This window comes from Ammospiza nelsoni, chromosome 4, assembly GCF_027579445.1.
Source record: "Ammospiza nelsoni isolate bAmmNel1 chromosome 4, bAmmNel1.pri, whole genome shotgun sequence".
In the NCBI taxonomy this organism is placed as follows: domain Eukaryota; kingdom Metazoa; phylum Chordata; class Aves; order Passeriformes; family Passerellidae; genus Ammospiza; species Ammospiza nelsoni.
In genome coordinates this window covers 33,966,195-35,119,627 of record NC_080636.1, presented here as the reverse complement: position 1 = coordinate 35,119,627, position 1,153,433 = coordinate 33,966,195, and the positions used below count along the sequence as shown (strand labels likewise).

The 1,153,433-nt window shown below is 35.3% G+C and overlaps 1 long non-coding RNA gene across 1 annotated transcript; it reads left to right on the top strand.

The window, feature by feature from the left end:
* Positions 1-636,465: 636,465 nt before the first annotated feature.
* On the top strand, positions 636,466-639,750 carry LOC132072785 (uncharacterized). Its single transcript, XR_009418391.1, has 3 exons — positions 636,466-636,522; positions 637,919-638,141; positions 639,086-639,750. It is a non-coding gene; the product is annotated as an uncharacterized LOC132072785 (long non-coding RNA).
* The last annotated feature ends 513,683 nt before the right edge of the window (positions 639,751-1,153,433 follow it).

Here is a 1,153,433-nt window from a genome sequence, read left to right as displayed (position 1 = left end):
GGACTGTTCTTTTCACAGTACATAAAAACTGACTGGAAATTTGGTTTTCTTATTTAGACATTTCAACAACTCTGGGATTTTTCTGGAAGGACTGCAGGAATTCTTTCCCTCATCTGCCTAAATTGCCTTAGTTTGATGAGAAATAAATAATTTTCCAGCATGTTCTTTCTCTCTGAAGGACAAAATTCCCAATGGCAATCCAAAGGAGTGAAGTAGATTGTTACCTGCCATAGCAAGAAAAGTAGAGGAATGAGAACAACATCAAAACCAAAGCATTTATATTCACAAACACATTCTTCTTATAATTGGCAAATTCATGATAGTGATGGTTCTTTCTGTACTTTACTACTGAGTATATTAAGAGTAGTGAGAAGTGTACTTGTCTATTACAGAAATGAAGTTCAAAAGAAGAGTTTTCAATGTTTTGGGGCCATTGCATTCTATCTGGATTTAAATGGCTTTCTTTTTTATCCTCATGAAGATTTCTTTTCCTTCAAGCAGAAGCTATCATCTTGAGAAATTCATGTATCAATTAACTAGTTTTTTCCTCTAACATTTCAACTTAATTCTTTGCTTGCTGCTTGATGCCAATGTATCCTTTTGTTCGAGGATGGTATGGAGATAGTGATCAGAGCTTTTAAAGACTCATTTACAGATAGGGTAAGACACAGCACAATGAGCTCTTTTCACTGATACACTTTTAGATAGCTCATTAACTATATACTGTGAAGCCAATTGAATCTTTAAAGAAAACGACAGTATATTCTCCAGGTAAAAGTCTATTTAGTTGCCCAGTTGAATCTGAAAAATTATGTAAAATGTTGCAATATGATAGTAATTGTCTGTAGAAGCAATGCAGAAGCAACCACATAATGATCTATGAATAAGAATCTTAGCTGGGATGTGAATAAAAATTATTCTGTTTTAGATAGTCTTTCTTTTCACATTGTGTTTCTCAGACAGCTTCTTCATCTTATCTCTGACTTTAGACAACATCCATGGAATGAGAAAAGCCAGCTTCCAACCTTGCTCCAGTATAGAGTGTAACAAGGAGCCCAAGAGCCACGTTTCAGTCCACATTGAAGTATTCTGGCCTCCACGGAGAAAGCTGATTCTTCAAAATATATGATTTCACAATATTAACATTGTTTAACTAATAAAATAAATTACTGCTACTGATTATAAAATTAGCTTGCCTTAAAAATAAAAAGTCATCAGGATTATTTCCAGCAGGTGCTTTCCGTGCAGTGCATTCTGCCAGATAACTGCATACAGTATAACAAGAAGTGAAACCTCCATTTATCTTGAGATGAATAATTTAATTATTTGTTCATGAGTGTAATAGTGTAGATTCATCTATTTTGAGCGGATTTCTTTTGTCAGGTGTTGTATTTAAACACCACTTTCCCATCTATTGCTGTAAAATCTGATGTAGTATGAGTGGGACTTGGCAATGATTGGAGACACACTTGCTTCAACAAGTCTCCAATATTTGAGTCAGTTGCCTCAGATGGCTCATTCATTTGTCTTCAGAGGAGAAAGAAGGGCTCTTCTGGAGGAGATTCAGAGATTCATAATGCCATGTCCCTCTATAAAGCACTGCAGCACAGTAAGGGTGTTAAAAGAGTGAGTGGGGTAGTCCTGGTGTTCACAATGGAAGTTTAACACAGGGTTTTGTTTAGGCAAGGTTTTGCTTTACACCTGCTCTAGCCTTTGGTCCTGCATTAATAACTGAAACACACAAAGTTTATTTTCTTTGGTACACCCCATCACTTGACTTCCTTTAACAGGAATGCAGTGCTCAGAGGCAGCTCCATGAAGGCTATGCGCTTGATGATGTGCTCATAAACCAAACTGAGAAGTTAATGGGGACCCACTGTAAGGGTACAATAAACCATTAAAGAGATTGTCCACTAAGTGTAGCTAATGTATATGCCTTATTATCTCCATCTTAATTTATCAAAAAATAAAAATTGCTACATACATTTAGAATACTCAAAAAAGGTATATTCTGTTATATATGCTTTCTTTTTTGTTTGTTGTTTGTTTGTTTTTCAGATTCAGTAGCTAGATTCACAGGATCTCATTTACATCCTGACACTGACTCATTTAATGATGGCAAGTAGGAAATTTAAAAAAGCAGACAGTGGATATGAGAATTTTGTTTTGCCTTCTGGGAAGCATTCCAAGAAGGCAAATCCTTTTCCCCTGTAACCTGCTTTGTAGGCTTTGATGTTGCAAGATACAATCAAGCCCATGACATTATATTGGAAAGCAAATAGGATTTTGAAAAACTGTGAAAGAGATCCATGTGCATACCTAAAGAAAAGAAAAGCAAGAAAAAATCCTTCTGAAAGGAAACAGATATTCTTCATAATTTTTTTCCCAGAGAAAATGTTTGTAGATTAACTGCCAGTGTGCATTTGTCAGAAGATTACTATACATGTGTAAAAAAGAACATGAATAGAGAGAATGAAACTACAGAAATAGAATGAACACTTACAAACTGTGGTGACAGATTTACTAAACTGAGACCAAAGAAGGAAAAATGAGTACGTTTAAAAACATCTGTGTAATCGGTGATTCTTTTCAGATGCTGTTTAGTGCAGAATGGACAATATACAAAACCAGAAAATGTAAATGCAGGAGGAAGTATAACTTGGGACTTTGCTTCTCAGAGAGGCCTTTATGCAGACAGTGGCACTTGCTTTGTGTTCATTCACCACTAGCCTGCCTCAAACTACCAGAGAATCTTCATGTATTCTTCCAGGCTGAACCAAAATTATCCAGAAGTGTCTCCTTCACACCAGGATAGCCTGGGCAGGGGTGAGGTGAGGTCTTGGACTTCTCAGACAGTGGAAGAGGCTGAATTCATTAGTCCCTGACTTCACACACTAGCCACTGAACTAGCACATGTCAGGGAAGGACTGCACTGTCACCACCTTCTTGGAAGGAAGAATCACTTTCCCTAGGTTTGGTGCTAGCTTCCACAAGATGAAAGGCTGTCTTGCAAGGGCTTGCAATAAAGGAAGGAAGCCCCTGAGATGAGCTGGATTTAAGAAGTGCTCTTTCATCTAAGTTCCCTTCATTTTAGTATGGATGTCTCTACACACCTGTGCCAGTGGTTGTAGATGTAATTTTGAGGGACCTAGCTCTCTCAATGCAATATTTGGGAAACAGAGTTCTCTAAACCAGTGAAGTGAGCTCTGCTACTGGTGGTCAGCTATCTTATCTGCTGTATAGGCTCACTCTATTACATTAAAGGTAGAAAATAAGGAATAAATAGAAGTGTATTTCAATAAGTTAATACATTTTTCTGTCAATTCAGCTCTTTGATTATATTCAAATTTGTTGCTTGTTGTTCAAAATGCAGCTTTTTATAGGATACTTAGTTTTGCATGGGGTTTGAATCTAATATATTAAGAGGCAAGATCAGAATTTTTAAAAGTTATCTGGTGTGATTTTAGGAGTAAAATTTCTATTAACTTCTCTTGGTGAAGAATTAGCAGAACACTGAGACCCTTTTTAAAATCTCACCCTGAGAGTGAAGCAAGGCTCTGCAGTCTTTAATACTGTACAGTGGATTGTGTTGGATTGTCCAGTATCAGAAATTTGAACCAACTCAGAATTGAACTTAGACTTGTTTTGACAGATTATTCAAAGGACATGAAAGCCAGTGTTTGCCATTTTTATGTTTTTATATCAATTTTGTTGTTGCTGTGGTAAGGCAGAAGTCCTATGATCCAGCAAAAACCCTGCCAGAATGCACCCAAGTGTTTTGAACTACAAGATGACAAAGTGAGTTTATACTCACGGAGCTGACAGAGTGAGGGAGAAGTGTTTTCTGTCATGTGACTGCAGCATTTTTTATCTGGTATTAGCCACCTGAGATATGAATTGGCTACATCATTCAATTGCCATCTGAGTCTCTCAGGCTCTGCCAACATGATGTTTGCGAGGCTTTGACTATGTGAGCTCTGTGTGGATCAAATGGGTGCCAGCTGTAACCTTGCAATTGAACAGATCCTGCTGGCCTGGTGTTGGTTGTGAGCTCTCAGATCCTGTTAGGAATTTATGTTGGTTTAGGCTCAGACCCATGTGAACAGGCTGCATATTGTCTGGCCAGATTGCAATATTGCAGAATGAGCTTATATTTGCTTGGAGGGGGAAACAAAAAAAGGGTAAGCTTGCATGTCACTGTAAAATACTGCCCAGTAACACATTTAGACAAAATCCAAAATGTACTCAAAAATATCTTTTTGTGAGTCATCTGTCTGAGAGAAGGGCAAAACCCCAGAGCCCCAGAGCTCTGCCTTGTGTACATTTTGAGCACTGACATCTGCTTGCACTAGTGACAAAAAAAATATATATATGTGCCAAAGCCTACTTGGGTGATCAAAAACTACTTTATACATCTATTTGCATGTGACATTTTGCACTTGCACACAAAGGAAAACAGGACTGAGCTCTCTTTGAAAGAGTAACTCTTTGTGGTTGCAAACCAGGGCTAAAATGAGTGCTAAAGTGAGCGCAAACCAATAGCCCTAGTATGTTAAATTATGAATGCCACACAGGTGGCTTTCCTTGGTTTACAATCAGAACCCCAGGGGTCTCTGTTGTAGGCTACTGCATTCACTGCCTATTCTGATCTGTTCACAGCTCCACTCCATGTACCCCTGACAGAGATGGACCTCTTAGTGACAGTGGTTCCCTTCTGCACAGTCCAGAAGTGAGTGCTTTAGAGATGGGAAGCTAAGAGTGGAATATTGGAAAGAAAGGTAGAATCAGAATTTCTCCTTCAAATGATGCTTACTGGTTTGTTTAATCTTGAGTTTTTAAAAGTGTTTTTTGCAAAACAAGTTTGTTGCTGTCAGGGGAAGCAGCACCTTAGAGGTGAAATAATTCCCTGCCATCCAGTAGATCTCTCTCCATATTCTTTTATCTCACTTCAAGCTATTGTTTGATCAATAACAGCTTAGAAAGCAAGTGTATCTCAGCTCAGGGGTTTTTGGTGTTACTCTTAGGAAGTTTTCTACATCCATCTATATGTTGTGCACAGGTGCGAGGAACTTTTAATGAGGACATGCAGGTGAAAGACCAACAGCATTACAGAATACATTTAAATTTCACAACAGCACAGGGGGAAGCATTCAAAAGCCCAGACATTTTAGGATGCAGTCACAGATACCATAGGATCAAACTTGATGAAATAGTACCGAGAGATCATCTGAAGTCTCCCATGGTGAGGGACAATAACTATAGGAACTGTTAAGCTTGGGATGCTTGTCCTTCAAGATTTGAGGTCCATTTGTTTCTAAATGAAATTTTCTAATAGTTTTGACAGGATTTAGAAAAATGATCAAGAACATTTGAATTAGTATTTTTAAAATAAAATATTCCAGGGGCAACTCCATAAAATATTAATAAATAAAAAGGAGGTGAAATATCAAGGAGACACAAAGCTATTTTGTTCAACATTTATTTTTCTTCTTTGGCAAATAAAAATATCTTCATTTTTTTCTGAAAAATTTTAATTTTTCTTTACAGAAGTAATGTGCTTATATGACCAGAAAAATGAAAATTAGTTATTCTTAGAATTATAATCTTAGTACTTCCATGTAATTGGAGGCAATTGCCATTACCAAGGCCATTTTCACAGCATGAGTAATTTACTTACTATGCCTTTATCATTAATAAGCACAGATGGACAATAAACTGGTCCATAATATGTCCCCATCCATCACAGCTTTGAACCAAAATGGCTTCAGACAAGGCAGGCTAATCTGGTTTACCTGAGCAGCCCATTGCATAGGCAAGAACTGGAAGAACTCCATTTGATTTTACGTTTTGTGCTTTCTGTAATAGTAAGTGATTAGCTGTGAATCCATATTGTATGTCAGTCGTAAAACCAATTTTGGAAGTTTTACAGTTTTGCAGTCCTGAGAAATGTTGAATCTTTCATGCTGTGCAGTTGCCAGGAAGAATTTAAGCATCAGCATATCTCCAATAAGAGAATAGTGCCTTGGAAATACAATTGGAAAGTTCACCATTTTTTTTTCTGCCTTTTTATACCTTTTCTGCCTTTTAAACTTCTTGTCAGTTACTATTTCAGGTGATTATGTCTGTAGACAGATAGTGCTGGCATACCTCTCTAACTATATAAATAATTCCAATAATTATAAAAGATTGAGAAACTAAATAGCTTGTAAACATTCTACTGGATTAACATGGATATACTATTCTAAATCTTCTGCTAACTTTTATATAAATTTCTTTTTTACCTGATAACTCTTACACTTAATATTTGTGATAACTTTTACACATTTCCATCCCCCATACTCTTCTTTTTTAGTATACTTCTAACAATTTAAATTGTATAAATTACCCACTTTTTTGATGATTTTTGTTTCTTGAAAACTTTTGCTCCCTTCTTATTTCACAATTTCTTCACTACTACTATTGATTTATATCAAGACAAAGTAACTTGCCTTCTCTTATCTCTTTTATGTTTATAAAATACAAGTAAAATGTTCTGAAGGTAAATCTTAGCTGTATATATGGTTTAAAAATAAATAAGCTCAGTTCAAAACTCAGGGAAGGTGCAGGAAAAATGCCAAGATGACTTCAGACTCCAACCCTTCCTACATTTACAGGATAACAACAGTAGTGGAGAATTCCTCCCTCTAAGTCCTTGAAAATAGTGCTTTTTCCTACTCTCAGGGTAACTTTCCCCACATTTAATAAAATCTTTTTCATCTCAGGTAGGGTTTGTAACAGAGTTGCTGCTGGTGGTGTTATTTACTGTGGAAACTTACGAATCAGCAACGCGACTGAGACCACCACCTTCTTGGCATGGTACCCCTACACTTTTATTAATCTGTTGCATTATGTTTTCATCAAGAGTTAATAATTTAATGTGCAGATCTTGTATTTGCTTTAACTCTGTGAACACTGTGCTGCAAATAACAGGCTGGAATTATTATGGGAAAATATCACAGGCTGGGTAGAACACTAGGGTAGGAAATACTATCATGGAACAGCATTTCGCTGCTGAAACAAAAGCTCTCTGTGTTTGGCATGCTCAGTAAAGGAGTTGATATCCACACTTACCTTAAATTTTCAGGAATATACCCACATCTCTTATAACCTCAACAGAATAATAATGTAATAAATCAGTTTTATGCATCCTGTCTCTATTAAATCATGGGAATAGTAATTAAATTGTGCAATGAAGACACTGAATTCAATTTCAGCAAAAAAATCATCCTCCTGTCCTCTTTCAGGAAAAATATTAAGTTTAGAGGTGGGAAGTAAATGGAGTGAGATAAAAAGGAAAGGTGTTCCTCACACAGTTTTCAACTGTGTTTTTCCCTATTTGGCATAGAAGTATATTTATAGTGCTGAAAGGAGAATATACATGGGTAAATGAAAAGCAGTGTTCATAATCTGGAATCTGTAGAAATAGAAATCTAAGCTTTGGTAATTAGCTGTAGGGTAGTAAAAACCATGACAGGTGCTTATCATAGACATCCTTGTGGGTCACCACTAGCTGAGCTGCTGACATTTAAAAGAAGCCACTTGAATTCCATTAAGCTTCTTTCTCTATCCTTGTTAAACCCTTTTCTTCCACAGCAGCCCCAAGCCTCCTAGAGAAGTGTGCAAGTCACATGCAAGCACTGCCAAAAAGGCAATAATTGGTGCCCCAACTGGCACCCTCAGAAGAGAACAGGCCAAGGAAGGAGACTAAAATACTTTCCAGGTCAGCTCAAAAGCATTTTGGGGCAAATGTGGAAAACTCAAAAAACTCTTGCCTGAATTTACATCTCTTCCAGCACTGCCCAAACAATGCTTTTAATAAGTGCTAATTATTCCCTTCTAAATAACAATTTTACAAAGAACACCAAGCTTATTTACTATGTGAGCTGTGGTTCTCACTGGAACTAGATTCTTTTGTGTGTATTTACATGTATAAATCTATCTGCTGCTCTATCTTATGCACAGGTCAAGTAGACCTTTATAGCAAAAGAAAATAAATTTAACTCTAAAAGTGTTTGTCAGCAAATCTGGCCTATATAGGCACCAATCCTGCTACTTGTGAAAGCTTGAAAATATGAAATCCTTATTCTTCAGAGCTGACTTTTCAGTTCCAAGAACAATCATTTTTCTAGGAATAGATGTGCTGAATAAATATTGTGCTTTTGTTTAATTTGATGGGTATATGGTCTTTATTATTGTATAGCCACTCCTTCAGCTATATCTATATGATTATTTCATTTCAGCACAGGGATACTAAGTAGAAGTCTGACCACTTATTCTCCTGGAATTAGGGATTTTCTTTAGTCTGGAGGCAACAAACAATAGTTCTCTTCACCTCATATCACAGGTCTATATGTCAGTTTTATTTGCTTCTGAAATGAGCTTTACTCATTTTTCAGAGTGACTTCTGACATTCATTATGGTCTGTATAAACAATAGAGAATAACTGTTTACACAGAAAATTTTTAATACCTCATCCTTCTGATGCAATTTCATTAAAATGACTTTTAAAAAGCCAATAGTCTAAAGTGTTATTTTATCGTAGCTCTATCACAACCCTTACTTATTCTGGGTTGTTTTTCCATTCATATGTTTGTGTGTATGTGTGTGTGGCTCTTTAACCCCTCACTATGGTTTTGGGGTTTTTTCAGTATTAGAATTTTTACCACCCAATGATCCTTCTGAATCAGTGATTCTGGCTGAAACTGAATTTATTTTCCTCATAGCAACCCTCACAGTGCTTTGCTTTCCTAGGAAAGTATTGACAGCATGCCATTGTTTTGGGTACCATGAGCAATGCTGGCACCGCATCAGTGCTGTCTCACCCAAACTCCTTCCCCCTCAGCAGCTGAGGCCTGGCAAGGTCTTGAAAAGGGACATAGCCTGAACAGCTGACCTAACCCAACCAAAGAATATTTCCTATCATATGGGATCTAGACAGCAATAAAAGCTACGAAAGAAGAAGGAGGGTGTCCTGGTTCTGACGCACATCAGCGGGAGGGGCATGGCCAAGACATTATGATTCCACATTCCATCATTGCCAGGAAGGAGAGACATCTCCTTTTGGTGCAACAAAGTGTGGCAGGGTGAGGAACCTATCCACTGTTCATTGTCTCGGAGTCTCCTGTGAGCATTTTTGTATATTAATAATTCTCAGTTTTTGAATCATTTTAATGCTTGAGATCCCAAATTTCTTAGCTATTTTCACCAGCATACTGAAGTTGAACTGGACAGATGTATAGTGGCTTGTCCAAACATTTGTTGCAACAGACTCAAGCTCTAAATCTCTCATTCATTGCAGGCAGGCGCTTGGTGGGAATTCGCACACAGGCCTCAAACCACTCTTTTTGAAGTGTGTGATTGTGAAGCTGCCTAGATCGAGTTACAAGTGCTCCAGCTGAGCACTTGTAGCTGAGTGTTCGTATGCTGAAACACCAGAGTAAAGCACTTTTTTGGATTAATTTCTGCAGACCCCACAACACTGACGTTTATGAAGGGGAGATGCAGAACTACATTTGGGACCATCAGAATACTCTTTCTTCTAATATGGAGGTTCCAAATCAAAGGATTGTTACCTCAGCTAGCTCATCTTAGAAGATAAAATTAATGCAAGCACAGCTGCAGAGATGAAACTCCCAACTGGCATGAGTCATGAGCTCAGGATTCCCCAAAATAAAGGGAAAATTGCATTAGTAAGGACACAAAAAACTCATTCTGTAATAGAAAAGAAAGCCTGATTTTACTTTGATTGCTACAAAAATGTTTGGACACCATTGTAGAACAGGGGCTGAAAGTGACTACTTTATTTCTGTCGTTTTTTTTTTTTTTTTACAAGACCAGTGTGAGCTGATAACATTATAGCCTTTTAACATCATACTGCAAATGTGGGATCAAAGAGTTAAAGCCATCCACTTAGGTATTTTGAGAGAGGTATCAGTAGATGTTTGTGCCAAGAGTGTTGAACTTACTATGATTTTAGCACAAAATAGAATAGTACAAGGTATGATTGTGGTGATTTTGTTATAATTTAGACAGAATTAATTCAGACTAGAACTGGATAATTCCACTCTCTTCCTATTTAAATCCACTGAAGAAAACCCACTTTATTAGGTATTTTCTTGCAACAGGTAATTTATTATTTGCTACTTGAAAACTATGTATGGGTGTTCTTAAGGAATCTGTGTTTATCAGAAATGTTGCTATGCATCATGAGTTCCAAAAGTATTTTGATCACCTTTGAGATAACAGCCAAAAAAGAATGAGACAAAAAGTCAACAAGTCCTCTAAAGTGAAGAGTAGTGATGGTTATTGGTATCTTCCAAGAACTCTGTAGTAGTATGGTGTTTGAAGGCCTTATGTCAGGGTCTATTAGGAAACTACAGCTGTTGTGAAGTAGACTGTGTTATCTCATAAAAATTCTATAAAATAATCTATTATATAGAATTACAGAATGGTCGAAAATTTTATCTCTTCAGTGTAGCTTCCTCTTCTTTTGATAGAACTGCAAGCCTTTTAGGTACTACTTAAATCTGAAATGACTTTCCTGATAAAGTGAAAAAAAGAAATAGGAATTTTTAATGTTTGAAATCATTGATTTTTTTTTGTTGGAAATCTTTTCAAGCAATTTGAGGTTTAAGCTTTTAGTTTTGAGTTCTACTTAAGGACTTTTTTTTCTCAACAGAAGAGAAAAAAATGCTATAATGAAAGCAGTAGAGCTATTCAAATTTTCTCTTTTCAGTACGATTGTCATCAGTGCAGTGTTAAGGATCCATTTTCATTCCAATAGGGGCAAGGAATGAGAATGAATCTTCTTTTCTCCCAGTACAGGGTAAACCTCAGTCTCCTCTAGTTCCAGATTTCCAGCTTTTCACTTAAAATGTATGACCAAGGGAGAAAGAGAAGAGAATGGTTTGTTAACCATGGTAATTATGGGACTCATTCATTCCTGATTACTTCAGTTCTGTCTCTCATTTATCCCAAGTGTTGGGCACAGTTTTCCTCATCACTAGTCTTTCAGGAGTTGATGTAAAGTACATCTCAATTTCTGCTTTCTTGTATGGGCTACCCTGCTGCTCCTTTCTGGTTTAGCACTTACTTTGAACACGCCAATTTCTACCTCCTGTTCAGGATGAGTGACAAAAGAGAAGTGCTTTATTTACTCAACACCTTTGTTATTCTCCTGCTTCAAACCTTCTAATTCCTCATTCATTGAAAAGAAACAATGCATTTGACAAGTCACACAATACAAATAAGAAATAGTGAATGATGAACGGCAAATAGAGGTAGCACTTTTGTGTCATTTACCTTAAGGCCTCTATTCACCACTCTGGCATTACAAAAGGATCTCAAAGTCATAGAAAACACTTATTTTGAGGTTCCTTTCAGGTGAAAGATGGGTGGAAGGGAATTAATTATAAATAAGTGTAAACAAACAAATAACCTCAGAAGAAAAATAATTCAATCCATTTACAAATATGTATGAATAACATCTGAGCAATTTGAGCTCACTTTTGGAAAACAGATTAAACAATTGTATTACATGTTGCATTTGTCACTAGTAATTTCTCCTGCACAAAATGATCTAATTTATGACAAAGTTTGAAGCTAAAAATGATGAGACTTATTGTGAATAAATAAGCTGCATGTCATTTGGAGACGGCACTTTTATAATTACTGTAGACACTGATATCTGTGATTTGATGGGAGCTGTATACATAGAAAAAGAGACAATCTAGTACATTCTTTGTACTGTTCTGAGGTCAAAGCCTGTGATGTGCCAAATTTCTGCTTAGTCAGAGACAGTGCAGGTGCAGGTTTAAGGAAATTATGGGGAATGTCATATAGACTTAGGGTTCAGTAACTGAGTTGTCTGTTTCTTTAATGTGGGATCAGTGAAAATGAACCCCAAGAACTACCTCTCAGCTGAAGACAGCCACAGCATGGCAGACTGTACTCTCAATTTACACCTCCTATATTTGAACAGGCAAAATCACCTTCAACACTGTTGCTTTGAAAGTGGTGGGAGAGCAATGCCTGCTTCCAATCTTTAAAACCGAATCACTCTCATTCCCTAGAATTTTCTTTTAAAACACATCTGATAATTTGGTTGTTTCATGTGCTCTGGGTAAAACACCCCACAATCTTTCTCTCTGTGACCCTCCCCAATTGCTTTGTGATTCCAGCCTGTTTGATGGAAAACCCAGCATGTAAAAAAGAGCCTGTTCTCCTGAGTCAAGGCCCACTTACACATCAACTTGTTCAAAACACACATTTCCTTCATTCATTGTCTTTGCATAAGCCAGTAGCCACTAAGTATCATAAAGGATTTCATCAGCCTTAGTATATTTCCATTAGGCAGTAATAAAATCAAAGGAAAAGGAATGAGAACCCTTTGTTTGTTCTGTCCGGACAGGGCTACCCATCTGTTAGCTCTGCTCAGCTGAGGAGGAAGAGGAGGAAAGAATGGAGGTGGGTGCAGGAACAGCACAACTCATCATCCAACACAACTGCCTGGGTACCCGACTGACACAGGCAAAAATGGCCATGGAAAATGAAATCTCTTTGTGGTTTCCATCAGGATGCAACAAAGAGCATCTGAGGGAAATATTTCTTGAATTAGAATCAGAAAAAGGAATTAAGAGATTCTCTTTTTGAATGGCTTTAATATAACAGAAATGACAGCTCTAATGTTCTCTAACAGGGAAAACAAGTTTGAATTTCTTTACTGTTTGAATTATAAATATTCAAAACATTTTATCTCATCCATCATATTCCATCCCACTGACCATGTTTACAGCTAGCTCAGAGATTGTAATAAGTGATATATATTACCACATGAAACACAGTTATGACTGTACAGTTTGAATTCCCCTTTCAAAGTGAACTCTATCAATTAATAACCCAGATCGGGTTTTCCTCTTCATGCTAAATCAGTGAATTCTATTAAATGATTATTTTTATGTATGTGTGCATGTGTGTGTGAGTGTGTGTGTGTGTTTATGGTTCAAGCTTTATGTTCAAAAAGGATATTTGAAATTTCTATTATTATGTACCTGCCATTAACAGTCCTGGAAAAAACAGGGAGCACCTAGCAAGCCATAACTGTTTGTGTGAATGGAACCATTGTCTTCACTGGGCAAGGTTCAGTCCAGCCCTTCAGCACCAGAGCACAGTCTCACTGTCACTGGTGTCACTAGAAGAATCTACTGTAAGACTCTGCCAGCAGCACAGTGCATTCAAAGAGAAAATTATTACAATGATCTGGTGGTTTTTAATGGCTCCTGTAGAGAGTTGATCCTCAAATAGCAGTTTTTCCTCACACAAACCTCACATATAAATGGAATAATATCTAGCATAAGAATGTAACAGCATTATGATATGTTTCTGATGTTTTAGCTTTGAGCTCGCTCTTTGTGTTTTCTGGATCAAGTTGTGAAGGAAAAATTATAATAAGAGTTCTGGTTGAGCGGTTTAATTACTTTTTAGATGAGTCCCCTGTAGTGAAAACACTCCAGTTTCTTCTGTCATGAGACTTTCTTCTTGACATGAGACTCATCTGGGCATTGAAGGAGGCTGGAGGAGGAGGGGGGAGAGAGGAAAGCGAATCCTCCTAAGTAATCCTAAACCGAGTAAGAACTACAGTGTGTCTGCTTTCTCTCCCACTTTGTGTCGCAGAACACTCGCCTCTGTTTCCATTGTGAAACATGCCAATTCAGATTGGTACTTATCATCTCTCTTGGCAAGTTGAACATCATCAGTGATAATGTTTTTAATTGAAACTGATTCATACCATCCCAGCAGAGTTCCTGCGGAAGTCAGTCTTGCACAAGGTAGTGAGAAGGATGAACTCAATGAAACAAGGAACAAACCGACTACAGAGGTCAAACTGAACAACAAACTGTAAACTAAATTCTTCTAAGTTAAAATATTTAATGCTCGGACTCTGTCAGTACAACATATTCTGCTTCTTGTATTATAGATTCACCTCCTGCTAGACAGTGCCAGGGACACCACCGTGGTCTTCTATTCTGACCTGGTAATGCAGCTCTAGTTTTTTTAAAAACTGACCACTGGCAGTGCTTCATTGTTCTAATATCCTAAGTCAGATAAGACTAAATTAGTTCTTCACTACTTTAAAAAAGTTTCCTTTGTTTTGTTTTGTAGCACTGTGAAGCAAAAGCATCAAACTATTGCTTAAAAAAAAAAATCAAACGAGACCTGCAGCTGAGGCAAGGACAAATTATTTCAATAGGCAAGGGATTGTTTGAGTCTGTATTTCTGTTTTGAAATCTCAGTCCTTTTGCTTTAGATCTTGACAAGCAGCCACACTATTTTCCAAAGGATTTGAACAGTCATACAATTACACACACAGCCTGCATGTGTGCACACATCAGCCCCCCAGTGGTGATTTTCAGTTGGATGTTTTATTCTTTGTACTTGTATTTTTTGAGTATGAATTAAAACAAATTCTTATTTTGTGCTTTGTTTTCAAAAGCTTGCCTACAGTTTTTCTTGGCTTTTGTCTTCTCCTTTTATCATTTGAGCAATGGGACATAAAATGAAGAAAAGAGAGATCAAGAAAATGATAGAAGGTTTGGAAAGAAAGATCCGTGAGGGGAGAAAAAGGTTAATAAGATAAGTTGGCTGTTCAGTCTAAAGAAAAGAAGACTTAAGAAAAGTGTGATAGCTCTCTACAGATATGTGAAGGGACAAGGGAAATTATTCTCATTAGTCACCCAAGACAGAGTAATAAATTTGAGCTGTTGCAAGGAAAATGTAGGTTAAATAGTATAAAAATCTTTGAAACTATCAAAAACAGGTAGGAAATGAAACAAACTGCCAAAGGGTTTTAGAGAGCCACTGCACCCAAGACAGAGTAATAAATTTGAGCTGTTGCAAGGAAAATGTAGGTTAAATAGTATAAAAATCTTTGAAACTATCAAAAACAGGTAGGAAATGAAACAAACTGCCAAAGGGTTTTAGAGAGCCACTGCCTCCAGAGGTATCCAAAGTGAAATAGCTACTCATCTATTGGAGATGATTTTGGACCAAGCAAATTAAAAGGAGTAACATGACACAGGAAGGATGAAATGGATAGATGACAGCAAAAGTTCTTTTAGACTTGACTTATTCTGGGGATGAAAAACAATGTTTGAAAGAATGTTAAACACAGTAAGGCATGAAGAAGAGTGCATATAAAGTGGCAAAAAGAAAAATTGAGAGAAGACTTTTAAAAGGTTATAGTGTCTAATAGCACAAGAATTTAAAAGGTTAGGTTTTAGATACTAAAAAAGGCAAAAGAAATAGCTCATCACAGCCATTAGGCCTAACTCTTACCAATAGCTTCAAATATTTGAAAATTATATACCTGGTTGATCTTTCTACAGTCATCTATGGAGGAACGTGAAAACACTCTGAATGTAATCCAGACCTTGTATAACCTTTCATTTCCATCTTTTGGTATGTGCATCCAGGTTGTTGATGGAGAGGACAGAGGGCTCCTAGATTATAATAGGAGGTATTACGATTATTGTCCAAAACCCAAATGAAATATCTTTTATTCTTCATTTTGAGTCATAACTTGTTCTCCATATAGCAATAATAATTTCAGTGCAGCCACTTGAAAATGAAGATACCATACATTATGAGGAAGAATGGTGCAATCTGGACTCCTATCATGTGTAATAACTATAACTATTTATTAAGGATGAGGATCATTTATGACTTCATATTTCGCATTCCACTGGGAGAAAAGATTAACATACATTTCCTATACACTTTGGCTTGATAATGAAATTCCAGTCTGAATTCATTATGAATAGTGACATTCATCCAATGAAAAATATCAAATAAGGAGACATTGCTTGCACATGGTATCTTCTTTTCTTTCATTTATGTAAAAAAACATCGATATGGTTGTATCTGGGGACACATGCAACATGCAATGTCACTGCACTCTGCTTCCATGCTGATCAGGATGAAGAGTGAGAGAGGTGCCAGATTGCTATTATGTGGGATTGTGTATCAGCTCTGAGGCCTTTGCTCTGCCTTACTCATTGAGAAAAGAGAATGAGCATTTTATTGTTGTAGGACCACGGATCAGAAGATGATTTTCTTCAAGATATGTATTTGCACATTTAAAAGAAGCCCAGACTCCAAGGCTCTTCACATAGCAACTGCATGGCAAAGCTATGCCCAAGCAGTTCATCTGGTGATTTTATGCACATTTTAGACCTGAGAAATTGTTGGGTTTACTTTCTTCTACAGTAATTTTAAAAATATTTTTCCACTGTTTCTTTGGGTTTATGGCAATTTGCTCTACATCTTTCAGTCTGTCACAACACCTTTCTATTGTATGGTTTTTCTAGTGGACTGTTCATAGTCCAGTAGTTATGATTCTATGCCATAAAATTCATCTGCCTCCAGCCTAATAGTGTGGTGAACCAATTTAAGACTTTGTCCAATGTAATTCTTAGCTAAATATCTTTGTATTTATGGACAGGACCGAGGAACAAGCAAACCAAACTATAGACTCTAGTTAGCTCCTTAACGTCAGTACTTGCATAGTATCTCAGACTATTGTATATTATTTCAGCTATTTTATATATTGTATCAATCATACTTCCTGACTTAGTCTTTTTTTCTTTGACTCACTTCATAGTCTGTTGTGGCTCTTGATTCTTTCAGTTAAGAATCATGTTAAAGTACTCATACCATAAATGCTGATATCCGTGATATAATTAACATTTGCATATTAGATATATGGATATTATTGAAATATTAATGAAGAAACATCCAACCAAACTGTTATCTATCATTTCTGTTTAGCCAAGTACATCCACCTAAACATAAGTTCAGAAATTAAATAGTTTCTCTGGGTAATTCTGTATGATTAGTCTCTGGTTAATCATATGTTTTCCATACATGTGAGGCCAGAAAAAGATGTCAGTAAGCCACAGTTGTTCAAAGTATCATGACAATATTACACTGTCTTCTGTCCAAAATGTTCTATACTGGCATTAATGTGGAATTAAATAACACAAAATTATTTTTGGTTGCTGTGATTATGTATAAAATATTTCTTTCTTTTTTATTGCTTGATTAATCCAAGACTTAAAATTTGAGGAGATGAAATAAAACTAAGGCTTTTTAAGGAGTCTGAAGATTGTAATGTAGAAAGGTAACATGCATTTTAAAGAATGGTTTTTTATGTCAATTAGGCATCAGATATTTTTTCTTTTTTTGTTCTTTCACTTAGGTCTGTCTTTTGTTCAGTCATATTTCACACAATCAAGTTTCAGTGCTTTATAATGGAGATTTTCCTGCAACGAGTTTACTGCAGTATTATTGGTTGATACTCAAAGGAGATAATGCATTAATTTGTGACTGTTAGATTTTTCATATTATTAATAAAGATAATTTATAAATATTTTTTCTAGAAAAGCATAATTGAAATATTTAATGCACTTTATGTCTTTGCAATTCAATCTTGTAAAATAATTGCAAACAATTCCCACTTCCCACTAAAATAATTAAAATTAGACTGGAGGAGGGCCCTGTTAGAAGGCCACTGTGGCATTCTTTTCAACCAAGTGTATTTATGAAAAATGAGTGTATTTATGAAAACCAAATATGTTTTATTGGTTCTTTAGGTTCTTTATATATATATATATATATATATATATATATATATGTTAATCTAACTCTTAATACTTTTGGTCTGAGGCTTCTGAGTACATCCATTACCACAAAAGATTGTGAAAATTCAATTATTTGTGCCAAGTTAACTGAGTCCATAGTAATTTCTTTGTTTTATTTTTCTGTTTTTGTAAACTGTTGCTCTAGACTATAAAAAACAGGCAAGTTTGGATTTTAGATTTAATTTCAAAGCTAATTTAATAACTGTTTTTTAAATCTAGTTATCTTTTATCTAATCTTATGTATCTGAAAATATACATAGCAGTCTTCTGAGAGAGTGAAGGTGACACAAAACCCCAAAGACAGGTGTAATGAACCAAGGACCTTCTAGACCTCAATTTACATAGCCAAATCCTTTCCTCTCAACCTTAAATCCTTAAAACACAATTTATTTAATCCCTGCTGTAGTCAAACACACTGAGCGTGTGTAACAATACATCAAAATCATTAGCACAAAACCTTAAAATAGTGTATTGAATTTGTATAAAACAGCCAAATCCTTTGAGAACTTTGGTGTCACATCTAGATTTTGTAAGGAAACACTGTTTTAAAAGTTGATGCCAAAATAGTATTGCTGGTTCTGTTGCTCAAGCACTATAACATAAAGTGCTTTCAGCAATAATTTTTCAATAATAAGAAGGCGACATTAGAAAACTCTCAGGGGCAATACTGGAGAATATTTCTTTTCATCTCTAAGATGCTGGCCATGCTGTATTTCTAGATGTGAGTTACACTTCTATATTCAAGGCAATTAATACTTCATAGTGTATTCAAACTACCCCAATTGTGGGTTACATTGTGGCTGCAGATCCAGTGCTGCACAGGTCTGGTTTACTGCACCTCTCCAGACCTATTAAAATACTGGTTTAACTTTTGTGAGACAACAGGCACACTTCTGGTTTGGATTGTGGAAGTCAGCTTGTGTATGAATGCTTAAAATGCAACGTAAAAAGAGCAAAGGTAGTTCAATCAAATTTAGCTGAAAGGTCTACTGATGGTTTAATTGCCTGAATGAAGGGAGTGGAAATGAAATGAGATTAAATTCTTCAAGTCCAAATCTTGAGAAAGACTGTCCATCTACAACCCCATATTCACATGAATCGCTTGGTTGTGGAGTGGGATAATACTGCATGCCTTGTATGCTGATCCCTGAAGCTAATTTGTTCATGTTACAAACAGGAGGCTCTTGCTCTCCTACTGAGTTTCTGTCTCTAGGACAGTAATTTTTTTACTATGATAAAACTTTCTAAAACACTCTATTATCTCTATCAGAGAACACTCTAGCACAGAAGACCCTAAACCCCAAAACTTTAGGCTCTTGAATAATTTTTGTGTCATCTTTGAAAATGGATTTGGAAGTCTAATTTTTACCGAGATAATTTGGTAAGTGCTTGTCCCGAGCCCTGTTTGGTTTGTTCACTTGGAATAATGAGTTTTTAAAGTTAACTCTGAATTTAACATTTTGGCCAAAAAAGGAATCTGAGAGTAGTTTAATTACAATATTAACTGTTATTCAGCCTCAGTGAAAGGGGTACCATGTAGTAAATTCAGTAATAATGAATCTGCATTTAAACTGAACTGGTGATCCAGGCAATCTAAAAAAAAAAAAAAATTTGGAGGATTTTGCATGCTGGGAAGGTTTACATCTTGTTCCTTTACCTATTACTTCCTTGCTATCTTTACCTACTTTTTTTCTGAAAGTTGAAGCTGTTTCATCATTGTGTTATTCTAATTTAATGCTGGCATATGGTCATTTTCTATAATAGAATTTCTCTGATATAAAGCAGGAGTGATACAGTAGTGAAGCAAAGGCTGCATTTGTAAACTGGTACAGTCAAAACCACCGAGCCTGATATATTTTTTCAGTGATAAATTGTAGCTACTAATTCCAGTCAAAAGGAGGTAGGTGCTGGTGCAGTAAGCATTATGTTGGCCATACTATTAGGGAAAGATATTTTTCTCCCCTGGTTGAATCTGAGCTGTTATGTGACAGTAATGCAAGATTCAGTGCAGCAGAATGGGCAATGCCTACTGCAACTGTGGCTGCAGCTACTCCTTGTGATTATGAATTGTGTGAGAAGGAATCCATTTTGTTTTCAATCAAATGACAGTTGCATTTAAATTGAATAAAGACCCTTGGCAAAAAAAAAGAAAAGCTGATACCTCATAAGTTCTCTTTCCTTTTTTAAGATATATTTCCTTTTGGCACAATGGATTGTTCCACCTCCCGCTGCACCAATCTTTCTCTTTCAAGAGTAATTTAACCTACAGCTTGGACAGTGAAGAGACTGAAATTACTGTTTCCCAGGAGCATATTGCAACCAGCAGGTTAGCGCTTAGTGAGTACCTATCCAGTAAGTTGGCAACTGTATGATTCACAAGAGATTTGTGCCAAACCAAGGCACTTCACATCAGCAATTGTAAACTCTAAGAAGTCTTTCATAAGAACTAGGAACACATCCCACGAATTTAAGTTGTTGTTGAAGTTGTTGGATCACAGCTTTTCATTTGACAACTTCAAGACAGCCCAGAGCTCTTATTTCAGAATCTGCTTCTCTCTTTACCCCTCCTATATCATAGCTGGAGTTGGCTAACAGCTTAACTCTGTGAGAAAGTATTCCTTGCTTATAGATGTGTCTTTTGCCTGTCTGAAGATTTCTGGAGAAAAAAGAAAAGGATGAGTTGAACAGAGAGGAAATATGGTCTGATCTGCTTTTAGCAAGTGCAGTGACTGAGACACTTCTCATTTTTCTATCTCTAAAAATAATTAAATGAACAAACACAGAGGTACCACTTCATAGGACCCAGAGCTCAGGTAATTGATGCTGAGATAGGAAAATAAATCCTGTTTTTGAAAAGTTTAAAAACATTTTCATCTTGCATCATATGGAATAATTAGAAAACTATATATTCAGGCACTATTAAGATAGACTGGCATTCCCTCATTTATGGCAAGGCAAGTGAATTCTGCTTTTAAGAAAACACAGTATTTTCCTAGTTTCATGTGGCAGCCACTCAACTCACTTCATTTCTTTGCAAAATACAAACTTCAGCATTTCATTTTTTATCTTTTATCATTAAACTCCTACAGCTTGAAAATGATTTTCCCCCTAGAAAATGCAAATCTATTCCTTTGTAGTGAAAACTATATTATACATGCAGCATGTAACTTTCAAAACTTTAGTTAGAAGCAGCAAAGCAAGCTGTCAGACATTTCAGTAATTGAATTTCCTTGAGAACTGCCTTGGTTTGTCAGTTCTGACTTTGCTGTCAAAAGAAAAGAAAATAGCCAGGGAATTAATCTAAGATAACACGGAGGGTATTTTGATATTACCAAGACACAAACATTAAGTGTTTTCTCTGGCAGTGTATTGAGGTAAGGTTCCCCACCCTAATCCAGGCAGGTTCATTCTAGCCTTGAGCCATTATTATCTTGTGCAGAGTTCTGAGAATTAACTAATGACCTATCAAACTGCAGTACCAGGGATCCTTTCTTCCTGTATTAAGATGCACAATATCACTGCTTAAAAGGCCCAATATACCCTTTGTCAATTACTTCATAAGTGCAATTCATCTTTTACTGCTTCCGCACTTGGATTGCTTGTAAAATGTTTAGTGGTTAATTAGCCTGGAAGGAAGTCCAACTTATGAAAAACCAAGCAGTGGGAAAAAATAGCCATAAAATTAATGGCTTACTCTCTGGTCCTTATTTTATGGGAGAATGTTAATCAGACTCTGTTCGAACTGTACCTTGGACTAGCACTCAGCCTCCTTTATAATCAGCTTCAGAAGTATTCCTTTCTGGGTTTTCCCCTTTGGCCTGTGCTTTCCTCTGAAGGACTTGAATGTATTAGGAAGAGATTGACAGCTCTCCTAACAATTGCAACCATTGCTCTAGCTGAAGGGAAACATGAGGCTAGTGCTTTTACTCTATGGGAACCCACCTGGAGTTATATTTAAGGTATAAATCTGTTATTTAAAAAATGAAACTAATAAAATACATACTGCTGTAGATAAAAGAAAATAGCCAATATTTGAGCTGTGAGACCTTCATTAGACAATGGATAGACTGGAAAAGGAGAGAATTGTACAGGGAGCAAATGACTGTATTTACAGCTAGCTCTTTATACCTGTAGAGAAGATTGTAAAATAATCAAGTCCCAGGAGCAATTTAACAACTGAATATTTTGGGTCAGTCATAAGGCTGCTTAATGGGGGAAAAAAAGTTGTGCCCTTTAAGTGGTGAAATTGATAGAATGTTTATGTAAATTTTCCGCATAATATAGGAATTGGTCTGCAATTCTTGCATTGAAAAAATAGGGCATTGTTTTGTATTTATGAAAAACAAAAGTATTTATGGAAACCAAATATGTTTTATTAGTTTGGGGTTTTTATTCATTTTGCAAGCAATTTGCCCCTCTTTTTAGAGCAGGTCACAAACAGAGCATCACTTTTTAATATGTTGTAAACACTGTATATCGTGACAGTGTTGGTTAACCCTGCATGTTGGGTCTTATACAGGACTGCAAGCAAGTAGAACTTCAAAATTCCAGCTATTACATTAAGCCTATCTATTCTTTGTCTTTTTTTGTCCAGAGATCTGTAGTGGCAATAGTTTTCCTTCCAAAAAATAAGCGTGGCTGTATAACTTTTCACATATAGTTGATTCATAATCATAATTCTGGGCACTTTTCCTTGAGTATGTAACTGAAATATACTTCATTCTGAGCACTGATGCATCTGTCTTTGACAAAATATACAGTTGCTCACGAGCCTCATGCAACAATATCCTATAACAGCTTACCAGCTTCTCAGATTTTCTTAGAAAAGTTACTGCGTGCGGCTGAGGATGCCATACATTTTATATTCAGTAAACATCTAGTGCTCTGGGTGCTTGTAAACATCCTTGAAAGAGAAGTTCCTCTTTAAGCATTTGCTCCTCAATTATGTTGACCATGTAAGGACATCCAAGTTCCCCAGTGGTGCCTCCGAGCATTACATGTGGGCTCCAGCTGTTCTTCCACTGTGAGACCAGTCTCATATCAGTCCTCTGGCATATCACACACACAGCAAATCAGGGTGTCCAGGTGACACCAGACTAAATGTGAGGTCCACACAACTGATCTTATGTTCCAGAGGAAATCAGCCCAGTGCCATGATCTTTAATAACACATTTTCCCTGCCAATACATGATATAATACTTAAGCAAACATTGATGTACCACACAACATATTGTGTTTGTAAGCAGTCCAACAGCTCAGCTGGGGGTCAGTTAGCTCTTGGAAGATTTTTCCCCAGACCTGCAGAGCTCTCCTGATGTGCTAGCAGTATCACCATTATATCACTGTAAGAATGCATTTGCTCTGCTTGTGCCTGCCCCTGGGCTTCTCTGTCTCTATGTTCGGACCTTGTTAAACTGGATCATCTTTCTCACTCATTTCTCTGTGATGTCTGTATCCGGTGACAAATTCACATAAGAGCTTGTGACATGACTGCTGTTTACTGCCATCATTTTTTATCAAATTACTTCAACACTAATTTTTTATAGATGTGGCGGATCCCCCAAAAAATTATGGCTTTGCTTGTCATATCTACAAGCTGATGCATTAGGAAGATCAAGCGATTCTGACATCGATGTCTTATATTGCCAGAACCTTTTTTCCATTTTTCTATTTAATAAAATGCTTGCAGGTACAAAATCATGTCCAGCTGATGCTCTTTGTGTATATAACAATAATAGAGGGGTATCAGAAAAAGGCTGTCCAGCTCTTTTTTTCAGGGACAGTGCTATTCTTACACTATTTCTTTCCAAGCTGTTGAACAGAGATGATGGGAACTAGCTGCTCCATGTCTAAACTATACTTAACTGTAAATAACTTAAGCTCATTCCCTTGAGAAGGACTTACTGTCATATATTACTCTGTAAATTATAATGTCTAGTAAAAATAGGATATATGCATCATCAATTTAGTTCTTATCTGTTCCTGTAAAAACTGTCTGCAGAAAGTGAGACAAAAGGGCTGGAACAGGATGCAACTTTGAAGAAAAAAGGTATAAACTAAACTACACTCAAATAGTGCTTTTTACTGTGATATCAGCAGGAGATTTTTCTTGATGCGGCCTATATTTTCGCATATGTGACAACTCTTAAAATCTTTCCTTATGCAACTGTTCATTCAGGGTAATATAACACATAAGTGGATCTTACCTTAGGGGTTTTTTTACAGTCTCTAAAATGCCTTCATATATATATATTTTTTAACTCCTCACGCCAGAATACATAAAGAGTCATCATCCTGTTTTTTTATATCTGAGTTCATACTTAATTTTTCTCATGTAATCATTAGCAGTTGTAGAGAGTACAGTGTCAGAGACACCTATGCTTAATTACTATCTGCAGGGTCTTAATTTCAGGAATAGTTGTGTCAGCCAAAGTTTATTTTTTCTTTTTCCAGCACCAAACAAAATTTTTATGTTTATTAGGGGGTTTTGGGTGGGCGTTTTTTCTTCTGTTTTGGTTTGAGGGGGGTATGTTGTTTACATCATATATTTCAGGACGGAGTTGATTTTTCCAATGTTTTTTCTTTAACATATTAGGTATCAGTGTTTTGAAATCTAGTGTCAATTTGGAAATCATATTTTTTTAGCTAAAAGAATCCCACTTTACTGTTTACAGGGTATTTGTCTGGCCACTTTTGAAAGTGACAATAAATGGCTCACATTCAGGCTGACTTACTAAGACATGAATTTTTTTTTTTTTTCTTTTTTTATGCTTAAAACGTTTGCATTAAATTTACACCATTACAATCCTACAGTCAAATTTGAGGAGAAACCAGAGCTGGGCATTGCCAAAAGTTGATCTCTTAGCGCACTTTTTTTTCAGCCATGCAGTGAAGTGCTGCTGGAACTTGCATGAGTTGTCTTGCACAATGTGGTGGAGCTTTCAACTCCTCGTTTTCTCTGAGGCATGCTCTTAGAGGGTGTTTAAATGACAGCCAAAGGTTCGACAACAGCTCAGGTGGACGTCCACTGCAGCGGTTGTGTATGTGGCCACTAAGGCGAAGTCCGGCTAGCTGAGGTGGCCGACACCCCAACTGCATGAAGTGCCAACCCCCTTTGGCGTCCTGGCCTCAGGCTGGGCTGGATTGCGGACTGGACTCACTGCTTAAGGACGAGAAGAAGGAGCCGCACACCTTGCTGGGGGCGAAGGTCGGTTTATTCGATGACACAGGGGCACCAACCGAGGAACAGCCAACCAGCAAAATGGCCCCGAGGAGCGGGAGAAGTAGGGTTTTAAAGATAGGGGGGTGGATAAGGGAGGGATTCACAGCAGACCAATAGGGAAAGGTATAGGGAGGAACTTAACATAATGGGCATACAGAAATATCCAACAAATACAAAGTAAAGGAGGGGCCCCGGGACCACAGCCAACCACAACCCCCAGAGAGAAGAAGGTTCTCGAAGACTAGGAGGAGTGGGGGGTGATTGACTGGGCCCAGGGAGGAGAAAAAGTTTACTTATAAGGAGAAATAAGGGAGGAGAAATCACATAACTTAACTGACTGACAAACCCAGGGGCAGGGGTAACCATAGCAACAAAACTGTCAGGAGGGCTATGGCGGGAAAACTGGGGAGGACAGAACCATCTTACATTGGAAAGGAGGGAAACAATACATAAAATGGGGGAGCAATACAAAAAACTTAACCACACATTACAACAGTCCCTAATCAGCTGGTGCTGCTAACAGGGCAGCTGCCACAGCACGGAGCTCGGCGTGGCCGGCTGCCAGCCTATGTGCTCAGCTTCCCGGAACAACGCGAGCTCTGCCCGGGTTTCTCAGAGCACTGTGTCACCCTGAGCGAAAATGTCAGCTGACAGACCTTGCTATAATTAATGGAAATTCAGGTTCCGTCGCAGAAATAACGTTGTTCGACCAGAAGAAAGAAAAATCTACCTTGCAGTTAGGGATGTGCACAAATGAATAGAGAACATTTAATGACCACGTCCATGCACGAAACTTTCTAAGATGTCCTACTGAGTTCCTCTGTAGTTGACTGCAATATTTGCTTTGAAAGATGAAAACTTGCAGATACCCCTGTATATTCTAATATTCCAGTATGTCAGTAGAATTAACTAGTAGAATTAACTACATTTCAATATTTTTGTGTCTCTTTTACCACATATTTTTATCTCTGAGACTAATCCGTTTTCTGGGTTGCCTCAGAAAATTACAATGTGCAAGGTAATTTTTAGCATGTGTATATATGTAATATTGTCAAATATTTTAAAAATAAAATAATTTTCATTTTATCTCCTTAGGAAAGATGTATCTACAAGGAAATAACTCCAATAGTCATGTGACAAAGTGGCGTGGTCAATTCTAGTTTTACAAGTCTGTACAACGGAACATCTAGACAGACCAGTCTTGGAAGCAGTTGCATAAATAAGTTTAAAAAACCCAAACAAATATACAAACTTTAAAACATTTACTTCCTTACCTTTCTAACTGTCATAGTTCCTTAGCACATATTTTTCTTGCATCACAACATAGCAGGCTACCAGAAACTTGTCTTGCTGTTTTTTTCACACTAAGTCATTTAAGCACTCTGAAGTTTCTAGTATCACCTCAAGAAAATGTTGCTGGGGAAAATCTTCCACATTATTTCTCAAAAGGTTCTTTAATACTAAGGCTTTGCTGGTTAGTCCCTTTTAGACAACAATGTTTAGGTGTGATAGACCTCTATAATTACATTTGGTTTTGTTTTACATAAAATATAGCCTTCCTGTGAATTTGTATTGTTAAACCACTCCAGAATAATCATGATGTGATATACTTTTCCATTATGTTACATTTTTCTTTCATATTTTCCTGATTGAAATAAGCAGGAAAGAATTAAATCTTAATTTACTTTAATGGAAGAGAAACGTTGTCTTTTATGTTTTTTCTTTCAGTTCTATTGATAATTTCTAAAATTTACTAATCTGCAAAGTGACTCCCAATGAATAGTACAAATTAAAAAGCTTTTCCTGTTCAGGCCTGCAAAGAAGTACAGGTTTTATTCTGGAATTCCTAGACTCATCCTGAGAATCTTTTTTGGCCAAACTCAGGGTATTAAGGTGGTTCTTATTTTAGCTCTTTCTCAGGATGAGTTTAAGCCCTGTGTATATTACTGGGTTGGCTTCTCCATCCTCTGGTTTTCACTGAACTCTTAGATGAACACAATCTGGTTCTTTTGATTGATTTCAGTTGTGTTTCTGAAGTTGTTCCATCAACTCTTTTTGATCCCTTTATCTCTGTAGTGGTTTTACTCTCATTACCTGTAAAGACTAATCTGAGAGTAGTAATGTCCCCTTTGGTACAGACCCATGCCAATAAATCATTTACTTTTCCTACAGACTTTTGATGCTCTTTGATTGCACTCTGGTGGTCTAAAAGATTCAGAGTCTGGCTTATGGGATTTGTTTGATATATTTGAAGAGTTTTTGATATGTTTGGTCTGTTTGTTCTTAAATCTTACCAAGTTTTTTTAAAACTCACGTGTCAAGCACTGTGTTTCAGAGATAGTATAAAGCAAGGCATAAAATATACAGGTAACATACTACCACAAGGCAGAACATCTCCCCTCTTTTACATGTCAGTATTTACCTAAAGTTCTCTGTGTTTCTATTTTCTTTTATCTTAGTGGCCCTAGGAACAAAGGTACATGCAGAACTATTTCAGACAGGAGAAATTGCTGTTTCCTCAGTATAAGTGAAATTGTTAAGGACAAAGGAAAGTCTTACCAGAGGAAAACACTAAAATACTGACTTAGGTAAAAGATGGAATTTTGGGATGGGACAATGACTCTTGTAGCGAAATTGCACTAGGAGTGCCTGCAGATGAATGTGGACTAGTTCTTTCCTGGGAAAGACACAATATTCTATTCCAAATGCAATCTTTTCAGTTAAAGTAAACACAGAAAATTAAAAAAAAATCCTTTGGAAGCAAAAGTTCTCAAAGTCCCATCTATAAATCTGTCAGGATAGAGATGGAGTAAAGGGGAGATGTTACTCTTTAATCACAGCCTGCAGTGAGGGGCTGCAGAGGCAGCATCTTTGCCCTACTCCTTGCTTCCAAGATATAGGGGAAGGAAATATCCTGGGTGAGAACAGAGTAAGATATTCACTCCATGCTACAGAAATTGAACCTGATGAGAAAAAGTGGTTCTGAATCACATCCCCTTCAGCAGTAAACACTCAAAGAAGGTTTGAAGTATAAAATATTTGTCTAAAATATGTGCTACAATATTTATTGGCTGCTATGTAATATCGAGTACGGGAAGTAGCTTTTAATCACCATGTAAGTAATTTTGTTCTCTTGTAAAAAATAACAAAATAATCTTTTAAAAGCAGAGAACTGAATATCTCTATGTTAGTATAAACACTGGAGAGTAAACACTGCACCTCTGCATCATGTAGAAAATGCTCTTGTATTATGGCTTTAAACCAGGGATTTTGGTTTAGAATTGATATAAAGATGTCATTCACATATATAGGAAGAACAAAAATGATTTTGAATGTAGAATAGATATAAACATAAGTGATAAATGAGTTCTGCAAAAAGTGAAATATTTATTTATTAGTGACACCCTCAAATGAATTCTAAGCAAGTGAAGAATTTTGATTGAAATTGCAAAAAAATACCTTGAGGGCACATGCTAAGAAGTGAGAAGGAAAAGAATAGCTAAAGGAGTTTAAAAAAAACCCTGCAAATCAACCAATAAAACAAACACAAACCATGAAACCTGTAACATTGTCATGACATAGTAAAAGAGGAAAGAATGGTTTTATTCCACTGACCTAGGGAACCTCAGCTGAGTAAATTACCATAGCTCATTTTCAGCTAAGCTACATCCATTTCCAGGAGATGGAGCTTGGTCTCACTTGCTTACAAAAATTATTTCTGGGAAAACATGAGTTGAAAATATACATTTCAGTAATAAACTTTATATAATAATATCTTTGTTCCTGTTGTTTCTCGCAGTTGCTGTTTTGTTGAATACTTCATGATAAATATGGTAAAATGAGCGCACTCTGTAAAAAAATTAATTTAAGTATTAGCGTGATTTAAATCTCCCACAAATACTTTGCTTTCTAAAATTTAGCAAATGTTCTGTTCCTTTTAACTCTTTCCAGGGTTCATAAATAGACAACTTCTCTCTCTCTCTGCCAAAAACTAATACCCGCCCCCCCTCACTCCTTTTCATTTTGGTAATATTTTTGGTCTCTGACTCCAAAAGCACTTTATCTCGAGTGGGCTTAAAGTAAATATTTGACTTTTGTTTTAGCAAAAAACTCACCTGTTTCTTAAACAGGTATTTTCTTTTGAATAGTACCATTTTCAATCCAGCAGATCTGATGAATTTTATTACACTAATAAACACTGCACTACTCAAAATAGTATCAGTGAAGTTCTCATATTTATACCTCTGACCGATTTCTTTCCCAATTTTGTTAAAACTTTATCTAAAAATATATGCATATTTTCAAAATCTCTGATCAGAATGAGTAACCACTAGTTCCACTTAAAACTCCAGGTTTTTAACATTTTTCATTCCTTTGTGCCAAATACACTTGTTTTAAATTCAGTTTGCGTATATCTTGTATGTGTTTACAGCAATGGGGAGGAATGGCATTTGTTACTCAATTGTTGTGTGCTTCATCTGACCCCAGCCCCTACACAGCTGAATATTAAGAAGAAGTTGTTGGGTTTTGTAGCTTTAGAAATATGCTTGACAGCAAGAGAAGCCCTGTCCTGGGGAAAAAGATTGATGTTATATGGTGTACTTTAAGCTCAGGTGCTGGCAAATGGAAATTTCTGGTCACACTTCAGGTTTGGTCTGTTTCACTTGAAATATGCTTTGAGGAAATTGAGGTATTATTGCTATTATTATTATTATTATTATTAGTATTATTAGTATTATTAGTATTAGTATTGTTGTTGTTGTTGTTATATTGTGTCCAGATTTCTTGTTGGCAGCATTTCATGTGCGGGGAGCAGTTGAACCTCTACCCTTCCAAGCGGGAGTTATTTGTCAGGCTATGCATTGTATTTTCAAAAAATTGCTCAGTTGATGTATGTAGCCAAAATTAAATTAATTAGTGCAGTTTTGATGCATATAAAAGACAATCGCATGATTATGATATTCTATACTCTTCTGCAAAAAAAATAGATCATAGATCACTTTTTTTACAGTTGTAGATTAGCCACCATACACTTGTGATAATGGGAAATAATCCATATATTCCAGTGAAGCAGATAACATTACAGTAATTTGTGTGAGAAGCATTTTGTAAAGTGTACTGCTGCAGTGTCTCACAGAGAATATATAATGTTGGAATTACCAAGTGGTAATAACTAGCCTTCCCTGTGAAATTTCACAGGAACAAGATGTGAAACAAATGCTCAAGACCCTGTATCTGAACCTGCTAGGGTACATTTTGTTGCCTAGTTTCTTAAGGAGTACCTGTGTTTAAGAAAACAATGGGAAAAAATAGGAAATAAATGATCAGTAAACAGTAACATGATAAGAGTTTAACTAAATCTAAATACTTTCACAAACTCTATGACTTTTCCCTAAAGTCAATCCAGAATACTGCTACAATTATTTTTTGTTTGTCCAGTTAGTCTTTTTTTTTACCACTGAAACACAGTCAGATATTTTTAAAGCCCAAAACAATGATTTCTCAGATGTATATTCATCCTGTGCAAATTTCGGTCACAAATTTCTGTAGAGATGCTGAAGTCATTTGGGATCCTAATGAAGAGCAAGTATTCTCTGCTTAACCTTGCCAGATGCAAAAATTTTCTGTTTTTCACATTACTGGCAAGAAATCCTCAGCAAAATAAACCCCAAAGACTCAACTACCACGCTCAAAATAAATCATAATTACCAGTGTACGTTGTTTTTCATGGTCTGTACCTCAAGGATAAGGTGAACATTTCTTTCTGTTTTAATGTAGCTGTACTGCATTTTTAGGTTTTTGTCTCAATGTAGGCTGGCTAGGCAGACAAATATCAATCATTTTGAGTAGTTTCATTTGCTGATGCCTCTTTGAAAAACTTTTTATACTCATGCTTTTGCTTCTCAAAAGATGGGGGATTTTTTTGTCAAAGCAAGCAGGGGATAAAGAGATAGAGAAACAAATGAGGGTTCTTTATGTTATGAAATATTTGTACATCTTTAATTTGCTGTCTAAGTAGAAAACAAGCTACCTAAACTGAGGTGTTTAATATTCAAAGTTAAAGTGTCTCAGTTACTGGCCCCCATTTCTATTGCAGGGTACAAAATTTTCATTTTTTTATGAAGCCCACTGAGACTGGCAGAAAAATCTCATGTCTTCTATGAATCTTGGATCAGGTCCTAAGTAGGTAGTTCTGCTGGCCCTGGAAAGATGGTTGTTTTTGCCTGACTTGGTGCAACATTCTCTGAAAGAATGTGCACAAATATATTGGAAAATCTCTTCCATTCTTCACTGACTCCTGAATAATATTGGAAATACAGTCTATTGCGAAAGCTTCTTCACTGCCTGAGCATAAAAATTGAGTGAACAATCTAAAAAAAAATTACTGATTCAATGGTATTTGGTATTTGAAATTTGTGACTTTAAAAAATATAGTTACAAAAATTGTTTTATGGAAAAAAATCAACATTTAGGAAGAACATAACTAATGAGAAAACAATTAGGTGCATGCAATAATATACATACTGGAAGCATCTTGTGCGCCATGTTTAGATGAAGAGGCAGCATAAAAAAAAGGAAAACTATCAACGCAAGAGAGAAAATATGGATTTTGGGATTTTGGATTTTGGTTAACAGGTTGTCTTGGTGATTTAATTAGCTATATCTACCTTTAAAATCTAAGATTTATGGAGACCTTTTTTCTATCAAAACATATGATATCCAAAATGAGAGGTTCAGTGGAACACCCAGGGAAAAATATGAAAGAGCTTTCTAATTTCAAATAAATATATATAACTCTGATCACCTGCAAGGATTGCATCTTTTTATTCCAGTTTCCATTGACATAGGACTTGAACTTGCTTCTTATTTATACTGGGGATTTAAATGTTTGTGTATTCCTGGAGTTAATAGGAAAGGCATGTTTTCTTTCCTCTCAATTGCAGCCAAATTTTGCATTATGAGGTTCATGAAATTTTTTGTTTATGAATGGCACGCCAGTGACACATTAAAGAGCAGCTGCTGAAGCAAGTGTGGATGTAATATACCCAACTGACTGCGGCAGAGCTGAGGAAACAGCCCAACCAGTAAATCCTGCAGAACCCAAGCACAGAAGAGTGACTTTATCCAATTTCCCCTTTTATTATTTTATCTTTTGAATTATATGTGAGGGCAGAGTCCGTCACAGACTACCGGTGTGTTCCAGATAACTCAGGACTTCAGAACTCATCAGAAAACAAAATAAATACAGGAGCAATTATTAGAGCCAAGGACAAAAATGACCCCAAGAAATTGTTTTACTTTTTTTTAGTTGGTTGTACTTCAAAGTATTGCACATGGTAAAATCTATGTCTACTAGAGATGTGGTAAAATCAGTAATCATCAGAAAGATGATTTTCTTTCACTTAATTTAATGAATGCCTACTCAACCATTTTATGAAGGAGGAAAAATTTTCAGGGGTGTTGCAAAAGAGTGAAAATAAAATCTATACTTTAAAGGAGATATTTAAACAAAAGGGCTCAAAAAGGACACCAGGCAAACATATTTTTGTTTTATGTTTTTCTCAAAGATAATAACTGTACATACATTACATACATATTAACTTCACCAAAGCTGACATTACCAATATTTTTAGATAATATAACTGGAGGATAACAATACTACTACTAAGGATCCGTGATTTACATTCTGTATTTGAGTTTTGCTTTTTCTGAGGACAGTAACTCTTAAAAATTGGAGTGTAGGTGTAGGAGGCTGGGAGGATAGATGTGTTACTATTCTTCTTGGAGTCAATTTCATAAAATCAGGTTCCTTATGGCTTGCTCTCCAATAATAAAAGTGACATATGAATAATAAATACATTCAGAAGCTTGATTCTTGTAATCATTTTCATAACCTAGATCCAGAAGTACTCCCATCACACATCCAGGGATAAAGAACCAAGAAGTTCAAACATACAGTGATCTTAACGCAAAACATTTGATGATGTTTTACCTCCTGGATGAAGGCAAAACTTTAAATAACAGGGGCACTAGAAAATATTTCCTACATGGACAGAAAAGTGTCCATGATTCAGCTTCAGTAAAAAAAAAAAAAAAGTTACTATGTATCAACAGGGTAAACATGAAAAAGGGAAGTAGGCTTTATTGAAGGTAGATGAGAGCATATGAATTACTTGTGGCATTTACCATCTAATATAGCAACACCTCAGGATGAAGGGAGTGAAAATTGCACACATTTAGGCAATACTAATAAACCCAGGAAATTCATATGGTCATTTTCATATGCTCATGCTCTTACACTTCTAACATAACTGTAAAAAAAAAGTGTATACAAGCTGACAAGATTTCCAATAAGTAACACTTATTTCCATAATTGGTAATTATTTTTCCTTTCATCATTTTGCACCATTACTTGCATTAGGGTTTTTTAGAAGTCTTTAATCTTCTTCAGCTGTATTCATGTGTTGCTGACTTCAACAATAAGACACTTGATAATAATATCCTATGGTGACACAAGCTTATTTCTCCTGTTATCCCAGTCAATAAGAAGTTGCTGGGAACACAGAGTGATTAATAGTACTCTATCTTTAGAGATTTCAACTGTTCATAACACTAATGTAATTGAGTACTCACAATGCCAGGTTTTGTGGTGTGATAGTAACCATCACAACAGGCATTTCATGACCTTTTTGAACTGGAAGATAGCATGACTAACATAAACTCCCTTGAAAAGTATAATATTCACCTACAAACACATTCTTCTTATAAGTAATTGAAATAAGTTGGAGCTGTTCTAAAAGAAAATACATGCTCAGAATGTAAGAGAAAAATTTTTCCCGAGCTAAATCCTGCTTATGACCAGGATTGTATGGACAGAAATGCTTCAACTACCAGAAAATATATGTAATAGTTTTGCATACCGACAGTTTGAGACTATTAATTTTTTAAGCAAATATGTGAGTGGTCACTTAAAATGAGACTGAAATCTAATGCCAAGCCAAATATAGATCTTTTAAACTTCAAAAGTACATCTGAATTTTCCATAAGGAAAAATTGGAAAGAAAAATGTAATTGTTTTCATAGCATATTTTCTAATAAAGATTCTTTTCACTCCTGCAATATAAATTTACTAGAAACTTTGGGATATGGTCACCATGGTTTGAGCAAACCTTCAACAGTAATTCAAAATTGTTCAAATTAAAAAGCTGTTGAACCTTTCTTAAAGTTTTTAACAAGCTGTCAACATTCAACATCTGCAGAGTTCTATTTATGTGCCTTTTCACTCTGAATCACATCAGTAATATTCCTTCACAGTGAAAGATAATTTGTAAAACAATCCACAGAGGGCAAAAGAATCGTAAAGACCTTGTATGAGAAAGGGAATAATTTCTGAGATGGGGAAAGGTACACAAAAATTTTGGTAATATATTTTGCTACCTGAAGATCTTATGTGGGTGGTCCAGATAGTGATGTACAAGGATAAATACTGCTCTGCTATAACGCCACCACATTATCTAAAATGTGTACCTTATAGATGGAGTATGAAAAGCTGAAGTACTTTTTAAATTGTAGAGTCCTTTTGATGGTGAGGAATGTAAATCAAGTACCAAGATTTTTTACTCAATCTATGGCATGTCCATCCAACAGAGCCAAATAATTTCAGGGTTGGGCTTTTTTCCTACTTAATTCCACTGAATTAGATGATTTAATTAAGAATTCATTCCACAATTTAAGATGTATTCTTAAGATTTTCTGATGTTACTATATATTACTGAAGAACATATGAAAACTCTGTCCTTTCACGGGCAGTTTTAACACAGTTAAAATAGTCTGTTAGCAGTAATGATATGTGTCTGACTCTTCTTTTTTGGGATTTTCCTTTGTTTTTGACACATAAGAATTATTATGGCTGTAATGATATTGGCATATAGGAAGTATTAGCAGAAAACCTCTTTTAAAATTATAATTAAAGGTTTTATGCACAGTACTTAAATTTACTGCTGATCTCAGAATGCTTAAAAACTATTTCCTCTTCTCTGACACCTTTTATTATGTGTATATGGAAAATAATGTACCTTTATCTTCTCTTCCACTTTTAGAAAGGCAGTGTAATATGAGTACAATAGTCAGATGATGCACAGTAACTGGTTTCCTAGGGCTCCTGCAGCCAAATAGGAAATGTAATATAAATTTAAGATCATTTCACACCCTTGAAAATCCCTAAAGAAACATACCTGACAAACAAGCCTACCTTATACGTGTGACAGTCTTACGTTTGCCCCTTCAAATGCCCCCACAGCCAAGACTGAATTTAATTTAATGTGGATTGCATTTTAATTTTTTTACACAATCCACATTAAAATCATGAAGTCAGTTTTATTATTCTTCTTTTCTAACCTGCTCTGGGTGCTATACTAGGGAATTATTTCTTCAAAATTCTCAAGGGATAATTTCTTCCTTCTTCATAAAAAGACACCACCTTCACGCTGTTGCTATCAAGACTTGTGGGATTTTTGACACTAGCAAACTATATGTAATATGGGATTAGGATGTAATAGTAACAGACAAGCTGTGTTTCAGACTGATATGTCCCTATTTATTGTTTCCTGCCTTTCAGTTCATGCCAATATTTGTCACTGCCTTACAGTACATACCCACATGGCCTCTCATTTCCTCTATTGTGCATATGGTGTGAAACAGCTATCCTTTTTATTTAGAGTACTGTAAATTATTCTTAACTGCATTACAGATTCCAGAAGTGATTCATTTATATTAAAACGGGTAATGGGCTGTGGATAAACAGGGATTTTGTTCAGAAGTTACCAAAATATTCTCAGTGAATTTTACATATGTATATATATATCTGTCTATATCTATATATGTAGAGTATATAGATATGTATATGAGTATATTTCAAAGCTTCTCTTTCTAGCTGTCAATGCAATTAATGCTTAATTTACAAGTGACTTTAAAATGCTGAAACATTTGGTTTTGGTTGTGTATGTGAAGCAGATTCGTGTAGCAGCCTGCTTATGTTAGAAAGCAGATCAAGAGATCATATTGAGTGCAACTAGCACTAATTGGCAAACTTGGCAGGTTGATCAGAAAGGCTAAAAACTAAGTGGGCAACAGAACTGACCTTCTTTTATAAGTTAACACCAAAACACTGCTGAGAAATCTGCTAGTGCAGAGAAATCTGTTGACCCTATCACTTTTCTGTGTAGGGTTCTCTTCTCTGGGGCTGTCAAACCAATCTTTTTCAGTAGCACTAAAACTACTAATAAATAAGTGTAGAAGTGCATAGCAAAAGAGTAGAAATGTCCACATTCCCAGAATTACTTAGAAGGTGAGATTCTAAATATATATATCTAAAATGTGTATGATAGAATAGTGTGGTATGGTAATCCAATTGTCATCTATCTTCAGTGAACCTTTGTTGAGTAAAGTGTGTCCTGTGAGTTATATTTGGAAGGGGGAGATGGAGATAAGAGATCTTTTTCTTCAAAGTTTTGTGTCATTTCTGAGGGGGAACTTCAGAGTATACTGAGTTGTAAAATAATAATCAGTATCTTGATATTGCTAAACCTCCACCTAAGCTCCTTAGGTGGGAAATACACTACAATCATACTGTATTACTCCTTCTTACTAGGAAAAAGAGAGCTTCTGCCTCACCAAAGTCCTTTGTCCACAGCAGCTGTTTCCTAGTTATGGCACAGATATATTTCAGTGGAAAACTTTTGTGGCTGTGTACATTATGTCTCAGTAACAATGTTTGTATCTTGTATTTTAGCACACAGAACTGAAGCTGGTATTTTTATTTGGTATCTGGTTTGCGGATTCAGTTGTCCTTGAGTATTTCCACATCAGTCTTTCTAGCCTGTTATCTTATATTTATTCAGCGGTTTTGTAGTACCTCTGGTAAGAAGATGTAAATACATCTGTATTCCTAAATATCATAATACTTTATCTGTTCTTCTTTACTCTCCATAGGCATTATTAGCCCTAGAATTACTGTGCCTTGTTGTTTGGGAAATCACCCTGGGAATGCAATCTCTTCAAATGAGTGACAAGCCTTTATCACCTTTTCCACCCCCTACAATTTTCCAGGTTGCTTAAGGGACAACAGAATTTCAGCTTCAATGGATGGCAAATGCCTTTTCAGCACTTGCACAATGTCCTTGTTTAGAGAAGGAATACAGGTGAAATTTGAAGATATGGATCTGATGATTTTACTTTCTGAATACATTAATGATGTGTTTTCCTGCACCTGTGAATGAAAAGAGGAAAAAATGAAAGTAAAAATCTTTACTTTGTGGAAGTCAGACCCCAAATCTGAGAAAACATCATGTGCAAATTGTGGATGTTCAGGCCATGTCCTTCTCAAACACAATCAGCAAAAATTCTTTTCCATCATAGAAGAAAAAGATGGATGCAAAAACCATCAGCAAATGTGCTGTTTGTAGTCCTTTGGACAGCCATTTGTCTGTATAGTTTATTGGTTATACATTCAGTTTTATCTAGGAAAAGTTCTGGTTTTTATTTCAGTTTTGGCTTTATTTTTTTTTTTTCCTAGTGAATGTAAGTGAGCAATTTTAGTTTTTGATTTACTAATTTATTTTTTCAGATTTATACACATACTCTAAGTATTTTGAAGGCCTGTACTTGGGCCTGCAGTTTATGCTATTCTCTATCCTTTTAAATTTAGATAATATTTACTGCTAATGATAATATAATTCAGATAATATTTAGATAAGATTATTTAATTATATAAAATTTACTGCTGAATAACAAACCACCTTACTTCAGTGTAAATTCCAATTCTATTTGACTACAATAAGTAGGAATCTGGCCCAAGAATTTAATGTCAAACAGTATAACGTGGCTGCTTCCTTGGGCTTAAAGTGCTATATATTTTTAGAAGAGTAGGATTTTTCTGCACTCATCCTCCTCATTTCTGTGTTGCATTTCCTGTAAAATTCTTTGAGTTTCACTGAATATTACAGTCCAAGTAAACTTTGGTTCATTGACTTCAAAGCTACAAGGAAAGATTATTTAGCAGAATTTGCTATTTTAACCATTACAGATCAATATTTGTCCAGATATCCTACATTATTATATCATCATATCTGAAATATGTACAAAAAGTCATCTGTACACAAACTGCATTTTCTGGATTGCAAAATTAGAAACTTTGCACAAAACCACAGCGCAAGCCAGGTCATATTCCAAGATATTTATAGAACATTTCTCTGTCTCAAAATCCTCTGACACATGGTATTATAGGAAGAATTTTGTCACACTTTAAAGGATCTGTGTCTGTCCATGGGAAATATATAATATTGGAAATATTGTCTCATCTGTGAAGATGACATTTGGGATTTTTATTTGCCTCAAGGCATCTGTTGGCCTTTTACAACATTTTCTTTTTATTGGTGTCCCTAATCAAATATAAGTGCATATTGAAAAGAAAGTTTTATTACATCAACATTGCCTCCTTTATTTAGAGTAGTTAATTTATATATTTAATCTATCACCCTCTCATCTTTTTTGCTGCTCTGCAGAGTCTCTTATTTCAAATTTCTGTATCTCTTGCTGACCATAGGAACCTTCTTTGAACATCCTGTTGATCATCATGTTAAACTTTCTTATAGTTAATTAGTAATCAAAACTGTTATTAGTATTGAAGTGTTCTTAGATGAGGGAAGGAAGTGGCGGAAGGAAGGAAGTGGCAGAAGGAAGTGGCGGAAGGAAGTGGCGGAAGGAAGGAAGTGGCGGAAGGAAGTGGCGGAAGGAAGTGGCGGAAGGAAGTGGCGGAAGGAAGTGGCGGAAGGAAGGAAGTGGCGGAAGGAAGTGGCGGAAGGAAGTGGCGGAAGGAAGTGGCGGGCGGAAGGAAGTGGCGGGCGGAAGGAAGGAAGTGGCGGAAGGAAGGAAGTGGCGGAAGGAAGGAAGGAAGGAAGTGGCGGAAGGAAGGAAGGAAGTGGCGGAAGGAAGGAAGGAAGTGGCGGGCGGAAGGAAGGAAGTGGCGGAAGGGGCGGAAGGAAGGAAGGAAGTGGCGGGCGGAAGGAAGGAAGTGGCGGAAGGAAGGAAGTGGCGGAAGGAAGGAAGGAAGTGGCGGAAGGAAGGAAGTGGCGGAAGGAAGGAAGGAAGGAAGGAAGGAAGTGGCGGAAGGAAGGAAGGAAGTGGCGGAAGGAAGGAAGGAAGGAAGTGGCGGAAGGAAGTGGCGGAAGGAAGGAAGGAAGGAAGTGGCGGAAGGAAGGAAGGAAGGAAGGAAGGAAGTGTCGGAAGGAAGGAAGGAAGTGTCGGAAGGAAGGAAGGAAGGAAGGAAGGAAGGAAGGAAGGAAGGAAGGAAGGAAGGAAGGAAGTGGCGGAAGGAAGGAAGGAAGGAAGGAAGGAAGGAAGGAAGGAAGGAAGGAAGGAAGGAAGGAAGGAAGGAAGGAAGGAAGGAAGGAAGGAAGGAAGGAAGGAAGGAAGGAAGGAAGTGGCGGAAGGAAGGAAGGAAGGAAGGAAGTGGCGGAAGGAAGGAAGGAAGGAAGGAAGGAAGGAAGGAAGGAAGGAAGGAAGGAAGGAAGGAAGGAAGGAAGGAAGGAAGGAAGGAAGGAAGGAAGGAAGGAAGGAAGGAAGTGGCGGAAGGAAGTGGCGGAAGGAAGTGGCGGAAGAAGGAAGGAAGGAAGGAAGGAAGGAAGGAAGGAAGGAAGGAAGGAAGGAAGGAAGGAAGGAAGGAAGGAAGGAAGGAAGGAAGGAAGGAAGGAAGGAAGGAAGGAAGGAAGGAAGGAAGGAAGGAAGGAAGGAAGGAAGGAAGGAAGGAAGTGTCGGAAGGAAGTGTCGGAAGGAAGGAAGGAAGTGTCGGAAGGAAGTGTCGGAAGGAAGTGTCGGAAGGAAGTGTCGGAAGGAAGGAAGGAAGGAAGGAAGGAAGGAAGGAAGGAAGGAAGGAAGGAAGTGGCGGAAGGAAGTGGCGGAAGGAAGTGGCGGAAGGAAGTGGCGGAAGGAAGTGGCGGAAGGAAGTGGCGGAAGGAAGTGGCGGAAGGAAGGAAGTGGCGGAAGGAAGGAAGTGGCGGAAGGAAGGAAGTGGCGGAAGGAAGGAAGTGGCGGAAGGAAGGAAGTGGCGGAAGGAAGGAAGGAAGGAAGGAAGGAAGGAAGGAAGGAAGGAAGGAAGGAAGGAAGGAAGGAAGGAAGGAAGGAAGGAAGGAAGGAAGGAAGGAAGTGGCGGAAGGAAGGAAGGAAGGAAGGAAGTGGCGGAAGGAAGGAAGGAAGGAAGGAAGTGGCGGAAGGAAGTGGCGGAAGGAAGTGGCGGAAGGAAGTGGCGGAAGGAAGTGGCGGAAGGAAGTGGCGGAAGGAAGTGGCGGAAGGAAGTGGCGGAAAGAAGTGGCGGAAGGAAGGAAGGAAGGAAGGAAGGAAGGAAGGAAGGAAGGAAGGAAGGAAGGAAGGAAGGAAGGAAGGAAGGAAGGAAGGAAGGAAGTGTCGGAAGGAAGTGTCGGAAGGAAGTGTCGGAAGGAAGGAAGGAAGGAAGGAAGGAAGGAAGGAAGGAAGGAAGGAAGGAAGGAAGGAAGGAAGTGGCGGAAGGAAGTGGCGGAAGGAAGTGGCGGAAGGAAGTGGCGGAAGTGGCGGAAGTGGCGGAAGTGGCGGAAGTGGCGGAAGTGGCGGAAGTGGCGGAAGGAAGGAAGGAAGGAAGGAAGGAAGTGTCGGAAGGAAGTGTCGGAAGGAAGGAAGGAAGTGTCGGAAGGAAGTGTCGGAAGGAAGTGTCGGAAGGAAGTGTCGGAAGGAAGGAAGGAAGTGTCGGAAGGAAGGAAGGAAGTGTCGGAAGGAAGTGTCGGAAGGAAGTGTCGGAAGGAAGTGTCGGAAGGAAGTGTCGGAAGGAAGTGTCGGAAGGAAGGAAGGAAGGAAGGAAGGAAGGAAGGAAGGAAGGAAGGAAGGAAGGAAGGAAGGAAGGAAGGAAGGAAGGAAGGAAGGAAGGAAGGAAGGAAGGAAGGAAGTGGCGGAAGGAAGGAAGGAAGGAAGGAAGGAAGGAAGGAAGGAAGGAAGGAAGGAAGGAAGGAAGGAAGGAAGGAAGGAAGTGTCGGAAGGAAGGAAGGAAGTGTCGGAAGGAAGGAAGGAAGGAAGGAAGGAAGGAAGGAAGGAAGGAAGGAAGGAAGGAAGGAAGGAAGGAAGGAAGGAAGGAAGGAAGGAAGGAAGGAAGGAAGGAAGGAAGGAAGGAAGGAAGGAAGGAAGGAAGGAAGGAAGGAAGGAAGGAAGGAAGGAAGGAAGGAAGGAAGGAAGGAAGGAAGGAAGGAAGGAAGGAAGAAAGAAAAAGAAAGAAAGGAAAAAAGGAAAAAAGGAAAAAAGGAAAAAAGGAAGAAAGGAAGAAAGGAAAAAAGGAAAAAAGGAAAAAAGGAAAAAAGAAGAAAGATATCAGATTTTAGGATTGAGGGGAAAATAAAAAATCTTTAAATTAAAAATAATATATAATATAATTATGTAATCAATAGATATAATTACATATAACGTAATAATATAATTAAATATTATTTTACATTTTAATTATATTGAATTATATTTTAATATATTATTAATATATATTTGCATATATGTACTGTGGATCTCCATCCTGCTCAGGCTGTTGGTGCTGCCTGTGCCCATTTGAGTGCTCTGTCTGTCTGGGACCTGTGTGTCTGGGTGAATACCTATGTGGTGCACACAGGCAGGTGCTGTGTGTTTGTGCCTGCTGGGAGCACACCCCCACTGCTTATTGGACTGGGGACACAGAGGTGCTGCATCTTCTCACCTCTGGAGCTGTTCAGTGCAATGTGGTGCATTTTCTTCTCACTGTGTTGCAAATTATGACAAATGACAATGATGATGATAATAATAACAAAAAGGAGAGAAATAATAAATGCTGTAGAAGACATGTTTCTGCCTTTGTGCTTAGTTCAGGAGCTGGGATCCCAGCAGTCACTCTGATGTGTGTTTCAAACAAACTGGTCCAAAATCCTTTGAGTTTAGGAAGAAGCACGATGAAGTCCATGCTCTTCTTTCACTGCTATGAACACCTTGATTAAAGGTACCCCAGGCATATCTGTGAGGCAACTAGACAACTGCTTTTGAAGCAATACCCTAACTGCAGTAGCCTAGGGTATGTAAGTGATGCAAATTTTTCCAGAAGTAATAGATTTATTGGATGTAGCTGGAATATGTAAGCAAACCTTTGGACATATTTTGCTCCCTTGTCAAGCCGCAGCTTAGCAAATTTATTCAGGCTAATGCTTCCTGGTCAGGCAGATTGAGCAATGAGCAAGGGTACCTTTGGACAGCATCTATGCTGTCAGAGAGCTGAAATCTCTTGGATATCTCCCACCTTTCTGCTCCCTGCCTAGCTCTGCAGTAGCACTTGCTAAGTAATTAAAGCTGTGTGAAGGACCTGAGACACTTGTCTTTTAGGTCCTCTGAGGGCTCAGAATTCAGAGCTCTTTTTAGCATTTGCCTCTGTTCTGTGTTTGCATACCCGGCTCTTTACTCTTGGACTACTGTTGTTTTAGCATAAGGCCAAAAAATGGACCACACTTCCAAAAAGTAGTGCAATAATAATTTCATGTTGTATGTGTGAATTTGGATGTTATAGACATAGACAATATAGCTCACTGGAGACTTTTGTATATATAATAAAAACCTTATTTTTCCCAATCCTAGCTAAACTTTAAGAAGTAATTGCCTTTAAATTTCTCAATATTTAAGGAACAGTTTCATCTACTTTCTCCAAAAAACCTGTATATTGTAATAATTGTTAGTTTTGATACAAAAAATTCTAGAAAGTTAAACACTCATTATTTTCAAAACACCTTTAAATTTAATTCTCATAATTTATACTCTGGACTGATCAAATCAGTTTTTAGACAACTGTTATGTTCAAAACTTTTGGTTATAAAATACTATGATGAAGGCTGATTTGTGTATAAATCCAGTGCCAAATTACATCTAAAGTTGTAAAGATTTCTAATATATTGAAAATGGTTTTGATCTACCAAGGGCAGTAGTATTTACGGAGGGGTTAGTCTGATATATAAAGAATCCCTTCTTTTTCTTTTCAAAGATCAGGAATTATACTTGCTTGACTGTTTGCCTGCTTGCCTATCAAAAATGTATATTATAAAATTATAACTGTTTCTGTTTGTCCTCCTGCCTATTTTCCATGGTAAGCCCAAGGTTTTGCTGAGAAGAAATTCAATTAGTGGTATTTAAATAATAATTTAAATTATTTTGCTGAGTTTTATTTTTTCCCTCAAAAATGAAAAGAATACCAATTGCTGCATTTTTGGGTATATGGGATTAAAGAATATAGAATTAAAATGCTTTTTAATTTTCTCATGCTTAGATTATATTGCATACTAAACAAAAACCATGGCTTTAGAGGCAGAGCATACTGTGAGCTTTGAGTTCACTGTCTGAGTGCACCGGTGAGTTAATTAATTGAGAGAGTAGCAGTATGATAAATGGGATGTGAGTTGCAACTCCAACAGGATTTGATCTGCAAAGAGCTCTATCCTGTATAATCAGAAAAGGAAGCCATCACTCAGTTTTGAATATGCTGGGAGACATGCAGTATCACACAATGATAAAAGAGCCTTCACTCTCACGAAATCATGATAGAGTCATCTAAATTTTCCATTATATAGTTATATAGTTATTGTCCCATTACACAGTGAGCTGAACGTGCATTAGCAAGTCACTCCTGTCCCATAGTAGGATTTAAAATTGTAAATTAAGTATGGTAAACCTGAAGCCTTGTAATCCATCTGTAGATTGATGGGGAGAATGTTGTTCTTCGATCTTGTCTTTGTGTGTATTTCCAGAACTCAGCCAGGTTATCCAATCTTTATGTAAGGAAGAAGGGAATTCAGTAAAATGAATAAGACAAATGGATATTACCACTTCTCCAGAGATTTACGTCTTTATAAGGCCCCCTGAGAGTACAAAGGTATCTTGAGTTTTGCTACATGAAACATAAATCAAACAACTGATTTAAATTCTGTTATCAAAATTCTACTGGTAAAAATACATAAATATATATATATATATGAATTGTGTTAAAATAATATTTTCTTCTATGTTCTTGTAGAATCTCTTAAGGATAAATGAAACTGGCAGCAATCAAATACTCCCTGAATACCTAAGCAGATTGTAAGTATTTGCAAGGTGTTGCATTGCAGTATATCCTAGGAACACAGTAATGTTCTCATGGAATTTTGATGAAGGTTATGCTATTGTTCTTCCAAATTCTTTATGTACCTCCCTTGAAGAAATGCTAAGAGACTCAAGCTTAGCATCTTACCTTTTCTGCTTTGATTGAAATTTCCTACTGAATTTGATCTTTTGCATTTCTAATAGAATCATGATGGTCATTAATAACTTCACATTTTTTCAAAACTGTCACCACACAGAGAGGTTAATTATCCTTGGTGAAAATGAAAAGGTATAAAAAGAACAAGATTGCCAACATGGCTGAATCTAAAAAAAGACTGACAGGACACCTTTGTTAAAACTTCACTACTCCACGATATATGTTCTATAAAATTTTAATGCTAATACATATACTTTAGACAGATACTTACACGCAGTCCAGTGAAGACTCTTTAGGACATGCATATCAGATGCTCAGCAAAATATCTGAGGCTAAAAATTAATGACACTGACTGGATTGAAAGAGAGGTGAGAAGGACAGGTGAAGGTAAGTTTTATTTTCATCTTGCCTGACTTTGTCTTTAAACAATATCGGTTGCTTTCTCTTTATTATTTTTTAATACTGTTAACGATCCTGTTCTTAATTCTCCATCCACATGTCATTTGTTTTTTTTTCTGCCTTTTTTTCTCTTTTTACAGGATCTCTTAATTTGGTCATCAGAGTTCCTCTATTTTCTGGGTCAGCATCTCCAATAAAAATAACAAAGATCATCCCAGTTTATGCTTTAAAAAAATCTATTGATCTTGCTAAAGCTATACAATTTTCCTAACAGAATAACCGTTACCAGGTTCTCCTTACTGGATGCTGTAATTTATGAGTGGCACCTGTTAATTCAGTGCTCTCTTCCCCTCACAGGCTCGCTCACTGCCCTTCCTGCTCTGGTGGGAGATACAAAAGGCAGAGATTGCACATTGAGATAAAAACAATTTTCTGGAAACAGCTATGAGATAAGTAAAGATGAATAGTAACAGCAACAATATTAATAACCAAAGTGTATAAAAGAGGGGGATTTACATGGTAAATGCTCACTGAATCCACCCCAAAGCAATGAGACTGCAGCAAGCACCACCCCTCTGCCCCCTCCACTGTGTTTTTTCCCATATGGAAAGGATGCCACTTTTCTTGGAAATGTATAGTCCCTTCTTGCTGGCCCCTGGCCATGAGGTAGGATGGTTTTGAATAAACTCTTAGACATGCCCACAGCCACAGCCCCTCAGTACTGCAAACATCAACTCTGTTCTGGCCAACACAGGACATGGGACTTAATACACATCTTGTTAAATTCCTTTGTTCTTGTATTGCAGCTAACAGAAGCATGTACATGCTATAACTAAGTTTATAAGATCTAGGCAGCCATGTACATGATTCAATCAGTCCATTTAATTTTACAAATTTACTAAAAAATATAGCACTAAAGAAATATAATTCAATTGTTTTTTAAACATATTTGAGCTTAGATGTAGCTTTAAAACAACACATGACAAATTCCTTCACTAATGTTAGAACTTCAGGATATATATTATTTTTAATAATAGGAGTTAGAGATTTAGGTTGAAGTTTTGACTTAACTGTAATTAACATCAGCATTCCCAGAAATGTCAGTAGGAACTGATTTTTTTTTACCCTTATGCTTATTTATTTCAGAAACAAAATGTATTTTTCTTGTTATATTAAGAAGAAAGAACTGTTATTTAAAATACTGTATCCTTGAAAGCTCATGAGGGAGGAATAGGTTAAAGCATATGTAATACAACTGTGGCTCTGCACTTTTTTTCAATTTTAAGTTTATTGATTTGAAGTACGCAAGGCCAGAAGGCGTCGTTGCCTCAGCTAGTCTGTTGTATTATATATCACAGGCCATTACATTTCACACAACCTCCACTGAACTTGATAATCTGCATTTGGATATGGATCATTGGCTAATACTTGTCTTCCAAGAAATATAATCTTCACTAAAAGACACCATAAGACAGAGAATCTATCACTTTGTTGCTTGTTACCAAGGTTAATAATGCTATTAAAATATATTGTGCTTTACCTCTAATTTCAATTTTTCTCACTTCAACATTGATTCTTGTTATACCTTTCTGTTCCAAGCAAAGCAGCCCAATAATAGCTCCATTTTTCCCCATAAAAATTGGTAACTCCCTTCTTTTCTGTAGGTAATCAGTGTCTTCATCTGAACTGGTGATGAACTCATATCTGCCAAAATCAGCCCAAAATAATGTTGTACAAATCTGCTTTTCTTTGTCCTTTCAGCAGACTACTGGTTCGCAGTGAACTTTTAAAAAGCCTGCAACTATTTTTTCTATCTTTTAAGTTTTATTAGCTTGTAATAGGCACATGGTGGGAGAGACATACTCCAATCTCTTACCCTGTTCCCCCAAAGTTTGACATATTAATTCCTCATTCTCCAATCCCAGCGTGGTGTTTTGAGCTATTCTTCCATAATCTTATAAATTTCCCTTACAGAGAGAGCAGAAGAATGATTTCTAGGTAAGAACATAACTTGATTTTGAAAGTGAATGTGGTATATTATTAAAGCCTCTTGAGCCAGTAATGTTAGTGCCTTGAAATAACCCATATAAATAATGAATCAAAGAAGGGATGTACAAGCTCTTTCAGCAGGTACTTACACAGGAATAAACTACTGGGGGTTTTACCTGAAAGTCTGATTATATTGATTTTAGAGGTGGGAAACTCTGATCCACAGCAGAACATCTTCAACTTTTTACTGTAGAGGACAGCTGCACCAGTCTGAAGCAAAAAAAGGCATCTATAGTTATTAACTATTCATGCATATAACATTTGTTACAATTTTCTCAATATGTTCTATTTTACATGATTTTTATTTTTTTCATCTCTGCTGATGCCTAGATTTTTATCTTTCTCATATATTTGTAGCCTTGTAGATTTTTAATACACAATTATATAGTTTCTAGTGCTTTTTATGCCCTTTCTCACATTTTAGAGCAATAAGCTAACCCTTTGTAACACTTTCTGTTTAGTCTTATTCCCAAGAAGAGAATTTCTAACAAAGACGTCTTGTTTTTCACCAGAATTTGAAAGACATAACAAGATATAGGACAAAGAATCCCTTGGACTAACTCCAACGGGCAGACCCAAGGGTGTGTTGCTGGGGCAACTGATCTCTTATTGGATGTACCTGCTAGATATACAAATTAATTTACCTTACAAAAACTGCAGAAATCCTATATCATGTGTGTGCATAACACTATTTTTTCATCCGAAAGCTTTCATTAAATAATTTCTTTTTATCTTACCATCCCATGTTTTTTGGAAAGTTTTTGTCTTTTGAATCTAGGCAGCAGTGCGAAGATCAGAATAGTCAAAATGAACAAAACTTGTAAGCAACTTTTAAGACTTTTCTCACATGGTGACAATAAAAAAAAAATTCAGAAAAAGATTCTACTAATCTGGTATTTTTCTATTTAGTATCCCTATGGCCATTTTAATTTGGGTTGATTGAGGGGTCAGACTTGAGGTCCATATCCCGTGTATGTTTTTCTCTACTCTGGCTTCTCAGCCAGGGCATTCCTGTGCTTGAGAGAAACAGTGATTTGCCTTGGCAGCGAAATTCATGTTTAGCTGATCAGCTACAGACACCTTGGCTAAACTAAAGTGCCCAGCTTTGACAGCTTGAGGTGTAAATCAAGGATCTGTGCTCATAAGAGCAGTCAAGATGTAACTAAGGAATGAACCAGGAAGCAGGGCAGCAAAATTTTGGGAGTCGTAGGAAGTATTGCATTCATGGAAGCTGTCAGTGCCTAGGAGTATGGAAAGCCAGATGTGCTTTACTGTGAAGCTTTAAGAGTTTATCTAAAACAGCAGGCTAAATAATTCTGAAAATTAATTGTTAGCTAAAGCTTTGCAAAACAGAGCTTCAGATATTGTGGCTACTCTAAGTTTTAAAAGTCCAGAAACACTAGCAGTAATATTTATCAGTTATTAATTGCTCTTTTATAATCACTTCACTTGAAAATTGAATTTATCTAGTTATTAGAAATTTAATCAAAAATGTCTTGGAGGAAGAAAAAATTATAAATACAGAGACAAACTTCCTTTTCAATAGCTGCTGTATAATTATATTGATTCAAAATAGGTTAAATAGGGTAGACAAAGTAATCAAACATTGTGAAACTGTTTAACAATTACTATATATAGTTCTATATAGTCAACCTATAAGAGTCAAAATTTGACATTGTGCCACACTTCTGACAAGGTTGTGTGTAGTTTTCCTCTATCTGTCAATGTTTTTTCCAGTTAGTTTTCCCACACTCGATTCAAGTACCATTACTTCAATTCCAACTGCAGTGGAAATAATTTTTAAATTACAGGATATGAAGACAAAAACTTCTTGCATCTGTTAACTTTCTGAACATGTGTTCCAACATTTTTTCACCCACTGCAGCATAAAACTTGCTTTATCAGGAATTTCCAATATTTTTCAGGCTAAAGCATATGAGATTTAAAAAAAAAATTCAATTTATTTTCTCTTCTTGGTTGTATTATGTGAATGTGATAACTGTATCAGTTCTCACATTGGAAAACTCTTGCTGAAGGAAATGTTTACTGCCTTAAGTGGCAGTGCAGGAAACAGGTGGAGAGTCAGCTTCTGGTGACAATGCAGGTCTGCATCAGCCTTAAACAAACATTTTTTGAATTTCATTAGGAAAAAGGAGACATAAAGCAATTGCGAAGGGATCTCCCTTACAAGCCCAGCATCACATTCTAATGTTTAGAGGTACTGTAGAAGGGTACAGTACAGGGTCCCCTTCACTCTAACTTGTAGCCTGGTGCTGTAGAAGGGTACTCCTGATTTTAGATCTCTTTTCAATTCAGTTGTTGCATTGCCTTCTGTCACTGTCACTGTTCTGTCTACTGCCCTACTAACTGCACAGCTGCAGCTCCAATTGGAAGGGAGAATTTTATTTGAATTCTTCACATGAGATCTCCTTTAACATCTTAAGTTTTAACATCTAAAATAAAAACAAACATTACAAATTAATTTGCTGAGGAAATATAACCTGCAGGAGAGACAAATAAATTAAAATATTCAGAAATAGTTTTTCTTATTTTGATATAAAGTGACAGAAATGCTTAATCTGCCCATCATGAACACGATATGGCTCATTGACCTCAAAATACTTTACAAAAGCAAGAACAATTGTCAGTAGGACACACCATGTCTGAAATCTGATGAATGATATGTACTACACGGGAAAGTGAACTAAGAATGATTGTGGCAATTGTTTTGAGAGCCAGGGCTAATTTAGGAGACCTTTAAACTTGACTTTGACATTTAAACTATATTTGAACGGAGAGTATGGAGATACAGAAGAACTTGATAATTTCCTTGCACTAATTAGTTGTTACAAATTAATATTTTCCAACAAACCTCATTAATCAATGAGAAGTGTCTCACAATAAGCACAGTGGTCAGTAAGTTCAAAGCTGCAATACAGCTACATTTGCACATTACAAAACTGCCCATTTCTCTTTTCATCCAGTAGCCAGGCAAAGTCAGGCACCGAATGTGCTCAGAAGGACATTTTTCTTTGATATTGGACTTCAGCATGCACACTGCTCTTCTGCAGATCTCTTTATTCAAAAATGTTTGTAGTTCAGAGTTGTTTGCTCTTATAACCTCACCCTTTAAGACCCCTTTAATTTTTTTTTTTCAATTTTCATTTTCAGAGAGCTATTTCATCTTTTCTATTACTCCTTTCAGTGGAGTATTCTAGCAATTGAAAGTTACTTTAGACCTTAAAAAAAAAATTGAAAAACTTAGTATTCTGTCTCAGCAATCACTGAATACAAGATGATAAAACAAATTCTAAAGTACACTAAATGTTATTCCCCAGTATAGAGTACAGAAATCACAAAAAGTGGTAACACAGAAATGATACAGCTGATGTCACAAGCTGTACCCTGTTTTTTTATATATTAGTTGAAAATGGATCAACCTTATATTACTAGCAATTATGGTGCAAATCAAAGTATTCTGTTAGATATTTTATAAATCAGAAATAAAAAGCTATTTAAAGTAGCTACACTATTTTCTTACCATCTGGAATTTTAAAAAATTTATGATAAATCACTGCAATGAGAGTTTCCTAGAGAGATTACAATTCACATCTACGTGCTCACACACGCCACCTACACTTCAAAGAATTCTCCAAACACTGAGTTTTGTGACTAAATGTTTGCAAGGATCTTGCAGCTCAGAGGCAGTCACAGTAGGGTGATTTATTTATCTCTATTTTTAACCTATAATGCTAAATTTACTATCTGTGATGAGTTTCACTTTAAACCACTTCCTTAAAAAGTCTTTTTTTTTTTATTTTCCAGATATGCTGCATGATTTATGTCTTTGATTGAAAATCCTTTGTGAATTAGAAGAATATAAAACAAGTATGTTTGGTTTTTATTTATTGTTGCATAATATGACTGTTGTCTGTTTCTCTGGGATTTCTGTAAAACTTGACAATATTTTGTGCAGTGCATGATACAGTTAAGTAGTGCAGTGTTTTAAATTTTGGTTAATTTTCACCTTTCTGATAAGCTGAAAGAGGTTTTAATTGCATTTTCTCTTCTGAGATTCAGAAATAAAACATTAAAATATGACCGCCTTCTGTGTGGCTATCAGAGGAAAATGGAGCTACAAGGTGAGAACACACGGCAAAGTTTTTCCCTTAGAATTTTTTTTGTGTCTCTTATTTATTTTCTATTAAAGGTTTCTGAAAGGAAGCTCATACCTGAACAGCAAGGATTTTCAAGGATCTGTACATCTGTAAAGAAAGATAAGTAGAATTTGTGTGTGCTTTCGCCAAAGCTTTGAACCTTTTATGTTTGAGACCAAATTCTTAACAATGTAGGTTCAGAAAAGCTGTTGTGAACATGACATATTTCTAATATCCTACAAAAATATTCCGGACTGGCACATAAGCTACCAGAAACAGCCATGCCTCCAGTCAGTAGCTGAAGATGTTGTCTGATTTTCTAGAACAGAATTCCTGTTTGTGCTCTAATGAAACAATCTGACATTCCATGAACAGAATATAACTTAAACTAGAGAAATAGATATTTCAATTAAGGTAGCATTGAAGATGTAGAGGATTACATAAAAGCCAGTAATGCTTTTAAGTTTCTTATTGTACTCTTCAGGAGTAGTACTAAACACTGTCTATTATTATTACTAAACACATAAATTATAGAACTAATAAAATAAATATACTAAAGAATGTAAAAATATGAAAAAATTACAAAATAAAGTATAATATAAAAATGTAATATAGAATATAGAATAATGCATTGAAAAACTACTTGACTTGAGCTTTTCATGAGAAATTTAATTTAGCAAATGCCTGTAACTCAGATTTCATCTAAGACTGCATGATCTGTCATACACTAACATTGTGATTGGAGCAACACTTCGCAATGAAAAAATATTCTGACAAACACCTTTAAAATATTCTGAAAAAAATCTGAAATAGTCTGAAAAATATTCTGACAAACAGCTCTAAACATGATTTCATCACACTTTTCTCCTTCAATTTGTTATGCCCACCTATAGCTTTGTGATTTAAATTGGATTGTAAACTTTTTATTGAAGAGACTGTGCCTACTGATGTTGTGCAAAGCAACCCTGAGGTTCCCTCCTGAATGGAGTCCCTGGCCAGGCTCTGTCGTGCTTATGTTTAACACATTAACTTTGCACAACTCACCTAAAATTCATGGCGTTTATAACTGGAATCTGTAAGATTGCGATTGAAATTATCTTGACAAAGGCTGAAATTAAAGAACATTACTCACACACTGGGAAAAAAACCTCCCATATTTGTTCTAAGTGCAATGTCTCATTCAGACTGGAATTTTCTTTCTGTCTGAGAATTTGCATGATAAAAGAAAATGATGAATGGACATGGGACTGAAATGTTTGGGAGAGGAGCCTGTGACAGTTCCTTTGAAGCTTTAAGAGTTTATAATATAAATAAGTGTTTAGGGGATTATTAACATTCACATATTTTACCCCAAAGGCTTTCCTTAAGGTCAACTTTTAAGCAGTTGAAGTATGGAAAAAGAATTGCAAAATGTATGTGGAACATGTTCAAAGATGTTAGAGAGTCTGCGCTGCAGAATGTTTTCATTTGACTTTTAATATGCTATTATATATGCCAAATTAGTGTATATAATTAGTCATCATCATATATACACTAACATAGGCCTTGGGAGTTTTGGAAATCAAGGAATGCTAGCATTTTTCTATATGAAGATATTTTGGTTCCAGAATATCACCAAAAGAGCAGACAAGGAAAACAGTTTTCAAATGAGATTTAACAAACAGGGGACTAATTTATTATGGCTGCAAAGAAGGAATCTTATTTCTCAGAAATATAGCTTCACACAGCTGTTTTCTGAAACATGTCTGGAAAGCAGTGTGCTTCTTTACATGTCCAAATGCATTTGATATCCTGAAGGATAAATTTTAAATTCACAAGCTGAGGAAAATGACCAGTGCAACTCTAATTTCCAGCTAAATTATTAACTATTATTACTATTATTACTATGATATAAGGGTTTCACATAGTGAAATATGTATCTTAGTAATAATAATTCTGAGAGAATACCGACTGTTTTTATTTGTTGAACATACTGTTGAAGGCCTGAAAAAAGCCTTGTTTTCCTCATTCAAATAAAAATAAATCATGTGAAAATCTAAGCATGAAATCAATTATACTCACCTTTTTTTTATTGCATATACCAATGTTACCCTGAATTTGCAGAAAATAAGTTGATCTATTAAAAATATTTTTGGACATGTACTGAATTCCAGGTCTCTCTGCTACACTGTATCACTGAAATTCCATTAAGGATGATGTAACCATAGCTTATATGGAATGCTATAATTTCAACCTGAATTTTGACTACTTGACAAGCATAAATGTCGACCTTAGTTAATGAATTTGGTAATATAATATCCATTCATATATTACTGGTATAATCATACAGTATGCTTAAGCTACAAAAACTGTCAAAAGCTGCTTGCCATCCCTAATCAACATTTGCTATTTCCCCTAGAAATCTAATTCAATTACAACTGTCAAGAATAAATCAAGAATAACTTCTGCAAACTGAATATTCCTTTGTTTCACTCACTGTGCCTTGAGGAATTTTTATCTCCCTTTTGTCTATATTTCAACAATTTGTTTCATAAGGAAGAATTGACAAAGGGCATATCAGGAAAGGGAAAGAAAAAATTTAGTGGATAGCACTTCTTCCTGAGATAAGTTAGTTGAAAAAGCTGAATTATTCATACACCAATAAAGTCACACCTAGGGAAGTGCAAAGTTGCTTATCACAAGGAGAAAGAAGGAAATAATCCAATCTGTTTACTAACATGTATAATGCAGCCATTCACTTAATTCTGCAAACATTTTCTTATCAAATTGCTTCTTAGAAAATGAGAAATAAATTGCTTCACTGTATTCATACATTGCTTATATAGCAATTTTCCTTTAGTATTTGTCAAATACTCCAAATAGCTATAAATTCACTCTGTCTGTCTTGGTTATGCAGTGAAACAACACTACTGCAGTCATATGGTTCCTCAGAGTTTTTAAATAATAAGGTTAGAAATAAAAGTTGGCATTTTTGTTCTAATCTGCTGGATAGTCTCATCCAATTAAAATGCAAACATGGAGATATGAAGAAAATTCTGAATTTGAAATGCCAAAATTATAATATTAAAAAAACCCTACTGACATATAATAAGAAAAGATGGTTTTCATTATCTAAAAACGTAACCTCTCCAGGAAGCTGAAATTAGAAATTAATCTTGAACTGCTGCTTCAAAGACTGCTACATCTCTCAAAAACATTTATTTGAAAATTTAAATATATAAATAACTTTTGTATATATACATCAATTAAGTAAAAAGCCCACAGTCAAGATGAACAATTTTCTTCCATCAAAACCTTTTTTTGGGTACTGGGAAAATGTGCAGGAGAGGAAACACCTTGAGTTCAAAGGAGAGAATATCAGTCATATATGTCACTAAAAATTATTCATTCAAGGAGTTGATAATTGCATAGAAATTGTTATGATTGCTCCATACAAATACTTATGAGTAAACCTATATAAATATTAATTTCAGATAAGAAAAATGAGTGTTTTCTCTGTTTCAAAAGTGACTGAAGTGCTTTTAAATGAAGGAAGAATGCAGCAGAAAAAGAGAACCTCTCTCCAGAAAAGGAGAACCTGTATGGTTGAGAGCTTCATTCTACTTTTTGTTGCCCTACACTTCAAGACACAGATTTCTAAAACCTATGGAAGAGATTGCTTAGAGAATCTTGGATGTCACTGGTTGAAACAAGAGTCCATTGCTCACGGTAGCCAAAACCTCAGTCCCCTGTGTGTTCAGTATGTGTTTTCTAGGGGCTTGAGATCATGGCTCTCCTGTGAACACCATGTCAAACCTGTGTGCATGGCCTGGGTAATCTGAAGGCTCTTAGTATTGACATCAGTCTGTTGGGCTGTTTTGGGTAGTGCTCAGCTATGTATTTAGCATAGAGACAGAAAGCTACCTGTATGGACTTAATATACTGTCTTAATCAGTAAACGGAATCCATACCCTATGTATGTTGTACTTAAATATATATTTATATATAGGCTATATGTAATAACCTCTATGTAAATAGACATTTTTCTTGGCATTAAAGATAGAAACATGACTTTGTAAACTTTTCAAGTAATCTTGATAGTTCATCCTTGAATAAATTTCATAAAACTGAAGGAGAGATTAGGCAAAAAGATTAGGCAAAAAGAGGAGATCACTTTTGAAAAGTTCCCTGCTACAGCTCAGAAGCAAAAATCAAGTACTGAATTTGGTCTGTGAATTTGAAAATATATGTAACTGACATAGACTATCAAATTGCTCTGTTGAAGAGGGTGACTGACTGTAACTGCTAATTTACAGACCTGGCAAGAAAACCTCTGCTCGTGAAAGAGGAATTCAGTTCAGCTTTCAAATACTGGATATAGTTCAAAGATCAAACTAAAATATTAATTGAGACAAGAAAAATCATAAATGGCAAGTTCCTTACTAAAAAAATGGTTAGCTTTGACATAAGTAAAACGCATTAGGTTTTATCTTCATATGACCATAGAACCACAGAATGGTTAAGGTAGGGAGAGAACTGCCGGAGGGGGTCTGGTCCAGCCTTTTGATCAAGCAGAGGCACTTAAAGCTTAAAGACACATATATAAACAGCTATTTTGTGTATTTTCAGATATGGAGACTCCAAAACAGTCAGCTAAATTATGAATTAAGATGTCTCTATGTAACAAATGGAAGAATACAAATCAGAAGCTAGGAATTTGAAAGAAAATTAAGACTACACAAGGAGAAACGTAGCTAATACAAGGCTAAAAATGAGGAGGCTTTGTATGTGTCAGAAACAATTATAATCACATTAATAATCACATTTGTGTTTTACTGTTCTTACGAAAATATCAGATGTTGTGTAAAGATTACTTGGAAAAAGGTATACTGTTTCTTCCTTGATTATTGGATAAATGTTGCACTGCCTGTGCTCAGACTTAATGGGTTTTAATCAGAGAGTTTACTTAACTTGCTGCCAAATATCTGACCAATGAATATTCTGCGCTATTAACATTGATTTTCTGTAAGTTTTCGAACACTGGGGCAATTCTCCAGAGACTGAAAGAAAGATGATATTGTGATAACATTCAAGAAAGGTGAGTTGGATGACCTGGGTGATGCTAGGCCTGTCAGTCTGACATTGATCTTAGACAAAGTAATGGAAAGAGGCTGAGAGAACACTTGATTAATAAAGAGATAAAGGAGGTAAATATAATTAATGCCAGTCAGAATGGGTTTATGGAAAATAAATCTCATCAACCTGACTTGATAATTTTTTCAACACTACAATCTTCGTTAACAATTAAAATGGGATTGACAGAATACACCCATTGCACCACATGTTTTTCTCTTGATATTATACCAAACACTGTCGAATAAAAAAATGAAGGCACAAGATCAGTCACACACAATAAATAGATGTAAAACTGTCTAGATAGAAATATTCAACTGAGAGTAGAAAAATTTTAGTAGTTAAGTTTCTAGCAGGACCCTATCAGATTTTTTTTTTTTTTGCGTGTTTTGCTGTTTTTTGTTACCTATGCTATGTCTGGTAGGGGAGCATTACTCCTCGATGAGCATGCTAAGAGAAGTATGGTTGAAATAGTTGAATGAAACCAGTTTCTGATATTATGAAGTCTGACTTTCAATGAGCATTGTTCTGGCCAATGAAAAAAGTTAACTACACCTAAACATACAGTAAAAATAGATGAAAGAAAAAGAAGGCTTTACTTGCAGCAGAGTGGGCACTATCACAAAAAGCATAGGTCTGAGAAATACTCTGAGTAATTTGAATAATTAGTTGAGAATACATATTGACTGTAATGATGTAACTCTTCGGAATAATGTAATCTATGAATTAATAAACAAAATTTTTGTGGTCTAGTGTTTCTGGAAAATCTCCAAATTTTCTTATCTTAGACTGCTTTAATTTTATCTTAGTAACACCTAGTTTTGGAGTTCTCATCAAAGATGACTTAAATGGAACAGATTAAAAGAAGAACAGCAGAAATAGAGAACAAAGTGGATAATTAATTTTGTTAGCAGCTAGGTTTTATAATGAAAGGGGACAGTTGATTGGCAAGAGAATTTTCTTCTATCAGAAAAATTATGTAATAATGTCAGATGGCTTGTAGTTGAAACTAGATACATTCAAATTATAAATAAAATAGTTTTAAGAGTAGCATGAGACATATTTTAATCAAGTGATAAGCATTTGTTATTTTTAAATTTTTAAATACAGGTTGATTCCCCTATGCTGATCAACTCAAGCAGGAATTAATTTGGAGTCTTATGTTACACAAAAAAAATATGTTGGATGATTAAATGGGCTTTTATGGCTGCAGTCCATGAATCTATAGCAACAGGGAGAGCTGACTTCTTTGCTCTACTTGCCAATAAAATGAATTAAGTCTGATCTATATGGAAAATGTTCACTAGCAGAATAATAATTGGATAGTATGTGATTTTTTGATTAAATAATTACACTGGTAAAATCTCCAGTGTAAATTCACCTATACACAGGACAGCTTAGGCTGTTTCTTAAACCAAACATGCTGATTTACATTGGAATTACTTGACATTCATGAGAGATTTTAAGCTCAAAATGAAATAGTTTTACAGTTATGCTGTACTTAGGGGGTACTTATGCTGGAGCTGTTTGATCCTGAAAATCCACACCTCATTGAAGAGACACAGCTGGAAGTACTTTGGGAATGAGTGCAGCCTGTGAGAAGGAGAGGTTTGTGGAAGACTGACTTCCATGGGAGGAACCCCACAATGTAGCAGGGAAAGAGTGTGAGGAGTCCTTCCACTGAGGAGCAAGGAGTGTCAGAACATGTGATAGCAGGGGTCCAGATAGGAGAAAACAAAGCTAGCATGTAGATGGACGGCTTTTGTTTGGATCTTGCTTACAAGTGGCAAGCTGAATGTGAAAATTTGAGACTGAGTTTACCATAAACTGTAATTTAACAATTCCTCATAGCTACCTTAAACTCAAATTCACTTTTCATTGAGGGATTTAACCACACAGGTAAATCAGAGATGGGGACAAGAGCTTTTAACTTACTCTTTTTAAATTTAATAAATTACACCCCACAACCACAACAGGGATAGCTGGATGAGAAAGAGTTTTGACTTTTGCATGTGAAACTAATAATAAAAATGCTTGTCCATTAAACAGATGATGTAATCTGTGTGATGAACAAGTAATAAGATCATATATTTAGTGTACCCCAGAACAGTATCCACATCATGAAATGCAGTCTGCATATACATGCACACACTTGAACACCTTCACAAACACCCATAGGTGTATGAATGGAAAAGAGGTGATTGGAAATTTCTCATTTATATTTGTCCATCCAGAAATGAAAAACATAAAAGAAATAATTATTTAGCTTTGAGATGAGAATGAGAGCAAATCTGGAATGCATCAACACTTTGGATCATACACAAAAATAGACATAGTCCTTTCCTTTCCTTCAGATATCTTGGCAAAAAGCATTAGGAAAGAAGTGTTTTTAGCACAAGCAAAGAAAGAAACTTAAAAAGGGAGACACAACTCAAACTGCTGCTTAACAGTGAAATTTCAATAGACAGAAGATATGTTATATATTCTTCTCTGTTAGACATTCCATATTTATTTGAGACATCTTATTCCAAGCGTGCAGGGTAATGTGAAAGCTGTTCTGAGATATTTGACTTTGGTCATTCAGTAAATGCACATTTTAAACACCCACTCTAACATGCTTACTCTCATTAGCAGAATTGATTATAATGCAAGTTAACCACCTACATTGGTCCAATACTATTTTTTCTTTGTTAATGGGCAACATGTTTCTGTTTGGGTTTATTTCTTTATCTGGGTTTTATAATAGTGGACTATTTTGTGTGTTTGGGTTGGGGGGGTTGACAATTTAGGTAAAATATACCATTTTGATTTAAAACTGTATCTAAAAGTAGAATTACAAGATATAGCAGGAGAATATTTTCTGACTGGAATCCCAAAGGATAAGACCTACTCTTACAATAATCACTTTAGGAATCAGATTCAATACTGGTACTACTTGCACAGAAGCTTGATAGACCCACCAAAAATAATAAAATAATTGTCCTGGCTTGGGACAAATTTGGGAGGAAACTTCCAAAGGCATCTCTCTAGAAAGCGTATTCAAGCAGTCCCTCCCCCAGCTGGTTCAGGAAAATATTTCCTTGGAGAAAAGTGGAAAAACCCATTTATTTAACAAGCAAAGTATTCACAAGCATAAAAAATCAATAACATTAAACAATAGACCTCTCGCTGTTCTGAAGAGACAGCAAATTCAGAAAGTCCTTGTTGTGGGTTCTAGCTCAGCTCACTCAGTCTCTTATCAGTCCCTTTGGCACTGGAAAATGCTGTGGGCCACAGGTGTGAGCAGCTGGTGCTCTTCTGGGTTTTCAGTCCAGAACCAGGGTGACCATTTCCAAGAAAAAGAAAAAAAACACTGTCTGGGGAACTTCTCTTCCTCAGCTAGCTAAAAACTAAAAGCAAAGGAGAGAGCTCTCCCGCTGTCCCTGCTGCAGACAACACAGTCTGTGAAAGAGAGAGCTGAACCTTTTATCTCTATATTTTTGAATACAGCCACCTCAAATATTCCACTGCTTCTCCTTCTCCCCCCCTCTTCGGTCTCAGATCTAGTTTTGAAGGTGCACAACTTATTTCTGGGCTAAACAGATGAATGGGGACACAATCAGCATCACAAAGTCACCTCAGGACAATACGTCAACACTTCACACACATATTAAATAAAAAATTGAAGTGTAGCTAAAGGTCTGGAAACTGAAGTGATTCACTGGTAGGTACATCTTTCTTAATGTTTTATTCTGTGGAGAACACTCAGAGGAACTAATTACCAAAATAATTGTTCATTTTCTCAGACTGTATAATAGACAAGTAGACAAAAGCAGAAGACACAAAAAGAAAAAAATAACACCTTGGAAAACAGCTTTTACTGAACAGCTATATCTACAGAGAAATGGAGAAGAGGATTGTGACAATACTCAGTAAACAAGCTTATAAGGGACTGAAATTGTAACCAGATGATTCTGAGGTTGTTGTGCACAAATTTGCCCTATATGTCTGTCTGAAAGAAATTTGGCAGACTCTGCTAACTATTATATTGTGCTAATTGTAGTAGATCTACTTTTGTCAGTCAGGGAGATATTTGTGTTGGATCTGCACTCTCACATCAGCCTTACTGGCTTTCTAAATTTTTTTAAGTATGGTAGCTGTTATCAGCCTTTTATTTATTGACATAATTTCTCTGCACCTAGCCTAGTTCAGTAATCTGATCAATTATTTAGATCTGGAATCCAAATTCTGAATTCTGTAAACTATTATGTAGGTGTTGGAAATACATGAAAGCATAGGTTGAACACCAGCAACAGTGTTACCATGGACAAAAGAATTTCTACTTTATATAACCTGGCAATAGTCTATATATTCTTTAGGCTTTAAGAGTTTCCATCCTTTATGGGCAAATTTCTCTCATGATAGTAATAATGAAGACAGCTGTTTAAACAAAATGTTAGCAGCCATCAATGCTAAACATACTAAAACTCATGTTAGTTAAAAAATTAAATTATAAAAGCTGTTTCGATCAGTTCTGGCTCTAAAATGATGACTTGAAGTGGAGATAAAAAACCCAAGGCTTGTGAGAAGCTAGTTGTATTATTACAACCTCAGGGGAGAGAATGGGCAGTCAGGCTTCTTCCAGGTAAACCCAAACTTCTCAGCATGTAACTCTAGCCTCTTGTTATGATCAATGAAGATTTTTTTCCTACAGCTGTGCCTGCCTTTCTCCTTCCATGTTATTGATGGGGTACTGATCCCTGTCAGAGAAATGAACATGCGGGGATCATAAGAAAAAAATAGTAAACATATAAAATCCCATTGTGACACAAAAATAAAATGATTGAAACTGCTTCAGTTAGACCCCTATATAAGTAATAAAAACAGTAAGCATACTATAAGGACTAAGAAAAATAGAATTTTGGTACTACTTAACCTCTCATCATAGTTTTAAAAAGCCCTATTAAACAGAAAGGAGCTAAAAGTATGATGCTTTCTATCAACACATCAAAAATCCTTGGAACTCATCCCTCCAGATGGAACTGAGAAGCTATATGTTAGACATGTGTTTTAAATTGTTAAATAGTTTGGAAAATGTGAATATGATTTTTGTGCACCCTCTAAAGACAAATATATGGTTCTTATTGAAAAACATGTGCGCTTTTTTAGGCAACTTCAGGAAATTTTGAGAAGAAGTAGCTTTTTAATCAATCCACTTCTCACATTAACACCCAGAAGGTAGGAATGCTATTCTTCCTAAAACATTGAAGGATTCAATAAGAGTGGGAGTTGGTAAGAGAGAACATTAGCATTCTCAGACATAACTTACTAGGTGCAATAAAATTATATTCCTTTATCTATGCACCGATATCTCTTAAGCCTTGAGCAATTTTCTCTCTGTTAAAGTAAAAATCAAGTTCAACTATAATTTTATGTAGTACATATAAAAAGTTGCACAAAATTGTCAGCTTAGTTGCAGTACTGTTGTCTTATCTGTAGAAAAATTAATGTAAGAGACATTTGGAAAAGGAGGCATCAAAGTGCCACCGAGTTTTTGACATTTTAACAATGATAGGAAATATTGTTTTCATGAAGTATATATGTTCTGTCCTAACACAAAACAGAAATAAGTGGCTACTCTTGGTGAATTCTGTCATCTCAGCTGAGCTTATACTTCCATGGAGAAGCCAGTGTTATTTGTGTTATTGTTGTTGCCTTCTTGGTTAATTAGCATCTGTTACATCCTTCCATTTTGTGACTGCAGGGTATTGGAAACAAATATAAGCATGAAAAATCATTCTTACTTTCATATTTTATTTCCCAAACCCCCAGATCTTGGCTTTTTAATTTCATCACCCACATTGACATATATCTACATTATTTGGCAGACTAATTTTGAAGAAAATGGAATTAAAATTTAACAGACAGCTAAATGGACAATGTTAACTTATCTATGTCAAAAATAGCCTTTTGAGAAAGTATATGCATGCTTTTTATAAAATCTTAACTGCATTTTTTGTGAATAGTTTACAAGAAAAAATCCCTCAGTATTTAATTTGAACTGGTGGCATTGCTCTCCTCCTCCCATGAAAAATTATGTTTACATGTTTTTAGTGCCAGATCAAATCTTGAAGTAATTTGTGCTAAATCTATTCATTTGGGCTTATTCTTGTCTAGAGCATGATGCACTTGTTCTTTGAAATGCTTGCTTTCCTAAATATTAAACCTAAGGCATTTATTCACCACAGGCACCTTCAGGGATTTTTAAAAAAAATCTCTGTAAGAGTACCTTGTAATTGGTATTTAAATCTTTGGCAAGTGTCTCTGGAGGCTACAGATGTGTGACATTTATTGTATATATTGATTTCTTAACTTAGTATGCTTATTAGACAACATCTGCAAAAGACAGCAAAGCCCCTGATGGTTTAATTTAAAACTAAATTATAGAAAAAAAATACAAAACTTAAAAAACCAGTGGGCTCCAAAGACTAGAAGAGCCCAAAATCTTGTCCCAGTAATTCTCAAGAAAATAAGAAGTGGCTTAATCCTAACAATTGAAGACATACCATTTGACATACTCTTATTATAGCATCCAAGTCTTTACCTAAACCTGTAAAATTATCCACTGCAAATAGTACATAATATTGCAATTAGTATTGTTTGAGTATATTAGCAAGTTATTACTAAAACTGATTAGTTTTGAAATGAGAGTCGAGTAAAAAAAATTAAAAATCCACATATTTTGTCATGAAAGGATGAGAATTCAGGCACTTAAGTATAAAAACTTGATGGTTTCAGATTAAAAAGAGCATGTGTGAAAAAAACCTTTCTAATATGCAGTAATGATAGAGGTAGAAATCATAAGTTGCCTGATTTGTAAGAAAATAAATGATTTCAGGTTTTCTGCTAAGTGTTTCAAACCTGATTTCGGTAAATGCGCTTGAGTTTAGGTTTCTATTCTCAAGCCAAATTTTGTGTCAGTAGGACCCAATGTTCATGTGACTGCTCCTCCCAATCACAGCCATCCCAGCCCTCAGCAGGAAATACCCAGGATTGCCAAACATCCCCGAATCCTTTGCTGCTCACACTAATTAGTGAGTGTGTTTGACCTTATTCATTGAGGCTGGTATCTATGAGGAGAAGGCATTTTTCTCTGAGTATCCACACAGAAATGGTGTCTGCTGTGGTTGTTGGGACAGGCAGTGACTAAGAAAGGTGCTTTAGTCTGTTTTTTCCTAACTGGAGGCAGAACTCCCACCATGATACTGGCCCCAATGCCTGACACGTGCAGCACTAGGAGCACATACTTTTGATGCAGTCTAACAAGCCTTTCTAGGATTAAGAAGATACCAGGGTGCAAATATGTACTATATATTGTACCTCACACATTTTCTTCTCTTGCCTCATGCATCCCAACCTGAGCAATGGACCTCAAAAGTTAGTTGTCAGATTATTTCAGGATAATAAGGAGCTTAGACGATTAAATCTCATACACAGTTTTGTACTGGAAATGTTTATTAGAGTATTTTGGTGTGTTTACTGAGGACACCAGAAAGGTGTTCCACTGGGACAAGGAATTTTAGATGTTGGTTGCCACAGGAATATTTCAGCACCTTAAACTTCAGGTGAATGGGCTGCTTCTAATTTGCAATCACACATGCCAGCTTGTCAAACTGCATCACACACCAAATTGCTATATCTAGGGAGCATGGCCAGGAAGATGTTCTCTCCAGTAAATTTGTAGTTTGCTCTGACTTCCTGTACATACAGAATAGATCATGTCCCCCTTTTTACTTCTTTCAAGCAGTGGTCTCTCTGACTCCCTTTCATGACCTATTTCACCCAGCTTCAGCCTGTGGGCAAAGATCAAGTCATGTTATCCAATGTAGTAAATCCTAAAATCCAGGTTATTATACAGTGGTCTTTGGCTGACTCTCAAAATAATGTTTCACACTTCTAATAGCCCTCACATGTGCTCTCCCTCTGTCTTGGCACAGAAGATACCCTTTGAATCTTGAAATGCCACAGATACCAGCTCTAAAATCTCCCTGTTCCAGACTTTACCTCACAGCAATTTTCAGCAAACTATCAGACAAGGAAAATGAAAACTCAAATACTTTCAAAGAAGTTTGAATAGTATGAATTCTTCAAAAGGCCAAACACATCTGTTTTTTAATCAGCATTTGCACATATGTCTAACAATAAGCATAAAGGAAATGTATGCTGACAAGGGCATTCCATGACAGAATGAAAACTGAAAAGTCAGCAAATATAAAGCTACTTTACTCCCTCAGGAGTTCCTGAAAAAGATTTTCTGGGGTCATTTTTATGCCAACACGTGGCCTTTTGTAGTCAAACAATTCCATATTTTTAATCTAATTGTAAGGAGTCATTCAGGCTCTGAAAATACTAGGTTTCTACAGTTATAGGGTTTCTACAATTAAAAAAGGTTTCTTTAAAAAGTCTTTAAAATAGACTATTTAAAATAAAATACATAAATATCCCTTTTGCCCTGCTCACTGTATTGTTGTGACCAGATTGTCTGACAAAGTCTAAACAAATTGGGGAAGTAATTTAATCTTTCATGTTCAATTCATTCATAAAAAAATATTTATGGGGGAAACAGTGACATCATTCACCCTATTTACACATTGGTCTTCAAACTCTTACCCTCAGCTGATGTTTTCTTTTTGTGTTTTTAGCCTTTTTGCCAAAAGGTAAGTCAGTAGCAGAAGATAATTTCTATGTGCTTATCCTACCTTAAGGACTGGTTTTGCCTCCCCTTGCTTCTTTGAAAAAGCAGGAAAGAAATCAAGAGGAAATACGCTTGCCTGAGACATCAGTAACAGGAATGAGTTTGATAAGTTACAGTTGTTGCTTAGCCATTGATTTGGGCCCAGGGCTGAGAATCCCTCTGAGGATCTATATGTCTGGCTTGATGTTCTCCCTCAAATGTGTCAGCAGAAAAAAAAAAAAGTAAGGAAGATATATTAGCCTTCCCAGTTTTATGAAGTTATAAAATATGATTCACTTTTAGCCAGCTACAGTCTGCTGACATCCTAACCCATGGCTGTGTTTGTAACTTGCTATCTGTATATTCTGGCAGATTCATCCCTTTGCAGACCTTTCTCAGGAAGACTGGTGAACAGCTCTGGGGAACGCAGCAGAGCACTCTAGCAGGTGTTAGGAATGTTCTCACATGAAGACAAAGGCATTGGAGATTATCATTTTGGCTCTTCACAGATGCAGGACTGCAGTTCAGGGCCTTGTCCCCCATAATGGGTCATGAGACAGCACGATAACCCAGTGAAACAATGTGTAGTGAAAACACCTTTTTTTGATGTGAATAAAAATATCTTCCCACTCAGTTTTCACACAGAAATAATACTTAACGTTTATCTTATTTTTTCTAATTAGAAACACTTTTACATTATGGATTTGCATCCATAAGTGCAGTGACTGCATTTCAAGGGTCTGTTTAGGGCCTGGAATCTTTCTGAGCAAACGTTGTTGGAAGAATTACTGTGTATGACCAGAACATGTTGTAGAACATGAAAACATTAGCTTCAACAAAATCTTTTAAGAAGGTAGTTAGTTTGCTTTCACTGAGTTTTTTCAATTTTATAAAGTTTATTTTCTGTGGACTGTTATGAATTTCCTGCACAACAGCTAAATAAGAAAGAATCAAGAGTAGATGAATGTGAAATAAACACTTTCAAGGTATCTCTGCTATGACTTTAGGAAAAGTCTATTTTGTAATTACACAGTGATTAACAATTGTATTTGTATTTTCTTATCTCGGTGTCATAAACATCCCCCTTTTTGAAGTTGGCATTAATATGAGCTTTGAAAAAGAATACCGATAGCTCTTTTGAATGTTAACAATATTTTCTTTGAGGATTATGGAAATTAGTTTTAAAATCTCATTAAATGATAATTTTTAAACCTACTGTAAAACCAAACTCTAAAAATTCTTAGCTAAGATTCAGATCAGTGGAGCATGAAGTTGGTAGGTAGCACATTGTTAGATATAGTGTTCATACGTCTATATTCTGTAAACATTTTATTTGCATCCAATATTTTCAATGTAATAATTGTCTGATATGTCCTTCAATTATTTTCATGATATATTTATGAACCAATTTATATATTCATGATCTTAAATAAAAGTCTCACTTTTTTAGGGAAATTAGACTATGCATCAAGAGAACATTTAGTCTGATAGCCAGATACTGACAGAAATATAAGTAATTGGTTTTTAAGATAGTGTAATGGTATTTAAAAGATACTTAACTATAAATTGGATTCTTTAATCATCCTATCACTGCTTACAATCCTAGTACTGTAAGAACACTGTGTTTTCCATACAGATTAAATTTCAACTGTTCATAAGCTTCTTTTTGTTATCATGTGATATGTTAAACATGTGTCAATTGACTGTGTCAAAATGTGTGTCAAATTAGACAGCCACTAAACAGATTTATTGTAAAACCATTTAAAATGTCTTTTAAAGGAGCCAGGAGGGAACTGTGGAAATACTTGATAAATCATAGTAATATTAAAGAATGTCAGAAGTAAGCTTGTGGGGATTTGAGTTTGAGTGTCTACTCACTTATTATCAAAACACATGAAATTTCCTGCTACATCTGAGAGGGAGAGAAATTGCACTAGTCAATGCATGTATTAAAGAAAATAAGAAAGCAGCAGCCCCCAAAAGGCAAATAAAACCAAGAAAGAAGTTGAAAGATGAAGATAACACACTATTCCCAGATGAATCTTGCAATATTTGTTTTCCATTCCTTTTTATTTATAGACAGTTGGGTTCCTTCATAAATATAGAAACAAAATTACTCATAAATGAAGAAAAAAAAGATAAATAACCTTGGACACTTTGTAGATTGTTTACAACAATCTTTTTCAACTGACTACTAAATCAAAAGCTGCTTTATTTAATGTCAACAGATTTCAGAACTTGTGCTTCAGTCTAGAATTTATTAACTATGTAAATATTGTTAATTGTAAATACATTATTAAATAGAAACACTAAACAAATCTTCCTATGTTCACATTTCATTCTTCTTTGAAGATCTCCGTATTGTTTGCCAGGAAATACTTTTATACTTTGGTATATTTCAGTGATGAGTGAACCTTTCAAAAAAAGCACCAGTGATTTGATTTATTTCCAAGGCATTCTCATTAAACTGTGTACTGCTATATTGAAATACATGATTACTCTAAAAATGCTGACACAAATATTTTTTCGTATTACTCTTTAAGTTTGTTGATTTTCTGTGAATGTTAAATCAAGGACATGAACATACACTTCATCTGCATAGAGATGAAGATGCTTCATATATTCATTATTTCTTCCTCTGCTGTCATTTTTATGTATATAGATTTTTCAAAATAAATGTACGAAGCAAGTTCTTAATAAAGCTACCAGTTTTATAAATCTACAGCACTGTAATTTTTTTAACTTCAATTAGAGCAATAAACACCTTTATTAGCAATAACTGTACTAATAGATTTCCCAGTGAATATTTCAGCACAATTGAATAAACTAACACTAACATTTATTTTTAGCCTTGATGTGCGTAACTTTTAGTTGACAGTTTTTTTCTAATTTAGCACCTGCTTAAGACATTTGTAATTTTCTGTGAAATAGTTGGAACAAAGTCTTTTAAGCTTGTTCTCAATATAAATTATTCCTTTTCTTTTTTTTTTTTTTCTAAATGGTATTTTTCAGATGAATATGAACTATACAAAAAAGGACTTTCTGTGACTATAAACAATTTTAGAGTGTGTTAGAAGCATACAGACTGATTTAAAATACATTTTAACAGAGATTTGTTAAGACGTTGGTCAATTAATGTTTCTAAAGCCACGTACTGTATGTACTCATGGTTTACATGGCTGATTACACACTGATCTGCTACTTGTGACTGAATAACTTTTGTTTAACTGGAATACCATATCCTGAGGGTGTAAATGAGGTTAGACTTCATGATGAATATTCTGGTCTTTGTGTCTGATTTTGAACATTTACATACATGAAATTGTCCAGAAAGTTAGAAAGTAATCACTAATATTCTAAAGAGTAATATTGTTATTTAGCATATTTTTACTTTCAATCTGTAACCAAAAAAATGGTATCAGTTATCATATGTGGTGAAAAAATTTAAATGCCAACATAGCAATTACCTTTAGTATTATGATTTGCATTGTGAGTCAGAGAGGAGCAGAGGGTGGAGCTTCCTGAGCTGCTGCTGAGTGGCTGATTATAAGAGGTGTCTGGGGAGCGCGGCGACCCGGAGCGGGCACACAGGGGTGTGGTGAGTCTCTGTAGCCAAACACTAAGATTAGGTAGAACTTACATTATAGCATCAGTAATAGGTTTCCATACTGAATATACTTTTCGTATGATTAAACTTTCTGGTTATTATGTCTGGTATTCAAACACGGAAAACCATGATAACACATGCAATAGATATTTTACCTAATTGCCTAAGAATAACTATTTACAGCACATATAAACAAATATATTAGATGGACTAGAGCAAAATTAGCCAATGTAATATGCACTCAAACCTGTATATTTTTTAAAAATACCGAAATGCCAAAATGCCAAAAGTGCATTTAGAAATGTAGAAGGCACAGAATATACTGCTCCTTTATGCAAGCTCTCATAATTTAAAATTGAATTTACATGTGAATGTTTCTTAGCAGTAAAAATCCATAATTTAGAATTATATATGTAAATACAGAAAAAAAATGCTGTAGCATCCTTTTCTTTGGCCTTCTCCATTGGTTTTAGAGCCACTTTCTGCATTCATTTTTAAAGATCAGGAAGGAATCCTCAGGACTGGCTACATAAAAAGTTACAGAGGATTAGAATGTTACAAAAAGTGTTTGCACGAACTCCAAAAAATTTCAATTATTGTTGCAAACTTTTAAGATAAGATTTTGTTTGATGTTGTGCAATAATCTCCCTGAGATAATTTAAAAAATGCTATGGACATTAACCAAATACAACGTACATGTTACGGCTTTGAAAAGACAAAAGAAATCATATTTTTCTTCTTGTTTATAAACAAGTACATTGTTCTTCATTCCTATTAATACTTATCACATAAAATTGCCTACAAAAATCAGTCAGGTTGCATCAGTATAAAGGCAAACTGGGCTTATAATGAGGCATGAAAAGCTCTTTCATCACTTTCTAAAACATTAAAAAAAGAAACACTCCCCTTAAGATCTTCTGTATTCTTTTGAATCCTTTAATACTCAGAAGTTGTGCTTCTAGAATAAAGAACAAAAAACCCTTTTGTGTAAGTGATTGCTTACAAAAATAGTATAGATATTAATTTTAATATAAAACATTAATATTTAAATAAATCAAACAAATTTTTATAAATCAAAATGTGCATTGGTTTTAAAGTTTTAGGATATATATCATTTACTAAAAACTATCTTCAAACTATTTTCCTTTTGTTTTTAAATTATTTATACCTCATACTTTTATGGGGGGAGAAATTACGAAAAATATCCTAGAGTATATAAGAGAATCTTTCCTGGATTCCTCTAGTAAAATAATGTAAAGTCACAGACTTGGACTGATAAAACCAAGGATTTCCTTCAACTGAATACAGTAGTATGCTGAAGAACTTGGTGTTTCACAGAATCACGGAATGGGGAAATCTGGATGGGACCACATTGAATCATCTGGTCCAGCCTCCCTGCTCAAGCAGTGTCATCCCGGAGCACAAGGCACAGGATTGTGTCCAGATTGTTCTTGAATATGGGGGAGAATCCACAGCCTCTCTGGGAAACCTATTGCACAGTCCTATGGAATGCAGGGAGCCCCCCACCAGGGAGTGACTGGCATCTGACTCCATGATTCCGAACCCTGAATAATTGCTGAATTAAAACTATACTACATTACATTAATACTATATTATATTAAAGAAATACTATACCACAAAGAGATACTAAAGAAAACCCGTGACAGTCAGGACACCGCTTTGACCCAATTGGCCAAGGAAACAAAATAATCCTCAGCAGAATCCAATTGACAAATCTCTTCAGGTAAACAATCCTCCCTGACACATTCCACATGTGCAAAAACAACTGGAGCAGCAAGTAGAGATAAGAATTGTTTTCTCTTCTTCTCTCTGTGCTTCTCCAGGAAAAATCCAGGAGAGAGAATTATGTTTCTCTCTGTTCAGAGAATGTGAATGCCACACAATCCAATGCTTTTCCTAATGCACCCCAGGTCACCGTTGGCCTTCTTGGCCACAAGGTCACACTGCTGGCTCATGGACTGCTTGGTCTCCACCAGGACCCCAAGGTCCTTTTCCACAGAGCTGCTTCCCAGCAGGTTGGCCCACCCTGAACTGGAGCCTGGAGTTTTTCCCTCCGCAGCTGCAGGACCCTGCGTTTGCCTTTGCTGAATTTCAGCTGGTTCCTCCAGCCCATCCCTCCAACCTGCCAAGGTCCCTCAGGAGGGCTGCACAGTACCCTGGGGTATTGGCCTCTCCTCCCAGCTTTGTGTAATCAGTGAACTTGCTGAGGAGGCATCTGCCCCTTCATGAAATCATTGATGAAAAAGTTAAAAGATAGTGAGTCCAGTGCTGACAAACTATTGTATGTCAGTAATCTTTTTACCTAAATTTCTGCAAGATTCTTCCCCTCAGCACTGACTTTCTTTTCTGACATCTCTCAAAACCTTTATCTTTAGAAGATGCCTTCTAAATGCTGAAGAACTATTGGAAAGAATGCAAAGTTTCTTAATTTTTTTAAATTTTAAATTTATTTTCTAAAACCAACATAAATAATAAATACCATTTATTAATATAAAATATATATAGCCAGAACACAGAATTTATGACTATATCTCAACCAGTTTCAGGAAAACTCATTTTGCTACTTTTGTGGATTTGGGTAGTGTAAGATATTTCTAATGTCTTTGGGGCATTGTTTTATATCAGGACATATGCATTACCAAGGGCATCCAGTTTTAAAGAATTTCTCTTACTTGCCTTTCAAGGCCCATGTAGAAGTCTGTTCAATGAACACATTAGTTTGTCCAACAGAAAAACTTGCTTTGGTACATAAATTTATCTTTTTTGCAGCCATCTTTGCCTTAGGAAGCCCCAAGGCCATGCAATTCAAATAATATCTGAGAGCATCGCTTTGGTTCCTTAAGTTTCAGCTGACAAGGTGCCCTTGGTGCAAAAAAGCTCAGAGCATCAGACTAACACAGTTGTAGAAAACTGTCTTTGAGAAAACAGAAAGCAGGGATATCTTTGGGAAAACTGGGAGGCCATTAGACTTGAACTCCCATACTAAGACAGATAATTATATTAAACCCCTCAGTTACAGCCAATGAAATGTGCACTTTAGGGTGTTAATGCAGCCAAATAAAAATACAACTAAATGAACAAACAAATAAACAAGCAAACTTCCCCAAAGTTGCCTTAGGGCATCAGCTTTGTTCAGGTAGCTCTTTGCTAGGATATCCCAATGGCATAAATGAATAATAAAAAGCAGTAGACAGACCATATCCCAGGTGGACCACACACACATGAAGTGAAAGATAAAGGAGCTCTGTTTTCACACCACTTTTTTGGGGTTTTTTGTAAGGGAGGATGGGAATTGAAAAAGAAAAAATAAATGGATGCTAATAAATACAACTTGAAACAGAAACGAAGAAGGTAGAAGGCACAACAGAGGATGAGGACAGGAAAATAGAGGAAGAAATGGTTAAAATAGAGAAGGAAGGAAGGCAGATGATTCAACAGGGAATGACATGAGGTCCTCTGTATGTTATGGTATTATACACCACAGCAGAACTGTATTATTGTCAAATCCTATATTATATGCATAATAACACATTTACAGAAAAAATTTTGATGTAAGCTGACTAAATTTTTCAAAACAGAAAGTAAAAGTTACATCTTCAAAAGATTATGCTTTTCCTGAGATATAAGAAAAGTATGCAATTATAGATCAGCCAGAACACAAGAATTATGAATAGAATAAAATATATTGCAAAAGTAGCTTGCATTCAGGCAGGTCGTATGTAAAAGCTGAATACACAAAATAGCACCAGAAAGGATTCCCATATTTTATGTTTGTTGATTCTTGTAGGAATCATGGCAAATGTCTTTGCTGAGAATTATAAGAGACAGATGAAGGTAGAGAAGGAAAAAAGAAGAGGAAAATCTTACTATGACAAAAAAAGTCATTAAATCCCTCTTTCTAGTCCCATCTTAAGAATAATGATCATAAACATTTTTTCTTCCTTCTTTTATTAAACCAAATGTTGATTATGTAACAATTCAGTTCAGTTTAAGCATTTAACTTCTCCAATAATTGGTTGCTAACGTCTCAATAAAAATATAAATATTTTGCTGTTGTTGTAATCCACTTCTGTATTACTACTCCACGTGATTTATTTTTCTGAAGATATGAATGCAGAAGACACTGAGTTTTCCTGTCTAATATTTCGTCTCTGTCCTTATACAGAATGTAAAGTACAGTGTTTCCTCTCAGGAACATCCAAAAGTAGTTAGCAATAACTGTCGAATTTGCTTTGTGAATCACACTGTATATTATTTAAGCCAGATAGCAGAGAGTTATTGTACACAGGCAGTAAGTATGTTTATCCCACAGATATTTACCACCTCAAGCAATGCCACGAGAGCTTGAGTGGGAAGGGCAAAGGACAGTTCTTCCCACCTTGCAGGATCAAGCAAAATGATAATACTAAAGGCTGAGATAAGCACTTGTGACATGTAAAATATGGGATATACTAGCAGTCTTACTGATTTTAATCATCTTCATTGAGTAAGAAAATGCTTCAGAGAAAGAATGTTGTTCCAAATTAATATATTTAAAATTTAAGGAGCAAAGTTGGTATTATCCCAAGTACCCCAGTCTCGTGGCTTGCAGAATTTTTATTTAGCTACAAGCTAGTTGCTTTAAATTAGAATTTAGCCGCTGTTAAGAAGAGATCAGAACAGACATGAAGAAAGATGACACATGCATTTTTAATTGACTTTTTTGAACAAGAGGAAATAAGATCTTTTGAAGTGAGAACCTCAGAAAAATAGACTTCTCTTATACAGACTCCATACAAGATATTGATTCCTTATTTGGTAGTAACTGAGGCAAATTTAAATGTTATCTGAAGGACTGGATTTCTGCTAGGTGCTGAAAACCTCAGACATACAGCTTTCTGAAAGAATCTTGAAGTGTTTAGAGAAGAAATATTATGGTGTAATTCTTCTCAAAAGCATCCATGTGATACATGCTACATAATACTATTGCAGGAAGCAAAGCAAAGTACTAAGTAAATAAAGAAAGTAAATTTAAAAAAGCATTCTGAATGAATTATGTGTTTCACAGTAAATCTGCCATCCTTGTCATATTCCTAAACATTTGCATTTACAATAATCTACTAAGAGAATGAAGATCAAATCTATATAAAGACTATTAGAGTATGTGTAGATTATAAAGAATATTTATGTTTGTATTGTATCTATTTGTATGCACATTTGTATATACAACACATGTAGAATATACATAAAGTGTAAATCATAATGAATTATAGCATGCTTTAAAGGTATTCAGAGAATTAATAATATAATTTTGAAAATTTACATCAGTTGCAATGCTTTGGGTGTACATTAAGTCCTGAGTATCAGCATAAATGGAGAAGTTAGAAAGGAAGATTATTAGAATAATTATTTCTTGTATGTGTTTTTCACACTTATATTGTAATAAATGAAGGAGCATTCAGTTGAACTTTTATGTTTATTTCAATCATTAACTTTTAATCATACAAATACTTGCAGGGGCCTCTATTGTTTGCTAGAGGAAAAATAGAGCCTGCTTCAATGTATCTACAGGGTAAACCAGAAAATTCTAGGTGAATTATTTAACTGTCCTTAGACACTTCTAAATCTGAAATGACTTCAAAGATCACAAAGAATGCAAAAAATGCTAATACCATTATGATAAAATTGTATATACAGAGAAAATCTACAGAAAAAGTCTATACTCTTTGTGGTTATTCATTATTTTATTTTTAAAAAACTGCTGGTGTTTAAACTCTTTAACACAATATTCCTGCCAGACAGATAATCAATCCATCTCCTTTTATGATCCTGTTACTTATTTCTCTAACTCTTTGTTAGCATGTCATCTAGAAACATGAAGTACTATTTATGTTTTAGTGTTACCAAAACCATTCAAATTATGCTGAAAGAAAAATGAGGAAAAAAATTATGATATTCAGCTCATTAGGTGAAGCCTCTATATTCAGAACAGTGAAAGGAATTTAAATCCTGGAACCATCTGCATAAAAGTGGCATCTGAGTGAGACTGAGAAAGGAAGTATTGAAAGGCTGTTAGATAAATGAAGGATTAAGACAAAGATTAAACCCTGGAAGACAGATAGCAGGAAAATTCTAGTACATAGCGCAGGTCATAGCATCATAGAATATCTCAAGTTGGAAGAGAGCCTTAAGAGACCAACTTCCTGCTCCTCACAGGAGTACCTCAAACTAAACTACATGACTAAGAACATCATGCAGATGCTCCTTGAGCTCTGTCAGGCTTGTGGTGCCAACACTTCCCTGGCTAGCCCGTGCCAGTGACCCACCACCCTCTCAGTGAAGAACGCTTTCCTAATGTCCAGCCTGAACTTTCCCTGGTGCAGCTTGATTCCATTTTCTTATATCCTATTGTTGGTCACCAGAGAGTAGATACCAGCATGACCCTCTCCACTGTCACCTTTCACAGCTGTAGACTGTGATGAGGCTACTCCTCAGCTTTCTTAGGGCACCCTACAAAGCTGTCACTTAATGGAAAGAATTGGTGACAATAGCTGGCTCAGAATCACAACATGGAGTAATTGGACAGACAAAGACTGATAACAGGACAGTAAAGGTCACAACACTAAGGATGTAATATTATGTCTTGTTTCAAATGTTTTGTACAAAAAAAAAAAAGTGAAAGGCTGTGTTCGGTTCAGTCAGCCAGATAAGCACTAACTGCAGCAACAGAAGTGGCAACTATGCTGAATTCTGGGGCAAAACACTACACAGGGGGTTTTCAGTCACAGAAACCTGAGACAGAAGAGATGTGGCAAGCCCCAGTAGCTCCCCGAATGAGGCCGATGTCATGAGGATGTCGACAGAGCAATCGTGGGAGATGGAAATGGTTCTAAGGAGATGAGTGACCAGAAGCACAACAAATGGGGCAGGCAAACAGGACATGGTGTGTTGGAAGTACATGATGTGGCAGCTGTGTGACAGTCTGTATAGGATGGCACAGCCACTCTCCCAACTCCTGGGGCAAGCTCACCTGGTGGTTTTTGCCTGTTCAGCTGGAACAGACCCAGGGATGGTTTCCACACAGTGGAAAGCCATCGCTAGAAGGAGCATGGAGACCCAGATGGAGCTCCATTAGAAACATGCAGCTGCCCTGGTCTCAGGCAGTAGGGAGTATTTGAGCCTGACTTTAGTACCATTAGTACCAGGCAGCAGAGGTCACACCTGCGTGCAGTGTGAACAGATGGGTGATCAGCTCAGCCCAGTGGCAGAGCTTGAAGTGGAGAGCCTGAGGAGTACCAGGGTGTGAGAGTCTGGGGGAATTGCACTCTTCCATCCCTGGGAAATGCAACAGGTGGAAGCTTTGGACGCTCCTGTCATTAGTCAGAAGGAGACAACCTAAAAGAAAGGGGGAAATGAAAACAGGTTCCTGCTTGGAGCGGCAGGAGAAGTTCCTTGTGGCCTCCAGTACCTTTGCTGATGCCCTTACAGAATAAAGGGTATGAGGCTCTGGAACTTGATGGTGAACATGAAGCTCCACCCTAGGGGTATCCTAGAGGAAGTCAGTCAACCTCAGAAAATAATATTTCATGTATTTAATAACATATTAAGGAATAACACACAGTTTTGTAATAATTTTTTCTTCTGTTTATCTTGGTTTGAACTCAGATGTTCTACTTTCTCAATCGCTACTTCTGTCCACTAATTATGCATTGCAAAGCAGGACTGCTTTAGGAATACCTTGGGCTTTGAATATAGGTGGTGTCTATTAGGTGGTTTTATGATTCCTGAAACCATAAAGTAATAGCAGGGATGTAACCTTAGCAGTCAGTAAATGTAGATGTCCCCAAACAGACATTGTAGACACCACTGCTTTATTTGATGGACATAGCTCTTTATTTGTGGCTGAAGCATCTGGCCAAGCACTCAATACTATTTGAGAGTTTACTGTGAATGTATTCAAATGCTATGAACCATATTTCTCCATAGATGAAGATGATTTTGTTAGAAGAACACAGAAGTTTTTTGCTTTGTGAGACATAAAATGGTACTTACACATAAAAAGCAAAACAAAAAAAAATCATTGGAAATCTATTAGAGATGTTGTATTTTGTAATATAATGTGTTTTCCATCTTGGTCAATATTTTTGAGAGGGTGGGTTAAAACACTTATAACAATAAAATGCTAGGAACAGCATAAACACAAAGGCAAGTTTGTATATTTTTGCCAAATTTCAGTGATATTGAATTTGAGTACTAAAGATGCATACAATATGATTATTTCTAGGCAAAAACATGTAAATTTAATCCTGCCAACGTTTATGCATGTGCTTACTCAGGTCAGTGAGGCAGTTTATGAACTGCAGCCAATAGGTCTATTTTTATAAGCAGTTACTACCTGCCATTATGCTCACTACTCAAAGGGTAATGGATTATTCATGGCAGCAAACCCATAATCTACTAACAAATGATGGCAGGATGGGTCTTAAGACCATTTGCAGGATTCATGTTGTCTGTTACTAAATTGTCTCTCCAAGTGAAATGAAGTTTCAATAAGAAATGAGTTGCATAGGTGCAGAGTAATCAATGGGTTTTGAAGCTTATCATTTTACATAGCATTAACCTCTATGGAAGCCTGGACTTCATTTGCAAGGTATTTTTCAAACTAAAAATATGGTTTTTTCAAACACTATCAGAAAAATAAGGTAGAGCAAAAGTTGAAAATGTTGACATCATTGTAAATAAATTCGCTTTGTGTCCTTCCTAATTTTTACATATACTATGGTGAACAGAGCAACTCATCATCAGAGTATCAAAACTGATGTGAATTAATGGGAAATGGGTGTAATTTGCAGGAATATATATATATATATATATATATATATATATATATACATACACATATATATATATATACGCATATGTATACATATGTCAAATATATATATTTTTACTGATTAGCATCATGCCATAAACATCTGGCTAACAAGAAAATCAAGCAGTGCTCATATTTAAGTTGTTTAGATATTAGTAATGTTGCAGTTATAGCTATGATGGTCAGAATGTTCTTAAATGAGACAAGGTTTGTACAGAAAGATTAGACCAGCTTTTGTTAGACCAGCTGAGAAAGACTGAGAAAAATGAAAGAATTGGTGGGGTTTTTTGAAAGATTGTTCTCAGACCCCTAAGCCAAAACCTATGCTTATTTTCTGTTTTGCTGGAGTAGCTATTAGCTGTTAATTTGTCTTTCAATACACACTTCATTCCTTTGTTTCTCTCTATCTGTGAAAAGTGGTAAATCTGATTGAAATTCATTTATTTGTGCCTGGAAATGTAAATCCAGCTGCATGTTCCATCACCATACAGCAAGGTGTCAACTGGATCCAAGAAGAACTTTGAAATGCTGACAAACCACTTTTAATCAGTTTTTAATCAAAAACATATAGAAAATAAAACCTATTTATGATTTAAAATTAAAAGAAAATAATTATTCAGTAAGTTTGGAGTTTATTTCCAAGAAGAGGTGAAGAAAAAATAAAAATATTCTAATAGGTTATATTTAAAAATTACTTTTACTATCCATGAAAAACCACTTGCTATCAATTAGATTGTTAGTAGAAAGAAAATATGTGCCTCTCAGTAAAGTGTGTGCAGTGATGCAAGTTCCCTTCTACCACCAAAATTAATATCCACCTGAGACCCATCATTCAAAACTAGAAGCCTGTAGAATGTATGCAACTGCAGGTTTATCCCCTGCAATTCATTAAAGTGTCTTCTAGGAGTAGAGAGTTTCTGTTTTTATTCAGAATACAAAGAGTAGATACAAAGCCCTAAAGAGCAGAGTCAAGAGACTTGTGGCTCTAGGTCCAAAATTCAGAAGCAGTTTAATCCTTTTTCATAAAGTGAAGCACATTCCTACATTTTACCTTGTCCTACTCCGTGTTTATCAGAACTCTCTGAAATACTGATATTGAAGAAGGTAAACACCGTTATAAAGTTATGCCATAAATCAATCAGAAAAACTGAGGGCACTAAAGCACAGAAAACCATCAAAGGAGTGAAGCTGTTAAACGTGCATTGAGCTGTGGGTGAGGAAACAAACTGAACTCCCAAACACAAGAATCCTGTCTTACCAAGAAGTTTCCAGGTGTACTGCCACAATAAGAGACGCAGCCTGAAGGCGCAGGGGCTGCTGGTGATGCCTAATCAAAGAGAGGAGCAGGTGCTGTGCTAGAATCCCCCTCAGGCTCTGGAGAACTGCGCTAGAAATCTTTGCAGCCATAGTGTACCACAGGGAGGAATTCATTGCTAACGTGTGTTTTGGGTAAGCAAGTGAGGCTAATTGTGTTTGTTATGTCAAGACACGGTGTTGGCAAAATGAGAGCCGTATGAGGATATATTTTAGGATGTGAGTTTATTCATACCTTCATACCCGAATTATGCGTTTTTAATGCAGCTCCAGACTTAGTTCCACATATTCAGTCTTAAATGTTGCTCATCAAGATCTTGTGAAAAGTCAATAGAAGCATATAATAGAATTTCTAACGATGAAGCATAATTTCCTAACATTTTCTATGATGCTTCCACAAGATAAATTGCATACATGTAAATACACATCTGGGGTTCATAAAAGCTTTAGGAATGCATTCCACAAAGTGTTGCTTTCAAAGGTATCGTTATGTTTCCTCTCACTTTAAATTCAAATAATTTCTGATGAAAGGTGTTTGTAATTAACAGAAATGGATTGGGAACTAAATGAAAGTGAACTTTATGTGAGCCAAGGGAGCAAGAGTAGAAGCAAAAAACTAGCAGAAGTAGCAGATATATATCACAGCACCCACAAAACCTGCTTTAATTTTCTAAAAATACACAGCAGTGCACTGATGTTTATAAAATATGTTTGAAAGTACAATACCATTACAGAAATGTAGAAAGGTACATGCTGAAATCTGTGGTTAAGACCATATCAGGGCATACTCAGCAGCAACATCATCAACATTGCATTTCAGATCTTGTGCAAATCAGCATGAACATTACACAAATTCATATTAAGGTATGTTCAGAGTAATATCTTGGACTCTTACTGTTGCAGCTGGCCCTTTTCTTTTATGACTCCTTCCTTTCTTCATAATATTTTGCAATATTATGTGTGAAATTTATAGTTCTCATAAAACAGAAATTGGCCCTCCTAACTTATGTGTAAAGCCAGATTTTCCTATGGTGAAATCCAGATCACAACAGATGTTCACATAAGCAAACATACAAAATGTGCATGAAATCCATATGAAAAAACTGCCTTTACACAAGCTCTAGCTACCTTGAAAATGTGCATATTTAATCTGTTTCTTAATAAGAACTTCACTGAACAGTTTGCTATTGACTTTTTTGGTACTGAGGCTTCAAAATAAATGCTGTCCTTCTTCCTACTTCAGCTTCCTGGAAAATCATATATGCTTGAAAAAATTGACTAAACAGAGATTTCTTTTTCTTTCAGGGTTTGTGATGTTAACATCTTAGTGTACTAGCATTTCTGTGACCACAAGAGGATTTTCAGTAACTTTATCCATATGTGATTTAAAACTTGAGTTTCTCTATGCTATTAGTCACTTTCAGTTTCTGCAGAGCTGTTGAAAAAACTGTGGATCTTGCATTGCAAGATTCTTATCTCTAGAAAGGACTAAGTTTGTTGCTACATACAATTTGTCATAGGGATAATACAAAAAGCTAGCACGTTGTTGTTGCTGAAAGAAGACACATGAACCCAAACCCTTTCTGAATATCAGAATTTTTACATTAGAAATTTGGCTAGGAAGAAGCCTCATATAAACAGTATTTCACCTAAAGAAATTATGTTCTGCAATTAGGCTGGCTGCTGCATAATAAGAGCACACTTTAAGAGAAGACTATATGTCCAGTTCTGTGCCTTTATGTCGCACACAGTTATGGCTCTTAATAGAGCTGCACCACCTGTATCAAAACTGTTGTTGTATGCAGACCCCAGGAACCACCAACCAGGGCAGTCAGGCTGTGGTGTCAGCTCCTGGTAGAGACTTCTTCTCAGAAACACTACAGAAATATGAAATACATGTGAGGAACTGGGTTAAAGTTCACTTGAGACTGCATTGCTTCAAAGAGTATTTTTGGAGACATAAACCTGGATTCTGCAATCCTTGTATTGCTTGCATAGTCCAAAGGAGGAAAATTATTTTAGGATACCTGATGCTTTGGGCTGTATACAAACAAGAAAATTTCCAGACCAATATTTCTTTCACCTGAAGTAAGGCCAGTCAGTAGCACTGCAGAGACTTACATAAAATATCTCAGGGTGCAGCAGTTTTAAAAGATTTAAAGTGTTTATTTCATGGTTATGACTGGCTGCTACTGCTGGATTTTAGAGACATTAGTCTTTAGAAGACCACAGCCTCTTCCTGACTTTTTTGAGGACAACTTTGCAAAAGGCTGGATATGGCACTTGGTGCCATAGTGTAGGTGAAGTGTTAGGACATGGGTTGGACTCGATGATGTTGAAGGTTTCTTCCAGCCTCATCATTCAGTGAATTTTGTGAACTTCCTGACAGGCTGAAGTGCTATCAGACATTGATTAAAGTTTAGGAACCACACTAAAAGCATGATCCTAATTCTTATGTATCCTCTCTCAAGATGAACAAAATGTTTTTCTTTTGCTTTTCTTTCTTTTCTGTTTTTTTTAGGCAATTTGAACATCAGATGACAGGATAATATTTCCATACCTAAAATGACTTTAGTGAAATTTGTCCTGGGAAGCCCTCATTAAGGTTCTGGGCTCTTGTCAGAAAAAGACATTTGGGTATAATTCAATAGCAAAGAACTCTCAGAAAGCCTTCAGCATTTACATATGCAAAAAATGGAGATATTAATCAGAATAGAATAGAATAGAATAGAATAGAATAGAATAGAATAGAATAGAATACAATACAATACAATACAATACAATGGGAAAACTGCTGGACTTGTCAAATTCTTGCCTAGTAATCTACAGGTATGAGAGACAGAAGAAAACAAAAAAGAAAAGCAGCATTAAATGGTACAGGAGAGGAGAAGTCAACATACGTAACAGGGTTGAACAGGACCTGCAAAAAAACCAAAAGTGTTGTTTCCAACTGTTAGTGCCATACAAATATTTTATTCTGTTCAGAAGAAAACCTGCATTTTTTATTACTTACATGGGTGGTCACTCAACTTGACAGACATATACCAAAATTTTTTTTCACTGGCAGAAAAGGAAATAGAAATTAAAAAAAAATAGTCTACCAAGAGGATAATTGATTCCAAAAGAAAAAACCCACCCTGTCTTTAGTGCTGTCTGTTGATGTTTGCACATAATAAAGACCACTTGAATCCAAAATAAATTCAAAATGCTGTGCTGGTGTCTGATTTTGTTTCAATTTTATGGTCATCTGCTTATAACAACTCCAATCATAATATTTCTGAAAAGAAGATGAACATTCATAAAGAGTGCTTTTAAATATGCAAACCATAGGAATTTTCACTTTAACAGAATGCTTAGTTTTACTCCCTTATAGACCTCCAGATATAAGCCAGATATATGGTCAGTGGCTCATACATCTAACCTTTTCAGCATACAAATCACCTTTAATCTTTAATAGATTTTTTTTTTCTACTTTGTTTTCTGGAATAATTGACTATTGTTTTCAGGCAGCAAGATTACCTTTTTATTCTGCAGATATTCCTTCTGTTAAAAGACTTCTCCTGTCAGTTCACAAATGGCATACCTTGTTTTTTGCAGTAAAACATGCACACTTATGAGGGCCAAACATATCAAATAGATAGTAAATTGCTGTCAGGATTGGCTTGCCAATGATAAGAACTTGAACTAAGGTTGTGACGAATTTCCCTGGATGCCTTAATTGTGTACTTGAATAGAAAGCCAAGAACTTTTTTTAATAGGTGAAATCTGCAAAATTCTTAGCTGTCATTTACTCTTTCATTGAGTTCGCTTTGGCCTCCGAAGATACACATACTTTTTAATTCTTTGTTCACTTGATTAAAAGGCAGAACCCATCAACACAATTAAACTACAATCACTCTTCAAACAAAACCATATGTTCATTTTTTTCCTCATTACTTTAAAGAAGGTGCAGGCCATTAAATACCAAACTTTTGCACTTAGACATATTTTTACACTTTTATGAGACTGACATTTTTATATGTATCTGAAACTGTGTATGAGAATCCTGTGAAAGAAAAAGCATTTCATACTTGTCTGCTTTTATAATGTTTGACCAGCAAATTCAAACTGCTTGGAGCAATGGTCTTCAGGGACTGATTTTTCATTATTTTAATTTATGAATTTTGTTCTACATAGGAAGACTTTCCCATTAAAAAATCTCAGATTTTATTTCATACATAAGAATGAGACAATACCATGCTTTAATTTAGAGTCCCAAAGAAAAAAAAATTAAATTCTGCAATGACAAAATTAAATTAAATTCTATAATGACAAAATTAGCATTTTTCAACTATTACAGTACAATTCTTACTAGATTTTTCAAGTTTAGTCTTAAATCAAGAAGTCCTGTGCTCTCAATATTTGATTTGAGTATAGTGTCTATATAATAATTATTTATTTATTCTCAGGTAGGGGTGAAAAATTTTATCCATAAGAAACTCTAAATGAGATTTTTGTCATGGGGCAAATTTTGGGCATGTTCTCTGCTTCGATAAATTGTTCTAGTGCCATCAGAAATTCTGTGCTATAAAGTTATGATAGTACCAGAGAGAATACATTCTGTATCTTGGCAGGCAGATTTCTGTAAGAATTTTCTAAGAGTGAGCTACATGAAGCAGGACTTGATAGAAAGAGCCATTGTGAGCTTCCAAGACATTAAAGAATATGCGTTGGCAAAGAGAACTGTGTTATCCTGGAATTACCCACCAAGCACTGGTGCATTCATAGCTTCATCTGAGTCTGTGTGGAATTTGCAAGGTAAGTCTGACAATTTAAAGAATTACTGGCTTTCCCACAGGAACATCTCTTCCTCTGAAACACCATTTTTCCTCCTGCTGTCCTCTTTGAAGAGTTGTATTCACCACCAGTACTTGAACTGTGGCCATTCTTCATACAGTCATGTGTCAATTAGTCCATTTTTTACCACTGTTTTCTCTTTTTTTTGTCAGATACAAGAAATTCTGTCCTTAAGTCTATGGTAGAGGCTGGTGTATGTTTGCAGCTATTGCTTGTAAGTATCTGTTCCAAAGATGCTGGCTGTTTGTTCACTAGCTCATGTGTTTTGGAATCTGGAATTCCTCTGAGTAAGACAATGTCACAAAAGATTTCCTTCCTTAAAGGTATTTCTGCATAACCGATTTAATTTCCTTGCCTTCTTAAAGGTATTTTTAAAATTTTGTCGACTCACATCTGTCGACACTCTGTGCTGTATTCAGCAGGTAAGGGGAAAGACCTCATCATGGCTCCAGAGCTTATGACTACCAGGGCTGTACTAATGCTTTCCCCTTTATATTGCTGAAAATATAACTTATTGCTAATGGCAACATGAGCACTAAAGCCAGGCTTCATATCTTAGATGAGCATTGATATTCCTCATGCAGAGGCAGATCCCAAACTATTTCTCTTTCCAGCACAATTTGGAGGCGCTAACACACTTACAAATGAAGATGGTCAGACATGAAAGAAACATGTCAATTTAAAGAGTTTGGTACTTTTTACTGCCCCCACATCACTCAGTGGTATCTGAGCCATCTTAGAAAAGCTATGGCAGTACGTGTGAGTGTGCCACTATATCAGCTCAGGTATTTCATGGGGAAGCATTAATATGAATTTGGAGAGCTGTCATAATTTTAATTTCTTAAACATGACATGATTTGGAAGTGCTTCTGATAAGGAAATTAGGTAAATATATGAAGTCTGAAGAGCCCTAAAGGCACTTAAGACAGTTCCTGGTCCTGGCACTATTCCTTTACCTAAGGCAATTCTTCCTACAATGATTGTAGGATGCTTTACAGTCTTTAGCTCCACAATAAAATTTTCTGATGCCAGCAACTGTGGCATGAGTAGAGTTTGAGGATTGAAGACATCAAGTGCAAAGTTATTTGGGGCCAAATAAACTTATGGACTAAGATACCCCACATAATATTGGAATGTAATTAATGCAAAAAACCTCAAAGCTCATTCAGCTGCCATCCCACTGTAAGGATTTAATGTCCAAAGATGTTTGGATGTTTTATATCCTACAGTTCTACTTTAGGAGAAGTCTTGGAAAGACTGAAGCTTCACCTAATTGAACAGTTGAATGTTGAGCATGTCCAAATCTCACTAGCATTCACAATTTGAATGTCTCTGTACAAGAGAAAGAGCCTGTTCCACCTGGTATCATCAGAGCACGTCTGCCCTGAGAGAACTTTCAGATAAACAGATCCATTCTTCTTCCTCTTTAAACATAACTGCTGAAGGAAAGTACAGTGGAGGTTGTGATGTCCCACTCTTTCAGTAAAGGCAAGGGTAAAACAGCCTGACAGGATGTGAAGAGCCAGGATCAGCTCTCCTCAACACCTGCCCTCCCCACTTGAGAGAAATGGTACCATACCACCCACCTTACAAATGAAGGCTATTCTAGGGCATGTGAGGCAGGGAACATCTCAATATCTTCATACTGAGGTGTTTCTGCTTTACATGAAATATTTGAAAACTTCTATGGAATTAGAAATTGTCATAAGAACCACAGAGTCTTATCACCCAAGAAGAGCATCCTTGTTCTTGTTCCAGCTCCAAAGATTGTGTATTTCAGTTGCAGGGGATATATGAGACTCTTAATGACAAAATGGAACTCTGCTTTCACATCGCTGTTGTTTTTGCTAAATAACATTAGAGAAGTGTACTGAAGCCTGATTCCCTTATCATATAGTACAATGAAAAAAGGTGGAGATGAGATTGCTCTGTCAGCTTTCCTGGCAAAAACACCTGTGTTTTGAAGAAACAAAAAAGGCACTGGAGAGAAGTTAGACCTATTTTCAATATTCTCCTACCAGCTTTTCTAGGCTAGTGCTTAAACACAGTGCTGTTGCTGCTGTGGTTCCTGTCTAACACCCCCGAGTCCCATCATCTCAGAGGGAGTTTCATTATCCACAGTGGCAACCAAAGCTGCAGGAAGAAAACATTCAACAGAGAGCAAGTTCGCTATGAATATCTTTTTTAAAATCCTTCATGCCAGTACTATTGAAAAATATGTTTACACGGTCTCATTACAATAATTTAAGAGAGGTTTCCACCCAGTTTTCATGTGTTTTGCATGAAAGTGGTCTGATGAGACAGATCTGAAAATTATGAATTACTAGTGTCCATGTAATATCCACAGGTTTTATCATCCTATATAACGTCTTGTTGCATGCTATTCTGTCATATATCTTACAAGAACTGAAAAGCAGACTTGTTTTTCTAGCATTTTAAATTACATTTTCCATGATATTAAACATTGTGTTATATCACAGAAAAAATATTTTTTACAAAGCAATCTATCATAAATTTCTTATTTGGGCTAAATAACATTAGTTCACAAGAAAAGGCACCAGAGCAAAAGAAACTCTAAAACTCTTTACTGTGTTATTTTTATTTAAAAAAGAAGTCTAATGCATAGAAAAAAAAGAAAAAAGAAAAAAGAAAAAAGAAAAAAAGAAAAAAGAAAAAAGAAAAAAGAAAAAAGAAAAAGAAAAAAGAAAAAAGAAAAGAGAAAAAAGAAAAGAGAAAAAAGAAAAAAGAAAAAGAAAGAAGAAAATAAACTACATAACATAATCATTTAAGAAAATGTTAGGGAATTAACATTGCGCCCAAAACATTTCAGCACCTGGAATCCAAGGTCTATTGAATTATTGCTGGAAAATAAATCAGTGATAAATTAAAGTCGCTGTAATAACCCAGTGCAATAGAAAACTTTTTTCAAAAATATTAGATGCTTGGGCTCATTCAGTGTCCTGAAGATGTATTAGTAAACAACTATATGACAAAAATTACTACCTTCCTGTCTTAAACCTTGATGAGCAGACATGAAACCAAGGTCTAACACCAGTTCACCTTGGCAGAGAAATCTGCTCAGTGTTCCTTAGAGATGTTTTTACAGTGCAGTAGGAAACCGGCTATACAGAATACAGTAATTTTGTCAATTCTTAAGTGAACATGAACTCCAACACTGCTTAAAGACTACTGACACTAAAATAGCTGAATGAAAAATGTTATTGAATGTCTCTGATCTCTAAACTTTGACCTAATAGTAATTATATTTTCATTTTCTGAGACATAAACATCTCTGTTATATGCCTTTTTATATGATCCCCATACCAATGCTTTCATATCTGACTATTCAGCATTGTATTTGTACTTTTACCTGCTGATAACACAGCAGCTGCTGGATTGCAATGAAACTGCAAGATGCTCCAGTTCAGAGCCTTGCTAATACTGACAATTGATTTAGCATTGTAAGCTACCTCAACAGCGCTGGGCTGGTTTTTGTTCAGAGATTTCAGTAGGGAGTTATTTTAAGGGATATATTTCCTTTGTTGGGGCAAAAAAGCACAGTTTGTCTTAATTATCCCTGACGTTTCAAACATCATACCAGGCACTTCCTCCAGGGACAGAAACAAACCAGTCTCCTCCAGAAACCAAGTGTGAAATGAATAAATAGGGCTCTGGTTTCTTAATGGCATGGTGCGGTTACTATTTTTACTGTGGGGGAAGAGGCTGTCTAGATTGTTTCTTTTTATCTCTGAGGAAATTCAGGGCATTGATAGGTGAAATATTGTGGACAATTAAGAAAGGAAAAAAGCTGGTCTAAAAAAGCAATATTTGGTAGGTACTTGGTTGGCTGGTATATTCAATCTGAGAGCTAAGCTTTTCTCAAAGGAAAGAGCCGGAGCAGAGCAGCTATGTATCACAAACAGAGACTGCTGTTTTCATCTGCAGTCTGCTGAAGATGGCAGTAATTAGAAACTTCTCTGCATCTACTTTTTTGGTATAGATTTTAAGGCAATTTTTGTTTTTATTTCATGTATAGTCTTAATGAAATATCTGGTTGGGGACTTACTATTGTTACATCTATCTGGAAATTCACAAAATCTTGCAAAGAATCTTGATGAGGCTAAGCAAAATGATTCCAGTGAAGGAGATGATTATGGAAAAATATTTGTTTCTTTGTTTAATGCTGGTAGATCAATAGATAAATTGAAGAGCTACTTTTCTGAGCTGAAGGTAACTATTAGGTATTGTTTAGATAGGTCTTAGGGCACTTTCATCTGGTTAGGAAATCCTGTGTTTCATGAAAAGTACTAAACTTCATTAAAAAGCTATTCTAGGAGGAAAGAAAAAAAAGATGTTTCTGTATTTCTTGGTTTTTTCATGTGTTTGTGAAGGTGATGCTCTGTCAGAAGGAAGTCTGTATTGCTGCTGCTCACTGTGATGATTTAAATGAAGGCAGCTCTAAATTGAAACCTCGGTGCAAGGGCATTTGTAACCAGATTTTCAAGGCTATTCATAACCAGATTCAAGGGCATTTCTCAAGGCCATTTCTAGTCAGATTCTGTGGGAGACTAGTTCCAGGGCATAGAGTACAGTCTGGTGTCTTTATTTTACTTAGAGTATCATGCTCATTCTTGCAGCATCCATATGAATGCAATGCTTGCCTGTGAATAATCAGAGAAATTCTGTGTTTTAATTTTTCATTAAATCTATTTTATAGCACTTCATCACAACAAAACAAACTTCAGACAGTGGTCAGCTGAAGATCCAAGATTATTGGCTCTCACAAAATTGTCAGGGGCAAACCCGGAAAATGTGGACTGCATGAGTGAACAGTGAGGTGAGCTGAAATTTGGTTGAATCCCAGAGGGTCATAAGCAGTGGCACAGGTTCTAGTTGAAGGCCTAGTACTGATGATGATGTCCTCCAAGGTTCAATACTGGGTCCAGTGTTTAGCTTATCCTTGAACTTAGATGAAGGGGCAGATGCCTCCTCAGCAAGTTGACTGGTGACACAAAGCTGCGAGGAGTGGCCAATACCTCAGAGGGCTGTGCAGCCCTCCAGAGGGACCTTGGCAGGTTGGAGAGATGGGCAGGGAACAACCAAGTTAAGTTCAATGAGGACAAATGCAGAGTTCTTCATTGGGGAAGAACTCCAGGCACCAGCACAGGTTAGACCTGAGCTGGTGGAAAGCAGCTCTGCATGGAGCAGTGTGGGGGTCCTGGTGGACACCAAACTGTCCATGAGCCAGCAGTCCATGGGCCAAGAAGGCCAATGGCATCCTGGGGGGCGCTAGGAAGAGCATTCCAGCAGGGTGGGACAGGTGATCCTGCCCCTCTACTCTGTTCTAGTGAGGCCACATCTGGAGTGCTGTGTCCAGGTCTGGGCTGCTCAGTACAAGAGAGACATGAAGAACCTAGAGAGGGTCCAGCAGACAGCAATGAAGGTGATTAGGGGACTGGAGTATCCTTCTTACTAAGAAAGGCTGAGTTGAGTCTTTCAGCCTTGAGAAGAGACAACTGCTAGAGGACCTCATCAGTGTCTGTCAGTATCTGAAGGGAGGGTGACCGGAGGATGGAGCCAGACTCTGATCAGTGGTGCTGGGCAATATGACAAGAGGCAATGGGCAGAAAATGATACACAGGAAGTCCCTCCTGAGCATAAGGAAGAACTTCTCTGCTGTATAAGTGCCAAGCACTGGAACAGAATGTCTAGAGAGGTTTCAGAGTCTCCCTCTCTGGAGATATTCCAGAACCATCTGGGCACAACCCTGTGCAATGTAGTCTAGGGTGGCCCTGCTTGAGCAGGGAGGTTGGACCCTGTGGTCCCTTCCAACACTACCCTGTCTGTGACTCTTTGCCTCTGAGTCTGCAGGGTTTGTGGATTGCTTTTATAAAAAGACAGTCTTTGAGTACAGAGAGCTGAAATAGGCAGCTGTGCCAAGACTTAATTCCATTTTATGACAAAACATGTGGCACAATCTGCCAAGTGATATTGGTGAGGGCATAGTGCTGCTGTCTTTGTGGATCTGTATTTGTTGAAGAATCTGGACCATTCTCTACTGAGACAAAACCTTAAGCTAATGCTGACAAGGGAAAAACCAACTATGAAAGAGAGAGATTTCAAGGATTTCAATGTATCCACAACCATGATAATTAAATTCCGTTACTTCCTTCTATATCCACAGTTTGCTACTGTTAGCACTTAATGAGTGTATAAAATTTGCTGGTAAACGTTTGCAGAGAAAGTAGGAAAGCATCATGCAGAAAATCCATACCTGGCTCTGAGCAGTTCTAACACACTGAAATTCATGCACACATCCTGAGAGGATTGTATGCAAACCTTGTACCCAAACTCATACGTGCACGTCTGAATTCTAGTTATAGCAGTATTCAAGCACTTCTAACCCCATATAATGGAAAAGAATACCAGATGCATTTGGTGTGAAATGAATAAAATGCAAAACAGCTTTGAAAGGTCCTTGCCTGAAGACAGAAATCTAAGAATGAGTATTTGTTTGCTATGGGGATACACATGAACTGAAGTTCTCTAAATACCAGATATTTTCAAGGTCAGTAAAAACAATGTCATCTTTTTTTGTTAATATTACCAGTAGTATAAGATTGGCAAAAACACACATGAGGTTTTAAGGACTGTAGCACCACTTTATTTGTGTTTAAGATGCATTATTTTATAAGCCTTAATCTATAAATATACAGTTAGATATAGTTCTGTCATTATATCTTGCCACCATGATTATCTTTTCCGTCCTGTTGGTATAGAAATTTTGTGCTCACAATTTTTTACATAATTATTGAAAATTTGGTTTCAATAAGAGTCAGTCGAATGTACCAATTTTCATTTTGTTAATTTAATAATGATTTTTATTCCCCTATGGTGCTAGGCATACAGTAGAAGCTACAATTAATTTAGGGGCAACGAGGTAAAATTTAGTTCTATAATCAATATTTTAAAAATATGACCACAACCTCTATGAAAATGCTGTCTACTAAAGCTGGACAACCATGCTTCTAAGATAGGGTGGGTGTGCTCAATTTCACAAAAGTTGCATTACTCATCAGCCTATATTAATATCATAGTCCATAAAAATACTACAAAATTATAATGTTGTTGTGTGCCAAGACATTATTAAAGGATATTAAAAAATTCTATAAAATATAAAAAAATAGTGATTATCTTCTCAATGGCTAAAATAGTGAGACAATTACCCTGCTTTCATTCATAGGAAGGTCAATAAAAATTTTTCTTTGTTTTTTTGACCTTACCCATGACAGAAAAAGGAGTAGATTAAATGGAAATAGAAAATGAATTTCAAATGATAAAAAAACACCGTGATCAATTCTGGAATCTTAACTGCTACAGAACAGAAAGTAATTATTAGCCTTAAGCTATATTAGCTAAAATTATTTTAGATAAAATATATTCACCTGTTTATTTAATAATGAGGCCTAAGATACTCAGAGAGAAAATCACTGATGAGTTTTGTTTTCTTTCATCTCCTTTTTTTGTAAATGAGCTCTGGTGCCCAAAAAACAAAAAAATCCAGCAATATTTCTTGTCATACATTATGACATTTTTAGTTTGCATATGAATTTTTAAATTTTTATTTTAAAAAATTATATAAAATCTTTATAGAATTAAAAATCTTTCACAATCAGAGCTCTTCAAATTGTTTTAAGGACATGGTCTAATTTTTTTTCCAAAACCACTGAATCACAGAATAAGCTGAATTGGAAGGGACATACAAGGATCCTGGCCCTGCACAAGGTCATCCCCAAGAATCACACCATGTGCCTGAGTGCATTTTCCAAAAACTCACAGAACTCTGTCAGACTCGGTGCTGTGACCACTTCCTTGGGGAGCTGTTCTAGTGCCCAACCACCCTCTGGGTGAAGAAACCTTCCCTATATCCAACCTAAACCTCCCCTGACACAGCTTGAGGCCATTCCCTCAGCTCCTGTCCCTGGGCACCACAGAGAAGGGATCAGCGCCTGCCCTGCCTCTGTCCCTCATGAGGAAGTTGTAACTGCAATGAGATCTCCCCTCAGCCTCCTCCTTGTGCTGAACAGATCAATAAAACACTGCCTAAGAATTGCACTATACACCGCCTGAATTATTCTGAATCTTCTAGATATGTTGAAGGTTTTCAGACTAAATTTTTTCCAGCAAAATATTTTGCTCATAAGAGGCAGGAAATACATATATTTAGAGTGGTCACTAAGCCGACAGCCTGTCTGGGGCTATCTCTGTTAACTCTGTTCTTGTACCTGTTTGATTTTAGGAAACACACCATAGTGTTCTTGTTGATTTCTTGCTTATCATTATTTACTAAGCTACAATACACAAAAAGTTACAACTGAAAGGCAGATTAATAATTCATACCTCTATTATAAAAATCTGTAAATTGTATTCCAAGCAATGAGCTGCATCTGTTACCTAAAAATAAGAAGACAGGCACAGCATGGTAACAATTTAGAATATAGAGCATTGCACGGCAGGAAAGTTCCCATTGAGATGACTTTGGCTTAGATGAAAGTCCTAGCTGTCTACCTTCTTTGATTGAACAGTCTCATTTTTTAAAGTAAACACTACTGTATATTCTGTGAATATTGCCTGTCTCAAAGAATGTCAATAATTCTTTCTGACAAAGCCAAACTGAAGAGGTTAGGTTAAGGGTACAGCACATATTGTCTTACAAAAATTAAAGGAAATTCTTCAGGAACCTGTCTGTTTCTGATAGATAAGAAATATTTGCCTAGAAATTAGTTATTTGTAATGTATTCTGTGTTGTAAAAAGTAATAATTTGTATCAACTTCAGTTACCAAAATGTATTAGTTGACTTTAACATTTAGGCTTCTGGAGCTATTGCAAAACAATCTTAATTCTGTCTGTAGTGTGAATGAAGAAGGACAGTATATCACATTAAAAACTGATGAAATATAAAGGAATTTTTCCAAATTTCATTTAGATCTTTGTCACAGGAAAACAGTGGCAGCCAGTCTACCCTGCTCCATGCCTGCTGTCATGGCATTTTGTACACAAACCTATAGATGTCATCCTGTGGAAAAATCAATGACATTTTGTCTGTGTTGACATTGAGGTCGAGGTTCTCAATAATTTTACTGGGAAGTAAGATGAAACATGCTTTGATTTTTGCCGCAAACTGCATTTTCAGAAACTAAATTTAACTTTAACTGAGTGCGTTTTCCTTCTTATGTGAATACAATGAATAGATAATATAATTTTTCTCAGCATTTCTGTTCTTCATTACAGAAGTGTCAAACAAAACACTTAGATACAGGAGTTCTTAACCATCCTGAAGAATCTGGCTGCTTACATGATAAATCAAGTACCCAAATTAGTGAAATGGCATTTTATTTGTTTGGAATGTTGGGGTTTTTTTGGTTGTTTGGTTGGTTGGTTGGTTTTTTGTTTGTTTTGTCTTTGTTTGTTCATTTTTAAATTAGCATAACTTAATGGCAACATTTTTGATGAATTTTTTTAAGAAGTAAAACAATTTATACATGCTACTGTGATGATGTAACACAACATAGTATTTGATAACTTTTTAAAATAATGGCAGAAATTTTCCCAAACACAGGTATCAGAAAACAAATAATTCAGTTAAAAGTTATGGTCCTGCTTGCACATGGTGCCTGTAACCCAAAATGTCTCTTCTGCACAGTGAAATTAGGTTCACAAGAAACACTGAGAAAATAATGTTCCAGTTTTTCATTTTCCTTCTACCCTGAGGTGCAGAGAGGCAAGTATTTTGGGGAAATCTCAGATGCAGAAGATTTATTTTGAACTCTGCCTGGATAAAGGCAGACAAATTGGAAACTCTATGTTCTTCTGCTCAGGCATCTTATTTATTAAATAAACAGAAATATATAATAGAAAGCCGCTTCTCTTTTCTTTCTGGGGCTAAATAAATAAATAATTTAATAAGCCTGGTGCGAGGCTCCTGGCCTGAATTCCTAAAACTGCTACAGTTTTAATGCAGACATCATCTGCAAAATTTTCCTTCAACCACTGGGAAAAAAATTCCTGACTCTGCTAAAGCAAGCTGTAAGATATTTGACTTCTACTTTCTGGAGAAAAATTTACACTGCTTGGAAGCTTTTACTGAAGCTTCCATTGACACATCTAATAAACAGGTATCAATTTCAATAGTACAATTCTTTTGTGGTAGATTGTTCCTAGTCTTCTTGAAGTTTTCCTTGCAAAGCCATTTGCTCCTGGTCTACTGTCCAGTAAGCCAAGACAGCCCAAGTGGCCAGGATGGGGAATGGTTATGTACTTTTTGTCAGCCTCACATGGAATGTCTCAGTCACGAGAAAGAGCACGCCTCAGAGCTGAAATATTTCTCAGGCTATTTGTTCAGTAAGGCAAGCTGGCTAAGGCAATTTTATTGATAAATTAAAAGTGATAATGGGTGGTCAAGCAGCTCTTTCTGCTTTGGTTACAATGAACACATTGTATAACTCTGAGAGCCTCTTTACAGCACATTTTTCATACATGTAACATTTAAGTCATGGAGATATAGCATGATAATAATTTAGAGTAATTTTGGTGGGTTTTATGAAAATGTATGAAATTTTACTGCTCAGAGCTTTGCTGAAGGTTAAACACTGATTAAAAAAATAGGTATGCCTAAATGTTTTCTTTTTCTGGGAATTAAATTGATTGTGGAATTACAGCACACACTTTTAGACTGTAAGGTAAGGAGAAAGGGCAAAGCTTGCTTTGCTTGTAGAGTGCAAGTCCTGCCCATCTTCCACCGGAGACATGTTGAAAACTGTCAATGGTGAGGTGACGAGAAGGCCACCCCTACAGGTTGCATCTCCTTCTATTCAGTGGAGTTCCCTGCCTCCACAGTCTGGACATGTAGATGGGAAGGAAAAAGGGATAAAGGCTAACATGCCCTCAGCTTCATTTTCACATTCCCTTGTACAGTAGGATGCACAGAACAATAACAGCACCATTAGCAGACAAAACCCAAATGCTCCCTCTGGAACCCTTAGAGTGGTCTCTCCTACAATTAACTCATATAGCCAGTTCTGGATGGCTTCAGTCAACTTATTTTCTAATATGTTCTCTTCAAAAGAGATTAAGCAATTACTCCTTGATGTGTGTTAATCATGTGTGATAAAATTAAATTAAAAATTAATCTTGATGGAAAATAATAGCAGAAGGTTTTGAACCTAGATAGAGAAATCACCATTTACTCTGTTTCGTCATAAAAACCCTCAAACTTTCAAAGCCATGATGTGTCCTAAAAAGACATAAAGTTTTTGTTCTGTATTTCAGCTTAAAAAAAATTTTAAAGTGGGTAGCAGTGTTCTGAAAACCTGAGGGTTTTTTCCTAATATGAATATTTTTGCAATACACCAAAAATCTATGTTTCTGTAAAGGATACAAAAGTTCTGTCCTTATCGCTCATATGAGCACTACATGTTTAAACAAACCTTTGAGCAACTCAGTTTACTTGCATAAGAATATGTCACATATGTCCACTTCAGGGGTGTAACTAGGGCAAAATAGATAATATTGTTTGCTCCCACAATGAATTTTTCTGCTTTATAGCTGACTTAATTTTCAGGCGTTTAAAAAAAAAAAAACCACCAAACCCACCAATTATAACTTCATTACCTTTAGCTCCTTTTGTGCATTATTTATGGTAACACTAAAAGATGGCTTACCTGACTTCCTGATATATCCTGATGCTTTCATTGAAAACAAATGCTATTAGTCTCCATTCTAAAGAAGTTTTATCATTGAAGTGGTAAGTTTGAATAAAAAATTTTTGAATTAGGCAAAACAGTAGTAAAGTTTGCACTATGAAAAACCTCAGTTCTTTCAAAGTTTTATCCTCTGCACATGGAAAACAGCAAGCAATGTATGTTTTTAGTCAGAAGTACTTTATTCAGCGTGTTCCCTTCAGGTCATTACACAGAAGGTTGTTTCATACATTTGACTTTCAACAGACATCTGTGTTTTATTCAAATTCTTTCTAACCAGATTCACTGTCTCTGCTCACAAAATCATCTAATTCCAACAGTAAATAAACAGACCGAGAAGAATTCTGTAACCTTGTGTGTAGGGTTAGATAGTTTCTCTGCAGCCATTTATGTTCTTGGATGAGAGAAGCTGCAAAAAAAGAATGTAAAGAATTTCCAGTAAATTCTGCAGCACAGAAGGGACAAAGCCAAAATATATTAAATTCTGACACATTCACAGAATTCCCTGTGTGGGAAAAGAAGCAGCATTCTTTTTTGAAAATGTGATAAATGTGATTTTCCAATATTTTGGAAAAATATCCTAAATTCACTCACAGAATTAGGCCTGAATTAGGCATAGCTCTCCCTTGCTAGTATCTGTAGTTTTTTTCCCTGTTTTCTGTATTAGCAGGTATGTAGATTTGACGGAATGTAAGTGTCTCTTAATGCTCCATGGTTTTTCAATTGAGGAATGCAAAAAAAAAAAAGTTCTGTAAGCGTATCTGTTCAGCTATAACCTTGAATAAATTGCAGAATTGCTCTACAGGTTGTGGGCTATGACCAATATTTAGATGATATTGAAATGTAAAATTACTTTTACTATCTTTTCCTTTTTCTCTTCAGCCTTCCCCCTTCCCTCTTTGCATTTTCCTATTCCATTCCCTTCCTTTCCCTTCTCTTCTTTTCCCAGGATTTCAAACACTGCTTACTCTTACTAGTGCTACTTCTTCTTCTTCTTCTTCTTCTTCTTCTTCTTCTTCCTATTATTATTATTATTATTATTATTATTATTATTATTATTATTATTACTGGTTTAAAGTGCTTACTCCTTCCTTAAAATTAGCATTATGTAAAGAAAATTGTTTATGTGGATCTGGCAAAATTTAGCACCTCCAGATAGAGCACAAATACATTGTCACAGTCCAGGACGCAGGTGGTGAAGTTTAAAAAGCAGCTGAGGTTCTTAATGTCTGGAAACTAGATTTCTCTTCCTTATATATTCTCCGGCACCTTAATTTTACCATCATTGAGGTACCTTAGATTATACAGTGCCATTCATAATTGGGGTTTAACAATTTCTTTAAACATTAAAACTGTTTACTGCAATTGGACTGAATATTGTTTTTCATTTGCCTTGAAACATATCTAAAGGTATCCAACAAACTAAGCCAGACTTTTCTGCATAAGTAATAAAAAATTTTATGCAAGCCAGTTTTTAATTAAAATAAACACATATTTCAATAGTTATCACTGCAAAAGGATATGAAAATAAAAAATTTTGGAACTATTCCTCCATTGAAATGACTGGAAAATTATTAGAATTTTATAGTACAGAAGGAAATAACAATGAATTATTTGCAGCAAACAATTTGTTTGTGGAATCCAGAGCAATTCTATTTTATTGTACACAAACTGAACATAATCTTCATTCATTTGTCCATTTAAAAAAATGACATGCTGATATTTCAACATACGGATTGTTTGTTAAAAGGCCAACTGTCTGTGTTTCCATGGAAATTTTTATGCAGCTTATCGCAGGGCATTCTCAAAATCTGAGCTGGGCTATTTGTCATTTTCTTATATATGGCTTATAGCAAACATTATGTTGGTTTCAGCTTTAATTTCAACATTGTTTTGCTGAGCCCGCTGTACCAACACTGAATATTGGACATTAAACATTATAAATTTTAACCGCTTTTGCAAACAGGAATTAAAATGGCAAACTCAGAGTATACTGGGGATAAACTATTTCTGCTACTGTTATCTGCTGGTTTACATTTTTCCTTGTGTTCTACATCCTAACAGAAAACCAACCTATATGTTCTTATTATTCTGTTCCTCTGCCCACAATGTACACTTCAGTGGGAGGTGCAGGTATCCAGTGACACTGAAAATCAGGCAATTAGTGTCTCTGTTTTGGTACTGAGGCGTGATTAGCCTCTGCCTTGCGAATAACCCCTTTGACTTGTGAGAATTATTTTCATGCAGTTTATTGCTGTAGTTAAATTCTACTTTCAGCTGGGGAACAGTTTGAAGCTGCTGTTTTCTTTTTCCAGTAGATGAGTTGATATTTTAAATAAGCCCTCCATGTATTATTAATAGTAGATCATATTATAAAAGGAACACAGGCCCTGAGAAGCGCACAGGGTTTTTCCCCTCTCTCTTATAGTAAAAAAGGCGACTCTTCAAGTCAAGTGAGAAAGGAGCAGTAGCTGTGAACAGAAGGTGAGTTTGACTCCGGAAGAAGGAAGAGGAAAGGAAGGAAAGGAAGAAGGAGAAGAACAGCACTAATTTCTTTAGGAAAAAGGACAAGAAATGCAACTGACCACAGTGAGCATGGGCCACAGACTAACTTCTCAAATAGCTCCTTGTCCAGGAAGTTCTTGCAGATGAGCATGAGTTTTTTTGTGTTTAGTACTGCCTGAGTGGGTCCACAGATTTCTAGAAGAGCCACTTAAAAGGATAAGAGCTCTCTGTGTAGACTTACTAAATTATTTTCTGTTTTTCATAGGGTACAGAACAACAAATAGATATATTACACTAAAGCAGTGCATCTCTTGTAAGCCTCTGTTTCTACACAACCATTTCTCCATGTTTATTATTGGATGCTGGTACAGATTTTGATGCCTACATGCAGTTTTACTTGCTTTCCTCTTTTCTGACAAGACTTACAACCATACTGGCAGCAGTAATAGCACTTGCTTTTGCTGGTATTTTAATTTTTACTTACGGCTACAAGAGAAAAAAATGACATCACTGTTCTACGACATGGAACAGCTGTCAGGTGAATAAAACCTTGGACTGTGTTCATGGCTTTCATGCAGAAAGGATTCAGCCCTGCTTATACGCCCACCCTGACTTCACCTGTGCTAAATCACCTGCTGAGAGCATTATTTTTATAAGCCCTAAGCACAAGCCTAATTTGTACAGTAATTCTGCAGAATGGATTTTCTTTGTCATATTGCTGTGTCTCATCTGCTAAGTAGGATGCACCTTAGTTAGTGCTGTAGTCCTCTTCTTTGTCTTAGTGTGCTTCTGCTGAAGTCTGCAGAAAAAATGTTATTTCCTTTAGTGGGAGGAGAGTTTTGTCAGCACTTTGTGAAAACCATATGTTGAGTGCACAAATAGCCATTAGCTTTAATCTGGAAGTATAAATTTTGTTTTAAAAAATTTCTAGCACTGTAGCAACATCCATTAAAATACTGCATTCAGTGCACACAGTCTCCACAAGCAGCACATACCTTTTTTTTTTTCTGGAACTACAATAAAAGGAACAATGGGTGACACTTCAGGGAGCAATCTGAACCTTAGTTTTAAAATAGATATGACTTATTGCAATTCACTGCAGTTTCGGAATGCAAGCAAGAAAACTAACATTCCAGAGATACAACGTTTGACAGAAATTAAGAAAGCTCATGTTGTCATGGTCTTAAACCCCAAAGACCAAAGCTCTTGTCTTTGGATCACCACATCTCAGATAGCAAAGTGGTGTTTTCTTGACATTTGTGATGCTTTTAACAATAAATAAAGAATCACTCTTAAATTTGAATTATTTTTTCTTTTAATGTTCACTGTCACCATCTAATACCAGTCTTTGTAGCAACTACACCTCAAATCAAATTAGAGTGTTACAGTATTTTACATGTTTTTGAGCATTAATTTTTTCTCTTAAATTCAAGACTACATGGACCTTACTGCTATGGTGCACTGAAACCTGCATGGAAACTCATTTAATAAACTACAACCTATAATTCCCCAGTTCTACAATTGTTAAACCCATCCGCAGAAAAAAAAACTTTTGGAGGATCCCCAAATGCCTTGAAGAAGCTGAAGGATGAAAATCCATGATCCTACATATACACATTCCAAAATACAATCTATCACATCCAGTTAATTAAAAGCTTTTCTAGAAATAAAATGGACAAACTTTATCAAACATGATGGACCAAAATCAAAATGCAACACCAATAAACAATGGAGACACCCAGTCCCAGCTGGAAGAACATCTTTCACAAGAAATAGTTTGTACTTGACCTGTCAGTCCAGGATGTTTAAAGGGATATCTATGTAATAAATTCAAAAGACAAGCCTGGAAACTGAATTTCCTCTCTCATTGGACATTAAAAGCCATAGACTTCCATGGAAATACATGTTTCCCCAGTTTTTCCCTGGGGAGTGGAAATCTCTCCAGATTGCACAAGACCTAAGCATTTTGTTGCTTATTCCTACTAGTGTACTGGTGGTTTTATTTATTTTCACATTAGTCCTGATTAGCAAGTTAACATTTAATTCAGATCTTTTTTTTTGAAGTCTGTTTATGAGATTTTATTCTACATAGAAGTTTGATATTTCTATTCCAAATTTGAACCACTAGCATGCAATGAAATGTTCCAGTTTTTCATCCAGTGTATTGATCCTGCAATGAATATATTCTCTTTTTCTATAAGATTTGCTAGGAAGTTCAGCAGACTCACCAATTTCAAACTCAAGCTGAGCAACAATAATCACTGATCACATATTTGGCTGAACTCCAGTTTGGATAACAAGAGGGCATACTGCCGCTTTTAGGATTTCTGGAAGCTTACAACAAGTACCTGATTCCTCCTGACAGGCCTAAATACTGTTCTGTTCAAAAAGGTTGGATTTTTTTCTTTTTTTCTTTTCTTTTTTTACTAAAAATCTTTCTGTTGTCATTTTTGTCTCTATCCTTTATGGGGTGGAGAAGACATAAAAGACATTCCTCAAAAGGCTTGACTAAATTTTGAGAGCTGGTGTCTCCAGAAAGATCAAATGATAGTGTTACTCAACAGAAAGGACGCAAGAGAGGGATTTTTTTGCCTGTTCATTTTTGCCCTAAGTTCTCCCTTCTGTTTCTGTGAGTTTGACACAAAGACCAGTCAGTTGACTTCATGTGAGTGATAAGGACACTCCATGGCTTAGAGCCCTGCTTGCAACACTGTGCCCAGCAGGTTTTGGAAATCATTCGCTTCTATCTTTTCCAGCATGTTTCCTAGGCATGGGCACTGTTACTTCTTCATTGGATATGTAACCCTAGCATCCAGAATTATTGATGCATGCTAACTGATACTGGGACATATTTTTGACAGATTTCCAGACACACGTCTAAAACTAGGTTTTAAAGGATATTTGAAAGGAACTGTGCATAACAAAAGTAGGAATATAAATTGTAAAGTTTAAATCTTCATTTTTTACTTTGTATTATAAGAAATTTTGCAACTGCAACACTGTGTTATTGCACCTTTCTCTTAATTCTTGATCCAGGGTCAGGTCCAGTTATGCAAGAATCTCCTCCTGCATTTTCTATAGTACATATTCTGAATAACTGTTGATTTCCCCTTTTTGGTCTTGGAGAGTGCTCATCTCCATCACTAGGAAAGCCTTTCTGCATTTTTCTTGTTTTCTTCCCAAACTACTCTCTATGTCTTTTCATCCCTTCCCTAATGTGCTTTTCCTAATAACTACTTAAGTAATTTTACATTATTCTAACTTCCTTTACAGCTGGCATGGAGAAAACCTCAGCCTTCAGCTATTATGTTCTCCTATTATATTCTCTCAACTACAGAAAAAGAGATTTTTGTGTCAGTCTATTATACATAATAAATTTTTATTAGGTGGACATTTACATTAAAAAAAAAGTGTTTCATAAAAGTAACTCCAAAATATGAAACCGAAATATCTGAGCATACAACAACAGATTCCACAAACATTATTATCATCTTGAAATACAGACAAGATGAGAATTCAGTAGGGCAGAATAGGAAAAGGAGGGGAAAAACACCAGCTGTAATTATATCCCCTTAACCTTCTTTTCTTTGCAGCTCATTGAGTACATTTATATCAGAAATGGTTTTGGAATATTAATGCACAGGTCCAATACTCATCAAGCAAAGGCAAAGCCACCCCTTCATATGACTTTATCATCTTTAAGTAAATAATAAGCAGATCTTATGGTTTTCTTGTGGTTACAGCACAAATAACAATGGGTTAAGGTAATAAATAAACATGTCCCCCAGATCAATGTCACTGAGGTCCAATCTTGTACTTAAACACTAGTGGCTGCTAGTGCTCTTGGCAATTGCAGTTCTGGTATTTACCTTCTGAAACAGGTGTGGGAGTAATAATTCCATCAAACACCAACTATCCTTTCATCTGCTCTTCTAAAAAGTCCCAAATCCCAAATATCCCAAACATCGTATTGTGCCTGGTTTCCCCATAGGTGCTTGAGTAAGGAGAAGATATGAAAATTTATAATCTGCATTTTTTACAGGTAACATCTCATCTCTGCTACTTTCAATATCCAGAAATAGATACCCTGCTGAATGTAGCATCATTCAAACCTTAACTGGAGAATTAGATGTGGCATATGCCAGATGAACACATAAAAGATGCTCAAATCATAATTGCTCCTTGCAATATTTTATCTCTTTTTTGATAATGCAAATAATTGAGTCAGCTAAAACAAACTACATGCCGTTCTCCAAGGCAGATAACATCGAGATATCTGAGTCCACTCTACATGGTTGGCACTTGGTGGCATTTAGTATGTGTGATTTAAGAAATTAACATGATTTTTCTGAAGAAAAAGAAAGTTTTCAAGCACCGATTTTTCAAATGTAGAGGTCTAACTATGGAAAGAATTTCACCCTGTGTGTTCAACAGATATTTTGCTTAGGAGGGTAAGGTGGAACTGCAAATATTCAGATGATTTATTATAATTTCCTTGAAACAGGGAAAAAAATGGAATATGAGGAATGTTATCTCCATCTCATGCACTAAGGAGCAGGCCCATACAATGATACACAGAAACTTTATTAAAAATTCATTAGACTGTAAAGTCTCTCATTTTGTAATCAGAATTAAGTAGTTTTCCAATGTCATTAGCTGGAAGTCAATTTAAACCACTATCAGCAGTTGCACCACACTCCAAAATGCTAAATTGAACACAACAAATGTTATCCATTTATTTTTATTAGAAATATTAGAATTTCATATTATGACTCAAACCCATGTGGCAGTGACACCTCTAAGAAATAAATTTCCCCTGAATTTATTTACCAGTCACATTTACGTTGGTCAAAGAAAGTGAAGGAGTTTCAGAAACAGAAATCCAGTGTCATGTTTAATTTCTGAGCCAATAGAATATTGATGCATGGAGAAGTTCAAAGGTGTGCTGTTTTCTCCTACAGGATAGCCAGGTCCCTTGACAGTAACAGCCAAGTGCAGTAAGCTACACCAAAGAGATCCTAGAATAAAGAAACAGTAACTTTCAAAAAAAAAAAAAAAGCTCAAAAACTTTTCAATATGAGAGTATTGTATTAGTTAGGAAGATAGTTGATACTGGTAGAAGCCACAGCTTCTCATGTAAGTAGTTGTCTTTGATATGCTTCTGTAGTAAGGCAGTAGCTGTGATCTTAGAGTTTTTATGTAGGCAAATATAGCTTTTACTTTTTCTAAAAACATGCTTATACACAAGTATTACTATATTTACAAAGCACATAAGGAAAATAGTTTTGTAATATAAGTATCTTAGTTTGAGAAAAACTGTTTTCTAAATTAGTTTTTTTGAAAACAATCTAATTTTCTGGGAAGAAGAAAATGGATACTTCCCTTTAAAGAAATTAATCTTTCTTAGGGAACTCATGCAAGTTATCAAACAAATTACTAGCAATTTTTAAAAGTCCTTTAGCTGATTGTGCATGCATTTCAGCGGCATTAAACGAGCTCATATATAGGCATGAGGTCACGTATAACCTCCTGGCTTCTCATATAGCTTATGCAGTTATTCATGTTTTCAAAAGAAATACCCCCTCTATATTTTAACATAATCAAAATATATAAGAGAATATATATTTTATAGCCATGAATTCAGTATTAAAAACACTGAGTTCTTGAATGGGCCAATGATATTAAAAAATTTTATGTAGATTCTCTTCTAAAATGTGTATTGGTTAATTGCATACTTTGGCTTTGACATATTAAATAATTTCCTGCAGCCTAAGTCTCAACTCTGTATTGTTGACTGGTCCTTACAAAGTGATGAATTATTCAATTTAAAAAGTATTCACTCTTTTGTATCTGAAAAGGAGCAAAGCTACTGATGGATTTTGCATACTGCATTTCCTTGCATTTCAGAGACAATTAAAAAACAGAAATCTCAAAACACCCTGCTTAAGCCAGGTATGGATTAGTCTGTTTTGCAGAAAAATGTTGGTTTTTATTATTTTAACAAGTATTATGTACGCTTTCATTTGGTTTCAACTAAAGTAGTATTTCTCTTGAACACTAGCAATGAACTGTGACAGAGAACCTGGTATCAGATGTAATAATTGGTAATATTTTATAACAGATATTTAAGATGTGTGTAATCAAGGGGACCTTTGCATGAAAGGGCTCATATCTAACCTAGTCATCTGTTGTACTAGATTTGCAAAAGAATTTATCAGACAAACTGAATTTGGAGGATCACTAAACAAACTCTGCTGGCATGTGCAATAAAATGTTTGAGAACAGCGTATATGAGGAAGAGGAAAGGGCAGACAAGCAGAAGCAGATTTACTGCTGCAGAACCCTGTGCTGCCACCAACCTGTTTTCTGTTGCATCCAGGACATGGGCAAATCCTCAGGTGATGCCTTCTTGTCCTGGGTCAGCAAGGATATTCACTGCCAGTTCTTCAGCATCTGGCAGAGGCGCTGAAGTTGTGGCTGGTACCCAGCTACACATGTGGATAATTATCATGTGGGCTATGGCATGCTGAGGAAGCAATTCCTTTTCCCTCTCCCTAGATAAATTTATCTACCTAGACAGATAAAAAGCAATATCTTTTCCCTCTCCCTAGATAAAGCCCAGGTTTGGGAGACTATGAACTTTAATGCCAAATCTTTTGCCATGTTCCCATATGATTCTTCACACCCACATACACTACTAGGATTATAAGCCAGATACAGAGTTTAAAACTGGTTATGAAAAAAACTCATTTTAGTCTTGAATCAAAAGGTGCATTGGACAGATCATCTTGAAGAGTTTCATCCCATCTGTAACTCAGATTAAGTCTGGTATGGTGACAGATATCAGTAAGGAGCTGAGTGGGGCTGGTCAATACCTCTTCAAGCAAGTTTCACTCCCATGTGTCTTTTCTGTTTATGTAAAAATCTTGTTTCTACCCTCTGTCACTGTCATTTGACTTTTTAAGTTTCATTCTCTAATTTTTTTAATTGAAAAATACCGGATAAGATGCTCTTCTCACCTTGGACTTCACTGGTGGCACTATATCAAACACTCATTTCACAGATGGGATCTAGAGCAGTAATCAAAATGCAGAGGTACAATTGTTCTAAAGATAGAGTATAAGGCTAACTTTATCTAAACATCTGAAAGATTGAAATTCTGGGATGCTTCACCTGGAGACAAAAGACAGTCTTAGTGACAGATAATATATTATTTTGGAAAATCTGTTCAGTATAGTTACATGGCCCTAAACACTGCACCTGTGCTTTGATTTGGACAAATTTAAATAATTTTAACCTATTTGCACTACCACATTACTTTTTTTTATGGGATTATCTCTCCTACTTCTAGCCTTATGATTAGAGCATTAATATGATTCAATGAAACCAACACGTACAAATTTCTCTTTGCATTTCTTATACTTAAGTTATATTCCTATACAGTCCTTTGAGTAAAATATTGTAAATTTACTGAGCAAAAAATAATAAGTAAGTTTTTGGTCTTTATAAGTCTTATTTGAAGTAACTAAATCATGACAATATAAATACTTTTTAATATGACTGGTGTAGTTTGATGTCTATTGTAAGACAGATGCATCTCAAAGCCTATTAAAGAAGAGAACGGCCTATTCTTGTTCCCTCTTGATGGGATTATCCAGCCATAAAAGATGAATTTTTGTGGTTTAACATTTCGTTCCACTGATTATTACCAACACAGTGAAGTGGTAAATACAAATGCTAATTTCAACATACTTTCAAAGCAAATCTTTAAAGTTTGATAGGCTCTCATGATATTTTAAATTAAAATGCAAGGTACTGTAAAATCCATTTTGTTTACAAACAAAAAATGGCAATACAAATGCAAAAGATGCCGAAATGTAAAGCTTATCAAACAACACTAAGAATAAAAAACTGATAGAAAGAGAGTTAATACAGAGATAGCACCAACCAAAGCAGCCATTGGGAAGTGTGAAAAGAATATGGGAATCAAAAATCTCACTAGTGTTGTGGGGAAAAAAAAATCTTTTGCAACAAGCAGCAATAATCATATTCACTTTAGAAGGCTATATTTTAAGAAAGAATATACCAGAATATTAGGAATTAGGATTTTTTGTCTTCCATTTTTAGGTGCTAACTTCTTTTGTCACTGCATATTCAATGCTTCTTTGGATTAGAATTTAATCTAGAGATTTTTTTTTTTCTGAGAGTTAGAATAAGATCATATATTTGTAGAAAAAATTACAAATGTAGAAAGTTCTAAAAAGCCTGCTACCTCTATTAATTGAGGTTTTGAGCTTCTTTTTCTTTATATACAATTTCCTGCTTTTCCAGTCAGGTTTTTTCTCTCCTTTGGCATTTGTTTATCATGGGTTTGTATGTATTTGTATGAAAGGAAATAGTTTTATACACCCATGTATATATAACTTCATACCATATATGCAATTTATAATGCTATTAAAAATACATCCTCAGCTCATTTTAGTTGAATGCATTTATTCAGGGAAAAATATTTTACATTTTGGAAAATGCAGATGTTGAAGATATTGAGATCAGGAGTCTTCTGATTTCTTCCCAGTATCAAACAAATTTACAAAAGGATGAATGTTCAGTTTCTGTAAAACATAGTCTTTTGCCATTTTGGAAAATATGGTGATCAACAACCCCAGAGATCACAAACCACTATTTTCCAATGCCTTGTGGAAAGTTTTTTCCTCCTGCAAATTTTGCTGTAGACCTGAACATAAAATCATGCGGAAAAATGGACAATACTGAAGAGCTATCCTTCGAGAAATGCCAACCATCTTTTGCTCACTTTCACTTTTGTGAAGGTATTTTTGTATGTCTGTTTCTGGACAGCTGCCTAACTCAGGTTAAAGATTTTTTTCTTGTTTTTTGCTTTTGTCTTTTTTTGAAGTATATACTTATGGGTCAAAGCAAAGGTTTCCTTTACAGCGAAACATTTTAGTACCACTGAACGCATGAAAGATATGAAGGAATCTATCTTTTCACAGGAAATCTTCCATCTCATTTTTTCCCCTGTACATCTCATGCCTGCTTTTCCTTACACAATTCTATTAATGTGACAGGTATCCTCAGCTGCCAGTGAAGTAAGCAGAATATGAAGAAAGGTTTGGGGAAAAGGGACTCTAAAGGTGTCTTTTGCAGCACTGTGATGCTGGCAGTGTTTATGCTGCATTGGGATCTGCCTGCCTACCCATGGCTTAGAGGAGAGAAGCTACTATCCAGGAATCAGAGGCACATAACAAATCTGTGAGAGTGAAGGGGGTAGCACATTCTCTATTCCAGAGGAATAGCCAGCAAAGCTCAGAGGATTTTCAGCTGTGGCCTGTCTAGAATAACAGAGAGTTAACAGAGAGTTAGAGCTTAACAAAGCTCATTTGATTTTGCTCATTGATTTTCGTGTGTGTTTTAGCACTAAAAAGTTCAAAAACTCTAGTGTTTACAAAATGTGAAAATGAAAAGATGGTGAAAGTAGTGGCATTGTTCTTAAATCTGAATGAATTCTTACCAGCTTCCTTGGCAGGGCACAAACACATGTGAACAGCAGCCTATGCACTACTTAAGCTGCATTTAGTTTGAGGCCTCAGTGAATTTTACTAACACAGAAACCTAAGGTCAGTCATTCCATTTTCCCTGGGAAGCAGCAAAGTTGACTTAAGCAGCTTTTTCTCCCCTTGCCAATGATTTCCACCCCCTGTGACTTCCCGTCAGCTGCACTGACAGCACTGCAAAAATGAAGGAGGAGCTTTAAATAATATGATTTTGCCATGCAGTTCTTAAGGGAGAAGGAGAGGCAGGATTCAGAGGCCACTTATGTCAGCCTTGCTGTCAGGGGAAATAATATGGAGCAATAGTCTTGTGCTTATGGTGTCTGAAAAGTAAATCTCAACACCTGCTAAGATTTTGAGAGAAGCTTTGAAAAATGCAGAACAAATCACAGATCTCCTTTAGATTTGGCCTTTCAGCTGTCTAGAAGATGCTCAGTCCTAAGTGCAACAGGCAGTTCAAGTGGAAAAATAAACCCCATAGGTAGCTAACTTTAGGAGTTTGAAGGATTACAGTTTGAATTATTAATTTAAGAAAAATTGACATGCTGTGAACATAGTGGACTAAGAGATCTTTAACACTCCAATCATTAAAGATACTGCAGTGGTATGGTACACTGGAGAAGATACACAGACTGAATCAGCCAAGTCTCATTATAAATCAGCCTTTCAATCAGACACAGTCGACATTAGCAGGAGCAGGCATTCTTTATATACTGAATAAACTTGCTGTTTTTAATTTCCAGTGGCATAAATCTGGCAGTTGTCATTAGGTGTAAAATGAAAGCAAAAATAATTTAAGTAAGTGCCTTTGAAAAGTACAAGATTTTTCTTCTCTCTCTGTATGTATTTTCTGTGACATGAGCCTCACCTTATTCCCTTCAACCTTGTCCGTTTTCATCACTGTTAAATCTCAGCAGAAACTATGGTATAACCAAACAACACAAAAAAATTCTTCAGTTGGGAAAAATCTGCTTTTTCCAGGAGGTCTTTGATTTTAAAGAGTTTGCAAATATTTAAAAATAAATTGTGTAATATCCATCTTGAATAACACTTCAATATAGTGCTACAAATTAATGTGGAGCTCCAGAAGCACTCACATTAATGCAAAATGAGTTCATCACAATTACCATTATTACCATAAATACCAAAGGAATTAATAATGATTAGGGTGATATTTTAAAGCATTCCTAATTATCATGTGCATTGTTTATAAAATTCCAGGATGATAATGACTGTAAAGTTTCTGTTTGGGCAAGGTTATCTTCCCAATGGAAGGATAGCCTGAAGCTAAATGCTTCTGAAGTCCCTCTGAAATCCTCAAAGTTGGAGTTAGAATGCTTTGCACATACGTTAGCTTGGAGATTGCTTTCCCTACAGTGTAAATTTCAACAGTAGGCATGATGTAAGTAAGAAACCCCAAGAAATAAGCATTCAAGACAAACTTCATTTTTTCCTTAATCTCTGGATGGTAACTAGAATAGTTCCTCTGTGCATGTTGTTGCTAGATTTGTGATTGGTGAAGAAAGCTCAAGGAGGCCTTAGTGAATTCTATGTAATTCTGTGTTTACTTGTTCAGTAATTGGAAAAAACCCTCAAACTATATAGCAGAGAACCCTTTCAGTTGAAAACCCATTGGAATTTTTAATTTTTCATGAGAATGAGATGTATAATACTATCATGCTTAACCTTCTTCAGGGGAACATTTTGAAAGACATAAAAAAATTAAAATTATGGCTTTTCAGTATGTTAATGTTGGCAGCATGGGCTACCTTTTGACTGCTTATGCTGCCCTACACATCACCTGTGATTTTACACATGCATTGCTTAGGAAAGATAAGGCAAAAGTGGCTTAAAGACTTTACTCCTGATTTTTTTCTCCCAGAGTGACTTTCAGGCGTACAAGGTGACAAAATCATAGACATGGAAGAAAAAGTGTTATAAGCATGATTTACATCAAGATAAACCTACTTCTTTGGAGACTCCAAATCTTTCCATTTTTAGAACAGGCAGTGTGCAGAGAAGCAGCCTAGAAGAAGAAGCCAGTTGTGAAATTTTATTCTGAGTTTCAGTAGATTTATACTTTTTTCCCTCACTTATCTTATTTCCAGCGCATAAAATGGGGCAGCCAGTGCAGATCACACTTCTCATCCTGGCATGGTTCTATTCTCATGTCCTTAATGAGCTGACACTGCTTAAAACTAATCAAACAAAAAGAAGGCAGTAAGTGATCAGGTCCCAGTACATCGGCTCCCCACTTGAATAAATGATGCATCCCTTGGACCTCAAAGGCTGGCATAAGGGAATGGAAGGGAATGTGTGACTGGGGAGAAGTAGGAACTAAGAGCTCACTGGATTTCCTCTAACCGTTTTTTTGGGATATAAAAAAATCACAAGCAAAGCAAAAGTTATCAAAATTATAGAAATTATCAGTTCACTTCTATGGAAAATTCAGGTTCTTAAAATGGCACTTTTTATATAACAGTCTTTTCAGAAGGTTTAAAAGCTTCAACTCTCAGTTAAGCGGTTGCTTTTTTGTCCTTTAACTTCCACTTTTACATTTTGTCTCTAGTGAGAAATATTTGAAAAACCTAGACTTAAAATTTCCAAAGCCTTTAAATAATAAATGTTTAAGGCATTGCTGAAAACAAAATTTGCCTTCTAACCTACATACATGGTTATAGAAATTCTGCGTGTTAGATGGTGTGCTAACATTTAACTTGGAGATGAAATTTACTTAGTGGAGAGTTCATGCATAGTGTTATAAGCTTAGAGGTAGTTGATAATTTTGTGTGAAAATCAATATCTGGTAGGAAATATCTTTTTTTTTTTCCTAAGGAAGTGCTTTTTATGGTGGAAAAACTGAAAATTATGGGTCCCTGGTTGCTCAGCTAGAAGACTGCTATCAGTTTCAATTTTTGCATGAGTGGTCCAGGTTCCTGGATCATTTGCTGCTTTCAGCAGGGACAGGCAGACTGAACATCCATGGCTCTTTTGCAGTAAGGCTGAAAGGATGAAAGACTCCTATCAATTTTTCTTAGTGAAAAAGCAAACCTCACAAGAGTCTTCAATCTGTTACTCAAAAAAAAAGAAAAATTCCTTTTCTTTTTCTCTGGAACATTTAATTTTCCTGGACAATCTATCATGTTTTTTTAAAATTTTGCCTTCTTTTGACAGAATATACTTAAACATAGGACTCAGGCCTTTTAGCTGCTGGTGATATGCACCTGAGGGCAGATACACAGGCAAGGTACACTTCCAACATCATGCTGCGGTGACAGGCTTGATGCCACTCTTGCTGGGCATCATCACAGTTAGCACAGATGGGGAATAGGATTTCACTGACAATTATAGCTGAGAATGGACCTTCCTCACTTTCCCCAAAGTTAGAGCTGCCTCTGTCCACAGGGAAGGGTATTCCTGTAAATCTAAAGCAGCTTTCTTTACAGTGCTGGAGGCCCTGAGCTATGACAGCACAATTCAACATGTGGTGGTTTGTTTTAAGCATGCATTTCTTAAATGTGAACATGAATTCCCTAGGTCCAGAGCTGCTGGGAGGAAATAGTGAAATAGGGATCCTTTCCACATTGTGATCTATTGCTGTCATTTGAAATCTTTCAACTTTATTGAGCATCTCCCAGAAAGGGGAAAGGGGGCCATAGGTGAGGAAAGTACATTAGTGACTGAATGACATTTGAACTCCTTGGTACAGGAGTAATAAAACCAAGAAGTTTGGAAGAAAGACAAACTATTAGAAAAGTACCATTCATGGATGTTTAAAACTTCCTTCAGAAAAAGTAAGGGGAAGAGGTTTAAAGATCTTTATGTTACTGTGATTGGCGCAAGGTAAATTCATGGCATACTGAGAGTTCACCTTTGATTGTATTTTGGCAACTGACATTAAATTAATACTTCTTGGTAAGTCACAAAATATTAGGTAAATTGCAAAAAGCTGCTGTTTCTCCAGCTGACATAAATATTGTATTAATTAAATCTAGTAAGAACACTGAAATTAGATTTCATTAACTAATATCCCCCTATTAGGATAATTATGACTAATTATAGTTATTAGACTAATGGTTTTAATCCTCAAGCTCAATGTGTTACAGAAGGTTAAGAGGCCTAAGATAAATTGAAAATCAAAAGTATGATCAAACTCTTTCTTAATATTTTACACAGTTACCATCCTATAATGATAACTATGACAGAAAGAGTTTCATTTCTTGCAACTTGCCTCATGCTGGGAAAGAAGATAATTTTTTATAATTTGCTAGTGATTTTACATTTCCAACAGGAAGTATCCTGATTTTTAGATTGTAGGTGCTAATCAGTATGAAAAATTAACCTCTTACACATTCTCATAAAACTGGGTAATTTTATTAAACTTTTCAGCAGAGTGTCATCTTTGGAAGGCAAAATTCCATTCATAGTAAAATGTGGTTTTTATGTAACTGAACAGAACTATTCTTTTGTATGTATTTGCTGATGTGTGGTATGTACTATTTGAACACTTATGCAAGTAACTCAATATTCACTAGCATGAGTGAAAAAATGTGCAATACATGACCTTTGAATCCTTCTGTGGAGGAAAGACAAAATCTTACCAGACATTAAAATCCCCTATATTACATAACAGAGACTTTTTCCTCCTTTAGGGCTGGACAAATGTGTTAAGTTTCTTGGGGTTTGAACTGTGAAATTCAACAAGATTTTACATGAAGTAGTTCTGTCACATAACTGCAGTGTGATTAAGATTGCCAGCTGCCTTTTAAGAAAACCCTCACACAAAAATGGGTGAGCTGTACTCAGCTCTTGAATGGATAGCATAAGGGACTATCTATATTCAGAAAATTTACCAGTTTTGGATCTTGGGTGGATAGAAATGACCTAGTAACATGGAAAATAAAGAGAGACTCCAAACTGTATCCAATCTAGGAAATTCAGAATTTACATATAGTTAGAAATTTGTATCTAAAATTTAGTAATTTATCTTTTAGATGAGAGGTATCAGAGAGGAATCCAAAACAGGTTTGGATATCTAAAATGTGTAGGAAAAGACACTCTTTGAGCTAAGTACTGTAAAGGATGATTCATCTTTTTCATGGATGATTTCATGCCTTTTTGTGTCCACAGAGAGCAGCAGAATGGGAGCAGACAGGAATATCTGCCTACAGCGCACACAGAACTGTGATAGTGTATCTTGCAGATGATTATAAGGCTGTTAAATGCTAAAACATTTCCATGTCAGAGAAACCACTGTCATTTCAACTACTGTTTCTGAAGATTTCAACATAACATTCTGAAGATTTGGAATATAGTGACAATACTAGTTTGAACAATATATTAAGTATAGAGTCAAGTGTATTTTTAAATTATCAGTGACATTTGAGAGATTAAAATGGTTTTGTTTTTATAAATTTTTTTCATGTTGCAAGATAAAGTCTTTATTATCTATTCATGCTAAAAGTACCGTGAAAAATATTTCAGTTATTTGAGTGACAGAGCTAGTTTCATATAATAATTGACCTTGCTTCTCCAGAGGTTGGCCCTGGCAAATCTTTATTGATCTCTCTGTACAGTTGATTCAATAAACTTAGATCTCCATTTGTTTGTTTGCTTGTCTTTTATATTGTAACATCTGGATTTCTTCTTTTACCTTGTTATCTCCTAAGTACACTTTTATAATTTTACAGATTATTTCTTTCAGTTGTTTCTGTGATAATGCTCCAGTTCGACCCGAATTTTCATGTCCCATTCCTGTGCAACTTCCTAATATGCAGTATGTGCTTCTCTCATCATAACAACCATATACACTTGCCAAATCCTCTGCTTGGAGGCCTGGAAGGGAAATTGCACGTTACTAATCAAGAGTTGGCATGCTCTTTCATGGCTGGTTTCCTTTAAGGCACAGCTATTAGAGTTAAGAGTTTTCTTATTGCTGGGTAATAAAGCAGAGTTTCTGCCTTGGATAAATGACACAGAGGCACGGAACACAGAAGCTGAGATGCTGAATTAGACAAATGGTGGGAAATGGTGTAGTTGTGATGCTGAAGAATTCAGGATTAGATATGAGATCCCTGTAATGAAAGGAACTTCTCTTCCTAATCCTGGGCAATTACCTGTTAGGTCTTGTGTTGTAAAGCATAAGAATGACATCACAAGCATGTTTTTTAATCCTTGGCAAGGCAATTGTGATTCCCATTGTTTGGAATTCCTATTTCTTTTTCTTTCCTGAACCCTAATGTTTTATGTCTCAAATGTATTTCAAGACAGCCACTTTAGCAGTAATGATGTGCTTATAAAAATTGCACAAAGGGAAAACTAAGAATGTTCAAAACTAGAAATTAAGAAATATCACTAAGAAGTTGTTCATGCTATGCACACTTTCTGCTCTTTCCTATCATGCATTTTAACAAGTTTATGCTCAGTGATGTAGTAACTAAACCCAGCAGGTAGCTAAACATCCAGCTTGTTCCATGCTCTCACTCAGTGGGGCTGGGAAGAAATTTTTAGATTTGAGATGAAGATGCTTTAATAAGACAGAAACAGGAGTAAATAATAATAATAAAAATTATAATAATGGCCATATTAGAAAACACTGTTGCACATTGCAATTTCTCACCATTTGCCCACCAATGCCCAGACAGTTCTCAAACAGGGGTCCAGGATCAGCTTTTCCTGTAGTTTATAAATTGAGCTTGACACCTTGGTATGGAATAAACCTTTGGCCAGGTGGGGTTATCTGTCCTGCCTTTTTCTCTTCCCTACCTATGCCTTTGAGGCTGCTTGCTGGTTGGATAGTGTTAAAAGCTGAAAAGTCTTTGAGTGCAAACACTGCTTAACAACAACTAGAATGTTAGTGTGTTTTTGACATTATTCATCTTCTAAGTCCAAAACAGAGCACTATACCAGACAAGAGGAAGAAAATAATTAATTCCCTCGCAGCCAAAAACAGGGCAATACCTACTCCTTATTCTAAACCATGTATATCATGCCCAGGTCTGACATTTTTCAAGACACCCTTTCCTGTCTTCTATATACACACACAGATGTAATTCCCTAAATTTATGGGCCATTTCTTGAAAATATCCATTGTTTATAATTTATAAAATCATATTGAATTCCACATGTAGCAGTAGTTTCTTGAGGTAGGAGAGGTGGATTGGTGTGTTTAATTGTTGTTTAATGAATACCGTTCCAGTTGGATAGGGCCACTAACCAGGCAGCTTTTGCTATATATGTATCCTAATGTTTGAACATCCGATCACAAGCACGCATTGCTGTCAGTAGGGTCTTTAACAGACCATTGCAACACTTGCCATTCCCAGAGGCTGCTGTGTGATAAGCTCTATGATATATCCACTCAGTGCCATGCTCTTTGGCCCAGGTGTCTGTGAGGTTGTTTCAGAAATGAATCTTGTTGTATGACTCATGTTTCCATAAGAGCTCCTTTTCAAAGGCCAGGATTGTATTCCAGGCAGTGGCATGGGGTGTGGGATATGTTTCCAGCCATCTGGTGTTTGCTTCTGCCGTTGTAAGCATAAGGCGCTCGCCTAGGCAGGTTTGTGGGAGTGTGATATAATTGATCTGCCAGGCCCCCCATTTATATTCCAGCCGTCCTCCTCCATACCACAGAGGGTTTAACTGCTTGGCCTGCTCGATTGCAATGCGTGTTTCACATTTTGGATAACCTGTGCCATAGTGTCCATGGTCAAATCCATACCTTGATTGTGAGCCCATCTCATATTGTATCTCTTCCTTGATGGCCTAAGGTGTCATGGGGCCTTCCAATAAATCCTTATGCTGCCAGCCCAGACCCATCTGTGCTCCTTCAATACTAGCAGCCTGATTCAACTGCTGATCATGCTCTTCAGTGCCCCCACTCTTGGGATATGCTTTTAAAACCAGTTTCTCTATCTGAGCAGCAATACACAGTTCGTGGTATGGTGGGGCCTCTTCAAAAAGCATTATCTCCTCCTCTGGTGATACTCCTAAATATTTGCCTGTTGGCCAGTCCACGATCATTTCCAAAATTCCTGGGTGATTAGATTTTCCTGTTGGAGCCTATTGTGTGATCAGTGTGACACACTTACTCCATGTAGCATAAGTTGCAAAATGTGCAGAAGAAACCATCCGTTTGAACAGCAACTACTCTAATGTCAGGAGAAACTGTGTTTCAGGACCATTAAATTCTGAAGCACCTCAAACCCCTGATCAAACTCCTTCATACATTGCCAATTTTTCTTTTCCAGTTGGAATATCGTAGGCCTTGGATCTTTTGTATTCCCAGCTCCAATACTCTAAAGACCAACCAGAAGTTTTCCCTGGTGCTTCCCGCCAGACATCCAGGCAAGTCCATTCTCCATGAATGCCATGTAGAGCACATTTTTATTGTTTTATTCTGCTTGGACTAGCTGAATAGTTACTGCATGAAATATTTCCTGGCTATTTTTTTAAAAACATGTCATTATTTAAAACCTCATTTTAAATTGTTCTTCTTCCAGGTCACTTGACAGTAGGCTTGCAGTTGTAGCTTGAAAAGTCCATTTTCCATAACTCCATAATACCTAAGAAAGCTTGTGTTTTATTTTGCCCATTGGTACAGAGACAGAAGTTATTCTGCTGATTGCATCCATTGAGATCTGATGACATCCATATTACCATTTTATTCCTAAAAATGGGACGTCCTGTGCAAGTCCCTTCACCTTTGTTTTATAGCAAAATGGGTGTTGAGGATTCTGGCTAGTTTTTTTCCTTTTCTCTTTCTTCTAAAAACTTATTCAGTGCTGTTGTCCCATATGATGATATCACTGATGTGTTGCAGGTGTTCTGCTTTGCTGTGCTCCAGTGCAGTCTGAATCAGTCCATGACAAATGGACAGCTGTGTTTGTAATCCAAAGAAGAACTGCACTCTACAAACTGTAAGCTTCAGAGCCTGAGAAAAAGATGAAAAGGTTTTTGGTTTTTTTTTTAAAGCATAAAATCAATGTGATGTGTTCAAATTATACCCCAAAAATTGTATCTTCTGTATTTTAAGGTTTCAAAGCCCTTAAGTCACTGAAGCATATTACCCTGCAAACAACCCACGAGAAATCAGCACTATTTAACATCTTGATCTACTAAGAACTTTACATCATTTTCAAACTAATTTACCTTACAATGGAGTGAGCATCAATGGTTAGCGGGTTAGCAGCATCCTCTCTTGTAATGATAGATGTCTAATGAAGACTGAGAGGTTTGGTTTTGTATTTTTTTTTTGTTTGTTTGGTTGGGGGTTTTTGTTTTTTTTTTTTTTCTTTTGGTTGGTTGGTTGGTTTGTTTTGGCTTTTGGGGTTTTTTTTTGTTTGGTTCTTTTTGCTAGTTCTTTGGTATTTTCATTCATTCTACTATTCAGTTCTGACCAGTTATTCTAATTTAAATTCCACCTTTGTTTTGGCATCAACTTCTTAATCTTTCTTTCATCTCAATTTTTGACAGTGCCTCATCTTCATCAGTAGCCAAGAGTAGCTTTAGGGCAAGTGTATATCTGCCAAGTCTGGTAAAGAGGAATGAAAAGAACTCATCTCACTTTTCTGTAGTGCTCAAGAAGAAAAACTGGTCTTCTTACTCCCTGGCAATCTAGTTTAAAATTGATTCCTTAGTTAAAAGTTGATTAAGAAAAAATGCAGAGAGAACTCCACAACCTCAGATATCTCCTTCCATGTTTTCCACATGCCAAAAATCCATTTTCATTGCTACCCACAAAAGAAATCTGAATCTGACCAGATGCTTCTTTTCAATTTAATCATCAGTGGGTGAGTCTCTGCACAAGCATTTTATTTGAGATCAAGGGTGCATTTTTTACACAAACCTCTCAATAACCTCCATTTCTGGGATTTTTTTGGCTTGCTTATCAAAGAGGTAGCAAAGTATAAAAAATATGTTTCTTTCAGATGAAACTAAACTAGCAAATACGGTCTGGGTATCCAGTATCTAATACCCTCTAAGTCATAATAGGCATTCTGTTCCCAAGCCAGAGCAGAGCGAAGCAGAGCTCAGTATGGTCTGAAAGCCCTCCTGAAACATTTGTAATGTAGTTGCCAGTTCTCAGCATCATGTAGTCTGCCAGTTGTCCTGTGCTCCTTGTAAATCTAAGCAGAACTAATTCCAGATTATCTGCTTGCCAAAGTCAAAGTCTTTGGCCCATCTGCAGCTCACCGAGATGGCAGTCTGACATCCCTCAGAGGATGGCTTAGTGTGCTGTGAAGGAACCTGGAATATTTTCAGCCCTTCTCTGAGATATTAAGAACTAAGGTTCTGAGCTCCTTAACAACATCTGCCACATGAGAAGCTTTGTGTTTCTCTTAGCAATCTAACTTTGAATTGATATGGCAGAGTGGGTGTGACTAAGAGCCACTCATCATCTAAGGCTGTAGAAAGTAGCAACATGAAATGGGAGGAAGCCAGAAACCTGGGATCCATTTTAAATTTCTACACATAAGTTTGCTTCCATGACATTAATTTAAATCAGATGAAAAAAATGATGCATATAAAGTTGTTTCTGTGTTTATTTCTGACTAGGTCTTTCCCTTTAAATCAGTGAGAATATTTTCCTGCTTTCTCTGTAATCTTTCAACATTTGCACTTCAGATCGTTTCTGAAGCCATTTAATTTATGTTTTATCTAACAGAATTTTATTTCCTCTCTACTTCACCAAGACTGGGTTTCAGTCTTCCTGGCTTGAATGACTACTTTGATTTGTTGATTAATCATGATACTTTTATTGTCCTTTCTGTTTCATTTTGAGCACACAATTGTTTAAACTACTAAGTCTGATAAAAATTTATCATCCACAATATACATATATTCTACTGCTTTTACTGGCTGAAACAGACAGACCCAACTCTCTTGCCTGACTCTACAGTCTTGAGAGTCTCTATTGAGAGTTTCTACTGTAGTCTCTACTATTGAGACTAGTAGGAAACTGGGCTAAGGACACTGAAGAAGCTGAAAAAATTTTCCTACATCCTGAAAAATTTTTCCTACATTATTATTGCTTAATATCATATGGGTCTTCCAGACCCATATGATATCAAGCAATAATAATGAGGAATCTATTGCACTTTTAGACCTTATTCCAAGCAGATGTGCTGTTGGTAAAAGAAACATTTGGGCATTTATTAGAACAAAACTTTACTCAGTGAAATTGATTATCATTTTAGCTGAGATTTTTATTTATCCCTTAGAATCTCATGAAAGGAGATAATACAGTATCCAAGTTTATTGAATACCATTTTCAAACCTCCACATTTTTTAAATCAAAAACATTTGCCCAATCTCAGCAAGAATCAAAGTCCAAGCTAAGTAAGTGATCTATCTCTTCTGTTAACTACCTTGGAGAGCTTGCTGTTGTTTTTCGATACATTTTAAATACTATTTGATTATGCATTTCCCCTTCATCACAGAATAAAATTTTTTTTCTACATTTATTAGCAGACAAATACTTGAAATAATATTTAAATATCATGGTTCTTCATTCCAAATAATTTTGGTAAACTTTCAGGACTCTGCTGGGATTCTGGACCTTTATATGGTATTGATTTACAAGGACAAAGTGTTTTTCTGAATCCAGCAATAACATATCTAAGGCTTCAAGTAAATAATTTCTTGCTCTAGTGGCATTCAGAATGTCTGAAGAATGATACTTCATATTTCCATTTATCTAAATCTGTAGATGTTAATTTATTTGGTGGCTCACATTTCTAACAGAGCTCTTGAAGACTGTGGGTGTTATTTTTATCTTCAGTTGGTTCATCCATAATATTGTCCATGAAGAATTCTAGCTGCCTGAGAGCATGCACAAATCAAGTAATTTGGCTGCTGAAATTTCAGTCCTTCAGATACATACATAATTATTGTTTTGCACATTAAACTATACAACTTATTTTAATAGGACCATTTAAGGTGTTTCAATGAAGGGGCCTAAGAAAACACTAAAGGGATCTAGAAATACTAGCTAGAAGAAAATTTTTCTCCAAAGAATGAATGACATAATTCAGAGATTTTGGAGCCCATTATTTATGATCTAATGTCTATGAATATTACCTCCTTCATTTATAGTTATTATACATTGCATATATTATAGTAAATAATAGGTATTATCTTATTTTGCTGTCTTTTCAGCCATGAATCCCTATGGTTCCATCAGGTTCTTGAATGATCTTTTCCTCTGTGAGGAAAAACTTCCAGAACCATACAAAGACTTTTGGCTGTGGTCTGACTTTTAGCGACAGCTCAGGATTTCGGAGCCTATTATATCTGTTACATCTGTGGGGTAGGCTCTAGATAATCCCTCTTCATGGAGGCCACAAAATAGGAATTAATTTTGGTTTTCATTATATTTGCTCTGCTTTTTCTACCTGCTGGTGCTATGAAGAAAGCACCAACAGGAGCAATACCTGGACCATTCTGTTACTCCATCCAAAATTTCTTCTTGATTTCTTGGGTATATGAATTACCAAGGGTTCTCTGCACCATGAACCCTGACAACTCTTCTTTCCACCAGGGAATTTGTATCTGTCTACCTCCCATGATTCTAAAGGGTAAAAAAAAGCCCAGCTTTACAAAGACATTTCCCCTTCTAGAGTTGCTGAAACCTTTTTTCCTTTTCCAGAAGAAGCAGAGGAACAATTGATGATTCACTGAGAAGAGAAATAACCCATAAATCTTCCTACTATCTTTCTGCCCAGAATGCCTTTCTATTTCAGGAGTGGGTTAATAAAATAAGTATTACTGCTCTTTTTTAGAAAACCATCTGTTGCTTTTTTAGACCAGCTGTTGTCTCCTGAATTTGACAGATCAGTCTTTGTCTCACCTTAATTCTCCTTAGTGATGGCATGGTTCCCCAAACAGTCTAAATCAGAATATGCTGGCATCACTGCTGGAACTTAACACCAACCCTCCACTCATGTCTGCCCATCCTCCTCTGGCATTGCGCTTCATCTGTGCTTGCACAATTCTGATCTGAATCAGAGAATCAACCCAGAAAAAGAGACTGAAATTACAGCAAATTGTACCAAAATGGAAGAGGCAGTGCTGTAGGGTAGTGCAGCCAGGGAGAGGAGAGCGTGAAATGGCTACCTGAAGTGACTGTGAAAATGTGGCATTGGTGCGCAGATATCCATGTGATGCAACTTAATTAGCTGAACTATATCTTATATCAATCCTTATATAAACTAACATGCAAATATCCAGACAGGACATATATATCTTTCTATCTGTATCTATCTATATCATCACCTATATCACCATCCATATCTATCTATCTATTTATCTATCTATCTATCTATCTATCTATCTATCTATCTATCTACATATTATTGAGATTAGACACATTTGTTGTCAGCTGAGGATGCAGTAAGTTTTGGGGTGACTTTTTATAGGAATAAAACCAATTCTTCTTTGCTGAAGTCTAATTTGAAGCTGCTTCTCATTTTGTATGCTTGTGTGAGGCTTTTAAGTTTAAGAGAAACAAATCTCATCTCTTCCACTTAATCAAAAACCTCTAGTAGTGGTGTGTTTATGATACAGCACGATGTTGTGAAATAATCTCCCACTGCATTTTCCAAACAAGATTTCTGCTGAAGCATTCAGTTCTCATAGAGCACTTACCTTTTTAAATGTGCATTTAATTCTTAGCTAATTGCCATCAATATTTATGCTGCTGAACTTTTATCCTGCTACATATTGTATAATTGCTACCATTAGCTCATCTCCCAAAGGTTTTCTTTTCAGATTCCTATAATGAATCCATGTTATTCTTTTCCAAAGCACAGATTTTTATAATATTGTTAAATTGTCTAATACTCAGTTTATATTTTGGATCGCAAGTGAAGTTGATTGCATTTGAAAATTTAGTAACTTCACATTCACTTTTCATTTTAGGAGAAATAATGCATAAGTAGTTGTTTGGCATTTTCTATCGATTTCTAAAATCAGGGTTACAGTAGGAATCTTAGCATCCTGAAAGCAAAATATATCCCCTCAATCTTAGGAATTTTCTACGTGTTTTGCAAGTACAGCCACAAAAACCCCAAACTGAGCTACCCTACAAAAGTAAATTATTTTTATTTAAAGATAAAAGTAACATAAAAAGAAATGCCATTCACCTTCTCACCTAGAGGACAAATAGGACATACTGTAAAACCCTTGTACTGACTAGTGGCTGTCCAAGGGAGCCATGGCCTTCCTGCTCTGTTTATGCTGGTAAACAGCTCAGGGCAAGGTTCACACTAAAGATTATATTATGGTGGGATGACCATGGCTAGATGCCAAGTGCCCACCAAAGACTCTTTGACATTCCCCTCCTGACTAGAATAGAGGAGAAAATTTGTAACAAAAGCCTCATACTTGGAGATAAGGGCATGAAGAGAGCACTCTGCCATTACCATAAGGGGCAAAACAGACTCAATTCAGGAAAATTATTGAATTTTTTGCGAATCAAATCATAGTAGAATAAAGAGAAGCAAGCCCAAATCTTAAAAATGTGTTTTCCCAGTCCCTCTCTCCTTCATAGGCTGAACTTTATTTCTGATTCCCCAACTCCTCTCCTCAGTGTTTCAGGGGGACAGGAACTGGGGTTGTGGTCAGTTCATCTTGTTGTTTCTGCCTCTGCTTCCATCCTAGGGAAGGGACTTCTCATACTGTTGCCTTGCTCCAGTGCAGGTGCTTCCCAAGGCTGTAGTTATACCCAAACTGCTCTGCTGTGGGTCTTTTCCATGGGATGCAGTCCTCCAGGAACAGATCACTCCAGCATTGGTCCACCACAGGGTTACGGGTCCTGCCAGTGTGGGAACCTCTCTTCACAGAGGCACAGGTCCTGCCAGGATCCTGCTCCAGGACGGGCTTCCCATGGGATCACAGCCTCCTTGAGGCATCCACCAGATCTGCAGGGTGGATATCTGCTCCACCACAGACCTCCATGTGCTGCAGGGGCACAGCTCCCTCACCTTGGTCTTCACCACAGGCTGCAGAGGAACCTCAGCCCCAATGCCTGGAGCACGAAATCCTGCTCCTTCTTCAGTGACCTTGTTGTCACTGTTACGCTCACCTATTCTCACTCCTCTCTTCCCTGGCTATTGTTTTCATGCAATAACTTCATTTTCCTTCTTAAATATGTTGCCACAGATGCGTTTTGCTGTCATTGAAGGGCTCAGAACTGGAAGAGGCATGTCCAGATTGGGACCAATGTAGGACCAGCCTGGGGCCAAGTGAAACTGCCTTTCTTGGATGCAGGGGAAGCTTTTAGCAGCTTTTCAGAAAAAAACCCCATACCCGTGGCTGCCCCACTACCAAGACCTTGCCACAGAAACCCAATACACACATGGTAACCCACGGTTTAATAGCAGGTCCAACTCCTTACATGCTATTTTGCCTAAATAGATAAGCACTTTCCCATTCAGTGTCCAAATAAGGTTTGATCAAGTAGCATGTTATAGTGCCTATTCCCAAAAAAGATGAAGCTGCCTAATTCTGTGGGATTTGGAATGCAAATTGTGCCATGTAACTGACCTTAAAGACAGTAAATAACAGCTGTTGGGTTTTTTTTTGTTCACAATACAGCCTTTGACCACATCTAACTTCTGGGTCCCGAGAGCGAGGGAGAAAATTTAGTTGCAGACCATACAATCAAATCTGAAAATTCTCTGTGTAAAAAGTGTTAAGAAATATTGTGATGAGAAAACTAATGATAATTGTTATTCATGTGTGTTGTATGAGGTTTCTGAAAAAGCTTTGTGCAAAAGTGGTCTGTTTCATGACACTTTTCAGATGTCATTTGTTTCTGTTCTTAGCCTGGTACAAACAGGCTGGTTTTGGCAGGAGTAGAGTTAATTATCTTCACAGTGACTGGTACCAGGCTGTGTTTTGAACACAGGGTTGATCATATGGAGATGTCTTTGTTATTGTTGAGCAGGGCTTAGTCATTTCTGTTTTTCATAACTGCCATGCTGAGGAAGAAACAGGGTCCATGAGAAATTGTGAGGAGACATAGCTGGGACATCTGATCTCAAGTGAAAAAGCAGTATTTCATACCTTATGGTGTCAGGCTCAATACATAAAGTGGGGAGAAGAAGGAAGTGTCGGAAGGAAGTGTCGGAAGGAAGTGTCAGAAGGAAGTGTCGGAAGGAAGTGTCGGAAGGAAGGAAGGAAGTGTCGGAAGGAAGGAAGGAAGTGTCGGAAGGAAGTGTCGGAAGGAAGTGTCGGAAGGAAGGAAGGAAGGAAGTGTCGGAAGGAAGTGTCGGAAGGAAGTGTCGGAAGGAAGTGTCGGAAGGAAGTGTCGGAAGGAAGTGTCGGAAGGAAGTGTCGGAAGGAAGGAAGGAAGGAAGGAAGGAAGGAAGGAAGGAAGGAAGGAAGGAAGGAAGGAAGGAAGGAAGGAAGGAAGGAAGGAAGTGTCGGAAGGAAGTGTCGGAAGGAAGTGTCGGAAGGAAGTGTCGGAAGGAAGGAAGGAAGTGTCGGAAGGAAGGAAGTGTCGGAAGGAAGGAAGTGTCGGAAGGAAGGAAGTGTCGGAAGGAAGTGTCGGAAGGAAGGAAGGAAGGAAGGAAGTGTCGGAAGGAAGTGTCGGAAGGAAGGAAGTGTCGGAAGGAAGGAAGTGTCGGAAGGAAGGAAGTGTCGGAAGGAAGGAAGTGTCGGAAGGAAGGAAGTGTCGGAAGGAAGGAAGGAAGGAAGGAAGGAAGGAAGGAAGGAAGGAAGTGTCGGAAGGAAGTGTCGGAAGGAAGGAAGGAAGTGTCGGAAGGAAGGAAGTGTCGGAAGGAAGGAAGGAAGGAAGGAAGGAAGGAAGGAAGGAAGGAAGGAAGGAAGGAAGGAAGGAAGGAAGGAAGGAAGGAAGGAAGGAAGGAAGGAAGGAAGGAAGGAAGGAAGGAAGGAAGGAAGGAAGGAAGGAAGGAAGGAAGGAAGGAAGGAAGGAAGGAAGGAAGGAAGGAAGGAAGGAAGGAGGAGAGGACATTTGGAGTGATGGGCTTTCCAAACTGTTGCACATCGTGGACTTTTTCTGCTATTCTGCTCAACGTGAGAAAGATTCATGTTGATTAACTAATCCAGAAGAGAAATTTATGTATTTACCATCTTTCAGGTAAGGACTGCAGGAGTGGAACTGAGTGTCAGAGAAGATTTTGGTGAGTTCATGGGATAATCAGTTAGACATACAATTTCAACTGAACACCAGGTTTAGAACAGGCAGAACTTTGGAATCATTCACTAAAAATGTCAAAGAAAATAACAAATTCAGCTCTTTGTCTTATATGTCTGCAGCCACTATGGAATATGGATGCTGATTTTGGTATCCACATATCAAAGCACATCAGTTCTTCTGTGTGCCACATGGCCAGTTGCAACCATGCTTAAAAATGGGTAGGGTGGGGACAGTAGTTAAGTATGGGTGGTGGATATAGGCAAAAAAGCCAAAAAAAGGGAAAAAAAATAGAATTAGCCATGGAGTTGATTTAATCATATTGTAGAAGAATTGGCAGCGTCTAGAAAAAAGTTTATTCACAGAATTCTTCAAAACACAATGGAAATATTAAATTAAAAATCTGGCAGTCATAATTTTACAGCTGGCTTTACCAGTTGGCTGATATTGTTCTCATAATGTTATCTCTGTGCTGCAACATTCATTGATGTTGTAGTGGATGAAAACATTTCGTATAGCCATACGCACTGTCTGATGTGTGTGCAAAGAATGGGACATTTGGGTCATTGATTCAGTTGCAGGTTTTGCCTTGATTAAAAGATATTTCATCAAGACCAAGTAAGTTTTAATTAAGGCAATTAAAAGATGGTTTAAAATAAGGAAATTCTAATTATGTCCAGCTTGGGGGGATGAGAGGAGGAGGAAAGAAGGAGATTTGAAAGTTCATGTATTCTTTTAAAGAATCTAGTTCTTTTGTGTTAGGCAGACATATTGCAGTGGTCTTGCCAGTACCAAGAAGAAATATAAAATAATGGAAATATGATTCTATGTTTTAAAGAAAATTACAAAATTCTATGCCATGCACATAGCCATAGTCTGTTTCACTGTAAAACCTTGTCTTGAATTTCAGCATTCACAAATCCTTGAAAAGAGACAGAGAAGCAGAACAGTGTTCCATAAAGGCTTTTTCTGCTCAGTGGGGAAATGGAGATGTCAGTGACATTGAGTTTATTATTCACTCATCAACTCACATTTCCATTATTTGCAAGCAAGTGGTTCTCTTGCACTGCTTTACAGAAGGGCAGATTAATGCTGTTAACAGCGGTGGGAATCAACATGACATCAGTTGTGGTTTTCCTTGATTGTAAGAAGCTCACTGTAAACCAGGGTCATATCTCTTTTGACTGATTATTCCTTCATCTCACATTAAGCTTATGTTGAACTATCTCTCCTGAGCAAATTTAAATTCTTTTGCCACTTGCTCCTTTTAGGCAGCCTATGCATCAAGTAGGTTTTATCCATGCAGTTGAAGGATGGGTGAGTATCCGTTAATTTTACTGCACTGCTAATTATTTAATAGTCACTTCCCAACCCAGAGTTTGTGCTTGTCTGTATTTGTTTTTCTCTCTGCTCAGTGACCCACAATAAAACTCATTAATAGCCAGATGCCTTTAGGGAACATCCTCTTTGAACACATTACAATATGCAACAGTAATTAAGAATACATTTGGAAGCGGTTACACATTTATTCCTGACATTTATGTCAGTTCTAAATTCAGCTAGACATTAAACTCGTGTTGCAACAGGTTTTCTCATGGCTGGCTCTGAGCACCTGATGAGCAGGTTGTGCATCAACACATTAGTTCCACAGATAGCAATTGAAAGCCTGAAGTACTGTGGTAGGAATTTCCATTCCTGTACATCACTGAGTGTTATGCTCGGTGAGATGTGATAGTCACAAAAATTTCTAAACCCAGAGCCCAGTTTTAGACCTGGGTCACAAAACTGCTGTAAAATACTTTTCCAGGTACTTTTCTGCAGCTTTAACTATGGCAAGATTCTGCTAGATATGAAATCATTGGGATGGATATATTATCACTTTAAACAAGCTAAAAAGAGCTATTTTAAAAATTCCAGTGTCTGTAATTCGGCCACTGCTCAAACCCAGAGATTTAATAGTCCAAACAACTTTCTCCAGATTTTATATTGGCACCAAGGACACAAATACACTTTTCACAGCGTAAAAAAATATGTAGTGGCTAGTAAGTAGTTTATGTATGTCTCTTTGTTCTGAAGAAGGCTTTGCATTTTGAATTGCATGGGTCCGTGGGCTTATGTATAAGAATCATGTGGGTATTAAATTAAAAAAACCTTCTGAATAAAAGAGCTTTTCAGGTAACATGCACACATGTGAAGGCCAGTTTCAAAAGCCAAAGAAAACATCTCACATGGCATTGAATCGCTGCTGAAAATCCTCACATGTAAGAGGATTACGAGCTGCCATTGCATTATTCAAAGGACAGAAGCATGAATTAGAAGTCCCACTTGATGTCCAGGAGAGCCAAGCACATATTCTAAGTAACATATAAAAAAATATGCTTAAGTAAGTATCTGGTAGTTTTTTCTAGTAGGAAAAAAATATGCCAAATGCAAACTATAGCAGAAAGAAAGATTAATAAATGAATATATATGTTTTTAAAGACAGTTCTTTAACAATGAAAAACAGTGAACAATGACAAAAGAAAGTCCTTTCCAGCAAACAAACACCATCCTCTATTTTAAGGCAAAGCGTTCTCTTTTCTGCCTCTCATTTTTAACACAAATACAATATTTTAGCTATAATCCCTACTCACACAATTAACATTATTGAAGTTGAAAAGAAATCTGTTGGTAATTATTGAAAGGATGATGTACATCAGCAGCAGGAAGGCAGTGTTCTCACTTTCACTCAGTAAATCATGCTGGAATGTTTGTTAGATTTCTTTAAACAGTTTTTGATAACCATCTGTTAGTGATGAAACAGAAACAGCTACTATGTTAATCCATCCACTGGGGAAAAAAAAATAAAAAAAAAAGAAAGGGAAAACAAATAGAGAATTGTGCCAGAACAAAATTCTATTAAAAACATATCTGAGAAAAATCATGACAACAAGGCTACTAATTCATGATTCTGGGCAGAATGCATTCCTCAGTGTTCGGCAGTTTAGGGGTAATATGAATTTGATATGTGCCTGCCCATTTTAGAGGCATAAGAAACTTTGACACCAACATGGTGTGGTGAGAGAAGTTTATCAGTTAAAGGGAGCAAGGCATGGAGCCAGAGCATACTAAGGACCAAAGCTCCTGTTTTCACTGTGCTCCTTGGAGCAGCACTGGGAGTGTGTGCAACCAGATCTTTGAAAGGCCTGGTCCTCCTTCTGCCCAAGGAGGCTTATGAAAATGTGATTTGGTGGGTTTTTCTGTGGATTGCGCCTGATAACAATGGCTCAGCCTTTCCCCTTGAACAGATGCTTAGGGCAGTGTCATTCAGGAAAAGTTTTTAAAGGGGAGAAAGGAGGCTCAGAGAAACCTAGTCAGATTAAGATAAGAACATGGTCATATTTATGCACAAATGTTAAAATTATGATTTATAAACTTCCTAAGGAAGAATTGATGATGTAAATTCTTTCCTCCCCCTTCTGCTTCTTCTTGCTGATTTGATCAAGGTAGAGATGAAAATACTTGGAAGGTTGGACTCAGTGGGTAGTCCAACTCATTTACATTTTACTGGAAAGACAATATAATATTTAATACTTCTAGGCTAATGAGCCTTTGATAAAAGTATACTTATTTCTTGTGACTTGCATTTATGGATCATAATGAGTTTTGTTCCTTGATGGTGAACAGAGGCAAAAAAACCAAAACCCCAACAGAGGCACTGTATTTACATATATTCTTTATATAAAACTACAAATGAATAGCCACAACAGAAGGAAAGGAGTCCTTTGCTTCTGTCCCTTGAAGAACAAAGAATATTCAGACACAGAGGAGTCGTCTGCCTAATGTTCTTTTAACAAAATTTTGGGGGTCATAATTTTCTGGAAACTTAGAATTGTTCACCAAACCATTTTGCTAAACAACATGAAAATATTTCCTCTTGGAAAGGACTTTTGAAGCCTGAGTCCTATTCTCATCCATATAGATACGAAATTATTTAGAACAGCATACTGTTTGGTAGAAAATGACATAAAGCTGCTTAACTTTGGGGTTTTTGGTAGTCATTGGTGATGGTAGCCTTTTTTCCCAATGGACTGCTATGGAGAAAGAAAACTGCTGACCCACTGAAGGAAGCAAATGAGCCTCAGGGTCCTTGAGGCTCTTCTTATCTAACTAGTAAACATCTGAAATCACCAATTCTCATTATGTGATATGTCCTGAGCAGAGGAATGGGAAACACATCTTGAGGGACAAAAGGCAGAACTGCCTGAAGACAGTTCAGCATTCATTGGAAACAGAAAAAATACAGTTTGGCAGGTGGGGGAAAGAACTTTCATGGAACAAAGATATTCATCCATTCAATATCTGCGTACATGACTAGGTTACCATGCTAATTACTGCTGCCAAAATTATGTTTAAATTGTGTTTAGCACCCATATATAGTTAAATAAAAGGTGTATTTTTGTTAGTTGCAGATGTATTTATGCCCTTATAACTTTTCTGATTTCTAATGTAACTGTAGGGCATAAGGAAAGAGCAGGAAAATTTTTTTGGTTACAATGTAAAATAATTGATTGTCTAAGAAAAATCTGTATCAGGTTTCAGAAGAACATTTCTTAGTTTAACAGGGAGACTGGATATTTGTTGTTGGTATTTTTGGGAGTAGTATTTGCAGGACACATCTCTGGAAAATAACTTAAATAACAACCTGTCTTGTAAGAAATCTTGTGAGTCCGTGCTGCTATGGCTGAAAAACAGTTGCATCATAAATGTGTAAGTGCATATTAAGTTTATTGCTCTTTGCTTTTCCTTGCCTCAAAATCAGATTTCTTGCAGCATGACCACAGTCAGCAAACAAGAAATTTTCAATGTATGGCATGAAAAAAGACTAAAATTGCACTAATGATATTCCTTGGCTTCACCATCTGCCAGTGCTCTATTGCATTCAGTGGTTCCAATAAAATCCTAGTGAACCAGGGATGAGATGTGTATGTCTAGCAGAGCTGAGTGAACAGAAAAAACCACCTGAAGTTCACGTTTCATACAAGAACCTTCTCCTATGCAACACACTGCTTTCACTTTTCCCCTTCATCTACTTCTTTGTTGCCTTGGTAAATGTTAATCATGTGGAGAATCCTCCAAGCAAAACAACCAAGTCTAGGTCTGTATCTTACCCTTTTCTCCTATGGCTGTTTTAGACAAAAATCTGGGAGAAAAAATGCTCCACTGCAACAGTTCTGACCACCCTTTATGACAGGTCAGCAGATGGTGTCTTTAAGTGATGAATCTGACAACTTTTGGGGGTTAGTTGACTGAAAATGAAATATTATAAAGGAAAAATGTGCACTACTTTCTAACTACAGTTTCCTACTGCCATCCACCAATAGCATAAATGAGGATTCAGTGCCGGTAAAAGAAAACCACTTCCTAATATATGATTTGTGGGCCATTAATCTTGGCTTCCCATCCTCCAGTTTCAGTCTGAAAAACATTTTAGCTCAGCAGGTGATGCTGTCAGTGACAAATGAACAAGATTAAAATCAAGTGATGTGGACAAAGCAAACTGTCTCAGAATGAATCTTCCTGTTCTTGAAAACTACTCTGGTTCTTATGTTGCTGGAAACAGGGCTAGTGGTTTTGTGAATTTAATCTAAGAGAATTAGGAAATGGCATTTCTGTCATAGTGATATAAAAAAAAATAGAACCTTCATGAGAAGTAACTGGCATATTTCTTGAAGGATTCAACTGAATCTTTCATAAGGCTTTGCCTTATCTCAAGGATTCTTTTCTATAGGGATGTTAAAATACGTTACCTAAAGATAAGAATGCTATCACTGGCTGTGAAATTTCCATACTGAATAGGGTCAAAAATGAAAAAGATGGCAAAAAGCTGTGTGTCCAGTCGTCCAGAAACAGTCCAACTGTGAGAGCATGAAACACTGTGGAGGAGAGGAGTGTCTGTGAATTTGCAAATTTGCACTGAGTGAAGATATGAAGATTGTGGGAATGGCTTCTGAGACACTGGGAGCAGCAGAATAACTGAAGCAGCAGGGGCTCACTTTTTAAAGCTGGCTCTGGGAACCCACCTGGAAAGACAGGGTCACCTAAGCAGATAAGAAAGAATTCTTCACAAGAAGTAGTCTAGTAGATCCACAGAATGAGAGAGCAAAGAGACCAAACCCTCTTTTTTTGGATAGATTTTCCTTAGCAGGTGTCTTAAGGATCAGAAAGGTAACATTTAAAAAAGTTTATTTTATAAAGAAGGAATGGACAGGATTGAAAATCAGACCAAAATAACTCCTTTCACCTATACACTACTGTAATGCCTCTGGGAAAGAATGGAAAAATGGCACAGAAAAAGGGAGTACAAATGGAGAATATTTTCTGAGGTGTCTCTCTGATGTCTCATACACTTCCTAATATTCTGCATTTGGCAGGCAGAGAGTGGACATCATCATGTGGGGGCACATTCATCTCTACTCTTCAGATCAGATGCATGAGCCACCTTGCTTCTTGGGTGGTAGGTGACAATGTGTTAGGAATTCCAAAATATCTTCCTTCAGGAGCAGTTTGGTGGCTGGGCGTGTTTGCTCTCGTGAGAAGGGCTAACCCCTTCCCAACCTCGTCCTTTGGAAAGAGATGGGCTGGTGAATCCTGTGCCTGATGCTAATGACAGTCGTCATTTAGATTTAGGATTCTTGGATATTCTGGGGAAGGGGACATGAGGGACTGAGGCACAGTGGCAGCCATTTCTTGGATGGGAATAAGATAATAGGGAGCATCTAAGAGCTGCAGAAAAAAAGAGTGATATAGAGAAGAATAGAAAAGAAAATAGACACCTGCAAAACTGCTGAAGATAAATTTGAGATAAGGAAATGGAAGAAAATTTTGGTGTGTACATAATATTTTCTTTGAATTTTAACAGAGACATGAACATTTAGGATTATTTTTATCATCTTTCATAGATGACTGCTAGGCAGGTTTGTGCCCTGGTAGAAGGGAGGAGAAAGTGCCACTGTTTCTAAATCTGGTCTCTATATTATAAAAAATTGGCAGAATTATGTGAATTTGTGTCTATATTGAGCTCCCAAAAGTACACAGTCCAGAAAAATGTTGCAATGGTTTATGAAGAGAAACTCAGATTTAAAGCATAAGAAAAAGAAAAGATTGTAATTTACTCCTTTTACTTGACCCTCTAGATGTGCATTGAACAGGGATTACGTAGACCAGCACTTCTTTAGGCTTCAAATATGGTTCAGAAAGCTATAAGAGTTCATGAAGTCCATCTTTCCCTTCAGGCTTTCTTGTCTGCTTTTCCTTTCATTTAACTGTATTTTCCAACTGTTGCTGTATCATGTTACATTTATTTTTAAAATTGGGGTTTTTTCCATGTTTCACTTAGAAAGGGACACTTTTCTCTAGCCACCACAGAAGATCTTTTTGGAAGGCTTTTTCTTAGGGCATATCTCTGTCCAGCTTAACTTTGTTCTTTACAACACCCAAATACTGTGCTTTGTTTACCTGCTGTGTCTGGCCCAGGAATTTCTCTATTGTAGCTCAGAATTCAGCATTTAGCTTCTAATCGGATAGGAAGCAACTTCCTGCAGATATGTGAACTGCATAACCTCTGATCTAGCCAGTTATTCATAAGTAATAGAGGTGGTAGAAAGTTCTTTGCTGATGGGGGCAGGACAGAGATGCTGCCAGAAATGAACCCTGGGTTGGGAGGGGTGGGACTGAAAGGCAGCTACAGTTTTATAGGGAAGCTAAAGAAAAGAACAGCGCTCTCTGAAAAATTCTGTACAAATGCAGATGTCTGTCAGTATTGGCAGATGTCTTCCTGTGTTGGTTTGAGGCCTCATCCAGAAAGCAGCTGTTCCATGATAAAATTTTCTAGGCATGGAAAAATGATACTGCTTTTTGTGATAAAATACTTCTTTTAGTGATAGGTAGCTAAGTTATTACATGTTTTCAGTCAAAACCCATGAGGTTCTATGTCTGGGAATACTTGTAGGTAAATCTTAAAGTGATTTGAAATATTACTGAAGTGTTCTGTCATCCTACTGAAATCTATTTTCTTTGGAGTTTTTATAGAGAAGGAAGTGCAGCAACTGAACCAAAAACTGCCTTAAGAATTGTTGGACTGTGACAGATGAAGGATTTTGGCTTGCTGCTTGGAGAATCATGGAAAAAAAATGCAAAAAATTCCAATATCATCTAAATGCATTCTGGCCAGCAGATTTAGGAGAGGTTAGTCCCACGCCTTAGCTGTTTTCATGAGGCCTTAGACATCCAAGATTCTCCTATATCTCCATTTATCAAAAACATTAGTACAGGATATCCAGTTTCTAATCAAGCTGGCAGAGGGATTTCTTTAGATACTTCCTGTATGTGGCGCCTGTATGAAGCCCAATGGAGACTTCTGCAGTACCGTGTAGCCAGATTCTTTGCTGACTCTCGGATTTTTAAATCATCAGAGATTTGCACTGCTGTGAATGAGCACAAAAACAGGGTTCAGGAAATTCCCTAATATTTTCGCAGAAAATATTCACCTTGCAAAAAACTAATGTTTTTATTACTTTCAGAACCCATCTGAACAGACTATTTTTTCACTTGCATTACATGTAAGCAGACACACCAATATTAGTAACTTTGAACATGTCAAGAAAATATTGCTTGTTGCTGAGGAAACAGGATGCTAATCTCAAAACCAACATAGATATTTCCTTGTAAACTACCAATTAGGCAGTAAGGTTCAAGAGGGCATGGAGTTATCATAGAGTAATCATTGTCGTGGAGATTTACATGGCAGAGTAGAATTTAATGGCATAAGTGTATGGGGGACATGAAATCAACTCAATAAAAATTATGAATAATTTACTCTGTGCCTGAAATATTTTTTCTCTTAAGTCACAATAAAATTACATGGACAGGACACAGCACCAAATTTTAAAATTTAGGGTTTTCTTCTCTCTATGTGTGTGTTTAAATCTTCTAAATGTTTTAGTCAGACTCATGCAGTACTAGATCATGGTACCTTTTCTTATAGGTCTGGTATTAGCCGCAACTTTTGGAAAGAAGTCTCAATCCCCTCCATGTCAGAGGATTGGAGCCAACACTGCCATTAAAAGAGCTTCTCTGTCTGGAATGAAATCCTGTACAGAGTGTGAGATCTGCATCAATAAAATGTTATTCTCTCTTGGCAGATACTCAAAGGCAAGGCAGGTGGCAGTAACACTGCCTCCACTCTGATGATGTGGATCTCTCTGCAGAGGTCCATGGGTTCAGTTCTGACATATGAAAATATAACATAGAGCATCTTTTATTGGATTTGGTGAATTTAGTTCTTTTGGTTTTCTTTTCACTTGAAACAAGTGCTCTGATGTTCTTTCACAGAGTCTTAATAAAATCCACGATTGTTCAAGTGTATTGAGATATTTTAGTGTCAAAGCACCAAGTATGTGAAATTTAAGGGTTTGGTAAAATGTGATAAGGGAAAGAACTTTCTCTTCCCAGCTGCCAAAAAAACCAGCATACAGGGAAGGCATATTCCATTTCAATAAATGATTTTTTTTCCTCTATATCCTGTGAAAATAGTTTATGTAAAAACAATTAAAATGCCTGAAAGAACTAAGCAGCCAGGTTCCAAGAATGGAAGGACTTAGGGGAAAAATTAAAATAAACTAAAATCAATCTACAATTTTGATCTGGATTGAAGTATAAATAGCTCAGGTACATCATGAAGAAATATTTTGATTAGCTAGCAGGCTACTCTCAGCTGTCTGGATCTGAGAGCCCATCCATCGTGCCCACAGGCAATGGAGTCATCAGTTGTCTTTCCCTCATTAAAGACAGATAGGGACTGAATCTCCTTCCCTTACTGAACACTTCAGCTTCCTTGAGAAGAAAGGAGGCATCAGCAAAAGCAGGGCAGATTAAATACCACTGCAAATTCCAGAGTGACTTCTTGCCAGATTAATTTCTTCCACCAGACTGGCAAGCAGAATAAAACTCCTGGTGTTTCAGCATGTGTGGTCACAGCCTGGGATTAAGCTTATGTTGAGCATGGAGAATTTGTTACTTTGCACACTCATGGAAATGCGTATAAATGGCAATTAAATGTATTATGAACTACTTTAAAGTATTCAGATTTAATCTATCTTAAACAGTGTCTTAAAGTCATCTAATGAGATGGTGTTTGTCAAATCTACTCTTAATGCCAAAATTTTTCACTTGTCAAGGTTTGGTAAGCTACTGGAAATCCTGGATCAAGCCTGCCTGATATCTTATAGGTTGTACAGAAGAAGCAGGAGGGCTGGAAGTTTCCAGAGGAGGAGACAGGGAGCTGCATGAGTACTGAGGCAGCCGTGGGATGACCGAACACCATGGATTTAATGATGATGGCTTTAGAAAGTAAAGTAGCAAAGTAACTGAATTGTTTCAGAGTTCACAATCCAGAGTCAACTTAGAGATAGTTTCACTTCCTTGGCACTGGATGAGAAATCATAGTACTGCAGAAGCACAGAATGGATTGAATTAGAAGGGACTGTAAAGATTATCTAGTTCTGACTCTCCTACTGTGGGCAGGGATGACACCCACAAGAGCTGGATGTTCAAAGCCTCATTCAGCTCCTCTGTTAGAACAGCTTAACAGGGGATCTCTCATCTAGTAATTCTTTGAAAGGTGGAATTTCACTCTTCCAAAGTTCAGATTCTTGTTCCTCAGTATCACAAAATTGCTACAGCCCACACTCCCTCCATTCCTAACCTCTTTAATTAGCTTGTTTCCATTGGTGAGCACCAGGTCTAGTAATGCTTCTCCTCTGGTTGCTTTGTCCAACACCTGGATGAGAAGTTATCCTCAACATAGTCCTGGACTCTCCTGGATTGTATACAGCCTGCTGTATTTCCTACCTAGTAGACATCCAGGTGTTTGAAATCCCCCATGAGGATGACAGCCTGTGAGGGTGATGCTGCCTACAGCAGAATCAATAGGCTGCATCAACAGGCTTCTCCTGCTCAGGCAGACTCAGACCCACACCACAACGTGTCCTTGGTCAGTCCTCTCCTTGATTTTTACCCAGAGGTTCTCAGCACATTTGTGGCTGTTTTACAGAGGTAGCTCTTCAGAGCTTACTCATTCTTTAAGGTAGAGTGAAGCACCCTTTCTCCTCCTACCCAGCTTATCTCTTCTGGGCCTGTAGATCTCAATTGTTGTGTTCCAGCTGAGAGGTTCATCCCACCATGTTTCTACGATAGCAATTAAGTCAATTTCTAGCTCCACTATGATTTGCAACTCCTCTTGCTTATTACCAATGCTGCGTGCATTGGAGTATAGGTACTTCAGCTGAATAAATCTTCAGGAAAAAAAGAAGAAAAAGTATACAAAAGAAAAAAAAAGATTTCTCAGTTTTAGATCTAGTTTTAGACACTTTGCAGTAAATATCTATAAACTGTCTTTTGGAATTATTCTGTTTTGATTAACAGGCCTAACACTCATTAAAACCAACACAAAGCTCTCATTAGTCTCCCAGCTGAGAGATTTATGCAGAAAGAAGTACATCATGGTTTCTTTTCCAACTCTGCTGAGTGCTTGTTTATGTAAACACTTTTGCAACCTATCCTGGAATTTTAGGTGGTAATGAACTGCTGGTGAAACTCTCAGGCATCATGCAACACACATCCGGTCTGTTTAACTACAGTAAACGAAAATATGATGAATTCCTCAGATCATGTTTTAATCCAAGTCCAGCTGCATATGATTTTCATGGCATAGCTGCAAAATCCATGACTTCTATTTCTGACAATGCTCAGACACCTCCACTGGCTCACCTGACCTTCCTGGCAGGAATAAGAGATGACTAATGTGAGGAGAAGGAAATGGACTGCAAAGGAGGGGAGGAGGTGGCATCATTGTTTTCTAAATATTGGAAAGACAAAACAAAACCACTAATAAGAAAGCCTCACCACACCCTTAATTCTTAACATTTTTTTTCTGAATTTTCAGTTTGCTTCACTAGAAAATGGGTCATCTTTCTTGCCAAGAAGGACAGTATTTGTGGTTACCACCTAAATATTTTAAATTTCATGGATGTTACATTGAGAAATGTCTATAGAGATGTCTTCAACATACTTTTCCAAAGCAATCACTTATTGCTTCTCGTGATATTTCTTAGCTATTTTAAATATTTAAAAACAAAGAGGTCTGATAAAGCCTACCAAGTGTTTATCAAATAATTAATTTATTAATATAAGCTTCTAATGCTATCTTAAAATTCCTATCTCAGTTCACATTTGAAGGTGTAAATTCCTTAATACACAAATTTTCAGCAAAAGCTCAGATATTTTTAAACCAAGTATCCATATTGTAGTTTCTTAGTTCAAGAATAATCATGGGGTAAACACACTGCGCACTATTAATTTTTGTTTCTAATATGCATTTTCTTGGTGTATGAGAAACACATCTTTGATTAATCCTCTGCAGTTATTTGCCAACTTTTAAAATACAGTTTTTCTACTTCCTTGTAAATCTCCTTTATGGCAAAAAAATCTGAATTAAGCAATATGAATATATTCATAACAGAGATTTTTCCTTGAAATATGCACTCCATGTAAAAGTTAAACTGAAGTATCAATATGAGGTGTCGATGTTTTGGGTTTTTTGTTGTTTGGAGTTTTTTTTGTGTTTGTTTGTGGAGTTTTTAGATTGGGGGTTTTTTGCAGGGGGGAATGCTTATAAGTTATACTTATGAACTATGAAACACATGGTACAAGTCATAAACCGATACTGAAAAATTACCTTTTGCTCCACATATGGAGGTATATTTTATGGCAAAGTGGTAAACAAAACACATTTTTAAGGTGGTTCAGTGTTGCAGTATTATATTGTGCAAAACATTCATTTTTAATTTACTATATTTATTTATTTTAATAAAGTACTCAATTTACCTGACTAATAAAAAAAATCAAATAAGAAATATTTGCTAGAGGAAAATACCTTTAATAACGAATTCTTTGTAAACTGGACATAGATCCGTGATTAAGGGGGATATAGTTTATGAGACTAGAAGAATCTAAGGAGCTATTTAGCTGACCAGCTGCTAATTTGAGACTTGTTTGCCTAAAACTTTACAAGGATCTTGTATTTATGTAAACAAATCCCATCTCCTGTGCCAGCATCAGACTACATCAGACTAAGATGAGCCCCTTGAGTGTACTGACTACCAGATCAAATCAGTCATCTAAACACAGATTCTAGTCCATCCAAGATAGTCCAAGATAGTCAAGATAGCTACACAAACCTGTGGGTATGACATAGGTCCTACCAGAAACTTGTACCTTTCTAGAATGGCTGATTTAGGCCATTGAGATTGCCCTAAAAAAGTCTCAAAAAAATGCTTGTGTTCAGACAGTTAAATCCAGCTGTATATATATAAACACACAATAAAATCTACTTGAAGGACCTGGACCATCCTGGTCCTTCAATGAGAGTTATGTCTCACTGTTTTTCCCACCAAACACATTGCATTTATTTGTGTACTAATTTTGGACTTAATTAAAAAGAAAAAATATGGATGGCTTTTGAAAAGCAGGGGGATTATGATAATTCCAAAAATGTTTCTGTAAGTACTCATAAGCCAAGGGCCCAGCTGGTGCTAATGATATTGACTATGTAAAGACAGTGTTCTGTTTCATATTCTTCATTTTTTTTGTACAGAATGATTTTGATGAGATGACCATAGCTTGCATATCCACATGAGCAACACAATGCAGAAGCTGCAGCTGAACTCAGTTTTATCATAGATTTAGTATGAAGCATTGCTCACATTTATAAAGTATAGATTCAATTATTAATGTTCAAAGGGGTAGAAATCTCATTGCAAACATGGATTTAAATTTGGATTACCTACATGGAGTAAGACAAGAAAGAATAAGGCATGTTTTGGCAAGAAAAACTACTGTTATTAATGTGGGTATGACTGTGCAAAGTTAGGAAACACAAGGAAAAAGGAGGAACTAATTTGAGCAGTGATAACATTCTTTGTATAGAAATAGCAGTTATCAATATGAACATTTTTTAGACTAATATACTGCAAGCTGTTCCTTGCAACTGCTAAATATGCATTTAATTTCATATTTACTACTGTGACATTTTAGTCAGATAGTAGTATTGTTCATGTAAATGGTGTTACTTCTTATCTTTATGCTCTTTTTCTTATTGTAACATGTAGACCAATATTAGCCTTTAAGATAAAACCTTTCTACCAAGAGGAAACATCAGCAGAAAGGGAGGAAATAAATGAAGCATACCTTTTGGCAATTAAATATGCTGGCACAAGATTTCATGCACACATATTCTTCAGAATCCAAGATATTTGTATTTCTTTCATAGGAAGAACTACCACAGATGTCTCTCTGCATATTCCTACTTACCCTTCTTGTAGCACGTAGACATAGTGCAGGACAGTGCACAAAGGACACTTCTTGTCAGGCAAAAGGCACTTAAGAACAGAATGGATATGTAAAAATTTAAATTAAATTTTTAAATTAAATTAAATTTATTAAATGGGACAGAGGTAACCTAATCTTGAAGGTAGGCTTCAGACCACATGTGGGTTTCTCCCATTTCAGCCTGATAGATGTGATATTGCTACAGCGTTGTGTTCCTGAGCCCTGCCAATGGTGAGGCTGAGCACGTGTCCCCAGTAGGCAGCCAGGTGTGCGTGCACCTGTACACACATGCATGAGGGCACACAGAGCCCTACACACACAGTGACACAGGTCAGCACCTTCACTGACACTCACATCAACACTTACTGTGCTACATTTTCCCATGCTCGCTCCTCCTGCATCTGCCCTGATCGTTTTCTTGTCTTTGGTCCTGACCACTAGCATCTTATAGTGTTTTACTTAGTAACCAAATGCTCTTGCCCTGCATCCTCTAAAAAGTTCTCTGCTTCTACAGGCAACCACCTACCTTGTATGGCTTTCATGATAGAGTTTCTTCCACTTACACTGAAGGGAGTGTTTAAAGAAGAAACCAGCCTTTTCTAGGCCAAACAATATAGCTAGGCACAATAGGCAGGAACTGATGCACAGGAAGTTCTAACTAAATATGAGAAGGGACTTGTTTACTGTGCAGGTGGTAGAGCACTGGAATAAATTACTCAGAGTGGTTGTGGAATGTCCCTCAATGCAGATATTGAATAACTGTCTAAATGCAATCCTGTGCTGTGTGCTCTATGATGATCCTGACTGGGCAGGGAGGTTGGATCAGGCGATCCCAGTATGGTCCTTTCTGACTTCATTCATTTGGTGATTCTGTGACTCTTGCTGAGTATCCCATCAGGGACAATGACCAAATTTCCTTCTTTGCTAGCTTTAGGATAGTTAGTTCAGTCAGTGGCATTTTCACTGATGATATTGGTAGGGTTCTTCTACCAATCTTTGCATTTATCATAATTGCTCTTTAATCACACTAAACATTTTTACATGTGCATAAAACCTATCAATGTAATTACTCCTTTCCCTTATGTTTTACTTTTTTCCCATCTAAATCAGAGTTTGCATGCAAGGAACCATGGGGAATATGTTTATGTCTGTCAATTTCAAGGTGCAAATTTGCTAAGCTGCTGCTTTTATGTATTGCTTCTTTTCATAGGCTCTGTCATTACACTGATCACTTAAATGAGGTTAAGGTACCAGCTTTGCTGAGCTCCTGAGAATATAAGAGTTCTGAGGACAAAACTCAACTCCAGGGTCCTCAGCTCTGTTCCTGTGACAGTGGTGAATAGAGGTGAATAGTGGTGAATAGAGGTGTCTATTCATGGAGGTGAATAGACAAGAGAAGTAAGAGCAAATTAAAGCTCTTGTCATTGAGAAATAAACTGTTTCCCTGGAAAGCTGTTTATTCAAGAGGCTACTACATTAAGAAGTTACATTTCAGATACAATGATGCTGACATGCCAGGTGCCAGTAGAGGAGATGTGCAGAAAAAACGGATTTATGAAAATTAAATTTTCTGTGGAAGCTTTTCCCTCTTTTTAAAAAGTGACTCAAAAGACTTATTTTTCTCCTGGAGTGTTTGGCCATGGGTCTTATGTCATAGCAGCCCTACAAAATATATTCAGAACACAATGAATTGGACAAAGATTGGACTTGATGTTCTTAGAAATCTTTTCCAACTTTAAAGATTCTATCATTCTCATGGTTCTATTTGGTTTCTTCTTGAATAAGAAAGATTGTTAGTTTCAAAGCTGTCTTCTGCAAACAATGTTAGGGAAATATCACTCACTTTTATTTAATTCTAAGAATTTTAATAAGGCATACAGAGCATTAATATTTAAACTCACTTACAAAATTATTTTTTGCATGGTAGCATTTGTTCAGTTTTATGACTTTCTAAAATGTAATACATTCACATTTCAGGGCTCTAAGAGGAATTAAGAACTCTTGTCTGACACTGTAAAGAGAGTTCAATCAAACTCATATGCAGTAGAAAGAGAGCCCCATAGGATGCAAAAAAAAACAGATACCAGAGTGCAGCTAAGAGGAAAGTAGGAAGAAAGAACTCACACCAAAATTGTTATTTGGTGGCTCTGGCTTTGGACATTCAAATTGCTGTTCCATAGACATGAGCTATTACCATTCAAAACCAGACCAAATAATTTCTATATTCATATATAGGCTTTTCTGTTGCTTTGGATAATTAGTACTGAATTGCTTAAAGGCATATTAATTTTCTTGCAGGTATGTGATGATTTTATATTCCTAGAATCATACTGTGATATCTATTATCAATATTACTTCAGTGAAATCACTGAAAATTGATCCTATATATATAGAAGGGGATTCCAGAAACAAAAGAGAGAAAATAATTTATTTTCTGATATTTTTATCTCATAGATTTGTAGTTCAGAAGATGGATAAATTGCATAACATTTGTGACTGTTCTTTTTTCCATTCTCAGGCATTGAGGAAAGTATCTTTGATACTACTGCCAAAGATAACTAAGTCCACAAAACAGTTTGCTACACAGTACATCTTCAGAGATTTTGAAATGATTAAATAAAATTCTTCAAGATGTACTCAGTCAGATAGTCTGTAATAGGAATTAGGAATAAATATTGGGAAAAAAAAAGCACTAAGTAGGCAAGAAAGAGTCAGTTTCTTTGTAACTATCTCTATCATTGCTGCAGGGCATATGGCAAAAACATTCAAAGTTGCGTCAGTGTTCATAAAAAATTACCAATCTCTATCACTATGAACACACTGTATTGTGATGCTGTTGTGCTAACATATTACACATGACTGAGGAAAATGTTTTTAACAGCTAAATTGCAGGAGCTACCAAGGAGTTCCTATAGTTCCCAGCTTCTTTACCACAGAATACCTTGACACTACCGCAGCAAAACTGAATGTCAAACTGACTGTAGGTGTATATCTAATGCTTACTGTGAAATTCCTGTCATTGCAATCACAAGTATTTATTTATTAAATGTTACAAGAAAAAAAAAATATTTTCAAGTTTTTTTCAGTAGACTGGGAAAGCAATCTGTGGAGTTTTCACAGACATTTGCTTTCATTTTCAAGAGCTCTGCTATGGATGACTCAGTCTTTGTGGTAACAGCCAGATAACATGGGCTAATCCAATACCCTTTGAAGTCAGAGTGCCGACATTCCCATTGAAGTAAGCAAGAATTTGTTAATGAGTAGATTGACTTCTTATCTTTAGGAGTATACCATTATCCCTAAAGTTACTCTGCTCATACATTCACCTTTATATCTGTGGGCCCAACTGTAATGCACTTGGGATATTCAAGCCCCAGTCCTGACTAATTTGAAATCTTTTGTATCTCATAAATTCTATTATTTGAAACTTGCTTAGTATCTTTTCTCATACTAGTTCCTTTGAGTTATGAGTTATGTAAGTACTTGGCTTCATGAATGATGTCAAAGGAAATTCGTTAGGTTTCTCCCTAATTTGTGATTTCACAAAGGTGTATGTTTCTTCATTTTCCCCTCATTTCTCCCCATTTGTTTCTTCCCATATTTCATATTATATTTCTTTCTTCCTATATTCTTCTTCTCATTTTTTTTAATCTTTGAATCCAGTCTACAGGGTGAAACTTACTCTACCCATTTTTCTATAAGCTAAAAATCCCACCCCTAATACATGAATAACCACAATAAAAATGGGAATGTTAAACAGTCTTCATTCATCTGGAAACCAAAATGCATAAGGTGCAGAAAGAACAGTAAGATCAAATAGTCCTATGCATGCCTCTTAGTGATTTCTTTCATTCAAGTACATGTCAGCACAGGGCTGGATGAGCCTAAAAATAAAGCCTAACTGAAGACAATTGCTCCCTGGATTAAAATTTCTGAGGCACATAAGAAAACTGAATTAAAATCACTAGAGAATTTCAGAGTAATGAGTGACTGAATGCCAAAAAGAAATGAATCTATTTATAACAAAATTAAAAGTTTGAGTCGATACAGGAGGAATCAGTGGATTATGTCAGTTATTTATGAGGTGGATGGAATTAATCAGTGAGAGAGAGAGCATCTGTGAATGCAATGATCTAACTGGAAAATTAGCAAATCATCCCACAAACATTGAAAGTTACTCATCACCATAAAGTCAGTAAAATCATATGTGATATTAACAACAGATATGAACAGAAAGGTTAAAAAGCTTGTGTGATATAACAATGAAAGCTTTCCTGATTTTCCTCTTTGTTTCTTCTCTGCCAGAGAACTGCAAATGCCCAGAATATAACTCATCCAGAATATATAATATTTAAAATTATGACTGGATCTCTTTTGTGCCAGGTGCATAGTAAATTTAACTGCATCCATACTGCAGACTTAAATGTTGTTCTCAGCTGTTTGTCCAGAATTTCCAAATACCTTCATCTATATCCAATGTCATTCAGGCTGCAGGAGGTCTAAGCTCATAAATGAACAGCCCAGGTAGCCAAGTAATTTCCAGGCAGAAAAAGAAGACAAATCTTGAAAAAGCTAGATACATTACCTCCTTTATACTGAAAGTTTTGAGTGAACTAATAGTAGGGCCCATTTTGGCATTTCTCTCTTGGTACATGCTTTTTGCTTTCTAGCCTCTACTCCTTAAAACCTACACAAAAAAAAAAAAAAGACAAAATACTTCCCACTACAACAACAAAATCAACAAACCAAACAAAAAATAAATATATTTTAGACTGAACTGCACTTTTGGAATGAATGTGTTTCCACAATAGAAACCTTATTAAAAACATGATTAAATATAATTGAGATACCAAGTACTGGTCTCTGGAATTAAGTTAAGCATATATTGAGGTATTCAAAATGTAGATGGAATTTGTGGCCTTCAATATACAGAATTTAAAAGTAAAGTATCTTTTCTCATATTTTTATTTTCAAGACACTTGTATTACTTCTCTTTCATGAAAAAAGCAAAATAGACAAACTTGTTCATCTCTTTATTACTTTCTTTAAACATTTCTCAAATCAAAATAGAGCTGTAGAGGCTGAAAGTCTGATATGCCCTTCCCTTACTGTTCTTCACTGTTGAATATCCAGGACTGACTGAGAAGCAAAGGCCCATTGCAACAAAAAACCCCACATATTGATGCGTCCATGACCCATTAAAATATCATTTGGCTTTCAACACTGTGTTCTAGTGTAGTGGGATGATAGGCATACAGATATTCCCACTAGGGCTTAAGCTCTGTTTGTGCAAAATTCCCATGTTTCTGTAGATGTAATGCACCCTTCTGTGTGATCTTACATTCTGGCTGCAAACAGCAAAAAAACCCCATGTATTTATAATGGAAAGTCTTTCTAAGGCCTATCAATATCTAAGGAATAGGAATCTGAACTTCTAAGAGTTTCCAAAGATAAAGTAGAACTTTTAACTTTCAACTTGCTTGAAATTTCTCTCAAGTTAACAATAAACAAAACATTACAATTTAATAGTCACTTGTGAATGAAGTCATTGATGACAATATGTTGCTTACCTCTGTAATTCCATAGCAATAATATTACACAAGTGTTCACTAATGGGACTCTTGACAAATTGCTATGTATTCCAAAAACTAATAGACCTGTATATAAACAACATGTCTTTGTTCTGCTAGTTTGGAATTTTTTGAGAGTTATGAGTTGACAAATAAAAATAAAAACAAAAATTCAAATGAATGCAGAGAGAAATTTCTGTCTTTGTTACTTACTTTATAATCCTTATTGAGCATCTGGCTGTTCTGTGATGTTCATTAAACTAGAAATATCTAGTTCAGCCTATCTCTTAAAGTTGTTGCCAGCAACAGAAACAAGTATATTTCAGTAGCACAATTACTGATCTGTGCTATTCATAAATAAAAATGCTTTTCCATTTTTTCACACATATTATATGGGATTCAGAGCTTATTTCATGTTCTTCAGCCATTCCTCAATCTTATTTCTACCTTTGATTTTTTTCTATCAGAGGTATATCTAAGTACAACTTAAATCCATTATTAGAAGTCTTTCTCAACATTTCATTCCTCTGAACCTCTCACTCTTCTTGAGAAGATGTAATTTTGAGTCTTAATCAGCGTACCAAAACATGGCACTACGCTGAGTCTGAGGTGAGCAGTACAGGGATGAATGAAGACTGTCTTACCAAGTCAGTGCTGATGAGTTTTATGCAGGGGAATTTTCTCACTCTTTTCTCAAGCAACCCAAGCAAGCAACCTGTTCTTCTTGTCCATCAGTTTCCTCTGGCTCTCAAGCATGCTCACCTAGCCATGTGCTCCTAACAGAAGATGATGAATGTCTGCATGAAACTTTTTTGGTGGTTTATCTCTCTGCTGTGTGTTCAAGTTTATCCACTTTGGTTTGATTTTTCATGGGCTCTGGTGTGTACCTCTTCCTAAATATATTGTTCAGCTTTGCTGTCCAGGCAGAGAACACGACAGGTCTGGGGAATGTGCAGCTGTGACCAGAGCAGCTGGATGTCTTTTGTTAGCATCCCCATGCAGCAAGGACTAAGCTAGCACTGGAACTGGTGTGGTAAGAACAGAAAACATTGTGTGAAACTGCTCCCAGATGGATATTGTAACTTACCAATGTTCTGTCTTCCAGAACAGTGATGATTAGCCCTTCTGTCATCCCTGGCCCTTCTTGGTCAGACAAAGCTCATTTCACATGGGAGCTAGCGTTAATGGAAAAGACATCCAACAGAATTTATGGAGAAACGCTTCAAACATGAAGGATATGGGAAATGGATTTTGCTTGCCATTGAAGATGTGTTGTAGATTGTTAGCCTGCCATGTCTTTCCTTCCACTGGCACAGTAAAAAGATTCTTTTTAATATGTAAAGAAATAGAGATTTCTTTGAGATCCGGATTAATAATTTATTTCTAATCTTATCAAATAATTAAGTTCCGAATGAATGTCTCGTTTTTAAAGTTGGAATCTTGAGATTTATGAAAAGCAAAGCATAATTCAATTATTAAGAAATATATCTCTAAAAGGCAATTTGGTGGTCTTAATCTCTTCAATCTTAAAATAGAGGATTTCAGCTATTGAATAACTCTTTAATCAGTGAAAAAAAACCCCACTTTTAAAAGATTGTGAGGTTCTTATTGATCATTTAGGTCAGTTGTTTCAGGTTTCTGTAACGTTAAAACTCCTGAGGGGATTATAGTGTCTTTTTTTTGCTGTTGTTTTGTCTTAGAAGAAGCATCAAAATGCTTTTTCTTAATTGCTTCAAAACTGAGAAGCTGCTTCTTTCCTCCAAATTCTTTCCTTTACTGAGCAGTCCTTATTTACCTCCCCTTGCATGCATTGTTTCAGCAAGGACATATTCATTATGAAGTGACATTTTAAGTTTTCGTAAACTCCACATCCCCAGAAGAATTCTGTGGCTGCTAATTGTGAGCATGCAGGAGACAGGTCACTGCTAGGCAGCTCATAGACTGGTCCAGTGGCTTTCAAGTACATTCCAAACTTGAAGTTTTGCTTCTAAAACCATGGAAATTCCGGAAGCATTTCTGCCATTAATTTTTCAATGAGAAATCAAACTCTTAATGCCTTCATTGTTTCCAACTATTTTTGTGAAACATTTTCATTTAAGCACTGAAATGTAGTATATTGTACTTTTGATATCACACAGCAAGTTACTTCATTTAGATCATAAAAGACACCAAAATTAATTTATGTAGACACACACAAAAGCATATAGACATAAAAATAGAGGCCCTTGTCTTTTGTTGTATCCTTTTGAGGGAATGCTGGAACATGCATCCAAATTTTTCAGTTCAGGTGTCATTCTTGTTTACAGACTGATAGCTTCATGCTGAGTATTTAAACCAAAAGGTCTTTACAGCACTGCAGGGATACTGCAAAGGTTTGTTTTTCCTCTCTTGAGTCTCCTTAATCCCATTCTGGAGTAAAAACACTTCCATAATCCCTCGCTTTTGAGTGAAGATGTCTTTATCAGAGATGTCTTTTTTTTTTTACTAATCCTTATTCTCAGTGGTTTTATTGCTGCATTACCAACATTCTTTTTACCTGGCTAACAAGAGATACTCATGTCCAGCTACTGCCTTTGCTCCTCCACAGTCTCTATTTGCCAAAGTGACAGGAACTGATGGACTACTTTGAGTCATCTAAGAATTTTCTTTACTTTTTTCCTCCCCTTAGTTTTTATTTATGACAAGACACTGGAAATATACAAGGAATTAAAGCTTTGAAGAGAGATTTTTTATTCATGCAGAAAGGGCCCTGGAAAAAGTACAATTGCAAAAGATGACAAAGAATAAAGCTTAGTTCTTAAAAGTGTCACATCTTTCTAAGACTCTTGTTTTCAACTGCTGTTGTGGGCTTTTGAATCAATATACAATTTTTGAACTTGCTTTTAGCTGAAAGCTATTTAAAGAGTCCTTTTTTCAATCAGCATTCTACAAAGGTAGAAGTGTTTACTCTCTACTTTCATTGCTACATTTTAAGAAGAGAAGCCAAATTCTAAAAGCTGACTGAAAGACAAACCTTGTCTTTTGGCACTTGCACAATAGGTGCTTACACTAAAGTCAGATGATTGACTTTTTAACTGTTAACACATGACATAACTGCTCTGAGACACACAGAAAAAGCCATTCTGTAGGGTTTTCAGTACATCAGTTGGATACTAGCACAGCTCTATTATTTTCCTTCATGGATAATCAAGGCACCATTTTTTCCAACTAGTTCTTTAATTTTTGTGTACCATGCCAAACAAGGTTGAAATTAAACTAATATTCTATTTCTGGAACTCTCAAAAGTGAGATAGATGCATTTTAATGCAATTTCCTAATGGCTTGATTGTTACTTAAAACTGGATTTTTTTCCTTTTTGTATTTTATAACATCAGGTAAGCAAACAGAGGTAAATGAACTAATGTCAATTCAAAACCAGAAAGCTACTTCCTTCATTTCAAGTATATGACAGCATCATGACATCTTCCTAACTGCTCTCAAGGTTCTCATTTAATTTTTTTTTTTCTTAAAAGAGAAATCCTCCTGTTCATAATTCAGTTTTGTTGCTTACTTTCTTTGGTCAAATGAACTGATCAACTGTTGTAAAATTCCCATTCTTATGAAGAAACTTTTGTACATAAACATTTTAAATTATGTTTGAAGACTGCACAACTTACATGTCATGTTCTAGAGAAAATGAATACTTCATGCTCAGCACTTAAATGTGCCATTTCACAGTAGTTTTGCAAAATATGGTAATATTTCCACAGGTTTTACTATAATTGTATCATTGTTACTCTGAATATTATTACCAATAAGCTGACAGCTAGTAAACCCTCCTGAAGGAATCCTAGAAAAAAACTGTCTTTCAATTGTACTATTGAAGATCGAGCACAGTAGTTGACTAGTGTACCCCATCAAAATAGCCACTTATTAAATGCTGTCTTTTATGTTTCAAAAACTTGAAAGTGCTCCAGTGGGGAAAACTAATCTAGGTAAAGTAACATAATATTTTCCTAGTAGATAATGGTAGGAGCAGATTTCAGGACTGAAAGATCCTTAGGAAGGAGTCTGAAACTTTGGGCAGGCAAGAAGCTCACCCTTTTACAGTTTTAAAATGTGAACAGATGGTCGTTCTTGGATGCGCCAGCTTAAGGAGTGCTGTGAAAATAACATGTACTCTAAATGGGATGCCAGTTTACAGGGATGTAAACAGAAAAATCAGTAGGAGGGTAAGGGGTGAGGAAAATACTCTATCTCACCAATACTGCTCCTTACAGAAAACTTGTGCCACTAGATTTATTTAGTGAGATGCCTTTTTATGTTTAGCAACACTTCATTTCACCATGTCAGTAAGTTTGTACTGCCATTATGCTATCAAATGGCATATTAGTGCTCTACTGAAGCACTTAAAGCATAGCACTGCTGCAGGATGCACAGCTTTCTGGTGATGATTTTTATTAAGCAGCCTTACAAGCCTCTGTGATAGCATTTTTCTTTGCACTTTGAATATAAAACTAAAGAGACTTGATGCATTGTGTCTTGTTATGTCTGATTCTGTCAGCGTATGGCTTTGTGTGGCTCAAAGTGATGTGATGTGAGATGTAATGCATCAAAGAGACTTTAAGTTTCTTCTGCATTCTGAATAACGACAGAAACTTTTGCTACAAAACTAATGTCATGTAATGTTACATATGCAATAGAAAAGGATTTGTAGAAAAATTATAGTGCTTAGTTATGGGCAGAATTAAATTGATACAGGGGAAAGTGGTGAAATCTACTTCTTAGACACATACAGAAACTTGAAAGGAAGTCATAAGATAATGAACATCTAGCATCCTTGGATATGAGAGATGATTTTTCTCTAAGTAATTCATTGAGAATTTACAAGTCAACAACATAAGAAAGATTACAAGTAAGTTTTGGATTTTTTGATGGAAAACCTACAGGCTTGTAAACCAAATAAAAGGAGACTAGGCATTTGTGGATGACAGAAATAATCCTCTGCGAGTCTGTGTGAGAGAGAGAAACGTGGGGAGGGGAGCAGGGAGACAGTGAGAAATGCATTGAGACAGACAACTGGAGGGGTAGTGGGACAAACATCTATAATTTCAAGTTGTCCTGAATAAGAGCCTTGCATCCCAGATCTTTAAGGTACCTGCTAAAGCTATATACTAGAAGGTATGTGAAATTTGTTGAGGTGACTCAATGATAGACATTTAGAATCCAAAAATAATTTTATATGCCTGAAGTAGAGGATGTCTTCTAGGTTTATAATTTCCTTTTTTCTTTTCCCCATCTCCTAAATAAGCACAATAATATCTTGCTACCTCATGAGATGTGATGAGGAAATAAACGTTTGAAGGGAACAAAATTATCTCAGAAATTAAAGCCGTATGGATAACAAGATATGTCCATCATGCAAATGTTTTTGAAACATCAAAAGGCAGCAGCTTTGTAAATCTTACACAGAGATTAGAAGGCTTTTTGGAAATCTTTGCTATAAAAAGGCAGCTTATTGTAGAAAAATATTGAGAGCTGATGATTGTTCCTACCAAGAAAATCTTTGATCCAAAATCCATTACAGGGCTTCATTAATGCCATCAGGTATTCCAGTACTGTGTTTCAGGCACAGTGTAAGTATTTGCTAAAACAGAGAATGAACCAGCTAGGATTTTGGACATATGGCAGATCAGGAGTAAATAGAAGGACATGCTATTGAAAAGGACACACGGCAGGAGAGGAAAAGAAGTCTCAGGAAGGAGTCATGGTTGTGTCCTGAGAGAAGGCATTGAAATGGGGCTTTTAGGAAACATAACTGACATAAGATTAAGTAAATTGGTGATCTTTTTGCTTCTACTAAACAGAAGACCCTATTTATATATTTTTATCATAAATAAAGCCAGTAGTAAACTTGACATAAAACACTGATTTCTCCTAATAGCAGCAGTCCTTCTTGAAAGAAGACACATATTTTTGTCAAATCTTTGGGTCCACAAATGTAAGAATGTTTTATTACATGGCATCAATTCAATTTTAAATGACAGAACAAAACAAATAACTGCTAATTAAAAAGAGTAATGGGCATTATCTTCCTTCAAGCCTTAGAAGGGAAAGGAATTATAGTATTTGATTGTGAATCGCATATACATACATTCATGCATTTTGAAAAATTTTTATTTACCTTAACTTCCTTTTCTTGTGAAGAAGAGAGCTGTATTAAAGAGCTCTTAATTTTTCTACTCTAGACAATTTTTTTCCATAATTGTTAATAGGTTAAAAAGCAATACATGCCAGCATGCAAGAGAGAAATATTTTAAAGTTTTTCTTACAAAATGCATTTTGCATCTGTTCTACAGAAATTAGAATTTTAAATGGAAGATATGACAAACAGATATATCAGTAGAGGATGAAATTCACAATTCTTGTTTCTAGACAGAGATTTTAATATGGGCTTCCATAAACTGGTGGTAGAAAGTTAACTAGATGTCTTCCAACTTTAGTGTTTCTCTCTGGAGGAGTAATATGAAATGAAATTCCAACCATGATATAGAAAGTCTGCAATTTTTTAATTTTTTTTTTTCATTATTGATACTTCCTGGGTTAGTGGAAAGTGGTATTGAAACCAGGCACTGCTGGATCCAGCTTTCAGCCATACCTTGGTTTTGTCATCACTCATGCTGAAGTCATCTGTACTACTGTGACTGTTTGTTGTAGTATCAGACCTACTACTATATGTGACTCCCAGAAAAGTAAAGAAATGTGTATACAGAAAGTAGAAAATATTGTTTCTTTTATATTTTATGCTGTCACTGTAATATAAGTGGTATAAGTGCCTGGAACCAGAACAGAATTAATGTGAGTACTGAAACAAAAACAGGCTATCTTTTCTGATACATAAAAAATATCCTGCTATACCTTTGTGCCACTGTTGGAAAATAAAATCAAGATTTAATATATCTTTCTTAGATGGGTGGCATAATTTGTTTGCTCAGAAGGTATTATCATTCATCACAAAAGAGAAATAAAAGAAAAAGCTAGACATAAAACCAAAGAAAAATGTAATCTCTGGGTGAGATGTAAGACATGATGATATCAGAATCCATGTGTTTCTTTTCTTGATCTTCTATACCACAAAACATGACTAACATACAGAATTCCAAGAAACATTCTACCACTTAACAGTGTTACAGAACACAGGACTGCAAAAATTCAGTAAGAAAAGATCACTAAGAAAGTAAAAGTTTTAAAAATGAGCCTACTCAGAGGAATAAGAACATTCATACTACCTTTCACAATGAAAACAGCTTTTTGATATTTAAGAGGGAATTTTTTTGTGATACAAAGGAAATAAAAGAGTGCTTTATATTCTACTAATCAGTAGCAACATAGTTGATGGTTGGCTCTTGAGTATCAGCTGCATATGCAACATACATCAATTTTTATTTTTGTTTTGACATTTGAGCCTGCATTTTCTATAGTTTCAATTTAGTTTTCAACTAGTTTAGGGCCAGACTGGTATAGAACTGAACCTTAGGAAAATAAATATAATGACATGTAGAGCTTATCTTCAGCATGTATGTCATCATTTTGCCACCCTTTAACATGAGAAGCATGTCCACTATTTCTACTTATTATTTCAGTCACGCAAAAGCTTTTGGGTGTCAGGTTGGTTCATTAGCCTTTGTTTTTCTATTTAATGTTTTTCTATTTAATGCTTCTCCAGGTAACTCCTATTCTGATCATCTCCCATATAATTGTTTATAATGAAAGTTATTCTGAAAATATGTTGCTCTAAAATAATTTTTAACTGACATTTTAAAAGCATTCCTTAAACGTGTCCAGTAGGATACTCAATATCTTTTCAATATAATTCATAAATAACAGCTGACAGATTCATACCTCTTTGTGACTGAACATGGAATTCACAGGATTATAAATTATAAAAGAAGAAAAATGGGAAACCAATACAAATATGACCGTGCTACAGATATGCTTGTTTTAAATTTACATCTCTCTTTGCAGTCTAGGGTATATGACTAATTAACTCTTTGAATTCTTCCTTTCATTACCTTTACAGTGCTTTCCTTGTTTCTTTATTCCAGTTGCGGCACAACACTCATCTCTTCTAAATACAGCAGAAATGTCAAGACTACTGCTGACATAAGAAAAAGCAGAAATGAACCTTTGAATTAACAGAAAATACACATTCTGCTTGTATTTCCCTCTCCTGTTAAGAGGGCTAGAAATTCCCATCCAAGACACTTACTATTCTGGTCATCGTATATGTAAACAAAGTCAAGACATAACATTTTGTAACAGGTAAAGTATTGAGCTGAAGTCAATTTAAGAAGCAGCATGTTTTCCTACAGCATTAAGGAACACAGAAAATGCATTCTCTCATCAGGCTTTTTCTCTAATATGTCATCTTGATTTTCACTACCATCATTATATCACTTATGGCCACGTTCAGCAGTGTGGTCTTAGAGTTGTTTTATATGCACCTCATTTATGTTTGCCATGATTTTTATTTAAGGACATTCCTAAGAACATTTTTATAAATTGTACAGGTCATTATTCATCGTTGTTATATGGATGGCTTGCTAGTTACTTGCCAGCCTGTATGTGATTTATTAGGTGAATGCTTTGATGTCTAGAGCACCAGTTTTTCAAACTTGTCTGAAGTGGAAGTGATCTTAAGGCTGTGATATATATTGATTTGATTATTGTTTTGTAAATATTTTCTTGCTTAATAGAGAGAGAGAGAAGAATGACCCTCTTGCAGTGTAACTACTTGTGGGAAAAAGTTTTTGCTAGTCATCAAATAGGACACATAAATCAGTATTATTGAATACAAAATCTATGGCTTGATTTTAAAAAATAGGCTTTAGGCTTTCCTTTCAAACTGAGTGTTTGGAGACCAAATGAATATGTGTTTATCTTAACTTTTTATATTATTTTTCAGCTCTCAGAATTCTTATTTTTACATATTTATATTGCTTTCTTCATCTTATGCAACAGTAGATGAATTATATACACAAAGCTTTCTCTGATAAAAGGATATTTATTACCAGGATGTATATTATGTGCTATTTTTGTTACAGGGCATATTTTAAGTGAATTGAATCATGAGCATCCCTTTGCTTATTTTTCTTCCTTTATTTACATGTCTTTAAATAATCTTCATGCTGAAAAACAATGATAATAAGCTTATTACCACATCTTAATAAAAGAGAATGTCCTGTCTCACAGACTTGAATAATGGGTTTTGTTCATTCTTTATCCATTTCCTTTTTTTGAACCATCTCTCTGTGTTTCTCCTTCAGTCATAGGACAAATCACTTCTCAAACTTTTGGAAACATGGATCCAGTTCTGCATGGGCTTTAGCTCGTCTTTCATGAAAAAACATTCTTACTGCTGAATGCTTTATAGCAGGTTGTTTTTCTAAGATATTTTTTAAATTTTTTTTTCTTTTATGGTAGCCTTCTATTAATTTACTGGTGATGGTGCTTTTTGGTAGTTTTGGGGTTGGTGTTTTTGGTGGGGGTGTTTTTTGTTTGGTTGGTTTGTTTTGGGTTTTTATTTTTTTTTTGCTTTGTTTTTTTCCCCCAGAATCTTGGAATATTGTTTAGTAGGTGGTCTTATTAACATATCAAAATACCTTTTCATGTAGCCTTGTACAATATGGTAACATTAAAATTATTTAATTGATTCACTGGTTGTACTTTCATTGCATCTAAATTTTCAAATAATTTTATTTGCTTTGTTGTGTGGTTGGTACCTAAAAGAAGAATTCTTTTGCTCAGAGGTAGGGTAAGTCACATTATACTCTTTATTTCTCAGCCTTCAGAACAGAAATCTGCCTTGGAACTTTTACAAAGATCAATTTTCCAAACCAGGTCATAATCTTATGGAAATAATCAGGTTTGTACTTGCTCATCTCTTACACTGGCATTTCAAATTGTTGCATAATATTCAACAGAAGTTCATAAAATTTTAGTACTTTTAATTTTCTTCCCCTTTCTGTTTGCTGTTCTTCCTGGGTAGTAAATACATTCCCTAGATCACATCAACTTCCCTGCATCTAAGCAAAAATGTTTTGTCCACTGCACTGTTGTAGATTTTTCTCTGAAAATGAAATCCACTGCTTTAATTTTAACAAAACCATACCAGAAAATTCATTTGTAAAATGAATAGTGAAAATGTATTGATTTTTCCAGAAATCTAATCAAGTCTAGTTGAAGGAAGGATCAATTAACTATTGTATGTTTGTGCTTCTCTTATTGGATCAGGAGGTGATCTAGAGCATAGTGAGCATTTCCTTGATTTACCAGTATTGGGCTTTGCTCGGATACTGTCACAAATTCTGATTTTCCAAACTAGTCCTTTGAGCTTACTTCCCAGCATGGGGTTTTTAAGAGCACATAATTGTATAGATGACCTTCTTAAGTAGTTTTGTAATAGTCTGTCATTAGCTCTTCAGTTAATTTTCTGCTTAGAGTTGCATGAGATTTTTTTCTCAGTTCTGAAGAATAAGTTAATAGCTTGGGGGTTTGTTTGTTTTTTCTTGAAAAACAGATGCTTTTAATATCAGAAAATACAGTGTGTTGTTTTATTTTATATTTCTATGAATATTATATCTGAAGCATCCCAGTACAGCATTAGCACTCTGACTAGTATTTTTATAGTGGTAAAAATGCTTCATTTTATAATTTTGAGTTTTAACCTTCTTTGTGGGAAGTGGATACAGCTTCTGAAACGTGACATGACAGTCAATATGCAGCACATGGTAATGCAAAAACTTTAGGAAAAAAGAGAGGTGTGAAATAATTGATATGAGCCCAAGTTGTCATGTCTCTCACACCTGCAAGGCATTATCAAGACTTGGGGAGTACTTTGAGAAGGAACTGAAATTAACAGGAGAAAGTGCTCCAATGATTTTGAGGTTTAATTCCAAAGAATTTGGAAAAGTGATAGAAAATTACACATGTGCTCCTTCAACTGGTGCCATCAGAGTTCTTTGAGGGGGAAAGTTGGTAGGAATCATATGAAACAGTAGTTATGGATTGCACAGAAGTACTGTGTAGATCTACAGCTTACTAGAATGCAAAAAGAAAGGAAATATGCTAAGCTTTGTGGTTTTGGTTTATTTTAGACAGGATTTTTTTTCCGATTTTTTGTTCTATGCTTTTGAATCCATAAAGATCACTAGGTTCTTCAGTATTGTTTTGGTTTTGATTTGTTTGGTTGGTTGTTTGTTTTTTTTTCTTTTCTCAGAGTGCAGATAATGGATCATAATCAAGATCTTATTGCTCTTTATGGCTGCCTGAAAGGAGGCTGTAGGAGAAATCTGTCTCTTCTCCTGAGCAACAAGTAACAGGACAATGGGAAGTGGCCTCAAGTTATACCAAGGGAGATTCAGACTGGATATAAAGAAAACTTCACTAGAACTGTAGTCAAACATTGGAGCAATTGCCCAGGGAATGGCTGAATTACCATCCCTGGAGGAAATTAAAAGATGTATGGATGTGGTGCTTGGGAGGAGGGTTTAGTAGTGAATGTGGCAGTGCTGGGTTAACAGTTCCACTCAATAATTTAGATGACTCTTCCAACCTAAATGACTGCATGATTTTATGATGTAATAAGAGTATATCTCTTTAACCATCTTATATCTGAAGTCCAGTATCAGATTTGTTATCATGGAGAGGTTAAACACACGACAGAAAACTTTCCTAGAGCCTTACACCCTCTCAAGCAAAACACTTTCACTGTCTGTCCTCTTCTTGTCAAAAAGGAGCATCCATGTCCTCTTCCCCTTGAGCTAGCCATATGCCAGTGTGTAGGATTGTGAAGAATATGGATTTTGAATTTACCTACTACTCCTGTGGTACCACCGTAAAGAAATCATTAATTTCACAGAGTAGCCCTATTGCCACTTTACTGCAATGCATTTTATATTCCATGTAAACTTTTCCTACATTGAATGCTCAGCTGGGACTGAACCCTTTTCCTTGGGAGGATGGTTGTCTAGGGAAAACTATAACATTAAGGTTTTCAGAGAAGCTAATAGATGTAAAAGAAGTTCAATTGGATAATGCTCCTCCAGAGGACTCCAAAATAAAGTACTCTTAGGCTTAAGTGGGAACATTCAAGAAAAATGAGCCCACAGGCTCATTTTACTTACCAGCAAGAGAAAAAACACATAATTCAGAGTCCCTCATCAGATGAGGACATGATGGAATAAGTATTTCTAAAAAATAGAGGGTATTAAACAGAGGGCTTTGTTTTGTGGTAGGACTTTGAAGGCAAATTTGCATGCAGTATGGAGATATGGAGGGGTTCCAAGTCTGTTAAAGTACTGTTGCAAGAAACTAGGACTGAGCCAATTTTATCCAACCCTGACTTAATTATGTATGTTCTACACATGTCCTAGAAGAATGGAAATAAAAAGTTGGTTTTTACTATTATTTTTCTCTTACTCAAAATTCAGGTTTTCTCAGAGAGGCACTTCATGCATGCCAATGTATATACAAACATAATACTTTTTCAGACAGTCAGAAATCAGGGCTTAAGTGTGACATAAGAACAAGCTATTGCAAAAGTACAGGGGCTGGGAACTGCTTTTTGAAAAAAGCCAGATTTAATTATATGCTTGTGCACATTTTGAAAGCAGAGCCTTGATGTGTAGGTCAAAGAACAGCACTTAAATGTTGGGACACATCTCTGAATTAAAACCACCTCACTTTTCTCAGTATCCATTGTGGCTCTGTTTTCCTCATGATAACACTAATATTTAAGGTATTTGGACTGAACCATCTGGGAATACAGAGCATGCGTGAATGCACATAAAAGCAGTCTCTAAAAAAAGGTTACTACTTTTCCAAATATTTTCTATTTTTTTTTTTTTGTCAAATGTAACATGGTGTTTCCAGGTAAAGGATACTTAGAATTTATGTGCAAAGTGAAGGAGGAAATGGAGGGTGGGTTAAATAGGTCGTATATCAGCTCTTTGAAAAGATAAAAACTTGTTTCAGTTATCCTGCTCCCTAAAGTAGCTTTGACTTTTTAGCAAAAACTTGTAGTGGGTTACAGGCTGATGTAAATAGGCATACCTTTCTTGACTTCTATATTTTTCCCCAGTTATATTCTTTTAAAAATTTATTTTCTCATTATTTTTAAGAGCTATTACCCTTATACAGGACCTAAAACATTTCCTCAAGAAAAGATTATGACATGATGAACAATCTTTCACATATTTACTACCCTACATTATTGTCTTGTATGATAGTCTTGGGGACAAGCCATCTGTGCTTTACAAATATTCTGGCAACATTAATAAAATATTCACACAGTGTTCTTGCTTACTGAATACACAAAACAATTATTGCTAGTTAGTTCTTTTGTTTAAAATGTTCCACAATATACTATCTGGTTGCAATCATAAAGTCAGCCTTTTCTCTACAGGGCATTATATATAAGATTATCACTATTTCTGCCTGCACTTTTCTTGGAATGGGAGATTTCTATTGTAGTTGTGCATAATGGTTACCAAATTTTGTCTTTCATAATCCTTTTTATGTATTTTCATAAAAGATTAGGTGTGCTGCCTTTAAATTTCATTGATTTGCCTTAAACTAAAGATTTCTGACCAGATTGTTTGTGAAATAAGGAAGTATGAGGTGCGAAAACACAAGGCAGGAGCTGATTGAAATAATCATAGAAGATTTAAGCTTTATTCTCTCCATATTCCCTCTTTTCTTTTTCTACAAGTAGAATGCATTGTTCCAGTAATACTGTTCAATGAATAGACACAGTGAAGTAGTGACATCTACTAAGATGTGAATGCAAGCTCCCGTCTCATTTAACTATTCTACTCTTATTCTTCATCTTGACTTTTGCTAGTAATCTGGCCAGGGTGTGTAGATATTTCTTCTCTTGGATAATATTTTTTTCTGTGAAGACCCAATGAAGAAAATGTTTGAGAATATGATATACTTGTAGAAAGTTGGCAAAATAAACTCTTCAAGAAAAACCAACACTTAGATTGAATTAAACGATGAGCATTGGATTAACGAAATCTTCTTTGTAAACAAGTAAATTGCTAATGACATCGATTGTTACAAAGGTAGCATTTTCCACAGCATGAACTGGGATAAAAGAGATAGCTATTTATCCAGTGCTTATTTTTTTAAACATTTATGAAAGACTCTCATTAATCAAATGGAAACTGAACTAGATCTTAGGCTATATAACATATGATGCAATGCCATGCTGCACACAGGACTGGTGCTCTATTGGCTGGAATCAGACCAACATCGAACCAGGAACCCACAGTGTTGATTGTGGGGTATATCAGAACTAAATAGGAATAGGATCTGATATAATTCTTCCAGAAACATATTTTATGGCAGCATGAATTGTCCTTTGAAAGTGACTGTAACCTGTGACTTTCTTTACAGAAAGACTGTAGGAAAACAAAATAGGTCAACAGTTTAATCTGGACAGGAGGATACTAGGTTTAATAAAATTATCCTATCTTAATGTATTATACAAAATTTTAAATTAATTTGAAGGCAAGGTATTTATAGACTTCTATGTACAGCTCAAAACTCAGGATTTGGGATGAGATTTTACATGTACATGACTGATCTAAGAAGTCTATCATTGACAAGCAATAGGATGTGTAAATCTTGCTTAGATTGCAGTTTTAGAGTCCAGTTTTTATTCATGCAATCCATATGTGCTATTTAGAAGCATAGACTGGCATGTAGTGGGGAGACTAACAAATTTATTCTGCTAATCAGGGAGGCAAGGAGCATTTAACATTTTAAAGTTAATTCAAACCTAAGTTTCTTTTTTTTCACACTTTAGCAAACACACCTGGATGCTTCTCAGGGCACTTTAATTTATTTTCATGGGATGCTACATGAATGCCTTATAATGAATGTAAAATATTGCCAGTTATTGTTTACAGATCACAGAATATTCTGATATGGAAGGGACCCAGAAAGATAATCAAGTCCAACTCTTAAGTTAATGGTGAATGCATGGATTGAACCCACACCTTTGGTGTTATTGGCACCATGCTCTAATCAACTGAGCTATTCTCAGGCTCTTTATTCAGATTTTGGTCTAGTTGAAAATACAGTTTCTGAAGGGAATTATAAATGCTCATTATAGTATTTTTAGTCACTTCTGAATGCATAAATCACCAAAATTTCAAGGTAAAACATCCTACAGTAATACAGTTTTCTCTGTTGCTTAGCCAACAACATTTCAGGAATGGAGTGGTCTCCTGAAATACAGCTGCTTTGTCAAATAAAACATAGAAGTTATGAGTCTTTTATTTTTCCAGTTCTGCTGCCTTTGTTTCCTCTGTTGAATGTGTTTAGCTGTTCTAAAGAGCAGTGCTGCAAGTTACAAATCAGAGGAGGAAACCATTGTTGCTTTAGAAAAGTGTCTTAAGTAAATAATGAAAGTTTTGTAATCTATCTGATTTTTTTTAGATGAGTGAAATCTTTTTGACATATGTTCTTGGACAAGTCTGAAGCTTTTTGAAATATATTGAAAGGTGTATTTGTTATATTTACTCTCTATTATTTTTTATCCTATTTGTGCCTTGCTCATAAAAAGAAAGGGAAAAATTCTATATTTGAGGGTGTCAACATTTTTCACTGATTTTTTAAAATTATCCTGATGTTACAGGAATGTATCTTTAGAAAATACTATTAACTAAGTGTACATTGATGTTGACTTATAATGTATCTTAAACATTTATATTCATGTAAAAAATATACTTAATTTTTTTTTTTTGTTCTAAAGATCTTTTCGTGTGGTCTCCCTAAAATTTCTGCTCTCAAAAAGAGAAAATAATTAGAGTTTGGTCCCATTTTCATGAGGAACAATTTTAGCAGTGGGCTTAGTTTAAATTTGCTGTATCATCTGTATAATGTTGCTTTTGTGGCATTATAAACTTCTCATGTGTACTGCCAGAAGACATAAAATGGCCCAGTGGCATATGCTATGTTCTTGCATTTGCCTAATTTTCGACTTGAAATACCACACAGCAATGTTTGTGATAAACTACACACAACAAGGTCAAAGCAGGTGCCTGCTGGGATGAGTAATCATCTTTATTTCATCATCTTATATCAACAGGTATCATGGAGACAAAGTAATAGCTTTTATGAGAGGAGCTTCATATGTACCTCTGAAAAGTTATGAGGCACAAGACAGAATCAACGAAGAGATAATGACTGTAGATTTGCCATAGAGTGCCCCGCAGTTCAATTTACATTGCATCCTGAAGGGTACTGTGTAGGAAGGACAGATTTTTCAAAACAAATAGGCTTGAAAGTACTATTTAATCACTGATGCTCAAACTGTGTGTGCTGCTTTTAGAGTTCCCTCTCTGTAGAAGAAGTGTTTTGTTTTTGTTTCTATATGCAGTTTTACCTCTCTCTTTCGTCTCTGTTTTTTAAGTAGCAAATATATGCATCCTCCAACATATATTTCCACACTTGTGCAGCCCTAATTGTCACATGAAAACTGAAGTGGTTTACCATTACCTGGAAGGAAAATATTGTGCCTCTATGTAATCTCTAACATGTAGGGAATTGCTATATTACTGACATGGTGGATACTAAAGTCAAATAAGTGTGTATAAGTAATATTTTAAGAGATAAGTGTTAAGAGATGGAAAATGCATAAACACATGATTGCCTAAAAGAGCATGGAATAAAATAAAGAAAAAAACATAGTGAAATTGTTGTAGAAAGCATCTGAATATGCATCTCACAGCTCACAGGTTCAGCTGTCTGCAAGTATTTGCTTATTGAAGCACAACAGCATGACTTTTGAGTCAGCTCTAATGAACAAAACTGTTACTGAACTATGCAAATACACAAGTCAAAGCCTTGTAAGACAGGAGAAGTGAAAATGAAAATGGAATTAGTTTTTGAAATTGGTAAAAGTAATTGAAAGCATTAGGAAAAACATGAAAAACCTACAGCACATGATCAGTTTTTGAAGACAATTACTCACTGAAATAAAAAATCAGCATGTTTTCAGGGGCAGTTGGTGTTAGAGAAAAATGTATTTGGCTGGATAGGGCCACTTGTTACCGGTTACTCTCACCTGGGCCTACACGCCCCAGAGGCCGTAAGCCCACTGTGGTTCCTGGCACGGATGGCTCTGCTCACACACACAGCCTGCTGTGCCATGCTTGGTCCCCAGTAGATGTCTGCTCTGTGCCCTTCCAAAGGCACAGGCACTGGGGGTTTCATCTCCAGAGACACCCAGACCCCATGGTGTCATGTGTCACCAGCAGCTGTCCACGACTACACTGATAGCCAGTGCCTCCTGTGATCCTGCCTATGGGAAAGAGTTAGAAATTTAATATATGAGACAGTCTGTACTGAATAGCCTTGTGGAACAGACAGCTAACCAACCATTCAAGAAGAAAACACATGACCAGCTCTTTTTAATTCCCTTATGTGTCTACTTTCCGACACTTATTCCTTCCCAAACCACTTAGATCCTTCCCCAAAATACAGCCATAAGAATTCTTGTGAAATCCTGAAATACATTTCCTCTTCATCCCTTAATGTGTTTCACAGCCCTAAGCACTGACCCCCTCAAAACAAGAGGTGCTCCTGCACTGGCTCACTCTGTTGTGACCCACAGTAGGACAGGCTTTTCTGAGACAGCCATGGGGTAACCTGGACTGGCAAATCTTGCTCTAAGTCTTTGATTTGTTTGGTTGAATGACTTTGTGTCCCTGTGCATCTCTGCACTGCTAGAAATGAGCCTCTGATGGACGGATGGCACCTGTGATGGGCTTGTGAGGAAGGTGAGGGCTTGTTTGGACCTCCTCGCCTCAAATGTTATCTCTGTGTTCTCCTTTGTAGGCATGCAGATGAGCTTTTGTCACAAAACCTAGCAATATATAGATGCTGCAGCTGGATTTGACCAGCAGCCACTTGCCCAGGCTTGACTGGTGTCTATTGAGCAGGTAGGGAGCACATTCATGCTTTTATTTTTAGCATATTGGTCCTAAATATTTACCTGGTATGCTAATGCTGTTTTTGTACTAAGTTCCATACAGTTCTGTCAAGGATGCCTAAACAGAAGTGACCAATGAAGACCAAGCTGCATATCAGGTTTTAAAGACCAAGTGTCTTGTCCCTAAAGAAGAAAACATAAAAAGAAGGCTTTTCTACTATATGTGCCTCAAGAAGGCAAATTTAATTCTCTTTTCAATCTCCAAGTCTACCTGAAATGATGTTTTTATAGATATCAGCATTTTTCAACCAGAAAACAGGTGGTCAAGAAAAAAAAAGATTAACTTTCAGAGTTTCCTTTCCCTGAGTGACAGGCATCTCCATAGTGGGAGGAGACTATTTATGACATAAAATCATAAACTTCTTGGACAAGTCACAACAACCCAAACTCTATCTTGCAGTCACCATTGTGCCATTAAATAGTTGTGACTAACATTGAAAGATGCCTGAGGGGAAAAAGAGAGGTTTTATTCTCTCCCAGGAGAATTAAATTGATTGCATATTTTAGTTTCAGAAACATCTGAGAATATTTTTAATGAAAAAAGTTCTAATTGTGAGATGCAAACAAACTTGTCTTGAAAAGCAAGCAGCAATTGGGAGAAAAGATGCAATGTAGTTGCAAAGTTCCCTTACTCTTGCAAGATTTCTTGACTTTTACAGAGAATAAAGCCTTCATAATAAAAAAAAATCTGTCTTGGTTTCCATGCATCAATTGTTTTTAAGTGGACTGTGGCTCTTCAGACTTTGTTTACCTGAAGCAAAATATTCTAGTTTGGTGAAGGTAGATTGCAGAGATTTTATGTCACTATTTTCAAAATAGTAACACCACACAAGAATGATTCAAAAAAGTGCATGTAAAAATTAACAGAGTCCATGCAAGTCCATGAAGAATCTAGCAATCCTTTTTTTCCCTAACTTTTCCAAATGGGAATTTTTCTGCAAGGCCAGAAAGGTCAAGGTGTTCTAACACTCTGCCTTAAATCTGAACAAAATTGAAGCTGTTTAGACACACATTAATTGCTTTAATTTCCATTGAAAAAAAACAGCTTTGGTCTCAAAGATTGAATTGAATTTTGATTAATATTAGGCTCTGGACTTGCAGCTATATGAAGCGGCAAAGATATATACAGAACCAGCTGGATTTCTTACAGTTTTATCAAATACAGTTTGTGAATGACATAAATTATACAAAAGGCTTCCTTATGCCCTAACTGGTGTTTTTAATGGTTATCCTGTATCCAAGAGTTGATGTAGCTTATGTCTGGTTGCACAATATGTCAAATTACAGTCAAAACATTCAATTTAAACTCACATTACAAATGCGCTATTTTTACAAGAGTGTCTGACCCAGTGTGTGAGATTAAACAAGGAGTTTCTTGCAGGCAAAGCACAAAGGAAAAGAAAGAAATTTTGATAAACAATAAAATTGTATTTTGCCCAAGTTTTTGCAAATAATCTTACCATAGACACAACCTACCCACAACATATCAAGTGTCTGATCTACATATGCAAAAATGTTCATGTTCCCACAGAGAATCACAGAGGAATTTGTATCATTTGAAAATGAGAAAGTCCCTAATTTTTCTTCAACTCTCTTTTTGAACCATTTTGGACTCTCTGTCTTAAATTTTGCCAGATGCCAGATTTTACAGGGAGAAAATTCTTTTTTTAAGAGTAAATAATTAAAAAAACAAAGTATTTTTATATTTTAATGCCACAAACATTGTCACTAGTATGAGTTCATGAAAAATCAGGAAGTTTCTCCATACATCCCAGGTGAAACAAGTGAGTAGAACATCAGCTGGCTGCAAGAATTGCTGTTGCAGTTTTCCAGCTGTGGGGAGCTCACTGCAGATTCAGCAAGCCCGTGTGGCATTATGCTTATTCTTCTTTGGGCAAGTAATTTAAAAGCTCAGGTTTCATACAGTTCCAGTCCACAATTTATTACATTTCACAGGGGAAAATGCATCTCAACTTTCCAAAATGTCTTTAACAACCAATATATGAATAACAAAAAAATAATACAGTACAAACTGTTGTTCTTACAAGCCAAAAAAAATATATATAACATCACTCTTCATCTTAACAATTTATTTAAGGTTATTTAAAAAACTACATGGAATTTATCTGTGAACAAAAATTCAATGAAAATACAACATTTGAACTAGAAGTCAAAACTATTAAGTGCAACTTTTGAATGGGAATACAAAACAGCAGCCACCTTTATAACATCTGCAAGACGGGCATTGTTTTATACTTAAAAAAGGAGAATATAGCTAGCAGAAGGACACAATCTCTTGCAAGCTGAAAGTCTGCTCACTGACTAACGCACCCCTCCTACTTTGTAAAACAACATGATAAGCCAGAATTATTATTTTTATTATAACAATTGTTCCATAAGTATCATCCATGTGTGAAATGTGTGAGTTCATGTAACAAGGAGACCTTTTGAATAAACAGGAAATGTGATGAAGTAATAAGCACAGTATAGCAATTTAAAGACAAAGTACCTGGTAACTAGATAGATGGGCCATAACAGATGGTGCCTAAGTAGTGGCAGGAAAAAGCTGTGTCAGGCTGTACCTGTGTAACTTTAAAGGATCTTTCCCACAATGTCTACTGACTGGGAGTTTAAAAGGTCTGTTTCCATTTCCTGTGTTGTTGTAAATATGAGTTGACTTTAAAGGATGAAATTTTCTGGGAGAAAGCCAGGAACTTGTGTAACAATATTTGTTGCTAAGAGTTGCTAGATACCTGCACTGTGAGAGGAACCACTTCAGCTTTTTAAGTACAATTTTACCAGACAGTACCCCAGTAACCCTGGTTTATAGACTGACAGCAGCAGTGATAAAAAGAATAGCAGTGAAGATAATATCAGCAAGCACATGCCCCTTTGCTACAGCTTTGACTGATATTCCAGAAAGCCTAAGGAATAAGTGCACAATGGAGGCTTGTAATGTGTTTTTTTTAGATTTTATTACTTCTTGCCATTTCATACGCATTTTGTATACAGGACCCATGAATACATATAGCTAGCATAGCTTATATACTGCTTTACACCTGGAAGCACCTAAGAGAAGAAAGAATCCTAACAAAATAAACAGATTTAAAAACATTTAGAGTTCACAGCTTCATAATATCACTGCTGACACAGCATTTTTGGAAATATCAGTTATAGTTGAAAAAGATTGTACAAGAATCAAGCAGCACTTTCAGGATTCTTGATGTTTACCTTTCCCCGCTGTCTTCCTAAGAAAAACTTTTGTATTTATATTGAATTTTAATTAGTAATTTCATGTTCAGTGTCTAGGTTGGTATTCTATTTTGAAAGATGTTTTTGTTAACTGGAAAGGACTCCAAATGGGAAGACCAAAAATGACATGAGAAGGAAGGAAAGGGTTTCTGTTAACTATAGTTTTCAGAAAAGTACATTCACTTGCAGTTACAGCTGTTTGTCAAAACCACACAGTAGAAGGGAAAAATACCTGGTCATAGGCACAGAATCAATCAAGGAATGGTCACCTGAACATTCACTAAATCTGTAGTTTTAGCTGACATGCTGTTTCACTAATTGCTTAATTTATTTTCCTCACAGTCTCTTCATACCTACTTAATTCCATTTTATACTCTCTTCTGGCCCTGTTACCCTGTTTACTTTTCTTTACTGCCAGTGTTTATTGCCCCTGAAGTAAATCACTAAAGAAAGAGATATGAAAAGATAGTAAATTAACGTTTATTGCCTCACTGTGGTTCCTTCTGTTATAAATAAAGTTAGCTTTTGTAGGCGGGGTTATGAATTGGTACTTAATGTAATAAATTGTTATTCTTAATTTATGTAATAAGTTATGGAGTAATAAGTTATGTAGTTAAATGTGGTCTAATAAATATGCGTGCCCACTAGAAGACGGGTGAGGGAATTTTCCAGAAATCTACCTCATGAGATGATGACATTAATATGAAGTATGCTTGGAGGACTAACCAGCCAATGAAGCCTCAGAACTCTAGAATGATTGGTCAGAAATGCAGCATCCTATGGACCAACCAACATCCAAGAAAAATACCAATGAGCAGGGGGATTGAGAGCGCACCAATCCTGTGGCTTTAGGAGACTTTAAAACCCCCGGGTGCCGAGCACCTGGGTCTTTGCAGAAGGGGTGTCCAAGGAAGCACCCTGTGTAGCACACAGTGTTGTTAATTTCTAACTATGAATGGCTGTGTAGGCCCCATGTTACTCTGGAGTCTTGTCTTTGGTCATCTTGACTTTCAATACCCAGGCCCAAGCCCTTTAAAAGATCTTGGCTTCATCTCGCTTGTTCATAACACCTCTATGAGCCAACTCCCATTTCTTTCTCTGGCCACTGAAGTTTGATAGAGGAACACCTTCTGATACTTTATATACTACCCAGCACCATGGAGGCTTGTTTTGAACTGGCTCTTAATTATTTCTCTAAGAATGATCCAAAATTAGTACAATTTACATGAATTAAATATCTTAAAAAACCAGCAATCAGATCTATGGCCTCCAGGTCCCAGTCTTCAAGTTCTGAGTTGGAATATTGTTATATTAACTTTTTTTTCTCCCCTCAAATTAGAAGGGAACTAAAGGATTTATAAATTAGGTTCACCAATTATTTTAGGCAAACATTAGCCCACTCTTGAAAAGTAATCAAGAGGAATACAGAAAGGCCCAGCTATTTTCTGACAATCTTCCAGCACGTGATATTGGATGACGAACTGTTCAGCAATTGCACAACCGGATAGCTTCCCAAAATACCTGTCAAATAATGTTTCTCCTACTTCCTGTGACCTTTCACAAGCATACCAGCTTCACTTCAGCCATGGAATCTAGAGCTGACTTCTTCACAGTTCTGCAGAAAACTCTATCTTTTTTTAAGTGGTTAACAAGTATACTTGAAAATTCAACGTAGATGCAGAGACACCTTCTTAGTGTTGAGTAAAATCCAACTCCTTGAACACAGACAGTGAAGGTTAGTTCTCAAGTGCCTTCATCTAAGTGGAGCTGCAGGACACTTTCAGGACATTCCAAGGTGCTGTGGACCAGACACTCTGAATTAGGAGATCAGACCATTCCAGGTTGTTTTTGTGTGAACAGGAGTTCTTAAAAAGGGACAGAAGTCCTGACTATCTCTGCTGCATAAAAAGCCAATCCTTTCATGAAGAAGCAGAAAGCTGACTCTGAACATTTCTAAATGTCTCATCCACAAAGTCTTAGTCACTATGACTGCATAGCTGGAAAAATCAGTGAGAGAAAATGCAAAGGGAAACAGATATTAAAAAAAAATAACCTCTGCACTGTCATAGGAAAAAAAAAAGTCTTTTGACTTTGATGCACATGACACCCATTTTTTCGTATTATCTTATTGCTTACATGCCCTATGATGCTAAACCACGGTTACCTACACAGAAATGAAACTAAGATTGCAAAGATAAAGAACATGAATGACTCCAGACGGAGAATTTTCTTAATGATGGAAACCAGGAAAGTGGAAGTTGTAATGAAAGAGAGTTGAAACTTGAATCTAGGATGGCAGCTCTACATAGTGTTTCTTCACCTAGAAGATGGTCACACATTTCCATTCTCAAGTTGATTTTCTCCCTCTTCAGTAACTGTTGCTAAAAAAGTGTTTGTGGGGAAATGCTGTAGATAGACGTTCAGGAATGGAGAAAATAAATTTTTACATTTTAACACGAAAAACCAACAATTGTAAATAATTGAGCTGATCTAGAGGACAAGGTCTTTGACTATTTTTTCTCAAAACTAATGGGGTAGTAGGCAATGGTTTGCAGATCCTACGCTGTCTTAACAAAAAAGGATAAGGTACAGATCTTTTAGGCTTTGCATAAAAGTAACTACTTGCTATTTGCTCTTTTGCAGTCGAAGGAAGGTTTTGGCATCTTTCTGAATCTTTGAGTTAAAACATTTGTTACTATAATAACATTTTGCTAAAAAAGTGAGAGACAAAACCTTTTCCAGGACTCATGGACTACATTACAGGGTAGTAATAAAGTGGGAGATGAAGGTTTTCTTGAGTGATTTGTTCTCATGAGGAGTTGTTAAGGTTGCTTATAAAAAACCCTAGCATTTTCACCAAAACAAAAACCTGGGGAAAACAAAAGCAGTGAGAGCACTGCAAACCCAGTAATGTCTGCTTCCTTCATTACAATGTCTTTTCCCAGGCTCTGGAGAACTTCTTGTTTGACTCATGAGGCTTTGAGAGTCTCTCCATCACGTTCTCTAGCAAAAGTTGAGGAAAACTACCCTTCTGCATTCTCTTGCACTTAATAGTACAATATGTTTTTTTCTTTTTCTGGAAGAAAAAGAACTGAAACAATGAAGAAGGTATACACACAGGCGAACGGGGAAAAAAACCAAATGAATGCTGAATGAACTTCGCCACTCCATTCATATCTCATGTCTTACATTTCCCCAAGCAAAAGATCAATCAGTGGCAAAGCTCTAACAAGTGCTTAACAGCTTAATAAACATAATAAGAATTATGCCAATATGCCAGAGAGTAAGAAACAGTCACACAGGCACAAATATGTAGAAGCAGAATTATCCATTTAGTAATTTAAAACAACCCATCCTAAGGTAATGGAATCTGGCAATAGAGATGAACTGCTTTCCCAGGAGGTAGACTATTATCATAGGCTAAACAGCTGTTTAAAAGTAAAAGTTGCTTCAAACAAAGAAGAAAACAGATGCTTAACTAATTTTAGGCATTTCTTAGAAGTTAAAAAAGCCCGAAACCACCAAATATGTGAAAATAGGTTTCCTTAAACATGGAGAGAGTTTTATAGCCTAAATTGAAAACCAAACAAAACCCCAATTGCTAATACAGCATACTGTCTTTGAAAACCCTAGGTATCCTAACACTCTGTCCTTAGGCATCTGTAGCAAAGCTTTCTACATCTCAAGAATCCTCATGGTGCTTCTGGGTATAGCTAAATGAGAGCTGCTACAGTTGAGGATTTCATTTATTCACAATTTGTTATGTGTTGCTAGGACATTACAGGCATTTTCCCTAGGTTCAGCCACAGAGGGCAAGTCCCTGTTCCAGACAAGTAAAGAAATTGATGAAAAGGAAACATCCCACAGACCATTTTCAATCTCTGTAGTACCTTCTTTCTACATGAGGAGGGCTGATTATACTCCCAATATTCAAGTGATCTATGCCTGTGCTATGGCAATTACTAGCTCCTCATACAAAGCAAAATTCAGCTTAAGGAGACTCAGGCTTCAGGGGGTAAGCCATGAATGCAGCAATCAGAATCCTGAAGTGGAGCACACAAATTCAGCTGAGTGTATGAAGTTCCCACACAACAAAGACTTTAGATGCAGAAACTGAAAAGTATAATAATTGCTGCCCACAAATAACTTTTTAAGTAAGTCCTGATTTGAAGGAAATAGTCATGGTTGTAGTTGTTAACTCTACTGCAATACTAATTGTCTCCACTACCCACACTGTTTGAAATAATTGTTTTGCCTATAACTATGTATTGACAGATTCTGGTTTTGCTTAGATCTATGGTGCTACCAGAACATAAATAAAAGGAAAGGTAACTTAAAATACTTGTAACAATGTAATTCACAGAATATATTTTAATAGTGTATACAAAAGCATGTAGAAATTAAAGTAGATAAACTTTGCATTAAATAAATGCACAAGCAAAATTATCCCAGAATTTAGTTATAGTCCTAAAATATCCTCATGTGATGTATGAAAAGATTCTTGTCTGGGAATGGACAAAGAAGGTCCTTTTTGTCTTTTTCAAGCTTTCACATGACTAGTGGATTTTTTGTTTGTTTGTTTGTTTGTTTTATGCACTTACCCCTTGAAATGCACCTTTTAAAGTTTCCCCTTTCTTCCAGTTGCTATTAAAGATTCCTTTTGGGACCTGAAAACTTTCTGAAAAGCATCCCATTAGTTGTGTATATGAAAATATCCATTCTGGGTAGCAGAGCTAAAAATTTTGTCAGAAGATACAGTCTCCTGACAGTTAAAAAGTAGCTTGAAGATTTTTATTTGTCATATCAATAACAGTGGAGTTCTGGAAGCAATAGTTTGATCACTAAATTTGCTCCAATATTCTGTTCTTGTATGAAATCACATTGCAGAAATAAAGCTGGAAGGAAGTTTCAGATTGTCCAGTTATCTAGTCTTTTCCCATATTATGTGGATCACAGTGCTCAAAACCATTTGTCTCTGCCGTTCTTTAAAGCTTGCAGTCAAAATTTTCCCTAAGCAACCTATGCAATCTATTTCAGGGCTCAAAGGTTCTTACTGCCAGACAGAAAGCATTCAACAGTCATTTTATAACCAATTATTGTGCTAACATTGTCCTTTAGTCAAAGAGGTTTTTCCTTATTTTCCTTCCAGTATGGCTATAGAAAGTAATTTTCCTTCTGGCCTTCATTTTGCTATGATAAATAACTCAATTTATGTATTCCCAGAAAAATACCTCTTTATTCCCTAAGATTGTTATTAATGTCCATTCTCTTGTCCAGTCTAATCATTGCTGCAAATAGGGGATTCAAGCAGTACTCAGTCTTCTGCCTAGGTAAGGTCATCCTAGAGCTGATTTTCTGATTAAACTGTAAACTAACATCTGAATTTTGAGCAGCCAAAATACAGTTTTCAGGCTACAGCACCACAGAATGAATGGCTCACAAATATACCAGTAATGCTAGTGAAAACCTGTCTAGCTAAAAGTAGGGCATTAATAGTCCACTAAAAGCAAAACATCTTAAGGATATGTGTAATTTGAACAAAACCATTTTGAAAGAAAATGTGTAGGGAAAAGGGAGGTTGTATTCCCATTAAGTAAACCTACTGTTTTGATAATGGGTTCTTTTTCTGCCTCTCAGGTTCAAAGTGGAAAGAATTCTGGTGAAAATTTAAAATTAGATTCCTACACATATCTATGTATTGGCCACTAAATGCAGCATCTTGTTTTTGAAAGATGACTTCTATTATGCCTAGGGATTTTGCTTTAAGAGCACACTGTTCTCATTGTACTGAATAGACAAGCCACAATAATCAACTAAGTTAGGTTCCCCACAAATTTACTCCTTTTCTCAATCCTCTTCTCATTTTCTGCCTTCTTTCTTTTCCCTCCTACTTCTCCTCCCTTGAATAAGGTGTTAAAAGACTGTGACCAAGAGCTGTTGTTGAGCCAACCTAGTGGAACAAATCTGCTGAATACAGCTGAATACAGTATTCTACAAATGGAATTTAACAGCGACTCACAGTAATAATAATTAGGTGGAAGAGCAAGCTGGTTTTGAAAACCTGTTATCAATTTATGCCATAAGATGTGGTCAACTTACTATTTGTCTGTCAAAAGCCTTGATATCTCAGTAAAAAATTGAAATATTTATGTGCCTTGGTCTTACTCCTGAATATTCTGCAGTAGAACAAATTTTCTAATGAAATGTGGGTAGGGATGCGAGACCTGTTAAAGAAAAGAATGCAAGTGCATGAAAAAACATTTTGCTGAGTGCAAAAAACCCACAGTGCTCTCTACAGTAGCTCAACTCTCTCTGTGCTTCAAAGCTATGGCTGAAATTTCCCCTGAAGCCTACAATACTGCAGGGAAATGAAGAGTCAAAAAGAGACCTGTACTGCGGGCTATACAGTTCTGTGGCCACCGAGAAGCTCAAGTAACCAAAACTTTGAAGTGTGCACAGATCCTCTGAAAACCTCATGGGTTGCTAAAAGGAACTGTCTGAAGGGCTTCTCCAAAGCTTCTGTGAGGGAATCTTTTGTCAGTATAGCTTGCTCAGAGTGACAGGAGCTGTGTAAAATTGCTAGCTATCTTTTAAGGTCAGCAATATACTTTTCTAATATATTTCCACTTTCTAATGTTTTGGGGTTTTGTTTTGCTTTGTCTTTCCCCAGATGCTCTCCATTTATTTCCTTACACAAAAAAATCCCATCATGGCTAGCATCCCACAAGTCAATTGTGAAACCTATCCTCTGGTTATTTCTACTGCTCTCTGATTTTAGGTTTGTGGTTTACAGGCAAGGATTTGAAATAAGAAAGAATCAGGTTAACTACTAATTTTAGCTAAAGGAATACTCAAAAAGTTTCTACAGGCTTGGAAGGAATAACTCCTAGCTAAAATGCTGCAGGAAATATCACTGAAGAATGACATGGATGGAGGTGGTTGTTTTTGTTTTGTTTGTTTGTTTGTGGTTTTGGTGGGCTTTTTTATTGATTTTTTTTGGGGTTTTTTTTCTTGGATTTACTTCTGTGTCTTCTTGCTTGTTTTTGTGTCCTAAAGACATGCTGATGATTTTGAATACTAGGTAATATTTAATGCAGTTTTCTGAGAGTCATTAGAGTCCTTAAAAGTGAAACTTTCCATCTGATCTGCCCAGAGTGTAATTTAATAATAAAAATGTAAGCTTTGTGCTTTGGATTTAAGTACACAAATAATGTAATACATATATTCATTTATTGTTCCTTTTTTTTTTTTTTTTTTTTTTGAAAGCTCTCTTATTGCTGTTATTACATCAGAAGCCAAGTATAATTTCATGAAGTGGACATACTCTCTGCATTTCTGTACCTTATGTTGTACTTCTATTTATTTCTTAAAAGAATACCAGTATGAACCAAAACTAAGGATATATCTGAGCCAGTGCAAAATCCTGATTGAGTGCAACATACATGAAAATGTAGCAATAGGCCTGATGTGTCAGCCAGCAGTGTTGGAACCATCAGAAAGTCCTACTAAATACTCATTCTGTGATAACACCAAACCTTTGACCTTGGGTACAAGGTCATATCTGAATAATTTTGTTATGTATGCAGCTACCCAGCTGAGTTGAGTTTTGGAATTACTGACCTTATTTTAAATGCTCTGTAGTATCCTTCTGCTTTCCTTTGCTTCTTTAGCACTGCTAACACTGTTTCATAGACAATTTCTTTGTTCCGTACAAAGAGATAAACTGTGAAATTAAGCCTCATCAGCAAAGCAACTTAGTTTATTTAACACATTTTTCTGAGTAAAAAGTATGAAAAATGAAGAGCTGAAGCAAATAACTTTCCAGTGAATTGCTATCTGCATTTCAGAAACATATCAGACTAGAAAATTTCCCATAAACCAGTTAGGTTTTTATATTTACATAACAGAGCTAATTGCAGATAGTTATGTATTCTTTCCTTGCATTGCTTAAAATATTGGCACAGAAATAACACTAGATCTATCTTGTGGCAAAATGCCATAGTGTCGTCCAATTTCCGAGGAGCCATATGGCAATGGTACAGCCATCTGTTTATCTTGATATTCCTTTCCTGGCAAACCTTTTACCCATATGGGTTATTGGTGCCCTCATCTGTGTATATCATGAAGAGGTTCAAAACCAAAATCTATAATTTTCCCTGGTATAACTTTTAACAATTACACTGAACATAAAGATCACACTATCCCCATGTTTAACCTCATCCATTTCTGTTATATACACACCTGCCTTCTTCTGTTAGATGCAGGAACAATTTGATTTCCAGAATTTGTGAAAGCTGTCATCACAAGCTGTCAGGTTCGAGGCATCATAATCATCTCAAAGGACTGATAGCTTGTGCTTTGTGGATTTGAAACTTCATCACTAAAGAGATTAAATGATCCGTCCTTTTACATGTTGACAGGGTACCAATTTTGCGTCAGTGTAGAGATTCACGCATTCAGACAGTAAAGCCATGCTGAATATATGTGGAGCCCTTTTACATTTTATGTGACAGCCATTTTCAATAATGTCTAAAATATTTGACATGCACTGTTTAGAATAATTTTAAATAAAGCAGAGTGTCGGTTTTCATCCTGATGTATTAGCAAGCCTGAGTGAAATCATGTTTATATTCCATTTAACAATCTGCTCCTTAATTTCCTCTTTGCGTGAAAGAATTGTTGCAAATTGGATACACCAAGAGTACAAACCAGACCTTTTAAGTATATATATATGTTTCAAATCCCATCAGAATAGATAAACACAGCATTTGTCAGAATAGATAAATACAACATTTGTTTATTTCAGTATTTTTTCCCCTGTTTTTAAAGTAGTACAAACATTTTCATTCCAGATACCAAGCAAATGCAAAGATGCAATGAAAAGAAACAAAAGCTAATGCATTTTTGAGGGCTATACTGAATTATGTACATAATGAATTGTTTTGCAGCTCTTTGTGGTTTTTTTGAATAATGAAATACATTGACTTGTTGCATTCCACGAATTTGCAATACAGTTTATTTAAGAAATTCATGGGTTTATTTGGCAACTTTATTGCTTTTCTTTGAAATATCATGTTTTGTGTACATTAGAGTAGTTACGATTCATGCAGTGCCCTTTAATGAAAATTTAATTGGATTATCGCTCTGATTTTCGGTTAGGAAATTTTTAAAAAATGATAAGTGTATTTGTTTGCATCTTAAGTATTCTATGTCTGCTGCTGATTTCAGTTTAGTGATGTTTAAGATAAAATCTCTTTAATTTTTAAGGATCTCTTCCATGGCCCTTTCTTTTAAAATTCTTTGCTTTAATAATAATAAGCCATGAGGAAATCCCACATCCTATTCCTTTCTCTTTTAGATGAATTTTACCACCATTAATTTTAGAACCACAATTGTTCTTCATCCCTTCAAAAACTCTTACTATCCCAACCACTAACAAATCAACCATTGGCTTTGATACTAGCAGGACTTTGAGACACGATTAACCTTTCACGTCACCCTGCATGCTTGCATGCACACATGTGCTTTCATCCTCATTGCTGCTCTATTTATCAACTCTCATCTACAGACATGCTACAACTTACGTCTTTTCCTTCTAATCACCTTCCACGCTTGCACATTTGTTCACACACCTCTCTCTGTTAGACCTGTGAGCAGATGCTTGAATCAAATTTGGCAGTAAACAAGTCCAGTTCTATTTTTGTGTAAAACCCTCCCACGAAATAGAGAGCAAAGTATTCACAAGAGTGTTAGTCCAAGACTGGTGCACCAAAAAGGGAACAGTTTTAATGATTAAGGAGTTAATAATTTTTTTTTAAGAAGGTACTCTAAATTACCCTGTCAACTTTACTGTGGTGTTGAGTGTTTTGTAACAGCTACAAATACACTACTTTTCATTATGAGCAAGATAATTTGTCTCACTTTTTGCTCTTGAATGGTGCTTTTTTCTTTCCGTATGCAGAGTATCCTCTAACAATTTCCAGACATTTCTGCCTTCCTTGCTTCCTTTAAACTTTCTGCTGACTGAGGACATTTACATATGAAAACCTGCTTGGCTCTCCAAGGGGTTGAAGTTTCTATTTTGGGACACCTTGAACATACCCTCTTGGTCCCAATTTAGTAAGTATATCTCTGTCTAGCGACTCAGATTCTGCCTTAAAGGCTTTGGCATAAGGAGGACACAGCTGTGACTTTTCTCTCTCTTTTCCAACATGTCAGTGTCCTAGCAACACATGAATAACGCTATCATGACGAGCCTAGAGCAAAAAGAATAAACAGATAAATATTGGGGTACACTGCCTATCAAAGTAAAATAGAGTAAAACATATATGCTGTTGTTTCCAGAGTCTGTAACTGCTCCAGGTTCCCCAAAAGGGCAGAGATCAAAGGCAATGCCCCTGAATCAGCATGTCATTTCACCCAAGCTAACACTGCCACTGATAGTCGCCACTAATTACTACAAGGCAAATGAATGATAACATAAATATAGTTCTTTCAGAACCCAGTCTTGAACTTTTGCTTGCTTCTCTACACGGTGCATTTCTACTGGTACTTAAAAGACTAATCAAATAGAAAATGTAAAACTGGTTTAGGTACTTAGAGCCTGAGGCTACAACTGAACTATGAAGTGAGATGGTCTTCAGTGTTTCCCAAATTCCTAATCCCTAATGTGATTTGTCTCATGACCCAACCAGATCACATCATGCCTCCCATCTACGCAAAAATCTGCCTTACACTTTCTTGACAAGCAGAGGCAGAAAGATGAGTGGAAGAAAGAATCACATGTCTCTAAAGCTCTTCTTGAGACAAAATTGAGTGACAGCAGGAATAGATAGCCAAACCAAGTCCATCATGTAAATACAACATACTTGGGTTTTGAGCATAGAATTTGTAAAGACTGAATTTTTACAAATTCCATTTTATCATATGACAGCTCCTCTGGTAGTTTGTGTACCACGTTCCCCAAATTATGATTTGTGTTATTTTGAATGCACCATATAAAGAAATAATAGCATCTGAAAGTTCAGGTATCTTTAATAATAAGTCTCAAAATCTCAGTTAACATTGACTTTGGAACTGAGCACTTAGCTAGAAATCAGATCCAGTGCTTTTGAAACCATGAAGGACCAGGGAAAATTCTAAAGTATGAGACTGTGATGGTTTTGGCAGGTCTAGAGTTAATTTTCTGCATAGTGGCTGGTATGTGAATGTGTTTTGGATTTATGCTAAACACAGAGTTGATAATATAGAGGTGTTTTTGTTACAGCCAAGCAGGGCTTACACAGAGCCAAGGCCTTTTCTGCTTCTCGTTCTTCTACGCTGGTGAGGAGACTGGTGGTGCTGGGATGCTGGGAGGAGGCACAGCTGGGACAGGTGACTCAGACTGACCACAGAGACATTCCAGACCATATGGAATCATGCTCAGTGCATAAAGCTGGGGGAGAAGGAGAAAGGGAGGTATACTTGCAGTGATGTTGTTTGTCTTCCCAAGTCCCCATTGCATGTGATGGGGCCCTTCTCTCCTGGAGATGGCTGAGCACCTGCCTGCCCATGGGAAGCAGAGAATTCATTCCTGGTTTTGATTTGCTTGGGTGTGTGGCTTTTTTTTTTCTTTTTCCTATTTAATTATCTGTATCTCTGCCCATGAGTTCTCCAGCTTTAAGTTTTCCAATTTTTTCCTCAGACCCACAGGTGAGGGAGTGAGCAAGGGTCTGTGTGCTGGTGGCAGTAGTTAAACCATGACATAGACTTTTAATTAAATCAGTGTAAAGTCAGCTTATAATAGCATTAATCAATGGCTTAGTGCAGTTAGCAATAATAAAATTAAATGGTCACAGCATACAACTTGCTGCAGATAAAGAAATAGGCTTAGTGAAGGCTTTAGTGTTTTCTCCTCTCTCTGACAGTAAGCTACATAAATCTGCAGCTAAAGAACTCCTCAAGCATACCCCTGACTTTATTAGAAAAAGCAAACTTACCTCTTGAGCTGCTGTATTTAACACATGAACACCATTAATTAGTAGTGATGTCAGGAATAATTCCTCTAAGGAGAAGACCAATGTACATGTCACCCTTCCTCTGATCCTGTGGAGCAGTTCCTGCTCCCAGACAGCTCTCAGAAAACACTGCTGTTTTCCTGAGGGAAGGGCTGGCATCGTGTGAAAGCATGGCTGGAAGGCTCCTAGCATATTATCCAGTGTTCTATTAATGCACATGGTGTTTGGCATTAACATTGCAAACAAAACTGTTCATTCCTTTAAATCCACTCACTCATTGGAAACAATGTTCGGGTTAACCAATTTCTTCAGGCAAACACATTAAAAAAAATCCTCTATGGAAACACAACAAAACTGCAGATAACTCTAGATTTTTCAGTAGGCACAGATATTTGGAGACTTGGAAAAGAACAATACTGATATTATTCATTTTTTAATTCATATCAGACTGGGTAAGAATTGTAAATCCTGATGCTTCAGGAGAGAAAAGGAAGAGAGAGTACTGCTCTGCATAACAAACACAAAACCTTGTGGCACAAGGGATTTACTGGTCTCTCAAGAAAATCATGGGTCCATTTTGACTGAGATCTTGTCCTACACTCAGAAACATTTGGGTTTTTTACCAAAAAAAGAAAGGAAAAAACCCTCAGATGATAAGTGTTCTCTAACCTCTTTACATGCTAAAACTCTACTTTTCCTATTCCCTTTGACAAGATCACTTCAAAAGACTGACTATAAGAGGTAAGCAAGGAAAAGTATTTCTTCCAATTTTGTGAAAATGATTGCTTTAGTAAGCAAGACATAGGTTGACTGTGATTCACAATACATAGTACACACAGGATGCTTACAATTTTGGAAGTGTTGTTGGCAGGAGGTAAAAGGAAGGTTCACACCAACAGCTCCTATTTCCAGAAAAAGAAGACATATTGATTAGGATGTGCATCTTGACAAGATTTCTAAACTTGAACTAAAGCTTATTACATTTTTTTCTTACTTTAATTCAGTTAATTTAGAAATTATGTTAATGCCTATAGAAGTGACTGAAGTTTAAAACCAGATTATATTCTAGCATTAACAAAACTTCTACCAAATTTGATGGATTTTTTTAGTGCTAACTTCAGTTTGGCTTTCCCTCTCTTGTCCATAAGTGATAAGAGACCAAAGCTGTAGCAGAGCCTATTTCAGACATAAAAAAGAAGTTTTTTTCAAAGAAGAAAAAGGGATGAGAATAGATTAGATTAAAAATAAAACATATAAAATACTAGATGATGAATAAATTGAATCAGGAATTAATTTATGCTTAATCCTTGTTAAATTTTGAGCTTTTTGTGGGAAAAAAACCCCAGTGAACCAATTCTTGGATATGTTTGTTGAATCATAACTGCAAAAGAAGAAGAAGAAGAGTGATACAGTGCCTCCTATTTTCTCCTCCTTCTGCTCATTACCAGTTTTCTGAAGAGTTTATGCCACTAACACTCCAGGACAACACAGTGCTTCAACTTTTTACATCTTCAACCCCATTTTCCAGATCAAGAGAGATGGAAAGAAGCTGTGCCAGTATGAGAGTAATGAGAGCATGTAAAGGCAGAAAAGGAGGGTAACGCCCTGCCCTGAAAGAAGATTTGTCCATTGTTATTTAATTTTTTCCAGTCTTTCAAACTGCATTTTGAACATTGACCGACTAATGAATTGTTCTAAACATTATTGTAGTAATACAACTTCAGCCATAACTGGAGTGGAAGTGGAAGCAAATGGAAAAAATCCACTGGTTTATCCCACTTAAGACAAGATGGAAAAGGGAAACAGGGAAGTAAAGTCACTGGTCCCTTTCCTAACATGAGACAGGATTACTCAGTGACAGGATATTTCTGATGCAATATTTTCCTTTTTAAGATAGTTTCAAATAATTTCTAAGAGAACATAGGCAATTTCCAGCATAGGAATATGTTAAATAATTTATTGTTTCTAATATGCTTATGCCCACATGAAACACACGAGTACAATAGCAAGAACTTGAATTGGTGATGAAAAGAGAATTTGAATGCACAGAGGTCACAGAAAGATGGGTGCAGGAAAAAAATATTCTGCATGTATGACTGTAAATTGTATCAAAAACATTGGATACCTTTGCAGTTTTCTTTCAGAAGAAAATTCCAATCAATTGACCTGATTCTTTAAACATGTTGATTTTGGCAAGGTTTTATATTTCAGTGAAAGCTAGTCCTATGAAAACTGTTGAAACCAGCTGTATTTGAGGCTTAATGACTGACTTATGCCCTAAAGCACAAGAATTTCTATATAGTATGTTGGAACAGCAGTAGTAGTCCAAAAGCTTTTGATGGTGCAGAGGGACCAGGATGGGTCACTCATTGCTTACTTTGCTAAGAGACTGAGGAAAATAAAAGAAAACAAAAGCTTTTTTCACTATGTTATGTACACAAGATTTTCCTTCTATGTCCATCCTAATCTGGAGTCTTTATATAGGTTGAAGATCACCTTTTCATTGACTTAGAAGGCAAGTTTCCAACTGGCTATAGCTCATTAAAAATTTTGTCTTTATACAATATTATCACTAATAAAACTGTACCTAATTAAAATGGCAGTATTTTATTACAAGTCTGCTATGCATCCTTTAATTTCATTATGTCCTGCTGCCCAGTAATTCAGTAGTAGACTGAAATCACTTCATACTTTTTTTTTTTTTTCATTTTTTTAAGTGTTGTGTTATGAAGTTTCAGGTTGATTTCTCTGTGAACTGTGCACACAATTGTTTATGACCATATCTAAAAAAATAATCTACTTTTCTTTTTAGAATGGCTACAGTGTGATGGAAGCAAAAAGCAAACACTGCAATCTCTCATGAAGACTTCATTTTCTTTGTCATTTTTTTTCTTATTGTAATTTAAAATGCATCTGTTAGAACAGGAGCTTGTAATGCTTGTTTGTTGACAGAATTCACAGAATGATTTGTTTAAAAAAGGTACAAAAAGTGAACTGGTCATTCTGATTATGCATTGAGTTAGAATAAATGATACCTTAAAGATGTACAGGGCTCCATGATCCAAAAGACTTAGTACTGTGCAGGGTCAACCTTCAGAGAATTACAATTGGATAATGTCCTTGAAAAATGCAAAATGTTCAGCATGAGGAATGTCAATAGATTGAGGGTTTTTTCACTCAGTTGTTTTTTTTCCTCTGTGTGTGGCTAAAACTAAGAGTGAATGGAAAAAAAAAATTAAAGTAAACAATTATTTATGAAAAGAGGACTAAAATTCACTCAAAAGACTTCCATTTAACTAAAACTGTAAGTTAAAAGAGAGTTAGAAGAAAGAGAGGTAAATAGCTTGTTCTTATTATTTCTTCTTGTTAAATAATAATAAAAAAAAAATAGGAGTGCAAAAATCCACTTAGACAAATGTCATTAAATTCTCCATAATTATTTAGATTCTTAGGAACACTTAGAGAAATACTAAAGGTTACCTGAGTATGGAAACGAAATTATTCTTTTGATACATCTAACACTTGCAGGCCATCAGGGTGGTATCAGATATTGTCTCAGCTTTATGAGCTAGACAGTATTCAAATGATAGGAATGTGACACCCTTCCCAAAAGGAAACGTCACATTAAAAATTGAAAATATTTTGAAAAAGTTAGACAAATGCAGCTGTAAAGTGTGAGTGGCTAAAATCAGAACAGAGGGGGAAAAAAAAGTGAATTAGCATACAGAAATGGTTTAGAATGCCATGACAACACAAAGACAGGCAGGCTCAGGCTATTTCATATCATTCCATTTGACTTTTTCTTGCCCCCTGCCTCTGAACTTTCAGTTCAGGAGAACAAATGCTTTGTGTGATATTTTAATGAGTTCTTTGCACATTTTCTGTCACTAAAGCCTGTTTTCTCAGTGTTAATTATAATAGTTCTCCTGTTAGTGAAAAAATAAATGCTAACCTAATGGCATCCAATTCTTCATTTTCCCTCTGGAAAAAAAATTATTATTATACAGCAGCATGCTTAAGATGCTCCAGTACAGATTATGTCAATATTTTTATTAACTCATCATTTCAGGGGTTTCAAAGCTCACAAATTATATTCTATGCACAACTGGACAGGACCTGACAGTGCCTAATGCCTAAGCCTGGGGCCAAAGTCAATACACCACTCTCAGATGGGTGAGTGAGGTAATTCTTATACATACAAAGAATTTCTGTTAAATGATATAGAAAGGTCTGTAATACAATGATATATCTACCATGGAATCACAGCCATGTGGTGTCTTTGAAAGTACAACTGTATTATTGCTTATACTATATGTTTTTGTATAAATCAATGACTGGCAGATAAATACTGATTGTTCTGAGGTAATCTGATTGTTTTTCCTGATTCAGTGCTATATGCTGCTCATAGTAGGCATATCACTTTTATTTATTCTGAAAAAAGTACAGGTGTCTGTCATTTTAGTTGCAGTAATCTATATTTTTTGAGGAAGATGAACCTTTGTAAAGCAGAAGCAGTTGTCTGCAACATTATAAATCATGTAATACTGGAAGTTTTATGACACTACATCAGTAAGCTACACAGCCCAGCTCTTCTTTCCTTAAACACTCAGTGGTTTAAAGAAAAGAAAACACTGTCTGGATTACAGCCATGAGGCTAAATTAGTAAATCTGTTGCTAATAAATAGCCCAGCTGAAAGCACATTCGTGAATGATGAACCTTAAAAATCAAGATGAGCTAAAAAATCTCAACCAATTTTTAATTATAAATTATAAAATTATTCAAACAAAACAAAACAAAAGGCATCTCAGAAGATATGGAGTATTTCTTATTTCTAAAAATGTGAATCTTCAGCATGGGAGCACCTTCCTGCCCTGTTACCTATAGAAGACCAAACCTGATTGTGTAAGAAAAAAGAAGGCCCCAAAGCCAGAAAATGTCATTTCCAGCAGAAGCACATACCCTGTCAATCAGAAGGGCACTCACAGTACTTGAGATGCTTAGTGCTGGCTTTCCCCAGACTACTGATGCCAATTCTGCACAGTTTGAGGTTAGGCCTTCTTACATCTCTCTTACCTCTGCCCTGTGCCACTTTATCTTAGGAGAACACAAATAAAGACGCCAGCTACACAGGAAGAGATACACACAGGAGTTTGACTGGTGTTTTGAAGATACAAGCAGGGTGCTCTTCCAAGAAGCTTGGCCTTGTTCTTGGAGACAAACCCAAATGACTCTTTTGGAAAATATTATCAACACCCTGAAGTCTATTGAAGTGTAAAAAAATTTCTTGTTACATTTGTGAATATTTTCAAATTAAATATTAGTATATTTCTTTACATTAAGCAGGATGTTATGAACAACTTCTGATTTACCATTTTAAAATCTATTTCCATGTATTAGCATAGTTAATTTGCAATATTAGTAAATGCATATTTTAACTGCAGTGAAGATTACAGCTTTAGTTAATGACAGATAATAAAGATATATTCATTAGGTAGATATTAATGATACTGTTGTAGTGAAGCATGGTCTTAACCCATTTAGCATTTCTAGAAGTGTTAACATACACTGAGCGCACTGGTACTGCTATTTTGTATGGGCAGTCCTCCATGACACTGGGAAAAGCAGAATGACCATGGCTTTCCCTCAGGAATTAGGAACATTAGTCCAACTTTTGTACAGAAGCATTTGGGAATTTGGCCTTTAGAAATTAAACTAAAGTAGTTCACTCTGCAAGCAGAGAGTGACTGTGAAGCAGATCTCTGTATTTAGAAAGCTTATTACTAAAAGAGCTAATCACTAAGAAGCCCTTTTCAGTAAGCCTTTTAGTTGATCAGAAAGAAATCTTACACTGCAAAACTCCATTGTAATTCAATATAATAAGAAAGATTTCACTAGAAGAACGAAAATTGATGTATGACACAGTCAAAGACAGTATGGAAGTGTGATTATGGTTTACTGCATACTCAATGATCTGAGAGCACATTTTGTGAAAATTTATTTATAATGAGATGGGTACCTAGGTAGCTCTGTGGTCTTACTGCCTGAATTTAGTGCTCCAAAATATGCTAGACTTAAAGGAGAGTATTTAAAGATGAATCATAATAGTCAAAGTAGAATGAAGTTATGAAAGCGATTTAAATTTTCCTATTATTGCAGTAAAAGTTTATGGTTTATTTTTGCTTCCATTGAAGTGACTAGCATAATTTCCCTTATCTTCTTAGCTTCCTCCTGTCTGTTAACTTATCCTTTAAGTTGTTCAGAGCTAGTTGTGACTTCCTCTTAAGTTTAATCTGTAGTGTGTTGTTTTGAAATCAATTTATAGATTCTAGTTCACAAGGAAATGAGCAGCTACTTTCCCTTACTATGGCTAGACCTTTTGCCCAGGTAAGAGCATTGTATTTGAGTCTGTATTTTTCACAGGTAAGAAAGAATACGACTGAAATATATTAACTTGCTCAATCTCTTGTTGGTGATTGCCCCATTTGGTATAAATAACTTTATTATCAGAATATGGAGGTTCCACTTTGTGATTGCAGTCTTTGTATGTGGAGGTTTTCAACCGCTGTCACAAACATTTTTTCACAGAAATCCTTTCTTTGGGATTTGTGCATCTTCTGGGAAGCGAGGGCCCCAGAAGAAGAATGTAAACAATTGTTATCAGCTGCTGTGGAATGCAATAGGATGCACCTGTGATTGGTTCATGTTCCATGTGTACAGTTGGGGGCCAATCACAGGAGCAGCTTGGGGAGAGATTCCCTGGACACAGAACTTTGTTATTCATTCTTTCTATTCTATTCTTAGCTTAGCAGCTCTGCAACTTCTCTCCTTATTCTTTTTAGTATAGTTATAATGCATTATATATCAAATATCAATAAATCCAGCCTTCTGATCATCAAACAAGATTCTCATCCTTCTCTCACCCCAGCGACCTCCTCAGGTCGCCATAATAAACCGCTTATAAAATAATCAAATATTCTGGTGTAAAATAATATACTGGGATATAATATACTCAAATATATTGGGGTAAAATAAAAATGTATATGCCCTCATGGTCTTTACAATGCCATTTACCTGGTTCCTGTTTTGGGATATATTTTAATACTTCATGTGAAGACAGAGAACATCACTATAAAACATCCAGACTAAATTATGACAGCTTATTTGATTGAACATCTTGGAGTTTTCTTCTAGGAAAATCTGAATATTGTGTAGAACAATGGCAGAATCTCTAACTGGTCTTTTGATTCCTTGGGTGAATGCATTGAGTTTATGCATTAAACAAGCAAATTCCTTATTATTATTTTTAGGAGTTTCTTTTTGTTCTTTGTATATGGATTGAAATATTTCACAGAAAACTGAATCATGTATTTATGTTGACACATGGAAAAAAACAAGGAATCCTGATTGTCATTTGCTCAGTGAACAAGATTATGTCAATCAGAAGCTTCCCTTCCCAACTTTCCTGATCAGGTCACTACCTAAGGAGTGATTATTGAAGTGGTTCTGTTTGTATATTTTTGAAAGGGAGGTAAAAATGACCACTAAAAACACTTTAAAGAAGACCTCAAAGAACCACTCATGCATGGAAGCACTCCTCCCAACTCTCATTTCCTGTAAGAAATAGCTAGCTGTGGCTGATGTTCATATGGAGATTTTTAAGAATTAGTTCACAATCTTATGTATATTTATTAAGTCAGGAGAAAAATCACTTAGGTCTACTTTGTTTTGCAGAGAAATAATTAATGATCTCAGGTCATAGCACAGATAATTACAGATAAACAAACCAAGATCTAACCTACAAAAGAAAAAAAAGTAAAAAAGTAGTGCAAGAAATGATTATTCCCTGTGGAACTTAAGGGTGTTTATTTTCAACATAATATTAAGTCAAATAGTTGAATAGCTTTTACACTGTTTTATGCTATTTCAGGGAACAAAATCTGAATATCATACAGTCAAGTTTCCTGTATGAAATAGTCAGAGTGTAATAGTAATTTCATTCTTTAATTTTCCTATATGAAATAAATGCCCACACAAAATTTTAAGCAAAATGATTTGGTATGAGATCAATATTCAGTGCTATCTGATCATCTATAGATTGCCTGGGTGTGTATGAGGAGATCTCCTTCAGAGAGAAGGATTTTCAGATCTTTGAGTAAACAGGAAAGTAATTCATATTTCCTTAGAGCTGTGTGCCCTGAATATTTGTAGCAGCACAACTCCTACACATTCTTCTTGTTGGCAGTACTCTCATGTGCAGATGGCAGGTGTGTTGCCAAAAAACCCCAGCCTTAAGGACTGGGGGATTATGAGTATGGTGGACTCTAAAAACATGGTGAGGATTCAGTCTTGCAGCCATGTGTTATAAAATACAGAAGTTAAGGCTGCATTAAGAGATAGCATAACCCAGAGAGGGACAGACCGACAGACCTACAGAATAGAACATATAGAGGAGCTTGCATCATTCCTTGCACATTTGTTTCATATCTGCTGCAGCTGTACCCCACTGTGAAAATGATCATTATTAGTTGGAGAATATTCAGTGCCTTCCTGAGGAACACGTTCTTATTCAGTTTCATCTGGCAGGAAAGGATTGGGGAGGCAAGCAAAACACACCATCTTGAGAGGACCAGGTAACTAATTCCAAACAAATGCTGAAGTGTTTCTCTAACCATAGCATGATATTATCAGCGCAGTCACACTCTAACAGGCCTTTAGTATCTTTCTGTGAATCCTATTCTTATTAAATATACATATCTATTTAGGTAATAAAAAAAGAAGAGAAGCTTCTCTTATTAACACACCTTTAGGGATTTGAACCCCATCAGAGGACAAGATTTTCAGGTGCAATCAAGTAGATATTTAAAAGGCATTTTTGAGGAGGTAATAGATCATAGGCACTACAACACAAAAATTTCTTATTATTTAATTTTTCCTACAGTGAGATATAGTGGAAGAAAGAAAAGACAAAGGTATAATTTTATGTAATTTACCAGAAAAAATCTATTCCCACAGATACTGATGCATGTCTGCAAACAAAAGCCATAATTTTTTTCTCATTATGAATATTTTTAGTAATCTGAAACTTCATCAATGAGTATATCTGAATTTGCTTTGTGATAAAAACACTTTCCATCTCTCTACCTTTGCAAGCTTCCCACAGAAATTCATATTCAATGTACTGGCAGTGATGTCAAAAGCCTATAGGCTGACAAGCTAAAGTAATTATTTTCATTATAGGGGACAGAGTGGGTTGCATCTACAGGGTTTGTACTGAAAAATTCTGCTTTTTTCCACTGTGCTTGTCTATTGCAAACACATACTGAAAATGGAAAGCACAACAATAGATTTGAATAGGGATAGAAATCTGTTTCATACCTATAATTTAGCTTGTTAAAAATGTTAAATTCACATGCTTCTGTTTGAAAGCATTTCTGACCTTTAATGTTTCTATATTAGTAGGAACATAAATATTAATCTGCGTAGCTAAGGCTGGACCTTAATAGAAGTTAAAAAGTATTATCACTCAAAAAAAAAAAAAAAAAAAAAAAGATAAAACAATACCTCATTTTAATTAATTTGTAGTTTATTTTAGCACTCTCCCCAAACCATGGGGGCAAACTAAACCATTAAAACATTTTGTTGGATTACTACTAATATAAATATGCACTCAAAGGTGATAGTATGATCATTAAATTTCTTTGAAATACTTGGTTGGTTTCTTTCTATGCCATTTCTACACAATCCCTTCTCTGAAATTATTGGTCTTAAAATATTTCACCTTTCCTGAAACTCTGTGATTGTAATAATGCATTTTAGACCCTCACTTCCTGCAAGGCTGCTGGAAGCATTCCTTTTTCCACTCTGGCCTTTCTATGGTTGTTGGACAAACTCAGTCTAATTCAGGTGTGGTATCAGAGCACCGGGACTGGCTGGTAGTGGCAAAGCTGTTGAGTGCGATAGCTGAGGCTGGATGTTGCCTTCATCTCTGGTGAAGGACATAGCTAGGGGGCACATAATCATATGGACATCTATTTCTCCCACCTGGACAATACAGCAGGAAAAACAGGGTTCATCTGGCTTCCCACATGAGTAAAGACACAGCTGCTCTCATGAAGAAAGACACAGAGCAGAGACCTTCCAGGAAGAATTGTTCATTTCTCTGAAAACCACATTTCTTTGGAGGGAGAACTAGAAAATATCCTTTTACAAGTGTTTTTTTTTGTTTGTTTCATTTTCTCCTTTTTTAAAAAAATAAATCATAAGTTAACATCACTCCCTATCTTCACTGAAATGGTTTTAGTCCAGGTTGGGCAGGTAGAAGATATTGCATTAACCTGCTTAAGCACATAACAATAAATAGTCAAAATTACAAAAAGTAGAAAAAATATCTGTGCTCTAAGTGCAGCAGACACTTTACCATTCTAAAGCAGTTGCTCCAGTGACTACCTGAAGAGCTGTCAATTTTCAGACAGCCCAATTTGAAGACAGACTTTCAGATTTACAAAAAAAAAAAAATTATTATTAAAATGAGAAATAATTACACTTGCATCTCCAAAGGAACTTGTAGAGGAGATTTCATTTTTCAAAGAACACTTGCTCCAGAACTTATTACAAACACGCATCTTAAAAAATAAATGAATAAGGATACTTGAGGAGATGGGAGATGTTCTTCCTTAAGATATGCATTATTATGTGAATATAGAACTTGTTATAGCCTGTAACTATGATGAAATAGGTCTTATCCTTCCCTGAGGATGTCTGATGTTGCCATGTGAGCAAAGACCAACTCAATTTCCCTTTGTTTAGGGTCCTTCAGCTGTGTCCCACTTTGCTTCCACTTCTGTTACCAAACTTCAGTTCCAAGGTAGGATATTGCTGGTACTTTATCGTTGATTATGTCAAAATCCATTGAACTTGGAGAATGAGTTTGAAGAAATAGAGCTAAAATGTTTGAGACTAGCAACTTACTACTTTTGGCAGATAATTGATGATCTTGTTCCAATCTGGATTCTTGTATCTTTTTAGCAAAGGTAAAAAAGTTCCCAATGAATTTGCAAAAATTTCTGCTAATGTGTTTGGAGAGGAGGCTCTGATAAAAAAACAAACAAACAAACAAAAAAACCAAAAAAACCCACAAACAAACAAAAAAAAAAACCATGAATGAGTTTAATATTAGTATGTTTACCCTGGGGGAAGAGGAAAAATATTTTATGACTATAGTCAAATGAAATGAAGAAATAATTTTGGATAGACTAGGTAGGCATGCTTCAAGGAGGAATGGCACAGCAAAGCATAGGTGTGAATTATCAGTATTAGAAGTGAAAAAGTGAACAGAACGAGCAGGGAGAAATCCTCAAGACAAAGAAAGATAAAAGCAAATTTAAAACACTGCTTATTTTAAAAAAGTATCTTCCTGTCTGACACTGGATTTAAATAAATTGAGGGAGATAGCAGGATCCTGCAGAGTCACTTATACAGAGGTGCAGACAGCTGCAGGGTAGTGCTTCAGAAGCCTCAAATTGTTCCAAACGAACAGAACTGTTCACCAGCTCATACAGCAACACAGGACACACCTGAGCAGAAAGAAGAAATTTACTGAATCACAGCTGATGGTGTTGACACAGTAGATAGTCCCATCTGATCGAGATAGCCGAGTGTGTGTTTGGGGCATTTTCTGCTATCAGAACTCCCTGGAGCTCTCCAGGGTACCGAGTCTGGTAATGAGACCAGAGTCTCGGTGTGTCACATCACTCTCTGAAGTTGTCATTAAATAGTTTAGGCTCCTAATTCTGATAGCATATGCTTGAAGTTAAATGTTGTAGATAAAATGCCTATTTCAGCTATTGTAATCTTCCATTTTCTTGATTCTAAGCATCTGTCACTATAGGACACGACATAACATGATGCAGATATGCAACTCTTCCAAGGTGAAAAGAGAATATTTAATTTCTGACTCCAACATTTGTGGATTTCTAAAAGTAATGGTGGATTGGAGGCCAACAGTGCCACCTCTCCAATGACACTGGACAAACCAACAGTCCATCAGATTTCTCCTCCTCCAAAAAAGAATGTAAAACAATAAGTTATTTGCATAAAGTGTGTGAGAAAGTTTGTTACAAGAGTGTAAACATCAGAAGCTTAGAAAAACTTTAAAAATCAGGGCAACAAGCATCTGGAAAATATCTGAAGAGCCAATGTTTACCCTCTGTTATTTGGATAGTGGGCACCAGATGAAATGGTAGAAGTGCAGATTAATTTGTACTGCATGGTTGCTTATTGGTCCTAAATGAGATAAACCTTTATGCACAGGAAATTGTATCCCACTGAAGATTTTCTAAAAGCTGATTGGTGATGTGTTACCTATCAGCAAATATATTGCAGGATTTGTTAGACATGCATCTTCCAATATGCCTACACTGGTTTCATCAACGGTATGTTTATTGCAAAATCAATAAAATATTGAAAAAATTTTTGAAAAGTTGTTAGGCAGCTAGCTTTTAGTGGTCTATAATAAATGATCATGACTGGCATTTTTAAGCCTTGTGTTTCATTCAGATGCCTAAGTGTGTATTAAATAAGAGGATAAAGCTGCTACATAAGCTAATGTGTTTGTTACTCTTGCAAAGCCATGCTCATCTGTGCTGATGTTTTCCTTAATAAACACTTGCTCAGGAAGTCCACAAGCATAGTATGCAATCCACCAAGTTGGTGCAGAACAAAATAAATTAATAAAAATCTGATGCAAAAATATCTTCTTTGGGCCTTCCTCCAGCAATTGTTTTCAAGGAAAGTTAACTCCCACATTTGAGCAATCCACCTGCAAAGGGACACTTACATAAAATCCGACATACATTTAAGAGCTTGACAGTTCCAGGCCTCATTTACAAACAAGGTTTGTGATCTGAATTCCATAGTATGCAAACTAAGAAAGGATGAGGTGGAAGTAGATACAAACCTCCACAGAGACATCAAGATTAATCACACATTGGCAGGAACACAATATAGAGTTGATGAATTTTTAATTTGTGACATTTTTTGTAAAACCAGCCAAGTTCTTTGCCCCTTTTTAGTACTCTAAAGCAATGTTGGGTTTTTTGAAAGAAAAATCTCAAAAAGGGAGGGGTTCATCAAGCATAGTTTTATAAATTTCACTTTAAACCAGGGATGAAACTTTTTCTCTACAGATACATGTTTTCTTTCCCCCCCAATACATGAAAGTAAAAATGATTGAAAATGCACAATGTAGTTCTCTCCTTTGTAGACTCTCTCTCAATGTAGACTCTCCTTTGGAAGTGTATCATTTGCGAACCTAATAAAGTGATGACATTCAGTGTCCAGAAATAACAATAGCATCGCATGCATGGGTGTCTCACAGGCAGTAGAGAGAGCCAGGGCACTGACATCTGTGAAAATATCAGTGCAGAACGGGTTCCTGAGCATTCAGGTTTTCCTACTACTTCCCAGACTATTGGTTGATTTTTGAACAATTGATTCTCAATAGTATATTACTAATTATAATTACAGGGGAAAGGTTTTTGTTTCTCCAGCAGAGTCATTCTCCCTACTTAAACATTCAAGCTGCGTCAATTATGTACACAGTCAGTTCTCTCAAACTGTTGAATTTTCATCTTCAGTAAAGACAATTCTCATGGAGGTTTTGTGTTGTCTACATAAATATTTGTGCAATGTACTTAGTGTGGCAACATATGATTGCTGAAGATAGAACAGATTCTTGAGGCACAAGAGTACTTGTAATAATGGAAATGAATGACAATCCAGCCTCTGTGCAGGTTGGTGTGGGAGGAAGGAGAGGTAGATGAGATGCATGCAGTGCTCAGTGCAAATTCCCAAAAGCTTATGAATATGCAGAAGTATCAATGAGAATGTGTGACTATGGGAATATTTTCAGATGATAATTCCAGAGTTTTCTCAATAATCTGTATGTAGTTTGCCATCTGCAAATCCTCTTAAAGGAGTATGAATATGGAGTAAATGCAAAATGTAACCAAGGCCAATTTACAAAATGAATTGGCAGATTTCATATTGTTTGCTCTGGAGAACTACTGCAAATATGTTCATTCAAAATTTTATTTAATTTATGCTAATAAGACAGATCAGTAATAAGGAAGAAAAATGGGGCATAGTAAAACATTAATAAGTGAGATCTGAAAGCTCCATATTTTTGTAATTTTCATCAAGTGATATATTCTATGATTATTTTTTCTTCTCTATGACACTTTATGAACACCTCTGGGACACCAGGAATCCCAAAGAAATTAGAGTAACTGATTAAGATCACTTGCTCAAGATCACCATTGATCAGGCATAAGTGTTGCATCAAATCTGACGTATTTTCTAAAATATTTTTCAAAATATTTTCATTTGGCTGCTAATGTAAACAAAACACTGACAGGCAAATTACTTCTGCACAATCAAATTAAATAGAAGGTTCACTGCCAATACTAAAACGTACTTTTCACAGTCTATTGTAATAATTTCTAAGCAAAATAAAACATTTTTTCTCAGTGAGAGACATTTGCAAACACAATTTACATAATTCAAGCTATAAGCTGATTTAAAGTCTACAAATCATGGCCACAAACATTTCTGATTTTGTCCAGGTGGGATGACACCTTAGCGAAATACTGGATGCAACAGATCCTGCTCTGAAATGGTGATATAGCCACCCCTGCTGCTGGGCACTACATCAATGACGTGTACCTGATCTGGGAGTAAAGAGAGAATTGCAGTGTATCCCATTAGAATTTGTCCCTGATTTCAGTCTCTTATTCACACTGGAGCTGGATTAATCATATTAGTGGATATGCTTTGTTGTTAGCAGAGTGCCTGTGGCAAACTGTTTTTGTGAGGCAGGGCAAATGGGTAAACCAGGTAGAGAGAAAAAACTAAAACAACCAAAAAAGCCTTAGAGGCACTTAATTTGATTTTCAGGCTCCAAGGACTACAAGTTTGCTCTAATTACCTCATACTAACTCATGTAAATGTTATATGTGTGGAATTTATGTGTCTGATTATAAATATTAATAAATAATAATTAATACATTAGTTATTTTAAAAAATCTAATTATATTTTAATATCTTCTGCTTGAGGGAACTTATGTGAGATAGTGGATCCTGTTGCTGTGTAAACTGCAGAAATTATCTGCAGGTCTGAAACTGGTCCCCCTCTTCTTGCTGTCTCGTATCTTATTTGAGGAGGCAACTTAGAATGAGATTTTGAGAGCATCTGAAGTCTCACAGTTCTTAGAAAGGCACAGTCTCACTTGGTTTTCCATGCTTTCCATGCTCCCATCATGCTGACCCTCCACAATGCCTTCTGGATGTAGGAGCTGCTGGAGACTGACCCTAGCCTGCTGGGCTGTCTGCAGGGTAGGTCTAGATTAGCTGCTAGGAAGAAATTCTGTGCTTTAGGCACTGGAATAGGTTGTCCAGACAGGTTGTGGGCTCTCCAAGTTCTCAGCACCAGGTTGGATGAGGCTCTGAGTAATCTGGTCTAGTGGGAATTGTCCCTGCCCATGACAAGGGGGCTAGAACCAGGTGATGTTAAAGGTTTCCAACCCTAGACATTCTATGATTCCATGACATTCCAAAAGCAATTCATTTATTAATTCCTTAATTGTCCTCTTTATTTCTCCTGAGTTATTGTGTTGAGCAGGCTCAGTAACATGTTTGGTGAGACGAGGACTGGAATTAGAGCAGATCTGGGAAGTATGTGGCTGGCAGCAGTGAGGGAGAGACTCAGTGGTGGGACAGGACTCCTTTTTTGTTGGTGGTAGGCTGCTAGGCTGGCCTGCTCTTGTTTGGAAGCTGCTGCCACAGGCTCCTAAGGAGAGACCTAGGTTGGATGTCTGCCTCCTGGTAACTCAGCATTTTGACCAAGCCTGTAAAATTTGGGCTTTCTTTTTTCAACATCCATCAGGTTTCCTGAAGCTATTTGTGAACTGCCATCTCAGATACTGACAGTGTTTCTCCTTTTGCTATATAAGAGAGAGTTTAACTACCAATTAATTGCTGCTAATTACATGTCTACTGGATTGCCAGCCACAACACTAGACCCAAATGCCTTTAGAGATGTTATCTGAAGCCTCTGCCTGCTGCCATTCCACCTTAGCAATCCTTTCTCTAGGTGTGCCAAGGACCGTACACATCTGCAACATGTGCAGCATTGAAAAAGGTGACTGACAGAAACAGGAGAAAATTTCAGCTCTAATGGAAGAAACAAAGACAAGGGGAAGGTGCAACTGCTGTCTTCCTCCTCCACAGGGACCTGGGTCTGAGCAATACTCTAAAATAGACATCCAGTGCTCTCTGTGAAGGGTGATTGATGGTTATCACTTCCCATGCATGGATCATCCAGAGAATCTCTGTGCCTGCATCAGTGGGATCATAATGTAGTTTTCTGGGTCCTAAATATAATAAAAAAAATTAAAAGTACTCAGGTTGCCTGCCAGTAGTCAGAAGCCTTAGTGAACATGTATGGGGATTTCAAAACAGAAAATATTTACAAATATTCAAGTGTATGTGATATAATACATGCTCACATGTTTCTTGTTGTTTTCAGTGTAATCAAAAATGGTAATTATTTCAAAACTGTATCAGAAAAATAAAAGAAGAGATCTCTGAAACAGGTAAGATGTTTGCCTTGATAGCATAGTGTTACCTGAATAAGGTGTCAGGACATTAAAACACAGACAGAGAGTTAATAGATTTTATTAACACACTTTGATCCTCATCTGGAGCTGCTTGATGTTCAGTTAGAAAGCTTTTATAAGCCAGAAGTGTTATTTCTCTGGGGTTGATGGTTTTCTTTTATTCCTGTGAGTGCCCAGATTTTATAATGAAATACAAAGATTTGTCTCAAACAGACATATTAGGAATTCATAGTATCTATATCTCACTTTGAAGGTGTGCGAATGTGTCTTGGACTTTGATCCAACAGAGTTGCCCTCAAAAGAAAATTAATATATTTTATAACTATATTGTGAGTTAATTTAATTTCAGATAAACTGCACCACATTAGATCAGTTGCAGAATCACTAAATGTGAGCTATGCAAGAAAAAAGCTTTAATTCATTAAGTTCTTCAAAATGAGCACAGAAAGACTACTTTTGCTTTGTGTTTCTCAATTTTTGTCAGATAAAATGAAAAAAATGAGGTGTAATTCTGAAACTAATTCAGGAGCCTTATTTTTTTTTTTTTCTAGCAAAGACCAGCTTTTTCAGCTGTTGAAAATCAAACTATAATGACTGACTTGTTTTGGTAAATAACTTTTTTTATGTTCAGAGTAGCAAACTAACTTCCTCAAAGATAAAAGGAAAGGGAACAAGGCTGTCTCAGGTGTACTGTGACTGAGACAGATACATTCTCTGGTGAACTCTGGAGTCCCCATTCCTTTTCATGCAGCAGGGAGGACGACACTAATCTATCCTTCAGTCTCAATTTACAAAAAAGTTTGATCATATTTATTAAATATATTTGAGTAATAACTTATGTTAATATTTGCATGGAAAAAAACCTAAAAATCAAAAGTCCAATTAAGTAAGAACAGGAAATTGAACATAAAAAGAATGGGGTTTTTAATTGAATAAGATATAAAGATCTAATTACAAATATAAGCATACAAATCCCTACTAAAATCAGAGACAGCACACAATTAACTATCCCCAACTTCTTTCTCTTCCAGCAGCTTTCATGCAAGGGTCAATAAAAATAGACTGAGATATGGACAAGGTAAGTCTCAACACAATCAGGAAAAATCCAAATAACAATTCCCTTGATGGGAAATTTTCACCTTAGGGATGGATCATTCAGAAACTGAATGCAGCAGAACTAAAGAGTGTCATTTCAATTTTACTTGAATTCTCTCTAGAATCCAGCCCATAATTTCTCATCATAACAAATAAACATTCTCATGTTTGGTGTATATTTTAGCTGTCATTTGAGGAAAAGGCAAATATCATAGTATTTATTTACAAAACCCGGTTTGATCCTCCTAAATTACATATTGCTTTGAAAATAAGCAACCAGATACCAAACAGATGCATATTGACAAACGTCCAATGAACTCAACCAAGCTCTGCCTATTTACACCCCCCTCAGGATAACACAGATGCGTATAGTATACTAAAATGAGATTTTAAATGTAAATGCACATTATCATTAAGGAATAATTTGATACAAGAAGGACAGAATTAGTAAAATAAACAGCTGTCTTAAAAATATGAAGTCTAAATGTGTCCAGCTGTCAGAAAGAATGAATATCAGAAGCCTGTGAAGTGTTTCATTGATGCTTACACAGTATCTGCCATAAATGTGTGTTATAGTAAAGATTACTTCTTTCTAACAGAATAGATCAAAGTATTTGAAATTAGAATGTTTTATATAGATATTAAATAATGTATCTTACTTTTATGAATCTTCTTCCAAAAGCACTCTTAAATTATATTTTGCAAGCATCTGTCTAAAGTAAACAAGGTTAACAATCTATCTTAATGAAAATACAGAACACTGAAACAGATTCAGTGATTTTCCAAAATGAGAAAAGCATCATGTCAAAATACCACTGTCGTTGTTGTTTTAATGGTTTTTGTACATCTAGAATTACTTTTATGTTCATGGCGTCCAAACATCTTTCAACATCCTGATGCTAAAACTTGAGCTCCTGACTTTCTTCTCAGAATTTGATATTTATTGAGAAGAGGTTATTTCCTGAAGAAAAAAAAACTCCCAATAAATTTTTTTAGAGTTTAAAAGTTTGTACAACTTCTATTACTCATCTGCATTATGAAATGCAGAACAGCATTTTTTTTTGCTAGTAATAATACTCATCTATGGAAAAAAAATCTATCGGTAACTGCAAACACCTGCTGAGATGAGCACCATCAGAATTTCACATCAGTTTTGCTTAAAGACTCCTTTTTTTATTCATTCCAGACTGCTAAATTCAGGGTAGATACACTCCAAGTTGTTTGTATCTACTTTAAAACTAATGTTAAGGAGAAAATTAGGGTGCATGTAACAAAAGTAACGTGCTTATTTTCTGTGTCATTGATTTTGAACTAGAACAAACTTGGATGGATCTAGAAAGTATTACAAGTCATGTATTTCAGTTAGATTTTAAGACCTTCAAATTCCAAGTTGAATTTGGTGGGTTTTTTTATTTTTTCAAACCTAACACATTGTATAATCACAGCAAATGGGCTTTGAAGGAACCTCAAGAGATTATCTTGTCCATCTCTGACACCTCAGGCAGGATCAGTTTTTCCAATGACATTTCTGACAGATGTTAGTTAAACCTGGTACTAAAACCTTCCAAAGCTGTATTCCTTATATCTGTAAGGAATGTATTCTCACTCCTAGTAAGAGTGATGTACAGGTTAAATACTGCCTTAAAAAGAAAAAAAAAAAAAAAAACCAAAAAAACCCAAACAACCCAAGAAAAAAGAACCACAAAACAACAAAGACAAACAAGCAATGGCCTGAAAAAACTAAGTACAGAAGATCCTTCTGCTTCCTGATTCCTATTTGCTCACCATAAGCAACTCTGAAATAAGAAAAGAAATAACACTGCTGCTAATCAAGGCTGGACAGATTTCATTTTGCAATTTGTTAGATACAAAGAAGATGCAGCCCTGATACGGCAAAAACCTGGACTTTCTGGGTGGCAATTGGTGCTCACAGAGACTGACCCTGTGTATACCAGCAGGTATTTGTAAATATGTGTGGGAAGGACACGTGCCCATGGCAGGGTGCATAAACAGCTCTGAGTACATGAAAATGGATGGATGCTCCAATGCCACCTCTGTCTCTCTGAAACTGTACTGGGTATGGTACTTTGCATACCATAAATACCATTTAAAGATTTTTTTCCCCCTACTGTTGTTCTGTTTCCCTTGTATGTGGGTAATTATGGTGGTAATTTGGCTGCAGCATTCTGAACTTGCATGATTTTTAGTAAGGACTACATGGATTTGAATCTGTCAGTTTGTCATAATGCTTCCTCAATATTACCCATTTAGTGTCAATTATAAACAAAAAATAGCCCACTTATTGTCTCATATTAGCATCCACATCAATAATTGTGCAGAACAAAAGGCATAAACTGAGACCATCTGCTCTCACTACAATAATCTTCCTAGCCTAGCCAGTAATACAGTAAAAAATTCTGATGCATTTGTCTGGGGTCATGCTGTTTAAGTGTCTTTTATGATTAAAATCATTACTGCTTTGGTCCATCACCTATTAAGACATATGTTTTCTCATTTCAAGTTAAATAATGTAATTTTATTTTTAATACTGTAGTAAATTAAGATAACATGTAAGAAAAAACTGTACTTTTGTTTTATACATCATTGTCACTCTCTTTCCTGCTGATGTTTACAATACTTAGACATTTCTTGAAAAAATAATGTATGCTGCAGATTTTTATTTTTTTGACAAGTGCAGAACACTTAAACTCTTTTAAATTCCAGTACAAAACCATATCAAAATGTAAAATGTTAACCAGAAGTGCCATCATGACCTGAAAAGTTACAAAAAGAAAGAAAAAAAGAAAAGAATATTTAAAATCCTACAATCAAAAAGATTGTTGATGTTTAAAGAGAATGTACTGTGAGTTTTCTCAGCATTGGATATGTGGAATTTTTCCTGGTAGCTTGCAAGAATAGATAGGAGTTTAAGAAACATTCACATGAAAGTACAAAAGGCAGGCAAATCCCTGCTGCTTTATGCCAGTGTCCTTAATCAATTCACTAGCATATCAAGCCTGTCAAGACATCTCAGTTTTTCACTTCTACCAAAAATAAGTAAATGAAAATAATGCACAGCAAATGCCCAGTGCATTTAATACAATGTCTTAAATGTTTGGTTATGATCAACTGCAAATTCAGGAAACATGTTCCCCAACCCTCAATGGTGACCTCTGAAACCTGATTACGGGCCGGTTTTCAATAGCAAAATATTATTTTTATCCAAAAATGTACTATGATGCTACACTTTCTATGTCTGATTTTCTAACATGTTAAACACTTGTCTTTCTCCTTGATTTCAAATGGATTTTCTATATGCTCAAAGCATGATTCATAAACTGATTGATGAGCCATTCTATTTATGCTATTAATTCAATAACAATTGGCTTCACAGTATTCAAACCAAAACTTGGATAGAAATCAAACTAAAATTAACCCTTTAGGAAACTTGGTTTAGAAAGTATAATACTGTTCATGAATTGACCTTATGACACCTGAAAACAAGAATGAAGAGGAAAGTCAAAAATTCATGTCTATTTCTAGTTTTTCAGGCTTGGGTAACATGCACAATTTTTGGATTAGATACTTGTTATCATTTAGGCTAAGAAGAAAAGGCTAATGTGATTGTATTGATGTTTATTGGGTCTATTTACCAGTCCCTGAATTAATATCTTGCTGAGTTTTAAGTAAAATTTGGGATTAGAAGTCTCTTTCATCCCAGGTATGTCAAGAATGTGAGTTGGAGATCTCAAAAAGAAGGCATGTAGAGTTATCCATTATTTATTGGCCCAGAGTAGCCAGCATATACAGCACATGTACATGGGCACCTCATCAGTTTCTGGGTGTAGATGAATCCTTAGCTTGAATGTGTCAGTGAGATCATTGCTGTTTTTTAACACTCCAAGGTTCTCAAAACAGACACTGGAAAATGGTCAGGGAGAAATGAAGGATGAAGTGTGCTTGTCTTCAGTAACCAAGCATTTTGCTCTGCCGCTTGTGGACCAACTTGCTTTTCTTTTTCAATTATTAACAATCCACCTTTTAGGAAATTCATGTCCAGTAATGAATCTCATTTTTGTAGGTAAGAGAATTTTTGTTATGCATTTTGTATATCAATAACTCAGCAGCTACTTATACTTGATAAATCAAGGCATTTCAAAATTTGTTCTTTTGTTTAAAGCAGAAATGTGATCTATTCCATCTCAAACAGTGGTCAAATAATAAGTTATTAATGCAGCTTCTGCTTCTGCTCCCTAAATTCAAACTTGCGTAGTGAAAGTACACTTGTGTTTGCTCTTCAAACTGTTGGGTAGAAAAAATTTAACTTAAAAATATGAAAAAAATATCTGAAACTAGTAAACATTTTGGTCAGTATTGAGGGTCTTAATTTTAAGTTCAAAGTCATAATTTTTCAAAATTCGATCTTATAAAAAATTTTAAAAATTAATAATTAATTATCACCATTTGGCCAATGAATATTGGAATGTAATTTTGAAATTTTTGGAAGAATTGTATATTATACATATTCCTGCTATTTCCAATGGAAGGTGTGAGAGTCTGTCCGAATTTTCCCTCATCTGCCTCACAATCGTCTTTGGGAGGTCACTGAAGAGAAGACCCCCCCCCGTCTAGAATCTCTGGCTCTGAAGGAGAAAGTCACGTGCCAAAGGTCCTGAGACCTGAAAGCACAGGGTTAAGTAATTGTTTTCACAAGTGGGAGAAGAAGCAGGGTCACTGTGCCCCTTTTTGCAACAATGGCTTTGGAAGATCTCCCACCTCTCGGCCTGGCTGGACTTCTCCTGAGTTTCGGGTGGTCTCCTGCTTTACAACCACCATGTCAGACAGACTGTGATGTAAGAAGCCTCTCCATCAAGGACTGAGACATGAAACTCCTATAAGGCCCCTCTCCTCCTTCCAAGGACTGGGACTGAAACCCCCAGCCCAGGGGAGGTGTGTGGGGGAGGCAAGCTGACCAAAGCGAGATGTTTGCCTGCAGGTTGTGACCACTGGACCAAGAAAACAATGGTTCTTCCCTGCTGCATAGCTTGGACTCTGTGTACCCCTTTCTATTCTTCCCCCCTGAAGACCTTTTTTTCAGTTGCAAAATTTATTCTCCCTTCCCCCAACAAAAAAGAGTGTAATTGGGGTGCAATTCAGCCGTGCCTTTGAGATCTCCCCAGTGTAGCAGGCGGACCCTCAACTGGACCAGACTAAAGGACTTTGTGTTGGTAGCTATATCCCTCCCCCGCCTCTTCTCTCCCTATCTTTTTCTCTCCCTTAATCCCTCTATCACATTTTTGCCCTGGTTATTTCAATAAAATTGTATTTGTTTTGATTATCACTGCAAACCCCTTTGTATCGTGTTGGTTTTTGCACCCTAAGATCACTCCTACGAACCATCAGGTCATCCGTTCACTAGGACAGATCCTTTCAATCTGTTCTGGATCATGCAATATTTTTTTTCCAAAGTCTGTGCATGTCTGTCCAACTACAATATAGAGTAATGCGTAGATCAGAACAATGGCTAGTGCCATGGCAGGCATTCAAAAAATTGGCATGTCATTATTTCAGCTTTCATCTCCTTCAAAATATGGTAATGTGGGCTGCATTTATGAAAGCAGGTCTGAAATATAGTGTGGTCTCCACCTGTTCCAAAAATAGTAGAGAACAGATAGAGATAAGTGTAATATGGGATGGCAATTTTGACTAGCTATGTAAGCTAAGTATTTTATACTTATATGTTATGGTTAATAATGCCATATACAAGTGCTTTTCTTGAAAGCAAAAGACTACAAGCAAAATAAAAAAGTAAAAAACAAAATCTACAATTTTTGCCATATATTTGGAAGAAAAAAAAATATCAATTTCTCTCTATTACTTTCCACTAGCATCAAATCTTCAAACCTTTCCAAACATGAAAAATTCTTTTGTGCATATTAACATCATCCAGCAATAGAAGAGACATTACTGTTCTTGATAGATAATAGAACCATATCCTAATATTTAAAACTATACATATATGAACTATAAACTAAAACATAAACTATATCATATTTGAAAATGAGAATAAATATATAGTGCTTGTTTTTATTCTCACATTCTGAGGCAAACACAAACACTAAGTTGGTTTGTTTTTTTCCTGACAAACTGCCCAGGATTTTCATATACTAAAGGACATGATCTGGGGACCTTAAGACCAAGGCAGTATTCATAATAAAACTTTCGACTGGTTGCTCTGGAAGCTTTTATGTGGACAAAAATGTGTAAGTCAGAACTATCCTTGCAGAAAGAGATTAGCAAGGTCTTCCGATTAAAACGGTTTCCTTCATTTCTCTTAGTCTTACCACCATTTATCAGACAGCACAAGCCCAACTGTGAAATAAAAATGATACAACTATGCTCAAAAGGCTGCTGCAAATTCTTGGATACATGAGGAAGCAATCAAACTTGTCAGTTAAACAGAGATGAGACAGCAGATACATTTCAAAAACTCTTGAGATTTTGGAACAGCTAAACTGATTTTATTTTCCTCAGAATATAGTTGTGTCAGACTAAGTATTAAATGCATTTTTGTGAACTACACCTTGTTTTTGGACTGAAAAAAAATCAGTCATAAACCACAAAATTAAATTACTTTTTAAACAGTAGTGGTTTCAACTTGTCTTGAAGGGCCTTGTGCTGAGTTGAAATGTGGCCCTAGACCACAGGGTGAACAGGGAAAAGGGACCGTAAGGCCAGAGAATACCCTTAGAGCTGAGACAGTCACTGTGGCATTCTTTTAGATGCTATCCTTTACAGTTTGTTTAGTGCAGTGGTGAGAAGGTTTTTGGATTTGAGTGGGTGTTTTATCTGCTTTGTTTGGGGTTTTTTATTTGTTGTTTCTTGGTTTCCAGATAAATATATGAAAAGGTTTCCTGTGTTGTTCCCTTAGGCTGAATGATGGCTCATGCATAAGGATCTACACTTCACTTGCAGCCACTTATAATATTCTTTCCAGGAGAAATAAAATGGTTTATCCTATTTACCTTTTCCAAATGGTACATGCTGTCCTGCCTCGATTGATTTGCTTATGGCACTTACTAATTTTCAATATTGTGCCACTTTTCTAACAATAACAAGTAGAAGCATGAACATTGAAGGTTATTATTTACTAGCCACAGCTCAGTGCACCATATAATCAAATCCTTTGTCAGAGAATCCTGCCACATAATCAGATCTTGTGAATTGTCAAAGGCAATTTTATAAATATATATATTCATTTAAAGCCTCAGTAAGCTTGTCATGGTGTGAGATAAGCACATTTTTCTTTCATTTTCATGCTTTTCCAGTTCTTTATGTATGTAGTAATTACATTGTCTTCGTACAGTTTCTACTATGAGAAGTAATGCTATATATAGCTATAGATGTTATACATGCAATCTAATAACAGGTATTAGATTCAATAGTTGATTTAATGTGGATTTTTTCCTATACATCATCATTTAAAGATTTATGTTACTAACCAGATTTTATAATTAGTAACGTAATGCCTGAAACAAAATTAGAAGAATCAGAAAACCCCATAGAGAGGGCATATCTTTCCTAGGTTTGAGTGCTTTAAGATGCCAGATTCACTTCTTGCTCTGGCAAAACTCTTAACAACTTTGGAAATTTTATCTACTACAAGGAACAGATTGGAAGATTTTTCATAGTTTTTGTTTTTAATGATTAGAATAATAAATTCCAAAATCGAAATAAAACTCTGTGAAAAGACTGATTGGATCAATGTAGGAAAAAAGGTATTAGACAAATGTTCTAAGAAGGAAAATTTTGTAAAAATTGCTGGGATTATTGCAATAGAGGATGTTAAATTTTAAAAGTATTAGAAAGCACTGTAAGTTTATGGAAAAAAAATTACATAATATTCTGTATATTCAAAGTTTGTTTTCAAAAATTAGATGAGAATACAATGGCTTTAGAATATCAGAGAAATACCTGAAGTTTTCAGAGATCTATTCTATCTGTATAATGATAATGATACTTTAGTGTTTGCAGTGGTCCAGCCTCAAAGAGATATTCTGTGGATGCTGCAGAAAGCATTTTATAGTTCAAATATGGTTTGTGCTTAGTCTGTAGTCTCCATACATCCTCACTGATTGTCCTCTAATTGATGGTGATGATGAAGACATCTGCCAGATAAAAAAAACATAATCAAGTAATATGTCAGCCAGAACAATAGTGAGGAAAGAAGAGAAAGGAAAGGTAGAAGCAGTAACAATATCCCAATTAAAATGAAGAACAAAAGCGTTGAAGTTCAGATGAGTGTCAGCTTTCTTCACACAGTACAGAAAATGAGACCTGTGCAAACATATCTAAGATGTGTTGGAAAAGAGGTGGCTATATAAGGGAAAAAATAGTTCTGAAATAAGTAATTGAATAATATTGCCAGGATTTAGCAGTACATTTTCTCAGATGCATACCCTATGTGAACTGACATTCAGGGAGTGAAGAGTTAGATAAACAGGAACCAATTCTTGAAAACAAAATAGCCTCGGCTTTCCTTACAATCCTGATTATTGGACGTTGTGGTTTATTAATTTACTTTACACAAAAAAGAAATAAGGTTATAAAGAGGACATTGTTCTATCTGACATGTCTAATGTGATATCATATGCATGAGGTGCCATCTGTGCTATCAAATTGCAGGGAATTTTATTTCATTTAATTTTTGATTGTGTCTAACAACAATTCAATCACGTTATGGGTATGGGTAACTTACAAAGTTTCTTTAGTTTCAAAGGATGTTCTTTCATTGCTGGGTAGGTTTATGCATTGCAAAAGTCCACAGGAACCTGTTTGTAGGCTAAATTATCAGTCCAGATCTGAGTCCAAGAAAAGCTGAGTCCAAGAAAAGCTGAGTCCAAGAAAAGCTGCTACAGCTCCATGTCCCAGGTTCAACAAGTGGCAAGGCTGAAGATGCACATTGCCACCAGGCACATTGTCATGGTTTAGGCCTGGCACAGAGCCAGTGCCCCCATGAGAATACCCTCTCCCTGGTGTCTGCTGTGAGATGTGACCAGGAATAAGCAAAGCAGGCTCCAGTTTAAACATAAAGAAAACTTTATTACCTAAACTACAAGAAAAGAAGGAAAAACCTATAAGGGACAAAAATTTAAAACCTTACAAAAAAGCACTTTCCTCCTCTCCACCACCCAAAAATTTCCCAATCCAATACATTCCCCCAAATCACCAACTGCCCAGTCTGGCACCACCCTTTAGGATATTCAAACTTCAGTCCATGAAGAGGAGAGGAGTCCTTCTTGCACCATAGGCTTCCCCTGGAAACATGCTGAAACCTCGTGTGCTTCCATGTCACTCGGCACCACCCGGAAAGTCCTTTTGCCATTTGTGACATCTTCCTTCCATGCCCAGTGCTCTCACCACTGCACATGGACCAGAGCTGCTTTTAGGGCTGTCTTTTAAGGATGCCTTGTCTCACTCCAAAAAGGCACGGTCTCTGCTTTTGGGACGTCTGTCCCCAGGCACTGCCTCCCCCTAAGTGCAGTCTCTGTGTCACAGGAATAAAACTGAGTCTATGGCTACACAAGAAAAGTCCAGCCAAAAGGCCACTCCAATCATCTCTCCCCACTCAGCCAGGCTTCTCCATGTCCTTCGGGCCTAGTTCTTGGTTATCTCATCTCTTATCTCTCTTCTTATTCAGCTCTAAGGAGGATCAGCATTTTTGCGAGGTCCCATTCATAAAAGAAAGGGGTTAAAAATTCAGTCTCTGCCTGTCCCAGAGCTCCAGCACTCCCACACTCGCTGCTACTCTGGCCGGCCGGCACCTGCTCGCTGCATTCCCCCCCCCTTTTCCTCCTGGGCCGGCCGCTATCAAATTCAGACGCCAGCTCTCCTCTCTCTCTCCCCTGGGGGGGGAATGGCTGCCCAATGTCTCTTGGGGCTCCTCCACCCTTCCATCCTCAAGGGCCTCCTCACCCCCCATCTCTGTCCAGGCCCAGGCCTACCACATGGCTGCCCCTCTCCCGCCCAGCAGCAGCGGCTAGACGGGGGAAGGGAGATCCGACCTCCTTCCCTCGAAGTCCCAAGAGAAACTCCAAGGGCCAAAGCTCTGCTTTTAACCCCTGTGTGTTCTCAGAGGTGTGTCCAAACCCCACTGGCTACACCAGGTGCCAATATCAAAATCCAAGCACCCATTGCTTTGACCACAGCATCCCAGAATTCCCACTTTTTCCTGGTCAAATCACCACACACATGCACACCAAGCACACTGCTCACAGCCAGAGCTGGCCTCTGAGCTCTGACTTGCAGTCATTTACACCAACTCAGACAGCACCAGCAGCTTCATGGGTCTTCCCCCTCCGCCAGGCACGCAGACCCTCTGGCCTGTGGTCCAGTGCAGCTGCTGGCACCCAGACCTTGCTCACTCCAGGTGCTGGTATCACAGGCTCCTACAATCACTCCAGTTGCTGGCACTCGCCTTAAAACACATGCACATGCAGACACATGAAATAGAATTCCTTATCCAAGGAAAGAGCTGCAAAGGAATTTCAAAGGGTGTACAGATCACAGTGGTTAGGCACAAGGCATGGGCAGAAAAGCGTACAAAACTATTTAATCACCACCATTCCTTTTCATCCTCATAGTATTCATTTCATGCACATTTCCCTTCCCAAATCACCTAGATCCCCCACTTTTTTTTCCCCCTCTAAACATGTCTTAATAAGTCCTGTGCAATTCCAAAATTCCCCTGCATCCATCCCAGTAAAAAGTGACCCTCCTCAGTGCAAAATGCGCTGCTGCAGCATTAACACACTTTGATGTGATATTAGATGATCTTTAAGGTCCCTTCCAACCCAGGCCATTCGATGGTTCCATATCACAAGCAGACTTTTAAACTGAGGCTTTCCTGAGAAAGCTATGGGAGCGAACTGGACAGGACATTCCTTTCTCTGAAGCCTGAAATTTTGTGCCTGTGCCCTTGTTCTTTTGTGAATTTGTGGAAATTGAAGTTTGATGGGCTGACAATATCTGTGGCAGTCCTGGGCATAGCTGAGGCAAGGTGCTATTCAGGCTCCCCTGCTGCCTTGGTCTCTGTGCCCCACAGACGAGCTTTCATCACATATCTGCACATCACAGTCTCTTGTGTGTATTTATGTCCACAGCCAAATGCTCAAAGAAGTTCTAAGAACAGAGACAGAACTATCAGTTGTACAGTGAATAAAGTGAATCACATGCTTGAACTTCAGTATGCAGAACTGACTTGAGAGCCCAGGGTCCATAGTGACTGATGTGTTGATGGTTCTCTCTCACAGGACAGAGTAAGTTAGGGGAAGATCATCTGGAAGCACATTCCTTATTATTGTAGAAGGATGCACCCTCATGAATTGTTGACACTTGTCAATCCATTAGAATTTGCTAGGAATTTTTCCCTGTCTTCTATTTACCTGCATAGACATATCCATAAAAGCAATGCAGAGAAAAGTGTAATTAGGCAGAATACAATATTGGGGTGTATTTAAGAAATTGCTCTCTCACAATGGGATTTTATCAAACTGGAGGGTTATTGCAGTGCTTTTTGTTGTTTTTGCAGTATTTGATTTTTATTTACTTGAGTGATGGATCTGCAGTGCATGTTGGTTAGTCTACATGAATTGGCAGGCTGGGAAGGATACCCTTCTAAAGGGGAAGGCTAGAATGCCAAATGATTGTGACAAATTAGGGAGCCTCATTGAAAAAAAAATAAGATGTCCATCAATATGGACAAGTGCAATGAAAAGTAAGAAGCTGAAGAAAAATGATCTAGAGGACGACTGGCCAAGCAGCAGTTCCACAGTTATGACCCGGTCTTAGCTGAGTCTTTACAGGTTAATGGAATCACGCTGTCATATTGCTGGTGGTATGAGCTTCTGGGAGACACAAAGTACAGCCTGTACAGGGTATTTCCACTACATCAAGTCAGCTATTGCTTTCTTTTTTTTTTTAACATGAGTCGAAAATGTCTGTAACATCTTTGTTCTCACTCGCAGTGATTTCATCATGTCTGGGTAACAGATTCACTGACACCATCTGTTCCTAGTCCTTTCTTGAACAGTCTGGAGTATAGCACTCAATACCCTTGACATGTCTAGTACCTCCTACAAGAAATTTGAATGTTTTAAATTTCTCAGTCCATAGGCCTTTCTAGATCAGTTATCTACTCCAGTCAGCAGTTTTCTGTCTAATTATTTTTATTAGATTATATCTTGTTATGAAGCTTAATCTGGTAGTTCCATACTAGGTTTCATGATAAGGAAGACCTGCTGGCATAGCATTGGACACATACTTGAAAAGATGAAAGCCAGAATACTTATTGCAGACCGAAGCATGTCATTGCCTAGAGAGGTCATGGATGCTCCATCCTGGATAGGTTCAAGGCCAGGCTGGCTGAGGCTCTGAGAAAGCTGGTCTAGGTGTCCCTGCCCATGACAATGCAGCTGGAAATAGATGATTTTTAGGGTCCTTTTAAACCCAACCATGGTTTCATTAATATTACAGAAAGAGTCCCTACCTCAGTCAAACATAGAGTTACATGCGGAAATGTTTGGACAGTTTAAAGCAAAAGAGATCCTGACATTCACCTCTTATGAGGACAGTGTGGATGCTTAAGCTAAGAGGGCCGAGAAGAAAATAAGTTTAAATGTAAAAATCAGAGTAAACCTTGAGGCATGGCTTAACAAAGCACTATTGCAGAAAAAGACTGGTAGGAACTGCTTGAAAGACCCTTGAAGTGTGTCCTCTAGTCCGCTCAATGCTGATAAAGCATATACTAGAGCCTTTTATCCTACTGAAGTCATCGTTCTTTTGGAAAAGATAAAACAGAATTAACTAGTGGGAGATCAGTGCAGAATGGTAATAATGATAGACTACAAAGACAGGAGTATTTGGGGCTGATTAGTCTGGGGATGAGAATGCTGAGGGTACCAAGATCAGACAACTGAAAATGAGAAAAGCATAAACTCCCTGTTATTAGTTTAAAGCAAGGAATGGCAGGTAAAAGTAAATCAGGGATGGTACAGTATTAGATATTAAAAAAATATTTGCAAACAGTAAGGATAGTTTAAGAGCACTAGTTTAAGAGAGAAGACTGTGGACTCTCCAAAACGGGAGATTTTAAAAAGCAAATTAGAAAACTCGATAGGAATGATTTCATTACTCTGGGACAGGGTATGGATTAGACCATTTCTCAATGATCTTTCAAAGCTTGTTTCCTATGAAACAATTACAATGTAAATATACAAACATCCTAGTAATATTGCTGCTAATACTATAAATTCTGTTGCTAGGGAAAAGCATACTCGATACTTCTAAACAAAGCTACAAAAGGAAAAACAAAATAAAAAACTTGCATTTAGAGCACTTAGAATACTAAATATATTCACTCCTAGATTTAAAAGATACATGGTACTCCTAGTGAAGCCTTACTTTCTAGTCTGAAATCATAGGTTATAGTTTACTGTATTGAAGCTGGAGTTGACCCTTCATTTTGCCTGTCTTGATTTTTTTCAGGAGTAATTTTTCACAGTGATAGACACTGGATAAAATCTTGATATCTGAATTCTTAGTCTTCTTATCTAATAAGAAATATGATAAAAGGTTACATTTAAGGTTTTTTGTTCTTGACCTACAATGTGTCATTGTATCTGCTTATGATGATAAAGAATTGTATAATCTCATGAAGAAAGAGCAAGAGGCAGCTGGCTAATTTTCTTATCAACAACCACTGTAGTGCTTTGATAAAAATGAAAACTTTGGACGCACATAAGAATTGAAACTGATAAAAAGCATCTACTGTTTTCTGAATAAAAATTGCTAATCTTGCAAAAGGGGGCTGTTGTCATCATGACCTTCTACTAATAAACATTAAAATACAGAACTATTTAACTTAATTTTGTAGCTATTCCTGCAGTGCATGCAAATGGAATTTAATTACAGATGAAAAAAGTTACATTAGATAATGTTTTTGACCTCCTGCCCAATTACTGTCTATAAATATACCAACCTCTGCTTCTGGCAAGCATATTGCAAATGAAACAAAAAATACATTAAAGAAATATATCTATTGAATAGAGTTTGATATTGTTCAGAAGCATTGAACACTCTCTAAAGACATAGGAAAAATCTTTTTTCTCTCAAAGACCTTGCAATTTCAAGTGCCCAAGCTGAGAAATGGGTAAATAAATACAAGCAACACAATCAGTATAAAAATAAACATATGTGTGTTTCTTTTTGCTCTATTTAAGGTTGAGCATATATATTTCATCACCTACTTTTCTCCTCCCTTCTACTAAGCCATTTCGTCTTCAGTATTGAGCGCCCATTTCTATCCCTATGCTTCCATGCACATCTGATTCATTGGAATCAGTTACATTATTGTACATTTTTTTAAATGAAGAGGTTGCCACTCTTTGCTATGTAGACATGTGCATGACTGTAAGTGAACTTTGTTGTTAGACTGTTTCTTTTACTTGCAAAATTATATGCTGAGTATAAAAAATGTGTGCTGGTATGCTGGGTTAAAAAAGAGAAGCAGAGTAGTAACTGTCATGCTGTAGATTCTATACTGGTTACATTCATGGTATTCAAGTTTCCCACAGCTATAATGTATAGTCAATTTGTATTTAAAAAAGAACATTTAAAGCCTAATTACTGAAAAATTACTGAAAATTTTTGATCCTCTTCTCATGAGAAGATGCATCACATGGAAAAGAAGATTTTTCCTGCCTACAAATATCTAGAACTCATTTTGAAGCACTCTTCAACGATTTCAGTTACCAAATAAAAGTAGTCTGTCTCAGAAGTCCACCCTGCTTCTTTCATCCCTAACAGATGTGTCTAGCATAGGTTCAGAAGAAATAATTGTTTTCTTAGAATTTCAGTTCTCTCTAATGGCTCAATTTTAATTTTCTTGGTAGAGAATTTTTTCCTGTACTGCACACAATTATGTCTTAATCTCACTGTTGATGAAATGGCGTTAAGGCATTCAAAGGTCAATCTTTCAGCTTTCATAATAGAAATGATGGCAAAAATAGTCACAGGCACAAAGCAGATATTTAATTGTATGTTCTAAAGAGTTGCTGCTGTTCTCAGTAGAGTTGAAATTGCCATTCATTAAGACATCAAAAAAGCCCACAGTTACAAAAAAAAGAAACATCCAAAATAACTAAAATCACAGCCAAATGCAGTAATAGCCAGTTTATCATCAAAGTGATAGTAGTTCAATCTACTCAAAAAGTGTAAATAAACTTTGTCAGCTCCTGCATTCATGATGGAAATCAGTGATAAAAATCTTATTGAAATCAAAAAATGAAGCATATTGACTAATTTAACTCACTTGAAAGATTAAGACCCTGAAGTAGATTCCAGACTTAAACTGAGAAGCATTGCTAATTACCAACAGTGATCTACTTCACAAAGAATAAAAAATACATGCTTGGATCCCAAACATTTTTGCCCACAGCAAGTAGAGTGAGACCCCCAAGTCAGTTTATTCTGAAACTTATGATGTTCTGATAAGTATTTTGCAAACTGAAGTAACTAGAATAAAGCAGCTTTAACCTAGGACTTATTCAGCCATAAAGCTAGAAAATAAGAAATCTCACTCTCTGAAATCCAGCTATTTTAACAGAACACTTTAAAGTACATGTTTTATAGGATACTGGTAGCTACAGAAAGCAGACTAAAAAAGAAATGTGTGTAACTTGTCCCACTGATGAGGACAGCTGACAAACTTCTGCCATAACTACAAGTATCGATTTAACAGTATAAAATTAGCAGTAGGATTATGCTAATTTTGCAACAACTTACAAAACCCATTTTCTGGAATGCTTTTCTCCAGACAGCTCTTTTATTGAATTCAGCAATGCTGGGCATGTCAAACACACTTGAAGACCTTTATCATTTCTGGAATGCTTTTCTCCGGACAGCACTTTTATTTAATTCAGCAATTTTGGCCATGTCAAATACACTTGAAGACCTTTTTCACCTATGCAGAATTCAATACATGACTGTGAAAAAATATTGGCTTTACTGTTACTGCAATTTCTACAAATATCTTATAACTTTTTTTGCAAGAAATAAGACAGTCGTTGAAAAATAATGGAAAACTGCAAAGAATGTTTTATTTCTTTCACAATTTGAAGTGTGATACCCTTATTAATAAAAAAGTTGCAGTAAGAAAGATATATATCTATTAACTTCAGATCACAGCAGACAATATGTAAATACCAAATCTTGTTCAGAAGAGTGCTAGTAGTACAATTATAAGTAGTTTATGATCATCTATGGTGAAGTTTTTGCAATTTGGATCAGTTACAATAATCTTTTTTGTAGAATACACAATTTACAAGGCAATGTTTTCAGAGAGCAAGACTGCATTCTATCTCTCATCTTTCTTTGATTATTTTCAAAATTCAAGGTATCTGGCCTTTTCCTTTCTACAGCTGCGTGCTCCCACTTGCAGGAGTAGTTAATTCAAAATTGCATTTGTGTTCTTTATGAGCTGAGGACATGGGACTTAAGGTAATGACTTACTATGAGACTTACAGAGATCTTCCAGTGAGATCTTTTCTGTCTGAGCTTAAAGTATTACAACAATTTTCACCTAAATCTTTATTAGATCAAGAAGTGATCCTGAAACATTTCTGCTATATTCCAAGTTATCTACATTTAAATATGCATTTAAAAAAAGGTCTCACTTTTTTATTTTGTGTAGAGGTGTATGTTAAATTCAAAGTTGCCTGTATCAGATAGTCTTGAAAGACCATAAAACATGCAGTAGCTATGCTAATAATTATTCAATAAAAAGTAAGTTTCTAATTTTTAAAAATTATTTACTGCATATCTTTCTCCTGTCAAGACAAGCAAAATCTACAAAATTTCTCATTTTGTAGATTTGCAAGAGTTTGGATGTGGCACTTTTTAAAAATATATTTTGTGTCATAGTTTCACAAAATGTAAAGCGAGAAGATCTCATTTCAAATATCTAATATGACTACATCAAGTCCTAGATTGAATTAACTTAACTTCAAAATACTTTGAAAACTCACATACTTATTACAGGTAAACTGTTTCTAATATTTTTAAGGAAAGAAAATCCAGAAGATACCCAAAACTAACTACTTTCTTATTAAAACCAATTTAAAAATAAAAACCAGAGATGTGCTGACTATTCCATTCTATATGGCTATTAAAATTTACAAAATACAGACATATTAAACAAGTATTTCTCTCCCCTAATGAGCATGGAAAAGAGTGTAAGAGAAGGATGATAAAATTATCAAGAAATCTCTTAAGAGAGTTGAGGTTGCTGTCTCAGTTGGTTAACAATTTTCTTATCACAGCAGTAACTTCAGGTTTTGAGAAGCTTTAGCTACCAAACATAGCTCATTTTTTGTCTTTGAGAATAATAATTGCAAAAAGTTATCTTTTTCATATAAGCATAGTCATGCTCTTGTTATGTGAACAAGGCTAATAGATTATTTAAGAGGAAAATGTACAAACTTTTGTAGATGTGTAAGAGAATAGAAATGAGAGTGACCATGTGATTGAAAAAACATGCTTTGTAATGAAAAAATACATGAGTTCAAAAAAAGAACAGCCTTGGCTTGATCATACTTGCATTGTTGTAAACAAAACTGGTGATGGGATCTTCAGCCTGCAGAGATATTTCAGGATTCAGTGCTAAACATAAAAACAAAAACAGTGCAGCATAATGTTAAAGGCAATCATACAATTTATTAAGTGCCATATTTCGTCTTAGAACACTAAAATTGTTAAAATTAACTCTGAGTACTTGCTCTAGAAGATATAGCTCAGTTCTTAATACTTCTTTATGCCAGATTTAATTTCATGGCCAGCGCAATTTTGGTTTCCTGCACTTGTCTTCATTCAACTTGGACTCAATGGTAAAGAAAAACAAAAAGATAATGACTATAAATTATGACAATTTTAATATTAGAGAAAGACAAAAAATAATTCAAAAGCACAACTAAAGGAGGAGTTAAACCCACAATTATTTACTTTGCTTAAATTCTAAAATAAAAAAATTTTTAAAAAGCCAACAACAACAAAAAAACCAACTCTGATTTTCTTGTTGATTTACCTCTAGGCCTACCAGGGTTGACCAAAATATGTCATCTTATGTTGTGGTCAACCCTGGTAGGCAATTAAACATGGTACAACCACTTGTTTGCTCCCCATCCAGTGGGGGACACTCTAATAGGGAAAGCAAAAGCAGCACAGGAAAACATGAAATTGATCTACTCTTTCCTAGGGAGGGGAATATTTTGCCATTTTCAGGAAAGTAGGGACCATCACGTGTAACAATGACTTGGGAAGAGAAATGCAGTTAATCCAAACTGGGTTTCTCCTCCCCTTCCTGCCTCTTTCCCCCGGCTGTTCTTGCCGAGCATGAGGACAGGCGGTGTGGGATGGCTGGGGTCAGCTGCCCCAGCTGTGTCCCCTCACAACTCCTTGTGCACCCCCAGATTACAGTGCATAAAATAGAAAAGACTTTGACTGTGTAAACACTTCTCTGCAGCAACTGAAAAATCCCAATGTTGACAACACTTTTTCAGTCCCAAATCCAAAACTCAACACCATACAAGGTACTAAGCAGAAAATTAACTCTATCCCAGCACAAACCAGCACATCTTATATCTGAAATTTGTGCATACCTATTTACTCTATTCCTGGAAATTGTGAATATTTACAAATGGGCAAGATATTAATTGAAGAGATGGTCATTGTAAGTTACCTTCATCATTTTGATAAACATTTCCCTAACTTTTATAAATTAAAAAAAAGGCAAGGCAATTCTCAAAAGAAAAATTCTCATGAGAGTGAAAAATGCATGAGATGTGAATTTAATTCCACTTTTTTTATTTTGGCTTGGCTTCTATAGCCTTTCCAAAAATAAGTGGTTTAAATGACTTCATGTTTAAGTAAAGAAGCTGTTAGTGCTTAACCATATAAAATCATCTAAATAGCCCATTCAAAATCCTTCAGAGAAAACTCTTTTTAAGTAGCCTCTTACAACTCTATTTCATTTCTTTTGATTGTCTCTGTAAAATCAAATGGTGGAGGCATGCTGACGTGAAATCTTGCTGAACAGATTCAGGCTAGTGCCAGGAGGAGAAAGGAGAGAGGAGAGAGCTAAGGGGAGTCCTTAGCTTCTGCTTTTTTAGACTAACAAGACTGATCTGGGAACAATGATGTTAGGTTGAGAAGAAAGTCAGAGAAATGACCTGGTTCAGCTCCAAAGACTTTTAAAAATATCCCTTCTCTCTAAATAAATGGAAGAGGGAGGACAGTGGCATTCATTGTTTTCTGGATTCATAACGAGCTGTTGTCATTTTCTGTTTGGCCTCATTTCTTCCTGAGATTTTTCATTACATGTTTTAGCTGGTGAATAGCCAATCTGCTTTGTATGCAGTACATGTTAGGTAGGTAGTCCTAATATCATAGGTAGATAGTTTCATCAGTAATAAAAAGAGACAAAATGTTTATTCTAATAAATCCAAACACTTCATTATATATAAAAACTTTTCAGCTCTTAAATTTTTTGTTAAAACTCTATTGTTAAAAGCATCTTTCTTTTGGATAGCTATTTGGTCATGTTGTTTTATTGAGAATAATTGCAATGCTTCTTCTCAGCATTCTTGAGGGTAGAGGCCATTGACTATTCAATAGATACATAAAAGAAATTTCTTAACCATTGTCAGAAAATGAATTACTCTGTTAGTATATGGGGGCTTTGTGCTTATATGGCTTTTTTCTATTTAGCAGCCTAAATGGTCTTGCTTTATTATACATAAATGGCTTCATTACAGAACAGTACCAGTTATTATAACCTATCATTTCATGAAGTTTGTCATCTCAGTTATCTAAGGAACAAAAAACATGGGCTCCATTTGGAAGGAGATGTTATTTGTAAGTATTGCTAGTGCCAAGACAATTCACTATTGAAAGTGCAGTGATGTTATTTCTCTCTAACATAAATATCTACACAGGACAGAACTTATAATAATACATAAAGTTCAGTGACTCCTTTCAAAATATTTTACTTAAATTAGCAAATATGTTAGTGTTTTTAAAAGAAAACAAGATTTTTTTTTGCAAAGTTCTCTTTTTTTCTTTTCTAAGGGAACTACTATTGTCTTCTCATATCTCTGTGCATTGATTTATAATCACAAGTATAATCTTGCCAATTTTGAGTATCTTTTTTAATAAACAACTGTTTTATATGCTAATGATCCAGCTGAGAAGGAAAATCTGCTTTTCAATGGGTGTTCTTACTGTTAACTTAGTTACTAAACAAACGATTATTAGTTATGAAATATGCTATACATTATATACTTACAGTTTTGCACAGACTCAGAAAAACCATAGACATTACAAATAAAGGTTTTTGGGATTTTTTTTAATAGCTCAAATTAGATGACAGAGAGTTAAAGCAAGACATTATAGTATCCATTTTATTGTCACTGGTAATATTGTCATTGATTAAACATTCTTTTTCTTAAGTTAAGGAATATTCAAATTCATTGAAAATTATTTTAATGAGATAGCTTACTTATAAAAATAGATATTAAATGAAATAGATAACAAAAAGTGTGTGAACGGATTGCTATATACTTTAATCATGGATATAAATCACAGAGAGCATTATTTGATGTTTGGTAATGGCCAAATACTTAAATAGAGAAGCCTAACAGTCCTATTCAAAATAATGATGAATTAATATTGAAGCTCATTTCCCTCCATCTACTTGCCAGGTTTTACCATGTGACATTTATAAGCAGGGTTAATTTCTTCAGACCTATTAATGGTGGTTTTCATCCCTATTTTCCCATGACTTATTCTTTGTGTCTAATTGTGCTACACCTGCTATGATCTGAAACAGCTCTGTACTAAACAGGACAAGGTAGTAATTTTCTCCTTCTTTAGTTTGGTAATTCCAAACGAAATGCAAAAATACTGCACAACTCTCAAAGCTTTCTGTTCTTCGAAAGCATTTGTTTGCATTCCAACAAAAATATTTTCTCCTTGTTTGAAAAGAAACAGCACATGAAATTTACCTGAGAGACTGGGACTGTAGTAACCATATTTATTCTAAGTGTTCCTTCAAAATTAGAATATTTACTATAAAAATTTATTTATATAAATATTACTTGTATAAGCAAGAAAATTTCCATTACACATATAAAAAGAATGGTGAATTTCAAGAAAAAAATAGCCCCAAGAACTTTTTTTATACAATGAAATTTGTGGTTACATATCTCATTGACAACACTGGCTGATTCCAATATTATAACTCTAGATTAGTTAGCATTTCTTAGGCAATTACAAAAGAAAGTGGGAAGGAACTCTGGTTTCATCTGCAAAACTCTCATTTTCAGTATAAAAATGTTTTCATAGATAAGTACAGTGTCACGCAAAACTTCTGATGCCCAGTATTTTACAATTTTAGGCAGAATTATCTCAGTTCAGTTTAACAATTGAAATAAGCTTAACTTTAAGGATGCAAATAATCTTTTAAATTTGTATAATTTTGGCTCCTATGAGACAGTTCACATGATGACCGCTCTGCATAAGGTTGTATATTTTCCTGAGCAGAATAAAATTAAGAAAATCAGCATAACATGTGCTTCTGCAGATGGCATGTGAAACGTGGACTGTTATGTTACACAGGAGAAATTCCCTTCAACTTATTTTATAAATTAGGAATGAAAAATTTCATTCTACACTTTTCATCCCATATCATGAATGGGAGGTCATGTTTTCTTCAGAAGTACTTCATTCTTTGTTGATCACTAAGAATTTTTCAAATACCATTCAGCTAGAGAATAACAGAACTTACTGAGTTTATTTAAATATATCTTTTTGTTCCCTTATATCTCATTTATTCATGCTCTTTTAGATTAAAGGAGACATTTACTAATAAAACTGAAGGAAAAATTGTACGTGATAAACTCAGCTTTCCCTTTCTTCCACGAAACTCTTATTAAAGAAACTTTCACAATGAAGTTACCTGGAATATTTGAAGTTAAGGCTGTATTTGGATACCTTGTGACACACAGCTATAACAGACAGGGGCTTGAGTGGCTGCCTGATAAGCAAAACTATGACTTGCATGAGAAGAAAATTTTGTGTAGAAGTTCTAAGCGGAAAAGTCTGTTGATTTCAGCATTTTTCCCGTCTAGAGCAAGAAGTAAATTATTCACTGAGCTCTCTAGGGGTTACTGAGCTGGGATTCCTGAAGTTAAGAGAGAAAACAAAGTACAGTGTTGCTGTTGCTTGTCTCTTGAATAGACTTGGTGATGCAATATTTAGGCGTAGAAGTAAATTGCTTAAAAGCTTATTGCTTCTCTGTTTCCAAGTTTTGTACTACTGGTTAATGTTAAAAAATAAAGACTAAAGTAGCAGAACAATTCTATTCAGTGGCTTCCATCTATAACGTCCATTCCTCCCAGCTCTTTTAGTCATATTTTTTGCAAAATCTATCATAAGAAGAGGACTAGAAAAAACAAATTTCCTGTTTCAGTCACAAGTTCCAAAGCGTTCCCATTTAGGGCCAGCACTCTCCAATATTTCTGCAAACAACTCAGACACAGAGCTTGAAGGTAGATAGGGTAAGTTCACCAATGAAATTAAACTGGGAGGAGCTGCTGACTCTCTCAAAGGCCGGGAGGCCCTGCAGAGAGACCTCAACAAATTTGTCAGCTGGATAATCACCAGCCCCATGAAGTTCAACAAGAGCAAGTGCTGGATTCTGCACCTGGGATGGAGCAGCCCTGAATATATATAGAGACTGGAGAACAAGACCCTGAAGGGCAGTGCTGTGGGAAGGAGTCTGAGAGTCCTGGTCAGGATAAGCCAGCAGTGTGAATGAGTGAATAGAAGGCCAGCCATGTCCTGGGTGCATCAGGCACAGCCAGGCAAAGGAGGGATTGTCCCACTCTGCTCTGCACTGGCGCGGCCTCACCTGGGGCTGGGGCCAGTTTTGGGTGCCACAATGTAAGAAGGATGTAAAGCTGTTACAGAGTGCCCAAAGGAGGGCTCTGAAGAGGTGAAGGGTCTAGAGGAGAAGTCATGTGAGGAGCTACTGAGGTCACTTGGTCTGTCTAGACGGAAAAAGAAGAGACTGAGGGAAGACCTCACTGTAGTCTACAATTTCCTCACAAGATGAAGCCCAAGGACTTGCACCAGTCTCATTCTTCTCTGTGGTGACCAGCAATAGGACTCAAGAGAATGGGAGGAAACTGTATCTAGAGAGATTTAGGTTAAATAGTAGGAAAAGGTTTTCTACCCAAAGGGCAGGCTCCTCAGGGAAGGGATCATGGCACCAAGCCTGCCGAACCTTCAAGAAACATTTGGACAGTGGGCTCAGGCAAATGGATGGGATTCCTGAGGGAGATCCTGTCCAGAGCCAAGAGTTTGATTTAATGATCCTTGTGGGTCTCCTTCAACTCAGGATATGCTATGACTCTATGATTCTGTGTTTTACATGAGAATATTTTTGCTTTGGATCCTAATTGTAAAATACAGAAAGTTTTAAAAACATGAAAACCCTGGAAGAGAAAAGCCTGAAAGTATTGTTCAGAGTCAATGGAGGTGTGAGACTCAGACAATCAAACATTCTAATTTGTGCTTTCCAAGTCTGAATGCAGTGGGCATATTTCATTTCCCTGTCATGCTCTGATCCACTGTTGCTAGGGAGAGAGGATACGGTGGTAAAATGATTTTATGCACTAAAATTGATTTAAATTACACCAGTCATTCTCACAATAATCCTTTTAATTGCTCTTAGGAATTATGAAATTAATTAAGAAATATCTCGTGGCATCCCCTCAATTTAAAAAATAAAATATTGGTTTAAGTCATTGAATGATTACTACCTTGTGAAAAGTAATCATCTTAGCTTTTTACTTCTGTGAAGGAAAAAAAAAATCAAAAAGAAGATGAAAGTTGAATGTGCCTGATAAAGAAAGATTCCTCTTTTGAATCCATTTCTCCATCTCGGTGCCTACCTTATCAGCTAAACCAGATGAGATTAGTGGTGTCTTGAGTCCCATTAGGAGGAAGAAAGCCTTTGTTTTTTACTTGGTAACACTCAATTTCCTGTCATTTTCTCTCTTTCTAAGCCTTTGTGTTCAACTTAAACTGCTGGGAAAATACATTAACCTTTAAAGGGAAGTGGCAAAATAATCTATTATATGAAATACAAAAATATTTCCTTCAATCTATAGTATTTTATTTTCTTTCTGTACTCATTAAGTGTTTAGGCAGTGTTTACAGTTGCACACTGTTAGCCAGATTTAATTAGGTGACACAGGACATTGAAATATATTAAGAGAACCCTGCCACAGCTGAAGATATGTACCAGGAATCAGATGATGGCAGGAATTGCAAGGGTGGCATTAAACTTATGTCTGCATTGCCCAGCCCTTGGTTCTTTGAATTCTGAAGTTCTTGCTCTGTAACATTTTAGAATACTCTCAGTCTAATTGCTAATCACACTGCTTGTCAATGACTACAAGGTGTGAAAGGATAGGAAACTCTTGCTCCTGCTCTCATTTCTTTACGTTTTCTGTAGCACTAATAGAATTGCAAGGTAGAAATCATTATTTTTCATATAGAGCACTGGGAAAATCCTTATTCTGGAAATTATATTTTCATAGCAAATAATGCCAGTCAGGTTCCACCAGATGTGTGACACAAAATCAGTTAGGCTATACCTAGAATCTAGATAACTGCTTGTTTTGATCCAAACCATATATTTTACTCGTCTGCAATTTTGCTATTAAAGAGAATGCATTCTGCATTTATATCAAATGCTTCTCTTTAATGAATAGAAATGAACAAGGAGAGAATTACATTAAAAACATTAAAGTAGAGACAGCTGTGGTGGGGGAGAAATTCAGTCTGTTCAATATAGGCAAGATTCTGAATAAGGGTCATGAATGCTGCTTAAGCAATGGGCCATTAGGGCGGTGTGGTTATCATGAAATAATCTCACCCCTGGAGAGATAACCATGGACCAGATGCAGCCATGTGCTTCTAAGCACCCAGGAGTGTAGTTATCATGATAACCACACCTGCTGATTTTGCTTCATTGCCACCATAAAATTCCTTGTATTTCATCTCAGTACAAACAGAACGCAGTGTTTAAATATATTATTCTGACCACAGAAAATTGCCAATTAATGCAAAAATATTTAAGTAATTTAAGCTGCAATATTTCTGCAAAACCATATAAAAATGTGGCGGAGAGAGTAGTACTTGTTGTAGGGTAAGCTTGAAGGAAATAGATCTTTGTTTCAGAGCAGAAAGGGTACATTATCAGATGTTTGAGATACTTGAAAGACAAGACCTTATGTTCCAATGCACCAGGACAAAGCCAGAGCTACTGTCTTTTCTTCCCCACTTGCCAAATATTTGACCTCTTAATGCTAAAATAGATACAAAGGATTCAGTACCTGTAGCAAAAATCTTTAGATAACATTTTTCCCCCCAAAACCAGGCTTCATCAAACCCCTTTGGTACCTATCTCCTGAGAAATCCCAAAGATTTGAATTCATAGTGTATGCATCAAAGGCCCCACTTTCTTTTGTCTGGAGACAATGGTTGGGATGGCTGTTGGCAAAATATTCACAGTCCCCTCAGGGAGACGAGCTGTCAAGTAATAATAAGGCAGCAAGGAGCATCAGGGAACAGGGTCTGGGCTTCTGTGGAAATGCCTCTGAATCTGACTTGTTTTAAAGGCTAGGGGCTCCATCTAAAAACTATAGGGTCCTCTCTCTTCACTGAAGCAGAGTTACCTGACACAAAAGAATACATTAGGAAAAAAAGTAAACAGATGGAGTTTCATCTTCACAGCTTTAACCAAATAAAAGGAAAGGAGGGGCTTTGTTTTCTTTCCTTAATTAAATCTGATTCTCTTTGAAGTACATTTCTGTTGTCTGGAAGAGGCCTACATAAAAATAAGCTGGACAAAATTAAATTAAATGTTTTCAGTTCGTTGAGGTTTTAAGACAGAGGATGATGTTTGAAATATGCTTGAAATTTTGACAACCTCATCATAAATTAATTCTATGTGATCTGGTAAAATTAGGTCTGTAGGTTTATCAGCTGAATGTCCTGTAATTCATCTAGGGTGCACATTTCAGCAGGCATATGGCACAGAAAGAAATTAAGTATAAATTTTATTATAAATATTGATGATAAACAATACTTGGTAAGAAGAAATATTACCAGAGGGAAAAGCTAAGTAAAACATTTGCTGCATGCGCATAATCTAATTTCAAGTTTTTTAAGTATTTTAAGATTTTGTGGCTGGCTTTCTAAAGGTAAGATTACTTTTAGACTCTCAAATCATAATGTTATCCAAAGCAGTGTCAATAATATCAGGACAGCATGATGAGAAGCTGTTAGTCTAGCTGGACTTTTTTTGGTGATTTTTTTGCTTTTTTTTTTTTTTTTTTTTGCTTTTTTTTTTTTTTTTTTTTGGTTATTGTTCATTTGATCTGTTGGATTTTTTAAATCCAGATTCCTGCATAAACAACAAGACAGAGTGGACAGAATTGAACCTAAAACTCAGCAACACAGTTGGAAATATAAACTATATAAGGCAAAGCATCACTCTAAATCTCTAAATATATTTGATATCGTGTTTTCATTGCATCTTGGTAATAAGGGGTTCATGAGGGAAAAAATAACAAAGAAAACACAATAACTGAAACATAGTCAGATAAGTGGCAGAGGAAAGAAGTTATGAGACAAAAGAGAATGGAAAGGATTAAAAAAAATAAAAATCCTAAAGAGAAAAAAAATTGAAAAAAACAACTAGGGAAAATTAGAAAACAAATAACTGAGTAAATTGTACCAAAAAATGTTATTAAAAAGCAACAGAAAAATAACATATAATAAAAGATTAAACTATTAATTTAATTAATTAATTAATTAATTATAACTAACTGTAACTATAAATATAACTAACTATACATTTAACTAACTGTAAGTATAAATATAAATATAAAATCTTAGATCAATTAATATTGTAAATTAATATGATTCTATTCCCTTCATTTTAGTTAACTTGCGACATTCACTTACTATTAGAATTCTGTCTGAAATGTCATTTATTTAGGTTTGGAAAAATAAAACACAGTTTAAAAGCCTTTGCAAAAACCAGACTTCACTTTTCCACATTTCTAACTCTCATAGGAATGGCTGAGGTAAAGGCATAAATCAACTTGATGAATACATGAATTTGTGGAGACAGAATAACAAATATCTTGAGGAATTGTCAGTTTCATACATTGCATTGCCCCTATGCTCTGCTTTAAAAAGAAAAAAGTTCTGAAAAATAGTCACCTAAGCATTTTATGACTCTACATATTTTTCCAGATACAAAATTCTTTTTAAACACAGTAGTATCTTCCTGCCATATGTCTAGACTCTTTTAAACATGTTTTTCATATTTAGATATTATTTGCTGAAAAAAAAATTATCTATACACTTACTTGAAAGTATTTTTTTCCTTGTTTTGTGCTTGTGTGTCTGAATTTTGTGGGAATTTTTTGTGCTGTGTTGTTATGCTTTGTTTTGTTGTGTTTTTCGAGAAAAATGCATAAAATATTTTTTCAAGAGAGCACATACTGGAGTTGACATTCTCAGATATTATTTAAAATGATCCAAAAGTGACTTTGTTATAGTTTTTCTTAGAAGAGTTTAGGAAAAAAAAAATATATCTGGTGAAGGGAAACTGAAGCTAATTACTATATAAAAGTACAAAAGGGATTATTTTGCCATGCAAGAGGTAATTAATAATAAACCATTTTTCAGGAAAATTAAAGAGGAAAAGGAAAGGAAGGAGATAATTCATCAGATAGTCAAACTCTGGCAAAGAATTCTTTTAATCATGTAGACTGGAACTTGCAAGCTCATCCTCATTTGACCACTAAATTTAAAATAAATAGATGCAAAGCAGTCTGCTAAGGGCTCAGGTAAACTAACACCCAAAAAATCAGTAACTCCACAGTATATAATTTTCAAAGTCCAACTCTGAGCCCTTTGCTTTTTGGGCAGGGGAGGGGAGAAAGCATTCAAAAACTTTATGACTGAGCTGAGTTTAGTCTTTGGTAAAAGGAACAGGGCACTGGAAAGTGATGCACATTTCTTATTTATCTCTGTTACTAGTAAAAAAAAGCAAAATATATTGAGAATAGCTCATGTGGAAGCAATACTTTATGGCTTTTTTTAGCATTTATTTAAGAGCCCTTGAGCAGTAACTCCTTTTAGCCTGGTCAGATATTTTTTCAGGATGCTTAGTCACCAGGTAAACTTCTAGGAACATAAAAACCTTTAAGAGTTAATTTATCTTTTCTCCTCCACATGTGTTCTCCTTGAAGTACTCTGGGCTAAGGAAGAAGAATCTTGTGAGGTAATTTCCTAAAGAAAACTGGCAGATGTAAGATTTTCTAATTAACTCCTCTCGCCTATTTTAACTTATGCAGATGTAAGTTATCTAATTGTTACTTTATTGGCTCTGAATAGATTGGTTGTGTTTTAATGGCATCTGTATGTTTTTTGCTTCACTGGCTTTATAGGAACCATAGCTGTGATAGGAAAGCTATATTGACTGACTTTGAGATAGCAGAAAATCACATACTAAAACTCAATACACAATTTCTTATTTTTTTACTATTTAGTATAAGAGGTAGAACATCCACAAATCTAACAGACCAATTTATCTATCTCCCTATTTGCTAAATGTCTATAGTGTGGGAACATATAATTGGTTTATTTTGTACTAAGAAATAATGTGTACAAATAATCTGATTAATGCAAATAATCCACAACTCAGAATATACTACTGCTTTGATAATGGCATTAGTAACTACCTTATTTTCCTTTGTCTCATAACAGCATCTCCTCCTATTACAGGTCAAAATGCAAACACCATGAATAGCTGTCCCAGACATAACAGGAAAATAATGGTAGAGAACACAAAAGTACATGTCTGAAAGCGTGGAGAGAAAACAGGCATCTTAGAGAGCAAAACAGAAAAACCTTATTGGAAAGAAGAGGCAAGAGGGGGAGAATAGAGGGAAAGGCAAGGCATAAAGCATTATGAGCATTAGCAAGAGTCGGAAAACACTGTATTTCAGCAATAAAACATGCTGAACTTGAAGGTATTTTCAGCTACTGGCAAGATAGGAGATAAAATACAAGCACAGTTGTGTTTGATATAGTGTAAAGAATTTATAAGACAAAAAATCTTGGAAAACTTGCAATGACAAGAGAAGAAAAAATTTGTTGAACACAGGTCCTTTGATAAGGAGGAAATTTGAAAGACCCTTCCAAAAGGAAAAAAAGTCTGTGTAAAAGAGACTTATAAGAAGAGACAGAATGGAAAAGTGGGGATAGAAAACTTGAATATAATTAAGGAGCAATAAGCAGACACCTAGAGCTGTGGCAGTGAGGAATTGGGTTTTAACTAAAGAGAGCAGAAATCATAGGTGATAATGGGGTTCTGGGACAGTCCCCTGTCGTGTTCTGGGCAGTATGACACTGGAGGAACACGCAGCATTGCCAAAACAGTTTTCAAAGAATTTGAAAAACACAATTTACCATTTATAGTGATTGGTTCACTCTAGATTGGGAATGTGTTGCGTTTTAAGGGCTTGTGTTTAAAACAGAGTGCTCTCTGCAAGAGCAATCTGTTAAGGTTCAATATTTTAGTTCATTGATTTATATTATTCTTGTAAACCTTAAACTTCTGTTCTATAATAACCACTTGAAAAACATGATGTCTGTTTAATGAAAATAGTCAAGTCTTGGTTTACTTTACTGTTTTAAATGCACTTCTGTCATTTCTCTACTGCTAATTTTACCTGGTTCATTTTTAAATTAATTTCCTAGCTTTTATCAGCATTCAAATCGGCTATCAGAATTGATGAGTGCTTTCCTCAAAAGCAAATGATAACCTGAACTATGAATGTTCAAGGACAAATACTACTCAATGAAGATTGCTTTTGCAAGTGACTGAGTAATGAAGTGAAGCTGAAGACTCTGGCAGTCACAGAAACATCTTTTGGAGAATACATTCTATTGTTACAGAAGATCGTAGCTCTTCTCCTAGAGTTCAATGATTTTCCTAGAGTTGAAATTGAGAAAATGAAAAAATTACACTTATAAACATTTATGAAGAGAAAATAAAGGTGAAAACTGCCACACTGAAGTAAATTTTGCATCCTAAATATAAATAATGGGTATCAGTGCCCTAGAAATCCTCAGGCATCTTTTTTTGGACATGCGAGAAAAATGCCTAGCACAGACAAGAGAAACTCAGCTCCAGCTTGTATGCAAGAAAATGTTGTTGAGTTTTGATGAACTACCTGCTGCCAAATCATTGTTCCTTACTATGTTTAAGTTAGACCTCACTCAGCCTGACAGCTGTAAACTGTTTAATCTTAGACAGGATAAGTAAGAGCTTAGTTAAACCACTAAGTTTCCAAAATTCCATCTCAAACATACAGCTCTGTCCAAAGAAGAGATTACCCAGGGAATGAAGATGCTTTTTGGGCCAGCATTTGTCCTGAAGACAAAAAAAAATCAGAAAATGTTGGTTAAATGGCAAAGTCAAGTTAATAATTGTCTGCCTTCATATATGGCTCATTGTCATCCTTAGTCATGCTTTTGGCACCATATGCCAAATGAAATCCCTATAATAACAAATAATTAAACAATAATAATTTTAGCTTACAATACGCTACAACACTTGTAGCTAGGCAGAAAGAAAAAAAACCACTCGAAAAATAGGAATGCAAAGATTACAGGCTGAGTGGGTGTAGCTTGCTAAGAAATATGTATATAACAATAAAAAAAAGATACCTTTACCCTGAGCTAAGAAGGAATTGAAACAGTTTTTAGGTGCATACTATTTAAAAGGTCTCAGGGCACTGAACAAAAGTATTTTGCTTTATTGTTTGATTTCTGTTGTGTTCAGGGAATGAAAATGTATTTGTAAAGAGAATTTCATTAAGAGAGTAATACCTTTTTCTCATCCTGAGTAGGTGACTCACAAAAAGATGAATTTTTCTAGCTCCACAAAAGAAGAATATCTGCTGCAACATTATGATCTGCAGCCTCTTATGACTTTTGAGATCCAGACTGGTTCCCAGTTTCATGTGAGTTCTGACTGAGCTGTTGGAAACTCTCATTTATACTGCAGATCTACCTGGAAGAAAAAATGACGCTAGTTTACCTACTTCATTAATCTTCAGGAAAAAGGTAGTACTTGAGCATAAAATAATGAGTTCTCTAAAATATCTACCTGTTGTTCTTCCCATTTACCCTATTAAGGAATGAAGTACTTATTACCAATCCAATTTGGTAATGCAATGTCAGTAACTTGCTCATACTGAGGTGTTGTTACACCAGGTAGCATAACTAGATTAGGCCGCTTGACTTTGTGAATGTGAGTCCTATCTCAAAAAGCAGTAAAGACCCAACAGATACATCAAAAGCAGTGCTAATCATCTTCCAGAATCCTGCAGAGATCCCACTCCATGCTGAATGCATAATTTCCAGCCCTCTGGACACCTCAGAGCAGTGCCTCATGCTCATCCTCGCTGTGTGCTTCTACAAGTTCAGTGCCTGCCCCCCAGACACCGCCACTGTCTGTGCCTTGCTCAGCTGCTCCAGCCCCTCAACATGAACATCTGTATGCACATCTGTTTTGCTGGGTGCATGGATGCTCTCCCAGGCTGAGACAGAGCAGTCGCCTCAAGAATGCATTTACACGATTCCAGACAGGGACAGAAGCCACCAAAAAGCCACCGTGACTCTCAAAGGCAGGCTGCAGCAGTCTCCTCATGTCCATTGAAAGATAATTTCCTGTTACATCCAGACCAACCCTATCCAGCTATACTAATTACCACCCGCTTAAACCCTTCTTCACTCAGTCTGTGCTTTTCTGCAGGTGTGAATTTCATGCTAAATGAAAACACTCTTGCTGTCTTCATGCCTGGGAGAACAATAGAAAGATATCAAAAGCATTGTCAAACTAAGGGAAAAAGGCACTGGTTTGTGAAGAAGCCATTTGTGGGCTGGGCAGATTTAACTTTTAATTTCAATTTAAAGAACGGCTTTCTGCTTATGAAAATGGAATATAATTCTCAACTGTTTTTATAAATTCAACCATTTAGCAACGACAATGGAAAGATAATGTGATACATTTTGGGAATAACTCTGCTCATAGCTGGATTTGGATAACCACTGTAGGTAGAGAAAGACAACAGGGAAATGTCCTTAAATATTCATTGAATTTCAGGAAAATACAACTATATCACATAATGAAGATACTAAAAAAAATCACAATTACTTGAACAGTACAAACTTATTCTGATAATGTGTCTCTTTACAAAGGTGAGATGTAATTCACATTTTACTCACAGGTATGACTTAAAAATTAGTGTTTCCACCTTAGGAATGCACACATGCATGCACAGCAGTTACCCTTGAAAATACACACAGTTGTTCTGAAATATCTGCTGCTTGGAATACATACAGAGCAAGTCCAGAAATAATGCTATCTACCTCAGCTGACCAACCAAGATAACACTGATGGTGAATATTCCCAATTTTATTTGTCTTATTCCAATAGGGACATATTTGTTCATCATTTGTACATATAAAAAAGAAACAAAATGCATTACTGGGTTGAAAATAAGTAATCTTCAGAATGAGCACTATGTAGAAAAATATTTTACTTTAAAAAAAAATGAGTGCTGGGTATAAAATTCTGACTTGCTTTTGTTTCATATTCTTCCTCTAAATGCATAAAAATATATTATTTTTTAGCAATTACAAGTTACCTAGCTCCTCTACCGTACATTACATATTCTGCAAAATGTGTGCACATAATTGAAAATAGATTTTATATTATTCTTCTAATTTCTCTTTTGTAGTATACTTTGGTTAATAATCTTTTGCTGTTGCACTGCGATACCCAAGATAAAACATACCTAACACATGCTGAAGAAGTAGCATTTGAAAATACTGAAGCCATAAATTAGACTTTAATTTTCAGTTTACAGAGAAATCAAAAGCAGCTTTCCGCAGAATAAGAGATTTATTGAAATATGGTTTATTCTGCTTATTATATCATTGTTCTTAACAGTCTTCCATTTGGGAGCCATTTTTATGGGCACTTTACAAATGAATAGAGAGAGAAGATTAAATTATAATATCAATTTTGTATGGTGAATAACCTGCATAATTCAGATGGAAGATAAGTCTAAAATCACATAGTTGACACCAGAAAAATATTGAGTTGAAAATAACAGGGGCTATGTACTGCCTTAGTCCAAATATTTTTTTAACCTTGTTTATTTTGAAACATGAGTGCTCTGCTTGCTCATTAGTATTCATATCAATGTTTGTCCAAGGAAGAAATGGAAATGTACTCTACCATCTGATGTCCTGTTTTATATTCTTTTGCTTTGTTTTATTTTATTCATCAACACTGAGAATAATAGGCAGTGAGCGGGGTGAGCCAGCTATGTCACACATTTTCCTGCATTGAAGCTGTAAAATTATGTGACAACAAGTATTGATAAACTTCAATATAGTTGTAATTTTGCCACAACATTCACACTAAATCATACTAGGAAGTGAATTGTCCTAGCTCAGAAAGCCTAGTCTTCAAGGTTTCCCCCTTCTAAATAAAACACTATTTCAAGTTTTGTCAAGAAGTTTTTTGAAGTATTAGATATCAAAGAATCCTATTTCTCAATGACTACAAATTCCAAGCTTTTGTGAGATGACAGAAAAAAGAAAGTAAAATTTATCTTCTGTGATGAAATCAGAGACCAAACCAAGTTTTAAAATAACCAAATTAAAATACATTTTAAAAATGTTCAAAGTTAAACTAATTTTAAATACGAATAGCTCTAAAAGATAAGATCTTCTTTCACTACCTGTACCATTTTTAGCATCTTTAGAAGAGTTTTCTGCCATAAATTCTCCTGATAATATACTTGGGATTTATATTTTTAGCTCTGAAAACCTGACCCCGTTTTTCCAAAAAGCACAATACATTTTCACAAAGTGAGATAAACTCCTGCTACATTTTAGCCTTATTGGAGAACAGCTTGTAAGAATATTTTTCAGGGAAACTTTTTTTTTTTGTTGTCAGAGTCTATGCTAGGATTTGTGTCTAAAGGACCCACTTTAAATATTGGGTTTAATTTTATTCATATATACATTCTTGCAATGCCCCTGACTGTTGTCTCCAAACATTCAAATCACAACATATCTTAAGACAGTACTAAATGAGTAACAATATGTACAGTAACTCCATTGTTTTTATTTTGAGATAACAATGTTATCTAGCTCAGTGCACTGAAAGTGATGCAGTATCTCTTTTCCTTCCTCTGCTTTTCTCTTTCCTGTGCAATTTTAAAATCAATAATTTGCCTAAAAATCTTTGCATATTTTGGAATTTTAAGTCTATCCTGACAGATACACACTAACAAAGTTAGCCATTATTTCGCTCTTTTGAAGAGTTACACCAGCAGTATTCTTATTAGTGTTTCTTAATGAGTCATGAAAATATGAAACATAACTAAGGATGAAAAATTACGTGGAAAAAATATCTCTGTCTCCCCTCCTTACATTACTATATATAAACATATATATACTGTGAAATAATCAAATAACACAGAGCTAGAAAGGGAAACAGATAGGAAAAGTACACATTTACTTATTTCTTACTAACTTATTCCTTAGAAAAAATTTTAGAAACTGCTGCTGGGGTTGTCAGGTCATCATGGGAGAGATGTAATCATACATTTCCTGAGCCTGAAAGGGTAAGAAAATCTAACCCTACCTCAGAGCTTCAATTCATATTCATATATTCATTGTGTTGTACTTGTTCATTTCTGCCAGCTGTTGACTTTAGGATCACATTGGTTTGTTTGTCATTAAAAGTGTTATTTTCTAATCAATAATAAATATCATCTGGGGAAAGAAATAAACAAGACAGACAGAGACCAGAACTCAGTATCTAGAGAAATACACCTCTCTATTGAAAAAAAATCACAACAAATAAATCCGTTGCAAATAGAAGACCCTCATTCATCATCTATTTAATAATACCTGCAGTGAGCATCAAATAATTCTGGACTGTTTATTTTTCTAATTCTTTTTCCTGGCTGAAGCTTTTGACAAGTCTGTTTCTAAAGGCATATTGCTCCTATCAGCTACTGAAATTCTAGCTCTTCTGCAGACCTCGGAGAGATAGATTGAGAATGGATATTTGGTGAAAAGAGATTTAATGTTAACAAATGAGATGGTGAAGCTGATGCAAAAGAAACATTCTGGATTTTGATATGATCTTCTTTCTGGTTTTTCATATTTTGAACAAAAACTCTACAGATCAGCGGAGGAGAAAAATATTGGAGCAGTTTCTACAAACAGCTTTTTAAAATATACTTCTTTGAGAAACAGTAATTTTGGAAATTAGTGACCAAGATATGCAGTTAGAATTCTTGCTTTAGTTTTTCTGTGTTCTTGGAGGTTATTATTTAGTCGTTCTTCCTTTTCTTTCTCATTGCTCTGTACGGCGCTGTTCTTTCAGTGTTGAATATTTGCTCATAGTCCTTCCAATAAATGACTCCTGAGAGCTTGTGATTACCAGTATGAGAGTTTCCACTCTAACTTAATATATTAGTACTTGTACAATGAGTAGGTTTTTCCATAAGTGCTAATGCTCTCTGTGTGTCAGCATGCCTTTCTCTCTTGTGGCTGACCCACAAAGCTTTAAGTCTGCTTCTCTTCCAGCTGTCAAATCAAGTTTTATCATTGCAGATGAGAGATGCAACTGTGGAATAGGCTTTTATTCCAACATTAAACTTCCCACTAGGCTGTATCAAGCCTGAGACCTTGACCATCAGATTTAAATTTAAATAATTACATACATTGCTGAGTCTGCTTGCTGGCCTGAATTTAGTTTTATTATAGCGATCAGTCAACATAGGATGTAGTGAGAGTTTAAGCCTTTCCTAAGAATAATTTTGGAACATATTTTAAAAAATAATGTAAATCTAGGATACATTTTTCCTTTTCCAAAACAGCATGAGAGATTAATATAGGATTTTTCACAGTAAATATCAGTATAAAAAAGAATATACAAGAGCCTCTGAGACTTCTAAGACAAACCAAGCATTTTACCTTCTAATTTTCACTTAAAACTGGGAAATAAAAATATAAACAAAATTTTTAAAATAAATAAAAATAAAATAAAATATAAATAACCTAAAACTAAAACAAAAATAAAATTGAAAAATTAAAATTGAAAAATTAAAATTAAAAATGGAAGTAAAAATAAAAATAAAAATGGAAGTAAAAATAAAAATAAAAATAAAAATAAAAATAAAAATAAAAATAAAAATAAAAATAAAAATAAAAATAAAAATAAAAATAAAAATAAAAATAAAAATAAAAATAAAAATAAAAATAAAAGTAAAAGTAAAAATAAGCCAAACAAGTTTGTAGGATTAGAAAGAAAATATTAGTTTATTTAGCACACTGAGTGCATGAGGAAATCTCTCCACCTAACATGCACGCCCAGCAGCTTAACAGACCTGGCTATATTAATGAAACCAGTACGTATTCACTACATCCCTATTTAATATTCATTACATTTCCTGAATACATGCATGTTACTTGTTTCAGTGGGCTTATTTGGATGTGGTTCTGGATCATCCAAAGAATCTTTTCTTATTGAGACCATCTCAAATAAGTTGTCAGGTCATAATGTACTTCTCTTTCTAGTCTTTGCTGTGGGATACAACCCTTTTTCTCAAAACAAAGACATCTGCTAGTACATAATAATCACTGATATATGTAGGTAAGGAACCAAATAGTTGGCACAGGACTTAGTCACAGACATAGGGAATTAACACAAAGCCACATTAATCTCTGGCATTTCTACTAAGCACTATGTAGTACAAAACTAAGCATTAAACTTTAACATTATTGCGCTAAAGTTAAAAGAATTTTTCAACATTTTCCTCTACTACTGCGTAGACTCCTTTTTAAATAAATATAACTTGCTCATTAACATCGTGTCTACCATGAATTCAGTACAGAATCTTAAAACATATAAATGAGCAAGAATATTTCTAGGCAGTGGTTTTCCTTAGAACTGGGTGGCAACATGAATACACAATTCAGGAGAAATTTCGAAGGTGAAAGCAATACAGTATTTTCTTCCCTCATCTTTCTGAAGATGGATTTTACTCTGTAATGATTCAAATCCTTTTGCATTCTAATATGTTTCTCACATTCCTGCATCTTCCTTCTTTTAAAGAAAATCCAGATGCTCCTTTAAATTGTTTTCATTAGTTGAATCAAAGTGTTTTTATATAGCTGTCCAGGATGAGATGAGATCAAAGGCTAGAGGATTCTTAAAGCAGTCACTGTGGTTACTACAGTCTCAGCAGGGTCTGCTATTTATACAAACTTGAGAAAAGTTCCTACATTTTCTTGCCTTCAAAAGGTATAAAGCTTATTTGATTGTGAGGGGTTTATTTTTTGCTAAAAAGTTTTGTTATTGCATACTTAACTTTTTAGGTCCTCTGCATATTTAGAAACTTTTACCATGTGGCTGACCTCATCTGGGCTGCTTTCCCAAAGCTCACTCTACTTACTAATTAGTTTTAATGTCAGAAGTCTAGGTTTTTGTTTTATTATGCTAGTCTGGTATAGCAAAGTTGTACCACACGATAGATTTATAAAACCTTAAGTAGATCTTAGCAGATGCTTTTGCTGCCAGGCGTCAAATTTATTCCTGTCAGTGCGCAGTCAATACTTTGTTAGGGAAAAATTAATCCTCTCTTGAGTTATTAAAGAAGAATTAGAACACTCCTTCCCATACCTGCAAAATATGCTCTCTGAAGTTTAATTTCTTTTTGTTTCCTTCTTTGACTGTTACTGTTGAAGTCAAATTTCTTCCTAATCTATCTTTTTTTTCTTTTAAAATATTTTTAATGTACCTAGTAGTTAGTATTCACTTTTTGTACATTTCCTTAGTGGCTTCTAAACCCTGTGAAAATTTCTTCATCTGTTCTCTGATTTCAATGTTTGTGGAGGTTCAGTAGTTTTCTAGACACCACGTGATACAAGATTATAAGGAACACTTAATATAAACTTCTAATTTAAAGTAAACTACATGATCTACTGGGGAAAATACATAAGCTTTTCTAATTTGCAATATTGTTGAGATATCCTCATATTGAATCTTCTTATCTTGCAGAGTAAACTAATAATATGGACATATTTAAAAAAAAATAAAAGAGAAGAAGTCCATGGGAAGTTTTATTTGTTGTGACAGACTTGTCCTACTGGATGCCATTTAAATACTCTACCAGCAAAAAGAAAATTTTAATGTCTGTTGTAGGGTAAAAGCCGATTTCCTTTTTCTATTTATATCATGTTTGAAGTGGATGTGAAATTGGTGTTTCTAATTTGCATTGGGCTATGTAAAATTAATTATCTAGCTGACGCAGGATATTATTTTGAAATAATGGTTTTAATAGAAATATTCTTTGATTTAGTATTTTAACTGTGTAGAAAAATGTATTTTTCTGTCTAGTATATCCTGTAAACACTAAAGACACACCTGGCCCAAGGAGGGACCCAAGGAAATCAGGACTGACAAGAAAATGAAGTGAAAATATTGCATGATTTTAGTGATTTCTTGGAAGAAGATATGACCTTGAAATGGGTAGAGAAGGGAAAAGCAAATAGAAAAAAAAAATAAAAAGCAAGTACAGAGTAAAGGTTAAAAAAGAAAAAAATATTAATGTGAAATTTTTCCTAAAGAAGCAAAAAGCCCAGAAACTAAAAAGACAGTAATTCATTGTTAACATGGACTAGAATCATAGAATGGTTTGAATTGAAAGTGATCTTTAGATATCATCTAATTCAACACCTCTGGAACATAATGAGTCAGGACCCAAGGGAAGTGATATTAGATAAAAGGTTTTCCACCTTTCCTTGTTTGGCACTGGAACAGGCTCCTGGGGTCAGAGCGCCAAGCCTGACAGAGTTCAAGAAGCTTTTGGACAATGCCCTCAGGCACATGGTGTGATTCTTGGGGCTGCCCTGGGCAGGGCCGGGAGTTGGACTTGATGATCCTTGTGGGTCCCTTCCAACTCAGGATATTCTGTGATTCTGTGAAATGTAGAAGTCTGGCACAAATAAATAAAGGAATGAGCAGGGACTGTTTTTTCAACTAGATCAGGTTTCTCAGAGCCCCAGCTAGCCTAATCTTAGAGGTTTCCAAAGATAGGACATCTTCCACTTCTCTGAGCAACACATTCCAGCATTTCAACACGCTCATCATAAGAAGTTCTTTCCTTATTTCTAGTCAGAATCTGCCCCCTTTTAATTTAAAATCATGACCCTTTGTCCTACCCCAGCCTTGCTAAAAAGTTTGCCCCCTTCTCTGAGTGAACAGCCCCAACTCACTCAGTCTGTCTTCATGTGGAAAGTGTTCTGTCTCCCTGATCATATTCATGGACTCTTCTCTGGACTTCTTCCATGTTCTACCTGTGTCGAGGACCCCAGAGCTGGATGCAGCACTGCAGCTGGGGTCTCACCAGTGCAGAGCAGAGGGACAGAATCACCTCCCTCAGCCTGCTGGCCACAAATGAATTAGAGCACCTCAGCTGCAGCCAGACCTTGATCTGGGAGTTTAGGAAATGCTTCCTGGATTTTCCCAGACAACTTTTTGTCCGTTTCTGAAAACCAAAAATGACTGTATTAATTATTTATGGCTAAACATCTGGACAGTTAATGATTTTTGGAAGCAAACTGAAGCTTTGCCTAGTTGTTTTATTCTGCCACTAATTTTGTTTGGCCTAGTATTTCTGGCTTTAATAATGTAGTTCATTACAGTGAAAGGCCTATCTAATGTGTTGGTTTCAGAGCAAAAAACTTCACCTGCAACACAAAGCATGGGATGGGACAGGGTGCAGAACATGATGCATCTAGAAATGATTTGTTCTCTTTTTTCCCTTTTTCTGAGCACAAGGTATCAAGGCCTCATGTAAAGGTTACATCGTGAGCTATATTCTATGCATATAACTCTGATGGAAATCTGGAGAAGCTTTGCTCTTGTCAGAACATCATCAGCTACTGAGGCATTACACACTTGAATGAGAAAAAAAGGAGGGTGTGGGGAGAAGAGAGATAAAAAACAAATGCAAACTGGCTATATAATTCTTGGAACATCTGTTTTGAAGCTGTGTAGTGCCTGACACTGTGCCAGCCTTTAATTTAGGGATCTGGCCGGTCTAAAAGTAGTAATTGTATGCAGTTTTTCACTGAGCATTAGGCACGGTAAGAGGCATGATTAAGATGCTAACTTGCATGAGCAGTTTCTCCACTATTTTATTGGATCATATTCAGCTGTTTTCCCTAGAAAATGAATTTACTAGGTACCTCATTTTGGATTTAGATGTTTAAGTATATGAGCTGCTTTAAAGTTGAAACAGACCTCAGTTTTAGGTTTTTGAGATGCAATATGAAGGCCATTTAACCACATGTGTGAAATGGTGAGATAACTTTTCCTGAAAGATATTTGCACAGAAAGGTGTGCTGTTACAGTTTACAATACGTGGACCACAATTCACTCACAACCAGTCTTAAACAATAGGTAGATGACCCCATATCACATCTAATTTCTTTTTTGGATATGTGTCATTCTTTCTGCCCACAAGCCCAACTTTAAAAAATACAGGTGTGTCTTTGGATACAAAATTCCATAAGCAATAAAAATTCCACTAAATAAATATATGGTTTCTGTTTCTAAAGGCAGATTTTTAAAGATATGTAGGTGCCTGAATCCAAATCTTGTCTTTCTTTTAGTTTCTAAGTTACTCAAACACTGAAAATTTCATGCCTCTGAACAAAAAAGAAGAGCTTGAAGACATGAAGAAGCACAAAGTAATCCCTATGAACTGCCAACAGAACAGCAGTAAATTGCCATGTGAAAGATTACTAAAAAAAGCTAACAATACAAAATTGTCTATACTGCCATGGTGTATCATTCTTTAGGCCAGCTGCTGCTCCCAATACACTTATCAGATTGTTTCAACTGATTTAGCTACATCTCCTCTGCTATTGTCTTTAATAAACATTTTTTAAATATCTTTCCCTCTTGCTGTCTCCTATATTACAACTTGACACCTAAAAATATCCAGGGCATTTTGTTATACCTATGTTGGTGCTGTTCATACAGGATACAACAGTGTATTCAGGAGTAATAGTACATTAAATTTTAAGTGTGTAATTGTTAATCATCTCCTTTCCTTCCTCACACAATATATGTCCTTAAGATATTTTTTAGTGTCACCCACAATCAGTATCTTATTCATTCAGCATGCAATATGGCTGTTATAGTTAATTATTTTCCTTAACAGTGCTGTTCCTGGCTAAATAAATTGTAATTTTGCCATTTTTATGTATTTGAACATTTCCTCATAGTTTTCTTCTTCTTAATGCTTTTTATGCCTTTTCTTAGGATTTTTTCCAAACTACTGTAACATTGTGTTGTACTGTAAGTTTCTGGTGTACCACTTCCTAAGTCCAGCTACCAATATTAGATTTCTTCTTACAATATCATCATTTTCATCTATCACATTTTTGCCTGTTTCCATACCAGAGGTCATTCTGCACTTTCATCTCACAGTTTTTCCCTGAGGATCTTCTGTGATGCCAAAAAGAAATCAGCCAGCTAAGAATGACAGCAGCTACAATTTTCCACAAGGCTTGTGCTTATTTTCTTCAAGGTTTAAAAAGTTCATCCCTTTGCCTTTTGGGGGATGGCTTTTTCATAATGGTTTTTCATTCATATTTGTTATTTTTTACCTTATATCTAGAAAATGCTACTTACAAAACCTGATATGTGTTACAACACAATAGAAAGAGGGACTGACATTCAAGTATTCTTTCAATGGAATGGGGCATCTTATCCTTAGATAAATTTTTCTCTGACCTGAAACCTCCTTCCATCTCTCTCTTCCATACACAACTAGAAATCACTGGTAAATGCCATAAAACATTCTGAAACTCACTTCTAAATCTGCAAAACTCGGATGAAAGCATCGCTTTCTGACTATCAAATATCCTTCAGTTTTGGTTTGAATCTCAAAGGATGAAAATGTTTTCTTGAAACAAATTGGAAAGGTAATTCCTAAGTATCTAAATAGCACTGATGAAAATGGTTGCTTGTACAGTGACTCTAAAGCTGCTATCCTAAATAAATGCCAGCTATATAATTGTTTTCCCTTCCAGCTGGCAGGGGAGCCACAGGGATATTGCCAGAAATAATGGCTGATTATTATAGACAAAGATACATTTTATATAAAAAAAAACAAAAACAAAAGCAACTGAACCTTTTGTTCTCTAGAAAATGATTGTCATCATTAGAGAGTTTAAGTGTTTATTTCTATGCGATGATATAATTCAACTAATATAGATTGTAATTGTTTTGAAGAAAAAGGAGAAAAATAATATCAAGTCAGTTTTGTTGGTGAGTGGGGAAATATAAACCCTAAATTGAACTTAATTGTTATTACAGATGAATGATGTGGGACTCATTTGTATGTGATTTGTTTTCTTCTGTTAGTTATGTCTTACCCTGCACTATATATTTGAGCCCAGGTGTTATGACTTAATTTTCATGCTGCCCATAACCTCTGTATTGCCATTAAATAGATAGTCACCAAATGCCCACGTAAGCAGCAAGTTCTAGCTTTAAAACTGGTTTAGCTTTAATATTCATCCACATTTCCTGTGCTTCTCCTTTGTCTTTTGGATAGCCTACCTGGAAGCAGTGCATTTATAAGTATTTTACTTGCATTCAAGGAGATAATTCCCCACATTTTTAATCCCTTTATTTTTCTTTGAATGGATAAAAGTTTCTTTTCAACTTTTTCTCTAGGATTTTGAAATGGACTGTAAAGAATAATGTCCTAGAAAAATAATTTATGTTCTGATTTTTCAAAGTCTTTCCTGATGTCACCTTACTTTTAGGGGGTAACACTTGGGCTTGCTGGATTATTTTTGTTTAGTAGAAACTGAGATTTGTGTGGGTGAGATAGTTAAGATTTACTTCTGGAAGATCATTTAACTTGTTACAGAGACTTTTGAGTGCTGAGCAGAGCAGAAGGGCCAAATATAATGTAAGGGTTAGTTTCTACTATATTAAGACCTAAATTAAATCAATAATGAAGATTAAAATACTCTTCCATACACTTTGCATTTTGTGTGTAGAAGACTATGCTGTTCATTTCTGAGCTGGTAAGGACTCAATCATATTCAGAGAATAATTTCCATGATTTTAATATAATACACTGTACTTTTATTGGCCTAAATCATTAAAATCCACCACAGCAAAAGCAAAAGTGTACCTTCCAGGAACATATATGCATACATCATGAAAGTTTTTTGGTTTTTCTAATATCACAGTTCTTTTAGAAAATTCCTGGAGCTATACAGTTCATCTGCAAATGATTTCTCTTTGTGCATAAGTACGATATACACACAGAACAGAACTGGAACAAATTGGCACTTCATTCCACAGTGGGAATAAAATACTTTTCCTGCTCACATCTTTTCCCGAGATCTAAGCAAATTAGAGAAATAAAGGCCATTAAGTAAAATTAGATTTTATGCTATTTAACAGGTGTTTTGGTCTATTTTACCCTAAGGGTAGATCACAATGCAGTCCAAAAAGTTAATTGTTTGATAATTTTACAGTTTGTATATTTATTTTCAGCAGTTTAGCGTATAGTATAGTTCTGTTAAACTTCTGTCATGTCATCTATCTTTGGACCTATTCTTTCTTTAACGCACCATAGGATTATAAAGAACAATAGCTTAACTTTGAGATATTTGCATTTGATATTGTCAGACACACTAGATAAACCATCTGAGAAAAATAACTGAAATCAGGTGCTATTGTAACAATTTATATTACTTAGGGTGTTACTGAAAAAAGGAAAAACAGTATTCCCTGCTCATTTTCAAAATTAATTTTCCTGAAAGATTGAGAATCACAAACAGAATAAATTGTTTTGTGCTGCAGTTCATATCTCCTCAAGATCATGCTCAAGGAAAGCAGAAGAGGAAAAGGTTAGTTTAGAGCTTTATGTTGGTCCTCCCAAAATTTTCAGATGTCTTCCACTGTGCCATGCTCTGATGTGAAAAATATCACAAAAAAAGCCCCAAAACAGCTACCACCCAAATAAAACACAAAAAACCCCACTTCACTGAACAAAATGTAAGAACACCATTCAGTGGTCTATAGGTGAGGACCTAGCTTCCTGTCTCCTAGCCATAAAATATGTGCCCCAAATATATAATAAATATAATATTTGAAGAAAATAAAAAACTTAAGAACAAATGAAAACCAGTGCAGTAATACATATATATATATATATATATATATATACACATTTATTATTTCTTAGCAGCTTTGAAACCCACACACATAACTAAAAGCAGGTTTTTATTTCTTTTCTTTCTGAAATGGGGTCACTGAAAACTTCTCTGTAGCATTAGAAGTCAGTCAGCTAACTATTGTATAAATATCCACAGCACAAATCTATTTGATTTCTGTTTCTCATATAGTAGTAGTAAGTAGTATTTCCAGAAATGGAAATAATCCATAACCTGGTGTCCCAAGATCTGAACATTTATATTGTTCTTTTCAATTCAGCCCCATGAATGATTTCTGATCTCTTATCTCCTGGCAAAAGCCTTTGAAGGGATTTCTTCCCCTCTCCTGCCCCATCCTTTCACAAAAGTATTGAGTCAGAGCTGCCTGCTTGTGTCAGCCAATGTCTCCCAAAGGTAAAATTTCTAGAAAATGTTGAGGGAAGGACCTTTTAAACTACCATGTAAAAGGACAGTTCTGTTCCTGACAATATTTCTGGGTTTAGGTACTTTCTGAGTAATTTTATAAATTTTCAGTTGTTGAGCATTTACAGCTGAAAGAACATCAAAGTAAAATTTCAGAAAGAATAGGAAGCAAACTAATAATTCTCATAAGCACAATGAAGAATTATTGTGATAAAATAAAACATTTAATTTCTGAAAAAACTTCAAGTTACTCCTGCAACTAACTTCAAGTTAGTCCTGCAACTTATGAAAAGGAAAACTATTAATAGAATTTTTGCTTTGGCTTGCTTGTTTTGCTTTTTTTGGGTTTTTTTTTTTTTTTTTTTGTTTTTTTGGTTTTTTTGGTATTTTTGGGGGGGGGTTTTGTTTGGTTTTTTTTTTTTTTGGTCTTTTTTACTTTGTAGGAACTCCTAGCTTAATCTGTTTCCTTTAAGTGTTATCTATGTATTGCATATATGTTTTTACAAGAAATATACCTTGCACTATAGACACAGGAAGGTAAAGCGAATGTGGATGTATGAAGCAGAAGAATTTATTTTCCTTTAAAAACAGAAATAAACCCCTTTCTGATTAGAATCCTTTTCAATTCACTGAATTGATTTGTTTTAGGAAAGTAGGTTTTATGAGCTAATTGACAGCTCAATTTTAATAAATTACTTTGCAAACTACCTAATAATGTTTATTCTAATTATATCTAGGTACCATTATTGTTGCAGGTAATAGTTTTCCAGTCTTTGCTTTTATTTAATAAATGGATCTTTGCAGTTATGCAGCAATTTTCAGCCCTAACAGGGTTATTTCAGACAGACTGCACATCTTTCCTTTCTGACACTTACTTTTAATCATGTCTAATGTCCGTATGTTATGAAAAATGAAATGGGTCTAGACTAATAATAAATATATGGGGATGAACTCTTATTCTAATTTGTAATACAATTTATATTTTGGATGATATTTTGAGTACTTATTTCATCTCTCATGTGACTGAAGTCCCAAGGTCTTTGACCTTAACTTCAGAATTCAAGTGTAGTTTGCATTTCCCAGAAATGCACTGTCCATTATATAGCCTCAGTAATAGTGACACAGAACTTGATCTCATAATCTGTACTTGTGCTGTAAAATCAACAAAACGTTTCTTGCCCTTTGTGGAACAGATGGGGCAATTTCACGTCTCTCATTTTATCAAACTTCTTTGAAATTTAAATTATTAATACCATCAGCTAACACAAAAATGCAGAAGTGTGTTAGGTGTGACAGCTCTTTACTACTGGCAGGTGAGTTGTTACCAGTAGAATTCCTCTGTTGTAGTCAATAGCACACAACTCAGGGTTAGTGGGTATTGATGCTTCGGGAGTTATGTACATTTTGATATCTGCTAATACGGGTTTTTCTTTCTTCTGTCCCCAGTTTATGTTGCATCTTTTAAACAGTGCCAGTTTGCAATTAGATTATGGGATTAAGTAGGTCTCAGTAACATGGATGTATTCATTTCTTCCACTGGAAAATATGCATCTTCGTTGAGAAAATAAGGTAATCTGAAAGAGTGAAAACAATAACCATTCTATACAGGCATGCAGTAGAAATAAATACAGTAGACAGAATGTCAGATCATAGAACTTTAGCCTGATCTATGATGGCATTTGCATTTTACAGATCTCAGTTTGTACTAAATGTGGCCAATTAAGAAAATTTAACTGTAACTTTATTTTCTTCTCCTCAGCAGTTCTAATTTTAAAGTAATAGTTGTAACTTAAATAAGAAAAAATGCAAAGCTCTGTGCTTTTCAGTTAATTTAAATTTCTTTAAGATATCCCTAAAGAATTAAGTATACCTCATTTAGAAAAGAAACAGAAGAACTGAAAATCTTGGATTTGTCATAGGCTTCTAACCAAAGCTGAGCTTGTGAAGATTTTAAAATGAAATCACCACAGTAACTCCTGCTTCATTGGCTTAGTACCAACATAAGCACCATCTTTTAAATGAGATTGCTAAGCGTGAGTAAATCTGCAATACCAAATATCCCATGTTTACTCTTTGAAGCATGTTCAGAGAGAACTAAAGCAACTGAAAGGGATAAATAGGGAGACAAGAAGAAACTACAGCAGAAGAAAGGGTTGGAGTATGTAACTACCCTCTCAGCACTCAGAACCCAGAGCTCAGGAAAAACCTTGTACCTTTGATGAAAGTAACTGCTTTATGTTAAATTCTCTATCAGTAACCCTGCCTATTAATGTTCTATATATACATAGCATGTAAGGCTGAAACATAGATTTATAAATTTTAAAGCTGTAATTTTAGGTCAGGTTAATAGCAAATTAGTGAATGGGCAAGTGGTCTTTAGCAATTCATGAGCTACTTGCTTGGTCCACTTAATCATAACATAACCTTTGGAAAAATCATTCTAGATAAAAATGAATAAAATATGCAATTAATTATTTTTGATTCACTGTAGGTAGCACGTACAGTATGTGAATAGTTTTGCATTCCCATGATTTAATTTTGTTATATGCTATTTTCTTCTGCTGTTTTTCATATAAAAATTTGATGTATTATCTCATCTTGACAATCTGCACTCTTTCTGTTGGAAAATTCCCATAAACTATTTAAAGTATTTCTATCAAATGGTTATCTAGTGGTTTTTAAAAATATTTGGGTCTGCTATGAAATCCCAGCTATCAGAGGGTTGGATATTTTTGGCATCTAGTATTTGATTAATGAGAGCAATCATTTATTTCAGAGACTGAAATGTTTATTCTCTGGTTACATGCTCTAAGTGGGATGATCCACGAATCAAGAAATTATTTGTATACTGAATCTCTTAGGAAATGTGCAATGCATTTGGGGATCTAAAAAATAAAACATGAGGTGTACAACTCTGCAATACATAAAAGCTTTACCAAGACTTATACGTTGTTCCTCCCACTAACAAGTAAGTAGAGGTAAAGCTGAGGCAGTTTCTGCAAAGCCTTCACAGGATTCACAATCATGGAGATGCCTTTTAATTAGTTTTTTTTTGTAAAAAAAAAATTTTTACATTTGCTTGTAAATATTTTTTATTAGCTCTTTCATATTAGATTGTTCTTTAAGTCCACTTCTGCAGTGGAAGGAAACCTTTTCTGTCTGTTCTAGTAGAGGCAGAAATTTGCAGACTTCATCAGACGCAGGCTACAGCAGATGAGCACTCAACGTTTGTAGCAGAAAAACGTTTGTGTGTACTGATCATCCACACCTACAGCTCATCTGAACACACACACTGTCCTTGCTCAGATGTGGTGCCATCCATCTTTTGGACAAAACAGAGAAATCACTGTTGCTTGGCTTCAGTAGCTCTCGACTGGCACCCTTATTTACACTTATTCTTGTTCTGGGCAGACTTCAGTGAGATGAAACTCAGTGATTTCAGACTCAGGAAGCCAAGTTTGATTAGTCTGAACCAAGAAGCATTCACCAAGTGAAGAATATCTAGACTCACCTCATTTCCTCACATACTTGCTGACAACATCTTTATTAAGTCTGTTCAGATCTCCTCTGTCTGCTCCTTCTGAGCAAGGAAAACCTGGAAAAACTCAAATAAAAGAGGTAAGCATACAGAGCATGGAAGTAAGAACAGGAAGCTTGGGAGAAATACAACAAAACTGTCCAAACAGCCAGGGATCAGGGTAGGAAGGTTAGGACCTGATATAAATTAATCTGGCCACGGATGTCAAAGCCAAAAAGAATAGTATACCATAAAGAGGTATGTCAATGAAAAAAAGTAGAGCTAGGGAGCTGGTTTTGTATGCACTCTGGAAGGAAGGAGATCAGGTTCCCTGGGACACAGAGAAATGAGAGCTGGTTACCCAGGACATACAGATGAGATAGTCTTTTCTCCTCGGTCTTCATGGGCAAGTGATTCGAGTTGCTGGGGGCAAAGGCAGGCACTGGAAGAGCAAAGAACTCCACATTGTAGGAGAAGATCAGGCTCCAGACCATCTAGGATACCTGAAAGTGTACAGGTCCATGGGACCTGATGAGATGCATCCATGGCTTCTGAGGGAACTGATGGATAAGATGGCTAAGCCAGTAACCTTTTTGAGAGCCTATGGCAGATAAGTGAAGTTCCCACTGACTAGAAATAGTGAAACAATTCCCCAGAATTAACATCAGTCCAGTCTATGACACACTGCAAGCTGTCTGCTGTCTCCCAACTCTACTTTATTCACTTTATTCATGGAAGTGGCAAAGCTATAAAGGTGTCACTAGTTTTTAATTCCGCTAGTGCAGCATTTGAAACTGGGGAGAGTAGATATGTGGAGCTAAAAAAAACCACCAGATTTTACTGATGTTTACTGGATGTCATTTAAAGTAAGGCAGGCAATGTCTGGCCTCAAAACAGGCTGATCAAGGCTGTTTGATTTACTGGCCAGTATGACTAGAGAATCTGATGATAGTAGTTTCTGTCCTGTAAAAAACTGTTTGAACACTTAAGTAAGAGTAAATATAATCTCTTTCAGTATCACACTGCTTTTTATTTCAGGCAGGCATTTATAGAGACTAACTGCTCATTGTCTTGTGACTTGTGTAATTGCTTTTACTTGGACAAATGAATTATGAAATACTGCCATTTTCATTTGGCAATTTTGCACAGCTGTATATGACAGCATAACATAAAAAAAGGCATTGAAATGTCAAGCATGCTTATAAAACAAAGGAACAGCCTCTGAGTGGAGGGTGTATGATAGGAACAATTCTTTAGTGGTACTTTAGGGGAAATACTTTTTAAATGCAGATATACATTTTCCAGGTCTGACATATTTCCCTCTGTGCTCTTAAAATCTATGCAACCTTAAAATCTTGATGTACTAATATATCATGTAAGATTTCAAGGCCCTTCTTTTTTCTTTTATTTTTTTAAGAATAAAACCATTTCCTTATATCAGGCATTGGGATATTGGCAATAGTTTAGAAACTACTTTATGCCAGATACTGAACATGGATTTCTAGTTATGTGGCAGATTGGTTAGTTCAAACGCATGGGTGAACACACTTTATTTAAAATTTTAATTCCTGCTAGAATCAAGCTCTTAAGGTCTTAGTCTCATCACAAATAAATAATAAATGCAGGAAAATGCAGACAATCAAGTGTGTGCATGTGTACATATGTCAGCATTCTTCAGGTGCAATCACAAGTCAAGTCTGCCATACCAATAGTAATAATTACCACCTCCATTATTTATTTCACTGCCTTCTATGAGATTCTTTGCAGTTGCAATTTTTTTTTTTTTTTTTGCACAATGGACAGCCATCAAAGAAAGAGAATTGCCCAGTGACACTGCAGTGTATCTCTGAAGCCTGTAAGAGAGCAGAAGGTATGAAAACCTGATGCACTTGTAAACAGATTAAACATTGTTGTCATTAGCTCAGGTCACTGTATTTAACACTTTTTAAGAGTCCTGTTATTGAATTGGGTTCATCAAATGAGACATATGCACAACACATCTGGGACTGACTGACTGAGCACAGATGTGTATCTACTAAATTGTTTGTGACAGCGACTGTAGTTAATTGTGATGGGTGACAGGTACATTGGAGGCCAGTCAACTCAGTGAACTGTTGATTAGTGTGGTATGAGACATGGTATCTATTACAGCAAGTGGAAAATTTGTGTCACCCATGACTGAAAATTCAAATCAAGTGCAGACAAATAAAGCAGACTGGAGGTGTTCATAACCCTTTTCCTTGCTTCTGCTTTCTTGCTGTCCTTAATATTAAAACAATGTGATAATGTTTATTTCTCATAATCATAGAATAGCTTTGTAAAAAAGTTGTAACTTTTTCACTGAAACCATCATTATTATTGTTGCTGCTATTATTATCCGTAGGAAAAAACCCCAAAAACTGCTTTGTTTCAACCTACACAGTTTCTTCTCAGGGTTTTATTTGTGAACTCAATCAATACGCAATTTTATTTACAATTTATCATTGTCTGTTTCCTTAGACTACGTCTTCGTGCCTTTTTTTCTCCTCCTTGCTACCAATTCTCCATTATTAATGTAGTGAAACATCAAATGAGCTTTTTCTTTCCTGTTGTGAAATAAAAGCTGTGCAACAATCACACAAATTTTTTTAAAACTGAATTTGGAGACCTTGAGATAGAATTGTAGTCATAGATGATTCAGTGAGAACCAGACATGATAGGTTTGGAGAAGCTCTGAAAGAAGCCCTGTTAAACATTATTATCAGCAACAGAAGTTCATGTTAACTGTACTTAGGACTTAGACACTGGATGAAGCAGGGCTGTCAGACCCATTTTGGGGGACAGAAACATTTTGACTCAGGATTCTTTCCTTTTTGTATAACCTGAGTGGTACAGAATTAGTTTTGAGGTTTCCAGACTAAACGCTATATGGATCCAGTAGCATGTTTTCTATTAATCTATTATACCACGGAAATTTAACTTTATTCTATCTGTATCTGATGCTAGTCCTCCAGTTCAATGCCATAGTTTTATCAATTAATGTTTCCAATGTTCCAGAAACTGTAGCTATCTAGACAAGAGGGCTATGAGTGCAAAATTCTCAGCAGAAAGGGTGGGCACAAATACAAAATTTTGTCTCTATTTAGTTGCATAAGAGACTCTACAGCTATTTTCTTATTTCTTCTGAGCTCCTACAATTCCTGAAAACAAACTGGGTATCCTACCAGGAGAATGTGGGATTATACCAGTCTGCACAATTTTTATGTGAGGTAGATATTTATATCTCTCATGCATGTTTCCTTCCTTCATATGATTTTTGCTTAAATATATGGCCTGAAGGTCTGCCTTGGGAATCCAACAACTGTTTCCATTTAAGGTAACAGGAAACTCACACTGCTGTTTCTTAGTTCCTAGACTCAAGCTGTGAGCAATATCCCTTTCTCCTCTCCTTGTTCCAGAACTTTTAAAGCCTTCCATGGCTACTGGTTCTTCAATAGTTCATTGGGATTCATGACTCACATGGCAATGTAGTGGGGTGAATTTTTACTTTTTATAGTATTCCTCTGTGTCAGCTCACATCACTCAGTAACAATCATTACTCATATGGTCTTCTTCATCTGAAAAGTACAGTGGGGAGGTGGAGCCTACCTACACCTTAATCTTCTACTAGAAAAACAGTTCTGATGAGATGTGCTTGTGTGATATTCAGTTATAATGGATTTAAATAAAAAGGGTAGAACACATATCTTGCACTTTTCTAGCACGGTCTCATAAACTGGAGAGCTGTAGCAGGACTGCCATATGTGCAGTTATTTAACACGTGAAGTTTACCTACAGAGGCCATTTTCTGCAAGATGTAGTTTTAGCAGAAGATGCTGAGTTAGATGGAAGTCTTCCCCAAAGAGTCATGGAGGTCGCAGTGTCAGTATAAAATTGGCATAAATTTCCAGCCAAAGGAAATAATGTTTCCACTGCTCCTTCTCTATCCACACCTCTCTGTGGTCTAGAGATATTATATCTGGGACAGCAGGTAGATACTGTGCAGAACTGAACTCCATGCCAGTAATAGCTGTGCACTGGAACATTAGAGAGTTTCTAAAAATTGTGAAGGAAAAGCAGGTTCTGTGCTACTGACATTATTTGCCTGCTGTTCCAGCTAGCCCATCCTCACTGTGCTCTGATAAGTGCTCCAAGGCTTGGAGACTTTTAAAATTCTGAAGACTTCCAGAAAATTGTTCTCTCAGTACAATGCCAGGTACACTGTAAGAGGTCAATGGGTGAATTCAAAGTTAACTTTCCATCTGCATTTTCACATGATTTAGTTTCAAAAAGAGGAATTGAGCTGAAAGGTTTATTAACATCTAAATTATATGTGCCAAAATCACATTTACATTAGGCTACAAGATTAGAATAAACTGAAATTAAATACTCTTATAGAGGTCAGTAGACTTGTGCCCATCTTGTTCAGGTGAGAAATTTATTCCCCATAAAGCAAGACTCAAAATGAGACTGTACAGAAGTTTTGAAGAACTATACAATTTGTTCACTTGTCAATGGCCAGAAAAACATCATCAAACATCATCATCTCTTTTAGCCTTATAGATTACCTGAGGGGAGAGGAGGTTTTTGTTGCTACTATCTGATATGATAACTTTGTGGCACAGCTCTCCAGATTTCCTTACCCTTTTGTCTGGGCAGAGCTGTTCTTCTCTATCAATCTGCATCTGGTCCAGGTGGTGCAGCTGCAGAGCAGAGATTGCACAGAAGAGCACCAGGATGGCAAAGATAAACGTACTTGCACAGTGAAGCTTGTAAAGTGGCATGCCCTTCTGAGTACATTATATAGGAAGCTCAGTAGGGGATAATTAAACATCAAATCTGTGTTTCTTTGAGGTGTGAAAACAGTGGTTTGAGATGGTGAAAGAGAGGACAGTGGCCACATGCAGAGCAGAGTGAGTCTTTCTCCTATTAAAGCCAGAGGGAAAAGGATTCCTCAGAGAGAATGAAACACAAATGCTTTTACATGAGGTTGAATTTTTAAGGAAAAGGGCAGGAGTGCCCAGCCAGGGCCAGGTTGCTGTCTGTTGTTATGGCAACAGAGGGAGAATCTCCTATGAAAGAGGAAAGAGTGGAGGGAGTGGGAGGGCAAAAAAGAAAATGGTTTCAGAAGGAAGGCAAGGGGGTGGGTGTTTGCAAATGGAAAGAGAACAAAGCTAACTGTCAAGGTCAGGGAGAAATGCATCTATGTCCACGATGACTGAAATGCCCCCAGAGACCTGTGCACAGCCATTCCCTTTGTGGGTGGGCAGATTTGCTGGGGTCACTTCCACAGTCATCCTCTGGCTGGCAGGATGCCACTGCGGTGCCCTCTCCTCGCACACCCACTCCAGCTGAGGGCTTACACCTACCTTTGTTCCCTGCCTCAGTGTGCATAATACTTCCAAAAAAACCTCTTTTCTTTGTCAAGGACCCCTGCATCTGCTATCTTTTTAACAAATTGAACTGATCTCAAACAGTAAATTTTATTTACTTCTGGAGGTATATTGGGAGATAAGATCTAGACCTTCAGCATGGGAACATCCCTTTATTCCCCAAGGAGTAAGCGTTCTAGACAGAATACTGCTTCCAAGGTGCACCCCAAAAATTTTGACTACAAAGATGTGCAGATAATTTCATCAGAAATAATGTATTGATATATGATGGGTCTTGATATATGATGGGTCCAGCAGAGAGAATTGTTTTTGAGGAAAGAATGGAAGTGCAGTAAGAGCCAGACAACCGGCAGGCCAGGGATGCAATTTAATGCTTTGCTAAACAGATTCAAAATGAAATATCTGTGATCAGTGCACCAGAAGGAAGCATTACAAATCAGGACTAAGCAACACAAAACTAACACTTTCTTTCAGTCTTCATAATAAAAGAGTTTGTGAGTCAGTGCTATTGTGAGAGCATGGCTGTCCCTGCTCCTCTAGCACTTTTGAACTGGCTAGCCCATTTCTATCAAATCTGACAGAGAGATAGAGTTTTGAGATGTTACACTCTTACAAGTTCTGTGAAAATTGTTAGCTAGGGGCAAGAAAAAGGCCTACACTGAGGGAAAGACCCGTGTATGAACTGCACCATTACGGAATACACACATCTATTGTGTTGAAGAGTGTAGATAGAAGGGAGAGGTTATAAATGTTTTAATTCTTGGAAAAGCTTCAATCAAAGTTTGAACTTTATTAGACACTATGTAGCTTTCATTTTCCTTCTCTCTTTCACTCCACATATGAGTTCTCTAGTGTTTAATAAGGATAGGAAACATGCTGCAGGCTTAGTTTCCTTCATTTAAAAAGCCATTTGATGAAACACAAATCATTTGAAACCACAACTCTATTAGTTGCAGTGTTTGTAGAACTATTTATTATTTAAAGCAAATGATAGTTGCATTGCACTGTCTCAAAAAAAGTTCTTAAGACGTGCCCATTGTCTTTTTATTACTCTTTCATTTGTTTTCTCTCTCTTGTCTGAAATATTCTTATTTTCCAGATTTTCCCCTTAACTGCAGTTTCAAAACACTTCCCTGGAAAATAACGTGAATATCCTTCTCTTCTTCCCCATAAATATTCAAGTTTGAAATGTAATTTCAGCATGAAGACCAATGGAATTCTGAAGACAATGTCTTGAATCTTATCTCACCAAGTCATGTGAAATTCTCTTAATTTAAAACAAAATATCCCTTCTTCTCTTATAGCTTCTAAAGATCTCTTAAGCCTCTGCAGTACCAGTTTAGCCATCTGGTCCATTATCATAAAAGCAATTTTTTGGGGGCAAGTCAATGAATTCAGTGTCTTCTTTAAATCACTTTATGCTTTCCTCACTTTACTTTCCAAAATCATACTAATGTTGATATTATATAGTTTTTAATTTCATCAATAGGTGTTCCTACATCTGCTATCTACTTGGTTTTTACTTTCTTGAATCCTATAATCAAAACAAAGCCTGATAGTGTATTTGTATCACTAAGACTAAAGTGAAAAATTGTAAAGGGAATTTGGAGATTTACAGCTGGTTTGTCAAATTTTGAGGATTGAGTCAGTTCAAAGTGATGGTTTGATGAAGACTGGCTTTCACCTTCAGAAGAGATAACACTGTAGTATCCCTGATGAACTACAATCTATTACACTGTTAATTGGACAGCAAGAAATTAAACATAAATCATTCAACAGAATACAGTGATATAAAATCAATTAAGTCATTGCACTGGAAAAAAATATTAAGTGCTCTTCAGTAGGGAACATTATGAAAGCAGGCATCAATTTTAATAAAACTTTTGTTTGATGCTTGATACAGTTATTCACATAGATTTTAGAAGATTTTAATTGGGTTAAGGCTTTGATTTTGAATCAGGAAAAGCATTTCTAATACCAGCTAGTAGGGGTAAATAACCAAGCAACTACTGACCATTGTAGTTACATAAGTTAAGGACCAAATTCAGAAAAAATTAACAGATATCTAACTGCAATAATTTTCATCATATTCCATGTAAGAAAAATTGAAGCCTGGCTTTTGAAGACATAAACTCTAATTTTTCCCTTACTTATCTGCAGTGAGACAACCCGTGAAGTTTAATTTCCAGGCTCATGTTAGAAGCAGTCTAAATTTGGTTGTTGTGTAAGACCTGAAAAACCAGTGAGGTCTCTGTAACTGCTGCAAGTTGGCTGTTTCACACTCACTCTGAATGACAGTGGGGTCTTGACAGAGTTCCCCATTTCCTCCATCTCCAGTTAGCTAGCTTGGTAATTTACCCTCACCCTTCCAAACAAAACACTACTTTGGACAGTTTTTGCATTTTGTTTCAGCAAGATTTCAGATATGAGAAGCTAGGTGAACATCCTTCTGGAAGCAGACTTTAGGAAAGAGGGACAAACCCATATTCTTTACTCTGTCAGTGGAAAAACACTGATGAGCTGCAACTTCTAAACCTAGATGTCTTCCCGGAAGACCTCATCATGCTGCTTCAGGACTGATCTAGAAGTTAATTGTTCAGGTTGATTCAATAAGTTCTTCGTTTTTCTTTCCAGAAGCATCTCAATTGGCACTGACCAAATGTTTTTGTCATGTGTCATAACTTGCAGCTCAAAATCAACACCCAGAAATATGTCTTTCATAATATGCCTCCAGTTAGGCAGATATGTATAATGACTTAATTATTCTTGCAACATCTATTGGGAATTTGCTTGTAATTGTATATATGCTCCCCAACACACATACAAGTCTCTGTACAAAATTACCTATGTAAAATATTACACCTAAGGTCAATTTTTAAAAGTTTCTTTGCATTCAAACTTTCTGCCAGTGCCCACAAATTAAAATCTAAAATTCCTGATGTTTTTAAGTGTTGAAATGTATTTGTTTCCTAAAATAATTCATTATTGTGGTTTTTATTAGCAAATATGCTGAAAACAACCTGTCATTACATTTAATGAGGATTCCATATGCCAGTTCAGTATACAAAAACAAATCAAGTCTATAATTAACTTATTAATTCAATGCAGCACTAATTCTTAGGATTTTATCATTGCTTTCTGTAAATGGAAGTTTTAAATTCACAGCCTCTCTTTAGTACTTGGGAATAGCTCCTGGAAACATGACAGCTGCTTCTCCCTCCCTATCTCCCCAATAATACTAAGAATCAAAACATTAATGTACTCAGGAGCAGTAAGGTAATTATATGTTTTAGTAGCTTCATTAAGAGCTCTGAAAATATATTTCACTATAAAATAATTTCTGTTCTCTTCAAATTGTCTAGAACATGAGGAATTTTTGGTAAGAAAAGGCTAAGGTGCTATGTTTCTTTACTTTAGACAACAACCTCTTACAAATCAGTACTAAACGATGCACAAAAATCCCTTGGTATCTTAAAGAGGGAAAAATTACATAGGTAAACAGATAAATCTTTAGTACATTTGTCTTTATGGGAGCAGCTCCTGCTGTTGGTCTCTAACCTGGAGGGCATTATTCTTTTCTAAATTGCCAGTAGTGTCTCACAGCACAGTGATAAATAGAAACCACTGAAAGAAATAACGTTCATTCTAACACACAAGAACTTTCCAGACAGACATTGGCCTCTGAGAAAAAACACTTAGACAAAATAGATTAGTTGCAGTTGCAGAATATATCACTCTGGTTCCCTATAAACCAGCATTATCCCAGCTGTGCAAATAAGTGCCTTTATGCCAATCATTAAGTAATAAATACATTTAAGAGAGAGTCTAAAACTTTAGGAAAACACAGGAAAAAAGTCTTTCTCAATCAGTTACTTTTTGTATGAAGCCAGTGATGTATTCCCAGCAATACTTTAAAAAGTCCCTAATGATGTAGAGGCCTTTGTGCTATTTTGTGGTAGAAAGTTTCCTTTGTCACAGAATTTATGAAACAGAAAAGAAACAAGTGCTACAGAATTGCAATTAGAAGTACTAGTTTAATAATAGAACAGAAAACTCCCTGACAACTTTCTCTCTTATTTATAGTTTCACCTGAAGCACACATGCTAAGGCAGAATTTTGTTTGTTTCTGGTTATGCTGGAGTAACATTCAGCTATGCGGTTCGTGTTTTTCCTCATTAATTGTTTTGAAAGTCTGACAAAATGAAAACTGTCTTGGAAAATACAGTTATTCTGCTTTGTCTGGTAGATACACAGCATATGGATTGCTCTTAAGAATTGGTGTGAATAATAATTTGTTTTTATTTCTTTTTCATGCAGTCAGAACCCTAGGAAGGTACTGTGACACTACCAGCCATTTTCACCACTACCTTTACTCTGGCCACAAGACTCCAGGAATTCAAGTTCCTGGGATGGGTTCAGCTATCCAGCACAATCAGAGCAACCCTACCCTAACTACTTATCCTGTCTGAAAATTTTCTTGCTTCTTTTCTGTAGGTACCAGAAGCAGTTGGGCAGGCAGAGCCTTCCTTGGCCCTGGATCAAGGTGTGTGTTGGGAGGGTTGGGATACGAACAGGGGGAGGTGCAGCAAGCACAGCAGTGAGTCCAGGCAAGGACATAGAAGGGTGGGGGGAAAAGATGACATTGTGGCCACTGCCAGGAGAAGAGATGGATGCTGGATGTATCGAGGAGCAAGTAGCCTGCTAGGAAGTCCTTGAATGGACATGAATGTAACTGAGAAAATTGTACATTGGCACATCATCTTCTTTCCCAGTAGAAGTCGTGTTTTCTCTCTGTCATTGATAGACTCTAAGCGCAATTCTTGTTTTTAAGTACAACATGTTTTGTTTTGCTTTAATTTATACAGAATTCAGTACAAAATCTGTACTTCTATTGACATTTGTGTTGAATTAATGAGATGGATTTTATCTAGGACTACGTCTTTGAAAAGCTGTCTCTATTTTTTCTCTATGTATGCACTCCAGCTGAAGGAGGTGCTGGAAATGGAAATGCCCTTTTTGTTTCTGGTACATATACATTAATTTTTCTATAAAATTATATTTTTCTAACAACTAATCTGTGTGCATAGTAGACCTTTTCATTTATTTGATTAAAATATCAAAAATTCTACTTTTATAGTAATTCAATATGATTATTTCCTATAGTTTGACAGCTGGTTTAGGCCAGTATAAACAAGTATTGACTTCCAAAACAGTCAGTGGTCTTGCTTTCTTCCTCCTGTGGATCTCAAAGCAAAGAGCATATTGAACAAGCTTAAAACTTCTCCTTAAGCACTCCAACAGAAAATTCATAAAAGATATTGAAGAGGCTTGGGGAGGATCAGAAGCAGCTGGACATCAATGGGAAGGGAGGATACACACTCTTCTGTCTTCAATTTATGTTGCTGCAAATTTTAATTAGATGAAATGGACTTTTAAACCTGCATGTTAGATCCAGGTCCAAAATGTAGAACAAAGGAAATGTCTGTTTGAGTTCCACAGGCTTCTGAAGCAGTCTGCAACTTTCTCTGACCTGGTTTCCTGAATGTTTCTCCAACAAAGTAAATATGACAACCATGCTGATTGGGACTTTTTCATTTTCTGGGTGCTGTAGATTTCTTAAAATTCTATTTGTTCTGTCCTCATCACCTTTGATCAGCTTTGCACATTTTTGTTTTACATTTTTTGTCCCTCTTTTCATGTTCATTTTCTTGTTATCTTTTCCATCCATCTGCTCTGGAGTACAGAATCAAAGTCTTTTCTCCTATTCAGTTTTTTCTAGATTTTCTCATATTCACTTTCTCTAGGACTATCAATCATTTCAAAGAGTACAGTAAAAAGTTTTATAATTCTCTCTAACTATATACATCTGTTAATCATACTTTCAAAGTAACACACAGGACATTTCTCTTGCCGACTGTGTAGTACTAATTCATATTCATTTACTCCATGTCTGATTGTAATTAATTTAGAAATAGCTGAGCTGGCAATAAACAAGCTAGTTTGAAAAATGTGCCTTCACAGACTTTCAAAGTCACCTGTGAAATTATGGAAATATTTCCATTCACTGGAGACTGAGCTGCCACACTGATGCTGCTGCACGTGCTGCTATCTGGTCCTACTCTTATAAGTAGGGTACCTGGCAATTTCAATTGAAGCTTTGTTATAACTTGTACTTGAACTTTGGTCTATGAATGATATGAGTAGGGTGTGTCTTTTGAATTTTGTTGTGATTGAGATTTTAAATCAGGAATGTCATGGATAGTTGAAACTGCATCAGCTACATATACAATTTTCTCTGATTTATAAGCAATAAAGTATGTACCATCAAACCTGTGTAGAAAGTGTTTACATGTGTTTGTATTGACAGAATTTCCATATTTCCTACAGCATGGTGTACTGTTTTTTTCCTATTATTTTTTATTTTTCAGGTCTCTAGAATTTCATTAATAGTTGCCATGAAGAAAAGTGAGATGTAAAAACCATAGGAGCAAGATTCTTGTAAAATTCACATTCCTTTGTTCAAATGTGTATATCAAGAGGCTTTGTATACTCATCCTTGAGGGAGACAAAAATTCCTCAGGAATTTTTACTGTCCATATAATTTCATAATTCAACAGTGAATCTGCACACTAGTGCACAGGATTAACTGCACAGTCAATACTACCTCTCCACAGAACTAGGTACTGGTCTAAAAATAATGGCTTCCAGCCATTAGCATTTTGTGTAAAACTCATATCATCTAAGAACACACAACTAATTCTTTCTCACATTTTAGTAATCAGAAGTGAATGTTATGTGTACATTCTTACCTTGTCCATTTGCTCTTTCAAATGCTATTTTAAAATCTATTAGCAGTGGATGCAGTTTTCACCTTGGGAAAAACAAAAAGGAGATCGACCTGAATAATTTTCATTTTCAAAAATATAGTACTGTTTACCAATCATTGCCAGTGCTGATTATTTCAGTACTCACACCGTATGAAGGAAAAGTCAGGAAAGCTATGCAGCAAGAGACAGGGTCAAGAAAGATGAGTCCATGGAAATGATAAACAGACGCAATCAAATCATTTCATAGTAATCAGTAATCTGACAGGAGAAAAAAATTGTTAATGAGTAGCTAAATTTATTTTGATCAGCTATATGGTTGAATTTATAGTTCTAAATATGTTGAAACCCTGATTTTTTTTCTAAACAAAGATCTTCCTAGAAACTCTGATAATGTAAGAAAAAAATAAAGACCACTTGATTTTAAATGATTTATATAAGAATTAGTGTATCATGATATACTAAGACAGAGTGCTGACATAAAAAAGCAATATGAAAATGAAATGGACTTGCATTAAACATATATGTTGGGAATACAGCTCCTGGTAATGAAGCACTGGTTGGATATGTTGACTGTAAAAAAAAAAAAAAACCAAAACTATTTCTAGTGGCTTAGAACAAAAATAACCATACTTACTCCTTCACAATTCATCTAACTTTAGAACAGAAATCTGATCAGCAAAGACACGTGTTTGAGAAATGACAGTTGATGTGTGGATATTAGAGACATTTTTACTGAATTGTAAAAAGAATTATGTGTCCCTCCATATGCAAGAAAATGTGGAATCACCAAAATATAAGGACAAATAAGAAATTCTCTGCCTCAATGAGTTTTATTGAGCATAGATCAAATCTAAATTAGATCCAGCAAAATTTGAAAACTAAAGACTGTCTGGTTTTTGTGGAGTACTGTCACCAGTTGTTCAAGCAAAGAAAGTGAACACACATTCATCTAGCAAACATAGAAAAAATGTCACACACTAAATCCAAGGGAGTAAATGCTGACTAGATTATGCATGAAATCCATTCTTCTGGATAACCCATCAACCTAGGCATTTATTTCCACATATCAGCACCATTACACACTGGTAAAGGAGATAATTCTGTAGTTTCAAAAGCAAGTTTATTAAAGATGTGTTAGTATTGCTTCTATTTCTACTAAAATTATGAAGACCCAAGGGAAAATTCACATGATATAACTCAATAGTTTCAAAGACAAATTTATTAAAGTTGTGATAGTAGCTGTTCTGTATCCACAAAAGCCCTGAAGATCAAAGGGAATATTCTTGTGAAAATCACATTTCACCACCAAGTAGTCAATCCAATAAAACAGAGAATGACTGAAAATGCAAGAGGACATGGGGTTTCTTCTCAGTTTATCTCCTTTCCATGCAAACTGAAAGCAACAGAAAAGAGTAATTCTAGTCTAGAATTAGTGAAGTTAGGAAACACATCTACAGTCTGTTAGCTCTTCAATATGAAGCTGCTTCTGGATGACTAAAATTGTAGATAAAAGTGTGAGCAGATCATGCTCAATATAATTTATGTATTCCCTTGAGTGCATTTAATAATCCAAGAATAGGCCTGGCTTAACTTGGCAAGATGGCTTTCATAGCAAAGCTGGCACATGCATTTGTAACTGCCTGTCTTGATTTGTAACTATATCCTACTTTAGAATTTTATCATTTTCTAAATTGAAACAAATTCTTGTTCTTCTTAAGTAACAAAGCAATGTCTTGTGTAGTCACTGAAATCATACAAGGATCATAAAAATGTTTCTCTCTTTCTTTTAGGTGAGTTACGAAGGGAAAGGAAACCCAAGGTAAAGCCCAAACAATTTGTGGCATAGGACAAGCCAGTGTCACTATAATCTGTGACCTGGTGTGTGATGCACTACAAGTTACCTGCAGAGACAGGAACACAAGCCTGATTTATTACTGTCAGAGTGCTCTGAGTAATATAGTCTCACCAAAAAACCAGCTAGGACTATTAGAACTCATGTGGTGAAGTCACAGGTATGGCACCATTGACTTCTTAATGAAAGGTCCCGAAATGTTATTAATTTTTATTGATTTTTGGTGTCTTTTTGTCTTGATGGTGGTAAAGACTGTATTTGATAGAAAAATGAAAATTCTGTTAAAATATATTTAGATAGTACATAACTGAATAACTGAATACTATTTCTAAGTGGTTTTCTTTCAGCAGTCAATTTCTGCTTCTTCATTTGCCGTAATGATTTTTTTAGGAATATTTCAAAATTTTGAATTTACAAATGTATAGAAAGATAAATTAATTATAGAGTCATGAAAGCATACAATCCTCAAGGTTGGAAGAACCCTTTAAGATCATCAGGTCCAGGTGATCAGTGCTGCATCAGTGCAGCACTACCACTGTAACCCATAATCGTCTAAACCACAACACCTACCTGCACCATCCCAGGCCAGCTGCAGATTTAGGAAGCTGTAGAATTCAGGAAAACAAACCCCCAGCATTCATATTGATATTTTTAAATAGGATTGTCCTGGTTTAAGGACACTGAGAACACTCCCACAATCAGGTCTCATACTATTTACATATTTAGATTTTATTAACACTGTTAAAGCAGGTCTAAAAGGTCTCAGAGAACTAGAATGGTGGATATTGCTTCTTATCTGTATTATCCCTGTGATAAGATTTTCTAGAAGAATGCCTTGAAAATTGCTGCAGCTAAATTTAGAACCTTTCAAATAGGTACATTTAGTTAAATTTAGAACCTTTCAAATAGGCACATTCCAAACCTGGAATTTCACTTCTGCATTTACCCTCTCTGCATGTGTGTTACATTGTTAGATATTTCCTAAGTTGTACAAGAAGGTATTGATCAAGCTATTTCTGCTTTAATTTACCCCTATCCTTGTCAATTTGAAACTAGTTTGTTAGAACAATAAACAGAACCCATGAAAAGCAGCACTGTTATGAAGAATGGTTATTTTATTCATCCCGGCTTTTCTTAAATATTTTTAAATAGGAAATGAAATCCAGGACCTTCTCAACTGTATATTTTTTTTCCCTACACATGCGAATGCATCCTGGCTCCTCCCTACTTTGACAAGGAGTATTACATTTGAAAATAACTTTTCAAAACTAATAATATTCATCATATACAATCATATACATCAAGCTTTCTGACTGGAGTCTCCTAATTAATTTTCCATTCAATTGGATATATTCTTTGGACCTCTTCCAAGACCTAAGACTTTTTATAATTATCTGAAAAGGACAGGCCCTGAAACTTACTATGGCAGGGCCACATTAAGAGTAGTCAATAATGCAGAAAAAAACCCCATATATTTGTTCAATTCCTTTTCAGGGACATAACTTCAAATGAAAAATTATAAAAGTACATTTAAGTTCACTCAGACTGATGTAATTCCAAGCTCCCTGGTCACAAAGGCTGCTTATTCTCAGAGCTGATCTTGCATATGCTAATAACATTATCTAGAGATCATGAAGAAAAGACAAGTTCTTTGCCTCATGCAGCTATACCCCTTTCAATCAACCTCATGCTGAGAACCATTTATTACCATAACATATGACACAGAAAATCTTAAGAGGCAGTAAGGGGCAAATTTTCAGATTATCACATGCCATTCTAGCTGTGACTTTCTCATTAACTTTAAAAGAATCATGTGGCTTAGACCAGCTCAAAGCTCTGAAATAGACCCCTACACATGCCCCAGAATAAACCTTTACAAACATAATAATTTTCCATATTTCAGTTAATCTCTATAAGATAACAGAAGTCAGCAACTAAGCAGATTGTTCACAAATAGTCTTCAAACTGCAGACAGCCTTGCATGGTGTTTGAGGTGACCTTGTAGTCGGGACAAGCCTCAGCTCTTCAGCAATTCCAAGTCAGGAAGGGAGATAAGAGGAAAGAAGCTTCTGGCCATAAGGCACCATTAATGATCCTACACTACAGTAAGCTGTGCTAGTTTATCTCCTTTGACTTAAGAGGCTTGCAAAATGCAGTAAATGAGAATTTTATTTATTTACTTTTTAAATCCAGAACTCTAACTGAAGCAACGTGGAATAATGGAACAAACCTTTATTATACAGCACCTTGAGATGGTGTACACCTTTATGCACTCAAAATGAGAATGTAACAATGATATGCCACCTCTTTTATCCTTTCTCCTCAAATGGAAAGATTTTACTCTTCTCTACCCAAATCTTGCTGTCTATTACACGCTCAAAGGCAATAATTTCAAAAATAGACTTTTGAGAAAAGCACATAATTAGTCCAGTGCAGCTGGTATAAAAATTACTGGCAGAAGTAGTAGTATCATTAAAAAATTGGAACTAAAGCACACCAACTATACCCCAGGGCAAGTAAAACACACAGAAACTCTAGTAAATATTTTAGTATCCAGAATAGTACACACTCGGGGCACAATTTTTTTTTAACACCACTGATCCAGACTCAACAGAAAGTCACTTCTGCCAAAATGGAACTATCGTGCATTCGGTTTACATAAGTTCAGTAAGGTGATTTTCTTTAACTCCTACATAGAATTAGACTGCAGTAGAAAAAAGGGCAAGTTTGCCCCAGAGTCATGCAATGATATCAGAATTTCAAATTTTATTTCAGCTATTTTCTTCTCAATGAGAAAAGTCTTTGAAATTATGAACTGGAATGCAAACTAATTTGTAATAACTGTGTGACTCTGCAGGGAACCTAATACAGTAGTTTTTTTCAAATAAGACATCTCCCTTTTTATTGTGACCTTCTTAGAATTATTTAAGAGCCTAGCCTGGGATGCTCTTAGAACCAAGATGCCTACAACAAAAATTACATTTATTGATATGTCTATTTAGATGTCTAAAAAAATTAGACTTCTAGAACTGTTAGTATCTTATGTTTAATTTTCAAACTGCTTGAAGTCTAACCCTAGCCATGTGTGCACACTTTTATTTAAGGTCAAGCAGTTTCTGACTCTGCTAGACACAAAATGGAATTCCTCTTCCTGAAAGGTCTGAAGGTGTTAATCTGGAAATTATATTTTGGATTTATCTATCTGGTCTAACACCAGTTTGACATCAAATTCCAACAGAGTGCCAGTTAATACATTAGCCTAACCAGCAAAAAATAAAAAACTTGAGCTTGGGTAAGGTATTCAGTTGTAGACTCTGCCTCCACAGTGATGAGAACCGCTTAAGTGAAAGGATAATTCCTCACAGAAGTTTTTGCATAGTGTTTCAAAAAGCTGTAGATTCACTAGGTGAGAGGGAACGAGTCTGAGGAATCTCATGGGTTAGATACACAGTTTGATTTCTCTGACTCATTATTGTGCTAAATATCCCCAAGAGAAGGAGTAATAGCCTAGGAGGGAGAGAGGACAAGGAACCCGAGTTCCAGCAATGAATAGTGGCTGGTCCCCATGGTCAGTCAGGAGACACTGAAGTGAGCAGTCCTGGATTTCAACTACACTGTACAGATGGGTTGCAGAAAGCCTACATATTGCAGCAGACCCAAATACCTCTTTGCTTAAAGCTGGCTTGGGAAATCTTAGCCAAAGATGTATTTTAGAAATTTTTCCCCTCCTGAATCAATTTTGCTTCAACTTCACTTCTGCTTGTCTTTTCATTCTATTAGCTTTCTTATCCTTTCTTCTCCTTTCCGGCATACCTTTTAAAATGTTTGTATATTTTTCTCCCCCATCTGTGTCTTTTGCATGTGAACATTATTATCCTTGTCACTGTATTTTTACTGCTCATGAAAAATAAACACTTGAGAAATAATCACTGCACAGTGGCCAAACAGAAGGCAATCCTTCCTGTAAATACTGCTTTTGTGTAATGGACATGGTGAGATCTGTGCTGGAAATGTAGTGAGAACAATTCATCTACATAATTTTTTTTCCTCTACAGAGACGTTGCTGTGGTTCTTTCATACTTAAGCTCTATGTAGAATTTATCTTTTTTTCCCTCTCTTATTTTTTTAGGTCTTGCTCTTTCATACTTCTACTTTATGAAAAACAGGCTTCTGTCATACAGACTCTCTCAAAGTCATCATTCATCCATGTGTTAAGACATCTGCGAGCTTTCTTTTCCTACATCAATGACACACAGTTTTCTTTTGACTCTAACACTTTTTGTTCTTCCTATTTTATAATGCATGCACAGTTGTGTTATAAAGACTCATCAAAGTCACCACTGTTCTACATTTATCTGCATTGAACTGGCTTTGTAATTTATTAGTCTTTAAAATGTTCTTTATATTTCCTATCTAGTTACATTCTCCTTCATTATTTACTGTTCCTCTATCATCTCTTTCTGATTCACATTACTCTGCTCTTTGACTTTAATATTCTGGACCTAAAATACTTGCCACTAAATCTTCAAAGTCAAAAGTCTTAGCACTGATTTTATTGTAAGTTAGTAATGTAGTGTCTTATAAATTAACATTATTTGAAAAAACACACTCATTCCTGCTTTGGGAAGTTAAAGTCAGGATTTTGAAGAACTGTGTGAGGGTGTATTAATGAAATCCCCATTAATTTTGGTGGGAATAGTATTACTTTAATCCTGAGGTATGCTTTGGCACTTTAAATTGAGGATCTAACACACATTTAATAAAATGACTGTCCACTCCAGATCTCAACTGCTAAATTCTGCCCTTAAGCCATCACGTTACTTCCGTTGGTTTGGTATGTGACATGCCAAAGCAAAGGGGGAAGTTTTGCCCACAGCATACACAGTGAGACTTCAAAGAACAGACATTTTAACTTGGCATTGTTTAGCAGTTATTAGAATTAATCACAAGCATAGATAGGAGAGTAACTCTCCTAAATGTTTCATATTTTTTAGGCATCTCTTATGATGATAGCAAGCTTTGCTCAGTGCGCTCATCAATCCCTTTACCCTGGGAAGAGAAAATACTTCTGTCTTTTATTAGATGCTCTGTCATTTAGACAGTGGTAGATGACTCTAGAAAAATTAGTTCCACCTGGTAAGGCGGCCTATGGGAAAGACCTGTGACATTACACTGAATTAATATAAAACCTATGAGGCAAAGAAACAGGTTAGAAAATGTATTTACGCTGAAAGTACATTTGAGAAGATTTCCACCCATATTGGATTTTTTTTTGCTCAGTTGTGAAGTTTACTGAAACACTGCCAAAATCAGTCTTGTGCTGTAGTCTCAAAGAGCACTAAACATTGACCAGTAAAACAACTTCCTCACAAGCCCTGCAGATGTGGTAGATATTTAAGACTCTTCCTCTAGAGTCGCTGCTTCTCTTTTTGAGTATATGTCCATGCTTGCATAGTCTACACAGTCCAAGAGTTCATCAGCCAAAACAGTGGAAAACGAAAACTATATTAGCAACACTATTTTTTCATCCAAGAAATTCTTTGCGTCGGTGTTTTTGCATGTTGGGGTTTTTATATTTTATTTTGCATCTTCCTGTGATCCTGAAGTACTTTTAAGATGGAAGGGACCTCACTTCCTTTGCTGTGTCTCATTGCAACCATTTCTTCTGTCAAAGTTTCACATTTATTTATTTGTCAGATTGTTATAACCAGGTGTCACAGTTTATTCCCTGACAGCAGCTAAGCACCATGTAGCCCCTACCAGTGGGCTCAGGGAGAGAACTGCAACGGTAGAAGTGAGGAAACTCGTGGTCTGAGATATTTTAAAAGGGAAAGCAAGGTAAAATACTCTGTATGCAAGCAAAGTAAAACAAATCTTTGTAGATTCACCACTTCCTATTGACAAGCAAGTGTTCAGCCATCCCCAGGAAAGCCGGGTTCCATCACTGTGCTAACAGTGACTTTGGAATTCAAATGGTGTAACTCCTAACATCTCCCTGCTTCCTTCTTCTTCACCTCACTTCATACACTGATCATGATGTCATGTGGTATGAACTGTCCCTGTGGTCAGGGGTCAGCTGTCCCTGCTGACAGATTTTCCTTTGTTGGCATTAGTATAATTTAGAAGGAAAAAAAATGTGTGTCTAAGTATTCAAGCTTCACTAAAAGTTATTGAAAACCTTATTGTCATTTTCAGTTAAGGAATTTTCTATCCACTAGCAATATTTACTAGTAAATTAATATTTTTATTGCCATTTAAATCTTACTTTTTGCCACAGCTAAATTTTTATACATTTAGAAGTTGTGAAATAAAATACTTATTTCAAAACTACTGAAACCACTGTAGAAACAGTTTACAAAGACATCAATCCATTTTTTCCTCAGGCCTTTGGTGAGAATTCCTACAGCTCAGGATTTAATGCTCTTCCATGCTAGCAGGAAGTGGATGTTGTGACCAAGGGAGGTACGGCTGTAGATTTAGAATAGGAAATACATGCCTTCCCTAGCTTTGCAATTCTCTTCTCGGTAGAGAAATTATGGACTGCAGATGTAGAATGCAGTATTTGTCACAAAGAATATTTGCTGCTACTTTGATTCCTCTTGACCTCATTTCCTTGGTTTGGAGCTTCATTATTTTCAAAGCTCAGTTAGTTATGTTTATTGTGTGCACTCTGTATAGTTTGTGCACGATTAATCTTCCATTTTTATTGATTCTTCATGCTTGGAGGCTAAAAAATCCAAGGTTTTCCTCATCCCTTTCCAAAAGATCACTCTTCTTCTCTTTCTGGACTGAGCACAGAACATTTGCAGAGAAAAATCTAATAGCTGATTCAAAATGAATTCAGATATTGAGCCTTGAGTATATAGCTTTCCACTTTCCATCTTATGGTGTTATACAAATGCATTGTAATGACAGAACCAAAGAATCATAAAATGTCCTGAGTTAGAAAGGACCCACAAGGAGTATTGAGTCCGTTCCTGGCCCTACACAGGACCGCTCCTCCTTTCCCAAAATAATGGACAATAACCTGGGCAATTTTTAAAAATATAATGAAAAACAAGCTTAGTTGTTAGCAATGATTCAGAGAAAATAGTGTCTACCAACACATATCATTGAGGATATTTTGATTTCAGTCGATGCCTGCATTGTGGATCATCTTTCTGTCTCTCCGCACCAAAGTTTGGCAATAGGCATTAGCTTGTGACATGTAAAGTTGTACCTACTTTTTAGTCTACAGAGATGGAAACTCTCAGCAGAGACGTGTTAAAGATCTGTCTGTCACCATTTTAATAAGACATCAAATTGCATGTTGCTCTTAATTTGAGTAGAATGAGAGATTAAAGCATTTGGCTTAAATCAAGCCTTTTTAACTAGACTGCAAATGAACACCATAAGAGAAGGATATTTAAGCACAGAGAGCTTTAAGTCGATAAATGCATATATTTTTTAATTCTTAATTTTTAAATTTTTTAATATATTTTTTAATTTTTAATTAATAATTTAATTAAAATAAGCTGATAATTATTAGTATATATTTTACATAGTGAAAAGTGAAAGAAACCTAATTACTGACTCAGTAAGAAAAAAGGCAAACATCATTAGGTAGCTAATTTTACAAAGAATGCACATTTGTTTATTTAGAGTGAAGGGACAAATAAAATTTTTTAAAATCCCAACTTTCTATGTACCAAGTATTTCCATGTAAAGTAGTCAGAAATGAGTACCTGTAAGAGCTGTTAGTGTGAATTGCCTTATTGCACCAGGTGATTGTGAAAAGGACAAATGGAGGAAGAATATGTTTATTTGTCACAAAATTCTTCTTATCTTCCCTCATAGAAATGTAGGAACTGTGGATCAGATGGCACTGGGTCTGCTTTGCAAAACAGTGAGAGTTCTCATGAAAGCAAACGTGCAGGTGCATAGCATGTGGCAGTCATAGAATATAAGGTTTCAGGAATTTGTAATTGTCCTAAGGGAAAATGTAAAATATTCCCTTTTATGGACAAATAAGTTACTTCTAAAGAATTGTTATATATTTTTCCCTTTATAATTACATTTTTGTGTCTGATTGCAGAAAAATTCCATTAATTCCTTTTATCACACTGCAAACATGGTGAATGAATTGTTTTGCTTCAACTGGAAGGACGTTTATATTCTTAGAGAAGACAAAAAACACCTGGGTTGTTAGCATTTCTGATATTCTAATTCCATTGTTTTTCTCTGAGTTTCAATGTATGTTCTCTTTTATAAGACTTTCCATTCTGATTATTCCTGTAAGGCGCTTGTAACAGCAAAGACATTCCATTGTAAATTTTCTTCAGATATCCTTTGTTTCTGACTGACAAATAAAGATGACTTAATTTTTATTACGGTGTATCCATAAAGACTGCGTATTAGCAGTATTTACAGTTTCCAAACTTCACAGAGTTTTCCAGAAAAATAATCCAAAAAAACTCAAAAACTTCTCAAATGGCCACAAAAAGGCTATAAACTTCATTAAAATGTGTCGGCGTTCTATTATTGTCACAGTTAAAACATACAAACTGTAATACCTATTGTTACAGCACAAAGAAAAACAATTGTCCTGAGAATCTTAATGTAAAAACCATTGATTAATAAAAAGATACAGATTTTTTTTTCACCTTCGTAGCTGGAAAAATTCTTTCATCTGTGCAATCTTCTATAGTAAGACTTTGAAAACTGGAAAAAAGTTTTTTTATAAAAGAAATAAAATACCTTAATGCAGTAGGTATGACACATGAGTGTCCATTTTAGGCAGTCTGGAAATACACATTTTCAGTCTGTGGAAACGAACTGCCTTATGGTACACACAAATCAGAAAAGAAATATCACAAAAGTGTAAAATTGTTTCAATAGGGATGCAAATGTCTGAATTAATGTCCTGCAATAGATTATGAAAGGTAAAAGACTTTTGTGTCACCTTGCACTGTGAATTTGTGAATAATTCCTATAGATAACACAGAACTTTATCTATTTCACTCTGTTGCAATTTATTTTCTTGAAATTTCTGCATTAAGGGAAATGAAAGACAGTTCTTTTGACCTATTTAATTTTTCTTCTTATATACAGATATGTTATTGTGAGTGTGATCATCAATATAACATAGAAATATGGGTCCCAGATACAGGTCATATGAAACAATATTATTGGCAAAAAAATTGTTTTAAACATCAATTGTGTTACATCGATTTTTGGAAAAAGTTTCTAGAATCTTCCAGTTTCCTGAATGATGAGTTAGGGCATCACTTCATCACATTTTTTTTATTTTATTTGAAGAAATGCATTATGGATCTTGATCAGAGACTGTCTTTTATTATTATTACTTACTCATCATAACACCATTTTAAGAAGGTAATAATTACTAAGAATGATCTAGTATAAATGATTGTGTCTTATGTCAGTTTCATTAATTAATGAAAAAATGCACATTTTGCCATTTTCACCAGGATTAACTCTTTCTCTCTTCAGGTTTAATGTAAGATGCAACAAACTGCTCTCTTTTTTAAAATTATAATACCAATTACATTTATCTGGCAACTGTTTCATATTTTACAGGTCTTCCCTAACAAAAACAGTGAATATTAGCTTTGTTCTAAGGTGGTAGGAAAAGAGGAAAATTGTGTGAGCATGAGAAAGCTAGGAGAATAATACCCTAAAGGTAAGAGTTCTTAAATGCCAAGTGCCCTTTCTCAGCCTCAACCATTCATTCTGAAAATGGCCTATCAAAAAGGCTTAGAGGGAGCACTTTAATTACTGTTCCTTTGACAAATGTAATATATTTTCAGAAGCAGGCCCATACATTTATTTAGGGCCAAATGTTGTACAACAAAACTGTCCTCAGAGGTATTTCATTCTACCATCCTATTTTTTTCCACCTGGCTTGCACTTCTTTTTCTTTTTTCTAATGACTATGTCATTCCTAGAGACATTTTAAAATGAGTCTTAAATCATGTTTTCCTTTAACAGAACATAAGCTACATGAACAGGGTGGGAGAAAGAAAAATAGTGTAAATAATCACAAAGTTTTTATAATGTTTTCATAAGAAAAGAATGACCAGCAGCCCTACACCAGGCCCTATATAACTTGTCCCGAGCTCAGCTGGGCTGACTGTCCCTATATATCTTCTCCTAAATTCTGCTGGACTTAAGTCTTCTCCTGGATCCTTACAAATATGAAAGGAAGTCCAACATACTTCCACACATATACTTTTTCCTCCCCACTCTCAGGAGACACAGCAAAACCTTGACTGCTTGTTTAGTTAACTGAGGTTGAAAAGAAACCTGACTTAGGCTGGATGGCACTTCTTGTAAAAACTCATCTCAGATGAAAGTCCAGAAGGCAATGACCACTTTGAGAGAGTGTCCAACTGGTAAAAGCCAGTTTCAGGAGTAGATCTCTACAGATCTCCAGCAGGAATAGACTGAAAAATCTTTTTGTTCTTGGCATATACTGAACATAGAACTGAATGTTCAATTATGCAAGCACAAGAAATGAGTGAGAGACTTGCTGCCACCTCTTGTAGCAAAACCAGAGTGAAATGAGTATTCAGAAATTTATACAGAGGCCAAAAGAAAAAAATATTAGAGAAATTTCTCCTCCTCTCCCCTCCCCCTCACTCCATGAACCTAGTAATTATCAAGTAATCCTAAATAAATCTGGTGTATTGTTCCCATCTGATGCACAGATGCTTCTATGACCTAATCCTCACAGTTATTTCTGCAGAATTATTTTTTTATATGAATAGGTTCTATTTATCATATGGCACTGCAAACATATTTGTTTTATCAGCCTTTATACGAAGGTGAAATTTGTCTTCTAAGCTGAAAAATTCATCAGCTAGTTTCTGAGCACTGTAGTGCTGTCTCAGTATTCTGTGCATGTAGAAAAAACGTCTATTTAGACTTTTCATTTTATCTTATCCTGTGTAGCCAAAGAGAGTCATGTTCCCAGTAATTAGAATTGCATTCAGTGATACTTATATCTAAATATGTTTTAGACTGTAATTGCAAAACCCATCAAAAAGAAAAAAATACAAAATAATCCTTGTATAGCATCTCTTTCCTGTATTCAAATATGCTGAATTTAATTAAATTTGTTTTTTGCTAAATTAAACTCAATATAATTACTTAATATGTTTTTAAAATTGAAATGAATCTTAGAAAAAGAAACAGATATAGTCATGTACTGAGTTTAAAAATGACTTATGGTATTGTTTCCAAATAATAAAAGATATAGCTGAAAGATAGATTTTCACTTTGGTGCAAATGGAGGACAGTTAATATCTCTTTTATCTTTTCCTTAATCCATGGAGAACATAACATAATTTTCTTTCTTTCTAAACTGTCTAGACAAAGAAGAAAAAAAGTCCTTCTTCTTGTGCTTTTCTTTTCCAGATGTGTGTGATGATTAATCACTGTATGTGTCTAGACCCCATGGTAATCTCTGTCCCTGTTTCTGTCTCTACATTCATCTTTGACATCATGAGTTTCGTTTTAATACAGTCCGATTGATTTGTTTGCAGCTACAACACTGTTTTCATTCTTTTCCCCTCTGAAACGTCTTTATAGCACAAATACAAACTAGCCCATATTCTCAAGCTGTGTAAAATTGATTTGTGAGAACTGATTGCAAAACTTAAGTGTATGGTGATTCACGTCCTAGATTGCAATGCCTGTATTGAAGATGCTACAGTGGAGTTAAGAAGGACATGATTATTTAGGACTTTGCAAATATTTCCATCTCCTTTATTAATTTTTTCATTCTAGCTGTAATGAAAGAAATGGGAATCAAAATAGATTTTTATTGTGTAAATAAAAATGTCTGTATTGATTCCCATGTCTCTGTCAAATCTCTTTCTTTGTATGTCTATATCATCCTTCATCCACCAGGAAAGTGAGGAAAATTAGAACCATAGGTGGATGCTCCAATAGTTCAGACATTGAAAAAAATAGTTTTGTGAGATTAAAACTGTCGTATGAAAGTTCCATACTTTTCATTTTGAATTGGCATTGAGTGAACTTTTTATTTACTTGAGACACTTTGAAAGCATATGTAGGGCAGAGAAAATCCATTTTGGATGGATTTTTTATTGCTCTTCATCACAATAAATTATTCCTAGCTTTAGTTCTTTGCTGGATTGTAAACTGGAAGATTCTTATTCCTGGTCAATTTAGTGCCCAAAAAAACCTCACAAAAGTAGCTATGTTAAGGAGTTGACCACTCTTAAATAAAAGGAAACTTAGACAAACTGGAAAATCATCTAACAATTCATTTTAATACATATTTGATGTAACTGAAGAATCACGCAATTTTTTGGACCAAATTTTCCTGTATGCCTTAGGACTACTATGTGAAAGAGATTACAAGACAGATCCAGCCTAAAATTTGCCTAAGTTTTCAATGACGAACAAGTACACAAAAGGCAGTGTCAAAAATCCTGAGATTCAGGGACCAATTCCTCTCTCCATTATCTTGTGATAATGTACAGACTAGAAAACTTTTCCTAATAAGTATTTACATTTTCCTCATTATTAAGGCTTTTAAGTTCAATACTGTCTCCTCTTGAAGAAAGAACAAAATTTTTTTCTTTCAAAGGAGACAATGTAAGTAAAAAAACAAAATAGTCATGATCAGGCCTCTGGTTAATTCTGGGACTAAGAACTAGAACACTTCAGCTTCTGTATTTTAGAATGCAATGAGTACTGCACAATTTGACTATAATCAGTTGAGCACTTACTGCCCCGTTTTTAAACATTCTTGCGTTGCTTTCTATGAGTGACATCTTTTTTGGTTGTTTGTTAATGAAAATATTACTGTAATTTAGAAATGTTTTGTGTACCATAAATTATTTTACAGTACCAGATACTATTGTAAAAGAAAAAATTCTGTTACAGTTTTTTATAGATAATAATATATGCTCAACAATATTGGAAAAAAGAATCCACAAAATTATTTTGCAGAAATTATGAGGAGAGTAGTCCCAACCTGGGTTTGATTTATAGAATATATTGAATAATATCAGAATTTACTACAGATATAAAATCTGTAATTAGAACTGAATATCTGAGCAACAGACCTGGAATAGTTTGATTGACAGTGCTATTCAGAGTCATCATTTCATGTTGAAAACTTCTTTTACTCTAATATTTTCTCAAAAACTTGAATGCTGTTATTAACAGTCTTCTTAGTAGAACATATATACACATTATATATATATATAGATTCACACACACACGCACACACACTGTCTCACCAAGATATATATAAAAGCAAGACTTACATAATTGCATGAAAGTAGGAATTTCTTTTCTGTTTAAGTTATTTCCTGCGTACCAATTTTAAGTCAAACAGATGAAAATAATTCTTGAGTCCTGGAGAATAAAAATAAAGGCAAGACCAATTAGATTCTGATGGGCTTTGTTGGCCAGATTTGAAACAAACACCATACTTCTGAATCTCACATTTATTCCAGTGCAGACAAAAATGTACACACTTTTATTGGCTCGCTAATTTTTACAAGTACTTTTGAACAACTAACCTAAACATTATTTTCATGTTTAGAAATATCAAGGTGTTGTACAGATACCCATAGGCCAAATTTTCTTGGGGAAAAAAAACAAAACAAGACAGTAAGCTATCTGAATTACTGAATGAGGTAATTTTGCTTAAAAACATGAGATTGGAAATGAACTTTGGTATTTAGGATCATCAAAGTCTTAGTTTCAGTGATAAAAGTTCTAAAGAAATTTAGGAAATGAACTTATTTTCCTAAGAGTAAAAGAAAATCTGAAGTGACTTGAGTTTTATAAATTATGAAAACCCTTCCTACAGCTAATCTCTAACAATATCTGAACATACAGACAGAAGTCAAAAAGTTCATTTACGTATTTCAGAAGAGAAAAGTGTGAACTAATTAAGAAAATTTTCTTGGTCCAGCTAAAAAGTAGAATTTGTAGCTGTATCATTCTCCTCTCTTGTGGAAGGCCAAGCCCCTCTTGAAAACACTCAAAGTCAAAAGCACTGCATGAAAAGAGCCCTGATGGAGTTTGAGGGTGGAGAAAGAGATACAAAGAGACAAAAATAGGATGGGTTTTTCTGTGCTTTAAATTGTCCATTTTTAAATCTTTTATCAAAAGGAATAGCCATGCTTAATTTCTTTTCCCAGTAATTATAGTCATCATTATGAGCAAGATTAATCACATAAATCCTACTAAAGAGATATTAAAGGGCAATTCATAAGACTAAAGACTATAAGAACATTTGTCCTTCATGACATCTATAAACCAGCAAACGGAGGTACAAAGAGTGTCTGGAAGAGAGTATGGCTATCAAAATACCTATTTAACAAACAAAATACTGTAAAAGTATCCAAACTCTCTCAGGTTGGCATTTTTATGATTGTGAGTGGGATTTGGAACTCACATCCAAGTGTTCTTTCCCATTTTACATTGTCATAGCAGTTACCATTTCCTTCCAATGCACAGCAAAATTTTGCCTCAAATGTATTCTGCAAATTCAATGTATTAAAACATGCTAAACATTATGAATTCTTGCAGGCTAGCAATTCATCTTAACCTATTTTGTATTAAAATTTGGCAGTCATTAAAAATGAGAATTTAAAGGCAAATTAGGAGAGCAAATCCAGCTCTATAGAATGCATGTGTTCAGTTACCTCATTGTGACAGAGTCCAGCATAATTTACATGTGTCTCTTCTTCAGAACTCATATAGCTTGACTATTACTACCATGTAATAATAACTACCATGTACTGTTTCTACCATTAATACTTGCTAGGTGATCAGTGAGCATCATCCTCAGCATTTAACATTTCTCAGAACCCAGAGAGGATGATCAAAATGGTATTTCTATCCATGGCAATTCTTTATTGTAGATATGGATATGCAAACACAGACCTAATGGAATTATTCCAATATTTGAAAAACAAATTCCATTAAATCACTATGTAGAAAAATGTATTTCTTTCCAATTCTGGCAATTCTCAAGTGGCATTATTCAATTCCCACAATTAAAATCAGCAAGCATTCTCATTGTCACTCTTTACACTGAAACTATGTTTTTTATTAAACACAGTTACTTGAAATAGTTCTTAATTTATTCATTAAGGACAACGCAGTATAAAAATTGATTATTTTTTTAGTCCACTTTAGCTAAGGGTCCTCAAAGCATAGGAACCTACCACATAATAGTCAAGATAAAAATCAGCATTTGGAATAAACAGATTGACTATGTGGAAAAGCACCCACTTGTCATTTCTGAAGTATTTTTCCATTATAATAAGGTTTCCAAATACTCTTCATTTCAGGTCATATTTTTATCAACATAAAATGTGCTCAATGGATTACAACATACTTATGTGTAAAGAGCTCTGAAGTTATGTTTTTGTTGCTTGTACAAAATTAACACGTGAAGGAAAAAGTATGGTTGATAGGTCATTAGCTAAAAGAAAATCTGTCCAATTTAATGGAATCTTAATAAAAAGGAATGCATTTATTTTCTCCTGTTCTCCCAAAACATGGCTGGCATTGCTTAATGTGTTTCAGTTCTGATACTTTAGAGCTTTTTACATATTCCTCTAAAAAGGATGATTTGATTTAAATATCAGACTGAAGATATTTTCTTTTTTGATTAGAAAAAAAATTAAAATAACAACCTGCTTTGGATGTCCAAAAATATTAGAACAGTTTAAAATGTAGTTTTACTGGACCAATTTATTACTGAGGCTACTTCCTTGAAATGAGTTTACTTTTACAGCCTTTTGTATTTTAGTAGAACTTATCTCTTTTGAATTGTCTCCAACCTTACCTCAAACAAACATTTTTTACTGTCCCTGTTAGAGAAATTGAATGACTTCACAAGCAGATTTGAATCATTCAATATTGAGACATCTGGACGTTGCCTTCTTCCCTCTCCTGACCTTCACCTACCTGTTCAAATACAAGCCATGAAGATGCACGACTACAGTAAATACACGTTTCTTTATGCTCTGAATGTATTCTAACCAACTGTGTGCTGGCTTCTTCATTTTTTGGGCTAGTGGCCAGTAGTATCTCTTGCTAGAGAGGAAAGAGGAAAAAAACAAATATTCACTGCATTTTTGCCTTTTCAAGATACTTATGGGAAGAAATATAAGTGATTATCAATTTAATCATTATGAGGCATAACCACAAGATAAAGATAATTATTAAGCAAATCTAATCATATTTACACAAAACTGTCAATTTTTTTTCTAATTTAATGTTCCTTTTTGCCAAATAAGCATTTCTTTGCAACAATATCTGAAAAGTTTATTGCATAATATGATACATAGTCCAGTTGGCTTCCAAAGTTTTGGGGTTTTGGGTTTTTTTTTGGGGTGTGGGGAGTTGTTTTTTTTCTTAAAGGAATCAGAAGTATGACTTTAAAATTAATAAGAGTCTTAGACTCACACTCTTATAACATCTCTGTGATAATGACATTACGGCTGTGAAATATTCCTTAAAACATTAACACATGTACTTTGTAAGTGGTCATATGGTGCTGAGATACAACGTTTTCTTCCCTTTTACCAGTTAGGAACCACTCCTTGTTCTTATGTAATACAAAATGACAACAGTACCTGATCTCCTCACTGGAGATTTATAAATTAAAATCTTTTAATACTGAACTGACAAATCAAGGCTTATTCAACATTGTTTAGATGATGTATATTCCATTTACATTTAGAAGAAATAATTACTTTTAAAAAACAAAATGAGAAAGTAGAATTATCATTTTTTGCTGGCTTTTTTCATTATTTGAACATGAATGTAAAGCATACACTAGTTTAATTTGGTAGACATCCCTTGTAGTCCATTAAACCACTTTGATATTAAGAGGTGAGAATTTATTAATGAATTTTACGTTCAGGGAAAAATAAAAGAGTTATGAGGAAAACATGCAAAAGCCAGTCTTTTATTTCCTCAGGACAATATCCTCTGAATATCATGTCACAATAACTTTTCAGTTTACTCAATAAAAGCTGGAATAGAATCATCAATTCAATCTCTAAAAATGCTGCCCTGAAGAAGCTATTGTACAGTGGGAACTTCAGAGTACGAAAATCTCAAAAGGAACACAGAAAATGGAAATATTCTAATAGGTTCCTGGGCTTCCAAAAATTCACACTAATTACTTTTGATCTTTTATATCCAAAGAGCAACAGGTGGTTGTTTTCCAAAATCAAAGGTTCCAGGGACTTTGAACATTCACAGAAATTTTCAAGGAGGGGAAATTTATTAGCTCGTCAACATTTTCCTTGAGGTTTCAGTTCAAACATTTCTTCATAGATGGAAACCAGGAAACCAGACACTTCTAAGCCTTTAAAGGCAGGCAGAGGTAATCTGTTTAGTCTATCACTTAGAGGATGGTTGCATTTTGCTGTACAAAAATAAGAAGTAACAACTTGAGGTGATTTTAAATTTACAGACCAGTCATGGTTATGTGCCAAAGTAAAGGCCAGACAGAATCTCTGCTATGGGATGCATTTTTACACTTAGAGGTATCTAAAAGCAAGGCTTGATATCCCAAAAATTAATAGCATTTAACCTACATTTTTAAAATATATTTTTAAAATTTTATTTTGTGGTGACAGTGGTGTCACATAAATTCATAATGCAGTATTAATAAAAAAAAAGAGGGTTGTAGTTCAGGTGCTATTCTTCTCATTAGAGCATGAATATCCATGGAAATACCACATGTCATCATTTTTTCCTTCAGGCAAAACTTTGCATTATCATCCAGATGATTGTTTGGAAAGTTGTAATATGGATTTCATCTCAGTCTGATTGACTAAACCCCAGCTCATATGGCACTATTTCCTAGAGCCAGGATTTAATCAGAGTGACTTGAAAAAGTCTACCTCAGATTTTTTTCCCATGAGAAAGGTTTTGCACTGATAACTAGACCATTTCATATGTATTTACACAACCAAATGAATTGTATTGATTAGCAACACTTAGTATCTATTCAAGCACCTATTTGAGTGGGTGTTTAAATTCTCTAATTTTAAATATTTTATGTTTGAATACTCAAGTCAATATTCAACCTTATTGGCAATGCATATCATTTTTGACTACAGCTTAGAATACTGAACTATTTAAAGACGTGCTGCCTCTCGGGATTGAGATCAGTATCACCAACTTTCTAATAAATATTCAACCATGGAGAGACAGAGCGTTTTCTCAAACCTGCTGGGTTCCTGTAGTGCTGAATGTTTCACATAAATATGGCTGAATGAACTAAAACTTTGTCATGCTGAATATTATCAAGAAATTCAGTTTCTGAACTATTTCTTGTTTTTTCCTAGCTTCTTTGGTTCATCTATTTCATCAATTAGCAAAAACATTTGAATATGTCAGTTTCAATAATTTCAATGCATAAGAAAAATGTAAATTAAGTTAAATATGGCACTGAGACTCTAAACCCAGGACTTTATGATCCATGTCCATTTGATTGGTGACTCTAAGCCATACACAGACAGGTTCAAAAATTGAAACCAAACTGGTATGAATCAAATGCAATCTTTGCTGCTGGCATGTAACTAAGCACTTTTGGGGGCAATTTACAATGCCAACAAATGAAATGGAACTTACAAAGCTTCAAAAATTTGTTTTCATCCAATTAATCGCTGATAATAAATCAAATTCTAAATTAAATAAATAAAGCAAATTCTGTAACTGTATGAAAGATAGTGAGACAACTTTAATGCAACTGTACAAGTTACTTTAATTACCCTGTTACTTACATTGCATTTATTTCTGCAAAACACCACACATCAAAAATTTATTAATCAGTTCACTTTTCTGTTAGTAAAAGCTAAGTACTTTGATGCTGTAAAATGAACCTCCATCCTTCAGAATAGATCCTATCCTAGGCGCCTTTGACTTTTAAATGTGCATAGAGAACAACAGTGAAAAAAGCATGCTGCTCTTGTAAAACCTGTCCCTGTAGTATTTAAGTGATGAATAACATTGAGAAAAAGATGAACCTGTGTCTTATATCCCTTGTTTCACCTACCTAACTGAAAACTCATTGGAAAGCAGCTCCAATCCCTGAGCTCAAGTCTCTCTGAATCTGTGGCACCTTTGTCTTTGCTTCTATAAATGGAGCAGTGTTCATTCTCTTCTTCCAAAATATAACAGGTCACAGTAGCACCTTCTTCCAAAGTGACCATTTCAGAAGAGGACACTTGCCTCATTGGGCACATGGGACACAAACTTCGAACCTTTACCTCCCAGAGGACTACAATACAGAAGCTATTATGGGGTGCTCTGCATGCAGAAATAAAAGACACTCACAAGCACTTTTGTAGAAATTTTATCACCAAGAAGCAAACGAAGAATTGTGACTTCATTGATGATAAAGGAAGAAAAGGTAGAAATGCCAGTTGCTGGTCAGGGTGCTTGGGTGGGACAGAAGAAATTTAGCTTCTGAAATTATTTTTCTCTTTTTGCACAAAACCATGATTACAGCACAAATGTCTAGTGGTGGCCTGCTTTGGAAAGGAGCTCGGTCCCTTCAGTGAACTTTGGTGTGCCTCACCCAGTATGAAGCTGCTGTCCCTCAGCTGGGGCAGCTGAAGACAGGGACACATCACTCCCAGTTCAGAGCAGTGTTGGTCTGAGCTATGCCCTCCTCCTTCCATGCCTGTCAGAATGGACTCCACTCTATTTGGCATGAGCATCAACAGAGCTCTGGGATGTCTTCAGAGTGTAAGGAGTCCTTTTGTCTGCAAAGACATTTAAACTGCATTTTAATGTAGCAGGATAATGTACACCATGTGGAGCTTTACAAAAGCTCCTTCACTACTCATTCAATGTATGGATGTTTCTACACACTAAAATACGCTGAGGAGAAATACTCCACCGTCTTCCATGATCCTGGAGTGCGGAGACACAAAATCCTATTTTCTTTATCTTGCAGGTATTGCTGTCAATTTAAATACAAGTATGTGGCACCTAGCCTATAATAGCTTGTTTTACTTCAGAGGAGACACATTTCAATCCTATACTCAGTACTGAGGAGTATTTCCATTAAATTAGGGCAAAAAGCAAATAGAAAATGAAAACAAGTAGATCTCACCATGGCATAGGAAATAACTACTTCCTGCTATTGGGCTACAACCCCAAAGCTGGTGTTTAGAGTCTTTGTTGCCTTTGTTGCCTTTGTTGATTATGTCACCACTTCTGGATTTCATAATCATTTAGGTAATCTCTTGCATTTCTAGTTTGATTCCATTTCTTCCATCATAATAAATTATTGAAAATCCCCTCTGTGTCTTCATTAAATGACTTCTATTCAAACTGGCCTCTGTAGGTTAATGAGGGCTCTAAATACGCTTCAAATGGACTTAGAGTTCATAGGTTGTTGATTTATTATTTTCTTGTGACAGAACACCACACTAAAAGCTATTTCCTTTCATTTATGTGATGTACTGTGCACACAATCATTATGCAAAACACAGAAAGATGTAGTCTCTAAAATTAAAGATATTTCTTCATTTTTAACTATGCATGAATGTGCATGTGTATTAAGAACACAATGGGATTCATCTTGAAGGTCTTAGAATCATGAGGTATAGTGGTGAAACAGCCTGCAATCTCATAAACTATTATTTCCACTGGAGATAATGGCCTATGACCATGGAAACTCTTGGGACAAAGTTGAATATGGAAGTGAAATTCAAATGGTGCCAGGATGGTAAATGTTGTGCCTAGATGTCTTCACATCTTCAGTATAGTACACAAAAAGTTAATCAAGTAATCCAACAGTGAATAAAGTAGAGCACTACCAAAATTTCTATCTGTATCAATTGTTTAAGGCAGAATCAATAAACTACATATTCACATATTTTAATATTTATATTTGATTCCTTCTGAAAATAGGGTGTGTGAATCATTTTCCTCCAACAGTTTGACACAATTCAAAAGCTGAGATTGAAAGAAAAGTTTTCTGAAATCTTAAGTAGTTTAATTAAATTATGTCATTGTTCTAATAGAATTTATCCACATTGCTTTAATAGAATTTATCAACCCCACTCTTTACATTTTAGAGGACATTTGGATTTCCAATTATTAATCTTCCTTATCTTGATGAACAAAGCTTATATAATGTGTGGCTATATAAGTATTGCCTCTAGAGCCCCTCATCTTCCTTCCTTTCTAAATTCTTCTAGAAACTTTCCTATGAAAAAAGTCTCTATTTGTTTCAGGAACTTCAAGACATTTTGGACAGTCCTTATTAAGGCTTTTTAAGTTCTATATGAGTCAGATTTGGGGTTTTTGATTGTCTAAACTTTAGTTCTAGTTCTGTAGATGACCTGTATCTGTTTGCATTATCTTACACCCTCTCAGTAGCAAAGGGTCTAGCACTCTGACAAAATAAGTCAAAATTAGGTCATTGAGAGGTCATTGATGGAAAATGGAGATATTTTAAAATTCTGATACATATTTTCAGGGGAATCGATGTACTCTTGCATGTTTTAAATACATCTAAAAGACTTTGATATCAAAACTGCTGCTATGTTCCACACGGTTGGCAATGATTAATTTTTTGGTTGGGGAAAAGTGATTAGTGTTTCAGCAGCTACCAGTGTCCCAGTCTTGGTGATTACTGTACTTAAAGCCACAGGATTAACTCCTTCTTCATGTGTATAATGATTAGCTTATATAAAATGTTTTGCCAAAATATGTTCAAACAAATTTTGGGCTAGTGCTAAAACAGAGGGCATATACAGATACAATTATTTTGTGTGTTTATGTCTAATGTTTAACATATAAGCACATTTAAGTTGAAATCCCTTAAGAATTTGGGCTGAAGGCTGTCTTAATGTCTGAATTTCAATTAAGCTTCTCTGAGTATGCTTTTTCTCCAATTCTTGGTGGAAAAAAAAAGCAGAACTTTAGCAGAACAGCATAATCTTGTACAGGATGTACAAATGTCTTCAGATTAATTTAGGAATATAGGCTTAAGATTTGCAAACTCTGAGCAGTGCTGGGCCAAAAAAACCTCTATGAAAAGGGTTTCCTTCTCTTCCTCTTTTTTTCTCTTTTCTTCTGAATTAACCTCTGCTCCTGGAACACCCACCCAATTCCTCTGTACCACAGGACCCTATTTATCCTGGATCTCTCTTCTTTCCACTACATTTCTTTTCACTGATCCCCCTTGCCTCAGTTTACGTGTCATGGGCTTGATTATTCTGTATGTCTCAAAAAGGGACATTTTCTCTGCCAGAATTCATTAGTGTTCACTCTAAGTGTTGTTCCAGAAAAGGAAAACAATATTTTCATTGACAAATGAATAAATAATTTTTAAAAAAATAGTGGAAATCCATCAAGGAAAATAAGAAGTTGATGTGTAGCTCCTGAAAAATACCTCAACATATTGATGTTACATAAACTCAATTATAGATGGAAATAATTTAAAATATATTTATATTTAGATGTTGCATATTATTCATACAATATGTGAATATGTAACATATTGTGCAGCATATCATAATTTTTCTATTTAATAAATAGTGCTATCTGGAATTGAAGCTAAGTTAAAAGGAGGCAATACATGTAATTATTGTAATGCCATAAACATTTTCTTATTTAGGCTTATAAAAAGAAAAAAAAAAAATTTTCATATTCTCCATTACATTTAGACAGTTTGGAGAGCAAGATGTTGTTGCTTTTTCTTGAACGGTATTAAATTGAAGTTTCCCAAAAAATAAATTGCAGATGAAATGTATCAACCTTCTTAACCCTGGTCTCATTAGTAGATGAAAATATAAACACCCTGGAAAACACTCTTATAATATAGAAAAAACCCACATCTTAGACCATAGCCAAAGATATACAAACCAGAACTTGAATTAAAGAGTGATCTTCAAGCAGATAAAAGATTCCCATGGTTGGTGTAGATTCTTTAGCCAGGACTCTTCATAATACAAAATATGAAATATTTTTAGATTCCAAAAAACATTTTTTGGTCAGGATTTCCATTATTCCAGCTCTAATTTCTCTCTTTGATTTATCCAAAATTGTTTGGAAAATCCTAGGAAGACTCATTAGCCCCTTCATTTCAGACATAACTTGTTAACACTTTTTCCAGTGTCAAAAAGAGCTGTCTGAAAACAGTCAATGCTGTTATTAGCCTCAGGCAGAATTCTATCCAATTGTTGCTAATCTCCTAATTTGTATTTTGCTGAGAAGAAGAGGATAAACGTTTTGATTAATTGGGTTCACACTTAGATAGGACAATACTTTCTGCTCTTTGCTGTTTACAGATAATGGGATAGCTCCTGTAAATACAGATTTGTTGTAATCCCCTTTTTCCCCACAGCTCAACTACCTGGCTACCTCTAGTACAATATGCTTCTGGTAGTATTTCCTGCATGTTGCTATTTTGGAGCAATATTCCTGTTATCTAACAAATTGTTTGTTCACCCTATGTTTAAAATTTCTGTATTTTTTCCCTATGTCAGAATTCTTGGATTCTTAGTTAAACTAAGAATATGTTTAAGGGGAAAAGAAGTTCATCGTATATCTAAAAATAAAGCCAAGATTTTATTGTTAGCATAATTAAAACCTTAATAGTGTAGTTAAGGAATTGTCACTAGTCTAAATCTAATTATTACAGCAAAACAAAGAACAGTGCATTTAGAGTATTTAGGTACATAAAATGTTAAAATAATATCAATAATACAATTAAAATTGTAATGCATCTGCAGTCCTTAACCAGGAGAAATATTATGTTCTTGTTAATGATTTTCCTCTTTTTCTTTTCCCATTTCAACTTTGGTTCATTTATATAAATTTGCTAGCATGCAAACTTACTCTTTTTTCACTGGTCCACAGGTCTGGACTACATTGAAATGTACTATATATGGTACCTTTCTGTGTATGTTAGACATAATTTCTTTCTTCTTTTTCTCCCTCCTAGAACCAGCTATTTCCAGATTTATTCTTCTCATGTGTGAGTTTGGTTTTTTCTCACTTACTGCTAGGAGATCCAGATGTCTCCAGTGTCAAGCCTGTGTCCCATCTCTTATCACTTCATGCCTTTACTCAAACACACCTTACCCTCAATCTTCTCAAGGCTCCCAGCACCATGCATCTCTAAACTAAATCATTGTGTGTGGTAAAGTTACCATTTACAGACAACAACCTTTGGTTATTGCTATTTGTAAAAAACTAATATTTGTAAAAAAAAAAAAATACACAACTAAGCAGAAATAAATTGAAATTGACACCTGGTCAGTTGGAGGAATTGCTGTTGCAACTAAGCTAAGCAAAATGAAGCGGGCAAGTCAAAAAAAGCTCAGATAGAGCAAGACTGATGAAAAAGAGAAGTCCTTTCCTTCTCAGAATTTCCTTGTTTGTTATCCTCCACCCTGGTTTCTTGTGCAATGGATTAATAGTAAGTTTGGAATGTCTGCAAAAGACCTAGATTCTGCACCTTGATTTCTGTGAAATCCAACAGGAAATTTTTATCTGTCCTTTCTCCCTCTTATCAGGTACATAAATAAAATACCTCCCAAAAAGATCATGAGAGTCAATGCTGCAGAGCTACTAGACCCTTTCATCCCAAAGAGATACATTAAGCATGCATGATAACCTGTATTTAATATGGCAATAATGTTCAGGTTCTGCTCAGACTAGCAATTAACAGCAGTCTAAACCCTTACAAAATTCTAAACACTCTTCTCTAGTTTCTTTGCCAGTTATCACAATAAGTACCATATATATAATATATAATATTATATATCATAGGGTCGGTGGTAAAAAAAAATTCTGAAGCAAGCCTAGATTTGTTTACTTGTTTATGCTACATGATGTCACAGCAACTGACCACACCAGACATTTTGAAATATTCAATAACAAAATTTGTCTAATACTTTACCTTTGTTCATGCTTTGAAATGTAAATCAACATCTGAAGATTGATTTGACATTATCATACCTCAGTACTTTTGTTCCCTATTATGAATCAAGATCAAAACATTAAAAGGATGTCTGAATTACAGGAATGATTTTACCAGTCTTTGGAATAATGTAAAATTGGCCACCAAACCCAGCTAATAATATGGTATCTTGAAAAAAATAAATGCAGAAAAATAACATATATGACAATTAACAGTACACTTATTGCATTGAACTTGTAGTTGGAAAATAAAACCAAGAATCTTAATAACTTTCATATATTAAAATGTAAAAAGTAGTTTAGCTTCTCTTTTGTGTAAATGCAACCTTAATGAATAGGAATACTTGAATTTTACTGAGCTAGGAATCATGTGATTTAAACAGATCTACTGGCATGAAGTGTTTCACAATACATATTTTAAACCCAAAATTTATGGCAAGTTCTAGCCCAAAGATTTATTGGTGGTGTGTTTAAAAAAACTGACTGTATTTTTTTGGCTTTGCCTCCTTGTTTATAGATCAGGTAAATTACACAAAGACATTTCTGTATTTGCAATAAATAAGATGAGAATTTTAATAGCTCTTCAGCATGTGGATGTAAAGGAATGTGATCCATGGAATTTTTTGCACTAGTATTTGAATTGTTATTAACTAGTTCAATTATAGATTCAGACATGAGCAAAGCCATTTTATACATCAGGGTAGCCACATTCTTCTGTTTAAATTTTCCAACTTGCACCGTGACTGGATAATTTTGCAGTTTTTTCAATACTTTAGTGATTAAGTCAGTCAAGAATTAGGGAGAAACATTTGAAACATTTTATACATATATTGCAACAATTAATTATTGAAGGTAAGTTTAGTCTTATAACATCTTTTTCAGTCAAATAATTTGTAATATTTTGGAGAGGCTTACTACATAATACTTGGACCTGTAAGAGAGGCTACTTTGACAGATACTTTATCACTAATCATTAAGATGTGTTTTAGTCTTTTCCAACTAATTTACAGCACAAAATAGATCTTATCCTATGATAGTAGATATTTCTAATTTAAACATATTTTGATTTTAAAGCTATACAAACAAAAATGAAAGAAGTTTTAGGAAAACTACTTTGAAGAAGGATTTATCCTGTTTATTTGTGGTTCATGACAAAATCACTTGAAATGTTTCTAATGCTATGTTTCATTTCCCTTAAGGAAACAAGACCATAATATACCTCAGCAGTGCAAGGTGGAAATGAAATATTAGTGATAGGAAATTGAGCAGAGCGTTGCAAACTGCTCCTGTGGCTGATCAAAGAGCTTCTATTTTTTTGAATTATTATAGTGAAATAGAAGATACAGATTGGATTTTAGATGCACAGATTTTTCTTTTTAATTCATGTTCTGTGAAGAAAAGAAGGTCGTGACAGTGCCTGGTATAATTGACATATGTCTATAGAATGTAGTGGGGTAGGAACAAGCTGTTCAACTCTTACAGAGTGTCTTTTTTTTTAAACAGAGAAGATACTAGGAAACCTCCCAGCTTATTAAGCCTCCTGTTTTCAGCCCTCATCCCTAATTTGGTGAAAACCATGGAATACAGACATGGACACTTGGTGAGCAGCAGCAAGGAATGGTACAGCATGGGTGGGATGAGATGGACAAAGGTGGCTGTAAACTCATGGCAGTCACTGCTAAATGCTTTCCTAGCTCACCTCTGCAACCTGCTAATTCTTCTTGAAAAATACGCACTAAAAAGCTCTTATCCTGCTGGAGTGCATATTTTGTGCAGTTATGTCAGAAAAACTGTTATACTTTAAAAAATTGAAAATCCACCACCATTCAACATTTGCAATCTACTCTCAACTTCGTGAATATTTAAAGGCAACATTTGAAAAGTGCTTAGTCTCTGATTGGGCCCTCCAACCTGTAAAATAGATTTCTTCCCTGAACACTTTTTTTATCACTAGTAAGTATATTTTTTCCTGTATATTTTTTATTCTGTTTACATTACTTTTCACTGCAGTTTAATATTGGAACCATCATATTTTATAGCCCCATAAAATTATAAAGGCTATACCAATTTCTAGCATAATATTTTCTATGGAAATTATGAATATTTTCCATTAAGTAAGCCTTCCAAAAGGAGCTTATAGTGCTCTCTCCACAGACAGTAATAATAGCAATAATATTTATTTAGCACCTATCATCTTAGATTGGCAAATATTTTGCATGAAGTCCCAGTTCTGTGTTTGCTTTAGAGTATGCCACTGCATTTTCTCTCAGCGGGAAAAAAAAGGCAAATCAGAGTATTGCTTTTATAGATTCTCTACCCATTGTGAGAATGTAAATTATAGCCCTTTGCTGAAAATTGTTCATCAGCCATATCAGGCTTAATATTTAAAAAATCACAAAAAAGTTGCAGGTGGCACTAAATACTGACACATACTGACACACACCCTTTGCTTTCAGCTCTTTTGGGATCTACAGGTATTTTACTTTCCAATTATTTGAGTCTTCATTTTGCTTTAAGGGAAATTAATATTTTTCTACTTTTCTGAGGGGAAAATTAAATTGAAAGAATTAAGATGATTATGCAGGTAAATATCAACAGTGAGGATGGGTTTGATGTAAAATGCACTGTTCCAAATTAGCAGTTTTTACTTTTTATAATTTGATCGGTATTTTTAGAGTATAAATCCTTTCACTTTGGTGCATATTTCAAAGGTATACATCCACAAAATTTGGTATCAATACATATGTTTTTCTGCATACAGCAGAATTATCAGAAATGAAAAATTACAAACAAAAATAGCCTATTTCCTCTTAGAATGGTTTTCCTAGTTTTCTTATCAGACAGCTATTTGTGAAGTTTTTTTCTCTTCCAATTAAGTGAAAAATTATTCACTCGCAGAGAAAACCCAACAAGACCAGATTTTTTTAATGTTATTTTGGAATGGTAGAGTCAAGAGAGGTTATATTTTAGCAGCTTTAATATAGGAAGCCTCGATGTTCAATTTTCTAAAGACATAGATTTGGAAAGAAACCTCATGCTGTATTTGTAATTGCACTCGAAAACAAATGAATTTGCAAATTCACAAGAAAGCTCAAGTTTGTCTTTCAAGCCAAAAGCTGTAGATCTCTTGAACATACCAAGAACATAGTTGCTGACTTGAAATTGCAAGAATTTAATCTTTTTGTAGTGTGCAGATAGGAATGCAGTGCTTAAGTATCCAGAAGAACCACTTCAAGCTGTTGTGGTAGTAACAATAACCATGGAAAGGTCACTCCTCTAGAATTTTACTTTAAAAATTAAAAATTGCATTCTCTTCTTTGAAAGAAAGAACTGTGTTCTAAGATTTATATTTTGAATATTTAACACGGGTATATGACAAGTGAAATGAAACACCAATATTGATTGATTGATGCTGTTTCAAGTATATATGTTTGCCCTCTCACTCAGTGTTTTGTTACAGAATTGTAAAGAAATTCTTTCAAAAGCATTTTTATTGTGTAGTTATTGCATGAATAATCAGTTTATTTCACTTAATGTCAGGACAATTTTGTTTTTTTAACAAAAAAAGGTAAAAATATTACATGGACTCAATAATTAATGTCATCTCTTCACCATAGGTGTCAAGACCATTTTCCTATTTACCTGACATATTACAGCCTCACATTTTAGTCTCTGGTTACTTGTCTGTTTTCCCACCATGACATGAGAGCCGAGTACAAATGGCATTGCCATGGTCTGTAATGGCCTGGTACCGAGTCAGCACCACAGAATTCAAGCCTGTCTGGACCTCCCTGAAAACAGTTTTAGCTTGCAATACCAATTATCTAATCACCTAATGTCTACTCTGATTTAGATTTTTCTTTATTTGGTATAATATGTATCTATGGTTATGTACACCAATACAGTAATAAGAATTTACTGGCTAAAATGAAATACCTGCGGCCCTAATGTAAAATGCATGTAGAAAATTGTATCCATGGCAAGATAAAAGAAGCCTCTACTATCATGTGCAGTATGATAGTAGAGGTTTCAAGTTTATAAGCATCTCAGCCATGGTCATAAAATCACTTCAGCCGTCAGAGCTTTGCAAAATCAGTGTTCAGGCTAATTAAGAGAACAAAAAACAAGCATTCAACTCATGTGACATGCCCCTTATAGAGTAAACAGAGACAAAATGGGGATTTGCAGGAAAAGAGGAAAAGAGCAAAGCATAATATTATAAAGCAAAATAGAAAAAAGTATCAAAATCATGAAAAAATCCAAGGATTGGGGCAAAAATACTGTAAATACTAATGATGTATTAGAAAATGTACTCATCTCAGTGAAGGACTTCTGATGCTGAAGACTTGCTCTAAGCATCTCTCCTCATAGTGAAAGTGTTGAGTTTAGGACCCTGCAGGGCAGTAGAAGGTTGAACATTCCACCAAGAAAGAAGAAGGGAACAGAATTCTTCCATTAAACTGGTATGACTTTAACTGAAGTAAGAGTAAATAACTGGTTTTAGGTATAAGGTGTGCTTCTCTTGTCTGTCATAAGGTTCTGATTGCAAGAAACAAATGAGAATCTCCAATTTATGTGCAATTAATGAGTAATACCATTCAGTGCAGTATTTTTAACCTTCATTTCCCCCTACTGTTATTTTTCCTGTTCTCCTCTGGGTTTCTTTTTTTTTGCCTTTGTCATTCTACCACTTTATCACATCCATCTACTTTTCAAATTTAAGCTTGGACCACAAAACTCCTTATGTACACTCCCTCAAGGGTTTATTATCAGCTCATTAACCTTTCTTCCATAAAATCTTTCCTTACAAGCCATGGAAGGTACAAGAGAATTGAGTGAGTCAGGAAGAAGTGGGATTCTCTGATCTTCTGATTTTGTTTTTTAATCGCAAATAAATTGGATTGGATTGTGTAAATGCAACATTTATGAATAGGAATACTTGAATTTTACTGAGCTAGGAATCATGTGATTTAAACAGATCTACTGGCATGAAGTGTTTCACAATACATATTGAAAAATGCTTTTTATGCCTTTCTGCCATCTGGATTGCCCCCCAGCTGTACTAATCATAAGAAAGGATGTTGTTTGTCAATGGCTCCTTCACAAGTCTGCCATGAATGTGCAATGAAGGTGTGGCATCCTTCTACACACCTTTGTGCCTGTGGGCTGAGTTCCCCAGACCTTTCTTACCTGCAACCTGTGTTCTCCATCACAATGACATCCAAACTACTACACTTTTGAGGTTTCTATAATTACAAGGATGTTTTTCAGGAAAAGTAGTTCAAATACACTTAGAAATAAAATGGGAAATCGATTTACCTTTGCAAATCTACCTATTACATTATAAGCTTTTCAATAAAGGAGTAAATCTGCATTATTGTGCACCAGTATGAAGACATAATCCCGATAAAAGCCGGTATTCTCTGCTGTCATAATAATTCAAGGTTATAGGAACTAAATAGTTTTTCCTCTTTTATAGGAGCTTCTTTTTTTTTTAATATTATGAATAATTTAAAAATAATGTTAAAGAATGCTGTCCCCTCCCTGGCCCCTCCCAAAAAATAGGGGGGATTAATGCTCCTCTTAGATCAGGGGACAGAAAATAAATAAGAGCAAAGTTATGGCATCATTATGCTTTGGATTTTTGATGGCTAAATACTGGTTGATCTGCTTGTCCATTTTCAATGTCTTTGCTCTCTATTATCTTTATTTGCTTTTGTCTTCTGAATAGCTGTCTATTACTCATAAAAATTTAGATTTAACAAAGTTTAATGAACCTATTATTTAAACAGAAGTACATTTTTCTGAAAGGCTGCAGGCTACTGGCTAGATGAGCCTATAGAGTAGCAGCCACATTTTTTGTGGAATGCCTACGCACTTCATTACGCAGCTATTACCTTTGATTTACCTTTGTTCAGGCATGAAGTAGCTCCCCTTACATTTCCTTATACCTCTGCAAGTGTTAGATTTCTGAAAATCCAGGCTCTATGTAGTAGTTGCATTGATTTAAGAAATGGCATGTGTTGAATCAAACCCAGAGGCTACAGCTAGTTGCTGTGTCTTCGTAGAGAACTGGGGGAGAGCAGTTAAGTAGAAAATACTCTGAGTAGTTCATTGCCCATATGCTGGGCCTCTCTAGGAGAATACTATGCCTTTTGGGAAAAGATTGACAGAGGTGAAGCTCTGAGCAGGCTGCAGAGATCCTGTGTCCCTAGGTGTGGGGCTCCTGTGAGCACCCCGATGGAGGCAAGAGGGAGAAAAGAACCATTGCTTTCTGGGGCAACCACAGCACAGCTTCACCTCTGACCCTGGGCAGGCTTGTGCCCTCTGCACTGCCCTGGCTGCCTCATGTTGGTCTCATCACCAATGGACAAAGTCAAACAAAACTCCCATTTCCACAGTCGTGCTCAGCTGCAGAAGAGACACCTTTCAACACCCATTGCGTGTGTGCCGACAAGTACCACTGTAGCTTTTGACACTGCTCCAAAAAACTCTTTCTGTCACAACATATTTGAGCTTTAAACTATCTAAGACATTCTTCACAACATTTAGACCTGCCATACAGCCCTTACAATTACCCCTTTCTTTCTGAATAAATGAAACTGTATCTTAACTAATCTGCTTCAGGTGAATGTGTTAGTCTCAGGAGAAATAGAAGAGGAAGAGCTGAAAAGCATATTATGGAAAAAATAAATCATATCATGCCAGAGTGTCATTGTCCTGCTCCTCAGCCATTTTTCACTATCTTCTAGTGTCATTGTAACCTTCTGTGCAAGGTTAAATGTCACAGTCTGGTTTTATCAAAATAGTAACCTTTCTCACATGTGAAAATTACTATACCATGGGCTATACCATGTTTCCTGGAGAGATTTGTTACATGTTAGCACACTAAAAAGAAAAACTGAACTGATTTCTACATTTGAATTAAGATGTGTCATTCATATGAAATTGCATAAATATCATCATACACTCAGGCCAGAAATTATTTCTGTAAATACCCCAGGTTTCATTTGGTTTTGTGTATGATCCTTGTGTACAAATTTATGTTTTAAGTGACATCAAATTTAGTTTAGCAAGTCAAAAATAATAAGATGATTTTACTTTGATCAATCCCAAAATAATACATATAAACAACAAAATAATTGCAGAGCTGATTAGTATGGAGAATAGAGCAGATGAAGATCTCCCCAAAATGAGAATTCAAGGAGCTATCCAAAACACACAAGCCAATCAAAGTGTTCAAAAGAGCTCACAATATTTCCTACCAAACAAAATAATAACACCAGAAAGAGCCAGTGCAAGTCTCAGGCACCTGTGAAAGGTGCTCCTAAGCAAAGTCTTGTAAGGGATGTCATACCAGAGAACAAAATGTAGGCAACAATGTGACATCAGTTTGTTACACATTTGCCTCCACAAAGAGTTTTATTCCATCCTCTGTCTCTTTCTGTCTTGCAGGGAGCTGGGATTTTTTTGGTCACCCTTATTTGCCTGCTGACACTTCATAAATTTCTGTAGCTAAGTATAGAAATATGAAGACCTAGAAAAATCTTTATTTTTCAAATTTAATTTCCCTGGATAAAGTCCTAATTTGTTTCCTTGTATATTTTATTTTAATGAAATCCTTCAATTTTTAATGATTTATTTTCAAATTCCCTTTCATTCTGGCCATATTTAGACCCCCAGATAAGAATTTGATAACAATATATATTTCCATTATAGAACCTTCAAGAATGGTGTCAAGCACAGTCAAAAGGATCTCTTTTTTTTTTTCCACTGCATTTTTCATTAATAAGAAACCTTTCTAGAAAAGGAAGAAGTAAATGAAGTATTTATTTCTCTATTTTAAATGTTTTATGTCAGTGTGGGGCAGGGCTGCTCTTTGGAAATTCCAGATTCTCAGAAGGGAAGAGAGAGTTTTGTGCTTCTCTGATTCTCCCCACTGCAGTGAAAAACTGAATACAGCATTTGTCCTTTACTACTCCTCTAGCCACTGTGGCCTTTCTCCACCTATATTTCTGGCTTGTGAGCGCTCTAATCATCCGTTCTGTTATTTCTGGCCTTTATATATCTGCCCAGCTATTGATTTTAGCTAATACTTGCATGGATTGTTAAAACATGGAGTTGATTTATTTAGCTCTATATGAAATGTTCCAGACAATGCAATGTGTATCACTTTAGCTCCTGATTATACTGGAATTCAGTTGTTGTCAGCAACTGGGAGAATAACCAAAATGGACGTTTCATTAGGAAATTTCAAACAGCAAACCTAATGCAATTTATATTTTTTTTTCCTGAATGTCCATTTTCATAGAATAATTCTTCTAAATAAAAGAAAGTAGCTACTCCACTAAATCAAGAAATTCTTTCCTGGTGTCTAGTTTTCTAGCTTTTTATTTTGTGATATTACCCAATTAAATTTATTGCTACCATTTTGTTCCTTCCTAAATCATCTTTTTTTGCCTTTGGATTGTGCAACATTTATACAGACACAATGTCCTCATAGCCCTTTTCTGTTGTCATTTAGCCAAGATATACAGAGTGGAATTTGGCTTTTATGCTCTCTCTTCCTAAAATATTCTCCCTCATCTTTTGCTCATTTTTTGCCGTTCCACTTTGAAATTAATTTCATTTGTTCATTCACTTTCCTAGTAAACTGATGCCCAGGACTGAGTGCAGTATTCCAGGCTAAGTTGCAGGACTGTTATGCTGTGAATGATGATTATTTCCTCAGACTTTAACACCTCTTTGCATGAAGCCCAAGAGCTCATTGGCCTCCCTTAATGCCGTATCAGGGTATCTATTCATGCCTAATTTTCTGCCCATTACCACCTCCATGGTTCTTTAAGCATTGCTGGCTTCCAGGTTTCTCTCTCCTGCTCTATAGCTATGTGTTGGCTTATTTTTCTTCATATGTGATTAAATAGCCTTTTTCCAAGTTGAATCTCATTTTGCTCATATGTCCATGTTTCTAATATTGCTTCTTATTAATTTGTGCCATCAGTAGTGTTTACAGCACCTCCCAATTTGGTATGATATGTGAATTTCATTAACTTGTTGTTTACTCGCACTTTCAGATCATTAATGAGGTTGTCGAAAATACCTCTGAAACTAACACTAGTCCCTTCAGTGCTACCAGACAGCTCCCCCACAACTTGATACGTGGTTATGTATCATTAGGCCTTATTAGCATCCTTCAGTCACTTTTCAGTCTATATGAGAGTGTCCCTATCCAAACAGTTTTTAATTAATTTTGAAAGATTTTGAGATATAATATAAATTGATTTTCTTTATGGCTCAAAGAGGATTCATGCAAAAATAGGTTTTTGTCTATTTTCCTTTTTTGTGAGCTAAGATTAAAATTTTATCATCAACAAACCTATTTCTTTTTTTTTCCCCTGAAAAATTTGTTCTGCTAATTCCTGATGATTCTATTAACTTCTAGCTATTCAATGACCATTTTGCACCTGACATTTATTTCTTTGATTCATCCAAGTTGAAATTTAGGCTTATGATCTGATAGGTTCAGGATTATTCACAGTTCTATGGCCTGCTTGATTTTTTGCTAGTGTTTCAGGAATGCTCTAGTTCTCTCTGAATTTGACAGCAAAATAATTACAAATCAGGCATTCTATTCCTTTATTGTCATTCCTTAAAATGCATATCTGCTACAATCAAAATGTCTGTAACAGTATTTCCAAGATTTCCCTTACTGCCCCCTTTGTCAGTGACTTAATGTATGAGTTGTTTTGAAATTGCCTAGCCTATTTTCTCTCTTTCTTAACTGGTAAAAAAAACCCCCATCTCTAATTTGCAGCACAAAATTCCCCCATCTACTCTGGACCCTTTTTAGCAGTGGTGGTGGGGAGTGCATTCTCCCAATCATATTTGATTGCTCTCTCTGTAGCTGGTGTTTTTAACCAGATTTCTTAGCACTTACAGTTCCCCAGGAGTATAGATCCATAGATTATAAAGCTACAAGGGACCATTATGAGCATCTGCTCTGACCTTCTGAGCAGTACATAACAGCAGTGGTCAGGAGAACCTTCACCTTCTGTGAAAGCAAAGAGACACATAAAATGTTTAGAGTTAAAATGTCCTCATTTGTCTCTATTCAAATTCTCCTGGTATACTCATCACAGTAATATCTCCTGCAAGATCCAAGGGAATGTCTGCAGGAGCACATCTAATGTGATATATGCCTCTGAGGATCAGCTTGGTGGGGGACATGGTTTATTAGAGCACGGCACCTATGCCCTTAGGTGTTAAAAAAAGGCTACACAAAAACCTACAAAAACATGGACATCACTGGAGCATTTATAAAGATTAGGAAAGCACTTCACCCTGGGGATTAAAAGGTTAAAGAGTTCTTTCTCCTCCCCCTGGCACAGCAATCATGTGGTAGGTTGTGTTCAGTTTCAGTGTTCAGTACACACTGAGCCCCATCAGGTATGGTCAAAATTCCCTAGTTCTTTTAGGATAAGCAATTATCAGGTAATGACAGTTAGATATGGGAATGATAAAAGATTCAATTAAATTACTGATGCACTGCAGGATCTCACATCAGATCCTAAATTATATTTCCATTGGCAGTTTGGGTACTGGCTGTGGTGGCATGCCATAAACCCAGCACATTATGTCCTGATAACAGCGCCATAAAAGAGATTCACTACTACTCTTACCCTCACTATTCATTTGTGGCAACCTTCCAATAAGGCTGAAAACTTTTCTGTTTCTTTCCCAGTTTATGATGTTCATTTACAGATTCTGAAAAATCATTGTTTTATAAATACATAAAATATACAAATATATGGTGTGTACAGCTAGCTTCTTCTGCACTTATACTTGTATGTGCAATCCACCAATTTGCACAGAGTGTGTTTTATTCCTTCTGCCTGAGCATCTAAAGACCTAAGAGATAGCCAATTAAAAGAAATAATTATTATTTTTTTTAATCTTGCTGCATGTATTGCACTGCTTGGGAAAGCAAGAGGAAAATAGGGAATATTCACTTATTGGTATCTTTTTTATGACTTACAGTCTAAAGGAACTTCTAATGGAAATTTCTGAATGATAGTCAGGGCTGGAGCACAGTTTGCTGTGAAGTGTTTTTTTATTGCTGTTTCAGAAAAAAACTGATAACCTCACTATCCCCAAAGCATAGGCTTTTGAAGTTTTGAAGGAATATCTAGGGACCAAGCTTCTTCCCAAAAGACCTTGACTCCACTTCTCACTGCATTTTTTGACTCATCTAGGAACTCATCACTTGTCTCAATACACCTTAGAATATGGCCTCCAACAATGCTGCCTAAATTTAAAATCTAAAAAATTATAAATACCCACATATGATAAGAATTAGCTAGAGATCTATAACATATTTATATAATAAAATAAAAAGGTGGCTTCTTAACTATGTATACATAGTGCTTGCTGTATTATGTATTCCACAGAGAATATACATTCAATAGGACCACTATTCATCTGTCTGCCCATATCTCATTTTATTATATGCTAGAGATCTATAGCATCTCTGCAAGAGTACTAAATGTTATTTTTAATAAAATTCTGAAATACTTCCCGGTCAAAATAATTAGAGTGATTGCATTAGGATGATCTTGGATGTCTACAGTGTGAATAAAAAATATAAAAATATTAAAAATTGAAACAGTCACTCTTTTTAAATCTTCGCCACTTACTGAAAGCATGAAACTGAATAAATCGCATATCTTTCAGCTTGAAAATTTACTGTTGCCTTTAATTTGGCATTAGAATAGTTTATATAGCCACAGAAAGAAACTTGAATTAATGCATGGAATATTTACTTGACACCAAGTAGTGTTTCTGCCAGCTCTATCTAGGAATGACTTATCCAGAGGTCAGAGAGTAAGTACAGGCAAACTAGAACCAATCAAAATTTAAAAAACCCAAATTTTTGAACCTGAAAACCGGAAACATTTGTATACATTTAACTTTATACAGATCATTATACAGTGATTAAACAAAATTTCATCTCCATTCTGAGAGATGGGTCTCTGTCCTGATGAAAATGCAGTATAATCCACAGTGAGAGGAAAATCTCACAGAGCCTTTTAATTGAAAGGACATCAAAATTATTACAACAGCACTAAAATTTGCTTAGAACTACAAATATTCCAAGCCCTTAGATTAATCAATAAAAAACAGAGTAGGAAGAGTTCGACATTGTGGGGAAAAAACAGAATTAGAAAAGGAATCATGGTCTTTTTTTTTCATACAGGGGAACCCAGCAGACTGTGTGATTTTTAGGTCTGTAATATTTTGGCAAGTACAAGATACTATCTCACCATGTCAACATCTACATATTTAAGAGCAGGTAAATGTTTCAGATTGAATTCCAATGAACCTGAGCCTCTGTAAATACTGGTAGTTGTGCCCAACATAGCTTCATGTTTAGCCTGAAGACTTATATGTGTCTGGGCATGGACTCCCAATCCCTAGATCAGTATCTGATCTTATCTTCTTGAACTGGATTTCACTCTGGGCTTCTACAGCTATAACAAAAGATGGAAAAGTATTCTAAGTCCCCCTTAGAAACAGAGTAGTTTTCAGTTGAAGTCCTATGAAAAGAAATCTTATTAAATTACCTTAGCTGTATCAAGATGCTTATTAGATTAAAAAGGCATTACAATGGGAATGAGCAGGCTAGTTGCAAGAACCAATTAATAAAACACAGCATATATTACCACTGGACTTAATTGAATCACACTAGTGATAAAAAATCAGTTAAAATCTTCCATGTTTACTATATTTATGCTTCTTTCTCTGAACTGGAAAGGAAAAAAAAGTTTAAAAAGTTTAAAAAAGTTAAAAGTTAAAAGAATTATAATTTGCTGGTAGAAATTGCAAGGTAAGAAGAAAGGAGTAATTCTAATCCCTTCAGCAGAAACAGTCACTGCCTATCCTGCCATCTGTTTTCATGGAGTGAATGCTGTCAATGCACTTGCATTGTCCAGGACCTGGAAATGAAAAAGGAAATCAGAGCTGATCTGTATCCAGGGTAAAGGGTTTAACAACCTAGAATTTAGGAAACTATAGTGTTTAGGGCTGCAATACACTGCCTGGGGACTTGAAGAAACTACAGATATCAAGGTTTATGAAGCTATTTTAAGTCTAAGGGCTTTTTAAGAAGAACTCATGCTGCTCTGATCTACTGTTGGTGAGAGTTTTGGATAAAATAGGAGACTGAACTTGATGATCTCTGGTGGTCCCTTCCTAGCAGCAGTTCTATGATTATGTGTCAAATTGCACCATCTGATTTCATTTTGGTTTCTTAGGTAGTAAAAAAGCTATATTGCTTCCTTCGTCTAAGTGGTGCAGGAGTCAGCACCATCTTCAAAAGACACTTTTCCATGGAATTTTACTTCTTATGACACTGCCAGCTGTAACAGGACTCTAAATAAGCACTGTTTTTAATTTAGATATCCAGATTTATGTAGAATTCCACTGATTTAGGGTCAGACTCCTCCTATCTGTTATCAGAGCACTTTAAAATTTCTGGATGCTGGGGAGCACTACTGTCAAGGGACAGGACTACCACTGAAGTGTGCAAAACAGCATTCACTGAGCGTCAGTGAACAAACTAGAGGTGACAATGCTCAGTCCACCTGGCCTCCTGCTACCCACGTGGGTTACGTCTTCACTTTGCAAGCAACTGCTTTTCCAGATATCTCACAGACCTAGAAACCAGTTTATTTTGTTCAATAGATTTCAAAGTAGAGATGGAGCTGACCCATGTGACACAGGAAAGCTTCACAAGATTTAAAAGAGAAAAAGGGACAATTAAAGCAGTTCTGGCATCCTCATCTCTAGACTGCAAGTCCTGCCTCTAACTAACAAGATCCCAAATATTTTTCTCAAATGCAATTGTTTTAAAAAATATGAAATTGACTGCTGACATATGCATGCATACTGGATATAGGTTTGCATATGTAGTATGGTACAGGCTTTGCAAAAAAAAACCCTAATGGTCACTGCAAAATCAGGTTAGTGCCTCCTTTTTTTGTTTCTCTGTAGTCATATGTATTCCATGCCTGCATGAATTTTCATGCTATGAATATTCATTTTTCTGTCCCCACTTGTTCCCAAATTTCTTAGTCATAGTTTAGACACTGGTATTTTAAAATTGTGTCCATTTGCTTTATTTCTCCCCTGCTTTGTCTCAATTGCATCTGGCTTCATCAACCCAGCATATAAAGGAAGGAAAATGTGCCAAATACCACACATTTGATATCTGAAGTGTACCTATTGACCTTTGACTGGAATGGATATTTTAATCCCACACTCGAAAATTACCTTTCAAAAGACTTGACTCCAAATTGCCAACATGATATGTCATCTTCTAATCTGATGTGACTGGAATGATAACATTTGCTTTGATGTGCAATGTAATCCACTTTGACTGATCAGATGCAACCTGCCATAACACTGCAAAAGGCAATGAATCATGCTCAGAAATTAGGATTATCCAATTTTTTGGAAATCAGAGTGAAAGTAGTCTATCTGTAGTTTACAGATACGGGGATTTTTCAAGTGCTTTTTAACACAACAGTGATAACTGTTTTATATAAATTATTTGTTTTCATTGTCTCTTGAGTCTGACTCTATCTTTTGCTATAGTGTCTGCATTTTTTAGTCAAGAAATAGCCAGTTTTTAAACCACTGCAAAATTTCTAACAATTGGATTTAAATTGTTAAAGAACAGAATATTCTGCTTGGAAAGAATGCAGTTTGGAGCTTTTAAACTCAAGCAGCTAACAATAGTTGCTTCCATTATCAAGGCAGGAATTACTTTGCAGTCTGAGATGCAGCACCAGGTGCAGGAAAAAGCAGCACCCAGCAGCACAAGAAATCAGCAACTGTTTATTTTTCCTCTCCTGTGATTTCAGACTGGACCACTTTTGGGGAAGATTTTACAGAATCCAGAGTCTCCCTGTGCGACTGGACAAAATTACTTGCAATCTGCATGGCAATCCTCACCCCCAGTCAGAGGCAAGTCTTTCTATTCCTCTGAAAATGACAAAAAACCTTTAATTATAAAGCAGTGGAGGGATAGGTAAAAGTATATGAGATGCTTATCTGAGTGAAGGAGATGGACCAAGCCAAAAAGGGGTCATCTTACCCTTTACTAGGGCAGCTGTAACCCATGAGCCCACAGCACACAATTTGCTTAATTATTGAAAATGCTACAGTTTCCTGTAATGACAAATTTGCACTAAGGTCTGATGATGTGCAGAGCAGCAACATTCATTATTGCTCAGTGTGCATTCAGCAGACCAGGGCAGTGAACACAGCAAAATACACACATACAATGCTGTGTGTGTGGGGTTAAAGATGTGATATGCTGATGTGTCCAGTTGTCACATGTATCCACAGAGGTAAGAATGGAAGAATATTTCCTTCTCTAATTTCTGGACACTTCATATAAACCCTCGGGAGTTTTTTTGTTTGATTTGGTTTTTTTTTAACTTTACCTAAGTCAAACAGGCTATCAAACATGTTTTCTTCTTTCTGAGTGGGAAAGAAGTATAGACAATCTGAAATAGAAAATGGCAAGTTTTAAAAATAGATGGCAATTGGAGATTTCTATTTCCATTAAAAACTCAAATATTTAAGCTTAATTCTTTAATTTATGGCCCAAGGGCCTTAGTGGAACTTGTCTGTAATTTATCCAGGTCCAGTTTGATTTTGCTCCACTGGGATTAGAAATTTAGAAAGGGGAAAGTAGGTGCTACTTGAAGACAATATTCCTGTTCTTGCAAAGACAAGAAGGTGTTTAAAAGTATTGAAGGTGCTAGTTAGGCTTCTGATGCAATAAGATTTGCAACAGTATTTTTTGATGTGGGGGCATACAAAAAGGTAGTCATAGTTACAAAGAAAATAGTTTTCTGGTTTTAAATTTTCATTAAATCCCCAAATATATAGGCAACATTAAATTAATAAAAAAACCTCAACCCTCATTTGATAAAGATAGTCCCCTGACAGGCAAATAATTCTGCAGCTTTTTAGGGTTAGGCTGATGTCAGACCACACCTAGAAAAATTAGTTATATTTGTCAACTCACTTTCCAGAAATGTAATTACTAAAAATGGTTCTCCTTTTTGATTCAAATTTCCAACACGATCTGTCATTTTCTAATGTGAAGTGACTGGAATGATAACACATGCTCCCTAATGGAAAACACAGTCTGGTATGATGGATCAGATTCAAAATGCCATACCACAGCATAGGGCAATTCATTTTACCTAAACATTTAACCTTATCTCCTTTCCGGGAAAGCTGCAATGAAAGAGGAAACCTGTGTCCCACCTTGCTGAATTGCTGAAGATTTTAGGGTTGTATTTTTCCTATTGTCTTCTTGACAGAAGTGGTAGGCGCTCATACATCAAAGGAAGAAGTGATGTTCCTTTTTCCTAACTTTCCTAACTTGAAAAGAAAATTGCAAATCCTTTTCCTCAGGTGCCCTTTCCACAAAGTCATCCTCACTGGATGTGTATCCTTGCTGGATGACACCCAAGCTGTCTCCCCCTACAATTCATTCTAATTCATCAATATTTATCCTGACCATGTTGTGCTTGCAATTGCAAGTGCAGTTTTAATGCTGTGGTTGTCACTGGACCAAACAGTAAATAGACATTGCAGTTTAACATATGCATATGGAATGAGCATATTCTCACTTCTGTCTTGTACCCAGAATTTTGAACTGACGTTTTGTTACTCCTAATACAATTAGTGCTAATGGAAAAATGCCAAAATGTCAAATCATTTTCTATAAACATATATTAATCCCAGATGTCTGAGAATGGGAATTAAGGAGTTTACTCTGTATTTTTTATTGGATTTCTGACAACTTTAAATTTCTATTTAGATAGATCAGGAATAAATATATAAAAATCAACCCACAAACTCTGAGCCATTCCCTAAGATTTTGATAAGAACAAGTCTTTTAATTCTCATAGATTTCTTCCCTCTTTTCCACAGCAAGACCTATGCCTTTTCATCTACTCTGTAGCACAGAGGAACAGAGAAAGCAACCAATGTGCCTTTTTAGTGACATCTAAGTATTCAGTCCATGCAGCATTTGCATGTTTCCCCCCAAAAATATTATAGGCAACTTTATCTAGGCCTATTAGAGGTCCTTAAAAGACTCTATTTTCAAAGACCTTGCAGTAGAACTTAAACAGAGTGATAAGAACAAGTAAGGAAATTTACTGAACAAATAATTTCTGAAATAAAGAAAATTGAGAAAAAAAATAGAAAGGTAAAGAGTTTTGGAGTAGAAGAGCCTGGAATAAAATTGAATGAATATTTGAGTCAAAGAGAAGAAGACTCAATTGAAGGAAAAGCAGGAGTTGAAGGACAATATTATACCACATGATTTCTTACAAATAGGTAAATGCAAGAAGTTTATAATAACTTCTCCTAAACCAAAGATAATAAATACAAATTTATTATTACAGAAGTGGAGTTCCTGCTGATTTGCTGACCTGTGAATTTAGAAAATGAACAATTCTGAAGAAAACTATATCCTTATTTAAAACAGTATTACACTTAGAAATTTATCAATTTAGATAAAACAAAAAATAGTTGAAGTAGTTTTAATAGAAGAATAAAAATGCAAAAAAATTCAGAACATTCAATTTTTTTATTTGACCAACAAACAGAAGTGTCTTTTAGTTGTACAACCTTATTTCTAATACTGACATGCAGGAAGATAAAGCAAGGGACAAACCCAAATAACTGTGCACTTTTTCATGAAATTGCACACATTTCTATTTCAAAAGAATCGCTGCTTTCTAATAATTCAAAGAATTGTTGTAACATCCTGCTCTGCTACAAATTACTCCCCCTTAATGGCAAGCCTCATTTGTCAATATTTTTACAGTAGTAATACTACAGAATCTAAAAGAAGAAAGGCAAATAAAGACAGAAAGACAGATAGACTAAGAGAGAATGAAACCCTGAAAACTGTATAATAAAAAGGATCCTAGCAGGAGCAAACAATGCATGGATGTGTTGAGGTTGAATATTCTTCTTTTTCAGAAATGTCAAAATATCAGGTAGCTTAATCAACAATACAGTAAGATTTTTAATTTTTTTGCCTAGTTTACACGTTAGTAATTACCTACTTTTTGGAGGAAGTGGATGGATTTTAAATGCCAATAAAATCTTAGCTGAACTAATGTAAACGCAACAAAAGAGTTTTGATATCAGTACATGCGACTGGAAATATAAGTCTCAGTAAGACTAAAATAAGGCACCATGGTTATAGGAACAATTATATGAGTCTGTACAGAATGAGGCTTTTCATCCCAGCAGTGAACTGTTGACAGAGAAGATGAGAAGAATAGGACTTGTCCCTATTTGAGCTTCCTCATAATCTTCCCATTTCTAAAGGAACAAATCATTTCAAGAAGAGTTTAAAGGTGAAGCAATAGTAGATCGCTTTGCAATTTTGCCCATCTTATTTTTCCCCAATCAGGTTCCAAAACAGGAGTCCATGACTCACAGCAGAATTTTTCTCATCCTGTTTTAGTCACACACAATGGTATACACGCACCCTATCTACTGTCTTCCACAACGTTGCTGATTTTTCAACAAAACATATTTCCTTACATTTTGGATATGACATGAAATAATTTCAACCATTCCCAGTAGAGATGGAAGCAGGCAAAAAGACAAGAGGTACTCGTAGTATTACACAGCTGCAATAGCTGGCAGGTGGAAGTTTTGTCAGACATATTATTGCAAAAAGAAAAACAAAGCAAGGATTTTTTTGGTACAAATGATATATTTTTAAAACCCATCATATTTTTATAATGCTGCTTATTTTAAACTCTTACCATATGCTCTGCAAGTGATATAGGCATATGGTTCACATAACAGTACCATATGTCTGATAATATTTTGCTGTATATTACAGCAATAGAAAACATTTATAATTTGTAGAGGGACTCAATTTAAATTATGTTTTATCTTCATTTTTTATATTTATGAATACTTCTGAAGACATATGTGAAGAAGGCTATAAATCCCCCAAAGAGTTTAATATTTCAAACTAAACATTCAGGGAGTATTTTATGGCTAAAACCAGGCATTCATCACTGTGAAAAAAGACTACTGCCCTTTGGTAAAACATGGGAAAAAATAAAATAACAATTTTTTAAAAACTTAAAATAAAAAATCAAAACAACATACATTCAAACTACAATGTACTTAAGCTTTTTTTAAAACACTTATGTGTTTAATGTACTTATTTTTAAACAGACATTTGTCCCTGTCTCATTTGAAATGTGAAATGTTTGGGTTTTTCTTCCTTTCTTCTCTTTTCTGATGTTTAGTTCTTTATTGAATCAACAAGGAAATGAGAGATGAATCAAAAGCAAACATGTATGCAACCCATTTTTCCCTGTACAAGATTGTATGTGAAGAGATGAAAGGAGAATAATTGTATATCCTCTTTTTTTGCTTGTGCTATTGTACAGGGATTCTGCTCAGAGTCAAGTGCCACCATGTTAGACGTTCCTTTCTTTGGGATACTTAACCCCACATACAAAAGTGAAACTAGGAAGAATGATTTAGAATAAGTCCTTCAACCCAAGACCATGGAAGGAGAGAAAATGCAAATTTTGGTGGGCTATTTTATTTTGCAGTGACTTACTTAATGGCTAAGTACCACAGAAAAAATATGGATGAACCTGATCTCATTACTAGTACAGAGAAGTCAGTGACCTTAGATGATGACATGTGACACAAAGGAATGAGAAAAAAGGAAGAGGACCAGCTGTCTGGAAGAGACTTTAACCATGGTAGTTATGCTGAAGTTGTGTTTTACAAGCCAGAACTGGCAAAGCCTTTGCTGGGAATGTTACTCGCCTGCGTACATCTAGAATGTGATGAAGTAAAAAGAATTAATAAATTGGGAGACAATTAGACAGTCCAATGTCTCCAACAGAGTCAGAAAATTGAGAAGTAACAGAAAACACAAAGACCTCAGTGGCATGGACATGCATGTGGCTGTCAGTAGACAGAGTGACCTGATATATATGAAGTGACCAAGAATGGAGGATGAAGAATTCATTTTTTCAGTTTAAGGTACTTACAAAGCATGCAGAAGAAATTAGTAAATTAATTGTGTTTAAATAAAAGAAAAACTAAAGCTTCCAGAAATCTGAGGGCTCTATCTTTTTTCTGCTATAGAAAATTTTATTCCCCTCCCTCTGGAGCTCTCGTTACCTCCTATAAGAAGACTTCTCTAGTCTTCTACTGTGATGATGAAGCTCCTCATTGGTACCTACTGAGCATGCTAGTTACAAGTGCCATGTACCAAACGAGAATTACACCCTAACTGTGATCTAGAATAAGACTAGACTGTCATGCAAAACCCCCAGCTTTTGAAACATCAAGAGTGAAGCTGTATATATGTATATATAAAAAAAACTCCAAGCCATTTTAACCATTTCCTTTAAATGAACAAATTAAAAAATATACAAATAGGTGGGTTGAGAAACTAAATATTGCTCTTCTACAGCTGCCTAATTTCAGCCAAAGTAATTCAATGCCCCACTCTCAAAAGATAGAAAATTCTTTCTTTGTATAAAATATACAGCTTATTTTAGAGTTCTTATCCTTTCAACATTTTGTTGAATAAAATATAAGAAATGGAATGGAAAATGGTTCTTGCATGCTTTGTTTGTCTGCATTAGCTGATAATCACATCAGCTTATGTATCATCCAGGTTTTCAGGCTGGTGCTTAAACTAGTAATTGTCCCTAAAACATCAGCACCAGTTTTAACATATAGCCATGCCTGAAGTTTGAGTAACTGTCCAGTTTGATGACTGAAGAGTAATGAACATCTGCTTTTAGATTTCTTTGAGGCTACTGTTTTTTCATTGGATTTCATAATCAAGATACAATGAAAGAAAAATTAAAATCTAGTTCCATACTCAAAATACACGGTGAATTTGAGGGGGAATAGGCTCAAAAGCTATGGATTTTGTGTGGCAGAGAGGCTACACATGTAACATGGCTGTTGTGAAATTATGATGTGTTATAAAGTGATAACATGGGATGACTCTAAGTTATATCCTTTCATCCAAGTCTTTTTAAAGTACTTGTTAATTAAGGCCATAATTAGGACAGAAAAACATTTGCATTAACAATGTGATAGTAATGCTTAAGATTTTCTTTAATCTTCGTAATGTAAGTGAGATAAGGATAAATATGGTTCCTGATCCAAATTACCTCCCCTCTAAGCCAGTGGGTATCTGTTGTCATTAATCTGCATAGAGTCCTTGATTTGAAAGGGTTTGAATGGTAGTGGAGCCTAGAACTTTACTTTCATAACACTGAATAGTACTACCTCAACATTTCTGTCCATAAATATTTATTTTCTAAATCCTTACCATCTTCAGTTGTGATTTTTTCCCCCCTGCATCCTGAGATTGATGTAGTAATGAAAAGAAAATTTTGTGATTGCAGAAAACGCAAGGGTGAATTATATGCCAATGGTAATATACCAAGGAAATAATCTAACAAATAAAAAGCCAAGACAAAAGCCAGATTTCCCTTACAGATTTGTTATGTCCATAAGAAAATTAAAGCACAGCTCAGAAGTTAACAAAAATATATGATCAAAAATGATCAATGCAGTTTTTATGAAGGAAGAGGAATAACTCCTTTTTTTTAAAACTGATTTTAATTTCTTACACTGTTTGTGTCACAAGTAGATGAACAACTTATGTGATAAACAAATACACTTTTTCGTTCCCTTCATTCTCTTGAAAGGCAGTTTAGTTCATATTTTTCCCTTTTCCAGATAATTTTTAATATTAACCTGAAGTCAAAAGCTCACATCTCTCTCTTAGAATTATCTTAATATTGAGATAACATGGAACAGTTGTTATTTTAGCATTTTCTAACATTTTCTCTGACCAGGACTTTCTACACAGCTTGCTTACTAAGGGAAAACTTCAAATTTTCTTCTCTTTTTTACAGGCTGATTACTTTCAAAAACCAGCAGGTTTAAGGTCTCTACATAATACTGGATTCACATCCTTTCCACCCTGAGGCACAGCATTCATGTCAGGGTTTGAATGGGCACATGGTATATACCCCACAGAATTAGGTTCAATTAGTTCACTGAAGTAACCTAAGAAACATTGGAAACCCTTATGAGCGCCTTCTCAAAATCCTAAGCAATTTTTCAGGTTTAACAAATGTTTGATTTGAAGACTAGCTGAAGGTTTGTGGGTCTTTTCTTGTCAGGATCGAAAATGTTACATATATATTCTAAAAAATAGTTCTGAAAAACAAGTTCCTGTGTCAATCAAATGAAGAGTTCTGTTTTACACTTACTCTAAGGAGCAAGAAAAGTCAGAAATGTCCTTGGCTTTCTGTAATACTCATGGAAGTTATACAAACATAACCTAACTTAAAAACATGTACCAAAAGTTATGCTAATGGTGTATTGGTTTTTTATAGTATACTGACAACTGTTGCATAAGTTGACAAAACCTTTTTAGTGCTACATAACACAGTGGAATCAGTCCACTTAGAAAAAGCATTCTGAAGCACAGTGGAGTGGAAAAAATATATAAGAGAAAATGTAATTAATTATAAGTCATTACAATTATTTTTCTTCTTGGAAGAGAGATTATATGATTTCTTTGACCTTTTTACTAATGTTATTTTTCTAAGCAACCACACAAAAATTACTGATAGAATCCTTATCCAGATTTTTTTTTATTAACTTAATTTCTGAAGAAACCAAGAACTTTAGATTATGTTGTTGCAAGAGGGCTTTGATCTAGAGAGACAGATTAGCCATGTCTGATTCATTAGCAGCAGTATTTTCATCCTAATACCTTACTCCAGTGTAGTAGTAACTGCTTTTAAATGCTCAGTAATAGGAAATCATCAATTCTTAGTAACAATCTGAAGCTCACATGTTTAGTAAGGACTTTTGCCATTTTAGTATTAATTTTATATATTTTCAAAGATAAGGAAAGTACCTGTTGCCTTAACAGATTTAGCATAGCTTTGCTGATCTTCAGTGATACAGCCTGATGGTTTTACATACATTCATGTTGAAAACAGTGTGCAGTGGCAGGAGCTGACTAATCATTCAGCTCAGGATTTAACATAGCAATAGTATGTGTGAGCTTTCTCTAAGGATACAATTTAAAAGTCAGAGAATTAATTCAAACACCACTCTGCTTTCTGTTCAGATTCCTGCTCTCTTAGTGTGTCCAACAGAGTTTGTGAGCAACTTCGTGTGATGATCCGTACTGAAGCTGCTTGGCCTTGAACCAAGTGTCCAAGAGAAATGAAAATAGTTAGCTGCAAATATGGAGAGCTGGGGATATTACTGCAGCAATACCTTATAACGAGGTATGTAAGTAGATCAGTTTGTTGTTGATGTATTTTCTGTAACTTCAGTAGAAGTTCCTGTCTCTTAGTTTGTCATGCTAAAAGTTTATGAGCTTTGTGCTAGAGAGGGCTGTGCACATTCATACCTTTTTGTTGCATCAAGTGATTTTTCTGATGGTCATGAGCTCCATATTTTCTGTTGTTGTTGATAGTCATTCATAAGAAAAGTACTTGGATTTCATTTCATCAAAGGATTTCCATAATTCTGCAGAGGAACCTTGCAACTCACACAGAAGAACAATCGCTTCTGTATGATACAACAGTGAAGACATCAAGATCATGGACTCCAGATTCTGGCTACTGCCCTTTACATTCCTATTTCCCTTCAGAAGTAAATGCTGTAATCACTTTTGAGAAAGATTTGCACCCCATTTTAACATTTTCAAAGTACCAATAAAGGACAAAATTGAAAGAGCACATAGGTATGCTGAACTTACTTCTTATCCATATGGGAACATACCCTGTAAGATGTGTTAGCCTCACTGATGTATCTGCTGACATCTGTACAATTACTATGAAAAAAGTTGTACATTTAAAAAAAGACATAAGTGCTACAAATGTTCATGCACGGTCATCTTTCCTGGTTTTGCTATTTGCCTTTTTTTTAAATTATTCAGTTGATGTTTCTGTAAAATATGACTTAAAGGAAGATTTATGGTTTTAAACTATTGTGGAGTGTTGACCTTGGCTGACTGCCAGCTACCCATCCAGCTGCTTTCTCATTACCCTCCATTGCCTTCCAGACAGGATGAAAAAGCTTGTGGGTTTACTTGCCAGTTATGATCAGAGGCAAACCAGACCTGATTTGGGGAAAATTAATTCCATGTATTGCAAATTTAAAATAGAGAGGAAAACGACAAAAAAAAGACAAAACTGAAAACTTCTTTCCCCAACCTCTTGCTTCTTCCAAACATCGGTTTCATTCCCGATTCTTCCACAGCCTCCTTTCCAAGGCAGCTCAGAGAGGGTGAAGAACCATAGCTTAGGGTCAGTTCATAACACTCCTGCTCTACTGCTCTTTCTTCCTCACAATTTTCCTTTGATCAGGCATGCAGTCTCTCCCATGGGATACAATCCTTCACACACTGGTGGTCCTTTCCATGGGTTGTGCTTTTTCAGGAGCTGCTCCAGCATGGGTCCTTCTCCAAAGATTGCAGTTTATCAGGAACAGGCTGCTCCAGCACAGCTCACCCACAGGCCGCAGGTCCTGCCCGGAGCCTGCTCCAGTGTGGCTCTACATGGGCTGCAGCTTCCTTCAGGACACATCCACCTATTCCACCGGGGCTCTCCGGAGGCTGCAGAGTGGACAATTGCTCCATTGGTGTCATCCACAGGCTGCAGCAGAATATCTTGCTTCTCCAGAATCTGCACAGAGGATTCTTTGCTCTAACACATGGAACACATCCTCCCACTTCCTCACTGGCCTGGATGTCTGCACAGTCATTTCTCTGCCATTTTTCTCTCTGTCTGTCGCAGCTGCTGCCTGGTGCACTTTACCCTGTACCCTGTGAGAGCCTCAGCAGTGCCCTGCTGTGGGCTTGCTTTGGAGCTGGAAGGAACAGGCTCTGTCCTGCCCTTGGTGTCTCCTCACAGGGGTCCGTGAGACCTCTGCAGCCCTCCCTTGGTAAAAACTCTTGGCATGTAAAACTGGTATGAATATTTTTGGTTTTTACGGAAATTTTTAAATAATATGACAAAGCAATAATTTCAAAACAATAATTTCAATTAAAATATAAAATATATTCAGATATACGGACAATGTACTCACAATTGGCTTTTTTGTCTATTCTCTTAAGTCTCTTTCTTTTATACAATTCCCCTCTGATATCTCTCATGAACATCTTTATGATTTACTCAACTTCAACAGAAATTTCAGATATTCTTTGGTTTTCATAACAATGCTGTTAAATGTAGATTTTTAGTTTGAAATCAGACTTATTCTTTAGAAATACCAACATTCAAAGTATTTTAGTGCCAACTGAATCACATTGTTTGATGATGGTTTAAAAGTATATTGCTGCTTATAACACTGATTATTTATACTCTCTTAAAAATTATTATTTATACTCTCTTATCAATGGCATAATAAGAAAGAAATAATTTCCTATAATGTACCAAATTGATATCTACAACAGTTTAGTGATACATTAATTTGAAAAATTAATTGTGCTTTGATTCCTATTCCCTATTATAAAAATGAAGCTCTGTATCAATATTGGCGAAATATTAATTATTTGCTGAAATTTTGGGCAGAATTTTATTGACTTCTGAAATATAAATGAGCAAGAAAAGTATCATGCTGACATTTTTCAGACAGGTAAAAAATATGCTTCCTAAGCCAAAAGGAATTTTTAAGACAATACAACTGGAAAATCAAGAATTCAAAAAGCTAAATTTTTCATACTTTCAGCTTTTATACGTAAGTCCTTTTAATGGAACTACTTTATCTACTGCAATCTGTAGAATTTGGAGCTGCTCCTCAGTTAAGTTCATAACAAATTTTATATGTGACTCATCCTCTAAATTCCAAAAATAAATCTTCCCTTTTCCTGCAATTTTGCATAATTGGTCTCTGATAAGAGCAGAAGAATTATGCAACTATTTGATATGTGTTAAGGCAGCTGTTTGAGACATATGTGGTTTCAAAAAGTTACTCATATTTCACTTTTTGAAAGTAGAACATCTTTCTCATGATATATTTTTAAAAGAAGGCTGTGTCTGGAAGCTCAGAACTTGCTGTATTTAAAAGAGCTTATGTAAAACTGGCTACTGATACACTGTGTGTTGAAAAAGACAGAAATATTTTATTACATGAGTTTTGGATCAAACCATATCTAAATAATGTTGTACTGAATTATGTCCAGTTCTCAACTATAAAGGTAAAGTGTGCTCTGTCATGTCAGTAGTTGTTATTATTATTATTATTATTATTATTATTATTATTATTATTATTATTATTATTATTATTGTTATTGTTATTGTTATTGTTGTTATTGTTATTATTGTTATTATTGTTGTGATGATGATGATGATGATGATGATGATGATGATGATGATGATGATGATGATGGTGATGATGATGATGATGTAACTGCTATAGAAATGCAGATTTCCATCAGGACAGAAGCAGAGACTTCCATCAAAACTGTAAAGGATTCCACAGCAAAAAGATTCCATTGCCAGACCAAAATAAAACCCTTCCTTTTTTAAAGGGCTATAATATTACAGTGGGGAAAAATGCTTCATTTCGGAACTATTTTTCTTGTATAGCTTTTCCAATTTAATTTAAATTGTTAAAAAAGATCAATGCCATCAAATGTTTTGTTCCCTTGGATCCGTTACATGTATTTATTCACTGTTGTGTCATCAAACCAAAAAAATCAATCTTTTGCACAGCTCTAGTTAATATAATGTGCCTGCCCTGACCTTCCAAGAAAGCTGTGCATAAACAGGAAATACAAATTCAATTTAAAACCACAATGATGAGATGAAAGAAGGCAATTCTTTAAAATGAACCTAAATAATTTTCCCCTGACCTCTCCCCACACTTCGTACAACAAAAAGAGATAAAAAGCAACTTGTTTGATTGCTTCTTGCTGAACTGAATGTGGATACAAAAGCAATCGCTAAAAAGCTGGTCCTCCATTTCAGCATTTATGTGGTATTTGAGTGGAAATACATCTGACTTTTCAGCATTGTATACATTTGAAGTAGGAAAGGTTTTATGTTATGTAAGGCATGCTTTACTAAAGATTCCCAGAAACAATTAGATTTTTCTTAAAAGTTTTGCCTTTCCTGCATAGATTTTATGACTTACACAGTTCTTACAATGTATCAAAACACATGAAGACAGAGGAACTGTGCCATCAGACTTTGGAGGTTCCAGGGATTTGTGTTCAGAAGTCAGGCAATGCCAGACTTGCCTAAAACCTTACATGATCATATTTGTCACTGTACACTCTTTAGCCACCTGATCACATAATAGTGTTTTAAGATTACTCTTTGTTTTCATGCACAGGATGAATAATTCTCATTTAATAGAATTCAATTATATCCTCTCTTTCTTTTATTTTGTTGCAGTATCTCTAGTAATTTCATTGAGTCAATTGAAACTCAGAAGACAGATTTATTAATTTCTACAGGAACTTTTCTGTTCCAATCAGAAAAATATTAGTAGAACTCTTCACAAGGATTATTCAATTGAATTTATGGTCAGAGGGGTCTGCTGACATAAGTACTATTTAGTCCACTTTATAGAAGCAGAAATGAGTTGTAGGGACATTTTGTAGTCAGAAAAACATATCTTGATGCCCAGCCATTAGAATACAATTTTCCAGTAGAGATTCCGTGTTATGTTCATGCAGCTGCTGCACCATGGAGGCTTAAATGTGCATATATATATATACACATGTGACTGTAGAGCTCTCAGAAAATGAGAGACATTAAATGAAAAATCACTTTGTTGCATGATGTTAGCTCTCAATTTTATCACAGCAGAATCTACCAGAAGTGAGTTAAAATAAGGAGCCTAGCTACAATCTCTAGCTTACATTTTTCTTAACCCATAGATTCCTTAAAAGTAAAAACTCATCCCATTGCAATGGCATCCAGATCTTTGTAAGTGCTCATGCTTCTTAGACTCTTTCCAAACTTGTGATCTTCAGAGAAAGAACATGGGATAGCACATTTTCACCATTCTTGCCTCTCTTTTGATCAGATTGTTAATTATATTAATTAATTGAATGTCTTCTCTTATCTCCACCAATGTACTGTACATAAAGTGTCTGTTTTACCAATGGTTTTTATAATAGTTCTGACTGACAAAGTTAGGATTCAGAAAGAGTTTTATTCTGCTCTTGTAAGGAAAGCAAACTCTATTCATCATAGAACCATGGACTCATAAAATTATTCGGGTTGGGAGACTTTAAAGATCCAGTCCCCTGCGAAAACTCTGTCCCTGCTAAAGTGACACCTCCTTTTCACTCTATTCTTTCCAATTACAACACCACTGGCTCTTTTTTCCACCTTTGCTGACTTCTGCTTCTTTCTATGCTTTCTACTTACACATTTCCAGGCCCCCAACCAAGATGTTCATCCCATGTCGAGCACCAGCATAACATCAACTTCTTTCTGCAGAACTGCCTGTCTCTTTTTCAACATTTTCCCACTTTCCATGTTTGCAGGTTTTCCCTTTCAGTTTTTGTAGACTCAGTACTTCCCTTCTGCCTAGTTGCTTTGTTTCTGCAGATTGTCCTGTTTTCTCCAGTTGTTTTCTCTTACCAGCACCCATTTCCAGTTACCCCAGTGTCTGTGAGACAACTGTTTGAGATACATGTGATTTCAAAAATTAACTCATATTTCACTTAGGCTCCTGACAGTCTCATTGTGCTATTTCTGTGCAGGTTCCTCACCCAGTCAGGAAATAACCAGTGCTGTTCAGCACTGAGCCTGGTGCCCTTTCTAGCATCAGCTTGAGGCAAGCTTAGCATAAAAAAGAACTTCTCTGGAAACTTAAGATTCCTATGTCAAATTTATGTGAACTTTTAATTATATAATTCATAGACAGCTTCCAACAGATTTCACTCTGACAGAAAAAGTGCATACTGTAATAGTTTGCCAATTTTCAAGTTCAAAGCATGAATTAAATTGGTTTCTTTTATTTGTATCATTTTCTTCCAAAGAACTAAACCACCTTGGCTAGAAAAATAAAAATAATTTCACTTTGAAACAGACACTCAGCACAAGAAATTTTAATCTGACTGCTTAGATTGGCAAAGCCTTAAGTGCCTGAGCACAAAATCTTGTAATAGGTGGCACTGGATCCTTAACGACTTAGAGTCTTACAATGTGTGAGGGAAATAGTCTCTTCATCTCTGATTTATCATCTCTTCTCCTCTCTTTTGTTATTCTTAACTGCTTAAAAAATGCTGAAAATATATTGATACATATGGTAAATTATGGGGGCGTTTTGTTTTCCTCATTTTCAACACAGTTTTCTCATACAGGCTACTGGGCAGCCAATGCAAAGAAGTTTAGACTTTACTTAATGAAGCAGACTTTGACAAATGTTTCCAAATGCTAGTAGGATTTTCCTTTTATTTATATTTATATTAATATATATTTTTATTTTTATTCATATAAATATGAATATTCATATTTATTTATATGGAGACAAGGAGGTATGATTTCTCCCTTTTTTCCCTTCTTGCCCCTTCTTATTAAAAATCCTTGCTACTACTGTTCAAATTGATAAATATATCTAACAGTGAAAGTGAAAATTTGATGCTCTCTACAGTTCTATAATATTGTCTAGGTGGTGAAATTAACCTAGATTTGTATCTCTAGCACAAGAGATAAGTATCTCTGGTATATAGATACACAGTTTTTGAATGCTCAGATAATTATTATTGACACTCCTATTTGTAAATCCACAATTGTCATTCAGAGCCAGTTTATTACCCATGGTACAGCCACATGCCATATACCAAAAATATTCAGAAAAAGAAAAGATTGTGAGCATGTTTGGATATAGAGAGTCCCTTACCCTCCTGTAGCTAAGGAATCTGAGCAGTGTCCTCTCTCTCTCTGCAACTCAGACATCTTCACCTCCAAAATGCTTTATACCTGTTGCTGTTCCAAAGCACTTGGGTGGAAAATTTTGTATGAGCATAAAACTGAATGCAAAAAAGTCTAGAACAATCTGATAAGAGGGCTGAATGCCCAGAATAACATCAGTTTCATACAAGAAAATATAATTGCTTTTTTGATAAAGTCCAAAATAGACTTCTCTTCTGTTGAGCTTACCTACAGTATAATATAATGAAGAATATGTTTCTGTCATCACACACCTATTACAAAAAGCAGAAGTTCCTCATGGAATCCTAGTAGATGTGTTTTAGAAGATTCACCTTGTAAATATGTCATGGAAATAGAAATGAAAAGACTTTCTGAAAAATTAATAAGAATTGAGAGATCTCTCCAGCAATGGTGGTAGCAAACCCTTGAAGCTGTCCTTGGGAGCAAAATAATTGCCTTCACTTCAAGCTGAAGAAGTAATGGTCAGTGAAAGTTTAAATCCCTTCTGACTATACTTGATTGTGTTAAAACAGAACAGTGACAATCTTGGCAAAATGTTTGTTAAAACCTCCGAAAGGAAGAGGGCTTCTTTAATTCAAGTACCTGATGCAAAGGCAGAATAATAAAATGGTAAATGTTATAGCCTTCTGTTTAGAAAAATAGAAGCATGATCTGAGTTTAAAAATATCAGTTTACAAAAACAGCAGCCCATGTTCTAAGATTGAAAAATATGTATATAAAATAGAAATTGGCATCACTGTTATGTATAATATAACAATAATTTAAAAAAAAAGCTGAAGCAAAGTTAGTAATGGCAAAACTACTCTGATGAGATATTTTTTAATATGTATTATTAACATATATTTGGATATGTCCGTAGTATCCTTAGAATCACATGAACCCACAGGTGCTATTAAATCTTTTAGGAAACCCAAGATGACTTAGTTTGATTCAGCCTGGGGGGCCAGTTTTGAAGAGCACTCTGTGGCAAGATACATTTTGGAAATATGTGCCCTAAACCCAGTGATTTTACACACACTCTGTGTACCAGGAAAGACCACTGACAAACTAATTCAGTGCTCTTACAAGATTTTCTGAAGCCTGACTTCAACAAGTTATATCTTCAAACAGACTCTGTGCTACACTGTGACAGTCGCATATGCGTTGCAAAATGTCAAGATAAATATTCTCACCACATGCATTATCATAAGTTTATCTGTTTAACCTTATCTCAAATTTACAATTATAAGAAGTAATTTTTCCAAAAAATTAATTTCAAATATTTCTTTGATATTCCATTTCCCCCTTGTTCCCATGTGTACTGTACTTGAGCACAGTCTTTAAAGAGATGTGTATATTCCTAATTATTTAGAAGTGTCCATCAAGCAAAATTTGATTTAACTGTGGTTAGATGACCATAATTTTCAGAGCTATCAGAGAACCATCAGTTAGAAACTTAACTTTGAATCAAGAAGATGAAATTTTGCAGTGTCAAAATAAGATGCAGTTTGACAAGTCATTATGTAGTAAAGATAAATTTTAAATTTTTTTCAAGAAAATAAAATAATGCCACAATTGACTTAATTGGAATAAAAAATGGCAATTAAGGTGATTGTGCCAATGCAGATAAATATCATCAGTGTGTTTATAGCAGTGGCAAATTTCTGGAGTTATTTCAGACTTCTGGGTCATATATATGTTTATATCTGTAATGGCATCGCACAGTATTTATTACTGTATGAACCTCATTATCAAACTTAAGTGCTACCAAGATGTCTTCCACTTTCCTGAATACGTTTAAATTGCTTTTTTAGATTAAAAAAATAAACTCTTTCTCAATTTTTTAGAATTTTTTGTAAACAATGCAGGGAAAAAATCAGTGCAGTTTAACTATTTTATAGAAAATAAGCAGCCTGTTTCAAGAGTAGTGGTAATTAAAAGAAGAAATAAACAAAAAGAAGAAAATACAAGTATCTGCTAAGGTGATGCAGACAACAAATTCTCTGTAAGTCCCCAGCCAAGTCAGATAGGAAGCAATGAATGTGAAAGTGAAAACAATCTTGACCAGGTAGATAAAGAGAGGCAAGCATCTCTTTCAAATGAAAGGGTCTTCATCAGGAAGATGTCAGCTGGAACAGGAAGAGAATCCATCAATTCTGAGCCTCGAGATTGAGACTGAGAAAAGCAGCCTCTGTTTGTTCAATTATACCCATCATTGGACTTCAGGATTTCTTTTGTACTGCTGGAAATGTTGAAGGCTATATTAACCTTCCTAGTATAAGGCTTTGTCTAAAAACTAGGATGGTCAAAGGACACACTTTATAATCTGTTTTTAGAAATAAAGGTTTAGAGAAATCATTCAGGGACACCAGCAGTTGCATTTGGTGGCTGACCAACAACAGTCTGAATAGCAATTACTGCTTACAAAGAGAGGAAAAGCAAAATATTCTCTTTTGATTCAGAACGCAGGGGTTCATTCAACATATATTACTACTGCTAACATAGATGCCAGAAGAAAATACCTGAAATCCCACATTCAAAGCTCAGATTTTTTTCTCCAAAAATCTTCGTGTACATAATAAAGCAGTGTCATATGTGCACTGGACTCTGCATTTCCAGGAAATTATTAGATATTTTGTCCTGTCTAGCAGTTTACTATTCAGAAGTCCCTTAGATTCAGGTTGTCTTATCAGGCCCATAGATACACTAGTGAAGTTATCATACACCCTCTGTAGATGTTTGTCTAGCACAAAACTAGGTTGGGGAAAAACTTACCTGTAAGTTTTGAACAACACAAAAGCATACTAATTGTTTAAGTACAGGAAAGCAGACTCTTAATCTAACCACTTGCCCCGCTCATCTTTCTGCCCTCTGAAATTTCATTCTAGGCTGGAAACTGGTCTAACTAGTAGTTAGAAAGTTTATCATTCTATCAGTTAAATATATGTAAAGCTGCATTGTACACAGAATTCCTACAAATGAGAGGAATGTAAAGAGGCAGAATGAGTATGAAAAAAGGTCTCATAAAACAACATTTTACACTGAAACATTGGTACATGATGCAATATATCTTAGATGAGTACATACTGTATTTTCTAATCTCTCAAGCAAAAAATAATTCTAACATTTTTTACTGTGACTTATCTTTGTTTTTTCTATCATGGTACTTAGCCAAAGGTTATGAAAAAGGTTTTGAAGACATGTAGACACCTTTTTCTTTATTTTAAAAAGAGTTAAGTAGTCCATTATTGCATAGCACAACAAGAAATGGATCCCAACATAGAAATTCCTACAAAAATATGCTTTATATATTACATTCAAGGGCAAACTACTCTCTCAGAATCATAAAATTGTCAGTGTTGGAATGACCTTTGGAGAAAATCTAATCCAACTCCCTCTTTCTAGGAAGGATTGCCTAGAGTAGGTGACACAGGAATTCATCCAGGTCAGTTTTGAACGTCTCCAGAGTGGGGAAACTCCAAGACCTCCCCAGGCAGCCTGTTCCAGGGCTCTGCCATCCTCAACACAAAGAAGTTATTCCTCATGTCGAGGTGAAAGTTCTCCTGTTTTAGTTTGCTGCCATTGTTCTTTGTCCTGTTGCTGGGCACCAGTCAAAAGAGTCTGGCATCATCCTCCTGGCATCTCCCTGAGATATTCATATTCACCAGGGAGATCCCTTTCCAGTCTTCTGTTCTCTAAACAAGCCCAGCTCCAGAAGTCTGAGCATAACAGAGTAGCTCCAGACCCCTGATAATCTTTTCTGGACACTCAGCACTAGCTCCTCATGCTTCTTGCATTGAGGAGCTCAGAACTGGAAACAAAGTAAAGACACTAACATTCAAGAACAGAAAGATCCAAAAAACAGCTGTGTTTACAGCATTCATTGAAAGCTTTTCTTACATCTAGCAGAAAAAAAAATAAATTCTTCATTTTCATTACTCATACTATTTCCCTTATTAAAAATTCTGTCATATTGTTATTTAAAATAGTTTTTTTCAATAATTCCTTTATTAAGTTGAACTTTTGAGGTTTGTGAGCTAAAAGGAACTGTCAGGATTCTTATATTTGGCAGATGAAATTTGCTTAATGAATTTTGCTTTATTGATATGTGAGAAAAAATTGTCATCATGTTCTCATTAGGTACCATTATACATCGTAGAGAAGATTCAGAGGATATTAAGGATATCTGATATCAAGCAATAACCATGTCTCACAGAATTACAGAAATTCTGCCCGTTATAGGAGCAGATAAAAGGAGAGAAGAAAAAAAATGGGGAAGTTCTAGACATCCTAATTATAACAGTCTGCTATGTTAATGCAGATATGTGTAAAGACAGATATTTTTCAACTTCTTGTAGACTGATCTGTGTTGTTTTGCCTGGATCCAGAGACTTTGGTCATCCTTTGCATACTGCCTTTGTCACATGAATCAATCATTGTTACACACACTTCCTCTGAAAGAAAATTTCACACCTTAATCCAAGTATAAATAACATGACAAATGTTATTATAGACAAATACAAGAAAATATTTTCACAGATTCAAAAATAGTAGAGGTGCTGAAACAGGCAACTAATATATATATATATATATATATATATTAACAGGAAAAAAGGATTAATCTTTTTGCAAGAAAATAAAGGATTCATAATGGCTTTCACAAACATATTCCCTCTTAAAAGGATCAAGTTATATCCTAAACTGCATTTACAGTCAGCAGAGACCTGCAAAATTATGATCCATACTATTTTCTTTTCTTTCTTTTCTTTCTTTGTTTCTTTCTTTCTTTCTTTCTTTCTTTCTTTCTTTCTTTCTTTCTTTCTTCAAATGAGGTCTTTAAGAACTGTGGTATTTCTGAAAAAGGAGAACAGCTCAAAATAAGCATATTCATAAGGAAGGATGCAAGGATCTCATTAGTCATCTTCCTTAGTACAATTGTCACTTAATAGGAAAAGCAGCACACAGGACATAATCCTGCCTTTTTTATTAGACACAAATTCCCTGTTAAAAATAATCACAGTTTCATTAATTAATAGCTTCCATCTGGGGAGAGATATTAATATTTCTGTAAGAAAAAAATTTCAACATGTATTTCAATCATGTAGACTACTTGCATACAACTATTTCTAGATTGAAAGGTATATTGACTAAGACAGTTTCCCTGTTGTCATATCCCGGTTTCTTTGTCTTTTTCTTAGACACTGAAATGTAAATAAAAACTTATCATTTGAATTAGAATTGCTGCCTCCTCCTCCCCCTTTCTTCCTTTCAGTTTTCAATTGTGACTGGAATGCTCTAAGAGCAGCACTTAAACTAATTGCAATTTTTGCTTCACCCACCCTTTTCAATTCACCACTTTGTGCCTTCACATAAAGGAAAGGTGACCAACTTCCTCTGAAGGCGATGCTAATGCAGTTCAATAAACAGCAGAGAGATCAGGGTGACCTGAAATGGTGCAAGTTATATCAGAAAGGCATTTCATTTTTTTCTATTATGAAAATGAGATTCTCCTTTAAGTGTGGTTATTGAGGTGCAGAAACATAATGTAAAGTAACATAGACTTAAGCAAGATGACCTCATTCATCATCCTGGGGTCAGCTAAAGATGTTGGAAGCATTCTGGGCACTGGTTAAAGCAAAAAAATCAGGGAAAAAAATTCTTATTCTCTTTGGGATCGACCCTTTAAACTACAGCATACTGCTGAAGGAAGAGCAGAGCCTTTACATTAGCTTTCAGCATTAAGCATTTGCACAGCACCTGTGCAGAAAGCCAGTTGTAGCTTGAAAAAATGTTTAACCAAGTTCAGCAGTATGGAGTGAAATTCTACACATGCTCTGATCTTATAATTGGTAAAGAGGAAGAAAAGTGGACATCACAGCAGGCAGAAAAGGTGTTTCACTGGGCTTAGGATAAGAATCATAAATTCTGACTGGAGCACTGCTGCTCAGCTGCAATGCACCTTATGCAAACAATTCAAATGGCCAGTATTTTTAGGTGTTTAGTTACTCCTCCAGCTAGCCAAAATTATTCAAATGTTCTTAAGAACTGTGTTTACAAGGAATTGATGAGGGGGCAGACAAGACACCAGCCGCTAACACAGAAATGTGCCTACGGGTTCAGAGCAAACAGTGCCTCTCACAACTGCTCCATGCCTCTGACCATATGGTGCTCATCTGTTCATCTCCCCAACCATTCATTTGGACTAGGATGTTGAACTGTGCCAAATAAGCTTCCCAGGGAGTTTTCTCACACGGATACAGGGGAGGATGGTTGTGTTATCCAAGCTGAGCCAATCCAGCCTCTCCCCTCCAGGCCTTTATGAATAAAAGTAAGATGGAAAACTTGCAAACACCATGCATCAGTCACCATCTCCAGTGGCCCAATCCCTAACCCAGGCAGTTGTCTTCTAAAGTCCCTATAATTCCCTTCTCAAAGCTATTGTTTAATTGCCCAGCTCCTGAGTGCCTTTTTCTGTCAAGAAATTTCAAATTATACAAACTTCTCAGTCTTCTCTATTCCTGGAAAACCTGTTGATCTAGGACTTCATGTCTTCCTTTCATTTTATTGAACTAGACAGAGTTCTGTAGTTTTGAGCATGTACTCAGACAAAGATATCATTTCTAACAATAGTTCATTGTCAATTCTTTCTGGAAATTTTCCAGATGTTGCTTTAATTCATTTTGTGGAGTCTCCTGGCTCAGTTTTAAATCTTGTTTCAATTCCTCTTGGTCCTATATCAATTCCTCTTGGCTATTTTTACATCTATGAGCATCTCCATTATTTATTGCATATTGATTCGACAGCCATATGAACACACAATATGCTTTTCTGCTAACACCAGTTTCAGTGCTTCCTGTCCCAAGAAAGTAAGTATTTTTGATCTAATGGATTGTCTTTCTGAGCTGGGAAAATTGATTCTGTTAGTGAAATATGTCTTTGATGAAGCTAATATCAAACTAAGAGTGAAAAGAGTTTTTCTACCTAAACAGTAAAGGCAGAAAACGAAGTATTTCCTCAATTTTAAGGTCACTTTCTTTTTTCCCTTAGTACAGTATTCAAAGGAAACTCCTTATTTTTGCCTCTTTCCTCCCCTCTAAGCCCCAGATCTGCACTGACAGGGACAGCTTGGGGAAAGAGGGATGCTGGCCCCAGAGCAGCCTGCTGATTCCCCAGCTGCTGGCTTTCTGGGGTCTTTCTTCAGGCACTGGGGGCTGGTCCAGAATCCAGAAAAATTGATTTTAAATGTTCCCACCTGTGTTGAGATAAAGATGTGCTCTTTGTTTCATGACTTGGACTCTAATTTTAGGTAGGACCTACAGTGATGTAACTGCTTTGTACAACACTACATAATTTTATTGCCTGAGGAGTAAAAATGCTTCTGCAGAAGTAATACACTGTTTTTTTCCTCACAGCTTGCCTTCATACACATCTTACTCTGAAAAGTTTATTGCTGTTACAGTTGTCAATATACATATTATTTGAATGGAAATTTACTAGAAGCTAAGTACCACATCCTGGTTTGTCTTTTATCACATTCAGCTGAAGATAGTGAAGAAAATTAATTCCTTATCAACTTAGAGATAAATGATATAGAAATTCTGATTTTCTTGTTACAGTGTATGCAACTTCAGTACTCTTAATATTATACTTTATTCAGAAAAGTCTATTTGTAGTAATATGAATCAGAAGACAGTAATAAATCTGACAGCCTCATATATCAAAAAAATATTCTTCATAACAACAAAAGAATTGAAAAAAGAAAATAAAAAGGGAAAAAAAGGAAGAAAAAAATTGGAATAATGATAATCACAAAACATGTTCAGATTTTCACTCAGTTGCAGCTTTGCAAGGAATAATAAAGAATCATCTTTAAAACTTCCAGTTTCAAATGATGGGGGCTGTGTTTCTCTTTCAAGCATGAGTGGAACTTAAAACGCCTGGAACAGTATAACCTTTGATTCTATTTACAAACTTTAACCACCCTGACTTCATTGCCTTTCACACACTTTAAAAATAAGAGTAAGCTCATTATTATTTTCTATTACCATACAGTATAGTGGCAGATGCACTCCCACAATCAAGGACGGAGTTCTCCACGATAAACACATTTAAGGTACATAAGAAAACCACCTCTTTTTGAAATTTTGAATAGAAGCATCTTACATTGCTTTTCTTGAGCATTCTTTACAACAAAGAAAATAATTTTTGATCCAAGAAGTTCTCTAGTTAATCCCATGTCATTTGACTTAAGGGTCTTATCAACAAAGAAAGTTTCTTTTTATTCTTTTCAAGGGTGTGAAAGGTTAAGAGAAGTACCATCTCTCCAGACTTCCACTGCTGCACTCCTTTCAATAACAAAGCCTTCACATCTCTGCTTCTCCCCTTATCTCTACCACATACTTCATATCGAGCACCAGCAGGCAAACTTGATGAGGGAACCAAAACATGAAAAACTGGGATTTCTAGGTCTGTCTTTGTCTTTTGTGCTTCCCTTTCTCCCACAGTGCCCCTGTGCAGTCTCATGTCTTGCCACCACCCAGCTCTACTGTCCACTGCTCTTGTGTGGGTCTCTTGTCAACACAGACTACAGGAAATACACCTGTGCTACAGGAAATACACGTCCTTGAGGTTTTTTGTCAAAACTGTGTAAACTTTTACAATCAAATCCTTTCATTTCTTATATCTAAACACAGAATGTAATCTCTTTTTCAGCCTGTTCCAATTACAATTTGCTTCACTTCTGAATTGCAAGATGCATTCTGCTCCAGGTCTAAATTTGGTAAAAGAAATTAATTTGAATTTAAATTATTTTATAACATTGTAGCATTTCAAATTTTAGTAATTTAACATATATCTTGTATTTCTTAAATTCAATGCTTGGATCACATGTTGAACACACTTTTCACTTCTTCACATTTGAAAGGGAATTTATGTCCAGAATCTATAATTTTTGTGCCACTGAGTGGAATATTAACAGCAATATTTATTATTTGTATTATGTTAGTGTCTGCAAGTAAAATTTGGCTGAAGGCCCCCTGGCATTAATCAATGTAAACATTGTTACCTCTTGAGCAGTACCTAAACATCACTCCGTAAGAACATTAATAATTTGTATGGCCAACTATCAAACTCTTTAACATCTTCCCTCTGTATCCATGTATTTCACTGTATAGACAGGAAAAATAGGGGAAGAAGAAGGAATTCTATTTCAGTTTTCATTCATATGCTTGCAGAATCTAGGCCTTAAAACGCAGGTCTTGGCAAGGTATGAGGTGTCCAGGGCACTTGAAACCTAATTAAGTCTGTGAAAAGAATTCTGATCCTAAAATAATGTTTGCATTTTATTTAAGTTTTATTAAAAGCTACACTTATGAAGATGAAATTTTCTTTTTTCTTTATTTTTGTTTTAGTTTCGATGCTGCATATATCTATTTGGGTGTCATCTAAAAGAAGCTATTTGTGAAATGGGAATGGTTTTCTTTTTTTCTCCCTGAAAGATCTTACACATCCTGTTTCTCTCCTCATCATGAAGACTTCATGCCATGTATATCAGAATACCTCTGTGAAGTTGCCATCAGACAGCAAGAAACCTCAATTTCTGCTCTGTTTCTTGAAGGTGGTTCCAGAAATTGCCTTTTTTTCTGACCTATATATACTTATCTCTTCTCATTCTTTCTTAAAGAGGGAATTTTTTATCTTTTTTATCTTTTTTTCTTTTTTTCCCATTCTTCAGAGTGGTGTTGCATCACTAGTCATGATTTGGTGACAAAACAATTTGGTGACATCACTAGAAGTGATTTGGTGACAAAACAAAAAAAACATAAGTCCAGTGGATAAAGTTAATAGTTATTTCTTAAATCTCTGGATTTGGCTTATCACTTGAGAGGCGTAAATAGATCCTTTACTTTTTTTTCTCTCTCTGAATTGTTAGGCTGAACATTAGTCATTTTTATATATGTTCTTATCTGCAGATGACTCTAAATACCTCCATTTTAAACTATCTTAAATGATTCAGTTTCATAATTTTTGGAAAATAATTCTTGTTTGATTCAAAAACACAGAAGGGAGACTAATGTCAGATAATCTTCATGTAAAGAACTGAAAAAAAATTCTAATATGACAGATCTTCATATGCAATGCATTCACGAGAAAATTTTTTCCACCAGCCCCCATACACTTACAGTGTCAGCCTCCATGCTCAACCTTACAGAATTGTCATCCACCCTCTCTGAAATGTGTTGTACACTGAGCAAAAAGTTCAAAAAACTTTCAGATATGAAAGGAAGCTTCAAGAAGTTGGGCAACAAATAGAAGTACCAGAAGCTAGAATAAATATTGCTACATGTCACCAGCCTAACAAGTGAATGTGTAGCAAGAAATTTATGACAACAACTCTAGAAGAAAGAATTTGTTGCCCCAACTAGAAATAAATCATTCAACAATATGAAGATATCAGAAAAATAAGAATCAGGAAGCTGGAGTCAGCAGAACCCAATTTATATCTAGTGGGCATCCCGAAAAGCAGGGGTCTCAAAACCTAGTGACAGCAAGAGACAACAACTACTGTGGCTTTTGCTGACAAGACCTTTACCACACTTGCTTGCCATGTCTTTTTCCATACGATCAAATGAAAAGTTTGTTTGAAAACTTCTGTGGTAAAAGTGCACATGTAGCTATCAAAATGGTGACAGCATCAATATTTGTTCTTGCTTCTGGGGAATTGAGGGGCACACAAGAACAGAACCACACCTCTCAGGGACAGTGATCCCCCTATCTCCAATCCATTCATGCACCAGGCTGTGCTCTGTGAGCGATTGCAATTGCTATTCTGCAGTTTCTAACCTGAAATTAGGCCACTGAAATTCAGGCCACAGTTTCTCAGGGAACAAAGTCCTGGCCACTGCACACCAGCTCAGAGAGGGGACCCTTGCCCCAGCCAGTACCACTGCTCCAGACCAGCTCCCATGGCGGCCTGGCCTCACTGGCTCCATCCTGGGCCCAACCTTTCACACACTGCTGGAGACTCCCTCATGCCTTCTTCACCTTTCCTGGTCTAAGAAAGGGTGATATTCACTCATTTATGCTTTTGGTATAAAAAGTGGAACATTACCAGCAGTAATAAAATTGATCTACTTTTTGTTTGGTTTTAGGTCTTTATAAACCCACTCATTTAAATGGGCAGATGTAGCCAATACCTCATATGTTTGGGCTGGGTCTTCAGGTAGTCTTCATGTGTCTTCATGGCAGTCTTGTGTTGTACAATGAGCTTCATTCAGTGATTTCTAGGTTATTTCACATTAATACCAATATAGCTATGAAGAAAAAAAGGGGATTGTCCTTCAAAATTTTTATTTTATAATAAATAATTTATTTTGTTTGGATTTCTGTGTGTATATATACATGCATGTGTGGATGTATTTTACTTGCTCCAGTTACACGATAGAAAGGCTTTCTTATGGACTTCAATTCCAATGTAAAATTTTAGTTGTTATGATCCTTTCATTTCTTCAGTGTATACTCCTTTATATTAAAGTGGCTCTGTAACTACTAATAAGTGTGAGCAAGCTGTATAAAAGCTTTAGCAAAATTGCATCTGAATGATTGTAATTCAAACAAACTGATGATACAAATGCATATATTTACATTTTACACAACGAATAAACTCAGTGTGTATGACAAATCATCCTGTGCGTTAATGACAGAGGTACCAAATAGATTTCCGTCTTCATGACACTACTAATTGTTTCAGTGGAACTGCTCCCATGAGAATGGAGAGGTAGTTGAAGACTTGACAGTGATAGGTATTTAACCACGTTACAACTCTAGGTCAATATTCCTCATATCAATTTAAGCTTCACTGAAATCATGGGAAGTACGTCAATTTATATTTGCTGTTGAATTTTTCTCCTGCTTATATTGTGAGATCATCCTTAAGTAACTTGTATCTGACTTCTGATGCAAGCTTATATTAGGTCAAGTTCTGAATAAACTCAGTTAAATTCTCACTGAAGGTGCAGAACTATTGCCTGTAGCAGCTGATAAACAGTTATTTTTAAAAGACACATTTTATCTGGGCTAGTAGTAAATGCAGTTTTATAAATTTATCTGATTTGATTTCAAATCCATACAAGTTTCAAATGTTCAAAGAGTTAAATGAAGCACAGAATTTATCAGACTTATATTCACTTAAGTATTCATGAGGAAAATCACAAAAAAGACTGGAGCAAGGAAAAGCAGAGAATACATAAAACATATAATTAAATTGACAAGGAAGTCGTGAGAAAGAGATCAAAAGCAAAATTGTTTTCTGTATTTGAAATTTTTTTTGATTTTTAAAAATTTTGTTCTTTTCAGGATCACATGAGAACAAAATGTTATTCATGTTAATACTTCTTTGTGCTACTGTGATGTTAAAAAAATTCTGAATAGACTTCTGAAGGCTTTATTGATGAAAATGGTTTTCTTCAGAAGGGTGGTAGATATTTGAGTGACAGCTGCTGATTTCTTCCTGGGCCATAGGTACTGTGGAGGAGGAAGGAAAGATGTCATTTATAATTTTTCTCATCCATTTTCAATATTCCTGTTAAAAGACTGTGTTGGGATCCAAAAATTCAGACTAATTTTCAAATATTGATGAATAGTCACATGTTTTTTTCTAATTCCAGGGACATGAGTGTTCACATTCATTCTACTAGCTACTAACTTTTAACTTATGATTTAAAGATTGAATAAAGTGTTAAGTTAAATGTTCTTTATGTTATGACTAGTGTTTCCATTTCAGTCTGCTCAGACAACTGTTTCAAATTGCATTCTCAGATGCTACTCACAACCTACTCCAGTACTGCATTTTAAGCCTTGCATTTCTCTATTTGGATTTACTCCCCTGAGTTTCCCAGAATTTGTCATTACTCTGGTTTCTGAAAGTTAAGCAGTTTACATTTTTGCAAGTCTCAGACCCCTCAGCACTAGCACCCTTGCAAACAAAACACTCACATCTCTTCTGCTTTTCCTTTTGGCTATCTGACACAACCTGATTGCTTTGGCTGCTTCCTGCTTTGCTTTTAATCACCTCAGATGTTTTGGATATTTTGTTATAAACAGTGATTTACCCATATATTCTTGGTTTAAAGATTTGGTTTAGCTTGCAAACATGAATATTTTTTTCTCAGTTTGTGTTTAACATAACCATTGATCATGTTAGTCTACTACCTTTTCTTAAATCAGACATTTTTATTTTAGTCATAAAGCAACTGTTCCTGGTAACTAACTAAGTAAAGGTCTAATATTTTAAAAAGCAATTCCACCAAATTTCTCCTTAACCAGAGATGAAGCCAGCATCCAGAAGTGCATGAATTTGGAGGGAGAAAAGAATTAAAGCAGGTATCTGTTATATATTCCTTTAATGAAATTATGGGGCCTTGTGCTTCCTTCCAGGAAGAAAACAGGTTAGAAATCTGCAACATGCACACTTTAACTGTATAATTTGGCTTCTGAAGGATTTATCACAGAGTAATCCTTACAGGTATAGAGACAGGATGTTAAACTATTCACTCGGTGTAGTTACTATATTCAGGTTCAAACTGATTGCCATATCTGAAAGAAAGAGTCCAACTCTTCCACATTCACAATCACTGGGATAACAAATGCCATTTCATACCTTGACAGCTTGATGAGGCTAGCCTTGAGGATTTTGTTTGTCGATTTTGTTGCCTTCACAGCTGAAACTATTCATCACTATGTTCGGAAGATCAAAACTATATTTTTTAACAAATACACTATTCATTTAAAAACAAAGAGAACATCCAAATCTGGCTTCAAGGCTTGCACTACATTTGGACTCCCAGAATCCTTGATTTTCATGACTCTTGATTACCCAAAATTAATTTCCTTTCAAAAAGTGTATGAGATCTACCAAAAGAAGGAATAAGTGACATGAGTAAAAAAAAAAAATAAATAAAAAAAGAAAAGAAAGGGAAAAATCTTAGGAGATTAAAACATTTAATGTGCTTTTGCTTTTTTTTCCAGTGTCTACTGATGTTTCCCACTATTTGTTCATATTGCAAGGTGTGAACCAATACATTGGATAAGAAAACAAAGAATCAAAATTAAATACTCTTTTACTATAACACAAATTCAGGAACTTGACAGAACAGCAAAATATTGATCTCTCAGAACAGCCATTTTAGCTTCAGCAATGTAAACATTCTCACTTTTGATTTAAAAAATGTTAAATTTCTTTCATAAAGTAAGATTTTGGAGCATGCTGCAACGAGCTATTGCAAGAACTTAGGCACTTCAATGAGGCTGATAAGTTGAGACAAGTGAATTAAGGTTTCTTAAAAAACTTAGAGTTTAAATGCTTTATTGACATATATGATGTCTTTACAAAAGAAGATATTTGAAAATGTATTTAAATATAGTACATAATATTGCAGAGGCTGATAAAAATAGGTGAACATCAAATATATTTTTATAGTAAATTTAGGAAAAAAAATTTAGAAGAAGAGAGAGCATAACGAGTACTTTTCTCAGACATATACTTGCAAAATATCATTTTGTTCTCAAGGTTAAAGGCAGCCTTGTTATTTTCCACGACAAGGTATAGCACTGAGATTTCAGTATATTATTTTCAGGCTGTTTCTAGTGATAACTATCAAATTCTATAAAAAATCATGTGTGTTGTCTTGCAAAGAAGTCTAAAAGAAAGCCCTTTAGACTTACTACATATCATTACTGTGAGAGATTTTGTACTGAAACAGACTCACAGTAGCATACATGTGTTAAGCTAAACAGTCATAATGTTGTACTTTCTAAAATCCTTATTTTTGCTTTATATGTTCAACATAAATAAGTATCATACACCTGAATCCTGCATTTATCTTTGCTAATTCAGTTCTTTCATTTGGTAGTTATGAGACAAATATTGATGAGACAATGTTATCACAATTAAAATATGGACAAAATGACATCACTGCAACATTGTTTGGGGAATAAGAGCATCACACACTGAATTAAAAATAAGGTTTATTGCTCAGTTTTCTCACAAGAGAAACCACCCATTTTTCTACTGATGTGACAGTAAATCTAGATGTTGAGGTAGCCACAGAAATTGGGGAAGGGGTAGAATCTAGTCCAGAGAGTGTTAATGTGCCAAGGTTTCAAAGAGAAAAATGTGGCAGCAGTAGAGAGGGACTTTTCTTTTAGTCTTGAAGATAAACTAGGAAACCTGTAGAGCTCCTTAGAAACTAAAATAAATGCTAGCGTTCCATTTGTAACAATTATCTTTGTATCAAAGAAAATCTTGGAAGCTGTCACTCACTCTTTGTTTTCCTACTACCCCTACTGCCTTCTGATGGGCAGAAATACTAATGCATGCATAGAAAATAACTATATTTTTTATTAATTATAATTAGCTACACAGAAAAGATTTAGTTTTGGTGAGTAGCTTTTTGCTTGTTTTTAATGTCTGCTTAGATAATGGAACTCACACAGCAGAAGAACATTTTCTAAAGGTATTAATGAATTTTGAGTAACACTGAGAGTGAGGGTCAGTGGAAACACCAGAGTGACAAGAAATAATTGAATGTCTTCAGAGATGTTAAGGGATGCACAGAGCACATCTAAAACACCCATAAGAACCTGTACATATAACACAATTCCATAAGAAAAAAGGAACAGTAGCCCTCTTATGTTGTTAGAGATCAGATTAAACCTTATTCTCTCAGTAAAACATGGCCTCTATGTCAAAAAAAAAAAAAAATAAATAAAAAAAATCTATAAATTGAGTGAAAATGAAGGCTCTACCAAAAAGGAGGCTCAAGGCTTTGGCTGAACAGCAGCAGGAAGGAATTTAACATTGAATCTGAATACAAAACCTTTCATAAATAGTCATTTCCCAGCTCTGTATGTTTAACAGAGTCAGGAGGGTAAAGAATGGGCTGATAAATAAATCCATGGAAGAATTAGTAGTTTTGAACAAGTGATAGTGATGCTTGCTCAATGTTAAAGGCAAATTTAACAAACCAGGGCTATTGAAAATCAAACTATATAGAACAAGCCTGGCAACAGCTGGTATTAGTGAATGTACCTATTCTAATTTACACAGACTGAAACTGGCTAACATTAAATTCACTTATGAGTTGGCTCTAAGGTTGGCCTGACCTCTTGATTTCTGAATGTTCATGGATACTGTGAAACTGCCTGTTCAGCCAGGAAAATTCCTATTCAGTTCCTGCACCTGGGACCTCAGAGGCTGTTTGGAAATATTCTCTCTGTTCTGAAATGCAGAAATCTCAGAAGATTGATTTTTTTTTAGACAAAGACCATATCTATAATTTATGGTGACCTTTTTAATATTTTACTTTTATGCTCAATACTCCAAGGGAATCTGGCACCTGGTACGTTTCTCTGGTGTCTACAGATGCTGTCATTGTCTACATTTAAATATTTTTTAAATTTAATCCTCAAAATGTGTTGTTGTTTTAGAAGGCAAAAAAATGATAATAAGCTTGTTCACACTTTAAAAAAATAATCATTATTCTGATAGTCCTTATCACAAATTAGAAATCTCACTCTGAAGTCTACTAATACATTTAAAAAAAATGTATATAGCAACAGGTTCATTCAATAATTTTTTTCCCACATCCGTGGGGTTGTAAGTAGATTCATGTACTGATCCAGTCAAAATAATTTGCACATCTGAAGCATAAGAGAGTGTACAATAAGAGTGAGAATGCAAAGAAATATTGAAATATGTATATGTTTTCCACAGACATTATATTTGTAGGAGATATAAACTATGATTTACAGGAGCATTTTAGTTATTTGGTTTAATATTTACAGGAGATACAAGCCAGATTAAGAGATGTATTTGAAGTATCTTGTCAGTGAAAGCTTCAAGCTTGTGGTTAAGAATGAAAAACTTGTTATTGTCAGTTGAGTTATCACTAATGAAACACAAGATTTTCAGTACACAGTAATGAGTCTCAGAATCAGAGAAGTCAGAGAAGTAGATTTCTGAAATATTAAAACTTCTTTATTGCCTATGTATGAAGAAAGTGATTTATTAAACAAGTTGCTGAAGAACAAAAGGAAAAAAAAGCCCATTCTTTTGAAATGTATTTTCCCTATCCCCCCAAAGAACATATTTATAAACCTGTACGATAAATGGAAAAGGTAAGCAAAGAATAACATTGGAATGTGCACTTATGAAAAAAAAAAAGTGCAAAAAATCTGGCCAGCTGGTAGAAAAGTAGAATTAATGTGCCTTTGTGTATCAGATTTGCAAGAATGCAAATATTGCAGCTTTTGGTCAGCTGGTTTAAAGATTAATTTCAAACAACTATTTTCCTTAAGGAAATGGACTAATAATAGGTCATAAGCATGAAAACAGGGCTGACTCTGCCATAAAAGCAGAATAGGTTGCCAACTAGAGCAGCAAAATATTGAGGGCAGCAAAATTAATTGTGAACATAATGTGTGGGTCTGCAGATCTTTTTCCTCATTGTCTTAAACTGCAAGGCTTTTGGACTTGTATGCATATGTATGGCTAAATCAGTAGATCAAGTGAATTTTATTTAAATGATATTTTAAAACTACAGTTATATAGACAAAATCTTAGTATTATTATAAAATAAGATACCACCTATCTAACTTTGTTTTAAAATACATCCTTACTTATCATACTACAGAGTTTTCTCTCAGAATCCCTTAAATTTTCACCTAAGACTAGTGTTAAATACAAGACTTCCCCCCTAGAAAACCCCAACAGACAAATAAACACAACAAAAACTCAACAATAAAATAGTTTATTTGATAATTTCATCTTTGACTGCATGTCTGCAGACATCCAAAAGGACTCAAAGCTTTGACTGGCAATATCTTGTTCTGATACAAGTCCATTAGTCTATATCTGCCATTTGCCACTTAGTATTGCACAGTCTTAATTATCCTCAATAATTTGGTGTTATCAACAAAATTTCTTATCCCTGACTCGTCACTCTTTGTAGAATGCATGTCTTGAACATTAACCTGATCTGATATGCACACTAATAACTCTTTGTGGGTCTGAGTAGTGTAAACCTCAAATTTGAGCAGTAACAAGGATTTTGAGCAGTAACCTCAACGTGAAGAAATACTGCATTGGTACAGAATCTGATGCACCTTTCAGACCATCAGAAAGGAGCATAAAAGAAAAGTGATATATAAAGGCACAGTATTGTATGAGTTAAGGTACCCAGGAAAAGTGGCGCCCAGGTTTCTGTTGTCTAAAGTGAGGATGGACTAGAACCTAAATTAGCCATAGAAACATCACTATTTCATTGTAGCTGCAGCATTTCATTCACACTGCTGCCATGAGCTCTTAAAACACCAGCAGTAATTTCCAAGCTTTATTATTCTCTTCTAATTTGCTCTTTTTTCTGTCTACTACCTTGAATTTTTCAGCTTTTGAAATGTAATGGAAAGGTGAACTTTGATATATCAACTGAGGTGGTAATTCCTAGTTTGCTTGGTGGACAATGTTGGAATTCCATGTGGACTAAGCCCAGCAACACAGTTAAAGCAAAAGAAAAAAAAAACGTAACAAATTCAGATAAATTTATTGGACTAGAAATGATCATATTTCAAACTGATTACACCACTAGCATATTCTATTTCCTTGTGTTGTCTGATTTTCAGAAGAGGAAATGTATTCCTGTAGGAAGGAAGGATGGATATAATCATAGAAATTTCATCGTTTTTGCAAAACAATCTTTCTGAATTTGGGCTGCTTCCTCCTTTGCTGCAGCTGCACAGACTTCAAAGTCAGGTTCAACCACTAGGGAATTTTGTCAAATTTGCAAAGATAACAGTGATTACCAAGAATGGGGTCAGATTAGGCTGTAAACAAGCAATCAATGAGAGTTTTTAAACAGCAGAACTATGTATAAACCAAACCTAACCAAAGTTCTTAATCAGAATATGCTTTAAAGAAAACTCCAAATATATAAAGATAGAACACAATTAAACCAGAGGTAGCAAAATCTAATGAGTAGCTCAGTTTTCTTGTCTTTTCAATTCTATCATGCGTAGTAAATTCGAGTGAGACACCTGGCTGGCACCCAGCATTCATTAAATTCCTCAGCTCTGAAAGAGCAAGTGTCATTTCAGCTGTCTTTTGCCTGCTCTACAGCTCACTGCAGGGTTCAGGAGGGCTAATGGAGCTAAGGAGTCCTGCTGCCTTGCTAAAGATTCTCCCTTAGCAAAGGATTATTTACCTCTGCTGGACCTTCACAGGACTTGCATTTCTTTTACTCTGCCTCAGGGCATATCTCTGCCTTCCCCTTTCTACAAACACTTGTCTTTGCATCACTGACTGAATGAATATTTTCTAATCTTGATCCTCCCGAGTACATGCTCCATGCAACTAGAGCTGACTGAACTACATATGGGAGCTGTAAATATTATTTTTGTGCCTTTCCAATAATTTGGGGGATACGTGGAAAGCTGAAGAGGTGTTCGGTCTGTGATGGCATTCTTTTTTGCATACAACAAAAGGACTCCCCTGGTTATGCACTTCTCCAGGTACAAGACAAAGTCATTGAGATTGGTCAACTCATTGACCTCACAACAATATGCAAGCACAGACCTGTACATGGAGCATGTGTGAAAAAAAATGTAAATTATGGGAAGATGCAGCTGGAAAGCTCTTAATGGACATACTGATTATGAGCATTCACATGCTGATACTGGTCACTGGAATTTGTTTCAGGAGTTTTTGCAGGAATTAATAAATACAGACAATTTAGGCTTCCAGTAACTTCCCATATTACCAGATGTCAGAGAGCAGAACAGCCCAAATTATTTGTAGCCTAATTAATAATCACATTTTATTGAAATAGCTTGTTTACTTTTCTAATTCACAGTAATTACAGGGATTATAAAATCATGTAAGGAAAAAATATTTCAGTTTTGGGTAATTGAGAGAGTGGTATCATTTTCTGATGACAATCAGGATTGTCAAGACAATATTGCACAGCAATGCCTTTGGGATTAATGCACTTGGGATGGAAAAAATATGTTCAAAAAGCCTTTTAATTTCTGACCATCAGTTGAGCATATGTCATAACTAAATAAGAAAAAAATGGGAACAATGAAGATGTTAACCTGAAATAATAATGAGAGAGACAAAAACCTGGTATCATTCCCCATACCTGCCCCAAAATACAAGTCTGAGCTGCCCTCTCTTTAAGTCATTTCACACCTAACAATAACTTTAAATGTCCCCTCTCTGAACTCTGTTCTGGTGTTCCTACACCTCTCTAAATGTCAAATAGCGGCAGCAAGGCTCACATCAATAAAGCTGCTTAAATTCTCCCAATGAAAAGTCACATGCAGCACTAACGTCAGTGCTGGAATCCAGTTGTGTGCCATGTAATGCTCCATCTGTCTGTTCTTACAAATGCAGTGGAAAGATAAATGGGAGAAAAATAATGTACATATTTTTATTATTCACATCATCCATTTTAATACATTATATTTGTTTTGAGTTTTACTAATAGCATTATACTCTTAAATAATCTTTTCAAACTTTATATTCTTATTTTTCCTCTTGTCCTTTTCTTTTTATCCTTGTCTACAGCATCTCAAGAATAAAATTTTCACACAGAATTTGGAAGTGACATTTACAAAAGAGAGTGGTTCAAGTACAGCAGAAATTTGCACATTAACTTTCTTATTTTACATCTCAATGTATGAAAAAAAGGAATCAATTGGAAATTCACACCAGGTTTGCTACTTCCAAAATGTCTCCCTCTCATTTAACAATCCATAAAAGTAATACTGACCCTCTATGAAGACAAGATATATTTTAAAGTTTCTTTCAAATCTTCTTGCCATAGAAAAAAATGATGAGATTACAAAAGAAATTCCACACAGTAGAGCTTTGGTGTTGCCAAAGCTGGTTCCTGTAATGCCAGAACAGATTCATCTCTGGAATTGCTCTAATCTGTCATTTTTTTAAATATATATGATGTAAAAAATATGTTGGTCTTTAGAAAGGATTTTTCTCCTTTTTTTTTTTTTTTTTTACTTTTTCCATTATTGTATCATCCATTCATTCACGATAGGTTGTCTTATTCATGGTTGTTTTATTCATGTACTGGATTAAAGTGTATGGTGGGATAAATCTTACATCCATATAATGCACCATTTTTACTACAATTGAGCACATTCATCCAGAATGAGAGCCCCACTGGCTAAATTAAATCATTCAGGATAAATGCAACTTACTACAGTCTTCCCCTTTTCTTCTTTTTTAACTCTAAATAAATCGAGTATTTCTATGTACGTAAAAAAAGAGGGGCAACCCTCCTAACATATAGTATGATCTATATGCAAAACATGAAGGGTACACAAGTAGATTTTCTTCCCTTATTTCCTTCACACAACTAATTAGTATGTAAAAAAAAATCCTCTTTGCTCTTAAAAGGAAAAATCTTTATAACAAATGGGAATGTTCTATGAATAACCTCACTCTTTCATGTTTGAGTAGGAAAACTGAGGGAACAAAACATTTTTAGTAAACAGCCTTAGTAGATCTTTGTTAAGTATAGTTTCTTTGCAAGTTTTTGAGGTCTCCCTTTAACAGCATGGAATACAAATAATCCAATTATATTTGCCTTTGTAGACAGGTTTGATAAGTTTTGACTTTTCTCCAGGTTACTCACATAGAAAAATGTATGCCTCACATTCTGACCTGAAGTGGGATAGGTTCACATGCATGTAGTCTTGAGTGGTGCAAACCGAGACTGCATTTCATGAGAGTTATTTTGTCTTCCTGACTGTGGAAAAGGAGAGAAGTTTTCACATTGAAAACTAAGGAGAAATCCATTATGAATGTTAGAATAATTTGATGGGGCCATTTTGAGTATTCTCTTAGTGTTGATGCACACAGACATGCATGATTATGCAACAACAGAAACTTAAAATATCACTGTCTGAATGAAATGCAACACCCTGTTGTCGGTCTTTCTGGGCCACACTCAGACATTTGGCTCAATTCAAAGAGTAAATGCAAAGTAGTTTGGGGACAGGAAATGTTTTGTTAAGGCTTATTGAGGGCTTAGGTTTTGTGGGTTTGTTTTAGGCTTTTTGGATTTCTGGTTGCAAGTTACTTAGTGATAATGATAACTGAAAATGTTATTTAGTCGGTTAGATTCCACAGTTTTCCATGCTTCAAAAATTAAATGAGAGCTTTAATTAATTTAAAACTATCTTATGGCACATATGTTACTTTTGTTTGCATATGTTGCTGGAAGAGAGTTAAAAACTCCACACCTAAAGAAGTCAAGACAAAAACTACAGAAAACATCTTTACATGAGGTAAATAAATCTCTATCAAACCAGGGTGAACAGAGCCATCTTCTTTCTTTCCCTCATTATCAAGATTTTCAAGAAGCATGTGGTAAATGAGGCCATACAACAATTAAGTATTCTCATTATCAAAGTAAAATTTTAAGCAATATTTTCACATATCATACTGTAAAATGAACAATCTTTCAGATTCCATTGCTCTACTAAGAACATTGTTTGCATTTTTCAAGAAGCAAATCACAAAATTAACAGCTTGTTCTGTATTGTGAGTAGTGGCAGTATAAATCAGAAATCTACAATGAACTGAATGTATGTGCTGCACTTGGTCATATTTTTGGACTAGTAAAGAACTTTTGATTAGAAGACAAACACAGTAAGTAGAAATTTGAAGAAGATACAGAAGTAGCTGTAAGATGAAATAGTGAGAGCAAAGATCACTTTTGGTACCTGAGGTGTGTTATCTGCTTCTGTTTCACTCCACACTCTCCTTTCTTCAATTTTGCATACCTGTTTTGTCAACACTTGAAAGAGTTATCTTTAAGCAGAAACATTTTAAAAATTTAAAGCATTAAAAAAATGACAAAATAATTTTTTACATTAAAACCTGTCACAACCCTTCAAAATGTTAACAGTTATCTCTATTTTGCATAGATACACTTCAGACAAATCTATGAAGCTTTATTTATGTTGACATTTTTCTCTGCCAAACAGCTATACCTTGACTGATGTATCAAAAACATCATTTGCATTTGTTTTTGGTAAGAAAGAAATAGCTTTTCTGCTAATGCACTGTAGCACCAGGACTCCTGGTGCTTTTGAGAACTCCCCTTTCAGTTCACTTCTTCCTTTCTCTGACCTTCCTGAAGTCCTTAGATACCTAAATCTCTATACCCCTAACTCACAATCTTGAATATAAGAATTTATTGACTTCACCTTCTGCCCTCCCCATCCAAAAAGAGAAACAGACACACATACAGACACACAACTCCATTCAATCAAATCCTTTCTCAGATCCATAAGGCACCCAGCTACACCCCCCACCAACCCTCTGAACTCTGGATTTCAGCAACTCTGGATTTCAGCTTCCCTGCCAGCGCTCACTCTCTGTTTTGGCAGGGCTGGCTCAGAGGAGCCCCATTGCCCTGGCTTGCTGCCATCTGCCCTGGCCTGGCTTCCGCACAGCACCAGGAAAACAAGGCACAGACGCCCTCCCTGATGGGCATCCTCACACAGCCTGGCTTGTTTTTCAGGGGAAAGGGAAGGAGTGAGAAGGTGGTAGACAACTTCCCAATCTATTTTGTGCAGATAGCGCTCAACAGGCTGTGCCTTTGTCCCCTTGCCTTTGCACCTCTCAGACTTTGAAGAAATGTTTCGATGCTGAAGACATCAAAATTTTCAGAGACATTGGAAAAGGGGAAAACAGAGAGGAAAAAGGGGGATGGAAGGAGTATGAGGCTTTGAATTAATTTCTTTAACTTTCTTATGATTTTTTCTTCACTTCCCAGAGGGCTCAAGTTTGTTCTGGAAACCTCTGGTAGTGTCTGCTGCATTCCACAGGTCAGCGACACAATACCAACACTTGGATAAACAAACTTTACACACCAAACTCTATTTCAAATTAATTGCAAATTATTTTAGGCCACTAATGAGGCCTGGTAGATTTCTTATTTTAAAATGAAAGGGATATTAACTGAAACAGGACACATTCCAAAATTTCTCATGACATAATTTTACTAGAAACGTACTACAACAGCAAAGTGACATCTGTTGTGTCAGTATTTATACTTTATACTCTTTTAAATGTTTTTGTTAAAGATATTTCTTTTGGGAAAATTGCCACAGAAGGAACACACAATATTGTTCTACATTCTGAACAAAATTATCTAAAATTTGTAGCCATGTAGAATAAAACATAAAAAAATGGAAGTTCCTTCTAAGGAAGAATACTTTTTTTTTCCTGTTCACAGATCTATTTCCTATTAGAATAAACTAAATTTTCATCTGGCCTTAAATCTATTCTTTGTATTTTTCTACAATAAGTGGTGCCCTCTTTTCACCTCACTTTTAGTCTGCTTCACAATTTGCAGTTCCACAGGATTTCCCCAAAATAACTGGTGATATAATTTTCCTCATACTTGCCTTACATATACTTCAGATATGTTGTTTTTTTCTTTTTCAAAGCAGAGCTTGCAGTGCTTTCAGCTTCTTAATGACTGAAGGAGATTAAGAGCTTGTTAGTTTTGAACAGAACTTTAGCACTATAAGCAGTATTTCACTCAAAACCAGCTCTTGGTTGAGCCCCAGATTTGTCATTTTTGACAAATGACATTTTCTGCCTTTTCATGACCCGGACAGAAAGTTAATGTGGTAGCCAGGTTTCCATTTCTATAGCTCAAGAACAGGCTTTTAGGATGTCATAACTCTAAAGACAGCTCCACAGTCCACTAGAGTTTCTTTCATTTCCAGAACCTCAACATAATTGATGGCTCATCTGACACAGATGCTTGACACTGCACATTTAACAAAGCTGCTCAGTAACTATGAGCACCAGAGATGCCACCACTGCTTCACGCAGCTATCTTACAGAATTTTGTCAGCACTGCTCCCTTCTATTTCCCTATTCATTTCTCTGTGTCTATCAGAAATGTTTCATCCAGTCTAACAGCATATTCTTCAAATAAAAGCAGGCTGGCCCAAATGTTGCCCCTGCAGATGCCAGTGTAAATCCAAATTTGATTATGTTGGCAGATATCTTTTATGTGCACTCCTGTGTTAGTGAAGATTAGATTTGAATTCTTTCTAACAAAGACAATTCATTTGTGCGTTTGAACACTTCCATTTCTAGATCTTTGCCGTACTGCCTAATTCGAATTCTTTTGTGGAAATGCATGTTGCACTTCTGCCACTCAGCTTTGATTGCAATTTTTCTTATCATTTGCCAAGTACAGCTCTGATTTCTGCACACAACCTTGCTTGGTCAGGACATTCAAGCCTGTTAATATTTCCATTTCAAAGCACCTTCAGCAAAGTAGCAGCAGCAGCAGCAATTCATCTCTTCACAGGATGCCATCTCTGTCTGTAATGACTGTTTCATCAATGTCCAGGACAGAACATCTATAACCCTGATCTGTGTTTTTCTTTCCTTCTTTATTCACTTTCCCCTGTTCTTGAATTTCTGCTTCCCACCTGAATTCATAATAAAAATATAGCTTCATTCTAACTACCTTTGGAAAGCTACACAAACTTACCTGCTTTAATTTCAATCACATAAGGATGTAAACTATTATGAAATTTGTTTCAATCTACTAAATAACTAAATAAATTTGATGGGGTTTAGAATAATTTTCCCCTACAAAAGATATGAACACTGACATCTTGAGTTGATAATACAAGAACGTAGCTTCAAGCAAAAATATCAAGTTAATGAAATAAAACATTTTTTGTTCTTTAAATAGCTTGGTTGCTTTCCTTGTAATACATTTTATTAAAATAATATATTTTGTTGATATTCTGATGTCGTGCTATATTTTGTTGTTATTGCACACTAATCATTAGGGGTTTTATTTATGTATATATTTGAGCAAAATATTTGTTTTTAATCAATATAGGCTTTGCATAATATTCACAGAGACTGTTGCTTTAGGTTTTAGCTTTTATATTTTTCAGATTCTGTACTGCTTTAGTGTACAGTTCTGTGCTTCCTATTTAAGGGATGGTAAGCTCTCTTCACAGAGTAGCTAAACAAAACAATTCCTTTCCTAGCTTGGGACCAAGGACCACCACCCAAATGTGAGGTCCAAGAGCATAAATCACGTGGACTGAAAAGAGAAAATAAGAAGGATGAGACTTCATAACCTAAAGCTACAACTGGACTATTAACTCCAATATGCTAATGGAAAAAAACTTTTGAAGGTGGGAGACCTCGTGACTGGTTGTCCATTGCTGTGACCATTTTGGGTTCATCTTGGGTGTTGCCCCATCTGGGTTCTTGTACTGCCCATGGTGAGTCCATTGAGGCCTTTTAATAAATTTTATTATTATTTTTAGCTCTGTCTAACCTCTGTTCTAGGTCAGCCTTTACAAGGCATCAGACTAGAATATTATGCTAAACACTATTATATCACCACAATTTTTTGGGATTTATTTGATGGAAAAAAGTGCATTCATTAGTTCTGTCATTGCAAATCTGATAAAATTGCTGAGATTTTTTAAGGAGTCTGCACTGAATCCTATGATATTGTGAACATAGTAATGGAGATTGGATCAACAAGGTGCTTTTTACATTGTAAATCCCTAACACTGGAAGATTATTTATTGGGTTTTTTAGTTTAGTGATGTAAGCACAACACTGACTGTGCCATGATCATGTAAAAAGTTTATTCTCTCTCCTGAAACTGAAATGTTAGCTACTTCTTTGTTGTGGGGTCATGCTCTCTGGGATAGTAGGGGGAACAGAGGTTACATTTCTTAAGTTTGGACGCTTTTACAAGGTGCTTCACTGAAAAGAATGGGAAAACAAAATTTAAGAAGATAAAATGGAAGGGTCTCAGTCTTGTGAGGATACAGAAAACTCAAAATACGTTCACATGGATTTGTTCAGAGCAACTATTTGATGGTACAGGTTCCATTTACAAGCCACTTTCCTTATCAAATTGTCATGCTTACATTTGCAGATGTCACCTTGCGAGAATACTACAGTATAGAAATCTTATGGGATAATTATTTAACATTTTTCAATGTAATTAGTCATTGCAGTATGACATATTAATGTATATTTATAATTGAAGTACTTGAACTACTGTTAGGCCAATGCATGTCACCAACTAATTTTCAAACCATTCATAAGTCTTTCAAAAATGACCCTATAAAAATGGTCCTGTTCAGCAGAAAAAAATAAGATTATCAGGGAAAAAAATGTTAAAATTAAAAAAAAATGTATCATGTAATGTAATGTTTTTCAGGCAATAAAATTATTCAGCATCTGTTATAGGTATCCATTGTCACTAATTTAATTTAAATGTCAAGGAAAACACAACTGAAACTTTGTCCCAGTCATTTCTGAGAAGGATAAAATATTAAAGAATCAATATTTGTAGTATTTTAACATGATCAATAGAGGAGTCACTAATAAATGTCACCATTTGACAACAATTTTCACAGTTACCAAAGCTTCTTCAGTTTTTTGTCATTGCAAATAAATAAATAATTAAATAAATTAATAAGCTGTCTTATAACTGTTAGCAAATACTGACATCTTTATTGATGGTTATGGACAAAAATCTTGCCACTGTGAAGGCCAATAGAAATTACTTCTGTTAAGTTCAGTGAGGCCAGATTTTCACTCCATGTATGTGACATTTCACATAACAGACAAAATAAATTACTTCAGGATCTCAGTTCCAAAACCTGCATAATGCCTTTTTTATATGATGAATGAAACATATAACAGATGAAGTAGAAAAATATTGTCATGTATTACAGCTGCAGGGGAATATTAATAACCTGGGTAGTGAGAATTCACCATTGAACAACTTCCTGGCAGACAGGAAACTCATTCAGTGGTTCTGTAAAACAAAGAAATCTTCCTAGAATCATATTATTCAAAATAATTAAAGCAAAGCTACAGGCATAATTTTCTGTGATTGTATCTTATGATCAAAATTACTTCTATGTTCCTGTTCTGTAGAGAAAATATTATTTTATTCTATGTTTTAACAGTATTAGCACAACTTATACAGTCTGAATGAAGTTAAATCATACAACTGGTCATTAAAAAAACTCTTTTTGTTAGAATGCTTGTGTTTTGTTTCACTATTTTCTATTTTCCGTCTTGATATTTTTGTTCTATTCAGAATTGTGTTGCTGGGAAGCACTTTCACTCATTTTTTTTATGAAAAGAAATATTGCTACTGTAATCTGTCCCTCAGAAAGTCAGAAAGAAGAAAAACCATCAACATTATTTCTGTACAACTCCCACTTGAACCTGAGGACTTGTATTACACATTTGGCAGCAGAGTTGAAACAGATGCCATCTCTAAGGTCCTGAACCTCAAATTTTAAATTTATGTCGTTCCAAAACCATAAAACACTTGATTTGTCAGTTCAGTTTCATGCAGAGATTCTTTATTAGTCATTTTTTCAAGCAATAAACTAGGTATACTTTTTTTATTCTGACCTTCATCATCTTCATGTAAATTCTCTGCAGTCAGTTCCTAAATAGTTCTGTGTATGAATGTGAATGCACTTCAAGTTCTTATTATTAATATTTTTACACCTCTTTTTCCAGTAACAATATTGAAACTTATGCTGGAACTTTATGTAACAGCACATGGGAAAGATTTGAAAGACCTCAGGTCTCCTATCAGTTCTTTAGTTTTAAGTGTATATTTCACTAACCTGCACTCTAATGTGTTTTCTACTTTATGTAAACTTTGAAGAAAGGCCACAGCACTAACTGAAACTGTATTTTTACCATCTGGACCTGGTTTGTCCAGAAATACAGGAAAAATTGAACTGTTCCCTGTATGAGAGACAAGCTCAAAGGTTAATCTGTGCCAAGCAGTAGAGGTGGAAAAAAAGTTCAGTAGCTGGAGCTGCCACTTCCCTACATATTTCAATCTGCTATACCTTCAAGACCTAGCCTTAAATTCATTCAGAGTCACTGGAGTTTACACAAGGCTAATATGTTCCTTTCATGACTCTTTAGTTGTATTAAAAATGTATCAAGTGTATGGCCTGCTATTATTCTGAAACCCCTTACTCTTAGTAAATTATTTTTATAGGAGCTCAAGCTGCTTATTACCCAACTCTTAATTGAGATGTACCTACGTACATCTCAAGTTATGGTTCCATAACTCAACAAAAAACCCATCAGGAATTTGTACATCTGGCATTAAGTTTTTATTCTGTAAAAGATGTAGTTCAGGACATAAAGTAATCTGTCATGAGTCCCAAATAATGGCAAGAATCCTCCAGTTATGTTTCACTGGAACAGCTCAGCAAGCAGATGGTGGGTCCTCACTGAGTCAGTAATGGAACACTCATTGACCTGAGTGGTGCAAGTAATGCACTAAATTAACTTTTAAAATCTATACATCCCTTGTAAGATTCTGCATCTTATGCAAAGAAATGTTTCAGTTTTGTTACGTATATTAGAACCTACAGATGTTCAATACTGACAGTGGAACAAAAGTGTATTCTGGTAGCCAGAACGTTATCATACAATGCATTTAGAAATACTACAAGGTTTGTGAAACTTGTTTACATCTGGAGTTTTCAGAACTAAAAAATGTTTTTCTTTGCATAAGACTACTTATGTAATGTTTATCACTCTACATACTAGGCCATTCTTAATTGCTTCTAAATTTTCATTGAAGTACAGGTCCATTTTTTTAAACAGATAAACAATATGCTTTCTCTCACAGTTTTTGGAGCTATTGCACTTCTACAGTGATTTTATTTTCACTTTTTAAAAAAATTCCTTTATGTGTAAAGTGTATTCCTGGTGTCTGTCAGGACAGATTTAATATCAGAATTCACTCTCAAAAGAATAGTTCCATGAGAGAGATCAAAAATAGCCAAAGTCTTAGTAAAAAGCATGACTTCTTGAACAGGATGAAGAAAGCCAATACTACTCCTAGTTTATTTGATCTTGGTCTGTTATTCATCATGTATTTCTGCTGTTTCAGCGTCTGGTCTCAAACATATTGTGAGCAGAGTATGAATGAATTGGATATATTTGCTTGAAGAGAAATTTTGGCAGTTCTCTTTCATAGTGCAGCTGGGTCAAAGTGTTTTGGCTCTCAAAGAAGAGCTGAAGTATCTGCAAATTCTCCAAACCACGTCCAACACAAAACAACAGCTGCTGAGTCTATCTACTAAACCATGGGGCAACTGGCAATTAAATCACCAAGTTCCAGCCATTCAGCTGCAAAGTTAATGCGCCAAATCTATGTTAGTATCTAAGCAAAATAGAATAATACTGGAAAGGATATGATAAATTTGGCATGTTGATTCAATTTGAAAGTAGTAAAAATCACTAGAGGTTTCCTGTTTCAACAAGGGTGGTTTCACATGAAGGAAGCACTGGTTGTTTGTGGCTCTGCATATTTTCAGCTACATTAACCCTTGTATTATTCTAAATCTCTAGTATTTTAAAAAGAGCTCAGCATTAATATTCTCAGCCAGAGTTTCCCTGGAATTTATCTCCCAGTTTTAGTATCAGAGTAAGCAGCCTGTTTTCATAAGACTTCAGCAGATTGGGTATCAAGCAATTTTGAAAAATCAGACCATAAAACTCTAGCTTATAATAGTATTGAAAAATTTCAAAATATTTCACCAGAGGATGACTCCCAGAAATTTGAAACATGTCCCAACCATTTCAAAAGCCACTTATAAATACCTGGTGCTGACTTACCACGCTGCATTTCTATAATTAGTGTAATACTACAGTAGAGGCTGACAGTGAAAAGCCCTGGCAAGCAACATATTCAACTAACTATTTTCTTTAGCAGTTGGAGAAAAAAAATTTAGATATAAATATCTAAAAAGTTTGCCATTTAGCTACTGAAGAATCGTATCACTTAACTTTTCTCACTTTAAAGACGCCTATAGCTTCAGTCATAGATGTTGAAGGAAGACCTGCTATGGAATCACTACCTAGTAGATAGATGGCATAACCCACTGCTGAAAATATTTCTTTCCCTGCCTTGATTATAGAAGAATCCTAAGTTTAGAGATTTTACTGGATATTTAATTTTTGGAGGGACTAAGTCAAAGAAAATAAATTGCATACCTTGGTGGGAAAGTTGCCCCCTTTTGTGCTTTGTTTTCTTTTCTGTTTGCAATAATGTCACAAGAGTTTACTGACTTAATGTTTTAAAATTAGCTATGATTACAACATGGAACATGTTATTTAAATACAGATTATTATTATTATTGTTGTTGTTGTTGTTGTTGTTGTTGTTGTTGTTGCTATTACACAACACAGGGTTTTATTGATTTTATTGCACCAAATTTACATTAGTGTTAGCCCTTTTACCTCAGGTTACAGAAAAACAAAGATGTCTGAGTTACCTAGAGAGAATCACTGGATTTGAGATACTGTAATGTGTGATAATGAACAAAGTTAAAAGCCAAACTTCTGTCAGCCATCTGCAGGTGTTTGTCCTCTATAAAGTGAGATGGCTACTGACCTTTCTATACCACTGTTTTTCTCCTCCTATGCTCTTTTGAAGTAACTAGTTGCACATATATGACTGCTAATGAAAAATGGTGACATTTCTGCTATTCTCTTTTGCTAATCTTCATTTGACAAATTCTGAGTCCTCCCATTAATTATTTTCCCAAAGTTCATACAGAATGAAAAAATTATGGAGATTGGGTACTTGAGTGGAATAGGTTCTAATGTTGGTTAACACAGAGTAATGAGGAAATATAAGGGTAACTCTTTTATATTCAGTTTCTGATTTTTGTACTGACTTAAAATATCCTTTGTATCTGCTAGTCCTGAAGTTTCTCTGTGTTTTGAAAATGGCATTACTCACATCATTCTGGCACCTTCACAGTAATCACTTAAAACATTAAAAATTAAATTAAAGAGAGATATTGGAAAAAATAAGAGGAATGCATTCCCATTTCTTAGGGAAAAATATTCACTAAGACTTTCCAAAACATCACATCCTTCTCTTAAAATGGACTTCTCTATGCAAAGAGTCCTCATTCTGCCAGAGGGAGATGTGCAATATTATACAACCTTTAGCTTCACTTGCTATGGTCAGCTGAAACTAAAAATTGCAAAAAGATGAAGTGCTCCATTAAATCCCTGTTTTATTGTATAAGTGCCCTTATGAAATGGTATAACTACACAATAGCATTATATCAGGCTAGAATTAAGGCTTACAACAGACGCTAAACTACAGCATTACCCTGACCAGATGTAAGGCTTATTTAAGCCGGATTTTAGAGTGAAATATTTATGAACTGATTTAAATACTAATGGACAGGCAGTCCTACAGCTGTCACAGTTGCAGAATGATAAATGTGTTACACAGGAATCTCTATGTCATATAGCTGGCCATTTTTCAATAGTCATGGACACATGTTTCTTAATAGTACAGGCAGAAGATGGGCAATGAAGTAGGCAAGAAGAAAGACAATTACATAATTAGAAAGTCACCTTCCCTCTTCCTAAGTGCCCTTGTTGGCTCCCCGATTATTTTTTCACTACTTCCTCATTCCTCTCCCCCGTTTTTTTCCCTCTTTCAGAAATTCACAGCTCCATCTGTGGAGGTGTCAATACTGTCAATGGGACTTATTTCTAGTTTTGGTCAAGGCTGCAGTTTCCTTATGCACACTGCATGAATATTAGTTCAGTCACAATTCCCACCGAGATTCCTTCCCTCCAAGAGGACACTGGCACAATGGACTGAAAAGCCATCTACCGATTGGTAGCGTAAATTTTGCTGTTTGCAAAAGGGAAAATCCCAGTCCTCCCAATGCTCCAAAATCCCACAAACACTTGCACATATCCAGCACCTTCATAACCCTTCATGGTGTGCCCAGCACTTCCCTGTACATATCTAGGGTGTCACCCTAAAAGCATTTCTGTGGGACACCTCATGCTGCCTTATTGTTACTGCTGCCACTTAGTTCTAAGAAACTTCAAGATATAGTTATTAGGCACACACACACACACACACACACACATATATATATATATATATATATGCCTCAGGGACAAAAGCAAATCACCTGGGACACAGAAGAGTCTCAAAGTATTTTTTATAAAGTTTCCAAGCAGGGAGAGTGCTTAGCAAGTAAGGAAGCCTGCCCCAGGCTTCTCTCAGATGCAGTGCACAGTGGCAATATTGACAGAGCAGTAGGACCATCAAGAACAACAGAAAGTTCAGTGCTGCTGATGCAGTGACTCCACTGTAAATCTCATCTCTGACTGGGCTAGGAGCAGGGCAATGAAGCCAAATCTCCTCATTGTCCTTTACTGGTTTTACTGTTTATCTTACTATACTAAAAAAATACAAAAGTGTTTTATTTCAGTGGCAAAATTAAATAGATGCAAAAAGTGTAACATAAAGGATAATGCCTATATGCAAAATGATTTAGGGAAAAATTAAATTAAACTCATTATATTTTTTTCTCCTGTCCCCTTTTAAACATTTCCTAACTACTAATTTAAATTCTTGGTTTCTGAATTATAAAATTAATGTTTTGCTCTTTCAAAACATTGGAATGTAATTAAAGAATCAGCTAAATATTATTTCTATTAAATATTTCTTCAATTCTACAAGGCGTCCTAGTAACAGAAACTAATGAATTGGTAAAAATAGTAAAGTAAGCAAAAAGTTTACCGAACATATGCATGATCTGTCAAAAGTGCTAGCAGACTAATTTAAAAATTTTAACTCACACCTGGTGCCAATGACAATATCCTTATAATGCTGAATAATTTATTTGTCATGTCCAGATCATTTCCATCATAAAAATAGCTACTTTATTAAATAATGAATATATGCAGTTAAGAACATCATCATGAGGATAATTCTTAGTGATAGATATGGCGGATAAAGACTCTTAAGGAACCCAAGTGCCTTCCTAGGAGGAAGGTAATATCCTTGCTTAAAGAATGGCATAAAAATGTTTAAATTACTAGAATTGAAATATTGAGTAAGGTATTTTTATATTGATTGTCATAGAGATTTTGAAATAGATTTACACAACACAACAATTCACAGAGACACTGGGCAGGTTAAGAACAGTGTGACTTTTAGACAGACGTGGTAATAAAGTCTAAATCTCCAACAGAATGGTTTTTCTTCAGGACTCTCACAAATCTAATAAATTAAATTATTTTATTGTTTAATAGAAGAAAGTGGTATATGATCAATAAAGTGCTCGTTTCATCTTAATTATTGATCCTTACTCATTAATGTAGAGTTTTACAAGTTTCTATTAACTCTGCTAACAATCTTGCAATAAGTTGCTCATGCCTTAATATTCTGCTAATCTCATAGGTGGCATCAGTACCCTGAGAATATCCTCTGTTTAGATGTCATGGAAATGCCACATTCTGTTGTCTTTTCAATATATGGAATGAAAGCGCTTTCTTTATGCTAATGTTTTTCCTTCAGCAGACTTTTATCACTTGGTAAGCAAATACATCTTTATGCAATATGCACATATTCATATGTGAACATTTTAATGCCACAGCGTATCCATCTACATGGTTTCAGAAAGGATATGAAATAAGGTTTAGTATTATTATGGCTGCTCCATTTACAGGTGGGAATGGATATACAGGGGACTACACAGTGGAAATACATCTGGATTAGGAAGTCACAGACATAGTAGAAGCTACTTTTATAAATCTTGATATTATAAACCAGCTTTGTTTAATCTTTCTGATACCTGTGTAATCAGTGAGTTCTTCATAATTTCAGATTAACTTATTTGATCTCATTAAATATTCTTGCAACCCATTTCAAATCAAAACTGCATGCAGACTTCTCTGAATCACCATCACTTCCATTAACTGCTGGAACAAAAAAAAAAGTAGTTCTGTAAAAGAAATTTTTCTGTTGTTTATTTAAGAAGAATGATGATGATTACTTAATCATTGTTGTAGAGAAAGGGAAAAAGTAAAGTCTACATGTGTGAAAAGGGTCTGACTGAACAAGAGAGCTGAAAGGAAACATCTGGAAGCTGAATATCTCATCTAAAGGAATATGGGAAGAAGAGACTATTTGGGAAGAAGGAACCAAAGAAGAAGTTCCTTAAGAATAGAAGAGTTTGAAGGCCCTGAAGAAAGAATGAAGGTAGGAAGATATGAGGAGAAGTAGAGGTAAATACTGAAGAGTTAATTTACAGGATATTGAAGAAGCATAGGGAAAATAAAAAGAGACATCCAGCTCTGGAAAGATTGAGGGATGCTTCAGTGGAAGGCACTCAGACTAAGTGCTCCATTGCATGCTTTATCTGCAGGGCATCCCAAAGCCATTTATGCTGCATGCTGAACAGGATTTGTTTTGACACTTAGCCCCATACAACTGCCCCTTTATCACTCTAAAGGAAAACATCTTTTATATAGGACATTCACATGCTTGTTTCTTTTCCAGTCTTTGAGAAGAGCTGTCCTCCATCACCTACTTTGTCCCAAAATGGAATGTCAATCTCATTTATGTGGTTGTGGTTTATCAAGAGAGCCTTCAAGGAACTTTCAAAAGAGGAATGGGAAAACAAGCAACCATTGAAGAAATGATGCTCATGGCAGGACTATCAAACTGTCTTACATTTTTTTCTGAACTCAGCCCGAAGGCAGCCAGGCTGAGGGCAGGCTGAGGGCAAAGCTGAATTGCAGGTACAATCCTTCCTAAGATCAGGCACATCGTGTCATAGCAGATTCATATCACCATCCAGTGGTGTAATTGTATTACTAGTGCAGGTAGAATGGACAGCAGTTGGTCTGTTCATTTCATGGCAGAAATGATTATTTTTAGTTATGAGACCAATGTGGAAGCTGAACATAAAGGGCTGCACATTAATTGGCTCACTTCCTTTTGGTTGTCACCTAAGACATTAAAATAACTTTCACTGCTTTCTGCAGAACTATTGCACCAATCTGTGTTGTAATCATCAGAGGGCGCACAGAGCGTCCTCTAGAGAGGTCTGTAATTGTTACAGGTTTAAGGGGAGTGTAAGTTATCAGCAGCTATGAGTGACCAATTTATACAGAGCAACATCAACCCTGTGGTTTTTTGAAAGAACATGATTTGTTCTGAAAATCTATTCAATTCCTGTCACATAAGTCTTATTCAGTGATAGATGGCTGTCAGGCAATTCAGTGAAAATGGATCTTGTAAAGGAGCTGTCATATGGGAGGCCATCTGCAGCTACATTGTTAGCAGCACCTTCCTTTCTAGATCTGAAAGTCTTTTCACTTATTTTTGCTTATTAATGTGAACCTCAAAATCCTCTTTACCATTTTTAAAAATCTCTTTCTCTCCTGTTTAAAATCTATTACTCTGTTGTCCTGTCTTCCATTATTTTCTGAATTTATTCTGTTTCTACATCTATATGTCACAACCTGGCCATCACAGTTGTTTTGACTGTCTTGAAGGTCTATTATACACTCCATTTCTTAAGTGTCTGCATGCCCTATAATCTTATTGTGGCATTACACTTCCACATGCATTCCTTCTCTCCCAGCTTTTTGACATATGCTTAATTGTTATTTTCTATTCTGTAGGGACTCAAGGCATATTTCACATTTAAGAGATGCTTGTTATCCAGGGAAAAAGACCTAGGTAGACAAAACTTCATATTCCAAATAAAAACATATTGCGCTGCAACAAGTTCTGTTGGTCAGGTCTTCATATTTGGCCTTTAAAATATTAAGATATAACTATTTATATGTTAAATATATTAAACTGTAATAATCATGTACAAGACTGTCTCCAGGACAACGTGAGATAAGTCTTCACCCTCAGTTACTCAGCACTGGTTTAGGATCTAATTTCAGGGATGACATATACCGAAGTAATGGAAATAAGTCAAACAAAAATTCAAAACATGCAGCCATCTTATCCTTTACTATATTTCAATTTATTTCAATCCAACATAATTTTAAAAAGTTAAGCTTTTATCAAAAAAATCAGAGAAAAAATATGTTCTTATTTGGGAAGATTTCCAGACTTGAATTAATTGATTAATTATCCCTATAAAAAAAAATCTATGTTCTTTCTCATCAGCTTTTCCATAAATATGCATTGAGCTTAGAAAAAAAAAACCCTGCATAAGTACTGTTCTATTATAAAATGAAAACATTGTAGTTTGCATGAAAATGTTCTGCTATAGTTCAAATTAAACACTATTTTTCTCACTTTATAACTTCTGCTATTTTTGCATGATGAGGGCATGAAAGCAAATCTGTGTTGAATACAAATGAAACTCTTTTCATAATATATGTCAATAGGCTTAAGGTCACACGTATTTTCTCATCCTTTTCAATTCCAAGATTCTTAAAGATTAGAAATGTAAGTCAACTCCTTTAGCTATTTTGTTTCACTATTAGCTAATCCTCAACTCTAACACAAATTTAGCCCAGTGCACAGGCTGATCTGACACTATCCTTCTCATCACAGTTGAATTTGGCTCCACTTTTCTGCTGTACTTCAGCAGAGATAGAATAATAGCTACTGCAGCTCCTTTAGCATTTAAGATTTGTGAGTTAACATAATCCTGATTGCAGAATAAGCTGGATCATGAAAAACACAATGAGTACTTCATTGTTTCTTGGCTGCTTGGTGAGGCCCCATACCCACAAATGCAAATAGCAGTCTATGAGACAGAAGACATCTACTTTATAAACAGACATAAGAAAAGGAACAGTTAGATTTCCAGATTAAGATTTAACAGATCATTGAAATTCTGAGATGTATGTCAACCTCTTGTTTTGTTTTGGTTTTCATTTTAAAATTATTCTATGTTTGCTGAATGAATATATCTCAAATAAATGAATATATATAAGCTTAGGTTCATCATAAACCATTCAACATTTTTTTCCTGCACTTTACTCATTCACTGCTCTGCAATGTCACTGGAAATCTCATGATCAAAAATTATGGGTAATAATCTTTGAGCATAGTTGAATTTCATTCAGCAAAGGACCAGAGGCTGGAGGGGGCAAAGATAGTTGAGCACAAATAACAGAACTTTCTAGAGGCCCCAAGCTACCAAAGGGTCTGTGACTCCTGCAAAAAGTGGGAAAACCTCTGAAGATGCTCTGGTTTTAGACATCTCTAATCAGTGGTTCTTGGGAATCCACTGAGAATCTGGTGCTCAGACACAGACACTACACACGTGGGTAGTGTGCAGCCCATTGAAAATGCCAGCAGAGACCCTGTTCCAGCAGACATTACTTTTCTGGTCCTTTTGGGTTGAATTTTGATCTTTTTACAAAAGCACAAAGAATCATATCAGGATTAAAGACCTGACACATTCACTTTAGCGTGTCTTTATAGTTTATCACATTTTGTCCTGCCAAAGCTAGTGCAGGTGCCTAGGGCAGAGATCTCATTTTCTGCTCTGATATGTCATTTTCCTGGGCTTATATCTTCTCTCTTGTGTTGATTGCTCCCCCTGTCTGCTAAAACTCTTGTAGGTCTCTTAAAATGCTTTCCTAATTGGGTGGCTTTTCTGGTGTGCTAGATGGTTTCCATTAAAGGCTTATTGAGAGTGGGTTTCCAGGTAAGGCTTATTGAGAGTGGACACCTTATTTACAAAGTCCAAAAAGTTTCCTTTCCATTGTAGACATGGTCATGACTTTTAAAAACTCTTCATCAGAACTGCTATTTTTATTATGCTGCTCAAAATATTTTATTGATGTTTCCACCTGCAGCTGTCTCCTTTTCACCTGAAACAGAAAACTTGCCTGCATTGCAGGCACATCTTATACACTGTTAAAGAGAAAACATTTAAGGCATGTAATTAATTTTTTCCTGTTAGAGCTGGCTATCTTTTACTCCTACAGATCACTTTCCTAACACTAACATCACATCATTCTGAACAACTGAATAACATTCTGAACCAAGCTGAACAACTCCTGTTTTGCAGTGTGCAAAACAGGCAGGTGAGTTTCTGTTTTCTCCATATTTTTTCCTACAAGTGGGATATTGGTATTTAATCTGTAAGTTTCAAGAAAATTTATTTCAAATTAACTGAGTTAGAGCTTGCTTGGTCTGCTACTCTTGTCAGATTATCTTTGTAAAAAACCTTTCAGGGATGTCACTTAGTGGCATAATATCCTCTAGACACTTGCCTCTGGCTCTGTTTCCTATTTTCTTTTTTTTTTCCAAGGCCTATGCATATCTTCATTAGTCTCTCTTATGGTTGAGTGTGACTTAGTCCTATTGAAGCTTTATTTGAAACATCCTTAAAAGTTTTTGGTGCTGTTGCTCTTATGTCTAATTCCATTCTAAGCATTTGTTTTTTTGGATCTTCTCTTCTTCGAATGAACTGTGCAAAATTATTGTTAGTTATCAGGAAACTACGGAATATGATAGTAAAAAAGAGTAAAATGACAACTTCAGAATAAATTAGATACACTCTTCTAAATTAAGTTTTGTAATTTCTCTGTATTAGAGCTGGACTTTTTGAATTTCTTACTTCCATTTGAAAACTAATAATTCTAATTTTATTATTATGTACATAGCAGTTACAGAATGCAATTTATGGAACCTTTCCACAAATTAGAAAGTAAAAACTGAAAATCAAAACCAAACAAACTGTAAAACTTTAATTAAAAACTCAGCAGGTTAGGTTTATTTCATTTACAAGCAATAATATGAAGGAGCTTCTCTTTTGTCCTTTCTTTTTCCTTTTTTTTTTTAATAGAAACACTAAATGAGTAAATACTTGTCCCCATAGAATAATTTTTATTAGGGACTGGTTAAAAAACCTTTTCTTCATAAGGGCCTGGTGACAAATATGAACTTATTTGTTTTCGTCTTTCTGATTGCTTTGCAAAATGAAACTGATTAATTTCAATTTACAGTTAAAAACAAGAAATGAAATAAAATTTGCTGCAAAGCAGTAAACTATTCATAATATAAAATTTCATTTAAAGAGCTTACAATCAGAATACATTGAATTATTCATTGAAAACAATGAATCCTTTGAATTTGTCTTCTGAGTGTGGTTGCAAATTGTCAATGAGCACTCATGAATTTTATTAATGCATTTTGTTATTTAAAATCTTTGATGGACAACACATATGAAGATATTTTTGCACTTAGATTATATGTGAATTCTCTCCTATAATAATTTACTCAAATATCCACAAAACAGTTTTTTTTTTGTTTTAGTAATTTGCAAGCACCCTACATAGTTACTACTGTTAAACATCATAATGTGATCTCCATCTTGAAAGATTTAATGTCAAATTGAATAAATTAATAAGCTTTGTCTCATCTTCAAGGAAATTGTCTTCTCTGATTTGTAAGTTTGCTAATTTTTTAAAAGAATAAAGATAATATATTTACTTTACTGCACAAGGCTTACTTATGACAGTGACAGAATATCAGTATCAAAACAACATAACTATAGTTGGGGTCAAGACGTCGAAGAAATATACTGCAGTCTTAACTCTTTCATAGGAAGATGATAATACAAAGAGGTGGCTGTAATATATAGGAAAAAATACATACACAAAAATAACTTTAAAATTCCCCAAAGCCACAAGAGATGGGATTTCCCATTAAGCTCACCATTAATATTTAGCTTTTGTTTGGAAATTAAAGGCTGGAAGAAAGAAAAAAGTGCATGTGTGTCTTATTTGTTTTTTCTATGAAATTTTATTTTTAAATTCTTTTTGCAAGATTCATACAGATTTGCACTATTTATGTAGCAGCCATCAGCTTTTGTCTCAATTTTTCCAGTAATGTGAATACATAGCTTTCATGTACAATCAGATGATAATGGATCTGCTAGAAGACTACAGCCTTTTTTTGAAATTATTTTTTCCTACAAACTTCATGAACTAAATTAATTGGATTCTTTTTTTATTTCCTGCTCAATTTTTAATGTCATCACTAACATTTTTCCAGTCATTCATCACATAAGGTTAAACCATTGCTGTTTGCAACAGGCTATGCTTTCCCTCTCCTCTTACTTGAGGGCTTTAAATTACTTACTTATTGTCATGCCACCAACAAACAGGGAACTGGGATCTTGCTCTTCTATGTTAAGCATGGACCAAATAACCTGATTTCAGGCATCAAACACTCTCACTTAACCTATGAAAGTTTTACTTCCTGTCATTATTCTCAGCTTTTTCTGTCAGTTAGAAATTTTGTTTGTGCACTATTGCTCCTAGAAAAAGAGCAAAGAAATTTTCTTTTGTTAAAGTCTGTAATCTAAGCTTAGGGATTAGCTACTTATGTATTTACTGACATGGTTGTGTCAGGATATTGTCTCATTAAGTGCTTTTGTTTCTATGTTGATAAGAAACTTGTCACGTGTGACATATTTCACATTTCTACAAAGAGCATTTCTTTAACCAGTTACACTGTACATTTGTGTACCTGTTTGGGCTGGGGTGGAGTTGATTTTCTTCATAGGAGTTAGCATGAGGCAGTGTTTTGGATTTGTGCTGGAAATAATGTCCGCAGTTTAGGGATGTTTTTGTTATTTCTGATCAGTGTTTATACAGCATCAAGGACATTTCTGCCCCTCACTCCACCCCACCAGCAGCGAGGCTGAGGGGGCACAGGAATTGGGAAGGGACACAGCCAGGCCAGCTGAGCCCACTGACTGGAGTGGCATCCCACGCCACACAGCACCACGCTCAGCATGCAAAATCAAGGGGAAGAAGATGGAAGGGGGAATGTCTGCAGGGATGGCGCTTGCCTTCCCTAATAACTGTTATTCTGGCTGAACTGGCTTTCCTGGAAATGACTGGACACCTTTCTGCTGATGAGAAGGGATGAGTGAATTGTGTTTTGCTCTGCCTGTATGTGTGACTTTTGCTTTATCCCTATCTCATCCCACAAGTTTTCTCACATTTCTGATTCTCTCTCCCTTTGCACCAGAGGGGAGTGAGTGGCTGCCTGGTACTCAGATGATGGCTGGGGTTAAAACAGCAATTTTTTAGCATTGGTCGGTATTATGTCAATTTATCAGTGCTATAGCTTTGGTTTTTAGCCCTTTTGTTTTGTGCATTTTTCATTTAAATTAATTAACCTTTCTTTTCGTGTTCTGTGTAAGACTTCACAGTCATGGTTAATGCAGATGTGCACTTGCTGTTGAATTATATATATTGTTCTTCCAATATTTGCATGTCATCAAAAGAAAGATAAGGATAAAAAAGCTGTATGCATTTATGCCCTCAATAGACACAGTCAGGTGTCTTTACTGCTTTGTCCATTTTGTATCTATTAATGTTTATATTTTTGTATAATACTGGAGGCACCAAAATAATATTTTAAGAAATCAAACCTTTTTTATTAGTGAAAAACTGAGTGCATTGTGAATCCCACTAAAACAGTACTATCTATTTAGTCTATACAATTGCACTAATTATTGTAAGGCAATAGGTCTCTCCAGAGACTGAAATAAAATGTCAATATAGACACCTCTGATATGTGGATTGAATAAGCACTCTCTCCCTTCCCCATCCTAAGTATCTGGCTGAATTTAGGTGAGACACATACCACACACATAAGATTTTGTGTGAGCTTTCATTATATCATACTGCTGCTATTGCAATTTACTTCTGCCTGGCCTCTGTAACAAATCTGTGGTCTCCTCACATTTTGTTCAGGGTGCTGCTGCTGTGATGGGTAAAGACAGCTATCTACCCTCCATGGTCAAAATTGCTGAACTCCAAAGAAATAAGAGAATATAATTTCCCAGCACTGATTTATGATCAGCTTTAAATTTTTGCTGGTGCTTGTATGTTTACTAGAAATTTTTGTTTCTTGGTTTTTTGTTGTTCAATTTTTTGGTTGTTTTTCATGTGAGATTTTCAGGATATTTGAAAAGTACTGTGTTCTTCTCAGAGGATCTTAGAATTATCTACATTACACTGATTTTTACAACTGTCAGGAGTAATGATTGCTACATTCCCCCTTTATATACACTTCCATTAATCTGATTTTGCTTGATCTTCCTTACCACCATTCTACACACCCATAATGATGTGGTGACACATTCTATAGTTTAAATATTTACGTTTCTATGTGTTGTGCTCTCAAGCTGCAAAGCTGTATTCCTTACTGGTGTACTTTACCAGGCATAAAATAAAACTTTAAAAGTGTTTGCAGAAAATATGTTAGGATGTTATTTTTCAGTGGAAATAGTAATTTGAATCTCTTTTTATCTAGCAATCTTTATTTAAAAGCAGAAAATAAAATTGAGAAATTAGACTACCCCAATGCTTCACAGAAGAATGCAATTGTATGGCTATTTAGCATTTTTTCACTTTTTTGTTTGTTTGTTTGTTTGTTTTTCTTGCCAAGCCTTTCCCTGAGCCACAGATGCCATTTCCTATTCAGCTGTTGCTCTGTTTCTCACAGACACCCTGCAGATCATATGGGTAACATTCCAACCCAAATTGAGTCATTTGAGTACGAAATAGCTCCTCAAAATCTGTTACTGTTTCCTTTACATTGTTTTCTTTATTCACTTTCTTCACTCTTTTGTTGATTGGATTGGGTTTGGTTTTTTTTCCCCTTTTTAACATTAGTCTTAACACAGACTAATAAATATGTTTGATTTTAAAACTCTAGTCTTAAAAATGTTAGATCTAAAATCAAAACAAACATTCAGCCCAGCTGAGCAATTTCTATTTTTTATTGACTCAGGTATGATGCCACTGTGGATGTCCACTGCTTTCATTTTTTTGCTTAAATTGACTGCAAAAATAAAAACTTCCACTGAAGTAATATATCTTCCTATATTACTTCTGTGGCAATTCTTCCTTTTAGACAAACAATATTTCCACTTTAATTTTCATTGTAAATGAAAACCTTTGAATTTCTCCTCGTCACAGTATTTAGAATTTAGAATCAATACTACCTTTCCATGTGGTCTGGAGAAAATTTATTGGAACCTTTTAGAACTCTCAATGCTTTTTTCAATCCATATAAATAATTCAGTGTGGTAGAAAGTAAATGACTGGAATAATGCAGGCCAAGGGCTTCCAATTATCTTTGGGCAGCCTTGAAAATTGGACTTGTGCATGGCTACTTCGTCAATGAGCCTTTAAACCCAGAGATGGTTAACATAAATAAAACCACTTTAGTTCTTCATGATTTTGTTTGTTTTACAGTGGTAGACAAATTAAGAAAGCAATCTCCAGCAGCACAAAATGAGGCCAAATATGGTGTTTTTTCATAGAGATTCACAAAAGCCTACACTATCCCCATCACACACATGCTTTTTCGCACACCATTATTAAAGTATTCCCACTGCTAAGGCATATACTAATACTTTAAACAAACATAAACATATTTCTTATCTTATCAAAAAGATGATTTTTCTAGCCTTCCCTTTGATGATTGTGAGCCTGTCCGCTTTTGTTGTCAGCTAGAAATCCTAGAGGGCCTCTGAAAAAGAACATGACAGAACTTTGGGGACCTGAGCAATTTGAAGATTTGTTTTCCTTTATTTTTCTTGACTTTCCAAGAGCTTCTAAACTAGTGAAATTGTTCAAAGGGTTTACAGAAAATGTTGTGTCTCAGAAGACTCCTGCTGTGCTTTAATGCCTTAAATTTATCACCATGGTGTCTGCAATTAGTGAACACCATCGAAAACTACCTAATTCTTAAAAACTCTATGATAGATATTTCATATTTTTCACAAAATTACCTCTGATCTGTTAAAATCATGTTATGCACTAGTACAACACATAATAGAAGCTATTTATAGTCAACATTAAACTTTTATACAGAGTGTTTGAACCCAGGCACTTTTCCCTTGTATGGACATGCACCTCAAAAAGATTAATAAATCCTTATGGGCATTTCAGTTTTCTGCTCTATAATGTAATATCCCTAGGGTTCCAGGGTTACCTATTTTTGCTTTCTGGCAGGGTTTTGTAATTTGGAGAATCTTTACTCTTGTCTGCTCATTTATTTACTGTCATAACAATCCCATTTTATAATGAAAATTAGTCTAGTCTGAAGCTTAAATATTGTTTTATACTTTTTCTTGTTTCTACATTCCAAGTGGAAACTAAGATTTATGAAGCCCTGGAGATATCACTTGGTTTCAGTCCTTCAAAGAGAAATGTTACATTAAAGACGATGTCGGTAACCCTGCAGCGTATCAGGAATTTATTATGAAATATAAACTGCACAAGAAACAAGAGAAAACAGTGAACACAGGCAAGAAACTGACATAGTGTATTTATTTTTTGTTTTAATGTGGAGTTATGAATATTTATTGCATTTGTGGAAATCGCAGTTTCTGAGCACAAGACAATTTTTAATGGTTGAGCTGCTTTTACTAAAATGTAACTCTCTAACTCGTGCTAAGTTCTCAAATAATTTTGTGTGTATCACCATTCAGGAAGTTACTAAACACCTCCAGGGTATTCATCAGCTGTCCTGCAACAGAAAGATTAATCTTTTTTTATATATATAATGCTTTTGTAAATTCCATTTAATAAATGAAGCACATTTTGTCATATCACTTTAAGAAAAAACAGCAAAGATTTTCCATCAGTTGTTACTACGTACTTGATCTTTCTCCAACAAAGACAGCTACTGAGTATTCTTTGATTACTATGAGAAATCCCTCATTGGAAGTGTTCTTCTTTGTTATCCATTAACTTACAGGGCCATGTAGTTGGACTTACACCTCATCATCTGAGGCTCAAATCTGGACTTTCAGCACTGCATCTACAGATGCAATGCAACAGGCTAACAAATAGAAAATAACAAAGCAAATGAAAAAAAACCAAAACATCCAGCCAGGCTAGATCAAACAGGTAAGTGCATCTGAAAAACAACAGGCTAAAGTTTGGCAAAGTAGACTGCAAGGTATCAGCAGATCAGCCACACAGAGAGCAACTTGACGCATCCTTGTAGCATTTTGGAATGTGTTGGCAAGGCACAATTAGAGAAGGAATGACCAGCTCAGAAATGTTGGCAGAGTCAGTAAAACTGGATGACTGACAAGAATAGGCCAAACCATATCTTGCATAATTATGTGAAATAATGATTCAGGCACACATGCAGAAATGTAACTGTCAATGAGTTAAGAACTTGAATAATCTTAAAAAAACTCACAAAATAAACCCCCCAAAAACCTTATCACAACAATAAAAAAAACCTCAAACAAACAAATCCTCAAGAAAAGGATGTTAAAAGCCAGCATGACAAGCATTAAAAGACAGAAGGTAATCAGACTTTGCTTTTAATAGGAAAGAAAGAAAGAAAGAAAGAAAGAAAGAAAGAAAGAAAGAAAGAAAGAAAGAAAGAAAGAAAGAAAGAAAGAAAGAAAGAAAGAAAGAAAGAAAGAAAGAAAGAAAGAAAGAAAGAAAGAAAGAAAGAAAGAAAGAAAGAAAGAAAGAAAGAAAGAAAGAAAGAAAGAAAGAAAGAAAGAAAGAAAGAAAGAAAGAAAGAAAGAAAGAAAGAAAGAAAGAAAGAAAGAAAGAAAGAAAGAAAGAAAGAAAGAAAGAAAGAAAGAAAGAAAGAAAGAAAGAAAGAAAGAAAGAAAGAAAGAAAGAAAGAAAGAAAGAAAGAAAGAAAGAAAGAAAGAAAGAAAGAAAGAAAGAAAGAAAGAAAGAAAGAAAGAAAGAAAGAAAGAAAGAAAGAAAGAAAGAGAAAGGAAGGAAGGGAACTGTTACATGATATGACGTTTAAAGTCTTATTACACAATGGCACCTGATTACATTAAGCTATTGTAATCAACCCATGTCTGCACTGAAATAAAAAAACTTCCTGGAATCTAGTTACTGCAACCTAGATCTATAAAATTTTGGCCCTTGAGACAGAGTCCCACAAAAATTAGGGTGTGGGAACTGCTGATCATCGCTAGGAAAAGGTTAATTCATATATTTGACAAAAAATTTCATGCATTTAAGGTGTATAACAAAACGTGAATAATGCACCGTAGCATGATGTGTCCTAATAATACCAATCTACCACAATTTTTAACTGTTCTGTTGCAATAAAACTATAGAAGGTGTGTTAGTACAACATACTCTTTACTAATAAAGGGTTTTACTAGTGGCATTAGTTTATTTCCTTATTCAAAAATTAGAACTACACTGCTTTCAGGTTTAATCATAGTGATGTGAAGATGCTCTGAGAACAGAGAGTTAATTGCCATGGCAAGAAGAGACCCTTTGCCTGAGTGGAGTCCCCTGAAATTCAAAGTGATCTTTTCCAGTTGATCACAGAAGAAGGTATTTATAAAAATGCAGTTATTCTCAGTGTGTCGAGGTTCAATTTCATAAATGACCTTAAAAGAGCAGATAAAGGATGAGTTATGTTGCAGAGAGAATCTAAAGAGTGCCTTTAAGGTTTTGGGGAGTTATTGGCTTTTGGGTTTTTTTATTTAGTCTGGTATCTGTCCTGGGGTTCTGTAAACCAGGACAGAATTTTACAAAGATATCTTTTTAACCTTGAAAAAAACAGTGAGATGTTATAGAATTTTACCTGTTTTAAAATATCTCTAATTAGCAACTTTGCATACAATGATCAACTGTATGAAATAAATACCCTTACAGAATATGGCCAACCAGCTTTTACTTCCAGTAAAAATCTACTCTGACTAACAGACACTGTGAAAGTCTTAGACACTCCACTGGAATGCAATTATTTATACTATTTCAGAAGGAATTCTGCATGTAAATTGCCTATAGAGACAGATTAATACTAGTATTTGTAGCAAGTAATTCACTGCAATATCGAATTTCTCAAAATATAGTGCTATTTAGCCTCATGATCAAAAACACAAAAGGCAGAAGTGAAACAATGCAGCAAGATTGTCACGCTTTCCACACACAGTACTGTATGTCTTTAGCACAGAAATATTTTCCCACAAGAAAGAACCAGGACCGAACCTAGATCATGGTAATTCCACATTTTCAAATGCTGAAAGGCATCCCCTGAAAAACTTATGTGGCCCTAGGATTTTCCTCTTTGTGTCTCTTCTGAGAGGCTGCCAGTACCTGAAGAGCACAACAACATCTCCTGAACTGTTCGAAACAAAGATGCAGACTAGCAGTGGAAAATTTGAATGGTTTTGCCACCAGTTGCTAATGTTTTCCTCTCTGAGAACTTACAGGGGTCAGAATTTCATCTTAAACTGTCCTGCTGCTTTTTCCAACATGCTCTTTGTTTCAGAATATTTTAAATGGCTAATTTTGTCTTTGTTGCGTGTTTGCTGAGTTTCCTGCAATTTTGCATCACGTTTAAATTCAGGCCTTACAGCAAGCACAGACATTTTGTTGGTATATAATATTCATATATCCATTCAGCTGTTTGGGATGATGCTATCCTGTATGACCTTTCTGCATCACATGACTCACCACTGTCCTAAGAGCAGTTACAGGAATTTTCACTTAGTGAAGAAGTGCAGACTGTATTTCTTTTATTTGACTAAGCTGTTTCCTATTACTTACTGTAGTCTTTTGAGAGTAATAAATTTCAAAATGCTTGCTAGATTTCAAATCAACTATTACGCTATCTAGATGGAACAGTAAATCAATAATTGATGATATACAAATCACATCTAATAGCTGAAATACAAGGGGGTTTTGCCTTAAGGTGTCACACTCAGCAATCACTGTAATATTTATTGAAAATATAGTATAATTCTATTAAATCAATAATAGGTTGATATGAATATATTAAGACATTTTCATAATCAAAGAGGACAGAACTGAGAGGAGAAAATGTACTTTATTATGCACACACTTAATGATCCTTATTTATGAAAACCTGATTAATTAGATGCTTTATCATATACCTTGTTTTCTACATTTCTTTTGATGCTCCCACCTTCAAAATCATATAAAACTGGGTTAAGCTTGGTGAAATAATTTTACAATAGAGTTTATCACTTATGTTCCAACAGCGCTTGGTGGATAATAGTTTTGCTTAGGAGAAGTCTGTAGTGGTATAATTTCTTGAATAGACTTTTTTGTTTTGTACCCACAGAAAAGTGTAAGTGCTCAGTAAACATTTTCATATGGTCAACATAAGTAGGAAATTAAATATTAGTATAGAGACAATAAAAATTCTGATTCTGTATTTCATTCTGCATCTATTCTCATTGGGCAAATCAGAGACTGGAATTCTCAAGTATTGCATAATCAAGAATTAGACTGCTTGTTAAAAGATGGTGCCCAAGTACAATCCAATTTTCATGAATTCAAATAATCAAGAAATATAATATCAGTTCATTGAAGTTCAGTAGTTTTAATGGGTATCTTTTATTTTCTTTTTTAGTTTCTTCCTTCCTTTTTTCATTTCCTTTTCAAAAAAGGCATAATAGAGTGAGCTATAACTCTTAGTGCTGATTCATTCTCAAATTTTGATAAAATAGATTTTGTAGCAAAAAAGATCAAATTAATTTGTTAGAATTTTGCTCACATATTTATGAGATATCAAAGGACAAACAGGTCATACTTTTCATGTCATTAAAGTATTTTCAAGGTTTTCAGGCTAATTAGATTAGTTAGCTGGAAAAAAAAAATGAAATGAGCATGGATATAAAGCCTCAAAAGCTTTCTTACATTGTCCAAATTCCTGTTTCACTGCTGATAAAGCAGGAAAAAGTGTGATGCTTATGGTTTGCTTCTGTTGTCTGTCAGAAATGCCACAGAAGTCATGAAAACATTTGTTAGAAAAGTTTAGAAGATTTTTCTCTAAGACACTAATAAATAAATCTTATAGTTTTTGCAAGAAAATTCATCAATTTAATATTTTTTGTTGATATGTCTCTTGGAAAGATATAAAAAGTCTGTCCTGGTATTCTTCAAGGATAAATATTTTGATTCTTCCCACATTGTTTTATTGACAGTAACTGTTAACATGTACTGGAGCCAGGGAAATTAAAACAGGAAAAGGCCCATGACATTAGGTAAAGAGCAGGAAAAAGTCCCATTTTGCATTAAATTTATTAAAATATATCTAATTTCCTCAAATATAAAAGATATGCAGAGTATAGAAGTTTAATGACCAGTAAAGACTTTTTGGGGTTTTTTTTACATTCTCAGGGAGTAATATAAGTATCATGTAAAGTGATTTTTAATATAATTTGCAGACTACATGTTGCACAAGATGAAGAAATATATACCATTTCACAGAGCTCTTATTTGATTATTGCCGTGTTAATTCTATCAAAATATTAAGTAGTGAAAAAAAATTAAAAATCTGTGCATCATAATATACTAGATAAACTCTCAGAAGTTTCTTTTCTTTAAGTAATCTCTATATTTTACAGATGAAAGTCTGAGCCTCACCTGGCAAAGGAAGCTCGAAATGCTTAAACATGCATTTCTGTCCTACAAGCGCCATGAAAAGAATCTGCTTTTGCAAGTTGTTTGCTTCATGACATAATGTACCAAATGGCTTGCTGAAAATTTGGACAAATTCCAACTGAACAGCTACTATTCAAATTGATAGTGACAGCTCATCCTGAAAAAAAAATGTTATTTTCAAATGATTGATATGAACTCAAAGGGGTGTGAAGAACTGTAGTGTTCATATTGCTCATGAGCTGTTGACAGTTTGGCACATCTCTAATGCTGATTAGAAACAAGCCAGGACGCTGCAGTTTGCATTCACATTAAGCTTGCAGGCCACATTAATTATTTGATTCATGGGAACACTCAGTGTACTGAAATATGCCAGAGTTTCAAAATCAAATGACCTTTCTATCAAGTACCTCAATATCTATGAAAACAGTATTGAGTGATAAAAGGAGAGTAGGGGAATATTAACAAATATTAATTGAACTGAGCAAGTGACCTTGGTGATATTCAGTGAACTGCCGATGCATTTAGACGTATAATACAATGGAAAAAAACTCTTGAAAATAGAATTCTGAAAAACTTGTGTACATTCTTCACATTTGACCTGTAAATCGAGGAGCTGGTACTTGGAGTGCTTTTTTCAGTGTTTATTTTTGCATTTCATATTTCACCTGTGCAAATGTTAATGCTACTAGGATTCTTTTTCTTAAGAGCCCTTTCCCTGACAGCCTTTCTCTATGGCAGTGCTGATGCAGGCAACTAAAAGAAAGTGTTAATGTAACTTTTCCAGCAGGCCATTATTTCTCAATTGGCTCTGCAAAATGTCAGCATCAGCAAAGGCAGCTCCCACATCCACCCAGGAAATTGCTGGGATATCTGTGTCTGAAGGCCACTCCGATGTATTTCTGCAGAGTACCTCCTATTTTTTAGCAGATCACTACTATTATTTCCCACTGACCATACACAAACCCCAAAATGTGATGATCACTGTGAATTTGCAGCCTCTTTACAAGATATTTCACTCATAGCTGCATACCAGAGAGATTACATATTCCTAGATGACAATATTTTTCTAATTCTCAGTCACTTAGGAAAGAAAAAAGGGAGAAAATGAGATGTTTCCCTAGGCTGAAGAAGTTTCTCTGCCCTCTCTAAGCAACTGGCAGACAGAAACCATTGCCCAGAAGTCAGATGAAAGCCCAAGACCCTGCCACCAAATATTGATGGAGTTCAGGAAGTGAATCACTATCTTGTTTTCTTAGATGCCAGGTGCTGAAGGCAGCTATATTTCCATTTGTCAAACCTTCTAAAAAATCTCAGGCATTCTTCTGTATCCAGAAAGACAATGAATGGACCCTAAGCTACAGACCAGTAAACTTACACACTCTCTTTAGGTAAAAAATAGGTCTGGTATAGGAAAATGAAAGGGATAATGACCTTCTCCTCAACTTGGTCGGAAGAAGCCAGAACCATAAACACATTCTGAATGACAACAGTACAAAATGTGCACTGTATTTTCATTATCAACTTCACTTTCATCAGTATAACAAGATTTGGGGTTTTCTTGGGTTTTTCTTTATTACAGAGCAAGAAATGTGGACAGATTTCCTTGCTGTGAGACAAGGTACAAGCTGAAACTGACCCACAGATTCAGCAGAAGGGGAAAGCACTGCACAATAGGAATGCTCATTCACAGATGAAATTCACAAAGTGGCAAAAAATGATGGCAGCTGACCCAGGAGGAAGTTTAACTTACATTTCCAGTATTTTTGCAACATGTAGCTCAAGCTCTCACTGACCTTGGCAGAATTATATAGATAATATGATCATAGAGTGAACTGCCACAAGGTGTTGTTCACTGTACAGCATTGTGTTTTCCTTTTCAATATTAGCTATTTTATTGCTTCTCTGAATACTGTATAAATGAATGGATGCATAATTTTTGCCACTGCATACACAATGCATGCACACAAATCTTATCTTGGCTGAATTCCTCCACACAATGTCCCTCAGGTAGAATATAAGAGCAGTGGTGAGACACAGCAATCCCAGCTCTTATTAGTACTCCTCCATATTCAGCTACCAAAGAGGAACTTCATGTGTACAGTGACCTTCTACATCACTACTTGTGTCTTGAAATATTAGAACTGACTTTATTAACTTTGTTACATTAAGATTCAAAGTACATAGCTCTCCCTGTCACTTCAGTCTGAACAGTAGATCCAGCTTTAAAGGATATGTGAGTAGCAGTACAGATTTTGTGAATTTTTTGGTGCAATATCTCAAAAGCAGCAGGAACAAATTGTTAGGAAAGAAGCAAAGAAATGGTAAGGCCAGACTGCTCCTGTTTGATTCAGTGCCAGCAGCAATAAAGTCTGCCAGAGGGATATTGTAATAAGTATTACAAAATCATAGATTTTTTCATGAAGTGTTATCACTTCTTCTCAAGATGAGATCTTAAACCCAAAGCAATAGCAAAAGTCATTCCAACAATTGTCCCTTTCCCTTCATTTAACAATTGCCATAATCCCTTTGCAACAATGCAAGATAAGTAGTGATAGCAGCAGCTTACTTCTCTCTGACAGCCTTCCTTTAAAACTAGATGCCTAAATAAATGTCTGGATCTCTGGCATGCCCTTGAACCTGGGGTTTAATATCCAATATGCACATGATAACATTGTGCTCCTTTTGTCCACCTAGGGTCAGACTATCACATTTATCACTACACAATGTGGATAGTGGTCCTGAGTTGTGTGAACAAACTAAGTCTAATATTGATGATAGTTGCCACTTTCAGTTGAAAAAAAGCTAAAAAATTAATCTATATATGGTTTCTTTTGTATACAGAGACTAAATGTATATGTAGTGTACATCTTAATTTTAGTCTAATGCAGCTTTAAAAAATGCTTCTCTCTTAATCTGTGCTTATTTCAAAAAAAGGCCAGTTAACATACACTTCGCAGGTAACATGGAATTTTTGCTTAATTCAGATTCTTTCATTTTTCAGGCAAAAAATCATTCTGCAGCTTTCTTCAAAACTGAATGCAAATATACAAAATGGAAAAAGTAAACACAGAAAACTCACAGAAGACCACAAGAATGGCTTGTGAGTAAATATATCACAGCTACTTTTATTTGTTGTTATAAAAGGGGAAAGAAAGCAACAGTAATCTTCTGACCTCCTTGAAGATATCTGATGCACAAAAAAAAGCAAAGTAGATAATAAAGAAAGCAGGTTTTGTGCTTTCTAATCTTTTTTCTCTCATTTCCCAGAGCTCAGACAATATTTTATAGCTTAACTTACCTTTCTTTCCTTTCTCTTTTTTTAAATTATTTTTTTACGAATATAATTTTATAAAAAGACTAACATACCTATCTCCATGCCAAGTATGTAATTTACTAATAAATCTTTGTGGAATTGCATGCATCCTCTGACTTCCATCATTCTTTTTGACCACAAGTGCCTACAGAACTTGGGGGGTTCCTTCCCCTTAAGGGTGGGACTTCACAACCTGCTAATTACACATTAGTCTAGAAAGCTACAAAGAGTTTATAAATTATGATAAATTAAAAGGTATGTTCCTGTCTCAAGAAATAATATTTTAAATTTTTTTATTATAAATGATTATTAAAAGAGATCCACCTTTACATTTACTCTTCTGTGGCATATATGACATTTCATAGGAAATAGGGGTGCTGCTGTTTTAAGGTAATATGAAACTTTTTTTTTCCATTGTAATTCAGTCATGTATTACCTAGGTCTTCACCCAAACACTATTCCACAGTAGGAGCTCTGTGTACAGTTAGAAATGCAGAGGCAAACTGAGACATCACTAATAATTCTAATTACTGCTATGCTCCTTGCTATTGGGTTTATGTTTTGAAGTGTATTTTTAATAGGTAGACAGATAGACAGGGGGAGATAAGTACTTTCATTACCATCTAAAAATCCAAACAAATTTAAAAATATATAGCTACTTTTTGAGATTATTGATCTTAATAATACTCTTTAGAGCATTATTAAATGGGCTTTAGAGCTTCCATGGTCGAGTTCAGGAGCTTTTGCTTTGGGGATTCCAGCTTTAGATGATTTACATTAAAATAACCCAACATTTAAAAAAGGAAGTTTGTTACAATTGATTAGTATTTTAGAGCCATAGTGTGTCTAGTGGTACCTGATCTGAAGCCTTGTCTTGGAAAAACTATAGTGGCAGATTTCTGGAGTACAGATAGATCCTGTCTTCTGATGGCTTTCTTCTGTCTGGAGACAGACTCAATTTCTTAAAATCTCCAAAGCATGGGCTACAATAATTTCTGTGCTTGTGACAGAAACCATAAGATTCTAAAGCACAGCATTTTAACTATTCCTGTAAGACCCTGTTCACACAAGAGCATGCGCTGCTTCCGGAATCGTGATTTTGCATCTTACATTTGGGCATTACTTTTAAATCTCTCCAGATGAAAGAAGAGTGTGTTTATTAACTTCATCTTAATGATCAAAATGGCAATTTGGGGCCAAAAACACTGTGTACCAAATGAAAGACTAAATACAATAGGCATAGTAACTACTTCTTATTGGTGGTTACAACTAAAAGATAAAAACAAAATAGGACTTACCTAAACATTTGTGGTAATAAAGCTCTGCAATTACATCAGTTTCAGAATTTTTCACTTTCATTTATTTATTTCTGGGATAATGCTATGCATAGGACCTATTTTCTTTATCATGGAGAAAGAAATTTTTTTTCTAGTTCAATTTAGAATGAAAAACTTTCTACTTTCCAGCTTTTTCTTTCCCCTAACTCTTTATTTCCCAATCCCAATAATATTAGATCATCAAGCAAGAAATTTTTGTCTCAGAAATATTGTGTCCAAGTGACAGCTTATCAAATTTTCTGAGAAGGGTCAGACCATAGAGCTGATGACAAAGCTTATGAAAATGTATCAAAATAGGTTTAGGAGAAGCTTTTTGTAGATAATGGCGTCTAATCTTACTGCTTCTGGAGAGCATCTTTAGAATGTCCTGAATTCCATGTTAGTGCCTTTAAGGCATTGCTTGTTCACTGCATTTATTGTCCTGCAGGGAAACTCAAGCATGGCTTGGAAGGAAGCCATTGCATTCTGCAGATGTGAGCTGTGTGCAGCTATAATTATCAAAGAGTACAAGTGGAAAATAAATTCTACAATTATACCTACTTGGAGTCATATTACTTATTTAGATATAAATAATAAAATTATTTATAAGTAAATCTCAGGATTTACTGATTACCTAATTGATATTAAGGAGATACACTTCATTGAATTCATCACTGAATTACAAGAAACATATGTGTGGCTTTGACAAATGCTTACTCTTTTAAGTGCCCTTGAATATTGCAAAAATCAAAGGGAAAAGGATATATTGCCCAAGATGAGCAGAAAGAAGTAAAGTATGCCAAGAGTACTTAAATAGAAACATTTATGGTCTAAAAGTCCACAAGTTCTTTAGTTCCAGGCTTTATCTATTAGCACTTTCTCAAGGACAGCATACAGTGATCATTTCTCTGTCTGAATAGCACAATTTTTGGAGAACTGTGATTTTCAAAGCAGGCAGTCTTCTTTCTTTCTCTCTCAAAGACTGAGTAGTTAACCTGGCATGAGAACAGCTACAACATCTTAAATTCACTGACCTCCAGATAAAATATGCAGCTAAAGATATTTGTATATAGTGGGCTGACGCTGGCTGACCCATCAAAGCCTCTCTATCACTCCCCTGCACAATTGGGAGAAAATATATCTCTCCCACAAGGGAGAGAAAATATAACAAAGGGTTTATAGGTCAAGATAAGGACTGAGACAGATCACTCCTCAAATACCATCACAGACAAAACAGACTTAATTAGAGGTATTAACTGAATTTACTACTAATAAAGTTAGAACAAGATAATGTGAAGTAAAATAAATCTTACAAACATCTTCACCCCACTGCTCCCTCCTTCCCAGGTCTGCCTCTTACCCACCAGCTCTGTGGTGATACAGGGAATGTGGGCTACAGTCAGTTCAGCACCCATGGCTTCTCCTGCTGCTCAGGCAGAAAGTCCATGCCCTGCTCCTTCCATGTGAGACAGTTCTTCATTTACTTCTCCAGCATGAGTCTATCCCATTAACAACAGATCTCTACAAACAGAGAGGGCTTCAAGGACAGGCTTCTGTAGCATCAGTCCCCCACAGGGTCACAAGTGCTACCAGGACACCTGCTCCAGCATGAGCTCCTCTCCCCACAAGCCTCCCAAAGCCTCCTCTCAGGCATCCACAGGCTGCAGGTGGATCTCTGCATCCCCGTGGATGTCCATGGGCCGCAGGATTACAGCTGCTTCACCACAGTCTGCACCACAGGCTGCAGGGAGACATCAGTTCCAGCACCTGGAGCACTTCCTGCCCCTCCTCCCTCACTTGTCTACAGAGTCCTTCCTCCCACATGTTCTCACCCTGCTCTTCTCTGGCTGCAATTACATCTGCACATAACTAATTTTTTAAACATCCTTTTCTTAAATATCTTATTCCAGAGTTGTTACCACCATTTCTGATGTGACCAGCCTTGAGCCAGCTGGTGTTGGCTCTGCTGGACATGGAGGGAGCTCCCGGCAGCTTCTCACACAAGCCACTCCTCTAGACCCCCTGCCAAAACTTGGCCATACAAACCCAACACATTCTATCAAAAAACAAAAAAGAAAAAAAAAATAAAAAGAAAAAACCAAACTAGGAAGAACTATAAGGGTGCCACTTTTGTAATTTGGAAAAAAATTCTAGCTGGAGAATTTGATCTGGAAGAAGAAAATCAAACTTCATTCTTTCCCTCAACTTTAGATAGCACAGACCAGCAGCTACCATCTCCCCAGCTGCAATGCCTTCAGCTGCTTAGCAACACGGACCCTAAGTAACCTGCTTTAGTCTCACAGGGGGCTCTTGGTCTCATTGTAAGTCTTAGCTTTTCATCTTTTGAACAAATGCATTTCAGTCTTTTATTGAATGTTTATTTGAAGAAAAACTTCACTACTAGCTTGAGGGAGAAATTCAAATCCAAGTCTAACCTTCCCTCAGGTAAGTGCTCTACTCATTGAGCTAGAAAGTTATGGTCTGACGAGCTTAAATTATTTCTGCACAGTGGCACAGCTTTGAGAGGAAAATTACCTGAAGTCTAATTGTTAGGTGTTGTAGGAAATGACAGACTTTATTTAATATATACTAACACAAAGTAGAGCACTAATATGTGTGTGAGAATGGCCTAACACTAGCTCTTTCTGCAAAACTGCACCTCCATCCCTCAAAATTTTAAAAAGAAACCAGAAACTTTCTGCTTTCATGTAGACAGAATAGATATACATCAAGCCCCACAAAGCTGTGTGAATGCTGAACTAATCTAACAAATCCTTCAAGGTCTTGAAAGGCAATAAAGTCAGCCTCAGGCAAGTGAAATTGAACACCTCCTCTACCTAACACTGTTCACATGTCCAGATAAGATAATTTAGACATTTAATGCAATGGCTCTGAATATGAATTGCATTGTGAGGACTCACAACTCTCTGCATGGATGGTCCAGTATATTTGGAAAACTAACCGGGATATAGGAATTCCTTTTTGGAAAATGGATAGCTGAGAGTTAGCTGATGCAGTGCTGAACTTAAAAGAATCAAGTATTTGAATTTAAAATTCTTGCTGGATGCCAATATTAGATTATTTCTCTCTTTGCAGAATCTGGTTCTTCATTTGCTTGGAAATAAATCCACTTGTTTTCTTCTTTTTCTTCTCTTCAGTGAGACATTGCATTTATTTGGACTAAAAACATTTTAAAGTTGAGTCTATTACAAGATATTTTAGTAGACATCTGGGTCATCTATATTTAATAGGTAGATGAATTTATCAGTAGAGTTTCACTTTCCTCTGACTATCAGTACTACATTAGAGGCAGGAGAAGATCAAATCTTTGATTTAGTAATGATTTAATTGCTGTGCTTTGAAATCACAAGGTGATTTTGTCACTTTTTTCCAAAGGCTACTGAGTGTTTTATGTTTTGCCAAGGTAGTTAAGTATTTCAAAAGCAACAGAATGTAAGTTAAAAATGTGCTTTTGGGAGAAGAAAATAAACATAATGAACTACTGCATTGTTTGTCCTATCATGCTTACAGAATTCATTGCAACTAAGGAATTAATTTCTAGGGGGGAAAAATCCTGCAAGAATGTTTCCATTCTACTATGTACTTGTGAAAAATACATTTTGCCTTTGGTAAGAAACAACATACATTAGCGTTGCTGAATAGATGCATATTTATATAAGGTAAAGAGATATATAAAAAGAAAAAGACATTTATTGAATAAAGGTTAAAAGAGGGGGAAAAGAAATCATAAAATGCATTAGAAATAAACTGATGCTGCCTAACTTAGCTCTTACTCTGATAATTACAGAAATTAGATTATTTTTAAAAGCTTAAACTGTACCAACAGTGTCTTTTTGTAGATTCTTTTATTATTCAAGAACTTTACATTTCTCCAATATCCTATCTTAGGGGTATGTCTTAGGCCCAATATTTACCCATGCCTCTGAGAGTTACCATGCTGCCTTTTACACCCCTCTGGTGTAATATACAGTAACAGTGTTTGGGGAAAGTTCTGACATTCACATTTTAGAGTTCCACACCAAAGCAATGAAGTTCTCTCTTAATTACTTATCTGGGAAACTATTTGCATAAAATTGCCAGTAAGGAAAAAGGGGAAAAGTATTGGTTAGCCAGACTAAAGCCAAGAAAAGAAGAGATGAGAAAAGATGAGAAAAGAAAAAAGAAAAGAAAAGAAAAGAAAAGAAAAGAAAAGAAAAGAAAAGAAAAGAAAAGAAAAGAAAAGAAAAGAAAAGAAAAGAAAAGAAAAGAAAAGAAAAGAAAAGAAAAGAAAAGAAAAGAGGAGAAAAGGACTAACTAGCTAACTAACAAACACCCTATTCCTAAATATCCTCGATCTGCTTGCATTTAAAAATCTTAAAGATAAATTTAGACTGAAAGCCATTGCAGAGAAGTAATTTTCAGTTTTGTATTTCCTATGATATACGTTATTCTTGTATATATAAAAATATACCTTTGTGTAATGGCTTCTAGTCATTTATTAAAATGCAAACAACTCCCTCCAGGATCACTAGTCCTAACTTACCTAAGAAGTTTTGACCTTTCCTTCTTGGTCAAGATTTTGCTTCAATTACCATAGAGTCTTTTCAGATATGTGAAGGTATTTCTTGAGAGTTATTCAAATACTAAGTTGTTAATCTTCTCAAACTGCAATACAGCTTCATAACTATTGAGGCAACAGTTAGAAAATTTCTCTATAGTAAGTTTTCATTTTAAATACGCATAAATGCCAACCCAACTTCAGGCAAACACAGGATATGTACCCTCTGCTCAGTACTGATTTGCAAACAAAGCAAGACAAGATACCATGATACATAAATATAACTGAGACCATCCCGTGTATTTCACAAGTTAATTTGAAAAAAAAATTTGCAAGACAGAACAGGTAAAAGTGTTTAAACTTCTGTCTCTCCAAGGAGATCCTTTTTTATCAAGGCCTGCGTTTGGTTAGTTTTTTGACTTTCTGAATTTCAGAAAACACCTCAGAATTTTCTTTCTTTGACCCTTTTCTTTTCATCATAACTGAAGCCCAGATCTCTGCTGCATTCTTGTCACAGCAAGGATGCTGCATAAACTTAGGGATTCCAGTTCTATACTGTGCCATAATCATACCTATCCATATTTTGAACCTTTTCTTTCCAAGCACATATAACTGCAGTCATGTGAAATTTCTATTTCCGTTTGACCCAACAACTCTTACTTTTCTTATTATTCTCTCATAAATTAAAAAAAAAATTCTACCTTGTAGTAACATTCACAACACAGGCATACATGAAATTGTTGTATCACACAGCTAATTTTAAGACCTATGTATTCTGTGTCTATAGAGAATACCGTGCTGTATTGCAGAAATGGAAGGTAAAAAAAAAATGTTTTTTCTACACTGAAATATTATTTCCCCCTTTTTGTGGCCCAGCAAATGAAATAATACATTGTTTAGAAGATATATATTTGGAAGAGATATATTTTAATTTTTAAGAGACGTTGTCTTAACACTATTCAAAAAATGTTTAGGTAACACATGTAGAGAAAGAAGCAGTGAATGCAGAGGCACAGAGGAGGTGATTCAAAAAGTTTTTGGAACCAGCTGGTCTTTGCATTGCCAAAATAATGAGTGTTGGTTGCAAGAATTCCTATGAAAATATCTGTTCCACAGGAAATATAAGTCTATAACCACTCTGCATTACACAAGAGTACAGGATATATTGTTCTTGGAAATGCCTGTAAAACTTGCATTCCCTTCTTACAGAAGTCTTGGCTTAATTTTCTATACTCAAAATGTAAACAACAAGTATTTTTCTATTCTGTAGTAAATGTTCAATCTGTACGGTCACCTACTGTGTTCAATCACTGGCAATCACTGGCAATTTCACACGTTATTATTTGTAACTATGTGGTAGCATAGAGCTACCCACAGCTGTTCAGCAGTGGAACATACTTAACACAAAATACAAAACTTACTGTGAAGAATTCATCTGTGTGTTTAGAATTCCATAGTTTGGACTTGACATCTTCCTAATGCCCTAATACTCATTTTTAGAATTACTTCTCCTGCAGACCTGCCACTGAGGAAAGTTACTAGTTCTTGTCAAAGTCCTTTTGACAAAGGCTTTTTCAAGTGGTCATAAACACAGAGGAGTTTGGTAGTTCTTGTCAATATGAAACTAGATTTTGAAGATATCTTGTGCACAGATAACTGCACTGTCATGGCAGCTATCACTCAGCTCATATCTAGAGGTGAAATGTCATTCCTAACCTCGTGTAGTAACATCCATTCCTGAGTAATCTTTCATAGGATATCTCAAACAGTGTTAGTATTCAAATGTAAAGATAATGTAGGAACCTCCAGCTGAGATAACTATTTTAATGATTACCTCAACATAATTCTGCAGCACCTTTAGTTATAATTGCATTTTTGAGGTTGGGAAACACAAGGATGTGTATTCATATAGATGAATTCTGAAATGCATCAACAGACTGTCTTCTGCTGTTCTGAGAGAAGCCATGTAAGATAAGAAAGAAGCTATTTTGTAATATCTCACAAATAGCATATTTAAAGATTCATTCATTAATGCACACTAATCTAGTAAATGAAAAATCCAAGCTTCAGGCAGTTCTGTCATGTTAAGTCCAATTTTTCTTGCCTCCTTGTGACTTGTAAAATTTTAGTTAGATTGTTTCGTCATTTAGATTTATGTCTCTCTGGATATTCAAAGCAATGGAAGCACCAACACCTGTGTGTATCTCAGGTTTAGAAACTTTTACTTCAAGTCCATTCTTGGAATCATAGTTTAGAAGAAACCAAATTATTCTTGTCTTCTTCCTACTTAGTCTTGGATGATCTTCTGATCTGAAATAATTTTTCTTTTCAAACCGCTAGTGAATTATCAAATTAGGTTTTTGTGAAACACATGAAGGTAGATAAATTTTGTAGTTATGCAATTGCAAAATTTATATAGAGGTCTTCAATACTAGAAGTTGTGTATTGTTACATAGATAATTAGAAAAATGAGGTCTTATTATATTTAAAGAACAAAAGAAAGAAAACACAAAGGGATATGGTGATTAAATTAAGTAATGCTGAAATATCTAAGAAATATAAGTTCAAAAAAATAATGTTCTCATGGTTGTTATCTCCTCCTCATGCATTATAGTCTTAGGATTTTAGGCCACATTAACTGAACTGGTTCATCAGAGATAGAGGAAAACAACTACACTAACTCATGTTCTGTGGTGGCTGCCCACACAAAATTGTATATCTACATCAAAAATTCTTTAAAGGAGAATAAATATATTTTATTCCCTAATGCCCTCTCCTTTACTCAAAAAATTTCCCTCTATAGGGGCCTATAAAAAGACGTGTGTTCAAAGGATATAGCAGTCAAAATTACTGGGTCTACGAACAGTAATCAATTTAAAACAAAGTCAAAAGAATAAGTGTATAATACCTAAGATCTCAAGATGCAATGAGCTCAGCTATGATGGATAGACTTTTTTGAAAGGCTTTTCCATCTGAAAAAAAGCATCTCCTTTTTAATAGAAGCATGCCAGATGCTTTATCAGAACCTCCATTTGTCAATCTGATAGAAGACAGTGTAATTTACTGCCTGTGATGCTAATGATAGTGCCTAGATCTCTGAAAAAGGTCCGAATCATTTTTTTACAGAAGCTTGGTGGGCACTGAATTACAACAGAAAGAGGAGAAGAAGTCTTGAGATTGATGATGTGTATCATTCTGTTATTTCAAGAAATATATGACCACTGTGGTTCCATTGTACCAGACTCAATGAACCAATTTATGAATTAACAAGTTGCAGTGTGAAGTAGCAGTTGCTAGAAACAGTGTGTGTTAATCAATGATTTAAGAAAACATTTGTGCATGTATAGAGTTCCATTCATAAAAAGCAAATAATTGAGGCTGAGTTTTTTGAAAAAAAGAAACCAGTATCTGTATTTAGATCTGAGTATTCTTTTTCTCCAAGATCCAGGGGAAAAAAGGCAAAATGCATATAAGTACAATCTGCCAATCAAATTATATTGAAATGTCAAATTAAGTACAGTCTTGTCCTACTAATCTCATAATGTGACAAGATAAAGCTACCTACATATTAGAGTTACTAAAGCTACAACTCCCATTCCCCTTACTTTCATCATTCTAACCTCAGGGCTAAGCAGAAACAGAAGAGAGAGAAGGTATAGACAGGTTGCATCCCCATTTGCAAAAGCTCCTGACCACTGTCACTTGGGATTTGGTTAGAGCCATGTCTGTTTTACAGCTGTACCATAGCAGCTATAAGAAAATCTGGGGGGTAAAAGTAATAATGGATTATTCTATTGAGTAATTCTGATACAGCAAGACTTACACATATGAACATATATCTTGTGCTACTCTGAAAAAAGAGGAATCTGTTAATAATACAAATAATGAAATAGAACTAAATCTAAACTGTGCTTTAAAATATTTTGCTTCTTTTCAAAGTTGGCATATCACTGCAAAAACATCCCAAATATTTTCTCCTACCCATCAATATCAAATCAAAGCTACATTTTTTTTCACAAAAGCTCAATTCAACAATAAAGATAGCTGTACAATGAAAAATGAAAATTAAAACTCCATGTCATTCATCTATTTCTACGTATATAACTTCTGCTGAAGTGAATAAGCACTGTATTACATAACTGATGAGGTAATTAGGATCATGCCTTTTTTCTTCCTATGCCTGCTGGTTAATTCTAAGATTAGTGTTCAGTTTAATGTTGAGCTTCACACAATGTTTCAGTATCATGCTGTAGATAAATTGTTGGAGTCCTGAGCATTAAATCAATAGGTTTTCTGTCTTGTTCAAATAACCAAGTTTCCCTTAGGCAAACCCCATGCTGACACCCTAGTGTGAAACTCATTAAGTTTCTTGTGGACTAAAATATGACATGCTGTCTAATAAATAATTAATACCATATGTTATAAATACAAATAAGTTTACTTAATGAAGGAAGAGTTTGATTTTTCACTGTCTTAGAATTCAGTTTAGAGTAAATGCTAACTTAGAACAACATAGGCATTTTTTTTTAAATAAATAAAAATAAATTTGGAAAGACCAGGTTTGATAATGGGAAACTACCTCCAAATATATGCATATATATATATATATATACACACATAAAAATTTAGATGTCAAGATAGTTGCAAGTACAGATTAAAATATTTCTGTAAGTAAAGCAGGAAGGGGAGAGAGAAAGAAATGGAAAGAATTATATAGCTAGAGGCAAGCTCACTTACTAAACACCAAATCTGGCACAGTCATAAGAAGGGCTTACTGCAAACAGCAAGTTTTGAAGAAGCAGGCCTTAGCAGAGTAAATGAAAGCCCAAATTTCAACAGTACTGTTTGCTCTGAACTCTAATAAAACCTCATTATGACCCCTCAGATTTTGTCTTCAATACATTTATTTCTGGAAAGTCAGAAGTTAATAAGTTAAAACAAAATGGAGAGAAGTGAGTACGGAAGAGAAGTGCTGCAGAAAGGTTATTGTTGATCAGAAAAAAAAAAACCCCTGAAAATTAAAGAAGATTTTTTATTGTGGAGAAATATGAAAACTCATCTGGCATGGAAATGATCCTCTTCAAAAAAATCTAGAAACCAGTCATAATCAAAATTTGTTATACCTTTCCTGCTTCTTTTTGTGATCTATTTAAGAATTGCAGAACAGAGAATATTATCCAAAAGGAATTATTGCTTCCCACAGGAAAAAGTACACATTCTTAGCAGAAATGAATACGAAAATAAAAGGAATGAGTCATAGGAGGAGGTGCTATCAATAGGAGACAATGTCTTGTCATTTTACCACGTATAGTCGCTCAAATTTCTCATGAACCTTACAAAAAGTTTTTCTGCCTGTGGTCAGTTCTTAAATATGTTTTAGTTAAACAAGATGCTGTGTTCAAAACACCCAAGAAGCTTGAAGAATATCTGTTATTTCATCAAATTAAAGTCTATGGAAGGAAAACAAAATATTGTGTTAGTTAAAATTAAAGCTCTTAAAAGGCTGGTACTCTCAGAGAAAATGGCCTTTAATTGGTACTTATAAGAGCACTGATTTTTTTCAGTGCTTTTTTTATGTGTCTCTATCTACCAACCAACTATAAACCCAGTGTTTTGACTGGCCTAACAGCTATGACCTTCACAGTCTCTGACATGAAATTGGTGATAACCCATTCTTGTACAAGGAGCCACACAGAATGGATTTAAACTGTACTGTAGGATTTTCAGTAGAACCAAGTCTCAAAAGCTCTTTGCTTCTGTCCTGTTAAGTTAAATATAACAGTACTCAAATTTGTGACTGATGTTCCAATTAAATTGAATTATTTTATGTGAGCTTTAAAAGTTTTGTCATTTGGTACCACTGTGAGTGTGATTCATGGTCCATGATTCTTTTGCAACTTTTTCCCCTGTTTAGATTTCAAACGAAAATGAATGTAGCATAGGAGGTTTTGCTATCAGAGAAATGACTGTAATATTCTGCACATTAAATAATACCTAATATCATGAATCCTTGACTACATTATAGATTTAATAATAAAACTTGATTCTGGCAGTAGTATGCATGAACAACCCACTAAAGTCAATACAATTATTTAGATTGAATCTATACATAAGTGTTTGAAGAATGACTACAAGTCTTATTGAACAGTAATCTCACAAAGGTTTGCTTTTGTGCTGTTTTAATTGACCAGTAGCAGCTTAAAAGTCAAACTGGTAATACATGCAACTGTATTTCAAGTCACAAACAAAATAATTTATTATTAAGCATTTTTATTTCTTCTTCAAGAATAAGACTCTAGAAGACATGGGGTTCTACCATAAGATTTCCATTTTTTGCTTAAAATGAAACATAAAATCTTTAAGCTCACTATGAAGGTCACTTTGTCAAACTGATGGAGATCTTTAACGTCAGAACCGCTGAGATGAAATTCTACCTTTCCTCTTCTGTGGTTGAGGGTTTTTTTCCTTCTGCACTGCTGATGTGTGATTTTTAGTTGTTTTCTGTCTATTCTGTGAAATACCAAACCATTACATGGAGATGCTGGCGCTCTAAATCAGCATCAACACGCTGAAGGCAGATACTTGTTTGGTGAGCTGCTTTTGGCCACTCTGCTAACCCTGAAGGCAGTACTACCCCAATAAAAATCTCTTGTGCATTCTCACAGCCTATTGCCATCGGAACTTTGATGGAGAAGCAAAGATATGGGATATTAAAAAAATAAATACAAAATAAAAGCTGCAGTCACAGAGTCTCATTAGAGTACCTGCAAGCAAAATCAGGTGGAAAATTTATGCCCTGACCACACAAAAATAAGGTTTTTTTCTTCATATTTAAAGCTTTGTTTTATTGAAAAATTTTAGATGATTTTTCCACATAATGAAATTTTGCTTTATCCTAAAATGGCACTATTTCTTCATATCTTGATTATTCTTTACAGCTTTTGTTCTGATTCAATAGAGTTTGGATGCATAGCAGCTACATTCTGATCAGGATTACATAAAATCAATAGAAACATGTTGAAAAATAATTTTTTTCATAATTTCAATGAATAATCTTATTAAATATTTCATTAAAAATCTCCCTGTTTACTTTGATCTTTTTTTATTGTTTACATAATTCCATTTCTTCACAAAAGCCATCTTTTAATATCAAGGTATCTTTAAATTGCTTTAAAAGTATATTCTAATGAAATTTTCTCAGATAACCTTTACCAGTTTAAACAGGTTAAAATTTAATGTCATTTATGTTGGAAAGGTGTTCAAAATATTATACTATTAAATATTTAATGACATAATTACGGAAGATTTAGCTATTTTCAAACTAGACTCAGGAGGCCAGAGATATCATTCCACACTACTTCTTGAATCATTAAATGGGTCTACTGAGATTTGTAATCTTTTCCAAAATTTAATAATATGGTTTAGGTTGCTGCTAGCTTTGCAAAATATAGTATTCTTACACAGATGTGACTGCTAATTAAAAAGTCTCTTGTGATTGCAAATGGGTTTCAGGGTGCTGCTTTTATCCGTGTTTGTATCATTAAGGAAACTTGGAGCAATCAAGTATTTGTGTATTCATAATTATAATGTACATAAAAGACTACACGCAGTCCTGACTACTGCACAGAACTATAGGAAAATCATATTTATGTGCACATGCTTCCAGAGGCTCATATCTACAATATACCTGCCACTAAAAGGAATTAATATCTGATTCTTGGCAACCAAACAGTTCAGTAATCACACTTGTACTGTATCTCTTCTGAAGTAGTCATTTGTTAAAATATCTGCAGACCATGTGTGCCAGGTATCCCAAGGGAAGGGAAGAAAAAAAAAAAGTTTATTTTGTGAGTGATTGAGAGTACTTTAAACAAATCTTCCTATTTTCAATAGGGATGGAAATTGAAAGAGTTTTAGCAGAAATCAAACAAGAATGTTAGAAGCTAAATTTCATTTCTTTTGAAATGAAGAAATAGCAAAACATTTAAAATAATAATAATAGGAACGTGAGTTAAAATGCATTCTCACTTTACTAGTAGTAATTATAATAGAGTACCAAAAATAGAAGGCATTATAGTGATTGCTAAAGACAAATACCCTGCAAAAGAACAATTCATTTTCTCTCATTCTGTAGTTCCCACAGAACTATGTTAAAGCATAACTCAAATGTAATGTTTGTGAGGGATATTACAGTTAACTTCTTTCTTGCTTCCTTTAAAATTTATAGAGAAAACACAAAAAAAAAATTATAGAGAAAATATATGATAACAATATACTGTGTAAATTTACCTAGGTAAGTTTTGTTTATTGATTTTTCATTATTAATCCTCCACTGAAAGGTGTGGGGTTTATTATACTACTCTAAAAAAATCTCTACAATGTTTTAATACCATTTGGGGAATTATTAAAGTGCCATTACAAAAACAATATAGAAGGAAATATTGCAGTCATGGTAATAGGGAACTTGTACTTTTTGTCAAATATTTTCCTCCTTTTCTATTTCTTTCTCTCTTGACTAAACTTTGGAAGTTAGAACACTTATATGTTTACACTTATATGTGTAAACAGAATTCACAGATTTAAAGAAATAAATAACTAAATCAATAAAATAGCTGTACTGACTATGCTGCCAAGCAATATATCCTAAAAAAATAACACATTTTCAGATGCAAGTGCAAATGGAAGTCTAATCAGTCTAAAAAAGTCAATTTCTGTCTGAGAAAATCTACAATAAGGAAAATGAAAAGAATTCTGTATGTTTTCCACTAACCACCAGAATGATATTCCTATTTCTTATACTTTAGTATAGCTCAAATTACTACTTTCAAAATAATTTTATTCACTTCCCCATATAACCTTTGTGAGTACAGAAATGAAAAAACTCAACTCCTTCAGGAGAAAATGGAATTGAGAATGTGTTGCTAAGATTAATTTTACTTTGCTAACTGTCAATGTGTCTGAATATGTAGAAGTATGTACAATTCAGAAATTTATGGCATGTGCAAAAAATTTCATATACCTCTATATATATTCAGTGCATCATTTTCAGTGCTTGAGATCTGATGACCCCATACAAATGGCCAAGATAATTGAGACAATATGTGGCAAATAAAAAGAAGAAATGTATTGTCAAAACCCACAGCTTTATCAGATGTATACCTCAGCTAAAGCTGCAGTCCTGTGTTACAGAATAGATAAGCTGATGACAATCTGCAGAATATTTCCATCACTTTAGATTCCCTCACAAGAGCTCCACCTGCAACACAGCTTTCTTTTCCTTGTTTTAGGACAATGCTGTGCAGATGAGAATTTTTGCCTGAAAGTTTCAGTACCAAGACAAAAAAGATGAAAACATTAGATCTCTGACAACAGCAGTTGGATCTGAAATTTTGCTTCTGTTGGAATGCATTACCAGTAGCACAAATATTTTTTCTTGCCAGTGTATTATATGCTTGCTAAATTATTAGAAAGTTCCAAAACAACAACAAAAAAATCTTCAAGTAAGATGTGTAATCATTCCTTATTCAAGAGAAAATATTTATTAAAGACAACAATAATGAGGGTTTTCAAGTAACTAGGTATATTTTGGGGTGGGTTGTTGCTTTTTACTTTCTATATGTAGTCAACACAAATGTCCATACTAATTCATGTATTTTATACCAAAATTATCAGAAAACATATTAGAAATTTGTGGCTTAATACATAAAGAATTTTGACATAAAGAATTTAGCTGAGAAGCTTCGATTTCCTTTCATATATCAGGTTTCAAAGCTGCAACTCCACTAATGGTTCCATAAAATTCATTAAAAAACCTACCATGAACAAGATGCTGGGAAAAGATAATTGTAAGACACAATAACTCAATATTCTTAGTCATTACACTCTTTTGGAGTGTATTAAACACAGAAGACCAAAAATATCCTTTGCTCTGATGTGTTTTTATATTATATTCTTTTTTCATTTTATTTTAAATCTATGGACCAAGCTCTGATTTCAGGGGGAAAATGCTGATTTTTATGTGTCCCAAACTGTGAAACCTGAGGTTGTGATATGCATTTGGGGAGGGGAGTTCAGGATTTGAGTATTCTGTTTTCTCTAATCCAGTTGATCGGAAAAGAACTGAATTACAGAGGTAAAGAACGAACATTCCAATTGATCAGTAACATGTACAAATGTGTAATCATTTTTAAATCTAGTGATAGAAAATAAAAATGCAGAATTGAAAGTGGAGAGGGTGAATAAATAAATAAACATAGGCCATGCTCTTTAGGACAACCAAACTTTGCCAATCCAGGCAGCTACTAACATCCATGAGAACAAACAGCTGGCACTGCTGATACATAAAGCTAAAATATGTCTTTTGACTTGTAGTGCCAACTTTTACTACAAATAAATGCTGAGTGAATGATCAAAGTTGCACTTCTGGACATATGAGGACAGATGTTAGACGGCACTTTGTAGCAAACATGCAGCAAACACAGAAATAAACAGAATTCCAGTTCATATGGCATATTGAATGCTAGGGAGGAAAACAAAGCCATGGAGTCTCCTGACAATAAACATAAAGGTATAGGTGAACTGAAGAAAACCTGGGAAGAAGTTTAGACTGGGCGGAAGACTAGTTTGTGAAAAAACTCTCCTTGTCTTGTTTGCCCTGCTGCCCAAGAAGTAACTCAGTAAGACAGAAATTTCTGCAGAACAGTATGTTAGACTGAGCTCACTGTACAATGACATTAAAGTTTCAGTATTCTGCTACAGTTTTTGTTTTATTTATAAAAAATATTTCTGAGATTTAAATTATTAAAAGCAAGAGATACAATTCAAAGATATTTCCTTTTGACATTTTGAATAGATAGAAAAATTCTGCAGATGTAAAGAAAGGTAATATAGTTTTTTGGGTAGTGATTCTCAATTTTTTATCAAGTCCACAGGGAAAACTGCAATTGCTCCCAGACTGCTCTTCAGATATTGATATACTATAATTACTGCACAACTCTAGGCTAAAAAATAGGAAGTGTAGCAAAAGACTATCTCATCAGAACCCTTAAGCAAACAATTTCACTAAACTTTTACAATAATACAACAAAATCCTTGAAAATTACTAAATATATTTATGTATTCATTTTGACATATTTTTAGTTTAGTGAACTAGAAAACTCCATTTTCTAGGAATAATAGTGGCATAAAAAAGTGCAAATTCTGACATTTTCCAAATATGTAATATGGTTTTAGCAATGGTAGTCCTAGTTAGGGAGCATGAGTGACAGGACTGAGTATTAAATTCAGTTCTGTTATGTAAAAGAACCAAATGCTGCATCATGACATAAAAGGCTGATGTTAATACATGTCACTCAACACATAGGGCAGTACTGCACTAGGAGGAATATCTCTAATAAGTTGAATTAAACCAGAGAAACAAAAACATGACATTTGTTTTTTTGGATGACCTGTGCTGCTGCTATTCCCCACAAAACTCATGCTACATTTCATGGTGCAGCTTGCACTTCACCATGCGTCTGCACAGCACCTAGGGTAAGTACTCTGGGGTTTTCCTGCTTCTGTTTTGTCAGCTTAAGAGACACTTTTCCTTCAAGGGTTAATAATCATAATCTCAAAAGGGCTAAAAGCCACTTCTCCCAACATAGCTCACTAGGAAGTCTAGCTTCCTGACCCCAATTCTTTTCAATTTAACACTCGTCATTAACAGCATCATAGTTAAAAGCCTAACTGAATTTCTCTTGTAACCCTTCTTTCAAGAATTTTATAGAAATGTCAATTTGCCATAATTATTTCTCTAAAGTAATGGAATTTTCATTTCCTGTACCATAAAACTTGATATTAGAGCTTTCTTAGATATTTCAGATAAAGTTCCAGCATCATATGCTAGAACAGAGCATATAATTCTGAGTCTCATTTAATGAACTGTTCTTCAAAATCAAACATCTTATTCCCTTAGAACACAAATTCTTAGTTTATATTAGAAAATAAAATTTCAAAGCAAGCTAAGATGCCTTCCCACATATAAAGAGGCAGATGTTCCTAATATGCTCTCAAATGTGGACATGCACTTCCCCAATAACTGTGAGGGAGGGGAAAAAAGCGTTTCTATGTGTATGTGGGGACTGACACACACTGTTGCTTTGTGTCCACCTTGGTGGTCAGCCAGATGTAGAGATTTGCCTAAAAGAATATTTCTCAGACATTTATAGCATTTTACAGATAAAATTACAATTTGAAATCAGTTAATTCAATGAAAATAGGGGAACTCTTCTCCCATGAACACAGGTGATAATTTCAGCTACACTGTTTTTGTGGAATTCATCTGCTATCAGTCACCACTGTTTAATTATTCCTGCTTTCAGGTCATCGTCTTTCACTAAGCTCTCTCCACAGCTCAGTAATATATTACAATCTTTTCTTCCAGTATTGATCTTCCTGCTGCCACTCTTGCATCAAGGTTATAAGGCTGCACTGCATATCCACACAGAGTCCAAAATTAGAGGCAAATAGATCTAGCATATTACATAGCTCTGTACTACATCACACTCTTTTCTGAAATTACTGCTGAATTTTTTGTCTCTTGTGTGTTCAGTGTAGATTTGGGATGCTCTTTGGAGCTACACAAATGTATATGGCTTGAGACTTGCCTCTCTGACTTGTGTCTTTCCCACCATGATGCTGCTGGAGCTAACACAAGCAGAGCTGTCTGAAATATTTTTGTAAGAAAAAAAAGACTTGAGTAACTCTTCGATAAATTTCTTCTATACTATCACAGCACTAAATAAATTAAGAAAGTCAGTTTTGGTGACTAGATGTTACAAATTTGAAGTACCAGCCCCACTGGTTAGAATATTTTACAACAAGAGTTTCTGCTGCCCTGTTCTCACACACTTCTGGGATGACTGGATAAACTCCAGCGCGTTAGCTTAGAATTTCATCACATTACATTACTTTGGTCCTGCCAAGAATTGACAAAATAACAAGCATAAATACCACAAAACAAGCCCAGTTTCCAGAATGCAGCAGTGTCTCCCAGCCAACCAGAACTGATAGAATATAATGCTTTGTAACTCAGCTTTGCCTTATGTAAACCTTAAACTAAATTAATGAGCTGTTCTTTTTGCTTTCCAAACAGGGTATTAGAACACTTCGGCAATTTTTCTTTCCTTTGTTTTCCACTATAATCACTGTCTTGCTGTGGTAGTGCTTCAGTCTGCCATTCTTCATCAAGAATAGCTTTTGAAGCACTTTTAACCTTTCTTGTGGCAATGGAATTCTTCTGTGAGATAAAGACAAAGCAGAGCTATATGTTATCATTATAATGGGGACACTTGCCTGAATGTCACTGGAGCAATTCTAATATTGCTTGCATGCAGATGTTCGGTACAGCTGCCTAAAATCTTACATTTCACTACAGAGTCCTGCAGAAGAGGCTAGTGATAGACATGCAATTTCTCACACTTGCACTGCCCTCCTCTAGGGACGCAAGGCTCACACTGCTCTGCAATATTTTCCTTTCAGATATATCAGAAGTACAATTTGAACAAAAATTCTGAAGTTTAAATCATCTCTGATAACCTAAAATTGTGACATTATATGTCACAATATTGTATTTTCTTATAGTTTACTCTTACGAAAAATTTAAAATTGATATCTTGTGGCAATTAACTAAAAATAAATAGCATACTTGATGTATATATTAGTTTTTACTGAAAAGAGAAAAATGAAAACCACCACCCTTTTGTGTTAAAAGTTTGAAGGGGAAATGAAGTCATTCTATTTGATTGCTAGTTTAGGGAACTTAAATAACCATTTGACAAACCTTTCCAGATTGCTCATTGAAGTAGAAATATTGGCACCAAAAATTCAGCTGCCACCAAAAACTGATAGAGCAGTTTAACTCTATAGTTCACTGGCAGCTTTACAGAATGCTAAGGGAAATATTTTTAAGGCTTTAAAAGTCATAGCCAAGGAATGTGGATGAATTCTTCATGTTTCCTTACTTCAGTATCAACTTTCTTCTTCTATTGGTTCAAATCCAAACATTATTCAGCTTTTTTCTAGAAGAAAATCTAGAAGACATCTGGGTTCTTGCATTTAAAACCCAATGTAAAGAAAATGGATTGATAACTGCATAAATTTTTTTTTTAATTTGAAGTGTCATTTTTCTGAAGCTGCTCAGTTATACATAACACAGTCTCACCTCATATATTTTGGAATAGAAATCTGTTCCTCCTACAATAAGCAGAGGATCACTTGATGTTGGGGGTTCTTTGGTCTGATTTGGTTTACAATTTTCTTTTTAAAATCAGGAACAAGAAGGGCTAATTTTAAATCCTCTCAAAATCAACAGGAATTTTCTACTACTAGTTTCAGCTAGTCTACATTAGATACCTGCAGCAATATAAAAAAAGTGAATGAAAAACTAAGTCTGAGCAACCATATCTAAAGTATTTGAAGATATGGATTGCATATGTTAAGCAAGCATAGAAAGTAATTCCAGTATATGGTTGTTCAGTACTTTAAATCCCTACTTGCATTTAAATTCTTTAAATTTTTACTGGAAGTATCTATATTCACAAACTGCAAACCCAAATGTACTAAACCTGTTTAACACACATCATACAAAACACCTGTCAGTTTAAGGTTTGAAGCCAATTTGAAGCATGTAATGAATTTATATCGGGGTAAAAAAGAGATATCTAAAGTGACATTCTGAGGCACAGTTAATGAGATTGTCTCATGTAAGTCTATCTGGTAATATGATCATCTCAAATGAGATTACTTTGAAGTAACCCCTTTACAAATTAAATTAATGAATTACATACATTCAGAATGCAAGAATACAGAACTGAAGTGTTTTTAAGGTATTTTAAGGTTAATATCAAAGCATTTCTCTATCCCTCTTAGGACCAAATCAATATGAATATAATAAAGTATTGCATTGTGCCAGAGGAGGCAAAGAACAAGGAGACACACAGGAAATAAAATGTTGCTAAGTATGGTGTATTATCTTTGTATCATATGTCCTTTGAAAATAATAGTCAAATAATTAAAGAGAAATCAGTCTCTTGCTGGAGCCTTGTACCAGATATAGGTACAAGAATCAAAGAGAATACTTAAATTTAGTATTGAATCTGCTGAGTTGGAGAGAAAGGGCAAGGGAAAATGATTTCTCATCCTGAAAGAAAGACAAATAATAAGAACAGAAAGTATTAAAAAAGTTCATTGCAATGAGAGGTTGCATTCAGCTCTGTCAATCAGAAATAGAGGTAGTTGGGAGCTTTAAAATGGAAGCGTAAATTGGAGGTAAGGGGGGAAGAGATAAAAGTCATTGCTGGTTTAAACCTTCTATCTTTGTCTGGTTTCCTAGGAAAAATGAACTTGCCTATAAGAAGCCTCTTTTAGCCACTTGATTGTTGTGCTATTAGAGGCTATCAGGCACACTATGGTAAGGATATTGTGAAGATCTTGTGTTTATCTCATTGATAAGCCAAAATAATTATTAGGAGATACAGCACAAGGCGTATCTCTTGTAAATTTTCTGTAACAAAATTCAGTGATGCATTTAATTGCCATCCAGGCAGGAGCCAGCATTCTGTGAATATCTTGACTCACCTCCAGTTTTGCCTTACTGAGAAATGCTTGATAGCAGTGTTATTTTTCATTAAATAACTACACAAGAGCATTTCTTCCTTGTTGGTTAAAGCTTATTCTTTCCCTATTCTATTTCTGTCAGAGTGATATAAAAGTGTTTGGTACTGGCAAGCTTTTTTCCACTGATAATAGAGACACTTAGCCAACAAGTGGGTGAATTTCTTCTCCATTTGAAGCATTTGAAATATCATTTACACTGGTTTTGAAGAAATTAAACCTAAGCATTGATCTGTATTGTATAAATGACCTGCATCATGTAGCCCAAGTCCAATAGCTAATAAAATATTTTGATTCTTATGATGCAGAATCCCATTTCTTGTTCTTGTCTTCTTCCCAGTTACCACAGAAGCAGACAGAGGCAGTGTTGGCAAGCAGGACCCCTGATATTTGACATCCCATTCAAAAGTCTCTCTGTTAAGAAGTTGTCACCCTGCTTTTGCCATAATCTTATCTTAGATCCTCTGGTGCCTACTTGATTAGAGAACATTTTTGGTGCTACTTAAAAAATGGAAGATTTTAAAAATCCCCAAATGAAAGAAAATGTAGTTAATAAAAGCAACCCAAGGTGGGAATAGAAAAGAATATAGAGGAGATAGTACCTTTTTAATATGCCAAATTCAATAGAATTTATGTGTTCACTCACTCTAAAGGGCAGCCAAAAAAGCCTACAATTTAGGGGGCTGAGGATATTGTTCAAATAAAGTGAAAGATTATGTGGAAGTTGTGACATTTGATGGTGACTCTGTAACTAGACTTGTCCAACTGGGCAAGGGATTTAAATTTTGCCATCATGGCATACCACCTGGAAAAAGGCAATCGGGAAGGACAATGTTTTCACACAATGGAATTTCATAAAGTTATGCCTAAAAGATGCTAAATTAACAGATTTTACCATATGACTATGATACCAGAGGGGAGAAATTTAAGTCTATAAAGACATTATAATGAAAATGGAATCAAATCAATCACTTCAGATTAATACCAGCCTGGTCCCGTGTACAGACTGCCTGTAAAAAGCATTAGGCATGTTCCTGGAACATGTCTTCCAGTTTAGTTTCTTCCCAGAAGGATTCTTTGTGTATTGTGTGTCTCTGCAGCTGCAAGGTAATGTGAGACCAAGTACACCCTAAGTGGGAAGATGGGGACAGTTGCTTCATAACTGCATTACTGGTCTCAGCTAAAGCACCAGTGTAGATACACTCCCAGGACTGCTGAAGCACTTCCAGTTAGGTCAGCTCCTTTTCTGATTTTAACACATCTGTAGGAAAAAAAAAAAAAAAAAAGAGAGCATTCCTTCTAGTACAGGGAACTGATGGACTCTATCCTCCCCTGTAATTACAGGACTATTCCAAAGACAGTTGTGCCCAAATGCTACATTAAGCGATTTTCAGATCTTTAAAGCTGACTCGTAAGCATAATTTTGCATGGGATTCTTAAACAGAATCAGTCAACAATATTAATTTAAATTAAGAAGAAAGATTATGAGAACCAAGGCAGAATTTTTCATGCTTATAAAAGGATGTTTAACATGAGTTGGAGGAATTTTCTCCCTGAATAGCAAAGGAAGGAGCTAGGCACACACTCTATTCCTAGAGCTTTATGGCATTAACAGTACTTGTCACTTATGATTCTGCAGGTGGTACTTGCATCAAGTAAACGCAGTTGTCTGTTGAAGATATTATTCAGTCATAGGCAAGAGGCTGCTGAAGAAGTGGATGTGGTAGGAAATGATAAGGCTTCTCTGCTTGTCTTCCTTATTTCCTACCATTCTCTAACAGTGAAATCATAGCAGACATTGCAGGTAACAAGTCTTCTTCAGTAAAAGACTTCTCTATATTTCGGTCTAATTCAGCTTGCCACAAAGCACAGTAGCTGCTAAAACAATCACATTTTGGGTTCATTTCTGTCTCTTTGCAACTATTCAAAAAATTTAATAAAACTGACTGTAAAACATGAACTACATCTGTGAATGCCAAAACCAGAAATAAATGGCTTTTCTACTTTGAGAAAAAACATCTATCAATTTTATTATAGGGAACCCCCCCAAAATCTGGTCCATCCTGATGTTATACTGGGTTAAATAATTACAGATACTTTTGGTCATGTTTGTGTCTGGCAATCACTGCCTTAGAAGTTCCCGCAGTTGCAGAGTGGTCTCAGTTCTGACTGTGTCTCCGTTCTCATGGGCTGCTACAATTAAGCCGGCATCATTATGGATCATATGCCTGCCCTGTAGCAACTGGATAGCCATTCCAACAAGCTGGATCCCTTGTGAACAAACAGAAAGGAACAAATGTACCTAGTTTTTTAGAATAAATTAATGATGATGTTATAAGTGGTATTAACACTTGCAGATATTTCTTCTTGGTGAAAACTGAAATCAGAAAAGAAGGGCTCTCTTACAGTATGCTACTTGACAACTAGTGTCCTCAATTTTTTTTAATATTAGAATGGCACAGAAGTAATCTAAATAGGCATGGTAGTAACCCTCAATCTGCTAGGTTTTTATATATATGATTTTTTTCCATTGTTGTGCACAGAATAATATTTACTTTCACAGTTTCAACCAAAATATTATTTGCCAAAAATTTGGAAATAATATATGCTGAGTGCACCAAAAAAAGCCATCATAAATCCAAACCTAAATAATAACAATATTTTCCACCATAGGCAGAGGTAGCAGTCACGCTGCTAATGTGTGTTTAGCTAAATATTCACTATTGCAGCTTGGCACTTCCTCTTTCTGGTGTCCACATTTAGGATAGAAACTTCCTAGCTGGTTTTGAATTGCTATCCCCAAAAAGTATCTGGGGATGCCACAAAACAGAACTGAACTAGAAACATCCACAGCACACTCATCAGAGCAGAGGGTGCCAAGCCTTTCTCTAGAATGTTGGTCATGCATTGTGTTACCTAAAGAGGTCACTCCACTACAATCCTACTTGTCTGAATTGCAAAATCACTTCCATGCTGAATTATTCTCCTCATCGCTGCTGGGGCAGACTCTGCCTCCCGCTGTAACAAGATTAAGCTCATTCCATAACTGTCTGGACACTACCTTGGGATCTTGGCAGGCTTCCTGCCTTGCTGAAACCAAGATGAAGCATCTGCTGTGCCATTATACAGTCTTGGCATATGCATCCCTTAAGAAAGGATATTGTGACATAACCAGTGGAGCACAAAAGCCCTTACTGACTTAAAGACCCACAGGGTTATTGCCATCTGTTTATTAATTAGGTGCACTAGGTCCTGATTGTTACATATGGAATGAACCAGGCTGCTGGTGGCTCAGTCCACTGGAATGCTCTGGTTATAAGGAAAGGATTTTTAAGAAATAGGAAATAAGTGTCCTTGTTTGATTTGCCCAGTCAATGTCTCTTAGTGTTAGAAATTTAAGTAATTATTCCACTCCCCCACTAAAAGGTTTGGATAAGTTTTCTGTTCTTGTCTTGTTATTAAATCTATATTACATTAGAGCACACCACTATGGGGTAGAATGATAGTTTCAACTTTCTTCCTCGTGTCTTCATGGTTTTCTCACCATGACATGTCAGTGCTTTTTTCTGTTTTAATCAGTCAAGACCATTGCTACCCTGGGTGTAAAATCTCCTACTGAAACCATTCTTTCAGCAAGCAAAAAGTAAAAACTCCCTAAGAGCCCATGGATATTTTAACATATATTGTTATATATTCTATGTTTGTTTGAAGGACATGCCCAGCAAAGATGCAAAAAATCTGCGTGTCTCTTCTGCAGCACTGGCAGTGTGTTCTCAGTTAGAACTATTATTATTATTATTGTTATTATTATTATTATTATTATTATTATTATTGTTACTACTACTACTACTACTATTACTATTACTATTACTATTAAATTTTAATTCCTTATATAACCATATAATTCACAGAATTCATGATATACCCATTTTGTAGCTTACACCTTCTATCTCTTGGAAGAGAAGGTCTTCTAATTATGATTCTGGAGTTTAGGACTGTCCTTCAGTGGGACGAGAAGGCAGAGGGAATTTCAAGTCAGCATTTCCTCTCTGTGTCCTCCCAAGTCAGGAAAAAGTTCTTCATGGCCAGAGGGGAGATCACAGAATCATGGAATTGTCTCGGTTGAAATGGACTTTTAAAGATATTCTGTCCCACCTGCCATGGGCAGAATCAGCTATTGAAGTGAAGGGAGACGACCATCCAATTGATGAGCATTGACTCTGATTTATTGATCAAATCAGTCACTTTTTATAAAAGTGTTAATTAAGTTCATGCATATTGCAAAATTCGAGCTCACGATAGGCTACAGAGAAAACTAACCCCTCCTTTTGTTTATAATACCTGTGGTTTGTTTATTGAAACCAAGATTTGTGTTCTCACCCTGATATGAAAAGTTCTCAAAACCTTCATATCTGTTCCCAGAGCAGCCAAGGACAGAATGTTTACCTGTTATGAGAAGACTGTCTGAGAATCCTGCTGTTTATAAAAAATGTGCCTGAGAACCTAATTATTTACCGAATCAAGCCTGGGAACTGCTGCTTTACAGCTGCCTTTTACTTTTCCATCAGCTGTATACTTTCATGGCCACTTTCTTTAAGCCATGTTTGAACCAGGCTCTCCACAATCAGCTTTGACTCGTTATTGTCTATACCCCTGTTGCACAGTTAGTGCCTATAAATAGCCACTTTTTTCTGATATTTGAAACAATAGGGTGCTTCCTTACAGCACAACACAGGATAAATAGATACGATTCTGCATGAGAGTTAAATAATTCCCAAGTATAAGCCCTTCCACCCCTCCTGTAAAAATATTTCTACATCTGAAAAAATATCAATAATATGGCAAATACTGCAGAAAATATATATGTTACTGCAGAAAACCCTAGACAATTCCTTCAGAATTTAAACAATATTATTTAAATGTAACTGCATCCTGACCTCTAGAAATGGGGTTGTTTAAGATTCTTAAAAGTGTTTCTTAATGGCCATATTATACAGTTTCAGGTAGGACTGCTTATTGAATACACGGATCTGTACTTCTTCTAACAGAGTATTTTTATTTTCAAGATCTAAAACAGTTTAGTGGAGCCTGGAGCAAAACAGAAGGAATCTTACAATGCAGAAAGCTTGAACTTTAAACCTCTGTGGAAATGAATTATGCATATGGATTATATGTACAATTTTAAGCTTTAGAAATAATTTTGTATACTGCTATTGATATAAAGATAGCTCCAGAGCATTAATGTGATTTAACACAAGTCTATGGGAGCTAACATTGCTAAGAAAAGGAATGAGACAAAGGAAGTAAAACTGTTAATTGGCAGGCAAAGTGGATTTTTCCTTGTGATTGAAATAGGTGAACAAAAAAGGAACTTCAAACAAGAAGAAAAAATAATTCATCAGCTTTCCAACATGAGAATGAAAAACTGAACTACCCAATCAAAACACTCATCAGGCACTTTAATATTAAAGAAGTAAATAACAAATGAAGAGCCCAAATATGTGATTTTGGGTTTTCCTGGATATTTTTTGCAGTAGAGGAGATAACAGTAATGTTCACAGACCACAGAGTATTCTGAATTGGAAGGGACCCACAAGGATCACCAAATCCAACTGTAAAGTGAATGGCCCTTATGTGGTTATAACACCTACCTCAGTGTTATTAGCAACATGGTCTAAACAAGTGACCTAATGAAATTCTTAATTTTTATTCAAATATGAAAGCTTGCATACCGTTGTGAACACATTTCTTAATATAAATAAAATTTAAATAATAAATCCTTGCCGAATTCAACCTAAGCTCCTCGTTGCTCTGTTTAGCAGGTGAAAAGGATTTTCTGGCAGAGAAATAGTGCTGTACAAACTGCTTGTTCAATATCTTCTTTTTTCTAGTATATATTTGGTTAAAAATATGAATTCTTCTGATGTGAGTCAATGCCTCTTTTAGTCAATGGGAAAATTTTTATTTTCTAAAATGACTTTTGTTTAGGCACCATGATTGTGTATGTGGAATAAGGGATCAGTGGCCTTAGTGTACAAAAACATTGTCTCAGAACTGTGCATCTCAGTAAGAACATGGCACAGATTTTTTTTCTTTATGATGGAGTTATCAACTCGTAGGTGATTTTTTCACTCATCCTATTTGATCACACACTTCTCATCTGTAACCCAACTGCAAAAATCCATTGGTGCTCAAGACTTATCTACTGCTTTAGAATTTTCCAGATAACTGAAGGTTGATCCCTATTAAAAGTCAAAATTTCTGAACTTTAAAATACTGGAAGAAAAAACTTTAACATCCAGCAATGATTGCAAGTTAAACAAAATAGCTTTATATGGCCATATCATGACATGTCTGAGAATAATGTTGTAAATGTAAAAGCATATTCTACATTACATCTTGTTTTAGGCAAGCCTAAATTATTCATTTTACTTGTGCTATTTATATATTTGTGTATATATGTGTATATATATATAACCTCTTATCATCCTAAAATAGATTATGTATAAAACATCATCACCTTATAACAAATGAATGAGTCCAGAAAAGTACATGTGTAAATCTTCTGAATAAGGAAAGTAATTTTTGTGTATTGATTTGTCTAAAGTGTTAAATTACATAATAGCCATATAGTAAAGCATTGAATAATTTAGGTAAATCAATGTTTTCTGAATTTCTTACAAGTACAAACTTATTAGGCAGTAAAATAAATCAATATAATAAAAAAATAGAGTAGTGTGTAATGATAAATGTATGAGCTGATAATAACCAGAGGTAAAAACTCTATCATTGTAGAAAACACTTTTCAGTCATCTTTTCTCTATTATTCCCATCAGAAAACGTTTCTCTGTAGCCAATTGATTTTAGCCTTTAAATAACTTTTCATTTGAAAGACACCTCATAGAAGTAAAAGTACAACCTTTTTCAAATTAACATCTTGGGTATGGAATAGTAATGTATATTAACTTCTATTAAACCTTGTTCATGCAGTTTATGGTTCCTAAAATGTTACACATTTTGTAGACCGTAAGGAAACATCACTTCCATTCTTAAATTTTTTCCACAATGTTTCTTTTTTGCCGATGTCTCCTAGGCAGAAGGCCCAAGTTTCAGATATTAAAACTTTTTAAATGTTAAAATTTTTTGGTTTGTTAATAATACTTCTGGCTACCATCCAGAAAGTTAAGAGTTAAAAAAAAAAAGGAGAAATGCATACATTTTAAAACTGGTAACAAAATTAACCAGAAAAAATATGCACAATTAATTTTTAAAATGAACAAAAATATTGGCAGAGGATGATTGACAATGTTTTTTATAGTGATATTTGTGAAACCCATTAAATTCTTGCTTGGTGGTAAAAATATTTAATGGAAATTTCTCCTGGTAAATTGCATAATACTGTGTTCATTCAGGGATTGTAGACTCAAAAATTTTCTAGAAACACTGTGGGAATTTAGATACTTCTAAATACAGGTGGTTATACTACCAGATTCACCAGTATCTTGCCTTTAAGACTCGCATCTTAAACCATGAGAAGAACAGAATAATCTGTTCTTTTGTTCTACAAAGCCATATGAAGAAGTATGATTGGTTGGTTGTTGGTTTTATTTTTTTTTATAAATAGACTAAACAAAGAAGTCTTCAATATTAATACTAGACATAAATATTATATCTACACGAGCCAGATTTTATATATATATTTAAAAATATTTTATATTTTTATCCTACATCATATAGAATATGTTAAGAGGCTTTCAAAACAAGGTGTTGGGTTTTTTCCTCAGAAAATTTTGTTTCAGAAAAGCTAAGTCCATCATAATAATTGAACGACAGTTTTAATTATAAATCATGCTTTCTGCACCTCTCTCTGTTCATCTTACATCAGCAGTAGGTAGGCACATTAGTTTGAGGAAAGAGCTCTAGTTTGGCTTTGTTTAAAAGGAGGGAAAAGAAGTACTATAGAAACATGAACTCTCTCTGACTTTTTTTCTAATTCAGTGTTTCTTCATACAAGAAAATTTACATAATTAAAGATTTTATGTAAGAAGTGTGTTTCTGACTCAGGGATTTGAAATCCATCCTATATTAAATGCACTGTTTACAAAAACTCAATATATAAACCTGCTGTCACACTTTTAAAGAAAATATGAAGAAAGATTGTGGTAATGCTGTATGACAAAATGTTCTATTCTATAATAATCTTAAAAATTTTCTCTAGCTTCTAATCAAGGAATTAACTCTATGTTTAAAGTTGTTGATTGTCAGAAATACCATGTTACAGTCTTTTAACTGAGAAATATGAACAAAGTAATACCAGCTACTTCTTTGATGAAAATCCTTCTTTAACTAAATACATTACATAACCTATGATTTTAAAAAGTAGATGTAATCTTTTTCTACAGATATGTAATTTCAAATTCATTGCAGAAATAACTCATTATCTATTTTTCCTGAATATCATAATATTTACTTGCTTCTCTATATGTTCAATTCTGAAAACCACTTCTTGTTAGTTATGGATTACTGCCAGAAAATTGCCATTTTTTCCATAGTCTTAGCTACTTCTCAACCAAGAAGTAATTATATGGTGAATTTGATGCAGTTATCTCCCAATGATTATATATATATATATATATATATGCTAATATGGAGCTCCATATAAGAAAAGGCAGAAAGCCTGTTTATTGGACACAATTGGCAACAGAAAAAATACTGCAATTTTCAATGCAGCTTTTCTAAAAAGGCAGCTGAATATTAAGCTGTTACAGAATTGAGAGGTTATAGACCCCACTACTTTCAGCACATAATTCTTCATAACCCACTGTTTCACAATCAATTTTTAAACTAGATCCAGCTGAGCAGCATAAAATAAAATTTTTAGAAGATGTAAAAAGTAAAACATCGGTGTTTTCAAATTAGTGCAGAGAAATGGCTTCCTTGGACATCCACTACTGTAGTCTTCAAAATATGTTTGTCCTCAACAGGATAGACAATTGTGAATCATAGAAAGGTTTGCGTTCTTAATAACCAAGACGTGATCCCATGGGCAGAGATACTTTCACTTGACCAGGTTGCTCAGAGTTCCCATACAACCTGTCTTTGCACACCTCCAAGGATGGTGAACCCACACTTTTTCTGGGCAACAGGTCACAGTACCTCACAGCCCTCACAGTAAAGAATTTCCTACTAACACCTAATCTTAATCTCCTTTGAATTTAAAACCATTCCCTCTTTTCCTAGCATGCTCTGCTTGTGAAAAAAGTCACTGTCCTTTTTGTAAGCATGGAGGTCACTCCCCCCTTTACACATGGCAAGGCCTCCATGAGCTCTCTGCACTCTCCCTACTTCAGACTGAAAAACCTCAGCTCTCTGTGTGCCTTCATTGCAAAAGATCTCCAGCCCTCTGAGATGCTTCATGGTCTTCCTCTGAACACAGTCTAATAGAGGTGCATCTGTCTTGCGTTGAGGATCCCAGAGATGGACAAAGTACTCCAGGTGGAGTCACACAAGAGCAGAGTAGAGAGGAAGAATGACCTTCCTTGGCCTGCTGGCTACCCCTCTTTTGGTACAGCCCAGGATGTGGCTGGCCTTCTAGGCTGTGAGCACATGGTGTTGACTCATGTCCAGCTTTTCATCCATGAGAATCCCCAAGTCCTTCTTGGCATGTCTGTTCTGAATGAGTCCTTCTCCCAGTCTGTATTTATGTCTGGGATTGCCATAATCCAGGCACAACACCTTCCACTTGGACTTGTTGAACTTCATGAGGTTCTCATGGGCCCACTTTTGTTCGTCCACATGTCCCTGGATGGAATCCTGTCCTTCAGGATGTCAACTTCACTAGCACTTTCATGTAATCTGCTCTCAATCTCACTTTGTCATTGATAAAGACATCAAAGAGTACCAGTCCCCACAGAGACACCTGAAGGACGCCGTATGTCACTTTCCTCCACCTGAATGTAGAGCCATTGGCTGCAACTCTCTGGATGAATCCATCCAGCCAGTGGTTTATCCACTGAAAAGTCCACCCTTCAAATCCATGTCTCTCCAATTCGGAGTTTGGGATATCATATGTCATTGTCTTGCAGAAGACCAGGTAGATGACATCAGCTTGTTGAATGCTGTGTTACTGCAGAAGGCCACCAGATTGGTCAGACATGATTTTCCTTTTGCTGTCTCAGATCATCACCTGCACTTTCATTAACATTGCTTCCATGAGGATCTGCTCTGTAATCCTCCTAGGTACAGAAGTGAGTGAATGAGCGTGGTGAAGCATGTCTTGATGGGAAAAACGGATTTTATTCCTTAGTTATCAATTTCTACACATTGTAATGTATGTAGATTTTTGCTTTAACTTCGTGTATATTTGAATTACACTTTTAAAATGGAACTCGAGTTTATCAAAAACATTGGTTTGGGATAGTCAAGAACTCCACACAATAACAGAAATTTACTTTTGATATTTTGAGTAATTTTCTATTTGAGTATAAGTACTTAGTAGTAGCAGTAAAAGACATGGAAATTCACTGTTAAAAAGAGAATATATAATACCATTGTATCTATTTTTATATGCCATACTTTTATTTTTATATGCCCATCCGCACAGACAAGAGTCAACTCTGCAAATAATTTTAAAGAATACATCACAATTTTGACTACAAATATTTACATTTATGTTGTATGTGCAAATAACAGAATACGAATCTTTCTGTTCTAAATGAAATTTATTACACAGGTTCTCTTGTCTTTACAGTCCAGCTTGTGTTATAGCAATGATGAAAACCATATACCTTGCACAAAACAACAAAAGCACATTCTGGCAAAAATTTGGAATATCTTGGCTTCCTTCTTTATTTAAAACTATTTCTTTGGGTTGTTCAGTTGGTTGGTTGGCTGGTTTGGTGATTTTTCTCACTGGCTTTAGTGTTGGTTTAGTTCTGTTGGTGCTTTCTTGGTCCTTGATGTACCTATTATTTTTCTAAGACTACTGTATAAGATCTTCACACTGAACAAAACACATTCCAACAGGAGATATCCAATTGTTGATTGCAGAAAATCCTCTGAAAATTTAAGACAAAATTTTCAATGCACTGTACAAAAGGAGAAGTGTTCAAACAGGAATGAACTTTTCTTGTTCACTTCCTTTTAATGAAGTATCGATGCACAGAATAACAGCCTTAATTTGTTACTTTAAAGCAATTGCCTGATTTCATGAATATGCATTAGAACTTTAGGCTCTTAGAGTAAATCTGTAGAGGATAGTTACTATTTCCTACAATTAATTTTCAGTGTTGAGGATGAAATGTAGCACACCATGTACATAATCCTGCTCTAGGGAAAATTACCCCTTTGTACTATCCTTCCATTCTAGCCCAAATGCATTTCCCCCATATTTCTCTTTGGCTTCAACAACCTGCCCTGGCCCCCTGCATTTCCATCCAGTGGAGAAGTTACCATCCAGACCAGTGGAGAAAAAGTTACCCTGGTAAGGGGACACTGCCCTGATTCTGTCTCATTTCAGTCTCTTTTCTTTATTCGTGTTGTTACCTACGGCAACACGGTCTGTTAAAGGACAGTCCAAAAGTGGCCAGAGTAAATGGAACAAGCTGTACATGGTTAGCATACAAATGCTTTCAAACTAAAAAAATGTGAGTAAAAATGTAGCTTAAATACAAAAATGTGAGTAAAACTCCCAGTTCATATCAAGTTGTCTCCATGAAGAGCCTTCCTACTGGGAATACAGATTCCAGGAGTATATTTTGAAATAATACATGTGGGCATATTTTATAATGTAACCCTTTATGAATATTCACTGACTTAGGCTTCAGTGAAAACAGTGTCATATTTACGTACTTATAACTGCCAAATTTTTACTACTGAGTCATTTAGCCAAAATGACACTGGATTTCAACAATTTCATCCGACATGCAGACTTCCACTAGAACCATCAAAGTTGCGTAGGTGTCTTCTCATATTTGACCCTTTTTCTTCCTAAATGATATCTGATACTAGAATATTATATAATAATATTCCTTCAATCTTAAGCTGCATGTCACTTATTGGTGCTAGAATTATTTTTGAAGCAGGTAATTTGTATCTTTAAGGTGGGGAAATTATAAGTTTCCACTGCATCAAGAAACTCTGAATATGTTGGATTCCTCAGTTTACGCAGTCAGTATAAAAACATGTACTAATTCATGATCAGACCCTAAATTATTCATAGTGCTGAACCACCAAAAAAAAAATAATTTAATTTCTCCTTTTTTTTTTCCCCACCAATGTTAATTCAGTTTTCAGATCCTGGATTTGGGTCTCATAATACAATATGATTTACAGCCATGGATTTTCTGTGGAATAAATCTGTTTGTTATATACATTCATAGCATATTCAGGTGTGTCTTAGAGAGGTGATCTGTGAATATGTGTTCACATGGTTGGGAATTGATCTAGGGAGTAATTAGTTCTACTTCTCAGAGTCAATGCAGCATTGGGGACTGACAGTAAAACTAATGCTAAGTAGAAATTTTTAATCTTCCAACAATTATAAAAGAGACAAGATATCAGATGTTGCATTAATAGAGAAAACATTCAAAGCCAACTAAAACTGGAACTGAGAACACTTTAAACAAAAAGCAAACATAGAGGTCCATGAATGAAAGAGGAACTTGTGGATAGCAAAATATAGATTTTCATTTTTTTAGCCTTTTCCTAGTCCCCAGGTATCAATGTAAGTTGTGTATATAGTGCATTGAAGCTACTGCAAGTTGAGTGAGAATTAAAAAGGAGTTTCACTAAACTGAACCTTGGTTAGTAAAGCCAAACTATAAACAGAGTACAAAGACAATAAGAGGAATAGATGTTGTTAGCCGTAAATGTTCTAGATGAAGTATGAAGGAAATTTGTGTTCAGATACATATTCAATAAATCACAGATATGAAATAGCATTTTCCCATTTCCAAATATATTTTTTAACACTGATTGCAATTAACCATAATATTTACAATATTTTTCTATTCTCAGGAGTGTTGATGGCATTAAATATTACCACACATAGAATTTCTGAAATCCTGAACTAAAGTTTGATGCATGAAAATAATAGAAAAGTAAAAGGAATAGAAAAAGCTCCAAAGAAAGTATAGCAATTACATACTGTCGCCAGTAGTATGCCAATTAATTTGCTCATATTATTCGGGTATTTAGATTAGGTTTATTGAGAGACTGTAGAAAAATAGATTAATATTAAATTGATGCCTGAAGACTTTTGGTTATTTATACATTCTTTATATCTTTGTAGCTTTTTAGGTTTTTGTTATATAGGTATATTGTTTTAAACACTTTTTCACACTTGAGAATAGTAGATTACCCTTTCTCGCACTCAGTGCCAGCTTCCTAAAATGTTGCTTACTCTCATTTTCAAAAACAAGAATGTCTAACAAGGACACCCTGTTTTGCACTAGCAGTTCAGACACATAACAAAATTTAAGGTTAAAAGCCCTTCCAGAAACACCAAGGGCCAAGCCCATGCCTGGGTTACCAGGACAACCTACTTCCTATTGGATGTACTTGCTAGATAGTCTAATTATTAAATTTATAAAAAATTTAATAATCCGACACAATGTATACACATACCCATATTTTCTGCACCTGAAAAATTTTACTAAATAACTACTGTTTATGTTACCAGCATTAATATAGTTTGGAAAGTTTGTCTTTCAATTTCAGGCAGCAAAAACATCAAAGCACTTTCATATCCTTGAATTAAGGGAGCCTTATAGCAATTCCCAAGCAAATGATGAATAAAATAAGAATTTTATCATTAGTTTTCAATTAATAAAAAAGGACCAATTTAGGACAGGATCCTTGGATACTGCAAAGAAGTTTTACAAACTATTCTTTGAATTTGCATTATAGGAAAAAATTGTATGAGAACATATTTAGTCTGAAAAACTGGCTGTTAAACTAGTTTTTCTCAGATTAATCAATGATATTATAATTTTCAATAAATGGATTCTGATTTTTTTTCTTAGGTCAGATATTCACCAGGAAAAAAAAATTTTAATGTATAAAAGTCATAGTTCTTTTATAACCAAATGTTTCAATATAATACTAAAAATTTTAATATTTGAACTGTATTGCATTACAGGAAAACAATAGATGCAGCATTTTCCTTCCACAAATCCCCAGAATGTTAAAAATATTTATTGTTTAAAATATGATTACCAAGTTGTGCACAAGAGGACACAAAAACTTGAAACACAGGTGCCTGTACCAAACTTTGCTAAAGAAGAAATCAAATGCTGCTCAACTTCTGCTATAGAAATATTGAAGAGATGCATATTTAACTTTCCCATCTTTTGATTCTTAAAAATATTTTAATTTGCCCACAATTTTTAAATGAATAATATATGAAAATGCTAGTAGCCCATTTAATATATGAAATATTATAAAATTAAGAATATTCATAATATAATAAAATTATATTTCCTTTCTAAATTTTCCTTTTTTAACATGTGGCAAATTCATTTGGTATTTCTAAAGAATTTTGTAGGCGTCCCTGATGTTGTTATATGAACACTACAGTTATTTTATTTTTCAGATGTCAAGTTCCAGTGTTTCTTTTTTATAGTATTTAAAACTTGATAGCAATTCTGGCAGGAAATACCTGTTTTCAAATATAATCACGTTCTTATAGCTAGTCATTCATGTGATTTGGTTTAGGTCTTGATTCAAAGGTCTTGATCTGGTCACTGAAAGGTAGCACATGATCATTTTTTCGTAATTAAAGCCAAGCACAAAAATTACAATCACTAAGCAATGCGTACAACAATCTAACATTTCATGCCCAAAAACCAGAATTTATTTATGAAGCATAGTGCACCTATGATGAATCCAGTACCTATTGCCTTTTAGCCATTTTGAAATTTATTTTTCAAAATTCCTTTGCTTTTATGTTTAATACAGAATCATCCTTCCATGTAATTATCTTGGCTTTCCCATTCAGTAAACAATCCAAATATATAATCATAGTTTATTTTTTAAGCAGCCATTGTAACATAAATACTACCAAAACCTTTTGGCTTTGTTTTCAAAATGAAATCCCCTTAAACTCTTATCATGTCTTGTAGTGCATATTTAAGTTCTTTCTGCAGGTGATCACAGAAACAAAAAGGCACCATTTTACCAGCATAAAAAACTTCTGCCTTCTTTTTGTTTATTGTCTTACACCTTCGCTACTTATTTCTTGACTCTTTATTGAAGTATTTTATGACTTAGCATAAATAATATTTAATACGAGCTGGAAAATGAATTGTAAATTATGCTAATTTACCTAATATATTTTCACTTCTCTGTATTTTTACATTAAAAAGTTGAATGTGTCCTTTACAGCCTTCTTTTCAAAGATATTATTATCAAGATTATAAATATGCAAGAGCATACCTGGCTGCTTTTTAGTTGCCTTTATGTTTATAGATTCCTATCTGTTGGTAGTCAAACAATAAAGACAAGCCAGGTGATTAATTTTTCCACTGTGGTAATCACATTGATTTAGTTCATATTCATGACATTTCATATTGTTAACAGTCAATGACCCCAAATTAATATAGGAACAGTTTTGGCAAACCAAAGCACAATCTGACAATGCATTTACAACTATGATTGTGTTCTTACCGTGCTGAGATTGAAATGTCAATTATATTGGGGATGAGGGAATAGTGCATGTATAGAAGAAAAAAATTAACATATATGATTATACTTGAAAGTTAAACTATTGTTGCTGAAAATCAGGACTTTAAGCATAGGCATATGACCACTGAGAACATATAAAAACTAAAAATGTATATTTTAGAAATATGAAAGCATATTACAAGTACAGAACACCTATGGAAAGCCACCAAAAGAACCTTAAAGAATTAATGAAGCAGCAGGCTATCACTTATCTGATGATTTGCAATCATAAATCCCACTAATGATGGTGACACCTCTATTGCTCAGAAATGAATTCTCTAATTGAGTTTTTGGAAATTGAAAACCAAAATACTAATCTTAGAAATTTTGTTTTAAGGCAAAGGGTCAATTCCTTTGCAGCCAACAACTGCAGAGTAGCTTCACCTGATTATTGTACATTTCACTGTGGCTGCTGGTTGATAGCTGAGATCATGTGCTTAGATTTTGTGTGCATTACACATCCATCTGTTCCTCCGTCTGGCAAAGGAAAAAAAAAAAAGAAAATTAAGAAAAAGAAGTCTAGAAATGCTTTATAAACTCTTTCCACCAATACACCAGTTGTTAGCTTCCTGCTGGTAGCCCTAGTATAAGCATCATTGGGTAATTATTTCAAGCAGGAAACAACCAACCCACATGTTCAAAAGTTATTACTAGCTCAATTAACTATCCAGAAGCAGGTAATTTTTTTTCTTAAGATGCAGAAACAGAAGAGTTATAATATTTGTGCATCTTTAATATAAGCATTTAGATAGCATCTGTGCAATTTTATAGCTGCACATATTTTTGTAACTGAAACAAAAATTTCATACTATCATAAATGGTCTATATAAATCATAAATCACGGAGGGTCATCTGAAATTTCCTATGTATTTTTGTGGTAGGTGCAGTATTAGGCCTGTTGTTATTTAACATTTTCACTAATGATTTGAAGATAAGCAGAACTAAATTCACGCATAGTATTAATTGGGAAGTACTGTACGTTTAGCTGAGGACAACAGCAGGGACATGAGAAGTCAGAAAAGCACAAGTAGAAAATAGCAATATAGACAAAGAAAAGAACACACTAATGCATTTGGGGAAAAATAAACCAGAACCAGGACAGTACAGCTGGGGGGAACTGTGAAAGCTGGTACACTCTAAGAGATTAAGGGGTAGCAGTGAACAGCAAACATGAAAACAAACCTGAATCAGAGACAGAAATAGCAAAGATGTACCTTACCAACAGCTTCAGAAATCTGCTTTTCTGCTTTGAACAGTTAATCCCCAGCAGATACCAGTTTTTGTCCATCTACTTATTCCTGTTTTTTGCATATTACCATAAAAGATAAAATTACATTATATTATAAAATGTCATAAGGCCTTGTCTTGACTGATTCATAAAGTTTTCAGTGGTTTAAGCTTCCTTTTATGCGGTCTGCCCCAAATACCAGCAAAATGAGCCACCTAATTCTCTCCAAGGAGCAATGTGATATAAACAGAGAGATGGTTTTATTACCCTATCTCTGAAATCTACATTCCTTAATCCAGCATTTTTTTCTTCAGAAACTTGAAAATACTATTGAGCTGCAGTTATTTTTCTCAGCTTTAAAAATGCTTTAAGATTCTTAACCTCAAAAAAGCTTTCCTATCTGCTCATTTTTTATTTTGGTAGTATAAACATTGAAAGACACTGATATGATGTGGTATGGGGTGCAAAGTGAAAGAAGTTTTGGCAGAATATCCCTTTTTCAAAGCCATTTCATTATAAGTACTATGAAATTACTTAAGCCTGCCTATTTCACACTTTAGTCATCAAACAGTCAAAATTTCATAATACATTTCCACACCTTGGTGTCTTTTAAGTATTTAATTCTGTATGATTATATGTAATATATTAATTGGTCTTGTCTTCCTTTACCGCATATGGTAAGAAACAGGTGCTCCAATTACATAATGCTTTTATGGTACATCAATATTGAATTAATGTCTTCTATGTGCTCTATCAGGTAAACAGATATAACAGTCAATGTTCATAAAACCAAACACTGTCCCATAATTTATTTTTTTGTTAATTTGACAAAAAACATAGCTCCAGGACTTAGGTTCAATGAGATTTGTTCTTCGACATTAGAAGCCAATTTCTTCATACACCTGCCAGTAAGAGTGAAAATTACAAATTATCTGAGTAATGGATCTAGTGCAAGCTGCCAGTCATCCTATATATTCTAAACCCTTCAAACACAAGTAAGCTCTCATCCAAAAGTTGATTAGATTTACAAGCATGTAACACTGCCCAAAATGGTAAACCATATCTCTTTCTAAATGGAGATAGCTTAAAACAAACTAAAATTAACTTCCAGGAGAAAGAAGAGAATTTCAGTTCTAATGTCAAGAAACTTTAATCTGAAGAGATGAAGGTGAGAATTCCTTCTGAATTTACAATAAATTTCATGGTGGAATGAGATCGTCATTATTATTTAATTGGAATTTTTAACTCAGATATAAAATTGACTCCAGACTAATATGCATCCTGAACCAAAAAGAAACCCACTGATACACTGATTCACTGATACACCTTTCTTGCATTCTAAACCTTTCTAAAATGTGTATGCATGTGTTTATAAAAGACATGATCTTATTTATATGTTCATTTCACTATTTTCCACATATGCCTTATTCTGCAAAAAAAAAAAAAAAAAGCTGGGGTGAGGGGGAAAGTGAGCATCAAATAAAAACAAATTTCAAACCATAAGTGCAGAAATATATTTCAATGGCTTTTTACAAGAAAATGTATCAACCCTTTTGACTATATATGCTTTGTTGGGATGCTTGAAGTGTTAAATACTATAGCTGGCAATATGAGAATATTTAAGAAGGTATGAAAGACTAACTGCATTTAAAACACCATTTTTCCTTGACACTACTAGCAAGACGACTTGACTGAGTTCATAATTCTTCTACTCCACTTTACAAATAATTTATGAATTATATTTATCTGTACTACTTTGTGCCTACCTTACAGAGAAAAATTGTGTTCTTTCTCACAGGCCTACAGTTATTAGCAATATGTGAGGGAAGTGCCAACCTTCTGCACAGTTTGTGTTCCAAAGGACAGGAAGCCTCAGCAATGTACTGCAGCTTTTCAATAATCTCTCAATGAAAAATTGTTTCACTGCTCATAGAAGTGAAGCAATCTACAAGTGAGATGGCTGTGAGGTTCTGTAGAAGCCGCTCAGCTGGACCAGGGTCCATCAGTTGGAAAAATTTTTCCTCAGATTTCTTCATAAATCATGTGGAATGCTTCAAATTAACAACTGGGGAGAATACTGCAGGCACTTCTTCCACTGTTGAGTCTAATTTGAACAGTTTCCATAGGACTGGGCACAGTAAAACGAGACATGTTGGTGCCTGCAGTTAAGGAGTCAGTCCTACTGTTGGCTTGATCTTTGCCAACCATTAGGAATGTACATTTCACTTCAAGGGTACTGCAGCATGGCCAGGCTTCCCAGACAATATGGGAAACCTACGCAGGAGCTTTTCAATAGTCATGTACATGAAGCTCCATCTCACCTGCCACTGCCCCCACTTCAGGACATTGCCAGAAATAGGAGACCCTCTAGAGGTCCTTTCCAAATTTTATGTGATTCCATGACTCCTAATTACCTGCTTTCAGGGAGTCACCAATGTAAGTGTGATGTTCTAAAAAGGCCAAAGTATATAAACCATGTTTTTCTGTGGAGAAATAGCTACGTGACAAGAACCCAGCTGATCTATGTCCTGCACCTGCAAGGACACTATCCTTGAGCATAGCTGTGTTGCCATAACAAAGTGCTGCAGTTGAGAGACTAGAGACATGAGAAAAAGCAGATGTAACTCCTTTGGAATGAAGAAGCTGATATCTGTATATAACCGATAGACTGCTGGCTTACAGAATATGCATGAGCTTATTACTTGTTGTGCATAAAAGCTTGATGCTCTTTTCAATAAACGAAGCTTGCTGAACACTCATATTGAAAGTCCCAAGCCTTCCCTGCACCGAGACAAATGGCCCGCTGCGACATTTTTCTTTTTCTTTTAAATTGAAAAGAAAAAGGAAAAAAATAGAACTAAATGTTTTTCAAAAAATAATAGATAAGTACTGATTGTTTTTCACTGAAGTGCCTTTATCAAAGTCTAAAACAGAATAGAAGACAGAATTCTGAAACAAAAAACCAAAAAAACCTATTGAATCAGCACAATTTTTTTATGTAAACACACCACGCATTACAACTTCATTAGTGATAGCACTGTTTTATGGTTTATTACAGTGAAAGAGATACATATTTTAATAGAAATTTTTCTTTTTCACAACAGAACTGTAGGATTTAGAAAGAATTATACTCCTTCTGCCTATAAAGATGTTTTTCCTGAACACAGATAAATGCCGTATCTCCCAGGCTGGATAGATGAACATATTGAAGCTATAGTTCAAAACACTCTTTGAGATGTCTGAAAGGATTATTGACTTTATTACTCTAAACTCTTGGACATAGTCATCTTGAACTCACATTGGCTGAAGCACACTCAGTTGTGGAGGAAACAGGTACAGATTCCATGCCTGACACAGTTCTAGCTATGTGATCCATCCACTCTTTATGAAAAGGAAAAATATACTTTGACAACAGAGATTATAGCTACAACTCTAATTTTATTCTAGATTAAAAGAGTAGCCTTAAAGGCATCTAATTCCTCCCACTGTCATACTCAAAATAAATAGATGTATACCAAATTTTATGAAAATTATCTGCATCTAGATGACAGTCTTAACATCATATGTCAATGAAGCCCTTAAGCAAATTTTTGAAAAGCAGTTGTCACATATATGATAAAAAAGAACACCAAAATAAGGTTGCTTTTTTTACTTGATTTTCTGCTCTTGTAAATTGATGGATCTATCTGGGTACATTACAATTTCACTGGATGTTTAAAAGAAACTGCCCTAGATGAACTTGAAAGTTTTACATCATGTTATGAATTCATTGATAATGTGTAAGCTAAATAATTAACTCTACCTCTAGTCTAATCTGTCATGCAAAGATATTATTTTTTACAGTGTATTGATTTTATCTATTTAACTAGATTCAATATGAAATTTGAACTAGGACAGTAGCATTTATATGTGATCTACCAAATTTATCAACTATTTCTAATTTAAAATGCTGTCAAAATCATACTAGCAACATATCTTTGTTTTTAATTACCCTACAATAATTGAGTGAAGAAACACTTTCTTATTTATGATTCTGATGGGACAGTATTTATTGGGTTTGTATGGTAAGTTTTTGGTAACAGGGGGATGACAGAGGCAGTTTCAGTGAGAAGTTGCCCAAAGCTTCCCCTGTGTCTGATGGAGCCAATGCCAGATGCCTCAGACTCACCCCTGGCCAAGGCTGAGCCCAGCAGTGAAGGTGTTAATGTTTCTGGGATAACAGAGTTGAAGAAGGGGGAAACTTTACTGTCCTAGAGCAAATTGCAGCTGGAGAGAGAATGTGTGAGAGCGACATGGTCTGTGAAGAAGAGCTCATGGTCTGTGAAGGAGGAAGAGGTGCTTCAGGTGATGAAGGAGATTCATCCCTGCAGCATATGGAGGTCCCCTATGGAACAAATATCCACCTGCAGCCCATGGAGGAGCCAGATGGGTGCTGGAGCAGAGGGATGGAGCAGATGGATGCCAAGAGGAGGCTGTGACTGTGGGAAGCCCATGCTGGAGCCGAATCCTGGCGGTGGCCCTGTGGCAAGAGGAGCCTACCCTGGAGCAGGTTTGCTCCAGGATTTGTGACCCTTCAAGGGACCTGCACTGGAGCAGCCTGCTTCTGAAGAGCTGCAGCCTCCAGAAGGGACCCACATTGGACTAGGGGAAGAGTTTGAGGAGTACTTCCTCTAAGGAGGAAGGAGCCGCAGAAATCACATGTGATGACCTGACCATAGCCCCTATTCCCTATCTCCCTGCGTAGCTGCTGAGAAGGTGGTAAATATTTCGTGAGTTAAGTCAAGCCCAGGAAGTAGGGAGGCATGGGGAAAAAGTGTTGTTAAGATTTGGTTTTATTTCTCATTACCTTACTGTGATTTGATAATTTTCCCAAGCCTGTTTCTGCTGATGGTGACTGCTGAGTGATTTCTCCTTGCTCTTTTTTCAATTCACAAGCCTTTTGTTCTGTTTTCTCTCCCCTGTCCAGCTGAGGAGGGGAGTGATAAAGAAGCTTTCGTGGGCACCTGATGTTCAGCCAGCATCAACCCACCACTGGCAGTACATAAAATCAGTATGTTATTTAAGGTGTAAAATATAATTGACAACATATGGTAAATTACTGCAGGTTGATATGATACTGGTAATAAGGTTATAGATTTTTATATAAGGGCTTTACAGAGAATAAAAATATTATTGTTTAATCTATGGCTAAAATTTTATGTATCTTAGTATATTTGAACTTTGCAAGACTACTACCACGGCGCAACAGTAACTTTAAAAATAATTTTGTCCAAAGTTGTCATGACATTGCAGACTTAACATTGTCACATATTATTTTATTGTCACGTATTATTGTCTTTAGATGTTGGCATGACCCTTTAATAAGAAAAAAATTAGGTTTTTTTAATCTACATTTTTTTCCAGGATAAAAAATCATAAAATGACTAGCTTGTAAATTTACTGTATTATGATCTAATTATATTAACATTTGGCATCCACTAGTTAGCTTTATAAATAATACTTGGTGAATTAGCAGGAGAAGAAGGTAATTAATTCACAGACATCAATATATTTTTTATGATATACAAGAGTTTGTGTTTGACTGATTGTGAGGTTCAAACCCACAATTTTGTGACAGCACAACTGACCATTTTATGATCATGCTTTCACTGGTGAAAGTTTAGCATCAAATTAGAGGGAGAAAAAAAAACCCACGTAATTTCCACCCTGCTGGGATTAATGCTTACCTAACAAGAAACGACCATAGCTAAAAATAAAGTTCTTCTACCTTCTCAAAGCTATGTTATTTTGAAAGGTTAATTTTCAAGAAAAAATATTCAACAAGTAGAAATAGATACAGCTGCGCTCGTTAGGTTTATGCTGTCACTTTTTGAGCAAACTTCTCCTTTCCTAAGTCCCTTCTCCCAGAGATCATTATCAGCATGTACTACACATTGTTAGTGCTTTTCGTGTAAGGCTAAAATAATCATTAACCTTAAAAAAAATTAATGAACATACTTGTACCAAAACCTAGAAAATGTGCCATTCTTTTATGTTTCTATCCATCTCTTTACAAGACACCTAGGGGCTTCGCTATTTTCACAGTAGTCTTATGAGTAATGGTACAGCATATGACTTTTAAATGATTTATTAGGAATCCATAGAGATGGGAAAAACAAAGGATGCAATTAGAGGTGGCAACTATCGATTAAAAATCCTGGTATAGTTCCCTTAAAGAAAGGAAAATGATAAATGACATGATTTTATCATTGGACAGAATGTCAAAGAAAACATTGCTGTTTCTCATATATCTCTAGTGTGAACTTCTCTGGAGAAGTTCAATATACTTTCTGATGTTTGAAAAAGGAAAAATAATTTTATTAGTGTTTCATAAGACAAATATGGGATGGTTACATCAGGTGGGAAAAGAAAGGAAAGTCAAGGCACAGGTGAAAAACCCAGCTGATTCTATGAACTTCTCTGTAATGGCCCCATAAATAGTTATACCAAAAAACAATAGTGCTGAAAGAATCTAATTTGCAAAGTTATTACTAAATATTCATTTTTCCCTATTTCACTAAGAAACAGTTCCAGGAATACACAGATCTTAATAATTTATTTTCTTTGCCAAAATAAGAACTCAGGAGGCTAAATTAATTTCTGGCATAGCACTAATGAATGCAGTGAAATCACACAAGGGTCATTTTAAATCAAAATGTTTGATGGACTTCAAATTCCACCAAAAGTTTCTCCTGAACCTCTTCATATAAAATGCATAGTAGAAAAAAATCACAACAAGAAAAACAAACACAAAAATCACCACACACAGAAAAAAAAAAAAACATACCACAAAACAAACAAAAAGAATCGCCAAAAAACCACCATGAATCAATAGCTCAAAATAAAAGGCAAAAAAGGGAAGTAATTTGGAAATAACCCAGTATTTTGGGGTTTGGACTAAATAAAAGAAAAACAAACAGAACAAAATATGGAGTATATAATTTATCCAATCCTGTTTTCTAACTAACAATAGAAAAATGGTAAATTAGAGAAAATTATGAACCCCAGGTAACTTAAATAGAAGCCTGGATATAGAGATCCTTTTCTCTAGACCACTTTCAACACTTTTCTAGACCACTTGCAACAGCCCGGCAGGCAGGCAATGAGAACAGTGTAGTGGGCCAAAAATCCATAAAAGAGGTGAACTCTAAACCATTTACACATAAGTGAATAATTTCCAGATGAAAGGAAAGTCAAGGTATTTCTCAATGTCTAGCTTATTAATATTGAATCTTTCTTCTGATTTTTTTTTACTATAATAGAATAATATTTTCTGCATGATGAGAAACAACCCCAGAGCACAGCAAAATCTGTTTCTAGTGCCACAAACCAGGCACTCCTTGGAAAATACAAGGATAATCCATTCTTCCTTGAAACTGCGCAGTTTGAAAATTCCACAAAACAGTACAGAAATATCTTAGTCAACACTTACATGGAATTAAATGGGTTTTTTTTCCACTGGATCAGCGGTGCACTGATAAGTTTGGATTTGTATTTGCAGTTCAGCAGAGGAAACACTTTTTCCATATTCTGAATCAAAGATTCTTTACAGATCTTATAACTAGGTGTTTTTTTTGGCTCCTGATTTTGATTCTGGAGGCAATGTAATCTGACACTAAAATCAATGCAACTCAGCATACTGATTTGAACAGGAGTTCCAAGTGGCACTACAGGAGCTAATGGAAAATGCAAGTGTATATGATGTCAGGGTTTTATTAATAATTTCAGTAAAATGTGAGTTTTTCTGTTACCCAGTTATAAAATGCAGATAATAATACCTCTCTGCATCTTTAGAGAAATATGTGCAACCACACTAAGGAAAAAGTGCCTTGAATAGATTTGGATCCTTGTGGCTTTTTTGTTTATTTTTTTGGTTTTTTTTGTTTTTTGTGTTTGTTGCTGTCGTTTGTGTTTGGGTGGTTTTTTGGGGTTTTTTTATGTTGTTGTTGTTGTTTTTTGTTTTTTGTTGGGTTTGCTTTAGTTTGGTTTTTTAATGAGCACTGCTGTTAAGCAAATAGTATGAGAATCCAGACATTTCTATTTGGGATAAACTTTCATCCTCCTTCCATTAGCATTTAGAAAAAGGCAGAAACTTTGGATTTCAGGCTTAATTACAACCTTTAAGAAATGCACCATTTTTTTAATCCAAATCTGTTAAAATAGCCTCGTGGCATTTCTGTCTATCTAAATTCAAGGCTTCAAGTGTCCATAAAGTACAGTGACCACCAGACAACATGAGAAAAATTTATAAATTATTTCAGGTATATCATGTTCAAATGCATTATTTTCTTATAACTCATTCATAAACTACTTCTTTCCCTACCGATAGGGAGCAGAAAAATATCATAGTGTTTTTACTCAAAGAGACATTCGTATGGCAGTCCAGCAGGCCCTGGAAAGAGACCATGTCAGAAAGCAGTGTTCATTGTGTTTCCCAGAAAAAACTTGAATCTGATCTAGTGAGTGATCTTAAGTGTCTGTAAGTGGTTTGCAGTGTGTATATGGGAAATGCTTATGGCACTGTGGAAGTTAATGTTTTGGGCTTGCATTTACCAAATTTAAAGTTTCCATAGTGCTTTCAGGGGAAGTCACCAGCAACAGAAGAAAGAAGTGCAAATATTTGAAAAGGGACCTAGTTGCTATAGTGAAATCTTGAAAAATGTATTCCTCCTTGTTGTTACTTACTTAACAATGATCTGGAAGAGTTTTCAATGACTTAAGAAAGACTAAAAGTAAGCTCTTTTCATTGTGATCAGAGAAAATATTGGAGCCCAATGTTCTTTACCTCTAAAAATTACCTTTTAAAAAACATTAGGTTATATCTTAAAATAATTGATAAAAATATACCACATGTGACATATCTGTGTATTTATGACATGAGTTATGCTTCTCAGTGTGATTTACAAGATCAGATCTTAGAGCAATTGTTAAGCTAAAAACAGCAAAGCAGCAACACACCCTATAAGCCAAAACTATTGTCAGAACAACTGAAACCTAGTCTAATCACCATTAGTCCAGATATAATTGTAACACAAAAAGAAAGAATAGTGATGCAGTTAAAATTGATATACACACTTTTTTGAGTTCCTACTCTTTTTTTCTGTTATGTCCCAGGTGCCAGCATTCTCTGCCAAACCCTGTGTCTCCTCAAAAGCCCTGCTATAATATGAGGCTGGTATGTCTCTGCACTCTAAACATCACTGTATTAGAGTGGTAAATACCTTATTCTTCCTACAGCAGACACTCATTATTGCTACCTGCAAAAATCTAGCTGTATGCACTGCTAGCTCAATAAAACTGCGTATGGCTGTAACATAAACAGCTAAAAAGGGAAAGAAGTTAGCCTTGGGCATCTGGTCAATTAAAGAAATTGCTGTCACAGCTAAAGCAAGGAAAAGAAAGCTGCAGGCAGGTCAAAAAAAGTTCACGATGAGCAAGAAGGAGAAACCCAGCCCTGAAGCCTTACAAACTCTGTGCAAACCTCGTGAGCCATCTCAAGCCATGGCACCACTGTGAAACAGAGTTACATGGTTATACATTCATAAGGCTCAAACTGACTACTAGCTGAGGTGACTGCAGTGAGTCCTCACAGAACTCTGCAAAATTTGGTGAGGGTGTAAGTTCTAAAAATAGGAATTTCACAACATCAAGTTTTTTTGCTAAATTTTCAATACAAAATGCAATCTAAATTTAACCTTTCCCACTTTCTTCACGTCCTTATTATTTTTATTATGATTTCATTATAAATAATCATCCTAATGACTATTTTATAAATGGGATTTTTATGTCCCACTATGTCAGGAAAATGTAGTTTAACGTCTCATCCTTTTTTCCACATAATTGAAACTCTTTTCTGTGCTCATTCCTCTTCAAATATAGAAGAAAAGCAGACCATTGAAAGCCATCCTTTTTTACTGTCTAAAAAAGCTTCTATTATAATCTCCCACAAAACCTGATAAATTTTATTTTGGTCACCTTCCTCTCTCGCACTCTCTCATATGATTATCACCTCTATCTTTGTTTCAGAAATATGAGCTAAATTACTAAATTGAATGTACTTTTTAATTTTAAAACATATACACAAAGTAATCTCAATATAGGTTTTTTTTGTTCAAGGATAAAAAGCAAAAAACATCTTGGAACACAGAGCTTAGCCTGGTGTTGCAGTCCAGTTTTTAAAGTTATTAAAAATATCTCTGCCTGGATTAAGGAGCAAATGAGACCACATGCCAAAGTCAATAATATGGATTTTATTTAATTGTGAATATGAGAGAGATTAAAAAAAAAAATAAATAGAAAGAAATAGAAAAGAGGTGAGGGAACAAAAAAGAGAGTGACAGAGACAGATCAAAGACAATATCATCACTCTCTGGATCCCACTGCCATCCCTATGATTCTCTTCAGCTGGTCTTCTTGGTGGTGAGGGTCCCCCAAAAAGCATAGAATCCAACGCTTGAGGGTCCCCCAAAAAGCACAGAATCCAATCCTCGTTCATTCCAGGTGGGAGTGCCCCGGCACCACCCCTGCAGGGGGGTGTCTGACAGTCTCTTGCAGCAGCTCTGGATCTGTCCCACCACTTTGTGCCATGTGTGACGCTGGGCTGCAGGGCCTCAGGAATGGGGAGCCTTTCAGGGGGTCTTTGATGGATTATGGCCCCCCCTCAGCTGCCTCCCACATGAATGTCCCATGGATGTGGCTTGTGGGGTTAGGATGGGATGGGTGTTCACTGCCTCTGGCCAGAGGTTACACCATCATCCAAAACCTCCTCCTCCCCCCTCGGTTTGGGGGGACTCTGTGTAAACCTGGCCTCTGTGGGCTGTGGTCTCCCCCAACCCAAAGCCAACCAGGGATGATTTTATGCTGCATTTGGCTTTCTTATGGATGCAATCTTTTCCTGCAACCTTGTTTACATCTCCCTAGACCTAAGATGATCGAACAATTGTGTCTCCTCTATCTTACCTAGGCATATTAACTCACAGTCCAAAGTCCCAGTCAGGCATCTTCAAGGAGTGGTGTGCTTCTATGGTTGCATCTTCTTTACAAAGTTTTTGATATAATGGGCAAAACTCCTCCATGACAATGTTTAAGGCATGAACCATTTCAGTCTCTGACACCTGGGAATATGCCTTAATACTGAATATTACTATATCTCATGTGTGTGTTGCCTCTTTCATGTATAAAAAAGAGACACACCTCTGTCCTGCAGAAGTTACACACTAAATTAAACATGGCAAAATTTATAACTGCATATTTTTATAGAGAGAATCTATTGAGTGGAAAGGAACATGAAGCTTCAAGTACTTAGAAATTGCAAGCTAGGAATTTAAAATTATTCTCATTATTATATTGAAAAAAAATTGGGAGAAAAGAGGTCCTTTTAATTTATAACAAAAAATAGTAAAATGCTCAAGGTGTTAAAGAAATGTAGAGGTCTCAAAGGACAGTATGGAAATACGACATTGATAGGTCTTCAGTAGTGCTAGCATTAACTTCTTATTTGGGATCTTGCAGATTCTCTTTCAATACAGAGAGATAGTGGAAAAACTGGATGGGATTAGCTACAATGGGCTGAAACTGAAGTATGTAATGCCATGACATCTTCATCTTTCTCATAGAGAATCCCCCTCAAGTCAGAAAAAATTTTCATCATGAACACTCATTTCAGACTGTATGAATTTTCTAAAGAATGCAAGATCAGAACAGCACACATTCAGAACAGGATCTGTAACACTGCTGTACCAATTAAATTAAACATTCAATTTATAGAGGATATCATGGCAGCATAATAGGATTTCCTAAAACAGGGCATCATTAAAGATTATAAACTCGTATCTGTGACATTTGATTGCCTTTTTAAAAGTCTACAAGTAATTAATAAAACATAGTTTAATTAATGTGGTTCAGTGTTAGCAATGCGTGTTTGCATGTTTGCATTAAGGAATCATCTAAGATAATATATTAATGGTCCAAATAATTGTCTCGGGAGTTGATGCAGCTACATTGGCATAAACCTGGAAGACCTTGATTGACCGGTGAATTTAATAACTAATAGTTGCTGAAGTATATTATACTCAGTTATAATTTTTGTTAATGTTTTCATATGTCTACTTAGAGAATACCTATTCTCCTAGAAAATTCCCTCAGAAATTCTGAATTCCTCCTCTTAACTCTCTTTCACATAAATTCAAATGTTGTCCACAGAGTTATTGAAAGACTGGAGGCAGAGGCCACAACTATATATGAATTGAGAAGAATACAGTTACTCCACTGAAAATATGACTTTTCTTTCTTCCATTAAAAAAAAGGTTTGTGAGACCTAGTAATCTTATTTTCCTATAAACTCCTCTTTTCTGAGGCTTTTTGCAAGCCCTGTGCACTATTTCTTCCACTGTGATGGGTTTGGGAAATAGTAAGAGAGTTCTTTAGAAGAATGCCCTCTGCCTCATTTTTAAAAGGATTATCATGGATTACAGTGAAAGAGAAATAACATCTTGATCTCTACAGAGAGAAGTTGCTTTGGCCCATGTTATTTCTGAAAGACACAAGTAGCAAATACTTATTCCTTTGTCTCAGCATCTTTCTTTCATAACACTTCACAAGCATCATCGAAATAGTCCTTCATCTCTATTGACTGCAAACTCTAAACAGCTTTATTAACTAAGTACAGCACAGCAGAATTTTAAAAAGGCATTCGTGCCACACCATTATCTAGAGCCCATCTGACCAGTAGCTTCATCAACGAAACCCTTGCCTGTATTGATCTGAAACTCAGAAGAGGGTAAAATAAAAGCCAATGTATCTGAGATTTCTGGTAAAAATATGAACAGAAAGGCTGGTTAACTATTGGAGAAATATTATTTGTATACATACAGCCTAGACCCTTCCACAAGCAGGCTTGTAGCTTTTTCCAGCCTGACTAACAGGACTAACAGAGGAGAAACAGAACACTAGACCATACTGTAAAACAACTTGTAATCCCTGGAAATGGGATCCCTTATTTTTTTGAGTTTAGTAACATCTCCAGTACAAACTCTTCCACTTTCCAAAGACAGTCTCAAAGCTCGACTAGCTTGACTTGCTGTTAAATTTCTGTGTAGCTTGAATTTAACAATTTGCAATCTAAATCAAAACTTTAAAATATCCAGAGTACGGAAAATATTTTTGACCAAATCTCTTTCTCAGAAGGAATAAGAATATTTTGATCATCTTTATTGTGCTCTTCACTTTTTTTCTGTTATGTTTGTGATTAAGAAAAAGGAAAGAAAAGAGCAAAAGAAAACCATCTCATCATTGTTTAATTTCTTTTTTTAATTTTTCAAAATCATTAAATGGAAAAATAATGTATTTTGAGATTATTCTCAAAAAATAATGAAATAAAATTAAAAAATGAAAGAAATTACAATCCAAAATTAAAATAATTAAATATAAAGTTAAAATAATGGTGATTCTAAATATAAAAAAAATAAGTTGGCTTTAAATAGCATTTTCTTCTGCTACAAGTAGATTATTTTACTTAAGAAAAACAAAAGCAAAGAAAAAGAAACAGACCCAAGAAAAACCCCCAAAGAAAAGTAATTTATTTATCCTGAAATAAATATTTTAAAACATCATGAGTACAGTGAACTGATTTCTACAAAAAACAGTAATAAACACCTATCTTTAGGAGAGGTACCGTTCTCCTTGAAAAAGGAGAGATACAGGAAGTACTCGGAAGTACTCCTTCCCCATGAATTCTATTAGGGAATTAAATATACACGCAATTAATTTTCTAATTCTGTATTTGAATTTGTCTGGCTTCATCTTTTTGCCAGCTTTGTTATGCCCTTTTCTGCTAAATTAATTAATCTTATATTTTGAGCCTGAGAAAATATTTATGGACTTTAATCAAATCGCCTCTTCATTTTAACAAGATTAATAGATGTGGTCCTTTCAGTCTCTCCAAATCCAAGAAACTAATGTCTGTATGTCTCCTTATTTACCTTACTCATTGATTCAATGGCAATCATCACAAATAGTTTCCAATACTTGCCTGATCTATACAATAAATGTATAGTAAGCCAATATATGGCAAATATTTATGTATAAATATTTAGGGATAAGATCAGGTGGTTGTCTTCCTAGTGCCATCCCATGTTTTTACATCCAGGGATTGCATTAGGCTATATCTATGTGATGTGGCACACAAAGTGCAACACACAAAATGCAGGATGTCCTTGCCACCCCCAATGTTTATGTATGTTGGCTTCCTCTCTGAAGGCAGGACCACTATTCCTCTGCATGGGACATTCAGCTACCTTAGACCTACACTCGGTTTTGTTTGCTTTTTTGATCAAAATACTGTTGCATGGGATGATCATTGAAATTTTTGTGAACAGCATGTCCCAACTAATCTCTTGGACAACAGGCAGACATAACCCAAAAATGGCAAACTTAAAAATTTTATAAACTGCTTCTCAGACAGTTCTCCTCAGATTCAGAGAATAGAGTGTTTATCCCTGAAATGCCAAATTTGATAATCCAATGGAATTACAAATGAATACTTACACATTTTTCTATTCATAGGAAACTTTCAATTAATAATGCAAATGCCCTTCTGAAGGTTGCTTACTGACACAATTTGCTGACATTTAAAATTACAACCCTAATGCAGAATTGTCACTTTTCCCCACAAAACGGTTCCAATTAGTAAATGCAGTAGGAGGGAGAGTGGATCTCAGTAGGAAGAGATAAAATGTGCTGCAATGTCTCGGAACAATAGAATTCAATCTCAATAGGAAGTCTTTATTTAGAATACCCTCTCTTTTGTGTAGCTGTCTTAAGAATGTTATTTAAATGTTTCCCTATAAAGAAAAAAAAAGTGTGCTTGATTGGACCAAAATCTATTTATTCACACAAGAAGACTTTGCTTTGGAAGTCAATCAGACTTCTCAGATATGAATGTCAAATGCAATATTGCCCATAATTAATTGATTTCTTTATCTGTGGTCATCTTAGTTTGCAAAGAACAATACTTTGGATTGAAGAATGAATTAAACTTCAGCGTTGCTGCATACGCTGCTGTAGATGCAGAAGTTCCACGGAAGTCAAGGATCTCCTCTGGATTAATCAGGACAGTTCCAGACTGGTAAAACTCATTTCCAAAAATGTGGTAGAAAATGGAAAGCATCTATGGTATAAATAGTGAAAGAAACAAACAGAGCAACTGGGTAAGATTTAACCAGTGAATTAGCACCACATGAGAATCTCTCCTTCATCAACCAGAATATATAAAAGGTTAAAATTTTTTTAATAGTTACACTATTTTTGTTGTTTAGGGAAATACTAATTCCTATGTTAGGAAGCAACATCTCAGCCAGGTGACCCAAAATTAACTTGAAATTATTGGTATAAGGAATTTTTTCCTGATACCTAAAGCTTTGTTTATCTCCAAACCCCACTACATAGTCTCGGCAATACTGATTTTTAGATTGGTCTGAAAGGAGAGGCAAAAATATACGTTGTTAGGGACTGTGACTCTTGTTTTCCTTAAATAATCTTTGCTTTATTTGAAACTATTCTCAAATGTAGCAGTTCACCTATTCAAATATAAACTTCAGTAGGCCCTTCCACTTTTTGTTTTCAGATTTTTTCCTCATTTTCTCTTTCCAGTGAGAAATAAAACCACATGTTGAGGATATTTTCTGATGGTGTTTTGGTATGTTTCTGGGGATTTCTCTCCATTTTTTAGTCCTTTCTTCAGAACAGATGTATTCTCTCCTTCAAAGAGAGTTGGGGGGAAGAGAAGTATTCTTAAAATTTATTTTAATTTCTTATTATTTTGTCTTTCAGTTCTATTAATAAAACTGTCCTTATACCCTTTAAATTTTGAGCCTGCTTTTGCTCTTTTCCGAATCCTTGTCTCATACCAAAAAATGGGTAAATCATTTTAGTGGATGCACTGGCATTTGGCCAGCTCTCAACCCACTAGATTAATTGGTGCATTGGCCAGTAAGCCCAGGATTGGCAAACCAAAACCACTGCACCTGTTCATTTCTTCAAGAAAAAAATAAAAAAGATAAAGAAGCCACAAAGAAGGTGAGCATGAGACCGAAGAAGCATGGGACTAAAACCTCACAACTGTTTGGCTGAATAAATACTTTCTGTACTCAGGTAAATGGAATATAGTTGGGAAGGTAATGCAACACTTTAAAAGTTTTACATGATTTTGGCTGAAAGTTGTAAAGCCTCAAACTCGCCTTTCAAGTTTCTCAAAAGGGGCTTAAGTACTCTGATTCCTTGAGGTAGGCACAAGGGAGAGCACAGCGAAGTTCTCAGGAGGTTAAACAAACTTTTATTAGCAAGCATTAAAGGATAAGGTACTTGGTAAATTTTACAGCAACATTCAATCAAAATAAAGAATTTTTTAAAGAAATGTTGACTGAGCAAATTCTAACCCACCCAACATTAAGTTACCCGGATTCTAAGAAGGAGAGATGGGAAGAGATGGAGGAAAGAGAGGTGGAGAGAGAGATAAATATTAGCTGCTTGAATTCCAGCATGATCTCAACTGCTGTAAAATCCATGTGGTCTGTGACCCTCCCTTTCAGCTACGCTTCTGGTGTGCCAGGGGCTGATAGCCACTCTGTGCCTGGGCTGGAGGCTTCAGGGGGATAGGGTGTGAAGCAGAGCACTATTCCACACATGCAGGACTTGTCATGCCTTCCCCTACACACACACACATTCGTTGGTTTGAGGCAGTATCATTTTCTCCAGTCTTTGACAATCATCTTTAAAATTAGGAATTAAAGTTTTATGAGCTTTTCAGGGAAGTGTGGTTATGGCCTTTTTGAATGAGTATATAGAGTTCATTGAGTCTATTTTACCTTTATTTTACAAACAGGTGAGATCCTATAGGAACTCAGTCAAAAGCTTATTGAGTGATTTTTCTTTTTAAAGACATGGGCGGTAATAATTACGTCTGATCAGTAAATCTTTTAGATCAAAAAGACAAGCATGTCCACATCAGACTTAGACGTTTACATGGTCCATAATATTATGTTAGCTATTGGGTGATGTGTAGGGAAAAGTAAAACAGGACAAGCATGTAATGATATTTCCCCAGAATATTTTCTCAGCCTACCACAATTCACACTTTGGTGATTCTGAACAAATCATTGCTATTTTTTGAGCTTGATGGATTCTTCTTTCAGGATTTTAAACTGTGTAGATGGCTAGCATTCAGATGAAACAGTTTTACAATTTTAATCACATTTTGTCTGAAGAACTCCCTCCCGTTGTTTATTTTGAATTTATCCCTCGCTAATTGTGTTTAGTGCCACCTAGTTCTGCATAGAAGAGTCAATGAACACTTTATTCCTGTTCTCTTTCCCCACCCTTACCCAGCTTTCATGAGTTTCTAGGTTTCTAACATACCCACCAATTAATCGTATTTCTCCATATTAAAGTCTCAATCTATTTATTCACAGATACTCACAGGTAGCTCGCCGCATTTGATAATGTTATCTTTTCCTTTTCCTTTCTTTTTCTTCTTAATAATTTTGCTTTGTGTTTCAATACATCAGACAGTAGTCAAGCTTAAACTATGAATTTATTTAGTGACATAATAATGTTTTCTATTTTTCTATTTCTTTCAGTTCTCAATATTATGACACGGTTTTTGCTATTATTAAAAAAATACATTTCTTGACAGACAAATTATTCTGTGAGGCATGATTGAAAATGTTAAAATATATGTTATTACTAAACGATTCATTTTAAAACTTAATAAAATATTTATTTTAAATACACTATGAATATAATTAAAGCTTTGAATTACATATCATTTTTGCTTCATCATGAAGCAAGTATGTAATATTTTCTCACTTTTCTAATATGTGCTTCTTTTCTGTATTTTAATCAATCTCAAAACAATACAGATCAAAATTTAGATAAATGAAATCACGAGAATATATTGCCACTTTTTTACACTTAATTTCTTACTGAAAAATAAATAATGTAATATAATTATATATTGAATATACAAAATTATCTTGACAGTGCTACTTTAATTGCATTGTGGTTATTAAATAATGTTAATAGATTTCCTAAATACAAAACTTATTTCTCCTCACTAAATTATTTTCAGATGTAAATGTTTAAAAGATACACAAATTGTTATTTTTTCAAGATATTTCGTAAAAATACTTTTAAAAATAATTTTAAATTTTCAAAAGTATTTAATCAGTGCAAAAAGAAATTACAGTCTGTTTTATTTGATATGACAGTTATGGCACCTTAACTTAAAACTGTTGGTTTATTCCCAAGTGCAGTCCTTTCAAAGAAGGCCAGAAGAAAATCCCACACAGAGAATAAACCACAGGCAAAATGTTTAATCCGATACTTCTGGCTTCATTGTTAATTACCTCTCAAGGGGCTAGGATGTCAATAGATAGTGATCTGGTATCCTGGAGTCTTTGCTGTTAAATGCATGATCAATACTAAATAGAATTTTAACTGCCCATGATTTAATTAGGAGTGGTTCTTTTTATCCTGCATACAATACCAGAATCTCACTCAATAAAGTACGATGGAAGATTGCCACGATGGCTGTGTATTCACTACATTCTGGGACTATGCAAAGGAATTGGGAAAGAAGATTGCACTGCTAAGAATTTGCAATTAGCCTGTAACATGGTAGGAGTCAATCTCCTATAAGTCATTTGAGGAGTGGCTGAGGGAGCTGTGGTTGTTGGCACTGCAGAAAAGGAGGCTTGTGGGAAACCCTGTCACTTTCTACAGCTGCCTGAAAGGAGGCTTTGATGGGGGTCAGAGTCTTCTCCCAGGCAGCCAGCAATAGGAGAAAGGGAAATGGCCTCCTGTGTCAGGGGAGGTTCGGGTTGGGCATGAGGAAGAATTTCTTCATGGAAAGGGTTGTTAAGGATTGGAAGAGGCTACCCAGGAAGGTCGAGGAGTCACTATCCATGGAGGTGTTCAAGAAACAGCTGGATGTGGCACTTAGTGTTCTGGTATAATTGGCAAGGTGGTGATTATAGATTGTATTTTATCTTGGAGTTCTTTTGCAATCTAAATGATTCTGTGATCGTCTCTGTGAGTTTTCCTTCACTCTAACTTAATCCAGATTATTGCAAGTACAGAATACTGAAAAATACAGTTTTATATCCTTAACATCTTGCAGATCCAAAAAAGAAAATTAAAATTTTAAATTAAGGCAATTGGTTTTAAATGGAGGTTATGTGTATTTTCAACTATAAATAACCAATCCCTTGAATATTCCTTGAATATGCCACATTCCTGAGTTTGAATAGGAATTGGAAAATAAAATAATCTTACCAGCTATGGAAGATCAGACCTGTTACCAGGTTTTTTATACAAATACATCTAAATGTAACATCTTGTTCATCCTGCCATATGATTATCTTAATAGCCTATTTCTGTAGGGGGTAAATGCTACAACTAATTAAAAAAGAAATATACAAGAGTTACCAAAGAAAATGCAGTTATCACTTCAGAAAATTGATTAAGGGAGGAAATACTACCAAAGAGAAATCAATGGACTGTGGGACCAGAGAAAACAGAAATAAGTGAGTGAAAAATATGAAAGCAAAAATACATGAAAAAAACCTAAATGCTAGAATACAACGGTAATGCAGTTAATGATGGAAGAAGATAGAAGAGAAATGTATATTTCTATTCTTTACTTAGAAGGAAACAGCATGATGAATCCCCTTATCACACAAGGAAGATAAAGTACTTTCCAATCCATTAGTGAGCAAAGAGGTATAAAACAATATCTACATGTTGTAAACAAATGATGATATACATTTTTAATAAATTTTGGAATACAATGGAATTTCCTGCAGACTGAAGACCGATGTAACTATATAACTACTTAATAAATAAGGGAAGTGACCCTCGCAACTGCAGGCTGCTACTGCCATCAAGTCTGAGGTAAAATGATGAAAAAAAGGAGTTGAGATTCAGTGAACTCAGATTTAAGAATGGAAACCTACTTAATCTTCTTCAACAAAGTTTTTTTTTCAAATAGATGAAGTGAAAAAAGCTAAATATAGAGAGCTGATGATTGACAAACCTTAGAATTTATTGATGGTTATCTGAATGAATTTATATGCTAATTTTTTTAAACACTAAATATTTATAAGTTAAAATAAACAATGCAAACTAACCAGGAATATATCAGGGAAATACCAGGGAAATATTTCACAGGAATTTAGCACCCTTCCTCTATAAAGGCAATAAGGCTGACAGCCTAGCTGAAGTGAACTGCAGATGAGTAGAACACTGAGGTGCTCAAGAATTTTTGCCTCAGTCTTCAGCAGCAACTTCTCTTTTCACGCATCTTGATTGGATGGACAGCAGGGACCAGGGTGAGAAAAATGCTTCCCACTGTATGTAAAGATCAGGTTCATGACCACCTGAGTAACCTGAATGTATGTAAGTCTATGGAACCCAAAGAGATGCATCCCAGAGTCCCAAGGGAATTGGAAGATGTAGTTGCAAGCCTGTCTCCATGGTATTTTAAGAGTCGTGGCAGTCAGGTGAAGCCCCAGCTGACTGGAAAAAGTACCCACATACTTAAAGGGTATTGTAGCCATATACTTAAAGGGTAGAAGGAATGTCTCTGGGAACTACAAACCTGTCAGCCTCACCTCTGTTCTTGGGAATATCATGGAACAGATTCTCCTAGAAGCCAAGCTAAGGCACATGGAGGACAGGGATGAGATTCTAGACAGACAGCATGGCTTCACCGGGGGCAAGTTCTACATTACTAAGCCAGTGGCCGTCTAATATGGGGTGACTTCATTGATCCAGACTTCCATAAAATCTTTGACACAGTCCCTCACAACGTATTTCTCTGAATTGGAGAGATGGGTCAACCACTCAGTGGATAAGGAATTGCTTGAATGATTGCCTCCACAGGGTAGTGATTAAGAGCTCAGTCACAAACATCAATGGCAAGTGGTGACCTTCAGGGGTCTGTATTGGAACCAGGCTTATTTAATAATATCTCCACTAATGACATAGACAAATAGATTGAGTTCACCCTAAGCAAATTTGCCAATGACGCCAAACTGAGTGGTGCTGTTGCTACTCTGAAGGATGGGATGTCATCCAGAGGGACTTGGATAAGCTCCAGAAGTGGGCCCTATTGGACTGTCATGAGGATTGATCAGATCAAGTGCAAGGTGCTGCATCTGGATTGGAGCAGCTCCTAAAGTTAACACAGGCTGGGGCATGAGCAGATCAAGAGCAGCTCTGCCGAGAAAGACTTGGGAGTGCTGGTGGAAGAGAGGCTGTACATGACCTTGCAATGTGCACTTGCAGCCCAGGAAGCCAATGGCATCCTATTTCCATATAGCTACAGACACAAGGATTACTGTGACATTTAGGTCCTTATAAACACAAGAGAGCTGACAAAAACACCCAGAAACCTGTCCTTATATAGTGATTTTTTAATGGAATTTACACATCCAATTAAATAGGTATAAAAATAGGAAATGCATAAGGGTGTATTACAAAAGTATCTTAAAGTTTTCAAGAAAGAGAGAAAGAGAGAGAGAGAGAAAGAGAGAGAGAGAGAAAGAGAGAAAGAGAGAAAGAGAGAAAGAGAGAGAAAGAAAGAAAGAAAGAAAGAAAGAAAGAAAGAAAGAAAGAAAGAAAGAAAGAAAGAAAGAAAGAAAGAAAGAAAGAAAGAAAGAAAGAAAGAAAGAAAGAAAGAAAGAAAGAAAGAAAGAAAGAGAGAGAGAAAGAGAGAAAGAGAGAAAGAAAGAAAGAAAGAAAGAAAGAAAGAAAGAAAGAAAGAAAGAAAGAAAGAAAGAAAGAAAGAAAGAAAGAAAGAAAGAAAGAAAGAAAGAAAGAAAGAAAGAAAGAAAGAAAGAAAGAAAGAAAAAGAAAGAAAGAAAGAAAGAAAGAAAGAAAGAAAGAAAGAAAGAAAGAAAGAAAGAAAGAAAGAAAGAAAGAAAGAAAGAAAGAAAGAAAGAAAGAAAGAAAGAAAGAAAAAGAAAAAGAAAAAGAGGCTACAATGTGGCTGTTGAATGCTTTCTAAATATTTTCCAGCATATGAGAAACCTTTTCTTTTTGTATGATATCTCACAGGACTGATTGCAGCACACAGGGTGTATATTATAGGACTGCTGTGAAGTTACCCTTACCAGGATTACATTATATGTATAGGAAATTACTTTTCCAGATATCATTTTGATATATACGGAAAAAAATGCAAACCTTTAAAAGGAGTACTGAATTTCTTGACACTTTGCACAAATGGGAGATAGAAAAATCACAGCATACTATTTTTCTGCTACTCATCCTTTTACAGTTAGAAGAGGAGACAATTACTTCTGTAGTACAAGCGATTTTAAATACCAGTTTCAGAATCAGATAAGTCACTTAAGATGCTGAGTTTTTTCAATTAACTGTAATGGAAGTCTCTGATAATCCACTATCTGCAGAGGTCAAAAGGGAGTTAAGAGGAACCCTACCCACTGTGTCTTCCTGAGGTAGCCATTAGTGCTCCCTTACAACAGTACCGGGATAAACTGCCTGCTACATATATATCCTGCTTTTTAAGGAGTTAAATGTAGAAACATCCTGTCTCCCCAGATGAAATTCTGAAATTATTTTTATTGGAGGCTATTGAACATTTATAGAAAACAGCTGGTCCAATTCTATTGAGACTTTTCAGAAGATTGTGTTCCTCGCTTCACCGGTCATATTCCCTAAGGAGCTGAAGCACTCCGAGCAAGGACTCGGTTCCACCTTGGTGGTTCTTGAGTCCTGGACACTGCATGATGGCCTGCACCAACAAAGCAGGGCCAGCAGGTCTGCCCCTCCACTCTGCTCTGCTGAGACCCCACCTGGAGCCCTGCATCCAGCAGTAATGGTCACCCCAAGAGTCCCAGGTGGCACCACCTATTTCAAAACAGGAGAGAGAACTTCATCCTTCCATCCTAGAGAGCTGCCATTTACCTTTATCCTAATTTGTTAAGGATCAATGTGACCACTGCCTACAAATTCTGTACTTAAAAAAACATCTGCAAAACAAAAAAAAACTTTATTGTTCTTTACTGTACTATGAATACTAGCAAATAAATTATAATTTTAATGAAATCACTCTTATTGTAGACTTTTCAGAGAAGGCAAATTCTATGTATCACAGAGAACTATAATCTTTTAATTTCATCAACTACAATATCAGGGAATGGAGAAAAATTATGAATGAGAAAAATATGTGTAATGTAATAATCTCTTCATATGTAAACACACTATTTCTCAGCAGGATCTGGTATTTATCAGTTTTTCCGTAAAATTGATTGTTAGTTTTTAGTATGAAAATATTGAGAGGACCCCAAGCCTGGAAATTATCATTATTGTTGCAAAATTATGCTATCTGCTTCCAGAAGGTCACACCTGACCATTTTCCTTGCAAATATATGAACTGCCTGCTAGAAATATTATTCCTGTTAAGAAAATGGCATTGCATTCATGTTAACAGCCTGCCCTCTGGGCCACTCTTACCAGATCAATCACCTGGGCAACTCCAAACAAAGTCAAAAGTTTACGATTAGTCTAAGTTTAAGCAGTCTAATCATATGGTTAATAGTAATTTTGGTACAATTGTATTAGCATTTGCAGTTCCAATTGCTCAGTAATTCAGATAATCCCCAATACTGGCTCAATGAATATTGAAATACATAAACTTTCAAATATTGATGCCTTTCTCCAATGATTTTAACTTTTAAACTCCAGGGAGGGAGTACAAGAAGGAACTGCAACAAATCAAAATCCTGTGCTCTACTCTGGAAGGAGCTTGCTGCTAACTGTGATTAGGGTGGTGTCTACTTTCTATGAGCAGAAGGAATGCAGTGTTTATGCCAGTGATAGCTTCCTTCTCATTCTTGAAGTCACTGTCACTAGGTCATTCCCAGTTGCTAACACAGCTAGCATAGTTCCTTTGACTTCATTACTTGATAATGCCATGTTGCATCTTAATTTTTTTACACATGATATGGTTTACATTTTTTCCTGCCTTCATTAGGAAAACAGAGAATAATCCCTCCCTCTCTGACTTCTCCACCCTCAAAAAAATCCCCAAAACCTGAAAAACCAAACAGCTCCCAAGGCTGCATTTCTTTAATGACACTATACTGGTCATTTTTTATTTACTTATATCCATCGAGCCTCTGACACCACCCCATGCTTGCATTTTCAATTTATAATTTCATGTTTGTCCTTTTGGAGATGCTACTTACAATCCCCTGTGTTTCTTCAACATCTTTTAAGCTGTAATTTTATAACAGCATAAGTATATATATTTTTTTTATCAGCACAACAAGGAAAACAAACACAGGTAGAGAAACTCACAGTGCTCTGATAAAGATCTGGTATAAAAATCTCCTGGTTTAAGTTATCTCTTATATTATCAAAACTGCTCAACACCAGTAATTACACCTATATATCTAATATTTCTGGCTCTCCATCTAATAATGTGTAGATCATAAGATTCAAGATGTTATAAATGTTTCTTAAATTTCATAGTTGAAAAGAAGATGCACACAGGAGGGTACTGACTATAGCAACATAAAAGACTGTACAAGATTCATAGCTACATATGCTTCACTAGCAACCATCTGGAATCAACATACTGAAATAAATCACATTTTCCTTTGGTGAAGTAACTATAAGCAGATTGCAAAGACTGTTTGAGAAAACTTTATTGAATGAAACAGTATTAATGAAATGAACAAAATGTTAGTTGAATGTAGGAGATAACATTCACTGCAACATTTTAAAAGTAAAAATAATTTGAATTGACAAGACTTATGAACCAGAAAGAATTGCATTACCGCTAATTTAAAATCATACAATATAGTGTTTGTTGCAAAAGAAATACAATTATGTTGGGGAAAATGAGACAGTTTGGAAGAGAAGTCCAGAACAGAACAAAGTCCTGGAAGCAAAAGCATGAAAATGAATGTTGAAGAAGACAAAAAGAATGCACCAATGAAACATGAAACTTCCTGATTTGATGCATTTTATTATTGAAAGTTTAGAAAACTGCTTCTATGTATTAGATCAGCAAGTTCTGTTTGTAACCTTGTGAAAAGGCAGTCAGAACTATGTTTAGATTCCTGTTTCTTCTGGGGGAAAGGGGAAAAAAGAAAGAGGAGAGAGAAATAAAAAGATATATTCAGGCTTGGTTTGAAGGCTGAATGATTTTATTAGAGCAATATTTTGCTAAGACCCAACTAAAATAGAGATGAAGTATGCACTGGAAGAAAAAAAATACAAGCAGCAAGATTACTGCTGATGTTTATATGATTGTTTATATACTAACAAAACAGTATGCGCTCTGTAATAAGTGCACTAAGTATAATAATACATCTTTAAAAAGTAAAATTTGAATTATGCTCAAAATCTGATTTTCCATTAAACTCAAAAGATCTTGGTGTTCTTAAGGCCAATGATGGTATTTGATGAAAATGAGTCATCAAGCACAGACTATTTTTGTAATATGGTTATGAAGTAACCTCATTACAACTGTAGGAAAAAGAAGAACTATTAGTTAATTTGGTAAGAAAGGGCAGAAATATAAAGTGGAAGCTATGAAGAACTTAATGAGCTTGAGCTATTTGGGAATTCCATTGCAATTGAAGCAGAAATTTGCTGACTATCTTCGACTTAAACCAACCTGATGAGGAAGCCGAAATCAATATATATGTCAATCTGCCTATGACAAAATGATGCTTATTATGATAGCTAGCATAGTTTTTCTTTACTTAGTCTCATTTATTAAAATATCTGTTATTAATACTCCATTTACAATAATCTATACATATTGGCTTCCTGAGATTCTGACAGACTCTGCTTATATTTCAAAATCTTCCGTTAGCTCTATTTCTTAGGATCTAATTATGACTTGTATCTATTTAATTAGTTTCCATTTTTATTACAAAATGAAATATCCACTTGAATTAATTTGTTCCATTCTTAATATATTATCCAGTCCATGATATCACAACTTAACTGCCACTTCTTACTAATCAAAAGTCTAAAAAGCAAAAATTAAAACTTCAGAAAAATATCCTGTGTTTCATTTCATTTCATGCAATTGTCAGCAAAAAAAGAAGAGAACTTTTCTGGATAATGGTCTTACATTTCATCCTACCAGTACCTCAATTCACTTAGCTAAAGGAAACTTCTTAGAAATACAGTATATCACAAATGTTCAAAGTTAGTTGAATTTAAAGTCTAAACCCATTAACAATATTTATGCCAATAGATATGCATTCTTCCATTTTTCATTACAGACTGTTTTGTTGGCAAAACTTTCACAGTATTTCAAACACTGCTGATATTTAGAAAATGCTTCTTCTTCTTAAAACTACCTGCAAAGGCAGCTGTCAGTATCTGTCATATATTTTAGCTGGAAACAAACTTCCTCACTGCAGTTGGTTTTGAAAAATACTGATAATAAATACTTGCTTTATGTTTAATAGACTGTACATCTGGTTTAACAATATGCCAGACTTAATTTTTCAAGACATAAGTAGATTGACTTTTCTCCCTAGTTAGAATTCTTGCACTTTGGTTTCTTTTTCCGGGGGTGGCAGTGAAAGAAATTCCTCGAAATAGGAAGTATGCTGGCACAGAGTCTACCATTAAAAAAGCGTATTTCATCCAATATTGAAAAATGGTAAATTGCCGGAAGTTAAACAGTCATACTCTAAAAAAATCCAAAATGAAGTTAAAGTATCATTTTTTTTTTCAAGTTACAACCACACCTTTAATGTTAAAACATATCTTCACACAAAAAAATTAGACACCTGAATGCGGTACAAGCAACTAGTTGTTTTCAAACTGCACAAATAATTTAAGCCTGTGTCCTTGTTCTGGCCAAGACAGGCTTTATTGTTGCTGTAGCTGGGAGGGGCATGGCTAGGACCTGAGATTTTTAGAGAATATTCTATACCACTTCACATCACTTCAAAGACACGGGGGAGACACTCTCTTCCAAGAAGAAAGGGTACCTTTCAGGGCAAGTGTGTGTGGTGGAGGAGACAGAGGGCTATTGGCTGTTGTTGGAGAATTTCATGTGAACCATTACTTTCTTGTATTGTTGCTGTTACTGGTAATTTTCTTATCCTATTGCTGCTTCCAGTAAATTATTCTTATCCCAACCTTTTGTGCCTCCCATTCTCCTCTCCAGCCTTCTCAGGGGAAATGGGGATCAGAAAGAAGGGGAGCAAGCAAGCAGTGAATAGTTTGAAGAGTCTCAGTGGGAGCACAAAATTCCAGAGCAGCATTCCTAAACCAGAACAGCTTGCAAACCCACTTCAATTTATGTGTGCAATTTATAAAAGCAATAGAAATAAGCAGACAGATAAAAGTGGGAGAAGGCATCATTAAACAGTGTATTTATATAGTATGGATCACTTCTGTGATATCCTGCCTACTGACCCAACTAACTTTTCCCTTATTTTTTAATAGAGGCCATTATTTGTATAATGAAACAAGTAAAAGAATTAATGAAAAAAATTGTTTACTGTGAGTTTAAGTAACAGATTTATAGAGGTAAAGGGTAATCTAGTTACATGGTTCACTGCTAGAGGTCTCTGTAGAAGATAAAAAGTGAAAAGATTGAAATATTAGAGACAAATCAGATATGTACCCCAAAGCAAAATAAAAATTAGTGACCAATTCGGACAGTCAGAAGATATTAATATTTAACAGAGTTCAATGAGGTAAAATAGCAGAAAATGATACATCAGGAAAAAAAATTACTATGCTTATCATGACCAAAGCAGGAGCTCTTCTTTTGCAGATGAAGAGAACAGAGCATACATAACGTGGGGGACCGGACTGCCTCAGAGGGATTACAATCAGCTGGAAATCATGTGAGATTTCAGGCCATCAAAAATACCAACTTTACGTAAAAATGTTTTTTCCCCATTATACTTTTTCTCCTCATCATTTTTTCCCTTGGGTGTACATTTTGCAAGGAAAATGCCTGGTATATCACTGAGTATAGTGATGTCATAGGAATGGGAAGGGCTGCTATGTAATGTCAGAACACATTCTAAAACCTGTTTAGTTCTAAAAAAAAATATGTTCCCACAGTATAAATTGCACAGTAGGTACACACTATTGCGTATATTTTATGAATAGGGAATGACAGACAGACATAAAATACATAAATTGCTCTATTGCTAATGTTTGAATATCTGCCATAAAAAAACAAATAATTTACACAGCCATTGTCATGGGAAAATACATCAAAATGCAACAAAATCTAAACATTAAGTTACAGAATGCTTTTTTCTGTAGTAAATAATGTTTAGAGATTGCAGGAATTCCAGGCAAGTCTTAACAAGTATTAAATTCACCGAAGAAAAAAGTTGGTTGAAGATATGAAAGAAGTTCTCTAAAAATATGGTCTTTTTCTGAGATAGAATGACAGCTATTTAAGGGAAAGTTGAGAAATTTGTCTGAATGCGAAAGCAAATGAGACTATTTTTAAAGAAACTCAAACAGAAGTCGAAAATACACAGACAATCAGTTCTTTTAACTCAGCAAAGAGCAGCATTGACAGAATGGTAAATGGAAAGCTTCAAACATTAAGAAAATTTAGTCTGGGAAATGCAAACATTTCTTGGAATTAGTTAATTCACTCCATATTAATTTAAATATAGAGGATATTTCAAAATACATAAAAGAGATATCAAACCCCTTTGTAGTTTTCTCTGATTTTATGGTCACTGTTCTACTATCTTTTTGGGTCTTAAAGCTGATGGTCTGGGAAGGGAGTAGAGTGAACTGTGAAAATTCCAAGTTCATTCACCAGATATATATCATGTTGATAATATCTTCTTCCTCACTTTAACATTGCTAGGAGTCACTTTCATATGTTTGCTAATATGCTCTATGGCTTGCTCTTTTTTGGCTAGCAAGTCTGTATTGTATCTGAATTTACAGTGTATGGTGTATTTACCTATTTGGAGATGTGGGTTGTGGAGTTTTACAAATTACTTTGTGATCTTTAAATTGGTTTTACACAGTCCTTAATGATGCATATTTTTGATGACTAGTAATGTTCATTGGTGAGGTCCTCAGGCTTCCAGTTTTAGCTGGTGCCCATACATTTGAAATTCCTCCAATCACCCCATGCCTATACCAATACTGCAGTGTTACTTAGGGTCATAGATATTTTACAAAGAGGAAATACTTGCTATTACCGTCGCTTCATTAGAAAAGATATATAACATGACATTTCACCACAAAGCTAAGCAGAAGTAAGCAAAAGCTAAAACCAAGGGTGTAATAATCCCCTGTCATTTGATCATTGCTATTACAAGCTAAAACACAGCTCCAAGCTGGTCAAGACCAGTGTGTTTGAAGTCTGTGTTGTTAGTTTAACATAAATCCTCTAAGCCTGTTACAGCTGTACCTCAATACTCCCCGGGTTACAAGGCTGTGCTTGTGCACTTGTCAAAATAGCAAAGGTCACTAACAGTGAAGGAGATAACAAGAACAAGGAGAGAAACACCAGCAGCCTTCTCCCCTCAGGAATTGGCTCTCAGTACTGAAACTGTCACCTAATGCTATATTGCATTGCACTCAGCTGTGTGACTGCAGCTGAATGTGAAGAAATTAACTTCAAAGAGAAAAAAAGGGGGAAACAAGTGGAAATTTTTATAAAGTTGTTCCTCAGGCCAGGGAAACCTATAAACCAATATAAAATATTTTTTAAAAATAAGCGCACTGGCGCATAGACACAACTATAACAGATGAATGCTTGATAATAATGTCCCAACTTCATATATAGACCTAAAATTAATATGATAGCCATCACAGTAAACCTACTGTCTTTTCAGCTGAAGTAATTAAAGACTATGAAAATTTAAAGAATGCAGCTACATTCTCAAAACTTTCTCACTATGCCCCTAAGGTAAGCCACCATAACAATGGAACTTGAGGTAAGAGCAGATGGCACTGCAGAAAGGCACTGCAGGCCTAACTGAGGCAAAGGTTTGGTTAGGATCTGGAAAAAATTCCCACCTGGGAAACTGGGGGGAGGGGAGCAAGTCCTTATGCACGCACCATTTCTAATAATGAGAACAGCATCTACACCCCATGAGCACCTAGGCCGTGGACTGTCCAAAAGTGGTACCTCCAGAAGAACAACTTGGGATTCTAACAGCAAAGACAAGGTGAAGAAGGACCAGCAGGATACCACAGGAATCTGTGTGGTAGTAATATCTTTTTCTTAATCTCTCCTATCTCTCTGACTGTCTCTTTTCCCTACCTTCTCTCTTCCTAGCTCTTTCTCTCTATCTCTACCTCATACTTCCCATTAAATAAAATCTGAAATATTGACTTTAGCACATTGTCTTTTTTGCACCTTAATTTGAGCAGTGTCATTTCTTATAATTGGATCATAACATCATTTTGGTGTCAGAATGGGAATGCTGTTCTTGCCATCTCTTTGTTCTGAGAAGGTTGTGTTAACTTTGAAAATTTTGCAACAAATTTCCTCTGAGGGAATTTTTGTGTGGGTTGTGTAGTTCCCTCTGTGGGAATTTCTGAGAAAATGGCCATCCTGATTGGCTAGTGTAAAGAAAATATTTTGTTGCTCTTCCTTGAAAATTTGTTAGTCTCTCCCGTACCTGGGGCAGAGGGCAAATTAATTCCAACCCTCCTCTGGAAGGGCATTGGCATAAGAAAATTGGGATAAAGAGAGATTGGCCATTCAGAAACTTGAAAATAAAACAATACTATTTTTACAAGATTTGGTGAAAGAATTGCACTCTCAGTTAAATGAGGAAAATTATAAAAAGCAGCAGCAGCTGCTTGCTGCTGACCATGATTGTTTTAGGAAGCTTCAGATGGAGCTTTGAAATGTGCTTGAAAGAATCATAGGGAAAGAACTGCAGGATGTAGAACCTGTAACATTCTCAAGCCATGGTCTTCTTACTCAGACTTTTTGCATTTGTTGAAGTTGAGATAGTGAGTGAATCTGTTGTTCTGATAAAGAGCAAGACAGATAATTTGCATTGGCATCTGATGACAAGGAATTAACATTATGACCCTTAATTAAAATTAAAACTATAAATACTCATCAAGTTCAGCAAACTTTTGCTAAAACGGTGCCCTGTGCAGCTACTGAGATGTCAAAATCTGGCCATAAATAAGCCAAAATTGAAATCCAGTCAGTATTAAAGCAGTGGAGTGTCAAGAGGATGGGTAATACTTCCTGGGCAGCAAAGAGTTAAAATTACTGGAGTAAACAAAACAAGGATTACCTGCTCCTCTCATATGAGAAATGGAAATCTGTTAATCTTAACCCCAAAGAAAACCCAGAGACACCACTATCACAATACTGGGGCTTTTTTGCAACACAGAATAAAATTTCCAAAGTTGTAACTACTTGGGCTTTACTAATAGCTACAGCATTAAATGTAGTAAACCCAAAGCTAGAATTTCTGACACTAGCACATGTGCTTTGGCAGTGGAGGGATGGTTTTACACTCCCCTTCTAATTCACTAATCTAGCCACTTTATCACATCTCTTATAATTGAACCATTACAAGGACTTACTCAAATGAAAAGTGGGTCAAAACTTCACAGTAAAATTGAAGAGAGAATAACAAATGTGCATTGGAAAGATTTAGACACAAACTTTAATTCTTAGGAGCTGGTTGAGTCTGGTAAACACTGAGATAATTAGTCTAATGGAAAAGAAGGTATCATTATCTTAAAAAGTTGATTTATCTTTGAGAGTTTTATTTCATCATCTAAAGAATATTAAACTCTTAATATATTTCCTCCTTGAGATGTTTTTCTTTTCTCTGATAATTTTTAAATTTACCCTTATTTTTACAGAAAAGAAAAAAGATTTTACACATATATACACAGTATTTGTTCCATTGTGATCACACATTCATATTCTGTGAAACTTAAATACTAACAATAGCTAAACACAGCTTTTTTCTTTCTAGACTCTTATACATCCTTGCAAAGAACTGTTAACCTTGATATGTGACTGGTCAGTCATATTTTGCAGAGAAGTGTCTGGGTGCCAGTAACTTCCATGACCTACAATATCTTCTTCTGACTCGTCATGTCAGAGCTATGGACAATGCTTCAGTGCTCGAAATACCCATAAACACTGTTCAGTATGCATAATCGTGAACAGGGCCACACTGGGATCACACTTAGGGTGGTTTTTTTTTCCATTTTTCCTTTGGAGCTCATTGCTTTTTTAGTCTTTTGTTGCTGTCTTAGCTCTGGTTTTATTTTCTGCTTTGTCTTTTCCCTCCTGAGCCCTTATTGTTGTTCAACTTACATTTTAAATTGCTTCATTTGTTAAGATAGTGGAAGCATATTTATCATTTATTCAAACTACTATATGACATTATCATATTCTTATACCCTAGAACATACAACTCCATCATCATCCTCACTTGTATAATACTGAATTTTATTTCAAATGTATGTGCAATAATTTTCCGCCTACCCCAGGGACTTGGTTATTCATAGAGCACCGCACTTTTGAAGACATACAGTGTGATTGAGTTTGTTGTGAATCATTTATAAATCCAAAGTAAAGCAAGAGTTGCAATGTGATACATATGAATGTTATCTCTGCATACACAGGACTCAGGCAATACATAAAAGCAAGGAACACCAAAACAACAAAGGTCTTTAGTACTAAATTATGTGGAATTTCTACCATGGCAACATTAACAATGTTGCCTTGTCAGAGCTGCCAATAGTTTAATCTGGTCATGGATTTCCCCCAAAACTCAAAGTTTCATTGATGACAAGACTGGAGTGCTAGTTAAATGGAATGTAGACTTAAGTTAAAGTCACCAATCATACCTAAAAAATACTGACATAATCCATGATCTTTTTTAAAATACCAGTTAAAATTTAAACAAAACATCCAATATGAAGGTTCAACTATGCACAGCTCTAGCTCTGACAAAGAATTCCTTCTCATGAGTATTAATGAAGCTTGAGCTGACATGAGCTAAACAGGATGCCTTTTTTTACTAGTGCTCTATTAAAACAATGTTTACTATTGTTTCATGACTTGAAAATATTTTCCAATTAAGATTTGTATCATCAGGAACTCAGAGGCATTGAGGATGGTCCTGTGAATGGCCGGGAGCTGGACTCGCTGATCCTTGTGGGTCCCTTCTAACCCAGCACATTCTGTTATTCCGTAATTCTTTTACAAATGGTAGAGTCAGGTCTTTTGATTGTAAAATGAGTTCTTCTCAGTACCCTTCTGCTTTCTAAACTGTTCTTTTTGAAGCTACTGGTACCAGCAGGTCTGGGGAGCTGAATCTCTTCCTCTACTGCATTCTCATGAGACCCCATCTAAAGTGTGTACAGCTCTGGAGCCCCAGAATAAAAAGACCAATAAATCCAGAGGAGAGTTGAAAAGATACTCAGTTGACTGGATCACTTCTTCTGTGGAGACAGCCTGAGAGAGCTGGTGTTGCTCCATCTGAAGCAGAGAAGGCTGCAAGACCTAAGAGCAGTACTTACAGGGGGCCTACAAGAAAACAAGAGAGGGACTTTTTATAGGTCATGTAGTAATGGGACACAGGAGAATGGGTTCAAACTGAGAGAAGGTTTAGATTAAATAATGGACAGAAATTCATTTACTGTGAGGGTGGTGAGGCCCTGGAACAGGTTGTCCACACAAGCTCTGTGTGCCTCATCCATGGAAGCATTCAAATCCAGACTGGCTTTGAGCAATCTGATCTAGTGGGAGACTGGTAGGAAATAGATTATCTTTAAGATGTCTTCCAACCCAAACTGTTCTAGGATCCTCCGATTCTAAATGCCTTGCAGCAAGGTTGCCTGGACATTTTTCTTCAGCAGTCTGATTTGCACATTTTCCTTCTCTACCTTGAACTCAGATACAGCTTTTTCCTCTAAGGGTGGGTGGAACTCCAGGTATTTTACAAAAATCTAGACCTCTGCTTTGCATGTATTTACACACATAAACACATATGTATATACATATATATATATATATGGGTTATACTAAGAAGCAGCAAGGATTCATCCTAATGTTAGATTAACAAAATGAAGAAAACCAGGGTGCTTAAAATCAAGCAGAATTGAAAAAAAATATTTCCATTGAAAAAGTGTGTCCATTGGAATGAATACTATTACCACTTGTGCACATTTTCCTCCTTCAATAATAAGGAAATGTCTGTAATTAAGTATATTAGATTCACTAAATCTGGAACAAAGAAAAGGAGATATCCAGTAAGGCAGTGCATGTTCTACAAAAAGATAGTCCCAAAACCTCAGAGTATTGTCTGTTGAAAAAATGATAACATGTATGTCATATGCATTTTCTGAGCAGAAGCAACAGAACTTATTCATAACGGAATAAGCAACTGGTAAGTTGGCTATGAAAAATAGGAATTTTAAACAGTTTACCAAAACATGGAAATAAATGCTGATGAGGTTTCTTTGGCTAGTTGTGGGGGTAGAGATTTTTTTGTTTGTTTATTTGTTTGCTTGCTTGGGTTTTTTTGAAGGGGGAGTTGTTTGGATTGTTGTTTTGGTTTTTTAATAGTAGGGCTAAATTGTCTTACCAGTTGGAACTTGCACATGATATGTAAAAGATTTCTGTTAGCTAATAATTTGGTATCCACAGTACATGAGAAAACAAAATGAAGGATGAATTCTAAGTTGGCTTGGATACTGAAAAATGGATTCTTTCTTATGGTATTCAGAGACATAACTCACTTTTGTATGAAGTATTTGATTATAGCTCCTGCTTTTTGGCAGATTTTTTTTCATAATGGTGCATTTTATATGTGAAATTAATAACATGAGTTGTCATGGATAAACAAGTGCCATCACATAAACTAAATGAGCCAAGCTACTAAAATGATGGGTAAATGAAAGTAAACAGTGAGTGAAAGGAAGAATCATTGCAGGAGTTAGAGAAAAATTATGTAAAAGCCTTTGGAAAGCAGTATAGCTCAAATATTAGGCAACCTAAGGAAACATTTGATCAAACCCACCAGCACTGAGTTATAGGGTCTGTTATTAGGTATTCAAAACTAGCTTCACAATCAGATAGAAAATTCAACCTTCAGCTTATCTGCTCCTGGAGCATCTTCTGTCTTTATGAAAACAAAATTAAATTTTAGTCATTTGGTGTGCTGTTACCTCAGCAACCCCAGGACAAAATTTAACCTGGACACATGCCCTGCACATGCTCTTGGACTGCAGTACCACTTTAGTAAATAGGACTAGTCCTCTGATTTAGACCATATGTCACTAAAGGAACTAAGAGTTTCAAGTAAAAGACTGTGATTCTTGCACACAAGCATAGTATACTTTACGGAAGTTTTGGAAATATTTATGTAGTACCTATTTAAAGCGCCACACGTTACTGTACTACTCAAACAAAGTAATTATTCTGTTGTTCTGAAGGACATAAGCACATGAGAATGCATAACCAGAGAATCATCAAGGTTGGAAGAGATCTTCAAGTTCATCTATCCCAACTGTCAACCCATCACCACCATAAACACCCTTAAACCTATCACCAAGTGTCACATCCAGACACCTCTTGAACACTTACAGAGACTGACTGCACAACCTCCCTGAGCAATTTATTCCAATGCTTACCCACTCTTCCAGAGAATTTTTTTTTTTTTCTAATATCTATTCTGAACCTCTCTGGTGCAATTTAAGACCGTTTTCTCTCAGCCTTTCACATGAGACATGGTAGAAGAGACTGATTCCCACATTGTTACAACCTCCTTTCAGGCAATTGTAGAGAGCAGAAGGGTCTTCTCTGAGCCTCCTCTTCTCCAGGCTCACAGATTCACTGCCTCAGCCACTGCTCACAGTACACAGAAGAAAGATGAGAAATTTTGAGGAGTACATGAAGAGGGCACAGTGATGAATTTGTAAAAGGGATGGTGGGAAGTTGGAGATATCCAACTTCCTCATGAGAGGAAGCAGGACAAGCATGTTTCTCTGTGGTGAGCAATTACCCAAGGAAACCCAAGGGAACAGCATCAAGCTTGGTAGGGGAAGTTAAGTTGGGATATTAGGAAAAGGTATTTCAGACACAGGGTGGTTGGGTGTTAGAAAGAGTTTCCCCAGGGAAATGGTCACAGCACCGAGCTTGACAGAGTTCAAATGTTTGGACAATGCTCTGAGGCACATTGCAGGGTATTGGGCTGTCCTGTTGAAGGGCTAGGGTTTGGACTTGATCCTTGTGGGTTCCCTCCAAATCAGGATATTCTATGATTCTGTGATAATCTTTACATCCTTCACCAGCTTTGCTGCCCTTCCCTAGACATTCTCCAGCACTTCAATGTCCTTTTTGAAGTGATGGATTCAAAATACTTGGGGCATAGCCTCCCCAGTGCTGAGTACAGAGGGACAATCACTGCCCTGGTGCTGCTGGCCACTCAGTTCTTGATACACTGGCCTTCTTGCCCACCTGGGCACACGCTGGCTCATATCCAGCTGGCTGTTGACCAGCGCCCCCAAGTTTTTTTCCACTGAACAACCTCAAACCATCCTTCCCCAGCCTGTAGTGCTGCATGGGATTGTTGAAATCCAAGTTCAGGAGTCCTCATTTCGCCTTATTAAAGCTCATACAGTTGTCCTCAGCCCATTGTTCCGGTCAGTTCAGATCCCTCTGCAGACTATTCCCACTGTCCAGCAGAACAACACTCCTGCCCAACTTGGTGTCATCTGCAACTTAATGAGAAAACATATTAAAAATCATATAAAAAATCATATAAAATGTGTCTGTGCACATAATGAAAACACAGTTATTTTATTTATACCAGAGAACAGTCAGTTATGCTATATTTTATTTTAGGAGAAAATACAGTTTAGTGGAGGAAAAAACCAAACCACAGAGGCATAAAAGTAAAATCAGTTAGTGAACCTTGACTCACAATGCTAGCATTGAAATTTTATTATTAAAGAAAATATGCATATAAGAGAAAAAATTCATCCAATCTGAAAATCAACTCATTCACACTACCCATGGAAATGATAATCATAAATGGTTCAAAATAACCATAATTTTTAATATACTTTACAGCCATGCTTTTTCTCCAAGGTCAGTTGTTCTCATGTTTAAAATTTATTGACAACCTCTAACCATGGAAACCAGAATTAGTGCTACTTATTCATTTTTTCATAAATGCAAATAATAATTATAATGGCCACTTGCTTTCAGTATAAACCAACAGAAAGACGATTTCTGATAAAGGAAATGAATGTGCAAGAAGCAACACAATGCCTATAAACTATTTATGAAAAGAAATTTAACCCACAAATTAAGAGCTAATGGGTAAAATATTGCTAAGCTTAGTCAGGTGAGTAATGTCATCTATTTCAGTACAACTCATACAAGTACAAATATGTGATTTGACTAAAATGAAACCCTAAGCAACATCCATAACAGCACTAATGTGTGATAGATGCTCACCACAACAGCAATTAAATACTCTGCAGATCATCTAGTACTCTGATATCTGCTTTATGACTAGAAAACAAATGTGTTCATTTTTCTAGTCCATCCACATTTTTTTTTCTTGACTGCTGATTCAATTGTAAAGGTTTCACTGGTGTGACTAATTTCAGCATAAGTGTTTTTCCCACTCTCTTCACCTCTGTGATTAGTTGCCAGGATAGAAAGCTTTTTCTGAGGATCTAACATAGGTCCCAAATGGTTGCATGTGTGCCATCTTGTCCATGTTTGATGTGAGGTGTTAATTAGAGAGAGTTACCTGCAGCACACTCCTAGACATAAATAAAAATATTTTTTGCCTCAAAACAACCAGGTTTATTCTTTGCTACTTTTAAATTAACCTCACACAGATTCATTGTGTGATTCAATTATTTACTGTCATCATAATTTCATTGTATTTTTTGATAAAAAATAGGATCAATCCTCTGACTAGTAAACCTGGAGAAAAGATTCTTGCTGTATCTGCTTCTGCTTCAAAATATAGGATAAAAATTAGTTTGGGGAGTTTTAACTTGTCTGTTGCCAGAGGCACTTTTCCTGCTGCTGAGTTAGATTCCCTTTTCCAGCAAACTATTTAGCTAATGTTTCTGTTATGATTTACTTAATTTTGGGTTTGTTTATGTATGGTTCAGGAGTGTTTTGCACAATTTCACACCTGTCAATTTCAGAGAAATTGGTTGTTAAGGATTTTGAAAGCCTAACTTATACTATGGAAGAAATATATTTAAAATAACTGCTAATTTCAGGTTTGCTGATTTAGGAATATTCATGTTCATGTACAATATTCATTTAAAGACTGTATTCAAATTGTTCAGAAAGTATTATTAGTTCACTTTCAAATCACACTTACCATCAGGCAATTTTAGGTGCCTTTTAGATTAGTCAAAATCCTCAAAACCTAACTGGCAAAAATAATATTCTGATATGACAATTGCTACCTTTGATATATGCAAAGTTTAAAACTGCTATTCCTGTAAAAGAAAGTGTGAAAGCAGACTAGAACTTCAGGCACTGTGCATTAAATTTCAGAAATTAATTTAGAGTTGTAGGAGAACAGTTTGCAATGGTTCACTGGAGGTTAAGCTGATGTATCTACCCAGTCATTCATTCCCTGGAAAAATTGAATACACCCGTTGCTACCAAATGTCACCTAGGTCAAATAATAACCTTTTTCTATGAAGTACTAAGACTCACAATCTATACATGGAAACAATAACAATAAATGAATGAAATGAAATAAAATAAAATAAAATAAAATAAAATAAAATAAAATAAAATAAAATCCCCTAAACAAAAACAAACAACACAAAACAAAAGTACCAAAACATATATTTGGTGAAGCAGCACTCCAGGACATATTTACATACACTGGTAACCGACCCAAATGTTCACAGTGTTTCTTACACAGCCTAAATAATATGGCATTTAGTGCACTTATTTATTCTCCTCATGGCTTTTCTCAAAGTTATTGATTATTTTAATACAAACCATAAAGCTATATATACTAGCAACTCAGCTACATTAATTCAATGTAAAGATTTTTAGTGGTCTTGCTCATGACTTCTTAAGGGTAAACACATTGCCTTTATTTTTTTCCCCCCACCTTTTTATAGTCTCTCATAGGTGAAAGGCACAATCTGCAGAACACCTCTATTTGTACATAAAGCAAAACTTAAAAGATTAAGTCCCCTGTAGCAATCAAGGATAGGTCTGTCTTAAGAAAAGCTGGGACCTCTGAGAAATAAACTTTAGTTTTATGAAGCAATTATTTTCTGACACCTCAGCCTTGGTGCTTTCAATTCCCTCTTAAGCCTGCATGTTTGCCCGTGTCAAAGTGTCTGTTGCAAAACCAACTAAAATAATGAGATTTTTTTTTAGCTACATGAAAATATATAGTCGTCTCACACAGATACCAACATTTTTTTAAGTTGCCCATATGAAGATTGGCTGCTTTTTTTTTTTTTATTTTACAGATACAACACTTTATCCAATAGCTAATATACACACATACCTATACATTCTATGAACTTTGATAACTGTATTTCTCTAATTAATATTGAAGAAAAATAGTAATGATATACTTTAATTTTCTTTAACTGCAAAAAAAGCCTATAGGCTCTTGTTGTGATTTCAAATTACTGCCATCATCCTGCATTTGGCTTATGCATGCATGACTGGTTTTGATAAGATGGCTGTGGGCATCAAATTGACAGGTACATTCATCACAAAATGCTGATTGAGACCTCTTGGACACAGAAAGGCTTTGAGAAACAACTTGTCGCTGACTGATACACAGCAAGAAGTCTGGGAGCAAAGGACATGGCAGGCAGAGAGTCAGAATTCCTTTTCCTACACTTTTGCTTTTGACTCATTCATCAGAGGAGCACCGCGCTTGCACTGAGCTGAACCTTTGAGGCCTGAAGACACAATTAACCAAGTCAGACATCACACAAGTATGTGATGCCCAAATGTTTCCATTTAATGGGCTTTAACAAATTGTTCAGAAATAACTTAATCAAGTAGGAGTTATGGAAACTGCTTCCAGTTGAATTTCCCATGTCCCTACCTCAGGGCTCCAGTACTTTTGTTTAATAATGCAATAAGAGCCTTCATGATCAAAGAATATATAACTGCAACAAACCAAAAGGATGTCAGTCTGATAATACTGAAAGAGGCATTTCTGACTTGGTATTCTAGGAAAAAAAAAAGAGCTTTACATCTGAACCAAAATTTTTGAAAGAACTGGGAATCCATGGATTATCAGGACTTCAATACTCTTTGGATTTTTTTTAAAACTAAGAAACTGCTTTTAAAATTTTGAATGGCTGACTTAATAAATTTTATTTATTTATTCATTTCAAATCAGACTTTCAAGGTGATGTATTTGACCTGTCAAAGGAACAGGCCTTTTACAGGACTGTGGTAACCTTTTTAGTGGGCATGACTGGTTTCAAGGTCAGAGAATGTTATAGCCACAGGCATTATTCAGTGACATCAAGAAATTACTCTTTTAAAAGAATGAATACTTATCACATAGGATTGAAATTACCAAGACAAAATTTTCTTTCATCAAAAAAAAAAAAAAAGATCTTGTTACATGGTGATTACTGCATGTTGTGTAATTCAACACAAAAGCATTTTCCTACTACATGTTCCATAGACAAATAAATGTGGAATAAACAACAGGCAGTCATGGACAGGGGGAAGCTTTGGGCAAAGTATAAGCAGATTCTAGTGGGAATTGAACAACAGAAAAAAATTGAGGGGACAAAGAAACTTGTAATATTCAGAACATGAAAAATCTATTGCTACAATTCTTCTCTTACAGAGCAATAATTCTGCATAATCCACTATAGATCTGTATGAACATTATATATCTTTATCTCATACATACATATCTGCAGGGGAAAAATAAATTTTTTTGGAGTTGCCGAGCAGCAGCTCTCCATGATCTATAATTGGATTAATAAATATATTCATTCATGAATCAGAAGTCACAAGCTGAAGTCACAGAGCTGAAACAGATCCAAAGCGACCCATATAACCATCCTGATATTGCTTCTTACAGAAAAAGAATTCAAAAGTGTACTGTGGTTGTAAATTTCTGTTTTATAAATATAGTTCTCATCATATATTAATTTTACTTTTAGCTTTTTAAAAGATCCCCCAAACTGAAAAAAATAGGTTAATACAATTAAAATAAAATTGATATTTTCACCTCAAAATTTAGACAATGGAGATATTTCTGTTCCATAGGGAAAAAAAAGCTGTCCTGTACTTTTTCTTCTCTTATATTTACTCTGCACTTCTGTGAAAAATTTAAAATGTTCTTTATATTGGGTGGTGTTTTTTAGTTTTTGTTTGGGTTTTTTGGTCATAACTGAATGGTATTACTTGAGTTGAGCAGAACCTGAGAAGAGTAAACCTGGAAATGTTTTTGTCACTCTTTCTAGAGACATTAATAAATCTAATGCTGTCTTCTTAAATTAATAATAAAAACTGTTCCCAAATGCACCAATCATAATGTTCTTTTTTTCATTAAGAATTTTTTTTTAAATACTCTGATGAAATGTGCAGCTTTTCTTTGTGTATGATTTCATTATAAAAAAACTCAGCATAGGATTTTTATTTTATTACTTTTACAAGACCTTTTGCTCCAAATTATTTAATAAAATCTAGAGCACTAAAAAAAATTGAGACCAATCTGTGACTTACAGAGATTGAAAGGAAAGTGTGCTAATCTTTTCATTAGATGCTCAGAAAGACATTATTGAATGATTACAGCAGTCAGGAAGTGCAGTGTGAGAATTGTTAGGAGAATTAATTTTTAAAGTATTTATGAAGATGTAAATTTAGGTGTCTGACAAATGAACAGACAACCTCAAATTAGAGCTGGAATTTTATAGACAGATCTGATGAGAACATACTTGAATTACCAACATCAGAATATCTGTTTACAGTCAAGGACTGCTAGTATTGAGTTCATTGTTTGCTCTTTTTTGGGGTTAAGACCAGGCTCATAACCCTGCCAGGCTCTACATTATTATTAATGTTTCCTCTTGCACCTCAGTTAGTGTGGTTCAGCTCATCACTGTGACAAGGAGGTTAAGTCAGTTTTCTGGAAGACAAACACAAAAGACAGATACAATATTTAATTCCTGCTGTTTTCTTACCCTAGACAACAGCTTCATCTACCCAAGGCAACTGGCCCCTTGGAGGCTTGGGCTGAATTGAAGTAAAGTGTTTTGGCTGAGACTTAATTCATGCGATGGAATTGTGAGACTATAGACATTTAGTTGTGCAGACCAATAACGGTGGCTGTGCTGAGAAAAAGGCTGTACACATTCCAGGATTTTGTTCAGTTGTTGCTGGCCTTCATTTGTTTTACACTGGCTGTAGTATGACTGACTGCCCATGTGCCATCATTGCAATGCACCTCTGCAGCACAATCCAATTTTCTATCAAGACAAATCCTGTTCATATATTTCTACACCATGCCAAGAGAGAAAAATCAAATTTCTACTTGAAAAGTGCTCTTTGAACAATAAATGGTATATATCTTTCCCATTACTACAGATATCCTTCTTCCTCCTTCATGAAGATATTTCTATGTTGTATGCTGGTTTTACACAATATAATTAGAAGTTATAAGTACCAACACGGACTTCTCATTACTAAGTTCATCACAGAAAAAAAAGGAAAACACTATTCAAAAAGGAAAGAAACAAATCTGTCATTCTCCTTTCTAAACTTTCTCAGCCCATGAAACATCTCTAAATGCCTGACATGCATTCAGATCAGTGAGAACTGGGCATACAGATTCTTTTGCCAAGGGCTGAAATGGAAATCTGTGCAGTCTGTTATGACAGAATGGAAACAAGTGCCAGACTTACACCAATGTCACAGAGAGGCATTTATTTTCAGAATAAAACAAAAAACTTTGGCTGGAAGTTTGGTGCTCACTGAAAACAAACAAGCATATGTAATCACAGCCTGACACATGCTAAATCCCATTGAACAATTATATCATAGAGAGGAAAAAATGTCTGAAGACAGTCCAACTGGACATTAGGTCCAATGTTTTGTCATGGTATAAATACTTACAGGATTTCTCATTCTGGAAGTAGAATGTTCTTGTTGCATGAACTTGTACTGTTGATTTAGTGCTGCTATTCCCATTCTGTTCCAAGTTTACTTCTCTCTTCATTTTAATTTTCACACTCCAGCATGCCTCTCTATTCCATATTCCAATATCGAGCTGACTAATCTACTGTTATTTCTTTATTTTCTTCTAGGCACCTGGTTTTTTACACCTATACATTGACCTCAAGGGTAGGAAACAGTTGATTCTCTTCACAGTCTTCATTAGGAATCTTTCCCCTCCTCTTATGAGATAAATTGTCTAGACCAATCAGGTCTAGAAATCACCATCAGGTAAAGCAAGTATTGTTACAAAGTGTGGCATGCTCCTTGTGCCTTCCCATGCCCCTCAGTAAAGCTCAAAATGCTCAGGAAATACAGCAATTGTGCTGTCCTGTAACACTCCCAAAGTCTTAAAATTTGTTTACATTTAAGATGTGCTACTAACATATAATTTTAGGTTCCTTTAGATGTCAGGAAAGTAACTGAATCCCTCCTCCAAAATCAGAAAGATTTGTAAAAAAAAAAATAAAAAAAAAAATATATATGTATATATATGTATATATGCACATGCATGCATATTCCAGACATCATAAGGGTTTCCCTTTCTCAGAGACAGAATAATAATTCAGGACTATAGCCTATAAATAAAATTCTTTGTCATATCTGATAAAGATGACAGAATGAAATATTTACAGAGTTTTAATTTAAGACAGCTGATTTGTAAGCTACTTGAAATGTTGTTATAATGCAAGCAGTTAGATAACTTACACTACAGATAGAGCACAACCCACAGACTCTGAGTCAAGCTCTCTGACCCCAGAGCTCCTCTGATGCAGCATAGCTGGGTGACCTTGGCTGAGTCTTAACAAGAAGGTGGCTGCTAAGCTTTGGGAGTCATGAACAGGAGCCACATGAAATAAGTAATAACACAGGCAGAAGAGAAATTGTTGCAATGACAATAGTTGGCAGCTCAGGGAACCACAAGGGAAAAACACAGATGTGCAAAATATATCCCCTTAAGGAAAAAGCAGGCAACTCAAACACAATGAATCAGCAAGATCAAAGGTCAGACTTTCCAGGATTACAGGAGGTGACACTCCTGGTATGAATGACCACTTGCTGGCCAGCAGAGATCATACAAGAGTCTCAGAACTGATAAGTACATTAATGCTTAACCTGGCACTGCACCTATCTGCTGTACACATCAGACACAGGTATTGCTGTGTTTTTTCTCTGTGTGTACGTACACGGCTTGCAAAGAGCCTCTTAGCATGCGGCAGACAAAAGCGTATGCCTGGAGAAAAGAGTCTCCATGGGAAGAGCTACAGAACTGGATGAGAAGGGTTACAGACCAGGTTCTTTGGGTTGTTTCATGGTTTGACACTGACCAAACTCCAGGCACCCATGAAAGATGCCCACCACGGCTCCCCTGCCACCACTGAGCAGAGGAGAGAAAAATTTCATGAAGGCTTTATGAAGTGAGATAAGGACTGGGAGAAAACAACCCAAGTGCAAAACAAGCTCAGCTTCAAAGTACAAAGTGAATTTATTACTTAAAAAAAATCAGAACATAATGAGAAGTAACATAAGCTCTTAAAAACACCTTTTTTTCCCCAACCCCTTCCTCCTTCCCACCGACAGTGCAGGGAGACAGGGCATGGAGGTTTGCTCAGTTCACCACCCCAGGCATTCTTCCCCTGCACAGGGAGAGGAGTCCTCCCCCTGCTACATCATGGGGTCCCTCCCACAGGAAACAGTTCTCCATGAACCTCACCAGCAGGAGTCCTCCCAAAAGTGCTGCAATGTGCGCCCCTCCCACGGGCACACAGTGCTCCTGAAGCTGCTGTGGTGTAGGTCACTCTTCACGGGGCGCAGTGCTCCAAGGACAGGCTGCTCCAGCCGGGAAGCAGGGGCCCTCTCTCTCCACCAGGTCTCCCACTGGATCACAGCCTCTTCCAGGCATCCACCCTCTCCAGCATGAACACCTCCCCGTGGGCTGTGGGTGGATCTCTGCATTCCCCGTGGATCCCCAAGGGCTGAGGGGCACAGCTGCTTCACCTTGGTCTCACCACGGCCTGCAGAGGAATCATGGCTGTGGCACCTGGAACAGCTCCTCCCCTCCTTCTCCACTGATCTTGGTGCTTCTGTTGTTTCCCTCACATGTTCTCACCTCCTCCTCTTGTCTGACAATAAAAAACCACCTGCACTTTGTTTTGATTTCCTTCTTAAAATATGTTATCAGAGAGGCGTTACCAGACTCTCTCATTGGCCCAGCTTTGGCCAGCAGCATGTCCATCTTCAGGAGCCATCAGGAATTGGCTCTGCCAGGCATGGTGGAAGCTTCCAGCAACTTCTCACAGAAGCCGCCTCTGTGGCCCACTTGCTACCAAAAAACAGAGGGTGCAAAACCAACACAGGTTGAAGTCTAGACAGTTCTGAAGTAGAGTAATTCAGCTTTAAGGAAATACATGTTTTGGCAGTCTTTCTGCACTTGGGCAGTATTACACAGCAACTTTTCCCAGTGAACTTGCCAATCCCTACTGTCTTAAACCAAGATTTATTTGAGAAAGGATAGTAAAGAAAAAAACCTGAATGTAAATACCAGTTAAACAAATTAAAACATGTCTGCTAAATGATATGAGGACTTTTGCTAGAAATTAAAAGTAGCTTGATCATCTTGTGTTGATTTAAGCATGATTTAAATTCTTGAATTTTGAATATCCTTTATGGAACTCATGAAAATGAGTCCCTCTAGATGCTGACGAGTCATTAGGCTGCCACATTTTCCTCTCTTTTACTGAATACAGAAAATCACTGAACAATAATACTATCTTAAGTATAACTCATTCAAATTATGCTCAAAAGTTATTGAATTTGAATAATCACTATTCTCTTGAAACTTAGAGATTTTCTAGCAATATTGTGTTCTCTTTGTGCTAATCTATTTGCTGAGTCATAGCCTTGTTTTGGTAAGTGGCAATGGTTTAATAACTTTCAGCATTGGAGGATTCTACCATTTTTAAAATATCTTATCACTTCTGAAACACTAGAACACACCAATGATTTAAAGAAACAAAGCTGTTTTCTTCTAGTTTCTCAAAAGAATTGCATTCCCCAGATTGCTGAAATAGATTATGCCTAGGCCAATGGATTCACCATACCCTACCAAATCTTAACACTCAGAAAGCTGAGACCAAATTTTTTCACTGGTTATCTACAGGTGGGAAAGATCTCCATGCATCCAACAATTTCAGTTCTTACTTCTTGATCCTAAAAGTACTTTTTTTTTCATGTGTAGGAATCCTGAACTAATAGTTGGGAGAGAAATAATTTAACACGTATCTTTTCAGTGTGTTGGCAAGCTCTTTAAATGAGGATTTTGCAATATTTCCCAGGGTGGTAGAAGTCATGTTCCTGATAACAAAACCCAGTTGAATATATTTTGTATTCTCTATACTTTTTCAGAATTAAGTTAAATTTCAGAAATAAAAGAGCATGAAAGAGGCTATTTTATTTTCTAAGTCTCAAACTGGAAATTAAGGGAGTTCCATTATTATGGAAACGTGTCTGTCAAGCAGAATATACCAAGCCTCAATATTTTGCAGTTTCCACACAATGTTTTACTAACTAGTAAACCAAAAAAAATACACAAAAGTTTATTGTATCTGTGATACACAAAACAAGCTTTAGAGAAAATTACTTTCTAGCTTTACTAAATGAAAAATCATTTACTTTGAAGTTTTGCAGGAAAAGGAAGACTTACTGACTCAACACCGTTTCTGGGCACTTCCACATATTTGTCATGTTTTTGTTAGGAGATTTGTTAGTGTAAGAGACATGTTCATTCTGGAAGCATGTTGGTACTGCTTCTTAATGAAGAAAGCTGCACTACTATTAACATTTGCATAATAAAAGCTCCCAATAATTACTGCAAAACAATTAGGAGCACTTAAGAGTGACACTTACCTGGTCTGTATCTCCTCTTTTTGAATTTGGCTTTCTACCAGAACTAATGTGTTTTACAAACATAGAATAATTATTCAAATGGGGAGGTTCCCTAAATAATGTGTTGTCTGGAAGCTGATTTAATTAATGCCAACTAAAACTCATGACTGAAATGTAGAATAGTCTGCTTATTTTTATTCCAGCTTTATCACTAAAGCTTAGGGCATAAAATAAGCTAACATTCAGCAGCTGCCTAATGCCTTTTTGCTGGTGCAGAAATCCAGAAAGGTCACAAGGCTTTCCAGTGTGTATATATTTATATGTTTGTGTGGCTGCACACGTGTGTAGGCACATGTGTATATTTATGCAGCACATAGAAATGTATATATACGTATACATGCATGAATATATAGCATTTTGGCAGACTGACAATTACTGCAAACTGGATGAGTTAGAAATACAGATTTCATAAATTGAAGAGATCTTCATCCTGAAAAAGTTCCTTCTTTTTAAAGCTGTTGTTAGTTTAAAGATTTAAAACATTTAAATAGCAGAAACAAACTGTGGTAACAGTGATGGTTATAATCTTACTTCCAAACTCCCAAACCATATGTATACAGGATGAGACAAGTAGAACAAGAGAGTTTATACACAAAATTAAGGATTTGAATCTCAACTTCACATTCCAGAAGAGATTTAACTCTAAATTTACTGGCTGTTTGAACATGGGAGTTTTGGTCAAAGAAAGCAGAAACATGGATTAGGATTCTCTTGTAAAGATAGGAAAGTTTTGGTTTTAATATAGAGCTAAAACTAACCTTTTAATATTTGTTGAGAAAAAAATGAATCTATATAATCTTCATTTTTAATGGTCTGAAATAACCATCATAGAATGTATATTGAAACTTTACTTCTTTTCCTGCTATATTATATTCCATAAATACTTCCTTCTAAGGCTTCATCCTCATTCTTGTTTATACAAATGCCATTCCAATTATTTTGTCTATTTTAAGCATACATGAAAATCTTATAAATTAAACTTGATACATATTTAGAATATCCTCTCCTTAGCAGAGCTACATAATTGTCCTTACTGGTGATGAGAAGTCAAGTTCTGTAAGAATGCACAGAATCTTGTTCAGCTCAGACCCATATACTATAGTCCTACCACTTACTATACACAGATTAAGTATGTAATTTCCACAGATCTTAGTATTAAGTCTCTTTAACTTTTTAAATTAGATTGTCTAGAGGTGGGGAGAGCAAAAGCCTATATTCACAAGAAAATAATTTATATATATTGCCCCTCCAAATAGAGTTTAAAGACACTTCAAGCAAGTATTAAAGTACAGCCAGGAAAAGCATTAATAATTTTGTCCATGAGTTTAAATAATATTTGTTCCGTATATTTAAATAATTGCATTTCTACTTGATGTGATAGATATGCAGTGAACCTATCTGATGAGAATTGGGTACCTTTAATTAATGTCTAACTTTTTGTCTTGTCTTGAAAGTAAAGGAATGACTTGGTCATCCCGCCCAGACAATTATCCAGGGCATCTATATTAGGATAAAAAGACACCATTAGCTCCCTTCCTCTCTTTGCTAGACATTGATAAATGCCTCTAAGAGTTAATAGACATCTGAAATGCATCTCACTGTTTATATATTTTTCAGCCTCTTTCCATTAATTATACAGGGAGTAAGCTCTTAATTTAGGTTAGTCCTAAGATTGAAGGTAATGGATCAGGACATAAAACCCCTCTGAAAGAAGGGAAGAATATCTTGAAGGGTGAAATTACCTGGTGTATTTCACAGTGCACTACCTCGCTCATTTTGAGAAGATGGGAAATGAACGCAGTCAATTAATGACAGCAGTATAACATTTCAGACACTAAAAATTTAAAAAAATCTTTAAAAAACAACAAAAAAAAACCAAATTAAAAAAAAAACAGCAGAAGAAAACCTTTCCCCTAGGTCAAGTATGTAAAATAGTAATAGAATAATTGAATTTCAATGCTCTAATAATGTTTAATCTCTTACTGTCAAACAAATATGTATAATAAAATCGGGTTATTTGACTTATTTCCTATGTAATAAATAATATAGGTGGTGACTTCTGCAACGGACATTACATTACCTGAAACTTTAGACAGTCTGTAAAGGTCTTTATATCTTTTGAAGAGTCATGCAAATGAAGAGAGATTTAGGAATAGAATTCTTACTGAAAATAACTGACACTTTAAGTTTTTTTTTTTTTAATTCCTATTTATCATATGTCTTTACTTTTCCTAGCAGCATACTTGATGTTTCCATATAACAACATTTTCTTTATTTTTTTTTGGAGAAGGCAGACTTGTCTTCAGCCACATAATCTGTTTACTATGAAGTGAACTTGGAGAAACAGTGACATGTGTGGATCTCATTAGCAACATGCGGTCTCTTGCTCATATAATGCCTAAAACTACCACCATGTCCACTGACTTGGACACCTTTGTGCTTGATAGAATTCACTGTGGTGCCCTTGGAGTAGTTTTGTATCTATTCTGTAAATGGCATGAAGCAGTGCTTTCTTGCTGCAGTAATAACTAGCTGTTAATAAATTTAAACCTTGGCCTATGTCAGTGTTCCCTGAATCTGCTTTTTCTGCAATTGTCAATAGAGTAAGTGTTCACAGCCTCATTTTGCAAAAGTGCCCTACCACAGTAGCATTTCTGTGTTACAGCTGAGATTTTAATGAAATAATTTGGAGATTTGGACTTCAACTGTTTTGCCTACAAAAAATTAGAGCTTCTCAAATGCTGTTATGTTTTTGGATGTAAAATAGCTATCTAGATGGAAAATTTTAGGTAAGAAATTACTGGTTTATTCTCAGTGTTTTGGAAAACTCTGAGACATCTGGTTCAGCAAGCTACAACATAGGGTCCTGCTGACTAACATTTGTCACTTCTTTTGCTTATGTTAAGTTTAAAATTAGCTTTTACTCCTTTTCTATATGTTCCTTCTGATGATGGGGCTGTTCTGAATTAATGCTGTCACCAGAAAATTTTATCACATTTGTTTTTTATGTTATTTGTGGCTTGCATTTTATATATCAAATGGCAAGTTTTATATGTACACTAAGGCAAAATGTACTTTTTTTACTTAAACTAATTAAGAGCAATCTTTGCTGAAATTTAATGAGCACTTCCTTTTTTGACCTATTGTTGTCTAGTAGAATTTGAGTTAGAATTAGTTGAAATTAATTTTACTCTCACTTTACATATCATTACTTAGGTTCCCACCTCCTGCAGCAATAATAACCTCTGGAGCACTGTGCTTGCCTTTATTCCCTTTCAATTATTCAGGCAAGAGCTGATTAACCAAGCCTCTGAAAGTACATCTTTCTTAACACTACTTTGAGCTTGGGTTACATATCTACTTCTATAAACTTTACTAGGTATATGGATATAGCAAATATATTTCTTATGGAAACTTAGTTTCAGTCATAGCTATTAAGTTCTTGTTTCAAGGTGAATTAAATAAGTTTCTGTCAGTTCAAATGAAATTGGAATAGTCAGGCTACTTCAGCTCTGAATGAGATCATTCAAGCTAAATTCTGCATTGCTTTAAATAAAAAGTTTACTTTCAAGTCTTCCTGGAGACAGATGCAAATATTCTTATAGTTTTTTAGACCACTTAACACAAAAAGCTAGAAGGAGTTCGGGGCTCTCTAATAGCAGTCATAAAAGTAAAATTAAAGATTAATCATTAAAAATCTCTGCTTTATATATTCTATAAATAAACATTTTCCTTTTATATATATTATACCTCTTTCCAATTACTGCTTCAAATTATTTCCAGCTCAGGTTTTTGGCTTGAAAATTTGATTTTCTGTTTGTCTGTTAACTTCTTATGGATTCTGCTTGAACCCAGGCAAGCATTTTACAAACTCACCACATTTTAATAAGGACGTCTGTATGTCTATCACCTACTTAGTGATAAACCACTTTTTTTTTGTTTGCTATTTTTGTGTGTTATTATTCTGTCACCTATTTCTGGTGAATGATTGCTCTGTAGCCTCTCTCTCCACGATGGTCCTGTTTTATAAACATCCTGGAAGTCACACCTGCTTCACTGCTTCGCATTGCACAGTCCTAGCTTACTCTTTCCATTCTTGCATGGAAAGTCTTCCATTATTTTGGAACCTCACTTACATCTTTTGTCTTTTCCAATTCTGTCATATTTTCCCTGAGATAGAGGCACAGAATATTACACAGTCCCTAAAGTGTGAGCAAGCCAATAATCTATAAGGAGATGGCACAACAGTTTGAATATGACCAAATAGTGTTAAGAATTTTGAGCCAGTATATTCCAGAAGTCTATTTTAAATCCTGTTACAAAAGTTGCGACTTAAATGGTGACACTGGTTATCTTTCTGTCAGTTTATCCCTGTTAATTTTAACAAAGGCAAACTTTACATTTCAGTATGTTAATTTCTTCTTCATTTTTTTCATATGTCAGGAAGCTGAAGGTAGCATTTTCTTGTGTTGGACTTCATAAACCTCCCAGCCCACCAAGCATCTTGTAGCTTAACTTGGCCATGCATTCACTCCCCCACCCCAGTGGGATGGGGCTCAGAATAGGAAGAACAAAAGTGAAAAACCTCACTGGTGAAGAGAAAGACAATTTAATAATTGACGAAGCCTATAGTTTCCCAGATACTCCTTTTTTTCCCTTCTTTAAGACACATATGATATTTATGCCTTCTATGGTCTTCAGTGAAATTGAAGATCCCCATGATATCTCAAAGTGAATAGAGAACAGACTTGCAATGACATCAACCATCTACTTCAACAGCACAAAAGCCAAACCACCACTCCAGCTGTGGTCCTCTATATGTCCAGTTTGCTTAAGTGGTCCCTAAATCAACCTTTGACTCCTTCCAAAAGGTACTGAAAAACAAAGTTTTGATGTATGTCAAGATGTTATTCTTCTGAGCTTTTAAATGTTTTCTCCATTTCCAAATGGTTTTGGTATTTTCAATTAAGAAAAAATATAGAAACATTTTCCATAATGTTTGTTTGCTAAATAAAAATCTTCCTATTTTATACAGAAAAAATAATCTTCCTATAATATATAAAGATTAAATCTTATATCCATAAATCTTCACATATTATATCAAGGAAACTATCAGCCAAGATTATCCTATATATAGGAGCATCTCCACCTTTTGATTTTAAATTATCTCAAGAACAATCTGTAGATTGTAGATCATAGAAAATAATTTTGTAAATCAAGAGCCCTCTTGAATAACAAATATGCCCAAATGCTAATAACACGCTACCAAATTCTCAGCTACAAAATGTATTTTAATAGAGTATCTGTGTTTTCAAATATTATTCTGTTTACATGTAAGGAAACTCCACATTTTAATCTGCTTAAATGCAAATAAAGATTCTAGCTGTGGGCACCATTCTGCGCTCCACGTGTTTGTTCACTATATTGATTGTTACAAATGGACACAGCATGTCAGCCTTTGTTTGTTTGATTTTTTTCCCTAAGAGCAATTCATTCAGACTTAGGTTGCAGTAATGCACTATTGATAATTGTTTAGCAATCCAATTTTTCTTCTTTATTTCCTTTTACCCTATAAATTTCATGATGTTTTAAGAGTAAAGTTTATGTTTATCTTCATATGCAATCTTATTAACTAAAGTGCTAAAACTAATCATCATCTTTGAACTTCTCAGCTTCCTGTCAGCCTGCAACTACGCCAGAGACACTTCAGTGATACAACTTCCTCACTCCAAAACAAATATTCATGAGAGTTGCTAACAATCCTCTATGAGGGCAAAAAGAGAGTTCTTTGGAAGACCATCATTACCTGGCAAATTATCAGTGGACAGATGAAAAAAATCTGCTAGGACACTGCTGACACTTAATAGTGTGATGGAAAATAAGAAGGATAACACAAAACTCGCACTTAGTAAAAGATGCCAGCAAGAAGCTTCAACATTGTTTAAATTGTCTATTTGGATTTCAGAACAATACCTGTTGTGTCCCTAAGACTAAGATGTCAGAGGTAAAACATGCAATACACAGGTCCAGATATTAGATGTTGATATTTTTTGCCTTCTGTATGAATCAGAAGGAAAAAAAAAAAGAGAAAAACACCCATCTAAACTTTCAAAGACAAAGAACTTTCCAGTCTGAAGTTCAGTATTTGTCCCTGATATAAAGAAGAATATGAAAGCTCAGCTTTATTTCAGTCTGTGTTCTGTCATCCTATTCTGCCTATGTTTACTAAAAATTCTTTTTATGAAAACTAGCAAATAGAGATCAATCCATTGATACATATAGAAATACATAGGTAGGTAAGTACAAAGCAATGTTTGGGATTTGCCAGGTCATTTTTTTCCCTAAGATTTTGGATGGTGATTGATATATGAGTTTATTTCAAATATGCTGGTAGCAATCTTAAAAAGAATGGAAAATACATCCCCATTCCTGACAGCAGCAGAAACAGAAAATGCTTTTATACATATCAGGAAAAACTTGATTGAACAAATATTCATGTTCATGTTTGAAACAAAATTGATTCCTAAAGAGATGAAACATTTTAAATTATAAGAATATACTAATTTGTAGAAAAATATGAGAATAACAAAAAGATAAAATATTTTTAGTTGATCATAGCAAACTTAGTACATGTTCAAGTCCATCACAGCAGATGAAATATGCTTATTTACTTTTGAAACTTACATTATATGTGTTATGAGCCAAAAAGGTAAACCACATCTTTAAAAATGCTAATACAAATGAAAACCATTTAAAATAGGAACAAATAGGAAGAAATAGAAACACTACTTAATTTAAAAATGGAAAGACAAGAAAGTAAGACTTTATCAGCTGAATAAGAGTGCCTCTAGAAACCCTAAAGTTATGACAGAAATAAATAGAAAATACTATTGTACAATAGAACAAAACACAGTTTCTTCTGGCTTGCAGTTGACTTCTGGTATCAGCATTGCTTGGATTCTTTAAGTACCTAATTATATAATTGTGCATTTTTTGTAAATGCATATAACTTTTGGCCTTAGAAAGAATAAGCAAGTCTAGAAGACAGCAGGAACAGTATAAAGGTCACATCCATGAACTGAGCAAACAGCATCAGCAGAATTTTAATTTTGACACTCAACAAGCTGTTCTTCCATCAAAACATTTGTCAATCATTTTAAGCATGCATCCTACTTCTAAAAATCAACTATACATGTTTTTAAAAGCAAAGATATTTACATTCTTTTTACTGTGGATTATCTTAAACCTAGACTTTTCTATGTTGAAGTTATTAATGCAAGCTTTCTTAAAACTGCCTGAAATGGAGAGTGTAGCGGGTCCACGAGGTAGTCCTAAACATAGGTTTTATCCTGTAAGAACTTCAGCAGGAGGTAATGAGTTCACAGAAGGTTCTGTGCAACCCTTGCTACTTCAGGTGATTACCAGAAAACTCTGAACCTCCTCCATAGGATTTATAAAAGTGCAGGCGTGAGAGACAGGAAAAAATGTAATTCTATGTACTCTGAATGCCTTTCACTATTTTTTTATCTACCTGATGCTTATAAAGCTTTGCAGTTATCCACTCTTTGCCAGGAAAGCCTCCTGAAAGGAGTGTACAAAAATTTCCTCCAAACCTGTACAATGAATAAAGACTGTTTTGTGCTCCTGTTACATTTCTTTATTTTCTTTTCTCAATTTTATTTCATATTGTCTGGACAGACCAGTATTTAATTTTTTTAATTTTTCAGTGGAATCAAGGAAATAATTCTCCTTGACCTGGATGTTGGCACTTCTATTTTGCTTAATGCATATTACTAAAAATTTATTTATATCTCTATCTTACTGCTCCTACATGCCTAAATTTTCAGAAAAAAATGCAGACTTATGTAAAGACCCATAGGAAATACTGTTATTATTTACAGTTACAGTTTTAAATGTGGGAATTAAATAATGGAATGAAAGTGTGTTGTCTAGAATGGCCCCAGAAACTAGAAAAAAACCCTGAAGTAATAAAGACTCAATGATTTATTTAATGTGATATCACAGGATTTTAAAGACTAAATTATAGTTATGGGAAAGAAAATCCATAAGAACACTCAAGTGGTTTATGACCTATTATAATACATATATATATACAGATAGATATAGAGATAGATAGATAGATAGATAGATAGATAGATAGATAGATAGATAGATAGATAGATAGATAGATAGATGTTCTAGTTTTAAAAAATATTTAAGTCATATTCTTAGGTGATACAGATCCACAAATAAGTCAGCTTTGTCTGTTTATGACAATTTATGTAAATTTGTTTAACCACATTGAAAGAATAAATTTAGCAAAACAATTCAAGATTGAAGGTAGAGAAAAAGATGAAAAAAAACCCAATGTGGTAGCTAAGAAAGCTTGACAAAAATGTCCACTAGTATGCAGTGTCTATAACACCCCAAACATCTGGTACCAAAATAAATCTAAGTGAAAGTGGTGTGATATTTTTAGAACCATTGAATATTTGATATACATTTGAAACTGACTTTTGGAGATTTTAAAAAAAGTTACACTATATTGATTTGTTAATGAAACACATTTTAAAAACATATATTTGCCCTTTTCTCCAAAAATATGAATGTTTTTCAGCAACTTGACGATTTTATATTTTGAGGAATGATGTAAAGAACTCACATTACAAAGGATTTTTAGTGCCAGATATCTATGCAAAACTGGTCCCAAAACATTGATTTTCCATCAGAGATACAATGATACTATTTTATATATATATATATATATATGTGATTTATCCGAGTAAAGGGACTGGATTTCATAGGAATATTCATGGAGGTTGGTGGATCTGCTGATCTAAATTTTTATACTATGGGAACAAACACTTTGCGTTGTATACATCAATGGTACACTGATCTCAATATTAGAATTGTCTACCAAATGTGAAATCATGAATCGGAAGCAGAAAATGCAGATGCGAAACATAATATCTTTTCCTAGTCTATTTTTGATTTTACATGTCCTGTTCCCCAGTTTCTACACTGCAAATACTCTTATATGAAGGTATGTATAGCTAGTTTCTGTGAAGGTTCTTCTCTCCTCCTCACCTCTTCCTTGCTTTATCCCACAGTTCTTGTTGCAGGGAAGTCTCACATTTATGTTTAGATAGAGTTGGAGGCTGCCCTGAACATATCTGTATCAATTTTCTCCCCTCTTCATTCTTTTTTGTTACAGGATTAGACCCCCATAATCAACATGAGCATGGTGAAAGCTCTGGGCAGTTTTCTGGATTTTGTGCAGGGACAAATAAAACAACAACTAAAAAACATGGTAAAAAAGATTCTGTGACATTTTAATTGTTTTCTTTGGTAGAAGTCTGTTGGAGGAGATTTAAGGAAAAAAATAATATAAAGTTACTAGACTTTTCCATTGGATTGTTTGTTTTCTTTGCGATTCTCAGTAAAAAGATTCTAAAGAAAGACAGTTTGATATTTGCATACCTAAAAGCTACATCTATGGTTTCTGAATGCTGAAAAAGAGAGGGGGATCACTATTCCAAAAACACAGAAAAACATTCCTTATCAAATATTTGTATAATGTTGTCATCTAAGGGTTATTTGAAGCTGCATAAAACAGTCTTGTTGCTTGCTCTTCTTGGCAAGAATTCCAGCAAAATGAGAAAAGCAGGTAAATACATATTTCTTTCAGTGCAAGGAGCTTACTTACCTGAAATATCTGATTTTCTTAGAATGGTGAGCTTTACCAGCTATACGAGTACAGATCTTTAAGTAAAATACTACTATTAGCACTGCTGCAGTAATGGCCAGCAATGAGTGGGAATCCTAAGGTACTCAAGGACTCTGAAGAAAAGTAGCAAATCTTTCCATGCAGTGGGAAATAATGAATTGAAAAACATATAATTTGATTGTTTGCTTAGCGTCTGAATCACACTGAGGTCTCCTGTGCTTTCATTTTCCTCCCAAAATCACAAAACCCATTTTTTTAAAATTTAAAGCTGTTTCCTCCTCTGTTCTTTCATTCTTTAATAATTTTATTAAAAAGCTCTCTCAGTGACATCATCCTTTCCCCACACATTATTTCTTCACCAGACTTTTATGAGTCCTGTGTTTCTGTCAGTCTTTTTTGCACATAACTTTCCATTCATCCAACTGACATATCAGAAAGATTGTATAATACTGACCATCAAGCTAGTTGTTTCCTTCGGGCTACAGCCTGAAAATTTGCTTGAAGAAATGCTGAGCTATTTGACATGTGTTTGATCATGGACTCAAGGACAAAGAACTTCCAGGCTTACATCCAAACTACATCCTGTTTGCAAGCAAACTGCACTTCATTGCACATCCTGTCATGGTGAATCAAAATTGATAGTCCATCTCTGGTGTGGATACACTCAGCTTCTGGAACTGCCACTTGATACATTCAGCGAGATTATGTTCTTGCACAATATGCACATAACTGCCTGGATAAGACTATCCAAATGGCACACAGATGACATTGAAACACCTCACGTTGAAATCTGTTGTGTTTCAAAACACTGATAAGGATGTCATTTTCCTGAAATATACTCCAGTTCGTATATTATTCCATTTAAGTATCTTGACTTTGAGTACACTCAAATATAGTGATTTCCACTGCCAGTAAAATCCCACAATGTATATAAAAATATACTGTGAATTTTTATTTCTTCATTCGTTACATTATTAAATGATACAGGGAGAAGAATGAGTCCTTTTCTAAACAATGCCCAAAGAAATATTTACATCTTTCTTCAGTGCCTAGACTGCCATTTGTAATCAACAAAAATTATTGATTTGAGATGATTTTTAACTTTGATGTTACTGACAAATAGCTGGTTAATCTACTATTCTTATGAAAAAAAAAAAGAAAACCAACAGAAGAACATGTAGAAGAAAAAATATATCTGTCAAAGATGTTTGCTAAATTTCTGGAAAAATATTTGTTGAAATACATTTTTTTACCTCTTTTGAATCATAATAAATTAATTTTTTTTCTAATCAAACTCAACCATTTTTAAACAAGAAAAACTACACCAAATCCAAATAAAAACCACACCCTCATCTTAAAAAGCCAACAAAATTATTTCCTCTTTTTTCACTGGCAGCAAAAAAATTATTCAGCATTTCCACTACACTGCAAGTGTTACCACATATTTCTCTGCAGACTTAACCTTTAAAGATGAAAAGAAATCTGTTCTTTCTTCACACCTCAAGTTTTAAAGTGTTAAAATTAGTGTCACACTTCTCTGGTGGAATCCCTGAAGCTTGTCTGCCTCTCACCTCCAAACCAGACTGTATTTCAGTAAAGTTACTAACTCTTAACAGAGTTGGATCTCCTCTGTCTTTTATAGTAAATTACCTTTCAGTTTGAAATGTCATGCAACCACAAACCAATATTGACTTGACTTAAATAGCTTGCTGTATTATCTCATCTTCTGCCTTTTCATTTATTACTTATTTTATATATGTGATTTTTTTTTTTTTTTTGTATGTAGCATTTTGCATTTGTCCTTTTTAAATTAAGGGTTTTTGGGTTTTAGCAAGTTCTCCAGATTCACTAAAATTATTTCAGTCAAGTCACATGTTGTTCTGTTCCACGTGTTTTCCATTCATTCTTCTTTAGTGCAAGGACAAGTTTTCTAAGCATAGTGTCTATTGCATCAAGTTTTTTCCTGTCCCATAACTTAGAAGTTGAACTGTTTAAGATAAGGACATAAAAAAGTTAATATATTAAGATGATATCAGTGTCTTATAAATTATCCAATAAGAGCTACCAAAGAGAATCTTAAGTCACTGAAGCTATTGCTTTGCATGACTTAGTTCCCTTACATGGTATTCCAGGAAAGGCCTGTTTTCAAACAGCATTATAAACCTTCCCTATACCCTGAAGCTGAAGTAGCCCTTTTTTACAAGTCACTGCAAAAGTAGAAGCTGCCAGTCCTCTACCTTACATAAATTATCCAGAATGCATTCATTTTCAGGGGGTGAGATCATATTCCATTTTTAATGCATTTCTTCAATCCACAAAGAGTAATCTACCCAATGGGTGTGCTTTGAGGATGACATGGAGGAAAAATAATTGGGGAAATATTTGACAGGATTTTGATATGAGATCCAAAGTTCCCAGCCACACTATGTCTAATGTACTTGTGGCCATATTGAGGGGAAGATCATCAAAACATAATGAAGATTTAGTGCGTAACTTTTGTTCCTAAGATGTCTGCATTCTGCAGTGATCTGTTGACATGCAGATGGTCAGGTACCTACTGCCTGGGACCCAAAGGCTGCTTATCTTGTGCTAAATAACCAACTAACGCTATGGATTCCTCTGATCATTCTGTGACCACACCATTAAACAAAGTCTTGTACAAATCATACCTGAAATCCAAAGTTCCAGGTGCTATGTATTTTAGTAAGTGAGTAGTCAGTATCCTCCTAAAGGAAGTGAAAAACATTTGCAAGTTGCAATTCTCTCTGATTAGCTTTGAGTTTAAGCCTCTAGTAAATATTTTGACTTTTACTTGTGTCTAAATTAATTCAATACATTTTACAGATTTTTCTCAACTGCTCAAAGAAAAGTTGTATATGATTCAGGAGTGTGTCCTGGCAGCCAGGAGGGCCAACCAAGGCTGGTCAAGGGAGAAAATTTTCCTACTCTGCTCTGGTAAGCCTCACCTCGAATATTGTGTGCAGTTTTGGACACCAAAATACAAGAAGGTTATAAAGATATTAGAGAGTGTCCAAAGAAGGGGCATGAGGATGGTGAAATGCCCTGAAGGGAAGCCATATGAGGAGCAGCTGTGGTCACTTGGTCTGTTCAGTCTGGGGAAGGGGAGACTGAGGGGAGACCTCAGTGCACTCTACAGCTTCTTTGTGAGGAGAAGAAGAGGGGCAGGCACTGATCTCTGTGGTGACCAGTGACAGAACAAAAGGAAATGGCCTGAAGCTGTGTCAGGGGAGGTTTAAGCTGGATATTAGAAAAAGGTTCTTCACGCAGAGGGTTGGGCATTGGAAGACACTCCCCAAGATAAAGGTCACAGCACTAAGCCTGGCAGAGTTCAAGAAATGTTTGAACAACACTCTTGGGCATATGGTGTGACTCTTGGAGATGGCCCTGTGAAGGATGAGGAGTTGGACTCGATCCTTGTGGGTCCCATTCAACTCAGCTTATTTATGATTTTTTGTCTTATTATTAAAAACAGATGTTCCTCAGAAGGGATGCCGGCTTGTTCTGGTTAAAAAAAAAAAAATCAAGAGTCATCTTCATTTATTCAAATATAAAATAGCAATTTCAGTGAAATTAAAAATCACTCTAAGTATTCTTAGTTGAAGATCACTGTGACGGCATTCACAGGGGTCTCAGGTTGAGGGAAGAGACAAGGATTTGACTCCGTTTCAGATGGCTGACGTTATTTTATGATACATATTGCATTAAAACTATATTAGAAGAATAGAAGAATGGATTTCGTCAGAAGGCTAGCTAAGAAAAGAAAAGGAAAGAATGATAACAAAGGCTTGTGTCTCAGACTCTCTCTCCGAGCCAGCTTGGCTGTGCTTGGCCATTAATTAGAAGCATTCAGCATGGGCCAATCAAAGATCCACTTGTTGCATTCCACAGCAGCAGATAATCAATGTTTGCATTTTGTTCCTGAGGCGTCTCAGCTTCTCAAGAGGAAAAATCCTAAAGAAAGAATTTTTCAGAAAAGATGTCTATGAATGATCAGTGACAGCCTGAAATATTTCTCTTTTTAGATTGCAATGTTTGTTGGTGTGTAAATCAAAACTTCTGGTTTGAAATAAGAAACATCATAATAAGAATAAAGAATCTCATCACGAGAATACTAGCAAAACTGTCAAACATTGCACACAACTAGTGCACAGAGAAAAAAGAAATCTATACACTTTAGTCAGGGTGGGAAACAAATTACCCTCCCAACCCTCTGTACAGATTATTTTCCTTGCATCTTCAAAAGGGTGGAAAATATGTATGAGACTGCAATGGAGAGTAAATTCTATATGATACAGTCCTTAGGCATATGTGGTCCTTCAATATAACTAGTTACTCCCACATACTATGTAAAATTAAGGGTTTACTACACAGCAAATAAAAGGAAGGAAAGAGATTAAGGGATTCTGATGTAATTTGATAAATGATCACATTTTCTTTTTCCTACAATCTCACATTTAGTTTTGACTAGTACATGTACAAGAGCATTATGCTTTGAAAAAAACATGATATAAATGCAAGGACCGTTGTTTGCAGTGTCCAAATAAAATTAACTCAGAGATTCTCATATAACTTTTGGAAAGAGAATACAACAGACCCTATCATCAAAACAATAATATTTAATACATATAAAACACTGTAAAGTAGGGTTTGACATTCTCCAAGAGAGTGTAAAAAGAAAACAGTTAACCTAAAAGTCTGCTGACAGTGACACAGAAACTTCCCACTTTATTGCTGCTTCTTAAAGCTCACAAAGTGCATGGAGTTAAACATAAAACACCTTTGAACTTCAATGCACACATAGATAGTTCCCCTCTTGCTCACCTCTAGCAATTTTTATTTAGAGATAGGATCTCAGTCTTTATGATGTTACACTTCAAAACAGGGTGTCATTTAGCATTTTTAAACTTTCAGAAAAACAAACACTCAAGAGCTCACAGGAGCTTGTCAGAAAAGCAATTCAAAACTTCTGCACAAAGTGGTTCAACTACTGGGATCAGAATTTAAAAAACAGTAAACCAACTCTCAGAATCTCCATAAAACCTCCACTGTATGCAAGAACTACTTCTTCATTTTATCAGTTCTTTACTTGACTTCTCTTCCCCAGAAACAAAATTGTCCATCAAATCAGTCAGTTATTGTGGATTTTCTGGATTTTTACGAAAACATAAGGCAACAATTCATTCCTTCTCACTAATAAAATCATACAGTTATCTGCCACATATTCTCTTCACTGAAGGTAGTTAAAGTTGGAATAGCAGTTCTCTGTGAAGAATGCTGTTGCTTTTGGAGCCAACCTGCTGGTGCTATATGAATAGGTCACAACTCGTCTCTTTATAATGTACCTCTGTTTTGGATTGAGTCAGACATTAGAATGTGACCAAATGTAATTTGTTAGATAATTTCTTTACAGTGACTTTTTTTGTACACTGTCAGCAGCCATAGCTGAGGTGTGCTCAGCTATTTCTAGGCAATTTGAGGTCCACATATGAATTGTTGTTCTGTACTTTGTATGTAAGTAAAAATAAAATGTAACCTTAATAAAACTAATATCTTCTTTTTCCATCTTTTCCTTTGACCCAAATGCCCGCATTATTTACAAAGCATGTGGATCACAGGATGAAGATATTATTAAGCAGGCATGACTAAGTGTGCATCTTCTTTTTTCTTTCAAAACTCTCAGGATGCTCAGGTTTTTCCAATAAGAAGCTTTCGAAACTATTTTTTTCACAATTGCTGTCAATATAAATGGAAGAAGCAATGGCTTATGTTTACATGCAGGTGTTGCCCACCTGCTTGGGCTTTGTATGTTTTCCATAATGTCAGATGATCAGAATTAAATATTGCCAAAACAGCTGAGACAATGGAAATTGTATTTGTGAAATCGCTTGTAAATGCAGAGGGTTTAGCACAGGTAACAGAGCATTATGCACCCAAAGTGTGAGAGATCTCTGTGCAGTATGGTTTCCTATGCCACTGTAGATCACCAGGCAAAACTCAGCACTGATACAAACTGCAGCTTTCCTGAAATCTTCTCAACGTCTAGATAAAGTAAGCAAATTAAAACATACACACACAAAAAAATTGAAACGTGATTCTTGCAGTTGCAACATTTCTGTTTTGCCTTCCTTCCTTTTAATTCATGTCACTATGACGTGAAAGAAATCTTAACACTTCACTGAGTTACTCAGTAGGCTGCAATAGTTAAAGGAGAATTTCTCAATTGCTTTTTGCTTGCATCCAAGTAACCTTTATCTTGGTTTACTGTTTGGTATTTATTCCACAAGGGTACCATAAAGAGAAAAACCTCTAATATCAAGGCCAAAACATACAGTCTAGTCCAAACTTTAATATAAAATTTTTGCAGTGGTCACCTGTGTCCCTTTAACTGATGTGGAGAGTACTGGGGATATTTTCTTTAAGTATGTCCAGCTAAAAAATAAAAGAATAAAAAACAAACATGAATGAGAATAAAAGGAAAAGAAACAAGATTATTTGATTAATTCACAATGTCATGTGAGTATAGGAAAGAGGATCTTTTATCCATGGAAATGTTCACTTTAGCTTTTGCTGCTCCTGCCCTTTCTAATAGAATTAAGGACATTAAAATAAAGCTTATAGAGCTGTTTTAAAAATTACTGCGCTTTGAAAATAATGTCTATATGTTTCACATAGGTTTCTTTTTAATAAAAATTGTTATTTGTAGTAGGAATAATGAGGAAAGGTCAAAAAGTTTACTTGAAATAGTAGACACCTCTATTTTTATAGACACTTCTGTTCTTACAGAGAGAAGTGGCTAACCAAAAGAAATGCTGTGGACAGTTTAAATGAATGATTACATATCTGATTATTTGTTTTAATCCATAGTTTTGAATAAATTTGCTAATTCAAGAACTTTTTTTTTTAGAAAAGTTATTTTTCCTTCTGACTACTGCATTTCAGTTTAAGTTAATTGAAGTCATACTATTTGAAAAATTTATGACTAAAAGTGAAAATAAATATTCAGTATTTCATAAACCTATGTAAGTGATGTGTTATTTTCCTAAGCTACTACATAAAAAAATTATTTTGAGATGATACAATTAATATGACTCCTCAAACGTTATACTTTAATTGATATTTGTCCCTGCTAAGAGGATATTATTTTTTTTAACTTTTGCTTCCGATTTTATACTTTGACAGGATTATTTCCTTGCAAAGAATCATGAAATCATCTTTGTGACAACAGAAATATTCCTTCAACAGAAAAAAATTTCTAGTGAATGAGTATATCCACTTCTTCCCATCTGGAGGATTGGGTTCTGGATGAACTACAAGGCACCAGAAAATTGAAGCAAACTTCCTCATTCTGCTTATGACCATTTTTAACAGAATCCTACTTTAGCTTTTACCATCAGAACTATGGACATAGTTAAAATCCCTTCTCTGTCATCTTCAATCTATCCCACTAGAAACCTTTTTATCACAGAACTAAGAGAAAAATCTGTGATGACCTAATCTGTTTTATCTGAAAGCAGTATTTTCCATCATCAGTGCAAAATTCCATCTAATCCTTCTAGTTCCAGTTATTTTTCATTTTAAGGGTCTAGTTAAAGAAAAGGAAAAGAAAAAAAAAACGTTCTGCAATTAGTTTTCTATCAATTAACTTCCCAAATCAGGAAGCCCAAGGAAAAGTTGGGTCTTTTGGAGAGACAGATATTCAAGAACCTCATCAAAGAAAAGATTACTGAAGAAATCAGAGAAAAATCAGTCTCTTTCCATCTTATCCTAAACAACTCATAATCTTTTTGCAGGACAGGAGAAGTTTTGGCAACATCAGGAGAACATATATTCTGTAAGCCAGTGGTAATGAGAGGAATTGGCTTATCTGTTGTATAAGTGTCCCTCAAACTTATGGGGAATGTTTATTAATAAACCTCCATTACTTGTCTAGATTCATGACTTGAGAATGTTTGAAAAAGATGATGCATCTTTGCTACAGTGATCATTTTTTCAGCTTCAGAAATTTATTTATTGACCTGAGATTTTAAGTTCTTTCTCTACACTGCAGAAGTTTGCTTTAGGTTTTTTGATATAATTATTTTTTCTCAATATTTTCCTGTGATATATAGAGCTCAAATCCATTCAGTACATAAAAATATGTATTTTAATTAGTGTTATTATAATGACTATTATAATAATATAATAATAATTATATTATAATAGTGTTATTATAATGTATTATAATTAGTGTTATTATAATGACTATGTCACCTGAATCTAAAACATAAAGTTATACAAAACACTAAGAAACTGACAAGACACTTACTTTAAAAAAAAACCCTCCGTGCTTTTTTTCCCTAAAATTTGTTCTCTAACTTTTTACTTTCTGCTGTCAAACTTTATGAAGATAGCTTCACAGACCATAACACTGTCACATATGTTGTCTCTATGAAGTGAAATATTCTTTATGCTAGCTTATAAAAAATTGATGTCTATGGTTTTTTGACTTGATGACAAAAAAAATTCCACAATGGGGAACTGTAATCCTTAGAATTCACAACCGACTTCCTTAAATCAGTAATTTCCTTATAAACTACATGCATAAAAATATACTTGAGAAAATGTGTTATCAGTGTGTGAAATTAAAATGTTTTACACTTCTAAAGTCTGAAGAGAAAACAGATTTAGTATGTGAAGCAAATCTTGTTTGTTTTCAGAAATGTTGAGTCATTAGCTGTCTAGGTGTTCTACTCAGGCAGCCATAAAGCTACATAATCAGACAAAAATAAAGATCAGGCAGATTTGGCAGTGTGCAATCATCAGAGGCATAATTTACAAAACATTTAATTTTTTATCAGTTTATTTTTATTTTTGGGATGGGTAGACTAGAGTGGTCATTAATGAAAGTGAAAGTGGTTGATATATATATATCAATTAGTTAACATAACTGTAAAGAAGAATAATGTTTGAAAGTTGAAGAAACACCACCCAAAAAAACTTTTCCAAAGTAATTTAAACTGTTTATAATAAGAAATTCAAGGTGGAAAAATATAAGCCAAAACGACCTTTGAAAAGTAATTTAAACCGATTGCTTTCTCATAAGAAATTCAAGGTGGAGAAGTACAATTACTGACTATACACTTTGTACAAGGATTTCTAGGCATCTTAGAGCATGTGGATTTTGGCTAACTTCCAACAAATTGCAGTAATGGTAGTATACTGCCTGATAGCTGAATAATGTACATCATAGTTCCCTTCTTGTAATTACCTCAATGGCATGTTACCCTAAACTTTATAAAAGGCATGGAGGTGCCTTCTACACAAGGAGGAGAAAGCATAAAATTCTAAGAGATAAAGAAAGAATAAAGCTCGACAAAATGTGGTTAGTTTCATTTCCAAGAGCCCTGTGTAATATCAAGCCAGATAAGCTTGTGTATTCCGATAGTTCTTGGCAATTACAGTAAAAGGTGATTTATCTGGCCAAAGTATACCAGGAAATGGCCGTCATTTTCTTCAGATTATAGCCTTGTGATTTTGTTAGCCCTGAATTTTCTTAAATTTGGGTTCAGTAGTTGAAAGAATATCTCACAACAGCCAAGTTCCATCACATTTAAGTCAAAGTGCCTTTTTGCATAATTTAATTTAAAAATTGTAAGTCAGTATTAGTGTACTATGAAAATGGACAGAGTCATTATAAAGATTTCTGAAGTACACAATATGTTTTGAGGATGCTCCAAAGGGCCAACTGGATTCAAATGAATAAGCTCTGCTAACTCTAATTTGGTGTTTGGAAGGCCAACCCAACTACGTGTATTTCCCACATAAAATATTTTAGAGCTAAAAATGTCACTTTGAACATGTTTGAATATTTGTCTGATGCTTTTTGAATTTCTGTTCTCTGATGATTTCCAGCAGGAGAAGTAGGGATTTTTGTTTGAAAAGAATTGAAGCATATTCATCAGAAAAAGCCTACAGTTTGACTTAAAATCTGTTCTCAGTTTTTTCTCTTGGTGTGCATTTGAAATTCAAATCACTGTCAAAATGACCTCATGTTCTTACTTAACAAAATCTCTTGTGCTAACAAAATACTCCTCTGCTTTACTGTAGGTCCCTAAGGTAAGTGTTTCACAAGGTGCCATAGTATAATCATAAATACCAAGATGACAAGCATAAATACAAGGTAGTAAATGGATTAGCATTAGATTGTGACTGTTAATTTGCTTTGGGTTTTATTATTCTAATGAAAATCTGTCCTTTCATGTAAATTTCCCATATTCTTAGGCATCAAAAAGTTTGGGTTAAAAAGTTCGTTAAGCGTGTGGGGTCCAAAGGATCCAATGGTCCAAAGTGAGATTCACCGGAAACAATGACATAGAGAAGGGAAATGTCTCTGACCACAAAGTCTTGGAATGCAAACTGTACTAGCAGAGATATTTCTGGAGCGCAGAAGAGTCCTCTGTGATGCACTGTTACTATGTTTGGGGCCAAAACCCCTCTATTTCCCATTTCATGGCAGTGAAGGAAAAGGACTGAAGCAAGGAGCTGCACCGTCATCTGTATCTTAACCACGTAAATGTTCAGATAGCCTGTAACGTTCTTCAAAATCTTAGTAGATGGTATCAGAGACCTTTAACATGCAGCCCATCAAAAAAACCCAAAATTTTCTAGTTTTCACATATCCTCAAAATATGAATGTGCCTCTCCTGACCTCTGTGTTCTTTGCTTTCCAACTGCTTTGTGAATTCTATGGAGGCACAAGGCATTATTCTTTAAATACAGTGAACAAGAGAACCAAGCTTCTGCTGGTGACCCCTAGTCTACTTTTAATGATCTCCATAGGCAGTGTTGTGAACATTTTGTTATCCATGAGAGGGGTCAGAGTTAACTTGCTCTCTAGGCTGAATTTAAAGACCAAAATATGTTTAGCTTCATGGTAGCAATATTCTTACCCTAAAGAAAGCACATTAGGATTATATATAACAAAAAATATTTTCACCTTCTTCAGTCTGTCAGCTAGCCTCTACTTGTCTCTTTCAGATTAAGTTGGAATCTTTCTCTAGCAACTTCCTGGACTGATTCTGTTGGAAAAGATGGTCCTTGCCTTTCCTCTTTCTACTTTTTGTAACAGGAAAAAAGGTCAGAGAACAAATATGATACTTTTCCTGTAGCTAGCAAGAATATAGCTTTCTTCCTGGTGTGAACTTTTGTCCTTGATCTCCATCTGGTTATTGTGAGGCATCTTGAACTTTCAAAAAATTATGTTTTGCCTTTCTCATCCATTGCTGGTATTGCATAACCTAGTAGACTCCGGATTTTGATCCGCTTACCCATTGCATTACTAACTCTACTTATCATTACAGATGCATTGATAAAACACTCTATTTGACTTCCCGGATTATTTTTCTTTGCTCATCAAATGAAAAGAAATCATGAAACTGTATACACTGAAACCAGGAATAGGATAACAGCTATTACTTCCTGGTGCAACTCTTCCCTTCATAGATTTCTTTGCTGCAGAAAATTGAAGAAAAAAAAACCCCACCTAAACTTCTGTTTGATAGAAAGGAAAAATACACCAAAAATGTGCATATAAATGTTTCAATCATTTCCTTTGCTAGAAAGAACTAATGTGTGGTATTAAGTTAACATATTACATATTTAAAAGCAAAATAAATAAAATAAAAAGAATGCAGCTCAACAACAAGAAATATATAAAAACTGCCCCTGGCACTAATTTTCAAAAAGTATTCCTAATGATCATTACTGTCTGTGGTTATTTACGTCAACAACAACTGAAGAGGCATGTAATGCTAAAACCCAAGTCCTTTAATGTACAAGAAGCACATTTTCAACAATTTTATGTTGAACCAAAACCAATTTTTCCCATCTTCACTTTCTGAACATTCTGCTTCACAGAATTTTGTTTTTCACATTTAGTTTCACAAGGAGAAAATGTTAAAGGAAGCATTACAGCCGTAAGAAAAAGGAAATGAAAGTACAGAAAATGTCTAACAGCAGAACTTTGAGCAAATATCAAGTTTAATTAACAGAGGAAAAGAAAAGGAAAGTAGTAATTTCTTGTTTAACTTAATAGATAGCACTGCTACAGCACTGTAGCAAAACACTGCATGGTAACAGACAAGTATTAGGCTGCCAGCCATATATCCTGCTTCATAAATTCTCCCTATTTCCAAATGAAAGAATAATAAAAGTGAAAAATATCAAAGGAATTATAGTTTTGTTATCATAATTTATAATTAATATATTTTTTTGATCAACATGAAAGCTATTGAAGCAGAGAAATCCCAATTTTTAATTTTTTTTAATGTTAGGATACTTAGCATATGCAGAATATTCAGAGGTACAAAAATTCTTACATTTTTTGAAACAAATAGTAAACTACATGTCTAATTGGAAGATTAATATAACAACATTTAATTCTGTCTGCCAATTTTACCCAACTTATTCTCTGAAATATCAGCCTCTGGTCATTATTAAAGATATGGGACTAAAACAGACTTTTAGTCTGTCAAAGCATGGCTCCAGTTGAGTTCTTCTGACTCATTAACTCAAAGATGGTGTAGGATTCAAAAGAACTAATTGAAAAAGCCTTTTAAACCACTCGGTAAAGTTAATTTTTACAAAATTGTGTGGACTATTACTCTTTCACTTTAATCTATAATGACATCGGTTTACTTACATCTTCAAAGCCTATGTTTGCTTTTTCTTTTTTTCACTCTTTTCAAGGGCTTTCTTCTTTTAAGAGATATGAAGTCATATGAAGTTCTGTCAATGTATCAAACACAGTAAATCTATGCAGAAAAATGTGTTTGAGCATTAGTTCTCTCCAGTCTACATTGTTTATAATGAAAGACAGCTCATATATTGCTTGTTATTAATATCCAAGAGAGCTGAACAACAGAGAAGGAAACTTTCCACTCACAGAAACCTTTTATCTTGACTCAGCTGAAAGTTAATATACTATAGTCTCAGTTAATAGATGATCAAAGACATAACCTAGTGTGAGGATTAAAGAGATCTCTGCTGTGACCATCTTCATATATTCTGCACAGCAAGGTATTAATGCAAGCAAAGATAAGTCCAAAAAGCCAATATTGATTTTTAAAATGAAACCATCTTTTCATCTAAAATAGGTGAATATGACAAAATGTCACCATGCACTTGAAAAACAACAATGAAAAGATAACAGCAGGAAATTAATTAGTTTAGAGAAAAAGTGAGATTTATTGTATCAGGTTTTCATTTAGGAAGCCATTCCTAGTCAGCAAAAGACTTTAATGTATGTTTAAATAGAAACATATTCATAAGTTCTGTGAACTTTGATGTGGTATAATGCATTTTTAAATTTTAATATTAAAGCAGTGATTAATGCCTAATATTGTTCTTGTTAAACTCAATAACATTTGCTATGAACTTCAAAAGGAGAATTACATGGCTTGATTCATTCTCATAATTTCCCTTACAAATCTAATGTGTGCCTACTCTTTATGCTTAGTCTTATTCTGTTGTTATTTTTGTTATTTAAGTAGGAAAATAAAGTATAATTGCAATATTTTCCTGTCCTAGTTCACTTCTAAACATTATGTTTCAAAAAATAAGGCCTGACAAGTATATGATCATGAGTATGGAATGCTGGCTTGCTAGATGATCCATATTTTTAAATAAAAGCCTGGAAGATTTTTCATTCTAATAATTATTTCCTCCTTTATGTGCTTTATAAAAATTCCTGACCACTTTATTCATAAAATGGGAGGGAGAGGGTGGGTCTGAAAAAATGAGACTATCAAGGACATAAACTCAAATATGTAGATTTTAGGGGAATTACACTCTAGAAATAACTATTGTAGTGAAATACTGCTATATATGGAAATCAAGGAAGTCAGATTGGAATACCAAGGGCATGCTGCTATGGAGTATTTAACCTGAGATAGTTATACTGTGGAGGGCTTTATAAGTAGCACTGATGCTGTGAGTGTTCTTATGTCATAGCAAATGAGAAAATGAGGCAATAAATTCTTCACTGTAAATGTGGCATGCTGCTTTTCATTACTGAAGAAGGTGAGAAAATAGACAGACAGCTATTTTAAAGGAATCACTGCGCTGGAAATGCATACAAATCTTAATCTCCTTTTCAATGACTTGGTCACAAAACCATCTTCTAAGCATTGCCTGTCAAAAGTTTATATTCTAAAGGGACTGGGTCTTTCAGTCATATTCAGCTGACTAATAAAAATGTTCTAGAACATTTAGATCCTCTTAAATTTTTGTTTATGTTTACATAGATAAAAGATACATGCATGTGTGTTTATATATATATATATATATATATATATATATATATATATATATATACATATACATAATGTAAAATTTTTGTAGGTTATGGTTTGCATTATAACATTAAGAAGCATGAGATTAATCAAAAAGGAAAGCAACTGCAGTGGCACTTCTATTCATGAATACATGTAATTGGCATTTCAGCTTCAATATACAATAATGATTGATGTAATACACTAAGAAAATAGGCATAACTAATACTAGTTGAATATGCCTAAGAATATTGGTACAGAATAGACAACCATATCTAGGCCACCTTTGTTTTAAAAGCTAGAGGAGGTCAGATTGGCAGTAATACCCTTTTTTTAATTAATCACCCTTTGTTCCTTGAAATTCTCCGTGATGCAGCAAGGTTCCAGAAAAGTGTAAAAGTTGCTAGAATTTTCCCAGGGAAAAGCTGTGAGAACAATTTGCATGTATATATTTGAATCCCTTTCTTCACAAGACAGTAACAGTTGCTAGACGCTGCCAGGGGAAATTTGTGTACAGAACATATATTATGTACACCAGGCTGCTTTACAGTCCTAATACAGAACACCAGCTGATTTTTTTTTTGCTTTGATGGGAGATATGTGGATTAAAATAATGAAGTTTGCATGTTGATAAAATTATAATTGATCTGTCTTCCATTGCATATATGTTGACTGAGACTTTCTAGGCTGCTCTTCTAACAGAATCCACACAGTTTGGAGACTCCAGGATATGCTAAAATAAACCCAATATATTATAAGGCACATTAAATCTATTGTATACTATTTTGTTGTTCCAAGGAAAGCTTATAGTTTTACACAGTTACACTGTTTGACTTGTTTTACAACAAAAATGCATAGTCAGATATCTGTTCCTGATTGAAATGGGGCAGCTTAAGAAGCAGGGAGTCCAACTCTTACTGTTGACTTGGAGAAAGCCCAAATACAGTTAAATTTTATATTGAAATGAATAGAGATGATTCACATAATAGGTTACTGCAGGTAAGTTGCTGAGAAGGAATTCTTCATTTTAAGTTATTGCAGTTTTACTAAAATTACTAAAATTCAACCACATCTTGAATTTCAATTATTATACATTGACTTTTTTTAATCCCCTTTTGTGTAAGAGTAAGCTTCTGTTCCTATACATATACATGCTTATGCTGCCTGATTTTTCTCATGAAACTTATGTTCATAATTCCCTACTAATTGCATCTCTGGGCAATATTTTTCTGGACACAAATATCAGCAATGGAAGTCCCAAAACAGATTTTTTCAGGTAACTTCTTAAGGAAATATATTGATAACTTTTTCAGGAGAGTTAGTATCCTCATCCTTCATATTCTGCTAGTGGAAATCAACAAAGCACTAGGAGGCTTCTCTAGTAAAAGAACTTACTTCAAGCCAAGTTACAACAGCTATAGTTCTAAATTTTTTCTGCAATATTTCAATATAGTTTTTGTCTTTTCAATAAAAGTCACAGACTAGAAGACCTATTTTGTTAATGAATCTTTGAGAAAATAGCTGATTAACTAATTACATCAACACAAAAATTCTGAGGGCTTTCCCTTTCCTGTGCCATGATCCATACCAAAGTTTATGAAAATGCCATTTACTACAGAAGTCACAAAACTATCAAATTCAAGGCAAGGAAAAGAACTATCTCCCATATTCCTTTAAAAACAATGTTATCCTACATATACTGCCAGCTTTTAAATAAAGTTCTGAATGTGTGATTTCCATGAGAACAGCATGTGGGAAATTAGAATTGTAGCTCTTCATTTAAGACTCCCTTTTATAAAAAATCACCTGAAATTATCCTTATTTCCTATTATGTAACCGCCAATTTGAGAAAATTGAATAAAAAATTCCTGCCTTATGCTAATGTTATACTGAAATCACTGGATATTATTATTTTGTCTTTACATCTTCGTAGGTACTTGCACTGTTTTCAGACTTCTCCACACATTGCAGACCACACTGACCATTGTCTGTTTGCTTTGGACTCAAGCAAAATAGAAGCAAATCATGATCTCTCTGAATATTTGCATTTTATAATCTACTCTGCACTCTGAAAGTGACTGAAAAAATGAAAAGAACAATACTGAAGTTTTCTGAATTTAATGAAGATTGTGTCTGTGTTGTCTTGTGCAGAATTTCGTTTTTATTCACTTTGTTTTCCTCCTCCTTTGCCCTAAAGTATTATTCTCACTAAGTGTAATTGTTTGCTCTTTGTATATATGAGAACAAAGAAATGCCAGTGTGTGGTTGCACAACAGAGGTTCCAAAAAACAAACAAAAAACCCCCCTAAATAATGTCATAATAATGAAAGAATTATTTGGATTTAAGCAGAATAAAAATATTACATGACCGTGCCAATACAAAAATCCTCAAATTATGGGAAATATGGACAACTAGAAATCAAAAAAATGCCTAGATGAGTGCTGCAGATTTAAACCATATATCCACCTACTCAAAGCAAGGCTAGGAATCCCTAGATGATTACCAGGAAATTTTAGCTAGTCTTTAATTGAAAATCCTAACTATAACATTTCAACAGCAACCATAGACTAATTAGTTCAGTGCTTAGGAGTATTTTCCTAATGTCCAGTCTGAATATCTTTACAGGAATGTGAAATTATAATTTCATTTTCTTCCTATTCTGAATGAAAAACGCTTTTTGCTTTCTCTTTGAAGACTATCACATCTCTTCCCAGTTTTCTATACTAACATACCTACAGAAAATTACGCAGTAATTATGCACTTATTTCAGCATAAATTAATTTCAGCATAAATATTACTTGTGGAATCTGCTTTTTTCAAGCATAATGCAAAAATCTTATAGAATCCCTGAATTTAAATCCAAGCATAAGCATAAAAGATACACATTTGAAAAAGTACTGGTATTGTGCATGAAATTAAATTAATGCATAAATGTGTTTATTATATGAACTCTATGATGATAAAAGACTTAATAGATAACAGAAATTAGTTGTTGAAATTAAATGAATGGTTAGTATAAACAGGGCCAAAAGAAGTTCACCTTTTTGCCATCTGCACACTGATGAAGATTACAGTACCTCGCTATGTATTTTCACTGCCTGCAGCCAGTGAAATATGTATTTACTTCTTTAACACCACATGTAGTGTCAAACAGCAGTGCAAGTCGGGGTAAGAAGACAAGCAGTTATACAAGAATGGCTCAGGGGTTATATCAATAAGTATTTTGTTTTCTAGAAAATTAAAGTGCTTTTAACCCTCTCAATTCTTCCCTTTTTTTTTTTTTTTTTCTTAATTTTAATTTATGCTGGATTTGGGCTGGTACAGACTGGTCTTACAGTGAATAACTTTTATAGACTGTTACATCTCAGTCCTAGTATTGCAGTACAACATCCTAACTACTATGCATCACATTAAACACACACATCTACCTCCATTTTTAATAACCACACATGTGACTATCAGTCTTACTGAGAAGCCTCTGCACAATTTTTCGACGGGTTTTCTGTTTTCTTTCCTTACTGTGAGAAAAATGATTTGTGGTCAGCTAGTCAAATGTCACTTCATTCAACCCAGTGTTAACCAGGAGGTCCCTGAAGTGAGCTGCCCTAAATCAACAACTCCTTTCTTTTTCCTTTTTTCTTTTTCCTTTTTATTTTTTAAATAAAACTTTTTTTTTTATAAAGTACTCTGCTAGCACTCAATTATGAGATCTTGTAATATTATGAACCAATATTTTTTCAGATATTAAAAAAAGGGAAGAAATTGTTCTGGCACATACTGTGTTGACAAATATTGCCTCTCTGAAATTGTGATCATAAAATTTCTATTCACTGACATAATTTTATCTGATGTTGAAAATCCCATACTAAAAGCTGGACTTCATCTCTTTTAAAACTTAAATCCAGGCATATTAAATGTATATTAAATGAAACACATACTAAATAAAAATTATTTAGTTTAAAGGCTTAAAGGATGTATTAAGTCGCTAGGAGTTGAATGAATTTGAATAACTTGGAGGTAATTTATCTTGTGAGTTGCAAGAGGTACTGAGTCATTTGATTTTTGTCTAAATATATGGGGTACATCTGACTACCTCAGAATAATTGGAAAGTCCCCTACATGATTGTGGGTGCTGGTCATAGAGAAGACTCTACTGTACTTTTGGAAGTCTCATTAAAGGAATTTCACTGCTGTATCCATGTAATGATAAAAACACTTCCTCTTTTCTAGACAGCTAATAAATAAATGTATTTCCTTGTAATATGAAGTTAAATTTAGTGATGAAAATTAAGTTAGAATGGACATTTGTTTTGCATTATCAACATAGTTTCAAGACTATTGAGAGCATTGGGTGGAGTTATACTGACGTGTGACAGATGAGGTGGAAATACAAGTGTGAGAGCCATTGAACACCATGAATTTTTACAATATATCATCATTATGGAAACACCTGTGCTAAAGGACATTGTGCTGATTATACAGAAAATAACTTTTCTGTGGTTGATAAAATTTTAATTTTTCCCTGCAATATTTAGAAAGGAGAACAATACTCTTTGCTAGATGGAGTATTTGTAGACTACATGAAAAATGTTCTACACTGATAAAACATTGCAGATTTTTCTAGCAGAAATGAGGCTGGACTAAATCTTCCCTTTCTCTCAAGTCATTGAACTGAAAAAGAGCCCCTTCAGCAACTATTTTTGAATGACTCTGCAGTTCTAATATTCTGCCTGTCTAAGAGATGAAAGGACTAAAGGTATAAAAAAAAATTATTAATGAAGTGCATGGGACAAAGTGCATCCCCAGAAATTTTCAGATGATGCAAAGCTGCTAAGGTTGATACACCGCATGGTTATGCTGTCATTTGAAAAGACCTCAACAGCCTGGAGAGATGGCTACCAGGAACTACATAAAGGTTAACAAAGAGAAATTTCAAACCTTGCATCAGGATCCATTGTCCTGCCTGGTTCAATAAAGAATTTTTGTGGACTTATACAAACATGGTATGCAGCTGCACATTTGAAGCCCTGTATGTTGAAAAGAAAACTGTCAAGCTATATACTTTCTCCATAGTACCTTTTACAAAAAGATTACAAACTAAGAAATAGGGAAGAAAAGTACAGACAGCATTATAAATAAACATTAACATTTTTCAAAGCTTTTTATAGCTGAGTGTTCAAAATTATTCCTTTTTAGGGTACTGCACTGATCAAAAGTGACATAGTTTCTTGGATTTTCAAATACTTGTATCTGCTGCAAGCAATGTAGTGAAGATCATCTATTTTTCCCACACTGTCATTTCTGGATATGATTATGTGTTAAGCTAAAATATTTTCCTTCGTACTAAAAAAGTTTTACTGTTGCTTCATAGAGGGCATTTCCTTTATCAGTCATCAGTAAAAATGACATACACCTTACTTTGAGCGTGTTCATTTTCAAATAATTTCAAAAAATAATTTCTTTTACAGGGTGTGAAGCTGATAGAGAACACCCTTTCTTGGATATCAGAATTTTACAGACCTGGAACAAAGTATTCCAATCTGTAGTACAGAAAGAACAGTGAGTCAATTGCTACACTATTTTGTATACCTACTGTATTTAAATTGCCTTGGTTTATGAACTGATCAGGAGGGCATCAAAGAGTTACAGCTATAAGGACAACAGAACAAAAATCTTCAAACAATTTTAAATTTCATCAGTGAAATTGCTTAGTTATTAAGGATGACTATAAAATAAAACTGAAGAGAATGAAATGACTGCCTAGCTCAGCCCTACATATGTATGTTGAAAGGAGGAGGGTAATTGTACATGAGCTTAAAATATAATGTGTGCTTATCAAAAATATTAAAGGGTTATAAAGGTCTGCAGTCTAGAATTCAAATTAAAAAGATTAACATGGACACAGATGATTGTAAATATCCACCAGAGTCTAGTACTTAATTTGACAGTGAGAGACATTTTGCTGTTTTATGCATTGCATAGAGTGACATTAATTCTGTGAACACGTACATCACAATTTAGTTTCTTTTTGTCTGAGATATAGCCTTACCATGACAAATGCTTTAATTTTTTTTTATTTTATTTGCTATGAAGAATTGCTTTTCATGGATTTTTATGATGTTCATTGTCAAAGAATCCAATATTTCTCAAACTTGCCACCAATTTGTGAGACTGCTATCTAAAATTATCCCACACTCAAATTGAAGCACAGATGTATTGAGGTTGTCTCAAATAGAATCATGGTCCTAATGTGAGACGCCCAGGATGTAATTTTTAAAATACTTAGTTATTCTTCTGTTCCTTGCACAGCTTCCATTTTTGCATCGTAGGGAAGGGGAAGGGTATGCTTTGTGAACGTTTCAGATGTGCTCAGTGTCACACAAGCACTTTCATCAGAGGCAGAAATGAATTCCAGTTTCCTGCCAGGAATCAGTAGGACAAGGAGAAGCTGAGCCTTTTCAGCTTTTTAATAGTTTCATAGACCAGAATGCACAACTGCACCTGGCAAGTCAGCGAGGTGTGTTTGACTCCTTTTGAATTGAGCCTAGGAACCAGGTCTTTTCCAGCTTAGTGCTCTAATGACTACACATTTGACAAAGGCTAGATCCTGGACTGCAGGAGCCTGAATCCTGATTGAACAGAGATGTTACTCTTTGACTCAAAAGTTTGTCCTTCAGTGTGTGGCAGTAGGCTAGATAGCTAGACAGCTGTGGAGTTATCATGAATTTCTGAGTATTCTTCTCATATTTAGAGTTCCATTTATTCATTATAAATTACTATTTGTGTGCACTTTCTTCCCAATTTGACTGTTTAGGAAGGTAGTTCTCTTTCATTCCCTAGCATAAGACATTGATCATGTGCCCCATGATTGTAAATGCCAGCAGATTCATTCTGTAATTTTGTGTAAGTTCTGAAATCACCATTCTACTCAATCAGAATCTCTTGCTTTAGACAAACATACAAACAAAAAATCACACTTCTTAAAATTCTCATCATGACTGATTTTATTTTTGAGAAATCAAGAATTATCAAGCTAACTGCATTTGGTGTAATCTCTTTTGCCCAAAGCATGCTGATTGATAGTTCAGTGATTGTGATTTTTACATTTTAACCACCTCATTCACTCAGAATAGGTTTATAGGCATAAGTTAAATTACATTTTTTCCTGTGGCAGAGATCCAGCATATTTTAGAACTGATTCGCAATAAAAGCTCAGAACACATCTCATCCACATGCCACATTTCACACAGTGTTTACCTCATTAGTGCCAGTGGAAAAAGCCCAAGAGCTGAGGAATTTTCAATATACTATATTTCAATAACTTTACACAAACAGATTTTTGACTAGTATAACATGTAGAATTGATGCATGTTGATAGCCAAAATATATCATTAATGCTTTCCTAAGTGCTTCATCCTTATTATCCTAATGAGCTAGCTTCTAGGTTAGTGAATTTCCTTGCCATCACACAAGCAACTCTGGCATCACAGATTTAAATGACTCTGTAGCATGACAAGCTGATTCTGCTGATAGGAAGGGGGAAGAAAGATTAATCATGTACCAAAATATGTTGACAGAACCATTCCCACATGGTATGAAGGTTATTTGAAAAATAGAACTTGTATATCTTGGCTGAGTCAACCCTCTTGTTTTCAGTTTGTATTTGTAGAAGTCAAGCCCAGTTCTGCTACACACATGCTCTGCTTATAGTGACTTCAATGTTCAGCATTTTTTCAGGATTAAAGAACAAGGTAACAGAGTTAAGTATTAAATCCAGCACAAAGTTTCCTGCTTTGATTTTTCTTTCTGTTTTTTTTTTTTTTTCTTTATCTTTTTCTAGTTTGGGCTTTTAGCAAGGGCTAAAATCTTCTTGAATCTGTATTTCATGTCATATATGTGCGTGTATATATATTTATATATACAGACTTCCTAAATATGCATAGCTAAGTCCTTGCTAAATAATACACTGAAAATGATTTAGCTGAGGAGACCAAGCAAGAATATAAGTCATTCCTGAAATTATTTAAACAGAGATTAAGGCAAGGGGAAAAATAATTTTCATTGTAAAGGACTGTAATATTTTAAATCATGCCTACTGTGATACTGTCAAATAAATTTGTCTTTGCAGCTCTTTCAAACATTTCAGCTGACTGAAATAAGCATGCACCTCCAGCTAATTGGCAATAATACCTATAGAAACTAGAAAAATTGTTAGGAATACAAAAAAATATGGATTTTTTGGGGGAGAAGGTTCTTTTTTCTTTTTCTTTTTTCTTGACATATTTTATTAGTGTAGATATACTGAAAATGTGCCTTAGAGGAATACTTTTAGGGTGTTGCCTTTTACAGATGATCAAGTTTCCTTAGGTCTGTTATCTCTTTGCTGATGAAGTTGAACATAAGAAGATTCATCACAACAATTAAAAAAATATATGGTTTCTTTTTCATTTAAGCTGCAAATTATTTTAATTTTTTTTAGATAACTTGCTTATAATCCATGCAGTCAATTCATGGTATGCAGTAAAATCAAGTTTGGGTGGCCTCTGGTTTAGCTGTAGGTAAAAAAAGGATGTGGAAAAAAATATCCAGTCCTCTTCAGAACAGTGGATGCCAGCCGTGGATAAATTAAAAAGACTGTAAATTCCTCTGAGAAAAATGAATGAACAGAACAGAGCATTTAGGAATGTTCTACATGAAATCATTCTTGAATAATCACATCCAGTCAACAAAAGTGGAAACACATCTGAGAGATTTTAAACTCATGTATAAAAAAATTATTCTTTAAACAGTTTTCATGATAGAGGTGACTCAGAATTCCTGTGTCTGTTTTAATCCTTTTCACTTCTTATTTTCTAGTTTCAGTATTTTCCAAATGGCCTTACTTTCTTCATCCTTCCCATAAGATTTACAAGGAAATTACAAGATTTACAACATTTACAAGGAAATTTTCAAGGAAATATGACTCCAGTTTGTTAAGCAGGCCTTTCAGTTTCCTCTTCAAAGAATAAATTTTCAAATAAGGGATGCTGACTACAGAGAATATTTAGTTTCATCAGATCTATGTTTCATATCAAAATTCAATGATAGAGGGCATGGAAAAAGCTCTCCCATGAGCAAACACAAGATGTTTTCAGAAAAGTTCATTCTGTCTTCTTTAGAAACTCTTACTGCACCCACCACGAAACTTCACAGGTCACTGGGTTGAGTCAAGATATAAAGTCCTGAATTATGTTCATATAAAGCATTGTGCAAAATTAATGCAGAAAAATTTTGCTCAATACCTGTCTCACTTCAATATAAAACAGGCATCTAATTTGTAGCTCCTGTACTGAGCTTCTATTAACACTAATTCGGGGCTAAATTAATTTAAATAACTCTTTGTGGTTTTCTCAGAAATATTCAAAGTCACTATTTCGGTACAGAATGGCATGGTTATTTAAGTAGTATTGAAATAATGAAATTAGTATCAGCTTATTACATTAGGACCAATTTAAGAACTTAAATAAGATATCTTCTCTTATAGACTTTTGAAAGGATTTTTTTCAAAAGAGTAATTTACATAATAATATACAAAATATTGAAATAACTATGACTCCTTAGAGAAGTCAGACATTCCTTTTATTCCAAATTTTATTGAAATAAATAGAATTAATTTCTAGTGTCACTTAAATATAAATTACTTTTAAGAACATATAAAGTGTTATCATCTTTTTTCAGTGTTTCTCATAAGAACAGCAGCCAAAGAACAGTCCTTCAGAGAATTATAAAAAGAAAACAGTTTTGATTAAAAAAAAAATCATTTAAATGAAACAGATTGTTTGTGTGTGGTGTTCAAGGAAGTGCTAAACTGTATTTTCAAAATACATCCTCTCTGCAAAGCTCCAAAGCTAGTGTGTCATGTGGATCTGAGGACTTCACACAATCAATTGCACAAAACTGAGGAACCTTAAGGGGAGAGTTAAAAATGTCATCTAGGCTCGTGTGAAGCGGTCTTTGCTGCATTAACTGTAGCATTTAATTAAATACAATTGTTGCTAAAAATCTGACTATATATTTTCTAACAAAGGTTTCAACTTTTTGGAATAAATCAACCCTGAAAAGCTTTCTTTTTTTCTCTTTTTGTTCATATCTTTCTCTCCCTCTAGCTTATGTTGCTAATATATTATACTCTTTTACTTGAAATGTAGGCTACTTCAGCAGTCCTTAAAAATGCCATGTGATAAAATAATGCTTAGAATTTTTCCAGTATCCTATCCCAAACAGTATAGATGAGGAAAAAATCCCAAAAAACTTGATAAAAATTGTTCAATTATTTTGTCCTCCACCTTATGAAATCTTTTGTCTTTCTAGAAGTAAAAATTATGCCAGTGTTTTTCTTTTGCAAAATCCATTTTAAGCCCATAAATTTAACTTACTGACTTCCTTCCTCCTGATTCATTTCTCTATATACTGAATCTAATTCAATAATAAATTATCCTTGTTTCAGAATCTTCACTGTTACTCACACAGATGCTATAAAGACAAAACAACGTTAAAAATTAAGAAAATATTTACCATGTCTGTTGCATCTCTAGCAACTTTTTCTTTTTGACATATGGGAGGGGACTTCTGTGGAAGTCCTGTGAGACATTATACTCCAGTTTCCTAAAAGTCACACCTAAATGCAGTCACAGAAGTAGCTCCTATTAATGTTGTTCTGTTGCAGATCTGATATTTGGAGTTTTTTAAACTACCCATCTCTTTAGCATTCCTTCTAAAAACTAGTTATGAGTCATGAGAAAAGCTGTTGCAAAAATTTTCTCTATTTGGACTGAAATGTTAGCATGATGCTACCATATATTACATTCTATTTTACATCCCTCAGGTCTTTGAGTATCCACTTTTGGTCCTGGAGGAAAAGCTTATCTGGACTGTGAAATTACTACAGTTTTCTAGGAGAAGTGCAGCCTGCACATGATGAAATGTTCTGATCTTTGTGACTATTCCCACTGCAGGAACACATCGATATAGATGAAGTGGGAGAAAGCACAACTCAGAGAAGGCTAACAAAGAAAGGTAATGGTGAAATCAACATAAAATTATATTTCAAAACAGTGTTTCTAACCTTTCAATATCTGAAAATTTTAGACATGTAAGAAGCTGACACCAATTGACACCTTAATAAATAAAATGCTGCTAGTTCCACTGATAGAAGAAAACAGCATTTCTATAACCACACAAGGCTTTAAACAATGTCTAGGTTCCCACCAGTTACAGTAATTTTCTTTCAAAAATGTCATAATATGCCTATTAAACATGGAAATTTTTTTTACAACTCCAGACAACAGCGATTTAAAAACAGTGTTAATGGCCACACAAGTCAGCTGTGCATATTAGAAGACATGGAAGTATTCGAAGGAAAGGCAGGGTGAAACAAAGCAAAGAAATGTGGATGTAAATGGGGAAATTTTATCTATAACTTTATGAGAAAATTCGATTCTTATGTGATTGGGGTTTTACAGAACTAGGAATTAGAGAAGGATTTTTTTATAATCAATAAAACTTTAGAAGGCTTTGTATATCAGCAGCTTATTAAAGTCAAGGATACTCATGTGGGTTTTGTTGATATCATTATTCTTTCGAGAGTTATGAGTTAGGGGACAATGCAATCTCCCTCTACCAAAGCTTTGCTGCCTTTTCAGTGGGACAGATGAATGAAATATTCATATGCTATAATTGTCTTCTCAGATAAAGTCCAAGAGCATTTCAATAAATCACACAATAAACAAATTATTATGGAATATTTTTGAGCCTTCCATAGAATAGATGTTTGTACAAGAAGCAGAATAACAGTAAGTTTCTAGTCTGGCAATTGATCCATATTATTTTTGCTATCTTAATTGTGCAGGTTATATTTGAAACTTAATTCTATGTGAGCATCATTTTAGCATGCAGTATATTATAATTAAAATAAATCAAGTGTTCAAAAAATAAATAAATATGTAGCTATTCAATAATGAGTTTATAACTGTGTATTAAGCTGTATATATAAAAACTGGAGTGCATTACTACAGAAAACTTCTCACTTTTTATATTGAAGGAAAGAAAAAAGCCAACAAACATATGAATTATAGAAAGAGCTCAATCATAATTGCCATGCTCATTTTTTGAAAGCTGTACAGGCTTGACAGATTTGTTCTCCAGTCCCAACTGCCAACTGTATGGAAAAGTTTTAGCTGTTGGCTTTGCCTCAGGACAAATAATTTAACTGATAAGTCAGTCTGAAAATTCATACTTTTCAGTTTACCATGGACTATATATTTTCATGGTCATATAGACAAGATCAAAACAAGACTCAGACATTTAAAAGTTAATTTTTAGGGTTTTTTTAGTTTTTTTCAAGCAGTAAATGGGCAGGAAGTTCCTTAAGTGTTTGCTAGATCTCCTGGAATAATTGCAGTAGGATTCTTGTTGAAGAGATGTAAACACTGGCTTCCAGCTACATTGACTTAGTATATACAAAACTACAGTTAATATCTGGATAGTTCTAATTAATTGTCATGAAACAATCATCTCTGTAAATTCCTTACATTTTGCATCTATTTTTAAAATTGGAAAAGAGGAATACCTTTTCGTTGAGGACTACTTCTTGAAATAATGTGACTTCACTAGTGTTTGCCTAAATGACTTTTTCATATAAAGAAATTATAAATTGATGCAACCACGTAGAAAGATGTACTCAATAATTTCTTAAAAAGATGTAAACTTTTTAAATTTTGTTGCATTTTCCTGAAATATCTGCATCTCTTATTGCCCTGTACTTAACTCTAAGTCATATGAATACGCCTACAAAGTTGTATAAATTTTTGCAGAAAAAGCAATTTTAGATTACAAAATCATTCAAGATTATTCTTCCTGAAAATAGGTAAAAAAGGAAAAATCAAAATTAAAAGCCAAGTTGTGTATTTGTGGTTTCATTGTCCATTATTGCAGCAGACTTTGTATAAGGCCAGTTTCCTTTGTTAAAAGCCTCAAGGCCCGCATAATGTGCAGTTTGAAAAATTTTTCCATGATATCTATCAAGCATTCAGGCTCAGGATGTCTTGTCCACCTGTGTTGTCTCTTGTGGAAACAAATCATCTATTGCCTGCTGCATCAATGGCAAAGTAACGACAGAGGCTGAGGAAAGATGGTGGCCACGTTACCAACACAACAAACTGTTTTGAAATGAATCTCACATGACTCACACTCAGAGATCTCTTCTACGCCTTCCAACGAGCTTAAAGCTTAAATTAGGAAACTCACTTGATCAAAACTGGTAATGAACAGTACCAGTGCTGGTCCTGTGAGCAGAAGTGCTCAGGCAGCACAGAAGTTATTATAAACATCTGCCTTGCCAATGTACCCAAGTATATGTACTGCAGAGGGGTGCTGTGTCCATTTTAAATGTTTTTAAGTCTTACTGCAGCTAGAGAGCACATTGAATTGTATTCACAAAAATTACTTATCTCTAAAATTTACCTGTCTTTAGGTATCTAAACTTTTTCTGCTAGAGAAGCACTTTGGGGTCAATGTCAAGTTCTGCTATAATCAGTAATACAAGCTTTTCTTTCTCCCCATTCTTGAAAGGAACGTGGAGGATTTGTCCTCCACCTCCTTCATATTCTTTCTGTTCAGCTCTTCAAATAGTTCTTACAATAATATTTATTCTTTTATTCTGAGTCACGGCTAGTTTCCTCATTTTGCTGTTCCATAGAATATATAGAGAGATGGGATTAGCTATTGACAGGTGCTGTTAGACTCCCCTGTATAGGTGACATTTACTTTTTCTTCAGAATATGAATAGAGAACTTGAGTTCAGAAGGATGTGGACATCCTCGCAGAGCTCCACTTTTTCTGCAAACAGAATCCACCGTAGCAGTTTTGGTCAGGTCTCATTTGAAACTGTGCCCCTTTTTTTTCCTTTTTTTTTTCCCCTTTCATATCCTTTTACAAACCAATAACCTCTTGAAGAAAATACAAAACCGAATGCCCATTCAGCTATGGCAGTCATGTAAATAAACCAGTAGTAAATCTTCAATAAATGTACATTGACCTGTATTTTGTCACAATATGAAACAATACAGAAAGGAAAAGAGCCTATAAATAATTTTTAAATAATAAAGTTAAACTAAATCTTAAAGTTAGAAATACCATAATATTTAAATATTAAAAGTAAGAAGATTGTACCAGATCATCCTGAGCTTTAATCCAGTGTAATTTCAATACATTTGAAGAGGACTAGACTTTCATACATAAAAAAAATATTTCTTTAGTTAAGCACTTTGCATAATAAAATGTAGTAATTTTCTTGGTACATACTTACCTAAGATGTGAGGATTTGTAATTAAGACACTATATAATATGAAGAGATGCTTCTTCCTCTGTGCTCCTTAAAAGTAAGCATAAATTTTGGATGTCCTATCTATTTCATAACAATATGAGGTTCCAGGTGCCAAGTCATGAAGGCATTCTGTCAGTAGCAACACACGTTCATTATTCAGAAGTTGTATAAAAGACTCACTTTTCCGTGGCTGTGTGTGCTCTAGACTAATAGAGGTTACATGGTTTGAATTTTACTCTGCTAAATGTATTTTCTTTAGAGAGAGCATAACTTTGGTTCCAAGCAAATCCTCTACATTTTACTGACTGAGAACCAAAGATGCGGGCAAAATTTACTCTTCCTAACTTGGCAATAGTCGAAAAGTTCTTAATCTATGGCCAGAGGGTGCAGCTGGCAGTTGCACAATAGGGTAAAGAGCAATAATAGTTTTTATAGCTTCCTGATATTTAGCTTTCTGAAAAAACTTCTAAATGTGTACTGATAAAAATTATCATATAACCATGGGAGTCTTTGATTTGGAAAGGACCTTTAAAGATCATATAGTCCATATCAATTTACTAGTTTTATCTTTGTCAACAAGAGTAACATCTTGATTCATGTTACTATAGCACATACTAAAACCAGGGTTACATTCTTGCAATTTCACCTAAATAAAATATAGACATTCCTTTAGTGCATTTCTAGATGAAGACATTTCAGTACAGCATTTGAAAAATCTGAATAGGAAAGGTATTTAGGATTATGGTTTATTTTAAACTTCATGGAATAGTCCTTGACAGAGACAAAATTCTGTTTGTATCTCTATGGGCCAACACTTACTGTTTGCAACATACTGACCAGGAAATAGATGTTTTCTATTTATTTAAACCTTTAGTTAATTATGCTTTTTTTGGTTTTTGTTTTTTTCTTTTTTTGCATCATTCATTATTCTAAGGGGATTAAGAACTGCAATAAGATGCAAACCCTACCTCACTTCATTGCATATTGCTGCTAGGACATCACAATAACATAAAAAAATTACTATTGTATATGTATTTGGTATGTTTTCTTCAGAATATCTATTGCATGCTACGGTATAGTGCAGAAATTAGAAACAAAATGAAAAGCAGCAACAATAAAAGAGAAATCTCCATATATAAACATCTACTTTCCAAAGGTTGATAATACAGTAACACAAGCAACACACAATTCTCCCTCAGCAGAAAAGCTCCTCCCTAGCAGCCCAAGGAATGAACTTTGAAGTACTAATAAGCTTTGTGAAGTTAAGAAGTCTGAGGGGTGACAGACCAAAAGGGATCACAATGAAGACCCCTCCTGAGAACACATTGCTAGCATTCCTAGCATTCATTTCTCATTTAGGACAAAGTAAATGGTTTGAAGTCACTTCATGAAATTCAGAAAAATCTGGCTTTCTTTGTCATACTTACTTTAAATAAAAATATTATTAAAAAAAAAAAAAAAAAAAAACCAAAAAAAAAAAAACAACACAATCCAGTCTCTCTTTCAATTGAAATCTCCAGTATGGAGAAAAAAAAGAGAAAACAATCTATGCTTCCTGAATACTCACCACTCATTTGGCATGGTGAGGAGTGGGAGGAAGCAACAAACAAGACATAAAATTGAATCTTTCTAGAACACATTAATAGTAATTTCTGACTCCCTCTTCTGTCTCTGTTATAGAGCCTCACCTGTCACAGACCATCATGGAGCTCCCAAAGATTATGGTGAAGGCAGGGATCTCAGGGCATCTATACCGTTTCCTTTCCTAGGCTAAGTCACACTCACAGGCTGTCAGGGTTGCAAGAATTTTGAAAGTTACTTGTATTGCTCCATACTGGTAAATCTCACCTTAATTTTGTCGCAATCTCCTAAAAACCTTTGAATGTTTACTTGTGATCTTTTTAACGTATTTGACATGGGAATGAAAACAATTCACTATTCAATTTTGAAGACAGCAATGGGCTTGAGCTTGCTTCAAACCACATTCCTTCCTGTTTATTGGGGATCCTGGCATTGTGGCCCTGAGCATGTTAGAGAGATCTATAATGGGAATCACATAGATCTTAACAGTGAATCATGTCCTGCAATTGCTATATTTTTTGAAGTGTAATTAATACATATGTTAGCATTGTATTGTGTTTCCACTGAATTTTGCTAAATTAGAAATCTCTTGTAAAATCATCTGTCTTCAGATAAGTAAATATTGCAACTTCCACACAACAAATATCTAAAAAAAGGTGGCCGTATCTAAAATAAAAGTACTGGACTCTGATAGATATACTGGACTCCAGCATATATCTACAGGCTTCTTTTAGGAGAAAATGCACCCACTGGTACATCCAGCCATTTGAAAACTGTACAGGGATATTCCAATATGGATATGTCATTCCTTGAGCTGTCAATTAATCAGATGCCTACAGTTTATCACACTGTACTGTGATCAGGTTACAATTAACACCACTTGATTTTCCTTCCAAAAGAAGTGGTTAGACTAGCACATGTGTTTAGTGCCTTTACATGGCTTGTTCCCATTAAAGATTTTTTCTTCTAAGAGTATATTAGGAAGATATAGCACGTTGTCTTGTTCTTGTATTTTGAAACTAGGGGAGAAAATTGAGAGCTACACCATAGAGATACAAGTAGAACATCTGAATGACAAATCTTTCAAATTGGGTAGTTCCATACTTTCTTTGTTGGAAAGGAATATAAAAAATTACCCTGGGTGAAAGAGGGCACTGATACTAAGGAGTAGTTACCAGACACACATGCACAACACATGTCAAAGAAAGATCACCCTACTAATTTACCTAGTGATATAGTATTTTAATTTCATATTTTTCCCTCTTTGTACTTTAATTATAGCAGAGCATCAGCAATAATATAGTATCTATGCTTGGAATATTTATGTACAGCAGAGGGTGCCAGACAGTATGCAACAACATTTCCTCTGCTAATAATTTCTGCAAGTAATGATTTAAAGTGATGGAGAAGGAAGGTTAATGTAAAAATATTTTTAGGTTGTATCTGTGTCTCCTAGGGAAAACATAAGACCAAGTCTTCTTTTATATGTTTTAAATTGCTACATTCCACATCAGAGCACCATGTTAATAATACCAAGGTTATGGGTTTGAATCCCTTAATGATTTTTGTTGGTCTCTTCCAACTCAGAATAACCTGTGATTTATTTTTCCAGGTGTGTTAAATAATGCTTCACTTCTTTCTCCATTCTTTTCTGTACACAAAGTACGGCCATGAGGAGTAACACTCAATAATCTTATGACAATATTATTTTCTGTGGAGAAAGGACTGGATTCAAGGAGATTGTACTGTAGACCCAACTGAGACTCTCATTATCTTGTCATTCTTCCTGAGGATTTTAACTCACTGTGAGGTCACCAGACTTTTTCAAGTAATTTTCTTGCAGCTAATGGTGTATTGAATGCTTGGAAATATCAATGAGACCTGCTATATGCAAGTTAAATATTATTACCGCCTTTGTATCTTTACTGTTGGTATTATACCTACATGACTGTGAATTTCTTCATTAAAAGCAGGACTAATATACTAAAAGAAGACAGCTTTAATACAGAGTTCAAATTGTGCATGCTGAAAAAACATTATTAATTAATATGTCCCAAACGGGATTGATAAATCAGCTGGACTTTCACAAACTTTAGCCTTGTTTTTTTAGTATTAAATGTGTATTTAATACATTGGATAACAGCAAAGTTAAGGTCTGCACTTAATTCACATTTGATGCTAAGCAGATTGGAGAGCAATGTTCCATTCAAATGTTTCTTAATAAATTTATGAAATTGCCACCAAGAAGAAAATTATATTCAACAAATATGCATCCTAATTGCATCCTCCAATCAAAGCAAAAAGAAGAAAGGCCACACATTCTAAATCTTTTTATGCATGAAGATTAATATATGAGTTTACTTTCCACATGAGACTTTGGTAAAAGTGCAGTAGAAACTTTCAGTCATAACAAACAAGTGATGTAGGGAAAATCAATAAGAGAAAAAGAAAAAAAGCCAACAAACCAGTACATCTGATCTCAAAGTGGTGCATCACAAAATAAACTCTTAAAAAGCAATTACTCTCTTTGAAGCACTGTAAACAAATACTGATCTATAAAACTGCATCTGTAATATAACATATCTTCATTCAGAATTATCCACAAGAAAATTTTTAGATTTCACTTTAAAAAATGAGTTTCTAAACCCCAAAGAATTTTCATAAATGGGTAAAAGAAAATATTTCCTTGTTCCAATATCCATTCCTTGTCAATCATGGAGCTGATGGAATGTTTGAAATGCAAATCAAGCTTTCTGTTTCCATAAATTTTAAAAAAATTAATAAAATGCTGGACTTATTTTACTCTGTTCAATATTTACCATTTTTGACTAATATTTTATTGAGACAAATGTCAGTACAAAACTGACACGGCTCTGGAGCCATCTGAGGAACTATTCACTGTAAAGTTTAATTGAGCATTATTTTTCCCATCTCCCAGAGTCACAGGTTCAAAAAGTTTATTCTTCTGATGGCTAGTTTTATTTTTAACTCAAACAACACTCTTTTCATTGCGTATTTGTTCATTGTGTATACTTGCGCATAACTGAATATATTCCTTCTTGTGTGAGTGACCTCCAAATATTACATGAATTAAACCAAATATAATTCCAATATTTGTAATTTGAATTTATTTTGGAATGGTATTTTTTTTTCTTATTGACTCAAAATTTATACTTATGTATTACTCATATGTCTAACGCAAATTAATAAGAGTTTCCTGCTACTCCACAAAATGCCATAGGTAAGTGTCTGAGCACATGAATGCACATTAAATGGTTGACATAATCATAAATAGGGCCAATTCTGTGTTATTTATTTTATATGAAATATATTTACAATAGTGAATTGGAAATTGGTGAAAATTAACACTTTCACTCTCACTTTTTGAATTTACCTGTGTGTGCTACAATGGAAAAAGTACTTTAAAAAACCTAGAAGCATACTGAAAGTGTGCACATTTTGCTGCACAATTGGCAGGCACACTATCACGTTAACTTGTACCACATGAATTTTACACTAGTGAATTATCTAGAAGCTATTCCAGGTAGGCAGTACAGGTACTGCTGTGCTACGAGTTACCCAAAGATCAGAGCAAAATGCAGGGCAAAACCACACTGCTTCTAGCATGTTATTTTGATTGCTGTGCAGTCAGGCAGTCATTACTTGTCTGAAACCCGTTATCCAAAGTTCATTCACACACACACTGCTATTCTCCCAAATGTTCAGAAAATGTGCTGTCACAACCAGCTCTAGCTCTTCTATTGATCCACATTCTTTCTCTAAGCATTCACCTTTGTGATAATTTTTTTCTTTTTTTCCCAACATTTAAGACAAGTAACAGGCTTAAAGTTAGAGAGGTAGTTCTTACAGCACATACTGAAGTGTGTACATGCTTGTAGCAAAGTGTAAAACAAAAGGATTTTCAAGCCAGAGAGCTCTGCAGAAAGTTATTTCTTCTTTAGGAGATGAATACTCTTGGCCAACACTGTAATACTAACAGGAGCTGCATATATCCACCAATGAGTCTTAAATGAAATGAGCAAGGCAAGGAAGTAAAACCCAAAAAATCTATACTACTTTTTGGTTTTTTATTTTAAAATAATTCTAAGAATTCTAGACTTTGCTAGAGATATCTGAGATGTTAAACAGAGCTTTATGAACAGGTCTGCTCCTTCAGTGAAAACTTTGAGAAAAGAAAATGACAAGAAACTCAAAGTTTTATCCAAAAAACCCAGGGGATTTAAGTTTCAAAATGTTAGCCTGTTGACTATGGCAGCTGCATACCAGTGCAAGAGAAGCTTGGAAACAGAAGTAAGCGTCCAAGGAGAGAAGCACAGCGTCCTGCTTCCCGGCAAGTGCACCAAGAGCGCACCTACATATGAGGGCAGTATCTTAACACTTCCGTGCAATTCCTCTCTGACATGAAAGGGTACACAAAGACTCTTGGTAAATCCCTTTGGACAGGATTTAAGGAAGGTTTTTTATTAAATTATACAAATGTATTAGAAATTTTTGTCATGAGATCGTGCAAAAAAACCCAGGGTGTGAAGTTACATAGTCTGTTCTTACTTATCAGACTGAAGCTAACACAGGTTTTTGCAATACTTTTGATGAAAACATAGTCTTCATTCTTTGCTAAGTTCTACAAATAGAAAGACCTGAAAAATTATTAAGACTTTTATTGAAATGATGAGAGCTGCAGTGTGAAAATAATTTCCTACAGTGCAAGAACTAGTACCAACTAAATTCATAATTACCCTTCACACAATAGTGTGAATTGAATACTGTGTTCTGGCAGTAATGATAGATTTATTGCTACTTTAGTGAGCATTTTGTCTGAGAGAATTTTTCTTCTTAAGTCACCAAGCAGACATGTTGCTCAGCCTTTCAGTTCCTTGGAGACTGATATTATTTAGCAAATAATTGGACTCACATACATGTCCAGGCATAATGACTGAAGTAATTTTGAAAATCAAGCTGAAGAGAGGAAAATGTAATTTAAAAACAATTACTTGTTATTATTCTTATGTCGGTAGGCACTGCAGGAGAGGTGAGTTCAAACTAAAACTTCAGACACGATATCAGGTATGTACCAGAATTTCTCCCAGTTGCCATAAAAGCTGAGGCAAAGGGGTTTGGGGTTTGAACCATCTCTATATAAAGAAAAAAAAATAAATAGTAATCTTTGGACTTGAATGCTTTATTGGCAAATTTTGTTCCTTCATCTTGTACAACCCCCTCACAACTGTGAGGTGTGAGCGAGCTGGTTGAAAGGAACAGAAAAACTTGTATACTCAGGCACTGGACTGAGAACAGGTTCTGTTGAAGGGATATTTGGCAGTTATGGCAGGTTAGGCTTGAAAGGTCCTGTTTAAAAGTTATGTCTGTAGACTTGAGCATTTCCTATCAAAAAGGGCACATTTAAAAGTAATTCTGTCATTAGAAAAAGCTTATCAAGAAATTCTATTATAAAGCTTTTCAGTACATTATCAGAAATCTAAAATCCCATATATAGATTAGGGAGAAAAACCACTCCTTCTCTACAAAGTTTTGACAGTTTCAAGCTTTAAACTGGACAGTCCCAATATCTTTTCTGTCATTTGCTGAAACTATGCAAGAGGCACAGCTAATTATTTAGAATATAAGTTAACATTACTCCTAAGATTTTTTAAGGATTTCTTAAGTTTTGGATACAAATTAGATAAAAACTGCCTCCCTCCACTGAACTACTAATTTGAGAGGCAGAAATAATAATTATTTTCTCTGGAAAAGATCTCTGAAAATTCATTTTTTTAATTTGTTTTCATTTTATCACAGCACATCGTGATTTCTGGGCTCTGATCAACACAGGATGTTCAAATTCAGATAATAGAAAAAAGGAAGTGTTGATGGCTCTTGTTTTAAACCTAGTGATGTGCTGCATGGTACTAGGTTTGGTCTGTGCCTCTGTAACCAAGCAGTCCAGAAAAATTATTTAGCATGACAGCTGAAGAAAGCTACTTAACTAATTCTAAATCTGTAGTTAAAATATGAACAATTTGAGGCAGTCAGTTACAACTTGCATTGAACAATTTTGGCCAGGCAGAATAATAACTAGTATTTCTAAACTCAGGTATGCCTGCAAGATTTTCTTATTTTTGAGATATAAAGATATGTTTAACTGTATTTGTGAGCATCTAAAAAGTTTTTGTGATGAAATAGTAACCATGTAAATGACACAAGCACTTGTTTTTTTCAAAGTTTCCTTCTACAGCAGCAAAAGTCAAATCAATTCAATGATTATGCTAGTAATTAATTATTTAGAAGTGTCTGAAAGAAAACAAAAATCTTTTGCTTTTGAGAGTCAAATCTTTGAGTACACATTGGAATATGGCACAGAAATACTCTGATCTCTTGTGGAGTCAAAAGTGAAGGTATCTTCAACAACAAGAGTCACAAGAAGAGACATTGTGTAATAAATACCATCATAAATTTAGAGGAAAGAGTTCTGCAAAAGCAGATTTTTTTCTGACTAATTTATAAAATTTATATTGTTTCCCATTTTAAATAACATTGAATGATATATTTCCTACCTACAGCATAAATATCACTTGTTCTTCATAAAGCAGAAGTAATAGTGTGTGAATGAAAAAAATATTAGTGTTGTTTTATTCCTCAGTCAATAACAAGATATCAACTAATGTGTCCTCAGTAGATTTAGAACTTCTAAACAGTGCTGGAAATTAAATTAGTTATCACTGACTACACACAACACAGTGGTTTTCTCCAGTTTTAATGAATGATTAAGCTATTTAGTGCAATCACATGGCTCATTTAAATTATGCAGCTATATATATTCTAGAAAGTAGCTGGAAAATGTTTCTTCAGATTAAAGAGTCACATTAGATAAATACATATATCAGATACAGTAATAACCCTCCAAAATATGAGTGCTTAAGTGTTGAGTAGTAATGTACTAATCTTTGTTACGAGATCTGAATGTAGAGTCTCCAGACAATGATAGAAAATCTATCGGACTGCAATGATATTCAAGAAGCTCACATTGTTCAAGCTCTGAGAAAAAATGAAACTAAAAAACCTTAAATTTAAGAATTCTTTATAATATTACATAGTGTTTACAATTAGGAAGAAAATTTTGCTGATGTTTTCCTTTTAAGAGTGCACAGTTGTCGAGTTCTCAGTATCCCTTACAGTGAGACACTTGTGAGCAGCAAAAATCCAGCTGACTTACACTAAACCAATCTGTATTCTGTGTTAACAAATACTGAAATTGTATTGCATCTCCTGGGTGGAAGATCACTACATTTCAGTGTTATCTTCCGTTTTTAAACCTCCTTTACTCAGGAATATGTAATGAATCAACTATTCAGATTTAGGCTCTGTTATTCAAGTATAAAGCATAACCAGATGTGATGACCCTGACGTGTTTGCCATTTGTTCATTCATATTTGTTGCCTAAGCCAGTGGCAGACCTGTTTTCCATTTGGGTCTGTTTTTACGCAATTGCTTTTATCAGTTTCACAGCTGGTCTGGCTGGGGAACCAGGAGGTCGAAAATGTCAAAGCTTGCATCGTCTATGGCTCAGTTAGGGTTACAATTTTCACTGGGTCACTGGTTCCTCTGTGTTCCGCACTAAATGTTAGATACTGGGCACACACATATTTTGAGATCCCTGAATATACTTATGGATTGGAACAGGAGAGTTTGGTACTAATTACTTTGCTACTATTTTACATTGCATTACTTTGTGTCTTGTCTAACTCCATTTCTACTGAGCTGCAATTTGTGTGTATATTTTGTTTACATAATGTAGTCACATTAGAATCAAATGTAGACACATTAAAAATGTGGATCTAAATACAGAGATTGTATAAGTCATCTCCATTCATCCTTTTTATGATTTGAGTTTTGAAAGGGTAAAAATTGGATATTTACATAAGAATAAATGTCTCCCTACTTATCCCAGGAAAAGTAATCCTTACTGATGTTCAAATATCTCTGTCCTTAATTTCTGATGCTTCAATAAATTCCTTTTTGTATAGGAATACAAAAGGCAAAAACAAAGGCAGTTAGCAACTTAAACCTCAAAATAGTCTAAGGAGTTGTCCTTGACTTTTTGTTTTTACATTAGTTTATCCTTTCATGATAATTTTCTGAAAGCATTCAGTTGTCCAGAGTTCACTGAGCATACATTTGGCTTGATTGCTTGAGTATTTGAGGAAAGCAAATTTTAAACTGAACATCTGATTATCAAATTTTTGGTTTGCCTTCATGCTGGGATGGTTAGATACCATGAATCATATTATATCTGGATTTTGATTGCCTGGCATACATTGCTAACACCTATTATAATCAAACACAGTTGGAAATTCAAAGTGAAATGCTTAAGTTAGTCAAATACATGTGCTACTGCACCAAAGTAAGACCACAAACTGATTGTAATATTCATAATTCACAATTAAAATTACTCACTAAGAATTATTTGCTAAAAAAATTACTGAATCACTCTGAATAATGAATAAATTTGAGAAATTAATCACTCTCAAAGAGAGAAATGCAAAATTCATCAAATTATTTCTTATGAATTACTTTTGGTTTTCAATGTTAAAACATTGTGATAATGATATAGTTAAATCAAATAAAAGGTAAAACTTGGCTATATACTATGAAGATAATATTCACAGTACTCTAAAGGACAAGAACAGAAGGCAGAGACTGAGAGCAGAACTACAGAAAATCATAAATATTTCTTTCTCTGAGCTACAATTCAGAAGTTTTAGTAATTATCCCCTGCACTTACCTTTTAGTGGGTGAAGGATGACATTTTCTCATCTTGTATAGACTTGTATACTTCCTAAAAATTTTTATCTGATATGTAATTGATTAGAAATACATGCATATGCATTTTTATTAGAGACCCTATAATGAGCATGAAAAGATTCCTTTTCCAGAATTGTCCCTCGTAGAGTACAGACTAAAATAATATAATAATAATTACAATACTGTTATTAACTACTGTTACACTGTTATTAATTACTTGTTATCCCTTGTAATACACTAGGTAGCAACCCTCCAGTACCTAAAGAGAGACTGCAAGAGAGCTGGACAGGGATTGCTTACAAGGACACATCACCACAGGACAAGGGGGAGAGGCTTTAAACTGAAGGAGAGTAGATTTGGATTAGATTTAGATTAGATAGTAAGAAGAAATTATTTACTGTGAGTGTAATGGAACAGGTTGTCCAGAGAAGTTGTGGATGCCCCATCCTTTAAAGTGTTGATGACCAGGTTGGTTGGAGCTTCAAGAAATTTGGACTAGGGGAAAGTATCCTTGTCCCTGGCAGGGGGGTTGTAACGTGGTGATTCTCACTGTCCTTTACAACCCAAACCATTCAAGTATGTTTGGAGGATACCTCGTGTGAGAGAAGATATCAGTAATGCATTGTGTCATCCTCAATAAACTTTACTCTCTAACAGGCCCTAAATTAGACTCATTCTCTCCACTGCCTTATACTTGTCCACAGATCACTACTGAACTAAGGACAGCAACTTTGCCATTGCTGTCTTCAGCAGAAGTAGCTAAACTTTTATGATGGAACATCTGAACAACTGGCAAATTGGCCAGAATCCGTGGAGACCTGTGGCTCTGTCAAGTTTATGGATAGAGACAGAAGGAGGAAAAAAATCTGTACGTGAATCAACTAATTTTTGCTGACAATGGGATGGTTGAACAAAAACACAATGTTTTAAAGAAATCCATGACTATTCAACTGAGGCTACACAAATGATATCTTCATCATCAATAAAAATTATGTACATCATCCTGTAGAGTTATTCAGTCAACAATTTTAGGAGGATGTCTTTTTTATAGAGTATGAAAGATATGGGAATCCTTTCCTAGGATATTGGGTTTTATGGAGCAGCACCAGCACATTTGCAAATATTTGGTATGAAAATAGCATTCCTTCAAACACGTTAGACAGCACATTCAGCACAACACACTGATATTTAGCTGTCTGATTCTCATTAATGTTAATAGGAGTTGTGTGGCTGCATCCCAGCAGACTTAGTTGAATTTTTGCCCCTTCCAGCTCACTTTCACATACCACATGCCTGTGCAGTGCATTCTGATTACTGGAGTAGTTCTTCACAGATGATACAGTATCAGATGATTGCACAGCACTAAACGTCTGAATTGTGGTAGAGATCTCATGGAATTAAACTTTTAAAGAGTAATTAAGAAAGAGAAGCCAAGAATACTGCAATGGAAGAGAGTAAACCCCAATAAATGGAGTGTTGTACTTTCAAGAAAAGTCATTATTTGAGGCAGTGATTACAAATGGTAGCTTGGTCACTGTCTAGAGAAATACGCTTGGGCTAGGATGATCTGCCCTAATTCTGTGCCACTTTGGATAAATAATTTCACTTTCTCTGTTTTGGTTTCAATAGTAGCAAAACAGAAATAGTTGAACTCATCTTTTCTTCATATTGCCAGTCAGAAGACAATGTAAAATAAGTATTATTTATCCCTAGCTCAACTGAATCGCCTAAGATCAAAAAATTACCTATATTTAATGTCAAATATATAGAATAATTGCTTAGCTCTATTCAGAAGTCAAACTTCTCTCAAATCAAATTTGTATATAGTGAACACAGAGTTAACTTTTAAAATATAGTCAAAATAAACAATATGTATAAGCCAGATGTAATTTTGATTAGTGAAGTGAACAGAACCTTGCCGAGGTGGTTTTATGTAATGACCAATCAGCTTTCCTTAATCCTCCTTTGTTAAACTACTTCAAATTCTAATCTAATTTGCATGAATTTTAAAATGCTTCTGAAACTGTATGGATAGCTGCAGCCATTGTTTACATAGAAAATTTACAATGATGAAGCAACCATATCCAAATTATTCCTAGCAAGTCATATGATTACCAAATGTTTTCTTTTCTTTTTTTCCCCCCAAAAAAACTGGATCGATTCAGATATCTAGTGTTGTATCTGGTGTGGTGTTATTGACTCTTAGACAGGCAGAACAGGGCTTGTGTGATTTAGGATGTAAAAGTTCATCAAAGTACACAGCATCACAAAGCGAGCTTGAAAAAGTGTAAGCTTTGAGCACTGGACACTCCTGCAGAATCCATGACCCAAAATTTAGTTCTTAGGGTCTGGATGCAACTTATGAGTCGAGTTATGTGGTTAGATAGGACTTAGCAACATCTTTCTTCTGAATATGGAACTGTCTAGCCACTACTAATGACACACTTGAATGAGATATGTTGGCCTCGTGCATAACATACATTGCATGATATATTTCCCTCTATCACCTTGCTGCCCAGAATTGACTGATAAACCTAAGCAGCTATGAAGTATTTTTTATGGAGCAGAAGAATCTATTAGTATTTAAGTGTTGAGAAAGCTTCTCTCTCATATAACCCCGACTTCCCCACACATGCACACATCAAACTTGGGCATAATTTGAACTGAAACTATTCAGCCCAGCAATGTCATTTCCGGACTGAAATGATTCTTGCTTCTTGTGAAAAGATAACTTTATACTCCTAGAGAATCATAAATTTGAAAAGTAGCACTAAATTACCTCTTATATTCAGTTGCCTACATTCCACTTTCTATTTTTTTTTTTTTTTTTATCTGGTATTAGTTATCAGAGTAAGGTCTCATTAGGATAGTTAGGATATGCTTAACCTTCCCACTTTCAACTTGAAAACTCATTGCAAGGAAATGTAATTTCTTGTAATACATTTGATATTTAGTATCAAGTTTGGTGCATCATGTCTATCCTTTAATTGCAGTTGGAATATGTTTTAAGAAGCAAATTAAACGCCTTGAAAAAGTTAAAGGCTATCTTTACAGTAGTCTACCCATCACGGCCACCTTTAATACAGTAAAAAGTGTTAAAGTAAATTTTGCAAATTTATAGATATGTATGCAGACCTCCTACTGTCCCACTAACCCAAAAATCAGTGAAGATAATTTGAACTAAAAACTGCAGGTACTAAATCAATTGCCAATGAAACATATTCACATTGTTAGACCCAAACTGTGAATTCTCAATAGGAGAGATAAAAAGAGTATCCAAATACCCCTTTCTATTGCATTTGACTTAAAACTCTGAATCCCAGATCTATAAGAGATTATGAAGGGAAATAACAAAGTGTTTTGGCCCTGAGCCTGTGTACATCATGCTCTGATGTCTGTGTCGCATTTTCCCACCTCAATCTCCACCCATTTTAAAGATCTGATTACATTTTGAAGCTGCATCTTCATTTAAGGTCAAGAAAAAAATCTCTAACATGTTAATCAAAGTGAATACTAATGGTCATATCTCAGTTCTGACATTTAAAAGAAATTTCATGCAAATGAGATACATGACTGTCTTACTAGAGAAGGCTATCAAATACTGAATTCAGAAACAGAATGAAATTCATTATATTGACTGAAATCCTTCATGTGCATCCTCTAAAGTGAGAATTAGACTTAGATTTGTAAACTTTGAAGCTTAGGAACCCTTGGGTATATGCTCCTTAGTGCATCCTGAAGTCTCTACTACATAAAAATTAAAAGTATAACATTAAACAAAATTTCCTGCTGTTGCATTTTCTGTTCTTGTAGACTCAGAAGTGAAGGGCTGACAAGTTGAACAAATTCCTCTGATAACCCTGAAGATTGCCTTTAAAGCAAAAAAATCTACATTATTTTATGATAGATTCCTTTTTAATATTTGGCTTTACTACTTTCCTCTAATCTGATTTTATTAAAAAGTAATATATTCGTTAATTCATATGTTACTCTTTCAATAAATGCTTAATTAAATATGAAAGCTAACTTTGTTATTTCAGGAATGAATAAGTACTGAAAATGAAAAGTTATTTGTAGTAGTCAAAAAAAGGTCAACAGTAGTAAAGAGGTGTAGCGCTATAGATGGATTAAATAACTTCACATTTTTGAGGAATACACACAGCACAGGTAGCTCAGCAAGGAATGCAGGTTGAGCCGTGGGTGATGGGAGCTGCAGGCAAGAGGCCATGAACTGGTACCTGTCCAGTTATATCTGTTATATCTGTACATCCCCAAGGGCCTGAGCACCCGGCCAGGTGACCAGACACAGAGAGACACAGCAGGAGCCTGCCTCTCAAACTTGCACTGCCTTGGACTGTCACGGTATAAAAGCTCAGGTTTTCACCCCCTCAGACTGTAAGGGTGGAAAATCTCAGGTTTCCTTTTGACTGTGGTCTGTCCTCAGAGACACCCAGATCAAGCTGTTGGTTTTTGTTGAACCAAAAATTGATTTCAATGATCAAAATATTTGAGACTTTGCTCTGGAAAACCTGAGGTTGGACCCATAAGGAAATCTGGTCTGACAGTGAGTGTGTGGTGTGTGGGGAATTGTAAGACCCTACAACTTGCTCTACAAGGTTCTTAAAAGGGATTACTCTTTATTATGTCCTCTTGAGTTAGACACACAGGAAAAACATAGACAAGATAATCTCAGGAGGTCAAAACAACAAAATCTCTACTGACATCTTCAGAAAATCAGAGCACTTTGGCAGAAGTTTAGGTCAGCATTCAGTCAACATAAAACATTTCACAAGCATTTATTTAGCCCATTCAGCTTAGCAAATCCAAAGTTCATCCAATTTTAAATTACTCAAAACTCTGAGAAGAGGGATTTGGAAGAAGAAGAAAGAGTGACAAAGATGAAGATAGGAGCAAATTCTGGTGTTAGGGTAAAAAAGTAGCAATGACAATGCATTTGCTGTTTGATAAGACTGACCAAGTTTCTGCTGTTAAAAGTTTGCAAAATCCTGTATCTTTAGCAAGATTATTGATAATAATATTCCTGTATCCTTTCTTTGTTGTCTAATCTTGCAGAAGACCTCCTGATGAATTCTTGTCTCTCATAGGTGTCAATGGTGACAAAAAACATGGAACAGCTCATAGATATATATATAGTCAGTAGCAGAAATATTTCCCACGTCTGGAATCCAAACCAATTTCAAATAGAAAAGAAAATAATATAAACTAAATAGATACATGTTCTTGTTCAGGTACCTAATGGAAAGCTTTAATGAATTAAAAATCCTTAATAATCCTCATTTCTCGGGCCAATATGCTCAAGCATCTACCTTTGCTTTGAGCACACAGCCTTCTCTTTGGTTTTGCATGTGGGCAAAGAACTACATTGGTTTCAAAGAACTACATTGAAGACTCCTACATAAATCAGCTAATTCAACTAAGACCTAAGTTCAAGTCTTTTTCACTTGTTACCTCTAATTATATAATTTTTTATTTGTTCTGAAGGTCCTATCAACAGGTAATAACAAAGGCCACCTTTTTCTCCAATTAAATTATGCTTAATCTACTTAAAAGTCAATTGTTTTTAACTATGGCTATATTATCAGCCATCAGTTACACTAGGTATTTGGCAATATTTAATCCTATTTAGGAACAACAGAAAATACAGATTCGAATCACATTGTGTCAGTTGCTTGAGAGCATTTACTATAAAATATTTTTCTATTTTCTTGAGGTATCATAGCTTTTAAATTAGAAGCCTTTTACTCCTTCAAGAGTACAAACTATTATTCCTTAACAATACAGTTGTAATGATTGGAATTGGAGCCAGCACACAAAGAGAAGCTGACAGAAGCTGTGAAGCTGTGGGGCTATCAAAGAGTTCTGACTTCAATGTTAACTCTTTCTTCAATTGGAAATTGTGAATGTGTATACACTGGATTTCAACCTAATCAAATTATATACATTTATTGGCAGTTGTTGAACCAAAGGAATTAGCTTGTGTTAAGATATATTAAAAAAAAGGACTCTGTTGTAAAAATAACAAAACCAGTAGATTTACAGTTACATCTCAATACAAAATATATTACCATGAGTAGGATGAGAGGAAGTTAACAAAGATTTTGTAAAGACATTGCACTGAACACATAAGTAATAGGCAAGTCATCGAAAAATAAACCTCAGTATCATTAATAATAGATCTTTCTAGTAATGCAAGAAAAAAATTTGTTACTATATTGAAAAATCTAAAGCAGTCTATTGGGTTCACAATTAAAAAGTTTAATAGAAAATAAATGCTATTATAGTCCTGATTTTAAAACAAGAATGATTTGTAGCAGGCAAAAAATTAAGTCCATCACTGAAAAAAAAATAAAAATTCAGAAGTCACTAATCTTCTTCCTCTGGGTGAAACTGATTTTCTCATCTGTAAATTTACAATTCAAAAATACTTCCTATAAATTTATAAATTCATTAAAAGATGATTAGCAAATTCTAAGTGTTTTCATCTATTTTCCTATTCTTTTCAGACTAAAAAGCGACAGATAAAGCCCTTTCGAGATACGATGGAGGAAGTTAATTTAGAAGACAGGACCACTGGCAGACAGAGAGGCTTTAAGGCATTATTACACAGATGGCTAAATATTGTACCAGAATAGAGATGTTCTCACTAACTCTACAAATTGATTAACATATTTATCATATATAGATGATAGAAACGTGGGCCAATACTCCCATTTCACTCAATATCTAGAATGACAGAAAATCCTGGCTCTATTTAAGTATCTGATGTATTCCATCACTACAACCCTTCTTTTAACTGCCAAAAGCTTCACATAACCTTAGTCATCATGATTTACAGTTTTAGAGGTTTTTTTGGTAGATCATCATTCTGTGATTCTGTGAAAAGTCTAAATCTACAAAACTGATCATGATATTTCTTTTAATAAAGGCAGAAATATCTGATACTTTTACCTGAAGTTTTGGCTGGGACAGAGCAAGTTTTGTTCACAGTAGCTAGCACGAGACTATGTTTTGGATTTGTGCTGAAAAGAGAGTTGGTAAAGCAAAGATGTTAAATTATTGCTGAGCAGCATGTATACGGAGCCAAGGCCTTTTCTGCTTCTCGCAGCACCCCATCAGTGATGAGAATGGGCATGCACAAGAGATTGGGATTGGGCATAGCTGGGACAGCTGCCCCCCCTGACCAAAGGGACGTTCCAGGCCACATGATATCTTGCTCAGTAACAAAAGCAGAGGAAATAAAGGAGAAGAAGTGGGAAGGGCATGACACAATACAACATGACACAACACTACACACAACATTTAGATATGTGTCATTTTTCTTCTCAAGTTGTTGTTCTCCTGGAGATGACTAAACACCTGTCTGAAAAGAGTGAATGAATTCCTTATTTTGCTATGTTTGCAAATGTGGTTTTTGCTTTACCTGATAAAATGTCTCTATCTCACCCCATAAGTTTTTTGCATTTTCACCCTTTCAATTATTTCCCCCATTCCCCAGGCAGAGTAGCTGTGTTGCCAACTGGGGTTAAACTGGAAACCCAGAAAAATTCTGAATTTGCTTACTTTTTTATACAAGTGGTAATATCAAGATGTATTACCAATAGTCAGAAATATTAATAGCTTTGAAAATAGCAAGAGGAAGGTTCTATCAAATGGCAAATCCTCATTTGGTATTACTTAAAAAAATAAAGTATGCCTGTGACAAAGCAAGCAATAATGAGACAGATCACAAGCAATTAAACTGTACTATCAATCCACACAGTTGAGAAAATTACATGTTGTGATATTTTATAGCTTCAATTTTTATAGTTAGGCATGGAATCCATACATTTTAATATGGAAGAAACAGTTTCAAATAAAAAAATGATGAATCAAAAATTATTGTATTCACTGGATCTATAAAAGAAGACTGGCTCTCCAAAAAGACCTGGCTGCAGCTGCACAGGTTTATGGTGTTTAATAAAGTGATTGTTTAAAAAAATGTGAAGTACCTTGGCAATCAACTGTTACCCAAGAAGGTAAGATTTGGTAGAAAGAGGATCATGTTTGAAATTTCTTGCTTTCATATTTCTTTCCTGTCTGGAAATAAAATTATATTTCATCTGAGCAGTACATCCAACATAAATAAAATTTTACTCCAGTGATGATCAAGCTTGCTACTTAGGAACCAAATAGACTTTTCTTAATTGCTGCAAGAGATGTATGATATTCACCTCAAACTTATTCCAAGATAACTAGAGGAACTTAGAACTGGTTCAACTGATTCATAGAATCATCATAGAAACATGGAATGCCCTGGGCTGAAGGGGACCACAAAGAACATCTAGTTTCAACTACCCTGCCACAGTCAGGGACACCTTCCATTAGACCAGGATGTTCAAAGCCTCATCCACCTTGGCCTTGAATATTTCCAGGTTTGGATATCTACAGCCTTTCTGGGCAACATATTCCAGTGTCTGACCACCTTTACAGTAAAGGATATCTTCAAAGTGTCTAATCAAAACCGCTCTCAGTTTAAACCCATTCCCCGTCCTGTCACTACATGCCCTTGCAAATACTCTTTCACTGACTTTTTTAATTGCCTTTTTTAAGGTCTGGAAGGCTGGAATTTATTCTTCCTGAAGCCTTTTCTTCAAGCTAAATTATCCCACTTCCCCTAGCCTTCCTTTATAGCAGAGGGGCTCCATCCCTAATCAGCTTTGTGGCCCTCTTCTGGACTCCTTCCAACAAATTGATGTTCTTCCTGTGCTGAGTAGCCCAGAGCTGGATGCAGCACTCCAGATGGGATCAGAAAAGTGGGGCAGAATCATCTCCCTTGCCCTGTTGGCCACACCTCTTTTGATGCAGCCCAGGGCATGTGTGGTTTTCTGGGCTGCAAGCACACATTGCCTGCTCACACCCATTGCCTTCTCATCCACCAGCAACCCCAAGTCCTTCTCAGCAGGGCTGCTCTCGAGCTCTCCATCCCCCAGCCTGGTCTGTCACAGCCCAAATGCAGCACCTTGCACTTGGCCTTGTTAAACCACAAGAGGTTCCCAAGTGCCCACATCTCGAGCTTGTCCAGGTCCCTCCAGATAACATCCTGTCCTTCAGGTGTGTCAACAACACCACTACAAACATAAAGAATAAAAGTTTCTCTCTATAAGATTTTTTGGTACTAGGTAGCAGCTGTCCTTCATGATTTAAAAAAAAAAAAAGGCAAAAATGACAGACTTTATTAGATTTAATTAGCTGTGCACCATTGCTACTGTCATGTAATAATAAAATTTTTGACAATTTACACTATTACATGTCACTGGAAGTACACCACCAGCTAGATCAAATGCACTGCACACAAAAATAAAGATAACATTGCATAAAAAAATTCTTTAGAATTTTAAGACGAAGCATTCTGGAAAGCAAAAAGGTATGACATAAGGATAAGTAATTTCTGCATAAGTTTACAAAAGTGCAGAATTCTAAATCTTGAAGATTCTAATGAAAACAGATTTTTTATTAGGAAAAATCTCTAACATTCTGACACCAAAAGATCAAACTGCTCCATTGAGAACTACTTTAGGATTGACTCTACAATCAACAGAGTACATGTTGTTTTGCACACAAGGTAACACACATTAATTAGCTGATGTAATATTATGACTAACAGATGGGATGCATAAAACAGTGCCAACAACACTTCAGCAGTTCTTATTTAACACATTCACCTTTAGGAAAGTTATGAAGATTCAAGGATAATGTCATTACCTTTTCCTTTTATGTCTTCAAATGCCCTGCTTTGATACTGATGTTTAAGTGTGAGACTGATGTTATTCAGGACATTGTCGTTTTTCTTCAGTCTAGCTTGTAAATTATGCCTGCAGTATAAAATATTGGTAACTGAGAGCAAAAAAAAACCACATTTTCATATAATACTGTAATTTAAACATATATTTTTCTAAGAACATTACTTTCCTCTTCACATCAAATATGAATGTTTGTATAGACTTCAAATGCAGAAGGGAGTCTTAAGTGTAAATCTTGAATAGATTGTGCTAAGTCTACTACACCTTTAAAAAGTTTCTGATATTTTTTAAACAAAAAATGTCATGATTTTACTGGCAGCTATTGCTGCTTTACAGATGGTCAAGGACATATGTGGTTAAGACAGAATGAAATGAATTAAAAGAAATGGACTAAAAGCTGCAAATAACTACTGTTCTCAAAAGCCTTAGATAAAAAGTAAGCTCCATGGATGATTTCCAAACATGCTTGTTGCATTAAAATATTTAGTAGAATAGTTAATGCAAACATTTGAATTTTAGAAAAGTAGAACTCTGAAAAATGCCTGCGAAAGCCTTGCAAACTATGATCTTCCCTATGGACTACTAGGAAAATCAAATACATAAAATAAAACCTGGGGGCAGAGATTAGACTTCTCCTTCCAAACTGCCATCCACAAACTAAATGCATCTTTTTTCCTGGGCTCCAGCCTCAATTGCCAAACTGGCAGAGTGGGATCAGTGGAGTGCTCCAATCCTCGCTTTTTATTAGCTCAAAAAATATGAGAGTATCACCAACCTCTTGCATCCAAGTTCCAAAATAGGCTGCTTGAATTACCCCTACATTGCATGCAGCCTTGCTATCAATGTAAGGAGCACACTCTGTATGTAAGTCCTTGTATTCTAAATGAAGAATTCTTATTAGTTCCCTTGTTACAACATTAATACTGATACTTTAAATTACGCAGAGTTAAAATTATACAAACAAAAACTGTCTAGTATCTGCCTCTGGTGATCTCTTCCCCCTTGACTGCCCCACTGGATTTTTTAAGGTAAATGACCAGGCCAGGGGAGAAGGGTGTATAGCTACTCATCAACATCCTGGTTCCATGGGACTACATTATGAAAGGTTGAACCATCTTTATTTCTCCCACACAGAGTGTGTTATGCATATAGATACCTTTGTTTCAGGAATAAATTTTAAGCATGTTCAGCAAATGCCCAGTTTTCTCTCTATCTTAAATTTTGTTTTAGGTTCCTGTTCAAGACACAAGCGTTAGATTTTGTAGAAATCTGTTTACCTCATCCTGCAACTTAATCAGAAGTTATAATCCATTGTAAAGATTGTCTCAGAATAATGTTTTTATTGGTATCAACTTGCATGGTATTCATTTCCCTGCATTACGGCAATTAATTCACGCTCCTTTTACGTGACAAAACAATGCTGATTAAAAGTTTTAAGTGCTTTATAAAATGAGGTTTTTTATTAAGACATAGCACAACTGCAGGGATATAATAAACTAGTTCTTTTAAGCTGGTCCTGCACTCTGACTTCTGTAAAAATAATGTAAGGGAATGAACATTTGAAATTATCACTACAGTTTATAAACATATATGAAATGCTTTATAAATCAGCTTTTCGAGAAATTCATCTTGTTTTTCAAATATGGGCAACTCTTTTCAACCTAAGACTTGCATGAGTAGAAGAATCAGTATTCCATTTATCTGAAGAGCCTCTTGAAATACCATTCAGAAACTTTAGTTTAGGTAGAATTACATCATTTACGTTGAGTTAAATAACTGCTTTATTTATTGATTTGGGTTTTACTCCTTTAATGCTCATCCCATTAATGAGGATCAAATAGCAGAGCATTTAACAGAGAAAAGAAGGGTGGTAGAGATACTACTTGTCTTTCTTAATGGTAAAAGTATGTTTATTTTAAAGTACAAACTGTACCATACAACATTAATTTTGATTAATGATTTATATCGTCTTGAGAAAAATTAAGACATTTATTTAATGTCTTTTTCTTAATGAAAAAGAATATATAATTGGCTTAGAATGGAAGGCAATACAAATCAATAGGTATCATGTATTTAGTGAAAATCCCAGTTCAATTTTCTGCTATGACCCAATTCCTTATTTTAAAGTTGCCAAGTCACAGATCATTACAGATATTCCGAATGTGCAGGATTTTCCAAATCTGGCTAAAATTTATTTCTATTTGTTCTAGTTAGACTTTCAAAAACTATTTCTATATGTGGGCAGAATTTGTCACGTTTTACACATTTCATTGATTTCTGTGTGAAGAATAGGTCTACATTTTATACATTGACTGGAGGAAGAGAGTTTCAGATGAACAAAACTATTGGAGTTTACAATATACAGGTATAAACAACAACATTTGTGTCCCCTGTGCTTTTACCAGTGAATACTTCATTATCTAAAATTTTCATTTACATTCAAAAAATCACTTCACAGAATTTATTTTAATTCCAGTTTTTTGCACATTTTTCTTGATTATGGCTGCTAACCTCCTTTTTTATTTTGTGTATTTGATTCCTTCCAGATGGTATTATATCTAAAAAATAGATATATGTTTTAGATACAAAAGATACAAAAGCCTTTTCATTTTATAAATCCAAGAATTATGCACAGGAAAAATAATTACATATCTAAGGACACAATGAAATATTATCCAGACACGTGAAAAACATTTCCCAGGTTTCCTGAGCATCCTGTTACCAAGGTAAAATGGTTTCTAGAAAATGGAATAGTCTAAGAGAAATTGCCAATTTCCTCAAGACCTAAACTTTAAATACACAGAAAATATGAACTTTAGGACCATATGTTTAGATCACATAATTAATGAAGCTTAAATGTGTTAGGATATAACTGTTTTAAACTGAATTTGAAGTTTATAAGAGACACCTCTCCCCAGATATGTCTAAAGTCTGTAAGAATTTCCATTTTTCAAATGTGATAATTGCCCCAATATTTGCTTCAGCAAATATATGTCAATTTGCTTTGTTAGACCTATTCTAGCACCAAGATCCCAGAATCAGACCTTTGTCCCTCAGAGCAGGAGGGAAAGCCCAGTTTAAGGGGCAGTCAGTGAATGTTGGCCCTACATTAGCATGGCAGCTTCCAGGATGTCTTCCCCAGAAGGGCAAGTGCCAAGGGAGTTTATTTGTTTCTAAATCTATCCACTTGTTCCTCACAAGATGGCCTCATTTCTCTCTTTGCTGCCCAATGAATCTGGACTTTATTTATTCATTTGGGATTTTTTTTGCTAAATTTTTTTTTTTTTGCTAAATGATTGTCAGCAGGGTGGGCTGACAATAACTGCCCGACACCACTGGGGTACTATGAGGGGGCTGAGGAGGGTGAGAGAAGCACAAGAGCCCCCTTTTCACCCAAACTGCTGGAAATCACAGCCCTCTAATCTCACCCAAGTGCCATCACAGCAGCAATCCACAGTGCACTGGGCACTTTCAAGAGGCTGTTCAAGGAGCCTAATTAAAATCTGATTTGTTATGAATTCGTTATACTTTGCAATACTTTGTAGGCTGCTTTCTGCATTGTGCTTTCTGTGGACTCCCGGCATTAGTAGTACTGCACAGCCAAATCCATAAGAAACAGGAAAGTCTAATTGTAGGTTTCCCAAATGTCTTTGTGTGCAAGAGCATGGGATTAGTTTCTCAATCATGCTGGCTGAGAACTAGATCGTTCCCTTTCCTAATGGCTGCCCAAGTACACACATGCTCTTAGTAGGAACAATTCAATAATTCAATTCTGCCAGGTGAAATAAAAGCCCTGAAGAAAAGCTTTTTGCCTCAGAGACGCCCAAGACTTGGGATGATCCAGGCAGAGTAACTGGACAGGGCATCAGGAGCAGCGGAAGGGTTGCTGCCCTCCAGGGTGGACAGGCATGAGGCAGCTGGGCTGTCACCTCAGCCACTGGCAGGGTCCCACAGCTGGGCTGTCACCTCAGGGTGACAGGGTCCCACAGCTGGGCTGTCACCTCAGCCACTGGCAGGGTCCCACAGCTGGGCTGTCACCTCAGGGTGACAGGGTCCCACAGGTGGGCTGTCACCTCAGCCACTGGCAGGGTCCCACAGCTGGAGGCAGGCAGGCAGGAAAGGCACCCAGCTGGCCACAGAGGGGTCAGCCAGCATTGGCAAGGATGGCACTAAGCCACGTGTGAGATCAGTGCAGGAAACCTGCTCCCCTGCCCAAGGACAGGGTAAGGGACAGACAGCCCTGAGACATAGCTGGGGCAGGGATTGGGCTGAACTGGCATCCTGTGCCATGGAGCAGGCCCTGACCCAGCCCAGAAAGGGCTGTTACTGCAATGAGAACCCTGAAAAAAGGAAAAGGTCTTGCACAAATGTCTCTGATGGTCCTAATGGAGGGTTTGAAAAAGATTCCAGGTCAAAGAATTGTAGAAGCAATTTATTCAAGCAACAGGATTTCTCTCCCCCAGGTGTGTGCCTCTTTGACATAGATAATATTGTCAGTCTGACAAATCAGCCTCTTTTCTGTTTTGTCACTCAAAGACTACTTGCTGAAATAGAAACTTGCCTTACTTGCAAATAGAAACCTAAGTTATTTTGAGAGAAATTTTCAGTAAAGGTACATAAATATATTTCCTTCAAAATAGATTATTGACTAATTAATTACTTATTGTTATTTAAATGCAGTTTAACAATGTGTGGTAAGGCATCTGTTCTTGTGCCTGCTCTGTGACCTCTAGAGCTCCTGATAATCCTTGACCCAACCAGCTGAGGGGTGAAGCATCTCTTGACCACATCAGGAGCTCTTGCATAGTAAAAGTGGGACCAGTTCTGGCTGTAATATGAACATCAGCTGCCTGACCAAGGTGGAGAACAAAGGATAAGTGACCAACCACGTTAGCCTTGGGAAATCATTTTCCTGAATCATCATCCAAGTAAAATGGTACCCTTGTTATGAGACCCTCTGAAAAAATTAATCTAAGTCAATTGATCTTAGTCAAGTGAAATGGTACCATTTTTACAGAATTCTGAGCAATTTCAGGAATTACTGACTTGAGATAGAGCCAGGACAAAGCTGATTACTAAAGGCAATCATCTTGCAACCCAATAAAGAGCAGGCCTAAGTGAGGCCCTTTGAGCTCTCCTGGACTGCAGTGGGCGGTGCCAAGGCTCTGAGTGGGACACTTCTCAGAGCTTGAGAACTCTCAGGTTTGCAATCCTTGGAGGGCCACTGTGGGATCTCAGCACCTCAGGACGGAGGTGCAGAGTGGCCGAGACCACCCTTGGGGGGCTCGGAGGTCCTGGAATGTTGCCAGAAGTGTCTGGACTTTGATCCTACACAGCAGACGACACCTGTATGAGGATGGGAGGATTTCACTGGGTGAATGGTGAAGGGATAGGTTAATTAGAGTGTGAAACACAGGGTTTAGGATTTCTGTACAGGGGGGTCTAAAGAAGTAAGATGGAGGAATTGGGGCGTGTCCTGTTCTTCTTCTTCTTCTTCTTGGCCTCCATCTTCTGTGGTGATGTTGGCACTTTGGGATTGGTTATTACTAGAAGTGCACCGGTTAATAAGGGTAGAAGGTATTGGGGAAAAATAATAAATATTGTGTACGTAACTTTGAGTATAAAGATAGGTGCCCGCCCCGGGGGCTCTCAGTGTGCCCATGGCTGACATGCTGTGCAGACCTCTGTTGAGCCGAAAGAAAATCTTTTAGATAAACAATTAATAAACAACGAGACCGAGAAAAGATCTGAAGTCTCTTCTCGTCCTTTGAAGCGTCGGCTCTTCAAGGCCATCCCTGGGCCTTTCCAGGCCACCTAAACAGCCGAGAAATTGACAGGCCACCAGTGAGGATGAGGCCTCGGCTCACACCCACACACACACACCCTGCTCAAGGTGCAGCCCATGCCTGCTGAGGAACACTAGGAATGTGAATATTTCATTGAACCCAAGGGGAACTTTTGGTATCTTTACACACATAGATATAAATGCATACATCTCTGCCTCTCTGTGTGTGAATTGTTTATCATGCGGATGTTACTATCATGAATCTGTGATGAAGTCACTGTCAAAATTGTAGAAAATACCATTGAATCCATTTGGTATTGATGGCAGACCAGTGTATCTTACAAGAGCATGGAAAGGGAGGGTTTAAGCTCCAGTTCTCAATTCCTCCACATTTCTGTTTTGAAAATAAATGCAGATCCTGCATTACAGATTATTTCTAAGAATTAGGAAAAACTATAATTACTGAGAGAGCTGTATAAAGGGCTGGCTCAGGATCTGTTGTCTCTGAAGATACATGTTGCAGAGGTTCCTGATTCATAGCTTTCATGAAGACTCCTAAAGCAAGCAGAATTTACATCTGCTATGAACTTAAACTGCTATCCTTACATTTTCCTCTACTGCAAACACAAATTATTAACACTGCAAACAAAATTAATTATTTTCTCAAAGAAAAAAAATAAGAGCTTTCAAAGCAGGATTTCAGGAAGCAGGACAAGTTTCCTGTTAAACCAGTCAGGTCTTTAAATATCATTTTCATTAGGGAATGTCTTAAATTAACAAAACCAATTTGACTGAAACTCAGAAGATTTTAATGTCTTACATTCCTATTTAAAATGATAAGTGGCTAATTGTATTTCTTTTTGACAAGTCAAACCTTTAAACATATGTGTTCAAAGAAATTTATAATGAATTTGAAAAATTAGTTACTCCAGTTGGAAACATCATTGGTAGCTATTCAAACACAACTTTTAGTTATACTGTAATTTCCACTATTAAATCAGTGATCCAGAGTTACAAATATTCATTCCTGTATTTGGCATACACATAATTTATATTCTCACTTGCCTGTCATTGAGGTATGCCATGCTTCCCTCTTTATTATGGCCTGAAACACATGGCCTGACTTCATCTTTAGTCTAAGCCATCTCACTCACCTGCAGAAGATGAAGTTTCTCCTTATATTAAGCTTTAAACTTTGACCCTGGTTTAACAGCTCAATGAAAAAAAAACAGCCAAAAACCTTTGTGCACCAGACTTGGAGGTATGATTCTATCCAAAAACTATTAATGTCTTTTCTAAATTCCTCACATTTATCTTCCTAGCTTCATATGTATATGTTGATCGGCTACCTAAAAGTGATGAATACTCTGATCACTATTGTGTTATTTCTGCATGTAAAAGTACTGGCTTACTGACAATCAGATAAACTGCATATGACACAATATAAAAGTTATAAAAATTAGGATATTATTACATACAAATCCTGTAATAAAATTGCTTGCCACATATAAAATATTTTTATCTTCACACCTGAACTACTGTGTCATATCTTGAATCCTGTGTCCAGTCCTGGATTACCAAGGACAGGAGAGAGATGGAGTTACCGGAGAGACTCCAGGAAAAGTGCACTAACATAAGAAACTCTCAGAAATAGAGAAAAACTTTATATTGTACTGCTCTCACCCTTTTTAGCTCTTTAGCTAAGAGTCTCTTATTGCCCTTAGTTCTGAACTCTGATTTGAAAAATAAATTATCATTCACAATAGGCTAAAATTCTAACATTGAATTATTGCTACAAGAGAGGAATTACTAAAAATGATATGCAACCTTCTGTGTACTTTTAACACAATATAGAGGAGAGCAAGATGGTACCAGTGCATTTTTGGCCCTAAACGTTTTACTATTTTGCATAGTCTTTTTTTTTAACTTTCTTATATCTTCAGAACTAAACAAGTAGGATACGGTGAAATATGGATCATGTTAAATAATAATAATCAGAACTGCAGAATCAATTGCATATTTTACCTACTAATTGTGCACAGTTTTTACTCCATGTTTACAATTTAGAATGCTTTTAATTCCAGCTCTGTGGCAATTGTTTTTCATGTGCAGTATATGCATAGCTGCCCCTGAAAATGTTCCCTGTATTAATCCCAGTGGCTAATTGCATTGTTACATCAATGTCGAAAAGTTTACAAAAACAGACAACTCTTTATCTATATTGTTATCCTGTAACTGCTTTTAAAAAGGAAAAATTATTTGCAAATATTTAAGGAAAAGGGTAGGATACAGGAAAAAAGGGTAGTTAATCATCAAAGGAAACAGAAACCTTATAAGGCCAGAAGACTGTTTCATTTACTTTTCTCAAATTTTTTCAGCAAAAGTCAGACTCAGAGGGGCTACGACTGCTTTTTTAGATACATCATTGGGTAACCACTTAGGAGGAAAAAGAGCTATAGAAGACAAAGCATATTGCTGGCATGAAAATAAATGTGTAAGCACTAACTAAGAAAAAAATTATGCTAGAAATAAGGGGAAAAACATCTCCAGTCATCAAGGAAATGATTCTCTGGAACATTCCAAGAACAATACCTGGTGACCCAGCAGAACATTTCTTATTCTCAGTCTTCACTTTTCATATGTTTAAAATGTTGTGGGCTGCAGTCTCACAGCCCTCCCCAACAGCTGTGACTTCTTGCTACATTAGCTAAATGTCACTTTAAAGAGTAGAGAAGAATACAAAGGGAAAAGAATTCATGCTGTAAAAAGGGAAAATACATTTTTAGAATAACACTAAAGCTGAAAATTTCATTTTTATGGATTTCCAAACACAGCTTTTCAAGGTTTTTAAGTATTTTGCCAGTTTGTCAAAAGTAATGCTGTCCTTGAGGATTTGCCCTGCAGTTTTATAGCTATGAGCTATTTCTTATTTACAACTGTGTTAAGCAGGTCACCTGGTAGTAGCATAAATGGGTATGAAGCAGTGGTGGTATTTAGTCATTCCTAATAAGAATGCCGACTAGGAGAGATATGTGTTGCAAGGGGTCAAGAGATGAATTGTGTTATGGAATACAGAGCACGGAAACCACAAGCTATCAATTAAATTCTCAGTGTTTCAGTGGAAAGAATTGTGGATTATCAACAAGACTAATTATTCTGAAATGCTAATTTTGAAATCTCTGGCAGGCTATTAGGTGTTGTCAGTGTTACAGATGTATTTACTAGCACAAGGAATATGTTTGTGGATAAGAGAGAGGTTTACCCACCATACTACACCAGCTTCTGACAGGGCTGCATAGCTGTTTAAGCCTATGCATCTGTAGCTGACACACCAGTCTCCTCTTTATAAACAACATTTCTTTTATCATAATCACCACTATTTTTCTTTGGTTGCTTGCTTGCATATTTCACACAGAATCACAGAATCACAGAATCACAGAAGTTCAAGACTGGAAGAGACCTATAAGATCATCAAGTCCAGCCGATGTTCTAACTGTTCAACTAGATCATGGCAGCAAGTGCCACATCCAGTCTTTTTTTGAATTCTTCATATAAAGGGACACATGAGCTACGAGAGGATACTGAGAAGAAAAAAACTGGAGGTTGCCTGAGCTAAGGCAGCTATGTTGCACAAGCACTGCAACATCTCATTCAGTCCCTCCATGAAGGAAGGCACATCCAGAGGTCAGGAATGGAGTTATGGAGCCGCTTGATGCAAAGCTGTAACGTCCCTCAACTCTTCACTCTTAATCTAGAAAGGACAAAGGTTGTATGAAAGCACCTTTTTGTGCCACCCACACACGTTCCTCTCAAGAAATATGAAAAGAGAGTTAGCATCACAGTTAGTTTCTTCTAATGTACAATATCTGCACATTTCATTCCCAGGGGTCATTTTCAAAGAATTCCATTTCCCCACCACCACCACCTACTTATATTCTCAGATCTAGAAATATGCAATAAGAACTGTAGTTACAATTCTTGACTTAATTGGCATTCTTTCAAGTGCAATTATAACTAAAAGATTGGTTTTATTCTTGCCTCACTGCTACTTAAAAGGCCTGATTTTTTTTAATACACTGACCATATTCACTCATTTTAAATATCACTCTGACAGCTCTATACAACAAAAATCACTGGGCTTGAGAGGTTCATTCAATTAATGGTTTTAACATTTAGAGTAATAAAAAGTAGATATTTTCCGTACAAAAACTTTAATTGTTTGGTTCTTTTTCCTAATTAGGAAGAAGTCAAGGAAAATGAAGAACTGAAAATATACTTCATCCTTTATCTACCCCACTTTTGGAAATAGATATTTTCCTTATGTTCAGCTAATTTTAATTTAGTCAAGCAAGATTATTCATTTCAGAGGACAGAGTTCCTGAGGAGGTCAATTCTTTTTTTTTCCAAATGATGGAAGCAAAGGAAAAATATTGCTACTACTCATGGTCTGGCAGTTGCTGGCAGTCTCCATACTTTGATCAGATTAAACCTAAATACACTATCTCTGTGCTTCTTGAGTCATTATTGCATCAGACTGTTTTCTTTAAAAGGAAAAAAAAAAGAATCCTGAAGCCCTGATCTTTTGATTTTTTTTTCCTCTACCCTAGAAGATATATTTAATATAAAGAGGAATTTAAACTGGAAGACAATAGTTTTAATGAGTTACATTACTTAAGAAAATAAAATAAGGACTCTAAATTAAAAAAAAAAAAAAGAAAATCTTTACAGACCTAAAATGGTTTGGTTTTTTTTTTTTTATTTTGAGATAAATAGTCCAATTTGGTTTTATTTATGAAAATGCAAACAACAGAAATATTTCTGAAATTTAAAAAAAAATTCTTGAACAGCTCAAAATAATTTGTATGCCTAATGCTCAGCTATGGGTACAGAAAGTCAAAAGCCAGTAATTCTGCAAAGTGTAAACTGAAACATTTGCCTCGTAAGTATGTTAGTTCCTCAGCATATTATAAGCCTCCATAAAATTCCAGTAAAGAGTGTCATAAGGAAGAAAATAATAAAACCAAGATGAGTGACATGCTTAAGCAGCATGCTGATACCTCTCTGGCTTTGCAAGGTAGAGGCACCAACAGATGAGAAGAAAACTGAAAGTTCTTGACAGAGATTGATGTATGTCTGTTCAGGTGGTATGACAAGTTTAATTTAACTTTTCAAAACACTCAGAAACTAAAAGAGAATGTGTCTAGTATGCACAAAGTTGTTGCAGTTTTGTTTTACAATCTTCTTTTCATCATCTCTTTTCAAAGACGCCTTATCCTAGCATTTTTGTGACACATTGCCCAGTGCAAAATTATTGTGATGGATGTGTTGCTTTTAAGCATGGGGGTAAATTATAATTTCAATGTACAGTACATATGACATAAGAGATCATCAACAGAGGTTTGGTTTGGAGCAGATTATTCTGCATGATCCAGCAAATGCCAAGAGATTAAAATCTAAAGTAAAGTGAAATGAAGTAACCTGAGGGAAGAAAAAGGAAATATTTGAGAGTGCAGGACTATATTATAATGAAAAGGAAACCATTCTTAATTTAATAAAGGTGAATTATTAAGTGTTCTGACAATTGTAGCATCCTTCTAACATACTTAATTTGCCTTCCAAATAACGTGTACAATGATCAAGAGGTGTGGAATGACAGGTTTTATTCCACGTGCCACCATTCTCTTTCTTCTTAAATTAAAATTTTAGGAACATAATGAAACTGTCCTAATGTAGTACAACAATTTAAACCCTAAATATGACTTTGTGGTTCCATAACACACTATATTTGCTATGAAATTCTTAAACTCCTTCTTCTTGTAATCTTATTTCTCTTTCTGAGTTGCTTACAGGAATATATCCCAAGGTGCTCTAAGCTGTTTCAAACGATCTACTGTTTCAGAGATTTTGATGGGGAAATGAGAAAATGGAGATAGCAAGAATCATGAAACCTACCTGCTCATTTGCCTAGGAGCTGGCAATACATGGGTTTTCTGTCATTAAGCATGCTTGTTCTTCAGGAAATTTGTATCTTGAAAAGCCACTGTCTTTCTTGAAAGCACTGATTTCAATGGATTCTATAATTTAATCATATTTAGCCATATAAGAAATATGTAGAAACTTTTTCCCATAATGATTCCAAATGTAATGCCATGTAGTACTATTTAGGATATTTTCCTTGCCCCAGCTAGGACAGAGTTAATTCTTGCAGTAGCCAGGAGGTGCCGTGGAGATTGTTCTATACCACCTCATGTCATTGCCAGGGTTGGGGAGAAGGGGTCCCCTTCTGGGTCCCTTCCACTTTGGCGCAGCATCATGGATAGAGCAGTGGGTATTGTTTCCATCTGAGTAATTCGCCTCTTTCTTGTACCATCTGTGATTGCTACTGTTGCTGTTACTCTTTATTTTCTCATCTCATTGCTGTTTCCATTAAACTCTTCTCATCTCCCCCCACGATCCTTACATTTCCTGCATCCAGTTCTCCTCTCCAGCCCTCTGCAAAGGAAGGAGGAGGGTGGGAGTGAGAGAGCAGTGCATTGTTTCAGTGGGAACACAAAGGTGGAGAATCCACTCCTAAACCACAACAGAAGTCTTGATGCTCAAAGAATGAAAGAGTCAGGAGGACGGCTGCTGGACTTGCAAATAGCTCAATATATACATCTACATTTTTCTTGAATAGTTTTCCAGAAAGTATCAAAAAGACCTTGTTTTAGAAAGTCAACTAGTCTAACACAATTTCAGTCTTCTTAATTGTCTTTCATTTTTTAATTTTCTAGTTGACATGCCAACAAGAACAGACTTCACATCCTCAATGACATGATTCAAGTAGTCTGACATAGTGCCTTCAAGGATTTAAGTTGTCATAGACATCATAATCTCAGAAAGAACAGTTCAAGTTTTCAGTAGCAACAGAGAAAACAGATAATGTTTTATTTATATGTAGTAGAAAAAATAAGATGCAAAGTGTTATATTTTTATTTTCCTTTAAAAACAAACAAGCACATCAATTGTGGTGACAAAAATGGATTAATTATTGTAATGTGAAAAAGCATGCTGAGAACCAAAACAAAGAGAAAATGTTGTCAGTGTGAAGCTTTTTTTTTTCAAGTTTTATAATACTTGACATGTTTCATAAATGTTCAAGTCCTGGGATCACACAATCATAAAAGTCTGTAGTTTTTAACTTCTTTATTTTCTGTAAAATTAAGCTCTGAAGCTCTCATCATCGTGAAAACAAGCTTGAAAAAGGGGACTATGAGGGATAAAAAATAGGATTTCTTTGAAAACGGAGGGCAAGTTAAAAGATCTAAACTTTTCTGTCATTTGGAATACAATGAAAATAAAATATTTTCAAGAATGTAAGGTCTTGCCTTACTGTGTTCAGCACCAAGTCAGTGATTTTAAGGAAGTTTCCCTGTCTGATGGTCCAGAACCCACATTGTCAGTCACACTCACACCACCTGAGCTGGCTCCAAGGACCTTTCCCAGTTTCACCTCCCACAATCACACCAGATTCCCTTTCCAACTCAACCCCAGGTTTCCCATAGCAGACATCCACATCCTTCAAACAATTTAATCATAGTGCAACAACTAGATCATAAAATAACAGCACGAGATGGTGCCTCTGGGGAGGGACCCAGAACAAAGAAACTCCTGGGATTTTTAAAGGGCAGAGAATTCTCGATCCTGGGCTCCTGCCATGCCTCCCAGTGTCCAGTCTCCTGGCTGGGCTACAGGTCCCTCTTCCCCTTGGTTATGCAAAGGGGTGGCAGTTCACAGCCCCTGGGCTCAGGCTTGGGTTCCTGGTCCCTGGAGCTCAGCCTGTAGCTCACTCTGCAGCTGTTCCACCAGGCTACCTGCACGGAATGGATTCTCCAGCAATGTGAATAGTGGTAAACTTCTCACCAAGTGCTCTTATGGGCAGGTAAGCTTGAGGTTCTGTGGACCTTCAAGGAAAAGGGTCTGCCTAAAATATCTTCAAACTATCTCTCCTCTCGTCTCAGAGACCCCTGGTCCAGTATTTAGCTTCCCTCTTTTTCTCTGTTTTGTGGCTAACTTCAGCAGATTCAGGGAAACTTAGATGAGGCTCTGTGCAGTTTTTCGCCAATCCTGCTCTATTTTGTGAAACTCCTGAATGCAACTGCATGTAGTGAGCTGCTCTAGAGTACTGAAGAGAGGTAAAAGTTTACTGCACTGAAACTAGCAGCAAAAAGGTAATGGTTTACTGCAGTAGAATAAGAAGAAATTTTTCCTTGCTTTTCAATTTTTAACTAGAAAACGGATGCATCACAAATATGTGATCACTCCAAATACTGTTTTATTGAGTAGTGATGATGTTGGTGTGGATAAAATTTCCTCAAAAGTGTCTTAATTTTGTATTATTTAGAAAGTACTGCAATTTTTCATAGAACAGCACATTCACTTCTAATTTAAAAATGTGATCAGATTGGAAACCAAGCACTTTTAATTGAATGGTGTATTTGAGAACAAGAGAAGGCATCACTGAATGTTTTTATTGTGAAAGTATTCAACCTGTCATATTTAAAAGCATTCTAACTCCAGAGAACATTTTACATATGCAATAACTGCTGTCATTGCTTCTGTTACTATTCAATTGTCTTATCAGAATTCTTACATAATATTTAGTTAAAATGCCAGTCCAAAGGTTGCCCATAAAGGAATGCAAGAGGATTTGCATAATAATTACTCATCAATTCAACTGAAGAAATAATGGATCTTTTAAAAACCTGAAAATTTTAATAAGGTTATAAATCCAACTTTGCTAACAATACAGTTGTGTTTTTCTTCCAAGTGTGCTCAAAAATCCTTTTGGAAGTAATAGTACAGTACACTCACCAAATAACGATAATAGTTCCAGTCTTTGGAGATTCTTTCACTTAATTAATAATGGTAATAATCCTTGCTTCTGTATTATTTCCCTCTATTAATAATCACATACTTCATGGGCATTATTAAATTAAATCTCCTAACACTCTTAGAGAAGAGTAAATACTATTATTCCAGATACAACATATAGCAGAGAATTTAGGTATGGAAAGGTGAAATTACTTGCCTAACACAGTATGAATGAGAAGAACTATGAAGAAATTCTGGGTAATTTCAGCTCCTAGAATTAGGATATATGTTTAAAATCATATGACATATTTCTCCATGGTATTTTTAGTTTGCTTTTTTTTTCATGGATTTTGGACTTCAGTTGTTTTTTCAATAGTTCTTTTTAATGGTTGCTCTCTACAGCCTAGAGAACTTTTTTTCTTAAACTAGACTGAGAAAGAAAAAATTCACACATCAAAACTCATCCCCAGTGGCCCAGACTTCAAGCAGAGCAACAAATAATTTAATGCTCAAACAAAAAACCACAAAAAAGCAAACAAAGGAAAAAACTTAAAATAATCCAACACAGCAGAACTAAAGTCAAACATTTTTCCTAATTTTTTACTTTATTAAGTAAAAGTGAGCTTTTACATCCATGCTCATGTGCCTTGCCAACACAAGCAACTTGACTTTTGCCAGCTAATAAACCTTCAGAACAACTGAGCACCCGGGTTGTTTTTTTGTGAGTAATTAGAGGGTTCTGGGCTGAACTTTAGGTTCCAGTTTTGAAAAATCTTAACCTATATCTCCTGACTTTTACTCTTGGCTTCATGGAACATTTTTCTTCTTAACATTTTTATTTATATTGCACTTGTCACCCTAGCAGATTAGGGCAAAATAAACTCCACAATAATTCACCAAAAGCTGTGAGTTCTATTTTAAGATTAAGAGCAGTTGGTTCATTATAAAGTATTGCCATGTTAACTGCATAGTCTAGAAATTGATGTAATTATTGTAACCACAGAATTAACACTTTTGACACATGCAGTACAAGAACATAACAAAAGGAGAAGGTAAATAAAAACCATGCTTCCTGAAGCTGTAGATGCTTTGTGAGACTTTTGTTTAAATAGTCCTTTTTAATGGATTTCTTATTTCAAAATTCTCTCTGTCTAATTAAATTCACTTTTCCCTTCTACAGTGTAAAAAAACCACATGCAAGTTCAGTAGGTTTATGATAACTCCTTTGGCAGAATTTCTCAGCCTTGTGGTGTTCTTTAGCCTCAATATTCTCTCCAACCTTACTATTGTAAGATTATGTGAAATGAGGAGCAGATATCTTAATATTTTTGACCTCCAGCAGAAATTTGAATGGAAACTACGGAAGCTCAATCCCAATTAAGCACTAATATAATTGTCTTCATATAGCAGAAATAAGTTGTCCTTTCACTCTAATACTTCTATTTTATATTTGAGAGAAAGGACAGAAAGGGATAAGGAATGATTGCTTCAATGATCGTATAGATCAAATATGAACTTTAACATGCAAGTAAGCACATAACTAAAGGACTGTGCTGTTTGATTGACTCTAGGGCCTAGTACTGTCATAAATATAAGGTTGGCCACTTTTTCAGTGTCTGAACCAGACATTAATTTTTCCTTTATGAACTGTACATTCCATTTAGGTACTGCACAGGTCTATGCCTCATTTTTTCTCTGTTTCTCTGATAACAGCTCTGAATAATTGATACAGAGCCATTATCAAAAGAGAACACTTTCACAAAAGGGTTTTCCAATACAGTCCCTCCACATGCAATTTGACCTGCACTTGCAAAATAGTGAAATAATTTGTAAACCACCAGGGTCATTTTGCCTTTTAAAATAAAATTGTTTAAAGACAATATACTCCAGATGAAAGCAGCAACATATGGTAGTAAACAAAAAATTAAAAATCCTTATATATTAGAAAGAATTATAATTCCTCAAAATCCATATTTTTAACTTGATTTTGCTTGGGAAAATAAGCTATATGTAGCAACAATAAATGCAAAGTTCAATTCCCATAAGCAGTATTTAAACACACTTTACTTAGGGATTTCATAATTATTTTCTTGGGTTTTGAGGTGGGTTTTCCTTGCATTTTAGGAACTTTTTTCAGATGGGTGATAATCTGAAGCCGTTTATATGCTTTTTGGATGCATTTCTCAGTGAGATCAGAGCTTTTTCTTTTTCTTTTTCTTTTTCTTTTTCTTTTTCTTTTTCTTTTTCTTTTTCTTTTTCTTTTTCTTTTTCTTTTTCTTTTTCTTTTTCTTTTTCTTTTTCTTTTTCTTTTTCTTTTCTTGGTAGGGACTATGTGGCTGTGAATAGCAATCTGTATTAGCTCAGATGTTTAGAGTGTGTTGCTAATAACATCAAGGTCATTAGTTTGACCCCTTTATGAGCTATTCTCTTAAGAGTTAGACTCATCGAACATTGTGGGTCCCTTCCAACTCAAAATATTCTGGGATTCTGTGAAATTGAACTGAAAACAAAGAGGCTGTCAACAGGCAACCTTTCAAATAAATAGGGGGAAAGCACACTTGACTGAGTGAAACATTTATCATTCTGCTTTGATCTTTCGGTCATGTATTTCTTCCTTTGCGTCATTCCATGTTCTGTTTTCACATTTTTCTTGCATTTGAAGAATTGTACTCTTCCTCCAAGCTTGGTGTTTTACCAAAAGGAATAATTAAATATCATTAGACCCCCCCATTTTACAAAAAATTCTACTTTCTCTGCATAGGCTCCAAACAGGTCTTTGTGTAATGCTGCAATGTCACCATACAATTTGCAAAATCACCTTCTACACAGGCATGCTTATGTAAGCCCAAAATGTCTTTCCAAGATATGCAGAGATACATTCTCCATAATGACCTCAGACAACGGAATTAAGCAGTTTAACCTCTGTGAGTGATACCTCAAGGGAAATTTTAAAACTGCAATGTTTGAGTGTTTTTAAATGTCCCTAAACTATTTTCCAACTATCCCATGTTCTAACTATCCATACTGATAAGAGTTCAAATAAGGACTTAGTTTTTGGCCATATATACATATATTTGTTTTTCTCATTTATGTTAAAGGTTCTGCAGTAAAAATTAATGTGTGGAAAGGTAATACATAAAACAACATCAATAACTATAATTCTTATATTCTGGTAAAGGCCAAACCACTGTCAAAATGGGATTTCATATTTCGATTTCCTCTTCCTTCTGATAAAAGAGCTATCCATTTCATTTCTGTAGCACATTTATTGTCATCTGTTACAGCTCTGCTGCACGTTCTACTGGTGCTGTTTAAGCATTATCTGTTATAAGAGTAACCTCGTCAGCTACAATGGGATATAGATGCACATGCTTATAAATTATTTTATTGTGATTTAGCTATGCTTTATTTTACCTGGAATAAAAGGAAAAAGTAGAATATAGGACAATTTTACAGATGCATCAAGAAACTGAACTAGATTTTTCAAAAGCTTATACATTTCTAAGTGCTTTTTCCTTAGGAAAAAAAAAAAGCAGATTTATATATAGACTTATTTTCCCTGGGGGATAATATTTATAATTATCATCAATGTCTTTATCTTGGTATTATGCACACGATTCAATCAAATAAATAACATTGTACAAATATGCAGGGAAGATATATTACAATCTCATATCACTTAAAATCTGAAAAAGTCTAGAAACTGAGGCTGTAGAAAAAACAGTTTTGTCAAAAGATCTAATATATAATTAATACAGTTTGGATCAAATAACTAATTATTAATTAATAATTTTCTATTGCATTTGGGGCTTTTTTTTTTCCTTTGCATAATTACCCATTTCTTTTGTTAATTCTGATCAAAACTGATAGGAAAAGAAGGGTAATGGTAATAGCAGATGGGCATGGCAATTTCAGATACTGTGAAAAGAGGGAAGAAAGAAGAGAGTCGGTCAGCAGGAACTGGTCTGTTGGTGTACTTCGGTCCAGTTGTAGTTCCTGTGCACTGTAAATTTTTCTACTTGTATTGCTATTGCTCTTCAGTGTTTCCAGAAAAGCTCAAACTCGTTTATATTCACCCTTTTTTAATGTGGATAGATAAAGACAAAATCTGCTCACGCTTCACCAGCTCTTACCTTCCCCATAGTCTTTGTGCACAAAGTTATCTGCCAAAATGCAGAAAAGCAAGATGTTTTTCATAACTACCTGCTCTGATTGTGGTAGAAATCTGATGCATTTAAGACTTCATATAAACTACAGAGAGTGGTTTTGACATGGTTTTTGTGAAAAACACATCCCATATTTTCACCTACTGCTGACATTAAGAGAAATAGTCCTTATCCTCTTCCATGTAATCAATATAAAAATATATATAAACCTATATGTCATAGGTTTGTAATATTTTACTTCTTTTAAGATCTGAAAATATTTCACAGTGGTAACCCTTGCAGCCAATTCTGTCACAGAATACAAGATATGCCAGGCAATCAAAGACCACATTTCATTACTAAAGCATGAACTATAGAAATTAAGATAAGATAAGATAATTAGGATGTCTGTTTGAACATGTTGACTTCTATGTAGCGGGTATCTTGGAAACTGTCTGAGTGAGATTGTGTGATTCAAGAAATCAAAATATGTAAGAGTAATATCGTAAGACTGTTATACTCTTCATTATTTTTTTCTAAATTATTCCTCTGTAGTTTAGCAGCATTTCTCAGTCATGAAGACATGGTCAGTTGAAAACTAATCCACAAGCAAGAAAACTCCTGTTATCTTCTACCATGGCATTTTCAGAATATGTATCATGCTCACAAAAATCTTGTATGTCTTGGCAAGAGTGATCTTTTCCAAAACATGGTAGATGTCCTGCACACACTCTACAACATCTGTCAACAGCCTCTGTCAATATGGACAATATAATATACATATTAATATCTCACATAATGGCTCTATTGTTACCCATCTGAGATATCTACAAAGATAAAACAAACTGTCAAGAGTTTCAATCCAAACATGCTCAAATCAAGAATCGTTCAGAATTAACTCTTAAATGTGCCCTCAGCAAGAAATAGTTTCTCTAAAGAAAGAAGCACAGCTGGGAAGATGGATTTGTAGTGTGACAGTATTATCATATTTAGTTTCTGAACATATGCAGTAGTTAAGGCAAGAACAGTAGAACACCCATTTATTAAGCTAGAACTTCCACAGCTGAACCTACTGAGATACATTGTTCGCAGTTACCAGCATAATACCCTAAAATCCACAACTGAAAGCTGTTCGGTTTTATTTACTTGGTTTATCAGATATTCCTTGACAAGAACTTACCATGAAAATTTTGCAAATTATTTAGGGACATAGTTTTCAATTTGAGCTTGACAATTTTCAGTTTGTATAATTTCTGTCACTCAGCAAGGTTTGTCCTACCTTTGACATGTAGGAAAGAAATAGAATTTCTTCTGTGGTAATACGCTGTCGTATATAATAGCTGATACTTGGTTTTGATTTGTTAAAAGTTCATGTCACAGTTAGAGCTGTCCCTGTGTGCACAGACATGACATACTGGTCTGACTCAGCCTCACCTGGAGCCTCCCTCCTCACGCTCTGCCCCCTGCCAGTGCACCAAGCACCCCATTTCAGCAAGGCCTGGGGGTGTCCTGCCTCCTCAGAGGACCTCAGTCCTGCATTGTGGGTGCTTGTAGCCTGGATATTGCTGCCAGAAGCCTTTGGTCCTGCCCTGTCGTTGGCCTCACTGCCTTTGCTCCTGGCTGGGCTCCCTGGATGTGCCATGGGCCTCGTGCACAATTCCCTGTACCAGGGTCTGGGCCAGCCCTGACTCCCGGCCAGCCCTCACTGCTCCCTGGCACTGTCAGAAGACAGTCAAAAGACTTGAATGGTTATGTTGCCAGAATTCTTTTTCTAGGTGCTGACCCAAGGTATTGAAAAACGAAGTAAACCCATCTAAGAAGTATTTGTAATTACATTTTCAGTTTTGTTCAAGTTCAGCTTATAAAACTAATCTGGGGTTTATTGAACTTCTCTCTTGATCTTAATTTGAATAGCTAAACCACCACTAAACAAAGAGCCACCAGATTAGTCACAGATTTGTGTTAGTTTCTACGTGTTTACTTTCAGCACAGATTGTGCACTAATATGTACTTAATAGTGCAGAATACACATGCACTGAAAATATGTAAGCTTATATTCAAATATTAAACTACCTGAAGTCCTTGAATAAAATGTTAAGCATGTAAATGGGTACTTAGAGGGTTTTTTTGAGGAGCAGAGTACACCTAGAAAACTATATTAATGGACCCACATTGCAGAAAATCCTAATGTCAGCATTTTCTCTTTTTTGTCTAGAAATATCCTTTTTCAATTCCTATTGCTTTTTTAACTTTCTCCTGAAAGAATTTCTCTCAAGATTCTTTTCATTCTGTTTTTCTTTTACCAAGCCCTACAAATTCAATGCAATCTCTGCAGTTGATACCTACTGTTATAATTCTACACCTTACAATAATCAATATAAAATTTCTTTATTGCAGATTCTGAAAGCACACAAGTTGAGAGTACGGAGATGGAAAAATAGCTCTTCCAGTATGTTTTTTAGGTAGCTCATGCTGTTCTCCAAAACACAACATTTCTGCCTATTTTCAAAGTCAAATATAAGGGAAGCAGCTTTTACAGTGTCTTTCATGTGATTCAGGCTGTAGTCTCTGTTGCTAGGCAGGTAAGCCAGTTTCCTCAACCTTTACCTGGGCTAATCCAAAAGTAACAGTGGAATATTTTAACTCCCTGTTTTAATTACACATAGCCTGATTTTAGTCCATTGTTCCTTTTGCTAATCTTTTCTTTGTATATAACATATTTATCCCCATTAATATATCCAGAAATATTTCCCAGGCTTGCAAAACATAAACTGAGTAAATTTGTCTCCAGCCTTCAGATAATGTCATGAACCCAAGTAACCCTCCATGCAAAAAGGAGGAAAAAAATAATTTAGGATATTAGATATTATTTGAATATCTGTTTCTGGCTGGACAGAATAATCTTGTTATTTCAACCGGAAGGCTTTGTTTAGCTTTAATTGTGCAGATATCCAGTTTCCCTGGCAGCTACTGTAGGACTGCTAAAAAAAATCCACCAATATTTTATTTCCAGCAACTTCAGTTCAATGAAACCAATAACTATGCTCTTAAAATTGAAAGTTTAATGGATTAGAATGTTTTTTACACTGTACCTCAAGCTTTAAAATGTTGTTTAACCATGGAAGCATAAAATCGCATAGATGAAGGACAAACAAGCAAAAACTTGTTTTCAAAATTATTTTTCTATTTGAGATAAATAATAAGTGTAAATAAGTGTAATACTTCAACTCAGAAAACAAAAGCCACCTTTTATTAAAATCAAATTTATTTTTTTAGAAACTGAGATGAAGAATTGGTGACATTTCAGAGGAAAAACTATTTGCTGCTCACAGTTCACTGTCTCTTGACAGGCTTTTGGTGTATATTCTGGGCTTATTTTCACTTACAAAGCACTATGCCAAATAAACAGGGGGTTTTGGTAGAGAAGCATCAGTGGAATTTCACTCGAGTTGTGCAGGGACGCATGCTGGTCAGCATATTCATAAATTATCTAGGGAAGATGATGAATTGCGCTGTTAGTCTGCTGATGGTGGTAAATTAGTCCAGGTAGCGAAGATGAAACCTGAGTGCAAGACTGCAGAGCGTTGCACGCTATTGCCTAAGCCTGCAGGAAATCTGGAGCTGGTAAATGGTGGGCGTGTGGGGAAGCTGAGCCCCAGTTGTGCATGTGGAAGATCAGAGGGCTGCTCTGGCTGCAGGTACCTCGGCAGGCACGCAGTTCAACCTCCTGCTCAGAGCAAGGTCTGCTCTGAGATCAGAGGTCAACTATGAGATCAGTCACTCGGACTCACCTCTGAGATCATCCAACCATTTTTCTTGCCTGTTAGATATTCAAGAGAGTTTTCACTGTTCTCTTGCTCCTCTTGGGATTCCAGGAGTGTGCTTCCTTTATCAAACGATGTTGTAATTCAAAACTAATGTGTTTGTTCTCTAGTCAAAAGGGTCTGACACAGGGGTGTTTCAAGCAGGTACACTGAAACTTTTCCAAATGTTGTATGGGCTCTACAGAATTTCATGCCATTATTTTACACTTCCATTTTGATATGAGGCAGGATTTTGTCTTCTTTTTTTTATCAAATTTTAATATTCAGTAGTATAAAGCACATATTTGCTACTGGCTTTATTTCTTGTTTATTTCTTGTTTATTAGCCCAAGCATTCCTTTTGCAAGCACATTTGAAGCCTGTATGCATGATGCCTAAATTTCTGTCAGGTCTCAAATATTATGGTATTTTTAGGAAATCTGACTTGATTAAATATCTGTAAGTTAAGATTCATAAAGGTGGAAAAGCTGAGCTTTGCTATGACACAAAGTGAAACATTCTTGTTTCTGCTTTTACCAAATACATTGTCATCTCAGCAATGAAATCCGTTCCAATTAATGATTGATAACCACTTGCATAAAAATATAAAAAACCGAAATTCACAACAAACTTAATATAAAACTAAGTGACTGCTGTATGTCAAATTAAAAAAAATACTTCAAAAGGTGGACTAAATGTTGCTTGGCAACAGAATGTTTGACTAATGCTAGGGGTGTCTATTTATGCAGTTATTAAAACAGTGCTCCGTATAAGCAGGAAGGAAAGCACTATAATAAAATACAAATACCTCAAAAATCATAATTTGAAAGTCCCACACTCGTCTGTTGTTATTGAAAAAACCCCAATAATTGTGAAAATGCAACAGCCTTAAAAATCACAGTCTATTTCCATTGAGATACAATTGCATTTGTGGCCAGTATGAAGGTGAACATTTTAGGAATTTTCTTCTCTTTTAGGTTTCAGTTTAATTTGATAATATAGTTTTAAAAATACCATAAATAACTCACAAACTTTTTCTCTATTCAGATGTAGTACAGATAACTTGTCTTCCAAATTATCTCAAGATAAGGAAACTGAATAAATTCAATATTTTTTGTCCAGCACTTAATGTAAGATATATTTTTAGACTCCACACCCACAATTTACATTTAATTTCTAGGCAGAAATTAAGAAATTAGGTCATTTTCACCATGGGAATATTTGCATTAATCTGAGAAGGTGCAGGATCACCAATAACTCATATGAGCAATGGGTGAAGCTCTGTTACAGGGCCCAATCCAAAACAAAACAATTTAATGGACAATTAATTAATTTTAACTTGCCTTAGCTCAGAAATCAGAATGGCTTCAGTACTCATTTTTGTTACACATTTTACCTACTTTGCCTTCCAGAATTTAAGACAAAATTTTAGCCCTAGGGCACTGGGGTAGCTACCTATATAAAACTGCTAAAATTAGAATAGTTCTCCTAAACTGCATTACAAATTTGCCTCCATAATACTGAGTATGTGTATTTCTAGCTGAATAGCTGAAATAACTAAATATGATCCAATTAAAAAAGCTAAAAATATTTCCCTCCTTAGATCATTTTAATTTGAGTTAAAAAATATAAAAGCTTCCTCGGCAATGAGATTGTGTGTGACTTTAGAGAAACACTCTTCTATGGATTTGTAAGATACATCAAAAAGTAATATGCTCCTACAAATGATGAAAAGATGCTCTGTATGCCATGACATAAATTTCAGGCGGGTTATACTTGTACACTGTCACTGTGATGGACTAAGGATTGCTATCAGAAGTTATCTTTTTGAGTTCATGTTAGGAAATTTGGTTTGCACTTCTTCCTATTTCTTCAATATTTCATCATATTTGTTTTGTGCATGTTTTAATTAGGAGGGAAAAAAAATAAATGCATTTCTGGAGAACTTAGCAATTCAGGGCTGAAATGGAAAAGCCAGTCCTCCCTACAGCTACATCATCTAGAGTGATACACCCCTGAGGTATTGCAATACCTAGAAGCAGCGAGATCACTAAAAGCCAAAATTTTGATTTCATCTCTGATCTTCCTTCTTTCCTGTTATAGTCCTATATTAGCCAGTGTTCAGTATTATTTTGATGTATTGCAGGTATTTTTGATGCTTCAGTTGTTAAGTGACCGTATGTAAGTGCATGTATATACAGCAGAACTATCCAGTCACAGATTACATGCATCAGTCATTCCAATAGCTTCGCTTCCAACATCGGACGGAAATGAAACCATCACAGGGAAAAGCAATAATCTGAGGTTGCAGCAAATGTTTTGCTCTAAATACAGAACTTTCTTGCCATGTACACTAATCTCTTCTTTGAAAGGAGGAGGAATATTCTGCCAAGGTGTGTTACCCTCCTCCACCCTTGGGTCATTTTTCAGGTGTTTCTAACCCTGCACAAAGAGCATCTGCCAGCAAGATATTTTAAAAGCATGATGCAGTTATTTATTGGCTGATGCACACAGAGATATCTAGGACTTAACAAGCTCCCAGACTAGGGACTAATATGCACTCTGGCATGATAAGGCACCCAGAGTCTCCACCGGCCAGGCGGGCACCAGCCTGGAGGGGAAGGGCCAGTTTCCACTGCCCCCAAAACAGATCCTTTTTCACTGACCCTGCTTTTCCCTCCAGGGTTTTATAACATTTCATGCTGATGTTCTTCCACTTGAAAACTTGAGCTTCTAATCATCCACTCCCAACAATCCTACTCTATTCACAGTTTTTCCTTTCTTATCTTGCATACCTCTACTCCACAGAGTTCCTCTCAACTCAGAAATTTCCTTGGAGGTCTGAGCCAAGGTTATGAAGCTACATATTATCCATTCTGGGTCTTCAGAGGCAGCCAAAGCCTGTGGAGAATGAGGAGGCTGCTGCACAAGGGATCACACAGAGGTGGGCATAGGTGCCATTCAGTTCATGACCAAAGACAGCAGCAAAAGCAGGACTGACCCCAAAAAGGCTTTTAAAACTGCACGGATTTCCAAAGTGACCTCAATTTCCTACCATCCAAATCTTCAAAACAGCCAACCCTATACAGCACTCCACATTGCTATCATCCATCCCTGCACCCGCACTGAATCTCATTCAGAGTCAGAGAAAAGGCTTGCCCAAACCCTGGATTTTAGCATAGCATATCTCTTACTGGATTCTATTATTTCTGTTTCAAATAGTGTCATTTGCAGTACAGCACTGGAGATTAAAGTCTGTATAGGAAAACATGCTTCATTCCTTTCACTTCAGAGAAAATACAGAGAAAATATTTTTGTTCTCTACCTCCCATATTGAAAAGAAAGATAGTTTGAAAGTAGTTACAGCTTTCATCTTTCCACCTTTTTTACCTCTAATAGAAAGCAGGGACAGGAAAAAATGGAAATTCTTTTTTTTTATTTTTTTGGCAGAGTTCTCAGTCATCTCTGAGAGACAGCTACATATCTGGTGTTTCTGCAAGCAGCATAAACATGTCACTGTATTTCTGATTAAAAATATGCCAGATAGCTGTTTATTATCATCTAGTTAGTTCTACAGTGCCGACTCCTGAAAACGCACTTAAGCCTAACCATGAGTTTAGTATAGGGGAGTTGACTGGACCACATTTCCCAAATAAGTTTAAAACAATCATGTTAATTCCATTAGGTAATTTCCACGCTGATTCACCATGGCCAATACAGGTGAAAAATGAGCAGTCCATCCCAGATGTACTTGTTTGTCTAAATTTGAGTGTCTGAATGCTGTCCAGAGACTGGGGGAAATTCATGCAGCTATTGTGTAGTTAAATTATGCTCACTAGACAGGAGGCAATTTTGCTTGTTTGCAGGGGTATCTAAGACCCCAAAATGAACTTCTACAACAGACCAATTAATTTTCTATACCTTACCCTTTCCCAGTTTTAGCAAATGCCAGACACTTCAAAGACAATTGTGCAGATAATACTTACCCACAGGAAGACAGCAACTTTAGTTCATGTGTTTAGCTCTTTTTATAGGCAATCAAATAATTATTGTATTACACTTTAGGTACACCCAGTTAGGGCTGGTTTAGACATGAGTAAGTGTTTATTGACTAAACCAATAGTCTTATCCATGTTACAGAGCACATAAAATAGTTACAAGAATAAAATCAGTTGTTACATTAACCACTTGCAAAGAATGCTCAAGCTAAGCTTTAAACAAATATTGCCTCATTAGATTATATTCTAGAAATACAATATTTCTAGAAAGAAATAGAAAAGGAAGCAATATTTTTTAGAAAAACTTAGTCTTCCATTTCCTTTCCACACTTCAGTTTAATTAGAATTTACCACTAAAAGACCCAGACAGTACAATTAAGTTTTACAGCAACTATATTAAGCTTTTTAAAAATTGACCTTTGACTTCCCCATAAATCCCAGGGTTTCTTACAATCAAATTAACTTTGTCATCTGAAATAACAGAATGAGATACATAATATGCCACACACTCTCTGGTACAGGAATCCAGCTAATCAAGAAGGTCACCTAGCATATTGCTTCTTCAAAAATACAGGAGCAGTAAAAAATACAACACTATTCTATTTCCATATCTCTGGAAATGCCTCTCTACTGAGAATATACACCCGTAAAAGTTATTTCATGTGCCTTCTCCATGGCATCAGTATGGAGATAGAGCAGAATCAACATTTAATGACAAATAAGGTGTAGAGTGAATTTTGTGTCTTGTCCCCTTCCAGTTGTAGCATGTCCATGAAATGGCCAAGCTGCTTCCAGGTGTATTAGGTGTTAAAGAGAATGTAAATAATTTCCCTCCTCTGATGTCCTATTCTGAACTCATTGCCAAAAGCCTGCATTGCATTTTTAGTAGAGAGTTCTGCTCTTCATGAACACAAATGCTATATTACCACAGTATTTCACAGACAATATCCAAATTAATAACTCATTAACAGAATTATTTTAGTAACTTAGAAATTTATTTGGCTGAGCTACTTTTCTGAGAGAGTCTTTTGGTTAAACCCTTCCTTATTGACCAGACCAGATGAGAAAAGTCTCATTGCTTCTGCTTAGTACATATTGGGCTACAACCTCTCTGAAATCAATTCATGAGGGGGCTGGAGTGTATACTGGCCTTTATAGCAGAAAATTAATTAAGAATTTTCTTTAAGTGTCCATGAGAAAATTCATTAACCCAAAACAATGAGTCCAAGGCAGCCAATAGGATGCACTGTAAGTTCATGTGAAAGGCCACTCCCCTTTGGGAATTCGGTGACTTCATCTAGTGGTAAAAATCTTTGCATTTTCCTCCACAAATAAAGCAAGAAAAATCAGATATTTCAATAAAAATATGACCACAAAAAGATTGTGGGGTTAGTATTGCCCCAAACAACATTAATCACTTCTAAACATGACAGCTAGAGCAGCTTCTTTGTCTGATGAGGAATTACACACCTCACAGCAGCGTAATCTACCGTCCAGGTTAAATTATGTAGAATTAGAGAGTTTTGGGATGAATTCTCTCCTGTTATTCAATTAATGTTTTCTATTGATTAAGCTATTCAGTTAATATTAGCTTAGGCATAAAGAAGTGTGAATGTATATTTTATTAGGCATGATATACCTGTGCTGACCTGCTCATCTCAAGCGACTGTGAGGCCTGTCTCAGTATGCGCAGAAATAAAACTTTAAGCTTCTGAACAAATGTGCAAACATTGTAAAGTGACTCCTGCAGTGAGTTCTGCAACCTTGAAACAAAGCAATGGTTCTGGATTAGAAAAAGTAAACAGGGCTTCAGAGAGACAGTCTGCATGTTGAACAATCTCCAGGAAAACAATCAGGTGTTCTAAGGGCTATTTAGGCCCTATTTAAGCATTTAAATTTTTGATCTGGTTATCTGGTTGGTTTCTTGTCTTTGTTTTGTTTTGGGTTTTATTTTGAGAGGGGGACTGGAGAACCGTTGGTTGTTTGCTGATTTTTTTTTTTAATTACTGTGTTACATGTATTCTTGTTACATTATGCATGGAATTTTCTAGTAAGCCAAGTGAATAATTTCCAAAATGTTGGCACTATGCAATCTCACATGTACCATGCTTTTGTCCAAACACCCCACTCATCTCTCTTTCCAGGTACTTTTATTTTTTCTTCAGGTTATCAGAAAATAAGCACTCAAATCATCTATTCTTTGAGCATCAGTTTGCTGTACACACTTCAGAAACAACTACTTATTGAAGCTGGTTTTGCTTCCATTTGCAAAACAAATTATACCAGGGAAGAGCAAGTGCAGGTTAGTTGCCTAAGAGCTGTTAATGTAGATTTTTCAAAAAGTTCTTACTAAAGGAGGTTTTCTTGAAATTTGAATGCTAAATATTTTGAAGGCAGACTGCTGCAAGGAAACTTCCAAAGCTGATGGTGGGCGAGTGAAGTGCTGGTAAAATAGCAAAGATTCAGTGTGTTTTACTCCTCACAATGACATTACAGTCCAGACCTATTCAAATACCTGAATGTGGTATGCAGAAATATTTGCCCATTTCCATAATTTTGAGCACAGCTTGACCCAGGCAGCTCCCATTCTAAGACAATATCAGCAGCACACACTGATAATTGGTATTAAATTTTAAAGAAAAAAATGTACTACAATTTCTGTTTTGACTAATAAAATATAGAATATATGCATATCTATTTTCATTCACATTAGTATGAGTATTTGACACTGCACACATTATGGACTATTTAAAAAAGTTAATATCTATCACCTGTGAAATTATATTTATCTTACGGCATCCGACACATCTTGCATGCTTTGCAGTAGCTTTTTTCATTTCTGTAGCATCTGCAATGGATGGAAATATGCTATCACCAATACTGCATCTTCAAAAGAGCCATAAACAGGCACTTAGGAACTCAATGAAAGATTGCATCACTTTCTAGTGGGCAGAATGCTTAACTCCATTATTGTCACAGGATGGTTAAATCTTCCTACATCACATTTCAAAGGCATTGCATATACTACCTTGAGGCTCAATATATATTTATTTTTCCATGGCCCAAAATTTGCAAAAAAATTTTTCTGGGATAGCCTGTTGGTGAAATGGCTTTGTTGTGCTATACTAATGTCTAACTCAGTTTTGTGGAAATAAAAGTGATTAAAACATATCCAATCAGGTGGGGGTTGTGTAGAAAACAGCTGTAAAACAAGTCTTGATTGTAAACTTCAGAGGGTTTTGCTGAACTACAGCAGGAAAGTGAGAGACTATGTGAACCAGCCAATTGGAACTGAGAAAGGAATAAGATACATTCATTTTCAGTCAGGTCCCTATTGTGGCAACATCTTGTTACTTTAATATTTCACCTGAATGATAACATCACCAAGCTGACACTGAAAAGGATGAATTTGATCCCTAGTGTAACATCTAGCTAGATCCATCTAGCCAGCACATTTCAAAACCATTTCTGATTATTTGGTTGTTCAGTTTATTTCCACATCTCTAATGTCACACAGATGCTACACTAGTATCACAGAAATTACTGAATGCTTTCAGCAGTATCTCCAGGATTTATCACATGCTCAGACTGAATGTTAGACTGAAATGAAAAAGCAGATCACACCTGTACATACCAGACTGAAAAGGTAGAAAGTTTGCTGTTAAGAAAGTCTAAGTTTTCTGACAAAAAAAGAAACCACCAAAAAACCCAACCCAAAAACAAAACAAAGCAAAACAAAACCAAAACAACACAACACCAAACCAAAACAAAAAAAAAAAAAAAAGCCAAAACAAAAAAAAATTTTACATTCAATACTTGCATTTTTGTGGGGGATAGAAATGTTTAATATATCCACTGTCTTTCTTCTCTTGCCATCAGTGAAGGATCAACTTCTAAGAAACATCGAGACTCTGTACGGTCCTGCTTAAAGCAGAAACAGACTAAATCCATTTCTGTTCTCAGACTGACTTCCACTAGTTGTGAGATCTTCCCAGTAAGGTTACTGAAATAAACTGTGTGCAGGCTTTTCATTCACAGAGTTCTTCAAGCTTATGTTGAGATGGATTGGATATTGTGTTGGCTAAGATGCTACTGCTTGATTCACAGTTGTTAGAATTTTGCTTTTTATAAGTAAAGGTTTAATACTTGCCAAGTGTACTAGGTTTGGCTGGGATGTAGTTCTTTTTCTCATAGCAGTCCATATGGCACTTTTAATTTTAAATTTGTGACTATAACAGCCTTGATAACACCTCAAAGCCTTAGGTATTGCAGGGCTAATATTGATTCTCACACAGCATCAAGGCCACCTGTTTCTCACCCTGCCCACACAGAGAGCAGGCTAGTGGTGGGGAAGAGGTTGGGTGGGGACAGAGCTGGGAGAGTTGAGCTAAATTGACCAAAGTTATTCCATGCTCTGTGTCATCCAGCAATGAAATGGGGGAAGTGAGCGAGCAGCTGGTGGGTGCTTAGCTCTGGCTGGGGTCAAACCCACTGCCAAGGACCTGAATCTTTGCCCTGTATTGTGTATCCCTGCATTTCAGCAGAGATGTTTACCAGGAAGATCTTATCCTTTGATTACCTTATACCCTACCCAAAACCCTGAAATTCTCAATTATGTAGTGGTAGACATATCACTTTGCACATTAAGACCAGAAATGAAAAAGACAGGGAAATGAACAGGAAGGTGAGATACACATGGATTAGATACCTAATACTGTCTAAGAGAAATTCTACTGTTCCTAAAGCTAATGACAACATTCAAATGGAGTCGAAAGAAGCCAGCATTTCAGCTATGAAAATTCCCATCATTCTTATAATTCTATTCCAATACTATTAGAAGCAGACAAATAGGGTGGAAATGTCATGTGTATTAATGCTAATTTCTGTGTCCTGGAAAAGTGAGAGCAAGTAATTGTCTTGATTTCCAAGATGCATAGTAGCCTTGGCAATATTGGGATTTAATAGTAAATTGCCTGACATATGAAAGGACACAGAAAAGTATCTAATCAAGGCATCAGCATACAAAACAAAACTAGCAACAAAATAGGATGTTTTCATGTTGCATTTAAGTAGTATTATGTAAGTATTGTATAAGTAGGTCTTGGTGGCAGCTAAAATACTGTAAGCAATTTTCTTTGTGGAGATAGGGCTTCATTCAGCCTGCCCATTTTCCCCATGATTTTTCTGGGTTTATAACTGGAGGTGCACAAATTACTGTGCTGCAAAGGTAGTGATAGTTTCAGGGCAAGGTTTCTTTAGTTTATTATTTATAGTTTGCACTGTGGGCCAGGAAAGAGAAGGAAAAAGGGAACTTGCATACTAAAATCAATACAAATAATAATAGCCTCTTACAAGACAAGCCTCAGGGGCTGAATATCTCTGGGTTCCTTTTTTTACATAAATGATCTCAGTGGATTATTGTTTCAATGTTTTGTGCTGTCAGTCACAGTCAGCCACCAGCTCTCTTTTTTGGTCCCAGGGAAATCTTCTTACTTCTGTGTGCCAAAATAAAACAAAATTGCATAGCAGCAGGTAGCCCATGGTAGCTTTCCTGAATGTCTTCAGCAGAACTGTACTACAACAGAAGCAGTAATCCATGCTGTTCATGGCTCTTTTTCAGACACATATCCTGTCAGTCAATGCTGAAGTGGCCAAATGTGTTTCCATATTATACCTAAAATTTCTCATTGCAGAGCAGCTTGGGGCTGGGGCTCAATTATTTGCCTTGTTTTATTTTCACTTATTTTTAGCAAGAAAAGCACACTACAAACTAAAAAATATTCATTTGGGTCTCAAGAACATTCATATTGGATAACTTTGCTGTCAGTTTAATGGGAATGTGCACTAGGATTCTGGGTATGATATTAGGTAAACCGAAGACATTCAGGTATCTCAGTATTTTCAATATGTGTGTTTAACATTTCTTGGTGCCTATAGTTTTCTATACATTTCTTTTTCCAAAGCAACCCACTTACTTCTGTTATTCTACTTACTACTGTATTATGTACTGAGAACAACAATTTTTCATAATTCTTTTGGCATCATCATGCTAGATTTTTCCTTATTAGTCATCTTCGTGTATCTACATAAATATTCAGTGAAAACACATTTAAATTGTTTTTTAAATGTTTATACCTTTTATAATTGTGCAATTATTTTCAGAGAGTACAATGTCTTCCATAAAATGAATTATATATCTTTTTAAAAAATAGATTATTATGATCCTGTTTAATAAATTATTCAGTGGTTATAGAGAACATATTACAGTCTCTGAATTTCTGCATTTTTATTTTAACATTCTACTAAAACAATAGCATTTTTCTAGCTTTTACTAAGACATACGCATATTTTTCATTTAATATTTTTTGATTTTTTTGTTCCCTTTAACACTCAGAAAATTTTTAAGATCATAGGAGGGAAATTAATTAAGATGTCTGCATTTCCTGGATCTTAGAAAGAAGGTGAGCCAATTGGCATTTGACTCATTTTTGACAAGTAAAAAGGTTTTTTCTCTCCAGGGATCTTTTCCTGGTAACTATTCAGCTTATTGCAGATATTTGGGGTCATATGAAATGGTGACAGTTTTACAAAACTCTCTAAAAAGAAATGGACAGAAAGTAGAGATTTGACCAACATGAGAAAGATGCTGAAAGACAATTAAAAAACCCCAGTCTTAGTGTATCATCCACCTGTCTGTATCCACACAATATGAATTTTTTAAGGCTGCATCAGCTGGTGAAGCACTGGAATATGCTTTCAGAAGCTACACAGTGAAACTAAAAAGTAGGCAATGGACCAGCATATCAAAGACAATTTGGTGCCTTTGCCTAGCTCCTCAAAGGTATACTAATGCCAATGGAATTTGCAAGCAGTACTTAAAAATAAAACCAAAAGTATTAAAGCAACAGAGATCCTGAACATGTTTCAAGCACAAAGGATAGGAAAAGAGGAATTCTAGCCCTTAATGTTGGAGTATTTAAAGATCACTGTTTTCCTTTCTTTCTTATAATAGTCTCACATAGTGCTAGGAAATGAAATTTAAAAAAAGAACCTTCTTGTAATAACTGTGTGGCCAAATCTCTGCTAATTGATGTTTATGTCCAGCATCTGATTTGAAGAAATGCATGTGACTGGAAACCTATGATGCTTTTTCTGTCTACATTATTGTCATAACTCTTTATGCAGAGTTTATTTTTCCTTGGTATTTAGTGTCTCTTCCATTTACTGAAATGTTTTTTCTTGTGTACACTATTCTGTGCAACATTTGGTAGTCTTGTCAGACTTTCTACATTGTTTATTCTAATCACAATTACTGATGTCACAAACCTTTTCTCTGCAGCACCATTTGTATTTTATGGTTGCACATTTTGTCAAATTATTAATACTATGTATTTCTTTGCATTTATGAGAGATCTAGTTTGTGATGCACTGCACAATATTATGGAAGTTGTAAGTGCAGGCCAGTTGAAGGCAAATGCTGTTTTTCTCTGACTTAATGGTAATTTTAAAAGCAGAAAAAATGACATTAATTTTGTGATATTTTCAGCCAAGCTAAAACTAATGAATGTTTCTCTAACTTAATTGAAGTGTGAGTTAATTGCCTTTCTTTTAATTTAAAACCTCTACTTACATCTTTACCATAATAAAGATTTTATTCCAGTGTTTTTAGTCTTTAAAAAAAATACTAAATTATCTTGTCCAAGCATCAGAACACACACTGTCAAAATCTTTTCTATTACAGTAGTATTGCTGTTATTTTTTGTAATTACTTTAATTTTTTAATTTTGTTTATACTCTCACCAGTAAATTGGTATAATTATATCTTCTCACAACATTGTCATCTCATTTTCTAAATGTGTTACACTTCAAACTTTGTCAGATGGGAATTTAGGAACAAGACAGGCACACGAACAGATCCAGCCACCTGATTGAGAAGTCCTCTCTAAGAATGGTGAAGCTGAAGTTTATAATTTTTCACACACACAGACATTTACACACATGATCCATACAGAAACACTCTCCCACTAGTCAAGGCCTTCACTCTGTGCCCAGCACCATGGAAGCATCTATAGATGTATCTCAGACACCCAGAGATGTTTGAATTATGTATTCTTTTCAGCTTAGATGACTGCCATGAGTTTCCACCGGCCCTGTTGGTCACATCACCCCAGGAGAGTCCCTTGGATACCTCCCAGGTTCAAAGCCAATTCGCTCTTGTTACTTAGGTTGGTATCACCTGCCGGATTCCTGCCTCAAACACATCATAGGGAAGCAGTTGCCAAAAGTTCACCTGCCCTTCATTTCCCCCCACCCTGTATATAACTAAACCACTAGAATTGAGCAGGTGTAGCTGAGGGCTTTTGAACAATCCTCCCCATGACCACAGAATTTGGGTTGTTTTCCTAGAGCATACCATAAGAATCACTTGATGAGTGAAGAGGTGAAGTTCTCCCTATGGAAACGCTCTTCCTGCCAAACCAGGAAGCAATCTGAATAATTTGAATTCATATAACTATCAGCCTTGGGATTTAACGGCTTTGCATTCTTCAAGGCCAAGAACAACACATCCCCTCTTCTCCACCAGTCATTGGTAAATTTTGCAAATTTTGTAAAGCTGGATATGTTTTATCCCCACTTTGGCAGAGCATCGTGCTACAGAAGGAAAGAAACTCTTTAATTTAAACGTGATCTAGTTTCAGAATCAACAGGATTTTTTCCATTTTCAGTAGTCAGTGAATGTAAAACATTTGTATCTAGGACCTATCATACTCTTGGTGACAATACAAAAGATAAACCTCTGCCAACGAACATTCTACAAGAGGAAAGGGGCAAATTTGTTTTTCAGAGACTGCACATTAAAATGCAAAAGTATGCAAAGTATGCATATGTAAAGCAGGGTGCAAAACATTTTTATTGTCTTCTCTTGAAGACTTTTAGATTTGAGTCTTGCCAGTTTTTCAGAGGCAGACAAATAGTAGGACGAGAACGCTTTAAATGAGGCCTCTCAGTAATACCATGCAGCTAGTTCTCTTACACTGTTTTTGCGCAGCTAACACATGCATGGAACTGAAAATGAAGCTGTCTCTTCAGCCCCCCTTTTGCCTGAGATCTAAAACACTCCTTACCACTAATGGAGTGAGTAGCATTTTCATTTAGTCAGTACTACCTGTTTAGAAAAGTAAACAAATACTAAACAAACTGCCTCCATGAGGTTGTGCCTTTTAACAGGCCTGCCTGCATGCTTTCCCCTTGGCTCACTACCTCTGTCCTACTTTTTCCTCAGTGAATTATTTCAGATAAGATTATAAACCCTTAAAGAATTTATCTTCATTTGTACAACACATCTAATACAACAAATCTCTAACCCTAACTACAGCTTTTTTATTATTTATATATAAAACAATAGCTTTACATTTATGAATTGAGTTTAACTAACCAAAGCAGCTTAGCACTCTCTCTGTATAGAGCATCTCTTTATTTTCACTCAGTTTTCATAATCCTTAAAGCAAGTCTTATAGCATGTGGGAGCAAAGTTAAAAAAGAAGAAACAGTAATGAAAGAAACCTCACCTGAGTTATCCGAAGTTGACATTATTATAGTTACCTGTGATTATAAAGAGCTGACTGTAAAAACACAGGATAGTGTACCGTAAGTTCCATTATGAATGCAATTCTAACTTCCTAGTGTTTGGATCCTGTGTGCTGAGGGAAATACTCCGTGCCTCAGAGCTGCCAGTGTCTGGCCCTAGGTCTGATTCACACTTCTGAGCTGTGGCATGTGAGACTTTTATACCATTCACCTTGCTGTTTTTTTTTAAACACTATACCTCCAAAATACATTTTTAAGTTTTCTTTAAGATTGCCTCCTAATTTTTACTTTCATATAAAAATTTTCTATGCCAGACACTAAAAATTATACTTTAAAATGCAGAAACAAGGAAAACCTTTGTCTAATCATTGTATCATATGAATAATTTAATATAAATGCATGTATTAGAAATTAAAAAATTAAAATCTACATTGAATAAGTAGTGCAATAATAGTCTTTTAATCTCACTTAAAAAAAGCAAACCAAACAAATCAAAACAAAAACAGAAGCCTTAGAATATGACTCTAAGGTGGAATGACTGGATAAAATGTCACTTATCATGAGTTGGAACACTGCTAACAAACAAATGTGTAACAATTCTTTCTCGTGCACCTCTGTCTTTGCAAGCTGCTGTATGCACAGGAAGATTAATGCTAGAAACAGAAGCTGGAATTTATAACTCTTAAAATAATAATGATAAAAAAATGCTAAATCAGCCATTGAAACTGTTGTTTTGTGCTTCTGTGCAGTCTGTTTCTCAGCCTTGCAAATTTTGAAGTTCATCCATGATCTTGTTAGAAAGCTGCAGACTTGCTATTGACAACTGCTTTTTAAACTCCTTCCAAGAATTCCTTAGCGCACTTTTATGACATTCTGTGTAACACATGGAACCAAGGGAAGATAAATTGCAATAATGAACCACTTGATTTCCCATGTGCATTTTTTCCTGTACTGTTGTTTTTTCCCCTTTAGCACAGTTTATTTGCTGTAAGAAGTGTAGTCTTATTTGAGCATCATATAAACCATATAAAGCACATTCTATTTCATGATAAAAATTCAAAATCAGTAATTTGTTGGAAAATTCTTATAATTTATTAGCTGTTACTTCATTCTGATAATTTCTAAGCAATGGTGATCTAAAATTTAAGTCTTCAAATTTTAATTCATAACACAGTAGTAAGCATGCAAAATATTCTAACAAATCACATTTAGCAAAATCTTTATGGTTTATTAAGCCATAGTCTTAAGATTAACAGTCTTTGTGGCTAACCTTCATTTGGGAGTATTGTTTCTGTGATCCCCACTCCTTTTACCATTCAAATTACAACAGGCAATATTTAGGGATGTGTGTGTGCAGCTTTTCTTGAGATTTAAAACATAATGAAATTCTATAAAAATACTCCAGCATAACTGACAGTTATATTACAGACAATTTATTTTTTAAAAATTCATTACAAATATTTTTCTGCTATCTGTAATAAAATATTTATAATCTATTTATAATTTTAAAATATAAAATACTTTCCCTTCACACATTAATGGTGCAACTTTGAGAGTTCATTGATGGTGACGATAGGGTTGAACATATATGGGGAAGAATCAGGCAAGTCTAACAAGGCAAGCATCATGGTGGGAGTCTGTTACAGACCACCCAGACAGGACAAAGAGGAAGATGAAATTTTCTTTAAGCAGCTGGAACCTCTAGGCCTTGATCTCATGGGAGATTTCAACTTACCAGGTGTCTGCTGGAAATACAAGATGGCAGAGTTGAAGAGTCTAGAAGGTTTCTGGAGCATATGGAAGAGAACTGCCTGACACAGCTGGTGAGGGAACCAACCAGGCAAGGTGCCCACTGGACCTGCTGTTTGTCAGCAGAAAAGAGCTGGAGGGAAATGTGGTGGTTTGAGGACACGGTGGTCATGGAATGATACAGCTTTTGATCTTTGGAGAAGGGGCTCAGCAGCCTTGGACTGCCAGGGAACAGACTTTGGTCCATTTAGGACACTGGCTGACAGAATCCTTTGGGAGGTATTCCTGAAGGGCAAAGGAGTCCAGGAAGGCTGGGCCCGTTTTGAGAGGGACATCTCACAGGCACAGGATCGGGCCTTTCCCACGTGCAGAATGACAAGCCAGTCAGAAACGTCAGTCTGGGAGAACAGAGAGCTTTGCCTGGAACCTGGGGCAAGAAAGGACAGTTTATGTCCCCAGGTTCCAGGCAACTCAGGAGTACTACAGGAATGTCACGAGGTTATGCAGGGAAAAAAAGATGGGTTGCTACCTGTACAGTGTATGAGAGTTCAGAAGGAAAAAAAGAATTTTTTAAAAAATTAGCCAAATGACAATTAAATTTGCTTATAAACCACCCTAATGAGCATAATATAAAAATTATATTAGACAAATTAAATATGGACTAAAATATGTCATTTTTCAAATGTAATGTTAATCGGGATTTTATGGCTAGAACTTCCAACTTACATTAAATGTTTCAAGCACTCTTATAGCAAGAGGTCATTCAGCTGGATAATCAACCAGTAACAATCTAAGCATTCTCTTGTCATAATAATATGCAGGCCTATTAAGTCAGAAACGCTATTTTCTCATTGAAATTTATCCCATTTCCTGAAACACTGTTCTTCTCTTACTTGTTTTTCTTCTGTGTTCTTACATTTATAAGCATTGGTTTGTTTTTCCTACAGTCAGTTACTCATTCACAGAACAAAAACTGTTATCCGTGCTCTGTCCATTGTGCCATTTCTGCCTATTACTCAGATATGCAAAATGAAGATAAATTGTCTCCATTTCAGAATGGCTTGATTTTTAAGAGCTTAGCTGGTTTTTGTTAGAAACCTAACTTTTGATCATTAATTATTAATAAAATTCTGTAAATAGCCTATAAATTATCAATGCGATCAATAAATACTTACAGGTATTTTAGGAGAAAAGTTGAGCTTCCCTTAATGTGAGTAAAACTCTGGGAGATAACTTATAGCCTCTATTAGACAGGGAGTACAAAGTGATCTAGCTCAGAGCACTGATAAATTATGATTTTTGATGGTATTTTTACTAAAAAGTTATCCCTTTTAAAGTTTATGGCAAGTAAGATTGCTTAGCATATCAAGACACTGTTTATCCTCAATACATTCATGGAGGCTACTTGAAGGACACTTTCAGTTCATGGTCCTGTATACATAATACAGCCTTTTATTGTTGACAGAGTCCAGAGCCCTGCAAGTATTTTACAGTGCATTATTTTTTAGAACCAATAAATTACTCATCTGAACTATCCAAGTACAAACATGATGACTTTTTTCAGGCTTGACTATGTTACTATTACAATGAATTATGGATTTCAGTGGTTATCTGGTTTTGATGTGTTGCAATAAATCATGATCATTTATGATTGGTTCTGAACTTCATACAGTTTTTTTTTCACATAGTCTGTCCTACCCTTGTAGGTTCCTCAGAGGAACCTTCCTTCCTGTAGGTTCCTTCCTTTTAAAGATATCAGACAATTTCAAGAGAGCACTAGATTGATGTAATTTTTTAAACAAATTTAAATATATTTTCAGACTTCTTTTCTATTTCATATACAATTATAAAAGCTCCACAAATAAAGAGTGAACTCAAAATTCCTAAGTATTTGTTAAAGGACAGAAGACAGATATTTAAAATATAAATTTTTTTAAAGCCAAAATGCTCCAGTTACAGACTAAATTAGCAGCTATTAGCAGATGATTCATCTAACAGCAGCTTCCAGATTAAAAAACAAAAAAAGAAACAACAAAACAAAAAAAAAGGCAAGACATCTTTAGGCCATATGTGAGCTATGTGAGTGCAGCTATACTCCATACCACAAACATACCCCAGAGGAAAAAAAAAATCTTCCTAATCTCACCTTCTTTAATGCAGTCTATCATGTTTTCTATATCCTCTGTTATCTAGAAATGGCATTTTTGCATTAGGAGTTCAGCCAGTTCCTCGGTGGCACTAAGATTTTACCCTAACTTCCTTTTACTGTGATTAATTATTCTCCTATTCTATTCTCTAACTCTGGATTTCCAATTTTTACTTTTTTTTTCTCTTGATCATATATATTACTTCTGTCTGGAGAATGTATCTTTCTTCACTTTCATTTCTTCTAATTTCTCTACATTCTCCTATATCATACTGCAGCTTGTTATGTATTATGTATTACTACTGGGCTAGGCACTTCCCTCACCAGAACACCTAAGTTAGATTTAAGGGATATATGAGGTCAGTACATTTGATGAAAGAAGAGTTTTATTTTTTTTATATCAGTTCAACACTTAAGGATTTATAATAAAAAAGAATAGAAAGAATTAAATAATTTTTTTAAAGAACTAGAAGAAAATAATTAATTTTCCACACCCCCAGATCGAGCAAATTCCTGAATGGATTTGAAGTTCCCTAGGACACATGGGACACTTGGTTCCTAGGGAAGCCTTTGCACAGGCCATAACAAAACAGTTTTCTCCTTGTCTGTCATCTCAGAATTTGCAATAAGAGTCACTTATTTTCAGAACCACTAGTACCCAACTCACACGTTTTGATGCCCTTCTTGTCAGAGAGTGCTAGGAGACTCAGTTGACATGATGTTGCTGCATGCACCTGTGTTCAACACAGGTAATTGCAATGAGCACAGATTCAGCAGTTTCTCAGCTACAGTTTGCACTGCTTTACTTCTACTGCACGTTAATGTAAGGTTGTAGCAAGTTAGGGGTCAGATTTTTTTCCTAAGTAAAAAGTTATAGGACAAGAAAAGTGGCCTTAAGCTGATCAAGGAGTTCAGATATCCAGATTGGTTGTTAAGAAAAATTTCTTCACCAAAAGGGGTGTTAAGCAGAGGAGCAGGGTGCCCAGGGAAGTGGGAAAGTCACCATGGCAGAAGGTATTTAAAGGACGTGCAGATGTAGGACTTCGGCACTTAGTTTACTTTGAAGATGGAAGTATTAGGTTAATGGTTTGATTCAGTGATCTTAGAAGTCTTTTTCAATCTTGATGAGTCTACGAGTCTGTGATTCCTTACTCAGTGAATCTCAGCTTCTTTCACATTTCCTTAATATGACTGCCCTAATAATCAGGGTCAGGTTTTACACACCAGAAAATGTCTAAGTTGTAGATATGCCCAGATTCTACATGGAAGGCACAGAAGGGAAATATGAATCTCCTAAATGCTTTAGGTATACAGGCTTTTTTTTTTTTCCCACTACTACTAGGTTTGGTGCAAGATTTCAGGTTGATATCATTCTGAATTTTTAATTATACTGTAATTTAAAGTTGCATTCAATGTATTGTTTCACAGTAGCAGAAGTAGCAATCCACGGTCCTCAACTCTTTTTAGCCCTCCTATCCTTAAATTATTCACTAGCCATTATTAAAAAAAGAGTTTATTTTATTAAAGAATCTCAGGGAAAAACCTCAAGGAAAAACAGGAATTACTTTAAAGTTCATCTCAAAAATCCAGCTAGGTCAGAAATAGATGCTGAACAACAAATGCCTATTTGTCTTAGCTACACATTAGCTGTTTTTCTTTAATATTCTGTTATATAATAGGAATGCTCCTCTATATTGCCTCTAACCTTAACTTCCCTTAATTTTGTAAGGTAGTGACACTGCTTGACCACTTCCCCCTGAAACCAAGCAAAGGATGACTCTTACCAGCACAGAACAGAACAGCATCAGTCCTGCTACACACCATTCTCAGCTGGGAGTGACAAATAGCATGAGGAAAATAAGCATGTGCAGAGCTCACACTCATTTGAGCTGCAACATAGAAATGCAAAAGATCATTTTCTACCTGGAGCATATTTCCTGGCAGCATAGGAAAAGTAGCAGCACAACTGAGCAATTACATTCTCTATTCTGACACATTCCACAGCTGAATACCTAGCGCAAAACCAAAGAGAAAACAAAACATACTGCAAGGAAAACTCATCCAAGCAGACCCCGATCTCAGCAGAAAGACATCACATCATATTGACCACTGCCTCCAACCTGCCACTGCTGCCTGACTGCAGTGTTTGTGGTGTTAAACCATCTGGCTGCAGGGAATAAGCTCTTCTGAGAGACAGTGAAGGCTGTGAGCTCCTGCTTCCCAGTCAGCCTGGTGTTTGCTCCTTCCCAGCTGGAACACAGGACTCGCCAGAGACCCAGCTGGGACGTATCAGACACAGGCTAAGAAGCCAAGTCAAACACACTCGGTGGGAGTGGAGGAGTCTACTGTAATTATTGGTGAACTATTCAGCCTTTAACCTGTGTAGGATTGAAGTCTGTCCATGGTTAAAGCCTGAGGAATTTAGCGTTTATTTTAAAGTTGTAAGTGCATGAACAGTTCTTGAACAGTTTAGGTGTGGTTTAGATAATTCTATGATATTTTCTCTTACAGAATCTGCAAAATATAAATTTTACTATCTTGTGTTGAACCAAGCTGGACCATCCTGTAATTGACAGTTCTTCACTCTGTTTCTTTAATGTGGATTAATTATTTCTCTACCTATTTTAAGAGTCCCCGGGATTTAACTCTGCATTGTCAGGCAGGTATACCAAGCAGATGATTAGAAATGTTTGTGGTATTTATAAGGAATAATGTGCACTTTTTTATTCTCTCCATGATGCCATCACACTTATTGTAACTCATCATAAACCAATGGGTTTGTAAATAATAAACTTTCCAATAATCCAAGTCTAGAAAGGTGTTTGGCTTCCAAATTTAATTTAAAAAATAATCAAACAGTTTACAGCATCCCTGTTTCTTCATCCATAAATAATAAACACTGCAACTACTTCCCCAAAGTAGCACTCAAGCATGTGACTTGCTTTGGCTCATTATTTTATTGCATTAAGTATTTAAAGCTGACAATAATATCTTGTCAATAATTTCTTAGAAAGTGGAGGTTTTATACAATGGTTTCTATTACCAAGAGCTCCATTTTCCTGCGTGAGCCTTCCTGATGTTTGTTGCCAAATAGGACAGCATCTGTACCTCTAACAGACTCCACCATGTTTTTCCATCAAAAATTGCTTGCAGCTTACATTTGAGATCCAGTATGGATTAAGAAAAAAACTAAAAGAAAATTTTCTATCATTCTGTTGGCACTTGCAAAACATAGCACATGTAAATCATAATACTCCCTTTGGACAAACACATTAAATTATTTCAGTAAATTATTTCAGTTTCTGGCAACTATTGCAATACCTCAAATGAGAATTTAGTACTAGAAATGCTCATGACCATGAGCTCTCACTTCACACAGTCCTAGAAGATGTTTGCTACCTACTGAATAAATACAGATAAAGAGATTTGCATCGTATGTATCATTTCAATGGTGCTTTGAATTTTTTGAGTGCTCTTGCTTGCTAGCAGGTAGCCTAAGGAATGTGAGTGTGCCAGGTCTACTTCATCTCCAGCTGCTGCATGCTTTTACCAGCTTTTCTTTTTCTCTGACCAGAAATTAAAAAAAAAAAAAAACAAACAAAATCAACATCTTAATCCTACATGAGGGTATAGAATGCATTTTGATGTTTACATAGTTATGGCATACATGCAAACAAATTAAATATTCCACAACTAAATTAATTACTGGTTCAACATATCTTAAGGTCAGGAAGGGCCCTCTATGGTACTAGAGATTCACACTGAGAGCCAGGACCAAGATTTTATGTCCTTTATGTGCCTTCAAAAACTAATAACAGTGTGAAAGGCTGTTTTTCTTATACTTAAAAAAGGTTTGCTCTTGCTTTTGGAAAAATGTCAAAACCTGAAAGCACACCTAAGCAGAGAAGCACAAACATGAGCCAGAACAGGAGCAGACTTACCTTCTGAGGATCTGTTAGATAGCAGTTCAAGTCTGTAACGTATGGCCAGTTCTTCAGTGGGCCAGGCTGATTTCAGGAATACATTCTCAATTGTGCCTGATGTGGAAGTTTAATTTTTTTTTTCAGACTGCTGCCTAAAAGTAATCTCATTTTGCATGAAGTAAAAAGATTATATCACATAAATCCTGGAAAAGATAAGGCGAAAAATATACAGCATGCTATAGACAATAAAATCTACTATTTTGTGCTGCTTTTATGTATTTGCAAAAGGCAAGAGTGATACTATTTATATATTATACATATTCATTATATATGCATAAAAGGTTTATACCTTAACAAGCTCTAAACAATATTCCAGAAATGCAGGTATAATAAAAAAACCCTTTATTAAACCTCTAGAAGGAGTTTAAAAGAAGTCTGAAAACTCAAACATTGCTGAAGACATTAATTCCAGTTGTTAAAGTCATAGCCCTGAGTCTCTGGGTGAAGTCTTTCCAACTCACTAGTCCATGCCTGTCCCTACACAGACAAAAAGCTTCTTGATGTATATATTCTGAAGTGCTAAAGCTAAGAATAAATATCATATGCTCTTTTCAAACCTTTATGGCTGAGAGCTTCCTGCTTAGTTTCTACTCAGCTCTCTTAGTGGCTTCCATGGAAATTAGTTCAAGTAGGGTGAGTAAAGACCAGGCAACAATTTCAGAATAAATAACAGCTCTCATTGCTGAATGGCAATGATACATTATGAACAAAAGCACAGGCTCCTTGTCCCTGAGTCCTTCAGTGGTTCATGAAATAGAAAACATTTTGCAAATGAGCAGAGAAAAACAGGCACAAGCAGGGGAAGAAATATAAATGACTGTATTAGAAAGCTACGGACACATTGCAGTACGCCAGCAGCATAGCAAGTGAAGTTATGTAATTCTGCTTATTTTCTGTTACCAACACCAAGATGTATCAGAACATGATTCTACCTTCAAGCTATTCTTCATAATCAGAAAACATTTCAAGAACTTTGGTGTTTTTTTTACACCAATGACAGATGAAACCCTAGAGATACTGGAAAAACTGAATTTTCAGGGTCAAGTTATCTGCCTACCTTTAACACTGCACACATCTTCATACAGGAAAATACAGTAGTGGCTTCCACATTTGCAGCCATTTTTCTTCAAGAAAAAAGCATTTATAAAAACTCTTCCTAAAATAAGTAAAGTATGTTCCTACATTAGAACTTAGTCATTTACTAAATATTTTTAACTTGTCCGTTACTTCCATATCATTAATCTACTGTGTGCAACTAACCATATATTTTAGTTGAGAGCTGCTGTATTTAGTAAAACTTGCTTGTGATTCATATTCTTAAACACACTCAGAGATAAATTCCAATGAAGCTCAAAGATTCATCCGAATGGCCGCTGAAACAACATTTCATAGTACAGAAATGTGTTCAGATAAATTATCAGAGCACTATAAGCTATAATAATGCTCTTTAAAAGACTTCTAAGAATTACTCATGCAACACTGTCATGCAACATCATTATCTTCAGAGGAAAAGTTAAAGACCAATGTATGACAGATCAAACTGATTTGCTGCAGTATCTGACTAAAAAACCACAGAGGGCTGGCAATGTATTCTAGAACCCCAAATTGTCAGAAGCACCTTATCAATCAGAAGTAGAAAGTGATGGGGAAGGAAGCAACTCCTGTGAAACAAAACAAGCTCTCTATATTCAGTGTTGACAGTATAAAATGGTGCAAAGAATTTAACATAATTGTTTCACCTGTTTTGTCTTTTCAAGGCTTTTCTGTGCATGAAATATCTGGCTTTAGCCAGTAATTTCTGTGTGTGGGATCTGTAACAGTACCATGTATGTACAGAGTGGTATCTCAGTATTCTGCCCATGAAAGCCTCTAGAGAAATATAATTCTGTTCATGTTCCCATGTTTATCATGCTTAAAGGAGAAGAATTTTTAGATCTCTGTAAAGGACTGTAGACATTTTTTTAACATTCATAGGCCTCAGGTTTATAATATGCCCAATAATTTCTTCAATACCTAGGATAATCTCTGTGTATGCTCTCCAAACCTGCATGTCTGACCCCACTTATAAATATAAGTTGTATCTTCCTTCATCATAAATATGGATGAGCATATGACTCAGTTCAATCTTTGAACAAATGTCTTCATTATTGCTTCCTGCATCTGTGGATGAATCATGGCCCTCTCTCTTCCTTTGCATTGGACAATGAAGACTTGGAATAGCATTTAGCCTGGTTAATGGTCTAAGAATAAGGAAAGACTTAACTTTTTCAGAATCATGGATTTGAAATTTGCTGATTCCTTACCTTGAATAGGGTGAGGAAACACGAGTAATGTGTGCAATGGACGTTACAGAATAAGAAAACACAGTATACATTTTATGCAGATTTCTGTATCTAGGTAGTTTTAATAGTACTACCTGATAGTTACATATAACAAAATAATGATAAGTGATGTGATATCTGTTTTTTTAATGTCATTGGCATGGCACAACCATGCAACTCAAGAAGACGAATTCATCAGTAACTTTATACTTGAAAATCTTTGTCTTTTACAAATTACTTTGGAAATACTGAAAGTTTAATGGGCAGACTGGGTTTGGTCCAGTAAACTTCTGAAGTTTGATCTGGTATAGCAGACTATTTTCAGCGCTCTATGAACCCAGTCGTCAACAAGATGTTACCCAACAGTAACTGTATGAGAAGTATTTGAATGTGTAATTGTACATGCCTACCTATAATGGTATTTCTGTTATAAGTGCAAGACGACAGAAGAGTTAAAGTGTTTCTAAATACTTCACAGAGAATTGTGTTCTTTGTCTATTGGAAATCTATTCCTTGTGATTTCCCTAGTGCCACTCACTCCCTGCTTCCTCTTAGATAACTGTCCTCTGCCTGTGGCACAAGTATTTTAATTGAGTTTAAAATGCATCTGTTGGCTGATAATCTCAATTCTCAGATATATGGCCTAAAGAAGCAATGTCAGTTGAATACTTGTACTGTCAAAACCAGTTTTATGCTGCTTCAGATCCCATCTTTCAGATATATTTAAAAAAAAAGTAAAATAAATCTATCATTCACATGGATTCGTGAATGAACCAACTTTGAATTACTTTGGAAATCATTCTGTTTATAATCAATTGAAAGTTCAGTGTACAGAGCAATGCTGCAAAACCCATCTCTCCAAGATCAATATATTACTATTAATCAGCCCTAGATCATAAGCTTCAGAGAATGGAACATATTTCAAGTAAGATAAGGTCTGTCAAGTAATGATGAAATTGTAGGTGGATATAGTAGTAGGTATTTTGGAACAAAAATTTTATTTATACTGTTAAAAGGTGCAGAGTCATTGATCTGCACTAGCTCTGGGTTACTGCAATACCTGTTCCATGATTAGAAAAGGGGACATTTTTGCCAATAATCTCTAATGTCACACACGACAATTCATTGTCTATCTCCAGACAATTTAATTATGAACATACCTTGATTTCAGTAGTCATAATATGATCAATTGATAATCATCTACTAGTCATAATTATTTCTAAATAATTCTCATTTAAATTAAAAATTCATTAAGCTGATATAGGTAGGCACTTTGTGTGAAGTACTTTTGCTTAATAATAAATCAAATCCTTTGATTTTGTGAAAGACCCAACAATTATTTCAGAAATTACGTTTCCTTGTACAAAACATGTTATCAAAAACAAATTGCCAGAAAAGTGGTAGGTATTAAGAACCTCAAGTAAACATTTACAGAAAAGGTACCTGTGATTTTCCAGAAAAAAAAATGTATTTGAGAAAGGAGAATGGAAAACAGAAACAAATCTAGATTGTCTTTGGTCTCAGTCTATGTTTAAGCAGTATCCCTAACATAAGGACAATCATTAAAGCCACATAATTGAAAACTTTTTATATTGCATTATGTTATGCTTAATTGCTTTGTTATGCTTAATTACATTATGTTACATGTTACCATGCCCCATAGAGCAGTATTTATTTGTTTAAGCTTGAGACAAAAGCATAACCTTTCAACTAAAGAAGCTATCAAAAATACATATATTTTGCTGGCATAAGTATATCTCTTAATTGAAGTGTCTGCTCACATAAACAGATGTAGCAGTGAAAAAAATATTATAGAGAGAGCTTCTAGTCAAACAAATAATTTAGCAATCAAAACATCTAAACATGAAGGGCAACTCAATTTCTGGAACTAGGTAGGAAAATGTACAGATAGATTATGTCGGTTTAGAAATTAAATTGCCTGAAGAACCTCTGGAAGGTCTCTAATGAGTGAGAAAGTACTGCATGCTCTTTGATTCAATTCAAGCAGGCAGAAGTAGCTATCTGTAAGTGTTCATGGAGAATATTATTACTGTATGCTCTGGAGGCAGACAAAGTACAAGGATCAATTCTGTATTGATGTATTCAAAGGATGTCTAGTAACTACCCTTTTTTTCAATGGCAACATAATTATTTCCTCACATTGAAAATAGTATTTCTCTTAATCTTATCATGAAACTTGGCTTAATCATGAGATTACAAATCTGATTGCATGTTATTTAGAACATTACAATGTCATTCATAAATTCACATAAGAAAAACTTGAGCTTAGGCAGCAGCCTTCAGAGGGAGTAGATTTTGGGCAGCAAAGTCTTTTCCCATTTCTGAGAATTTCTGAAGGTAAAAAGAAATCCTCTAAAATTTAAACTGAAAAATCAAAGAAATATTTCAATAAGAACAGTAAAATTAAGGACCCCTTGCAATAAGATACTCTTTGAATCAATTTGAATCTCAGTGTATAAATTCTGGATAATTACCGCACAATATGCAATAAACTGTAGAGCTTAAAATATTAACTTCCCTCTAAGTTCTGTGCTTTTAAGACACATTGGATTTACTTTGAACTTTTACTTAAGTCACTAATAATAGAAGCAAAAATAATGGTAACCGGGAAATAAGAATGGACTGAAGATTGAAAATGTCCAGGTAAAATGATAATGCAGATAGTGATTAGTCATTTCTTCTTTCCAAACTGGTAATTCTCTTTCTTTTTCTACAAACACTGTTGGCTGAATGAGACCCTTTGTTCATAGACTTGCAGAATGGTTAAGCCTGGAAGGAAGTTCTGGAGTTCATCTGGTCCAAATTCCTCTCTCAAGCCAGCCAGAACAAACTACCCAGGACCATGTACAGATGTTCTTATTCTTCAGGGATGGAAACTCCACAGTCTCTCAACCCGGGGCCAGTGCTCTGTCATCCTTACAATAAAAAGTGTTTCTTGAGGTTCCTTCTGTGTTTCAATCTGTGTCCATTTCCTCTGGCCCTGTCACTGAGCACCACTGAAAAGATCCTAGCTCCGTTTCCTCTAAACCTTCCCTTCTGGAATTTATACACACTGTTGACACTCCTTCAAACCTTCTCTTCTCCATGATGAATAGTCCTAATTCTCTCAGCCTCTCCTCATAGATTAGATACTACAGGAACTTTTTTGGTGTGACTTCACTGGATTTTGTCTGATATGTCTCTTTTTTTCTGGAGAGACCAGAACTGGATGCAGTAGCCCAGGTGCAAAGTTATTAATAGCCATTTCAGTTTCACAGTTACAAAGGCTAAAGGAGGAGAACATATCTGACAGAAGTTTCAGACTTTCTACCGTTAGCAGCTCATCCAACAGCCACAGGTTTGTACCATCCCACCTTTTTCTGTTCAGAAATGAAATGGACATGAAGCAGTGAAACAGGAGTGGTGAAGCATCCAGTGTTTGACATGTATGCTAGAGGAGCAATTCCAGAGTTGGTACATCAGTAGTCTCATAACCTGCCTGACGAGCAGATCTTGAACTGTCCTGTGCTGCTGAGTCTGGCTGACTGCACAACTGGATCTGAAAACATTTTATAGTTGGAAAGGTCACAAAGATATTTTCATAGTCGATTACATCAACCTCAACAAAATTTAGAAGTATATTGATGGAAGCAGTTAAGGAGACTAATCCTTTAAATTGGAAAGGTGTAAGTGCCTTTGATTTACTAGGAGAAAGAAGCAACATTTTTCTTCCATGTTAATGAGAAAGATGAAAAGAAATAATTAGAAACAATGGAAATTTGTCAGGAATCAAGATAATCAAATCCAGCCCCTGTTCCTGCTTGCAACCTTGCAAAAAAATTACTTCAGAAACTTACATATTTTTAAGGTTAAACGTCTTAGTTTTCTTGCACTTGGAAGATAATAGTGGAAGAACTTTCAACTTATTTATCATTAGCTTCAGCTATAGCTTCATGAAAAGAAACTCATTGATTTCCCTAACTTAAAGAGCTGTCTTGTCCCCATTTACTCCTACACTATACTTTGTGAATCTAGTCGCTATTTAAGTTAGATTTCTGTTCTTATCAACCTGGCAATATCTATTGCAAATTTAGCTCATCTTTCTTGATCATCAGTGATCACAATTTATACATTACATGGAAATTAACAGAAATAGACAGGCCTGAAAGTGGAATGTTTGAGGGAGAAAATCCGACTAAAGCTCTTAGTATACTTATAAGAATAGATCAATTATTCTGAAAATTTGGAGGCACCAACTTTTACAATAAAAGAATTGCCTCATTATTTCTTCTCTCTTCAGCTATAGAGAGCATATGGAATAACTGTGACTAAGACCTAAACAATTACTGAGAGGCAAATTAGATGGCAGAAGGGTATCAAAGGAAGATCATGGTTGTAGTAAAAGCAGCTTCTGTAAGTTTAATGATGCAGAAGTGTACCACATGATCATAAGAATGGTGAGGACATTGGCATAGGATGGCACAGAGTCTGTCAATAGCTTGTAATGATCTCAACACCGGTGCTGTTAAGTTGCACATTGTTACAGTAAAAAAAAAAAATACTTAAAACTATTTAACTTTTTTGACTTTCATGCTGTTAAAGATGATTAAATATAATGTAGCAATAGCTATAGGGCATGTAGAGATCATAAAAAGATGAAAGAGGCATAGCGTGACGACCCAACAGTGCATCAGCAGTAATGGCAGAACAGTAATAGTCTACGTATTCTTCATGCAGCTCCCATGCTGCTCAAAACCCTCTCTGTCATGGACTAGATTAATGAAACTGAGAAGAACTTTATAAAGGTAGCACTTTGCTGCTAAAAACTGTTAACTATCTAATCTTTCTGTGACACTAATGCTACCTTTTTACACTGTAAATTTTTTCCTAGAATTCTTCATTTTCTGTGTACTTAGAGACCTTGATTATTATAAATTACTTGTGCTCTATACCTGGAAATTTTGTTGAAACCAAACTACTTATTCTTCTGTAAGTTGACATGAAAAAACACATACAAAACAAAACAATCTGTATAAGTTCATAGACTCTACCATGAGCAGTTCTAATGACAACAGTGAAATTACTAGTAGGAAGGCACTCAAGAATCTAAGTTTTGCAGTCCTGGCTGTAAATTCTTGTAATAGTAAATCTCACTAAATACAGAAGGCATTTAAGAGATTGACCTTAAGAATAAAAATAGAGAGCCAGAATTGTCTTCCATGAAGAACTGTATGTCAGCATTTTGTTTTCACTTCATTCTCTCCTAGAGTCAGCATCTTTTCAACCATTTTTATTTTAATGGAGATCATATCTGATAGAAGATTCTTCATTTCATGTGCTTGGTCCAGCCTTCTCTATTTCAGTATTTCACTTTCCTATAAAAGCCCTGTTTACATACATATTTTCTTAGGGAAACAAGAATCCTGGTTCTTTTTGAGGACTCACATGTATTGTACTGGCAACTTCAGCAATAGATGCAGGAAGGATTGTGATTCATAGACCATCGAAAGCCCTTAACGGATTGCAGTCTTCTACTAATTTGTCTGTGATTCCTTCCACATATCATTTCCTCCATAATATCATCTTTTTTTCAGCACCTAATGGTATTTTTTTATGAAAGTTCTTTGTTTTGTCAAGAAATGTAAGCACTACCTTCCACAGTGCTACTGAAGCAAGACACTGTCTTGTAGTTTCTTCCTTACAACTCTATGAAATTCAGCATGATAAACATCAATTACTGAATGCTTCATTCAGATTGTAGATACAATGAATATTTCAGGTTCAAAAATACTTAATAAAGAGATTCTGAAAAAATATTCTCAGAATTTCTTCTCAAAGACAAAGGCCACTAAGACAAAGTCTCTGTTGCAATAGTGTCATGATTTTAGGAATATTCCTCAATACAAGGCCCCCAGTGAGACTTTGCAAACTCACACTTCCCTACCCTCTTTCCTCCCTACCGTCCCACTCCAGGGGTGGAGTTGAGAATTTGAGGCACAAAAGTGAAAATTATAGGTTGAGATAACAATCTAGTGGAAACAGCAATGAGACAAGAAAACAAACAGTAACAGCAACCAAATTAACAGCAAAAGTTATGACACACAGGGGTGATTTACGTGGAAAGTAAAAAAAAAAATACTGGACAATTTTGCTCACCATGCTTTCTCCCCTGACCAAAACTGGGAGAGTCCCTTACTCGCACAGCTGGCAAGTGAGGTGGGACGTCAGTGAGTGACATCAGGCTCTGTCTGTGCCCCCTTGGCACAGTGCACTGCAGCCCAGAGCTCCTCGGCTGAGGTGATCCAGCAGGCTCTGCCTCCCCACTAGCTGGCACCGCAGGAATTCACCACTCTGCCTGGATCCTTTAAAAATAATACCTCAGTCCTGGCTGCCACTGGGACAAATGAGTAACTGACTGTCAGCTCCTGCACTTAGGAGTTTTGAGACTGATAAAAAGAGCTACACAGGAAGAAAAGCGTCCAAAGAATATAGCAGAATAGGAACAAGGGAAAAGAAAGAGCAGTATGATACTTTGCACAATGATACATTGCCTAAGGATAAACAGGTGTACAAAATTTAAGCATATTCCTTTGGATAAAAATTCAGAGAGTTTATTCAGCTTTTTTTATTTACTATTTCCATCTATTTTTTTCTTTGTTTGTTTCAGACACATATCACTGAGTGCACTCTTTTCTACTGTAGCTGAAACTGGTTATGGTTCTGAAAAGTGGAAATGTATGAAGGTATTAAAAGAAGACAGTCAAAGATTCTTGTCAGACAGGCCCCCTGATTGAGCCATGACAGAACAGTGTACCTCATTCAAATATCCCAATCAGAATTTACTCTAAAATCAGTGCGCATAAATACCAAATACAGATTAGATTACAGGCCTAACTGTGCACTTTCGAATTTGGAGTGGTTATTGATGTCTGGTATTTATGAGAAATTAAGTTTTCCATTAATGTTTATATGTGTGTTTTACATGTTTGATCACGTAAATTTTAAAGCCCCTGATTGACATTTCTGTGAAAAAAGGAATAGCACAACAGCATCGTGTTTTGGCACCTGAAATCAAAGGATTTTATTAGAATTTGGCAGGAAATCAAAGTTTTGGTCTTTGTTCCAAATCCTCCAAACTGGAGATCCTTTCAGATTTGAGCAAAGTCTTATCCAATACGTTACTGAAGAATGGACTATGGTTTAGGGTGGGGGCATAAAGGATATAAATATTTTGAGAAAAGCTTAAGTTTTACTTTGCATTAGCATAAAAAGAAAAAAAAAATTCTGAGGGGAAGTTCTGCAGGGGAAAAAAACCAAAAAATAGGTTTTGTGGGGTTTTATCCCTCAAAACCTCTTTTTTCTCCTTTTTTCTTTAATTTTTTTTACCCAGACAGTATTTGAACTTATAATAATTTAGAAGTTTAGAAGTATTTTGAATTTAGAAGAAATGAGCTTTGAAACACAAGTGAGGACAAGGTGCACAAGCATGATTGTAAGGCTATATTAATCATTATTCGTGCAAATGAAGTTGTCATAATTACTTTCAGACTTGGTTTGAGACTGCTCCTAGAAATCCATCTTTTGATATGTACAAGGGAGGGAGCTTCATTACCTTTTAGTCTGTGCCTAATACTGTTGGAGTGTTTTGGGGGTGCCATAAAATCCTTGCAATGTTCCATGACTAAAATATTATGGAAGGATCATACCTGGAGAATTCTGTGTTGAAGGCTGAGATGAGTTTTAGGCTCAAGAAAATATACAAGGATTTTCTTTACTAAGTTATGAGCAAAACATATCCTTCCAAACATTACTACTTTTATACTAGTAAATAAGAATTTTGGCTGAGAAGTTACAAAGTCAATTATTTATTCTGAGTTACTGTGATTTTAATATATTTAGGTATTATTTGGAATAATTTCTCAGTTCCTACTGATCTTTGTAATAGAATAACCCCAGCATTCAAAATGAATGCTTACTGAAAGTCTGTACTATGACAATACCTGTCTCCCTCCTTCTCTCTTCTCCCATCTCTCTGTATTTCTATTATAATTACTACTAATCCAGGCTTTATTCTGAGTGATCATTTTAGACTGCAAACAGTGAAGAAAAAAATACAGTTTTGTATTCTTTTTCCATATTGATCAATAAAACCAGGTTAAGAATTCACAGAGATTCTTTCTTTCTTAAAAACATAATTATTTACAACCAATTGGCAACAAAGTTATAATTTTTAGCAGAGACTGGAACCTGAACTTCTGGAGCTATCAGTATTTTATATTGCTTCATTTTTTTGCATTCTCCTCTATATTTCATGTAGCAATTTGTTTTTGTGAAGTAAACTGACAAATAAGTTTTACTTCAGTAAAAATATTTTTTGAGCTTGCCAAGGTAAATGTTATCAGCTGCAGAACACAGAGACTGGCCAGAATTGAACAATAACTTTTTCATGGCACAGACATAATGCCACTCTCTTTTGCCTACAGTTCCAAAGGTACCTCTTTTTACATTTACATTTTTATTAACTTTTTACATGAAAGCCTGAAGTTTATTATCCTTTCTGCAAACAATTGAAGCAGTAGGTTGACCAGCTAAAGAGATAAACAGAAGCTTATTTTGACAGTGCAAGTTTTACTGTGGGTGTTGTGCTAAATTTTCTTTGTTGCATTTTCGTGTTAGAAGGCTATCAGTGTGTAGCTGTGAGATGCTGTCCTGCATTTCAAATAGATACACTGTGTGGAAGGAATCTGGATTTTGTGCAGAAAGCCAGCCTCTAAGACTGGAACTACTTTTAGTATGTGTGTTCAAGAACAAATGTGCATATCATATAAAAAATTCAGAACAGAGTGTTACTATTTTATCAGCTGCCACAACAGTAAATTATTACAGCTATTTTACACATGCTGCTGATCTGTGCAAACTTCTGAGTGCAGTGAATTCAGTGAATTCTCTGCTTGTTTTTTTTGAGCACAAGAGCATTTTTTGTGACACAGTAGCTGTTTCTGTGTTCATCTGAGATGGTGACTAATTATTACCATGCAAGAGGAAACTACATTGTTATTACACAATGGGAATGGGGGGGTCTGGGGGGAATGAGGGTTAGGAGAAATAAATTGCCATGAAATGTGAAGAGCTTGAGGAATATATGTTGCAGCCTCCTTTGACAAGGGACATTTGTGAGATTGTCAATTGTACTGATTAACCAAATAACTACTCAATGTCACTTTTTACTTTTCTTTTTAGTAGAAACTAGTATTTTAAGTAACATTTTTAACCAATTCCCGCTGTTTAAGGGTTTGCATTGAAGTAAAGGGGGAAAAAAAAAGAAAAACTAGCCAACCCAGGTATTATTCAAGGCCTGCTTTCACACATTCTTGGATGTTATTTTTCTTCAGGATTAAGAGCTGCTTCAGTTTGTACTCAAGCTGCAGCAAGCACACTCAGCCTGACATACTGCACAACTTAAATATGAGATAAAGAAACATATAGAAAGATGGTGTTTTCAAAATGGAAAAGAGATAACGCAGATGTTATTTACATTATGTAATAATGAATCTTATTGCCTCTTTCTTAATACCCCTTTGGCTGTCATTCCATAGACAATACAGGTAGGCAGTGTATTTTCAGTGTTGCCAGTTGTTATCAGGCTTAATGCCAAGATAAATAGAACCTGAACAAGGAATACTATACTTCAACTGCTCACTAAATTAATTTTTTCCCCATTAGATTTCAACACACTTATGCAAAAAATAGCCCTTTTTTCCATTTTACTTGGGTTTCTGTCACTTAGCTCTGTGACAAAGCTTTTGGACAATTACAATTCCAATGAGCCAGGAGCCTCTCAGAAGCTTCTACTAACAGCAAACTAACAAATACACTAGTGCCTGCAGTAACTAGCAATCCAACAAACCACATTCCATAGCCCTTTTGTGAATTTTCAGTACCTATTTTTAGAGACATAGCAGTGACAGGCAATAAAGGTCATTTCAGAAAGCAAGGCTGAAGTCATCTTGGTAGTGTTTTAAATTTGTTGATCTCAAAGCCTGTGGATATTTCTGAACTAAAGTCAGCATTTCTTTTCATTCTGTGTCTGTGCTGATACACAGGAACATTTCCTGCAGTCTGGGATATCTGCACTAATACAAATTTTATAATATGTCTGCTGGGTCATACAATTGTGACAGCTATAATGTACAGCCACCCTTTGGTAAGACATGCACCCCTCCAGCAACTACAGCAGTAATGAGAAAAATAAACAGGAAGGAGACACTTTTATAAAGTCCCCAAAAGTTTTGACTTCTAGTGTCATTAAAGGCTTAAAACCAGGAAGAGATCCATAAAATAGAAGCCCCAGGTCATGAGCATGCAACAAGTGTACAGGCATCTAACTAGTGTTCATGCCAAATGGAGTTAGCTGCCAAAAAACAAACATGTGGGAAAATATTAGTTGTTACTGTTGTGAGCTACTTGAACTACAATAATTCAGGAAGAGTCACTCTTGAGACGCACATCAGGTTTGTGGATTAAAAAAATGAGAATTAGCACAACTCTAAGCACTCAAATTTACCCCATCCTAAACTTATTCAAAGTTGTAAGAATATATTCTCATCCTCCACAGTACAGAAGAAATCAATCATAAAATTACTTAAAAGCTTATAGCTTTCAGGGGTTTCTCAGCCTCAAGGCCCCTTTGTGTCGAGGCAACAGAATGTCTACTAGTAAATATTTTACTAGCACACTACGTGAAGTTTTATTTTTTGTCATGAACAAAGCATAACCTTAATTTCTCAAAAGGAATAATAATTCTCTTGTTTACATTTCTGTCACTCAAAGAAAAAAAAGTTCTGCCTTCCTGCTCTATTTTGTGTTAAGAACAAATGATAATAAATACAATTCCCTGCTGATTTTTTCCCCTTTTTCCTCAGTTCTTTCTTGCTTAAAATGCCTGTCAGTACTTTTAACAGCTCCTTGTATCTCCAACAAGACTGGCCTTAGGCTGTAGCTTGACAGAGACACCCAGGATACCTCTGTCACTTCATAGGTGGCAGCTGTCACCATCCCAATATTCCTTTTGCTAGGAAATGTATGTAGCTACTTGGACTTTCTCTAGATGTTGTAAAGGCAACATAAGATGTCTCAGCATGGAGCTGTTACATGATCCAACTTTTTCACAGCTTAGAAATAACATGAAAAGTTTGTCCTACAGTTACAGCAAATTTGGTACTTACATTTATGGTGCTTTTTATAAAAATATTGATTTTTTACTATGCAGTTGTTAGCACAGGATAAAATAGAAAAAGTATGCAAAATATCGTGTTTAAAAGAAAATGGAAAACTCTACACATGTTGTTATCTTGTTGTTGTATTCCATATTTCTAAAGTCCCAAACATATTTCTAAAGTCTCTTACCTTCTCAGCAATATTTCTTGGGGGCAGTTCTTCACAGCACAGACTTCTTCTTCTTCTTCTTCTTCTTCTTCTTCTTCTTCTTCTTCTTCTTCTTCTTCTCCTACTATATATACATGACACCTCATTTTCCTCACAGCCACCTTTACCTATATATCTACATTCCGGGAATGACTCACTATGTCATCAAACTTCACAAACCAAAATTAACAAGGATTTTTTGAAGACAATTAATCTAGCCACCGACTCCAGCATTAACAATTGTAAAAAAACATACATGCTTAATTACATCAATTTCTCTGAGACAATGATCAGTAATGTCCCATCAATGTTTTAAGAAAGGAACCTCTCTCAAAAAAAAAAAAAAAAAAAGAAAAAAAACACCAAAAAAAACCAGCAAAAAAACCCACCCCAAACAAACAAAAAAAAAACCCCAAAAAAACAAACAAGAAATAAACCCTTGGTAAATCACTTCTCTGGACCAAAAAAATGAAAGTAATTTCGGAAGAGACTATAGACTTAAAATTTTTCCCTCTACTTGTGACACAAGGAAAGCTGGCAGTGCTGGGAGATTGGATGTTGCCCTTATAACAATGTTACATAAGGAGTCAATATTTGCTTACTCTCCCGTGAATGAAATTAACTATGGGGATTTTAAGTAGTATAATTCTTTTGGATACACTTCAAATTTAAAACCATGACAGCATTAATGATCCTTAGACTCTGTTCAGAGCTATTTTATGGAAGAAATTTTGAAATTTCAATACTATCAGTAATTTTATGACCACTTATGTTTCAACATGACACATTCTATTTTTTTTCTCTATTGTGGAAGTTTACATTTGTCAGCACCAACCCTAAAGGCCAGTCTGTGACTGACAAAGAGATGGCTTAAGGTCCTTGAGATCCCTTCTACCTCCTGAGGGTCTAACAAGCAGCCAAATTACTTTCTTGCCCATGTTACCCTGTAATTTAAAAATCCTTACTGCCTTATTTTAACTGGGCTCCAAATTCTAATCACTGAATCTTATTTTAAGTAAATAATTTTTAAAATCTTATTTTAATTGAAAACTAAAGCTGAAGACCAGACCTCTGAGTCCTTCTGAGACTGGATACAAAGGCTCTTGCCTCCATTCCAGCTCTTCTGCATTCAAGCTTGGCATACAGTTACTGTTACCACTCTTTCTCTATTTAGGAACACTGAGATATTATTTAAGAGCCAATAAAATCCACAATGAAAAAAAATTCCATATTTGTCCATCCATGCATTTGGTAAGCACAATGACAAATTAGTTGATTTGATACCATGGGACAAGGGTAAAGTCAAAGACTTTGCCAGTGGGATGTTTGTACATAGCAGATTATACTAATTACCTTGTAGGGACAAATTTAAATTCTAAGTATTAACTCTTGTTAATCCCAGGTGGGAAAGATAAAACATTTCTATAAAGAAAGAAGCAAGAGTAAGTAGGTTGCACAGAGAAGCACTGGATTTGAACGCTTATTATATGTTTACAGATCTGTATCCTCCAGGGCTGTATATATCCCCATGTAACAGAAATAATTGTTCAATGAACTCATTCTATGGGAAATGGCTTTGAAAAGACACCTGGTACTTCTGTGGATGTTGTTGTGGTGTGGTGCCACAGACACTGTGTGTTGCTGCAAAATCATTCCCTCACTTTTCATGAAGGCCTTACAAAATCACCCCACTGTACAGATTCAGGGTCCCCTTGCTGTCTCCCAGCTTCACAACCCATAATGAGCTACTTGGAGGCTAAAAAACTTTATTCCAAAAAGAAAAGAACACTATGACCTGAGCTACGATGTATTCTCAATTCCATCATGCTACTGAGATTTAAACATAAGCAAGCAGACATGATAGCAGGCAGAATCTCAGGACCAGATCTTTGGCCTTCAGCTATATGGAAGACTAATTAAACCCACAACAGTTTAGAGCATCTCAGGCTTTGGCTCATTGCCACTTTCAGAGTCAGGAAACAAAAGCTAATGCCTTACGGCTTCCGTCTTCTTTCTCCAGCCTCTATGTCTGCCAAAGACTTGGATCATCTTAATTTACTATCTTGCTTGTGTTGGATTTTTCCTTTAAGCCTTTAACTGGCTTTTGTCTTGAGACCTTGCAAAGCACTTTAAAATCTGTTGTATAAGCCCTCTTTTTAGGTGTTTTGAAAAAGAAAAAGAGTTTTAGTTTGGTAGGATCGAGCAGTGGACTGAGCAACTGAATGTGGCTTTCTTTGTAGCAATATTAGTAGGATGGAAAGAAGAAAGAGACCAAAGAGGGCAGGAGAAAAGAATACTGCTGTTAGGAAATAAGAGAAAAGGCAACAAAAAATGTTTAGCTATAAGAATGTGGAATTTAACACGGTGTATTTATGGACTTGCAATATTATGCATCTATATACTTCTCAATTACTCCTTTCAGCTGGCCTTGTTAGACCTATGACTTTCACTTCTCATGCAATCTGTATAATTTCTTTAATTAGATACACTGAGGTCAGAGGCTTAAGCTTTTAAAGGATTAGACACTTACATAGATAGTGATAACAACTGTAGTTGCATTAGGTAAGATTAATCACTTTTTCTGAAGAGACATGAGTTTCATATTTTATGGAACAAGTGAAGTTCAACTGAAAGAAGAATAAAACTTCCCAAAAGGCAAATTGTTTCAAAATTGTTCAATAAGGGATTCTTTTGCTTTCTTTAAAGTATGATGTTAGATTGCATCTCAGATAAAATATCAGACTCCATGGATCTTAAGTGTTTGATCCTGTATTCCAAACACAAATGAGGACTACTTTCACTAACACTAACTTGTTTTAGTACTTGATCTCCCAAAACTTTGTGATTTCCTTTTTTTCTTACACTACAGCTAATTAAGAGTTTAGGATCCATTGCCAGAAGTCTATTACTATTTCATTGCCTAAAAGTGTTACACTGGTAGTAATAATTAAAAAGTATAAGCATGATATTAAAGCCCATAGATGGCAAGTCTACTTATAAACTCAGGTGTACTATGTGAGTTTTTAAATATATTTACCATAATAATCTGTATTAATAACAATTTTAGTGCATTTAAAGTGGGATTAAAATACATTTGGGGATGATGCTGTGCAAGATCAGGAGTTTGACTTGATGATCTTTGTGTTTCCCTTCTAACTCAGCATATTCTGTCATTCTGTGATCATCTGTTATGTAGTTCCTTACTGCACTGTTCAGATTTTATTGTTAGTGCTTACCCTTATGGCTTTCTCAGCTAATATCTTTGGAATGGATTGCAATTATAAAGCATAAGAGAAAAGATAAGTTTATAAATCTGTAGTCTGTACCAATCTCAGCACAGACTTTTCCTCCCAAGTTTCAGGAGGAAAAGTCATGGCAGTTGCCATGACTTGGTCAACTGTTTATGCTAAAAAATTTTATGTGCACAGTCAATCCCTTATATCACTTACTAAGATTTTAAAGTTTAGCATGCTACCAATTACTAAGAATTGGCTGTGGCAAGAAATCTCTCAAGCTCTAAGAGTAACCTTGGGAGGCATCCCCGCTCAAGGGGAGACCTGGTGTGCAGCCAGCCACCATGCCAGAGAGCCCAGGGGGCCCTGGGCTGTCTGCTGTTTATGGAGTAAAATGATTGACTTAGAGTCACATTTGAGTACCAGCAAGGCATCTGAGTCTCTGTGGCTAACAGCTCTTGGCTACCGTGCTGCCATCTGTCCCCCAAACTCCAGAGTGAACTGGATGAGGTCACCACTGTCCCCACTGGTGGCTACGGTTTATGGGCACTGGAGGGGTGTGCTACCTAACAAGGCTGATCTTGTTACACCCAACTCCCAGCAACCCTTCCCTTTGGAGGAGCCCGACCTTACTGCTCCCTGGCCCCTAGGTGCAAACAATATCCACAAGATTGCATAGTCAGAGATGTTTGGGGCAATGTCTTCACGGCGAAGTTGCAGATTCCTCCCTCAAACTGAGTTAACACTTAACCTAAAGTCTGCAAACCTTAACTGAAGACAGAATAAAAGGTTCCCTTTCTATGCAATTGTAACTTCCCACTGGTTAGCAAGCAATTCACCATTTTTCTCCTTCTCTTCTGTATAACAGTAAATTTTAATTATTCTCTGTCAAGCAAAATGGTTTCAGTGAGCAAGAATAAGGGAATCTTCTAACTTCCCCATTACAGCAGTTAGAATTGGCATGTAAGATAGGACTGGTAAATTCAGAACCCTTCAGGCAGGTATGAGAGAGTACAAATGAATTATCTACCTACCTTTAGCTAAAATGGGAAGGCATTTCTTTTCTCTCTTGGGGTTAGTCTATTAGATGTTCTTTAAAATACCTGGTGGAGTTTTCAGGCAGGAAGCCCAAAGCTCTACTTCTACCTATTATATTCCCAGTAAAATGTATTTTAATAAAGTCTGATAATGTTTCAGGTTTACATAGTCATAAGCATACATAGGGACAGAATTTCACTGGTTAGGAAATTTTATCATTAAAAAAATACACAATAATGGGCTCACAGCATCTCCAGGATTAGACAATAACGGAACAGGACTTTTAGATATTTCATATGTGGGTTTACATTTTTAGAGGAATAGAGGATTTCATTATTATCCTTATGTTTCTGATACACTTCACAAAATTGCACAGATTAGCTGCTGAGATTTTAGAAAGAACTGCAGAAGGCAAATTTTTACCTTTAGAATTATTTCAGGGCCTTATGAATTTTCTTACCAATACCAATCAATGAAAAATATCAAGTGGTGCCCCTTAAGTCACAAGTTTAAATTAAAATATTCAAATGTATATCAGAGCATTAACTGGTATAATGAGGAGTCCTTATTTATTTTCTACTGTCTTCAAACATTTCTATGTATTTGTGTTATTCCATGGAGATACCAGAACATAAACCTACTTTTGGAAAAAGTTACCTGAGTTTTTGACAAGTGGCAAAATTAATAATGCAAGTCTTGTGATTTAAAAACCCAGTAAGTTGGAGATATAAAACCGTGTTCATAAAAACTAATCACATTTCTAAAATGCAGGATGTAAAAGCATTTTATGTCTTTTTGGTAACTAAGATGAAGGGTAGTATTCTTGAAATTGCAAGGTCATATTTTAGATAGTTAGAATTTTATTATTGAAGTTGAGGTTTTGTCAATTAAGCATACTTAGTACAACTGCTAGTTACATCATGCATCAAAGCTTCTTATCCAACTTTTTCCTGCCAAAAGATTTCTAGTCCTGCAGGGTATATGCTTCATGCATCACAAACTAGATATTTCTGCTCACAGTGGGAAAGAGAGGTTTTTAAGAAACTTAAGTTTCTTTACAATTAAAACCAAAACCAAATAAACAAGAAAAAAACAACAACAACAAAAAAAACCCAAACCAAACCAAACCAAACCAAAAATAAAAAAAAACCAAAAAAACCAAAAAAAAAAAACCAAAGAAAACCCAAAACTAAGAAGGGTTTATCTCTCTCCCTACGCCCTTTACATCCCATAGGAAATCTACAAATCTTGGGTATGTTCTTTTGTCTTTCCATAGTAGTATATTATTCCTGCTGCTTCTCCTTCCCCTGCAGCCTATGATCCTGCACATCCAGACCAGCAACATCTGGGGTTTTTTCTAACTAGTATCACCAGGGTTCTAAAAGGAAGAGGAATGGCAGTGAGCAGGAAAGGGGCATTGAGTTTTGCTGTACACTTGCTTGCTTCAGTGCAAAAGGCTGGGCTTGAGGTTTGAGGGGATTGCATACAATCAATCTCAAACTAAGGCCATGAGGCTACCAGCTAGTGAGTTTGAGGAAAGATTGGCAGGCTGAATGAAAAAGGGGATTAACTCAGCTGCTCAGTAAAAGTGAATTGCTACTTTGTGTGGAATAGTTAAGTAATACAGGAGTGGGAAAGAAGAAAGAAAAAGGTGAGCCCAGAGATCAAAGATCATCCAGAGTTAGGGTCTCCCTTTCTCCCTGCTGATAGAAATATGTTGTCTTTGGTAAGTAGAGAATTCAGACTCTTACCAGAGGTGAATACAGTCAAAATTGGGAAACAAAAGTTGACTTTTCTCACAGGGGAACAATAAAAAGCTCTGTCACAGACAGGTTTCCCATTTTCCAAAGAACTTACTTACCCAGAAGATTGAATAAAGAGAGACTAGAAATTGAAAAGACCTTATCAGATTCCCAGGCAAATACCTCTCATCCTTTCCTGCTCCCTACCATGCAATATCCTAGGGGTTCCCTGTGAAAGAGAGCTGCCTGTCCTTTACACTTCTACCAACAAAATCTTTTTATGCTCTGTAGAATATTTTTCTGATTATGTTTCTGCCTTTCAGAGTGATAAAAACTCAGTAAACACAGAAGAACAGGTTTCTGTTAGCAACTTCACACACACACACTTACGTGTGTGTGACACAAATCTTTTGTGTCAGGATCCTGCCATCCTTCAAATATGTTGCTAAGCAAACCAAACCAAATTTCAGGGGAGTCTGATGCCTGAAAGTGTCAGGAATTCTGTTTTGGATTTCATACAAATCCAAAGCTTTTAACAAGTTGTTGTGTATTAGTCTATCAAGGGACCTCATTTACAGCACTTTGAAGAATGATTTGCATCTATCAAGTTAGTACTACTTTCTTCAGCTATATGAATTGTCTTGAAGACCCCCTACCCAAGTAGCAGTGAGACCTGCATGTTCAGTATGACAGAGACAGTAAAATAATATGTTTCAGCCAACGAGATCTACCCTCCTAACTAATAGGTAGCCAGTTTTAGCTAACCAACCTTTTCCAGTCTGACTGTGATCAGTTCTGCTCTACTGATTGGCTACAACCAGTCATCCGTTTTATTTATGGAAGCCCACTGAAGAAAATAAAGTTTCCCAGGCATAAATAGGAAGTGTTTACAGAGATACATGAATTCTAGGATGACTTCATAATTGAAATTGTGACAAAACTGAGGAGACACAAAAGCAGCAACTCACATTCAATTTCACAACTTTTCAAGCAATATTTGATACAGAGTCTTCAATAAATGCTCTATATTATTACATTATTAAAATCACTGGGCCACTGTATGTATTATTATTAAATATAGTTTTATAAAATATTTTTTTAAGACTCCTGTCAAACAACATTTTCCAAATGCTCTTTCTGAATAACTGCCTACCATGAGTGAGTTAAATGCATTGGGCTACACTGGTGTGAAACTCAGTGTTATAATTCACTGTTTAAAAATTGCTGCTGTGTTTCTATGTTTAGCTGCAAGATATTTCTTTGCAAATATATGTAAACACACATAAAAATAATTATTACAATAAAAATGAGATTGAATCCTTTTAAAAATCATATGCTAGAAAAAGGAGACTCTGTGACTAAGAAAAAAAATAAAAACTAACTATACTTTAGTATTTAATAAAAGTTGAACTTTTTAATTTCCCTCTTCTACTTTACAAAATCAGCATACTTCTGTCTATAAAAAGAGAAAAAAAAACTGAACTGTGCTTGTTACCTGAGCTAGGCAAAATACAAAACAAACTGAGATCACTACTCTTCAAAGGAGATTAGGATAATTACAATAACCTTAAAGTCAGGGGTTTTGCTGATAAAGTCTGTTGGTTTTTTTTTTTACTTTTAGCCATCTGTCTGTCCCTGAACTGGTGTGCACAGTCAAGTTATTAGGGTGGCTCTGTAGGTTCTCTTTAATGAAATCTTGCAGGGATGAACACAGAGGATGCAATTATCTTTAGCTGAACATACATGTTGTTACATCCAGGAGAAAACAACTGTGATAAAAAAAAACAGAAACCTTGCAGAGTCAAGTTTCAATAAGCAAAAAATAGTTATGCAGTGCCAAGCATATCTTTATGGTTAATCCTATGCTTGTTCCCATTCCACATATGCCCTGTGACAGGGGTTTATATTCACACAGTGGCTGTTCTGATCTGTCACACTGATTAGGTGATCTGGATGCCAGTGGGAACACAGGACCATGACACAGTCCATGTGTAACCACATTCAAGGGTATTTATTCCCTACAGGCTAACTGTTTAATTTCAAAGGGCAGATATTTTTTATCACCCTGGCCCCTTCCTTTCCTGGTGATTTATAATTTCTTTCAATGCGTAGGTTAATTAAAAACTCCTATATTGGGTTTTCATGCCAGGGATTTTGCAGTGAGACTTCAGGGGTGGGTTCATCAAGATGCTTCTAGAAGCTTCCTCTGTGTCCATTGCAGCCAATGCCAGACAGCTCCAAGACAAACCTGTCGCTGGCCAAGGCTGAGCCCATCAGCATCAGTGGCAAAGCCTCTTTTTTAGAAGGGGGAAAAAGAAAATAGCAGCAGAACAGCAGCTTGAGTGAGGAGTGAGAATACGAGTGAGAAACAGCTCTGCAGACACCAAGGTCAGTGCAGAAGCAGGGAGAGGAGGTGCTCCAGGCACCAGAGCTGGGATTCCCCTGCAGCCTGAGGTGAAGATCATGGGCACACAGCTGTGCCCCTACAGCCCATGGAGGATCTTATGCCAGAGCAGGTGGGAGGATGACTGAAAGAGGCTGTGACCCTGTGGAAACCCTGTGGTGCAGCTCGTTCCAGGCCAGTGGGGAAGAGGAAGCAGAGAAAATCAGGAGTGAAGTAGTTCCTGAGAGGATGGGAGGGGTGGGGGAAAGGCATTTGAAAATTTGGGTTTATTTATCATTATCCTACTCTGATACACTTGGTAGTAAATTAAAATCATTTCCTCAAGTCAGGCTTTTACCTGTAATGATAATCTGTAAGAGGAGGCTTCCTGTTCTTATCCTGATCCATGAGCTTTTTTCTGCTTTCTCTCACCTGTCCAGCTGAGAAGAGTGATAGAGTATCTTTCATGGGCACCTGGTTTCCAGCCAGGGTCAACCCACTACACCTCCCCCATTGTTCTGTTCAAAGTGCTGCCTTCACTCTCTCTTTATGTGCCCATGTATTTTTCCCGAATTGTTTTTCTTTTTCATTCATCTATACCCTTAGCTTGTAGTCCTCACTGCACTCCTTTCACCTAGCAGAGAAAGTCTTATAAACACCTGCAATTTTCCACCTCATTTTAGTCCCAATCCCAATGCCAAAATGGTCTCCCAGTAGCAAGCAGAGGGAGTATTCTTTACCTCTTTGTCCTTTTGTTGCTTATTTCTTGCATATGTTTCGTACAGAGAAAATCCTAATTGAATTTAGCATATCATAGTACTATGACTCTTCTTTGATGCACTGAGATTCAGACAAGAGCTTGTTTTCATGAGGGTGGAGAAAGACACCATATGTGATCCAAAATGTGTAGATAACGGATGTTGTAAAGTGTCATGACAAAACAGTTCTCAATTTCATTTCTATTTGATATCTAGTCAAACCAACATTTATCTATAGTCCCTGTAAGCAAAAGATTTGTCATTTTGGCAAATGAGGATGATCAGTATGGATGATTTTTCACATAATTTCACTTTTATAGACTTCTATCATCACTATCTGAATGTTTCAGACGAAATGATACTGCAGAAAAACAAGCAATGGAAAACATATTCTTATAAGGGTATGATAAAAAGCAACCTTGAAAGTAATCAATAAATGCTCCTTCATTCACCTTTAGTATGCCATATGCGTGGAGAATTTCCATGCAGAAGACAGGATGGACCGTCTGACCGGATCTTCTCTAATCCTTCATCAGTTTGCCTCTTTTGTGTAATTTACACTATTTATGTCATGCCAATAAAAATCTGTAGGCCACACCATAAAGCTTTGTTGTCTGTATATTGATAGAATGATGGCAATTGGCAGGCCTTAGCATTTTCACTATAATATTCCTTATTTCTGTCATAAACCCCTAACAGGCTTTTTTCATCCATATGTCCCTGTGTAAACTAATAATCCTGAACATTTCTCTCCACATTATATTATTCATGAGCATGAAAGAATCTAAACACAGTGAGTTTCTTCACCTCCCGTGAAAATGAATTACCATCAACATCCAGAGACCCAGGAAAGAGGGCTCCATCTGGAAAGAAAAATACATTGCTGCTTGGTTAAAAACAACTACTTATGTTAACACAATAGCTGAAATTGTGTTAGAACAACTCCAGAGGAGGGCCACTGAGGGTGGCCAGATCAGAGGGATGAAGCACCTCTCCTGTGAGAAAAGGCTGAAAGAACTGTGATTGTTCAGCCCGGAAAAGCAAAGGCTTTGGGATGACCTAATTGTGGCCTTCCAGTACTTGAAGAGATCTTACAGGAAAGATGGGGCAAGGTTATTTGCAAGAGCAGGTGGTGACAGGACAACGGAGAATGGGTTCAACCTGAAAGAGTGTACATTTAGATTAGATATTAGGAGAAAATTATTTTTTGGGATTGAGGTGAGGCACTGGGCAGGTTCCTCAGCAGTGCTGTGGATGCTGCATCCCTGGAGGTGCTCAAGGCCAGGCTGGATGGAGCTCTGAGCAGCCTGGTCTAGCAGAAGGTGCCCCTGTCCATGATGGGGGGTTGGAATGAGATGATAATCAAGGTCCCTTTTCAACACAAACCACAAAAAATTATAAAACAGAACTAATGTTCGTTTTCACCAGACAACAAAATTTTTCCATGATATTTGATCTTCAGAATAAAAAAGCCTTAATATCTAATTACACATTCTATCAGAAATAGGAAAAATAGCTATTGAAAAAGCATATATTGAAAATTGCTTGCCTGAACAGCATTCTCAAGTTCCTACTGATGGAATAAAAAGCTAATTTAATTATTCTATTAGTCATTTTTTTCACATTTCAACTTTCGTGGTGGTAATTTTAATTTTCACAGATACTTGAAAAAAACAGGAACAAAGAAAAACAAAATCAAATTATAGTTTTTTGCATTGATTAGAAGTTTTTTCTGTTCTTTTAACTGTTTCAGCATTTGTCCAATAATGACTCAATGAAATAACGTGCAGTAGGGGTTGTGATATTAACTGACACATTGCAAACAAAACATTTAAGGGAGGTTTCACTGTTTATATTTGAAAGAGTCCTTAGAAGTCAAGAGCAAAACTTCTGTTGATTTTGATAGAAACAGAACTGATCCCATGCTCAGTGACTTGCATCAGAAAATTATCAAGATTGTACCACAACACTGCTACCTTGTGGCATGACATGGAGCAAAATCATTATTGCTTTTGTGACATGCCTCTCCCTTCTCTAACAGGGATGCCATGTGTCACAAACTGCTAACGCCTCACCTTACACTTGAAGGTATGATTCCCTTTCGACTGTAAGTCTTTATATGACAATTAGTGGAAATCTGTGCCTATTTTACTCATTTTATTGACTACAAAGTTTTAAAAGAGGATGCCAAATCACTTTCCCCTTATGATTCCAATTCATAATCTATTAGTTCTTAAAGATGTTAATCATGTTGCAAAACTTTGTAATGCTGATGTTAGGAAAAAGGATATAGTTTTCCAGTAATGACCTGAACAAGTTGGGAACTAGTTTGTATATCACAGATAAAAATACCCTTCCTTACTCCACTATATTTATGTCTCATTAGTTTATGGACCTAAAGCCCTCCAGGGACTGTCACTCACAAATCCATCTAATGTTTATGAGCTCTAAATTTTGCATTTGGATCTCTAATTTATCCAATAGATATGGAAAATCATACAGATAGAAAATTCCCCAGTGCCTACAAAGCTCTAGGTTTTAATAGAGAGAGCAGAAATAGCATAAGCATAATGTTTAATATAAGCATGATGCTTAGCACATTAGTGGCAAGCTAAGTGTCGCACCTAGGAGGGAAGACATTCACTGTATTTCAGGGAAGTGGAATAGCATTCCTCCCAGGATTCTTGCCTTGTAATGACAGAGAGTGTTAATGCCATCCACTTCCTATTGAAGAAGTTTTTTAATGGAACATTGCCAAAACAGGCAAGTGAGGATCAGCTATTTTCTGTTAGCTCTAAACACGGGGGACCAAGGGGGCACAGTCATTTCTCCACACACATTATCAAAACAACTTGTTTTTATTGGCAAGCCCTATCCAAACAGGCCAACCATAAACGTACAATAATGGCAGAAGTTCAGCACACATTACTCCAAAATTTAAACCCATACAGAGGACTGTTATTACTACTCTACTATCTGAAACTTCTGTTAAGCATACATAGATTTAACTATTCATTCAACTTCCTACAGCATCACACTTGATGCAGTTGATGGATTCCAAAACAAGTATCTTTCCTACTGATGTCGATGATCATACAGCCTCAAAACCACTATTGAGGTGTCTATAAAATAAAATATAAAATTGATTTATTAATCCAAAAAGAGAGCTATGTCCTAACAGAATGCATGTAGCCACACTCTTAAGTTTAGGAAACTGAACTGGAAACAGAATTTTGCCAAGAGAAAAACTTTAGGAATGGATAAGAAGATAAGGGATAAGCATTTAGCAAGACTCTAAAAAGGCTGATCATCAGCAGTAGTGTCTTAACAGTGAATGCTACACAAAAATTCCCAATAGTCACAACAATTCTGAAATTTGCTTGAAATAAAAATACTGTTTATACTTAAATCCTCCTGTCCTGGCCAGAGGAATTCAATGAGATAATAATGCCTCTACTTCATGATTACCTGGGCTTTAGCTGTGTATAAGATCATTTTTCATACCAAATAAAAAATTCAAACTAAATGGGATGGACCTCACAGAAACTCTTTAACTGAGTGTTTTTTTCACTACAAAGGTGATATGTGTTACAGAAGTATTCAGTAGTATTTAAGGTATTTTCCCATTTCCCATTTCTGTTTTATACTCCCATTGATCACAAAGATATAACTGAGTATATATTTCCTGGATAATTAAATATTTTGGCTTTCTTTCTGTTGGTTTGTTTTGTTTTGTTTTTTTATTTTGGTTTTTAAAAAATTATTATTTTATTTACCTGGTAATGATATGCCTGCAATGTTTCACTTTTATTCTCAGTTCAGTGCTGTGAACCAGGAGATAGATATTTATATTATTGTTCTGCCTGCTCTGTGTTAAGATGAATTCAGATGTAGTATAACTGCCCTGATAAATGTATTGTGAGTTCCATAACATGCATAATATGCACTTCTATACCATATCTCTTGGAATTAATATTGAAGGTAGTGGATTAGGTGTTTTATAAAAGTAGCATTTGTAATAAAATTTGTTGGCAGTAGCAACCTAACAGCAGCTGGGGTTTTATAAAGAGCACATAATGATGATTCATTGCAGTAAGTACATGTGGATTCCTCAGATCTTCTTTCAGTTTACTTCATTCTTTGATTTATACAGTGATTACCTAGCTACATAATTATTTGAAAAAGCAAGCAAAAGTGATGTCAGCCATCTGCTAAATTACTAGTAGATACAAGCAAGATTTGTCTTTCAGAAGCAGATTCTTTCCTGCAATGCCACACTGATGTGAAATTAAATACCTGTGGTTTTCACCTGATATGCTCTCTATTGTTAAATCAGCAAGTGATCATAGACTGATAAAATACATTTCAGAAATGTATCAGTGGGGAAGAGAGGAAGACAGTTTAATGATTAAAATACTGAATTGAGTTTGAAAATCTGGAACTGCTATTCACAAACTCTTTACATATCCCTAAGCATGCATCTCTCTCTCAGTTGTTCTGGCATGAAAATAAGACTCACACTGCTCCATGTCACAGAAGGACTGTGGAGAAAAAAAACAAAACAAAACAAAACAAAACAAAAAAAAAAAAAAAAAAAAAAAAAAAAAAAACAAAAAAACTCCACATAAATAATTGATAGATAGTTTAACCTTCAATAAATTATACCTTACTATGTTGATCCCACTCTATCTCCTGATAGAAATAAGTAAATCAGTCCCCTCTAATAATCTGCAATTACTTGCCCAGAGGGGAACACTAGGCAGAATATTTCAAGAGATTAGTAAGAGTTTACATGCTCTTTGCATTTTGTATTCAGAGCCCCCATTCTTGAGACCTGCCTCCAACTTCTGAAGCAATGGAAAGTTTCCTGTTGAGCCATCAGTTCTGCTACACACACTCTCCCAGCCTGCTCCTCATCCCCAGCTGGCCTGTGGGAATAAAAATAAAAACGAAAGCAGAGAAAAAAGCAGTGGTCGGGGAATGTATTATATAAGCACTGCAGACCTGAGTTTTGACAGAGTGTTGATCAGTTTTCAATTCAATTACACAGACAGTTTCCCAAAGCATTTTATATAACCCCAAAATATGTAATGATCTTGCCTATAGAAGGTAAAATATAACTATGGGAACACCCAAAGCATACATTGTTTTTCTGAAAGAAGTAGAAGATCCTAAATGTGGAGGTTTTGCAGACTCTTGTTACACTTCAACAGATTTGTGCACTATGTCTGGTAGGGTAGTATTCACGGTGTCTGTTTCTAGAGTGAAAGTATTCATAAAAATATTTTTTTGCCAGACTAAGAACTCTTAAATTCTTTCCCTACTTATTGGTTTTTTCACAAGCAATTTTAAAACCAGTCTGAATTTGTTAAACAGACCTCAAAAGACTGAGATTGTTTCATTGTCAAAAATTACAAGTATGAATAGAATTTTTTCAGATTTTATATACAAGACAATAATCAACTTAAAAGAAAGAAATTTAATTTGTTGACTTAGTAACACTGATGACACTGGACTTCAGGCAAAAAGGAATTTGCTCCCAAATTACTACAGTGGTATACTTTTCTGTTTCAGATCAACATCATGTATCTCACTCTGTTTATCTCAATGTAGGAGATTATCAATGAATTAAATAAATCAATCACAGATAAGACATATAATCTGAAGACAGAAAGAATGTTCATGACTTTACTGTTAGAGTAATTTGTGAGAAGGAATACATCTATCTGGACTCAAATGCATGTTTTCTGGTTTTTCTCCTACATTTGATCAAAATCTTGACAGATTTCATCCATATGAGATTATTCAGGTAACACATTTACATATGACTCAAAAAAATTTTTGATGAAACATATTTCACCAGTTTTCTAAGTCGTGTTAGATGTTTAAGAAATAACATCTTATTAATAACCAGCATATTAGGTAGGACAATAGAAACATCTATCTGAGGCATATAGACCAACAGGTACAGGAATTGTAGCTAAAGATACTTCAGGTTTGAGGGTTTATCATGTTAGTTTCAAACCTTCAGACAAAAATAAAGACATCTTCTACTGCTATTCTAGCTAAAAGAACATTTGAAATTCAGCTGAAACTTCCTGAAAGGAAGGTTTCATCAAGGAGAAAGTTTGAGAAAGCACATTAAAATTCTATCTATACCAACAATTACTTTCCAAGTATTCTAACTACAACTGGTAGTGTTTCTTATTTTGAAGCATACTTTTCCTTCCTGGCTGATGAAGAAACATATTGTGATCACACACTCCTGATATCAAAGATTTTGCCACAAAAATTATGCCAATATCCCCACTTCAGTTAATCTTTGGCATCATAATATATCCTTTTATTATGGTATAATGAGCCCACTTAAGCTGGAAGTCTTGCCAGCTTTGCAAGGTTTAATAACCAAAGATCAGCACATAACATCTTAATCTCTAAATTACTTAGAATTTGATATACCATACCAAATATATTGATGTATATAAAATGACATAGCAGAAATAACAACGGAAAGACTCACCCTGTTGCACTTGAAAATTTAAAAATCTAAACCAAATATATAGGGTTAGCCTATAAACAGAGGTCATAATGTGACTCCAGCATATGGTTAAAACATCACGATAATACCTATATTAAAATTCTTACATGGGGTTTTTTGCATAAGTCCATTTAAGGAAGAAAAGAATAAGCTTTCTTCCTTTGAGGACGGAGGAGAATAAATGATGAAGTTGAAGGATAAAACTGAAGTGCATTTTCTGTGTGGAGGGGAACTAAAACTAAATGGATGAAAGCAGCAGCTGGTACTGAGCACAAAATACCTAGCTAAAGCTCTTGAGAACTCCGAGTGAATCCTTCATAGGGCCCTCAAGGCTATTGCCTCCAGCTGACAGTCCAGTTTCTGCTTGGAAGACTACATATCAACTGTCCCTACAGCTCTTAAAACCTCTCCTATACATCTCTGGCTCTGTTAACAGTGTGGTCAAGTGGAGAAAACACCATTTTGCACATCTGGTAGGTGAGTTGTAAGGAGAAAATATCATCCCGTGACTTGATTCACACAGGAAAAGGAAACAGAGTTAAATGTTACCAATCTATATAAACAGGCAAAAGAAAAGGCAAAACGGTTCCAAAATTAAAAGGGTGAGATTAATGGAAAAAAGCTTCTTAGTGTTCCTCATTATAAAAAATGTTGTTGAACAAGTCTGATTAATTTGCACATTAATCTTCCTGGCTCAGCTTCAGAACTTCTCTGCCTCATGGACTGAATGTTAGGCCACATGAGACTAGCAAAAATAAAGCTCTGCTGCTGGAACTCCAAGCATTCAAGCCACTAAAATTTTGAGTCTGACTCAGAAAATAATTGGAATTAAAAAAAAAAAAAAAAGGTAAACTAGACATTCATGTGGAATTCATGTGGGGTTCATGTTCTTTATTTACAACGCAAATATTTCATTTCCCTACAAAAACTCACACTAACTTCACATGCTGATTGATTTTTTATGTACCTGGCAACCAGAAGGTCACAGGGCACTCAGTACAAGGATACAATTTCTTTTTTTCTATGAACACAAGCAATCTTCAATATAGTTGTAAGTTGTCATGTATAAAAACAGTGTTCCCTGTTGTCCTTAAAATGTTCATAAAATAATTCCTCTCCCATGGTGGAGAAATTTTTGGAATAGCAGTTCTATGGAGACAATCTATATCTTGGAACCTTTTTGCATCAGTTCCCTGCACGTGAATGATCATGCCTTTGCGTTTGCAGAATTACTTGCATTAGACCTGTGTCTGTCCTCATAAAACCATGACTATATTACTGGAATAGAAAAGGCAGATGGCCACGCATAAGCTCATGTACTCTAGTGCCCAAATCTCAGCTGCCCACCCTCAGCCACAGTAAAAACTGAGTGAATGGGTGAAGTTTCTAACAGACCAAAGCCAAAAGCTCGATGTTTTCAAGCTCTCCAGGTCAATTCAGAAGAATTCATTTATGTGTTTTAACACTACTAAGAGACCCATGATACTGCTTAGAGATAATGTCTATGGTACTGCTTTGACCACTGCTGTCTTCGGAGAAGTTTTCAACTTTCATTCTAAAAAGTCTAATATTCAAAGCATGAAGTTATAAAATGTAAAATGTATCTGCAGGTAACCAGTACAAAACAGATTTACCCTTGAATGCATGGCATCATCTTCATAATCAGTGTTCTACTGCAAATACATTTGATTCAGTAACTCTGTAAGTTACAGCAGAATAATTGTTAATGATTCAAAGTCTGCATGACACACAGTGACTGCATATTTAAAGTTATATCTTGTGAAGTTCTACATTTTTTGGTGTGGACTTAACACTGAATTCTCTTATGACGGTGTTCACAGGAGTTTTCAGACTGGGGAAGAGATGAGGATCTGACTCCATGTTCCAGAAGGCTTCATTTATTTTTTCATGATATATATTACACTAAAACTATACTAAATAAATAGAAGAAAGGATTTCACCAGAGGGCTAGCTAAGACTAGAATAGCAAAGAATGATAACAAAGGCAGCTGTCCCAGAATCTCTGTCTGAGACAGCTGGGCTGTGATTGGACAGTAATTATAAGCATCCAACACGGGCCAATCACAGATCCACCTGTTGCATTCCACAGCAGCAGATAACCATTGTTTAGATTTTATTCCTGAGGCCTCTCAGCTTCTCAGGAGGAAAAATCCTAAGGAAAGGATTTTCCATAAAAGATGTCTGCGACATTTTCTGATCAGGTATCTCTACAAGGTAAGCCCATGACAGTCCACTAAGATTTGCAGGAGCGTTTCATTATACCTTTCACTTTAGAAAAATGTCATAGAATCATAGAATGGCTTGAGCTGGAAGGCACCTTAAACATCACCTTGTTCCAAATGTCCTGTCATGGGCAGGGAGAGCTTCCATTATATCAGGTCACAGAAGTCCCCACCCAACCTGGCCTTGAACTATATATAAGATACATAATGAAGATGGGCATAGAGTGTATCAAATTTGATCATCAAATATTAAACCTGTAAATTTCTTAAATATTAAAAATGGGCATAGTGGCTTTTTATCAGTTTCCGTTTTTTTACCAGACTTGGAGAATGTAAAACTTCATTCAAATGAAAAAATTTATTTAATTCATAAAAGTTATTCTCTGGAACTGCAGTGTACACAGAATTTACCTTTTATTCATGCAATAAAACCTACAGAAAATACTTAAAGATTTTGCTTTCAGAGGAATGTCTCTTTGTAGTAATAAACTTAAAAAAACCTCCCCATTCAAGTTGCTTTGTCTATTTTTAGCAGTGTAACTTTGTATTAACTAATAAAAAAAATTCCATCAAAAAGTACCATTAGAGTTAGTGACAGCTAAACACAGAATAAAAGCTTCACATTTAAGTATTTTAGGGTGTAATAACACCTTTTTAAAAACTATCTCTGTATTTGGAAGTGATAAAAATGCTGTCATTTTCTGGTCTCTTGTGCTTCATGGTAAGAAACTGATGATTCATTCTTACTTGCCGCTTTGGACAATTCATGTCTACTGAGCAGAATCCATCCTCGCACAGGAATACAGGAGTCTTTATGTTCCTTTCAAACACTGAGTTTTGTGTTCTTCTGAGTAGCAATTGCAGCACTCTCACTCTATTGGGATAATAGAGATATGTTTTTTTGCTGTTCATAAGAGCTGAGCATAGAAACTGTAACAGGAAATTTCAGTTTATGAGGAGATATGTTACAATTTCCAGAAGAAAAATTAGCAGTGGCAAAAGATACTATCATATTAAAAAAAAAAATATGTGGTACATAAAAGTCCATTAGAATGGATTTGATTCTTCCTGTTTGTCTTTTGACAGATGCAATTTTCATCAAAAAAGGATCCCTTAAGAAAAGAGATGGAGATGAACCCAGTAACTCGAGAATCTTTAGGAAATGTCTTGTGCAATGGGAGTAATTCATATAGATAGGTCCTTCAGGAGAAATCCTTAAAAACATCCATATGTTTGGAAAGACACTATAAACATCTGTTAAAAATCTGGCACTTTGGGAGTTTTTTTTAAGGTTACAGCTTATATTCTTGCAAAGAGAGCTCCAATTCATTTCCAGTTGCTCCTGATCTGTGTTGCCACATTTCCAGCTAGACTGTGTGAGCAGGGGAGTCTCCTTCCGTAGCGGGGAGAGCCTGACCTCTACAGGAAGGGAACATTTGTGGACTTGAGTTTGGTGCTTTCCTCTCTCCACCTCAATTGGTAACTGTAGTCCCAGTCCCAGCTCAGTTCCGCTGTACAGCATTCCAGATCAATCCCCTTGTGAACCCAGATGCCCCATCTTGAATATTTTGAAGTGTTCAGGAGGTGAGGTATAGAAGTGAGAAATACACCACATATTTGCATGGAACCTACCCTTCAGCAGGAGTCTAAATCCCACCAAGGCAAATAAAAATGAAGAATTTTAGTACACAGTTTGCCTCAGGTCCTCAGAGTTAAACCATGACTTCAGTGAAATCTTAGGGAATTTTTCCAAAAGTCTATCTAAGTAAAAAAAAAGCACTAGGTTATCCAGTAAAAGATAACTACTTCTCATTCAAATGTAGCAGCTTTGCTTCCTGAAATCATGTCATATCAGGATTTTTTAAGAAACTTTTTTAAGGAGAACATGAAATCAGAAATAAGTTACACAGGTGAAGAATGAATGGACGTGCAGGTATTTTTTAGAGTACTCTGATTTTAAACTTTTACTCTCATTAATTTCTTGTTCTTTCAAGAAAGCGCTGGAGTACATTATCTGTACAATAGAAAGAATTGAAACCACTCTTTTTTAAAAACCAAAATAAACATGGGTAAGACAGACATCTTCCTGGAATGAACTTGGTATGACTGACCTCGATTTGGAAGAGAATGAGAGCAGCCTTGACTGAATAGTCACTTGATATCTCTACTCATGGTACTTTTTAATGATTTCTATGAAAAATAAAAAAGCAAAGAAAACTTTAAGCAACTGCTTGCAGTCATAATACTACTTTATATCTGAAAAGCAGCTGTTCTAGTACTTGAATTACCATCATAAGGCACATTAATTCAAGAAAATGCAATAAAAAAGTCACCTGTAACACAAAGGTTTTCCCAGGGAAAAGCTGTTCCCATTACTTAAGATGTACTACTCTGTAGTGTGTGTATATGAAGGTCTTTATATTCACTGAATGTGAATTATTTTCTAATTCTGTGGCCAAAAATACTTTCAGGGAATGCTAAGTGTGCAAATACATTAACTTGTGCCTTGAATATTTGCACACAAATATAGGACAAACTTTGAATTTCATATAAAAGGACATTCTTCTAATTTCCATAGAGAAAGAGTAGGTCACTCAAGCTGATACTGTAGGCAGCAGTTGCAGCACATATTATGTCTCATTTCAGGAACAATAAAGTAATATATAAATATTTATTATCCATTGAAATATTTTTAATTAGCATTCACTTATAACAAATTACTCACTGGAATGTTCTATTCTATTTAAATAAGATGGTAATAATGTGATGAATCCTGTTATGAGTTTCATTATCTGAAACCACAATTAAACAAGCAGTGGTGGGCCGGTTGGACTGAAAGATCTTATTAGAAAAGCTCTGCTAATGTTTGTCAGAGTCAGAAATCCTTATCCAGTAGTGAGGGGTGCTTAGGTGTTGAAGGTAATACCTTTACATCTGTGACCTCATTGAACTCAGGATCTTAGGGAATTGTCTGTGTTCATAACAGCAAAATCTGTCTCTATTCACAGGAAATAAAGGAGAAAAATCTCGCCAGCTCAGTTGCATTAGTCAACAACTTTCAACGCACGTTAAACTGTAAGCAAATCAGTTCTCTGATTTCAAGCTTTTAATTCCTTCCAGAATTAGCACTAACCTGAGGGGATTTCACAAAAAGAGAGGCAGTGTTTTATCAAGCAGAAAGGACAGGAAGGGGAAAGAGGGAAGGAGGAAGGAGAAAAGGAGAAAATGGAAAACGGAAACTAGCTCTGTAAATTTTACATTCTCTCAACAATGTCTAGTATACAAATGCTTTAGGGAAAATACATTTATCACTGTATTTTTAAAGCATGATTTATTTTTTCACACATGTCATTATATGTACTAGGATTGCTTGTAATGTGGTTTGTAAGAAAAAATGTAGCAACTAATATAAATTGAGACAAAATATTTGATCATAAATCTAAAAATTGTCTGATATTGTAAGTGAGGAATAAAGTAATATAGACCTTAACTTCCCACTTCCCCACTTCACACTCACCTTTACATCAATATAGATCTTTAATAGGAAGTAACATTTAAATTTAAGTATTAGTATAAATCAAGCAGTACATCAAATTTTAAAACCTCTTTATTTTTTCTATTACTAAAATACACAAGCACAATTATATATGAACTATGAAAAAATGCCTACCAAAATATCTAAAAGGTGTAGCTATTCTGTATTTTAATAAATAGACTCAGCAGTGTAGAGAATAATAAAAAATGAAAAAATAGTATAGAATTCATTTGTCAAATTAATTGAAAACCGATCAATGAACAACAAAAAGAATACCCCTGTATTTTTCTCACAGGATTTTCCTGTGTTGTCCCGCAAACTTCTGTGAAACTGGGAAATAAAATAATAGGGTGCCTCAAGATTCCTCTGCCATGGCATTTAAAAATTCAGACCTTCTATTAATTCCAGTGACTTTGGAACATCCAATGCATCTCTGAGGAGGCACAAACTTTGCAGATCAGTCAGCGAAGTGTTGGCACCATTACTTTTTAAGACCATGTCTCTTGGCAGGCATGTACCTCACACTGTGAACAACATTAGTAATTTTTCATAGTTAAATGTGAATATACAAAATAACTGTACAGTTCTAATACATAGACTATAACTTTTTGTACCTTACAAAAACATTATAAGCTCACTGAGGTTTACAATTTGAAAAATATCAGCTTTCAACTCCAAGTTCTTTTTGCAGTGAATTAAATAAAAAGTTGTAGAAAATATCTTACACTGTGAAAAATATTTTTCTTTACTTAAACTGAACTGGAAATCATTTGAATTGTTAAGTGAAATGGTACTAGGGACAACAAACATCTTAATTTCTGAGTAAGTGAAACACATTCCAAAAATATCCCCAAAAATGAAATAATGTGACTAAAAAATGAATCTGAAAGTGTATCCTTTGGCAATTATGTGTTTTTTCAGATCTAATTCAGAATATTTTTTTATTATATTGGGATTCTTACTGATTGAAATTAGACACTGCAGAGTACTGCATTGTAGCTAAAGTGATATACTTTAAAATAAAGTTTACATTAATGGAGCTTCGTTTTTGTATGGAAAAATGAGCTTCATTCAGTGATGCAGTATTTCAGGTTAATCTTCAGAAGTACTGATAAGTAATTGCCCTGTAAAAGAGGCCATATTCTGCTTCTTACTCCAAATGAAATTTTTTTCTAGAATAAGAGAAATTTTCTCCTATAGCCTGAAATCTCTCCTAATGATTTTTTCCTTATAGGTCACTTGAAAAGTTTTTGACCTTGAAAAGTATCAAAGGCAGTATTTTCTTATTAAAAAAGAAAAAAAAAAGGAAAAAAGAAAAGAAAAAAGGAGATTATGCTCTCCAGCACCTTAGCTATCAATGTTTGTTGTGTTATGTTAAAAGGCTGTCATGAAAATTCTAATCAATCCAGTACAATATAATATATAAATCATGTATAATCTATTATTTTCTCCCACAGAAAATATTGATTCTACAGAATGGTAACTTTTGTCTTTCAAACACGTAGCATCTCTCTGCTAGCTTGTGGATTTTGCCACAAAGTGTAGATGGTGATTATAGATAAGTTCAAAAATAGCACATAAAAGACATGGCAAAAAACCACCAAACAGTAAATTCTGTTGTATGATTTTGAGGATAATGGGGAAAGCTGAAAGCCATAGCTATGTTTATGTTTTCTATACAGCAACAGGAAATGGCAGAATGTCATGCAGCCTCACTGTACATTCAGAATAAAAGTGTCAAAATCGGGAGAATGAAGCAGAGGAAATAATTTCAAAAAGCACAACAATCTAGATAACAATCATAGTAAAGTCAGAAAACTGTGAACCCCAGTTTCAGATGTTAGGATACCTGAAAGCAGCTATTGTTGCTTCAATAATAAAGGCACTTCCATATACAGAACCTTGATGCCTAATGGCAATTATTAGGATGCTAGATGGAGGAAGAGAAAGAGCAAAAAGTTATTGGTCCTTCAGCTATCTGCCCTTTAACAAGCCAGAGGTACCTCAGTGAGTCGATTATCAGAATGGCAATGCAGGGACATATTTCAACACAACAGGGTAGTCTCCACAAGAAGAAAATTAATCAGAAACTGATGTGACTCAATGGACCAAATCCTTCCCTCATGTTACTTTAAACCTGCTCGTAGTTTCAGAACAGCCTGATACACTAGAAATACACATTCCCTCTGTCAGGTGAACATGGTCTACCCACAAAAAGAATTTTCAAGGGTTTATCTCAAAAATAATAAAGTATAAACCTCATGCCAAAAGAGTAGAGTTTAGTTTTACCAGGAGAGAATTCGAGATGACTTTCTCTTCCTGGATGAAAAGAGAGAAATTTCAGTCTTGCACAAGGTGAGGGGTGGGAAGGAAGGCAAAGCAGCTGATTAGTTTATAAATGGTGAAATGATGGTAATACGGCTTCTGTAAACTCAGATAAGAATCCTATTAATCACTCGGCCCTATCTAGCAACTAAATACTTCTGAACTCCTATTTTTTCCTGCTAAATTTAAAGTCAGGGTCTAATAATTTTATAACTGAAAACAACGGGAAAGGTGCAAGCACCTTAGCAAATTTAACTTTTCAGATATGGGATGCAAATTATAGAGCTTTGTTTTGGGGTGGACTGCACACATACTTGCATGCCAGCATACACCTTAATGTCAGATGAAACATTATGAAGTGCCATATTTTTACTGGAAGTTAACCCAAGTGCTATTATTCTGTGTGAGAAACAATCAATCCAAGTACTGCCAGATACTGTTAATGCTTTGCAATATATCAAAACCCCTTTGGTTTTATTTATAAAACCTAAACAATGACAAGAAGAGCCAATGCAGTCAACAAAGCAACGCAATTATTACAGGATATTGGATATATGGAACAAACCATAAAGACAGTTGTAGATATTTCTCATGACAAGAAAAGAAAGTCTTATTTTAGGTATTAGCCCATATTTTTTTAATATTGAAAATGTATATGCCCTTTATTAATTTGTTTATGTATTTGAAGTATATCTCTACTATGTCCGTACAAACACACATGCAAATGTAAATAGATATAATTTTGTATGTGCAAATATAAAAATGCATATGCATACATGCCTTATCAATTTTATTCTACATTCATGTACATCTTAATTTTGAATCATCTGGGTTTTAACAGTCTCTCCTTATTACTTCTCCTTAAGTTACTGATATTGTTTCTTAATTTTAAAACGAGTTTAATTTAATCACTTGTGAATGGTAGTGACTGGAGAATTTGAGAACAGAATAATTTTTCCTTAATGAGCAATCTACTCAAAATGAATACAGAACACACCCAAAAGCATTACTTCAGATAAAATATATATGAATGCAGTTTATTAATGATTGATCAAAGTTTATTTCAAATCATTGACCTGAATCAGGATATTGTTCTGAATAGGAATTATTTAATGCACTATTCATCCCAAGACTGAAAAATACTGTTATGTTCAGAGCTACTACTATATAGCAAATAACCCATAAAATAAATTGTGACTTTAAATAATATGAACATATAAAAAATCTTGCCATTTTCCATATTTGCACACATGAAATATTCTAATAGATTTATTGTTAAAATTGTTCTACATACAGTGTACACATCATGTGGGGAAATATTTTCAAGCTATTTACAGAAATCAGAGTTCTATTTAGGCTACTGTGATTTTCCAAGGAAAATGTCTTCATTTAAATATATATATGAATAGCAGATTGCAAAAGTGAATAATTCAGTCAAGAAATAATACCAAGAGACATTTTCAGGGCTCACAAAATGTGCTATATTATGAGATGGCTGATGAGTCTTAATAAACTCCATCCACAAAGCAGCTTTGCTTTTCAACTAAATAATTCATTAAAATAAAACTTTTTTTAAAATAAAAGAACTCTTTATTACAAACATATCATGAAAAGCCCCTTTATAATACAATATACTTTGAAGAAGACAATCACATTTTAATAATTTTCTAGATAGTAGCAAGGAGATTTACAAATGGAAAAAGAGTTATGTAAAATATTTTGCTTCTCTCTTGAGCTTTTCTTGCAAAATTCTAAAAGAAGATTCCCTAAAGTTCTGAAATTCCAAAGTTTCAAATCAAAGGTTTACATGACAGTAAGTAAATTCTCATCTTTAACATTTTCCAGAAATCTGAAAACAATACAAACTTCTTGAAAAGTAATGTATCCTCAGTCTTTACATGTAAATATTCACTTTGTGCTTACAAAAGAAAATAAAAGGAAGGTAGCTGTGCAAGTAGGATAAAGAAGGAAAAAAAATTTCCTACTTGCTTCTTGACTAAACCACTAATTATAATAGCAAGAAAATGTTCTTTCTCAGCCCTTTGCCACGTGGGCATGCTCAGGGATTTTAGCTGGAGCTGACAAATCACTATTTACTTTCTCTATCTTGTTTCAAGGCATCGCTTGAGACAGACAGGCTTTGAAACCTTTTTATTTTCCCAAGGTGGGGTAGACCAGTCTTCAAACAGCTACCCTTGCCAAATGTTAAGTTTGTCAACCCTTGCCTGGTGGCTGTAATATTATGATGGCATCCTAAAATGAATGTTTCGTCTTTCTATATTTATTTAAAACTAGTACTAATTTTAATATTAATTCAATTTTCAGAAGCTGTCTTACTAGTAAGAAAATTTATTTCATATTTCTTCCTGAAGTTATTCTTAATGATTTCCTTTGGATCCTTATTCATTTAGAACTAGCAAGTGCAAATTACATTTGACAGACTGGTTTTAGGTTTTTGTATTCATTGTTTATCGACTCCCACCATTATGAATTATTTTCCACCCCTTACTGCAATCTTTTGATGCCATCGAAATTGAAACTAAGGAAGATGGAGTTGAATGTCTATGGGTAAGATTTAAGGGGAAGGCCAACAAGGCCGACACCATACTGGGAGTCTGTTATCATCCACCTGACCAGGAAGAAGAAGTAGATGACTTATTTTATAAGCAACTAGGAAATGTTTCAAAATCATCAGCCCTTGTTCTTGTGGGTGACTTCAACCTACCAGACATCTGCTGGGAACTTAATACAGCAATAAAGAGGCAGTCTAGGAAATTCTTAGTATGTATGGAGGACAACTTTTTGTTGCAGCTGGTGGGTGAACCCACCAGGGGAGGGACTATGTCAGATCTGCTGTTTGCAAACAGAGATGGGCTGGTGGGAGATGTGGTGGTTGGAGGTCGCTTGGGGCAGAGTGATCACGAAATAATAGAGTTCTCAATATTTGGTGAAGTCAGGAAGAGCACCAGTAAAACTCTTGCATTGGACTTCCGGAGGGCAGACTTTGGCCTGTTCAGGAGACTTATTCAGAGTGTCCCTTGGGAAGCAGTCCTTAAAAACAAAGGAGTTCAGGAAGGGTGGGCATACCTCAAAACAGAGATCTTGAGGGCACAGGAACAGACTATCCCTGTGTGCCAAAAGATCGGTCAATGGGGTAAACGTCCAGCCTGGCTGGGCAAGGAGGTTTTGGAGGAACTTAAGAATAAAAAGAGGATGTTTCAGCGTTGGAAGAAGGGTCACGTCTCTAAGGAAGTATTCAAGAAGGCTGCTAGAGCATGCAGAAAAAAAAATTAGAGAGGCCAAGGCTCAGTTTGAACTTAGAATGGTGACTTCTGTAAAGGATAATAAAAAATGTTTTTATAAATACATTAATGGTAGAAAGAAAAGCAAGACCAGCCTTTGTTCTTTATTGGAAAAAGGAGGGAACTTAGTATTTGCAGATGAGGAAAAGGCAGAAGTGCTTAATGCCTATTTTGCCTCAGTTTTTAGTGGGAAGATGACTTGCCCTCAAGACACCTGCCTGCCTGGGCTGGTTGATGGTGTCAGGGAGCAGAATGGACCCCACATTATCCAAGAGGAAGCTGTCATAGAATTACTGAAATGCTTGGATATTCATAAGTCTATGGGACCAGACGGGATCCACCCCAGGGTAATGAGAGAGCTGGCAAATGAGTTTACAAAGCCACTCTCCATAATTTACCAACAGTCATGGCTCACTGGTGAGGTTCCGGATGACTGGAAGCTGGCCAATGTGATACCCACTCACAAAAAAGGTGCAAAGGAAGATCCTGGTAATTATAGACCAGTCAGCCTGACCTCAGTACCTGGCAAAATAATGGAACAGTTTATATTAAGCGCCATCACGCAAAATTTACAGGATGGCCAGGGTATCAGACCCAGCCAGCATGAATTTAGGAGGGGTAGATAATGTTTGACCAACCTGGTCACCTTTTATGACCAGGTAACCTGCCTAGTGGATGCAGGGAAGGCTGTAGATATTGTTTACTTGGATTTCAGCAAGGCCTTTGACACTGTCTCCCACAGCATTCTCCTAGACAAACTCGCAGGCCGTGGCTTCAACAGGAGCACTCTTTGCTGGGTTCAGAACTGGCTGCATGGCCGGGCCCAGAGAGTGGTGGTGAATGGTGCTGCATCCAGCTGGCGACCAGTCACCAGTGGTGTCCCTCAGGGGTCTGTGCTGGGGCCAGTTCTGTTTAATATTTTTATTGATGACATGGATGAGGGTTTAGAGTCTTTTATCAGCAAATTTGCAGACGACACTAAGCTGGGAACGTGTGTTGATCTGTTAGAGGGACGTAGGGCCTTGCAGAGGGACTTGGAACGGTTGGATGGATGGGCAGAATCTAATGGGATGAATTTCAATAAATCCAAGTGCCGAGTCCTGCACTTTGGCCGCAATAACCCCCTGCAACGATATAAGCTGGGGACGGTGTGGCTGGACAGTGTTCAGGTGGAAAGGGACCTGGGGGTGCTGGTTGACAGTCGGCTGAACACGAGCCAGCAGTGTGCCCAGGTGGCCAAGAGGGCCAATGGCATCCTGGCCAGTATCAGGAACAGTGTGGCCAGCAGGAGCAGGGAGGTCATTCTTCCCCTGTACGCAGCACTGGTGAGGCCTCACCTGGAGTATTGCATCCAGTTCTGGGCCCTTCACTTTAGGAGGGATGTTGAGATGCTTGAGCGTGTCCAAAGGAGGGCAACGAGGCTGGTGAGGGGCTTGGAACACAAGCCATATGAAGAACGACTGAGGGAGCTGGGGTTGTTCAGCCTGGAGAAAAGGAGACTCAGGGGTGACCTTATCACTCTCTACAACTTCCTGAAGGGTGGCTGTGGTGAGCTGGGGGTCGGTCTCTTTCTCCGGGCAACAACAGACAGAACAAGAGGACACAGTCTCAAGCTGCGCCAAGGGAGATACAGGCTAGAGTTAAGGAGCAAGTATTTTACAGAAAGAGTGGTCAAATACTGGAATCATCTACCCAGTGAGGTGGTGGAGTCATCATCCCTCGAAGAGTTTAAAAAAAGACTGGATGTGGCACTTGGTGCCATGATCTAGTTGAGGTGTTAGAACATGGGTTGGACTCGATGATCTTACAGGTCTCTTCCAGCCTTGAATTTCTGTGATTCTGTGATTCTGTGATTTCTAGTGTGCTTTCAGCATTCAGAACCATGGCTGAACTATTCAGGCTCTATGGCTTACAACTGGTCACTTAGTTGCAGGCATTTCGTATCATTTCAGAATGACCAAAACTTTCAAAAAAGGAGACTAATGAAAAGGGAAAAATTAAAAAAAAAATTAAGAAAAGGCAATACGATTTAAAAAATCAAACACTCAGGTTTACATGGGAATATTCTGCTAAAGATCTTTGTTGTTTATACAGGCAACACAAAGATAACTGGCATCACAGGGTCACAGAAAGCTCAGTTTAGATTCTGGAAAACTATAATTTTATTTTTTTTCCTATTCTCATACTTTCCCCCACAGTCTGTGAGAAACTAGGCTCAGTGGACTAGTGAGATTAGACTAAGTGGAGCTGTGCTTTCACATCACAAATATTTTTATGTTATGTTTCTACACTACCCATTCCCAAATCTTAGTGGGAGGAAATGCCTATGAGATAAAATATCGAAGTATTCCTGAATAGCAAGTAATAAGTGAACACAGTAAAACTGCAAAACTCTTAAAAATGGGTAATTAATGCCATTCAGCATTTTTTTCTATGATTTTAAACATTTTTTTTCTCCTTTGAATTCAAATTTTTGAAGTACAAATTAAATAATCCCCTAATGTTGACAGTCTGATGGAGATGAGCACTAGCCATGGAAGAAGTGGAAATTATACCTATTTCAAGCTAGAAAACAGAACTTTTATATTTCAAGGAGTTTTATCTCTTTGCTAGAAAAAATGTTTGTTATTATCCTCTGGGTGGTATTTCTGTAGCTTTTGTTTTGATATTAAAGTTATTAAACTTGCCTCTTCTATTCTCATTACCAGGATATTTTATGGGTAAATCCACTTAAGGAACCTATTGTGCTTTCTGATCAAAGTGGAAAATGAACCCAGGTTATAATAAGCAATTTAATTTTTAATGAGCTGATTGAGACCCAAGGTCATAACATAGGACACAAACCAACCAACCAAAAAAACCCAAACAACAACAAAATTTCCAGCACAGAACACTAATGATAGCACACTACACATGATCTGGGCAAAATAATATTTGGCAGACTACATTTAAGAACTATCCCACTTGTATTTTTTTATTTTCTTCCAGAACCTTGACTAAGTCTAAGTAAGGTGTAGCATATTAAATAATACAGAAGCACATAAAAATGCATGAGACTTGTTTTCTGAAAAGAACTTAGCAAGGATGTTTATTGAATGCAAATTTCCCAAGCTCAAGTTTAAATGCTACAGCTACAAGCTGAACATTTAACCCTCTAATATATTTTAAAACACCTTAGAAGGTAGTTAACTACTGTCTTGGAGCATAATTCTGCCAGAATGCTACATGTAACTTCCACTGATGTTCTTGGGATTTGGCCTTTCAGTCTTCAGAAATAATAATTCACAGGTAAGGAGAATCTTTACCCAAACATGGTGCCCTTGCTTTCTTTGCAGCTTATAAATTAAGTAATGACATTTTATTATTTTTTAATACAGCCTTGTTTAAGATTTTACTTGGCATATTCTTTGACTTTTTACTGGTAGACATTCTAACAGCTTTCTTTTTCTCTAGCAGTAGAAATATTTATTCCATTAAGCCCTCTAGTAAGCTCTTTATGTCCAAGACACACATCATTTTACCCTGACAAAACTACTCTCTGCATTGCAGGTAATGTCCTTATGAAACACACTCTGTCTCATTAAAGGAATATAAAATTTAAAATTAAATTAGATATACCTTTACACCTAGCAGAATATAGGCAATAGAGAAGATGCTAATGAGTTCTGCAGGTTCTACAGGTAGTCCATGGATCAAGTCCAGCCCACAGAATGCTTTCATCTGCTTTGCTACCTTTTCTCCAGGGAAGAGAACCAACTTTTTGAGCAGCTAATTACTGCTGGTCCAGCCAAGCACTTCATCATGGTACTGTCACTGCCTCTACTTTCCTAGTGGGAAGGGAGAGGAAAGAAGGAAAGAGGGTGGAAAAAACTGCCCTCATCAAAAGAGAAGGAGAAAATGTACCCCTGCAGAGCTCCAAAATAATAATTTCTAAATGGTAGTAGCATAAAACCCAGAAACAGGCACATGCCCATGTTGGTATCACCTGGCAGAGCCATGAACTACAACTTCAATGAAAGTCAAAGAGTCTAAAGGAAGAAGTGAGGACCAGCTCCTGCGGCTGTTGTGGAGACAGTGACCCTGTATGGAAGTTAACTCACTTCCTCAAAACAGTTTTTCTTAGTAAAATGTCCCTCCCTTCCTTTCTCTCCATTACTAACAGTATATGCCAACTCAGTTCAATCAAGAGTTGGACAATAGAATAAATATAAGAATTCTCTGTCTGGTAAAGTATTACTGAGGAGGTATTCCTCCATCTTCGGGTAAAGATTGGAGGAGGAGAGGAGGACACCAGTCCTAAGGGATCAAGAGGCTCCCTATGAAGAACAGAGCACAATTTGAGAACTGCTAACACACATGCTCAGTTATTTAATTACATAATAATACAAAAAACAATTATATGAATGCCATCTTATGTACCATTGGTATATTATACTACACATTTCAGGTGTGCTGCAGAAGTGAAATCCCTCTTGTTAGCTATGCAGGAGCAAGGCATGGCCTTATTTCTCCTAGTAATAAGAACAGCTTGTCTTAGCAAGCATTTATTCTGAAATGCATCAAAGGATGTTTTGCTTTTTCTTTGCCTGGTGATTTTCTTTCCATTTCATTTCAAAAAACCTTACCAGTCAGTGCCCCTGAGATTTTGTCCACACAATTTATTATTTGTGCTAAAAGTGAAGAAGAAGAAAAATAAGAAAGTGGAGGAGAAGAAGAGAGGGAAAAAGAGTAAGAGAAAAGGAAAGAAGAAAAAAGGAAGGGAGATTGATTCTCAGTGAGGATGTTCTGTTTGCAGAAAAACTCCAAAAGAATGAGGAGGGGGAATGGAAATGATAAAAATTATAAGGAGCAAGTGAAGACTGATAACTCAGTGTCTGGAGATGGCACCAAGTTAACCTAAGTGTTTAATTTGTTGTTTTAATAGAAAGGATGTTGTATAAAAAGATTATAGGATATCATTTTAGATATGGCATCCATATGCTTATTATCCATTACTTGCACAGTGCAAGTTCCTCTACCATATTTTATCTGCATATTATTATCACAGTGTGTTACTCTACTGCCCCGGGAAGGGACACCATCAGTAACTCACCAGAAACAGAGTAACAGGATTGAAAGGCTGCTTCAATCTTCTTCTGAAGGTGCACAGAGATGGACACATTGCTTCACACCTTTTTGGGGAAAATGATGGAGACCAGACAACTCTGATATAAAACATAAATGCATTTGCACTTGCCAAACTCATGTTAGAAAAGCTTTGCAATAGCTCTCCACTTGCTTAAAAAATACTGTCAGAAAATCATTATTAATCACTTAGTTTTGTACTGTTTAATATACCATTCAACATATATGGATGATACAAAATTTTTATTTAAGTTGTGCCAGATATACACTGATTATTTTGTTTAAACGTTTCATTTGGAATTAGAATTGCATTTTGCTTTATTTTTGGAAACTTCAAAAGATGAACCTTCATTATGTTTTTGTTTAGATAACTGTGGTAAAAAACCCAGACTATTTCCTCAAACTAAAACTCTAAAAACCAATACACTGCTTGCTGTTATTTTCCTCTTCAATTCCTCTAACTTATCCTGAGCTCTTGTCAATTTTTAGAAACTATACCTCTGTCTTCAAGTGTTGTTGTGGATTTTGGATTGTCAGCTGAAAAAACAAACAACAAACCAGCAGTTGCAGGTAATAAGATTTGATAGTAGCACAAATTACATATAGGACAGATGCCCAAGACTGTGTTGGCCATGATGGAAGTAGGTGTTCATTAACACAGAATGTAGGGACAAAATGGTATAAACACACTTTAAATTAACATTAAAAAAAAATCATTCCTGAAAGCACTCTGGAGTAACATTGAATCTAGAGAAATCAATGCCATTTACTAGAGAAAAGATGCTCAAACCCCAATCTGTATTTGTCAATATCAACCTGCTCAACGCAGTTTCTGTAGCTGTAGTATATATTTCTTGCATAGGTAGGAGAGTGACAGCACACATATCTTTTCACCTGTTACAAGATGTAACCTCAACAAACTTAATGCCATACTTTGGTAGAAAAAGTGTAGAGCAAAAATATCCTTAGTCACAGTTGTGAGAATGACAGAAATTTGTCATAGACTGAAATTTGTAGTCTCCTGTGTTCAAAATGCCAGTAAAACCTGTCAAATTTTTCAATCAAAAACCTTCTTTCTTTTACAAAGTCTTGACATTGAACCAGAACACTCAGTGACTTTGTACAATACAGGTTTGGAAAAGGCATGATGGCAAATTACTTTTGAAAAAGCAACACAAACACCACATGGTCTTCTCACCTCATCTCAAAGCAGGAGGCAATTTCACGGCAATTCAAAGACACCAGCAGTATCTATTACAAATTATCATGATGCAAACTGTGATAATTATTGTGGCATTTCTTTTCTCCAATGCTAGGAAAATACCTAGTGATGGAATCAAATTCTGTTTTGTGCAGTCTGTCTTTCCCAAACTTGCATGTAAAGTTATTTAGAAAGTAGCACCACACACACAATCCTTTTCAAGTAGCATCAGTTTAAATTACTGTCTTCGCTTGCTGACCACTGACCTAACCAAACATTTTGAGAATGTGAATTATAGGGGACACTTGAAGATTTTGCAGACCCATGAATGCCTTACAAATTTTATTTCTGACATATCTAAGTCTCAGTAATTTAGATGGTGGTTAGATAGGTAGAAAACTGAAAGATATCTTTAATATCATAAAGAGTTTCTGTACTCTTTTACACCTTCTCTCTATTGTGCAGATGGATGCACTTTGTGCCACTGGCAGAGATATATTTATTCAGTTTCTTACTGATGCAAGTTGTTCAGTCTGCAGACATGTGTGGCTGATTTCTTCATTAGGGAGCTTCTTTTTGCTGATGACTGTGAATTGGTAGTTCACTCAGTCAATATCATTCAATTTACTATTGATGACTTTCTTTGGGCACACTATCCCTCTATTTTTCTGTGAAGGTAAGACAATGGACACATCAAATCAACCAACACAGTGACACAAGCACGTGCACTCACATTTTGCACTTAGGAACGTTTTCTCAAGCCTACAGTATGCTTTTTTAGCTTGTCATTGTTCAGATAAAGACACACTGTGAAAATGCTGCCACATTGCATAAATCCTACTTTGAAATGTTAGAATATAAACCATGTAGCTTCAGTGCCAGCCCCCAGAGATGCACTGAGCATTTTCTCTCAGAACACTGCAATGTGCTCATGAGACACAGGTCATTCTCCCCGTACGGGAAATTCAGTTGCATAGGCAATGCTTCTAACTATACCTGGAAAACTGAATGCTACATCTTCCTAACAGGACAATCCCTTAATAACAACAAAGGTTATTATTTATACTCATGTCTTGATCCCAAAAACATGGCTGTAACAATGATTAGACAATATGGTCCAATTCACAAATAGCTATGATTATCTTTGGGTGCCTTCTGCCAAAATAGTCAAGGCACACTGCCTTATCCATTGCAACACGATAGAGGTGTACTGTACAAATCTGAGCATAAGGCGGTTTACAGCATAGCAGACTCAGTATTTGTGGCTAATTCTGTTTAACTTATAATGCCTTTCTAAAGTTTCACGATTAAATTTTGCAGCAGAGTGCCACAGGCTTCCCTGTTCCTCAAATAGAAATGAATGAACTTTCCTGCATTCACCAGGCTGACCAGAGCAAGAAAAGATATTGGTGGGCTTTCAGTTAGCCTTGTATAAAGACAAGTAGTCCTTCCAAAGGAAAAGAGCTGCACAGAAGTTTGGACTGTCCTCTCTTCTGTGACATGGATGTGACTTACAGACTGAGTGATGGGGTTTCTTTTGGAACAGCTGGGATAACCCAAGGGCTCCTAGTCATCATGAGCCAAATGCTCAATCATATGTGAAAGAAGCTTAAAATCAGACAAAACACAACACAACATTCAGTACTTTTCTTGCAGCTTTTTTCTTTCCACATCTCAATGCCTAAGTAATAAACCTTTCTGCTAAAGACAACAGAGCTAATGAGCTTTGCTACACCATATGTCCATCAGCCAGACCTTCTGTGTCTCATGGTATTAGTGACTAAAAAGAAAGACCACTACAAACTTTTAAAAGGTTAAAGATTTCATTTGCTCTGGATTAACTTGGCTAAAATCCACACACATTCTTCTGAGTGAAAAAACTTCTACAGCCTAAATGAATGGAGTCACTGTTTTCTAAGATTAGACCACTGATACCTCCTAAAAATAATTTTTATCCAAGTTCATTTCCTAACTCTTTTCTGAGTGATACAATAAGATTGATGTTTAATGGCTCTCCTTTGTTTGTTTGTTTGTTTGTTTGTTTGAAATAAGTTCCCTTTTATTGTATGAATTTTTACATCAACTTAGTGAATGACTGAAAACCTAAATTTTTCTTTCAAGGAATCAGTTTGTGTGGCAGCACTTTAAATTATAATTTGACCCATTATTTTCAGTGGAATGAGGCCATTTAAGAAAGCAGTATTCCTTCATATGGAAATTTCAGGTGCCCAAAAATTCCTGAACACAAAGACATAGGTACGTTGAGATTCTGAACATACAACTGCTCCATTTAGTATTGTCTATCTAATCCATGCCTATTTATTCAGACTTTCAGAGCCAATATTTGCTGCATACTTCTTAAGAGTCATCATATTGTCTTTGAATACTGTTTTGCAGTACTCTTTTACACTACATTAAATAAAATAAAATAAGCAACAGACTTTATATCTTCCACGGCTTTCAGATGTATGAGAGACTGGGGTTTGCACTTCACAAATAGTCAATACAAGCAGCTGAGGAGCATGTAAGGAGCAGGCCTTTCCTTCACAGAACTGAAGCATTATTCATGAAAAACCATGCAGGAAATCAATAGAAAATCCAGAAACAGAATTATTACCTGCTAGTTTCACATCGGGAAGAAAAACATTCCATCCCAAAAGGTAGGGGGTTTTCCCCCTTTAACTTTATTGAAGACAGCTTCCTTTCATTGGAACATGCAATACACACTTCCTTCTGAAGAAATCTCAGTCAGATTCTCTGATGATTTTTGAAATTTAATTTAAATTAATGACTGTCTAAATCTTTTGTGAGGCTCTGTTTTCACAGGGTAAGAAGGTATAACTGAGTAAAGAAAACTCAGGTTCAATAGGTAGTGTTTGAGAACGTTCTATTTTTGCCTATAGACTGTGACGGTGTTCACAGGGGTTCTTGGATGAGCGAAGAAACGAGGATCTGACTCCATGTTTCAGAAGGCTTGATTTATTATTTTATGATATATATTACATTAAACTATACTAAAAGAATAGAGGAAAAGGTTTCATCAGAAGGCTAGCTAAGAACAGAATAGGAAAGAATGATAACAAAGGTTTGTGGCTGGGCTCTCTGTCTGAAACAGCTGGGCTGTGATTGTCCATTAATTACAAACATCCAACATGAGCCAATCAAAGATCCACCTGTTGCATTCCACAGCAGCAGATAACCATTGCTTACATTTTGTTCCTGAGGCCTCTCAGCATGTCAGGAGGAAAAATCTCAAGGAAAGGAATTTTCATAAAAGATGTCTGTGACAATAGACATTCAAAGAAAAGCCTGTTTCTGATTCTTTGAAGTTTTCCAGTAAGGAAGGAAGGAAATGAAACTGTCAGTGCAAGTAGTTTTCAAGCAGAGACTTAGGGAAAAAACAAACAAAGAAACCAGCAAACCAATCCCACCATATTAAAAGAAAGCATTAAAAAATCCTATTAAAACAGAAAACTCAATTTAATAAAATCTTTCTTATAATCTGCAGAGTGATAACATCAGAAAGCAGACAAGAAACATGAAAGAAAGAAACATGCTCCTTCACATCGTGTTGCAAATATCTAAACCGAACAGGAAGTCAGTCAACAAATATTTGACCCAAAAGTTATTTGCTTCTAAAACACAAACAAATATAGTAAGTGCTGCAACTTGACAACCTTTTGAATCTAAGTATGTTTGTACATTTTTCTGAATTTTTTTCCTCAAAAGTTACTATATAAACTCTTCAATATTCTGTATGCACTGCAAAATTTAAACCATCAAAATGTCTTTTTTCATTTTTTTCCTGTTTTAATAAAATTGTTTAAAATGATCATTTTTTTCTTATAGTCATTAAGAAAAAAACCAATGGCTTACCAAAAAACCAGAAGTTAAAAAATAAGGTATTAATTAAATGTTAATAAAAAATGTTTTCGTAACGACTTCACATGCAGATCTGTACTTCACCTACAGGAGGAGTAAAAAGTAGAGAAAGGAGATTAAAGTGTTTTAACACCTGTAAGTACTGGTTTTAAATAATAATTTTTTTCTCCTCAATATGTAATAGATTGTGTAATATTTCCTTTCCTGTGAAAGAAGAAAGAAATACTCTAAAAAACAAATTCCAGTGGGAAGATAAAGAAATCTTTCCCAGAAATCCTAAGCATGATTTCTGAATTCTTAAATGTTCTTATGGTTCCAAATGTTTTTAATTACTTGATTCTTTGATATTGTTGTAAGTGCTACAAAATTGGATCTACGATTTTATTTAAAAGTAAATTAAAAAGGTTTTAGTCAATACCACTTTATCTATTGATTTTGATTTTTACATGACTTTGCCCTTTAGCCACTTTTAAAATGGAAAACGTAATATGTTAAGTATATACACTTGTTTTGACATAAAGATAAATTATCTTATTTCTGTAATCTATCTCAGCCTTGGACAGACACAGGGAAATTCCTGGGAGGCAGACAGTGAGTCTTTGAGGCAACACACAGCGTTCTGAAAGTCAGAACACAAATAACCTTGATACAAGGCACAGTAATGGTCTCTGCCAATTTGTTGAATTGCATCTCTTTGCAACTCACATAACTTCACTGGCCTGGGTTAAGCCTGAAGTGGCTCTTCCCTCAAATTCTCATTTCTTTACTACACTCAAGAGGTGACAGCTTTGTCTCTTTATAAAAAAAAACCCCAGAGCTGGGTATCAATATATAGATTTAATATGAACCTCTCTTTTCAGTATCTTGGAGGTGTTAAAAATGTATTTTGAATTGGTAAATAGACAGGATCAATCAACATGTGACAGGTTTTGAAAGGATTCACACTTCTTTATTATCTTCTTGAAAAAAACCAAAAGGAAGAGTAAAGAAAGAAGAGCATATGAAATATGAGGAAAAGCAATTAGTTGAAGGACCAGTGTGTAGGGGGACAATGACCAACTACTACTGAATGTTGTAGCTTGAAAATAACTATCTAATTTAAATCAGATCACAATCTAAAAAAATAATTGCTAAGTGAGATTTTTTCATTATACTCTGCATAATCATTGGCAATATTAGATTGTTTTCAGCATTTGTTTTTTAATACATTTAAGAATTAGCTGAACAATAAGCAATACAGCACTCAGCACTCCAATTCTCCCATTGTCTCAGAGCACATCTAAGCTTTTCAAATTTAATTTTTTGTTCCTCTTGTTCATGACAGATTTTTTCAGACTTTGACACAGTGGAAAGGTGGAAAGGACAGAAGGGGATAAAAGCAATTAACTTACTGAAATAAAATAATCAACTTTGTACCAAGCAGTAAGGGATTTCTTATACAGCTGTGGCATTAGCAGTACCCGAGTGAGGAACTTCTAAGCTATCTGTTGCCACTCTGCCAAAACAGAGATATAATTAAAGATGTTTCCCAGATGCTTCACGCTCCGTGGATGCAAAGCATTCATATGGAACAGCGTAGAGCAACCAGGACAGACACATGAAAAGAGATCTCTCAGAGTTTGTATACAAACTCCTGATCTGATAGTGGAACCAGGTGTACAACAACTACAGCCATTGCAATTCTGAACCAACTCTTTTATTTCCATTACTACCATGTTTTCTCTATAATATTTCTCATAGCACTATATATAGGAATTAACACAGAGCCTGATTTGTGGAACAATGCAAATCAACAGAAGTACCAGGATCAAAACTTTGGACTAGTTTGATCTCAACAGCTGGTAGCAACATTTATAGGGGAAAAGTCTAACAACGCTGTGGATGCCATGCACATGACACATCCACAATTTAAATATTACATGTTTGTCTAGTGGCTTTTGCAGTGACACTGGAAAAGATTTGGATTGAGAGACCTGAAGTATTTATTTTCATGTTAAAACACTTTTATCAATTAGAACTGTTTATAGTAGCAATAAAATGGCATTGGATCCCTTCAAAAGCTTAGGTGCATCTTAATTAATTTTCTGTTTTCATTTGAAGTCCTTTGCAAGAAAAAAAAAAGGCTAAAAATTGCACAAACTATAAATATACATAAACATTTCTGCAGATATAAAAACATAAACATACATTTTAGACCTTAAATATGCCTCACACTTGTATCTTATTACATGAGTACAATTATTCCAGCGGAAAAATGCTAGTATGTAGCTAGAACATGTAATTTGTATAAACAAGTTTTGAACTGCAAAAGGCAGTACAAGTAATTATACATAAATAATATACATAAATACTGTCATTTTCTTGCACTTTTCTGTGAAGACAGAAAATTATCATCTGTGTCTAAAATAATACATTTGAAGCATTTTACTCATTAAATTTAATATATTCTATTTTATACTTTATGTTCCTTGATTGTAAGGAATATATCAAGTCCTAACAGTTTTTTGAGGTCTACAAGGCATAATCATTAAGTATGGAAAATATTCTATTGGTATTTTCTAAAAATAACATAAATACTAGCAGAATTTCTGCTTTTCTCTAAGATATACTAAAATGTTTTTTAGTCGTTATTTTTCTGTATATCAAACACTATCCTACAGATGGAAAACAGTTAAATGAAAAAATTTTGTGCACAGGACTATAAAGAGAATGATGAAGAGGAGATGAAACAGAAATTATGTCTATCCCACAAATAAGGAAAATACATGGTATTACTGACTTGGAGATGCCATTCCCTAAAAACAGACTTCCCTTAAATTCTATTTTCCTTTAAATAGAAAATATCACAAAAGGTTTTTACACTACAGTCAGATATTTTTCCTTTTGGTTATTTTAAAGTCTTCCAAAAAGCTTTAAAATGTCAGTTCATATGATCTATGGACAAATATAGAAGGATTAGATTTGTACACAATCTGTCAAGGTACCTCACGAATTTTTGAATAATGATTCTATACAGAAAATATTAGTTCTGAATGCAACTAGAGATGAGTTTACCACAATCTTACTCTTCATTCTATAAAAAACTCCAAAGTGGAGCTGAGTTAATGAAGTGAGCAGAATTTGAAATAAAAGTTCATCTGATGTCTCCTGGAAAAGTCATATTACAAAGGATGCTCCCCAGCCAGATACCCCTCCTTCCCTCAGTCAAAGGGAAGTCTAGAAAGTTATTGAATTTTTGTTAAGAATACTTAAGTACTATAAATCAATGAATAAAGATACTGATCCATATGTTATAAGCCATAAATATACTATTTTCCTCTGTCATTGACAGATACAATCTTTCTTTTGTATAATTCAATCCTTCTTCCATAGAAAGGAGCATAATTTCTGGCAGGTTAAAATGTAAGATGTAAATTAGGAGGACTCCACAGCAGACCATGAAAAAAAAAACATATAACTAAGGACATAAACAATTCTTGAAAGTGTAAATAAAAGACAAAGGAAAGTTAAGAAAGGACTGGTGGAATGGCTCGATTTTAAAATACAATATGGGAAAAAAACAAGTAAAGACTTTCTTTATTAAATTCACTTTTATCCAGAGGATGGAATAAATCATGTCCAAATCTTCTAAACATTAGCAAGAAGAAAATACTGGAACAAACAGATAAATGGAGAGCTGTACTTCATTAGGTCTAGGTCCAGTTATTCACAAATTCTGCTGGAGCCTTGGAGTCATCTGGCTGAACTGTGAGTTCTAATGCAGTAGTTAAGAGAAAATGAAAAAGGCTTCAGGGTAGCAAATCTACTTATCCTAGGCTAGCTATGACCCCAAAATCATGAATAACAGCAGTCAAAAATGATTGCTTTTTTAAGAGGGTATGATATAGGAAAACATTAAAAACCAATTAGTAATTTCTGCCTAATTTATACACTGAAAGTGTAGAAGGAATATCTTCCACTAAGGAGGGCTAAAATATATATTTTGACATTATATGGGGTAAAAATTATATTAAAATGTAATAATATTTTTTTTGTTTTAGAATGTTTTTGACAGTACAATCTGGGACTGCCCATGAAAGTGGAATAGTTTTGTCATTCATTAAGCCATGGTTAATTGGAAAAGACAAAACACAGAAATTTAGAAAATGCAGGACAAAGATACCTTGATGACAGTAATAGAGAAATAAAAACAAGGCAAAGCAAACCATGATTTTATATATGGCTGTTGGGCATCCTTGACTGTTCATTAGTGAGGGTGAGGCATCAGCAGAATAAAAACATCCATTATGGGGAACTTCACAACTATCCAGCATGATATTTCTTGCTGATGGAAAATGAGAGTGAAAAAAATCTTATGAGGATGATCTGATCTAATACTGTATATTTTACTTTCACATTATTCAAAGGGAAATATAATTGTCTAATGCAAGCCCTTGCTCTAAAATTTAAAAATGCAATAACTACCTTTGAATTTAAAACTTTAACATATCTATAAAATAATTTAGTATCCATTCTAATGCAATGTTAGAATATTTAGTACCTATTTTAATTTAATATTAGAATATATGGACATAACTGTGACCAGTTTTATACATGTGTAAGGTTTAGAATCTTCTAAAATCTTTAAAAAATATTTAAGGGAATATTAGAAGGTGAAAGGGGAGCATGAGGAGAAAACACTAGTTTTAGACATATCAGTACAAGAAAAGTGTGTTAGATGCAAATTTGGTGCTAAATAATGTGAGTTAGCATGTTGTTCCACAAACCTGACCCATACAGACTTATTTTAAAGCAATAAAATTGTTTATTTAAAAATCATATGGAACAGAGATTCAAGGACAGAAAGAATCAGACATATCATAGGCCCTTTATTTGCCTCAGACTTAAATCTAAATGTTTTATTTGGTTAAAGCAGCAAAGTCTTCACCTAATTAAAATACAGATTCAGAGTTTCTTTGAGAACCTGAAGGAGTGACGAATTTATTATTGTTTCTCACAGCTTGTTCTATAGTTGATCTCATAATGAAAAATACCTACTGTATTTACACTGTAAGGAATTTAGTGGCAGTCTTCAGAAAGGCCATGAAATGTTTCTCCACTAGAACGAAAATTAGAAATTTTCTCAAGTTTCCAAGCACAGGGCTTTTTTTCTATAAGTTTTATACTTTTTGGCTTAATTTTAGTCTCTGAGCATAAAGCGGTGATACAATATTCTTTTACCACTTTGATCTATACTATACATGTGAACAATTTAATCTCTCTTCTCCTAACCAATACTTATTTCTACATATAACAAATAAAGAGAAAAACCCTTTTAAATGCAATGTGGTGTTGTGTGTATGCGTGATAGTGACTTATCTATTTTATGACCTTTTAATTATTTTGAAAATAAATATTTTCAAGGATGCAATCCCAGTTTTGAAAGTGTTGCTTATATATCTGATTTCTAAGCATACAACTACTGAGGCAGATATACAAAAGCACTTACTTTTATCAGAAAAACTTTAACATTCTCAAAGAAAGAATTCACATTTGTTTGACAAGACTTTATCTTCCAAAAACCTTCTGGTTTGAATTCTAGTAGTAATGCTCTGCACTCAAAGCTTTTGAACTGTTATGTATAGAAACCCACCTCACCATTCTATTAACTTCTCTTTTACAACACAGGTCACGTTGCTTGGGTTTCTTTCTTTTTTTTTTTTTTTTTAAGGTTTAATATTACATTCACTGCTTCCAGGAGTTTCTAGAGTATTCCAAGATTCCCCTAAAATGAATACCGTATATGTCTGCTTCTGAATTGAGTTCATCTGAATCAGCTGCTTTCAAAATTCATCATAAAAATACCACTTGATGCTTTCCTTAGAAACTAATTGCTTGGAAAATACTTCACCATCATTATGAAGTACAATGCACTCTCCTATTTCTTTCCAGAAACAGAAATGAAATAGATATTGAACATTTCTTTTTTTTTCTGTCACTACTAGCAATTTAGTTTTCTTAAAATTTTAATGGTATCATTTTTATATATATAAGGAGATATCCTCTTTCTTCCTGCCTAATATAATTCGATGTACATGTTATGTCCTCAGCTAAGCCAGAAATTGTTCCTTGGTCTCACTTCCACTGTACTTCATAGTTTCTAGTTTGAATCAAATATATTTTCCTGCCTACATTTTACACTATGATATTATATATGTGTTTTTTCCAGCTATGTTCTTGTATTGTTGCCCAATAAAGTTGGGGTTTTAGAAGCTTCTTTCCTCAAACATGGTACAGTGGCTATTTGGCTGGCTACTAAGCTTCCTCTTCTTTAATTTCCCTTTTAGTCACAATCTCATATCTATTTACAGTTAATCTCCAACATGTTTAACTTTCAGAAATTAACCTCTTTCAAGAATCACTTCTCCACATTAATTTAAGGACCTTCCACTCTTTACCAACAGTAAGTATGAGCAACTTAAAAACACTGGTCCAATGGTAACTGTAAACTTTCATTACAATGATTAATTCATCTTTATCTCGCCCAATAAAGTCCAAAGATAAATGAATGCATATATAGTATCTAGTTATACATCTCCTAAATTTAATTCCCAAATAGCAATTCAATCTTTCTTAAGAATGAAAGAAAATAATTAAATAAAATAAAATTAAAGAAATCATATATTTTAGATTTAGAAGAGAAATAGTTTAATCATATATTTTTCCCCATAGCTATAAACAAGTTGTCTATATACCAAATTTCAGTTAACGAAAATGAGCACATGCAGAAAAAATTGAAGACTAGGCAGTCCACGACCAAAGGATTACTAGGATTTGAAAAAGAAAGTTGTTTCCAATATCCTGATTAAAATATTATACAATACAGTTCTTCTATGTGGCAATGTAGTAACTTCACTATATATATATATATATATGGGTCATGTGTATATAAATAATTCTGCAAACATTTCATTTTAGCTGCTATTTGTCTGTGCACACGGCAGCAATACAGACCATATGTCTGAAAAACATACTAGTTTCAGATCCAACAGTACAACAGTGCTGAATGCAACAAAAGTGTGATTTCATCCCTTTATATGAAGCCAACAGGTACACTAATTTCAGAAACCAAAATAAACTAAAATGAAAATTATAACATTTATTTGAAATGTGGTAGAAAACCAAACATTTTCTTTTCTATTTATAAATGTCTAATATCTATCATTGTATCAAAATTCCAGTAGTGAAATGTATGACTTCAGACAAGTAATTTTAATATTTAAGTTCTCTTTCAGATACCTCTGTTATAGATGAGCTTTCATCTCTAAATTTTGCTTGTTAACATAAGCCCTCCCTATCACAGTGACAGATAGTTTCCATTGCAACTTCTGGATTTCATATGTTCATCATCTTTTTGAAGACTTGCTTATGACTTTTTCTAAGAGTGTTTTTTTCTCGAGTAGATGTAGTTTTGTAAGACACTCAGGAGGGACACTGCAATTCCAGTATGAGTTGTAGAAGCTGTTCCAAAACCATGTAACAGCAGACAGACTGGACCAAATCAAAGACATTTCTAACTCAACACCCCTCCCTGTCAAAAAGCCGTTGGCCATGTAAGGTGAAGTATAAGTGTAGACAAGCATACAAGCACATAATGATTATTTGCTTGAAAACTCAACATCTGGAACAACAAGGGTAAAAACAGAGTTTGGGTCAAAGGTGTTGCCTATGTTTTCATATCCTTGACTGTATTCCTTCCTAAGAATATTTAAGCACAGTTAAACTGTCAGCATTCATTATATATATATATATATAGATATATAGATATATATATACACACACATATATATATTTGAATATATATATTCAAATTGCAACAAATCCCTATCACTTTCAATTATTTCCCTATTCCAGAGATTAAGAAAGGTTGTCTTCATATTTTCCTAGATGTTTACATCAATTAATCAGAGGTTCCCTGCTTAACAGCATCTGTATTTATATATATAGGGTGTGGCCCCTTATATGCCTTTGTCAGTGACACGTAGGACAGTAGGACTGAGGGCACCCTTAGCAAGTTTGCTGACAGCACCAAACTCTGTGGTGCAGTTGACACACTGCAGGGAAGGGATGCACTGGGGGACCTGGGCGGGCTCCAGACATGGGACTCTGCAAACCTCATGGAGTTCAACAAAGCCAAGTGCAACACTGTGTGTGTGTGGGCAATCCCAGGCATGAATACAGGCTGGGCAGGGAAGGGATTGAGAGCAGCCCTGAAGAGAAGGATTTGGGGGCATGGGTGGATGAGAAGATTGACATGAGCCAACAAATGTGCACTTGCACCCTAAAAAGCCAAACGTGTCCTGGGCTGCACCAAAAGCAGCATGGCTGACAGATGAGGGAGGGGATTCTGCCCCTCTGCTCTGCTCTCATGAGATACCACTTGGAATCCATCCAATTCTCTGGAATCCCACATAAGGAAGACATGGACCTGTTAGAGTGAGTCCAGAGGATGCTACCAAGTTGATTAGAGACACGGAGCGCTTCTCCTCTGAGGACAGTCTGAGATACCTGGGGTTGTTCAGCCTGGAGAAGGTTCCAGAGAGACCTTACAACAGCCTTCCAGTACCTAAAGAGGGCGTGCAAGGGAGAGGGATAGGGACTTTTTACAAAGGCATGTGGTTTTAGGGCAAGAGAGAATGGCTTTAAACAGCAAGAGGCCAGGTTTAGAAAAGACATTAGGAACAAATTCTTCACTGTGAGGATAATGAGGCACTGGAACAGGGTGCCCATACAAGTTGTAGCTGACTCATTCCTGAAAGTGCTCAAGACTAGACTGAAAAGGGCTTTGAGCAACCTGGTCTAGTGGAAAGTGTCCCTGCCCACGGCAGGGGTAGGGATGGAACTAAGTGGTCTTTAAGGTGCATTCCAACTCAAACCACTCCATGATTCTATGATACCTCAAACAGGATCAGCAGAACATTTATAATGCAACGCACATCAGTTTCAACTTCAGACATGTTTTGCAGCAATAGGCCACCCATCAATATGCTCATAAACTCACCAGTTTGGGAGCTTTTTTGATTTGAAAAAAACAGCTCTGGCATGGGCAGCACTATCCTCTGGACAAATGCCAGAGGATTATGACAATTACAATATATTGCAGTGAATGGTATTCAAGCATCCTCAAAATATACAAAAAAGGTACTCTTTGTAGCTTCCTTTGTGATGTACACAAAAATTTGCCATTTGTGCAAAGTGTATCTGACATAGATAAGAAGGTCTTCCTGGCTGCTGACGGACACTGGTGACACCTGGGGCAACACACAACTGTTCTGGAGTTACAATAATAATGATTGTCCATGTGATATCCCTATATTTTCTAGAATAGAATCATAGAATACATCACATTAGAAGGGACCCATCAGGATCATCAACTCCAACTCCCTGTTCCTAAACTAAAACTAAAACTGAAACTCTAAGACTTACAAGCATCATTAAGATGCTCCTTGAACTCTGACACGGTGGGTGCCGTGACCACTTCCTGGGGAAGCTTCTTCCAGTGATGACTGTGGTCTCAGCTAAAAACCTTTTCCTAATGTCCAACCCGAACTTCCCCTGACACAGCTTCATTCCATTTGCTTATGTCCTACTGCTTGTCAACAGAGAGAGATCAGCACCTGCCTCTCCCGTGCGCCCCTTTAGGAAGTTGTAGACTGGGATAAGGTCAGAAATTGAAGATTTCATAGTCACCAGAACAGAAACAGGCAATTCTCACCACCAAAGACAGCTGCTCTTTTTTTATCTAGAAGGCATTGACCTTACACTGTGGCTGTATTTTTCCTTAGAAGAAGAATTTTTCCCCTAACCAAACAGGGAAAGCAAGAAGTGGTCAGACCCTGGACTCATTATACAAATATATTCATATCACCTCAGCTTAAAGGTTTAATTCACAGGGAAGCAAATCATCTTCCAACAAAGCAGCCTTTTCTTAAAAGGTTACAGATTTTATTTCTTTTATCCAGTCGTATGGTGTTTTTTCCTAACTACATACCTGTTTATTTGCATCCATTTTCTTTAAAATATAAAACATTAGCACACCACTGATCACTTTTATATATTCGGTTTTGTTTATATAAACTGGAGAACAGTCCAAAGACTGAATTCTCCAGTAACCCTTTCACAGGGTAAGGTAAACACCATGCACTGATTATTGCACCTGAAAAAGGGAGAATTCGTGCCTTCTCTTGAGTTTGAAAAGCTCATAGTAGCAAAATATTTCAAATTCTGGCTAGCTAAAAAACCTATTAATTAAATCTTTATAAGACTGTAATAACTAAGTAAGATTTCATATTAAATGTTATCTATCCATAAATTTAACATGCAGTCATGTAGAATTCTTTAGTCTTTGTAACACGACAACATGTGACTTTTGACATAATTTTAAAGTTCAAACTGCCCAATATATTCTTGCTAGTTTACTCACAGTTTTTCCTGACATATTTTTAAATTGTGATCAAAAGCATTTCAGCTACCTGAAAAAAAAATTGAAAAAGGCGTGGAAACTTGCTTGTACAGATGTGAAAGAAAAATCCATCTTTTTTTTTTTAAAGCCTCCTACATAGATAACATGGCCAAGGGCAAAAAAATACGTGTTTTGTAGAAACTTCTTACTGACTTGCTGTCTCTCTTGATATTTAACTAGAACTTGGTCATATTTAACCAATTTGAAAATATTAACACATACACTTTATTTTCTGCTGAGATTGTGAGATGGATTTCTGAAAAACATACTTCATGAGATGTGTATCAGTAGCCACATGCAATATTAGCAGCTCTTTAAACCCTTAAAAGTGTAATTTAAAGAGTCCAAACATAACTCAGTCCATTATAAGAGAAAATAAAGAAAGATACTTTTAAGGTTGTATCAGTGTGTGTGGGTGGCAGTGGGGGGGTGCTTTTATTTCTTTTTTTTTTTAAGTAGTCTCAATTTGAAGCTCTTTAAAACTCCAAAATGCCAAGTGTGAGATCACAGGGGTTTAAGTGATGAAAGAAGCCAATGAAGGCAAGTAAACAACACAAGATGAAACTTAGGAAACTAAAATTTTATAGCTTTGTCTTCCTTTTTCCTGTTTTTATTCCTTTTCTTATGCCTGCTTTTCTTAGCTTTTGTTCATTCCTTTCCATCTTACATATTTTTCAGTTTCCAGAACACAGAACAATAATCTGCTTGAATAATTCCAGTGATCAGTTAATATACTAAGTAGCCACCAAAAGTGATTATTAGTTTGACTTAGTCAAATCGAAGTTCTTTTAAGGTGTATCCAGCAGCCTAATGAATTAATTTCCATGGAAGCAGATATAATATGCTAGTATAGGATCAATTTTGTTATGGGCATTACATACTGCTTCTTGTACTTGGAATCTCTATAAAAATAAAGAGTCTTGGTTTACATATAATGGTTTTTAAGACTTGTGTAACAGTTGAAATTTCACATGGTGTATTACACTCTGTGTCAGACTAAATTTAACTGACATCACTCAGTGTCTTCTCACTGATGTGCACAACTGACATTACAGGCCCTTCATTAATAAAACAGTACCTTCATTAACCTCCCATATTTTGAAAATGTACTAGTTTATTCCAGTCAAAGACACTCTGCACTCCTCTGAACAAATACTTGCTGAACACAGAGTTTACAGATTAAAATAAAAGGTGGTCAACTTTTTAAATACTTCTCACTAAATGTTACCTCAAGTGGGTGGCATTCTTTCAGGCACGGAGCGCATCTGTCATTTGCATTTCATTGACCTTGAAGCTTACTGGTTAGAGATAAAACTTCACCTATTCAAAGCAGCCTGTTTAAAATATTCAAATAGATTTTTTTAAGTGCATTTCACTTTTTAATTTCCTACTGTTCTTCTTCCATTGAGAAAGCACTGCCTGAACCCAAAGGGATTTCCACATCTAGCTTTCATGCTTTTTGTTGCTATGTGGCAGTGACCGCTAGATTGGCAAATAGAATAATTGCCTTTGAGAGATTTCTTTAAGGATGTTAAGAGCATGAACTTCACTCTTTTAAAGTAGCTTCTTAAATAAATGCTTCAAAACAAAGTCAACTATTGATCCAATTCTTTGAATAAGAAGTTCTCCCTATTTGACAATAGCATTTACTACTGAAGACAAAATGTACATTAATCTTTCTAGTTTATAGTCTTCAGTTGACAAAGGTAGAATTATAGAGTTGCAGCACAAAGAAAGATTTGTACCGTCTGTTGGAAATGACGAATCTACACAAATTCATTGACTGACTTAAAAGCAATCTTTACATCTCTATGTCTTGTCACCTGAACAGAAATAGGAGTATAATTTATGATTTCTTTCCTAGTAATATTATTGAATAACTGTTTATTTTCTAAGTGCATTTTTTATTTCCTTGTTTGTTTATTGTAGTGATGATTTGGTGGGGTTTTTTTTTGTTGGTTTGTTTTTGTTTATTTTTTCCCTGGAAGTGAAAAAGAACATCCAGAATGCCTGTTTACTGCCAGGAGAGCAGGGTGGCAATTTTAGCCAGAAGAAACCAACCAACCAGATAACACACAGACCCACCCCCATAATCCCCATATACCGTTCCCAAATATTTTGAAGAGTTTGTAACAACTTCACAGATTTTACACTTCTGTTGCCTTCCACCGGCATATCTACTTTCTAAAAGGAGAGAGATGGAAGAGAAGACAAGAATGTCAATATTCTGTCTGTCACGTGTGTGTACAGCAGTATAAAACAGCCACTGTGGGACAGTAGTATTTTTTCCACTGTCAGCTGCAACCAGAAACTGAGCTAGGACAGATACTGCAGGAGCAGTGAAAGGAATCCTTCATGGAGTCTTACCTTCCCAGCTTTTAATTTATGTTTCCTTTCCTTAAAATAACCAGAGCGGTGTGCTTGGCCCTAAGGAAAGCACAGGTGAGACCTACTCTGTTGCTCCAGTTGCACGTGGATTTAGGAGACGGGGAGGAAAAAGGGCAACAAACCAGCAAACAAAGGTTCAGCTCTGATAAGACACAGGCAAAATAAAGCTCGCGCCGCACTGATCGTGCATAAGCTTGAGGAAAAAGAAAAAGCGCTGCACACAAAGTACACTGCGGCTAGCGAGTCTAGGGTCTCCTTGAATGCAAGCTGCGTGCAAAGCTGCCGGAGACACACGTACGTAAACACACATACAGAGGCACTTACAAGCCCCGGCTCTGCCAGGATGCGCACACCGCGAGCGCGGCATCCCCTCCTGCGCCCCCGCTCCCGCCCGGGGCCGCCGGGCGCACGTTCCGGGCGCCGCCGCTGCCGCACCGCGGCCGAGCCGCTCCCGCCGCACCGCGGCCGCCGGAGCTCCCCACGGGCGAGGGCCGCAAAACAGCGCCGGAGGGGCTCCGCGGCTCTCCGCGGCAGCAGCCCGGTACACGCGGGCTGCCCTCTGCCCGGCCCCGATCACCAGCCATCCCCTGCCCGGCCGCCCTGTCCCTGCGCTGACCAGCAGGATCGCCCTCCCGCCCCCGCTGCCCGGTGCGGAGGACGGGGCATCCGGGAGCACCTCCCGCCCGCTCTCCGCTATCTGCGGGAGCGGTGCGGCGGCTGCCCCGCTCCCGCCCGCCTCCGCTCCCGCCTCCCCGCGGCGCGCCCGCCCCTCGCCCGGCACCCGGCGCTGCCGCCGGCCGCAGAGCAGCCCGGCCGCGCTGTGCGCCGCGCTGGGACCGGCGCTGTCTGCGCGGCGTGAGGGAGGGGAGGGAAGGCCGGGGAGGGGGGAGGGATAGGGGAAGTGAAAGGGAAGGGGGGGTGTGTGTGGAAAGGGAGGAGGGGAAGGAGGGGGGAGAAATCAAATAAATAAATAACCTCCGCACCAATAAGAGAGGCAGCGGCTGCCGAGAAGGCTGGGATCGGATGGGAGAGGTCCTTCTTGGGCTCTATTTGTTTGTTTGTGACTGGAGCTGCAAAGTTCAGAGCCAAACGTGTTGCTTGCCGGCGGCGGCGACCGCCCCGCTTCACCTGCTCCGCTGACGGGTGCCTGCCCGGGGCGGCCCCGCTGCTCTGCGGGCCCTCTGCCCGGCATCCTGCCTGCCGCTGGGGCCGACGGACGGCAGAGGAGCGCGGGGCTCCGTCCCTCGCCTGCCCGCCTTCCCCTCCGCGCCTGCCGGAGGGCAACGGACAGGTGAGTGCTTCTTTGCCGCACTTCTGCCCAGCCCGGAGGGTGCCTCCGCTCCGTAGTCACCTGTCACTGCAGGAGCTGCTCATTTATCAAACTTTGCCTCCTGTCGGCTCCCGCACCCCCTGTCTTGCCTTTCGCGGGAGGGCGAGCGCTCGGGGTTAATTGGTTTTGCGCAGAGGGAAGCCGCGGGGGGCGGGAAAGGGGGGTCCCACTCTGCAGAGCCCGGCTCAGCCCTGTCAGGAGAGCGGGTTTGTCCGAGCCGCTCGGCTCTGCTGCCGCTCGGGGCCGCAGCCCGGGGCCGCTGTCCCCGCGCGAGTTGGCGGCGCGGAGGCGGCGCGGTGCCCGGCGGAGCGAAGTTGGTTTTTGCCCTGCAGGGAGCCCGCGGGGCCCGTGCAACAGGCACCGTCCTGCGGAGGGAGGGCGGAGGGCGCCGCTCCCGCCGGCGTGGGGCTCCTGGCAGCCGCGAGCAGACGTGTGCCCTTTTAGGTAATCCCGCTTTGTTTCCAGCACCTCCAGGGGTTTGCCTTGCGGGGAGCCTGTGCCGTGAGGCTGCTTGTGAGAGCCTGCAGCAGCCCCCGCAGGCACGCCTCCTCTTCGGAAGGAGAGAAAGTTGCCGATGCTCCCGGGGACGGGTACGGTGCTTCCACCCGGCTGCGCGGAAGATGCGCGCCGGGCGGCTTTGCCCGCCCCGCGGTGGCGGCGCCGCGGGAAAGGCAGGGAGCGAGCGAGGCAGGGAGCGGTGGGTGCTGCGGGGCGCGGGCGCCCGGCAGGTGGAGCCGTGGGGAGCGGCGGCGGCGGCGATGGTTTATCTGGGCTGAGGCGCTGAGGCGAGCGGCGCCCGGAGGCGCGGTGAGAGGCGGCCCGGTAGCCCCGGAGCCGCTGCGCAGCGGCCGGAGCGCGTCCTTCGGGGCGATGCGGGGAGCGCCGGCGGTGCGCGCCGTCCTGCGGGCGCTGCAGGTGGACGCGGTGCCCTGCGGTGTTAGCGTTACCCCTGGTCACACGCGTATTTTCTTCTACCTTCGTTCTGTTTGTCACTGTGTGTTGGAAAATGATCAGATTCGAGAAGTATTCTGTCTTAATTACCAGAGAATGTATAAAAGTGTAATTGCTAAAATTATTCAATAGTGGCTAACAAAAGATTATCCAGTACTCTGCAGCTAGCCAGGAACAGACTGTACTAATTGGATAATTAATGGCATTTAAATGGGCGGGTTTTCTTAAAATAGGAAGCTCCACTCTTCTAAGGAGCTGAATAAAGTGTTAGAATGTTAAATAATTGTGTTACAGTGATGGTAACACTTCTGCAAGAGCTTAGGGTGTTAGCTTGGCCAGCAGCACTGGGACAGCCTTTGCCCAATTTTAGAGCATTGGTTAAGAGTAGGCTGGATTTTCATCACTTTTCCTTTAATAGTTAAATATAGCTAAATGGTGTAGAAACATGTGTCAAAAAAACCAAAGAGGTGGCAATATTTTACATATTGTCCAGTGAAATCTGCTTCCATCTTCAACTGACATAATTTGGCTGAATTGATAATTGAACTTGAATTTTACGCTACTAACCACTTAATGCTTGAATTCTATGTCTCTTTGTGCCACTTGCACTGATCAGAAAAAATTGCTGTTTAATATTGTGGAGACCGGGTATGGGATGGTGTAACAACACTTTTCTTGTAATCCGTTTAAAGTGTTTGTTTTTGGTTTTTTTTTAATAATAATATTCTAGGTTAAACACTTCACTTCAGTAATAAAGTGATAGGTAAATCAACTTAGTGCAGCTACACTGTATTTTCAGAACTCTTGGTTCTTCACGTTTCTCATGTTTCTTGCACAACTTGAAAATGTTCTGTGAGAAACTCATACAATGACTGCATAAACTTGTTGCATTTTGTTGTGAAAGTTTCTTAATGTAATAAAGTTGGCATAGCAAGAAGCAACACAATGTAATCTTACATTTGCGGTATTTTTTTTTTTCCAGAGACAAAATGTTTTCCATTATCTTAATCAAAGACATATACTTAAGGAAAGTGCCAGAAATTGAATTTAATAAGAGATTAACTTCACAAATTAAATAGGATATTCTATATTAAGAGGTACTGTAGAGAATAGCACATAATTAAAATTGTCAAGTATGTCTGGACTTTTATATACCTATGCTTTATTCAGTCAGTCATGAGTTTTTGTTACCAATATAGATTTGTGCCTCTTTTGAGGTGTAAAAATGCATAAAGAAGCTCCTGAAATGCTGGCCTAAATACTAAAAGGGCTTGGAGTGTGTGTCTCCCAAGTCAGTGAAAATGGTGAGCTTCACAGAAGTTACATTCATAATTGTGAAACTAATTTATTTTCTTCTTGTCTTGGGTGCTGTAGCTGTCACTTGGAAGTCTTTTTGTGTTGTATCCCAGCCTTGCTCTTTTCACTGTTATAGATACATTTCTCAAAGACTTCCTTTATTCTTGCACACCAAAGTATTCAAACATTTCTTATGAGTATTGCTGCTGACTTCTGAACCTCAATTCCAGTCTATGCTATCTAAATGAGTGTTTCTGAAAAATCAGAACAATAGAACTTCTGGATTTTTCCTCAGTTCCTGTAAAAATGTTAGTTTAATTGAAGATGGTGTTTAATGTTAAAATTGGATTTCCTCCAGAACAAAAGTATGACTTTGCACACAGCTGATAAATAGATAGCTGAATGTGTTATCAGAGATTTACAAAACGTTGATGTCTTGACATCTGGATTTGTTATGTGTCTTTAATAAAACAAAGTGTGTGAAAAAATGCCGTACAGGGCTTTTTTTTGAGGGGGAAACTCCCACAACTCTGAGACAAAAGAGATATTAAAAAGTATTCTACATGACATTCCAGATAGTATAGTGCTGGGTGAGGGAGAGGTTATTTGTTTATTTTTCACAGATTGTATTAAAATGATACCAGCATATGTTTTACAAGAAAATTAACTCTGCTTTTAAAATCCTTCTAGTGAAACACAGACATGTTTCTTCCGTATAACATGTAGATACTTTCCCCCGATCTTTCCCAGTTATCGTTCTTCGAATCTATGCAAGAAGGTTCTGTAGCATTATTAAGCGTATTCTTTTGTATTGCTTCCAATTTGTAGCACTTGAAATCTTTCTTTCACCCTACCATTTGTTATACTAATGTTAAACTTACTGTCCTTGCTACAATGAAAGTTCCTTTCTGCTCTTCTGACACTGCCTAAAAAACACATACCAGAGTTTTATGCAGAGTTTCTAGAAATGTTGTATTTACTAAACTGAAAATTCCAGATGGATAAACCTGAAAATTTTAATCCTGGAAAACTCAGTTTTAACACTGGGGGAAAGGGAGAGAAGTCCGTAAATCCTGTCTAATTACCATACATTGCTTGTTAAATGAGGAATGTCGGCTTCTGGGCATGCCTCTGTCATAACAGTAAAATACCCTATGGTTGACTTGGAAGCTACAGCTGCAACTCATACCAGGTAAAACACATATTTTAGAGACAAGCAAAATGTTTGTTGATGCATTGAGGTGAAGGGTCTGTGAAATTCAGTATCTGAGATATTTCTAGTGTAGTTTAATAATAATAATAATAACCTGTGGTGGATACTGGAATAAGAGTTCTGGAAGCCATACTTATGGGGATTTTTAAAATATGTTTGCTTTACATATGCTGAGATTTTTTTCTGTTATTTTACTTCATTAAAGGCAACAATTGAAGTTATGAACTAAAACATTCTATAGGCTTAGGCAAGACACAGTTTGCAAATTATCAGAATGGCTAAAGCATTAAATTATGCTTGTATTTGTGAAATAAAGATAATTTCATACAAAACTTAACTTGCAGCTCTGTTAAGTCATGAATATGTTCTCACTTTTGAAATTGTATTCTTTTATTCAGGTCTGTAAAGAAACCAAGCCTGACATGTGGACCCATTAATTCTGGACTATGATTTCAGGAAGTTAATGATGGATAGCCAAGAACTAGGTTTTTTTGAAGACTAGCCTTTTATCAAATGCTAGTCTTCAAAACAGAGGCAACTGTTCTTCATTTAACACACAAATGCACTGTTACATACCTGAAAATGCTTATGTATGCTTTCTGTGTGGAAAACAGTGTTATTTAATTATCTTAGCAAGAGACACTATCTGCTTTAAAAATTTCTTTAGAGATTTCTTTTATCTAGCGCCTTCTACCCCAAGTAACTCGGACTCCATCTAATAAAAAAAATAAGACTGATTTTGCAAAGATTGTTTTAAAACACAGGAAGTGTTTTTTAGTTTAGCAGGTAGAAAGATCAGCATGGAATATTTGCAAATACTTTTCCTCTAGAAACTCAAATATAGTCAAAGATAATTTAGTTTTGTTGATTCAGATTTTAACTGTGAAGTATTGCATGAAAGAAACTCTGCTTGAGAGCTCTGGTGACATCTAGAACTCTTGAGAATGTCTCTTCTAATAGCTGCTAAATGTTCCGGTGTTAATTAGGCAGTAATGTAAATTGAATCAAATGTTACAACAGCATAATGTTCTCCTGTTGATTAGAAGGTCTATGCCTAAGCAAACATACTTTCAGCAAACAGGAATATTTTAACTTTGCCTGTTCGACGGGAAGCATTTCTGCAGAAGTCCTAAATAGTGCCCTATAAGGTGCCCAGAGAAATCTGGTCATAATATTTCTATTTTAGCGATCTAATAAGAGCAGCATCTCTTTCTCTTCATGGAATGAATGCAAGGACAGTTTAAGGAAATCTGCGGAGTCAGACACGTGGTGGCTCTCTGCTACAGTCCTAGTCCATACCAATACCTAAGGCCAGCTGAAGCTTTTACTTCCTCCAAGGGTCAAAGAAAGCAAGAGCAGTGAGCTGCATTCCAGAGTATGGCATTGTGGCTGACAGTGCAGATCTGCAGAGCGCAGATGGGCAGCCATCTCAGCGTGTGCCATCTGGATCTCTGTGGAATAGCTGGAGTAGGAGCATTTTGAACACAGGGGGAAGTTGCTCTTCCCTCCAGATAGACACCTACGCATTGACAGTTCTGTGTGTGTAGGAGTCATCCTATCTTTAAAGCGGCGTTAAAAATCAAATTGATTTCATCTCTGACGAAATATATGGTGGGACATCATTCTGCCTGAGGCACTGCTCCCACACCTCTTCTACCTTTGTATTGTAAGCCTGTTCTCCTTGGGACAGGGAAACACTGAGATGTTGCCTTAATGATGTTCAAAAGAACTTCAGCTGATTCCAAGGGCAGGGAGCAGGGCCCAGTCAGGAGAAGACAGCCAGCCAGAAAGGATTGAGGTTGTATTTATCCACTTTTGGAGCAAGTTGGGTGAGGAAGAAAGGATCAAGTATGTGGTAATTGACAGTGGATATTGCCCATGGGTCACAGCAGGAGTGAAGCTTGTTGAAGTTTAGACTGAAGCACCACCAACTCAGCTCTGAAAGACATAATTCCACTTTATGGTAGGCTGACCATTATCTATATGATTTCAGATGAAATAATTTGAACTGCTAGCAAAATTATGAGAAATTGCACTGATTTATGAGTGAGAAAACCCATTCAAAACTTGTTCCTGCAGATGCTATATGCATGTTTAATCTGATGATGAGGCCTGCTTCTGTTTTTAGGATTACAACTTGATATAACAGGAGATATGAAGCATAATCTTAGTGGAAGCAAAGTCTGTTCCATGCTTTTCTTTTTGGAAAAAATACTGTTTTCATTTTGGTGGATGTCTGCAGTAAGTCCCACCTCAGCAACCATATAAAATACTGTTTCAGTTACATGGTAACCCCTGTAAATCATTGGGGTATAGCTTATTCTTGGACAGCAGAGATTACTAACCCTAATTTTGGACTGAAATAAAGGTCTGTATTCAAGGAACATACAAGTCCTACCACCACAATTTTTAAGTATTTCTAACTATTTCCTACAGTGAAAGGGATAAAATAGATGGATGAGAATCAAAATGGACTAGCTGATGGTCTAAGGGGAAATCAAGCTTTGAAGTAAAGAGGCGGTAGTCAGTAGAGATTCATACTATTTTTTTTAATTTCAGCAAATCTGCTCATTTAGGGTGCAGGCACAGGATAGCCTGTGAATTAGGTACCATGGGTAAGAAGGTACTGTCCATTCACTTAAAAGATACTGCTAATTTAATTGGATTTTTAGCTACCTTTCAGACTAAACTGGAAATGTATTCCTATTCCATTTCAGTAGGAAGTAAAATATGTTAATTTGCAGCTGCAAAACTAATTAATTTTACTTCACTTTGCAAGAGATTTACTGTGGCTTATGTGGTCCTGGGAAAAAAGAATTGTAGATTGTTGTAAAGTGTTCAAGAATGAAGATTTTACTTTATATTTTCCTTAAAGACTGACTAGTTAGGGTTGACTTCAGCAATAGCTAGGATTAACTGCACTGAGGCTAGAATAAGGGTCAGGTGTTACCACCCTTCCTTTGCCTCACTGGTGAATACTTGTAACTTAGTATTTTCTCAGATATGCTTTCTGATTTGCCATGCAAAAAAGTGGGGAAGAAACTAGAGAAAGAGAATGAGAAGAGATTGCATGAGACTGATTGGCAAACTAGCACCAGCTGTTAAAGCAATCAAGGGGGAAGGCAAATAGTTATTCTTTAGTAGGAAGTGAAGGAGTGAGGATTGGATTTAATCTGAAGAAGAAAAGGAGGAGTGGTAAGAAGAGAGCAGAGAGGGCTTTAAAATACCACCTTGGCAGTTTTTGGGGCAAGGAGGTTAGTCACCAAGGGAAGGGAGTGAGTGGAAAGTTTGGATTTCTCTTTAAAATTATTTTCATTAAAAAATCCTCTTAGTTTGTTGAGTTTTTTTTTTTGTTGTTGTTGTTTTTTTTTTGAGCAAGACAAGTTTGGTATGAAGATTGTCTCTTGAAGCCCTTGTGATAACCTCCTAGAGGAGATGCAGTGAATGTCCTAAACACTATGAGGCTTCTTTAGGTTTAAGCTAGGTGAGGGAGAGCTACTCCTTATATGTACAATTTGCCTTATGCTACTTTGTGAGTTTTGTGTTCTTGGAGAAGAGCTTTTAGTAATTTCTGCAATTTTCTGCCCTTGTTTCTTTTTTAAAGTCTTTCATCTACTGTCTTTGTCTGCTTTCTTCACCCTGGGACTGAAGAACATGAGCATCAGAAGATAAAACTGACCTAAACTGAAAACTCCCTGAACCAGTAGAATTGACTGGTGCTGTGATCACACTCAATTTCACACTGCTGCTAGTGTCATGTAGAGTAATATTGTGAATGATTCTGTCAATTTTTGGTTCAGCTACTAGTTGTCATAATAGTAGAGGTACAGAGAGAGTATGTATCTTTAGGCAGTGAATGAGAAATTTATTAGTGAAAGAAAAACTTATTTAATTTTCCAAAGCTTTTTTTTCCTCATTATAAAACTTTCACATGGAATATTTTCTTTTCCTGACTGAATATCTGCATCTGATTTTCAAAAACTCTACATGGCATTTGAAACCTTGATTCTATATGTATTTTTCTTGATGGAAAAGTTAAGTTCCTCAAATTATTTGGCTCTTTGTTTCTGTTCTCTAACAGCCTTTGCAGTTGAATTAGAGGACTAAACACACAGCCAACTGATCTAAAATTAGTAATTCTGAGGTACAAAAAACCCAAAAAAATCCAAAAACCCCCTGAAACATTTTCAACCACATTGAATTACCTCAGTGTCTCCAGTTAGTTTTGCTGGTGCAGAGTAGGGGTGAAGATGGAATCTGCTTTTGCCACAATTGTCATTAGAAGAAAGACTTGTGGCACTCCTTCCTCATGCTTGGTATTATTCATATTCTGTAATCAGAAGGTTTTGTGATAGTTTCATAATTATTTTTTTTTATCTGCTGTCTTCTTCCATAAAGCCTAGAGACCTAGTCTGAGAGCAGGACAGGATTCTTGTTCTATATGGCATGTGCATTTAATGAGTACAGAGTCTGCTATATCCTTCTGTTCAACATAAGATTCCCCTGTCTTGGCAAAATGTATGCATTTCTGTAAGCAGAAATCTAATAAAACATGTAACAATATTTTTTGCTATTTGAAACCTTAGAAAATGTAGTTAACATTTAAGCTTTCTCACTTTTATCTTGGGTTTGGGTTTTGGTTTTTTTTCTCTCACCCATGCACCATTCTACCACCTGTTTCGTGTGTGGAATTTTATGGCTTTCAGATCATGTACTGAGGATCCTATTTGCTATTTATGTATAAATAACTTGGTATATAATAAGCAGTATGCAGCTAGCTATTGTAATTTTTTGCTACAGAAATTTTCTATTGCTGCTTTTCTTTACTAGACTGACTTTTCTCCAGCCAGCCAACAGGTCTTCCCTCTTGGTCTTCTGTTTTGGTTGCACCTTTTTCTCTGGTGTGACTGTATTCCTGCTATTATTGTAGCTATCTGCATTGATAACTTGGAATTGAATTCACTGTGCTTGGCCCTGAGTGCTGTACCCGATCTTTGTAAGTTGAGCGGCTGTCTTTTTTTCTGAGCCTTTGTCTGACTGTGTCATTGCCCTTAACCTCCCTGCAGAAATACTCCTAAGTTGCTGTTTTGGGAGCCAAATCTGAGTCTCAGCAATCTTTTTTGTGAATAAGTTTTAAATCTGGAAAAATATTTATTGTGAAACCTGTGTGGCAGCTCTTCTTTCTTAAGTTTTTCATAGAAGGAATAAATCATGAAGAAAAGATGAGGAAACCAGATGATGTTTTTCAGATTAAAATACTGTCTATTGACCAAAATTGTTTCTCCATTAGTATACAAATTATGATCTGTTTAAGACGATGGGATTGTCAGAATAACACCTAAAAGCCTATTCCTCTTTATTTTTTTTTTTCCTGAAAGCCAGTTGGAAGCCAGTAAAGAGTGTTAGCCACGTGAAACACTTGTCAGCTTACCTAGGAAAGATGCACACTGGGTGCATAGGTATAAGACTATATTTCATCACTGTCGTGGTAATTCATCTCAATCTTTCTTTTGGGAGGCCACTTCTAGGTTTAATGTCAATTTGCATTTCAGTGAATACCTTGTTTCTATTTCTTCACTGCAGTGAAGATATCCTTGTTTATTATATGACAGCGTTTTTGAAATGCCTATCATGTTTGTAAAATATCTACAGTGACAAAGCATACACAGTAAAATGTAAGCTACAGAAAATAATATTGCATGCTGAACCTCCAGTAGTTTCAAAGGAGAAACAAACGAAGTTGACAACAAAAAAAAGCAAACCTTCCTGAAGTTATTCTGCATTTTCCTAACGTTCCTTCTGTACTCTGAGATGGTGAATAAATGTCTTTCCATGTTTAAAGCTTGCCAAGTGTGGATGCTGAGGAGACTCACAATAGAAGTTTAAATGTCAGTAGGAATGTTTTTTGTTGGAAAGCCCTCAATAACCACAGTAGAAACACTGCTAAATGGGGGGAAACTATGTGTCATAAGCAAGGTGTTTGTGGAGTTAGACATTAAAGCCACTATCATGAACTTTTACAGAAAAAAACAAAAGCTTTCATCTTTGTGCCATCCTCTGTGGAGAGATAACACCAAACCTGACTAAATTCTGCATTTACTGTCTTCTAAGGGGTTGAACAATGTGATGTGTGGAATTAATATATTGCATTATACCTCCAATTCCTCAAAGTCAATAATCAGTCTTTTACATTATAATCATTTTTTGGCAGGGAAGTACAAGGATAGTGCAATGCTGCAAAGTAAAAATTACATGGACTTTTGTGTGATTTTTCTATTGCAGGACCTCTCTGGTCCTCAGAACTCGCAAAAGCTGTCAAATATACTGCATATTATAGATATTACAGTGGTAGGTTCTCTCTATTTAATATTTAGCTGTTGTCACTGCTGTTAAAGGGGCTAAACACAAGTAGGTTTTAATGAGAAATTAATTTTAATTGATTACATTTTTTTATTTACAGGATTTGAGGACTGACTGTGTATGACATGTATTTTGGCTAGGACTGATGATGAAAAACTGTTGAAAATCTAATTTTCTTTATGTTTTACATAGTTTTCAAATACCTTACTCTTTCTCAGGAGTTCCCTTCATTAAGCCATGAATAGTTAAAATATTAGTTAGAATAAATACCACTTTTACTCTGGGTATGTAATCCTTCACTTCTAATAGTATCTCATTATTAAACCAAATCATTCCAGTACATAAAAAAGCCTCTTTAAAAAGAAAAAAAGTTATTTATATGCACATATTTGCTTAGCACATTGAGCCTGAAATCCACTATGAAAATGCTGAATGCAGAACTACACCAGACTGGAAGCTAAAGTTTTAGTTTTCTGCTGGACCAGTATTTTTTTTTTAATTACTTAAATCTTGTGAAAGTTTTTGTTCAATTTTTTTTTCCCACACAATACCTGAAGTTTTTAGAATATTAATAAATAAAAGACATAAAGTTGTTCTTTCAGTGGATATTTTTTGTAAGTGGATTTAAATTTTCAAACCTTTGTTAATGTTTCAAGGTAACAAGTTTTAGATTCAATTATCAGACTCTGTTATTGTCCTATCTATCCTCCATATTTTAATTTCTTGTAATACAGTTGGTAAAAACAATTTAAATAATTTATAATTAATTTAAATGTGTGAGGAGTATAACTTTTAATTTTTTAAATTTGTTTATTTTTTATTTAAAGTTATCAAAATTTATTATGTAATTTCTCATTACTTGAGTGAATTTTGCATCTTCATTAACATGAAGTCTTCGTGGCTAAAGTGCATGTGTAGCTGGTGAGAAAAATACTGCCAGTGGATTTCAGATTGAAGTAATTTTATTTCCAGTGCACTCCTTTGGGGGGCAAGGGGAGAGTGGAGGGAATTAACTTTTGAACAGAATGTGAAAATCTGCGTGAAGAATTTTATCCTTACTTAACTTTCTTTCCATTTTTTGATGATTTGATATAGAGTAGGACAGTGGAAGCCTCATTCTCTTTTACTGTGCATTTAAAGAGCAAAATGTAACCTTTGTCACTAGCTCTGGAGAGCTCTCATACAAAGTGATTTTCTGCTAAATTGAAAGCTTCTCGTAGCCAATAATCACTTTATGTAATAGACATATATCTTACCTTGTAGCTAAATTATCATATAAGGTGCTTTATTGTAAGGAATTTTCTTAGGTTGGCCAGTTATTTGGTTGAAATCCAGCAATGTGGTGAATCAATGTCTTGATATATATGTAGACAGGTGATGACTGGCTCTATAGTCCTCTCAGTCTGTCATTGATATTCTCTCTATGGATTAATGGTAAACTTGTTCCTATACAGGGTTGGGAAGCCAATTGAATCTGCTTTACAATCTGAATAGCTTTTTCTCTTGTTTATCAGGTACCCTTTATTGCTTTATTTTAATGTCATTTTTAATGCTGATTTACAAGATATTTTACTTCCTGACTGTGCTTGCTCTCCTCATTCAGTAATGTGCTGAAGCCAGTGTCCAAATGATGTTAAAGATGCTCTTTAATAAATGTATATTTGTCACTGACTGCTTTTGTTGTGTACGGATAGGATTTTTCTGGGTATACCAAGTATGGTCAGGCATGCATTTTAATTCAGGGAAATTAAGCAGTCCAATCTAGTCTGCCAGCTTAGAGCACTTCAGCTCTGTGTGCTTCATGGAGAAATTGTTTTTTGAAGTCTGGTCAGAAGACTTGCTGCTCCTTGAGCGGCTGCAACAAGGTGGTGAAGAGGAAATGTCAGGTGTACAGTGTTTAGTCTGAATGTCACATCTCTTTAGGGCTCGGGAGACTGACTCAGGGCTGTGAATTTCAACAACATTCTTTTCATTCAACAGCCAGAAATCTCGTGTTGTTCTTACAGGAGTAAAGGCCCATGAGAGGTGATTATTCTCCGTAAAAGGACAGTAATAGTGATTGCAGGCACTTCTTAGTGCTTAGGGTTGTGCAGACAGGGGAAACACTGATGCCTCAGTCTGCCATGTTTAATTAATAACTCCTGTATCCTACAGAAACAGCAGGTTGGTGTTTTTACAGCACAACAAGTAATTTTGAGAGAGAAATAACCAAGAAATAATCACTCTAAAATGCAGTGAATATGAGAGGACGTCTTGGATGCACCACTGGATTGCTTCTGTGCTTTTTTTTTTCATTATATACCTTACAGGTGAATTCTGTGAGTAGGAGCTAGAATGTAGGTTTCAACTCAGTAAACTTTCAAAGCTGTTGATTGCTAAGGTTGTAGACACGCAGGCATTCAATGTCAGAGCTGGATATAAAAGCTCTAGCATTTAGGCATTGTTAGTAAATGTCAACTATTGTACTTGAAGAATGATAGCTTCAGAAATAAGTGTAGTGAAGTGTATAAGCCACCTTTCTATTATCACAATATTCTAACATGCGTTACAAAAACAGAATGTATTTTTTTTATTTAATGTGTCAGGGAGACTCACGGTTATAATTTGACTGGCAGAGAACTTTGTCAGAAACTTGACAGGAGCTCTAGGGTTCAAACAACTCTATCTTACTAGGAAAAACATTGTGGAAAGGTTTCTGTGTTGTTTTATTGCCAAATGATAATGTTTAGCAATCTGCTTGTAAAAGGAAGAAAATTAAGACTGTTGGGAACCTGTATATTAGCAGTCCTACCAAAGACCTCAAAGTGATCACTTCAATTGCTTTAAAAAACGATATTGAAAAGGTGTAGATCTAAACTCTGTGGTGCTAATGTGTGTCCTTCATACTCACACAGCCAGTAATAAATGCCTTCTGTATTTCAAAAATGTATATGTGGGGATAAAAATATTTCTCCAGTCAGTTCTCAGTCATGGCACATAAAGTGAAGTATCTTGCCCAATTTAATATGATCATTTGCTCTGTTACATTTCTGTGTGCTTTAGCTTCAAATAAAAAACAAGATTTTTGCATAATTACCAGACCAAGAAAGAGGTTCAGTTTATAAGCCATAACAAAAATGCTTAGTACTGTTTATTTCTCTTTATAACAATAAGGGGCTGAACTGTGGTTTTTAAGATGAATGAGCATAGTCTGTAAAATTCATCTGTCTTAATACAGGTGAATGTGTGCGAAGTAAAATTATGACTTTCTTTTTGTAGGGAGGAGGTATTAAAGGCGGTTTCTGAGGCATTAATATGCTATAAACAGAATTATAACTATACATAAGCACAGTGGTAAAGAACTTTAAAGAATCAAATTTGGAAGTCTAGAAAAGGGTTTCCTCTTTGTGATTCAGATAAAGCACTTTTCCTACACGAAAATTACTCTTTGCAAAAGGGTTTTGTCAAGGAAAAAACGCCTTGAAATGCAGAAGGTCTTAGAATGTTACCACTAGAAGCGTGCCAGCCAGTTTACTAGAAGGTAGTATAAGTGTTTCAGAATTGACCAGTAAGAACTGAAGAGATAGCATAATGATTATTCCCTATAATCAATATATAGATCTATCCTGGATAACAATGCGACTGGTTACTACCCAGAAGTGCCTGCTGCACTGTGTCTGAAGGGTGGATTTTTCAGGAGACTTTCAAAAGTGCTCCCAAGGTCTCTTTCACAGGCTAGCTGAGAGATTCAATAAGCAGAAAATGTAAGTGAAATTCTTACAATATGGGAGGAAAACACTGAGTTTGTAGTAAAGAAGAATCCAAGTATCAGACCTGCAATTGTGGGAAATCCTGATATACATATTGTCTCTTACTTCGGAATAGCCGGAGTGTGTGTGAATGAAAACTCAGCTGTTATATTGCGAGGTTTATCTTTGATATAAATTTACATAGTATGGCAGTATTTGTAGTAAATAACACCAAGGGCATGAGGAACTAGAGTAAGCAAGTTTGTTGTTTCATTTGCATATAGCTACTATTTTACAATACTTGCTTCACGTCTGTTGTTCAAATGCCTACAAATATTAATGTATTAATACACAATAATACTATGTGTTAATAATGACAGCAATTATGTAATTGACATTTTGCACTTGAAATACATAAAGATGGCTTATTGGAAATCGTGATCTCAAACACGAGTAGATTTTTTTTCTGAAAGACTATTGTATGTTAGGTTTGAATTCTGACATGCTACTTAAGTGTCAAACTGTTTTTTGATTTTATCTGAATATCCTAATAGCAGTTTTAATTGATCTCTAAATTATTAGCAGAGTCTACACGTTTTGTTTTTGCATATAGTTTTACTGTTTGAATGAAAGCCTCTCAAACTACCTCTGAAAATTGGTGTATTGCAAAAACTTGTCCCATCTAGCATCTTGTCTGTAATCATTTTGGGATGCTCCTCAGTACAGAAGTCTACAGTTCAGCAGAGCACAAGGAATTTAAAGGCTGGGGGCAAAAGAAGGACTGCAGTTTAACTTGCTAATTTTTTTGGCTTCTGTGTGCATCAGGGATGAGCTTGAGCGAATACTGAAGAAGTTCAAAACAAGATAAACCTGTACTAAAAGTGTACCCTAGCCTGCTAATACAGCTGAACCAGAGGAGCATGCTGTCCTGAAGGAGCTAGTGATGTTGAAAAGTCATGCAAACTGAAAAAGATAAGAAAAACCTTGCTGCCTACCACTGTCTCCATTAGCTCTCAAAGTGGGGTTTTTTTGGTGGGGGAAGTTTTCTAGAAATTCAGTACTTTTGACTGTATAGTCAATGGGCACTGGGTGATCCTTGCATAAAGTCAACTTGAATGTTTCCTATGAAAAACTACCACTGTAGTAGTGGTAAGAAGTCAGTTTGCTGCTCATGCCTCCTACAGTTTATCATTGTGAATCTGTCAAGCAGAGTGGAGTGATCTAATTCTTTTTCCTGATACCATGTGGCTTTGCTGGCCAAGTTCAGGAGGAAGATAGTATAACTCCTTTCTGTCAAAAACATCCAGAGTATGCACACTTAATCTATTGCTGTGAGAAACTGAGAAACTATTTCCTCAGAGATTGTAATCAGTATGGACTACAGTAATGTCCCTCAGTTCGTCCTTTTCGAGGCCTTCAGGAATGTAGATGTCCCATTTTTAACAGAGCTGTGTATTAGGGTCATTAGAGGAAAGCTTGAAAAAGATAGCTTGCTCATCCAGTCCTTATTCTCTTAGCAATTAAAAAGGAAAAAACATCCTATTCTTAAAACACTGAGATAATTGCTTAGCTTTGGTAGGATCCAAATTAATAGTAATATCTCAGCTAGTTATTAAAAGGTCGCAGCTCTAAAACTTCTGCTGTTTAGCGGCACTGTTACAACTTGTAGAGGAAGTTGGTTTATAGGAAGAGTTGCTTATTTTGAGTAAGATAGAAAACAAAAAATGTTAATTATATATGAAAATTAATTTTTAAAAACAAGTAACCCTGCTACCCCAGAGAAGAATTTGAAACTGTCCTTCTGAAGAGGCAAGTTTTAAATTTTTCAAGGAAATATCATACAAAAAGAGAAAAGAATTTGACACAATTAAGTATGGACATGCACTCATTTATTTGGAAATGAAAATTAATTGAAAATTTGTTTAAACAATACTGTTTGGAATGCAAAACAAGAACACACCTTGGCAAATGTATGTGACCTACCTCAATAATTTTTTTGATTTTAGTTGGCATTCTGAAAGCATTGTCTGCTTGGTTATATTTTTCTTTTAAAGGTAGAAATTAAAAAAAGTGAAGTGTTCTTTCTTTTGAAGATGGTTGTTACTGCTTTTATTTTTTAAGTGAACAGGAGGAATTCTATAAATACACCAGGAGCAAGCTACCCTGATAGGCAGATTTTAAGGGCTACTTGATTGAAACACTATGTGCTCTGGAGGATAAGAGTTATAGATAGATGTTATTTATCTGAAGTCTTGAAATGAAAAATATAGAGAAACTTCTGCATAGTTCTGTAGTTAAATATAAGTAAGTTATTTATATAAATGTAAGGAAAAATATTTGCAACAATTCTGAAAAGAATACTCAGTGATTATAGTGTAGGTGCAAAATTTGTGGTGAATGGGAGTGGGGCTGTGGCCGAGCCTCATCCCCAGTGGGCGCAGCTGTGAGCAGCAGGTGAGCAGCACTGACAGCAATGAGCCCTGGAGGGCCCAGGGCACTGACCAACCTCCAAAGGGAGCAGAGGGCACACAGGTGCAGTGCATCAGCCTGAGGGTATAAAAGGCTGGGCTGAAGAACAAGAAGGGCAGACACTTGCAGCCTTCTGATATGGGTGACGTGGTGTTACTGTGTATGGGCAGATGCCTGAAGCCCTCTGATGAGGTATGGTGTTACTCTGTATGGGGGAATGCTTAAAGCCTTCTGAAATTGTGTGGTGGCACTCTGTGTGTCGTGGCCATCTCAACTGCAGTGTGTACTGTGACATATGCTGTGACAACATAGCGATTCTTGAGAACTGCTAGCTTGATTCTTCCAGATAGCTGCCTCTGCAATTACTGCTTTGCCAATCAGCCACACAGAAGTCTTGCTAGGGCTGATGCCTGCAGTTTGCCCCATTAGATATAGTGGTGGCTTCTCCCATCATAGATAAAAGCAGAACATGAATAATTACAGAATAATCAGACATTTTTACAAAAGCTGTTTGATTATTACCTTACTCATATATGAGGACGTTCTCTGAGAGCTCTAAAACTCGTAGTTCATTTAAGCTGCTCAGATGTCTGGTAGCCTGTGCTGAAAAAATTAGTTGAAACTTCAGCATTTGTGCTTATGTTTTACTAACTCAGAAATTGCCAAGGACACGTCTGTACTGACCTGATGTATCAGTTTAGTCATTAGTAGCATCTAAGACCTTTTTTGTTATTCCTGCTGGTAATGTCATGTGCCAGGATTTCAGGAGAAATGAACAGGAGTATGGGAAAAATTCTAGCCCCACGAAAGACCTAACTTCTTTCAAGCTGGACTGATTTGTGATTGTTTCTCTTGTATCTGTTATGTTCTTAGAAAGAATTATCAAAACATAGAGATAGGAATTCTCATACAATTGCATAGTGGACTTAATATTGGGCAAATCTGAACTGTTTTGATCTATTCATAATAAAGTTACAGCAGACTTGGGTAACTGTAGGATGTTTGAGTGTGGTAAACTAAGTGGCAGTTCCAGTGAATAAAATGTGTCACTATCTTCCATCTTAGTTATTTCCCTTCATCTTCTCCAGTTCCTCCTCTCCTTCATTCCTCTTTCTTCACCAGGTTTGGCTTGCTCAAACAAATGACAGTAAAGTTAGAAAAATCAGAGGAAATAATAGTGTCTGTTCATTAGAAAGTGTCAATCCAGACATACAGGATTGTTTTTCATGCATTCAGGCAGAAAGCTCAATCAGCAGTTGCCAGTTTTTGCTGCCATAGTGTTGTTTTCCCCTCCAGATTCTATTCTGCTAAAACCACGAATGTATGTTGTGTTATTATTTTCTTTGTAGGTAAAAATAAAGTGTCTGGAATGCCATTAAAAGTTTCATGGGAACTTGGTAAAATATGTGTTTTTTCAGAGAAGAGTATGTTTGCCTAGTTTTTATTTTTTAATAAGTTAACTGAGTAGGAAGAAGACTTACTGGTTTATCCATTAAAGAAGAGATGACACTTATGACAAATGATGGATATTTTTGTAAAGTAGAAGGGTTTAGGAAGCATACTGAAGTTTTGGATTTTTTTTTTTCAGTATACCTTGCAGGAATGAAACTTGTCTCCTTGAAAGAGAAAGACAGGTGACAAATTTGATCAGTCTTTTGTAGCTCTTTGTTCTGTTGAAAAGAATGGGAGATGCCTAATGTTTTCAGATTTTGATTCAAAGAGGAATGTTTGAGTTGTGAATTGACATGGCTCCTGCAAGTATTCATCCTAGACCTGCCTGATACAAAATCAAGATTCAACTCCTATGAAAGGTCAGTCTATGTAAAGAGAGAAAACTGAAGAATGCAAAAATGTGCAATAGGAGAAGCAACTGGAAAAGCTAAATGTAAATGTCGTAAAGCTGCTTTAGAAAGCAAAAGACTTAATTGATTGAGAGAAAGGACTGTGTTAAAGCCTGTTCTGCTGCTTGTAGGTAAAGCCAGGCTTGCTGGGCAGATGGAATGCTAATCATCATGTACCAGTAACAGTCCCACTTTCTCACTATGCCCTCCCGATTCATTCACCTTTCTTGCACCTCATCTTCCCACCCACCTCCATCTAAATTCAGGAAATAGGAAGGAAAAGTGGAACTTAATTATGATTATAGATTGTGATCACAGCAGTATTTATTCAAAAAGACTTACCAAGTATCCTTTTTCATCCACTCAAAATGTTAGCAAGTGATGAACAAATACATTTTTATTCTGTCTGGTTTACAGTCTTGCAAATCTTTTGACATTGAGGCTTTTAACAAAACAGAAGAAAAATTCCTCATATTCATCTTTATAACAGCAAAGATGGAATTCTTTTTACACTTAAATAACTTCAAACTCATAAATATGTCTCTATCTTTTTAGTAAATGGCTACAGGATTAGAGGTGGTTAAAATGTGCAGTTTCAAGGGGAATGATGATCGTAAATTAAATTTTGGCAGCAATGAAACCCTTTTACATTGTCTGTATACAATGTGGTTGGTACAGTATTTAGTCCTGCTTGGAAGAGTTTTTGTAGCACTCAACTCTGAATTACTTGTGGGCAGCTTTGTTTTTAAACTGTTTTTCTTGGATGCATTGCCCATGATTTTGATAGATTTCTAAGTGTTTGAGGTTTTTTGGTTGAGGTATTAATTATACACAAAGGAACTTTGCATACTATTCATTCTAATCTAAATAAGTACAAGCTAACATTGCTAATAAATACAATCTTGTCTCTGTAGGACATTTTAAAAACATGTGCTGTATAGTCTTGGAAGTTTTGTTCTTCTGCCTTTGGGAGCAAATTGGGAAGTTCAGCCAGCTGAGCATCCTTTCTCAGAGGACACAGCAGGCCTTGATAATGTTCTGTGAGCTGCAGTTCTGTGGTGGCATCAGACTGCACACTGGCAGCGCTCTCTTGGGTACCAGTGCCGAGGTTGCAAAGCTTTCCCAGGGAAGTGGCTGATATCTTCAGAAGGTGTGTTTCATTTCGAAGGACATTTTATTTTTCTTTAAAGATGAAAGGGATTTTGACTTTTCTAATGTGTAGTTATGACTGTGTTATAATAGTGAATGGAATTAGTACTCTGAGAGATTTATTGTTTGAAATTAACAAAGTTCATCATGATTGCAATGTAATTTGCAGTATAACAGACCATAACTGTGATAACATAGGGTTTTTTTTTGTTATTAGAATAAGTTACCTATTTTCTATTAATATGAATTGAGACTAAAGTCAGAAAATTTTGAATAAAAATATTCTATAATTTTTGGGATTTTTTTTTTTTAATGTGCTTAAACTATCCTATAGGCAGGCTTTATCAAGAATTGAAAGACAAGTGCAAACTTCAGTTAATGTTTCAGTATTATCTTAATTACTCTCTAAATGCTAGGGATTTTGTAGGTGGGAAACACAAGGAAATATTGTTTAAGTTGCAAATAGTTTGTTGTAACACACATCTGATAAGTCTGTAATATATTTTATGAATATATTAATAAATAATTCTATTTGCCACTTAAGAAATTCCAATGACTGACACACAACTGGACATGTATAAACGGTTATCAAATCTGAGTGTCTCAGAAACCAGTGCGCTTGATTGTTTTTTCTACTGTAGCTGAGACAAGAAAAAAACAAATGAATTTTGCATAAATTTTACAAGAAATTTTTTTGATCCTTAATGTCATAGGTCATGTTAGCTCATTACAATAGCATCCCCTGTTTACAAAATGCTTGGTTTTAAGGGGAAAAACACTCCAACCGTTAGATTTACCTCACCATTTTTTCTTAAATTATATTCTTCTTGATTAGGTGCATCATTTTTCATCATGCTTGTTTTGTAACATGACAGCAGGGCTAGTGATTCTGTATTAGTGGCATCAGGCTTTAAACCAGGTCTTCAGTAGTTGGGTTTATATTCAGCACGGTTTTATTTGTTAAGTTGTTTTAGAAAACCTTTCTCTTTCACAAAATAATATCTACATAATATCATATTATTTTTTTTAATATTTCTTTTCATTTCTTTATTCTCTAAAGTGAAAACACTTCAAAACAGAATTGCTTTTGTTTTTGGGTGGGATTGGTTTTGTTTGGTTTAGGGTGGTTTTGTGTGTTTTGGTGTGGTTTTTTGGGTTTTTTGGGGGAGCATTGAATAAAATGAAGAGAAACAGTGTTGTGGCTTTTCAAAGCTTGATGAAAAAATAATGCTTATAATATTTACTGTTAGTGTTTGTATGGCAATTACTCAAAAAAAAAAAAGCAAAGCACAAGAGGAAAGAAAATGAAGAGAATAAATGATACATTTATTGAATAAGAATTAGAAGAAATCTGGTTGTGGTCTAGTAAATACTGGTTGCTGTTTAAACACCTAGGATTTAATACATTAAAATCTGAGGGTGCAAAACCTATTTTCTGATGTTTGAAACATTTTTCTACTCTTTTAGAACCAGATAGTCGCTGAGTGATTCTTTTTCTTTTTGCTGCCCTGGAAATGAAGAAATTCTCATCAGCTATATTAAGCTTCCCTGTTTCTTTCTATGTGAAAGTCCTAAATGGAGATTATAGGGATACCAGTCTGCTCTCTATGTAAAATATTTCGTCTTGTGTTCAGCTGGAGACATTTCTAGAATGAGAGAAGTCCCAAGATCTCTTCACTCTAGGTTTCATGTCATACCTCTGCTTGTCCTAAAAGCTGATTTTTCTTGGCACATAGCTAAACAGGTATGTATAATATTTCCTCAATAAGGGGAAAGCAGCAGTCTCAATTTAAAGATCAAAACATGGGAAAAAATAGTATGTTTAAGGCATTTAAATTGACTGAAATATATCAGTGACTAACTAATTTTTAGTTACTTATTCTAAAATAAATTTACATCTGTTTTTGTTCTTGTCACTTTACTGCTATGCTATACGAAGAGAAGTTCCTACTTAGGACTCTGATCTTTAAGTTGATTGATGGTAGCTTCTTTAAATGATATGCAGTACAACCCTTGAAACTGTCTTTTCAATTAATATGCCATTCTTCCTCTTGTAATTGTGAAGAAAACATTAAAACCAGTTTGAAGTTTTGACTGGACTTCTTTTCAGATGTGTGTGGTTACACTGCCAGAGTTAAGTAGAGTTTCTTTAGAGCTAATAGCAGCCAGGTGCATAGTCCTGGAAGCTGTAACAGTGTGTGTGTATCCACACTGGTCAGGATTGGCTCCACTTTCTATTCCAATCAAGTGTTCCTCTGTTTTGTTTTAAAATTCTGGGTGATGAATTAAGAGTTTCAGTAGTATAGGAATCATGAAAAGTAAAAGTACTCACTGGCATTGCTGAGCAATGGTGTTTTTAATAAATTATTTCTATACTCTAGATCTATGGACTATCAAGGCACTTTCACACGTGTTATTCTTTGTGTAGTCTCCTCTTAAGCATTTACAAAGAAGTTGGTTTATTTTTTCTTCAAAAAGTTTTGTTTCTCTAGGTATCCATGTTGATCTATAGCCAACCTCTGTTAAATACACCACCTAAGCTGTGTTCCATAGTCTTAAATTTTCAGAGATGCAGCAGTCCTTCTTCTGATGAAGTATTCGCTTACTTCTCTGACCTGCAGTCATTTATCTCTGAAGGTTTGTCGAGAATGCCAGCATTAGAAGTTTCCAGATTTTCACTGCATCATAATAAATGCATGAAAGTGCAATCACTGTCCAGAAATTGTTGAACATGGCAGGGTTTTTTTCCTTCAGTTACTATGTTCAGAAGTCTATTTTTTCTCTGTGTTTTTGACATGTTTTTTAACAGTAGTGGGGAAAACCGAAATGGTGCATGACTATTTAAAACTAAAAAAAAATCCCTAAAATTTATTACTGGATTGCAGTCATGCACTTCAAATTTTTTTTTGAAGGAAGGAGCAGCAACATCCAAAGCAGAGTCAAAAGCTGAACGTTTTTATTGGTAGAAAGCTGTGAAACAAAAATCCCTACCTGAGAAGGTCTAGGGAATGCTCATAAAAAGTGGGGAGGTTATCTGTAAAGTTTATGGGGATCATGATTTCTTTGTCTAAAAACTGGTCTATTTGCTAGTTTCAACGTGGTAGTGTGTATGGAATGTAGGGGCAAATTTTAGGATATTAATCACAGTTTTATAATGCCTAAAAGGGGTGTCATATCTGTGAAAACAAGTTTTTTGTTTCCTTCAGGCAGGCACAGGAGAGATCAGTTAAATTTTGTTGTATCAGTCCTTCAAAGAGTATTCTATCAAATCCAATATGCACTGCTTGTTGTGTTACTTGACAGTAATTAGGATGATACAGTTAAAAAAAAAAGTCTTTGTATTCTGCCAGTGATTATTAAATAATTTTACATTTTTTTACTTATAGTATTTGTTTGCTTACAGGTGTATAATACATACTCTAAACTCCAAGCAATTATATCTTTATAGGCAGCTTGAAAATTACTACAGTCTTGCAAACCCACTTGTAAGGGCTGTGATGGGGCTGGGAAAAGTGGTTTAGGCCTAAAGCTGTATAGCTCTGTCAGCTGGAATTTGTGCCCACTTTAAAGAGAATTTTGAATGAGAAAATGGAACAGTTTCTGTTAACCTGTGGGAATTCAAATGAAAAGGGCAGCCTGCAAGGCTGGAGTAATTATCCAATGTGAGGTGTGACTTACTTTTATCAGTATATGGAATTTTGTTACTTATGAAAATAAATTTTATAAGTTGCACTGGAGGACATGGTGGGAACATTAAAGGGATAATGGTAATCAAATGGAAAGCAATACTGAGTGGATTAGAGCACTTGAACAAGGATGAAATTCCAGAAAAAGTCTGTTGGTATATTTGAGTAACCTAATAGTAAACACATATGACTAGTGTCTCTTTTTAAGAGTTCATAAAAATAAGAACTACTGAAGATTATAAATAAAGTATTTTCAATGAATTGCATGGGCCGGAAGTAAAACTGGAATTATCTGAGGACCAGAATAAAAAAGTCCTGTCTATAGTAACTGCAAAACTTTAATAATTTTAGTTGGGAAAGATAGATGGATTATTAATATAGAAGTTAAATAGGATTATGATTGCTTTTATTTTTTAAAAAAGGGGATTTAAACTTTATGTGAAAGGTGAAGAGATGAATAGAAGTGAGAGCTAATTATGGGAGACAAAGATAAGTCTTGTCACACAAATGACTGTAGTATTGTGTTTCTAATTTTGACTGGGATCTTTGAAATGAAGTACATCTCGTGTCAGGATGAGTAGTCACTGACTGAAGTATGGTAATAGGAGGAGTACTCTCAGCAAACATCCTCATAGAGACTTTTTATGCTAAGTGATGTGAGAGAGAGAGAATTTTTGAGCAACAGAACTTAGAGAAATTTCAAATAAATGCTTTAATTTTTTATTGAATATTTGCCAGGAGTTAGCACTAATGGAGGAAACCTGATATTCATCAGTAAATTGTCCTGTCAAAGTAAGTTACACTGTAGTATTTCATCTTCAAAATGGACACCAACTCTCTGGAGCATTGCCTCTTTACACTTCTGGAAAATATGCAAATAGAGTGTGACTGAAGCACAAGGCACTTCCTTGAGAAATCTGTGTTAGATTTTCTGTTTCTTTTCTGATTTTTGGATCCTGAACTTGGAAGCATGAGGTAAATTCCAGACACCTGTAATGATAATTGTGAATTAATCTCAAATTATCGCTTATTCAAAAGTCTGATTTTTGAGTAGAAAATAGTTTCTTAAGATTTGAAGTGAGCCCTTTTCTGCTGGAGTTCAGAATCCAGTTTTATTACTAGTTGTTTCTATTGTGGGTTTATAAATCTAAGATATTTTTTAATACAGGTGGTGTATAGGAAACATAGGAATATCATTTACGTAATATATTTGCATTAATACTTTTCCTCTTATTTTCAACAATTTATAGTATTACACAAAGTAAGAGAAAAGGTGCATTGTAAAAAATATAAGCAGCTTGAAACGTTCAAATCGAGCTGAAAGATTTTTTTATTAAATGCTTGAGGGAATATTCATTTTCTCTGCATGCTTCTGTAAAACTCCATTTTTCACTGGCAGTTACATAGAAACAAAAAGGCTTTTTTTAGTCAGTATCTGTACCTTCACTCCTGGATCTTTTGGCTTTGGCAAGTAAAAGGATACATCTGAGCCAGGGACCCTGTAACACTGTGGCCAATGGAATCTGAAGAATTGGAGATAGTGAATCAATAAATATACCAAGGAACAAAACTGTTATCATGGCAGTATTTTCATTGCTGTATGCTTTCTCCTTGGCAAGTAGACATTTTTATACTGGGTCTATGCCTGCTACTTTTATTATTCCCTATCATGTATGTCTAGAGGCATTAATGTGACATCCCAATAGTGGATAAATAATGAGACCTGTATTAATCAGTTCTGATCTTTTGTAATACAGTTCCAGTGTGTATCAGTTATCATTTTATGTTTTTTTTTCCTTAAACTATAAGGATCCTTACTCACTGTGATATTTTACAGATATGGCATAATCTAACCCATTCAGCACAGAATCAAATATGCAATAGTGTTCACAATATTAGAGGTCTGTTACCAATGTTAGTAGCACATTCTGCACTGACACACTTGCATTCAACTTCCAAGAAAGGCAATAGACTTGTGCTGGTTCAGTCTGTATCACATAGGTCTCATCCCCGTTTTTTTTCTCAATTTCTAAAATACCTGTTTTCAGGAAGTACCTAGCACAGCAGTAGGGGCATGGAGATTATATAAGAACAACCAGTATTTGCTCATTTTCTCTTTTGGCTTGAAATAGATTTCAAGCCAAAAGAGCTGACTTTGTAAGTGAATATCAGTCTTTATACCAGTCTGGGGCAGATACAGCTGCAGTTCCTTAAAAAGAGAACTAGAAGGATTTAAGTTAAGATTGTGATGAAGGAAAAGCAGGTAAGGTTTGGTCTTGCCACATTCTGAGGTACAAAAGGGAAGTCTGGTTGTGCTATGTTGCTGTCCAGCAGATGGATTATTCACGGTTATATGCTGCTTACATTTTGTGACTCATATTTGGTCCTTCTCTCTTCCTTCTTCTTTTCCCACTATGCCTGAAAACTGGTGGAAATGGAAAGTGATGCTATTTTTGAACATATACTTAAAAAAAAAAAGAAAACTATCACTGTGCTATATTCTGACACAATAAGATGTAGAGTAATTTTTTAAACCAGGACCTCTGAATAGTTTAAAACTAAAGTTACGTTTCTTGAAGGGGTAGAAACTTGATTTTTTTCTTAAGTAAGTTATGAAGATTGAGTCAGGTGATATTTTATAGTTTACAAATAACAATGACTTGCCATATAATTCAAGTTGGGGTTTTTGGAAGGGGGAGGGAGGAGAGAAGTTTTTAAAAGACTAACGATTGTTTTGTCACGTGTTGATGTGTCTGAGGACTACAAAGCTTACTGATTCTGTAGATTGTTTTTTCAAACATTCATAGTCTTTAAATGCTTCAGGTCTGAGAAAAAGACACCAGTTGTGTTATATAAGTCACAGAGGAATGTAATGACAATTATTGACTGTCTAGCAGTGATCCAAATTTTCTTCTTTCTCAGATAAAATCTGAAATCTGTTTCAAGTGTGGCACTTAATGTTCTTTGGACAGACCTTTGCTGTCCTTAAGTAGCAAAATATGCATTCACCATTCTATAAGGTTATTGTGGACTGATGCAACCAATCAAAGAAATGAGTTTTGGGAGTTTCTGGAAGCCATTGGGTTCCCTTACAGTTCAGAAATGTTTAAAATTAGTATTGCATATTTAGTGTTAATAAAATAGTTTTGTGAAGCACCTGCTGTACTCTTATTTAAGAATCTGCAGCATCTTGCAGTTGGCCTTGTTGAACCTCATGAGATTGCCATGGGACCACTCCTCAAGCTTGTGCAGATCCATTTGGATGTTATTCCATTCTTCAGGCCTGTCAGCTGCACCACTGAGCCTGGTGTTGTCTGCAAACATGCAGACAGTACTCTGAATGCCATGGAATGAATAATTGATTTAATCCCACATTGATGAAGGCATTAGACAGTACTGAGCCCAGTACAGACCCCTGAGGGACACAAGCCATTACTGATCTTCATCTGATGCTGAGCCACTCACCACTACCTTCTGGATGTAACCATCCAGCCAGTTTGTTGTCCACCAAATAGTCATAGAATGGTTTGGGACAGGACCTTAGGATCCATCTAGTTTCAAGCCCTGTGGCATAGGCAAGGACATCTTTCACAAGGCCTGGTTGCTCAGAATGCCATCCATCCTGGACTGACGCTTCCAGGGATGGAGCATTTACAGCTGCTCTGGGAAACCTGTCCCTATGTCTTACCACTGTCACAGTAAAGAATTTCTTCCTAATATCTAACCTACACCTACCCTCTTTCAGTTTAAAGCCTTATTCTGTCACTGTGTGCCTCTCTAGCTCGCTCATAGGCTCCTTTTAGACTCTTCAAAACCCCATTAGATCACCCTGGAGGCTGAACAATTTCCATCCATCAAATACAGGTCTCTCAATTTACAGAGAAGGGTGTTGTGGGAGACCATGTCAAATACCTTGCAGAATTTCAGGTAGATGACATCTGCAGCTCTTCCTTTGTCCACAGCTTGCTTTACTCTCTTTCCAATAGATATAACTCTTTCAACAAATTTGATATAAGGCATTATAGTTATAGACTAAAAAAATGGAAAGGGGTGGGAAGCTATGTAGTTTTCTGTACTTAATAATCAGAAGAAAATTAGACTTGCCTAAAAATATATTTACAAAGAATTAAACATTCGAAAATATGTTTACAAAGTATTTAGAACTTTCTGATCTGTTTATTTTAGAAGGTGGAATGATCCCAGAGACACTTTGTGATTGTGCAGAAACCTTCTTAACCTTTTGCATGTTAAGGTTTTATAATAGCTAAACATAATGATCAAGATGGAACAAGGGTAGTGACCTGGAAGTGAGGCAGGGGGATGTACCCTGCAGTAGGGGATGAAACAAAAAGGTCATCCTTCACATGCTTAATATTACTGCAATAGCCAGGGTTTTGGTACAGTTCTGTAAAACTGATGGCTGTATCAAACAGCAGGTTCCAAGCCCATTAATCTGCAAATGTCTTCTCCATTTCTATGCAATAAAATCTATAGGAGAGAGGATCATGTAACAGTCAGATTCTTACCTTAAACTTATTAAAGATATTAATGTGGCAAAAGACAGTAGCTGCTACACAAGCTAAATTTCCTACATCTCAGAAATCTAGCAGAAATTTCACACTGTTAGGAATCTAGTACTCAGTAGCAAAAATAGGCTTCTTATTGTTGTTCAAAACAAACAAAAAAATCCGATAGAATTGAGGTTTACCGGTGTGATCTTGAACTCTACCAAGACATCAATCTGTAGCAAAACTGGCACTTTAGGTAATACAAAATTAAGTGAATAACCCCACAATACTCATTCTGCTGTCTGTGGAGGAGACTTAATGCACCTAAAACACATCTCTGTAAAATACATCTCCATTTGTCTTTAGCCTGTACAGAATAAAAGCTACATAAAAATGATATACTGTCAAATTATATGCTGCTAAATTTCATAACTATAATGTTGTGTACTGTGTACAGTCTTTCACTTCTGTACATTTAGCATCATCCAAAGTTATTTATTTCTTTATTATTTGACTGGTGATAATCCTTAGGGCAACTTATGTCTAACTAATGACATGTACAATGCAGTCTTAAAAGGAGGTGAGAATGTGTTGATGTTCTTGAACCACAGTGGGATATATCCTGTGATCTGACTCTTAGGAGTGTGGTGAGGGAGTTGACCCAACTTAAGAGTCTGGCTTTGTAATGCAACCTCCATGAAGTTGCTCAAACAAGTCTTGCAGTGTACATTTTAAAGCACATTACATCTTCTGTTTTTAAATAATTCCCATGTTATTTTATAAACACTCTAGTTCTTTGTATATCTGGTTTTCATAGATCTGAATTAATATTGATTTTTTTTTTTTAAGGAAACAAACTTTTAGAGAAGTCAACATCTTCTGATGAGCATAATACACTACACAGGAAAGGCAAGATTGTGTTTTGAGGGTTTAATTTGAGGGGTGCTGGTGGTAACGAGTTGGTTCACTTTGAGCACTTGCAAGTAGGTTTTTGACTACTGCTATATACCAATGTTGAATGTGTTTCTTGCTTACAAATACTATAAGCAAAAGAGAAGTCAGAAAAGTTCATATGAACAAATAATAAAAGAGTATGTAGGAAAATTTCATCATTTGAGAACTTGGAGAAAATTAATAGATATCAATGGATATTGATACTACTGTTGATTCCACTGGGTATTTATTATTTGGAATAAATTGTTTTCAAAAATGTATTACTTGAGAAACAGTTGCTGTTGCAGTTGCTTGTATTTCATAATATAATTCTAGGACATTGTGGTAATAATCAACATATGGTAATTATCTCTTAGACTTTTGTTTAAAACTTGTGATAATTTATATTTTTATAATATTTATTATCATGATTTCTATAGGCTGCTAGCTCACCTTCAGTCACACACACTGTTATGCATTCAGCCTAAATGTTTAGTCAAACAGATGTGAGAACAAAGGATTTTGTTCTGCAATGCATTTTGGGGTTTTCTGACCTTTTGATTCTGTCAGATATAAGCTTGATTAAGCATTGATGTTAAATATACAGGGACACTTTATTCACTGTAGACCCAGTTTCTCCAATGTATAGGAAACATAAATACCCACACACTGCAATATATTACCTGAAACTTGATGTTGCAATATACTATATACCAGATTGAAAATATCTTGCCCAAACCTATATAATATTATCATTTACTGATAATATTGCAAGTTTATTTCATTTCAGCTGTAGTTGTAGAAATATTGCAAATAATGAGGTAGGGAAATAATTAGTGGGAAAAGAAATATTTTGGACAGAATATGTAAAACTCCATAATGATTTTTGGGCCTAGGGGAGAGATGAGAAGTCCAGGAAAGTACATCAGTGTAAAACGAAAAACTGTTAGGGCATGAAAAGCAATTAGGAACTTGGATACAAATGCTGAAGCCTGGGGAAGAACATTTGTCTTTCATGGTGGATTAAAACAGCTTCAGCCATTCCCAAACTTCCATGTTGTTTTTGTGAATGTGGGCACTGATTGCATGACACAAAATATACTGTCTAATTGAAGCTAAATACTTAGAGTTGTTAGAAATAATGACAATGCACTCTATAATATAAAGTGTGAGGTTTCTTAGGGTTCTTTTTGAGTGCCTTCTAATTCTTTTCTCCTGTCTCTAAATTGCATTAGTATACACTCCTTTGCTACGTTTAATCTGCAGATAAAACAAAACTTTTTTTTTAATGTTATTTGGAAAATATCACTATGAATTAAAATAAAATGTATATTCTCATCTTGCTTGGTGGGGTTTTTAGAGGTTTTCTTTTGGTAGTTTTTGGGGGTTTTTTGTGAATATTTGTGAAGTGCTTTATAAATATTGGTGTGTGTATTGTGGGCATCTGGGCCTGGCAGTTGGCATGCTTTGTAGAGTTTATTCAACTTCTTAACACAACTAAAAATTTTATTTTTAAATGAATGAATTCTACCTAAAGCTGTGTCCTGCAGGTAAAAAGAAGGCATAGAATAATAATAAATAAATAGAATTAAGTTTGAATTACATGCTTTAAGCTGTATTCTTAAGTAAATCATCTTCCTCTGAGGGATTGTCTAAACAAACAAAACAGATTTCAAAAGACATTTCCTGATTCACTGGTCAGTGACCATAACAGTACAGTGGAAAGGATTCAAAAAAGGGTTTTGCTGTATTTCTGAGTCTCATGACCAAGAGCCTAGAAAAAAATTCTACCAATAAAAAATTATAGAATTCTAAACTGATTTGCAGTGCAGAGCTCCTGCAGTCTGCTTCCTGCAAATTTGCTCTGTGTTATTTCAGCTTGAAACACCAAAATCAATCAGTTTTAGAAACCAGAATCATGCCGAAAATTAAGAAAAAGCCCAGCAGAATTCAGAGTTCACAATACAGTTTGGGTGTAGGCAGAATTTTTAGTGACTTGAACCTTCATTAATTTTAGTAATTCTTCTGAAATTTGGCATGAGATGTATGTTCAAAATCAAAATGGATAAAATGTGTCAAAGTCTAAATAAATTCTTAATTTATTACAGCATTTTTAGTGCAGCTGTGTCTAAATGTAGCTGAAGTTAGTTACTAGCAATACTACTAGCTTGAAATTATTTTTAAAAGAGTAGTTATTTAATTTTTTTAGGATCCTAGCATAATTACAGACTGAAAGAGATAACACGATGGCTTCTCCTTGTATTTTGTTGTATTATAGGTTCTTTTATTAAAGAAGGCTAACATATGTTAAATTGGGGAGATTGCATTTGGTATTTGGGATCCTTAGCTAAGACACTGAGACTTTTGCAGCAATATTTTGCAATAGATTTTATGATCTAAAGTAAAGATAGGTTAAATAGGAAGCATTAGTAGTACTGTTGACTGTTAGAGCTGTTGTCAGCACTCCAAGTTCTTCCCCAAGGTCTAATGTGCCTTGAGGTCCAGGGCTGAACTGTCCAGCTGCAGCATGGGTACAGCTGGCCTGAGTCAGCCAGTGTGAAACAGCTGCTCTGTAAGACACAGCTGTGAGCTCAGAGCCTTGGTCTTTCCCGAAGATGTGTTGTTGGACTCTACCCTGGCCTTTAATTTTCCCAACATCACCTCGCTGACCTGATGTTGGACGTGTCTCATCACTGTGGATTGGTCTAGTGATCACAGAGCTGTGATTTTTACCCTGACTTCTTCCAATTTTGGTCCATAATATGCAAATGTCTATTTGATAAATACTGTACCTCATTAATGGATATGCAATGAATTGGTTTTTATTAAAATTTAATTTGGCCTCATGTCTTTACTGAAGAATATAACGATGGCCCACTATAACACTTCTTGTTTTGGTTTTGTGATACTAAAGGACTAATGATGGTGTCAAGGTTTGTGTAAGAGAAAATCAAACCAAACGAATAACGACAATACCCACAGAACCCTGCAAAGCCTGGAAGTGCAACGTACAAGATCTTTCAGCTTACTAGTATTTGTCAGGTTCTTAAATGAGAAAAAAAATTGTCAAATGCTTTCTGGATCTTAAGCACTGAAATACACTTTCTTTCTATAGCCAGGGACAGTTGGCAACCACAGGTCCTCAATATCCTTTTTCCTTCAGTGCAATTGTTCTCTCACACACTGCAGGATAAAGGATGGATGTCTGGTTTGGTTAACTTCCCTTATGAGGGCGCTGTGTAGAAGGGTGCTTTCTTTTCTGTCTATTGTATATTTATCTAAGGAAGGAGGAGGCCTGTTCCTGTTAATTAGTGAGAACAGACAATACTTTCTATATACGGTATCTTGAGAACAGAAAGAGTCCATTTCATGTGGATGCCTTTTTCTTTTTTTTTTTCTTTTTTTTTTTTTTTTTTTTTTTGTTAAAGTGTTTCAGCTACTTTCAGCTATGTCAGGGTCTCTGCCAAAGTTGCTATACAGGAGCAAGGCTTTGAAATGCTCTAAGAATTCTGGTACTGCTTTTAATAAATGAAAATAGCTATCAGTAATACATTAGTGCATTATAGGACTTTCAAATCACTGCACCCAGACTGTGATGAATCACAGTATGAAGTGAGAATAAATGTGCTGAAAAACACAGTGAGAGTCTGTTTGCTCTTGCGATGTTAACTTCAACTGAAAATAGTGTTTTAGAAACGTGGAAACTCTTACCTTAATTTTCAAGATATACTATTGAAAAGAGATTGTAAGTCACCGAATCTAAAGCTTCATTGTAATGAGTAGCCTGTCCTCTGATACTGTTCATAAATTGATCAAATTTCCTTTATAGCTTTAATCCTTAAATCTTTGTGCTATGTACATGTGTCTAAAGTATTTTTCCAACCCTGGACTAACTGTATGTACTTCATATCTTTGTGGTCACAATACAGCAAGGAGAATACTAGGAATAAATTCTTTTGGGTTGTAATAGCAATACAGAAGAGGATATCGCCTTGTTCATGCTGGTATCCTATTATCTTTCAAGTTCATGGCAAAACCCTTAGAAGCAGAATTGTGATACAGTTTCTTCTTCATTCTCAGTCATTCATCAAAATGAAATTTGATAGATGCTGATTTGCATATCCTGAAATAAGTTTTCTAATGGACAGCACACATAATTTTGGACAGTCATGAATAAAACTTGCCTGTAGAACACACTACACATGAACATTTAGATGGAACTGATTTTTCTGATACCAAAAAAATCTGGTGAAGTACTTGAAGGAGTAATTTATTGCCATGCTTGATAAATGACCAGTAGCATTGCACCGTCTATTAATAGTACATACTACAGTAGAGAAACATATTCATATTGATTTCACTATGTTGTGTTAGTGACCAGACCCTAAAAAAATAATTGGGAAATCCACAATAACTGAATAAAATTACAAATTCATAGTGGAATGTATTTCCTACATCCTTGAGTATAAATGATTGTCTTCCTTAATCCCTCACTATTTAACAGAGGAAAGCCATTTTCTGAATTTGCCAAAGTAATATATTGAAAGCAGTCAAAATGCATTTTGATAGGAATACTGTCTCAGTAATAATGCGGATAGATCTGTACTAGCACCCCATATCCATGAAACAAAATATTCCACACTTAAGTTTATGCAACTGACTTGGTCTTTTACCTTAACTTGGACAATTTTTCCTTTGGGGGTCTGAATCTTTCTAAATATGTAAAATTAATGTAGTGCAATATTTTCTGGGTGACATTAAAAAAGGTTATTTTGTTCTTGGCTTAATCATTAGTGGTTGTACAAAAAAGCAATGACAAAAAAAAAAAAAATCACATTAGAAATTACTGACCAAACGAAAAAAAGACGGCGGAAAGCAATTAAGTATATGAAACCATTGTAAGAATTATGAAGGTTGTAGATTACCCTGGGTTGTACCACTCCATAAAACTGATTTTCATCTCTGTATCTGTAACCATTTCAGGAAAAAAATCCCTCCTGGAAAGACTCCTGAGTAGTTTCTGTGCTCTGAAGAATATAAAAATCCCTGACAGGATAGTAGTGTTTCTCCTGAAACCATACATTCATTACTTTTCCATCAGAAAAGTTAGACAACTGGTGTGCAAAATGTTCTTTCCTACTTAACCCCTGCCAACAGTGGTACATACTGCAGAAACTACTTGATGATGTCAAAGGAAAAGCACTTTGATGTAAAAGCATCCTATTTATGATCTCCTTTTTCATTTTGCAAGATCTTTGCTCTAAAAAAAATTTTTAAAAATCCCTCTTTCATAAACATTTGCTAATACTAGAAATACGAGGTCTCATAGTAACTTGTTTTCTGTGTTAACGCAAATCACATCTTTTCACAGGATATTTATGGTGCCTTCTTAGCTCAGCACCAGTCTGACCAAAAGTATGTGGTCTATTTTAGGTGCTGAAAGAGGGACTGAGGGAAGAGAGATTTATTGCAGGTTCAAAGGTAGAAGCCCAGGAAATTACCTCAGAACAGATGAAATACCTATTATGTACAGCCAGTTCTCTGGCTTCAGACATCAATTAGAGATTTAATGTTTTCCCTAGAGATTGAAGTAGTTTTATTTTGGGTGCATTGATCTACTGCAACTGTATACAATTAATTAATACTGGATGAGTGAACATCAATGTAGGTAAAATTTATAATTCCTATCTTTAGCAAGTAAATAGGAAGCACAAGTAAACATGACCTGTTAATTTCATGTTTAGATTAGTAAAAATAATATGATCATTAACACAGGGTAATATTTATGTTTGAATGTTTAATATTCTGGTTTCTGGTTTTTTTTATAAATCAGCCAGGGAGAAATAAGTATGCTGCACTAAAACTAAATAGACCAAAAATGTGGAAGAACAAGTCATTAAATGGCTTTTGAAAAATTACAGTAAATTTTCCTAATGTTGTAATTTTAAATATTATAATTGCCATACAATGTTAAGCCTCATTACACAGAATTTTAATTTTTACTGTGTGGATCTTTTGTTTTTCAGCATAGAAATAGGATTCACAGAGATGTCACAATTTAAAATCACTAGAAAAATATGTTTCAGGCAACTGTATCTCTGTAGCCACTTATGACTGTAACTAATAGTTTTATGTTGTTTAGAATTTGAGATGTGAAGTTGTAGTCTTTCTTTAAAAATAATTTGTCACTATTAATACATTTCATGTGAAATAGTTGGTCTATGAATTTTTTTTCCACAGTTCCTCTCAACAGTCTATTGGATTTTCACGTACAAGTAGGGTATTGGAAATAGTGGTTTTCTGCACCAATATTTTGAATACTTCTGTTTTGCAGAAACTAATGTCAACAATGTGTTGCTGTCACAAGGAAGAGGAGAATTAAAGAAACTGTACTGCTAAAGAAAGTAGTTTATTGTAACACTGTTTGCCTTGGTACAAAAAATGCTTAAAGAGCCTTAAAGTAGTTATCAAACAAATCTATTTTGTATTTCCTCCAGTGTTCATCCTTTTAGTATTACAGACTGAAAAGATAAACACTCTCACTCTGTGGGGGTTCTTCATTTAGCTTCTTGGAATCTTTATTTCTGTCTCACTGATTTCTCTTTAATTGGAGCCAATACAGAGGGGGAATATTTTTGAAGAGTAGTTAAGCAATCTGTTTACATTGGTTGAAGTAAGATTCAGTTTAAAAACTTCTCTATAACTCGTGCATATCACCTTTTGTTATTTATACATGGGTACTGTTATTGGCCTTGTCACAGAGGTCACTAGTCATGGGCAGAGGTTTGTGTTGTATGGCCTGCTGTATCGGTGGCTCTAAAAACTAAGGGATTAAGTAATTAACTAAGGGATTAATGAATTAACTAAGATCTAGAATCAAGAGGTGTTACATTTTTCACATAAAAATCTCCTTTATGTATTTATTTCAATTATGTTTCTTCACTTCAAAATCTCTTTTCCCAAACAGCATTTTACCCCTAACTCCCACCACGGTAGGTTTAGATTGGATGTGAGGAACATTTTCTTTAATGAAAGGTGACCAAACGTGGAATCGGCTGCCCAGGGAAGGGGTTGAGTCACCATCCCTGAAGGTATTTAAAAGGTGGGTAGACATGGCTCCTAAGAGCATGGCTTAGCAGTGGACCTGGTTAAGCATTTGCTTAACAGTTGGACCTTATCTAAAGGGTCTTTTCCAGCCAAATGGTTCTCTGATTTAACTCCTGCCTAAAGTAGAACATCCGTCACTGTGAAGAAATGACTGCTGAAATCATAGAGCAAATGGACCAAAACTAGACTGTGAAAAATAGTATTGCCAGTATTTTCACAGAATCAAAGAATAAGCTGAATTGGAAGGCTCACAAGGATTGTAAAGTCAGAATCCTGGCCCTGCACACAACAGCCCCAACAATCACACGCTGTGCCCGAGTATTGGCTAACACTTCTGGAGCTTTCTCAGGCTTGGTGATGTGACCGTGCAGGTGTAGACTCCAGTGATGTCTCCCTTCAGTCTCCTCTCCTCCAGGCTGAAGAGATCAAGTGACCTCAGCCACTCCTCATGCAGATTTCCCTCAAGGGCCTTCCCCATCCTTGTTGCCCTCCTTTGGACACTCTCTAGTACCTTAATATCTTCTTTATACTGGGGTACTCAAAACTGCCCTTAGCACTTGGTGGGACCACCCCAGTGCAGAGCAGAGCAGGACAATCCCCTCCCTAGCCTCATGCCACGAGGACAGAGCAGGACAATCCCATCCCTGGCCATCCTGTACCTCATGCCCCACAGGACGCAGGTGGCCCTCCTGGATGCCAAGGGTGCTGCTGACTCAGGTTCAACTTTGTCAGCCAGGACTCCCAGGTCCATTTCTATGGCACTGCTTTCAGTATCTCGTTCCCCAGTCTGAACATACTTCTGGGGTTGCCACTTTTTTTTTTTTTTTCCTATAAATTTGCCACAAATTTAATTTTTAAGTTAAAACTGGTTGTCAGAGTTTCATGTTTGTCTCTTTCAAAGTCTTGAGACTGAATTTTTTTGTTATCTACACTCATGTCAAATTCTGCTGTTGAATACTCTGCCTCAGGACTACCTGCAAATTCTACAGATTGAATAATTGCACTTCTAATTTCTCCTCTCTGGACTGTTCCAAATGCTGAGGTATTTTAGAAGAGGTGATCGATATTGTGTAGCCAATTCCAGAGGGGATTGTATCCATGATCTCTGAGTGTGCCATCATGACATTTCCTGAGTAATTTTTCAAGTAATTCTGCATGCATTCTAATATGCTCATTGTTTTCTTAATCATGCTCAAATACAGGCAAACTAACAAAAAAAATCTATATTGTTTCTCAGCTTTCTAGTCAGTTAATTTAGATGCCTTTGAAATGTGTTAGTAATCTAAACTTTTCCTCCATTAATTTTCAATTGACTGTATAATTGTCTATGATACAGTCACAAAATATACTGAACTAACATGAGCGGTTTTGGAGAAATTTTGAAATACAGCATGTTGGCCTCTCTGCTGTAGAGAGCCTTGTGGGGTGTGAAGCTGTATATCAAACATTTTGACTGATTTTTAAGGAAAAAATATCCCATCAAAAAAGGCAAAAGATGAAGAATTTCCTTTTTTAAAGAACTACTCTATGGGTACTGCTATATGAATGACATGGTTGTCATTCATATGCTATGATGAAATCGATTTAAATTTTTAAGTGAATAGCAACCTTAGTGAGTAAATAACGACCCTAGTTAAAAAGATTTATTTTTTTTTGAATGATGAACCTGTTTTGAGATTACTGATGGCAAAATAACATGCTACTAAATGTTCAGTGTTGCTTTTTGTGTGGATTACTTACACATAGAACTCTTTGGAAATAGTCACAACTATCCTAATTCTGTGGGTTGATCTATGAGATGCTTTAAGGTATTAATCCTAGGACATGTGGGATCCTTTTTATTAATACAGTTTGCTACATTTGTGTCTACTGGACTATTTAATTTTCCTCTGGCAATGAAGGTTTGGTTTTTTGGCATCAAGATTTTTCACCTTCGAAAGATTCAAAGTTAGCTGGCTGTCTAGAAGAAAATACTTTATGAAAAAAGTTTATGCTTAAATATTTCCATACAATTCTGTTGTTGCAGACTTCTTTTATACAAGCCAATTGATTTTCTAATGTAGAATTAATTGAACCTGAAAACGTCTACTTCTTAGCAGGGGAAACAAAAAGAAAAAAAATACCAAGAGAACTCTTGGTTATTTTAGAGTACAATTTATATATTAAATATTTTTTTCCCCCTGTATTTATGTGCATGTATTCTTCCTCAGATTAATGGGAAGTTTTCTTATAAATACAACACGTGTAGCATGTGACTTAACAAATGGTAACATTTTAGGCAAGAATGTTATACCGTGGGCAATGATAAGGAATTTCTCATTATTTAAACATTAATTAAAAATATATTTTTAGATTTAAAGTGATTATGCTTACTCAAACTTTTTTTGTGGCTATTTATAGCCCAGTGTTCGTATGTTGCCCCCAGAATCCTGATTAGGCAAGTATATTTTAAGGGCAAAAACTGCCTGTCCTTAAAGAAGACTGTACCTGTCATTGAGACAACCAATTTTGCAGCTAATGTAAAAACTTCATAGGGATAGATTATAAAAAGAACAAAGATTCTTGTGATGACAGAGCATTCCGCTAATATATCAAATCTGAAACTAGTGATTAACTCCATTCTTTATTGGATAATTTTAATGACTTTTAGTATAGCTTCAAGACATAACGCATACAGTCACTTTCAGATTTCTCATTTTTATAGCCATCAGCAGACTATATCTTAATGGCATTCTGAAAAAGAATGATAAAGGAGTTAGAAAGGTGGCTAAAATGGATTTCTTTACCTACAAACTGTGGTATATGTGACTCTGCAGTCTCAGAAGGTAAAATGCACAAACCAGAGGGAGTAAAATATCCATGAGTTAGAAATGCCTTTTGTGATATAAGAACTCATACAATATGATCGGAGTGTTGCACAGATAGATAATTTCAGCTATATAAAGTAATGTACCCTCCATAGGTTTTATTGGCTTAAACAGATTATTTTGAATTCTGAAACATGGAGTTTTTTTTCTTCCAGTTGTGAAGTTAACAGGGGTGTTCAGAGCATGTTTAGGTGATACCCATGTTCCACTGCCCAGCCTTTCTTTAGTTTTCTTCTTCTCACTGTTACATCTCCTAATTTAGATATTAATCATCTGACATTTTCTCTTATCACAGTTTCAACTCTCAACGTAATTCATCTGTGATGGATGAGGCGTTTGGGGGTTTTGGGGGAGAGGTTAATTATTTTGCTCTATTTTATTTTCCTTTCCATTTAAAAGTGTTTAAATACCCTGAGATATTAAGCTAAGTACCTAGAATGAGCAGTCACCAAACCCACTGGTCTGTTTCTCCAAAATTACCTATGTCAGTAATTTATAAGGCAGCTAAAATTTGGTAGTATGTGCATTTGGAGTAATGTCAGATACATTCTCTCTCTGCTTCATTCTCTAGAATCAGTTTATAGAACGGAGATCAAGAAGGTTGTGTCAATACTAACACAGCAGTCTATAGGCTGTATTTTAATAAAACCTTTCTTTTATATGCCAGTAAAAAGAAGTTATATCAATGGAGAAATATAGCAGGAATTAGAAAAAAAAAAGTTAGATTATTATTGGTGTATTCTTTGGAGGAGAATAGTCAAATCAGTGTCAAACAATTCACCTAAGTTCATGTTGAGAATGATAAAGTGTGATTGAAATAATCAATGCTGTATTTTAAATAGAGTTGGGATAAAAGATTTTACATTCAGGAAGCTAGACCTACCTATTTATGTGTTATTCAAGTGGTGGAAGGCTGCTAACTCAATTGCTTCCTGTCTTCCCCTATAATCTTACTACCCCTTTTAAATTTAAAGAAAATACCTGGATTTCATTCTCCTAAAGCTGAACTACTATTCAACTGTTCTACCTTGTTATAATGTTCTCGTGCAAAAAATGTCACGTTTTTGAATTAAGCTCTGTAAAACATCAGCTGACTTTGACTTAACTTGATTACATTCTAAGTTGAACAGTGTGTAGGAAAATCCCCTTTAGCTGTGTGACTTAAATCCATCAAGGGAATAGCCCTCATCAGGTTCTTACAGTCACTCTTAAGGATGGAAAGAAGAGGAGCAAATCTGTCCTTGTACTCCTATTAAAAATGTATGAACATAAGTCTGGTAGGAACTGGAAACTGAACATGGAATCACTGCTCTCTTTCCAGGCTGAGATCTATAACAGGTGCAGAGATATGTTAAGACTTCTACAGAAGGAGGTTATTCTTTTATCCTATTTTGTCCTTTTATCCTGTTCTTGTTCTTAAAAACCAAAAACACACCAGAATGTTTTCATGAGTTCGATTTAGAAACTAACCTATGCTGCCAAAAAGAAGTTGAGAATAGGCATTTTGCAAACCTTCCTGAGACTTCTTTCTTCAAAAAAATGAAAATTTTCTTCCAAATTCCCAACTTTGTCTTTAGTGTAGAAATTAAATTACATCAAAGTTTAGGAGAACCTGGAAGAAAACAATTCTGAATTAGCATGTAGTCAATATAATGCACATAACATTTATTAAAACTAAAAGTAAGTGAAGAAATTGCCATTTACTTGGTAATAAGCTTGTGTTGATACAGAAAGACTGAAAAAATAATTGCAGAAAGATCGGTGAAGGGATGCTGGAGATAGAGGAGACAAGTGACCAAGACCTCGGTTGGGTAAAATAGTTTGGAAGAACATGAATACAGACAGAAACTCTGTGGAAAGTTCAGGTTTTTTGTGAAAGGTTATTACCTGACAGTATTTCAAAACTGGCTTTAGCTTTTTCCTGTATGTAAATTAGCTCTGCTTTGTGATATTTGCTCTTTGATTTGGATTTTTTCCAAATGCAATATGTGTATCCCAATAGTTTTCTCAGAATTAATATTTCGGTTATTTTTGTTCTGAACAGTGGTCTCCAATTTATTCTTGCTTGTCTCTCTTTCTGCTTTTTAACTAACACATTTAATAGGTAATAGTACCTATTAAAACTTACAAAATAAATCAAATATTTTTAGCTCTGTTTTTTGCATCTTACTAGAATAACTTCTAGTTATTTTTTTGACTACCTAAGTTTTTTTTTCAGAACTCACTGGTTGTTCAGCTATTAAATTGTATTTGTTTTGGTGCAAGACTTTTCCTGTTTTTAAGTGGTTTGATCAGATTATGCCAATAAATGAACATCAGATAGAAATATACATTGAGATCTAGCCACACTGTCTGAACTTGAAGCACCTTTTTTAAGAATCCTAAACTTCCATGTCTTCTAAAGGTGCTCTTTTTCCATTTCATGATATAGTGAATTTAGATGTTCTATTTACACTCCCTCGTATATTACCAGTAGTGTTAATACATACTGCATAATAGAAGTAATTTCTGCCTCATTTCTGTTTAACCACTTGTTTAGAAGTTTTAGAACTATATGAAGTTCTTTATGCACTCCATTTTTGTGGTAGATAAGAATTTTTTTCCATTTTCTGAATACAGTTATTTCCATTTTGTATGGATGCAGTTCATCAGTGAAATAGTTAACACCATTTTGTTAGACCCTAAAGTCTGTTTTTGTTGTGTAGATGTGTATGTGTGTGTGAATACATATTTATATCCTCCTGCAAAGGTCACACTACTGCCATATATGACAAAATGTTCATGAAACACTACATGGCTTTAGCACATTATCTCTACAAATGCCTCAATTACCATATGTCTGTGCATGCCATTACTGCATCCTCACTAAAATACTCTTGCATAGCTTACAATAACTATTTTATCAAAAAGGCTGTTTTTACGTAGTTTGAATTTTGGCTAGCCAGACCTCTCGTACTCAGTTATAGTTAAATCAGTGTTATTCTTTTCTAAAGCCACCATGTGACGTAGTCTTATTGTGAAGTTTTACCTAGGGATATCCTTTCACCCAGGGTGAGATGGTTGTGAAGGATAGCTGAGCCAAATGCACGGGGTGGGGAGAAGCTTCTGCTGTGTCTTTTCTGCTGAACCACTGAAAGCAAGCAGATGTAGAGCTTAAGTTCTTGATAGGCAAGGTGTGTGCTGCAGTCTTTACAACATGGGTGAAGGGATTGATGTAACATCTTTGGAATGGGTCTTAATGTCTCTACTAACTTCAAGCATCAGGTTTGTTACAGAGCCCGGACACCTTGGCTTCTGAAATGGACCAGTGTGTCTGCACCAGCCTGAGTTCCTGAGCTTTGGGGTAAAATGACGGGTTCAAGGCAAGATACGTGGGAGGCTGTTTGGGAAGGCTGGACCTTCCCAGTACCTCAGCCAGTGGGGAAAGGAAGAGGGCAATGTCTGGCCAGGAGTTTAGGATCAAAGGAGGCTGTGCCCTCTGAAATGTGGAGAGAGGAAACCCTGTGGGTGTGCACCCCAGTGGAGTCTCCCTTTATTCCAATGAAGTTGCAGGACTCCTCTTGGAGTCCTTTGGACACTGGTTTTTCATAGTGTGATTTTCTGTACATTCTTCTTCAAGACTCTGCTGCCAATAGAAGGCAATGATTTGTGACATTTTGGGGGTATTCAGATTACTAAAAGACTAAAGATTTGACTGTGAAAATGACCCTATTTATAAACACTGTGATTAGTAAGGAATTAGTTCCCTTGAACTCTTCTAGAGTTTTGCTTCCTTTGACCAGTGCATCCCCATCCTTGATCTAGTGCATCCCTTTGTTCGGGGTCCCTCCTCGGACGGCACCAGCTCAGGCTGTTCCTGGGCTACTGTGCCATGAGCAAATGGCTTTATGGACATCTGAGCCTCTGCCGTGGCAAACCTGGGATGGATCCGATGAGAAACCTGCTCTGACTCTGGGATGGGATGTGTGGAAACCCCTGGGGTCACTGCTGACCCCCCTGTGGAGGGGGATCGGCCTCAGATGTGGAAGTCTCCGGTGTTGGGAATGTGACGGTGAGTCTTGTGAGCAAGCAGCACTCTTTTTATCCTTACTGCAAGCTTCACCCTTCTTGTATTCGTGACAGAAACCTTTTTACAGTTGTCTGATATTGTATTGCACGATACTTTTAATTTTAAAAATTAAATAAAATATATACATTTAGGCAAAAAAGTATAGTTCCTATCATTTAGATGGCGCGGATTATAGAATCTTTCTGAGTTCTATTTAAACTAAGGTATTTGTATTAACATTTGAACATTAAGGAAAGTATTAAATCATAGAATTATAGACTATCTCAAGTTAAAAGGGGCACATAAGCATCATTGAGTCCAATTCCCCATCTTGAACTAACTAATGATCTAAAAATAGCCAATACTGGGTATTTTGCCAGGTAGCTTTATGTGCAGCTGCCACTGTCTCCATCGCTGCTCTCATCTCTTCTTATCTTAGATGCCATCCTCCCCATATTGGATGGGGAATTGGATTGGATCAAAATCATCTGGTCCATGTAATTTTTTTTGTAGTCCCTTTTTTTTTGGTTACTTATTTATTCTTTAATCTCTCCAATATAATTCTGAATACTTAGAAGGCAAAGCTGAGTCTAACTTGAAAAAAAATTATGCAGCAAGCAACCACCCACCCTGACATTTTGGTTATTTCTGTTGTCTGAACGGAGATTTTCTCTGTGGATCTTGTTTTGTAACTTCAAAATGGGTATATCCAACTGATGGAAAAATGTAATTACTGTCCTTAAGATAATTTATCACCAAACTACATTTGTGACATCAGCCATTATGAGGTCTAATGCATGTAATTGGCAAATGTGTTTGCATCGCATACTTTATTCTAATTGACATCTACCATATTGCTGCTGACAGCCTTTCAGCTCAGATGAATGCTTTTTGCCAAGAGCTAATACTACTTTGCTGAAGTGGTCATACATGGACGCATTGTAGTGAAGATGCACAGTAAAATTCACTGTGGTTTTTACTGCTCAGGTGTCTAGTCACCCCTTCTGAATAGTGAGGCTTTGACATGCATCAGGTAAATTTGTAACAGTTTGACAAAGGCACTTCTGAGGGTTTGTTCAGTACACCAAAAGAGGACCACTGAAATAATGAAAGGTTGCTATGTGCTTTGAAGCACTGAATGTAATTCATGCACAGCAAAACTTTATACACTAAATCACTGAAGAGAAATATTTTACTTAAGAAACTATTAGACATTTTCTTTCTTGTAATAAGATTACACTTTGTCATCAGTACTCATGCAAGAGGACAATGAAAGTTAATTTTATGAGTTAGTGAAGGCCATAAGAGACTTTCCAAAGCCATTAAATAGTCAGCATACCTACTACAGTGACATCCTGTCATATCGTAAAGTGTAGCCTGTCAGTCTCGGTGAACTAAATCATGATGTACTGTTGCATGTAGGCAAAGGTCTTTAGTAATAAAGATAAAAAACTGTAGTGTTAGTGAGATCAGGATGTTTATATTTGGTGTCTTGGCTATAATTAATTCACCCTAAAGTCTTTAGAGGGAAAGAAAACTTAGTGAAGCACAGTATGACTGTATTGGAGTGATTGTTCAGTTCAGATAAAAGAAGTATATTGAAAGTGTAAATTACATTAAGTTGACATAAGACAATAAATATTAAAGCATGAAAGCTACACCTTAAGCCAGTTTTCATAAATATTTGAACCTTAAAATTTAAGTCTTTGTTACCATAATTTCTGGTATTCCTTTTTTCCTATATATTAAGGCATATTTTCTCCTTCTGCCAGGCTTCCTTGAAAATTCTCACTATACATGATAAAAAGCAGTCTAAATTGTAAATTTAGGTTAAAGTTTTACTTCATAATTTGAATAATTTTTTTGTTTGAAATGTATTTTAAATTGCTTTTCACCATGTTCTTCTTTGCAATAATCAGGAACTTAACTTTGAAAAAATAAAACTTTATTTCATTTTAATGCTTCTTTTGGATTCAGTAGCTCAGAGCACTGTGCTTGTAGTATGTCCATGGTAGATGGAGTATTCTGGATTAATTCAGTCATACCTGGATTTCATTAAAAATCTACAAGGGAAAGAAATGGCTAGTAACTTTGCTCCTGTTTTTGATAAAATGTTTAATTTAGGGAAACACATTTAGTTTTAATAAGCTCTACAAGTTTACAAGTAAAGATTGTTCACATTTTTGTGGGTATTGGGTAGAAAGCCTTGTTCACAAGTTCTCATATAATGCTTATAATAAGATATTGATTAAATTGCTATTGCTTTAACTCTCTTCCCAAGCAGCATTATTGCATCATAAAATCATAGAATCATTAAGGTTGGAAAAGAGCTTTAAGGTTGTGAACTCTTTATGGAATCATCTCAAAATACATATCCGAGTCTCTTACAACATGCATATTGTTTAAAAACTCTTTTGTATATTTTTATAGTATACATGTGTGAAGTGTGTGGGCTTCCAGAGACCACATATACATATGAAGAATTCAGAAAATGTGAAGTTCAGCTGTGCAGTAGTAAAAGAATTATTATTAGGTTTTTCATAAATAGAATATTTTATATTTTCAGCTATTAAGGTGAATTTACTTTTCACCTTAAAATGACAATTTTTTTCAGGTTCAGGCTGCTTCACAGCATTTTCTCATAGATCTATTGGAAGTGAGCTTCATACTTTTACCAGTTATTTGACATAATTTTTCTAGAGATGCCATGTTTTCTATAACATACACTGTACAAATAAGCTGTTAGAAAATGAAATAATGTCTTTAATATTGTAAAAGGGAAAAAAAGGATAGCAACAATAAATACAATTTTACAAAACTCTGAAAATGTATTACTCCATAAATGATACATCTTAAACCAAATGAAATGTGTCTGGAGCTTTCCCTAATAATCTTCATGGAAAAAAATTAAAAATTGTAAGAAGTCATCAAAGTAGGTGTTTCTAAGAAATTATGCAAATTTAATTTTTCTAGCATAAAATAAGTAGCAACTCTTCTAAAATTTTAAATGACCCAGTTTCTCGGATTTGACATCTGCTTTTTGTACCATGCGATCCATAACCTGTGTGTGTCCATTTCAGATAGCAATGTCTATTTGCAAAGGAATTTAGCTTTCCATCTATTTTAAATATATAATAGCCATAGTGCATAGTTTATAGGGCGTTGAGGTTGCTCAGGCATGATCTGCTCAGGCAAGAAGAAACGGCTTCTACAAATAACTGGTCCACAGCTTTTCTGTGGACACAGTTAAGGCTGACCAGCCTGGAGTTCCTTGGATCTTGCCTTTTGCTTGTCATAAAGGGAAGCATGACAGCAGCTGCCTTCAAGTCATCAGAAACATTTCAAAAAGGACGGGCAGTTTCACAGAGACACCTGCCAGCTCCATGAACACCTCTGGGATGCTGTGCGCCAGGGCTGTGAACTTAGCTAAGTCTAAGCAGGTTAAGTAAGTCATCACTCCTCTTTCGTCTCCTGCAGGTGCTGCTTCATGTCTGGAGAATCTCTTCAGAAGCTTAGGGATCTTGGAGGCTTGAGGAGAGGCCTTGCCAATGGAAAAAAGGCACAGAATACCGCTGCTCTTTGCATATGGCTTGTCTCCAGACCTGCTGTCCTATGGGGCAGTGGCTGCCTCCCTGCCCCTGGTGTGCAGCTGTTCCCTGTGGCCTTGCCCTGCTGTGCCCGCCGAGGGTCACACCTTGCCCTGCCCTCCCCTACCTGCCTTTCCCACTGCAAGGCCTTCAGAATATTGTAAGGTTTCCTAGGCAGGTTGCGTTGTGTCATGGAAAAGGAAATAATAGAGTTTAAACAACTGCAGTCTTGGAAAAAGAGTGTGTGAGGGTATGTTTGGGGTTGGTATTTCTTTTTATTTTATTTTTTTTAGGTTCTATTTATTTGTTTTATTTATTTGTTTGATTTATCTATGAACTTTGTGAGTGATGTTGAGTAGAAGCCAAGGCATGTGCTGCTGGAAGATAAGAAAAATAAGGCAAAAAGGGAGACTGGAATGAACAGATAATATTCTGACACATTTGATAGATATTCCTTATCTGGCATGCTATTATCATGGAAGTAGTAGAATTACAGGGCTGAACTGCTTTTCTTAGGGTCATTTTATATGTTAAGGGTGGGATATTACAGAGCTGAGAAGCCAGAGAAAGTCTTATGAAAAAAATTAATCTAGTGCTCAAAATGAGATACAGATGTTAACATAGTCTTCTCACCAGGGATAGCTGATATTTCTCATTGCTCTCATATGCCAAAGGGACAACTATCCCAAGGCTTTGTGCAAGCAGCACATTTGTTTTAGACTTACTGTCCTGTTTTAAACTTTTGTTATACAGTGGACTGTATTTTTTGTTGATAGTCCTCTAGAAGTATATGATGCCCACTATGGCTTGTGGAAAGTTGTCATCCCTAATTTCCATCCTAATATTAAAGAAGGGGGATTAACCTTATATATCAGAAAGGATGAAGTGTTGAGAAGAGGATGGGTGCAACTCAGCTGGAGTAGGAGAGAAGCTGAAAAATATGGGCAACAAAGGCATATAAAATCATTTGCTGTAGTGAACGTGTAGTTCATTAATTTATTCAAGAGGAATAGCACCTTCCACCAGTTTATGTGGCATCATAAAGGAGCACCTGACAACTTGATGTTAAGTTCAGTTTGTTAGGAAAATCAGCTGAGGAATAGACTATGCTGTGGAGGTCTTCATGCACACATGTACCCGTGGTTAACTGAGAGCTCCCTGTATTACCTTTCCTGTGAGCTGGCACAGGTGAACCTGGGCAGATGAGACACTTGGTTTGAGTGGTCTGAGACTTATCTGGTTTTGTCTTCTGTATTCTTTCCTGTAATTAAAATACTTTCTGTACTTCTCTGTTTAAAGAGCTTCACCCAGCAATCTAATATAGATGTCCCAAAACACAAACATCCTTTTTGAAAATCTATTGTATTTAAAAACATAACAGATTGCATTTTTATTTTTAAACATGCTCATAAATTTGGGAAATCCCCTCTGAGTGTGAAAATTAGTGCAAGCTAAACAGCTAAAATGCATTTAAAAGAAATCTTCACTTAAATATCAAAGGAGCTGGTGGGACAAATCTGCATACAGTTATGGAAAACCTTAAAAATTAAGCATAAACTATCTCACATTCTGTTAGCCTCTTTGTGTGAGTTAAGAAGTGTCTTTTCCAGCCTAGTTGATTCTGTATAGAGAGCAGTGGAAGATTCAGGGATCAGTATTGGAATCTTGGATGGGTGATATTAGAATCTAATGATTTTAGTAAATATAAAAAATTAGTTACAAAAAAAAGGACAAACTTCTCTTATAAAACTAAATACAAATTATCTAACTGTGAGGTTAAGCTCAACTAGAAACAAATAACTATGTTTTATTTGGGTCTTAGGTGCAGAGATTATTTGATTTATAAAGCCATAAAATATGCATAAAGGAATTAACAAGTCTTTCCATGATGTGTAGTAGCATTGTATTTGAGAACTTAAAGATGGTGACATTTCAGAAGCTCAGAAAAGGGCTGAAAGTAAGACCTGAAGAAATATCCAAAGAATTGTGCATAATTGTCTTACCTGAATTTCCCTGAGGGACCTGAAATTATCAAACTGTTCTTCCTACACATCTGCAAGAGATAGTGAGATTGAAAAGCATAGATTTCTCAGGAATAAGTCAGTCCTATTTTGTCTCTTCGAAAACTGCAGCAAGCCTTAAGGGTTAGGAGATATTACTTTAATTTAGTAAACTGCAGTTTGGATAATTATACATGGCATTCTTTTAAACAAGTTAGGGAACTGTGATCTAGATAAGATTAGACTAAAAGTATTATTCAAGTTTTTTTGAGTTAAAAAAGATGTAATATTTAGATGCAGTCGCTCTTTTCCACAGTGACTGGGGTTGTGGGGGAGGAGTGTAATTCTAAAATTCTGTACTGTGCATAATAGTATTCTATGGTCTTGTTGGTAGTTTTGGAAATAGAGTAGATGTTAATATTGCTGCTGTCCCAGGCTTAAAATAATCCCAATGATTTGTAGAAATACTAGAAAATAATAGACATTCAGTTTGGTGAGAACAAGCAGAAGCACTAAGTAGGAATAAATAACAGCACAAATGGAGATGGGGAATTCCCTCTAGTGCTGCAGGGAAGAATATGGGGACAGCATATTTACCATGCCATACTGTTACATGTGTGGCCAGTTCGAGATTTTTTGCTTTCTTACACAAGTATTTTCCTTCCTTTTAGCAGTAGCAGAACTCAAGATGTGCTAAAATGTCTAGCAGACATCTTTTGACAAATATGAAAACACTTCATTTCCTCTCTCACCCTTGATGAATTGGAGTCATGACAAACGTTTCTGTTTACTGGATTGATGGTCTGTGACAAAGGCACAAGGGATAGAAACTGCTGAAACAAGATCCACTTGATCTTGTATTGTGTATAAGGATCCAGTAGAATAACCTGGAGGCTCAAGTTGTCTAAACAAAATGTGTCTGGCAATTGATAATTCATTAAATTAACTATTAAAGACATCAAAAAAAGACCGAACCAAGTTTATTCGGTGTAAAAAATGGGAATAAGGGGGGTTGAAATATATAAAATTGTTGAAAAAGGAGATCAGCATAAACTGATTTAGATATGACAAGAAGCGGGAAGGATTAACTTGCAGCAAAGGCTAGATGTAAAAGATAAGTAAGAATGGTTATCTCCTGGGGTAGATTTTTTTTTTTTTTTGGAGTATGATTCAGCTTTGACTTCAGCTACTTAAAGGGAGCAGTACCAGCCCTTGTTGGTATTGGTCTGGATGTGAAGATACCTCTGAATCCCACTCCCTTTAAGAAATATCAAAACAGGCCATCTTTAATGCCTTATTCCTGGCTTTTCTGCTTTCTGTAGAATTCTGCCAACTATGTAAATAAGAATCAGAAGGAAGAGAAGCTGCTTCTTCTGCTTCTCCTGAAAGTCAAAAACTATGAATTAATTCTACTGTTAAATAACAGTGTCTGTTTACTTTGAATATTCTGTATATTCCATTTGTTCTACATGCTGAATGGAACCGTGGTTGTGCTGTTCTGGACGGCTGGACCAGTTCCCCCTGTGGTCATTATGCTCCTCCTCTCAGGCTACCAGATGGCTGTTTAGGTGTAATGATGACACCTGTTTGATTCTACTTGGCAGTCTTGAGATTGTAGAACTCTGGAATCACTTGGGTACTGCAAAACTAAATGAAGATAAAATTTTAACTTTTGTCTTCTATAATGCCATATTAATGAATAATCGTATGGAATTTGCCATAAATTATAAATTATTGTTGGAAATATTCTCATTTTTTAATTTCTAACAATTTGGGTTATGTTATTTTCTGTATTTTGTTGTACCGACTCTGTACTGGTTATTTCCTAGGTGTAGCTACAGAAAGATATAAAATTGATCACAGGAACAGAAAACAATCTGGATTTTCTTCTGATGTGCAGACTACAGTGATTGAAGTATTGAATCCTTTCACACCACCTTCCTGTAAGTAGGCTCAGTCAATGGAAACAGAATTTTGTTTGGTTTCTGTGTAATTCAGTACTCTACAAGGAAAATGGCTAATTTAGTATTCTGCTGGAGAAACAGTTACAAATATTTATATGCACACATAGGAAAGAACAATGTGAAGGCTTAAAGATTGTTCTGATGTTCCTCCACTGTCTTTTCTGAAATCCAGGTTGAGGAAGGAAAATCATGAGTCACAGACATTATTAGATAGCTTTTGGAAATGGTAACTCTGTATACTGTAGGAGATGAAATAATGAATTTGTATAGAAGACAAGCAAGGAAATAGAATTGTAACATGAAGGGATTATAGGGATGTCTGTATTTGTTCTTATCAGCTTCTTTCTGTGTCACTAAGATAACAAGTAGGCATAGTCTCTTCCAGCTAGAGATGCACAATATGAAGACTAACAGACAGCATAAACATTGTCCGTGGCTGCCCTTGGCTCTGTGCCTCTTAGTTATTGTCAAGGGACACAGAAATATAGTTCTGAGATGGTCAGAGTGCCAGTCTAAGGATATTTAGGTCTAGTAAATATTGAATATTTCTTAAATTGGATTTTATCCCTACTACAAGCTGAGATATAAATCTCTTTATTGTTATGGGAAGGAATGGATATTTTGAGATATTTTGAATTAATGAAGCATTTGGGTTTATAAATTAAGGCCTTCTATTGACAACAAGTATTTGGATTGACATACCAGTTTTCTGGATTCAGAGTTAGAACTTCCACATGCAAAGCAATAACATTTTGGAATTACTGTGATTTATTAATTTTAAAAAATTCTAAAAAATGGTGTATTGGCCTATATGATAGACTGACATTTTATATTGTTGAAATGTGTAGATATGTGAATTTTCCTAGATGATAAAAACACATGGTGCTGATTTGGGAATGACATACCTGTATTCCTATGATATACCAAACTTCTTTAGAAGTTTGACTCTGAAAGTCAGATGTTGATATTAACTGGAATATTCAGTGCAAAGGAACTAAAATAGGAATTCAAAATCATGAAATAAAAATTTTTACTGTATTGAGCATTTAACTTGTCATTGTCAAACATGTCAGTGTCATTTTTGCACTTTATTTTCTGTCATATCATAACATATTTGCATCTACTGAAACAGCTCTTGAATATTCAGTAGTATTGTATTGTTGTTTTGTTTGATTTTTCACTTAAAGTTGACTTTTTTGCAGGGGTCTAGGGAATGTAGCTTGCCATCTGTTGCTTAAATCTCTGTACATCTCTTCTGCATTGAATGGATAGCCTTTGTTGCCTGGTTTCATGATTTGGAAATAGGAAACAATGCTGTGAGATAAGGCAGTGCAAGGTTACATTAGTGCTCATTTGTTCATCTGCACTCATTACGTTTCAACCCTCTGTAAAGAGCAGCATTTATAAGGGAAGGGTCTCGCTATGGTGTTTCTGAAACTTCTGTGGAAAAGAAAGGCTGAGCAGAGGAGAGAGGGAGTTGCAAACTGTCTGGTTATAGGGTAAGCTTAAATTGTAGTAGATGAGGGAATAAAAAATTGCAGCTATCTCTCTTATGGGAGAAACTTCTGTCAGAGCTCAACACTTTCTCACATGCTAAAAACATTCACCTGTAAGTTGTAGATATGTCAGAAACAAGGTATCATAAGGTTTCTCATACTTTGTGGAAATTTGTGCTTCTAAGGGACACCATGAGCAGTTTGTAAACCTTTTCAGCTTGGGTATTCAAAATCAGAGGAATGCCGACATATCCGTAAACATGGGGAAATGCAGTTGAAAGAACTGAAATGCCTGGGTGTAGTCAAATGCATGAAGTGTTTCCCTCGTGTTCTCAGATTTCTGTTTGGTGTTTTAGGTATGTTTGTATTATTTCAATGTGCTTTTAATGGCAGAGTTGTTTCTCAGTGCTAAGCATTTGTGTATAAAATAATTGAAGTTCATACAATAAACCATAGTTCAATTTACTTGAACGTGTAAATTGGCTCATTTATGAGTCACTCTTGCATGACTAGTACAACAGCATTCCACATGATAATTTAGGAAGTGTACCGTAATTGGCATATAATAATATTGAAATAGTTTGCCCAATGCATTGTATTTCTTGGACAAAAACTGATCAATTTTAATTTTTTGAATTCTATACTGCTTTCTCATGGAAGTGAAAGTATATTTATTAAAACAGCAGTGACTGTGAAGCCTAGTGTGGTAAAATTTGATAATTTCTTTTGTCAAAGAAGCAAATCATGAGATTAACTTGAGAGTAATTGTTAAATTTAAAGTGCAAGGTAGTGGGAACACAAAAAAGCTTTATGACGAGTTTTTGTCAATCTGTATAATTTTTCAGTTAAGCAGTCATAAATCAAGGAATATTGTATTTTTTGAGGCTCATTAAAGAGACATTATACATTAGAATAGTGAGGCAGTCAGCATAATGAAATGATGAATGCCTATAACTATCTGTATGTAAATGATGTGAGACAGATTTGCTGGTGTTACAGAGGAGAATAGCAATCTATTAGACAGATCCCTGTAGGTGCTACTTCTGGATACAACTGACAGATGTTAAATGTAAACCTCTTCAACAGCAAGCACTTATTAGCACTCAGTGGGGAAAAAATGGCAATATAGAATAAGACAAATAGCAGATAATGCTATTTAAATAACTTTGTTCTTATGAAGCTTTATTGCCACTATGTTATAGTCTGGAAGGCTGGGGTTTTGTTTGGTTTTTATTGAGAAAGCCTAGGTAGGTAAGAGAACACTTTCGAATTTAGAAATTTGTAATTTGAAACACTTAAGAAAATTCACTCAGTATTATAACTTGATGGAACATCTATGTATGTGCCCTTTCATCAGCATGCTTATTTTGAAATGTTATTTGGTAAATATTTGTTGAATCATTATGTGCTAAATGTCAATACTGCGTGTGTTTTCTGACTCATCAGATTAGTTTTAATTGTTGTTTCCTTTTTCTCCTCTCATGATAAAATAGAAAATTCTAGTCTTTCAGATTTGTCATTTTAAAGGAAAAAGACCAGAAGCAGTTAATGAAACATGGTTAGCAATAGCAAATACTTTTAGGACATCTTATGATTTCATTTCCAGGCTATTTGTCTCAGTCCTAGCCTGAAATGCTACTCCTGGAAGTATAAAATATTAATCTGTGTGAGATTCACAATAATACAACTCTTCACCAGAGATCAGCATTAAAGTAGTTCAGGAAACTATCAAAACCACTTGATTTATTTCTAATCCTGCTTTGCAATAGATTAGGTTAGGGATTTATATTTCTTTAAAGTATGAATCTAGCCACATGAATTGATTTTTCAAATTGTCAAAGCTTACTCCAAAGCCTTTTTATTTTTTGAGATAGCTTGTCCTTAATGAATTTTTTTTCTAGCTGCCAGCCAAGCTGCTGCTTGAAAGGGTAGAGATTAGGCCAATGCTAAGTGTGATGCAATGTCTACATGTTTAGATGGCCTTATGTCTTTTAGTATTATGAAATCTCTGACACTGTGCTTTTTCCTTGTTATCTTTTGTCAGCTGTTTAACGCTACCTTGTGTTGCTTGCACTAAATCTTTTTGGAATTTAGTGTTTCACTGCACCACTGCAGATTTGTAATCCCCTTTCATGGTGTTAAATTATCGGCCACATATGCACTGTGTCTAACTCAGTGGATGTATTTATTGTTCCCAGGCTACTGTGCTTGCTAATTTGTTCCTTTATTGCTTTGCCTTGAATTAGGGAATAATATCCCTCTCTTTTCTGAGTTCTTAAAGGAATAGCTAAAGTTTCTTCCCTTGTACTTTTTGTTCTTAGTTCTCACTGTCACAAATTAAATCTAGATTATTTTCTTCATGTAGATAAGTATTGGTGTATGTTCACATCAAACAGCTCAGTTTCAAGAATGTCAAATGTGAATATCATCTCAGTGGGGAAAGGAGAGTAAATACATTTTATGAGAGAATTTAAGCAATGATCCATGACTGCAACAGACTTCTCCTCTAGCCAGAATTTGGAAGTAAGGAGGAGTTCATAAGTCTAGGAAATGTATTATGATCCTAGTAACCTATGTTCATTAATTGATGAGGGGTTTAAAACTATCACTGAATTTTATCTCCTTCTCTTTGCAACACAGTAGAGTTACAAACATTTATATTAGAAAGAAGACCTTTCTATGCATTTCCTGGTTTAAGCTTTGCTCCCTTTTCTTTGCTTCTTCTGTTCTCAGATGTGTAATAATCCCTCTTATGTCAGATGCCACAAGCATTTTCAAAACTGTCTTTACAATGTTGTTGAGCCAATCTCTGAAACATTTTGAAAACAGTGAAAACATCTAACATGTACCTTCGCATGGCAGATAGCAAAACTGGGCTGTGTGCTAGATCTTAAAAAAAAAAAATGCAAACAAAAAGATGACAATATGTGTTCTATAGAAATCTCCTAAAAATATATCTGTTTGAACATTTTATACCCGAAAATAGAAGAACCGAACCAGCCTTTTTTAGTTCAACCCTTCAGAGCTTCCATGTTGTCAAGCAAAGTAACTGAGATCAGAGATCACTGCATCTGAAATGAAATTGTCTCCTTCTGAGTTTAGTTCTATATGATCCAGTATGTTTCTATATGATGGGTGTAAATCACTAGCAATGAGTCTCTTATGATGTTTCTGATAACTGCACTTATTTGATGAGTCAAGGTTTACAAGTTATTCACTAGTTTTAAGAATACACGTAACATGCATGTATGATTGTAGACTTTATATAAATGTAGTCCCTAAATATATGCAAAGTATACACGATGCATGTAGACTTGTAAATATAGACTAAATATGCAATGTGTAAACTAATTTTTAATACATTTTTCCTTTTAGGAAAACAACTACAGTTTAATAATGTACTGCATAATGTAATTGTTTCCAGTAGTTTGAAAAAATTGCTTTGAAATGGCTCACCAAACTTTTTTAACAAATAAGAAAGCATACTGAAATGTAAGTTTTTCATGGTCTCATTACTTCTGTTTAGACTAAAATAAATAACAAATTTAGTACAATGATGTCTATGTAAACTGCTGAAGAATGATGCATTTTTCATTACATACTATGTCAAATCACCAAAGAAAATCCATATCACTGAAAACTAATTTGAAAATACATGTGTATGTTATGTTGGGAGTTTTATTGCACTGTCATTGCATTTTAAAATCAATTTACTTCTCTTTTACTTCCCTGCCTGTACTTCAATTTGCTTCTAGTACTTCTGCTAGAGTACTTGAATAATTTTTGACTAAGCTTAACATTAGGTATCACTTGCATTATTTCTTTATAATCAGTTAAATCTGAGTTGCAATCTACAAATAGAAGTATAATTTTAAATCTAATGCTTTTGTCAGTTGTATTTATCTGACTTTATGACTTTACTAATTGCAAAAAGATTGAAATCACTTGCATGTTGTTTCTCTTTTACTCAAAGAAATCCCTTTGCAGGGTGTAATAAAGAAGTGCTATGATGCTTGTCCAGCTATTTCAGCTGTTTCTTTTTTAGATCTGAATAATATGTTTAAATGATATTGAATGACAGTTGTATGAGCTGAGTTCTGCTATGTAAGCATGCCAGGGGAGTACAAAATTAAAATATAAACCTGTCATATAAGAATATTTCATTAGTACCTATTTCAAGTAATCAAACAGTTACATTTGTGATGAATTCTAGTGGCAGTATTTAAAACAAGTAATATTTTGGGTTAACTGAACATTGTGAACGAGATGCTTGTGGATTTGTGAAACAGAAGTCAAAAGAATCTTAATAAGCCCATTCCTTGAGGCTTGGTCTCTCCAGCTTTTACAAAAAATATTTAGAATTTCACTTGTGAGAGAGCTTTCTGACTGGACCAAAAAGTCATTCTTCACAAGTGGTGTCAAAATAAAGAATGTTAGTGTTCATCTGGGAAAAGGAAAGCATATGTTTAGGCAACCCTTACATCAGGTAACTTTTTTTTTATTTGTTTCTATTATATATTACTAAATTCCACAAATACAGGAAGCAGAAATCTATGTATGGATAAGCTCACACATAATGTCTTTGGGGGTTTAAAATCGAGTTTTTTGGGTTAAAATGAAAAAAACCCACAAATACATATTCAACAAAAGATCCCAGTCATGCCAATCTATCCAGGTGAAGGGAGGCCTAAAATTTACACATCAGAACCACAGAATATTCTGAGGTGGGAGGAACACTCAAGGATCATCTAGTCCAACTTTAAGTGAATGGCCCATACAGGAATCAAACCCGCAGCCTTGGCATTATCAGCACCATGCTCTAGTTTTCCTTGAATAGAAAACTGAAAGCTATTCCTATTCTTCGGTCCTTCCAAGATAAAAGCATGGTCTCATGGTAACAATGGAAGGAGACTCAATGATTGGTTGCTTCACTGATGCTTTTAAAATTTGACAGCCCAGCAGCAGGAGCCACTGTATGTTACCATTGCCTCACATTTGTCATTCTGTACTTTGTCTTTTTAACAGTGAGGACCCAGTTTTAGAACTTCATTGCCAAGAGATGATAGTTAAGGCAAGACTATGGAAAAATATGCATATAGAAATGAGTGACAGTTTTATCTTAAGACTTTTCAAAATTTCAAGAATGGAGTGTATATATAAACAGTCTTAAAGGAGTCTTTTGTTTTTCTCTTTCGAGATGTGGAAGAATTTTTAGCATAACAATTAAGTAGAGGGACATAAAGATTTATGAGTAGTAGTGAAAATGGTGTGGACTAAGCAACTGGATTGCACATATTCTAGGTTTCCTCTTTAGCCATTGTAAAATGTTGACATTCGTAACTGAGACTGAAGGTGAAGAATTGTGGGGAAGAGAAGAAGTAAAATTGTAACTAAATGGAAGAAAACAGTAGCAAAGAATAAACAATAGGGAGAGTGTGACTTTGGACACCAGCAAAGAGGATGAGATGAAAGGGTGCTCGAAACAGAGAAAGATAATTAGAACTTTCTTTCCCATCTTCATTTTAGACACTGCCATAACCTGAGGCAAACTGTTTGACATTGCAAAGCAGAAGCAATTATCTGTTTTACTGAAGCGATTTTCACCTGAAAGGAATGGAAATTAGGAAATGAAAAGATGAAAAAACTGGTGTAGGAGTGCTGTACTAACAAGTGTGTATTTAATATCTAGTAAATCCAGATGGGATGCATTATTTGGTAGTAGCAAAGCAAACATAAACATATAGTTCTCTAAAAATGTCTTCAAATATAATTAAATATATAGATGTCTGTATTTTGCATCCTTTTATATCTCTATACACATCCATTTTCATAGTTTTGTGTGCACGCCTCATTAGTAACTGAGTTTTATTACCTACCTTCCTTTTCTGGTGAACTTTAAACAAGTTTTTCACTTCATGATTGCATTTTATCATTATATTTGAGTGATAAACCTGCACTAGGTTTCCTTCATTCTTTTTCCATTACAATTGAAGTGCTTGCACAGTAGCCCACAATACTTGGCATTTTCCCTCAGCTGCACCACACCATGCTATGTTTAATAAATACATAGTGTTTTAGTTTTTTGAAATAAATAAGTGGTAGACAAGATGGAAAGAAAAGATAGATTAAAAAATATGACATTTTAATTTCTGAAAGGAATAATTTTTTTTTCTACTTGTTGCAATGTGAAAGTGATTGCATAACCTCTCTAAGGAAAAGCAGTTTTAGATTCACAAGAGTCTGGAGTAGTGGTTTACCTGATCTTGCTGATGTGCATTTCATTTTTAGTTGATATATTTCTATAGTATTTGACAGAAGAAAACAGGCTTCTCTTGTATTCTAAGAGGATTTGGTTCTATATTTAACCAACAGCACCTTTTCCTGATTTTCCTATTAATCTGTCTTTGTCTCCACCCAAGTTCTCTTGCTTTTACCCTCCGATTCCCTCCCCGACCCCGCTTCTGGGGGTGAGTGAGGGCTCTGTGGTGCTTGATTGCTGGCTGGGGTTAAACCATGACAGGAGGGAAAGCCAGATAAAAGGACTAACATTTTCATAACTTATCTTAAGAGGGAATGTATTCTTTGGCTGAGTTGGAAGCATATTGTGTAAAAGATACAAGACCATAATAAGCAATAACTTGAAGTTTATAGAATAAGCAAACATACAGAAGCTGTTAAGACAATGGAGTTTTACAGATGTTTAACTGGATAAGGTGTTTTCTTTAGTGTGCTCTATATTTTTGTGTGTCTATGTAGATTTAAAATTAACTTCTCTGTGTTGAGATTTGTTTTGTGACTAGGAAATAACAAAATCATGCAAGAAAATAGTGAAATGGGGAGTTACATTACTGTTATCATAACAACACCAAGAATAATTTCACCACATAAGCATCTGCATTTGTGTTGATTTCTAGAAGATAAAAAAATTCGAAGTTAATTATGCAAAATCTCACATTAAGTAAAAACATCTTGGTTGCTTTTTCTACATAAATGCTTGTCATCTTCATTAAACCTAGCTTCAGTTCCACAAACATGTAGAGATGTGGAGACTATGAATATTTTTATTATGTTTTGGATCATAGCTGTTTTTATAAGCTGTTTTGATGACTCTGACACTTTCCATCTTTTCAAGCAATTTTTTCTGTTTATAACAGCAAGATGGAAGCTGTCATCTTATGTTAATGCTAAGATTTTTAAATAAAGGACCTAAGCAACTAATAAAGGACCTAAGACATACATAGTCCTGTATATCTCTCTAGAAGGATAATTATCATACTCACATTACTTTCTGGTGACCTAAGTAAGGATGAGCACATGCACACACATACATGTGTACACACCGAGACATGATAGTGTGGATATGAAGACATGTGCGTGTAGATATCATTTTATGTTTTTAATTGAGAAGAGAAAGAACTCATAAATGCAAAATTAATGTTACATCTCCAGCTAATAATGAGACTACTGTTGGAATAATGTTTTTATTGTATTTGTTTGGTTTTTTTAAAATTTTCCTAATTTTTTTGACCAAATCTAATTAAAATGTAATTTCCATTTCATTAGGACCTGTTAAGTAGAAAATCAAACTGCTTTATAGGTACCTGATTGCATAACATTTTCTTAGAATTCAGTAGGAATGTTCTCTTGAACAGCAATCCAATAACAGAGCTATACAGCATATATCACATATATACATATATACAGCATATATCACACACCAGCTCATTAGGGGAGATACTAATACAGCTACTCACTCCATTTGCCTTAGCACACCCATAAAAACATTATAAGTTCTGTAGCTCTACAATGATCTGTTTCAAGATTCCTATCTACCTCACTTTCATTGTTTTCCCTTGAGCAGAACACTTGGAAAAACTGATCTTTAAGTCCCTGCCAAAATTTATCATTTATAGGCAGTGGTTTCTTAGTTATTTTTTTCTGCTCCGTTTGTCTTGCACTTTGAATTTTTGGTATTTTCCATAGTTTTGAAGGATTTGGTCCAAAGCTATTCTTCTTTAGAAATAGAAAATATTAAATTGTTAAAATGCTTCCAAATGCTACATATTTTAAATTGTAACAGAAAATGTCAAACAAATGCAGAATCTTTGAACAGTTACCAAATTTATTTAAATATATAAAAATTCACTGCAGTTGCACTCCAGAATTCTTTGGCTAGTGATGCCCTACCAGAATGTAGCTTTCTTTTCTGCTTGATGACTGTGTGGGCAGGAGAATGGACCAAATTAATTACTAAGATTCCCTCTAGGCCTATTTTCTATGGTTCATTTTTCATGTTCTTTTCAGACAATTATATAACTGTTAAGTTTTAGATTTTTGCAACTGAGTGGTACTTTCTGATTGTAAAAATGGTTTAATTTAATATAGATGGATCAAGCATTTGCATTTTATTAGGGAATAAATGCTGTTGCAATGAAATTTACTTGATATTATATATATTATTACACAGGATATATGCATCAAATAAAAAATAACAGGAATTTCAAGGTCCTGTTAGACCTCTTAGAAACAGGAGTTTTTGTCGTACTGGTTTGGAAATCTTACAACCTGAAGAGTAATGGTATTAAAATGTTTATATGGGGGGAAGCATGTATTAAGATCCTACCGGCAGTGATTAATTCAATGGTTTAACATTGTGTTCAAACACTACTTACTCAAGTATTTTCAAAAATTTCTTTTGTTTTGAGATTTAATTGGGGGCTTTTTTTAATAATAACAAGTGATATCTGTTCATTTGTTGGCATTAATTATTAATCTGGTAATATAGATGCAACTTTTGAAAGTAGGAGGTTGGAAGAACTATATATAATTTTAACTTACATGTAATGAGTTTCTACTCCTTTAGCATAAGTAAAAGATATCACATTTTTCTTCCTCATATTTTGTCAAAATAAGTCAAACACAGCCTTGCCCACACTCAAAACTGTACTGAATGTTAACAGAACAAATCTGAAAACCCAGTTTTCTAATGTAAAAATTCTAAAGTGTAGTCAAATAATACATAGATTTTATAATGTATTTTCCTGACATCTTAAGGATTCAGATTCATTGAAAATCCCACAGTGTGTGTGGAATCAGAGTTTTACAAATTAATCACCAGGCAGGACATTTTGGTATACAAGACCAAGAGTGTGATAATAGTAATTGTTGGTCTATTGGTTTTTGTCTGCTTGCAGATCATAAAACTAAAATCAAATTGTATTTACCAGATTTACCTTTTTTTTAATGAACTGAAATTTCTGGTTTGTTTTCTTTTTTGAGCTCTTCAAATGCTTCCTCTCTATTTTCTTCCTAAACTTAAATTTTCTTTGAACAAACAGTTTAAATTAAAAATTAAAAAAACCTGGATATCTTCATTTAAATGCTGCAAATCATTGCTAAAAATAAGATTTCAGATACTTTGAGATACTAAATGATTCAGATTACAAATGTTAGCAAAATTTCATAAAAAAAAATTTTTCATTATTATTTTGTAAAGCTAACCTTGAAGACACGAAGGAGTGCAGTATATTATATTTTTTAAACTGGCAGGGTTAAACCAGGGAGTCTACTCTTTGAAGAGAATTGGAAGTGCCTCAAGAATTAAGCAGGAAAAACAAAAAAAAAAAAAAAAAGCTTGGTATAGACCCATAAGTATCCTTTTCAGAAACTTTCCTTGCAAGTATCTATATTGAAAGATTTGAATTTTCATATTTTTCCAAGCAACATGCATTAAAATATTTGTTGGGGGCACAAGTCATAGCAGTTGTGATGCACATTAGTTTGGTGGAACAGACAGTGGCTGGAAGAGGCAGTAGTTAATGTCAGTCCTAACTACTACTTTATTTTAAGGAGCCCAGATATTTCTAATTTCAAAATTAGGAACATCAGGATAGTTTTGAATCTGTATGTTGATGGTTAACTACCACCTGCAGGAGAAGTTTTTAACAGTGTTAGATTTTTATAGACTTTCCTATAACTGATCCTTTATTTATGATGATGTGGTACTCACAAGTCAGATTCTGTGGCCTATCCGTGATGATTCTCAATACAGCTAATACAGGAAAACAAAATAAAGTGCATTACCCTCCCAAAGAAGAAATTCAACAGACCCTGCCCATCTTCTAAAGGGAGCTTCTGTTGCCTGATTACTCAGACTCCATTTTCTAGTTTAAATATATTCTATGTCTCCTTGTGTGAATAAGATCAGGTAACTCTCTCTTTAGGGAACTTCTTCCAGCACAATGGAGTCTTGTGATCTTCTCTGTGTGCCTGAGGAGGAAATGAAGGTTTAATGACAAGCAATTCCATCTTCAGGCTGTTCTTTATTATCTGTCACTTTCTTGTCACTTCATATTAAATGATGACAGTTTAGGTGCAGTGCTGTTACTCTATTTTTGAACGAGTTTCTCAGAGAGTATGTTTGATATTTGAATAATCAAAGAAAAGTTCTCCAGCACCTTTTTTCTTAGAGTTTCTGTGACTTTCATGTGAGGTGACCCAGTCTTCGATACTATGTTCGATCAAAAAACATCATTCTTTTGAACTTTTGAGATGAAAAAAAGAGAATTTTTTTCTTTTTATGTTTTTATCTAGTGTCTTAAGTAAACATTGGTTATGCTTCTTTACATGCTGATAGTCAGAGTAGAGAAATAAAATGTAAGATGTTCATAACTTTTTATCTACACTATTTGGGGTTAATTAAATGAGAGGCAAAAGAGCAGAATTTTAGTATCTTAAACCAGTCTTTTTATTCTGTGTATGCCATTTTAATCATGCAAAGCACATTATAATTGCATATGATTTGTAGGTGCATAGGCAGTTTGTATAATTGGATGTCTGCCTGTTTTCCACAGGCAGGATGAGAAATATGATTTTAAAGTCTAGACACTGCTGCTTAAAAAAGCAGACCCATAGTTGACCTCTCTGGGTGTAAGTAATTAGGAAATTAGCTGCTAAGGGATCTTTCAGATATGCTGGCTTGTCTACATGCATCTTCACTTTGCCTCACTTGCTTGATTGGGGGAGTTGACCTCTCATCTGGTCTCTAAAGAAATTGTGTCTAGGTTTCTTATTTTTTCCTCAGAACAGCAAGTTTTAGTATAAATACAGTTTTTCATGTGTATTTTTATATTTCCTACCACGAAGAATCTGTAAACTTAAAACAAAATATAACTAAGTATAAGCTAATGTAACCTAATACCACATCACGCAGGTATTCAGTGAGCAGTACATGTGGCTAGGATGGAAACAAATTTTACTCCACTTGGAATGAACTTGGAATAACAACTCTTGTCATGTGGAGCCTTAAGGAGTGCACAGCAGCATTCCTGTGGTTGACCATCAAACTCCAGTGCATCTTTTGTAGGCAGAAGGAATTTTGCTGGCAGTTTGCACGTTCTGGTGATGCACCTGCTGCCAGCACTGATTGTCTTTCTGAATGTGGCAGTTTCCAGTGTTGGTTATACAGTGACCAAGATTTATGAGGTCTTGGTAGTAGCCACCTCCACTGCCCATGGAGCTGCAGTGCTTTCCTACTTGTTCTCAGGAAGAAGGTGCACTCTCCCTGATGCTTAGATTTTATATTTCATGGTTCAGCACGTGGCGGTTATTCTTCACCTGGAAGATTCAGACTGCAATTCAGTCCCTTCTTCATTAGTCCAAGAATGTGCTTCTAATGTTAGTTAGCCCAGGGAGCTATATCCAGAAAATAGACGGATTAATTTCAGGAAATTAAATTCAAGACAGTTTAAAGGTAGCTGAGATGTCTCAATAATACTTTTGAAGTATATGTGTGTATATATATATATATATATATATATATATATATATAAATGTTTTTAGTTACCCAAAATGACTATAAATTAGAAGAATTAACAATACATTTTTATTGTAGTGCCATGAAAATTATTCAGAGATAATACTCAGCAAAGCTTAATAAATGCTATTTGAAACCGAAAATATTATAGATGCACTAAATGATTGTATTCTGTTCTTGGGTAGAATAACAATACTTCATGGAGAACATTGCAGGATATTAAACCAAAAGTTAGTTGCTAAGAATACATAAATATATATATATATGTGTAGGTGTATATATATATACACATGCATAGGTATCTGTAATTAGTATTTTGTATTTACTATTTCCAATAAAAATTACTTTTCTGGTGCACTGAAATGTCTAAATAGTAATCCAAAAGCATCAAGGAGAGACTCGTAAGTGCCCCTCAAAAATGTGAAACATGAAAATGAAGGTCCTGAGTCAGCTGACACATTAATGTGTCTATAAATAATGTATGTATACTGGATTATATAGCTGGAGTATTGCAAATAGAGTTTATATTTAAAAAAAAAACAAACTACATGATTACATGCAAAGAATACCTAAAATTTGTCTAATTATCCAGATTTTTACCTGTAATAATTAAAATTCAGTAAAGAATTTATTTTGCTTTTTTTCCTTATTTTACCAGAGCTATATGTTTTTTGTAATGATTGATGAAGTTCTGGTTAAAAAGTAATTTTTTAAGATAGAAAATTCCTGATTTTCTCCAAGGATAAACTGTAAATAATAATAATGAGGTAATCCAAATCTTAGCCAGCTAATAACCTGTTGGCATAAATTCTTTAAAAATAAATTATCCACTAATCTATTGTAAGGATCAGTGGATATTTGTTTGGTCTTCATTTCCTGAATTTTGGTGTAACTCAGAGTATTTTAATAGTGTATTTTTAGTTGGACTGAGTAAAGTAGTTAAATCAGCATATCTCTTTATGTCATTTTATGTTTTTTTTTTTTAGTTCTAGCCAAATACTTGCTTTAGTCACATAGAAGTATATTACCTTTAAGTACCAAGTTTCTCAGCTTTAGATACTTGCTGAGAATGGGTTGAGGTTGGGAGGGACCTTTTGAGGGCTTCTGATCCAACACCCCAGTTGAAGCAGAGGCCCACAGAGCTGGCTGCCCAGAGCTGTGGCTGTGGCCAGGTGACTTTGGAATATCTCCAGGGATGGGGACAGGGCAGCCTGTGTCCGTGCTTACTCACCCTCACAGTGTGGGGATGTTTGCTCTTGTTCAGAGGAACTCCCCTGTGTTCCAATTTGTGCTCCTCTTCTCCTGTCCCTGAGCACCACTGAGGAGGGACTGTCCTCTTTGCACCCTCCCTCCAGACGTTTGTGTATGTTGAGTCTTCTGACCCTTCTTTTGCATTATACACTGCCATGAATTCCAGAATATACTGACAAATTTCCACTCACAAAGAACATGGGAAAGCTGTGTCTATCTAACATTGAATTGTTCTCAGCATTTTTAAATGCTTTCCTGGCTTTACACATTTCAGATTATGTTGCGTGTGATATTAAAATTGTGGGGTTTATGCTGAAATAATCAATGACAAGTATTAATTTTCTAAGTATAATTCATCATATCAGGCTTCTAAATCACTCCTATAATGTTCAAAGTCTTACTATGCCTCTCTTGTCTTTAAAAACTTGCTCAAATATATAAGAAACACATTTGAATTTAAAAGTGGATTGGCTAAAAAATTAATTCCCAAATCTATTTCAACCTATCTAGGTAATTGAATTTTCTCATAAAAATTAATTTAAATTTAGTACATGAGTCGGATGTTATTTGTTGTTCTGTTATTTTGGCTTTTCATAATCTCTTTATCATAGTGGCTCAAGAATTTAGATGCTTCAGAGACTGCTTAAAATTCTAATCTTGCTGGAGTCCTTTCAGACATTTGTCAAAGTCAAAATTCCATCAAAGCCAAGGTGATTTGTCGTGTCTGTATGCTTAATAAATACCATATGAAAATGAAGTAACTGACATCATTAGAAGTTGTGCTTGATTACCTGGTGCTGATGACCATCCTCAGTTTACAGCTGAGTGGGAAAGCAGCCATCGACAGGAAAGAAAGGGCTAACCTGAGCTCATCAGTTTTGAGTTATAACAAAAAGGTCAAATGAATCTGTTTTTATAACCCTTCAAAAAGTATGTAACCCCAGAAATTTAAGCCTAATTTTTAAGGAAGTGAGGTTTAACAAATGCTGTTTCCATTCCATCTAATAATTTTTAGCCATTTTCAAAAATCTGTCATAATGAAATAGATTTCTGAAATCTATTGTTATGTTGCTTTAGGTTTCAGAAAGTTAATGGCTGAATAGAAGGGTTGGCCAGACATCTGAATCTGACATTCATACAACCTACAGTCCAGTTTTACTTCAGACCAGCTTGAGCTGAATGCCTGGTAGCATTTGGAATGTGTTTAGTGCTTTTCTGCAGCACACTTTATAGTTTAATTTCATCCTAAAGGAATTGAATGCACCAAGGCATTTCTGTCAAGGAAAGAAAAGTGTAAGAATTAACTATGATAGGGAGACAAACCTCATAATTCCACTCCCAATCAAAATAAAATGCCAATGTGGATGCATGTTAAATGTTTTAGATTATTGTGAGGCAATTTACGTGTGTGTATGGGATACTGAGGGCCTGGGGTATAGTGAGATGTGAGTCATAAGCAGTAAAAACAGAGGTAGGGAAAGGTACAGAGTACTTTGTGCACAACCTGAAGGAAAGGACAGAGTACTAAGTGGCAAGGAAAGGGTGATTGGAACACAGGAATGCATAGAGTAAGCTGTTCATAGGGCAGTCTCCCAATCCATTTTCAGTATCTTTGGCCATGTCAGTCATGCTTACCTCCTGCTATCCTTTTATATGTATTCCTTCTGTCTGTCAGTGTTTCATCTGTTACAGTCACAGAGATGCCCCAATCTTCTTATTGCCATGAAGAAGATTAAACTTGAATATGGCCTTTCTTTCTAGTTATTGTGGACACTCTGTGGCAACTGCACAGTACAGAAGCAGTAATTGCAGAAGTTCTTTCCTGGTTTAAATTACAGAGAGTGTTTGAAAAACTTGCACATTTTATTTTGGAAAATACTGGTGAAATTGAACTGTAGGCATTGTATTGATTTCGCCTCTAACATGCAGTAAATTATAGTTGTTCTAGTTAACATTCTGTAAGAAAGAAAGGAAAAGTATGCTTTTTAAAAATTAATAGGTGTTTTATGATGTTAATTACTTGTGTGTGTTCAAATTCTACTAATATTTAAGAGAATTGTATATACCTTCAGGCATTCCAAGGCAATGTCAAACCATCGTTAGAAAAGCATTAGAAAAGTAGCAAATCTGTTATCTTTTCCTATAAGTATGAAAATTGTCATACAGTCATCAAATGATTTCTAAATATTTTGACCTGTCTGTCCTGCTTTTATTAACTCTAAATGTGGGAATGTGTGGTGCCCTATTTATGCAGATTCCCAGCTATGTTTTTTTGAAATAGAGGTACAAATGAGTACGTGTACTATCAGTTTTTGCATAAGAAATAATTTCTAATATATCTTTTAAATTTGTCACATAAAGCTTGTGACTTTCCAGACCTGTAAATTTGTCATTGGCGATTGAGTCATTAGTGGAGGCATAACTTTGCTGTTTTGTTGGTGGCAGTGACAATTGGTACTGAGTAAAGGAACAGGTTTTAGTATACATGAATACTAGACAAATGCTTTGGTTTTGACCCAATACTTAATTATTGTCAAGATCCAACAATACAGTCGTGATCTTTTGCGAACATGGTGACTTGTAGAACTCATTCTATCGTGTTACATCACAAGGTGTCTTTTTAAACGGATATGATTCGCTTTCTTTCTTTCTTTCCCAAAAGAGTTGTGAGTACTTTTTGAAACACATTCAACACATTTTCCTGTTCATTTATTCATGCAAGTATGTTTCCATGGAGACAGTGCTGATTTCTGCTGCAGTTCTAGACAGTCATTTATCTGTAGATCAACAAGACAAATCAACTTTTCTGCATGTTGTGACAGTCCTAAGGCGATTAGTTCTCAGGCTATATCTAAAGTTTTTTTCCATGTTTGCATTTTCACATCCAGGCGTAGCTGCTTCTCCTTGAAGAAAAGCACAAAATCACTTGCATCTTAAGGATTTAGATGCATGACTTGGGTGCAGTTACACATAGATTAATGTTAAGGAATGTTGGAGTACATCTGGTGGATGATCCTGATCCCATGTTGACACAGAGACCTGAAGGTGTGCCATTTTCTTTCCCTTTCTTGATCTTTCCCTGACATCACAGTGAAAACAAACCTTCTGCATTCCCAGCAGATGCCGTACTTTGGACCAAGGTGGTGAGGTTTGCTGCAGACAGAACTTGACCTGTGGCTGTAAGCACATTGCTTAAGATTTTCATCCCAGATGATTCCTGGCCCTCAGGAGTGAAAACGTGAGTCACGCTGCGCAGTATTCTCAAGAGCATATTGGCCACATCCAGTTGCACCATAGTTTAACAATCTCATGCTTTGTGGCCAAAAATTTGTATCACTTGATATAAGCCTTGTGGAGAGTGTTTGAGGATATAAAGCTTGCAGAAGTAGCACTGGAGTATGCAGAATGTTACAAATGGGTGACTGCTGATTTGTACAGAAAAAATGATCTGAGAGACGCCCTGATGTAACTTAGATTAGAATCATAAGATTCTTGTTTGTTCAGTAAAGTTCTGTTAACACTATGGAGGGACTTATATTCCTTGTTCTATCAGTAAATGAGAATATAGTATGTGGAAACCCAGGGCACCGGGAATATTTCTCTGTCTGCTCTGGGGTGCCCTGACCCTGAGGGAAGGACTGACTTTGACCAGCATTCATGGAGAAAGTTCCTAGACTTCAAGATAGACTAGAATCCACGAAATTATGAAATATATTATAGAGAGTAGTGTAAATGTATCATTTAGGTGAGAAATTTATGTTTTGGGATTTTTAGTATGTTGTGGATGGAAGCAAGATGGATGGGACAGGATGTCATCCTGGGTTTCTTCTTTGTGCTTCTTCTTCCTTCTTCTTGGGTTTGGGTAGCATTTTGTAATTTGGGCAGAAAAGTCTGCATTGCGGGCCCTGTGGGATCAGTTATTGGGTTAAAAGGGAAAATAATCCAGGTGCCAGTTCTTAATTGGATAGTTTAGTCTTAAAAGACCTTGTAACAAGAGATTGTTGGCCATTTTGTGCCTTCTAATGAAAAGCTGCTGAACTCATGGTTGAGAGACTGTTTTACTGATAGGAAATAATAAACACCTGAGTCTGAACATGAACTGCCATCTCAAGTGCTGTCCATCCAGACACAGAGAAACTGATAGTAGCTACTATATTTTGACTAAGTCATTTTAATGACTATTTTCTATTAACAATTAAGTATACATAAATTAATAAACTGGCTTTAGTTTTGATTTAAATGGGAAAAACCTATATCTCAGTGAAATGAAATCTAGATATCAAAAGACCAAAGACAGAACTGTAGTTTCAAGGAACTTAGTCTCTCTGCAATTTCTTTCTTTCAAATTTTTATGAAGTTCAGGAGACAGTAAAAAGGGATCTCTAGCAAAAGCCAGGGAGATAGCCAAAGCAATCATGCTCTCAAACCTTTCTAAGAAATATCAAGTCAAAAGAAAGACAAAATATTTCTCTAGACCTAGTTCAAAATATTTTGCAAAATGAAGATATTTGCAAAAGCAAGTGTAGTGGAAATGACACATCACAAAAAGGAAAGGAAACAATGCTGGCTGTGCAATTGTTTCTTACCGATGTATTGAATTTAGCTGTATTCTAGTTGGTGTCCTAGAACAACTCTCTGATGGTCAAATTTTAATGAAATTCCTCTATACTACCCAAGAACAATTAAAGGGTTGTGTTTTTTCACTTATGGATTCTCTATCCTTCTTCATGTATATTTTCAAGAATGTAGTTTCCAAGTACTCTATGAGCTTGTTACATTTTACATAAAGTAAAAATAAAGTTTTAGGGAAAAGAGTTTTATTAACTTGCAGTGTTTGAAAACAGAATTTACACATGTGTAGTAAATAAATACAAAAAAGGAAATAAATAAATGAAAAGCTGCAAAGATGAAGTGATATCTTTAAGAAAACACTTATTTTCTTCCTGTTTTTCTAAATGTGTTAATTACCTCTGTGAACATTATGCTAAGGCTAACTTGTACCATGAATAAAATACTGTATTTGATTTTCTTAAGCCCTCTCTAATAAGCTTAGTTTGTAGATTTTATTGTTTCATTTACTACTTTTTAGGCATTTTATAACTAAAATGTCCTGGGTTATCTTTTTTCCATTTTAAATGCTTAAAGGGAGCTAGAATGCTTTTGCAATCCATCTGTCTGTATAATTATACCATGATTTAAATTGCTTGGTAATAACCAAGTATTAGTAGTCTGCATTCCTTGAGGCACTGATGTAAAGCATAACCTGTCTTACTCATGTAAAATTGACCATATGTCATCATAATAAATGTCACAATTTCCTTATAGTCTTTGGGAAATTGGTTTGAAGAAAGTAAAGATATTTTTGTTGCTTAGTTTGTAAGATTTTAATGAATATTTGGTATGGAATACCAAGTATTTTAATCCAATTTCAGATATTTGCTGTTTCTCCTAAAATGTAATAATTAAATTCCATGCTTGATGGTTACAGTTTTTCACTCTCATTCCTTGCTAATTTTCTCTAGACTGACAATAATCTTTGCACTTGCAGAAACATGTCTTTAAATATGCTTTGGTACAGAAATGAAGGAACAAAACCTATTATTCATCAATATAATTGAGTTTTGAATTATATTACTAATTTTAGTTTTAAAGGTAGTTGGACAGTCCTGAGCTATAATAAAGGTTATTCCTGCCTCAGTTTACCTATGTGATGGAGATGAAAATCCTGCTGAAATGATGGTCCTTCTGTCATAAAAGCTTGGGAATTGAGAGATTATAATGTTATTCTAGACCACTCTAGATGAAAAAAAACAGGCCAAAGTTTGCTTTACACTGAGAGCCAAAGTAGGAAAGATAGTTGGGCAACACTGAATTAAAAATATATTTGAATCAGGATTGAATAATGATTTTTTTCAAACTTAAATGTGTGATTTTAACAGAACTTCAAAGAAATTAAGAGTGCTAAATAATTATACAGTTTAAAGTAGGAGTCACTTGCAACTCCTATTTTTTAGCTTTTATTGAAAAAAAAATACAGTTTACAACATAAAGGAAAAATGTTTTATATTTCCAAAAATATATATAAAGTATTTGGGAAATTGAAAAATTACACTGAAAAGCTGTACATCCAATGGATTCTAATTTGTCAAATTCTAAATATTGAGATTCCTACATTCAGTTTTGTGGAAGAACTCAACGATAAAACAGATTTATTGTGTATTGGGATCGATCAAATCAGTCAAAATATTGAGTCCAAGTCAATAAGATAAATAACATCGCAAGAATTTTCTATCTTTATGTTCTTTTTCATGAGGTTTGCAAATAAACTAAACAATGAAGTGCTTTTTCATATTTATGGGTCTTAAAGGTAAATAGAGCAGGATAGATACATGGGCTGGTATATGGGGTTAAGGCAGCGGAGGTGCTGTAGATGCTGTGGTGGGAGACCAGGAGAAGGGCATCGTGGCAGGCACCATATCGTCCTCTTCTCATTTTCCTTGCCTTCTTCAAATGAGCCAGAAGAGGAAGGTAGAATTTCACCATCTCCAAACCATACTGAGATTTTCCTCACTATTAATGTCATCTTGCCATTTTTATTGTATTTTATGGGTTTTAAAAAGAAAGCCCTCAAAACATAATTTTTTTTTACGGAAATATTTTTATCAACTGTGTATTTTATTCAGGTTTCTTTACATTATCCTCAGGAGTTTTCTTGTTGTTGATGAATATAGAAAGCTTCAGTTTTGTGTAAGTTTTATCTTTTTCAATTGGGCAGAATAAACCAATTTTTTTCTTAAGTGTTTATGGGTGAGAGGAAATACTTTACAAAGAAGACTTAGGCATAGTACTTACAAGAATTTTGTAATATAGTTTGTGAGATACTCCAATGTGAGCAAGGTACTGTAGGCCTAGAAGACATTGAACTCCTTATACTCATTCAGAATATTGAACACTGAGAAGAAGATCAAATGTATCTCCAAGAGCCTCATTACAATATATTGACATATGTCCATTTAATCTGGTCATTTTGAATGAGTGGATGTTGAAGTTTTTTAGAAAATTCCCTGCAGGGAGGTTTCATGGATGTGCTGTTTCCACTGGGCAAGGTGAGTGAAATTCCAGTTTTCTGGAAGTGTGTAATATTTTCATCACAAAACCAAACCCAAATTATGAAGACCATGTCTAGTGACAGTCCATCTTGGTATTTCTTGCAGATGGCAGAGAGGGGGAAGCTAGCTATCTGAGGGAGAGAAAAATGAGTGATTAAGTTTTTTTATATCTGAGATATTGTTGTATCAGTGTAGATCTTGCACCTGTGGCCACAAAGTGAATACTCTATGCTCACATGTAATTGAAAAAAAAATTAATCACATTGAAAGTCACTTACTGGCTTTCATTTTCTTTATGAATTTTGGAAATGAATATATATCACACAGGCACATATTGTATCAAAATGTTAAAAAGGGAAAAATGCGGTTTGGTGATTTTTGTAAAAAAATTATTAATATAGGATTTTTGAAAATTAGAGTAGGTATTGTTCTGAGCTTGGGAGCAAGCTGTTTTCTATTATTTTGAAGCGACATAATTGCTGAGAACTGTTACCTGCTTTTGTGGCACTCATGAATCTGTTGGATGACTGCTAATTTAGTAATAGCCAGGGCTTTGGCAGTAACAGAAAGGAATGGATTTTCTATGTCGCTCATATTGTTGGTCAGCTGTATGGAACAGCAGTCACTGTTAAGCACTGGGCTCCACGGGGAGCTCCCTGCACAAGGAGAATTGCTGACTGGAAAGCCATGTCACAGCCTCAGAATCTCCTTAAAAAGTTGGAGTGGTTTAAAAACACCTGAAGCGTGAGGTTTAATTTGTACATTTGGTTTCTGCTTGTCTAAGCCACAAATTAGTAGTGCCACAGTGTTAGTTGTGGCCATGCACGTGTCGCTGATGCGAGTGCATGAAATGGAGTCAACTGGTTGACCCAACAGAGGGTTCACGTCAGAATGCTGTTGCAGGCTGTACCATGCTGAGAAGAGTGGCTGCTCTGATAGTTCGAATCAGATCGCTTCCCTGTGTCAGAAAATGTCTCAATGGAAAGGGTACTAATTCTATTCACTTAATTGTAAAAGGGAAGACAAATTATCCAATTACTAAGTGCACCCTTCCAGGAGATACAAAGTAACATCCTCATTGATCTGTGCAGGGAAAAATACTTTTTTCTTTATTTACTTTGAGAAATCTCATGGAGATAAATATTGAAGGGAGCTAAATGAGTTAGAAAGTCTAAGTTGAGTACTGGGTGTGTGGTCAAGATTAATTTTTTACTAGAGGAAGTTCCAGTCTACTGAATAAAATTCCTAAAAACAATTGCTTTAGACATACTTCTCTGTGATCATATTTATTCTGTTTGTTAATCTCTAATTTCATACTCAGATCCTCTCAGCTAAAGCTATGTTTATCAGTATTCCTTTGATCAATGCTCCTCAGTAAGACCACAAATTCAGACATCGTTTTTATACCATTTCTGTAGTTAAAAGTTTGAACGTCTTCTGGGTGTTCTGGGAGAAGATGATCAAATTCAAGCTTAAACCACAGTTTTCTTAAGCTAGCAATAACATAATAGTGAAAAGGAAGTTGCCTCCCATGAGTTCAGCTAGATAACATATGTTCAATTTTTATATAGTATTAAAAAGAATGTAAGTCTTTAAAATACCAGTATTTATAAACAGCTTTCTTCCCAAGTGTCTTGAGTAGACTTTTTTATTCATTGTTATGAATATAGCTTTTGATAAACAGAAGGAAGGAAAATATGTCAAAACCTATAAGCAGAAACAAATTTTGAAACTTCAGGACCACACTGTATTCTTTTTGAAAGTTCATGCTGACTGTGAAAGGCTCCCAGTGAGGGGAAAAAGGCAAATGTCATGCCTATTCTGCTGAAAGGCAGCAAAAGTATTGGAGTGCCATAGGCTGGTCAGCCTCACCTGGAATCCCAAGAAGATAATGAATAATTCCCAGGATGATCACAAATTCTCTTGGAAGAAATCTCTGGAAATGTCAAAGACAAGAAGATGACTGGAAGCAACTTGCAAAGACTCAGCAAGGGCAAAGATTTCAACTTTGTGAAATATTCTGATTAGATGATTGAGTGAATGAGGAGGGACCAACGGATGTAATTTTTCTTGATTTACCTAGGGCCTTTGACATGATAGCTGTGGTACCCTTTTAGGCAAATGGAAAAGAAATGAAATGGTTGTGCCAAGATGTTGGTGCAAGGTGTGTGGTTTTCTAGTGCCATTGCCCAGAGCTCTCTACAGCAGCCATTGTTATTTAACACCTTCATCAACAATGAGAAAGATGGGCTGGTCTACAACCAGAGCAGTGGTGACAGATGACACCAAACTGTGGGGAACTGCCATTCAAAGCAATCTCATTAAGCTGGAGAAATGAGCTGCTAGAGACATTGTGGAGTCTGATAAGGACAAATTATCAATCAGTTACATGGAATTAATTAACCTTATGCAACAGCACAGCCTGGGGTTGGACTGAAAGGTGTGCAGAAGCAGTCCTGAGAATCCTGGAGGACAACAAGTGTGAGTCAGTAGTGCACCTTTTTGGTTAGTGCCATACCAGTCTGCTTTGGGAGACTGTAATCAAAAGGTGGAGGGAAGTGATTTTTCTCATTGATTTTGCACTTGTGAGGCTGCATCTGGAGCAGTGTCTGCATGTTGGTCTCCCAAACGCTAGAAGGTGTGACCAACCAGTGGGAAATATGTGGCACAGCTTATTGAATTTATTAAAACTTCTAAAAAGTTTTAATACTTTTATGGTGTCAAAAGGTTACAGATATGTTGTTTACACAACATATGAAATAGAAATTCTTTCATTTTTTACCTTTTCGATACATCTGGGACTTAGAATCAAAATGCAGAAAGCTAGAAAAAGGTTTTTAATCACATGGTTTTTCTGTCGATCTTATGATAGATGCTATTTGAAAAGTATGTTAGAATAAATTCTAGATATATTTTTATAAATGTAGAATCCTTGAAAGTTCACTTTGGAATGCATTAGAATTCCTTTTTAATGAAAATACAGTATATCCTATTTCTCTTACTTAATATTGCATTGCTAAATGTGTAGGCCTCAGGATCTGCAAGTTAAAGTGACCTAAAAAAGAGCACCCTCTAGACAGTACACTCTGAAGATATAATAAAAGAAATAAAGAAAATATAGCAAAGAGAAAAACTACTAATGCAAAATAGTGCTTGTCGTAGTAATGGTTATCATGTTAGCTGTCATTGTAAGAATCCTGTTTCAGTCCAGGTTGCGATAATGATCACCTTCTTTGGAAGAGTTTGGTGATGAAGCACCATTTTTTAGTATGTATATATGCACTTGGAGATGTCACAGGAACCTTAAATGCTTATTCATGCTGCCTGAGATAGTTAATCTGGGGATATTGTATTTTTCTACTATTATTAGTGAGCTTTCAGGTGATGTTGCCACTTAGTTATCATTTCATTTTATTCCTGCTTTTGGTCACTGAGAGTTGGCCTCTTTCCTTTTGCAGCATCAGCATAAGACCTTTGGAAAAATGTTTTACAGCTCAGCTAGCTAAACTAATGTGAGCTGTGAAGAGGAAATAATATTATATCACTCCTTAAATGTATAATTTTTACTGCACTTCTTTTGGCTTGCTCCCTTGGGTGTAGTTACCAATAAATTAAAGAATAAAGAATTTTAAAAATTATCTACAAGTATTTTCAAGTGCACAATATTTAATTTTAAGTATTGACTAATCTGTGATTGCATAATATACCACAAATATTCTACAGTTTTCTTAGCCTCCAGAAAAAAAAATTATTATGAAAATTTATATTTATAAAATGGAATTTTATATTACATTCACGTGGATAAAGTAATTTTTGCACCTTGTACATTAGATGCATTTACTTCCCTGAATGGAAAGTAAAAATGTTGTCATTATGAAAAGCACAAAATTGCAGTGGAAGAGAAGAGAATGGTGCCCTGGTTATCTAGGAAAATTACCTTTCTAAACTCAAACCCACTTGAGAGCTCTGGCTCCACATCAGGAAGTGTATGCAGTGACAGTATGTATGTAACAGTTTTGTGCCACAAGCCTATCATATTCTAGTGAATAATTCCTACCATATTCTGATTAGTGCTATCTTAGACTTTTGTTTGTAATTTTCAGTTTATACAAAATTTTGTGTTGTGTCACTTGAAAAGAAAAATACCTAAGCTGGTGTTTCTATAGCTTGAGAGTTTTGGAAATGTTTTCTTCCTAGAAATTTTTTTGAGATTTTTTTCCTTGCTTGAGTGTTGAATTCCTAGAGCAAAATAAATAGTGGAAGTTATTGAAGAAAGGGACAGAGAACAAACCACAAGTCTGTAGACAAACAATGGCAACACCAAATTGACTAGACTACAAGGCTGCAAGTATTTTCTTGCACTGTTGCTGAACCTTTTCTTCCGCTTCGTTGTTCAGAGGCCTTTTGAGCAATGGTACCCAACTCTGCCCGGTGAACGTACACAAGGCAGTAGTTGCTCATCCTGGGGAGTTTCATAATGAAAAGAATCAGGAAAGGCATCCCTGTATCTTCTGCAGTAACTGTCACTGAAATAAATACTGCTCAAGAGAGGATAAATGATCCTGTGACACCTTTAATGCTGAAAGTAATTTAAAGAGTAAAAAATATACAGGAGCCTTAATTGTTTAGAAAAAAATTATTGCTACTTAGCAAAGAAAGGAAAAAAACGTCCACACCCTGTAATGAATGATAATGGCCTCAGTTGGGTGCAAACAGTGGTGTTCTAAAGGCTGTCACTTTCATCAGTCTATGAGGCAATTTATTTCCAAGAGCATTAGCTGTAGTATGTGTAAAGCATAACAAGTACTGTAAACTTTTCCCATGTATTAGGAAATTTGATTTGCTCCTGAGACTTGAATAAGAGAGAAGTCACTCAAGTGTTGTTAGGTAACTCATATGAAAGAGAAAAGTCAGTGTGAAAGGCTTTTACTGTGAACTGTTTCTTGATAAAGTTTGTTGTTTGAAAATGAGAATTATTTTATGGAACATTTATTAAAGTTGTGGGTTTTTCCCTAAGTAATCTCATTGAGATTCTTTATTTTAAAGAAATTGAATGAGTGTGTAGGGATCACACTGAGAAAGAACACCAAACAAACAGTATTCTGGCTGTGCAGTGTTATTTGAAATTAGCTTTCTGTCATGCAACATTTCAAGCCAGAATGGTTTTAACTGTCTTCATTCACAAAATGTTTAATTTGTTTATTACGGGAAAAATCCTGATGTACTAAAAACATGGATTTTATAAGTATGATAAATTAAAGATGTTTCCTGCTGGTGTGCATTTTTTACATGGTAAAATATGTAGGTATGTAATTTTAACACATATGGACAATCATATGCTTTTGAAATTGTATTCACTATTCTTACCAGTTCATATATGAAAGAGTTTGCAACTTGGTACTTGAGGAAGCTGAAAGTGTTTGTAGTCTTTTGGAATTAGACACAACAGGACTTTTTTCTCCCTGCTGTAGCAGCCCATTAGGAGAAGATTCTGAGAAAAACTTGAAACATTTTTTCCTCCTTTACATTGCTACTTAAAGGAATTACTAGCTTAGTAGTCATATGAAGATTGGCAAATACGATAAAGAATTGGAGAAATTAAGTATTTTTCACAGCAAAGAATATTGTTCCCCGCAGTCATATATGTTCCATATGTGTTTAGTCCGTGTTGCATTTCATCCCACCACAATCCAAAACTGCATGCATGTTACGAGCACCAAACAGGGTCACTTCAGCAGAGGACTTTCCCTGCTGTTGTGCACATACTGATATAGTCATCTGATATAATCATCTCTAGTTCCTGAAGATTTAGAAAGTTTGTACAGCTAGGCAAGAAAAACAAGCTGTAGAAGCAGCAGTGAAGATTCACAGCACAAACCCACAAAATGTCATAGCCCTGGGCGGTGTCTGACAAAGAGCTAAGTCCAGAATAGAAGATTTTATTTTATCTGGCCATCATAGTTACAGATCTGCATAAATTGTTTGGTGCACACTTGCACTTCATACAGCGATGCAAATCTTCAGTTTTATTTTGAGAATCTGTGTAGGTATTAATTATGGGGATTTTTAAAAATTAGTCTTCTAAGGCTGTGGGACTGTACTTCATGTTTTGAATTTAAGTAACATAAAATAATATAGTTATTTGATATTGAAATTGAATAAGAAAAAAATGTACTGAAATGTAAAATTCCCCTATTATATAAGGTAATAGTTTGCTTCCATAATTTAAAAAATTATTCTACTTGTATATTCTTGTAATTATACCAAGAATTTGGTAAGGGAAAGTAAGGCTAAAATTGCTAAGTGTGCAATAGATAATTAACTTGTAATAGAGAAGAGTTTTTAAATTGGGAATAGAAGAAAACTCAGTTGTGATTTTGAAAGACTTATGAGTACAATTTCCTTTTAGCTTTTAGTGCATAGTTGCTAGGTTTATCATGGACACTGCATCTCAGACTGATAATTCAATGCAAAGTTTGCATTTTACCCTCCCAGTGGAGTTGACCTTCACTAAATGTTTGTATTGCACTTGCATGGTTCATATCCTACTGTCAGCAGACTCCTTTCACTGAAATACAAGACTTAATTTGATTGAGGTCAGCTATAATCTTATATACTAATTTTCCTCTATTTACCCCATACTATCCAGGTTACATCAATATTAATTGCAAATAAAACACTCAAAAGACAACTATATAACACATGTTTCTATGTAGGATATTAAAATTCTCAAAAATTACTTACATGTCAAGATCTGGTGGGTTTTTTCCAGCACAAACACAATGTCAAAATTATTTTTCTGAAATATCAGTAGTGTTTCACACTTTAGTAAAGACTTCAGAGTGGCATACAGCTCTATGAAGAACTTGGTTTGCTTATTTAGGTCTAAATTCAAAATGCATTGTGGTACCATAATTCCTTGACAGCAGATTGAGTAACTATTTGTTGCTAAATAGTGTCTTTGAGTATTTTTCTGCATAGAAAGCATATTTTCAGAAAATGTGAAAACAGGTGTCATCTGATTACTGAAAATATCTAGCAATATTTGCAGCTTAAGTCCATTCAGCATCCTTAGCCAATGAGATCAAGATTCATATTACACTCTAGAGCCCTGCAATAAGCATATTGAGGTAGCTAAATGAAAGCAAAGAAACAAAAAAAAATAACAACCAAACCAAACTCAGCCTAAATTATTTTTAGACATGTGTTGCAGTAAATTAATTCTCTGTACATAAGATACAGGTATATGGGGAGGCTGAGATGGTTGGTGTATCACACGTTCAGTTTTTGGTGTATGACATAATTGTTGAAGGAGCAGATCCATCTGTGAATGTCTGGTGAAGATGAATAGTGGGGGACAAAATTTCACATTTTACTAGATGTGCTATGATATAAAAATCAGATATTAGCTGTGATTTTACTGCAGATTTTCCTATAGTGATAGTAGTAAAAGCAAAATCCACATTATCTGCAAATACAAAGTAGATAGCAAGTTGAAGATATACAATTAAATTGTATGTATTTTTTGCTTACTTTTGTAAATTTTTAGGAAAAATATTTATCCACAGGGGTTTTATTTAGTTAGCACACTCTCTGATGTTGAACTTAAAAGGCATTTTAAAAGTACTGTTAATTTAATATCCCTAACATGCTTTCTTTAATTAAAAATGTGCCTGTATCTTTTAAATTTAAGCTACTCATTTAAGCTACAGAGGACGTCATGGAGCTCTTTTTATCATATACATTTTTTGTATATACGTTTTTTGCATCAACTAAAATGAAAGCTTCAGACTGACCTGTCCAGCTCTAGATCTTCAGGGTTCTCCCTCTACTTTATGCATTTAATTTTCATTCCTGTTGCTGTTTCAGTGATTTCCTTCTGTAATTTTCCTAGAAATGTATCTTGTGGCTGAAAGCTTATGTTCAATTAGCTTTAGAACTATTTTTCTCATGGGCATAGTTGAACATATAATTAGCTATTTTTTTCTGATAAAGTAACTTCTGCTGTTATTATGTGGTATTAAAACACTGCTCAAAATTACAGGAATATTGGACTTTAGGCTGCTAAGCATATCTGATGATTTAACTACAAATCCGTTCTACAGAGTTGTATTTTTATTTCTCCTATGGGAAAACCTGCACAGTATGTATTGAGTTCTAGATGATAAGCAATTTAGCCTTGTACTGTGATCTCTGCTAGAAGCTGACCAGTGTGCAGTGCTGATTCCTGGTGTTTTCCTAAGTAGTTGCAGTATATGATAGTGCTTTATGTTGCTTTCAAAGGACATGGAATGCAATAGAATACTTCACCTTTTGTAAATGCAAAGGATGTGTGAAATTTCACATGACTGTTGGAGCATGGATGTATGAGTCCACAACCTCGAAAACTGAATTTCCTTCCTCCATCTGTGTTCAGATTTTATGAAGCCACAAATCTACTAAATTACATGCTCTTTGTTTACATGGTTTCCCATTAGTTCTTTTTCATTTTGTTTGTTCTCTGTTTTCTTTTACCCATATTGATGACTTCTGAATTTTAGGGAGAAAACTAGTAGAACCTGAAGAATGCTGTGGTTTTTCATAATTGGCTTTTTACTGCTAATGGCTTATTTCATTCTTATTTCATTCTAAAATCTTAGAATGTTCTACAATCAGCAGTGAATTGCAGCTTCTGTGTATTGCTATGCATCTGATTTCTCAGTTGTTGCTCACAGTTCCTCAGGTTATGAATGAAAACTTAACTTTGGGTTTGATTTCTTGTACTGGAGTATTTTTTAACAAAATCTCATTATCTAAAGGAATTTGAAATGTACCTTCTTTTTTTGCTGTTCGCCTTGTCTTATGATGTTTGTGTGTTATCTTGTTCTTTTAATTTTCAAATATTTGTGTTAAAGCTGAAATTACATTAAACTTTTTATAGTGTATATCTCTTGAGACTCATTTGAAGTAATGAATTTTTACACTAAAAGCATTCCAGGCAAAAAAAAATTTAAAAAAAAGGTAAAATAAAAGAGATTTTTTTCACTAAGCTTCAGTTAAAGCTGTTTGCATATATATCTATAGGTCAAGGGAATCCACACTAAAGAGGAAAATGCTCCTCTGCCTTTGTGGCTAAGCAGCTTGTCATGAGCAGCAGAACTAGTGCTGTTTTTGTGTTGGAGAAACAAATTGATTTCGTGCAACAACTTTTCCTGGAGTAGATCTCATAGTAGAGAGGATTTTCATGTCCCAGAGCATGGGATGTCCATAGGAAAAGTATTCTTTTGGGACAACTGCTCAGTATATGCGTTACATTATGCTTTTATTCCTCTATCTTATTATTACTATGGAACACCTTAAAAACAGACTCGCATTACATTTTCTTTTATTTCTAAAAGTTAACCAGAATCAAAACAGAAAGCAGAATTTTAAAACTGTTAGGTTCCATGTATTTTTAAAATTTAATTTCTGAGAAGTAAAAGTAGCAAATAGATTTACATTCAACACTGCAGACAGAACATGTGCTTTGCTTCTATCATCCAAATCCAGACACATAAGACTTCTGTATTAAAGATTATGCTACAGAGCTGTACAAAATTTGCTGACTTGAAAGCTGGCATGGAAGGAAGAAGAGTAATTAAATCTGTTATCCTCTGGAGAAAGTTAAGAGGTAAAATGTGCGTAATCCTTCTATTGTATATGGAATGGAGAAACATGGGCTTAAAGGAGATTAGAGAGTGAATGATGGGTAAATGGAATAACCAAAATCAACAAGTACTGTACTATAACTGATAGTTTCTGTGCAAAAATCCTCATACGTTTGCATTTTGAATTTCAACTTGAAATTTTTATTTACAAGAAGAACTTTGGACTTTGAAGCATTTAGGTAGATGAAACTTTTAAAATTACATATTTATATTGCTTCCATGTAGAAAGGATTATTTTAATATTTCAAAATTTTACTGTTTTTAAATACCTATTACTTCATCATGGTATTGATAGCTTTCATAGCTTTATGATGAAAATTAATTAAAAGTAGAAATATTAACTTTTAACATTCAATGCTTAATTTCTTCTCTTCATTGAACAGATGTCCTCCTTATCCTAATTTTTTGGTGCAAATACATTAGATGGTATTCTATATTGCAGTCAAAATACTGCTTGTCTAAATTTTTCTCCTTGGAGATCATGTCCAATTGCAGATTTAAATTCACCAGAAATTACATGATATAATGTTTACCTGTATAATATAATTGCATGAAGTGTTTTCTTTATTGAATGCCATACAGATATTTTCCATACTTCAACTAATATTAATTTCAGTATTACATCTGCTTTGGGTAGCAGAATTATACAAGGAAGTTTTGTCTCTGGGGAAAAAAGAAACAACAAAAAAAAAACAACAAATAAAACAAAACCCAAAGCCCAAACTGCAAGCAGACAACTTCTCCTTTTTTTGATGTCAGATTTTTTCTTCTCTAACAAGCTTGTTGCTAATATTCTTCAGAAAAGCAAGCTTGATTCCAAGCTGAAGATTATGTACATAATTCAGCTTAATCTAATTTGCTGCTCTTTTCATGACTGATTCTATTGGCATTGTACTTCTTGTATTCTTTGCCCAAACACTGCATAGTTAATTTATTCTGCTTGATAGTACTTTGGAGTTGATTTCAGTTGTTCCTGGGAACAGGCATCCATGAAAACACATGCAGTTAAACGGGTTTAGGTATTCAAACCCCTGAAATGCACTTGATTCTGAGTAGTTTGGCTCAGTACACATGCCTGAATAGACACTGAGAAAGCAACAAAGAGATTTATCTTCTTGTAATGCACCCAGTATCTCTGCTGGAAAGACACAGAACAAATTATCTAGTTGCACCATTTAGTGTAATATAAAGTCTGACAGTGAGCACAAGTAACAGAATAACTGTGACTGTAAGGAATGTTTTTGTAGAAGAGGACAAAGTATTTTTCCCTTTGAGCAACTGATGTCCTTAGAAGGTGGTAACAAAAAATGGCATTCCAGCATGAAGCTGATGTCTAAGATAGAATGAGAGCATTTGCAAAGCATTGAAGAACAATAAAAAACAGCTCTGTAATTTGTAAGGGTGTTAATAAGGGAGGGAGTCAGAGGCAGGATTGTAGCAGAGACCAGGCAGAAATACGACAGAAGTAAATCAACTCTTAGATCTTACAAGAGTCCATGAATGCAATGAATATTTTCCAACCATAACTTCTTGATTTGTGGTCATTTTGGTGTTATTCAAAACCTGCTCTTTTGAGAACTTTTAGAAATGTTTTTTATTGTGCAAGTAAATAAGCACCACTACAGAAATAGTTGAACATAGGCTTATTTAATGATAAAAAATATTTTTAACCTTACTTGAAGAACTGGAGGTACAGATATGTGTGTTTTACTCAGAGCAAAACTGAATTCAATGAATTTTAGGGTTACACTGAAAAAGAATTCTGAAACTCTCATTTTGTTTTGCACTGGACTTGCTGACTTGTATTTAAGTTGCAGTTGGTCAGCCTTAAAGTTTAATAAGTATCCACACATTAATGTTTCAGTTTTTTTATAATATCTACTTACTTTATCTTAAACTATTGATTAAGAATTTTAAAAGGTTTTGAGCTGATAAAATGTAGATTTTTCATTTTAATTTTGTAATACCATGTATATTTTGGTATGTGTGCAGTTTATAATTTCTACAATATTTTAAGGATATAATGAGATTGGAATCTCAAATTTGGAGATAAAAACATGAAAGGGAATAATCTTTTATTCCTTTTGATCCTAGATTTTGATTAGTTTCTTTTATTTAGTTCATTAAATAATTTTATAATTTAGTTAGTACATGTTTCTGTATGCAAAAATATATAATGTCACAGATCTTGATAAACTTACTAGATTTGAAAAATGAAGGTTTCTGGAAAAATACTACTGCAAAAAATATCATCCCATATCAAAGTATTTTAAATGTTGTAAGTCTCCTTGCTCTAGGCATCTAGGAATGTAGCTGAATTATGTTTCTGTTGAAATAAAATCTGAATTCTACTGGGGAACCAAAATCAGATGTTTAACTATTTTTGCATAAAAACTTGACATTGTCAATATATATAGTGTATGTGAAATAAACAAAGATTTAAAAGAAACAATAGTATGTAAATAGAACTTTCTATAAAAAATAGAATTTTACATTTTCTGCTATAGAGTTTGTTTAACTTAAATATTCATGAGGCACAATAGTTTCACAACAAATCAAATATAATTAAATGATGCATTTTCACCACTTACAAAAGGTTTATTAAAGGTTTATTTGCTCATGCAAATTAAAGTTTTAGAGTAAAAATCCACATGAAACTTGGCACTAACAATTAAAAAAAAAATTGAAAGATTTCTCGCCTGACTCGCAGTATTTTGCTGTGTTTAAACTGCTCAGCTTCTCTTTTAGAATCTTTAATGAAAGCAGGGAGGAGGCTATTTATTTGCATAATAGGACATAATTTGCTGTGGTGAGGTTTTAATTATTTATAGGCTGTCTAAAATATTTAAAATGGCATCACTAAGGAGCATGAAATGCTGGCTAATGCCTTCATTTCAGGATTCCTGCCGATTCCTTTATGGGTCAAGCATTTTATTTGTATTTAGCATATTAGCATAGTAGCTTCAGAAACACAAGGAAAACAAATTTGTTCCAGTATGTTTGCAACTTGGGTTTTTCAAAACTGGCAAAGGTCATTGGGAGCAATCAAAGGTACACAACATGCCAGAGGGGGGCAGCCAGCTTGATCAGGTGTGTGAAATAGTTCTATGCAAGTACATCTGTATCATTATGTCTTTACTGCTCCACCTCTGTATGTAATTTTATACTTTATTTGCCTTTATTTCCACATTACTTGGATACATTGTATTATGTAGTGTATATATATTTTTTTTAATAGCAAGTTCTATTTAACTATTTGTATGTTTTAAATAGTTCCAAATTATTGATGCATCTTGAGGGATTTCGCTCACATAGTACAGCAAACTATGCGCCTTTGGTGTCTTCATTATTAAGTGTTGAAAGCAAGGACACGAGGGAGGAATAGGAGTTCTTGCTCCCAGGGAAATAAAATGATAGAGTTGATTTTCCTTGTGGTTTGAACATTAATGCGAGTATATGGAGAGAGACTCTCAGGTGAAATAAAATGCATTTTTAAAGTTAACTGGGTCCATTTCTACATAAGAGATGGAGAGAGGCACATGAAGCCAGAATATGGAGAAAAAAATCATTGGCTCAGAAATCTTCATGGGATCCTTGATGATCCCGTCATGTGGCATAGTAGACCCTTCCTTCCAGCCTGGTTAGAACCCTCTGGGTGGTCTTTTCCTGCAAGAACAGTGATCTCCCCACTAGTTTGGTGTTCCTGCCAGCGTTTTGCACAGGTCCTACGTTGGCCCCTCTGAGTGGGAAGGAGGGAAGCAGAGCAGGTCCTGCGAAGGCGCCTGCGATAGGAGGCCCCTCGTTACCGGCTGCTGAGCAGAGCTGCCCTCCCGAACCCCCCTTTGAGCCTGAGTGTCCAGCCAGCCTTGCCACCACTTGGCTGCCCACACATTTCGGCTGTAACTTGAATACAAATGCCCACACATTTGAATGCTGTAACTTGAATACAAGAATTAGCTTAATCCTCCATAATTCTACATGTAGGGAATCCTGACTACAATGACGACGTTAATAATGGTTGTAAAAACATAAACTCTTTCTTCAGAGAACTGCTTAAGAAAAAGCTTCTCCGTACTTCCAATATGCTTTATAGCAATGTAAGATAAGAAAACTGTGATAAAACTCATTTTATGAAACTAGTCAGTGAAAGAAACATTCCAAGAAAAAAATTCAAATTCTTGGAAGTATCGTGAAAATCATTTAATTAGAGAAAATGTATTATTAGAACATTTATTTTCCAAACAATTGTCTTTATTTCCTCCACCACTCTAGTCTCCAAGCATCTCCATATTTTATAATTTGACTATATATAAATAGTCAATTATATAAAATATAATTTCAGACTTATAGTCTGAAAGAAACTTCTAAGGTTTCTTTCAGGAACCTTTCTGTTCTGCCTTTATCTTGGAAGCCTTGTAGTGTGTCTTCCTAAATATTATATTTAATCTTTTCTTGTTTGACCTGAAATCTATTCTTTACTCATTCTCATTGCTTTTTCCAGTTCCTTAGTGACTTAAATATTTGATCAATGCAACGTTCAGCAATTAAGTATTTCACTTGTTAGCTTCAAGTAGAAGTATTAAAACATTGGTTTTGGGTTTTTTTTTCACCTGCTACACAAGCCTGTCCAGTTATCAGTTGCCATCATCATGCTATTTTTCTCTTACTTTATTTATCAAAAGAGAATCAAAAAAAATAACCTTGATGTGTCAGTTATCATTAATTTTATGCGATGCTTTCTAGAGATTCAGTTAAAGTTGTTACATATTTAACAAATGCCTCAGCAATTTTTCTAAGAGCTTCTGGGCTTCTGTGAATTACAGACTTGTCCTCAAAATTCCAGTGGTTTTGTGGCTTAAGGTAGCTAAACTTTCAATATCAGATTGTTCTAGGTGTCTGTCCTATCCACTTGGAACACATCAAAGTATGTCCCTGTCTTTTTTTTATTTTCATACCTTTTGCCTCTTAAGAGTAACATCAGTGTCCAAGTAATTTTCTGTGTCTATTTTCACATTTTTGAGAGCATGTCACCTGCTGGAGAAAGATTAATTACTTCTGTAATTTCTAGGAAATTTTGTTGTTTCTCTTCAGACACAAATTCTTAGGTTGCTGAGAGAGGTTGTGGATGCCCTGTCCCTGAAACTGCTCAGGTTGGATGGAGCTTTGGGCATCCTGATGTAGAGAGAGATGTCCCTGCCTATGGCAGGGGGATTGGACATAATGATCTTGAATGGTTCCTTCCAACCCAAAGCACTCCATGGATCTGATTCTGTGGCTCTTCTCTCTGTCAAGTTGCTAAGAAAAACATGTGACTAATTCTATTAATTTTCATCACGAAGCTATAGAATTCCACCTTGATTTTAAGCATTTCAAGGGAATTTTGAACCATTATTTTTCTTTTTTAATATACTATTCCTTCAAAGCCAGAGTTTGGAATCATGGTGACCAAAGATGTGCACCAGAATTTAAATTTGGCAGTGTTGATTTCATGGGTTTTTTCCATATAGAGTAACAAATTTTGCCCTGGAAAGGTGTAAGATGACAATAATTTCTATAATCATTTTGATATATCAATAAATTCCTTAGATACTTACTAGTTCTTTATTGTTCGTTTTTATTATTATTAGTTATCAAAGAGCATTTTGTCAGTTCTGGCAGATCATGGATAGATTACTTGAAACAGAAAATTAGCTATTTTATGGTAGACAAAAGAGACTATTAGCTGTAGCCAGGCAACTGACCTCAGTTTCCTAACTCCAGATGCTCTCCAGCAGTCAAGAAATGTTTCAGAGTCAATTTCCTTCTTAGCTTAATAGCAGCAATAGTTTTGGCCAATTAGCTACACAAATTTAAGAGAAGAAAATTTACATCAGGCAATCGAGTTTATTGCTCTGCGTTTTTATTCTCCTTAGGGTCTATGTAGTGACACCTACCCCAAGTACTGTCAGTGACAATTTTGTCTCTAGTCATAATTAAGAAAGTTGTGATTATCTTGTTAAAAACACAGAATTTTTGATTTCAACTCTGATAAAACATTTTATTATAATTATTCCTTTACAATGAATGTGATTATTCCACCAGACTTCTATCAAAATTGTTGTTGTTTTTCCTGGTGGAAGAACTTCTGTGCTGATTGTCTCTCTCCTTAGATAGTATGTTCTGTGGCTTAGAAACCAACCATTTTCTACTCTGTAGAATATATCTCAGGAAAATTTGGCGTAACTAAAAAAAAACAACAAAAAAAAAAGATAACACATTGGATATTTAAAAAAAAAATTTTGGGGAAAAAAGATGCTTTTTATGTAAAAAATTCATGCACAATTTCATTGCTGTATGTTTATAAAAATTGCTATTGCTTTGTTTATCTGCAGCCACTGTAAAAAATGTAGACAGTACTGAATAGAATTTGAATTTTTACCTTATTATTGAAGCTGCTCTTCCTCTTAAAAACTGTTTTTTGTTACTTTTCATATGATTTTTCTTTCTTTTGCATTAATTTTCTTAGCAATGTCCCATTTTTGAAATATTTTCATTCCCAGTATACCTTGGAAATTGCCCATATTGGATTGTGGAATCCGTAATATTAATGTATAAATTTGTGCCTTCCCTTTCCCCTTTTCTTGCTGCTCCAGTGAGGATGTAAACCTATAAATACCACATCTGGTAGGGAAAAAAAAGGATTCTTTGGAAATGAGAATCTCAGTGAATAACTGGATTTGCCTGGGTACTTTCGTGAACAGATGCAAGACCTTGTCATAGTAGTAATTCACTAGGCATTTACAGATTTGTTAGGCAATAAAAGCATTTCTAATTTTTTTTTGCTTATATAGTTTGTCAAAGTGTAAGATTTACGTGTCATAAAGGATGTTATTCTTGTGTTGTGATTTTTTTTTTAGCTATTACTCAAAAATATTGAATTGAATTGACCAGCAGTATTCTTGAATTTTTGTATTGGGAAGCAGGTTGAATAACTTACACCTCACAGGAATAACTGAGCTGTGTGCAATTTATTTTGCATTACAGAAGTTGAAAGTTGTTCTGTGTTTTAAAATGAGTACTCTATCCCACACAGTTTGACTCTGTTGACACAATGATAAAAACTTGGAGAAAAATTGATCAGAATGGATACTTGAAAATATAAAAATTCTAAGTTTAGTTTCAAAATTAGTTGACCTCACTTGACCAAAGGTCCCCTGTCAAGGTAATGAGAAATGGAGTAAGAATTTCAAATGTGCTCTCATGCTATTTGCTTAACATTTAGGAAATCACACAGTCGGGATGCTAAATTGATATTCGTTAGAATATTCAGTGTGAATGGAGTAAATGTTTGCCTGCCTGGATTATTTTCTAGTATTTCTCATTTATATTCTTGATTTATCTGATTTCTGTTTGTTAATTACAGATTTACAGATCTATTATTACAAAGTAAAATGCCACCATCATTAATATCTGATTAGGTGAATGTAAGTCAGACCCCTATGGCAATTAGCGTTATCCTAACTCTTGGAGCAGATGACAAAACCAATATCATGATGACATAACCAATACTGTGCCTGTTTAGAAAAACTCTAAAACACCCGAACTAGATACCTATAAAGTTATATTTAAAAAAATTGTTAGTGGCTTTTACTGTTTAATGAAATGGAAGACATTATGCAGCTTTTAACTTCATAGATTGATATTCACAGGATTTTAAGTCCAGTACTTTTTTTTTTTTTTTGCTGCATAGTTCAATTCTTATCCACTCTCATTGTTCAAACCCAATACGTTGCTTTAAATTTGAGCTTTTAGAATTAGCTTCATTGTATTCTTTTTCAATTAGGGTAGCTTCATTTACTGCTTAGGAGAAGCAATTACGTCTCCTAAGCAAGTGAAAAAATGACATTTAATTCCTTTAAGTTTACAGTTTATTCTGTGAGATAAATCACAGAACTTCCTTAAACTTTTCTGAAAAAAAATCTTTCTTGAAATGCACTTATATTTTTATGCAAGCCTCAAAATTTTTCTATTAGAACTGTGTTTGTTATGATCACATTTTAAGGTTGAAGAGCCTTGGCAAGTGTTGGATTTTCTGTTTTATCTGAGCAAAACCATTAAAAAATCTGTTCTGTGTGAAAGTCCAGAAACATGGATGAACTACAGCCTGATTTTTTTTGTTTTGATGAATCATAATTTGCAACATGTGAGAGGATTGTAGAGGCTTTCTCTGTCCAGAACTAATTCTGTCACTTTGTGAGGAAACAACAGAAGCAGAAAAACAAGATGTTAATTTTTTCATTCATATCTTTACTGAACATTGCACAGGGGCATATAAAGATCCAAGATTAACTAATTTTGGTTGTGTTTTGTAAGCATGGTACCTATTGAATTATATGTGTACCAAATTGAAGAGTTTTTAGGGGTTGTGTCCCTTTGCTACCTTCACTATTAATATCAGTCATATTTACATATGGGAATTATAGGAATTTTACTACATTTTAAGTTGTTACTTTTATGCAAATTCAAAAATACTTTCTTTCCCTTCAAGGAAGAAGAGCAGATAATAACTGTCACAGAAGATTCACTAACCTCCACTGATCCCATAGCATAGCATTTGATTGATTACAGAAAATATTTTATTAGAATACAGGGGTAGAAATTCCTCAGGGCACCATTTTTCCTGACAAGAAATACATTCTGTTGTCAAGATAACACACTTGTAAAGTTTGCTGCTTTTTGGCTGGGGTAGAGTTAATTTTCTTCACAGTGGCTAGTATGGGGCTGTGTTTTGGATTTGTGCTGAAAACATTGTTAATATTACAGAAAGGTTTGTTATTGCTGAGCAACACTTGCTCAGTATCAAGGCCTTTTCTGCTTCTCACCTCACCCCAGAGTGAGGAGGCTGGAAGTTCCCAAGGACTTGGGAGGAGACACAGCCAGGACAACTGACCCAGGAATATTCCATACCATGAGGTGTCATGCTTGGTATATAAAGTTCTGAGAAGAAGGAGAAAGACAAGAGAGACTGTTTAGAGGGATGGCATTTGTCTTCTCAAGTGACTGTTAAATGTGATGGAGCCCCTCTTTCTTGGAGATGCCTGAACATCTGCCTGCCCATAGGAAGTGGTGAATGAATTCCTTTTTCTGCCTTACATGTGTGTGGCTTTTGCTTTCCCTATTAAACTGCCTTTATCTCAACTCACAAGCATTCTCACTTTTACCCTTTCAGTTCTCTCCCCTGTTGCACCAGCAGGGAATGAGCAAGCTGCACAGGTTGCCAGAGGGGGTTAAACCACCACAGTCCTTGCACCAAAGAGACTTCTGGTTTAACCCCAGTGGGCAATCAAGTGCCACACAGACTAGAGCTCACTCCCCCTCACACTTCCATCCCAGTGTAATGGGCAGGAGAATCAGAAAGGAAAAGAAAATAAAGCCTGTTGGTTGAAATAAGAACAGTTTAATTATTTTTAAACATTAAATATAATAATAAAATACTAAAAGCAACAATAATTGTTAAAAAAGGACAAGGAGAGAGGAAATTAAAATCCAAGAAAAACAAGTGAAACAGTGCAACTGCTCACCACCAACTGACCAATACCCACCTTGTCCCTGAGCTGCAGTCAGCCCCCTTTTCACGTGACTCCTCATGTTTATATATGAAACATGACATTCTGTGCTGTGGAATATCCCTTTGTGCAGCTTACATCAGCTGTCCTGGTTATGCTGCCTCTCAGTTTCTTGTGTGCCTCCTCACTGGCAGAGCATGAGACACTGAAAAATCCTTGATTTAAGGTAAGTACTGCTTAGTAACAACCAAAACCAATGTACCAACATTAGGCTCATACTGCATCCAAAGCACAACTCTCTCCTGAGAAGATTACTTCTATCCCAGCCAAACCAGGACATATAACCAGCTATACCTTTCTCACACTACCAGCACAGTGTCACTATAGTTGTCCAAACATTGGCAACTATTTTACCATAATTGTCTAAATAGCTGTCAAGTAATGCCCTTCCCCTAAGTAATTTATAACAAGTTTCAGTACAGAGTTCTTTCAAAAAAATTAATTTCTTTCTATTTTCTAATGATTATGTCTATTGTAAAGATCTCAAGCTTAAATGTGATTGTATTATTACTCTTTTATATTATCATTTGTTCCCCATCTCCTCAAATTTATTTCTTTTTTCAAAGATTATCAGATTTCTACACTTCTGTGCTAAAAGACCTTACATCAATAGCTGCTGTTCCTCTAAAAATACCAAGAGGTATTCCTCTGTGGCTTCATGTTACAGGCATATTTCCTACAGCAATACTTATCATCTGTAGTTTTTTAAATATTGAAAGGTTAGAACAGCAGTAAGAAACATCATGACAAAATGGTACATAGCAGATACTGTTGGCAGAGTTACTGTTGGTAAGCTCTTTTGAAAAAAAAATGGTACCTAAAATAACTGTACTTCCTGAATATATCCTAGAAATTAGATGAAGATAACATTGAGAAAAATACAGTGTTACCAGTGTGAAACATTCAGAAATCATGAGTCTACTCTAAAATATGTTAAGCTTGAAATTTACTGTTTTATCTATGCGTGTGTGTATACTATATACATATGTATTTGTGTGTCTGAGAGGTAGAGAGTATCTTTAGATTATGGAAATGTTAATTTGCCTTCTGCTATTGAGAAGAAGAGGTACACTTGAAGCACACTAGCAAGTATTTTTAAAGAAAAGCTAATTTTGGTAACATTATGGCTCCAAGGGTCTAGTCTTAGCATAAATACCACTGTGTTTACCAATAGTGCTAACATTGCTTCATGAATGAGAGATTATCTTCTGTGCTCTGTGACAATCAGAGTTTATTTGCATGTGCTCTACAAAAATCTGCATTATGTATCATTATTCTAAAGTTGTTATGGGAGGGAAAAACCTTGCCAATTTGTAAATTTATTTCTGTGAGATGAATTCATATGCCTCTGCTCCAGTGGCACACTGAAATACTAATTTAATTTTCCTGCAGCAGGAAGGCTTTATACATCTCAGAGAACTTTTTGTTCAGGGAAGTTGGCATTTGGAGGTAGAGAAAGATGAGAATTATTTTCAGCCTGAAGCTAAAGAGCTCCTGGCTGTAGTGTGCACAGTGGATATAGTCATTGACATACTTGCAGCCATCCTAGCAGCTGGTGTGTTCTCCTCTGCATCAGATAAGCCTCTGTGGGCTATTTATAGAAAATGTGTAGGATCTTTCTGTTGTTATGTCTTTCACACGCCCTCCTCATTCTGGTAAGCTGCATCATGGGCCTAGACTGCTAATGGTGAGTGAATGAGGTAGATGAGTGGCTCTTCGTCCCCAGTGGGACAGGCATGGCACACTTTCTCTGTAGTTTTGTGGGGCCACTGCCCTTAATTCTTTCCACTGCCGAACCTGGCCCTTCCTTTAATGCACCTTTGCAGTAAATTGTGCTTACCCATTCTGTGTTTTATGGGTGCAGCTGTACGTGCTGTTGTCCACTGGTGAGGTGCATACTGCTAACCTACTCTCTTGGGAGGTGTGATCCTGCAACCATAGTGTCAGAGTCTGTCTGAATCTCTCTAATTTACAGGACAATGTACTCAGTGATTTAGGCTTTATTTTATGAGCTCATTAAGAAATACAACAAGAGCAAACAATGGCCCAGACTGGTCTCTTGGATGAATTCACTTACCACTAAATTCATGAGGTTTCATAACTTATAACCCATAGCTCTTAATTCACGCACGTGTGAGGAAAAATTTGTTACCTAGCCAACAGTAAGAGTGCTGATTCATCCTCCTTTGTCACAATGCAGGCACCTCCTCACACGGGGAGGCTGGAAATATTCAGCAGTCCAGCTGCTGTTAGATCATCTTCTTAAAAAAGCTTTTTTGAGTAAGTTATTCATACTTTTCAGCCTTGAAATTCGGTCTATACTATTTCTGTAAATTAGTAGATTCTGAGGAAACTGCTGGAGAATAAATATGCAAAAATGATGGCTGCAGGTGACAGCAATCTGCAGGTGATAATGTCTGCATTATGGCTTTTTAGCTCTTTCAGGCCACCTGTCCTGCCTACATGGTACTCTCAGTTTGACCTAATGGCGCTGCTTCCAGCATATGTCAGCATGAGCTGCATTAGCCAAAATCTGAGCAGTGGCTGAGTGAGCAGTCACTTGGCTGTAGTTCCTCTTTTACTGATGGCAATGAAACAAAGAAATAGAGTTTCTTCAGCTCTTTGAAGTTAGATATCTACTGTTGTTTTGGACATTCTGGAATAGCAAAGAATCCACACATGGGTGTGGGAAGTGATGCAATGTATGGGGAATTAATTTTCTGTGGTTGTCATTGTAAAATGATTTTACAGTACAGTTTTAGGTAGTTTTAGTTTCTTCCTTCTAAAAAAGTGCTTTTAATTTTTCTTTGCCTTTGATCTCACTGACTAAAACGGGTAAATATGAGCTTATCTTTAAGCATACAGTTAAGTACTGCAGAATTTTAATACATGTTTCAGAAATACTGCTAGATTTTGTTGCTAACAGTAGGAATCACAAAAAACCTTGAGGGGAGAACTTGATATGTGATTTTGTTAGTACTCAATCCCTCCCCAAGTCCCTCCATCTGTTTTTGAGTACCTGAACTTTACTACTGTGTATCAGATGATGTGCCCTATACTTAAGACATGTGACTGTAGGGCCTATATACTCATATGGTATATATCATAGAAATAAGACATATAGCTCTTGAATTACCGAGATTGCTTTAAGTATGCTTTAAAATGGTGGTTCTGTTTTTCATATTTGTCAGTTTTATTTAATTTCAAATAAAAATATTTTGTAAAAATATTAGTATACTGCATCTTTTCAGTTAGATTGATATGGTGTTTAAATTTTTTTTGCTACCAATATTGAATTTGATTAATTTTTAATCTCATAAGTTTACATTAAGTAAAAATATCTCACACATAGATAAAAGACAAGAGTAAATAATTAAATAAAATACCTTTATGATTAGCAGCACAGTTGAAGTGATGACATAAAAGTACACTTATGATTTGCTTAGTCTTTAAAAAGTTTACTAAATGTTAGAACTGCTGAAGGAAGTTTAATGTAAAAGCAGGAAGTGCAGCTACATATGCATATGTGTTTATAGAAAATAATTGTTTGGATCAATGAAACAGTGAATAAAATATTTGAATTTTTATTTTGTACAATTTTACATAATTGGGTTAATAAAAGCTTTATCTATAAAAGTGTAAAGAGATGTGTATAACAATATTATGGAAAAGATCAAATTATCATCATTTGAGGGATTAAGGTCTTTTTATTTCACAGCTGTTCAATTTGTATAATTCTATAGCTTTTAAAATATTCTTTGTTCTCAGTGTTAGTTTATAATATTCTTGTACTATGGTTAGGAGATAATAATTAAAGAATTTATTCAGAGTTCACTGGCTGCTTTGTCAGAGAATTGTGGCTTATGTTCTTTTCTATTAGAGAGGTTTGGGAGTACTTAGCTAAACAAATCATAAGTAGCTCATAGCACTTGTTTGAAATAAAGCCTCCTTACCACTGTAATTACAATATGTAAGATGTTAGTGTGATCATAGCTAAGAGAAAAGAAAGAAAAATGTGTGCTTTTACACTAATTAGGAGAAAAAGCAGACTTCTATTTTTTATTAGTTTTTCATTGGAAGGTAGTTAAACACCAGCTTGATTTTGCTCTGTACATCCTTTTATAATTAAACCTCTTGTCATTTGTTAGTGGTGGTAATAATAATATTGTTAATTTATGTGGAGTCCTGAGAAAATAATATTTTGCATTAAAACCTTATTCTGATTTCACTGTGAAACTTAAAGTTAGTCCTTTCCCAGTCATAACTTTTAAAAATTTTTCAAAAAAAAAAGCCAGGTTTTTTTGTTGTTGTTGTTGTTTGTGCAAAATTTGCTGTCTAGGAATGTAGACAGATACAGATATTTTATACCAGAAACAGATAGAGAGTGTATGTATTGGTTTTGAGTAGGGATCTGGTTTTTTCAATTACATCTTATTTTTAAGCAGCGTTACTTACATGCATACAAAACCCTGTCAGTGTGTCCTTATTGATTAGACAGAATATTCATCCTGTCGTGGTAGTTCAGTCCCACAGGATCAGCACATGCAGGATGAGGAATCTCAGGAAATGAGACTCTGAAACAAATCCATTAGGTAGACCTTAGGATAGACTACTCAGTGTTTCATCCACATTTTCAACCCTGAGTGGATTAGTGACCTTAATTACTGTTACCAGTCTGAGCAATCAAAATGCTCTTCTTACTCAAGGCCAAGTTTTTGTCCATTCAGTTTTTTTTTTCCACAGAAATATTTTTGACAATAATGCTAGAATTTGTAAAACCAGAGTGTTGAAAGACCACTGGCAGCAGTAAAATACAATAGGAGAAGCAACAAAAAGGCAACATTATAATTAATGAGCTGAGGTAAGAACATTTGCGTTTCTGCTTTTTCTGCTGGAGGATTCCACAGTGCTAGGCCATTTATCTCCAGAGAATACTACAGCTATGCAAGAGAGAGATCTGTCTCCATTCCAAAAGTCACAAATTGGACGAGACCACTTCCCCTACAAACTTTTGAGAATTTATTTTCTCTGATTGATATTGATATTTTTAGCAACACTCATGCTGATCCTTCCAGTGATTAATGTGAAGAAAATGAGTATTTATTGATGATTGCCATTATGAGATATGTTCGATACTTTCTTTTATATTGTAACAAATTATTGGAGTTGCTAAGTGACAGCTGTGATTATACAATTCTCACAGAGATTTCGAAAGACATGCTTTCCTTATGTGTGCAATATTGTACAGCTGAGTAACATGAAGCTTTGTTAATTTTAGCATAATCTGAAACATTTTCTGCCAAGGTTTACCACTGTTTGTTCTGACAGTTAGAATGTGCTGCCTGCTTATCAAAGACGCCTTCAGAAATATTACTATCCTCTCTATAAAGAGCTTTATTAAAATAAATTAAGCCAGGCTGAGAAATTGCTAGAATTAAATTTATGAATACCTTTATTTCAGCTCCCCTGTGCATGTGCATTAGAGCAGTTTTTGAATACAATCATTCTTTTTATTTTCTTTAACAGGTACACAACACTATTTATGTATGAAATTACAAAGATTATTTCAGGAAAAAGTATTTGTTATTCAGTTTTTGCTTTCCCACACTGCTTACACTGTGTCAACATGTCATATTTATTGTTTATTATGTAAAGGATGCTTTGAATACAAAATGGTTGATTCCTTAATAGGAGAAGTGTGGCTGTTGTCATGTAAGTTCTGAAGTACTTCATGACATTAGTAACTCTGTAATAAACATAAAATTTATAAACTCATTACTTGTGAGGGTAAGGGATAGTCTATTTCACAAGTAAAGAGCAGAGAAACAGGGAAATTAAATGCAAAACCATACTAAAAATTTAGTTCATGAAATTGACCTGTATATAGCATTTGCTTTTTTATGTTACCTAACTTTATATTTGGCTTCAATTTTTCACAGTGAACCTGTTGACACTAGTTGCTCTCGTGTTGCATGGCAGTTTCTCAGAAATTTAAGCTTCAGCTACCAAATGCACTGTATATGCCCTGAACATAGGAAGTAATAAAAGAAATAACAGTACTTAATAAATCTTTACTACTACAGACTGTTTTAATGAGGAGATGACTGTAGAATGCAGTGGTAATCAATTTCCCACTCATGGGCACCTGCTGATAAAACTTATATCACTGACCATTCATTTGTTCAGGTAGCTCATACTGTGAAAGAGTTAAGTGTTTTGGGTAAAAGATTTGGAAATGCTCCCTGGTGGGCAGGCACCAGGACCTTATTGCATTTCTTTTCTTCAATACGTTTGTGTCTTGCACAGGAATTGGGCAAACATTAAGAGTTCTGGGATCACATGTAGATAGTCCAGTTCTCAAAAGCCAGGAGTTCAGTGCTGATTCTTGAGGAGTCTCAGAATTGAAAACAGTTGACAGTTATGGCTGTGCGCAATGGAGTTTTCTGCTTCTCCTGGAAAACACAGAAATTTGCTCAGGAGTCTTGGGACAATTTGAGCAGCTCGGGTTTGGCCTTGCCAGTCTTTTGAAAATGTTTGAGAAATTATCTTAGAAATCTTACTGTGACCAGGGTATTTTTTTTTTCCCTGTACCCCAAGTTGCATTGTATTTACTGGAAAGCAATCACTTGACTTCAGCTTTTATTAAGTAGAAGCTCTATCTGTGTATTTAATTTTGAGCTAGGAATATGATTTGAATCAAAAATATTTAACATTATTTTCTTTCTTGGGCTAGAAATGAAGCATTCTATTTCATCTATGAGTGGGAGGTTGCATTAGAATATGATGATTTTTGGTTTTGCATTTCCATGTAAGTGACTTTATCACTATGTCCCTTTAATTACTACAATCAGAAAATAGGACTCTAATGAATTTTCTTATTCTTGGTTAAGAAAATTCTAGCTGTAAATGCTAGTAGAATATACAGTACATAAAAATCTACTTCACAAAGGCAATGAATAATACTTTTCCATCCTGAAATTCAAAATTAAAAAAAAAAAATCATGTACTGTGTGTATTTTAGCAAGGATATTATGTGGGGTTTAGCCATTAGAGAATCACTGGGGCATTGAACTTAATTTTCTTCTCTTCACTGTGCAACTATTAAAACTTCTTATGAAATACCACAGGCTCTTAAGTCATGGGTGTGTGTGTATGTGCACTTTATTCCAGCTCAAGATATTTCTTTGTCTGACTTACATAGAGTACTTGCTCTAGATCTGTTCTATTCTACTTCTAACTACTTGTAGTGATATGAAGAAATGACAGGTGAGAACTGAAAGATCAGTCAACTGCTTAATAGTGATTAATTTTTATGCTGTTTATTTTGTTGTAAAAATTCCTTAGCATTGGCATTGCTCTGGAAGTGTATATCCATGCCAGTACTTATAGGGTAAAGATGTTACAGTGAAAGCAATCCCATTCCTGATGCATTTCTGGTAACTCAACTTTCATCCAGATGCCTGCAGAAAGTTATCTGGTAGAAACCAAAGCAGTTGGGTGTTTCTTTTTTTTTTAATTCACAGTTAAGTATTAATTTTAATGCTATTCCATTAGGTGAACAGAGTAAAAAAAGTGCGTAGGGTTTTGAAATCTGAGATTCTGAAATATATATCCCATTCCAACAGAAAGCAGAAAAACTTTAGAACCGAATTCACACTTCCAAAGAGGTGGATTATTTGAGATACTATGTCAAAAGCATATAATTTATGGTGAATAAACCTTTTAATTTAATAAAGAAAACACAAACAAAGCATGCTGATTATTCTAAGGAGTCTGAAACTATTACAAGTATTCTTATTTGTGTGATTTAAATGTGCTTTAAAATAGTTTGCTTAGCCAAATGTGTCAACTTCATTTAGGTTCATTTTTGTGTTAATTCTATGATTTCTTGAAAAGTTACAGAATCAAGACATATTATGCATTCATCATTTAGGTAATTTATAGTGCCATATCTATAATTTACTATGTAACATCATAATGAAAATCATTGCAAAACTCTATTGGATAATTTACAGATAATATTTTGGTCTTTGTGATGCAATCAAGAAAAATTAAAAGAATATCAAACCTTCAAGTCAAGCACTCCAAATTTAGAAAATACTGAAACTGAAACTGTTGTGGCCTCTGTGGTTTAGCTTTTTTACATGTTTCTGTGTTAGGAAATATCTATCCCTATAGGAAAATCCCTTTATAATCCCTATAGGAAATTCTCTGCTAGTGACCACAAAAAAATCTAGTGAGAGCTGCCACCCTTAGCAGTCTGAGGTAGCAGCATCTCGACAGCTGAAGCTGTGACTGAGCATTTCAGTCCTGAAGAAAACAAAGTAGCTTGATTTACTCCAGACAATGGCAGAGTCACCATCCCTGGAGATGGTCAAGAAATGACTGGACATGACATCTGGTTCTGTGATTCAGTTTACAAGGTTGAACTAGATGATCTTGGAGGTCTTTTCCAAATTGCAATAATTATATGATTCTGTGACAGGACAAGGAGTGGCTTTAAACTGAAAGCAGTTTAGAATTAGAAAGGTTTGAATTAGGAAAAAATTCTAGACTGTCAGGGTGGTGAGGCGCTGCAACAAGTTGCTCAGAAAAGTGGATGCCCAATACCTGGAAGTGTTCAAAGCCAGGCTGGAGAGGCATTGAACAGCCCGGTTTAGTAAAGGTGTCCCTGCCCATAGCAGGTAGGTTGGGCCTAGAGGATCTTCAAGGTCCCTGCCAATGCAAACCATCTACAGTTCTTTGATTCTATGCTTGAGAATAGAAGAAAATAGAAGATGTAGTATGATGAGTTACATTATGAAAAATGAGCCTTTAAGTTAGGCTTCTAGGAGTTCAAATGCATTCCTTGGTCATTAGTGCATGGAGTTAAACTTTCTCTCATCTTGTGTGAGCTGTCTTATCTGTCTCAGATACCTAGACTGAACTTTTGTTGAAAGTTATGTAACTTCTGTAATTTCTGCATAAAATTCTGTTCTAGTTAAAGTCTAGGGTATCCGAGCAAAACTTCTCTGTTTCTCCTCTTTGCACTAAGCAGAACATTTATTTCTGAAGTATGTATGCACCTAGAGTGTACTCAGAGGGTATATGCCAGTCACACCCCCTCAGTTTTCTGCTCGCCATCTGTATCTGGGGAGTTGAGCCTTCTGCCTGGAGCCTTACTTGTGTTACTGAAGCCTGTGTGGTATTTTTCTCAAAAGCCATCATACCTTTAGCAACACTTGTCAGCCTTAACATGGGCTAAAACTCTGTGCAGCTTGCCACCTCACTGAAGGCAAAAAGTTGCATACAGGGTACTTACCAAGGTAGGACATAAGTGGCCACAGTTTCTGCTGTAGCATGCAGGCAGGTATGGAAAATGGGCTCCAGGTTGCAGAACAGGGTCAGAGTCTAAAGCCAGTAGTTTACAAGCCACTTAGGTACTTCGGAAAATATTGCAATTTTTCTTCTTGAAATTGTTGTCTTTTCTTTCATAAATGAACATCTTCAAGAACATCTTGTATTCAGATATCTGCTTGGCATTTGCTATGAAAATAATACAGTTACAGATTATCTACTGTGCCAGACTATTTCTGGCTGTTTTGAATAAATTTATTATGTATTTATGTAGAATTTTCAATTTCTATTGTTTTGAGTCACTATGTAAAAACCAATTTCTTAATGCTGAAACAAACACATACACATCCATCCATCTATACACACACATATATGTACATAGGTATGTGTGAAAATAAAAAAGGTGTTTGCAATTAAACTGGAAAACCAATAAAATGAATTCTCAAGTTCTGCATTGTGTCTGCAAGATTTCATTGCAGAATGAGTGAATGTGTATTTGCAACTTAATTCTAAGAGATTACAGCTGTTTTAATACTATTTAGTGGGGAAGATAATGTGCATTTTATCCAGCTTCGTAAACTTAAAATAATTTTTGACCTTCATATAATACTATTTAGTGGGGAAGATAATGTGCATTTTATCCAGCTTCGTAAACTTAAAATAATTTTTGACCTTCATATATTTCTAAAGGATGATGCCTTGAATATATATATACACATAGATTCCTATTGCTAGCCCATTTTAATATGCCTATGCTAGTACCAAAGTTTTAGGAGCTTTTGCTTTTTGAATGTGACACAGAATGATAACTTCCCTTTAAGACTGGTGTAACTACTGATGGAAATTGTGCTGCTTAAGTTAACTGCTTGATAATATGTACAAATAAAATGCATTTACTATATTATTTCTAAGAAAATAAAGGAAACCTACTGAATCATTTAAGCCATGAAACTGAAAACAGAACACACGGAATTTGTGAGAAAGTATTGTCTCAAGTACATAGTTCCCCATTGTATAAATTCCCAATTACCACTTTAATTTCTGAATTCCATGGATTAAGCATGGTTACACCCATTCTTTTATGTGCTCTGTAGTATGGTGGATGAATATATTACCCTAGCAGGGACCAATTCTGTAGAAGTGCATCTTTGTAGAATTCTGTAAAACTTTACCTTTGGTCCTGAAATATAAATGTAGCTATGTCTTCTGTCTGATATGAATTCAGATCTTCAACAGATCTTCCAGGCTCATGTTTTTGGCTATATGGTGATCTCACAATAGAAGTTTTGTTTTGTTTCACAGAAGTTGCATTTTGCCATCAAAGAGCATAGCTTTGTTCAAAGAGAACTTTTTTCTTTGCTCAAAGAGCATTTACTTTTGAAAGTCTGTTCACATGACTTCATTGTGAGGTTGTGACTTGTATTATTTTATTCTTCTGACATTTTTTACATAACTTTGATATAGATCCTTGCCAGAAAGTACTTTTTTTGTGAAAATAAAATACTTTATCAGTACCTTAGACAAAATTTCAAACTGAAAGTAGGGCCAACATAAACATTATCTTTTTATACTTCAGAAAACTGGTTTATATCCACATGAAGCTTTTCAATGAAAGTCAACAGGAATTCAAAGCACCTCAATCAAAATACTAACCAATAGTGAAGGAATTTGTTATTTATCCAGCTATACTGAAGATTCTCCAGTTCAAAACTAGTACCATTAAACCGCTTAAATTTCTGAATGTCTTTAAGTTTTTGAAGAAGGTGATCATCAGCCAACTTCATTAACAAGAATATAAACAAAATGTGATTTATATGTAGATACCTCAACTTAAGTTTATGAGTCAGTTTGTCTTAGTATATTACACTCCCTGTAACTGCATCTTTTGTGTGGTAATTGTAATACTGGTCATCGTTCCTTTCAGAATCAATGGTCATTCTAGGAAATAAAATCAATAAAATGATAGCAGTCTCAGATAATGGTTAAAAAACCTTGATCTTACAGTTAAAAAAATCTTTTTCACAAGGACAAGTATGTTAAATGAATTCTGGGCTAAAGGAGATTGTTTCCTAAGGTGTTAACATAATTTCATACTCAAAACAAATGTAGAATCTAGCAAAAGGCATCCCATTTAACAAGACTTCAACAGGATGTTGAGTAATTTAGAGTAATTAAGACTCCCAAATTAATGTACAATAAAATACATCATTCATCAGTATTGGGCAGTCTTTACTTAGGTCTCCTTTGTCGCTTCAGTTTCTGATATATCTAATATTTTTTAGCATGAGTGGTCTTCTGCTTGGTGTTTGTGCATCTGTGTTAAGCTCCTCTGATGCTATCGATTTCACTTCTTTTCCCATGACCTCTTCTATAGGTATTTGAGTTCTTTTCACTTTCTTTCTGCACTAAATTTTAAGTCTTTAATTGCCTACACCACCATCCACTAATCTGTTACTGTAGGAGTGCCAGCACAGCCCACCCTTGACAACAAATGTTAAGACAAGGATGTGGGTGTGAAGAGGGGCACCCAAAACTGTCTGAGGGGGTGTTTGCTTAAATGCTAACCAGGAAACTCTGAAGGGATTTCTGAAATAAAGGAGTCAGCTTTAAAAGAAATATGTGAAAGGAAAACCTTTGGCATGCGGGGAGATACCTTGCAGTGGTGGTGGTTGGACCTCCTTCCTGCTGCAAGTCTTCCATCATGGCACTATGAGATAAAACAAGTAGGGACTCACACCTTGGGGATGTGTGTGTGTGTGTGTGTATCCTCCATTTGTGCTTTCACACCAAAATAAGTTAGCAGCCTGTGGGGAGAGACACAGCTTCACACAGAGCTAGAGCTCTTCTCTCCCTCACACAAGGTTTGGGCAACCTGCCCTCCCCAGGGAGGATGTTGTGCTTGTAAGCCGTGTACTGTCTATGTTCCCATAGTTCTGTGGGTGTGATTGCCCTTAGAACCTTGTGGGATTGAGTAGAGAGGGGTTTTAGAAATTAAGAGGTGTTTATCAACATTTTGTAAGTGTCCAATATTGTATTTTGTCTGTTTTAGTTAATAATGAATGCAAAATTCATTGATTGTTAGTTCATTATTTCTCATTAATAAATCAAGAAAGATAATTAAATTCTTATTTTAGCTATGTAAATGGAACAGTTTTTTCCTGAAAAATTACCAATTTTTTGCATCCAAATTACATCCTAGAAGTAGTTGTAATACAATTTGCACTTAAAGTGAGATTTACGTGTGAAATCAAGATGTTTTAGTCTAATTACAGGTCTTAACAATCTAAACAGAGAATTATTAACCTGTTCAAAAAGATTCTTCTAGGTTCTTATATTATAAATTATTCAGTTTTTACAGCTTATTTCTGGTAATTCCATTTTAAACTCCTTTCTGGTATTTGTCCAGCATCTCTGTTATGCTCGGGCCTCCACTACTTTTCTTGGTCCTGAGGCTGGTGGCTTGGAGAGTCAGGGAGAGAGTTGATTGTAGGAGTAATTAGAATTTTATAACTTTAATTATGATTCTTTTGGAAACTTTCCTTGTAACACAAAACCTCTGGCTTGTTACAAGGGATGTTTTGTTTCCCCTGCTGCGGGGAAACAAAACAGAGATCTAATGTTGTCTTATATCATTCTCTTCATCTTGTCATCACTTTGTAACAGTGAGGTGGACCTTCAGGAGATACTGTTATCTTTTGTGTCCAAACTTTTAAATTTAAGTTTTTGCCCTTTTTTTTTTTGCCCTGGCAGATGGTTTATCCATGTAGCATTTGTGTAACCAATTTTTTTTCCTGTTTGTTTGTTTTCTTCTTGTTGTCAGAAAGGTTTCTAATAGTGATAGAATCAGCATTAATGGGACCTAGTCAGATAATCTGATTGTAAACATCTTGTTTCAACAAGCAGTGCTTCTGTTTTTAAATGCCTCAACCTTTAAATTGATATTATCAAATAGGGATCAAGTTTCATCACTAAGTTTGATAATCCATATTTTTCAACATTTTTAAAATAATTTTGATACCATTTCCATAAAAGTGTTAGATTGAAACATAGGATAAATTCTTGCTTTCTTTAAAAAAAAGGTAAATGAATAAATATGAAAGCAGTGGTGTAGTCATGTTTATTATATATCCTGTAAAATACAGGTCCTTTTGCAGTAGCTACATGGTATTCTCCAAAAATGCTGTGTTTGGATAGTCAGAATAATAACTGGTAGCCATCTGATTCTTCTGATGACAGAGGTAGTGCCATATCTATATCAGTCCATGTGTGCTACCTCAAAAGTGTCTTTTGTGTTTCTGTGTAATACCGTGGCATTTTCAATATTTACATTCATTATAGGTATTTTTTTTTTTTTTCATTTTATGTTGTCTTGTCTGCTTTCCTTCACTTAGTGTTGGACTATCAGGCTACTTCTTCTATCCTGATTCATGTCCCAGAAAAATTAAGTAAAATATACCTATATATTTTCAAATTGTTATTTCATCAACTGAACTTACCTTCATCAAAAAATAAAAATCTTTTAACACCTTCAAAGAGGTACTATAGTTTCAGAGGATTTGGGCAGGGCCAGAGTCTTCAGCAGCTCCAGCAGCTCTCATGTTCTCTACCTTACTGTCTATTCCTGTACTCCTGTGCTGGACACACTCCTAGTTTCACTTCTGGATCTGGTATTGGGGAATATTTTGTGTGCTATTTAATGGTAAATCTAGGGTGGATGGTAAATCAAAGTTGAGTTTTTACTGCAACAGTAGGTGGTTAGGAAAGAAAAGTAAGGTGTTTTGATAGATGGGGTCGTTGTGAACCGAGAGCAGGACCCGGCGCTTGGCCTTGTTGGTCTCGTTCCATCAGTTCAGCCTGTCCAGATCCCTCTTTAGAGCCTTCCTACCCTCCAGCAAATCAACGCTCCCACCCAGCTTGGTGTTGTCTGCAAATGTACTTGAGGGTGTGGTCGATCCCCACATCCAGTTCATTCACAAAAACATTAAACAGGGCTGAGCCCTGGGGGACACCACTGACGACCAGATGGCAACTGCATTCAGCACCACTCACCAGCACTTCCTGGGTCCTGCCATCCAGCCTGTCTTTAGTGTGTATCTCTTTTGATTTTTGCTGAACATGCGAGCAAATAATGAAATTAAATTAAGGTCTTCCAATTGCTTTCAGAAAGTAATAATTTAGATGAGTAAATTCTCTAGTGAAACAAAGCTTCTTCGACTGATTCAGCAAGACTCGTGTTATAGCTGAATCCTAAATGTTTTTGAAAGAAGATATTCCACCATTTAGTACTCTTTTTATTTCCTACTTAAGAACTGCTGAACTAAATATTGCTCAAAGCACTAATAAAGCCGTAATAGAAAATGTGTTATGTATTTATTTATGACAAACATGTTAATTTGCAGTATGTATATTGGCTGGAAGTGCAGCCAATTCTTTATTTCTTAAAAATTAAGAAAGCTAGTAACAATTACCAGGGCTAATAGACAAATAGGTAACCATAGAGTGAATGACTGTAACAGGCAGATTACTCCCATTTATTAACTTAATATAACAATGTAATCAACAAATTTTCCAAATGTAACAGCCAGTAATCAAATTAGATCTTTGTTTTATAACATAGTTAACAGTCTTCATTGGCACATCATACATTTACTCTGAAGTCATGTCAGCAGTAGCTGAAGTAATTTAATTTTTTTCAAATAAAGTATTGATTATTAATTTTGTAGATATACAAATCATTTAGTTAAAAAAGTTTGAGAGTAACTGTGTATGCAGTTTTTTCTAAACTATGCTTTAGAGCTACTGTATGGCTCATAATACACTATGGCTTAGGTAAGTCTCATCTCCCATCATGTTTCTTTTCTGATTAGTCTAAGCATAATAGGCTATAGTTATCCATAACACAGTTGTTAGAGCAAATGAACATGGTATTCAACTCAAATAACAAAAGAAATATTCTACTAATATAACTAATCAACCTGGAGATAGATAGATAGATAGATAGATAGATAGATAGATAGATAGATAGATAGATAGATAGATAGATAGATATCAGGCATAAATATTTTTTATCTTTGTATTTCAGATATGATCTTAATGGATTTGTGTGTCTGTGTAAGTTTCTCAGCCTTCTTTGGCTTACCTTTCACAACATTTAATTTCCTCTCTTTCTTACCCGTGAGCTTACATGGGGAGAAGCTGTCACTTAAAGGCAATGCCCACATAGACATTTTCAACTTCACTTGCCTAATTTTTCAGGCAGAAAGAAGTCCATTCTGCTTGTGCACTGAGCCATGAAACCAGATGGCTGCAATTAACCCAGCAATGAAATGAAGTATGATATCTTAGGCTCTGCAATGTGATAACACTCCCTGGTTTCCTCTGGCACAGTGTATGAATGAACACACTAGAAAAACTGTGTAAACATTCCCTTAGATGAACTGTGTTGTAAGATACTTAAATCCTTCACATCTGTAGACCATGCAGAACTCTAAAGTTCACTGAAGGGAGAAAAGGGGCTGTGTAGGACTACGTAATTGAAAACCTACCTAGGTATTCTGAAACCCAGGCATGGTGAACTGAACCAAACAAAAAAAGAGCTGCATATGGCAAAGAAGTAATAGGTGAATGGTAAAGCAAATAAATTTCCTCTGAATTTTCTAGTACAAATCTCCCTATTTTGCTAATTGTTTATATTCAGGATTTTGAAGTAAATCCTACATAGGTGCTCTCTACTGAAGGCAGTCATTATTTAGGGTCTGATTCTTTTTAGGAGCTAGCCAAGCATTTAGTATCAAATAATGTGATTATGGGCTTTGGTTTTTTAGGTTTCAATTTGAAATGAAAAGGTTAACTTTGTCATTTACCAGCTTTATTAGTTTTATGTTAAAAAGGTTTTATCAGTAAGCAAATAAGGATAAACAATAATTATTAAATATGTGCCCTCTTTTGGTAGGAAAAATTGCTTTTCTGAAGGCAACAGTTTATTTTAAAAAATGCATCTGGCATTTAGGTTTTATTTATTGATCAGAAAAAAAAATCTAATAGAAGTACCACACCCAAAAACTCTCCTTGCTGGGTACAGTACTGAGGTGTTTATTAAAATCTTCTGTTAGAAATCAGACAAGTGAGATTTTTTTTTTTTTAATAGAGGGTGCATTTGGATTTCTAATTACTTACCTCTCCAGATTTATGTTCTTAAAACTACATAAAGCATGAAGCTTTTTGCTCTTTTTCTATAGAAGAGATTAAATAAGGCCTCAGTTGATTACAGTTTATAAATTGACCACATGCCAATTATACTGGAGGTTTACAGAAGGTAATGAATAGCTCATTGACTGTGCCTGTTTACTGTGCACTCTGCATCGATTTCTGGTTTGTTATAACATTTCACACATCAGCACTGGAACCACTAGACCTACCATTCTCAGAGGGACCTGAGAGTGCTATGGGTCAATACCTGAACTATATACTGTACATACTCTACTTAGTTTAAATTAATCACTGTGGACCAATTTCAGTCCTGGCATAAGTGGGTAGAACAGCAGGACTTGGTTTTGATAGAACTTTATTGACATACTAATCTTCTTAGAAATTTGTATCATATTTTTCTAGAATTTCTGAAAAATTTGAAGTTCTTTTGTATTCCTTACATTCCAATATTTGTTAGGGTTTTCTTTTCTCTCAATAATTATTCATTTCAAGTTTACTTTTAGAATGGAGTGTTAAAGTTTTGATTTACTGAAACCTTCCTGTAGACTTATGCTTTCTGCTTTTCAAACAATTTAGCTTTGCCATTCATGGTCAGCAATAAACATGATATTCTAGGTAATCTTCAAACTACGCTATTATATGGCTGATCTGTAAAATATTTTCCTGCTTATGAGAGTATTTATTAACTTTTATGTTTAGTGCTGGAAAAAAAATTTGAGCATTTGTATGAGAATTAAAGTGTGTCATAGACAAGAAAATATAATGCAAAAATAAAAGAAATATATAACTAAAATCATGTTTCTACTTGCTAAGTTTTTTATTTTTTATCTCAGACAGTTGTCAAAAATGCAGCCACTTAACAAAAACTTTATTGAGAATGGCATTACTTTCTTTGTGGTGTCCTCTTCCGCTTCCAGCAACATCAGTGAGAGATTTCCAGAGCTGGAAATTTATCTGCCCCATACATGGTAGTTTGTAACTTCCAACCAGGATGTCAAGTTTTTCACTTTTGAGAGATTGTCCAGTGAAAGGGCTGATGTAACTGAAACAGGACATCACCACAACCAAGACTGGCAGGATCAAAGTCACATGGATAATTGCTCTGCAATAACAACATTTCTTTGTTGTTCTGGCTCATCCACCCTCAGGTGATGAGAATCTTAGAGTTCTTGTGAAGTTCATTTCCTGCAGTTGTTCAAAATACTCATCCTACATTTGATTTGTAATGCAGCTTAGTTAAGTATATACACTAACCATTAGCTCAATATTCATCTCTCTTGTTATTATTTTTCCACATGCTACCTCGACTTTACTTGCAACATTCACCAAGTCTAGGCTAAGCTACATCAATCTAATCATGTAACCATAACAAAGACTACAACATTTTACAGTCAAATGTCCATGGAGGACATCAAACTTCCCTTATTTATATACGGATAATTTTTTACACAGATATTTTAAACTCCTGTGTAATCTCTAGCTAGTACAGATACTCTGCAAGATAAGTTTTTGACTTTAAAATAATAAATTTCTGTGCAATTAAAGCTGTTATACTTTTAAAGCTGTTTATACTTCGTAAATCCATAACATATTGTGGCAGTTTTGCAAAAGCCTCTAAATCACTGCTTGCTTTTAATATTTGTCAGCTTCATGCTGTGCACTTGTTTTATTAAATGATAATAATTTCATATTCCTCTTCTTGCCCATACTATTTATATCATACATTTCTTCTGCTGGGAGTATTTAACCTAGAGAAGAGATGGTGTCTCATTGGTCTATGTAAATATCTGAAAGGAAGAGTTCAAAAAAGATGGAGTCAAGCTCTTTTCATGGGTGGCCACTGAAGCTTCCTTGCTTTAGAAGTTACCTTTCTTACAGAGGTATATAGAATTATAGAATTGAAATTGAATAAAGGAATACAAAGAATAGGAAGGAAAACATTATTACAGTCAATAAAAAAAAAAAATAAAGACATGCACCTTTACCACTTACAGAGACACCTAGAAATAACTTAGAAAATATAACAGTAAAGAAAAAACTGGTCTGAATACCTAAAAAAAAAAAAAAAAAAAAAAGGGAAGATTGTTAAAACATGCTCTGAGCTTGAGGAAAAAAAGAGAAACACATAGTTAATATACCTTATCTAAAACAATCAAGTGTATTCCATATAGAAGCCACAGCAGTTATGCAATTTATGAATAGGATTAGAACCCAAAACACAGTAGAACCCTGAATGCATAGTGAAATAGAGTGTTTGAACATCAAAAGTGTTCAAACTATTTAGGAGATTAACAGAAAGAATTATAAAATTATGTTATGGCATGATGTTCTAGAACTCTGTGGAATTATTTATGAGCATAAAAATCCAACCAAAACAGAGATGGGATGCTACTTTTCTCTGAAAATTAAAGCTAACAAATAATTGCTTCCTTATTATTTCTAATTAATTACTACTAGTAATGGTGTCTAGTACCTTTGAGAGCTTCCAGTATAATGACTGAAAACATTCAATCATTAGAAATACTCCTTTTTCTGTTTTTTGTCAATTATTACATTGACAATATAGTCAGTATTTTTTATTATGAATTCAGTAAGCAGATGTGTTCTATAATCACCCTAATTCAGTCACTTCCTTGTTTATTAATTCAGAGATAAATTTATTAATGGGAGGTAACTGAGTTTTCCTTACTGTCTCTATGCTTGTGTGACACCCTCCCATTCTGATAAGGATTGCATCTGTCCCTTTCACTGGTCTGCTTTTGGTTGCTTCCTCAATTTATTTTTGTGTATTCCTACCATGTCTATGTTTGTAAAAGTCTTTTACAAATTCTCCTTAATCATTCTTAGAGTTTCAATCAGCCTGATTGGCAATCATATTTCCAATAGTAACTATAATACATTTTCTCAAGAAGTAAACTTTTTCTTCTTTTTGATGTAAGGAAGGACTGTTGAGTTTCTCAACTGTTTTCATGCAGTCACAGTGATTTCTTTTTACTTCCTTCCACTGAATTAGTAAAAATAATAATAACAAAATAATAACCAAATCATGTAAGTAGATATATTTAGAAAGTTGTTATTACTGGCTGAAACATATGCCCAAATTAATTAAGGTTTCTAAAGTTCTTGTGCTAAACTGAGTATATCAGAAGACATTCCTTACCCACACTGCAAATTAAGCAAAAAAAAGCTATAACCTCTTACATCTTTCAATCTTAAAGTTTCAGGAGTTTGAAAACAGTGAATAATTTTTCTTCTTTCTGATCCAGTTTGTAGCATGGCCTTTTGGTGCTGAAACTGTCCCAAAGCTTTTTGTGCCTGCTTCTTTTTTTCTTGTTTTTTTTTTTTTTTTTTGTTTGTTTGGTTGGTTGGTTGGGTTTTTTTTTGTTTGGTTGGGGTTTTTTTGTTTGTTTGTTTGTTTTTGTTTTTTTTTTTAGCCACATTTGTAGTCTTCATTTATTTCAGAGTTTACATGGGCAAACTTCTCTTAGCATGTGGTGCTACTTCAGTTGGAAGTAGATCTTTTTATGCCGTGTGCCAGATTCCACTCAGTTTTCTTGCCAAGTAGGGTGCCAAAGTGAATCACCAATGAGGATAACCATCACTCACCACTGAGCTGGTCCTCACTAGTGGCAGAGGAGTGCTTTCAAATGACTCACCAGTTGTTCTTTGGGAAGCAAGAGAATCCCTAAATTGACAGCAAAGAATTTTTTTGGATTACCATGGCAGAACAAAGGAAATACAGAGTGAGATGTCCCATCACAGAAAAAGAGAATTTTGTACAAATTCACTCTATGACAAAAAGGCAGAACAGTGGTTTGGTAAGATTTAAACAGACTTTATATATGTCCACAGAAGAGGCTTTCCCATATTTTTCTGGTGGTGGTCCTTGTGATGCTCCCTGATTTTATGCTCTTTCCTGAAGTTAGTTCATGACATTATTTTTGGTGGTTTTGCATTTCACTACTTTGTTATTCTTCCAGTCAATGTTAAAATCTTAGGTGAACTGTAGAAATAATTTCTTCTGTATAATCTGTGTCTTTATGACACTGATCACAGTTAGGTGCTCATTTCACCTTTCCTCCTACTTGCCATAGTCTGCCAGCTGCCAAAATCTAGTTTTCTGTCCTACTGAGCGGGGCTTATTTCAGAGAATGTATTTTGTGTTACAGTGACAGCTTTTCTCAGTTTTCTTGTTTTCCAATTTTTTTTTGGTCAGATGACAGTGATTATAATACTATCTGAATAACAGTGTCTCACATTGAATATGCGAAATGAATTTTTCATTTTTGATGTGCTTCAAAATTATTAAGGAATCTGCACGTAAAACATAATGGTATTCGACTTAGGGATTTGGGTTGCTATTTTAATGTTTTGTTAAATGCTGATTGTACTTTTAAATTAAGTGTGACAAGATGAAGGGTACAGAAAAACAGAACTCTGGAACATCTTCCAGAAATTGGAGCTGAGTGTTCTCTGTCTCTAAGGCATCATCTGAAGAATATATGTTAAATACATTTTTTTCTGCTTTTTTTTTTTTTGACACAAGTCCACTTGATTTACTTGAGGAGAATTTCTAATCAGATATTTTTATTTCTTTTCTTTCTCCCCCATAGAAAGTTATACCCATGTTGTAGTGGTCAACACATTGTAGAGAAATAAAAACTGAGATACATAGAGGACAAGTGTTATCACTGTATTTTATAGGCTTGTACTGGCTGTATGACACAAGTAAATAGACCAATTCTTTCTCTTGATTTAACCACTCATCATTTCTGTCTTGGCTTGTTACCATGTCTGTATGCAGTGAAGTTTTTAAGGTGTCCCAACTTCCCCTCATTAGAGGTTTTATTTCTTCTTTTAGATCTCATTTTTTTTGTCTCTGCGTAGGTGAATACTTAAATTTATAGAGAGCACTTTGGGCAATACTGTTGCCAATTAATCAGAGAGGTTTACATTTAGTTTCTGCCAGCTTCTCTTAACAGATAATTTTTAGAAGGTAACAAAGTGGGAGGAACATTGAGGTAATCCTGCCTAACTGTTAGAATAAAAATGGCTCAGTCTGTCATTTCCAGAAGAGCTCAGTTCAGATGTGGATATAGTTCTTTCTTGTAGCTACTCTTTTGGATAAGTAGTTGTTTGATACTCTACCTTTAGTGCAATAAAAATATACATTCAGGAGAAAGATTTTCTAAAATAACATATGAAAAATATGACATGAAAAATCTGTAGTCTTTATTTGCCATGAATGTAGCTACAGCTTTTTCTCCAGTGGAATTTTTGAGCTAATCCTTGAAAATTGAAATATAATTAGGTATTGCAATGTAAAAAAAAAATAATTTTCTATTTGGTCATTAAATGGATGCTTCTCTTACAGTTAAGCTATTCTCATTTGTTGAAATGCCAGTTCTTAATGTAGCTCATAATGTCTGCTGGAGGATGAAATTACTCACAAGAGAGGGCCCTCAGAGAAGGATCAATGTTTTTATATTAATGTAAATTACCACTGATTAATGAATGCTGTAACCAATAAGGATTTAAATCCTAACTCTGTTCCTTTTTTGAAACCTAACCTTCCTGTCAGTATTTCAGGTTAGTATAAAGATTAATTTGTCATGTACAGAAAATAGTAATAATATAAACCTAATCAATAGTATTTTTTCTATGAACAGCAGTGGAATTTGGAGCAGAGAGTAAAATAGAAGTTAAGGAATGTACTTCATTTTTTACAAAAGAATGTATATAATATCATTTATCCATATCTCTGAAAAAAATTTGTATTTAGGATTAATTATACTGCATACTGGATTTTCATCAGTACCTGTTCAAGTTATATTCACTGCAATATTAAAACAGTATAAGCTTATGGAAATTCTTACTTAATATTTGACTGCCATGTTTATAGTTTCAAAACCATAGGAAATTAAAATATTCTGCACATTAAAATAGAAAGGCGAAAAAAAAAATCCCATTTACATGCACCTTTGTGTCAGTCTGGTTTTCATAGAACTCTTTGCCATCTAAACTAAGGAACACCAAGTTTTTGGTATGAGTATGTGTGCACCACTGCTCTGACAAATGTAGCTGATGCTTGAATAGAAACCAGGTGGAAACTGTGCAGGAACGTATATATAATGAGAAACAAAGACTAGAGTAGAAAGTTGCAATACTGTGGAAAAGTAAAGGAGAACAAAGACAAAGTATCTGTCATGAAAAAAAGCAGTTTGAGGACTGCTTTTTAGCCATCAGACTAGGAACCAAGTCCCAGAGCTCCAGAATAGAAATACTCCTACTCATACTGTGAGTTTGGCAGAAGAGAGAATGCACAATGCATGATCCTTAGGGTACATTTTTTGTACCAAATGGAATATTATTCTGAAAATCTCAACCCAGATAAAAATCTCTATCTGATGGCTTTTTTCTTGATCAAATCAGAATGCAAGAACTGTGGTCTGTAGTATCGAAAGCATGGTTATGGGAATATTATTCTCTGAGAACTTGAGAAAGCCTCATCCTTTGAGGGTCACACATGTATTCTGTAACACATAGTCATCCATAATTTTAGCTTACAAATTATTTCTGTGAGTGCTAAATGGATATGGGTCATAAGACAGATAGGTAAAGCATACTTTATCATGCTATATGACACAGTGTATGTCAAAGATAAGTACCTTGGCAAAGCAGATTGCTTAATTCATCAATAGGCAGCTTTTCAGTTCTCCATCAGTTTGAGAAGGGATATCTATTAGTTTATAAATACTCTCAAAAGACTCTTTCTTGTACAGCTTCTTGAAGTTTCTAATTGTCAGAATTTCACACATACACTTCAGAATTGTTATCTGTGTTTTCTGTAGAGGGAAACAGGGCAAGTACTGTGTAGTTTGAGTTTAGATGGTATTCAGTTGACTGCTTGGTATACTGGTTCTCAGTTCACTAACTTCAAAATGATTTTCATGCAGTACTGCAGGCTGTGTCTGCCTCCAGACTACAAAGGGAGATGCATAAACCTATTATTATTTTGCACCCACAGTGCATATGTGGTTACATAAACACACTCATAAAGCCAAAAGCCATACAAATAATACAATTAGTGACAATTAGTTTATCTCCTTGGGCTGTTATATTATTATATAGTATTAAAATAAGTTCCTCTTCACATGGTTGAGCGAACCCAGAAACTTGACTGATAGTATCCCCAATAGGATTTCAGTAGTCCTACAGGGAAATATCTGTAGTGTGGTCTTTCCTAAATAGTCTTGTCTCAGCTGAGCAGTTGAATGTATGAGCATAGAATCATGGAATAGTTTGGTTAGAAGCAACCCTAAACATTACCCTAGTTCCATTCAGAAAAATTGCATACTTGCATAATGACAAAAAGTTAATGAAAGGTTGGGTTTTAAATATGTGAATGAAAACTAAAGTAACACTACTTTATTACTTTAGTGATTAGAATGCTACAGTTTTGTTTAACCATACATTTACAAAATTATTAAGTGGCCAGACTTAGATAGCTAGAGGGCATTAGTTCTTATATGTATGTGTATATACATGTTGATAATTATGTGCACTAATAAGCATAATTAGGGAAACAGAAGCTAAGATTTTTGGATGCCTTTCAATTGTATTAGGAAAGAGTCTATAATAATTAAGTACCCTGATCCTCATGTGACCCTGGGAAAAGAAGCCATCTGAGAAAGAAACTAGTGAACTATACATTTTATTTTCAGTACTTATGATATTACTTGCCACAAATCTCTTGAACATTTTCCTAAATAAACCTTTGAATTTGCAGATGAGATGAATTCTGGTGTTTTGAAAGTGATTGGACTGAAGGAGAGTGCAAAGCTATTAAAAAATTCACATTTATTGATAGCTGAGGGCAAAGCTTTATCACCATTTGTATTTTTCCATTGTCTTCTCAGTAAAGTTGTTTTGAGCCTTCTACTTCCCTTTGACACTTACCCAGGCTTGTTTTACTCTGTAGTAAAGGCATATTTTCTCTGTCATTTAAACATGCCCCAGTGCCTGCTTAGAAATCACTGAAGCAATACCTCCAGTGAAGACACAATTGTATTTTCTAATTATTTATGTGAATACTTTCTTCTTCAGTATGCCGGAATCTGTATTTAAAACTTGCTCTGTGTTTGTTTAAACACTGACAGATACTTTGATTGGATTTTTTTGTTCAACTTTGGTAAGTTTGACTACTCTCTCTGCCTTAGGAACAGAGGGTGATGCTCACAATTTCTGTAGCTGTATTCCATATCCTTACCTCACAACTGCAACTGTGACTCTCAGGACATTAGCTTCTGGTGATAAGAGTGGTAAATGTAGCTTCAACTTGATGAGTTCTTAATATTAACATTCTGTTTACATTACAGTCTCAGCCTTCATCACACATTCAAGCCATGCTTATGTATAAAAGGAAATACACGGTGTGCAGTGAAATGATGAATCAAAAAAGGAAAAAATGTTTTGTCTGCTGGTTCTTTCTGCATGCACATCTCACATATCTGAGGCTCTGAGTGATCCAAAAATGAATTTTCCAGGAAATCTCCACTACAGTGCCTTTTGACTTAAAGAAGATTTTCACCAACTGAAGAAATACAATTTCTTACATCTTGTATAATGAATAATTAATTTTTCATTATTTTTTTCTCAGAGTTTCTCAAAGTAAGGTCTAAAGAATTATGGAGTTTCAAATTTTCACATGAAACATAATTTTTAGGAAGAAAAAACATTTTGCTTCTAGTGGTCCTGTGACAAGTAGGAATAAGCAAAATAATCACTTTGAAATATATCTTAATCAGGAAGCAGTGATCCTTTCTGGTAATATAAAAATAGGGAAGAAATCAAACACATCAAAATACATACATAATACATTGTAATAGCACCTGAGAAGAAGGATCCACTTATGCCTGTTATCCATAAAAGGAATTTACCAAATTTTATGAACTTGGAGTGTAGTTTTTCTGTGATGTATTAAGTCTACAAGCTATAGTTCACATTTCAAGTTTTTACCTTTTGCAGTGCTGATTTCATCCTTTTATGTCCTGTTGTAAAAATATACTTTGACCTTAAAAATGTTTTTTTTGAGGCCATATCAATAGAGTCACTGAAAGCTGTAGTGTTTCAAGGGTGTGAGCAGTAACCTATTGAAACCAAAGCACAAGATCAGTGGACCAAGACACTAGAAAGAAGTTCAAGTTAGTTTCATAACTGAAATGAATGCCTCTTCCATGCAAAAAATGTCACTAGGTTTCATATGTTATTTTGACTAGAAGTTCAGAATCTTAGAACCAGAGGTGCTGAGCGCTTAAACTGCATAATTAAATATGCAACTTCCTAATTTAATGAACAGTTTTTTTTTCTCTTTCCCTTCCTTCCTTCCTTCCTTCCTTCCTTCCTTCCTTCCTTCCTTCCTTCCTTCCTTCCTTCCTTCCTTCCTTCCTTCCTTCCTTCCTTCCTTCCTTCCTTCCTTCCTTCCTTCCTTCCTTCCTTCCTTCCTTCCTTCCTTCCGACACTTCCTTCCGACACTTCCTTCCGACACTTCCTTCCGACACTTCCTTCCGACACTTCCTTCCTTCCTTCCGACACTTCCTTCCTTCCTTCCGACACTTCCTTCCTTCCTTCCGACACTTCCTTCCTTCCTTCCGACACTTCCTTCCGACACTTCCTTCCGACACTTCCTTCCGACACTTCCTGCCGACACTTCCTTCTGACACTTCCTTCCGACACTTCCTTCCTTCTTTCCTTCCTTCCTTCCTTCCTTCCTTCCGACACTTCCTTCCTTCCGACACTTCCTTCCTTCCTTCCTTCCTTCCTTCCTTCCTTCCTTCCTTCCTTCCTTCCTTCCGACACTTCCGACACTTCCGACACTTCCGACACTTCCGACACTTCCGACACTTCCTTCCGACACTTCCTTCCGACACTTCCTTCCTTCCGACACTTCCTTCCGACACTTCCTTCCGACACTTCCTGCCGACACTTCCTTCTGACACTTCCTTCCGACACTTCCTTCCTTCTTTCCTTCCTTCCTTCCGACACTTCCTTCCTTCCGACACTTCCTTCCTTCCTTCCTTCCTTCCTTCCTTCCTTCCTTCCTTCCTTCCTTCCTTCCTTCCTTCCGACACTTCCGACACTTCCGACACTTCCGACACTTCCGACACTTCCTTCCGACACTTCCTTCCGACACTTCCTTCCGACACTTCCTTCCTTCCTTCCTTCCGACACTTCTTTCCGACACTTCCTTCCGACACTTCCTTCCGACACTTCCTTCCGACACTTCCTTCCTTCCTTCCGACACTTCCTTCCTTCCTTCCTTCCTTCCTTCCTTCCTTCCTTCCTTCCTTCCTTCCTTCCTTCCTTCCGACACTTCCTTCCGACACTTCCTTCCGACACTTCCTTCCTTCCGACACTTCCTTCCTTCCTTCCTTCCGACACTTCCTTCCTTCCTTCCTTCCTTCCTTCCTTCCTTCCTTCCTTCCTTCCTTCCTTCCTTCCTTCCTTCCTTCCTTCCTTCCTTCCTTCCTTCCGACACTTCCTTCCTTCCTTCCGACACTTCTTTCCGACACTTCCTTCCGACACTTCCTTCCGACACTTCCTTCCGACACTTCCTTCCTTCCTTCCGACACTTCCTTCCGACACTTCCTTCCTTCCTTCCTTCCTTCCTTCCTTCCTTCCTTCCTTCCTTCCTTCCTTCCTTCCGACACTTCCTTCCGACACTTCCTTCCGACACTTCCTTCCGACACTTCCTTCCGACACTTCCTTCCTTCCGACACTTCCTTCCGACACTTCCTTCCTTCCTTCCTTCCTTCCTTCCTTCCTTCCTTCCGACACTTCCTTCCTTCCGACACTTCCTTCCTTCCTTCCGACACTTCCTTCCGACACTTCCTTCCTTCCTTCCTTCCTTCCTTCCTTCCTTCCTTCCTTCCTTCCTTCCTTCCTTCCTTCCTTCCTTCCTTCCTTCCGACACTTCCTTCCGACACTTCCTTCCGACACTTCCTTCCTTCCTTCCTTCCTTCCTTCCTTCCTTCCTTCCTTCCTTCCTTCCTTCCTTCCTTCCTTCCTTCCTTCCTTCCTTCCTTCCTTCCTTCCTTCCGACACTTCCTTCCTTCCGACACTTCCTTCCTTCCGACACTTCCTTCCTTCCTTCCTTCCGACACTTCCTTCCTTCCTTCCTTCCTTCCTTCCTTCCTTCCTTCCTTCCTTCCTTCCTTCCTTCCTTCCTTCCTTCCGACACTTCCTTCCGACACTTCCTTCCGACACTTCCTTCCGACACTTCCTTCCGACACTTCCTTCCGACACTTCCTTCCTTCCTTCCGACACTTCCTTCCGACACTTCCTTCCTTCCTTCCTTCCTTCCTTCCTTCCTTCCTTCCTTCCTTCCTTCCTTCCTTCCTTCCTTCCTTCCTTCCTTCCGACACTTCCTTCCTTCCTTCCTTCCTTCCTTCCGACACTTCCTTCCTTCCTTCCTTCCTTCCTTCCTTCCTTCCTTCCTTCCTTCCTTCCTTCCTTCCTTCCTTCCTTCCTTCCTTCCTTCCTTCCTTCCTTCCTTCCTTCCTTCCTTCCGACACTTCCTTCCTTCCGACACTTCCTTCCTTCCGACACTTCCTTCCTTCCGACACTTCCTTCCTTCTTTCCTTCCTTCCTTCCGACACTTCCTTCCTTCCGACACTTCCTTCCGACACTTCCTTCCTTCCGACACTTCCTTCCTTCCGACACTTCCTTCCGACACTTCCTTCCGACACTTCCTCCCTCCCTCCCTCCCTCCCTCCCTCCCTCCCTCTCTCCTTCTTTTTCTCTTTTCTCTTTGCTTTTCCTTTCTTTCCTTTTCTTCTTCAGTTACCTGATGGATGGTTTTATCTGTAGTGAAATTTACAAGTAGCAACTTGAGCTGTCGCTTTGTTTTCCAGTTCATGTCAGGACGCGAATTAACAAGGTTTCACAGGCCATAACTAGATTTTTGCTCTGGGTAACACACTTCTCACAAAGTCAATAAATTAACGAAATCTATCTGGAGAGCTAGAATAAGCTGTTCAGAAAAGTGCTGAAACCTCTGTCCTTGGTGATGTTCAAAAGCAGCCTGGCTGTGGTGCTGGGCAACCTTCCCTAGGTGTCCTCCACTAAATGGGGCCATAGGACAGTAATGACTTCCAGAGGTCACTGAGGTCTCAGTTATCCTGTGATTCTCTGGTTAAATATTTCTATCTGCCTAGCAGTATTTTTTTCACCATCTAGTGGGGATTAACTTATACCTCCAGTATATCATAATTTACTTTCGAAATCCTTTGTCCATTTCTTGAGCTTCTTCAATATTTAGTGCTCAATCTTCTGTGCTTTTTTCAACAGCCCCTTCTCTATGTTCACAGTCATGGTGCTTTCCATATGGTATGAAGGAATTTTTTAGAAAAAAGATGGGAATTTCTGCCACTGGAGGAACTTGTGGCCATTGCTGTTCTGTTTCATTTGACTGCTATAAACACCAGGACTCAGTTGTGAGGCTGAAAGCAAATAAGTTTTCACAGTGCTGATATTACTACAAAGACATATGTGATCCATATTCCGAATGACTTAAAAGCTCCCAGGACTGAGCACAGGAGCTTGGTAAAATAGAATTATATAGAATTACTATTTTAAAAGTATTAATAGAAAACCTTTGATCACTGGCAAATGTGGCAAATGTGCTATCTAAATCTTGTCCCAGAACTACTTTTGTTTACATAGCAAGTCCTCTGAATCAACTCCTGAATATTTGAACATATGTTTGTAAGTAAACAGACTTGTTAATTTTTTAAGCAACAAAATGAAATTTTTCCCTTACATGTTCTGCTTTCTGAGGATCCACAAGTTTGGTTTTGCACATGCAAGCCAATATTTAAAACCAAGAAGAGTTGACACACCTCTTTAGACAAGAATGTGAGTTGGCTACTTAGAATCACTCCTCTCCTGGGAGACAACTTCTTCTGCTTTGAAAGAATATAGTTGTTGCTGCACAACAATGCATCAATATTTATTCTAGCTGTTATTATTTAATTCTTGTAGTGGAAATATTTAGAGATATCTTAAGCAGCGTAGAAGCATAAAGAATCCTTGCACTTGGAGGTTTTACTGCTACAGTTACAAATAAATATCTTTGAGTTTCACTGGGGCTACACACCCAATATTTTGTAGATCTTTTGGCAGTGTATGGACCTAGAAATATTCTTATTTGTATTGTGAAATAAAATCCTTTGAGGTAAGCATCTGATCCCAGGGCAGCTGGAGAGTCTCTGGTAGCTCTGGAGAAACAAACAGAATTCCAGCAGCCCAGTATAGACACCAATTTTCCTGAAGACTTTGAGGTAGTGGTGAGGCTTAGTGTGTTGGAGATTACATCCCAACCTAGAATGGATGCAAACAACATCAAAAAGTTCCTGTGTTCTTTTCTACTTTCATGTCTTCAACATTTATATAGGAAAATGTATTTTGAGTTTGACATGAAGTAATTTTGGCTATCATTCATCACTGCAGTAAGAGATTTGTTATTATCACGTAGTAAAAGTCTAAAAGATGGCTGACATACTTGTCCTAAAAATCTGAGCAAGCAAATATAACTTTATTAGGTTGCATTTGTTATCCTGGCAAGTTGTTGGGCTGGCAAGAGGGATGGCAACAGTAAAATCCTGATTGAGCTCTCCCTACATGTAACCTGTTCTTTCAGTGCATTGAAAGTGTCATTAGTGGTTTTGTGTATAATCTATGAAGGGATTTCAGATACTATCAAATAAGTCTGTTCTGACTTGTAAGGTGGTATATCATTTTCTCCTGTTGTTCATACAGTTAATGAAGAAATCCATCCTTCCTGTGTTGAAAGTAATTTATCTTTTGTGCATCCTAGTACAATTCATTTTTGTCATACCAAGCTAACTTCATCCAAGGTTCCAATCTCACTGTCACTGGGTCCCATCATAAATACTTTACATATTTGTATTTTATTTTTTAGGTTTTTTGGTTGATTTCTGAGATTCTTTGCTAGGTAGAGGGCAGTATCCCTAAGCATCAACCTTGGCTCCTGAAATTACTGGATAAAATTTACTGGCTTTTCACTGTATACAAGTCATAGAGAAGAAAACAACAACAATACAAAAGAGTACATTTATTATTGAAAATGTAAATTTTGTGTATTTTTATGACATAGAAATCTATCTTTAAGGCAGAAAATTAAATGGGCAACAGATATTGAATATTAAAGAGAAAGTAACATTATATTTGATAGGTACTGGAATGATCAAATTTCATTATAAGTAGCTATTGTATTAATAAAAGACATTTAAGCTAGACTGTTAATTATATTGCTATATGTAATGGTATGCATTCATTTATACAGAATTAATCAACTCTGAGAGTTTATTTTATTATTCACAAAAAAATAGATTCAAATTTCCAGAAGAAACAGTCACTTATTATGAGCATGTTACCAATAAATGCGCTGACAATGTGAAACTTACCTATCATGGACATAAATCTGTTTCTCAAGGCAAATATTGAGGACTTTGAATTACTAAACAGCTACCTAAGAACATAGGCTCTCTAAAAACTGGATATCTTTGTGCCAAAGGATATTTTGTCAGTCTCTGAAGTACACATCAGCAGAAAAAATTGTGATTCATTCTGTTGGCCACATTTTTGGAACACTAACTAAAATATCTGCTACAACCTTTCTTAATAAAGAATGAATTATTGTACAGCTATATAAATTCATCCAGATATCTCCACATTTCAGAATTAAATTCAAAAATGCTTTTCATTATGTGTAGATTTCAGAAAAAATGCCTTCACCTCAAATATAAATGGAACACATTTTTTGTGTGTCTCTGTTAAAGTACTGCTTTAATTACTATGCACAAGGTAATAAACAAACCTACCATATGCTGCAAAATTAGTCAAATGCCAGGAAAAGCTAAATATAAAAATGGAGACAAACTTTTAATTACACTCTCTGAAAACCTTTGCCAGTAAGTAATATTCTTTACTTGGCATTCTGCTTCAGTGTGAAAGGGCAGAAAATATGACCAAGCTAATATACTAAATGGTAATAAGAGAACTTTCCAAAAAGGAAGGAAAGAAAAATATAAGAAAAAACCCCCACACAACTAAGCTGCTATCAAATTTTATTCTAAAATTATTTAAAACCCTGCACAACTCAGCTGCTATCAAATTTTATTTTGAAATTATTTAAATAAGAATTGACTCCCAGACTTAAAAATTAATAATCCACAGAAAAATAAAAATAAGGAAATTATTTTTAAACAAAATAATTACTTATTAAAAATCACAAGGGGTAAAAGTATTTAACTTGTGTTAATTTTGGACCATACAGAACCAGCAGCAGTGTTGCTACTCTGAGAAAAAAAAAATAAACCTAAAAAAAAAACATTGAAAACATAATTTCTTTCCCTCTCAAATGACAATGGAGGTAGAAGTAGTGCCAGTGAGGGGAAGGGGTCTGACTAAACCCACTTCTGCCTTTCTACACATGTCCTGTACTCCACAGAAAAAATGGATTATAGATCTATTCCACAATACCCCTAGACCAGTAGTTAGCATGGTCTTACAGGTAACAAGAACCAAACTCCTGCACACAAATGAAAGAATTGCAGATTTCCCACAGTTGCTAGATATTCAGATGACTTCCTTATTGTATTACAGAGAATAGTGTGTCACTTCCCTCAACTTTTTCCACATTTATAGAGGAAGACTCAGTATTAGCTAAATGTTTAAATCAGTCTTCAGTGATCTAGTGATCTGCTGAGCAGATCCCTAGATCTGAGCAGATCTGCTCCATGTAATTGCATTTATTTTTCTTTTAATGTAAATGTGCTCTAAATGACTGTGACATTTAGAAATAATTCCATATATGCCATATTGCATCATAATGTACATCTAGTACAGAACTCTTCAGTGGACTACCCTGATTTTTTATAGTAGTAAACTTTAAAGACTGCTTTGGCAATGAGGTATACAGTGAAGAAGAGCTCACAATACTGTTAAAGGATAGCTGTGTGTAGCCTGCCTATTTGGAATGATTTTGCACCCACATTACCCTGTACTGTCCCCAGGAATGGCTGAAAGATCGGGTCTGGCTGGTCCAGGGTCCCAGTGCCTACAAAAATTTATAGGTGTACCCTATTTGCTCATGGTTATGAGTGTTGTTTATTAGATTTAAGTTAGAATAAAAATTGCATTCCTAATGTATTTACATGAATGACATAAGTCCTGTTGGCATCAATAAAACAAGATTCATAGCATAAAGAAAAACTACAGAAAAAAAAATGTCTTATAACAGGTTAATGCAATTGCATGTGTAATCTTAAAAGTATTTCTCTGTACTGGTATGCAAGCTGTCTATCAACACAATATTTAAAAAAGTAACACCTCTGAAAAATGCCCTCCTGCAGAAATAGCTTCAATTGTGAACTCTTAGTCCTCTAGAAAATTAGGAGACAAGTTCTGCAAAACTTTAAGAGTAACCTTCAATATTATTATTTCACCAAAGACAAGTCACTCCAACAGAAGTTTGCACAGATGGATAGCTGATTTTTTTCTTTGGAGAAAGTGTTATACCTGAATCCTGGGATTCTTACAGCTTATTCATTCTTTATTCAGATAGATTCTCAGTGAAAGAAGGACTTTGTTCAGTCCTGATTACATCAAGTCTGTGGAAACAAAGACTTGATAAAGTTAAGTAGCTCTCAAAATAGTACCTAGTAAATGTAATTTGGTTTGTCCACATAAATGTAACTTTAAACTCAAATAATCGAGAAGCTGTGTTGTAGTTAAGTAAACATCATGAGAAAAGTTATTGTTTCAGACTGCTTTTTTAACATTATTTTATGGAACATAAAAATGTGGTGCAATCATCATATACCAAGAGATGCAAAAATGAATAATAGAATTGTTTCCTTGAATGCCCTTCAATGCTGCATTATTTGAAATGAATGAAATTATTGCTCCTTCATTGCTGTCTAAAACCCATTAAGATTATAAACAATACTGCAGCTGACTGGGCTGTTATCTTAATAGGGTATTCATCAAAGTCTTTGCAGATTCACAGTACAATGTTTCTCAAACTGAAACCAGAGTATTATTATGCAAAATTTTAATTTAATTCATGCTTTATAAGAGCTGCATTGAAAGCATAGAGTGTTACTTCGATTTTTTAATTGCTTTGTCAGTGTGATGACTTGGAGAAACATTATATCCTTTTCCTGTCTGTAATGTTACCTACAGATAAAAATTACCGCGTACTTTTTCAGCCAGGAGAAAATGTTTCATATAGTTATAATAGTACAATTGATTGTTGCTATGCATAGAGAATTCTCTCTATTATAGTTCTCTTACCTCATACAATAGACTTGCCATTCATTTGGACTCTAAGGAATACTCTGAAATTATTTATTCTATAAGTGCATGGGATTTGGTAGGTGAGTTGAACTATTCATCTGTGGTGTAGGCAGTAGAGATGGATCAATTGAATTCACGGGCAAAATTACCTTGCTAGATATATGTGTGTGGTTATTGCTGATTTCCCTTGTAAGCTAGTGATCTGGAGGAGCAGGACAGTTATTTACCCAGAGAGAAGCCTACCCTGAACCTGGAGTTCTGATAACTATTTTTTTTTCCCCCCAACACAAGTGTTTCTGCAGCAGGGCAAAATTTCCCCTTCCTTGTTTTAGCAAAACTTTTCCACACGCTGAATATTGTATTTTACTTTTTTTTTAACCAATAGATGTTAGTTATTTTGATAAGCTATTATGTACAGTATAGATATGACAGATACTGATTTACTTTGGATAAGATATTTATGGGTTTCTAGTCAGTAGTCACTAAGAAAAGAGCACTGGCATAGTTTGGGCCTGCTTAAAACAGCTTCACTAATGCAATTGGGAACAGAATCAAATCTGGGAATCTCATTTTTCAGATTCATGTGTATGCTTTCCTGTAGTTTAGTAGTCTGTTGTTAAAGTGTGTTGCAGCTATATTTATCAAATTTTATCTTAAATTGCAGCTTTAAATGCAGGCCAGAACTAAAAGGTTTGTTACCATTCTTAGCCTTAGGAACAGTCTTTGTATCAGTGATGACATTGACACTATTATAACATTTCTGCTCTTGTCCTGTATTTGTCTATAGAGAAAAATACAATTTTTGCATCTTAAATTCTGTAATTTTGAATTCTGTAGCTTTTAGTATGTAACAGTTTTAGCAAGCCTACATTTTCCATTTAATACTGCCTATATAGAATTTGGGATTATATCTATACAGATCTCTGGAACAGTTATTTTTTTAGACTATACATGTATTTACTTTGATTTTTACATTGGGTAATTCAGGAAATCTGCTCTTAAATAATTGCAATTAATCTCTACATCATATATCAGTATGCCATACTGCCCTATTGTCTTCCAAAACAATGGAACAGGATCATAAACCCATATATTCAGCATTAATAATGGCTGTTGACTGGTTGCAACTCTTTGACTAAATTCATTATGATTGTGTATTTTCTTAATATGTTAAAATAAATGCAAGGGTTTTAGGTTAACCAGCAATTTTCTGTTGTGATTAGCAGTTCCCATATCCCTTTTGCAAGGATATATTATGACCTTGAGCAAAAAAATAAAAAAAAAAAACCAAACTATTCTAAAATTTCTAGTTGATTATTCTTACCTACATAAGCAAATCTTATGCACATAGCTAAATGATTAGTTACTTTACAGGAAATGGCAGTATCCCCCCGTGCTCATGTGACTCTGTTGGAATATGTTTTAGTGCGTAGTATTGAAATCCTGATAAACCTCCTGCATGTAATTTAGCAGTTGCTCGAAAGTGTGAAACAGCAACTTAGGAAAGAAAGCAAATTAGTTTCAGTCATTCATAATTATTCTTCAGTATGATGTGAAATGCAAAGTAAATGCAGACACAAAGAATGCTAATTGTGGCCTGGAGTTTAATGTATGTAAAATCTTTTGGATTCTATTAAAAAAATCACTACATGTATTTAGCAAAGAGAAGAGATGCTTCCAAGGGGAAAAATAGCTATTATCTACTACAGAACATCTGCTTTATCTAGAGTTTTGGAATTTCTTATACTACATTCTTGAGGTGAATGTATCTTCAAAAACTCGTCCTTCATACTTCTCAAGAAGAGGAAACCGACCAAACAATAGGAAGTAGGATTGAAAAACCCTCCAATGTGGTAAAGAACCACATTTTCCCAGAAGTCATAGCTATAACTCAAGAATCTGTAGTTTATATGACATAGTAATATCAATATTTTGCATGGTTTTAGTTTATTTTTTTTATTTAAAAAATAAATAAAAAAATCCTGTTCCTGTGCCAGTGTTAAATTTTGGGCTTGTTTAGCAATGCTGAGGTGGATTTCTTTTGTTTAGAAGCATGTGAGATGCTATTATAAAATTGAGGTGTTAAATATGTAATATAGGTTGAGTAATGACTCAATATTTTCTAACTAGAAATCACTTACATCCCCTCAAAGCAGATAGAAATATCTGATTAGCAGCTATGCTTTGGGATGCACTTCAATGCATAGAATTAAACCAATTTATATGGAAGTGAATTTAAGGATAAATATCTCTTTCTTTTTTCTCAAAGGGGACACATTTTAAATCTCAGCAAAGATCAGTATTACTCAGGCAGATTTACTTTGATTTCTTTTCATCCCCCTTAATGAAAACAAACTGGGTTACCTTTTTTTTTTGTGAGGCATAAGGGAAGTTTATTTTCCCTACATAAAATCAAAATAAACCAACCTGAATTTTATCATTTAACTTATTGTCTAATTTTTATTCCAGCACTACATTGCAATTTAATTTCAATTTTTTTAACATAATTTCTGTAAAACTGTGTGAACTACAATAATTATACATTAAAGAATACCCAGTTATTATCTGTTTCTATGTTATCAAATTTGCAAAAAAACACCTGATCTTAGTAGCAATTGTTTATTGCAGCAAAAGTTCAATGTGCTTCTCTTATTCTGAAAAAAACATGTCAAGAGTCACATGTTAAAAATCATTCAGGATCTTTGCTGACTTGTAATTGCAGAGATAAATGATTTGCTTGAAGCTGGAAAATATATGTATTATTCATCAGCATTCAGTCTCTCTGCGTGTTTTGAGATGTATTTGAGAGCTACCCTCATCAGGAGACTGGAATTGAAATTAATGTGCTTACATTGATTTCTCTCTATTCATTTTCTATTTTTTCAAGACTGTGATACTGGATTAAGCATAGATTTTTTTTTTTTCTGATAATAAGAACCATGACTTCCTAATGTGGATGGACTATTACAAAAGTAGTTTGAACATAAGATCAATTTACTTTTTTTCTTTTGTAGTTCTGGTACCACATATTTTTGCATGCTTTTAGCAACAGGTCATAAGATCAGACTGGAGGACTTCCTCTCATGCCTCCTCTCAGTTTCCTCCTTGTATTTCTTTTCTAGTTTAATTTTCACCTTTTACAAAACAGGAATGACACTGTCTTTCTCTTTTTATATATAACATGTTTTCTGGTCAAAAATGCCTTAATAATGGTTGTCATTTATTCCCATACACTCTGGCCTGGAAGAGTGTGGCAAAGCCTATTTTATTAGGAGGATACTAGAAGGCAAACAGCGTCTCCTGGAAGGAGACAGGGGGTGCTAGATATGTGTGTGTAGCCCCTGCAGAAGCATCCAGTCTCTCCATTAACAATTAAATGAGTGGCTTTGCTCCAGAACCATGGGATGTCCAGCTACAACATGCCTTTTTGTATAGGAGGACAGAATAGGTAATGACAGATTTTTGTTTTGGTTTTTTGTTTGTTTTTCTAGCAGTTAGTGCTGCTAGTTCCCACACTGACTTTTGCAGCCCCTAGTGTCTGAAATCCTTGAGATTTGACATTTCCAGGGTGACTTGGATGGTCTATTGCAAGGAAGCCATAGGCCTGTGAGATTACCACAAGTCTGTTATAATTATTACCCTGGCATGAAGAGAAAAGTTTGAGGCTGTAAAACTGGAGAGTGCTATGAGAGAAAACCATAAATAAGAGGTTACACACTTAAAATATGGCTGACTTTTGCTCTTGCCTCTATCAGTCACTTCAGGAATAATTCTCAAACTTAAACACCCGAAGTGCTTACTTTTGCCTCAAAGTAGACGAGTCCTGAAACAGCAAAGTGATCACTTTCATTCTAATTAGGCATAGTAATCATCAGAATCTATCTAAGCATATTTAACCTTTAAAGCTGTAGCAAAGTACTTTGAACTTCCTTATGTTTGTGAAATTTAATTGTTGCCATAGATTAGACAATGAAATAATGTTCTTGATTGTAAAGCTGATCAAATGTACAGATTTTGTGATATTTTTTACTAGAATTCTCTATTCTTTATATGATACTTAATTTCTAACATTTTTTTTCTTGTTGGAGAGTATAAAAAATGTTCTGAAATATTTTCTGACTTGATTGAAATTTACCAATTCCACATCACTTAAAGAACTTGCTATATTTTTGCTGAGAAAATACATGAAAAGCAATTTCTTTGTCACATTTATAAGAACATTATAGTACAGCAGAACACACTCTGAACAGTTTAAAGGTTTTTGACAATAACCATCTTTCAATCTGTTTTTGTTTTCTTTTGCTTGTGATCCATATATTATTGTGACCATGAGTCATAATTATTTTACAAAACAAAGTAACTTTTTTTATTTCATCAGTATGGAAAGTGGGTATATGTTTGTTCTGTAGTCCCCTTTAGATAAATGTAATGTGATAACTGTCCTTTATAAAATAGGAGACAATAATTTCTATTGCATACCTTCAATAATTTCAGTTTTGAACAGGTGACATCAGAGTTCTTTTAATTTGTAAAAAGGAACAATTAAATCTGTAAAAGTGCTTTTATGAAAAAGTCGAGGAATGCCTCCCAAAAGTAAAGGCATCTGTAAAGACTTCTCATCAAAATCAGGCAAGGGCATTGTTAATTTCCAGACACTCAGTCATTCCAGAATGCCCAATACTCAAGTTCACTGCTGGTAAGATTTTTCTTAGAAGACTGGGTGGAAAGGGAGTTTACTGCTAGCAGATTAAATGTGAAGCACTCTTGCTAAAGAGATTTGAGATGTTGTGAAAAAAGTTGAATAGTTTGTTTGGAGGACAGGATGTAAGAATTTCAAATGCTTGTAAATCATAATTTTGTACTTTAAAAAAAATTCATAGAATAAAATTGTATCAGAAGAAGGAAGAAATTCTCCATGAGTGTTATTTCTGTCCTATCACTATCTTCATGTTCTTCCTACTCTCTCATGAAGTCTGCATATCAGAGAAGCAAATTTCAAACCTTAATTATTTCCATATGTTTATCAACAATATTTGTTTATATTTTGCTTTCATATTCTAATAAAACTGAACTGTATTTAATGCATTAATAGCCTTGAAGTATGTTTCATGAGAGAATATAATTTTTTAGAATATAGCTATACTTACAACAGATCATTTTATATTTTTTATCACAATTTCTTGTGATCAATTTATCACAAGGTCTTATGGTATTTATTCACCATCTGAAGAAATGATGTGATTTCAGAAGTCCTTAATGGATATGAAAAAGTTATCTGGGTAGGCAGTACCCCTGCTGCAATACTGTGTTAGTACTTTGTACTAAATGATGGTAGTACATTGGTTCTTGTTTGTGCTCCCCACAAGGAACGGAGCTGGCTATCAGTCAGGGTAATTGTGTCATTTGACTATGATGGCCATTTTGTCTTCTTTGCTAGGTATTTGTTTTCTTATTTCTTTTGTTGACTGTATTCAAGTCAGCATTTTCAATGTTTGCTTTCAGTTATACGTCTTGCAATGTGGTGCACAATGTGCCTTGATAACATTCTGAGATCCATCCTTTGGCTTCACATTTCTGCTTTCTTTGTGTAATTGTTGCTTATTGATTTGTGACAAAATAGTTCTGTCCTAATTGTCTTCCTCTGTTGTTTCAAAAAGCTTGTTACCTACAAAGAACCCTTTGTTCAGAAAATAAATCTTCAGCACAGACTTTTAAACTGTACATGTACTTATATCATTCTCTAGTGAATGTCCTTGGAATCTTGTGTACAGTTTTTTGCTCCTGACAGTCTTGTATCCCATCAGCATTATTTATTCATCTCCCAGTAAATGCTAAATTTCAGAAAGCCATAAAAGTTTATTGTCTGATTATTATGTTTTTATACTGGTAAAAGGGAAATGCACTGTTAACAATCTTTACCACAAGCTGCTTGTTATACTGGATTACACAGGGGGTCAAGGTTTACAGTGCAAAGCAGTTACTGCCAGGACTAGAGTTTGCATGCCTGACTTTGAAGCAGAACTTGATATTTAATGCAGAATCTTGTCAGGTTCAGGACAGCAGTTGCTTTTCTCATTAAAATTCATTCATTTTTAGCCTATTTATAAGCTCTAGAAGATCACGTGGAGAGTTAGCCTCATTTCTTCCCTGAAAATGACATAAAATAAGGAAAAAAATGCATGGAGTTGACCAGTTGTTCAACAGCAATAATGAAAGTGTCACCTTTTTGCTTCTTGTTGAATGAGAATTTTATGGCCTTAGTAGAGAGGCAAATGCAAAATATACATTGCTTTTACAAAGACTGTACAAGAGAGAAATATTTTCAGTACCTGGAGTGTGTATTGGTATTATGTCCTATGGAGAAGTCCAATAGTATTAGTAGCTTTTTTTTAAAATTTATTTTTAATAACAGACTATAAAATGTATATACAATAATTCTCCAGCCAAACTGTTCCATATTTAATAAGAAATTAAAAAAAAAGAATTTGTGCATCACAGACGTAATGCCAGAAAGAAATTCCAATAAACAATGTCAACAATAACACATGACTGAATTTTTGAGGAGGTGCCACTAAGTGAAGCTTTTTTAGAATATGATACCTAGGCTGCACAAAGACTATAAAGAAGCCTTATGGACTCTATTCCACTCTGCAGAAAAGAGATATTCCTGATACTAAGTAGTCTAACTGTTTACTAAATATTCCTGATACCTCTTTTTTTTCTCCCAGGTATTTTCTGAAGTGTCTACTTTATTAGAATGTTAAAGGAAGAGATAAATAACACAGTAATGCATCAAGCAACAATGCCAGGAGGACCAAATAAAAATAACCTCAACTGGGATAATATTATAGCTGTATTTTATTATAGTGGGCTTAGTATGACTTTGAAGCATTCAAGATGTCTGTATGAAGATTACATTGCAGTTAATAATTTATTTCCTTCAGCCTTCACTTTACAATTCCTTTCTTAAAACACATTTACTGTAGGCATATTTGTCATGTAGTAGTAGTTTAAGTAGTTTATGGCAATTAAGTCTGCAAACTGGTTACTTTGTATTGCATGTTAATATCATATCTATTCCAAGATCAGATTTGCTTACTAAGCCGGTCAGTGAGTTTCAGCAATGGCTCAATTATTTGTATTCCATTCCACTTATCTTAAGAGCGTAATTGAGATATGACTGGAATAAATACTGAGTATGTCAATTTACTAGAATGATAAATCAGGGGGAAATAATGTTATAAAAATGCAATTAATTTTAAATGTAGTCCTAATAGCATACTATATAGTACTATTTCCATGTTCTTAGGATATTAGCATTGAAATTTTTTTGCAGTTTGTCAAATTAAAATAAATTTTTAAATTATTTTTATTTACATCTCACTTTATATATGATATATAAATTGACATTTGCTTATTCTCCAAAAGAAAATAAGTCCATTTCTATTGCTTCTAATGTAAGGTATATGCCTCTGTGAAAGAATTACATTATTACCTATTCCTGTCATATTCTGAGCTACAGCTGCTACTTCTAAATTCATGTTAAAAGATTGTCCTTTGTGAATGTGTTATCTGAGAATTTCTTTATTCTCACCTTCCTACCTGTCTCTGTGTAATCTTAAAATGGATAACATCTAAGGGCCACTAACTTAAGAAAACAGATGAGAATAAAAGGAATAGTTGAGAGAAAAGTTGAAAATCAGTGAACAGATACCAGAAAGTAGTTTGGGATTGTAAATGAGCAAAAGAAATATGCAAAGATCGATAGACTGGGACTAGTGAACTGCAAACATAAAATTAACCAGAAAGAAACACAGGAAGGAAGAACACATTGTGTCTACATGGAATGCATAGAACATAGCAGCAGCACTTCAAACTCTGCAGTACAGAAATTAAATCCAACTGATACATCTCAAATCATAACTTCTGTCACTTCAAAAATGAAAAAAGATGGGAAGGTTGTCAGTGAAATACAGAATCTACTGCAGAAGCATCTACGACTTCACCAGCAGGTTAAAAACAATCTAGAAGACTTATAAGGAAAAGGTGGCATTTATTGAGCCTTTACTTATTTCTACAAGTCTAAGCTAGACAAGTCTATAGGAATTAATACTGAATTTGCTTTTCCTTTTTTTTTCCACAAATAAGAACTTCCTCAAAACCTGCTTACATTTTACTTTTTGTCCTTCTGGTGTCAGAATTAGATTCAATCCTCTGTTGACATAACCCCACATAAAATAATCTAGTAACCAGTTAATGAGATTCATAAATTTTACAATAGGTAAAATCCTTCAGAAGAGATTTTTTTCATTTAAAATAAGGTACTTCATATTACCTAGTAAATTTTTATCCTGGTATTTAATCACTGAGCTGAGGCAGAAATCTGTCTATGAAGTTTGTGAGTGGCTTTTTTCTAGGGTCAGCTTTTCAAAGCTATCAAAGGTTCCCAGCTGTGACTGATTTGACATCAATTCTGAAAAATTTGGTTGCTTATTACCCAATCTGGAAAGACCAAAGAGAAATATATACAGAAATATATACAAAGCTGTTCCTTTAAACACCACAGTAATATAAAAAAATATGTATATTAATTAATATATAATTTATACATGTATATATATATATGTATCTATTGTTAAATATATATTGTATATGTGACATACGTTGTATACATTTAAATTTCAGAAAGTCTAAAGGGTGGAAACTATGGTTTATTGAAATTATGTGATGGTTTAGTGATTCAGGAAATACACTGTTTTGCTTGTCAGTTTTGAGGCTGTGCTTGTCAGGCTGGTCAGTTTTGAGGTATTTTTTGAAGGTATGTGAATAAACTTTCTGCTTCAGTTTGTTCCCTAACGGTATAAAATCATTTGTGGACAGGTCCTATGCCCATTAAGCATTGGTGCAGAGATGTTCAGTGGTTGTAATGTATACTGAGCTGATTTTATGCCAAGCACAGTCTATTTCTTGATGATCTCTTGCAAGTAATTTACCTTGTGTCTAAAATAGCCTTAATTTGACCTGGTGCACTTTGATATTCAGCAGATGTTCTTTTGGACTTAATGTGATACCTTGATAGCAGCAAAGTTTCCTGACAAGGAGAACCTCCTTATGTAGTTTAGAGGTACTGTAGCCAGTTTCATGGAACTGTATGGAAAGGAGGACTCCATGCTTAAGGCTTACATTACCTGGTCTTCTGGGAGGTGTGGGCTGAAGAGAGAGGTGCATTGAGAACTGTTTGAATGGCAGATCCCACAGGGTTGTAATCAGTGGCACAGGGTCTAATTAGAGGCGTTTCACTGGGGGTGTTCCCAAGGTTCAAGGTTTCCTGAATCACTACATGTTCAGCTTGTTCATCAATGATTTGATGATGGGGCAGATGCCTCCTCAGCAAGTTGGCTGATGACACAAAGCTGTGAGGCGTAGCCAATACCCCAGGGTACTGTGCAGCCCTCCTGAGGGACCTTGGCAGGTTGGAGAGGTGGGCAGAGAGGAACCAGCTGAAATTCAATACAGGCAAACACAGGGTCCTGCAGCTGGGGAGGGAAAAGACCCAGGCAGCAGAAAGGCTGTGGGGAAGAGCTGTTAGGAAGCAGCTCTGTGGAGAAGGTTCTGGTGGACACCAAGCTGTCCATGAGCCAACAGTGTGACCTTGTGGCCAAGAGGCCATTGGTGTCCTGGGGTGCATTAGGAAGAGCACTGCCAGCAGGTTGGGGAATGTGATCCTGCCCCTCTACTCAGCCCTAGTGAGGCCACATCTGTAGTGCAATTTTGGGCTCCTCAGGACAAGAGAGACGTGGAGAACCTGCAGTGAGTCCAACCTAGGATGACAAAGATGATTAAGGGACAGGACCATCTCCCTTACAAGGATAGGCTGAGAGAGTTGGGCTGGTTCAGCCTCAAGGAGAAATGTCTGTCAGTATCTGAAGGGAGGGTGCTAAGAGGATGGAGTCTCTTGGTGATGAGCAAAAGGACAAGAGGCAATGAGCAGAAACTGATGCACAGGAAGTTTCACCTGAATAAGAGGAAGAACTTCTCTATTCTCTATCTGTTCCAGTGACTGAGCACAGGAGCAGGTTGTCCTGAGAGGTTGTGGAGTGTCCTTCACTGGAGATTTTCAAGAAATGTCTCTGCCATGTACCCTAGGATGACATTTCTTTAGTGGGGACTGGTTGGCCTGGATGACCCGCTGTGGTCCCTTTCAAACTGATCCATTCTGTGATTCTGGGATTTAACTTCCGGCTACCATTATAATTTAACACATTCATTAACTAAAACCAGAGATTAGCAGCTGGAGAAAAGGTTTTTTACAAAGTCTACTATGGATGTCCAGTTTACAGAGATATTTAGTATTACCAGGATGTATACCATACACATTTCCAAAAAAAACTTTTTAAACTTAGAGTCCTTGTAATATATTACTCATGTGCCACTGTTAAACAGCTCTGCAGGAGCTGATGATAAACGTCATTTCAGAATAAACATCAGTGATTGCTATCCTAATCATTAAGAAAGAGCCAAATATTTATCTATAAAGTTTAATCACTGAAACTTGAATGCAGTATAACATTCTAAGTAAATGCCTGTCATAAATAAGTAATATATAACATTATAATTTAAAGGACAATATTAAACAGAACCAATTAGCACAGAAATGTCTACCCTCTCATCTTAATATATAGTTCTTTGTTATATGGCATTTAAAGTTTCTGTAACTTGACTCTCCAGTATAATACATCATGACCATTCTCATTAAAACCAGCTTCTCTTATAGCACTTACAATGTTGGACTCCTACGGATAACATAATGAGGGTAGAATGCATTTTGATTGAGTTACCACTAGGGAGAAATTTAATTTAATTAAACTGGTCTTCATTAAAGTATTACATTGAAGTAAAGTAATTATAAAAGCATGTACAGTATTAGAGAAATCCTGCTGTTTAAAAGAGAGTGAGGGTTCATTTTAGAATGATCATAATTTAAAAGAAATCTTTGTTCCAATTACCTCAAGACTTCCAAAGCGTTCATACCTTTTAAAATCTGGTGATACATATATATAATGTAAAGCTAATGCTACTCCATCTGCATGTAATTTCTGCCAGTCTACCTCTGAAAACAAACTTCTGGAGCGCCATTCTGCTTTGTACAAACATCTACTGAAACATCAACATAAAAATGTGGGGTTGGATACATTTAGATGTTTAAAAATAGATAAAAACAGAAGGGAATACAACATTTTTGAAGATTAATTGTTTCAGCTTTTAAAAATATGCTCCAATGCATGTTCTCATATAGAGCATATTTTTTCTTATGCTTTCATGTACCATAAATGCAATACCCCTGCGCAGTTGTCACCTAATTAATGTATGCCTAAAGTGCAAAGCCAGCACATGCATGTCAAGAAGTTCATAAGGAGATTTGGGTAATTTTCAGATAGAATTCAGATTGACATTCCTTGTCTTTTATGCTTCTTTTTTCTTTGTTTGTTTGTTTCCTTCTCAACCCCCATGCATGACTCTTGCTTTCTTGTTTCTGTGTAAATTTTCCCACTTCTTTTTACTTGGTTTTGGCGCTGTGGCTGTCAGTTTTCTTGGGCAACAGCATAGACCAGATTTTGGATACTTCATCTGCTCCAAGAGATATTAATGACTTTCCTAAGCAATTGGTTTAGCTCCTTGTCATTATGAAGGTAGGCTGAAGATTGTGGGTCATAATTGTTTTGCCCACCAGCCCAGGAATCTCAGCTCTCACTGGCTTCAGCCTGGAATCCAGGTACAGTAGGCATCAATTGCATCTTTAAATGGAGGTTGATATTTTTTCTATTTAATTAATTTTAATTGGAGTTTTCCATATTAATTTATTGCATCCTTTTTCCAGTGCAGCATATTACATTTTATTCCAGCCTATTGTGTGTAGATCTGGAGATTTCTTTTTTCTTCTTTATCTGTTGTAACAATTTCATTTTTTTTGCCCAGTTTAAGTATAATCCAACAAATTTCGCAAAACTAAAGGCAGAATTGGTACTGCTGATCCTTTTGCTAACTGCTTCATGTCAATCCAATCTCTGCCACATATTTGACCTTCCTGCTCAGTCTAATAGGATGGAGCTGGAGATTTTATTATAGTCTCATCAAGTAGCAATCATTCAAAATAACACATTTTGTCCTTTTGCTGGATTCATTACCTTGAAATCCATTCCTTGTATTTTATATTCTACATAACTCTCAAATTGCCTAAAGGATTTACTGCATTCCCTAAATAAGGTACTTCTAAAATATTTCCTGATTGTGGATTTAGAGTCTGATCCTTCGTTGTCTTGCAGTCACTGCAGTAATATTACACATCCTGTATGATTTTGTGAAGACAGACTGGGTATACAATGTTATCAAATCAGAATATGACCCTGAGGTTTGGGTGGTGAAAATGAGCCTATATATATTTGCTAAATTCTGACAACAGGGCGGCTGTTGCTGAGCTGATACCAGGTCTTCTCACAGTGACCACTATTTCATTTTGGGAATTTCCTATGTGCAATTTCTGATTACATCTTTGATAGTAAAGTAAACAATTCCAGAAATGTTCCTGGGCACTGAATTTTATCCAAATACTTCTGAATCATTATGATGCCCTCTGGAGTATTTTCCAGTTATGGCTTTTGTCTTCCACCCTTGCATTTACTCCAGGTGCTGTGCCACAGGCTAAGGCTCTGACCCCTGGTCCCAGCCCAAGGGCTGGAACTTGTTGTCACTCACTCAGGTCTGCTTGGTCACTGGGACCCAGTGTGTCCCTGTTCTCCTCTGGGTATGGAAACAGGCCTTTGCTGGATGGATGGCTGAGGATGGGACTTGGAGGAGTTCCTCTGGCTTCTCATTATCTTCCTGCTCTCCTTTGTGGGTGCGAATGAACTTTTGCACATAACCCAATGATATTTTTGAATGGTAGAGAGCTTTTGTTGTGTAAATTGTTTCAGAGACATATCTGTGTGCAGCATGTAAAAGATTGAATGGACACACAAATTAATATGATTTTTTGAATATGGTATATGACAAAGTAATTTGAGTTTGATGTAAACATGCAATCTAATTTATCAGTTTTCTTTGGCTTTTTTTGTACCAGTGGCTGCTGGTACAAAAAAATCTGGCATTGCTAGATTTAAAAAAAAAAATCTTCACGAAATGTGAACCTTTCTTCTGAATGTAGAAAATTACTTTCTCAACCTACAGCTGTACAGTATTTTTTCACACACATTGAAAACTTCATGTCACGCCTCTGCCAGTGCCAGATTCACAGTGGGGACTTGGTTAGATGCTGGAAGTCCTAAATCTGAACTATGTACCCCATTGGCTTCTCTGTAATAAGAATTATTTGCTTTTGTTTTGTTAGTCGAAAAACGAAAAAAAATCATTATTGCATGTGCAGAAATACACACACGCATTTATTCTCTCTGTCAAAGCAAAACTACAAATTTCATTTGAACTTTCAAAACCTTTCATTTCCTTGTCCTTTATTTTTCATTTCTTTCCTGTAAGACTTTCTGGCAGTTTTACTTCTAATACATATTTCCAAATATCTCTGTTGGTCAATGTGAGTGATACTTATGCTAGCAAACCTTAATTATATAGTTACAGATAGTGTATATTATAAAAGTCAAAATTAAAATCATTGACTGTGAAAAACTAGTAGAAACCTCTTAGAGATGCTATTTTATAATGCTGCTGTGATCCCACAGTGAGTGTATGAATTTTGTGTCTGAAAAAAAAAGTTAATTCAAATGATGGGCTGTTTGAATAAAGCCCAAAATTACAGCCCAAAAGAATGTTTGTGGTCATGTTCATTACCATGGAGAAAAGTACATGTTGCATCTTCCAGAATGAGACAGCTGAGGATCCTTGGTTTAGTACATTCTTCCCAATTTAGAGATTTCTGAGGTGTTCCTGTCATCTTATGTAGGCCTTCCTGAGAATTCCCACTCTTCTCACATAAAAAATTCAAAGTTTTCTCATTTTTCGCTGGTACTTACACCATGTGTTATCTGCATTCAAACTAAACTTTATAGGAAATGTACTGAAACATGAGCTGGAAAGGATATAGTGTTAGTTTCACTAACAGGTAAAAAAATTGCTGTCATTTGACAATTTGTGGCGCTTTAAATGACTTCATTTAGTAAACATTTTCAGATGGGTGTATTGCAGTTCCAATGCAAGAAGCTCTATGTGACTTGCTGCCACTCGTGGTTTGTTTTGTGGGTATTTTGTTGAAATCAAATAGAATTCTGCCTACAGATGTTCACAGTTGCTGAAAGTTTAGATCTCATTTACTGAAAGCTTTTAAAATGATCAAATTCTAGTAAATAAAATACAGCTAGACATATCTGAACTCCGATGCAAGAGTGAGGAAAAAAATTAAATAAGTGATACAAATTGGTTTTGCCTGTGAGATGCACAAAAATATAAGATTAAAAATAGCCATTATCTGTCTGGATTTGGACAGGTGCCTGATATTCTGCAGAAGTTTCAGTAACTGTAGATGTATTACTACATTTTATATGTAATTTAACGTAAGAAAGCTTATTTATACTCTCAGCTTTCATGTAAAGAACCCTAAGACAGCTACCTTCCCTCAAAGTAGAATAATATAACAATAGGAAAATGGTTCCTTCAATTAGCTCAAATTACATGGCAGAAAAAAAATATGAGAAAGCTTTCAGAGTGTTATACTATCATTAGTACATCTTTATGGTTCTCAGCTGTTACTTCTGGTGCATCCTCTCTGTTCTCCAGACAAAACAGGGTCATGTCCCTTTTTTCTTCCTGCTTCCAGGGAAGTAAAAGCCTCCCTGTGCTATACTGTTGTCTCTAATGTTATCATATATGAGAATTGTTAATCCGTATTTATAAGACTTCTGAACATGTCTTAGATCAAACCAACCAAACTAAAGTACCAAAGCACAAAGTAAGAGCTAAAGCAATATTTGCTAACTGAAGTATTTCAGTATTGCATGGATCTAGGATATTAAGCCTATGCAGGAGAAGCAATTTGAAGTCTGAAATTAAGTCTGGTCTAGAGTTTTTTTAAAAACTTTATATACTATACTTCACCTGTTTCAGGGTACCAACCTTTTGTCATTTTGTAAAAGATTCCTATATCTGCCAGCCTCCTATTGTATGGAGTATGGTTTCTTTGGTTTGGTATGATTTTTTCCTATTTTCTTTGGTTGCTTCAGTGACTTCTTCTTTTCTCTTTCTTGTTGATGCAGTCTGCATTACGTGTCTCTCAGCTTGTTACTTCAATTAACTTCTCAATGGACCCCCTGGTGATTTGCATTGTCTCCTGTTTCCTATTTCCCTGCTGCTTTTTATCATTTTGCTTGTGTTTTGGTGATCACTAACTGGCTGCTTAGGCAGTTGTTTGGAGCAGTAGTGATTCCCTGCTGATTTTAGCACTTACTCTGTACAGATCTTTTCTTAAACTTGTGTTTTGTTCTTTATCCAAATTTGATATTGAGTTTCTGTCTGTGGGACTATATAAACAAAATCCGAAGTACAATTCCCAGAAAAGATCAATCTATTTAGAGGAAAATTACTTTTCTTTGAATTTCAAACTTTGAAAATGCTTATATGAAATAAAAAAACACTCAATTAAAAGAAACAAGATTGACAATTAATTTCTTATTTTTTACTGTATTCTTCCTGTGTATTTTTTGTATTTTATTATCAGTTAATTGTAAATTATATTAAGTAAACTAGTAAACAGCATTGTGTGACTTCTCTGTTTCCTATTCAAGACATGTAAAGTATCTGTCCCTGCTTGTAAACCTCACTTAATCCTTTACAACTTTAATACTCTATTTAGTATTTTCAAAATTTTTCAGGGAGACTTATGGTCTCATTGGAAAGTCAGAATAATACTATGCCTTAGTCAGAAACCAGAAGTGACTTGTATATATATCACAAATATTTAGCATAAATTGAATAAAAATATCACTTTTAGCTGTGTGGGTATATACACAAAATCAGGTGTATTCAAGAGCCCATTTTTCTTGTAAATTACTCTAAAGACTAACTACTTTATATTTCATTGGTGAAAGAATGTTTCATAATTCCACCACAAATCACTCTCTCCCTATTACCATCAGAGATTCAGGAAAAAAAAAAAAACAATTTGGGAACATAATTTAAACACATAAAGTTCACAGAAACACATATAGTGAATAGCAATGATCTGCTTGTCCTGCACAGGAAATCATTCAATGAAACTTTTTATTTACACAGAGACATATGGCAATATACAGTCTGCTTAACATTCTAAATAAGAAAAGAAAATTAGGAAGTATTTTCTTTCACAATGGGACACAAATAAAAGTCTGCACGGTTTCTTACCAAAATAAATAAACTCTGCACTGTACAAGTGAAATCTCACAGGAAATAGAGAACTATGAACCTCAAGATTAAATCTCAAGATACTTTAAAGACTTTGTGTGACAATATGTTTGTAATGTGTTAGAAATGCATAATGCTAATGTGTTTTTATTGTTGAGGTTAATAGGGACTTACTAAGGTGAAGTGGTTTTATAAACTGTATGAGTCTAGATTGTCAGATCAGAAATAAATGGCAGATGATGGTTATAGAGTTCTAGACAATGGATTAACTTTGTATCAATGCCAATACCCAGTTGCTTTGTTAAGTATTCCCATAAGCTTCTTCCAGAGCAGAAAGCAGTCCTTTCCTGTACTTCATTGTAAATATTGAGAGTGAGGATGAAATCTGAAGTCAGGGGTGAAAACAGGTAATAATTTGTGCACTACCCATGTTCCACATGAGTTTGTAATGGCAACAGTTTGGATCTCAAAGTCTTCAGTGAATGTAAATGGAAAAGGTGAGGAAATACATTTACTGATTTCAGTCACCTACCAGTTGAGGATGCTCATAAAATACGAGCTAGGCAGTTTGCGGAGTTCTCCACTGTAGTTCTGATGTGGTAGGCTGTCTGAAATTTCAACAGAACTTTATTGATTGATTGTCAGCCAGTATTCACAAAAATGCTTCTGGATTCCATGATTATGGCATGAGAAGGTGACAGTAAGCTTTTTCTAAAAAAATAGTAAAGGAACAACACTGTTAGTGGGGAAGGACACACCTGTGGATTGAAGAAAGCTCAGACTGAGAATAAACAGCCACTTTGGGTTCTGTTGATAGAGCAACACATGAATATGAGAAGCAATTTTGAATGTATATCAAAGTGACTCCAACAGTTTTAGCAAACAATAATCTTAATTACTCTCAGCATCTGTTTTCCAATCTGGAAAATAAAAATATCTCATCTTCTGTAAAATATCTATGTATTAAAACTGTCTCCCTGAGTTAGTGACATAGAACTTAGTTTGTATTTTTGCATTTAGTTTGTAATAATGGCATTTATAAGTACCTGTCAAAAAGAAGCTATTGCATACAAGGTGCTTTTGTATGAAATTAGTATATGTTGATAGATACAGTACCTCCTATTTTCAATGTTATGAATGGTAACAGATATAATTCAAGTACGTTTTATTCAAGACAGAAGGCTTTTAATAAAATTGGATGGGATTTTATGTCTTTCTGTGATACAAAAGTATTTTTTAACCATCAGAAAGATGAAATTACTTTTTTTTATTTTGTAGATATCTTGAAAATATTAATCAAATGTGAAATCCAAGATTATGTTAGTTATGAGGCTATTTAAATATCATGCTCATATTAAGAAAAACTGAGTTGCCACATTAAACAGGACTCACTTATTTCCATGTGCAGTTATGAAACCTGGGACTCCAGTAGAAGATCTGAGTCTAAGCTATCATTGCTGTTATTTCTTGGCTAAATGTAGAGAGTGAAGAATAGGGAAATTACTCAGAGCTTGCAGAAACATAAATTATCTTGTCTACACATGCTGCTACAATATGATCAACATTAGTAACTCAGGTCTAGATACAGCCACAGCAGTAAAAGCTCGAGGCTAAGCATGTACTCCTCATATAATCTAGCAATAGATCAATGCAGCCAGTTTGCATCCAGCCCTAACAGATTGTATATGAGGCTGTGCTCAGCTAAACAGATTTACTGTCAGTTTAGTGCATTTCTGTGCAGACACTCATACATCAATAATGGTCCCTGTCTAAAACAAGTGAATGTCAATGTGTTTAAGGTATATTTTCTATCATCTACAACTATCAACTATTCCTGTTGTTACTTGTTATACTTCATTTTGATTTAAGCTTGTTTGAGAGTAGACTCTACACTGTAGTATGCATATCCACAACACTGGGGAGTCTCAGAATTCAGACCCACAAAATTACTCCCAGCTGTTTGATAAAATTTATTTTCCTTCCTATTTGCACCAGTGAAAAATGCTCCTTTTCTTCCTGTAACTGAAATTAATTCTCCATCATTTGTTTCCTATTTGCATTTGTTCTCCTTGTTCCTCTCTGAGCTTTTCCCAATGTCCACATTTTTATTGCAAGTTAAGAGTGGTGTTCACTTCAAAGAAACAGAAGCCACAGTTAACAGGGACTCAAGGAGTCTTACAGTTATGACTACTTGTTTAGTTAGAGTAGGGTTTGAGAATTCTTTGTTTGTCCATGAAGTTATGAAAATGGATATAAGAAGAGTGGCTTTAGTATGAATGTCAGCCTGCACTGAGTGCATTGCACAGCTACAGTGATAATTGTTCAGATTTTACTTTCACAATAAATAATGAAAAGATTGGAGTGAATCTCTAACAAAAAAATTAATATAGGTTTTCACCATTGCTGAAGGTGAGGTTAGAATACTTATTATATTAGCTAAGTCAGACTGAACATAGAATAGGTAAGCATGTGGAAAGGGAGAATTACAGATTTTCTTCATATAGCTTAAATATGTCAAAAGGTGTGTCATAGGACTTCTAAATTGCATTAATGCTGTTGGTGCACTTTACATTGTAACTTTACTGTAAGAAGTATGCTTACATTCCTGTATGCTTTTCTTTAAAATCAGCCATGTAAGTATATACTTCAATAGCAATTTTTGCATTAAAACATGCTGGGTGCAGAGAACAAATTTCACTCGTCATAAAAAGAAAATAAATGTTACCAGAATTCTGATACAGAGCATCATATAGGATACAAATTGAACTTTTAATTGTACATCTCATTTTTTATTGCTTGGATTGTAATGATTTGGCAGTAGGAAAGGATTTTAATAAATACCTGTCCCAGCATGGATTCTATCAACTTCAACATCAATTTCACCATTCATATTTTCAAAATTTTGAATTTTGTTTATATTAGACTTAGACTGAACAAATGTTAATATATCAGTTTTTAATAGAAAAAAATACAACAGCAGATGATGTTGAATGCTTTCTTATACTGAATTATACAAAGGAGTTAAAAACAGTGATCACAACTAAACTTCACCATGTAAGTATGCCACTGTAACTTGAAAACATGGTTCATGTGTTTAATGAATACTTTGGATTATTTTGGAAATGGATATAATTGCATAAATAAATTTATGCTTAAATAAAAATAGAAAGGTTTTAATTGGTAAGTAATAGAGGTCATATTCAATCTTTAAATTTGCTGCGTTTGTATAAGTGTTGCAGAAATGTTGCAGGAATGCTAAGTTATATTTTAGTCATGATTCTTGTGTCTTGTCCGAGAAAACACAGTTTTGTCAAATAATAGCCACTCGCTCCAGAATTGCTGATTTCCCCCTATAGCTGCAAAATAAAGCTGATGATTCTTACTCTGGTTTTTCAGACTAAGGATTTTGCAGTTTTTCCAACATAAATACAGTGTATGTTGCAGGCAGGTGCCACCTCTCTTAAGGAAAACAGATCCGAGGCCTCTAGTATACAGTAAAATCACAAAAATGAAAAATCTTTTGTTTTTCTCCTGTTAATGAGTGAATGTACAAAGAAGTTTGCAGAACAAAGGCGTGATACTCAAATTGTTCTTTTATTACAGTGAGAGCAGATGTTTGCATAACCCTAAAGAAAGATCAGACTTAGGCACTTAAGAATTCTTTTTTCTGTGGAATAGAACATGCAAAGAAGCTTCTGTTCTGGTTCTCTCCTCCATGAGCTTCTACTTCTGTCAAGATATTTTCATACATACTCTGAGGTAAATCTCATCACTTAGCCAAATCAGATATTTGTAAAGTTTTTCCTTTTCTTTTAAATTGAAGAGTATTTTCTTTAACATGACCTGCTTTCTCAGATAGTCTCATTACTGCAGAAAAAGACTCTCCTCAATGGAGATGCCTCATCAGGACCAAGCTGAGTGGAAGATCTATACATCCTTCAACAGTCAAGCTCTTCTTAAAATAGAACAGCCACTTGAAAGCCTCTGGTTTGGTTTTGTTTTTTGGTGGTTTTTTGTTGAGGGATATAGCTCTGGCTCAAATTTTGTAACTGGCAAAGAGAATATGAGGAAATAAGTACTGAATGAGGTACTTTTGGAGTTTCTCTCAGTGGTTTGGTGAATGCTGTAGGAATGCCTTTGAATTTAATCTGAACAAAGCTGAGATAACATATTGAATCTTCAAAAATCTTTATGATCAAAATTCTGTGGAACTGCGTTGTTCTTTTAGGTATATGGTTGCACAGTAAATAGTAATACAACATGCAGTTAAGTGATTTCAACAGAGTGCTTTTTCTTTATCAGTTTTGTATCTATAAATTAAATAATCCCAGAAAACTTCATTGTTTTGCTTCACAGACATAGGCAAAGTATAAGCTTTAGATATTTTTCCCTTTTTTTCATTTAATTCAAGTCACTCAGTCCAAAAATGCTTCTCATTTGTATAGCTTGTAGATAGACAGAAAAAATCTCATTACCTTTAACCTTAACAACCTTTTACTGATATTCACTTTGGATGGAAGAAATTGCTATGGCAGATCTTACAGAAGATTCCAGCTTTTATTCCAGACAATCTTATGTTGTAGATAACTCCTTCTCTACTAGTTGCCTTATTATTATTATATAGTTCTGTGTTAATTCTTTCATAATTCTTCATTTCATGAAAAAATTGTGATCCTCCTTACTAGCTGAATATATCCTTTAAAACTCCTGTAGGTTAATGGTCTAATGAAAAAAAAAACCTGTCATCTTTATTTAAACATCCCAGTAGTAATAAGGTTTATTACTATTTATCACAGATAAATATTATATTTATCATTAGATAACCTTAAAATCATTGCAAATTGTATAAATACCTTAGAGCAACACACTGATGTGATTAGAAATCCATTTGACTTGTAGGTCTTTCCTGTGGTTCCAAATACAGATCCGGTGTATATTTTATTACGCTATTTGGAGAAGAATTAACAAATGAGGATGAGACCTTGCTGTAATACCTACTGTGTGCAGTTGTAGGTTATGAACTTCCATTAATAGAAAGTATGTGAGAAGGAAATTGAAGTAATGTGAGTTTGTGGGGGAGTAGACTAAGTATGATGGAACCAAGGTAGGTGTTGGGTGGGAAAAGAGGAGTGCTGCCCCAAGAAGTTCATATATCTTGCCTCACAGTCACAGTTCTCTGTGCAATCAGCTTCATCTCCCTTATCATTGTTCTGGAGTTCTTCCTCCACTTCCCTCATTCCCTTTCTTCCCTTTTGGCATCTCTTAACCACTTCATTTGTCCTCAGCAACCCCTTGAAGCTGCTGTCGGTGCAGGTCTGCCAAGATCTGCTCACATCAATTCTATGAGGTGTTTTCCTCTTCCTCCTTTTACTTCTCTTAGATATCCTTGCTTATCCTTCTACAGTGACTTTTGACTGCAAGGGGTATGACTACAAAGATCAACTCTGAGGCATTTCTGGAGTTGGCCATCTTCTAAGTCTCAAAAAAAAAAAAAAAAGAAAAAGAAAGTTTCTTAAAGCACTGATCTAATTTTCCCTTGTGACTCCCGGAGTAATACTTCTGTGCTGTTGTTCTGTTGTTTCTCTTAAATTGTCAGTTGTATTCATGGGATCATGTGGTCAATTATGTGATTAGGCTGAAAATTAAGTTTAAACAACAACAAAGAAATCTTCTTGGGTTAATCAGCCTCTCAGACACAGGCATGTAAGTGCTTACCATGGGAGCAGCTACAAATTTGCAGTGAGGGAAAGAAGACTGATTTATACTTAGTGTATTCATGATTTTAGGAAAATCAATTTGATTCATTTAGGCCTAACAATTTATTTTATCTTTGATACTTTCCAATGAGAAATTATGCTTAATAAAATGAAGAATCTGCAATTCCCAAAGGGCTTTAAGCACAAGGATTTGGTAAATAAATTAAGCCTTCCTGTCATCTCTAAAAGAGCACTCACAAGAGTGTAACATATTCAACACACAGGAATGTTTTTTCTGTTTTTACTAAATTGTCTTTGATCAAGGAAGCTTGTCAAGAGAACTATTGTACTACTACAACTGACATTTTCCTAACTTAAATTTTAAAGTTGTTGAAAGTAACCAATTTTTCCTGCCTGTTAAGAAATTCAGACAGATTCAGAAAAAAATCTCTGTTGAGAGTACCTTATCTAGAGTCCAAGAGATGCTTAAACCAATTTAAAAGATATAAAAATTGCAGAAGAAGTACAGAATTGAACTTATTGCAGAATAATTGCACAATTGCAGGATAATGATTTGTGTTGCCCCATAATCCATGGAAAATGAGCAGAAATGCCAGTGATACTAAGGTGTTAAAGTCATAACTCGGGAAATAAAACTTCATATCAGCATGAAAGACTAAAATAATGATCTAAGTAATAAATAATTGGTGTTGTAGTGCTACTAGCAATTGAAAATGATGAAGGAAAACAAGCTTCTGAACTTGGCTACTGTTTTGCGTTAAATGTATTTTGTATTTAGCAGAAGGATTACTATACAGCTCAATGTGATCACAGGACTCAGATTAATCTAAACAGCTATATTCTCCATGTATGTATTGGATGTGCATGGCAAGGTTTTGGCAGTGGAGGGCAGGGAGGGTTTGGGGGTGGCTTCTGTGAGAAGCTCCCCAGTGCTGGATAGAGCCAATGCCAGCTGGCCCTGAGAGGGACCCACAGCTGGCCAGGGTGGGGCCCAGCAGCAGCAGCAGCAATGCCTCCAGGATTACATAGCTAAGAAAGGAAAAAAGTTACTGCTCACGAGGAAGTTTCAGCCAGTGGAGAGAGGGACAATATGTGAGAGCTCTGCAGACCTTATGGTCAGTGCAGAAGGAGAGGCAGGAGGTGCTTCAGGTGCCAGGGCAGAGGTTGCCCTGAAACCCATGGTGAGGACCATGGTGAGGCAGCGGTGCCCCTGCAGCCCAGAGAGGTCAGTGGTGCAGCAGAGATCCAGCTGCAGCCCCTGAGGGGCCAACACCAAAGCAGGCTCCTGGCAGGACCTTGGCATGTGTGGTGAGAGCAGCCCACGCTGGAGCAGGTTTGCTGGCAGGGCTGGTGACCCTGCAGGGGACCTGCGCTGGAGCTGTTGGTGAAGAACTGTCCCATGGGAAGGATTCTGGTCTAAGAACCTGATGGAGAACCATATCCCATGGGAGGGATGCTAGACTGTTGCAGGGGAAGAGTATGAGGGCTCCTCCCCCTAAGTAGGAAGGAGCAAAAGAGCCAGCTTGTAACTACTGACCACAGCCCTCATTCCCTGTTCCCCTGTGCCACTGGCCGGGAGGCGTTAGAGAAAATTGAGTCAAAGAACCCAAGAAGAAGGGAGGGGTGGAGGAAAGGTGTTATTAAGATTTACTTTTATTTCTTATTGTCCTACTCTGATTTGATTGGTAATAAATGAATTTACCCAAGTCAGGTTTGTTATGCCCATTTTGGTAATTGCTGACTGATCTCCCTCTGTCCTTATCTCAAGACACGAGCCTTTCATTCTGTTTTCTCTTCTTTGTCCAGCTGAAGAGGGGAATGATAGAGCAGCTTTGGTGGTGTCTGGTGTCCAACCCAGGTCAACCCAGCACGCTGTAAGTGCACTGTTTAAACAGGTGATGAGAGCTACACTGAAAACTAAGGCAGGAAACAAATATAGATGTTTTGCTGAAGAAACAGCATTTTATGTTGCTGCAATTCATATTAAGATCATTGATCTACCGGTTTTTTAAAGTAGTTTAAATATCTTTATGTTACGGGAATTAAAATGACGTCATTTATAGATTGAATGTATCTTTGTACTTTGAGTCTGTCAGCAGCAATGCAGATTTGAGTTGAAAATTGCTTTTTCCAGTTTGAAATTTTGCCCATGAATTCACTTTCTGCTTTTATTTCTGATCTTACACTTAACCTTTGAAGCTATTCAATCCACTCCTGATATCTATGCTTATTTTCTGAATCCAGAAGGTTTTTTTTCTCAAATTACACTTAAGTCTTTGAAGAATAATAGTTCCATACCTTCAGTTGCCATTCATCTTATGCGTTTTGTCTTCCAATTTCTTTCTGAGGAAACCACATCCAGTGTTAGTTAGATGTTACCAACAGTAAAAATGTATTTGCTTTTGTATTTTTTATATAATACAGTGGGACACTGGCATAATTTTCTTGTAGTTTAGAAGAGGGAGACACAGAAACGTCTGAACAGTAGAGTGAGGGGCAGACTCCCTTCTTTGTACAGGAACCATGGCAACTGCATTATCCCACCGATATTCCTACTGTAATGGGTAACTGAAGATATTCTAAAACTGGAAAGGGCTGATGTAAAACTCAAGAGACATCAGCTGAAGTGTTCAAGAAGATTTCAAATAATCACTGGAATAATGTGATGCATTTTAGAGCATGAAGCAATTATTCATTACCAAAAAATTTGGAAAAGTGTTCACACTTGTAGGATATAAGAAACTGATAAATGTGTTTAGATTATCTGTATCCAGAAATTTTGTTTGTCTGTTTTGATTGTGTGTAAGCTACTTTAGAATCTCTGATAATGAAATTTCAGATACATTAAACACATCAGGATGATTCCTATCATACTCATATCCATTGTACTCTATTACAGACATTATCAGACACTTTAGCAGATCCATTAGTTGTGAATTTAAATACAAACCATCAGTTTTCATAGAATATCCTTAGTTGGAAAGGACCAACAAGGATGATTGAAGGCCAATTCCTGGCCTTGCACAGGACAGGCACACAAGTCACAGCATGTGCCTGAAAGCATTGTGCAGACTTGAACTCTGTCAGGCTTCATGCTGTGACCACCCCACTGGGGAGTCTGTTCCAGTGCTCAGCCTCTGAGTGAAGAACATTTTCTTATTGTCTGACTTGAACCACCCCTGACACAGCTTCAGGCCCCTGGGTGCTGTCATTGGTCACCACAGAGGAGACATCAGTGCCTGCCTCTCCACTTACTCTTGTGAGAAAGTTGTAGATTCTTTTAGGGTTTCCTCTCAATCTCCTGTTCCCCAGACTGAACAAGGCAAGTGACCTCAGTTGCTCCTGACATGGCTTCCCCTGTAGTCCCTTCACCATCTTCATAATACTCCTTTGGATGCTCTCTAATGGCTTAATATCTTTCTTATACTGTGGCACCCAAAACTGCCTACAGTACTTTGAGAGGAGTGGGCCAATCTTCTTCCACTGGCTGGTGATGCTGTGCCAGGTGCCCCCAGGACATTGCTGGCCTTCCTGGCTGCCAAGGCACTGCTGACTCAGATTCAACTTGCTGTCAACCAGCACCCCCAGATCCCTTTCCATGGTGCTTCTCTCCAGTGCCTCATTGCCTGGCTTGTGCATACACCCTTACCCAGAGGCTCCCATCTGTTCCTTTGGCAGCTGTAACCTCCATAAATTCCAGCCCTTCCCTTACAGACAACACCACCCCCTGTCTCACCTCCTCTGCCTATCCTTCCTGAAACGCCAGTAACCATCCAACATGGCTCTTGTGTCACAGGATTCATCTCACCAGGTTTCTCTTATGCTAGTGAGTGGGCTCTGGGGCTGGGCCAAAGCTTTGAGCTTCTTTGTTTGCTCCTCATGCTGCTTGCATTAGTATAGAAACATCTCAATTGAGACTTTTTCTAGCCAATACCTCCTGGAACACATTGAAGGATCTCAGTAGAGCTCAGTTCTTCAAATTCTGGTGTGGTCTCCTATTGCCTATCACTGGCAAGCCTGGTTTTTTTCCCCCTGTGCACCTTTCAGGCTAGTTTAAAGCTCTCAATAAGCCGTGCTGATTCCTCAGCTAAAATCCTTTTTCTGCTTCAGGTGGACTTTGTTGCCAGCAGGATTGTTGTTGTATAAACTTATCCCTTATCAAAAACATAAAATTCTACTGGCAATCCCAATGTTGAAACCAGTTGTTCATCTGCACAATCTTCCTGTTTCTTGCCACATCATTCCCTGTAACTTGCAAGACAGAGGAGAATACAACTTGTCCTTCACATCCCTTGACCAGTTGTTCCAAGGCCCTGAGGTCCCTCTTGGTTGTTTGGAGGCTCCTCTTTGCTGCCTACCTGGAAAACCAGTAGAGGGTAATAATCAGTGGGCTGTATGAGGTTGTGAAGCTGCTTCCTGATGTCCCTTACCTGGGCTCCAGGGAGCTAACACAGCGCCTCTGTGCTGGGTTCAGTGAGCATATCAGACCACTCAAAAGGCAATCTCCAATAGCTACTACTCTTCTTTTTTTGTTAATTGAGATCACGATGGCTGGTTCTGCCAGTCAATTTCCTCCTCAGAGTCTCCAGTACTTTGTAGTTTTCCACTTCATTTCTCAGCTCCACCGCTAGGATGAGCAGATTATCAGCCTCATGACACCTCACGTTGTTGTTGATGTTGTCCTTGAAGCCCTCTGTGAGCAGCACCAGGCTCTGTCACTCCCTAGAGCCTGAGACCACTGCATGCTTTTGTGGGTACTCCATCTGGGTCATCATATCCTTTCTGGATCACTTTGATTTTGTGGTTTATATTTTTTAAGACTACTGCTTTCTTTACAGTAATTATTCCTCCCTATGTAGTAAATATTTAACAAAATTAAAAATTAACATTAAAAGCTGTGAGAACAACAAATATGGATCATGTCCAAGTCTTCTGTTATTAAATGCTTTTTGAAAGTCCTTCCTGAGAAGCACAATTATGCATCATGTCCAGGCCACTGACTCAACATACAGTTGACAATTGTCAAAACCAAAATAAATGCACTTTATTTTTCAATAATAACCTTAAATTCACAAAAGGTACATGTTCTAACACAAACAAAACAGAAAAGTAAATGTTCTTATATGGAGTCAGACACCTTCTCTTTGCTAAGTCTTTTTGATTCTGCTTTTCTAAATATTGTGTGCAAATTGACACAGTAAACATGCTAGTCAAAAATATAAACTGGCCGCTTATTTTTCTCCACAGTCACTTCAGACATAATAGTAAATTAAGGAAGTCCAAAGTCAAAATGCAAAAAATCACTTTATTAGATCTGGGCAAAAAAAAGTTTTGTTAGTTTTTCTAACAGTCTCAGTGAAACAGTTTTTACACAAAACCATAATAAAATCCTTTTGTTTTAAGGGTGCTGTAAACATTGACTGTTCGTGCAAATACACCACAAAACTGGAAAAGAATTTACACAAGCATGTGACATGCACTTTTACAGATTTTTTTCTGGTTTAAAATAATTTTTTGTTAGAATAAGTATTAGATTTGTAACACTTTCCCCAGATAGAGATCAGGCATAGATTTCCAGGGAAAAATAAAGAAGGTTTTATGATCTTCTACACCTTATACTTTTAGAAAAAAACTGTTATAAAATTTATGGCTCCAATATAAAGCCAAAATCTATAGAGAAAATTTACATGAGTATCTCCATCCATTCATCCATCCATTGTCTATTATCTTCATCCTTTCATTCTTTAACTCAAGTAGAAATACGCATCTTCCTGTAATTTGCCATTTCACTGATTAAAATACCGCCTTTTGTTCATACAGTTTGTAATACTGCTTCTGGAAATAGGAGATGTTTTGCTATTATTAAAGGTTTGGGTTCACACAGCTGTGTAAAATTTCAGATTCCTCCTGATAATGTGGAGACCGTTTTTTTTAATTGTTTCATGGGTATTGCAATCTTGAAAAATACAACTCATGTGAAGTTAAGCTACTGCATTATTTTCATCAACTTTTTCATTCTGCAGTACACAAAACATGTTTTCAAGAAAATTACAGGACACAAATTGCAAGTGAACATTAAATTCCCGATTCAGCAATTCTTCAGAAATTCAATGCAGTAGTTGTGTCCATGACTCTTTTAATGGATCTGGTCTTACTTGTGCTGAGAAATTTCACAGTAATTTCTGCAGTTAAGACCTTTGCGTTTCAGACCCTTGCTGAAATCTTTTTTTGCTTTATTTTCTTGATTGACAGTTGTACTTACTGCTCTTTAACACCATTTTCCTGGTGGGTACAGATCTATTGACACAGTAAAGAAGCTAAATTAATTTCCTGATATGAAATTTCACTAAAGCAGTGTTGTTGCCCTGTTAAAACCCCGTGTTTATCTATGAATTTTCTGAACTTCAATAACATGAATAAACTTGATGATTGCATTTTTATTTGTTGTGAGTTTTAAAGACTGAATGAGAGAAATCAATTTAACAAGACATTTCAAATGTCTAATCTATATTTATTCTTTCTCAACACTTGGTAGAGTTCTCTTAAACATAGTTCTAAGTTTTCTGTGGAGAGTTTTAAATCTGTATTCAGAAAGATATTTGGCATCTAATGTTTTCCTAAGAACTGTTTAGAGATTCAAATATCTAGATTTCAATTTGCACTCAGTTTGTGGCTAGAAACAAGGGAAGATATCTTTGTACATTTATCATACTGACTTCAAAGCCAAACTTTCTTTTTGAGTAATTCCCACAGAGCAACCTTTGCTTTATTTTTAGCCAAGATTCAATGTGCAACAGCAAGAAAGTGATGACAGAAGTTTCATTTTCTACAAGTGTAGTCTTCACTTGGTAGCATGATGAAAGGTGAAGGAATTTGCTTCTTCATCTTGGTAAATGTCCATCTATTCCTTCAAAGCTACCAAAACCAAGAGCATGTTATTAACGGCATGTGTGAACGGCCAACAAGTTTGATTGAAGTGGGAAATAGAGCTATGCTTGCCCAAAACATCATCCTCCTAATTTGTTTAAAAATGAGATTAATAGACACAGACAGCATTTTAAAAGTGTGTTAGATTGACCCTGTATGCAAATTTATGTTGTTGCTTAGATCACCTTGCTGAAATGGCAGTTGAGATTTTTCTTCTGATGTACGTGATATCTGAATGTTTTAGGACAGCTGAAGATTTAAGTTGGGGCCACAGCCATATCTGAATTGCAGATATCCATGATGCTTTTGCCCAAAGACAGAATCACATAACAGGAAACAGGTTGGACTTCCTTCTTCTCATGGCTAAGCTGAGAAGCAGCTATCATGCTATGAAACTGAGAAGGAATAGCAAAGCTATCACTTGGAAGGGAAGTTTCTTTTGAACATGAGAGTGTTTCTGGGAATGATAATTGCCATTCTGGCCTTAAATCAGTAAAGCACTTAGAGCAACTAAACTCAAACCTTATGTTTACAGTGAAGTATTTGTTGATTTGGGGCTTCAGCAGGTGGCACTATTCATTCAGGATAGTTTAGTGGGAAATGACATCGTTTAGATGTCATTCCTGTTTTCACTCAGTGAAAATATTTAAAGTTCAATGCAGATTCTCAGCTGGTGAGGCTGGCAAAGCACTATTAACTGGGGTTATGACACAGTCTGCCAAAGGGTATGCTTGGGTTTTGATTTTGGAAACTGGCTAGATTCCAAACTAAAATCAAAGTGCTAAATCTGGAAATCTCATATTGAAACCACCTTCCCTGTTGGTTTTAAGGAAAAAACCCTATGTTTAAAAATACAGAGAAATTCCTCTTAATACAGTATATAATATTTAGGAGTGCATCAATAGAAAAAATAGTTTAATCACCATGGAATTTTCTGTTTGCCCTAAATAGTTGGGTTTGTGTCCTAGAATTAATGTTATTGATGCCTTGAGAAGCTACCTGGAAGGCATTATTACAGCTACTACATTTGTTTTCAAAGTCTTTGGCTTTGCAATAGTCATGTATTTTTATTAGTGCTCTTATTATAATAAGTTCTATCTAACCTTTTTTAAACAACTGTATACTGTAAGTTTGAAGTCATTGTTTATATACAACCTGCCCTCACTTCTGAAAAGTAAATGAAATTTTAAAAATTCACCTAGACATAATAAAGAAGTGTGAAAATATAATTGAAAAAAATAGGTTTTGCTTTATTAAAAAGGATTAGGGTTTTATTATTATTTTATATAAATATGAAGATATGGGGTTTGGGTGTGCTATGACATTTCCTGCACTTGTGCGTTTTTAATAATTATTATCCCTGCATATACCTACTAACTCATCTGAAGAAGCAGCTTAAAATATATTTCTTCATTTGAGCTAACACAACATGGATCAAAATAGAGACATTTAGTATATTGACCTAATATTGAAATTTTGCAAGAGTGCTTTCTGAGTCAGTAATTGCAATGTCTTTGTAAGCTATATGGCACTGTATTGATTCGGAGCCCATCACTTGTGTCTAGCCTGGCATTTGAGCCTGCTGATGATAACACTGACATCTACAGCAGGTGAAAGGCATTAGAGAATATACAGTTTCCTTCTGGTTTCTCACTTCTTGATCTCTTGATAAGTATTTTAGTTGTGTGCATTTCTGTACTGTCTTGAGACACAGAGGACTGTTTCAGTTGTAAAGTAGAATTTGTTAAAAATGTTATTATTTATTAAGATTGCTAGATTGACATGATACTAGATAGAAAAGTTTTGTTTAATATACACTGTGGAGAATAACTCTGGAATTGTATTTATTGCTTGAAATGCAGCATTATAACATAGAAAGAAAATAGCGAAGTCATATTCTAAGGATTTTATGAATATTCAGTTCAGCTTTTAAATTCATTATTTCAGGTGAAATACGCACAGTTATTGCTGTCTAAAAAAAAGCTTTTCATCTTTCTATTTCTTCATTAGCACAATTAAGTTAATGTCATCATTCTCACATGAATTTGTGGTTTAATTGTGTACAGTTTATAGCATTATAATAGGGTGGTCAAAATTTCCTTGTCAACAGACTCTGCCTACTTATAGACAGGTAAAAGATTTTTACATATGTCATATTTTGTATGGCAGCAATGAAATAATTTAAGAGAAATTATCTTTTTGAATTTGTACCAATGAATAGAAGAGAAAATATGTTTGTGAATCTAAAAACTAGAATATTCTAGAAAAGGAGTTTAAAGAAGTTGAAGTGTAAAAAAATTGAAGAATTACTACCGCATCTTTAAGAGGCATTCATTGGCACTCTTATTTTTCAGTCTTTTATCAGATATCTTCTGGTCAAGTTTCATGAGGTTTTCTATGGTACTTGATAAGAAGCCTTTGCATGTTTTGTGAAAAAATTCTCAGAAGAGTTTGTAATGTAATCTGACCTACACTGATCTGTGCAAATTCTTTTGTGTCGCTCTTTTCGTTTTCCTAAATGTCACTTGCTATAGTCAGATCAATAGTGAAATAAATTAGTAAATTAAAATATATTTAAGAAAATAAGTATTATAGCTAAGTTCAAAAAATGACCAAGTTCTGCTTCTAGTATAGAAATCTAAATGACAGATGTTTATAAATAGATTTGTGTGTATGTTGAAGTGTCTGTTAAAGTATGCCTTTAAAGTAAGTTTTGAATATTTTTCAGCAGTTGGATTTTCAGACCAAAATTGTCTTGTCATGAGTAAAAAGGTTTATTCATAAGATTATATTAATTTATATGTTTATATGCAGTATTTTATATCAGCTTAATTCACAACCTTATGTGAATAGAGATATTTCATTCTGAAATGTATACAGAAAGAAATCATGCTATTTACCGAGTCAAGAAATCACTGAGCACAGTACATGGCACTTAGTCTTCCATAATTACACTTGCAGAAAGATGATTATCCACTGGTGTAGAACTTCTTCCAAATACCTGAGGAAGAAATAAGATTTGAGGAGACTGTATGAATCTAATTTCCTCACAGTTGAAGCAAAAATAAATAAATGAAAGAGTTGGCTACTTTGCTATTCTCTTCAGAGAAATGGAACTAGAAATGGGAAACAAACTGGAAAATAGATTCTTTGAGAATGGGAGTCAGGAATTCTGCAGGTTGCCAAATACTGGAGTAAGAGGTACTGATACAAGTGTTGTAAAAGTGTGATCCGTACATATCACTGTATGTAATAATTTGCTCTTAAAAAAAACCTGCATTTGCATTTTGCTTTTGTTTGGCTTATGTTAAAAATTATGTCAAGATAAATGGCCATTCTTTCCCAAAGATCAAAGACTGGAAGTAAAATTGTCTGGAAAAGTTCTGTGGGAGCACATATGAAACCAAGATCCTGCAGAAAGGCTTTGCATTTCTTGAAATACTGAAGCTTTCCCTAATACATGGAGGATTTCTGCATCTTACTGCCATTTGGTTTTTGGAGTTGTTTTCTTATGGCGGCCTAACTGTTGTGGGAGTTACCATCACCCTGGGATTTCTGCTTACATAAAATCTCCATGGCAGCAGTGTTCCATAATGGGGAAAGGGATTGCAGGAAAATTCCCCCTAGTCTGAAATAGAAGATGCCCTTTTGCTGGACTGCAAGTCTCATCTTCCCAAGCTCCGTTTCCTAAAAATAATGCAGACATTTTCTCATTAAATATTTATTTTAATAATGAAAAGCACTTGTATTTTGTGCTACTCTTGCTGCATGTATCAGTCATACATTTTACTGTAATTAATTAGAGGTACTGTAATAGATCTTGCAGTTATCTCTAGCTAAAAACTCACCAAAAACTGCTTTTATATTATAGTTCTTACTGTCCTGCAAATATACCATGTAACTCTCAAGTCATGGACTGCAAATAGAGTCATAAAAGTGGGAAAAATGAAATAGTTAAAATTACCTATATAGACTTTAAATTTCTTCCTTCCTTTTTTTTTTAATTGTTTACTCTTTCTTTCATAGCAGTTGTGAGAAATAGGTTCATGTGAAAGGACAACAGAAAAATCAGGTTCCACATTGATATTGGATGATAAGAAATTTGAAGCTTTTCCTTAGTCAGTAGCATGTCAAGAACAAGTCATATAGTTCCATGTGTCACAGCATGACAAGAACAAGTCATAGTTTCCCTGTCTCTCAATTTAGTTCACAATACCATTACAGCTAGAATGTCTGCCTACCTCTTAGAAGTGCTTTAAAGCTGAATAAAAACCATATAAAATATTTTGATGTATTTATATACAGTGTATCGAAGTATCTTTATTTTTTTTTTTGTTGAGAAATGATAAATTAAACTACTTGACTATGAATTCTATTTTAAGCAAGACTACAAAATTAATTTTGGCTGAGGAAGAACATAATACTCTTGATGCAAAATATTTAGGTATCCATTTAGTTCAATAAGAATTTCTATTATCCTGTCACTCACAGAATTTAAATCAAGTTCATGACCTTAGAACTCATTAACTGCTATAAATAAACATGTTATCATCACATACTTTTCTTTTGAGGATGAGATTATTTTCACCTGCTTAAGAACATAGACCTAAAGTCAGTAAACACATTCCTTTTCTCCTAATGTAACTTACTTTTATAAAATCATCTACTAGCCCATTTCAATGACTGTTACTGGACATTATAATAGCACTGACACTTTTGTGAAAATGAACAGGATTTTTCTCGCCATAAAAAGGTTGCCTTTGTTTTAGATTTTTACTCTTCTGACTTCTGCCTGTATTTTAAAAAGGTAGATGTGTTACCTAAAAAGCCTGACTACTGCAGATAACTTCAGGTAATATGAATCACAGCACTGTTTTCTTAACTCATATTTAATGTCTCAATGTATTTACTAACTATTTCATGCAAATATTTAGAAAAACGCAGCAGGAGCTAGTGTACCCTAAGTTTTAGAAAAGAGTTCCAACTTTCTACAGTTTTCCCTTTTCCAAAATCTTAGCAAGAGTAATAGTTCAACCACACTTCCCCCATTAGATGCCCTCCTTCCAGGTGTTAGAGAAAAGCAAAGTATTTTTGTCTGAGCCATCAGTGTCCTTTCAATTGTTTGATATTCCTCTTCTAAATCGTGTTCTTTGGAAGGACTTTTGGAGCAAATAGGTTTTCTATCCTCTGTGAGAAATCCACTAAATCTCCTATACTGGTAAGATTTTATGAGATTTCTCTCGGCTCTTGATGGTTCTTCAGTTTTGAAGGGTGACATTTGCAATTGATCTTCTGTTTGCTACCATTGCACCTGTGTGTGGAATAGAGTTGAAGTAAGGGTAATTGAGGAATCAAAGTGGGAGCAAACAGGCAGGAGAGTATTTTGTTTCAGCTATCCTCCACTGTTTTGTTGCCTCTCTAACCTTCTCCACACCAATCCTCTCTTTCCTCTCGGTCTATCCAATTTCTTCAGTCCTCCTTTTAAAATACCTTCCTCCTTAAAATATTAATCTTATCAACATTTCTCATGAGAAAAGTTACATAATAAGGATTTTCCACAGGATGCCAGCTGTGTATCTTTACTGGGCTGGCTTTATGTAAGCAGTGTTTTGCAAGCCAGCTTGCTCTGTAGTCTCAGCAGCAAGTGTTTGGGAGCAGTAATAACCCACAGTCCATTCCCAAAGGAAGTGACTCATTTCTTAACTCAGTTCCATACATGTTTTTGATAAATGCTCTGAAAAAGTACTCCATGTCTCATCCTGCAAAGCCAGTCCTCTATCTAGAAACTGCAAAACCCACAGCCACTAAAAAAACCTGAAAATATGAATAGATGGGGTTATAGGGTTTCTTGTGCTGTAAAAAATGAAGATTTTTTTTTCCAATAATACATGTTATATCAAAGCATTGCTGGATTATTATAATTTTAAAATATGCAGTGTTTAAAAAAGCATCATATTTTAAACTGGAGAGAGAAATTGTTTTGCTGTAAAAATAACTTCTGTGATAAACTTATATTGTAAAACGTCTTTTGTAAAAAAAAAATTGTTAATTTGAGTAGCTAATATTCCCAGTATCTCATCAATTAAATTTTATTAGTGACTGCCCCACATATTGATCAAATTTAGCTTAGCTGAGGCATTAAACCAATGTCATATCCTTATAATTAATTCTTGCTAATAATTCTGTATTAGGAAGTACGAAGACAGTGCTTAAATCTTGCTAAGTCAGTGCTGTATACTTGCTTTAGACAACTGTCTCCACCACAAGAACTGAACACAAAAGATGTAAATGTCAGTTGCATTTACTAAATTCATAGTGCTTTTCTAAAAATAGTTTAGTTGTTTCTTATAATGTAATGATGGAAATTAATTAGAAAGAATGGATAACATTTTTAAAAGATGCCATACCCTGAAGGTAACAGTACGGACTCATTTTGAAAGTATCAATTGCTGTTTCTGTTGCAGAATTTATAAAACACTCTCTAAAGCTTTTATTTTGCTGAGAGGAGAAATTCAAAGTATAATTAACAGCTTTGGATGAAAAAATTACTATCTGCTTTCATTTATTATGACCCAGGAGATAAAGGTGGCAAACTATTTTTTAAAATGTTTTTTGTCTTTCTCCAACCATTGCAGTGTTAGGGTAAGCAACTACCTGGCCTCCCATCCTGCCCCAGCTAATAATTAAGGGCTTCAGAGCACTACATTTTACCTGTGGAAGATGTATTAACAAAAAAAAAAAAAAAAAAAAAAAAAAAAAAAAAAAAAAAAGACAGAACTTGCAAACATTCCCCTCTCATGTAAAGCTTAAGTGGATATTAGCAAAGGGATTCTTCTTCACTATCAATGGGCAGAAAACTGACAAAGTATTCCCAGCTTTCTTCAGAGCCTTCCCTTTCCTCCATTTGTAACTCTAGATTATTAAGGAACTGGTTTCTGTGGGAAAAGTGCTGGTAATGAACACCTGCCAGAAGGACAGTCCCAAATTACCTTGTTAGACTCTAATCTCAACCTAAAATTAATTTAGATCTTGGACACTTAATAAATCTCTCTTTCAAACCATCTGTTTGTTGCTCCCAAACAACTAGGGGTATGCCTGCACTGCAAAAATAGAGGTCCCAAACCATTTAACCTAGAAGAGCTCTAGTGAAGAGCTTTAGGCAGAGTTGTATAGCTAGTTTTTCCTCAAAAGCTGGTACAAGAATTTACTGAAAATTACTCTGGCTCACAGATATCATCCCTGAAACCAGTTGAAATGTATATTCAGATTATTATTGATTGACATTCCTTCTTTGCTGCACCAGATCAATGAGGACTAGTTAGTGTTTAAATACTACCACAGTTTTTGATTGCTGGGGAAGCTTTATCATGCAATACTGTTTTTAATAATGTTGTGTCAGTTGTAATCCCTAGTGTTTTTCCAAACTTTTGCCTTTACCCATTTCAAAATCACAATGAAGTGACCTATGTTGTATTTCAGGAATATACATTCCTCAACCCAGCTTTTGACAAGAATACTCCAGAGATTATTTCCTATGTATGTATACATGTATATGCTCATATACAAATGTTTGCATACATATGCACATCCTTTAAATATGAGTACATGTTCAAAATGGATGTTAAAATTGTGTATGCATTATGTGCACTTTTTAAATCCTTCTCCTTGTTGAGGGCTGCTTTATCTAAGTGATCTGACCTCTTTCTTCAACTGTGGAGAGCAGAAACTGCACCTACAATGTACCCTGTAATAAATCTAATTTGTATACTCACTTTTCCTCTGCAGAAGAGAACAATGCATAGCTTGGAACTGAACATCCTCAGGGAGCACTGACATTTTTCCCAGGAGGCATATTGCTATATGACCCACCAGTGCTTGGAGCACAGACTCAGCATTCTTTCTGCTGCCAGATGTACAGACATTTCTTTACCATTAATACAGCATAGTTCATAATTTCGCATTCCATCACTGATACTGTGTGACAACCATAAGCAAATATGTTTCATTCTGCATAGTTTGTGCATCAAGTAGCTACTACACCTTGTGAGTACCATTAGTCTCTTTGGAATATTTGATTTTCATGTTTTTCATCTGTGGTTCAAGCTATATGTGGTTCTTTGGAAGCATACACTTTTTATTAATTCCTTCTAACCTTAAAAGTTGCTTGTATCCTGGAAATTTTTTGTTATTCTGGAATATATGTGTTAGCTCAAAAAGAGTGCTAATACTGAGCAACTGTCTTGATAATTGTATTGGTGCACCTTCACAGATTGGTTTATACTGGTTTATACATCTGAGGCTTGATTCTGTGATTTTTGCAATCAGGTAATGATTAGCAAGAACTCATCCAGGAAATAATTAATGAATGTCACGTTGGAATGAAGCTGAAATAAAAGTTTCTTATCTCTTACCAGTTTGAAAATATCTGCATGTTTGAAAGCTTTGTTCTAATATTGTTTTAGTAAAGTGCGAGTTAATTGTAGATGAAAGATTTACTGTTATTATGAAATGCTGTCATTAAAAGATGTAATTTCTCTTTATAATATCAGGCTGTATATAAACAGTGTTTGAATTCTGTTAAAAGCTCAGAATGCAAGTCAAAATATGCTCGGCTTGCTCTTGGCTTGGAAGTTCATGACATCAGTTCCATAGGAAGCAGTGTCTAACTCAATAGTGTTTTCAGCTACAACTTGTGGGAACTCAGCTAAAATATCTAAATATTTTAACAGGAATTAACTGAACATCTTTAATGTGTTTTTAGATATGCTTTTGGCAACATAAATTACTGCTTTCAGTACTTCTTTCTATGAAAATAAATAATTTCATATTGACAGAAGGCCTATTTCATATTAGAAAACAAAAGTTGGGAAACAGTACATTAAAATTTGGGTTATATTTCCCCTTGCAAAGAAGAGATGATAATTAACTTAAACTAGGTAACCAATATACATGGTATCATTAATGTGATTGTTTTGCAAGGCCTTAAACAATATAAAAATATAATGCATTTTAAGTGAATGTTTTAAAAGCAAACAGTAAAAAATTTAAGCAATAAAAATATTAAAATCAATCTTAAAGCAATTTCTTTCAATCTTATTCCACTGTGATTGGACTTGCTTGGGAAAGAGGTTCTTTCCTATGTCATATGTGTATTAAAATATGAATGTTAGCAGTATTTGGATCCTTCGTCAGCAGACCTATTTGACGTAGAAAGGAGCCGACTGGGCTCCATGACTGGGACCTATTAGTCATCAGCCTGTCTATTTTGAAAAAGAAACTTGTTTTTACAAAGGTTAACCAGGTGGGATTGGAATTAAATTCAAGCTGACAATGCTCTAAGGCACTTCATTTGATTTTGCCCTTCATCAACCTGTGAATCCTGTTTAGAAAACAGGAACACATTGCAGAATGCTGTAAATGTGGAAACACCAATTTTCAAATAGTGAGTACTCAAATTGACAGTTGCAACAAAGAGCTTCTAAGTGGTACACAGATGAAATGGATTTAGATGAACTGTTTGCCAAATAATTTTGAATAGGGAACACTTTTGGGAATATCAAACAATTCATGGACAATTGATAAAGAGAAGAAACACATTCTAACAAATTCGAATTGCTTCTGAGTGAATACATTGAGCCATGAAAAATTTATGTTTGGTATCGTTGTGGACAAAGTATTTTTTAAATAGGAATTTCTAGTGTTCCAAAAGTTAGAAAAATATGCTTGTTTAGTATACAGGGCTGTTATTCCTTGGGCTTTGTTTTAAAGTAGTTTGCTAGCTTTTCTATGGCAGTGCTTCTGCATCATTCATTGCGTACATTAACCACATCTATATTTTATTTCTGTTTCACTTGCACTTTTTGACAGCTTGAAAATTTCTACCTTATCTTAAACTTTCATTAGGAAATATCTGCAGGCTACAGGCTGATAGTCAGAAATAAGAGGAGCCCTATCATTCTGACCTTATCAGGCAGCTATGGACAATTTTTCTTCTACCAACAGAACTTGATACTTTTAATCTGATGGTTTTTGTATTAAAATTTAGCATATCTACTGAAGAAGTGAAGCTGTCTTGAAATAAGAAATGTTAAACTAAATAAAAATTTCCTTTGAGTGTATAGCATGTATTTAAGGGTTAGCAAGATAATAATTGAGATATCCTTGGCTGCCCTTTGGGTTCTCTTGAAGAATTTCTAGTTATTGGCATGCGATTTTTACTCTAGTGATAATAGAGAAATATGTGCAGTACAAATGAGTTCTTTTCACAGAATTGTGTGGTGGTGGGACAATAGAATGAAATGCATTAAACACCTCACAGTTCCTTGAATGGAAGGACAACTGTGTGGGAATGACTAACTGAGGTGTACATTTGCAAGAGCATATTCTCAAATTAGTGGGTTTGTTTCACTTGAATACTTGAAATTAACATGCAAGGGTTGTTTAGGGGTTTTTTTAAAGCTTAAAACTGTTTAATACAATGTAAAGAAAAATCCATAATAACATGAATTTCTTTATGTGCAAAAATAATTTCCATTAAATTCACCATTATCAAGATATTTAAAAGTTCTGTTCATCAATTTTTTTTTTCTAATTCATATTTCAGCCAACACCACATGCTTTGAAAGCAGCATAGGTTCTGACTGTTTTGATAACAGTGTTGATAACAGGTGCTTGTGTCAAGGACATAGATATTTCAGATGCAATTTATAAGCATGAAATAAAATTGCCAATGAACATTATCATAGAAAGAGGAAGAAAAATATCATATTGCTGTTGTTTGCTGAGGTTTTTAGTGTGTAACTTTAGCTGAAAGGTAAAAAGATTGACTGGTACATTTGAGAGCTTTCTATGACTGAGCAAAATTTTGTGTACATGAGAAGCTTGAACATGGATTTTATTGTCAGTGTGATGCCACTGATTTCAGAAACATCATACTAGTAAAACAGACTGGTTTAAAAGATTTCTTCCAAAGGATGAAAACATTTTTATATCAAAAAATTTACTATCTTCTTTGTGGGAGTTTTTTTTTCTTTGTAGTTTTTGTGTGCTAGTTGTTTCCCACTGTCAACAGAAAACTAAGTAGAGAATCCCAGAATGTGATTTCACAAATATAATATTCTAATAAATCTTTAGTAGAGAAGAAATTTACATCTATCACAGTGATTACAACAGCATTTTGTTGAAAATATAAAAAGAATGTAAACTTACTTTATATCTTATTAAAAAAATCATGTAAATGTATATTGGTCAGTATCAAATTTTAAAAATCCTGAAAATATAACCAAAGAGGCTGATATAGTACATGGAGTAAATCAATGTGACATTTACAAAATAATTTTTATTTATTCAATACTGAAAAAAAGATGTGATTGAATTTTTTTTTTGTACTTTTTATAAGCTTTTTATTTATCCTTTTTGGCATGCTATGTTCAAATACATGGTGCTTTTTTAATGCACTAGTGACTTCTAAGACTTCAATTTTGAGGTTCTATTCCATAATATACCTGTAGTTAGCCTGGAAGTACTTCGTAATTCTTCAGTTCAGTTCAGGAGACCTCTGCTTTTCAGTTAGTTCAGTCCCACATCTGTTGTATACACTGATTTTCTAAATTCTTACCAGACAAAACTGAAATTTAGTAGGAGAAATATCTTGGAATGATGGCTAACAGAAATTTTTTTTCTAATTGGATTAGTATTTTTTAGATCTGTCTGCCAATAAGGGTATTGAATAAGGAGGTTCAGGAAAGAAAACTTTATTCTGTGTTGCTGAAGTAGTGAGTAGAAGCAAGTACCAGTAAGACATGTGAATGCAAGTGATGTATTTGTCCAGTAATCCATGCTGGAATTTTAAAAGGAAGGATGGCTGATAAAATTCATTTAAAAATGGACAAAACACCTCAAAACTATCACTCACATTCATGTTGGTATTCAGGTAGTGATGTCATGCCAGACACAGTGAAGTTAATTTTTTAATGCAGTGTATAAATTTTTAAAATAACTAATACCTGGATTAGGAAGGACAAACTGGACCTTTTTCATGTAATTGATATAAAAAATATGTGTTCTGTAATTTATTTTCCTCAGTAAAATTTTTCCTTTTATTATCATCATTACTTACCTCAGAATACTACCCATGACAAAGTCTAGAATTCTGAATTCATTACCTTACAGAAGACAGTGGTTCTGTTACATAGACAACAGATAGAAAACAACAGCACATAAATAAAGCAGAAGAAACATCATGCTTACCTTAATGTATCATGTATTATCTTAAATGATCTATTTATCTTAAAAATACTAGAGCTTTACTGTGTCAGAAAATGATGAAATTACATTACAACAATTACTGTAAGATGGTCTTAAATTAAAAAATTAACAACCCCCTCCACCATACTTGTTCTTTACTAGCAGAATCCTTATTTTTTCAATATATTACTTTAAATGAAATATTTAGGCATTTTCTCTGGCTAATTTTCTCAGTGCAAGAACTTTAGTCTTTATAGTTTATTTCAACAATTCCTGTGGATTTTCCCCCTTATTTCATGCACAACATTTCATCTTTTTCTGTTTCAACAATTTTTTTTTATCAGTGCCAATTTTTAATTTAGGTTAGAATAATTCAGCTGCTGTACCAAAGATTTAAGTTCAAGACTTAACATTAGGCTAACTTTACATTAATATTTCTAATAATATTTCTGTCATTCAGAAATATATCAGGTCACCATTATCTGCTGGCCCACAGGTGTAAATTTTTCATGTTTTACATGAAATTTATGAAAAAATTAAGTTAGGGGAAGGTCATTCTGCTGTGTGGGATTGTAATATTACACTTGATGAGCTATGTCAACTCCAAACAAATAATCAGATTTTCCACAATCATTAATAAAATCTTTATAATAAAACCTAATAATTAATAAAATCTGTCGCAGACATCTTTTGTGAAAAATCTTTTCTTTAAGATTTTTCCTGTTGAAGTTGAGAAGTTTCAGCAACAAATGTAAAAAATTATTATCTGCTACTGTGGAATGCAACAGGTCTACTTGTGATTGTTTTTTTTTAGATGTTTATAATTAATGGTTAATTAAGATGGAGCTATCTCAGAGTCCGAGAGAGCTGCTTTTTGTTTTCATTTTTTCTTTTGTATTCTTAGCATAGCTATGTTCTGAAGAAATATTTTCTTTTTCTATTTCTGTTTAGTATAGTTATAATGTATATATATATATATCGTAAAATAATAAATCAAGCTTTCTAAACATAGAGTCAACATTCTCGTCTCTTGCTTCATCTAAGAACCCCTGTGAACACAGTCACAAAAATCCTTTTTAAAAAAGGATGGCAACTTAAGGCACTGAGATTCCAGGCATATTTTTGATATCTTGTGTCTGTATAGTTATTTCCAAATAAGACAGTAAGAGCACAGAGGAACTACAGAAGTCATAGAAGAAACAGGGTGCACTTCTCACAGGTGTTGCTGTCATTGCTTTACTCAGACACTGTATGCAGAAGTGTAAGAGAAGCAGCTGCCTTCAGCCATTCATGTTCATCCCTTACCTCACTACCTACCCCATATTCTTTACAAACCTTACCATCTCTCTGTGCCTTGTTTCAGTTTCTTCTCCACTCTTTGAGCCCTTCCATTTTCTTGTAGCCTAGTGAAGCTGAGGAGGAGCACGGGTGATCCTTAGGGATTGTGTGCATCACTGAGTTTCTCTGGTTCCATCCCTTCTGGTGTCTTTCTACAGTCATCTGCACTAGGGCTGTGAGGGAAGGGAGACAGGAGAGCAGCTGGCATTGCGCAAATCAACTGCTGGTCCCATCCCTTAAATTAGAGACTACATTTCCCATAGATCACATTTCAAAAAGTCCATGTTTGCAAAAGCTGTCTGCTAGATTTAGGCTTTATAGAAAGCCTCATCCCTGGAGAAAAATGCAAACTTCATTTTCCATGTAGTTAACAGACCTAATACATGCTGTCAAGCTTATTCTTTTTGAGCACTGTGTATCACTCACCACCTGATTCCACTGATACAGCTGGATCAATATTGAGAGAATAGAAATGCGTCTTTCTTATCAGGAGACAAAGGACATTCATATTGTAGAAATTGTAATTCTGGATAAACTCCTTAATGCTAGGCAGACTCACAGTGCAGTATTGCCTATTGATGCACATTTCTTATATTTGAAGATCAAAAAAATTATACTCAGGATTACCCATAGATATTTTCTCATGTAATTGCTTTTGGGGTAGCTGTCATCAGTTTTGTAAAGTGATTTAATATTTCTGTATAGAATATCTGCACAGGATGGAAAACAGCCTAATAGCAATGAGATTATGACTACAAATGTGGTTTTTTAGAATAATGGATCACTCCTGTTATCAAATATGAATGAAAGATTGAGACCATCATTGTTTGCGTCCTCTACCTGCATACCATCTCTCAAGCCAAACGTTATGATTTGGGAACTCATGCTTCAGATTATGGCAGTGGCAATATTCTTTCATAATGGTGTGGGTGAGGAAGAGCAGTACTATGGGCATTCCAATGGCAGCACAAGTCAGTCATTCTGAAAATGTCCTTTCACACAGAAGCACTCAAATCCACCAAATCAACTGAACTCTGCATTTCTTGGCTGTTATTTATTCAAATAATAACTTGATTTCATATTTGTTTTTCTGTTACATGACTAATTGAAGCTGAAAGGGCTTTGCTGTTGTGAAGTTGTGAGTGTTGACTCTGGCCTGGAAATAGGAACCCACCAGCTGCTCACTTATTCCAGCAGTTTAGGGAAGAGGATTGGAAAGGCAAAAGTTAGTGGGGTCAAGATAAATATAATTTATTAAGTGATAGAAATCAAAGGGGGAAAAAGGGGTGATGCAAAAGCAATTGCTCCCCACTCCTGACCTGCAGACCAATGCCCATTTCTGTGTCCTCTGCGAAGGGATGGTCTGTCAATCAACATGGCATGTTTCATGAATTGAATTTATTAAAGAAAATGTCGGTGCCTGCTTTCTCATTGCACTTTAAGCTATTCATACAAACCTTCTCTCACGAAATAATAGGCATTTAATTTCCAATTTCAATGACCTACAAGGTCTTTTGATGGTCATGTTTTTCTGGCTTATGTACTAAGACCATTAAGAACTTCTTCTTCTGGCCTATGTTAGGAGCAGTATAGACTGCCATGCTGCCTTTGTGCTCTCCCTCGAATATGTTGCTTCTTACTGAATTTAGCATTTAAGATATCAGTAAACTTCTTTCAGTATATTAGGCCAGTTTTTCTCTTCAACTCCAGGGTAAGCTGAAAGCAAAAATGACTTGCAGTTTGGAGACCATATCTGCTCACTGGAAAACATTCGAAATCTTTCAATTTCTGAAAATGTTACAATAGCTGACCTCAATATTTTCTCATTTTATGAATAAGAAGATTGTGATTTTACAGTTTTACTTCTACATATTAACTTTTTTTTTTTTTTTCTCAAAAGAGAAGCTCTTGCAGCCTAAAAAAAATTAATTTTTAAGTACCTGCATAGCATTTACTGAATTGTTGATCCTGCTCTGGTATCACCCTTTTATCTTAGCATGTTATGACTGCTGTGAAATAGATATGAAACAGAGGTTAGATGCTTTCCCAGTTAGTCTACTCTGCCTTCCATAAACATTCAATCAGTAGCAGAGAACACTGTAAAGGTTACATGAAGCCACAAGAAAGAGTGTGAAATCACATTGAATCATATTAGTCAAAACATTTTTAAGGTAAGAATAATTAGTTTTATACCCTAGCTGTATTTTGGGAATCACATTTAAACTGGTATGTGTTGTAGGCACACAGTTTGTGGTCACTGGGAGTGGGGCTGTGGCTGAGCCTCATCCCCAATGGGTGCAGCTGTGCAGGAACAGGTGACCAGCCCTGAAGAATGCTGAGCTGCACTGACCAATCACAGAGGGGTACAGAGGGCACACAGGTGTAAGGCATGTGAGATGAACAGTATAAAAGGTTGTACTGTAGGCTAGCAAAGGGTTGTAGGTACTTGAAGCCTTCTTTGGTGTTAGTTGTGCCTCCACCAGCATCCTGCTGGGTATGTACTATCACATTAAATCTTTGGGGTGAAGAATTGCGCTGTGCAAAAAAATTTCTTGATATAGCATCACACTGTATTGCCTCTTAAGCCTCCTGAATCCATAAGGTTTAAGATAACTTTATGATGTCCTCCCAGTAGCTCAAAATTTTAAGGATGTTGGATTGTCTACTTAAGGTTGAGAGCATTATGAAAGATATTTCCAATGCTTCTTTACCAGGCAGTTCAAGCCTCTCTTATATTTATTTAGAATCCTGCGCAACAGTCCTACACAATTTGAAGAGAACCAATTTAACCAGGTGGCAGCCAGCCATTTGATAATAAGTCAGCAGTCATAGCAACAGTCTCCCAGCCGTGGCAAAGAATTTGTCTTTGTTATCTTGCCTCAAAATACAGCCTGAGAATCATTAGCTGACCTCAGCATCTGTATAAAATAATTGAGAAATGAAAGATTTTTCTGGTTTTGTTTTCCAAGGTCTACAACAGTATTAAAAATAAGTATGTTATACAAGTCCAGACACAGAACAATTTTTTAGGCTGTAATTGTTTGCAATGACAGAAATCCTTCTGCTTGGATTATTTCAAATTTTATTTTAAGGTCTTTTCATTTAAAAATGCTGTAAAAAACAACACAGTTTAGGCCTGTTTGTAAATGTAATTATGTATGGGTATATATGAATGCATATATTTTAATTTATTTGTAATTGTTTGGACTCTAATAATAATGTCTTCACCAGTTTCCATTTGAAGCAAGTACTAATTTTTTACTAATTTTTTGTGTTGGTTGTGCTGTCAATTGATACCTGTAATTCCTAAGCACACACATATGATCCATTTTTCATAAGATTGATCTTCAGCTCAGACTGGTTGTCTGCTGCTGCAGAAACAGATGATCATTTTTGAGTCCCAATATGAGCAACAGGGAGGGAATAACCATATTATATTTTTAAACCATTTAACAATAAAATATTTTTAAAGACAAATTTTTAAAATAGATTTGCTTTAAATTAGGAGTCTCCAGAACAGTACTTGGTGATATATTACCAAGATGCTTATTCAAGTTACTAAACTTGTTTCTGAAACATTTATGATAAACAGTATCAACTGTTGTGAATCCTCATTGAATTAAAAATTAGTTTCTGTACTAAAAAAAAAAATACCATCTTGTAAGACAGGAATAATTTTATAGATCATGAAGTTTAATTTGGATTCTTTAGTTTTATTTGTTTGAATACACAAAGAATTTTCAATGTTCTGGTAAACTGTGAGCTGTAATTTTATGGGCTTGCATGGCAAGTGTATGGTAGCAAGGGGGGTGGCGATAGGGGGGGCTTCTGAGAGAAGCTGCCAGAAGCTTCTGCAGTGTCCAATGCAGACAGTGTCAGCCGGCACCCACTGGATCTGCTGCTGGACAAAGCTGAGCCCATCGGCCGCATCGTTACCGCCTCTGTGCTAACAGAGGGAAGGAAGGGAAAAACACCCTCTACAATCACAGCTGGGGAGTGAGAATGAGTGCGAGCAGCACCTTGGCACACAGCGGGAGCAGGGGCAGAGGATGCTGCAGGCGCCAGGGCTGGGTCCCCTGAGCCCTGATGCGGTGAGCATCCTGGGCAGGCAGCACGGGGAGGAGCCCGGGCGGGGGATGCCTGGACCGGGCTGGGGCCCCAGGGAAGCCCCTGCAGAGAGAGCAGCCCCCACTGGAGCAGGGGAAGAGTGTGAGAATTCTACCTCTGAAGGGGAAGGAGCGGCAGAGACAACGTGTGATGACCTGACAGCAACCCCCATCTCCTGTCCCCGGGTGTGGCTGAGCAGGGAGGAGTCGGAGAATTTGGGAGTACAGTTTTGCCTAGAAGAAAATAGGAGTTGGAGAAAAGGGGTCTTTTAATATTTGGGTTTGGTTCTCATTATTCTATTTTAATTTGCTTGGTTATAAATTATATTAATTTCCCTAAGTCAAGTCAGTTTTGCCCATGACAGTCAGGGCTGAGTGATCTCTCCCCACCCTTACCTTGATTAATGAGCCTTTCATGATATTTTCTCTCCCCTGTTCAGCTGAGAGGCAGAGTGATAGAGTGGCTTTTGTGGGCACCCAGCATCTAGCCAGGGTCCACCCATCATATAATATTATAGTATTATTTTAACAAATTTTTAAAGCAATTTTAATTTTATTTTGTAATAGGTGAATCATTAATCTTGTTATTTACACATCTTACATTGCCACCAAATCTTAAAGACGTAATTTTAATTTTTACACATTCTGTTTTGTTAAACTAGCACCACGATTAGCATACTAGAAGACACTAATGCAAAAATTCTTTACCTTCATCAAAGTAAGATTAATTTTTTTTCCTAGATTAGGGACATCCATTAGTGATTTAGGAATAAGATAAAAAATTAGTAAAAGGCCAAAATATATATACCTTGTAAAGCAGAAACCTTGTTTTAATAACTAAGTATTTAACTAACTGGCATTGCTCCAATGAGTGCTTCATGAAGTTACTACACTTTCACCAGATTTCATTTGAAATCATGACTCCCTTTCCAGCATTATCACCAGCTATGAGATTGCAATTGCTCTGTAAATTCCTCTCTGATACAGTAAGGAATGTACCAAAGTTGGTAAACTTGTATGTAAAGGAACCAGAGAACATTATTTCAAAATCCACAAACGAATGCCTGAAATGCTCAGAGGTAACTGGATTCCTGTCTGCTCACATAAAGCCCTGAAGTTGGGGGGGCTCTTCATAGACTTTCTGAACAGGCCGGATTTCAGCAAGTTCCTTTTGTTTGGTCTGTTCTCTAGCCTGGACTCTACTAAAGTCCAAATACACGGCAGTTAGAGCCAATGTTTTTGCTGGAGTATCAAGCTGTACATATCTGATTGTGTCTGGAATATCCTGAGTTTTTTGTCCTGCCTGTGTATTTAACCTGCTGGTTTAGGGAAATTGATGTGCCAGTGCTTCCAGGGACACTTTTTATTTAGCCTCAGAATAAATTGTATTACCACTGTATCTCTTTGTCTGTCTTTAGAGAGATCCAGACAGGATCTTCTTTCACACTACTGACACTATATGCTGCTCTTCAGGTTTGGGAATGGATAGCTCTGGAGTCTATAATATCCCTAATGTGTCTTCAGATCATTGGTTGAATGCTTGAAAACGATGAACTGAAGCAGCTTGGTGCAATGAAGCTCAACTGAAAGCAGGCCTGCCCCTGTTCAGAAGGCTGTTTGTTTAAGGCTGGTTTTGGTGTTATCTTTTGACAAAGGTTAAGCAGCACCCTGCCGAGAGTGTTGGCTGTTACAGACAATGTTAACTTAGGAATTTTATTCTTCCCTTGCTAATACAACTGCAGAAGAGAACCACCTAGCTGCCTAACTTGGACATAAGCATCCTGTTAGAGACACAACAGAAAGGCTACTATTCCTAGGTAATCAGTGAACAGGAATTTGACTCAAAGATATTTAATCAGACCTTCTTCAGCACATTTAGGAATAATAGAGAACTTTTCTACTAAGTCTCATGGCTGATAGTTTTATTAATTTTATAGATATTTCTGTTTTTAAATACAACAGATGTTTTCACTATACATTTAGAAATAATGCTGCTGAGTTTATAAAGCACTTTAATATTAGAAAAGTGCTTTAAAAATAGCTATCAATAATGATTAATTTTATGCATCCCAAATGAGTTAATTAAAATGAAAGTAACATTTCCATTTTAACAAGAATTCTGCTATTCGGCTGGTGTCAATGAGATGAAAGTATTTGGGCAGATTTTTAGCGCCTTACCTTGGTGCCCGGTGGACATAACAACAGAAATTAAGCACACATAATTAATACCAACAGAAAAAAATAATTGTTAAAAGCAATAATTGCCATCTGTTCTTGTCAGTATTATTAATGTGCATAGAATAGCCTTTATTGCAAAATAGCTTATAACTGTAGTGTTGACAAAACTTGTTTCTTTCAAAGTAGCTGGACTTGCAGTAACGAAGGTAAGGTGAGCAAATAAATTCAAAATGTTAACACAGCCTAGGAGTATTGGTGTATCAGCCAATTTATAATTAGTTGCAGCTTGCAAGGAATGCAGATCTCACAGGAATAAAACCACAATAGTACTTGTGGATAAGGGGCTGAACCATTCATATGTTATACTTTGGTGTCTTGTGACTGTTAAAGTTGATCTGGCAATGTAAGTTTGATTTCTTGTTTTCTTAGGAAAAATTATGCCTTCAGTTTCCATAGCTACTAGTGTTTAGTTGATGTATTTGCTATGCAAAAATAAGCCTTTTTTTTCAGTTTTGTAAATGTAGTATTCTCTATATTGCAAGACTTTTGAATAATTGTCTTGGCCTAGAAGGAGCAATTTAATGCAGTTTAGTAAAATGATACTTTACAATTAGTTATCATTAGGTTCTCTTCTAACACCTAAGGCTTATTTGTGTTCTTGGGTTATTGCCAGATTCCTACAGTCTCCTGAATATCTTCAAATCTGGTAGCTGAATTCTGCAACTTGGCAGAGGAGTAGAGGTCTGAAATAATAGGTTCTTACACGATTCAGGTTTAGGTAAAGGAAGTGTGATTTATGTAAAGAAAAAATTGCTTGGGTAAAAATAACATGATTTTATTCTTTATTTTCTGTAATACAGAGTGAGGATGTTCTGTGGGGTGTGGCAGAACCCAGAGCAGAGCGATCCTGTTGTGGATGGCCTATGCTTGTAGCTCACAGAACATCTTTTGTCTAGCCTGAAAGAACCAAATGCTGCCAGTTCCATGGACCACTGAGGAACATGTGCTGGATTCTTTTGTTAGCACAGGATTCAAATTACGGTTACTTGTAGTGTGTGGAAAAATTAAATATACGTTGCTATTCAGGAATGTATAGCTTTAGCTAAATGTTTATACTCTGATTTTCCAATGCTGAAAGATGTTTGAGATGCTTTCTGAACTGAGGCAACAGACATGTGTCTCTTGAGGCAGTGAGCTCTGCAACTTAACAGGTTCATAGAGAAGTTCAGAAAGGTATCAATTTAGATGGTGAAACTGAGAGCCTTGATGCAATCTCTGAGCAAATAAAATTGGGCTTTTCACTGGGTTTGAACAATAATAATTTCTGTTTAAAATGTAATTGCATTTGGTTTGCATAGTGTTTTTCATGTGTGTGTCACTTCACTTTTTTCTATATGTCCATTTTGTTATTCTGGTCATATATTACTGTCATTATTTTTTTTTTTTTCAGTTGAATTTAATATTAATGCAAATAGCTCAAAACAAATACTTTTAAACAGTAGAGTCTGTAAGAGATCACCAAATGGGTCTTGAAATCAACTCTCCAAAACTCTTACATGTTTTGGTTTTCTCACGGTACTTTTAAGATTTAATTCTTCAAATTTTTCATCATTGGGAGATTACCATCCATTTCTATACATGGATAATGTAACACAGGAATTTTTTCCCTATGATTCTAACAGGGCTATTAAATTGCTATTTCAAAAGCTTAGTTCCGAAAACATTAAGAAAATTAGGGATTTAAGGTTCAGTTAATCTGAAAAGAATTTCAGATTAAAAAATGTTCACTTCATTTTATAGAAATTGATGACAGAAAAACTCAACACTTCTAGAAACAGTTTGTCTTCCTATAGTAATTTCAACCAAGAAGATAAAATGGCAAACTTCATGCAAGAAATAGTGTCATCTCTTAGTTCAGCATTCAGAATCACTGGACATAAATATTTTGCTGATGCTGACAAAGAATTTATATACTCCTTTTATATTTTCTAGCTTGCAAGGTGAGAGTAATCACTTAGAGCAATTCATAATTCTTAAAGCTCTGGTCTTAAATCTCTTACCAAAATTTTGCCTGTGATAAAAAAATCTTAGAAAACTTCAGCTTATTCAATAATTGTGTGGTTTGGATGTCCCCTTGCACTGGAATAAGGGGCTTTTAAGAATTTGCAGGAACAAATGCATTACTTTAATAGATCATAAAATAAATGCTGATAGAATACCTCTAATTAAATTACATGAGTAGATGTCAGACTCACTGATTGAACTGATCCTAATAACGTGTGCAGGTTATCCCCTATACCACAGGATAATGATTAACCCCACAATTATGTGCAGTAATTCTGTAATATGATGCTATACTAGTATCTTTAAACATATGAAACTGCTGAGTAACTAAGTTGATAAATCCATGTTCTAAAATCAGTACAACTATGAAATTATCTGAGTTTAAGGCATAGCCAGCAGAACTAAGAAATTATGTGAAGTTGAGTTGAAGGCATATACCGTCTTCCTAAAAGTCAGAATATACGTAAAGGGAAATGTCCAGACTTGTGACTTGGAATTCCATTGTAAAGTGTTTTTCCTAAAAGCTACATTCACATAGATAGTGAGTTTTACATTTGATCTCTGTTCTTTAAAGTAATTCTCTGCTTTTGTCTTGAACACCAGGAATATCACTAGATGATCTGAGAGTCTTGGTTTGGATGGCCTTACAAGGTCATCTGTTTTTAATTTAAATCATTATATCTGTAGATAAGATATCACTGGGCCAAATTCTAAATGAAGAGAGAATTGCTTGATGGTTAGCTCCTAAAGAATTACGAGTGCTAGACCAGATTGATGAAACTTATTATGCCACTTGTTATCAGACCTTACACTTTGTTTCTTACACTTAAGTACAAAAAAGAATTAATAGACTTGCTTTTGTAAGCTAAGCAGTCCATAATTTTCTCCAGGAAGCTGTCCTATTGCTGGATGCCATTGATAAAAATGAAGGAAAAATTAGCCAACTTTGTCTACTAACTGAAATATAAAAATAGTTGAGAACTTGTATTTGGACTCTTTTGCTCCTGCTGTGCTGAACTGATCAGTGGGGAAAACACCCAGGACGAGTCATCTCTGAGGAGCACAACAATTTTGTTTGTTGTCAACTGGCGCAGATGTTCATTTTACATTAATTTTCAGTGTTATTCAAGCAGCTTTCAAATTAATGTAATCAATAACATTAATGACCTTTAAAAAGGAAAGGAAGTATTAGCAATGGAATATTAAATATAGAAACCTTCTGTATTTGATATCAAGTTGTCTGTCAAACTACAGCTATTTCTAAAATGGTGAGCACTAGGAGAGAGAGAGATATTAAATTTGTTAACCAGATATTGAAAAACCATATGTATGACAATAAAAACTTCCTCTCAAACTTTCTCTTCATTTCTTCATACATACAAATTCATTTCCCTTGTTAGCTATATGCACTGATAGAAACATCTTTTGATCATAATTTCTTATGTGTAGTGTGTAAAGATGCTTTGCAGGTGCTGGATTTAAAATTGTCTCTTCAGCTACCATTCAAATGGAGGCAGCAATGCAATTTCATCAACACTAAAAATCTGTATGCTTCCATTGTCTTTTTGCAGCTGTCTTGAGGACCATATGTACATGAAATTATATAGCTGTATTACACATAATTTTTCTTCCTGTTTTCTTTATTTTCTTCTTTTGAGTGTGGCCATTTGTGTTGCAGTCACTTGGCTGGTTTTTTTCTAACGGGTCTCTGTATAAACTATGACCAAATACTATGACGTTGAGAGAGACACCTAGATGACAGCAAGATATGATATGAACCAACATTGGAATATCAGTTACAGGAAAGAAAAAATATAATCATCTGTTACTTAGATTTTTGAAACTTATATTTTCTTCATTGTCTTACATATTTAACATATGAGTAGTGAATTCAAAGGCTTCAGAAGGATATAAAGAACATTTTACAACACTATTTCTGTAGTATAGTGCATGGGTCAAATTATGGTGGTGGTGAGCATCATAGCATTTGGCTTTCTGCAATATACATCTTATTCATTCATCATCTTTAACGTGTATTTTCTAATTGTTGAAGTGTTTTATGCATCTTTACTAGGCTGTGGGTGGGTTATATTTGTGCTGTCAGTAATGTATAGGTAGATATTTTCCTGTAAGTCTCCTCCTCAATAATTCTATTTTACTGTGTATAAGCTAAAAAAGAGAACAAAAGTAATAATAGTAATAACCCCCCAAAACAAAACCCAGCAAATAAAAAACCAAAACCAAACACAAGCCCGTAATAATGTCCACAAATGTTTTTCAATGTATTGAGTATTGTTTTATTTTTCGGTTCCCATTGAGGCTAGAAGATACTAATTTTTGTTTGAGTTGAAAAACTAGGAGATGGGAAAGATGGCAGGAGTAACTTTAGTGGAAGTATTTTCTGTTCTCTGGTAACTTTTATGGTATTGTTCATGTATGGGAGCGTGAGGCTTCTTCGTGTTTTCTGTGGTTTGAGATTTCAAATGGAAAGGCATTTAACATTAATTGTTGTACCATATTGTATCACTGCGTGTGTTATGATTGTAGGTTGTTTTTTTTTCCTGAAGTGATAGTTATTGCCCCCCACTCCCCAAGCTGCAGTATATGGGAATTGCTTGTCATTCTCAGTATTTCAATAACCTAGACAGGTTCAGAAAAGTTCCCTAAAGTTTGTGTAGTATTTAAAAGTAAGCTTCTTGTGCTTCTTGAAGGAAAAACAGGCAATGCTTTTTATGTTATATTTATCATTCTTAAATTTTGTTTTCCTTTTAATATGTAAACCATTTTCCAAGGGGAATTATCATTTAATTCTTTTGCTTTCCACTTACTACTTCATTTCAGTTTTAAGCCATCAGTGCATTTGGCAATTCTACAGCTAGTTTCTCTGTTTTAGTAATTTATGCAGATTAGAAGCAATGAAGATCTGAAAACTGACTCCCCTGTGGCTCTTTTCAACACTTCACTTTCTAATCACTTTACTTTAATCAGTTCTTTATCTGTTCCCATGTTTAACCTGAATCTTTCCTGCTTTCAGTTTAAGATGAAGACTATCATTTGAGACATTATCAAAGACCTTATGTAGATCCAAATTATGGTGCTTGTACTCCTATTATCAGTTGTATTTCTAATCTTCTCAAAAACAGAAGGTGACTGGTTGTCAAGATTTAAATGTCTTTAAAAGTATTATGAATATAAACTACAGTTGTTTTAAATTATTGACTGTTATTTGACTCCCATCATCTTTAAATGAGTTCTGTGCTATAGTGTAAAGTGTGTGTGCACTCACACACAAATATTGGCTGTAATGAGGCAGGCAAAGCAAAGAGTAGGAACCATTTTGCAGTTCCAGCATATGCAAAGCAAATTACTGTAGAACTCTTGAGGGCTGCCGAGAGAGCTATGTGCTTTTGGTCCTAATGTATCAGATGAGACTGACTGTTTAAACAGTTGGAGAAATGAACCTCAAAGCTTTTCTGCTCTGCTCACTGCCAATCTTCATGTTAGAGAGGTGATAAGATCATTCCAGATGTTAAATACCTTACTGGACTTTGAATGTGAGTGATCTTCTGCTGAGCCCAAGACTGATGTCTGTCATTAAGTCATAATAATATCACCTATCACTATTCATTAGATTTTTAATTTTCAAAACATAATCTAGACCTAATTGTGTTTAAAATATCTTATGTAATACAGGAATTAATTTATAGCTGAGAACATTTAAGAGAGAAAAATTAGAAAGCCTGGGCAAAATCAGAGTAAGTTACATCTGTTTATTCAAACTTTTTCAGTCCAGTGGTTAGTGTCTGATCTACCACAAAAGGATTTTCATGTTGGCAGCTGCAGAGGCAGTGGACATTAAGTCCTGAGTCACTTAAGTCAGATTTTCCTGCTTAATTCTGCCATGAGTGTAAAAGAGCTAGTTGGACTTGATGATCTCAAAGGTCTTCTTCAACCTAGCTCATTCTGTGATCAAAATTACTAAAGTTTTTTTGAGAATCTGAGGATAAAATTGAAGGGAATAGTGACAGTGTTCACAGGGGTTCTTGGATGAGGGAAGAGACAAGAATGTTGACTCCATGTTCAGAAGGCTTGATTTATTTTTTTATTATATATATATATTACATTATAACTATACTAAAAAGAAATAGAAGGAAGGGTTTCCTCAGAAGCTAGCTAAGGTAAGAATAGAAAAGAATGAACAACAAAGGTCTGTGTCTCGGACAGAGAGTCCATGCTATCTGGTCTGTGGTTGGCCATTAATTGTAAACATTCAAGATGGCCCAATCACAAACACACTTGTTGCATTCCACGGCAGCAGGTAACCATTGTTTATACCTTGTTGCTGAAACTGCTCAGCTTCAGCAGGAAAAATCCTAAGAATGGATTTTCACAAAAGGATGTCTGCGACAGATAATGGTTATATTTTTCTTACTTTGATTACAAGTAAAATCCAATGGTAGAATCGGCGTGTGTTAGAGATTCAGGATTGGCATGTAATTCAGGATACGTTGCCACTTGCATAAACTAGTCTGATAGATTCAAAATTATAATGGATTTAAAATGCAGTAAAATGAATACAAATTGATTCATTGTCTGAAGGGAGCCTACAAGAAAGAGTCAGGGGGTTTTACAAGCACATGTACTGACTGGACAAGGGAGAGTGGATTCAAACTGAGAGTAGGTTTAGCTTAGATAGCAAGAAGAAAGCCTTTACTGTGAGGGAGCTTAGGGCACTAGAGCAGGTTGCCCAGAGAAGTTGAGGATGCCTCATCCCTGTAAGTGTTCAAGGCCAAGTTTAATGGAACTCTGAGCAACCTGGTCTAATGGAAGGTGTCCCTGCCCATGGCAGGGGTGTTGGAACTAACATCATTGAGGTCCCTTCTAACCCCACCCATTCTGTGATTTTGTGAATCACCGATAAGCTATCAGAATTGCAGTCTGCATGTTGAAAACGTGCACGTAATCAAACACGTGTGGAAGCAAAGACGCTGACAGAGTACAAATTCTGCTGCCTTGCAGTCACCTACCCAAACAGACTGCCCTGGGATGCACTCTGAAGATTAACAGTTAGAAAAACTGGTAATCCACCAAGTAGCTCAAGTAATAGCTGTAATTCAAAAACTGCTGTTAAACAAAACACCTTCTCTTTCACTCGTAGGAATGCCTGAGTTCCTCAATGTTTAGTGAGGCATGATAGAAAATCTGCATTCTAAAATACATTAGAAGACTTCACCATATGTAAAATGAATGTATTTGAAAGGACTATTACAGATTAACACATTCTGAATTAACACCTCAAAATCTCATAGAAATGTTTAAATACAGAAGAACTTGGTAATGTTTTGGAAAGGTCTTTTTGCTCACTCTGCTCTGATACAGTGTACAATGAGTGGCTACCATGGTAACGTACTTAATTTAGCAATCTTCAGATCTACTCTGGCCTCAGTTTTATGAACATCTTTTTCGAAGAGCAGTGCTAGAATAGATGTTTGCCACCCATAATTATAGCTATTAATCACTTTAGATAATGCAAGGATGTGTCAGCTCTATATTTACCTAGTAGCATATGCTTGTGTGATGAAAAGGCCCATACAATCAAAAACATATGCTCAACTTTGGAACAGTAGTATTTCCTTGCGATGAGAATGGCAAAAGATTAGTCAATATTTACAGCAAAAATGTTGTTTTTGTTTACTACAGAAACAACTCCAACACCCCCAAATAGAAGAACATCAATGACAGTATCAAATAGTTAAAGAAACAGCCGGTGAAAATAAATAGAATTTATTGTTCTTTAAGTATGCAACTGAACAAAAAGAGGAAGTAACTTACTTTAAATATTTTCTTCCTTTATAATGAGAAGATCACCCAAAACAGTGTGAACTTCCCAGGCTATTTTTTCGTTATATATTTATGTGATTTTATCTTTCTTATCCTTCAGACTAAAATGTATTTTTTTAGCACATAATCCCTTGGAGAGAATATCTTTGCTTTGAGAATGTGTGTAGCTATCCCATCTTGCAATCCCCAAAATAAGTAATTTATCCACTCTGCAGTTCCCAAAATATGGAACTATCTGCTCAGAAGCCATTTCAGATAATCATTGATAACATAAGGAGAATTTGTAAGTGTAAATGACTGGTTTCAGTGGATAAACAAGCACACGTTTTTTTCAATAGTAAATTTTTAAATTTCATCAAATTATGCATATCTGTAAATTTCTACATTTATGGTTTTGTAAATATTTGTTTTTAAGGTGTCTTGGCAAAAAAATACTTGCTGTAGAAATACATGGATATCTTTCAAAATTTTGAGCATACCCAAAGCTATAACTCATCATTTGTGTATATCTGAAATTTCAGGTCAGTATTTCTGTTGATTTTGGAATATTCAGTAGCAGATAATTATGTCATTGCAGTAAAAATTTATAGTCTTTCCTAAGGTCATAAGTCCTTCCAAAAAAGGGGACAAAAGCTGTATTAAACAATGAACAGGTTTTAGTGCTGAATATCCTTCTGCCAGAATATGGTTCTCAAACTTTCTGGGCAGAGGTGGGAATGCAATGTATCTTTGCATGACATTCCAATCAGTAATACAGTGTTTTAAATGAAACTAAACTCCTTTTTCTTATTTATCTTATATTTCTCAGTTTTTCATGTTATAAAGGCTGACATACACAGGTGACAAGAGTAGTTGCTACCCCATTTTTGCCTATAGGGGTAAATCTGCCCCATTTTTTACTACGTAATAATTTCTTTACTAAAGGTTAGTAACTTATTTTTTTAAATAAGTTTTACATTTAAAAGATATTTACCTGCAAATTGTTTTATAGCATAAATATGAAGGCTCTTTCTAGTGTAGTAAATAGTGAAGGAAAGAGTAAAATCCTTTTTTCTTTCCTTATGTTTACAAATAATTTTTTTTCTCACTCCTACTTGTACTTTCCCATTCAACTACTGTTTTAGTTTTTTGGGGTTTTTTTCCTGGAAACACTGTCACTAAAAACTTTTTTCATGGCAGAAATTAAAGCAACTTATTTTTTACCAAAAATACTCCTGCAAATTTTGCTCTTGAAATAGAGTGAAACACTGTTATCATCTGCATATGCAATCTTGGGGCCATATTTTATGTTTTCATATTGAAGGCAAAAGGAAAGTTTCAGTTATCATTACAGTACTTTTGAAGTGATGAACAGAAATGAAAAACAACAGATGCACTGAAGTGAGACAGTAAATTTTATGTGCTCTTATCAGAAAGCTGCATTTATGAGGCTTCCACTCTGTTGGGATATGCCTCCAAATGCTACAACCTAACAGGAAATAAGGTGAAATTTCTACAAAATATGTATTCTGTGATCACTGAAGTCATGAAAGGAATGGAAAAAAAGTTAATTTTAGCTCTGGAAATTGATTTGTTTCTTTGTATATTTCCTGATATTGTAAGTTCAGAATAAGCTATTTGATGCAGAAAATTTAATGAACTTTTTAAAATAGATTACTAAGTAGGTAGTATGAGCAATTAGTAAATATTTTTGTATGCACCTTATAACAGTACCATATGCTAAATTGCTAAGTATTTATTTTCATATCTTCAGTGTTGTAACACCTCTGAGTCAGAATACTGTTGTGCAAGACAAGATTGAATTGGAGAAATAAAAAATGGCCTTGATCCATCAGAATTTAAGCCAGAGGTGCTAGACAAGAGAGAGCAGGTGAAGAGAAAAGGAAAGAGATAGAAGAAAATGCTAGACTACAAAATTCTCTGTAAGCATAGTCACTGGGATTTCAGATATTGTTGAAAATTCTGTTGCTAGCCCTTAAAACAAGTACTGAAATATGCTTAGACTAATAAAGGTGTTTTGCCCATAAATGCAAAAATAAGTAGGAGGTCAGCACTTAAAAGCTACTCGAATCACATTGAGATAATTTCTTTTAACCTTTTGCACTTCTCAGAGCATATCGTGTTTCATGAACCCTGCAGCTTCCTTGATGAGAATCAGAGAAATACACAGAGGGGAACCTAATTAAGATTAATCCATATATATTTAACTAACTGATGAATGTGGTTTACTTATGGTATGTATTCTGAGATATCACTAATGATACCTTATCTTCTTTGAACAGGTAAATACCCTGTTTCCACAGACTAGCAAAAGAAACTGCAAGAGACTTCAAAGGTAAGGACCTCTTCAAAAATCCTTCATATGATCGTTTCTTCTGGTTTATTAGAAAAGAAAATGGCTTTTTCACTGTCTGGCTGATAAAGAACTGCAGATGGCATTAATTGACATAGACTTCCTATTTGTGAAACTCTTTACTTATAAAAGAAAATTTTTCTTGTTACTCTCATTAAAAGGATAAGTTTAATTCATTTCATAACAGCAGAAACAAAAAGGATTAGTGTGAAAATAAAATATTAAAAGCTTATAAAAATTTTACCATATTTTTCCTTGTCCAAGATTAAAAGAATACTGTTAATATACTAGAAAATTAGACATGGTAAGGATTCTTTTTTTGTCAATATGAAAGCTTTCTATCTTCACTTTTTGAAAACTTTTTTACTTGATACAACTTTCTTTCATTCCTCTAAGAAATATAAGCTAGAGTTTAGTTTCAGGGATGTAATTAATTTTGGGAGCTCTTTCGATTTAGAATACATTTGGTTTGCATTCAGTTGTGGGGAATAATTCAGTGGCGTATTGTGTTCAGATTCTATTTGTGGTACTTCATTGTTCTTCAGCGACATTCCCTGCAACAAATAGTTGAATTTTAAACCCTTCTGTCCACTCTTACAGAAAATATTCTTATCTCTCAAGGACACAGGTGACAGAAGACAAGTTTTCACTAAAATTATTATTTCTAAGTCATCAAGTTAGAGAGGATGACAAGGACATGGTGGTCTGCCCTAAATTTTGATTTGCTAAACAGAAAGAACAGTAATTATTGTTCCAGTCATCTCTGTGCCTACTTTATTTTAAAACACTAGGTATTTTAAGAACCTGTCACCCGTCATTTATGCATATGCTTTAATGCATACACTGGCAGGATAAGAGATCATATATCAATTAATATGTAGCCATACCTTTCTACCCTGCCTTAAAAATATGTCCCATAACTTGTTTGTCTTTCCAAAACACAGCTAATTAATAACAGATATTAATGGAGAGGTTCTGAGAAAGTTCCACAAGTTTTTGGGATTGTGCCAGATATCATCTGAGCTGTGAACATTTATGGGGCAAAAGCATGTAGGTAGAGTATCTAAGCTGAGACAAAAAAGTCAAAGGCTCATTTCAGAACATGCTGTATTCCCAGACTGACCAAGGACTTCAAGAGTGGTCTTTACATCCCAGAAGAATTCCTGAAATATTCAGCTTTTCAATATTTTGGCTTTGGTCTTGCTCAACTTTTTTTTTTTTTTTTTTTTTTTCCTTTTTATTTTTAAACTTTCTTTCAAAGAACCTTTTACATTTTTTTTCTTGACTGAAATCCCAGGGCATTGTGGGATATAGGAAGCCACTTTCCTTATGCCTCAGTTGGCTACCTAGCCCTCTCTTTTATTCTTCATATACACCTGTAATGCTGAGATTCATCCAAAACCTCAAAATTTTGAGTAATCTATTTTACTTGGAAAATTATGAAGGAAATCATATCATAAAATAGCTGATGTTTTTTGTGTATGCAGATGTTTTGCCAAGTTGGTTCCATTTTTTATTTTTCTTTTCAGGTCTTGTCTTTATATAAAATAAAATTGATGAGGTAGTTTGTTACTTTCCAAAGTACCTTTGATAGACTTTGATCATGCCAAGATTGAAATGGTATTGGCTGAGTGTAAATGTTTCAGTAAAAATAGGAAAAAAAGAATGTTAGAGGTGAAAAATACAAAAGAGTTTAAAAAAGTGTGCTAAGAAAAAGCACAAAGGAGGAGAAAGAGAGGGTGCTATACTCCAAGGTCCTATTTGAATGCCACTGAGAGTGCCTAGGAGAATCATCATTGAAGGACATAAAGTATCAGGATGAGAAAGTACATGTCATATTTCTGACAGGTACATCTAACTGTGAGGAAAAAAAAGCCCTATTCAGCATAGGAGGTTAAAGGAAGAATAGAACTAATGACATTACAATCCTCTTGAGAAGTCTTGTTTTGTTTATTAAATAAGCCACGCTAGTAAGATAAGTAAGAAGAACTGCTTAGTCTGCCATTGTTAATTGATGCTGTCCTGGGAGTTTATCGTTATGTATTAGTCTTTCTGTCCTTTCATGTAAAGATGTCAGCACATTGTACCTGACAGGATGTACTGTATATTATAAATTATTCTAATTGGAATGGAAAAATGGCCATCAATTCGTGCTACTCTGTTTAACTAATGCATGATTTTAATTTGTACATAATATTATTTCCCAAGTATGAGGTTTGTTTTAGGATGCACTGATGCACTTTAGTGCTTCTATGAAGTCTCCAGGTGCAAAGTAGTTTATTCTATCCAGTTAAGCTTTGGCACATATCTATATATTTCCCTACACGAATACTGTGAACACGTGTGCATGACACGTACATGATAGGAAATGAGGACAAGAGATAAAAGGAATCCAGCCTTTCAAGCCTGACATGAGATGCTTAAAAGAGAGTTAAACAGAATCTTGTGCTCCTTCTTGAGGACGACTTATATTGTCATGAGGACTACAATCCCACGACAGGGACAGGAAAGGGCAGGTATCAACTTGATTTTTACATATTATGTCATGAGTGTGTGGAATTCAAGGATGGGCATACTGTATCTTGTACAGGTGGTTATAGCAATCTGAGTTCCCCCCTTCTGTAATTCTGGAGCATGTAAAGTTTTAGAGGTAATTTAAAGCAAAATAAATACCTCTCATTGCAGTGATTTACTTCAGGAGTGCTAGTTGAATCCTGAGGACAAATATTTCCAAAGAAGATGGCTTTCTATCCTTCTGAATTCCATTATTATATCAATGCTGCTAGTAGCACAATTTGGGAAGATTCTTGAAAAATACTAGTTGAGGTTTTTTTCTGAATTTCAGTAAAAAATCAAGAAGAAAAAGTGCTGTTTTCAATCCTGTTTCTCTAACACAGTTGAGCAATGGTGTGTATTCAGTTTTGGGCCAATCCTGTCTATATTGAGCACTTTAAATATTGCTTTTCCTGGTAAAACGTGATGGAAGTGCCTTGAGAGTATGTATGCTAAATATATATTTATTGCATGGCTTATTGCCTTGTTTTTTTTCTCCTTAGAGGAGATATATTAAGTACCAGAGCATTTCAGTTGAGATTATTTTGCCTATGCGTTAGGAAGAATTTTGAATTCAAGCATGTATCATGAGTTTAGTTTAAAATGTCACTTGTCAAGCAGGTGTGTTTCTATTAGGAGAAAAAATACAGTTGCCACTAGTAGCATTTTCATCTGTGTGACTACTTCTCTTTAAGACAGAAATAGTTGTTGTAGTGAAAAAGAGATGAGGGTCAGTAGAACCTCTTGAAAGACTTATATAACGGTTTTCAAAGGACTGAAATGACTTGGAAGACTAGTTTCAAGAAAAATCAATGCAATTTAGGAGATGACATCACCCAGCAGACAAAATTATTTCAGGCAGGATCCATAAATACACTTAGACACTGCAAGTGCTAATGCTCAGAACCATCCTTAGACACCTTCATTGCCTACATAGAGCACAAAAAGAGTTATTCCCCTCTGAGTGAGATCCACAGTCAAGAATGTATGGAGCAGGCATTAACCTGTAATTAATCATTATGAAATCCTAAGGTATGGTGAAAATTATAGTAAAGTGACAGGATTTCTGATCCTCTCATGGTTTAGGATTAATGCTATTTCTGGTGACTAAACCTTGTTCTTGTTTAATTTCTTAGGATATGGAACTGAGGTTACCTGTTTAAAAATGTAATAGGAGATCTGTCCCTGGAGGACACAATTAATATGCATTCTACTTACTGTACTCCAGAATCCTGTGACTGACTATAACAGGACCCTGGCAAGTTTTCCATGCAAACAGAAATTCTTACCTTTCATCTAGTGAGTCATCCTCATTAGTAGAGAGTTATACCAGGGAACACAAATTTCTTTCTGTCCAGTTGAATCAAAATTCCAGGCACAGTAAACGGAAGAGAAAGAAGTGGTTTGGGCTCGGTGGTTAAATTTGGAGATAGAATTAGAGTTCAGGTCTATTTTCATGCATATGGATTCAATATGTAATTTACATGAAATATATACTAAATTACATAAATACTCACTGATGAGATAAGTGAACTTCCCTTGGCCTGTTCTTGGACACTCAATCCTATTTAAAAAAAATAGATTTACAAAAAAATCAATTACTTTCTATTTGTGGTATCTTTACATGCAGACACTATTTGATTCAGTGTCATCAGTCTAAAATATGTACAGTTAAATGGTTTTATCCTGACTCTTCAGAGAGAAGAAATAATTCAGGATTTTTTGCTTTTGCTTTCTGAACTTTCACAGTCTAGCATCATAACTCTGAGACATGTATAAAATGAACAAATGTTTTCTCACTCATTATCTATTAACTAAGGCATCTTAGTAGGAAAATTACTACTTCTTTTGGAATTTTATAAAATAGCAATAAATCCCAAAGCTTCTGCTACTTTTTCTATTTGAGGGAATTTGGGTTTTTGGTTTGAGTTTTTTTTTTTTTTTTTTAATATAAACTGCTGCTTCTGAAAACTTAGTCTCATTAGCTGGATTTATATAAATCCTCTACTCAGGAGCAGGAATTTGCTTTAGAAATTCTCCTGCTAACCTCACTTGCCCAAAAGTAAGAAAAGACAGGAATCTACTCTGGTTTTTCTTGTTGGCATTTGGTATGCCAGTTGACAGATTAAAATTTAAATTTCTACATTGCATTGGGAGAAAAAAGTAGCAGTTTCTGGCAGTAAGCAGTAATACATTACTGATCTTCTCTGCTTGGGGTTTTGCTTCTTTAATCTGTTTTAGTTCTTACCTCCATCCCTCCTATCTTTGGGATTCAGGATGTGTGCATTTTCATGTAGTCATGTCAGAATTTGGTCATGCACCTGAGTTCCAGCAACTGTTATGGAGCAAACTGGTTTGGGAGCTGCTGTATAGTCTAGAAAAAAAAGAGTGCCTAAATCTCCTGGCCCTTTTGTTTTTTTTACATGGAAACAGGGGTCAGGCTCTGGCACAGGCTGCCCAGGGAAGTGGTTAGCTCACCATCCCCAAAAGTATTTTAAAGATATGTAGGTGTGGCACTCGGGGTCATGGTTTAGCGATGGCTTGGCAATGCTAGTTTTGTGGTTTCCAACCGAAATGATTCTATGATTCCTATGAATGCCACTGAAGCGCAAAACTCAGACAGAAAATCTCTAGACTCTACCAGTTGAATTGTAACCTAACTGCTTTCCTTTCTAACCCCTTCCCACATCTTCAATCCTCCCCAGCTCGAGGTACAAGATTTCAAATTTATTTTTCCTTACAGGATATCTCCTTTGGCTGTTCTTTATCTTGTACTATGAGTGTTTCTCTTTGAAATGCTCTGCTAATTTGAGTTTCACATTACATGTCTGTCTTGGAGCATTCTGTTATTTCACAGTTCACCTTTCTGGTACACCATTTTTAGGAGGCTATATACTAATTTATAGAAAAGGCTTGAGCAAATGAGTGTATTGTATTTCAAACTGATACACAATTTGTGGACTGTAGCTGTTGGGAACCTAAGAACACAATATGTCAGAGATAAATTACAAGCTATGCTTATTTTATGCTACATAATTTAACAGTTGAACTCTGAACTCATTTAAAGATATTGCATTATTCTACCTGGTAAAAGCAAAAAAGAAATATTCATATTGCAAAGTGCTGTGATCCAGTCAAAGTGATTTAAGGAGATAGAATAAAATACCCAACTGAAAAAGTTTACTCCTGCCACTCTTAAAATTGAGATAAGAATTGTTATTGTCAAAGCAAGGCTATTGTGTGATTAGACACTAATAGCACAGGTAAGGAAGCAACTGTAATGTTTATGCGTTTCAAAACCTCTACATTTTCCAGTTTATTTCTTTAACTTCTATTTGCAGAAGAGGATTCTTGCTTGCCACCCCAGATTTGAATTGGTAAACCAAACAAGATTAATAATGCATGCCTGCGATATTTTGGTTTACAGGGTTTTGACATTTCATTCTTATGCTATCTTTTCTTATTCATTCTATCACATTTCAACTGAGCAAAACAAATTAAAGCTGAAAACAAGCTTGCTTTTCCCCCTCTCTTGTTGTTAATATCTGGAGGTCCTATTTTCAGAGTCAGGTGTCTGTTTCAGAGGCAGTGCATCTCTGCTTCACTGGTGGTTGTAAAAACAGCTCAGCACACTATGTAAGCTGTCAAGGGTGTCTGTCAGGAAGAAATGGAGCCATAATGCATAACTAAACATGAAATAAAAAGCAAAGCAAAACCGAAGGGATTTGCTTATTTCAGACTTAGGGTGGGATTTAAATTCTCAAAGTATCACCTAAATATGAGGATTAGTCAGTCATTATCCTCTTGCCCACCCTCCCCCTTCCTGTGAGTCTAATTCTGTAAGTGATACAGGCCAAATGGTACTTGCAGTCATTGTAGCTTCTGAAGTAGTCTTTTTTACTTCCTGGTATCCCAGGCACATTGCTTTTAATCAATATTGCAGTTTGAGATTTAGTCCTCAAAGTATCTATTAAATTTCAAATTTCTTTATAATTTGTTTGCCAAGAACTGCTTTCTGGAGTTTTGCATTGCATGGTGCTTCCTTGTGGTAACTAACAGGAAATGTGTACATAGCATCAAAATTGTTGTAATCCTGGTATTTAAATTTTCACCCTATATTCTTCATACCCTGCTAGCTTTCTATTATTCTTAATAAAATTCCGTTTTCACTGGTATAATCTGATTATATCATATGTATTACATGCAGACCTTAAAGATCACTTTCTTCCAGTGGTCTGTAAATAGTACAGACATATTCACCTCCTTTTTATGTAATTGGTTTTGTTCAGATTTTGCTGCATTTATGTTTCTATTATGATCTTTCTCTTCAACTTGAAAAGTATGAGCCTCTCACAGCTGACATATCTTCTCTGTTAGGAGTTGTTTTCTGTCTTCTGTACAGAGACTTTGTTCACAAGCTGATAGCTATTTTCTTATATTTTTTTTCTGACAACCAGTTGGCTGTCTCCCAAGACGAGGCTGTGTGAGTTCTCCATCAGACTCCTGTACTTAACCTGTTGCAGTTTATGTGAGGCCAAAGGAGCACACCAGCTGTGCAAAACAGAGAATTTACTATCTGTTCAAGTCTTGAAATTTTTTTCAAAGCCTTTGGTAGTCCATTTATAATAGGAATGCTTTTGTTTTGAATTAGATTTGCTTAAGACTAAAAAACTCTTTCTAGCATCTACCTCTTTTCCTGGTGCTGTGTTCACCCATCCAGGGCCACCCTGGCTCCTGGGGCTGGTGGCTTCTGCCTTAGAGGTAAAGATTAGCATGGGTTATCACCATTCAAGTCCTCCAGCTGGAGAAGGCTGGTTTTCATAGTGGGGAGGTTCCTCCCCTCAAGGAATTTTGATGTTCATGAATATGGTTGTTTTTCTCTTCAGTGTCACTTTGGGGACATTGTTGGTTTTTTGGTTTTATTTTTTTTTTAGCATGCTCTCAGTCACTGTATATATGTGCTGTAATATACATACTTGGATTCTTGATGTTTGTCTGCTTGTTATCCTTGAAAGTTTAATTTTCCCTCATAACCAGAAGTTGACTGCAGTTGTCTGTAAACTCCTGTTTTCAATCAGTGCCTTTATTTCAAGGCTTCTGCTGTCATCCTGTGTCTGCATTCCTCAAGCCATTTTAATGAAAGGCCATAGGGCAGCTCTATGAAGAAAAAGTTCTTGATAGCACTGTTATGAAGCATTTGTAACACTGGGCATCACACAACATAATTGTGCACAGTGAAGCAAAAGCTAAATCAAATAGGTCCTACTCATTTGGAAAATCCATGGCATCACAAGGCATTTTAATTCTGGATTAACCAAGGTATAATATTTCCAGTTAAAAGTATGTGGCAGTTTATTATACAAGTGCACTTGTTTTTGCACTATGCTAAATGAACAATGGTGTTTGCATTGTGCAGAATTTCTTTGTTCCTTTTAATAAAGGGTGCTTAAGCCAAAATTCCTAGATTTTGGTTTGCATGCCAGAATAACTGCACTTTAATTTAGAAGTGTTAAGCAGTTAGCATCTCCTGATGAAATGAGTGAAGGTTACTAAATGTGTTCTACTAACAATAGCAGCTATGTTGTGATATGGAAGAGGAACATAGCATACTGGTCTGAGCTGTAATTATTATTCAGGCAGCCAATTGCTTCTGAACATTAAATGGATCATAGTTTTTAGGATTATACTATTTTCTAAAAGGGAAGCAGTATTTACTGTTCCTGGCTTTACATTGAAAGTCTGGAAGAAAAAGAGAATTGCATTGTAACACAGCAACAGACTACTCATTTTTGGATTCAGGAATAAAAAAGGAATCAATTATATTTTTCTCAAGTTTCATTACATTTTATTTCTGATCAGGTCAGTAGATAGGGATTTTTTCATATATTCTTTCCTTTGTTTTCGTTCCTTCTCACCATTCAGGTCTAATATCCTTTAATGGACCTCAGTTCAATTACACTGGAATTTCATCTACTTATGATGAGAAAATGTTTTCTTTGCTCTAGTTATGGCAATTTTAACACTTTGACTGTTCAACTGTAGAAAAGAATATCTACAACTGAATGCTGTCTAAAAATGTTTTAAAGTATGATGTGTACATAATGGAAGTGATATAGAAAACACCTCTTTGGTTAGTGTGAATTTTTAAAAAGTAAACTTCTTACAATTCATTGTAGAATGTTGGTTCTCTGACGTTTATCAAACTACTGTAGGTCGTGAGTGTTTATCAGCGTCATTTCCCACCATCATCTTTAGCACAGATCTGTATCTCAACTGTCTTTTGCCAGAATTTTCTGACAAATTATCTGTTGCAGAATCTTTGAAAAAAGATGGAGGGTGTAACTCATTTCTCAATATAAAGCATCATACAAAATGATTCATAACTAACCCTGAAGTGTAGCATTTTTCAAAATCTTTAATAGAGTTGGAATGCATTTTGAAAGTCCTGAAGATGAAACAAGGGCCAAGAATTTGCTCTGGCTAATTAGGTGCCCTCAAGATCAGCCTAAACAATCATGCTCTTGCTGTTTTCATTCTGCCCTTCCCTTAAATTAAACAATGACATCACTTCAGAAGTACATGTATATTAAAAGTCTTTAAAAGGATTTTTATAATAATTCAGGAAAGAGACAGTTGTTTCCTGGTCTTTCCCAATACATTACAGATCTGAAACCCCAGTCTCTTCAGTGTCATAGAATTCAAAATTGCTTTGGAATGATGTGTTTGCAGAGCCATAGCATTAAACAGAGGAAAACTTAGGATTTGATTGAAAACTGAGTTGAGATTTTTCAACACAGAGTTACCACCAAATATTTTGAAAGCTCTGTAGAATTCTTGCTTGACCTTGGGATTTACTTTCCTTATTTTTTTTTTTTACAGAATCTCTAATATAACTGTTGAATTTTAATACAAAGCATTTGGTCACAATAAAAAAGGGTGTCCTTAGACATAAAATTCATTTGCTAATGGTTTTGCTTTTTCTGCAGACATATATTTGTACAAGTAGTGAGTATCTACATGAAGAAAATGTCTTCCTGGTCTTGCTTTAAATTCCTGACCTACTGCAATATTTCCTGCCCTTTGAAGGGTCATGTTGAGTTAATATTATGCTTTAAAATTATTACATACCTATAAGGAACCTACATACAGATGAGGATGCCTCCCTCTGTTTGGTGACTTCTGATTTGCTGTTGTTTGTTCCAGAAAATCACTATAATGCCATTGAAAATAAAGGTAGGGGAAAAAAGGGCACCACTGTTTTAGCTATCCAGTGCACTGAAAGGGAGTGGAAAGCATAAATGTACTTTCTATATTGTTCTAAAATGGAGAATTCCCTGACCAGTATCAAATTCAATAACTGTCCATTTAGCTTCATATTCTTTGTATTCAATAGTCCCTAGTATATCACAATGACTACTAATTCCTTTACACTGCCTCTTTTATAGTGTAACAAGAAATTATGGTGATCTATATTTGAAATCACTTCCTTCCTGGTAGTGCATGGCAAAGATTTATTCTCTTTGGATGTAAAATAATATTATGTTATGTAGCGTCATTACACCATTGAATACAATGGGGTTTATCACCTAATCCTTCTCAAAAGTATTTTTCAGTGACTGAGGACATGAAGCGAATAGAAATTTATTATCTAAAGCTAAGAGGATTGTTTAATACTTTAAAGAAACAAAGGATCTGGAATTCACCCAGAATATTTGACTTAAAAACTTGTTCAATTACCACAGTTCAGAGACCAGAAGTTGTTAGAAAAAGCCTGAATTTATACCTCATTACCATAATGCTCCTCATTCTCTTGTTGTCTTGGGGCACAAGGTTTATATTCACAATCTCTCCTTCTTGCAGAGGTTGTAAATGCAGTTACAGATTCTCAGTGACCCTACTCACCCTGTTTCTGCCCAGTGACAACTTAAAAGGTAGGGCAGCAAGGATATGATTTCAGGCCTCTTGATGGTTACAGATATTCTGTATAGGCTGTAGTGAGGCCGGGATGAGTAAGTTGTATTTTTATCCTTACTAAAATCAAAAACTCTGGAAAATTTTTCAGGCACACAGAAAGTGATCAATGTTTAGTTTTCTTGACAACATGAAAACCAGATTGAAGGTGTGAAGCAAATTTATTTATTTTATACAATCTTATTTTCTTTGAATGAAGCAAAGATTTCAGTATAAGACAAATACCAACTGAAATATTGTAACTTTGGAACACATAATTTTTCAGGGCATCTTAATTGATTTTGTGTTTGAACTCTACATTACTTCATTCTTTTGGACAGATATGATATCTAATATCAAAGGTTAATGCTTTTTCCATCTGAAACTATATTCCTACTTTAAAAGTTCATTAACAGACCTGTGAATTCTATATATCTGGGGATTTTTAAATAATAATTTCTCACTCTCAGATTTCTTGTGGGTTTTTTTTGCTTTTCTTTCTAAATTTCTGGTTAATTTCTTCTATATTTGAAAAGTAAAATATCAATTTTCAAGTTTTATTTTTCAATACCATTAATGGAACTTCTAATAGTAGTATAATTTTTAATTTTAAACAATGTGCTTTTTTCTAAAAGTGTTTCAAAATTATTTTCAGTGTATTTACAAAACAGGGGGTTTTTGACAGAGCTGAATGTCTTTATAAATACAATAATTCTCTTATATATATAATTATATGTATAATTTTCTTCAGTGGTGTTTTAACCCATGCAGTTGTAAGGCCATTATAATATCCACCATAATTCAGGCATGACATGTACTGTGCTTTTAATGAGACACATGAGATTTCCTCATTTGATGAGATTTACTACTAATTCACAGCATCAAAACATCACAGAACTGCTGAGGTTAGAAGTGGCCTCATGAGATTGACTGCTCCAACCTCCCTCCTCATAGTAGACCTAGACTAGAGCAGGTTGCTTAGGTTCATATCCAGTCAGGTTGTAGATTTTCCCAAGGATGGAGACTCCACAACCTCTTTCAGTAACCTGTTCCATTGTTTGATCAACCTTCCAGCGCAAAAGATTTTTCTTATGTTTCGATTGAATGTCCTGTGTTTCTGTTTTTGACCATTATGTTTTGTTATAAGAGTGTGGGAAGCCGCCTTTAAGATATTTACTGTGTCCCCCAATCCAGTGATGTCATTATAGTAACCTGTCATGATGGTCAAGCATGATTTCTCCTTCTTAAAGCCAGGCTAGCCTGGATTTGTTGCCTTCTTGCCCTTAAATGTGTTTGGATAGTTTTGAGGGATGTTTTTCCAACACCACTCTATGAACTGAGTTCAGGCTGACTAGTCTGTACTTTCCTGGATCCTCCATTTTGTCCTTCTTCAAGATGGGAGGGGCATTGTTTTACTTGAAGTCCTGAGGAACATCATCCAGTTTCTACTATCTTTCAAAGAATGTCATCTGAGTGACATCACCCAGCTCTCTCAGCGCTGGTTGGAGCTCACATTTTGTTCTATTGGCTCGTGGTTCCCAGTAGTTCAAGTGTTCCCTGACCTGGTACTTCTCCACTAGGATTGAGTCTTTATTACGCCCGACTTTCCCACTGTTCTCAGGAGGACTGAATTTCTTAAGGAAGACCTTACTAGTAAATTACACGAAGAACACCTTGACCTTATCCTTAGTCACCTCATTCCATTCTCTCAGCATTCTGAAGTCCACTCTCTGATGGTCACTGTGGCCAAGACTGCACTTGACCTTCGTATTCCTCACCAGTTCCTCTATGTTTGCCAATATGAGCTCCAGCAGTTCCCTGCAGTACAGAGGCGTCCAACCTGAAATACAGATTTCTGTGCATGGCAGAGGTCTGAAACTCCAGACTCCAATCTTGATTCTTGAAAGAGTGTTTCATTGGATATTTATCGTAAGACCTATTGAAAATGAAGTCAAATTAGATAGCACATGTAGGTACATGCATTTTCTGGAGATAAGTATTCATGGAGATGAAAATATATTTTGAGCATAAATCTGTGAACTAAAGCACAGACTTAGGAAAGTGAGATTTCAGTTTAATGCATTAATTAATGTATAGATAATTATGACTGTTAGAAATTAATATGTATGTGAGGTCGGTACGTATGTAGAAAAAGAAATGCATGCTTTCAATGATAAAATCAAATGTGCTGATTTTGGAAAAATCCAAAACCTTTTTTTTACATCACCTAAAAGTGTATCGTGTTTTAAAATGATGGATGGCATTGTAAACTAAAGTTGTTCTTTTCTTATGGTAAAAATCTGACAAATTCTATTTTTTTTTTTGACCTGGCACTCAATCAGCAAATTTATGTTTTTTTAAATAACAGACAAACAAAGCTGTAAGTTTTTCAGACATTAATAAAATCCACAATGCTTGGTGCTCCTCTTGTTGGCTTTGCAGCATCAATTAATTAACAAATGATATTCCCACAGTTAGTCTATGTTTGATCTCTGTGTGTTAAGATATTTGACAAGATAGATGCTATACTGAGCTTGATTTTTTTTTTTTTTTTTTCACTTAAAGACATCAATTCTAATGTCACTTCATTCAAACACAAGGGTTGGGGAGAGTCTAATATCTGCTAAGTGGAAAAAGACAAAAAGGATATTGGGACAATGATGTTTTTCAAGCTTCCAGTTAAATACAACAATCAACAGAAGTTTAAAAATAAACAAGACAGCTTGTGTGACCTCTGTATCAAAATGCACTAATGTTTCAAATTGGTATGGATTTCATTGGGAAAATACATAAACCTATTTCATACTCCAGCTATACTAAGTAAACCTCTCCCTTCCTCCAACAGAAGCATAAATATTCACTGCTGTCTGAGAATTTTAGCTAAGAATGGGAGAAAAATATATCCATATATTCCCTTTGTTTTCAAATTGAAAATTTGATCATGTGCTAATCCTCAAAAATTAGATGGTCAGATCATTGATTGGTAGAGAATAAGTATTGCCAGTTTTCAGAGTAGAACTTTTTGCCCACTATTCAAAATAAGTGAAATCAAAGGAGTTTGAAGGAAATAGGTTCCTTCTTTATATTTGAGCTGTGTTGTCTTCAAGAAAAAGATATTTAGAGGCTTTAGAAATGTTGCAATATTTCTCATTAGCATAAAATAAAGTTATTAGCCCTCAGTTTATCTTTAATGTTAGCATTTAATATGACAGGGGGCTATAACAGCTGTTGCAAGTCATGTCTTTTGTTGACAGAATCAAAAAAATAACAAAAAAAATTTTGAGCTCTCAAATGGCCTTAAAAGCCAGTTAATCCACACTGTTTCTGGAGCCTTGGTTCATATTCCTTTCCTTGGTTTTATGCTAGGAGATTATGGATCTCTATTTTGTATGTGGAGTTTGCTCTCTAGAGTAGTAGGAAATGGAGGAAGGAGTAGTATTTTTCTGCTGTGTGGGATTTCAGAATTTCACATGTGGAATTTGGGAATATTTTCAGTTGCATCGAGGGTTAAGTTTTGTTGGTTTTGACTTTGATTTAAATTCCAGTGTTTGGCCAACAACTCTTAAGAGTAAAATTTTTCAAGTCTTTTTCCTATGAGATATTTGTTTATGTCAATCTAGATACAAAATACAGGAGCTTTTTTTTTTAAGTCACTAAAAGTTTTGATTAATGTTTGTTTTACAGATTAATTTACAGATACAAAAGCATGATGTACATGATCAGAATTAAAAGAACAGAGAGGTAATTCAAGGCTTTCTGATGTGCCGTGTCCAAAATATGTAATCCCTGCCTTCAGATGTGCACACTATCAATCTAGTTACCTGATCATCCAGGTTAGGAGAACAATCACACTGTTCATGCTCCATAAGATAGAACTGTGTTATATAATTCCTGCAAGACATACCTTAAACCAGGTCTGTGATAGGAACACCTTATTGCAAAAATGTAGATTTGCAAAAGAGCTTGAATTTATTCAAACTTTAAAGATAAAAAGAGAGGTATTCCCAGCAGTGTCTTGTTTGTCTGTTCGTATCCTCAGAAACTAAGAAATATTTCTGAAAATGGAGTGCACATTGAATTTTATGGTTGAATCTGAGAAAGCTGATCTTTTAAGTAGCATTGTTCAACAAATCCACCATGTTTTACACAGAGCAGCATATTGCCAAGACAGGCTGATTGCTGTTTTCCTAATGGAATGCCCTTACTGTAATGAGTCAGCCAAACCCAAATGAACTGAAGCTAAGTCTGCCAAACAGTCCATTTAACACCGTGGTTTCCTACATACTGAACGGGAAAATACCTAAGAGCAACCTGGTCTTTTTGATTTTGAAATTTAAATGGATCTGCAGGTTTGTCAAGCCTTCAAAAGTTTTTTTGTGGGATTGCAATGCCGTAGCTGAGGATATGTCTCACATCTATATGATGTTTCAAATCAAAAGGGGTATCAAGGTGAATAAAAGCAAATGGAGCTGTGGGCATTCTGCACTTGTGAGTTTTGGATGCTATTAAAATACTCATGAATTTGCTGAGCAACCAATGCATCTAAAACTCTTAAGTGGGATTTAGCAAGTCATTTGCTTGAAACAGTTCTAAATACCAAAGAATGAAGTGCAAAGTATCCCTACTTATCACCTCCTTTAATCTAAATTTTTCATCAGGTAGCTGATAATTTGCATAAATCACATTCCAAATCTTGTATTTTTACTCACCAGACTTTCTTGCAGAAAGAGATTAATGTGTATGTAAAGATTTCAGCTTTGCAAGTGTCGGTAGTGTGCTACTATGACAGGTAATGAGGCAATTTGGCAGAACATCAGCAACTAATTGAGCTCAGCTCACATCAATGCAGTTTTTTTAGGAGAAGCTCTATCTTCAAAAAATGAACAATAGAATTACATAAGACAATATGACATGTACAATTTTAATTGGAAACTGTAATTTAAAATATTTAAAGCATGTTTAGAATAATTTGAGAATCTACAGACACTTTCTTATCCAATTAATTAAGCTTTTTCAGTGGGTTGTATAATGACTTAGTGTCAAAAATATAAATTATGGACGTCTCTACACACATACATATTCAAACAACTTTTAAAGAGAAGGGATTTTGGTTTTTAGAGAAAGGATTTCCCAACTGCACACTTCTATGTAAAATGAACATCGAACTTTGTAATGTAGCTATTGAAGTCTGTAAGTACTGTTAAAAAATGTTTAATTTAGAAAGTAGAGCTTTGATTTGGTCATACAACAAAGGAAAGTTTTAAAATGTCATTAAAAAACATTTCAAAGATCATTAAATGATTTTGATAACACTGGTTTTCAAGTATTTATATTGATCTCACGGGGCACTGTGTGGTGTTATTAGAACATTGCCACACATGGTCTTCTTCTATTACAGAAGGATGGCAAATGAGGATCTGTTAAAATTATGTTTTAAATGATAAATATCTCCCCCAAAAATTACTGGGAGCATTGTAAATCTTCATCAGACCATTGTTTGTGTCACGTCGATTATGATTCACTCACACTCTTTATTTTTCATATTCTTTGATGAATAACATTTCCTGCCCATTCTGATTGCAAATGACAACATGGATATACTTAGCATAATTAGTATATAGTATAATATTATAATAAAACCTTGTAGGAAGAATTTAGGCAATATTATATCTGGTTTTATGGGTAGTAAAGCTGTTGTGGAATAGACTGAATTGATTTTGCTTCAAAGTCACCAGTCATGTCAGTGTTAACACTGAGAGCAGAAACAGGACATCTTGATTTACCGGGTATCATCATCATCAGTGGTTACCATTCTTTCTCTAATTCTCTTTTTTCTTTTTTATTCAACTGGGCAAATAGTTTGGAGGAATAGGATATCTTGTGAAAAGCAACCAGGCTGCCCTAATAATTATTAAACTGGTTCTGGTACTATTTTGTATTTCATAATCTTACCAGTTTGTAAACTATGATGTTCATTTATGATATTTTATTATGTCAAAATGTCTGGATTTCAAGCTGTAATAGGTTTTGGGTTTGAGGGAGATGGGAGGGAAGTTCGGTTGGTTTTCTTGTTCTGTGTTTTGGGTTTTTAAAATGCAAATAAATACATTGCTTCCAAAGTAAAGGCATTTTAACAAATCCAACATTATGCATTAATCCCTTACCAGTATTAGTAGACCTGCAATAATTAAATTTTTAACTTAATCTAGCTTCATCCTGAAAATAAGTTTTGAAGATCTACCTGAAATAATGGGTGCTTCGGATATAAACTATTATATGCCAAGCTTATTCTTATAATTAACTCATGCACAAAAAAAAATCTTATCTCACCACCACAAAACATTTTAAACAGGAAAACTTAAAGTGCCTTTTAATCACAGTTTCTAGATAGTGTCAATTTAATGGCAGTTCTCAGATATTACTAACATTTTTGTACACTTCTTTATAGTACCAGACAAGTGCATCATTAATTATGTCTGGGATGGACATGGCTGATTTTTTTTCTCCACAAAGAAACATATTTTAGCCAATTCAGGATATATAACCACTTGTTAACAGCACAGACAAATGGACTGCACTTGTTTTCATTAGCTTCCTTCTACAATTTTTCAATAAATGTTTACTACTTACTGCTCCCATGCATGTCAATACTTCCTTTCACGAACTGTCTCCAGCTAATTTCCATGATTGACTGTGAGGATTTGAACAGCATGGGCTCTGGAAGTCTGCCTAAAAGCACTGACAGCTTGAATGATTATCTTGCATCATTCATGGTAACTCTGTCAGGTTGTCTGAGAAAAATTAAAAGGAAACACAGGTCATTACAGAATGAATATGATGCATCCAAAACAGTTCCCCTGAAGCTGCTGGAGTTTAGTTAGTCAATAATCTCTAATGAAAAAGTAATTTCATGTATTTTATTGAAAGGCTGGACAAATCAGGTCTACTGTGCTCCAGTACGTTTTCAGGAATGACATCTAGCTTCCTCTTTAAAACTCTTTATTTTATTAAAAATTTAATAAAATCGCTGATTAGTTGCTGATAGTCATAATTGTCTCTGAATTGTCTTTTATCTTAAAAGGACACACACCAATGTATAAAATATAGTATTTTTCAGGTTTATGAAATTTTAATATGTTTTGCATGTAGTATATGTTTTTTTTTAATTTTAAAGCTATTTTTAAATTAACAGCAATTTTAATAAGGAACTAATACATTTAAATCTTCTGTCATCAAGACATATATAATGGTCACTGTAACCTATATGGCCTATTTTCTCCTGAATGTATAGAGAAATTAACTTTTTATTGTCTGGGTATTTTTTTTTTTAATACTGCCAACACCCATTTCACCACTAGTTATCAAAAGTTCTGTATGTTACTTACTTTTAAAATATAGTTGTATTAAGAAGATTTTTTTTAATCAATAATGCCATTAAAACTACTTTCTAAATCCAGTGTACCAAACACAAAGTAACAAGTAAGATTTGGTGAACTGTTGTTCTTAGAGGTGTAGTAACTCTGATAGGATTGCACAATTTTAACTAGAGCATTTTATCTGGATAAGTTCAATCTTACTGTACCTGCTTAAAACTTGTAGACCAGTACAAGAGTTTAATGATGAGTCTGTAAAATGCAAGCACTGCCTTTGCAACAAATCATTTTATGTTAGAAACCATAAAGTGTGTCCAGTGAAAGATGATTTGTGTCAGCTGAAACTGTAGCCTGAAGCAACTTGGTGGGCTATCACTTTAATCTAGTTTTTGCAACCTTGAAGTATGTGTTAGTAAGCCGAGGGTAAAAATGTCAAAATCACAGTGTAGGGTAATCACTAGCGGTTTCTAGGAACGACTTAGACAGAAAACTGTCCCTTGTATTCTTTTTGAGGCTGCTTGACTGGAGTTGAAGTTATATTGACTGTAGGATATTTTTAAAATATAGGTTATTTTTTAAATTGTTATTTATTTCTAGAAAATTATGCTTTTCTTTGATAAAAACTTCCATAGCTAGAAATTTTCACGCAAAAGAACGTCCTGTCATTCAAAGAACTGAAATTTTGAAAGGTATAATTTGCCATTGCCTTCTGTTTATCAAATGAATGGCAGTGTACTGTATTTGCAGACTAGTAGAACAGTATGTTATTAATTTTTTAGCATGAAAATATTGCATTAAACATTAAATTTAACAGGGTTTTAAAAAGGTTAATTTTGTCTCTTTACAATAGTAAAGAGAATCACTTCTTTGACTGCCAATACCTGCAATAAGCTGTAGCTTCTAGACTATAGTAACAGTAACACAGAATGGTCAAGGTAGTACAGAACCTCTGTAGATCTTATGGTTAAAATCCCCTGCGCAATTAGGGTCTTTTAGAGGTGGTTGCCCAGACCCAGGTCCAGATGGTATTTGCCAGGTGTGGAGACTCCACAACCTTCCTGGGCAGCCTGTGCCAGTTGCCCTCATAGTAGAAGGTGTTTCCATATGTTCAGGTAAAAGCTCCTGTGTTTCAGTCTGTGCCCATTGCCCCTTGTCCTGTCACTGAACACCACTAAAAAAGCCTGACTCCATCTTCTCCACACCCTCCCTTCAGATACTTGTACACACGGTAAAATCCTGCCTCGCCTTCAGGCTGAACAGTCCCAGCTTTCTTGGGCCTTCCTCAGAGGAGGGATTTGCAGCCTTTCCCTGGGTTCTGTCCAGTATGTCCAGGTCTTGGTTCTACTGAGGAGTCCAGAACTCGGCATGATACTCCAGGCGTGTTCTCACCAGTGCCATGTGGGACAGTAGGCAACTGGTCAGCGTGGTGCTTTAAAGGTACCTGAATAGCAGTGGGACTTGATGGTCCTTCTGGGTCCCTTACAGCTCAGTATATTTTATTAATTCCTGAGCCACTCCTGGGAACAGTTATAGCATGGGACTGTTTACACCACTGCAGATGGGAATGACAAATCCCTGAATTAATGGAGCACAAATAAGAATAATTCCTGAGCCTAATAATACTTCTTTTGTTCAGAAACGTGATGTAAAGTATACAGATCAAAACCACATTTATGTGTGGATTCAGAAACTGATTTATGTATTACTTTCAAAATGCTTAAAGAGATGAAGTATAGGTTTCCTTCATTGCGCTCAACTGGAAATAGTGACACATCTGCCAGTAGATTAATATAGCTGTTTTCAGTGTCGTCTGTGTTTTCATTCTAGAAAAGTTAAAACGGGCAGTGGGCTGTTGTTAACTCAATGTTGGTAAAGATTTAAGACCTAAAGTCTAATATATAAGTATATATATTTCTTATATATGAATTTTATTTTGGTCTTAATGGCAGTGCTATTGCAGGCATTTTGAGGGAATGGGTTCATTATGGCATTTAAAAGTCATTGTATCTAACAGCATATGTAAAGAGATAAAGTGAGAATTTTCACTTTGAAATGCTACAATAAGATGCTGGATTTAATGTGTTTCATGAGCTGAAATAATAAATTTTCATTCATATTTTGAAATTATTATGTCTGTTTGTGTAAACAGCTATGTGTATTCTTGATGTGTTTTTCTAGACACACGGTAATTCTAGATAAACTGCATATCTGTAGCTACATTCAATCTTCACAAATACCCACTAAATTTATTTAATAACTCATTTTGACAGTATTTGAGGTGTTTTTTGCATGTACAGATTGCATTATTTTCTCACATATTCAAACAGGAGAAAGATTGTGTATGAACTGTCCTTTGGACTGTCTTGAGTATCCTTTCCTTTTTGACATCCTCATCCTTCCATGAGGATTCAAACCATCCATCCTTTTATACTTCCTTCTGTGATTGAGGAACACTCTGTTGTGCTTTCAAAAATGATGCTCTGCCAGTCTGAACTTTAACTGCTAGATATTGTGAAGATGTTGTGGAACCTGGAAAATCTTGTATTGCTCTGTTGGTGCTGCTAGTCACACATTTTTCCTTCAGGCACCGGTTACTCTTAAGTTTCAAAAGTTGCACAGAAACATGAAATTTGATGTGTCACCTTCCTGCTGGGATTTCTAAATCTGCTATAAATTTATATAACTTGTTGAAATTATAGGCAAGCTTTGGAAACTACTGTGAGATCAGGTAAAAATAAGAAGTGAAACACAGGAAGGCTATATGAGTGGAGGAAAGTAATAAACTCAAGATAATCCATGGAATCTTTCCATTTGTTTTGGTTTCTTGGGACTTTGCATTAGGATTCGTCTCCATCTTTAGCAAGATTGTCCTTATCTATTTTTGCTGTTAAAGTTCTTAAATCTAATCCTTTTTTATATCACATAAATGTAACCAATACAATCTCAACTGCAAGCTTTCTTTTTTTTTTAATATCTGAGGGATATCATTACAACACTGGCAATTTATTTCTCTGCTTATTCTATAGTTCTGTTTTCTTAAGGAAAAAAGAATATCAGCTATTTTCATGTGTCATCCTTTTTCCTGCAGATCAAATAGATCTGTATAACCCTCCAGCATTTCCTCTCCTGATGAACAGAAGTAAATATGAATCTTAAAATGAGGAGATTTTAAGTCCACATTAGATGTAGACCTAAACTGAAACTTTAGCTTTAGCATTTGTTCAGTACTCAGATGGTGGATTAGGTGAGTAGAGTTTTTCTATTTTTCATTTAAAAACATATGAGGGGATATTTTAAAGACCAGGAACAGACACAATTGATAATTAACTTCTCTTTACTATGTTTAACACGTGGGATCATTGTGGATTTAACATATATTGATAATGGTCTGGAATGAAAATTTATTTCAGCATTTTGGTTGCAAAATTTGGAAGCAGATGAGGATGCTGGTGTTATAGTTCAAACCAACCTCATCTCTCCCATATATGCAATTGCAAAAGTATTTATTGCTACAAAGTAATGGTAGGGAGCATATTTTATAGTGCATAAATAAAAGGTAGATAGACAAGTAAAATCCATATATTTCAGAATTACACTCAATATTTTTTTTTAGTTTGTAGTAGAAGAATGTAGTTGTGGATCTCTAATGGGTAGTAAGACATCAGGGAAATACATCCTTACCTTAACATGGCCAAGATTTTATGAAGGTCACCAAGGTAAATGAAAAAATAAGACTTTAATGAACTGTGGTAGAAACTGACCACAGTTTTATTAACTGTAGCAAAACAAATTAAATAATTTATCATCTCCCTGAGATTCTAGTAACTAATTTCTGTTATTTGAGTTCATCCCCGTGTCACCTTGGCCCAGTCTTTTTCAGCACCACATCTACTGCCATGAAATCTCATAATGCCACCCCTGCTTAACTGGGAATTTTCAATTCCAGCTAAGAATGAGATAAAGCATCCCTAACATGGGCAATTCTTCATCTTAAATAGATTTCACTGTTAATTCTGCAGATAGAGGGTAAACAGCTTCATTTTGCCACTTGAATTGTAGCATTAAATGCAATCAATACTGGCATTTCACTACTGCAAATGGAGACTATGAAATAACATAGTCAAATCCTCCTCTAAAGAAGTATGACAGTTGTATTCATAGCTCTGAAGTAGACCACAAAATAATGGTTTTAACAAGACTGCAAAATATTAGGCTGAGGATGAAAAGCAGTGCTGGTACGTTCTTTTACATTGTGTTCTACATAATGATTATACTTTAAGTCTCACCTATGCTTCTTCATGTTAGGAAATAAAGACCTCCATTCAGTCCTCATGGAGACTGGCTTTACGATAGAGATAGTTCCGACACAGGAAGGTTAAAAAGGAATTATAAATTTAAAAATTCCAATATTTCAAGTTTTAAAACTGGTCATCAAAAAATATGATAATTTTTTGTTTGAATTTTACCTTATTAAGAAATTCTTTACTTTTGCAATAGTTTTGTTAGTATTTGTCATACTTCAGTAACAGAAAGAAGTTTAACTCCATATTAGCATAATCCCTCTTCAACTGCAGAGGTGTCCTTACCCTCAAACTTGAGAGAGGGCTACTATTAAAAAAACCCCAAACAAATGGAAAAAAAAAACCAAACAAAAAAAAAAGTGTATCAACTGCAAAATATTTGTATAAATCTTCTGCAGAGGTTTATGTTTATTCTGCCTAGTATGATCCAATTTCAAAAGGGAGAAAGAATTTTAATCTGAAGCAGAGAAATCATGAGTTTAAGTAAGCAGGGTATTGGTTAAATTTTCCATTGTACCTTGTCCACACTTATGAGTAAATAATATCCCAAAGTATTTGTAAATAGCTTAGAATACTCTTTTCTATAGAAATATCTTGTAGAATATTCTTGCTGGTCCTGGTGTCTATTGACAGTATTTTCTTTTTTGATTTCCCAATTGTGAAATGGTGTCCATAACAGAAATGGATCAAGGAATGCTTATTTTTCAGAGAAGTGATTTGGAGAATAGTGATAAATTCAATGTAATTATTATTTTTTATGTGTAGCATAGAATAAATAGAATGTTGTTAATATTCATACTGTTGAACAGATGGGGTAGAATAAAATATATAAGTATTCATCCTTTTGGCACAGTGAGCATTAAAAACTGAGTAGTTGAATCATGAGAACATTCAGAGTCATTACGTATGTGTTAATTACCATCTTAGGACAATTACTTTCTTGTTCACTACTTTTGCCTATCTTTTGTGGATTTCTAGCTTACATGTTGGAACATAAATGGCAACTTTTTTATATAAAAATATATTATTCATTAGTTTCTTTAAAGTATACAGAAATTCAAATAAAAACCAAAAATCAATGAAAGAAAGCACCATGCTGTGAGGAGTGTTTACAGCTGAATTTAGATGATAACTGTGGCAGCCCCAGTAAAATACATTTGGAAGATTCCACTCCTTCTCTTCCTATTTGTAGGAAAGCAGAAACAATCCCAAAAGTTTGTCCAAAGCACAGCAGCTGAACCTTTCTTTCAAAGCCAAGTAGAAGCCAAATATGACATGCAGAGATCATTAGAATGCCCATACCAATGGTTGGGACTTGGTGATGTGAAGAATGAGTTTCAAAAGTTCCACATGGTTTGTGATCTACATTTGGAAGAGTTCCAACTACTGCTATGCAGAAACTAAAAGTCCCAAATATCTGAGATATTTATCTGAATGAGTATCAGTCAAAGGCAAAACAAGAGTGTTTACAAGTGTAGATTGCATTCGGCCAAATTACATTGCAAATTAGTGTTTTGTAGCTATTTGCCTAAAAATAACTTAATGTGTTGAAATCGTTTATGCTAAGGAAAAATGTATCTATGCCAGCAGCTTGTAAATGAAGTTATGGCCTGTTCCAGCCCAATGCATTCTGAAGTGACCAAGATATTAAACTCACAAACAAGGTTGTCAGACGACAAATCAAGCTGCAAATTAACCTTCTAATCTTATAATCTGGTTACAGCTGCCAAAGTACAACTGACAATTGATCTGCTGTTTGCTGTCCAGCAGAAAATATATATTCTTTTTGATCAATGTCAGTGAGCTAATTTATTTTGCAGCAGCCCATGTCTTCCCTACTCCATTGCAGTAGTTCTAAATTGCTAGGGCTGTTATCTGTATGAACAAACCTACTACTAGCAAAGTGCAAAGCAGAATTTGTATGTGACTCTTCTGCAATTAATCACTTGCAAGAAATGTCTGTTCTCTTTTCAGCAGATATACAAAGTAGGTCTTTTTGGGGTTATTTAATGGGATAGCTTCCATGACTGCTATAAAAGTAAATATTTTAAGTAACTGCTTTGGAAGACTGTCAGGAATTATTAACAGAGTAGTGTATTTACTTCTAGCATTACCCCTTGTAGCTACCCACAGTTTTCTATCCAGTATCTCTGATATGATTTCCATGGAGTTTTCACAGATTACATATGACTTTTCACTTGTTATAGACTGATCATAAAACTTCTTGCTTAGGAGATTCAGAACATCTATTTGTGCTGTTTGGAGCTTTGAAACAGAGCAAGGAAGAAAAAAAATACGGAAGGAAAGCTTGAGCTGTTAAGGTGACTGATGTGGAAGAATAGCTCTAAAAACATCTTAACAACTCTTCAATTAATGAAAATAATGTTGTGAACAGGAGCAGTTTGTGCTGCCTCACTTGGAAGAAGGCTGGGGAAGACTGGTAACCCTGCATCCTACTCACAAAAAGAATAATCTTGGTGACAGTGTAAATATAGGAAAGCATTCTGGTTTCTGTACTGTATGGGAGCTACATTGGATAATTGACTGTAGGGAGACTGGGTAGAAACCTGTGAAAATTCAGCCTCTCACTCAACTTCTACCTAAAGGAATTGACCTTGAAATTTTACTGAATTTTACTAATGGGAAATTTGTCAACAGAGGGGTGTTTGTTAATGAAAATCTGATTAGAAAAAAAAGTTAAAATTGACGCACAGTTGAAGTGTATGGCTTATCAAAACAAAAATGAGAAGACATTAAAAACAGAAGAAAATTTTAAAATGTTGCCAGGATAAATTGCTTGAAAAAGTATGAATTGTTTTATTTTAAAATGTTCTAGGAATAAATAACACCTAAATGCCTTGTAGTTAGTTTCAGCTTCAAATTGTGCTTGTTTGGGTTTGGAGCGTTTGTTCTGTTTTGTTTTTATTTAGGGAAAAGCTATAAAACTTTAAAGACTGTGTTTTATGAAAATTGACACAATAGACTACAAAATTTTAGCTACTATGACATAAACACTGTCATTATACTAATGGATTGCAGAACCAACTGTCAGAGTAAGGAGATTTGGAAGGCCTTTTATCAAAAGAAGGTATCAAATATAGGGTAGTATTAGGAAAAAATCATTCTCCAACATACATAATAATTTACATACTCTTTTTGCACCACTTTTTCATTCTATATATGTTTAAATATTTTATTTCTATGAAAAACATTAAAACATATTGTATCTTCTTCAAAATATAACTGTTTATTTCTAATTTTCTATCAATACTCATAAAGAAAAAATATTTTCTATTGTTTTTTGTAATTAACTTTATTCCTTCTTGGCTATACAAACCTTAGGGCAGAGAAATACCTGTTAGTTTTAAAGTAGTTAGCATGTGAATGAATGTATGACTTGTTTGGTATAGAGTTTTATAAGAATTTCTTCAAGAAAAAGAGAAAAGCAATTGTTAGTAAGCTAAGCGTTTTATATTTCATGCATACTTCATACAGATTTATTTTCAGAAAACTTGGTAGAAAAGCCTCCATGGTCTAGGATATACCATAGATCATAGAATCGTAGGATAATTAATGTTGGAAAAGATCTTTGGAGATAATCAAATCCAATAATTGACCCATCAGTACGAAGTCCATCACTAAACTATATCCCCAGGTGCCACATCTCCATGTCTTTTAATTATCTCCAGGGATGGTGATTCCACTGCTTCCCTGGACAATTATTCCAATGCAGGAGCACCCCTTCAGTGAGGACATTTTTCTTGATGTTCAATCTAAACCTCTTTGGATGCTACTTAAGGCCCTTTTCTCCTGTCTCTTGTAACTGGTCAAAGAGATTGGTCAAAGAGATTGACTCCCACCAAACTACAAGCTCCTTTCAGGTGGTTGTAGGGAGTGGTAAGGTCTCTCCTGAGCCTCCTTTTCTGCAGGCTAAACAACCCCGCTCCCTCAGCCGCTCCTCATAAGGCTGGTGCTCCACACCCTTCCCCAGCTCCTTGCCCTTCTCTGGACCTGCTCCAGCACCTCAAAGTCTCTCTTGCAGTGAGGGGCGCAGAACTGGACACAGCACTCGGGGTGCAGTGGGAGATAAGAAACTGTGTGGGGAATATGAAAAGCAGATAGTTGGTATCTGGTGGAGGTATAGAAGATCATGACAATGAAATTTAAAAGAATTGGTAATGTTAGGGCACAGTAACTGGCAGAAAAGGAGTCATGCTTAGATGTGTTACCTTAATGTGGTCCCCTGCTGCTTCAATTAACTCTAAACAAGAGATGGTGGAATAAGGAAATGCCCTTGAAATTTACAGCTCAGGCATATCTCTACCTAATTTCAGCAGTGTTAACAATGTAGTTGGGTTAGGATTCATTCTTAATATGCTGAATAATAGGTATATAAATGGTAAAAAATAATGAAAATAAAAAAAGGTTTAAGCTTTTTTTCTTGCTCTAAGAATAGCAACTTCATTCTGAAGTATGTTAGTAGTAGGTTTTGTTTGCAGTGTGTTGGATAAAGAGTATTTTATCAGAGCTTGTGTGAAGTGTAGAGTTCCTTGTGAATATGTGCTCACAGGAAATATTCTCTCTTCATTCACCCTCACCTCAACAGGATTCCAAGGATTTCTTTTGATAGTAATATGGAAAACTCAGTATGCTCCTATCTCCCTGCAGTTCTTTCCACAGCTCACTTGCTGCTCTGATCTATTGTATTTCAGGACAGTACATTGTTTAAAAAGTCGTTTTCATTTTTTTAAGTATTTTTCTCTTCCATCTTATAACACTGGCAGTACAATAAAAGCAATTGTTCATTGTTTTGAGCGCTGAGTCTCAGTCATTAATTTAAGTCCTGGTTCTGCAAGATGCTCTGCTTGAGCACAGACATTTTGCCTGCATACAGGCTTTTTATGATCTTGGACATAAAGGAAGTAGTATTTTCTGTATTATTTTTTCTCTACTTCCTGTGGAGACTTAATTGAAGCCAGTTGGCCCAGGTTTTCATTTTAAATACAGATATTTAATGAGTTATCATATCAAAACAATTTGCTGTCTTTGCTTCTAAAAATAGAATAGCACAGCCATAATTAAGAAGCTGTAGGATCATATTATGATTTTTATTTTCTTTTTTGAAAGAATAATCAAATTATTAGGTCAATTCCCACAGCTGAAAATTGTGGCATGTTTTTAGTAAGTAAACATATCTAAAGCAATAAAATTGAGATAAGAAAAGAATCTTCCGTATTCAAGGGGAGTAATGAGTGTTTAATTGTATGTGGTATTTGGTGTCAATGGTAAAAATCATGGTCATATTTGGACACTTTCAGTAAACCATAATTTCTCTCAATAACATGATATTCCCTTGACATACAGACATCTTCCAGTTACTAAATAATCAGCATAAGTAAAGAAAAACATTGTTTTGTCTGATGAGTAGGCATACTTAGTATTTATGGAGCACTTCCTATGTTCCCAGTGAAAGATTAGAGATCAGAAAGTATGACTTAAGAGAAGGACATGGAAGAAATCTTATTTCAGATAAGAGACGATTAAAGGGTTGCAAAAAATAGTTTTCTGATAAATAAAGAGTTTTTACAAGGAAGGCCGTATTTTTTTTATTTATGTTGCAAATGAGATGAGAAATAGTGGTATAGAATTGAAATATGGTTTTATTTATGCAATAGGAAAAATGTCTTTTGAGGACTAATAAGGTCTGGAATAGTTGAGACTCTCCACTATGGGGTCTTCATATGAAAGTTCAGCTAAATATTCCTCTGAAATATTTTAAATTCAATAATTTTATTAAATTTAAAAAATGTTTTTTAAGTATTTTAAATTTTAGTTTAGAAAAATAAAGAAAATTAAATTTAGCCAAATTGTGTTGCAATGAAAAAGAAAAAAACAAGGTATGTTGAAACAAATATAAGCTTAAGTAATCCCACTTTAGAAACTTTTCAGTATCAGTGGAAAATGAATAAAAATATAAAATAAGTAATAAATGGATAAAAGAAGTGATATAATGGATAAAATAAGGAATATGCAACATTCAGTTAACCTCCTTTTGCCACAGAAAATGTTCCAGACATCTACGGGGCTATTCATATTGCTTCTCTATTTACAGTTTCTTCCATTCCAAGTCATTTCTGATGTCCTGACCTGGGTGTAAATGCAGTTTTCAATTCTCTTTATTAAGGAAGACATCTTCCTCTATCCATTTGATTGGGAGGGACTGCATCCTACTGACTTTGAAGATGGGCAGTTGGTCTGACTAGAAAAATGGTTGAGAAGCACTGGTTTAAGAGAAGTGACTCAAAGGTGAATAAGATCCAAGAAAATTTGCATTTTTCAGAAAGAAGCAACTAGAACTAGAAAAGAGTAGGTGTTGGCCTCATGTTTGTTATTTTATTAGAAACTTTTCAACAAAAACTCAATTATCTTTAAAGAATGGCAGAGTATTTTTAACTTACAATACCATTAATTTTAGGACCAAATGTAAAGTACGGAAAAATCTTTATGCAATAATATTATATTAATTTCTATAATCAGGATATTTTTATGGACTAGACTGTCCATTGCATGGAGTTCTGACTACAAAAGTTTTTTGAAAACTCCCTGAATGCAAAATTGTCTACAGTATTTGGGGATTGGACCTAGGTGATCTTTAAGGTCCCTTCCAGCCCAAAGCCTTCTATGCTTCCAGTAAGTAAACACTGAAAACTATTTGCAATATTTGTTCTTTATCTATTTTAATAGATGTTAACAGTAAAATTGGAATACTCTTTTCAATAACAATTTTAAAAAGTTTGACCTTCAGATCAGAATTACAGATTTCTTTCTATCATGATCCTCTTTATCTTTTCATTACTGCTTGCAATACTGAGCACTATATAAAAGGAACAGTGATTGATTTTGTAGCTGAGGCATAATGGGGAAAGTGCCTTCTGCTCGTATACTCTGTGTGCTTCTCTTATGTTTGCCTTTTGTCTTCAAGAATGGGTTTGAGTAAAGTGCTCGTTCCCATCAATACCATTCCTTTTCCTATTTTTGTTGCTTTTTCATTGCCTATATTTGTATTTGTAATTGAATTTTTAGTTGCATTGATGCTTGTGATGTACTAGCAGCCTTATTCTGACAGTAACAGCCTAGAAATAACAACGGACAAAATTGTTTCCTCAATGCAAAGAAGTTATCTTAGTTCGGTTCTGTTATTACCAGCATACAAAAAAGTAATAGTAAAAAAGCATTGCATGTAGGCCAGTGAAAATGTCCAAGGAACTTAAAAGTTAAGCTGCTTTTTACAAACATGATCTGTAAGACTTACTTTATACGTAGTTCTTTGTTCTAAGCTCACTGCACACTTGGCAGTCCCAGAGAAGGTAAACTTGATATCTTTTTGCTTAGAACTTGTGTTTATTTTAGATTGTCTTTTCTGGAACAGGGTAAAACCAAATAAAATTAAATGTATATAAGGACATATATATTCTAGGATTGTAAGGTGAATTTCCCATGAAACTCAAAGTATAAATATCTATACTATTATACATTATCACTAAAAAGAAAAATTCATTTTTTAAACAAATCATGGAAAAAGATTCCATGGAGGGTTTGCATTAAAAGTATTCTTGAACTAATAACCTCTCACATACTGTTAGTTATGACTAAGTTTCTTGAGTCTAGTCTAGAGAAGGTAAAAACTCTCTTTTCTGGAGGGAAAGAAAAGGGAGGAACGTCTGTTCTCAGAGCTATCAACCTGCTCTTCTCTTTGTTCTCCATCCTTTGTATTTCTCAGTAGGAATATGTATTTCAAGATAAAAGGAGATTTTTCTCCTATTCCATGCAAAATTTCAAAGGCAGGCCTTATACACTTTAGTGGCTTCTGATTCCCACATTACATGAATATCTAGTAGGCATTTGTCTCAAAAAAAATGAATTGGTGAGGTAGATCATATATTTTTAATTTAGTTCCTCTTTTTCTAATGAATGAAAATTCCATGACTGTTCTTAGCATCGGACTTTTCACTCCACACTTTTAATTGGATTCACATTCTGTAATTTATGGCAGAGTGTTGACCAAGAAATGGGCATTTCCCTTAAAAATGGTTTTTAATTGTTTCAACTAAGTGAATGAGAAGGGCCTCAGCCTCTGCAGGGTGTCAAACTTACACAGTTCCTGCTTTGCTTAATGGTTCATAATGATCCACAATGATCACTTAGTAGAGTAAATAAAGATCTTTATACTATCATTTAAGTAAAGCAACTTACTAAACAAAACTTAAATCAGACTTCAATATCATTCCAATTCACACTCTGAGGAGTGGCCACACTACTTTTATTTTTTTTCTCTCACATAAAGTATTTTGCATTTCAATTTCACCAGTATCAAAAGCTTTTTTTTTTTTTTTTTATTTTATTGGCATCCATATACAAATAAAAACAGTTCTGGCAAAATTGCAGTCAATATTAGTGTCTTTTTAATACAATGCTTTCTGCAATTCATCATGTATTTGAATAATTAAAATCTAGTATAATGTGTGAATAGTTAATTTGAGAAATTTGTACTATCTTATGGACAGAACCATTACTTCTGTACTGTGATAGATTCCCTGCTTTTGCTGTCCTTTCCTTGCAGTTTATCATATGACCACAAATTTTTCTGGGGGAACAAAACTGAAACTATAGCTCAAAAAGAGGAAAAAAAAAGGAGGTGACCTGAAGCACCATAATTAGAAAGCATGCATCTCTATTGAAAGTGTTATTAAAAGAGAAAACAAAGCTTTTCATAAACTGTAGTAGTAATCTCTAATCAACAAGAGGCTGTTTAACTTCCAGTAAAAAAGATACACTTTATGAATATGAGAACAAAATTGCCATATCTGTATTCTCTTTTCTGGTTATATGTTTATCAAGATCCCTAAGTTCTTACACAAAGAAATCTTTTTGAGGACTTTGAATCTACTTTTAAAACATGTTCTTGTTTTCAACACTATTTCTAAAAATCGGTTTATGCTTCTCCAAAATCTTCTGCTATCTACATTGCAGAATCTCTGGAAATGAGTGACCCTTTCAGAAGACAGATGTCTTTCCAAGATCATTGTTCTGTTCAATTGGCAGTAGCTAAAACACCTGCCTTAGAGTGCATCTTTTGTACTTGCTAAGTGGGCATATTTGTCTGCAGAAATAAATTATCCTTCCCAATATACAGCCAAATTACTTGTATGCAAGTAATTATTTATTAGGTGATTGAGTAGTCTGACTAGTTCGTTTGACTGCATTTGTTGTTTCTACTTCTTTTCCACCTAAACCTACCTAGGATGAAGGAGGTAGAACATTTGTGTTACATCACAGATAAATCTTAATGAGAAAACCAGTTGTTGACTTTATCAAATAATGGGGTAGTTGTTTTTGTCCATTACATTTTCTTCCACTGTAATGTTATTTTTCTTTACTGTTCTGTGGACATTGAACCTGCAGATGCGCTCAATGTTTTAATTGGTATTTTTCATTTGTCTGGTACTTTTTATTATTATATGACACAGAAATGGCACTTTTTAGATTACCCACTTTCTAAGACATATGATCTTGTAGTAGTTTTCCACAATTAATACCAGTTTTATTCCTAGATAAATAAAATCCCTATTGTTTTCTGCTGTGGGTGGACAGGCATAGGTGGATAGGGACACAACAGCTGAAAAGCAGACTTCCTACCCCATATGTCATTTTTAATTCGGTATCTATCCATTGTGTATCTCTATTCAACTCTTCATCTTTTTGTCTGGGGGAAATCAGAAGTAAAAAGAGAAATCCTTTATATTAACACAAATCATACAACATCAAAGCTGGACATTATTTTCACTGGTTTTGCCTACAATTTCACATTAGTAATAATTGCTGTTAAACAATTTCCCAGAGCATGGCTCCATTTCCAGCCCTGCCAATGGACTTTTCGTAATGAATTTTACAGGACTTTATCTCAACTATTCCATCTATAACACTAGGTAATGATCTTTTTGTACAAAGTAGGAATTGCATAAATTCCTGAACATTATTATTTTTTAAATATCATTATGCCTTATATGGATTTAAAACTGAAGTTCAAATATTCATTTCTTCAGCAAATGCAAAGTTTCTTCTTATCACTCAGAAGCCATATATTAATAAATGTCAATTTTGTGGAATCACATTTCTGATCATTATCACTTTTAATGCATATGTTAAATTATCTATCATGTAGAACAAGAATAATTTAATTCATCTCAAGATTATTTTATAGCACTCTAGGTTGTCCAGGAGTACAGCTGGAATTTTTATTGCTTTCATTTTCAAGTGTTAGTTTGGATTTTTTATTTTTTCAGATAACATGTTTATTTAACATTTACTGACATGTCGCACAAGGAAGTAAATTGAAGTAATTTTTGTGGAAATCTGTATAAAACTTTGACACTTGACTTTAGGTTGGAATGCACTTTGGTATCTTCTGATGGGCAAATTGTAATAGCACAAAATTAAACACGAACAAATAAGTTGTTTTAAAAGAAGCTACTCTTGTGATGTCTGAACTTTGTAATTTTAACTACTTTGAACAAAATAAGTATTTTCTGTTCTTTTTCTTTAAAAAGCTATATTAACTTTCCTTTGAGTAGTAAAATGTTATTCTCTTGGAAGTTAAGATATGTGCCTTTTTAGGGTTTTGTATTCTGTTATGTGAAGCATTTCAAGTAAATTCTGCCCTTTCTTACTGAGGGAGATGAATGCTAAACTCTTTCCCCTTTTTCAAAATTCTTCCCTGACAAAGAATCTCTTCCTGTCGAGTGGTCAATGATTGTAGTACACACTGGATGGGAACAAGAACCCTGCTAGCCAGGAAGCACCAAGTGAAGTTAAACCAAATAAAGGAAGGGCGACTCTAAAGTAACAGGCAGAAAGAGAATGGGCTGGAGGATCTTTTTGTCCATCTTAGCTAAGTCTTTTTTGCAGATGTGCTTCAAGGTTATCCTTGGTAATATGAGCATGTTAACATGAGCAATGACATGTTCATATGGATCTGAATTTAGTTTTAGTGGAATCACTACCAAACACTACTATGTCAGGAATTCTGGAAGTCAATAGATGAGTATATTTTCCAACAAACACTTGCTAAAATAAAATCTTATAGGAGGAATTAACATGGAAATAAAAACCATTTTTTAAACTGCAATAGCTGTGCATTTTTTTTTTTTTTTTTGTCTAGGAAGGAGTTTTTCATTCATCTGTAGTGACTTCATTGAGAAACTTCATTCATACATTAAGATTTTCCAGGTAGCTGAATCAGGTTTAATATTTTTTGTCATTGTTGCTAGCTGACCTTTTTCAAACAGCTAAATCTTTATCATCAGCTGTGTCATCTACTCCATCATGTACTTCCTGGCTGGATAAACTACTGGTGTTTGATGCAAAATGTGTCTTATTACTTCAGGAGCTAGAATTATTGCAAATGGTTGTATAACCTAATTATTTTGGTGGCAAATATGACTTGTCTTGGTGTGCCCAGGTCTGTGCATGTTGTTTGCATTCAGCTTCTGTAAGCCATTCTTCGTGGCTTTGGTTTTGCTTATTCCTGCTGCTCTGGTTCCTGTGGCTCCAGAACATGTAATGATTCCTCTTCAGAAAGGTACAACTTGGAATGCTCATGTTTTAAGCCTCTTCACTTTGCTGTCTATGCAGATATCGTAGACTCTTCCTTTTAGGCTGTCAACAATAAACTCATATATTGCTCTTCTAAAGAGGGTAGAAGAGCATCTGCACATATCTATGGACTATGCAGATATCCTGGATTCTTCTTTTCTATGATCATTATGAAAAGAATTGAAGAGTACCTCCCTTAAGAAGTTGTGCTTGATTTTTTTCCCCATTGAAGAGTATCACTGGTTTCTTGTTCTGTGTCATATTATTCTAAATTCCAGCTGCATAGTAGTTGCTCCCAATAACTCCGTGCTTTCTACATGTTATTGTCACTTTTGATCTTCTTCTAGTGACACTTTTAGTAATGTTATTTCCTTGTCCTAAAGCAGAGTAGAGAAGTGTCAATAAAGTCAGACCAACCATAGCAATGTCTATATGCTATCTGGCATCCAGACAAACCTACCCTTTGACGTTGTGATAACAAGCTGGATTGGCTTGTTAATTAAAGATAAGGTATCTATTTCCATTAAATGGGAGTCATTCAAATTGCATTTTTGAATACAGAAAGTTGTTAAATCATGGGCAGCACCCATTATTAAATATTGATTTATATTTTTCTTGGAGTGCCTGATTACCACAGCCAGTAAATTGCAGATTTATTTTTAAGATTGGCTTACAGCTATTGACAGATGCTTTCTCTATGGTCTTCTAAACATATGTGCACAGGAAAAGTGATGGTGCAGGAGATTTATGTAATGTTGTAGCAGCTCATTACTTTTAGAACTCTGTTTTATTGCTCTGTTAAAGATGCATTAACAGATGAAGACACTGCAAAATTGGAAATCAGAAATTATTAAAAAACAACATCCAGTGGAATCAGCATTTTTTTTTCATATTTAAAGAAATCTTCTGCCCATTCATTTAGATGTACAAGCAGACCTATAATATGTTATAATTAGATCTGCCTATGTAGTATAAAAATTATTGTGTATTAAGGAATTCAGAGCAAAACAAGTTGTTGTGTTTCGTTTGCTCTTTCTGTGGAATCTGGGTGGACACAGAGAATTGGAAAGTACAGTTTGGAAGTTAGTCTTAGCTCCACTGATGACTTGGCTTTATTCCATGTGATTCATTTGTGGGCAGAGGTCAGATTCACACTCATGCACGACTTAATGTGGAAGCGCCAAGGTCAGGACCATAACCTGTGGCATGAGATGGAATGGGGCTGGTGGCAGTGAAATCAAGTTAAGAGATTGCTCATGTTTAACCTCTGGTATTTAACAGCCAGGTAGTCTAACTGCTTTCTTAGATGGCACTTGCATGCCACAGATCTTAACATAATAGCTTGTTTTTCACAAAAGCACAACATGAGTGCCCAAATATATTTTCCAGAGGGGTATCCAGTCTTGCTTTGAGTATAAGAGTGGGCAGAGAATCTAATTTTTCAGTACTTTGATCCAGTGGTCAACTATTTTTATTTTGAAGTTCATGCTTTACATTCAACTGACAGTAGCTATGTATTTTGGTTAGAATTATTTCTGTTCAAGCCTTGAAAGCTTTAGTGTTATAAGCACAGATGCAGATAATCACAGTTCTGTTGTCTCTTAAGCCAGCTTTTATCTTTGAATTTCATTTGATATCTCTGAATTTCCTGCAAAGAGCTGCAGTTGGTGGCCATCCATGTATGGTAACATGTCAGCATTTCCTGGGGAATTCATGTGGGCTTCTGTCTGACATGAAGACTCCAACCTGGTGTCTCCAGAAGACATGACCTCTGCATGCCTTCCTCCTCTTCCAATGAAGTCAATATTAGACAGCAGTCAGATTCCAAACTAAAATTTATTACCCAAGAGCATATGGAAGTGTACCACTAGTGCTGACTCTTGCAGAAAATATTTTGTTTCTGATCACACTAGTATTGTGGCTTTATATAGTACTTTCTGGGCAGGGTTCTCTAAGTCATTGAGACTATGTGTTATCAGGGCTTATGTTTCCAATAAGATGATTTTACCTTAAATAGGTTTAAATCCTCTTTGACATAGAGGCAGTATTTATTTGTTTATGAAAGCAAACAACTGTATTTGTGGGTGTTAATAATCTGAATAAGTTAGCTCTTTAACATTTCCTTTCTCTCATTCTAAGGCATATTTTTTCCATCCTCAATTGCTTTTGGGAGTTTTTTCTGTTTAACTAGATATAGGGTACTAATATTGTTATGCATACAATATTGTTGTGTTAGTGTCACAATTTTTATGCACTGATTAAGTCTAAGCATATAATTTTTTAGATATGTTTTTTAAAACTGCACCTTTCTGCCACAGTGTTATGTACACTGATTTGCCTTAGACTGTATCAGAAAATCACTGCTTTCCCAGGGCATGGGCACTTATGCTAAATAAGCATTCCGTATAGTCTTTGGTAATCATTTCTTGTTCATCATTTATTTTAATCATTAATTAGTCTGCTTCAAATGTATTGTATGACAAGTTATTGATGAAAAATGCACATAGCATTGCCTAGTTCTGGTAATTTAATTATGATTTAATCCCACAGAAGCCGGTTTAAAATGTTGATCTTGATGATGACAGCTCTGATTTGACATCTGCCAGTTCTGAACTCATTCCATATATACACCACTCAGTGTTGCTTTGTTTTCATGATTAATAATATTATGCTTTATCTCAATCAAGAACTGATAAAGCTTGCTTCATCAAAAAGATCTAGAATTTTAAAAATAAAAATCTCTTTATAATATAATTATACAATTAGAGATTATCTATAGAAAACCTTCTGCAGGCCATGTCAATGCATTATGCCAATAACATTTATAAAATACAACTTAGAAAACTATGAGATGGGTGTGATTTGTCAGCTTTTAGTTTTCTTTTCATCTGTTATGCTTTAAAAAATCAACATAACTTTAAAGAACAGAAATAGAAATCAGATGTTGAAGGTTCATTTGATATGCTTACTGGTGTTTTTCTTGTTTCTGCAGTATGCAATGTAGTACTGATTTTTCCAAAACATAAAGTTCAAAGAAGGTGAAATGAATTGTTTCATCCATAAAAATATGTACAAAATAAAATTAAAGTCCACATTCAGAATTTGCCAGACGTACTTACGCACTCATCCCTTCAGTGCAGAAGCTTTACCTTCTGAGCTATCCTGCAAACAAAAGGAACTTCTCTGTGGAGGGCGTGAAGAGATCCCTTCATAATCAATATTAGTTACAAGTACAACTTACAAGAATTTGGCAAATGATCTCAGTTAATGAGAAAATTGTGGTCTGCTTGTGTATATTCTGAAAGTAGAAAAATTGGCTCAATTTGCTCAGTAAATTATTCATTGGAAGTTACTCATTCATCACTAATAAAAATGCTGTCTTCAGATGTTTCATCTATTTGGTGTTTCATTTGCAATGAAAACTGATTTTACAATCTGTCAGTCCTACAGCTGTTCTAGAGAACTAGAGAAATCTTTATTCTTACAGTAAAAGGAAGCCTCTATTCTTCCATCTCAGAAATAAAAATAGAATTTACAAAAGGAAAATTGAGAGATAATATATCTCAGGTTTTTTGGAGGAAAAATCCAGTGAAGATATAATATACCTCAGGTTTTTTGGGGGAAAATCCAGTGAAGAATCTGTCAATATAAGACTCAAAACCAGGAAAGTATTTGTTACCATACAGAAAATACTTTAGTATGTTGTCTCTTCCCAGTATTTTAACTTGTTACTTCTCGTTTAATAACACTTCAAGTATGTAGTTAGCTCTAGGGAAAAGATTTTGGAGAGGTTAGCGCATCTGTTGTACTGTGTGAATTTTCCCCAAGTGGCCTTGAACAATAGCAGAAGAAAGGTAGCAAGGTTAGGAGATAAACAGCTGTCACTGTCAGGACAGCCAGTTGAATGCTTGGAGCAGCATGATGGAAAGGATGATTTGAATTGCATCAGAACATGGCTTCCAGGATTGTGAAGTCTGGAACTTCTCCAAAGGGATCAAGTATGATTGGAATAGTAGTTGACAGGAGGTGATCCACATTATGTATGCTGCAGCTTCCTGGTGACTTACTAAGCTGAGAAAAAACATTGGCAAATAGGGAAAATAAACTCATGCTTGGAGCAGTTTACTTATCTGTGTGTGGAGATGAATCTGTTACAGAGAGCTAGTAGGATGGACAAGCGGTCCAGGAAAACAGAGTGATGACATATTTTCTTTTATGTGCTTAGAAAGTGTCTTAGAACATTTTCTTAAAATTACAGAATTTAAACCAAATCATTTTTAAGAATCTTTGTGTAGATAATGACCGAACTGCAGAGCTGAACAGTGTGCAAATAGAGAAATAATGAATGTTGCACAAATTGATATCCACAATACCAAATAGCATATATATTTTTTTGCTGTTGTTGCTAAGCTTCCTGTGTTAATTTGGTTATGTCAAATTACTAATAAATCAGTGGCAATTTTATGTGCATCACAACCAAAAAGGGCATTTGTTTCTTTGAAATATACCGTGTATCTAATTAAGATGATAGTAAAATAAGAAAATCAATGCATTCATGCATATTTTAAGTTTAACTTGTTAGAATAACATATTTAAATAATTCACCAGTCCACTCACCATTTGAGTATGCTAACAATAACCTGTATCACTGCCTGTTTTTCTAAGTCAGGACAGTTATGTCATCCAAACAATTTACTTCCATAGATATTCTGTTACCTACAAGAATTAAGAAAAGAAAGTGGCTTACTTTGGCGAACATGATACCATTAACAGGTTTTTTACATTTTGAACAAGTAGTGTTCTATTAAAATGTTGACATTGTTGAGGAGTTAAAGAATTCACAAGGTATGTAACCAATTTTTTGAAAATTAAAAATATCTTGAGTTTTAGCTCATTCCTTACCATTAACTATTTAGAAAGATCATACTTATTGAGTGCCCTACCAGTTCTTATTTGGATCTCAAATGGTAAAATACATTCACTTTTATAGTGGAACAATTACTTAAAGTAAGCAGGTCTCAAATTCTACATGACATGAATATCTATTTAAATTTGAAATATTCAGAAAAAGTAAGGGATATAAGCGATGGACACTTTGTGTCCATCACTTAATGATACTTCTATATAGAAAAGTATAGAAGTATTTTTAACTCTTTAAAAACAGAAATCTATAAATAAATTAAAAAATTAATTTTTTACTTTCATGCATTTATCTTTTTGATAAGAAAAAATATTAACTGATAGATGTATCCTTTTATGCATTATTTTTTAGTCTGAAGGTCAGAGTGAAACAGGCTGAAGTAAAAAGCAAAAAGTTAACCAGCAATAACTTTCAGGAACCAATCTATTATATTAAAACAAGATAGGAATGGTTATGAGATATTTAAGGTAATAACTGAAGGCTTCATCTGAAGACTCATGAAACTTTATTTCCAGTGTCACATCCCAGAAATTTGGAAGGCATTCCTTCTTCAGAAAGTAAGATGGTTCTGATTCCAAGATTCCAAAATTGTCATAGAGCATAAATCATACTTGAATGTGACTAGTGAGAGAAGAGCTTAATATGCCAACTGATGATCTGACACTGCTGACGTAAGCGCTGTGATGGAGACATTTCCTTAGGGAGGCTTCTCATTCTTCTGTCATCTGCTAGTAGATATTGCTATGCTAAAGCTTTACTGATGTAAGATTTACTTGGAAAGAGCAGCTAAAGCTGAAGTATACCTAAGCTCATGAAAACAAATGCTTTATGATACAAGTTTTGTAATATTCTATAAAATTTGGTGTATTGTTCACATAAAATATAAGTAGTCACTTATCATTTCATTGCATAATTGGGTAAATACTACTTTTTTCCTAAATATCTGCAGAATTTTATATTACTATTTTGATATGTAGTAAAGTGAATATATTTTGATGATCAAATAATAATGGTTAAGTCATAATCTTCTTCATTATGACTAAATAGGAACATAGGAAAAATAGTAAAGACAAGTAAGACAGAAGTTACATGTCAAATGAATGTCTTTTTGTGGTTAGCTTTTAAAAACTGAACTACATCTGGCAAGTAAATATTTAAGTGTCCAGCTTTGGAGATGTTTGGAACACATTGAGAGCACTGTGCACCTGCTTTACCTGATCATACTTTGAGCAAGGAACTTGGTCTAGGCAATCTCCAGACTATTCCACCCTTCCAGCCTCAATGATTCCATGAGTTTATGATTTTATATTTATCACTCAAATGCTTGTTTGTTTTACTGATTTAACTAAATTTTTAGATTATTTTGAAATACAGCTTGGTTTCCAGTATACCAGAATTTTTAATTAAGGGGACAAAAAAATCTGTAAAGCATATTTCCTCCTTCCAGAAATCTGGTGAGAGCAGGTTTGAGGACTACCTAAAAGAAAAGCTATTCCCTGGATTTAGAATCAAATCAATACAATGGTAAAAATGGTAAAATTGATGTTATAGAAATAGCGTGGTAATACAAATGTACACAAAATGAATGCTTACAATATCCTCACTGAAGCAAAGAAGTCTGCTTTTAATAGCTATTTCTGCTTAGAGTGTAACTAATTGGTATGACTCTTAGTTATTACAGATGAAAGAAGTATTTTGCACTTCTGTGATTTTCTCTGATTTCCATCAATCATTTCAAATATTTGTTGTTGCTGTACTTCTAGAATTTCTTTTAGAATAACACTATAAATGCAAATCATATTAATGTGTAATATTAAATGACTATTAGAATATATTCACAGAAAAACAATGGTGCTGTGCTGTGTGATAAAGTGTGTAACTACAAACAGTTTCAATCAGAGGAGAGCAACTGGGGAAAACTACATTAGGATCCTGAATGAAAAAGCTGTTCGCAATCAGTTACAGCTGAGTGCAACAAAAATTACTTTCTAGGGATAAAAGGAAATTAATGATTGACCAGTGTAACCAGAACATCCCACAGCATGTTGAATATTTAATGCCATGCTACTTCTGCCCAAAACAATCTGAGGTTTGGCATATATCCACCAAAATAGCTCATCGCTAATTAATTTGCCATGTCATTTTGCATAAAATTAGTAATTAATACTAGTCACCATGCACTATAGTGAACTTTTTTCAGTTAAAGATTCAATCTCAGTAGTTTCTAAAGCTTGATAAAATGGTCATTTTTTGATTTTTCTTAGAAAAGAACTTGCACATTGAAAAAGGTATTGCAGTCAGAAGGAAGGATATATCAAAATTTATAGACCAAATATATTTGAGGTTGTTCAAGGTCAATGAATTTTTTCCCTCCACTTGCTTGAAATTATGAGTAATAGAATATGAATAACTGGTACTCCAACTGAAATTAACTACAGTGATGTGTAACACTATATTTAGCTGCCTTTTAAACTGTTGCAGTCTCATTTAACAGCCTCCAAATTAAACCTGCATTCTCCACCATTTTAGAGGGAACATTTAGCCTGAGGTTTTGCAAATTCATTGGAAGAATTTACAGTGATTATTACTTGAGATGCAGAAAGAATGCATTCTTTGAAGAAGCACTTAGGGTAGCCATTGCAAGCAGGAGTCTTGAATAAATAAAAAAGTATTGTGATGAAATTTGGAGTTTGCCGTGTGGAAAAAAAAGAAGAGTATTGCTATATAGAAGAAGTTGTGGGTTTGGGTCATTTTCCTAATCTGCTTATTCCCCAAACAGATGTTTTTAAGTGTAGTAAAACCCAGTTTATTCTGAGTAATTGTGCAATACTAAACCCCAGGAACTGCAGTCCTACAGTCAAAAGCCTAGAGAGTCATTGAAAGCTAACATTACTCTGTGAGAGTCAGCACTGAGCAGGAACAGCCTTGTAGCAGAAAAGTCAGAGACTGGCAGATCACTAGTAATTAAATTAATGGTATTGAGCCCAAGGCCATGTTTCTTCATCTTCTGTTTCTCATATTGCCTCTCATTTTTTTTTCTGTGATAATCTTTTCATGTTTCTTATTCCTAATTAACACTTGTTAACACTTTTTACCCCCTTTGGCTTCTTTTGCTTTTTTAATTCTTTCACATAGTTCTGTTTTCGTTCTTGATATCTGTGGCTTCCCTCTTGGCTTATCTCTCCATTCATTATTTCTGGTTCTCCTTTTACCCTCCTGCCTGCACTGTTACCTTCTTCATTCGCTTACTGCTTCCCTTCATTGTGCCACATGTCTGATTTTTCCTTGTATAACTGCAATGGTTTTCTGTCAGAAAAGAATCCTACAGCACTTCTGATACTGCTTTCTAATTCCATGTGAACAATTTGAGTGATGTTCGTCAAAGAGCTATTTTTTGCTTTTGCACTGAAAATTTTCATGCTGTGAACTCTGCAGTTCAGTCTGCTCTAAGTACATATTTCAGGATTGTAGGTGGAATAAAATGTCAAAACAGCAACCCAAACAATAGCAGTAATATTATATAAAGTGTGAATGGTATATACTGAATTTAAATCTCAGCATAGTGCAGGATGTTTTTAGTAACTAGTAATCCACATGTGCTTTCATCTGTACTGAATTTACAGAGTAATATGCAATGTCCTATAGTGATATGCTGAACTTTTTCTAGCCTAAGCATATGTTACCATGCAGAGTCCCAGTCAGTTATCTATAGAGGTGGACTTGCTTTTTCTTCCAATGCTATCCCTTCAAGACAGGCTGCAACGATCAACATATTTGAAAACCAGGACTTCTCACACAGTGCAAGTCTTTGGGACAAGGCTGTGCAGTCTCTTAGCACGTATCCTCCGCTGTTGGACCATTTCTTAGAAAAAGCCTAAGCAGCCTCAGCCTTCTCGTGTTTCCTTGGTTGAGGGCCCCCTTGGTGCAGGTGTGTTGGGGTGCACTGCAGCCCAGGCTGAGGGCGGGCCGGCCCCCTGTACAGGGAGATTGGCCCCAGCCGTGGAAGTCTCTGGTGCTGGCAATGCAACTGAGAGAGCCTCATGAATGGTCAGAGGTTCTGTAACAGGTTCTGTAACAGCCCCGTTACCATTGACAGAAAAATATTAGTGGGTCTTGACTTGTAGAAGTAGTGATGGTAGCAGGATTTTTTTTCCCCTTCTGAGAAATCAGCATGTAAGTGTTCTAAATGCTGGATGTGATTCTCACGGTGTGAGAAGTTTTTCAGTAGGCAGGATGTCCAGGTTTAAAAGCCATGGGATGACAAATTCTGTCAGAGCTTTCATTTTAAACAGAATGTTTTTTAAGGGATGGTAAATTGTAATGCTCTCATATCAGAATTTGGACAGCAAGCAATATAGGGAACACTTATTATTTCCTTTTTTACACTGTTTTCAGAATGTTTTTCACAGGAGTATGATATTGTGAAGTGCAATGTTACACAGAGAGTGACAAAGAAATTTCTGTTGGAACTTGTTATAAGCCTTCTAGTTTGGAATTATAAAGGAAGAAAAAAAAGAAGTCCTGTCTTTATGAGTCAGAGGATGCCAATGACCAGCCATGAAGAAAAGAAATGCAATCACTACATGAGTTGAGAAAGCATAACCACTACCAACAGAGAGAAAATAAATCTGTGCATTAACATAGGATATTTTTCTTTTTAAATAAAAAGTGCAATATTTTCAGTTGGAAATCAGCAGTAAGTTTCTAATCTCTGAGAAGAAGGTGTAGAATTGTTTTCCATGAAGGTAGGGTAACTAGAAATAAAGATAAGCACATGAGCTTGATTTATAAACTCTTCTTATTATAGGCAATAAGCTATCGATATCTTCAGAGCTTCCTATGAAACTAATGTAGAGATGGCCAGTTAATGGGAATTATTCATGTTTCCATTCTCATTATTCTTGGTTATTCATATTTTACCTTAATTCTTACAGTCAACTTTTGGAGAAGGTCTTGTCTCTCTCCGTTTTCTTGGAGCATTAATAGCATGACACAAAATCAGCGGACATAACATTCCCTCCAAACTTAATAGCACACTTTAAGCTGAGAGGGAACAGATGCGCTAAAGTCTTTGCAAACAATTCCATGGGTTAAGGGATGGGCATTAGCATCTTTGAAATGGGTCTTAACATCTCTACTAGCTTCAAGCAGCAGGTTTATTATGGAGCCCAGACATTTTGGCTCCTGAAATGGTCAAGTGCATCTGCACAAACCTGAGCTTCTGAACTTTGGGGCAAAATGACCCATTCAGGCCAGGGGGAATACATGGTAGGCTGTTCGGGAAGGCTGGACCTTTCCAGTACCTCAGCTAGCGGGGAAAGGAAGAGGGCAACATGCAGCTGGGAGCTGAGGATCAAAGGAGGCTGCGCCCTCCAAAACCTTGTCAAAACATTGTAGGCATGTGTCCCAGTGGACTCCCTCCCTCTATTCTAACAAGTTTGCAGGACTCCTCTGTCTCCTTTTTGGACACTGGCTTTTCATAGTGTGATTTTCTGTACAACCACTTTAGATGAGCTAAGTAAGAAGCAGTTTGTTTTGTCTTGTTCCATGGCTGAATGCTTTTCAATGGTAACAGCCTTCTAATTCCTTATAGTAAAGAAAAAGAAAAAAAAAAAAAGCCAGATTTTCATATCTCTGTAATGAAATGTCCTTCCAGCACAGCTTGCATTGCCAGGACAATGAGATGTTTGTTTTTTCCTTAAGGGAGAATTCTTTTTAAAACTTTGGTTGATTAATTATGTCATAGTAAATCAAGTCCGTTATTCCTGATGGAGCTACATTTTATGGAGTCTTTTTCCAACTTTTACCTGATGTTAAGCGTGATTTAGATACCATAGGAATGTAACTGTTTGGGAAAAAAATTCTGTAGCCTAAATGTGAGTTTATGTATATTTATCAAGAAAGAAATTTAAGTAAACTTTCCTAGTGAATTGATGCAGTTGTAGACTTATGCTGAGCTAATAGAATAGCTTGCAACCTGGGATTTAAATACTAGTACTGCTACTAAATGATTTTTCTTTTATGAAAAAGAATAAATTGAGTGAAATCCACCAATATAGATGCCAAATACACTTGTTAATAAAAAGATATGAAGAAAAATAGAATCTAATTATTCAAACAGGAGTGGCTTTATGGAACTATTTAGGTTAGAAAAGACCTATGACCTCCATCAAATTCAAGTCAGCACTGCCAAGCTCACCACTAAAGCATGTCTCTAAGTGCCACATCCACACATCTTACCTGTAGTTGCCCAGATCCTCCTTCAGCCCTTTTTGTAGATGGGTATTTAAATAGGTGGATTAGTGAAGCAAAAGAAAATTTGGTAGAAAAAGAACATTTATTTTTTTAAGTGTGTATGGTGGAATTTGCGCAAAAAGATATTAAAGAATCATTCATAAAATTACATTTTCTTCCAAAGGATTATCTTTCTTCAAAGGTTAAGATGTTAAGTCATAATTTAACTGCTCCTGAGAAACAATTCCATTCCTTACCAGTCACTATGGGCTATTTTTTTTTTACTTTCTCAAGTTCTAAAATGCTTTATAGGAATGGCACAAGATCACAGCAGCTCTCATGGCTGTGAGTCTTATATACTACTTGTACACTACTTTGCCATTCTTTCTGTTACTGATATACTAAGCCCTGTTGCTGTAGAACTTTCATGGCATTTTCTTGATTTTGGAGAAAGTTACATGGTGGCTTTGAAGGAGCAAGAAGGTAGTTTAAAAGCACATCTACATTTTCAGGTACCAAAAATAAATCTACCAATGAAGACTAGCTCTCTAGCTTTAAAGCCCTTTTGCATACTTTAAACTTTGTTCTTGATTGATTTTTTGTTTGTTAAAGAGAAGTATTTTCTTAGAAAATAAGGGGAATATGTCCATGTAGGAAAAACTCTGTGTTTCTCTCCTAAGAGCAATCAAAATCAAAAGTAGGAAACTATTAGGAAATTAACTCCAATACTAAATTTTTCTCTTATGTTTAACGTCTACCCATCCTGTAGAGTAGTACCAAAATGTTTAGGTAGACATATATTCAAAGCCTCCATAGTCTAGAAAAATAAATTACATTTAGACAGGTAGATTTTCTTCTCAAATGTATTTCCTACTCTTTATTTAAATGCATCCAGTGTTATAAAAATGTGTCTTTTGCTTATGAAAATTCTTCATGTTTTTCTTAGTCTTCCATATATTTTATGTTGTATGTACTCACATGGTTCATTTAGACCACAGAATAACTTCAAACAACTCTTAATATATCTGAAGAGAGAAAACGTGCCCACAGCTCATATTTTTCACACATCATTCTTTTATGTTTATATTGCATTGCCCTGTAAAGAATCCATGATTCCCTCAAAAATAATGACATTTTGTAAAGGTAACACATGCTTATTTGGAGGAGTATTTGTTTTCTTTCCTTCCTGTTTCTGAATCTCTGGGGTGTATGCAGTTCATAGTTTCAGTATTTTTCCTCTCAAGCACAAGCATCTTTATTCACTTCTATTTTTGCAAAAAAATGAAGGTGACAGGTAGATCAAGGAAAGGTGTGTGTGAGAAAACAGAGCATTATTAATACTCTGAAAAAATATGAAGGTTTGCTTATGTGTTATAGCTTACCATAATCAAGTATCAAATAAAGAACTGAATAATATCATTCAGTATGTATTGGTTTTGCTTCAGCTATAACTGTGAGAAAATGTTTGTAGTCCCTCGCCTCAGACAGTGGAAATAACAGATGAAAATATGTATCTGACCTCACTTTCTTTGCTACTTCTACCAAGAAATTTGTGTTCAGAACAATTGCCTGTTATAGAAAAGTACTCCTAATTTTGCTAACACTTAAATATTTTTTTTCTGGTAAATTTTGGTGTAAGATAATTTATAGACATTAATGCAGTATTTGTCTCCATGCACAGCCAACATTTAGCCTCACAGAGTGTGCAGTATAAAACCTGGAATACATAAAAGCATTATGGACACAAATATGTTACTTATTGTGTAACAGAAAAACATTATTTGGCTTATTCAGAATATACTCACAGTCTCTCTCATGGCTGAAAGTTTGACTCATGACTACACTTGATCAAAGCAACTTAGATCAATTTGCATGCTTTTAGTTCAGGAAGGAAGTCACAGGAAAATGAAGGCACCAAAGCATAAAATAGGATTCATTAATAAAGGCTCAACACAGAGGTCAAAAAAGCAAAATGGAATCATACACTGCACTGATCTCTAGAAACAGCTATTGACAAATTACAATAGAAGCATGATATAGACATTACCAAGATGTTTGATTGTTGTAAATCTATGTTTGTACATGTCTTTAAAGGGATGCCTCTTGACATACAACTTCTGATGAGTCCTCTTAGAAGTCTGGCCCATTTATGGCAGGAAAGGAAAGGAAAGGAAAGGAAAGGAAAGGAAAGGAAAGGAAAGGAAAGGAAAGGAAAGGAAAGGAAAGGAAAGGAAAGGAAAGGAAAGGAAAGGAAAGGAAAGGAAAGGAAAGGAAAGGAAAGGAAAGGAAAGGAAAGGAAAGGAAAGGAAAGGAAAGGAAAGGAAAGGAAAGGAAAGGAAAGGAAAGGAAAGGAAAGGAAAGGAAAGGAAAGGAAAGGAAAGGAAAGGAAAGGAAAGGAAAAGGACTGTCTTGTCCTTAATAGTCCCCAGCACTGATGCTTCTGTTGGACAAAGTACCATGATTGCGCAAAACAGCCTCTGAGGCACTTACAGGTCTTCCCCAGCGGCCTTGGCATGTGGAGAGGGTGGATGCATCATCTGCCCATAGTATTTTATCAGCAAAGTTTAAAAGCATGGTTTCCAAGACAACTACCTGAGACTAAAATGTAGAGGTGAAGGAGGTTATAACTTTTGAATCATTCTTTCACCTCTGCTTTGAGAACAGGCTTGCATGAGTTGCCCTTTGCTTATTTTGACTCCAAAAAAGTGTTTGCAGATTAAAGCAATATTAACTAGTCTAAAAAAACTAATTTTCCTTTAGTACAGGAGGAAAAGCCAAGATAGGTGCTCAATATTTAAATTTTTTCTCCATATACAATGCTCAAAGTAAAAGAAAAACTGGGGAAAAATATGACCCCATAAATAACTACAGCTAAACTGAAGAAAGATCTTGCTGAGCTCAGTGGGAGCACTAAGATATGGACTCCTGTCTCACATCTAGCATTTAGTTCCGAAACCTTCCTTCACCTGGGAGGCAGCAATTTCTTGTCATAATTGCAAGATTTCACTTACAAACTCAGCAATATCTTGCTACTCTGACAGGGAAGACCTCTCGGCTTCCACATCCATCTGAGTTGTGGGAGCTGGATGAACCTGGGAGATCAATCTTTCCTGGATGGCATGACCCCCAGGCTCCCCATGAGCTCAGAACTCATGCAGATCTTGCATTCTGCAATATTTTGCACCCACAATGGCAGCTGGATCACAGGTCAAGAGGGAAGGTTTCTTCACCTTTTGTTCTTTTCCTTTTTGGCTCCTGTCTGCTATGTTAGCAGCAACCAGTCAGCTAATGTGAAATAGCTTCCTCTTACTTTTGCAAAGATCTTTAAAGCTATCCATGGAGCCTAGAGCAGTTTAATGGCAGCAAAAATGGGAGAGCCCAGAGGGAGACAGCACTGTTTCTAATTGAACCAGTGGTGTTTGCAGAACATAATGATAAGGTACAGAATTAGCAAGTGATGTCCCAGTAATAGTAATATATATACACATGTATAATATAGCTCTCATTTTCCTTGGAGTTTCAGCCATCCAAAACTTCAATCTGAGTTATGGGGTTATAGTCTGTAGGTTAATGTTTTTACAAGAATGACAATAACTGCTTAACAGTCTGTTCAGGGGGTTTGATTATACCAAAGTTGTGAATTGTCCCTTTGTGTTTTTCAACTACAAACCCACTAAAAGGACGTCCTGATAATTGCCTGCCTTACATTAGGTTTTCAATATATATTTGATTAATAATTTAATTTCCGTAAGGTGCTGAATGTACTTCCTCTTAGTTATCAAAACTCTTCAATATGTATTAAAACTGGTGGATGCATTTGGTGCTTTTGGCTTTAATGGGTGTGTTTCAATAACTTAAATCCAATACACCAGAAAGCAATGAAGGGATGTGTTGCAAACATAACTTATGTCTAACTGAAGACTCACTGGCATGGTTAATCACAGGATAAGCAAAACCCAAACCCAGATGTGTGCAGAGCTAGTATATTATCAGCTGGAATGCATCTCTCTAACTCTATTGACATAACAAATTTTTTATTAGACTAATTAGTAAGAGAGGCTTGATGAATTGATACAGAAATAACTATTGTCCCTGCTTTAATATGAAATGACACAAGGTTTTAAATGTTTTGTTAAATATGTACTACATCATTGCAAGACAAAGTCCCTTTTAATTTTATTTATTCTCCTTAACATCAGGAAACCTTATTTAGAAATCACTAATAAGTAAGCATTCTCTGTGCATTTTGAGTTTTTATATCATGTGCTTAGAATTTTTGTTTCAAATATGCAACTTCAACACTCAGTGTTATTGGAAGATCTAAATAAATGGATTTAAGTGTTGTAAGTGTTCTCTAATGGTGCAATAAGTAAAGCATGCCTCACTATTTTCCTATTTGCCTTTGATTGCTTGAAATCAGAAGTTTTTCATAGGTTGTGTGAGGGTTCTTTCCATGTAGCTACATATGGATATTTACTATTGGATAAATGGATGTCCAAAGCTTAGCATTTAGGTTCCTAAAAGGGTATTGACAATTCATTCAGAAGAAAGAAATATACTCTTTATTTTCAACCCTTTTGAATTTATGCTTTAAAGGAAACCAGAAATGAAAACATTACTTCAAAATAATTATTGTTAATTAAATCTCATTATTTAATTTGAATCCTGTCTCAGTTTGAGACAATTTAGGAGGAAAAACTCACATTGTAGTCTTCAATTCCCCCATGTGCATGCTTCCTCCTTTTGATACTTTCTTTAAAGTGTATTTTTACTTTTTCCATCTATTTTGTACAGAAACAGAATTATGTAAACTAAATCAAGACATTGCACAGGATATCTAAATTGATCTTTAGGAAGTATCTTTTGAAGGCCTCTCTGGCCATTTTCTTTTCAGACTGTTGCTGAAAAAGTCTGCTTTCAACTGAAATTAATACAGATATACGAAACTTCTTTAATCTATTAAGATTTTCAAATAAAATATGAGAAATGTATTTGGCTATTATTACTATTACTACTACTGCTATTTTTATTATCATTGTTATGAGAAACAAGCCTCCCAATTTCTTGCTCTTCATGAAATTCACTTTTTTTTCCCCTTCTCAAACATATAGCATTTTTATACAGAAGTACAATTTTATAACTAACTTAATCTAAAATTCAAGATTGCTTTATAGGATTAATAATTTTTTTTTTTTTAGAAATTATCTTTATTTCTTGTCTGTTAACTTCAGATGTTTTCAAATCCATTGCACTTCTGTGAACCTTTTCTTGAATGGCTATCTGCATAGTCCTTTTAAGGTCTAGACTTTTGTTCCAGGAATTTATGACTCATATTTATTCTGTCGTGTTGTATTTTAGTCTAATTATCTGAAGTAATTTCAGCCAGTGTTGTTTGTTGAAATTCCCTGTTTTCTCCAGTGCAGGCATCCAACTGTCTTAACTTCAAAACAAAAACCCCACAAAAACCCGAAGTCAAAAAAATTTTTTTAGAACTAAAACAGAAGCCTTCTAGAATTAAATGTCATAAATGATAGAATGATAAGGAAATTGCTTGCCTCTGAAGGATTTTCGGTAAAATACTAATCTGAATTTGTAATGGAGAAATTTTCACGTTTGTCCTACATCTTTTGTATATTTTCAATTGAAATCAGATTTTCAGCCTCCAGCATCAGTCTCATGATGTAAGTAAGGTACTGAAGGTAATGATCCCCTGATAGGACTTGTATCTGTGTATCAGTAAGTAATAATTTTCTATTTGAACAGTTGATATAATGTGTTGAATGAGCTATTGACAGCAAATATAACTTACATTCTCTTTAGTATTTTCTTTGTTTTCTGTGAAAGCTGTGAATTTTATATTTGAAGAAAACTAACACATATTTCTTAGCAAGGGTATCACAGGTTAAAGCTCTAAACAAAACCTTGTGGAACCCCACTGGCTTCAAACAATGTAACTACTGTTTGTTAAAGTCGTTAGAATTAAGAATTGGTGTCGTAGGTATATGTCAGGCCTCCTATAGGCCTATGACATTTAAGAAGTGTGTTGAAGAAGTTTGTAATGACTGCTAAAATAAAACCTGCGAGTGATAAATGAACAGATTGCTACTGTGAAAGTGTTTAAAGGTTTAGAACTCCTACTGATAAAATCACCAGAGAGGGTATGTAGAAAATTACTCTCTTCTCACCTTTAATTGCGTTATTTAACTTGAACATTTTCTCCACTGAAGGGAGCGCAAATAACAAAACCTTCTCATTTACTGTGCAAAATCCTTTGCAAACAATATAGAGGCTATATGATTTAGGCTTTATTTATTGAATTAAATAACTGGCCATCTATATTGAAGTTAATGGTGGAAAGGACAATTGAAATTTGACTAAACCAACAGCCTGTTAGCACTTTATCAAATAGAGAGTTGCAGATGTCTTCAGGTGGATACAAATGCAAAAATAAGCAATTCCACCAGAGAAACAAAGAAGTCTCTTATAGAATGAACTGTCTATTCATTCAAGCACAAGAAGATGGTTCTGCTGAGAAAAGGACTGAAATTCTTAACATCTTGTTTTCTAGATCATTGGTAGTTCAGTCTGTACACCAACTTTCTTTTTCAACATTTTATTGAATAATGGAAGCTACTTTTGACATGAAATATTAATTATGAAAGAATGTAAAATATTGTCAAGGAAAAACACCCAACAACAGAAAAATTAACCTTGTTATATGTCTTTAATCTTATTTATATCTTTTATTTTATTGAGAAGAGACATAAACTGGAGGATATTTTTTTAATTGGATGCAATTTCTTCCAAAAAATAAGATTCAGTAATGACACCTTTTAAGCCAGAGGAAACATCAAATTAGCTTGAATGCACTTTACATTTTTCACATTTCCTCATAAATGCACCTCATTCTATTATATAAATACTTGGACACAGGAAATGAGGTACCTTGCATGTGAAAATGTTAAAGTACCCCTGTTTCAAGGTCTATGAAAACACTTGACACACATGTAGACAAATTAATGTTGCTTATAATTGAGAACATGGCTTAATTTTTCATTTCTTATGGCTGCTGTACAGATTTTACTTTTATTTAATGGCTATTCAACTTAAGGTAAAAAAAAAAAATAAAAACCAAGAAGAAATCAGAAAAAAATATTTGCTAGTTTTTTAAACTTTTGTCAATAACAGCTTTTGAATCCCAAAAGGGAAACTGATAGGAGAGCACTTTGTGAGGAAATTCTTATTGGATACAGAGGGGAGAAATGATTACAAAATGTAACAAATATATAGAAAATTCTCCACAAATTGATTAGTCACACTTTATGTGCCATAGCATGCACAGCAAAGATTTAGTTTAATTTATTTCTTTGTAATTGGCATAAAATGGTGTACTTAATCTTTCAAGTTATTGCTTCTCAATGTCACCCTTTTATTTCCATTATGTGATGTACATTTGGTTCCATTTCATGACCAGATATTCTTTTTCGGGTAATAAAAATTTCCAGAGATGATATTTTTGGAGTGAGATATTTTTGGCCATCTAGATAAATGACAGCAGTGTGAAAATAGAGAATGCTATAGAATTAAATGAAGCCAAAGAGAAATGTAGCATCAAAATCTTCATACTGTGAATAAAACCAGAAAATGCCAATAACCCTGAAATCAAAGGGTGCTAATTCTAAAATGGGCAAGATCACACATTGGTGAAATATAACAATTTTATATTTATTTATAAAATTGTTTAAACATGAACATTCTTGTCTTACACTTGGTTTCTTTAGTTGAGAGCTCAGTACCTCTTCTACAGCTTCTGCTAGCCGAGACCCTATGTCCCAAAAAGGATCTAAAATTGATGTGCTTTCTCAGAATTAAATATAAGCTAAATATAGAAGTGGTCTATCTTCAAAACTTATGAGAAATCTGTTTTCTAAGAGAGTATGTATTATATCATGTATGTATTTATTTCATTTTATTGTGCTATCTAACTTCACCAGCTGGTATATATGTCCCACGTATCAGTCAGCTTTATCTGTTCCAGTGTGTCTAAATTACCCATTCCCTGTCGATTTGTCAGGTACAGGTAGAAAGGAAACTATGTGATTTGGTAACAGTTTTATTAAGGGATCAGCAGAATTAAAGGATTTCACTTCTGATGATTTTATAGAGATTTTTGCATTTTAATATATGCAAAGATTTCTTTTTTACATTTACTGAGAAAGGTTATGTTTTCTATATGGGAGCCATCACATTCTGGCATACAAACAGTCACCTTGCTGTATTTCTTCATTACTCAACTGGGACAACCTAGTATATTCCTTGTCAGAGTAGCTGAATGTTATTTCGCTCTATAGAAAGCATTTATTTCTTAGTCTTTTTTTTGAAGACAGCTTGGCTCATAGGCCAAGATCCCAGGTAAATTTAAAAGTCTGGTAGCAAAGCATGTGTCCTCTTCACCCTGATTCCACCAGCAGCTGAGCCATCTCCTATCTCTGTGCCTATGGAGCTGTGACAGTAGAAGTGAGGCTTGTTAGTGGCTCACAATACGTGCAGATTGCTAACTGTAGTTGATGGTTGGTCTAAATGTGCTGATGAACCCTAACAGGCTTTAATTTAATCTAAATAGGATATTTTAATCTTTAATGAATTAGTAATGCAACTTATATACTTGTTCTAGGTTTTCCCCCATGCAAAGATTACATTGCTGCTTATATACTTGAAGCAATTATAGAATACCCAGAGCTACCAAGAACGGTGCTTCATCTTCCAGGCTTCTCTGTGTGCTTATAGAGTAAATAGGTATTTTTGTCTTTGAAAATTCCTGACAGAATGAACTATTTTTAACAGAAGTTCAAGACCTTTTCAGCAAATAGTGTGTGCTATGTATGAGCAAAGTAATCTTTCAAATGCACGCTTGCTTTAAAAAAATGCCAATTGATTTTATCCAGTAGTCTTATTTTCAAAGGAGGCCATTTCAGAAAAGTATTGTGCAACTGGAGGCTAAAGAATAGAGAGAGTCTCTAAATCTTCTCTAGTCACATAGCTTTTGATTTTTCCTATTCAGAGAACATCTGGGCACTAAAATAATGATACAGTTATCTCCACACAGACTTTGAAAACCTTCTTGTGTATTCTGGATGCCATGGAACTGCAGCACAGAGACGCTTGGATTATGCAAACAGCTCCTTGAAAGCCATCAAAGTTGCTGAATGTTTGCAAAATGTGTCATATCTGAATAAGGTAACTGGTCATCAGGACCCAAGATCTGAAGCCACTAATACTTTAAAGCACAAGTCACTGATCACACATCATTCATGTCTTTTCAGCACCTGCACTTGCTTTACCTTACCTTGCAGCACTTAGTGAGATGGTGAATGCAGATAGCAAAGCCCCTGAGAAGTGAGAAAGGGAGCTTAGCTCAGCTCTAAGTTGTGCTGCTTCTTTACATTATGTTGTCCCCCATGAGGGAACCAGAAGGAATATAAGACCATTTTATGCATGCTGATTTTGTCACTTGCAGAGGCTCTAACAAATCATGTAATTTCTATAACTGAATATTTCTGTATTATTCAGTATAATTGACAGTGCCAGAAACTAGCCCTAAGCAAATGAAATGTAACACAAAATCTGCTGTAAGCAAGTTAATCACAGCCTAAGTGATAGAAAGCTTGCACTTCATTTCTTTTCCAGGATACATTTGTAACAGAAAAACAATTCTCTTTTCTCTCAAAAGACTAGGGAAGCTGTCAGGTGCTTTGGAACAATCAAAATAAATAGTTTATACCTCCCATAAATAAAGATATGAAATGTTTATATTTGTGAACAAAGGCCAGAGAAACCTCGTAAATTTGACATTGTAGGCTTTGAATCATGGCCTTAGACCACTGACAAATGGGTCACTGCCCCAACTCTCTGCTCTTGCACTTCTCAGGAAGGCACTTGACTTAATATTCTGTGCTACATTTTAAGGCTACCTTGCTAGTCCCAATTTTGAAGATATCTGCTTAAAAGATTGTTCTGTTCTTATTGCCTGGAAGCGTGTATTTTTGATTAATATCTGTGTTGCTCAAGATTTTTATTAAGAAGGAAATTTCTTGGACTTCATACAACAGTGCCTCTGGGCTTGCTGTTCAAGCAAGTTGTTTAGATGTATGATTTTCTGGATATTTCACCATCCTACAATTAGACATTTCATATCCTGGCCAGTCCTTATTTACTCATCTTTCAACAATGTCTCTTTCTAGTGCATCTTAAAAATATATTTTGCACTTCAAATACCTTCCTTTAAATTTCAGAAAATGCAATTAATTTTTCATTAACCTAATTTTATTCTGATGGGTTTTTACTTCCCCACAAAGCTTTCCAAAGATGTGTGACTCACTTTTCCTTCAGATCAAAACTTTGAGATATCATCAAAAATGTAGTTTCTAGTGGAAAAGTCAGGAGCCAACCACATGTCAAATGAAAGTCTATGAAAACCATACTTTCCAAAATTCAGTATTTGCTATGTATAGACAATGTATTTCTTTCTAAACAGGATGGTAAGAAACCTGAGAGCTTAAGAAAAACCAAACCGTTTGCTATCAACCTATATCACTATATTTTCCTGTTTGTAAGTATGCCAGCTTTTTCCAAGCAGCAAGCACAATTGCACTATTATGAAAATCCAAAAGATTTTCTTGCTAGAAAGCTTGAAAAAATTCTGCTTTTCTAGATGAAATTACAACCTAGGGTAGCTGTACGTTTTTACCCTTTTCCATGGTAAGAATTCTATAGCACTTCCTCACTTACATTCATTGCCTACTTCAAAGACTAAGTCCTGTGAATTAAACCTGTGGCTGGACAGACATTTAAACTAAACAGGGTATCTGTTTTCATTGTATCATTTCAAATCTTGACCTTTCCAGTTTTTAGTTTTCTGATTATTTTATGTCTTCAGCAGAAATAAGGTCATGCTCTTAATTGTTTGCCTTTTAATAGCTATTGCTTTCATTTTGAAGCTTTATTGTTCTTTTTTGTGTTGGGAAATGAATATGAATTTGTCATGCTGGTTTGGTGGGGTTTTTTCATCAATATTTAAAAATGTTTATCCCTTACATTTCACACGCAAAGGTTCAAGGTTGTTTTCCAGAGCAGATCAGTCATAAACGTATGGATAGATTCATGTTATCTTCTCTATGTCCTCATTACAACCACTTTTTTTTCTCTTTCTTGCCTGTGTAGGATTTTATACTTCAGTTTTTATGTTTTACTCCATGTTTAAACCTATCAGATTACTTAAAACTATAAAGTGCATCAGAATTACTTCTCATAAAAATGCAACTTCCTAAAGCATGTGCACACATAGGCACACATTTCATGCAGTTGTAAATTGAGAATCAGCTTCTTCTTCTCAGCTGTCATCCAGCTGCCTAGACAGTTTAAGTCTTTGTAGCTAAAAGCTGTTTTATTGTTCTGCTCGTTGCTTTTGTTCTTATTTCTTAATTAATTTTGGTGTACTAATGGCTAATGTTCCACAATTACTCCTAATTTAGAGAAAAGTGGAAGGCTGCTCCAGTGTCTCAATTCCAATTTTTCCATTCCGTGACTTAAAATTCCTGTACCAACAGCCCTGGTCACCCCTACAGCTGGCATGCTCTGTAGGTCCACAGAGCCACACTGGACTTCATGAATTGCTACAGATCAGAAATGCTACAGATTAATTGGGGCATGGAGTTCACTGTTATAATATTTACTTCAATCTAATTTCTGAATTGGTTTTTCAATGTTTTTCACTTGGATACATTTTTGTCAGACTTTCCAGAGTTGCTAGATATAATACAAATTTTATGATCCAGCCTTATGTATATGTTCACTATGAGCCTCTTGAAACTGTTGATGGGAATCCACTGATTTCACTTTCCATTTTAAACTGAGAAATGGTCTCATATAAATGTAAAATCAAATTCCTTCAAAAACTGGAGTATATATCAAATGGCAGAGGATTACAAATCAATGGGATATTCTTAACCAAAGTCTGGAGATTGCTTGCTGTATTTATTTCTGGAGTAAGATGAGAATTTATGTTTTAATCAACTTCAAGATACAAGAAAATAACAAAAAAATTGTGAGGTGGATTATTTCCAGGTCTGCTGCAACACCCTAAACGAGGAGCTAATTAAATTTAGTGTTTAACTCCTTTTTATCAGTTCAGGGGTGGTAGGCACTTTTATTTTATTGTATAAAGACATAAATCCTGTCTCTGCACTCTGGTGGCAGAAGAGCTTTGTAGGCAGAGCTGTGCAGGGTTCAGTGAGTAATCCAATCTCAAAGTGATAAAGGCAAAGCACTCAATCTGTGGGTCAGGATGCAACAGGAAAGGCTGTAGTTTAGCAAAAGTCTATAAAAGATAAAAGCTCTCTTTGACCACAGGCTACTTGCATTGACTGGAATTCACCACAGTACCCGATAGGTTAAAAAATATATTGTTTAAGTGCAAGTAATTTGAACTATTAGAAGTGATTAACTTTCTACATTTAAAATTTTATATGATTTTTTTTTTCTTTCTGCAAGTTTGTTTCCTCTTTTCAGCAACATGCTTTAATAGGAAGAAAGCTCCATAGTGTGTAAGCAGAACTCACGCATTTCTCCAAACAGTGGCTTTTTCTTCCTCCCTGGAGTAATATAAAAACATGGGAGCAGATTTTACTAGTGTACTGTCTTTTCACTCAAACCTTTTATTTGAAAGCTATATTTAACTCTTTGGATTTTATATTTGGTATTTTTCCCAGTTATCTGAGGGTTCATTTCTTCTGTTGGAATTAGGGAATGCTGTAATAAAGCCATCAAAAAATAACTTCTTAAGGAAGACAGGAATAATTCTTTTGTCTTCAGGCATAAAGAAGCCTTGGATTTCAATACTTTATCATCGCCCTTTAAAATTACTATTACCTGAAAACATAATTTGATATCTTGACTACCTGAAATGAAACTATCAGTGAAATTCTACATTAACTTATTTTTATATCTCTCTATATCTATACACCCATGATTGATAAGGAATTTCATGATTCTGTTACTAATGTAATGGAGGCAGAGTCTGAAAGGGACTCAGAAAAGTTTTCTTGCTGTTCTTAAAAGCAGTAATGGGAAAAAGAACTGTTAAAATCAGGCTAGATCAGAGCAAAATGATAATGCAGCAGTAAGCACTAAAAATGATAGCTTTGAGTTAAAAAGTTATGTTGTTGCTGATATCTCCTTGCTATTATTCTTCTCCTCTGTCTAGATATTTATTGCTGCTAGAACATAGTATCAAAATACTTAAAAGCTCTTGACAATGTATTGAATTAAGGAGGCAGAGGAAAAGGGGTGGTGAGGATACATATCACATATGGAATCTGATACAGTTTTATTTTTGAAACATTCTGAACAGCTACTGTCTTGCACTGGACTGACAGTAGTTCCTTTGACTGAGATATTTTCTGTATCAAGAATACATCAAAGTATCACAAAATCTCCATGAAAATACTTTCACAAGACTGCATACAAAAAATTGTAATTTCAAATCTTTATTGCTTTCACTGTAAATAACAATGCATGTTATAAAAATTTGCAGATTAGAGAGCAGTATCATAACTATATTGGCTGAGAGAGCAAATAATCATAGCAGTAAACTCAGAGGAAAAATTATTTTTAAAAACTGTTGCAGTTGTTTAGTCTTATCCATAAACCCCAAAACTATTTGTTTATACAAAAAAACATAGATGAGAAAGAAATGTATCACTGACTAATACTGCAGCATGTAATTTAATCTGTTGCTCTCCTTTAGACTGAAACCCACAACAGTCATGGCAGCTCTACAAACTCATGGTCATCATATGCAGAAAGCACTTGTTAATTTACTGTTCTTCAGTGTGTTTGCAAAATCTACAGTTTCCCTTCTGGGATCATATAAGCCAAATAGAGCAACTACATGTTACTCATTCTCTAATGATTAACTGTTGCTTATGGATATTGCATGAACATTTCCAGTGGCCTCTTACTGCCTGAGGAAGTTGGTGCAATCCTCTCCCACTCAGCACAAACTTAGAGAAATACTCCACATGAGTGCTTCAGGTTTACTCCCAAAGCAGTTGCACTTGGTCCCAAATAGCCTGTTGTGGACAACTTCTAAGCTCTTTCTGTTGGATTCTGGGATATATGTATATATATATATACACACACACACATACACACATATAGTATTGTCATGGTTCAACCCCAGAAATGGACTAATTATCACACAGCTGCTTACTGATTAGCACATTAGCACATGTATGACCCCCCTACCCAGTGGGATAGGGAGGAGAATTGGGAATAAAAAACCTAAAATTCATGAATTGAGATAAGAACAGTTCAATCATTCAAACTACTACTACTAATAATAGTAATAGTAAAAGTGAGAGGAAAAAAGAGAGAAAAGACAAGAAAAAGCCAAGCAATGCGCAACAGAGTTGCTCAGTACCCACTGACTGGTATCCAGTCTGTCCTCAAGCTGTGACCGACCCTTTTGAGCCCAGTTTATTACACTTGGCATGGCATTCTGTGGAACAGAATATTTCTTTGGCCAGTTCATGTCAGCTGCCCCAATATTGCATGGAAATGGAAGAGTCCTAGACTTAGGGTATGCACTGCTTCCCAATAAACAGAACATTTGTGGATTATTGACATTATCATATTGAATCCAAAATACAGCATGTACTAGCTACATGAAGCTAGTACTACAAGCTTCTAAGAAGAAAAATAAATTGTATCCCAGTCAAAACCAGGACAGGTGGATGCAATCCAGACACACTCAAGGCTCTTTTCTGCAAATGAGGCAGTATGCCCACATAGGAGACTGGAAACGTACCAGCAAGTAGTCCTGATGGCCAGTTATAGGTAGGACTCAAGTGTGAAATTTTGGTGTGTCTATTTTGAGGAAATTCTCACTCCCCTCTCCTAACACAAGGCAGCTGTTAGCTAAGACAGAAGGAATTTAGTAAATGGTAAAAGGTAAAGGATGTCAAGGTAAGAGACAAAGTAACTTTCAGAGTGAAGGGGAAGCAGAGTTGAAAGTTAGCTGCTTTTTATCTTCCTCCTGGGGAAATGATCATACATCCAGTATTTCATTCTGGGCAGGCTGAATAATCTGTGTAGTCATTGACAGGAAACTGTAATATAATAGTAGACATTGCAGTATATTCTGCCTGAAAATTTCAAAGTATCTTCTATTGAGGATATAAATCTAAAGTACCGTTCTTTCTTTTCTAATGCCTTAGGTCTAAATATGTTCTCTTTTCCATAGAGAGCATCTATAATTTAAATGATTTACTCTATGCATAAAGAGTGTGAATTCTCCAAGTGTTCCTGCTTTTATTTCACAAAGAAAGCTCTTAGGAAAAAAAGCAACTTAAATATACAGTCATTCAAGATGTGGGTAGAATCTCTGAAGTACTGCTTCACCTTAAAACCATCAACATAGAAGCACATTTTGAAAGCAACAAAGTGACTGCTGAGTATATGAACAATAGTGAGATGGCAGTGCAAGATCAGTCACTTCTCACAGGTCTTTAATATCAAACCAAAGACAGACGCTGACTAAGATTAAGGTTACCGCAAATAACAAGATACAAACATTTGTATTTTCAAGTGGTGACTAAGTCAGTGTGAAGGGGTTATATTTTATATCCACAATATATTAGCTCAGTATTTTCTCCTGGCGTTGTGCTGCACTCATTTTTCTTGTGACAAAGGCTTTTTGGGGTATGTGCAAATGCCTCCTATAATCTATAGCACAACACTGCTAATTGTGCAAAATATGCTGTAATATATAAGAAGATGCTATAATTTTTTGACTCCCAGCTATAAATTCACTAGTAATTGGGGAGAGGGGTGGAATAAGAAAACTGTAAGTAGAGCTCTACAAAATACATATTACTGTTTTATATTTGCTTCTGTTTGTGTGTCTGTTGAACCTTTCTCATCTCTTTCCCCTTTAAAATGGGACTACATGGACGTCTGCAGTTTTCAAAGAGTTAATTAAAACTCCCATAAAAAGAAGATTGTTTCATTGTTAATTATATATTAGGGTGACTTACTTTACAAAACTGTTTTTATTATTTGTTTCTCCCATTCTTTTAACTATGTGTTCATTTCTTATTTGGAAAGAATGTTCTGAGAATAAGTGGTTAACCATTTCAAAGCATTTTGGTGGAAGAGCCCTAAGGATACTGAGTTACAACAAATGGTGTCAATAATGAACTGTTAGAACTTGCAGCAAAAGAACAACTCATCTCTTGCTGCAACTCTCAAATAAAATCCAGTGTGATCCAGACAAAACATCCCCTAAACTGAACAAATTACCTTGAACAAAGGTTAATCAAATCATTAAACCAAGTTTAAAAGCCACATTATTACAAGATAATATCTGTGTCTCTTTTCTCCTTCATAGTTTACACCACCCTGTGAAAAGAGGCATCTTGGTTTCTAATGCCTGGTGTTTCAATGAACTCTATATTACTTTCTGAGCATTTAGGGAGCTGTTGCAATTCCTATTTTACTCCTTACCCTTACCAAGACAATGTTAGCCCACTCTGTAGTGGATGTGTGCTGATTTTATTAATTGCCTGGGGAACTCACATGTACAGAAAATTCTTTCTTACTAAAATCAATTGTAGCAAATTTCATAGAAATTGGTGAATGGAGAAAACTAGAACATTTTGTATGCGAGCAATGGCCTTTGCAGTAGAAGGTTCTGTATTAAAGGGAATTTTATTTTGTGTCTCATTTGTCTTATAGTACACATGCAAATGCTAACCTTTTGACAGACGTGTACATATAGATTACACAAATATGGAAAAAAAACTGATAAAATTTCCTTTTTCATTTTTTTTTTGCACAAAGCAGTGCTTATAATTGATTTTCTTTTGGGAACACAGTATCTAAAGCATGCATTTATATTGTACACACTAACTGTGCAATTGAACATGTAAAAGAGAACTTGGCTCAGGAAAGTATGGAAGAAAGCAGTGGACTCAGGTTTTTAAATTGATTGGTTTTTTATTTTTATTGTAACTTCTGCATCAAAAATATTGTGCAGTCTTTTAATTAAAAGTAACCTGCCTTTCTTTTCCATTTTCACTATGAGGTGGTTTGGTATAGTTGTTGAAATATAAAGAAAGGCAATGAGGTGATGTCTTAAAGACTTCCACATAGCTAGTCTGTCATCTAAAGGAGAGGCTTACCTTACAGGCCAGGTCTTATGCACAAATCTATGTCAAATGTGCAAGCATGTCACTCATTTTTCAGTTTTTATTAATTTCTGCAATTAATTTTTTAAGCTTTAGGTTTTTAATTTTCTGGGTCATATTTCAGCACTGCTTTTACTTTTCCAGTTATAAAGTAAAGATTAATTAAGCATTTTTGTCTGTTAATATATATATATATTTATTTTTTAACTTCATCTCTACTTTTTTTATGATTAACCAGTTTTGTTTTAATAATAAGGTAAATCTTTCCTCTGCCATGCCTGTCTTGTAAAATGAAACACACTAAATTAGACTTCTTTCTCTTGCTAATCATTCATATTCAGCTATTGACATGTAAAGTCCAGATGGTTGACTTCCTGACTATCCTAATTCTTTCTTTTGAATAGCAACAGTTTGCCTTTTGTCATGTATTTTCTCTTTTTGTAAAGGCTTTTGTTATTTGTCTGCATTTACTGAATAAGCTTACATATTATGGCACTTAATAAGTTCTACAGTCTTTAGCAAAATTTTCTTCAGATGCAGCAGCACAGTACCTGTGTAGGAATCCTGTAGATTATGGAATAGTACTATTTCCCTCATTTATTTACTTCAATGAAGCCATTTCAAATATTAAGTCTGATTAAAATAAGCAGAATCCAATTTGAAAATAATTAAATTAGTGTACTTGAATATTACCTTGATTCTATAGGCAGAGGAGATTAAAGGGAGACATAATCATAGTTTAGATGCAGTGCAACAATTGCATGTCCATTAGTAATATTAACTTTGGGGGTGGTTCTTCTGTAAACTTATTCATGGGTTTTTTTTGTTCTTTGGTTTTGCCTATTTTGCCATTTAAGTGATGCTATGTCTCTTATTCTTTTATAGAGAACTCTCAGTAGACCTTTAGTACAAAATGTGCCATAGATCTAAAGCCATTATTGGCTGTCATGATTTTACAAATTATTTATCCCTCCTAAGAGACTGAGAAGAGTATGACAATAGAAAAATATATCCTATATATAGGAAAATTCCAATACCATCAATCATGGTAGTTTCTCTTTTGTTTCATTGGTGAAAAATTTGATGTTGTCTTTGGGGTAATTTGCTTAAGTGCTAAATCACAGTGTACGTATTTTCATAAGGTACTTCAATAAAAAGTACAGAATGTATTCCATAATCTCTAATACACTTCAAACTTCTTCACAACCATGGTGCACTTGAGTAGAATTGCATTTTGGGAGTTCTACATCTGGGAACACTGCGTGAAAAGATAATTATGGGTAAATGGAGCATTTTTGATACCAAAGATAGCCTTAGAATGAGAAAGAATAAAAAGATATCCTATATTTAGTTTCTTCAAATGAATATTCCATTCTATAATGTAAAATGATGGGAAATTATAGTTTTAAAGTGACTTTGAAAATGTCCTTGATTGTAAATTCTGATTTAATTTAAAATTCCAATGTCAAACAAAGCTCTTGATATCTTTAAATGTTAGTATCTAAAAACCTAATTCTATTTTTTATTTGTCAATGTTAGATTACAGAAAATATTCATACTAAACTTCAACAATGAGAAAGCATCAAAACTTTCATCACAAAACTTAAACTTTGGTAAAAATATTTTAAAGATACTACAATTGTGTGTTGAAGTCTGTGTTGTGTATTGGCTTTGCTTTTTTTTTCCTCATGATATTTCTAAAATGTTTATTGCTGCTGCCATAAAGATAGGTATGTTAGGCTTAATTCCTAAATGGAGAATGTTGTTTTCTTTCTGATGTGTGAGCCTCCAGATATGCTGTCCATCTTGAGTGGGATTTAGACCTGTCAAAGCACATCTGCGAAAATGAATTTGTTCTCATGTTCAATTTCATGTTAATGGCGGTCGTAAAGAATTCATAAATACATGAAAAATGGCTTTGTGATACAAACTGTAGATTCTATTCTATTGTTTAATAATTTTTAGAAGATTACATAGAAGATAATGCTAAGAATCCAGAAATGGATAGGGTTATTGCTGTTTTCTGTGTTTTGGGGAAAAATTATCATCATAGCTAAAATTCTGTAGATGTAGGGAGTAGGAAAATTATCATCCTGGCTAAAGTTTGTTGATACATTTTACAAGTCATTTAGGACAAAACAGATGATCCTTTAGCATAAACTCTATCACTTATGAATAGTGATAGAATTAACTCTATCACTTATGACTGCTCCAATTATTTTACATAAATATATTTAGGTTTTTAAAAAACAGGAAAAAGTGTAACTTACATGAGATAGGTATTTTAATAGAACATTGTCTTAATTGTATTTAAGTTAATTATGAACAAAACACTATAAAATTATGTAATTTCTGGGAAAAAAAAAAAAAAAGAGTCCTAAACTGCTGTTACCTTCCTCAGTAGGTACAGATGGCATCACTACTGATGGCAGGCACAGATGCACTTGTGGAAGCATAAGAGCTTGATGCCTAAAGACAGTGAAACCAGTGTCTGCAAGTCCTCACTTACACTTTAGATAGGCTGCTTTGAATGAGGCTTGTCAGTAATTCTTGCACCCTTCAAATAAAGCCTTGACTCAGTTTAGGATGACAGTATCCTTTGGCATGGGCACATATAACAGGAGGCCTGCAGCTAATGTGCAAATCTTGTTTCCCATTTGTTTTTCAACCACTCCAGCTTGCAGCCAAACAATGGAATTATTTTCAAATGTTTGCTGACCAGGAATATAAAGGTCAAGTAATGTTTAAAGAGACGATAAGCAACTATCTTTTTAAGTTAATTTGACTATGATTTATTACCTGTTTAAAAAGTTCATGACTGAAAAATACTTTAAAAAAACATTTAGACAATGTTATGAAATAAATATTCTTGTGAACATATGTCAGTGATAATCTTATGTTTGAAAAATTTTGTCTTGCTTTTTATGTACCATTTACAGACTATCTGTATTAGCACAAAAAGTAATATTTATTTCACTGACCTTTTTAATTCATTGCATTCAGGTTTGTACATTTTTTTTCCTACAGTAAATGTAATGTTGCAATTACAGAAGTCAGCAGTTCCAGTGGAAACACTGGTGAACTCATTAAGTGCACTGTCAGGTGTTGCCAACCCCAGATGTCAGCCAACTGGATAGCGAGATATAAATAACTCTTTACAGGAGAATTGCAGTCTAACAAATTACCCATCTCAGCCAAAGCTAAACTGGTGTCTTGTGATTTGGTTTGCTACTTACTAGCCACTAATCCGTGGGACAAATGAGAGGAGCATGTGCCCCTTCTTAGAAAATATAAATCAGATTAATGACTGCCTGACTGCTGGAAGCCTGTTCAACAGGTGTCCAGGCAGAATAGAATTTAAATGCAATAATGCACTACGATAATATCTATTTATTTTATTTTACATTATTCCTTTCTATAACGAAGCTATTTGCAAAAGAATAAAAAGGGATTTATTGACTACTAAATTTCTGCATCCTCTGAAATTCCTGTATTATTTCCTGTGCATTTTAAGGAGCATCTAAGTGAGAAGTATATACAGAACAATAGCAAAAAGTTCACATGCAGCAACAGCAACAAAGTGGGGGAGGAGAAGAGGTGAGAAAGAGAGAAAGTTTTACTCCCCTTCTTCTCATGAGTCAGTGTTTTAGAACTTAGTTATTGGAAATTCTGCTGTCAGGTACAGGTGTAGCAAATTTCATTTGAAAGAACACTTTGAAAAACTTTTATGAGTTTATATGAGTTTATATATGAGTTTATACTCTTGTGTAGTGCATACCTTTCATTTACAACAAACCTTCTATTTCTTTGGAATTCCTTTGAAGGTTAGAACGTGTCTCCTATATTTGTATTTTTATAGTTTTTCAACTGAAGTCTAAATCTTACCTTGACTGACACAAGATCTATCTTAGATGTAATGCAAGAACACTGAGTTTCATAAGGGGAGTATGTTTTAGATGTACTGACAGATGAATGTGGATGTTCTTGGCAAACATGATCTTGTAACTGAGAAAAGCATGAATGGTAGTATGGAATTTTGAACTTCGTAAAAAGATGAAAGAGTTTATGTTACAAGTATCCAGATGATTCATTCATTTATGAAAAATCTGGCATAGTGTTCTACAGTTAAATATTCATATAGATTGGAAGTCAGTCTTACTTTCTTGCCTTAGAAGTGTGTCTTCTATTGTAGAAACCATTCATGTGCACTTGGAGAACTGTGATCACACTGAATTACAAGTGTTGGCAAATTATTTTTCCACACTTTGTTTCTTAAGTTCTGTGGTCTTAGTCTCATTTCCAAAGAGAATAGAAGAGTTGCAGATCTTCTTTAAAGAGTGTAAATCACTCAGACATGCAATGTCTTTGAGATAAGCAATTCTGAAATGAGTTAAGTCTGAAATGGATATTGGTGTGGGCTTTGGCTCAGCCTAACTCAAGAAGCATCAGTATAAATGTACTCGTGGCTGCAGCAAGCAGCCTGGGGACACTGACTGAGAGATGAGCCTCAAAAGCAAAAAAAAGGCCAAGTAGATCCAGTTTAAATATTTTTATATAATGAGAAATAAGAAGTATAAAAGGAATAGTCCTTAAACAAACCCATAGTATCGGCAGAAATGTTGAAATTGCTTTTAAGTGTTACATTCTCTTTGCAGAAATTGTGATTAATAAAAAATACTACTATCCCTCCTATTGACATACCTCACGTAGATCTTATCTAGTAGTTTTAGTGTTTGACTGAATTGTCACTCCAAGTATTCATTTAAGATTGTTTGGTTTGGAAGGTGTTTAAATATGTTCTCTGTAGTTTTTGTAGAGCTTCTTGTTCAAGTGACACCATAGGCTGTTTTTCTATTTGTCTCATTGGCGTTGTTATAATTACAATTATACCTGAAGGTTAAGAATGGAATTTATACCTAATGTAAATGGGGAAAATGGTAATACTGGTTGAAGAATGTAATTTTGATTGTCATTGTTGTAGAATACTTGTAATGTACTTGCATAGAGCTGGTGAAAAGTTACCACAAGTGGGATGGGACAAAACTCAAAAATCTAGGGAATTTTGATCTTTAAATTGCATCTAGAATCACATAAGTATTCTTTAAAGAAACCACTTCAATTTTCCATTTACTTATTATAAGGAAATTGAAGGTCTTTGTTATGTGAGAATTAGGAACAATCAATATTAGCATTATTGTCTGATCATCAAAATGTTCCACGTCTTTTGCAGTCTCCCTATCTTAGAATTAATAACACACTTGCCTTTATTACATATTGTCATGAACTAGTAAAGGAAAGTAAAAATATGTGCATTTTCACACTTCAACATCAAGGTTAGTTTAACTTCAGACTGGCATTTAATCTCAGTTGTCTTGGCTTGTATAGGCTTCCTAAATGTTTTAAAAATATGCTGAAAGTTCTTGCATTTTTCTTAACCTTTCTTCTGAGAGCATTCCTCTTTAATGGCAGTTGCCCTGACCGGGAAAGCTGTGGAGCTCTAAATCCTTGTATCTATCCCTTGCTGCATCATCTTTTGTATGAGTGATGTTCTGATCATAAATACTGTTTGCTTCTTTCTTCCAAATTAGTTCATTTTTCATTATGTTTCAGTCAACCATCCATCTTGGTCTTTATGAATGACAGAAACAGTGCTTGTACAGTGCAGAAATAACAACTTTTAAACAAGTTAATCCAAAAAAAATGCTATCAATGTGGTGTTAACATGACAAAAGGGTTTTCATCTTGGAATTTCAGTTGCAGTAATTTCTTGGAAATACCTAAAGATTTCAAAGCAACTGCTTTGGTTGCAAAGTATGGTTTGGGTGAATGTTTTTCAGTAAATCTCATCCCAGATGTTAGCAGGGAAAATTTTCACATCTTAGATTTGAACTAAGTGTGTTTTCTTTAAGGATTAAACTGTGTAGTGAATGGTTAATTGAATGTAGAGGTTCAGATTTAGTACATTATTTAAGCACTATCATAACCTTTGAAACTTACATACTTATAAACTTATATTACAAATACTTTTTTTGATTATTCCAGTTATCACTGTGATGTGGATTGCATACATGTTGTCTGGTAAAATACAGTTTCAATTAAAAGGCAGGCACTAACAGACTGGAGGGGTGAAATAAACTTCTATATTTTCATATTCTTAGAAAATTCTACTGTCTGCCTTGCAGAGTGTGTCTTTAGGAGACAGTGTAACACCTAAAAAAAAAAATCACAGAGACTAGAATAAGTAATTTTGTATCCCTGACTGGTTTCTGCAGCCGTGTCTCAGAGTAAGGCACCAGAATATCTACGCACAATGCAGAGAGATGTGAAGGCAGGAAATGCTCAGCACGGGGATGTGTTTGAATTGCTGTTCCTGAGGAGCATTTTGTGAATTCTCTCGTGCAGAATCTGGAACCTCGTGTGTCTTACTGAGGACAAGCATCTGTGCATGTTCCTTGAAAGAGCAAAGTATTTTAAGAAACAGCCATTAAGACAGATATGATGCTGATTTGCATTTTTGTTGCATTTCAGTGATTTCAGTCTTTTTCTAGGATGTGGGAAACCCAGATTCATAATCTTCTTAATCCTAAGGTTAAAGTTGTACCTTTCAGTTCTGTTCACATAGGTAGTATCTTTCTACTGATTTTTTTCTGCTTAACAGATACTTTAATCTGAGTTTGAAATAAACAAATAACTAAGAGATTTTTTTTCATCTCTCTTTCAGAAAGTCACATTATAAAACAGTTTTTAGAGGAGTTAGTTAATCATTTGAAAGCTTATATGTTAAACTTCATGAAGTACCAAGAGACTGGCAGTTCTGGCAGTGATGATACAGGAATTAGCATTATATATTGAATAACAGTGTGTGAAGGATTTCATCTGGAGAAACTGAAGTTTCATTACTCAGCAAGCTGTTGTATTTTCTGGTGCAGGACATAATGTTTTGGTTACAGAAGAACTAGATTCATGGCAGTAGAACACCGACAGAACCTGTCATACCTACAGCTGTAGCTTTGATTGTTGCACAGAGTTCAAACATTATTTTGGCCACAGACAGATTGATTTGCAAAAATTTTTAATACTCTAATACTAACAGAGATGGCCGCTTCATTCACATGTAACTTTAAAAAATCATAAAATGTTTTTAATTAAATTCATTATTGTGAGCAAAATGATATAAGATTGAAATTCAAAAATTAACAATGACTTGGTTTCACCTGCCATCACCTGGTGTTATTGAAGATAGTAAAAAGTAGTCTCAGTAACACCTCCATCTTTGAAAATCAGTTCTTTCATATGTAGCTGCAACTCAATCTTAGCAATGTTACTTTCAAGTAAGCAAAAGACATCAAATGTAAAATATAATTTCTGTAGCTGTGTAATGTGTTATATACTTTGCTGATAAAAGTTGGTGATATGTTGATAGTTTTTTTTTTTTTAAATTCACGCTTGATTCTTTAGTAGAAGATTTTTCATTATTCTGCATGTTGTTTTAATTTTCATTCTTTTCTTTATGCTTTATGCATTCTTTCCCTTAGAGATTTGCTCTGTAGCTTATTTAGCTAGACAACAAGGAGAAGTAAAACTAGGAATATTGCAGGAAAGTGTTTTCTGTCTTCAAAATGCATGCTACCAGGCAGGATTAGTCAGATCCATCTTAGATGGTGTCAACTATTTCAAATATGCCCTGAAGTGAAGACCTTTTGGCCCAAGGAACAGTTAAACACTGTGTGTATGTAGTTTGTGGTTACTGTAACAAATAGGTTTAATATCTGCTTTTAGATATTTGTTTTACTATCTTTCTTTAAATATACTTGACTTCACATAAATATTAATTCTTGAACTCTATTAAAAAGATTTAAGACTGGAAAGTTTTACTACCGTGCACACGTATAACTGCAGGTAAAGAACATTTTATTTCTTTTATAATTGGCTGCAGATATCTCAGGGGAGGTACAGCAAGGTTCCCAAAACCAGCAAAGGCACCCTCCTGTTTTGGGTGTGTGCAGTTCAGAGAGACAGCAGCACTCCTCATGATGCTGAAGCACAGTATCTGTTCACAGATTTCTTTAGCTTGGGCTGGTGTGTTTGATCTCTCATTTAGAATTTGAAGCAGATTTTACCCAAATTTTGGTATGAAAAAGCATTTTTTTCCCATAACTGGTTATTATTATAATACAGAAATTCAAAATATCTGAGCGTGCTTTATGTCAGTTGCATTTAAATCCAAGTATCTTTTCTAATCTTTAGACTGTTATTTGTAGACACTACACAATGATAAGGCAATACCACATCATGGTGTTAAATATGAAGTTTGGGAATATCTAAGCTGCCAGAAAAATGTCAATATCCTGATGTGACATTCACAGAGCAGTGTCCTGTTTGAATTACTAAACAGCTGTCTGCACTGTCAATGACACAGTTTAAAATACTTGACAATAATAAGAACTTCAAACCCTTATAAAAAGAATTGAATTATGTAAATGTACCTTATTTAAGAAGTTTTGGCTTGCAGTAATGAAATTGTGCATATATATTTTAAAATCAGCTCTCAAAATCTCAGTGTCAGAAAGATAATTCTCTCTCTCTTCCCATCCCCTGCTCCTGTCTGCTGGAAAAGATATCTAATGTAAAAATGTAGTGTCACCCTTTATTGTCTGAGAAATCTTATGAAGTAATTTAAAGTGATAAAAGTATAGTCTGTGTATTTTTATGCTATTTTGACATTTTGTGTCAGTGTCTGGTATTTTAGAGCACATCTCTTGTGATTCTTACTGAGCATTATTTTTTGGTTTTTCTGCAAGTGACAGTATGATTTCACTTGTTAAGAATTAAATCTTTCCTTGCAATACAACATCAGATGCATTCCCTTCTGTATGGTAGAAAATTTTTGTATCTGGTTTTCCCTATATTGATTTGTATGTAAGCCTTTTTCAATGCATTTTGCTTTAATTTTTATTATATCAACTTGTAGTGCAATCAAAAGATGTGCTTGTTATTTTTACCCTAAATTGAGGCAATCCAAACAACCCCTGTCAATAAATAACACCAGCTTGGCATGGACTGCAGAATATATTGGGAAAATACACACTATAGTTTTCATATTCAGCTTCCAAAACTATTATGTAAATAGAAAAAAAAGAAAAGAACACTGCATCATTGGATTGCAAAAACAGAATAACTTTACCATCCTGCAGTTCTGAAATTAGCTGAATTTCATAAAAAGCTTTAACAAGCTTCACAAATCTGAGATCTAAGAACTCTGATCCTTCCACTTCAAACACGTGGGCCTGTAGCACTCGATATAAAGGGAGAGCTTGTTAGCTGTTGGCAACAGAAGTCCTTTCCGAGCCGAGCCAGCCGGCAGGGGACACTTCATGCAGACGAGCGTTGTGCATAAGCCCAGCGCCATTGAAGGCAGCAGCAAAACACTGATGTGACATTGTGCTGATCAGCACAGGGCACAACACGATTGACAGAAGTGCTTGCTGAACAATTATCTGTTTTCATGGGTTTTTCTGGCTTGTAAAATGAGAGCATTTGAAAAGATAGAAATATCCTGTGTATAAACTACAGCAAAACATAACCCCGTTTGACAAAATTAGAATATCACATTGCTTTTATGTGCATTTTCTTCATATTTAGACATTATCATCAAATACATTTTTATGTCTTAGGAAAAACAAGTTTTTCTGCCCAAACACAAATGTAATACAGGATTCCTTTATAGATAAGTGCAAACTTGTGGACAAGAATAATCAGTCAGGCTTCATAAAGCTCTCAGCTGAAGGTCGTGGCTAAAACAAAGAAACAGTGACACCAATGTTAATGCACGCTTATTGAAAGAATAGATTTAAAGTCAATGTACAACTACTTGTATCATCAAGTGAAAATGCAAAGCTTGCATTTATATTATCAGAGGTTGATATATTATTTGTTGAGTTCTGTCTGTATGCTAGATAAACATGTAACTAGATATATAGAACTCATTTATGACAAGGAAAAATGTATACATTATTGATTTTTTTTTTTTTAGTTACTGAGGTTTTGTACAGCTTTTATATAATTTTGAATTTCTATTTCAAAATTATGTTTTAGCTGTATTGCTAATAAGCTATGCACTGTGATATCCATGGTGCTTTTTCAGTAGTGAAGCTCTTTCTGTTGTTGCATTGAACAGCCAATGATAGAATTGACTGCTGTTTTCACTACTGGCTTTTAAAATCAATTTAAGAAATGAATGAAAGACTTCCTAAGATAATTGGTCACCATTTCATTACCTAAAATGTGAATTTACATTTTTTGAGTATATATTGAAGCTTGAAAAATATGGACTATGTTGGACCCAGAATTGCTGGTAATGCTGCGTGGGTAACAAAAAAGACAACTCTCCTCGGTTCTCCCTATTGAGTATTTCTAACAAAGTATTTCTAACCAGGATCAGCAGTTGGATTTTGTTAGAGGATTTCCCAATCTAACCGGTTTAAAGTGACTGGAGCAGGCTGGAGCCAGACTCCCAATGGATCCAACTGCCTGGCTCCTGCAGGAGCCAGCACGGCCCCAGGGATGGGACCTGGACCAGGGGCTGGCAGTGCAACAGGCTGGGAGCTGGGCTTTGCCACGGGCACAAACAGGACAAAAGAACAGTGGGAAATCAGAGAAGGAGAAAAGCATGGTGTTATCCGCCTTTCTGCTCAGTCAGGGTTATTTTAAGTTAGAAAGCTTCCTCTCAGTGATTTTTTTTTTTTATTTGCTCACAAATTACAATCTGAGTATAAACTACACGGGGAGTGAGTATTCACAGGAGCTAGGATACTGAACAGAAGACACATAAACCATGCAAGCTGATGGAGAATGGTTCTTTTTGTGAATCCCAATTGGATGTGATACTAGACTAAAGCTTTTTATTAGATGCATCTGTGAAATAACCATTCATGGCCTGAAAGGCTTTCTAGAATTCTCTTAGAGGTAGTGAAATCACTTTCTTTTTCTGCTTAAAATCCAATTTCACCTTTACTGGTTAAAAATGCAGAAGTAACTGCCACAGATGTCTTAAGATTCATGACAGCAGAGAGGGACATGGACTCTGTGTCTTCCTGATTAGGATGAAAGAAGGAGTTTTGGTTTTAATTTGTTTTTATGTCCTTTGCCTTCAAGAGAAACTGAATAGAAGTGTTGAGAGCAAGAACCAAAAATCTCTCTGGAGATTGGACTCATCGCAAGGCTAAAGTCTTACAACTTGTCCTCCTTACACTATCTCTGCAGTTTCACATCTTGTAAAATAATGTTAATGGAAAACACAGTTTTATAGAATAAATGAGTATGGAAAGGAGCCCCAGAAATTTTGTTCAAGCATGTGCTCAGACCAGGTCTTATTGAATCTTATTCTCACATCTAGATCCACTTAATTCTTGAACAGTTTAAGGGTACTCCAAAGCTACTCTGGGGAAATTGGGCAAATTGCTCTGGTATTTCACCTTTCACCCTCTGTAGTAGTATAGCTTTTGTTTGTTTACTGTGACTTTTAAAACTTAGATCTGTTGCTGCTTATTCTATATCTGTGTAAAAAAAAAAAATTAAAAAATCGGGAAAGCTTTAAGAAAACCAGAAATTTTTTAGCTTTAAAAATAAATTTATAATTGATGAAAGAAATGTGATTAAACATGTATGTGCCAGTGCATGGTGTTTTGGTAGCTTAGTACAGTTGGTATGGGTAAAAAATAAATTCCAGGTCGGTGCAGCCAGATGCTTCTGTCTGCTATTGCTGGGAAAAGGAATGAGGAGAACAGGCTGAGAATATGAATAGTTAAAAGAATTCTTAAACAACTCCAACAGAAACTTTTTGGAGCTTTGTGCCCCTTAACACCCTGACCACCAGCAAGAGCTTGGTTTGATTGGAGCTTTGTTTTTCTTACAGAGATGGTTTTTTGGTGCCTTCTGAAGTTCCCCAAGTCAGACATATGTGGAATGAGCAAAGGGCAGTTAATACCTTGCAAAGCTATCAGGCTTTCTGAGGACTCATTAAAAATTAAAAAACCCAAAAAACTGTAGATACTGATAAGTCAAAATTTACTTTGCATTCACTTTATAGTGTAACACCTGATAACCTGATGATACCAGCTAGGTTTAATTAATGTTAGGCCTTTGTTCAAATCTAAAAAATTGGTAAGAAGAATAATTTCCTTTAACAGCTAACAAGAATGTGCACTGTTGCAAAAATGCTTTATAGCAATAATGAGTACGGTTTGGGCTTTTTAAAATTTTAAAATTGCTTATGAAGTATATTTCCTAATTACTTTTAAGTTTTAAAATATGCATACAAAGAAATTAGCTTTTCTAGAGGAATAATCTCGAAGCAATCAAATTGTTTTTTGCAAATTACCCAACAAAAAAACCGCTATTTCATTTAATTGACTGGATTTTTTTCTAACAACTTATGACATGAAAATTCTTGTCCTAGACCTAAGTTGCACAGATGCTTGTCTAATTCTTTTCTGAGGACAAAGATGCCTAATACAGTTTATAGAAACTCAAAAGAGGCAATGAGGGATTACTGCCAGAGTATCTTTCAGGAATGAAAATCCAAATGGGCATTTGATAGCAGCTCCTTAGCTGGGGAGTAAGGCATGTCCTTCCTTTGGCTTGCAGGCAATCCTCACCCAGGGCAGAGCAAATTTAGAGTGTCCCAAACCCAGCATGTGGTGCAGTCCTCTCTCCAGGGTGAGTTCCAGGTCAGTTGGCCCTGCAGTGTGTCCTGTTTCTCCAGTCCCACACACATGTCAGCAGTGGATGAGGATGAGTGAACTCCCATCCATTCTAGAAATCTGCATCTCCAGGAACAGCAGGGCCATCAATGTTAAATTATGAGGAAGAGTAATTCAGGGCGATTTTAATTTTATACAACATACATCATTATTTATGTAAAAAGGCATAGGCACATAACTTTTTAGAAACTCTTTACAAATCCTCAGTGTGACAAAAAAATATCTTGAGACAACACTTCAGCAGAGTGTTCTTACATAAGAATCGTAAGGATTTATAAGAAAACACATCACCACACACACAGCTGATGAGAAATAAAAAGAATATAAATGAATGCCAGAACTAAAAAAAAAGAAAAAAACAAAAAACAAAACCCCAAACCTGTTTGATGTGTCAACTACATTAGCTTTTAAAATAACTTTAGATTAAGTCTGCTCTGGTTTGGGGATAACTTCCTGATCAATACTTTTTAAGCCAAAGCAGAGAGAATGAGAAGCCAGCTGGAGAGGAATTTCTTCTGCGAGCCAGGTAGGCTAATAGGATCAATGCATGCATCTTTTAGAAGGCTGTTCCTTAGCTGTAATAGAAGACTAACAAAAAAGAAATATTTTCAATGATCAGAGGCTTTTGTAAAACTACAGAAGATGGGCATTGTGACAGGTTTTATTAGGAAAAAGCTTAAATGTGTAATTAACTTTGTTCTTTGTGATTCAGTTTTGAATGAGACTTCTTACAATTGTACCCTCCTTTCTATTGCTTTTTTAGTAATCTGTTCCTCACAGAAATACATTTTTTTCTTCATGTCAGCTGGAATTAGGGAAACAGATGTATTCAGGTTAGGATATTTACTTCTGCAAGACCTGAATAGATGTAAAGGGACATGGTCTGTGTAAGAGGGAAAACCAGAACAGAACTGATTGCACAAGATCTCTCTCAAGAGAAGGGAAGCCAGATATTGTGCTACCTTGGATGTATACAGGGGCACAGCAGCTCTGTGTGTGCACAATCTTAAGCAAAAGGTAAAAAAGGTGTTTTGTTGTCCCTTAGCTGCCATCCAAATTAGCTGGATTTGCTTCTCATCCGCTGTGCACACAGTTCCCACAGCTCAGCTGATCTGTCATGTGTTGTTAAACCAGTAAATTATTTATGTACCTAAACCTGCAGGCAAAGTAGTGCACAAAGAGATAAATCTACCAAGTTAGATTTAATTAAAAAATAATTTAAAGGTTTTGAATTCTTAGCATAAACCAGATGATTTTGAGGCTGAGCATTTGGAAAATATAACAAGAACATCATCACAGATTTTTAAAAATTAACCTGTAGACTATTTTGTAGTCTTGCCGAACCGGGACTTCCATTTGATTTTAATTTCATTGCATGCCAGTAATCCCATTTCTCTTTTCAAAAAGATTTGTAAAGAAAAGAAGTAGAGGTTAATACTAATAAAATACTAAGATACCCGGATATTAAGCATGTATAGACTAAGTTCTTGTTTAATATTCCTGGGTGTGTTATGGGATAGATCCCTCTGCATTGCAAGGAAAAAAAGAAATTACTTCCCACTGAAATAGCACAGCACTTGAATAACTTTTAGCAAATTCATTACCATGAGAATAAATGCAGAATGTTCATGAATAAAAAGACATGATCAAAGTCCTTGTCTTATCTGTTGGGGTATATGTACCTGGCAGCTGACTTGCAGGCTTCTGTGGCAGCTCCACAACTCTTTGTTCTGAGTCTTACATGTTAATTCAGCAATTGAGAATACATACAGAGAGAGTCACCCCATTTTATTTTTGGAAAACAAAAAAAGATGAACTACAGTTGAACTAGAAACAAAAGAAAAAAATCCTTTTTTGCCTTTCAAATATCTCAAAATCATATAGACAACATCTAGATTTTTAAAAAAGAAAAAAACAGTTTTTCTTTTGTTGGCACAGTGTCTGAATAATGTTGCATTTTACATTCTCAGATGAGATCAGTGAGCACAGATATCTTTGGGAAATTACCTGATTATCTTGTGCAAATAGAAGTTTTTCTGCAGGTAGATAATGTATACATATATGGAATCTAAAAAATTATATTAAAAATTTGTCATATAAATTTTAAAATAAATTTTTGTCATTCAATTATTTAAATAACTTTTTTTGTACTCAACTTCCTACTTAACTTCCTTAAGAACTTCCTGCTAAATTCTCTGGTTTATTATATTTTATGTTTTCATAGTGTTTCTCATTGTCTCTTCTCTCTTTTCTTAGGGGAGTTTTTGGTGTACTTGGCAGTTGTCTTCATCATTTTCTGAACTGTATAGTTTGATTCTTGAAATTGGGAAGCAATAACTACTAATGCTGTTTTAAATTAAAGAATAATATGCATAATAATGTTTTTGGAACATCCTTTATACTATTCTCTATTTCTTTTGCATGTTTTGTACACCTTTGAATACCTGTTTCATTCTGTGGCAGGATATGAATATTGAATTAAGATAATCAGTGAACTTGTTCTAAGTATTTTAAAACACTATATATTATTTGGATATTTTATTTTTCTCTCAATTTTGAATGAATCAACTTTAAACATTATTTCTTATTAACCTTGTAATTCACCTTATATTCCTCTGTCTTTAAAATGATCTGTGATACTCTCCTCTTGAGTAATTAGAAGTAGCAGTAACAAGAAACAGAGATGAATAACTGTTGTTTATAACTTTCTAGTTTTATCTTTTTGTCATTTAATATATGACAAGTTGAAATACTTTTTTTTTCCAAAGACTGTCTATTCACAGCCATATTTTTCCAGTGATAGCATAATTTTCTAAGAGCTTTGTCATTGGTTTTCCAGATAACTTTTGTTTAGATAAACTGCTATTCCCAAGTACAGTAGTACATCTTCAGAATTTATGTTTTCTGAATTCTGCTGAGTTTCCACATTTAAGCATTTTTCCCATTCTTTGTTTATTGCCAGCACTCTGTTTCGATTCTGCTCAAAACTAAAGCCATCTCTGCATTGAAAAGGAGAGCAAAAAGCTGTTACCAGTTGGTCTAAGGGAACGTAGGAAATGGAGGAATATCTGCAAGCCCATCATATTTATGGGGTGACTTATCTAGAGAGTCTGGGAAACCTTTGCAATTGAGCACTGGGGAACCGATGCACCCAGTTCATTCCACACAGTGACCTGGCTCATGATTTTATAAAAGCAAATAAACCCCACCCTGCTGTCAGCCTTTTAAAATGCAGCTAAATGTTACTCTGACATTCTTCAGAAAAATACCAAGTTATCTTCTCACAAAATGCATACTCTCAAATAGAAACTGGATAATTACTTCTGCATGTCTAGTTCTGTTTAAATATTAAAAAATATATTTCATTTTATAATTTTACAAAGGAGAAATAAATATATTTTTTTTAAAAAGAGAGAGCAGAAAATAGTAATTTTTTAGATAGAAACTGCTATTTTGTTGGAGGTACTCTGGGATGTGCCCACAAACTGTTACTAGAATCTGAGAAGAAAAAGAAATAAAATAATTTCACTACCATATAATCAGTGTGTGTAATAGATCAAAGATATGTACAGTATCCTTGATGTAATTTCTTTCTCAGCTGTATGAATCCAGTGAATTTATTTGCATTTTCTTTCATATTGTAAGATATATACAACTCAGGGACAATTAGTAATAAAGAAACATTAAGTACCAGAAATTAATCTACTCAATGTTTTTTGGAGGTTGTTTTTTTTTTGCCTGGAGGGTTGATTTTATGGCTTTAGAGCAATTACTATTTATCATCTCTTGGTTTACGGGAAAGAATTAGAGTTATTAGCTATTAAATTATCCATGAAAATTTGACACTATACTAGACCAAACAAACCCTGGGGCTTGCTGATTTTCCCAGTATGAAACATCTGTGACTTCAGCTAGAGAGAACTTAACATTGTCTAATTAGATTTCTAAGATTTATAAGTCTCAAATGCTCTATTATTAGAAACCTGAAAATTGGAGCAAAAATTGAAACTTGCATTTACTGAAGATTATTTAAAAACATTTTTAACACCACTGTGTGTTGCTAAATACTACTAGCTTATAATTGGTGAAGATTACCAGATAATATCTTATAGTCCATAACAACAGGAGTCCAGGAAAAAATGTGCTGCCTACAATTGTAAATAAGTCTCACCTTTTGACTACAGTAATTAAAAACACTTTATTTAAAATGCTGCACTAATTATATGCTTATTTTTTATATTCCAATTTAAATATAGTTTATATTCTTTTGTGGTCTGCTGAGACAAAAATTAGAGTTGGCGTATTTTCCTTTTTGCGATATTGTCACTCATGGGCAGGGAGAGATAATCATCAGTCACCAGCACAGAAGAGTGGGTTTCTATTGGCTCTGATTCCAAGTCTGACAGTGAATTAGGCACTATTTCTTTCTTTGAAGTCAATATGGCTTCTTAACATGGTAATTAGATATTTCATTCTGTCTTCAATTATTGGATCTAAAAATGGTTCAGAAATTTCAATCTGTTAAAATAAAAATAGCAATATAGTATAATCATTGTTGCTATATTGAAATATTAGGGAAGATTATTATGGTTGCAAAGAACTTGGAAATTAGGAAGGGGAGGAATCAGAATTATTGCTCACTCTTGGTTTGTACCTTTTGAATTTGGATTAGAGCAATCTTTAGTTACAGGATCCCTTTCTTATTGAATACACCAAGTAAATACTGCTTGGATAATGGGCAGCTTCTCAATATTTTCTCATGTCCTAATTGTTCATTGCATTGTCCCATATATTATTTACTCTTGTCTATTCAGTTCCCGCTGTAAAGAAGAAATGATTAATTTCCTCAAGTGTTCTTCAGCAGTGTGCATCAATATACTATCTGAATTTTTCACAAACACTAATTAATCTTCATTACATCCTTCTGGAGGAGGGGTGGAATTAACCCCAATTTGTAGAAAGGAAACAGAATTACAGAGAGTGAAAGGTCACCAATGACCATAATGTGGGTAACATTTACTGCTTAGTTTCTGAGTTCTAAATGTTACATAAGGATTTATTTATGGAAAATTTATATTCATTTCCATTTCATTTATAAGAAAGAAACATTTCACTTCACTGCATCAGATAATAGTAATAAAAAAATTTAAAAACTGAAGTAATAATTAAGCATGAGAAATCTGCTCCTCTCAGTTGCTGAAGTCAGGAAGAAAAAACTTTTTCCATAGAATAGAATTTGAGAGTGTGAGCCAGGAAGCTATTCTTTTTTCTTTCTGTATTTTTTTCTTTCTGTTGTATTTTATATATTATATTTTTTCCATTTCTATAATAAGCCAGACAAAGGTCCTAGAGTGAACAACTTCCTTCATTACTGTGATTGATTCCAGGGAAGATCTACTCAGTGTCCTGGAAAAAAATGGAATCATTTAAGAAACGGTGTATGTGATCTTGTAGTTAAGATATTCTGTCTTATCAATGTAGGTTTCAGTTTTTTGTGCTGAAAACCAGAAATTCAGCTTGAGTGCTTGACTTTATGATTTCAATGACATCAGTTATTTTTACTGCTGATTTGTGTTCATTCCTTGACTTGAGGAGGTGTGGGGAAAGGCAAACTATAAAAGGCAAAGAAAATTCCATGAAGGGAATATTTTTTATTTATAAAGAATGTATTTAATCAACTTTGTGGTAAACTCAAAATTCACAATCCACTAGTACCAAAATTTTCCAGTATATGGCTCCTCCCTCCGTGGGTTTAGCTGGGAAAGACTTTGGGAAGAACAGTCATTAGTAGGGCTGGAGATTTCCTCGTAGCTCTGAGGGATTCTGTTTGTGGTTTTTGGGTGTGGAAGGATTTTTGAAACATCTGAAAACATAGCAATAATGTTTTAATCTTTTGAGATTTTAAATTAAATATTCCTCTCTGTGAACATTCTTTTTATAAAAGCCTTGAATATTGGTAAATTTTCTGAGAATTCTGCAACCCAACTTGTATATAAATTAGTTCACATGAAAAACCTTAACACAGAAGTTACCTGCTGAGTTACAGCCCTTCATTCAAAGCTTAGAGGTCCTAAATTAAATAACATTTTGGAATAGACACAATATCAAGTTTGTATCTCGTTTTTCTTTGGGAAGATTTTTAAGCCCTCATGACAAAAATATTTCCAGAAATTTTAGCTCAAATAAGAACCTGGCTATGTGATATTTTCATACAGAATGAATTATAGTAATAAAGCTTGAGGGAATTGAAGTGACAGCCTTACTAAAGGGAATTATTTTGTGATTTAAATGTCAGGTGGTAATTCTGGGTATGTTTACTATTACAGTAATGAATACTGAAAAATATTATGGAAGTTCTGCAGGTTGCCAATACCGTGTCCTAATATTTCCATTACAAAACCATTTGTATGTTTATTATAACAGTCCATGATTACATATTTGTACATGAGTGTTTTGCTATTACCTTCTAGAATTAGATACAAACATCTGTAAAATTACTTAATTGTTCTCCCTTTTAAATGTGATATTAAGTGGAACAATTTAAAATAATTTCAAAATCTTGTTGCAAGTTCATAGTCAAGACTGGTCTGTTCTAGGAAGGGGATTTTGAATGGAAGCAGTATTTTCTGTATCCATAAAAAAATAGAGGCATAAGTGCTAAAGCTCCATTGTTGCGTTTCTTCTGAGTCTTGATATATCCACTTTAGAGCAGAATATATGGCCAAAGTGACTCTGTGTGTTTGCTTGCACTGCTGCCTCATTTGCTCTCAGACCTCGAATGTGTTATTATTCAGCTGTGCTGAGCCTCATGTCTGATTTCCCAAAATTTTGTATCAAATCTCCTACCATATGAAAGATGCCAGTTATGCTTCAGTTGAAGATCTTGAAGAGATGAAGCAATATTTACATTTTGTATAGATCTTAAAAGTGATAAATTAAATGAACAGGTGATGCTCTCTGCTTGCTGACATACCACAGGATATGAACAGATGTAATAAATACAAGAGTATATTAAGTTTTAAGTTTTGCTTTATGAATATAATTTAAGAAAATCTATCATCTAAAGCATAGTAACTTGCATTTATTCTTTAAAAACTATTCTTGAAAAAATATTTTGCATGATTCCAAGAAAAACATCAAGACATTATTTAAAATTATTTAGCATAGCCTTTTGCACTTAATCCATGTATCCCTTTCAGGATGTGTTAGTTAAACTATTCCTTTTTAAATTCCACATTAAATTTAATTTTAGGAATAACTGATGTTTTGGTTGATTATAACTACTAAATTTGTACCATCTTGATGCTGCCACCTTCAGGCACAGAGGAGGGCAGTAGGAAGCAAAGCCAGATCCTTAGCTCTAACTAAAGCTGAACTTCTACTTATTCATACTAGGGGATACCCTCCCACCACCTTGGTTCTAGATGAAAGCTGCTTCAGCAAGAGCTCTAGATTCCCAGATTTACAGAGTGTCTTGAACAAACATGTTTTCAGGCATTTGCTTAACAAAAGAAGTTTCAGAGAGGATTTTGTTTACTCAGGGAATGGCCACAGCATTTTTTATCCATAATTAAATTCTTTGTGAACTTTGCAGGGTGGGCATGCTTGGTTCTAAAGTTACACTAGTGAAAAAACAATGGAAAAGTGTAGATAAAATGGAAGCAACATTTTACAGGTTCAAAGTTTCTCTGCTTTACTATTCAGGAACGTGCAGGAACACATGGTCCCTTGGGTAAGACCAAAAGTCAATATTGTCAAGTATCCTGTTTCTGGCAGTAACCAGTAACACTTCCCTATTGAAGAGAGAATCTGCATAATGACACCGTGCTAGAAAGCTACCCCAACAGAAAGTGCTTGAGATTCAGGAGCCAGAATGTATACCCTGAGTAGATATTTCTTCCATGGATTTGTCTAGTTGCTTTCAAAATCATATACCTTTCCTGCTGCTCATGTTTTCCTAGCACATTCTGTATTTTGGCTCATCCTCAGTTTCTTTATTGTTGAAGTTTTTTGTCTCAGAAGTCAATGCAACACAGCTGAAACAGCATTTGTGTGTTTTTATGTGAAGGTGTGACAGTTTTCTTTCTTTTTCTGTTTCTTTCCTGATATTTCATAATATTTTATTGCTTTTTACTGAGAATTGAGAAATGTACAAAAAAAACTACAAAGATCTCAAGCTGGGGTAGTATTTGTCAATGGATAATTAAGGTTGAGTTTGACTTTTTTCCTCTCCTTATGTTGCGCTGCACTTCTCTACATTAAATTGTATATTCCATTTTATTGTCTCTGTCACAGGTAATACTTGTTATTATGGTCCTGCATAACTTCATGGACTTGCCACCTCACTAGTCGCTTCCTGGGTAATTTATGGTGTGAGTCTCTTAAATGGCATAGGTCTTAATCCTTACTCTTGTGGAACTCAGTTAGTTATAATCTTCTCTTTGATAGCTCACCATTACTCCATACTTTCTCTTGTCATACTTTCATAAAATTACTGTTCCAAATGAGAGACTATTTTTCTCCAAACAACAGCCTGATCCTGATTTTTCTTTGATGCATTGTGGCTGATGGAAGTTATGCATCATATGGAAGCCTAAGTAAATCAGATGGGATGGATCCTATGTCTTGGCCGTTCCTTCAAAAAATTCCAGTCAATCTGCTAGGCATTCCTTGCCTGTCAAATGCTGACTCTTGTCCATAACATCTTATTTATCTGGGTGCCTTTTAATACTTTTCTTCAGAGTAATTTGCACTAGTTTGTTTGCTGCAAATGTCATCTTAATTGTCTGAAGTTTTCTAGGTCTTCCTATTTGTTCTGCTAAAAATTCTCACCAGGCTAATTATTGTCAAAGCCTCTGGTATGGAAACAGTGTTAAGTGAAAGTTTACACACCGTCCTTAGTTGTTAAGGTCCTTCATCCTTGAGTTCCTTTAGAACTTGAATAAATACTGTCTGATGGTTACTACTGATTCATTTATTTATTCTGTGATCTCTTCCATTGACCCTTAGCTTCACTTTTATACTTTCTAGGTACTCTGTAGAAAGGATTTCTGATATATGCAGCTCCCCAGCTTCTGGGTCACCACAGATGCAAAACATCCATTTGGCTGTTTGTGCTTGTTTTATACCTTAATCCTTTGTTGACCTTAAAGGCACTGTGATGAGCTTTCTGCTTCTGATGTGTTTAACAAGGATTTACTTCTGGGTTTTGTGCTTTTTTATTTTTTCTGCAAATTTTTTAATGGCCTGTCTTATTTGCATTTCTTCACTGAAACTGTGAGAACTTACAATTGTCCTTTCCTAACTCAGACGCAGCTTCACTATTTCTTCTGATTTCTCATTGTCATTTTTGTCATTACTCTATAGACATATTAGTTTCATTTTGGACCTTCCTTATTTTTTTGTGGAATTGTTGTAGTTATTCTGAGTCTTGAGGATTTAATTCTTGTACATTTTCTACAATGCCTTTAAACATTCAGCTTTAAATTTGTATTTTTTCCTTCTGAGTAAGTCCTCACACTTTACTATAGTGTCTTCTTTTTTAAATCAAGTATAACCGCAGTGATTTTATTACGATTGCTATTTAGTGTGGTTTTATTTCTGCAAGGATATATTGAAGTGTATGCATTATGATTACTGATAAAGAGCATCTGTTTAATAATAATATCCTTTTCTGTCTTACCTATATGTTATGCCTTCCAGTACTAATATCCCAATAGTTGTCATCCATCCCTGCAGCTTCTGATCTGATTATTCTGTCAATAGCCTTGTGTAAGAGCAGCTATTCTCATGTGATAATTTTATTTCTTAAACTTTATATGTGTCATTGCTTCACTCTCCTCTGTTTCACTGTCAGTGCATTCTGACAATTTTCTATTGTTTCTTGCTCGAATATTTCCAACATCTGTCCTAACCTTCTCTTGAGGATACAGAATATTTTGACTTTGTGGTGGTTGAGCACATCATGAGTACAACAAATTTCAGCATGTCTTGGTTGAAGGCTTTCTAAAATATACATTGGCATTTCTTTTTTTTAACTTTAAAATCTTGATTTGACCCTCTTGATACAAAAATGCAGCAACTTGGATTTCATAATAGTTGAAGAGAAGCCTGACCTTCCTGTATAAGCTTCCTCCCTTCCTGACCCTTTTCTGATGATCTTGATACTTCTTTTTTCATTGTATGAATCGAAACTACATTTCTGCTTTTCATCCTCCATAACATTTCTGTCTTGTCTTCTGTATTCTGGGAGAAGTTTCAGGAATCCTAGCACAGAGAACCTCTTTTTAGCTTTCTATGCAATTTGGTCCAATTTTGCTTCTGTAGCTTCTGGTTTATTTTTCCTGTAATGCAGAACCATGGACCATGACTGTGATTTTCTACAAACCCATTTAGACACGTTTTGTAGTCCTCTTCTTTTGTACTCACAGCCATGTCACTGTGTATTTCTTCCAGAGATTACAAACTAACCTAGATGAGTAAGAGCAGAATTATTCACCCTTGTAACCAGCTGCTTCTTTTCCCATGGGCTGTCTAGCACAGCAAGACTCTCCTTTCTACAAGACACACATGATAACATTTGAGAAAAACCTGTCACCACTTCCTCTTCCACTAGAGACACATTTCCATGTCACAAGACAGCAGCTCCTGATTTGGAAAATGGGAGTTTTCCATAGTGCTTTGGAACGATTCCTTTATTCTTAGTATTATGTCTGTGTTTCTTCTGCTTGATATTGGAGGGAAGTTTTGTTTGTCCTGTAGCTGAGGTAATCTGTTACTTTTTACTTTAACATTTTGTCCCTTTGGTCTCCCCCACAGCTGAACTTGCAGTAAAGTCACCTTCTTTCCCTCTCTTTGCTGACCCATCCAGTTCAAGGGCTTTGCTCACCTTCTTTGCAGAAGTACCCAAAGCCTCAGGTGAGACTGTGATGGAGGGGTCTGGAAAAGAAAGTAAGGGATATTCTTTCAGACTGCCTAATACATACTTCTGAAACTTTTTTAACTTCTTAGTCACATAAAGAAATTTGAACAAAACCAGAGTGTAAATTGGCACATTATATTGGGTTCATGAAAGAGAAGTGAGAAAATGACTGCTTTTGAACCTAGTTTTATGCCTTTTTTATCTTCTAGAAATGATTGCAAAAATGCTAAAAACCCGGAGATGAAGAGAGTAAGTAAATAAAGGATTTCAGGATCCAGTTTTTAAAATTTGCCAATTCATGACATTTAAAATTCCTTTTATCTTGTCTGGCCTAGGGCTTCTGATGCAGATGCATTTCAAAATGCAGTTGCTAAAGTTAGATACTGGTGACATGAAAACACCTTTAGTAGTTTTTAACAACATCCCATCCATCTTCTCATAGTTTAAATATTTCAAGCTCTTACTTTATAAACCTCTTCAGGGTTTGGGTCATCTGTGATGTTAGGACATTTTCCTTACTGCAAGTTTATCAACAATTTCTCATCTTTTTTGATGTCATTCTCAGTTGTTTCATCTTCCTGTCATAAAGTTCAGATTTAGGTAAATACTTACAGTAAATACTTAATAATCTAGGCCAAACACGTATGATTGAGAGAAAAAGCAAAGAAAAAAAACTACTCAACAGAATTATAGATGTGGAATTTATGCAGCAAAAGCTGGATCACACTTTTCTAGATTTTCTCTATCTCAGTGTTTGAGAGATGTAAAAGATAAAAATGTGATAAAAGCTTGAAGCATGATGATTATAATTTTATAAACTTCAGACTGTTTCTTCCAATGTTTATACAACAACTTGTAACACTCTGATGGCAGTTGGCAACTTGTGAGAAGAATTGCTGGTGATCTAAGAAAAACATGCACCTTAATGTTGTTTTACATTTTCTCTTCTTTGGCTGCCATACATGATTTATTTGTTCAACTGCACTGTGATGCTGTCTCTCATGTTTTAGAATAGGGAGTTTTCTTAGGAATATACCCACCAAACAAAGTTTTAAGGATCAATGATGCTAATTAGTAAAGCTAAATATAATAAATATTAAAGGTCATTATTTTTCTCTGGCTTTTGATTTTGTTTACCCACCTTTATTTCAACATTATGTTTTATAATAAGCAGTATGTTCTATATAAACAGATGTCATAAATTCTTTTAACTTAGGTTAGATGTAATAAGGACAAATTTTTCTTCCCCCTTAGTGTGCATTGTATTGCTGAATGGGTTTTGTCTTGCTTTCACCTTTTGCTTTTATGTATTCATTCTGTATATATAGTCCTTATGGAGAAAGAGGATAAATTGGTTGTTAACACAAAGTCATTTGTGAAGTTGAATGAGGTTAGATATAGGTCTCTTCAACATGTAGGAAGAATTTAATTAAAATGAAATTAAATTCTAAATTAAACTCAAGTAATAAATGGATGTTATCCAATGTAGTAAGATATTCTTATAAGAAATGAACATTGCCCAGTAAACTGATTTTAGGTCTTGAGGCAAGGTTTTCTTAAAAATAATTGCATGACTATCAAATAAAGAAAACTAAATTTTGGAGTTTTTTTGATGTCTTTTTTTCAGTAGTGTAAAGTGCCTCAATATAGGAAAACTAAATTATTCTCCTAAATTCTAAGAGAATGACAAAATTCATTATTTCTTGTAAAAGGTGGGATTAAATATGGTAGCTATAAAGAAAAAAACATAGTCCACATAAGTGGGCAGCTAAATTTGCAATCCATTTAAAGTGTCAATGCTTCTTCCAAACATCCCATTATATTTCTTTCCAGCCATATTTTTTTTTAGAACTAGCTAGTAGTCTAAAATCTATGAAATATGAAGAGCAAGTAATATATTACATATGTTTTACATATGTTTATGAATCCTTTTAATGTTGGAATGCTGAGGCAAGAAAGAAGTTGAATTCTAACGCTGTTAGAAGTAATGTAGAAAAGAGTAACTATCATTTCATGGTGGAAAAATAATAAATTTTTACTCTTTTCATAGGAATTTCTTGCAAATTAGGGAATCAAGGTGAGAAAACAATGCATTTCCTAGAGCTTGTCTTTGCTATGAAGTTGGAGCACTTTGCTGAAGTGCTGCAAATACATTTATCTCTTCCAGCCTGGAAGTACTAAAATTATTACATGCTATCTTTGTTCTGCAAGCAAAGACTTACTCACACAGCCTTATTTTATCTATCAGAAGGGAGTGGAAATATCCTTGAAAAAACCCACAACATTATGCATTTCAGGTTATTATCATCAGTGCGCTTCAGTTCAGACTGCAAAGTGGAATTTTGCAGAAGGTAGGATGTTCAATGTAGATTTATTTCCTCTTAATGAAATGGTGTTTAAATTGCTACTTTCTCCTGTTTCTTTTCTGGATAAATGATATCAGGACAGGGAGTGTTCATGTTTGGCACATTTTAGGCCGTATTTTATTTTATGTAAAACATGTTATACTTACATCCTTTCATTTGCACTCTGGGGATTGTACATAGAATATAATAAAAGATCTTGCTGTAAACAACAGAAAGGATTAAAAAAACCCTCAAAACTGAAATAATTAGGTAGATTAGGTAAAACAATTTATTTACCTAATTTGGGTAGTCTTTCTTCTGTTTCCTGATACATGTAGAAACACTTTCAGCATTGAGAAAAATACTTTATTACTTTGAGTAACTAACAGTAAAATGTATGTGCACTTTCCTGACTAGCCCTCTGAAGAATATTTTTCTCTCTCCATATAAATAAATATTAAAAAATCTGGTGATTTTAATAAGATGGTATTTCTAATTGTGCCTTGAGGGATCAAAGTCAGGCTGCTAGACACCAAGATTAGATGAATTCAAGTCAGGGACTTCCACATCCCAAGCTTAATCTCCAAAAATCTTGAAAATTATATGAAATCATGAAACCTTCTTTCCCAACAGACAAAATTCACTAGTACAAATGTCTGTGATTGGTTAAACTAGTGCTTATCAAATAAAGAGATGCAGACTGAAAATATTGAAAAAATTATCCTGCAGCAATGTGTTCTTGTAAAAGACCAGATGATCCCATGGAAATCAAAAGTCAAATTCTTGGTTCTCAAGCCTTACCCCCACTAACAAAGTAAAACAAAATAAATAGTCAGCATAAATTGATGTGGATGCCACCATCCTTCAAAATAAATTTTTAGGTAGTGTCTTTTCTGCATTTTTTCCAAGTTTTGGGGATTTTTTATATGATGCAACTAGAATTATGAAGCTTCCTCAAATAGTATATAGTAGTACATAATATCTACTCAATTTAGAATATTTACCTAAGATAGCATCAGAATTGATATCAATTTGATGTCAATCATCCAAAGATCAGCCCTTAAACTGACAGTTTAACTGATCTCTTCACAGGAAGTAGTTGGATCTTATTCAGCTTCAAATGGCATCGTGGTAGTTTATAATGACAGTCAGTAAAACAAAACTCAGATTTCTGTTCTGCTAGAAGAACTGCTTCTGGGATGTCTTTTTTCTATTAGTTTTATTTGGCCTGTGGTAAAGAATATCAGCTGTATGTTTAAGGCCTAAAAACTGAATCCAATTTTTTTTTTAATCTTGTGAACAGTAGTCTGACTGCAAAATACAGAATAGCCACGTTTCAACTGTATGTGTCACAACCAAGGCCATGATTAACTTTATAACACAAAATTGATTCATGAAAAATTTCAGTACCTTCGAACTTTTCTGACTTAATTAATTGGAATTGGTGAACCTGATGTCCCTAGTCTTTTTGTTGGTAGTTAGGTGTTTAAATGTATAGATGTCTTCAGGTGCCTTGTCCTACTTTCCAGTTACGACATACTTTTTCCTTAGTCAGATGTATAACAGAGAAAGATTTCCCATTTGAAATCAAAGAAAGGGATATGTTTTTAGAGAGAATGATTTGCCATAGTAGTTATATTTCCATGCAAGTTCAGGAAATGGACTTGCCACTGGTAAGTGGCAGTGCCGGAAGGAAATGAAAGTGCATATGCATCTAAAGGGGATAAAAGAAAAATAAAATTTCTTGGAGCATTATTACTATTTTTAATTTCTAGTGTTCACTGCTTAGTGGTCAACTGCTCCAGATTTCAAATACAAATCTTAAATGAAGATCACTTACAAACTACAAATGAATACTGGGTTTAAGAGGAGTTCTGCAAAATATGAGAAAAGAACTACCTTGTAACCAGAATGAACCTTAAATGAACCTTCATTAAGAATATTAAACCAGCTCCTAGTAGACACAGGTATTGATCTAATTAGCAGGAAGTGCATAGCTGAACAAAAAGGTCTGATGGAATAAATCCCTTCATGTTGACACCATGTTGGCACAGAATTTGGGCTATAAGAAAACTATCAGTATCAGTATCTCTCATCTTTTCTTCCCATCCCCATCCCCAAATACTCTCATTTATAATCAAGTCACCTGAAAAAGCTTTTCTGCATGCACATGGTAACACTGTGCTTTCATTGCACAGGAATTTAGCAGGAAAATAAAAGAAGAAAGAGACTTAAAGCTTTAGGTTACCTTATGTTTTGAAAACAAGAAATACAATGTCGTGAGAAAAGATGTACATAAAACACATTTTTCTATCTACTCTAAGTATTAAAAAAAGAATGTAGATTTTTTCCCCAATATAAAGCAGAGCAAAGCTCTACATTTGGATGTAGTGTAACTACACTGCCAAAGTGAACTTTTGACCAAACATCTTGGTCATCTCTCAGACAATATGCATTTTATTAATCTATCAGCCATTGTAAGGACTGAAAGATCATAATATACTAATTTTACTAGTAAACTCCTATTTGTATTGATTGGTGACTTCTTGTATTCTTACAAGGTAGAAGATTAATAACATTATGTTTTTAAACTTCTGCTTTTATAATTATAAGAAGGTGAAATAGTATTTTACTGGTTTTCTTTTTTGGACTCTCATATTCCTATTTAGTTCTCCCATTTCATATTCAATTTCAAACGAGCATTTTATGTTAAAAATGGGAGACACTTATTTATAAAGTTTATCTGATAGAGTTTTAATTAAGAATTAGGTACTGGCACTGCAAAGCACATACCTTTTCTATACACACCTATCCATACACACACATGCATGTACAGTGTGGAATACAGGAGATACAAATAAGTGGGGTTTTTTTGGAGTATATACTTAACTCTGGAACTTGGGTGAAAATAAGATCCAAAGGTTTTCAGGTGATATACAAAAATAATTCTAAAGTCCTATAAAATGCTTTCAAAATGCTTTTTGGGAATCATGACTTACAGGAGAAGGCAAGTGTCGTGTTTGCTCCAAATGTTTGCTCAGAAAAATGTATTATGAAAATCTCGAAACTTAATCAACACGAATATATAGGACACCTCCCCACATTTTTATACTCAAATCTCTGTTTAAATTCACAAAAAGGAAGTATAAAACACTGAGAAAGTGTATGATAATGAGCATATCTTGTTCTGTCAAACCACCTACATTTCTGATTATTTTCTACCAAAAAGTTTCAAGGTCAAACATTGTAACTGCATGTTCCAATTAGATAACATACTTGTGCATGAATTATTTTTAACTTTGACTCCAGAATAAATTGCAAGAAAAAGTCACATAGCAATTTACAGGAAAAGCTTTAGAATTAATTTAAAAGAAAAAAACAAAACATAGAGATACTTGTTTGTTTTCTATCTTGTAGTCCCATGACTATGTTTTCTCTGAGAAACATTTTATATTTTTATTTTGCCATGCCGTTTTCAGCTTTTTGTAGGTATTTTTGTAGGCCTCAAAGCTACATATTCTCAATGTTACTAGAATTCTTATCCAGATGTGGGTGATCTGCAGTAGGTGTAGGTCTTCACAAAACAGTTGTATTTTTGTTACAATTTATAGTAAGCATTAATTTCCCAGCTTATATCTTTACTTTCTAGAGCTGATTGAGATCCTACTTCCACAAGAATAATTCCCTCCACAATAAGGTAATTCCAGCCTTCAGTGAATATTTTATCACTTCAGTTTCTACCAAGGAAAGAGAAAGCTACAAGGTTTTATTTGTATGCATACTTTTGGTCATTCTACCATTCCACTTTGCTGATGTATAATAGTCATAATAATTATGATAGCACATTTGCAATCATTTTAATTTATTCATAGCTAGACATTACTATCCTCAAAGAAAACTTTCATGTCTAATGAACACAGCTTGTTTACTCCCCTTTAGCAAACCTCATTTCAGTCTCATTGGAAAGTTAAGAAAGTTCTTTCCATTATTTTAGGGAAAATGGGAAAACATTTCTAAATTAACTATTAATAGCAGAATTCACTTCTAAAACTGTTGATTCTTCTGTCTGCTGTTCATTTCAGAATAAATAGTATCACACTTATAAACCAATGTATAACATTAATGCATAAAATTGAAGGATGATTCATTAACATGATTTAAGCCTAGAGTACAAAAATTACTAGCTTCATGTGTCTGTATATATAATCTATAGCTGTTTCATTTTAAATGAAACAAACAGATTTTCTCTTCATATGTGAAAATTTTCATTGAGTCTATTACTGTCCAATGATGATTTCAACTAAAATATCTTTGCATAATTCTACTCTTATGTCTGTCAGATGAGTCAGTGGCCAACGTTTTTATCTTCTTGATGTGAGGTGTGTGTGAGGTATTTTTGTGATTTATTAAATGGAGTTAAATTTTAAATATCCATAATACAGCTTGTAGCTCATTAGAGTAGTATATGTAAGCTTACATTATGTCTGTGTCTGTGTTTTGTAAATAAAGTAATTCCATCTCCTCTGTAAACCTTGATGTTTTAAAGAGCATTGCTCCTTCCAGAAGCAAGCACACAAATACAACCAATATAAAAGTATAATTTAAGATAGCATTAACTGGGTGAGGTATCACAAATTGTGTATTTAAGACCATATGCCACAAAAAAACTGTCAATAAAGGATTCTCTTGTCTTCATAGCCATCCAAGAATACTGAGAAGCATGCAGCATTATTTCCAAGGGGTTTTTGTCCTGAACTGTTGAAGTTGTTTTGAGTCACCTCCCTTGGTGATGTTGTATCAGTGCAAATTCTGTAAATTGATCAGCTATTTTTGCTGTATGTTGAAAAAAATGCAGCGGATCTTCTGTTTGATTACAATTCACATAATTCGAGAAAGGAAGGTTGGCAAGATTCAAATTTCTTCTCTGATTCTGATGGAGGTAGTGACCTTGGATAGGCTTTGAAGGTTACTCAATTTCTAAGTAATCAGGAATTGCCTAAGTAGAAAATATGGGAGAGGGAACCTTTCAGTATCTCATTCAGAGGGATGCTGGTTAGTAGGACCTCTGATACCTGTAGCTTAAATGATGAGTAGGTTCTTTTTGCAGCTCACCTTGTAGGTATTGACATTGTAAGCACAGCCTGGCACTTAAAACCACCTCTTCCTCCACATCAGAATCAAAGAAGCCTAGGATAATTTAGGCCAGAAGGGGACTTTGACTGAGGCACGGTTCAAAGCAGGCCAATGGCAATATTTGGTCAAGTAGCTCAAGGTGTTTCCCAGAAAGTTGGAGTAGATCCAAGAGTGGATGTGGCAAGGCCTCTCAGATACCCTTTTCTTTCCATGCCTAAGAACTTTTATGGATATGTTTTGTTTCCTTTTTTCTAGTCGTATTTTCCTGTGGTCTTGAGCTGCAGAAATTGGACTTCTGAGTATTACTCTGATTTTTTTTCTTTGGCTGAATTCTAAGTAAAGGTGATGTGACTTGCTTTTCAAATATCATAAAACTCAGACTGTTTTTTATTTCAAGCAGTATTCTTGCATTATGTGCTTCTCACATATTACCCTGTACCTTCTAGATGTTTTTTGCCATTCTTGATTTAAACTAAAATATATTCCCTATTATTTTGGGCTGTTCTCACTAATATTGTTCCTTCAAATTGTAACTATGAGACCCTTCATGTAATGAAACAGAGGCAGTAAATGTATAAGGGGAAAACATTGTATATTAAAAAAATCACACATAAGTGCTACATTATTGCAGTCTATTCTATTAATTGTTGTCTATAGATAGTAACCTGTACATAAGACAGAAATAAGTTCTGAGAGAAATAATGGAGAGCTATATCTAATTGTGAAAGATACAATTCATACACAGGAAAATGAGAAGAATCAATGTGAATGTTCTATTGATGATCCAGGAAGACATTTGTATTTCTTGTTTGGTTTTTTACTGGTTTGTTTCCTTACCAGAAATGTTTTTGGCTAAGGCTGAGCCTTAAAATGGTTTTAAACTGGCATAATCAATAGTTTGTAGATATAGGCTATTTCTGTAACCCTGACACTAGTTATCTTAGAAACTGATTTTCCACTATTTTCGGTAACTCTGTGACATTCAAATTAGAATCAATGGGTCCTGAGTTTTCCATAACATCTGAGGTGGAACAGACAAGAATATTCCTAGGCAGAGGAGATAAACTGGCTTTTGAGAAGATGCTACCCAGACCAATTTGTCTTGTCACAAGAGCAGTGCCTGAATGACTAAAAAAACACTAAGCTTTAAAAATAAGAGATTCAACTATGTTGCCAAAGAAAGCCAGAGACACTCTGAGAGATTAAAGTAAAATGTGACATTTTTCTTCATCTGAATTTGTAACATTTCAGTCATCTAATTTCCACCATGCACAGCACATTAACCACTGAGGAAAATATTATACAGCACAATATTGCATGGTCTGCCTAATGTTCTGAATCCCTCTTATTGGAGAAAACAAGGATTTAGACTACAGCTCATGCAAGTCAATCCAAGGGCATGCTAAGGAATGTGTTGTATTGGTTTAATAACTACATTGATTCTCTCCAAACAGATTATAAAAGTATATGTTCTATTGCCCTGATAAAAACCCCAGCATTTTTGAAAAATAATTTTTTTTATTTTTAGAATCCATGCATAATTAACTGTAAATAATAGAAACAAAAATACCTTTCTTGGAAAATTAAAGAAGGAAGAAAAAGAAATTAAGAGCTTTGATCAGAGTATCAAATTGCCCTGCAGGTATGAAGCCTCTGTTCTAGTCTAACACAAGTAAAACCTAAGTGCAAGATTATGTTGTACAAAAATGAAGTTTATTTACAGTCCTCAGTGATTAAACTGTACTGTGTTGAAATTCTACAAAAGTGACTGATGAGGCAAGTATCTACAATAAAAAAATAAAGGAATTTTACCAACCTAACATTCCTACTGCCTACACTTCCTATCAATAATAGATGATTTAATAAAATACTTTCTAGTGCTCAGATTGCAGTTGTAGAATTCTCTGGATGAGAAGTTTCTGCAACAGTTTTTACCACCTTGACCCTACCTGCCTCTTGACCTCTTTGAAGAGAGGAAATCCGTGCAAAGTTAGATGTTTCTGATGGGTTAGAGCTTCCCTATAAAAAGCAAAATGTGAGTTCATTAATTTTGTGACAGAAATTTCAATATGGTTCCTCTGTCTAGGCTGAAAATTAACATCAGCCATCCTTCAAACACCTGAGTTGCTGCTGAAACTGTGTATTTTAATTCATTACAGATTGCACAGGAGACCTTAAAACTCTTCCTGCTCTCCTTAGCTCACTATTGGTCTCCGTATCAGACACCCCCTAAAACACCTGGTATAATTTGATGAAGTGGAGGAACTTTGTCCTTTTGTCTACATGAAATTGGATTTCCTGTATGAGATATCATATGCCAACAAGATATTTGATGTCTTAGATATTTTTTATATGCAACCCCCCTCCATGGGTAACAGCTTACATTAGACCAAGTTGCTTAAAGCCCTGTCCAACCTGACACTTCCAATGAGAAATCCACAATTCTCTGGACAGTTCCTTGACTTCCTTCTCAAAAATACTACACCCTTAAGCAAAGATTTTAATGGAACTGACAAATGTAAATGAAGAACATAAGCATAGCTATGCCATGTCCTGTGGATCATTCCCTGAAATTGCTTTGGCGAAGAATAACTTTTGATCTGGAAGGAGAAGAGGAGATGTGTGTGCATTCATATTGCATGGGAGTCTTATCAGATCTGTTTTGAGAAATGGGAAAAATGTGACATGTTCATTTTCTCCAAAGAACTAAAATGGGAGAGTTGTCAGTATTTTTGTTAGTCTAGTTTGGTTTGAAATAGAAGAGGAAGGGAGAAAAGGGTTTTGTTCCTTTGTTTTTGAAAGGAAAAGTCAGAACTGAGCACCTCTGGGATAGTGAGGGTTCTGCATACTCATCCTTTGCTTTTCTTGTCCAGCTAATGTTTGCTGCTTTCCATCCAGACACCTTTAGGGATGAAAATCTTCCAAATCAGGTTTATGCAAATGCATTTCATTAGTTTTGGTCAATGGCTCAGATACTTTTATTTTACATTATGTTTCAAAGTAATTATTTTAAAACTTATGGGAAATAACTTCAGATGTTATCAGTGCGTATATTGAAATCAGAAGGATTTTTTAAATTATTATTTTTATTTTTTAATATCCCTCATAGTAGCATTTGACTATTGTGAAAAAATTCAACAGATTTTTTTCAACGCTTATCTACAGGTAGAACCTGATAGCAAGTATTAGACTGTCAGCACATCTCTAAATTTACTTTGATGCAGGCTGGCAGAAGCAATAGGTACAGCAAAACTAATCTTTCCAATAACATATGTCTCCTAGAAAGAGACAGGACTGTATGTATTAAAAATAGCTCGACTGCAGGAAAAAATATATTGACTAGGATTTTCTTATCTGATACACACTTTTATGTACTGGCAGCCTACCTTCTTTCTCTCTTCTCTTCTCCCATGAGGAATAAAAAGAGGCCTGTGCTCCTAGTAGATCTCCTTTTATATTTTATTAATAGTATAAGTACAATATTTTTAAAAGGGAAAGAAATATTTTTTCTTCCCTCTTCTAGTTTTTGGAATCAAAAGCTAGAGCTATACTTAATTTTGAAACAATCACACTTCTTTCCTCCTTACTGTTAGCTAGTATTTACCTCCAGAGTAATATGGTGAATGGATCTGTAGAACAAATATTTGATTACTGCACATTCCTTTTAATAATTTTATTAAATATGTAGTTTAGCTTCCAGTTATTGTCTTATCCAATTATTTTTTCTCATTTCTTAATATGTATAAAGATCTATTTGTGATTATATTTTTAAATAGGAAAATCATTCTTATATATAGAACATGAATTTCCTGGATCAGGTGTTTTATTTTAATATGAAATTAGACTTGACTAAAATGAAATTATAAATAAAAGATTGATTGCAATGTAATTATGGAGACAAGTGAAATTTTGGGTTATTAGGAGGACAAAAATTACTATTTAAGAGTCATCCATTCAATTATATTGTTGAGTTGCAGCGATCTATACCGTAAGCAGGATGTTCTTGTATGAATGTTTCATGTTCAAATACAGATCTTCCGGATTTCCATACCACCCACATCCTGAGCTGTCTGAGTGGAAGGTATCCGTCTCCTTGATAGTACTCCTCATGTACCCGTGTTTCCTCTTAGCTGTTGAAGGTCTGGAACTCACCCATAGAAGGCAGACAGCTGTTTGCCTCCCCCTGCAACTCTGCCCCTTCCAAAGTTCAGCAAGCCTGGTTGTATTCCTTTATTTGTCAAATGGCTCTCGCCTCCTCTAGTTATACCCTCAGCTGAGATTCCCATTTCCATCAAAGCAGAAAACATACTAAGTACTTCAAACTGGCACTTACTCCTTAAAAATTACTTCCAGATTTTGTTTAATTCCATGTGTGCTTTTGCATCTATTATATATGCTGTCAATATTGTTGCTGGTGCAGTTGCTGCTGATTCTGCTTTTTTTTTGCTCTCTGAAGCAATGTAACAAACTTTAGCAATGACAGGCTACTCCAATTCAGTGACCACATTAATTCTACTTCTAAAAATGTCTGTGATGTAGCCACATGTGTGGAGACAAGCAAAGAGAGATAAAGTGACTTGTCATAACATTTGAAGCAGGAAAGAAACAAGCTCCTGTAATATGTTTCTTGCTTTGTGTGGATGGTTTTTAAGCTCAGCTGTCCCTCTTTATCCTTAAGAATTATTCCTGTTTTAACGCAAGTGTCTGTCAGACACAGACACCTTCCGTGGTTTAACTCCTTTGTAAGGTAAAAATTAAGAGAAAAGATTGTTTCTCCCTTCATGGTTTCTCCAAAGTAGATTGCATCTGCAAACTAGAAAACAAACTTGGAGAAAATATTGTCTCAGAGTTCAATAAAAAATGTGCATTTTCCCCCTCTCATCTCTGCACCAGTATGTCAAAAGATTAGATAAAAGTATGGAAGAGCATTATGTATACTTCAGGGTGAGACTAATTGAAAGATGACAATAAAAGCCAACACAGATCTCAGTACCTAGGTCATGAGTATAATTTTCTTAACATCACCTATTTTTTTGTAGCCAGTGGAAGTATCAGTGCAAGAGTTATTCCAGGCTTGCATGTACTTGCAGTGGTCATGGCTGAGAAACTTCCCCTGTAACTGAGGCATCCCCTTCACTGGGATATCAGGAGCAGCGTCAGATGTTCCTGGCATAGGGTGTATAAGCAGTACACACAGTGTGCAATGCTCTGAAACTTCTCACCTGGTTAATGGTAGACCTTGTTAGAGAGCAGACCCTAAAAACCTGAGGTTATCAGAGGAATCAAGTCCACTCAAATGCTTTCCTTCTCTAATTTACTCTTAACTGAGATAGTGCTAAGGTATCTTCCACTGGAAGTGGATGGGGATAACAGGAATTGTCACTCTCTTGTCTGTCTTCATTTAGACATCCTCTGAAACTGCAACAGGCATTTTGTTCACTTCATTTTCATGCTAACCTAGCAGCTGGAGCAGAATAACCTGGCATAGGGACTTGAACTCTGAATGCTTCATAGCCCAGAGCAAACTGAATCCAAATTGCAAGGGAATACCAAGGAGTGTTCTGGTTAAAAGCATTTCTGTCCTATTGCTGAGGCAGGCAAACAAATTTATAGGTCAAGAGTAGAACAAGCAATTTCGATCCTGATTCTCACCTAACTCAGCTGGAAAGAGAACAAGTATCTGTACTTCTTTTAGAAGGGTTTGTTTTTGTGTGTAGATGTTTAGTTAACGTCAATGGTAGTGTAATGCAGAGTTTACCAGAAAGCTGAGTCCAAAGCCTCAAGTTTGCCCTTCTGTTAGCTGAGTACAAAAAATCCCCTCAAGAGCACACAGCCCTGCCTTGCCCTTGTGTGCCCCTTTGCTAACTCATCTTTGACAGCAGGGAGCAGCCACCATCAGGGCCCCACCAGCAGCTGACCTCTAGCATGATGGAGATACAAGGAGCTGATCCTGGACATGCTGGCCAATATTCATGAGAGGGTTTCAAATTGAAACTGGGCTCTGGCAATGATCAACACATGGTTGACTTTCATGATTGTTCTAAAATCACCTGGTAATTTTTGAGGCTTATGTGACCTACCCTCAGTAACATCCTGACTTAAATCTGAGCCCTCAAGCTACAGAACCTGAGTAGTCACTGGCCATCACTGTGTCTCAGCTGTGGGACCATCAGGCTGGTTTAATGCAGAATTGCTGTGATACAGTGATCATCATCAGCCTGCTGCGTTTTGCCACATAAGAACCTGTTCCAATGATATTTTCAGTCCTGGCAGCTGTGCAATACTGAGTGCAAAGCTCTGAGAGATGCCCCAGGTCAATGTTGAGGGACATGGGGAAGCATCAGCAGCTGGCCAACTGTCCTGGTTTCAGCTGGGATGGAGTTAATTTCTTCTCAGTAGCTGTTTGATGCTGTGTTTTGGATTCAGAATGAGAATAGTGTTGATGACACACTGATATTTTGGTTTTTTGATAAGTAGTGTTTATCCTAGGTCAAGGACATTTTTTTTTCCTTGTCCCATTATTTACCAGTGAGGAGATACACGAAAGAGACTGGGAGCATAGCTGGGATAGGTGACCCAAACTGACCAAAGGGATATTCCACACTTGAGAATCTCATGCCCAGTATATTAACTGAGGAGTATTGCCTGGAAGGATGGTCAGTCTGGGTTCTGGAAGGGGGGTCTCATATTGGTCAGTGGGTGGTGAGATACTGTATTGTGCATCACTTGGATTTTTCCCTTTATATTATCATTATTATAATTATTATGAGCCATTATTATTTCATTTTCAATCATTAAACTGTTCTTATCTCAAAATGTAGGTTTTACTTTGGTTCCCATCCCCATTCCACCAGGATGGGGGGGAAGGAATAAAGGGCAATGGAGCAAGTGGTTGCATGGTGTTTCATCTCCAGCTGGGCATAAAACCATGACACCAGTGATAATTCAGTTTTCCTCAATTCTGTGCTGAAGATGCCAGAACTTACTAAATCACTCACTAAATCATAATCAGAAATCATGTCCCAGATTCATTGGAGAAGGAATACAGTCAGCTGAAGAGTACAGGGTGGATCATTGTGTTTGCAACTAATGTGTGTTTTATAAAATATGAGGACTAGACGATCAGGAGGAGTTTTTCCATACAATTTGTCTTAGGAATGCTGTTTGGTGGTGTACAGTACATAAAATTTTGTATAGATAAGTCCCTTATCTTCTGAACACTTTTTTTAGGATTTTAGGATAAAGTTCGATGATTGTGCCAAAAACTACCTCAGCACTGTTCATTTAGAGTTTGCAATGAAGCAGAATTCAGTGATCTGAACACCAGTGCTGGATAGGCAAGTTACTTAGCTTGGATCTTTTTACTTGCCTCTCTGAGAGAATTGTGGAATGAGCCTCCCAAATTCAGTGAATATCTAGATTTTATAAACTAATGTTTGCAACTGAATTTGTAAAATTTTGTCTGTTTTGAATATATTTTCTGTTAATTAATTTATGTAAAAGAATACAGATTTGATAGCATGAAAATACTTTTAAGTGAAAAGGAATTTTCCCTTCAACTAGATGAAAAAAATATTTATTTTGGTAGAGAGACTATATATTTCATTGCTTTGTTATTTTCTCTGTTAAAGTACTACCTTCTATATATAGGTGGTAACCACTGTATTTGGCAATCCAGCAGAGATATAATGTCACCTTCCTCACTCAGTTGTTCCTCATAAACCTGTGGCAGTAAAACTGTATAAGGCATTGAGGCATGTTTAGAAAATCATGTAAGGGAGTAAGGAAAATTCCTTTATATTCGAGTGTCTGGTTTTTTTTCAAATCAGTTATTGTGATACTCAAGCATTCTAATCTCATACATTCCCAGTAAGTAAGTTGTTTCCTTAGAAGGCAAATACTAGTGTTTGGACAAAGCCCTTCTGACCTCATTCCTTAGGCTGCTCTGAAAAACCCAGTTCTCCTTCTCCTCTCTCCCTCCTCTCCCTTCAGGAGGCTTTAGAGCATGTAAAAGGAACACTTTTATGGATGTTTTTTGGCTCAATTGATGCAGCAATATATTATTAGCTTAGTGGTAACTCTCTCAAAATTTTATGAGGCTTCACAGAGTAGTTGAAATGAACATAAGTTTTATGTTCCATACCTAACAGATCATGCAAGTTTCTGTCATTATCAGTTGGGATATGCTTGATCAAGTTCTGACACTTGACAAACGATGAGGTGTTTCTTCTTCACTGTGATGCATCTGAAAGTCAATAGATTATTAAGGGGACTGGTTCCCATTTTAAAAATAATGAGTGATTATTGTTACCAAAGCTAGATATATTTAAATCGCAGAAAACAAAAATTGTAGAAATTCAGAAAGATATTCAAAACCAAGTCACCTGATGCAAGAAAACATCTTAAGCGCATTTGGTTCTCACATCTGGCAGATATTGTGCCTTCAAAGGTAAGTTTTGCATCTTCCTACCCATTTTGACTAACATTTTAAAACCTGAAGGCGCTAAAGCATGTTTTCAATAAACATACTCATCAAATTTCCTTTGATTTTATTTTTCTTAGAACTTCTATCCTCAAAAGAGGCAGAGTGGTATTACTGGATCAGAGGAGGAACCTTGAACCTAGTGAGTTTAGACTAGATTTTTCCAGAGGGAAATTTATGCAAATAAAATAGGTCACGGTGTAATTATTTTGTTTATCACAGATCAGTGTGTTTATTTTTACTTCATGAAAATGTTTTTGATTTTTTGATACCTTATATTGGCATTGTTTTTTGGGGTGATAGCTAGCTAGGGAGCGAGCTAATCCAGCCCAAGCCAGGTGAGTTGAAAGCTTTAGCAAAATGCACTTCTGTACATCCATCCTGCTTTGAGGGATTCTGACAGGACAGAATGGTTTATTTATTTCGTCTTTTCTAGAAGATGAAATAGTTTTCTTTTTTAATAGAAATCAGGAAAGGGACACATAGGGAATATTAGGTCATAAGCCACTATTTGCATACTAAGATCTTAATTATAGGTAAGTGCAAATTTCAAAAGGGATGCTAATTTCAATTATATGCTCCACTTGGTCCACTTAAGACCCCATTACTTTGTTCACTCAGTTATCCCCATCGTGAGGATAAAATTAGGTTGTCCTGTGTTGAAGAAGCAAGTGTACTGCCCTAGTTTTCTGTGAGGCAATGGGGGAGACTCAGCATCTTTTATCATGGAGACTGTGACAGTGGCAGCACTTCGTTCTGTGTTGAAAGTGGAAATGCCCAACATGAAACATGAAACACTGCTCTGTGATCTCACACCCTTTTCATGCTGAAGCACTGGTTTCCGCTAGGTGAGTGTACACTAAGGTGTGACTTGCTCACAGTACTAGAAGTGTACAAGACAGAATTTATTTACTGAGACCAAATTTTTCCTGATTGCCTATTTTTATATGCCTATGGTTAGTAAAATGCAGTTTAAAAAAACCTCCCTCTTTTTAATTTCCCTGGGGTTTAAATGCATAATAATGTAATATGAATTAATATATTTAGATTAGGTTGATTGAAGGTAGAATTATTATATTTTTTTTAGTCTAGAGCTGGGTTTATACTAAACTTCAGCATAAATGACCTTCCCAAATGTATTCAATATGTGAAGGACTGAAAACAAAATTAATTTTGTCTTCATTATCTGACTACTTGCATGTCAGTGGCAAACATACCTAAGGCAAGTTTATTGTGAAAAAGGAAACCTTTATGCCCTTCAGACAAGGTACCCTCCACCACATGCATTTCCATGAAGCAAAACATCCCATGAGGCTTAGGAAACAGCCAAGGTAATAATCTTAGTTATCCTGACCAATACACTATTTCTGAATAAAATAGGAGCAAGTAGATGAGATCTTTGAGTGAATAATACGACCTCCTTTTATTTGCCTACATAAGGAATTGGCAAGACATATTTAACTGGGTGAAGTACATGGCAATAATCCAGTAAGCCCAATGTAAGAAATTTTTTTTTGAGATTATATATTTCCTGAGCATTTTAATCAAGCCTGCAAAATAAAACAATCCTAAGAATTCATTCATAACTTGGTGTTATTTTTCCTTGCTAATATTTTAACAAATAAAATTATGGTGTAATGAATTATGACTTTAAGAGGATCGTATTTACAATTTTACACATAAAGGATAATTTCATCTCCCCGATAAGCAGTTAAATAGATAGCTTTCTTATTAATAGCACAGTGATACAATCAAATGATGGGTAATTTCTATTACCCTTACAAATAGATAAGTATATAGATGTGAAAGAAGCATTGATGTGGAAAATGTTAAAATAACAAATCTTATTAGACGAAAGAATTTAGAAATAACTTGTCAAGAGGGCAATGACCTCAATTAAATTTTATGTGCAATTATAATTGGCATTTTTAATAAAGGAATGCCATTGCAAATTGCATATTTGATATAAGATTACAGGGCATCTTAATTCCTCTCAGTTGCATTTATATTAAATAAAAATCTTTGAGATAATCAAGGAAGATTTATCATTTAGAGTTTTGATAATCTGCTCAGTTAATAGGTTTCAAATAGTTTCAATAGAAATAAGAAGTGGGAATGTTATTTGCTAGTGATCTTTTTCTTTTTACCTAAAAGATGCTGTTATTCAACAGCTTTTGTTGACGTGGTAGGTATTACTAATGTAGTCAAGGTTGCAGCATCTTCAAGATGTAGTCAAATAGAATCTTTTATTATTAATATGTCTAATTTGAGTTAAGAAAATTCACTGTGTGCAGAACTATATATATCATTTCCAGAGAAAGTTCTCAAAATGACCCAGTTTTCATCTTTTGTGGACATAGCTATAAGGAAAGCACAATGCCTTACATTATCATTCTGGTCATGTGCTGGTTTCTAACTCCCAAACTAACACCAAAATAGTAACTTCAAAGTAGCTGTGCAAATATAGTTAATGATGTGTGTTGGTTAGGAGGAGGGGCTGCCTGTGGAGTCTTCCCTCCAAAACACTACTCAGTAAAGGCTTGTTACTGATTTATATTGTCAAGTAGTTTTGTTAATATTCAACTTAGATAGACTTAATAATACTGGAATTGTGCAGGTGTTGAATCTGGGAGAATATTACAAAGAGGAGAGTCATCTTAAACATTCCCTCAATGTTTCTTGTTTCTCCTTTGCTTACATAAAATGGTAGGAGAAGAGTTGCAGTTGTAAATGTAATAGTTAGAAGGAATGAGTTTAATTGGTGCAAGACATAGCAACTAATAAGAAGTATTGGCTTGGGGATGACATAGAAAAAATAAGCTATAATAGTTGTTAGAAAGTACTTAATAGAAATTCTAAGCAAAAATAAATGGTGTCTGTAGCATTTGCAAATAAGCAGCTGGTACCATTCACAGTCTACCCCAATTACCTTCTGTTAATCTGGCACATCTTTAAAATGAAACACTGTGCATAATTTTTCATGGTTCAAATACTGCAGACTTTTCTTCAGGCACACCAAGAAAAGCCACTATCACAAGTGACCTGTGTAATTGAATGTGAGTTATTTTAGAAACAGACTTCCACAGAGGGAAGGAGAGCTGTGGCCATGGGGAATCCTCAGCATTTACTTTTTAAATTCTGAGTTGATACATGAATGTAAAAAGAGATAAACTGATATTGCTGAAAAAGAAATGGCTATTCTTCAATGAAAAGTGTATCATTTGCATACTGTGATATGTATGTAGAGATGTTTGTAGATACGCTTGGGATTTACTGTAACCCAAGGACTAGATGCTGATGTAGTTTTGAAGATGAAATGTTTTATGGATGAAGAGCAGAATACTGCTCCATCAAAGCACATTTCAACAGAAAACTCTAGGGAAGGGCTGCAGTAATAACTTCACAGATTAGGTGAAATTTGGACAGTTAAGACCAAAAGCAACGCATAAATCCTGTGTCTCATCTAACTTTGGAGTAGCCTAAATTGATGTTATATCCACATTTTGGACTGCAGTTTTGAATTCACCTAAACTGAAGATCCTTTCAATCCTTAAGGTTAATGCTTAGTTCTCATACAACACACTTGGCGTCCAGTATGACATTGAGAGTTACTTGGCTCTAGAGTGACCTTCTAAATGAGATAAAGTCATGACAGCCAGTTCTAACAAGGATAAAACTTATATCAGCTGATCTCGCAGCTGAGTATTCAGTTGGTGTACCTTTTTTCATAAATAGTAATTATGTTAAATTCCTTTACAGAAAGAAGTAATCACATTTCTCAATGTATTAGGTTGTGTTTGCAATCCAGTGATCTAAACTGATCACCACAGCTCACTGGAAATGTATTGTTACCATATTACAAGGACAGTTTTGTTGCTTATTTTCAAAATTGTCTCTAAGAGTCCATTTTGAAGTTTTCATGTATTAAATATAACATTTGAAACTAAATATACACTTTTTGCAGACCACATTTTTGACACGTGTTTTTTTTTGCTGCATAAACTTCGCTGAACAGACAACTGAAACAAGCAATCTGTAGAAATCTGTGTTTCTGGAGACAAGGGGTGCATGAAGTTGCAGAAAACTTATATTAGTAAGAGACTTTGAAAGCTGTTCTGTTGCTCAGGGAAACTTTTCTCTGAGCAACAGAAAACACTCTGTTTTGTGCAAACACAGAACACTAAACTACTGAGCAGTACCCTGTAAGCTAATATATTTTGCTGTTAATTCAAAAGTATACTTCATATTATCATCATTTTTTTCAAATTTAAAATACCTTACTGAAATATTTACTGAATTATTAATTTTTAAAATTATTTTTATCCAGTACATAACTAGAGAGATGATCACCAAAAAGATATGTACTTTATCCATGTCATTCAATGCTTGTCTACTTGATTTATTGTATTATAGTATTCATTATTGCATAACAAGGGAAATAGTGGCAATATTCTAAGTTACCTTTGGAAAATTAGTTCCTCTCCTATATCAACCCTGTTTTAGCTTAGTGCATTACTATTATGTTTTTAAAATATTTTAAATCTTTTTTGGAATATGAAGGCTCTCATAAAAGCTATCTTACAGTCTCATGACATACCTGTGATGATGGACTCATGATCAAGTTCCCACATTGGAAGAACCAAGGATGGAACCTTTTGGAAGGTACCATTATTTGCTGTCACTACAGTCTGTGTTTGTGGGGTGTTTTTCAATGAAGCCACCACTCTCTGCTAGTCCAGTAAGACTTGTCTGATGTTTTTAGTGCTTAAAGCAATACGTGCTGCTGTGACAATTTTGGCTGCCCAACAAAATCCTGACAGATGTTACTATAACTGGGAACTTGTTAGAAGATATTTTAGAGTCATGTCAATGCCAAAAAAAGCATTTCAAGCTGAGAAAAGACCAAAAATCAGAGGATGGAATTGTAAATCAAGGAATCTCTTATTATCTCTGTTGATCACCAGATTTCGGTTACAATGTAAAAAATTGCTGGAGGAGGTAAAGTCTTTTTATGCAAGAACAGTAGCATACTTGCCCCTCTGTTTGCATGAAATTAATCTGATTTACAAGTGGCCGAAGTATAGGAGCATTGGGTAGGTACTGTGTTTTATCTCTTAGAACAACACTGTATCCTTCTAAAAGAAATATAATTATTTCATAATAAATAAACTTTTCTTTCCCACACAGATAAAAAGCCCTAATCTCTTGGCCTCTTCTAGAGTATCTGCAGTAGAACTGAAGTAACTTGTAAACTATTTATTATTTCATGACACTGGAGTGTGGATTTTAATTTAATTTAATTTAAAAATACTTGTTCAACCAAAAGAGTGCATGATGCTGCCATACCTGGGATTTATTTGCAATACCACCTCAGTTAAATACCTTAAGAAAGAATGGTCGCCATGATACGCTTATTCTCCTAAAACATAATAAGGCAGCCCCAACCTGGGAGTCTAAACAGAAGCCTTTGAGATAGTGTGCTAGAAGTCAAGTCACCAACAAATATGCAATGCCACGACATTGATGTGCTCCATGGAGAGTTTGGCTGAAATCTATGGATTCTTTACAGTATTCAGTCCTATTTCAGGTTTTTCTTTTTCTGTTCTTTCCAGTAACATGCTTAAAAGTTATACTTGGGACTTTCTTATTTAATTGTTCCTTTTTTTTTTGCTTTGCACAGAAACCATGCTAGCAGGATATACCCATTATCTAGACAGGACTAACAAACCTGTAGGATAAGCATCAATACACTCAGCAACTCCCAATGTGAGACTTATGGCTGCCTTTCTTACCATCTGTGGCTGTTTTCTGTGGTCTTTGACCAAGTTCTTCTGCTTAACTAAGTAATTTTCTCAGGTGAGGCTATGCAGCTAGGCTCTATGAAAAGGACTTTGTATCAGAAAGTGGAACCTCTTGGAAGAGAGTTGGCATTAAACTTGTGAATGACCAGTAGTTTGGAGGGAATACAAATGGAAATGCTGCTGAAAGTAAGAAACAGAATAATATCTGACAATGAATTTAATGAAGTCATTATGTGAGCTCCACCCAATGCTCAGGTGTAATTGAGTGCACAACAAAAAAAATATTTATAAGTCCCTTTGGATTTTGCTAACAAAAATATGGAGAGGATAGGGACCATATAAGGAACTTCAGGTACTTAATTCTGTAAAAGTAAATAATAATTTTAACTACATAGGAGAGTAAGAAAGAGAAACGCTTTCTCTTGCGCTGCTTGAGAATTTATAAAAAAGGAACACGAAATGTTCACCATGGGGAAAAATCACAAGCTCCACCTTTTATTGTTATATCTTATGGTGTTTAGAAGAAACCCATCTTAGATTTATACTAAGTCAAGGAAAACCACTAATAGGGTTTTTTCTTACTGGGATTTTGCTTTATCTTTTAGAAAATACTACTGAGTATTTTTAAAAAAATATCTTTTTTTTTATTACTTTGCTTTTTATAATCTTGACCAGTATATATTTTATTTGTTCATTCATCACAGTGAAATGCTATCTTCATGAATTAGCTCTGGTGTCAATGATCACTTCTTTTATAGGTGAGAAGCAATTGGTAATTTATCCTCTAAAAATCTGGATCATTGTCAGTGCTTTTCAGAATATATTCCAGCACGTATAGACTCCATAGATAATGGATTCATTTTCTTTGCAAATCAAAAAAGGGTTTATTTTTAGAGATATTCTAAATTTATAAAAGCAAAGTAGTCTTTGCTACTTTATATAAAAAAATAATATGTTTATGAACAAACCTGTTATTATATCTGGTTTTTGGTAAAAGTTTTATAATTTGATTATATTTATGTGAAAAAGACATATCAGATATCATACTGAAATTGTGGTGAAAGTAATCTCAGGTTTAGATAGGGCAGAGATAAATTAAACAGCATTATGATACATAGCTATGAAAAAGTAATTCAGAATATTGCTGTTTATATTCCAATTAAATATTAAAGGTTCACATTAAGTTCAGCTAGATGTTGTCCAATCAGAGAGTACTCAAGTGTCAATAAAGAAATTCTCAGTCAAAACAGAATAGAAAGTGTGGGAGTGAAATGATTATTTAAATTTCTTCTCATATAATTATGTCTACGATTATTTCAGGCATGAGGAAAGCTCAAGCATTATATTAACATTGGTAATTTCTCACTTTGTGTCTGAACATATCCTTGGCTGCACTTTAACAACTCCTCTGTTTTGTCTTCATCTCGTAAACTTGGTCTGAGATCTTCTGATTTGTGATTCTTAAAAAAACTGATGTTAGTGCACCACTCAGGATAGAAGGCAGATATTCATCTATACCTGTATCACCTGGCTTCAAAGTCTGGCTTGGCTCTCATTGATCTACTGACAGATTCCTCCTGTCAAATCAGTGTCTATAAATATGGTAAAAGAATTGATGGTGGAAGTTTCCATACTCTTAGTACTGTGTTCCAGTTCTTCAAGGATCACTCAAAAGAATATTCTAGTGGTTTAGCTTTCATCCTTATTCTGCCCTGTTTATTCACTAAGTCCTGCTCGTAAGTAAGAGCTTTGCTTTTGCTTGTTTCTTGCCTTTAGGAGCCAAAACTGTGATCATTGTCTCCTTTTGCTTAATTTTCTGACCAACTATTAGAAAATTTAGTTCTTTGGCAGGATGGGCTAGCATTGATGGCTTCTATCCCTGGCAGTGAAGGGCAGTACTGAACAATCCTTCATACTGAATTAATCTTATGCTGTTCATGTCTTGCTTCACATTAAATGTGCAAAGAAATAGCACATTTTTAGGTTTTCAATCTGTGACATTTTATATATTGTGTCTAATTTAAAATATCTAAGTATATAAATAGACAACCCCCTCCACAAACAAGTACAACCAGGAGTTAAAATGTGAAAAATAAAGTTTCCTTTTGGAAGAATGAGGTTGTAGGCCCTTTTTCAGTGTCTGTGGATAAATTACTTTTTTATTCTGCTCAATTGATTCTGGAACTGTTGCAGAGATACCAAGAAAATGATCATATTCATGGAGTTACACATACTAGAGCAAAGTTGAGATTTCCTCACATGCCTCCTTTCCCTAAAAGAAAAAAGCAAACCTGAACAATTTTTCTTTGTTTGTAATAGGAGCAATGCTTAGCAAAGTTTTCATAAGTTAATTGGCAGAAGATGCTGACTTATACAGAAACACACGTGTGTATATATATTTCTTTTTAAACATTGTCATAAACCTATAGACTTGAATGAAACTGCTGACATAAATCCATGTTCAATACTTTGATGAATGAGGAACATAGTAGTGTTTTTTATTTATGCTGTGCTGGAAAGCCAAGATTAAATTTAGAAAAGACAGAAGATAAAAGAGTTTGAAAATAAAAAATACTGTTCTTCAGTATCTATAGAAGCATGAAATAATATAGTACGTGGGTTATTGCTATTGTATTTTCTCCAACTATTACATAACACATTTTAATTTATCTGAATGCAAGCTGATGTCTGCTTACTTACTGAGTGAAGTATTTAAACAGAAGCAACATTAGGAAATCTAAAGTCTAAATTACTTCAAGATACCAAACAGCTCCACGGTATCAACAAGCACATCAACAGTACAGGGTTGGGGCAGAGTGGCTGGAAAGCTGCCCAGTAGAATAGAGCCTGGGGGTGCTGGTTGAATGTGGCTGAACAAGAGCCAGCTGTGCCCAGGTGGCCAAGAAGGCAATGGCATCCTGGCCTGGATCAGCAATGGTGTGGCCAGTGGGACCAGGACAGGGATTGTCCCTCTGTGCTCGGCACTGGTGGGGCCACACCTCGAGGGCTGTGTCCAGTTCCAGTCCCCTCACTGCAAGAAGGACATGGAGAGGCTGGAGGGTGTCCAGAGAAGGGCAGTGGACACCCTCCACCCTCTACAACTACCTGAAAGAAGGCTATAGCCAGGTGAGAGCTGGCCTCTTCTTCCAGGTAACAAGTGATAGAACAAGAGGAAATGGCCTCAAGTTGCACCAGGGAAAATTTAGGCTGGGTATTATAGAAATTATGCACTTGTTCACTGAAAGAGTTGACAAGCATTGAAGTAGTCTTCCCAGGGTAAGTTCCACCACCCTTGAAAATGTTCAAAAAACATGTAGACACTTTGCTTAGGGACATTATGTAGTGTTGGAATTGGTAGTGCTATGTTAACAGTTGGACTCAATGATCTTAGAGATTTCTTCCAACCATGGTGATTCTATGATTCTTTTTCAAATATCATTGCTGTGTTTGACTGTGGCATCTTCAAGATGCTCTGGTAAAAATTAGTATGTTCACAAGTGTTAGGAAATAGCTTCAAACTTGAAGTCCAATTAAAGCTTTTCATATACTCTTGTGCTGAGTAAAAGACACTCTCAATAAACAACCTCCCCAAATTATTCATAAGAGGTAGTGAATTTGGACATGATCGTATTTAGATCATCTTTATTATGGGATTTTTGCAATATGGTCTGCATGTTGCTTTACAGAAGCCTACATTTCAGAGCCTGATTTTCCTATGAATCATTTTTTTTGGATACTTGTTTTAAGCTAGATGAGCAAATCCCATCTTTTCCGCCCCTATAATGATTTTCTGTATGTTAGTGCTATAGGCAGGCATTTATACATATTGTAGCAACTCTCAAAATAAGTGTTTCCCCTTTGGATATCCTAAAAGATCCATGAATTTCAAAATATGAATCATAAAGTGTATATATACACACACACAGATGCATGAAATTGCACTTGCATGTTTTTCATACCTGAATTCTGTGACATTTACCCATTGTTTTGTTTTTTGTTCTTCCATAAAACCACTGAAATGAGAGACATGTGAAATACAGTTTTAAAATGTAAAAGAATAATGCTTTCAACTATATATGAATTTAGACCTGGAGTCCCATCAGTAAATTGCAATAAAATGAGATTATGCACACATCTGTATACACAGAATTTATTTGAAACGATTTCTAGATGAGGAAAAGCAGCTAAATCTTGTCAATCCAGTCTTCAACAAAACATTTTTTTGTAGTTATGCCTCACTGAACACAATGAAAGTGTTTGCTGATAGAATATTAGTAAACATGCAAGTTAAAGCAATTTACTATGGCTAACATTTTGAGCTAAAGAAAGGGCGAGAGCACACTCTGGACTTTTATCTTGCAATGAAGAGGAGTTAAGCAGCAGACTACCCAGACTTGATGGTTGATTAATATTTTCATGGAGGATGATTAAAAAGGTAGAAGCAAGCTTGTAATATTTTATAATAGCACAAATTTCAAGATCTTCCTTGATAAGGAGCAGAAGTAAAATGTTATACAGGGAGAAAAGAATAACTTGAAGAGTTGGACTAATGTATGTGAGAAAACAGTTAGTAGTTAGAGTGTACCCTCATCTATATAGGGACATAAAGGAAAAATTTCTACAATGAAACAGGTTTTCAACATTGACAAATAAATAAAGAAATGAAAAATGTGGATGTTAAACATAGTCAGAACATCATGCCATTTTTAGTTATGAAAAAGTAACAGCAGACAAAATACTTGTAGGACAAATAACCAAATGACCAAGCATTTTTTATCCCACTGTCTTGAGTATAAATGTCGGTTTTAACAGTTGTGAAAGTCTGAACCAGTTTTCAAGAAGAGGACGTGAAAATATAAAAGTCTTTTTACACCTGTGGTACAATTTGGTCTCAGGGTTGTCTGAGAAGATGCCTTCTGTCTTTTTTCTTTTCCCTCCTCTTGTTCAACAGCAACCCCATGATACAAATATATTTCCTTTCTCAGCTGCAGTTAGAGGAGTGCTATCAGTGTCTGACACCTTCCTCCCTGGTTCTCAGTCAGACACTGACTAAAAGTCATTCCCAGTCAGCATGTCAAGAACATTCTGACAAAGCCTCGAGTAAGTGAGAGTTACAGGGAAGCTGGGAGACAAGTTTACAATTGCAGCAAGCAGATCTTGTGGATATTTGGTACAAGTTTCAACTGAACTGGAAATGGTGCTGGAAGCAATGAGGAGGCCTGTGAGGGGGTGGGCACAGCTTTCAGGTAGTGACAACTGGGATGGAAAGAGAAGGTGTTGATGTACACAGGAAGGAAAGAGGGCTCATGGGCTCAAACAGAGCATTGCAGGCATGCTGCTGCCAGACCGGAGCTGTGGGATGCTGTGCAAACTAGGCCAGTGAGAACCCAGGGATGTCAGGCAGACACTTTTTTTTTGGGATTTTTTTTTGGTTGTTTTCTCTTTTTTTGGTTTTTTTTTTTTGGTTTTTTTTTTTGTATGAGTACAAAAATAATAACCACGTTATGATGCCAGCTTCAGTTACATTTTCAGCCTTCTTGTTACATTTTCAAACTATCAATTCCATGCTTTTTTTTGCATGGGGGCACTTTTCTATAAATATCCACACTGTATTTACTTGACAATAATTAGGCTGCTGATGTAACATAATGTATATTAATAGCTTGGGGTTTTTTTTACTTTTTCCTCAGATTTCCATTCTTCCTTTGCACTTTTACTTGCCTTGTCATATGCTTTGAAGACAGAATTTTTTGCTCTCTGTTGGTCTAGTGCTTTCAAAAGTAGGGTTTTGATCTATGACTTCAAAACTAAAGTGGGTAGAAAGCACTCAAAACCATGCAGGCTTGTGTGTTTTGAAAGTTCTGAATTTAGTCTTCAGTTTAATACTTCCTTATCTTTGCTACAAAATATTTCCTACTGCAAAATGTAAATTGAATGTTCTTTCATAACTTCCAGTTTTCTAGAAAAAGACTGGTCATTATATGTTGGGCAGAGGGCAAAAAAACCCTAAAATTTTTGTAATTTCTCCCTTTTCCCATTTTTCTTACTTTTTCTTAACTATTTACTTTTTTTTTCAGTAGGAATCACAATATGTACCATTTGCTTTATTACAAGCAAGACTACATTCTGTATCTTTCAGTTTCAGCATTTGCAGATTTTTTAAAGACTTCTTCATTTTCTAAAACTAATCTTATTTTAATGATTTAAGTCACATGTAGCAGCAAAATCTTCATATTTAAAAATTCATAGTGATGCTGTAAATCTTGGAATCAATAGCTTTCAATAATATTGTACTCTTCTGTATGTCTGGTCTCTGATGAATACATAATGTGTTTAGTCTCTTCATGTCAAAATATCATTATATAATATCTCTTATATAATTTCCCCTGAAAGTGCCCCAACAGAACTTAATTTTATTTACTCTTGACAGAATGTGCAACGCCTTATTTTTTGTTCATTTCTTAAGATGTAAACTCTTAGAATAGAATTGAATCCTTTGCAAAGGACTGCACTTAGACAATGCAAAGGCATGTGCCTCATCTAAGATTTGAAACAAATGATTTAAATAGGTTTTTAGAGGAGTCATAATTACTATAGAAGCTTTCTGCACATAAATTAGTATGATTTAGCTGCATATATTTACTTAGAATGTAATTACTTGGCAATCTATTACTGCTCAGCTTTGCTGAGTCTATTTTTAGAATCAAATCATTGTGTGTGCTTTTCCTCTCACCACATGGATCCTGTGCTGCCACTCCTATGCTACTGAACTACAAAAGACAGCACAGTTATACAAGGCATCTGAAGGAAGATAAATTGGCCACAAGACACGCTTTACAATAACTGAAGTGTTTTTGCACATAAATAGTGTTTTAGGAAATGCCAAGCAAGTATGTTGTGATAGATGAAAGACATAGCACTGGATTAAATGGTGTGTCCAAGAGAAGCTTCCTCAGAAATCAGCATGCCAGAATGATGGAGCAGGAAGAGCCTTATATTGGCTGTCTTGGCTATGAGATGGGCCATCCCTGTCTTCACCTCAGGCTTTTTTTTTTTTTTTTAATACTTGTGGAATAACCTATTCATATTCCTAAGTCCTAAAATGAGCATCACTTTCTAAATTTTTCATCTTTAATTTGAGCTAATGAGATTTTCAAAATATGTCATGTTTTCATCTTCACTGCCCTTTTCTTAAGCTATGGAAAGTTTCAGTTTGCTTTTGTGTGGCAGCTGGTATATTACCTCACAAGAACAAAATTTTCCTTTCTATAAACACTTGAATTTGTTGTGTGATCAGTTTAGATTCTCCTCAGCTGAGGACACCTTAGGTATCAACATTCCTATTCCTCCCTGTATCACATATGAAATTTTTACCACAGTCCTGTCTGCTCTCTGATTTTTCTTCCTTCCCATAGATTTTTTGATTATCCAGTTTCAATCCTCCCATATTATCTCAACAATTCTATGTTTTTCTCTTTTTTCTTTTCTTTTTCCTAACAACTATTTGGGAAATTACATTTTCTTCTTTTTCTTTTTCCAGTTTCAGAAACTATATGAAATAACACATTAACTTCAGAAATTTAACAAAAGGGAAACCCTACGTCTTGTGTAATTCCTTCATTCTGCTGTAAACAAGACATAAATTATTACTTGTTAAAGCTTTGGTTTTTATTTGGGCAGGTACCTAAATATGACTAGCTAAAGCATGGATGTCTAATTTTACTGCAATACACTATTTGGGATGTGCCCCAAACGATTTCTTAGCATTTACCTTGAGAAGTTAAAGTCCAAATATCTGAAAGTTACTGATAACCTCTAGCCAAATGAATAAATCTATGTCTGTGAGTTTTCTCTGCATATGAATTGCTGAAGGAGAGCACAGAAATTCCAATTGCTGTCTGTATAAATGAATAAAGTCAGTGAGTGAAATATTCACAGTCCAGTAGGATATCCTGGAAAAGTCTTCATTAACTAATACTTTTCTCCAGTAGAATAACTTAAACTCTGCTTTTAGTCTAGCATAATCAAAATGGATTCTGGTAGTTCCTGACTAGGCACATACCCAAGCCCATTTATTTTTCAGTACTTCAAAAATGTAATACAAGAAAAATATTACAATATGTGTATAAAGTGACTATACACACCTCTGAGATGAAAATGACATTCAGTGCTACATTTTGATGTCATGTGAGCTTTGACATAGGAAGTTTTAGGGTGGGTGCACAAAAAATAACACTTTGGAGATAAGGGTAGAACAGTTAAAAATTGTGAATTCTAACTCCCTTGGTCTCCCATAGTGATATTTTTCTTTTTAATAGATGCTGATTTGGACTGCTAAATTAATGTGTATGAGTTTTAGTCAATTTTCTATTGGCACAGAGACTTTGATTTTTTTAACCTTTTCCTCCTCTTTGTCAAGGTGTTGATGTGTGACAATGTTCTCTTGATTAGAATGATGACTGAGAGTACTTCAGCAAGAAACAGTGCTTTATGGGAATGAAGAAATAATAATATATGTATGCATCTTATAAAAGATGGGTAGGAGCAGGAGGGAGGCTTATTTTCTAAAGCTATGAAAGGGTTTGTGTTTTGGTTTTTAATGATGTCTGATCGCTGGAAAAATAAAGCGTTGGCCATTCCAGAGCCAATGGTGGCTTCTGTCTGGTAAAGCTGTGCCTTCCACTTTCTTTTTGGTCGTGAATAATATGCATGTGTGGAATATGCTATAGCCTAGCATTATGTCCTGAGGGCCCAAATGCACTGTAAGATTAGAAAAGCCATTCAATGGGCATTTTTATCAGTGTAGTCAGCTTAGAAGACTCTAAAAGGAGTCATCATTGTTTGGTTTTAATTTGCTTGGTCCTTTGTTTTTCTTCCTTGTCACTATTCATAAGCCTCTGGGAGGAGTTCCCTGGCTGCCTGCTGGCTCTGAAACTCCTGTAATAAGAGCTCAGGGAATTCCTCAGCACTCACACAGTGAGCACACAGTGAACTGCTCCGTGCTGCTGCCTGCTTATGGGCTGGAGCTGCTCACAGTGCTGTCTGCCTGGCGCCCCTGGAACCAGGAATAGCTGTCAGACTCTGGCGGTAGGGGAGGCTGCTTTACATTTGGCCAAATGACAACAACTGCCTTTTGAGGTTTTGGAATGTGTTTTTGTTTTAGATGACACGAATGGCATCTTTTTGAATATGCTGCAAATTATATGTGCAAATGGTGCTTTTGATTTAAGTAAAATATTTCCCATTTCTGAAACAGAATGCAGAGTAATTTTTAGCCCTGACTCTGAGTATTTACAGGTCCCATTTTTAGTCCTCATTATGATTCTCTTCATATAGATGCCAATATTATGACAGTGCTTTACAAATAAGGTGAGAAAAATATTTTTCTGAATAGGATGTCTTTGTGAGTTTTAGATATACATATAATTTTTCTATATTTGGCACATGACATGAAAACAAATACTCAAAAATACTTCTGACAAGGAAGTTTTATATCAGCTATATTTAAATATTTTAAGTGGAGACAGTGGATTGGCCACATGTGTATTCTATAACTGCATTATTTTCTTTTCTATCCTCTTACCTCAAACTTTAATCTGCTTTTTTCTGAATGCTGCAAAGAAACTATATCCTTCGAAATTGTCACTAAGAAAAATTACCTGAGGGCATTCTGACTTCCTGCTTAAGCTTTATTTTGTCATTTATTTCTATTAACAATCATTAAGGAATTTAATAATTATAAGCCTCATTAGCATTTTAATGAGACCAGTGGCCATTGCTAAGTGTAATTAAATTAGTTTTATTGTATGATATTTTGAAGCTGTGATTAAATTAAGTTTTACTGTGCTTTGAAGACTAAACCTGTAGAGATCACTCTTCAGTAACGGTCTTGTTAACTTGTGAAGAGTCTGCAAAATAGACATAGCCAGGAAAAAAGCAAAATATTCCCTACTGATGTTAATCACAAAAATTGAGAAATCAAATGTTCCTGCTGCCACCAGCTCTAAGATTACAAATATATTCTTAGTGACAATAGCAGCCTGTTAAATATTGTGAGTAGCTTTGTATAATCTATTTTTAATTTTTCAAAATAACATCTAGATGAGCTGGAAAATTGTTCTTTATAATCAGGGAGAGAATCTTACAGTTCTTGCTCAGACAAAACTTCCATTGATTTCAAATGGAATTTCACCTCATTAAGAACAGCAGTTGTCTAAAAGCAAAGTATTATTGGTGTTTGTTGAAGTTATTATAGTTCTAGAGAAATAAATTAACTGGGGAGTGAGGAAAGACAGCAAGAAGAGGAAAAGAGATGCTACAATTTGAATCGGTTAAATTCCTATGATCTGTCCATTAAAATCCTATGAAAAGACACACAAACAGAGGATTGGGCATATATTGGTCCATGTCCAACCTCTCTGCAATCTTCAGTAGAGTGCACTGAACTAGAAGAAGGTAAGAACTCTGAAAACACTGGAAGGTAGTTTGTATGTTCTCACCCATTTATCAAGTAACAACTGCTGTCTGCCTTGCAGGTTCCCATCTTCTCTTTTTATCATGTTTGTACCAGAATATGCTGTCCCATTTAGTTGGACTTTAATAATCATAAAGTCTGTTAACAAGTTAACAAGAAGTAGAGTCTGTACTCTTAAAGACCATTCCTCGTGTAGGAACCAAATTCAGAGTCCCCACTAGTTTAATAATTTTTGTTATAATTATGTTCCCTCTTCCAGTAGTGCTTGCTTCACATTAAAAAAAAAGAAGTTAAAAAAAACCCCAACAAAACAAAACCAAATAAACCAAAACCCAAATCTTCTTTGCAGTGTTAATGTTTTAGTGTAAATAGCAGCAGACAGGGATTCAAATGTGAAGTTTCCTTTCTTTATAATCAGTAAGGGCAAAGTATACTCGAAAGCTTACATTTCTAAGGCTTTTTCTTTATTTTTTTATATATAATAATGAGCACTTTATTTTTATTTGATTTTATCCTTGCAAAGCTGAGAACTTGAAGGGATTTGGGTCACCCACATTCATGTGTTTATTGAGTTCAAGACAGTGCTTAGGATAGTGTGGACAGAGGAATCCTGAATCAAATTTTTATCAGATCAAATAATTGTAAACTGTAGAAAACCATAGCAAGAAAGTGACCGAAGCAAAACTGTTCTTAATTGTAATATTGGAAAGGTGCTGCCACTTTCAACCTCATATTTGCTTTCCTAAATCAGATGTATTCCATATTTGATTGTATTTTAACTTTTCTGCATTTAAAGAGCTACTTAGCATCTTTAAATCAGTTTACGCTGTGGTAGCTGACAGTGTATAGACCACACAGGAGCTCTGCCAGTAAGGCAAATGACTGACCAAATTATAGATGAAACCTAAAACCAGGTATGTTATAAACTGTGAGAGAGCCTTCAGCTTAGATACATGAGTCCTGCTTCATGAAAATACTTATTTGTGGATAAGTATTTAGAAGCTTTTATCTGGGCCTGGAAGAAATATTTCTGTGGTATGCACTTGTAAGTCAAAATCCTAATTCTCTTCCTGTGTCTCTTCTCCTAATGTGCCCTCAAGCGAGACAGGCTTGTGCATTTGAGAAGTGCTTCAGCATTCAGCTCACAGATAAAGGATAAAACATAGTACTCTATTTTTAGCTACGTTGTAACTTCTGATGAACTGCAGATCATCAAAATTAGGGGTACTTCGGTGAGTCTTTTTACCACTAGACTGTTCCAGCAGTATTTTTATAATAAAGTAATAATTCATAGTATATAAAACTGGTAAATGTTCTTGGTACCTGTGAGAAGAATATGGGAGATGCAAAAATTTTGCATTGAGAGAAAAAGTATGGATAATTTGTTACTCATCTCTGACACTGTAAGCTTGTTTCCCGAGAGGTATTATCTAGATGTTTCTGTGGTTTTTAATGGCACGAGAAGCCATCTTCCCTTTCCTTGGGAGATGTCTCCACAAGCATCCATCATCACTGAGTGCAGCGGGAGTCCCACCCATTGCAAAGTCCAAGCATTCCCTGTAGAATGTGGGGGGTTTTTTTGCAATTTCTGCTCTTTACAGATAGTACAGAGTTTAGGAGTTTTGTTCCTGTGAAATTCATTCAGTGTATTCAGGTGCCTGGAGAGGAAACTGTCTCAGCTGTTTTTTTTTTTTTTTTTAATTTACTTTATTATTTACCCTTAGACCTTATTTTAACTGATACTGCTGGTACTACAGGATGAAGTTTTGAAATACCCTCAAAAGCAGCATAACAAGATAGTTGTGTTTTCTGATGAATTGCTTTACAGAGATTGTAAGCATGCATTTTTCAGGATAGCTACTTGTACACCACACAAAGCACATGTTTGCTTGTGGGAATTGTGTGGTTTTGCTGTAATTACTAGAACCTATTGATTGTCTTCCTTTATGTTAATGCTTCCAAATTAAGCAATATGAAGCAATTTTCTGCCATCCTGTATCTCAGATGCCTGGGATATTATTTGCAACTTTTACTGCAAGTCTAGACACCTCTATGAATAAAACTAATAATTTACTTCATTGTAAGTTTGTCTTCTGATTGTAATCAATGAACCTTGCACTATGGAATAATAATGAGGTGACAAATGAGGAAATAACCCTTCTGAGGTAAGGAAAGGGTGATGATAAAAGGCACAATGAACATTCAATTGACTTCTTAAACAATAATACTTTTGCCCCTTCTTTTGAAGGCTGGCTACTATCAAATAATCATAAGCTGTTTGTAGCTATGACCACTTCAAAAAAAAAGGTTGAATTTTAATGATGAGCCATTATCATAATTGCTTCAGCATATCCTGAACTAGCTAAAAGATCTGATTTCTGGTCATATAGTACTTTATTGGCTTTTGATATACTGTGTCATCTGTTCAATTTGTGGGAAACTATCAAAGGTGGATAACGGAATGCTAGGGGTGAAAACACCAAAAGATTTCTTCCAATTATTTTCAAGATCAGCTGCATTAAAGTTGCCCTAATTTTGCTTCTTCTACACTTACTTCAGAAATATGAATATATTCTGATTTCAAATTTGATTTCAATCTCTTTTAGGATAATTCCTGCCACTCACCATTTCTGTTTCATAGATTTGTAATTTATTGTCATATTTTGTGTTGTTTTGTCCATTCTCAAAATCTTCCAGTTGATTCTATGACTTTTACTTCATTTCCTAACTTATGTATCTATATTTTTATTTCTGTTTCTTCTTCTCTTTTCTTAGATTTGTTCTTTTCCTTACTACCCTCACTATTTATTTTAATGCTTCTTATGATTCTCTTTTGTTATAAAGTTCTTTCTGTTTTTGCATACATTTCCTATTTGCTCTCATGTAGTATATCAAATAAGAACAAAGGTCACAGACATAATTTTGACATGTAAAGGTGGCTTCATATTTCTGTGTGACCTTATGCACTTGGAAAGTTAATAAAATAGAAACATTCAAAGGTGTGGGTGTGTGTGTTATGTTTATTGTTTCTAAATGCATGCATTAACTCATGCACCACTATTTATATTGGTTTTGACAAGGGAAAGAAATGCCTCAACTTCTTCAAGTAGTCAGAGGATAAGAAATAAATGTATTGGTAGATTTGTGGATGTAAAAGTCTGTAAATCCCCAACATTTATTCTTAAAGAAGAAAGGTAATGAAAATATTTTAGCATTCTGAGCCCTTTCTATCAGGAATTTCAAATCTGAGAGTTTGCTGACATATCAGGAAAACTATGATTTCTTCATTTTTTTCCGAAAGGGCTCATTGGCACAGAGCAAAGGTCATACTCAGAATCCAGAGAATATCCACATCCTTGGTTTAGAAAATGTAATAGTAGAAGTGTTTATTTATTTATTAAACAAGTTATTTAGATACCAGTTTCTTCATTAATTTCTTTTTGTACAGTAATTGTGGTCTTTTGGTTCTCTGTTTTTATTTTGCCACTAGATTTTATACATCATCCTTGAGACTGATTGATCTGTTTGAACTGAACTGCTCTATCCCAATCCAAAGTGAGCTAGGCTTGACAGAAAAATCTACCACCCAACTGAATGGAAAAGGCTGAGACACAAACAGGAATATTTTTGCTGCATTGGTGGATGTTATATAGGAGACTTGCTTCCCTTAGCTGCTTCCTCCCTTAGTGTTTGAGATAAAAAGATGAGCACTTTCAGAAGATTTAAAAAAAAACCCTAAACAAACCAAACTCACATACAAAACCCTTTCAAACAATGGGGAAAGACCTCAAACAAACAAAACCATCCATGATAAAGAGCAGGACTGTGTGTTCACAAGTGTCTGTGTTTGTACAGGTAATAATGTCTTGTAGCCCATAAGAGGCCTCAGTCCTGGTTACAGAAAACATTTCCCTGCTGAGAAAACATTCTTCTCACATTGAAGTGGGTGAGCTTAGAAAGAGTACTTTATCAAGTCAAAGAAGCTTAGATATCTATACAAGTACACATGGGAGAGGATTCAGCATGGCTTGCTTATCTATTCCAAGATAGTTTGGTTGACTTCTGTTGCAAGGAGGCCTGTCTCTATTCAGTCCTATGGTTTTTGTTACAGAAATAAGGCTGAAGTAGATTGCAGTACTGCCTTTGCAGTACTGTCTGTGGGCATCCTGAGCTGAAAAGGTGAACACAAAAGAATGATTATTTTGTCTGAGTGGTCCATAGTGCACCACAGAGTGCATGCAGGGCCACCACGACCACCACAGCTCGGTCCTTGTGTGGGTGTACCAGGCTGCTTTGCTAATCTTTAGTTATAAAGTTAAAGTTTTTCACTCAACTGGGGCAAATGCACTGAGCAGTGTAGACACAGCAGGTCTCTGAGTGCTGAGCAAAGCTTTGAATCCTACTATCAGCACAGGATGTTCTAAAGAGGCTCTAGGAAATGGCTAGAATGTATTATTCTTTTGGAAAGAAATGTAGCTATTAATGGAGCTTTCATGGGTGTGAATAAGTACTTCTGGACAGGAAAAAAAATTTGCTTAATTGTACTAAATCAAAAATTAATTTTCCATTTTTTTTTTTATGTTAGAAGACTTTTTGGTTTTTACATTGCTTTGTCATGCACTGAGAAGGAGTAAAGCAGCATACAAGACTAATGTTGGTTTGCTTTTGTAAAGACACTGAATATTAATGATTCTAAACTATATTACTTAAGAGGAAGTTTTTATAGTCAAAGCAGACTTATGAGGTAGACTTCTTACCAAACAGATTGACTAACCCTGATTTAGATGTTTCTGGAGTTTTTTTTTTTTAAATGGCCTCCCCACCAGTCAATTTGGACAGTGAGGAATAGTAATTTTTTAAGCCTGGTAGTCTTTTTTAAGAAAAGCACTGGTTAAATATAGAATTTATTTATTCTCCATTCTCATACTCAGGAAGTTTAGGAGAATTACCAGTTTTTTAAATCACAGAATCATAGAATGGCCTGAGTTGGAAGGTTGTTTTGTTGGAAGCGGTCTTTTAATCATCTCCTGTTAGATGATGCTGCTCAAAAGGCCTGATCATACATCTGCCTTCTTGATACCTATCTTAAGTAGATCTTTCACATTCAAAAGGAAAAAAACAAACCTGGACTCTGCTTACTATGATTAATTTGAAAAATTTGGATATTTTAAAGGTTTGCCTGGAAACTGTGTAATAATTATATATATGCCTAAAGAGAAAATTCAGTTTGCACTAACACAATGCTTTTTGGTAAGGTTCTAAGCCTGTGCTAGTGACCAACTTGCACAGCATTCATATATCAGATTCTGTAATCCTTGAGGATTCACAGGCTAAATCTCCTGAAAATGTGTAGCCGCAGTCAAGCCATGAGATTAAATAACCATTAATATGTGTGAAATCTGGTAAGGACACCTTTTGGGGTGCACCTGACAAGGAGCGCACACAGTTTGTTTTAGCACAACACTCAAAGAGGACAGTGAAACCACTAATCAGTGTGTTTCAGAGAGGGTACAGTAAGGAGGTGTAACCTGCCTTTTGCTGAATTAATCCACTGCTGCTACATCTTGATAAAATACGTGCTTCTGAGCATCGGTGTTTCAGTGTGCATGATGTGCAGGCAAACATTTTATTTTTAACTTAGCAGCATCCTTTCTGTTCTTTGACACAACTGATGGGGCAGGTACCTCCTAAGCTACTGATGTGGAAGCAGTTGGTTGATGTCTTGTGACTGAGTGCAGGATTAGATACCTAAATTGAATTACTCTCCAGACATGACCTCTGTTTTTAAGAATCTGATGTTCGCTAGAAAGGCTTCCTAAAAACTTTCAGTCTTTGAACATAAAAGTTGCTTTCAAGTTAATAATTAAGGCATTTAAAAAGAAAGGAGTGGAATGCATTTGATCTAGCTTTTCATATTTTCTAAGTATGCCAAATAAGAGTGCCTTGAATAAAGCTGCTGAATTCATAAGGTTATGAGTGTGAAGTAAAATAGTGCCATGTGGTTTAGAGGAGGAATTCATACAGGGAAACACTCAGCCAGAATTACTCCAGAGAACATAAACCAAAAGATAGAGACTATGTTTTTTACATATTTCCTTTTATAAAATAATACTTCTAAAACTTAATAAATATTTTCCCTAGTAAAAGACAGTGGCAATAATAATTAATGCTTTTCTCCCAATATTTGCTAATATTTTTGTAGAAATTAACAAAGGAAAAATATGAGGAAAAAAAATTGAGAGAGCGAAAGAAATTCTTAGTTTATGATAAAAATTCTTGAGTTTGAAAAAAGACATTTGCAGAAAAGCCTTTGTCAAAGGCAGTTTAATTTGCAGAATTTAGAAAGAATTGTTTACGCTTTGGATAAATGTACATACAGCATTTAGGAAAATTACCTTTGCATTACTTACTTCACTAATTACCTCCAAAGCACCTCTAAAGCATACAGTATAATTTCATATCATGTTAAATGGACAAAAATTGCAAAGTACTTTTCTAAAGTTCAGGTGTTAGAACTAACATCTTTGACATAATTTATTTACTAAAACTGTGCATGTCTTGAAATTTTCTCATTACAATAGTCACTTCACGAATTGCTCACTTGCTTACCCAAGTATTTTTTTTCCATTTTCTCCCTCTTCAGTCTCTCTCCAATACAGAAATTATATACTGTATTATATACTGTTTTTTAGGCAAAATTATTACTTTTATGTAAGTATTATTACTATTCTATGGAAGGGAAGTTGATAAGAATGCAAATAGAGAGTATTTCCATACAATAACAACAAATTGTTGTTAGAACTGATTCTTCACTTTTTTCTGTAGGCAAAGCCCTAAACTAATATTATGTCATGTCCAGTCAGAATATGATTGCATAGTGGATATTAATGGCTACATTGGACAACTGAGCCATTATAAAAAATTCTCTTGAATCTCAGAAAACATTGAGAGCATCACAATTCTGCATGCATATTAAGAGCTTAGTGGTAGTGTTTGTTCAGCCTGTAAACTTCTATTCATTTCATCGACATTCACTGTAACAGGAGATTTTCATGATAGATGTAGGAACTTGTGTTCCTATAGCTGCACTCACTAATCTTATCTCAAGCATTAAAAAATAGTCATCATTATCCTTTATTCTTTGAATGGAAACATTGTTGAACTGTTTTTCCAGCAGTGCTTAACTTTCAGAGAGAGGTAAACTCAGGCAATTTTTACAACCACTGAGATTTTGAAATAAGTCTGTTTGGAGTAGTGCATATAGGAACTAGAAAAAATCATAGGAAACACTGTAGATCTGAAAAAACATAGGTGTTAAAAATGTAAAACCTTCTTCTCTGCCGATGGACAGAGTATACAAAAGGCAATATTGCATCTTGTGTAATGTAAGGGAACATTCACTGGAATTGATATTAAGAAATGTTTATACAAACTACTTTAGAAAACATGCAGAGGGATTTATTGGTTTGGTTTGTTTGGTTTTTTTTTCATTGAATCTGACTGGGAGAGCAATCTTTATTGAATTTTCTGATGGTAACAGGATATTAGCAAGTAAGATAAGATTAATTTCCTAGAAAATGCATAATGTAGTCTGGTAAGCTGACCTGGACATGATCAAAAGAATAAAAGTAGATTATGTGATAACCAATTTAAACCTCTGTCTAGTAATGTGTTGATGCAGCATCCTAAAACTGTGGTCATAAAATGACAGAAAAGCAGAACTGGTAGCAGGTACATGTGTAAGCATCTTGTTATTGAAAGACAGAATTATCTTTTCCGTTTTTTTTTTTTTTTGTTCAAACATATTTCCATGTTCATCATGAATATTTTCAGCATGTATTTTTTTAATGTCTTTCCTTTATATCACTGTAATGTACAAAAAGAAAAAAGGTTCCCATGAATACTCAGAATCGTTTGATCAGTAAGACAAGGCAACTACTTTACAAAACGTAAAACTTCTTGCACTGATTTTCTGCATTATACTGACATTTGCAATTATAGTTCTTTCATCAAGAATCCTGAATGAACTCTGAACCCAAGAAATTTTTAGAAAATATTTTTCATTTTATTTCAGACCTCTAAGAGAGGAAAAGGTAGAAATCCATTTTCTCTGAATACTTCAGGAAAAGCAAAGTTAAACATAGTTGCATAAGTGACATTGACAGGGAAGAAAAGATTCAGCTTTTTTTTTTTTTAACATTCTTTTCCTAATGGTTAAGAAAGATACTTAAAATTTCAAAGGTTTGACTTGTTTGCAAAATGGAATTTTATTTTGGGAAAATACAAATAGAAGTCAGTCTCTATCTTACAAGCCTAAAGTATATGTAGATGAACAAAGATGTATTCGTGGAGGGCGTTAAGTGCATGACTAATCTAAAATAAGCCAAAGCCTACATCATAAGCATTATCATAAGAAGCTTTCCATGTCACTGGATGCACTTTCTTAGTGTTGTCTATGCATCAAGCTTCTCCTAATTCTCTTATTGCTAGCTGCAGTAGCGTTTGAACCAAAGCCTTCCTACATCCAATGCAAAGAAAATGATTGTGATGAGCAATGCTGCACCCTTCCCTCTCAGTATTGCAATTCTTTCCCAACAATAAATTTTCACTTCATTTAATTGTAAGCCATGCTTATTATTGTCTCAATTTTCTCAGCAAAGCATCTGGAGATAGACATTAATGTTATTACTCTGGTAATAATTGTGTTAAATAACTGCAGAAAAGCAATAGCACATAACTATTTATTATTATAGTTCTGCTGCTATTACACTCCTGTCTGCTATATAACAGCATAAAAGAACTTGACAATGTAAATATCAGGTGAAAAAAGGGTTGCTAAAACTAAAAGAATGATGAATAGAGTAAGGTTTTAATAAATATACTTTCATTGTTTCTTTTTATTTTATAAATAATTTGATATTCAGTAATACATTCAGGGAAGAAAAAAGCCTACTGGAAAAAACATGATAAAAATAGAATTTAGAAAGTAACTAAAATATGCAAGAGGAAAAAAATTTAAGTTTGGACAAAAAAGGCTGTTCCAGATCATTGTTCAATATTTAGAGTTAGTGCAACATCAGAGGAAAAATCATTGTCTCATAATATCCTGGTAACTGCAGAAGCAATCTCTGCAGCTTTTGGGGTTTGCTCTCTTAGCTGGAGGAGCCAGAGGTCTGAGCTACTGTGGAGAGCTTGGAGTTTTGTTTTATTCTTTTAAATGAGGTCTACATTCTGAAAACAAATGGAGCAAAGCAGTAGCCTTCCTTAGGAAAACAGGCAGATGACAAAGTTACAGATCATCAATATTCTCTGGAGATGATTGCAAAATGGAAGAGACTCTCAAGTAGCAGAGAAGAAAAGAGGGAAATTTAGAAGAAGAATTAGAAGATGTATGCACCAGATTCTGCTCCTTGAAGAATAGTAAGAATAGCTATTTGTGACAATGGGGGAAAAAAACCAAACCAAATAAGCCTTTATGCTCCCTCCTGTAAAGTCAGCTAAAAACACCAGGGCTACACACCTTGTGGCTTAGCAGAAGATGTCCTGTGTGCAGCAAAGTACTTCCAAGATGTGGAGCAGAAGACCAAATAGAACCTCAGTGATTCTGGAGATAGGTAAGTGTGGGTATGACTGATGAATCCAAGTGCTTTATTAAGCTCAGTAATACAAATTCTGGAGAATCTTAGAGGGGGTGTTTGCATCCTCCCTCATTTTACCTGGTCTCCCCCTAATAGTTCTGGCAGAGGGGAAGATATCGCTTTTACAAACTGCAGAAAATCTTGACAAAAAAAATATGCTGGTGACTAAGGCCAAGGAGTAAGGCCAGTGGCTCAGGACATTCTGAACACATTCTTGGCCTTGTGCAGTCTGAGGCAGGTGATGGAGATTTGCACTGAAATGTTGGGCATGGCAAAGAGGGGAAGTCAGTGTGGGGAGAAAGGCAAGATGCTCTTAAGTTGTGCTTTCTGCCACAGTGTAGTAGCTGTTTGCAAGCTTGTTCTGTTAAGGCAAAAATGTTTTTGGAATAGCAGAGTAAGTGTAAATGAGAAGCAGCACGGGCAGATGGGCTGCTGGGCAAGTTACAGGAGCTGAGGTTGATGTTTCTGCAACTTCTGCTGGGCTACACTGTGGAGTATTCTTAAAATAATAAACGTAGCTGTGAATGAGTGATGTGAGGAGAGTCCTTCCCCAGCTGGGTTGCCCTATGGAACAGCTCCCCTCTCCCAGATCAGCAAGTTCTGAGCCTTTATGAGTGGGTTGAGCATGAGGAGCCTTGCTTCTGTTGCTTGAGTCTTCAAGTACTATTGTCACCATGCTTTCTTTTCTGCTGTATTAAGCTGTCCCTTGTAACATTCACCTTTCTTTCCTGCTGAAACCTACTCTAGTCCATTTTTTCCTCTTGTTGCTTAATTCTTTCATTATCCTCTGTATTTTAGTGTTTTATATGTTTTGATGTCTTTTTCCTTGAGCATTTTCTCTTATTACTCTTGATTTCTGCTTTTGCCTGTCCTTCCGATTCCATCTGTGTGATTTCCCTTCTACTCCCATTTTCCCACATCTCATCTTCTTGTCTTACCTCATTCTGCTCTTATTATGTATCTTTCAATGAGAGTTTGTTAAGGTGAAAAGAAAAAGAGTGACATGCTTTGCCAGTTCCCTTCTAAAGATCTTCTGATTACTAGCAAACCAGTTGTACTTGCTGAAACAGATTGCCTAACTCTGCTTTCTCCTGTGACTCACTTGAAATTCACTTATGTATGAAATGTTAGACTGGTTTATGGCACAGTCAAGCCTAAGAAAAGAAATCCATTTGAAGCTTGCAAGAAGCTAGTATTTTTAAGAGGAAGTGATCATTTTGGTGGGCAGAATTTCCAACTGTAGGTATTCATACGGAAACTTCAGAGTAGGTGAATGTCTCAGTCTGGTAAAAGCCACTTGGCCAACAAATAATTGCCTGGTGGGAGACAGGCTGAAGTGTGGGGAAAAAACCTGAGACAGTGTGAATTGAAAAGCTAACTATAAACAGGATTTTTTTTAAGGCCACTTAAGTGATGAAATTAAATACCAATTCAGTTATGTCTATGACTTTGGAAGTTGTTAGTAACAATAGGCAAAGAAAGCTGGGTCACACCAATTAGTTTTCCTGTAAGAAATCTTGTCTTTAAAAAGAAAAATCAACTTTCCAAAGGCATAGGAACACTTCTGTAAATGTCAGATAGAAGTGAAAGATAAATTATTTTGTGTTCTTTTCTGATGCTTTTAAAATATGAACTTTCTTCTTCTGACTCCTATTTTCCACTAATTATTGCTAACCATACCATTATTTCTTGTAACTGTATTTTAAATGGCACACTATAGATCTCTAACCTATGCAGTGGAAACATTCTGCTATTCAAAAGTATTATTTAATCATCAATACTTTAAAACTTTCTTTTAAAGTAGTGGTGGGCTGCTTTTTCTTTTTTTGAAACAAGTGGGGCAAGGGAGAGGGCTTATAGGGGTGGTATCTGTGAGAAGCTGCCAGAATCTTCCCCTGTATCTGATAAAGCCAATGCTAATCAGCTCCAAGGTAGATCTGCTGAGAGGCGAGGGGCATGCCTGAGTCTGTTACTCATGGAAAACCATGCTGGAGCAGGCTCTTGGCAAACATTTGCACCTATGGAAGGAGCCTCCACTGGAGCAGCCTGCTGGCAGGCCTTGTGACGTGCTGGGGATTTATGTTGGACCCTTAATCCTGAAGGACTGCACTCCATGGCAGAGACCTATGCTGGAGTTCCTGAAGAAATGCAGCCTGTGGGGAGAATTCATGTTGTAACAGTTCATGGAGGATTGTCTCCCATGGGAGGCACCCCAAAATGGAGTGGAGGAGGAATGTGAGGAGTCTTCCCCCTGAGGAGGAAGCAGTGAGAGAGACAATGCATGACCTTATCCATCCATGAGACTTTCATTCTATTTTCTTTCTGCTGTCTAGCTGAGGAAGGAAGTGATAGAGCAGCTTTAGTGGGCACCTGGCATCCAGCCAGTGTCAACCCACCACAGGCACTTTAATGGCTCCTTACTTTAGGACTGAACAGGTTCTTTTCATTTAAAATCTTTGAAGTATTGTTTTCTGAAGATTATTTCTCCTTCTGGTAATGGAATACTGGTTAAAAGGTTAAGCCCCAGGAAAAGCACAAGTAATAAACTTGGTCCTTACTGTAGTTCATGCACTCTCAACAGTGTATGAATACACAGTAGCTGTGATTTAGGGGAGAGTGAGGGGGCAAAAAAGGGGGTGCGCTGTGTTGTGGTATGTTATGATATATTGACTGATATAGATGACTTCTAGATGTTATTTGTACCACATTCTAAAAAAACCCAACCAAACAAAGACAAGCTGTCCTCTCTCCAAAAAATGAAAAGACCTCAAACAGAAGACCTGAAGAAAAAAAGAACACCCCAACACAGGATGATAATATTGATACCACTCAGTGGAGGGTGGTGTGGGTATGTGTGCCACTGCTGGTTTCTTTCATCTGGTTCCTGTATCTTGATGGTTCAATGCAGTGCAGCATGCTAGGATGATAGTGCATAATGATAAGACATCTGCCTTAGTGATGTGATGGGCATGCCGTAATATAAGCTTTGTCCCTGAAGTGCAGGATTTGTTAGGTCAGGTACAGTACTGTACTGAGATTTTTGTGCTAATATATGACTTGGGAGTCAATAACCTTCAGGACTGCACTTCTCTGCAGTTTGCTGTGTTGTACGAGGAATGTGCTTGCTGTTCCAAGCCTTTTTCTAGATAATGGTTTGCTTCAAAAATTTATGGTTTTCTGTCCAGTTCACTTGGTTTTGTTTTCTCAGTTTCAGTTCCCGTTTACCAATGTGTACATTTTCAGAAATACACAAGTGTTTACCCAGTCATTTCAGGTTCTTGCAGTCCCTGTCTCTGAGCTTTTGTGAATGAACTGTGACTGAAGGAGTTTATTAAATGAGTAGATGTAAAATATGATTGAAGCACAAGGCTTGTATTGAGTCAGAAATAGAGTGAGGTTTTCCTTTCAGTGTCCTATCACATAGGAATGTACTGTTGCTGATATAAATGTGATAAATTGCCTATGAATAATAAAAAAAGTTTTACCTCTTTATGAATAACTATATAAAAACTGATTTCCATAGAACTCTTTCGATGACTCTCATCTGCTTTTATTACTGCTTTTTAGATGTAGTTCATCCCTGAACGTTCCTCAAAGCAGGGGTTTTTTTCTGCTTTTGTTCTTAAGTGTGCTCATGCAATTGTTATGGAAAGTAGTAAATACCTCTTTAGACTATATGTGAATTAATTTACCATTGATTAACAACTTTGAATTGATTTGGATGTACTTATACTTATACTTATTATACTTACTTGGATGTACTTATACTTATTCTGCATGATTTTGTGTGTAAGTTTTTATAGCAAGTTATTCTCACATGTTAAATCGGTTGCTGGTCAAAAGGTACTGGACTAGCAAGCTCCCACCAGCAGCAGACTTGAAGAAAGAAACTGATTGTTCTGTGGCAATTCTTGTCTTTTACAGTGTGTTTCAAGCTCGTCAGAGCAGAATGCTGTGTCCACTTTGGTACCTTTTTAATTACCAGTCACTGGCATTCATTTCTTCCTGCTCCAGTTTCTCTTGTGCTGGATCTGCCCAGCACAAGGAGCTCAAACCAAGGGGTTTTGTAGCCCTGCTACGTAGGTATGCAGTTTGTGGTGAATGGGAGTGGGGCTGTGGCCGAGCCTCATCCCCAGTGGGCGCAGCTGTGAGCAGCAGGTGAGCAGCACTGACAGCAATGAGCCCTGGAGGGCCCAGGGCACTGACCAACCTCCAAAGGGAGCAGAGGGCACACAGGTGCAGTGCATCAGCCTGAGGGTATAAAAGGCTGGGCTGAAGAACAAGAAGGGCAGACACTTGCAGCCTTCTGATATGGGTGACGTGGTGTTACTGTGTATGGACAGATGCCTGAAGCCCTCTGATGAGGTATGGTGTTACTCTGTATGGGGGAATGCTTAAAGCCTTCTGAAATTGTGTGGTGGCACTCTGTGTGTCGTGGCCATCTCAACTGTGACATATGCTGCAACATTACTACATATAAGCTAAAGTGGAAGGTGTACTTGGCAGGTAGGACGTTTCTCTATGGGCTCACCTGCTGTAATCTGAAGATGTACATCTTCCCTGGGTGAGAAAAGTCTTGCTGTTCATGTGGTTGTTGAGGGATTAGTTTAATTCCAAGATGGTTAAACTAATATAAAATGAGAATACTTCTAAATCAGATTCCAAAGGGGCAACTTCGTTAAAAGGCTAATACAATGTAAAAATCAATAAATAGTTTTGATGTAGTCAGGATGAAGTTCTTTTGAAAGTCCCCTCTCTACTCCAAGAGGCCACTCTTCCCTTGTGGGCAAGGGACAGTGAGGAGTGTCATTCATCTTTCCTCTTCAGTCTGCCCAAATCTCATAGGTGTGTTCATTCTTTTCACTTTCAATTATTTCTTTATGCTGTTTTCTATTCTGGAAATAGTCTGTCCATTTAATTAGAATGAACATTGCTTCAGTCTCTTACAAATGCATGTACCTGTCTATTAGAGCAATGCATCATTTCCATTTGCCTTACCAGTAAATAGCTACTTGCTCCATCTGTACCAGCACATTGCAGGTCTTATATTGCACTTGGCATTCCACATTATGTGGTATGTGAGCAATTTGTGATAAAACTGTTCAAAAAGAATAAAATGTATCTCATTACTTGACTGGATATGATAATAATTAATTGCTGGTACTGATCTCTTATTTCTTCAAAGCAGGCAGACCTCCAATAGTCACGCAGTCTCTGTGCAGGTTCTGTTGTCATTAGTTATGAAAAGCAATTATTTTGTAGGCCATGGATTTTAAAAACTAGACTAAATTCTTACAGTTTATGCTGTAATATCGCATAGTTTGGTTTAGTTTTCTGGCTTGATGAAACATTATTTTATATTATTTTGGAGGAAAGGGACCAAGTTTTGTGACTGAGATAGCAGCAACACGGAGGGGGGGGGTGTGAGGGGAATGCACCACACAGGGGCTCAGGACAGGCTGTTGCTGCTTGGACTGGGGAGGAGATGGGAGAACTCTGAGCTGGGAGGGCCTCCCCCAAGCCTGGGGGACTGACACTGACCATGGGGCTAACTGTGGGCATGGGGAGCTCTATGGGCTTGCAGTACTGCTAGACTGAGCATCGATCTGTTCATACCCGTGTTTTAGAATTGTGCCTAGGCTCGTTATCTAGCACTCTAGTTGCAGCTGCTTGTAGGAGCTTTTAATCTCAAGGTTTCTTTTATTTAGGAAAAAAAATACAGAGATTTTAGACCATAATAAAAAATTGCTTTAATGTGAAGAAATTACTGTAATATTTTTAAATGACATCAACGCTACCAAAACATCTTTCCAGTACTCACAGTTCTGTGATTTTTTTTTTTTGTCTAGCAAACATTACTGGCCTAATTTTCTCAGTTGTGTTGGTATTTCACTTTTTGTTGGATTCTGGATTGCAAAAAGGGTCCCTTGTTGTTGTAGCAAAGTTCTAGCTCTGCTCTCTGCCTGCAGCCTGAAGTGCCTAAGAATCTGCTCTGCTGGGTCTCAGTCCTCCTCCTTGCTGCAACCTTATCTCTTGTATTGGTCACTACATTTGTCCAAAATTTTCTAATTTGATGCTTTTGTTTTGGTCCTCTTTAGAAACACAATCTTCTAATTGTTTTTCTCATGCTAGTAATGTCCTTTGTTGTCTCTTTTGCTAGTGAAGTCTTTATTTCATCTTTCTTTGTCAGAGAGGTAAGAGTGACCAGACATGATGTCTTCACTTCTGTTCTTGCCTTGAGTTTATCTCTCCCTTGGCTTTCACTGTACCAGGGCTAAAAGGTCTGCAGTGCTACCTAGTTTGGCTTCTGTAGCTGTCTGATCTGACATTCTGCCACAGGGGGACAGTCACAAGGGTGATATATATATATGTATATGTGTGTGTATATATGTATATTGTTTATAATTTTATTAATATTTTTAACAATGGAAGTAGGAAGTGAGAGCAAACAAATTCTGTTGCAGGTATTGCTAATACCATGGAGAACTAAGGCAATCCTTTCTTAACTCACACATTGAATTAAATCTGATTCTTGACTCACAACAGTAGTTAACTCTGTTAAGTGAGAATATTAAAAACAAACAAAGAGAACCACTAAGCTTTGAGATAGAAAATGTTTATTTTGCCTTCTGGCTTATCAACATGTCCCAGAACATCCCCTAACAAATCTAGAAGTAATAAAATCCCTGAAGTGTCCAAGTTTTATGATGTGAATGAATACTACTGACTAATATTGGAAAAAAACAGATATGATGTGACTTGTTACCTATTATGTTTTTCAATGTGTGTACAAAAAACAAAATATCATGTCTCCTATGTTTAAGAAGACTTCTTGTGTATAATATTAGCATTTAAAATAGACAAAATGTGTTTTCACTTTGGAATTTGTTTCTAGCTTTTCTTGTAGTGAAAAACATAAGAAGTAGAATGGTTTTATGTCATTGCTTCACTGCTGAGCAGTTTGTGACTTTTGCCAACTTTGCCAACACTTGCCCAAACTTCTGCTGCTCTAAACTTGTTTGCTGTCTTTTATACAAAGGTCTCCTACTATTATCTACTTTTTCCCCATTTTGATCTCAAGGCCATATAAAATGAAACCTGCAGTTTCCTGAAATGAAACTTTCTTGATAAACCTGCAAATAAGCTTTATGTCACACGCGGGATATGTGTCTCATCTTTAGTATTAAGTCTCAGCTTTTATGTAATATGAAATGTGTAAAATGCTAGTAGGATTTAAAACAAAATTCTACTTAAAGAATCATAGAATTTGCCTATGATTTGGAGGAAAATGGAATGTGAATTGAAACCAAGATGTCTTTATGAGTGAAAATACATGGTTACTTTGGAGTAGCATTATAATCTGGAGTGACCATTTTTACCTTCATATTGCTTCTACAGTTATAGGATCTCAATAGTTAAGGGCACATGGACATGTTTTATTCATTCCACTGTGGCATGTGAGGTGTCACATAAAGAATTGAGAGATAACTTCTAATTTATAAAGAATCTCTGGACTTAACTATTTTCATGAATCCTAAAGACCTGACATTGCCAATATGTAATACAATTGATGTTTGTTGTTATTTCATTTGCTAGAAATTGATATTTCTAGAGATGGAAGAGAAAATACAAGTAGGATTACCTGTAAGACTGAACAAATCATATGAAAAATTCTTTTTTGAGTTGACTTTCTGTTTATTCTAAGGCAAAACCTCTTTTTATGCTTTTTATGTTGAAATTAGAATATATCCGTGTAGGAACCTATTTGAACCTATTTTCCTATTTAATCACTTGCTGTAGCTGATATACGAGAATGAGCATTGGCAATGCAATCAGATCTAAATTTTTCTTGGATCTGATCCTTTTGATAAATCCAGAGGAATAAATGATAATCTGGAGTTACCATTATCTTGGTTTCAATGTATTAAAAAGTCAGCAGAATTATATCTAATGCATGTCTTCAGTATTTGGTTCTACTTATTTTGCCAGTTATAAGTGAAAGTGTCCACATTGCAGTAATTTGTGTCTGCTGCTGAAGTGTTAGAACATATTAGAGATTATTTTTCCATTAGGTTTTTGTTTGTGCATGTTCTGAATTTTTTTTCTGTGGTCCCGAGGCAGAATTTGTTAGCTCATTCTGTGACAGTGTCTCTATAAAGACACAAATTCCACTTGTCCTGAGTTTGTGATTCTTAGTTCGTGTGGGGAAAGGAGGGAGGAGAGACATAGACCTTATTGTGGGTATATTTCTTATTTATAGTATAAGAAAAGATTAATATTAGCTTTTGCAATTCAAAGTTTTTTCTATATTGAATTAATATATTTATTTTGTTTTGACTTCTTAACAGGCAATAACTTCAAGCTGCAGCTTCATGCTTTCACTGAGAACATAGATTCTACTGCCAGGAAGTAACAGTAAGTACTTAGGTGTTATAATTTCTTTTTAATGAAGAAGTTTTCTTTTTAAGTGCTTGATGTTTACGTTAAATGTGCTCCAGGAAGGTATTATGACTACCCACTATATTGCCAGTGCTGAAATATGCAAGTAGGTTCTCTCAGTGGATCAGATGGCTCTTGCTCAGAACATTCAGTTGTCTTTCACAAGAGGGAAAACCCAATCAGAGTAAAGACTTCTGTTTCAGTTGGCTATAGTTCCCAGTGTTTTCATTGAATGGGCATAATTGTGTTTATGAAACAATTTTCTGAAATTTTAAAAATTATTAGAAAATGAAATGGGAAGAGTTACTATACTTTAAATAGAGATTTATTTTATTTTAATGGATAACAGGAGACAAGAAAAGCAGAAAATTATACTTTAGATGGGAACAAGTCAGTGTTCTAAAAGACTGAACAAAGGTATACAAAAGTAGTTCACAGTAGGCTATTTTTAGGTTATTGTGTCGGGATTTTGTAGCCAGGGTTAAAAATAGGTGGCTGCATGCCATCAACAATAATTTTAAAAAAAACTTCATTGTCTTTCATAAAGACACTGCTCTTCTTAACACTTGTAACAGTCTCCATGCAAAACAATGCAATTGGAAATTGCTGTCCACATTAAGGTTTTATGTCCTTTGTAAATGAATTTTGAACACACACCTGCTGTAAAATTGAATATAAAAGTAAATTTATATCAGTTGCTGTGTTTATTACCAAGGGATTGATTTAGGAAGGTTATATCTTTTATTAGCTTCCAGTTTGCTTCGGTTTTCATTAGATACTGAATAAGGATTGTTGGAGGGAGACAGGCAGTCTTGCACTCAGAAGCAGAGTGTGCTGCTGCTGGAGGGCTTTTATGACCTCAGGACATCATCGCCTGGGGCAATGTCTGATCAAGATCAGAGGAGCAAGCCCTGTAGTGTTTTGAGAGGTCTGTAACAATCAGTGTCCTTACAAAGCTCTATTAAGACTAGTTTTGATTATTGGTTTTTGAATGTAGTATTAAGTTCCTACCTCTTTTCCTAAATTCATCTCTACTTGTGAGTTATCACAAACAATTATGCAATCTTGCATCTCTTCGAGCTGTGGTACAATGAACTGAGATCGGATTAAATCCTTTAAGAAGCTGAGTATTCTTAAAACAGCTTACCTCCAGTGATTTTGGTGTACGTACAAGTTGACACAAATGTTGAATCATGTCTTCACTATTCTTTTAAGGGGGAGAGTTGGTGACCTTGAAGGGAGAATCAGCTTTAATTTGTAATATGAAGATCCTGGGCTGGGTAGGATGCAGCATTTTAGGAAATGCTATATAATTTTTTCTTGGTCAATTTATTTTTATAGGCCTTGTTCTTTAGAGCTTTTTATTTACTGCTAGTGGTCTGTTACATTTGAAAGCAGCAGAGTACTTTTGAAGGATTCTGTATAAATATTTACATAAATGAAAACTGCATCTTTCCTGATAATGAAAAAAATGTTTAAATTTTTCTGATCACAGTCTTCTCTGTGGAGGAAAATGGTTCCTCTGCATCACATGATGCTATTTTTTGAAATATGCTGAGGGTACTCAGCTTTGGGTTTTTTTAATTGAAATGAGACTGGGGGTGAAGGAACAGTAAAGTGTCTTCCAAAGAAAAAAGAAAACTTGGAATTTGATTTCTAGACAAATGAATAGGAAGTATTAGGCTTTCATTTTAAAGTTTTGTGGCAAACTGTTTTGTTTGGGTTTTACTTTTCCTTGATATCTGCTTTTATTTTAACTGGTCAACCTGTTTGTCCCCGCATGCTGTGATAATATTGAGCCAACACACATCATTTGCTTCTCAACTAAGCAGTGAAGAAATGTCAAAGAAGGTAGAGTCAGATAGAAGTAGAGATGATATATTTTTCCAGCAGTGGGCCAAATGAATTTAAAGCCTTCACAGCAGTTGCTTAAGAGACAGTACTTGACCTTGCAAAGAAAGATATATTTTCTTCTTAATCACTTGAAGTTCTCTCAATTGCATAAAAAGGGAGGATTCCATTGCTATCAGAAATATAATATGGAAATGTGGTTTTTGCTATCAGTAATTTAAAAAAAAAAATCTCATTATGCACTAATATTTTCTGGGGCATTTCAGGAATATATTCCAATGTCCAACACATAGTGCAAAATAAATATATAAATAGTGAAGCTGTTCTGTCTACTTCTTTACCAATTGTGATGACACCTAGAGGCCCATGTATACGTTATCCTGAAAGCTCAGCTATTCTAACACATGTTGGTTAAAAAGCCCATTTGAGAATTACTCCACTGTTTAGGGGTAACTTTTATTTATGTTGTCTGTGTCCAGCTATATTTCTTGCCTTTGTAGAAATACCCTATGGCTTGAAGGAGATGAAGAATAGCAGGGAGCCCATTATCTGGGCATCTCTATTGATGACTGTTCTTATGCATACTCATTGCTTCACTGGAGAAGGTTTATTACTAGATAGGATTTTGCATTTGCAGTAATTCGCACAAAACTAAATAGCTGGTTTTGATTGAAATAGTAGCCTTATATTTAAAAATCAAGGGAGTGTGGGAGACTATACTTTAATCTAATGTCTCTAAAAATCGGTAGGTTTAGGTGCCTTCTTGGAAGTTTGATCAGTAAAACGCCTAAAAAAAAGAAACACTTTAATGAGAAAAATACCTATATGCCCTGAGAAGGGAAACATTAACATTCAGAATTTGGATAGATAAATAATTTTAAAGGATATAATTTATCATTACTGCAATATGTTAGTCATAATATTCATAATATTTAAATAATATTTTTTATTTTATCTTGCATCTTCTGTGTTTTGAAGTTCTGTCCATTCTGGTAATTCTAATAGTTGTTGGGGTTTTTGGTTTTTTTTTTTTTGTTTTTTTTTTTTTTTTTTTTTTTTTTTTTTTTTTTTTTTTTTTGATATGTCTATTTCTCAGTTCAGTTTGTCAAGGTTTAGTTTCTTTGTTTGGTTTGCTCATCCTGAGGATGGGGAAATAACTTTTGTGAGATTTTATTTGGTTGGTTTTTTTAAAGTACTGAGTTGTTTACCAATAAGAAATTACAAAGATTATTTCAAGGATGAAGGGCTGCTAATATAAAAGTCATGGCATTGACATGAATGTACTTCTTTACTTCTCTGAACTATTAGGAAATTGAATAATCCATTAGATATTTCCAGAGGAACCTGTATATTGTGCTTGTGCAGTTCAAAAGCCTGGTGATACCGATAGACCCAGAGTGCAGAAACCTGAGTCCTTAATTAAAATGCTGCTATTTTTAAATAAAAAACTTCCTCAATTATAGTAAATTAAGTAATTTTTGAGTCCCCCGTTTGTTTTTTTTTTACTTTCATTAAAGTATACTCTAATTCACATAGATGAGAGTTTTGTAAAGCAGTAACTGAGGAAGAGTCTGTCATGCTATTCAACCAGATGAGCTTTGAGATAAGTGTGTGATACTTGTGGATTTGGGGAGTTTAGTCCTTTTTTGCATAAAGAAGCATTGTTGGCATGTAATAAAAATGATGATGACTGTGTGGGAAACATGCTTTCAAGGGTTGCTTCCACAAATGAGTCATAAGTAAAAGCTCTTCATTTAGCACAGAGCACATTAAGCTGGGAGAACAAACAAAAAAGCTTGTTGGTGGATCAAAGAAAATACAAGCATAAAAGATACTCTTAGAAGATCAGTTGGTCTAAATATCAGAATTGTAGTAATATCTTTCCGTCTTATTCTCCTCTGGTTTATTGCTTTCATGTAGACCTTGATTATTTTAGCTGCTGGCATAGTTTCCTTCAAAAAGCTGCTCATTTGCTGCAACTTTAATGGGATAGAGAGCAAAGTGTTAGCAGTCTTAGAACTGAGTTTATGTTCTAATGGGAATGAAATTTTTAGCCAATTCTCTTGTACTTTGTTCAGCTAACTCTAGAAAAGTAAACAAACATAGAAGACTGCATCTGGCATGTATAAAACAGACAATGGGTGTGTACCTATTTGTCCATGTAGAGTTAGATAGATAAGGCATATTATAGCTGCAGAAAGTGAGATAATATCTTTCTGTATACTGAGAGTGTGTTTTTACAGATCATTTGCAACATAAATTATTGTAAGACTGCTAACTTAAAGTATTTCAGATATAGGTACTTCTAGATTGCATGGTGACAATCTATGGCCTAAAGACTCAATCAGATTTGTCAACCATTTTTTCTTCTTTGCTTTAAAGCTGAACTTCTTTCAAATAGATAAAGAGTGAATGAGAAGAATTGTCCTTACATCTTGTTCTTCTGTAAGCCTTTTTCACTTTTCATTTGGCTGAAAGGAGATCCACTCTACAAGCACAGTAGGCCACCATGTAAACACTTCTGTATCTTTTGATGTTCTAAGACACACATGTTTAACTAGTGGTACAGCTGCTTCCTGCATGTAACTTGGGCTAGCTTCCTGCCCTGTAGCTAGGCACGAATGCCCGATGTAAGAGGACAATTTACTCTTTCAGCAAGCAAATAAGCTTTCGTTATTACAGCTGCCCTTCTGGTCACAAAAAAGAAGATGCTCAGCCTTGAGGTTTAACTGTGCCTCTGAGGGTGTCTGTGTCTTGGCTGAAGCTGAGCAGTCAGTCACTCTATTAATAAGGGAACTTTTTCCTAATTAAGGAAAATGTGATGTTCTGTCATGGGGAAATCTGTGGCAAATATACTGAAGTGAAATATAGTAATTTTGCCTTTTTTTTTCAAATAAGATGGAATTAAGCTATTAAAGAGCTTATATATAGCAATAAAAGAAATCTTGATTGGTGACTTAGAGTTGCAGTAGAGATATAGCAGGAGGAAAAAGCACTGGTTACTAAATAAGGTATGTAAATAATAATAAAATAATATTTTGGATGTTCTTACTCATAGTTTTATACATAAAAGCAATTTTGTATTACAAATCAACTCATTCTGGTTTTGCATAAAATAGCTTCCCCTTGCCACAGAAATGAAGACTGGAACATATAAATCATAGGAAATTTTCAAAAGACAATGTTTTGGAAAGGGCTGCATGTTGTACCAACAAAGTCACTCCTAGCTGCAAAATTGAATGGGACACAAATGTATTGCATTCATAATATTAGCTGTAAAATTTGAAATTAATATCAGTTTCTGCTTCTGTTACCATGTGCTGATTAGCATAAAAGAAACTTTGCCCTAAGAGCTGTGAGGTAATTAACGCAAAATTCAAACCCAGAAAACATTTCCAAATCAGAAAAGGCTCTAAATGAAAATGACTGTTGGGAAAACACTGAGGCAAGAATGATATATATTTTCTGATATCTACTTGCCAGGCATCTACTTTAGGCCAAATTTCAGGGAGGGGGAGAATATAATTTTTTGGGCAAGGCAGACCTTTGATTCACTGCACATGACTATTACCACAAGAAAAAAAACAAAACAAACATTATTTTAGATTGCTGTAGTAAAAATGCATATGAAATGCTGCTTCCCTTCTGGAAGCGCTTTGTTATAGAGTGACAATTTTGGGAATCATGCTACAGTGTGTTAGTTGTCATTTCTAATGCTCAGCTATTAGCCACAATGTTGAGTCCGATTATGAGATTTTGATCTCTTCAGGTCATCTGACAGTGCTTTCCCTAAAGCAGCCCAGTAGTTTTGTGTAACACAGTCTACACTTTTTCAGCCTTTTTTGGAGTTGGGATTATTTTTGTGATCTTAATCTGGTGGAGTGCATTTTACCTTTTAGCCTGTGTCAAACGGATGGGGAATGTATGAAGTCTTTGCCTGCACTTAGGCTGCACCGAGATCCTTAACTTCACTAGGAAGAACAAGTAGTCACTAGCTACTGATTTATTGATAGAGGGCTAGCCCAATAGGTGGACTTTTTAAGGAACTCTTTGTAACTTTCTCCAGTGTTAGTAACAGGACTGCTTATGAATCCTTCAGGTGTGGGGGACTTCCTTGTTCATAATATGTCATTTAAAGGTAAACTCAGCAAATATCCAATATGCAGTTCCAATGATTAGCATTAAATATAGCATATTTCACAATAAACCAGCATAATGCTGCATCAGCATTTCAAAGTGTCCTCATGATTACTAGTGCCACAGAGGGGAGTATAAAGTTTGGAGGAGGTAATCAGAATGACCTTGCATTACTGAGCTGGTGAGCAGTACTGGATTTTGTCCACAAGTAATGGAGTTTTTCATAAAATGCTGCTTATCAACAGCATGTGCATGCAGATATCAATGACAGTTAATGTAAATATTTACATGTGAATGTAAATTGCAAAGCAAACACATCTCATATTTTCCACGAACATTACAGTTTTAGCTGAGCTAATTTAAGAAGTATTTATTATTATTATTACTTAAAGTTTTTAGCAAACTAAAAATTATTTCTTGAATATTCCTTATTTTCTGGTATGTTTTTATATTGACAGTGGTTTGCACCAGGGAGTCTACCTTCTCTAACAGTTAATACATTGTTTAGGGTTACACTGCAGCAGTGTTTAGTTTAATAATGATTTATAATTTACCTGGAAACTTCTTCAGAGGCTACACTAGATGTTGGGTTATCTTTAAAATACATTATTTATTAATACACATAATCTCCAAATTCTTGTTTGTTTCTTTGCATTTGGGCTTTAGAGCTAAGAATTTTGTCTTAAGACAAATATTAGAAAAGCAGAGTACAGAATACTGACAGTCTTCTGAAACAGATGTAGAGAAACAGCAGTTTTCACTGAATATCAAGTTGGGTTTTCTTTTTTCCAATGCAAAAGAACAGGAGTTACCAAGAACATAAAGTAGCTTTAGGGAGGGAAAAGCTAATTGTCAAGTAGAGGGCAAAAGTTCTCAGGAGACAAAGATAGTGCTGAAGGTAGGATTTTCACCCCAAGAATGGAATTCTGTGGAGGATTTATGTGAAAAGCTGATAATTGAGGCACTGTTAACAGTTTCCCTGCTTAAAACATTAAACTGGAAAGATTTCTTTACAAAGGATTTATTTGCTCTCTCAGGATGGTGATCAGCTGTAATGTCCAAGCTTAACCAACTTCCACTGATACAGTTAAAAACAAAAAATATACCCTAGGTTCTTTGTATAACAAGCTAAGCTAAATATGAAGCTCACTGGAATATGAGGTCCCTGTCAAACAGTGATTTTTATCCTGTGCTGCTACAGTTTACAGGGAAGGAAACAGATTAACAAACAGCTGGATTTTCTCTTGCAAATATTGAGAAAATGTCTCATTTTGACAGTCTTCTGATTTTATGCTGAATGAAATGTTAACTTGAAATTTTTCATCCAGTTTAAAAGATATAAAGGCTTACTAGAAAAAAAAAATCCAAACAAACATACCCCACATACTGTAAAATTAAATCTGTCACTTTCAGATAAAGTGAAAAGTAATATGTGGGTATTTGAACTCCTACAAGTTCCATTACACATCCAGTGGAGCTATTTTTGTTTAATATATCTTACTGGTCAATGGGTGTGCTGAAGAGGAAAATTTATCATTTGTACATCCTCATCTAAAACCTATTTGTGAGGAGGGTGATGTTTACAATACAGAAAATGAAGACCTTTCTTCCAAGTTGTCAAGAAAATATTGTGAATATGTTTTTGATGCTTTAAGTGGGCATGTCTAACTTTCAAGTGATGTAGAGAGCAATCTGGTTTTTGGTCCTTATGGTAAACCATGTGCCTTTATGGCACATTGGCAGGGCTGTGGCTTTATACAGATCAAGATAACCATAGAATCTGGGGGAGGGAAGTCACTCCTGTTAGCAGTTATCATCTCTTAACTGGGAATTGTTGTCATGTTCATTTTATTTTTTTAGCTGGTGTTGCCCAGTACGAGTTACAGCATCAGCTTACATAATCAGGGAAGCTCAATCAGCAAAAGTGTGCTTAAATAGCTTCAAATGTGACTTGAACCTCTGCTCAAATGTTCCTGGGTATATCTCCTTGCTTCTAGATTTGTTGTATTGGGCACTACAAAAATACTAGATTCAGACTTACGTGAAGTCTAGTGGATTAATTCAGAGATTTATGATGAAAGAGATGTCAGCATTTAAATACATTTGATTTAACTAGTTAGGTTTTTGTAGAAGACATGAACAAAGGATAAGTCCCCAAAGCAACAAATTGATCTTCTCTTACATGTGTATAACCTTCTAATTTACTCAAAACCAAGAAACTACAAAAGTTTTTGTTTCTGCTTTCTGTATGTAGTTTTTCCTTTAAGTTGGAAGCAAAACAGTGACTGAATCTAGTTTCTTTAAAATGTATCTACTTTCTTTAAAATAATTTCAAATATCCAGGCTGCCTGGGGTTCTAGTACCTGAAGGAAACTATAATAGGATATGTGGGTATTATTCAGTGGGAGGCAAGTTACAAATCAGATACCTGTACTTGTGACAAAAGAAATGTTTTAACCTATTACACCATAAGGCAAGTATTATAAAGATTATTAGTAGAAATACAAGATAAATTTCTTCCAGATGTTTTGTACTTGAAGTATTTTTTTAAATTATATTTTCTTCTAGATTACTCATCTGTTAAAATTAGAGTCTTTCCCTTTAAAATCAGGAAAACGCATTTCCTGATATTTAGGCTTCAAAAATTGTCTGTATTCTGTGCTCGTGCACTCCCATGCTCATGTTTATTACACAAGATTAAATAATTGCATCCTTTTGTAATGTTGTGTGACACATTCAAGGATTTTGAACAATCATTTCACTTGACTATACTTTGAAGCATGTCTTGCAATGTTGCATATTCAAGCAGGCATGAGAAGAAATGCTTTCCAGAACAATTCAAGACTACATTTAGATGAGAAAACTAAGTGGTGTAATATAGTGCAGTGCTGTTTCTCATGGGAGTGGAGGTTTTTTGCTATATCAGTTGAAGTATTCTGGGAATCTAAGGTTAACTCTATACACCAGTAGAAATGATTCAAAGAGCAATGAGGCACATGTTCATAAATAATTGCTGTCGCAGTTTTAAATTATTTCACAAAAACTCCCCAAGGAGTGGTATTGCTTTTCATTGTTCTAATGTTGAAGTGATCCTTTCTATGGAAAGATTTAGAAGTATAGATAAATTAGATTTTTCCTTCCTATTCTGGCTTGTTTGAGATAAAAGATTTCAATTTTATTTTTTATTGTCTCAAAAGATTCCAAGCTTGCATGACAAAATAAAAAGGTATTCAAATTTATACCTTATACAGTATCTTCGTTTTCTCTTCCTTACATTCATTCTGTCTTCTTTATGTACAGTAAACCCTGAAAAAATGTGACCTGTAGGTAGGATAGGAGGGGAAGTGCTAATTATAGGGTTCTGCTAGTTTTTCTGAAGGCTGGAAGGGGTACAGAAGGAACTGGCAAAAACCCCATGCTTTTCCCATGAACTGGAAAAGCATTATATCGGAGTAATTTCACAGAAGAATTTATGTAAAGAATCATAGCTTTTCTAGCAGAGACTGGCTTTTTGTTCCAACAAATCAATTATTTTCTCTGGCCACAGCTACATAATGGCTAGAGATGGATATGGAAGATTATTTAAAAAAAAAAAGAGGAAAAACAGTTATGGAGTTTTGTTTAGTCTGTCTCACTGTGTAGCAGCTCTACCACTGATCTTCCATCCACCACAGCTCAGAAGTCACTGAAGTCTCTGGTTTCTCCAGTTCACTTTTCACTTCTTAGGGCACTTCAAATTATCCTGCTACAGATCACTACTTGGGGGATATTACTCCAAGGCTTATGGTGGATATCTCAACCCAACTCAGAGATTTCCTCTTTCAGTTAAATCTTCCAGGTATGCAGCAGCCCTGTTGCTTGAGAACCTTCTGGGACTTACAGATGGATAACCTTCCCTGTTACAAAAATTGCACAGAAAAAACCACGGGATATGAAAAAATTCAGTATTTCATATCCAGTGATTGGTATTTTCAGAGGTTCTCTCCTCTGACACCAAAGCAGACTCAACATACTAGAAATAAATTATTACACAAGTTAGAGTTATTTTTGAAAATGTATACAAAGCTTGCAGGACCATATTAAATCTTAGAATTTGTGATACTTTGCAAGCCAAGGTAATCTTGGGAATCCTCTTCATAGGAAGGCTCTCCTTATGTGATTCACTGGATAAATGAGACATATCTTCAAATCACTGCCTTAAAATCGAAATGCACTTAAAAACTGATATCACTAAATTTGACTAAAATATGTTTTGTGTTAAGTTTGTTGAAGCACAGGTAAGCAGGACCATGGAGGTGTTACTAAATTCCAAGCATTCAAAGCGAGAACAGTCGGCATCTAAATTATTGAGCTGTCATGTTAAATGAAGCTGAATATTTTTAAGTGATTCACATGTAGATTGTTAAAAAAGGCCCAGACTCTACCTTATCAAACAAGGCTCATTACTTTTCAAAATTAAGGGAACAATAAGACCTAATTTTTGTAACTTAGCTGTGCAGAAAATGTGTTAGGCTGATTTTCTTTTTTTGACAGTGGAATAGGTTCTGTAGAAACATCTGTTAGAGAGCATTTTCATCATTTTCATATATTCAATTGTTCATAATTTCATTAGTCATCAATCTACATGGATATAGTTCTTAATATTACTGTAGTATGTAAAAGCATAAATTTTTGCACAATAAAACTTGTAAGTACCTCATTGATTTTTTTTATGAGGAACTAAATAGTTAATAATGCAGACAAGTCTTTAAGTATGTAGGTAAAATAGGCTGTCATCGAACTGAATGCAGCTCTTTCCATCTTAGAGCTTTTGTGCCATACTTTCTGCAGAGCAGCTTTTATATTTAAGGGTTTTCTCAATCTGAAGAACAAGTCTAAAAGTAAAGAATTTGAGTGAAGTGACACAAGCATGGAAAATATTTTAATATAGGGTTATTGGTGATGTGTACTTGTTCATGCAAGCTGCTTCAGACTTCTGCTAATAAGAGAATAGGGGTCACTTTATTGCTGTAACAATATAAAACTCTTCTGTACTATGTATCATCAACAGGAGGAGTGGGGACATGGAGAGGTCTTAACTCCAATTAAATGTACTTTTTTTTCAATTTGATTATCTGAAGTTATGCTGAAAAGAGGTCTGCCTAGGTCTGTGGTAGTGAGTATTTCCACCTAATGCGGAGTAATCTAGACGTACAACATTATTTCTAAAACTGTCATTCTTGGAACTGCTAGGCTTGGTGTTTGCAGAATTTCAAATGCAGTTGTGTGAAGGTTTTTCTTTTTTTTATCTCCTCCCCAATTCTTCACTTTCCCTAGCTAAATAGAGTAAATATGGATTCACCTTAAAGATAAGTGTATAATAGTAATCTGGTTTTAGGGGCTTGGATCTCTGTGCACCACTGTGGATGCAGATAGGTGATCAAACAGTAACAGCCTAATGAGCTGCAGCATTTAGTCTGTGGTAGTAGATGTTGTGGATGTGCCTGAGAGAGGTTTCTGTTGGACAGCCAAGTGAATTGCAGAATACATTTGGTCAGAAATGTCTGATGAGTTGGAAGGAGCATAACAGCTCTTGTTATGCTGTGAAACTGATAGTGTTTGATTTGGTTCTTGTGCTTTGCTGCTAGTCTTGTGTTGGGCAAATCACTTCCACTCTGTGTTTGTTTGGCTCTGTAAAACACCACTACTGCCTTCGTCCTTTGAACTCTGGTAAGTTTGAGGCAATATGAGGTTTTCAATGAAGCTTCAACCTCTGTCTGGAGTTTTTTGTTATGAAACTCTCTTTTCCCTACTTTGTTATATAGAGTCTACTCTTTTAGGGAGACTGGGGATGTTCCCAAGAGGGTTGTTTGTCAAAAGTGCTGCATGGAGATATCTGCATTCAACCTGCAATTCTCAAAATGCAAGGAAAGGTAATTTTTTGAATACAATAACAGGCAGGGAATTTGCCTCAGGGGGAATTAATTATTCTGGGAACTTGCACACTGTTAGCGTCACAGGGGATACTAGTAATTACTCACAACGTAAATGTGATTTTGGGGGTTTCAGACACCAGAACAGGTATTAGTATCAACTAATGGCATCAAGTTAAATGGGAGCCTATGTGTGTGTTTGGAAAAAAAATGGTCAGATTCCAAATTGGGATCATTTCCACTTCTTTTTTTTTTTTTTTTTTTTTTTTTTTTAAATGTGGAAAACTTATTGTATTAAGAAAATGCTCTTCCTTTATGGTTGCTTTGTGCCAGGGTTCCCCCACCATGTGTGTGCAAAATGTGCCTATTCTAAATTTAATATTTATGTCCTCTATTTGGGGTAGTGTAATCTTGTTTTGATGCAAATCTTCACTCCCCAAAAAATAGAAACATAATTTTACACCTAGAAAAGACCAAATTTAGTTTCTCATTGTGATATTACTCATTCTTCCCTTAATCTATGGTTCTCAGGTGAATTACGGTTCATTTTAAGAATAGGAACATAGACTGAACTAGGGCCTTGGGATAGCTGAGACTTGGTTTAGTCTCTATTTTGGTGCTGATTTAAAGCCCACGTGTACTCCTGAAATATAATCAAATTACTCAAGAGATCTCTGCTCCTACCCTTTGAGAGCATTAGTACTTTTGAAGTGAAGTGCGATAAAGCATAAGCATTTCTTTCCAGTGCCTGCAAGATAATCTTATTCACAACTTTATATGTGAACCTGTGGAATTCTCAGAGCTAGCTGTAAGGTCTGTGACATTCAAAATGGAAGGAATATTTTCCTTTTTGATGAAACACTCCAGTATTTAGTGTAGGGAAAAGAAACTGCTTCATGAGGTGTAATAAATGATCATTTGTTTACTGCTTTGTTAGCCTCAATTTCTGCACAGTTAAATTATCAGGCTAAATTAGATATATTGCTCGGGAAAACTAAGCTGTAAAACATTTGTGTATACTTTTTACCTGTGAAATTACCTGTAACTTGCTTTCTGTTAGCACAAATTTGAGCCACAAGAAGTAAGTTATTGCTTGTATTTAAGTCTTGGCTTTCTGTGAGATTTGGTCTCGGTGGATGGCAGGCAGAAAAAAATGGCTCACCTGAGCAAGGAACGGCTCAGCCCTGTTCTCCAGGTGGGTGGGATAAGCTGTTCCAAGGCCAGAGTTCAACAGCAGACTGAATCTGGCTTTACGGCTCCCACTTCTAATCTAAGAAGGTTGCCACTACATGATGGTAATCAATGATCCGGTACAAACATATTCTGCTACCTCAACAGTTTTCTGGGAATTTTGACAAGTCAACGTTGTTGTCAGGCTTTATGCCAGATTGACTATTATCTGTTCTACGATGGCTGTCATGTAACCAGTGCAGAGCATAAAGCTATAACAGAGGCTATGTTGTCTGCACTGTCTAATTTGAGGGGAAAATGTGGTTGTGATCTCATGTCTAATACCAATCAGATCTGTATTGCAGTGCACAGCTCCAGTATTCATGGTTATGGAGCTAGAGCTTGAGAACACACTTTTTTGACTGCTGTCTCCTGGCTAGGAGTAGGATGAACATATATCTTTGCAAAAGACCTTCAGCACTTCAGGTGCATGCATACATACATGGTGGTGTGAAAGCACGGGGATAACACACCATTGTGTAAATCTGAGTGGGACAGAGTGAGTGCTGGTTTTGGTTCATGACAATTAGTTGCCTTTTAACCTGTGCTATTTCTGTATTCACCCCACCACTCCACTTTACATACATGTCATATGCATAAAGTCACAAAAAGGTGGGTAAAAATAAGAATAAAAATATGGTCATGTATTTCGGTAGAGATTAGGAATTAATATTCTGAAACTGTTGGGGTTCTCTGTTACTAATGAACTATTGGGAAAAGGCAACTTTTATGTTGTAGCGGAGTAATTTTTATATCAATGTAGCATGAAAGTACTTTGATAATACCATGAAAATCAGTACATAGAAAATGCTTACCTTTGGCTACGATTTATTATTCTTGATCTAAAGGACAGTATGCTTTCTCTGCTGTTTGCACTAAATTTATTTCTGCGTGTGTAGCAGACAACATTACAGCTGTAATGCAGTGTTGTGTTTTCTGTCTGAAGTGATACATGCCCGTGTAACATGTCAGGCTGACAAATTTTTAAAATATCAAATTGAGTCAAACATTAGCTGCCTAGTTTTTCTCAGGTAGTGATGAAGTGTACAGTGCAATGTTAGTTACTAAATGGTGAGGAATTTTACTTCAGAATTTTTGTACAAGGGAGGTAAATAGTGATGACTGACTAATTCCTGTAAAGAGGATTTTTTGCAACAAATATTATATATGGTAAGGCCGTGAGCTTAGCATTCTTTAGAAATGTTCTATGAAAATAATTTTTTTGTATGTTGCGCTATGATTTTTATTTGCTGGTGTTGAATGAACAGGAGTAGTGGTTATTATTTGAAATAATGCACGTTCAGACATTTCTATGAAAATGCTATTAAAATCTAGATTTATAATTTCTCTTGAGTGCTACATCGTTGTAGGCAGTGATGTCCAGATTTTGGAGATGTGAAGAGTTTTATTTTCTCAATTTCTCCCTAGCAATTTTGAGACATCAGATATACTTTCAGCTTTAACAACGTCATATCCCCATGAATGACCCTCCCCCCCTGCCCTTTTTTTTTTTCTTTTTCTTTCAAGGATAATGCCCTGGAATTAAATCTGGTCTCTGATGTAATTTTTCTACACTTTCCTTTCTCCGTGCATAACCATGGTTTCTTTGCAGTTTAATCTTTTTTCTTTCTGTGGTTCACTTTATTCTAATTTGAGGGATAGGGATATAAGAAGAATAGCAGCAAATGGGGAATTGTACAGTTATGAGACCTCCTGAATGGCCAGTGGAAATCATAGAGACTGATTTCTGCAGGCTTCTCAGAGTCATTTTCATTATCTTTGTGTTCTTGTCTTGAATTCCCCTAGACTGAAACAGGAACAACACATCTAAATACTATAAAAAGATAAGCAGGCATAAAATGCACTTGCATACCCCCGTGCATGGTGCATGTATATACACACATACCTCTATATATAAATTTTTTGAGGGACTCCATTGCTATCATTTATGTACTTTAGCAATGGTAGTCATAAAAATTGTAAAATCACTGAACTTTTTTATCACACCTAAATTTATTTCTCATTCATAATAATTAAATACCAGCTGCATTCTGTTTTACTAATTTTGACCAAAATTAATATATTATGCATAACAGTGTATTGGCAGAAGAAGGAAACATTTCATACTTGTATGTGACAGGTATAGCTATTTTCAGTCCATTAAAAGTTGGAAAGATGTCTGTATGCCCTCTATGTTTTTGGAATAGAAACTGTTTTATTATGACTGAAAGATGAAAAACATGTATTTCTGGTTTCCCTAGTGTATTTTGTGAAGTGCAAATTATACTTAATTACAGACTATTCTGGGTTGGAAGGGACCCACAAAGTCCAGCTCAAGTGAATGGCCTGTACAAGGTTTGACTCCACATAGCCTGAGGCATTATTAGCACCATGCTCTGACCAGCTGAGCTAATCTCAGGATCTAAGCAAGAGTCATCTTTAAAACTGATGGTTTTAAGGTTTCATGTTGAAGTATGGGAGCTTCCAAAAACTGCTGTCAAGTTGAGTATAACTTAAATGCTCTTTCTTTTCAGTTTTTATTTCACGTGGCAAACTCTGAATGAAACAGGAGTTTATTCTCAGAAACCCATTGTGAGGATATACTTTCAATGGTGGGTTGATTTTTATATGTTAACACAAACACTGTCTACCAAAGTTATATGCATAGAACTCTAGGATGACTTCTTTTCATGGCAATGCCTCCATTCCGAAGCCCAAGTAAACATAATTTGACAGCTATTAAGAAATATGGTTGTGGTAAATTGGGACTTAACTATACCCTTCAATAAGTAATCTTGACCACTTTGCAAAATGGATAATATTCTTAGTTGGAAAGAGGAGGAAAATACACTATTAAAAGAGGAAAAAGGCTTCCACTGAACCAAAGGTAATAAATTCAGAATTGTTTCTATTTATTTAACAAATACACAGAAAAATCACAAACACAAATGTTTGAAAATTACTAAGTATTTACTAAGTAAAAAGTATTTTGTCCATTTCTTTGTTGTAATACCTTAAGAAAAAGCAAACACGAATGTCTCTTTCTTTTTTTCTTTCATTAATGAAAGAAAATATTTTTGGGAGAAATGAAATGTATGACAAAGCAGCATGTATCAATGAATCTTGCTTCCTGGTTCTCACAGTATTTACCGTGAACTTTGAGGTTCAGTGGTATTCAACATAATGAAGCTATTTGCTTCATGTTTTTCAGCATTAATCAGTGGGGAAAATAGGAAGACTTTGATATACTGCAAGCATATCTGCATCCATCTACCATCAATCTTTATAGTCTTAGCCTATTGCATCTAATTCAAACAAGTTCTAATATAATGAAGATAAAAATGTGTTTTGCATGTACATGTATAATTCATTTGTACAGTAGACAGATGCCAGCATTTGTAACAGAGTTTTAAACAGTAACCATGTTTAGATATGGTGTTTGAAGGCATTGCAAATTTGCATCAATAGGTCTTCCTATCAAATAGATGCCTTCTGTAATTTCAGAACTTGGATCATTGCTAATCTTTTGACTTTTTTGTGTGGACTTCTAAGCACATGATATTGTTTGCATTGTGGTTTGGCCTAAAACAGGCTATATTGAAAGGTGAAAACAATATTCCTGCTGAATTCTGTATAAGCAGAGTGAACAGATATATAGTATTTTAATAATTTCTTTTTTATGTTGTGCTATGATTTTTATTTGCTGGTGTTGAATGAACAGGAGTAGTGGTAATTATTTGAAATAATGCACGTTCAAACTAAACTACTATTTTGCTCTTTACTCTTATCTTTGGTTCTTTACTAATAATGCTATCTTGACAGATTGTGCTTTTAACTTTTAAAACAAACACACCTTTTGTTTGGATACTAAATGTGCTCTGACATTTCTGTTCTATTCGGGTGTTCTGCCTTCTACTGTCTACATGTTATGCCAATTAGTTTCTGTTTTGGGACCTGAAAATACTACTGTGCAATGTTTTTCTCCGTTCAAACAGATCCTGTAATCAGACTTTTTGCATCAAGTCTTGGGTCTCTTAAGAGAACCACTGTGTGTGGTATTGCTCAATTTATCCTTTTTGGTCAGTGTGTATTATCACTTTTCAAGTGTCTTGTAATTGTTAATATTGGAAGATATTTTGTTAGAGTTTTTTTTTTTTTTCCTTGAGGAAATCTTTAGTTGAGACAATGCAGTGTGATGTAAATATAGACTAGAAGTCCAGCCTCAAATAATTTCCAAATATGAGAATTATGATCTGAACCAAATTAAAAATGAGAAGTTTTAAGGCGATCAGTAGCTCAAAACAGAGTAGAAAAAGAGGTAAATGATTGAATATCCCAATTAAAATTGTGAAATGTGTAATGTTTGAACTTATCTGATACAAGTAGTCAAATCTGTGACTCTGAGCCCATGCTTTTCCCATATTTTCTTTCAATTATGCCTTTTTAGGATGTGTTTAAATACATGTGTATGTTCTGTTTTTTTGAGGGGTTTTTTGGGAGGGGTGGTTTTTGTTGCATTTTGAAGTTTCTTGTTTTTTTAATGCAGCTATCTTTTTTTTTTTGCCTTAAGTGGAGGGTTTTTTCAATAAATGCTGACTCTTACATAGAAGTACTCCAAGCTGACAAAAAGTGCTATTGTTTCCAAATTATTGTTTTACCCTTGAGAAAATGTCTGCGGATTTGTTTTTCTATTACTGTATATATTAAACTTGATGCTGGTGTGAGTCAGATTAGTCAAAGTGTGTTTCAAGAGAGGGATTACTATACTATATCCACGCCATTTGAGATGTTTTTAACAAATACACAGATAAGGCAGCCTTTACTTCAGTTGCATTTGTTTCTCCTGAAACAGTTGCATTTTAGTGCTGTTTCTAGCACAGCTACATCTGCTTTATATTCAGAGTGTTCAGAAATACCAGCAAAATTGCTTTTTGTAATCCTCTGAAATACTGATGCTTGTGCTAAACCCCCGTCTGTTTGTTTACTGGAGATTCATCAGGCCAGGTACAGATGCTGGTTCTACAAGATCTTCCCTAGAGTGGAGTTTTAATTAAAACAACTCTTTTTACCCCAGCTGTCAGTGCAACCCATATGAAAAGCAGAAAGCTTGTTTTTAGAGAAGAGTTGAATGTTTAGCTTGTTCCAAAGTCTATAACCACAAAATGAAGCATTGAATTTCCTACTTCTCTGAATTCTTTTCTCCCTTCCTAGTTAGTGCAAACTTTTTTTGCAGAAGTCACTCTAGAACATTCTAAAGCTTACTTTCTTCATGTATGTTTCACAATGCACATTAATTCCATTCAACTAGAAAATATTTTGCAGGATTTTTTTTAAAGATTGTTTTGGTTTAACATCTACTTTACAGATAGCTGAAGCTGTATGGCATGTCCTACAACAGTTTTTGCGTTTTTTACCACTTGCCTTATGCAGTAATATCTCGGGCTCTAATTCTTGTTGAGTCAAACCCTCCTTCAAGCTGGAAGGTAGTTGAATATTGACTTAAATAGATGACAAAAAGTGGAAGATGGCTTGAGGAGAAAAAAAGGGAAAGAAGACAACCCCCATTTTCTACATAACACAAATTCAATTCTTATTTACCCACCCTCAGTATTACCTCATTGAGAGACCTTTGTTGAAATGTGTCTTGTGATCTGAACCAAACAGTTCTGGTTTAATCTCAGCTGGCAACAGAGCACCAGCCATCTGCTTGCCCATTCCTCCGTCTCACCATGATGGGATGGGGAATTGGAGTTCAGGTGGAAAAAGAGAGAGATTGTGTGTTGAGATAAAGGCAGTTTAATAGGGAAAGCAAAATCTTTGCTCACATCCTTCCCATGGGCAGGCAGGTTTTCAGTCATCCCCAGGAAAGCAGGGCTTCATCAAGTATAATCATGACTTGGGAAGGCAAATGCCATCCTTCCATATGTCCCCCTTTCCTCCTTCTTCTGGACCTTTACATGCTGAGTATGAGGCCAGAGGGTATAAAGTATCCCTTTGGTCAGGGGAAGTCAATTGTACTGCTTCTTTCCTCTCCTATCTTCTTGTGTACCTCAGTATTCTCACTGATGGGGTGATTAAAAAATCAGAAAAGATCTTGACACTGTGTGATGAAAATTAACTCCACCCTAGCTACAATCAGCATATAAACCTAGGTAGCCCAAATTCCTAAAATCCTTCTTTTCCCAAGTCATAGCTGATCTTCTACTCTTCCTAATAATGCTAGCCCTCTGTTTGCTCAGTCCCAGCAGTTAAGTACAGCAGGTGAACTTGTCTTCAAGAATGTTTACCACAGAAGTGGATTACTGCAATGCTACCAAATATCTGTGTTCACTGTCATCTTTCAACTGCTTTTACAGAGTTGTGTTCAATTTCTTCAATTCTAAAAGACATGTATGAGAAAATATCTAGCTACCACACCACTAATTAAGTCCACTTCAAAAGTTATGGGCTTCAAATAGTTTCTGCTTCACCATCAGTTTTTATGCTTTGACTGTGTACTGTGCGTCTGCCTAATGCCTTTTTTTTTTTTGAGGGTGCGTGTGTAGGGTGGTGAGGTTAGTGGTAAAGTTAGATGGAAAAAATCCTCCTCCAAAGTCCTTCCTTCTGCTCTACTTAAACTCCTATCTGTCCTGCTGTAATAGCAACGGATCTGTGGTTCCTTTCTGTAACTACTGTTCCAGGAATACTATGTGACTCTGTCTGCCTTTGGTCTTTTTACTAGAGGTGAATGGGAGTTGTGTGTGTCATTTGTAAATGCTTTTCTACGCCTGTGCTTAGTTGCTTTATGGCACTGAGTTGGCAGGTACCTTAAAAACCATGTAAAGCATATTTTCAGTTCAATTATTTATTTTATTATCCCTGTCTATAATAGCTGTGCTATCATGTCCTTATGAGTCCACAAGGCTTAATACAAAGGAAGAAAGACAGTAGGGCAGAACTGCTGCAGCTGCTCCACTGTCTTACACTGCCATAGAACCATGTGTTCAGCACTATGTTTTAATATTGAACAGTGATCTGGTTTAAAATACTAAGCTTGGGCTTTTTTGTTGGTTAATTTCTATTTGAATATGCTGTAAGCTGGATAATGAAACTCGTGTATAGCTGTAGCAGATGAGAGAACAAAAAGCTGTGGCATTGAAGATTGGTTTGCAGTGTCTGAAAGCCAAAATATTGTAGAAAAACTGGTTCCCCCTTTGTTTTGAAAAGGAAGACAAATAAGGGTGATGGACTTGGCAGTTCTCAGTGAAGTGAGGTTTTGTTTTCCATCTTGGCAAACCTACTTGGTGTTTGATCCCTACATGTGGTCAGAGCCCAGCGCCTCCCCTTATTGACCCTCATGCAATTGGCCTCAGCCTGGCATTCATAGTCCTAGAAAAGAGCAGGATTGTTGTCATCTACTTGTGTAGATCATCCTTTGTGCAGGGCACGCTGTTTTCGGTCCTTGCTTTCAGCATATGCTCTTCATTTGATAATTCACATGAAGAGTGGGTTTGCAATTGCTCTGCTTGTGCCAGTTAATTGAAAAATCCTGAAAACACAGGTGAAAAGAAGTCCAGAGCTCCTAAACATGTGCAGCACTTGAATTCCTAAATAAGTGTTCATGGATAGAGCTTGAGATCCTGCAGACCCCTGGTCTCCCAAGAGTGTCAGGAACTGTGCTCTCTGACATCTCCCAAGGAGTATTGTAATGGGTTGTTCAGGCAGTACTTATGTTCTCCCCCAGTTCCTCCTATAACTGACCAGTTTTTGATGTCTTCAAAATTAGAAAATTTATTTCCCATTTAGCATAACTGAATGCCTTTACCTAATGTGCAAGAGTTACGGTATTTTATTCAAATTTATTTCTTTTAGTTTTGTTTCTGAGTAGCTATGTTGAGAGTAATTCCTTAGATGCTTAAGAGCATTTGAAGAAATTGTGATTTTTTTCTTTTTTTTTTAAGCTTTAAATTTGAAAAGAAAATATTTTTCAGCTCTTCTGAACTTGTTGAATAGCATTGGTGTTTGTACAATGCTTATAAAACCATTTATGCAAATCAAATTGCAAGAAAATTACTGAATCTATTTGGTTAGGAAGTTGTGGATTTTTGCATTTTTTTTATAAGTAAATGCCATTTGTAATTTTTTCTTTTTATTTTCAAAGCAAGACTCACACTAGGGACATAGTCAATGCACCTTCACCCACACATTTCAGCAGGTTTATCATGATTGCTAAAGTAAGAATGTAGCAGAGGTTATGAACTCTTTTATGTACCACCCAGAGTATATTATTTCAGATTTTAAATAACAAAGGTAGTTTAATTACTTATTAAAAACATTTTAAACTGAATGAGTAATTCCCTTTATGAAGAAATTCTCTAAAATTATTTTTTGTAGAATCAAAAATGCAGTAATTATTTACTGCAGACTATGAAGTAATCACTAGGGATGGTTCTTGAGTTGGTATCATCTAAAATGAAGCTGCTTGGTTAGTCTTTACATAAGCTTTTTTTTATGGCACAGAATCTTCAAGATACCTAATGCATTGCCTTTGCTGTGAGGACCAGGCTCTCTTTACAGAGACACTGCAAACTCTAAGGTATAAGAGTTGATGGATCTTTTTTCTTCACTTTTGTGCGTGTTCTTCTCTGGAGAAGCTTGGGAAAGAATAAATTTGGGCCAGAAGCTTTTGGAAGCAGAGCTAGGAATGGGTGGCATTTTTAATGTGTTCTGGTTGTCTGGTGACTTCAGTGACAAATTTTGCCTTCAATATCCATTTTGATGTTATTAAATTACTTCATTATTTAAGACTGCTCTTTCCCTTTAGTTACAGGCAGAAGTAAGTCCGGATCCTATCCACATCTCTAAAACTCTATAGAAATAAATCTTTCACAGCACCTTCAGGGTCTTACCCCTGCGCTTTCTAAATTCCTGACAGCATGTTTAGCTATTTCCCTTACCACTCCTCAGCCAGATAGATGAGGGAAAACATATTCTGAAGCTGCTTAGGGATCCTGCAGGCTAACCAGCAACCTAAGCACCAGATCCAACTCTCAGGCTGTTTCTCCAGAGAGGCTTCCTGTTCAACTGGTGATGGGGGGAATTCAATATCATAAATATTCAGTATTTATTAAAAAGGAGGCAAAATGTTCTAAACAGCTGTGGAGAAGTTCAAATGAAATTACTGTAGAAGCTTCACTTTCACAGGTTAAAAATCCCAACTCTAAAGTAATAAAGCCTATATTTTTAAAACTCAGTCTTTACAATACTAGGTCTGCCGTAGGTGTGTATGTATATAAATTTTAGTCTACCACTACTGCAGTCACCAAGTTGCATCATGTATATGTTTTAGAGACAAGATTTCACTTCAGAAGAACAATAAAGAGCTTTGAAAGGAATATTTAGTACACTCTAATAAGTATTCCCCTTCAGGGTTATTTCAGAGATCCACCAGAATTTATTGTAGGAAATCCAGTTTGTTGTGTAAAGGTCTGTAGATCAGACATTTTAAGGGCAAAAAGGCAAAGTAACTTTTGAAGCTGCCTGTAAAACAAAGATATGGCTGTATACTTTTAGGTAAGTAATTTTGAAAGCAATTTTTTCCTAAGAATTAGTTCTTTCTATATATACACGTTGCTGATACTGACATGTACTTTTCATAATTCTGGCTACACAAAGCTTCTGACTGTTAGATAAACTGGAATAATCAACTTGAAGGGCTCTTTTTTTTTCTTTTTTTATTTTTCCTTTTTTTTCCCCCAGTTTGATCACACATTATTTTGCATTCATTTTTTACCTTGGTTCTGTCTCTCAACTACCTACTTATGTTCATGGGCTGCTTAATGCGAAATTCCTTAAGTTCTTGTGCACAGGAATTGGTCACAGGTAAACTTCATTTTCTTCCTTACTGAGAAAATAGTGGATTTCATTTACTTGGACATAACTTTAATGGGAGAATTTTGTTCACATGACTACCTTTCCTAAAATTAACCTCAAGCATTTTTTGGACAGAAGGGGACTTAAATTTTAGCAGTACTGGGGAATCAAATCAGAAGTGCTGCATGGAAATTGTCGTAGCACATAGCCATTTAGAGAAGGCAACATGCATTTATTGGGAGTGGTTTGAAACAAACTGGTAGCTGCTGAATTCTGAAGGAAAGTTGGAGGGTTCAGCCTCTATTTTGAACTGTGTGGCATAGCTGACCTGTCATCCAAGTCCTGGAAGACTGTTGATTCATGTGAACCAGGGACTGATTGCCTCTGTTAGTTCTGTCTGTGTGTTCAGGCCCACTTGAAGTACCTGGGCACTCAGCAGTGGTTGGTTTAATGTCTGCCACTGAAGTAATTCCAGAAATGTTTCACTGGGACACTGAAGATTGGTGCCAGCTCTAAAGTGGAATATACAAAGGAAACGACGGGATGCTGGCTGCCACCAGCTCACTGTCAGGGTGTAGTGGGACTGCAACTTGGTCCAAGTTTTATGTGTGAAACTCATTTACAGGTCTGGATTTGTCTGTCTCTTTCAGGTGGAATGTTGTAGAGTAAGCAACAATAAACAAGCACACCTCCTCATCCAAAGCTGATCTCCCCTATTTACACACGCTGCATATTGGAGGTGAATGCTTTTTTTATGTGCTCCAGCTGCCCCTAAAATGCACATGCTGGTGAGGAAGCCCCCAAGTCCTCTCACATGCAGATAGGGCTCTATGTAGACATGGGTGTACCTGTATTTGGTTGTACTGTGTGTTGTCACTCCTGCTGCTGGCTGCTGTCCCAGTGCCTGAAGGGAAAGGTGAATCTAAGTGGATGTGACAAGGTCAGTGATTTCTGTCTTTGACAGAATTCAAACTAGGCTTTTTCTTCTAATAAGCTATTTTCTTCTTTGTCCTACTATTGCAAATATTAATTATCTTTTAAAAAAAAAACTCCTTAAAATCTTAATGTAGTTTCCTGGTTGATATTTAATCTGACATCATGGGCTATAGTCTTCTCTAGCATTATAATTTCTGGGCAAATGAACTGAGGGGCAGTTTTGGATGATCTTTTCACATCATGCTCTTTGTGCTCACATCCCTGCTACATCAGCTGCTCTTACCCAGACCACAGAGATACCTCCATAGAGGAAAGCTTTGTGATTTTTATTATCCAAACGTCAGGGAACAGACTGAACTATAAAGAATAACAGCAAAGGTAGCTGAAAAAAAGCTGCAGAGCAAGACCTCTTTTTTTTTTTTTATCAGTAGAGATTTTTGGCCACCACCTCTCTTTAGGTTTTTGTTTGGTTTGGTTTGTTTTGTTTTGTTTTTGGGGTTTTTGTTTTGTTTTGTTTTTATCATGCTGTGCCCTGAGGCCTAAGTCATCTTTTGGTCTTGGTTTTATATACCGCACTTTACCTTTGCACTTTTTTTTAAACTTACAACTTATTGAATTAATAATTTCATTAGCTTTAGGCATTTATCTTACTTAGCTCTCTTTGGTTACTTTGAATCTTTATTTTATATGAAGTTGTAGTAAGTAAGACAACTGAAAGGATGCTTCTTACTTTCTGAGGAGCATTTGAGAAAAAGCCCCTTCTTTTCAGTATTCTAATAGGCTTTCAACCAATTAGTCTTTTTTGTTTTAATGTAGAAAACCCTGCATTGTTTGTCAGAAAATTTTTAAAAAAGAAAACTATGCATAATATTTCATTAAAATGAAAAAAAAAATAATGATTCTTAATATTGTTTGGCAAGTAACCTTCTAGAGGTTTTGGTATTTTGGGGGAGGTAGGAAAGGAGACAAGAAAAAGCTTGTTGCATAGAAACAAATGACTGAGTTAGCTTAGTTAATTTAACTCTCCAGTGGACCTTATTATTTAATGTTTATACTGTGTCAGAGTGTTCTGAAGACTGAAATCTTCAAGGTCTCAGCTGACATTTATCTCATTTCTATATGTCTTCATGAAGGCACCTGTTTTTATGTTGCTGTTTCTCTGTCAAGAAGAGGAAGGTAATGAACCCCAAATCTGCAGGTGTTCTCGTAGAAAACCAGTGGAATACATAATAAGGTAGCCTGAGATATTATGGAGAAGTTTTTGTTCCCCTTAGAGCCTTTAGCAAGAAATGTTGGCCCATGGAAGGAGAGAGGATACCTGTGTTCTTTATATACTCCCACTGGTCCTTAAACTGTCAGCTCCACCTGAGCTGAAATAATCTGTCGTTAAGTTGTATCTTTGTGTTAATTTGAGCTGGAAAATGCTTTCAAAAATATTCTAGCAATTGCCCCTCTACTCCCCCACCCAACAACAAAAAAAAGGATACCTTCAGAAAATAATAAAATAGTTAACACTATATTAATTTGTTGTAGTTTGGAGAAGTTCTGAACTATCCTACTTAGTGAAGTCATCTTTTTGAAGAGAGCCAGTTAGTACTAGGAAGGAATAGAACAAGGTTAGGTATGGCAAAGAAGGAGGAAATGAACAGTAGAATAGGAGTAGAAGGAGGAGGGAAAATGGACTCCTTTTCTTCGTTATCAAATTGCATGTATGTGTTTAGTAGCTTCCAGAGAGGGAAAGTCAATCAAAAGAAGGTTCTAGTACTCATGTAGTAGAATTATCACAAGGCAGATTTGTTTGGTGTGAAGAGATGAGGTAATTGAGGTGCTACTGTTAAGATGTTTGTCTTCTTTTCCTCTTCTTGTCTTCCTCATTAAAAAGATTATAACAGATTGGCCTTAAAATTTGTCAATTGTATCACCTGATTTTAGGAAAAAAAAATTAATGGAGTATGTATTATGTAAGTTATGCACATTTAATCCAAAGCAAGCCTTTCAAAGAGAAAAAACTAGGCCAAAGTCTGAATTTGGAAAGAGCAGACAGTATCATCTTCTGTTGCTTTGTAGAGGCAGACAATTATTTTCTCTTAATTTTTCCTTAAGAAACTACCTTACTAAGGATCAATGATTTGACTCATCCAGAATATTGCAGTAATTTATGTGTCAAGGGTATGGTCAATATTCTCCTTAAGGCTATTAAAAAGCTGCCACCTTCAAGGTCTGTGTGTCCATCGTCCCAATTGAATGCGGCAATATGATGTTGTGATGAAAACATTGTTGAAGAGCTCCCCTGCTCTTGCAGTGAGGAGGGCGGACCAGGTGATATTTCAAGAGCCCTTCTAACCCTTGTTGTTCTGTGATTCTAAACCTACTGGTAATTCCTCAGTCCTGAAAAGACAACAGATGTAAGGATGGTCCATTGTGTTTGGTGAAAGGAGGATAAAATGCACTCCTTTTATAAGATTGGGATATAAGTTTAAAAGTAACTAGATCTAAAAATTAGTTCAGTTCCATATGCTGCGTATCTTGATCTTCATCCTCCTCCCAATTCACCAAAAATTTGGAACATGGGTAAGGTACCAACCATTTTGCATAGTATTTATGAGTAATAGAAAGCTTAGTTCATACAAAATGTTTGAGAAATGATCAACCATTACATCACTGTATGGGAAATGTGAGCATTTCTTGGGAGGATGGGGGAGCTTCAAGGGAAGATGGATTTAATTTTTTCCTTCAGTTTCGTGTGGAGTTCAAAAAATCTGTCTAACTCTTAAGGAGACATTCCACAGTCTTTTAAAATATTTTTTAATATTATATTTAAATAATAAATCTCCTCTCCTCAGCTAAATATTTCTGAAAACAGGCTGCAGTGTTCTTATTTTGTTCAGGACTGTGTGAAGGCTGATATCTGCATAAAAACTTCAAATGAAAGATTAAGTTTAAGCAAAGTTTATAAGAACCGAGAGGAGAAATAAACCAAGAGGTCTTAAAGTGGATAATGTTAGATGAATAGAATGATATTGAAATCTTCCTAGGAGTTACATGTAGGCACACACTTGGAGTTCATAATAAACCAGAAAAAAACCATCATAATACTGAAATGATGTCTAAATAGAAATAACTGCATTTAGTTATGTACTTCGATGTAGCTTTCGGTATGGCCTGTCATATAAATTGCAATTTCTTTACTAAGAAAAATGGAACATCACCGATGTAACCTGAAAGTTTTCCAATATCTATTTTTTTGTCTGATATATATCTGTTCACATTAGTTTTTATCTATTCCTATCTCATTCAATATTTTTGCTTTTATCAATGTAATTTCACAAAAATGCCAGGTTTGCGAAGATTTTGGAGGACATACATTATTATTATTATTAATTTGTAGTATTGAGGTTGTAGATAAATCATACCTGATTTGCACAGTCCTTGACTGTTTTACTAATTAGAGTGGTGGGGTGTTTTGTTTTGTTTTTATTCCTCCTGTAACACAAGTAAAACTAAAAAAACATGAAAGTATTTCTACCCAGCCTTTTCCAGGCACTTGAAGTGACTCTTTACATTTACAGTTCCTGATAAGCCTCATTAAGACATTTTTGGTCCCAATGCCCCTGTAGTTCTTCAGGGACTTAGGGTAGTATTTTACAATGCTCTGAGTTTTTCCGCTTCTATGCAATTTCTGATCGTTCCTTGAGCACAAGTGGAGTCATATTGCCCCCATCAGGGAGAATGCAGAACATAACTTCATTCCTCTATATTTATATTCCTTAATCAGGTCTAAAGCACAGTACTGGCTTCAAGTAGTGTATATACAAATATATTTGCTAATATATAACTGTAAGTTATAAACTACTAATCTGAATTCACCATGCCTTAATAAGCGTTTTCTTTTTTTCTTATCTTTTTGTAACTAGATCAGTATGTGCAGCAGTAGTTCACATAGTAAAAATCTCCAGCATAGTTTGATTTTCTAAAATCTACATTCAAGGCTGGTTGGATGTTTTTCGTGGCTTTTTAAGACTTACTTTGATAAACTTAAGAATATGGAAAATTTCTGTTTGCCATAATGGCTAGAGTACATTCAACAGAGTAAAAAAAAACCAAAACAACAATATAAGGTTTGTTTGGTTGCTTTTGTTTGTTTTTAATGAAGTGGTTTTTTCTATACAGGGAAGCAAAAATATCCTGATAGGTTATCATTTAGTAAAGAACTGATGATGACTGATTTAGTTTACCTATGATTTTTGTTATTGCCGAATACACTCAAAATCACTGTGCCTTGATTAAAAAACTACTTTTTAAGAACTACATGATGCATGGCATGATTTTTTTCTTGATTATCTTTTGATATGATTTCATTTTCATCATTTCTCTTTAAAGTAGTTCACAAAGAGAAATCCTCTGACAGGCTGCTGACCATATAAGTCCTGTACCCTTCTAAACCTTGATAAGAAAGTTACTGCCAAATTTTGAAAGAATGTCACTTGAAATGATAAGATTCATTAAAGCTTGTGTATCTTTTGGGACTTCAGTATATTAAAGATACTTCATATCTGATAAGATATTTGCGATTAAATGTTCCTTTCAAGGAACATGAAAATTGTTACATCTGGAAGTAGGCTTCTAAGTCTTCTTAGATAACAGCATAGATCTAAAAGGCTTTTTTAGTGTAGTTGGTGTGTTTCACGTCAAGGTGAGTTGATTTTTGTCTTGGTTGTGTTAACAGAGAGGAACAGCCTAATCATTTTGAGAACATAGCTAAAAAAGAGTGGTGATTTTGCACATTTGAAAAATTTTTCTGACTGCCTTTAGTCATTGTTATTTAGTAGGTGTTTCAAAGTTAGAACAGGGCTGGGATATGAGCCCAGTGTGTCTCCTGCCATTTTATTGCTATAAGACTTGGGAAAGGAAATCATACTTTGAACATCTTCTGTTGGTACGTCTCTGGGACAGCAATGAGACAGAAAACTTGTTGTAACCAAAAGTACTTTTAAATCTTACTGCTGGGTAGTTTGTGCATGAACTCTTTGATTGTGTCATGGTGTGTGGTCTGCCAGAGTATGTGCTAACCCAGGACCTGTTTCTCCTGAAAGAAAGAAAAAGCCTAATCCACTTTGTGGATTAGGAATTAATTAGGAATCATTCCTAACTTTGTTCAGTTAGGAGTTAGTACAGTGGGTTTATACAAGGCATGGTCAAAAAGTAGAAGTAATATCTCATTCTGAATCTGTTTCTCAAGATCTCAGTAGCCTTTTTGGCTCTTGTCAAAATTAAGAACTTGAGTTGCTTCATGCAAGAGTTAAAAGACAAAATGATTGGAAAGATGTGAAGCTGGTTTGGAATGGTTTGTTTTAGTGGCTAATCCAGGCAAGGGATTTGTTGCAGAAATTCTCAAATTGTGCTGCAATGACTGTGGGAAAACACGGAAATCAGATAATTTTTAAGACTTGATTTGAAGTTCCACATTCAGCACAAATGAGTAATTGAATGACAAGACTGTAGTATAGTGTCGGCAAATTATTGGCAAGGAACTCAGTTTCTGTAATTTTCCTCCTGTTCTTCCAAAACCTGTGAGCTAATCTCACTTTATACTTGATCCTTGCCAGCGTACAGGTACTTGAACTTGTGTTTGTTAAAAAGGAACTTTGTGTTCCTTTGAAATTGTGTGTTGTGAAACAGTAAGAATACACATTTAAAAGAGAAAATTGTTGCATAAAAATATGGAGTTTTACAATTTTTATCCTCTGTCTGTGGTTGAGTGTTTCTACAACCATGGCTACATGTGATTTAAATGAACTCAGTTGCTGATATAAAAGACACTGATTTCTCCAAGTTTATACCTAGTCACACGGGACCAAATTATACACAGACTATTACAGTTAGGTGCAGCTTCCTTTAAAACTTAATTCCTACAGTTACTGACCAAGCAAAAGTTTCAAGGGGGTTTAACTACAGACATTATGCAATGCAAATAGAAATTGCTTCTGTGCAAATGCAATAAGCAAAAACATGTTAGAGAGTCTGGAACAGCAGATTGGAAAAATTTTAATCTAGTATTTGGCCAATATTTTTTTAATAGCACCTGGAAATGATATTGAAAAAACCTCCACAATTTAGATGTATTTTGCTGATTTATACAAGCTAAAAAAATCTGAAGACCCAATTTCAATTCTGATATTTTTCTGTCCTCCCAAATAAGTAGAGAAAAATAAACCAAAATAAAAGAAGTATAAATAAGTCTAATAATAGCCTAAATAGATGGACTGTGTTGAACAGCTGAACCTTTCTGTTTGACCTATTGTCATTATAAATAAAGAGATTCTGAAATACAGAAAATCTTATTTCAGAATACATTTCCAAGAATAGTAATCTCAGAGTATCAAGGAGAGGGAATCACTCTAGCTAATGCATGATATTTAAAAAAATTTGAAAAAAATAGAGAGGATAAAAAATTAATGCCGTTTTCAAAATATTAGTCTAGAAAATACACTAATCTGTAAATATGCATGCAGCATGAAGTGCTTTCTGTTTTACACAGAAGTTTACTAACTGAAATGTGGGTAAAATATTTTTGAGACACTAAAATATAGGGGAAAACACAGGCAGGCTGAGGTACAAGCAGTTTATCATTTTAATTGGGGGCAACAAATAAGAAAACAGGAAGCCTAAAGTTTGTCCTGGAGATTGCTGTCATGCAGAGAAGTAAACAGAATGAAATGAAATGTTTTAATCCCAATTTAGGAGATGTCATAGTTGACCTCTCGTTATCTACTCTACATATGATTGAAAAAGTGCAAATTACTGTTATTTGGCCCTGAAAATGTTAGTTTCTTTGTTCTTTACTTGGAACTGGCACAAAAGAGTTTCAATAATACTGAGTTGGGTAAATAGCTCAGGTCAGATTTGTGCATGCAATTTTGGTATATTTTATTTAAAGTACTTGATGTTTCATTTGTTTTTCACAACTATGTTTTTGTTGTGGTACTTGTAAATATTTTTTGTTCAGAAATTAAATGTCCTGAAGTCAGAAGTAATGGAACTTCAGCATGCATACTTGATTTCCCAAAAATTATGCAGAGCCTTAACATCTCTGATAGGAATCATGCACCGCAATTCAGTTATTAACATGCTAAAAATAATTTTGATAAATTACCCATTTTGGGGTACTAATAATTGGAAAAGAGCATGTTTCAATTATACTTTGAGAGCAATGTCTTTACAGGACAGTCTTCTGTACCTTTTAGATTGGCTCATTCCATTACATTCCTTAGCACGTAATCTTTGCAACTCCTTGATTTTCGTATGTTGAAAAGGACAAACCCCCCAAACCCTACCCTATGACAATTTAAGAGACCACCATATGCCCCATATTTTTAAAACCATAAAAAACCCCAAACAAACCAAAATGCAAGAACAAAACTCAAATTATCCTCTATCTTCCATTCTTTGAAAGCTAGTCAGTGGTATTGTTCATTGATCATTAAGTGTTTTAACAATTCTAACTTCTGTTTTCTGTATGTCAGATTAGTTTGTGATACCACATATGTTGTCTAAGTATATTTGCATTATACAATTCTTGCTATTCTTCTTCCTTGTCTAAATTTTTGTCAAAATAAATACAACTTTACACCAAAAGAAGTTTGATAATAGATGGTTGGATTTGTATAATGATAAATAACTGCTTTTGTAAATCGGTCTTGTTCATGAATGCTAAGTAAAGGAATCAGATTTTTGCCAGACTGATCCTCCCTCGTGAGCATTCATCACTTCTGTTCTCACTTAGTTCCAAGCCCCCTTATTGAGCTGGGTAGGGCAGAGAATTCTATGCAAGACTTCAGTGGCTCATGTACAACTCCTCAAGGGAAAAAGATTTACAACATAAAAAGCAGAATTTCATAGTTTTTGCAGAAACTTTGTGTACAAGCATTGTAAAAGGATTTTTTTTAAATTAAGTCTTAGCTAAAAATTCAAGTTTTGCCATTCCTTACTGAATCATATTCATGTCTTTAGTTTAATGAACCTCAGCACTGGTGAAACTGCTTTTTGATTTCACTGAATGTAAATACATTTGGCTATTAAATAGAACCAGGAAAATATTTTTGCTATAGAGTTAAGCAAGAACAAGTTTTTAAAAGTTAACCTGGAAAAGTATTTGTTGACAGAAATCTAATATATTGACTCATTGTACCTTGTGGAATCTAGAAGGGAAATGAGAGGACAAAATACTGAAGTATATATTATTTATTGTGAATCAATGGTATTAAATGAAAAAAAGTCATCTCAAATTTTTCCCCCTGTTCATTCCCCCAGGCAAACATGTAGTGAAAGCTGAGTAGTTTTCTTGATTTTTGTCCAATTTCTTGACTTTTACTTGGAACTATAGATTCTGAATGTTTTTAAGACCTTAGAGGCTTCATTTAATGTAAAAGGATTTTAAACTTTTATGGATATCATAACAATATTCACAGATAAAATTTAATATTCTGTCCAGGTTTATTTGTATAAGATAGAAGTATAAAATCTTGCTAGTGGTGAGGGACTAATTTTAAACATCTAATGAGTATAATCTTAAAATATTAGCTTGACACTCAACACTCACTTGAAAAATATGGGTCTAATTTAAACAGAGGCTTTAACAGTAATAACAATTGTATAATAAAATTCTGAAGCTCAACTTTATTTAATAATTTGTTTTCCTAATTTCTTCTTTTTTTCCTTCTTACATGCCTCTCTTCATTCCTCCAATATCCTTTCTTTGTCACCATTTCTGGTGAAGTTTAGGAATAAATAAGTACTTCTAAAAACTCTTTTCTAAAAGAAGTTTTACAGAAATTCAGCTTTTTTGTTTTTACTAGGGAACAGAAGAAAAACCTGATTAACTTAAACTGGTGCTTAAGCTGCATTGATGTCAGGCCATCCTGATTTTTATTTGGCTCCAGACAACGAGAACATCCTGTGCAGGAAGTTGCATTTGTCAGTCCTCCGTAGCCAGCAGGGAGCTCCTCACAACACACAAAGCTCGGAGTAATGTGGTTATGGTGAGAGAAAAGAAAAGGAAGAACACATTGTTGCTGAGTTCAGCAAGTGAAGCATTGAGTTACATGAAAACAACATGGGTTTGTGCCACATTAAATTAGTTGTCTCGTGGGGATGTACTGAAACTTGGGGTTTGCTTCTAGCTGTATGTGCAGAAAGAAATGGTGCAGAGGGATTTTCATAAACATACAGCATAGGTTGTGAGTTAGATAATACATTCAAGCCCATGTTTTGTTTTCTTATGTAGTGAAAAGACTACATAGAGGATGGATAGTCCAATGTACTGGCTTTTTCCTGGTAATCTAAATAAATAACTGCTTAGCAAATATTAGAGTGTGCTCATCCAGCACAGCAGTGCCTTTGTATAGCTGGTTTTTTTCCCCCTTGTATCCAAGCAAGTCTCTATCTATCTTTTCAAAACTTGCAAGAAGCTGTTTGGTTTGGTTTTGCTTTTACTACTCTTCTGAAATATTATTTAAGGCCAGAGCTAAATCTATGTTGTATTATAACAGATCTTTAATGACCGTGTGTTTAGCATGCTATTTTCAGTTGCTTGAATAGAGTATCAGTAAAAATACATAAAATATTTATTAGCTTCTTTTCCACTAGCTGTATTTCACAGCAGTGGTGATTTGCCTGATTAAGAGATTAGTCTCTCAGAAAAACATGTTTGTATGAGAATGAACTCCAAATGCTCAGTGGTACCAAGTAGATTATTTTCTGTGGGATAGATGTGGTTCTAATTATTTGCCCTTACTTTCATCGCTATGTTGTATATTACTTTTTGGATTGCTGTATTATTGACAAAATGTGATTCTGTGGTGGCAAAAAGAAAGTTACATTACAGAGAGAAGAGCAGAGATGCAGACCAAATTGAGAGGTATTAAGGGGATTTTAAAGGATCATATGGGTTATATGCTAGTTCCTGAAATGAAAGTTTCTACAGACATGGTGGCAGCATATACATTGAGAATTATAAATCATCTTCCAAAATGCTGTGAAATCTAGAACAAAATTTCAGCCTTTTTAATGCAGAAAACTTGATACAAGTTCCTTTTTTTCTATGGTCAGTAACTAGGTGCTTTCTTACATTGTCAGTTTTTTTAATACACCCGAAGAGAATTGCTGCTCTTTGAGGGTTTTTAATGCCACAATATTGTTCCCAATGGATGGTGAGTGTCACAGATAGCCCAGGGAAGCCTGAAAGTGCCCTGTGGCCTGCAGAGCTCTCAGGTCTCTGGACCAAAACTGGTGTGTTGGTATTCATGCAAAAAGGCTTTACCAATCTAATGTGGCATCAAATCAGTAGCTGTAATTTATATTTGTGTCTCAGTTACCCTAGAAAGACCTGCGGTAGAATTTATTTAAACTTGCGTCATCTTTTATTTCCTAGGGATTATATATGGAAAGAAAACACATCTTCCTCCTTTCATAACTTTGGAATTAGATTTTTAACTTTCTAACTCTCTCTTTATCTTAGATCTTCTGCAGGGTGGGAACTTCTGAAGGAAAAAAAATATTTTTTCTTACAACACCCCTTGAGTCTGAACTCCAGCAGCAGCCAAACAATAATCTTCTGATTTATAGAACAGTGTGGTGTAGAATATGCTGTGAGAGCAGAATTAATACAAAGCAAGTTAACATTGAGTCAGTATTTTACAGACTGTGTGTGTGGTTAAGTGGTAGAAGCAGCATGCAAAGTGTTTAAGTTATCAGCTGTCTCCTTGCACCAAAACTGAATAGCTGTGTCAGCGCGGCCCTATACCTACACTAATTTACAAACAGGGATATGTTTTCGGATCTGTTGTAGGAAGAGAATACAGAGAAAAGCTTGGGAAATGTGACATTATTAATATCAGGTTGTACATTGCTGCCGAAGTAAAAATTCTTGCTGAATCCATCAGTCACAGTGCAGTACAGGCTCTATAGAGTAGTGTGAGCCTTCAGGTGTTGTAAGAAATGCAGTTTCCTGCCTAATGTTATTATCTAGTGTTGAGAAGTAGAATGTTGCTTCACTACACTATGCAAACCTCCTGAAAATAATTGTATCTAGTCTCTCCAAGCCATTGAGTCTATATGACTGTGGTGGTCTAAACCTAGCTGGAGAATCAAACCCACTCAAGCTGCTCCCTTTCCAACATCCCCTTCTTATAATTGAGGAAACACAAGGAGAGACTAGAAGTAGGAATAACAATTTACTGGAAATAGCAATAACCACTCCAAAATAAATAAAAAGGAGTGTACAACAGAGAGACAATTTTCTACCTGCAAATAAGATATGCACTACTGATGGTCCCCCCAGGCAACACTTGATGTGGTGCCAACGAAGACACAAACTGGTGAGAGGAGTACTTGCACAGTTTAGCTTTTTCCTGCCCCTCCCAGTCTGGAGACAAGAAACAGCAGAATGCAGGGACATAACAAACACATGGAAGCTAATGCATCTGAACAAGGGGTTGGTCTAAATTAATTTAGGGTGAATATTTAGAATTGCTGTCCAAATGCCGGCTGTGGCGATCCCAGTGCCAGGGCTCTCTCTTGGGGGCTGTGGCAGCGCTGGTGGCACCGTGGGGCTCTCTCCTGGTGCTGACAGGCAGCAGGGCCCCAAATCCTGGTCCCACACACTCTCTGGCAGGAGCCAGGCAGGCAAAATGGCAAACTTTATTTCCAGCTGTGGCCTCTGCCTTCAGAGACCATGTCCCCAGCCATGGTGGAGATGGTGTCAAATAGACAGTGCTCCACACCTTTCTGCTGTCACCATGACAATGCCTTACTCTAAGGAGCAGGAAAGCTTTACAAAATAGAGCTCTGGGAAAATGCATTGCTCTGGCACTTGGCCAAATGTGTCCCAAAATCATGCAGCTGGCTGTCCAGCTTTGTGCAGAATGAGGGGCTGGGGGAGCGTTTATGTCTCTTGCTGACTTGAGGCATTTGTCATATCTGTCCTTCCTTTGTCCTTGACTTCCTTTTTTGTTTATTCTGAATGTTCTGTACCATAGCTGAGTGAAGGTGTTATTTTTTAATTTGATTAGTATTCTATATATTCTCTAGTGTTTGCCATAAAATATACTGAGACTTAATGTCTAGTTAGTTGATGTTTAATCTTGGAAGCTTGATGAGGAAGAGACCATGTTTTCTAGTGTTGCCTGCGTAGTTCTGCATTTAAAAATACTTCTTTCTTTCACTGCCCCTTTCAGATATTTTTCTTTTTTTTTTCTTAAAGCAATAGCAATAATTACTTAAAGGCCTTTTAAAACAACAGAAAATATAGGTTATGTGTTGTTTGCTGTGCTCAGTTTTTGCTTTCACATGGTTGTGACATGGCAAGATTAATACAAGTGTAAGTCAATGTATACACTAAGTCAATTTTCCATGCATAAAAGGAATCTAAATTAAAATGGCAGCTTGTAAACTCAATACAGCATGTGACAAGTTGACAAATGGTAAATAAAGCATAGTAAAAAAAATGTAATTAATTTCAAGTCTGCAAATTTGTTCAAGTGGTTGATCTGGCAAACCAAGTTATTGTCTAATCCTCAGAAAATAAGAGATTAATCAGAAAATTACCCAGATAAATATAACTTATCCCTGATCAGTTTGGACGGAAAAGAAGTGTGTACTGTTACTCTAAGAAAACTTGTTTATATATTTGAATTTGCAATTTATTTTTGGAGAGTTGCAGATTAAAAAATAATTCAGCTTTTCTTAATTGATTCAGGATGAATACTTAGAATTGCTAGCTAATCTTCCATTCCTTGAAATTAATTCTTAAATTAGAAGAGTAGTATCTAGACCTTCCTGTCCATTGAGGCATAGTAATGAGCACTTAAGATCAAATCCCTTTTCTTTATACAGTAAATGCCTGCATATGTGGTCTGCAGCCACTGAGATTTGGTTTCTGTTTCCTACAGCTGTTTCAGTTTGCTCGACAGAGCACAAACACTGGAAGCACAGTATGGGCAGCATCCCTCCCATTTATTGCTGTAGCTGACTTTGTAATTGCTTTTCCTTTTGGGAATTCTACTTCAAAGTATTGTAAATATTTATTCTAAGAATGATCTTGTGTGTCACATACTTCTTTGGACACGTTACAGTAAGAAATGATATTACCTTATTCATTTCATTAAGACATGGGTGAAGTTGAAAATTAAGGGGAGAGAAGACCCTGAATCTTGTAGAAATACATGATTTGTTGTTGGAATACCAATTTGGTGAAAATCTGTTTGTGTATTTTTAGGGAAAAAAAGGCAAGTGTATATCCATATTTTTTAAACAGTAGCACCTGAAAAATTTTGTTCTGCAATGTATAATTTTTTTTTCCTATTTAAATACAATATGATGATTAATTCTAATAGAAAATTAGGTGAAAGATGCAAATTGGTTGCAGATGTTAAGCCATGTACTATTATGCCTGGTAATTGTTAGAAGAAATGCTTCCCCTTAGTGCTTTTAATATTATATAGCAGCTTCTGACTTGATGAACTCCAAGGCATAAGAGTATCAAGCAAATATTAGATATTAAGTATAGAAATAAATTAAATTTAGTGGCATTTTTTGTGGTTTAAAAATTATGGGGTTTGTATAAGTCACACAGATTGAGTTATCTAGAAGCTCCATTTAGTTTTAAACTACTCTGTGTAGCACAATTTGTAGGGGGTTGCAAGAAATATGCACAGAAAAGCCTGAAAAAGCAAACAAAACCCTAATCAAAGTCTACAGGCAAACATACACCCACGCCCTCAATATATAATGTTCATAAAACGGTGCATTTAGGTAAGGAATACTAATGTATATGATGCTTAAAATAAAAAATATAAATGATTTGAGTTATGTATTTTCAATTTCAACCTTGTTTTCAAATATAAAATTGCAAAAGGCATGATGAAAAATTTAGATTAATGATTGGAAGATGATCTGACTGAGGTTTGAGAATAAATACAGCATTCAAAGTATTACAGTAATTCCCAGCTTCATCATGTGAAGATGCTCTCTGACAATGGGCTTTTCATATTCTTCATTTTACATGTTTTTCTCCTTTCCTGTTTCTGACAAATGTTAATAAAAGGGGGCTCTTGAGGGGTTATAACTGGATGTACAATTGTTAAGGAATAATCCTGTTGTACCTGATATGCTCTGACACAATGGCTGGTGTCCCCTTCAATCAACTGTTAGGTATTTTGGTATTTACGCTGCCATTCAGCAAAAGAAGATTTATTTTATATGATGCTGTATAGAATTATGAAGTGCTCAAACATCTCAACAGCAGTCGTTATGAAAAAGGTTTTGTTTTATTCTCAATCATAATTTCCATACATTTATCATCTTCGCTTATCCATTTTACTTTAATTTTCAACTTCAGAGTCAGTGTCTGCTGCTCAAGACTCCTGCATCACGCTGTGTCCTGAGTGATTCCAATGAGACACTGTTTCATAAATAGCGAGCTGCCATGCTAGAGGGAATACCAACCAGCTGGATATGCTTTTTTAAAACCTTTTAAACATTGGTCGGGGGAAAAAATTATAGCTATTTCTTGCATGGTTCACCAACAGGAAAGCATGCAGCAGGCAGAAGCTGCGGGCAGAAATTTGGCGTCGCTCTGTTGCTGTTTCCGCGTGTGTCAGCAGGTGGCGATGGAAGGCAGCGTAGGAGCTGGGAGAAAATCACCCACGAAGAGAAATGAAAAAATATTGCTTGGAGAGAATTTGCTTTGCTTTTTGTGCTGTATGAGGCTTTGTTCTTCGGAGCATCTTTAGGCTAGATTATAAAAATAGTTTTATTTCTATTTTATTAGCAAATTGTTTCTTTGTCTTTTGTGGCTCATGACTAACATAGGGAAAATGCAAATCGTTGTCACAGATGCAATGGTTTTGTGACAAATATGAAAATAAACAATATGCAGGCAACCTGGGTGAAAGACGAGAGTTGTGAACAGAATAGTTAAAGTAATAGGGACAGTGAACTCATTCCCCTGATGCTTGCCACAAATCCATTTAGAAATTGTGCAAGTAAACCACCACCAGAATTCATTCCCAGACTAAGGAAGGATTTACACAGTAAAAATAACAGAGTAGCGGTGCCATCTAGGGATTAATTTTCTTAGTGCTCTGTCACTGTTCTTCCTCTGGGTGTGGGCAGCATATAAAAAATGAGCAATGCTTTTAAAGTAATTGTGCCAATAAGTAACACTCCTGCCTTATGTGCTGCTTTGGAATGATACGTGCTGGAAAGAGTCAGCTCCATTTAGGAAAGTATGAAGCACTTAATTTCTTCTAAATCTTTTCTTTATTTTCTCTGTTTTTGGCCAGAAGCATCTCAGGAAGTCATTAAGTGGGAGCAGTGGATTTTAGGATGCTGTTGGCACAAGACCTCATTATGCAATTGAGGAATATTTTCCTTTAAAATATACCTTTTTACTGCTGTTCCATTGTAAACCTTGAGCAGAAACTCCCAGCAGTGGTTCCACTCTCTTAAAACTTGGTATGAGGCTAATGGAAATTAATTAAATAAGAGAAAAATAGATAGTCTTTCTTCTTTTTTTTAAGATCAGTGTTATTACATGGGCATATTCTGTTCAGTGGCAGGAGTGTGATCTTGGGGAATGTGAACACAGAGATGAGAATTGAGAGGTATCGAAGTTTAATGGCAGCAATATGGATAGGATATCATGGATATCATAGGGTTTGGTTATTTGGGGTTTTTTCAGACGAAATTATAAATGGAGCTATGAAATATATTGTCCTGTGTAATATACAACATAGGTAATTTATTGTTGCCGTTAATGAATACCTGGAAAAGTAATTTTCTTTTTTTTATGCTGAAATTCATTATATTTTGCTCTAGTTGTTTATGTGCTTTATTTGCTTGAAGGTGCATTGTTTACAAATGAGATATATTTCTTGTGGAGATTGTGGCTTGCTCACTAATCAGTTCAAGCCTGATAGTGCACATGGTTGCCTACTTTTATCTCCTGTTTTTCAAATGGTGAAAGTTTCAAAGGATAGAAGACAACAAGTGGGCTTTACTGAGAGTTAAGAGGTGATTTTTGTGTTCTGTATTTTGAGTAGGTCTGCATTGGCCCAGCAAATAATCCTAAGTAGTTCATTGTGTCAGCAGTTTTAGCCTCGCACCATCTCAGATACTCATTCTTGGAGTGTGTCAGCCAACAGACATCAAACTGCCAACACTTCCCAGAAGGAAAGGAGCTCTCCAAAAATAAAGACAAGAGTTTGTACAACCTGATAAAGGAACCATTCTTACATGCAGTTAATTTTCTCCCAGTAAAGAGAATTATGTCTTCCACTTTCCTGGGATGAAGAATTTAAAATTAATTGTTGTTAGTAGTACTTAACTTTTTCCTCCCTCTTTTTATTTTTTCTGATCTACATTTTCTGTGGAGTTTTTCCAGACTTTTATGAAAAGTCAGCAGGTGGCCAAAATGCTGTTGGATACCTGTGGATGGTCACAGCCTGACACTTTATGTCACTTGTTTTGCTAAGATATCCTCTGTGTTGTTTGTGAACACATGCATGCTGCAAAGCATTGGAGACCAAAATAATACAGAAATAAGTTTTTTTGAAATATTTTTTAATTTTGTTTTCCTGGAAAGCTGGGGATGCTATGGAAAGTCTGACACAAATGTCTATGTAGAAATAAAAACATTTTTTTAACAGATGTGAACATGACAAAGCTATTAAGTGAAGATAAAGAAATATTAGACACCTCTAATTAAAATAATGAAGACTTTTAAAGAAGCTTGCTAATTTATAGTTCTTTAGCAAAAAAATTTGTTATATGCAATGCTTTTTTACTCAGGGATTAATTCTAGTAGGTACTTGAAGAACTGTGTATCACATTTCAACTATTATATCAATTACTATGTCATATTTTGAAGGGAACTAAATACACCAGTTCTTACCCCATATCTTTTACTTTAAAGAATTGTTAAAAACCCAGCTGCACATTAACCACACTTCTCACGAAACACGTGTTATCTACTTTAGCGCTCTTGACCTTATCATATGGTAATTTTCTAGCTTTTAAGAAGTATTTTTTGAGATTTTCAGAGGTACTCCCAGTTTCTTCCTAAGATGCTTTTTCTGTCTTAAGTAGTCTTTAAATGATTTACTTCTAGTACTTTCCCTTTATATTTTATATGTTGATTGCGTGCTAAACTCTTGCCTTGATGCATGAATAGTAAACGAAGATATAAAAAGCTTTAAACTCAATTTGAATCCGCTTCTAAAGTCAGACTATTTCATCTGGTAAATACAGGTTTCCTTATCTTTACTGCTACATAAATTAAAGACAAGAGTTAATGAGAATAAAAATAACTCAAATACTTTACTACTTAACATATATTGAGAAGGCTTTGCATTGCCAATGATTTCATTGAAGATTAGTCTTCACTTTGTTTGGGTGCTTTACATATGAATCTCTTCCTAGAAAGACAGAAAATGTGTATTTCTTTTTCATGCTTTACCAAACTTATCGGCTTTGTGCTTAATTGTTTTTAAGGTTTTGAAAAAATTTGAAGATGGCATCTCAGGCTTTAAAAATTAGAACATAAATGATAGCAAAACTTTTGATGAGGTGATTCACATTTAGAATCTTTTACATATTTAAATGTTATTACTGTTTTCTTTAAAGTCTTCCTATATAAGGCTTACAACTTGAACTCTTACACTGGATAGCAATATTTTCAATAACCCCGGTTATCTGCATGGCAGCATTCTCTATGAGCCCAATTAGAACCTTATAATCATAAAAATTATATAGGTTGAAAGGGACTTATGACTGTTATTCAGGAGAAAGGGCTAAAATCAGGAAGATGATAGCTTGTCTCAAGTGACCTTGCAGTTGGGGATGCTGAGGTCTGGAGAGTAAAAGTGAAGGAAACCCTGTGTAATATGCCTGTGGTTGTTTATCCTCCGTGTCTTGAGAAGTGGAATCTCTGTCTAGAGATAACATAGGTGCTTGCAGAGACTGGGAGGCACTCTCACAGACGTGCTTGAGCTCCCTGTGTTGGGAGAGAGACCAAAGCTGAGAGCTCATAAAAAGCACAGGGAGATCACAGTATGGAGATAAACCCCATGTGTGTGGAACCTTGATAAATGGGTGCAGACAGCAGCCCCACCATGTTCTGGGATGGACTGACCCCGACAGGGTCTCTGTTCCTGCTTGTGCCTCTGCCTGGGTGTTGCTCCAGGATCCTCTGGGTAGTGAGGATATTGAAATGTACTGTTTGCATTTCAGCAGTGTTTTGTGCTTGTTCTGGCTGCCTGCCCATCTCAGCTCACATGGGTGCCAAGTGAGTAACCTCATGCTCATTGTGGGGCCAGTTGGGTCATGTGGTTCAAGGCTTTGCACTATTGGATTTTTCAATGTCTCCAAGGATAAATGCAGCTCCTGTTCCATGTGCAACTGCCCTCCCTGTGAATAAGCTCTTTCCTTTACTGAGTTAAAATTTCCCATATTCTGACGTGTCCATTGCCTCTCTATGCATTTGAGAGGTGTTTCACTTAATCTTAACTATGTAGTTGTAAACATCAATAGGCTTTCCCCTTGGATTTCCATTAAGTTTGAACAACTTTGTTTCTCTCGGTTTCTTTGCTCTTGACTGTGTTCTTATCCTGGAGACTCCAAAACTGGTTGTGGTACATGTTTAATAATGAGCATTAGGAGAATGATTTTATTTGAAAACAAACAAACAAAAACCCCACAACTAACAATGAAGTCATTGCTTGAAATAATCACAGAAAGCAAGAACCACTCTTGTGCTATAAATAGCATTTAGTAAACACCAATCAATTACAATAAGTGCTGCTTTGTAAGATTAGGATTTCTGTGGGAGAAGGTTGTTTGGAAAGTTATCTGGTACAGATTTAAAGAGACTTCCAAGCAATTCAACACAGGTCATGAGAAAGGTTAAGAATATTATCAAGTTTAGCTATAGAGTACAATTTTAGTCCCCTTTTTATTTAGCTTCAACGTCCACCCACTGAAGTTTGTAGTTTTGTGTCTTTCTCCTAATACAAGAGTTCTCAACTGTTTCAGTTAGTGTTTTGATATTTGTCAAAATCTTCTTGAATTGTCCACAATGAATTGAATTGTCTAGGAACTTCAAAAGCCTTTTAAAAAGTATAGTTTAATTTTGTTACTCAACAAGTCAAATTGAATTTCAGATGACAATAAAAAATTTCAATTAATATATAATTACTACTCAGTATTTATAGGTGACTAATGTTGAGAAATTGGCAGGTATGCCTTGAAGAGGTTGCACTCAATTTCCATTACTACTTACAACATTACTATCCAGCCTGTTCCTGTGCCAAATAGTTGATTGCTCTGAGTTCCTCCATCTAAAATGTATCCTACTCCCAAAGATTTCTTCTGAATAATGTCCTTCTATCCATGTAGTTAAATCACTCCTGATAATCCATTCTCCCAAGCACTGCCATTTCCATTTCTGATGAGTGTAGCAAATGTGGTTTTTGCCCTGCATGTAGCCCTTTGCAATACTTTGTTCTTCCAGCCAGCTGTTTCTCATTTTACATCTCTGGCTCATCAGTTGGCATCTACTTGCAGCTGATCTCCCCTTGATCATTATTCACATTATGGGACCAGTGCACACACCTGATTGTTCTGTGGTCTACTTGTTACTTTTGTTTTCCATTAAGGCGTTTTCTCACTCAACACAGATACTTGGAAGGAGTTTTCTGTAAATATCCTCAGCTGCTCTCTTGTTTTTTTAAATACCCCTTTCAAAACTTGCTTTTGGAATGCTTGAAGAAATATAGAGTTGTTAGATTTGTGTCTCATAAGACCTATAGCTCTTGGGTATGAAACAGATCTCCTCCTAATCTGATCTAAGAGCTACACATCCTAAACAACAGCAGAGTTAGAGTATTTGGAGTGTCTAATTGCATCAAGAAATTACGCTTGTGGACAGAATAAAACTACTACAAAGAACAATTTGGGAACAGCTCCATGCACCTTTCTTTGAAAGGAAGTGTATATTTTACCTGTCAGCTATATGGGAAGTCATAGTAAACCACCTGTCCAAATGGGGCGCTAAAGGTATGCTGTGTTCTCCAGTGTTAGTACTGATATTTATAGTGCTTTTTGCTTTGTTAAGGATCTCTTAGCCTTATGCTCAGTCAATTCTTACAGTGCAGCAAGGACAAATTTAGTCATCCTGCCCATATGATTTACTTGACTTGCTCATTAAATTTTAGAGAGAATTCTGTAGGATAGCCTGGTACCTAGTGTAAAACTATGTACAGGAAAAGTGTATATATAGTCCTAGATGGTGTAAGAAACTTTAGTGAAAGATGGAAAAGAAAATTGGTAAAACCGTAAATAAGTGAATGTAGGAGCTTTTAGAACTCAAAGAAAAAATCACTTAAAGATGGAGAGCTAAAAATAAAAAAAAGTGTGAAACACATGGCCTGTTCAAACTATGGAGTAATATGTAAAAAATGGAAAAATATGTAAACAATGGCCTTATTTAAAGTATTGCTCATGTGAAACAGCTGTAGCTCAGTGTGCTTTGGAGGTCTGAGTAAAATTTGTGCATGTAGTCTCAAAGAACAGAAACCAATGAACTGCAAAAGCTCATGCTTTCTTTAAATCTGATTTATTTCAATGGAGATAAAGGAACATGTTATCTACATAATTCTTTCTTTTGATTTTAAACTGAAACTTGTATTTAATGCTGTTTTATGATGCAATGGGCTTAACAGAATTTGATTCAAGCAATTCATTGAAGGTATAATCTGTTTTATGGCTGCATCTTCTTGACCATAAAGGCTCAAGAAACAGGTATAAGGTCCAATGAGTCTTGCAGGTATCAGTGTCTTAAAAATTCTTCCATGTAGTTTTACTAGGTTTTTGGAGATTGGACATTACCCCACTGCAGTGGCAGTTTTCCCTTAGAGACGCTGCCTGCTAAGTGCTCTGGATGTAGATCTTGCTGCTGTATTTCAAATTGTTTTCTAATCTTTTTAAATAATACTTTTATGAAATTTTATTGCAAAGAAAAGTGTTTAAATACTACTTAAAAAAATTCTCTCATGTCCTTCAGATCCCTGAATTTTCTCCATAAGCATGCTTAAGTGGATTTTTTTCTAAGTTTTGTTCTTGAAATGTATCATTCACTTTCAGAATAAAGAAACAAAAAACCGCCAGAACCCTCATCACCTCCAAAAACAGTTATCACATTTAGCCAAACACAGTAAAAGTTGCTTAAATTATTTACATTTATTAGGGGGACTTCTAGACAAATGCTGTTTCACAATTGATCAAAATTAATTTAAATTTGTCTATGAATAAAACTGGAACTTCCATTTTTATTCCATATGAATTATGATCTAGCAACTAAAATATGAAAAAATAGAACTGGAAATGTTCTTTATCAATATGTTTAGACTTTTTTTTTTAAATACTAATGCACGGTCCATTCTTTTTTAGTAAACTACAATTTTTCATTTATAATTTGATGAAATGTTTCTGATATTTGCTGAAGCCTAACAAAGTAGGGTTTCCTTTACTACATATAGTAATCCTGGTCTTGTTCTTCCAAAGTAGTTTTAGCTATGAGCTCACTATAATGCGGGACCAGTTTTCCAGGAATCATACAGTTTCAAAATACTTAAAATCATTCTGGGAACCAATGTGTGACTTCTGAAATCACTTAAAACCTTACACATCTTATTTTGCTGAAGATTCCTTACTGGTTCTTTCTTTTTGTACTGATGTTGCTCTCCTGAAGCACAGAAATCTTAATATTTATGTAGCTATTTATTGCTAATTATCAATCTTGCATTTCTGCTGTCCTTGCATCATGGATGTGCAAGATCACCCACTGTTTTGGGTGATCAACTCAGCAATGGTGTAGCATGATTTCAAGCATTTCTAGTTGTACTGTAGGTGCATTTCCATGGAGTAAATACGATAGGCCCTAAAGTTTGGCAGGGGTTTATGCATAGTTTTGTTGCTGAGTAGTTCTCCATTCTCTAATGGATGAGTGTTTGTGTGCAGCTGAGAGTTTTCAGTCACAAGAAAGGGGCAGGAGGAGCTTGGGTTAATGCAAGCTCAGGTTTCAGGGTCTGGTGAAACCCACTCAAGCTACAGGCTGATCTTTACTTCCCAGTCCATTTTGGCTCTTCACTGTAACTCTGTTCCATCTGTGCTGTTTGCATAGCTGGCGTTCTTCTCCTGCTTTCCCCTTCAGAACTCCTCATTCCATCCATAAAACTGCTTCTTAAATTGTATTTGGGAGTGACAGCTGTAGCGTACCTTCATGCTCTTTTTGAGAAAAACACCTGTTTTTATATTCCTCACATAAGTGAGGAATATAACTCATGCTCACAGGAACCCCATCTGAGGTTTCCAGTTGGATAAAAAAAAAATGCACAAAAAAAAAAGTTACTACTCTACTTCAAAAACACTGCAAATTTTTCATGTTGTGCAGCAAACATGCTAGAAATATCTGTAGTTTCAGCAGGAAAGAAAACTTATGCCGACTACTGTTGCAAGATATTTGGGCAAATAATGAATTTATTTCCATGAAATAGGATGGGATATTGACCACTCAATATTATTAAATCCACCACACTGTTCTTACCTTTTTTATTTCAATTGGATGAGGATTTTATAACATGTTGAGTGGTATTTCAGAGAATATAGAAATCTCTTGCTGCTGTTGTAGAGTTGAAAGAAAGAGGCTGATGTGCCCTAAAAGGGCAGCTTGCAAGAGGAGCAGAATCATTGGTAATTTTTATTTCTTTTCAAAAGGCAAAATGTTATTTCCTGACCAACTCTTAACAGGAATTTTATAAAAGAAGCAGAAGCATTGTGCATGTCCACTGGTAGTTCACTTACAGAAACACCATGTTTTGCAGTCCTTTGTTCCTGTATTGTTATTGTCCATAGATGTCCCTGACAACCACTCTCACAGAAAGCGTGACAATACAAAGGAGAAAATAAAGAAATAGCTGTATTAAATTTGTCTACCTTTTAAATAAAGTTGCTATTTTCCCCACAATCTGTCAGAAAGTAATTGTTTTGCTATCTTGCTGTAGCAAATTTTAACAGCAAGAAACTCGTTATTTAAAGGGCTTTTAAATTTCATATATTATCTCATTCAACAGTAATCTTTCAAATTCTGTTCCTTTATTCTGCTAATACTGCTGCCTAAATGGCTAGCAGAGTATTATTTCTCATTTGGGTTGATGTTCAACCCTGAAGAAAGCTGTAGTTGCAACATGCTCAGTTTTTCGTTTCCTGGCATTCTTAGTGTAATATTCTTGAATAAGTTTCACATAAATTGTCTGAGAGCTGAGTCTTTCTGTGAAGGAAGGAGAGAACAAAAGGTCTATGTGTTTTAGGCACAGGGCTATGTTGAAAAGCTGACTCTCCAGCACTCAAGTTAGAAAATTTGAAGGGGTTTTATGTTGTTTTGGTTTTGTGGTTTTTGTGGATTTTTTTTTTTTTTTTTTTGTGTTTTGTTTTTGTGTTGGTTTTTTTTCAAGTTTACATATACCTTACCTGGGAAATCCACGTTCTTCTGGAGTGAAATTACAAGTGGAAAAACTGCTGCCACGTGGCACATGTCTAAGGCAATACACTTCTTTCTTCCTCTTTATGTCATAATAAGACATTAACTACTATTAAACCTCGTACACATTGGAATTCTGAAATGTCTTATTATTGTGTGACATATGTACAGTGGTATACATATTTATGTTCACCTGGAAAAAAGTTTTAATAAAGCTATAATTTCATGTGGTGTGATCTGTCTAGTGATGAAAAGTATAAATATTGCTCTCAGATCTTGGCTAAATATGTGTAAATACCTTTTCTATTGTTTGATGCACTTGTAAAAGAAACTTATTCAAACACACATCTATCTTATGCACTGCCTATTTTGTGGAGGTTTAGAATCAGTATATCTTTAAGAAAATAAATCCCTGATTTCTAGGTTAGGTCTCAGAATTATTAGAAATATATCGAGCTATGTAAGTTACTTTTACTATTTGTAAGTTTTTCTTAATTACTTCAAGCTTCTGTTAAGAGCAAATAATTCTTTTTTCTAAACAGTAAGATTTTTGGCACAATTTTATATACAATTCTACAGTTACTTATGAAACAACCTCGTGGTATCTGTAATATGTTTCTCAATAAACATGCACATGATGAAGAATAATATATGAAAAAAACCTGAACTATTTCAGCTTTGCGTTTTTTTTTTAAATTCGATGCAGTGGTATCCTGTCTGTATTTTCAATGTCATCAATGTGCCCTTATAATGAAGACTAAAATATGTCCAAACCACTGATTTTTTTATTAAGACAAATTGTACCATGGTTAATCATTAGAAGATTTGGGTTTTTCTTTAGACATTGAGGGTTTAGTCATTTCCCTTTTCAAACCCATACTTTTTTTCACCATCAGGTATGGATTACTGACTCTGTAACAAGACTTGTATTAAGATTTCTACTCTTCTTCCTTGCTGTTGGAGGAATGGATTCTTCTAAATACTTGGTATTAGTTCCCCAAGAACTGAGTAAGGTTCTGAAATTTGCTGTTCATAAGTATAAAAAGGCATTTTTCAGCTAGGAGTATGTAGAATTCAGTTCCTTGGAGTTTTTGTTCTCTTACATGAAATCTAAATCTGAACTTTGGTGCTTTATGTGGGGAATTCTGTACTGAATTTTTTCCTGGAAATATACTTTTAAGAAATAATCTATTTTGCAGAAGGGGCTGACCTACCAGACTTTGGGTCGGAAGGGGGCAGAAGAGACTAAGTGAAGTTTTGAGATAATATTTACAACAAAAATTGGAGAAATTTACATTCTAGAACAACATCATTATGAGGTTTAAAACTATTAATCAAAAATTATAACCTTGTACTTTTTCTTTGTGGTTCAGGAAGACAGTCAACATGCTGTAGCCTTTGCATGGCAAATTAGATGCCCTTTGCTGAAAAAAACAGTTTTTATCCAGATTTATCTCAGTGTTTTGTAGGAGTTTATTTGTCAACTTAATTAGAGGAAAAAAAAAGCCCCAAATTATCAGTAAGGCATAATTTACCTACATGTTAACCTTGCTAGGATGTGCATTCTGGTAACGTTTAGCTGCTGTGTTAGGTTGATTGCTCATACAGTTTATGCTGAGGCAGTTTATGTTTTGAACATGCATGTGTAATGTAGCTATGAAACCTTAGGCAAAATACGCTGCAGTATCATCCCTTCAAGGTGACTTTCTTTCACGCTTTGGTGCTTCTTACATTTCCATTCGTCTATGTGCCATATCTCGCTTCATATCCAGCTGGATTACACAGAAATTGATCGTGATTTTTAAGATAGAGCCAAAACTCCCAGGAGATCATCTTTATGCAAATCACATACTCGAGAGGAGTGAATAGATGCTTAGAATAAAGGAAAAGTGGATAATTACCTGTTGGGTGGTAAATAATCATATGCCTAAAAGAAGACAGAAAAATAAGCACTGTGTGTGCTTGTCTTTGATATTTTTGCCTTTGATATAATTTAAGATTCTTGGTATAGTGCTTAATATTTAGAGAAAAAATGTCATTTTACAGACAGAAGAATTTAATTTAGTTATATTTTCCTTGCTCTATTGCACAGCCTTCATTTGTTTCTCAATCTGTTTGTATATTATATCTCTGTAAAAGTGCTTTTTTGTTTGGGGTGGTAGTAGTTGCTGGTTATGTTTTGTTTTTAAGAAAAATATTTTAGACTTGAAGCAGCATGAGATTGGAAAATCCTGCTGGTCAGACAAGCAGCATTCTGGCTTGTTGCATTTTATTTGTTGGTGGGGGTATTTTTTGCAGCTGTTTTGATTGCTTGGTTTTTTAAGAAGCAGATCCAGACATAAAAGATTTTGAAAGCTTACAAAAAAGTTTCTTATCAAATTATAAATGCTATGTATACACACAGACTCTACTTGTAATGATAAAAGGAAAAATATTAAAATTACTTATAAAAAGTGACTGCAAGGGGTTTTGTGTACATAAATTGTAATTGTGTGTAATACTTAAATGATAGACTTTATAATTTGAGGCAGGGCTTCAAATTGGTGCTTTAGAGTAAATAAGTTCATTTTAGCCTAAAAGAAAACACTTGTTATTTCCGCTGACCATTTTACAAGTGTCATGTGCACATAATGGAGGAATAGCAGTATTAGAAGGGGAAAATAGAAGTGAAATGTGTAATCTGACTGATTTTAGTGGTTCATAGTGAAAAACATAGGCCTGAGTAGTGAAAAAAATGTTGCTGATTGCCCATATCTCTGTCCATATGCCTAATGCTTGTGTGCATGCATATATTCCTAGTTTGGCTCACTTAGATTTTAGAAGGATTAATTCTATGCTTTAAATTAAGAAAGAAATTATTTTCAGAATCAGAGCCCTTCTACTACTTAGACATGCTTGATTAATAAAGTATTTATGGAAACAATCTTCAGTCATCTGTATAAGTTCTAAACAAGTCTTTGAAGCAGTAAGAATTTTGCATGGCATATTTTTACTGTTTCTTTTTATGTTACCATTCTTAGTTGCTTTTTGTTACTTCTGTTTGCTTAATAACAACGACAAACTTGTCGAATACCCAGCTCCTATAAATTCATTATTTTGACAACTACCTTACTAAGTTATATGAAAATCTTCTTGTGATATGTTGGAACAGTAGATGCATGAACTGAAAAATAGATGTTATTAATAAAGATAAATTATATTTTTTTCTTTAGAGTATATTTTAAAATATTTCCTTCCCTAAAATAATTGTCAATCTCAGCTGATAATTAAATCCTAACTTCCTTGGTAGATAAGGTGCCTCTTGACAGGTTTCACAGCCCACTAATAATTAAGTTAATGATCTTTTCATTTTTCAGATGAACAAAGTCATTGTTTTCATTTGTAAAGATAGTGTTACAGAATCACAGAATGGTTGAGGTTGGCAGGGACCTCTGGAGGTCATGTGCTTCCACACCCCTGCTCAGGCAGGACCATTTAGGGCAGGTTGCTCAGGACTGTGTCCAGTGGAGTTGTAGTATCTCCAGGCATGGAGAGTCCACAATCCATCTGCCGAGGGCTGTGTTCCAGTACTCAGGATGGTAAAATCTTCCCCTTTATTCAGAGGGGTCTCCTGTGCTTCAGTTTGTGCCTAGGGCCCTTTGCTGGCCTATGCCAGTAGCTCCACATCTCTCTTGTGGACTGGAGCCCAGAACCGGACCCAGCATCTGAGAAGTGCTCTGACAAGAGGGGAGACCTCACTTCCCTTGAGCTCTTGGCAGTGGCTTGCCTCACACAGCCCAGGATCCCATTTACATTCTTTTAGGCAAGGGCACATTGCTGGCTCATGTTTAACTTGTCCACAATGTGTATCTACAGCTTTAAGTGAATTTGGTTTTCCTAGATATTTTTCCTCAAGTGCAGTCAAGACTCTGTAATTTTTCTTTGGGGGGAAAACATAAAATTTGGAGTTAGTTAAAACCTGCCAAATTGTATCTTTTGGGATTCATGGCTTCATGCTGTTATTTTTTGTCTTTATAGTATTTCTGGTTTTGTACTGAGATGCTAACTAGATTATTGTGTCAGACATTATATGAATTTCAGGTTTTCATTCATATGGATTAATATAATTTTAAAAGAATCTGAAATGCAGTACAGTATCTTATTGACAAGATATCAGAAACTGTGTTTATTAATGCCTCAGAATAGTTCCCAGAGCAGAAAGAGTAGATATCACTACCATAAAAATCGAGTAGATTGCATGAAACGTTAGTGTGTGGAATCCTAGCTCATATTGATAAACACTTCACATATAATTACATTCTACTGATCTGCTATGCAGTGTGAAGAGGCTAATAGGGCAAAACCCCCAATACACTTCCAAGTGTACAACAGTGACAAAATTGTTGACAGAAAATACAGTTGAGAATATCTTATGGTTGATAACTAATCCACAAGATAGCATGGCTGTTCTGAAATGACATATGTAGGAATATTATCAACTCATTCTCTAGAAATACTTGCCAAATGCTGAAGAAAAATTCAGCAAAGTGAACTTTACAGTTTGCACAGTGTGTATTACAGGCATCCCAGGACCACCTTGTTGGACACACAGCTAGAATCACACGTACCTGAGTCACAGCCCATTATTGACATGTGCCATGTAATTTTTCACACATTCTTTGAGCAGCAGTCAAAATATGTTTTTGGTCTTCAATTCTCCAGTTTCAGCCTCACCTTCTGATCTCCTCTGTGTTTTATGCATACATCTTCCCAATACTCCGTGCCCTTCCCTGTAGGATTCTGTACAAATTTTTACATTCTAATCCTTAGATTTACAAACATTTTACTGAGAGAATCATGGTTGTTAAAAGAAGAAAATGTGTTTCCTCCTTTCTGGTTCTCCATCACCTGACCTAAAAAGGTGCAGCCTGGAAGAAGGGTGCAGTATGTTTTTCTTTCCAGCAGTAGTTATTGCTTCGTTTCCTTTGAGGGAGCTCAGATGTGATAAGATAAAAGAAATGAAGCTTTAAGTTATCTTTTTAATCCTCATTCCTAAGATTACTTTTAAAGAAGGTATTTTCTCCTATCTCAAGGGATGTTCCAGTGTAACTTCTACTAATATTTATTCCAGAAATATAAGGTTTTGTGTAGAGATTGCAGAAATAGCACTAACACAAAAATACATGACAGTTATGCAGAATAATACAAATGCAGTGTATTTTTATCAAACCTTAGTTTTTCAGAGAGAAAAGTTGGAGTTTTTTTTCAGAGAGAAGTTTTTTCCTAACATTTTCTTATGCAAAATTATTTTATCCTTTTTTCTTTAAGTTTCATCTAAAGCAATATTTTTGCCACTAAAAAGGTCATCTGGTAGTCCATCATTTATCTTGTGCAAAGCAACATGAAGTTTATCCTATGCTTTTTAATATTTCATAGTTATTAACCAAAAAGAGACATTTTATAATGGGAAAGGGTAAGATCCCAAGTGTCAGAATTATATATTGAAGTCTTTAGCTTTAGACAGGAAAAGGTTGAATTAGACAGTTGACACAGCACAACTGTACCTTTTACAGAAAGGCTTCATAATATAGAGGGGAAAAAAGTCAGGCTAAAATCTGACAAATCTGAAATTAAGAGCCAAGGCAAGGAAGCACTCAAAAATCCTAGACAGAGAAACCCCTTCATGTCTGGAGTCAAACTCTGCCCAAATTGAGATTTTACAGGTATTTTTCCTTGTGGAAGCAACAATGAAAAGTAACTGTGTTTATATTATTTTAAATGATCTATACTTTAACCACTTTTCAAGTGTAAAGTAGACTTTGATGCAATTTTTTTTTTACCAGATACATGTACTATCAAATTCTGTGCAACTGTTGCAAAGCATAATTTACTACTTTGAGTAGAGTATGACCAAGATTTATGATGTTTGCCTTGTTACTTAAGGAGGGACTCTCTGAACTAAATGTTTTCCCCTGGAAAAAAATATGGAGATGTCTCTTCATCTTACCAGATAGGCGTGTCCAATACAAGATTTAGCTAATGCCAAATCTTACCATTTCAGAATGCATAACTTCCCTTTAAAATGTTTAAAATTTTACTATAACAAAGCTATAAAAGTCCCATACTATAAAGTCATTATCATTTAGTAAGAAGCCCTTTGCTACTTAGCTGTTTGAAAGCTAGTTTAATGTTATCAATTTTTATTTATCCAATATTTCATATTAAAATGCACAAAGAGACTTACTACTAAATACTACTAAAATATACACCAGGTTGTATATTTTATGTAATATAAAGAAACATTAAAAAAATAAGGAATATTGTGTCTTTGCAGAAATTTTATATAATACCTTCAATCTCTTTAATTAAAAAGAAACCAGTCCATTATCAAAAAGGAGTGACATAATATTGCAGCATGTGTGACTGAAGGTTAAAACAGTATCAGAAAACTTACAGGAAATAATTTTGTAAGAAAACTGCCATATGAAGCTCAAGGAAAAAGCACATAAAGGGATATAAAACTGTTAACAAAAATTGATCATTTCCAGTAGTTCAGGAACAACCAAGGAAATTAGCATTTTTTTAATGTTTAATACATTAAATTCTTTCTTTTACATTTATAAAACTGCACTCTAATGTCTGTAAAGGCACTGAAAATGTAAACTTTATCTGAGATTTAGCACTTGATAAAATTGGCTTTGTCTTCTGTTTGGCTCTTCATTAAGGCATAGTATTTGCTTTATATTCCTTCTGTTGACTTCACCATCATATTTCTGTTGTGAAAGGTTATTTTTAGTAACCACAGGAAGATTATTTCAAAATTTAGAATAATGACTGCTTTAGGGAATCTGGTTCTTTCTAGTTTTGTTTCATCAGGTGTTTCGCAATCTTCATTCCTACTTCTTGTTCATTTGAGAAACTTAATCCAGTTGAGAAATTTAAGTTGGTCTTTTCCGTCTTTTTCTCTTTGACATTTTCTCTTTCAAGAATGTAATTGTATTTCGATAAAGCATCTTTAAACATGGTAAGACTGAGTATAGATACAATTGGACTGAGTTTTTTTGTTTGCGTTTGTTGGGGTTTGGGGGGTTGGTTGCTTTGGTGTTTTTTTGGGGTTTTTTTGGTGGTTTTTTTTGGGGGGGAGGGGTTGGTTTGTTGAGGTTTTTTTTCCTCTCACCTCTCTCACCTTCAGAATATGTGGGGAAAACTGTGGGCTGCTCAGATGTTTTGTGTGCCAGGAGGAAATCATCCTTACCAAATGTGATAAGTCTGTTACCTCTTTGCTGGAATCATTTCTGTAGTCTGACTTGCAAGTGTGTGAAGAAAGAACAGCTCAATTTATGAACTGATGCTGCTCTAAACAAGATGAGCAGGCAGGGGAGAAGCGTGGGCAGGGGGGAGGCAGTGCTGGAGTTACAATCATGCCCTGGTTCTGAGGTGTCATGGTGATGCTGATCCCTGCCAGAGATGCCTCAGCAGCACTGTGGAGGTTTGTAGGATTGCTCATATCAAATGGCAAGCACGAGTTCTGAGGGTTTCTTCTGAGGGGTGTCGTGTTTTTTCTTCCTGTTAACCTGCTGAGTAAGCCAGCTTGTTAGTGATCCTTCCTTTCATGGGGCATTCAAAAGGGACAGGGATTTGCAAGATGCATTTGGGTACTAGAGAGCAAACAGAACTCGTGTATGCATAAAATGAGCAGCATGCAGATTTTGTCTTTCAGATGTGTATGCTATTAAACACCAACTGGTTCTGTTATTTTAAAGATCCTTGCAAAGTCTTGTCTCAGACTTTGTGTTTTGAAGCAAACATTCCTCCAAGCTAATCATGTCCAGCATTTTAAAACTTTGACTATTGTTATGAGAGGTCACAAGAATTTTTGATGAAAGAAGCAACCTGTGATTGGCAGTGCCTGGGGTTTGCATCAGCACACTGCTAATGGTCCACTAGATTTAATAAGGATTTAGCAGTAATGACAAAATCTTCCATTGAATCGAGATAAGCATTGCAATTTTAAATTATTTAAATACAAAATATTATCTTGTAAGAGGTTGGCCTACAGGCTATGTGAGTTGCATTGTTAGATGATGGTACTTGTGTGTTAGGCCAAAATGTCAGGGCATTGGACTCCATTGGGAAAACAGTGGTGCAGTTTCAGTTCTAAAAAGGTATTGCTTTTATCTTGCTTACTGAAGTACTCCGAGTGTAAAACATAAAACTTCTGTATTTATCTAAGTGTGTCTTGTTTATGAAATATTTCTGACACTTTTTTCCATTCTTGTCGCAGTCTGTGGCTCCCTAACCCATCTAGTACAGACCAATTATTTGCATAGATTTTACAAGTGTATTTTCTGGCAAACTTTCTGGTCAGTGCATAGAATACGTTTGTCTGAAATTTGTATCTTTAGTAAGCCTTTCAGAATAGTCTTTTAATTTTTCAGTTTTTTATCAGTTTGCTAGCATGTGGTTTAGACTTCACATTTACTATAAATATTGTATTTACTTTACATTACTATAATTTTGTTCTGCTGTATTTAGACATTGCATCTTTCTATGTTATGAAGGTTGTCCTTGTGTGTAAGAGCTGTCTTTTCTAAAGCTTATCTTGATTTTAGGGAGTAAAGAGAAAACGTAATTGATTCAATAGATTGTTTTGTCATGCAGGAATCATAAATAAATAATATAGTATTGCTGTAACAAAAGAAGGGGGCCAGAGAGTATACTTTGAATCGTGAGGGTTACCACACAACAGCCCATTACACAAATTCAATTAAATATTATACATACGTGTGTGTGTGTGCATATAAATATTTTGGTAGCCTTCTTAAAAAGATCTTTGATTCTAGCTAGAGGAAAAAAAATGTACCAGGAAGCTCTGTGTGTTATGTTGCTTGTTAAAGCTGACAGGGAGAAAATGGAAATGAAAATATTTTTCAAAGGTATGGGTTTTCAAGCCCACTACACTGAAAATAGTTGTGTTGTTCTTAGAAACCTTTTAGACCAAGACACTGCTAATGCCAAGGTCACGGGTTCAATGTCTGTATGGGCCATTCACTTGAGATCTGGACTCAAAGATCCTTCTTGGTCTCTTCCAACTCAGAGCGTTCTGTGATTCTGTGAAAAATTCTGTGCTAATCGTATTCATTAATTCATGAGAAATCCAAGTTTCCTATCTGATTTGTTCCTTTCCTTATTGATAATAGTACAGTAAATAATCAGTGAGAGATCTCAACTTCAGAGGAAAAAAGGTAAATTGATCTCTGAATAAAAAAATACCTTTATGTAGGAAAACAGCTACTTCTTTTGAAGACTTAGGGGGCAGTTTTATTTCAAGTACAATCGTAACAAATATGTGGAATAAATTGCTTTCACCTCTATGGTAGCTAATAAACCCCCTTAATTCCACAATGGCACTTAAATCTAGAATAGGTTTGAAAGAAGAAAATGAAGTGTTTTTTCCACCTTGGGAGGTGTGGATAGGCTTTAGAAGTTCCCAATAGGTGGAGAGATTTTTCCTGTTGATGTTTTCATGCCTGTTTTGCTGCTGTGAATAATACTGCATTATAATAGATATTTGGGGTCAAATATCTCTATCCCTGCAGGCAAGAGCCATGAGGGAACTCTCAGCCAGTGCTAATTCAGTTGCTGAGTTACCAGTACTGCTACTACATATATCTTTATTTCACCTAAGTAGTTGTGTTTTGCTATGCTTAGGATGTAAATATGCCTTTACATCACTACTTTTAGAGACAGAAATGAAGTTATTGTCATGTATAGGGATGTTCTTTGCATGTGCCAAAAAAACATTGGTCTGTACAGAGAACACCTTGTTAATTTCTGCAGATTTGGGATTAAGCCTCTAGTACCTAGGGCTTCTTTTCTAATATGCTTTGTGAGCATTAGCTATTCTTTTATTCCTTGAAGATAGCAGTACAAAAATGACACAATTATGATTTTTTTAAATGTAAATTGAGAAGATTTTTTTTACATTATTTTGGTTTTTAAACCTTTGCTTTGAGTTTTGTGTTTGAAAATTATTTTCTACAAGGTGTGATTTCTCGTTTTGTTTTGTGACTTTTGGACTGTAGTTGATCACAGCAATCACAGCATGGTTTTTCTTAAATAAAGACCCAGCAAAACCAAAACCCAAAAATATAGACCAATAAACAAACAAAAAAAATAACACCCACAAAAAACCTCACCCCACCCCAAATTAAAAATCTGTAGTCAGTGTTAATTGATTTCTGATAACTACACTGGTTATTTCCAGCTGGTGGAGCGGATTTTCTGTTAGGATGTTCTGTATACATTCTTGGCCAAAACATGTTCTGTTTCATCCCAAAATGTAAATTACCAACATAGCAACCTCAATTACTATTTGATATTAGTACTTAACGTTATGCAAACAGTATGCATTGCTTTTGGCAAACAACTGGGAAAGCAAAAGTTCCTGCCTAGAAGAGCTTACAGCTAACAAAATTCAAAATAGCTACTAAGAGCATACAGAAAAATCTGACATATAATCTGACATATCTATAATTACACATATATGTCTGCATTTCTCTAACATGTGCAACTATAGGTGCATTAAAAACTTGGTGTTTTTTCATAATCTCATAAAAATTGTAATTCTGGTCTAGTTACTTGCACACATTAACAAGTAATGCCATTTCTTAACTTGCATTTATAGTCATGGTGAGGCAGGAACAGGTGTTTTTCCCAAGGAATATTGGATAAAGTAGGCATACAAGTAGAAACAGCCATCTTGAATGTGATGATTTTCTGTGTGATCTCTAAAAAGGGCATTTGTACATATATATCTGTGTATATAGACAGATATTGTGTTCCACATGTATTTTCACATGCAGTCAACATGCTGCTGTGTTAAATGGGTTTGTTTCAGCCTTTTATCCTTATATCTACAGCTTTGCATCTATTTGTGTGTATGCTTGCATGACTATATTTAGTTTCTACTGTAGGTACTGGCATTATTGTATTTATTGTTTTACTTTCCAGTGTATATAGGGTGTTAAGGAATCAAGTATTATGCACACAATGTTAACTCTCTTGGGGGTTCTGCTTATAAGTTTGAATTGGCCATTTGTGCCATGCTGTCTATAGAAATGCTTTAAATTTTAGATTTATTTCCTGCAATTCATGAATAAATATTTTAAGTGATCCTTATTTAGACAATACCATTAAAGTTGTGACCTTTGCCTCAGCCTTACTTCATGCCACTCTCATGCCATACTTGTCTTCCCCCTTTTTGTTTCTCCTATCTGCAGCTGTGGTCCATTTCTCCCCTCCATTCCATATGAGATGAGTTGTATGCCTTCAGAATGGCTTCTTCATGCCGTCCACCTCATATATAATTTAAAACAGTCACCTTTATATTAACTGTAGCAAAGAATTAAAAAGTGTAAATTCTGAAACATTATTTTTACATAATTTTGTGCCCACGTGTTTAATTTTCTCCTCTGTTTCTTTTTCTATGTTCTTTGGAGTCTTTTCACAGTGGTGAAAATTTACTCTTTCTTATGCCTAAGTTTTTGCTGTTTTTATTTCCTCGCATACCCTCTCTGGGGCTGGAGCCTGGATGGCACCAGAGCTGGTTTCCTCCATGTTTTGTGCTTATGACAAGACACAGTCACTTCAAGATGTGGTGACTAGAATTGGGCAAAGCCTCTCTTTTCTACCAGTGACCTACAAGTCACAACACCTGAATAGAGAGCTTCATATGCCCTGATCTTGCCATGAACTTCTTAAAGACCTGGGGATATGGGCAGGGATATGCCTGTCTCCTGCACTCACACTGTCCCTTATGAAAAACCTTTTTGTGAGAAATCTGACAGACTGCCTTTCTCCTGGAAAACAGGACTTGGCAATAGCTGCTGAAATTACATCTGAAATCACAAGATACTGCATTTAATGCATCCCATTAGTCATAGCTTCTGGTGTCTCTGATTTACCAGAGATTTGCTTCAGGGGAAGGCTCGTCTCCCCTGATCCAATTGGGGTGTCAGAACTAAAGCCGCTTGCTACACTGGAGGCGAAGATGCTCCATGAACCATGCAAACTCACTCAGCAGGCAGTGAATGTCAGCTATATGATGGTTCCTTGGGGCTCTTCTGAAATGTGAGAAATTTGCTCTAGTCTCTTTCCTACCATGCATAGCTGCTGTAGCCACTGCTTTGTCTTGCTGAATGATAGTAGTATTGCTTTAGTGTTTCCTCTTTACTGTTGATTCATTTGTTTTCTTAAGCTAGACTAAGGAGTTCTTGCAGTCTAATTACTTGCCTTTTCAGGTTTTTTTTCCCCCCCTGTATTTATGAAATAACTTTTCCTCTTCTGAATGGGAATTTGACAGTGTGCTTGTTAATTAAAGAAAACAGCAGAGCTAGATCACTGTTGTAGCAAGAGAGCTTACCAACCAATGATTTGGTATACTATATTGAATCCTGTGGCAGCACTAATCATTAAACTCTATCTTTTCAATAGTTCTGTTTCTTAGTACTACCTCTCAGTTAATTTTAATGATTTTGGTTTCTCTCACTGGTGCAAAGCCTACAGAGGTTCTACCAATATAATCCTATAGTGTTGTCATAAATGTCAGCAGGTTTTGTGTAGAGAATTAGGTTGTGCTGAGAATTAGTTAGGAATAACCCTTTTTCCATAGGGAGGGGAACTTCTGTGTCCAAAGCCACACAAGTATGAGGAGACATTGTACAACTGCTGGGCATGGGTGGTTTGGCTCTTGAGAAAAAGGCATTCAGTATGGGGTGTGATGCTTGCAGGAGACTGCTTTGAATAGCTCAGAAAAGAACCTTCTAGGGTTTCATTAACTGAATTTAGTGAACTGAACAAAACAACTTCTAGCACTACCTCAATTTGAAATTCTTTCAGTGCATTGAGGTGGAAAAAATCAGCACTCAGTAGCAGATGGAAAGGTAAATTGTTTTAAATTCTGTACTTCAGAAGTGAAATGTTATAGCAGTTAGGATCAGGATGGCCTCAAATTCGACATTTCTGTAGGCAAGTGTAAGTTCTGAATTTAAAAGACAAGTTTTATTTCTGGTACCATTCAGAATCACCTTGCTGTTCTCAGCCTACCACTCAATTGCTGTAAGTTTTTGTCCACTATATTTATTTACCAAAAGGGTCTTTACTCTCCTTGAAGGCTATCCTGAGGCATCCTGATTTCTAACCCTGTCATGGTACCATGATACAACTTCAAAGTGTGAAGCCTTGAGGCTTCCTGGAATACAGCAGAAAGACCTGTAGCTGGCTGAATAAAACACTGTAAATTTCTCAAATTTTGGTGCCTTGGGCAAACACCCTGCTTCTTTTTCCATTATTCCCCTTCAAAGTCGGCTTTGAAGGATCCAGTGCTATGTCGGGCATCAACTTATGAGAAGCAACAGTACTGCATGTCTTGGCAGATCTGAAGATTTTTAAGTGCTGAGCAGATTGATTTTGAGCTTCAGGTTTCAAGGGCTGAGCATGTGCATCATGCATCATCAGTGAAAGCACTTGTAATTGAGACAGTAATGGCACTTGAGAGTAACATTTGTTTAAACACCAACTGAATAACAGAGGCAGTAGGTAAATAGTTTGTTCACCTACACCAATGACCAACAGGCTGACCTTAGTGTCTGAATCATAGTTTTGGATTTTTTTTTTTAATCTGAACAACTTGATGTTAAAATAAAAACATTCTAAAGCAGCCAAAATAAAGGACCTCAAAAGCCGAAACAGCAACAAAAAACCCCCTCTACTTTGATTTCAAGTTGCATGACGTGAGGCTAAGGTATCTGCACATTGCTATAACCATGGTAAACTCATTATTGGAATGGCAATGTGGTTAATTAAAAATTATTTACAGGCATTTCCTTGCTACAGAATTACAGAATTCATTATAAGCTGTAAAATCCAGCTAAGAAACAGTACATATTTGGATAGCTAGTCCATCTTGAGTCTATGTTTAATTACATTGTTGACTCCAACTTAGAAGTGCAAACTGAAGAGCTGCCATACCCCTAAGCTGATTAAATTGCTAACAACTACTAAAACGTGTTTCATGGCCATGCCACTCCTGCCTGCAGCTTCACGCTTTTATTAGACTGACTTAGGCTGCATCCATTTTAGCCAAATGAGTGAGTCCAATCAACACAAACAAAGAAGGAAAGAACAATAGAAAAAAGGAAAAAGAAGCAGAGAAGGAATAATTTTAGTTGGTTTATATTCCCAAACTGGTCCCAATTCACGAAAGATCTGGTACTGATGCAGAGGGAAGCATACAGGAACAATCCACTGAGCTTCCTTTTTGAGTCACAGCCTGCATGTGCCAGCACAGCCATAGTATGAATTGTATACTAGATTGTTTTAACTTATGGTATGAATTGTATACTAGATTGTTTAACTTAATATGCTTACAGCATAGCCATGATGCTGGCTGCAGCAGACACATGCAGATACACTTGGGAAAAAGATAATATTTAAATTCAATTCATTTTCCAGTCCTCTTATGAAGGACCCACTTCTTAGTAAAAGAAGATGGTGACTGGAGTTGGCAGCACACTCCAGGTCTACATTTATAATGCTTAATGCACATTTATTTTTCATTTCTGTTTTCCAGGAAAAGGAAATATATTTTTTCTTTATCACTAAGCACTGTAACACTGATATACCCAGAAAGAATCTGAATTTTCTTCTGTGAATTACTAAGTCTGCAGGAAAAGGGTTCTGCTTCTTTCCAAGTAAATGGTGGATGGGGTTGTATAGCACAAACAGTAACCTTGATTGCTGTTTGATATCACAACAAAAGATTTCTTGAGTACAAGAAATCTTATAAATGATCACCTGTTCATTGCTAATACTGGATTCCCTGCTAAGCCAGCTTAAACAGAAAGTATATAAAAACAACTGCAGAAGAGATTTCAGTTTGAAATTCAACTGTAGCATGTCATCAGAATCACAGTTGACTTTCAGCTTTAAGGACCAGGGTAGGTAAAATTACATCTGTAAAGAGAAAGCTAATCCATAGAAAATTGTGGTCAAGGAGCATGAATTCTTTATTTGCATTTTTAAATGAAGAAAACAGCACAGAATTTATAGCACATTTCAGATATTTTAGGAAGAAATATTTTTTGTTCTCATCCTGCTTTCTTAATCATATTCTTTCCCCCAAATAAAGTTGATTTTATTAGTCAAGGCTTTGTCCTAAATAATACTGCAAAAATGGTCCTACTTTTTTTTTTTAAGGTTTTGTCATCTAAATCTTCTGTGGACTTTGTATCTAACCTAAATGATTCTTATGATTCTATGCATGTTTAATATTTTTGAAATCAGTTCTATAACAGCTGCATCCCTCTGCACTGCTGCTATTATTTTAAACAACCCTTTTAGAGAGATTGTCTGAAAGAAACTTACAAATTCTGACACTTTTCTGAGAGAAATGCCACCAATTATGATTCTTTCTCAGTCTGTGTTACAAGTCATAGCAATATTTTTATTTGATGCATTTTGTATACACACATGGATATAAATAATACAAAGATGCATGACTCAAGCTGTGCAAATAATGGATTTTTAGTCTACCTCCCAAACAATGCAAAAGACCCCAAGAACCCTCAAATGATTTATTCTTACTAAGCCGAATTTTTTCTTTCAAAATTCATGATAAAGAGATGAGATGAAAAATGGTCTTGTGTGGAATGAAGCCTCTTTTAAATTAAAGAGTAATATATGTGAGGGAAATGTTAGTTGTCTGTAAATTAAAGAAGATGGATGGTATTTTCAAAAGTAACAGAATTGAAGGTTTTAAAAGTGAAAAATTGCAATTACACACCAGTCAGTTTTAATGAAGTAAATAATTGGGGAAAAACCTTCAACTGTTGTACACTTTTACAGAGAAATGAATAACAGCTGAAATAGCTTTATCAAGAATAATTCAGACCAAAAGATATGAATTTTTAGAAAATAATAGGCTTTCTAGATTCAAAAATGGTGGTGGATTTCATATATATTAAATTTATTAAAGCAGCCGATACTGTCTCAGGTGGGATTTCTATAGGCAAGGCAGGAGATGGTAGTTTAGATAAAACCAAGGTAAGGTAAGTGCAAAGCTGTTTGGGAAAGAAGGTCTTTTCACAAAGGTTAGATAGTACCTGCCTTCTAGTCAGATACTATCTGCTCTTAGAAGGGATGTAGGTTACCAGATTGACTTTTTATAATCCTTTCTGTTCCAATTTTCTGTTTGTGTATAGTTCTGTCATACAGTGATGACATTTGTAATACAAACAAAACCCTATAAATACATATTTAAATGACTGAAGATATTCCAATATTCTCAGGTAGCTCACGAGAACGGAAAGTTAATTTTTCTTTCCTGTTCTGAAATTAACTCTAGCTATAGTTAATAAAATTGTGACCTCCCTTCGCCTTCCACCTGTGCTGTAATTAGGTTCACTGGCTGTTATTGCAGTGTAGAGTTTTCTCTGTAAAGCTTACTCTGTGAGAAAGGGTCAAACATCACTAAATTCATGGGGAAAAATAAGCCGGAAGACCTAGCAGAAAATTTTATTACTTTTCCATTTCACCAAGAAATTAATCAGACTTTTATCATAAAATGTTATTTTTTTCTATTAGACTAGGAAAGTCATGCATTGCATAATATTGATTTTTAATTGAGAAAATTGTTAATCTCATTCAGTGTGTATTTTTACTAATTTTATTACATCTTTGATAGCTTTTATAATTTTTTTCAATGCCATACCTTTTAAATACTGAGATGCTTGCTTGAGATCTATCTATACAGATATATAAACAGATATGTGTGTGTATGTGTATATATTCCTGTAGACTCTAGTCCTGACCATGATATAGGTGTCATAAACACTAAACCATATTCAAAAAAGAAAAGGCAATTACTTGCTCTTAAATCTGCATAATGTCATGGTGGGCATGCTGCACCTTTTGGCTTCTGTCTCACTCTTCTCACTTGCCTGGGAAGCATTAAAAAGAAATATAGATGAGCACTGATGTTTAATTTCCCCATGCTAGGTTTCAGACTTCTTCACAAAGAGGTTCAGCTGCTGAGAGTAAGAGGGAAATATTAGATTTCAGATTGTCTGTTCCAAACACCAGAGGCCCAGGATTCCACTAAATAACCTTTTGAACCTTCCCCACACAAAAAGTGTTCAAGCTCTCCCTTGCGGCTGAAATGCCCTTTCCACTATGCTTGGAGTTTATTTTCAGGGATTTAATAGAGCAGCTGCCAGACATGGGCTTGTTTTACACATCTATTTTATTTATTTTATTTGAAATTCATTTGTCCAGTTTTGGTTGAATATATCTTCCTTAGCATGAGCTGGTGGAACTTTCTGCATACTTTCATCAGCTGTTTGATGATTTGCACTTGTGACTCCAAAACTCAAGTCCCACAGGCTGTTTCTAAAGGGACAGTACCTAGCAACACTGTAAGCTGTAGGCTCTTATCCTTAGTAATTATTATTTTTTTATCCATTTCTTCCCCTTTTTGGTTCCAAGTTTTATACAAAGAATTCTCAAACCTTTTTTTTATTGCTTCCAATTCCCCTTGAAATGGTTAAAACTTTTTTTTAAAGAATAATTTTCTGTTCCACAGGTGGAGATCTAGAAACTAGTTATCTGATTCTCACATGGAATAAAATATTTAGGACATATTTTAATGTAGTAATACATGCTTTCCCAACATTTTTGAAATATGCAAACTAGTTACTTTTACAATTTTATTTATTTATTTAATGACTACTACTATTTGAACTGTTTAAATCAAACATAAGAATTAACTCTGAAAACTTTCAATCATGGAAGATATTCCTTTGTTGCTAACTTTGTTTCATTAGTCAACAAAAATTGATGAGGATTTTTCAGTGCTGGCTTTTCAAACTAAAAGGCTATGATTAAATCTCTGAGCAAAAAGTCAGAGGCTCCTTAACGTTCTGTGAGATTGTGGAATTCCATCCTACAAGCAGTTCAAATTAAAATATCTATAAATATGTGAGTTATAATATTACACATATATTTTTCAATTAAAATGTTATATATGACTTTAAATCAACTCACCTTTGTAAGTACTTTAGATTATTCTTCTGTTATTGCTCCTTTTTTCACTTAAAGGAAAAAAACACTTCTGACTGCCTACTGATTCTACTTCTGAATTGGGTAAAAAACATTTCTTGAAGTCTGTATTATTTATCAATATATTTGATGCTCTTAACCAACACCAGTCATGTGCATTGTGAGTGCAATATGTTTAATTTGTATTGCCTAAAAAGTAGCACTGCTTTTTTTGAGAGGAGGAGTACAGGTGTCTAGAATCAGAAAACAACCTCACATCTTTCTCATCAGGAAATTGTTTCTGGTTGTAAATGATGTTTGATTCCTGATAACAGGCACTATTTATTATGCTCTTAGATTCCTGTATTTTAAGACACTTTGTTCTTGTAGTAGTGTTAGCACAGTTGCTGAGCTGGCTTTCCTTGTGGCCCATAAATTCCATGTACTTTGTGTCCATTATCAGTGGTGCAGTCTTCTCCTCCAGCTTTGTTAACCTCCCCCCGGGTCTGAGATAACACCTGAACAACAGAACCACCTTTATCTTATCTCAAGTTCCCACTGCAGTGGCTTAACTTTCAGTCCAAGATCCAGGTCATATTTGGGATGAGTGGTCATCAGTGGTGGCAGCCAGCCCTCACCTTGGCCAGGCCTGGAGCCAGTGCCATCCTGTCTGTCCCTTCTGTGCTTATCTCATGGCCAAGACTTTCTGTGGCCTTAGCACAGCCTCTTTGAGACAGGCAACTCTTTAAGTCCTTACAGTAGGCTGGGCTAAACGTGCCTAGGTTGTACAAATCAAGCTGCTTAAGAGCAGAATTCTGAAATGCCTGAATGAACTGCTATTGTAAGTATGTTCCTTTACCTTAATTAAAAATTTACAAAGCCTTTGTGAGCTATTTAGGCTGCTGGTAATAGGCATACCAGGGGTGTTTGTGTGAAATGAGGAAGTTTGCTGTATGGAAGCTTAATAAACAATATGAAACACGTATTCAGATGGCTTCCTCTGCTCACAGAGGTAACAGTTTGCTCTTCATGGGAGAGGGTTTCAGGTATCCAGGAAACTGCTGTAAACCTGTGGTGCAAATATGGAAAATGAGGTTTCAGACAAACTGTGTTCTGCTGGATCACAAATTTCAATGAATTAACACATTTCAATGAATTAATCTCTTTTTCCCTGTGAGGTGCACTGTAAGGCAAGAGAATATTTTTGGAGTGTCTAATTCTCAAAGGTACAAATTATTTTTGTTCTCTTAATATATAACACATAAGAAGGATAACTCTTTAATAGAGAGCTTTGGGCCTGAGAAATTTGTCATGCGCAACATAATATTGAAAAAAATACCATTTTTCCTGTAATAAAGTATTCTAAGCATATTGTTGCATTTTAGCTAAATAATTAATTCTGTCCTGCTATTATGAAAACTATGATTTGAATGAAAAACCTTCTATGAAAATGAATTAGTTCCAAGTCTAACATGAAGAACATTGTACTCTTACTGAAAGATTTTATCAACATAATAGATAACCTTACATTGATTTCTAGTGATTTCCAATGTCTACTACTCTTGTTATTATGGCAGAATAGCAAAGGCTTAATTTGCTTATAGTTCCTTTATCATTAAAACTCTGAAACCTACTTAATGATTTCTTTCCCTACTCAGGGAAAGAAATCATTAAGTAGGTTTCAAAGATTTCTTTCCCTAAACGTTGAAGTCTGTGAAAGGTAGCAGTACATCTGTGTGATGAGTGAACCTGATTTTACTGGGATATCACAAGGAGCTGATTTTCTTTAATGTCACATAGCTGCTTTTGCTTTCTGCTCTGGCATTTTCATTAAACTTAAATTTCTTGGGTGTTAGAGCTGGTGAAGAATATAAAAAGAAGATGATGTGATATCCATGTAGGCAGGGCATTGAATTGCTATTTAGAGTTCTTTTGACCTCACTGTGGATTTCCATGTCCGAAAGTTAGGCTTATGCATACAACTTAACAATATAAAACTTGCTTTGAGAGCCATATTGAAGCCTTTTGAATTTCAGGGCAGGGCATCAAATTATCTTCTTTCCTAGTGTGAGCAGGAAAAAAGGTAAATAAGGTGTATTTTCCCCTGTTCCTACCAACTAGAGTTGTCTCCTTAGGGGATGACCTTACAGTGAGAAACAGGATATAAAGGGAGGGCGCTACACTGCATGTTTGGGGTCTCTTAGTTCTGCTAAGAAATTAGAAGTGTACCCTTACAGACACTAAATACTGCATGGTACTCAATATCATCTTAAAATGAATAACATAGCTGTACCCTGGGGGAAAAAAGAAATAAATTCTGTACCTGAGGCCTATATGCCCTTTCCACAGTGCACTTCACTGTGCATTTTGTCTTTTTTTGTACTGTCCTGTTGGGTAGTTCAAGACCAAATAAGATTCCCCCTTATCATTGTTTCCCTAAGGCAAAACAAACCCAGTTCTGTCAGCCTTTCTTTGTACACCAGGCTACAGCCACATAATCATCCTGGTAGTTCACTGCTGGACTTAGAGAAGGAAAGCAAAAACTCCCAGTAGAAAGCAGAAAAATAGAAAATCTTTCTTTAGGTAACAAAATAAAAAACCTTTACCATTGTACATTGGTGTGAATAGAAATACCAGCTGAATGCCTGAAGGTGCTTTCTATAAAATCTCAGAAATTTAGATAAATGAAAATTATGAGTATCTCAGTAAAATCTCAGACAAAATTGAATAAATCTCATATTTTAATAATTCTAACAATTTAGGAATTTTTATGTAGAATTAATATTTGTTTCAAATTTCAGATCAGAACAAACTATTTAAATAAAGTCCATTCTAAGTGATGCAAAACACTTTGTCTTCCTCACGGGTAAAAGGACAATATCATTCTCTGTTTTCCACATCATTTCAGTCTCTCTGAGAGATGTAACAGTGAAAGGAACATATAGGGAGTACAGCAAGAAGAATGCATACAGTGTTGTCTTCACATATAGGAGACATAATGAGGAAAACTTGTGATTATTCATAATGATGGTTCTTAATCTTTTGAACTCAAAAATACATGACGTATCAAATGCAGAGCTTTTGAAAGTCATGAGTCAGCAAGAAGTTCATATCTGCAGTTTTAGTTCTACTTAAGTCTAAATCAATCCATTGTGAAAAATAGTGCTAGCAAGTTTTTATTAAAGTATTTTTGTACATTCACTACTTTTGTCTTTTAATTATTTTCCTCTGTATTCTTTGCATAGATTAACCCATGCAATTGTAATAATGGGTCTATCCATGAACACTCAACATATTTTAGTCAAAATTTATTCCATTTATTGAACCAAAGAATTGGGAGGGGAAGAGGGGATGGGTTAGATTCTTGGATTGTTGCCTAATAAAGTGGCATAATGTGATCAGTTTATGGAAAGTAAAAATTGACATGCTTGATTCTGATTAACTTTTTATCCAATGTAATTAAGCTCACAATAGCTGAAAGCAGCATTGCAAGCTGCTGTAGTTACTATTTAGCAGAAACTTTAAAAGTTATTACTATCAGAAATATTATTTTTTCTTAAATACCCACAGGAATCTAATGAATGGAAGTATCTCAGAGGGGACAGTGTAGGTCTCTTTATTGATTTTCACCTTTATCATCATTCTAATGCTTACAAACTGATGTAAGTCTCACACACCTCAAAGAGACTGCTCTCCACCTTCAAAGGATTATTATTTCTTATTTGAGCCTTCTATTTTTGTATTATTAATCTTTCCATCTGAATGAAGACCAGCATGTAGGCTTGGTTGGTATAATTTAAAAAACAGCTACTGTTAATATTAACAAAAGAATCAGACTTGATTACCTTTAAGCTAACTTGAAACTTTTTATATTAACTACAATCCTACCAGAATTATAAGTGTTCAGATTAATCATATAAACACTGGTTTTTTCCCAACTGCATTTGACTATTCAAACTGAGCCTTTAGTTTCAGACAGTAGTTTAGATTTAGAAGCGTTTTTAAAAGTCATATGTTTAAAAGACCCAATTTCATTATAAATAATCATCACCTATCATCCACACTAATAGTTTTATATCAAATAGTACATAAGCATGTTGTGCCAATTTTAAAATATTAATGATGTGGAAAGTTATTTTTCAATAATTTGGATCAGCCCCCACTCTGGCCAAGAAAGATGCATGTTTTTCTTCAGATGGTCATAGTACACTACCTCTTAATTCAAGAGAAATTGAATACTTGTGTTTACACAGATACATGGTATTTAGTGATGTAAATCTGAAGGTTGGCAGGTGATTGTCATTGTTTCAACCCAGTCAGCAGCCAAGCCCCATGCAGCCTCTCACTCCCCCACCAGCAGGATCAGGGAGAGAATTTGAATGGGTAAAAGCCAGAGAAGTCATTGGTTGAGGTAAAGGCAGTTCAGCAGGGAAAGCAAAAGCCCCACACACAAGCAAAGAAAAACAAGGAATGCTTCCCATGGGCAGGCAGGTGTTCAGCCATCCCCAGGAGAGCAGGATCCCATCACGCACAACATTTGCATGGGAAGACAAAAGCTGTCACTCTGTGTGACCCTCCAGCTTATATATTATGGTCTGGAATATCCCTTTGGTCAGCTGGGATCACTTGTCCCAGCTGGGTCTCCTCCCAACCTTCCATGCATCCCCAGTCTTCTCACCAGCATGGCAGTACAAAAATGTCTTGTCTCTGTGGAAGCCCTGCTCAGCACTAACAAAACCATCTCTGTCATCAGCTCTGTGTTCAGCACAAACCCAAAACACACCCCCATACCAGCCACTGTACTCCAGCCCAAACTAGCACAGTAATGAATATTTTTTTTTTCCATAACTTTGGTCTCCTGAAGAATATAATTTTGGCTTCATTATGATTCTTGATTTTGCACAGTAGAATGATAGAATCATTTGTGTTGGAAGTGATGTTACCTTTGCCACAGGCAAGGAAGCTTTCTACTAGACCAGGTTGCTCAGAGCCCCATCCAACTTGACCTTGGACACTTCCACAGATGGGGCATCCACAACTTCTCTGGACAACCTGTTTCAGTGCCTCATCACCCTCATGATAAAGAATTTATTCTTGATATCTTATCTAAACCTACTCACAGTTCTCTCAGGCTCCATTTTAGTCAGCCATGCTGAACTCACAGTGACTAGAGAAAATATGCATTTCCTCTCCTGCTTGAGTGTGCTAAGAAAATTATTTTAAAATTCTATATTTTACTTTAGAGGTAGAATTGCATAAAGCAAGTAAATTCCATTATCTACAAAAGTCTTTGTAAATATATGTTTTTCCTAATAGAAAAAGGTTTAAGTTCTTTTGATTCAATTTACATAATAATACAGAGGCCTTTCAATACAAAATTCAGAAAAAACATAAATCACTCCTTGCCTGCAAGTATGTAGAGTATTGAGAGGCCAACAAATGCTAAATCAGAAGTTAGCTAAAAAAAAAAAACAAAACAAACAAAAAACCAAAACCAACTAAACCAACTAAAACCCTATTGGTAGCAAGAAAATGTTCATAAGCACAAAACAGTATCCTAATCAGTGCCTTCAGGTATAGCAGAAATAAATACAGAGCTGAGCCAAAGACTACTTTTTGTTTAAATACTTTTTCTATGGAATATGTTGTATATCTAGATTGTGATTTTGGTAATATGTTTTCCAGCTTGGTTTATTTATTACTAAAACTGATGTATTGTCTTTTGCAACTTAGAAATAGTTGAAAAATGTTATTCCTGAAAAAAACACAAAATAAAGTAAAAAAGGAGCCAGCCATGTGGTTGGAGGAAATTGAAATAAGATTGTAAAAGACAGGAAAACTGGAACTTAATATATGATTTATTCATCCTCGTTAATGAGGCTTAGAAATTATCTCATTTTATAGTCTAGTGAGACAGCTGAGCAATATCCAGAATTTCTGATATAAACATAGGAGCAAAAATGTGTTTGCTTTAAAGCAAGCCTGCTGGATGGGAATAGCCATTACAGTCAACAATGAGGCAATGAATCTGTGCCTAAAGCAGCATAGTAAGGCATTTCATAACTTTTTGTATGCATAGTAAAGAGTAAATTTGCAGGAACATCCACAGAGATTTAAATTAATTTCAGAAAGAAAATTATTACATTAATTTGTTTTCTACAAATATAATTTTGAATTAGTTATTCAGTATGGGTTTTCCCAGTTGCCTTTAATAAAATGATAGAGATGGGCTTATGGGGAGAATCTTAATTGTTCAGCTTTCCATTTCTGTTTGACTCATTTTCAAACTTAGTTATTAGTGGGAAATAGCTGAAGTAAATGAGTGTTTGTGAACTCTAGTGCCTGATTCTGAGCTTTTGCTTGGCCATATTCAAAGGGTAGCAGATGTTTTAAGAACACTGAACATTTTATTTTCATTCACAGTAGTGTCCTCATTGGAGCTCTGCTTTGGCAAGTCTTTCACTGTTAGTAAGGTTGTAAAGTCACGCTTTAATGTAAAGTTTATAATTCTTTTGACCTTATGAGCATAGTGTGTTAATTTAAAACAGCATGTTGCAGCTTCTGTTCCTATGACTTAGTTATGAGTAATCATGCTTAGTATTTTTCCATAGTATATCCATATTACAGTGTTTAAAATATGCAGAACTCATGGTGCAGAAAAAAGTGGAAAATGGTCAGTGGTCAAATACAAAGGAAGAATCAGGATAATTTTTAAAAGATTATTTTTTCATTAATAATTTTCACCTGAAGGACATAATTATGCAGACCACTGATAGGAAATTATAGGAATAATTTCTCATTCCTTCAACAGATTTAAAGTTTCTAATTCATTTGCTTTATGAGGAAACTGTGCCTCTGTAAAGGTTAAATTTTTACAGTTGGACATAGGAAAAATGAACGCAGAACGTTATGGTATCAACACAATATAACAGTATTTCTATGACAAAAAATTATCATATAGAGCTATTGTAATTCTGTGAATTTATATTTGTAGATATAGAAAGAAAATGTAATTATTATATTATTCATATGGTTATCCTTCCTAATGCTTCTGATTCATCATAAAAGAAGCTACAGATAGAAGTAAATTCCAACCTGGTAAATAAGAGGATTAACCAGAAGGATTATAACAAAAATTATAATTACGATAATTTATGAATATTATTTTATTTTAGTCTTCTTTCCTGACATGGTTGTTCAGAACAGCACTGCTTGCTTTCAGCTAAGCTTACAGACTTTTGTACAAAGAACATATATTTTTGCACTGTTCCTGAGACAGGCTTGAGCAGGGAATATTTCTTGGATTTGAAATATGCTTTTCTCCTTTCATTCCCACTAAAGAAAGAAATAAGGAACAGAAATCCAGTGCTTTGCAAGGAGTCCTTTCAAATGCATGAAAGAGAGAGAATGCAAAGCATGGCACCTCTCATAACTTCTCAACAACCCAATGGCAGACACTCACTTGGCATGAAATCCAGGCTTTTACTGAGTTTTGCATAGTCTTTGTTTTGGTTGTTAATCTTTGTAAACACCAAGAAAAAACACCAAGTAAAATCTATTTACTGGGGCTAGAGAGCTCTTATCTGTATCATAGAGTCCACTACGCCATTCTCAATTTGGTTGAACTATTTACATTAAGTTTCTTTGGGATTCAGCGCAGGATCTCTGGTTTTAGGTGGTATTAATGTTCTTAGCATGTGTACACAAGACCTGTGTTTTCTGGCTTCAGAGGCTTGCTAGGCAAGTTTTGTTGTGTGTGGGCTCTGAAAAGTGCTGCTGTCTTGGTGAGTGCTGGGGAATGCTTTGGTGCAGGTAGCTCGGGGCGCAGCTGCAGTGCTGGCTGTGGGTTCAGCCCTGGAAGGGAGAGCCCGGGCAGGGGGCTGTGAACTGCTGACCCCTTGCACAAAAAGGGCCCGGTCACCTGTGGTGACACCAGGTACAAAACACCAGAGGTTCCTTTGTTCGGGGCTCCATCTCAGGGGCCCCAGCTCGAGCTGTCATTTTGTTATTCAGTTACTGCACCAAGATGAAATTGCTTTAAGGATCTGGGTGTCTGAGGCTCTGCTGTGGGAACCTGGGGTCGAGGCCCTAAGGACAGCAGAGGCCCTAAGGAGAGCACGAGTGACGGGGCGCAGCTGCGAATGGACTTGGGTCGGGTGTTGTGAGTGTGGCTGCCAGAGTGCATCTGGGATGGCTGTGAAAACCCAGGTCCCATCAAAGCATTTGTGTGTATTTCATTGCTTGTCGTAAATGAGACACCTTTGTGCTGCTGATTGGTGGTGCAATAGTGGGAGGGTATATTTAGTGTTTCGAAGGGAGATGTAATAGTTCCAGCCTCCATATAGTTGGGACTGATAAAGCTGAATTCTCACATTTAGGGCAGATTTGCAGGTGAAGGTAGGAAATAAAGAACACAGATAGGAAATAAATCTTCAAAAGAAAAGGAAATTAACCCATTACCACGCTACAGGTTACTATTGCTCTAATTATAGTTTGTATTCAATATGAACACCTTGTTCAATGACATTTAATTCAAATCATGATGCTGAAGATAAAATTACATATTGAGAGACTTTATTAGAAGTTTTTAAAGTAAGCTGAATAAATGTGCCTCAAATTGTATTTCGTGACCCTTTCAGCTATTTAAATTAGCTCTGTAAATTATTACGAAAAATCCACAAGTAAGCTGCTCAAGGCCAGCAGCTACTGAGCACTGAGTACAGTGCTGTCTTGTATACTCTTTATACAGGTGAATGACAACCAAAAAAAAAACCAAACAAAACAACTAACACCTAAGCAAAGTTAAAAAGAAAGTTAGCATAGATGATGACTTAAATAAGAATACAAAATAGATCTCTCACAATTCATTTTCCAGTCTTTGCCTACACGTTGTCAATATACCACTAAAGTAATTAAACATAGGACAAATGATCACTTAATGTAAGTGTATTTTATAAACCATGTGATTTCTTGACCTTTTGAGTTTGCCCATTCATAATCTGGTTGTCTTTTCCTGAAGTGTACACTGGCCTTTCTGAATCAACAGCAATATATAAATGTAATGGTTATAATAGTTTAATTGGGAGCATTGCCCTCTGTATCCATATACAATTTTAAGAAGAGGATATTCATTGTTGCGTAGTTCATGTGACATTTAAGCATGCCAAAGATATGTTTACAAGAGTTGAAGCCTGATGCTTGCATTATACTTATTTTGTCCGAGTGGTAGTGGATGTTATGAGACTTGCTGCTTACCAGTTCTCTCATGATTTTTCTGATAGGCTTCCCACCAAACATCTCTGTGCATACATGTTCTGGGGTGTTGTAGCATGAGTCAGCAGAACCAAGCTACCCCTGAGGCAGTCAATGCCTGCAACACAGGATACAGCACAAGCTCCATCTGCTTGTCAGTACTCAGCATCCCCACCAGGACAGTGTGCTGTATCCTGTGCTGCTGCTTTTTTTCAATCTTTGCTATGAAGCTAACCAGAAAGAGGCCAGATTGTATGCCTACCCACCTGGAGTCATACCTGCTCAGTATCAATATTGATGTAGTTTGGGGCATTGTCCTTGATTTCTCTTCTCACCGGTCCATCTGTGCTTATCCATGCTGTGATACACCGTTAGAACTTGAGTAGTTTAAGTAATTGTGTCAGTCATAGCATTCATGGTTCTAGTTATTTTTCAAGCATATAACAGCTGAAAATATAGTGAACTGTGAAACTGAAAGGTCTAGATGTTAATTTTGCATACTCTAAATGTATTTTTTCAATTGCTTTTAGTGATATGTATTTATTTTTTCCAATTGCTATTATCACCTAGCAGACTATGTGAGCAGACTTAAAAGCAAAAAGAACAGAGCTTGTAGTGTAAATTTTCTTCCTGGAGATTAGTCATTATTAACAGATTATCAACAAAATGCATCTGAAGACTTTCCCCGGGCCAGGCTGTACCTACACATCTCTGGTAGGAATGGTTGTTCTAATCTTAAAATCTTGTCTTTCCCTAGGGAGCCACTCCTTCTCCCTTTCATGCAACAGAGGTAGCAATCCACCTGCCTCAGTGAATCAGCAGTATCCACTTAACCTCTTCTCAGCAGGATAAGCACCTGCTAACAGCATGGGGTATTGCTGGGAAAATTATGAGCTTGCTACCTTATATGTTAACAGTGATTAATATTTGGTATTACTGTTTCAATATGTGGGAGGCATTACCACTATTGAGAAACTGCCTTAACCGCAGCTGCTGTTCCTACGGAGATCCCTCTCACTTAGAACCTGCAGTTATGGGCTGCTTCTACCACGAAAGTAAACAGAAGCATCTTTCAGGCTTAGACAACAGGGGGATGGGTAGAATGCTGTGTGATATAGTTTGAACAAACAAATGAAAAGAAACCAAGTAGGATTCAAATTTGCATCCCATCTTCATGAAATATCAAAAGTTAGGGGCTCCTTGTTATCTAAAGTGTTAGGGAAAGGGGGCATTATTACAAGTTTAGTTTTTCAGAGATTAAAGTTTTGTGATAGTCGATGGAAATACTTATTTTTGTCTCAGGAGCACAAGCCCACAGAGATAATGAGCACACAACAGTGTTATCTGTTTTCATCATATCACTTTTTCCTAAATTAAAATTTAGCATTGCTGTTTCCTTAAATTTTATGCAAATGCATCAGATTCCTGTACAGTCTTGGTCATTATTTTATAAATTGGTTGCTTATTGCTACTGATCAGCCCAGTTTTTAGGAACAATTAGTTTGTAAACCATAAGTAGCAACGAGAAGCTGTGGAAATGTATCAAAGAATAGGTTTTTTCCTTAACATTTTCAATAATACTGTGAGCTTTCTACTGGCATTTTAATATCTGCATCTGCAAATACTACCAAAAATTACAGGAAACTGCAAAATTGGAATTTTATCACCCTTTATTATATTTACAAAAGGATAGAATAGCAGTTTAATAAAGCTTCAAAATTATTTTGTAAATTTGACATAGAGGACATTACTGCAAACAAAAATATGTTAGCAAATCTTTACACTTTAGTCCTCCAGCAAGATACTGTGGATATTTTTCTAAGTCTTTATCTGTTACAAATGAAAGCAACTCCACTTATATTCCCCCTTTTTTTGTCTTTAATATCCATAGTGCTAGGCAGTATGTATCACCTCTTTTCATCCTTCCCTTAAGTCTTCTCTGACTTCATATTTTGGTAACATAATAATTAGTTGTATAGTCTTATTATCTTGAATATTCTGTAAGCACCGCAAAAAGAGTAATGAGTATCTGTCTATTTAAAGTTATACAAAATTCTTTAGTCAGATTCCTACATTGTTGTTACAAAAACAAGCACCCTACCTTCATAATAATAAGCTAGATAATTTTAAAATATGATTACAGTTTTTGAAAGACCATCATGCAGCAGCTTTGAAATGGGGCAGGATGATTTTATTTTCCCCATGAATTTCAGGTTTGGTTGGCTACCAGAGATGAATGATGCTAACATACGGAAATTTCCCAGCTTGATACTCTGACCTGGATATTTTGTTTGGTTGTCAGTCTAGAAATGTGCCTCTCCTTTTAATGGGTTTTGTGTGACTGGGGATTGCAATGTGAAGAAACAACTCCAAACGTATCATGGCTTTAATAAATGATACTGTCACTGCCATTTTTAATCACTATAGGAGCTGAGGGCAGAGCTGTATTGGCAATGCCCATTGACCTGACCAGGGTAGGTGGTGGGTGCTGGGCTGATTTTGGCGTTTTTGAAATGCTCTGGCTCCTTTATCTTAATGCATCACTTTGTGATTGGCCCATGCTCCTGGAAAGCATCCACATGTTGGAAGGGGTTTCTTACTCTTTTTGTAATGTACACAGTGAAAGAACAATCTGCTGACAATGTGCACACACATGATTTATCAATTGATTAATTTCTGGCAACATTGAAACTTCTAAATTTGTACAAGATGTAAAACCTAGACTATATGTAAGTATTTACTTAAGAGGACAAGCAACATTGCAAGATCTAGTGCAATTTGCACACTTGGACATCTTGCAGAAAACAACATAGTTCTTTTTGCAATTTTATAAACCTGCAAAAAAACCCAAAGCAACACCACCCTACAACCTCTGCTAATTTAAAGGCAAAATGTGTTTTCCTGAACTATCAGCTTCAGTACTTGGCAAAGGAATATAGTTTGTCAGAATGGCTAGACAAAGAAAATTTACTTGTTATTAAGTTATAGAGTATCAGTTCAACCTGTTCCTTTTGATTGCTTGCTAGGCTGATTTCTAATGAAACCCACTGTCTAACTAGGAGTAGAACAACTGTGGAGAGAGGGAAAATGTGTGATTTTGGATACTTTATAAGTAATTAAATATGTATTATAACCAAGAAAGGGGATAGTTGGCCTTTAGCCTGCTATGAATGATCTTTGATTTATATGTGTGAAAGGAATTCGCAATTTTTCTATTTCATATCTGAATTTTTCTCAAAGCTATTCTTTTTTAGATATATTGAAAATATATAAAAATCCTCCAAATATTTCTTATTAAAATGTAATGAAAATTAGGCTGCTGTAGTAAAAGATCATTGGTCATTATCTATTATTATTATGATATCATTTTTTTTTTTAGATATTCTAGTTTTATTATACTCTGTTAGCCTAGACAAGGCAATGATGTGGACACAGTTTTAAAATTATCATATTTAAAATTATTCTAATCTTCTCTGCCAACATTTCTGGAAAACAAAAGTGGAATTAAGGAAAAAATTATCATTTTTACCAGAAAAATGCTTATCTTACACAATTTTTTCCTAGTAAATGAAAATAAGTTAATTTTGTCCAGCATTAAGGCTTTGCTAAGCTTTTATTTCAGAAGGCTTTTTAACAAAGAGAAAGAGGTGTCTATAAGAAGACAACCCCACACCCTTCCCTTAAATTTTCCTTCCAGCCTGTGATGCCGAATTTTGCCCCAAAAGGCGAGAATAACTGCCTAAGAGACTCAGCTTAAGTCTAATAAGCAGGAGGTATTTTATTGCGACGCGTCGGGGAAATCACAAAGTGGATTTCCGAGTTTCCCGTAACAAAAGCAAGCTCTTTTATACAGTTTTGAATATAGGATTACATCAGATCATATACGTAATCATATCTTTTGCATGAATATTCATATGGGGCGTGGCATAGGCGGAGCGTGGGCGTGGGCATTTCTTTTGAGGATCATCTTGGTGGTCGTTCCGGTTGCCTTCATCATGGGCTGGGGTCTCCTGATGAGTCTTCCTCTTTAAACTTTTGAACCTCCTCCCTAATTTGGTCAATCCCCGGTGTACTTGGCTTGGTCTCTATGGCTTGGCAGAGTTCTTAGGGTCGGTTTGACATTGTTGGCTCTGAACATGCTTAGCCCATCAGTTCCCCCTATCACTATCTCTTTCCTGTCATTTTGTTCCATGCTTTAGCTAATTAATTGCTCTATGTGTTTCCTAATACTATACCTTCTTCAAATGCCTCACATTCTATGTTTTAACTCATTATTTCTTGAAGGCTATCTGTTTCGGGGCTTCACCTGTACTTACTGATGGCCAATTAACAGGAGTACCAGTAAGGTTCTCTGGTTCTTTTCTTTTTCTTGCCTTTATGGCTGTAGCTTCCAGGGAGCTTCTGTGAATCTGCCAAAAACATGTAAATGAGTCTATATGAAGTTTACTGTAAGGGGTTAAGGTATTGTCTCCAGGTATTTTTTTTCCTGAGAAGAAACTTGAGACACATAAATGCAGGTCTTAGTGGCTCCCTATGTAAAACAGGTGTTCAGCACTGTATAATTTCCCTTGGTGGTACACATTATTACTACAATAAATATGGAATATATACATACACATAAGCACTGTTTGCTGGTACACTACTAATTAATTTCTTATATATAGATGGAGCACTCTTGAAACACGCTCTAGGAATTGTATTTTGTCACTTTTTTCATCCTACTGCATCTAAATACTTTGCATACTTTTCCATTATATGGAGTGTGTATGCCTCCAGCAAAAGTGTCTGGCAGGTGCCAACTTCAAACGTAGGTAGCTTCTAGCCAAGAAAAATGAAATTCAATTATTATTCATATTAAGATGGGTTATCTTGAAAAGGCAACAGGGTTTTTTTTTTCTTTTTAATAGGAAAGAATTTGAATTGTAAAGTTGCTGCTTTGTGGGGTATATGTATGTATGTCATTAACAAAACACAGATACTTATTTTTATAAAATACGTGATGCTGTTCAGTTTACCTCCAGCACCATAATTCCAATGTACATGGAGTTCATTCTGATGCCCACATTAGGAAAGTTTAATTTAACTCTGGTAATTAATTGACTGGAAAAAGTATCTCCTCTTTAAATCTGTGGTCGATTTTGAAAAGAACCCTATGAATGCAAATTGTTTGCACACACAATGAAACCTGAAACCTGATTTTGATTCACATTAATACTCATAACCTGGCTTTTTTATTTATTTTAGCTATTCTTGTAAAAAGTTTTGTTCATCTCAGTTCTGTCCAAGTGCTTAAATTTCTTACTAGAATTTTAAGACTGCAAAATACATTCAGTCCTGTAGAGTGAAATATAGAAAACTGCACCATAGAACCTGCTACTAGTCTTTTTTCTGCTTATCTGTCTAAATCCTGACATTAGGGCTCTCAATAGACTGTGAAAATGTAAGTTTTTATCAGCTCAATATGATTTTTGATAAATCATAATGCATTTGCAGCTGGGATATGCTTTTTTATAATAAGATGATTCCACAAAGTTTAGAATGGATAGCAGCTGTACTGGAAAGGGATCATCTAAAATTTCAGCTTACTGTATTAGTGTCTGTGCAGAAAAAGGCTTCATAACCCTAAGGAAAGCGAAATGTGTAAGTGAGCCTCCAAGACGTGGTGTTCCTTTTGTAAGTTGCAGAGTAGTTTATATATCATACTAAGGAAAGAAATGTATAAAATAATGTCACAATAAGTGTGGTTGACTTCTTCTTTGTTCTCTTGACCTTTATTAGCCTCATCAAAATGGCACATAATATCTTTTTACATCACAACTTTAAAGCACTGTTTTCTGATCATAAGACTGGTGAGAATAATGTAGTTTCTTTACTACTTCTAGCAAACAATTCCTGTTATACATGACATGGAGATTGGAAAGAAAATACTGGCATTTAACAATTTGCAAGCATCAAGATCAGGAACCTATATGCCAGCAAAATCTACTCAGACAGTCCAGAACAAAGTGTGAAGACAGGGGAATTGGACACAAATGTGTGTAGCCAGTCTTTCCCCTTCCTTTTGTAGAATATGGGAATACTGGGCTCTTTCTCAAATACCTAAGCATAATCAAAGACTGAAGAGGGTCTAAGATTGTCTTTACTAACATAATTTACTTGGAGTGGCATTCCCAGATGGTTAAACTTGCAAGCTCATTCAAATGTGAGCAGGAGGATATGAGCTGCATGAAGACATTATAGCAATAAAACTTCCTTAATGTCTAACACAGTGAGCTAAATGATTTTTTAGCATGATGGGAATACACATCTAATCGTTACTTTGGGAAAATACTTTGTGTTGGACCAAGAAAAAAAGAAAGTGAACAAGCCTATTAAAATGTCTGCAACAGTAAGCATTTAAACGCTTTTTGCATACCTGTTTGATTTGAAAATGAAAACTTAAAGAGAATAATATATTGAAACTCTAATGCAAACAAAGTTCCTTTTTCTTTTTTTTTTAATTCATGAAGCATTGAAAGAAGAATTAACAGCCTTCTCTTTTATTTACTATATTTTAATTTTTGTTTGGATTTTGCAAATTTCTTTTTACACTGGTGCCACATGCTTTTCTCAGCTGAGGCTTGAAGACATAAAACTAATATGGTCCTACTACCTAGCCATTTGAGTGAATTAACTGCTTGTTAAACTGGAAAACAGAACCTTTAAAAGTCAAATAAATGACTTAATATTAGGACTTTATAACTTTCTTGTGCAATCCCAATACTATTTGATTAGATATAATAAAATGTACATGCCCATTTAGCACCCAGTAATTTTAGGTTACCAAGAGAAGCTGCACTTAATTACAGGTTTGGTAATCATCTGGTAGCAGTGATCTGGATCCACATTTTTCATTCTTGGTTAATTCAAAATGTTGTGGATGACAGAATGTTTTATGATTGTTTAATCTAGCAGGAGCCAGTGCTATATCAGCTATAACCACTCCTTACTTCTTATGTAAAGATTGTCTTTAATAACAATAAGCATTGTTCAGTTTCCAGTATTTGCTACAGAAACAGAATTAAAGATTGCTGCAGTTAGGTAGACACCCAGTATGGGTACTTGCTTAGGGACATGCCTCCAAATCTATATGTGAAGTGAAGAAGAGTAAAATGGAAAAAATGTTAGCCCTCAAATTTATTATTTATAGCTGACCATACCTCGTCACAAGGCAATAGCTTATACTAATCTAAAAGTCTTTCTTCTCTAGTAGAAAAAAAAAAAAAAAGAGAGATAACTTAAAATTTCTGGTGATTAAATTATCTATACTTAGTACAGTGTGTGTGTTCTGATAGATGCAGTGCATAGCAAGTTTATTGCAACACTGGAAGATGCTTATTAAATGGTGATGGGTAAAATTAGTTTTTTAAAAAGCTGTCCAATTCTCATGCACTTTGTAGCAATAACATAGCTGGAGTGCAGTGTGCTCCTGCATGCAAGAATACATTTCTACATTTTTTGTTTCAAGTGACAAGACCCGAAAAACATCCTTTTCTCTCATCCTTAAAATATAAATAAATAAGACTTGAAAATCAAGTGGCAACTGTGCTTCAAAAGTTCACAAAATTCTAGTATAACCTTGTCCAGAGCAAGTATGACCTGCAAAGTCATGGAGCAGCTAGGTTGATCAGAAACAATTTCCCTAGCCAGTGTTATCAAAGGAGGTGCTATGACAGGTGACGCATGAAGCCAGCTTTGAATACTTAACTCAAATGGCCATTTGCAGGTGGATCAAAAGGCAGACACCATCTGTGCAAGTTCAGGAAAAAGCTATGAAATCAAATCTCAAAATCCTTAATGTGACTCTGAGCCTACCTGTTATCGTACGGGGGCAATCTGCTCACACGAGGTGCAGTGTGGAATCAAAAGGCATGTCCACTCACCCAGAAGAACTGAAAATCTGCTGAAAGTGACTCTAAGTGTGTTTGTCCTTTCAGAACAAAGGAAAAAAAACATTCACTACATGTTCAAGAAAGGTCACTGATACCGGTGTTTCTAGGTCACTTTGCACTTCCTCTGGTACCCTTTAATGGGTACTGCCTAACCTGTAAGGAGAGTCAGTAGTTTAGGCCTTTGTTGAGAAAGAAGCTAAATTGGAAGATTTTGAATTTAATATATGACAGCACTCTGTGGTTGTGGACACAGGCAAACCAGTTTCTAGCAGTTTTTCCTCATTTCCCCAAGTACAGTTTATGCTTTAAAAGTGTTTGAAACTAGCTTTGAAAGGAACTTGCTGACCAGCAGTTTTATGACTTGATTTGTTTTAAAGCCTAAATGGCTTAAGGAAATGTTTTACTGAAGATATAATCTATCCACATGGAATAAAGCCTTGAAAATTAGGTGGCATAAACCTAAAATGCAAACTCTATTATCATGACTTTGCACTTAAGCTGCTGCTCACAGAACTAATTTAAGAGTACCAGTGTATTGTTTATTGCCTGTAACTACATTTTTTGGAAATTGGAAGATTTTTAAAAGTGCTTTATTCAAAACCTCTATTAATGAGTCCTTCATCTTGTGGTTAGATTTTCCCTGACATGCAACTTTGATCAGTGTGTGGAATAGCTGTGAAGCCAGTAAGAGTGTTGCCATCTTTCCTTGAGTAATGACTTAATTAACAGTGCTGTAAAATTATATTTATCTGTCCTGTTGATTCCTTCTTTTATAAATTGATTCCAAAGTACTTTACTGATAACTTTGTCTTTTTTGCCATCAGACACAGAAACTTATACACATCTAGACAAGGCAGGATATTTGAGATTTTTATATTTGGAGTGCATCATTACCTATTGCCTTGAACAGACATTTTTGTGTGTTATTATTTTTTTTTGGTATTTTTAAATATGAACCTGCTAATAAATCAGTTACTTGTACAGCTTTGCATAGACTCTTGACTCCTAAATCTAAACAATGACAGTGTTGATTTTACAGAGTAAATGCATATTTAAAAAGTATTTTAAGTTACTGATGTACATTGCTCTATATTTCCACTACTTTTTATATACTGATACAATTAGTGTTGAAATATTGGTAGGTGAAATAGTAACTATGGAGAACTAAAGACTTATTTGAAGGAAACGTTAACTATTGCATCTGTATTGACAGGACCTGTGATATTGAAGAGTTAAGTAGTTTTTACCAGAGTTTGGTTGATTTGGTATTTAGTTGATTTCAGGGGATTAGGATTATTGTTAGTAAAGGCAGGGGAACTGAGGCTTGTTGGGACCCCTAGATATATTTTTCATGGAAAGGCATCTAGAATATGGTGGTAAAACAGGCAGCAGAAGCTACAAAACCTACCAATTGTGGTATTGTCTATTTGATTATCTGTCTTGAATATTTAGTAGGGCTGCTTCTCTTGTTTATTTTCTTTTGTGGAAAGTAATATAACCATTTAAAGATTATTTTGATGGGCTAGTATACAACTGCTTAATTTAATTAGATGGGAAAGCTTAATGGATTTGTACTAAATGCTTGATATTTATATTGATTTGTATTGATAGACTGTTTTTCATGTGCATTTTCAGTAGTATATCTAGGGACAAAACAAGGTAGTTTTGCTTTAAACCTAACTGAACTGATATGTAAGAGTTCATTATTGTCAACTAGCAAAGAATATCTGTTCCATTGCAAGCATTTTACTCTCTGTGCATGTTCTTGAGCAATATATATTCCATATTTAATGTGCATATTATTTTAGTGGTTACTTTATTGCACATACAGGCAGCATCTTAGAAATACTGTTGTGGTTTATTGCCAGCAGGACACCAACTCCCCCACAGCTGCTCACTCACTCCTTGCCCAGTTGGGCGGAAGAGAATTAGAAGGGTAAAAGTGATAAAACTCAGGGGTTGAGATAACAAAACAGTAATTAAATCAATTAAAAAGAAATAATAGTAGAAATAATTTTAAATTGCAAGGGGAAAAAAAGAGAGTAAAACCCCAAGAAAACAAGTGATATAGACAAAAACTATTGGTTGCCACCAAGTGACCGATGCCAGCTGTTCCCTATTCACCAATGGAGACTCATTCTCCCCCACTGACCTTCCCTCCAGCTTTGGATGCTGAGCATGCTCCCATACAGAATGGAATGGAATATGATATCCTCTGGTCAGTGGGATCAGCTCTCCTGGCTGCTTTTCCTCCCAGCTCCTCGTGCACTCCCAGCCCCCTCACTGGTAGAGAGGAGTGTGAGGCAGGAAAGGCCTTGACTCTGTGCGAGTGCTGCCCGGCAATATTAACAACATCTTTGTGTTATCAACCCAAATGTGTTGCCAGCACAAATCCAAAGCACAGCTCTATGCCAGCTAGTGTGAGGGAATTTTACTCTGTCCTAGACAAAATGAATATATGTGTAGAGAAAAAGCTGTCTTAAGGTCTCTGAACAAAAACCCCCTCCCAAATGTTCAGCTGGTTGTGGTGCCTAGGACCAGTCCCTTTGGAAGGACTGACTGAAGTCATCTTTTGGGTTTGGATGATATAAAATGCTTTAAAGTAAATGCAACAGTCTTGCAAAAAAATTATCAGCTACCTTTGTTCTTTAGTCAGAAAATATGTTCAGGGGTTTCCTGACTGGCTTATAAGAAAAACAAATGGCTGTATTGCAATTCAGTAAAATAAGGTGTGGGTCTCTTTATTCTTTGTTTTAAAATTACTTTCTTTAAATATTTTTAAAAGGTTGATTCGAATCAGATTTTTTTTCTTTGTTTAAAAAAATACTGAAAGTGATCACCCACTGTATCACTATAGTACTCCTCTTCCAAGAGTCTTATTTTTGGCTCCATTTTGTTTTATCTAGAGCTTTAAAAAGTGCCTTATCTCAGATGTGCAGTTGTCTTAGTATGCTGTGAATGGGTGACCTAGTTATTCCAGTTGTAAATTCTGGACTGTTTGACATAAAAATATTTTTAAAAACTTGTAAAATGAATAAATAAAAGCTAAAAAATCCACCTGAAATATGTTATAATTTGCCAAGTGTCCTTATTCTAAATGTTTAGGGGTTATTGTCAAAATAACGAGAGAAGACTGAGTTTTATCTGTAAAAAAAAAGACAAGGCATATTGACATGTGCAATCAACATGGCAATATCAAATAAATCAGCAAAACCTATTTGGCTATAGTAATTAGTATTATCTGAAAAAATGAGTAGGTAATATGGTCCTTTAGAGAACAAAATTTTTCATTAAATTACTTAAAATATATAATTGTGTTTCAACATAGATTCAGAGGAACAGTGCTGTCCATAACTAAATATTTGCATTCATATTTATTATGCCAATGTTGTTTAAAATTCATACAACAATTTTACATCTGCTTAAATATCACCGTTGCCTTTTTTGGTCGTACGTATATGCACATGGGTAAATTTGAGAAAAATTTTGCAGTTATAACAATTTCCACGAGGTGGTGCTCAAGCAATAAATTTTAAGCATAATGTAACAACTATGGCCAGTAACAAGCTGAATTTGAAAATATGGCTGTCAAACAGATGTTCTTCTCTTTGATGCTATATCTAACTTAAGGTGGGAATGATGAGGTCAGGAAGGCTAATAAATTTATTATGTGGTGGAAAACTTATTTCTCCTTGCCCAAAAGACAGAAATACCATTATTTTTTTACAGCATAATATCAGGAGATTGTGTTCATTTTGACATGGAATTCTCATAATCCTTTTCATATCTTATGCTTTGGCTATTCTTTATATGCTGTCCACTTTTCGTTATGAGTAAAGGAACTAGTATTCATAAAGATGTTACAGTAGTTGTCCTAAGCAAAATGTTAGTGAATTCAGTGCATTTAAATAAATCTGTCATAGAAAAATACACTGGGTGCTGATTCACTGATCATTCAACTGTAAATAAAAAATGTAGACAGTACGATAATGCAAGAAGGCAGATGATGTGAGAGAATGGCAATGACTATAAACAAAGCAGACAGTTTGGCATAAGTGGTTTTCTCACTTTGATCAAATAGAGCATCCTTAGCTGTTTTGCTTGCCAAAGTGCTGCATCTTTTTTTTCTAACATCCTCTGCAAACCCCTTATTCATCGTCTCCTTCAAATTATACAGACCATTTATAATTTAAAGTTCACTGTGACTACCTCTGAAGAAGAGTCAATAATTAACACTGCAAGCTTTGTTGTTGTGGTTGTTTTGTTCCCAACCATCAAAATGGCAAGAAGCAAATCTGCAGTGGAAGTTTTTTTCTTCCTTCCACTGTTGTTTCTTTCTTTGGCTGTTTTGTTGCTTGGTGGGGTTTTTTTTTGTGTTTTGTGGGGTTTTTTGGGGTTTTTTTGATTTTTTTTTTTTTATTTTATGTTGTGCTTTTTCTTTTATTTAAACTTAAATAATCACCACAAAAGCAGAAATGGCCTTTCTTCCACTGCAGGCATTGCTCTTGGCCAGCTAGTAACAGCAGAAATGCATTTAAAATACAGTATGCTGCCTTTTTTTTTGTTCATTACTTTTAATCTCATGGATGTAAACCACATTTCTACATAGTTCTGGAAGGAAAACTATTTTTAAAGAGCAAACAGGTTCTTCCTAGATATTTTACTTTCTGACAGCTGATAGAGCAGTAATCATCCCATTTGAATAAACTTGAAGGGTCTGTGAATAAGGAAGTCTCATATACTTGTTATGCAGACGGTTGGGAGTAAAGTGATGACAGATCTGTGAAAAACAAATCAACCTTACCCTTCTACTTTTATTTAGATATTGCACATGGAGGCTGCCTGCTCCTGAAAGGTATTTAGTCACCCAACTCCTACACACATATGTCTGAGGATCTGAGTCCAAGTTCAGTGATGGTCCATTTTATAGATATTTGGTTCAGCCAATTAGAAAGAATACCATTATTTGCTAGATTCCTGCCTACAGTTGGAACAGTTTCATTGGCATAAATAGCTGCATCCCATATGCAGGTTTTTACCTTTATTACCAAATTGTCTCTATATTCACTGGATCTTTGCACAGGTACATTTCATAAGTCCTTCATTTTGCATGGAAAAATCCCTTCTGCTCTTTACTCAACTGAAATACTAATTTATTTTGCTTTCTTTATTTTCAATATAATTCCACTGAGTAACTGATAAATAGAATGGGTTAAATGTTTATCTTCCCATTAATAAATATATGGAATAGAGAAAATTTATACTGTAATATTGTTGTAATCCATAGTATACATTGTATGTATAATGCTACCTGATTTTTCCATGGCATTTGAAAATACCTATCACCTGCTCTTTCTTGTTAGGAGTCCTATTAGACTGTCTGGCTAATGTTTATTATTTTGAGGCTCTGTAATTCTTTTTGTCTTGGTAGAGGGAGGGAAAGCTTTTATATATGTACTTAGATTATTATGAATGTAAGTTTGAGGGTCTCTTCTATTTATATTTTTTTCCACAACCACTTTCGTTAATCCTTAATGAGTTTGTACTTGTGCACTTTTGTGGATGAGAGAGCAATAGTCTGTGAGTAAATTAATTTAATCAGAATTTGTCTTTTTAGTACTGCTTATCCTGTCTTCTAATTCCACAGTACTGTACAAAGGTAGAATTACAGTTTTCCCACTGGTACTGTTAAATTGCTTCATTACAGGCTCCTTTCAACATTTTAACAGCTCAAAAATTGGTTTCTTTCATTTATTATCCCATGCTCTGCATAAACCGACTTCCCATTTGCTTTTGACCATTTCAGCTTTGTGTACTTGTACTTTCTTTCATCTTTTTTCCAGTTATTTTGGGCACCTGCCTTTACTATCATGCCTAGTTGAAGTGTATGCAAAGTTTACTTGGCAACTGGACTCACAAAGGCTGAATGTGTGTATAGGCTTTGAGCACAACCCAGCAAGAACTTGAGACCCTCATTCTAAAATATCAGATATCTGTGGTTCAAAGCCAATAGCTCTGACTGAGCATTTGACTTCACATTTATTAAGCAGACTACTCAGAATCAGTAAAACTTGTGGCTTTGTTGCAGGTGAGAAAAAGTTAAAGGATCATTAAATTGTTCTTAAGATGGAAGAAAATAGCCAAAGGAGAGAGTGCAAAGATTTTCTTTATTTTATGCTGTGGTCTGTAATTCTTTTTTATTCACAAGTGCTTAATTATGGAAGCAGATGATTTAGAAAAATTATCAATATAAAGATTGGGGTTTATCCTTTTGTTTTCTAAAATAATTTTAGCACCTGTATTTCAAGTAATTAAACATTGCAGTCATTTTGAGTACCTTATTTAAGTCTTGGAGTTTTATAGTTGTTACAATAATGTGAAAGCACTAAAAAAATTGTTAAAGTATCAGAGATTCACTATCAAGTGCATGCTGTGACTCTCTCAGATCTGAGAGCACAACAGTTCTCAAGGCCATTTGATTTTCTCCGGAAAGCCTGGATGAAATTGGTAGTATTAACACAACGGCTCTGTGAGGCAGAATACACCCCAGGTTAACTCATCAGGCTTCAGTGAGGCTGACGCAGGGGTTTGAGTCCCCAGCAGAAGTCTGGCAGTGTGGCAGGGGAGTAGGTTACCCTTGCAAGGTCCTCACCTCCTAGGGAGCTGGAATTAACTCTTGTGGAAAAAGCAGAGCAAACCTTTGTGTTTCCAGCTTCTAGCTAACAAGTGAATGTGAGTTTTTTGTGCTTATAGAGGTGGGAAGGTTCTTTCCTGTTCCTGGTATATCTCTTGGAATTTTTCACAGCAGTTGTTATTGTTTATGCACAGCAAAAGAACTTGCTGAAGTACTTCATTTAGACAGTGATTTAAGTAAACTAGCAGAGTCAAGGCAACCTGAGGAAAAATCTCCTATGTTTTCTCCAAGTGATACTGTCACTGTTCACAAGAAGGAAAATGTGTCAAGAGCTTTAAATTACACATTACCTTGAGAGCATCTCTTTGTGCAAAAATAAATGTTCTCTCATTGTTACTCCAGCTTTTTTCTGCTGTATTACATTTTTGCAAGAAGCACAAAACTATTAAAAGAATTACTTATGTGTTTTAGTATGCAGTGGATTTCCTGTACTGTTTCAGCAGGAACTAGCTTTGACTAAGTATCATATCCTATCTTATTTCAAAATGCATCTTAAGATATATGTATAAATATGTAAAAAAATCTATGCTCATTTAAATGCAATTAGTTGCACTTCTGTCTTGAACAGTAGGGCTTTTCCCAGCAAGTTTAGTAGAAATATTTTAACACTCCCATGTTTAACAGTGTTCAAAATAAATAAACAAATATTTCTGCAATTCAAGTGTGAGGGCCTTGTAAGAAACACAAGGCTCTAGTCTTGGCAGCCTGAAGCTTCCTTGACTTCTGATGCAGAGTGCCAAATTCCCATGCCACCCCCAGCTTTGTTCCTGTCACTGCACAGAAGGAGCCACAGAGGCTGCTCGCAGGAGATCCATACCTACCCTGCCTTTAAATTGACAGTCGACTTGAAAGGGCATGGTTGTTTGAGAATGGTTCAACAGGCTGTTAATTGCTCTCTCAAATACTGTAAACCCTGTAGAACTTTAAAGTCTGCATTAGCTGAAATTGTTTACCAAACAGCAGCCTGTGTTCCTCAACATTTCTGACCCAAATATGTCATGGTAACAAATATATCATAACAAGACATAGAAAATCACAATCATTAACTGGTGTGTGAGGCTCAAATAATTTTTCCTTTTAACAATTTAAAGACATCTCTAGTATGGAAAGGAAACAACCTAAAACTGCTGGTTGTCATATTGATGGATGGGTCGTTACACCTTTGTCATTTTTAATTTGTAGATTAACAATTTTCTCCGACAAAAGTTGTGCCTTTAAATTTACCTTTTACTTTCATGTTTTCTCTCTTCTTAGTCACTCTGTTAAGTCCCTCATAAATTACACAAAATTATAGCCTCACAGATGCTTCTATGAAAGCCTCCTCTGAGTTGGCCTTTTAAAATGTGCTCAGAGCTTTACTGCAGCGTCCCACTTAAAGCAAAGCCTTATAGCTTTTTTATGTTCCTCCTTTTCTTTTACGCAGTTTCATTTTAGTCATGGGTTATAACTACAAAAATTTCTTTGGTAAAGCCATCACTTACATAAGATTCATTTCTGGGGTGTCAAACATAAATATTATAGAAAGCAAATGTAATGTTGAAGCACTGGCCTTAGGACTCAAAAAATCCTGCATTCACTTTCATCCTTTTGCCAACGTAATTTTGAAACCAAACTACAACTTTTAGTATGCAGAAGGCCAGTATCCCCAGATGTGTCTGTTAGCCTCTGTCATTCATGTGTTTAATTTATGCCTTAACTCTTTTTCAGTTTGTTTGGGGTTTTTTAGGCACTTAAATAGGACAAAGTTATTGTCCTACTGTCTATTGAGCACAGGAGAAATGAAGGCCATAAAAAATGCTAAATCTAGTTTACTTGAAAGATAAGCCATATCTATGCAGCTCTTTTTCTTATCTTCAATGTTGTTTCCTAAATGTTAGAATGGAATGCAAATACCTCTTTCTAAATTAAAAACATAAACTGCAAATTTTCCCTCAAAATTTCAACAAGTTAACTCCTGCACATTTAACTGTGCTGTTTACCTCAGGAAACCCTACATGAGGCTATGCATGCTGAGTCAGCTGAAACCCATATTTTGTGCCTAAATAATCACTTAAGTAGGCAAATCTTTGCATTCTTTCTAGAGAAGCATAATTATATTCCTTTTAGGAGGAAGATTAGAAATGCTAATTCTATAAGTAGGTAGTCATTATTTTATCATTTAGTATTAGCTATAATAATGTTACTCATGATGAACTAATGTGGTATTAATATGGATTTCATATGTACTCTCTTAGGAATGTAATTGCAATTTACCTTTTCATTCATGTTCACTCATTTTGAAGTGTTGCTGAATTAACAGATCACTACTCACCTCATTTTATATCAATGACAACTTTTGCTTGTGAAAACATTGGGCCACTAATTAAATTGGAGTGGAACCAAGAGATTGCAAGCATTTAAACAAAACCAGAAAGCAAAGTAATAGCTGGGAAAATGCATGGTTGATTTTTCTAGTCCTTTTGCTAGGATGAAGTGGAAAAGTAAGTGCTTTGCAAAGAACAGCTGAACTTATAATGCTCATTAGCCTAAGAAGAATCTGGCAGACTCTGGAGTTAGCTGGAGTCAGGAAGCAATGACTGAAAACACCTAGATTGCAGGTGAAACACAAACTTAGTTTCTTTGTTTTCCTGCAGGGAATCCCGTGTTCTTTCTATCGTTCAAAGACCTATTGGAACACCAAGGTCTGAAGGACCTGATGAAGGAATTTAAAACATGAATACTTTTGCTCTTCTATGATTTAGACATTGTGCTTCTGTATTTAGGAGGTCTTCCTTCAGTTTAAATCAAAAGTTTTTCTGTAGTACAAATTAAATATTTTTCTTTCTTATTTTATGAACAGCAAAATCCCAAGCCAACAAACCAAAAAAAAAAAAAAAAAATCAAACAAGCTAACAAAAACAACCCCCTCCCAAGCTTAGTTTATTTTTACCTTTTTTCCCCCCCTGGGATTCTCATAATCTGCTAAGAGATAAAACCGCTTATTTAAGTAATGTTCAAGATATATTGTTATGAGAGCACAAATAAATGCTCCAGATTGCTACAGTAGGAGTCAAGGAGATGACAGCACAGGATTTGTGAGTTATACATTTATTTACTTGATTGAAATAAAGAGTAATGTGTATCATTTTTGTTGTCGTTCAGCACATCCAGAAATGCCATTCTGTCTTTCATGTGGATTTAAAATTCAGTTTATTCTCTTAATCTTTGAGTGTAAATGGGTGATTTTTTTTATTGCACGTTTATAAAACCCAGTAGAACCAACTCCAAATGCCATTGAACTGTAGGAAATTTTGTGCTAAAATAATTTGGCTCATGTTCTCTGTAACAGTAAAAATTTTTTGAGGAGACGTCAAATGCTGATATATTAAGGACAGCAGCAGCTGTTGCTTGACAAGCCTAAGTCACAGTTCAGAGCTCATTAGAGCAGCAAAATTTCACTGTATCATTGTCTTTATTAAAATTTGAGAAAAAGATGGTTATTATTAAGAAGGAGGTATAACTGAGGTAAAAAGATACACTTAGGAGAGAAGGAAAATATGTTGAAGTAGGAAAAACCCAGTGTCAGCAAGAACTAATGGTCTGAAGATCAATTTTTGATGTAATGCTTTTGGTTCAGGGGGTAATAGAATATTTGGCTGCGTGAACAAAATATATTCATTTAACCAGTCATGGTGAGAAATGTCATGTTGTTTTAAAGATAGATTTACTCTCGCAGATGATCAAGAAATGTGGTAAAACCAACATGGAGTCCTGGTACCAATACTCACATTTTGATTTTCCTACAAGGCATGGTATTAAGGGGGCAGGAAGCTCTGAGTAAATTCCATAGTTTGTGCTTGAAGTCTGATTAAATCCTTAACACTTTTTAGATTCATAAGCTAACATTATGGGTCTTTTTTTTTACCTTTTGATAAATATAATCCGTTTCAAATTCTGGATGATTTTGTAGCTTAAACTTTTCAAAAAGCTTTGCAATATGCGGTCATAAAGAATATTGGAGTTTTTTGAAGCCCTGAAGGACACATACAAAAAATGTTGAAGTAGGTCCTGCAATAGCTGAGATTATACATGTTGTACTATCCAAGGGCAGGATTAAGAATCCAGATTCTTTCTATAGAGAATTAGAAGTTAAGAGGATGAAACTTCTCCAGGTTAAGTAAAGAGCCTTTAAGAGCTAGTGAGTAGGAAATGCTTTGACTTGGAGACTGTATCACAGGTTCAAAGTTACTTTTGACATGAATGCATCCTAGGTTCATATTCCTCTCCTTCCCTTTGCCACTTTTTTGCTGCCCAGATAATGTTCATAATTAACAGCTTGTAACAACTTGTTCATAATCAACGCAGCCTTGTAACTGTACATTCCAATAAGAGACAAAACTATTTCAGATTAAAATTTCTCGCTAAAAGATACACTACTGAGAATTAGGATTTATTAAGTTCTTTCTGGATCATATTAGGTTCTGTTCCACAATGGTGCCTTTAAAGTAACTTGATGTGAATAGCAGACTTATCTTTGTCTGAAAAACTTAGGTCAGTGCACCTGAAAGTACTTAAAAACTTTTCTTTGCCAAGATATTGTTCAGAATCAAACTCCTTTAAATATTTGCAAACAAGGTTTTAGATTACTTATATGGAGACAAAACTACATTGTGAAGCAAGATTTATAGTCTCCCTTTATTTTATCAATACAGCTGGTTTGAACTACAGCAATTTGAGTTCAAATGTTTTAAAATGAAACATAGCATTTCTTTCTGGTTGCACAGATTCTGGTGGACCTGCTCTAGCAGGCTCTTGCTGCAAAATCATTGCAGGTGTATCATCACTCAACTTTGTACTATGAAACTTTTGTTATTTTACTTCAAAATGAAGTTGCTGCTACTCGTAAATGCCTGCCAGTGTGGTGGTTTTTAATCTTTCTTGGTTTTGTTTTTTTTGTTGTTGTTGTGGGCAGTTTTTTAGTTTGTTTTGATTTTGGGGTTTGGTTGGTTTTTTTGTTGGTTGGTTGCTTATTTTTTGTGGGGGGTTTTTTTAGGTTTTTGTCTTTGGTTGTTTTTGAAGGGGCAGTGGTTTGCTTTGCTTTGCTCTTGGGTTTCTTATGGCTGGTTTTTTTTAAAAGCAAACCATTGAATGCAGCAATAATTTTTCATGTGTTTTTATTCTATATGCTACCAGTAATAAGATTTTGAACTAATGATTTAGACCACTGAAAAGGAGAAAGGATTGTAAGGGAGCTCATCCTTAGCTGTGGTCCATAATGCCAATTCCTACTGTGTCTGGACTTGACCTCAATGCAGTACAGTTGTGTATGTGACATCACTGGAGTGGGGCACACAGATACACTATAGCCTATTAGCAAAATGAGAAATATAAACATTAAACATTAGAAAAGGCAACTTTACACTGAACTTATGTCTGAGCTTTACACTGAACATGTCAAGCCACTTTCAAGAGGTTTGTAAAATGTTAGTGGGCTGTTTTCTTATGTGTTTGGCTTAAAAAAAAATCAAAATAAAGCCATAAAACTAAACAACTTCAGGCCTATGACACATCTGCTAATATTTTAGAATGTTTAGCTTTTTAAGTTATGGTGGAAATTTGCTTTTAGACTTCCTGTTCAAAAAAACCTCCATGAAATAATCAACCAATATTTTTTTTGACAAGTTAGGTTTTCATCAGTGAATTTTTCTACCTTCAGCTTTAATGGGAACATCTGGCTCTTTTCCAATAATCAATATTATCTCTTGAGTTCAATTTCAAAAATCAGCTGCAGAGAGCAACAATTAGAGGTTACTAGACTTGATAGATTTTATAAGAAGCAATTATGTCATTAACAAATTAACAAGTTATCAAGCTGTCTTATAGAGATAATACAGAAAAAAAAAGCTGCTGAAAGCTGCTGATTGTACAGAAAAAGAGATGTGTCTGTGATAGGAAGAACGTGTTATTAATTAAAGTGAGCTATACAGACAATCTTTAGAGCTTTGGTGGTGCTGGGAGTCAAATACTTAAAAATAAATTTTAAAAGCAAGAAAAAAAAAAATCCTATTTTTTTACCTAAACAAGAGTTTAGGTGGACTACAGGAATCCAAATCTAGCATGAATGTTTTGTAAACCCCTGGATTTCTATTGCCTGACAGTTACTCTTGTAGAAACTAATGCACAGGAAGTTCCATCTAAACATGGAATTTCTTTGGTTGCCCAGGGGGGTTGTGGAGTCTCCCTCACTGGAGACATTCAGGAGCTGTCTGAACACAATCCTGTGCCATGTGCATGACCCTGCTTGAGCAGGAAGGTTGGGCCAGATGACTCACTGTGATCCCTTCCAGCCTTACACATTCCATGATTTTGATATTATATTTTGCAATCAGGTGCCTTCTGTGGAGTTAGACATTCTGAGCTGTGGGCTACTTATCACTCTTAAAATAGTGTTCAGACTCCATGCTGGGATTTTGTATGCCTGTGGATCATCAGGTGGGAGTTTTCATTTGTGCTGCTATAATGACTCTTGACCACTGGTTGTCTTGGGGCAGGAGAGCCACCCAATGGCTCATTTTGACTGAGATTTCAGTAAGTATTTTCATCTTGTTTCTCAATTATCCATAAATCAGTCCCTAAACATCTGAAAACCTGGACTGGGTGCTCTCCAAGGAGACAGAACCTGAATTTAAGTCTTTGAGGTATAGCAAAGGTTTCCTCTTTGAGTAATGTTCCAGCTGCTCTTCTAAAGGTCAACTCCTCAACTGAAAGTACCACATAGTAAATTAGGAAAATAAGGCCTGTTCAGCTCTATAAAAGACGAGAGTACAGGTGTGCTAACATTGGAGAGATTAGTTCCCAAGTGCTTAAATATGTCTCCGTAAATTCCTGAATAACACTGTTGAGTTTAAGGAGTCCCAGATGGTCTCTGTCCCTAAACCATCCTCAGGACTGTCCTCGACAGCCCTTCAAGTAGTTTTCCCCCCTCTTTGCTGCGCATGCTGTTCTCTTGTATTCTGTCCAAAAGTGTTCATCTTTCCTGCTTGCAAGTGAACAGAAAAACCTTTCTAAATTTTGGACTACACCCCTAATTTTACTGTTGGATCTGTTTCTCAATGTAGCTATTAAATGGTGGTATGGTTTTTAAGGAGAGTGAAGAAATGTAATCACCACTGTATTTACTATGCTAGAAATTACCCAGAAGAGTCAAGCTGACTTAAGTTCATTCATTTTTGCCTTCTGTTTCACATTTTTCTCAGTTTTTTTGAAGGCCGCAGACAAAACTTTCAGTATCATTTTGTACACGAGATGCTGTTGTGATGCTGGTAACTATTTAGATGAGGAGATTCTCTCTGCAAGAAACAGGAAATTTTGATATTTGATTTTTCTAACTAGTTTGCTCATTCTTTTCAGAAATTTGTGAAGTCCAATTTTCTTTTTCCAGCAGACTGTTTATGCTACTAATAAATTAACAGAGAAAGCACTACTCTTTTGATCCAGACTGAAACAGGCTGCCTGTCTTTATATAAGAAAATGCACTTTTTCTTCACCTTCTAGGGTATAAACTGCAAAGACATGCAAAATGGTCTGACAATTTATGCAAAAAATTGGAAGAAAAAAGGTAAAAAATGAACCTGTTCTTTGTACAGTATGAGAGATATGAAGTAACATCAGATGCTTGGAATTAATGTTTGAATATTTTCCCACTACTCTAAAGTGTGTATAGGACACGTATGGGTCCAAATAACTCTCTACATGAAAATCAAGTTGGTCCAAAAATTAGAAATTGTTGCATTTTATATAGCAAAAGTCGTAGGGGAACATAAAAATACAAAATTACAACATAAAAACAGTTTTAACTGGACTGTTTTCGGGCAAGATTTATTGGTTTGACAGCAGAATTGACTAAAGCTGTGTATTCACTCTACAAATTCATGCACTTTAATTAGCATGGTAGGTCTTTCAGTCACTACCAACAGCAGAAATTAAATGGGTTTCAGATACAGTATGGAAAAATAAATCATGTATGTGTCATATTTCTTTATATCCCAGGATATGTATGTCATGTCATTAAAAAAAATGCAGGCATCTGTAATCAAAGCTGTGTTAAGCTATGTAATAGAATTCATGTCTAGCTTTAAAGGTAACAGGAGAAGGAAATGGCACAGATATCATTTATACCATGGGAAATGCCAGTTTCTGGCACAAGACTGTACAGAAAGAAGGGGAAGGGAAAATAGGTAAACCCATTTAAGGTATAAAAGAAACAAGATGCTGAAAACATTTGGTCTAAATGGCTAACATCACTTAATCAACTGAAGCAGGAAATTTGTATCTTTAAACTTTTCAGGCTATGACAAAAGTTGGGTAAATTACAGGGGCAAGCTAAAGAATGGCTGAGCTGCTACTTCTTACAGCTGAGAAATGCATTTGCTCATTTTTGTATTTTGGAAATTTTATATTATCTAAGATTATTTAATCCAGGGATGTAACAGAAAAATTGATTATATAAGTGTTCCTATAGATTTAGCAATACTTGTAGTTCAGGTTCTGAGTAGTTGAAGCAGATGGCTGAGCCTTGAAGGACTAAAGATATCCATGGCACAATTCAGTGCTCTTCAACTGAACTTCATGGATTTTTACTCTAAAAGCTTGTGATGGGACTCACTAAAGGTAGGCAAGATGGCCTAAATTAGATTATCACAGGATAATTTTTCAGTGTAGTCAAGAACAGTGTAATTCTTTTCCAGAGCCCAGATTCCACATAAGGAAACACTGATTTGCAGCTGATTTTTGCTTTCTGATTTCTAATTCAGCTAAATTCCATAGCGATGCACACAAGATCTTACAGATGTTTTTACTTGTCACTTTGCTTTTTTTTGTTTGCACTTAATTGGGTTTTTTCCTTAGTTTAGAAACCTTATTCTTCTAATTTTAATGCATTAAGACTTCCAGCATTTTCCATTTCCAGTGATACTTTGTGCGTGTTCTGTAGGTATTGTAAATGATTCATTCAACACGAATATATGTTACACCTAATGTGCAGTAAAATTACAAGTATTTATCTAACTTCAGAAAGTATTAGGGCTACTTAATCTTTGAGTGACATCAATATGGACCCAATTAGCACAGTTTTCAGCCACTTCATAATTCAAGAGAATGTGATCATTCAGCTGTAAGCATATTTGACAGAAACTCCATAGTCATGAAGGTAAAAGCTTGCAAGATCACCCAGTAGGATGGAGAAGCTGTCATTCTCTCATCAGTGCTGTTGAATACTAATGTCAAGGTCAGAAGAGTGTAATTTTAGGCTGCCAAAATATTGCTGAATTTGATCAGCTAGCAATGTTTAAAAAGAAAGTAGCAACATAAAAATTTATATACAACTTTGATACGATAGCTGCAAAGTTTCAGGTGCGCCCCCACTGCAAATGTTCTGTTATTTACTGCTTTGATTGGCATCTTCATATGCGTTTTTCCTAATTGTAACATTTTCTTTAAATATCATCTTCCTTGTCTAACATAAAAATTACAACTGATATATATTTTGCAAATTCTGCATGTAATTTTAAATGCTGATATGGGAGACTTTGTGTTCAAAATACATAACAATTAGAGCAGAGATTTGGATGTAAAAATATCTGAGTGCTTATTTTAGACGACAAATTGTCACATATAATAAAATGATAGATTTGCCTTGAGTCACGGTTTTTATTTACATAGCATGATCATGCTATGTGGAGATTCATACTGCTGGCTCCATCTAATAAACACATAGACTGGATGGACCCATGTTGTTCTCAAAGTATCTTCTGAATCATAAAAGGATGAGGGGCAATGAGTGAAGATTTCAAGAGGGCATATTTCTACTAAAAATTAGGAGAAAACAGTTTCACAGTGAGATCGGTTAACAATTGCAGTAGGGTGTTCAGAGGAGCTATTAATTTTTTATCTCTGGAGATGCTCAGAATCCTGTTTCTTCACAAAATGTCTTAAGCAAAGCAGTCCTAAGCTGTCTCTGCTCTGTGTAGGTTCAGCTTGATGGCCTCCAGACTTTGCTACTTCTTACAACCTCCAGTATTTCATCACTCTCCCATTTCCATTTTGATAAAACAGTTGTTTATGTAATTCATATAAAATTTCGAAAGGTATGAAATAAGAAGTATAATTTTGAAAATACTTGCAGGCCACTGTAATCCTTAGGTTTTGAAAGATATTTAGAGACTTGAAAGTCACCCCTTTTGTGAAAGAGTAAATCTCTTCCATGTCACACCTCAGGATCTGAGCTGGAATCCCGAGGTTGGCACTACATCCTTGCTCCTACCAACAGCTGCTGGTTATTAATGGCTTCACTTGCTCCTCTATCCACATAGAGGAGTCCCCAGATGAATGAGTTAAATCTGTACGTTGATATTGTAGTGGTAATCTTTTTTTTTTACATAATTATTGCATAAATTTAGTTGATGAACTTTCTTAATGGAGAAGATAAAGGAAAACAAAGCAACCTTATATTTTCATATCAAGTAGGTAGATTTTTGGGTTTTTTTTTAGTTCAGTTTTGGGTTTTTATTGAAGAGCTTTTTGGCTGTGATTGATTTTACATTACATGAATATGTCAATGAGCCCTGGCAAAAAAATGCCTCAGTAGGATTGCTTTTCAGATCCAGATACATCTTTGAAAGATGTCTAAAATGACATGTTTGCAGTAAAATATACATGGCCGGGTGAACTTTTCTGGTCTTATCTTGCGCCTCAGTAATTTTAAAACAGAAACCAAAGCCTTTGTTCTGATAAACTAGACATCTTTCTAAAATATTTTTATTAAAATGAAATATTCAAAGAATCCAAAGAGCAAGTATACATACAGTAAATGTGTTCTTTTTCTCCTGTGCATGGTTAACTTCCATTCATATTAATGGGGTTAGGAACATGCTTCAAGCAGAGAAGAATATAATTTTTAAAACCTGAATATTTGAATATTGAATATTTGGCTTAGTTAAATTTATGTTGTCTTTTTACTACAGGAGGGAAAATTATTTTTTGGAAGGTAATGTTTCTTTTGAGTTGAACTCTTTTATAAAAATCCTTATCCCTGAATTCTCTTGTGAATATTTTGAGAAATATTTTTGAGCCTTGAGAATGTTTGAGAAAACATAACTATATAGCATTTTCATAATTAAAGTATATTTTAGTGGTATTCTGAATATTAGCTAGGAATCAAGGTAGTTGTTGCTGGCAACCACTCTATCAGAAAGACAAATTCTTACATGATTTGTGAGAAAGTCTCAGAAGTATGTGTGTTTCTAACAGCCAATACAGATGTGATACTGCTTTCAAATACACTTAAAAGTTTAGATGAGTTGAGGGATAAGAAGACTGTGACTCAAAGGACCTTGTTTTGTTGAAAATGTAATAGAATTGCTATATCTGTGTACTTTCAATTCACAGTATCTTAATAGGATTCTATAATTACTCTAAATTCCTTATTTTCTGCAGTAAAGCTCTTTTGTACAAAGAAATGACTTCATAAAAGCCTGGCACCATGCAGTGGTGTGTTTTTAAGTTCAAGAATCCTAGCTGATCTCAGAAATGGTGATACTCCAGAGTAAGGAATATATTATAATAACTTAGAAGTGTACCTCATTTGTATGAACTCAATGCTTTCATTCTTAAAGTTTTTATTAATAAAATCATCTCTACTGAATAAAAACCCCAAAATATATAGAATCACTGTAGTGTAAATTCTGAAAATTTTCCAATTTTCATTCGGTTTTCACTCTTTGAATGAAACACTTTGTTACAGAGTGCTTGATAACAAACTGCTTATACATTTTAATGGTTAAAAACATGCCCTTGAACTCTATAGGGCATGTCTGAAATCTATGGCATACATGTATTTCCTTTATGAACCTAGTTAGGGTTGCACATATGTCTATCTTAAACATTTGTGTAAGTGCACATAGTTTTCACTGTTCAAATATGTTTTCATATATTTAGTTCACTTTTTCATTCCAGTGGAAAGAAGAGTGATTTAAGTTTTTCTTCTGTTTCTGAAGATTACCATGTATCAAAAAGATTTCATTGATTTCAGTTGGTTTCAGTAATTTAAGTTTGCTGTTACCTTTCTGAAAAGCTGAGGTGGTTAAACATAAAGCATGGATGATGCACACCATGACCCTTTGGCACAGAACAACTGGTAGTGGCTGTTTATATGTACAATAAAATCGTGATCAATCTCTGACACTTACTACAGACTTCCTGCTGCTTAGAAATGTGTACAGTAATAGCATTTGTATGTTTTCTGTTCCCTTAAGAGTTCAGTATGCTGCTTCACAGGAGCAAAGAAAATTAGAAATAACATCACCAACACTGTGATAGAAATAAATAAAACAGCAATTTGTAAACTCTTCCAGACAGATCTTTACAAATAAATGCAGGAGTCTCTGTGTATAGGTATAATGGAAATATAACTTCAGTAGGGATTATGTTTATCTGTTGTGTGTATAAACAGTTATTTCATTTTATACATTACTGTTTAAATTGTAAGAACCTGTCCTTTTTCTTTCTTTCCAATAACTAGACCACAAGAGACACCACTTAGTACAGCAGATGAAGCTGAAATTTTAATATCTTTAAATTTTAGGAAGCTGGTTCGGGGTGGGGTGGGGGGAGTCCCTATTTTAAGTATTTGAGTTGGAAGACTAAAACTCATTAATCATTTTGTGAAAGATAAGTTCATAAATTTTGATAGGACAATAATGGGTAAAACTGGCCATATTGTAATTGATTTTACCTTTTCACTGTGGCAGACAGTTAATAGTTTTCTGGTATAGGTGAATAAAAAAAAATGAAAAAACACACAAACACACACAGAAAAACAAACCACAGATGTAGGGACCATACAACTGCTTTATCAGTTTAGAAGAACAGAGAAAAACCCAAACCACCATATTCTAGTATCAGTACAAATTAATCTAAAGGAACCATGTGTAAGGTTCCCATAATCCATCACCTACTTTTCCAGACATTTCACAAAGATACAAAGCTGATTATATGCACTGTAGAAGAGCATGTAATTCTTTACTTAAGTCTTTTAAATGGAATGATTAATTTCTGTCCTTACTCATAGGTTATGTCTGCAATCTTGATAAAATTTGAGTTACTGAAAGCTTCAATTTATTTTTAATGCGTAGAGGATTTACTTATGTGAAATCAAACATGAGAGTCTGAGGAATATCTAATGATTATATCTATTTTCCATATCCAGTCTAAAATCTGAGGATGTCTGTGGGGAAGAATTTTGTATGCGTGGTGCAGGTGAAGGGTCACTACAATGCTATACATACTATTTAATCTTACCTTTTGGTCCCATAATTGCCTTTTTTTTTTCTTTAGCTAACACAGTGTTGGAAATTTAAATCTGTTTCAATAGTAGAAAATTTAAAGTATGTGCACAAAATACCATTCCAAAGTATTATGCCAGTATTTTAGTTGTAAATAGGTCTTGCACCAAAAATGTTAGCTGCTGTAATTAATTATGATGAATAGGCATACAATTGGAAACTGAATAAGCTTTTTAAGTACAGACAATGTTCTTGTAGTAATTCCTTCATGCAATTTATTTTAGTCAATATGCACTGTGTTCCAGTGTGGTACCCAAAAGCCATTTAGGGGAACTATTTGGTACTTTCTTCATCCTAAGAGTGTGATTTCCATGCAAGCGAAATGTAAGAGAGGGCTTAGTGTTGAGTCACATTGCTATGAAGGGTAGTCTGTACAGGGGGTCTCCTCTTTGGTTTCTCCTTTATTTCTTCTCCCTTTGAATGCTGGGCTTCATAAAACTGCATAATTATCGTGTTCTTGAACCTAAAAATTCCAATCATCATAATAGGAAATATTACTAACCTCTACTAACAAAATTTAACTGCATGAGTCCAGTGCACATTGAATCACGGAACAGAATCATTTTGAACAAGACCTCCAAGATCACCATGCCAACCAAACCATATCACAAAATACCATATCCAGTCTTTTTTGATCACTTCCAGGCATGGTGACTTTACCACTTCCCTGGGAAGTTCATTCCAATGCTTGAACATTCTTTCAGTGAAGAATTTGGTTCTTAGATCCAACCTGAACCTTGCCTGGTACCACTAGAGGCCATTTCCCCTTGCCCTGTCACTGGTTGCCCTGGAAGGGGCTGATTCCCAACTCACTATAATCTTCTTTCAGGACTTGCTAGAGATCAATAAGGACTCCCATGAGCTGCCTTTTCTCCAGGCTAAATAGCCACTGTTCCTTATGTTCCAGACTCTAATGCTTGCTTTACTGAAGGAAGCAAAGGTGTGCACCTTCCCTATCAGATGTATGCAGCCCATGGACACTCACTCGATTATTCTTATGAAGGTCATATTTATTCCTTGTTTCTATACATTTAGAGTACTTCCTGATTCTTATTGTTGGCCATTCATGCTTTATGAGGAAGAGGAAGTTGCCTTTTTCTGATACAAGCCTAATTATTGTCATCCCTGATTGATCACATCCTACATCTTAATGCATTCTGGAGAGACTTCTATAGTGAAACAGCCATATATTCCCATGTTGCCTTTATTTATTAAGTAACACTTTACAAAGTGCCTTCTACCATTGCACGTTAGCACTGGTTTCCAGGCTTTCCGGGAGTAAGATGTTGCTCATGGTAGCAAGAATCTCTTGATTTAAGATGAATATAAAGTGACTGTGAGTGGAGGCAGAACTTGAAGATTGAACTTGCTAATATACACTTATCAAATTAAAATGTGGATGTTCCATAATTGTTTAGTATCAGTGTTAAAGTTTACTATGTCTACAAAAAAATTAGTTCATTTGATTTTCTTTTAGATGTCATTCAAAAAATTTAAAAAATCTTTTGCACAGTTCCCTAGTCTCATTTTTTTCTAATATATTGACTTCCCCAGTTTTTTGTAGTGAATATTCCTCTACTGAGTGGAAAACACAGCATATATTGAGTTGGAAAATTTAAGGTAACAGGTAACAGAAGGCATCCTTAATACTGCCACAGCATCAGAAATTAGTATCACACGCTTTTAAACAAAACTGTTCTTCGCATTATGTATGGCTTTCAAAAGTAGAGACTGTTGTCAGATCATTTTTGTGGTACAGTATTCTTATCCCATGTAATTTAACGTAGTTTAGGCCAATTGTATTGGCAGAAAACTGCATAAAGCAGTTTATTTTTTTCTATAGCTTTTTAGGCCAAGGTAAGATCAGGTGTATGGTAGTGGCTTACTTTATTCTGGACCCTTACAATCTTTGGGTTGAATTATAGATGGAACTTGGTGTAGCCCTTTGAAGATATTAAAAACTCCACGTGATTATGTTCTTGATCAGCAAGCAATTAATAGAGAAAACTTAAAGAATGAAAAAGACAAGAGGGTAAAGAGGATTTTGTATTTTTTAAGATACGTATCACACATTTTTTCTTTACACATGTATAGCAATTGGAAAGGTGACTTCTGATAGCTCATAGGTCATATACCAGAAAGCAAAGGTTGCAACTAAGTCAAAAATCTGGCAAGGTCTTTGCTTTGGCAGGAAGAGACATTTTTCCCTAAAAAATAAAATAAAATTATTGCGGTGTGTCTTAAGCTTCCGGGTCCCTTCCCCAGGTGTGCCAATACCCCCCTCTCCCTTCCCCCTCGCCCCTTGCTGAGTGAGTCCTGCCAATCAGGCTTGACATTCCAGCAAGGCGTCGTGTGGTTGGTCAAGTTCAAAGGATGCCCCTCAGGCCCGGGGGTCATTGGCCTGTCTGGGTGTCATCCCCCCCTGACACCCTGGCCCTCTCACCTGGTTGGTGCTCACCTGTCCCCTCCCTTCCCCTGTCCCTGGGCTTAAAAGGTGAATCGAGCCATGCAGCCCGGATTCTGTTGGAGCAGTTGCTCCCATTCAGACCTCTGTAACCATGGAATAAACCTCTGGATATAAACCCTCCAGCAGAATCCATCTCCTTTTCCTCTTCACCATCGCCTGAAGCTTTGCTCCTGAGGTAAACGGAGTTCCTAACAAGCCTGGACTTGTTCAGTGCCCAGCTGCAACCACCAGCAAGCCAAGGTATCTCTGGGGTGAAACACCGCAGTTGCTGCCTTTGGTCCAGCAGCGAGGGTCAGACTGGCCCAGGCACAATCCTACTGGTAATATTGGGATTCATATTCCAATAAAAATTAAAAGTATGAGTACTTACAGAGGAGCTTTCAAAAACACTTTTAAAGTCCTAGGGGAGAAAAAGATCTGTAAAAATGATTAATGATTATCAGGCATAAAATAAGTGTTTTTAAGCTCTGTCAGCTTTGCTTTTCTAATGAGGACTTAACTGCTCCCCAACTAAAGCCTTTATCCAAGCTGTGTTTTGTATTTCATTTAATCAATGCTTTGTATAGAGACAGTTACCATCATCATAACCTTTCAGTTCTTGTGTTTTGGCATCTCGCAGATTTCGTCTGCAAGTTGGGGGCTCAGGGGAAGCACATTTAACTGAAATGTCCAAGTACAATTTAGTGTGTGATGTAGGGTTATAGAACTCCTCTCAGACTTGCTTATTGTTGCAAAGAGAGCCTTTGTAATTACTGGGGGATTATGGCAGAATATGAAAGGCCTTGAAAGCGGCTTTCGTGAAGATCAGGAATGTGTTCTGCACAACCTCTGAAACAATCAGCTAGAGTAGTGAAGCAGAAGTATATTAAAATGTGAAGAGTTCACTGAAAAGGTCCTGATAGAAACACCCAATTAAAGAAATAAAAACTGATATTTCAGATTGTGAAAGATTCTCACTTTGGTAAGAAAAAAGAGCCTTAGAAGAACCAGAAATGAGATGACAGTACAAATACAGTGGCTTTTTCCTCTTTTTTTCTCAGCAACAAAAGTAACGAAATTTGAGTTTAATGTTATATAATTAAGAAGAATGGAATTGATGTTAGTTGTGCTGGTACCCTGCTCAAATTATTGTGTGAGCTTGAGACCAATAGTCCCGGAATGATGGAGTTTCTTTTTTTCGTATGTATAAATCAGTGCAAAATTTTGGTGCAACACACCGTCTTATTATATTTCACTTCTTAATTAGGTTTCTTTACCTAATTATGTTTTTAGTCACAAAGCATAACTGTGTGGTTTTTGAACTAATTTCTCACCAAAAAAGTTGAGGTTTTTTTTATACCGAGCTGTATATTCTTACTTTGTCCTTCTCTATTTCAGAGTTAAAAAACAACAAAAGCAATACAATGCAAAAAATAGAAATAGTCTGTCTGAGAGTTGTTGGTGAGATTTTTGTTGATGTGGTCTTTTATTTCAGATAAAGTGTTGTGCCCAATCATGATTATGGAGGATTAAGCCATAAACCTTCTTTTCTGTGATGGAAGCTGCCTTGCCTGGCACTGAGTTTTCCATTAATGCTTTTTTCTTCAGTGATGCTGGAGTTGAGGCAAGTTTAGGTGAAATATTTTTCAGTAGTGAGCAGGCAGAAAAATCATACAGTGCTTTTGGAAAATTATATCTGTGAATTTAACAAATACACTTGTGAACTGAGTTTTTTAACAGAAGTAATTAACAAAACCTTAATCCTTTCCAGTTTGCTTACATATTGAATGCATTATGATATTTTCACTTTATGAGTATTTTTAATAACATTATGAGAAACACTTTTTGCTATGATTTGTTTGATGGTTTTGCTACAGCTTGATCCATAACATATTAAAAAATATTTGAAGCCCACTTGGCAAGTTTTTTCTTCTGTAAAATACTTGTTATGTAGTTGAAACAAAATTCTACAAGTGTGTCAGGTTATCCTTTATGTGAAAGTACCTTTAGATCACTGTATATTTATAAGCAGCTTGGTACAATAGCCAATAAAATCCAAATGACAATTCCCACTATTAGCAACACTGACACCTGCTCCAACTGTCAGTCATAAGAGGATGATCTTCCCCATAACACCTCCTGTTTACATATCTGAGCTAAAGCTAACTTTAATGTTATCAGCACACAACACTTTTCAGTAATTCTTCATTTTACATTACACATCAAAAATACTCTCATAAAGCAGATTTATATTAAGATTATTTTCGTTTTGAGTCAGTTGAAAATTAGGAATTTCCAACACTAAAACTTTATTCCCCTTCCCTCAAGACATTTAACTAAAAAATGTATCAACTTCTTAACTGGAAAAGATATTTCACTTTTTTGGAAGTACTGAGGGGAGAATCTAACATGGGAATCATAAAAAGTTAGACTTCCCACAAGAAACAAAATTTATGCTAATGAGCATGTTCATTGGCAAAAAAAATAGATTTAAAAATGTATATAATTTGCTCCTGTTGTTAGCTGGAAAATTTGAAAATATTTTATTATTTTTGCCTGCCCTCATATTGTGAAAAAAAATGTGCTATGTGAGAGCAGCAGCATGTTCTTACATTGTCATTAAGATTTAAATAGTGACTGTGTGTGCTTTTAAAGACCAGCAAACAATAATACTGTGTAGGAGTGGCCTAAGAATGAGTGTTTCTGAATATGTAACATTTATATATTAGGCAAATTAAAATATTGGAAAGATTGTATTAAGCTATTTCAAATTTAATTTTTCAACTTCACCAACCTATTCCTGTTGAAACCCACTTTGTGTTTGAAAGATTTACATCTAGTTTACTTGTCATTGATATCCGTGGAACTTCTGAATGCCGTCAGAAAAACATGAAGGTTTTAGGAGAGAAATATTGATAATGAAAGAAAAATAATTTTAAATAATGTTCAGGTAAGCAGTGAGTCCTTAGATCAGTGTTGATGGCAAGTACTCAGGAATTCAGGTTTACTTTTCTGTTTTTCAATAAAATTATTAAGCTTCTCATAAAGTAGACTCAAAGGTGTGTTTGGAGACCCTATATAATAAATGAAATACAAAATACTGCATTTAAATATGGGGCTGACAATAATGATATAAGAAATAGGAAAATACTAGTTCCAGATAAACTATACTGAATTCTTTTGTGTCAAGATATGATCTCCAGAAAAAAAAATAAAAGAGCATAATCATTGCTTTCTTATTAAAAGTATGATGAATATACTCTGAACAATTTGAAATGTTAAGTGAGCTCCTACTATAATATTTCTGTCTCATCCCATAGAATTTTAGAATGTAATTCTTAGAATAGTTCTTAAATGGCAATTACTCTTAACTCCACAAGGATTACTCTGTATGTGTACACTATATGTATAGAGCAGCTTCATACATGCAAAAAATATTTAATTTGGTCTTTAATTGGGAGTCTAATCAGAGCCTGCCAGGAAGACAATGTTTTGCATTAACTATCTGAATATAGCTCTAGTGAATAAATTGATTGCTAGCAATTTAAAAAGCTGTCAAAATTCAGACTGAATTTGTGATGACTTTATTTTTTGGTTCTGGAACAGGAATAGATTCACAAAACTAGTGAAGAGAGAACAACTGTTTCTCTTCATCTTCCCGTCTCCACCCACTCACCTCTACCCCCGCAAAGTTGAAGATCTCACCATATGTTTTTTAATGCAATAACTCCTATATATAGGAGACTAGGTTTTAAGCCCTTCCCCCTGACTGAGATTTAAACCTTTATTTTCTGCCTTCCAAGGGAATCACCTAACCACTGGATGTTCTGCAGGGGTATGCTCTCACCTGAACTATCTGAACTGCTACTTTGACCGAGCCGTGTGCTTCCCGAGTGAATTCTTTAACCACCAGACCAAAGAGTCATTCACTCTCTTTGACTCAGTATTTAAATAATCCATGCAGAACAGCTTTTTCCATGGGGATCGAGAGAAGCCAATTATAGATTTCTCACTGGTTTAAGAACTCTTTTGGGAAAGTGAAAATGTGGGTTCAAGAATGTGCAGACAAGGTCTTGAACCTGATTGTCCCACATTGTATATCAGATGAGGCCCTAACTGCAGAGCTATTGAATAAGTGAAGAGAAGGGGGGATTCTCTTTACTTCCATGAATGATTTACAAAGAGCATGTAAGCCTAATCTTTCATTTCCAGTTCTTTAGTTTTGTGTTTAAATAGCTTCTGAAGAGTTGTCTATGTCTCTGGCAAGTACACAAATTAATGACTGGAGAAAAATGCTACTTTTGGGAATGCAGAAGGATAGTTCTTCCCCACATTTTTTTGTTTCTAAATATTTCCTGACTATTTCTGTCAGTTCCAAATGAAATCAAAGTATGGTTTTCTTTGTCCCTAAAAGCATAATTTTAGTTGAAGTGCAGGGGTATTGTAGAGGAGGGGGAAGATGACTGGGTTTTTTTTCAATACCCTTTTTGTAAAAAATCCTTACTGAAAACAATTTACATAATACTTCAAGCCCTCTCTCATATACTTCCATGTGTCCTAACACTTCCCAATTCAAGAACCTGTACTGAGCTGAACTAGCATGCCTCTATTAAGAAGGAGTAGTAGAACTTGCTGGCCACAAGTGCTCTTTTCAATTCAGACACAAGGATCAATATGAAAGAAACATTGACCATTTATGAAATGAGTCATTTTTCTCTACCTTTTACAGTGCCAATGGATGTGAGGAAAAGCCAGAAAAAAGTATAGGGTTTTTTCTTTTTTTTTTTTTTTTTAATGGGGAAAAATCAAGCTAGAAAATTCTTACCTGCAAAGGTCAGCTGTTGATCTCTTGCAGGAAAATGTCTTAGTAGTAGTGTACAGATACTGAATAGGTAGTCAAATATTGCAAATCTTCACAGAGTCATACAGAAGGTTCTTTGGTACCAGTTGTGAAACCCGGAGTTCCCAAGTCTTAATTTAGTGAATGATTTTCCCTTCCTTTAGAACTGTAAGAAAGGACAAGAATGGTAACATGCAGTTCCTTGTCTAGAAAGAAGGCTTGGTGTTAATCTTGATTTCCCAAGCTTTTGCTTTATATCAGTGGAGTAATTGCCAAGAGCACAGTGTCCTTTCTTTTCCTAGAGATATACACTAGAATGATCAAGACACAAGCTGAATAACCAAGTCTAGTTCCCTAAACCTTTGTGCCTAGTTTTCTTCAGCTTCTCCCTTTCAGAAGTTTACCCAGGAAAACAAAATCCATTCCTTTTTTGATTACACATATTCACAGAGATCCACCGTGCATTTCATGGGGGAAGGGAATATTCTCTGTACATTAAGAAGGTGGTTATGCCATAGTAGGTGTTTAGGCAGCCCTTATGCCCTTACTTTAAATGAGGAGACAGTTCTGAAATATCTGATAGATTTATGTTGCTTGTGCTTTTTTATTAAATGCTGATAGGAAAAGTGCATGAACTCAGAGTTGCTCATATGTGTAATTTCTCCCAAAATAATGCATATTTCTGGAAGACTTCTAACCAGAACACCCGAAGATATCAACATTGTTTCTGGAAGAGTCAGGTGTATTTGCTAACTTTTACTTTGTTGCTTGTTGACCTTTTTGCAAAAAGATATAGTGCAATGTTCAAGCAAAAGCTATTGCTAATAGAACATTCTGAATTCTATTTTTAATTAATCAACTGTCTTTCTTGATAATGCTGGACCTTCTTAGTCCATTCAAGTAAACCTAGTTTCCATTATGGACAAGTTGGGGTATTTCAGCCAATGTGTTATTTTTAAGACTGAAAATTATTTCTGAACTACAGAAGTAAAAATAAATCATAAAATATAAATAGTCAGTCTTTATTTCTTTCATCTGACCTGCACATTCTTAGATTTAAACTGGGTATTAAAAATGGTAATTTTGATAATAATTCTTCTGTGTGTTCTGTTTCGTGTCTGAGAATCTTCTCTTTATGGATTTCACAAAATAAGAAAAAATTAATTTAGCAGTATTCAAAACAAGCATTCAAGTACAAATCTTTAAAGTGATTCTCCATTCATATAAAGCAGATGCAAGTAAGAAGCTTTAGTACATGACCAACTTCTGTAGTGCATGCAGGGTTTGATGAAACCAGTAACCTGACTGTGAGATCAGCAGGGCACACAAACCCAGGTGTGTTGCTTCTGTCCTGCCCAGTCAGCACAGTGGGTGAGCTCAACCAGATGCAAAGTTAACAGAAACAAAGGAGAAGAAAGTGCTGGAGAGATCATGAAGTGATTTTTTTCAGTGATTTTTTTTTCTTTTTTTGTTTTTTTCACCTGCACAAAATTTCTTTCAGGGCATCCCTCAGCCTTGTGTCTCAAGATTTCCTGCAGTTAACTCCCACCTGGAGCACAGTTTGTATTCTGTATCAAGTCCGTGTCTTCCAACCTAAGTATTGTACTGGCATTGTTCAGATAAAACTTTCTTCAATAACAATTGCCACCTGAAATTGTTTTCTTTCTTCATCTCATGTCAGAAAACTAAAATTGATGCTCAGGAACATTAAAAAAAAAAAAAACAAACAAACAAAAAAACCCCAGACCAACAAGAACAAAACAAACCCAATTCAAAACCCTAAACAAACCCCCAAGTGAAACTCTTGCAAACATGGGTACATTCCCTGGCTTATTTTTCTCAATACCAAGGAAAATCTCAATAATGAAAAATGAAAATATGAAATAATAAATAAAATAGCTTAATTATGCATTTTTCACAGAAAATATGTGAAGCACATATGAAATCATAATTATTTGTTCTTCATAAGTAAGAAACTTTAAAAAATGTATTACTGGTCTTAGCATTAGTTGATCAGGTGCCTTTACTTTTTTGTTTCAGAGTCCATGATTTGGATGTGATGGAGCCTTATGTATTTGTCAGGTTTTGTGGCATTTATTAGATGAAGTTATTCTCCAGTTAAATGAGTATTTTCCAAAATGAGCTTCCACTCCCATAAATATGAAACAGTTGGAATAATAACACTCAGTGCTTGAGTTAGCTTTTCATTAATGGACTACTGAAGTATGTTGAAGTACATAGATCTTTATTTTCTGTGACATCATGCTTAGAGTCAAGAGAAATGCATGTTCACATTTAAAAAGTCTTGCTCAAACAGTAAATTATTTTGGTCTCAAACAAGAAAGTGGGAATATATGAAAAATGCAACTTTAATAAAATATTTCTAACAAGGCCTTTTAAAGTGGTTTATATAAAGCAGACAAATATTCACCCTTTCTAGAACTGATCTACTGCTGTTAAAATCATTAATATTTTTCTTTTCTACTTGCACTTCTTTTCTTTTTCCTATAAAAGTGGGGCAGAATCCACATTCACCTTGAGTGTAGAACTGAGACTGTCTATTACATATTCCCTACCTGGATGTCACACAAGGGCCACTTAAGTCACTTCAGCACCAGTCAGAGATGTTCAGAAACACTTCTGAGTGCTTTAATTGTTCATCAAGACCTAACCCTTTGAACATTGCTTTAAGGCATATTGGCTCTGCTCTTGAGTCACTGAAGCAAAATTGGAGCATCTGGATGCAGTGTCAAAATAGCCCAGGGAGCTCCAGTGCAGCACCCAAGTGGATAATCTCAACACAGAAGACAAACACTGCATTAGCGATTGCCGGGAGGCTACAGTTCATCTTCCTCTGAAATACAATACAAGAAAAGTTAAAGGATGATACTTTTTTCTTTGTATCTTCTGTTGTGTGAACAAAGAATCAAGCTGTGTTTTGATGTTTTGTCAAGTGTTTGGCAGCATTTTCAATTCTCGTTTGCCCTACTAATCCACTGATTTTTTTCTTTTCTTTGGACAAAGCAATGCATGTTTTTTACAGTTTATTCTGTATTGGATATGTTAGTGCAAAAGAATGAATCCAGTCAATGATGTTGCCTTTGAATCAAAGTATTGAATAAAAGTAGAGGAAGAATAAGTATGATAATATTTTAGTTGCCTATTAGTACTGTAACATCTAATTATGCTCTCTTGTACTAAAATTTTTTATAATTCTGTGACCTATGTGAAATAATATTTTTTTGCTTTGTTTGCTTTCACAGATGGCAGGAAAACTGCATTCCATTGATTGAAAAGAGCATTGTAAGTAACTCTTTTTGTTTCCCCTGTTGAATTAGGCATCGCATTTTATTTTTCTAAATCTACTAATTTTTTATCTTGTGGATAAAACTGACTTCTTCCTTGAAAACTGGTGAACAATTAATACTCTGTGAGAGCCTGTGAGACATCTGGCATGTGGCTACAGATACAATTCCCAAGCCAGATTTCTTTTGCCATCGGCAAGAATAGTTTATGTAAGGCTTAGGCCAACGGGTCAGGAAATATAAATGCAGAAGCATGCTAAACATACCACCTGACATCAGGCTTTTCCTGGAACATGGTTGATCCGTAGAGTGCAGACCAGACTGAATACTGGAGTGCAAAACTGGGGCACAGCAGCATATAGAGAAGTGAAACTAAATACAATCAGAAGCATAAGACTGATTTGATGATTTACTATTTTTATTTGATTCAGATAATGCATTCAGATTGCATTAGATATATGTACATAGAACCCTAACATGCAGTAAAATAATTTGTTCAATGATACTAAAAAAAAAATCTCTGCTAAGCGCTCTGCTTCACACTGCTATTCAAGCTATTCACACTACTCTTCTAAATACATTAACAAAATATATTCCATTTGGAACATGTCAAGTAAATGGCTAACACTTTTTCTAGCATGTCTAGCTGCCATTAATTTAGTTAGTATTCATTGTAATTACACTCATCATAATGAATTAATTTAGTATTAATGTGAATATTATACAACTTTTTAGACAATCCATTATAATTCAGCAATAATTAATGTACATATTAAATGAAGTGTTACTGCTTAGTGCTATGATAAAGCCATGTTGTTTCATTTGAAAAGCTGTACAGGAAGTTACGTTTAATCTCATTGGTATTCCAATTGTTGCCAGGAGATATTTTTCAATGGCAAAGGGCACTTATCCTTGGGAGACTTGTTAACTTTTCAGTGAGATTCCATTTTTGCACTTGTCTACTGATTCACCTATAAGATACTGGCATTTGAAGCAAGATACTTCATGGACATGATAATGCAAAAAACTCATTGAACTATCCTAAAAGCATGAAAAATTTCTGACATTTCAGACAGTATCCAATAAAAGATGCCAGAGTTTATAAGTGAAGTCCTATAGCACTTAGGTTTTATGATTCTTCTTCCCTTCTGCCCTCCAAGAGTAATCCACAACTGAGAAGTATTTTAGATGTATCACACATCAGCAGGATTAGGTGCCTCAAAGGCATCCATGGCCACTTCAGCCAGCTGCCTAAAAGTAATGACATGTGGAAACATAGCAAAAGAAGAATGCCCACATTGGATTAGGGTAAGAATTGTCTGGACAGCATCCTGTCTCTAGGCAGTGATTATAAATATATGCCCAGGGAAGGGTAAGAACCAGAAGTAGATTCCCCAGCCTCCAGTAGTTTTAGCTGATGAAATTTCATCAGATGTATGTGGTTTCTAAAGATCAAAATTTTGTTGTGTTTTGGGTCCCTGTATCTACTCCCACAAACCTGTTCAAGTCTTAGAACATGTATGAGTTGTATGGGTTTACTACCCTGTTCATTTTGTGCATAAAGAACTTTTTGTTATTGTTGTTTTGAATGTGATTTCTTCTATCTTAATTTGAATCTACCTTGTATTGGATTTGATTGACCTGTAGTCAATCCATTCCCTTTATGCCACCAGTGATTTGTCAGCCTCATCTATATCCTCCTTTGGAGATGGCCTCCTCAAGAGAAGTATCCTACTCTGTGTAGAAGCTGTTCATCTTTCTTGCCCTGTTTTGGGTTTTGCATGCTATACATTGCTTTCTAAGTGTGAGACATTCTTAGGTTTATACTATTTCAAAATCATTCCTTCAGCTTTTCCTTCTTAGTTTCTTACTGAATACCAATAATGAATGGTTATGGAACTGTGGGCTCATTTCTCCATGGAGACTGTCAACTCTAGACCCACTATGTTAAAATTCCCACCTTCCCTCACCCTCCCTTGTGTACTGTTTTACATTTATTTGCAGCGCATTTATTCTGCCATTGTTCTGCTTGTCACTCAGGCTTGCAAGTACAGAATTTCTGGAATTCTACACTGTCTGTCCTTGTCCTGGCTAACCCGATCAGGGACATTTTTCAACAGCCCTCATCCCTCTTCCCAGATTATTTATGAATGTTGAACAGCACAGGCCCTAGAAAAACTCTGAAAAAGTCCAGCAGCAATGTCTCACAATTTCAGGAACTGGATCTTTCCTTTCTACTACTTTGCTTTTAAAGTCTCAGTTATAAATGTCTGCCTTCTTACCTGCTTACTTTTTATAATAGCCTTTGTTGAGAAACTCTAAGAAAAACCTTCTGCAAATCCAAAGTAGACTCCTACTGAGCAACTCCAGGCAACCAAATCACTCACATTCATGTGTCTGTTGAATGAGAAAAAGTGCTTCAGTAGTTCTACAGAGGAATATTTTCCTTTACAAAAGCCATCTTCACTTGTCCAAAATATAGCATATTTATCAAATGTCCAACTTGAATTTTGTATTATAATTTATACTGACTTGACCAATATGGACTTCAGTATATTTAGGTCTGACAAAAGACACTTTTTTTTATATCTGCTCTTTTGACTTTACATTAAATTTTATTTTCACTGCAGTTACATCTTACAGTTCTCAGTACCTTTGCAATTCTAACATTGCATTAGATGTGAGAGATAAATGCACCCTCGCTTGTCAATAAGATGTATCATTTATGAATTTCTTATAATTGTTTAGTGAATACTATCTTTCTAATAATTTGTTACTATTCACTTTCTCATCACTTCCGTTCTGCAAGCTGATGTTCCCACTGAGAGTTATTAGGATACATTATTACACAGCAAGCAATCTTTACCTGTAGTTTTGCAAAATATGTCAATGTCATGCTGGTTAATAAGAGTTCACCTTATCTATGAACTTCTGACTTTGTTTCTGCTGATATGTTTGACCTCGGGCTTAACCTATACACATTGCATTTCTGTTGAATTTTACAGATCACATGTAGGCTGGGCATTCCTATTTATTATTTCACACTTAGGAAAGGAATTAAATTTTTCTATCAAGTAGTGCATTAATAAAACAAATGCTAATAGTTATGAAGTAACTATTATTATGAGAGAGAGAATTAGAAACTATTTGGGACGACCCTAGATCTTTAAAAAAAGTTATTTTATTACTTCAGATTAATAAAACATATTAAAACAAATGGTTTTGCAAACTACCTTTTTTCAATTGATGTATTAATAAGGAATTCAATCTATTTAGTTAAAGTAGACCAGCACAGTCACTGCAAGCACTGCCCCTTGTGGAACTCAACAGTTGTCATTTGTGAAGTTTTAATGAAATTTTTGTCCTCTTTTTGTGTGGCAATCTTTTCTGTCTTTCCAGTGTCAAAGTATCCTTCTCTCTTTCTCGGGCAAAATCAATTCACCCAGTAGCTAGCTTCCTGCTTCTGTATAAAGCATTGAACTTTAAGTAGTTCAAATCAGGTCTAATGGTGCTCAGCTGCATAATGTTTAAGTTAACATGTTCAAGGCTTGGCTTACTCAAGTAAACCAGATAAGTCTGTTCTCAGTACTGCTTTTGCTATTGCTGTATACCTTCCAGGTGTCGGTGTCATCAAGATCTTTTCTGTTTAGATATGACCTCAGACCTCCTCTATGGAGGTCCACTAATTCTTTCCTACAGACTAATGATACTTAGTTAAAAGTAGTCTTGTCTACCTTATCATTATTTCATAACATGCCATTAAATTTTTTTTTCATTAATTAATAATCCAAAGTATTTAGATCCAGTTACTGTTAGGGACTTATGACCCTGCTTGCAGACATACTGAATTCCAATGCTTGAAATGAAAGGGAAATGTTGACTCAAAATTGTTGTAGAGATACCATTGCTAACGCATAGAGCTGGTCAATGTTTCCAAAATGTTTAAAGCTTTCATTCTGGTTTTCCTAAATAGATGGTACCCTATTTAAAACACTATTTTGTCCTTTCTCGCAGGGAAGAATTCTGTTTCTGACTATCTTGACAAGTGGCAAAACAAAAAATTAAAATTTCAGTGACAAAATTAACAGCATTCAATTTTTTTTGTTGAAAAAGTGCCAGTTTTTAGGAACAATTTAATGTATTGTATTTCACACATACTTTGGGGGCATTCTCTATGTGGTTTGTACTAATGAGTATTTTGTGGCACACACAAATAGATGTTCAATCTAGGCTCACTTCTGTGTTACTGGTATGGACTAGCTGAGATAGATAATAAGAAGGCTTTTTTTTTTATCTGATGTGCTAATTTGTATTTTTTCAGGCAATAATCCTTTTTTTTTTTAAGAGATACATGGTAATTGGTCATCTTGTTTCTGTTCCTGAATCACATTTGCAGATTTGGTGTCACTCTAGCATTTACTAAATTGGTGCATTATTCAACTTTTGCGACCTTTTAAGTTCTATGTTCGTATTCACAGGTTTTCTTTTCATGACTGATACTGGTGTTTTCCTTTCTAAGTTACCTTCATGGTGCCTGTTCTGGAGCTGTCCTTTGGGAAAATGGGATTAATTCAGTGGAGACTGGTCTCTCAGTGGTACATCTGGTTCTTCTTTTACAGTAGAAAGATGGAGAAATGCCTATGTGTGAATGCTCATGAAGAGTATATGGAAATATATGAATTCAGCTCTTAATCCAACTAAAATATATTTAAACTGTGGTAGTCTTGAATCAATTTAATTTAAAGGAATTTTAAGGAGCCAGGTTCTGACTGGGATCCCAGCAAGGAGGATCAGATTGCAACTTGCATATTGCATGCCCAGTGCTTGAGCATTCTTAATTGTGTCCTATTGCTTTCACTTAAGCTTTTCATTTCAAGATTAGGACCTATCTCAGTAAAGGAATTAAAAAATAAGTGCCTGAAGACACAAATTCTGAGATATGCAATATTCCACACTTCAGCCCAGAGCCCTTTTCTGTAGTATTGTTTTAAGCTCTCAGAAAAATAGTATTTACAATGAGAACCTTTAACACCCTTTTACAATGTTTGCTGGCAGGCACTGATTTAATGCTAATGTGACAGCTAAGATTTTAGTGAGAGACCCTTTTATTTCTCTAAGAGAAGTGTTACACATTCTGAAAACCAGACAGATTTTTCTGGCCAGTGTCTCCTCACATTTGTGCCAGTAGGGATTTGCTGACTACCCAAATTATCTTTCACAGGATAGCACATGTCTATCTTATGCAGAAATGTTTATCATCCTTTCTGACATTTTTCTAAATAGTCATACTTTTTTAAAGAAATAAAACAGACTTTGTTGTTGTTAGTAAATGGCTATGTAATGTTCCCCCAAAAAACTGCCAGACGTATAATGCAAGACATCAATTTAGGATGAGCTTGCATTCTAGCAAATAAAATTATAGTTCTTACAAAATATATTCACAATTGGCAGTAGAAACTTCTTGGGGGAAAAAAAGTGAAATTACAATATTATAATCTCAATAACATTTATAATGTTAGAAGTGCTGGTATGTTAAAGTAAGCTCTCTTGTATTTCAACTACTGGATGAAGTGTGTTAGGTTGTTCTTTGTTTTTTGTTGTTTTTTTTTTTTAAGGAAGGCCTATTTCTGTATCTATACATATAAACTATATTGTTTAACCATACCTGTGGTCAGACAGAAATTATCTTTCACACCAGAACTCTACTTTTTATATCGTTCATCCTAATAGAGATTTTCAGTTTTGTATTTTTGAAATGCATAACTGCACTTCTTTTATGAATTTGCCATTTCTTTAACCTATGTTGTAGTAGTTTCATGTGGCTATAACTGTATTAAAGGAAATATTGGTGTAGAATCTGAGTGGAAGAAAGTGGAAAAAGAAGAAATACAGTACAGCTATATTCCTTTAGACTTTATTGAACAAGAAATGTAGCTTTGCTTCTTGGTTTTTGTGTTCCAAAGGTCATGTACTTGGCTCAAAGGAGAATTTACTTGTCGTAATTTCTGGGGTTTGGGGGCAAAATTAAATAATCTTTTCTTTTTTCCACACTAGCCTTTAAATGCCTTAATCGAGTAAAGTGAACATCTGAACCTCTTTTATTGTACATCCACCAATTATATTAATGTGTTTCTATTAAAAGTGATCAGTTCATTCTCATATTTAGTCAGTTATAGGGCCACAGAAGTATATGGAGCACTATAGTTAAATATCCCTATATATTTACAGGTAATTTATTATTATGAATTAGAATCCATTTATATTTCCAAAGTTTTTGCACTTATAAGAAATGCAGATCAAATTTCCCATTTGTGTGAAAACTGATATTTAAAAGTCCTATTTGATTTCATCTAAAAATGGCATTTGAGTTAGGCAGTAATTTGTGCATTAGTCTTTTTTAATTCTGCGATGTTATGTTTTTCAGAGACAGCAAATTATTTTCTGGTTTACTGTTTGAGTCAGAGAAGAGAGATTGTTTCTGCTATTTTCACCTATATCTTCAATATTATATCTTTTAATTCCTCAGTGCTTTGTCTGTAGTCAGTTATCTTGAAAAGTGAGATAAAGTACTCTTATCTGTGATAATAGTGAACCAAAACCACCGTGTTTCATGTGTTTTGCAACTCTGCTGATTTTTCTGGTTTGGATTTTTACGAATTGTTCATTGAGCTAAACATTTTTGATAGAGGTGATGGTGGAAGTTATCCATTGATCTGGGAATGGCTGTGGTTCTTTCGTGATTTTTTCAGTTATGTTTCTCAACAGGAGAGACTGCGAGAGAAAACATTTCATTTCATATCAAATTCCCCCATGATTAAACTCTTACAACAGTACTCACCAAATTCCCCCATAATGAAGTTATTACAACACTACTAATTCAAGCCCCAGGTCATTATGAAACTGTTACTTTTACCTTGATAAGATAATATATCCTGAGCTTTGGATGCAGTAAAATTCCTATTACACCTTGCTTCCATTATCTGAAAGGCATTTTTTTTACGCTTATATTTAGCTTATCTAGTATTGTGATTTGGAAATTAACAGATCTACCAGAATTTTTAACCTATGACACAAATTCAGTGACTACAAATATAACCTAGAAAATACTACTGCTTCCTCAGGTTAGCAGTATTCATACTTGCTTACTGTTTTTTTGTTTCGAGTGATGCATCTGCATGTGAAACTATTAGGATTCAGCTAAAACAGATACTTCAGAGGTGTCAAATGCATGAGGTGTTACTCTGCCACTCCTTGTTTAATGCATAGTTGTGTGTTGAAGCATAGCCCTCGTTCAGAAGTACTGTGGAGTGGAGCCTACCCTGTGGAAACACTTGAACATGTAAAACTACCCAGAGGTTTCAAGCTTGCAGCAGTTATCAGTCTTCAAAGCAGCCTCTGCCTCAGACTAGGGTACAAAACAAGTGGCTGGCAGTGCAGTTTTGTTTTGATTTGAATCCTCCAGCTTTAGTTCATATTTTTTTCTTCTTTCATATGTTAAATAGAGGTATGTATGACATTTTTCCAGAAGAAAGAAAATAGCATTGAAAAACCTTCTTGCAGTCAGCTTTGCAAAACTCTCAGAAAACTAATTTCTGATGGACATCATCCTTTCATACTTCCCTTGTTGAGACTGCTTTAAACAAGTTTCATTTATATCCTGCAAACTTTCACACCAGTTCATAACATAATTAAATTAGACCCAGAAGTTCACTAGCCAAGCTAAGCCTGCTTTCAGCACTATCAGAGGAAACATAACATATTTCAAAGAAAGATTACTGGCTTTATAACAATTTTTTTCTAGAGACAAAAACTCACAAACCTCTTTCCAGTTGGCTTTGTATTTACAATGCTTCAAATAGGTTTTTTTACTGAAACATATATGCCAAGGACAAACTGAACATTTCTTAAGAAGCATGTACATATTTATGCAGTTAAAAAGTTGAAATAACTTCTTCCATTTCCTGTGTTACCTTCTAAGCCAGCTGTAAGAAGAGAAAATTAAAATGGATGAAATTTCATGGTCATCACTGAAATATTTCCTTTTCTTCTGAGAGGCATGAAGTAAACTAGGATTAACAGATGAGGGAGTTTCTGTTATATGTTATTAATACTATTCTATTGAATCATTAAAATGGGAGAGTAGTAAAGCAATAACTGACCACATAATCAAAGTAAAATTCCCTGCTTTTTAAATTTGATGAATTCAGTGTAATTTCTTTTATAATAAAGTTACATTAAAACTTATGCAAAATATGTTGATAATAAGTTTGATAGAGAAAGAACTGTTTTCTGTATGCTTCTCCCCTTTTTAAATTATTCTAGGTTCTGTTCACACTTCTGCTTAGTAACGGTAATAGAAAATACAAATACAATGGAAACTTATTTCTTACAAAGTTAAATACATATATAGTGGACTCAGAAAATATCAAACTATTGTCTGAAATTTTTTTCCTACCTCTTTCTAAAGATAGTTTATAGCAATTTATGGTATAGTAATTTATGCCCAGAGATAACTAATTTGTAAAAGTTCCTTAAATGTTGCCAGTTCTAAAAAATAACTTCTAATTGAATATTCTTCACAGTGACATAAACCTGGTTCAAATGTTCCTGCTCTGCTATAGTAACTGAGATGTAACAATGCACATCACTGAGTGTACACCTACAGAGAGAGTTCATTTTTAATTTTTATTAAGCTTTTTCTCATTTACCTGCAAGGGTTTACTTGCATCTAATTAACTCAATATATATCAGACCACATTTTTATTTAATGCCTAGTTAAATGTGAAGACACCTTGACTTTAATATTATGCTTTAAAATTAACTCTAGTGAACTGTGACTGAAAATGACATTATAGGTTATTAGGTATAATCGGGAAAAATAAGCACTTAATCTATATTATTTTGCTATTGCTGCAATGGATTGTTTGGGAATGAGTGCCAGTATCATTACATTTGTTTACCATTTACATGTGCAAACCATGTAGGTAAAAGGGAAAATACCAATACGTCTTATCATCTCAAATATACACTTAAGTTTCAATAGAAAAACTGTAGGGAGGTGATGAATTTTTTGCATGAAACTTTAATTGCGTGTAAATCTACTTGAGCATCTGCTTTAAGAAATTTGCAGGCTACATGCAAGAACAATTACTAGGCCCATCTAATCCTATAGATTTGTGTGGTTATAGAGCAATCTCTACAAAGCCTATCACTGCCTATCAGTGACTTGAAAGTGTGATGCTCAGCAGGTTTTATTTGACCTTGGTTTTGATTTCCACATTTTTGTCTCATGTCCTTTCTTTTGTTTTCATCTTCAGCAGTAAAGGTCATTTGCAACAAATCGTTCCTGAGAGCAGTAGCAAATTAATTTTATAAAGCATTGTCAGCACCAGTGCAAATCTCTGCCACTGCCAAACTTTTAGAGATGCTAGTAGTTCATCATTTTTGATCTAGATAACATCCAAATCTCTACAAAATACATTCCCTGGTTTACATTCTTCTTCATGCTTCACTCTTTTGCCTAATAACGTCAACATGACAATTTTTTTAGTTTTGATCAATTAATTTGCACTCCAAAGCAAAACTTAGTAATCTGCATAAATCTGGATGCTTGTAAATTGATCGCTATCAGTTCCTGATTCAAATGTGTTAAAGCATGCCCGAAGAACAACAACAAAATTTGTGAAGGGTATAAAGCACAAGCCTAAGGGGGAGTTTCTGATGGAGCTGGGATTGTTTAGCTCAGTGGGGACCTTATCACTCTCTACAACTACCTGAACAAAGGTGATAGTGAGGTAGGAGTTGATCTCTTCTCCCAAGTAACAAGGGATTGGACAAGAAATGAGCTCAAGTTGTCCCATTAAAAGTTTAGATTGGTACTTAGAAAAAGCTTTTTCACCAAAACATTTTACAGCCATTGGAACAGGCTACCCAGTGAAGTGGCAGAGTGACCATCCCTAGACGAATGTAAAAGACGTGTAGATGGGCTGCTTAGGGATCTGGTTGAGTTATGAGCTTGGCAGTGCTGAGTTAATGCTTAGATTTGGTGACTTTAGAGGTCTTTTCTAACCTAAATATTCTATTAATTGCTCATCATATGTGTTATCATAGTACACATGTTTTTTGTTTTTTTTTTTAATACAGTGGAAACCAGCTACAGAGAGACATTTTCAGTAAAATGTAAGACAAACTGAAAATGTAATTAACTGATGGAAAAGGGATATATTTAAAATATACTTAGTTGCTTCAAGAAAAAATGCTCAGTCAAGAAAAAATACTTCAAGTAAACAATTGTTACAAATAGAGATAACATATATTCTAGTTAGGAGTTAAGTCAGGTGAAGTACTTATATTCCCTTCTGCTTAAAACCAAACCTATGAGCCTAGTTTTGCTAACAGTGTGTCTTACTAGGGCACTCTTTAATGACCTCCTGTCCGAATGCTCTTGCTTCTCTCTAGATTTGGATGCAGCTGAGGTAGAAATTAATCATTTTCTTCCACTAGTGATTCTGGGCCAGCAGAAGTGCCATATGTCTATACAACATTAGAGGACTTCTTTTCAGAGGGAAACCATGTTAAGAAATTGTTGTCTCTGCTCCACCACCATATGATTATGTGGCACTGGTGTGTTAACTGCAAGTGCAGTCCAGAGCACGAGTGTGGTTAACCCAATTCATGCTACTACGTGCTGCTGTTGTAAGTACTGTGCTACTTAAAGAAAATTGATAAGTGAAGGCAAGTAGCAATTTAGAAAACAACTACTATGGAAAAGGAGTAAAAACATAGCTCCATTAAAGTAAACAGTGTAACTCCCACTAATTTTATCCCAAAGACTCAGCTGCTTGTGAACAGCACTGGTTTATACTGTCTCAGAATACAGTTTCTTTATAGCTTCTTGTGTTGCTGCCATTATTAGGAGAGGTGAAGCTTTTCTGTAATGCTATTTTTTCATATATGTTGTAGTTTTTTTGCTTAAATATACTGAATAGTAAGTAGTTTCTTCATTTTCAGATATTTGCATATAGTCTGAAGGAATAGTATTACCACAATAATTATATTCAGTTCACTTATTCTTTAAGAATTCAGTTGGAATTAATTGAATCTCAGGGTATTGTTTTCATTTTATCCTCTTACTAAAAAAAAATTATAACATGACAGATTTGTAAAAGGTTTCTCCCAATATTTAGCTTTATCGGTACTAAGATGTGTTTTAAAACTAGGGCCACTTTTGTCCTAGTATACACTATACACAGTTATGGATTTTCAGATAAAATGCTCCAGATGGAACTCTTCCTTGGTAGAGGAGCTGTTGTAATATCAGCTGTAGTGTTCCAAAATCCAATGGGAGATTGACCAAAAAATTTCTGTCTTTAAAAAATGTCATTGCAGTATAGATGCGTCTGTCTGCATGTGCACATGTGCATGTGTGACAATCAGTGCTGCTGACTCATCTAAATGCAGTTAGAACTGTCAATTTTGCTTTGTTACAAAAGCTCTTCTCCTTAGCCTCCTGTGCTTTGCCTAGCATAGTTATTCATCTGCCTAGTTATTTATTCCTATCCCCAAATTCCAAACCAGCCTAGTCTGCTCCAACTCCACATGACTTCTGCCCTTACCCAGCTCAGCTACTCAGCCTTCCATCAGCCTTCATGTCTGCCTGAAGTGTGTCTAAATCCCCCTCCCTTCTGTCACTGCCAGTTTTTTAGTGGCCAGAGTGCTGCACCAGCTTGTCAGCTGAGTTGTCACCCTTCCTTTTCCATTTGTTGTCTCTTCATGAGAGAGAACAACTCTCATGTTCAAGCTGAGCTGCTGGTCCAGTAAAAAAGATAAAGTGAATGGTGTGTACTAAACTAACAGGTTTCATGGCTGTAAAATGGAATATGAGAAGTCTGACCTAGGACAAAGCCACACCTGCTTTCTACAATGGCTAAGATGGCAGCTGAAGAGCTGCACAGGAAACTTATTCTCAGACAGGTCTAAAATACATTAGATTACCTTAGCTTCCTTTCTGACACACTAAAATATTGAAATTTTTTTAAAAATAAAATGGGCTGTCTTCATGGAAGATTTTTTTTCTACTGACATGAATTAATAGGTCAGCCGTGAAGAGCAGAGATCTTCACAAGAAATACTCAAAAATTTCCAGCTTCCATTTTAATTAAAATATTTACTACCTAAAGCCACTTTTAATTAATCTGCATGTTCAAAACATCCTTAATTATTTTTTTCCTGCTTCCCAGTGTGTAGTTTCTCATTTAAACCTATCAAAATATGTTCTTTATGTTTTTGGTATGCTTAAATTCTTAAAATGCATGATCAACAATATCAGAAATGCACCGTGTTGTGGAAAAAGGCTCAGTATGTAATAAAATATCATAACTCTTTCACAGAAGCTGCAGGAAAAAGAGAGGGCTGTCTGCAACTCTGCTTTATAATTTCCAAGCAGGATATAAACTTAAGTCCTGCAGAGTTGTTAAATCTCACTTACCTTGGTTATTATAGGGTATTAGAATAGTAGATGGCTCTACTTTGAGACATCCCCTGCAGGAAAATTCTTCTATTTCCTCTAAAAACTAAATACTTTGAAATTACAAGAAAATAATTCATATTAAGATAGAACATTTTTATTGTACGCTAATATATGGTTTATGCTGCTAGAGAATTTTCAGTCAATTGCAGGCACTGCTGGTTTGTGGTTGTTGTCATAGATGGACTGGTTTTTTGCTGTCCTTCTATAAAAATAGAGAGAAGTCAATGGGGAATACAGACAAATTCTGACTTGGTAACTGATCCTTGCCTCTTTTTACCTCTTGGAGTAAAGCGTTGCATAATAAAGTTTAGTTTAGACTTTTGCCTTTTAGTGTAGTATAAGTGACAATAGGAAAAAAAGAGGAGGAATCCTTAAAGAAATGTAAAACAAAACCTAAAAATTATGAACTAGCAGCACTAATTACAAAAAGAAAGTCAAAAGATCAAACACAACACACATCTAACTGTATAACTGTGATAACCAAAACATAGTTATCTCAGACTCTGGTGTGTCTGTCGGGACTGCTTCAATGCATCTGTTTTATTGTGTTTAAAATATTGTGTACAGAAATGTCTGAGCCTGCAGAGTTTACTTGTTTCTCAGAAGAAAGACTCTGCAGGAGAGAGTTTCCATCCTGTGGAGCTTACAGACTCTGCAGGATCTTTTGCTCAATGACCCTCGTTTATCAACAATTCATTTGTGTGACTGAATCTTATGTCTCCCAGAAAAACGAGTTTCAGATCATTAAGGCTGTACTGTCCTTGTTAGCAAGAATATATGATTGGTCAGAGGGATGCCAAAATGTCCTTTTCCAAAACACAGCAAAATAATGTTAATAGAATTTGTTTTCAGTTTGGTCTACATTTAATTTATGAGATGTTTCTTGTCTAATGTCAAGAATAATTTATTGATGAGATTTCCCAATTCTGAATAGATTTATATGTTTTTTAATTATTTTTGATAAAGAATTTGGTTTTATGCAATATGGGTTGAATTTGGATGTCAACTAAACCTTAATAAGAAAAAAAAAATAAGGAGAGAAATAGTATCTATATAGGTGTGCAATTGTAATGATTTAAAAATTTAAAAAAAATATTTACAAAAAGAAATGTCTAACTAATTAAGAGATTAACTAAACTAAGAGATTAATAAAACTAAAAGAACTAAAAGATTTCTAACTAATTAAATCAAAGCTGATGTATTGTGTGTTTAATGTATAAAAGCCAGAGTCTAGAAAAAAATAGGAAACTAAAAAGGAAAGCTTTGTGGTAAAGGAAAAATCCCACTTTTTTTTCTTTTTTTTTTTTTTTTACTTTTGCATCCTGTGGAATTTTTGAAAAATATCATAAAGATATTTTATTTAAAATTTCTAAGATTTAAAATTTGTCTTTCCCCATCTTATATTAGCAAAAAGCAGTAAATTCTAGAAAAAATAGGCTGTATAGAAATCTGTTGTGTCAAATATGTATTATATCTCTGAAGAAATAAATGATAAATAGACATCATATAGAATATCCAACTGCAACAATATTTGAAAATTCTCTGTTTTTAATGAATGAATAATCTGATGAGGGTGCCAGTGTAATACTCAACATATATAGTCATAATAATTCTGCAGCCAGTGTTATGTATTTGTTAATGTGTAATTGAATTTATTTCACATTAAGTAACTTTGTGCAGAAATCATGAAACAGGCTTTGTTTGATTACAAATATATGAATGTAAATTCTGCTATTGTCATTTTAGAAGTAAAACTAAAAGAGAACAGATTCTGTTTTAAAACTTGTTTAATTATTGGTACAATGAACACAAAGACAGTGACCTGGATAAATAATCAGGTTTTTAAATGCACCTATTCCTATAAAATATTTGCAAGTAGAACAATCATATCACTGTAGAAGCAACACTGATACTCTCCAAAAAGATCTCACTGATACTGATGCACTTTCTTGATTATGCATATTGTCTGTTTTCCCTGCTTTAGAAGACTGGCTTCAGCTCAGGTGTTCCAAGTTTAGATATTTTAAGAAATATTCATATTTTAAATTAAATGCATGAGAATTAAATTCCTATATATAAATAATTTTTGTTTCTATTTGTAATAGTCATGTGCATATCTAGTGCAACCAACCTAAACCAAAATGCAAGCCTTTCAAAAATATGGTATTCTGAGATTAAGAGGAGCAAAGGAGTATAGAAGATAAGTCTGTAGTGTAAAATTTCTTTTATCATCTTGTATTTGGAATGATACAGAGAAGCAAGTTTTTAGAGATGCAATTTATTGCCCTTAACTGAATGATCATTGCATTTTTCATTCACTGGCTTTTTTTCTCTTTACTTGCCCTACTTCATGTCATTTACTCTTGATTTTAACAATGTAATATAAATTAGAACATATGTGCTACTATATTTTTTCAACTTCTTTTTAAAAATTCTCATTTCTGACTTTTGCTCGCTTTTTTCTTCTCCATTTCTTGGCATGCACTATTGCAAATACAGTTTAAATGTCAATCAGCCTTTGCCTTTACATTCCTCTCTTCCTGTCTTTCACAAAAAAAAAACCAGGACACAGACTTTAGACTTGCTAGGAATAGCTCCTCAGTGTTTCTGTGACACAAAACAAGAGTTCGGGAAGGGTAATAACAGAATAATATTTTCTAATGGAAAAATAGTAGTCAGAAAGTAGATTGTCTCCTGAGTTTCTGAGCTCATTTTTTTCTATTTAAAAAAAAAAAATGTTCCAAATTAGTTCTAAGGTTTTTTTTTTATGTGCTTCATGTGCTTATTGCTGCCCAGCAGATGCCCCTCTGTTTCCACATGACGTTTTGCACTTTAAGGAAGTCAGCTTTCAGTGAGGTGTCACCCTTTGGTATGTGTGTGCTCGTTCATCAGGAGTGAGGCACTTGGAGGCAGCATGTCAGCTCCTGTACATTTCTGCTGAAAGGTGGAAACTTCAAGTGGCAACCTGTCTGCTCTCCTGGCAGCTTACACGGCAGCACAGCGGGCCCAGCCCCCTGGCTGCTCACAGCTCCCTGACAGGGACTGTCCCATACTCCGAGGCCTGCGGCTTTCTCCTGGTTTTTTAAAGTTAAACAATCGACTTGTGGTCCACTAAGCCTCCAGATAAAACTGTTCAAGCCTGGAGTCAGAGCAAGGCTGTTAGGGAAGCTGCAGGTTTAAGATGTCCGCTCTCCCCCTCAGCGGCCTCTGGAGGCCCCCGGGGTCACCAGCCAGGGACTCCACAGCCGGGTCTGCCTCACTGAAGCTCCCCTGGCTGCAGGCACCTGGCTGTGACTGGTCTGGCCTCTCTGCCTGCCCTTCTGGAAAGTTCTCTGTGCCCTGGCCACAGTGGCAGCCATCTGCAGGTGAGTGATAGCAGGACCATAATAAGGGGAAAAAATGTTAGCATAGAGTCTCAACCCTATGCCAGACTGCCACCCCATCTAGCCTGTATCCCATACACAATCCTGCATTGTTCATGCATCTTTACATTCCAAAACTTAGTGTATGCTCAGTATAAACTCTGCACTTTCTTAATTGGCCAAAACATTAGGAATTAATCACAAAATTATAGAATTATCAGTGTTGGACAAAACCTATAAGATCATCAGGCTCAATCTTTAGCCCTGCCCTGCCATCTTCACCACTGAATTATGTTTCTAAGCACCCCATCCAGATGCTTTCTGAACACTTCCAGGGACATTGACTCCACCTGGACATCCTGTTCCAATGCTTGACCACCCTTTTAGTGAGCAAACTTTTCCTAATAGCCAATCTAAACCTCTCCTGTTGCAACTTGAAGCTATTTCCTTGTATTCTGATTATTCTTACCTGGGAGAAGACACTGATCCCCAGGTTGCTATGATTTCCTTTGAGGAAGTAGTAGAGAGCACTAAGATCTCCTCTCAGCCTCCTTTTCTCCAGGCTGAACAGCCTCAGCTCCCTCACCTGCTCCTCATAAGCCTTGTGCTCTAGTAGTATCCCCACTATGGCTCACAAATTTCACTCTTTTCCACTAAGAACTAAATAATCAGATTTAACATTCTACGTTTTTTGAAATAATTAAAGTAATTAAAACAGAATTCTTACTTACATCAATTTCTATTTTATGGCATGGTGATTCAGGTACCTGAAGCTCTTTCTGCATATTATGTTTCATGAGCTATGCTGCCAGTCTGTCAGTCTTGATAAAGATGATGGTAGCAAATAAACAACTTCAGGAGTGATTTTTAGCATAGATTTCATCAAATTCCTAAAAGGTGAAAGACTAGGGCTTAGTCTGAAATTGACTAGATTTATTTCTGAAAATGAAATATACTATAGAAGTCTTGTTGTGTCATACTTTGTGTGGCAATTCCTCTTCTGTACTGTACAATCAGTTTTCATGAATCTGCACAGATGTGCATTCTTTAAAAATTGAAAGGACTGGATAGATAATGTTGACAAGAAAGCACACTATTATATATGTTAAAAAACTTGACAGTGTATGAATTATGAATAAATAGGTATTTAAGTGCATAAATCAGTACATTGATTATGAGGTTTTATTTTACTTCTAAGGGACCTATAATTTAGTAGTGAAATGTTCTGTCATGATTTATAGACACTTCCAAGACAAGGAAAATGAACATTTACTCACAGCTAATGTGTTGATGAGCTACCATTCTCTTGTAGCTCTAATAGAATCCACTTCATAGAATAATCTTATTTCTTTCTCTTTATAGTTAGAGATTATAATTTTTTTTAAAATATGTTGTGAATTTTCGGGTAGTCTTTTGACTTGCTTTTGTCTTATATCTTAATATTTCTAGAAATTTAACAGAACAAGATGTCTTTTGGATCTCATATGTGTATATGTTTGTGTGAATACAGTTGTACAGATATATACTGCATACTCTTTCAGGAGGCCATGTATGCATTCCTACAGAGGGGCATGTTTATGCCTCACAATTTCAAAGAAGGAAAATTTCTATTTCATTATCCACAGGAGATCCTTTCTAACCTCTCCTCTGTTTTCCAAGGGTTTGGCATCCAAAATGGAACACTGCCACCACAGTTTGCCTACCCTGCTGAGACAGAATCCTTCCACTTCTGTCACTAACTTTTCTTCCTCCATAGTATTTCAAGACTTTTCAAAAAAGTCTTTCTGCCCTTGGGCTCTCTGTGAGAAATCATTCTGCTTCAACCTATTTTGTGGGTCTTTGTGCTGCCTCAGCAACTCATGGTCAAAATCTTGCCTGTGGTTCAACCTTTGGGCAACAGGAGCAGCTCTAGAACTTATTTGTTTAGCAGCCTCAGAGGTCTCACCTGGTGTCAGAACAAGTCAGCTGCTCTAGTGCAGCCAAATTGCATTGATCTCTCAGGCCTTGATGTCACAAAGGGCTATGAGAGCTGTGGGAAAAGGATCAGTTCTGAGTAGATACCTGCTTTCTTTTTCCCTTCTCTACATCATTATATAAAAATGGAGCTTTCCAGGGCTGTGAAATCACTGTGAGGAATAAAGAAATTCTCTTGATACAATTTCATCTGACTAAGCTGAAGATAATGAGATGCAAAATTGCATCATTCTGCTCTCCACTGGCACTGGATTTTCATGCAAAGACTGATTTGATAGTCTCCTTTACCAGTAGTTGCTCCTCTTCTTCTGTTCTTTATCATACAATAGCATTTATGATTCTATTATACAATTAGAAATGCTGTTATATAATAGCATTTATTATCTGGGCCTGTGCTCCAAGGTACTGTTTCATCAATTGTTCATGCTGTGTATGGGGAATGAGAGGATTTCAATGTCCAGCTAAATGTCTTTTCCTCTGTCTTATATACCATGATACTGCCTCCTGGAGATGTCCTGATCTGCAGGTCATGTGCATGTGCATTTAATTCTTGGGTCAGATGACAGAGAAAGGTGTTCCCTGTTTGACTCGTATCCTTCTAGGAGCAGGAAGGAATAAGAATCAAGTTGCACAGATGATGAAAAAAGCTTCTACTTTTTTCTGGACCCTACTAGAAGTGTGAGTCAGGACATAGAATCATAGAAATGTTGGAAGGGGACTTTGAAGATGATCTAATTCCAACCTCCCTGCTGAGGGCGGGAATGCCTTCAACTAAAGCAAGTTGCTCAAAACCCCCTCCAACCTGGCCTTGAACACCTCCAGGGATGGTATATCCACAACCTCCCTGGGAAACCTATATTCCAGTGGCTCATCACCCTCACAGTAAAGATTTTTTTCCTAGAGAGGAAATAAAGAACATTTTCTGGAGTAGGGGTTGACACATTGGTGGTTCCCAGGGTTGTCCTTTCTTCCCTTCTTATATATGGACACTATGTTTCCCTTTTTTCTGACATTTTATAAGTGCATCCCCTTCAGAGAAATGCCTGACATTTGTCACAGTTTTACAGGTACCTGTCACTGTTTTATTTCTTCCAAAGTTTCTCTCACTGTTAGAGAAGTCTTGCTGGAGTGCACGTATCAAGTGTTGAAATTGTATCCAACTTCAATTGTATTCAGTTGCTACCTTACCCAGTAGCAAAGACGGTGGATGGCAGGAGGATGGAATACTCACATGGGTTCCACTGCCCTTTTTTGTATGTGCACCTTCTATCCCTTTTCTTCACAGCTGACAGCATGAAATATGTTGCTTTCCCTCAGTTAAAGAATGAGAAGAATTGGAGCTTGGGGAGGGCTTTAACTCTGTTCTGTTCATGTTTTGTCTGGTTGTGGGTTTTTTCCTAAGTGGACTTTTGTGTGCTTTTTCTCAAAATTCATATCATCTTCCTGTCAAATGACCCCCTTCAAGTGTCAGGTCTTGGCTTGTTCCTTCCCAGCTGGTTTTATAACTATACCAGAAGTAATCTGCATAGACCATAATAATAACAGGTTTAAGCAAACTGTCATTGCTGTATTCCTAATGTCAGAAGGCAGAAGTCCAAATGTAAGGAGTCATAGTTGAAATTTCATTGCAAAATGAGTGACCCATATGAAGTTCTTTTGTCTTCTAAAAACATTGTATTCTTTATGGGTTTAAATCCACCAGTGAAATAGGTGCTGTTGATAAAACTGTTTTTTATAAGCTGTTTTCTATACTAATTAAGCACTATTAAGGCCTGTTCAGAAGCACAGGTGTGCATGCAATCTCTCTTTATGTATAGTTCATATATAGATTAATACATCTTCACAGTCTTACCATGGAGTATTTTTTTGAAGTAAGGAGCTATAAATTGAAATTAAACTGTCAGTTCAAAAATATTTACTTCAGTCTAAAGATTACATCAGGATGGGATATAACACTGTCTGTTAAAATCTACAGAGGTCAATACTTGGATTAAAGAAAATATGTTGAGTGAATAGAATTGGAGTTCCATAAACTCCTCAATTTGATTTGCTATTATAGTTGGAGAAAAGAAATTTGGACATCATAGTGACATATGGAATAATGAGAAGCCATATTCAGTCCTTGTTGCCTGTCATAAGGAATAGTGATTCTTCCCTCTTTTACCACTTTTTTCTAAACCTACAACCTATGGGAAACAGAGCAAAGCCTGTCCTTTGTTAGAATTCTCTCTTTAGAGGAATCCAAAACCCAGCAGTTTTCTTTCTTAGTCCTTTGCATCTGATGTGGTCTCTGCACCTCAGGCAGAAGCATTCCTGTTCCTATTTCTCCTTCATAAATTCTAATTCAGTGTTTTAAGTTTCTTTGCTTTTAAACATTTGGAGGCTCTTTTAAAGCTGAAAAATATTTTAAGACTTTGAAAAAAGTTAGTGCTTTTTCTGGTTAGTTTAGTTACTGTTACTTCTCTGTGAGGTGAGCCTAGAATTCTTTTCCATAATTGCAGTGGGGATGATTTACTCTTGTACTGTGGGAACATTAGGTGAAATGACTCTTATAAATATATAGATTACATCAGTAAATATTCTTTTTCTTATTTTTAGACTAAAATAAATTCTTCTTTTAAGTATGTTACAAATTTGTCTGACTACCTATCATGGTTTCCCAATACATTAAAAAATAGAATATATAATTCTAAACCATAATTACATATACAAATTATTTCAACCTCCATTTCATTGATCTTATAAGCAATAAATTGTCGCTAAAATTGTTTCATGAGGTAAAATGAAGGTAGCAGGTCTAGTGCAGGAAAATTTCCAGTAATTACAGTAATTAGATGTATTTTGTGGTTACTTTTGCTTCCTTGTTTTGTTTTGTTTTTCCTGCTGAAGTGATATTGAAATTGAAGTAAAATAATTTTTGGAAGCTAAATAACGTTATAAAGTTGAATTTGGAAGGAGGCTCAGCAATAAAACAGTATTTCTTTTCAATTTCTGGCATACACTTGGTTGCACTTGTCACAATTAAGCATTTCATTTGCTATTTCCAGGTTGATTTTTAATTGTAAGGACTACATCAGGTATATATCGAAGAATTATCTTAAGAGGAAATTTATGGGTAAGCTGCTAATTTCCCATACAGCTAGACCTGTAATAGGGATGCAAAAACGTGATGCAAAATAAACTTATGACCATTCTTGAGGAAAGAATTATATTTTATCAGTAACTTAATTGGAAGAGTGCTTTAATTACACTTTGAGGATGGGCTTGATGGATTGACTCATTACTTTAAGATCTTTGAGTATAGATGAAGTGTTATATTTTTAAAATTATAGGTATTTTGATTAAAGATATTAATTTAACTTTCCCCCTTGAAAATAACTGTGTTACATATATGTTAATTGTATTAGTAACATAAAAGATGACAAATATGTTATACTGGCGTCCCAAATAATTCTTTGGTATTATGTATGAGAGCCAGAGTTCTATAAAATATTTTAAGTATTAAAATGAGCAAATAATCACAAAGTAGTGTTTAAGTTAGAAATTGAACTGGGAAGATTTATGATGCAGACTGGTCAAAATTGGTCTATTTAAAATATCAGAATTCAGGATTGATTTGATTTGCTTATTTTGGCCTGAATCAAATCTTTTTATTTCTATGACTTTCCCAAATAAAGAGTAAATTCTGTGTTAGATTATGTGCTAGTGGTAAAATTGTTGTTGGGAGTTATCATAAAAGATATATCTATGAATAAAGAATTCAATGTCAGAGTAAAACTTTCATGCAATTTAATTGTATAGAATCCATAAATCGTTCAAAGAAAAAGTCATCTGCAAATCTAATAAAATACTTGGTAGAAACGTTATTTTTGATGGTTTTAAGAGGCAAAACCAGATTGTTGAAAGATGAGATGAAATGTAATTTTGTAACAAAAAACCCAAAAAACAAAGGCTGTTTATGCAGAACAAATAGTATTTTACATGACCTGAGGAAAGCAATTATTATATAGTTCTTAATACCTATGTGTCATTTTTCCTTAGTTAAAATAGTTTGTTTTCCTTATTTTGTTCAAAGACTCTTTGTGTGATCTAGTTTGAAAGAAAACCCAGAGGAGGAGAATTACAGCAAGCGTACTGCAGAGATGACAAATGCTGTTGGATCAGTTATGGGCTTTGGTAAAGCTCTGCTGTAGGGAACCTGCAGAGGTATCACAGCTTTTTTCTAATCAGAGGATGGAGAACATTTTGTCATAGAGTGAAAGGAGGGGAAAGGACATGTCTTAATTTCTGTACAGAATCTGCTCATAAAAAAAAAAGTTTTGCATAGACCTCAAAGCTTTTGCAGGGCATTCCTTTTATTGTACACTTTCAGATTGATGTACACAATGCAACTCCTGTTATTCTACATTTTGGAGTATTTTAATCAGATTTATTGAGGGGTTTTTAAGAGTGTCTTACTGTTACTCTACAGCTGTAATGATAATATCAGAAAGCATTGTCTTTCTAAAAGTGTGAAAAGTAATCCATATTTTCTATTAAAAATTGCACAGGAAATTAGTGTGGTTGGATGAAGGTTGATAAAATACCCATATTTAATATAGTTAAAGGAATAAAAAATCTTTTATCTTCTGATTTAAGTTACTGATATGCACACCAAACTTTTTTTACACGTTTCTAGTTCATGTATCAAATTCTGTTACTACAGAACCAAAAATTCCCCAAAAGACAACTACACGTAAATCTAAATGAAGAATATGAAAAAATCCCAGAGAACAAGCTGAAAAGAAGACTAGCATTTTTGTTTTTCTAGTGGCATAATGTGATTAAGCAGTTGTTTTTTATTAATTATATTGGAGGTAACAGATAGCAACAGCTTTTAAGGACATATGCTAAAATGCCATCATGAGAAGTAAATGAAGTTTACAGGGAGTGGTTTCAATCTCAAGTAGTTTAAGAGGCAATGTAGAATCAGAAAAACAGAATTAGGAGCAGGTAGAGCACAGTTTGTCCACAAATGTAAAAATATTTTCCTAAACAATTAAAAAGAAATTTGAAAGTATAATAGAAATCTCCAAGTTGTCAAAATGATCACACAAATTTTCTTGAAAGAAAGCTCAGAGAACATCAGTTATTTTGGTTTGAGTGTTGAGGTTTTGAGTGTACTAGGCTTAATTTTCTGTTCAGCAGTTATAAGCAGATTTCATCTGGCAGCACATTTCTTTACTTAGAGAATATTGAGTTCTTTACTTATGTAGAATTACATATTCAATGAAGAAAAATTTAAAATTATTATAAACAGAGACACTATTTATTAGTGATCCCAAGTAAATACAAGAGAAAGTAAAAAATGGTAAAGAAACCTTAATAAGATATTAATGATTTTGTCATAAAAGAGCCTGAGCGTCTGTTACCTTGCAGTTTCAGCAAGTCAGATTTCAGAAATAAAATGGGCATTGCTTTTGTAGTGTCTGTAAGATAATGAAACCCTTAAAATCCTCAGCATTAGCAGGGTTTGAGCAGAGTGATTGAATTATTCCATCTCCAGAATAGGTGTGTAATTCTTGAGTCAAAAGAGATAACCCAAAATTAGTGTCTTTGCATAGTTACTGAGTTGGTTGCATTTGTCAGTCCGCTTTTTAGTTGTATTTTCATTATTTCTGTGGTTGAAAATTATGTTCAATGACTATAGCAATATGAAAATGAGTTTACTCAAATGTGCTGAAAAGTAATGAGCGTGAACTCTGAGGGGAACTAAGAAAAATGATTACAGAATGGCCACTGGCAGTGCCCCTCACTGTTTTCATAATTATGTACAGAAAATACTAGATTTCTACTAACTTGGAGTATTCTCCAATTTCTACTGTTGGAGATAGTAGCTTCTTACACATGGCATTGCTGCTGTCAGTGAGGAAGATTCAGGTTATCTTTCTACCCTTTGGAAGATATTTGGGTCCCAGCACTTCTGAAGTCTTTGTTTCTTTATTTGTATGCAGACAAAGGTGTTGCTGTGTACTCACTGATGCTCCTATGCCAAAGGCAGTGCAGAACAGAATATAAAAAACCCTGAAGGGCAAAACTTCTTCATTTTTAAATCAGCTTATGATATTGGTGATGTCTTATGATGGTTGTTCACAACTGTAGTATCTAACAGGGTATGTCTAAATGAAGTTTCCCAAAAAATTATCTGGTACAAAAATTAATCTTCACAATTCAGCAAATGTCATTGTTCCATCTGGGTCAATATTAAACGACTTCTTTTCCCATGACTTTGGGTCACAGTGTTGTTGAAGATAGATCTGAGATAAGATATAAAGTTGAAGACTTTATATCGATTATTTGATTTTCAACCTTGAGGTAAAGGCATGTAGGGAACCAATGTAATCTTTACAGAAAGTTTCACTGTTCCTGTTTTGTCTACAGCCACCTGATGTCTGGCCACATTTCTCAGAAATTTTGAATTACTGAAAAATAAAGATGAAACAGAAACATTATTTCAGGAATGAAACAGAAATACTTGCATTTTGCCATTGATAATATCAATTAAATAAATGAAGAATTTAGCTATAAGCCAATAATTCAAACTTTATTTCAAACTTTCTTTCTGTATTTTTTTAATTAATCCAAATTGAAACATCAAAATAAGTGAATGTCTTCAGCAAAAGACAGAAGTTTATTCTAAATTTGGGTTGAATATTCATTATGTCATATATTTGTGCAAACACAGGAATGTGCTGTTTCACATTTTGAGTAATTGTAAGTTTCATAGCAAAACCCTACAGGAACAACATTTGTTTTTTTTATTTTAAGCAGTTGTAAGGATTTTTTTAAAAGAGCATGCCTTAAAAAGGAATAAACTATGAAATTTTGTCAAGTAGGTATAGCATGTAGCAAAAAATTTTGCAAACATTTAGACACTGAATATTTCTACAAGTAACATCATTAGACTCCTAAGGTTTCTTGCACTAAGTCTTTTAGAAATCTAAATCCACTGGGCTAAAATCTATTTTCTTTATTCTTCTAATCCAGCCCCTAGAGGCGCTGTTTTATGGACAGTTTACCCACTAGCTTAAGAAGACCATTCTTGCTTTTTCACGTGTACTGTATTTAGGCCATCAACAGCAAACATGGAAATTGTATTTTGTAGCCCTCCAGGGAAGTAGAGACTTGATAAGTATCCACCAAGTGCATTTACTTCAAGTGATAAATTAAAACAGAAGTAGGAAAACACAGGAGCCACAAAATTATATTGTCAGTCAGAAAATCTACACCAAGTTGAAAATACTAGTTGACAAGAAACTTGATTAACAGACTGATCTTGGGCCTCTTGGGCTCAATTTGGAAATGGAAAAGAGCGGCAGAGATGATAAATTCTGTTAAAACAATATCTGCTCACAGTACTACATATAGTGTTGGCATTTCCATTAAAAATCAGTATCTTCAGGGAGGTCTCAGACCCAGAATGGTGGGATGTTTTTATATTTATTTTTTGGGGGTTTGTTCGTTCACATATTTTTATTCTTTCTATATTTTCAAGAGAGGAAAAATATTGCTTGTATTTTTAAGCTGTAAAGAAACTTCTAGTATACAAAGTTCTTCAATTAAGGTGTTTCCCTGATTCACCACTGAAATGAAGGACTGGTTTTGCAGACTCATTTGCACTCTTTTGTGTAAATGATCTGGCTTACATATCTATTGCTAAAGAAAATTGGGATAATTCTGTTTTCAGATCTTTAGCATTTAATTTCTTTGTTCCATTGAATAATGTAGTGTTGTGATTTGTAAAATGCAAATTTTTTGCCATTTGAGAGCTGTAACATGTCTTTACAGCAGATAGCTGTCCAAATATTTATGCTGATTCCATATTCAGGCAGATGACCTGTGTTTTTATTACTATTTTAAATTAGGTATGAGAAGTGGCTGCTAATCTTTTGTGCTTTCAATTTCTTCCATGTCTCATCTTAAAAAGACACATATGTCTATGTTTACAGACTCACTTTTTGATTTTTAAATTAAAATTTAGAGAAGATTACAAAAAATGGAAAGAAAAAAGGCAAAACCTGAAGTGCATCAAAAGAATCAATTAGCTTCATTTTTTTATTGTATGAAAATATAATTTCCTATCCTGACATAGTAGTCGTTATTTAGCTAAATAAAATATAAACTTGTCAGTGCCTGAGAAGAATATACAGCTCTCTTTATGTTTCCATATATGTATGTGTAGATATATCTATATAAACAGGGGAATATCCTGAGAATCCAGTGTCTGAAAAGAGAATAAAATGCTGTTTGAACATCATCCCAATGTAAAGGAGCCTCCAAAACTCACAGCATAACTGCCTGTGGAGTCTGTCATAGAACCACATGCTGCTACTGGAAAAATACTTTCTGCCTTGCTGAAGAGTGGTGAGATGAAGTAGCAATTAAGAATAGCAGGATAGTTTTGTTCACCTTCATGGCTGGGCATATTCTTCTTTTTTTTTTCCCCCTATGTGAATGCACGGAAAATTCTCATAGCATGGTTCTCACAGTGTTGATTTTGGTTAGTTCTGCTTGCCCTTAAGTAACACTAAATGTATTTCAAATCATATTTTTGGGACTATCTTTAGTGTCTGCATCTTATTTTTTTTTTTAATGTTATACCAGTTTTGAAAGACTGGAATAATTTATATGTAAACTTTTTTAAAGAAAACCTGGTGTTTGACAAATGCTCATCGAAGCCAAGCATAGAATTACCAAGAGCATTGTGCAACAAATGCAGGCAGCTCAGCAGCAGAATGCAAACTCTGCAGTCTTTTTGTGGTGCTTTTAATGCTATAAAATACAATTAAGAATAGTAGACTATTTCTCTGAGTATTAAATCTAAAGATATTATGTCAGGCTCAGAGAAAATTCCTAATATGTAGGTTGCCATTTCCCATGGAGGGTAGGCTATGAAGTTTTGCTTTTTGTGCTGTGTTTAATGCTCTACTCCAGGCACATCACCGGCCACTGCCGGAGGCAACGCAGTGACTACATCAACCTTTATGAAATATAAATCCACCTTTATATTTCATAGCATTTTGAAATTTAAATTCAGTTTATTGCCAGATTTCAGATCCAAGTAATTTGGACAGCTCCTTAGACATGTGAAACTTGTCCTTTGGGCTTCTCTGTACCCTGGAATACCATTCAATGTTCACTTTTACATGTTAGATCTTGGTGTTTAAAATGAAACAAACTTGTTGGGAACTCTTTCGTTCTAGGTATTGTTTTGCAATTCAGCTTTCCAAAGTACTTGGTTGAATTGGAATGTTCTTTTCAAAAAGGTATTGTTAAGGAGTTAACACCGCTGGCTGATAAATGCCTAGCTGATTACATGGCTTTTTTTACTACCATACATAGTTAGAGAAGTGTTTCCCTTCATTTGTCACAGATCCTATTGATTCCACATGTCAGAGCCCTCTAAATGGCTCTTTCAGTGGCCAGTCTCTCTTTCATATGTCCACAGAGCATATGCCTCTTTTTTGCATATGGCTATATTTTGACTTAGGTCTTTGCTTAAAATACATCCTATTTACATAGCAATATTCCATTCCATGGAATAGTTACTGAATGCTGTTATCTAAATTTAACCTGGCATTTAAATATAGTTCTGAAGTTATGGTGGAAAACGTGTTGTATTGGATTTTTTTAAAGTCACAATAACAAAAAGGTTTTATAGAAATTAATGATTTCTTTTTATACATGTGCGTCTTCCATTAGCAATAGTCTGTGGTTACACTTGTGCATTAAAGATTAATTATGGATTAAGAAAAATACAGAAGGGACAAAATATATTTCAGCAAATAATTTTTAAAGGCTTATTTTCTACCCTGGCACCATGTTAGAGTTTCTCTTTTATTCTCTTTCATATTTTTGTCTCTGGTACAACCGATCTTAGAGATGGGGTAACTGAGCTTCTCACTAATACATCCCTTAGGGTGAATTAGAGTAAAACAACACTGACTATGACTGGAAGGTTGTGACAAGAATAGTTTAGCTGTTCAAAAGTTTTCTTATTTCCTGCATCAGCATATTATTGGCCTGCTTATAGTCACAGAATGGGGCACGCTGGAAGGGACCTCGGTGAGTCATCTGGTCCAATCTCCCAGCTCAAGCAGGGTCATCCCACAGCACATGGCATAGAATTCTGTCCAGACAGTTTTTTAAAATCTCCAGTGATGGTGACTCCCCAGCCTCTCTGGACAATCTGTTCCAATGCTTGGTCACCTCCACAGTGAAGAAGTTCTTCTTCAAGTTCAGGTGGAACTTCCTGTAGGTCAGTTTAAGCCCATTGCCTCCTGTTCCATTGCTCGGCACCACCGAACAGAATCTATCTCCATCCTCTTGGCATCTTCCTTTCAGATACTTGTATACATTTGTGAGGTCTATACTTGTGTTCTTTATATTCAGTCTTTTTATACTATTTCCTTAGAGTATTCTTTTGTGTATTGAATAGAGAGGGTGGCTTTAGCTTTTTTCATCCTTTTCGAACAATTGAATCTTGTGAGCCTTTATGCTAGAACTTTTTTTTACCAAAAGTCTGGAAGAAGCACACTATATTACATATTTATGAAAACATTTGTTTGAAAAATTATGTTTTAGTATTTATTTGTTTTCACAGTACCAAAACACTTATCAATGAAAACCAAATTAAGTAATTCTTGTTGATATTCAGGCTTGATTTTAGAATTAGTTTTCTTGTGCATATGGAAGAAACCTACCTATAGTGTGCATAATAACATGCTTGATAATCTTTCTTCCTTCAGAAAACCAAAGCTTTTGAAAGCTGTTGCTTTAAACTTTTCTATTTCCTTATGTATTTGCAAAGTGCAAGTGTAATATTTCATCTTTATTATTCTTAGACAGTGGAATAAGTATTCTGCATTGCTAGCAGAATAAGGCAGTTGAGTAAGTGCAGAGCTTCTTTAACTCAACAAAATTAAAACTGTCTTGAATATGCAAAATAACATATTTCCTGTATCCTAACAACCTCCCCATCCTTTTCTGTTGATAAGTTACAGATAAAAGAAGCTTCATATTGTGGGTAACTGTGCACACATGTTTGTGTTATGGTGTAAAATATAGACACTGTAATTCACATGACCTAGAAAAAAAGATATTCATTGTAGAACTGGAAAAGGGCTTTTGGTTATTACATGATTTCTCTGATTACTTCAAGTAAGTGAACTCCAAAACAACAGCAGAAAATGAAGTAGCGGCTTACATTTGACTTCAAAAAAAGTGTCATAGGATTTATAGATTGTAAAAACTTATAAGGTCATTTTGCCAATCCTTCTGTCTGTAGGAGATTTTTCCCTGTGGTATATTAAGAGTTTTATAACTTTCCACAAGATTTTATGAGTTCCCCAGGAGAGGATTTTGGTCTGTTGAGAGAGCTAGATGAGAAACCCTTTTACTGTATTTTACAGCTGGCAAACCTATCTTTTATTGACAGCTTGCATTGACGCTGGGCCGAGGAACGCAGTGAGGCTGTGTGTCTCCATAGATGTGAGAGTTTGGCAGAAGCATTTAATCGGGTGACAGAAGTTTGATTGCTAAAGCAGGGAAGCTGAAGTTAGAGATTTTTCTCTGCAGCTCCAGTTCGCTATATTAAAAGATGATCTTATTGATGCACAGGGATACTTTTTACAGCACTCAGGTTTAGCAAGAGGCACTTCAGTTGGTCCCCACTGCCATGGAGCACAAAAAATGGAAAGATGGAAAGGATTAAATATTTCTATAGTCATAATTCCAGAACCTGAATTGACAAATATTTATATTGCACGAACTGTTGCTCATTTGAAACAGTTTGTTTGTATCATTTTGAAAACACACAACCGAGATGAATATGCATTTACCTTTTGATAAGGCTTAGTGTCACTGAATGTAAGAGATTGCTTACTTGAATCTTACATCTTACTTGATTTCTACAGGATGAGTGCCAAACATAAAAATTTATTTCAGATCTTTGAACAATTTTGTATTATAAACTTAGGTGATTAACTCACTTTCTAAAAAGGACAGTTATATAGTGAAGAATTTTCTAATTTTTTAAATACTTTTGCTCTGTAAATATTTTATTAAGACAATGTATTTAAAAAAATAGAAGAACCTAAAAGTTTTAATGTATAGAGTATCCTTACAGTTGTGTACACAAGGCATCCTTCTTTTATGCTCTTTTGACAGTTCCTTAATAGCACAATTCCAATGTAACAATGCAGCCAGAAACTTTCCTACCCTAAAGCTGCCCTATGAATTGGAGTTGGAAGTTTTGCTGGCTAACTAACAGTGAAAGATATCACTAATGGAGCTGACGAGTGCATCTGCTGATTGATTGCCTTAATCAGTTTTCACTTTTCTAAAAGGGTGCATAGATCTCCCAGGGATACTTTACTCCCACTTTGCATCTGGAAGTAGAGTTGATGCTACAGAGGTCTCTCTTCATGTATGGAGTTACAGAAGTTGATCAGGGCAAATAAATTTAATGGAGAACATGTGCTGAGTGCTTACAAGCATCAACTTGGGCTGTTTGGCCTGGGGTATGAAATTTTTACCTTACATATAACAGGAGTACTCTGCTTTAAATACAGTAATAACAAATTTTTAATTTTGCAGTTTCCTCGGAATGGCTAAATATGTAGACTCTTATCTTCCTTTCATTAGGGGAAAAGAAAAAAAAGGGAATAGAAGAGAATATTCTGTGTCTCATAGCAAGATGAAACAACAGCAGGAATTTCTTGAGTATTCTCTCCTTTGATTGTGGTGCATTTGGCTCTTACCTCTCAGGTAGCTAACAGAACTAATCCAAACTTAGTATAGTGTTAGTCAAGAACAGAGTTGTGTTATTCATCTTTGTGAGGTGAATCCTTACTAAATGTCTTGCTCTAAGGTCTCAAAATTCAAAGCACATTGAATATTCTTGCAATTTTTTTTTCAGCTATGCTATAAATAATAGAAAAAAACCCGAGAAGACATGAAGACAGCCATTGTATTCTGTTTGCAAAAATTGTGCTGTTTATTTCTGCCTACCTTCTTAGGCCTATCCTGTACCAAATAATTTCTTCTTTTAGGAACTTTCAAAGTTTACCCATTTTATCTTTAATAGAAATTACTGTGCCTATACTTTCATTCTTAATTAGTAGAATGCAACGTGAGTTCTCTTTTTGTCTCATGAAACGCTCCTATCAGCATAACTATGCCAAACATCCACAGTAAATTAATATCTTCGTTCATGAAACACTGGTAGTTTCATCTGTGTCAATATTTTTCATCGAGGACTTCCCTACCATTGAATGTTCCATAACTATTCCACATTAAGATTATTTTAGCTTCTTATACGTTAAAAGTGAAATTGAACGTCACATTTTCAGAGAAATCATTATCTGTGTGTGTGTGTTGCTAAACAGGACTTTTTATTAGGAGTTGTATTTTTAGTGATATCTGGCCTGTTACGTTTTTCTTGGTAGAAAAAAATCTAGATCAGCTGTGTCAATGGAATGGTGAACCATCTAATAAAATTAGGAATATTAGACTTTCAGATTTCCAACCAGAAGACAGATTTTTTCTCTTTTACACATGAATGAGTCCATAAGTAGTTCTGTAATGGACTGATTAGGAAATAAACTGACTGAAAGTAATTCTCAGCCCATCAGAGCTATTGATGTGGACAGAATTTGCCATTGTAAGGTACACTGTTGACAGAGTCTGCACATTTTGGGGGTGATTCCGCATTTTTTTGAGAGAAATAATGTAATTGAATAAAATGTTTAAATACGATAATCTAATTTCTAGATGGAATAGGTTTGGAGATGTTACATTCATTTCACTGAATGTGCACATTGTGTGAAAATGTTAATTCAGTCTTCCTGCAAATTAATGGTTTCTCTTTAGAATAAAGGATATTTATTCTAAAATATTTCACTTTTCTAGCTTCTTATGTTGATGGTGGGTTTTTTACATATGGGATCAGTTTATAACACGGTATGAGAGAAAGATTAATATTGTGCCATTTTGGTAATACTGAAATTGTACTTAAGTCCTACATTACTACGGTTCTGTAAGTGCCTCATGGGTTACTCTGTCTATTGGAGTAGTCTCAGAAGTTGAATTATGCTGGATGATCTGGTTCCAGAGACAGGTGGTGGAAGGTTTTAGCATGGTGTGGGTGTGACCACAGTGTTTATTCTGCAATACTCACATCGTCACTGAGGGTGTGGCTTCAGCTGGAAATTGCCAGGTGGCGGTCAAACCCCTCTTTTGGGTGCTTTTGCTGTTAACACTGATGTTGTTATTGTGCTTTTAGTAAATTTGTATTTCAGTTCATAATCCCTCATTTATTTTCTTTCCTTACCCAAAGGGATGGAAGGGGAGTGACTTATTTGTAGTTCAGTTTCCTTGCTGGGGTTAAAACCAGCACACTGGAATAAATTCGAAGGCCTGGGTATATCAGGAAGCTTATTGATTTTGCCCCGAGATTTGACATGCTTGTTTGGACCATTAGAATTTATACATTCTTTCAAAACTAGAATGTGTAACATCTAGAATGGTTTGCCTTGTACAAGTGTACATTTCTGGATAACATGACTGAGTGGTGATTGATATTTGAATTTTATCAGTTGGAAAGAGATTTGATTAAAGATTGAAAGTGTCTGCAGATGTTGGAAAGAATGATCTGAGGCAATTTTTAGAATAAATTTAAGAACTATGTAGAGATCATGTTGAAAGAGCTGGAGTGGTATGCTACCTTCTTTGATGTTTGCCACCAAATGCCCTATAAAGTCACATTGGCATTGTGCATGAACTGTTCCTCTGTACTTCACACAAAGAAAAGATTTCTAGAAAGGGTGTGTATTTTTCCAAACCAATTTAAACCAGATTTTCAGTATTTAAATGAAAACTATCAGAGTCACAAATGACTTGATGGCATTAAATTCATGCTCTCCTCTCTGCAGCACCAATTCACAAACCTTTCCTTTATATTAGAAGTCAAGAATGTTCATTGACACCTTCAGACTGTGTTTACTTTTTGGATGTACCCAGATAACATTCACTTTGAAAAGATATTTAATTTCCCAAAAAGAATAGAATTAAAATTCATGAGATAGGCAGGTGTGCAATACATGTAATACCTGTCTTGCGTGTAAATCTTGGAGCCACTGTTTATTGGCAAAATCATAGGAGTACTGGGGTAGAGACTTCAAGGCTTTTCAATGTCTTTGAATGAATCTTTCTTTGAAAGATTGTAATCACTTGGTAACATCTGAGAGAGACTTGAGAAAAAGAAAATTTATTTGAACTACTGAGATGTTGTCTCTAATTAGATACCATTTGCAAAATAACGTTTTTTCTTTTTTACTTACAAGCAAGAACCTATTTTGTATGGTTACTTTCAGTTTTATCACTGTACTACTTTAGCACATTTTGCTAGAAATACAGTTTTAAGTGGGCAGGACTTGTTTGCTAGGTTCCTGGTGTTCTTGAGGTTTTTGGGGTTTTTTCCAACTGCCAATGTGATTAAGACAGTGCTTCATTTCTTTACTTTGTTCCTATTTAAAGGCTAATTAGTGATGTTTCAATTTGGGTTGTGTTTTGTTTTTTTTTTAGAATTCCAATCTAAGAGCTGTCTTTTGCTTATTTTATTCGTTAGGGTTTTGGTGTTTTTTCCTAAGAATGATGTAAAACCAGTTCAATTCACAAACACTTCTCTCTAAATTGGAATTTACATTGAAAAAATTAAAGATTTGAAAGTGCAAACCACTCTTCTAGGAAATATTTAAGTGCATGCAAAATGTTTGGATATGAGCAGTCTTATGCGTTCTAATATATGCCATGAGTATATGTTGAATGTTTATTAAAGGGTTTGCAGGATTGTGAGCCTTAAGATATTCCTTTCATTTTAAAGCAGATAAATCTATTGACAGTGTACTACCTAATGCAAAGGACTATAATAAAATAGACATTTGATTTTTTAGAAATTTTACAATAACTTCTAAAACAAACAGTAGACTAAAACCATAAGAGTTCAGTTTTTTGAGATCTTTAAATTCCTCTGACTGTAGTGATGTTTGTTAGCCACTAGTCATCAAAACCTGAATTTTAAGAAAATTAGAAAAGAGTTGAATTTTGATTTGAACAGTTTTCACACCTTCTGAAATATCTGAGATTGTCTTAGTTGAAGGCTGGTTTATAAAAGCAAACAATGTCCAAATACAGACTAAGTAAGCAAAGTCTTATTATTTTTTAACAATTTACAATTTCTTAAAGATTTTTATACTTTCCGTTGAGTTTATGTTTTTTCCTTATAGGGTATATTTGTTTGATTTTTTTTTTCTTTTTACTGCTTTTTTTTAACCACTCTTTCTGCAAGAATTGATTCAGATCTTTTCACATCAGAACCCGTTAAGAAATCAATTGTTAATCTTTTCCTAAGTTAAAAGATGCATTCGATTCCTTAAACTGATACCTGAATAAGTCTCTCCCTGAGAAAGTCTTTTATAGCATTCATGTATTTCTAGACTGAACTTTAGGAAGAATACTTTTTATTGGTACAACATAAGTAAGTTCCTGTAGAAACTAGAATTTTAAGGACATGAATTTGAGGCAACACATGCATGTATTTGTTAACTGTAGAAGTGATAAGAGTCAAGCACACAGTATAAAATTTGAAAATTTGCCTTTAAGGGTCATGATTGATTCAACAAATCACATGGATATGTGTTCCATTTTTGATTTTTTTAAACATAATTCCTGTAGATAACTCAGTGGAACTTAGCAGGCCTCCTCACATATAAAATTCAAGCATGTAGCAGTGTGTTGCTGTATAGCAGACAGGAGTCACTAACAATACTGTGTGTATAAAATGCTTAGTGTGCTGAGTATTTGCAAGTGGTTAAAAGTATAGTTGCCCATCCAAATTATGCATATTTAACCACATTTGCACATATACACTTCTTGTCAGGCAGCCCTGGCTGGTAGCACAGGGACCTAATGCATTGTCAGCATGTCAGATCTCTGCACATTCGCTGTGCTGCTCCTCTGTGTGTTTGCTGGGAGTTTTACACAGGCGAAGCACATTGTGCTTGGAATGTAAGTGTTCAGCACCACTGCAGCATGTATGCAAGCCTGACACATACTGTGCTGGGAGATACCAGCACTGCCCAGTATGCTGCCAAGTTTATTTTTCTAGTACTGTAATGTTGATACAAATGAAAATTACAGGGTTATCTGCTCTTTGTCATACCTAATGATACAAAAATACTTATTTTACAAGATCTTTTTTTTTATAATTATGTAATTGTATTTTTGTAGCACACTATTTCTTGCACATAATGACTGTCATTGTACTAAGGTACTATTAGGCATTATAAAACAGAGCAACCCAATTCTGTTTTACATTAGTATTATAAAACATAGAGTTCCTGGGGTTTTTTTCACATTACCTGCTACCTCTGAACTTTCATTGTTAAATATTATTGCCATCTGGAGACCAATAATGCTAGTCTCACCCACCTTTGTTTTATCATTATTTAAAGGTTTATGTTTTATCTTTTTCAAATGTGTACAATTCCAAACACTTGATTTATATTTCTGTCTACCTTACCTTTCTATGGCATTGCTCTCATTCTCTCCATACGTCAACGCTTGCTTTTCTTTATGGTAATACTGGATACATTTTTAGAGGCCATTTTTTATTATTTCTGTCATGCCACACGATCAGAAGTAGTTCTTTAAGCCTTTATATTATAATAGCATTCATATTGCAAAACAACATGGAGAAAATGCTGTACAGGTGTGACTTTCAGAATTGGGCATCTTTGTTTAAAGGCAAAGACAGTACTTAAAATATTTTTAACAGCTTGAAAACCTAGGTCTTTCTCCTTTGTCGTTTTTATTTTGCTGCTAAAAAGCAAGCTGAAGATCCCTTTGCTGGGAATAAATTTATAGCTGCATTTTACTTCAGTGGAAGATTTGTATTAACAAGGCTTCCAAAACATAAAATGAATTAGATTTCCAAAGAAAAGTATGGGCATGAGAGGGCTGAAATTTTAAAAAATTGCAGCAACAAGCTGGGACTGTTTTGCAGTTTTAATTGATGTCAAGGTTTTATTAACCCTCTGTTAACTTGTTTGGAAAGTAGACATTGCATTGCAGTCCCATCTTCAAGCTTAATAAAAGGATTCTTTGTTACTATTGGAGGACTCCTTTGTCCTGTGTGGATATTCAGAGTTCAAGTATTACCCTTGGTAGGTGACCTAATGAAAACTTCATTGCTGGTTTTTGAGGAAGGATTTACATAATTTCTCAGGATGTTAACTGCTTCAGTTTGGGTTTCTTGTCCATTAAATCCAGCTGCAGTACTGGTGGTAGTGTAACAAACTAACTTACCAAACAGGTATTTGGAATAGTTTCATAAAAACAGTTCTCACAAAGCAAGCTATATAGCCAATATTGCTGAAATGGTATCAGGAAATTCTTCTGGCATGACTATATTTGGTTAGGAGTCATGAGGGGTGTGTGATGCATACCAGCTTTTCTTCTGGGACAGTGGGGGAATGGACTGTTCTGAACCTCTTGTGCCAGTGGGAGCAAGGAAGAACTCCATAGGTGGGTCATGCCTGAAGTGTGTCATTCTTGAATGCAGACTATTGTTTGCCCACATTTGACAATGCTAAATCAGTAGGATTAAGTAGGACAACTGCACAGAGTTCTTGAAGTGATGTGAAAGTGGCCAGTCTGAGAAAATTTCTAATTGCAGGAGAACAGCTGGGGGGTTTTAAAGGCTGCTTTGTTCTTCATTATGTTCTCTGAGCTTCCAGCCTTCTATGTGCCCCCTTCCCAAAACCAAAATTATTAACTATTTATATGCTTTATAAGCAACTGTGAAGAAAAGGAAGAAGCACCTTCTTTCTCAGATATTGCTAACATTTACAGCTAAACTGAAATTATGTTATTGGTTTATTTGTAAAATACTTCCTGACTGGAAGATTAGTCAGTAGATGTTTCAAAGGAAAGAAATTGATGCTTTTCCTGGAAGCTAAGCTAGCTTCTGCTCAGATTTTTAAAGTGCCTTAAAAATGGCAAGGAAGAACAAAAATGTCTACATTTTTGTCTCCTCTTTCCATCCATTAACACATCAGATATGCTAGTAACAGACTTGAAAACAGCAAACTGATCTGAAAGTCAGCCTAGATATCCTGTGTTTTTTCACTGTGATGTGTCATTAGATTTGAGACAGTGCTTTGAAAATTGAGAATGGGAGTTGAAAGGCACCAAATAAATAAAACTGTAGTGCAGTGAATGTTGTTTTCCAATTGAGAGACCACAACTGCATTTGATTGTTTTTATCAGTCAGGATAGATTTTAGAATATACACATATTACATTTCTTTTTCAAGTGAACCATTTCACAACTTGAAACTGCACATTAAATGCTAGAAAATTTGTTAGGAATGAACACTGTCCTTACAAATGTATCTCTCTGGGGAGAGTGAGAAGGAGGTTAGGGGAGTTAGCAGTGAAGTGACACCTTCCTAAAACACACTTCCATCCATCTAATACTCCATAAACCAAAGGGCTAAATATGTCTCAGGAAGAAAAATTTGAACTTTTAAGCTACTAATGATCTTAATTCTGATATCAAGTCTTGAAAAGCTTTTTTTGCCTAGCTGGTTTTTGAAGTGCAATTTATCATCGGTTATAGTAAGGCGATACAGTTTGCTTTTGGATTTACTCCTAGTGGCAAAATATTAGTAGCCTCTTGTTACGATTTCACTGGTACCTCCTTCTCCTGACCCCTAATAGATGAGATCTCTGTTGACATCACAGGAAATGGAACAATAAGTCTCACAGTTAAATACTGTTGTTTACTGAAGCAACAGTTAGTAGAAAATTAAGGTGTATAATTTTGTCCTAGTCATTTTTAATGTAAATTGATGGGGTTTAAAATATATGCAAAATTCAGATTTTTTTTTTAACCTTAATCTTCTCAATATGTTTTTTACACAAGAGAAAAGAATGGCTGTTTTCAGTTTTATCAATGCCCCTCCTAGTCTGATACACTGTCTCTAATAGTGGCCAGTCAAAAATGCCTAGGAAAAATGAGAACAGATCAAGCATAAAATGAAACTTTCTGGCATGTGGCAGTCCACAGCTCAGGGATTTCCCAAGCTGAAGGTTGTATTTTGAAGGCTTTTTTTCCATGAATTTCTGATAAGTTTTCAAACCTATCAGTATCAAACGTATCAGATCGTTGGATGATCCTGTATTTTTTCCACTTTTTTCCCTTAAGGGATGTTTGTTAATCTTAAGAGAGAAGTAGTTTTAAATTGCACAGCTACTTTCTATCTAGTCTTCATTACAGGGGTCATTTTCAACAGAGTTTAGAATCTGTAATCCTAGTGTAAAATATTTTAGTGAAACAAATAAAGTACTTTTAAAAGGACACAATAATTTGACACACTAAGTAAAGTGGTGTTTCCAAAAGCCTTGGAACAATGTATTCATACACAGCATGATATGATGATTATTCTTGTTTCATTTGGTAGAATGGGCACAGATTTTGGCCAAAGATCCTGGAAGTAGTGGAACTTAAAGGAATTTAATTTTTGCTTTCAGAGACAGAAAGATTTTGTAGATTAAAAAAAAAAAAAAAATTAACCAACTACATTTTCACATTATGCAGATAAAAAGGAAATAACACAGGGCAGGGTATTAGGAAAAATTTGTGATCATCGTATGATTTTTGGAATTGTAAGTATTTCAATAAATTAATTTGTAAAATTTTTCTCCAAGGAGCAGAATCCCTTGCCACATATTACTCAATGTACGTAAATTTAGTATAACAAGTCTGGAAACTTAAGTCAAAATTCTTTAACAAAACCCAAGAAAGGTGTTGTATATTTTAATATTGAAAATAATCATTGTAAATGTTGATTTGAATGTATGGAAATAATCTGGGGTGGTTTTTTTTTTTGTTTTTTTTTTTTTTTTTTCTTTTTGAGATTAGAAGAGACAGGCTAGAACCTTTCTGTTCAAATTCTGAAATGAATTAAAAGTTTTATGTATTCTCTAACAAAATGAAAACTTGCTGTTAAGGTAGCAGTTCCAATAGAGCTATAGAATCAGGGAATTTTTTAGATTGGAAACTAAGTTAATGATCATTGAGTCCAACCATCAACTCAGCAAATCCACCTCTAAACTATAACTTTAAGCACCACCTCTAAATGTACCCATGATCCTTACCCATTGCATTAATATTTCTGGAATGTCTGAATGCATGTGAAGTGATAAAATGAAAAAGACAAGCATAACAAATATTGTCTGTTTCTGCAGATCTTCTTTTGCAAAATAGAGATCATTTAAATATTTTAAATATTTTAAAACACTGTCATCTGCCTTTCTCATCTACCGTAGATTAAGCACACTTAGCACACATAAGAGCACATGGAACACAAAGCATAAATAATATCTCTTGGGTGAGGTTTGAAATTACCCCTAGGAGAGAATTAAAGATGAGGTGTGTTTGAATGGAAAAAGTATGAGTGTAATCATTGACAAATCTGTCCCAAACACACAATTTCTGATAAACACAACAAAATCAGAGCACTTTTACTGCGTCTGAGAAACATGCCCTTTTTTATACTCTTGGTTGAAAACAGTGTTCCTGAAACCAGTATTCCTGATAAAAATATGCGGTAAAAGAATATATTTTTTCTCAAATTGAAACTTAAGAATAAGTGTAATAAAATTACGCATAGGTTTAGTGTTTTCCATTTTTCTGCAGTTTTTAATACTAGGTAAAAATTGAAATTTTTTCTATCAGTTCAATTAAAAAAAAAATCCCTTTTTTTTTCCTTTTCAAAAAGTAATACCTAAAATGTCATAACAAAGGCTATCATGATCCTAAGGTTAACAGCATTAAATATATTTTCTTCATGTTTCGATTGTTTCTAGTAAATTATTTTTTAAGTAGAATGCAAAAGCAGTGAAAACGTATACAAACCTTCATGCTAATTTATTCTAAAACAGAATTTCACATGCTAAAAGGTTGAAAATTGGTGTATATGTAACCTACATGTGTTGTTTTGTGTATCAGATTTACTTAACTTAAAAAATATTGTATCAGAATAGCAATGGAATGCAGATGGATTAATTTAGCTTGAGATTACCTAAACTGAAACAAATGTAGTCACTCAGCTCGGTTTTCACTTCCTGTTTTTGTGGGGTTTTAGAGATTCTTTCATTTTAATTGGAGGAACTGTTACTGAATTGGGAGGGAGAGAACTTTGTTAATGAGAGAGGAGATGATATGAGACAGCATAAAGGGAATTAGACGGTCAAGAGGAAGAAAAGCTAAGTCATTGGCAATTTATGAAGTGATGAAATATGTCTGACTTTAATATTCTGAGCGAGCAGTAACATAAAGAAATCACAGCTGTTCTTCCTGGGCTGCTCTTTTTCAGAAGTGACTAAGGAAACATTCCATGTAAACAAAGTGATGATACAGGAAGATTTTGCCTCCAATTTGCAGTTATTTTTCCTTCTTGGAAGGATCTCCAAGGGGACAGTTTTAGAGTAGAGTTTCCTAGAAATCTCATCAACGTCTTAATGCTGCATTTCATGCAAAATTTTAAAATACCAGTGTTGTCAGTTTTAGGCTCAGGGCATCATATTTATCTCAAAAGAAGTGAAAAAGGGGATCTCAGACATGTCATGGATTCCATAAGGCCGGTGAGGAGCTATGGGAAGACGACTTGGGAAATGAGGTTGAGGCAGCCAGCTTTTTTAAGTTTGGTGAAAAGAATTATCTAGCTGGTGGAGCTAGATAATTCCCTGTAGTGGCAGACTGTGAGGAGCAGCGATCACTGAGTGCTCCTTGTAGGAAACACTTCTCCCTTAGAAGTATGCTTGCCCATTTCTCTACTTTTTATGCATCAAGTACTAAAATGAAAGCAAAAGATAGAAAATTAAATGAGAAATTGCTTTTTGAGACATGAGGCATATTAGAGTCTGCCTTCTCAGAGGAGATTCTGTATACTACAGACAACTGTAAATAGATAGGATTTGTTATCTCTGCACATTTTAATTAAGTTTCTCCAAAGTGCAGGAATGCTCCTTTCTAGAAAAGTTCCTCTCAAATTTTTTTGACTATTCAGTTTAATTCTAAGCTTCTTTTTCAGTCCAGAGAGTGATTTTATAGTAGTTTGTTGTGGTTAGCAAGTCAGCATTTAGAGTTTTCATTTTCTTTGCATAGTGTTTCACACAAGAAGTAAATGTTTTTATACCTGTGTGCACTATATAGTGTTGCTTATTCTATGACTCTTTCAGGAGCCAGTGTAGTCATTATTTCTCTAGATATTAAAGAACAGTTACAAAGATTATATTGAAGAAATGAAGATTGGTTCTTTAGCCACATTCACTGTCAGAGCCAGCACAGATGCAGGAATAGCCTTGTGTTGGTCATCGGGGTATATTGTTAGTGCCCCTTGCCCCTTTTCAAGAGCACACACACTCACTCCTGTTCAGAGAAGGCCTCAGGGTGGTGGCAGTGCTGTTTAGCTCCAGCACAGACATGGCTGATTCACTTCTTCATCTGTGGTTCTTCCTGATTTCTGGTACCGTTGTTAGACCACTTCTAATGATTTCTAATTCTGTTTAAATTTTTGTTTTAAATTTCCATTCCATAGGTCATCCATGACAGTAACCATGCAAGGGTAAGGTTAGAAGAGGAAAAGGTTAGTCTAAATTGTGCCATGCACAACATGAGTGTATCCTTTTAGTAAACAAGTCCACACTCTGAAATTCTTTATATGCATTTTTTCAAAAGGGGCTGGCAGGTAATGAAGCAAATTAAATTTTAAGCCAAAGAAATAGCAACTGTGGTTAAAATGTTATGACATAATTAAATTGTCACACATTGCCTGCTGATGTCATAGAGACCAGAACCACAGATGACTTTAGAAAGGCATTAGTCTAATTTCTGTCTTAGAAATGTGTGTGCTAGGGACTGGCAGAAGCTTGAAAGGCATACCAGGGAAGAAAGGCATTACAAATACTTCTATGTGCATCAATTACTATCCACTCTCTCATGTAGAAATCTGGATAAACTGAGCCTCCATTCAGACTTTTCTGTGTTCATGTGAGAATTATATGTTAAAAATAGAATAAAATTTTGAGTTCTAATGTACAAGGAAAATTTTCAGATGCCACTGTGACAACTGACCTACCATTCAGATAGTGAAGAAGAAAATTTTCATTTCTTAAATATTCATTACAATAATGTTAAAACTATAATGGTACAGTGTTAAAAGCCATTGGTAGTCATGGCACAGCCTGCATTTAAAAATTAGAATCTGTGATATCCAAATAACAATATTTAAAAACTGTCCAGTACCTACAGATGTTATACAGATATTGTCCCGATATTAACAGCAAAAACATGCAAATTTTCATGATACATAAATCAGTACTAAAATGCTGGATACGTGTCCCATTTGGAAAAGAAGAATTTGACAAACTAAATAGATTGTGTGCAGATATTAGAGATGAAGATAGAAAAGCATAAAGGTTAAGACCAAGTAATCAGATTAAAACTTAGAAAACCTTTTGTGTTCACTGGGGACATTGCATTTCCCATGAAAGATCCTGACTATAGATAATAACTACTTAATGCAAAACATATTTGACTTTTAGCTTCTTTGTTGAGTCATAGAAAAGACATTACTATTCTGCCCACAAAGCTAGGATTTGACTGTGTTCTGTATCCTAAAAAAGGATGAGAACCTTAGCTACAGATTTCCAGGCACACAGTGGTTTTCTCTGTTAATTTCATGAGCTAACAGTAATCACATTTACATGTTTTCATCAGTAGGGATATGGTTTAGATTTTTGAAATTTTAAGGTGTTTAGAAGGGTTACTGGAGTTTTTGCATGTTCCGACTTTGTCTGTAAATCATGTCAATCGGAATAATTTCAAATGTTCAGAATAGTTGCTGTTTGAAAACTGTCAGAAATAAAGGTTACAGTATGAATTTTTGTCACCTTACCTTTCTGCCGCTCTTTAGCCTTCCTGTCTATTAAACTAAGAAATATAGTGACCTATTAAGCAATTAGCAAATGGAGCTGTAAATGTAATAGGACTGTGGTCAGTATTTCAAAGACACATGCCTAAACTTTCGTTCTCTGAGGAATGTCAGTGGGGGTGGAATCATGAATATGTTTTTTAAAACAAATTTCTTTCTTTTCAGAGCAAAATGTCAGATCAAAATAGTATGACGTATTCTCCTGACAGCTAAATAGAATCAGAGAATAGTTTAGGCTGAAAAGAACCTTTAATATCATCAAGTCCAAAATTAACTTCGCACTGCTATCTTCATCATTACACCAGATTTCCAAGTCTGCAATATTTTGAAGACTTGCAGGAATGGTGATTCTATCACTTGCCTGGACATCCTGTTCCAATGCTTAATCACCCTTCCAGTAAATAATTTTTTCCTCTTATCTGTTCTAATCCTCCACTGATGCAAATTGAGACCATTTCCACTCATCCTGTCTTCTTGTTACCTGGTAGAAAAGACTGACATCCTCATCACTACAACCTCCTTTCAGGTAACTGTAGGGAGCATAGGGTCTCCTGCAAGCTGTCTTTTCTGCAGGCTAAACAACCCCAGCTCCCTCGCCCACTCCTGATAAGCATTGTGCTCTAGACATTAAACAGCCTCGTTTCCCTTCTCTAGAGCTGCTCCATCACCCCAATGTCCTTCCTGAATTAGGGGCTCAGAACTGGACACAGCAGTTGAGGTGTGGTGTCACCTATGTTGGCAGAAGAGTCACTTCCCTGCTCCTGCTGGCCACACTTGTCCTGATACGAGCCAGGATGCCATTGGCCCTCTTGGCCACTTGGACACACTGCTGGCTCATATTCAGCTGCTGCCAAGCTGCAGCATCAGGTCTTTCTGCACTGGATCATTTCCAACCACTCTCCCCGCGTCTGTAGGGCCGTGTGGGGTTTGTCTGACCCAAGTGCAGGACTTGGCATAGTAATAGCAGCATAGGAAGAAACCCACCTCTATGCAGATTGAGGTTATCTTGTCAAAGACAGAAATATTTTTTTCTCAGTGTTATAGCTAGATAGGAATCAAATGACCTTTGTCCTTAAGAACATCTTCCTTCCTTCACTAAAAAAAATACGAGTTTAATTTCTGTGTCATTAAAAGTTTCTGCCAGCCACATATGTGAATTTGTCCAGCATTAAGGAATATTGAGCTAATAGCTGGAGTAGTAAACCCGAGTCTTCATTTGGAAAGTGTGTCCTATAAAATCTAGTTTAAATTTGTACTTAGAGCAAATGTTTGGGAAAGTTCATCATTGCAGCCTGATATAAAATCCAAAATTTATAACTCTGGTATCTCCTATTTTTTCCCCATTTCTTAGTTCTTCAGCCTGTATTTTTCAATGGATCCTAAATTTTCTGTATTTCTCTGTCCCCCTGGAATCCATTAGTTCTAGAGTATAAAGGGGGTAGTTTGATATAAGCATGTTTGTGTTACTTCCATTTTAAACTGAGGTGTCCAGTCAACACCTGGAGACTGTGCATGCATTAGTTTACTCTGCATGCTGCCCAGGAAGAGTAGTCTAATGATGGTTTTGATTGAGTGAACATTTTCAAGTAAGGTTTTATTGTATATATTCCCAGTACTAAACGAACAAAACAAGTTAATCACCCTGGCACCTCTTTTCTTGCAAAACTAACTTGTTCTGAATTTTATTGAATTCTTTTTCACTCTTTACATTTCTGCTTTCACTCTGTTCATAGCCCCATACACATTTGTAGGTAAAGTGGATTATTTTTTGTTATTTTAGCTATAAAGCACTTTCAGCAAAAAAATGTTTCACCTAAACATATTGTGATGACATTGTCCCCATAAATGTGAGCATTGATATTTATGAATCTTGTACGTAGAAAAGATTATAAGAGTTCTCACCAGGAATGTGTTATAGACTTTTTCATAAAATGTTACAAAAAAAGTACCCATTCTGTTAGATGAAACCATTTCAAACTTCTTTCATTACTTGAAGACATAACATTGTCTTTACAGATCTTTTGAAGGCAGGATTTTTTTAGATAGTTGAAAAAATTCATCCAATATTTGAAAAGATCAACTAAAAGAGATGGCTGGTAATAGAACTTCAGGGCAAACCCCAAGAGGGTTTTGATCTGCAATCCCTTAAGGTGCTGTACATTTGTGTTTTCATTCATACCTGTGCCTTCAAATACTTGGCAAGTTTGAAAAATAATTTTTTTATTTCACACTAAAGGTCTCATTCAGAGAGGCACTGTACAACAGTATATACTCTTTATGTCACTCTTCTTGGGAATCAAGAAATGGTGGGGCCTAATGAGGTGCTACATGGGTTATCAACAGGATTGTAGGATGCACATCAATAGCTTTACCTCAGAGGCAGACTTAAAAGACTTAAAAGAAAAAAAAAATTAGGTGAAGAGTTAGTGCTGTATTATGCCATTTTCCAGGAAGAGACAGTTCAATAATAATACCAAATAAAAAATAAATAACAGAAGTAATTTCTTAATGAATGAGGTATTGTGCTCTTTCTGATTCATTTATGATGACTAAAGAAATTATTTCAACAATTAAATAGTTAGATATTTCTGTAATCTTCAGAGCTAACAAGTCGTTTTAAGAAATTTAAAATAATTCATTTAAAGTATTGTATGTAAACTATTTTCAAAAGACCTAAGGAAAACATTAATGTTTATAAAAAGCAATAAATATATGTTTAATGTTTTAAATCTCTTGAAATGTGACCATGATGGAGCCAAAAATTATTACATGTGATATATATTGTTTATTGTCACTCTGAAAATTCTTCCAAGTTATTTCCTTTTTTCCTGTGGAACACACATGTCAGTATTTTTGCTTATTTGTCAGAAACACTTGTGAATTAATTGCAGTTGGTCTAACAACATTGGAATATAATTTTCTGCTGTTTTTAATTAGTCTTTAGTACTGTGTATCCTTAGGTGATGTATCAATTCAAAATTGAGCTTAGTCTGGTGGTTTGAAATCAAATGTGAGCTTTTCTTTTATAATTAATTTACTTTTAGGTGGAGGAAAAAGTAACAAGGGTTAATAAATCATAAGATTTCTCTTAACGATAAAAAAGTCTAATCAACCACCTTTAGACCTAATACTTGAGGAAGTTTTACATGGTAAAATATATACTGATGCAGATTGGTTTACAATTAGCTGCCTGAAATGATAAAATGAGATATGTTAATGTATAATTTTCACCATATCCCTGTCCTCCCTTGCAATTGGAAACTTTTCACTGAATTATTTGAATTTTGAAGTCATGGAAAAATTGAATTCTGAGAATGCAGTTTTGGACAAATCTGATGTTTCAAATGCTGCATCTGAAAATAGAGAGCAATTTGGTAAAAAATGTACTTACGTTCTGTCAGGATAGCAGTAGGACTGTATCTCCCCTGATATATCTTTGCAGTTTAGCTATAGGAAAAACTGAGATGTACAGCATAAACATGTGAAAAACTTACAGTACTGAGACCAGATCAAAGCTCTGTCTTGCACAATATTGTGTTTGATCAATTATGTATACCTATAGAATAGTATGGAAACAGGCAAGTATGTGTTGATATCTCCATGCCTCCTTCCACTAGGTGTCTGAATCCACTTCCAAATTCACTGCTAACTGTTTTTCTATCAATAGGTCTAATTCATTTGTAGTCTAATGTTTTGTGAGATAAAGATTTTGGTTGTTTTGCCTGTGTGAGCCCCTAACTTTGTTTAAAATTCCTTAATGTTTGTGTTAGATAAGGCAATTAGTTAAGTTTTGCTAGATGACTTTCCCCATGACATATCACACATTCATTTCTAGACAGCCATCGAGAAGACTCCAAACCTAGAATTTCCAGGCTTATGAGTTGTGGCCTACAGTCTGTCAGATGCATTTCTGTTAAAGGGAGTATATGGCATCTGGGTTGGAAATAGTCTATGGTAGTGCCTGAGGCCATGAAAACTAACTCAAAAGTCTTCATGACATCATAGAATCATAGAAGTAGTTTGGGTTGGAAGGGAGTTTTAAAAGTCATTTAGTCTAACCCCCCTAAAACAAGCAGGGACATTTCAGCTAGATTTGGTTGCTCAAAGCCCAGCAACCTGGCCTTAAGCACTTCTAGGGATGGGCATCTATCACCTCTCTGGATATCTTGTTCCAGTGTCTCACCACCCTCACAGGAAAGAGTTTCTTTCTAGTATTGAATCTTAATCTGCCCTTTTACAGTTTAAAGCCATTTCCTCCTTGTCCCTCTCATTACAAGCCCTTGTTAAAAAGGCTCTTTCTCCATCTCTCCTATAAGCCCAGTTTGCATACTGGAAGATTCCCATGAGGCTCCTAGAAGGCTTCTTTTCTCCAGGCTGAACATCCCCAATTACTTCAGCCTGTCCTCTTAGGAGAAGTGCCCTTTCCCTTGGATAATTTTTGTGGTCTTCCTCTGGATCTGCTTTTGGTGCTGGGGAGTTCAGAGCTGGATGCAGCGTTCCATATGTTGTCACAGAGGGCAGAGTAGAGGGGCACGATTACTTCCCTTAACCAGCGGGTCACACGCCTTTTGATGTGGCCCAGCATATGACTGGCTTTCTGAAAGTGCAGGTGCAGTCTGCTGGCTCATGTACAGCCTTTCATCCACCAGCACCCTCGAGTCCTTCTCAGCAGGGCTGCTCTCCAGCCCACTACAGATAGCTGTGCTACTTTTCCACATGTTGAGGTGGGTGAAGTCCCACAGTAGGAAGAGAGCCTTCGAGCATGATGTGTCCTGCAGCTGGAGCAGGAAGGTTTCATCAATAATCATCCTTATCTGGTGGCCTGTAATAGACATCAGCCACAAGTTCCCTTTGTTGCCAGTCTCAATTCTTGCCCAATCAGACCTACGCTGTTTTGGTTCAGTTACTTTGCAAAGTATTTCACCTTGGTTGTGTTCGCATCTAATCAGGATTAAAATAAATCACTCTAAATAATGATTTCCTGTGAAAGATTTTGTTTTGTAAACCATACTCTGGTGAAAAAAAAAAGGCTTCAAAGGGAAACTTTTGGACAACCAGAATAGATTTGGAGTTTCCAAGTGGATTTAGATCTAAAGAAAAAAGACACATCTCTGTCCCTCAACTGTACATCAGGACTACCATACATATGCACAGTCCCTTCAGTATTTATGGATGGAACCCTCAAAGTTCATGTAGAAAATTGAATACACAGTTATATTCAAAAGAATTATTGGCATTTTACTTTCATAAATATGCATTTTTTTTTGTATTTGTATCCATATATGAATATGTAAGTTGGTTGTTAAATGTTTTTTGTGGTGACCTTTAGAAATTCAAATTTAACATACAAAGCACTGTTTCTCACCTACTTGTAAAAAAGCCATCCTTTATTATTTTAATAGTGCTGGCTTTGAAACTTGATATCATCTCAGAAGAACACATCTAATACCATGCTTTATCAGTTGAAGTTAACTTCATCCCTGGGTCTTCGAAAGCTTTTCAGAACAATGTCTCACATTTTCTCTACATCATAATAGTTTTAAGTCTAATTATTTATTTAGAAATTAATATAATTGCTGTTAGAAGCTTACTTGTATTTACAATTTGAAATAATAATAGATTAGACTTGATGATCTCAAAGGTCTTTTCCAACCTAGTTCATTCTGCAGTTCTGTAATATTTAGGAACGTATATAACAAATTGCAGTCAGAGCAAATTAAAGTACTACTACTAATTTATATATGTACACATATATAAAATTTGAGGTAAAAGTTATTAGAGCTGTTTCATTTCTGGCTGTATTTATCTTAGTAAGCACGGTAGCTTAAGAGTACATGTGTTTTGGTTCCATTTCAGTGCAGCTGTACAGTTCAGCAGAAACTGCTTCTGAGTTGCTGTTCATGGGTTTTCATGCGAATCTCACAGCTTTCTCTCTAGCTGTGAGTACTCAAAACCTCACAGGCTGTAGTAAGAAGAGTAAGTTGGATAAGTTAGAAATCCAGAGAAAACTGGCAGATGTGATATATTATAAGGAATTACAGCAGTCAGAAGGTTATGTATGAAGGAGAATGTCGTGCATTTAAGATATATGTTGGTGTGTGTTGCTCTTAGGAGGTATGTACCACATGGTAGACACACAGAGTATTTTTTAATAGTTGTCTGATAATTTGGATAGCCATTTAATAGAAAATTATTAGGCACAAGTTTGCCTACATCTTAAATAAGTTCCTATTCATAGGAAAAAAATTGAGTTGTTGCTGAGTTTATCAGCAAGAGGGAAAGACTGAGATACCCCATGTGGTAAGACATGGTTACAAATGGTTTTGCACTTGGCTAGAAGAACTCGCAACTGATCTCATTCAATAAACTGTGAGTTCTATTCTTTAAACACCCTATGAAGCCATAAAAAGTCTTTCTCTGTAAATCTAATGTGCATTAAAGGTGTGTGTTCCACCACCACTTTTACAAATTAAACCTCAAGAAATAGCTTGAAAGTTCTCATCTTCTGAATACACTAGAAAAAACAGTTTAGATTTCTTTTCCATACAAGAACTAGTGATCAAGCTGTATGTGTAGCTGGCTGAAGAATTTAGTAATCTTTCTTAATTTCATCATCAATATTTACAGCATGTTGTAAAGGATATGAATTATGGTGGGAGCACTAATTATTCAACAGAATTATTGAAAGTGTTTGTGCAAATAATTCTCGGTCTGTATCCCATTTATATTGTCTTCAAAATACGAAGATTTCATTTTGTGTTGGATTGCATTGTCCTGATTCAACATATGTAAGCACCTTTCATTGAATTAAGAAAGACATAATATTACCAAGCTTCTATGCATATATTATTTTATTAAAACGACGAATCAATTTTCATGGCTATTATGTAAAATATAAAAAGAAAAATTTGTTCAAGAAATTGTATAAAATGAAGAATGTTAATATAAATGTCCAGTATTTTTCTGAGTATAGAGATGTACATATGAATTAGTCACAGAGAAATTTGACTGCATGTATGGTATGGAATTGAATACGATGGTCTCTGTGTTACAAATCATAGGGACCTTTTTGTATTTTCAGCATTTTGTTCTGTACTTTGGTCTTAACCCTCCCTTGCTTGTGTATAGCCAAGGCACTAAGTTGAAATAGTACACTGTGCCAGTTTCCTCTTTGGTTGAGGGATGTGATGTATCATCAAGCTGCGAGGAAAAGCAAAAGTTAAAACAAATTATCAATGAGACAGATTGAAACACTGCAATGTTTTGGGCCTTAACTGTCTAAGTACAGACACAGAATACAATTCTGTAACACAGTCTTAAAAATTCTAGTTTTCATTAAGGTTGGATTCAGCTCTGAATTCTCTCACCTGAAGTGTTTTAATGATATGCACACACATCATAGAATTTTTTTTTATTTCTTCAAAGTACATTCTAAAACTTTAGCAAAAGAAAATACTGATAACATAGATGTATGTCTCAGTTTGTAGATGGAACTTTTCTACTTTCAAAATCAGAACTGTTGTGATTAGATATATTTTGCTGACATATGTGACTAGCTGGCAGTCTCATTCTGTTATATTTTTTCCAATTTTCTTTCTTTCACCATAAAACCAATCAGTTTTTACTGCTTTGAGGAGAACTTTCTTGCTGCAGCACTGCACAGAAAGACATTTCAACATCAGCTGTGAAAAAGGAGACAGGAATATCAGATAAATTTAGTAACTAGAATGGAAGAACCGAAGAAAAAACCACCATTAGAATGTTAGAGTTCTAGCATAAAATGGTCTACATACTTTTTTATTTCCTGTATTGTGACATTCAAGGGATGTAATACTTGAACTAGGTTCTCTGATACTTCTATTGGTTAAATAAATAAATACCTAATACCTCGATAGAGCTCATGCAAAACTACCACTCTTCTCTGACTTCTGTGTGTAAGCAGCCCCCAGGGTGCTTCAAAAATATAACATTCTGTGTTGCAATCAAATTCTTTTAATAATCCACAGTGTTCCATCTGGATGCCAGCTTTTGGCTATCTGTAATTCATGAAAGAAAATTTCAACGAACACAGACTACTTTAAAATACTCTTTATACTTTGTTTAATAATGAGATGTTAATTTTCAAATTTGTGCTAATTAAAAGAAAAGACGTTGAAAATTAGTAACCTGGGGTTTTGTTCAAAACTTGTAATTTTACAGTAGTTTATATCATATATCATACAAAATTGACCTCTTCCATGGATATTGCTGTGCCAAATGAGAACCTTTAACTATGAGATAGCAGTTATTCCTCTTACTAATTGCACTAAGTTGGTTGGGAGTGTTGATCTGCTGGATGGTAGAAGTGCTCTACAGAAGGATCTGGACAGGCTGGATTAATGGACCAAAGTCAGTTGCATGCTATTCAACAAGGCCAGGTGCCCTAAATTGTGTTTAACCTGGAGAAAAGGAGGCTCAGGGAAGACCTTATTGCTCTCTACAACTAGCTGAAATGAGGTTGTAGTGGGGTTGGGGTCCATGTCTTCTCCTAGATAACAGGTGACAGGATGAGAAAAAAAGTGCTTGAGTTGCCCCAGGGAAGATGGATTGGGTGTTAGGATAATTTTTTCACAGGAAGGGTTGTAAAGCATTGGAACAGACTGCCCAGGGAAGTGGTGGAGTCATCATCCCTGGAAGTGTTCAAAGAAACTGTGGATGCAGCACATGAGTATATGGTTTGATGGTGAAGGTGACAGTAGTGTTTCTGGTAGTGTCTAGTAGTAGACAGTAGTGATGGTTGGAATTGATGATCATAAAGGTCCTTTCCAGCCCTAAAGTTTGTATGCTTCTAATGCTGTGAATGCGGGTGATGAGGTGACTGTGGCAGTTAGACACACTATTGCCTTCTGTTTTCATAAGATTTTTTAGGTACATCTGGACATGTTTTTATATTCCCTGTTTTGTATTAGTTTGGTAAAATGCAGTTGAGCACATTTTCTGTTTGACAAGCAGCAAAGTAATATTGTAAACTGAAACACAGGGCAGTAGTCACTAAATCACAGATACATTGCTGTATCCTGGAATACACAAAGGCCAAGTCCTGAGTCTAAAATCATTTTGTTAAGTGAGGTAATGAACTGTGGGGAAACTGCAACTTTCCCAACTACTGCACTCAGCTAGAATGTAAACTGGAGAGAGAATACATTCCTGCTGAAAAAGACCCAGCAATCCGTTGAGATTTTAAATTTCTTTTTAAATTATTACTCCTAAGAAAACTTGGAATTTCAATTCCAGATCCTATAATAAGAACTGGACTGGGGAAACAGTGCAGAATAGTACAGATCTTTAATCATAAGCTCTGATTCAGTAGTTCAGGATATTGAATAATTTTTCTAATTTCATGTGGATATAAAGGTTTAGTATAACGAGATGAAGAGGGAAAATGAGCAAACAGTAGTTTGACAATAGTTTATTTTACGTATTTTGGAATACGTAAAATATTCCTGATTTTTCTAGTTCATAGAGATTAATTGCTATCAAAGTTTGTTTACCTTTATATTTTATGAAATCTTAGGTTGCCATAGTGGCTTGGGTAAATTAAAATCAGAAAATATGGGCCATCTATAGCAGGTTTCTTAGGGTGCTAGTCTCTCCTCTTTTATGCCATTTTATCCTAATAGCCCTGAAATGCTTTATGAACCTCAAAAAAGGAGAATGTAACCTAATGCAAAGTAATTGCTCCCTAGAACAAAGAAAGTGTAAAATTACATTTCTTTTTTCTGCTCTTGGCATAGAACGTGCCACACCACCCCTTACAAAATCAACTTCATGAAAATAAAAAAAAATAATCAGAATCTAGATAAACTTCAGGAAGTTTTAAGTAAAATGAGGGAACCGAGTGAAGAAATCAAATGTTAAAAGAAACATGCTGTTAGCTATAAAGAGCACAGTGTAATAGTAAAAACAATAACAGTTGATATCTCAGTCTAAATCAACCTCTTGAAGGGAATAAAACCTGATGTAGAGCATCTCTGATGCCTAATACTGTAAATTGGTATGATGCCTAAAATATATGTCTGGTGTCTTTGAAAACGTCTTTTTAGAGTGTCTTTAACATATTTTTTTCTGATCTCTTCTTCTTTCTTAAGAAATCTTCTTCTGTCTCAGGAAATGACATTCTATAAATGGATCTCACGGGTCAGGATTAGTTTCCAGTATTGAAGAATGCATTAATGTTCCAGAACAACTCAGTTTGGGTGGTTTGAAAATTTCCTCTGAGTCTTTACCCATGCTATTTATTGTCAGTTATATACATTTATTTTCACATCTTGGACTTAGTTTCTTCCACAGCCTTTGTTTACCACTATGGATAGTGATTATAGCCCTTCTCAGATGTTATGTTTGGGAAGGTTAAATAGAATAAATATTTTCAGCCTTTTCAGTTCATAAACACAGTGCTTAATGCATACATTCTGGTTGTTTAGTTCATATGTGCATGACTCTGAATTTTGCATTTTTACATTTCATTTCATTTAGTTATGTGCTGTTAATGTAGTTGACTAACTCATAAAGCAGTTCCTGAAAAAACTTTCATATATCTGTTGAAAATATAGAAATTGTGTAAGCGACCTACACTGATACACTCCATTTTACCTGACTCATTAAGGTTTTACAGAAAGTCCACCTTATTTAAGGAGCTCTGCTATAAATCTTGCTTCAGAATGTAGCCAGATTCTTCTCTATATCATAATTCTTCTCTGCACTCACATCTTTAACTTAACTTTCTCTGGAGCCAATATCAAATCTATCACATCTCTGGTTTAAAAATAAAACTATTTAGCTCACTTAGAATCTGTCAGATTGCCATCACAGAAAATGGCAAATGGCAAATATGAAAATCTCCTTCTGGTATATTTTTTTTCCTTTTACCATATCCTTGAATCTTTTTTTACTTCAATATTTGCTGAAGTCTTCTTTCTTTTATAGATTCATCTCAAAAGCTTAAATAAAATTATAGTAGATTTCTTAATATAGTACAGTTACAGGAGATATATACTACTTAATTACTCTTTAAACAAGGAGCTTGTCAATGGTTCTGTTTCATGATCCCTACTACATCTGTTGACATTAAAAAAATAAAAATAAACAAAAATGCCTACTCTAGTCTATAACAATATAGTACTTAGATTTAATATGCCTTATTTAGAAAATTATTTCATGTTTTGTACAATTTCTAGAATAAAAGACTATTTGAAGGAGTGGAGCTTGAAAAAGAGCTGGATGCCAACCTCATAACACGTGATAGATGAGCTGAGGCTCCAGGCTAAGCCCACATGCAGTGAGTCTATAGAGCATCCACTCCATATGCATCCATTCATCATGGATCACTGTACTCTTTCCAATCCTTACAAAGAAAGTGTTAACTAAAACCTCACTCTGTGTGTTGTTTGTTTCCAATTATCACATACAACATAACATGAAGTTATGACAAGCACATTACAGTTATAATGTGTCAATAAATTATACGCTGTCATATAATTGAGCATATGCATACCTAAAACAAAGTTGCAAACTGATATGAAAGCAAAATAAATGCCAAAATAATTCCAGTGAGCATCTCTACCATGTGTAAACCTCAGCAAGGTTTTTTTGTGGAAATACTCTAAAAAGAAAATGTGTTTGCTGTGATCTGTGATTAATTTCAACTTGTGTTTATCACTAATCCACTCAGACTGTCTCCCGTCTTATGTACTTAGTGACTAAGCAGTGACTAAGTAGTTTATTTACATTAAATTCTGTTTTGTCCGCTAAGCCCCTAAACAATATGATGAGCTTGCAGGATTTTAAGAGCAGATACATAGTTCTGCATTATGTTTATTCCCTGGATACAATTTAAATTGATTTAAAAACCCAGAAATTCTCTTTCACTCAAATATGAAGATGTTTCATTTAGAATAAAAAAAATATCCTAAGCAATACAGGAAATAACTGTTAAGAAGCCTTAACAGTTTAAAAGTATTAAACTTCCAGTCCTTAAAACAAAACATATGTATAAATGTATTATACAGCGAATTCAAATTAAAACCTAGGAATTTTACTCTTTGTTGATTCTCTGGAACTTACATTTTTTTTATGAAGATGTTTCTAAATATCTGTTGTTTGCTAACTTAATGAAGGTTGGATTTCAAGAAATTAGAGTAGTTATAATGTAGCAGCTCCAGGTAATATCTTGAAAATGCTGGGGTTTAGGAACTGAGGTCTAACGTCTGAAAAATTAGAATTTACAACAAACTGCTTTAAAAAAAATCACTGAAAGTGCTGTATGGGCTATCCATTGTATTTATTAATCGTGACTCAAGAAATTCACATATTTCTGAATTCAAATGAAAAATATTATGTGCTTTAACTTAATACATATGGTAATTCTTTATGCTAACATATTTTCAATAAAAATATTAGTACTGCAGTAGAAAATGTGATAATTGTAAAAGGTGTTCCATTTTCTCCATAGTTTTCTCCAGTCTTAATTCTGTCTGCAAAAGTATTTCAAAATTCACAGTTTTTATTGCAGTCCTATTTACATGAGTATGTAACAAGAACTATGCAATAATCAACATAAAGTTCTTGCTGATATAGTGTTTGCCTGTCATAACTGTGTCAGTTTCCTGTTCTGTTCTTAAGCACTGAGTTTGACAGACATACACTCTGTGCCATTAGTGGCTTGCTCTGAACTGTATAAAAGTGAAGCTGCCGCAGTAATTTGTTTCAAAGAACTTCCAAACTTGACTATAAAACTGTAATATATCTAGAGGAAAAGATACTGCAATTGTGAATACACTTTAAAAACAGCACTGCTTATATATTTTAAGGAGAAAAAATATAAAAACTTATTTTTTCTATTTGTATATTCCTTCTGTAAGTGTTTTTTCCCCATTTTGCATTATTGTAAATGTGAGAACGAACAGCAGTGTAAATATTCAATGTGTAGGCATCTTTTACTATTGACTTTTAACACTTAAAGAACATTTATATAAATGGTGTAGATTTATGAGTCAGACTTATAACTGTGTTAATCTGACCTTTTTGAAAGACTTGAAATTTCTGCAGGTAAAATGGAATGAGTCCATTCTTACCTCATTCTCAGGCTATTAGGTAGAGTACAGCAGCAGGAATCATGGGTCCCCATACAACTGATAGGGAAGGATTATTCATAAGAGAATATCAACCCAAAGAAAGCATTAAATACATCAAGATATGATAGGATTGAGTTACATTGACACAGACTTAAGTTTTTCTGCAAAGTGTTATCAGTTTTGTCTTTACTCTTGTGGCAGCAAGACCACCAGACTTTCTGTACTCAATAATTTGCACCTCCTTCTGTAGAAATGCTTGCTTAATAGGTCCTCTATAAAGTCATCAGAAATATTTCACTCAGAGTTTTCTTTCATATGATTAATAGTTACTTTCAATACTGCAATTTTATATACAAACAGAATTGTCAGAAAATAAGTAACTGTTTTTCTTTCATACTCTAAACTTATTTGTAAGACCTAGAACCTAGTAGCTGGATTAGGTGCAAAGTAATTAATTTAGGGTCTGTTTTAGTGCTTATCTATTCTCCTCATTAGCATCTACTCATACATCATGCAAATAAATGCTAATTTCAATTTTCAAGTACTTCAGATAACGTCTAATGTATAAGATTTTTGTGGAGGCAGTCATATTGCCCATATCCAAGAGAGATAGAAAAAGCAAAGGAAAATACTTCTTGATTTTTTTTTTCCTGGGGTTACTGCCTTATATAGAACACTAAAATCAGTATTGATGTAGGAGATTGAACATGTTTATAAGATTATGCTTTTATTTTTAACACTTTTATTTAAATCTATACAACTTGTCATTTGATAGCAAATTTCACTGAGGAATTCCTCGCTGCTTTGTGTTAATCTCTATATTTATCATATAAAGGTGTTTTGTTGTAATTGCAGAATATATGATTGAACAGTACCATCAAGAAGCCGCATATCTGTATTAATCTAAAGAATCAAGACACAGGAATAAAACAGAGGAGCATTTCAGTCTCCAAAACCTTTAAATTCTGATGCACGATAGCTTTTTACAAAATTTGGAAAATTGTCTTAGGATATGGACATCAGGCTGTTTTGCAGAAGAGAGAACAGCTGAAATATTCTGTCTTGCTCTTCTTGTTGAAGTCTTAATTAGGTTTGCATTCACTTACTCCCTCTTCTGATGTAGCACTACCTCCTACCAAATTATCAGGGCAACATCTGCCAGCGGTTTTGTCTACACAACACTGAGCTACTGGATCAAAACTGTATCTTGGAGAGCTTTACTATAGGTATCATAATTTTCTGCCCAAGTTAGATATTAGTTTTATAACATATAAGAGATAGGTGTTCATAAGCAACAAGTGTCTATTGAAGAAATAAATTACTTGCATTAACCTCTTATTTGTCAATGATGTAAAAAGCAATTTTTTTCCTCCACTGAAAAAGGTCTCCAAAATCTTCAAGATATGTAAGATATGTCTGTATAACATCACTGTCATAGTAGCAGTAAATGACTGGGAACAAAGTTTGAATAATTTTTATTTTATCACAGCTTTTAAAATAATTTTAGCTTGGAGGAGAAAAGGAATTAATGTGAATGTATTTAATATTTTAAATTTACGTATTGTAAATATTGTAAATATTTGTGTTCCCAAGTGCTATAAAATTATTTCAGTTTCTGATTAGGAAAAAGAAATCAATAAAGGAAGTCAGACATAACAAATGACAATTTCAGGCACTGTGAGAGTAGATAGACCTGGGTGCCTTATATTCACAGACCTTTCAATCAAGCAATATGTGTACTGCAGTGGAATAAACTGAAGACACTCTAGCAGCCAAGTGGACTTTGATCACTTTTGTTCATAAATGTGACTCATATTTCAGTAGCCACTTTTTTCTAAGCTACTGATCTTCCCTAAACTTCACAGTGAGTGCTTAGTGAACTTAAAGGAGCCTTTACTCGTTCTGCAAACAGACGTTAAATACTCATGCTCGATCACACTGGGTTTTTTCCTTATATATCAGATACTGTCTCTTTGTTGCAGTTTTTGCTTCTTTTGTTGTTTTGTCCAATGTCCTTTACATTCTACAGAAAAAAATTGTGATGGAAAATGAGTTCCTTTTTGTAATCACAGTGCTTTCATTAATTCAGTTTTACATTAGAAATGAAGTTTGAAAATACTAATTTGCCTACATTTTTTTATTTTATGGTTTTTGTTCATTCATCTTTCTTGATGATTACTCTTATGCTTTCTGTCGATTGCATGGCAATTAAGATACTCTGTAAAATTAAACATGATAAATACACTGTCATAAATCTCCCTAGTTTTCCAAAGAGAAAGCTAAGAAGAGTTCAGTTTTTTGTAACAAGAATACATAGTAGGGACAAGACATAGTAGGGACTGCCTTATTTTTTTGATTGTTTGTAATTATAAGACTGCAGCCATGTAAACAATGCACTGGTAGAAATTAGTGAATAGCCTTTGGTCATGCTGCTCTTGTGCCAGTATGGTCTTACTGGATCTAAGATGTGACCATTATTTGTTATTCATTTGTTTCCACATTGGGGCATAATGGGTGGGCTCTGTGTATGTTACATGTTCTGGGTGTGAAATGAAGGCATTTAGGAATGTGAGTGTTTCCAACCTGCTGATGTAATGTGAGACAACTGCAGCAAAAGGAGAGGGTCAACCTTGGTCCACTGTTCTCTGTGTTGCCTGTTCAGCATGACCTCTGGAATGGGCTGTGCTTACACTGCCCCCAGGTTTTGCATAAAACAAAAAGAAAACCAAAAAAAAACTAGGAAAGAACTAATATTTGACTTGAAGAGGTATTACTTGAAGGTGTAGTCAAACCTCTAGTTTGCTCCTGCTAGATGTGCTTTGTCATTGCCTTTTCCAGTTGAGCTGACTGGTCCTTTTTCTACCTCTCTACTAGTCGGAGCAGCTGTTGACCCATGCAGAACACACACTGTGCTTCCCCCTCCAAGGATGAAAAGCAGCTTTGTTTGCTGTGTTGTCTCATGTCTCCCAGAGGCATCATAACTATCAGAGGCAGAGTACTACCCCGAAGTTGTGGGAGTAGTGCTTCCTTGCTACACCTTTTTTGGCTTTTTTTTTAATGCTACAAGAACTGTAAATAACGTTCCTTAAAACATCTCCATCTCTAGTTTCTCTAGGGAAAACTCTAAAAAAATACATTTCATATGGTCATTTATAGCAAGAAGTACCAGTTTTAAAAACACACCATGGATGAAACAGGTAAAAACTGAATCTTTTTCCTTGCAACAGAGAGAGATACTGAAAATCACTCTAAAAGAGATATTAAAAAAATAAAATTGGTTTCGATTTTAAGCTCTCTAGGAAGTCACCTTAGAAATGACTTTCTGAAACACTGTTTGTCTCCTGCCTCCTTTAAGTTAATTTTTTATGATAATCCCTGGGATTCAAATCCAGGGAGATAGTTTTTGTTCCTTTTATATTCATTTGAGATCACTAATTATATCAGCACTTGCTCTTTCCTTGGCAACATCAAACATGTATTGTAACCAGTCGTTACAATGTTTTACAGCAATAGTCACCACATAGCATTACCATTCTATGCATTATCAGATTTCTAAAAAATTGCAAGGTTGTGAATATTTACTTAATAAAAGAAGGTTGCAAAAAAAAATACAAATACTTCAATAAGTATATTATTACATTTTAGGGATTTATAAATAATGATTTTGAGAAACCAAGAATCACTTTTGCTTTATTCTTATTTTTATAGCATACTTCTCTTTACTTTTTCAGTAATTAAGTCTTCTGACATTCCAGAAAGCATAAATCCTGCTGAGATGTTTAGGTTTGGTGCAAACTATTGATGTAGAAACAAAATTTCAAAAAAAAAAAAAAAGAAAAAAATACACCCAGAATCATAACAAGCTGTTTTACTTATACCTTTGAAAGAAAATTGGATGGTAAAGTAGTATGGCGTGCTGAAACTGTTCTAGCCTTGTTGTTAACTAGAACCTCCTTTTGAAATTCATTGCCTTCAATTACATTTTTAAAAGAATTTTAATTATGTGCCTGAAAAGAATAAAGATGCTTCAGGCTCCATTTGTTTATCATAGAAGGCCTGAAAAAATGAGGACAGAGCTTCCCAGCTCATGCAGGGGTTACAGAGAGAGAGAGATGACTTTTAATTCGACAAGTTCAGAGAGATTTCTTAGTTTGACGCGCACAGCAGGGGGTCTTTGAGTGTCTGGCAATACTTCAGCATTCTGAGCTTTGAAAGTCTTTCCCTGCAGCAGAAATTGTATCAAAAGCCAGTGATAATATTCCCTGCAAGGTAAAGGACCCTATTGAAGATTTCTAGAGCTGTTTATTTATTCATCACAGTTTTTTCTTTTAGGACGTATAAGACGTATAGGTAAAAATTCACACAGATGCTAAGAAAATGGAATAAATAAAAAAAATTAATGGGGACCTCTCATTAATCCTTCAATTTTCCTTTAAGTTTTCCGTAGGCCATGTTCACCTATAAAATTTCCTGTCATTCCCTGCCATATGTGCTGCATGCAGTCTTCCCTTCAAATCTCAGCTTTTCCTCATTTTTATCAGAATTATAATTTTTGTCTGCCTTCTACCACCAGCTGAGCACATAAGATGTTTATGGCCGTTTCTTTCCACTAAGCCTTTAAAGTGATTGATTAATTTTATGGAAGAACATTTTATTCCATAGGGGTCTTTTTAAATCTTATTTTTAAAGTAGATTTGAGATAGCTATTTCAAAGCCGAGGTTAAAGTGTCATTTATATTCCAGAGATCAGACTTTTAATGCTTTGACATTACGCTTATTTGAAAAGTATACACTGTTTTTGTTTTGTTTTGTTTCTGCAGCAGAGCTGGGACTGTGAGACTACACCAACCTTTCCCTTGTGTAATGTCAATGTCGGCTATCACTTTGGCAGAATCACCCAGCTCAGTGAAGACAGAAAACCCCTCCTTTCCTCCTGTTTCTCATCTGCTGGTGGCATTCCAAGTGACCTTCGCTCATAAATACTGGTGAGTGACCACATGGGGAAAGCAGCTCCTTCGTGCAAAGAAACTTGTTTCAAAAAGCTGTGTTGACCTGAGTGGTTTCCATTTTCCCCAAGTTTCAAAAAAACCCCACATGTGCAGGTGTTGCTTGGGGAGGGTGGATTTTCCCTTCTTTGAATAATAACTTGAGTTATTTAGCATCACTGATTTATCTAGACTTATAAGCATTTATAGAACACTCTCATGTGCTAACTATTCAAACTATAGAAACCAGCCTTTCAAAGTGCTACTTTACAGAGAGAAGTATTTCCTGAGAGCACAAAAGATTTTTTCCTCTTGCTGTTACTTTCTCATGGTTAAGAGGTCTGGAATGCTATAAATTTAACGTAACACCGCAAATATGTCAAGATGAAAGTTTCCCAAGTGTAGGAATTAAGGAAGATAATTAGAGGCCTTTTAATTCTTTCTGGTTTGGGAAGTATGCCTAGAGTGAAATCACAGCACTGCAGAAATTCTGATACCTTCAGGGCAGTCCAGGGATGATGTCATAATTTTAGTAGTTCCTTAAGGCTAAGTTCCATAGTTAGTACTGAAAAAACTTTTCAGGTCATTTGAGGCTATCACAGCAGATTTACCCCACTTGAGATTAAGAGATTTTCAGTCTTAAAATAGTCACCCATGGCTCAGGAATATTTACGGTATCATAAAACATAACAATATAAAATACAAGAACAGAGACAGAAAAATATTTAACCTTTCTTGGAACAGTTTGTAAGTTGTATATATGTACAGAATCTAAGGCTACAATTTATTTAAGTGTTGGTTACATGTATTAAAATGAAGATATGGACAGGAAAATCAGTTAGCTGTCATTCAGTATTAACTATGTATTGCAATCATCTCCCATTCAGACAAAAGTGATGTATCATTTATGACTATATGATATGTAATGTTAATTTTTTTCCTTTTTTTTTCTTAACCATATGGGTACTTGAAGTATGTCTGTTTAAAGGACTAGAGCATCTTCAAAATAAATATTAATAGGAGCACTATGGCATCAGCCTAATAAAATAATGCCCTACGATTAATGGAACATTTTCAGGAAAAGGAAAGGCTGGTGTACCTTTTATATCTCTCTCTGTGTTTAAAGAGTGAAACAGTTGTGCTATTTATAGGTTCCTCAAGTATGTGTTAGAATTGTCACTAATTTCTGTGACGACTTGTAATCAGGGGAGAGAATGAAGAGAAAGAAAGGGGAAGTGAGTAGAATTCCATAAATGTGTATGCTCTATCAATGTTCTTTCTTTGTTTCTCTATCAACTTATGTGATGGAGTTGCGGCTACTTAGTAATTTGGGGTTTGCATTTGGGTACAGGTAAACAAGGTAAATCAGCATCAGGAGTTGTTTTGAGGATTTGTGTGAATCTCTTAAAACCAAAGTAGGTCTTCAGTCTTGGATGCGATCATGGTAATAACAGCTTCAAAAAAAAAAAAAAAAGAAATGCATGAATACACTTGCTACAGCTTTTTTACAGTCTAGTAACATTGTGGTACTCAAACCCACACACTGTAACATTTAGTTTGGTCACACATGATGGTAAGGCTGCGTACCATTTAAAATAGGAAGCAATAAGAGAGAGCATTCATCTTTTGAGAAAGACCTCCTTTAACTGTGTTTCCATTTTAAACTTCTCTGTCAATTAATTTTTTATATCTTTAGAGGATGTTTTATCCATTTACAGTAGTTTTATGGAATAACTTGCTGTTTGATCAGACTATGATATTTTGCATATGTAGCTGCTTTCGTTTAAAATGAGCAGGACAGAACTATACACAGTCCAACAATTAAGGATCCTGATTTTGTTCTTCTTTCCATGCCAGATTCCAAGTATACAGTTCACAACTCATTATTTTAAATTAAGATGACATTTTTTAAAATCTTGCAAGACCAACTAGTATACTAATACCAGATAACTAGGTGATTATAAGGTCTTTAGGTACCACAGCAACTACTTTGTCCTCACAAAGAGAGTGAAGAATCTTTGTGGAACTTAAGATGTTACCTGAAAGAATCAAATATAATCATAACCATTTATCAGTATGTAACATATGTGTTTTATTAAAAAAAAAAAGGTGGCTTTTTTAATTTTGACCACATGCACATTAGAAAGAAGTGACCAAGTATGCAAAAAATTTAAAATATTATTTTTCCTATTTTAATTTTTTTTTATACAACCATGTGCTTCAGTGTAATCAACCAGATGGCTCTAGATTCAGTAATTCACTGCCTCTATTGCATTTTGCGCATATTTGATATTTTCTTCAAATCTGATATTTTACAAAGGGTAAAGAGCCTTAATTAAAGAAATGAGAGGCATACATTGATAAATAGATTAAATATTGTATCAATTTAAATATTCCTTCTATGTGAACAAAGTGGGATTAAACACATTTTGGTTGTAACCTATTTTGTCAGAGTGGGCATAATCCACTTCTGATTATTTTATTGGTTTTTCTTAAAACCTCAACTATTTATCAGGAGTTTGGTAAAAAAATCCAGTGTGAATTTTAACACAGAATTTTTAAAGCCAAGTTTACCCTTGGAAAGCCTGTAGCTCTGAACCTCTATGAAGACATTTCCGTGCAACTAGGTTCAAATATCCATTGAATGTGCACAGTGCATCAACTTCCAGAAATACAAACTGTCATTAGTCTTAGAGAGTGTTGCTCTCCTGTAAGGAAATTACTTGGCTGCAAAATAATGCACATTCTTCTTTCAATCCTTATGGGTTTTCTTAGTTTTGGTTTGTTTGGGGTTTTTTGTATCTAAACTCTTGGGATTCTGATGAAACTGGGATCATAGAGAAGTGGCATATTCTGCCAACTAGTAAAAACATGATGTTTGGGGAGGTAGAACTAATAAAGTCAGCTCTGTTTTCTTTGTACTCTAAGGTCACCAATTTCAACTGCAACCCTGATCTCCCTATTCCCCTTATTACCTGCTCTCTTTGCCTGGGAAACAGTAGAGCTGTGCTTAGTCGGCAGCTCCCTGAATGCTGAGTAGCCCAGCCATCTCCTATCCACATTCTTCTCCCTGGGGATATTAATTTAGATCTCCATCCTTGAGACTTCTGAGGTCTTAATTATCTTTAAGACTTGCTGTTTTTCTCCAATTTGCTTAACACTTGACAATCACCCAGCTAAAACATTTCTGGGTGAAGGGAGATAGGACATACATACAGACTGCAGGTTTAGCCTTCGCTAAGGCTAAAATATGCAGGCATTAAAAAAGATACAAGATATAGCCGGGATCTCCATTCTGAGATTGGCATTAAGAGACAGCTTGATTTAAAAAAAAGTTTCCACAAATTTTTGGGGTTTTTTTAATTTAACAGCAAGTTTTTGTGAATGATACTATAATTCTTAATTCCTTTTTAGATATTTTGTTTGTTCAAATAGCAGCTAAAACAAAATGATTCTTCCTGTCCAGGGTTTTTAAATTGAAAAGTATGTTAAAGTTAATTACTGAGGTTTACTTGAGATTTTACAGTGATTATTTAGCTATGTTGTCCCGAATGCTCATGTGAAAGTTTAATTAACCAATAAGAATTGAGAAGACTTGGTAGTGATTGTTTGCATTAAATGTTAAGAGATGAAAGAAATTAATAAATAATTCTAAGTCATAAAATATAAAATCACAAAAATGCTAGTAAATACTTGAATAACATCTGCAATTCCTCAGACCTGTCATAAAATTAATTTTAGCTAATTGCTAACAAAATAGAGGAAATTATATGCACATATGACAATCATGAACCCAAGTTATTCCTTTCTAAGGCAAATATAATTTTGACTATATGATTTGTTTGAGTACAAGGAAAACTTTAAAATCTGAATGGTGGTGTTATTTTCTCTATGAAAATATGAAGCCGTCTAAGTTTACTCCTGTGTAAAGGAAATAAATGAAAGGGCTCTGAAGAGATGCCAAAAGCCTTTTGAGTGACAGCATTTAGGAAGCATAAGCTCTTCATATGGTAATACTTTCAGGTAATTCAGTAGCTGTCTGATCTGCTATTCAAATATCCAGGTCAAAGTTATTATGCATATATTCTTGTTACTTGGTTACAATTACACAGCAAAGTTAAAATAAAGTCATCGTTATTCAGATGTCTCTTTGCAAGAGGAGGGAAGAAAATATTTCATAAATTTGTTTTCTGTTGTTTCTCTTTTTGCGTTTTATTTTATGTCAAAAGAAAATTATTCTTATTTTAATTTTATTTCCGACTAAATGCACTATTAACTAAAGATTTGTACTTATGAAACTGTGAATTTTATGATTTTATGGTGACTTTAATAAGAGACTTGTGTATGAGTGCCACAGAGAATGATGACATCACCTAGGTTTCAAGCATCTGCTACTTGCATCCAACTCAGTATTACATTCTGTGGAATAAGTGACAAGTTTGGCATAAAATGCAAAAAGGACTTGTGCCCTAAGTGTGGGGATAAGAGACGTGCCACAAATCTCATCGTTTTGAGCTACCAAGAAGCATCTTTGTCAGAGCAGGAGTTGCAGCTGACTAAAAGTAGAGTAAATGTGAGAACATTCACAAGGTTAAGGGTGCCCATATTAATAACTAAAGCTTTAGCTCAGTTGCCATTCCTAGCCTTAGAATTCTGTCCATGCTGTGTCGCTCTGTGCATCTCTGGGGGCAGGCGTTGGCTGTCCCACCATGGGATCGAAAGGGAATCAGGCTTCTGAACAAGCTCCATTTAGACACAGTCTAGACACCATTCTTAAAGTCTCCTCTGTTCATCACTAATGTTGAGAAACTTTAGGAAATGAAAGGGAATAGAAGGATCAGAGGGAGCACAACTGCAGTCTTGTGGTTGGTACAGGCTCCATAGAGAAGAAGGGAGAGGTCCCAGCCTCAGTCTTAACGACTGTTCATGCATATTTTGCTGAATAGTCATTGGAAAAAGACCTTTCAACTAAAGAGATTGGCTTTTTGTAACAGAGAAAATGTTGACTTTACGAAGGTTACCTAAAACACTCATAAAATAGAACTAAGATTGTATTTGGTTTTGTATGTTATAAATACAAGCCTTTAGAAGCAAATACACTTTTTCAACTTTCTTTTTTTTCCTTCTTTTAACTTTAATGGTAAGGAAAAAAGATATATATCCTACAGTGCACTTTGCTTCACATGAATCCAGGGATTCATGTCAGGGACATGAATCATTCAATTAGGGCTTTTTTTTCTTCAGTACTCAATCTCTTTCTGTCAGGTATTCAGCTTTTCTATTCATGCTTTTCTGTTTGCTTCACAAAATTATGATTAAAAGACTTACTGGACCCTTGACTGTGTAAAATTTGTTTAAAGAAACTTTACCTGTACATTATCAAAGTGGTCTGGCAATAGTCATATTTACTGTCAAGTAATTCCTGTGACTCTGGTGTAAATAACATTCTGGTTTTCTGGTTTTGAATACATGCTGGTTATCCATACCAAAAGAGCAAAAAATATGTAAACAAATAGAATGTAATTAATAGGCTAGAATGAGGCATTTAAGGCCAAGGAGTTGTGGTTTTTTCAGTACCAGTTGTTGCTTTTATTCCTGGTAACTTCTGATTGACATAGCCATTGCATTACTGTTAAAGCGAAATGAATGGTGCATCAGTTTGCACTTAGACTTTTGAATCATCAGCGAGCTGTGACCAACTGATGGCAACCAGCAACCAAACTGAAGGTTTGCCAGCCAGCTGCATCTACATTAATGAGTTTCTTGCATGGTTAAATATTCAAGCAGTCTTAAGCAGATCTCAGAGATGAAGATACTTTAAGAGAATTATATTCTTTTACTGTCCCACTTCAGCGACTTTCAAGGTTCTCATGGTTTACAGTTCTATCCATCTCTGTCTCTGTTAGGTTATTAACAATTGTGTTACCACATTTTACTGTCCTGGCTTGGGAACTGAATATAAGATGTGCTAAGGTAACATTAGCACTTGCAGACATAAAGGACTAAATCATAATGATCTTCTTCTCTTATGTGTCCACAGCAACAGACGTGAACAAATTTTCACCCCAGTAATTTAAAGCATGAATCTAAGCATATCAGGAAATCGGATTACCCCTCAATCAAATTCTCTATTCTGCTAGTGCTAGGTTTCTCTTATCTCCAATGCAATCCAGTTTGTGTATTCTTGCACAAACTCTGTGGGCTAGTATAAAAGGGAAATTCAGACAGACACAACAGGAGTCAGATTCTGTCTTCATGGCCAAGTGATAGGATGAGGGATAATGGCTTTAAACATGAAGAAGATAGGTTTAGATTTAGATATTAGGAAGAAACTTTACTGTGAGGGTGATGAGGCAATGGAACAGGTTGCCCAGAGAGGTTATGCACTCTGCATCCCTGGAGGTGTTCAAGGCCAGGCTGGACTGGGCTCTGAGTAACCTGGTCTAGTGAGAAGTATCACTGTTCATGGCAGGAGGGTTAGAACAAGATGATCTTTAAGGTCCCTTCCAGTCCAAACCTATTTCTTTACCTTAGAAAAAGAAAGAAAAAAGCTGTTTCCCTCTCAGTTAAATTTTAAATATATTCACATGCCAGCTAAATAAAAATTCAAAATTCGTTCATACTAAAGATCTTTATCATACTAGCAAAGAAAACATGTGCTTTGGCTGATGGGGTCTGATCAGAACCATATAACGTTATAGACATACTTTATGCTTTACTATTTTCTGATGCCAATATTAATAGTGATTTTTTAATATATAATTGATTTTTATGTCAGCATGAAATTCGGAAATTAATTGTACATATCAATCAATTAAAAAGACAATAATAGAGAAATGAAGTAGGTAATTTTATGTCTTCAGGGCTAAATGAGCTATCACTCTGGTTTGAAATCTTAAAAAGTACAGATAGTAAATTTGAACATGATTTTGAACACTGAGGAATCTATGGTTTGTTTCAGATTTGAAAATTCACTTAGCTCCATGAAAGGCTCAAAACCATTGTCAAATTTTTGACTCAGATGATGCACTAGCAAATGTTACATTCATAGCAAACTAAGGTCCCAGTCTTGAAGCTATCCTAATTCCTTAAACACTTCCATGCAGGCAAAGTAGTTTTCAGCTTGTGGGCAGTTATAAATGCAAGGCCTTTGCTCTAATGAGAGGTGCCCTTACTGTGTTAGGGCAGAGCTCTACCAGGGGAATACTGAGGTCGAAGTAGCTTCAGGCATTGGTAAATGCTAAGTTACCAGCAGCTGAGCACTTGGAGGATGTATTTTCCCATCCAAGTGTTTCTTTACTTTCAAACAAGAAAGGAACTGGATTCAAATAAATGCATTTAATCTTAAAAAAAAAAAAAAAAAAAAAAGAAAGAAATTAAAGAATAGAAAGGCCCACAAAAAAAAAATTTCTTTCTCTGAAAAACTCCATTAATGTTTTATTTAACTGACCAGTTCTTACTGTTTCCTTTAAAAAAGAAATTAGCTGATAATATCGTGGGAAATATTTGTGTTAAAGGTCACATTAAACAAAAGTCAAATCTAGACTATCTGAGAAGTCTGGAGAAGATGTTTAATGCAAATTTTTTGTGGAAAAAAGATGTGTGTCACTGCAGGTCATCTCTGAATATTCTTGTTGGGGTTTCTCTGTTGGATATGCAATCTCAGCTAAATGTTTTGAAGAGGAGGAATCAAATAAATTGCCCTATTTTGGGTCTTTCTCATCTGTATACAGTTGTGCAGCTCTAGTAGACCTGAAAATTGCCCAGAGACAAACTTAAAAAATAGAGTGCTTTTGAGGCAGAAAATTGCTTTTCTGCAGCATGGTCTAAGGGACAGGATGTGACAGGAGGACAAGGAGTTGTCACTATGTAGTGATATTGTAAGGCATATCTTACATAACAAAAAGGATCATTTGTCTCTTTTTTCTTTCATTTTAAACTGCAAGAGATTTAATTGAAACAGTTGGAGGTATCACCCCTAAACGAAGAACAAGCCATTATAATTTACAATTAAAACTGAAAGTTCCCTGCTTAACCCACTTGTAATAGCTACTCATTGTGGAGTGCATGTGGGATAGATGCCTGTCCACAATTTCAGAAGCCTTATTCTCAAAAGGAAGAGGAAAAAAACACATCTCATTGTACATGCATGTCAAATATTAGCGTGATTCTTGTAGTATAATAAGAAAAGAAAGTGGTTTGTGCTTTTGATTAGCCTCTTGATGTTTCAGAGTGGTTTTGTATGGCTTAATTTTCCTTTTATGGCAGTTTGTACATATAAAACAAAATGAGGAAGGGAGGGGAGGGGGAAAGAAATGTGCCATTTATATACCTAGGATATGAGGCCTCCTTTGGGCCCATTATACATTAATGGGTCAGCTGAGATTTATTAGGATATGTATATTAATCTTTATACACATTCACATACTATAATTGTTCCTTTGGTGCTATAATGTGATTAGCTGTGAATTTGTGCAATATTAACAATAATATGGATTTCCATATTACAGAACAGTAATAACAAATGGTTATTAAAAATGCATGCAAAGTATGGGATGTGAAAGCACTTCTAAATTCTCAGTAATCCGATTATGTTTTGTTGTTTTTAAATACCAAAATGGTTAAGTCTTTACTATAAAGTAAAACCTAGTATTAAAGAAATCAAAAATTGTATGTTATACAGAAGTGAACAAATGAATCTAAAGCTGTCTTAGTGAAAGATTAGTATCTGTTTCTCATAGGCAGCTGAGATGTAGATTTTTGCATTATTATAATTTGAATATGTAGCAAAAATATAATATAGAAGGTAACAGTAAATTCAGCATTGATACCTCTTTACATTGAAACTGAAGGGATCTTCCCTCTTCACATCTGTAATCATATGATAATTCCACATGTAAGGTAATCATTTTGTGCTATAAAGACATAGTACAGTAGGTATATAGAAAGGAGAAACTATTAATTTTGTGAAGCGATTTTTTTTATTATTTCTCTTAAGCTAATTATTTTTTTTTAATTTCTTAAATTATAAAAAATAGAGCAGCCACTTTTTTTTTCAGTTAGTTTATGACAATAGTACCCCTGTGGGGCTATTGTAGGGCTGTACACGCTCACCTGTTCCTCTCCTTTGTTTTGTGATTGGATATGACAGCTGCTTACAGCATGATTCCACCATGGCAGTGCCTTCAATCCCTGCATGAGCCACTCACTTAAGAGCTGGACTCCATGACTCTTGTGTGTCCCTTACAACTCACAATGTTTTGTAGTCTGTGGTCTAGAATTTCCTGGACTTGGCTTTGAGAGAGGCAGAGAATGAACATTGAGAGCATTTATATTCTCCTCACAGAATACATACTCCTTCTGCAAAAAGTTGCAAGCTTTACTCTCAAGTTATTTTCATCAGGTAGTGATACTTTTTTGAGCAAAGGTTTCTCTGCCCTCCCTTCATGACCCCATAGTGGGAAGGTATCTTCTTTGACACGTCTTTCCTAAATCATAAATTCCTATCTTTACCTTGAGTATATCTGTGGGAATAGAAGAAATTTCTGTAATACAGTATTTCTGTAATTTCTACCATTTTCCATGCAGACTTAAGATTCAGTCTTTGATGATTTCCAAAAATCTTGGTATAATCACAGCTCCCACTTTTCTTTCATCTGATTTGCATTTTAAGATTATATTTATTAATAGATTGCATTCTGTAAATTATTGCCATAATGGCTCATTTTTATCTTCATTTTTTAGAAATGCTCTTTCCCAACCTCAATGTTTCTGGTCCTACAGACCCCCAATTTCCTTATAGGATGAGCCCTTGATAAATACAAAGTAAAACAGGGATTTTTTTTGTTATGCACTTCAAAGGTATTCTTTAGACTTCCTTTATTTTTTGTCATTTTATTTTATTTGGAAATACAATTTCCTTACATTTCCATTTTATCATTCAATATTCAAGAATCCTACCAAATAAACCATGTTAAGTAAGTTAAGTGTAGGGTTTCTAGCTGGTTTATTTTTATACATACTGTAGAAAAAAGGCACCTACCTTATTTCTGCTCATGATATTATGCAATTTAAGTAGAGGGACTTTTGTCATGCATTTTACATGAAGATGATGAGTATTCCATTGTATTCAAATGCTTGTGGAATTGCTGTAAAATGACATACAGCAGGTGGGCCAGTGTCATTTGTGAAAGTGTCTGAGCTGCAACTTGAGATGCTGCTATTTCTCGCTGGCATTCCATACAGCTTCAAGGCAACTACTCTTCTGCTTAGCTACTGCATTTTATTTTTCTATAAATTAATCCCTCATTTTCAGTTCTTGTTTGTTCTCTTATTTGCTTCTGCTTACTAATTTGTGACTGCAAAAGGAAACAAGTAAAAGGTGACCATAACAAGTATAGCTCTCTGCAGTGTAGTTTCAATAACAAGGGCAGGGGTAGTCCATGGCTTCTGTTCAAAGTGCCTTCTCTCATGTTTGATTGGACTTGAAGTATTTTCTTCTATCTTTGTGGTAACCTAATTAAATATTTTTGTATTTTAGCTGTGTTGCAGCTATAGCTGTCGCAAAGTGCCCCTCAATATTTTACAGTGCTTTCTCATAATTTTAATGGCAGCTTTGGCAATGTGTATAGCCAGGTACTGAATCAATATTGTCACTTACTATCCATTATGTATTAAAAACTAATATTAGAAATTAATTTAAGCTATGAGAATAATTATGTATATTCATTAAAAAAATATATTGGAGAAATAGCTTAAGAGCATTTCAAGCTAATTACTGACATAATTAGCATTGAAAAAACCCCAAACATTTTATGTATTGAAATTACACAACCTGCTTTTTTGATTTTGAACAAATTTTTATTATCTGCTTTATTTAAATTTTCAGTTATATAATCTGGAGAACTCCATTTTATGATTACGGACATAGCATTTTAAATAAAATTAAGTAGAACATCTTATGTTAGAGCACTGATTACCCAGTTATATTTGTGTCATGCTCTTCTCTTCAACTGTGAAATTTCGAACTAAGATATTCTTTCAGATACTTTGGGACTTGCATTTACAGAAGTTAGAAAAGGATATTTTCAACTGTCTCGTGTAATTTTGTTGCTTCAACAGAATGAACACCATTAGTTTTGATTCCCTTGTTTGCTATCAATAAATATCCCATAATCTTTTCAAAATTAGAAAACTAGTCATAATACCTCTGAAATTAAGCCATTTTATTTTCTCTGGATGGGAGGACACTGAAGGCTTTGCAAGCAGTGCAATGCATTGGCTTAATTCTCCAGTGAAAATCCACTGCTTCATATTTACCCTTTTACAGCAATTTCAGTAGGAGTGGTTTTACATGACTGATCTTTGATTTTGAACAGTTTATTAATCTTAACTTCAATTACATTTCATAGGCATTTTTATAATAATCGTAATTATAATATTAGCACTATCATATTTTGCAAGTATCTCCTTGTCTCCTGACAAATTTTCCCAGTGTTGCAGCAGGTTTTTTGTCTGTTGAGTTGCCATTTCCCAGGAAAGGGAAGTGACATTTTTGAATAATCTGGAGAAATTTGCTTGGGAATGTTCATTCTCTCCTAGAGACACCACTCAGCTGGTTCTACTAAAGTATACTTCACTGTCTTACAGTGTGGTTAGTAAGTCACAACTCTCTTGAACATTAATGATTTCCAAGGTGGTAGAGTACACATTCTGGTGTGTCCTTCTTCAACATGTGCTACAGATCTCTGCTGGTTATCTAACGTGAGTTTGTGCCTGATGTGTCACGTGGTGGTGCAGCTGCTCAGGATATGTCAGCCCAGAAGAGTGGGGCTTCAGGCCAGAAGGAAGCATTTTTGTACTGGTAGCTGGATTTAAAGATACTCCATTTCCTCTGATCTCACAGAACGCTCTGGCACGTCACTTACTCTTGGCAAACAGAACGGATGTTTTGATGGTAGTCGCTGGGTGTGAGCACTTGATGTTTTACACTGACCCTTTGGAATAGCAGAGCCATGTTCAATCACCATGAAAATTCACTGCAGTACCTTACCGATGTTTGTGACGCATAATTTATACATCACATTTTAAAATGTGAGAGCTTTCCTTAATGACAAAATTACAGTTTCTTAGTATTCTTAACAATACTGTAAAAGAGGCAAAGTTATCTAAAACACAGTGGGAAAATTCCTATGCATTATTTATAAAGTAATTTAATTTGAAAATGTGACTTCTCTGTATTTCAAAATAATGATAATTTTTAAATTTTCAGAACTCACTGCAGATGTTGAAGTGTCTGAGTTCAAAACAGGTTAAAACTAAGCCATGCATTGAAAATTAGTAATTTTTATCTCCGATTTTTAGATGTGCAGTTGTACCTGTATACAGCAAATTAATCAAACTGCAACAGTTTTGCTACAGAACTTAGGTCTGGTACTTGAACAGCTTAGGCAGAGAGGAGAGGAAAGATGATAAAAATTCTGAGAATATAAGTACATAAATATTTTCATTAGGCAAATCTAATGCTTTTCACCTTATAATTCAGAAGGTACCTTGTCATGCTGTGTAGAAGAATACTTTTTGTTTTCTCTATCTTCCCTGCTTCTTCTTTTTTCACTTCTCTTTTTCCTTTGTCTTAAATTATTTTGTTTTAAAACCACTGACAGTTGCTGACTACTACAATAATAGAAAAAACTCATTTCTATGCTTCTAATGGACCAGATTTTCTGAAGCAGTGATCTGTCCTAGTTCACAATACAGATTTAGGAACTTACCTTTCAGGAGACATGCACATTCAAAGTAAGAGTAACAGTAAAATAATCGGTGCCTTTCATGTGACCGCATGCATCCATTTATTTTCAATAGAAATAATTTGAGATCTCCATCCAGATTGTCTAATAATAGTAATTTTTTATATGTTGGGTCATTTGTCCTACTTTTACCTAGTTACTAGGTAATATCTCCTACTTTCCCCTAAAACAACTTACTTACATGACTGAAAAAAAAAGAATACATCTTTCCATATTTACACCTATAAATTACTTCCTTGGCAAGAGGAGTGTAAGCACAGATGCATTTAACTCTGCAAGTTATTTTCAAAATTTTCCAAATACTGTAATTTATTCTTTTTTTTCTGTCCTCTTGTAGTCTTGTAGCCTAATTTAATTTTTTTAAAGCATTCATTTTATTTATAGCAAAGAACAGAGTGCAATGTATTTAGCAGAGAACTGTAGACTCTCAGGGTGAACAAAAGACAGATAAAATATCTCTTGGTTTTTCAACTCTTTTCTGTCAGAATAAAATTTGACTCAGTGTGGAGACAACCTACATGCAGCCTTTCTCCACCCGCCTACCAGCCCAATGGAGTTTTCTTTTGACTCAGCTGGATATTGCTGCTGCTTTCAGATACAGAATGATTTTCTTTGATTTTGTACTGTATTACTGGATAAAGAGCAGGGAGGGAAAGATGAGGCACACAGTAACTACATTATTGTCACGTTCACAGCTTGACCATAATCTTGTGGACACAATTACCATTTTTGTTTATAATTAAGAAGGAAGTCACTTAATACATCTTAATAATATTGTGTGATGTTAATGATTCTAGAGTGTTAAACCTAAAGAATCTACATATAAAGTATGATTTCAAACTAATTAAAATCCAAATTGACCTTCAATTCAGAAAGGAAAGAACAGATTGTGCTTTGCCCTTATGAATGAAGTAGCTCCAGCTTTCACTGTCACTTTGCAAATGATATAATCTTTGCATGACTCAGTTTCCTTTATGATGTGTTTAAGATTCCTTGTGTTTTTATGAATACTGTGCAATAAGCCCTATTACCTAAGCACCTAAATTATTTTATACCACTGTTTATTGTTTTTGTTGCCTGGGTAGCAGAAATGTGAAGAGAAAAGCTACATGAGGCCTCTCCAATATTTGGGCATCAGAACATCCATGGACAAATACAGTGTCTTCATGTAGTGAGACAAAGATAATTCTTTTGTCTAGTTTCTCTAGGGGTGCACTGACTCTGTCAATGCATACATCCTAAAAAGGGATGGAATACAAGAAGGTACCTAATTTTCTTGAGTGGACTCTTCTTGATTTACCAGAAGTATCAAAGATAGACTGTGTCAAATGAGTCTGTTCTCATATATCACTATTGTGTCTAATTTGTGAGCTTTTCCAATATTTTATTTTTTATCTATGGGAATGTAATACCTTCAAATACCTGCAGAAGTACTGACAATATGTGTATTAAAGACAGGAGTGCTTTTAGCCCTTGAAAAAGCACTCAGTGAAAATGAAATTCACCCTCTGTGCTTTGTGTTAAAGACAACACAACCACCTAATTAGAAATAAATGGGTTGTTGTTTTAGTAGTGCCATACTGATGAGTATTTGAATTTTAAAGGAAATAACAAATAAAACAAAAATCTCCAGAGAAGAAATTACTTTTTCAGCTGTTGTCCACCATTCCATGTTTTTTAATCATTTCATTTCTTTCATTTACCTAATCCACCTGCAAAAGTGAACAAAAGAATGAAATGTTTCTTTTTTTCCTTCTATGTAGAAGGACCAAGCTTCCTGTAATTTCAGGAAAAAGAGAGAAAAGAATGTAAATTTTCACCTAAATTTTTCTGTAGATGAAATAATCCTTCTGATATGAGTTTTTTCTGCAAGCAAAAAAAGCCACATTAACATTGAGAAACTGTTTCTGTAGTTTATATGTAGTCTTTTACCGATGGCTGTAAGTTGCAATCCTGTCTCTCTTTCCTTGGAAAAAAAAGACTGAAAAAAGAAAACAAAACATTTATGTGAATACAACAAAATATATTAACCATCATTTAGTAAAAGGCTGCAACTACTCCTTTTGTTAAGCTGCTGCAGAATTCAAACAAACATTATAGTGAGAACCAAACAAACAGGGTTTGCTTTGGTAATTTCAAGAGCTGTAAAAATTCATAGATATGCACCAGAATGAACTCTGTTAAATAAAGGCTGGTGAGTACACACACCTGATTGCTGTACTTCTACCCTGCAGTACAAGAGGTGTTAGCTAGCAAGTGCATCAGATATTGAGTGATTTTCCCAGTACTGCAATTCAGATAGTTGATAAAAAAAACAGAACCTGAAATGTTTAACAATAAAGAAAATTGAACCTCCTTGCTAAAAACGTTGCACCTCTTAATGATAATGTCTGAACAAGAGTTAAATCCAAATATTTTAAGACACCTTCATGGCATTTTAGCATTCATCAGACCAAAAATACTAGTTTTTTCACACAGCTGTGGGCAAAATTTGTGTATAACCTGCTTTCCTGGGTTTCATGCCTGACACAAGCATTCCATAACTTGTAGTACCAGTTGTAATGTATCTCTCTTTTGTTTTCCAATTTTCCCTGATACTATCTGCATAACTCTTCTCTGAACAAACAGCAGCTCTGAATTTATGTCTTTAAAATTACTTAAATCTCTTTAAACGTGTGACTTTCATACAATTTCTAATAAAATCTACCTACCTATATTCATCTCTTTTTATATAAATTCATTATTTAGTAGTAATTATTTAAAATTTCTTGACACTAAAAATGGGCTCTGCAGTGCTCTGTATCATGTAGTTTACAACTTTCCTTAGAAGTCGTTCCATCTTAGTTGTGTTTTTCCTGCTAGGTTGCTTGGAAACTTAAAGAAATCTCTTTGTTTCACTCTCTTTTTATTATGTAGTAACAAGGATAATTTTTGCTATAATATGCCATAATATTAATGAAAAAATATTTTTAAAATTACATGTATTCCTTTTTCTTGCTATCATGTGCACAGGTTCATATTCCATGTTGCTATCAGTACTTTCAGAATTCAGCCTGAGGCAAAAGAAAGGATGTCATGGATTCCTTGTCATACCATTGTCACTGGTCCTGGGTTTATGTCAACTCAATTGTACTTTTCACAAGTCAGTTCATCAGCTTGCTCTCCAAAATTCCAGATGTGCATTACAGCACAGATCTGGTGCAGCCCAGTCACCTGTGTGTTTTCCATTTTAAATGAGCTCTCATTGATTTCTCTCAATTAACTGTTTTAGTATTTCTGAATGTAGTACAGACATTGCTTTTATAAAACTTTAAAAAATTATTTTTAAAAAAGTGTAATTAAGGACATGCAAACAATTGCAAACTCTTGCCTTCTTACAATGTTTGTACAAACACCAAAACCTGATTATTGCATTTTGACATCTGTAGTTTAAGTTCTGCATATAGTCTTTACTTTCAGGGTTTTTTTTGGTTTTGTCATTTTGGTTTTTTTACTGGCTGCTTAAGGACAGCACTGGTTTTGCTTCCTTTGACAAGGTTAGCTAATTTCTCAGCAGGATTAATTTGTTTTGGAATGTGATCTTAAAGCCTGATACTTTCAGAATCACACAGATATGCATAATTTTATGAAGAAAATATTTTTATTTTTTATAATTTAACTTGCAGTTGTGTTTTGCTTAGTGTTATTATGGCAAATTGTTGATGTGATACATGTAGGAAAGAATGGAAGGGACTCTTGAACAAAACCAGACATTTGGAAGGATGTTTTTATACACATGATTAGTTAAGAGAAAACATGAGAATACCTCTTTTGCAGGAAACAACTGTGACAAATTGCCTTAATTTTACATTACTTAAGTTTGCTGATACTGGACTCAGGGGTAGCACTATCCCAGTAATGTCATGGAGATTTTGTGTAAGCTGTCTCCATGAGGGAATGTTTCCAAACCATATGCTTTTGCACACTGTCCACATACTGAACACAACTTCTGTTTCAACTTAATTCCTCTCAGTGCATGGCCAGATCAGAGCTTTTCTTCTTGTGATTCTTGAAGACTGCTCTAGTCCACTGCTTCTTTGTAGCATCTTGATGATTCTGCTTTTCCATCAGTCTTAGACATTTATTTTCCTAGCTTGGCTTTTAAACCAAACTAAATTCCTAGCTTCATGCATATATCTTTAATACTGTGTGAGCCTTTGAAGCCCTCGTCCCCAAAAACATGCTCCAGTTTCTTTGAAGAAATCAGGAAAAATAGTGGTGTCTCTTGACCTGTTCTCTTAACTCTGTCATGCCATCTTTAGAACAGGGCATGATGAGATATTGCCATCTGAGCCACTTCACAGCCACATGAAGCACCTCAGTTAAGTTATGGGCATGTGGAAAGAAACAGCATCATGTGTTAAACTCAGCTTCCTTTAGTAGCAGTAAACCCTTGTCATTCTTCTGAGACCACAAAAGTCCTCCAAGGGAAATCTAAGAACATCCCAATGCATATAAGTTATATTGCCCCTGCACACATTTGACATTTTTTGTCAGTGTGCATGGCCTAAAAATTTAGCAGTGCTGATGAAGATGCTATTTGTTCATCAGCTGCTAAATCATCTGTCTACAACTAATGTAGAAATGAATTTGAGGGACTCATTCCTTGAGCTTTTCCTCCTCCTCTCTTTCGACATCTTGAAGAGCAGACTGTCAGTGCTGAGAGCCCTTGGAACTTGGGTCTTGAACACAAGAAAAGCAGAGCTTACAAGGATGGAGTTCATTCTTCCTTAAGCTTTGCTTGAAATCATGTCAATTGATAATGGATACTTCTTAACACTTTTTTTTTCCTTTAAAAATAAAACTGTTAGTCTGAAAACAGAAATATCAATTCTCTCCTGGATCGTGCTTCGACCATTTTGTAAAACCCAGCTTCTCGTGGTGCTATATTTAAACAAAAAGATAGACTAAGCCAGGAGAACATGCTGAGATGTTTTTCTTTGTTCCCTACAGTAAGCTCCCACTATGGGAAGAAGTAAGTTAACCCATTTCTTTCAGGGTGTATAAAAAGTTGATGTTTTTCTAATGTAATTTTGCTTTTCTTTTTTTTTTTTCCTTTCAGTTCCATGTTGACAACAGGTTTGTTAATTACAAAAATAAAAGTTACTGTTTTAAATAGGTTCTTTTCAGATCTTGTTGTACCAGTTTTTAGGAGACACCTTGATTTTGTACTACTTAAAAGTAAATTGGTCTCTACAACACCAGTCAATGCCTTTGACACCGCCGTGTGATCTGTAGTGGCAGCACATGCCCTGAGAAGACGCTTCCTCAGAACATATTACTCTGTGTAAAGTCTTCATGTAATACCCAACAGATCTCTGTTCAGCCACACTCTCTACCCCAAGATCTTCTGTTATGTTCCTAACAAGAGCTATAATTTCTCTTAGATTACATCTATATGGGCTATAGCTCTTCTGATACAAATCCTGACCAGACAAAGCAATCAGAATCCCAATGTTTAATAACAGAGGTGAGTGTCAAGTGTACCCTGGCACCTATGCTATCAGCACTACAAAGTCTGTCTTCAATTTAAAAAATGTATAAATGTATAAATACACTGGAGAACTCTATGCTCTCCGCTCTTATAGAAGCAAACATTATGTTTTCTTTTTTAAGTGCTTTTCATGTTTTCAGTTTGCCAGTCAAGAGTGCAGTGCCTGTGGAAGCCTAGTACGTCTGTCAAACAGGCTTTGTATAGTGTACCCCAGAGCTACACAGTCCAACCTCTGGACATGCCATCTTCTCAGACAGTTTTCACAATACACACTTGAGACCAGATATAATCTTACCTGTGTTTGGAGACTGTAGAACCAACTCCCTTAAGAAATAATAGGAGTTTTATGACAACGATCTTATACAGACTTGCAAAAAAAAAAAAAAAAAAATTCATGCTGAATCCTTATTTAAAAGAACAAGAATTTATAAGAATCTAAATGCTTAAACTGAAGTTCAGGAACCCCCTTGCTTCCACAAGGGAGATTGCTTTGCAACTCACGCTCTGCAGGATGCTCCATCACTCAGTTTTCACATCAGAAATCCCTGCGAATCATACTAGGCTACTAATAGTTGGCCTATTGTCAAAGACGAACAATTCATGTCCTTTATCTTCTGATGTGACAGCCTTTTGAATCTTTTGAATGCTGTCTTCTGCATTTATCTCTGAAAACAGTCTTTATGATCTCTCCTCTGCAACAAGGACAGCTGAGATTCAAACTCTTATAGTTAATTCCTTTGCACTGTTTTCCATAAGGACAAGTGGTAGGATCCATCTGAAGCTTTTACCTAGAGAGAATTCTGACTTTCATGTACTAAAGGAAGTTAACTTACCTCTATTCTTTCTTAAACTTCACACTTTGTCTCTGGAAAGAAATCTCTAAAAATTAATGTTGTAATGAGGACATGACCTTACAAGAACAGTCTTTTTTCATCAGAAGCTGAAAGATTCAAGGAGCTGCCAGTCCCCTCTCAAAGATGTCTAGTGTGTAAGGCAACATCATTACTAACTCTCTTTTTCCTATTAAAGGTCCACTTGGCTGCAATTCATGAAGAAACAGAGGCCTTCCCCTGGATTTTCACATATTTGACATTTGCCATACAGCCACCTGGAGCTCCTTTCACACTTTTGCTAGATATTATGCACTTCCTGAAGTGTCTAGAAATTTTACAGTCCTTGAGAAGTTCATACCTGACTCCTTACTTAACTAAGTCTTTATAGAACTCTTCTGGTTCATTGCAAGGGGTTCTGCTTGGAATTGTTATTGTGTAAATTTAAAAATTAAAATTTTTCTTCTGAACTGTTATTCTTTAAGATGTTTGTATATATACTCAAAACTCTCTCACATCAATGTCCATTTCAAAACCTTTTATAACTCCTTAGATACATCCTTTTAGAGAAACTAAGAATTGGGAGTATGGCCTGCCTCTTTTATTGCTGTGTGGATAGAGGAGGGCATGGGCAAGGGTCATAGTAGAAAGTGCAGAAATTTAAGGCAGTTGGAGTACCAATGCTAGTCACTGCCTTGGTAGCCAGCTGGTAATTGTAGTGTGAACTAATGTATCTTAAGTAAAGATTACAGCATTATCTTTCTTCTTCTCCTATTGATTATACCTGTGTGCCAGTGCTATAGAGGTGTTGATATGACTATGTGCCTTCTTTAACAAAAGAAGATAATGTGTTCTTAATCTACTTCTAATAAAGGTATTGATAAAGTCTTGTCACCTCTTTTTTAGCCAGACCAAGTACCAAGCATAGGTACTTCCTTTACAGTAGCAGAATTTGCTTAGACCTGCATCTTTCCATTACATAGATCAGTTTGCAGTCTCCAAATTTCCAGAGTAGAGTTTTTTTTTCCCCTAGCAACAGTTCTCAAAGCAGGTAAATATATCTTACATATTGTTTTTTAATGTTTATACTGACCTACAGATCAGATTTAAACATCAAGCAAAGTACTGAGTTAGATCCATGTTTATAATCTAAGAGTCTACTTCTCACTCTCTTTCCAGAATCAGATAGTTCAAAATATTTTGTAATATACATTCAAAGTAATGTGCAGGTCTGCCAAGTTTGCCAGTTAAACTCAGAAACAAATGTCAGTCAAATTCCAATCCATAGTAGTTGGTAGCAGTTATAGTTCTATGGGGGAATTTAGTTGTTTCTTTGATTTTGTTTTATCTTCTTTGTGAAGTGTGGCAAAGATTTTTCACTTTTCCAAAGAAGCAAATACTTGAACTTAGAGTCAGTGAACAGAGGGACCTGTCACAATGGGAGAGAATTGTCACTGCCTCATCCAGCACAGACTGCATTGCACTTCACTGATTAGTGTAGAAGTAAGTGATCAGTTGTTTAGTGATGTAGAAGTCGGGTCTAAATCTTCCATTAACATCAAGTCAGTGAGAATGCCTCTTAAAGGAGTTAAATTTTTCCTTTTTTCTGTCCCAGACTTCTTAATTTTCTGCTGTCTAGGTAGAATAGGATGAACAGATTTGTACAGTATGAGACTGTAATATACCATGAAAGTTATTCTTAGCTTTCATCTTGATTGCAGCTCTTCTAAAGTGTTCTGTGGCCATGAATATCACAGGTTAATAATAATATATGTCAGAAAGGCTGGTGGTTGTAAATATTACAATTAAGCAGTTAGTAATCTGTGTATAATCAAGGTTTGTGATATCCCCAAGTCTAACAGTTTAAAAACCTGAGAAGCACATCATAAGAAAGCAGATTTACCATGCTGCTTCAAAACATTATTCTGTTTTAACCAATGTTATGCTTCTGTTTTTAAAGGCAAATATATCATTATTGTTTGTACATCACATGGCTTTTTCTTGTGCTTATTTTAATTCCATCAACAAAATTAGGGTTTCTACTGTATTCAGGAGGGTACCCTTTACCTAGGTGGTGTGTTTAGTATTTTCTTGTCATATGGCTGATTAATATTTGTAAGCCTTAAAGAAATGGTGCTTTTCAGTTCCCAAGACACTTATGTTAAGATAGAAATTCATTTGATTTCAGTTGAATTGTATCTCTTACGAATACAAAGTACATAGCATCACTTCGTGCCATGTTTTATTTCTACAAAGGAGGTATAAATAGGATATTGAAACCTAGAAAAGTGCTGATTTTTAAATTAGTGTTTACTACTTCATTCTTCATGAAAGTGTATCAAATGGTGAATTCATTGAACTTTTAGGAGATAATGTAAATAACAGAAATTACTATTAATATCAGTAGTTATAAAGATAGTTAAATCAGTACTTCAAAACAGTTTTCACAGATGTCTTCTAAATCTGCAATAACCCATGGCTTCATATTACAGACATGCAAGAGTTTGATTTCAGACGTGCACATTAGTATGAGGTCAAATTTTAGTTTATAACTCTAAGCTTCAATCAAGTCTCTATGCTTGTTTGTGTAGGCTTCATTGATGTGAATTCCCGAATACTAAATGGAAATCTTGAAACTTTTATTTAATTGTAATGATTGTGTTCTTTTGTTTATGGTCTTTTGTGTGTGTGTGTGTATGTGTGATGACCTTGCTTTTATACGTTCATTGCTAAGTACCCCTACAAATTCTTGTTTGCTTCTGACTCAAATCTGGTCAAGAATAACGCCTTTGCTGGTGTCAGAAGTCATGCATGGTTTATCAAAAATATGATGCAAGTGCTAAAATTACTTTTCCTCACCATGTTACTGTTTTAATTCAAAGATTGTGAAACATTTTTTTCTCATGGTTTACATGCAAAGAACAAAAATTCCTTTAATATTTAAGTTTTTGACATTACTGTGCTTTGACTGGGAAAATATATAAAGCCTTTTGCATATATCTATCTGTTTATTTTCTTGGTGATCATAAATATGTTCTGTATGACTTGACAGCTTGGATGTTCCCTCCTGAATTCAGTTCAGACCATTTGTTGGGTAGCAAGGGGAAACTCATATGACAGATGAGTCACACTGGCAAGCCTGGAAAAGTTCTAACAGTACAGTAGTTGCTCTTTGGGAATTATTCCTCTGTTAACAAAAGTCCATTGCCCCCAGATAATTTAAGGAGTATTATTAGTCTAATTCTGAAGTTATTTTTAGATAAGGTGTAATACAAAAGCTGTCCAAACAGACTTGCATTTTAAAATATTTTTGTATGAGTACTTTGAACTTCCTATGGATGTATGTACTTTCAGAATTAATATTGTACGTTTATGACATCAATTCAAAAATGCAATTTAGGAAAGCCTAAGCCTGGACTATGTGACTTACAAATACAAAACTGTGCAGACTTCCATTGTTGGCCATAGCTTCAGAAGTTTATTTTTCCAAAAGAAAACCGTAAAGTCGTCATCTAAAATAATCTATAAGAATTCTCTTTTTCTGAACTGTCTCCAAAAAATGAATATGTATGCTATGCAACATTAAAAGGTTTTCAGTAGAAAATAAAAGAGTTCTTGACTTCTAAGGTGGCCTTCAAAAGTTTGACAGTGTTGTCCATATCACATGTTGCTTCCCAATTAAAATGAAAATGTAAACATTAAAAAATGTGTAGGGAAAATACTCCAAATCCTTACATGTTTTTTTTTCACAGGAATAGAAAATCATTTACATTATGCTTTCCATTCCTATTCTCACACAACTGAAAGCTAATAAATGCCCTTTCCCTTTGTGGACTCATAATTACTCCTGAATCGGCTGAAATTGTGTTCCTGCATTTAAAGCTGTGGCACTCCCTGACTCCATTATTGACATGCTGGAGTCTAGATTGCATTTTTCTACTAGAAGCTGCCTGGTAAAAGAACAGGCTGTGAAAGTGGCTACCCTGCTAAGGAAAACTAAAGCTTTAAAATGACAGGAGGGTAGCCAAGGTCAGAGAAGCACTTTGTGAGATACCAGAGAGCAAAATGTTCTGCAAGGGAAGGAACAAAGCCATAAGCAAATGAAGTTTGCTCATATAAATGCACAACACCTACCTTTAAGTAAAACTTTAAGTCAAGGACATCAATGTGTATATTAAGCAGTCTGACTGTATTTCTATTTTATATATCTACAGCTCTTTATTTTTTGTTTATTTTACACACAAACACTATATGTGTGTATATATAGATATATATGTATAATGTATTTTGACCTAGAGGAACTGCTACCTGTATATTATATATATGTATTATAGCCTGCTCACTTCAGTGGTGCCTAGAAGCTCATCTGTTCTGTGCTCATGTGCTCAGTTTCTGACAGTGTTCATCTAGCACAAATGAAAAAGCTACTGTATATTTTTTTCCCCTATGAATTGATGACATCTTCCTCAGCAGCAGGAAATCTCTATCCCTAAGTTTTCAGTGAACAGACAGATTGCATGTGCAGTTTTCCTTTCCATAGGACCAGCCTCTCCTCATGTTTCACTGAATCTTCTTTGGAACACAAAGAAAACAGAAAGAAGAAGAGTTCTTATTTTCCATGCCACATACTTGCTGCTCAGGAAAATATAAAGACATAATTCTTCCATCTCAAATTTTCTCTGTTCTGCAATGATCTATTAATTCATTACATCTATTCTATTTGGCTCTATCATAGTTTGGTGTTGGGAGAGGAGGAGGGATTGGTATAAGATCTTTCTTCAGTAGCTTCTGATAACTTATGCATTAACTGGCATTTTGTCCCATTTCCTTTCCCATTCACTATCCCTCTTCTGTGCCACTTTTTTTTTTTTTCATTCTGTTTACCTTGCACAAGAAGAGAAGGGAAGACTCACAGAAGCAGAAATACATAGAACTTTTATCAGCATGCTTTAAGAACAATTTTGACAAACTTCAGAACTGAGGAGGTTGAACTTTGCTGTCCTGAAATACAATACATTTATATTCATACAGCAGAAACCTGTTCCAAAGACTGAGTTGTACAGAAAGCGTCTAAAAGAGTACAGAATTAAAATGTAGTCATATGTGTTTTCTTACTATTTTACCTAAAGCTATTTCCTTCAAATAACATAGAGTTTCTGCTGTTGCTGATTTCAGACATAAACATTCAGATAAAAGGCAACATGGGATCATTTTGAGGCAGTCAAGTTGAAATCAGACAGAATTTTTAACGAGTTGGCAATCCTTATGTCTGACTAAAGCCAAAAGCGCTGGTCTGAAACATTTTGGATAAAGGAAAGTTTAAGGCTTTTCTTGAAATGAATGTGAATCTAAAGGTTTGCTTGAAATTTGAACGAGAATGTTTCTGTAGCTCAGTAAATAATTTGGTAGTACTTCTTCCATTTTACTCCAATTCCCTGCCTCCCCAGTCACATAGGTGAAAACTGAATTTAAGAATTTTGGAATTTCAGTGATCCTGCAGGTGATATTGTACACAGGATATAAAAAGAGAGAAAAACAGTGATTTTTCAACACGGATTTCTACCCTATTAGCAAGAGTTTTAGACAAATAATCATATTTCATTTAACACAATTTGACAGAATTGTCCCTTCCTGCTGTGGAGAGACCTAGATCTGAGTTGGCGAAATGTCTGAACTGGTTCTCCAAATTACAGAGCAACTTCACCTCCAGATGATTATTAGTGACATAATTTGCCCTGCATTATGAGGAAGCTCCTTTGTAGTGTTTTATGTAAGACCTAACTTGCCAATGAATGGAATATTGATTTTCCAGTCTTTACATAGTTTAGCTAATTTGAAAAATATGTGCAATTTCTATACATCAGCATTTGGCATTTAATAGCAGAGATTGTGTGTGTGTGCCTGGTTTTTTGCCTGCTAGATGTTATCTCAGCTTTCCCAAAGGTTTTCTGCATTGCCTTCATGTGGGAACAAATGCAAATTTTCAATAGGTGTGGTTTTTTCCACTTGGATTTTTACTAAGATCTGTTAAACATTCCTTCATATTTTAGAGACAAGACTGAGGGACATTTGTATGTGAATTTTTTTTTTTTAATTTTCTCCAAATTTTAGTCCTTATTTAAAATGGAAATATGACCACATATTGTTATGTTATTTAATGTCTGAATATCAATAAGCCAGATATCTAGTAAAAAAAAACCCACTTCTATTTATCGCATCCTAATATAGTTCTACATTGAGTATTGAGAAGAGTCCACAAAAGAATACAATTTCTTATTTGGATTGTGAACTAACACTTCAAATAATCAACATCCACAATTAATGCAGCAGAAACAATGATTCAAGTTTATGACAGGGTTTTTTAATAGCAAAATAATTTTTCCAGTTTACTGATTAAAGAAAAAAAAAGCAGAACAAAACAGTGTATTCAATTTTCTTTCCCACAATTTTGTACTTTTTCCATCCTCTGAATTATCTTGAGAAGGAACACTTACTTCAGAGATGCAGGCCGGTTGCAATTCATTTCATTGTAGAAGCACATAAAAATCATGAGTTTTTTTCAGCTGGGTGCTTACCCCAAGCTGAGACTTTTTCTTCATTATTAGTCAATGGACTTAGCTTTACATCATGTGTTCTAATAGTTGTTTTGGGGTTTTTCTCCCGGCCTCTTTCATGCATATGCTTTTTTAAAAAACCAAAGTAGTTTGCTCTGATATTGAGCTTGAAAGATGGGAAAACCAAAACCATCTCACTACAAACTAAAAGAAAATCCAGGCTAGATCAAATAGAGCAGAATGTCTGTTGAACCTTATTTTTATTTCAGTATTCATTCCAAAGGAAAAGATTAAAGAGTTGCCTCACTGAGGAAACTTGCAGAGCTCCTAGACTTTTCAGGTAGTAGGAGTTTTTTTAAGAAAATGAAATTATCAAATCCCTGATTTTAGAAGTGAAAGCTGAAAAGAACATATTTCTTCTCAAGGTTTAGTATTCTTCCTATTAGTGGAAGCCAGCTGAATAACTTTGGTTTCTCGTTTCCAAGTTTCCCCTTTAGTGTTACATGGTGCAGCAACTTCCTCCAGGAGTATGGATCTTCCTGTGTGTGTGCATCTCCACACACTGTAACACACGGATCTTCACAGGGAGGGAAATGTGCCCTGTGTAGGCAAATTCTTGGAAACCACATTTTCTGTCTTCAGGCTAAGGAAGTGTTCCCTTGGTCTTTGCACATGGCAGCAGTTGGGATGTGGAAGTTCTTTAGAAAGGCTAATTTTTCTCAAGCTGTAGAATTGTCCTTCAAATTACTATTACAGTGAATTAATAGGATGTCAAGTGCAGTGAAGTCTTGATAGAAGGGAAAGAAGGCCACCTCATATGGAAGCTCAGAGCTAATGTGGATCCCCAGCCTTTTACAAAACATCATACCCATGGGCCTTTTGTATCTCAGAGGCTTCACAGAAAAAGATTAATTGAGTGCTCATGGTGTATTTTGAGCCACCAAAAATTAAACAGTAGAAATAATTCTTTTCACTGTTTCCATGAGTCATTCACTAGTTCTGACCTGGTTTAGTTTTGATAGCTTAGCTTCTCATAGGCAGTCATGCTTCTTCCCTGGAGTTTAATTTTGCTTGACAAGTTGGGATCTTAATATTTGTTAATTAACAGTTCATTCTCTCGTCAAAACTGCTGAGCTCACAGATGAGTGGCTAGTATGTCCCTCAAGTTGTGCCATACATAATTGTTGCACCTGTTACAGTGCCTTGGGGCCTGCAAGTCCATGGAATTTTGTTAATTCTGAAGCTCAATATATTACCACTTCATGCTTTTCTCTGCTTCATGAATCCCTAGCACCAGTATTCCATAAGCCATTCCTCTGCATCCCAAGGCCAGTGTCAATTTTCTGATAGAACTGAATTTTCGTAAGGGTAAAGAACTCTATTGTCAATTAATTAATTAGAGTCGTATTGTTATCTTGTTATTCAAGTCTGATGAATTTGAAGTTGCCATTAATTTATTAGTGCCATGTTCCTCCATGTAATAGATTTTTTTTGTAGATACTGAAAAAATATTTATTCTTTTTACATGATTGTATGTGCAAGATTTCTGAATGTTTTCAGTGCAAAAATGTAGCTACAGGAATGTAGTTATAACATCTTAAGTTATGACGTAATGTTTTTTTCCTCACCATGCAAAGTAAACCTTAGAAATGAATGAAGCCCGAGTTGATTTAGCAAAGGAGACATTAATTAGGGTATGTAGAAGGAATAAATGAATACTCTCAAATCAGTTTTAATGGCAGTTTATAATATAATTAACTATCAAGCAGTACAGTATAGAATCTGCCTATTTTAGTTGACAGGTTTTTAACTAACTCCATTTAGGAGCACCTAGAAATAGCAAAAAAAAAGCAAATTCTTAAGAGAGAGGAGTTAACTTTGTTTCAGTCATGCTGATTTATGCCACAGATTTGGATTTTGCCTATGTTACACTTTTTTTGCTTGAAGAATGATGCCTCCATCTTTGATCTGACACACTTTGTAGATGGGTATACTTACAGGAGCTCCCCTTGCTCATTATTCTGGAAGAAACACATTCTACAGTTCAGTTGGCTGACATGGCCAAGGAAAGGGTGGGAACAAATTTGTACTCATTAGCAGAAAGACCAAATAGTCCCAAAAAAATGAAGCAGAAGAGTATTTATAAGGTTAGAAGTTACTGTAAATGCTTATGGCTGCAATCCCTATTCACTGCTATCACTGCAATCACTGTTATCAGAGTGAGATTATAATTAAATTTGAGAAGTGTGTGATTCAGAATTTGTAAGTCACAAAGTGTTTCTAACAAATAAACCACAGTAAAAGTAAGAACTGGTACTAGCATCTCTGAGATTCACAAGTGGTACATAATGGACTGAGCCAGCTGTCCTTTAAAAAACAAAAAAAATCTTGAGGTGTTTTTAATAGATTTTTTGTTGAAAACTGAATTGTTGAAACTGCAGGCAATAGGATGCTTTAGGCAGCCAAGCATATCAAAATATGGTGCATGGAGTGATTTTTACTACTCCCGCTATTTAAAGTCCTATTTTCATGAGCTTATTAGCTAGTAGTGATCCCTAAGGAAAAATACAATTAAAACTTAATCATACCAAAAGCTGAGGTTCTTCTGATTCAGCGAACTTGTAATCTTGTATATTTAGTAGTTTACTTGTAAATGTCTTAGTACTGAGAATGTAAGATGTATCAATTAGCTTCAGTTTGCAATAATGCTGCTCCTCCAAATTCAGATGAGAGATTCTATGTGTGTCAGAAGATGCTAAAGAATTCTGACTGGCAGCATTATTTATTTATATTTTTTACATTTGAACAGAAACTTTATTCCCTTTAACAATCCTATTGTATAACCTCCCATACCCAGTCCTGTTCTCCACAGAAGATTCAGACAGTTAAGAAAAGCAAGTGTGAAGAATACAAACAGCTTTAGAAGACAGTCTGTGCATACTGTTGAGAAAATAAATTTTATGGCTATTTTTTCCCAACTGAAAACTAAGTGGAAATAATTTCAAACAGATCTTTCCAAAGTTTTAATATCTGGGTGAAGTCCAATGGAGTAAAGAATGTTTATTTTGAGGAAAGTAGGACTTTAATTTGAAAATATGAAAGTCAAATCACTCTCTACAACTTCCTGAAGGGTGGCTGTAGTGAGCTGGGGGTCGGCCTCTTTCTCCGGGCGACAACGGATAGAACAAGAGGACACAGTCTCAAGTTGCGTCAAGCTAGATGTAAGTTAGAAGTAAGAAGGAAATACTTCACAGAAAGAGTGGTCAGAAACTGGAATCATTTACCCAGTGAGGTGGTAGAGTCATCATCCCTTGAAGAATTTAAAAAAAGACTGGATGTGGCACTTGCTGCCATGATCTAGCTGAACAGTTAGAACATCGGCTGGACTAGATGATCTTATAGGTCTCTTCCAGTCTTGAAAATTCTGTGATTCTGTGAAATATTTCTAATGGCAAAAGATCATAGTTCAGTCAGTTCAATACAAGTAATTTTCTTAATGTTTTTTATACTGTTTTTACCTAGAAGGTTTTTGCAGAAAGGTGTTTCATATGTCTCTTCTGTGATATGACTGAACTGGAGAATGGATGCAAAATACAAAAACAATTTGCAATGTTATCGCATTGTGACACAGGACACAAATCCCCTTTTCATGACTTGCCTTGTTTTCAGCTAAACTCTAAGGAGAACATGTTGCAAAGCCTACTTTTGCTATTGCTTTGATAACACTGTAAATTAAAGCATAAAAAACCACATAGATTGTGTAACATACAGTAAATAATCCTGTGTTTCAGTTCCCAGATGAAATCCAGAAAAGTAACACTATTTTAATCCATTACAAAATTCTAATCTGAATCTTTGAACTTCTGAGTAGTTGTATTAGTTGATCTACTTTCTATTTATGACTGCTTAAATTAAGAAAAGAAGAAATTTATAAATTAAGGTATTTCACTTTCTGTGAAAAATTCTCATTTCAAACAGACACTTTTTTAATGTAACTGACAACTTTTTGACTAACTAGAATAGGAATATATTTGAGGTCTCAATTTACTTTCTTTATGACTTTTCCTTAAATTCTGGCCTGTTCAAACCCACTACTTGAGTTTCTCTCTTCAGGCTCAAGCACAAACAATCATATTCAGAATCAAATTAGGTGTTTTGCAAAGATATTTTTCAATAAATAATTCTGACAGGCTCTGTTTTCAAGATACAAAAGATCTGTGCCTGTTAATGAGACCAAAATTCCCGGAGTAGAATTAGATTTTGTTCAAGGGAGCTGTTGGCTTTTCAAAAACTGAAATTTTCAAAATAGTTAGGGAAAAGAGTAGTTCAAAGAAAAAGAATATTTTTTTCATAGTGGGAGTTTAGAATAGCATCCTTACCAGCCACTCTCTAGGAAAAAATACAATTAAAAGACTCAGAGAGAGTCTTTTACCTTTGGTAATTTTAATCAGTGATACATTTCCATAAACACATTTTTTCTGTAAACAATTTGCAAGGGAATGTATTTCATGCTGTTTTAACATGCTGAGACCAACTTTATTCTGATACATGCAGGTCTTTTAAAACAACTGAAACAGGACCCATTCTGTGCTTGCTGGAGGGCACCATGTCACAAAGATTATAAAACTATAAACTGCATTCTCCCTATGACTGGCCTTGAGACATCTAAAATTACTTATTATTAGACAGTTTGCAAATAACCCTTTCAAATCTTTCATCTCATTAAATCTGCACATTGTTGGTTGCCATACAAGATGTGCCAGACAATTTATCCATTCTTAAGTAACTTCCTGAATTTTTCCACTGATATGACAACACAGTTCTTGTAACCTGTTTGAAATTTAAATTTAAAACAGTTTTGCCACCACGCTGTGTGTGATCTAGTTTTAAACTTCATACGTATCATCTCAGAGGTCAGAGTTTTTGTGATATGCATGAAAATTTGGGTTTCCCAACCTAGTCATTAGACACATTCTTCCCACAGAAGAGAATGGTAGGAATGTTCTTATCTACAGAAGGATCCTTCTGTCAAGGTTTATCTGGTCTTCATCAGAGATATTCATAGCTGTTCATCAAGGTGATTAGTAACAGGCTTCTCTCTCAAAGCCTTTTGATTGATAGGAAAACGGGAAGAATTTTAAAAATCCAGGGGATGTGTGTTATTCAAGAAAGTGTGTTTGTATTGAGAATTTCAGCTCTAATGGTGGCAGAAAGTTCTTTTGTATAGGAATGAAATTGCCAGTTCCTTTCAGCATTTAGACCTTCAACTCTGTGTCCAAAATAATGGTTATGCAATTTCTGTTGAATGATACACCTCCTAAAATTGTATCTCAAAATAGATGCACTTTTAAAACACTATTAATTTTATATTGTTTTTCTAACTAAGCCTAAATATTTTCTATAATATTTATTTAAATCCTAAAGCACTGTTTTATTATAATCAGTCTTTTTAGCTTGTGCACAGGCACCTAGAAACAATCTGTACCTCCCTGACTTACCAGGAAATAAAGAGAGCAAGAAGAATAAGTTGCTAAATTAATCAGGCGATTAAAGATTTCCAAGACTTTTTTTAGATGCAAAGAACAATCCAGTTTTGTAATAGTATGAGCATTTTTCTATTCTCTGCGTATCACGCAGGCATCAGAGAAGAAAGAAACACAGACCCCACTGCTAATAACAAGTAAAAGAATTGGTAGCCCCAGTGCAGAGAGCAGCAGTGTCCCTTCCATAAAGAAAACCCCCAGCCCTCCATGTGAGGAGTAGCATCTCCTGGGCCACGATAACTTGCAGTAGGAGTGAAATGCTCTAATGATTGTCACTGGTTGCTCATCTACCAACAAGTTTCAACTGCTCTTCTTGCTTAAAGGCAGTTTACCAGAATTCTGTCTTCCTTTCCTGTCTCCTATTTGTATTGGATTTAAGTATCCCATGACTTCTAATTACAGTAATTTACATAACTTAATGTCCTTGCACTTGTTTTTGGCATGAATTTTTTTTAGATTGTGATGATAGTCTGTTGGTGAGAGTGTCTTGCTGTTGTTCTGGCTTCCACTAAACATAACTAAACTAACAACACAATATTTTATCTGTCTCATTCTGTGCCTTGAAGGACCATAGACTGGTCAGCATACTTCCTGCTTTTCCCATCAAATCCACCACTTTGAACAGCTGCACCTTCCTTGTTCTTCCTCAGGCTATGACAAATCACACACCCATATGCATGCACATATATTAGATATATGTAGAAAATATATTCAAGAGAATTCCTGGTTTTGTGCCAAGTGGAATCCAGGAATGTTTACAAATAAAGAACAGAGACAAAAATAAAGGGACTTAAAATTATTCATTTCTTTATTTTTTTCTGTAGTAATCTATACAAATATACACAGAATATATAAAAACAGAATTCCTTCTGTTGTTACTCTTAATGTTCTATGAGTCATATTTATAGAAATTCTTTATTTCTCAGACTTGCCTTGTGCCTAAATGTCACTCCACATAATTTGTTCTAGGAGGAGGGGGTTTTTATTCATTTTAGTACTTTGTTCTTACAAGACTACAGTTAAATTTTGTGTCAAATTTGACTTCTTGCCTTGCATTTTATCTTTCTGTGACTACATGGAAAATGTGTGTTTATCAGTACAATAGTATTACGTAATTTTTAAAGCAATGCAGGAATAAATGAGGGAAGAATATTTTAGATAAATGAAAATCAAGAAATGTAATGTAATACATCCTTCCAGTTCCATGTTAACATATACAAATGTTTAATATATATGAGGACAGTAGTGAGTGGTATTTACATTTATTTTGGTCCATTGCCATGTTTGTTCAACAGCAGAGAATAATCATTGAGTAGCAGCAGTGAGGAAGAAAAAACAATTTGGAAATATAATTTTTATTGAATTAGTGACTTAACCGCTGTTGTGAAACTGACCAGGCTCCACTAGGGCACAAGCTATTTCACTTCAAAACAACTTGATTGGAATGATTTTGTGGTTTTGTTTGTTTGTTTTTGGTTTTGGTTTTTTTTGTTACACCACTTGATGTGACCTTGTGTCCCAATGGATTTTTATGTTCTGTGTGACTGACTTCCTCCTCTCCCTTTGTGCACGTGTGCATAGTTAGTGATTCTGTCTATTAGACCAACCAAGTAAACATTGTTTGCCTTTTGGGAACAGAAGTGTGACACTGGCAGTGGTCTGCAGTTGCTCCCTGTCACTTTTTGGGGTCATTTTTTTCCCGTTTTGCTTCCTAATGTTTCTTTTGTTTGATGAAGGAAAACATTTTGTGCCTGAAACAAGGTGTAATAAAGCAACAGATCTACAGCTTGTTTTAATCATCTATTTTAATTAGGACCATAGTTACAAAAACTAGGGGTTTTTTCTAGTAATGTTTTTAGCTTATTGGTTAATTTGTTGCATTTTCAGGTTCAAGTAAAGATGCTGAAAACTTTGAATGTATTTTTCTTTATATGAATACTACACTTTCTTGTTAACTATAGTTATGCTGTGAATTTTCTGTGAACCATAGGAATTTAGAAATGTACTTCCTAACACGCAAATTTCCCACCTGCCAAGGGTTCTTGGCTTCCTGTAAAACCCTTACTCTGGTCCACATCCTTGTGATCTTAACTCTACCGGAGCACATGAGGCTGCTTTGGTTACTTCTGAATTTCACAGAAGTGTATCTTAGATTCAGACCCTTGCTAAGTCTATTACTGTTCTGCAGTCTGGTGGGTGATAGACACAAAAAGATTAAAATTGCTCGTGGCAATGTGCCATTGTTCTTTAACCTTAATTAACCTCAAATGTCATATTAACTTAAGTTTGGATGCTTTGCCCAAGATATTCTTCCTCCTACTTCTCTGCATCTACTTGTTTACCATCCCACTCCTCTAATAGAAAGATAAGCATAGAAATTACTAAAGAGCTTCTTTAATGCAGCAATTTTGTTTATTCCTCTAAGGAAAAAGTGTTTTCCCATTGTCCATTTTTTTCATACCAGGTGCCAATTTTGTGGACGTGAATGAAATTATTTTACTCTTTTCTACATTCTTTTTAATATGTGGTAATCAATATTTCATTTGAATTTCCTCTCCTTTCTCCTTATTGTCAGGCTGCTTTTCCTCTGGAGGCTGCTGAATCTAGTCTTTCTGCTAGATTCTTAACAAATTTGATTATAAAGCATCATTTAAAGATACTATTTACAAATGGGGAAGGTAGAAATGCTATGCCTAATGAGAGCTTTCTTTCCCCTTCACTCTTGATTTTCCTGTTCTCTATTCAGATACTATATCCCAACATTGTCATAAATCTTCTCCCTGAATTCTAAATCACTCACTTTATTTTCTGTCATTTGATTCAAGGTGATTTCTTGTGGTCATTATCTGTCCAACTTGTCTTCTGTCATCTAATATTCCTTTTAAAAAGCTTCTCTTTTCCTTAGTAGCTCTCATGTGTGTTTGTTAATGTATTACATTTCTGTAAATCAGTTCAATTCATTAATAATTGCATTACTGTTCATGAAGTGAAAGCTTCTTTATTGCTATCCTACTGTTCGTATATTTCAGAAGGCTGCCAATGATTAAAACGTAATTACTCTACATTGCAATGCAATCCTATTTAAAATGGTAGCTTTCAAAAAACAAAGAATAGTCATAAAAGCATAGGTATTTTTTTTAAAAGTAAGCATTATACTTGTTTTTTGCATATGAACTCCAAATAATGTTATAAGAAAAAAATAAGGAAAAAGAAGGGAAAATTTTCAATAGCACTGTCTGTTATTGTGGGCAGAATTCTTGTCAAGCAATAGTCAATTAGTTATTTAAACAAAACTAGAAATTTTCAGTAAAAACTTTCAAAAGTAGAAATGCTACCATTGGAAAACATACCACTTTAAAAAAATATTTTTTTCCCTGTATTCGCTTGTATTGCTTTTAATTAAAATACTGAACTGTCTTTTCTAGTTACTTTGTGGCTTTTTTCCTAAAAATTATATACTCACAGAAAATTTATTTCTTTTGACCAATACCAGAATCATTACTAAGAATGCAAAATGAATGACCACATCATTAGAATTTGAATATATCAATAATTTTTCTAACTGACCTGTAGTACTGAAAAGAAGAAAAAACTGATAAATTAAATATCTGAGGAAATTTTTAGTGGTAAGCATGTAGTAATAGGCTTCTGCCCCCATCTATGAGTTAAAAGCAGAAGTAGTTCAGCAAGAATTAAATATAAATATTTAGATTTATGTAAGATTGTTTTTAAGAAAGTAATGGGAAATATATTGATCATTTTGCTTCAGGATATGAAATAATTGCCTCTGGAGCCTGTTCCATTATCATGGTACAGCAGTATAGGTACATGTTAGGCTTTTCTCTTAGGAGATACCAGTTAAAGGTCACTGCCTGAAGCAAGGTGACAACTGGAATTGATGGGCCATCATAATTTTCAGTAATGTGCTCTGATTTAGCACAGAAGTGTTATCTGAAGTGAAGAAAGATCACAGTAATCCATTAATCAGTTATTTTTTATTTATATCATTTGAGTTCTTTAACCTTACTGAAATAATTCTGGCCCTCAAGTTGGTTTATGGAATGAAAGAAAGGAAATGGAGCAATGCAAAATAAAACTGCTCAATGTAAATCTCTCCAATCTCCGACAGATATATCAGCACTTTTATTTGGAATTTCAGTAGTGGTAAAGTCAAGGGACTGGCTTAAAAGAAAACACATTATCCACTGCTTTGCATATATTCCCACTGTCCCCTTAAGAGAAGAACTGCTTTTTGTCTGCTGAGACAGATGTAAGGCAGCTCTACATGTGATCTCTAGCTTGAGGAAATAATCTATCTTTTCTCTCTGCCCAAGGAGTAGACTTTGATTTTGTTTCTCGAAAATGGGCTTGCACTCTACCTGCACAGAAATTCCCAACACCCAGGCAGAGTAGTTTCTGCATAAGTTCCGTATTAATTCCTAGTTCCCATTGTAATGGCAGAAAGATGATCCAGTACAAAAAGTAATGGTGAAAGATGATGCAATACAAATCACAGCAGTTGCAGTTCATGATTTTTTTTATTTTCAGTACCAAGAGTTGAATGATTCATTTTGTTAAGATGAAACCTGTAAGAAATGTAAGGAATGGCCTTGAAGGAAGTATTTACTGCCTCATGCAATGCCTAGGTGGTGCTTAGCAAACAACAGTGCTAATATGATTTTACCTTTCTTCCCCTGTATCTTAACCCCCAGCACTCATGTTCATTGAGTGACATGAAGATGAAGAGTAGAATTGTTAGGTTGATTAGGTTTACTAGAAAGAAAGAAAATGAAATTGGACTTTTTTATAACCTACATTTGGTGTGTTTGTACCAGTAGCGGTACTCCATTGAGTTTATTTCATCATCCCTTTAAATTTTGCATGCATAAATATATATTAATGGCATTAAAATAAATAACTAAATATAGGAACTAAATAAGTAAATATAGGAACAAACTCCTAAAAATTCAGCATTCTTACTATCTTACTATACTTATATGTACATACATCTGTAAATAGACAGTGGTTCTTGACATTTTTATTACAAGATCATTAATTCCTCATCAGTTATCAGTTGGCCTATTGATTCTGTAAAGAGAATGTCAATGTCTTCTGCTCAAAAAAAAGTGTGCAGATTTAGTGACAGTGGATGTATTTTAGAATTTTGTACTTCTATTGATTTTTGAGAAGGAGAGGCTTATTTATAAACCATTATAGAACCACCAGAAAATATGTACTTTGTTCCCTTTTGGTATTACATCTTAGAAAATTTTAGCATTGCTACTGCATTATTATTTCTTCAAAGTAATTAGTGGCTTAAACAACTGAGAAAGGCTGCAGTGTCCTTCTGAACCAAAGAATAAATTTTCTGTTGCTAAAAGCAGTGGGATTTTTTCTTACTTTTGATCTATTTTAGTTTTGTTTTATGTCCCTGCTCTCTACAGTTTTCTGGAACAGTTCTGCATGGTTTCTAAAGTGTTCTCCTATATTCTTGTGCCTGCTTGTATATGACTTTAATTTCCATCCATTCAAAACATAAATAAACGTACTGGTTATTTTAAATTTACTTCATAGCAGAAAACATTTTGATTGTCTAAATTATTTTACAGAAGAATTGTTGAATCCACTTTCTACAGTGTTCTTTTTCACTTAGGAATCAGGAAATAATATGGACTGGATTTTTCTAAACGTATCAAATGACATTATGATTTGATAATTTAAGCAAATTGTGAAGAAGTTAGTTAATTGTCAAGTTAATGTTTTTAAAAATATGGGAGTTGAGGGAGTCACATAATTTTAGATTCTTAGTAAAATTCTCAAGTATGCATGAATTATTTTAGAAGAATTTGCTTAAACCTTTTACTGTTACCAGTGAAGTAATTTTGGGTAGTATTAGAGGAACGAATTAGATCAGTCTCTAAAAACTATGTGGAAATTTCTTTTTTTTTTTTTTGCAGTCAGAGACAGAGCTTAAGAGAACGCAAATGAACGATTTCTTTTCATCTGATTTGATACTTATGAAAGAATGCAAGTATTGACCATAAGTGTATCAAAAATCAGACGTGCAACAAAAAGCTAGAGTCGTAGCTTTCTCTAGAAACACAGATCTATGTTTTTTAAGATGTATAGCTTTTTAATTATGAACAGAGGTTATTTTTTTGCTGGAAGTCTGAAAAGTTAGCAGAAAAAAAACAGCTATGCTGCAAATATAGAGTGAGTTTATGCTTTCCAACAAATGCTGCAGGTTTGTCTCGGGCATTTTTGAATACTCATTCCCTTTTAATTAATTAAGTAAATTTTAATTTCCTTACCTTTTCAAATAAGAAACCCCAGGGAGCATTCTCAAGAAGTTTAATTTACTATGTATTGTCTGTTATCAACCCCATTCAGAATAAAAGGCACAGAGAGTTTTGATTTCATTAAGTAATATAACCTCAATTGTCATTCAATGAAAGCTGTTCTTTTAAGAATCTCTACTAAAAACACTATTTCAGTACTATTTATGAACCACATTCTCTTTCATGCATCCCCCTTCTCAAGTCGCAGTTTATTATGAGTTTATTTGAATGATAGTAGTAGTCTCTATGTGCAAAGGACTCTCATGCCTTTTCTTCAGCCAGGGACTAGGCCAAGGTGACCTTCAGATGTCCCTTCCAGCTCCAGTCATTCTGTTATCTTGATGGCATAAGGCATCAAGGGCAAAGTTGGCACCTTCTATTGGAGTTCCCATATTTATAGACATTTACTTCATTTATATGAATGAATATTCTTTGCTCAGTACTCTTTATTTAGTATTGTTGAGTTAGATTGTGGGTACATCCTTCCTTGCACACATATTGCAAACAGCTTTATGCTGCTTCCATGTCATCTGATAAGTTTGGGATGAATATTTGGGATCCAGGCCATTGCAAAAGAGTACTATAGCTTTGGGGTTTAAGTTTATGATAACCTTGGATAACTTCCATTACCCTTGAATCAAAATTCAAAATGTATAGTGCATTAATTTACAGTGATCCAAATGAACAATGCAATTGAAATGTTTTTTGCAAATCAGACAGATAAGATAGATAAAACTGCAATTAATCTAATTGTCTGAATAGTAATTTGGGGAGTCTTCTGTCCTCATGTTTGTGGAGATGTTTGCTGGATATGCCCTCCTGATTCAATTGCCAGAAATTTAGTCTGTGTCCATTTTTTATTTGAGGTTACAGACTGAGAGTAAGGGCTCTCTAGTTTGGAATACAGCCACTTAAGAAATCCTTCAGCTTGAATCCATTTTGCTCATTTCCCTCTTTTACTAAAGTGCATGTTCACTTCTAATTCATTCAGATAATAGCCTCATAGTCTGCTTTTGAAGACACAAAAATTAGTTTGCCAAACTTCTTTC